General features: G+C 48.8%; 26 protein-coding genes and 1 pseudogene across 46 annotated transcripts; 13 read left to right on the top strand and 14 right to left on the bottom strand.

Annotated features, from left to right (window-relative positions):
- The first annotated feature begins 15,422 nt into the window (after positions 1-15,422).
- On the top strand, positions 15,423-95,356 carry CORO1C (coronin 1C). The gene is made up of 11 exons (XM_058656532.1): positions 15,423-15,598; positions 42,422-42,621; positions 66,734-66,856; positions 81,158-81,287; positions 86,491-86,672; positions 87,639-87,758; positions 88,376-88,480; positions 90,110-90,255; positions 92,963-93,020; positions 93,128-93,373; positions 94,380-95,356. The coding sequence occupies exons 2-11, from the start codon at positions 42,427-42,429 to the stop codon at positions 94,497-94,499; spliced, it is 1,425 nt and encodes a 474-aa protein (XP_058512515.1). The 5' UTR covers positions 15,423-15,598; positions 42,422-42,426; the 3' UTR covers positions 94,500-95,356.
- Positions 95,357-107,163: 11,807 nt separating this feature from the next.
- Positions 107,164-116,227, top strand: SELPLG (selectin P ligand). Of its 2 annotated transcripts, XM_058656659.1 has the most exons (3): positions 107,164-107,299; positions 109,452-109,578; positions 114,500-116,227. In XM_058656659.1, the coding sequence occupies exon 3, from the start codon at positions 114,505-114,507 to the stop codon at positions 115,618-115,620; it is 1,116 nt and encodes a 371-aa protein (XP_058512642.1). In that variant the 5' UTR covers positions 107,164-107,299; positions 109,452-109,578; positions 114,500-114,504; the 3' UTR covers positions 115,621-116,227. The 2 variants fall into 2 exon arrangements, with proteins under 2 accessions (XP_058512642.1, XP_058512641.1); XM_058656658.1 differs by lacking the exon at positions 109,452-109,578 and having other exon boundaries at positions 107,166-107,299.
- An 8,857-nt stretch (positions 116,228-125,084) lies between these two features.
- Positions 125,085-129,654, top strand: TMEM119 (transmembrane protein 119). The gene is made up of 2 exons (XM_004592086.2): positions 125,085-125,212; positions 128,663-129,654. The coding sequence occupies exon 2, from the start codon at positions 128,677-128,679 to the stop codon at positions 129,490-129,492; it is 816 nt and encodes a 271-aa protein (XP_004592143.2). The 5' UTR covers positions 125,085-125,212; positions 128,663-128,676; the 3' UTR covers positions 129,493-129,654.
- A 14,829-nt stretch (positions 129,655-144,483) lies between these two features.
- On the bottom strand, positions 144,484-149,895 carry ISCU (iron-sulfur cluster assembly enzyme). Its single transcript, XM_004591910.4, has 5 exons — positions 149,740-149,895; positions 148,380-148,493; positions 147,583-147,693; positions 146,503-146,581; positions 144,484-144,965 (listed from the first exon to the last, which is right to left on the bottom strand). The coding sequence occupies exons 1-5, from the start codon at positions 149,875-149,877 to the stop codon at positions 144,883-144,885; spliced, it is 525 nt and encodes a 174-aa protein (XP_004591967.3). The 5' UTR covers positions 149,878-149,895; the 3' UTR covers positions 144,484-144,882.
- Positions 149,896-150,268: 373 nt separating this feature from the next.
- SART3 (spliceosome associated factor 3, U4/U6 recycling protein) lies at positions 150,269-183,900 on the top strand. 3 transcript variants are annotated; one of them, XM_004591909.3, is made up of 19 exons: positions 150,269-151,145; positions 157,535-157,661; positions 160,032-160,136; positions 163,392-163,576; positions 165,579-165,630; positions 166,747-166,871; positions 170,059-170,214; positions 170,751-170,889; positions 171,284-171,391; positions 172,257-172,334; positions 172,451-172,509; positions 173,553-173,662; positions 174,459-174,571; positions 175,552-175,628; positions 176,036-176,204; positions 178,891-179,339; positions 180,918-181,070; positions 182,157-182,347; positions 182,916-183,900. In XM_004591909.3, exons 1-19 carry the CDS (start codon positions 150,813-150,815, stop codon positions 183,091-183,093), a joined length of 2,907 nt encoding a protein of 968 aa, XP_004591966.2. In that variant the 5' UTR covers positions 150,269-150,812; the 3' UTR covers positions 183,094-183,900. The 3 variants fall into 3 exon arrangements, with proteins under 3 accessions (XP_004591966.2, XP_058512452.1, XP_058512453.1); XM_058656469.1 differs by having other exon boundaries at positions 165,525-165,630; XM_058656470.1 differs by lacking the exons at positions 150,269-151,145; positions 157,535-157,661; positions 160,032-160,136; ... (1 more) ...; positions 165,579-165,630; positions 166,747-166,871 and having other exon boundaries at positions 170,069-170,203.
- Positions 183,901-185,992: 2,092 nt separating this feature from the next.
- FICD (FIC domain protein adenylyltransferase) lies at positions 185,993-189,350 on the bottom strand. Its single transcript, XM_004591908.2, has 2 exons — positions 188,884-189,350; positions 185,993-188,083 (listed from the first exon to the last, which is right to left on the bottom strand). The coding sequence occupies exons 1-2, from the start codon at positions 189,182-189,184 to the stop codon at positions 187,008-187,010; spliced, it is 1,377 nt and encodes a 458-aa protein (XP_004591965.2). The 5' UTR covers positions 189,185-189,350; the 3' UTR covers positions 185,993-187,007.
- A 684-nt stretch (positions 189,351-190,034) lies between these two features.
- CMKLR1 (chemerin chemokine-like receptor 1) lies at positions 190,035-908,055 on the top strand. 5 transcript variants are annotated; one of them, XM_058656663.1, is made up of 3 exons: positions 190,035-190,142; positions 220,638-220,739; positions 335,614-336,858. In XM_058656663.1, exons 2-3 carry the CDS (start codon positions 220,695-220,697, stop codon positions 336,733-336,735), a joined length of 1,167 nt encoding a protein of 388 aa, XP_058512646.1. In that variant the 5' UTR covers positions 190,035-190,142; positions 220,638-220,694; the 3' UTR covers positions 336,736-336,858. The 5 variants fall into 5 exon arrangements, with proteins under 5 accessions (XP_058512646.1, XP_058512645.1, XP_058512647.1 ...); XM_058656662.1 differs by lacking the exon at positions 190,035-190,142 and adding an exon at positions 191,285-191,375; XM_004591907.2 differs by lacking the exons at positions 190,035-190,142; positions 220,638-220,739 and adding exons at positions 329,169-329,230; positions 908,043-908,055 and having other exon boundaries at positions 335,614-336,736.
- WSCD2 (WSC domain containing 2) lies at positions 359,375-395,549 on the bottom strand. The gene is made up of 8 exons (XM_004591905.2): positions 395,015-395,549; positions 388,824-388,938; positions 385,926-386,110; positions 375,889-376,010; positions 372,091-372,265; positions 367,785-367,949; positions 366,066-366,266; positions 359,375-359,792 (listed from the first exon to the last, which is right to left on the bottom strand). Exons 1-8 carry the CDS (start codon positions 395,391-395,393, stop codon positions 359,440-359,442), a joined length of 1,695 nt encoding a protein of 564 aa, XP_004591962.2. The 5' UTR covers positions 395,394-395,549; the 3' UTR covers positions 359,375-359,439.
- LOC118759884 (U2 spliceosomal RNA) lies at positions 372,641-372,757 on the bottom strand (annotated as a pseudogene).
- On the bottom strand, positions 395,693-463,725 carry LOC131478310 (uncharacterized). The gene is made up of 3 exons (XM_058657005.1): positions 463,568-463,725; positions 461,420-461,953; positions 395,693-395,913 (listed from the first exon to the last, which is right to left on the bottom strand). Exons 1-3 carry the CDS (start codon positions 463,723-463,725, stop codon positions 395,793-395,795), a joined length of 813 nt encoding a protein of 270 aa, XP_058512988.1. The 3' UTR covers positions 395,693-395,792.
- Positions 683,040-688,485, top strand: LOC101524189 (2'-5'-oligoadenylate synthase-like protein 2). Its single transcript, XM_058657004.1, is given in 5 exon segments — positions 683,040-683,257; positions 683,259-683,340; positions 683,342-683,380; positions 684,711-684,956; positions 687,507-688,485. Coding segments are annotated over 5 exon segments (912 nt in total). The 5' UTR covers positions 683,040-683,183; the 3' UTR covers positions 687,978-688,485.
- OASL (2'-5'-oligoadenylate synthetase like) lies at positions 695,469-704,918 on the top strand. 2 transcript variants are annotated; one of them, XM_058656661.1, is made up of 6 exons: positions 695,469-695,684; positions 698,000-698,282; positions 699,453-699,640; positions 700,712-700,950; positions 702,013-702,160; positions 703,608-704,918. In XM_058656661.1, exons 1-6 carry the CDS (start codon positions 695,484-695,486, stop codon positions 704,106-704,108), a joined length of 1,560 nt encoding a protein of 519 aa, XP_058512644.1. In that variant the 5' UTR covers positions 695,469-695,483; the 3' UTR covers positions 704,109-704,918. The 2 variants fall into 2 exon arrangements, with proteins under 2 accessions (XP_058512644.1, XP_004591961.2); XM_004591904.2 differs by lacking the exons at positions 700,712-700,950; positions 703,608-704,918 and having other exon boundaries at positions 702,013-702,123.
- On the top strand, positions 705,755-712,603 carry C29H12orf43 (chromosome 29 C12orf43 homolog). Of its 6 annotated transcripts, none has more exons than XM_058656676.1 (6): positions 705,755-705,908; positions 708,388-708,430; positions 708,610-708,708; positions 710,566-710,639; positions 711,280-711,370; positions 711,751-712,603. In XM_058656676.1, exons 1-6 carry the CDS (start codon positions 705,755-705,757, stop codon positions 712,109-712,111), a joined length of 822 nt encoding a protein of 273 aa, XP_058512659.1. In that variant the 3' UTR covers positions 712,112-712,603. The 6 variants fall into 6 exon arrangements, with proteins under 6 accessions (XP_058512659.1, XP_012784349.2, XP_058512658.1 ...); XM_012928895.2 differs by having other exon boundaries at positions 711,748-712,603; XM_058656675.1 differs by having other exon boundaries at positions 711,745-712,603.
- Positions 713,613-728,954, bottom strand: HNF1A (HNF1 homeobox A). The gene is made up of 10 exons (XM_004591903.3): positions 727,911-728,954; positions 722,607-722,806; positions 719,673-719,859; positions 719,058-719,308; positions 717,779-717,930; positions 717,430-717,631; positions 716,360-716,551; positions 715,762-715,883; positions 715,523-715,667; positions 713,613-714,054 (listed from the first exon to the last, which is right to left on the bottom strand). Exons 1-10 carry the CDS (start codon positions 728,210-728,212, stop codon positions 713,927-713,929), a joined length of 1,881 nt encoding a protein of 626 aa, XP_004591960.1. The 5' UTR covers positions 728,213-728,954; the 3' UTR covers positions 713,613-713,926.
- Positions 750,046-820,938, top strand: SPPL3 (signal peptide peptidase like 3). Its single transcript, XM_004591902.2, has 11 exons — positions 750,046-750,627; positions 791,209-791,286; positions 805,276-805,364; positions 808,469-808,588; positions 809,168-809,246; positions 810,041-810,153; positions 817,162-817,268; positions 817,617-817,780; positions 818,265-818,464; positions 819,575-819,684; positions 819,886-820,938. The coding sequence occupies exons 1-11, from the start codon at positions 750,605-750,607 to the stop codon at positions 819,955-819,957; spliced, it is 1,155 nt and encodes a 384-aa protein (XP_004591959.1). The 5' UTR covers positions 750,046-750,604; the 3' UTR covers positions 819,958-820,938.
- Positions 841,017-855,684, bottom strand: ACADS (acyl-CoA dehydrogenase short chain). The gene is made up of 10 exons (XM_004591901.2): positions 855,529-855,684; positions 854,023-854,186; positions 843,576-843,725; positions 843,299-843,410; positions 842,811-842,962; positions 842,403-842,573; positions 842,185-842,322; positions 842,002-842,097; positions 841,817-841,873; positions 841,017-841,682 (listed from the first exon to the last, which is right to left on the bottom strand). The coding sequence occupies exons 1-10, from the start codon at positions 855,572-855,574 to the stop codon at positions 841,530-841,532; spliced, it is 1,239 nt and encodes a 412-aa protein (XP_004591958.2). The 5' UTR covers positions 855,575-855,684; the 3' UTR covers positions 841,017-841,529.
- Positions 861,969-870,435, bottom strand: UNC119B (unc-119 lipid binding chaperone B). The gene is made up of 5 exons (XM_004591900.2): positions 870,143-870,435; positions 866,507-866,620; positions 864,463-864,574; positions 864,163-864,335; positions 861,969-862,397 (listed from the first exon to the last, which is right to left on the bottom strand). Exons 1-5 carry the CDS (start codon positions 870,384-870,386, stop codon positions 862,285-862,287), a joined length of 756 nt encoding a protein of 251 aa, XP_004591957.1. The 5' UTR covers positions 870,387-870,435; the 3' UTR covers positions 861,969-862,284.
- Positions 881,444-894,439, bottom strand: MLEC (malectin). Of its 2 annotated transcripts, none has more exons than XM_058656671.1 (5): positions 894,290-894,439; positions 884,650-884,828; positions 883,899-884,075; positions 883,757-883,814; positions 881,444-881,726 (listed from the first exon to the last, which is right to left on the bottom strand). In XM_058656671.1, the coding sequence occupies exons 2-5, from the start codon at positions 884,812-884,814 to the stop codon at positions 881,497-881,499; spliced, it is 630 nt and encodes a 209-aa protein (XP_058512654.1). In that variant the 5' UTR covers positions 884,815-884,828; positions 894,290-894,439; the 3' UTR covers positions 881,444-881,496. The 2 variants fall into 2 exon arrangements, with proteins under 2 accessions (XP_058512654.1, XP_004591956.2); XM_004591899.3 differs by lacking the exon at positions 894,290-894,439 and adding an exon at positions 893,409-893,838.
- Positions 904,444-959,800, bottom strand: CABP1 (calcium binding protein 1). Of its 5 annotated transcripts, none has more exons than XM_058656668.1 (8): positions 959,581-959,800; positions 929,841-929,926; positions 914,829-915,008; positions 910,803-910,833; positions 910,494-910,637; positions 908,106-908,215; positions 907,708-907,855; positions 904,444-904,883 (listed from the first exon to the last, which is right to left on the bottom strand). In XM_058656668.1, exons 3-8 carry the CDS (start codon positions 915,006-915,008, stop codon positions 904,858-904,860), a joined length of 639 nt encoding a protein of 212 aa, XP_058512651.1. In that variant the 5' UTR covers positions 929,841-929,926; positions 959,581-959,800; the 3' UTR covers positions 904,444-904,857. The 5 variants fall into 5 exon arrangements, with proteins under 5 accessions (XP_058512651.1, XP_058512650.1, XP_058512653.1 ...); XM_058656667.1 differs by lacking the exon at positions 959,581-959,800 and adding an exon at positions 940,082-940,170; XM_058656670.1 differs by lacking the exon at positions 929,841-929,926.
- A 7,889-nt stretch (positions 959,801-967,689) lies between these two features.
- On the top strand, positions 967,690-970,055 carry POP5 (POP5 homolog, ribonuclease P/MRP subunit). The gene is made up of 5 exons (XM_004592083.2): positions 967,690-967,804; positions 967,890-968,032; positions 969,120-969,269; positions 969,408-969,491; positions 969,585-970,055. Exons 1-5 carry the CDS (start codon positions 967,785-967,787, stop codon positions 969,701-969,703), a joined length of 516 nt encoding a protein of 171 aa, XP_004592140.2. The 5' UTR covers positions 967,690-967,784; the 3' UTR covers positions 969,704-970,055.
- Positions 970,056-971,927: 1,872 nt separating this feature from the next.
- On the bottom strand, positions 971,928-1,002,530 carry RNF10 (ring finger protein 10). 2 transcript variants are annotated; one of them, XM_004591895.4, is made up of 17 exons: positions 1,001,904-1,002,530; positions 994,197-994,393; positions 988,809-989,008; positions 987,742-987,832; positions 986,067-986,251; positions 985,851-985,987; positions 985,311-985,471; positions 983,272-983,397; positions 981,835-982,111; positions 981,488-981,621; positions 979,790-979,907; positions 979,472-979,573; positions 978,015-978,170; positions 974,979-975,076; positions 973,006-973,063; positions 972,754-972,912; positions 971,928-972,212 (listed from the first exon to the last, which is right to left on the bottom strand). In XM_004591895.4, exons 1-17 carry the CDS (start codon positions 1,002,061-1,002,063, stop codon positions 972,136-972,138), a joined length of 2,436 nt encoding a protein of 811 aa, XP_004591952.2. In that variant the 5' UTR covers positions 1,002,064-1,002,530; the 3' UTR covers positions 971,928-972,135. The 2 variants fall into 2 exon arrangements, with proteins under 2 accessions (XP_004591952.2, XP_012784396.2); XM_012928942.3 differs by having other exon boundaries at positions 971,928-972,209; positions 1,001,904-1,002,209.
- A 4,110-nt stretch (positions 1,002,531-1,006,640) lies between these two features.
- COQ5 (coenzyme Q5, methyltransferase) lies at positions 1,006,641-1,019,760 on the top strand. The gene is made up of 7 exons (XM_004591894.3): positions 1,006,641-1,006,868; positions 1,011,172-1,011,321; positions 1,012,776-1,012,997; positions 1,015,809-1,015,915; positions 1,018,307-1,018,395; positions 1,019,005-1,019,116; positions 1,019,200-1,019,760. Exons 1-7 carry the CDS (start codon positions 1,006,667-1,006,669, stop codon positions 1,019,299-1,019,301), a joined length of 984 nt encoding a protein of 327 aa, XP_004591951.2. The 5' UTR covers positions 1,006,641-1,006,666; the 3' UTR covers positions 1,019,302-1,019,760.
- A 1,921-nt stretch (positions 1,019,761-1,021,681) lies between these two features.
- DYNLL1 (dynein light chain LC8-type 1) lies at positions 1,021,682-1,043,995 on the bottom strand. 2 transcript variants are annotated; one of them, XM_012928946.2, is made up of 3 exons: positions 1,043,662-1,043,995; positions 1,023,333-1,023,470; positions 1,021,682-1,021,992 (listed from the first exon to the last, which is right to left on the bottom strand). In XM_012928946.2, exons 2-3 carry the CDS (start codon positions 1,023,462-1,023,464, stop codon positions 1,021,855-1,021,857), a joined length of 270 nt encoding a protein of 89 aa, XP_012784400.1. In that variant the 5' UTR covers positions 1,023,465-1,023,470; positions 1,043,662-1,043,995; the 3' UTR covers positions 1,021,682-1,021,854. The 2 variants fall into 2 exon arrangements, with proteins under 2 accessions (XP_012784400.1, XP_004591950.1); XM_004591893.3 differs by lacking the exon at positions 1,043,662-1,043,995 and adding an exon at positions 1,023,671-1,023,819.
- Positions 1,043,986-1,053,647, top strand: SRSF9 (serine and arginine rich splicing factor 9). Its single transcript, XM_004591892.3, has 4 exons — positions 1,043,986-1,044,320; positions 1,049,309-1,049,469; positions 1,050,922-1,051,094; positions 1,053,144-1,053,647. The coding sequence occupies exons 1-4, from the start codon at positions 1,044,133-1,044,135 to the stop codon at positions 1,053,285-1,053,287; spliced, it is 666 nt and encodes a 221-aa protein (XP_004591949.1). The 5' UTR covers positions 1,043,986-1,044,132; the 3' UTR covers positions 1,053,288-1,053,647.
- A 1,074-nt stretch (positions 1,053,648-1,054,721) lies between these two features.
- Positions 1,054,722-1,058,444, bottom strand: GATC (glutamyl-tRNA amidotransferase subunit C). The gene is made up of 4 exons (XM_004591891.3): positions 1,058,295-1,058,444; positions 1,058,045-1,058,217; positions 1,055,791-1,055,894; positions 1,054,722-1,054,877 (listed from the first exon to the last, which is right to left on the bottom strand). Exons 1-4 carry the CDS (start codon positions 1,058,442-1,058,444, stop codon positions 1,054,825-1,054,827), a joined length of 480 nt encoding a protein of 159 aa, XP_004591948.2. The 3' UTR covers positions 1,054,722-1,054,824.
- A 38-nt stretch (positions 1,058,445-1,058,482) lies between these two features.
- Positions 1,058,483-1,061,191, top strand: TRIAP1 (TP53 regulated inhibitor of apoptosis 1). The gene is made up of 2 exons (XM_004591890.3): positions 1,058,483-1,058,629; positions 1,060,988-1,061,191. The coding sequence occupies exons 1-2, from the start codon at positions 1,058,483-1,058,485 to the stop codon at positions 1,061,069-1,061,071; spliced, it is 231 nt and encodes a 76-aa protein (XP_004591947.1). The 3' UTR covers positions 1,061,072-1,061,191.
- A 2,318-nt stretch (positions 1,061,192-1,063,509) lies between these two features.
- Positions 1,063,510-1,065,269, bottom strand: LOC101522576 (cytochrome c oxidase subunit 6A1, mitochondrial). Its single transcript, XM_004591889.3, has 3 exons — positions 1,065,115-1,065,269; positions 1,064,805-1,064,950; positions 1,063,510-1,063,783 (listed from the first exon to the last, which is right to left on the bottom strand). Exons 1-3 carry the CDS (start codon positions 1,065,215-1,065,217, stop codon positions 1,063,700-1,063,702), a joined length of 333 nt encoding a protein of 110 aa, XP_004591946.1. The 5' UTR covers positions 1,065,218-1,065,269; the 3' UTR covers positions 1,063,510-1,063,699.
- Positions 1,065,270-1,068,062: the final 2,793 nt, after the last annotated feature.

The following is a 1,068,062-nucleotide window of genomic DNA, read 5'->3' as shown; positions in this document are numbered from 1 at the left end:
AGCCCTGGGCTCAAACCAGGGATACTCTGGTGGAGTACATGACTTGAGCTAAACTGAGAATGGAATCCTTGCAAGCAGAGATAGGACTGAGGCATCTACATGCCATACTGGGCGGTCCCTGTGGGCTAAGAGTGCCTTCCTCACTCTTGACGGAGTTGGGAAAAGGAGAGCATCATCATGTGACAGCACGTACGTGGCCTGACTGGTCGTAGACATTATCCTCTCGGGCCCCACATGGAGAAAGTCCGCCCATCCCTGGCTCTGCCTGGCAGCTCCGGAGGTGCAAGCCCCTTCCCTGCCCCTTAGACACCTCTGGCCATGCCCTGCCCTCCAGACCCCAGCCAGGTTGTCTTGCACAACTTGCAATATTGGCGGGCGGGGGGAGGAGGAGGACAGAAAGAGGGGAAATGCTGTTGTTGGAGACCTTTCCATGCCCACCATGGAGACCTGCTGAAACCTGCGAGCCATTCAGGAACAACCGGACTCAGCAAGTGGGCAGGTGACTGCCTGTCTTCTCTTGGTCCTAGCTGTGATCCCTACCCCCAAAGCATCCATCTGCAGGGCACACCATAATGTGTCTAGGAGAGCAGGCCTGGCTCTTTTTGCAATTGCTGCCCGCACAGTCCTCGCCAAATCCCTCGTCTCCCAGGCCTGGCTGTCCTGTTCCGTGATACATGCCACGTGTCCATGACACAAATTCGTTCCCACCAGTGGCCACTGATATTGCCCATAATGTAATTCTCTGCCTGCTCCCCAAGACCCACGGGTCTCCGCTCTTTCTCTCTGCCACACGAGTGTTTTTGCAAAAAGCCCACCAAATTTGATGGGTCTTGCCAAATTTCATTTCCTGTGGCCCATCCATTTTTGTATCAAGATAATCCTTTTCATTTAGGCAGTGCCACGCTCACATGGGTTGTTGTAATCACATATGAGAGGCAGAGATTTGGGGAGAAAATTGGCATTTCGAAAGCCATTTTTCCTAGCCCAGGTCAGGGGCGTGGGAGTGGGACCACAAATACACAGAGGCCTGGGCAGGCATGGCCAATCAGGCAAGCCAACATCCAGACAGCCCCAGGAACTGCCCCGCCCGTTGCTCCCCTGTTGTCTGATGAGCAGGGAGCCTCCCACCAAGTTTGGGAGTTTGCACCCCAGCCTGGAGCAAACAGTCTTACTCAAAGATCCGGATCCACGTCCTAGGGCAAGCTGGCACTGTAAATGTCGGGTTAAGCAGACAAAAGTATCCTGCCCAAGTGGGCACACCTTGGCAAAGACAGCACACCTGCTCCGTAAAGTGGACTGTGGCCTTGCCAGCACTCTACGTGCCATCTTGACTCCTAGGAAAGATTCTAAACACGCATGACACACAGAGATAAGCGGAAGAGACAGTGGCTTTGTTGTGGCATGCCATTGACTGGTGACTGCAGGTCCTGGGACACCTCTGCAGCTTTGTGAGTCAGCTCGGCGCCACTCTTCTTTAAGGCCCACCCCAAGTTAGGCTGAACAGGGAGGGAGCATTTCATCTTGCCCTAGCTGCTCCCCTGAGCATGGTATGACCATGACCGCTGAGCCCTCTGATTGTCTTAGGACTGGCATTGTCAGTTTGCATTTGCCTGCACCTTGGCCACCCTGCAGGCACCCCTGCCTACCTCTGGGCCATTACACAAGTGGTCACAAGGTGGCAGACAGGCTGCCTACCAGGTGCACTCGTAGCAGTCCTGCTTAGAGAGCATTCCAGTGCTTTCCCCTGGTTGGGATGCAGCCAAGGTGACGTCAAACAGCCCTGTCCCTCTGCATACTCTTCTCAGGGACCGTGCCACAAAGGTGAGTCAATCCCCCGAGTGCTCCCATGGGGGTCATTTCTTCCTAGTGCAAAGCAGCAGGGCATCACTTAGCCAAGATGCTACTCATGCCACCTCAGCAACAGGCGTCACTCTTCCTGGGCCTCAAATCTTTCCCACCTCAAGCACCCCTCACCTAACCCTACTTGTGGATCAACTACCTAGCAGGTGTACCCTGGATGGCAGCCACTTCCCCTCTAGCCAGAGACCTTGATGCACAGGTGAAACACCATTGTCATCTGGGGATCCTGAGCAGGTTCTCTTGTCCCAGTCCCACCCTTTAGGTTCAGCCACACAGAAAGCCCCGTTGTCGATGCTCCACAGTTAAAAGGCTGCGTGTATGCATCCATTCTGCTCATTTGTCTCCAAGTACACCTAGCTTCGATCACATCGCTGTGGGCCTCTCCCTTCTCACCCCCGCACAGGCCGCATCACCCCAGCTGGAGTGATGCTGTCCAGAGCCACCCTGGGTCAGTCTTGTAACTGCTGCCACCCTGACACAAGTCACCCACTCCTGTTGGAGTCTTTATAATGGGGCCGCCAGCCCTCTGCTGTGCTTGCCACAAATGAGGAGATAGCTGCTTGGCCCCCTTCCCCTATACCTTTGTCGTTCTACAATCGAGTGCCTTAACAATAGTTTACAGATCCCATGTGTTTGTGTGGAATTGTCTGCCTCTCATTTTCTGTGTTTGCACCCCTCGGTCGTGTTGGGGGCCGTTGGTTGCATCTCCCACTCTGGTTCACTGTCGTGTTCCAGGGAGCCTCATAGCGTCAGCGCTTGGCAGGTCCTACAGATGGGGCAGCCATTGGTGGGTGCTGCATCCCATGGTCGCCACTTATAGGATGGACCCAAGGTGGCAAGGGGGACAGCACAGGCCCAGCGGGGTCCAAACCGTAGGCCAGCCCTTCCGTGCTCCCTGTCCCACCCAGGCAACCCCCTTATTTCTCCTCTCTGTGAGTGTCCTGAACTCTGTTTCCAAACAAAATGTAGGAACCGGTCACCCCACCCCACCCCAAAATCAGGGGCTGCGTGAGACAGGCTGCTCCGTGCTGCCAGTGAGTTCCGAGTGTTACGTTGCAGTCTCGAAGATCTTTTTTTATTATTATTCTGTTGTTTCTCTTGTTTTTTTATATTATATATTTAAAAGGCAGTATCTTTTGTACTGTGAATTTGCAGTAGAGGATGCATTGTGCACTTTTTTTTTCTACTTTCTGTTAGTGTGTATTGTGTATAGTCTGTGTGCTTCTTGTGATAAAAAATAAACTTTTTTTTCTTTATCAATGCCTAATGACTGTGAACTTATCTGAGTACAGAAGGAAATGAACTCATCATCCTCTGCCAAGACAGTCCACTGACGACATTGTGGGCAGCGGTCACTCAGTAGCTGCTCCGGGTAAGGCAGTCTGCTGAGGGTCGGTGCCGTGGTGCAGCAAGTTGAGGCATTGTCTGCAGTGCCTGCATCCCATATCACAAGCACTGGTTCAAGTCTCCACTGCTCTGCTTCCAATCCTAGGAGGCAGCAGGTGATGGCTCAAGCACTGGACTCCTGCCACCCATATTGGAAGCCCAGGTAAAGGTCCCAACTCCTGACTTTGTCCTAGACCTGCCTGAGCTATTGTGGCCATTTGGGGAGTGAGCCAGCAGATAGAACGCTTTTCTCTCTGTCTCACATTCTCTCTCTCTCTCTCTTCCTCTGCCTGTCAAAGACATCATTAAAAAAGAATGTAGTATCTGCATAGACCCTAGCCTATCCTCCCATGTACTTGAAGTCACCACTGGATCACTTGCCTTACCTAATGCAGCGTGAACACTGTATGAATGCTTGTTAGGCTCTAGTGTTCAGAATGTCACGACCAAAACAACGCCTATGCTTGGGACACACGTGATCCTCTTCTTCCTTCCCAGCCTGGTGTGGATGATCCACAGATACAGGGGCTGACTACGCAGTCCATCAGGAGGACCGCTGTGTCCTCCAGACAGCTTTCAGCATTGCTCTCGCTTAACAGATGCAGAAGCGGGGGGATGCAGGCCCATCACTGTGGGATAGCTGGTTACGCCTTTGCCCATGATACCGGCATCCCATATGGGTTTGTGTCCTAGCTGCTCCACTTCCGACTCAGCTCCTTGCTAATGACCTGAGAAGGCAGCAGAAGATGATCCAAGTCCTCGGGCCCCTGCAACCACCTGGGAGACCTGGAAGACGCTCCTGGCTCCTAACTGACTGTTGCAGCCATCTCAGTTTCAAGTCAATCATTTTCTAAAAAAAAAAAAAAAAAAGCTTTTGGACATGATGTCTCAAAACACTAGGTGTGGATCCCCAACCTCAGCTCCCTGATAGATGCTCAGATAAGCTCATCAGTGCCTCAATTTCCTCCCTTAAAAACCAGGACAGACTCGCAGCCTGGTTAGAAGGGTGAGCACTGTGTAATTAGCCCAAGGCAGTTATCCAGATATTTCAACCTTGTTTGCTGCAAGAAGCTCTTAGCACAGGTCCTGGCACACAGCAGGCCCTTGACAAGCAGTGGCTGCAGCAGGGAAGACCTTGGTCCAGCTGCCCTTACGCTGGCCGCTGTGGACTTCCCGTCCCGTCCCTCCCCCCATAGCATGTCCCTGGAGGGCTGCAGTATGTGAGCACAAGCCCCTTGGAGCAGGATGCCCTGGGCTGGGGTTTGCCCATGCATCCTCCACTGACCCCAGGCACAAACACCACTTGTCCCCAAGCTGGACCCACTCAGCCTTTCCCAGCGAGCCTTCGGGGAGGGGCAGGCACGGCCGGCCTTTGCGCGTGGGTTTGTCCCTGCTACAGTCCAGAGGTACATCCTGTTCTGGCGTTGCCATGGCACGGCCAAAAACATCTGCCACAACAGACGGCTGGGGCTGGCGGCTGGAGGCTGGCAGCAAGGGCCTGGGGAGGGGGGTCAGGCACCAGAGCCTGGAGCTGGGCAGAAGCTTGGGGAACTCCCCCACTCCCCACTGCATGCACATATGTGCACACATTGACACACATGCACTCAGACAAGTGCACATGTAGCATGTGTATTTGAGCTGAGACGCAAGCTGGCTTTGCAGCTTGTGCAGATCTGCCTCCTCATCCCCTAATCTTCAAGGGCTGTTTGTGGAGACCCCAAGAGAGGATCCCAGCAGCCCCCACCCCCGGCCCACTATACACAACCCTGGGCAGGACTGGGCCCTCCAGGGCTTTCTCCCTGGTCTAAGCTTCCAGCCAGGCCCCAGTCTTGCTCCTCATATGGAAGTTGCTTTCCTGGACATCATTGTTGCCCTTGCTTTTCTTGATGTAACAAACCCCATGTTGCCGAGGTGTGGTGCTGACCTGAGCGGCAGCAGGGCCATGTGTGCCTTTTGCTAACCACATCCTAAGGGTCTGTGTTCACTGCAACACCTGGGATGGGTGGTCTGCAGCAAGTACTGGCCAAATGCAGCAAACGTAAAATCACTTGAACTTGCCTGCCAAGCGGGCAATGCAGATGCAAGGTGCTACTTCAGAGACTGAGTGGAAACATTGAAAAGTGATACCCCCAAAATGCAAAAAGCAATTTTTTAAAGCTAGAAAAATGTCAAAAGATACCCAAAAAAGGGAAATCTCCAGTTTCCTCATTAGTATACATCCTCCTTAAGCATTTTAAAGAACCCCGTGTAGAGGTGGCAGCAGGACAGCCACATCTTCTCATTCTATTAAGGAGCTTGCTATTAGTGGCAGATTTTCTAAAAGAGAAACTGACACTCCAAGAGGTGACATCACCTCCTTGAGTCACATAAGTGTCCTAGGATTGGAGCCCAAGTTCTACGAATGCTAAAGCTCTAACCCAGTGGGCGGGGAGGGATGGAAAGGGATGTGCAACCCCACATCCTCTAACAGCAGTGCCTGCGTTCAAGTCCCAGCTCCATTTCAAATTCACACATCCAGGTGATGGCTCCAGTAGTCAGACGCCTGCCTCTCCTATGGGAGACACTCATGGAGTGCCCAGCTCTTGGTTCGGTTCTGGAAGGAATCCGGTGGTAAGCTCTCCACCTCTGGTTTTCTGCCTTTGAAATAAGTTACACCCAGGCATGCATGCGTTTTACCCTTTCAGGCTCTAACCTGCAAGTAGTCCTCTCACCCACCTTGGTGCTGTTTTTCCTGGCTCTCCTACTCCTCCAGGGCTCCCTGCCCCTGCCCCTGCCCCTGCTTGGGCCTCATTGCTGCTGGATACCCAGGCCTGGCTGAGGTCACAAGCTCTGGCTCAGGCCTCCCTCAGCCCACACCCTGTCTGAAGAGGCCTGTGGGAATTCTTGGCCCTGACTCGCCGTGCTCCTAGACTCCCAGGGTTGATCTCGCCAATCCTCCCAGCTCCTTCTCTCCCTAAAACTGAGCTTCTCTCCCTGGCCGCTTCCTGGGCTGTCCCCTGCAGGAGCCCTAAGCCGAGGCCGGAGGTGGGAGGCGGAAGAGGCGGGGAGGGGTGGAGACTCAGGGGGTAGTCATGACAACAGCTACACATTATGTTCCCTAACCCCGCTGGACAAGTTGACTTCGTGGCCACGACTTTGGCAGGGCAGATGAAGAGACTCAGAAGCAAATGATTTCCCCCGAAGGCCCCCCAGAAATTAGTCATCTCTTTTGCCCTGGCATCCCCACCTCTTAACTCTATAGAGAGATGGCTGTTTAATCTGAGCACCTTGCTTAGGCGGCCTCATCCCACACTGGAGTATCCAGCCTTGCCCCCATCCTGCTTCCTGCTTCCTGCTAGTGTGTACCCTAGGAGGCAGCAGATGAAGGTCCAATCCACTAGGTCCCAACCACCCATGTGGGAGACCTATGTTGAGTTCCAGGATCCTGACTTTATCCTAATCTAGCCTCTGCTGATGCATGCATTTGGGGAGTGAGTGGATGGCAGATCTCTTTCTATCTTTGTCTCTCTTTCAAATAGATAAATATTTTTTATGAAAAAAGAATAAATTGAACATCTCATAGACATGCTCAGGACTTTGAGTCTCTGGAAGCCTAGGTCAGGCTTATGAGGCTCCAAAAATGTTTGTTGAATGACCAAGCAATTTATGCCCCATTTATTTTGCTTAATTTTTTTGTTTATTTTTTCTCTTTATTGCCCCATGTATTAATCTTTCATTTATTTTCTTTTTTAAAAAAGATTTATTTATTTATTTTTGGAAAGGCAAATTTACACAGAGACAGAGAAACATCTTCCAGCTGCTGGCTCACTCCCCAAGTGGCCACAACAGCTGGAGCTGGAGCCAGGAGCTTCTTCTGAGTCTCCCAAACAAGTACAGGGTCCCAAGACTTTGGAACGTCCTCTACTGCTTTCCCAGGCCACAAGCAGGGAGCTGGAAAGGAAGTGGGGCAGCCAAGACACAAACCAGTGCCAATATGGAATGCCAGCACTAGGAGGTCGAAGGTTGGTCAATTAGCCCATTACACAGCCCCAGTGAATTAATTTCTTTGCTAAAGAAACTTCTAGGGCCCAGCGGCGTGGCCTAGCGGCTAAAGTCCTCGCCTTGAAAGCCCCGGGATCCCATATGGGCGCCGGTTCTAATCCCGGCAGCTCCACTTCCCATCCAGCTCCCTGCTTGTGGCCTGGGAAAGCAGTTGAGGACGGCCCAATGCATTGGGACCCTGCACCCGCGTGGGAGACCCGGAAGAGGTTCCTGGTTCTCGGCATCGGATCGGCGCGCACCGGCCCATTGTGGCTCACTTGGGGAGTGAATAATCGGACGGAAGATCTTCCTCTCTGTCTCTCCTCCTCTCTGTATATCTGACTTTGCAATTTAAAAATAAATAAATCTTTAAAAAAAAATTCTAATCTTCTGGGGCTGAAGCCTTGATGATTAGGATTAATGTCCTTATAAAAGGGTCCCCAGAGAGACAGACCCTCTCTCCTTCCACTCTGTGAAGACACAGCTAGGTGGCGCCATCTGTGAGCCAGGGCACAGGCCCTCGCCTGACTCTGCACCTGCCATGACCTTGGGTGCCCTCTTCCAGGAGCCATCCAGGTCGCCAAGTGACATTCACTCACAGCTCTGGAACTCCTCTGTCTGATGACGGGTTTCTCTAACTTCCCTTGATGTTGGTGGGTGATCTTGACAGTGTGGGGGAGCACAGAGGTGATGAGTTTCTGGGATATTCCTCCACTGGAATTATTTTATATCTGACACTTATTATATCTACTATTTTCTTAATAATTTCCTTTTATCTGAGAGGCAGAGAGAAAGATACGCAGAGAAGAAAGAAGAAAGAGGGGCTGACTCAGAGGTGGAGTAGGTTAACCTTCTGACTGGGGTGCTGGTTTGTGTTCCAGTTGTTTACTTCCCATCCAGCTCCCTGCTTACGGTCTGGGAAAGCAGTGGCGGATGGCCCAAGTCCTTGGGTTCCCTGTGCGGATCTGTGAAACCCACAAGAAGCTCCTAGCTTTGGGTCAGCTCTCATTTCATGCGGCAACTGAGGTGGAAGACCTGAAAGACACACAATGTGGCCATTGGGTGGTAGGGAGTAACCAACAAATGGAAGATTCTCCCCGACCCCCCGTAAATCTGCCTTCCAAATGAAAATAAGTTAAACCTTGAAAGGAAGGGAGAGAGAGAGAAAGAGAGAAAGAAAAAGAGAAAAAAAGAAGGAAGAGAGAAACAGAAAAAAAATCCATCCACTTGTTACTCCTCAGAGTCTACAATAATGAGGGTTGGGGATGAAGTCAAAGCCAGAATCTGAAGTTCATTCCAGGTCTCCCATGTAGTTGCTGCCTTCCGGGTGCATGTTAGCAGGAAGCTGGAGTCAAAAGAGGAGCTGGGACAGGAATGCAGGCATGCCATTGGTAGACGACATTTGTGTGTCTCCTGCTGACAGTGGGAGCAAAGGGTGCTGGTTGGAAGACCACAGCCGTAAAAGCCACCATCTTATCCCATCACACTCAGGGTCCTTCAGCATGGTTGCCCTCGCCCACTATCAGCATTGGCTCTGAGGAACGGCTGAGGTCATGTTTGACAGAGCTCTGCCCTTGGACAGATCCTGCCCTGTGCTGCCTGGGAGGTGTTACCAGGCATGGCCCGTGATTATGGCCTGTGATTCTGTTCTGCTTCCTGAGGACAAAGCAGCTAGATTTCCACCTCAGTTGCCGCACCAAACGAGAGCTGTGAACGCACCTGGGAAGCACTTGCAGGTGCTTTAGGCTCCTTGCACACATGTGCAGACCAAGATGCGCAGCGTCTAAGCAGCATGGTCAAGAGCAGCTGAACAGGACCCTGAACCTGAACCTCCCAGACACTCTGGCTTCCTCCTGTATACAATTTGAACTGTGGCAGGAGCTTCTCCTTTTTTTTTTTTTTTTTTTTTGGTCTTGGGAGCAGTCACTCCCATTGACCTTTTTCCTCCTGGTCCTAGGCAGGAACTGTACCCGTCCCTGGACCACAAGTTTTCATCTATCTCAGAAAAAAAAAAAGAGTATGTAAGCTTGATGAAGGCGCTTTGAAGACTCAGTCATAGACAGTTCAATGGCAAATGGACTAAACACATGAAGAGACCTTCAAATTGCAGATTAAATGTATGGAAGGATTTTTAAATATTGCTAGTGACCAAGAAACTCCAATTGAAACCATGATGAGCTATCATTATGTAACTAACAGAATGACTAAAGTAAAAAAAAAAAAAAAATAGTACCAAATGCTGGGGAAGGTTATAAAGAAATGGGTTGCTTGTAGGTTACGAGGTAGCTGGGGATGGCAAATGACACACACACAACCACACTGAAAACCAGTAATTCCTTCAAATACTGAACATAGTTGCCATGCAATCTAGCATTGTGCTGCTCCTGGGCATTTTTCAGAGAAGGAAGTTATGCTCCTGCAAAAATCTGTACCTGACTGTTTATCACGTGTGCAGAAGCTTTATTCGCAATAGCCCCAAACCGGAAAGACTGCGGGTAAAAGGTTAAACTTACTATGGCACTTGATTCCACATCAAGAAGAAACACACTTATTCCGGCACGTAACAACCTACAAGCATCCTGGAGACTTACACTCCCTGAAAAACAAAAGCCAACTCCCAAATGCTTGCTACTGGCCAATTCCACTTATGTCACAATGTTGAAAGTTAGGGAAACACAGAAGGAAGGAGTGGTTGCCAAGGGTTAGAGCGGGTGAGATCAGGACGGAAGTGGGTGTGGCTTTAGAATAGCAACAGCAGGGATCCCGTGGGAATGGAAAGTTTGTATCTTGCCTGTGTCAATGTCAAGATACAGATTATTACATTGTATTATAGTTTGGCAAGATTGTTATTATTAGGACAAAGTGGGGAAGGGATACATGTGATCTCTTTGTATCATTATTTTTCTCCCTGCAGGTGAATCTGTAATTTCTTCACAGTAAAATGGTGATTATGATAGGTGTCACAGGAGGAAAAAAAATTGAAACATTTGTCCCACTCGCCTTCCTCCAGCCTCCACCCTCCCCATCCTGATCAGAGACCTACATGTGTGTGCATTCCTCTCAACTATGCGAACATTTTTCAAAATAAAAAGGTGTCCCATCTGTAGCTGGTTGATCATTTAACACCTTTCTTATTTTTGCAGAATGAAACACTCAAAGTAGAGAGAATCCAAATTTATTTCCAAATTAAGTTTTTTTATTAGAGAGGGAGAAAGAGAGGAAGAGGGAGAGATTGAAGGTACTAGTTCACTCCCCAAACTGACTGTAATTGCTGAACATTGAGGGTTAGGTGACAAAGCTTGGAGCCAGAAACTTGGTCCAGGTCTTACAGTGAGTACTGGGGAAGCAGCTCCTGGAGCTCTCATTGCTGCTGCCTCTCACTGTGTCATAAGCAGGAAACTTGCGTCGGGAGGCAGAGATGGGAACTGAACCAACCTCGGCATTCCAGTGTGGGATGTCAGCATGTTAACTGGGAACCACGAGAACCCTAACCCAGTCCCCGCCCCGCCCCCCACCAAGGGTGAATTTTATTTATTTTTAACAATTTATTTATTTATATTGGAAAGGCAGATATACAGAGAGGAGGAGAGGGACAGAGGAAGATCTTTCATCCATTGAATCACTCGCCACGTGGCTGCAGTAACTGGAGCTTTGCCGATCCGAAGCCAGGAGCCCAGAGCTTCTTCCAGGTCTCCCACCAGCAGGTGCAGGGTCCCAAGGCTTTGGGCCATTCTTGACTGCTTTCCCAGGATACAGGCAGGGAGGTGGATGGGAAGCAGGGCAGCTGGGACACGACCCGGCAGGCATATGGGATCCCAGCGCCTACAAGGCAAGGACTTTAGCCACTAGGCTACCATGCCGGGCACCAATGGGTGAATTTTAATATTCTCTCCAGGCTTTGACCTCTTCCATCACTCATATTAAGGGTCTTGCTTATTGAGATTAGCCCAGGGGCTTTCTGCCCAAATCTACACCAGATGATTGTTATTTATTAATGCTTCCATGGGGCTAATTCATCCACTACCAGGTTGTCCTGGCAACCCCCAAGACTAATGTCTCTATTTGGTACTGAGAGAAACCAGAGCAATTATCTGCTGAGAAGCTTCTGCGGCCAGGCTCCAGGACTTTTTCTCCTTCATACATGAGCAGGTGCCTGCCCCGTGGGGCTGAGAACCCCAAGTTGTTTTTCCTAATCACTGAATCTCTCCATTTAACATCTCTCATCAGCTACCTCAGACATTACCAGCATTTGAGTGGCAGAAAAGATCCTCAAATGCAGCATCTTAGCTGGGTCCACATCCCTGCCTCTAGGGCCAAGCATACACACAGCCAAGGTTTCCTTCAAGCCCCCAGAGGGGCTGCTGTAGAGAAAAGATTTTTTTGTTTTGTTTTCTTTTTGTTTTTGTTTCTCAGCAAAGGATCACACAATGTTCTGGCTGCTTGTGGGCATGGTGGCTCCCAGCTGACTGCGTGTCTGGGGGCAGGTTTGGAATGAGGTAGGCAGCTGGTGTATTGTTTCCTCGGCAGGGGCCACTTCCAACCACCCAGGAATAAAAGTGGGAACTGAGACAGGCACAGCTGGAAGGAGAAGGCCTGTGATCTTTCCTTCTCAGTATATCCCACGGTGCTGTTGCGGGGGTGTGATGGTGGGGAATTAGTCTCATGGGAAACTGAATTTCTGATTTCATTACTTTAAGAGGGGCAGGTGTCTGACTCAGTGATTTCAGACAGATGCTGGTTGAAATGCCCGAGTCTCATGTCAGAAGGCCTGGGTTCAAGTCCTGTTCTGCTTGCTGTCCCAGTTTCCCGCTAATGTAGATGCTGGGAGGCAGCAGGGATTGGCTCAAGGGGCTGGGACCCCGCCACCCATGAGGGAGACCAAGATGGAGTTTCTCACTCTTGGCTTTGGTTGGTCCGGCTTATCCTGGCTGTTGCAAGCATTTGGGGAATAAGCCAGCAGGGGTTCTCACTGCCAGTATCTCTCTCTCAAATAATAATTAATAATAACAATAGGGGGCTAGTGCAGTAGTATAGCAAGCAAATCCTCCACTTGAAGCAAAATCATCCCACATGGGCACTGGTCTGAGTCCTAGCTGCTCTACTTCCAATCCAACTCTCTGCTTATGGTCTGGGAAAGCAGTGGAGGATGGCCTAAAATCCAAGAGACTGGCAAGAAGTTGCTGGCTCCCATCTTTGGATCATCTCAGTTCTGGCTGTTGGGGCTACCTGGGGAGTGAACTAGTCAATGGAAGAACTCGCTCTCTCTCCTTCTCTCTGTAAAGTCTGCTTTTTAAATAATAATAATCATATCATCATGATAGCAAGAATGTTGATAAAACAAAAAAACAGAAGAAGAAAAGGAGCCAGTATATTTTGAGCACCTACTGTGTACTGAACACTGTGGGGGGAGCTTTGCATTAATTAGTTCATTGAATCAGATGTTCTGACTTCAAAACCAGCACCTGAAATGAGCATTTATTTATTTCTCCCACTGTACAGACAAGGCAAGTCAGACTCAAGAGAGCAAGAATGACTCACCAGGGTCCTATAGTGTGTACCTACAGCTGTGGTACAGCGTGAATTTAACTCCCGAGTCTGTTAGAATCCAAAGTCCACAGGTTCTCATTCTGTGGTGCTGCTGCAGTGGTAAACACGGTGACTCATCTGCGAACAGAGCAAGCTCCACCGTCAAATGGCTGTGGCGCCCACCAGGCTCCTTACAGGGGAAATTGAACTTTCCCAAGCCTTCAGAGTAGGGAGATGAGAATTCTTCCAAGGGGCACCGTAGGTGATTCTGCACATACAGACGGCATTTACACAGTACCTGGCCTATAGAAGCTTCCGACAAAGGTACGCATCACATGTTTTCAAGGAGTAAGGTGGTATATAATGTGGCTTTTTGTTACTTTATTATTTTACCTTATTATTTTTTAAAGATTTATTAATTCTATAGAGAAAAGAAGGAGAGACAGAAAGATCTTCCATACCCTGGTTCACTCCCCAAGTGGCTACAACAGCCAGAGCTGAGCCAATCCAAAGCCAGGAGCCTGGAGCTTCTTCTGGGTTTCCCACACGGGTGCAGGGTCCCAAGGCTTTGGGCCATCCTTTGCAGCTTACCCAGGTCACAAGTAGGGAACTGGATGGGAAGTGGAACAGCCAGGACACGAACTGGCATCTATATGGGATGCCAGTACTTGGAGATGGAGGATTAACCAGTTGAGCCACTGCAACAGCCAGCCAGCTTTTTGTTATTTTAAACACCTACTTGGGGAGGAAGGTTTGTTTGGAAGTTCACAATATCTGATGAAGATGATGGATGGCAGAGTGCCTGGAGAGCCAGGATCACGTGGCCAGCCCAGAAGCAGACAGAGAGAGGCTGGGCCTGCCCCAGGCCTGTGTAGCTAGCCCTACTGGGAGAACTACTCCAGGGACCTAAAGGTCTCCCACTAGATGCCATCATCAGATCTCATCTCCACTCTCGGCGCACTTGCCACTGCCATTCATCCATAACCACTCGTGCAAGAGGCTGTAGGAGGGCAGGCCTGTGGTACAGCTCATGGCACTCTTGCAGCTCATCTCAGAAAGCTTGGCTTCAGCGCAGCTCTGCCTTCCATACCACTTCCTGCTAGTGCACTCTGGAAGACAACAGGTGACACTGTCGTTCAGGGACCCCAAGGGGCACCCGACGGAGTGATGGGCTGCCAACCCAAGCCCTATGTGTGGATGGATGGTCTCTCTGGCTCCCGCTTTTCAACTAAAGAAAAACAAGGAAAAGCACAAGACTCTGGGGAATTAAGCCCCACTGTGATGCACCAGCCTTTGGATGACACACAGCTACTGCCCAGATTGTAAGCCATCAGCTTCCTTGATGGCCCCCAGTTCCACCTCCATGCCCTACTTTAATCTTGATTTTCTTGAGACAACTCAGATGAACGGCTTCATTCAATTAAAGCCAGAGTGAACTACCACCAGCATCTCACTGTATGCTGGGGATGGGTTGGGGGTACACGCCACCAGGCACACCATCAACCTTGGGGTGGGGGGTGAGAGCCGGGGTACACCCCACCAGGCACTCCACCAATCCTGGCGTCATTGAAACGAAGTGAATGATGAGTTCCTCCGGCCAGGGCAACATGAAACAACACACCATTTCATTCCGTGCGGGTCCCAGCAGTCCCAGACACAGGTACCACCCTGGGGGGTTTGTCATCAGCCGTATCTTACCATCAACAGTTCTTCCCACCCTGGGAGGGTACGGCTATGAATCTGGAATCTCAGAAAGGGAGTCTGCCTTCCTATCGGAATTACTTCCCCCACCCTCTCCAAGGCCCAGGAATCCACACCCAGAGAGGTGCAGGGGTCGGTCATTCAGAGGCTCCGTTTCCTCATCTGCGAAAAGGGATCGGTCAGTCCCAGGCTCGCTCAGTGCTGATTGTGAGGCCACGTGGGCGTGGTCCAGCCCGGGGGCAGCAGCCGTCGAGCCTCGGGCAGGGTGACAATGGACGGGACGCGGGAGGGGGTTGAAGGCGGGTCCGCCCGCAGTCGCCCTGCAGCAGGCGGGGTCGGGGTGGGGGTGGGGGACGAGGGGCGGAGCTTCGGAGGCCAGGGGCGGGGATTCGCGAATTCGGGGTGTGGCTCCGACGGTCCGGCAGGTTGACGGACAGCGGGAGGGGTTTCTGGAAATCGGGAGGCGCGCGCGTCGTTCTGAAGCGGTGGAAAGCACAGTCCGGCTGAGGGGAGGGAGGGAAGCGGAGCCCGGCTGAGGGGGCAGCCGGGGCGCGGCTCTCAGGGCGAGGCCCTGAGGCGCGGTGGTTCCGGTTTTAGGGGCCTCCAGGACGGTCTCTGAAAAGCCAAGAGGCCTGGCCGAGTCCGGCGCCTCAGCGGCCGGAGCTCTAAGAATCCCCGCGGCATATTCTAAGGAGCAGTGGGCGTGGCTCGGCGGCCTGTGGGCGTGGCGCTCCAGCCACTCGGAGCGCGGGGGCGTGCGCTGCAGTCCCGCCTCCCTCTTGCGGGCCCGCCTGCACCCCTCGACGCGACCAAAGGGGGCGCCCGCGAGGCGGAGGCGTGGAGCCGAGGGCGGGGCAGCAGGCTCTCCCTCCGGAAGTGGGCGTATCGCGCCGCAGCTCGACGGGCTCTGATTGGACGCTGCGCGGCGCCGGGGGCGGGGCTCGAGCCAGGCGGCCGGGGCGGCGGCGGCGGCGGCGGCGGCTGCCCGCGCCCCTCCCCCGCGAGGCGCTCAGTGCCAGGCGGGAGGCGGCAGCGGTTGGAGGCTTCGCCGGGCTTTGCAGCGAGGACTTTGGCGGCGGCGGCGCCTGAGGCAACCTCGGCCCTGGTGAGCAGCGCGCGCCCGGCGGGGCGGGCTCGGGAGCGAGCCGGGGCGGGCGGACCTGTCCTCTCAGCATGTGCCGGCGCCCGCTTGACAGAAGCCGGCGGGACGAGGGGCAGGGCCGGGTGGAGGGGGCGCGCGAGGCGCGCGCGGATCCTTGGTGTTGTGGCGGCGGAGAGGGTACTGCCCGAGGCTCGGGATTTTGGGAGAGCTGGGGACAGAATCAGTTGGCCCAGGGTGAGGTCCCCGTGGGAAAAGGGGGGTTTGCCTGGAGAAGGGCTTTTTGGGGTCCGGAGCCGTGGGCCCAAAGGAGACAGACGGGTACGCGGCTGTTTTCAGGGGCTCAGGGGCTCGCCGCCTGCCTGGTGTGGTGCTGTGCTGGGATGGGGAAGGGGCCAGTCTCCCCACCCCCACCCCAGGCTAGGGCGCAGCGCCCCAGGGAACGTGGGGGTGGGGGTGGCCGGGCTGGGGCAGGGCTCACGTGGGGCGGGGGAGAGCTGGGCCCTGTCTGGGAGGGGCGCGGGCTGCCGGCTGGCTGGCCTGGGAGCGGGGTGGGGGGTGTGGGAGTATGGTGGTGGTTTACCTGACTTCTGTCCCCGAAAGTCTTGGGGTGGGGGGACCCGGGAAGGGCGGGGCCGGCTTAGTGCGCTGGAGTCCTGTGAGTGGGGGCGGCTGGGGGGACGGGGGGAAGTGGCCATGCTCTGCCAGAGGGAGCGGGAGGCCTGGGACTGGTGGTGGAGGGGGTTGTGGTGGGGAGGAGAAGCCGAACCGAGCCCCCCCCCCCCCGCTAGAACTGGGTGATTGGAAGCGAGGTGCTCCGGTCCCCCGCGGGAAGCCGCTGCCGGCGAGGGGCGCAGTGAAAAGGAGCGGAGGTGCAGGTGGGGCTGGGCTGCGCCCACATGCCTGAGCATGAAGTCAGATGGTGACGGTGGTGGACCTTCCACACCGCGAGCCCTCCCGCCTGTCCCTACCGGCGCGCACCACTGGCTCCCGACCTCTCCTAGGAGACCAATGTGGCTGAGGGGGGAGTGTGTCAGGGAGGGGGTAGGGGAGGCAAGTGGCCAGGGCTGAGGGGAGACCCAAAAAGAAAGGGGCTTCCTTTTGGGGGTGGGGAGCGAAGGGAGGTGCTGGCCCTGGCCGTCCTTTTTTGGGAGTGCTCAAGATTTGGATCCCTGGAAAAGGAAAGACTTTGAGGGCATGGTGGTTTAGAATCGCATCCTATATTTGGCTTGCGTGTAGGCTGCCCTTGTTTTGCGGTGTGTGAAGTGCTTGCTCTACACGCGGCCAGTGTGGGATTGTGAGTGAGAAGCAAATTGCAAGTTGTTCACCGCTTCTGGACAGCAGGATACAAAGGCTTTTTTTTTGTTGTTCCTCTTCCTCCCCCCCCCCCCCCCGTCTTTAGAGAGGTTTAAAAAAAATACAATGCGTGTTACTGGTTCTGACTGGTGAATATGTTATAGTTCGAGAAGTCGTTATTCCAGGGCAGGCAGTCTTCCCCTCTTCCGCAACCTTCGTGCTGGGGCTCACGCTCTGAGATGGTGCTGATCCGGCTCTTACTCCATGTAGCGGTGCATCTCATTGTGGCAGAGTCGCACCAGGCCTGCTGGAATAGGCAGAGGCGAGATGAAGCAGAAGCCGGGGCTTTGTAGGTCTGTTGGGTTGTGAGCGCAGCAACTGTTTGTTTCATACTAATTTACCCTTTGCATTCTTTATAAAGCTGAAGAAAGGGGCAGAAATCTATTTTGGACTTCATTTCTAATTTTTTTTTTTTTTTAAGATTGCTTTAAAGGAAACTAATCTTTTTGACTGTGGAGGCTGTTTCATAGTGAGTTTTTTGGATTTGGAGTCTTTTCTGATAAGCATCAGATCTGACAGTGTGTAAATAGGGAAAACAGAGTGACCCCAATCTGAGAATGGGGTTGTATGGCATACCTCGGAGTACTATGGTTGGTGATGGCTGACCCGTTAGGATTGAGGCGAGACTTGGTGTGAAAGTCACGTGTCCAGCTTGTGTGTTTTTGATGACCACTGGGAGGTACATTAAAGCCTGATGGATTTTAATAGACACCTGCTAATGAAGCATCGCCGCACACGATATTGGGTTTCTCCTAATTGTTTGTGCTTTTGCCTGTAGATTGGGCTATTCAGCACTTGCGTCTATTTTTGTTTAGTTTATGCTTAGATTCTCTGAGTTGGCAGATAGCATATTTTTTTAAACGTGGCTGCGTTTTTTTAAAATGTGAGTTTTGTGTTTACTGCATCACTTCTGGAATCCCCTCCAGCCATAGGAAGGAGAGTGTAATGCCTTCAGAATGGAGTGTCTAAAGGGCTAAAACATCAGCTCTTACAACTAAGACATGCAGGGTGGGAGTGGAAGATTCAGTTCCCTATAATGGCAAAATGGTAATTTTTAGTATTTTGTTTGCACAAACTAGTACTTTAGAAACATTAGTTGGGTGGTTTACCTTTGACCTCTTTCAAAGGTGGAGCACTAATTATTTCTTGGGTGGGGCAATAATACATTTGAGTGCTACTTTCCTATGTGTGTGGTAAAACCTCTTAGGCTTGTTTTCCATTTGATGACTTCCGAGGTTCTGTAACCTTGAGTTACGAAAACTGTTTTCCTGATATTTGTTATGTATGTCATTGTAAATGTAAGGTGTCTTTTTTGTATTAAAACATAGAATTCTTCATGAATATTTCAGTATGACCCAGTACCTGGAATGTTAAGTAATAGAATCTCTCAGGGTTTTCATTGCCCTAGTTCGGATCCTTTAAAGTGAGTGAATAGGATTCTGTACTGTTTTCTGAACATTTGTTTTGTGTTTCAGCAATGTATAATGTTTTTTGTTTGCAACAGATTTATTGAGATGCAGTTCACATATCATATATTCACCCACTTCACACCTGCAGTCAGTATTTTTTAGGTTATTTACAGAGTCCTGCAGTCATCATCATAGTCAGTTTTAGAATACTTTTAATACTTGCCTTAAAGAAACTCGTGGTCCTCTCTTTATCCTGAGGCAAGCACTAACCTACTTCCTGTGTGGAGTTGCCTGTTTTGGACATTTGGTGTAAGTGAAGTAATACAGTGTGGTCTTGTGTAAGGTCAGTGTGTGTTACGGTAGGTGTGGTACGTCATCCCTTTCCCTGGTTGAGTACTTTGTGGGGATTGTGTCTCGTTTTGTTTCTCCATCAGTCGGTGGACATCTGAGTCCTCCTCACTTTGGGCCATGTGAATAATGCTGCTGTGACTACTCCTGTGCGGAAGGTTGTGTGAACACGAAGTGTAGGCGCTGGGTCTGTAGGGGATTGTAACTGTGCTTAACTGTTGGAGGAACTGTCAGACATTTCTTTTTCTTCCGTCCGATGGTTCACTCCCCAAGCTGCCGCAACGGCAATCCGAAGCCAGGAGCCTCTTCCGGGTCTCCCACGCAGGTGCAGGGTCCCAAGGCTTTGGGCTGTCCTCATCTGCTTTCCCAGGCCACAAGCAGGGAGCTGGATGGGAAGTGGAGCTGCTGGGATTAGAACCAGTGCCAGTATGAGATTCCGGTCCGTTCAAGGCGAGGACTTTAGCCTCTACGCTATGGTGCTGGGCCCCCTATCAGACTTTTCTAAAACAAATCTTACATTTTCAACACTTGTGTAAAATGGTTCCAGTTTCCCCACATTCTTGCCAATATGTATTATGATTATTTTTTAATTTCATGTAAGTGATCGATGCAATAGCCTAGTGGCTAAAGTCCTTGCCTTGGAGACACTGGGATCCCATATAGGTGCCAGTTAATGTCCTGGCTGCTCCACTTCCCATCGTGCTTGTTGCCTGGAAAGCAGTTGAGGACGGCTCAAAGCCTTGGGACCCTGCACCTGCATGGGAGACATGGAGGAAGCTTCTGGCTCCTGGCTTTGGATTGACTCAGCTCTGGCAGTTGCAGCCACTTGGGGAGTGAACCAGCAGCTGAGGAAGCTCTTTCTGTTTCTCCTTCATTGTCTTTCTGCCTTTTCAATAAAAATAAATCTTTAATTTTTTTTTTCGTTTAGAAGGCAGAGAGAGAGAAAGAGAGAGAGAGATTCTGCATGTATTTGTTCACTCTCCAAATATCCAGAACAGCCTAGGCAGGCTCAGGCTGAAGCCAGGAACCTAGAATTCCATCTGAGTCTCTCATTGACAGGAACCCAAGACTTTGAGTCATGGTTAGCTGCCTCCCAAGGATGTTCCTTGGCAGGAAGCTGGCTAGGAAGCAGAGCCAGGGCTAAAAGCCAGGTGCTCTTATATGGGATGTGATATTTGAAAGCAGCATTTCAGCCACTGTGCCAAACAGCTGCTTCACATTCTTGGTGCTTTTTTTTTTAAAAAAAAGATTTATTTATTTATTTATGTAAGAATTATTCTATTTTTATTACAAAGTCAGATATACAGAGAGGAGGAGAGACAGGAGGAAGATTTTCCATCCGATGATTCACTCCCCAAGTGACTGCAGTGGCCAGTGCTGCACCGATCTGCAGCTAGGAGCCAAGAACTCTTTCTGGTCTCCCACATGGGTACATGGTCCCAAGGCTTTGCGGCGTCCTCAGCTGCTTTCTCAGGCCACAAGCAGGGAGCTGGATAGGAAGAGGGCAGCCGGGATTAGAACTGGAGCCCATATGAGATCCTGGCATGTAAAAGGCGAGGGCTTTGGCAGCTAAGCCACTGTGCCTGGCCCTTGAACCATGTTCCACTGCTTTCCCAGGTGCATTAGCAGGGAGCTGTGCCAGAAATGAAGCAGCCAGGACTCCAACTGGCACTCCTGTGGAATGTTAGATTCCTAAGTAAGGAACTGTTGTGTCACAGTTCTGTGCCTCTTATTGTGCATTTGAGTTGTACTTCCCTGGTAGCTAGTGATGTTTGAGCAGCTTTGCATGTTATTGGAGTATATTTGTACATATTCTTTGGAGAAATATCTGTTCAGATTGTTACCCATTTTTTAATGGGTTGTCTTTTTGTTGGAAGATTCATTTATGTATTCTAGATACAAGCAGCTAATCAGATTTATGGTTTAGCAGTTTTTTCTCCCATTCTGCTAATTGTCTCTTCCTTGATGGTATGTTTTGAAATACATCCTTTTGCATAAGGAAGTCTTACTGATTAGAAATTATGTAGACCTTTAATCACACCCTCATTATTTTCATTATATAAATTAGGAACCAAATGTGGAAATATTGGGGGCAGATTTAAATTAGTTCATTTAGGGCCCGGTGGCATGGCCTAGCAGCTAAAATCCTTGCCTTGAGCGTGCCAGGATCCCATATGGGCACCGGTTCTAATCCTGGCAGCTCCACTTCCCATCCATCTCCCTGCTTGTGGGCTGGGAAAGCAGATGAGGACAGCCCAAAGCCTTGGGACCCTGCACCTGCGTGGGAGACCTGGAAGAGGTTCCTGGTTCCCAGCTTTGGATTGGCGCAGTGCCAGCTCTTGCGCTCACTTGGGGAGTGAATCATCGGACGGAAGATCTTCCTTTCTGTCTCTCCTCCTCTCTGTATATCTGACTTTGCAATAAAAATTAATAAATCTTTAAAAAAAAAAGACGTGCTATAGATGAAACAAAAGGAGGGAGTGCTCATTAGCAATATGGTGTTGGCCTGTTCTCATCCTCTGGTCATCACCACATTGCTGCCCAGTGAGTGAAGTTATGTCTTCCAAATGTGGTTATGGATCAGTGAAGGCAGTTTCTGATTTCAGTCTGCCTTTTCTCTCAGCACTCCTCATTGTCATTCCCTGAAACATACAACTTAGACTCCACCTTCTTTCCACTTGACCTTTGGGATCCACCTTAAGGGTTTTGTTTGCTGCTCTTGAACACTTCCTTATCATGTGTGCAGACATTGCCCCTGCCCTCAGGCATCAGGCATTGTCATCTCTGTCTTCTACAAGGAAGCAAATTTTAATTTGTGGTCATAGTGGGAGAGACCCACTGTGCGCATAGACAGTGGATTGCAAGAGAATTTCCGTAGAAGGCTCACTGTTAGCTTGCCTGTGATTGCCCACTGATTCTTTGCAGAATGAATGATTATTTTTGAAGTTAACTGAAAAGATCCTGAGGTCAGTGGGTTTTTCGGATTATTATTAATGTCTTTAACTGTGTATGTTAAAATAGCATGAAGATGTTTGGTGTTGCAGTTGAGATCCCTGCACCTGTCTAGGTTGGATAACAGGTCCCAGCATCTGGAACCATTTTCCTGCTGTTGCAGACCCTGGGAGGTGATGGGATAGTTTACAGGTGGGGAGTGTCCTGAAAGTGGGTGGGTAAGGCCTGAAGAATCATCTCTTCTGGCTTTGCCAAGGCAGCTGCAGGTGGGACACTAAATTCACTAAATCTTTACTAGGCCAGTTTATAAGTTGGTAGTTTTCTATGGCCTGCAAGTGATGTCATAAATATCCAAATGGCCCTTGGCAGAAAAATGGTTCCTGACATACATGAGAGACCTAGACTGAGTTCTGGTTTACTGCTCGTGTACCAGCTGATGGCTACTGATGGTTCTTACTAATTCCTGCTTTTTAGTGATGTAAACCCTGGAAGGCAGCAGACGATGACCCTCATGCTTGCCTAGGGTCTTGCGAGTGTCTGAGGAATGGGCCAGGAAATGGACAGTCTGTCACTCTCACAATATCTGTCAAATAAATTTTTTTTTAAGTTTTTTTTTTTTTTTTTTTTTTTTACTGGCAAGGAATATTTATAGAGGAGATACAGAGAGAAATCTTCTGTCCACTGGTTCACTCCCCAAGTGTCTGCAATACCTGGAACTGAGCCAATCTGGAGCTAGTAGCCAGAGCTGCTTCCATGTCTCCCATGTGGGTGCAGGGTCCCAAGGCTTTGGGCCATCTTCTACTACTTTCCCAGGCAACAAGCATTGGAGCTGGATGGGAAGTGGGGCCATCAGGACAGGAACCTGTGCCCATATGGGATCCCAGTGTATGCAAAACTTTAGCCATTAGACTATCGCTCCGGGCCCAAAATTCTGAAAACAAATAGAAGGAGAACAGAGGTAATTTGTTTCTGCTTTTCTGGCATCCAGCTCCTGCTCCATCCAACAGTGTTCAGATGTAAAACATTTTCCTGAGGGCAGGATATTCTGGACTAGGTTTGCTTCCCTGGTGAACACTGATAGCTGGCACACAGCCTTCTCTGTGTGTCTGGCACGTGGCCAGGGGCACCTTTTTTTTTTTTAAAGATTTATTCATTTTATTACAACCAGATATATACAGAGGAGGAGAGACAGAGAGGAAGATCTTCCGTCCGATGATTCACTCCCCAAGTGAGCGCAAGGGCCGGGAACCTGGATGGGAAGTGGAACTGCCGGGATTAGAACCAGCGCCTGTATGGGATCCCGGGGCTTTCAAGGCGAGGACTTTAGCCGCTAGGCCACACCGACAGGCCCAAGGGGGCACCTTTTGTTTGGGACATATAGTCTCCTTGATAGTTCTGAGCTAGTTCTGAAGCTGCCCACATGTTTCGTGAGAATGGTATAAATCGATTTTAGGGGCATGTATTTTCTTGGAGCTTCTGGCTTGTTCATGTTCTTGAGTTTGATCACATTTAATCTTCATTTTTTTTTTTAAGATTTATTTTATTTTTATTACAAAGTCAGATATACTGAGAGGAGGAGAGATAGAGAGAGGAAGTGGAGCTGCCGGGATTAGAACCAGCGGCCATATGGGATCAAGGCGAGGACCTTAGCCAGTAGGCCATGCTGCCAAGCCTTATCTTCATTTTTAATACTGAAGTGAAAGTTATTTCACTATTTGAGAACTACAGTGAGAAGTGTGTTTTAAATTTAATTATTTTTATTTGAAAGGTTTAGAAGAGAGAGAAAGAATGAGTTTTCTATCTGCTGATTCACTCCCCAAATGTCTGCAATAGCTGGGGCTGGACCAGGTCAAAGTCAGAAGGCAGAAGCCAGGAACTCGGTACTTGATCCATCTTCCACTCTCTGCTCTCCTGGGGTACACGGTAGCAGGAAGCTGGATCAGAACTTGGTTGCAGGGATTTGAAATGGGCTGTAGGTCTCCAAACCTCACATTAGTGCTTTTGTCCACAAAGGCCCACCTCTTTAGGTGTCATTAAGGTGCTTAGCAAGGAAGTAAGGAAGAGGAAACATAATTTTCAGATTTTTTTCTTTGTTGCGTTTTAAGCTTGGCGGCTATGGTCAGTTTCTTGCTCTTGGGAGTTTTGTGACAGGCCAGCCGAGGGACAGGTCCTCAGCGCCAGGGGAGGTGGATTTCACTCTGGGCTCCATTCCTTGCTGACTGTGGGTGCCTGTTACCTCCCCTCCCTGAGCCCTACTTTTCCTGTTCTGTGGTATGGTGATGCTAATGGCTACCTTATAGGGTCATTGTCAAGACTGAAAGGGAAAGCATGTGAAGAGCCTAGCAACCAAGGAAACACTGAATACCTTCCTCTCTCCCTTTCCACTTCTCTTTTAAATGTCTGTTAGTGAATGCTTTTATACAAGAGATTCAGGCTAAGCTCTTACACATTTTATTTATTTATTAATTTTTAAAAAAGATTTATCCATTTTTATTACAAAGTCAGATATACAAAGAGGAGGAGAGACAGAGAGGAAGATCTTCCGTCCAATGATTCACTCCCCAAGTGAGCACAACGGCCGGTGCTGTGCCAATCCAAAGCCGGGAGCCAGGAACCTCTTCCAGGTCTACCCACGTGGGTGCAGGGTCCCAAGGCTTTGGGCTGTCTTCGACTGCTTTCCCAGGCCATAAGCAGGGAGCTGGATGGGAAATGGAGCTGCCAGGATTAGAACCGGCGCCCATATGGGATCCCGGGGCGTTTAAGGTGAGGACTTTAGCCGCAAGGACTTTAGCCGCCGGGCCCAGATTTTATTTTAATCATTTAATTTTTAACATGTGAAGCTAGTAAGTATAGATTCCCACTTCCACTTGAGGATTTTAGACTGAATCAAAATTGAATGGTGGAAGAGGAAAATCAATGTCTAATTTTAGGATAGGAAGGTGCTGGTGAAAAGGAGGCCATTGTTTCTGCATTTGACTTGAAACTGTCTATTAAGTCAGGCTTCCCACATTAAAGCCTTACACTTCTGGTACTAAGTCTGTCCTCCTGGAAATGGTTTAGGGCGCAGCCACAGGCTGAGCATTTGGGGATTTGGGAAGAGCAGAGCAGTGCTTGGGTACTTACTGAGCTGTGAGGTGACTGGCCATGTTATGAAGTACAGCATTTTTTGCGGGAAGAGAGCTACCCGATTTCAGGGGCTACTGCACGCCGATCCGAAGCCAGGAACCAGGAACCTCTTCCAGGTCTCCCACACGAGTGCAGGGTCCCAAAGCATTGGGCCGTCCTCGACTGCTTTCCAAAGCCACAAACAGGGAGCTGGATGGGAAATGGAGCTGCCGAGATTAGAACCGGCGCCCATATGGGATCCCGGTGCGCTCAAGGTGAGGACTTTAGCTGCTAGGCCACGCTGCCAGGCCCTGGGTCTGTGTTTTTCACATGGGTGGGAAGAACCTAGAACTTGAGTCATCACCTGCCACCTCACAGGGTGTGCATTGGCGAGAACTGGAGTCAGGAACGGGGTGGAGCTGTGACTTGAACCCAGACACTCAAACATGTGACCCCCCCCCCCATTTTCCCTTTTAAGTTTGAAAGGTGGAGATACAGAGAGGGAAGGAGAAACATAGAAAGAAAGATCACTAATCTGCTTATTCACTCCCCAAAGGGCTGCACCAGCTGGAGCTGGGCTGGTTGGCAGAGGAGCAGGGGCCCATGTGGGATGCCTTTGCCCAGTTGGAAGCTTAGCCTGGAACACAACAGCATCGGCCCAGGCTTTTCCCCTTCTCCCTGCCACTCTCCCAAATGTGACCCCCCTAACTGTTGCACCAAATTCCTGTCCCTATATTGTTTTTTTTAAAACAAAATTTGGGACAGTGTTGTATAGGCTGCTGCTCGTGATACCAACATCCTGTATGAGTGCCACTTTGTGTCCTGGCTGCTCCACTTTAATCCAGCTCCCTGCTAACGGCCTGGGAAAGCAGCGACAGATGGCCCAAGTGCTTGGTCCCCTACCACCCACATGGGAGACCTGGATGAAGCTTCTGGCTTCACCTTGGCCCAATTCTGGCTGTTGTAGCCATCTGGAAAGTGAACAAAGATGTGAAAAGTATCTGTGTCTTCCTCTGTCTAATTCTTTTGAATAAATGAATACATTTAAAAAAAATGGTTCAGTGTTGTGCGCAATAGCAGGTAAACCACTGCTTGTGATGGCAGCATCCCATATGGGTGCTGCTTTGAGCCCTAGCTGCTCCATTTCTTTTTTTCTATATTTCTTATTTTATTTTTGGTGATGCTTATGTATCATCTTAAGGTGGCTGCTTAAGGTAGGAGGGGTTGAGGAATAGGAGAAAGTAGATGAGACAGTTGTTTCCAAGAGAATGGGAGAGGGCTGCTACCAGCAACCCAACTGCATCAGTACGCAAGGATGAGAGACAGCCACTCATTATCATCCTAGGGTTCTCAGTGTGGACTGGCTGCTCCATTTCTATTTTGTTTTATTTATTTTTATAGGAAAGGCAGATTTACAGAGAGAAGAAGATTCAAAAATAAAGCTCTCCCATGCGCTGTTCATTCCCCAAGCAGCTGCAATGCCCAGAGCCAAGTTGATCCGAAGCCAGGAGCCTGGAGGCTCCTCCGGGTCTCTCACATGGATGCAGAGTGCCAAGGCTTTGGATCGTCCCCTGCTGCTTTCCAAGGCCACAAGTAGGGAACTGGATGGGAATTGGAGTAGCTGGGATACAAACCAGTGACCATAGGGGATGCTGGTGCATGCAAGGTGAGGGTTTAGCCACTAGGCTATCTTGGCGGGCCCAATTGCTCCATTTCTAATCCAACTTCCTGTTGATGTACCTGGGAAAGCAGGAGAAAATGGACCAGGAATCCTCCACCTGCAATTGCCAGGATTCCATGTAGGCACTAGTTTGTGTTCTGAGTGCTTCTCTTCCCATCCAGTTCCCTCCCTGTTTGTGGTGTAGGAAAGCACTGGAGGACAGCTCAAAGCCTTGGGACTCTACTTCCCTGTGGGAGACCCAGAAGAAGCTCCTGGCTCCTGGCTTTGATCTACTCTGCTCTGGCCATTGTGAACTAGTGAATGGAAGATCTTTGTCTTGCTCCTTCTCTGTAAAGATGTGTTTCCAATAAAAATGTTAAAAAGGAAAAAAATGGGGGGACGTGAAGTTGGGCCCCTCTCATTCATGTAGGAGATCCAGAAGAAGCTTCTGGCTCTTGGCTTTGGACCTGCGCGGCTCTGGCCATTGTGGTCATTTGCAGGGTGAACCAGCAGGTAGAAGATATCTTTCTCTCTCTCTCTAAACTCTGCCTTTCAAATAAATGAATAAGTAAATCTCTCTTTTTTTTAAGTGGTGCTGAGCTCAGAGCACTGTGTTCTGCCTTCCGTCTCTGTGGCCTAATATCTGGCCTCCTGACCTCTCATTAATAAAAGAAAAAAAGAGCGGCAGGAGTACGTTGTAGTGGTTGACACTGCTTGGGATAGCCACATTCCATTTCAGAGTCAAGTCCTGACTCCACTGAGGATTCCAGCTTCCTACCCATGTATACCTTAAAGGCAGCAGGTGATGGCTTATGGTTCTGATCCCTGCCACCCACAGAGAAAGTTCCTGGCTCCTTATTGAAGCCTGATTCAGGGCTGGCTGGCAGGAGCATTTGAGGAGTGAGCCAGCACATTTCAAATCAAATAAGTGAATTTTTAAAATGTTTTTAGAGTAAAGGGTTATATCTAGCCCTTTTATTTCCCCACTGTTTCAAGACTGTGTCATTTTAGGGGAAGATTACCTCTGAGATCCTGGGGCCCTGGTTCTGAGTGTCCCTGAGGACAAGCTGTAGATCTTCATGGATACTGCTGACCGGCCTTGGAGCCCCTGACTCTGAATCACAGCTCCCGCGGGAGGAGGGAAGCAGATCTCGCACTCCTTCGGCAGTCTGGGGGAGTCTGGTCACAGCAGTTGGAGAGATTTGCCAAGATCAGGAACATGACCTGTCCCTTTTTTTCTAGCCTCCTTTACCTCATTCCATATGTAGTGTGAATTCATATTTATAGTCAGTAGTGTGGATTTATAGCTGTTTTTTACGGAGTGAGTCTAACACTGGTTAGCCCCTTTTCAATAGTCTTTGAGCCTGTGCAGCAGTGGCATTCTTTAAATCTTCCACTGTGCTCTCTGGCCAGCTCGGCAAACTGAGCTTGCTTCCAGGCTTTCTCCAGTGCCTCATCACCCAAGAGACTATGATGGCCAGAGCTGAGCCCATCCAAAGACAGGAGCTAGGAGGTTCCTCCAAGTCTCCGACGTGGGTGCAGGGTCTCAAGGCTTTGAGCCATCCTCCACTGCTTTCTTGGCCATAGCAGGGAGCTGGATGGGAAGCGGACAGTCAGGATATGAACCGATGTCCATATGGGATGCCAGTGCTCATAACGGGAGGATTAGTCAGTTGAGTCATTGCGCTGGGCCATAACGTGAAGCTTGTTAACTGTTTTTTGGTCCTTTTCCCTTTCCTCATTGTTATGATCTGTTCTTGAGTAAGCAGTGGTTAACAGGATTTTTTTGAGTGTTCCAAAGATAAGTTAATGTTACAAAGGTGTTGTGTGGGATTGTAATGCTGGAACCTTACATGTGTGCCAGTTTAAGTCTTTACTGTTTCACTTCTGAGCCAACTCCCTGCTAATGACCTGGAAAATTAGTGGAAGATGGCCCAAGTGCTTGGTTTCCCCCCACTCATGTTGGAGACCCAAATGGATTCCTGGCTCTTGGTTTTGACTTGGTCCAGTTCCAACTGTTGCATCCATCTAGAGAGTGAGCCAGATGCAAGGTCTCTCTTGTCTCAGTGTATGTGTTTCTCTCCCTCTCTGAGTTTTGAGTGAATAGCAAAATATTAAGAAAGAAGACAGTTCAACACTAGAAGGCCCTCTGTGTGTGACAGGAACAACAGGGACCAGGGCCATGCAGCACTACACAGATTGTAACAGGCATAATGACAACCAGTTATGATTAGCAGTCATTGTGCCCCTGGGGGCGCATGACAGACTGCAGATCTGGTCACATGGTAGTCAGCTGTGAGAGCCTTTCTTGGGCCATCAGAAATGGCTGTGTGTTCTGAAGACCTTCCTCTACATGTACAAAGCTATAGCCTCTTTTTTTTCCCACGAATTTTGTGAGACCTTAGTAGGCATACACAGGAAAGAGAATGTTGAGGAAAGAGGAAATGAAATCTGGAGTATCCCTGCAGAGGACACCTGGTACAAGTGCAGAGGATGGAGGATGGAACGAACAAGTCAGCTACACCAACCACGTGCTGGCAGTGAGAATCTGGGCAAGCAGAGACTCCAGAGTGGACCGTGTCAGCCAGTGGATTCTGGAGAGAGTTTATCATGCTTGGAATGGCGAGATTGGCAGCAATTCAGAACTGTTGAACTATCGAAACCACTTGAGCAGCCCTCGGAGCATGCCACATATTGGGGACCCTGGGATGGTTGGGATGCCGGGTGGGGCTTCTCCCTTTATCTCCTCCTTCCCCCAGATACAGGAAGAAAAAAAAATTTGGAAAAAATGTGGAAAGAAAAAAGAATGTGGAAATAATGGTCTTACCTTGACCTTTTGTACCTTAATCAATTATGTAAAGATCATCAAAATATAATAATAAATCCAGCTCCCTGCTGCTGCATCTGGAAAAGCAGTGAAGAATGCCTCAAGTCCTTGGGCCGCTGCACCCACATGGGCGATAGAAGAAACTCCTGGCTTCAGGTGGGCTCAGCTGAGCTCCAGCCTCTTCTCTGTAATTGTAGCTTTCAAGTAAAAGAAATTAAGAACTGTGAAAAGAAAAAAATGATTAATTTGAAAGAAAAGGAGATCTTTCATCTACTGGTTCACTACCCAAATGCCTGCAAGAATCAGTTCTGTCCCGGGTACTCATGTGGGTCTCCTTAGTTGGGAGCATGGATTCTAGCACAGAGGCCATCATCTGCTGCTTTCCCAGGTGCATTAGCGGGAAACGGGATCCGAAGCGGAACAGCTAGATTCAAGCTGATACTCCTTCATGGGATGCCAGTGTCATCACTGTGCCGCAACACCGGCTGCTGTGTCCAGCTCTTGATGTTGCAGTGTTGTTCGACAAAATCCATAATCGCCTCCTGTATTTGACAAATGTTTAACCACTGTTATTTGCTTACTTCACAGGAAAGATACTTGAATTCCTTTTCATAATAGTCAAGCATTCTTTTCCAGTGAAAGGTTCTAATTCCTTTCATTCTTAGGAACTTAAAGAATCAAGACTGATTTATTAACATAAAAGCTCATGCTGCCTGAATGTGACTGAGGAATACATGTGAACTCGACCAGTCATTTCTGCTAAGCAGAGGGATTTCTTAGGAGATTAGTCACAAACTAGCTGATGAATGAATTTGGTGGCTAGTAGTGTTTTGGGCTGAAAACTGTCATCCTAGCTTTTCTCTTGGCAAGCAAGAGAGAGGCCAGGGCCATGGAGGGCAGACCTTTAGGGTGATGACAGCGTTGACTAAGTTGTGTCTGCCATATGGGCCACTGTTGCTGTACAGTACTGCTCATAGGAGGTTAGGTAACTCAAAAGTCTTTCCCCATTGCATTACCTGCACGTCTGCCAGTTTGAATTTCTTAGTATCGAGATAACTTGAATTCACTACCCTGAATTGCATTGTCAAATGGAGTACCTGCATACCGTGTGTGTGGTGCCGCCTAGACTGAAGAATCTTTGAATTTGCAGCATATTTTTTTGTTTTGTTTTTCTTTTCTTTTTAAAGATTTATTTATCTGTTTTTTTTTTATTGGCGAGTCAGATTTACAGAGAGAAGAAGATAGAGAAAGCTCTTCCATCTGCTGGTTCACCCCCCAAGTGGCCGCAACGGCAGGAGCTGTGCCAATCCGAAGCCAAGAGCTTCCTCTAGGTCTCATACGGTGCAGGGTCCCAAGACTTTGGGCCGTCCTTGACTGCTTTCTCAGGCCAGAAGCAGAGAGCTGGATGGGAAGTGGGGCTGTCGGGATATGAACCAGTACCACTGGGATGCAAATCAGCACCCATATGGGATCCCAGCGTGTGCAAGGCGAGGACTTCAGCTGCTAGATTATGGTCCCGGACCCCCTATTTTGTTTCTTTAATTGGGGATAGTGATAGTGGAATTCTGGCAGGAATTCAGGGGAAGAGGCAGGCACCATGATCCACCCCTGCAAATGCCACATCAGGTGGGTGCACTACAGCCCTCTGATCTGAACTAACCTTTCAAGTTCTCCTGCCACCTCCAGCTGTTCAGTTGAAACTTCTACTCCCCTAGTTTACTGACCATCTTTAACACTTGCAGTGAAACAAATGGTTCAAATATGTTTGCACTCATGTGCTGGGAGATTGATTATTCAAGTGTTAGGCTGACTACAGGCATTATATTATTCCACCTATGTCCTTTAACCTTTAAAGAGGCACATCTCTAATGTTTTCTTTTCTTTTTTTTAAAGATTTATTTATTTTTATTACAAAGTTAGATATACAGAGAGGAGGAGAGACAGATAGGAAGATCTTCCGTCTGATGATTCACTCCCCAAGCAACCACAATGGCCAGTGCTGTGCCAATCCGAAGCCGGGAACCTCTTCTGGGTCTCCCACATGGGTGCAGGATCGCATAGCCCTGGGCCATCCTCCACTTCCCTTCCAGGCCACAAGCAGGGAACTGGATGGGAAGCCGCGGGGATTAGAACCTGCGCCCATACGGGATCCTGGCGCGTTCAAGGTGAGGACTTTAGCCGCCAGGCCACGCCGTCGGGCCCTCTAATGTTTTCTTTTTTTTTTTTTTAATATATTTTTTAAAGATTTATTTATTTATTTTTATTGCAAAGTCAGATATACAGAGAGGAGGAGAGACAGAGAGGAAGATTTTCCTTTAAATGATTTACTCCCCAAGTGAGAGCAATGGCCGGTGCTATGGCGATCCAAAGCTGGGAACCAGGAACATCTTCCAGGTCTCCTACACGGGTGCAGGGTCCCAAAGCTTTGGGCCATCCTCGACTGCTTTCCCAGGCCATAAGCAGGGAGCTGGATGGGAAGTGAGCTGCTGGGATTAGAACCGGCGCCCATATAGGATCCCGGGGCGTTCAAGGCAAGGATTTTAGCTGCTAGGCTATGCCGCTGGACCCCTGAAAATTTTGAACAAAGGCATGTGGGGTTGGGCAGAACTTAGGGAGGAGGTTGGCCCTGGCGCCTACAATCAGGAAGCAGCCCTGTCTGGTTTGAAAGGTCCTAATTTTGTTATCTGAATAACACTGATTCTGATATGAATATAAGTGTGAGTGTGTGTGTGTATCCCCCCAAATTATGATTCTTTTTCTTTTGTGAAGTGACATGTTTTAATAAAGTGATCATTTTCTGTAATCTGGGAAGTGGATCTGTGCAGGGCTGTAGCTGTGATTCAGGCCAGTCTGTATAGACCAGAGCTGAGCCTTAGTCTCCTCTGTATTTCCATGCCTTTAAACGCTCTTACTATAAAATGCTGTCTTTAGTTCAGCGGCAGGAGGGACTTGTCCTTCGTGTTACTGTGGCTGGGAAGGGTTTGCATTGCATGGTTTTCGGGAACTCATTCAAAGTTTTGTGAGGTCAAATGTAGTAAAGATGTGGGACTCAATTTTTCTAGTGCAAGTAAACTTTTTTATTTATTAAGTCTTCTAGGGCCGACCTAATGTTTTGATTTATCTTTACACTGTTTAAAGTACCTTGCAGGGTTCCTGAAGCCCCCATATAGAAAACTTGCTGATGCCGGGTTGTACAACATGGGCTGTGAGCTCTCTAGGAATCGGGCAGAAGTACTGTGGAGTATCTGTCTGTGGGGTGCTGACAGTGAGCCCCAGCCTTAGGGTGTTTATAATAATTGTGCTGGGAAAACCAGAACAGGTATGACTGGGAAAGCCTAGTGCAAAATGGGTATGTGTGTGTGAGAGAGAGAAAGAGCGCTGTCCCAGATTTTGAAGTCTGTGATTATAGGATAGCTTTTTATATTAATGTTTGTGTAAATTGTAAATATAGTTTGGTTATGAAATTATAAAGGTAAATGAAATATAATTTATGGTGTGACCTCTATTAGTGATTTCCAGTTTATAAAAGTAAACACCAGTTTTGTTATAATTCATATTTAAGATTTGTTGAAATACCAAGTTACAGAGAGAGAGATCTTCAGTGCGGAGTGCCTTGCTTGGAGCCCTGGTGACTTCCCAGCCTCAGCCTGCTTGACACTGTGGCTGCAACCCTCTCAGCTGCTTTTTGGCAGTCCAGGTTCTGAGACGTGCTAGACCTGGTGCCTCACGCCTGTTTCTTCCTGTAATGTCTGTACTGGTTGATTTGGGTGAGAAGGTGTCACTTTCCTGAGCTCTCTTGCTGCTTCTCTTGTCCTGATTGATTGTTGACTGCCTCAGCCTGTGTATTTCCACATCCTGGGAGAACACCCGCTGTGGTGTCTCCTGCAGTCACCCATGAACTCCATGAGAACAGGTCGGCTCTGCTTGCTCCACAATTGTGTTGGCAGTTTCTGGCATGACACAGGCTGATTAGTCAAAGTTCAGTAAACAGATGTCGAGTGTATTGAGTGACTGGGCGTAAGGACCCCTTCAGCATTCATAGTGACGTGTGTGTGAGCCTCAGCAGCTGAACTGGTTCTCATTGGGTGTTTTGTGTTTTCCTGGAGAGATGTGGACTGCGTTTCAGTGGAAAGAGGAACCTCTGCAGACTCAACCTTCAGGTTAGGGTGGCACTCTGGTCTCCCAGTTTATGGTTGAGGAGAGCTAAACCAGAAGACCTAAACCAGAAGTGATACCAGTGGGTGGGTGACTGTCAGGAGAAACTGGAGGCTCACAGCCAAGCCAAAGGCTTTCCTATTCTCCCTTACTCTTTCCTTGAAACATTGTCAAGAGTTCATGTTCATTTAACCCAGTAATCCCTGCTTGCAAGGGTGTAGGATACATTTCAGTAAATTATATAGTTGAAGGATTTGTCTTTATTTATTTACTTATTGGAAAATCAGATATGCAGAAAGGAAAGACAGGAAGATCTTCTGATGATTCACTCCCCAAGCAGCCGCAATGCTAGGAGTTGGGCCAATCTGAAGCCAGGAGCCCGGAGCCTCTTCCAGTCTCCCATGTGGGTGCAGGGTACCAAGGCTTTGGGCTGAAACTGGATGGGAAGCATGGCCAGCAGAACCTGAACCGGCGCCCATATAGGATCCCAGTGCATGCAAGGCAAGGACTCTAGCTGTTAGGTTACTGCACTGGGCCCAGGATTTGTCTTTATTATTTTTTTTAAGATTTATTTACTTATTTTAAAATTGAAGTTACAGAAAGAGAGGGAGATTTTCTGGTTCACTATCCAGAAGGTTGCCACGGCCAGGGACCAAATCAAAGCCAGGAGCTTTACTTGAGTCTCACACTTGGGTGGTGGGTATCCAAACACTTGAGCTCTCTTCCGCTGCTTTTCTCAGGCAGACCACCAGCAGGGAGGTGAATTAGAAAGTAAAGCAGGGTGCTGAGCAGTAGCCTAGCGGCTAAAGTCCTCTCCTTGAACGGGCCCCGGGATCCCATATTGGCACTGGTTCTAGTCCTGGCAGCTCCACTTCCCATCCAGCTCCCTGCTTATGGCCTGGGAAAGCAGTCGAGGACAGCCCAAAGCTTTGGGACCCTGCACCTGCATGGGAGACCTGGAAGAAGTTTCTGGCTCCTGGCTTTGGATTGGTGCAGTACTGGCTGTTGCATTCACTTGGGGAGTGAATCATTTGACGGAAGATCTTCCTCTCTGTCTCTCCTCCTCTCTGTATATCTGACTTTGCAATAAAAATAAAATAAATCTTTAAAAAAAAGAAAGTAGAGCAGCTGGGGCACAGTCAGTACACATGTCAAGTGCTGACGTCACAGGCAGTGGCTTTACCCGGTGTTCTGCAGTGCTGGCCCTGATTATTTTGTTTTTGACATGCCTTACACAGGTCTTCATTAAAAAATGGCTTTAATTAAAAAAAAGTCTAGGAGTTCAGTAGTTTCATTTCTTGGTAAAAGAAGATTGCTAAAGAACTATTAAAACTTTATTCTAAGTGAAACTGCATGACTAAGTAGTTGAAAACAGACTTAGCAGGTTTGAACAGTCTTACATATTTTTTTTTCTTCCCTTAACCTGTTGCTGATAAGAAAACTGGGTCATCAGTACAGAAAGTATTTCAAAACATGCAGGGATTAATTTTTTGAGTTGCTGATTCACTCATTTCTGTAAAAGTTCTGCAGTTGGCCTGAGGACACTGGGGATTAACTTGGCTGTTTGAGTCGTGTTCTGCTCTTTGAGACAGAATTCAGCTGTTGGTCCAGGTCTCCTATGATGCACTTCAGGGCGATGCTGCAGCCGCCACGGGATGTCACATAGTCCTCCCATGTTCTCTGGGGCAGGTGGTGCCTGGGTGTCGGTGCAAAGACGGCCTCTTGAGCAGCCCTTCAGAACCCTGAGGATGGAGAGAGCTGATGGGGGTTATGCAGATGCTGTGAGAAGCAGGAAGTTGGGAGATGAGAGGAACTACAAGGGTCATCCTTGCACATTATCTCTAATTAAATATGTGTGTTTATATTATTTACATATATTTATATTGTTTATACATATATTTGGCATTAAGAGAGATAATACCTAAAACCAAGTGCACATGTTACTAATTTTTAAACATTTTAAAATATTATCTCAGACTTACAAAAAAAGGGAACTGTATTCTCAAAATAGCAAGACTTCTAGAATGTCATTACTGCTTATTTTAAGTGAGTTATAGGTGCCATCATGGCATTTTTTAGTTATTCAGGAGCTTTTTAAAAATGTAGGCGTGGGAGAATTAGCTTTAGGATCTAGTTTTTAGAATGTGTGTGGCTGTTTTGCTGTTCGTATTGCACTCATTTCATTTCTTGACAGACGATTTCAGCAGTGAGTTTCATAGCTTCAAAGTCATCAATAAGGCTTATGATCAATTATAGTAGTCCACAGTTTCTGTTTGTGAGAACTTTCCAGAACATAAAATACAAAAGTAGGAGTTTTTCCTTAGAAAGGTTAACAAAGTGTAAAACATCTTCATTATCTCCTGTGCTGGAAAAACCGTCCCTGATGTCCACATTTCCAGGCTTTTACATGTGTTCTTCAGTGCTTTTCTTCTGAGATAGTTGAGCACATACACCTCCGGCTCACCCCTAAAGGTTTTCAACCAAGAGACGTGCTTCCTTGGACACATCTGGTTCTTCCTGTTGTTTGTTTCAATATGGTTGAATGCTCATAGCCAGTTTCTGGGTTTTGATTTTTTTCATTTTTTAAAATTCTGATAAAGTACAGGCAAAAGGTAATTTCATATATATAAGAATTATGCAAACTGGTCAAATGAACCCATGGGCTGTGGGGCAAACCCCCATGACAGAGCCTGAGGGTCGTTGACTGATTCCCTTTGTTGACCTGTTTGGATGATGCCAATGTAGGATAGGAAAAATGTGAGAGTTCATGGGAGTCAGAAGTTGAACTGCCCTGTACTTTGATTGTGTATCAGAACTTTGTTTGAAAGGAGTCATTTTATTTTTTAGTTTGTTATTTGAGAGGCAGAAAGGGCGAGACAGAAGTCTTCTGTTTGCTGGTTCACTGCACACCAACTTGGACCAAGCCAGGCTGAAGCCAGGAGCCCAGAAATTAATCTGAGTGGCCCCCGTGGGAAGCAGGAACTTGAGCACTTGAACCATTCACTTGCCACCTCCTGTGGTGCTCATTAGCAGGAAAGCAGAATCCAAAGTAGAGCCAGTACTCACACCCAAGCGGTTGAGTATCAGTTGCCAGTGTCCCATGCAATGTCTTAAGTGTTGCAGCAAATGCCTGTTTGTTTTGAATGGGTCACACAATGTCTGGACTGAAAAATGAGAAGCCTGGAAAGGAAGCGTTCTGGAACCTTCTCCAACATGTCAGTTAGAGATTATTTGCATTTTCTTTCTTTTTTTTTTTTTTTCTCATAGAAACATCTTAAAGCTAAGTGATATTGGGCTATTGAATTGAAACCAAATGCACTTACACTTGGTCCACCTCATTGCTGGCATTTTAGCCATTACCTGGATGAATCATGGGAGGAAACGACTTGGAGGTCAGAAGGATGTTGGGGACCACGTCCTCTTCCCCTGGGGAGCTCAGCATCTGCTGAGCGCTGGAGCCGTGACTTGGTGTCCTAGAATGGGCTGGCCAATGGGCTGAGCAGGGTTTTGCTAGTAGGGTTTTTCCTGTATGTCTTCCTAGCAGGATGTGTTTCCTTTCGTATGAACTATAGAAGTACATCTGCGGCGACCTTTAAACAGATACCTTCTCAACAAACAGGAAAATGTCAGTTTTTTTTTTTTTAATGAAATTGATTGAAGTCAACAAAATAAAGAAAATGTAGCAACATTTACTCAGGTGTTCTGAGTGTTTTATCTTACCTGGTGCCATTACAGTATAAACATCTTACCTACATTTTTTTTTTCCTCCTAACACTCAGCATATTTCTTGTGTAACCTTTGAAATAAATGGCCTGTATTAACTCATTTTTCATGATCTGTGGAGAATTGGTTCTAGAACACTGGTTACCAAAATCATGATTTGCTCAGATCTTTAATATAAAATGGTGGGGTTTTTGAATGTAACCTTCCCATATACTTTAAATCCCCTCTGGATTACTTACAGCATCTGATACAGTGTAAATGCTGTGTGAAAAGTTACAGTGTATCATTTCTAGAATAATGACAGAAAAAGGTCTGTGGGTACAAAGTTCAGATACAAGTTTTTTGTTGCCTTTTTTCAGTCCCCTGGTTGGTTGGAGGCATGCATACAGAACCCACTAATACAGGGTGCTGATTCTATAACTTGAGTGGGCAGTGCTGCAGGAAGCAAACCATTGCACTCTGCTACAGGCTGAGGTTATCAGTTGACTGTAAGAGGAAAATTTATTGTCATTTCCACAAACCTTTTTCTGATGCAAAATAAGTCCTTAAATCATAGAAGTAGACCTTAATATTTGCTAGTTGTTTTAGGCTGGGTATTTACTCAGTATGTGCAGGAAATTTTTTTTTAAAAGATTTTCTGTATGTTTTTATTGGAAAGGCAGATGTACATAGAGGAGAAGAGACAGAGAGGAAGATCTTCCGTCCGATGATTAACTCCCCAAGTGAGCACAACGGACGGCGCTGCGCCGATCCGAAGCCAGGAGCCTGGAGCCTCTTCCAGATGTCTCACACAAAGAAGCTTTGGGCCGTCCTCGACTGCCTTCCCAGGCCACAAGCAGGGAGCTGGATGGGAAGCAGGGCTGCCAGGATTAGAACCGGCCCCCATATGGGATCCTGATGCATTCAAGGCAAGGACTTCAACCGTTAGGCTACGTGCCAGGCCTGAATAATTTTTTTTTTTTTAAAGATTTATTTGCTTTTATTTGAAAGATAGATTTATCAAGATGAGACAGAATAAGTGTGAGATTTTTTTTTCCATCCATTGATTCACTCCTCAGATAGCTGCAACAGCAAGGGCTGAGCCAGTCTGAGAGCCTCTTTTGAGTTTCACGTGGTTGCAGGGTCCCAAGGACTTGGGACATCTTCTTCTCATTTCCCAGGTACATTAGTGGGAAACTGGATTGGAACTGAAACAACCAAGACTTGAACCATTTCCCGTATGGGATGCTGGGACTGCAAGCTGAGGCTGAACCTGTTATGCCACAGTCCTGTCCCCAAGAACTGATATTCTTCAAATGTTCGACAGACTTCAGTGGTGACGGCATCTGGAACTGTGATTTCTTTGTCAGGTGTTGCATTAAATTATAATTTTATGTGTCATTGTCTTCGTTTTCTACATGAAGAAACAGAGGTTCCAAGAGATTAAGGTGTTAGCCAGCAAGTGACAGAGCTGGAGGTGGAATCCAGATTATTTTATGACAATAAAGAGAATGATAAATGTTTTGTCACTTGCGGAGTGATTAGGTTTTTGTTCGGCTACCCAAGGTGCTGTAGCATTCTAATCCCTGCCACCATCCCCATCACTAACTGTTGATTTAGTGATCCCTTGAGCTTTGTATTGGATGCATTGTATCCTTTCCCAGATAGAGGATTTCGCACAGAGCCTGCCCTCCTGAACACTGGCTGGGGCAGCTACAGCTTTGAGACTGGCTCTGCAGCCTCTTCTCTCCATTGCCCATCTCTTTTGTGTGCTTGGAGGGCCGGAGACACTCTGCAGGAAAGCAGCTGTGCCACATGTGGGCAGCTGAACACAGGTCAGGTTTGACCTTGAATGGGAGTGAGTCACACTGTCCCTCAAGCTCCACTTCAGCATGTCTGACTCAGCATAGCATTGTGAAAATGCTGAGCTTTCTCACTCCGTACTCTAAAGCTACCCTTCTGCTCTGATTTTAGCAAAAGAATCTCCATATCTTTGTATCCAGATGTGCTTAGGGTAAAAATGAGTAGTCATTATGCATGGTATAGAAATTACTTTTTATGCTTATTTTTCCTTATTTCTTTATTTTTCTTGGAAAAAAAAAACCTATTTTTATATTGTTTACATAGCTGAGAGGAATTCATGGCCATGTAGGTCTCCAGCAGGGTGGAGAGGATTGGACTATGGAGGAAGGTGTGGGACAAATGTTTCCGTTTTTGTTTCTCTTTTGTCTGTAGGGGAGGGGGGTACCACTCCTTGCCTTCAAGGTACATCAACACCCAGAGATGGCAGACAGTCATTTGATGGTGCCGTAGAGATCCCAGTGTGGGGAAGTTTTCCAAGGGTGTTATTTGAGTGGTTTTGGTAGTTCTGAGATGTCATAGGCTTTTTTGGGCCAGGGTTGAGGAAATATTTCCAGGGTTTATTGACTGACCAGGTTCACCTTAGTGTGTCTACAGGCCCAGGAACGTGATACAAAGCTTGGACAGGAGAGTAGTCCAACTTCTGTTTTCCATCCTCTGATGAGGAACTGCACATTTTCTGTTAGCCTAGATGAGCTGACTGTCATGTCCCCCATCTGCATCTGGGAATGCTGTCCACTGCACAGGCATCAGTCACCTATGAGGCCTAGCCCTGACATACACATGCCAAAGTCGGACCAGATTTATTGTGAGTCATAGGGGACCCCAATTACTGAAGCTCTCGCTGTTCCCTGCCAGGGCCTGCTTTAGCAGGAAGCTGGCATCAGGAACTGGAACACAAAGTCAAACCAAGGTGCTTCAGTATGGGACATGGGTTAAATGTCCATTCACCTTGAAGACTGAGGTGGTGGCCACTGCATGATGCCTGTCTGAGTGGGGGAATTTATGGAGGGCAGTGAGGGTGAGCACTACTCTCTGGGGAGCAAGGAAGAACGGGGGCTGGATGGAGATGGTCAGTGTGTACCTGCTCACACCCATGGCTCACTTGTGATGCTTTGGTGTTTATACTTATATTTCTTCACTGTCATTTTATTAGGATTTCAGCAAGGAGTAGCCGTGAATGCCATTTATTTTTATGTGTTTTGTGAGCTATAGTTTCATGTCCTTTACCTAATTTTAGATAATGTGAATTTGTCAGAATTTTTTGATATGAGAAGTCTGAAGTCTTCAACAAGAGTTTTCCATTTTCCTCCATGTTAGCTTATTCTTGACACACTTGCAGGAGGATGTAGGTGGATTCCAGCTTCTGGATTCCACCTTGTGTTTGTTAAGGGAAGTGATTCCTGAGAGTGACTGGCTGTTCCTTGGCTTTTTGGATGTGCTTTTTGTTTGTTTCCACTACCTTGTGGAGCTGACTTATCTGAGTCGTGCTTGAGCAGGTGCATGCCATTTTGCAAGCGAAGGGTCATGACAAAGTGTGAGAGGACCATTTGCCATCTCCTGCAGCAAATGCTCAGTTGCATGGACCCGCTTGTCAGCTGAAGAGGTCTGCCAGCAGCTGGGCTGAGGAGCACGGACATCCAGTGGCCTGCCAAGTCTGTTGCCTGAGCCCAGCCAGATGCCCTGTCCTTGGAGAGGGGCCGCTTTTGCACATGCCTTGCAAGAGTGCAAGGAGGAGGAGCAGTGGGCCCAGGAACATGACTTAGGGAATCAGAGGAAAGAAATTAGTAATGCCGGGCCCGGTGGTGTGGAGGCTAAAGTCCTCGCCTTGAACGCCCCGGGATCCCATATGGGCGCTGGTTGTAATCACGGCAGCTCCACTTCCCATCCAGCTCCCTGCTTGTGGCCTGGGAAAGCAGTCAAAGACAACCCAATGCTTTGGGACCCTGCACCCGCGTGGGAGACCCGGAAGAGGTTCCTGGTTCCTGGCTCAGGATCGGCGCAGCACCGGCCCGTTGCGGCTCACTTGGGGAGTGAATCATCGGACGGAAGATCTTCCTCTCTGTCTCTCCTCTATGTATATCTGACTTTGTAATAAAAATAAAATAATAAAGAAAAAGAAAAAAAAGAAATTAGTAATGGCTCACCTGGCACAAGTGGACAGGTGGTAGGTAGCCCTCCTCTGTACATGGTGAACTTATTTTTAGTTTGCATTTTGGAAGTTTGGCCATGTCACATTCCCTCTTGGGTTATATGCAGGCTTCTTCTATCCTAACCGACAGGAACAGAATGACCTGCGGTAGCAGGTAGTTGAATTACATTGGGTGCAGTCTAAGACACAACAATCAGATGGTGGTGATACTAAAGCACAGAGCTTTCAGTTCCCTTGTCTGGGACAGCCCAGTGGAATTTGAAGTCTGATAGGAGCCAGGAGGAAGCTCAGGAACCTAGCTCTGTGCCACACCCCATCTCCCTAGATTCCCTGGTTTACTCAGGGAGTACCTGTGGTGAATGATCAACTCCAGTGTGAAACCTCATCATGGTTTCATTTCCCCTCCAGCAGAGTTCCTGAACTTTTCCGTTCTTCTGTCCAACTGTTACTCACACCGGCTCAGTGTCACAGCTTCCTAGCCCAGTGCCTGATTCCTTCCTGCTTTGTCCAGTGTGCTACTGCCATGGCTTACTGTCATCCTAAACCTCACTTGTCTTGGATTACATTGCTTCGCATTTAGATACTTGCTCCTCTTTTCCAAGATGTGGCTGTCGACTCACTCAGCTGCTTTCAATGGACTTTTTCTGTTTCTTAGCACTGTGTCATTTAGCACTGGGCAGTCTGGTCACTGAGCTGCTCCACTTGTTAAGCCCATTTTGGAGGTTGGAAGGCACTGAGGAGAAGGCTGGTTGATTGCCGGTGATTTGAATTCCTTACTGTGCATAGCTGGACTTGGGGAAGCACTCTGGTGAGTGGGCACAGTTCTCATCTGAGTGCCAATGTGTGGGAAAAATGTGGAAAAACTGAAAAATTACCTTGGCAGGCTGAGAAAAAAGCCACAAAATTAGAACTAGTTTGTGGGCTTCATGTCTACCAGGAGACTTTCTAGCTGCTGTTCTCATCTGCCATGGGGCAAGGTTGGAGTGGATTGTCTGTCAGTTCCTGTCAATTCCTGTTCAACCTTGAAAGGCCGGTTCTCTCCTTCATTCGTCGCCTTTGTGTTTCTCTGAAGGTTAAACTTGCTGAGCTGCCCCGGCTCTTGAATTGGGAACCTTTCTCTGTACTGCTTTCCTTGACGCACTCTGCATTTTTCCCTTGGTACGTGCTGCTGAAGGAAATTTGGATTTGCAATTTGGCCACATTTTAGGAGCGCAGACAGAAGGCCAGGCCATTCTGTTTTTCCTCCTTGGAACTTTTCAGTTTGGTGTATAACTCTAACGTGTTTTTCGCTTTCCTTCTGCAGACACAATGAGGCGAGTAGTACGACAGAGCAAGTTTCGGCATGTGTTTGGACAAGCGGTGAAAAATGACCAGTGTTACGATGACATCCGGGTTTCTCGAGTGACCTGGGATAGTTCTTTTTGTGCTGTCAATCCCAGATTTGTTGCCATAATCATAGAAGCGAGTGGAGGTGGAGCCTTCCTTGTGCTGCCTTTGCACAAGGTAAGTGATTTGACCTTCATTCTGTTAGACACCCTCTGGTGATCTCCTTACTCTATCTATCATAGGTTGACAGTTCACTGAGACTCAGGTGTTTGCTGAGACCATTCGACTCTGGAACAGAGGTGAAGTTCCCCATGCCTGACTAACCACCTCAGTTTTTCTCTTAACAGAGAACCATGATACAGAGTGATGCCCTCTGTTCTGGCTATACCCTCTATGGATGAGAAAGAGGATCTGATGCCGTGAACTGGTTGGCAATCATCTACTTCCCATGGAATTCATTCTATGTATATATAAGTGCGTGTGTGTGTGTATGCATTGTGTATTATAAATATATTTCTTTATATATACAAAAGCTTTATTTAATTGAAAGACAGATTTACAGAGAGAGGGTCTTCCCTCCACTGGTTCACTTTTTTTTTCAATAAAGTAATTTTTTTTTTTTAAGATTTATTTTAATTGCGAAGTCAGATATAGAGAGAGGAGGAGAGACAGGAAGATCTTCCGTTCAATAATTCACTCCCCAAGCAGCCGCAATGGCTGGAGCTGCGCTGATCCGAAACCAGGAGCCCAGAACCTCTTACGGGTCTACCACACAGGTACAGGGTCCCAAGACTTTGGGCCATCCTCGACTGCTTTTCCAGACCGCAACCAGGGAGCTGGATGGGAAACGGGGCTGCCAGGATTAGAACTGGCGCCCATATGGGATTGCGATGCATTCAAGGTGAGGATTTTAGCTGCTAGGCCACAGCGCTAGACCCTCACTTTTTTTTAAAATTTATTTTGATTGGAAAATCAGGTTTACAGAGAGGAGGAGAGACAGAGAAGATCTTTCATCCACTGGTTCATTCCTCAAGTGGCTACAATGGCTGGAACTGAGCTGATCTGAAGCCAGGAACCAGGAGCCTCTTCTGGGTCTCCCACGTGGGTGCAGGACTCACAGATCTGGGTTATCCTCTGCTTTCTTTCCAGGCTGCAAGAGATTATTGGATCATGAATGGAACAGCTGGAGTATAAACTGGCGCCCATATGGGGATGCTGGCACCACCGAGTGGTAGATTAGCCTGCTGAACGTAGCACTGGCCCATAAGCAGGTATATTTGTAAATGGGTAGAAAATTTTGATAGTGTTTCCATCTTTTGAAATTATGAGGACCCAGACTTTTTGGTTATTTGAAGAGTAAATGGAAAAAGAGCTCAAGTAAATGCTCCAAAGCAATATAGAATTCTGGATAGTTCTAAATTTTGCCATAGGATTTAAACAGGTTAAAACATGGTAAAGGCTCTTTACTGAGAGTGATTCTGTGTATACTTTAACGTGAGTGAATTTCCTAGTCCTCTTATTTATCCTCCTTGGAGTCCTCAAGGTGGGAGATAAGATAGGAATTTTGTGTATTTGCTGACCATTCAGATAGAAATCTATACTTAGTTTATAAGCAAGTCTCAGAATTATAAATGATAAGGGAAGAATAACGTTTTGAAGGCCGCAATTGTGATATATCAGGTAAAGCTGTCACCTGCAATGCTGGCATTCCATGTGGATGCTTGTTCAAGTCCTGCCTGTTCTGCTTGTGATGCAGCTGCTTGCTGATAGCATGAAAAAAGCCAGTGGAAGATGGCCCAAGTGTTCAAGTCCTTGCCACACATGTTGGAGATGAGTGCCTGGCCCAGAGCTAACTGCCTTCTGGAGAGTAAATCAGAGGATGGAGGATCTTTCTCTCTCTGTGTGTGTCACTCTGCTTTTCAGCCTTTCAGAATAATTTTTTTCTTTTCTTTCTTCTTTTTTTTTTTTTTAAGGTAAGCTCTGACAAGAACCTAGAAAGTACTGTCTTCTAGTTGGCCTTTAAGAGAGGATGAGGCTGTGTTCCCGAGCTCCACACCAGGGATCAATGCTGGGCCACAGGTAGCCGTCTGTGCTCTGCTGGGATGGGGCGTGGACTGCCTGCAGCTGAGCCATGTGTGTGAGCAGGGCTTTCTTCACTGTGGCCCCTGGGGTTCTGAAAGTGGTTGCAGGAAAGGCACTTTCTGTCAAAGTGTTGTTTCCTGTTGTTTTTTTCCCCAACAGTTAGAAAAGCTCCCAATTTTATTATACCTTCTCTTAGGAATGCAAACTTTTTTTTTTTTTTTTTTAGTTTTGAGGACTTGTTTATTTGTTATTTACCTATTTGAAGTGAGAGAAGGTGACAGAGTGACAGCAGGGAGAGACAGAGAGATTCCTCTATCTACTGGTTTACTCCCCAAATGAACAAAACAGCCAGTACTGGTCCAGGTTGAAGCCAAAAGCCAGAAACTCTATCCTAGTCTCTCTCCTCTCTTCCGCTGATTTCCCAGGCAAGTTGGCAGGAAGCTGGATCACAAGTGCAGCAGCGGAGACTCAAACCAGAGCTCTGGCGTGGAAGCCGGTGTTGCTGGTGCAGCTTCAGCTTAAGTTACTGTGCCACAATACCAGCTCCCCAACTTGCTTTATTTTAATGTTTGATTTTTTACTTCAGTTGCTGGGTTAAAGTGCTGTTACATAGAACAGATTTCACATGTATTTTCAACTATATCTTCTTGTTAGTAAAGAAGAATCTTTTTCATTACATTACAAAATGTTGTCTTCTGGCACTGGTGTGGTAGTGTGGGATAATCTTCCACCTGTGGTGCCAGCATCCCATATAAGTACCGACTGAAGTCCCAGTTGTTCTGCTTCTGATTCATGCTCTCTGCTAGTGACCTGAGACAGCAGTGAGAGATGGCTTAAAGCTCAAGTGCCTTGCTCCCACATAGGAAACCCAGGAGAAGCTTTTGGCTCCTGGCTTTATACTGGCCCAGTTCTGGTGGTGGTGGCCAGCTGGGGAGTGTGCCAGCAAATGGAAGATCCCTCTCCCCCTCTCTCACTGTAATTCTTTCAAGTTAAATAAATAAGTCACAGAAACTCCCCAAAATACTTAAAGATGTTATTTTTCTAGTGAGATGTTTCAATCTCTGTTAAAGAAAATTGCTGTTGATAATTGTACGTACTTGGTTGGAGAGTAGAGGTTAGAACTTAATTCTAGTTGCTTTTGGTTTCCATAGTGTTGAGTTGATTCTCTCACTAGACGTGAGGAACGTTTAGAGACCTGTTTGCTGGGGTTTTGTGTCGGTGGCTGCTGAGACTCCACAGCCGTGTCAGCCCAGACCAGACACTGGCGTACCAGTGTGTTTGGAGGTTGAGTTTTTATTTCCCCTTTTTTAGACAGAGCTTTTTTTCCTTTTTTTTTTCCTTCAAAGCAATGGAACAAACCAATTAAGAAACCCAAAATACACTTTTGAGGGCTAATCTTCCACTGAGTTCAGATAGTTCTGAATAACTTTCATGTCCACAAAAGGCTGTGAGTCTGTCTTTGCTAGGCAAACTATGGGAAACTGGGTTTAACTCATACCATTTAAGGGAGACTGTATGCAGTTCCTAAACTAACTGGATCTTGTGATTTGGTTTTCATTTGGATTAAATGGCCTAAACTTAACAAATACTAGAATAGTATTTTGTTCTAGCAGCATTACTGAAATTAGGACCTCATAATAACTTGCTATTAAAGTTACTGTGTTTAGATGAATTGTTGCTTTTTGCAGAAATCTTTAGAGTCTCTCTTTCCCAGGCTATAATCCTGATTTTGCAGCTGTGTCCTTCAAAATTAATTTGCTCTGGAGGAGATGATACATGTGTAAATTAAGCCCAGGGCAGCCATCGGAACCAAGGTTGATAGTTGTGTTATTGGCCTCTGATGGATAGGTTCCCATGTAGTGTGAGACTCATAGATTAAATTGTGTATGTGTTTAATCCTTGATGTCAGTATGGCATAAAACGACCTGGACATTGAGGCTCTTTGGCATTGAGTGGTCTGTGTTCCTGGCTTATGGTGGGACATGCGTATGTCACTGTCCTTCTGCTCCTGCATTTTTCTGCACTAATGGAGGACTATGCTATATAAAAATGATTTTCTGGGTGTGTTATTCTAGGTCATTTTAGTAGTGCATCTCATCTCCTGGTTGCTGTCAATAATATCATGCAGTTAATTTGGTGCCCAAAATTCAGCAAAGCAAATTGTGTAGCTTCCGTTGTTTCTCTTCTCGAGCCAATGGAATAGCAGATGCAGCTTTTCCTCATGGCCAGGGCTGAGCCCAGGCACTTTCTTGATGGCTTCTTAAGTTCTAGTTGAAGATGCGAGGTATTGGCTTTTAGATAATCATGATGTCTTTCAGGTTGTCAGGTCTCCCACACTTCTGTCTGATTTTAGGGGTCACTGACCCTCCAGCTAGCTCCATGTAGTTCTGGTGTACTCAGGAATGGTAGAATGAAGATTGTTAATTTTGCATTTTATTGATGGAATTTGATTGTGCAGAGAAGGCTAATCCGCGTGGTCCTGTGCTTGGGTGATGCGCTAGTGTGATCCTCTGTGAGCTGAGCGCTTGCTGAGGGCCAGCAGCTCTGCCTCCAGGACACTCCTTGCCTCCAGCTTGGGTTGGGTGTTAGGTTTCTAATCCCTTCCAGAAAGCCTTGTACCAGATTGTTGGTAGTGAACTGTTGGCCTCTCTTTAGAAGTGTGGCCTTCATGACGACATGGGAAGGGGACCCCAGAACATGATGTACCTATTAATCCTAACACAGTGTTTTGCCTGGGGAAAAAAAAAGATTCCCACATTGTCAGTGTCTTGGCAACAGCAAGACAGTTTTCTAATGATGTGTTGCTTTAGTTTAAAAACAAAATCCAGATCCTGAAATGTGGTGGGAAGTTATGCTTAAGATCCAGATAGCAGCTGATGGTGTGCACTAGAGGTGTTTCAAGTGCTTGCTGATGGCAGGCTGGGATTTTTCCCAACATGAACTTGCAGGAGATGGGTGTGGTTTTTAGTAACTGTCAGGGGTTCTGACAACCCCTGTTTCATTTCAGTTATACAGACAAGCAAGTGGGTTTTGAATGATGCTTTGGTGCTCTCTGATCTTAAAATTACTTGGGACCCTTCTGAAATACTCAATGTAAATGCATGGCTTTCCATGAATTTCTGTTGAAAGCTAGTTAGTATCACCAATAAACAGAGCTTATTATAGCAACCTCCTGAGGCTTGTGATTAGATTCTGGGAGAATATAAAAAAGTAAAAGTTAAGGCGTTGTTTCCATCTTCCAGGACTTAAATCTAAAATTGAAAAAGTAGGGCCCAGTGCCGTAGCCTAGCAGCTAAGGTCCTTGTCCTGAACGCACCGGGATCCCATATGGGCGCCGATTCTGGTCCCGGCAGCTCCACTTCCCATCCAGCTCCCTGCTTATGGCCTGGGAAAGCAGTCAAGGACAGCCCAAAGCCTTGGGACCCTGCACCCGCGTGGGAGACTTGGAGGAGTTTCCTGGCTCCTGGCTTTAGATCGGCTCAGCACCGGCCGTTGCGCTTACTTGGGGAGTGAGTCATCAGATGGAAGATCTTCCTCTCTGTCTCTTCTCCTCTCTGTATATCTGTCTTTGCAATAAAAATAAATAAATCTTTAAAAAAAAAAGACATTAGCACAAAGGAAGTGCTTTAAAAAATAAAAATAAAATGGAAAAAGTAATCATGAAATCACACAACATTTCTGCATGCTCACAGATAAGCACATGCATGCAGCACATGGAGCCAGAAGCACACTTAAGAATCTAATCTTCTTTTTCTTTTTTTTTTTAAAGATTTAATTATTTTTATTGCAAAGCCAGATGTACAGAGAGGAGGAGAGACAGAGAGGAAGATCCTCCATCCGATGATTCACGCCCCAAGTGAGCGCAGTGGTTGGTGCTGCGCCAATCCAAAGCTGGGAACCAGGAACTTCTTTCCGGGTCTCCCACGCGGGTGCAGGGTCCCAAGGCTTTGGGCCGTCCTTGACTGCTTTCCCAGGCCACAAGCAGGGAGCTGGATGGGAAGTGGAGCTGCCGGGATTAGTACCGCCCCCATATGGGATCCTGGTGTGTTCAAGGTGAGGACTTGTAGCCGCTAGGCTACGCCGCCGGGCCCAAGAATCTAATCTTCAACCTTAGTGCTGGCATTCTGTATGGGCACTGGTTCGTGCCTTGGCTGTTTCACTTTCCATCCAGCTCCCTGCTTATAGCCTGGGAGGACAACGGAAGATGGCCCAAAGCGCTGGGACCCTGCACCCAAGTGGGAGTCCAGAAGCTCCAGGCTCCAAGTTTTGGCTTTGGCGTTGTGGCCACTTGGGGAGTGAACCAGTGGACAGAAGATCTTTGTCTCTCCTTCTCTCTGCAAATCTGCCTTCCCAATTAAAAAAATAAATAAAAAAAAAACCAAACAAGTGAATGAATGAATGAATGCTGATTGTAAGCGTGGGTGGGTTAAGTATTCTCAGAGATCAGTGCTGCGGGAAACACCCAGGTGGGGATGATGAGTGCATGTGGCTCCCCATCTCTTGTAATGCTTCCTCAAGCTGTGGCACGCCACTGTGCTGTGACTCTGCAAGGTGTGGTGTCTGAGCTGACCTGTTCTCATCTTTCAGAGGATGAATAATGAATCGCAGTCTTGCTGAACACAGGTTGGCTGTAAAGGGGTCCGTTTATTTACTGAACACAGCTTCATGAGCAGCCTTGTCACCATCACAGAGGTCCTTAGCCTCTTTTTTTTTTTTTTTCATTTTAAAATTTTTTCAAAATGCTTTCATTCTGTTAACTTTATTTTTAATGAAGAAAAATATGTACTAAATTCATAAATTGCCTTTTTAATAAATTTTAAAATGAGAGTATAACAATTAGTAGGTTCTATCTAATAATGAAATTCTGTACCATAAATGGCAGTGTATGTCTTGGAAAAACCAGAAGTGAATAGGCTGAAATATCAATCCATTTTTCTATTTTTGTGCAGTTGATTATCTTATGTGCTTGAATCTCATATTTAAATTAGGATATTGTTTTGTCATGCAACACCTAACTCTATCTATATGTAGCAAAAGTTCAATCGATTTTGGTTGTTATTTATATTCCTATGGAAAAAATAGAAATAAATGAATGACTGCAACAGAAAAAAGTATAAAAATAAAATAACTCCCTACTGTGATCATAGACCATAACCTAAGGTGAGTTAGTTCCTAAGGACTATATAAATCTATTTGCTAGTTTCCTGATGTCAAAGTAAAAGAGAAAGCTAATTATATATTAATGTCAATATTAAATTTTGTTCACCACAGATAAAAGAACACAGAAAAAAATAATCATTTTTTGGATTAAAGTGAATTTCTATAAACTTTTTCAAATCATTTTTATTATTTTTCATGGGACAGTTTTGTAGATATAGGCATTGCCCCTTAACCTCCCTTTTTCCCATCCGATTTTACTCTCCACCACTTTGGCAATATTTTACAATAATATTCTTTCTTAGTAATAGTTACAAGTTTATATTCTTCTACTAAAATGTGTCATGGCATTCCCATCCAGCTCCCTGCTTGTGGCCTGAGAAAGCAGTTGAGGACTGCCCATAGCCTTCTTGTGTGGGAGACTTGGAAGAAGGTGGTGGCTCCTGGCTTCCAATTGACTCAGCCTTGGCTGGTACTGATGGAAGATCTTTGTATCTCCTTCTCTCTGTAAATCTGACTTTACAGAAAAAATAAATAAATCTTTCAAAAAAGAAAAAAAGCTGGGTGCTGTGGACACAGCTAATGGCCATCACCAGCTTCTCTCCAGGGCATTCATTAGCAGAAAGCTGGAGTCAACAGCAGAATCAGCTCTTGAATCCAGTGTCAATGCAAGCGTTCTGCATGGCATAATCATCATGTGTTAACAATTTTGATAACTATTTAGTTTTAATCACTTAAGGCCCCAACATGAAAATACTTAGACTCAGTTCAATATAGGAAAAGATTTTGTGGTGGAAACAAAAATGATAACTGTTCAGTAAATCATGCTTAGATGTATATGTCTGATTATTAAACTGTGGTTAAAAACAAGAACTAAATAAAATAATATAAAAATCTTCCTATAGAAAAACATGAGACATCTAACAACTCTCCATTTCAGAACCAACCAATGAAGTTGGTTAAATTTCTTTCTCTCTTCAGCTCCTTCTCTCCCCCCCAGTTTCTCTGCCTTTTGAATAAGTAACAAATAAATTAAAAAAAAAAAAAGAAACACCTAATACATGATATCATTGTAAGTAAGATCAAAAGATACACAGGGGTCACTTCTTTATTACTGTGTTAAGAAACATGAACCTGTCCCATAAATAATATGTATTCAATAGATGGCTTCACACCAAGGAAATATGCTAGAATTTTAGATAAATCCCTGGTTAAAGACTGGAGAATAGATTAAAGAGAGAAAGCACTTAAGTTTCACTGCTGTGGGAGTGTTCCAAAAAGATAAGAGTTTAAACTCGGAAGGTAGTCATGAACGTAGAACAAGATCATCTTCTGAAAAACATTTAAATCAAGCTGCAATTACTATATACTCACCGAGTATATAGTATATACTGAATTAATGGAGCATACTTCAGAAGGTAATTAGTGTTGCGAAGAACAGTGACACCATCAGATTGGTGTCATGTAAGTCCCTTCATTTGACGATTCTGTGGTCAACTAAAGTGGCTGGGTTTATTGCCTTTGGGCCTAGTGATTATTAACTCTAAACAAATTTTGGGGGGGGTCCTTAGCCTCTCGTGTATTCTACCATGTTGACATGAATAAGCCTGTTCTTTGTGGAGTAAGCACACTTGGGATTTGGGGTGGAGCTATCTCTTCCCTGTTGTGAACTGGGGAGGCCCATAGCTTGGTTCTGGTTAGGTTAGGCACGTAATCTTGGGCTCACAGTGAACCTGTAAATCCTGCCTTACACGGAGGGATGGAAGGAGTTGGTTAGAATCACATGCTGTTATTGCTCGGATGGAGGAGCCATCAGCTTGATGCTCGTGCCTTTCCTTGGCTGCCTGCTGCTTGCTTCGCTTAACTGTTCTGGTAGTGGCAATGGCTTGCTTCTTTCTTTCGGCTGCCTTGAGAGGCTTTGCTCTGGCACTTGATGAATGCGTGTGGCCATGTTAACCTTTTGGATCATTGTCTCTGCCCTTCTCCTCCTCTCTTTATAGCCATGCAGTTCTTTCTTTAGGAAGTGCTATTTGGAATCTTCCATTGTTGACGTTCGTGAACTCGCTTTTAAACTCATTTTTCAGTCTTTTTCCATTGGTGAGAAAGTTTGGCCCTGTGGACCATCATCAGCATGACTGTTTTCTAAATTCTCCCATTGATGGTACATTGCTGGTGCCTCCTAGACGCGTAGGAGAGAACATAATTCATTACATGTAAAACTTACCCTAAGACATTAGGCCTTCAGCCTCACAGAATCTGGTGACAAGGGCTGCTGTAGCGTGTTTCTGATATCTTGATTCAGTTGAGTTACTGTTCTGAGTGCCTCATGCGGGCACTTGGTGGTCTCCGTGCTCTGTCCTCAGCGCAGCTGTTCTTTGGATTTCTCTTTTCCGCTTGGCTCAACCTCTTGTGCCACAGGTTATCACATCACAGTGTAATTGTTTTCTGATCCAAACTGGCCCATTACTATTATTATTATTATTTAGTATCCTTTGTAGGCAGGTTTGGAAGAGGCATATTCTTTTTTTAAAAAGTATATATATATATCTATGTATATATGTGTGTGTATACATATCTATGTATATATGTGTGTGTATACATATATATGTATATATGTGTGTGTATACATATATATGTATATATATGTGTGTATACATATATATATGTGTGTGTACATATATATGTATATATATGTGTGTATATACATATATATTAAAGATTTATTTATTTTTCTTGGAAAGGCAGATATATAGAGAGAAGGATCTTCCATCTCATGGATCACTCCCCAAGCGACCTCAGCAGCTAGAGCTGAGCCAATCCGAAGCCAGGAGCCAGGAGCTTCCTCCGGGTCTCCCGCGTGGGTGCAGGGTCCCAAAGCTTTGGGCTGTCCTCCACTGCATTCCCAGCTAGATGGGAAGTAGGGCTGCCGGGATTAGAACTGGTGCCCATATGGGATCCCGGCGCGTTCAAGGTGAGGAATTTATCAGCTACGCTGGCTTCAAACTTGGTCTCTTTTGGAGCTGGCATGTTGTGAGAACACTCAAACAGCTCTGTGGCAAGTTTCCAGGGCCCTCTGCCAACAACCAGCACCCATATGAGTGTTCAGTCTTGGAAAAATAAGTAGATTCTGCAGACCTGCTTGAACCTGCCACAACTCTGGCTAAAAACCATGACTCATGAGAGACCCTGGGCTAGAACCACACAGATACACCTCAGAAACTGTGGGATAGTAAGGGTTTACTGTTTTAAGTAGCTGGATTTTAGGGTAGCCTATTAAACAGCAACTGATAATTAATACATGTATTCTCAAACTATAGTACTTGACTTCTGTTTGTTTTTTTTTTTAAGATGTGTTTTATTTTTATTGTTAAATTAAATTTACAGCGAGAAAGATTTTCCATTTGCTGCTTCATTCCCCAACTGGCTGTAGCAGCCAGAACTGAGCCAGTCCAAAGCCAGGAGTTGCTTCTTAGTCTCCCAAGCCAGCACAGAGTCCCAAGGCTTTGGGCCGTCCTCTACTGCTTTCCCAGGCCACAAGCAGGGAGCTGGATGGGAAGTGGAACAACTAGGACATGAACTGGCACCATATGGGATCCCAGCACATTCAAGGAGAGGATTTAGCTACTAAGCCATCGTGCCATGCCCGTTGACTTCTGTTTCTGTTTTCTGTGTTTATAAATTGTTTATTTGAAAGGCAGAGTTACAGAGAGAGAAAAGATAGAATATTTCCATCCCCTGACTCATTCCTGAATGACCACACTTGTAGGGGTTTGTCCAGACCAGGAGTCTCATCTGGGCCTCTCAGCCATCTCCCACTGCTTCCTCAGACATATTATCAGAGAGCTGGATTGGAAGTAGTGCGTCTGAGGCTTTCCAGTTCTTGAGGGGACACTTTACGTGCTGTGCTGCACTGCTAGCCCTGTGTTGGAGGGACAGCTTTACTGCACTGCCCAGTGCTTGACTTTTATGTTAGTGTACTCAGCTCATCTGTAGATCATTAAAAGTGGCCAGCAGGTCCGGCACAGTAGCCTAGTGACTAAAGTTCTCGCCTTGCATGCACCAGGATCCTATATGGGCGCCAGTTCTAATCTCGGCTGCCCCACTTCTCATCCAGCTCCCTGCCTGTGCCTTGGGAAAGCAATGGAGGACGGCTCAAAGCCTTGAAACCCTGCACCCATGTGGGAAACCTGAAAGCTCCAGGTGCCTGGTTTTCAATTGGCTCAGCGCTGGCTGTTGTGGCCACCTGGGGAATAAATCATCAAACGGAAGATTTTCATCTCTCTGTATATCTGACTACTGTATATCTGACTCTCTGTATATCTGACTTCCCAATAAAATAAATAAATCTTTTTTAAAATGACCTTCATATTGGGCATAAAAAAGATTTGTTTATTTACTTGTTTATTTGAAAGTTACAGAGACGGAGAGACAATGGGCCATCTTCTGTTCCTTTCCCAAGCACATTAGCAGGGAACTGGATGGCAGGTGGAGCACCAAGTCCCCATATAGTATGCTGGCATTGCAAGCAATGAATTTTAACCCATTATGCTACTATGCTGGACTACCCCCTCCCCCAATCAGGTAGTTTGGAGCATTATCTTGCTACGTCCCCTTTAAAAATATCTATACAGATAAGTATGTTCTTCTGTCCGAAATGAGTATTTGCAGGATTCTGTACTAGTAGCAAGAGAAGGTTAACTATCAAGATTTCATTATACTGTGTCATGACACATTCATACAGCCAAAAAAAAATGTGTTAAATAATCATAGTTATTATCTATGTTTAACTTCAATTATGTTACTGGTTTTAAGGAAAAGTCTGGAATGTTATATCGCTGGGAGCAAAGGCAGTTTTTCTTTATAATTGCCTGTGCTTGGCGGATATTTGGCAAGTATTTGAGTTGCTGAATGGGACACCTGTATCCCAAATTGGAGTGCCTATATTTCCAGGTCCAGGCTTCAAGCTCGGCCTGACTCAGCCCTGCCTGTTTGTAGATGTTTTGGAAGTGAACCAGAGGATGAAAGATCTTTGACTGTATCTTTGTTTTCCAAATAAATAGCAAAACATTTTATAATTACTTACACTTTTTTTGAGATATTTTATAATTAGTATAGATAGATTTTTTTGAGGTATTTGAGTGCCTGCTGTGTGCCAGGACCTGTGTTGCGTTCTTGGCTTACAGAATGCCTTCAGGACAGCTGCCCTTGGTTTTTCCAACAAGGAGCTTCAAGTGTGCGAGTCCTGCTGTGATACAGCCGTTAGGAGGCCAGTGCTCCTTGGAGTCTGAAGGCCAGGGTGCCACCAGAGGAGATTCTGCTTTCAGGCTTCTCCTGTCTGTGGGAACTAGACAGGCAACAGAGGAGAAGCCCGCCCACCCCAGGGAGTTAGAAGAAGCTCTCTGTCCTCATGGAGGGTGAGGGCATGCCAGCATTCCTCTTCCAGATGCTGGGATCTCTGGGAGCTCAGGTGAACTTGTGTGGCATCGAGAAGTAAGATGTATAATTGGAGGAAATAAAAAAATCATTCTTCCATCCTGTCAGCTAACATTATGAGTCAAGGGGAACTGAAGGATAGCTTTTTGATAGAAAATTACACATTTCCTGGTCTTCCAGCCCCCCCTTCACTTCTGGTGGGAATTATGCAGAATTGGTATTTTCCTTAATTGTTACATGGGGAAGAACCAGAATAGGCGCTGCTGGGCTCTCCAGGGTCACTATTACAGATGGATGGCGTCATCCTCAGAAGTGGTGGCTTCTGTCATGGTCCCCAGACCAACATCAGCATCAGCCTGTGTTGTCAGGGCCCCTGTGTGAACAGGGTCTCAGCTTCGATGGCGGGCCACTGGAAACACAGATGGAACTATGGAGGCTATTGTGAGTTAGATTTTGGGTCTGTGAGCCTTTGTTCGATTCATACAGGAAAATTTTTTTTTAACTTTTGTGTTCTACTAAACACAGTTGTGAGGGATTTATTTATTTAATAGAAACTGTGATCCAATTGACACTTATTTTATTTATTTATTTATTTATTTATTTATTTATTTATTGCATTCTTTATCTGGGCTGAAAGCTTAGGACCCAAAACAGTAGCCTGTCAGAGCTTCGGTTTTGTCAGCTTGGAGAATTGTCTGAAGGTTGGGAAAGCACATGGTATGTAGGGTGCTTGGGGAAGACACAGTGGCAGCGACACAGCATTGTGGCAGATCACACTGACCGAGGGCTCCCTCTAAGTGCCAGACGCCAGGCCGATAAGTGCCTTCTTTCATGGACAAGTTCAAAGCCAACGGCAGTCTCCTAATGGTGCTTTTCTGTGAGATTTGTGCTTCCTGCCAGCACCTGCTGGATTTGCATTGGCTGCAACGCTGCCTCAATGTAGACTGCTGACAGGCGGTTTCCATTTCTGCAAACAGCAGTGCTGTGTTTGGGACAAATGTGGCGGTGGCGGTAGCCTTGTGTGCAGATGCGGGCATTTGGCACTCAGTAGCTCTGGGTGTTGTGGGCAGAAGATTTTCTGGGTGCCAGTTGTAGGATGCCTGCTCCCTGCCTCCTAAAATAGATTCTGTCTGATGCCCAGAGCTCTTTAAATTGTGAAGTGTATGGGACCCTGAAAGGCTGGGCGAGGGGGAAGGCACCAGCTGCAGAACAATGACTTCCCAATTAATGTCGCGATCTGCCAGCCACACGAGCACTCCGTGGCCTCATTACCACATGAAGTGCCCCAGCAGGCCTTTGCTTCTCTCCCTGGTGATTGTGTTTTCCAGGGGGAAGGGACACGCCCTATTCACCCCCCAGTTAACAATGGAGCACAGAGTCCTGGCAGAAGAAACCTCAGTGTGCCCTGGGGCTATTTTTGATGACAGTGAGTGGCTGTGACTCAGAGGGAGTGTGCCCTGGCAGATGAGGGCTCTGCTCACCGTGCCCGCCCCTCCTCCCCGCTGGAGATGAGCAGGCTGCCTGTCCCTTTGTGCGCTCCCTCGCCAGCTTCTCCTGCTGCTGCAGTTCACTGATATGTCCACAACAGCCGGCCTGCAGGCCTGACAGGGCCGACAGTGGTTTTTACCATATATGGCCATCAGAGCTCTGTGGCTGTCAGCCGGCCAGGATAATTTCCTTCCTTTGCTTTGATTGGCTGCATAGCGGCTGGAGAGAATGGTGGGATCTGGGAGTGTGGTGTAGAGAAGCCACCGAGTCAAGTGCAAAGAATGTTTAACTCTTTCCTGGGCCTCTGGAGCCCGGAGTCCATGCTGAACTTGCGGGCAGCATGTGGGCAAGTGCTACTCAGACATGAGAACTCTTTTGAGAAAGTAGTTCTCAGGCCAGGAAGGGCTTCTGAGTATGGGTCACTCTGAAACAGACTTCAGGCGTAGTGGACATGTTTCTGCAGTCATGGTATGTTCAGAAGCCACCCACATGTAGCAGAGGGTAATTCTGCCAAATGAATAGGCACGGTGTCTGCTGGTGAGGGCTGGGACCTGAGTTGGGAGGGCAAGTGCTGGAGCACGTGTCTGCTTGGAGCAGCGGGCATTAGGGTTGCATTTCTGGCAGAGCTTTCGAGTCCAGATAACTGATACAGGCTGCTGAATTGGGTGTGTACTCCAGGTCTCATGCTTAGAAACAGCCACTCCTAGAGCTGAGCTGCCACAGCCTCCCCCACTGGAAGGCAGGTGGACTTTGGACTGGTCCGTGGCTAAGCCAGTTCAGAGCCCTGAAACCCTTGCTGGCTCACGGGGGTCCCTGTGAAGAAATCTCCAGGGCTGTTCACTCACTTGAAGGATGGGCAGCCATTATTCAACTCTGGTCTGACAGTGAAGGTTTTAATTCCCCACATTGTATTTGCATCTGTAGTTCTTTTGCTTTTTAGTGTTTGCTTTCAAGTTGAATTTTGTTTTGACTCGGTTCTACCTTATCTAGGCTTCCTGGTTTTTGTTTGTCCTCAGCTCAGAAGCCTCATATGGAATTACTTGTCTGCAGTGATGAGCAGGAAGTATTAGGTTAAGTCAGGAAGTTAGCCTCTTTGATTGTTTAGTATTTAGGCTTGCTTGAGTAGGAAATATTTTTCTGCTTGTTAACTTTCTGGTAATACTCAATTTTAAAGGAATTTGCCTTAGGTTCTTGATTGATTTTTTTTTTTCAAAATAAAGATTAATTTCATTTGAGGTGCACAGTTACAGGGGCGTATTGGGGCAGGGGAGACCTTCCATCTGCTGGTTCACTACCCCATATGGGCTCATTGACACAAATTAATCCTGTCCAAAACCCAGAGCCAAGAGCTTCTTCCAGGTCTACCATGTGAGGCAGGAGCACAAATACTTAGGCTACCCTCCATTGCTTTGCTAGGGACGTTCACGAGGAGCTGGATTGGAAATAAAGCAGCTGGGACTTGAACCATGCCCACATGGTCTGCCAGTATCGCAGGCTCAGGTTGGTTTTATTCCTGGACCTCGAAGCATCACTCTATGTGACCAGCCGGGCCCTACATCATATGTTCTGTGTGAGTCTTTTTGGTCTGCTACTGAGTCCCTGTCCTGTTATCTGGTCAGCACTCCGCTGTCCCAGGACCACAGGCACTATAGCTCCTCCTTGCGGAGCAGCAGGGGCTTAAGAGCTGCCAACAGAATGTGTCTCCACATAAATAATGCTGTCAAAAGAAAAAGGAAGTTGGAAAAAGGGGAAACCCACTTCAATAGCTATCCTTTTTTGACTCCTTTGAACTCTGCACAGCGTGAATGGAGCCCTTATGCTTGGGCTGAAAACTTTTCCTCTGCCTGAGCACATGTTTGACTTTTTATTTTCCTTGCTGACAGAGTTCAAGAATTCTTGGTGCAGTGCCTCAAAGCCAGAAGGGAGATTTTATTGAAATTTGTACATTTGAATTGATTTTAATTCTGATTTTTTCCTTTTTCTAAAATGAAAACTCCAGTAAATATAAATTAGAGGTGTGCCAATCTTTATCTCTTGTCCCTTGAATTGGGCAATGTAGAATGTCTTTTATTGCCTTCCTCAGGGTGGGGTGGGGGCGGAGGGTGGTGTGACCAGGCTGGATCATAGACCCAGCTGACTTCAGATCAGAGAGATTAGAACAGAACTGGAAAAGTACCGGGAAGGGAGACAGCTGCCTGTGTAACCTTAGATAAGGAAGGCAGAGTAGAAAGTGGCCTGGCTGCAGCTCTCCAGGGTATGTGATGAACTCAGAACGTGATTTAGAAGGAAATGGTATGAGGAATGCTTTGAGCATCGTAAGAGAGAATATTTGATTTGGGTGATCTCACCACGAGAGTTTAACTGTTTGGAAACAGGCAATTGAGAGAAGTATAATGGGAGTGATACTTAAACAAAACACTTTCTGAGGAACCAGTGCTTGTTAGACTGGCCCTCACTAGAACCAATTTGGTAACATCTTTCACCCAGTATTATTGAACAAGCTAATATGTGGATCAAAAACACTTAACATGAGGAATCACTCTTACATTGAGAACTCGTCATTTAGATTATTTTTTTTTATTATTCTGTATGATACCTGGGACATCCTGTAAGCATCCAGTTCCGAATTTTGTGAGTTTGAGAAAGAAGTGGGTATAGTTGCATATATAATACACCATTCGGTCCCTTAAAAAAAGATCCTAGGCCTGGTGCAATGTTGTAGTGGTTAGGAATCCACCCATATAGGTACCATTTCATATCCTGGCTGCTCCACTTCCCATCCAGCTCCCTGCTTATGGCCTGGGACAGCAGTGAAGTATGACCCAAGGCCTCTCCAAGTGGGAGACCCAGAAGAAGCTCCTGACTTCGGATTTGCTCAACTCCTACCACTGTGGCCACTTGAGGATTGAACCAACAGACAGAAGATCTTTATCTTTGCTTCCTTCTCTGTAAATCTGACTTTCCAATAAAAGTAAATAAATCTTAAAACAAAAAAAAAACAACTCAAGGATAGGCATTTGACCTCATGCTAAAAGCCTCTGGTTAGGATTTCTGTGTCTTGGGCCCGGCGTGATAGCGTAATGGTTAAGGTCCTTGCCTCAAATGCGCCAGGATCCCATATGGGCGCCGGTTCTCATCCTGGCAGCTCCACTTCCCATCCAGCTCCCTGCTTGTGGCCTGGGAAGGCAGTCGAGGATGGCCCAGAGCTTTGGGACCCTGCACCCACGAGGGAGACCCAGAAGAGGTTCCTGGTTCCTGGCTTTGGATTGGCGCAGCACCAGCCGTTGCAGCTCACTTGGGGAATGAATCATCGAATGGAGTATCTTCCTCTCTGTCTCTCCTCCTTTCTGTACATCTGCCTTTCAAATAAAATAAATACATCTTTAAAAAAAAAAAAAAGGATTCCTGTGCCTGGGCTTACTTTTTGGCCCCTAGCTGCTGCTTCCAGATTCCTGCTAATACAGACATGGAGAGTCAGGTTTGATGCCACAAACAGTTGGTTCCTGCCGCTCACAGGGGAGGTATGGAGTGCATTCCCAGCTTTGACTGCCCTGGCAGATACGGACATTTGGAGGAATCATCTAGCAAATGGGAATTGTTCTGTGTCTCCTTGCCTCTCAAATAACTGAAAATTTTAAAAACCAAACCAAGCACATCCCAGAGTGGGGCTCTTGTATTGAATGTATCTGTAAAAAATGTTCTGTAAGGTGCTTGGATTGCATAGCCCTGCCCTAAGTGCATAAGATGAGTTTACTTTTTAAAATATAGATTACTTTGTGAAATGAGGTATAAACCAGATAAATAGATACACTTATCAATAGCAACCCTTGTGGTTTTCTATTAAAAATTAAAAGGAAATATCTTTACAACTAGAAATACTGTTTCTTAAGAATTAATGAATTTTGGGCCTGGTGCAGTAGCCTAGCAGCTAGAGTACTCGCCTTCCGTGCTCCAGGGTCCCATATGGACACTGGTTCGTGTCCTAGTGGCCCTGCTTCCCATCCAGCTCTGCTTGTGGCCTGGGAAAGCAGTCAAGGACAGCCCAAAGCCTTAAGACTACACTCATGTGGGTGATCTGGAAAAGGCTCCTGGCTCCTGGCTTCAGATTGACTCAGCTCTGGCTGTTGTGGCCACTTGGGGAGTGTATCAGCGGATAGCAGATCTTTTTCTCCGTGTTTCCTCTATGTGAATCTGATTTTGCAGTAGAGATAAATGTATCTCATAGCTGGCCTTCCTTGGATTGTCAGCATTCATTTACGTTTGCTGCTTAGAGATGCGGGTGAAGTGTGTTGTCACCATGACATATGGTGGGCGTCTTCTGAATGGCCTTTCTCAAGTGAGTGAATTAGACATGGATTCCTTGGTTTATTTGCTGAATGATAAATGAGATTACGTCATGGAGATGAATGAAAACTACATTCTCAGCAGATGCTAATGGATAATGCCTTTCCGAATGTCTCATCATGTTTCTGTTATCAGTGTGGTTTCCCTGTGTCTCCTATGTACTTGAGCTCCGCTCTCTGGCGGTGTATAGTTCTTAGCTCCACACCTTAAATTACACGTGTTTGGGGAAATGTGTTGTATTTTTTTTTTTTACTGTGGTTTGATTTTGGTATGGACAAGACGCTCTTCAGAGGAATTTCCCTTGCAGGCTGGGCAGCTGACACCTGATGGTGTGCTGTGCTTGTCCATTTGCAATGCCATTGTGTCCCCTTGCTTCCCGCTGTGTTGCTTTTCACAGTCAGCAGTTCAGCCCGCTCCCTTTCTCCTGCACTGCAGTGGGAAGCCGCTGCTCTGGCCTGATTGGTTGTAGGATTTGCGATGACATCACAAGCAGAGGAAGCAGCTGCTTGCAGAGTATGATTTTTTCCTAACTGATTCTGCTGGCCAGTTGCCAGTAGTTTCCACATTGCTTTTGTGCACTTTCACAGCCCATAGCATGGTGGAAACCTTATTCCCTATCCACATCAACGATGCTTCAGATCTCTGCTTCTTTCTTTAGTTCCTCGGGCCTCAATTTATTTAGAAAATGGGTATAATAAAGTTCCCATATTGTGAAGTTGTTGTGACAATAGAGACATAACTGTCTTGAGACAGTCCCTGGCATGTGTAATAGGGATACTCTGAAAGTATTCTTGTTGTTGCTGTTTTGATAGAAGGGATGAAACAGGTGACTCTTTTGAGTGACATTCAGGTATGTGGGGAAATGGTGTTCTCAAGCACAGTCCATGGTGGACTTGTCCGGGTTAAATGGGAACAGTGGTCGCAGTGACTCAAATGCCGTGCCTCACTAAGGAATACTAGTGCGTGGCCATTGACTTTTAGCTAGGGATGTGTCGTTTCAACTTGGAAAAGTGTCATTTGGCAAGCTTCTTAATGTGAAATTAGGAACAACCAGTACTAGTACTTCCAGATTCCCCTGAAAATTGTTTTGTATCTGACTGAAAACTCTTACTGAGCTCAGATGGAAAAAATCCATTTGTTATTGTTGGAAGTTCAGGGTTCAGTGCTGCTCTTTGCCATCCAGGCTGTCAAATGCGGTTTGCTGGGGAGAGCCTGAGAACGCAGAGGCCCTGAGGTGAAAGACAGTTTGGGGAGAAACACCTGTGTCCTTGGAAGAACTAAATAAAAGTTCAGTCAGTAAACCATTCATTGGTGTCTTTCTCCACTTTGTTATATTATTAACTCTTTTTAAAAAAGAAAGCACATTGAATAATGATGTCCATGTACTCACAAGATTCAGTAGAGATCGCTTAGCAATTTGTCTTGTTTCGTGCCTCTTTCTTGGAAGTAAATAAATTTAAAAAGCATAACGAATGTACCTCTAAAAGTTCCTGTCCCTCTTTCCTCCTTACAGGTCATAATTTCCTCAAATATGTATTCCTATATTCTTACTGTGTGTTTATCCATTGCTTTTTTAAAAAAGATTTATTTTATTTTTATTGGAAAGTCAGATATACAAAGAAGAGAGACAGAGAGGAATATCTTCTCTCCTTTGGTTCACTCCCCAAGCAGCCTCAGTGGTTAGAGCTGGGCCGATCTGAAGCCAGGAGCCCAGAGCTGCTTGTGGGTTTTTCATAGGGGTTCAGGGTCCGAAGACTTTGGGCCATCCTCTACTGCTTTCCCAGGGCATAAGCAGGGAACTGATTAGGAAGGAGGAAGCAGGGTGCCAGGATTAGAACCGGCGCCCATGAGATCGCGGCTCATGCAAGGCAAGGACTTTAGCTACTAGGCTACTGCGCTGGACCCTATCCATTGCTTTTTAAAATTCTGTGTCCAGCTTCTATGCAAGTAATAGGCATGCTTGCGCTGAAGACTAAAATTGCTTTTACTTTTCCCACTGTTTCCCACAATGCTGCAGTATGCTTGTGCAAAAGGCGGGAGCATTTCTGTCCTGCAGACCACCCAGAAGTAGTGTTGCTGGGGTCAACATTCTTAGCTTCCCATTACCAAACTGCCTCCCCCAAAAGGAGTAGTAAGGAGATGGTCTCCTGTAAGTGCCCTCCTAACCTCTCTCTCCCAGACATGTGCTTGGACATTTTAGCATCTGCTGGTGGGATAGGTGTGCATGTTGCTCCCACTGTTTCACTTTGCAGTTTTTTAATTGCTCAGTGAGATTTGTGTCTTCATATTCTATTGGCTTTTTACATTTCTTTCCTGTAAAGTCTTGGCTCACATTACAGTCCTATTCTTCTGTCATGTTTTTTGTTGACTTTGATGGGTGAATTTGATGTTGTGTGTATACTTTGTAAGATTGGTAGATTTATTTATTTATTTATTATAGATTTACTTTCTTTTTAAAAATTTTTACATTGTTAAAAAGGATGCATGCCTATGTGAAATACTGATCAAGTTGGGAAGGGTCCAAGAATGGGAAAAAGTAGATGAGCCAACTGCTTCCAATCTTCCTTCTGTTCTTCCTGTTTCTGCGATACAGTGGCCTTGTCAGTGCAAGTCCCCCGGAAGTCATTCCTCATCTGCAACATACTCCCTACGTGGTCTTCCTTCCCGCACATCCCCTTACACCCCTCCCTGAGCAATCCACAGTCCCCATGCCCAGGAGCCCATGGGTTTCCCAGCCACATCTTCCTGAGCCCAGTGTTCCAGTAGGATGGTGTGCTGATCTGGATGGTGTGCTGCCCGTTCACCAGGGACCCAAGCTCATACACTGGTGCCCAGATCTAGTCTTCTGGCACACATGCTGGCCTGGGGCCTTACCCATTCCTCCAGCCTGGGAGCGTGTGCGTGAGATGCCAGCCTGGCTCACCAGCAGGCCATGCCAGCATGGGGCCTTTCCCATCCTCCTCACCATGGAACTGAAACAAGTGCACAATCTCAGGCCTGATCCAACAGAACCTGATGCAAGTCCCCTAGCCAGAGCCCGCAAGAAAGTGAAGCCTCTGGCAGCTCCGTCTGCAAATAAAAATTTATTTATTTTTATTGGAAAGGCAGATTTACCAAAAAAATGAGAGAAAGAAAGATCTCCCATCCTCTGGTTCATTCCTGAAATAGGCACAGTGGCTGAAACTGAGCTGATGTGAAATTAGGAGCCTGGAGATTCTTCTGGGTCTCCCCTGTGGGTGCAGGGTCCCAAGGATTTGGACCATTCTCCACTGCTTTCAGGCCACAAACAGGGAGCTGGTTGGAAAGTGGAGCATCTGGGACATGAACTGGCCCCTAATCGTATCCTGGTTCTTGAAAGGGGAGGATTAGGGACCTGGAACTGTGGCCCGGTAGCTAAAGTCCTCACCTTGCAAGTGCTAGGATCCCGTATGGGCACCAATTTGTGTCTCAGCTTCTCCACTTCCCATCCATCTCCCCACTTATGACCTGAGAAAGCAGTAGAGGATGGCCCAAAGTCTTGGGACACTGTACCCTTGTGGGAGACTCAGAAGAATCTCCTGGCTCCTGGTTTTGAATTGGCTCAGCTCTGGTCATTGCAGCCACTTGGAGAGTGAACCAGTGAAAGGAAGATCTTTCTGTCTCTCCTCTCTGTAAATCTGTCTTTCTAGTAAAAATAAATCTTAAAAGAAGAAAAAAAGGGGTGGGGAGTGGGCAGCATGATAGCCTAGTGGCTGAATCTTTGCATTGCATGCCCGGATCCCAGATGGGCGCCACAGCTAATCCCAGTGGCTCCAGCTTCCCATCCAGCTCCCCGCCTCTGGCCTGAAAAAGCAGTCAAAGATAGCCCAAAACCTTGGGACCCTGCACCCACATGGGAGACCCGGAAGAAGCTCCTAGATTCGAATAGGCTCAGCACTTGGGGAGTGAATCATTAGATGGAAGATCCTCCGCTCTGTATATCTGACTTTACAATAAAAATAAATAAATCTTAAAAAAAAAAAAAGGTAATAACCATCTCACATAGGTTTAGCTGTGACACAGAATTTGGCAAAACAACCTGGTTTAGATGCTTAAAGCTGCTGCTTTTTTTTTTTATGATTTATTTTTTATTGGAAAGTCAGATATACAGAGAGAAAGATCTTCCATCCGATGATTTACTCCCTAATAGGCCACAATGGCCTGAGCTGCGCCAATCTGAAGCCAAGATCCAGGAGCTTCTTCCAGGTCTCCCTCCCAGGTGCAGGGTCCCAAGGCTTTGGGCCATCCTCAACTGCTTTCCCAGGCCACAAGCAGGGAGCTGGATGGGAAGTGGAGCTGCTAGGATTAGAACTGGTGCTCATATGGGATCCTGTTGCGTGCGAGGCGAGGACTTGTAGCCACTAGGCTACTGTGCCAGGACCAAAGCTGCTTCTTTTAAAATGAAAGATGAAAGAGAAGGTTCTGATATTTGTTAAATTTTAGATAATGATATTGAGCATGTCAGGTACTGGGACAATACTATTTAATACCCGTCATAATCTCAGAAGGTAAGTATTGTATCTTTCACAGGTAATGAACTGAAGCTTGAGAGAAATTACGTGACTTGCCTAAGGTCATCTAATGTTTAAGTAGTAGAGCCTGTGCTCTTAGCCCATCTGCATACTGTTGAATCAAGGTGAGGAAATTGTAGCATTTACTGATCTGAAAAAATGCCTGGAAGCCTGTTCCAAGATTGGGACATAGTGTGCCGTAGTAAGCAAAGAAAAACAGAAGTCAGGTTCAATTATACATCACAGCAATTCTCTTTTGTACGTCTGCTTTCATGGAGTTTGTGGCCTTGCAAGGGCTGGTGTTAACTTGTTTAAAAAGGGAAATAGCTCATGTGCACTTGATGTTACAATAGCAGTTGTTTTAGTTGACAGTAGATTCATCTGATAAGCCAGGCTGGCTTGTTCAGATGTGTAACTTGAGCAAATGGTGGCAACTGTTCACACATTTAATTCCTGTGGGTTTGGGTGATGGGTGGGGTCTAAGTTGGTGTTCATTAGACTGTCAGACTGGCATTTTTATTGATTAAAGACAGCACTGAGACATTAAAATGTGGTTTGTGGGGTGAGTCTGCCTCGCTGTTAAGGTGCTCACAATCACATGTCAGAGGCTCCAGCTCCCGACCCAGGGAGGCAGCCATGATGGCTCAAGTGACTGATTTCTTCTTACCTGTGTAGGATTCCTGGGTTAGATTCCCCACAGTTTTGGCCTGGCCCATTCCTGGCTATTCTAAGCTTTTGAGGGAATGAGAAATATTTAAAAAGAAGGAAAGAAAAATATAGCTCCTGAGTAATAACTGAAACTTTTTTTTTTTTAGGTTTTCAACAGTGTCATTCTAAAACTGCTAATTTGTACATTGAAGTGTATTATCAAGTTGTATATGACATTTTAAATAATGGAAATAATGACGAGCATGTGTGTGTGTGTTTCTTCAATAAAAACATACCTAGAATTTACTATTTGGCTGTTGTAGCACTATATTTTAGTAAAAAGATGTTTATATTCTCTTCCCTTAATGGACTTGATTAAGCAAAATCTTTGTGGTTATAGACATTTCTAGAAGTGTGAATCCTGGTAATTTGATGGTGTGTCCTTGGGAGTAGCTGTTTCTAAGGCACTGACGCATATGAATGTCAAGTTATGTAAACAGTTGAGGATTTTAGGTGGCGGCTGTGAAGGAGAAATGGGCCTGAGAAAGCATGCAACGACTGTATGGTATTTATATTACATAATAGTGTTATTTTTTCTCTTCTTTCAGACTGGCCGAATTGACAAATCCTACCCTACAGTATGTGGCCACACAGGACCAGTGCTGGACATAGACTGGTGCCCACATAATGATCAAGTGATTGCCAGCGGGTCGGAGGACTGCACAGTTATGGTGAGCTCACAGGGAAGCTAGACAGGGCACTTGCTGCATGCGCACAGCTCAGTGTGTATGTGTGTGGGTGTGTGTGGGTGTGTGTGAATGCATGTGTGTTTCCTCTTTACATGCAAGTGTGTGCATGCTTATAGACCATTGACATCTGTTACACAGGAACATTTTTTAAAATATTTATTTTATTGGAAAGTCAGATTTACAGAGAGGAGAGACAGAAAGATCTGTCCACTGATTCACTCCCCAAGTAGCCTCAATGGCCAAGCTGAGCTGATCTGAAGCCAGGAGCCAAGAGCTTCTGGTTCTCCTATGTGGTGCAGGGTCCCAAGGCTTTGGGCCGTACTCCACTGCTTTCCCAGACCACAAGCAGGGAGCTGGGAAGGAAGCGAAGCCACCAGAATGTGAACCAGTGGCCATATAGGATTCTGGCACGTGCAAAGTGAAGACTTTAGCCACCAGGCTACTGCATTGGGCCAGAAAAATTTCAGGGAAAGTAAAACGACTTTCCAATGATTACGTGAATGTCGCTTGTCTGTCTCATGCCGTCCAACCCCCATAAGCAGTGAAAAAACTACTGACCCAAATTACGATATGATGAGCTAAGATGCTGAAGGGTTACAGATTAGAAGGGTTATGCAGTAAATTATTAAGAGATAATAAAGAGTTTTAACAAGTGCTTAATCCCAAACAAACACAGCAGAAAATGTATTCAGTGGACACTGGCTAGGAAGGTTCATGTCATGAAGTCACACAAGCAGAAACTTGAAAGTCAGGTTCTTTATTTTTCTCATTTCTCGGCCTTGAGGAACTTTTTTAAAGTGGAGCTTCTTATTCTTTGATTATTTTTTTTTTGATAAATATTAATTTATTTTGCTTGAAAGTCAGAGTTACAGAAGGGTGGGGAGAAACAGTGTGTGTGTGAGAGAGAGATCTTCCATCCACTATATCACCTTCCAAATGGCCACAATGGCCAGAGCTGGGCCAGTCCAAAACTAAAAGCCAGGAGCTTCTTCTGGGTCTCCCACATGGGTGCAGGGGCCTAAAGCGGGGTGCTGGGCTGAAAGTGAAATAGCCAGGACTCAAATGTGGGTGCCCATTTGGGAATGTGGCGCCACAGGTGAGGATTAATTGGCTATTCCACCATGCCGGCCCCTTGATTATGACCTTTAGCTTTGAATCATGTTTATTGGTGTAGATCATTTTCTGATACTGGCCCAACATGATGTTGGAAAGCTTAGACGTAAGCACAGCGGGTACAGGTGCCCCTGGAATGAGGACAGACGAGCCTTTGTAAACTGCACAGTCTTGCACACCTCAGGTACAGTGGGTGGAGAACTGCTCCTTCAGTTTTCCTGTCTGTGGTCTGTGAACTGAAACATTGTTTGATGTGCTTGATTAATTAAAATCTTTTTCATGAACACAAGCTAATTCCTAAACTGTGCCATTTAAATGTTTACCCACTTTGCCGCATGGGCTTTTGGCTGAGGATGGCTCCTCCTGTGCTCTCGTAATGTTGGCAGCCAAAGCATATTAAAGAAAAACACTGCTATTTGAAGGAATGGTTCTGTTTCCTGGGCCTTTCTAAATTGGTCATTTCAATGGCCGCACACATATTTTGTTAAGCAAAAACAACATTATTTAGACCTGATGCAAACCTGTTAAGCTGAAGTTCGCTCTTGGTCTCTTTTTGTGGAAGCACGTTTAACTTTTTTTCTTCCTCACCTGTCATCAGCCTTGTGGGTCATGGTACTCTCTCAAAATATTTTTTATTAGAAAACACAAAATCATGAGTTAAAGATTTGTTTTATTTACTTGAGAAGCAGAGTTCTAGTGAGAGAGAGTCTTATGTCCATGGGTTCGTTCCCCAGATGCCTTCAGCAGCTCCTCCTGGGTCTGTCACGTGGATGGAGGGGCCCAGACTTTTGGGTCATCTGCTGCCACTCTCCCAAGCACATTAGCAGAGAGCTGGACTGGAACTGCCCTGTCTCTCAACTTTTATGATGTCCATTTTCTTGCCTTTGTTTATGGTGTTGTGCACATAAATGTGCCTCTCTTGACACAGTGTTTTATAGCTTCCTTGTCTAACTGTCCTTGACTTTCCCTTCCAACATGCGTGTTGACGTGTGCTGACCTTTGCCCTGGCCTCGAAGCTGTCTGGATTGTGTTGTATGTGCCTTTCTGAATCAGTTCTGTCCTCTGGATTGCCTGCACGCTGGCAGCTGCATCTGAAGTGCAACCAGATTTCATTTCCGTTCTTTTGGCACGTTAACTGCTGATAGCTCTTTAATTCTGTTTTTATCTTTACCTGATAAATGTGTGAGGGCCATTTGGGTGGGTCTTCAACATCCTCAGAAGATAACCAGTTGGGTTTTTTCTTCTTTATTTTTTAAATAAAAACTTTGATGTATTTCTTCATGTTTCTTGTTTGTTTGCAAAACAGAATTGGAGGTCTTCCATGTCTTCCATATGCTGGCTTGCTCCACAAATGGCAGCAGTATTGGGTGCTGGAATTTCATCCAGGTCTGCCATGTGTGATGGCAGGGCCCCAAGCGCTTGGTCCATCTTCTGCTGCCTTCCTAGGTGCATTAACAATGAGCTGGATCAAAAATGGAGCAGCTGGGACTTGAACCAGTGCTCCTATGGGATGCTGGCCTTACAGCCTGCCACTTTACCCAGTGTTTGCCCATGTGAACCTCTTAGAGGTTCTTGAGTCCTTTGGAGATGAGCCCTGCAGCATTTAGAGCCTCCTTGCTGTCTGACACGTTCAAAGGTTTCACACTCACCTTGCATCTCTACACCCAGGCTTGAGCCAGTCACTTCCTTCAGAGTTCTGGTTTCTCTGACTGGAAAAATGGTACTTCTAGATCACAGTTTAGGTACTAGGGAAATCATCATTACCATAGAAATTATTATTATGCAGTTTTTGCTTTTTTTTTTTTTTATTGCATTTGAAAGGCAGAGAGACATAGACAGTTGGAGAGAGGTTTCCATCTGCTGGTTTGTTCTGAAATGCCTGTGATAGACTTGGCTGGAACAGCCAGGCTGGCCCAGGAGACAGAACTCAAGCCACATTTACCCCTTGAGTGGTGGGGACTCAGACACTGGCGCCATCCTCTGCTATCTCCAAGGGCAGGGATCCAGAGAGGACTAGCTGGACTCAAACACAGCACTCTGATATGTAATGTGAACATCTCGAATGGTCACCTAACTACTGGGCCACTTAGTGGACTTATCTGTCTCCCATCTACTAGTCTACTTCTCTATGGCTGCAAATAGCTGGGGCTCGGCCGGGCTGAAACCAGGAGTTGGGCACTCTGTTCTGGTCTTCACATGGGTGGCAGGGACTTCAGTATTTGTGCCACCATCCACTGCTTCCCATTTACATTGGCAAGGAGCTGCATCAGAAGCAGTGTAGCCAGAACTCACATTAGTCCTCTGTCATGGGACGTAGTTACCCTGAGTGGCAGCTTCATTTGCTGTGCCCTAACATCCATTTCCTCATCAAGTAAACAGGACTAGAAAATGCGTGTGTGTTTAAAGACAGAATACCTCATGTCCTGTCCTTCAGCACTGTGGGATGGTTGTCCGACCATATTCATGTTCATTGCTGTTCTGGTAGCATGGATGGAAATATCCCCACCCATCTCACTGGATTATCACAGCACATGAGGGTACTTCAAACAAATTGATGGGAGGGTCCGGTGTGGTAGCCTAGTGGCTAAAGTCCTTGCCTTGCATCCACCTGGATCCCATATGTGCGCTGGTTCATGTTCCGGCTGCTCTATTTCCCTTCCAGATCCCTGCTTGTGGCCTGGGAAAGCAGTTGAGGAATGCCCAAACCCTTAGAACCCTGTGCTGGTATGGGAGACCCAGACGAAGCTCCTGGCTTCAGGTCAGCACAGCTCCGGCCGTTGCAGCCACTTGGGAAGTGGACCAATGGACAGAAGATCTTTCTGTATTTCTTTCTCTCTGTGTATCTGCCTTTCCAATAAAAATAAACAAATTTTAAGAAAAAAAGTTGATAGGAAACAGTAATATGAAGAAGATTTTTTTTTAATTAAAAAAAAATTTTTTTGCTCCAAAATATATTTGTTTTTTTATTCTATTCTCTACAGATGTTTTCAAGTGTTCTTGCCCATACAATAGCCTCTGAGTGAAAATATACATTCTTTGGCTTTATGGGAAGTACTTAGTTTTGTAGAAATACCATCACTGGGTTTTGTTATTTGCCCCAAGTTTTTAAGGAAGGGCTTAGAGAAATCCTAAAACTGTGCTGCCCAGGAGACTTCCACCTTCTCCAAATACTCAAATATTGCTCTTTTATTAGTCTTGCTGGAGTGAACATTTGGTAAATTAAATCATATTTTGGGATAAATTCTTATTTTTTAAAAAAAAGCTTCACGTATAGAGCTGGTATGTTATCACTTTAGTCACTTAATGTCTCCCAAATCATATGTGGTTGTTAGGATAATTTAAGTTTTTATAGCTTAGCAGTTGAAATGAAATTTTAAAGAAGCACTCGATCTTCTGTCCTCCCAGTTTCTTAATACCTTATTTTCCACTTTGCCCTCTTGAAGTTTGTAAAAGAACACTGCATGCCGGATCAGGTGGTTTCCAACAACACTTGGTTGTTAACAGAAACGCTGTCTGTTGCTTCTCAAGTTGAGGCAGTTGGCGGTAACTTGGGACCTCAAGGGGACAGTTACTGTCACCAGGCTAGTTCCAGTAAAGGAAAGATGCCAGGAAGAGCCTGAGACTCGAGTCCTTAATAGAAAACAGAGACATGATACCCACAATGCCAACTGAGCGGGTCAGAGGGCGTCTACCTGTGTGTGAGAAGTCCTGGCGTGGACCTGAGTGCTACACGAGTACCTTCACAGACGTCTGGTCGGGAAGGACAGTTGAGCCAAATTCAGCAAATCAGTCGTGAGAAAGGATAGCATTAACTTGAGAAACTGCTTTTTGAATGACTTCCAAGTCTGTCCGTTAATTTCTTCTTCTTTTTTTTTTTTTTGTAAGATTTATTTATTTGAAAAGCAGAGTCACAGAGTGAGATGGACAAGACAGGATCTTCCACTAGCTGGTTCACTCCCCAAATGACCCAAATGGCCAGGGCTGGGGCAGACCTGGAACTTCTCCCTGGACCATCTTGGGTTGCTTGTACAAATGCATTAACAGGAAGCTGGATCAGAATTGGGACAGCCAGAACTTAAACCAGTACCCAAATGGGATGCTGGTCTCGCAGGTGGAGGCTTAGCTGGCTAAGTTGGCCATGCCACAGTGCAGGCCCCAGTACAAAGCATTTAAGGGTGAACATTCATGCAGTGACAGTGTCACTTTGCAGTTTTCGAGGAGGGAACAACAGTTTGAATGGTTATTCCTTGAACTTGTAAAAGTGGCTTCTCTAAGCAGCCCAGGAAATACATGGTGTTGACACAGTTCATCTTTTTGTACTTTCATTTAAAGCAGTGTTCGATGTCAGCAAAAAGCAGTGTGAATCCTTTTCCCAGCAACTACTTTTTCTTTCTCATTTTTTAATAAGATTTATTTATTTTTGGATCTGATGCAGTAGCATAGCAACTAAAGTCCTTGCCTTGCGTGCTCCGGGATCCCAAATGGGTGCCGGTTCATATCCTAGCTGCTCCACTTTCCTTCTAGCTCCCTGCTTGTGGCCTGGGAAAGCAGTCGAGGATAGCTCAAAGCCTTGGGACCCTGCATCTGTGTGGGAAATGCAGAAGAAGCTCCAGGCTCCTGGCTTCAGATCAGTTCAGCTCCAGCATTGCAGCCACTTGGGCAGTAAGCCAACAGATGGAAGATCTTTTTCTCTGTCTCCTTCTCTCTGTAAATCTGCCTTTCCAAGAGAAGTAAATCTTTAAAAAGTTTTTTTAATTAATTTTTATTGGAAAAGCAGGTTTACAGAGAGAGAGACAAAGATCTTCCATCCGTTTTTTTCACTTTGCAAATGGTCACAACAGATGGAGCTGAGCTATCTGAAGCCAGGAGCCTCTTCTGGGTCTCTCACGTGGGTACAGGGTCTCAAGGCTTTGAGCCTTCCTCTACTGTTTTCCCAGGCCACCAGCAGGAAACTATATGGGAAATGAAACAGCCTGCACACAAGTTGGCACCCATAAGAGATCCCAGTTCTTGGAGGTGGGAGTTTAACCAATTGAGCTGTCATGCCTAGCGCAGGAACTTTGTTTTGCTCCTAGATTTTCCAAAATGCTGATATAGAGAGAAAGATTGTCCATCTACTGGTTCACTCCCCAAGTGGCTGTAACTGAGCATATCTGAAGCCGGGAGTCAGGAGCTTTTTCCAGGTCTTACACACTGGTGCAGAGTACCAAGGCTTTGGATCATTCTCTGCTGCTTTCCCAGGCCACAAGCAGGGAGCTGGAAGGGAAGTGAAACTGGTGCCCATATGGGATCCCAGGCATGCAAGACAAGGATTTAGCTACCAGACTATCGTGCCGGGCTCCTAAAGTTCTGTTTAGTGAATGCTGTTGACTCAACCTTGTTAGTATCTGTAGAGTAATGATCAAACACATGTGCCAAAAGTGACTAGTTCAGAGCAGGCATTTGGGGCAGGGTTACACACTGCTGGGAACACCCACATCCCTTACAGGAGTGCCTGGTTTTGATTCCTGCCTCTGTTCCCAGTTCTCGCTCTCTGCTAAAGCACACCCTGGGGCATAGCTTGTGATGGCTACAGCACTTTAGTCCCTGCCACTCTCATGAGAGACTCTAAAGGAGTTCTGGGCTGCTGTCTCTGTCTGCCTTGTAGGAACAGTGGCCAGTTCAGAAAATGGGATTGTTGCGTTGTTTCTTCCAGAGTCTGGGAGAGGAAGCGATCCTGTAAGCCTGGTGGTCTTCACTGTCCCCAGCTTTATGTTTTGCACGGTTCCAATTGAACGCTTTCCCCACTTGTCCAAAACAGCTTGTCTCCCACAGTCATCAGCCAGAATCTTACTCATCAGCCCCATCTTACTCATCATCTCACTCATCTACAATTGTAAATTTTTCCAATATTATTTTTGCCTTGAAATGGAAATGGGAAAGATTAGTGGTTCCTCTCAGTCAGTCCTCCAGCAGGACTTCTTCATGTTAATTCCACTGTGCACGAAGACTGTCGGTCCGAGGATGCTGAAACCTCGGCTGAGCAGAGCCTAGCACTCAGGCCTTGACTTTGCCAAGCCCAGCGTAACTGTCGGTGTACGTACGTACACACACACACACACACACACACACACACACACCCCTGGGCCAGTGATAACAGCCCAGAGTGAGCATGTAACAGCAGTAACAACCAGAGTGAGCATAGGCATGGCTCCAACACTTACTGTTGCTGTTGTGAGCCTCCATGTGTGCGATTGGATCTCATCATTGTGACAGCAGCATGAGGTAGGAGAATGGTCTGTCTTGCACCCTAGGAAATGGGCCCTGAGAATAGTGGTGTTGTCAGAGGTCACTCAGCTGGTGAGGGTCACAGCCAGCCGTGGAGCAGGCTCTGTGCCCCCCATGTCAGCAGGGTTTGCCCCCAGGCAGCACTGGGTGAAATGCTTCCTGCCATTTGACTGTCCCAATGACCCCCCATGTCTGCACATCATCCATGTCCCTGCTCCAACAGGAGCCTGGTCGTTCTGATACCTCGGTCAGTATCCTAGGTGACGCGTGTCTGCACCATGTGGCGCTGGTGCTGTCTCTTGTCTCTGAGCCTCCAAGCTGGCGAGCCCGTCTTTAGAAGGAACAGGCAGCAGTGGAGAAGCCAGAGGTCACATGGTGCCAGGCCTTGGAGAAGGCTGTGTGCCTGTGCGGATAGGTGCTGTGATCCTTTGTGTCCACAGTGGAGAGCAGCCTCACCCTCACTGGCCAGCAGACCCCAGGCTCTGTTCCTTTCTGCCTTGCTTCCCAGGCAGTTGCAGTCTGTCCTCCCCACAAGGCCCATGCTTGCCTGAGGTGTTGCCTCTTACTCTTTTGCTAGTCTCTTGGCTCCTCGGCCTGTCTCCCTGTGATGCTGTCTGTGTAAACGCTCAGTACACTTTTCAGAAAGTTGCCTTACATGACTGTATTCTGTTTGAGACTTGATCATAGATTTTCTTCTTTTTTTTTAAAGATTATTTTAATTTGAAAAGCAAACTCAATAGAGTGAATCAGAAATGGAGAAGGACATGTATCTTGAATCTGCTGGTTCTCTCTTCAAACAGCCACAGTGGCTGGAGCTGAGCTGATCCAAAGCCAGGAGCTTCTTCTGGGTCTCCCACATGGGTGCAGGATTACAAAGACTAGGGTCATCCTCCATTGTTTTCCTAAGCCATAATCAGGAGCTGGATCAGAAGTGGAGCAGTCAGGATGCAAACTGGTGCGCATATGGGATGCCAGCCCTGCAGACAGAGGCTTAAGCTACTACACCACGGCACCTGCCCTTCCTTCTTTGATTTAACCCCTGCTCATCCTTTGGTTTCCTCCCCAGGGAACCCTACTGGGTGGCCCATCCTGAGTTATTAGTGGGGAGGTGACTCCAGAACATTTGCATTCTTACTCAGTGTTTGCCTTTGCCAGCATGGCATGACTTACACTGTGTGGTTTCCTGACAAATAAAATAAATAATGGCAGTAGCTGGCACTAACCGCATGTCTGCCGTGTGCTGGACAGTGTTCTGCATGTGTTAGGTTCCTGTTGGCACAGCAGCCTTCCAACCACTGAACCATAGACAGATGTGCTCTTTTATTTTGAAGATTTATTTTTATTTTTATTGAAAAGTTAGGTATATACAGAGAGGAGGAGAGACAGAGAAATATCTTCCATCCGCTGAGTCACTCTCCAAGTGGCTGCAACGGCCAGTGCTGCGCCGATCCGAAGCCAGGAGCCCAGATCCTCTTCCGGGTCTCCCACACAGGTACAGGATCCCAAGGCTGTGGGCTGTCCTCATCTGTTTTTCCAGGGCACAAGCAGGGAGGTGGATGGGAAGCGGGGCTGCCGGGATTAGAACAGGAGCCCATATGGGATCCCAGGCATGCAAGACAAGGGCCTTAACCATTACACTATCGCGCTGGGCCCGGAGGCCTGTTTTGTTTTTGTTTTTGTTTTTTTGCATTTCATTTTATGACATTGTTTCATAGGCTCTGAGGTTCCCCCAACCCTTCCCCGTGCCTTCCCGCATAGTGGATTGCTCCACCTTATTGTAGTATTACAGTTCAAATCCAGTCATGTTTCTTTCATTGCAAGCATGTACCATGCATAGAATCCAGCATCTGATTGTCCAGATCAATTCAACAGTTTCTTGGGGAGACCATCTCTGGTCTAAAAGCAGAGCTGGCAGAATATTGTTCCGACCAATTAAAAGCCATAACATAACATCAACAACAGTTTACAACATTATGGAGTTAATTGACATGGTATTGAGTGACTAATATGTTAGAAAATGCAAATTCTTATTTTATTTTATTTTTTAAAGAATTATTTATTTTTATTACAAAGTCAGATATACAAAGAGGAGGAGAGACAGAGAGGAAGATCTTCTGTCCGATGATTCACGCCCCTAGTGACCACAAGGGCTGGTGCTGCGCCAATCCAGAGCCGGGAACCAGGAACCTCTTCCAGGTCTCTCACACGGGTGCAGGGTCCCAAAGCTTTGGGCCGTCCTCAACTGCTTTCCCAGGCCACAAGCAGGGAGCTGGATGGGAAGTGGAGCTGCCAGGATTAGAACCGGCGCCCATATGGGATCCTGGGGCATTCGAGGCGAGGACTCTAGCCGCTAGGCCACGCTGCTAGGCCTGAAAATGCAAGTTCTTAACCACATCCTGTGACTGCTTCATTGACATTTCAATTTTAGTTTATATATCACCGGCTTCTGTCCACCTTAAATTGGCTATAGGATGCTATTCAGCTGTCTCGTGTCTATTTTCATTTTTGTATTTAGCAGTTTATTGTATTGAAGCATAATTTTACGGAACTTGGCAGATTTTAGGCTAGTCCAAACTGGCTTACAACTTTAACAAGACATATGTCAACAGTTGAAGCACAGAACAGTTTTAGGAGGGGTGTGCAGAGAAATCTTCAATACCCCAGTGAGGAGTAACTTATCTTTGTGTCCTACCTAGTAAGGTATATGTGAGTCCCCGCTGACTGTTTCCTGTCTGGTTCTAAGCTTTCCTTGTTGTTCTCTGTCTATTCTAATTTTTTTGTTGTTGTTTTGTTTTGTTTTGTTTTTGGGGGGCTCTGAGGCGACTCTGTTGGTCTTTGCAGCAGAGAGTAGGGATCCAAAGTTGGAGCTAAGTAAGGACCAGAGAAAGCTTCTCTCCCTAGTCCCGAAGGGAGTTTACTGTTCTGTTTCTGCATACTGCTCAGGGCTCCTGGCTGTTGTCACGATAACATTGGACCCTGCGAGGAAGGATTTGGGCTTCTTCCATCCCATGTGGGAGATTCAAATGGGAGTGAGTGACCTCAGTGTTCTCGGCCTCGAAGGCACTCCAATTCCCCGTGGTCTGCTTGCCAGTTGGGATGTAGTCTTTGGTGCCCGTACTGATAGTCCTTGGTGAGGATACGGGAGTCCCGGAGGCCTGTTCTTAACCATTGCTCTGGACCAGCTTCACATTTTGGAAGCACTACTTGTGTGCCAGGCTCTGTTTCAAGGGCTTTAACACCTCACGGTTGTCCTCACAGCAATCCGGGGAGGTGTACGTGGTGATGCACACGGTTGCTTGGTTACTGGCCCACAGTCATGATGGTGAATGACCAGGCAGGAGTTGCCACCTCTTCCTCTCACGTGCACCTGCTCTGCTGGCTATCCAGTCTGATACAAATCCTTTGTGGTCATGTGAGCCTGTGACAGGAATGGTGAGATGGGTTAGCTGCTTGCAGAAGATGTGTAAGACTAGCTGAGGAAGTGGTTACCTCTGTCCAAAGTCAGGTGAGAAAGAAAGAGTTCCCTCATTCTAAAAAGTTACGCAGTGACATTTTGTTCCAGAAAAAAGAGGGGGTGGGGCAGAAGGGAAAGAAGAAAAGGAGGAGGTGAGTAGAGAAGCTCTGCTCTTGCTCTGCAGGCATCCACCAGTGGGGCTGTTTGTAGTCCTGGTGAGAAAACCCAGCATGTGTGGTTAGGCTGTCACCTGGAGGTGGCGGCCGGTATTACCCTGCTTTCAGCTCTAAGACTTGATCTTGGAAGTGAGCTGATCTGAAGCCAGGAGCTTCCTCTGGGTCTCCCATGTGGGTGCAGGGTCACAAGGCTTTGAGCCGTCCTCCACTGCTTTCTCAGGCCACAAGCAGGGAGCTGGATGGGAAGTGGAGCAGCCAGGACACAAAAAAGGCTCCTATGGGATCCCAACTCTGTTGAACCACTGTGTTGCCCCTATATAGTTTTCTGTCAATGACTTCAGTCCTGCTTAAGTTTAGGTAGGTTCAATTTGGAGATGTTTTAACAATCGTAAACCCTTGAATATGCAGACTATTCAGGCCCTTGAATATACAGAATGTGTGACAGGCTCAACAGAGTTGGGATACCATAGGGGCCTTGTTTGTGTCCCAGCTGCTCCACGTCTTGGAGCCATGAAGGAATGGTAGGGGCCGAGTATGTTCATGGGAGATGCAGGAGCACAGGCTTAGCTCCCCAGAAGGCAGGTTTATTTTGCCATGGTTTGCCTGATGGGTTATATTTAGCTTGCAGAGAATGTAGCTGGGAAGAGGAGTGACTCACTCAGCTCAGGACTACTTCACACTCTCCAGGGTGGCGGACGTACTGTCCTCTTCTCACACGATACAGAGCTCTCATGTGAGCCACATCCTCCCTTCTGCCGAGTGCCAGGAAACCATCAGCTGCTCTTCTGCTTCGTGAGAATCCCCACAAGGAAAAGGCTGATTCTTACTTGTTCCACTTGTTGCACTGTTAAATGTGATTTTTCTCTGGTGCGTTCTAAATCTCGCCTAGTTCCTTAATTTGTGATGGCAAGTTTACTTCAAGCTTCCTATTTAAGGTCCTGATTTCAGACCTCAGCCTTTTTGTAGACTACGTTATTTAGTTTCTAATCTTCAGTAGGGTTTTGGTGCTACCCACCTTTTTTTTTTTCTTTTAAGATTTACTATTATTGGAAAGCCGGATATACAGAGAGGAGGAGAGACAGAGGAAGATCTTCATCCGATGATTCACTCCCCAAGTGAGCCGCAACGGGCCGATGCGCTGCGCTGATCCGAAGCCGGGAACCTGGAACCTCCTCCAGGTCTCCCACGCGGGTGCAGGGTCCCAATGCATTGGGCCGTCCTCAACTGCTTTCCCAGGCCACAAGCAAAGAGCTGGATGGGAAGTGGAGCTGCCGGGATTAGAACTGGTGCCCATATGGGATCCCGGGGCGTTCAAGGCGAGGACTTTAGCCGCTAGGCCACGCCGCCGGGCCCAATAATAAAATCTTTAAAAAAAAAAAAAGAAGAAGAAATGGAAAAGTATACCTGAGCCTTAATTCACACGGAGTTCACATGTCTGAAACACACTCCCCAGGGACTTTGTGAATAATAGCAGATGTGTACTACAAGTACCACAGACAACTTTAGAATGTTTCCATCACCTCAAAAACAAATCCCATGCCCTTTCTCTATCCCTCCCCCTCCCCCGTTGCTCCCCACCACTAAGCAACCACTCATCACTTGTGTCTCTGCTTGCCTGGTCTGGATATCTCACGCACACAGGACATGGTCTTGGGGGCCTGTCGTCTTCTCAGCATTTGTCGTCTGCTCTCCCCAGTGTTGTCACAGGGTTGACCAAGTAATGCTCCCTTGTGTGAGTGTGACACATACACTTCTGGGAAGCAGAAAGAACAGGTCAGACAAAAAACACATGGTCTCTAGTTCACTCCTGAGTGCCCATGATTGAAGGCCTGGCCTAGGCAGAACTTGGGAGCCTGTAGCCCCACCAGGTCTCCTGTAAGTGTCAGAAACTGTACTGCCTCCCAGCAGAGAGGCGGAATCTAGAGTGGAGTTCTGGGATTGGAATTCAGGCCCTCCAATATGAGCTGTGGGTATCCCAGCTGGTACCTTAAACGCCAGACCAAATGCCCGCCTGCACTCTCACTCTCACCTTACCCATTTTTAAATCGGGTAGCTTACTTGTTATGTTGAGGTATGAATTCTTTCTACATGTCTCTTATCAGGTGAATGATTCACAGATAATTTTTTCTTATTTTGCAAGTTTTCGCTTTTTTTTTAAATATTTTTATTTGGGGCTGGTATTGTGGCACGGTAGATTAAGCTGCTAGCTACATTACGAGCATCTCATTTGCAGCAGTGATTCAAACCCCACCTGCTCTGCTTCTGATCCAGCTCCTGCTAATTGCTAAGGCATCTGGGAAGGTAGTGGAAGATGGCCCAAGTGCTTGGGCTCTGCAACCCCTGTGGGAGATCAGGATGGAGTTCTGGGCTCCTGGCTTTGGCCTGAACCAGTCCTAGCTATTGCAGCCATTTGAGGAGTGAAGCAGCTGGTGGAAGATCTCTCTGACTCTTCTTTCCAAGTAAAATCAATCCTTTTTAAAAAATGTTTTATATTTATTTGTTGCTGTCTACCTAAAAGGCAGAGCAAGAGAGGTAACTTGCATCCACTGGTCCACTTCCCCTATGGCTGCAACAGCCAGAGCTGAACTGATCCAAACCCAGGAGCCAGGAGCTTCATCTGGGTCTCCCATATGGGTACAGGATCCCAAGGCTTTGGGCCGTCCTCTGCTGCTTTCCCAGGCCACCATCCAGTGCCCATATGAGATCCCAGCACTACAAACAGCAGATTAGGCTGATCCACTGCTGCAAGGCCTGGATGTGGTCTTCTAAGCTGCACTGTATCGCTGCCCACCCTCCTACCTTCTTGCCAATGTCCTTTAAAGTACGAGGTTCTGACTTTGATGAAATCTAACTCACCTGCTTTTACTTTGGTAATATTTGCTATGTGTAGTGATGTATGTTACATATATTTTCATTTTCCAGATGTGAAGTTATTGACCACTTGTTTTCTAAGCTGCCCCACCCCCTTTGTGAATCTCAAACCTGGCCAAGAATGTTTGTTCCAGATTATCTTTTCATGGCTGCTTCAATCACTTTGCTTTCAGAACTTAACAACAAGCTTGAAATCTCAGACAATAGTGAGTGAGAGCTGCAAGGTGATGTTGTATGGTCTCTATTGCTATTGTGATCAGGTTGCATTTTGGAAACACAGTGAGATGAATGAGGCTTTCCATCCCGGTACCACTGAGTGTCCTGTGCAGGCACAGCGAGTCTCAGGGAGACTGTGTGACTGCGAGAGGCCATGGCTTTCACTTGCTCTTCCCTTTCCCACAGGTGTGGCAGATCCCTGAGAATGGACTCACCCTTTCCCTGACTGAACCCGTGGTCATTTTAGAAGGTCACTCCAAGAGGGTTGGTATCGTGGCCTGGCATCCGACAGCTCGCAACGTGCTTCTTAGTGCAGGTAGGAGCCAAGTGGTCCTTCCTTGCTCCTTGCTTTCATTCTTACTCTGTTTGTGTGTGAGCCCCTCCAGCCCCCGCCCCAGGGCCTCATGCTCATGTGCACTGGAGTTCTGCAGGTCTTTAGGAAGGTGCAGTGACAGGTGCTTACGTAAATGACTTAGCACAGAGATGGGGTCGTGTGCTTCCCATGTGGCTTGCCTCCTGCACACTGTGACCCTTTCCATGGGCCACAACACAGCGTTCCTACAGCACTAGCAAGGGTGCCCTGACTGGACCTCAGCTTATGTAATCACTGCCCTGTTGCTGATTTTGCTGAGGGGTTACTACTAGGCAGCACACTCAGGCACCTGGAGCCGAGGTCTCTGTGTTCTCACTGCCACCACACTTGAGGGTGGCTAGGCTCATCTCATGGGAGCTTTTTTCTTTGTCTGCTATCAGGGATTTTGTTTCGTTTTATTAAAGCACCGCTGAGGACACTCAGAGCTCTATTGGGGGGCTGGACCTGTTCAGTGTCTCTCTTGTGTATGCTCACAGCTTTTATGTCTGTCCAAACTTCACTGTCAGTTCTGCCCTGACAGTTGTCTTACATAAAAGCAGCACTAATGTTAGGAATAGAATTGTTGAAAGAGAAAGAAAGTTGAAGTCCAGTTTCTGACTGGATTGATGATGCTTATTATTTATGGGGAGTTAAATAAGAAATGTAATGTCAGGTACCCATTGAAACTAAGGGCCATTTTTCTTTTCTCTCTCTCTTTTTTTTTTTTTTTTTTTTTTTTTTTTTTGTAAGATTTATTTATTTTTATTGGAAAGTCAGATTTACAGAGAAGGAGTGACAGAAGGATCTTCCATCCACTGGTTCACTTGCCAGGTGGCCACAATAGCCAGAGCTGAGCTAATCTGAAGCCAGGAGCCTGGAGCTTCTTCTGGGTTTCCCATGTGGGTACAGGGTTCCAAGGCTTTGAGCCGTCCTCAACTGCTTTCCCAGGCCACAAGCAGGGTGCTGGAAGGGAAGTGGAGCTGCCAGGATTAGCACCGGTGCCCAAATGGGATCCTGGTGCATGCAAGACAAGGATTTAGCCACAAGGTTATTGTGCTGAGCCCCAGCCCCTCCAATTTCTTACTTTTAGGTAATGGGTAACGGGGGAGGGGGGAGGAGAGGTCTGTGTTGAATTCTTGTTTTAAAACAGAATTATTTCTTTCCATTTAATTTGAAAGGCAGAGAGACAGAGGCAAGTAGAGTGATCTTCCACCTGCTGGTTCTCCCCAAATGCCTACAATAGCAGGAGTGGGGCCAGGCCAAAGCCCAGAGCCCAGGAGTGTCACATGGGTGGCAGTAACCAGACTACTTGAACCATCGGTTGCTGCCTCCCAGGGTGGGCATCAGCAGGAAGCCCGAGTGGAAGCAGGTGAGCCCAGACTCAAACCAGGCGCTTCTGGGATGTAGGGACTCCAAGCAGCATTTTGAGTGCTGACCCCCACATACTTAGAAAAATGCTTTATTGGCAGGAATTCACCTCCAGGTCGTCCTTCCTTATCTGCTTATTCTTGAAGAACCAGGCACTTCTTGTTTTGTTTTGTTGGGTTTTTGTTGTTACTGTTGTTGGTGCTGTTGCTGCTGCTGCTGAATTTAATTTAATTTTTAAAAATTTATATATTTTTTTAATTAGAAAATCAGATTTGCAGAAATAGAAGGAGAGACAAAGATCTTCTATCTCCTGGTTCACTCCCCAAGTGGCCACAACAGTGATCCAAACCCAGGAGCCAGGAGCTTCTTCTGGGTCTCCCACATGGGTGCAGGATCCCAAGGCTTTGGGCCATTCTGTACTGCTTTCCCAGGCCACAAACAGGAATCCTGATGGAGAATGGAGCAACCAGGACACGAACCAGTGCTTATATGGGATCCTGGTGTGTGCAAAGCAAGGACTTTAGCCACTAGGCTACTGTGCTGGGTCCTGGGTTTTTTTGTTTGTTTGTTTGTTTGTTTGTTTGCTTTTTATTATTATTTTTTTAAGATTTTATTATTATTGGAAAGCCGGATATACAGAGAGGAGGAGAGACAGAGAGGAAGATCTTCCATCCGATGTTTCACTCCCCAAGTGAGCCGCAACGGGCCGGTATGCACCAATCCGATGCCGGGACCAGGAACCTCTTCCGGGTCTCCCACGCGGGTGCAGGGTCCCAAAGCTTTGGGCCGTCCTCGACTGCTTTCCCAGGCCACAAGCAGGGAGCTGGATGGGAAGTGGAGCTTCCGGGATTAGAACCGGCGCCCATATGGGATCCCGGGGCTTTCAGGGAGAGGACTTTAGCCACTAGGCCACTCCACTGGGCCCTTGCTTTTTATTTTTGATGATGTTTTACATAGTTGAGAAGAACACATGCCTATGTGGACCACCAATCAAGGGGGGAAGGGTCGAAGACCAGGGAAAAGTGGATAAGACCATTGTTTCCAAATTTTCTTTCTCTTCTGTATCTGGGGAAAGGGAGAAGCCACACCCCGCATCCCAGCATCAGTGCCCAAGGATAGGGAACAGCTACCTGATGTCCTCCCAGGGTCCCTCAAGTGGAACATGTTCCAAGGATTCTTCTCTAGTGGTTTCAATAGTTCTGAAATGCTGTCGTTCTCGTTAGTCCAAGGATGAGGAAGTCCTTCCAAGGTCCATTGGCTGAAGTCCACCTTAGAGTTTCCATTTGTCCAAATATTTGCTGTCAGTACTTGGCAGAAGTAGTTGTCCAATTTGTTCTGTTGTCCATCCTCTGCTATGGTATCAGATATCCTCTGCAGGCCTAAATGAACTGCCATATACTCCATGTGCATTTGGGCATGCTGTCCACTGCTCTGTCTTAGCCACTCGGAGGCCCAGTTCTGACTCATGCTGTCCATGATCAGATCACAGATCCTGGAACCCCTCCCCATGGTTGGAGCTCCGAGTTCAGAAGTTCAGTTGGGGGGGACCCGTAAAGAAACCTTGTCTGAGGTGATCCCAGACCTGACTGTTGTGTGTGCTTGCCAGAATGGGGTCCTGCTCAGTCCATCACCCACACTAGCCCATGTGCACATTGGTGGTTGTAGTTGCTAGACCATCTCTGCCTCTAGCCCTATCTCTTATATGTTCCCAGCCATAAATCTTGCACATGCCACTGGTTGCTCTGACCCAGCTCGGCATAGTCCATTCCCTGTCTTGGCCTTTGCTGTCGGATGCTACAGCCAGACCTGTCCTTGGCCCATTCCCAGTCCCAACACTCACTGGTGGATGCTGTAGCCTAGCCTAGCCCAGCATGACCCACACTACAACCTGGCTCCTGCACATGCCAGTGTGCTAAGGTTTGGCCCAGCCCTGCCTGATCCAGGGTCTCCCTTCCCCACATACCAGAACTGACCCACATTCTTGCCAGTGGGTGGAGCTGCCTTGCCCAGCCTGACCAACACCCAGGCTTGAATCACATGCTTACCAGTGGGAGATATAGCCTTCCAGGGTAATTCCCCAAGCTCCCTCACTAGGCCCACTCCCAGATCCACATCTTAAATGTGCCAGCAGGTGCTAGGCCCTTAAACATAGTCTCCCCTCTCTGTCTCAGCCTTTGTATGAGCTGGTGGATGTTGTGGCCCAGCCCACCCCACACCTTATTCTTGGGTGCATCTGTGAGTGCTGTAGCCTGGGCCAGCCTGGCCTGTTCCCAGTCCCAGTGCACATGAGTGTCATAGGGTTCCATGTTCATGCCTAGCTCAGCCCTTCAGTACTCAGCTCTTGAGCAAACCAGTGGAAATTACAGTCAATCAGGGGTGAGCCCTCATATCCCCCCACCCAGAATCTTCCCCAAGACCTGGTTTTCTTGCATACTGGTTAGTGCCATGGCCCAGCCTAACATTGTCCATCCCCTGTTCTGACTCTCCGTGGCGGTATTGTGATCTAGTGCTGCCAGGTAGGCCCCAGCCCTTACTTTAGTGTGTACCAGTGGGTGGTGGTCGGCAGTCGTCAGTGTTAATTATCCCAGCTTAGGTCTTCCATGTGGACGGGTGCATTAGACTGACCCAGAAAGGTCCTCTTGCTGCCCCTGTCCAAACCACTCGGCCTCAGCTCCCTTGCTTATCTGCAAGCACAGTGGCCTTGTTGGTGGAAGTCGCTCAGAAATCATTCCTCACCTGCAACATATTCCCTTAGCATTCCTCCCCCACCACACACACACATCCCCTTACCATCTTCCCTGAGCAGTCCACATTTCCTGTGCCCAGGAGCACATGGGTTCCTCAGACCAATCTTTGGACCAGTGCTCCAGTGGGGTAGTGGGCTGGCCTGGAACTCTGCCCAGCCCCCTAGGGTCCCAAGCTCTTGGCATGTGTGCTGGCCTGGGACCTTACCCCTCCGCCCACCCGATATCCAAACCCATTCAAAATTTCCCAAGCCCAGTCCACCAACACACCAGCCTAGCATGTTAACCTAGGGCTCTTCCCTCCTTTCCTCTACCCTTCCAGGGACCAAACACATGGGGAAATCCCCAAGTTCTCTCCACATGCCTGGGCGTGAGCACCCAGGTTCCCAAACGCCCCCACTGGCATCATTCCCTAGGCCCCCGCAAGCCTGAACCCCCCAAGTCCCCACGAGCCAGGTGGCTTTGCCAGTACAAAGGGCCACACTTCTTGTTTTCAGAGAGGTCCTGGAGCTTATGGGTGGGCTCCCTGAGAAGTGGTTTCTGAGTGAAGTTTAGGCTTTCCACTCCACCCTGTTTGGGCCTCTCTGGGCCCATTCTCCTCCCCCTTTAAAGATCTGCTGTGAGCAAACAGGCTAGTTCTTATGTTTTCCTCTATTATTGTAATTTACCCTATTTTCATGTAATAATCTGTCATTCAAACTTTGAAAAGAAATGGGCTGTTTTCATTCTGATACTTGCTTTACTAGAAAAGGAAGCTTGAAATGAGTCAGGTTCACCAACCCAGTTAACTTGAAAACAGCAACAGGATGGGATTCTGAAATGGTACAGTGCTGTGTGTGTTTGTTTGGCTGTCTCCTATGAATCCAAATTTCACAAGCTGTGTTCTTCCTTTTATGCGGTCATTTCTTTTATACCAATCTCTCCTCAGTTTGTCAACTCTTGGCAGGCAGGGTCTCTTACCATCAGCCCCTTTGTTTCTCTGCATTTCTAGTTTTCCTGGAGGTGTCATCTTTCAGGTGTTTAACCTTTGGAGGGCTTGGTTGTGTTGGTTCTAGGCTGTGATAATGCCATTATCATCTGGAACGTGGGGACTGGGGAAGCCCTCATCAATCTGGACGAGATGCACTCGGACATGATCTACAACGTGAGCTGGAACAGGAACGGCAGCCTCATCTGCACAGCCTCCAAAGACAAGAAAGTCCGAGTCATCGACCCCAGGAAACAGGAGATTGTTGCTGTGAGTGTGCATGCAGCCGTGGTGCTACATTGAGCCTGTGCTTTCTGTGTGAGGCCAGGGGCCGCAGTGCTGCAAGCATATGGGAGCTGAGAGTCAAGTGAGGTTCGCGCAGGCTTCTCGCTGCCCCCAGTCACGCCTTGCCATCTTTCATTCTATGCCCAGTCTCACCTGGTGGCCCCTTTTCACAGGAATCAGTTTTCATGGTTTGCTAGAGTCCTTCCAGGTTTACAAGTCTGGATCAAGTGAGCAGACACTTCCCAGGTCTCCAGGCTAAACACTAAATGCTGTTTAGTGCTTAGCTCTAAGCACAGGCTCTCTGAGCAGCTCACACTGGGCCCCAGCACAATGACTTACTCTGCCAGAAGGGTTGGGACTGCAGATGCTGTTAGAGCAGCTCACTCAGTTACACTCAGAAGCCTGTGCAGAGATTTGGCCAGGCTGACAGCCCCTCGAGTTGGTGCTTGCCAAGCCCTGGAGACATTTGGCCTTGTGCAAAGTGCTTTCCTCTGCTGGAGTCTGCCAGGGTCATCACTCAAGCTCTCTTAGGAAACGCAGCAGCATAGGAAGGGGTTGGCCAGCCTGGACTTCTTCCTGTGTTGTGACTTGAGTAGAGAAGTGGCAGAGTGTATCCAGCCTCCAGATTATCATCCTCTGGAGAAGCAGGCGTGTGGCGAGTTCTTTCATGTGTCTTGTCTGTTGTACGTGGACTTGGATTGGAAGTGAAATGAGGCTTTTGAGTTAAATCTGCGCCTTCTGGCTTGCTGACTAGCTAAGGGAGGTGACCACTAAACCGCTTAGTGCCTCTCATTTGCCGAGGGTCGGGGGATTGGAGGTGTGGGCACTGACTACATGTGCCACCTGAAACCTCGGCATAGGGTGAGCTTGGATGTTGGGCATGTCTTTCCGTCGTATCTCACTTCCTGCGGTTGAAATGTGTACAGTGTGCTTATTCGCCCTCCCTTCCAGGAGAAGGAGAAAGCACACGAAGGCGCAAGGCCCATGAGGGCCATCTTCCTGGCGGACGGCAACGTCTTCACCACCGGCTTCAGCCGCATGAGCGAGCGACAGCTGGCTCTCTGGAATCCGGTATGTTCCCCGCTCGCCTCTTTCTCATCTTCCCCACCTCCAGCCTTTTGCACTCACTTTCGCTTGAGCATTCTCTCTGTTCTGAATGAGTCGTTGGGCTCTTAAGTAGATTATAGATTCTTAGTGTAGATCTCCAAACTTCAGCTTGTCTGAACTTGAATGTGTTGCTGTCATCACTGAAGACATATTGTAATTGTGTTTTAAAAACACGATCTCTATCTCCCAGGGAAACCTTTGGCCGCTTTATATATATAAGAATGCCCTGCTAGCTTCTGCCACCCACTGGCAGTGTTATTTAACATGGGAGGATTTTAGAGAGTTATATCTTTTGTAAATCATGTGTACTTATTTTACAATCCAAGGAAAGTGCCACATAAAAAGATAGCAGGCACAAATTAGAAGGGCTGTGTCCTCTGTCACTACTCACGGTGCCGTGTGTTCACTGGGGTGTCACATCCCAGTAGTGTCCCCACTGGGGTTCACATATGTGGATATCTCATGCACATCATCCAAGCTTTCCTGATTCATGGCTCACTTTTTAAGTAAGGTAAGAAGGATATATAAAAAATTTGCATACACATGGACAAACACATACATATATTTATTTTTCCTTCCAGAAAAATATGCAGGAACCAATTGCGCTTCACGAAATGGATACCAGCAATGGAGTGTTGCTGCCTTTCTATGATCCTGACACAAGTATCATTTACTTATGTGGAAAGGTGAGTAGTGCTGCTTGATTCAGGTCTGTTTACTCCTGTGAGAAGAAAAGTCTGCCCTGCAGGGAATCAGATTAGGGAATGCATTGGGCGGTTTAACTTTTTCACTTGTCTGAACTATGTGTCTGTGCGTCTTAAGCTCGGATCACAGCGGGTGGTGTTGGTGTGTTTGAGGCCCTGAGGCTTGGCAGTTGGACTGTTTGGTGCTGCTGATTGAGGCAGGGCCTGGGCTACAGTGTTGGGGCGTGTGGACAGGGCAACATCACACAGACCCTTTCTGGGGGAGATTGGCCTTTGCCGTGTTAGGGAATGCTGCCTCCTGGTGGGTGACATCAAATGTTTATCTGTGTTATGACCAGGATGCAGAAACCTTCTCAGATAACCCTGGGTTAGCATATGTGTGTGTTACTCTGCCATGGTCATGAGCTTTTGGGTGCGTGTCTGGACTCACCGTCAGGGCCCTGAACTTGAAGGCTGATGACCCAGCTGAGGTTTCAGGGAACACCGGCCAGGACAGGATGACCCCATGCTGAATTTAAAACCTTTTCCCTTGCCTCATGATCTCTGCCTAACCAAGCTCGTGGCAGCTTCATTACTGCTGTCTGCTTTCTGTGGGTGGTAACCTCAAATTTCGTTTTCTTTATAGGTCTGATTTTCTCCTCAGAACTTTACATATGGGGACTGATTGTGTATTCCGCAGCCCTGTTAGCTGGGCCCTGGGTGGGCAGCGTTGGCCAGGCCTTGCCTCACAGACAGTTGTTAGGTTGGTTACCTAGAAATGGAGGTCTGTGTGTTCCTTGAAGGCCACCAAGCAGATGTTAATAACTGAGCAGTTACCCAGATATTAACTCTAGATGGAAAATGAGAAATGACTAATAGATGCTTGGCTTCTTTTCTACTGCTTTGGGATATAAATCATGGAACAAAGGGAAACTATGGGAAATGCTATTGGGGCATAATGCCAACATAGTTTGGTGTGTCTACTTTCCTGTAGACATGATAGGTATGTATGCATGGCCTCCGTTGTTCAGGTTGGTAGAGCTGTGCCCAGGGATCTGTACTAGACTCCCACGCTCCAGCCTTCAGAACTCCAAAAAAGTCCAACCCCTGTAACAAAATGGCTCCAGAACTTGATACATTGTGATGAGATAGTGTTGCCTTCTGAAGTTGAAGAACGCCCTCTGAGACACTAAATCTCTTCCTTAGGAAACTCTCCCTGCTCTTGTTCCCATCCTGTCTGATGGAAATGATCTTGGCCCTGTGGGTGTGGCTCACCCTGCCGGTGAGGGTGGCACAAGATCTCTGTGGCCGCCACTCTTTGCTGTTTAAAGTTGAGTGGCAATGCAGTCATCTGGCAGAGAAGTTCACATTTTTGCCCTAATGCTGGCCAGATGCCCAGGCTTTGGGGAGTAAAATCAGCCTGCATAGCAGGTAGAAGAGACCACTTACAGGGCATGTTAGTGCGCGGTAAGCAGGGGGTCCTTCGCAGGGAAAAGCAGTCGCACACTTTAGGTAAGCTTCCTCATGAGCAAGAGCAGGTCAACTACAAGTGTAAGGTCGCAGCTGTCGCTCGGTTTAGAGCCGAGTGTTTCAATTTATGTTAAACACAATCCTATCTCTGATGTTTTGTAGGGCGACAGCAGTATTCGCTATTTCGAGATCACGGATGAATCCCCGTATGTCCACTACCTCAACACATTCAGCAGCAAGGAGCCTCAGAGAGGGATGGGTTACATGCCCAAGAGGGGACTTGATGTTAACAAATGTGAGATTGCCAGGTAAAGCATGGGTGTTGCACAGTGTTCCGTTTGTTCATGCCACCCTTGGGTACCAGGACACCATAATGACTGTGTGCAGAGCAACATGCACATAGTCATTTTGCCCTAACAGCTGCAAGTGTAGTGGCTCACAGGCATGGCAGGGGCGAGCCTGGTCCCTAGATGCCCCTTAGGGTGAAGAACCAGGTCCCATCCTCAGTTGGGGTCCCCACTTTTCCTCAGCTAGAGAAGCCGAAGATCCCACAGTGGGGTGCTGGGAGAAGCCGAAGATCCCACAGTGGGGTGCTGGGTTGGCTCATTTGGGAGCTTCAGCTGGCTGATATCATTTCTGCCTGTACTACTCTGATTTTTAGGTTTCTTTCTGTACCACTAGTGAGTTTCTAGCAGACAATTTTCTTATCCTAGACAACAGAAGATACCCAGTGAGACTAGATGGCCACTGGCCATTCTCATATTGAGGTGTGGGTTAATCCACTGCCTGCAGCCCCAGCATCTGACGTGGGTGCTGGTTGGAGTCCTGGCTGCTCCACTTCTGATCCAGCTCCCTGTGCCTCCTACATGGCATCTCAACTACTGAGCCAAATGCCTGCCCCAAGACAGGTGTACTTTAGTTGAGGGGAGGGATTGAATCCACAAATTGTTCTTGAAATAACACCATTCTTTTTGAAGTATCTTCCTATGTCAGGCGCTATGCTAAACATGGTATCTAACTGACTTAACTGTCCTGTGAGGTGAGTGCCATTTTTCTCCCTGAATATGGATGAGGAGTTTGAGGCTCGAGGACCTTTTTGCCCTCCAGCGTTGCAGTTCTCACAGCCAGGCCAGTCCATCCCTGTGTCACCATCGCTTTTCCCTACCCTCCTCCTACAGTTTTCATTGATTTTTTTTTTTAACTGTGACACTTCCTGGTTCTGATGGTGAATAGACAAGTTTGACACATGCGATCTGCACTCAGCGTCTCCTCTTCCCCTCAGAGTGTCCTTCCTGGCAGCTCTGCTCAGTTCTGCCCTTCACCCCAGCTGCTGGGTCTGGCATAATACATGCTGTGCACTCTTTCAACAGAAGCTTTAAAAACAACTCTTAATGAAAGATTTCATCCACTGGTTCATTTCACAAATAGCTACAGCAGCCAGGTCTGGGTCAAGCTGAAGCCAGGAGCCTGGAACTCCATCTGGGTCTCTTTCATCGGTGGCAGGATCCATTAACTGGGAGTTGAACCTGAAGCAGAGTGACCAGGATTCAAACCAGTTGGCAGCTCAACTTAATTGCCCAAAGCACCAGCCCCTTAGAAGGAACTCTTGATTTCTTTCTGGGAAACAAAATTGGCTTTCCCTTATCAGGGTTGGCAGAAGAGAAGTGATTTCTGGTTCTCTTGTTTTGTCTTATTGTAGGGTGTATGAGAAAATGCTGCCTTTTTTTAAGCCATAAATAATTTGTTTCCCTCTCCCTGTTATAATTCAAGTTGCTTCACTTTCCCATTCTTTCCATAAGCTCCACAAGCCTCCCAGGAAGACTAGCTAGCACAGACACTGCCAGGAGGGTACACCTGAAAGCAGCCCTGTCCTAATAAAGGCAAATCCATACACACAAAGTATTTTTTGAAAATCAGGCTTTTACAGAGAGAAAAGGATTCCATCTGCTGGCCCACTTCTTAAATGGCCTCGGCAGCCAGAGCTGGTCCAGTTAAAAGTCAAGTGCTCCCTCTGGGTCTCCCACGTGAATGCAGAGGCAAAAGCATTTAAACCATATTCCATAACTTTCCTGGACACATTAGCAAGGAGCTGGCTCAGAAGTGGAGCATCTGGGATTCAAACCAGCATCCATTTGGGATACTGGTGCTCTAGGTGAAGGCTTCACATGATATGCCACAGCTCTTGCCCCTCTTTTCCTTTTTTTTCCCTGTTTATTTTTGTTTGAAAGACAGATTTGCAGAGAAAGAGACAGAGATCTTCTGTCTGCCAGTCCCTTCCCCCAAACGGCTAGAGATGGCCTGGTCTGAAGTCAGGATCCTGGGACTTCCTCCACATGCCCCGTGTAGATTCAAGCTCCTGGCTTTGGATCTGCTCAGCTCCGACCACTGCAGCTTGGGGAGTGAAACAGCAGATGAAAGATCTTTGTCTCTCCTTCTTCTGTTAATCTGCCTCTCCAATAAAATAAATCTTTAAAAAAAAAATGGTGGAAGAGAGCTAAATGGGACTTGAAACAAACTGGGATTTGAACTGGTGCCCACAGGTGGTTCTGGCACCGCAGCAGAGATGTAAGCTACTATACCATGGCACCAGCCCCTTCTCTTTTCCTTTTTAAAAATCAGAGTTATGCTTATAAATGTTTGCTTCAAGCTGGCCAAAACCAGTGCCCAGGCTGTAGATGCAATCTAGTACACAGTGCCTATTCCCGCCTGCCATGTGGTGTGGTGACTTCATCCTCTTGCACTGTTGTGTTCCCCACAGTTGATCTGCCCCAAGAAAGGGGCAGTTTGTCACCATCGTTCATTGATGTCTTATCCGTGCTCATCTCATCCACCATTTCCAAGCATACTTCCTCGCAGCTGTGTGAAACGGGGACATTGAATTCCACCCTGGGGGCAGATCAGGTGGGGTGGCAGGAAAGAAGCCCTCAGCAGCCGTGCAGCGTGCCAGAGCATACAGATTCCCTTCTGTGGTCTCCCGGTTAACTCAGTGAACTTTGCCTTGTTTCTCCCTTGAAGATTCTTCAAACTCCATGAGAGAAAGTGCGAGCCCATTATCATGACGGTTCCCAGGAAGGTGAGTGCCCAGCTTTCTAACAATCAGTGTTTTTTAAAAAAAAAATGTCCCAGAGCTGCTTCTCCCTCCTTACCAAAGGCTCCCCCACCCCTGGTTGTCGCCCGCAGTCGGACCTTTTCCAGGATGATCTGTACCCCGACACGGCAGGGCCCGAAGCTGCGCTGGAAGCTGAGGAGTGGTTTGAGGGGCGGGACGCAGACCCACTGCTCATCTCTTTGAAGGACGGGTACATTCCAGGCAAGAACAGGGACCTCAAGGTGGTCAAGAAGAACATTCTGGATAGCAAGCCCAGCGCAAACAAGAAGTGCGACCTGATCAACGCTCCCAAGAAGACCACAGACCCTGCCAGTGTGGTAAGGGCTGTGGGAGCTGGGGCCTCTGTTGGGCTGGCTTGAATCTTGCCTCTGGAAATGCCTTCATGGCCCAGGGCGTTGGTGGGCACTGTCCCAGCTGTGGCCATGTGGGGAGTTTTCAGTAAACGGAGGCCTGTGGCGAGCCCAGGAGCCCATGACCTTGATGGGTTTGTAATCATGCCTGACCTTTAGCTGTGTGTTTTATGTTATCTTGGGCGGGCGGTGACCTCCATCTGAGAGTGAGTAGGAATATTTCAGGGTTTTCTTGACTGTCTTTCCCCAACCTGGTTAACCCATTTCTGACATAGTTAGACATGAGCGACCATGCATGTGGGGACACAGGCCCCCGGAGGAGAGGGCCTGGAAAGGAGGAGCAGTCACGTGACAGAAGGGTCCTGGCTGTAGGTGGAGCAAACTGCCAAGGTGGCCTTGGCTCTGGCTAGCTCAGCCAATGGGTGGGAACCAAGCCTCTTACCTTGGTGGCTCCCTGTGGGCCCCAGGGCAGCTGCTGCTCCTGGAGAGCCGAGTGGAGGGGTCCAGACCATGTGGAATAGATTCCAGGGGCAGGAAGAGGGTTGGAGAGGCAGAGCACCTCCAGGAGCTGGTGGCAGACAGGGGCTGCCATTGTAGACTTGGTGTGAGGGTTCCAGAAGAATCAGGTCTGTATGGAAGACAGGGACCTAAGAAGTTTGGGCCCTGAGAGAGCTCTTGCCGGGCTGCAGCCTCTGCAAAGATCACTGTATTTGGGGAGTTGTGGGGGGGCAGGAAGAGGAGCCTGGAGGAGAATGGGTCACCCTGCATTCTCTGAGTCCAGGTCAGTGTGTGGGGCCTGGGGGGTCCTGGGTTCTGGGCAGATAGAGCGGCATCCTCTGCACCCCCAGGCCCAGAAGCTCAGTGCCTGAGCCTTGGCATGGACAGGGAGAAATCTGCAATGTACGTGCCACCGATCCTGCCGTGTGTTGAATGTACTGCATCTTAGTCACCGCTCCCCTTTCTGTTTTCTTAGCAAAATGAAGCCAAGTTGGATGAGATTTTGAAAGAGATCAAATCTATAAAAGACACAATCTGCAATCAAGATGAGCGCATTTCCAAGCTAGAGCAGCAGATGGCCAAGATCGCAGCCTGAAGGTCCCACCCCCACCCCTCCGGAAATGGGAGCAAGGACTTAGGCTTGGGAGCTGGTGGTTGGTGTGGCCCCAGGGAGGGTGACCCAGGCACTGCCGCCGGAGACATTCCGCTCAGACCTGGCAGCCAGTGTAGGCCACGTTCCACTCAGAACACGATTTGTCTCCCAAATTTGCAAAAAAACAAAGGCTGAGATTTTTATCAGAAAGCCTTTTCAGTGTTTAAGTGTTACGTGACTTGTTGAACTTTTAAAAAGACAAAAGTGCTACTTTTAAAATCCTACATATTCCGAATTTTAAAAAAACAAGCCAATTCTGACTCAGTGTCGTGCCCAAGTACTTTTTTTTTTTTAATTTTTACAAATAGGGACCAATGCCACATTGCTTTTTTATATTTCTTTCTTTCTTTCTTTTTTTTTTTTTAATGTTGCCAAAACCAAAAGTAGCCTTTTTTTTTTCCTTTGTATTTTGCTACTTTGCAGTATTTGTGTGTGGGTTTTTTTTGTTTTCTTTACTTTAAAAGGGACAGCACTGTGTATGTTTATAAACTAAATGAAGATATTATTTTGTATAAATGTTCATCTGAAAGCATTGAGAGCAGTAGGCACTCAGTGCTGGCTCGTCTGCAGCACAGATCCAGTCCTGCGAGTGACTGTGCACAAGGAGGACTGGGAAAGCAGTGTGGGGTCAGGGACCACCCTTCTTGCTCCCCTGAGTCTTCTGAGCAAAAAAAAAACTCACATCGTAGCTCCTTCCTTCCTTTCCTTCCTCTTTTCTAGAAACTAGGTGGCTGTACCAGATGGAATTTTACTTCTTGGTTATCCTGTGCTTTGGATGATTATAATCTAACCTGAACTAGCATGTGTTTCTGCAGTTTTGTTCTACATGTAGGATCTGCCGCGTTCATCACTGGACGCCATGTTTCAGGTTCTGGTCGATACTTGAGAAGGGTGCCCGGGATGAGAACACAACGCGTGTGTTGCCTGCTGTCCAGTGTTCTTGCCCGTCTCAGCAGCTGGCCTGGTGCTGGAGTGCCGTGGTGGGGACTCAGGGCAGCATGTCGCCCTGGGGATCCCGTTGCCTCACATGATGCCTGCTGTCCCCATGCTGACCGCCCCCAAGCTCCTGCCTTCCCCTTTGCTCACACGCCGTAACCTTTCTCAGGGCCTTCCGCAGCCATTCCTCCTGTCCTTGTCTTTCAGTCCTAACCACATGGGGTCTTGGGTTGCTCTTGCGTATAAAGATCAAGGAGGGTGGTCCAGGAAACAGCAGGTGCAAGAGTGCAGACTTCTGCTGAGGCTGTGGTGTGTGCCGACTACTCCTCTATGCCCAATGCAAATGAACTGCTTGGCCTCTGCAGTGTCCTCCCTGGCACCGAGGGGACCAAACACTGAACTTTGAACCCTGTGCTCATTCCTAGGCTTGCTCAGAACTCCCTACCCTGCCCCCCCCCAACCGATTTCCCTTTCTCAGAATGCATGCTTGCAAAGCAAGGTAGAAAGAGTGTGTGTTAGACGGAGAGTGTCTGAGGAGGCACTCAGAACAAATGGTGTCCCAGGGCCCTGCACTGGTTTGGCTGGCTGGAAGGGTCCCCTAGGGGAAGCAGTAGTGACAACGCCTCAGGCTGCACAACCCAGCTGCGGGTAACACCCTCCTGCAGAAGGCACCGCCTTCCTAACCAGCTGTGGCCTGGGGTTGAAGGCATCCGAATGTCGGGGGTGATTCTGTGTGTGTTCCTAGTCCTGAAGTGGGCAGTAAGAATGACGGTGACTTGGAAGTCAGCCCGTTCACGTCTCTGTCAATGTCATGCCTTCGTTTTAGTGACTCGGCAGTGTTGGAAGGTCTGACATGAGCACCCCCACCAAGCCTAGTTGAAACACCAGGGGGCTCGTGGCTGGAGAAGAGGCCATGGAGGCCCAGAGAAGGTACCCTAATCGGGGCCGCAGGTGACTGAATGAATGAATGGAGGCCCCACTGGCTCACTGCAGGTGTGCCCCTATCACGTTCTGTCTGGGTTTGTTTATTTGTTTGCGTGTGACATCCTGGAGAGGGAGGACAGTGGATTACTCCTCAATCGGCTCTTATAGAGCGGCCATAGCAGTCTGTCAGAACACTTGCTTCCATTTTTCAAAGATAAAAATCATTGATTACAAATCTGTGTCTGTGTTTGCTTCGTACATCAGCTGTGTCTCTGAACAGCCCACCACGCCTCTCCCACTCCTGCCCCTGTGCACAGCACAGTGCCCGCGATTAGGCCTTGCCATCCAGGTGACACTTCCCCCTCTGGACAGTGAGAATGAGGGGAGTAGGGCAGGCTCTTGGCTGCAGCAAAGGGGAAATCAGCCCAGCAGGGGCTTGCGCTGTGTTCCAGGTACACACAAACACACCACCTGAAACCCCACAGACCGGAAGTGTGGGTTCCAACATACACACACACACCACCTGAAACCTCACAGACCCGGAAGTGTGGGTCCCACCTCAGGCCTTTGCCAGCATGCAGATCAGGGGGCAGAGTGCCTCGCCTCTCGGGGCTTTTCTCTTGTCTTGACAGATGGGTGACAGTTGCATTGGGGTCAGGGGAGGGATGGCTGTGTGGGGCGGCATGCACAGCCTCATGCAGAGTCGCTGCTACTGTGGAACCCTCGGCCTCTATAGAGGTGGCATTCGTGTGGCTGGGCTGTGGGTTTTGTGCCAGCAGAAGGCTCTCGGGATCAGCTAGAGCGTACAACCTCCTCCCAACTTCCCCTTTTGTCTTACAGCAAGGCCCCAAGACACGTTGGTGTTCCTGGTGCAGGATCTTCTGCTGTTTGCTTTTCTGGACGTTTCTAAAGATGATGAATCATGGGCACAAAGTTCCGCTGCCCGCGATACCACAAGTAGTTGCATCCGTGAGAACAGTGGTGCCAGGTGCCTGTAGAGCCTCAGGTTGCAGGAAGCAGAAGTTGGCCGCGGGTTGTGGTCAGCAGGGAGGCGCATGGTGCTCTGTTTATGGCAGACAGGCTGCTTCGCTGACTTGGATCGTCCTGAGTCTCTGCCAGGGGACCTAACGGTCCTTCTGCTGCCCCCCGCCAGCCAGCCAGCCAGCCAGACATCGTCTAGGGAGAACTTGCTGTTCTGTTTAAAGTTGGCTTCTCTTACTGTTCCGCAACTAGTAGTTGGCTCTCAATGATCTGTTAACTCTCAGTGGCCCTTTCTCTTGTTGCTGGCACATTTAAACATCCCAGAGTCGTCCCTGGTCCCTGACGTGAGTCGCCAGCAAGGTGGCCAACCAGGACAGCGTCCTGTGTTCCTAACTGCCTTCCCTGCCACCCCTAGTGGGAGTTTCTGTGACAGGAAACACTGAGGGGAGGCCTGGCAGGGGTGTCAAGCCTTCCGTGTGTGTATGTTTAAGATTTTATTTATTTTTATTGGAAAGTCATATACAGAGAGGAGGAGACACAGGGAGAAAGATCTTCTGTGTGCTGATTCACTCCCCAGGTGTCTGCAACAGGCAGAGCTGAGCAGATCCAAAGCCAGGAGCATCTTCTGAGTCTCCCATGCAGGTGCAGGGTCCCAAGGCTTTGGACTGCACTCAACTGCTTTCCCAGGCCACAAGCAGGGAGCTGGATGGGAAGTGGGGCTGCTGGAACACGAACCAGTGCCCATACAGGATCCTGGTGCATGTTAGATGAAGAATTTAGCTTCTAGGCTGCCACGCCAGGCCCTTCAGTGTGTTTTTGACCCAAGATTTCCACCATTGGGAATTTTGTCCCTCAAGACTAATAGGAAAGAAATACAGACATAAGGGGGCAGGATTATGATATAATGGGTTAAACTGCCACCTACAGTAGCCATTTCTCGTCTAGGCTGCTCCACTTCGCTTCCAGCTCCCCTGTTAATATGCCTGGGAAAGCACCAGAGGACAGCCCAAGTGCTTGGACCCCAGAACCCATGTGGGAGACCCAGAACAAGCTACTGGCTCCTGGCTTCAGACCAGCCCCAACCCTGGGTATTGTGGCCATTTGGCAAGCGAACCAGCAGATGGAAGATTGATCTCACGTGCTCTATCTCTTTCTTCCCCCTTTGTCTCTGTCATTCTTCCTTTCATATCAATAATTTTAAAATGCAGGCATTAAAGAAGGTATTGAACAGAAACATTGAAACAATAGGTTGTGAAAAAATAACCCTTTCTTTGTAAGATATACCTGAGCAAAAGCACAAAGGTACTGGGATTTTTGGGTGTTGGATCAAGTTCTGGAGTTTCAAAGTGGCCCGCAGTGAACTGTGATATCAGTGTTACTAACAAAGGTGCAATTTGTGTTTTTTGTTTTTAAAGATTTATTTGTTTTTTTGGAAAGACAGATCAGATTTACAGAGAAAAGGAGAGACAGAGCACAAGACCCTGCATCCGCAGGCTCACCCCCAAGTGGCCGCAGTGGCCAGAGCAGAGCTGATCAGAAGCCAGGAACTTCTGGGCCTCTCATGTGGATGCGAGGTCCCAAGGCTTTGGGCTACCTCTACTGCTTTCTCAGGCCACAAGCAAGGAGCTGGATGGGAAGTGGAACAACCAGGACATGAACTGGTGCCCACATGGGATCCTGGCAGATGCAAGGTAAGGATTTAGCCATAAGGCTATCACACTAGAGGTTGGAGGGAAATACACTTTCTGTCTCTCTCCCCCTCACCTTTGAAATACATTGAAGAAATCTAGGCCAGTACTGTTATGCTGGAAGTTAAACCACCGCCTGTAGTGCTAGCATCCCATACGGATTCAAAGAGTCCCAGCTGCTCCACTTCCAGCCCCTGTTGGTACACCTGGCGAAATAGTCCAAGGTAGTACTGGACTATCCCATACCCATGTGGGAGACCCAGATAAAGCTCCTGGCTTCAGCCTGGTGCAGCCTCACCAATGCAGCCATTTAGGAAGTCAGTCAATAAATAAGAGGACTCCCCTGTCTTTCTCTCCACTTTCAAAATAACTGCCTCTCACAATAAATAAATCTCATATAGCTAATTCAATATATGCTTATTTAAAATGGTTGGCAGCAGCTCTTGCCTGATGGAGCCAGTGGTGGGGAGAGAATGATGACAAAAAGACCCCTTGTCTTCAGACTAAAGACAGAACTTTGTTTTTTTTAAGATTTTATTATCTATTTTTATTGCAAGGGCAGATATACAGAAAGGAGAGACAGAGAGGAGGATCTTCCACCCGATGATTCACTCCCAAGTGGTCACAATGGCTGGAACTGAGCCAATCCAAAGCCAGGAGCTTCTTCCAGGTCTTCTACATGGGTGCAGGGTCTCAAGGCTTTGGGCTGTCCTCGACTATTTTCCTAAGCCACAAGCAAGGAGCTGGATGGGAAGCAGGGCTGCCAGGATTAGAACCGGTGCCCATATGGGATCCTGGCACATTCAAGGCTAGGACTTTAGCCGCTATGCTATCGTGCTGGGCCCAGAACAGAACTTTAAACCCCAAAGCAATGGGCTAAGTCACCCAGGACAAGACTGACTACATAAACATTCAGTTGTGTTAAGACTAATATGGTGGCAAAGAGTAAATGAAGACCATTGAAATGGGCCATAGAGGGGCCAGCACAGTGGCTCAACTAGCTAATCTTCCACCTGCCAGTGCTGAAATCCCTTATGGGCACCAATTCTTTTTTTTTTTTTTTTTTTTTAAAGATTTATTCATTTTATTACAGCAAGATATACACAGAGGAGGAGAGACAGAGAGGAAGATCTTCCGTCCGATGATTCACTCCCCAAGTGAGCCGCAACGGGCCGATGCGCGCCGATCCGATGCCGGGAACCTGGAACCTCTTCCTGGTCTCCCACGCGGGTGCAGTGTCCCAAAGCATTGGGCCGTCCTCAACTGCTTTCCCAGGCCACAAGCAGGGAGCTGGATGGGAAGTGGAGCTTCCGGGATTAGAACCGGCGCCCATATGGGATCCCGGGGCTTTCAAGGCGAGGACTTTAGCCGCTAGACCACGCCGCCGGGCCCATGGGCACCAATTCTTACCTAGCTTCTCCACTTCCTTCCAGCTCCCTGCTTATGGCCTGGGAAAGCAGTCAAAAATGGCTCAAGTCCTTGGGATCCTCCATCCACACAGGAGACCTGGAACTAGCTACTGGCTTCCAGTTGGCTCAGCTCCAGCCATTGCAGCCACTTGGGAAATGAACTAGCAGATGGAAGATCTTTCTCTTTCTGTTGATCTGCCTTTCCAGGAAGGTCAAGAAACACAACTGCCCCCAGGTGTTGCATGTGTCAGGGCATCCCATACAGATACAGCCCCTTTGCAGCCGGCAAGGCCAGCGGTGGGCCCAGGGGCCTGGGGGCCGTAGTTGCTAAGGTGGTTTCCTGATCTCATCCCCCACTTCCCAGCGAGGGAACGCTTGTTCCAACATGGAACAGTTAAAGGGCCTGGAGCTCTGCAGTGGGCCCAGTGCTGAGAGTGGAGCAGTAGGATGTCAGCCACAAAGGCTAAGCTCCGGGGACATGAGGTTGAGGTCTGTGAAGGGAGAAGTTGCTTGAGAAAACAGGAAGTTGTTGCAGGTTTGTCTGTGCCAGGTTGCTGTTTGGGTTTGTAGAAGTTAAATTGAAAAAATGCCACGGGTTTATGACAAGCTCATGGGGTTGCCGCTCTCTGTCCTCAACCACAAGGTGTCTTCTGGAAGATGTGAGCATCTTGCATAGCGGTGCTCCAGGAAGCCCCATCGTTTGGTAAGGTGGAGATTCTACCTGCTGGAGACCTCCCATTGCAGAGAGAACAGCCCATCATCCCAATAGCCTTGAACCTGAGTTCTTAATCTCTAACCACCCATTCCCTTTTTGCTTCCAGAGTAACCTTTCTTTCTTTTTTATATTATTTTTATTTGAAAGGCAGATTTTACAGAGGTCAGTCTTCCATCTGCTGGTTCACTTCCCAAATGACCTCAATTGACAGAGTTGAGCTGAACTGAGCCAAGAGCTTCCTACAGGTTTCCCATGTGGGTGCAAAGGACCAAGGGCTTTGGCCATCCTCCACTGCTTTCCCTAGCCATTAGCAGGAAGCTGAATCAAAAGTGGAGAAACTAGGGCCTGGTGTGGTAGCCTAGTGGCGAAAGTCCTCACCTTGCATGTGCCAGGAACCCATATGGACACTGGTTCTAATCCCAGCTGCTCCACTTCTCATCCAGCTCCCTGCCTGTGGCCTGGGAAAGCAGTCGAGGACGGCCCAAAGTCTTGGAACTCTGCATCCGCATGGAAAACCTGGAAAAAGCTCTTAGCTTCTGGCTTCAGATTGGCTCAGCCCCAGCCATTGGTGGTTGCTTGGGGAGTGAACCAGTGTATGAAAGATCTTTCTCTGTATCTCCTTCTCTACGTATATCTGCCTTTTCAATAAAAATAATAAATCTTTTTTTAAAAAGTGGAGAAACTTGGGCCCGGCGGCGTGGCCAGGTGGCTAAAGTCCTCGCCCTGAACGCACCAGGATCCCATATGGGTGCTGGTTCTAATCCTGGCAGCTCCACTTCCCATCCAGCTCCCTGCTTGTGGCCTGGGAAAGCAGTCGAGGACAGCCCAAGGCTTTGGGACCCTGCACCGGTGTGAGAGACCCAGAAGAGGTTCCGGGTTCTCGGCTTCGGATCAGCGCAGCACCGGCTGTTGCGCTCACTCGGGGAGTGAATCATCGGATGGAAGATTTTCCTCTCTGTCTCTCCTCCTCTATTTATATCTGACTTTGTAATGAAAATAATAAATCTTTATAAAAAAAGGTGGAGAAACTTGGACACAAATCAGCACCATGTGGTTATTAGTGGCGCCTGCTTCCTGGCTGCTCTCTGATCCCACACCCGGATCAGCAGCAGCATGTACTGGGTGTGGTTGCATGGCATAGCCATGTCCCAGCTCCTTCTCACAGCTTGGCTGTGACCCACCCTGTGTGTATCCCGGCCTCGTCAAGCAGAGCTTCAGTATTAGAGACACAGAGTTGGAGTCCAGAGCAACCAAGTTTCAGCCACATTTCTGACCTGGAACTCCAGACCACACCCCACCTGGAGTTGTCTGCAACCATGACTCCATCCTGCACCACATCCTCAGAGAGCCTGGTTTCCTTAGCAGACCCCGGGATAGGTTGTGGGGTGCAGTTTTCCGTATGCAGATGGCCAGGCCCAGGCTGAGTGCTTGAGGGTAGCCCATCGAAGCAGGGACTCCTTCATGCAAAATTGCTGAGTCAGGAGTATGCTGTGCCACATTTGCCCTCTGGTCTTACAAGCCTGGGGTCACACTTCTGTACCCAACCCTTGGGAACTGAAGGCTACTCTGGGTCTTTCTCGGAGGAAATGGTTCCCTGCTGCCGGCTTCAGCCCAGAGCCCAGAGTAGCAGCCAGAACCCAGGACTGAAGGTGAACTTTCGGAGGCTGTGTTCATGTTTGAGAAGGGGAATGGTGTCCTGGCTGCAGTGAGCCCCAAAGGTTCTACTTCCCTTTTAGGAGACACCTATTAATCAGCCTTGGGGGGAGCAGCTTCCTGAAGCCAAGGGGAGCCCTGACTGCACCTCTAGGCAGTTGGCGTGAATGTGCCTGCCAGGGCTCAGGATCCACAGGGCACCTGCAAGCCTTTTCATTCAAGAGGAAGAACGAGATCTTTCCACTTACTGGTTTACTCCCCTAATACCCACAACAGCCAGAGCTGGGTCAAGCCGGAGACAAGAGCTCCATCCAGGCCTCCTGTGTGGGTGGCAGGGACTCAAGCACATGAGCCATTAGTTGTCTTCCTAGGCACATTAGCAAGGAGCTGGAGTGGAAGCAGGAGAGCTAGAACTCAAACTCGCACTTTGACATGAGCTGTGACCATCCCATGGGGCAGCTGACTGGGCCCCGGCATCCACTTCCAGTGACAGATAATCCTGAAATCCAAGCCTGCGTTGTTTCTTCACACTACAATCTGACTTCTGGCAAAACCCTCCTGTGTTTCCCAACAGCATTCCTAGAAGCAGGCGCCTGTTCCCTTTGAACATTTGAATCGCAGGTGTCAGGTGCAGGGAGATGTGGTTTCAGAGTCACGCTTGTCCCACGAGACAACACAAACCGCAATCCATCAGCAGTATTTGCTGCTCTTAAACCCAGCTGCTCAAGTCTTGTCCAGAAACAGCTTACCTGTCTCTGAGCTCACCGCCCACCGTTCATCCTCTTACACCTGGAAAACCTCAGAAGACTGTAGAGCCTTACTCCTCATCTGGCTGGGGTTGGCACTCCACATTTGCCTCACCCACCCTGAACCTCAGCTTCTTCCTTTTGTAGATTTCATGAGCTGAAAAACACCAAGCCTCTGTGCTGGGCCTGATATAGACTGGCAGCTCAGGAAGTGATAGGCTTCGCCTCAAGGGCAGCATGAAACTAACCACATTCAGTCCACCCACACCAACCAGTATAGCTGTGTCAGTCAAACTCCATCTGAAGACACGGAGCCTAAACTAACAGTTTTCATTGGTCATGAATGTTTCTCAGTTATTTTAAAAAGCATTTCTTAGGAGGCCCAGCATGATAGCCTAGTGGCTAAAGTCCTTGCCTTGCATGCACAAGGATCCCATCTGGGCACTGGTTTGTGTCCTGGCAGCACCGCTTCCTGCTTGTGGCCTGGGAAAGCAGTCTGGATGGCCCAAAGTTGTGGGACCCTACACCTATGTGAGAGACCTGGAAGAAGCTCCTGACTTCAGATTGGCTCAGCTCTGGCTATTGTGGCCAATTGGGGAATGAATCATCAGGTGGAAGATCTTTCTCTCTTTGTCTTCTCCTCTCTGTATATCTGACTTTCTAATTCAAAAAAAAAAAAAAAAAATTTAGGGACCAGTGCCATGGTATAGTAGGCTCATCCTCCACTTGTGACACCAGCATCCCATTTGGTGAGATTCAAGTCCCAGTTGCCCCACTTCTGATTCAGCTCCCTGCTAATAGCCTGGGAAAGCCATACAGGATTGCCCGTGTGCTTGGATCCCTGCACTCGGGTGGGAGACCCAGAAGAAGTCCCTGGCTCCCAGCTTTGGACCAGCTCAGCTCTGGCTATACACACAAAAGCCAGGAGCTGGAAACTCCAACCTAGACTCCCACAGCGGTGTCAGGGACCCAGCAGCATATGCCAGAATAGGATCAGTCACCTGAGGAAGGTACAGATGGAAGAGGACAAGGACACTGTTTGAATAGAGCACACTGAGGCCCGTGATATGAGAAGTGAGACCCTTGGAGACCTCAGCAGGGACAGAACTGAGAAACTGAATAGACACGAGTGTAGGCTGGAGCTTGTTCTCAGGGGACAAGTCCAGCCTAGCACCTGTTGCTGTGCAGCATACATTCTGAGGGTGGTTTTCCATCGCTGGAGAACAGCCCTTTAGCCTATTGTCAGAGACCCTGGATAAGATCCCCACATCCTAGACCAGTGAACCTGGCTTTAGCGCCTTGCTCCCTCTCCTGTCCCTGGCTTCCAGCCACTGCAGACCCTGGGAGGCAACACCGATGGCTTAAGAGCTTGTATTCCTGCCACCCTCGTGGGAGACCCAAGTTGTGTTCTCAGTCCCCAGCTTTGGCCAGGTCGTGGTGGGTAGCTGCCTAACAACTGGGAAGAGGCAGGGAGCAGGAGCCCAGAGCCACTTGAGCTCGGCTGCTACTGGGGCTGTCAGGATGGGCAGGCCTTGCACTGTGCACACTGAGACATCTGCTGACCCAGTAGGCTGCAGCTCAGAGGCCCCGCAAACAGCACTGGAACTCTGCAAGAGGACCTGCGTCCCACTCGCAAGCCCCACCCATGCAGGTCTGTGAGTTGTGGTTCTCATTCCTCTGCTCTTTCACCCCCAAACAAGACAACTGTGATGTCGTTTCAAAATATTTTTAAAATGTGGGCCTGGCGTGGTAGCCTAGTGACTGAGGTCCTCGCCTTGAACTCACCGCGATCCCATATGGTTGCCAGTTCATATCCTAGCTGCTCCATTTCCTTACCAGCTCCCTGCTTGTGGCTTGGGAGGGCAGTCGAGGATGGTGTGAACTCTTGGGACCCTGCAACCACATGGGAGACCTGGGAGAGGCTCTTGGCTTCTGGCTTCAGATTGACTTGGCTCTGACCACATTGCAGTCACTTGGGGAGTGAATCAACGAACAGAAGATCTTCCTCTCTATCTCTCGTTCTCTCTGTAAATCTGACTTTCCAATAAAATAAGTAAATATCTATCTATATATAGAGATAGATATATTTGTGTATAGCCTATCCCCTCAAAATGTGGAATGTCTGGAATATTAACTGATGTAATGTTTTGGGGTGTTTTTTGGGGGCGGTGCCTGTTGGATGTCACAGCTGCTTCCTCCCCAACAGTCACATCTTTTTTTTTTTTTTTTTAATGATTTTCTTTAATTGGAAAAGCAGGTATGTGGAGAGAAAGAGAGACTGAGAGAAAGATCTTCCATCTGATGGTTCACTCCCCTAAGTGGCCGCAACAGCTGGAACTGAGCCAGTCCGAAGCCAGGAGCTTCTTCCAGGTCTTCCACGTGGGTGCAGGGTCCCAAGGCTTTGGGTCATCCTTGATGCTTTGCCAGGACATGAACTGGCGTTCATATGGGATCCTGGCACATGCAAGGCGAGGGCTTGAGCCACTAGCCAGTCCTGACATAATGTTTAACCTGTATGTGAAAATGTGTGCAACATTAGCTGATGAAATATAATTGTGCTTAACTTAGAGTAAGGAACAATATTAAACGGCATTTCCACACTTGTCTGTGAACTAGAACTGGCTCAGGAGATGTGAAAGACAAGAAGATAGCATTCATCCTCTGGCCCGGCGCTGTAGCCTAGTGACTAAAGTCCCTGTCTTGCATGCGCCAGAATCCCATTTGGGCACCAGTTCTAATCTCAGCGGCCCCACTTCGCATCCAGCCTGGGAAAGGAGTTGAGGACGACCCAAAGTCTTGGGACCCTGCACCCGTGTGGGAGATCCAGAAGCTTCCGGCTCCTGGCTTTGGATTGGCTCAGCTCCAGCCATGGCAGCCATTTGGGGAGTGAATCAGCAGATGAAAATCACCTTCTCTGTGTATATGACTCCAATAAAAGTAAATAAATCTTTAAAAAATTTTTTCATCCTTCCCATCCCCCGCTCTTAACCCCCAGTAGTGTGTAGGAACGAGATCCAAGAGAAGCTGTAGAAGGGATAGAGCCCCATTAGATATAAAAAGGGCTCAGTTGAGTAGGCAGATTGTGCTCAACTGGCTGGTAGAGGAGACTGTCTCAAGTGGAGCAAGTCAGAGAGAGAGAGAGCCAGCCATCGCTCTGGCTCTAACACCCTTGCCTCTCCTCTGACACTGACTCCAAGGACCATCAGTAAGCAAGCATGATGGCCTCAAGAAGAACCCTCTGTCCTGAGACTCAGAAGTCATAAGACCTTTATGCGACTTTCTGATAGGGGCATCAAGGACTTAATGATGCATTTTTTGTAGAAGAACAAAGCATGGAAAGGCAGATCCTGCACATCTCTTGTTTGTGCTCCAAAATAATACAATCGCTTGTGACATCCACCAATCCAGGTTCCCAGAACCAGCAGGTCCCCATCTCACTGCCCCTGCTTCCCTTCCCGCTCCCACCCAGTGCTGTCTGTGTTGTCACCCAAAGCTGTCACCAGCATGGGGGTGTGGCCCTGCTTGAGTAACCACATTCTCGCTTCCTTCTTCCACGCACAGCCGTTGGGGGTTGGCCGGGACACAGGCGGGCTGCCGCAGCTGTGCCCTTAAACTGGGGCCTTGTTGCCAACGCGGAGAAATCGCCTCTGGGCCCACGGGTGACTGGCTGTCCCATGTCCTGCTGAACGCGGTAAGTGCTGGCTTGTCAGCTTCAGGGATTGGGCGGGGAACCCCAGAAGAAGTAGAAGGGTGTGGGGGGACCAGTGTCTGCCTTTACAGCCACCAGCGGGACCTGGGGCAGGAAATGGGAGACCCTGCTTGAGCTGGCAATTCCTGGACACTTCAGGCTCAAGGTCTACCTGCTGCCTGTACCTTCTATCCTGTTCCCATTGAGATCCCTGTCATGGTCGGTGCAGCAGGCAGTTGCTGGGCTGGCTGTGTTCTCAGAGAAACAGAAACGGCCCCACCCCTTCCCTTCCAAGAGTGGGAAGGGCAGGCCCACACCGCGGAAGGAATTTACTTATAGGGTCAGGATTGAAGTCAGGTCTGAAAGATTCCAGAAAATGAGAGGGGAGCAGGATTTGTCTTGCAGCCATGTAGAGAGAGCTCTACAAGTCATTTTCAAAGATGGAGAGCAGACACCAGTCCAGAGCAAACATTAGAATGGCGAGGCTGTGGTTGACAAGAGACAGTGATGCCATGGCCCAGGTACTTTTGTTTGTGTTGGTGTATGTCGTATAGTGGCAGAGGCTGGTGGTTCAGGAGTTCCCCTTACACGTGCACGTGTGTGTGCACACATGTATGCATACATGTGCTCCACCAAGATCCGTGTTCCTGTGACCTGCAGTTTGCTCTTTTTCCTCTTTACCGGCCTCCATTTCCCATCTCTGACTTTGAACCCAGACCCTTGCCCAGGGCTCTTAGTAGGCAGCAGGGTGGGATCAGGAGGCGGCCCTGCCCTCCCCTTGGCCTGGCCGGCAGAGTAGGGGAAGGGAAAGAGTTGAAACCAGGATAGCGGAAGAGGCTGCACCGCAAGACAGAACCCCTCCTGGAAACCTTAGCCACACCCAGAGTGGAAAGGTAGCGACTGCAACATACCCAGCTTACAGATAAGAAAACAGGCCCAAGGCAGGGCCGCAGTTGCCTAGGGTGCTTCCCTCCACCCCATACATGCCACCAGGCTCATTCAGTCCACTTTACTGAACTTGAGCAGGCAGAAGCCATGGGGAGTGGCAGGTTGGAAGGAAGTAGAAGACCATCATATGTGTGCCTGTCTGCCCATCTGTCCATCAGCATGAGGCTCCATTGTTAAATCCGACCCAAAAGAGGGCTCATGTTGTTCCTTGGTGCCAAGTACCCCACCTTCTCAGTCTCAGGACAGCAAGGCAGGGTGTCTGCAGATGAAACCTAGTTCTTAGTGGGTTATGTACAAAACTGAGCTCACACAGGGCTCGCAGTCTTGTGAAGGGCAGGGGCCTGAAGCAGATGCGTGGGAGGGGCAGTGGGGTTCCGGAGGCGGTGGGGGAGATCTGTGGTTCTCATGCCTCTCTGGAGCGGGGAGAGGGCCATCCAGAAAAAGCCATCCAGGGGGATGCTTTTATTTGGCCTGGCACGGAAGACACCTACTCTCCACATCTGATTGCTTGGTTGCCATATCTAGCTCTGTTCTCCACACCAGCTCCCTGCCAAGGTCTATCCTGAGAGACGACCATCATGGCCCAGGTACTTGGACAGAGGCCTGGGTGAGTCACAGCTTTAATCCAGCCCAGGACTCAGTCCTGATTATCGCAGGTGTCTGGGGAGTGAGCCTAGTGGGCAGGATTTCTCATCTTTAGAAAACAGCTAAGATTTGGGAAGCCCCAAGCAAGAGGTCTAAAGAGACTCCTCGTTGGGAGTCTCTGTGAAGGAAGACTTGCAGGAGTCAGGCCACAACAGTGAGTCCAGTGGTGGTGGCCAGGGCTTGTGGAGCGCTGTCCACCCCACCTCACCATGCAGCCACACCTACTACAGGAGTGAGCACCACCCGCTCCCAACACAGGGATGTCAGGCCTGTTGGGGCTGGGGATTCCTCCCTCCAACAGCTGTGTCTACCCAGCCTGGCACTGAGGAGTGGTCCGGAGCTTGGGGCCAAGGGTCAGGCATGTGGCCCCATCAGTGGGGCAGTGGTGGCTCCTGTGCCCTTGGAATGTGGGTGCTAATGTGGGTACCCTGGGAAAAAGTCAGTGAGCAGCAGAGGGGGACTCCACAAGCCATGCCTGGAGCAGTGAATCCTGGACAGGTCATGCTGTGTGCCGACGGCGTGCTAAGCATTCTGCCTGCGTCCCTCACCCACCCCTCAACAGCCCATGGCAACAAGTGTCCCTTGACAGTGAGGCCTGACTTAACTTTGACTTTGTGGGCTTTCAACTTCACAATGGTACCAGAGCCGTCAGAAAAATCCTCTGGTTCGCATTTTCATCTTTACCCTGGGTGAGTGGCTTCACGATAAAGTAAACTTCGTGATTGGTAATTTTTGCCCAACTCTAGGCTGGGGTACTTGTTCCCAGCACATCTAAGGCAGGCCAGGCCAGGCCAGGCCAGGCTGTATGGCAGGTCATATGTCTCTCATATGCATTATGTACTGTTTGATTCATTGTGAAGAGAGAGAGATCTTCCATCCACCATCCTCTACTGCTTTTCCAGGCCATAAGGAGGGAGCTGGGTCAGAAGTAAAGCAGCCCAGGGTCTGGCATGGTAGCCTAATGGCTAAAGTCCTCACCTTGAACACACCAAGATCCCATATGGGCGCCAGTCCTAATCCCGGCAGCTCCACTTCCCATCCAGCTCTCTGCTTGTGGCCTGGGAAAGCAGTCGAGGACGGCCCAAAGTCTTGGGACCCTACACCCACGTGGGAGACCTAGAGGAAGTTCCTGGCTCCTGGCTTTGGATCGGCACAACATCGGCCATTGCGGTCACTTGGGGAGTGAATGACCGGATGGAAGATCTTCCTCTCTGTCTCTGCTCCTCTCTGTATATCTGACTTTGCAATTTAAAAATAAATAAATCTTTAAAAAAAAAAAAAGAAGAAGAAGTAAAACAGCCAGGGCTTGAACCAGTGTCAACACTGCAGATGGAGGATTAGACTGATATACCACCACACCAGCCTCATATTGAATGCACTTTTGACACATGATCTTTTCAGGCTGCAATGGGTTTCTCAGCACATAGTCCCACAGTAAAACGAGGAACATCTGTGTTCCAGGGGACAAGCCCATGGATCAGAGAAATGAGTAGAGTTGTGCAAAGCCACCCAGCCATGAAGGTCAGAGCTGGGATGAGCTGGATGGATGTGACACCCAGGCTGGGGCAAGGCCTGTCCGGTGCACCAGGACATAGGGCTGCAGTGGGAGCCAGCAGGACACCTGCCAAGAGCCAGGTTGGATCTTGCGTTGGCTCCTTCACTTGGCTGTGGCTGGATCAACGGGGCTCAGAAGAAAGTCTGTTCTTTGTGTGAGCAGCCAGAAGGAAGGCAGAGTCCCCACTAGGGGCTGCTTTGCCCGAGAAGTAGTTGGCCAGGATTTCTATGGCACGACCTAGGACAGTGCCTGTGAGTAGCGGAGACATGGGCAGCGGGCTTAGCAGCTGGGAGGGCGGCTAAGAGGCTGAGTCATCCCACGTTGGTGTTTCTGGGTTCAGTTCTCAGCCCGACTTCCAGCCTTCAGCACCTGCTCACCTACATCCCAGAAGGCCGCAGGCGATGCTGCCCGCTGAGGGAGGGGGACCTAGTTTGAGTTTTGCAGCCCCTGGCTTCAGCCCACAGCTGTTGCCTGCATCTGGGGAGTGACCTGGAGAGGGGATGGGAGGGCACTGTGTGCCTCTGTGCCTCTCATATGAATTAATTTTTTTAATTTATTTTTTTATTGGAAAGGCAGATTTATAAAGAGATAGGAAGATCTTCCATCTGCTGGTTCACTTTCCAAATGGCCACAACAGGCAGAGCTGAGGTGATCCAAAGCCAGGAGCCAAGAACTTGCTCTGGGTCTCCCACGTGGGCATAGGGTCCCAAGGCTTTGGACCATCCTAGACTGCTTTCCCAGACCACAGCAGGGAAGTGGAACAGCTGAGACACAAGCTGGTGTCCATAAGGGATAATGGCACTTGAAGGGGGAGGATTAACTAACGGAGCCATCACCTTGGACCCAAATCAATTAATAAACAACAACAGCAACAAAAGCAAAGGGGCCTTTGCTCAAGCAGCACGCACAGTCCTCAGCTGTGGCTCCTTGGTCCTGAACTAGGCTGCTCGTTGCCTCCCCCTCGTGGTTGGGTATGGACTGAACAGCTCAGGGGCCCAGGGGCCGGGGTTGGGAGTTGTCTCCAGGGTGGGGCGTGTAGGACCCCCTAGCGGGCTGTCCCTCTGTGTGGCCCCAGGATAGAAGCCATGTGTGAGAGACAGGAAGTGGGCAGTGTCTGACCCTATAAGCCCCTGCCTGGAGCCCCGCGGGATGTGGCCGGCCCCCCACCCCATGGCCAGCCAGGATTTTCCTTCCCGCTGGGGATGAGTAGAGGTGGTTGGTGCGGCTTGGGAGCCTTGCTGTTGTCATCTGTCCCATGGGAGTCAGGTGGATGAGCTTGTCTGCATGGGGAGGCCTGAAACAGTCTCAGCACCTCAGTGGGGGAGGTGGACTGAGAAGCCACGTTTAGTCTGGTGCGTGGGAAACGTTTTAAAACCCACACATAATACTGACTCATGCATGGCCTTTTCACGTCACTCATCTTCCGTCAGCGTTTTGAAAAATCCACCTGCCTTTACTGCAGCAAATACTACTGAGTGGTTATCAGCCTCTTGGCTGTGTCTACATCTTCCTACTGCCTCCCCTTGGAGCCCAGCTGGGGTCACCAGCTGCCCCTCTCCCAAGCCCCCAGCTGACCTGGGCCCAGGCTGTCTCTGGAAGGAAGGGCTCTAAGCACCAACCTCAGGAACAGCCAGGACAAGCTGGCAGGAGAGACCCCAGATGGACCCAGGCCAGCAGATACGGGCTTTCTTGGGGTACTCCCTTACTACCACCCCCAAGCCATAGCCCCCTCTGGCTACAGCCTGAGAAAGGACCTCCCACGAGGCCTCTCCGACAAGTGTCAGAAGCAAAAGCACCCATTTCACAGGTGAGGAAACTGAGACTCAGAGAGGGCAAGGTGACCACTCAAGGTCACGCAGTGGCTAAGCAGCAGCCAACATGAGAGGCAGGCCCTGGCTCTCTCCCACCATCACTGGCCCTTGGGAATGAGTGGGGAAGGGTAGCCAATAGGGAGCTCCCACACCCCAAAAATGCAGCACTGGTCCCACCTCTGGGCTCAGAAGATAGGTCCTGACTCTTCAAGGTGCCCCTCCACCCCCACCCCAAGAACTGACAGGTAAGAGCCTGGTGGCCTCCTCCTCTGCAGCCAGGAAGTGGCCAAGGCCTCTGCCTTCCAGGAACCCAGAGCCACCAGCAGCGGGGGTGGGTTGGAGGCGAGTGATTTTGTGATTAAGAGACTGTTTATAGGGGGTTGGGGAGAGCTTCTTCTCAGAGTTTGCTGCCTTCAGGAGAGGGGCCAGGGTGGGGCCATTGATGAACCACCTGCTAGGAGTCATCTTGGTACATCCTTCAACAACCTTACCCACCCACTCCCCTTTTACAGATGGGAGAACAAGAGGCTCTGAGTGGCAAGGATCCATCTCTCAGTCCCACAGCTCAGGAGAAGCAGAGCTGGGATCGCAGGCCTCTCTGGGCCTGACCTCATAGCTGGAGCTTTGAGTCCTGGGCCCTGCATGCCCAGCCTTCCCGGGTGCCTGTGTCAAGCCGCGCCCTCCATCTCCCACGAAGCCCCACACCAGCCACAGATGCACCAGCTCTCTTCCCCACCCCCTGCCCCTGCCTGTGTTCTATTTTGCACCCCTCCAAAGCCATCCTGAAGGCTCGTTGGGTTCAGGTCTGATCTGGGCCACGCCCCAAGTAGCTGTGTGTCATCAGGCAAGTGACTTCCTGTCTCTGAACCTCCGTCCCCACCCTCTCGGTAAAGTGGGGTGATCCTGAAGGCCGTGTGTGTACAGATGCAGGAAAGTCCAGTTTAGGAAATGGTTCTTAGATGTGGTCAGATTTGCACTTTTCTCTTGTGAACACAGATTTCAAAGTTCTGTTGATTGCGTTTTTCCAGGTTGTTTTTGGAGTAACCTTGTATGCATATCTGTCTATGAATAGCCTACAGGCCACATTACTTTTAGGATGTATGTATATATATATTTATATATATAAACAAAGGTTAAGAAGGACTGTGGTGGGCCCAGTGCAGTAGCCTAGCAGCAAGTCCTTGCCTTACACGTCCAGGATCCCATATAGGCTTTCTCCTCTCTGTATACCTGTTTTTCCAGTAAAAATAAAGTACATTTTTAAAAAAGATTTATTCATTTTATTACAGCCAGATATACAGAGAGGAGGAGAGACAGAGAGGAAGAGCTTCCGTCCGATGATTCACTCCCCAAGTGAGCCGCAACGGGCCGATGCGCGCCGATCCAAAGCCGGGAACCTGAAACCTCTTCCGGGTCTCCCACGCGGGTACAGGGTCCCAATGCATTGGGCCGTCCTCAACTGCTTTCCCAGGCCACAAGCAGGGAGCTGGATGGGAAATGGAGCTGCCGGGATTAGAACCGGCGCCCATATGGGATCCCGGGGCGTTCAAGGCGAGGACTTTAGCCGCCAGGCCACGCCGCCGGGCCCTAAAGTACATTTTTTTAAGATTTATGCTTTTTATTGCAAAGTCAGATATACAGAGAGGAGGAGAGACAGGGAGGAAGATCTTCCGTCCCATGGTTCGCTCCCCAAGTGAGCGCAACGGCCAGAGCTGAGCCAATCCGAAGCCAGGAGCCAGGAATTTCCTCTGGGTCTCCCACGCGGGTGCAGGGGCCCTTGGCTTTGGGCTGTCCTCGACTGCTTTTCCAGGCCAAAAGCAGGAGCTGGATGGGAAGCAGGGCCAGTGGGACATGAACCAGTGCCCATATGGGATCTTGGTGCGTTCAAGGCGAAGACTTTAGATGCTAGGCCACTGCGCCTAGCTGGGCCCAATAAAGTACATCTTTAAAAAAAGAGGGACATGGTGGGTGCTGCAGTCACATGGGAACACCCACTCCCCATATCCCACTGCCTGTTTCTGGTTCCGGTTCTTCTGCTTCCCAGCCTGTCCCCTGCCAGTGTTCGCCCTGAGAGGCAGCAGGTGAGGACTGCAGTACTTGGGTTTCCGTCTCCCATGGAGGAAGGATGGAGGGAGATGGGATGCCTGAAGCCACAGTGCCCTCCCCAGCAGACAGTCCTTCCCCTGCCACCACTATTCTGGCCAGTCAGGTACAACCTCATAACTCGGTGTCCTGTCTCCCCAGGTGCCATGCTGCTGCGCCTCCTCCTCTTGCTCACCCTGCTGGGGCCCAGCCGCAGCCTCCAGCTGTGGGGCTACTGGGAGGATGGCCCCAAGGAGGGCTTGGGCCCTGGGCTGGCCCGGGAGCGGAGACAGGTGGACCTGAGCGACGCAGGGGATTATGAGTACCCTGATGTGGACACAGAACCCCCAGAAATACTCACAAACAGTATCATGGCCACACCCCCACTCTTCAAGCTTCTGACCACGACAGCAGTACCAGGAACCTCAGAGCCAGCCACGGTGGAGGCCACCACTGGGGACTCTACTGGCCCAGTTGCAGGAGGGACAGCCAGGGAGAATCTGAGTACAGATTCCATGCAGAGGGTATCTGTCACTGTAGGCCTGCTGCCCACACAGCTGGCCTCTATGACAGTCCCTGTGACCCAGGCTGTGTCCACTGAGGAAATTCTGTCCACGGAGCCAGCCACCATGGAGTCCATGAGACAAATGGCCATGGAGGCAGAGACCACTGAACCAACAGCCACGGAAGTGGATACCATGGAGGCAATGACCACTCTACCAGCAGCCACGGAGGTGGAGACCACGGAAGTGAAGACCACGGAGGCAGCAGCCACGGGGGCCCCACTCATGGAATCCACAGTCGTAGAGGTTCTGTCCACAGAGCCAGCAGCCACCACAGAATCTCCAGCGGTGGAACTGACCACTCTCAGCACCCACACGCACACCCTCACAGCAGCCAGCAGTGCCTCAGGAATCATGGATATGAAGAGCAGGAAGGAGCTTCCTTCTGGGAGCCCCGGGAGCCCCAGCCCCACAGGGACCCCCGACCACATCCCGGTGAGGCAGTGCCTGCTGGCCATCCTGATCCTGGCACTGGTGGCCACGGTGTTCCTCGTGTGCAGCGTGGTGCTGGCCATCCGCCTGACACGCAAGAACCACATGTACCCTGTGCGCGGCTACTCCCCCACCGAGATGGTCTGCATCTCTTCCCTGCTGCCAGAGGGCACCGACGGGGCCACGACCACGACCAACGGGCTTCTGCCCAAGGAGCTTGACCCGAAAGCAGAGGCTGCAGAGGAGCGCAAAGAGGACACGCTCCCCCTGCACAGCTTCCTACCCTAGCTTCCTGTGCACCCTCTCCGGCTCCCTCTTCTCTCCAGGGCCTCCCGGGAACCCTTGACCAGGGCAGCCTTAACCACCAGGTGCAGCTACAGACTTTGCTCTCTAGCCATGGACTCCGAGACTGGGGATACCCTCTCCTCCGCGCCAGTGGCTCCACATTTCCCACAGCCTCCCTTCCAGTCCTCACGGCTGCACTCCCCTTTTCCCTGGGGCCCTGAATCTCAGCCCCACGTACCCAAGGATGACTTGGGCTCTCCCCACACACAAGCTCCCTGCCTCTGTCTTCTGGATGTCAGTGTCTCTTGGGGGCAGGGACACTGCAGAGTCAGGGTCCCCAGGGGCCACTTGTGCTGGCACAGCTGGGGTTTTCTCGGTTGTCTCTCCAGGGAACCCAGGATGAAGCCTCGCCTGGGAGGCCAAGGGTGGGTCACCAAGCCCCGGGGAGAACCTTCTTGGGGACCCTGCAGACAGGCAGTCTCCACCTGGGGACTTCCAGCACCTACCCGCCTCCAGGGGTCCCCCTCAGGGTGGACTCAGTCCTGCCCACTGCCCAGCCAGGGGACCAGACACAACATGGGTCCTCAATAAAGGTGTGATGAACAAGTGACGTCTGTGTTCTTCAGAGTATCCAGGCTGCTGCCTCTTTCAGGAAGCCTCCCTGGGTTTCTCTATCCCCCCAACATCGGGCAAGACATTGGTCCTGGGTCACTTGGTCTCAGCCTCAGCCCCTCAAATCAGCCCTCTGGTAAGTGAGCCCTGCATGGCCTCTCACAACAAATGTGTTTAAGTGTGTCTGAGATTGGCTGGAGGGAGGGGGTGGGAGGTAGGGCTGTCTCTCCTGGGCCCTCAGCTCTTCTCAACGCAGACCTGGCCTGCAGAGTTTGGGTCCCCCACTTCTCAGTGCCGCCTTCCCCTGGCATCCTGCCCTGCCCTCCCCATGGCACTCCCCGGGGCAACTCCTCTACTCTGATTGGCATCTCATATCTGGGCCTGGCTAGGGAACTTTTTCTCAAAAAGCAACAGGCAGTAAATACAAGGACATGTGAGGAAATTTATGGGAAGACAGAATTTAAAGGTAAGTTTGTTTTGGTGTGAACGCATTTTAAAAAGATTTATTTTTATCAGAAAGGTGGATTTACAGAGAGAAAGACAGAAAGATCTTCCATCTGCTGATTCACTCCCCAAGTGGCCACAACAGCTAGAGCTGAACCGATCTGAAGCCAGGAGCCAGGAGCTTCTTCCAGGTTGCCCACACAAGTGCAGGGTCCTAAACACCTAGGCTACTCTCCACTGTTTTTCCAGGCCACAGGCAGGGTGCTAGACGGAAAGTGGAGCAGCCAAGACACGAACCAGCACCCATATGGGATCCTGGTGCTTGCAAGTTGAAGATTTAACCAATCAAAGTCTTGACGTTCCTTTTGGGTGTGAAGGGCTCACTGCCTCCCCAGGGTGCCATCAAGTAAGAAAGCGAAGGTGGGGAAAGGCAGGATGAACGGCTTTTCTCCGGAAGGTTTCTGGGGCTCCAGTACACTGCTTGACCGCCAAGGGCTAGGGTTCCATCTGTCCCTGACAAATGAGTGTTAATGCAGGGTCGCTGAGGCGGTGCTTAAAGTAGCCACCAGGAGGCGCCCGCCACCAGCTCTTAGATCCTTCTGCTGAGTTTTTATGAATGGAAAAACGACGCTTGAGCCATGCAGGAGCATCTACGGGTGCAGTGCTAGCCCTGGGTTACCAGTCGGCTCCCTGGATGGGACCAACAGCCCTGATCAGCTTCTTCGAGGTGAACCCTGCCATGGGTATCTCTGAATGACACCCCTTTCCAACCGGTGCTGCTGTGAATGATTCAATGCCTGCCAACAATGTCCGGGGTGCAGATGGGCACAAACACCCAAAGCCTTGGCTTTGAGTGTCACACTGCAAGAAGGCTGGTTCACACAGCGAGAGTTTAGCCTGCAGACTACTGCCTCCCACGTGGCAGTACCCTGATTTCATTCCTGGCTCTGGCTTCTGCCTGCAGCTCCCTGCCAATATGCACCCCAGTAGGCAGTGAGGGTGGCCCCACTGCCCACATGGGAGACCCGGGTTGAGTTTTCAGCTGCTTGTCTCGGTTCTGACCCTAGCCCTAGCAGTTGAGGGCATCTGGGAGTGAACTGGTTGATGCAAGATCTTCAGCAAGTAAGTAAATGAGCTGGCCTCGCACACTTCTGGGAAGGTGACCCCTGGCGGCCCTTGAGGGGGGCAGTGACTGGAGCCCATGGAGGTCTGAGAATTGTATTGTACTTGGAATCACAGCGGGCTTCTAGGGGAATCCTCAACTCTTCCCCGGGGACCTGCCCTGGTGCCCAGAAATGGTGACCACAGGAAGGTGGATGGCACAGGGCCAGCCCCTCCTTGCAGAAAGCAGAACAGAACACAGCAGGGCAGGGGTCTAGGGCGCAGGGGCCAAGTGGCTGCCACTTACTGAACACTTACTGCATGTATGACGGCGAAGCCTCATTTAGGCATCACGACAACCCTGGGACCACTGGGGAAACCGAGGTTGCTGATGGGACACCAGGCCCGCAGGGCAGGGGAGGGAAGGGTAGACAGGAAGAGGGAGTTGTTGGTGGTGGCTAAGTGTGCTCTAGGTCCCTTATCTCTCTCACGCACTGGGGTGGGGAGCTCTGTGATGGTTCATCCAGCAGCTGATGGCAGGGGCTTCCCACATACCCCCATCCCCACATCTGCCCCACTCCTCTGAGCCACGATGGTGGCACAGGCAACTGTGCCTGGTGTAAGTCAGGAGACCCCTGGCTGAGACTCCATGAGTCCTTGGCTGGGGGTAGGGGAGGAAGAAGATTCAGGCACTGGGAGCAGCGAGTGGCACAGACGCAGGTGCTGGGGTGTGGGTGGGTGATGGACAAGGCCAGGCATCTGGGCAGAGCCTGCAGGGCTCCAGGGAGGAGAGGAAGACAGGGTGAGGATGATGGGGGTAGGGGAGGTCTGGGTCAAAGTGGGGTTGCCCAGCAGGTGTGGGACTGAAGGTCCACTTGGGAAAAGGAAGGGAGGAACTGGAACTGGGACAGGAGCAAAGTTGAAGTGACAATGACATCCCCAGCGAGCACTGGCTCCAGGCCTGGCTGCTCCACTTCTCAGCCTGCTCTCTGCTGGAGAAGGGAGAGACGTCTTCCATGTGCTGGTTTTGCTTTGCAAATGGCCGCAATAGCCAGAGCTGGGCTGCTCCGAAGCCAGGAGCCAGGAACTCCACATGGGTCTCCCACATGGGTGCCAGGGACCCAAGCACTTGGGCAGTACTCTGCTGTCTTCCCAAGCCTGTTAGCAAAGGAGCTGGATCGGTACTCAGCAGCCAGGACTTGAACCAGCGCTCCTATGGGATGCTGGCTATGTCCCCTTGCTGGTCCCCCAAAATAAACTTCTCACTTTCATTGTTCTATTTAGTAGCACGTATGTTAGTGATAACATATTTGTGGGCTTAACTCACATAATAGAATCAAAAGACAGGGACTGAGCTGGCTTTTTAGCACAGTAAATGAAGCTGCCCCCTGCAATGTAGGCATCCCATCTTGAACCTGGGTTCAAGTACTTGGCTCCACCCCCGTTTCCAGCTGCCTGGAGATGGCAGATGACAGCTCAAATGCTCAGATCTTGGCTTTAGGAACCTCAGTTCCTCATTTCTAAAATGGAGAGGACTGGGGAGCAGGGCTCTCTACACCCGGATGACCCCGTGTACAGTAAGTACCCTTTAGTGCTCACCCTGGGAGAGTGATGAGCTTCAGCGCAGGTGTGGGCTGCCGAGGGGCACTGCGGAAATCCCAGCTTCCAGCAACCCCTTTCCCTGTGGTTGGGGGAGCGAGGCCCCACCCTGTGGAACTCTCCTAAAATTAGCTCCCAGATTTTTGGCAGCCTGGCTGGGGCTTGCAACTGACAATTCAAACCAGATGTGTGCAGCTGCTGGACCCAGCCCCCACCAGCACCCTCGAAGATCGGGCTCAGCCTGTGGAAGGTTAGGCTACCATATACTCACTTGTGCTCCTGGCATGCGGCCACAGCCCCCTGATGAGACCTGCCTAGCTGCCACCACCTGGGGTGCAGAAGACGCTATCCCTTCTTGTCCGATTGCAGGACCTACTTCGTCCCAGGTTCCTATTTGCTGCTGCCCTAATGGGGAACTCCACCAGGTCGTAGCTACTGCCGCTGGGATGTCATCAGCATGTTGATTTCAGCACCACAGGCCAAGGCTCACAAAAGCCCTGGGGAGCGGCTATGGTGAATGTGCCCATATTACAGGTGAGAAAACTGAGGGATGGTTTAGTAACTCAGCCCAGGATCACGCAGCTTGGAAGCAGTGGCTCCAAGGGCCCCGGAAGCCAGGTAGACTTGGCTTCCTCCCGCCCTGGGTAGTTTTCCCTCCTATGTCTCACCCCCCACCACCCTGCTGGCTTGTTCCTACCTGGGATTGGGGTACTCAGTGTTGTGGAATACACTTGCTAGGAGGCCACCCTGACTTGCTACCACTGTACAAGGAGGCAGCACAGTAAAGCTTCCGGCCCTAGAGTTGGTCTGGTACAAAGGGTCAACCTGTGACACTAGCATCCTATATGGGCGCCAGTTCAAGTCCTGGCTGCTCCACTTCAAATCCACCCTGCAGAGACCACCTAGTGCCCCACTAGCTGGTCACTCCATCCACACACCCCCAACTCTCTCCAGTTCAGCCTCAGCAGCCTCTTCCCCTCTTAGAAGACCTGCTCACCCCACTCCCACCCGCCCCAGAGAGGGACAGAGGGTCACCTGCATGTTGGGGTGACCGAGGGCCCCTGAAGCTCAGTTCCTAGCACCACCAACCCCCCCACATCTACCCCCAGGTCTTTCCCAAAGCCCCACCCTGATTTGGTGGCCACCAGGGTCTCATTTCCAACATCCAAGGCTGCTGAGAAGAATCCTCTTCACTCCGGGTCACTGCCAGGGAACAGGGCAGGCTGCTGGGAAGGGTGTGGCCTGGGGCAACACCCCAGGAGTGTTTGCATTCACATTGGCCGCCGTGGCCTCCATGTGCAGCTCGTAAAGCTGCTGCTTGTGGGCCAGGAATGTAAATGTTTATAGGGACGGCATAGCTGGCCTGACCACAGGAAGTGCCAAGACCCCAGCCGACTGCTGGAGACTCACAAATCCTAAAAAGTGTGCAAGCCCCAGGCCTTGACGCATTTCCTGTCTGCCCCCGCAGCCGCCCCAGGTGTGGGCCTGCTCTCAGAACCTCCTCAACCGACTGCTCTTCCTCTTCTTCTTCTTTTTTTAAGATTTATTTTTATTGGAAAGTCAGATATGCAGAGAAGAGGAGAGACAGAGAGAAAGATCTTCTGTCAGATGAATCAAGCAGGGAGCTGGATGGGAAGTGGAGCTGTTGGGATTAGAACCGGTGCCCATATGGTTTCGTTCAAGGTAGGACTTTAGCTGCTAGGCCACGCCACTGGGCCCCCAACTGCTGTTCTGATGACCTCTGACCCAACACTCAGGTTTACCCTTGTGTTAGAACCAACCAATGTGTGCTCTGTGGGTCCGTGGTTTTTCCTTTATTTTCATTGTATTTTTTTAAATTGGAAAAGCAGATCCATAGAGAGAAGGAGAGCCACTCACCAAGTGGCTGCAATGGCTGGAGCTGAGCTGATCAGGAGCCAGGAGTTTCTTCTGGGTCCCCCAAGGGGGCGCAGGCTCCCAAGATCTTGGATCATCCTCTATTGTTTTTCCAGGCCACAAGCAGGAAGCTAGATGAGAAGTGGAGCAGACAGGATTAGAACTGGTACCTATGTGGCATCCCAGCGGATGTAAGGCAAGGATTTAGCCACAAGGCTATCTCATTGGGCCATATTTTCATTGTATTTGATAAGCAGACATACACACACACACAGAGTCAGACAAGAGATCTTCATCCTCCGGTTCATGCCCCAAATGTCACAGCAGCTAGGCTGGGCCAGGCCAAAGCCAGGTTTAGAAATTCTGTCCAGGTCGTTCCCTTATGGGTTGCATCAGCACCTGCTGCCTCCCGGGGGGCAGATCAGCAAGAAGCTGGATCCAGGACTTGAACCCAGGTATAGCATGTGGGCATCTCACGTGGTGGGGCTAAGGCCCGCCCTAGGGTCGAGTTCTTGGGCTCTGGGCATCTGTTCCTTCTGGTAACCCAGCATGGGAATCCTGATGCTGGGCCCAGGTGTCTCTGCCCATTTTCCACTAGAGGGACCAGCCATTGCTCTGGCCTTCCTGGGCTGAGTCCCCGGGAATGTGTTTGCTGGGCTAACCTGCCCAGAACCGCGCAGTCCTCCACCATGGCTGCTCCACTGGCAGCCAAGTCATTGGCGTGACATGTCATTGGCATGACACATCATTGGCATCATTGCTTTTCTCTCCCAGCAGCCCCAGTGAGCATCCCATCTTTGCTGGGGGTGGTTCTTGGGACAGGTGGAAAAGATCACAAAGTGTCAGTGACCAGAGAAGCCTCCTCAGGCCCTCGCTGGTCCATGAAGGGAAATGAGAGAGGTGACTCAGGCCCGAATCAAGAGCGGAAATGGGCCTCCTGCAGAGAATGGACCCACACTCCAAATCCCTTCCCAGGGGCCTTTCCTGGAAGCTCTGCCTGCTGCCTCCTCTTACCAGCAGGTGTCAGGTCAGAGGCCTCTCTGGAGAGACATACCTGTCCCTGCTCCTTTCCCAGCCTCTCTCTGCCTGTTCTTCCTTTGCCTTTTTGGAAGCCCGCGTGTGTGTGTGTGTGTGTGTGTGTGTGTGTGTGTGTGATGGCCGTGGAGGGGATTCATCTGATGAACAGGTACTGGGGATACAGGGACAGCACGGGCCCTGCCCAGGTGTGCAGGTGGTGGGAGCCTGGAGGGGGCTGCTGGAAGAATCCTAGAGGGCTTCCTGGAAGTGGTGATCACTAAGCTACAACCTGTGGAGGGGCGGGGGCCAAGCCTAGAGGACACAGGGTGGAGCTGTGGGTGGGTGTGTCTGAATCCTTTTGAGCACCGGCCCTGTGCCCAGGCCTCTCCACCCACATGAAAAGCTCTGGCTATTTCTACCTCAAAGCAGGCCCCTGTGGCTTTGGGGACGGGGGTAGGGGGGGACCTGTGTAATTAGCCATGGCTCTGGCCCCAAGTTGGGTGGTGTTTCCTCCTTGGCTGTGTTGCTCACAGGGCGGGGACTCTGGCTGCTAATTTCACGGCGGGCATGGGGTGGGGTCTCTGACTGGCTCTTAGGCTGGGTGGAGGCCTGGGCACTGCTTGGAGCTCTGAAAATGACAGGTTGCCAGTGAGCGGCCCAGTCTGCCTGTGCCACCGGCCTGTCTGCGCCACCCCCACCCCGACCCCTGCTACCAGGAACCATGATGCAGGCGGTGTCGGGGGGACAGTGCAGGCCCCGGGGAGGGACCAGGCCCCAGGGCACCAGACCTATAGAAGGTGGACAAGAAGCCTGGGGGATGGAGGACAGGTGCAGAGTGTGGGCTGGCTGACATCTGAGTGCAGTGTGCAGGTCGGAGGGGAGTTCCCACAGGAAGGACGCTTCACGGAGCCGCTGAGAGGTCTGAGCACAGCCCCACAGGCAGGTGTCACAGTGTATTTCCTGGGGCTCCTGCAGCCCTGGTACACCAGCTACCGGGTGGCTGTGATACTGTCTACCTCAAGCTCTTCGCATGTGCTGAGTGCTGGGTATCCTCTTGTATCCTCATACCCCCACCCTAGGTCCCCACCCCCAACCCCGAGCCAGCCGCTCCCCACTCAGAGCAGGGACCACAGTGAGGATCACAGGTGACTTATTTCCCATGTAGTGGCCCATCCACTGGATGCCATCTCCCAGGGCTGGACGGGGCCAAGTGCAGAGTGGCGGCAGCAGCAGCAGCACTGTGGGAGCTCCCTTGGACCTGCATGTACATATCCCGAGACTGTCAGCACGCGGCCATGAGCCCCTGGCCCAGGTTGCACACAGCTGTGCCCGAGGAAGGCATGGTGGGCCCAGCAGCCCATAGCTGAGCTGTGACAGTGGCCTGGGCTTGCACTTTCCCTCTGCCCCGTGGCTGACATGACTGTTTTGACATGAGTCGTTTTGTTTAGGGAGAGAATGCATGTACTTGTGATTGCATAGACTCAAGCATGTCTTGCAAGGGAGAATTGTGTAGCTATGTGCAGGCAAGCGTATGCATGTGTGTGTTTGTGGATGTGGGTACTTCTGTGTCTATGCAAACATGTATAACTTGTACATGTGTGTACATGTGTTTTTGTGTGTGGGACTGTGTGTTAAAAGATTTATTTGAAAGAGTTATAGGGTGGGGAGAGAAACAGAGACAGAGATCTTTCTTCCCCTCGGTCATGGCAGCTGAGGCTGGGCCAGGCCAAAGCCTGGAACTCTGTCCAAGTCTCCCACATGCATGCAGGGGCCCGAGCACTTGGGGCCATCCTCCACGGCTTGCCCAAGTGCATTCGCAGGGAACTGGATGGGAAGTGGGGCTGCCAGGGCTGAGATGAGCACTTTCAGGCGGGATGCCAGCACTCATCCCTGCTCTCAGCCCGTCTCTCTGCAGAGGGCCTCACCTGTGCCGTGTGAAAGCCATTTCTGCACACATCCTGCTCCTGGGTCCTCGGCAGTCTGTAAGCTTCCTGGGGGACCAGGCCAGCTCAGCTCGGGCACCTGCTCGTGCCAGTACCTGGGACTCTCCAGGTACTAAGGGGGCCTTTGCTGAATGAATGCATGCATGCATGGGAAATGAATGCCAGGACTCAGCCCTGTTGGGCTGTTGAGGTCAGGCAGTCGTCCAGATTCTAGGGCCTGACTCACTGTAGCAGCCTGGTGGATCAGTTTGTATTCACCCTACCTCAGTTTTCCTCCTAGGGAAATGGGGCCACAACTTCTAAAAAAATCTACTCCCTTGGGAGCACCATGAAGCTACAGGTCCCAGACCATCAGAGCCAGAGGGCTAGCTCAGCAAGCTTCCTTCCACAATGAGAAAGGGGGAAACTGGGGCCTGGGTCAAAAAAAGGGGTCCCCACCAGAGCAGGAGCCAGAACTGGGCGTCCTGCCTAGGGACTAGAGCCTGCCTCGGACAGACCAGGCTTTCTCCACACCCCTTCGGCCCCCAACTCTGCACTCTAAGCCTGGAAAGCTTGGGTCACTGCTGGAACCAAGGATCGGGAATTTTCCTCACCACTCTAGGGCCTCAGAGCTGCCCTGCCCTCGTGGCTGTATGGGGTGCCAGGAGGGGCAGGCAAGAACCCTCACTTCTGAAGAAGCCAGCGGGACAGTCCCGTGAATATGTCTATCCCGTTCATTTGTCTCAGTCGGCCCAGGGGTCAAGCGCCCCAGCTGGTCCTGCCTGGGGCGGGTGGGCCTGCGTGTGGCCCCACAGCCCCGCCCCAAACCTTCTTAATGAGATCAAGCTGGCCCCGCAGCTTGGCCGTCGCTGGGAGGGAGGAAGGAGGAGCGGCGGGGGCGGGCGGGTGGAGGGAGCGTGGGGCCCGGCGCCAGCCCACAGCAGCCCAGGCAAGCAGGCAGGGAGGCAGGCAGGCAAGGATCCTCTCCCGCCCGAGCCCCCAGGCCCGCGTGCGTGGAGGAGCTGGTGAGTCCGGGCCTCCGGCGTGTTTTGGCAGCACCTCTCCAAGTTTGTGTGTCTTAGAGTGCACGTGTGGGATGGCCACAGAGTCCCAAAGGCTTGCAGGGGCTGGGTGTGTGTGTGTGGAAGGGGTTTGCTTCCAGCTTAGGGGGAGGATGGGGGGCTGGGAGGCTAGATTTAGGGGCCTTGCTCATAGATGTGCATGTGGTGTGTCCGTGTGTGCCCGCGTCCACACTGAGGTGCCTCTGTGTGCCTCCACAGTGTCTTTGGGTTGGCGTGTCTGGGATCGTGTCTCCAGGTGTTGCATGTCTGTGTGTTGTGTCCAGACTGTTGCTGCTGCTGCTGTGGGGGGGGACTAGGCCTCCAGGACCCCCTTTCTCCTCCAGGCCTCCCTTCGGAGGGGCCCTGGGTCCCTACATCTTGGGTTGGCTTCAAGAGGGCTGTGGGAAGCCAGGTATCAGCTGGATCCCCTCCCCCAGGCTATTAATGTGAGTCAGGTTTCTGTGGCCCACCCCTCCTGCCTTTGGCCTTGGGGTACACAGCAGGCCTGGGGATACCCAGGCCTTATGGATGATTTGCATTAAGCTATGTATTCGTGAGCACCAGTGGGACCCTTTCTTTTCAGACAGCAAACCTGAAGTGTGGGCTGTGGCTTCTGTGGCCTGTCTTTGCTGGAAGTGGTGGCCCTCGGCCCCAGGTGCAGCTGCGGCCCAGCCCAGGACCCTCCCTGTACCTCCTGGGCAGGCTGTCCATCTCTGGGCCAGTGCCAGCTCCTAGTGTCCTGGGAAACTCCAGTTCCTTGTGGGGACGAGGACCAGGGATTTGGCCAAGCTCTCCCAGGAGGCAGGCAGAGCTACTTCCGCATGTCTGGCTACGGATGGGAGATAGAGGCTTAGGCCGGGCAGGGGACTGGTCCAGGGCCACGTGGCTGTCTCCTTGGAGGCCTGACTAGCTACAGGGGTGGCTGAGTACCCACACTGCCTTGAGGGGTCAGGAAAGCTGGCGGGCTGTGGGGACTTGGAAAGTTGGGGTTGAATCTCTGAACTCTGGAATGCCGGGTGGCCACCTTGCCTGACTCACTGCTGCAGGCTTGTGTGTTTGTGTGTTGCATATGTTTTGTGTGTGTGCTGTGTGTGCTGTACATGTCCGCTCTGTGTGTTGTGTCTGTGTGTTGTAGACTGTGTGTCTGCTGTATATGTCTACATGCTGTGTGTTTTGTGTGTCTAGGTTGTGTGTTGTGCATGTCTGTATTATGTGTGTCTCTTGTGTGGTATGTGTTTTGTATTGCATGTCTGTGTTGTGTGTTGCATGTGTTATGTTTGCATGTCTAGGTGTGGACATGTCTGTGCTCTGCGTGTGTGTTTGGTACTGCGTTCCCCTGCGCCCAGAGTCCAGGCACTCTCCCTCAGTGGGGTGTAGGCATTGGTTTTTCCCTGCTGAGAACAAGAGACCAGGAGCAGACAGGCAAATGGGGTGCAGACCACCCTGGGGGACTTCGAGCTGGCAGTGTTGGCTGATCCTGGATCTCTGTGAACCCAGCTGAGGACCTGCTCTGTGGAGATGCCTGGGGTCGCCTCTGTCCTACTCCCATGTGTAGGTGGGGAAACTGAGTCCCCCGGAGTGAGGGTGCAGAGGAGCCAGGGTGCTGACGTAGCTTCCTGGCCAGCGTCTTTGGCCTCAGCACATCTAGAACTTCTAGCATCTTCAGCCCCCATGGGCACAGCACCATTATCCTCTGCAGGCACACTTGGCAGCTGACACTGTAGGCTTGACTCATGGTGGAAGACAGGCAGGGGGCTGGCAGGATAAGGTTCGCAGTGCTTACAGTGACTCCAAGAACCTGTGCTTCTTCATGTCTTAGTTCATCCTTGTGCCACCTGAGAAGTGAGTGCCTGTACTGTGTGTGCTGTGCTTGTCTGTGGTGTGTGAGTGTGTTTCAGAGTTATACAAGTCAGGCCTCATGTCTGCGTGTTTCACATCTGAAGCCAATCATGGATTGAAAATCTCTAGCATTAGGATGGACCAGTAAAACCCATGCAACACAGCTCTTTTCCACCTGCCCTGTGTGCTGGGGGAGATGTGGACCATTCAGGGAAGACAGAGTGGGGCAGCTGGGTATGTGTGGGTGGTGGTGGGGCTGTATAAACTACCCAGTCACAGACTCAGGTACCTACAGTGCTGGGACCTGTGGTGACCCATACAGGTACACAACTCCTCCCCAGGCAGCCCCAGGGGATCGGGAGGCCTGGAGTATCCCAGGATGAGCCACAGGGTGGCCCAGGCTTGTCCCTGCCTTAGGACTGGAGTTGGAGCTATATGACCTGTCCTGGAGGCTTCAGGAACCTTGCTGTGCAGTCCTGGGCCAGCCCCTGGCCTGCTGGGGACCCCCAAGGCTCCTGCATCTCACACAGGCATCCTAAGCCCCGGCCAGCCCCTGAGACCACAGAGCCAGCCTGGCCAGGGTTGCAAAGGGGAGAGAGTTTTTGCGTTTGTCTGGCCGGATGGGAGCTCCCATCTCCCATTAGCGGGAGTAAGGGGGCAAAGGTTGAGGGGTGGAGAGGCATTTGTGTGTGTTTGAAACCTAGACTCTGCCTGAACTTGGCCTTAGGGAATTTATTCATCAGCCGGGCTGTCTGGGGCAGATGGGGTCTGGGGGTTCACACTTGGAGCAGACTTCCCGTGGGCGTGGGGGATGCTCATCTGGTTCTCATCTTGGTGGCTCTGCGGCAGCAGGGGCTTGGCCGGGGCTCAGCCATGAGGTCTCCCCTGGGACCCTCCTAGGCCTAGGAGCGGGCAGGCCATCAGCCGCCCTTGAGCTTGGTGACCTGGAGGCCTCAAAATCAAGGCTCACCTGCCATGGGGGCCTGCAGGGAGATTGGAAGGAAGCTCTGACTGAGCCACTGTGGCAGCCCAGTGTCTGGGGACAAGGTGGGTGGTGGGGGATCTCTGAATTTGGGGGAGGAAGGGAAGACACTTGGCTCCCTCCATTTCTTATTTGCTCAGTCTTACTCTCTCTCCTGACCCCTGGCTGGCAAAACCTCCTTGTTCTTTTCTTGGTGTGCCTGAACCCCTTTAAGCCTCATTTTAATCAACTAGGAAATGGACATAATGGTATGCCTTCCCCTTGCCATGGGGTAATTTGGATTCATGGAGAAATTCCTTGTAAGCAATTTACCCGAGTAAGCTGGGACATGGTGAGAACGGAATGTCTTCTTATTTCTTCGGCCTGAGTTTGGCGAGATGCATTTATTGAGCACTTACTGTATTGCAGAAATGGGGCTAATTCCTGAGGACATGGAGGGAAGTGAGATTCTGTCCTCCCAGGGAATCGATGGGGCCCCTGTCCCCAAAGAATGAACAGTGTACCTCCCGGGGCTTGGCTGAGCTCTCTGAATCCTGATACCTTGGGGCCCCGCGATGATTTCTGTCCTCCTGGTGTCCACTCCCCACTGACAGGTCCCTGGGACACCATGACCTGCACTGCGACGGCCCCCAGCTTCCTGGTCCTGTTCCTGCTGCTGCTGCTCCTGCCATCAGTGCCCGCTGCCCACTCCGTGTTCCTGGAGGAGCTGGGGGGCAGCGGGGAGGCCGAGGGCTCGTCAGCCTCCTCCGCTAGCCTCCCACCACCCCGGACCCCGGCCCTGAGCCCCACCTCACTGGGACCCCAGGCTACGCCCTTGGCTGGGCCCTCGTCCCCCACCAACTTCCTGGAGGGCATCACGGACTTCTTCCGCCAGTACGTGCTGCTCATCGCCGTCGTGGGCTCCCTGGCCCTCCTGCTGCTCTTTGTCGTGTGTGCTGCCCTTATCACGCGCCAGCAGCACAAAGCCTCTGCCTACTACCCGTCCTCCTTCCCCAAGAAGAAGTACGTGGACCAGAGCGACCGGGCTGGAGGCCCCCACGTCTTCAGCGAGGTCCCTGCCAGGGCTCCCGACAGCCGGCCGGAGGAGGCCTTGGATTCCTCCCAGCAGCTTCAGGCGGATATCCTGGCTGCCACCCAGAACCTCAAGTCTCCGGTTAGGGGTACCCAGGGCAGCAGGGAGGGAGCCAGGCTGGCAGAGGGTAAATTAGGAGGGGAGGAAGAAGAGAAGGAGGAGGAGAAGGGGGGGAAGGAGAGGAAGGAGCAGGAACACGAGAGCCAGCAGGTATATCCAGAATTCCAGGGATGTGCGGTGCCGGCTGAGAACCCGCAGGTGGAGGCAGAGCTGAGCGTGGTGGTGGCTGAGAGCACTGTTGTGGCTGCTGAGGGCCCGGAAGAGTCTGAGGGATCTCCCCCGTTAGCCTAGGACTCCCCCAGCGTCTAGCAGCACCACACTGCCCCACAACCCCAGGGCTCTCAGACCTCAAGCTGTCACTGCCTTGGGCATGGACCGGCCTTCAGCCCCACCTGCTTGCTGACACTCCCACCCACCCAGCCCTGGAGAGGCTGGCCTCTGGTCCAGCCACTTCTGGCCTCTGTGGCACCAGGGGTCATAGCTTGATTGGGAGACAGCCAGGTGCCCAGCAGACGCAGTCAGTCTGGCCGGGCATTCAAATGGTGCCATCTTTTGCCCCTGCGGTGCCCCTGACAGACCAATGTCTCCCTCTGCTTCTGCTTCTGCAGAAGTAGGCTTGGTTAATTATGGAGATTTGGAGAGGAGCCCGGTTCTCAGCGAGTGTCCCCCAGATAGTGAGTGTCTCCCAGGTGCACTGTGGCCAAGGCCAAAGGTACTGCGGAAATGTCACCTCTTCCTTCCTCCTCTGCCCTCCTCCCCAGCCCTCCGGCATTGTCTGCCACGTACGCAAAGCCTGTGCAGGCTCCAATGGATTTTGGATTTGTTTAGTCGTTTCCAAACTTTTAAAAATAGCTGCTGAGGGAAATCTGGCCCTACCCACATTGGAAAACTGCACTGGAAACCACTCTGGTCTCTGGGCGGTACAGGGTTAGGGTACAGAGTGTAGAGGCTCAGGCCCTTTCTAAAGCTGCCGGTGGAGATTGTTTAAGTGACTCCCATCCAGGGTGTGTGTGTGGGGGGGTTTCTGAGTGGGTGGGAGAGGGTTTCTGACGCCCAGCCTGGGGCCAGGGGTGCCTGGCTGCCCACCTGTGCTCACATGCCTGGGCTGGCAGCCTGCAGCATGTTCAGTTGTTGACAGGGAGCCTGGGTACCATCCCCATTAGGGGAGGCTCTGGGGGATGGTCTTCTCCCCTGTCCCTCCATATGGGGTCCCCCAGTCTCTGCACTGCCCTCCTCCGCGTGCTGAGATGTAACCCACCAACGCAATAAACCCCCCATCCCTGATTCTGGTCCCCAAGTCTCATTGGTTCTCTTTGGCAGCAGTGAGGGTGGGGTAGAAAGGGTGAACCTGCAGGGAAGGGAGGCTGATCAGTGTGTGTGGGAGGCAGCAGGAATGAGATGGGGTCCCCCAGATTCTCCACCCTGACTTGGGGAGCAGTGCAGGGGTTCCCTGCTGCCTCCATGGGGGCGGGGGGAATGGCTGGGCGCTGAAATGGGTCCAAACCCAGGCTACCAGCCACTCACAAGGCACGATAGGTCGCCACTGCCTTTGTCTCCTCGTTGGCTAGGCTCCTCCCCGCTTATGATGGTGAATTCCAGCCGCCCTGGGGCAACCACCCCCACTTCCTCCCCGTCCTCCTCCTCCTCCTCCTCCTCTTCCCCTGTAGCCCTGGGTCTCTGAGTTGCCAGCTGGAGTCCAGATGTGGCCAGGAGCACGGGCTGTGTCCCCAGGGTGGTGGAGGGGGCAGGCCATCCCCTGCAGCAAGCACTTCGCCTCCTCAGACCTCAACGTCTGCCTGCCCACCCAGAAGGGGGCCGCGGCTGGGTTTCAGGACACACAGCGGTCTCTGTCTTGCTCTCTGGCTCACTGGGGTTGGGGTTGCGGGGGGGTCCCCCTTCTCTGTACTGCCCAACTCCAACCCAGAATGATGAGGAGAGTGGAAAGGGAACACTCTGATCCCCAGATTCTCTGGGACCCTCTTTGTTCTCAAACCTTCTGTGGGGTATCCCTGTGACAGAGGAAACCCCGGGGAGGATGGAGGCCAACCCAGGAGGCCTTTGGGGGAGCAAGAAGGGCCCGTTTCTCCCACTCGGCAGCTTTCTGCTGAGCAACCCCCCACTTGTGCGTCCACTGGACCCTCCCCAAGACTGGTGGAGGTGTGGGCCTGCACAGGGGCGGTGCTGTTCACCTCTCAACTCTGACAGTTGATGATCACAAAAGAGCCGGGCTGTTTTGCTCTCTAGAGGAATGAATGAATGAGTCCTTTGGGGAGGTCTTGGCAGGGTCACACCTCCGCTCAGAGCCCCTCTCGGTCTGTTCCCCCTTCTGAGATGGGAGTCACATTGGGGATTGTGGGGGCTGGCAGGGGGCAAGGGAGGATGAGGGAGGTTTCCACTCCTCTCAGGGCCCCAGGAGTCTGCCAGACCCCAAAAAGCCCCCACTGACCCTGGACTTAGGAATCTGTCCCCAGGCAAGGCCTGTTGTGGCCATCATGGGGCAGGGATAGGGAGCAAAGCCAGCCCAGGTCACGGACCCATGGCTTGATGGCGGACCTGGACTGCAGGGGCGCTCTTCTGCATCCCCATCTTGGGTGGGGCACATGGCCAGCATGGGATGCCAGGCAGAGGGCACTCCTTCTTTCCCCCTGGTGTTTTAGTGCATCCTGGCACTGGGTTCTCATTAGTAGGGGTCTGGAGATGGCAACTTCCCCTCAGCCAGCACTTAAGGAAAGCTCTGGGGTCGGAGGTGGCTCAGGGGGAGGTGGCAGGTGCATCAGGCTTTCTGCTTCCCCATCCTAGCTATTCTGTGTCTGGTCCCCAGCACACACTGTGCATACAACAGACCCGTGCTGAAAATAACTCGAAGAATCTCCGGGCCACCCTGGCCAGGATTAGCCACGGGGACAGCTGTTATGAGTACAGTCTATGTGTCTGGTGCCCTGCTGTTTTTTTTTTTTTTTTTTATGGCTCTACTGAGGGGTAATTGACACCTAATAAAGTGCATATATTGAAAGCATACACAATCTGCCAATCTCCCACGCATGAGTGTGCCCGCAAACCATCAGCGTCACCAAATTCGTGAACGCATCATCACCTCCAAGGCTTTGTCTTTAGCCCTTTGCAAGTTTTCTGTATCCCTCCTCCCTACCCCAACTTCTCCCTGAATGTGCGGGAAGCTCTTGGGCTGCTTTTGGTGCCTGCATTTTTCTTTTCTGGAATTTTCCATCAACAGAACATACGGGGGGGTGGTGTGTGTGCTCTTTTATTGCCTAATTTATTTTCCTCTGCATAATTGTTTTGAGGTTTCTTCATGTATTTTTTTTTAATTATTTATTGGAAAGGAAGAATTGGAGAGGAAGAGACTAGCAAAACAGAGAGTGCTTCCATTCATTGATTCACTGCCCCAAAGGCTGGGCCAAAGCAAACTGAAGCTAGGAGCCACGAACTCCATTAAAGTCTCCCATGCAGCTGGCAGCGGCCCAGGCAGTTGGACTATCTGCTGCTTTCTTGGGGGCTTTAGAAGGGAACTGGGTAAGAAGTGGGGCGACCGGGACTCAAACTAGCGCCCCTATGGGATGCTGGCCGGTATTGCAGGCAGCAGCTTCACTGCCCCACGGCACCGGCCACTCTTCAAGTGCTTGTATCACTGGTTTGTCTGTTCCCCTGCTGACAGACGTTCTGGTTGATTCCCGTTTGGGGTCATTCTGGATAAAGTTGTTAGGAACAGCGTGACTTGATGTTCTTCCACACGACCTTCTGAACGATGGCTGTGATTTCTCTCCGTTACAAAGACAAAAAGAATGGGGATTCTGACCTCCTGCACGTGTCAGGTGAGCAGACTTTAGGATGGCTCGCTCAGTCACCTGGGCCCCTGCCAGCCGTTTGAATTCTGCAGGTGATTCTGCAGAGTTGGTTTGAGAAGCCCCGAGCCCCAGCGGCCCTCACTTTTGGACATAGCCACGTGAAGAATACCAGAGAGAGACTGGAGCTATGGAGAACCGGCTGGGCACTGGGTCTCTGGTGGGCAGCCCCATGCTGCCCCCTGCCCCAGCTCTGTGGCAGGCTAGGGAAACAATGGGGCCGTGTGCAGGGGACTGGAGCAGTGTTTTCAACAGGTTTGAATTTCTGGATCCTCTGGCTGCTGCTCCGAAACGGTAGGGGCATTTGGCCCCGTTTCCAGGGCTGTGATGTCCCCCACGCCCACACCCCACAGCTGCTCTCTTCCCGACTGGGGTCCCAGTTTTTTTATGGCAGCAGCTGCTGGGTGAAAAATAGCCCTGCTCGTAAATTTACTCCAGCCAGACAGACGGATGCCAGAGGCCCCACAGGGACCACTGAGGGAACCCCATGAGGCTGGGCCTGGTGGGTGGGCACCTGCAGCGTCTCTCTTGGGATGGGGTAGCCAGATTCAGCTGGAGGAGCTGGAGTGGGGAGGAGAGGACTGGTGTGGCTCAGTGGATGAGGATGGTGGTGGGGAGGAGTGGGGAGGAAGGAGGACCTTGGACCATAGCCCTTGCTTGGCTTTCTTCAACACCACCTTCTCCCCCAACACAGCGAGAGCAGGGGCAGTGTGGCGTAATGGTTAGCGGTATATGCTTTGAGTGACCCCTGTACTACCACATCCCAGGTGTGTGTCCTTGAGCAGGTCACTTCACCTGAGTCAATTTCCCCATCTGTGAAACAGGAATCAGGCGGGTGGGTGGGAGTGGTGTTCACTCCATTCAGGAGCTCAGCACCGGTGTTCCTGCTGCCAACGGTGAAGTCTAGCCCCTGGAGCAGGGCGGGGTGGGGGGTGTCTTTCCTAGGGTCACCTCTTTTCAGAGGCCCCTGACCTCCCAGGTTCTTGCACTTGAGGGTTTAGAGGCTCTCCTTGGGCACAGGACGAGGAACAGGGACTGGGCAGTGTGGTGAAGCCGGAGCATTGCCAGTAGCCAGGGAAGTCCCGGGAAGCCCAGTGCCGGGGTGTGAAGGACACTCCAGAAGGATAGGGTGGGCTCCAGGCCACGGGCTGGTCCACAGGGTCCTGGCGCCTGCCACAGCATGGGGGTCATGTCTCAGCTGTTCTCTGTCTGCCCTGTGTGGTGTGAGGATCATACCCAGGCCTTAGATGTTGTCTGGGGTCAGCGTAGCTGGCAACAGGGAGTCGGAGGCCTGGGCCCCTGTGGAGCAGATGCCAGGGCTGTCACTGGGGAGGCGGGGTGGGATCCAGGGACCAATGTCCAGGCAAGCAGACTGTGTCTTGGGCTGGTTCTGTTGTGTGCATTTCACATTAACATGGCTGCTCCAGATTCTGGAAGGAGGGGTTGGGGGTGGGGCAGTGGAAGGGGCACCCCCAGGTACACAGTGGGCAAGGATACCGAGTCGATGAACAGAAGTGCATGGAAGAGCCTTGAATTCCAATGGCAGCCTTCAGGTCTCCCCATCCGGGCCATGTAACCTTGAATGGTTTCTGCTAGGACAGCAGCTTGGAGTCTCTGCAGAATCGCAGGCCCAGCCCTGCCGGGAGGCCCTAAAGATGAAGTGCAGCTGGAGCCCCTGGCCCAGAGGGTGGCTGTGCTGCTTCCTACCAACAGGGGTTCAGAGGTCCTCTGGAAGAAGCTGCTGTGTACCCAATAGGTGATTAATAAATGTTGAGGCTGCTGTGTACCCAGCAAGAGATTAATAAGTGCTGAGGGGCCCGGCGCAGTGGCCTAGCTGTTAAAGTACTCACTTTGAATGCGCCAGGACCCCATACAGGTGCCGGTTCTAATCCCGGCAGCACCTCTTCCCATGCTTCCCATTCTCTCTGTTTTTATCCTGGGAGAGCTGTAGAGGATGATCCAAAGCCTTGGGACCCCGCATCTGCGTGGGAGACCTGGAAGAAGTTCCTGGCTCCTGGCTTCAGAACGATGCAGCTCTGGCTGTTGTGGCCACTTAAGGAGTGAACTGGGAGATGGAAGATCTTTCTGTCTCTCCTGCTCTCTGTATATATGACTTTGCAATAAAAATTAAAAAAAAAAAAAAGGCTGAGACGGGCGTGCTAAGCTCCCTCTAAGCCTGGAGGAGGAAGCCTGAGCTGGGGTGGGGAATTCTTCTTCTTCTTCCCCTGCCCCAAGGACATGCTGATGCTAGGGGCCCCTGGTCCTGTGTGCACCACCACCCAGGCTCCCACCTTCACCCTCCCAAAGTGTTGAAACCCTCAGGGGTTTCATTGTGTATCAGCACAACCCTGAACACATCCTAACCCTGGACGCTCACAGCACTGAGGGAGACATCGTTGTCTGTCGTCTGCCTCCTCCCATGGAATTTGGAGAGGTGACATGGACCTGCTTAGGATCACACAGCCAGAAAGCATCAGGTCTGGGCTTGATGTTCCTCTAGCCATTGCACCACACTGGCTGTCATCTGCCCCCTGTCTCAGGGACTGCACTGGGGGAGGGGCGGCTGAGGCGGCATGGGCATATCAGGCCTTGTGCCTGCACGGCTGGACACGGTGCTCAGCTGGTCCCTCGTGATCCGCCCAGAGGAGAAGCCGCCGAGAGGGCCTGACCACAACTGGTTGCCGGGTCAGGCCTTTCCTGTCTGCACAAACAGTTCAGAGTGCACACATGGCCCTTGGCCAGCGGCAAAGCCACGCTGGTGCTGCGTGCAGGAGGTGGGCCTCTTACAGGGCCTAGTGAGTGGCTGTGTATCTCCGACCCCCGCCCTTAGGGATGGGGAGAGGGAGGCTCAAGTGCACAGATAATGTGGCTGTCAAGGTCGTGGGCTGCCAAGGTCCAGGTTGCGCTTACTCCTGCCCAAGACATTGCCCATCAGCAGGTGCTCAGAGTCTGAGGGCCTGTGGTCCCTGCAGTTCAGACCCAAGTCTGGCTCTGTCCCCTCCCTGGGCTCTGCCCCGTCCCAGGCCGTGTCCCTGCAACTAGTTGCTTGTCCTTTCTGGGCCTCAGCTGTGTGTCTGGCAAAGGGGAGATGGGACTGAGTTGGCTTTTGCGGAGGTGGAAGGTTCTGGGCCCTGAGTTCTCATAGGGTGGTACATGACTATGAGCCCTTGTGGGAAGAGCTAGGAGGACAGATAAATAGTTCTTATTTATTTATTTTACTTGAAAGAGTTAGGAAAAGAGAGAAAGAGATCTATCAACTGCTGGTTCACTCCCCAAATGGCCACAACAGTCAGAACTGATTCAGCCTGAAGTCAGGAGCTTCTTTTGGGTCTCACCCATGGGTGCAGGGACCCAAGGACTGGGGTCATCCTGCACTGCTTTCCCAAGCCCTTAGCAGGAGTTGGATCAGAAGTGGAGCAGCCAGGACTTGAACTGGTGTGCACAGGAGATGGTGGTGCCGCAGGTGGAAGATTTGCCTACTACACCAGGGCCCCGGCCCTTGACAGGAGCTCAAAGCTTGTACAAGAAGGGCTTGGGAGCTCTTTCCTTGCCTAGAGCCCAAGCCTTCCAATCCCATTTAGGACACTCCTGAGGAACCCTCCCAGCCCCTTAGGACCCAAAACCAGATCTCTCCCTCTCCGGAATTTCTTTCTTTTTTGTCCAATCTAAATAAAAGGCAGGTCCCTTCCCTGCCTCCCCTGACTCCCCCAGTCTGGCGTGTGATGGGAGCTCAGGGATCCAAAATTCTTCCCATGACCTTGGCTGAGATAAGAGCGTCTGTCCAGAGCTGTTTCTTCACACTGCCTTCACAGGCCTGGGGTGGGAGCGAAGTGTCTCTATCGGAAGGAAATAGGGCAGCCTCTCTCCAGGTTGTATATGCTCTTGCCCTCTGATCTGGCAGTTCTGTCCTACCTCCAGGTGGGTGCTAGAATGGGTGGGTAAGGATGTTTAGGAAGAGAACACAGAACCATTTGTGAGCTCCTCAGTGTGGGAAAGGATCCAGTGAGTGGTCTGAGGCTTTGACTGAAAAAAAAAAAAGTTTTTTTTTTTAACCTGAAATTTCTTTCATTGAGGATATGTCTACAAAGAAAATATGTATTTTAAGATTTATTTTTATTGCAAAGTCAGATATACAGAAAGGAGGATAGACAGAGAGGAAGAGCTTCCATCTGTTGATTCACTTCCCAAATGGCCACAATGTCCAATGCTGCGTGGATCCAAAGCCAGGAGCCCAGAGTCTCTTCTGGGTCTCCCACGTGGGTGCAGAGTCCCAAGGCTTTGGGCCATTCTCAACTGGTTTCCCAGGCCACAAGCAGGGAGCTGGATGGGAAGTAGAGTTGCCAGGATTAGAACCGGCACCCATGTGGGATCCTGGTGTGCTCAAGGCGAGGATTTTTAGCCGCTACGCTATCATGCTGGGCCCCCCAAATTTTTAAAGTATTTGGAAGAGAGAGAGGTGGGGGCATCTGTTTGGCTCCTCAAATGGCTATAATAGCCAGGGCTGTGCCAGGCTGACAGCAGGAGCCAGGAGCTTCTTCCAGGTCTCCCACGTGGGTATCAAAGGTCCAAGCACTTGGGCCATCTTCTGCTTTTACAGACGCATCAGCAGGGAGCTGGGCTGGAAATGGAGCAGTCAGGACTTAAACTTGTGCCCATATAGGATGGTGGCACTGCTTTTCCATTTTTTTGAGCCAGAGAATCCTTTGCTCAAATAAGCTGGAATACAGCGGTGGGCAGGACACAGACCTGTATTCTGAAGGGAGGTGGGCTAGCAAGGGTCACCTTTTTGCCCTCATTTGTCCCAGCTAGGCCCCTTAGGGCTCAGCAGAGTGTGGTTTGCACATGATTGTTCCAGTCCCACTGTTCAGGATGCGGATGGGGAAACCAAGACTCGAAGTGCCCCAGAGAGGCAAGGGTCAGGCAGCTCTCTGTGCCAGTTGCTTGCTTGCTTGCTGTTGATTCAGGAGTGATGTCCAGGGCTCAGTGCTGTTGCACAACAAATTAAGACACAGCCTACATGCAATATCAGCATCTCATTATGGTAGTGCAGGTTCGAGCCCTGATTAGTCCACTTTCCATCCTGCTCCCTACTAATGTGCCTGGAAGAACAGTGGAAGATAGCCCAAGAACTTGGGCCCCTGCCACTCACATAGAGGACCCGGCTGGAGTTCCTGGTTCCTGGCTTCAGCTTGGCCCAGCCCCAGCGTTGTGTTGTGGCTAATTGAGTCAGTCAGTGGATGCAAGATCTCTTTCTCTCCCTTTACTCTCTCTCTGCCTTTCAAGTAAAGAAAGCTTTCAATTAAAAAAAGCATGATCTCCAGGAGGCAGGCATTCAGCTTGCTGGTTAAGATGCCCACGTCCATATCAGAGTACTTGAGTTTGACTCCTGGTCAAGGCTGCTGCCTCCAGCTTCCTGCTCACACATACCCTTGGGTGACTGCGTTCCTGCCACCCTGCCTGGGAGACCTGGATTGAATTCCTGGCTCCCTGGGAGCCATTTTTGGGTATTTCGGGTGCTCTGTCTCTCCAAGAAATTGGTTTTAACATTTAGGAAAAGAATGATAATGTTGCATCCATGGGGTGGCTGGTGAGCGGGACCTGAGACTCATGTCTCTCCCTCCTTTGCTCCTTGTTCATTTCTGGGTGTCAGGGGTGTGGGGGTAGGGGAAGAGGAAGCGGTGACAGATGTTCCCTGGGTCGGGGGAGCATTGTAGTGGTAGATGCTCATGCATTTCCTTGTCTAGCAAGGACGCTTGTGAACTTGTGCTGGTGGCCAAGATGTTGGTTGTAGTTCTCTTCCGCCATTGCCAAGATTTGGGGTGTATTAAATGCTGGTGGGCTTCTACCAAAATGACAGCCTCCCCCTGTCAGCTGTGGGGCACTGGATTAGAGTCCCCTCCCTCCCCCTGCCTGGGATGAGTCTGTCTCCCTCCTGCACACTTTCTTGGTTCCTCTTTGTCTGTCCCCACTGTGCAGGGCGGAGGCAGCTGCAGGCTGGCTGGGTCAGCTAGCTTTGCGGTGTCTCCTTGCCAATCCCAGGGGGTTGCATGGTCTTCCCCCCGCCCCACCCCCGGCATGCCCCAAGTTGTTCCAGATGGAGCCCAGACATTCTGAGGTTGGTTAAAACGCTGGTGGCAGACAGGCCTGGAGGGCTGAGGGGCTTGGCATTCCTCCCTGGGCTGGGGCAGGAGGGCTGGGCAGTGGTGTGTAGTGGTGGGGGTTAAGGGGGCGGGGGAATTCTTCTTGGCTCTGGGGTCGAGGAGAAGGGCTGGTGGCAGAAGAATCGGCAGAGATGAATCATGGCTTGGCGTGAGCCGGCTCTGGGCTAAAAGGAGCCGTCCAAGTCCGTGGAATCTTTGTGTTGGAGCTGGAAGAAAATCTGGGGTCATGAGATTCACTGCTGTGGCCAGCACTGTGCTGACAAAAAAATACAAAACAGAGAGGGTGGGGCGCTGTCCTGAGGGGTGGGAGCGGGTCTCTTGCCCTGACTGTGGGTGAGGGGAACCTTGGGGCGAGGCCATGTGTTATTAATATGCGTGGGCTCCATTCTGGACACTGAGCAGAACAAACCTGTGACCACAAGATGCTGTGAGGCCGAAAAAGGGTGGTGATGTGATGGGGGAGCCTATATGGGGAGCCTGTATGGAAGTGGGTGTTTGGGGGAGAGACCTTGTTGCAGGAGGCAGCTTTTATTTATTTTCTTCTTTCCTTTCCTTTACCTTCCTTCCTTCCTTCCTTCCTTCCTTCCTTCCTTCCTTCCTTCCTTCCTTCCTTTTTAAAGATTTTTTAATTCTTATTGGAAAGGCAGATCAGATTTACAGAGAACGAGAGATAAAGATATTGCATTTGCTGGTTCACTCCCCAAGTGGCTGCAATGGCCAGAACTGAGCTGATCCAATGCCACGAGCCAGGAGTTTCCTCCAGGTCTGCCACATGAATGCTCTGTTCTAAGACTTTGGGCCATCCTCTGCTGCTTTCCCAGGCCACAAGCAGGGAGCTGGATGGGAAGTGGAGCTGCCAGGACGTGATCCAGCACCCCTATGCAATCCTGGCACTTGCAAGGTAAGGATTTAGCCATTGAGCCAACATGCCAGGCCTAGCAGGCAGCTTTGCTAAATGCTGGGAGGAGGACTGCAGGCAGGTAGTCAGCGCTCTGATGGTGGTAGTGGGTGGGGGATGAGCTGGGAGGGTTTGATGACCAGGGAGGGGGGAGAGCGGTGGAGCCTGGGTCAGGTTGGACCTTGGGAGCTCAGAGAGCGTGAGGTTGGGAAGCTGTTGCTTTGACTAATAATGTAAGGCCAAATCCTTTGCCATCCCTGTGGGTGTGTGAACACTTAGCACCTCCTGAGTTCCCAGCTGCACTGAACACTTTATCCACATGTTCTGCCTCAGTCCTGCAGCCATCATCTCTCAGCAGGTCCCCAGGAGGCCAGATGAGGGGCACACAGACTTGCCCAAGCCATACTTAGGTCAAGAAGCCCCGTCAATCCCAGACTTGTTCCCTTGGCTTCCGCTCCCTATAAAAAACACTGGGAAAGTTTGCTAAGAGACTGGGGATCTTAATGGCGGTGACTGAAGCCTTGGTTGGAGCACTGATGCTGTTGTCTCGGCTGATCCTGTTCTCCTAATCTCCTTCCACAGGTGCTGGTCCCAGAAATACTGCTGGATAAACCCCAGCATGCTGGTCTCCATGTCAGGGGCTGCTTTCTGGGGACCCAGCCCTGTGGTAGTGGCAGTCGTGATGAGGATGGTAGTGAAGGTGGTTACAAGGTATGGCAATAGCTGGATGTTATTCCAAAGGCCCATTTTGAGAGACTTGATTCCCAAGGTCTTACATTAATGGCTATTGGATTAAAGGTGGAGACCGATCTGATTAACTAATCAATAGTCTAGTCATTATTTAGTCCATTGGTCCTCAGGGGGTTGCCATTTGAAGTAGTTCTTTTTATTTATTTATTTATTTTAAGATTATTTATTTTTATCAGAAAGTCAGATTTACAGAGAGAAGGAAAGACAGAAAGACTTTTCATCCACTGGTTCACTCCCCAAATGGTCACAACAGCCGGAGCTGAGGAGCTCCAAAGCCAAGAACCAGGAGCTTCTTTGAGATCTCCCACATGGGTGCAGTGTTCCAAGGCTTTGGACTATCCTCTGCTGCTTTCCCAGGCCATAAGCAGGAGTCTGGATGGGAAGTGGAGCAGGTGGGACATGAACTGGTGCCCATAGGGGAAGTTGACACTTCAAGGTGAAGGATGAGCTTGTTGAGCCATTGTACTAACCCTTTTGGTTCTTTAAGCTAAGCTTGGGCTTGCTTCTGTCTCCTTCCTGGCTCATTATGTGATTGTTCTTCTGTGTCCGTGGGCCATCTCCACCCTCCACCAGACATCACACCACTGGGGCTGTGAACCCCTAAACTCTGAGATAAACTCTCCCCTTCTAACTGGCTCCTTCCCAGATGTTGGATTCAAAGGAATAGAAATCTGACTACTTGGGGCCCGGCGGCGTGGCCTAGCGGCTTAAGTCCTCGCCTTGAACGCCCTGGGATCCCATATGGGCGCCGGTTCTAATCTCGGCAGCTCCACTTCCCATCCAGCTCCCTGCTTGTGGCCTGGGAAAGCAGTGGAGGACAGCCCAATGCTTTGGGACCCTGCACCCACATGGGAGACCCGGAAGAGGTTCCTGGTTCCCTGCTCCAGATTGGCGCACACCGGCCCATTGTGGCTCACTTGGGGAGTGAATCATCGGATGGAATATCTTCCTCTCTGCCTCTCCTCTCTGTATATCTGACTTTGTAATAAAAATAAATAAATCTTTAAAAAAAAAAAGAAATCTGACTACTTCAGTGATGGTGGTGACAGTGATGATGATGAAAATGGTGATGGTGATGAGACACCAGCCAGGCTGCTACACGACACATCACAGGCTGTGTATGGCTCACACAACAGAAACTGCCGCACAATTCTCGAGTCTGGGGAGGCCAGGACTGAGGTAACAGCAGGTTCAGCTGCTGGTGGAGGCCCCATCTCCAAGCACAGTCACTCTGGGGGTCAGGGCTGCAGCATGTCAAATTTGTGGTGACAAGTCATTCTCAAAGGATAGTCCTTTCTGTGAGATCAAATGTGTTAAGAACTGGTCCTGAGACACCCCAATCCTGGAGGAACAATTAGGAAAGGTTAAAGGAGAGACGCTGTGGTAGCTGTGGTACGGTGTTTTGAAGGGGTGGGATGGGCTCTCCTGTCCCTTTCCTGTCATCTCCTAGAGCCATTGTTTCTCCATCTCCTCATTCATGCATGCTTCCCTCAGCCTGCCCACCCAGCCCTCCCTCTCTCCATCCCTGCATCCAAACAAGCCATTACTCCGTCCATCTGCTCATACACTCATCCCTTCCTCTCTCCATCTCAACTATCCTTTGTTCGTCTGCCCACCCTGTGTCCCTTCACCCACCCATCCACCCATCACTCACCCACATACTTATGCACCTGCCTATCTTATTAGTGGGTGCCTAAGATGAGGCTCAGTATAGGTCAAGGAAGGCCACGGCCAGGGTATTCTTAGCAGGAGGAACAGCAGGGGTGAAGGCCTGGAAGCCAGCTTCAGGGTGGCATGGGGAGTTAGGGTTACAACAGATTTAGGGGGACCGCTTAGGCAGCCCTGTTGAGGTTCCCAAAAGTGAGGCTAGAGGTGGGGAGACCCCAATGTGGCCAGGGATGAGAGGGCTCCTCAGCTGAGACAGGGTTGGAGGTGGGTTGGGGGGGAGACAGGGAAGTCGGAGTTCTCATGAGGATCCACCAAATCAATTCCAGCGAGTTAAGGTGCACAGCGCTCCAGTGTGGCCATCACCTGTGGCTGCACATGAGCTCAGGAGTGGGGGTGGGGTAGCCCGTGCCCCAGGCCCCAAGTCCACAGCATGGCATTTCTTGGGGCACTGGGGTTAGGCGGGCTCCTGGATGCCTGCAGTGGAGCTGGGGTGAGGCTGATGGGGCTGGCCGTGGGTGCTTGCTAGCACTGGGCTGTCCTCATCGTTTCTTGGGAGGGTCCCGGGTGAATCTGTGACATCACTCAGTCCTTCCAGCAGGTGACAGGCAGAAGCATGGGTTTTGAGTGGCTGGGCTGGCTCGAGGTGGCCCTGCCAGCCCATGTCCTTGCCCAGAACAAGGCCCACCTCAAGGGGTGGTTGAGTGGACCGTGAGCTGTGAAGCAGGAAGATATACCTAGAGATGCTAAGACCAGCTTGGGGACTGCAAAACCCCTAGAGCTGAACTCACTGAGGGGCACACGACGCCCTCGTGTGGCCGTAACCAGACTCATCTGAGTAGAGCCGCAAATCCGAAGCAAATTAAACCTTAGCTGCACACCCGCCCTTAGAGGAGCTCGGGCTATCCCTCTCATTTTGTCTGGGCGGCTGTGGAGCCACTTCTGAAGGGCAGGAATCACTTTCAACTCTAACCTGGACAGAACTGTCTCAACAATTAAACAACAAAAAAAAGTATGACCAAAAGTGTGTCCCGTGGGGAAACTGTGGCCACACCATAGAATTAGGATCCACCCAGGGCGAGCCTGCGGGGTCCCACAAGGAGCCTGTTTGGAGAGTCTAGCAGGCTCTCTCTGCGGCCGGCCTCCACAGCCAGTGCAGGGGGCAGCTTTGAAGTTCTGTGGCCTTCACCAGGGCCTGGAGAAGTTTTAGCAATGGCACATTTCCAAAGCAGTCAGCCTAGGCCTCAACAGAAATACCAACCACCAGCAGGAGGAACGCACCTGTCTTGGGCAGTCCCAGGCTTGACGATGACTGTCCTTCTTTGAGTGTGTTTTTATTTGAAAGCTAGGCTGTCTTCATCTCAGTTGGCATGACTGTGCTAAGTGAGAAGGGGTGGGGAGAACAGCAGTGAAGGGGATCAGATTCAACCCGTGCCAGGGTGACAGGTACTCTGTGTGGGCACAGATCTGAATGAACCACTGCCACTCACATCTCACAAGAGTGTAGGACAGAGAAGGGGCACCAGTGCCTTCACAGTGGCTTGACCTCCATGCGACACCTGGGGGGGGTCTCTTGGTATGGGTGCTATGGTCGCCTGCCACACCTGAAGCCCCCGTCCTGGGCATAGAAACCTGCATTCCTACCTACATCTTGGCGCTTGGTCCATGGTTTCAGGGTGTCATCCCAGCCAACGGTTCTCAGACATTGGGATGTGCCAAGCGAGTGGAGTGACGGCAGGAATCGCCAGGACACACTTTCATTTTGACAGTGTTTTATCTGGCAAAGACCAAAGGCCATCTTCTTTCTCCCGTGTCTTGTAAAGTGTGGGACACAGAAAGCTCCCGGGGCAAGTGTGATGTCCCCCTGGGTGGGCCTCTGGGAACCCCACGAGGCCTGAGCAGTCCTGCAGGGTATGGGAGGGATCCACAACAAGGCTGACTGGAGAAACCCATTGCCTCACATCCTTTTATTTATTATTCTACATATATATATATTTATATGCAGCTCTATGTACAATCACTGGCTCCTTCGAACAAGACTAAGGCATCCTAAGGTATTCTCAGCAAAATGAGATCTTTATGGACTTGGGTGGGGAAGCCATGGAAACTTTACATTGTCACCCACTTCAGTCCTGAGGCAGCACACAAGGCAGGGAATGTGGCTGAAAGCAAGCACAGGATTCAGAGCAAGGACACTGTGTATTTAAGGGGTGTAAAGTCGCTGTGGGGAGCAGCAGGCAGCGTGCGTGGCTGTGAGTTGTCCCAGGGAAAGCAGGCTTCCCGACGTCCCGGGTGAGTGCACCATGCGGGAGCACACAGCTGGCGCCACCTGCCGGAGGCCATAGGTTCACTTCTCTTCCTGGCCTTTCTTGGGCTCTTGTTTCAGTTTGTAGTCAGCCAGGGCAGCTTTGATGGCGTCCTCAGCAAGCACTAGAAGGAACGCAGGGAGACAGCCTGAAAAAATGGCCTTGACGATGGGAACAGGGACTGGGAAGGCTAGGAAAGGACTGGGTGCTGGGGTGTGGAGAGCCAGGGGCAGCTCTGGAGACAGCCCGGGGTTCAGTGCCTGGAGTCCGAGGTTTGCTCTGCAGCCTATGGAACCGATCCTCCCCCTTGGAAAGACGGGACAGTCAGCTTTCCATGTGGGCACGGGGTGGAGACTTAGAGCAAGCATCACACATGCAGCACAGGCACAGCTGTTTGCATCGTGAATTCCCACACAGAAGCACTTGACGCTTACTGGCCAGTGGGCCTAGTGCAGGTCAGTGTGGCCGGGGCAGTGGATGTGGTCTGCCCCACCACCCTCCTGACATCCTATGCTGGCAACTTTGATTCAGGAGTCAGGCAGAGGGGAATGCTGAGAAAGCTGGATTGACAGCAGGAAGCCAGCAAGCAAGAGTGTCAGCTCAAGGCTTCTGGTCCCCAAAACCAGGGTAAGGCGAAGAGGTCACCAGGCCATGGCCTCTCATGGTACGTTCGAGCCCAGCTGTGGGGCAGGACCCCGGCAGGCTTCCTGAAGCCCACACCAGCGCAGCCTTGGCTCCCGTGTCTTCTGCTGGCAAGAGGCCAGCTCTCTGCTCATGCTCAGCTCCTGTGGTCAGGACCTGCCCAGGGCTAAGGCACTGCTTCTCAGCCCGAGGAGGTAGAGAAGGACTGGGAGAAGTGTTAGATCTGATGCCAGGACTGCAGGGGACAACTAGCAGGGGGTTGTGGCACGTCGCTTTCCCCCAGGATGGTGGGCTCAGTCACTCAGCAGACAGGCCCTGACAGCAACAGCGGCTGCGGGGGAAGTGAGGAGACTCAGTGAGCAGGCCGCTGGCAGGGCTGCTGTCTGTCTGCTGGTCCTAACTGTGCTACGACATTAGGTGGCAGTGAACAGGTGAACAACAGACTGCAGTGAGGGGCTGGTGTTGTGTAGTGCGGGAGACCTCCACGCCAGCATCCCATGTGGGTGCAGGTTCATGTCCCAGCTGCTCCATCTCCCTGCTAGTGGCCTGGGAGAAGCAGTGGAGGATGGCCCAAGTACCTGGGCGCCTGCTACTCACATGGGAGACCTGAATGAAGTTCCTGGCCTCTAGCTTTAGGTCTGGCCCAGCTGTGGCCATTGCAATGATCTGAGGAATGAGCCAGAGGAGGGAAGATCTGTCTCTCCGCTCTAACTTGCCTTGTAAATAAACAAAGATTCTACAACTAAGGCAGAGGGTATGAACTCTGTGTGACGTGGGTGACTTAAGGTGAGTGCTAGCTTCCCTGTCTGCAAGAGGGGTGTGAAGGCTCCTGCTGTGGGCCTGAGGGTGTCACCACAGTTTGGAAATAAGTCCCGGGGGGTTCAGTACATGGCCTGGTGCACCAGCTCCTGGCATGACCCTTTGAGATGGCTGTTGGGAACAAGGGTGCAAAGGACTCTGGTAGTTTGGTCAGTGTAGAGTCCCTGCTGGCTGGCACAGGGCTGGGCGGGCCGACTTACTGGAGCAGTGCAGTTTCACAGGTGGGAGGCAGAGCTCCTTGGCGATGTCTGTGTTCTTGATGGTCAAGGCTTCCTCTACCTGACAGGCACAGGAGACACACGTGGCTTTAGTGAAGCTGCATCACGCGATGGCCCACTGGCCCAGAGGTGGGTGGGGTCCAGGAGACCTCAGCGCTGGCTAGGGGTGGGGACGCATGCTGTTTAGTGACTGGGTCCTTAGCACTCCACCCCGGGGCTTTTGGGGACCAGGCACACACCTGGGTTCCACCTGGATGGGGTCGGTGATGGTGCCCAAGTCTCTGTTCTGATGAGGTGGGAGTAGGTGGGTTCCTCTGCTGCTTCTGCAGGCTCAGGGTGGATGGCTCTCGGTAAACACCCCCTCTGCCTGCAGAAGCCCTGTGCACAGCGCTGGGGGATGATGGGAGGCAACCGGGATGGGAACAAAGTCCCTCTGCTGTAAGGAGCCCCAGTGGTGGTGGGGAGACTCTCAATGTTAAAGGAAGGTCTGACCCACCTTATGATCCCAACTCCGAGCTCCCTGATGCCCAGGTCCCAGGAGCGCAGGGTCCTGTCTAGGTCCTGTCCCAGCAAATCACATTAGAGCCACCTGCTCTGGTTGTACTCAAGGTCACGTCTTGACTCAGCTCCCTACTTGCATCCCTTGGGGGTGTGGGTGGCGGGGAGGCCCTGCAGGCTGGCTTCTCTTGAGGCTATAGTGGTGACTGACTCTCTGAGCTACTTGCTCTGCACACCACTCACTCACTGGCCTCATCCTTGTTTGCCAGACCGCTGTACAGGTGGATCTCCAGCCTGGGGAGCCACTTAGAAATCTCTTTCCTCCCTAAGTAGCTGGTCTCCGATTGTTATGGCATTTATGAGCGCTGACACATCACTCAAACATCCAAATCAAACTGATCAACGATGCAAAACCCAGACGCCACCTCCAAGGTAATGCCCAGTGCTGCGGGGCCTATCATCGACACGCAGTCAGGGATGGTATCTGTGGATGACAGCGGTGATCTGCTTTGGCCCCGGCTGCCCTTGCCCCTTTGGGTGGCAGGTGGGAACCCCAGTCCTTACCGTCTTCCCTTTCACCCACTCAGTGGCCAAGGAGCTGGAGGCGATGGCTGAGCCACAACCGAATGTCTTGAACCGGGCATCCACGATCTTCCCCTTTTCATCTACCTGAATCTAGCAAAGAATGAAGTGGTGATTCTGGGGTCTTCCCCAGGAACTCAGGGTGTGCCATCCTGGCCTTGGGTTAAACCACTGCTTACTGACCCTGCTTTCTTTCAGAGTGGACAGGGGTGAAAAGCGTGATGAAGTACATGGCAACACCCACACACAGGCCTTGCTGCTGCACGTACTGGCCGCTGCCTTCAGCTCTGGCCTCAAAGTCTGCTGGCAGATAGTGGGCACGTCCCCCTGCTGTAAGTACTGAGGCAGGCTTCCTCACAGGGCTCGGTTAGTCCTACTCTCCTTGGGCACTGAGCTGCATGGAGTGGTTCCCTCTCGCCCTGCTTCCTGCTCTCCTAGGTTGGTAAGAAGTCCCCAGCAGGCTGCCCTCTGCCCACCAGGAGAAAGGAGACTATGGACAAAGCTACGGTTCATCCAGAGTGCCAGCTGCTTCCTTCAGGATGCTTCTGGGCTAGGGAGACACATGAGGCAACAGCACCTTCGGCTCAACTAAGTGGGAACCTAGGCTGATACGGCGAGGACAGAAGCGAGGTGGGTCTGTCTTCAAGAAAACCCCACACAGTAGCAGAAGTGCGATGGAGACCCCGCTTGGGTCTGCAACAATCTGACACCAAATGATGTGTTTGCATCACGTGTGTGCGAGCACCCCCACCACCGCATCAATGCCAAGCAGTCGGTACCTGCAATTTCATGACATCCCCACAAGCAGGAGCCCCCACCAGGCCAGTGCCAACATTCTTGGCTGTCTTATCCAGAGACCCCACGTTTCTGGGATTTTCATAGTGGTCCACAACCTGAAATGAGAGGGCAGGGAGAGTTCATGATCACCCCATGGGGACTGGTCTCTGATGCCGTTCGCAGCCTCCAGCGGGCAGGTCCTCACCCGACTTCCCTGGAGGAGGGCAGCCTACACAGGCGTCCGTGACAAGCACTTGCAACCCCAGCTCCTTCAGACTCGGATTCTGCCCTCTCTGCCCTCCCCCCCCACCACTGGATTGTTCTCAGATACAATCCATTCTGGAAGAACATTTAATGATAACTAAATATTTAAGAATCCTGCAGCTGGTTATGGCCCAGGGCTGGAAGGCTTCCTCAGAGACTTCCCGTGAGTGCTAGATAGAGAAGGTGTCCATTTGTCTTCCCAAAATAAAAAACCACGCCAGGGCTGTTGTTATTTCTGGGCACCCTGGTGTAGCTGCGCCCCCTGGCGGCCCCGGGCTGGTAGCCCTGGTTTCTTTCCAAGCCAAAATAAACTCATAAATAAAAAGTCAACACACACACACACACACACACACACACACACACACACGGGCGGGCATGAGGCCGCCACACAAACATCCACCCCACACTCGCACTGCCCAATAGCTTTCGTAACTTCCATGTCGGCCTGCCAGCCAGCACCCCGACCTCCCCAGGCACACCACCCCCCATCCGACCACAGACCTCCCGAGATGACCGTGTCAGCTGGCTGACCCCGGAGAAGGGGTCGCACGCTTAGGGCACTTTCCGCTTCGGGGACACCGCCAAGGGCTGCACCCCACACCTCTTACCCTCGCCAAGGAACAAAAACAAACAAAAAAAAAGCAAAGCAAAGCAAAGCAAAGCAAAACAAAACAGAAAACCCCCCAAATGCCCATGGGGTACGACCCCACACCCCCGACGCGATCCTGGGATCTGACAGCGCCCCAACAGTGGGTTCAGTTGGGGTACCTGCCGGGGACCCCGTTTTACACTGTGAGAACAGAGTGCGGGCAGCGAACTGCCCAAGGTCCCTCGGCCAGGGAGCTCGAGCCGAGCTGTGTCCCCGCTCAGACAGGACCCCCGACCACGGCCGGGACGCAGCGAGTGGCGGCCAGCGGAGGAGAAGCCCCCATTGCCCCGGGAGTCGCCGTCTGATCAGCTGGTTTTTTTTTTTGAAATGTCAGCTGCTCTTAGCGAAGAGAGGCACAAGAGTGGCAGCGGATGGCCGCTGCCCTTTTGGCCACTTCTACCAGGGGCCGCCTAAGTCCCTCTGGGCCGCTCGGGCCCCGTCCCTGCTACCTTCTTGTGGTAGAGTCGGGCGGGAGCGGACAGCTCCCGGGCGGCCAGGCGCGGGCTCCGGAGCAGCAGGGCCGACGCCGCCCTCCTCAGACGGCCGGCTCCAGCTGCCGCCATCTTGCCGGCTTGCACCTGCGCCATCCGAGTCGCGCCGACGTCATCGCGCCTGCGCCGGGCGCGCGTCCCCGCGGCCTGAGCGTCGCCATGGCTACGGGCGAAGGCGCGGGAAGGTTCGCGGCGGCTCTGAGGGTCCGAGAGCGCGCTTGGACGTGTCGGAGGCCTCCCGGGGCTGCCTTCTTTCTTCCCGCGCAGTTTTAGAGTTCCGTAGTGTCAGAATTCACGTCCCGTTGGGATCCGAGCTCGGAGAGAACCCGCAGTTGGAACCCTGGTTCCGCGGCCTCCCGTCGGGGACCATCACTTTGGAACGCTTGTGTTTATCCGCAACGCAGATTAAGTAACACACGACCGTCGGGCCCCGCACCATTCCTGTGCGCTTCAGCTTGGTCGTGAGAAAGGTTGTACATTAAAAAATCCCACACTAGTATTTTCCGATCTCAGAAATGTGACGTTTCGGGAATAATATGATTTTACAAGCTTGGAAAAATACTAACATATTTGGGCCCAGCAGAAAAGCGGAAACCCCTTTGGTTGGGGAGACTGATCGATCGTGCCTTTCCAGACTCGCTCCCTCAGCGTTTGAAGAGACTGGGCTACGGTCCCGGTCCCACAGAGCTGACCTTCTCAAGATGGCGTCAAACCCCTCACGACTGAGTTCGCGCTGATCCCTTTATGGCTCTCACTTCCTGTCGAAGGACCCAACTTCTGCCTCAAGTTGTGGCGGAAGACATTCCACACGGATGAGATTTGTCTCTGACGGAAGCCTCTACAAGCGTGTTAAAAACAATACGAACTGCGTACATGTGCTTATTTTTTTCTGTCATTTGGAGCTCCTCGTTACCCTCTCGGTGGCAAGAAAGAGGAGTTTTTGATCAGGCGCGCCGCGGGCAGCTACTACCTGCGCCGGGTCTTCGGCGGCCGAAGGAAGACCCGGGAGTCCCCCCCCCCGGGAGCGCAAGATGGCGACGGCGGCTGCAACCTCGGCTTCGGAACCCGAGGCTGAGCCCGAGGCTGGGCCCAAGGCCGAGGGAGAGGAGGAGGAAGAGGAGGAGGAGGAGGAGGCCAAGGCGGCGAGGACGAGGAGGAAGGTGTTGTCGCGGGCCATGGCCGCCGCGACGTGCAAGAGCATAGGGCCAGAGTGGGACCGGCAGGAGGAAGGCGTGAGCGAGAGTGATGGGGACGACGAGTACGCCATGGCTTCCTCGGCGGAGAGCTCCCCCGGGGAGTACGAGTGGGAGTACGACGAAGAGGAGGAGAAGAACCAGCTGGAGATCGAGCGGCTGGAGGAGCAGGTGGGCTGCGGGTGCGCAGAGCCCGGCCCGCGCGCGGGGCTCCTCGGCGGTGTCCATCCCCGCAGCTCCCGTCCATCGCGCGCCCGGTGCTTTGCAAGCGTGGTCGGAACCCGCTGCGGAGCTCCCCGCTGGCTAAGGTCTGCTGGAGGTCGGAGCTGGATCTTAGGAAGTTGGGGGTGAAGCTGTAGGGATGATTGGGACGGTCGGATAGGGCCGTGGGAGGGAACGAGCTAGCCGAGCCGGGAAGGGAGAGGTTTCCGCGAGCGGACGCCCCAGGTGGGATTGTTTTAATCGTGTGTGTGTGTGTGTATTTGTCCTAACGGTCATTGTAACCCAGTGTCCAGCGCGCCTCGTAGCAGCGCCCTGGTGTCTGAGGGCGTTACAGCTGCAGGCGGTGGGGGCCCTGCAAGCAAGGAGGTGACGTGTTCACACACATCTGCAAGGGCACCGCGGTGTTGATGGAGCTGTGGGCAGGGCTAGGCGGGAGTTTTGCACCCTGTGGGTGGGCGGAGGCTAGCGCTTCCACTTTCAACAATATCTAGAGGCGGGCGGCCATGGTTCGTGTTCTTCAGCGAATTCAGCCCCTGGATGTGTTGACTGTGCTGGGACGGGAAGGGAGACAGAGCCGCCTGTTGAGTAGGAAGGACGTCCTCGGGGAGAGGTCAGGGTCCGACGGGAGGTCCTGCAGGTTCAGGCCACCCAGGGTGGGCGGGGCTCCGAAGGTGACCAGGTGGGAGCAGGCCAGTGGCGGCGAGTTGCAGCGCTTCTGGCCATGTCTTTGTCCCTGTGTGCGCCGTGGGTTTTTTTTTTTTTTTTTAGATTTATTTATTTTTATTACAAAGTCAGATATATGGAGAAGAGGAGAGACAGAGAGGAAGATCTTCCGTCTGATGATTCACTCCCCAAGTGAGCGCAGCGGCGGGTTCTGTGCCGATCCGAAGCCAGGAACCAGGAATCTCTTGCGGGTCTTCCACGTGGGTGCAGGGTCCCAAGGCTTTGGGCCGTCCTCGACTGCTTTCCCAGGCCACAAGCAGGGAGCTGGATGGGAAGTGGAGCTGCCGGGATTAGAACCGGCGCCCATATGGGATCCGGGCATGATCAAGGCGAGGACTTAAGCGGCTAGGCCACGCCGCCGGGCCCGCCCTGGGTTTTGGAGACGGGTTTTCCCGGTTTTTACAAAACTCTCTGTTCCTCACTCAGTTTTCCCAACTGCCTTAGCGCTGAGGCCATAGTTATGAGACGCAGTCAGCTGAGGAAGAAAGCCTGGCCCGGCCGCATTGGCGAATGCAGGGCGTTTGGCTCTCTGCTCCGGTGTCTTTGGCAGCCTCAGAAGTTCCTGCTGTGTGTGTGTGTGTTCGTGTGTACGTGTGTGTGTGTGTGTGTACGTGTACATGCGCTGAAGCTGGAAGTGGAGTCACAGGTGCCCACAGCTGTTTTGGCCACGTGGGGACCCCGGCTGCACACTCGGCGGGGAGGGCCTGGTACAGGACAGCACGGCAGTTGGTGAATTGGAAGTGGGGATCAGGCCTCCTCCCAGGACTGTCGCAGGCCCTGACTGACGTGTGCATGTGGCTCTTGGCTTGCTTTGGCACCCAGTAAGTGCCTTGAAAAGGTCTGCCTGCTCTCCCTCTCCTGCCCTCCCCTTGCTTGTCTGCTTCGGCCTTGTCTCTGCTGTTCCTGGGGACGTATGGGCGTGACCCCTTCTCCAAGCTGCTGGGGATCCCTGGGTCTTGGCTGAGCTGCCTCTGCGTTGCATCTTGTGTTCCTGGTGGTGCTGGGCCACGGCAGGCCCGCCCCCTGTGTGCATTTACTGTGTGGTGCTGTGTGAGGCCTGCCCAGCCGGGTGCCGTCCCCCTGTGTGAGTGTTGTACTTGCATAGCATGTCTCCTAATCGTGTCCACTTTGTTCTGTGACCTAGGAACTAGGGGTGTAGGCCCCAGACTGCCCTAGAGGTAGGCTCTCAGCTTTGGTTACGTCTGGCCTTTGGTGTGCTGGCGATGGGTGGTGTTCCTGCTGGAGCAGAGGCGCATGGGCGTTCCTGGGTTCCCCACTTCCCGCTTGCTGCACACCCAGTGTGAGGCTGGCTGGCTGGCAGAGAGCCCCTGTGCCTGGGAGTAAGGAAGACCGTCTGCTGTAATTAGTGCTGTTCTGTGTGCCCAGTGTACTGGCTCACTCCCCAGTGCCCAAAAGGCGGGAGCTGCGAGTGTAGGTTAGACCTCTCCTGTGGGAGACCCCAAGTCCCTGAGCCATCTCTTCTGTACACTGCATCCCGGATCTGCATTAGGGAGCTGAAGGCAGGAGCCGAAGCCTGCTGCTGACTCGGGCACTTAAACCGCAGGGCCGGTCAGAAGTGAGGCTGCTTCGGCACCATACTTTACCCCAGCTCCTGTGGTCACAATAGAACAAACCTGGAGTCAGCAGAGATGGGGACCCTGATGTCCTGAGCTAGCCCAGTGCCTTTTCTTTCTTAAAGATTTCTTTCTTTTATTTGAAAGGTAGTGTTGCAGAGAAAGGAGAGACCAAGTAGAACCCTCTGCTGGTTCACTCCCCAGATGGCTGCAGTGGCTGCGTTTGGGCTGGGCTGAAGCCAGGAGCGTGGGACTCCATCCCTGATTCCTATAGTGGTGGCAGGGGCCCAGCCACTCTGATGGTGCTTGGCTGCTTTCTCAGGAGCATTAGCAGGGAGCTGAATTGGAAGTGGAGCAAGTGAAGCTCCAAGTTGTGCTCATATGGGATGCCAGTGTGCCACAGTGCCAGCTCTAAGAGCATCATTTCTTGAAAAAGACTTTTTTTCCTTCATTGATTTTCTTGTGCATCATTGGCAAATCACATCGGGCCTGTGTGTGTGAATCCCTTCCTCGGTTCTCTTACCTGTTGCTGTGGGTATTGTTGCTGATCTCACACACGGATTGTTGGTTATGGGGGTGGGATACAGAATCAGGCAGAATTATTCTCCCATCTTTTCTTTTTCAAAATAGTGCTTAGGTATTTTAGGGTCTGTGCCCTTCTATGTAGATTTTTTAAAAAGATTTGTTTATTTTTATTGGAAAGTCAGATACGCAGAGAGGAGGAGAGACAGAGAGGAAGATCTTCCATCTGTTGATTCACTCCCCAAGTGGCCACAACGGCCAGTGCTGTGCCGATCCAAAGCCAGGAGCCAGGAGCTCTTCCGGGTCTCCCACGTGGGTGCAGGGTCCCAAGGCTTTGGGCCATCTTTGACTGCTTTCCCAGGCCACAAGCAGGGAGCTGGATGAGAAGCAGGGCCGCTGGGATTAGAACCGGCACCCATATGGGATCCCAGCGTGTGCAAGGCGAGGACTTTAACCACTACGCTGTTGCACAGGGCCCTCTACGTAGGTTTTAGAATAAGCCTGTCTGTGTCTGCAAAAAGGCCTTGGATTTTGGTTAAGAGTTTCATTAGGGATGGCCAGTGTGTTGGCTAATCCTGTGCCTGCAGCACCGACATCTCATGTGGGTGGGTACCTGTTTGAGTCTCGCTCCATTGTGGTTCAGTTCCATCCTCACGTCCTGGAAAGCAATGGCAGATGGCCAAGGCCTTGGAGCCATGTTCCCAGGAGACGGGACAAGCTGGCTTCATCTCCTTTGCTGTGGCTGTTGCAGTCATTTGTGGAGTGAACCCGAGGCTGAAAGAGCTCTCTCTCTCTCCCTGTAATTCTGACTTTCAAGGAAAATAAATGTTTTTATTAAAAGTTTTGTTAAACTTCTAAGTCAGTTTGGAGAGCATTTCCTCCCTGTGTGCATTTGCTGGTTGAATCTGCACATTTTTTCATGCGTTTGTTTTCTGCACGTAGTGTTGGGATTTTTCAGCATGCCGATCCTATATAGGTTTGAAGTTTACTCCTGAGGATTTCATGTTTGGGGAGTGGCTGTAAATGGCACTGGCAGTGTGTTGCTAATTTTGGCTTGCATGTGTTGTTAATCTTCTGCACCTTTGTCTTGTGTTTTGTGATCTTGCTCTGCTCACCTATTCTTGGGCTTTTTTTTTTTTTAAATAAAATTGATTCCTTGGGATTTTTCATGTAGACCGTCTTGCCATTGACAAGCCCAGACACTTGCTTCCCAGGCTGTGCGCCTGGTACTCCTCGCCGTGCAGGCTGCAGCTTGAGGAGTGGTGACATGCTTGGCTTCCTGCTCCTGTTCAGGTTGAGACAGTCCCTGTATTCCCAAGAGATAGTACTTGGATCTTGTCAAGGGCATGTACTGCATCAGTTGGTGCTGGAATGTTTCCTCTTTAGTTTGGATATTGTGGTTTGTAGTCCTTACTTTTCGGATATTGAACAGCGTTGTATCCCCGGAATTAAATTCTACTTGGTCATATTGTATAATTCTTTTCAGACATTGATTTTAGTTCTTTGAGTTTCCTTTCCTCCTCCGAGTTAAGCTGTAGTACACTTCGTTTGCTTTCCCATATTTTCATTTGTATTCAGGTCTATATATTTTGAAAAAAAATTTTTAAAGATTTATTTCCTTATTTATTTCTATTGCAAAGTCAGATATACAGAGAGGAGGAGAGACAGAGAGGAAGATCTTCTATCCGATATTCACTCCCCAAGTGGCCACAACGGCTGGAGCTGTGCTGATCCAAAGCCAGGAGCCAGGAACTTCCTCTAGGTCTCCCACGTGGGTGCAGGGTCCCAAGGCTTTGGGCCGTCCTCGACTGCTTTCCCAGGTCACAAGCAGGGAGCTGGATGGGAAGTGGAGCTTCCGGGATTAGAACTGGCGTCCGTATGGGATCCTGGCATGTAAAAGGAGAGGACTTTAGCTGCTGGACCGACCATTTGCATTTAAGATGATTATTAACATGTTAGATCTGAGGTTTGCCATTTTTGTTGTTTTCTGTTTCTCTCATTTCCTGGGCTGTTTGAGCAGTTTTTAGGATTCTGTTTTGTTTTGGTAAGCTGCTACGATGGTTGTTCTGGGTGCTGCGGTAGGCTTGGTGGGAGAACTGTTCTGCTGGACGCTTGCTTCCTCTTTGGTCCCTCTTTTTTATTCCCACTTAATTTAACTATCTTCCTGAAAATGTTTCAGCTGGCCTTCAACATGCTTGCTTGCACGTCACATACAATTAAGAAAACTAGGGTGGAGGGGGCGGTTAGTTGTACTGACTCCCTGTTCCTTGTGTTGCCTTGTGTTTCCTTCTTTGGGGTGCCACCTTCTGTCTGTTCCTTTAAGGGAACGTCGGCTTGTGATCCTCTGACTCAGGTGTGTGATCGCTATTCTGCAGCTGCTGTGATTTGTTTAGTGTTTTGAAGAATTTCAAATGTGAAAATAAACCTTTACCTACACCAGCCCCTGGGCTTCAACAGCTGCCACACTGGTTTGTCCACTGAGGAGTTTTGTCTTTTTTCAGTAAAGTAAAAGCTCTTGCGGTGTGCCTGGAGTGTGCTAAAGACCAATACTTGGTTAGGAAAGATAACATCCTCATTTTGTGAGTGAGGAAATAAAATATTGAACAAGTTAATAGCTTGCCTAAGAGCACAGCATTTATTTGTTCCATTAGAACGACTGCTTTGTTTCAGAGAGATCTGAGCCTCTTCTGACAGGAGTTGTAACAAATTTGAGGGAGCCTCCTGCTTTGTATCTAATCAGCCTTATGGATTTGTATTTGTATGTATTTGTTCGTTTATTTTTCTTGGAAAGACAGATTTACAGAGAGGAGAGAGAGAGAGACAAACGTCTTCTGTCTGCTAGTTCACTCCCCAAGTGGCTACAATGGTGGAAGCTGAGCCTATTCGAAGCCAGGAGTCAGGAGCTTCTTCTGGGTCTCCCACATGGGTGTAGGGTCCCAAGGCTTTGGGCTGTCTTCTGCTGCTTTCCCAGACCACAAACACGGAGCTGGATGGGAAGTGGAGCAGCCAGAATACTAACTGGCACCCACATGGGATGCTGGTGTGTATAAGGCGAGGACTTGGCTGCTAGGCTTCTGTGATGGGCCCTGATTTTTATTTAAAAGGCAGAACAGCAGAGACGGGGATCTTCCCTCTGCTCAGTCACTTCCTCACATGTGCACCAAAGCAGGGAAAGGCCCAGGACAGAGGGATGAGGCACTCAGTCTGGGTCCCAGGTGGGTGCAGGGGTCAAATGCCGTTCCAAGCTGCCTCCCCGGCAGTGCAGGAAGCTGGGGTTGGAAGTCGAGCTGTGGGACTGTAGGCAGGTGCTCCGGATGAGGGAGGCAGGCAGCCAGGGTATCCTCACTGCCGCCCGTCCCTGTCTCTGAGGATGCATCTTGCATCATTGGTGCTGCCGTTTCTGTGGCTCTCCCATGGGGCACGTTTGTCCTGTTAGTGACAGGCAAGTGCATTGTCACCAGTGGTTCTGTTATCTCAATGATGACGTTGTAACTTCTACTTCTGTAACTTTGCTTTTAGCTGTCAATCAACGTCTATGACTATAACTGCCACGTGGATCTCATCCGGCTGCTGCGGCTGGAGGGGGAGCTGAGCAGAGTGAGGATGGCCCGGCAGAAGATGAGCGAGATCTTCCCCCTGACTGAAGGTACCGGTACTTGGAATGCCTTTTTATTGGAAACTTGGAGCACTTTAAGATTTATTTATTTTTACTGGGAATCAGATTTACAGGGAAGAGAGGGAGAGAGAAAGATCTTCCATCCACTGGTTTACTCCCCAAGTGGTCACAATGGCCAGAGCTGAGCTGATCTGAAGCCAGGAACCAGGTCTCCCACGCAGGTGCAGGGTCCCAAGGCTTTGAGCTGTCCTTGACTGCTTTCCCAGGCCACAAGCAGGGAGCTGGGTGGGAAGTAGAGTAGCTGGGACATGAACAAGTGCCCATAAGGGATCCCAGCTCATGCAGGGTGAGGACTTCAGCCACTAGGCTACTACTCCGGGTCCAATTATTATTATTATTATTTTAAGATTTATTCATTTTTATTGGAAAGACAGATTTACAGAGAGAAGGAGAGACAGAAAGATTTCCATCTACTGGTTCACTCCCCAAGTGGCTGCGATGGCCGGAGCTGAGCTGATCCAAAGCCAGAGCCAGGATCTTCTTCTGGGTCTTCTATGTGGGTGCAGGAACCCAGGCTTTGGGTCATCTTTGACTGTTTTCCCAGGCCACAAACAGGGAGCTGGATGGGAAGTGGTATAGCCAGGATATGAATCAGCACTCATATGGGATCCTGGCGCATGCAAGGCAAAGACTTTAGCTACTGGGCTACAGCACTAGACCCTAAGACAGATTTTTTAAATATAATTTTAAATTCATTCTCTCTAGCTTTTATTCCAGTTTTTCTATATTTTTCTTACTCTATTGAACCACATATTGTAAATACTTTAGAGATAAACCTTTAGAGCTAGTTTTTTTTCAAGTTTATTTCCATTTTTATATTTTTAAAAAGTTTATTCGTTTTTATTGGAAAGGCAGATTTTACAGACAGAAGGAGAGACAGAAAGATCTTCCTTTTACTGGCCACTCCCAATATGGCTGCCAGGGCTGCAGCTAAGGCGATCTGATGCCAGGAGCCAGGAGCTTCTACCGGGTCTCCCTTCTGGGTGCAGGTTCCCAAGGCTTTGGGTCATTTTTGACTGCTTTCCCAGACCACAAGCAGGGAGCTGACGGGAAGTGGAGCAACTGGGATACAAAGCAGCGCCCATACAGGATCATGGCTCATGCAAGTTAAGGACTCTGTCCACTAGGCTACCATGCTGGGTGCCCATTTTGTTTTGAAAGGTAGGGAGAAACGGGGGCTTGCTGATTCACTCTCCAAATAGCTGCAGCAGTTGGGCTGTGCTAGTCCAAAGCCAGGAGCCAGGAGCTCAGCTCTCCTATGTGGATGGCAGGGCACCAAGTGCTTGAGGCATCACTGTTGGCTCCCAGCATGTGCATTAGCAGGGAGCTGGAGACAAGCAGAGTAGGTACTTGAACCTGGCATTCTAATATGTGATGCCAGCATGCTGGGCCAGGCCCCAGGCAGGACTCAGGAGCTTCTTCTGGGTCTTATGTAGGTAGCCAGGGTCCAGGTACTTAGGCCATCCTCTGCTGCTTTCCCAGGCCATAAGCAGATTGGAAATGGAGCAGCTGAGAGATGAAGTGGCACCCAGATGGGTGCTGGTGTTGGAGGAGGACGTTCTTAGCCAGGTCTCTGACTTGCTGGGAGACCTTACATGAGTTAACATTCAAGCTTGTGGTCCTTCCAATAAAATGAAGACAGCAGTAGTTTGTTTTGCAGTGTGTGACCCTCCATGCTATGTGGCATGTAGCACTCCTTAGGAAGATGCCATCATTCTTAATAGTACTGTCACATACTTTATAGGATTGTGGCAAAGATTAAATGAGAAAATATGAACGGTACTTAGTAGACTATAAAATGCCTGCAGGTATAAGCTGTTATGATTTTTTGATTTTTAAAGATTTATTTATTTTTAATTGCAAAGTCAGATATACGGAGAAGAGGAGAGACAGAAAGAAAGATCTTCCATCTGACGATTCGCTCCCCAAGTTACCGCAACGGCCGGTATTATACCAATCTGAAGCCGGGAGCCAGAAGCTCTTACGGGTCTCCCATGTGGGTGCAGGGTCCCAAGGCTTTGGGCCGTCCTCGACTGCTTTCCCAGGCCACAAGCAGGGAGGTAGATGGGAAGTGGGGCCACCGGGATCAGAGCCAGTGACCACATGGGATCCTGGCGCGTTCAAGGCGAAGACTTCAGCCACTGGGCCACGCCGCCGGGCCCAAGCTGTTATAATTTTAATGACTTGATTTTTTAAGGGGAGTTTTTCAGTGGGTGTGAACTGGGCTAGGCTGTGTGAGCTGGGTGGAGCTGCTGGGTGCTGATGTCGCCTGCTCAGGCGGCTGCTTCTGCCCGCCCCGTGGGGAGGGGCACTGAGGCAGGCGGTGCGCCTCTCTTCTAGAGCTCTGGCTGGAGTGGCTGCATGACGAGATCAACATGGCCCTGGACGGCCTGGACCGAGAGCACGTGTATGACCTCTTCGAGAAGGCCGTGAAGGATTACATCTGTGAGTCCCGGGGCTCTGTGCTGGTCGTCGGGGTGGCGGGGGACTGTTTGGTGTCGGTTAGATCAGTTTGCTGTGTGACTGGGCAAGGGTTGTGAGGATGGAAAGCTGTCGTCCAGCAGCTACAGACATGGAAGTGACAGTTCTCGTTGTCTTTGAGCTTCAGGTACGAGGTTGTAATATACAAGTGGGAGAAGTGTGCGGGTGAGGGGGTGAGCACGCACAGGACAGGTCAGGAGGTGAGAGCGGCGTCAGCTGAGCTCCTGAGCACTGCACAGAGGACCGTCACATGCATGACACCTCTGCCACACGTCTTGCTTCCCGATGGGAGCTGTGTTTGAAGTTGGCAGTTTTGGACCTCCATCTCTTGTTGTGTACTTGGTACGGCCCCTCAGGCCTTCTGGGAGATCTGTCTGAGCCACTGAGAGCATGTGGTCATGTCCCCTGAACCTGAACATTTTTTTAACACTACTTTCTTTTTCTCTCTCTTTTTAAAAGGTTTATTTTTTACCGGAAAGTCAGATATACAGAGGAGAGACAGAGAGGAAGATCTTCTGTCCGTTGATTCACTCCCCAAGTGGCCACAATGGCCAGAGCTATGCCAATCTGAAGCCAGGAGCCAGGAGCTTATTCTGGGTCTCTTGTGTTGGTGCAGGGTCGCAGGACTTTGGGCCGTCCTCGACTGCTTTCCCAGGCCACAGACAGGGAGCTGGATGGGAAGCAGGGCTGCCAGGACACAAATCGGCTCTTATATAGGGTCCTGGTTTGTGCAAGGCGAGGGCTTTAGTCACTGCTCTACCATACTGGGCCTGGGCCCGAACATTTTGAAAATCAAGTCCTTTGTCTTTGAAGGAGTCTTGTGTGGGGTCTGCGTACCTTTTCGGGAGCTGGAAAGCAAGTGACACACTCTGGCTCTGTTTGCCTGTTGTGGTTGATTTGAACTTGGTGCCCCTGAGCTGTGTGAAGTTCAAAATATGCTTCATTCAGGCGGAATGTGAGGGTGTCCCCTCGCAACCCTGCTTTCCAACATCATGCTGGAAGCCATAATGAGGGGAGTAAGACAAGAAGACATTTGAGTCACTCAGTAATTGCATTCCTTGGTTTAGACCCCAGAGAGCTGAGAATTTGTAGCTGCCCGAAAACTGCCATATGGATGCTTACAACGGCTCTTTCATAATTGACCAAACTTGGGAGCAGCTAAGTTGTTCAGTAGGTAGATAGATAGGTAAGCCCCTGGGACGTCTGCAATGGAGTGTAATTTAGTGCTGGAAAGCAGCGAGTTTCCAAACTGTTAAAAAGACCTGGAGGAAATGCGGCTGCGAGCTGCAGAGAAGCAGCGTGAAGCGCTACAGGCTGTGGTTTAAGCTCTATGACTGGAGAAGGCAGAATTGTGGAGGCAGTGAGAAGACGGGGTTAGGAGGACTGCGCGGAGGGTCGGCGGGGGCTACTCTGTGGTGCTGTCACAAGGGTACAGCACCCGGAGGGAGCCCACTGGGCTCCGAGTGGTGAAGTGCCAACCTGGCTGCATTGTAACGAGGTGAAGTGCCAACCTGGCTGCTTTGTAACGAATGTACCGCTCTGGGATAGTGATAGTGGCCTAAGCGACGGCTCTGTATTTTCCACTCAACTTTGCTGTGAATGTGAAACTTTTCTAATTTTATTTATTTATTTATTTACTAACTAAAAGGGCTTCATAGTGTTTCTGCCTCTCTGTGATGCGCTGGGAGGAATATGATATGATGTACTGGAGTATTAGCAAAGACAGCCTTCTGTCGGGGAGGGGCTTTGCCATAGACCGTGTGGAAATGCCCTCACTTCACCGTGGTGGCCGAGAGCCTCGCGCCTCGTGCCTCGCGCCCAGCAGCCAGCTAATTTCCATTTTTGCTTTGCAGGCCACTGGTGTCACCTCTGCATTGGCTAGAGACAGAGTAGCTAGAAGACTGGCTCATTTTTTTTTTTTTAAAGATTTATTCATTTTATTACAGCCAGATATACAAAGAGGAGGAGAGACAGAGAGGAAGATCTTCCGTCTGATGATTCACTCCCCAAGTGAGCCGTAATGGGCTGATGCTGCGCCGATCCGAAGCCGGGAACCTGGAACCTCTTCCGGGTCTCCCACGCGGGTGCAGTGTCCCAATGCATTGGGCCGTCCTCGACTGCTTTCCCAGGCCACAAGCAGGGAGCTGGATGGGAAGTGGAGCTGCCGGGATTAGAACCGGCGCCCTTATGGGATCCCGGGGCGTTCAAGGCGAGGACTTTAGCCGCTAGGCCATGCCGCCGGGCCCTTGACTGGCTCATTTTGAAATGAAAAAGCAGGCCTCAGGAAAAGGCATATATACTGCTTTACAAATTGACTTCTTTAACTTTTTAGTACTTCTGTTTCAAAAAGCCTAGAATATTGGCCTTTGCAGTTATTTTCAAATACTTGAAGTGACTTGATAGGCAAAACATGTACAGTAAGAATGAATTCGTTCAGATCATTGAGTTCATTAGTCTTGAAAACACAGGAGTGCCTATGCAAAAGGTTAAAAAAAATCCAATAAAGTCATCTCCTTTTTGTTGAAATATTAAATAGAGACAAAGTATAGATATCTAGTAACAAGGTTGGTACATGTATTAGCATTTTAGTGCAGCAAATACCTACGGCAGCTAAAGAGAAAAGGTGTATCACTTGGCTCACGGTTTTGGAGGTTCAGGCCCAGTATCAGGTGACCCCATTGGTTTAGCCTGGGTGAGGATGTTGGAGGTAGTGGGAAAGCACACGGCGTGGCAGGAGGCAGAGAGGGGCAGGAGAGGCACCCCCCCACCCATGTAAGGCCCTCCCGCCAGGCCCACTTCCCCTTCCCTCAGCACCTCCCTTGGGACCAGGCCCTTGCCGCAGTCCTTCAGGCAAACTGCAGCGGAACTTTTAATTTCATTCTTGCATATTGATCTGAAAGCTTAAAAATCTGTCAGGGTTTAAAAATTGAAAAATTCAAGGTTTTAAAATTTATAGAAATTTTCATAGTGGTCGTTTACTGGGTCCCTTCAGTTTTAATAGATTTTGTGATGGTTAAAATGCATGCTACTACTTGGCGAACACTGTGTCTACTCAGTAAGAGCTGGTTTGCTAGATACTTCTTGGAGACTGCAGGTAGATAACCAGGAGGCTTGTTGACGCACAAGTGTGCTTTTTCTGTGGGTACATTTCTTGAGCATCAGTTGGGATATTTGGGTATTTCGTAACCCAAACTAATAGAAGATTTTTCTGCTTTTTAGGTCCCAACATTTGGCTAGAGTATGGCCAGTACTCAGTTGGTGGCATCGGTCAGAAAGGTGGCCTTGAGAAAGTGCGCTCTGTGTTTGAAAGGGCGCTCTCGTCCGTCGGCTTGCATGTGACCAAAGGGCTCGCAGTGTGGGAAGCCTACCGAGAGTTTGAGAATGCAATCGTGGAAGCTGCCCGGGTGAGTGAGCTGTGCCCGCCTGGGGGGGTGGGCAGGAGATAGCCCGGAAGTCTTGTCTGCGAGGTGAGGGTGAGGGCCCACACAGGTTGCAAAATGACCTTCATCGGTGCCTTTGCTGGTGAACAGAAGATAAACAGAAGCAAGTAGACTTTGTGGAAGAACAAGAATGATTTTTGTTTTAACTTTTTTTTTTTTTAACTTAAAAGCAGTTGATGCCACAACTTTTTTTTTTTTAAAATGATATTTAAAAATATGCTGCTTCATTTAAATAGTTCAGGTGAATGTCACTTGAAAAATTGTGTATTGGGCCAGGCGCGATAGCCTAGTGGCTAAAGTACTTACCTTGCACATGCTGGGATCCCATATGGGCGCTGGTTTGTGTCCTGGCAGACCCCACTTCCATCCATTTCACTACTGGTAGCCCTGGAAAGCTGTCAAGGATGGCCCAAAGCCTTGGGACCCTGCGCCGCATGGGAGACCTGGAAGAAACTTCTGGCTCCTGGTTTCAGAGTGGCTCAGCTCTGTCTGTGGCAGCCACTTGAGGAGTGAACCAGCAGATGGAAGATCTTCCTCTCTGTCTCTCCTCCTTTGTGTAAATCTGACTTTCCAATAAAAATAAATGAATCTTTTTAAAAAAAGAGGAAGAAAAATTGTGTATCATGTCCAGTTGTTCATTTTAGGACATTTGACTCTGTGAAAATTGTTGTTTTTAGGCAGTGATTTATTGCAGCTGACTGCCGTCTGCACTGTGTGTGCGCGTTGGTGCCTACCTTGGTGCCTTAGGGAGCTCACAGGTAGATGGGCTGTTCTTACTTAAGTAGCCCCAGGCTGCAGCAGCCTCAGGGCCAGTCCCCTCAGCATGCACTCTGATCTCACTGTCCTCAGACTTTATTTTTCTTCTATTGTCCCTTTCACTGGGAGCCTGTGGACAGAGCCCCGGTGCTGCTTCCTAAAGAGAGCCTGCCCCGGGAGTCAGTGTGAGGCAAGCGCCCTGGCCTGAGGCCTTACAGGGCTTCATTGTGTGACCCCTAGGTTCTGTGTGTCAGTCATTTGGATGCATTTTGTTTGTAATTTCTGCTCTCTCCAACATATACACTGAAGAGACAGAGGTAGTGTTTTTTTTTTCTTCCCCTAAGTTTTAGATTTTTTTGTAAGTCAAGGATTTATTTATTTGAAAGGCAGAGTTACAGAGAGAACTCCCCAAATGGCCACAATGGCCAGAGCTGTACTGATCCAAAACCAGGAGCCAGTAGCTACTTCTGGGTCTCCCCGCATGGATGTAGTCCCCAAGTGTTTGGGCCATTTTCTGCTGGTTTCCCAGGTATGTTAGCAGGGAGCTGGATCGGAAGTGGAGTAGCTGGGACTCAAGCTGGTGCAGCAGGTGGCAGCTTAACATGCTACACTGCAGAGTTGGGCCCATGTTAGGGTTTTTTTTTTTTTTTTTTTGAATAGCATACTTCTATTTTAAAGATTTGCTCTTATTTGGAAGGCAGAGTTACAGAGAAAGAGGAGAGAGACAAAGAGAAAAAGAGAGCTCTTCCATCTACTGGTTCTTTCTCCAGTGGCTGGAATGGCTAGAGCTAAATTGATCCAAAGCCAAGAGCTCTTTCTGGGTCTCCCACATGGGTGCAGGGTCCCAAGGCTTTGGGCCATCCTCCGCTGCTTTCCCAGTTCATAAGCAGGGAACTGGATGGGAAGTGGAACATCCAGGATATGAACCTATGCCCATGTGGGGTGCTGGTGCTTGCAGGTTGAGGATTAGCCAATTGAGCCATCACTCCTGGGCCCCCCACATTTCTCTTTATATCTTCTCAATCCTTGGCAAGATCCAATCATACCTAAGAGGTGATAGTCAGGTTTTGTTTTGAGCTTGAACTGAAAATTTGTTGAGGTGGTTTCAAAGTAGAAGAGCCAGAGTTGGTCATTTACTGCTGATTTGCTTCTTTAGCCCGTAGCTGGCTTCCTTTCCCCTTCTGACCGGGAACAAACCTTTGATTCACAGCTTGAAAAAGTCCATAGTCTCTTCCGGCGACAGCTGGCGATCCCACTCTATGGTAAGAGAAACCGCTCTCAGTGTGTTTCCTTTGCTTCTCAAGGTGTGTCCTGGGACGGGTCTCCCCAGCAGCCCTTGGGGCCAGCAGGGCTGCTGCACGCACCTTTGTGCTGGACAAAGCCTTCAGTAAGAACGCAGCTTGAGCTGTGAATACCCAGGAGGATAGGGAGGGCCCCAGGCGGGACTGGCTGCCCGACTCCTGGGGAGACCTCTGCGTCGGAAGGAGGGAGTGGGGTCTTGGAAGTTGATGGGGAAGCCTTCCTGAGTAATGGCTGTGGCACGAGTGGTTTCTCTGTAGGAGTAACTTCTATGATGGAGTGGGCTTTCATTTCTTCTTCTGTGGGGTGATAAGGTTTGGAAGGACGGTTGGTTAGAAATGTCTATATTTGAATTTCTTGGGGCTTTTTGGATGAGTGTTTTTGGCAAGCTGAGCCTTTGTGGCTTTGCCCCGAGGACTTGGCAGAGTTGGGGAGGAGTTGGGTACCTTCCTCTTGTCTGACTCAGGTGTGGTTGTGCCGTGTGTTCTCCGACAGTCTGTGAGCACTTGGTTTGACACCAGGTGTTGTCTCTGCATTGCATCATTAATCTGGGTTCCATGTAATAAATGATAAAAGGTCGAAATTGGATTGTGAGGTGGCTTGCAGGGAAAGCCAGAACTTAGCCGGCTCATTGATTTGGTCTCACACACATAGTGATCCAGTGTGGCCTTGACTCAGGCTGCCTGGGTTCAAAGCCTGGCTCTGCCATGCATTGTGGCTGAGCGATTTCACCCTCAGCTTCAGTTTCCCACACTGCAGATGAGGGTTCCATGAGAAGCTCTCCTGAGGGGTTGTGAGAGTTAAGTGAGTTCATGGTGAGACAGAATGGTGCCGATGGTTTCATTGATTCTTGATGAGTTAGCCGGTATAGTTGCCTGGGACATTATTTTTAAAGACATCCCAAGACCAGATTTCCAAACTCAGATCCCAGAACTTAGAGTTTGCTTAGGGGGAGCTGCCGTGGTCCAGGGTGAGGGAGGGGCTCGCAGCAGCGGAGTGGTGTGACTGCATCTCTGTGGGGGTTGATGCAACGCGAGGGTGAGACCCACGGGGATGGGGCCGAATCTGTCTTTCCCTAGACATGGAGGCCACCTTTGCAGAGTATGAGGAGTGGTCGGAAGACCCCATTCCGGAGTCGGTGATTCAGAGCTATCGCAAAGCTCTGCAGCAGTTGGAGAAATACAAGCCCTACGAGGAGGCGTTGGTGAGTGTTGGCTTTTCTCCCCGCTTGTCTGCTTGCGTTTCCCTGATTCATAATTGCAAGCTGAGCATCATGTTTAAAACCCGTTACTGTGAGCTATAGAGTGTTTAAGTGTGTGCCTGCAGTTGGCATTGTAATGATGAACTGAATGTCCATGTACCCCACCACCCAGGCTGAGAAATTGCCAGTACCTTAGAAGTCTGCTTTGTGCCCCTGTCCGATTGCTTCCTCCTCCCTCTCACGAGAGGTAATCACCTTCCTGACTTTTGTGATAATTGTTCCCTTGCCTTTCCTTACAGTTTTATATCCAGTGAACATACTCTTAATGAATACATTGTTGAATAGGTTGATATTGCTTGAGTTTGTGCTAGTAAATACTGGGGCCATACAGGTGATTTCTTTAGTTTAACGTGTTTGAGGGATTTGCTCGTGTTGAGGTTCCTCCCAGCTTGCCTGTTGCTTTTAATTTTGCTCTTCTCTGGGTCCTTGTGACAGACACAGCCCTGCTGTTTGTGCTTTGGACATGCTTGCTTGAGAAATCTCCTTTGCGCAGAGGTCCTTAATATTCTCAGTTCTGTTCTCGGCTGAACATTCTGTTGTTTCAGTTTCCTACCCGTAAAACAAGTTGCTGTACCTCTGATTCTGGTAGTCCTGCCCTTGCCTCCCTAGTGGGCCCCACTACCCCTTCACAGGCTGGCAGGCTGTCTCAGGGCCAGTCTTGTTCCTGACTTGCATGGAACCATCCCAGCAACTGTAGTTCCACGATAGACTGGAGTTTGGATTAGAAAAGTCCCATCCACCTTGTTCTTTGTGGGAGCTTTGGTTTTATGTTTGTTTTTAAAGATTTATTTATTTTTATTTGAAAGTCATATTTATAGAGAGAAGGAAAGACAGAGACAAAGATCTTCCATCCGCCAGTTCACTCCCCAAGTGGCTGCAGTGGCCAGAGCTGAGCCAGTCCGAAGCCAGGAGCCCGGAGCTTTTTCCAGGTCTCCCATGAAGGTGCAGGGTCCCCAAGACTTTGGGCCATCCTCAGCTGCCTTTCCATGTCAGAAGCAAGTAACTGGAAGGGAAGTGGAGCAGCTGGGGTATGAACCGATGCCAATATGGGATCTTGGTGCTTGCAAGGCAAGGACTTTAGCCACTAGGCTACCATACTGGGCCTGTTATTTTATTTTAAGATATATTTTTATTGGTAAAGCAGATTTGCAGAGATAGATATATCTTTATCTGCTTCCATCTGATTTAGCTCACTCCCCAAAAATCTGTAACAACTGGAGATGCCAATCTGTAGCCAGGAACTTGCACCATGTCTCCCATGTAGGTGCAGGAACCCAAGACTTGAGCCATCCTCTGCTGCTCTCCCGATGTGTGAGTAGGCAGCTGGACCGGCAGTGGGGCAATGCAGGCACAAAGAGGGCTGCCACTTGCTTTGCTCCTCGCTGCTTCTTGTGTCCTTGCCCTTTCATTGGGTGTCACTTTTCTTTTGCTTCAAGCGTGCGCCTGTTTCCCATGCTGGGGACTGGCTGATGACAGAGGTTCTGTTCTGGTCTGTCGGCAGAGGTCTTCAGGCTGCTCGGAAGCTGCATTTTCAGGACGTGGCATTCCAGACTGACGGCGTCTGGCAGTTCTGCCACTGGGAAGGAAGGCAGTATTCTGCCTCTTGCTGTCTTGAAGGTGGTTGCAGTGGATTCTCTGGCTCTTGTTTGGGTTCCTGTTCTAGGATTTCATGGCAGTTAGCTCCAGGTGGGGTGTCTTCGTATGTATCAGTCGCTCTTGCTTTGGGGCTTCTCGTGTGTGTAGGCATGATGAGTCACAGCGCTGACCCTTGAGGTCAGGCTCAGGCTTGCAGTTTGAATTCCAGCTCTGCTGCTGGCCAGCTTGGTTTGGTCTCCATCTTACCCTCCCAAGTCTCAGTTGCTGCAAATCCAAGATGGCGAGGGTGTTGAGGGCTGTCTCAGAGGAGTGTTGGGAAGAACAAAGTTTACTTTTCACATCACTCGCTACCTTGCCTTCACTTCGATTTTGTCTTTGGTACATCTTGTTTCTTTGCCAGTTTTTGGTGATTTTTAAGAGATTGTGTCAGAGATGAATTAGTGGGGAACATGAAAGGTCATGCAGAACTGAATTTTTATTTTTATAGCAGGGTGGCCATCATCTTGCAGGATGATACACTGAAACAAAGAAAGTGAGAGTTTTTCTATTTTTACAAAAACATAGTGCGAGTGGTGGGGAAGCCGGTGGAGCACAGAATGGCGGAGTTTTCACAAGGTCAGAGTGGCCCTTAACAGTCCCAAGCAAAGGATAAGTAAGTAGCTCTTGTGGGAAGAAGTAATCCGGCAGCATTCCAAAGGACAACAAAATATCAGACTCTGGGGGCAGGTGTTTGCAGGACTCCAGGCCTGTGCACAGCCTTGGTGTACACAGCGTGTCCTCTGCTTTCCGTCCCTCTGGCATGCCTGCCAGGTATCCACATCAGGTTATTCCTGTGTGTAGCCCATCTATTTTGGTAGTTTTCAGGGGCTCAGGGCTCTGAAATGTGGGCTTGGTCTGAGCAGGAACGCTCTGGCAGCCTGCCGCGCTCCTGGCCTGTTCCCTTTCTTTCTCATGAATTGTGTGTTGTCCTCATTTCCCTTGTGGGCTCAGTGGAGTGTGGCTGATGCAAACAGGTTGAGTAAGGGTGTTCGCTCTGAAAAGAATTTTGCATGTGTGTCTCTGGGTCAGAAAACATTCAGCACAGCTTCCACCTCTTCCGGTTCTGGAACCCTGGAGGAAGGGGTCTTTGGGCCCAGAAACTTGAACTAGTACGAGGCTCCTGATCATCCTAGCCTGGATGCGTTCGGTCCACTCTGGAGGCCAAGAAAGTGATGAGTGTTCTGAAAGGCTGGGTGGCCGAGGCCATTGGCCAAGGTGTTGCTGCTCCAGTCAATTCCTGGTTGATGGCAAGTTAAGTTCCCTGGCCTAGGGATGGATTTAGCACAAGGTCTTCTGTGACTTGGCACGCAGAGGCCGTTTGGGCCTGACTGGAAGCCTTTCAGCGCACCCATCAAAGTGTGGTCGCTGGGACAGGTGTGCTTTCTTACCTTGGGTAGCTGGTTCACCAACAGTTACTTTTATACTGAAGATGTTTTGTGCTTCCACAGTATCCCGTAACTCAGTTCACCTTCAATGCGATTTCCTTGTGCTCCAGCTGCAAGCAGAGGCGCCGAGACTGGCAGAATATCAAGCGTACATCGACTTTGAGATGAAAATTGGTGATCCCGCTCGGATTCAGTTGATCTTTGAGCGTGCCCTGGTTGAAAACTGCCTCGTCCCAGACTTATGGATCCGTTACAGTCAGTACCTAGTAAGATAATTATCCTGATGTTACTTCGTTTCCAATAAGGTAGAATCTAAAGAGTGCCAAGGGTAGTTGCATGCTGCACCCTCTGCCTCTGCCAGGTCCTGTGGGTGGTTCTCTAGGGCCTTTTTTTTCTCTAAAGATTTTACTTGAAAGGCAGAGTTACAGAGAAAGAGAAAAAGACAAGAGTCATGCATCCGCTGATTCACTCTCCACATGGTTGCAATAACCAGAGCGAGGCTGATCCGAAGCCAGAAGCTTTTTCCAGGTCTTCTACGCAGGTGCAGGGTCCCATCATTGACTGCTTTCCCGTGCCACAAGCAGGGAGCAAGATGGGAAGTGGAGCATTTGGGACATGAACTGGCACCCGTATGGGATCCCAACATTTGCAAGGCAAGGACTTTAGCTGCTAGGCTACTGCAAGGCCCACACAAGATGCTTTTAAGGAATTTTTTTGTCCTTTGGTTGTGCCATTGGTATCTGTGGGTGGTATAATCATGATGATGAACATTGTCTCCTAACCCTGGGGTGCTTTGTCACAGGACCGGCAACTGAAGGTGAAGGATTTGGTTCTGTCTGTACATAGCCGTGCTGTCAGAAACTGCCCTTGGACTGTTGCCCTGTGGACTCGGTACCTCTTGGCCATGGAGAGACACGGAGTTGATCATCAAGTGATTTCTGGTGAGGCCATTTTTTGGGACAAATGCTAAGTTTCCCTGTGTGACAATAGGCTGTTATGGGTTGTGACAAAGCCATCTGGTGTTGCTTTGGGGGTTTCTCTGGGATGTTGAGTACTGGTGACAAAGGGCTACATTGAGCCCTTCATGGTTTTGGCCTCTTGGAGCTTTTAAATGTGCTTTTCTAAGACTTTGGGATCTTTTTTCCTGTGATCCCTGGGCAGGCCCTTGTGGAGTGAGTTTTCTGGAGGATCCAGTGTGTGGGGTGCTCTGACAGTCTGTTCCACAGTTTTATGTCTTGTTGTTATGGTTATGTAGAGGGTTGGCATTTAGTAGAGTTTGGTAACTTTGTTTTGTTTGTGAATTGGCACCCCATCTTGATTTTTCTCCAACTCCAGTGACCTTCGAGAAAGCGTTGAATGCCGGTTTCATCCAGGCCACTGATTATGTGGAGATATGGCAGGCCTACCTTGACTACCTGAGGCGGAGGGTTGATTTCAAGCAAGGTATTCAACTGCATGCGCTTCCTTTCAGAACAGAACTTTTAAAATATCTTGTGATGAGATGGCCCAGTTCCCTAAATATATGGAGTTTGCCTGTAAGTCTTGCCTCCCCAGGAATTGTAGCTATATGTATCTTTAACAAGATGAGCTTTGGATACTGAAGGAAGAAAATATCCTTATGTGTTCTGTCCTCTCCTGTCAGTTTTTTGAATTTCCCTTGTCATTTTTCACTTCTTATTTTTTAAAAAAGATTTATTTATTGAATTTGAACCTTACAGAGATGGTCCACTCACTCGTTCCTTCCGCAGAAGATTGCAGTGACCAGGGCTGGCCCAGGCCAAGGCCAGCAGCCTGGAGCTCATTTGGGTCTCTCATGTGGGTGTCAGGGACCCACCTATTTATGCTGCTTTCCGGGGTGTATTGTTAATGGGAAGCTGGAGTGGAAGTAGAGCATCCAGGACTCTAAACCATTATTGCTCAATGGGATGCTAGTTTGCAGGCAGCAGCTTAACCAGCTGCACTATAGTGCCAGCCCCTTTATTTTTCAGGTCTGTTCTTTTTACATATTGTACGTAGTTCTTTAAATAGAACTGCTGTGTTTCTTTTAAGTCTTTGAACCCTTTTAGGACTCCCTGCTTTGCTCTTCTCCCAAACACTATTCCCTTCCCCCTCCCCCCAAAAAAAAGCCCAAAAAGAAGAACCGCCTTCTGTCCCAGTTTCTTTCTAGCTTTGTGTTAAGATTAGGCACTGGCAGGTTGGTTTTTGTATTTGTCTCCTGTATGACGACACATTTGTGAGGGGGTCTCCTAGTGGTTTTCTGGAGGACATGCTTTGTGGCTTCATAGTCTTGCCCTGTCGTGTCTGACAGACTCCAGTAAAGAGCTGGAAGAGCTACGCTCCACATTCTCCCGGGCCTTGGAGCATCTGCAGCAGGAGGTGGAAGAGCGTGAGTCTGGCCCAGCCTCTTCCCTGCCCATTGCCTTGCCTGTTCCTGCTGCCTCTCCAGCCAGGGGCTGACTGTGTCCAGAGCTTTTTTAACGTTGACTACTTCCCTTCTTGAAGGTTTCAATGAAAGTGGAGATCCGAGCTGCATGATTATGCAGAACTGGGCCAGGATTGAGGTAAATGCTTTTGATAATTCCATAGGTTTCAGCCATCTGTTTTCTGTTTTTAAACTTACAAAGTGATCAAATCTGTTTAAAAGGTGAGGGATTCACAGACAGACATGGGCTATGTTCACGAATAGAGTGAGCAAGGACAGGAAAAGTGAGAGAGAGAGAGAAAGAAAGGAGGGGAGTATGTATCTTCTATCCAGTACATCTGGAGGAGGAAGGAGTCAGCATCCTATTAAACCCACATAAAAATCGAGCCAGAATCCCAGGTTAAGATGTCAGCTTTGTGCAAGGTGGTGTTGTCTGCTGCGTGAATTTTTGTCTTGGTGAAAATAGCCACCTCCAGCTAGTTCTTGTGCAGCATTTGGCAGAGGCCAGCTAGTTGTGTGTTGATTTTTCTCATCCTGCTCCCTGTTGCCCTTGTGGTACACCCTGTGGAATGCTGAGTGCCAGCACATTAGTGGGTACCTGGTGAATGAGGTAGACAGTCTTGCTGTTGAAGGCGGACCATTGGCCAAATAATGAGTGCGTGATGTAAGTTGTCACTGGGCCAAGGCTACCAGCACAGAGAGACACAAGCCTGTCCTTGATCAAACTAGAGTCAGGCTGAAGAAGCTGACGTTTGTCAGGTCATTTCCTGGGTGGGGTGTCTGTGTGGCAAGAACCGAGGCTCAGAGACGGTAGGTGATTTGCCCAAGTCGAGGAGTTTATAGGAGGCAGCCAGCTTTTAATACCGGATTGACCTTTCTCTTTCCACGTTGCCTCTCTAACACTGGTGGTTAGGCTTGATGAAGAATCAGACAGCAGTGAGTGTGTACGGTGCTGTCTGTTCGCAAGGGCTGAAGGCATGGTGTTGGCCCCTTGTCATAGTAGAAGGGCCAGGACAGTTGGCTTCTAGGGAGCCTGGGGAGTGTCCAGGGTTTGTGTAATGCTGGTGGGCCCAGGGGCTCCTCTTATATGTCTATCTGAAGGATGTTGAGGACCAGATACTGCTGGATGGGTGCCGTGACAGAAAGCTCAGGTCCTTTCTAACTCAGCCTACCACATTTTAGGCTCGACTGTGCAATAACATGCAGAAAGCTCGGGAACTCTGGGATAGCATTATGACCAAAGGAAATGCCAAGTATGCCAACATGTGGCTTGAATACTACAACCTAGAAAGGTAACAGTCTGTGGAGGGGAGTGGGAAGCAAAGCTTGTTAGGTATGCACTTGCCCTCAGTCCCAGCTGACTTGCTCTGGCTTGGGCTTGTGCCTCAAGCTGGTCTGCCTCCCTTCATGTTGGCGTCTGATTAATGGTGCATTCTTTTTTTTTTTTTTTTTTTAAAGATTTATTTATTTTATTACAAAGTCAGATATACAGAGAGGAGGAGAAACAGATAGGAAGATCTTCCGTCCGATGATTCACTCCCCAAGTGAGCCGCAACGGGCCAATGCGCGCCAATCCGATGCCGGGAACCTGGAACCTCTTCCGGGTCTCCCACACGGGTGCAGGGTCCCAAAGCCCTGGGCCATCCTCAACTTCTTTCCCAGCCCACAAGCAGGGAGCTGGATGGGAAATGGAGCTGCCGGGATTAGAACCGGCGCCCATATGGGATCCCGGGGCTTTCAAGGCGAAGACTTTAGCTGCTAGGCCACGCCGCCGGGCCCTAATGGTGCATTCTTACTGGGCAAATGTGGGAGTAATATTTGTGTCAAGGGCTCTTACAGCCCTGTTATTTCTTCTTCTTTCCTTTTTTTCTTCCCCTACTTTTGGACCAGAATGTTTTAATTTTACCGTTTTTTTTTTGAGTTTTTTAAATGTCTCTATGGAATAGTGGGAATATTTAAAAAAACAAGTGTTGGAAGGGGGAGGGTCTCCCCAGACGTGGGAGAGAGGTTCCCTGTGAGAAGGTGGCCTCTGTCTGCCCTTGCCTTCTGCCAGGTGTCACAGCAACAATGACTGTTTTTCTGCCTTAGGGCACACGGGGACACCCAGCACTGCCGGAAGGCTCTGCACCGGGCCGTTCAGTGCACCAGCGACTACCCTGAGCACGTCTGCGACGTGCTGCTCACCATGGAGAGAACAGAAGGTGGGACCCCCTGGGGTTGATGCAAAGGCACTGCCCTGCCCGTGTGCTGTGTCATTAGATCTCCCAAAGTGCCCGCCAGGAGGAGTCTTGGGTGGTGTTAGCCCGGGTTCCCTGAGTTCCCTGTGGTCGGGGCTGGCATCTGTGCTGTAGGACACTTGGTGGCAGGCTTGGCCTATACGCACTGGAGGCCAGGAGCCTCCACCCAGCACTGTGTGATGACCCAGACTTTGCCAGTGCCTCTTGGTGGGCAAGATGACCTAGTTGGGAGTCACTGCCGTGGCACAGCATGTGCACAGCCAAGGGACTCAGACAGGCACAGCGCACATCTTTAGTTGCGTATGGGTGCTACCAGTTGCATTCCAGAGCTTTCAGTGTTAAGTTGTAGAGCTAGAACCATTGGAGCAAATTTGAATTTTTCAAATGCCCAAACTAAGAAGAGAAAGGCAGAGTGACAGAGAGATCTTCCATCTACTGGTTCACTCCTCAAATGGCTACAGTAGCCAGGTTGGACCACATTGAAGTCCAGAGTCAGGAAGAGCTGGGAAGAGTCAGGAATGTGTGTGGAGTCTGGATGATTGGTAACCTGAGTACTGTCATTCTGCTTCCTGAGGGCATTAGCAATTAGCTGGATCAGAAGCTGTGCAGCTGATATGCTAGCTGGCATTCCGATAGGAAATGCATGTGTCCCAGGCTGCAGCAGCTTAACTCACCACCACAGCACCCACCCCCGAATTCAGTGTTAATACGCATGTACCTTTTGCAGTAGAATGTTTTCATTAGCTTTGCCATTGAGAGCCCATAATAAGTCATATTCAGTCTTCATAAACTTGAGGCTGACATGAGTAGAATTCTCCTGGACCAGCTGTTGGTCCGGTCCTCATTGAGGAGAGAGAGCCCCTCCAGTATGTGGGGAAGTTGAGTATATTTTAGGTTATGCTCTTCAAAGATAGAAACAGGACTCGTTTTGCTTCCCTATCCAGGTACTCTGGAAGATTGGGATATAGCTGTCCAGAAAACCGAGACCCGATTGGCGCGTGTGAATGAGCAGAGGATGAAGGTGATGGCGGTGTCTGTGTGAACCCTAAGCCTGTCTTGGTTGCCTTTTAGGCTGATTTGAAACTGACAGAACTTTCCCATATATGGGGCCTGTGGGTTGGGCCCCGGGAAGAGTCTTTCTTTGACTTAGTGGAATGTGAGCCCTGCTGCCTGTGAGGGCCCTGTGAGAGTGCTTCGCCCCTCTCTCTGGGTAAGTGGTGGTTGAGGATGTTGCTGAAGGCCTCACAGGCAGCGTCCCAGGAAGCCCCCATGGCCCTGGCAGTGGGCTCTTACCAGCAGGGTCTTCTGCGTCTTTCTCATTATCTCCTGTTTTTCATTTGGGACCTGGGGTCCATTCTGTCCCCCATGAGTCAGGACAGTTAACCAAGCCACTGCATCCAGCCAACCATCCTCTTGCCGGTTACTCAGGCTGCAGAGAAGGAAGCAGCCCTCGCCCAGCAGGAAGAGGAAAAGGCGGAACAGCGGAAGAAGGCCCGGGCTGAGAAGAAGGCGCTGAAGAAGAAGAAGAAGACCAGAGGTGGCGACAAGCGGCACGCTGAGGAGGACGACGAGAAGGAGTGGGGCGATGAGGAGGAAGGTGAGCCGCATGTGAGAGCGCCTGTCCTACAAAGGCTTGGACTTAGGGAGGCAGCAGAAACGGGGCCTCAGGTTTGTGTCATGAACTTTGTGTGCAGACCCGGACCTGGACCCATTCCTGCTCCCGAATCCTCAGGCCCAATTCCTGGTGTTCTTGGGATAGGAGGATCTGGTTCAGGGTCTCACGCTGCCTGGAGCTGTCCCTCGTGGGACTCGAGTTGTCTGTTGAGTCTTGAATCTCCTTCAGTGTGGACCATTCCTTAGGTATTTGGCCCTGTGACTGTCCTGCTTTTCAAGGAGCCAGTGCTTCAGAGAGCACCCCTCTGTGGGTATAACTGTGTCTTGGCCCGAGCTCGCTGGAGTGAGGCTGTGTCCTTCTCATCGTGTCCACCAGGTGGTGCACGATTGCAGCTTGTCTTCGCTAGGGCCCCACATGTTTGTCACATGACTAGGATGGTGCTTGCTGCTTTCTCTGTTGTGAGGCTGCTTGTAGATGGAAGGTTGTCTCATTCTCTGAACCTAGGTCAGTGTTCTAGTCCTCATGAAACCTCCAGATGATTGAGTTATTGAATGCTATTGTGTGGGTTTGTGGATTCCTGTTTTTTTCGACAGGTATCTGTTACGGAAGTTACTTATGTTGATGTTGTACTTCTCTGATTTGTCTAGCAAGAGCCCCTTTGAGCTGTCATTGGTCCACAACACCCAGGGCCACCTGTGCTTTCTGTGACTCGGCCCTCGAGTCCACCCCTTTTCCAAGGTTCCTCTGAGGGGTGACTGGTACAGAGGGTGCTGGAGGGCTCACTGCTGTTGATATGAGCCTCGTGGGTTGTTGGAGCTAGGGGGATTGTGTGTGTGTGTGTGTGTGTGTGTGTGTGTGTGTGTGTGCGTGTGCACGCATTTGCATGTATACATTGAAGCCACCAGTCCACATTGATTGCCGAGTTCCAGTTTGGCACTGCAGGGTTCATTCTGGTTTTCTTGCTTTTGCTGCTGGCAGTGTCCTTCTCTGCCTCCCTTATCCTTAGTGTTCCCTATGCCGTCATCCTCTGTGTGGGTGCAGCCATCCGCACATGGGGCCCTTCCGACTCTGCTTGGCTTCCACTGCCCAGCCCGTGTGCTGCCTGTCATGGACACCTTCACTGTCTGCTTGGTTTCCACACCTGTCCCTAGGCCATCGTCCCATCCTGCATCCCTTCCCCGCTTGGGGTCCTGTGTCCTTCACCGGGGGCAGTCCCCTGCGCCACACTGCTGCCCCCACCCTGCAGTGTCTGCCTCCCGTGGCTCCACTACATGAGTGTGACTTGGTAGGATTTTCCAGTCATTTTTACTTTTTATCCACACAGTTTCAAGGATGGGCAGATGGAGGTCTGATTTATATCAGCAGAGTCACTCAAGGTAGATTGTTTCTAGGCGCTGAAGAACCACACTTCCTCCTGTCTCAGGTGTGTCAGCAGAGGGCAGTAGTAATGCAGTTGTCATTCAGTCAGCTTTCCTCACACACCTTGTGTGGGTCTTCAGAAATGGCTGAGGGCAGCACACTGCCCCTCAGCTCCCAGGTTAGCAGGGTAAGGCCCATGTGGCCGGGGAACAGTGCTGTGTCATCAGGATGGGGACAGACAGTTATAGTGGAGGTGAAGGGAGGCTGTGGCTTGGCTAGGAGGACTCTGCAAGGGAAGGAATTTGGCTTGTGGGGCTTGTGGGGCTTGTGGGGCTGCCAGATTGTGAAGTAAGGCGGCAGAGGTGGGGTTGCTGGGCAGCCAGAGTCAGTGAGGCATGCAGGCACACTTTTGTGAACAGCAGGTGACAGCAGAAGGCCAGTGACAGTGCTGGGCTTGCCAACCAGGCCCAGTCTGAGACACTGTTAAATGCTGTGTCCTTAGGCTCCAGGGGAAGGCAGGTTCTAGAAGCAGGACTTGGCACCAGAGGTACTGTGCTGCCACTGTAGATGGCAGAGGGGTGGGTTGAAGAGAGCTGCTGGGCTCTCTGAAGGGTTGGGGCCCCTGTGAAGAGGTTTAGAGAACACACCCTCCGTGGGGGCTGTCCAGGGTGGGCCCTGGGGCACATACGTCTCTCAGTTGTTTCTGTGTAGGTTCCCAAGTCCCATCCCACCTTCCTGGCCCCCATCTGTGGGAGAGGGCCCTGAGTTTGTCCTTTGAACTGTCAGATCTCATGTGATTAAGAGTGGATAAGGGGGGCCCGGCGGCGTGGCCTAGCGGCTAAAGTCCTCGCCTTGAACCCGCCAGGATCCCATATGGGCACCGGTTCTAATCCCGGCAGCTCCATTTCCCATCCAGCTCCCTGCTTGTGGCCTGGGAAAGCAGTGGAGGACGACCCAAAGCTTTGGGACCCTGCACCCGCGTGGGAGACCTGGAAGAGGTTCCTAGTTCCCGGCATCGGATTGGCGCGCATTGGCCCGTTGCGGCTCACTTGGGGAGTGAATCATCGGATGAAGATCTTCCTCTCTGTCTCTCCTCCTCTCTGTATATCCGACTTTCCAATAATAATAAATCTTTAAAAAAAAAAAAGAGTGGATAAGGGGATGGATGCTATTTCACTTACCCTAGTGGGGGACAGGTCAGGAGAATTTCCTGAGTCCCACAGGACACTGTCAGGGCCTGGCTGTTTGTGGGAAAGAGTGTGCCCAGGTCGTCTTTAACCATGGCTGCTTTTCTTTGGAAAACATGCAGAGCAGCCTGCCAAACGCAGGAAGGTGGAGAACAGCACCCCCTTGACCAGCACCGTACAGGATGGAGCCCGGGAAGCAGAGGTGGCTGGGACACCTGTGGACGCTGACCCCCCTTCCAAGCAGAAGGAGAAGGCTGCCTCCCTGAAGAGGGACATTCCCAAGGTGCTCCACGACAGCAGCAAGGACAGTGTCACCGTCTTTGTCAGCAACCTGCCCTACAGCCTGGCAGAGCCTGACGAGAAGCTCAGGCCACTTTTTGAGGCCTGCGGGGAGGTAGCTGAGATCCGCCCCATTTTCAGCAACCGCGGGGACTTCCGGGGCTACTGCTACGTGGAGTTCAAAGAGGAGAAGGCTGCCCTGCAGGCACTGGAGTTGGACCGGAAGAGTGTGGAAGGGAGGCCAATGTTTGTTTCCCCCTGTGTGGATAAGAGCAAAAACCCCAATTTTAAGGTATTGTTCTGGACAAAATGCCTTTAATGTGGTGTTGCTTCAGACAAATGAAACCCCTTGTTCTTGTAGCACTCATGTTTAGAGTAAACAGAGAGGGGTTGTTTATTATTATTATTATTTTAAATTTTAAAAGGCAGTGTTACCATCTTCCATCTGACTGTGATAGGCCAGGCTGAAGCCAGGGGCCTGAAACTCTTATCTAGTTTTCCCACATGGGTGCAGGGACCCAAACCCTTTGACCATCTTCTACCGCTTTCTCAGGCACATTAACAGGGAAGCTGGATTAGAAGAGAAGCTATTGGGACTTGAACTCCTGGCTTTATGGAATGCTGGTATTGTAGGCAGTGGCTTCACTCACTGTTTACAATGCTAACCCTTCTTATACAGAGTTTGTTTGTTTAAGATTTATTTACTTGGAAAGTCAAGAGTTAGAGTTAGTCCCCAAATTACTGCAGTAACTGGAACTGAGCTGATCCAAAGTAGGAGCCTGAAGCCTTTTCCAGGTTCTCCTGCATGGGTGTAGGGGCCTAAGTACTTGGGCCGTCCTCCGCTGTTTTCCCCAGCTGTAAATAGGGAGCTGGATTGGAAGTGGAGTATTCGGGACATGAACCAGCACCCATATGGGATGCCAGTACCACAACTGGAATATTGTTAGTCTATTAGGCCACTATGCCGGCCCCTATACAGAGGTTTTACACCCTGTTAGCTACTGAACTTTCACAGGAAACAAGGCCCATTGAGCTGGTTGCTTGAGGTGTGACTCAAGGCCTGGCCATTGCAAACTTGTATTAGGTGACTCAGTAACGAGAGTAAAACTGTAACAACTGTTACAGTAGGAACTGTAACAACTAGTTGTCACTGAGTGCTAAGTGGTGACCAGAGCTTGTGTTACCTCATTGAACTATCACCCTAGCCCTGGTGCCTGTTTCTGTTCCTGCCATTTCTTTTTTTTTTTTTTTTGTCTATTTTAATGTTAGTATTTAGCATTTTATAGCATTGAAGCATGATTTTGCTGAACCTGGTTGTTTTTCGGGTAGTCTAACTCTATAACTTTAACAGGACATATGTCAACAGTTTAGGTGAACGTTTTTGGGAGGGGTGTACAGAGAAATCTTTATCACCCCAGAGAGGAGTAACTGATCTTTGTGTCCCACCCAGTGAGTTATAAGTGCATCCCGGCTGACCGCTTCCTGTCTGTTTCTAAGCTTTCCTAGTTGTTCTCTGTCTATCTATTCTAGTTTGTTTGTTCATTTGTTTGTTTGTTATGAGGGGTTTCTGAGCGATCCTGATGGTCCTTACGAAAGAGGGTGGGGACCCAAAGTTGGAAGGAGGCAAGGGCCAGAGAAAACTCCTCTCCCTATGTTCCTGCCATTTCCAGAGGAGGCAGAAGAAGCCTTGAGAAGCTGATTTGTCCCTGTGTCTGTGGTAGCGAGTGTCTGAGCCCAGATCTGGGACTGGTCTGCCTGGACTACGCTTGTGTGGGCAGTGCTGTCATGCGGGTTGGTGTGCCAGGCGTGCCCAGAATAATGCCTCTTCCCTCCCTCCCTCCCTCCCTTGCTTCTTGCCTCCTTCGTGTAGGTGTTCAGGTATAGCACCGCCTTGGAGAAACACAAGCTGTTCATCTCGGGCCTGCCTTTCTCCTGCACTAAAGAGGAGCTGGAGGACATCTGCAAGGCTCACGGCACTGTCAAGGACCTCAGGCTGGTCACCAACCGGGCTGGCAAACCCAAGGTCAGTGGGGGGCACACAGTGCTTGCTCGTTAGCCGACTGCTGGGAGGTTATCGGTTCTAGAGTGGTTCCTGGTTCACCTGCTAAGAAACTAGTGAACAAGTGATCGTTCAGTGGGAAGGTGAACGCACTGGCTCTACCTGCTGCAAAAGGCAGTTTTTTTTCCATATTTATTTGTGTATTTGGAGAACAATGGCAGAGATGGAGTCGGGTGGGGAGGGAGAGGTGTCTTTCATCCACTGGCGCACTTCCCAGATGTCCACGTCAGCCAGGACATTCTGCAGCTCCATCTAGGTCTGCTAAGTGGGTGGCATGACTCAAGTGTTGGGTCCATTAATGTGCTGCCTCCCAGACAGGGAGCTGGATTGAAAGTGCAGTGTAGCTTGAACTCAAACTGACCCTCAGATATGGGATGCTGGTGCCCCAAGTGGTGGTATGATCTGTAACAGCACAACATGTGCCCACGTAGTCAGATGAAACTGTTTGCAGCTGTCTGTATTAAAAAGGAATAAGGCATTTAGAAAATAAGTTAATCATAAAGGCATAAGGGCCACAGTATGGACTCCTGGCTGGAGGGAGGGGAGAGGGACAGTTGTAGCCAGGGGTCTTCGGATGTTGGGGGTCCCTCCTCTGGTTGCTTCTGCTCTGCCTGTGTCCTCACTTACTACCACATCCTCCTTTCTGGCCCACTCTCGCTCCCTTCTGCACTGCATCTTAGTAACTGTTGAGACATGATTTTGGATCACATCTGAACCCTTTGCCTGTGGCAAGCCGTCCAGATGGATGAAGAATTGAAGAGTGACATGAAGGAAGACGTTAGGGCTCACTGGGCACCAGGGCTGCTCATGTGTGTGTGGCTCAGTCCACCTGCTCAGTTTCTCTGTTTTCACTTCAGGAGGAAGCACGAGGTGATGTGAGCTTAGTCGTTCACTGCAGTGGAGGACAGGGATAGGGTGGGGAAGGTGGAGACAGGTGCAGTAGTGGGGAGGGAAGCCAGCTCTGCACCGGTCGTGGCTTTCCTGGGTGAGTTGTCAAGCTGCATCCTGGGTGTACAGCAGCTAATCTGGCTCTCATCACGCCTCTTTCAGGGCCTGGCCTATGTGGAGTATGAAAACGAATCCCAGGCGTCGCAGGCCGTGTTGAAGATGGATGGCATGACCATCAGAGAGAATGTCATCAAAGTGGCAATCAGCAACCCCCCTCAAAGGAAGGTTCCAGAGAAGCCGGAGGCCAGGAAAGCACCGGGTGGCTCCCTGGTGCCGCGGCAGATATATGGAGCGTGAGTGTTCTGGCCATTGGCTGTCCATGCAGGGCTAGACCAGTCCCCTCTGGGTCTGTTAGTGGAATGAGGTGGGACCAACAATATGGCCTGCTCTTCTGGGAGTGAGCTCTGTGGTTCTGCTGGGCAGGTCCAGGCAGGAGCTCCCGGAAATGGGCCCTGCCTCTTGGTTGCCAGGACAAGTGTACAAGTGTTTTGAAGGCAGACATCATTTCCCCTTTTCTTTGCTTGCTGGTTACCATGGAGCCTGTGCTTGCTGGCCTAAGGCTGCAGTCCCTGCCTGATACAGCAGGCTGCTGTGGGGGGGTTTCAAGAGGTGGTAGCTGATTTTCTCCACCCCGACTGCTACAATTACTCAGAGCTGGTCCTGGCCAGTTAGTGAAGACTGCAAAGCTTATTATAGCAGTTTTTAGGTGACAGATGGAATTACAAGGACAGGAATCTTCTGATGGGTTTTCATTCTCATCTTTTAACTTTATCTGATGTAAAGTGATTCTGGCTTATTTCCAGTTACCTTGGGGATGTGACTCATTGCTTTGAAGGGCTCATTCAGTGTTTGCTTTTCTAGGCGGGGGAAGGGCAGGACCCAGCTCTCTCTGCTGCCCCGAGCCCTGCAACGCCCAAGTGCTGCTGCTTCTCAGGCCGAGAATGGCCCTGGCCCACGTCCAGCTGCTGCCACCTCCGAGGCCACAGAGGCACCCAAGATGTCCAATGCTGATTTTGCCAAGTTGCTTCTCAGAAAGTGAATGAGACACTGCAAGGGCCAGGAAAGGCCTTTTCACTGGCCAGGCAGACCATCTGCCATCCACTGACACCCTGCAAGTAGAAGAGCCTGACCCAGCGTCCACCCAGGACCACAGGGTCTCCTCTGGCTGGGGCCGAAGGGGAAAGTGTTGTGCTCCCTCACATTGAGGGCGACAGCAGAAACATGGTCTCCACAGCGTGGCCTGGGACATGGGTGTCTTCCAGAGGGAGGAGCAGGTGCACCCAGAACAGCTTGGAGACCCATCGTCTAAACGCTCACGCCCTTTTTCTAAAGACACTTCTCTCATACCCTGCACCACGTATGTGCCCGTCACTCTTTTAATTTTTAAAAGGTGTAATGGCAGATGCTAGTAATTCACCAGAACAGCCTATTTTAGTAATGGGTGGGAGTAGGGGAGGTCATGTAAAACATTAGATGAAGTTTTGTTCAAGGGCACTGTGCGTTTTTCTATTATGTCTTTGTAAATGACACCTCAGCCTGTGGTTTTCTGTTTCCTAAGAGCAGAGTGTCATTGAGTGAGCTTCTCACAGGAGGCCGTGTGTCACCTGCTGCAGGGACTTCCTTTGCCTGCTGATTGGCTTTTTTTGTCTAAACTGTTTCAGCTCTTTAGTTTTGTTTAAATACCATGTCAAGTGCAAACCTAAATCCTCCCCATTTAGTTGGTTTATTAAACCGAGGTTCTCATAAAACTTGTCGCTGAGTGGTGCTCAGGTGGACGGTCAGCAGGGCTGTCGTTTGAACAAGGCGGGCCATTCCATAGCTGTAAATAGAACTTTTCTAAGTCACATCTTGTGGTCGCTTTGATTTACATAATTTCAACTGTGATGGGTCTTTGGTTGTCATCCTCAGTCAGCAGCCATTTGGTACTTCAGTTTTTCAGCTTTTTGTATTTTTATTGCACTTTCATTGCTTTGGAAGCAGCATTGTCAGTTTCAGTAAGGAGACCAACATTCTAAAGGCACTGGAGAAAGAAATCAGGATCTTTTTAAACAGCATTTTCTTTTATTTTTTAAAATATTTATTTATTTTTAGTGGAAAGGCAGATTTACAGAGAGAAGGAGAGACAGATCTTCTGTCCGCTGATATATTACCCAAGCAGCTGCAATGGCTGGAGCTAAGCCGATCTGAAGCCAGGAGCCTGGAGCCTCTTCCAGGTCTCCCATGCAGGTGCAGGGTCCCAAGGTCTTGGGCTGTCCTCAACTACTTTTCCAGGCCACAAACAGGGAGCTAGATGGGAAGTGGGACATCCGGGAATAGAACTGGTGCTCATATGGGATGCCCAGCACATGCAAGGCGAGTAGCAGTAGCCTCTAGGCTATTGTGCCATGCCATTAAACAGTACTAAATAAGTAGAGAGAGAGAAAGAGTGAGAGCTCCCATCTGTTAACTTTTTTCCCTGCTGGGGCTGGGCTGGGACTGAAGCTTGATCGGGGACTACAGTCCAGTCTCGCATGTGGGTGGGTGGTCAGGAGCTCAGGCACTTGAGCCATCACCTGCTGCTTCCCCAGGGTCTACAGCACAAGGCTGGAGTCAGTAGCCAGGTTCTCTGATGTGGCACATGAGCACCTTAACTGCTAGGTGACCACCTGCACCCCCAGGGAATACTTCTTTGTATGTATTGGAAGTCGGTTTTCCATTTGTCTGTTTTTAGTTCTGTGCCCCAGAATTTTTAGCATAAAAAGCAGACAATAGTAGCAACACTAGCTCTTGACTGCCCACCATCAGGTCATCAGCATTTCGCAGCTCACACTCCCCTCTCTTTGGTTGCCTCCTGCCCTCTTCTATGACAGGGACCACAGCACTTACCCAGAAGTGCTGGAGCTGAGGTTCTTCAGGTAAGGACGCAGGCCGTGTTTATCAACTGTCCCAGTCAGTGTTAGCGTCCCTGCCTGTAAATTACTGATTAGTGAGCCTCCTTCCTCTAGTAAAATGTGGGTTGGCACTCACCTTTGGTTCACACGTTTTCAGGAACAGCCTGTGAGTGGAGTGGGCGCAGCGGCTCTGGGTGCGCCTGGGGAGCCCTGGGGGCTGTGGGCCTGACCCTGGAAAAGCCTCAAATATTCCTGCTGCTATAGGGCATAGCAAGGCTTTCCTCTTGTGCGTCCTGGTCATTCTTAGGTTCTCTATCTGTTGGCCAATGTCATGACCTGATTGGCCAGCTTGTTCCTCAGGGAATCTTTGAAGGCTCCAGCAGGACCCAGTTTTGGTTGAGGGGGTTGACTGTTGTGGAAATGGAGCTCCCGGGATGGAGGCACAGGCTTCTCTCCCTTCCTTAAAACCTGAGGATAAGCACCCAGTGACTACCTCTGTAGCTGGTTGGGTCTTTGTAGAACAGGCACTCATCCCTGCCAACCTTTCTCAACAATTTACCCAACTAGTTCCATCTTGTTTTCCTGTCGAAGTTACCAGGAGGGATCTGTTCAGCCTATGGAGACATCTTGAATAAAGCAGCAAAGTCTGACATTTATGTAATAAAATACTTTATTAGAACCAGTATTCTGTTAAAATAACACCCTTCACAAATAACTAAAGTGCAAATTCTCTCTGTGGTACAAAGCAAACACTTGTGTCGCACTTCAATTGTCTGCTTACAAAACTAGAACAGGATATAGTAAAGGTTTAGGAAATACCTGCGGCAGCATAAAAACAGCAAAAACATTTCTTAGAAAGTCTTGGCTATCACTTGGAGCTACTTTCTCCTCCTCTTCAACTTTTCTTAACCTTCCAGAAAAGTACTCTGCAATTTATATGACTGCATAACTGCACAGATGCTTGCTCTATCAGAGTGGTACCCTTGGCAGCTGACGTCGGAGGCAGCTCCGTACAGCGCCCAACGCGTGGACACTGGCAGCCCAGCGCCCGCATCACCAATCCTCCCGGGTACAGTCCCGCGGTCCTGACTGGCAGTAGCTGTGTGTATCAAAAGCCAAGGTTTATTCTGCTTCCCAAGATGACAACTTGGGAATTTGGCCATGTCACATTGTACCATTTTACAAGATGCTAGGAAAATAAGGCCACTCTTGTGGGAGAGAAGGCAGGACATTACACAGGTAAAGCGACACGGCCAAAGGGACACGTGCTGCTTGCAAAGTGCTTGGTTCAGTGGAAGCTGATGCTGAAATGTCATTGCCCACCACATGCCATCTGGTCTTGGATGGGCTGCCTGGAGAGTGAAGGACAGACATACCCACTTGCATAGTGCCCAGGTTCTGGCCCGGTACTGTTGTGGGGTGGCAAACCCAGAAAACCCTCAGAAAAACATGATCTGAGTGGCTGTCAGGAAAGTGTGGGAAAAACAAAAATGTAAAGTTAACCAGGTGATTTTCATAGGAAAGATAATCTCAATAAAGGAAAACAATAGCCTCTGGTGTTCAGATTGGCAAGCTAAACTAGAATAGTGCTTAGGGGCTTCTTGAGAAGAAGCAGGAAATGTCAGTACTCCCTTTTTTCAAAAGTTGCTTCCACCAGTAAACTAATCTCTTGCTAGGAGAGCAAAACCTCTGTGAAAGGAGCTGATAACCTTCTCACCCAATCCAGGTTCTCCCTCTGACAAGGAGTGCTCACTTTCCAGTGAAAGCCACACCTCTCAGACCTGGAAGAGTAAGCCTTGTCCCTCTCCTCCATCTTAGTGCAAATTCTGCTCCAGGACCCAGGTTCTGGTCCCACGGGAGCATAGTCCCCTCGGAAGTATCCTGGGAAAAATCAGCAGGCCAGGGGCCACATGACTGGTAACGGGAAAGACAATAAATAACTTGGCTGAATTATAAATTATCTTGAAGACAAGGCTTAATAATTTAGTTTTTCCATTTTTACCTTAAAAAAAAAAGTTTGGAGGTAAAGACTGTGTAGGGTCCCCTGTTGCTTTGAGAAGTGCTAAGGGAGAAACGGACAGGGTCAGGGCTTCACAGGAAGCGTTTCCTTCAACCTAGAATGATTGGGCTTGGCTTCGGGCAGTGCCACCGCATGCTCTGTTGTAGCGAAGAGGAGGGTGTCCAGCATGGTCTCGGTGCACTGGGCAACAAAGCGAATGAAGGGCCTCACGTCGCCCTCATTGGCGACTTCCAGCACATGATAGTACTCGGATCTCTGCTCCTTGCGGATGGTGATGGGAGGGTAGCCCGCTTGCATGAGAATGAGGTTCATGAGCAGGCGTGAGGTCCTGCCGTTGCCATCGATGAAGGGGTGGATGTAGACGAGCTTGTAGTGGGCGAGTGCGGCAAACTCCACTGGGTGCAGGTGAGTGGCATCCTCAGAGTTGAGCCACTGGATGAACTCCTCCATCTGCTTTTCCACGTCCTGGGGGTGGGGAGGGATGTGGTGGCCTACAAGCACCTGTGTTGTCCGAAAACGGCCGGCTTCCACAGGATCTACGTACCCCAGCACCCGTCGGTGGATCTCCTGCACATCGGTGATGGTGACGGAGCCTATACGGGACACCAGTGTGGCGTTGATGTACTTCATGGCTGCGTGCAGGCCGATGACCTCGTTCTGCTCCTCCAGGCTCTTCCCTGGCACAGCATAGCGGGTCTCCAGGATGTGCCTGATCTCTGAGAGGGTGAGGGTATTGCCCTCGATGGCGACCGTGTGGTAGATGTGGTGATAGTATGTCTCCTCCATGACCCTGCGCAGGGCCGAGCTACCCTTGGGGATGGCTGTGACCTTCTTGACCTTGCTGTCGATGATGCTGAAGTACCTCTGGTCGATCTCCTCCACCAGTGGCAGCGTACGGTCTCTGTGCACCAGTGCCTTCTCGTGGTAGGGTGCGATGGTCAGTGCCCGCGTGTACAGGTAATCCGCCTGGATGATGTCCTTGTCTTCCTCCGAGAAGATGCCGAACTCGGTGAGTGCATCCACCGAGTCTGGGTCCATTTTGAGCGCATGCAGGAACAGCTTGTGGGCTTTATCCCGCTTGCCATGGCGTTTCATTTCCAGGGCCTGGTTCAAGGCTGCTCTGGCCTCCAACTTAGCAGCTGTAAAAGAGGCCAAGAGGCGTCGTCAGGGAGGGCAGGGTGCAGCCAGGAAGCTCACAGGAGTGTCACCTGAGCAGGGGTCCCAGGGAGCTCTGCTGAGCCCCAGCCCCACCACAGGTGGTCCCGCATGCATGTCCTCCCCAGCTCCCTGAGGGGAGGCGCTGGTCCTGGTCCATGTGTCCTCAGGGCTCCCTTGTCTGCTGCCCTTGTGTGGAAAGGTCCAGGTGAACAGCTGCCTTTCTTTCTGGCTTAGCTCCCACAGGAGTAGCTCCTGTTGCTGCTCCAGCTCTCCCCGTTCTGTGATGTCCATCCTGGCCAGTGTTAGCAGTTGTCCACTCCTGGTAGGTCCCTAGGAACCTCACAGCAGCCCTGCATGCTCTGCTTTCAACCCAGTGGTTCCACCTGGCCAGCTGGGGTCAGGTGGCATGTTTCGTTGCCACACCTGGGGGAGGTATGCCACTGGCATTGGGTCAGGAGAGAGGTAGGGATGCCACTCCATACCCCCTAGGGCACGTTGACCTTCCCTGAGGGAAGGATGAGGGTCCCTTCAGAGGCCCTCCTGTTTTGGCCTCTACTGCACTTCCTTTACTTCCTCTGATGTCTCCGGGGATCTCCCTCTTCATGCCCTCCACCTCCTGGTGTGCTCCCACAGCCCTCTGCGCCTCACTCTGACCATGGTTTGCTCTAATCCCATTGTAGGTTGTCCAGGCTGGGGGTGGTCTCAGGACACAGAAGGCCCTCTAGACAAAAAACAGCAGTGACTTTCAAAGCCCTGGGGAAAGACTGCCCAGCTGTCTTACCTGGGGAGGCCTTGGTCTTGAGCACCAGCAGCCCAGCATCCCTGGAGGAGACACTGAGCTCAGTGGACGGACTCGTGTGCTTGGTGACCACCTGCTGTGCTCTGTCCAGCTGGCTCCTGAGCAGGTAGAAGCCTTTGAGCATGGCCAGACACTGCTCCTCGACGGCCCCCAGTGGCAGCAACAGGGCCAGCAGGGACCCCAGCACTGTGCTGAGCAGCACCAGCCACAGGAACCGGCTCCAGACCGAGACCCATTTTGGTTCTGTTGCAGCCATCATCGAAGCCATGGGCAGGAGCATCATCTGGACTCCGGGAGGGGTCCCTTGTACATGTCCACAGCTGAGACAGTGGGGTCTGCAGGGAGCCGAGGGTCATAAGAAGAGAGGCAGAGAAGTGGACACGTTCAGGGTGGTGCAGCTTTAGCGCTAGGGGAATGGCGCTGGCTCCTTCTCTCACCTCTCGGTTCGCTGCAGATATGAGGTGGGAGAAAAAGACAAAGAGTTGGGTGGGAGGAAGAGTGGGATCATGCTGAAAATAATGGCCTGACTCAGGCAAGTAGGGCTCTGAGAAGCCATGCTGACACCATTCCCCTCTCCGGGTTTCTTGAACACTTGATAGGTGCTAGACCCTGTGCTAAGCATTCACCCAGCGCTTCACATGGCCCAGATCTCCCTAGCCTTCAACAGCAACTCAAAGAGCCGGCGTGAGAGCCCCCTACTCCTCAGATGAGAAAACAGGCAATCCCACCTGCCCAGAAACATCCAGTGAACAGTGCCCCCCACACCACCACAGATGCCCTGAACAGCCTCTGAATGCCCATTGTGAGGGAGGGAGATGTATCCCTAGACTGGCTCCAGCACCCCCGAGTCTCATTCCTTGGTGAATACAACTATTTATGCCACCTGGGAGCTGCTTTCTGTCCTCACCCCAACGCCCACCAAGCCACAATGCCCACAGTACTGTTTCCCTGGCTGGCCCAACTCTGTCCAGCCAGAATGTGAAAGGTTAGCCAGCTGAATGTGTTCCTTGGAGGGGAGGAGTGGCTGGCCGCGGGAGCAGAGGGGCCAGGTATGCAAGTGCCATCATGCTAGCAATAAGCATTTACTGGGCAACTATGGTATGAGCTAACAGCTTGTCGCACGCTATCTCCCTGAGTCCTCATGCCTGCCCTGTCGGAGGGGCAGCTACCGCTAGCGCCATGTCACACGGAGGGAGGAGACCAGGCACACCAGATGACAGCTGGGGCGAAGGTCCTCGGAGGTACACTGTGGTACAGCAGCATGAGTCCAGAGACCCTGCCACCCTACACGTCTTGACCGCTTCCTGAGTACTGAGTAGCGACCCGGGCACCTGCTCGGGGCTCAGACTCTTGGGGGAACCCGCTGTGGTCCCACAGCCCGCTCTAGCCGAGTGCAGGGAGGCGTTCTACGTGGGCCTCCCGAGGGACAGGCTCTCTACTGACCGCAAAGGGCAGCCGGGAGTCCTCTGCTGCCAGGGGGCGTGCATTCTGGGAGGCGCGAGTCTCTCAAAATAGGAAACTCGGGCCAGATGGCCTCTGGAGGTCATTTTGCGGGAGCCGCTTCTATGCGAATCCCGCCCAGGGCTCGCGGCTCTGCAGCAACCCTCCCCTGGCTCGCTCCTCCCGGGCCCTAAAGGTTCTCCCAGTTCTCACCCCTCGCGGCTCGGATAGGGCCTTCCCGGCGGCTGATGAGCGATCCCACTCCGCGGGGTCGCCAGTTCCCGGGACCTTCTTCGCCGCCGGCCTTCTGGCCCCGCCCTTGGAGACTCATCATTGGACGACTCCTCACCTTGGTCGCGGCCGATTGGCTTTCCTCACTTGTCCGTCCCTCGCATTTCCGGGTTCCAGGGTCCGCGTCGACTTGCCCGGGAGAGTCGCGCCGTGGGCCACTCCTATTGGCTATCTCTGGTGTTGCTCTCGTGCCGGCAACAGCCAATGAGCAGCGTGAGGGGCGGGGCCGAGGTCGCCCGCGGGAGAAACGCTTGTGGGAGAAACGCGGCCGGAGTGGCGGCTGTGTGACGGGCGGCTGCTGCTCTGCGGTGTCCGGCCCAGGCTCCAGGCTCCCGGGCCTCGGGGCAGCCGTTCCGTGCCACACTTTCCTCAGGAATAGGGTTAAGTCGTCCTAACTGGCCCACGTGCCGCCTTCTTCTTTCCCCTTCCTCCCACACCTGTGCCTTCTGGAGACGGCCCGGCTGGCGACCGCTTTTGGCTTTCTCCGGAGAGAGAGGCGCAGGTTTTTTCCCCCGAAAGCCGAGAGCCAAGCTTCACGTTTAAATCCACAGACACGGAGGGCAAACGTTTAAGGAACAACAAGCTGTGAGCGCCCCGGAGCCTGTGCTCTCACAGACACCTGCGGCCTCAGCCCAGCCGAGGCTTCGGGGGCCCCGTCTGTCAGTCAGATGGACACGCTTTATTCCTCACGTTTGGGATTCGGAGGGCTGGACCCTCCACCACGCGCCTTCCCCTCGGAGGCAGTAAGTACTGGGCCGAGCAGGCCACCGTCAGAAGCTGGTCACTCAATCCAGAACCCCATCACTGCTCCGCTCCCTCCTCGGGGCCGTTTCCTTGCCATGCCCCAGATTGCCTGGCTTGTAAGGCCAACATTCTCCTCTCGCTGCTCCTCGGGCGCCAAACTTTTGAATGAGTGAAGCCCGCGGCTAGCGAGTCGAGAAGCTACATGAGAAGTGCTCCTGAATACAGCTGCGTGGGGGTGAGACAGTAGGGAGAGGTGGGGACTATGGCAGGTGTAAGAATCCATGCCTTGTCTAAAGCGGATTGCGGGCTCTTGGCTCAAGTCCACATTTATTATGCTGGGATGGATGTAGTTCAGGAATTCCCCAGTTTCTCAAAAGAAAGGTGAGATGCAGGTGTTTTAAGCAAAATCTCTTAGATTTATAAACGGTTGGGATGTCTGCCCGCTGGTGACAGAGGGCTGCCTCGTTCTAATGCTGGTTTGGGGCTTTAATGAACTGGCAGGTTGGGCGGTCCAGAGGCTCCCTCGCTGTTGTGTGTGGACACCAGGGGGCAGCAGCTCGCCTGGCATCTCTTCCCTCCTTCAATCCCCTTTTCAGTGTCTTTCAGCTGTGTTGAATGCACAAAAAATGGTCCCTGGAGCGATATTGAAAAGTTGGCGTTCTCTATCTTAAACATTCTCTGTTAGGTGGTAATTGCCTCCCTGTGTCCCGTGGAGGAACTTTCTAAAAGCTTACCTTGACGCATGTCAGAGAACCTGGAAAGCAGCTGCTTGAGAAAAGTAACCATTCTGCAAAGTCATACAAAAACAATACAGCCCTCCTGCGTCTTTAAGCAGCAGCAGGCCAGGGCTTACTTGCTATCAGAGGCAGATCCGGCTGCTTAAGAGAAGCCAGACCCTGCACTTGAAGCCATATTGGCCTGCTTGGCCTTGAAACTGGATGGTTCCTCCTTCCTCTTCTTATGCTCCTCACTCCCAGCCTCTTTGAAGCCCCTAACCTGCTTGGCTGGCTTTTTTTTTTTTTTTTAAGTTAAAGGCAGATTTACAGAGAGAAGGAGAAATAAAGATCTTCCATCTTCTTTTCTACTCCCCTAGTGGCTGCAATGGCTTGAAGCTGAGCCAATCAAAAACAGAGGTCACTTACTGCTGCCTAAAAATATCATCATGGGCATGAAAACTGGCTCACTTGGTCGCTGTGGTCCATCTCAGCCTGTAAAAGATGTGGCTATCACCTCCTCCTCCTGTCTGCAAAATACAAGAACCCCCCCTTGACAGCCCAGGCTCACATCTTTTTAAAAAACTATTTATTTTTATTGGAGTGTCAGATTTACAGAGAAGGAAAGACAAAAATCTTCCGTCTGCTGGTTCATTCCCCAAGCAGCCACAATGGCTAGAGCTGAGCTGATCTGAAGCCAGGAGCCCAGAGTCTCTTCCGGATCACCCACATGGGTGCAGGGTCCTAAGACTTTGGGCTGTCCTCAACTGTTTTCCCAGGTCATAAGTAGGGAGCTTGAAGGGAAGTGGAGCATCCGGGACATGGTGCCAGTGCATGGATCATGGGATCCCAGTGCATGCAAGACGAGGACTTTAGCCACTAGGCTATTGTGCTGGTTCCCCAGGCTCCTGTCTTGGGACTGTAACTGGGGATCACCCTAATCCCACTTGCCTTCTTGTCCCTCTTCATGTCCATTTTGCTAAGGTTCCTTAAGGTGACCTAGAAATTTTGCCAAATCTTAACCAACTGCCTGTTGCTGCTCTGCCTCAGCTATCCCTTTGGGGAGAGCGTTTTACAATGGTTGCAAGCATTGCAATGGGGGTCACTCAGGCTATAGCTGTTGAGACCCTGGGGTATGCCAGGTCCTGTCCTAGGTCCTGGGAAACAGCAATGACCAAAGTGGACTTGGGTTCCTCCCTCCCTGAGCTCACTTTCTAGTGAGGGAGAGACATGGTGTAGCAGTTTTGGTGCACACTTTGGAAAAAATCCAGCTTGGTAAGGGGCAGGGCATGGTTTATGACTGTGGAAGGAAGGATGCCATGGGTAGAGGGAACAGCAGGTGCCAAAGCCTTGAGGCCCAGTGCTTGTCAGAGAGTAAGGAAGCCAAGGTGGCAGGAAGGAGGTGGGTAACACTGTTGGAAAGATGGCCTGGTGGGGCAGACCACAGGGCCTTGTGGTCGTAACAGCAGGGTCTAACTCCTCCCCAGAGTCAGAGGCATGGCTGTGGAGTGATATGATCTGACTTTAGGGTGTGATGATAGAATACCACAGGCGTTGTCACCCCATGGGGGTCTCAGTTCTGGATTGTCTTCAGTGCAGCTGCTACCAAGACCTGCCTTACCCGTGAGGACTAGCACTGTCACACAGGTGAAGCCCTTGGCAGGTGCTCCCACATTCCCAGCAGGTGCTCTTGTGGTCCTTCCCCAGGTTTCCCTGTGGCTCAGACTGCGGGAGGAGCACAAGATGCCTTTGCACCATCAGGCATCTGTGTAGGGCTCGCCTGCAATGCTATCTTGCCATCTCTGCTCACTCAGCCTAGTCCTCTAAGGTTTCAGCTCCCAGCTTGGGCTGGCTGAGGGCAACCCCCGTGTGGTTGGACTCTCTGCCATTTCCGTGCCTGAAGAGTTTTCTGACGATGGACTCCTCCCCAGCATGCACGGTATAACTGTGTCATGTTCTGGTATGGAGGGGACATTCTTCAAGGCAACTGTACCTGGAGATCTGAAGGAGCCTTTGAAATTGTTTTGCTGGGAAAGTGTGGAGAAGTAGGCTAGATAAAGCCAGGCGTGTTGGAGGCTGAGTGTTGTAAGCAGTTCCTGACGAGAGCCTAGGGGCCTAGATTGCTGCTCGAGACGTGACCAGTGCAGGCTGTGCTGGGAAGGTTTCATGAAGACGTGAGGATCCTGGTGGTAATCCCAGCTGTGCTGTTGAGGAGGTAGGTGTTCTTTGGCAGGTCACTCAGCTCTCCCTGCCTCAGTTTCCTCATCTTGGGAGATAGGAGTGAACCTGGTGGTTCCCACAGGGATTCCTGGAGGCATGAGTGAGCCTTTGGCATTCAGGTTGTGGCAGCTGCTGTTGCTCTTTCTGGAAGCTGGCTGGCTTGGCGTAGGAAATGAAAATGTTCTTTCAGAGTTGCACTTCCAGCTGTCATCCTCGTCACAGGCAGGGTCCCCAACTCAAGCCTCGTGACCCTGCTGTGGAGCATTCCTGCAGTAACAACATGGTTATTTCTACAGGCTCCTGAGTCAGGCTACTGTGGGAATCAGTTGTTCAGGAATTTGACTTCACACTCATAGGAGGGTATGAAATGGGCTTCCCTAAACCATGAGCAGTGGGGACTCCTGGCTCTCTTGGGGTGGGTTTTTGTAGATGAGACAAAAAGATACTTTAAAAAGTTCTTGGAAAATGGATTGAAATATAAATTTATTTTGGTGCAGACATTTTAAAAATCCATGTGTACTTTTTAAAATAATATGCATCTTCATGAACTTTTTTTTGACAACCCCTTGTAGGCCTGGATTTCCAGTGTTTTCATACCAAAATACACCTATCTTTTAATTCCGTATTCCCATGACATTTTGAAGGGTCCCCTCAGGCCTCTCTGGAGGTCATTGGGACTCACCATGGTCCATTTCTTAAGAAGCCATGTGCATAGTGAGTTTGTGGTGGCTGCTGGCTAGCACTCAAGTGTTAGGATGGGCCTGTGCTGCTGTGGCTTAGCTGGCGACTCTGAAGCCTGACCAAGGTTCCAGTGTGGACCTCGTTGTGTCCTAGCTGTGTGGCTTCAGGCAGATGACTTGGCTCCTCACAGTTTGTTTCCCCAGCTAGAAGGTGAGCTTGCCAGTAATGCTGATATCAGGATCATGTGGGAAGAAGAAATCCTTCATGCTTTTAGCCCGGTGGTGGACCACCCATCTTATTTCTGGAAGGTTTCTCATCAGACAAACTTTTCAACCACAGCTTTATCCTAAGGCAAGAAGGTTGGGGATAACCTAGGTGTGAGCTGTTTGCCTAACACACATTGTCATGATCTCTAGAAATGTTGGTTCCTGCAGAAACTCGGGCCAGAATTGTATGTGTTTTGCCGGCTGGTGCATCCCTAGTAGAGTGTCTGGCATGTTAATGCTTCATGAAAGTTTGTTGACTGACTGTATGACCTCTGATCATCTTTCCGGACCTGGGAAGCTGGGGCTGATGCACTGTGAGCAGCAGTTTGCCTTGCTCATGGCCCATGGCCAGCATCTGGTGCATATTTGCTGCTGTGACTGTTAGATAGGCAGTCAAAGGAACCTGGAATCTTGAGGGCGGCAAGATCCGAGTGGAGGTCCTCTGCCCAGCCCCCTGCCACCTTCTCATTCTCTTTAGTTCCACATGGTGGGATCCAGACCCCAAAAGTCTGAGGTATCTATGGGCTACTTCTGTGTGCTCAATCTGGATGGCCAGACTGAGCTGCCTCCTGGTGATTGGAGCAAAGCCTAAAGGGAGACATTCATGGTGCATGGCAGAGCAGAGTACACAGTGGCCAGGTTGGTCCTTAGCCATTATTAATGGTCTCTGCAGGCATTTTGGGAAGGGGACAGCAGGTGTCCAGCAGCAGCCTCCAGCTGTCCACCATAAACGCTCCAAGCTTCCTGAATCTCCAGGACCATAAAACCCTCCATCAGTGGACTAGCCCAGAGCCTGTATCTGCTGTGTTTTTTTGTTCTTGTTTAGTTATTACCTTAAGTCTCCTGTGATTACAGAGCTGACAACTGGTAAGGATTTGCATATGGCATGAAGTTGTTAGTTCATTTTAATGTCTAAGCTGAGCAGGGCTCAGATTTGTCTGGTGAAAAATCTGTCTCCCTTGTCTTTGCACACCTGCTTTTGGCCTCACCTCTGAAACCTTAGTTTGACTTCTCTCCGTTTCACTCAGGGAAGAGGAAGGATTTGGCTCCGATCTCTTGAATTCTAGAAGGGACTTAGCGCTTGGGTTTTAGCATTTCTCATTTAAGGTTTCAGGATGGATGAAGACCCCAAAGCTACTACCAAGAGATCATCAGTGTTCTAGTCCCAGCCTTGTGATTTTCTGGCTGTGTTACCTTGGCCAGGTTAGTTTCCCTATTTTCTCAGTTTCCTCATTTGTCAGAGATTGGAAGTTGGTAAGTGTCCATTTGTGACACTTTTGACATTTGGGGCGGGACAATTTTTCACTGTGTGGGACTGGTTACAAATGTTGAGCCTTGGCCCTTGGGTACCACCTGACAACAACACCCAGAATGACTAGCAACACAAGCATGACTCTACACATTTCTAAATGCCTCTGTAGTCCACAGTCACTCTCCCACACATCCCTGCATCCCTGGAGGTACAGGGATGCTGTGATTTTTCCTTCTCCTTCTTTTTCTTCCCATCTTTAATCTCCCACCATTACCTCCCATTTGTTGGATTACCCAGAAAACAGAGAGCAAAGGGAACTGGGAATGAGAGTTTCCAACAAAGTAGAGCAAGACTAGTGAGGTTGGAAGTCAGATCTGTGTGCAGAGAGCCCCATGGCCAGCACAGGGGCCAGCGGACACACAGGTGGCAGATGATGGTGGCCCAGGTTGTAGTGGCGAGCTGGAGAACTGTAGTTGGAGTGAAGTCCTCTCTGGAACTACACTGACTATGATATAAGGGAGGGGAAAGAATCTAAGATGATAGGAGGGATGATTTTGAGGTCAGATCAACATGTAGGATTTGAGTCCCAGCCTATGAGGGTTTTTCCAGAAGTTCCTTTCACCTGCTAACCCAGAGAGCAAAACACGTGGTGGTGGTACATGGCTCAGAGCCTCTAACTCAGTTCTCACTTTCTCTTTTTTCTTTCTTTTTTAAAAAATTTATTTGTTAATTTGAAAAGCAGAGTTGCAGAGAGAGAGAGGCAAAGTCAGAGATCTTCCATCTGCTGAATCACTTCCCAAGTGGCCACACAGCCAGCACCGGGTCAGGCCAGAGCCAGGAGCTTCTTCTGGGTCTCCTGCCTGGTACAGAGGCCACAGCCCTTGGCACCATCTTCTGCTACTTTCCCAGACGTGTTAGCAGGGAGCTGGATCAGAAATAGAGCAGCCAGCACTTGAACCAGCATCCGTATGAGATACCAGTGCTGCAGCAGTAGCTTAACCCGATGCCATAGTGCCAGCCCCTTAGTTCCTACTCTTGGTGCCCTCCAGGCTTGTGTGCCCTGGAGAGGACCAGGCTTCTTATATTGATGGTGAGTAAGTCCTGGGGTGTAGAACATCCTCTTGAATGAACATGTGTTATTCAAACCACTTATCCACCTTTCTACTAGTGAACTGACAAGAACAGGTACTCCAGGTTTAAATCCAATTCCCCCTAGTGGCATTGCACAGCAGATGGTCACTGACTGCCATGCCAGCATCCCATATGGGCAATGATTCTAGTCCTGGCTGCTCCATGTCCAATCCAGTTTCCTACTAATGCACCTTGGAAAGCAGCAGAAAATGGCCCAAGTTCTTGGGCCTCTGCACCCAGGTGAGAGACCCAGATGAAGCTCCTGGCTTTGGTCTGGTCCAGCCCTGGCCATTGTGGCCATTTGAGTAATAAACCACAAAGTGGAAGAAGATATTCATCTTTAAACATCTGCGTGAGTTTTGGGGAGGCAAGTCTTACTCAACCTGTGACACTCTTATGAACTCTTCCTTCCTCTTTCATCCGTTGTTCCTACTCCCCAATAGCATGTTTTCTGAATGAACAACTTTTCACAAAAGGCACTGCTTTCAGTGAACCAATTTCCAGTGTCTCTTCCCATGCAGTGAACATTTTTGTAGCTAAAGCTTTATAGGTTATGAAAACAAAAACTCCCCAAAGTGTCATTGCTGGGTCATAAGGTTTCCTGATGTTCTGGCTTGATAGTTATTTACCAAATTGCTCTGCAGAGGGAGGGTAGGAATTTGAATTCCATGACTTCTCTGGTGCTAAGTGTTGTTCATTGTTAGTGATCATTGTTGGTAATGAATAAAAGAAAAATGACACTTTGTAGTTCTAATTTATAGATCTTTGGTTATTAGTTTATAGGGACTGTTATATATACATTTGAAACTTTCTGTTGAAGTATTTCCTTTATTTATTTTTATTAGATTTCTATGATGTTTCTTATGGATTGTAGGAGGTCTTTTTAAAGTCTCATTTTTTGTCTATTGGATTTTTTTCTCCTCACTTAGTTGTTTTGCATTGTTTTATTTATATATTTTTCTATTTAGCAGTTTAAATCTGTATGTACTCAAATGCATCAGGATCAAATATGAATTTCTTATATACCTAAAAAGTCCACACTTAGTCTGTGATTATGAAAATACTCTTTGGGGGCCCGGCAGCGTGGCCTAGCGGCTAAAGTCCTCGCCTTGAATGCCCCGGGATCCCATATGGGCGCCGGTTCTAATCCTGGAAGCTCCACTTCCCATCCAGCTCCCTGCTTGTGGCCTGGGAAAGCAGTTGAGGACGGCCCAATGCCTTGGGACACTGCACCCGTGTGGGAGACCTGGAAGAGGTTCCTGGTTCCCGGCTTCGGATCGGCACAGCACTGGCCCGTTGCAGCTCACTTGGGGAGTGAATCATCGGACGGAAGATCTTCCTTTCTGTCTCTCCTCCTCTCTGTATATCTGACTTTGTAGTAAAATAAATAAATCTTTTAAAAAAAATACTCTTTGGGAAATTTTTTTCAGGGTGATTTTCACTTAGTTTTCTTCTGAATTTTCCACAGGAATTAATTTTAGATAATTATTTTATTCAACCCTCAAAACAGTTTTGTCCATCTGAGCAGTAGAGCTGAGATGCTGCCCACTTGTTGGAAGGGAAATGGAGATTCTGTGAGGTCGAGAGGTTTGACTTGGCCATGGGTACCTGGCATCTAGGGAAGGGGAGCAGTTTGTGTCAGGGCTGTGGCTAGTAGGGAGCCCCTGCCCTCCCCACGGTGGGCAGCCATGACTTGACTTAGTTGGTTTTGCCCTGTGGGTTTTACTCACATTGACCAGGAGTTGCTCAATTACTTTACTTTTCTTTCATTTTTTAAAATAAAAGATTTACATATTTTTATTGCAAAGTTAGATATACAGTGAGGAGGAGAGTCAGAGAGGAAGCTTTTTCATCCAATGGTTCACTCCCTAAGTGGCCGCAGTGGCCGGAACTAAGCCGATCTGAAGCCAGGATCCAGGAACTTCTTCTGGGTCTCCTGTGCGGGTACAGAGTCCCAAGGCTTCAGACCGGTTTCACATGCTTTCCCAGGCCACAAGAGGGGAGCAAGCAGGGAAATGGGGCTACTGGGGTACGAACCGTTGCCCATATGGGATCCTGGTGTATGCAAGGCGAGGACTTTAGCCGCTATGGGGAACACACCGGGCCCAAAATCTTTCATTTTAATGTGAAATCATTGGTTTTCAAAATTTGTAGCAATCACAAAGGTTTGAAAGGTATTATTTGGGCTAAACAAAACACATCTGTTGGCTGGAGCCAGCCAAAAGTGTCTGACTTAAGACCTTTGGTTACAATAGTGATGATGATGTGATAATGATGATGAAGAAGAAAATAATGATGGTAATACTTGTGGTGATGATGATACTATTATTGCAGGGGGTTGTCTCTCTCAGGACTGTTCTCAATGCTTTATGTTCCTTAATGTGTTTACTGCTCATGAGCACCATCTATGGTAAACACGATTATCATGTCCACTCTGCAGATGAGGCAAAGGGATTCAAAGAAGCGAACTTAACTTGGCGTCAAACTATATAGCCAGTGAGTGTGGAGTGAAGATCCGCATCCTTGAGTTCTGACTCTAGACTCCCTATCTGTAGTGTTCCTTTTTCACTCTACTGTGCTTTCTGTCTGTGGGATGGGCCTGCTTTTGTCTAAAAGCACACACACAGCCTGGCTACCGATCTCATAACATGTTGACTGTGTATTTATCTTTGAATGCTTTTTTTTTTTTAAAGAAAAATATGTTGACATATTCTTGTACAGTGAACATGTATAAGTTGTGTAACAATAAAATGCTCAGGGTCAAAGAAGGCCAGAGGACTTCATTCACTTCCTCTTTCTGTGACCACAAAGATCTTCCCTTCCACTGCCGTCTCCAGCTGTCCCAGCAGCTGTACATCTGCATCGTCTGGCTCTTCCCCAGAGCCATGAACTCTTAGGTTACCACTGTATCAAGACATTGGGCAAAAAAGCCACCTAATGGTAGGACATGAGTCTTTCAGTAGACTCATCTTGGGTTGGGTTCCCCAGAATAACATCCTGGGACAATCAGTAAGGGAGTGGAAGAAACAGGACAGGGAAGAGAGGAAGCCAAGTAGCACACAATTTTAGTGACTCTGCATGGAGGGTGGCCTCAATCTGATCCCACAGAGATGACTTGCAGTGGGAGTTACATCTCAGGGTTATCCATGCCTGGGAAAGTGGCTGGGCTTGCACACAGGTGCACCTGTCATTCATAGGCTGAAGGGGAAATTCCCAAGTGCTGTGGTCATCTACAAGTGCCAGAAAGAGATTCCCTTAGCTAAGGATGGGGCTCCAAGGGAGAGTCCCAGAAGCTGAGATAGACATGGAGCATGCAGAAAAGTAAGATGAGGAAGAACATGATTGATCCTGGCTGAGGATGGAGACCCTGGATGTCCTGAAAGATGCTCTCCCAGGCCAGGCCTGAGTTGCTTTTCTCTTACCTCTGTGTGTTCCTGAGAGAATCTCTCAACCTCTTTGAGCCTGTGTTTTCTGACAAACAGAGGCAATAATTTGTATTCCTGACCCAGGGCTTTGTAAATTACAAAAGAATACACAAACATGGAGCATTTGCCTTTCCTTGGATTAAGGATTTATGTAATGTTTAAAATGAAATGATTTTTTTGGAAGAAGGTATGGAGGAAGAGATTCTTCTTGTTCACCCCACAGTTGCTGACTACAGTCCTGGGCCAGGAGCTGGGAACTCAGTCCAGGTCTCCCATGTGGATGTTAGGGATCAAATACTTGAGGCATCACTTCCTGCCTCCCAGGGTCTGCACTAGCAGGAAGCTAGAATCAAAAGTGGAGCTAGGGCATAAATCTAGGTCGTCTGATGTAGGACATGTGGGTGTCTTAACTAGCATCTTAACTGCTAGGCCATACATGTAAGGTGACTCGCCTGATTTAATGTTCTGTATGTTAGATTGAACAGGGCTGTGTACTGTATTTGTCTGTTCATGCCTTCCTAACTGAGCAGCAGAGTTTGGCTGTTTTTGACACAAAAGTTGGTTTTCTCACAGTTCTGGAGGTTGGAAGCCTTGGATCAAGGTGCCAGCAGGGGTAGTTTCTGATGAGGTCTCCCCTTGGTTGGCAGCCACCTTCCCCTTGTGAGTTCATGTCGAAAAGAGAGGCAGACTTTGGGGTTTCTTCCTCTTATGAGGATACCAGTCCTTGCGAACCATTTAACTTTCATAACCACATTTCAGGCCCTATCGCCACATGTAGTCACATTGGGGACTAGTAATTCAGCATAAAAATTGTGTAGGCAGCACAATTTAATCCATATCACGTATGGACAGTGTGTATGTTTGCATAGTGCCTGATAGATGCTGGGTTGGTGTTAATTCCATACCCCTGTCCTTCAAACCCTTTAGCCTTCGTTTGCTCTTCTTTCTTTCTTTCTTTTTTTTTTTTTAAGATTTATTTATTCTTATTGCAAAGTCAGATATACAGAGAGGAGGAAAGACAGAGAGGAAGATCTTCCGTCCGATGATTCACTCCCCAAGTGAGCGCAACAGCTGGTGCTGTGCCGATCTGAAGCCAGGAGCCAGGAACCTCCTCCAGGTCTCCCACGCAGGTGCAGAGTCCCAAGGCCCTGGGCCATCTTTGACTGCTTTCCCAGGCCACAAGCAGGGAGCCGGACGGGAAGCAGGGCTGCTGGAACTAGAACAGGCGACCACATGGGATCCTGGCGCGTGCAAGGCAAGTACCTTAACCATTACACCATTGCACCGGGCCCCGTTGCTCTTCTTTCCTTCCAACCAATAACTTATGTGAGACATCCTTCAGTGCTGGGACCAAAATGGTCAAGAAAACAGCCGCATGGTTCCTGTTTCCATTTCCTCTTTGCTTTAATGTGTAAACCCAGTGAGTTCAAGAAGGCACCCAAATGGCAAAATGCACTGTTATAGATCAGAGCTGTGTGCCCAACCCTAAAAACTGGATCTGCCTCCTGCATATACATTCGAGACCTAGACTTTGTTTTAATCTTTAAATTAGTGATTAACTGCAAGATATGAGTTCATTTAAAAAGGTCTATTTCTAGCTTTTCTGGAAATAATTAAATGAGCCAGGGCCATTGGTGTGCATTCTTGCCAGGGTTCCGCTGGTCCTAACTGTGCAGCTCCACCCCCAGGGATAGAAGGCAAGTCCTCTGCTGCACTGCATTCCTCGACTGGCCTGAGTCGGTAATTTATTACCTGTCTCTCCCCTGTAGGTATTAAGATTTACAGTTGCTAGTTTAAATAAGCGTGACTCTAATTGAACAGACTGACTTTGGACTTTCACTTTTCCCATATGGAGAGGAAGATCAATAGAATGTTGTAATATTTTCTCCATTGACTGTGGAGGACAGCTTGGGGTGAGGGTGGGCTGATGGGAATTGGGTGCTGTGATCATGGTAGGTTGGCTGCATGACTGGACCTGGATGATGACCTCCCTCTGTGGGTGTCTTTTGCCTTAGCCGCCTCCTGTTCTGGCTCTGATATTGACTGTACAACTTGATCTGGCCAGTGGGCTTTACCAAACAGAATATAAATATGGGCCAGGAAAGAATGCTTGCGAATTTCCACTGGCTCTGTCGGAATCCTGCAGCCTCCCTGAGAACATGCCCAGGTTAGCCTGCTAGGGCACCGTGAAAGATACATGCACGTGAGGGAGAGACAGTGGAAAGAGTGCCCAGCTGTCCCAACTGAGGCCGTTAGCCAAGAGCCAACATGAAACTGCCTGCTAGACATGTGGGTAAACTCAGCCAGGCAAGAGGAACTGCCAGCTCACTAGCAGACTGTGAGCAGTAATAAATACTAGTTTCAAATAGCCATGTTCAGGGTGGTTTGTTTGTGGCAATACTGTGGCAGCAGATAACATTTACTTCCTCTGTATAGATTCTCCCCTCCCTCCCCCTCTTCCTCGCTAACTTCCTTCCCTTCATCCATACATTCATATCCACCCATCCTTCCACTCATATAACCACAATCCAGCCAGCCATCTTCATTCCTTCCTCTCTCCCATCTTTTCTCTTCCCTTCCCTCTCCAATCCATGCTTATCGAGCACTAAGCGTCAGGGACACACCATTGTGAATGAAACTGGAGATGGTTCTCACCCTTAGGCGGTTTTGGTATTGCCCCCATCATGATCACACATCTTGCAAGATGGAAGTTCAATAGAGGGGCAGCTATCTCACGTTTGAAACAACACACTCTACTCTGAGTCAAGCTGGGACGGTTTTCTTTCTCATAGACTGCCTTCCTGCAATTTCTGTTTCCTGTTTTAATTGTTCCCTCAGCTGCTGCAAAAATTGCCACTGGTAGCAACAACTCTTCCCCATAAAGCAACCCTTTCAAAATGAGCAAAACTGGGTTGTCCTTAAGTAATTTATATAAAGGGTGGGCGATGCTTTGTATGTTTTTATGAAGTAGGGAGAGTTTCATGTACTGTAAAATTTGATGTATTGTTATAAATTACACACAGGTTTTAGGCCTTTGTGAAAATGCACAGAATTGCTCTAAATTCTGGGAAATATATTGTAAATAAAGCTGGTGGCTTAGTTCTTGGCTGGACATTTTCTCTCATAATGTGAAGAGGTGTCACCCATATTTTAATGACAAAATATGAGGTTCTCACCTCATTGCAGGCGAATAGCAAACAGAGCCCTGCAGGAGCTCATCAGGGGAGCTGGGCTTGGTCTGGAGCCAGAGTCCTTGGGGCATGGGGGCATGTGTGTCTAGCTGGCCCATCTGAGATCAGTTGTATTCAGGAAGTCAGCATCTTTGGTCCCTGGCTCCTTCCATCAGCGTCTTATCCTTGGCCACCATTACCAAAGCTATTGTAACAGAGTAGACCACGTGGCCTACAAACACAGAAATTTGTTTCTCACGGTTCTGGAGGCTGACAAGTCCAAGACGAAGGTAGTGGCAGAGTCAGTGTCAGGTGAGGGCCCATTTTCTGCTGTCTTCTAGTGGATGGGAAGGAATTGGGACTTTGCTCTCTTTAGAATTATCTTTAAAAAGATAAAAAAAATATTTGTACAAAGGTGAGGGGGTTGCAGACCCATGTGAGCCTCAGGATAAAGGCCCTAGTTTCATCCATGAGGGCTCTGCCTTTAAGACTTTGTTACCTCCCCAAAGCCCTGCCCAATACTATCACTTTCGACGCTGGAATTTCAGCACATTACTTGGTGTGTTTGTGGGGAACACAGGCATTCAGAGCACAGCTGCATGTTAGTTGGCTTTCAGGCTGATGGCGAATCTCTATGCTACTGGAAAGACCATCCATGCTCCCTTTCCCAGTCTCAGTTTCCTCATCTGTCAAATTTTCCAAAGATCAGTTTCAATTACTTTCATGCTCTCCTTCTACAAATAAACTTATGCTATGTATTTCTTGACTGGGTTTATGCATTTGTAAGATGCATCCTAGTACATTTTATCCAGTCAAGGATAGACCTCTAATGATGGCATTTCAGAGAGGGTGAGAGAAAGCTGGTCTGCTGTGTGTGCATGTGGGCGGGGGAGAGCTTTTGGAGACCTCTCGAGTGATGTTACCTACCTGGATTGCTAGTGTGCAAGAGAGGGGAAGGAATTCTGAACCAGGTTGTAAGTCCTAGTTGGACCACTCTGTTGGGTAATCATGGGAGCGTTAAATTCCTGCTATCAGTGTCAGTTTCTTCTGTAGAGCGAGGGACCTCTCTTTGTTCTGACGCTTGGGACTATAATGGAGCCAGTAATGCCTCTGTGGCTGAGAGCAAAGGGAGATTTCCCTATGTCCTGCATTTTCTTTTTGGGGTAAAAATCTGTATATGGATCAGGATTCTTTTAACTGAAATCCCTAGGAACTCAGCTCAAATTGGCTAAGGTAAGGTAATTTTCTGGCTCAAGGGACTGAAAATAACCCAGGGTTCTCATGCGTCAGGCATGGCTAAGTCCAGATATCCACCAGATGGCATTGTAAGGCCAATTTTCTTCTGGGTTGCCCTGTGTTGTTGGGTGGCCTTGCCCACCAGTGGCGAGCCAGCAGTGCCAGGTCTTTATCCCACTGGTTAGCCATACTGGCACAAAGGGAGAGCTCTGACCACAGATGCTGTGGTTGACATTCTAAGGAAGAATTTCATTGACTTGACTTGAGTCGTCAAGTCTCACTGTGCAGACTCACTGTGAACCACCAGAGAGCAAGGTTAGCCCCATCCTAACAATACTGACTGAGAGAGGTCAGGCTTCCAGGAAGACAAGTCAGGTCTGTAGTAAGAGGAATGAAAATGCATGCTGAGCAGATGTTGTCAGCTCAGGTTGGGGTCCCTGGGAGGGATCTTACATAGTAGCTCAGCAGCTGTTTTTTATTTTTTAAAAAAGATTTACTTGTTTTTATTGGAAAGAAGGAGAGACAGAGAGGAAGATCCTCCATCTGCTGGTTCATTCCTCAAGTGGGCACAATGGCCAGAGCTGAGCTGAGCTGGTCCAAAACCAGGAGCCAGGAGTTTCTTCTAGGTTTCCTACGTGGGTGCAGTGTCCCAAGGCTTTAGGCCATCCTCTACTGCTTTCCCAGGTCACAGGCCTGGGAATGGGATGGGAAGTGGTACAGCCAGGACTCAAACTGGTGCCCGTATGGGATCCTAGCACATGCAAGGCAAGGACTTAGCCACTAGGCTGTCACACTCAGCCCTCAGTGGTTATTTGTACATCTTTGCACCCAAGTATGTCAGAGTTAGGATGAATGTTTACATTCCCATTTCTCATAACACTGCCTTTTTGTATATGAAAAATCAGAGACTATTGAGGCTTTAAGAGATGGAGGGGTCTGCCCAAAGTCTCAGAGTATGAAGCCTGCCTCATTTCGTTTTCACTGCTCCATTCAGTCTGCAAGCAGCTTCCTTTATATGCCTCTTGTGGAGGTGGTAAAGCTCAAACTCCATACAGTCACATACAGAAGGTGGGTTTGGTGCCTACACAGGTAACTCAATGTGGTTTCCCACCCCTGAACTCCTTCCTCCTTGCCTAACTAAACCAGAGAATTCAGGCCTCTAACTTCTGCTCAGGTCACTTCTGAAAAATGAAAAGTCATATTTTAAATCTTGTTCTTCATGGCCAGGAAAATTGCCAATGAGGAGGTGAGAGAGGCGTTTGACAGGTCGCAAAAAGATTTCTTTTGCCTGTTCATCAGGTGACTGCTTCTGATGTGAACTCTTCATTAAAAAAAAAAAAAAATCCAGGCCCAGCGTGGTGGCCTAGCAGCTAAAGTCCTCGCTTTGAATGCACCAGGATCCTATATGGGTGCTGGTTCTAATCCCGGCAGCCCCACTTCCCATCTAGCTGCCTGCCTGTGGCCTGGGAAAGCAGTCGAGGACAGCCCAAAGCCTTGGTACCCTGCACCTGCATGGGAGACCTGGAGGAAGTTGCTGGTTCGTGGCTTCGGATTGGCGCGCATCGGCTGTTTTAGTCACTGAGGGAATGAATCATCAGATGGAAGATCTTCCTCTCTGTCTCTCCTGCTCTCTGTATATCTGACTTTGCAATAAAAATAAATAAATCTTTAAAAAAATTCCATGCAGCCTCTCCCAGTAAACCCACTATTTCTGAGTGCTGACAGTGATGGAGTGAAACCAGCAGGATTGGGTGAAACCAATAGTTCATAGTGCTTGGGACTCACCTCAGGGCTGTGGACATAGATGCAGAGCCAGTTGGAGGACAGAGGGCATCTTTTTGGTTTCCTGTCAATGGAAGCCACCCCGATGCAGTTGAAGGAAGCAGTAGTTTGTCCTTTTTAGAGATTATGTGGCCACTTGGTCTTGATCATGGGCTGACCCTGGAGGAGGGACCATGGGGAGGAGTGACTGTTGGCTGTTTGTCCCCTGGAGGGACACAAGCAGTTTGTCTGGGGGGAGACACCATTTGCTGATCAACTCCAGCATTTCCTTTTAGTTGCAGAGATATACCTGCCATCCTCACAGGTGCTTTTGGGGATAGAGTGGGGGCAGAGTGAACCCCCACAGTTCACAATGCTGCCGATATCACTTTATCCTCATGACATCGCCGTGTGGCAGGAACTTAGGGTGACTTTCTGCTGTTCTGCATGCCAGGGTTTCTCTTGTTTGGGGGTCATGGTCTCCACATCCCTCCAGGGAGTTTCTCCTTACCCAGTGCAAGGGGTATTGGTGGCACTGTGTCTTAAGTCTTTCCTTCCATCCCTTAGGAAGAAGATCCTCAAAGAGTTGAGTGCAAGTTGCTTATTTGGGAGGGGAGCAGTAGGCAAGAAAGGGAAGGGCATTGGTGAAATGGGTTAACAAGACGACCACCAATGGGAACAGCATCCCACTGGTGACTGTGCAGAACAGGCACCACCCTGAGGTGGGGGGCTTGGGTGTTTATACACTATCTCCTATGTATTATTGTTGGAAGCTAATCCTAAAGGGTGCTAATTCCTTAGCACTCTGGTAGGCTGAGAGTGGAAGTCAGAGGTGGGAGTATCAGTTAAGAACAAGATGACCAATCAGAGGATGTCTCCTTGAATGTTAGTCCTTGAGCACAAAGACTGAAAATCAATTGATTGGAGTTTATGAATCCCAAGGCCAACACCACAGAGGTAGCGAGTGGATTGCTGCCACTTGGACACATGTCTTCCTCCCCTCTCTGAATCGCTCTGATTGTGCTTTTCTGAAGCCTAAAGTTTCAGTTTTTCCTTCAGTTCTGTCTTAATTCTTTCAACAAGCACTTAGGGAACACTCGTGTTCCCTGACAACCCACTGCCATCAGCCAAAGGATGCTGGTGGTTGTGGGGATTGGGGCTGTCTCTCATCTGGCTTGAATCCCCAACTTGAGATGTAAGCATGAACCTGTGCTGTTACACTGGGGTGCATAGGATGCCCCATTTCTTCATTTTCTAACTCAAGGGAAGCCTAGTTCTGCCCTGCCTGTTTGATAAGGTGTTTGAAGGGATGCTCCTCCCTAGGATATCAAGAGACCAGTGAGCTCCCACAAGCCCCCAATAAAGCTTGTTGATCACAAGGCTTCTCCTTGCCTCATCCTTTGGGAATGCCTGTTGGCAAAACGGATAGTACAATAACAATAACCAGAACTCTCTGGAGAGTGCTGTGTGGTGTTGTAGTACCATGGGCACCCAAATGCTGTAATGGTCCCCCTGGCTCGGCCATGAACTTAATGAACAGCGCCCAAGTGGCTCTTCTCCATTTCTGCCTTTACAGCCAAGCTTGGCACATAGTAGCTTCTTTAGAAATAGCGAATGGTGGATGAGAGGACTGCTGAATGTGCTGCAGAAGCTCCATGGCTTCTTTACCTTGCTCTGCATCTGGAGAAACCACCTCTGGGTCCCAGTGGCCTTGCTTAGGGAATGAGCTGGGTGAGCTAGGTGCTGTCTCAGATCCTTCTCAGTGCTGTTGCCAGCTGCACATTCCTGGACAAGGGAAGCTTTCACTTTCCACCCCCATCGCTGGGCAGGATCATGCAGCTGGTTCTGGCTCATAAGCTGCAAGTGCAAGTGACAGAAGTCACTTCTGAGCTGGAGCATTGAAATGAGAATGGGAGATGCCGCTGGATTCTTTCCCACTGCGAAGGGCCATGGTGGTTGTCAGTGTTGGAGGTGGTAGCCAAAGCCTGCAGATGGGGAATGTGGAACAGGTGTCTGAGCTGAATGGAGCATGGGCAGGAAATAAATGCTGGTTATTCCAAGTCACTAACTTCCAGGATATAAGGTGGTCTATCATGTTCAATACAGTGAGTTGGGTGGTTTGTAGGAGGGCTGTGGTTCAAGACAATGGGAGCAAGGAGACCTTCCAGAGGCCATTTCCTCTGGTGGGAGAGGGCTCCCCAGAAATGCCTGGGCTCTGGTAGAGGTAGAGAGAAATGCATGAATTCAGTTATATTTGGGAGCTAAAGAGACCATGGCTTGATGGTGGATAATAAGGGATAGGGAAAGAAAAGGGATAATAAGGGTGTGACTCACCACTCCAGGCGCTTTCAGATCACAAATTAGGCAGAAAGCTCCTCATGGCACCTGAAATGAGAAAATAAATTCCACACATCTTCTCTCAAGAAATGGGTCTCTGGACCCACTTTACAGGGCAAAGGAAAGTTCACTGGGAGAAGAGAGGGGCCCAGGGCCAGCCTTTCTCATTGCCAGTGTGCTTTCTACTGGTCATGTCATTAATTATAACTGACCATGGCAAGTGGCGGTCAGCTGGCCTCCCAGCAGGTATTAGGGAAATAGTTTTTGGCTTGATAGTGTTCCCTGGCTATCCCCAAAGAGGGAGGAAATAGACTGAAATCCTTTTAGCTTTGGGCCTTCTGCTCTCCCCATTGCCGTGTGTGAGTCTCAGCTCCATCAGAAAATAGTTTTTGAGAACAGCTGCACTGAAAATGGTTTAGCTGGGGGAAATCTTATTAGAGGGAAAACTGTGTCAGGAGAGAAGGGAGAGAGAGATGCAATTCAGTGCTGTATGTTCTCATTAAAGTGATTGCACATCTTTGAAATGGAGTAGCACCAAATAAACAGCACAAAGGAGCAGGGAGTCCTGTGCATTTTTGGGGCTCTACAGGCAAGGTCATAGTGGTGAAGGTCAGGTTCAGTTTCGGGGGGTATGATTTACAGCTCCCTCTGGCTGCCTTCCTCAGGAGAATTGGGTCATTTGAATGAAGCTGTCATTCTCAGGGACTGTGTCCTTGTGCTTTGCCCCCAGGGTTCAGGCCTGCATTGTCTATTGTGGTAGCCATTGGTTCCACGAGACTATAGCCCTTCAAACTCATCAGAATTAAATAAAGTGAAAAATTCAGTCCCTAAGTCACCCTGGCATATTTCAAGTGCTCAACAGTCCATTGTGGCTAATTGCTACCATATTGGACAGTGCAGATGGGAGAATTCTTTTATCATCATTGTAGTTCTGTGGGTTGGGCAGATATACGCTACTGGGGGACTTAAGGGGGAAGATATTTCAAAGAGATGTAAAATGGATGGGGTTGGATACTGAGGCGGATGGGAGGCTGGGTGCAAGCTTCTCCCGTTATCTCTCCTCCTTCCCCCAGATACAGGAAGAAGAAGAAAAGAAAATTTAGTCTCACCCACTTTCCCCTAACCCTCAATCCTTCCCACCCTAATCAACTATGTAAATATCATTAAAAAAAAAAAGGATGGGGTCTTCCATGGCTCTAATCTTAGCAGCCTGTTTGATTCTCAGTTTTGTCTCCTATTAAGTGGTAGAACTGAACTTGGAACCCAGATCTTACTGATTCCCATCTGACCTTCCCCTAATTTTTCTGCAACACAGAATCATTGAGGTTACTGTGAAGCAGTTCATTTAGCTAAATTTCCCTCGAGTGAGAGAGCTGCATGTGAAGGGACTTCCCAAGGCTCATGGAAAAATGTAATGAAAAGATAAGTTGATTTTGGTGTGAAAAAATTATCGAGTGATTGTATAGTTCTTCCATTATGCTTATTTTCAGCTAAGTTTTCCTAGTTGTCCACTGGCTGCTGTCTCTGTTGGAGAAGACAGCACTGATTCCAGGCACTGTTGACCTGCCTTGGATGAGGAGCGAGGATGAGGGAACAGCAGGCCAGGAGAGTAAGGCTCTGCAGATCTTCTGTTTTTGTGCCTAGAGTCCTCCTTCATAGTCCTTCCATGCTGCCCCATGAAAAACCCTGTCATAATTTCCTGTTGATATCAGGTTACACGAAGATCCCCAAGGGCTCACATGACCTGGCTCATCCTTTGCTCTCCAACATGTCTTCCTTCAGGACCGCTTGTTCGTGCCTTTGTTTATTTTATTCACTCATGTATTTATATTAGCAAGGTCTTACTCTTTGCTATTTTATTGGCTAAGTTATCCATTACTATTATCATTTATTTTCATTCTCAAATTGCCCTAGCTTTGGCCAGTGACAGCCCCTTCCAGCTGGCTTCCTTGTCTTTGGGCATGGCCCCAGTGACTCGCGGCACATCTCCTTGCCTTGTGGCACAAGTGTTTCCAGGTTCATTGTGTACTTTCCCTGTAATACACTATTGTTAAATGGAGTTCTGGTTCTATGTAGAGGAAAATAAACAGATATCTTCTATAAACAGATATCTTTCTATAAACAGATATCTTGATTGTTAAAGGCATTTATTGCCATTGAGGTGTTATTGCTCCCAGGTGGCTTCAGAGGATAATGTAAAGGAACATGTATGTGTTCTGATATGTATATGTGTGTGGGTATATATGCATGTGTCTGTGTGTATAGAAACATACACATGCTCACTGCTATATTTCTAGATTTCCCCCTCTATTTCATATCACATGGGTAACTCTGGTGTGAGTCCATCACCCTAGAATTCATCCTGTTTTGTTACTCTCCCTCCTGTGATTATCCTCGATGTGTTCAATGGTTGAATCAGTGTTCTGATTTTCCTATTACATCTGCTACCTCTGCTCAGCATGGATAGCACTGCATACCTGCCCGTGTTCTCACCTTCCCTCTTGGCTGTAGCTCCACACAGAACTGCCTCTCATTCTGCTTGTTCTGGTGGTGGTTGCTGTGGTGATTGTTGTTGTTATGGTCATCCTTGATGAGACAGTGGAATAGTGGGGAGCAGCCTACCCTAACCAAAAGGCCAGACTTGGAGGCTCCTAGGTACTTGCTTCCTGTAATATTCATAGGTGTTTCCACCCAACCTCCTCCAAGAGGTCAAAGCAATTAACAAATCCTTGAGAGTTGCTCGACCTTCAGAAACTGATGGCTGATTCCAGTTTTACCTCCCTCACAGAGCCGTAAGGGAGGAAGAAGTAAGCAGCAACTGAAGCGTCCCCCGCTCTGCTTCTATAAAGAGGAAAATTAGCTGCTCTAATAATCATGAATATTAATGTATAGCTAATTTCACTCAATTAAAATGATGATCTATAATTTTGACTCAGAGCTTTAGGGAGAACATTTCAATGACTATGATGTGAAATTGGGTGCTTTTCAGGGTTCATGTGTATGGTTTTACTCCCTCACCCCCATCAAGGTCTTCCATGTGGGGTAGACCCCAAGTCCTCTAAAACCAAATGTCTCAGTCCTTAGAATGAGAGAATAAGCACTTTGCCCACTTTTTAAAAAAGATTTACTTTTTTATTTGAAAGGTAGAGTTACAGAGAGAAAGACAGGAAGAGATCTTCCATCTAATGGCTCACTGCCCAAGTGGCCACAACAGCTGGAGCTGAGCCAATCTGAAGCCAGGAGCTTCTTCTGGGTCTCCCAGACAGGTACAGGGTCCCAAGGCTTTGGTTCATCCTCCGCTGCTTTCCCAGGCCACACGCAGGGAACTGGATGGAAAGTAGAGCAGCTGGGACATGAACTGGCATCCATATGGGATTCTGGCACTTGAAAGGCAAGGATGTAGCCACTGAGTAATCACGCCGGGCTCACACTTTGTCTACTTTTTAAAAAATATTTATTTCATTTTTATTGGAAAGTCACATATACAGAGAGGAGGAGAGACAGAGAGGAAGATCTCCTGTCTGTTGATTCATTCCCTGAGTGACTGCAATGGCTGGAGCTGAGCTGATCCAAAGCCAGGAGCCCATAGTCTCTTCTGAGTCTCCTGTGTGGATGTGGGTTCCCAAGGCTTTGGGCCATCCTCAGCTGCTTTCCCAGGCCACAAGCAGGGAGCTGGCCATCTTCTACCACATAAACAAGGTACCTCAGAGAGAAACAAACCAGCTGAAGGATCTGATCCAGGGAGAAGCATTGCTTCTGGAAGCTTTATGCCCACCTGTTTCGGTTTCTCCAAGGGTCTTTGAAACACCTTTATATTCTCATATTGAGGTCCCCTTTTTATTTCTAGCATTCATTACAGAAGGCTTCGGTTGCCTGCAGCCCATGTGTCACAACGATGCAGTTGTAATGGATACACCTTGGATTTTAGCCCTGAGACCCAAGAAAGCATCTGCTCATCTACTCTGCTCACAGAGATGCTGCTGTAGCAGGAGAAAGCTCCAAACTGGGAGAGAATGGAGCATCCATCATGCCTCAGGTCCCAGGGGTTGTTTTTCTATCTGTCCATAGCCAGAGCTGTTAAGAAAGAAAAAAAATGAGACAACTAAAGCTCCATCCAGTGGAGAAAATCACTCAGAAGTCTTGGCATTTTTGAAGCCAAACAGTAGGTTGCCAGACAGGTTATTTTCCAGCCAACTCTCTGGAGCTTCTGCAGACACTGCCACTGTGAGTCTGATTTCTAATGTGCTTCTGCCCTTTTATGCCTTTGCTTTGTTGTGTTCTTCTCCTTAGCACTTATTACTACCTGGTGTTATAATGTGTGTTAATAGACGATTGAGTGCTGTTTTCCCCTCCAGTTGGAGCAAGCAACTTGTCTGACCTGTTCACCTTGGGATCCTACCCAGTATTCAGATCAAGACCTGGGACATACTAGGTGATCAACACCTCTATGCAGTGAATGAGTGAGTGAGTGAATGACTTTAGGCCTATCTTTGGTAGGTCCTGGGAAATTCTGAGGCTAATAATGAAAAACATCACTGAGGCCCCAGCATCTTTATGTTGCCTGTCTTCCTGGTTCACAGAGAACTTTGCAAATGTCTCTTCCTGGTTGTGTTCAGAGAATGTGGTTGGAAGTCAGCCTTTTCATTCAGCCAACTTGGATCTGTGTTTGAACAAAGCCACCCTATTTGTGCATCCCTTGGGTAAATGACTAAATCTTCCAACCCTGCAGGTATTCATCTTTGGTGACAGTTATTTTCCTACCTCATTGAGTTGTGAAACTTGAGAAGTGAGTGGATGCTAATGCCTTATAATAGGCCTATGGCACTTGCTCAGTAAGGATGCATTTCTTCCTACAGTTTCATTAAGAGACGTCACCATCATTGGTTCTTTCTCTAATTCATGGGTTGATTAGTTCATTCAGCCAATATACATTGTGTACTTGTATGTTTTAGATTTCAAGGTTGGGAATATGATGCTAAGGCTATTGGCCATTCCTGAAATAATTTACATCATAGAACAGAATTCTTAAAGAGATTACCTAAGCCCAGCCATGATAGCCTAGTGGCTAAAGTCCTCACCTTGTGTGTGCTGGCATCCCATATTGACACCAGTTCATGTCCCAGCTGTCCTACTTCCCTTCCAGCTCCCTCCTTGTGGCCTGGGAAGGCAGTTGAGGACGGCCTTGGGACCCTGTACTCGCATGAGAGTCTTGGAAGAGGCTCCAGGCTCCTGGCTTCGGATTGGTTTGGCTCCAGCCATTGTGGCCACTTGGGGAGTGAATCATCGGATGGAAGATCTTCCTCTCTGTCTCTCCTCTCTGTGTATATGACTTTCCAATAAAATAAGTAAAATCTTGAGAGAGAGAGAGAGAGAGAGAGAGAGAGAGAGAATATGAATGAATTACCTAAGGCATGACCATCCCATGGGCTCTCCAGGATCACCAACAGAGATTCTTAGGATAGAGCCTTGAGGTAGGACCCAGTGGAGTATTGGATGGTTCAGAGAAATCTTGGAACTGAGAGATTTGGAGTTGGAAAATATACGTTGCTACCTATTGACCTTTTTTCCCCATCTGAAATATGTGAATATAGCACTAGATCTTTTGGCCAAAATCCCCCATGTGCATCAGAATTATTTACTGGATTATGTTAAAAGTGTAAAATTCAGCACTCTGCCTTGTGGAGATTGACTTAGTAGATGCTAGACGAAATGAAGCTCAGGGGATTCTGATTCTGTTCCTCAGCACACACTTTGAGAACTATGAGCTAACTGGTAACTAAAACTTCCTTTCTGTGGTTCTGGTGCCTGTAAACTCACCACAATTCCCACTGTTCATCCTCCGCCTTCTGTAGAGTCAAAAATATGGTGTAGACACCCACCCCATTTTTCTCCCTGTTCCTGCAAGCTACAGCTTGTTCGGGAACTCTCCACAGTCCTGAAGTCAGTTCTGGGGCTCCGTGGCGTTTCCCAGGTGACTGTTCCTTTACAACAGAATAGAATAAACTATAGGGTCTCTAACTCCTGCTGTGAGGTTCTCCCAGCCTTTCTTATGTTTAGTGGGGGAAGAAAACCATGTTTTGGTTTCTATGCCAAGTTGCCAGTGTGCTGGTTTCCATGACAGCAGAAAGGGAAAAAACGAAAGCAAGATTAAAAGCCACTCTTTTTAGAGAACAAATATTGATTTCAGGAGGACCCTGGAAGTTGGATAGTGTTGTTGTTTTTTATTTATCCATCACAAAGGTAGAGGTTCTGGGAAGGAGAGTGTGGGGGTGGTAGAGAGGTTCTGTAAGTGCTTTTCAGTGAGGGGGGCTTGTAGATCATTGGCAGTAGCAACAGTAGCTCCTTACAGTACTGCCACACTTTGGCATGCACCAAAGACCTTCAATGTGATTGGTAGATTATTTGCAGGAAGAAACTGGGACTACCTACATGCTATCCCTTGACTGCCTGGGCTTCTCATTGTCCGATTGGGACTTCTCCAGTGGAGTCCAAACCCTGACAACCTGCCCCCTTCCTCATCAGAATTCACTGGTCCCCTGTCCCGTTCCATACCATCTCTGTGAAGAATGACATACTCAAGAAGCTGATCATAGCTGGGGAATAATAACGAACTGAAGGGCTATTCTCTCAGGTTTGCTGCCAGAGCCAGTTCCCTAATTCAAGCTGGTCACTCCAATAGCAAAATAGCTAATACTGTGGCAGATTAGGGAGGGAAAAGAATGAACGTCAGTGTTTTTCTCCATTCTGCTTACACAAAGGGCTGATCTTATTTGCCCAACCTTGAAGACTTGTTTTCGTGTTTTACAAGTCCTTAAGACAGCACTAAAATTAGGTATTATTATTGTCCACATTTTATAAATGAAGAAGATGAGACTCAGAGAGGCTGAGTAACTTGTGGTTCACACTTGATAGGAAATACCAGAGCTTGAATTTGGACCTAGGTCACCTGACACTCCAGAGGACAGGTATCAAGTTCAGCTGGAAAAAAAAGTTAGGCTAGATCTCTTAGGACACCCAGCTTGCTTTAATTCCAAGGGCACTTCTGGGCCTCTTCAATAGTTAATTCCTTAACTGAGAAGATTTAGATCAGAGAAAAACTTATGGAGAGAAGGGTTGAGTCATTTTGGTACCATTTCTCAGCAACGGCTGGGTGAAAGATACAGATGGCAACAGTTAGAGCAAAAAAGTTTCAACTATGTGTTTTGTTGTTCTGGGAGAGCCTGGAAGCATCTTCAGACTTACCTCCTTATAGCACAGTTGGGTTGAGACCTTATGTTTGTAGATATCCCAGAGATATGATCTGGTGAATAATTAGGGTCAGACAGACATGAAAGATTAGGATGACCCAGTCTTAGAGCTGAATAAGACTTTGGAAACGGTCAGTTCCTCTGTGTCATTAAGTGCTATTGTGTATGCAGCCATGGATCTATGATGATTTAAATGTTGCATTCGTCAACATAAGCTTACTTATGCTGCAATAGCAAACAAAACCCTGAGATCTTTGTGGTTGAATACAACAAAGCTTCAGTTTTCTTACATGTGTTGTGATGAGCGTCAGCTGACATGCTGGGGTAGTGGGTAGGAATGATGTGATTTTGTTTTTCTTTGGTGCTGTCTTCTCCTTGTATAGTTTCCACTTCATGAAGGCAAGACACAAGAGCTGAACTGACTTTGCATCTCACAAGAAAAAAAAAAGACCCTAGACATTGAATGAAAAAATCTGGCAGTGGGCATTTAGCTCAGTGGTTAAGGTGCCTGTGCCCCACTGCTGGAGTACCTGGCTCTGATTCCTAGTTCTGGTTCTTGACTTGATATTCCCACCAAGTAACTGGGTTCCATTCACCCATGTGGAAGACTTGGATTATTAAACCCTGGCCATTGTGAGCATTTGGGGAGTGAACCAGCCAACGAGAATTAATTCTCTTTACCTTTCAAATAAGTATTTTTTAAAAAATCTTTGGTTTCTTGTTTAGTTTCTGTTATTGGTTGGATTGTAAAAGGTAAATGTTTGTGAAATTTCAAAGATTATTTTGACAACATTATTAATGACTCAAAAGATTTGCTGTCACCAGTCTGTTGAGAAGAATAAGTATTATATAACATAATTAACTTAGAAAAATATTTTTTCATCAGTGAACTGATTATTTGTTTTAAATGAGAACTGACTTGCAATAAGGAGAAAGGAGATTTTTTTCACCAGGTTGAAGCTTGGGACCATTCAATTATTTTGTTAGTATGATATAATTCCAGACTTTGACTTATCTCGGAATATAATCCAACACAGCCTCCTAGATTTGCATTGCAGCCAGTAGGGGAGGGGAATGCCTTTACTTTCCAGGAAGGAAGACGAGGTACCAGGGTGTTCAGTAGAGGGAGGGAAGGGGAAATCAGAAGGAACCCCCAAAAGCTAATGGGACAGGATACTGACAGCATGTTTGAGAGACACACACAGACTCTTTGAGGTAGGCGTACAAACTGATACCCGCAGCCAGGCACACACAGGCATAACCCTCTGGCTGAAAGAGGCAATCTCCCAAGGCTAGGAGGAGAGACCCCTCTATGGGCAATGAATGAGCTAGGCCTGGAGCACAAACACCAGGGGCTGGCAGCAGGCTGGGCTCAGCCATCCTCTTTGCCTCCATGGACACCCATAAAATCTCTTGCTATCTACCCCGCCTCCCAGCAGAGAGTCTTGAGGCCGTCTCTCCCAGGTTGCTTGGCTTTAGAGGCTGGGCTGGGTTATTTTCTCCTCAGCCCTGCAGAGTCTATCTGTCAGGGATCTGCAGAGGCAATACTGTTTTCTCCTTAACTAAAGGAGAAAGAAGGATTTGGGGGAATCAGCCATGGCTGATTGGAACTGGGCCTTTGCATCTTGCAGAGCAAGGGGAGAGGATTATGATGCCGGCTGGGATGGACCCACTTCCTAGTACAGTGTGGACTGATGAGCTGTGCTGTGGCTAGCTGTGTATTCCAGGGTGGGAGAACACCTGAGCTTCACTTACCCGAGACATTCACAGTGCCAAGACATGTGAACAGTGGTCAGGAAGGTTGAGTCCACTCTCATCCTGCCAGCTTCCAGGTGGCTCTGTGACTTAGATCTGGTTATGGAACGTGTACGCCTCCATTTCCCCATCTGCAAAATGGAGCAGAGGATGTTTTCTCTCTTACAGGGCTGCCATGGATGTGACATGGAAGGCGTTTTAGCGCAGGTCCAGACACTGGAGGAAAGATCCGTAAGTGTGGGTTGATTTCTTCAGACACATTATTGTATAGGAGAATCAGGGGGAGACACTTTGACCCCACTCAGGAGAAGCATTCACAAATTGTGGCAGTTTCAAAGAGAAAGTGTTTGCTCAGTCCTTGTCTGCCTCATCAGAAGCCATGGGTACTCTAAATACTCACAGACCTGCTGCCTCCCTGGGTGCCCAACTACCAAGAGGAGTGCCCGAGGTGGTGGGGCACTGGGACTGGCCTCAGGGATTCTGGGGCCCTGGGCATGGATGCTCCTGGAAGGAGCCCACATCTGTACCCTTTATCACCCTCTTCCTTGCTGTACTCCCTTGTTCTTCCTCCCTTTCCCCTCAGGAGCTTATTGAGCACAATGTCCTGGGTGCTGAACAAAACAGATCTGGTACCTGTCCTGCCGGTGTTTGTGTCTCTTCTGAGACGCAACAAACAGAACGTTCTCTGCACCCGAAAGGAAGCTGAACGCTGAGATGGTAGCAGTGGTGTGTATGTGTGTGTGTTTTATGCAGCTTCAGGGAGGACCCCTGCTAGGAGAAGACATAAGAATTAAGAACTGAAGGAGAAAAAGGCACTGGTGGTGCAGATGCCAGGAGGCTGAGAATTTCATGTACAGGGGCCAGCAGCTGCTAAGCCCTGGAACCAAGGAAGGACATGGGAGCTTTAAAGTTCACTAGGGGGACCCTGGCATGATAGCCTAGTGGCTAAATCCTCACCTTACATTCACTGGGATTCCCATGTGGGTGCTGGTTCATATCCCGGCTGCTCCAGTTTCCATCCAGCTCCCTGCTTGTGGCCTGGGAAGGCAGTGGAGGATGGCTGACAGTCTTGGGACCCTGTACCCATGTGGAAGAAGCTTCTGGCTCCTGGTTTCAGATCAGCTCCGGCCATTTTGGCCATTTGGGGAGTGAACAAGAGGTCAGAAGATCTTTCTGTCTTTCCTTCTCTCTGTGTATCTGGCTTTCCAATTAAAAAATAAAAAAAAATATTAAATTTCACAGGGGCAAAATGAAGTGCAGACAAATGCTGCCAGAGATGGGGCCAGACGTGCAGGCAGATCTTGTCTTCCCCACTGACCGTGGTGAGGGAAGAAGGTGTTATGTGCAGCCAGAGGTCACCCACTGAAGTCAGGGAGAGACACATGGTTTAACTTATATTTTAAAAAATTTCTGGTTCTATTTCTGTTGCCACAAATGATGTCAGATTAAGTGAATTAAGTCAGATGTAGAAAGATGAATATTGTGTGTTCTTGCTTGCAAAAGCTTAAGTTTTGATGTCATAGAGGTAGAAATTAAAAAAGGAAGACTGAGGCATGGATGGTGATGGAGGCTGGATAACGAATACCAACTTACAGTTAATAGGAATTCATTCCTGGGTTCTGTAGCATGGTGGGGTAATGACAGTTTACCACAATGTATGAAGAATTTCCCTTGGGTGTTGCTGCAGTGGCCCCGGTGCCTAGGAGAGAGCAGAGGGAGGCTCCTCTCCACAGCATGATAGCTACTGTCTACAGCCAGACTGTTCTGCCTAGAAGGTTGCTCTTCAGTCCTCAACAGCTCCAACGTGGCCTCCATGGTAGATGCTAAGTGTTGGAATGATGAGGGTAGCTAGAGCGCCATGGGTGGGGGGTCGTTCCTGCTCACACTTCTTGTCCAGACTCCTCTTTCCCATTTTGAGAGCACAACCATGGGACCTTGTGCTGGTCTAGACTTTCCCAATCCCGGCCTTGTCCATCTATGCTCCGCAGCTTAGTCAGGTGCAAACTCCCTGCTCTGCAAAGCAACAGTTCATTTTCAGATTCCCCTGTGTGTGTTTCCATTTCTCAGTTGATGAGAGAACATTGAATTTATTCCTCCAAAGTCGTGAAGCAAGAGCCTGCGTGAATGCAGGGTTTAATCAAACAAGCGATTCCAGAGGAGCAATTCCAGGTATTCTCTCACACAAAGGGGTAGAGTAATTTAAGGTTCAGCTGCAATGCCCGTTGTTCAGCAGTATTCCTCCTCATTTATAAAAACGTGTGCTTGATGCATAACACTTGGGAAACACAGAAAAGCGCAAGGAAAAGTAAATAACAAATTTCTCCACAATTCTGCTGGTTAAAATTACCACTAGCAGCACATATGCACACTATTGTGCATCACTGAACAACAGGAGATTGTTCTGAGACAGGCACTGATGAGTGATTTTGTTGTGCCAGCGCTGCAGGCTGCACTTACACAAGCCTAGACAGGAGAGCCTGCTGCCCCCCTTGGCTGGATGCTATGTTTATGGGCCAGCTTATGGTCCTGGGGCCACAAACAGCTGAACAGCACAAGTCTGAATCAAACCCAGGAGAAATGCTGCAGTCAGGAGACGCAATAAACACCAAATGTGCGAGGCATACGATTGCAGTCGACTTCTCTTTGTTGTGATGGGAAGCAGCACACACAGAAGGCATGATGGAAGTGTAGTATGGTAAATACACAACCATTGTCATTATCATTACCAGCTGGTAAGTACTGTGCATAACTGTGTGTACTGTATTTTACATGTCTGGCAATACCCTGAGTATGTGACACCATCATCACCACGTACCTATTGGTAATGCCTTACTCTGCTAAGTGTTGGCAGCTGTGATGTCACCAGGCAGTAGCAACTTTTCAGCCCATTCTGGGACCATTGTCATACAGTAGTCCCCCATTGTCCAAAACGTCATTTGCCACGTGTGATGGTTTTTCAAAAAGTTCATGGAAGATCAAAATAAAAAAACAAGGTGCATTTTTTCCATGAAGCCAGGAACCTGGAACTCGTTCCAGGTCTCACATGGCTGATAACGGGGGCGGTAACTTGGACCATCTTCTCTGCTGCTTTCTCTTTCTGCTTTAGCAGAAAACTAGATCAGAAGTGGAGCAGCCAGTGCTTGAACTTAAATCTTCCTAAATGAAGAAATTTCAAACAATACAAACAGTACCAACAAGACATAAAAAAATCATCAGAACTCAGGAATAACCATTATTGTGTGAAAGATATATAATATTTACTTATTTTTATTGGAAAGGCAAAAGGCATATTTGTAGAGAAGAGAGACAGAGAAAGATCTTTCATCTGCTGGTTTAATCTCCCAAATGGCCACAATGGCCAGTGCTGAGATGATCCAAAGCCAGGAGCTTCTTCTGGGACTCCCAAGTAGGTTCTGGGTCCCAGGGCTTTGGGCCATCCTCTGCTGCTTTCCCAGGCCTCAAGCAGGGAGCTGGATGGGAAGTGGAGCAGCCTGGACACGAACTGGTGCTCATATGGGATCCCAGCACCTACAGGCAGAGGATTAGTCAAGTGAGCCATTGCGCTGGGCCCCCATGTGATGTGTATTTTCGAAGTGTTCTTCCTGTGTACACAAGACTGTAATCCCTAATTAGTTTGCTTTTATTCACTCATGTGACTTCATTACAGAGCAGAATGGCCAGAAGCAGGTGCTCAGTAAATACTATTAAATGAGTGAAAAATCTGGATGTATATTTACTAGAGTTCCTAGGGTGGAATGTACATTCACACTTTTCCACAAAGCTCGGAAAGCTGTCATTTATGACAGGACCTGCGTTTTATGCTTTCCAGGAAGGAAGCAGGAGTATCCCTTTGGGGAGGTCCTTCCCCTGGGGCTGGGTGATGAACATAAGGAAAATACCTCTCCTAAATCTTGTGAAGGCTCTGAAAGCACAGGCGTTCATCTCAAGCTGCATACGGAGCAGTCCAGGGTTCCAGAGAGAACCCAGCACACACTGTGTCTTAGCAGAACACACCCCTGCAGGGTTGAGCAGAAACTTGATTCTAGACCTGGAGTTTGCCTGAACAGGCTTATTTGCTTTTGGAACATGGAGTCTACATTCTCATCTATGCATCTGCTCACTGTAGTTGGGGGATGAGGGCCAGATGGTGGCAGGAGGGATAGGTACACTTGGCCTCCCCCCATCAGTGTCTGGCTGGAAGCAAGGAATAGCCTGGGCTTCCTCCCAGTGGTCATGTAGCAAATGCAACTGCAGACTTGGAAATGTCTTGCTGGGTCAAGTGGTTGGTTGTGTCATTTGGACAACAGGTTTCTGGTGTTGAAGGGTTTTTCCCCAGGAGGTGTTGGTCTCTTGCATGGGAAGTCTTCTGCCCTGTCTCTCTTGGTCCAGAGGATCTAGATGGGAACTTGGAGGAGTGTATGTGAACAATCACATTATAAATGACATCTGTTGAGTGCTCATGGTGATACCATTGAAGGACTTTACTTGAATTTACTCATTTGATTCTAATAACGACTCTGTGAACTATGATGGTAATGCCCATTTACACTTGAGGAAATCACCAAGGTACAGTTCTGGTAGGTGTTGTATACAAGGGAACTTCAAAATTTTGGGGGAAAGCAGAGATTTAAAAAGCTCATTTTGAAACAACTAAAAAAAAAAATCCAAAATTAAAAAAAAACCATAAAAAATAACCAACAAAAATGCTCATTTTGGTTTTTTTTTTTTTAAATCCAGGTATCATTTTTTTTTTTTATGATGCACATTTCCCATGAAGTTCTGGGAGACCCCTCCCACAAGGAGAGCATCAGCAGGGAAGGTGGCCTGGAAAGGCACAACTCCAGGGACAGCAAAGGACGGCTCTGACTTCAGTAACAGGTGGGGTCAGGGTCTGAGTCACTGTGGTTTATCTCCTCCTCTCTTCTTGATCTAACAGTGAGTTTTACATTGAGATTTTTTTTCATTATTTACACTATATATGTGAGACACACAAACCACTCTGGTATCGCTGGGCCTGTGCCCTGACATGGGTTGTCGTAGATGGGACTGTTGGCTGTCCCTGAAGAGCATGGGGACAGGACAGTAGCATCAGTAACATGCTGAGACCAAGGTTGGAAGAATCTGAACTCAGATGAGTTAATTCCTGGGCAACCTTCGGCAGCAACTGGGCTGCCAAGAGAGTACAATTTAATAATTGTAGAGTCAGAAGAACCTCTTTTAAAAAATAAATCCATCTTTTTAAAAACAGACTTATTAATTTTCATTGGAAAGGCAGATTTACAGAGAAGAGAGAAAGAGCTTTACAGTTTCCAAATGGCTGTAACATCCGGAGCTGAGCTCACCTAAAGTCAGGAGCTAGGAGCAGGAACTTCTTCCAGGTCTCCCTCATGGGTGCAGGCGGTCAAGGGTTTGGGCCATCTTTCACTGCTTTCCTAGGCCACAGCAGGGAGCTGGATGGGGAGTGGAGCAGCCTGGACACAAACTGGTGTGCATATGAGATCCTGGTGTTTTGAGGTGGAGGACTAGCCAGATGAACTATCGTGCCGTCCCCAAAAGGACTTTGTTCAATGAGTAAAAGATGGCTTTGCACCCATGGGTTTTCAAGGCTGAGGCAGTCTGTAATAACGCTTTGTGTGATAAAGATTTTGCATTATGTGAAGGATACTCAGAAAGTGCAGGAGGTTGGAAAAAATTTTTAAATTTTTTGTACCAAAATCAAATTTGCCTTTTACTTTCATTTTCCGTGAACTTTCTGAAATTCCCTTGTATTATACATGGGCTACTTTTTATTTTATTTTATTTTAGTTTTTTGCTTCATGTATTTTTTTTTTATTTTGTTTTATGACACAGTTTCATAGGCTCTGGGATTCCCCCAACCCCTCTTCAGTCATGAAATACTGCAGTTTTTGAGAATGTTACCGTACTACTTGCATTTACTTCTCAGAACCCCTAGGGGGCGATGTGGTTACTGGATAAACTCTGCAACGGAAACATCCTGCACCTGCAGAGGTGTGACTTGGGCCTGTGTCCAACTGGCCTAAGGAGCGGAATCTGGCCTCTCCCTGTGGAATAATGAATTCCAGGCAATAGACACCTCTCAAGCCTAGCAGTTCCCAGTGACCACGAATACCCACTGCCACACCTGGTTTCTGAGGAATTAGGGAGTGTCCTAGTGGGCTGTCCTGTGAGTTCATGGTAGGGATGTGGATCAGAGCTCCCCCCGGGTCCCGGAGGATTCTCTTCCAAGGTGATTCTGCGCATGGTTGCGGGTCTGGCCCTACTGAATTTGGTCCCAGATCCCCAGAATTCTTTGCAAGGTCACTTGAATGTCCCTATGACACAGCAGTGGAGGTGCAGGCCAAGGGAGAGAGCAAGACAGAAGCTACAATATCATGTAAGACTCACTCTCTCTCACTTGTACATTGGTCTCCCAGGTAGCCCAGTTCAAGGATGGGGGTAGTACATGCAAGGTGTGAGTTCTAGTGACACACAGAAATGGCAAGGGCATTGGGGGTCTTCTGGGAGGGACATTGCCACAGCTTGGGAGATCCTGACCTCACAGGAATGTCATGAAGCTCAGGGCTCCTCCCCGTTGTGATCTATTCATGTATTTTCATTTTACTTGAATGACGGGGAGAAAGAGTGAACATCCCATCCTCTGGTTCACTACTCAAATGCACAAAATAAGTTGGGCTGGACCAGATTGAGGTCAAGAGCTGGGAACTCAATCTTGGTCTCCCATTTGGGTGGCAGAGAATCTGGTCATTGAGCCCCACCCCCTGTTGCTTCCTCGGGTGCCTGTTAGCTGGAAGCTGGGGTCGAAAGCAGAGCAGGGCACTCTGATACGCAAGGGGATGCCCCACGTGACCTCTTAACTGTTGTGCTGAACCCCTGCCCTGGGGATCTCCTGAATCAAGTACCTAGATGGCTCTTTTGTGGTGACTCTGAGTCATATTTTAGAAGCCACAGTGCACCTGTCACTGTCCACATCTCTGGTTATATTTAGAGTCAGCGTCTAGAAGTGGATTTGTTGGGTGAGGGGATGCCCAAGCTCAAAACCTTCTTGCAGGGGAGGGGTGGGGGGAATCCCAGTGCATATAAAACCATGTCACATAATGCAATGTAATCAATAAAAATAAATAAATAAATTAAAATAAAATAAAAACAGAAAACAAACAAACAAAAAACCTTCTTGCCTGTGGCTCCCAGGACAAGATCTCCATCCACACACTCCACACAGGGAGCCTCACAGAACCCTTCAGCTACACTGAGGTGACAGGCATGTCCTTTGTCTCTCCTGCTTTCCTACTTTTAGGTATGGGTTGGACAGGAAGAGGCCCAGTAATAACAGGCAAAAGTGTGTTGTGTTGTGTGCTTCCCAACAGAACCAAGATGGGCGGGTACTAGTAGAGTCAGCCAGAAGATACATTAGTCCATTACTGGTGTATTCCTGCACATTGGGAGAGAGCAAGTGATGGCTCAAGTACCTGGATTCCTGCCATCCATGTGGGAGACCAGGTAGAGTTTCCTGGATCTTGACTTCTGCTTGGTCCTGCCCCAGCCATTGCAAGCATTTGAGGGGTGACCCAGTAGATGGAAGATTCCTTCCTATTCCCCTTCCTAGTTTTCAAATAATATTTTTGGAAATACAGGCACATTAACCAGCTGTCCTTCAAGGTGACTTCAAGTGCCCTGGATGTGAAGCCAGGAGGATAGGACTGCATGGTATCCATGATCTATGTCCACAGTAGAGGGGTGTGGCAGTCCTGAAAATAGGTGGGTCTTGCTGGGAAAGACTGGGCAGGTCTGCTTGGTGGGTAAGGATCTTCACTTTGGAGTCACACCGGCTCAGTGCATGAGCCCCCCAGGTCATCCAATTTCTGAGAAATTGGGTGTTTCTAATTCACAGAACAACCAAACAGAACCAAACAAAAACAACACACCAGTCCCCAGATGAATAGAAGGTGTGATTTTGGCTTCTTCTTCCATCCCTTTCCTGCTACACCATTGGCTCTTGCTATTGGCTTATGTTTGGATTTGGTGTAACAGTTGATTGAGCACAAAATTTTAAGTGACAGGATAATTGATTGGAGTATTGTGTTTTGTTATTGGACAAGAGTCAGAATGGATGGAAGTTTATTTGCACATTCTTCTCTATACTGGATACTGTTAGGACAGAGGAGAGGGAAGAGATGCTGGGGAGGCACGTTTGTTTCCTTCTCTCTTTGCTCTTCTATCTCATTAGGACATTGTTAACAAACTACAAGAGCAGTCATCTGTAGCAGAACTCTCCCAGGGTCCATTAGAACCTACTCCACAGCCAATGACCTAAACACAAAGCCTGTGGATTCACATCAGGCCGAAATGTGTATTGATAGGACCATTCTGACTCCATTACCCAACCCAGGATGTCACCTCTCAAAGATGAAGTGCCCAGGCATTGCAGAGACCCACTCCAGGAAGGCACTTGGTTTTCTCAGCGAATTCAGGCCATTCAGTTTGGCCTTCAGTTAACAGCTTTTGGGTTAGGGTTCTACAGGGAAGACAGACAGGTAAGTGTGAGGATCAGGCAAAAGGCAGAAACAGTGTGAGAGGAGACAGGTTCTCCAACGTCTGAGGGGTTGGAGCCCTGAGTATCCCTTGGTTCACTTCCTCCCTGGATCCTGGAAGGATGACGGGACCACCTCAAGCAATCAGGAATGACTGGAGTGCTGTGAAGGAAGTCAGCCCTTGGACTGTGGGGGCTCCCCCACAGATATTCACAGATATTCCTGTGGCCCATCTTCAAGGATTCTGCTACCTGAGCCATAAACCCACTAGTGAGGCCATAGAGCCAATGACTACAACCTACCCTTTGCTTTCAAGTCCCAACTAGGAGCTGGGAACTCAATCCAGGTCTTGCACATGGATGGCAGGGATCCAGTTATTTGGGGCCATCGCTGCTGCCTTCTGTGGTCTGCATCAGCAGGAACTGGAGTCAGGAACTGGAGGTGGGAATCATACACAAGCCCTCTGATGTGGGATGTGGGCATCTTAGCTGCTAGGCTTAGTGCCCACTTTGAGTTTGAAGTTTAATATATAAACCTTTCGAGTCTCTGCAAGGAGACCTGATATGTTCCCTGCTGCCTGACAAATCTGAAACCAGTGATCTCTGTGGACACACCCATATGAGGTGAGCGAGGTCCCCACCTCCTTCTTTAAATTTTTTTAAAAAATGTATGTATTTTTGTATTGGAAAGGCAGATCAGATTTACAGAGAGGAGAGACAAAGGAAGATAATTTAAAAACTTTAAGAAAGATTAATTTTTTGTTTTTATTTGAAAGGCAGATTTACAGAGAGAAGAAAAGAGAGGGAGACCCTCTGTCCACTGGTGCACTCTCCAAATGACCACAACAGTCAGAGCTGGGTCTATTCAAAACTGGGAGCCTGGAGCCTCTTCCAGGTCTCCCATGCGGGTGCAGGGTCCCAAGTACTTGAGCCATCCTCTATTGCTTTCCCTGGTCATAAGCAGGGAGGTGGATGGGAAGTGGAGCAGCTGGCTACCACAGGCATAGGATTAGCTTGCCATGCCACTGCACCAGCTCAGATCCCCATCATTTTACAAAGGGATTGGCAAGGAGAGCAGCTTCCATAGGCCAGTTCCAAGGCAGAATTCTTCTGTTCTTTTTTGGCAAGGAAGAGAAGGGCGTATGGTGCTCTGAGGAGGGAATTCTTGTGCTAACATTGAGGCTAGTTAGCATGCTGCCCAAGTGCATCTCCTCACAGCCGGCTATCTCTCAGCTGGACGATAAAGTAATTTAACTAGGGCTGCCTTCCAGGCTTGAGCTCCTGTAGATTGTGCCCCATTTATCACAGAGGGAAAAAAATACTTGGTATCCACAGACCCTGGCCTGCCAGCATCATCTGGGCTGCTCATCATTGATCTTTGGACAGTGTACAGTTCTGTGATGGGTAATGGAGTCAGAGCCACACAGCTCTCAGATGTCTTCTCGTACCAGCCCCTCTGCTAGTCTGCCTTCCCAGGCTTGGTGTTTCCTCCTTGGCTGTCAGATGGAAGTTCATGAGCCTGGGGGAGGACTCTTAATCTCCCTCTGCTGGCTTGTCATGATGTCTCTGGACAGAGAAGTGAAAGATAATGTTTATTGAGTACTGTTGCATGGATTTCATGTGTTTACCTGGATGCATTTTCATGGTAAATATTTTTGGCTTTGTAAGCGTCATACTTTCTCTTGTAACTAACTATTCAGCACTGTCAACTGTAGCCCCAAAGCAGCCACAGACAGTACATAGACCCGAGAGTTTGGTCATGTTCCAATAAAACTTTATTTGCAGAAGTACTTGATGTTTTCACTCTACCCCTCCTAAATATCCCTTGGGCTCAGAGGGGACTGACTCCTCTCAAATACCAGAGGCTGATTGGCTTAATTCAGTCAGAATGCTCTCCCCACCCCACCCCACCCGCCCTATTTACAGTGATTGGCATAAAAATGAGCATGTGACCCAAGTTATCCAAATCAGGTGAGTCTGGAACCCAGACACAAGCTGATCACCTACCTACCTCTCAGCTCCGATTTCAATCTCTAAGAACCTTCACCACTGACTCCTCGGAGAGTCTGGGAATTGAGCAGTAGCTACCCAGCTTCCTTGCTCTGCACTTTGCAGTGAATACCTACTTTCTTCCATCACCTCAGTGTCGGTGATCGACTTTCTGAATGTTGGGTGAGCAGATACAGTTTGGGGATTCCACGACAGTGCCTCCAACTAGTTCGGGGGTATTGTTTGGCATCAAGTGTAGAAACTGTAAGAAGCAGTTCCTGAAGGCAGACCCTAGAATTTTCAGTTATGCGAGTCAGTAAGTGCCCCACCTCTTTTTGTTTGTTTGTTTATTTCTCGTTTGGCTAAAGCTGGTTTGACTTGGGTTTCACTTACAAGTGAAAGAGATCCTAAAGAACAAGGATGAGCAACAACTGTAGATTAAGAAATTTCTGATGATGTACCAATTTATGGATCCAGCTGTTCCTGAACCCCAGCCAAGACCTGCCTTTAATAGCCACTGTGGAGGTGGCAGCAGCAGCTACAAACATTTATTGAATGTTTATAATACTGAATTCCACCTTTTGCTAATGTAGTGTCTCTTACTTGGAACCAAGAAAGTCTTAAAGGGGGCAGTAACCACTGCAGTATCTGGAAGGGAAGAGCATGTGCCGAGGGAAAGAATCTAAATCAAAAAGACAAAAAGTGGGAGAGGAGTATAACTATGTTCTCTTAAGTGTTTCCTATACTTTTTTCTGTATTCAGAATACCCTGTAGAGGGTAACCATTAATGGACTGAATTCTAAGCTAATGTAAGTTTGTGGAGTTATCAGGGAAGACTAATCAAGGTTTATACCCGATAGTCTTTTTTTAAACTTGAAACTAGCATCCAAATTTGCCCATGTTAATTATTCTGATTAAGAATGGCAGGAATGGGAGGTGATGGGATGGGTAGGTTTTTAGTTGACAAATTTTATTCCTCACTTAACTCTGCACTTTTTATCTTGGCATTTTTTTCTTTTAATATAGAACCCAAAGTACAAGTCCTATTCTCCCCTCTGTGGAGCTATTCATGCCAGAGCTGTTCAACAGTTTGAAGTGCAGCCTTGTAGGTTTGCTCTGTGCATTTGCAAATCTGAGTACATGTGTATAAGTAGTTAAATGATAATATTAAGATAAATCTTATGTGCACAAGGAAACCCACTTAATTTTAAAACATTTATTTATTTTCATTTTATTTGAAAAGCAAAGAGACAGAGATCTCCCATCTGCTGGCTAGCTTCTCAAATGTCCACAACAGCCAAAGCTACGCCAGTCTGGAGCCAGGAGCCTGGAATTCAGTCTGGGTTTCCCATGCGGGTGGCAGGAAGCTCAAGCACTTGAGTCATCACTGCTGTCTCCCAGGTTGTACGTTAGTAGGAAGTTGCATCCAAAGCAGACCCAGGACTCAAGCCCAGGCACTCCAAAACAGGATGAAGATGTCCCAAGAGGTGGCTTGACTGCTGTGCCATATATAGCTGCCTCTACATTTTCCATAGGAGATATTTAATATTCCTGTGGCATATCATCCACTGTGGAGGGGGCACATAATTCCTTCAGTTTGTGTGTCTCTGTTTCATGCGCACCCTTCCATGTTTGTATACAGGCATTTTAAAACACATTTCTCTTATGCTTCCTCTTTTTAAAATATTATATATTTATATATCTGAGGGAAGGAGGGAGAAAGAAGGGAAGAGAGAAAGAGCTCCCATCTGCTGGTTTGCTCTCCAGTTTGGGAGCCAAAAGTGCAACCTGTGTTTCCCAAGTGGGTGGCCCAAAGCCATCACTTGGGTCACTCATGCTACCTCCCAGGATGTGCATTGACTGGAAGCAGGAGTTAGGAGCTGGAGAAGAAAGGAACCTGGCAAGAGCTGAAGATTAGACTCCAGTTTGGATGGCAGGCATCTTGACTGGCTAAACACCATCCTGAGAGTGGAGAAGTTTATGCAAGTTTTGAGGTTTGATGGAGTCTGTCATTGTTTCAGAATGAGTTTGAGTGCCCAGTTCCTCTGCCTTATCAAGAGAGAGCAATTTGTTCTTTGCTTATCTGATTGGCAGAGAGGTAGCCATTTATTTTGATGTGAATTTCCTTTATTTCTTTAGCTCTCAAACAACTTCCCTTTTCTTGAATCCACTCCCACTCCACTTCCTCGCCTTGCCCTCTGTGTCCTGGTGAACTCACTGTCCACCTCCGTTTCATGTTGTAAGGCCTCAGGACTGGGCCTCCTTACCCTCCCCAAGGGTATCATTAGCATAACATAGTCTGAAGCCCCTTACTACCTTCCTTTCTATACTGGATTTGGGGAGAATCAGGACGATGACCATAGTCCCTTTCAATAGGCGGCGGTGTTCTGGGTCCTTTATTTTGGGGATTTTCTGGGGGTGGGGTGGAAAGGGGGATTGGCTGCAAGTGGGTTGGGCAGAATGGGGCGAGTGTATTGAGAGCCTGGAAGGGCTTCCTGAGACCCAAGCACATCTTGTACTTATGGTGATTTTGCAACCAAAGGTCAATGAAAGTTGCGAGAGGATCAGATGTGTGAGGGTAGCTGAGGTGAAATAGGGCTTGGGTTGCCATGGGGATGGAGACTTGGTGGAGTAAATACCAGCTATGACGACACCCAAGGTGTGCGCATGCCAGGCACAGCACCTGGAGTCTGGAGATATGACTTCCTTTAGTGCCCAGAACAACCCTGGGAAGTTAGTGCTCATTTTATCCCTGTCTCTTAAAGTGAACCCCAAGGCTTGGAGAATTTCATTGTTTCTTAAACAGTATTTATTTATTTATTTGAGAGGCAGAGAGGTAGATAAAGATGTTAAAGATGGAGTTAGAGTCAGAGATAGAGATAGTGATAATGTTCTGTACATTTTCCAAATACCCACAACAGCCAGGTCTGGCTTAGGCCAAAGCCTGGAGCCAGAAACTCAGTCCATGTCTCCTGTGTGGTAGGGACCCAAGTACTCAAGCTGTTATCTGCTACCTCCCAGGATCCTCCTTGTGGGAAGTTAGAATTGGAAGAGCTTAGATGTGAACCAGGCGCTCTGATAGGGAGGTCCTGGTGTTCCAGATTGCAGCTTACCCATTGCACAGATTGCCCACCCTTTGAACTGAGCTTTTCAGTATTCAGGTCAGCTATTTTGACCCCATCACATCTGAATAAACTGAAGACCCTGGAGGTCGATACTTTGTTGTTGTTATTGTTGTTGTTGAATGTTTGTCTTCTCCTTGTAGGCAAGCATGGACTACTTACCCACCAGCTTGGTGACTACAAGTCTTGGGACTTCTCAGTCCCCAGAATTCCATGAGCCAATTCCTGATTCTCTCTCTCTTTTTCTCCTGTTGGTTTTCTTTTCCTGAAGACTCAATTAAAATCCTTTTTTTCTGCATAGTATTACAGCCATTTTCTTAGCATCTATGTAAACATACTGCTTTTTTGTTTAACAACATATAACACATGTATCTAAATCATGAACATTTTTTCAAGTTGCTGGGAACAGTTCATTTATATGTTTAAGTAATACTTATTATAATACTTATTATGAGCTCTTGGGGTGCTGAGCAAGAGAGAAGAGGGTCTTGCCTCATGTGTTTACAGCTAGAGAGCTGTAGAAACAAGCAGTTACACATCATACTTCTGCTAAATTTCTCTCTTTCTTTTTCTCTCTCTCACACGCAAACACATGCCCAATGGATCTTCAAGAATAAGAGAATGCTTTTAAAAATTAATGGAAAATGAAATTAAAAGATACGCTGCTTTTAGCACAAAAAGATTTTGAAATTCATGCATATAGAATGGCTTAAAAATTCATGGAAATGTATATTACAAAAATTATGCATGGATTTCATTTTTTTGTTAAAGCAAAATTGTTTTTAAATTCTATTTCCACACAGTTTTTGAAGTACGCTTTGTAGAACTCAATAAACTTAACACCAAGGAGTTAGGGAGGCGATCTCTGTGGGGGAGACTATGAAGCAGGAGACCAAAAGGATAAGCAGAGCTTACAGTGAAGCAGAGAGAGAGAGAGAGAGAGAGAGAGAGAGAGAGGAGGAACAGAGGCTCTGAGGGAGGAAGGGGCAGCCTGGAAAACAGAAGAAAGTGTGGCTGCAGACTGTGATACTAGGAGTTGGGTATAGTACCAAGGGATGGTACAGTGAAAAGAAGGAAGATGGTTGGAGACCAAACCTCTTTAGAGCATATCAAGAATTCACCTTCATCCAAAATCCATGGGAAAAAACCATTCAAGTATTCCCCAAGTGGCTGTAAAGGCCAGAGCTTAGCAGACCTGAAGCTAGGAGCCAGGAGCTTCTTCCAGGTCTCCCACATGGATACAGGGGGTCAAGTCTTTGGGCCATCCTCTACTGCTTTCCCAGGACACAAACAGTGAGCTGGTTGGAAATTGGAGCAGCCAGAATGTGAACCAGTGCTCATATGGGATCCTGGCGAATGCAAGGTGAGGATTTAACCACAAGGCTGTTGTGCCCGGCCATAAATCCAGGTACTTAAGTCTGAGATGTAGGTGTCTTAATTGTTGCACCAAATGCCCACTTGACCACGGAAGGATTTTAAAGCAGGTGGAGGATCTCTAGTTAGATATGCAGTTTAGGAAGATCCCTCAGGTTAAGGAGATCCAGAGGTGGAGCTAGAAGAACAAGCTAGAAGGCAGTGGTGCTGATATTAGAGAAAGATGTTGTGGAGTGGGAAGGTGGTGAAGGAGCTGGAGAGAGATGAAGTGAAATTTTTAAGAAGAGTGGCATCAGGATTTGTGAGATTGGATGTGTCTGGAGAAGCAAGGAGGGAGGGAGAGGAGGCAAAGGCACTAACAACTCCATGGCCCAGTGGAGATGTCATTGTTGACTCATGCATGTGGGAAGGGAGGCATGTACATTGAAAGCAGCTAGGAGGCAAGGCTGCAAATGCTCAGTGGAGTTTGCACAGAAAAATTTGAAGAACATTTAGAAATTTGTTTTATTGAAGAGACAGAGGGGAAGGAGTGGGACCGAACGAGATCAAGAGATCCCATCTGTTGGTTTACTCCCATAATGCCAGCAACAGGTTAAGTTAGCAATTGGAAACTCAATCCAGGTTTTCTGCATGGGCGGCAGGAACCCAACTGCTTAAGCCATCACCACCGCCTCCCAAGGTCTGCATTTGCAGAAGGTTGGAGTCAGGAGCCAGAGTCAGCAATGGAACTCAAAAACCTTGACATGAAACACAGGCATCTTAGCCATTAGTCCAAACTCCTACTCCTCCTAGGGGGTAGGAGGAGGAGTAGGTGGGAAAGTTATAATTTTTATAAAAATATTTTTGATGATGTTTACATAGTTGATCAGGGTGGGAAGAATTGAGAGTTAGGAGAAAGTGGGTGATACCATTGCTTCCAAATTTTCTTTTCTTCTTTCTGTATCTGGGGGAAGGGGTAAGATAAGGGGAAAATCCACAACAAGCCTCCCAACTGCCCCAATACCCAGGGATGGGGAATGGCTACCCAATATCAACCCAGGGTCCCCGATGTGAAGCATGTTCTGAAGGTTCTGCTTAAGTGGTTTTAGTAGCTCTGAAATGCTGTCAGTTTCACTGATCTAAGGATGAAGAAATCTTCCAGTGTCCATTGGCTGACATAGTCGACCTTAGAGTCTCTATTCGCCCAGATATTTGCTGTCTTTACTTGGTTGGGAGTAGGTGTCCAATTTGTTCTGCCTTCCTTCCTCTGCTTGTGGTACCACATATCCTCTGCAGGCCCCAATGGGCTGCCATATCCTTCGTGTGCATTTGATCCTGCAATCTACTGCTCCATCTTTCCACTGAGGAGACCCAGTTCTGACACATGCACTCTACGGTCAAACCACCAATCCTGGATGTGAGCCCTCATGTCCCCACACATCTCTACCTGTGTCATTCACCAGACACCCTGCAGCTTCACACACCAAGCAGGCACCTGTGTGCTGCCTAGGGGCCAGTGGGCTTCTCCCAGTGCCACTGGCAACCTGGGCCCCGCCCCCTGGTCTCATGGAGCTGGCATCTGCCCCTGACATATCTTTAGAAAAAAAAAAAGAATATGCTAGGCAACTATGCTGGCACACTGGTATGGTTAACACAGATTTGGCATTAAGCAGGCCCAGGTTGTCCATCAGCTAGCTATTAGCTGCTTTTCTCCCAGCAGTGTAACATGTGCCTAGGTTTAATGCAACCTAGGCTGTTGCCTACAGCTGGATGAAAGGTAAAGCTAAAGCTGATTTCAGTCCTGCAACCAGGAAACAAATAAAAGAATGGCAGGCGTGGAGTAGGGGAACTGACCCAAACTACATTGTAGAAATTTAACCTAAATTGTGCCCCTGTCTTGTAGTCATGTTTGGAAACTGTTAGGCAGGGGAACTGAGGGAACTGAATGGATGGTTCTTGTGTTATTCCCATTCTTCAAAGATTCTAGAACTGCAGACTCTTGCTTCAGCACAATTCAATTGAAGTCCAAAACACTGGTTGTACACCTGCTGCGTCGTAATCTTAATGATGAACATTAGAATTCTGTCTTCTCTTCAGTGCTTCTCTGGAAAAGACTCAGAAACCATCAGCTAGTTCAGAATGGAGAGAGCTTGTGCTTGAATAGAAGCAAAGACAAAAAAAATTAAGATGACTATTCAAAGCTAAGTGAAATCTACATGCTAAGTAGAAGTCTCATTATTTCCATTGAGTGATTAGATTTAGCTAGGAATGTCGGCTTTCTTTCACCCCTTCTTTAACCTTGTCCTAGTGTTGTTTTTTTTTTTCCTCCTTCAAAGGTAAAGGGAACTCTTACCAAGCACCACAGTGAATGATGTGAACTTCTCTTGGAGTTTTCAATTTGGCTGTATTGATTTATAAGGTCTTTTCAATTACTGAATTCTTCTTGGTGGCAGCATGTGGCCCAAGTACGTGAGAACCATGCTCCATTGATTCCAGGTGCTTAGAAAGGGGCATTTGTGTGACTCCTTCAGATTGATGAAGTTGCGAATAATGAAGCTTCCCACACAACATTTATTAAATGAAAACCTAGAATTCATTAACACGAGAACTTGTCTTGTACTAGAAAGGAGGGGATGGGCTTGAGCAAAACAGGAGCTACAGTAGTTATCATAAGCATAATATATGAAGCAATTTGATTCCAAGGGAAGGCAATTTGGAATCTTATTAAATTTTCTCCTCTCCTTTTATTGTGTGAGCACACTTGGGTGGCTTGTGGGGAGCCATTGATCAAAGCGGCAGGTACATGGGGAGGTGGAAAGTGGAGGGAAGAGACCAGTTCCAGAATTCTTACTCTAGTCGAATTAGGATTACTACCCAGTGTTTAGTATCTGGCCCAAAGCAGAAATTCAACAAATATGAATGAGAAATGATGGATGAATGAATGAGTGATTAGTACAGGCCATTGTACATCAGCTATGACTGCCAAGAGAGGCTGGCACAGCCATTTAGCAAAGCCCAGTCTGATTCAACCCCAATTCATTTATTCATACATTCACCCATTTGCCCAACATTTATTGAGGATCAGTCATGTGCTAGGTACCATGCTAATGACTGTGTTCATTTCCTAGGACCATCCTAACAAATTACCACAAACTAGGTGGCTTAAAACAGCAGAGATTTATTCTCTGATAGTTCTAGAGACTAGAACTTCAACATCAAGATTTTGACAGAACCATGCCCTTCAGAGAAAGATTCTATCTAGCCTCTTCCAGCTTCTAGTGGCCCTTGGCATTTCTTGGCTCCTAGCAACATAATTCCAAGTTTTGCCTCTGTCTTCACATAGCCATCTTTCCTGTCTGTGTCTCTGAGATCCTCTTCCTGTAAGGACATCTGTTACTGGGTTCAAAACTCATTCTAATCCAATAGGACCTTCCTTCAACTTAGTAATGTCTTAAAGACCCTATTTCCCAATAAGGTAGCATTTATGGTTCTGTGTGGATAAGAATTCTGGGGAAGAGGGCACTCTCAACCTGGTGCAGACACAATGGGGGATACATGAGTGAGTGCCACTCCTGGTGCATGGAGATACGAGAAACACATACAGCTCCTGAAACAACTGATGGTGTATCAAGCTTGTCACTGGCTTTCTCCGGTGAAGTCCTTCCTGTTACTTGATGAAACCAGAAGGGTGATGCTCATTTTTAGAGCTGAGGAAGCAGAGGGTCAGAAAGGTGAAGTGGCCCAGCCAAGTCTTGCTGAATCCTTCCACATGTTTACTGCAAGGAAGTTAGAAAAGATAGATACACATTCAGGAAAAATGATAAGCAAAGAAAACATATGTGGACACCATTAGGTTGTGGGGTACAATCCTTCCAGAATCTGCCATTGCCCCCGTTAGTCTACTGAGCATCCCATCCCCACTTTGTGAACTGCACATCTTCCCACCCATGCCCCTCTGATGGGTTCCTATCTGTGATTCTTGGGGTTCTTGGACCCAACCTTGGTTATGGTCACCACCCAGCCTACCCTGAATCAACCAAACATGAAACGGAGACAAGTGGTTCCAGCCCCTACCTTGCTGATGCCTGAAGTGGAGCAGGGAGACTCTGAAAAGGGCCACACTGCCCTGCATTGTTGCTTTGGAAGCTGATGAAGGCAGGTGGAGAGAAGGATGAGAAGGAGGCCAATCTCAGGGTGCCTCCTATAAACAAGCCACGTCTTACCCTGGAATGTCCTGAGCTTCCACCAAAACACCCCTTTTTGAATCAGCTTGGTGGAAAGGGTTTTTGTTACTTGGAACCAACTGTGGAAAGTGACAGAAACAACAAAAACAGAAAATTTTAGGTTAAATCACAGAGACCTTTACTTACTGCGATGCATGCTGGGAGGTGGCTGTGGAAGGTGGCTCTGGATGGTCCCATGTCCCCAGAGGCAGAGGTCTATACTGTCTTTCTGGCCTACCTTCCATGTAGGCATTGAACTCCCTCCTGGTAACAGGAAGGCTGCTGCAGCTCCAGGAATCACAACTTCATGAACTAGTGCTCAGCACCAGAAGGGGAAGACAACTGGAGCAGGAGAGGCATCTTCTTTGTGCTTCTCTTCCTGCAGAGGGTAGGAGGGTGACTTCCTGAAAATGTCTCAGCAGAGTTATGTCTCCATGGTCATGTCTGGGTTACATGGCCATTACTAGATTAGTCAACTGATCTAGTCAAATATTTCATCTTCCAGAGCTGAACACATGTGTTTATCCTAAATTATCTGTGAGTAAACTCATAATTTATTTTTTTTGTGTGTGAGAGAGACAGAAGAGAAGAGAAGAGAAGAGAAGAGAAGAGAAGAGAAGAGAAGAGAAGAGAAGAGAAGAGAAGAGAAGCGAAGCGAAGCGAAAGGAAAATGTATCACAAGAACTCTCACCTGCTGGTTCACCTCCCAGATTCCTGCAATGGCCAGGTTGAAGCCAGCAGTGAAGACTTTTTATTTTTAAAAATTTTCAAAGATCTTATTTATTTTTGTTGGAAAGTCAGATATACAGAGATGAGAAGAGACAGAGAGAAAGATCTTCCATCCATTGATACACTTCCCAAATGGCAGAGCTGAGCCAATCCAAAGCCAGGAGCCAGGAGCTTCCTCTAGGTCTCTTGTGTGGGCACAGGGTCCCAAGGCTTTGAGACATCCTCAACTGCTTTCCCAGGATACAAGCAGGGAGCTGGATGGGAAGTGAAACAGCTGGGATATGAACTGGTGCCCATATGGGATCCTTGTGCATGCAAGGTGAGGACTTTAGCCATTGGACTACTAAGCCGGCCCCCAACCCCCCTTTTTAAAAGATTCATTTATTTTTATTGAAAAGACAGATTTTTATATGGAGTAGGAGAGATAGAGATCTTTCATCTGCTGGTTCACTCTGCAAATGGCTGCAAAGACTGGAGCTAAGGTTATCCAAAGCCAGGATCCAGGAGTTTCTTCCAGGTCTCCCACATGAATGATGCAGAGTGCCAAGGCTTTGGGGACTATCCTCCATTGCTTTACCAAGCCATAAGCAGGGAGCTGGATGGGAAGTGGAGCAGCTGGGACATGAACTGGTGCCCATATGGCACGCTAGTGCCACAGCCGGAGGCTTAGCATTCCACACCACTGTGCTGGCTTTAGAACCTGTTTTTAAATAATACAGCAGTTGAGTCCTGAGAGTAAGGAAGAAGGGAGGTTTTGAGAGGGCAAGAAGTACGCCCCACAAAGCCTAAGAAGTCCTGTATGCATAACATTTTCCAGCCTGTGACACTCATTGGAAATCGGGGGCGGGGCATTCTTCCATTTTGCTAAACAGAGTGTGCATTACACAGCAAAGCAGTGATTCTCCACACTGGCGGTACCCATAGTGATTGCTGCTGTTAGCTCCCACCACCGCCTCTGCTGTTGCCTTGACAACGATGCATTCCCCGACCTGCTTGTCAAGGACAATTGGGTCCTTGTCTTCCTTTCCCACTTCTTTGTCAGAGACTATTTAATTTTCTCCCCCAGGTAAGTCTTAGATCCCAGAAGGGATCATCCACTTCCTCTTCCTCACAGGACTCCTGCCTGCTCTTCCTGAGCCCCAGGAGCATAGACAGTCAAGGTCAAAGATTTGACCAAGGCAATGGGGGGTGAAGGAAAGGGCATGGGCTTCAGAGAGAAGGCAAGATCCTTCCTCAGGTGCTACTGGGAACTGATCAGGAAGCCTGAGGTTGGATTCCTTTGCCTCCAAGTGACTGCACACACTGACCGTGGCAATGGCACTTTACACCAGCTGCTCCCTCAGGATGGGAGGGCAGAAACAGCATGGTGTGGTGGCTAAGCACACAGACCTTGGATTTATGCTGATTTGGTTTAAATCCTGGCTCTGTTACATAGTAGTGAGCTCCTTAAACCCTTAGCTGCATTTTCCTCACTTGCAGAACAGGGGTAATCCTATCCATTTTGTAAGTTAATAGTATAGGCTGGGGGTAAGGATTAGCAGGAATACAGCATGGAAAAGATGCCTCGGAGATGACAGCTGCTGCCCAAGTCAGGCTTTGGTTGTTCTGGTGACCAGGTCCTCGCTTTGTCCTCAAGTTTCTACAAGGGGGAAGGGCATGTGTGCTCCTCAACATCGACACCTGTTAGGGAAGGTGTAAATGAGACACTGCATGTAAGAAACTAAAGGCATCGTAGCTCCTTGGGAAACATGAACGAGTGTCATTAGGATCATCACACCTTCCACTAGTGTGATGTGTGTGTATGCATCTAGCAGTTAACAAACCCAGGGAGGTGCTGTCCCGTTTGGTGGTGAGACCTTCCCTTGTGGGTGGGCCGCAGACGTCTGAACACCAGGCGCTTTGAGAAGAGTTCCCCCTCTGTGTCACAGTAATATTGAAGCTGGGAAGGAAGCAAGGTGTCTGAGGCAAGGAGTCGTCACTCCTCCAAATAGAAGAAAGAGTTACCAAGTAAGTGCAAAGGGCTGCCGAGGTCCTGCTTTTGTGGCTGCCAAGGGGGCAGACATGCTTTGGGGCCTGCAGGAGGCCCAGGAGAAGGTGACAGGTGCCTAGTCCAATGAGCAAAATAAGCCCAGGCCCCACTTCTCAGAATCTGGTTCTTATGGACAAAGGAGAGTGAGCTGCGTTTTGAGACCTCTGGGCACAAGGACCCTCCAAAACCTCCTTGCCTAGGACAATTAACTGTAATAGAGGTCAGGCTAGGGGGATGCTAGGGACATGGAGGCAGTGGCTGGCACCGATGACTGGTTGCAGCTGGAGTGGTCAAGTGTACAGGCTCTGGAACCAGAATGCCAGAGTGTCAGTCTCCACTGTTCTTCTTGCCAGTTGTTCTGCCTTTGAAAAACTGCTTTAGGGCCTGACAGAATGGCTTAGTAGCTTAATCTTCTCCTTGCAAGCCCCAGGATCCCATATGGGCACCAGTTCGTGTCCCAGCTGTTCCACTTCCCATCCAGCTTCTTGCTTGTGACCTGAGAAAGCAGTGGAAGATGGTCCAAAGCCTTGGCACCCTGCACCCACATGGGAGACCTAGAAGAAACTCCTGGCTCCTTAGCTTTGGATAAGCTTAGCTCCAGCTGTTGTGACCACTTGGGAAGTGTATCAATGGATGGAAGATCTTCCTCTCTGTCTCTCCTCCTCTCTGTATAGCTGATTTTTCAATAAAAATAAATAAATCTTAAGAAAAACCAGAAAATTACTTTACCTCTCTGAACCTGTTTTCCTTGCCTGTGAAATGGGGAGAGAGTTGTATGTGCAGTTGTAGAGATGCCACAGTATTAAATGAGAGAATGCATGTGTGTTGCTAAGCATCTCATTCCATTTGCACAACAAGGTTACAAGACAATGCAGGATCTGAGTCCATTTAACAGCTGGGAAAACAGATTTAGAGAACTCCTCAGGAGCAGATGCTGAGTTGCATTTATCTTTATCTACTGCCTATTAAAGTCTTCAATATGTGGTAGTATCTCCTATTATTCTAAATATGTAACCATTGATTGCATTGTCCAGTGTGTCAGGGTGAGTGAATAAATGAATAAATAAATAGCTTCATATCGACATGTGGGTAAGGCCTCACTTGAGTGTATCCTGATTCCAAACTTAATGTCCCACACAATGATTCATTGAGATGGGTATGCCAGGTGCCTTAGAAATACACTCTCTCATCACGTGGTGTGGTGTGGGCATGAATCACTGAATTTCTTGAGCACCTGTTACACGCAGGCCCTGCGACACAGGGGGTGTGCATTCTCACAGGGTGCACCAAGGCATTTTTTGCATAAATGCTGTTTCTTGCATTAAGGAACTGAGCCTTGGAAAGTTCACAAATTTGTCCAGTGTCATCTCTCCGGTGGTGCCAGTGCTGGGACTCCCACCTAGGTTTGTCTGACACCATACCATCTTAGTGCCTGGTCTACACTGCATCACCCAGGTGAATGATTCACTCAAGGTCACCCAGGGGCAGCCAAGGCCGTATGTCCCTGATCAAGTCTCACAAGGCTGGCCACCCACATTGAGTGCCCGGAATGCTTTCGAAGTCCCAGGAAAGATAGAAAGCAGGGGCTAGCACTTGCACTGTTTCCTTCAGATTTCTGGCTGTGAGCAAGTGACTTTCCAGATTGGATCCAATTTCCAGGCAGAGCTGACAGGTGTCAGGCGCTCAGCAGCAACAAGCCAAGCCGGGTCATGTGTGTCATGCACAAAGGGGGCTCATGATTTGCCAGTGGCATCTGATTACCAACAAGTTGTCAAAACATGCCAGCCCAAGGAGGTGCCGTGTCTGGGCCAGAGAGCCTGTGTTGAGTGTGGCAGAGACACTTCTTCCTCCGCTCCCTGTGGAGGCTACCATGTCCTTCTCATCTCAGGTGCTGTGGATGGCAAAGAAACAGGCAGAGCAGTATCTCTGTGGGCTTGTGGGATTCCAGAACAGACTCATCACTTGTATAGGGGTCATGATGGTAAGGCCAAGGTGGGTTGGTCTAGCTGTATCACATTGAGTCTTGTCCATAAATAAGCATTTACTTATCTATTTTGAAAATAAGAATACTGCTGCCTTTCTGCTAGCATTGCTGCCTGTCAGGTAATTGGAATTTGATTTCTTTTCACTTTATTTGAAAGGCAGAGAGTCATAGACAGACAGAGACACACAGAGAGAAAGAGAGAGCTTTTATCTGTTGGAGCACTCCTCAAATGCCCTCTGGTACCTGGGATCAGGTCAAAACCAGGAGCCCAGGACGCATTGCAGTCTTCCAAGTAGATGGCAGGGACCCAAGTGCTAGAGTCATAGTCTGCTACCTTCCGGAGTGCCTGTTGCCTATTAGTAGGAAGCTGGATTGGAAGTAGAGAAGCTGGGACTCACAAACTAGGAGCTCTGATACGGAATGCAGGTGCCTCCAGAAGTGACCTAATAGCTGCACCCCCATGAAGTAATGCAAGTGAATAAGTGGTGATAGAAGTCATAGAAATATACCTGGCACCTAGTAAATGCTCAGTGTACATCCGCTGTGGGGCACTCTGGGCCATGTCCACCCTCTACTTGACTCCTGTATTCCTCATTCCTGATCAAGTCCCAGTCACTTGACCCCCAGCCATCTCCAAGGACCTGCAGAGATCAGTTCTAGGACCTCCACACATACCAAACCTGCAGGTGCTCAAGACTCATGTATAAATGGCATAGGATTGCCTTAGGACGTGTGCACATCCTGCGATGTACTTTAATTCACCAGTGGAAGGACCCATAGTACCTGATACAGTGTAAATGCTGTGCAAATAGATTGCATGGTTTAAGGAATGATGACGACGCGAAGTGTGCTTGTGTCCCATACAGACGCAATTTTTATCTGGTGTATTTTCAATCTGAGGTTGGTTGTGTCTGCAGCAGTGCAGCCCATCAGAGGGAAGTGCCAACTATGTTTATTAAATATAGATGGCTATTTCTCACCTATCTCCCCTGATGAGGTTTTAGTCTCCTGATGGAAGCTCATTGAATGGTTGAATCTTAATGGTGCTTTGTTTGAATGACGAGGATATTATGTTCTTCCTCCCTCTGTTTCAGCAGTAGCACAGGGTGGTTGGTAATGTGTATTCCTGCTCTGCGTATTATAAACTGTGTGTGACCTTGGGCAAGTAATGTACACAGTGGGTTTCCTCAAAGGGGGGCTAACAGCACCTCCCTCTAAGGGAAGTTTGTACTGACAGCTGCTTGTGTGACTCTGTGTACACTTTGCCCTCCTAGCTGTGTGTTCTGCCTCTATGGACTCAACTAAATGTAGGTCAGAAGCATTCAAGAAAAAAGGTGAATCTGAGCTGAACACATTCAGATTGCATCTTGTTCCTTACATAAAATAGTGTCACTACTATTGACATACTGCAAGAGAATATTCTACTATAATATTATATACCATATGCTACTTACGTAGCATGATTCAAGTAGCCTAGAGATGATCTAAGCTGTACAGAAGGATGTCCTATGCAAACAGTTTTATACAAATGTTCTTCAAAAAGTTTATGGAAAATAGAATTAACTGATGAGTTTATTTTGGTGTAAAAATTGAAATCTATGCATGTAAGGGGTCTTTTAAAATGTTCATGAAAATGCATGTTATGAAAAAGTTATGCATGAATTTCAATTTTTTTCCAAATGTTTTTGCACCAAAATAAACCTTTCACTCCATCTTCCCATGAACTCTGAAATATCCTGCTGTAAGGAATGGGAGCATTCAAGGACATTGGTATTTATGGGGAGTCCTGGAACAGTCTCCCCAGATCCTGAAAGGAGATCTGCACACACATGTATGTACAATACACATATAAATTACATGTATGTGGCTATGCATGCGTACATGGTATATAGTAGTTCTTACTTAGTAATGGTTATTATTATTATCAAACCAGGGCAAAATCTGCTCTTCTGCATTTCTGACCCACTTGTTCTACCCTGTCAGTCTGGGCAGAACATTCATCTCTTTTCCAGCCGACAACCGCAATAGCCGTGGAGTACTGACTGTGTGCTGGTCAGTGTGCCGGGCTCTTAGGTGTCTGTCAAGGTGTGCAGCTCACCTGGCTCCCCATGCAAGGCCATCCACTGACTCCTTCCCTGCTGTGTCTTACATCTGGCATGATGTCCATGCTTCTCTTAGATGCTCCCAGCCTAATACTGAGCGTTTTGGTATCATACAGCCTGGACAGTCCTGCCTGGCATGAGACTCCTCTGAATCCATTTCTCAAGATTGCTTGAACACAGTGTCACAACAGAAATGTGTTCTCTTACAATTTGGAGGCTACAGGTCTTAAACAGAGGTAGTGGATACACTCTGAGGTTCTAAAGGAGAATCGTTGCTCATCTCAGCTTGTGACGACTGCCAGCCTTCCTTGTGGTTGTACAATTCCAGTCTCTGCCTCTGCTGTCACATCCGTGCATATGGTCACGTCCTTTTCTTCCTTGTTTCTGTTATTCTCCTGTCTGCCTCAAACCTTTCTCTACCATTATTCTCTTGGGGGAGGGTGGTGTGGTAGCTTAACAGGCTAATCCTCTACCTGAAAGGGCCAGCATCCCACATGAGTGGTGTTTGTGTCTAGGTTGCTCCATTTCCCATCCAGCCATTCAGCTCCCTGCTTATGGAGGATGGCCCAAATCCTTGGGATCCTGCACTCACATGGGGGATCTGGAAGAAACTCCTGACTCTTGCTTTTCGATCAGCCCAGCTCTGGTCATTTCAGCTATTTGGAGGATTGAACCAGTGAATGGAAGATCTTTCTTTCTGTAAATCTGCCTTTTCAATAAAAATTAAATAAATCTTTTAAAAAAATAAACAGAGAAAGAACACTTCCATACTGGCTGCAATAGCCAGATCTGGGCCAGACTGAAGACAGGCACCAGGAACTCCATCCAGTTCTCTCACACAGGTAAGAGCCCAGACACTTGGGCCACATTCAGCTATTTCTGAGGCCTGTGAGCAGGAAGCTGGATCCGAAGCACAGCAATCAGGAATGGAACTTGCACTCTCATATGAGATGTCCAAGCAATGGCTTAACCACTGTACCACAATTCTGACCTCTCTACCTTTCTCTTAGTGAGAAGGATATTAGCCACTGGATTTAGGGCTACCCAGATGAATAAGAAAGATCTGTCTAAAGATCCTGAATTAGCTCTGCAAATGTCCCTTTTCTCAAATAAGATAATATTCAAAATTCCATGAATTTTATGTGGATATTTTGAGAGCCATTTCTCAACAAGCAGCACCCTGGAAAGGTAATGTCTTTCCTGGAACTTTTTTTTTTTCTTGGCTGAGACTATCCCAAAACCTTGTGGCCCAAGCCTCTGCTAACCCACTCTTTGTCTCCTTGTCTCCTTCCACAAACATTAGATCTGGGGTCTGGTTAGGTTTACAGTGGCTCCCACCTACTCCTGCTTCCTCTCCCTTCACAGGCATTTCCTGTAATTATCACTTCCTATCAGATCCTTTCTTGGCATAGGCTGCTGAAGGATCATGGTTCAGGCAAAGGTCTGGCATTGAGGAAGCTTAGCAGTTTGTGACAAAATGGGTTGCAGTCAGCATCTGGAGTTTGAACCTTGCTGGTTGCTTTGTCTTGATCTTTGGATGTTACGTCTGTACTCACTCATAGTGGTCCAGTGTTAGCCTATTTTCCACTATAGCAAAACATAAGAGGCAGGTTACTTTATTCTTTTTATGTTTTTTAAGATTTATTTATTTTTATTGGAAAGTCAAATATACGTAGAGGAGGAGAGACAGAGGAAGGTCTTCCGTCTGATGATTCACTCCCCAAGTGAGCGCAACGGCCGGTGCTGAGCCTGTCCGAAGCCAGGGGCCAGGAACCTTCTCTAGGTCTCCCACGCTGGTGCAGAATCCCAAAGCATTGGGCCGTCCTCGACTGCTTTCCCAGGCCACAAGCAGGGAGCTGAAGTGCTCATGGCTGTGCTGACAGCTTTGTGGAGACAGCTTCCCTGAGAGAATGCAGCCAATGTGCACAGAGAATCAAAGCCTGAAAGTTGAGAAGGGGAGAGGGAGGGAGGGGGAGAAAGAGTGAGAAAGGAAGGAAAGAAGTAAGGAAGGAAGGATGGATGAAAATACCTGGGGAAGAGGAGGGGGAGACCTCTTGCCCTAAACTAGAGACAGCTGACTCCCAGTGGATGTTGGGAGGCCCCAAGTTAGCTTTCCTTAACATTGGGGTTCTTCCTGAGCTCTGGTCCTGTGTCTTGGATGCACTGCCAGTCCCTGGTTCTCCTCCCCACTCCCTCCCAATCTGCAGTGAGGCTAGTGACTAGCTCCTGGGGACCCCCACACAAGGATGCTTCAGGGATGTGAGAGGGCGTCCTCAGGCGTGGAGCGGAGAGCATCATGAGTCCTCAGGTGACCTTGACCACATTTCCCACTTTCTTCAGGTTATTAACCAGACTCTGAGTTCATCTCAATGACATCACCCCAGGATGTGAGCTTTGGCCTAGGAAATGCTGCTTGGGTGCAAACAAGCCTCAGACCACGATACTGGCTCAGGTAGAGGGGAGGAGCACCCATGGGAGACCAAGGGTCCCTTTCACCTCTCCTGCCAAGAGAAAAGCATTGATGAGGATTCTGCAACTGCTGCTTATTGAAAGCATTCCATCTGCCAGGCCCTGAACCTAAATGGAGTCACAACAGCCAGATGAGTTCTATAGTGATATTAGCCCTATCTTACAGTTGAGCACACAGAGTGGGGCAGGGAGGTAACACACTTCCTGGTGTGAGGGCTGGGACTTTTATTTGGTTCTTGAGCCCAGCCCGTTTTTGTTCTGTCCTGTTTTGTTTTTTAACATATATTTTTTAACATGTATTTTAAAGACAGTTCTAGAGAAAAAGGGAGAAAAAGAATTTTGAAGTACTAGTTTATTCCTCTGAATGGCTGCAGCAACCAGATCTGGGCCAGGCTGAAGCCAGAAGCCAGATAAGTCATCCAGGTTTCCCATGTGGGTAGCAGGAGCTGAAGCTTTTGGGCCCCTTTTCACTACTTTCTCAGGTACATTATCAGGAAACAGGATCACTAGTGAAACAGCCAGGACTCAACCCAGAGCTCATTTGGGACACCAATGTTTCAGGGGGCAGTTTAGTCTGAAGCACCTCAATGCCAGGACTCAGAGTTGAGTTGTTAGCCTTCCAGGTAGATGGTGGACTCCAGGCTGGTCCTGGGTGTATGAACACCAGCTGTCCAGGGGTTCAGGAGGCACTAGTTGCTTTGGACTTGTAGCTATTTTAACTCAGTCAAGGGGACTACCCTGGGATCCTGGCACCACCCCCTTCCCAAATGCGTGGCTATAGCCAAAATGACTCTTCTGAGCTTCAATTTCCCTATCCATACATGTGCTAAAAATGCGTCAGATACTTGCCAAAAGTAGTTTTTCTTTATAAAATTCACTTTCCAGCTCAACCTCGGCATGAAGTGCATGGTAGCCTGAATGCTGACGCACGTACACATCCAGGAAGCCGTTCCCACAGTCGAGGTAGACAGCTCATGCTTCATGTCCCATGACATCCTTGTGCCCGATTTTATCTTTCCTGCCCCCACTTCCCATCCTACTCCTTCCAGGGAGCCACCAACTTGTTTTTTGCCATTATCAAATAGCTGGCATTTTAAAGAATTTTATGGAAATGGAATAACACAGTATGTGCCTTTTGGATTGCTGTTTTTTCTCCCTTGAGCATAATTACTTTGAGATTCGTCTGTGCTGTCGTGTGTAATAATAATGCCTCCACAATCCCTTTTATGAGTTTTATTTTTGCAAGACTCAAGTAAGGTAATAAGTGTGAAAAGACTTTTTAAATAACAAGAAGCTACACGATTCCTAGGGACGATTCCTAGGCTACCGATGTCTCAGCATCTATTTCTGCTTCTCACATCTTTGTCTGGTAAGTTCCTTTACTCCCGTTACACCCACGCCAAGCTGCTGGAGTATGGTTGGCTCAGAGCTGCTCCATGCTGCCTTGAAGGCCTTTGCTAGTGCAGAACTGCCTCCCCCAGAGGGTCCCTTATCTGATAGAGGCATCTTTTTTTTTTTTAAGATTTATTCATTTTTATTACAGCCAGATATACAGAGAGGAAGAGAGACAGAGAGGAAGATCTTCCGTCCGATGATTCATTCCCCAAGTGAGCCGCAACGGGCCGGTGCATGCCGATCCGAAGCTGGGAATCTGGAACCTCTTCCGGGTCTCCCACACGGGTGCAGGGTCCCAATGCATTGGGCCATCCTCCACTGCTTTCCCAGGCCACAAGCAGGGAGCTGGATGGGAAGTGGAGCTGCCGGGATTAGAACCGGCGCCCATATGGGATCCCGGGGCTTTCAAGGCGAGGACTTTAGCCGCTAGGCCACGCCGCCGGGCCCGATAGAGGCATCCTGCAGCCAAGATAGGAGGAAAAGCCTGATGGCTTTGTAGAGTGGAGACCAGGGCTGCAGTGCAATTCATGCTCTGAAGGTCCCCAAGGAGCATGCCATCAGGCTAAAGCTGAACTCCTACTGAGACCACACCTTGCCGTAACCTTCCCCATCCCAGTACCACCCACCACACCCTCTGTGTGCCTCCCTGTCTGTAGTTTTCCTGGGAACTCTTCAAATCCCATGCACAAATGAATGCTTGGTTCAGTTTTTTGCTTCTAAGGAGTTCTTCCCGGGACAGTTGGGGCTGGAACTGGCCCTAGAATCAGATCCTGTGCCTGAGATGGTGGGGTTGGAGCACATGCTGGCTGAAAAGCAGTAGTGGCAGGTGGAGTATCAGTGGTCTCTGGCATGGGTAGCAGGACAATTGCTAAAAATTCCACCTGTGATTAATGGGGATAGATTGTGGTAGAAGAGGACACAGTAATTTGTGCAGTGTTCCTGGTATTTAAGACATAGAGGGAATAACAACAGTAAGAGTTATTAATGAAACAACTTTTGATAAGTTCTCTTGAATCATGGGAGACTTCAAACAGGGAAAATAAAGTACTCATATATACTCATTAGACTTTTTAAAAGGTTTTTTTATTGGAAAGTCAGATATATATAGAGAGGAGGAGAGACAGAGAGGGAGATCTTCCATCCGCCGATTCAATCCCCAAGTGGCTGCAATGGCTGGAGCTGCGTCGATCCAAAGTCAGGAGCCTCTTCTAGGTTTCTTGTGTGGGTGCAGGGTCCCAAGGCTTTGGACCATCCTCGACTGCTTCCCAGGCCACAAACAGGGAGGTTGATGGGAAGTAGGGCCTCCAGGATAAGAACCGGCACCCATATGAGATCAGCGAAACTGTCTTTCTGGGAACATCTGTTTTCTTGCATTTTTGACATCTTCGAGGCTATCTATATTTCTTGGCACATGTCCCCTTCTACTACCTGTAAGGCCAGCAATATTGCTTATCTCAAACCCTTCTGTGGTACTCACATCTTTTTCTGAGTAGAGTCAATGAAGATGCTGCACTTTTGAAAACTTGTGCAATTAGAGTGGTTCCACCTAGACAATCCGGAGTAATCTCCCCATCTCAGCATCTTTCACCTTAGCCATGTGTGCTAAGGCTTGCTGTAGATTGTGTATTTGCAGGCTGCAGGAATTAGGAGGTAGAAATTGCTGGAGACCATTTTTCTACCTACTACAGGGTTCAAATAAAGTCTCTGTGTTGTATTTGGTTGATAAATCTCTTAAATTTGTTTAAAGCCATGCATGGATTAATAACTGCTCTATTTGTTTTTGTTTTCACAATCTGTTGTTGAAGAAATTGGGTTATTTTTCCAGTCTATATTTTACTCTATTCTTCTGATTTTTAAAAAATGTTCTTGTCTCTAGTTGGCATCTACCTTCCTGCTAATGCATCTAGGAAAACAATGCAAGACAGCCCGAGTGCTCGGGCCCTGCACCGCTGGGGAGACCCAGAAGAGGCTCCTCGGTCCTGGCTTCAGGCTAGTCCAACCCGGGCTACCTTGGGCATTTGGGATGTGAGCCAGTGACCAGTGGATGGAAGATTCTCTACTGAGTGCTTTCAAGCAATGTCTTTAAAAAAGCAGGTGTTTTTCCATTTTGCTAGTCCTGACTGCAGCACAGTTCCCCAATCACTGTATTTCCTTCATGGTTTTCCAGCACAGCCAGTTTCCAGCAAGTGTAGTTAGAGCCTTTGGCTTTGTAATTTGCATTAAGTTCCCTGAGTTAACAGTATGCCTTGGTTCCAAAGAGGCGTGTTAGAAGTCAAAGGACGGGCCCGGCGGAGTGGCCTAGCAGCTAAAGTCCTCGCCTTGAACGCGCTGGGACCCCATATGGGCACCGGTTCTAATCCCGGCAGCTCCACTTTCCATCCAAAGCAGTTGAGGATGGCCCAATGCATTGGGACCCTGCACCCGTGTGGGAGACCTGGAAGAGGTTCCTGGTTCCTGGCTTCGGAACGGCACAGCACCAGCCGTTGCACTCACTTGGGGAGTGAATCATCAGATGGAAGATCTTCCTCTCTGTCTCTCCTCCTCTCTGTATATCTGATTTTGTATTAAAAAAAAAATAAATAAATCTTTAAAAAAAAAAAAGAAGTCAAAGGAAAAAAAAATGTTCTTGTGACCTCAGTTTTCCTTGAAAGCTGATCATGGGACCTAGGGGGGTTTCTCAGACACAAATTTGTTTCTTTTGGTAAGACTGCTTTGTGGTAGGTATTATCTTTTTTTGGGGGGGACAATAATAGCAGCTGTTGATGCTCAATACAGATATATTCATTCTGTAGGAATTGGAAAATGGTGGGATTCTATTTCTATAATTGTTTTCATTTATTACCTAATGTACATCTACAAAATATTGCCAATATTTGGCTAACCCACAGTGCAGTTCTTTTAGGAAAGGCAGGATAAATGTTTGCTTCTCTCCTGTATCTATGCATCTTTACAATAAGAGGTTGGTTCATTAGCATCTTCTTCTTATGGCCAGTGAGCCTTTTTTTGATCATCATGATGAAGTCAGGGATTTAAGCATATTGATGCCAAACCCAGATCTTCCCTATTCTTGTTTAAGAGTATTCAAGTCTTCTCTCACCAGGAACCCTATTATTGTATCCTCAGGAATCTTCAATTAAAAATATTTTTCTCACTGAATCCACTGCATAAGGTAATAATTAATTAATTGTTCACATTTTTAATAATTTAAAGACTCAAGAATCAAATGAGGTTATGATCAGCAGAAGCAGCTCAGTGATTATCCTGAGTTGTCAACAATTTGGCCAAAATAAAAAAAAAATGGGGTTGGTTTTTGGTACAGCAGTAAAGATGCTATTTTGGGTGTCTGTATTCCAAATTGGAGTGCTTGGGTTCAAATCTTGACTGTACTCTTCATTCCAACTTCTTAAAAATGTATAGCATGGGAGGAGGCAGGGGATGGCTGCCATCCATACAGTAGACCTAGGTTAAAAGGTTCTGCCTTCTGACCAGCAGGTGCTAGGCCCTGCCAGGCATAACCTACCCCTTCATCTTGGTCTTTGCATGGGCTGGAGGATGTTGTGGCCTGGCCTACCCCACACCCTGTTTTAGGATATATAGGCAGGTGCTACAGCTTGGACCTGCCCAGTCTATCTCGGCCCTAGTACTCGTGAGTGTTGGCAAGTTCTATGTTCTATGTTCACACCTAGTTCAGCCCATCACCACCCCAACTATGAGCTAACCAGCGGGACTTTAATTTCCACAGGGTTGGGCCCACTTAACCCCTGCAGAATCTATCCCTGGACCTGGTTCTCTCGTTTGCTGGTTAGTGTTATGACTCTGCCTAATGTGACCTATCCCCTGTTCTGACACTCAGTCAGGTACTGGGATCAAGCCCTTCCAGACAGGCCCCCAGCCATAGCTTTCATTTGGGCTGGCGTGTGGTGGTGAGCAATGTTCTGCGCTAACAGACCATCTCAGGACTGCCATGTGGGCTGGTGAATCAGTCTGACCCATACAGATCTTCCGGACTTTCCTCTCCAAACCACCAGTTCTCAGTCCCCTCATTTACCTGCAAGTACAGAGAACTTGTCACTGGGAGTCACACAGGATTCATTCCTCACCTACCCACACAGTGGCCTTATCCGCAGATGTCCCTAGGCAGCAATTACATACCCCCAAGACTCTAGAGCTTGCTGCTGGGTGGCCAGTGGGTGGAGCTCAGTGCCACTTGGCGTGCTGGCCACCCAAAGCCCAGGACTTGTTCACCGCTTGGCAGCAGTGGCTGTGGCCAGGGCCCCAAGCATTGAGTCTGACCTGGCTCAGGTATCCCCAGCAGCTGCCATGCTGCCGGAAGCTCTTTACACAACTTGATAGGATTACATCAGTTAGCCTCTCTTTGTGGTGATGAGCTTAAATACCTATGTTCTGTTATTGGCTCCAAGAATTCCTTATTTCAAAACCATTGGTTTAACACTATCTAGCCACTGTTGAGTCCTTTCTATGGGATAAATGATGATCTGAATTATTCAGTGTATGACCCATTTTTGCCATCATCACTCTAGCAAGCATTATTATTATCTTCACTCGGTAGATGAGGAAATTGAGAGTCAGAGAGGTTAAATGACTTGATCAAGATCACATAGTAAGGGATGGAGCCAGAACTGGCAGCCCTGGACTCTCAACTCCATGTGGCAGCTATTGACAGGTGCTTAGTGGCTTCAGTCCTTTGGTTCACCATAAAACCCCCTTGTCTCTCTTCATTTATTGGAATTACTTGCCTGACTTCTGCAGTTATTCTAGTTTGGGATCCCTGACATCTCACCACCCATTTTACAAGCCTTGCTTTTTCTAGGGAGCTTCAATTGGCTTGGCAATCAGAATGGATACCCCATCTGAATGTGTCCAGGGAATAGAGTTTTATCTGGGCACTGAGACGGATTTGTAAACGCAGAATCCCAGCACCAAATTTAGCAAAGTGAATCATTCTGTTTCCTAAATGTAGGCCACAGCATCTAATTTGAGCTGTAACTCAGTGACCATGTGTGCAATTACCCAGTGAGGTGATGGATGATGGACATGTGCAAGATGGGATCTGGGAGCACTGGACCAAATAATTTTCTTTTTCTTTCTCCTGCCACAAGAAACTATTTTCTCCCCTGTTGACTTGGCGAATTTCAGCTCCTCTTTTGAGTTTTTCAGACGACATTGAAGGTGAGGCTGAGAGACTAGCTAACCAGCTGGCTAGCAAGAGGCTATGAAACTCAAGTCCTGGACTGCAGTGGTTGGCTGTGCACCTCCAGGGTTCTTCCTGAGGCTTTCTGGGACTGTTGTCTTCCTAATACAAAGACCCAGAAGCAGTTCCCTTGTCAAATACTTTTGGTCTATGAAGTCAGCATGAGGAAGTCAGGTAGATTTTGTTTTGACTTCTTACTGAATATGCTATATGTGCAGAGTTTTTTGTGTACATATCACATAGAACACACAACATCTGTCTCTATTACACACATACACAGGTACACCACACACACTGTCCCCCAGAGGAATTAGATGACTTGTCTCAGATCAGACAGCTAGTAAGTGGCAGAGCTGCTCAAAACTCATGAAAGTTGATTCACTGGGATGCAAAGGACTTCCCGCCGAGAGTCTGGACAATGATTCGGCGGCGTAACCCGCCAGGACTTACTAGGCAGGTGAGGTTTGGCTCAGTTAATACTCTACAAGGCTAAAGTTCTGTGATAACAGAAGCAAAGTCTTTTTCACTCCATTAGGTCTCTGGCTTAGGAAATCTTAAACACTCTATCAAGAAGTTTCTGGATAGTTTGAACAAAAATGAAATAGTAGGAATATCTTATAAGACCAAAGGATAGTTCAACAACAGATCCAAGGCTTCCTAGGGACGCTGGCATCCTGGGATTCCAGCCGGGGGTGGAAACCAAGGGATTCAGGACTCAGGGACTGTGATGGATGCCTTCAACCTACTTGTAATCTGTCTTTACTGTGCTTAACATTTGGTTCCTTGGAGAGCCAGTTAGTCCAGATGGTGTCACTTGCTGGCCCCGTAGTCCAGATAAGAAGGGACAGTTTGATTGATAATCCCCCACGTCTGTATCTATTGAGGTAGTTGAGCAGAGAAAATTGGTTTCCAAATAAAAATGAAGTTGCTGGTAGCTGACAGAAGAGAAGGGATACTAAGTAGTTAAAACCCAGCAGTGGTTTACTGTAGAGATCTGATTTGGATAGATGCCAGGGGGACTGGGCAGCTATTTTAGGAGTTAGGGAAGTGATTGCCCATTTTCCCCATCTATTGAATGACCCTGTGGTAGAATATTGATTCTTTAAGTTTCCCCCTCTCCACTCTTGCCACATTAGGCCCTCTGGCTTCTCAGCAGAGAACAACCAAGGATGCTGTGTTGCTTAGACTGCTGCCAAGGTGAAGCCCAGTTGCAGCTCTCCTTCCTGTGGTCACTAAATGTCCTGTTGCATGCTCATCAGCATCCCCACCAGGGTTCAGGCTCAGGAAATGAGATGCTGGGGTTGTCAGATGCTAACACTGGTGAGTGGGGGAGAGAGCAGGCCAGAAGCAGGGGAGAGTGGCTGCTGGGTGGGAGCTGAATTTTTTGCCAACACTTGTGGATCTTCTCCATCACACCTTCTTCCTTAGTGTTCAGAGCCCAGGTTGGGAGCCAGTGATTGTTTTCCCTGGCTAGAATTGGGAATATCTGGGCATACACTAAGACCTGGGGTTTCCACCCTAGAGATTCTGATTTGATTGGTCCAGGGGAGCTTTGGACACCCAAAGCTGGTAGCTTGAGCATCTCCCTGGGTGACTTTAACATGCTGATAAGAGAGCAGCTGACATGTTGTGGACTGGTATTCTAGGCTGTAGGTCTCCCTCCCATAGAAAAAAGGAAGATCCTTGGAGGGTAGCCTGGTCATGGGACGTAGGAAGTGCTACTCAGCATTGAAGCACAAAGAGGTAGACAGCCCTAGGCTCGGGTCCCAGATCTTTTTTTCTGTAGTTTTGTGCCTTTGGACCAACATCTTAAACTCTTGGAGATGTAGCTTCTTTATCCATACAGGAAAACTGACTATGGAATGTCTCAGGAGTGTGGTGAGGATTCAATGAGCTACTATATACAAAGCCTGGTGCCACACTGGTATACATTGTACCTTCCATAAATGCTGCTGTTGTTATGACTTAGCATTTCCATTTTTAAAAAAATCAGGGTGTGATTCTGAACAGGATAGCTTCATGAAAGGATTGATTTTATAATGTGTAGCAAAACCTTAGTTCTGCATTACCTATGTAGCCATAACCTCCATGTTATCAAGGAACTAGTTAGAAATTCAGAATCTCAGACTCATCACAGGTCCCCAGGCACAACTCTGCACTGTGTTCAGTGATGGGTAACCTGAAATCCCTTTCAAGGATGAGAAACCTTGGAGTCAAGTCTTGTGAGCATTGGGTGGCTCAAAGGTGAATGTAATTTTTCACTACAGTACTGAATGATAAGGCACAGAGATTGGGAAATATTTCTGATCAAATGAGTTCCAAAAGTCATTCTGTATGATTGCTGGGATGCTCATGTTGGCATCTTCTTCAGGGACCACAGCCGTTGTCTCACTTAAAGCCTTAACACACCTCTAAACGGTAGGGCCTGTGATATGCTCTACTTATCATATAAAGAAGTTCCAACAATCAGATTAAAAAATGATCTCTAGAAGACAAGACTTCCCAACTTTTTTCAAGACATAATCACTTCTCTATTTACCCCTATACTTTATAGCTATCTTCTTAATTGTACTTATCTCACAGTACTTCAGTAATTCATTTACATGTTTTGAGTTACCTTTCCATTATTTTTAAGCTGATTGTTGGAAGAATTAGGGATTTGCCAGATGGAAAAGTCCAGGCAGAATGTAACACAAAGTGAAAAGGCCAAAATCTAGGAATGACAGAGTGTGTTCCTAGTTTGTTTGTTTGTTTGATTGTACTGTTTTTGTTTCAGGAAGAATTTAAGGTAATTTATGTTCCAGTCTTTTCATACTGGAGTGGTTAGAGATGAGACTCAAAGATGGCAGGAAGTATATTATCAAGAGTTTTGTAATTGATGCTTGAATATGAATTTTATATAATGGAAAACGAACCCAAGAGGACTGATAATTTGTTGTGATTTGTTGTGAATTTTCTGTATATTGAATGAATGAAGATAGAAATTGAAGATTAATATGTACATTTCCATGATTTCATTTTTGTAAAAGGCAAAAGTGCATTTATGTGTGTTTATATATGCTTGTATATACAAAGGAAAATGTTTCAAAGGATATACTTTAAGTTGTTCACAGTAATAACCTCTGGGGAATGGGATTAGAGGGAAGGGGATTTATGTGGCTGTCTGTATACTGGGTGGGATATTGTGCTTTTATTTCTGTATTTGAATTTTTAATAAATATGTATTATTTAAAAAAAATCCAGACTATGAAAAAAAAAAAAAAAGAAGTTGAGACTCAGGCTTAGGAACTTCCTGAAATCACCCAACTTGTAAAGAAGAATCTTTTTAAGGCTGTTCTAGGGCTTTTACATGTTCTTCTGTGTTTTAGGTTAGTTGGAACCAGGAGTAACCCCCAGACAGAACTCCATTCCTGCTGTTAGGTAAGGGAACAACTTTCCTTCCATGTGCTTTCTAGCAGAAGGGGGGACTCCCAGTGGCTGCTGCTTAGTGTTGTTGTATAGGAGTGACTTGGCTTGGATGATATTCTCTTCCCATAGAGTTAATACATATTCACATCCACACTTGATCCTCATGGGTGTATGGCTGAGTGCTAGAATTGACAAGAACCCAGTGAAATGGAACAAAGGCTTCCCCAGGGCCAGGGTGGTGTGCGGCTTTCACACATAGCTTTGTGAACAAAGATTCAAAATCTCACACCCTTTCATGCAAAGAGCTGAAGGATCCTTTTAAACACAAGATGTGCAGTTGCTCCCTGACTTAGGGTGGGTTACATCCCAGTAATTCCTCCTAAGTTTAAAATATTGTGAGTCTCAAAATGCATTTAATATCCCTTATATACCAAACATCCTAGCTTAGGTTGGTCTGTGCTGAACATACTCCGAAAACCTTCAGTGACTTACAGTTGACCGAAATCCTATTTTATGGTTAATTGTTGGATATCTCACATAATTTATGTATTTATTTTAAAGCGGGTGACTGTGCTCTCGGTGTCAAAGCAATTTGCAGTTTCCTTTTTTCAATTTATTATTTTTTGAATTTGAAAGAGAGTGAGTGAGCATAGATTCAGACACACAGGCAAAGAGAGATCTCCAAGTTGCTGTTTCACTTCCATCAAGTGCTTGCAGCAACTAACCTGATTCAAGCTGATGCCAGGAGTGCTTAACTAAATATTTATCTTCCGTGTGGGAGGATACTTGAGCCATCACCTGCTGCCTCCCTGCAAGAAGTTGGAATTGGAAATGGAGTGAGGACTCAAATGCAGGCATTCCAGTATGGCATACATGCATCCCAAGCAGCATCTTAACTGCTACACTAAAACACCTGCTCCTCATGTACTCCATTGAGTATCTGTGTTAAGAAAATACTGGCACTGCAGCATCCTAATATCTGTTGTTTCTCCTATGATCACTTAGCTGATTGGAAGCTGTGCCCACTGCTACAGCCCAACATCGTGGAAGAGGAGCATGTGGGTTAATGCTAGCCTGGGAGGGGAAAAATCGAAGCTTAGAATTCGCAGTATGGTTTCTACCAGATGCCTATCACTCTCACACCATCACAAAGCATCCTAAGCTGATCCATCCCAGCTTAGAAACATCCATACGTGGTGATGGGACACAGGCTCCCCCAATGGTTCTAACTCTAACTTTCGGACACATGAATGAGCTGGGATGAGGGAGCAATCATCTCTCCATGCCAGGTGAAAACCATGGGAAAAGATGCAGATCTTTGTCAGCAATGATTCAGTGGTGGCACGAGCTAGGGGCTGTGAGAAACAGTGCCTTGGTCCAGGATGTTGGGGAAAGCTGTTGGGGAAAAGCAGGACAAAGTAGGTGGTTCTTGATGGTGATAAAGGCAAGAACAATGATGACAATGGCAATAGTCAGTTCATAATGAGAGCCGTTTATGTTGTACATCATGCAAGTCTTTTAAAAAAAGATTTATTTATTTTTATTGGAAAGGCAGATTTATAGAGAGAAGGAACGACAGAAAGATCATATCTCTGCTGGTTCATTTTCCAAGTGGCTGCAATGGCCAGAGCTAAGCTGATCCAAAGCTGGGAGCTTCTTCCAGATCTCCCACACGAGTGCAGGGTCCCAAGGCTTTGGACCATCCTTGACTGTCTTCCCAGGCCACAAACAGGGAGCTGGAAGAGAATTGGAGCAGCCAGGACACAAACCGGCACCCATGTGGGATCCTGGTGGATGTAAGGTGAGGATTTAGCCACTAGGCTGTCGCACCAGGATCCATCATACAAATCTTTACAAGAAGCCGCATGGTATCCTCTATATCTGCATCATTTAATGTGGTAACCAGGAACCTCGTGCAGCTTTTGAAATGAAAATTAAGGATTACAGCAGTATTAATCACAGTTCAAGTTTTCAATGCTACCTGTATCTTTGGCTATTATATTGCACAGAAAAGATATAAGCCATTCTAGCATTGCAGGAAGTGCTTGTTGAAAGATGCTGGTCCAATAGAACTATCCAATCAAAATGTGATCCATTCATGTCACCTAGAAGCTTGTTTCAAGGGGAGAATTGGATTGGAGTACCAAAAAATAAGAACCTGATCCTGTTTGGCCCCTTCCTCTAGCATTTGACTTCCCTCCAAAACTTACCTGTTTATCCCCACTTTCTAGAGTTAATGGTAATAGCTTTTTCTGTATTGTTCATAGTTTATAGTTGTTATAAGTGGGATGTATAAAACAGATTGGTCTGTTTGAATCTTACTCTGTCAAGGAAGAAATAGAGCCCCAGAATTCATGTCAGTTAAGCAGCACTGCTCTGGGGCTGGCACTGTAATGCCACAGGTTAAACCACAGCCTGAAGCATTGACAGCCCATCTGGACACTGGTTCAAGTCCCAACTGCTCCCTCCTAATTTGCCTAGGAGAGCAGTAGAAGATGTGTAGACTCCCTAGGTCTTTGTACTCGTGTGGGAAATCTGGAAGAGGCTTTGACCCAGTCCAGTAGAACTATTGGACCTCAGTATTTTGTGGGCACTTGGTAAGTGATAGAAGACCTGGCCTTGTCTCTCTCACCTTGTCTCTTTTTGTAACTCTGTTTTGCTTAAAAGAGAGAGAGAGAGATCATTGCTCTAAGTCACGCCAACTGGAAGGTATTCTCACTTCATGGATGAGAAAGCTGAGACTTAAGATGACCAAAGCCACTGAATGAATAAGCAGAGATGAGTAAATTGACATGGGTTTTGGGAGTCTTAAGTACACTGTATTAGCGCTTAAGCTCTGTGGCAACAGGTGTGATGAGATCAAGAGATCAAAGCCACAACCAGAAGGCTGTGAGCTGCTGCTTTTGCTTGGGCATTCACTGAAATGACATCATGATATTGGAACTGGACTGAGCTCGTTTGCTCATCTGTGTTTTCTTGGTCCTGGGTCATGGAGGTTTAATATGTTCGAGTCACAAAATCTGGCATGTGGTGATGTCAATCTGGGAAGTGTTGTGTCTTGCAACCCTTGGGTTGGAGGCCTACTTCATTTTTTTGTTAAGTTGATGCAAGTGGGTCATTCATTATTGAAGCAGGGCATCGAGCATCAATTGAACTTCCAAATTAAATTACACATTCTCTTTTCAAGGAAATTCAACATGATTTTTGCTTCCAAGTTGAGAGATCTTTTGTATTCTAAATGATTACGTCTTGCTTTGGTATTCCAAATCCTAGCCAATCACGAAGAGTTTTTTTTCACTATTCTATGTTGTGGGGCAGTCTGTCAGTCATACAATGTTCAGAAAGCATGACAAGTGTCAGAAGCCATGTGGATTGCCTTTCTCCAACCTGACTCTAGTGTTCTAGCTTCAGTAGAGGCCTACTTACAGGTCATATGGATTGATATTCAGTTGCATCTATGGAGAAGACAGCAATTGAACTAACATGAGAATGACTTCAGAAAATATCTGCCCCTCCCCCATTTCATTTCATTTCATTCATTGGATGAAGTCAGGTGCTTCATCCAAGTCCTGATCTGACCCACCTTAAACTGAATGAACTAGTAGGATTTGGGAGAAGATGTGACTCTTTGGATGAAGGTTGGAACTGATTATGGAAACTGGTGGGGAAAATATCTTTCCAGGGATTTTAGGGTGAAAGAGTTGTCAGGGGCTGGGGGGGGGGGTCCTGGTGCTATTGTAGCAGCTTAGGAAATTGTCAGGAGCAGCCGGAGAAGCCTGGAAATGATTCTCACCCCCAAAAGACTCCTGGATACATGGGTTCAGCACAATGGATAAGGCTGGTGATCATCAAGAACAAATGAGTATTTGGCCAAGACACTACCAAAAGAAGGGACTTAAAAGTCCAGACCCTATTAAAACCAGCTCAGGCCCATAACATCACTGGCCAATGATGCTCTTGGTTGTGGTGAATGCTGTACCCTTTGGAGAAGCAGTTTATTTTGCACACAGTTTTGGAGACTGAAAGCCCAACATTGGATAAGGGGCCCGCAGTCTTTGCCTCTGGTCAGTGTTAGAGGGTGACATGTCACAACAGCCATGTGTGCAGGAGCAGCTGATATCCCATAATCCCCTTCATGAATATGTCCCTAGTGACCTCAGGACCTACCAAGAGGCATCTCCTCTTAAATATCCACAGCACCTCCCAACACTCAGGATCAAACTTGAAGATATGACCCTTTGGGGAAATGCCAAAACCATGTCTAAAGCCTAGCAGTTGGTTTCCTGCAAGACTCTAGTTACAGCATTTTCACCAATTGACAAATATGCAATCCTGTTTTATATGTGTCATTGTTTAAACATGCCTTATTTAATGTTTATTGTCAACTTATTAGCATCAGATTCATGATCAAGGGCACCATAATCTCTGCCTGAATGAAGCTTATCTTATGTGTCTTCTCCATCAAGTGCATTGCAGCCTTTTGACACTTTGGAACCCTACCCAGCACTTTAGTGCTACACTTGGGGGGCATTTTAAAAGCTAAAATGATCAACAAAAAGCACAGAATACAGAAGCACTATAATAAACAAACTGTGAAAAAGACACTTGTTTATAGTACGAAAATCAAAACAAGAAGCCAGAATCACCTTATTTGACCTCAGCAGGGAATGCATGTTGGATGAGTCAAATATTGGGCCACTCCATGTATATCCAGGCATGACATGAAAGCTTCCTAAGTATTGATTTTGGAGCTGCAGATAAAAGTGTGGCAAGTAGGTTAATTTTTCAGATGTGGACTTCTTGGCAGGCATCCGTTAGGAGTATCTGTTTATGTCCCAGTTACTCTGCTTTTAATTCAGCTCTCTGCTAATGGTCCGAGAAAAGCAATAGAAGATGGCCTAAGTACTTGGGCTCCTATGAGACCTTCAGCTTGGCCTGGCTGTTATGACTATCAGGAAGAATGAAGCAGTAAATGGAAGGCTCTCTCTCTATGGTTGTGCCATTCTCTCAAGATTCAAAAGCTAGGGTGGGACCAAATCATTGATCAAGTTGAGTCACTTGCCTGTACTGTAGATGTGTATTTGTGAGAGTGTCTGTCTTCCATTTTGAAGTTGGAGGTGTGGTTTTAGTGAGACATACAGCTTTGTTACTTGATATTTCTTAAACAGGAATGAAATATGTCTATCATGCTATAGTTTGGGGAGGGTAGAGAGAATGAAGATATGAAGGTAGAGGAAAATAAAGAGGGAGAGAAAGAGAGAGAGAGAGAGAGAGAGAGAGAGAGAGAGAGAGAGAGAGAAAGAAATGAATCAACCCACAGAGCAAATGAAGAAGAGTTGAATTTGGGGTATATGTGTGAGTTCAGGCTCTGTATTGCTCTCACAGAGCCCATCTAACTTCCTAAAGACTCATTTTTTCATCCAGGACAGCTCCTGAATGCAGGTAAACCAACTGCCTTTCTGTCTTCTTTTGATAAATAATAGTCTGTCCCAATACCAGAGAACTGTGATTTTGTGGATGAGGATATGCACCTTCCTCAGGTAATTTAAAATTATGAATGAGTTTCCCCACTCTGTGCTGGCATAAAGGATGACGACCCCTAACTGTGCAGCTGTGCTGTACTTTGCACGCTTCTCTGATACTCAGTCCTCTCAGGTTGTTGTAATTGTCCCCATTAACAGATTGGGCTCAGAAAGGAGGAAAGACTATAAATGTAGGGTTTTGCCTGCTTGTTTGTGGTTTGCTTGTTTTATGCTGTCTTGTCCCAGTTTTGAGACACTGGCTAGAAAGATCTGTTGCTATTGTTGAGTTTCAGCCACTCTCTGTGTGGGACTCCCACACATCAGGGACACCATGCACCTGCCCTGGCTGTATCAGAACCAAGCACCAGGCAACTAGAGATGCTTCCTATGCCTCCAAACCAGCTCAGTATTCAGATGAACCATTCCATAGAGAGCCCTTGAAATCTAGCTACTCTAATCCTGCTGTCATACATAGTTTCCCCTTACAGTTCCAGTTTGCTATTATTCTGTCCCTGCGTGTACCTACCTGTGTGGCCATGCCATACATTCTGGCTTTACTCTTTGGTCTGGAGCTGTAAGTAATGAAGAGTTTTGCCTTTCACCTATCAGAGTATCATTATGTCTTGCCATGAAAACGATCTTCAGAGCCTATAAAACGGTGACGAGATCTCCCCACCAACATGCCAGTCATGGGAGTGGCCAGACTGTGGTCTAAATGGAGTGATCAGCATGAGCTTGTCAAATGTTGAATATGCCCTTTAACCTGCAGGCTGCATGAAGACAAGTGCAGTATTTGTATCAGTCATTGGCTTTACTTCTGGCACCCAGACAGTGTCCACCCAGCAATGGATGCCATTGACTTCAATGGTATTTACTTCATCCTTGGGGCTGTTTTTATATGCCTTCAAGCTGTCATTGGCCTGAGTGGTTAATGTCATGAGAAAATAAAATGCTCAGCTTTTGCTTTCCCTGGTCTCAGTGAAGGGTTTGGTGACAGGCACAGGGCCACACAGGTCTCTCACAGTGCCATCACATTACAAGGTCTTGACTGGTTGGAATGAGAAAGAGTCATTTGTTCACAAGGGCCTATGCTTTGTCCCATGCAGCATCCAACCAACCAACCAACCTACAAAATACAAACAGACCTAGGCCTAAAATAAAAAAGGTTACCTCCAAAATCCTCTTGGTATTTTGTATATGGATAAAAATGGAGAGAGGTGAAAGCAAGGAAAAATAAATACCTTCACAGGGACACCCAGGTTGGTGTTTGATGGAAGAATGGAGCTGATAGCTCAATCAAGGTGGCTCATGGAACAGACCCCACACTCAGCAACAGGAAAGTAGGTGATGATTCAAGTGTTTGTCTCTCTGCCTCTCAGCTGGGAGACCCATGTGGAGTTCCTGGCTCCTGGCTTTAGCCTGGCTAAGCCCCAGCTGTTGTAGATCAGTCTGGGAAGTGAACCAACAGATGGAAGAAGCTCTCTCTCTCCATCTGTCTCTTTGCCTTTCAGATAAAATGAGGATTTTTAAAAACATCATGAAGTAGTTGTGGGACAGGACATGGAAATTGCTGTGATGGTTGCGTGGAATTTGCAGAAATTTGAAAAATGTAAGATTAGATAGGACAGCTTGAAGGGAGACTCCTATAACCAGGTGGTTTTGTCTTTCAAGATTTTGAAGACCAAAATCAAAGGCTTAGGTGATGTCTCCCTGTCTCTCATGTCTTTCTAAGCCCTGGGAGTGACCTTTCACAATGCAGAGGAGCCCAGTGACTGTGACTTACAAGGACCACCTGGACCTGCCCACCCTGCATCCGTCTTGGTCACTCTGATTCCTACCATGCTCTCTCTCTCAACCAAGCCGACTGCTCCTCATTCCTCCCTCCCAGTCTTCGCACCGGCTTTCTCTTTTTCCGAAGTGTCCCTTCCTTAGAGTGCCAGTCCTCCGCTGAGCCTTTGTGCCCTTGCTGTCCTCTCAGTGAGCACTTCCCCATCCACATCAGCTCCTTTCATGCTACAGCCTGTATCCCTTTCCCCCACACCACTGAACCAGTCTTCCCATCCTACTTAAATATTTATAAATGTTCTAGGCTGTGAGTGCTGCTCCCGTCCCCCCAGAAAGGCAAATGGCAGACAGGAGGACACTCTCACTGTGACCTCAGGTAGGTCTGTGTCTACTCTCTGTCTTTGGTTGAACTCCTAAGCCTCTGTGGCTCTCAGTCTTATTTGAGAAACAGGCTGAGCATGCCAACCATGGGAATTAGAGTGAGGATCAAGAGAAAAAAGGCACAGAGAGTTTCCAGTTCCCTTAGTCCCTGTTTGGGAATCTGAATGGTTCCCCTAGTACCTATGGAACTCTGAATGGTCACACAGCTGACACGTGAGGGCCATCTTATCCCCTCTGTCACTCATCTCCTCCCTCCCATGTCCTCCATCCCTGCCCAGCCCAGCCCAGCCCACCCATGATTAGCCTCAGTGCCAATCCTGAGGGTGAATCAAGAATGAGCCTCTGGGGTGCTTAAACATGTCCAAAGCAATGTATGGGTTTTGTAAAAATTCAAGGAATTTTTAAGAGGAAAGAAGTATGAAGACTAAATGCCTCCTTCCATCTCCAGTTTTCCTCCCACGGAATGAGCTGTGGCTCATCACGCCACAAAAGGATTCTTCAGTCCTTTGCTATGCACACACACACTAAGACATGCATACACAGAGACTGAACACGCATGTATATGGAGGGTCTTCACAATGTCCATATAGGGGCTGACACTGTGAAACAGTGATTTAAACCACCACCCATGGTGCCAGGACACCATAAAGGAGTATCAGTTAAGGTCCTGGTTGCTCTGCTTCCAATCCAACTCCCTGCTGATGCTGCTTTCCAAAGCAGCAGAAGATGACTATAGTGCTTAGACCCCTGGCACCCACTTGGGAGAACTGGATGGAGTTCCAGGCTCCAGGCTTTGGCCTGGCCCAACCCTGACCATTGTGGTCATTTGGGAAGTAAACCAATCAGCAGATGCAAGGTCTTTTTCTCTGTTTCTCCCCACTCTGTGTCTGTAATTCTACCCTCCAAATTAGTAAAGAAATCTTAGAAAAGTTCATAGAAAATGTATATTTTGAGAAATTGTTCATGAATTAGAAAAAAAGACTCTTTGCATCTAAATAAACTTATTTTTTCAGTTTTCCATTAACACTTTGAAGTCCTCCTATGTATAAATACATACACATACATAAGTCAATATTATATAAACATGTAATAGATTTACCCCTTACCTATTATTTATAGCTTGCGTTTTTAAAAAAAACAGAGCAGCAGATTTGGCTATTTGGTTTCAGATAGACTTCCATCCATTCAGGCTGGGCTCTGCTGCCGGGTGGGTGCTGGCTACAAACCTGAGGAAAACATGTTCTCTTCTAAAGCTTCTTGAATGTTTTAAACTACTGACAAGTACATGGCCGTGTACTTGGGCAGATATTCTGAAAGATGGATTTCAAGCAAATATGTTGTTGGGTTGAGGAATCTGTTCGTTTTGAAACTTTCTGTAATTGTTTATAAATTCCTGTCCCTATGGAACGTAAGGTCCTCGTGTTCTGGGGTGCAGGGAGGTCTAGGGGACCCTGGGGTTCTGCCTGCCTCCTGAGGTCCTGAGAGAGAGACACAGTATGAGCAGAAGCACAATATAGCCTATCATGATCAAATCTGGTAATTCATAGACAACAGACTCAAAGCGGCACTAAACAATAGTAAAACTACTATACCAGTGCATGTGGGGGGAATCGGGTGTGATCCTGACAACCTCTTAACAGGAGGTCATGTGCGTGGAGCAGGGGGACACTCCAGGGTGGAGCAGGTGGCAAGGAGAAAGCCTGGATTCCAACCATGAAGACTCCCAGACCTTCACCTCAAACTATTAATACGAGCAACAAGGACTATATCCCAACTGCCAAGGAGGCCACAGGGAATTGGATGCCCTCGGAGGCCAAGTACTCTGAGGTCACCCACCCCCAACCGGAGCTCCCGCTAGGGATGGAAGAAGTCTAAACACTACCGTGCAGAAACCAACGTCATTGGAAAGACAACCAGAAGCCCTGAGCGGTCCGCAGAAACAGAAGAACAATAAACGTCCTTCGGGACCAGGGAGGAGAGCTTTCTCTGGACCAAGCCTGGCTCCACCTCTGGACCCCCACCCTCCCTTGCAATGACCATCAGGATCTCTCCGAAAACCCCTCATAGCAAACAAACAATCATACAAACTAAAAAAACCTAAAATAAATAAACAAACAACAAAAAGTAGAGCTTGGAATCTGACAGGAAAGAGCTGGCATGGATTGGCTCATGCCTCGCTGGGTAGGACATGAAGATTAGTCACTCTTCACCGTGGTGTTGGGGACTTTCCTGCACACCCCCCCCCAAAAAAAAAATGTTCTGCACCTTAATTGTTGACAAATGTCTTGTTAGAGTTACAAGCCAGTCTAGATTATCCTAAAATCTGCCAAGATCAGCAAAATTATACTCCAACACAACAAATGGCTAAATGCTAAAATGAAATAGACACGAGACAGCTGAATGGTACCTTATAGCCATTTTAAGGTATATAGCAGCCGGTCCTGTGTACAAACTAAAATTGAATTGTCAATGAGCTAATCAGAGGTTGTGGTTAAGAACTTGCTTTTTTTTTTTTTTTTTTTTTTTTTTAACATACTGATTACGCAAAACCATGTCAATTCCATAATGTTACAAATTGCTGTTGATGTTATATTGGGACTCTTAATTGACTGGGATGATATTCTACCAGCTCTAACTTTGGACCAGAAATGGTCTCCCCAAGAAGCTGTTCAACCCATCTGGACAATAAGTAGCTGGACTCTATGCTTGGTATATGTTTGCAAGGAAAGAATCTTGATGGAATTTGAACTGTAATACTACATCAAGGTGGAGGAATCCACCAGGGGGGAGGGGCGTGAGGAGGGGTGGGGGGATTCCCAGAGCCTATGAAACTGTCACATAATGCATAATAATTAATAAAAAAAATTAATAAAAAAAAAAAAGCAAGCACTGAGTGGAAGTCGCCCTGTGTGCCTGCCAGGGAGCTGGGGCTGCTGCAGCAGGAGGATGGGGACTGGAGCAACTGGAGCTGCAGGAAATGAAATCTGAGCTCCTTGTGGCCTGCAGAGGGACAGATGAAGCCCTGGGGGGAGCTGGCCTTAGAGCCTGGAGCCCAGGGAGGAGGGCTGGGGGAGGCAGCTGGTGTTGGAATGAGCTCTGGCACTCTTCCCATCCCAGAGTCTGAGCTCTGGGACAGGGCCTGGCTTGTGTTCCCGCCAACTCTTTCCATCTGTTTTCATCAGAAAAATGATCCCAAGTGGAGATGAGAGAGGCCTGCTGCAGCAGCCATAGCTTCCAGAGTGAGTGGCGTGGAGACGGGGTGAGACCAGAGTGGTTGAATGGCCTGGGTAAGGGTCACACAGGTGCAAGAGGCACATGGTTCCATGATCATCTTCCCCTGATGATGCTGAAGCTAGTGTAGTACCTGCACAGAGTAGGAGCTTGATGCAGCAGGAGGCGGGAGGGAGATGAGCAAGAGGAAGGAAGAAACCACATGGCCCTGACAGCGCAGAGCTGCAGTGATCTCTGATGATCACCCATGTGCTCATCTTACAGAAAGAGAGGTGGACATCCAGAGGGGCCCAGGAGCTTGCCCTGCTATGAATTCATTACAAATTCTTCTCAGTCTCTTCCTTCTGGAGGATCCTGGGGGTGAGCGTGCTGTGGCAAGGCATGTGCCATCACATCCCGAGTCTGCCTCCAGCTCAGCTGGAAGCTGGTCACATCACCCTGTCTCTTTGACCTCAGGTTTTTTCATCTGTTGAAACTGCGTGTCTGGTCTCTACTTGGAGGGAGGGGAGTAATCAGATTGATTACTTCTGTTCCCTGATTAAAACTCTGTGGCTCCCTGCTGCCTGGATACGATTGTGTATGCCTGTACCCCATTCCTCTTCTATGCATCCAACTTCCTTCTCTCTCAGCCAGGGCCTTTGCACAGCCCTCTGCCTGGAGGTTGGCACCTACATGCTGGTACTAGGGAACTTGCTCTAATCCAAGCTCTGTAGTTCCCAGCTGGGAAGTCTCGAGAATGTCACTCCTTTTCTCTAGGCCTCTTGTTTCCTCATCTGCACGCCGGGACTGACCATAATGAGCTCTGTCTCAGGAGAATATAATGATCAGATGAGATAATACATGTGTATAATAAACATTCACTCAGCTTCTGCTCTTACTTCTCCTTGTGGCCCGGGGACCACCTCCTCCTGCTGGGCTGAGACTACTACCTCTTGTATGAGAGCATTTATCTATTAGGAGGGTGCTTCCAGAAGTCTGCAGAGAAATGGGATTAACATGTAAATGTATTTGGGTGCAAAAGCATTTTGAAAGCCTACATAGTCTTTCCTAGATATGCGTTTTCCATGAACTCTTCAAAGACCCCTTGCATCTCTCTTGCCCGCCAAACAATCATCTCCAAGAGAGCAGGGCTGTGGGCTGGCTCATTCACAGTCTGTCCCAGCACTGTGTCCTAACCAGTGACCCAACCACTAAGTCAGACTGCCCACCCCAACATTTCCATGTTTATACATATGGGAATAGAGATCTCAAGGTTCAGGGGAAGGTAGGAAATTCTCATAGCCCACCTCACTTCCCTGTGCATGTGGACCTGGGGGCGGTGCTTCCCCATTGACACCATTCTTATCCAGCTCACTGTGCCAGGCGCTGTGCCTGCTGTGGGCTTTGTGGCTGTCCCTAACAGGGTTGCAGGAATAGACTTTCCTTTTGGATCTCACCTCTGTGCTCTGTGGGGAGTGAGAAACCTTAGCTGCCCTCTTGCTGCTATCCCACAGCGCCCAGAGGCCGTCATATGCCAATGTGGTGAAGTCCAGACTCCCTGGCTCTGGCATCAGGCCCTCAGAAATGGGCCCCACTTTCCATCCAGCTTCCTCTCTCATTCTTACTCTTGTTCCTGCCTCTTAGCCCAACTAGTCCACTGCTTGTTTGCCACACTCCCACCAACTTCACTCTCAGCAGTCTGGCCAACTTTAAATCTGGTTAAGTCCTCGGGTGTTGGCAACAGTAATTTGGGCCAATGTGTCATGAAGTGGTAGAACAAGGGGATATAGACGGGAACTCATGTGTTGACTTAAGGATCATCCATTTGGGTTCTGGTGTAATCCTTGAGAAAGTTAATTTCATGTGTTGAATTGGTTGGGCCAAGAAGAGAGCTGTTGAAATACTGTTCCTGGGTGTGTCTGTGACGGTGTTTCTGGAAGATATTAGCATTTGAGTTGGTGGACTGAATGAAGCATATGGTCCTCCCGGATGTGGTGAGCATTATCCAACCATTGGAGGACCTGGATAGAGTAAAGTGATGAAAGAAGCCTGGATATTCTCTCTCCCTCTCTCTCTCTTTCTCTCTCTCTCTCTCCTTCTCTCCCCAAATGCTTGAGAATCCTGCCCTGAATAATCCTTGTTCTCAGGCCTCTTTGATCAGACTGAGCTACATCACTAGATGTCTTGGGTCTCTAGCTTGAAGCTGGCAAACAGTAGGGATACTAGGCCTCAATGATCAAGAGATCCAGCTCACCACTCATTCTCCATCCCTCAGATTCCTCCCTCCCTGCCTCTCTGAGCTCTGTTTCTTGTTTGTTTCCTTATCTGCATATTTCATGGATCAGGAAATTGAGAGGTAACATGACCTTTCCAGGCCCACATGTCTTCTAGGGTGGCATTCTTCCCCTTCCTCTACAACTTCTCTCTGAATGGATGTCATCCCAGGGCATCTGTTAGTGATTGTGGCAGAGAAACCATAAGGCTGTGGGTGGAAGATGAAGATGGTGTGGGGTGCTGCTGGGAGGATTTCAAAGTCACTCCCTAACAGCAGTTCAACTCTCCTAGGAGATACCCTAGGGCATAGACTCAGCCTCTTGCCTTGGGCCCCAGTGAGTTTCTCATGGTAGTTAATGTCACAGCCCTTAAATGAGTCACACGTGCAGCTGTTCTTCATTTAATACCACTCATCATCCAGTTATTTACAAACAAGCACAAACTTCAGGCATACACGAGTCCTGCAGGGTCCACAGGTGTGGCAGAGACTATCTACTGCTACCAGCCAAGTGTCACATGGTCAGGGTCCACACCCCCAGGCCTGCATTGCTGGACATGCCAAACACCACATCACACCAAAGAGCAAGAGAAGTAATAGTCCAAGTTTTTAATTCCAGAAATGTGGACTTCCTATCTTAGTTTACTCCAGTCTCTATTTCTTACCTGGAAAAGAGGACAATCATATCCTTCTCACAACATGAGAGGAAGGTTTAAGAAGATACTTGGTAAGCTGTGGGTGTTCAGAAAATGTTCCCTTTTCCTTCCATCTCTCCTTTCCTTTCTGCCTCCCTCCATTGTTTGAGCAGCCCTCAAACAATGATGAGTATCAGTTGTGAATAAATCCCCTAGCTCCCTCACCTTCCAGTTGTGACACTTGAGTTTACTCTTTGTTGTCTCCCAGAAGCACCCAGTGAGCTAGAGCCCCAGGTGCCACAAAGTGATGTATCCAACATGCAGAGCCCTGTCAGCTGGCTTCTGTCCTTTCTCCGTCTCATTCCTCTGCATCTCTACCAGTGTTTTTTGGAGTCACCTCCAAAATTCTTACAAATTGCTGCACTCCATTCCTTATCTAAGGGTCCTGTTCCTGAACAATGTAAATAAGCTGACGCAGATCCCAGCAGTATTCAGCGTGATAAGGTCACTGAGGACCTCTGTCCAAACAAGTTGAATCCCCAGATTCCGTTTTTGGCCTCAGTCTCATCCTTAGGGCCCTGCCCATGAAGGTCTGGTTTTTGTTATCTGTGGGCTTAGGTCATACAAGTCTCTCCCAGGAATTCTACCAGGGAATGGCCAGGATGGTCTTTCTCCAAAACAAATCTGGCTATGGCCCTCTTAAGTTCTCCTGGGATAATGTCCACACTGACCTGAATGTCTTATAAAGCCCTTCAGAATCAAGTCCCACAGCGTTGTCTAATCCTCCCATCCTGACTCCACACATTCACTTTTAGCCAATGGAATCCTTTTCTGTGAAAGACCTTCTGCAATCTTACCAGTTCCTGCTCATACCCTTCCTCTCTTCCTGGAATGCCTTTTCCCCCATATCTGGTTTGCCTGCTCACTTAATCATCAAGATCCAGCTCATGTCACCTCTTCTGAAAACCCTTCCCACTCTGCTAATTCTTGCCTGGGCTCATTAATCTTCATAGTGGTTCCTATTCCTGTGCCCCTTCGGGCCTGAGGCCCATGAAGAGGAGAGGTTGGTCCAGTCCCAGAAATCTTTGTAAAACCTCTTTCCATCTCTTTGACTGCCATGGGATCATGAGTTCATGAGTTTCCATCCTTGACCAACATCCTAACCAGAAGAATGCAGAACTCAGGTTGGCTTGTCTCATCACAGGGATCTCTGCAGCCACGTGGGTGTGAACACCTCACAGATTAACCATGCAGTGGGAGGATTTGTGATGGCCAACCCTTCCCACCAAATGTCCCTTTTCCGTAGTTTCAATGACTTTTCCCCGTAATTCAAGGATCTCCATTTAAGACATGAATCACATGGATTTAGTTCCTTTTTTTTTTTTTTAGTTTAACATTCATTGAAATCTTAGCCAAATTCTGTGTACTCATGTGTAGATAATCTGGCAAGTTATTGCTTAACACATGTGAAGTTGTGGAAATTAAGAATGGAATTTTATGTGGCTGGAAGCTATGGAAATTAAGACTCTCCACAGGGCTGGACCCTGCTGCACTTTTTTAAAAAAAAGATTTTATTTATTTTTTTTTTAAAGATTTATTTTATTTTTTATTGGAAAGGCAGATATACAGAGATAAGAAGATACAGAGAGAAAGATCTTCCGTCGGCTGGCTCATTCCCCAAGTGGCCGCCCCAACCGGAGCCAAATTGATCCAAAGCCAGGAGCCAGGAGCTAGGAGCTTTTTCTGGATTTCCCACATGGGTACAGGGTCCCAAGGTCCCAAGGCCTTGGACCATCCTTTACTGCTTTCCCAGGCTACAGGCAGGGAGCTGGATGGGAAATAGAGCAGCTGAATTACAAACTGGTACCCATATGGTGTAACAAGGCAAGGATTTAGCCACTAAGCTATCACACCAGGCCCTATTTTATTTATTTTTAATTTGAAAAGCAGAGTTACACAGAGAGAAGGAAAGACAGTGAGAGATCTTTCATCTTCTGGTTCACTCTCCAAATAGGATTCAGTTGCCAAAACTGAACTGATTTAAAGCCAGGCGCTTTTTCTGCAGCTCCCACATGGGTGCAGGGGCCCAAGACTTGAGCCATCCTGTACTGATTTCCCAGGTGGAGCTGGATGGGAAGTGGAGCGTCCAGGATATGAACTGGCACCCATATGGGATGCTGGCACCACAGGCTGAGGGTTAGCTTTAAGTACCACTGCATTGGCACCAGACAGCTGCACTTCGACAGGATTGCCCTGAGAATGCTGATATCCATCATGGGCTGTGGTCCACATTTCTCAGGATGAAAAGGACGGGGCACTTCTGGGAGGCTAGAAGGCAAATGGAATCCTCTCTGTATCCCGCTATTGGAATTCTAGGGAATAATGAAATTTCAGTCCCAGGTTCTTTACGGTTGATTTCTTTATGATGGCTTCCTTCAGCAGTACTGACAGCTGGTGAAAGGGGGAATTTATGAGAGCGTTCCAGAACCTTAAGTGATAAGCAAAAGTCCTACCATTTCATTTCTCTTTTACTCTCTCAAATCATCCCACACTATATATTTTTTTCATTCCCTTTTGTTAATTCTTTTCTAATACTGTGCTGTTGAAGGGTAAAATCTCTTTTCTACTAATGATAGTACCAAGCACAATCTTTTCAGCCCTTATTCTGATACCAGGACTAGATTACACACTTTGGGACCTACGTATTCATCATCTACTGCTGCTTGATAAATTAACCCAGCATGTACTAGAATAAAGTAACAATAAGCATATATTATCTCATAGCGTTTGTGGGTCAGGAATTTAGGAGTGGACTGGGGCTACAGTTGAGACACTGGCCAGAACTATCCAGAGGTACGGGCATCTGTAGAGTTGACTGAGTCTAAGAAGGTTCATTCACTGCAAAATTGGTGAAGGCTATCAACAGAAGACCCTAGCTCCTTACCATGGCTACTTTTCTGTAGGATCTCTTCAGTATCTTCCCAAGAGGTTAACTGATTCTGTTGCAAAAACAAGACGGGAGTGATCATTCCTGAGATAGCTCCTCAGTTAGCTGTGCAGGCTGTGTCCCTGTTTGATGCAGGGGCACACTGATTAGGGGGTGACTAACGGCTTCCTGTCTGATATAATTCACATGCCTCCTGCAGGCAAATTCACTCACACCCTCTTCCCCTATCCCACAAAATTTGTATTATAGTACTGCATCAGCTCAAAGCCAAAATCTCATACTAGATTTAGATGGCATACAACAAACAAATTAGATTTATATTATACCCAACAAATAGTAGTGGAGAGACATAGGATGTCTAGCATGATGACCAAGAGAGCATGGATAGGGCCTGGCGTGGTAGCTTAGAGGCTGGGGTCCTTGCCTTGTGTGTGTTGGGATCCCCTATGGGCTCTGGTTCTTGTCCTGGCAGCCCCACTTCCCATCCAGCTCCCTGCTTGTGGCCTGAGAAAGCAGTAAAGGATGGCCCAAAAGCTTTGGGACCCTGCACCCATGCAGGGGACTCAGAAGAAGCTTCTGGCTCCAAATCGGATCGGCTAAGCTCTAGCCATTACGGCCACTTGGGGAGTGAATCAACAGACAGAAGATCTTCCTCTCTGTCTCTCCTTCTTTCTGTATATCTGACTTTCCAGTAAGAGTAAATACATCTTTTTTTTTTTTTTAAATAAGGGCATGGGTATAAGGCACATGGGGTAACTGGTCTGTTACAATTCAGAAATAGATTAGGACACACCTTGGGTCCAAAGTTTCCTTGGATTTGCTCTTTGCCTAGTGGCATTTCTTCTGGCATAAAAATTTCTGGTAGAAGTTTTAAGCAAGTAGGACTTCATGTTGAGAACACATCTCTTTGACTTTTGGCTCCACCTTCCAAACTCTTGGTTTTACCTAATCCTCCTGCTCTGTGCAGGTGATCTGTGCTTACAGGTGAGCTACCAGCTGACTTTCTCTACAGATGGGGAAACCTAAAGTCCTCTTTTCAGTCTGTGTAGTTTGTGTTCCTTTCAGTACAGGCTGTTGTACTTCTGCCAGTAAGGTTCTCTTAAGTATTGTGTGGATCTTTTGTGAAGCTTATTGGAGGGCAGGCAGGGTTCATTCCATTAGAAAAAAAGATACATATACGTGAATGTTATTGACACAAGCCCATCTCTATTTTGAGTTTCTGTAGAGATGCCCAAGGCAGCTGAGGCACAATGCCCTTAAGGTTATTAAAAGACACATAGTTTCAATGATGGGTTGCCTGAGGCACTATGTTAAATGTCTTTATATTATTTAAAAGACAGAAACAGAGAAGAATCTTTTACTTGCCAGCTTACCCCTGAAATGCTGGGATTGAGATAGACCAAATCTTGGAGCCCAGAATTCAATTGACTTATCCCATGTGAGTGACAGAGAGCCAGTTAGTTGAGCCATTACCTACTCCCTCCCAGATTGTGTCTTAGCAGGAAGCTGGAGTCAGGATTTGAACCCAGACTGTGATATTGGTTACAGGGATCCAACTCAGCCTAACCACTAAGGCAAATGCCCACTTGCTATTTTAAGTTCTCATGAGGCATTAATAAATGATGTTTATGATCGCACTCTTTTTTTTTTTTAGATTTACTCATTTTATTACAGCCAGATATACACAGAGGAGGAGAGACAGAGAGGAAGATCCTCCGTCCGATGATTCACCCCCAAGTGAGCCGCAACGGGGCCGATGCGCACTGATCCGAAGCCGGGAACCTGGAACCTCTTCCAGGTCTCCCACACGGGTGCAGTGTCCCAATGCATTGGGCCATCCTCAACTGCTTTCCCAGGCCACAGGCAGGGAGCTGGATGGGAAGTGGAGCTGCCGGGATTAGAACCGGCGCCCATATGGGATCCCGGGGCTTTCAAGGCGAGGACTTTAGCCACTAGGCCACGCTGCTGGGTCCATACGATCACACTCTTGATTCATCTTAACATTCTTTTTTTTTTTTTTTTTTAATTGAAAAGGCACATATGCAGAGAGGAAGAGAGAAAGTTCTTCCATCCACTGGTTCACTCCCCAGGTGGCCACAACAGCTGGAGCTCAGCTGATCCAGAGCTAGGAGCTAGGATCTTCTTCCAGGTCTCCCATGCAGGTGCCGGGTTCCAAGGCTTTGGGCCGTCCTTGACTGCTTTCCTAGGTCACAAGCAGGAAGCTGGAATGGAAGTGGAACTGCCAGGACATGAAACGGTGTCCATATGGGTGTGTGCAAGGCAAGGACTTTAGCCACTAGGCTATTGCACCAGGTCCTCATCTTAGCATTCTAAAGGTACCTTGGATTTGCTCTTTGTCTAGTGTTGTTTCTTCTGGCATAATTTTCTACCTAGAAACACAAGCAGTATTCACAGTTAGCAAGTTCCAGTTTCTTCTGGTTTAACAGCCACTCTTTTTTTTTTTTTAAGATTTATTTTTATTTTTATTACAAAGTCAGATACACTGAGAGGAGGAGAGACAGAGAGGAAGTGGAGCTGCCAGGACCAGAACCAGCGGCCACATGGGATCAGGGCGAGGACCTTAGCCACTAGGCCACGCCGCCGAGCCCTAACAGCCACTCTTTATCCTCTTAGTTCTTGAATGTCACTAAGAATGCCAAGACAGAACAGGTATCATCTTCAACAATCTACCTGAAAGCCTCCTTATCCAGATCATCCAGTAGATTTGCCACATTGTCCCCAATTTCCACACAGCCCCAAGTGACCGTTACTGAATTCTATGCAGCATATAGCAAGCATTCCCTCCCCCTGCCTTGTCATTCACTCATGCATTCACTTACTCATGAAATCATCAACTCCCCTAGTGTTATCTCTTCAGATGGGACCTGTAGTTATGATGGTAACACAATTTAAGGTCTGGTTCTCATCAGAATCTTAGTGGCCCCACCACCCAGCCGTGGGATCCTGCTCTCCCTGTCTCTCCCCCAGCTGGAGGACACAACAACCTCGCCAGCACGCAAATACAAGGCTTTCTGCAGCACCAGAGCTTTCCGGCTGGGCTTCGTCTGTCTCAGATGCACTTCTCTCCGAGTAGTCCCTGCTGATCCACCTTATTGAAGGTGATTCATCTCTCACATTAACTTTTAATCACATCTGTTTGTTGTATTCTCTTTCACAGCACTTACTGCCATCTGTAATAATGTTTTGCTTGTTTTTTTTTTTTAAACCTGTTTACTGCTGCCCACCAGAGGAGAGAGAATCAATATGTGCCCCTGGACTTTAAAAGTCTAGAAGAACAGTGGGCGCTGTGCCGCTCCAAGGCCAGTAGTTCTCATTTAGGCTCATTTAGGCCAGTAGTTCTCGAGTAGAAGTGCTTCTGTCCCTATCCCTTATTGCACTATCTGGAGACATTTTTGGTTGCCATGGTGCTATTGGTGTTTGGTGGGCCCATATATGTCTACATGCTGTCAGGTGTATCCAGTCATTTTTCTCAAGATGGCCAATTTGGAACATCAAAATTTCTAGTGCTTAAGGAGATGTACACACCAAGACCCAGACTTTGTTGATTTCATTTGGATCCCTATTGCCAATCCTACCTCAGACTGTTGTATGTAAGATTATACAACATTGGAGCCGGAGGGTTCTTAGACGTTAACTCATTTCCTTTTTTGACATAAAAAGGAAACTGAGGCTCACAGCCCAGATTTGTCCATTATCATGTGCCTCCTCCACATTCCCTTTTCAGGGTAACAATGACATTTGTCAGTGGTGGTGCTATTGGAGTTGTCCTCTGATGGCTCATCTTGTCCTTTAATCACGACAGCAGTAGAAAATTACCCTTAAGATTTGATGCTGTGATGCTCACCATGGCTAGGGCAGGTGGGCCCTCTTTGGCATTGGGGTGAGAGTGGCTTGTCTGGTAGAGAGTTAATGGATTCTTGAGGTTAGCACTGTTTCATGCACGTAGAAAAATCTGGGCTTTCTTTCTGCCTGGTGTGTCGATAAGCATGTCCTGTGAGCTCTGCAATCCCTATGAGCTCTCATTGCTGACTTAAAGAAGTTACGCTTTGTGAAACCATCCATTCATCCACCCATCAGAAAGCCAGTCTTCAGTAGGCTGTTCTTTTGGGGTGGTTAATACTGAAAGCTTTACTTTCAAGCCTTCTGAGCAGCTGTCATCTACAGCTGCCTTCTAGTGACAGCCTACTAAGTGGAAGGCACTTTGAGATTTGTTTATTTGAAAGGCAGGGTGACAATGAGTAAGATCTCTCTCTCTCTCTCTCTCTCTCTCTCTCACACACACACACACACACACACACACACACACACACCCCTTCCATCTGCTAGTTTACTCCACAAATGGCTGCAAAGGCTATAGCTGAGCCAGACTAAAACCAGGAGCCCAAAATGCCATTTGCATTTCCCATGTGAGCAGCAGGGGTTCAAGTACTTGGGCAATCATTGGCTACTTTCCCAGATGCATTAGTAGGGAGCTGCATCCAAAGTGGAGTAGGTAGGACATGAAGTGGCACTTCAGTGTAGCTTGTTGGAATTGCAAAAGATAGCTTAACCCACTGAGCCACAAGACCAGTCCCAGTAGCAGGTAGTTTGTTGCCTCTGACCTGAACAAGTTTGTGAAGTACACATTAATTGTCCTATTTTAAAATAAATAATATGGATTCAACAGAGACCAAGTAACTTTCCCGAGGTTACCTGTTAGTTTGTTTCCAGTAGCTCTAACGAAGTACTGGAAGTGGGGCACTGATATAAAAGGAGAGAGATTTACTTAGTTCATGGGTTTGGAAAGAGAAAAGTCCAAATAGTGCAGCACTGGCTCTGGTGTGGCCCTGACTGGCTGTACCACGCTATGACAAATGGTGTCACTGTGGGTGGTATATGCAAGATTAAAAAAAAACATGTGGCAGGAAGCCAACCTCACTTGAACCAGTCAGCTGTTATCACTATAATGAGCATTCATGGGAAGGTACTTATAAAGGACAGGGAGTTTATTCTCGCCCATGGTTTTGGAGGTTCATAGTCCAAGGTTGAGATTTTTTAAAATCTTAATTGCTTATTTATTTGAAAGAGCTACAAAGAGGAAAAGACAGAGAGATTATCCATCCCCTGGTTTACTATCCAAGTGTTTTAAATAACCAGGGCTGAGCCTGGCCAAAGTCCAGAGCTAGGAGCCTCCATTGCTCCGGTGACAGAATATGTCACCCATCAACTTTGTGTGATTGTTGTTACCCTGAAAGGATATAGAGTAACTCTTTTTTTTTTTTTTAAAGATTTTATTCATTTTATTATAGCCAGATATACACAGAGGAGGAGAGACAGAGAGGAAGATCTTCCATCCGATGATTCACTCCCCAAGTGAGCCGCAACGGGCCGGTGCGCGCCGATCCGAAGCTGGGAACCAGGAACCTCTTCCAGGTCTCCCACACGGGTGCAGTGTCCCAATGCATTGGGCCATCCTCAACTGCTTTCCCAGGCCACAAGCAGGGAGCTGGATGGGAAGTGGAGCTGCCGGGATTAGAACCGGCGCCCATATGGGATCCCGGGGCTTTCAAGGCGAGGACTTTAGCCGCTAGGCCACGCCGCCAGGCCCAAATATAGAGTAACTCTTAAAGGTATTTGAGCAGTATAACAGAATTGGCTGTAATTCATTGAATACCCTGCTGTGCTGTGGCCATGATGACTGGGGACTAATAGGTTTTCATTTCTTAATTCCCACCTTATGAGACAGGTGCATTCTCTTCTTGCAGTGGGCTGTGGGATTCAGTGTCTACATCTGGACCATGGGGCTGATGTCATAGTGACAACATGGGGGTATCTGAGTAGTAAACAAGCTAATATCTGTTACCAATTGGAATAGGATCTAGCTCAGAGTAGACACTCCCTAAGGATCCCATGGCCATACACATCTTGTCCCCGAGAAAACTGAGGTTCAGAGAAGTAAATGATTTGCTCAAGATAACAGCACAAAGAACTGGTTGACCCCAGGGTCTTAAGTTGCATGTGATGACTCTAACACCTGCTCTTGGTCCTCTCTGTTTGGAGTACCCCCTGGTTTGGGTACATGTTGTCCCAACCCCTACCCTGGCTGTCTGAGAGAGGTGCAGGCTTCTATGAACTGGAACCTCAGTTCTTGGCCCATGGTTTTGCCACCCCCAGCCATAAGCCCTGGGGGCCATAGAAATGAACTAACCGCAAGGGCCTGGGAAATAAATTTTTTAAAAAATTAGCCTCATGTTCCCGGCATCCAGAGACAGAGGCGGGTGTTGAATTATTCAGGCTGTTTGGGTGTGAGCGGTTAGTTTTTTGCTCCTCTAGGCTTGACGGCTGCCCTGACAGATTGATGGATGAGCCAGTAAAACACTCGGAGGCCAGGGAGAAAATTCTTAATCATAACTCACTGGCGGAGCGAGTGTTTTTTCTGTGCTGGCAGCTCCCTGAGCTCAGCCTGGGCCTGGCCCTCCCTCGCCTCCTGCCTTCATGGAGACTGGAGATGCCACCTGCAGACTCATCTCGGAGACCAAGTGAGAGCCTCAAGCAGAACTTTGAGAGTGAGGCTGTTCAATTCATTTCATTTGATGTTTTTGCTTTAAACATTAAAGAACAGTTTACATAAAAGGCACAGCATCATAAATGTCCAGCCTGATAAATGTATCTGTTTGTGAGTGGGGCCTAGCCAGCACTCAGAAAGAGACAGAAATTATTCCTCCTCCCCAGGCTGTAACCCTACACCCCTGCCAGCCCATGTCATCTCTACTCCCAGTCATTGTCTGTCTAGACCTCTGTCACATGGGTTTGTTTGGCCTACTCTAGAGTTCCCTGTGAACAGGAATCCTATAGCTTGTGCCTGGCTTCTTTCACTAGCATTATTATTGCTGCTATTGTTGAACTTCATCTATGTTGTTGTGTGTATTGGAATTTGTCCATTTTATTAGCAAATAGTATTCCATTATATGAATGCAACTCAACTTACTCTTTTTTAAAAAGTTTTTAAAAAAGATGTATTTTTATTGGAAAATCAGATTTACAGGGAGAAGGAGAAACAGAAAGATCTTCCATCCACTGGTTTACTCCCCAAATAGCTGCAAACAGCTGGAGCTGAGCCAATCTGAAGCCAAGATGCTCTGCTGCTTTCCCAGGCCACAGGCAGGGAGCTGCAAGGGAAGTGGAGCAGCCAGGATACAAACCAGAGCCCATATAGGATCCTGGGCATGCAAGATGAAGACTTAAACCCCTAAGCTATTGTACCGGCCCCCAACTCATTCTTTAAAATATTTATTAATTTATCTGACAGGCAGAATGACACAGAGGCAGAGAGACTGAAACAGAAATTTTCTATCCACTAGTTTACTTCCTGAATGGCTACAATAGCCAGATCTGGACTGGTCCAAAGTCCAAAGCCTGAAACTCCTTCCCAGTTTCCTATGTGGGTGGCAGAGACCCAAATACTAGGTCGTCTTCTACTGTCTTCCCAGGTACATTACAAGGGAGCTTTATTGGAAGTAGAGCTTCCAGAACATAAACTGGCACTTTAATATGGAAAGTAGGCATCTTAAGTGACAGCTTAATGCACTGCACTACAATGACGCCCTTCCTTGCCTTCCCCGTGCCCCGCCAATTCTTTATTCCCTTATTGAAGGGTACCTGGGGTATTTCCAACTTTTAAAAATCTACTATGTATAAGACTATTATGAACCCTTGTGTCTAAGTCTTGGGGTGAGCACGTGTTTATGTTTCTCTTGGGTAAATACCTAGAAGACAGATGGCTGCCTTTTGGGATAAGGCTTGTCCAGTTTTTTAAGAAACAGACACTTTGCACTCTAGAGATGAAGAGCTGGGAACCCGTACCTTGCCTAAGAAGGAAGGAAGGACACAGAGCAGGGTGGTATCACTGCTGTCCAAGGGCTGGGGTCATCTAGGAGGAGTGGGAATTACAATGGGCTTCTCCAGTGGGACTCAGGCCACCATGGAGTCCTATACTGTCAGACCTGCTGCCTGTTGTGGTTTGAGTGTTTGTCCCCAACAAACATTGTGGTAAGAAGTGAAAAGGATAAGAGTATTACACCCTCATGAATGGAGTGAGACTGTTATTACAGGATCGGGTTTGTTATGTTTACCCCCCGCCCCACATACAATCTCTGCCTCTTTCATTGCTCTTTCTATTGTCTCTACCCCATCTGTTTCTTCCTCATCTTTCTCATCTCTCTCTGAAGTCCCTATGTCTGTCTGTCATCTCTCTATGTATATGTGTCTATCTCTGTCTCTGTCTCCCTCTGTTTTCACTGTCATGATGTATTCAGAAGCTCTGTATCAGATTCCTGCCCTGGCTGATGGGAATGCCTAAAGCACGGAAGGAAAGGGGCAAATGCCCTGGTTTCTGCCTTTCCCCCACCCTCCAGTCTCTTCTCTGAGTCTCACATAGAACCAAGATAAAATCCAGATGACCCAGAGACTGGGAAATTGTGGGATCAGGTTCTCCAAAATGCAGAGTCAAGCCAGTAAAGGCTATGAAGTTAAGTGGGCCCTGAGTCCGTGGAAGCAAGGGCTTGGGAGGCTTTTCTCAGGTAGATGAGCCACTCTCCTTCTACAGGAGAGGACCAAGACTTGAGTTCTAAGTGGAGACCCAGGGATGGCCTCATCTCATCTTTTTGTTTCCCCAAGGCTCAGAGAGGTACAAACATCTCTCTGGGATGCTGTAGCTCTCAGTCTCTAGGACCTCTAACCATGGCAACTATTTCTTTGTGCCTGGACACAAGACATGGCCCAGGGGCCCCCTTTTCCCTTCCCAGGCTGCTTTGAGTTTTTACTTTCCCCAGGGTGGTGGGCTGCTAGGTGGCTGTTATCTGCAAGATTAGAACCCATCCAAGTGGAAAATGGCAAGCTCAGTGCAGGTGTAGAGGACTGCGGGCAGACAACCCTTTGGGTTGGTGCCACGGACACACAGATGCCTTTGTTGGCAAGGTCCACCATGGCAGATGGAGGTGATGGCTCTTTGGGCCCTAAAAGGAAACAGACAAAAATGGAGAGGAGTGCAGACTAGAGACTACACACTCATTCAAGAGCATCTAACTAATAGGTCAAGTGGCCTTGGGCACATCATCTGAGCCCCAGCCTCTGTTTTGCCATCTGTGACATAGGGACTCAAGATATTTTTATTAGTGTCTTCATTGGGGATATTGAATAGTTTCACGTAAAAAGAAGTGCCCATGAAGTGTGGTAGACAAGAGGACAGAAAAGTTCCCAACCCTTGCTTCTGTACATTCTGTTACTAAGAAGAAGCCACCCTGTAAGGAGATATACCAGAAGGCCGAGTTTGTCTTCAGCATGGTCCTAAGGGTAGGCAAACTTCCAAGGGACTTTAGTGAGCCCTGTGGCTACATGCTTTGTGATCCTCTTCCTTTGAGTATGAACAGGAACTCTGACTCGCTTCCAACCAAGGTGATGGGATGTTACTTCTGTGATTATACTACATGTGGTTATAAGGGCTGTCTTGCTAGTAGACCGTCTCCAGTGCTATCTCAGCTGCCATGCTTGGGTGAAGGACCACACTGACGAGGCCCACAGTGCTGGGAACTGAGGGTAACCTCTGCTCAGTGGCCATCAAGAAACCCAAGTGCTGGATCTGACAGACCTTGAGGAACTGAGTTTTCCCAGTAACCGTGATGGGAAGCTGGTTCTTTCCCCATTGAGCTTTCAGATAAGACCTCAGTCCCCCAATGGCAACTTTACTGCAGCTTTTGAGCAGAAGGTTCCAGCTCAGCCCTTCCGGGACTCCTGGTCCACAGATGCTTTGAGAGGATAAATATGTTTTATCTTGAGTTTGCTCCTTGTGGTTTTGTTATGCAGCAGTAGGTGACTGACGGAGCACACCAGACCCCATGGGATCTGGCCATGTTCCCTCACTGACCTCACTTCTAAACATTTCCACTCTAGACACACTGCTTCTCAGATGCAGGAAATCTCTCCCATGCTGGCCCTTTGATCTTGCTGTTCTCTCTACCCAGAACCCACATCCTCTAGGACTTGGTAGGGATCTTGATTTTTGTCTTATGAGACATCATTTTGGGGGAGAGAGAATGAAAAATAAATGTATTTGATGGAGATGGAAGGAATTAGAAATGTGTTCTGGGATAAGTCCCTTTTGTATCCCAAATCAAGGGCTTGGTTTAGGATTGTTCAACCAATATTTACTGAAAGAAATTTCTAGGAAATGAGAAGCAGGCAGGAGCTGTGTTGGTGGTAGGATGGACAGATTCTGGGTGGTAAGGGTTAGGGGTGAGGAACCCCTTAGTGTTTATACTAGCCAAAAGTGCCTCCAGGGGCTCAGGGATGCAAATGCAGCTGCAAATTCTCAGTCCTTTAGACCTGTGTACTTCAGAGGTGATAGTGACTTTGCTTCTAGAATTGCCCATTCTTTCTCTCATCCCCCACTGGGCTCTCAGATTTCTGTCCATCCTAAATATTGTGAAATTTCTCATACCTCCTTCTCCACTCCTCACAGATGTTGCTTTTTTTGTCAGGCCTGGACCACAGCAAGAATCTCATCACTGACTTGCTTCCTATTGCCTCTCTACAATCCTACAGTCCACCTCCATCTTGGAAGCCAGAGAAGATGATATGAGCACACACTCCTGCTTTAGAGATCTCAGTAGCACCCGATGGCCCTCAGGATAAAGTCCTCACACATTGCCAGGCCTTGCTAGGTCTGGCCTAGACTTCGATCTTTACCTTCATCAACAAGCTCCTTCTCTCTACATATCCTAAGCTGTACTAAGGTCTCTGAATATGCCTCTTTTTTGGAGTTCTAGCCTATCTTATTCCTTCTCCCAGGAATACTCTCCCTGTATACCCCTCTCATATTATCATCTTGATTTGCTCCCATCCATCCTCAAGGGTTCTTCCCTCCACGACAGGAGTTAGGCAGCCTCCCACCTCTTTGATCATCATAGCACCTATCACATGGTCATCTGCAAACTCTCTCCTGCTCCTGGCCTTGGCCAGGCCAACTCCTGCCTCTGAGTCACCTTAGACTATCCTTGTTTCCTGATGGTTGAAGCACGCTTGGCTAAATGAATGGACTGAGGATGACATTCTGGACAAGGCACATGACCTGGGTGGGGTCTAAATAGGGAGCAGTTGAGCGACCCAGTGCCTGGTCTGTGCTAGGCATGGTGCCAAGTTCATTACACACATTCTCACAGACACAGCCCATCTGTGCTAGATGGACCCCCATGCCACAGTAGCTCATATTCCAGACTCTGGATGCAGGCAGCCTGGAATTGGACTGTAGCTCCTCTGCATCATGCTAGTAACCTTGCAAGAACTTAATCTTACTGCCCTTCCTTTTCTCCAGAGAGAAGACAGTGGAAATAGGACCCACCCTGTGAGCTGCTTACAAGAATTAGGAGCTAGGGCCCGGCGGCGTGGCCTAGCGGCTAAAGTCCTCGCCTTGAAAGCCCCGGGATCCCATATGGGCGCCGGTTCTAATCCCGGCAGCTCCACTTCCCATCCAGCTCCCTGCTTGTGGCCTGGGAAAGCAGTTGAGGACGGCCCAATGCATTGGGACACTGCACCCGCGTGGGAGACCTGGAAGAGGTTCCAGGTTCCCGGCTTCGGATCGGCGCGCACCGGCCCGTTGCGGCTCACTTGGGGAGTGAATCATCGGATGGAAGATCTTCCTCTCTGTCTCTCCTCTGTATATATCTGGCTGTAATAAAATGAATAAATCTTTAAAAAAAAAAAAAGAATTAGGAGCTAGTACATGGACACTGCCTAGAGCAGGACCTGCCACATGCACAGTCATTGCTCAACGAATGTTCGTTGACATGAGGGTCTCCAGCCTATGATGCACAATGTGGTAGCCATTAACTGCATGTGGCTATTTGAGTTAAAGTTCATTTGAGTTCAATGAAAGGAAGAGTTTACAGAGTGACATGAACCACATTTTGAGTGCTCAACAGCTAGTGTTTTGTAGGGTGAATGTCTGGGAGGTCTCCATCTTTGCCGAGTTCTGCTAGACAGGGCCACTGTGGAGGAATATGTAGAAATGGGTAACAGCAGTTACAGCTGGGAGGAGACAGAAGAGAAAGGGGTAGGAGAAAGACTTTTCTCATTTGTCTGTTTGGAGTTTTTTTTCTGTTAAGAGTATTTATTAAGTAGCAATACACACACAAGTGCCCAACCCCCCCCCCCCCAACTCCCGTTCTGGTAGCAAACCTTTTGGTGAGGAGAAATGGAGGCTTACCAAAGATCCAAAGCCACAGTGCTAGAAAGTAGAGAGACTGAGGCCAGGCTGCTTTCCTGATCTGTGGGCCTGAACTTGCAACCAGCCAACCGGCTAGGTGACAGATTGGGGGCTTGAACAGCAGTGAGTCCAGGGGCAGGTGTTTAGGTAACATGCCACTTGGAATGCCCGTATTCCCTAACAGACTGCCCGCATTCGCTCCTGGTTGTATTTCCAATTCCAGCTTTCTGTCATTGTGTAACCTGGGAGATATCAGGTGATGGTTCAAGTACTCCTTTCCCCAACTTCCCTTTGGGGGACCTGGATTGGGGCCTGGCCCAACCCTGGTGTTGCATACATTTGCAGGGGTGAACCAGCAGATGGAAAATTTCTTTCTGTTTCTGTCTGTATTTCAGATAAATAAATTTATTAGATATAAATAAACAGAAGAAAGAATCCAAAGGCAGCCAATGTTTTAGAGCCCAGCAGCCCTTGTGAATTTTCTCATTCAGTATTGACCAAGGGCCAGCAGGCAAATCCCCTTAAAGAAGAGTGAGCAGGATTTCTGGGGTCATATGATAAACATTGTGGTGAAATGCCCAGGCTCTGATGTCTGAGAGTCTGTAACCCCTAATTTAAAACCAGGCACCTCCACTAAACTGCTATCCATTCCTGTCTTCTGATCTTCCAGATGGGATTAGTTCCATGCTTGTTGTGTTGTTGCCAGGATGAAGTGAGGCAGAGTCAAGTCTCAGGCTACTAGTGTTGGAGTAAGTTAATATCTCATTGTTATGATTATTTTATTCAACTATTAAAGCTGGCTTTAAAAGAAGGAACATATACAGGCAGGCCAGTGAAGATCCCACCCAAGCATCTACTCTTCCCACACTCCCTTGAAGGGCTGATGGGAAAGGCAGGAAGTAGGGGGCCACATATCTGTGGCATTGCTAAGTGTGGACAGGAAAACATGATGATCCAACACTCTGATAACAAAAGGCATGGCAAGTGGCAGGAGTGGCCTCGCACAATATTTATGGGGCTGTCAGACTGTGTTTTTCAGATTTTCCTGAGTATCCCAAGGTGAAGAAGCAATTTGGTATTTGTCATTAATCTTGCAAAAAAAAATAGTTAGGATGGCCACAGCTGGGAGTCTTCATCTTAATTGTTTGTGGCATCAGAACAGAGTTCTGAGCTTGTTAGGCAGGACTGTGAGCTGTGGGTCCACTAGGCTCATTTTGCAGTGTGGTCACCAGGGGTCATTTTCAGTCTTCTCTAGGCCTGGTCTGGTGGTGTGATGCTTGGGGTTCCCCTCCAGTCTCTGCACTTGTACTCAGGACCCCACATGGAGGGAGAAGGGACTGTTGGAGCAGAGAGCAGCAGGTTGAGACCTAAAAGACTCAATGTGGTCTGAACACTTGAATGAGCCTGGAGTTGTGAGTGTGATGCCATGAGATGTGGGTCTTGGTTCCTTACTTCCTATCTGTTGGGATGGAGACCAACTGATGCTTAGTGCAGAGGATTACTGTTACTGTTGAGTGAGACTATACCCCTATTGTTAAATTAAAGTAACGTTGCCCGTAGATCTGAATGTTGGGTCCTAGAAGGACCCTTTCTTTCAAACCCCAATCCTGAGTGATAGAGGATAGTAGATATTATTCTGTAAATGCACCATCTTTCAGAATATACATGAATTGCAATGTATTGAGTTGTCTTCTGTCATTGATTCTCCAGGATGGGGAAAGGACAAAAGAATAAGGTTGTTTGACAAAAGTGGTGGAAGAAAAGAAATGGGAAGTATAGGGAGCCTGAAGAGATTTAGGGACAACCCCTGTCACGTGCACTAGATTTTGGATTTATGAGTGTTTTATCCACACCCTCCCCCCCAACTCAAGACATTGACCAACAGACTCTCATGGCAGCAATTTTGCCACTTTTTTGCCTTTTCTTTTACCAAAATACCTGAATGAACCTCAATTCTTTCTCCTGGTCTTGTGCCTCTTTGAGCCTTGGAGTCTTCTCTAAAGCACTATCATGTGCAGCCACAACTCACTCATCTCTCAATTCTTCAACCAGCCCATAAATCAGTGAGCCCAAAAATCAACCAACCATCTAATCAACTGGCTAGCCGATCAGTCAATGGATTGTCCATCCATCTAGCCAACTAATCTCATAACCAACTAACCATCAACCAATGGGCCAACAAATCAACTAGCCAACAAGTCTGTAAATCAGTGAATCAATCAACTACTAAACCATTCAGTGAACAACTAACAGATCATCAAACCAGCCAACCTAATGACCACTAACAAATAAATCAACCAAAATTAATCAATGCTGAGCAGATTCACACAATCAGATTCTCATTCTACCCAAGCAAAGACTGTCGACCTTCTGATTGGGTGGTCTGCTCCTCTCATCCTTGTATTATCCCCTATGCTTTCCCTTTTGACTAGAGTAAAGCTTTGCAAGTGGAGTGCCTTGGGGCCCAGGATCCTGGGGAAGGGTGTTGGGGTTGCCTTAGGAGGTGAGATGTAGGTCAATGACTGGTTTTGTAACCCTGCTTTCTTTTATCTGTCTTGTATGTTGAGATTTTAAATACTTTATTTGCATCAAGACTGAAGTCTTAATATTCAAAGACCATTGCAAGTTATCACCTACTTAGCTCCAAAAGCCAATTATTGCATCCTTCTGGGTATGGGGGGCATGTAAGAGACCCTGGGCGTATTGCAGTGAAAGCACAGTGATGGCCGCATGTGTCTCCCAAGAATGTGGGACTACTGAATTCTGAGGTCGAGCAGCTGAGAGCCTTGATTCATTCAGAAGCTCTGCCACTTTGCTGTCAGTGAAGGGCTAAGTCCATGCAGCCTCTAGACTGTGTTCTTTCACCCACTTGCAATCAGAAGTGCTTGCTTCCCATGATTCAGGCTTCTGGCAGGAGATGGCACATCCTTGGGCACAGCACCCAGAGGTCCTTTGGGCCCTGGCTAGGACTGCTCCTGAAGGTTATCATAGGGAGGGAACATAGTGCCCAGGGCATGTCACACATGTATGTGACAAGCTAACCCTCAGGGGCCCAGGGTAGGTGCACAGTCCGTACTTCCTTGTGGAAGTATGTATCCCTCAAAGAAGAAAGGACTCAGGATCCTCCCTGTGGGAAACAAGGCACAACAGCAGGGTCAAGTCTTGCCTGTGCTTTGTGAATCATCGTGTGACTTGAGCAAGCACCTGACTTTTGAGTCTGTTTCTCACTGGAGCTAACCAGTTGGTCTCACTGGAAAGAGCAGGGCCAGGAGCAGGACTTGTCTTTGTTTGGTGAGAATCCTCACTTTATAGGTAAGAAAACTGGCCAATGAAGTGACATTTAAAAGAGTCAGGCTTTGGGGCCAGGCGCCATGGCCTGGCAGCTAAAGTCCTCGCCTTGCACTCCTGGAATCCCATATGGACGCTGGTTTGTTTCCCCACAGCCCTGCTTCCCATCCAGCTCCCTGCTTGTGGCCTGGGAAAGCAGTCGAGGACGGCCCAAAGCCTTGGCACCCTGCACCTCAGTGGGAGACACGTAGGAGGCTCCTAACTTCAGATTGGCTCAATCACGGCAATTGTGGCCGCTTGGGGAGTGAATTGGCAGGTGGAAGATCTTCCTTTTTGTCTGCCCTCTCTGTATATCTGACTTTTCAATAAAAATAAATAAATCTTAGGCTTTATCAGGATCAGCATGATGTGACTGTTGCCGTTCTGGCTGTAAATGTCATTCTGTGCTTAAGGCAACCTCCATGGTCATCTAAAATCCTGTGAGGTCAAAGAAGTCATTAAGATGACCGGCTGGGCTTGTATGGTGGGGTGGACCCTGGCATGCTCTGTAATGCCCAGGACACTAGTGTGTGTTTGTGAAAGCCTACTTGCACTTAACACATAAATCTCTTACTACTGTGGGTGTCCATAGTCCTATAGTTGCCAGACCACGCCTTGGTTATGTCCTCCCAACAAATGACAAATGATGTTCTAGGTCATCCTTGAATTTGTCCTTTCCATGGACTCCCAGTGGCCCTTCCACCTTTGGCAGCTGGTTTCCATACACCGAGTTTTTCTGAAAATGGATTATAATTGAGGGTTTGCAATTGACATGTCTTTCCTCATCTCTCTCTCTCTCTCTCTCTCTCTTTCTCTGTCTTCCACTCTCTCTCTTCCTCTCTGGGAGACATTTTCCTTTCAGGTGAGATAGAGCAATCCCTGGCTGGAAAAGGGAGGTCTGGATCTGTCCATCCCCTAGGGAGACCTCTTGGGGAATTCATGGTCTCCTTGCCAAGCTCACTGTCTCAGTGCTGTCTCCCTAACCCGGCAGGGCGCGGGTTTAGATCTCCCCTGAGGTCCGTTAAACATCCACAGCCAACCTGCCTACTGGTGCGAGCAACTATCATGTATTTATTTATTCACAGGAAGTTTTTGATTTATCGATGATGGGTCAGCTATGTCCTTTAGACAGCTGATGGTTGAGCCATTAAATTTTCAGAGATTAAGAGCATGACAGGGAAGGTAAATTTAGTGACTCAAGGGATCCTGGGAGAGCAGCTCTAGGGAGGGGTCCTCACATAGCTTCATGCTCACCAGGCAAAAAGTGAATTCCTTCCTGCTGCTTTTCTTTCTTTCTTTCTTTCTTTCTTTCTTTCTTTCTTTCTTTCTTTCTTTCTTTCTTTTCTTTTCTTTTCTTTTTTCTTTCTTTCTTTCTTTCTTTCTTTCTTTCTTTTCTTTTCTTTTTTCTTTCTTTCTTTCTTTCTTTCTTTCTTTTCTTTTCTTTTTTCTTTCTTTCTTTCTTTCTTTCTTTCTTTCTTTCTTTCTTTCTTTCTTTCTTTCTTTCTTTCTTTCTTTCTTTCTTTCTTTTTAAGATTTATTTAGTTGAAAGGTGGGATGACAGAAAGAGAGTCTTGTATTTGCTGGTTGAGTGCCCAGATGGTTGCAATGACCCAGGCTGGTTCAGGCTTATCCAGTTCTCTCACGTGGGTGGTAGGAGCCCAAGCACTTGGGCCATCTTCCGCTACCTTCTCAGGAGCATCAACAGGGAGCTAGACTGGAAACAGCGCAGCCTGGGCTTGAACTGGAGCTCTGATATGGGATGCCAGTGCCCCAGGCAGCTGCTTAGCTTGCTGCTCCACGTCATTGGCTTCTTCCTTTCTGCTGCTTTGCATGAAAGGTGGAAAGTGTGTGAGCATCCATGAGTCAGAGATCTGCTCCCCAAATGGAAGGGTACCAACCCCTGGTCCCTGATGTGTTGTCCTGCTAGAGTCACAGAATGGTGGGGTGGGGGGAGGACAGAAGAGCCATGGACAGTTAGAGCAGGTCTTTGAAATCTGCCCATAGGCCACTCTCACCAGGTCCTATTGTGTGTGTTTCTCGCATGGTCCTGAGCAGTGAGCAGGCTGGGAGTTGAGACACCATAGGTCACAGCTCAGCACTGCAGATAGTGGGGATTTTCCCTCAAGGGTTTCAGGAGGCCCAAGAAACAGCCCCTAGTGATGCTTGTGGGCAGGTAACCCTGCCTCCCCTCCCATGGGAGCTCCACTGTGGGACACTCTTAAGGCCCCTAGCCTGAGGCAGGCATCTAGGGAAGTTCTGAAATGGATCCAGAGGCTTCAACTGCGGCCCTGGAACGAGGCATGAGCCTGTGGGCTGTGAAGGTGGGCAGACAGAGTCAGGGGAAGAGGGCAGGGGGCAGGGTGGGATGGGGCAAGGCTCAGGCTCTGCAGACAGGGCCTGGGGGATTTAGCATCAATCAAACGTAGCAGTGAGGCTGCAGCTGGACAAGGACCCCGTCCCAGCAGAAACCATGAACCAGTTCTTGAATCAGAAGCACAACATCAGGTGAAATCATAGCATCTGATAGATTCAACCCAGAGACTCTGCTTTAAGGCAACAGACAATGCTTGAGCACCTTACTATGTACCCGAAGCTGTACCAGGTGTGGTGTAGGGGAAGAGAGGCAGAGGGGAATATGGCTCAAAAGGTGAGTTCTGGAGCTAAACTGTCCATATGTGAATCACAGCTCTACCACTTTCATGCTGTGTGGCCTTTGGTAAACCACTCAACTGAGCCTCAGTTTTCTCATCTGTAAACTGGGGGCATAATAGGAGCATCCACTTCATGCAGTTGCTGTGGGAGAAGAAGATGAGAAACACATGAAACAAACTGGAATTCAACCAACAGCATCTCGCAGGCTCGTTCAGATCGGCTGACCCTCATCAACCTGTAGCAATGTGGGGGAGAACAAATGATTGCCATTTTAACCCACTCAACTTTAAGTGGTTCTGCTAGGGGCCGTCTCAGGAGGAGGCTTCCCCCAACCCCAGAGAGGAAGGCTTGTGGTCCTGAGGTGGGAGATAGTGTGCCCTGGCCTTGCACGTGTGCATGCTACCCAGAGAGCCGAATGCAAGGACAGCGGCCAGCCTTGGGACCATGTGAAGCTGCATGGAAGTGTTCTGGACTCAGAGACTCCAGTCACATCTGCAGGATCATCCTGCTGTAGGGAAATCTTATTGGCCTCACAGAGAGGAAAATGACCTTCCAGATAACTGCTGACTCTTAACATTATTGGTCCAAAGAAAAGGGTCAGTAATGGGCATCCTGCTACCTACCGGTCACGTGACCTTGGGGACAAGTCTAGCCTCAGTGTCCCCGTCTGTCCAGTAGGCACAGCCTATCTCGGATGTTGATGTTGATAGTGAATGAGAAGGATACATGGTCAGAGGAGCCCCCCCCCCCCCGGCTGATTCAGGACACTCCTGAGACTTTGATGGCCAGTAGTGTCCCTGTCAGATCTCAGCTCAAACACCTGCTGTGAGCCGACCCTGACCACTCACCCTGCTGCTGCCAGAGCATCATCATCATCGTCTGTCGCTGATTGATTACCTTGGAGGACTTACCACCATCAAGAATGACCTCATGGGCATCCACGTTCACTGGCCATGAGTCCCCCAGATCGACATGGACACTGGACACATCCATGTGCGTGTGACAGATACATGTGATAACCCACACATAGCACAGGCCAGGCAGGTAGTAGCTGCTCAATTGGTCTTTTTTGAATAAGCAAATAAATGGGAAGATAGACACAGAGTGCCCAGTGTCTGCAGGCACGTGGTGCATGTTGTCTCATTCTTTCATCTGAGGCTTCCCAGTGGGATTTGATGGATTTGAGCTTAAAATAATTGGGAATCGTGTTTCATTTTCTAGGCAATTCCCAGTCTCTGTTACAGAGGTTGTACATAGTTGGTCTGCACTCTGTATGTGGCGCCCAGACATTGTTTGATGCTTGGCATGATGCTGCTAAACAATTTGAGCCAACGTCTGCTCACCAGAACTAAAGAAACCATAATTACAGATGCTCCAGCAACAGAAAGGACGATCCAGCAAAGCCAGGTCTGCATTTCCGGAAGGCACGAGCCTTAATCAGCTGCTGCCGTCTCAGTCCCCGTCGGGTCCCCAGATGTTTCTGCCCTGCTGAATAGGTCAGGGCTGATGCCACCACCAGCTCTCTTCTTGGTTCATCCACAAGCTCCCCTTCCAAGGATTCACAGCCCTGTGAATCAGTGGCAAAGACGTCTTGCTTCCAAGTCCCATCTCAGTCTTGGCCCTTGGAATAGAGATTTAAGACATACAAAATTGATTGCCTAGAGCAGGCGATTAATTAGGAGAGAAGGCTTTTCTGTGTAAGAGCCTCGGAGGCCGTTTTGATCTCTTGCTGCCTGTCGATTTCCCTGCCTTTGGTTCTGCTCCTGCTGGGGCACATGTGGGGTGGAGAGACCATGGGGCACAGATGCTTTACTATCTCCAACAATCTCCCTCTGGCACCTCCTGCCCTCACTGCCTTCTCTGTCTGTTGGAGGGTCTGCCCTGTGCACTGGAGGCCTGTTTTGGGGCCTTGAGTGCCTGGAAAGGAATGTAGACCCACATATGCCAGGCTGCTGGGGGCCTTTCATTCTCTCTCTATGCGTGGTGGTCACAGTGGTGAGGCTTGGCATTGCCAGGGTGGCTGGAGATGGGTGAGAGGGCTCTGAGACATTCATTAGAACCTCGCTGCCCAGGTGTGGTTCTTGGCCAATCAGCACCTGAGCCAAGCCTCTGGAGTTTGTTAAATATTTGTTTTCAGTCAAAAGGAAGAGTGACAGAAGGAGGGAGGGAGGGAGGGAGAGAGAGAGAGAGAGAGAGAGAGAGAGAGAGAGATTGATTGATTGATTGAGATTTCATCCTCCGTTTTACTTTTTAAGCAACTACAACAGCCAGAGCTGGGCCAGGCCGAAGTCAGAAGCCAGGAATTCCATCCAGGTCTCCCATATGGGCGGCAGGAATAACGTCAGCCATCACCTGCTGCCTCCCTGAGCATTTATTAACAGAAAGTTCAAATTGAAAGCCAGGCTGGGAGTCAGACCCAGGTATTCTGATATGGGATGTGGATGCCTAAGCAGTATTTTGATGCTAAATGCCTGCACCCAAATGCAATTAAAAAATGCCCATTTTTAATTAGTGACTACATAGCAGGTGGGTATGAAGGGCCAACTGTGCATATGTAGATGTATTCACTTTTACCTGCCAATTAAAGTAAGTCTTATTTATTTTTATTTTTTAAAGATTTATTTTTCTTTATTGGAAAGGCTGATATACAGAGAAGGAAATACAGAGAGAAAGATCTTCCATCTGCTGGTTCACTCCCCAAGTTGCCACAGTGACCGGAGCTGAGCCAATCCAAAGCCAGGAACCAGGAGTTTCTGCCAGGTCTCCCACACAGGTGCAGGATCCCAAGACAGCTGGGATATGAGCATGGGATTCCAGTGGTTGCAAGTCAAGGATTTACCCACTAAGTTATCATGCTGGGCCCAGTTTTTATTTATGTGCCCGGTGTGATAGTCTAGCAGCTAAAGTCCTTGCCTTGCATGCACTGGGATCCCATTTGGGTGCCGGTTCTAATTCCAGCAGCCCCTCTTCCCATCCAGCTCCCTGCTTGTGGCCTGGGAAAGCAGTGGAGGACAGCCCAAAGCCTTGGGACTCTGCACCCACATGGGAACCCGTAAGAGCTTCTGGCTCCCGGCTTCAGATACCGGTCGTTGCGGTCACTTGGGGAGCGAATCGTCAGATGGAAGATCTTTCTTTCTGTCTTTCCTTCTTTTTATATATCTGACTTTCCAATAAAAATCAATCTTTTAAAAATATTTATTTAGTTAGTTAGTTGAAAGGCAGAGGGAGAGAGGGGAAGAGAGCGAGAGATATGGCCGCATCAGCCAGGGCTGGGCTAAGACTGAAGGCAGGAGCCAGGAGTTTCTTTCAGGTCTCCCATGAGGGTCCATGAGCCCAAACACTTGATCCATGTTCTGCTCTTCCCAGGTACATTAGCCCTGAGCTGAACTGAAAGTGGAGCAGCCAGTACTTGAACTGGCATCCATGTGCAATGCCAGTGTCCCAAGCAGTGGCTTGATTCACTGCACAGCAGTGCCATAGTGCTGGCCCCAAAATATTTTCTTAAAACAAAACTGATTCTTGAATTTCACAATGAGATGAAGCCTCTCACACTCCCATCCTGCCAGTAGCCTAGGGTCTAGAGTGTAGCAGGTGCTCCTTGCGTCTCTGTAGGCCTAAGTGCTCCACAGAGGTGAGGGTTCTCCAAGGCTCTCTGTCTTCATACAGCCTCCTTGGGGTGATCCTGTCACCTCAAGGTCTTGGACCAGTCTTGCTTGGCTTACCGAAGCACAGCTGTGTATCTTGGGTCTATAATTTTTGATGATTTAACTATGTCTGTGGTTTGAATATTATTTAGTTACACTTTTGTTGCTAAAGCAACAGCCTACACAAACCCTCAGAAACTTGGTATACTACTGATGAGCTCCCGTGGGTTTGCGCTGTTGGGGTGAGTTGCATTCTCCTTCCAGGACAATGTCATTACATGGCTCACTTATTTCTAATTTCATGGGCAGCGTTTCTCAGACCTCAGTCATTCCAATGCCACTTTTTTTTTTTTAATTCTCACCTTGCTGTTCTGCCTCTGGGGGGGATTGTGAATTTAGTACTTTTCCTTTAATCTTACTCATTTAAAATGTCACTAGAAGTATTTGTTAAAGAAATCTGTAAGTGAAAGGAAGGAAAATGTATATGACCACAGTAAACATAACAAAATATCACTTTCCTCAAATGGATGGCAGCCATGAAAACCATTCTTATTTGAAGAGGGACAGTAAAACATGTTATTAAATGTTAGCTACACGGGATTGCATGTCCAGAGTTTGTCCTGAGGCGCACACTTGTATAAAAGGAGATTGGTAAGTGTGAGAAAAGATATGAAAGACTCATTAATGGAGATTTTCCCCTAGGTATAATGAAGTGGATTGGAGAAATGAAAACAGAGTAACTTCTTGTTGTGACTGAATATTCAATTAGCCTCCTATCTGTGTTTTAGGGCAAGTTTTATATTTCAGCATCAAGTGTACTGTAATCTAATTTGCTTTCTTCCAGTTCTCCCTCTCTCTTTCCTTCTTTTCTCCCTCCCTCCCTTCCTCTTTTCTTTTTTTTTTCTTGATTTACTTGAAAGGCAGAGTGACAGGGGCGGGAGGGTGGATTGAGAAATTTTTCATTCACTCCATTCTCCTGAATGGCTGCAACAGCCAGAGTTGAGCCAAGCCAAAGCCCGGAGCCTAAAACCTCATCCAGGTTTCTTCTTGGGTGGCAGGTACCCAGGTGCTTAGATTATTTTCAGCCACTTTCCCAAGTGCATTGGGAGTAGAGCAACTGGACTGGAACTGGTCCTCCTACATGAGGCTTGTGTCCTAGGCTATGACTTCACTGGCGGCGCCACAACATGGCGCCAGTTCTTTTACACCAGAGCAGGAGGGTGGAGATGGGCCAGGTTTGAGGTCTCCTGTTCTGCCTCTGCTATGAAGAGCTGGTAGTCACACAGAACTGACCAGAACTGAGCTCTGCTTCTACCTCCTGGCTGCTCTCTGACCTGCACAAAGCGCTCCCTGCTCTCAGCGCACGTTTTCACAGCTGTGACGTGTGAAGGAGCTGATATGAGACGAGCCCCCTTCCTACATGACTAGTGGCCGGTGGTTGGCAGTTATTGCTGGTCCTGTGAGCTCCAGAGCAGGCAGGCCAGGGTATGTGCTGCTGCCCGTCACTAGCAGCATGGTCTATACTTGGTGGGCCCTCAGTACAGATCTATCCCCAGGCGAGGTTGGGGTGCAGGGGTGAGCAGGGCTGTTGGCCGATGCTGCCTTCTTGAGAAAGTCTCTCCTTGGGTGGATTGAAAGTGTCATGTGTCACTGTAGAGATTCCTTCAGGAGGATGACCTGTAAGGAATCTTGAGATTCTTGTGGACCAAGAACTACTGGAAGCTGGCTGGGTGATCCGAAGGATCCTAACTTGTTTGTTAGGTGGATGGTGCAGACGTGAAAACACAGACTCACCCACCGTCAGAAGGAGGACGCAGTTCCCTTGTTTTGTAGAGGCTGGAGAGAGGGACTGACCAAGGTCATCCAGCCCATCAGAAGGGCTCCCAGGCATACTTCAGAGCTCCACCCACACCTTATTTTCTTCTTCCAGCTTGTTTCATCTGCTTGTTTTTCTTCCCAGAACTTTCCAAAGGCTCTGGCTTCTGTGCTGTCTGGGAATAAATCCACGTCCTCTGCCAACACCTGCAGAAAGCAGGGGATGCTTGGAGCCCCTGTGTGTGCACACACAACCAGTACAGGTCTAGCTGTGGTCCTGGGAGTGTGAGGTCGGGTTGAACATCCCACAGAGAGGATTGTGCCTGGCTGCCTTTAGAGGAACATTGCCTGGCATCTATCCCCTGGGCCTTGTATGTTGGCCCAAAACGCAGTGATTGAGTAAGAAAGAGAGCAAGAGAGAGACCTTCCACCTTGGGTTACATCAGCAGCATTGTAAAGGTTCCAGTTTTTCCATATTATCTCTAGAACTTTAAAGTTGGGCTATTGTCTCTTTATTATGGAGCTGTGAAAGTTCTTTGCATGTTCTAGATGCAAAACCCTTGTGAAAGAGATGGTATTTGGTATTTTCAAGTTGTGTATACTGCAAATGCTTTTTTAAATAATTATATTTACTTAATTTCAAAATTAAAAAAAATAATCATTTGAAAAGCCAAGTGGTAGAGAGAGGGATAGACAGATACAGAGGGAGATCTTCCATCTGCTGGTTCACTCCCCTTATTCCTATGAGCCATGGCCTGTACCTGCTGTTCTCTAACAACAGGCCTGCACCTCCTGTTAGAGCAATGGTTCAAGTCCCAGCTGTTCAGCTTCCAATTCAGCTCTCTGCTAATACACCTGGGAAAGCAGCAGAAGATGGCTCAAGTTCGTGGGTCTCTGACAGCCGTGTGGGATGGATGTTTTGGTTCCTGGCTTCAGTCTAGCCTAGGCCTGGCTGTTGTGGGTAGTGATCCAGAGGATGGAATATCTGTCACTCTGCCTTTCTTTTTTTTATTATTCTTTTTTTTTTTTTTTCACTCTGCCTTTCAAGTCAGCAAAAAATAAATCCTTTTTAAAAAATGCTGTGAAGGATAGGCTGTGATAGCTGTAAAACTACCAATAATTGTTATAGGTACTAATTATATATTAATTAGTGGCTTCAGTTAATTGCAGATAATCGAACACTGATCAAGAGTCTGCTCTGTGCCAGGCGCCATGACAGGTGCCTTTTGTGGTGTTATGGGCTGGATGACATGTCCTCCCCAGTGTGTGTGTGTGTGTGTGTGTGTGAGAGAGAGAGAGAGAGAGAGAGAGAGAGAGAGAGAGAGAGAGAGAGAGAGAAACAATCCTCACTGCTCAAGTGGGAGTGGGGACTTGGGCACCAAGGCAGAGCCCTCGTGGTTGGGTTCTTGCACTTGTGCAGGACCCTAGAGAGAGAGCCCCTGATCCTCCCTCCATGCTGGCACACAGTGAGCAGCTGGCTCTTGCGTGGCCCCTGAAACTTCAGTTGCCATTGCCCAATCTTGGCCTCCCCAGCCTCCAGCTGGTGAGAAGTAGCTGTCTACTGCTTGAAAGTTGCTCTGTGTTTGTTTTTTCTTCAGCAGCCTAGATGATCTGAGGCTGAACGATGAACACGAGTCATCTCCAGTAACCCTTGTTGCGCCCATGAAATCACTGAGGCACACAGAGGTTAAGCTGCTGACCTGCAGGCACATAGCTAGGTTGACCAGATGTGACCTGCGGTAGGGTGGTGCCCACCCTGTGCTCTCCACCTCCTCCCAGGTGCCATCTGGAAGAAGCCTTTAATAGTCTTCGCTTTGCTGTTTGATGGGTCCTAAGTCGGCACCCAGGGACTCCTTGCTCACCTGCTGTTATTGCTTTAGGGTGGCGGGCTGCTCCCATGAGAACATTCTATGAAGCTGGAATTTGTCACTGGTCAGTAAACAGCTCAGTACCTATAGAACTGGCAGAGCTCTCTCAGCAGTGCTCCGACAGGATGGCCCACTTTGGGGTGAGGGTCTGTGGAGGAGGAGCAGTTGCAAGGCCCAGGTGCCACCAGACATGCCAGGGCCACTGGCTTCCTAGAGAATTTGCCACTCAAGGAGGAGCTGAGACCGGGAAGCCCAGAGTGTATCCGCTCAATCCCAAGGTATCCCCTGCCCAGGCTCAGGCCAGACCCCCAGCCTGCTGTTGGCCTCTGCCAAGCCCTAAGTCTGCCTGTGCATCAGAGGCCCTGTTAGGAAACTCAACTTCCTGTTTTCAGGGGAAGGAGGGAGCAGGGGAGGCTTGCTTTTCAAAAATAGGAACGCCAGTCCTGTTGCTGTAACGAAGCCCTAGTGTTTTACAAAATTTAAACATTTTTTTTATGACCCACATAAAAAGGTACACATAGCTTCTTTGAAAAACGCATAGAGAAAAATCTCCAGCTCTTGCCCAGTTGAAGCAACAGCCACAGGGCTCTGGCAGCCAGGAAAGCCTGTGTAAGGGCCTTGGAAGGCACCGGGACCCCTAGACCTCTGGGCTCCCCAGAACCTCAGAACAGTCCATGAACCCTAGGACCAATGTGTACTCTGCACAGAAATATTTGGGAAGGTTGCAGAATAATTTGTCCAACATGGGCTAGCATGCAGAAAATAAATTATTCATTGTGGTCTTGTGTATGTACATTTCTATTTCTAACACTATTGAGTCCCAACATGGTATAGGCGCAGAATGAGACAAGTAATGTTGGCTTGGTGGGGCCCCTGGTGCTTTCAGTGTTCCATGTTTCTGCAGGTCCTTGGAAAGCAGCTCCAGAGGGTGATAGAGGTTGAGGCTGCGTGTACACCATTGGCAACAGCTCAGAGTGGAGAGTGCTACAATACCTCCCTCTGCAATGGCACCCTATCTTGGGGGCAGAGGTTACTACTTAGATGGAGTCCCGGGGAACCAGGAGCCTGAGGGGTGTGGCTCCATCATTCCTATCTCCTGAGGCTGAATGGCTTACATTTTGGGGTTCCATGTGAGTCCTTCTGGAGAAAGGCAGACCTCTATAGAGAAAGGCAGAGGCCAGTGGAGAAGGTCTTGGGAGCCTGGGCAGATCTAAGAGCTGGAGAACCCCAACTTTGAATAGCTGGGGTTTTCCCAAGAAAAGAGTAAAAGAAGCACAGCCATTGTCTGTGGAGGCTGGTCACAGATCAGTGCTGGGCTGGGGAGGAAGAATAAGCAGGTGGATGAGGAAGTAGCCCAGATAAGACCATACATTCCCCCTTGCCTGCTAGCACTGAGCACTTCTTTCACTCTTGGACATCTGCTATCTATCTACACATTACCCAGCAGGAATCAGAGAGGGCTGTCACTTGCCAAGGTCACCCAGCCAGTGAGTGCCGGAGCTAAGCCACCTGGCTCTGTGTCCCTACTTCTTCTGTGTAAGCACCATGGCCAAGGACAAGGAGCATGACAAAGGCCAGAGACAGGAGGGAGAGTGGGGAGTGGGGAGTGGGCTTCCAGAAATAACCCTCCGGATGATGGCAACACCAGATGTGAAGCCCATCTCTTGCTCCTGCATGAATCATCTTGGGGAGTCTTCCCAATTGGTCCCATGAGGTTAGGATTACTGTCTCCATTACACAATGTGGGAAAGGAAGGATAAGAGAGGGGCAGGAAGTTGCCCAAGATCACACAGCAAGAAAGTGGCAGGCTTGGTTTCAATCCCAGGTCTTTCTGATCGCAAAAGGTTGCGTTCTGGACAACATGGCTAACCCGCTCTAACCTAACTGTAGTTCCTTCCAATACTTTTGACCCATTTCTAACTGCTCAACTCAACGACTAGCCTTGGGGGAGGGAGGTGTGCACATCAAGGTTGGCTCAAATCATGGAACATTTCCAGGATGGGATCAGGTTTGGTGCCAAAGTCAGGCTGACAGCAGTTCAGGAGTGGAGACAGACATACACGCAGCAAGAGGACAGGAGCAGTGTGACTTGGGACAGGATGAGAAACCCTGACCAGACACAAACCTGCCTGGCCGAGAAGAAGCCATCGGCTTCCCCAGGTAGATAGGGAGAGAGGAGGTAACCTTGGAAGGCTGCCTGGAGGAGAAGACATCTGTGCTGGGATTTGAAAGATAACCAGGTTACAGGTAGCTGCGCACAGGGGAGCCTGAGGCTTGAAGCTGCATGACAGGCTCAAGGTACAGGGAGTGGAAGGGGGGACCTTGCCCCTGGAAAGATTGGCAGGATCAGGTCACAAGAGACTTGTATGGGGGTGTACATGCCTGTGTGTGTATGCCTGGTTATTCACTAATGTGTGTGTGCACACATATGTATGCATGTGTATATGAGTATGCTTGTGTGTCTGGGTGGGGGTTGGGGAACTCTAGAGCAGCTACTCAGTTCTTGCTGTGTGGCTCTGGGTAGTTGCTGACCTTCTCTCGGCCTCTATCCCCTCCCCACCCTGACATCCCTGGAAATTGGAAATTTTCCCAGAACCGAGCATCCTGCAGCTAGAGATCACCTGAGAGTTAGGGAGCAGCCACGCATTTCAGAGAAGCTCCAAACTCCCCTACCACCATGCCTCATCCAGTGAGACCCTGTTCTCCCAGGCATCCAGGTGGTCTCACTGCCCCTCACCCCCCACCAGAGTGGAACTGCTAAACTCTCTCTGGGGGCTCCAAGGGGAGCAGTGGGCCTTATCCACCCACCAGTCAGGAGAGCTCCCCCTGCTGGCACTGGGATCTCCTCCCGCCTCATCCTGCAGTGTCTTTAACCCTTTCCGGTCTGGATAAAAGCCAGAGCCCGGACACTTGCCAAATGGGCGACATCTCAGCACTTCCTCTTTCTCAGATCCAAAATCTCAACCTGTCCTGCCTGCCCTCCTCCCTGCAACCTCGGATGGCTTCCAGGATTCTGAGCATCCCGCTTCGTATTTCCTCTCCGAGCCTGGCCAACAGCCCAGGAGCTCATAGGAATCCCAGTTCCAGGAACATTCGCCTCTATGCTTAGCTGGCTCTTGTCCTGGTAACTTGGTGGTCCTCTTGGTGGTGAGCACCTAGAACTCAGATTTCAAGAAGGGGTCCCTGGATCCTGGGCCCAGCTGACTGAACCTCCCGCACCCACCCCTCTGCCCCCATCTCTTTATTCATTTCACGATAGATTTGTTAATGAGTGGCATTTGGTGCTGCAAGACATTGCCTACATCCTAGAATCCCTCTGAGTTTGAGTCCTGCCTCCACTTGCATTCCATTTCCCTGCTAATGTGTACCATAAGAAACAGCAAAAGGAAGACTCAGATGGAGTTCCTGGCTCCTGGCTTTCACCTGGCCCAGCCCTGGCTGTTGTGGGCATTTGGAAAGTAAACCAGTAGATGTAAGATCTCTCCCTGATTTATGGGTAGGTAGGTAGGTAGATTTGTCAAGCAGCTCCTCTGTACCTGGTGCTAGCACCTAGCCCCAGGGAGCTTTCTGAGTGGTGGAGAACAGGGGCCAATATGGAAATGGTACAAATGATCATTGGCTTACGATTAAGGTGGAGACTGCTGCAGAAGGTGGGGCAGTGTGTGGTAAGCAGAGTGTTTGGCTCCTCCTTGATCCCGCTGCAGGTCTGCTGTCCCTTTAACTGTGTCCTTTTGAGAGCCAGGTCATGGGGGATTCTGATGGGCTTGGAGCATGATACTGCAATGAGGGGCCTTGAAATGTTGCTCAGCAGTGGAGGGACATTGGACAGAATAGGACAGGAGGATGACCAATTGTCACAGGGTTCTAGGAGGACTGAGACATCCTGTTTTTAAGAGTGTCTTGTTTGTTTGGTTGTTTGTTTAATGTGGCAGGTGGAGAGAGCAAGCTGTCACGTGGTTGCCAGGGACTCAGTTACTTGAGCCATCACCTACAGCATTTCAGGCTCTGCAATGGTAGGACCCTGGAGTCAGGAGCCAGAGCTGGGAAGGCAATCCAGGCCCCAGCCAACCTGGAAATGTCCACCAAGGAGGTGTTTCAAGATCCACTAGAATTGTGGGGGAGATTCTGCCACTCGCTGCACGTCAGCCATGTGTGAGATTCTGCCCCACACCTGTGGTGTGTGTTGACTCATCTCATCCTCCATAGATCCTGCTTTACTCCCATCTGCAGAGGAGAAAGCTGCAATTCAGAGAAGCTGGGTGATTGCACCAGGCCACACAGCCAACAAGGGGAGTGGGATCCCTGAGTGGATCTGCGAGCCACCAGGGACAAAGCTCTGATCTCCCTGAGACGGGGCTTGCATTCGTTTGCTGCCGTCACGAATTCCCACAAACGTAATGGCTTACAGCAACGCAGCCAGTACCTGGCTGGGTACCTAATGCTGGGCTATTCTGATTATTCCACAGGCCATAGTGGTGACATAGCTGCACTGGGAAACATACGCTAGGGCCAGGACAGTGGGAAAAACACTGTCAGTGCTGCATCAGTGCCCTGATGAGGTGACTCCAAGCAACCAAGGGGAGCCCAGAGTGATCAGCACCCTGGGAATCAGAGGAGGAGAGACCCAAGAAGGGAGCTGGAGGTCACTGGACTTCATAAGGGATAGGAACAGCATCCAAGCAGGAGGAAGAGGGTGGGCAAGCCTTGAGAGGCAGCCCAGAGTGACAGGGTGACGAGTAGCCCCATCTCTCAGCCGGGTGGCTCCTGGGCCCCAGCAGGGAGCAGACACGTCTCCCAGCAGCCCCAGGCCTGCATGTGCTCCTGGTTTGTGCTCAGACAGTGGGCAGGCAGCCCAGCTGTGCCAGGCCGCCAGAGGGGCGGGTCATCCCTAGCAGGCCCTGCTGCCACCCACGAGCCCAGTCTCCGGTTGGCAGGGACAGCCTCCTGGGCAGGCTCCCACTCCCGCAGCTGGAGGCCCCCGCCCTCAGCCAGCCCCTAGTTTCCTGCCCCTCCCTCCTGTTCTGTTCCCTCCAGCTGTTTCTCGGGCTCAGTCCTGTCTCTGTCCCACTCAGGGAGGCAGCTCGGAACAGATCTGAGCTCCCCGGAAAGGCCTCCCAGGGATCTTTTATTAGTGTTCCAGGGGCAGCACTTAGGCGGGGATTTCGGATGGATGAATGAATGAGTGAATGAGTTTCTAGGCACACAGCCTCAGCCAGAGGAGCGGTGTGGTTGCCACAAAGACGCAGGAAGCACAGATCGCTGTAAGAACCCGGAGGAGTAACCTAAAGTGAGGAGGAGCAGAGAGCAGAGAGAAGGTACTGCACGTGAGTTTGACATCCTGGGGCGTGGGAGGTGGCCAGGAAATGCTCATGGGAGTGAAGTGTTGTCGTTCTCAACACGCAAATTGGTCAGAGGGGACACCCTTAATCATTGTTTCCAGGTTTTAAAAGTAACAACTCTCGACAAGGAGACTGGGCATGTGTGGTGGGATGAGTGCCCACGCCCACATCACCATTCCCAGGGACCGACAGCTGCCCTCCCAGCCGTTTCTGCCCCTCCAGTGCTCACTTTAGAGGTACAAGGCAGCATGTCTTGGGGTGAAGTTCTTGGCTGCAGCACCGTGGGGGTTTATCTGGCTTGCTGGTGCCCTGGCCAGCTTCCCAGAGGTGGAACTGCTGGGTCCAAGGCTAACCTGCAGCTACTGCTTAGGTGCCCCCAGACAAAAGCGTGCTGCATGTTATACTGGGGTGCCATGTTCTCACAGCCCCATGCCTGGGAACTTGAGGCATCTCTTGGAAGGCTTCTGTTTGCCTTTCCTTAGAAACGTTGAAATCTTGTGGAAGCTTATTGTGCATGTATCTTGTGGGATTATGCTGCCCAAGGCCGTTCCCATGTCCTCCATTATGGTCACGTTGATCTTTTTTTATTGACACCCACACATCCTTTGTGTGTGGAGGATACTAACTTTTTGCCAGGGCTTTGCCATGGAAGCTATCCCACTTCCCCTGTCTGCATTCAAGTCAGCTTTTTTGGGCAAAATCAGACATCCCCACATGGCCAGGGATCAAGTACCTGCTACCTGTTGTGAGTCTGATGGCTCAGGCCTGTGCTGTTCAGAGAGGCCTGGTCACCGACCCGAGGTCACCCAGGGAGGAAATGACCAGGTCCTAAGTCTGCCATCTCTTTTGGTTAAGGAAAATCCCAGCTCCAGCTTTGGTGCTCCAGCTTTTTCCTCAGGACAAATCTGCGTACAGGTCTTGCTGTCTCTCCTGGCTTGAAGGGCAGGGCGTCTACTCGCCGTGGTGGCTGTAGTATATGAAACTGGCGCAGGAGCGTGTGGCACGGTGTTTCCTTTAGCCTGAACTGGTTATGCTCAAATGACAGATGGGGTGGACATCAAGCACTGGGAAGCTCTCCCTCACCCCAATGAGTTCTCCCTAGGTGCACAGGAGACTTCTCTGATCCACCCCCCTCAACGTTCAGGGATAACCAAACTTGACTTTAGGCAGATCATTCCCCTCTCTGACTTCCTACCCCTTCTGAAAAGGCTCCTGCACAGGTTGGGGCCAGACCTGTTGGCCAGGGCCTGTGCTTTCACCGGTCAGATCCCTTGCCACCCTGCGGTGCCATGCCAGTCATCCCACCTGCCTCTTCTGCCTATCTGCAGGCTCCTGGAGCCAAACGGAAGTACCATTCTCTCTGAATCTCAAGCCTTCCTGCACAAGAACTGGCCTGTGTTGGGTTCATGGAACAAGTAAAGTTAGCAGCTCTCAGTTTCACCATTTGTAAAATGGGCTGAGCTAAAGTCATATCTCATAGTTGTTATCTAATAACTTTTCTTGGGCTGCACTGTTTCCACTATGCTGAGATGATTTTTTTGGGGGGGGGGCACCTCATCCAGTGTATAGGATAAAGGTATGATTAACTTGCCCATTTTACAGATGAGGAAACAGGGCTAGGGAGGGGTGCTGCTGTTAGACATCCACAAAACAGAGTAAAGCACTGTGGCCACAGGGCTGGGTGTGAACTGGCCAGCTGCCTGCTCACAGAAGGACATGGAGTCAAAGAAAAATTGCTTGGGAGTTCTTTACGGAGGCTTAGTAACCCTCAGATTTTCCACATGTATAAGAAAGGGAAGGCATATTTTGCTGTCTCTGAGGTCCGTCACACCAGCGCAGCTATCACGGCCGGAGTGAGGCTACAGTGCCCAGATTACTTGCAGCAGAATAACCATGAGCGTTTCCTAAAGCTTCGGTGCTGTTGACCAGCATCTCACGAGGCATGATGCACCAACACCCCAAGAGACCTGCGTGCGCCCCAAAACCTGACAACCCCTGCTCCAGAGTATGTGAACGTCCTTGCCTTTGCTCAGGTGTTGGGGCGCTGTGCTGCATGCTGAGGTCCCCCTTTTCCCTTTCTAAGCAAGTATCCATGCTTCTGTGGAGCCACACGGTCTGTGTCGGCAGTCGGGACGTGGAGGCCGGTCGAGAAGTGAAACTGTCTGACAGCGCCCCAGAGGGTCAGGCCACATCAGCTACCCCCTGAGTCGGGGCTTCCAGACCATTGAAAATCTGCAGAATCCTTCCCCCAAACGAAAGTACAAGGGGAAGTGCAATTCAGAAACACACAACAGTGGTGATCTCCCTGAGTAGTCCACTAACCCTTGCTCTTGTTGTCCCAGGGCCTCTGAGAAACCTTACAGCCCTGTGGGTTAGGTGGAAACCACATTAGGACTCCAAGGAGTAGGCTGGTTGAGTGAACTTGAATTTGACCTTATGCAGAGCACTCCTGTTCTCTGGTCATCACCATGCCATCTGTGGCAGGCTGTATTTGTTAGGGTATAGCAGCTGCAGCAAGAAGGAAGCCCAGAGCGTGTGATGGCTCAAAAAAAAAAAAAAGAGTTTATTGCAAGCATTTCTGAATTCGAGGGTGGTGGTTCCTGGAAATAATAAAGTTCGTTAATTGACTTTTCACAACTACAGTGAAATATCCTGAAGCAGTTTAATGCTGCAAAGAAAAGAGATGTATTCTGGCTCACAGCTCTGCAAGTCCACAGCCTAAGATTGGCTGAGTCCCCCAGATCAGTTCTGGAGGTGGTGCTCCTGTGGTCCAGAGTGTCCTGTGGTGAGAGGGGTCCCTGTGGGTGTCTCACAGCAAACCACTGGCTCCTCTTTGATGGCCCAAACCCATCACCTCCCTGTTTCCTGCCTGCCTGCACAAACAGCATCACTGGATGAAATCCACCCCCTCCACACACACACCCTTAGCATCATGGACATAAGACTCTGGACTCAACTCCTGAGTTAAGTGGTGTAGGTGAGCATTTATGGCCCATCAGGTGGCCCAGCTGTCCCCTTGGACATGTCCGGTGTCTCCAGGCAGGTGCGGAAGGTGAAGGCAAGTGTGGAGGTGGTGTCTGTGCCTCTCTCCCCTGCCCTGGCCTAGAAGCAATGTTCATCATGTCCACTTGAACAGGGACAGAGGGTCCCACGGCCCACCCATCCCCCTGCAGAGGAGGCTGGGGCAGGCATGAGATCCTTAGCACCAGCAGTGGTACCCATGTCCCGACTAGGGCTGCCCTGTGCACCCTAGGGTAGTATGGGTTTTGCAGGAAGCTCATTGTTTGTGCTGCGAATAGGGCGCCCTCTCAGGTCTCATCCGTGACTTAAACCTAAGTCCACATTCACTTTGTTTTGTCTTGGTGGTCATGTGGTGATGTTACAGTTGCAAGTGCTTTGCTGTTTGCTGTCCTAAGATTATCTGCACCAGACACACTGGGTAAACTCCCAGATCCCAGCCCCTTAAACAGGGCTTGCTCTGAAACATGGGCCACGGCCACTCCTTTTCCCTTCTGGAAAGGAGAAGCAGGCAGACGAGTTGTCCTGAGCATGTCAGCCACTGAGCCAGACGTGTTTGTGTCTGTGACCAAATTTTCCAGCCATCTTTGTGTGTACTGGGTTTAGCACCATCATCCTCGCCTTGGAGCTGATGGAAGCAAGGACCAGAGAGGCCCGAGGTCATACAGCTCTGGACTTGGAGCTCAGAAAATCCTGCTCCTGTCCCAGGGCCTGGTGCACAGGTTTGTGCACATGTTCCCTTAGTGTAGAGGATTTTCCCAGGCTGGACTTCCTGGGACTGGGCCCATAGGAAGCAGCTCAGGAATCACGGCCCAAGTTCCCAGATTGGATCTTGGTCATGGACGATCCTAGCCTGAGGAAGTCCAGTGTGACTGAGCATTGTAGCCAGTGACCTTGGGCTCCTAGATGTTGCTGAGGCCTGCAGTAGGCCAGGCACATAGTGGATGAATAGCCCCACAGCACAGCAGCCGCTGAAGCAATGTGGAAAACGGAGGTCCTGGAGGCCCCTGCCGGGGGAGGCAGACTTATGCTCTCGTCATTTGTTCCACAGCCATCTGTCATCCCCTACTTCACACCAGGCACTTTGTGAGGCAAGGATGGTGAGAAAGGGAACATTTCTTGGGAGGGGCTGCAGGGCAGTCATGCTTGCATACACTGTACAGATGAGAAAAATGAGACCTTGGCTGGTTGAGTGATATTCTCAGGGGACATGGTAGGATCAGGTTGTGGGCTGGCTGCTTTTAGACGTCTTAGGCTAGGCCTGGGAAGCAAAGAAGTAGACTGGTCACTACCAGCCATTTTGTGCTGCCCTGCCCTTAAATTTAGGCGGTGTTGGTTTTAGGCAGCTTCAGAAAACCAGTTCATTTACTTCTGTTTGGAGCATCTACCTTTTCGTAGAGATGGATACAACTGTGATTGAGAATGAGCAGAGTGTCAACTCCCTGGGTGGAACTAAGGGGCCTTAACTCTACATGGTGCTACCAAACAAAGGCATGTTCATGTCTGGGTGGGTTAGCCACTATCACATGGTGAGGCCAACAGACCCCAGAGCCAGGTGCTGTAGGGGCTGGCTCTCAGCTCTGCCCTTTGAACGGCCAACCCTCTTGGTTTGCTCATGTGGGAGGCAGGATGCCCTGAGGACCCTCTTCCCTGGGCTGTGGCTCTGACACACAAAGCACTTGGCACAGCAGGTAGGCAACTGGATGCAGACATCTCCACTGTCATTCTCAGGGCACTGAGATGTGCACAGCTGGGTGGACATGGGCATCTGGAACCTGCTGGCCTCAGATTCTCAGGGTGGCAAAAGTCCTCTGGGCCAGTCTCTTGCCTTTGTGTCCGACCCTGGTGGTGCTGGAAGTGCCAGCGGCTGAGTCAGCAGGGAGGTCAGATGTCAGAATCGGTTCTGCTTTTGCTGTGGATGTGACTCGGGTTCTGCATCCCTGACCCCAACTCTTGTGCAAGGAGGGTGAAGGGCAAGGATGTTGGTACAGGAAACAGCCAGCAGCCTCAGATCCCCTGCTGGGAGCTCCATGGTCCCAAGGTGTTGTGAGATGGGCCATGGGCAGTCCTGGGTTCTGGTCAGTGTCTGGCCACCTGCCACCTTTGTGAGTTTGGCCACATCATGTGACATACCCAGAATGCATTAGCAGGAATTGGATTGCAAGTTCTAGGCACTCTGATATGGGATGCTGATATCTGCAGAAGCCACATCGGTGCTGTGATAAATGACTGCCTGTCAGCAGGCCTCTTTCTGCCTCTGAAGTTGCTGTCAGTGGCTTCATTCGCTCCCAAGTCACCTGTTCAAATGTCCCAAAAGTTCATTTAGTGCTGCTCCTGACGGGGTCCAGTTCTCTCTGATGGTGAGTGAATCCGCTGCCCATCTGGAACCTTCTTTCCAGGCAGGCCCCTCACTCGTGGATCTTGAGTTGATACCGAGGTTTATTGACACTGGCCTTGATAGGATCTAGAGCAGAGGTGGGGTTGCAATCCAACCCCTGACACCCCTGCCCAGGCACTGTGTCACTCATGCCTGTCCCACTAGTGGAACCCTAGTATTTCGGTCGTTCATCTCTGAGTAGTGAGTGACCCCTGGGTTTAGAGGCCTGAACATTGTATATTTGTCCAGGTTCTGCCATTGGGTAGGGTTTTGCCAGGACGGTTCACTCTGCTCCATGTGGGGCTCCCCTCGCATTGGCTTATTAAGGATGGCCTTGTGTCTGCCTGGGGCTTTAGATGCTTCTTTCCTTGTGGCTTCTCTGCCCAGCAACAGTGGGTGGGGGAAGGCTGGTGGTGAGGCATTCTGCCTGCAGGCTCGGGGCTCTGCAATACTGAAAATAGAAGAAGGTGAAAGCTGTGGAAGGTAGCCCAAGTGCTTAGGCCCTAAGTGCACATGGGAGACCTGGGTGAGGCTGCTGGCTCCTGGCTTAGATCTGGCTCAGTCCATTGCAGCCATTTGGGGAGGGAACCAGTGAACAGAAGATCTCTCTCTCTCTTTCTCTTTCTCTTTCCTTTTCTCTAACTCTCCCTTTCAAATAAGTGACTCTTTAAAAGAGGAAAAAGCAACTACTTCGTGAACTGTAGGTCTAGTGCAGCTTCACTCTGTCACATTCTCTTGGTTGTGACAACTCCCCAGACTAGCCAGATTCAAGAGACGGAGGGGTACAGAGTCCACCTCTGGGCTGGGTAAGTTAGAGTCCATCTTTAAAAACAACTTACAAACCAGGCTTGATCATGAAACTCAGTGGATGACCGTGGCCAGCTGAAATAACATTTGTCATTTTTGAGCTAGTCCATGTGCCTATTCTTCAGATGGGAAAACCGAGGATCATAGAGAGCAAGAGACTCAATGAAGGGAACCAGGATAGAGATTCACAGGCATTTCCTGAGCACCTACCATGTGCCAGGAGCATGGGGCATAGAGAGAGACGAGCTCTGCCCTCAGGGAGCTCCCAGATGACTGAGATGACAGGAGGGTCCCCTGTATCCTCAAGACTGGCTCTGGGGTTGGGGTGTTGCTCGTGGGGACAGTCACCACCTCACCACCCATTCAGTGCAGTGAAGGCTCCGGGAGTGGTTACTGTCAGGAGTGTGACACCTGCCTGGTACAGCACATTGTGGCAGTGCAGGGGAGTAGTTGTCACCAGAAATACTGCTACAAAAAGGCAGCATGTGTTTGAGCAGGGTTCTGAGGATCAAGAGGCCTTACGCTGCTTGCAAGCAGAGCTAGCCAGAGATAAAAGAGATGTCAGGGTAGGATCTGGAGAGCTGGGACTAGTGTGGGCTGCCTGGGAGGGTAGCTGTGGGGGAAGCAGACAGGGAATGACAGGAATGGCAGGGAGGAGTCCAGACCCCCCCTCCTTAAGGCCTTGAGGGTCCCACCCAGTTTCCCCGGTGGGATGGGGGGGCAGAAGGGAGTCCAGCACACTTTGCCCTATTGCCTCCAGGCTATGCACTTTCCAGCTTCAGTGCTTGAACTTGAGCACTTGGACAATGAAAGATTCCAGACACTCCAAAGCTAATTGAATTTGATGTTCCAAGTGGGCAGAGGGCATGTGGGTTTGTGGCTATATCCCATGGGGGTTGTGGCTCATAAACCAGCTTGGAGGAAGAAGTGCTTCTCTCCACTGCTGACTGTCTGGGCTGAGTGTGGGTCCCTTCTTCCACCCCCATCCTCAATACCCAGGACTTGCTGACAGACATGGATGGAGGCTGGGAGGGGTTCTTTGGAGTTAAAAAAGAATTGGTTGAGGATGACTTCTCTGGTCTGATCAAAGTGACCTGGTGATGTTGGTATTGGAGGTACGAAGACCTGGCTATTGCCTGCTGTGCCAGACTGAGCAGGGCTGGACAGCTTGGGTCAGCTAGGCCCCCTCCTGCTGGTGCGAGGCAGGGCAGGCTGACGTCAAGAGCCAGTCTTCAGGGAGAACTGGCAGCATTTAATGTCTTTTGTGGCAGACGCAACTCACAGGGGCCCTCTTCAACTGTCAGGGATTTGGGTCACGAAGAAAAAGGACTTCCCTTGGGTGGGACCGGGATGGCCACTGGGGCAGGGCGGGGCGGGGGATGCAGTCTGCTCAGTTCATGGGCAGCCCAGTTCTGCCTCTTGCTGGCTGAGAGCGTTCAGAATATCTCCACACTGCTCTGAGCTGTAAGGGGAGGAGGGTCACACCAGAACTTTCTTCAGTGGGGTGCTGTGGTGACTTAAAGAAGGTTGTGCATGACCTGGTACTGGTGCTGGCCTGGTGGTGCATAAACAGAGGACTCCTGGGCCCCAAAAGGTTAAGACAGGCCAGCTGTGGATGGCGCTGGGATCCTAGTTTGATCCCCTGTGGGGCTGGGTGGAAACCTTGCACTGTTCTTCCTGGGGGCCTGTCTGGTCCAATTGGGTCTCTCTATTTTCCTTCTGCTCCTGCCATGAAAAGCCACAAATGCAGAGGAAATTAGGAGCAGGAACAGGGCCTGGGGCAGAACAGGGGCAGCCGGCTGGGTGGGGCCCCAAACTTGGGGTCCTCTAAGGGCTGGGCTGGGGCCCTGAACCTTGGCATTGTCTGGTCCATGTCCCCTGCTGGCACCCCAGGCAAGCCCCTGTTTCACATTTTCCAGGGGGCTGGGCAGCCATCAGGGCCTCCTAAACCCTCCTCCCTCCACCACTGGTGTTTCCGCTGCCTACAGGCAGCGTCCAGGTTGGCCCCCTGCCCGTTCCACTTCCCGACGCCCAGATTGTCCTCTGGGGCTGGTCACACCTCTCGGATGGGTCACAAGCGAATGCTGTAAAACAGGTCTCCACCCGCTGGCTTTCATGCACCCTCATGGAAAGTGTAAGGGTAGAGCTCATGTTCCTACTTGGCAACCAGGGTACTGAGGCCCAGAGAGAGGATGGACATCCCCATGGACCTGCCCACCTCCCTCTCTGCCTTTGCAGTAGTGGTGGCTTCCATTCTTTCCTCTTTGGTGGGGCTCGCAGCAAAACAATTCAGTGTATGGAGTTAGGCCTGGGTCCGCATCCCAAGTCCTTCAGTTATCAGCTGGTGGTGTTGGGTCAGCTGCTCTTGCTTTCTCCGCCCTTTGGGGCTCACTTGGCATGCTAGAGGTGATGACAGGCTCTGGCACGAGGTGCATGGTGAGGATTAAATGAGAGAGTTCATGGAATGGCACAGCAGTGAGTCCAGGGCTTGGTGGATCCCCCAAAAAGGTATCCTTGTGCTGAGACTTCAGGATGCTTGAGACAAGGTGTGGAGCTGGTATCTGGTGCCAAGGTGAAGATCTCACTTGGGATTGCTGCACCCCTGTGCCTGGGTTTCGGTCTTGCTGCTTCCAGCTCCCTGCTAATGCCCACCATGGAGAGCAGCAGGTGACAGAGCAAGTACTTGGGCCCTTGCTGTCCACACAGGAGACCCAGTGGAGTTCTTGCTGGCTGGGGTGCAGAGCAAGGCCTCTGTTCACAGCTGTGCTCTACTGAGAGCACAGTACTCTCCTACTCTCATGCTGCCCAGTGGCACATCTTTTCCTCTTATTCCTTGTCCAGCTCACCTCCATGCACCCCCACCCTATCCCTCGCCAGCCAAAACTGTTGTGGTGTCCAAGTGGAGCGTCCTTGCACTGGAGCAGGTGCCTACCTGTTCTGGGGGGAGGGGTCCTCAAGATGCTCTTGCCCACTGGCTTTTGGGACAGTTTCTTTCCTTCTGGGATTCGGCTGTGCTTGGATTGGAAACTCTGGGGCGTCCCTGCTCTGTGGGACAGTTGCAGTCTCCATCACCCCTGCCTTTTGGGCCTCTGCTGGTGGCTCTGTAGTTCTAGGAGGGGAAGGACCATGAGCCCCAGGGGCAGAGGGGCTGCCCATACTGCAGGGTGCAGGCTTCCCTCCCCTTGGGGAAAGGAAAGCCAAATGTGTGCTAAAACTACTTAAGGCTGTTTGTTTCATTTTTATTTCAACTTGGGTTTTTGTTGTTGTTGTTGTTTTTAAAACAAAACTATTTTGAGATCACAGTTTTTGCTTATTTGCTTTTCCTAAGAAGTGTGGACAATTTGCATGAAGTGCTGTTGTAGGAGGGTATTTCAAATAAGTTCACGGATGCTTATTCTAGTGCATGTTTGAAATTTATGTGTATTTTGTTCTGAACATGCATATTTCATGCCCTGTTTCAGATCCTCACATGTGCGGATTTCAAAATATTTTGCATCAAAATCAACTTACTGTAATTTCATTCTTCAAAAACCTTTTGAAGTCCTCTTGTCTTACCCTAGCACTCAGAGATGAAAATCGTGGCCCTCAAATGCTTCCAGGTCAGCTCCAGGGGGCCTGCCCTGTCTTGGCTCTGGCTTCCTGACCGGGGGAGGAGAACACATAGGTTGTTGGGTATGAGGGAGGTGCCCACAGAACCCCTTCCTCTTCCCCGTGTGTATCCAGGAAAGGGGGGGAGTGCCCAGAGAGGATGAGTGATTTGCCCGAGGTCACACAGCTGGTTGGTGACAGTGTCAGACTTTGAACCCAGGCCACTTGAAAAGGTGCCATTTGGGTGGGTCCATCCTCTCCTCACAGCTGGGGAAACCTGCGACAGCAGAGAAGTTGTGGGCCTGGGTTCTTGGCAGGAGGCGGAAGGAAAAGACAAAGGTTCCTCTGTCAGTCTCTGAGGCCCCAGGCCAGGCCAGCTGGGGGAACATGAGTACTACAAAGAGAAGGATACAGGCTCCTGCTTGGGAAAGGGACAGACACACCCTGGCTCCTGCCAGGATGGCTAGAGCCGTTCACCAAGGGGAGGGGGATCTGTGCTCCAGGAAAAGGGGTGCTGCAGCTGCCAGGCCCTCCAAGCCACCCCCACACCACAGTTTTTTAAGGGTGCAGGTCCCAGCCTCTGAGATCAAGGACAGTATGGCACACCTTCCAGCTGGCCTATGGGTCCCTTCAGAAAATTCTCCTTCCCAACCTGCCTGTCCACTTCTCTGCAACCCCATATGGTCTAGATCTGCCATCTGGGAGCTGGTGAGGTAGTCTGAGATACCCACAGAAGCCCTGATCCCCACAGTCAACTTGCTGACAACTGTCACTTCTTTTTGGTAAGTGTGGAAGCTGGGCCCCAGGAGTCAGGACAGCTGACTTAGAAAACCTTATACTGAAGGTTTGGTCAGGACTCGATGAGACCCCTCATCTAGGCTTGGGGGAAGTTCTAGATGGATTGAAACACAGCACAGCCAACAGTGCAAAAGGAGGATCTAAATCTGGTGTGCTCATTATGGCCCATTATGAAACGGAAGGGCCTAAGGGCCTCAGACTGCAGAAAGTCTGTATGAAAGGATACAGATACAGGGCCAGCTACATTGTTGTAGCAATACAAACACACTGATGATTAACTATAACATTGTAACACATACACTATGTGTATGGGCTGATTTATTGTAACACTGTAACAAAGTATAGGATGATGATAACATGGAGCACACAGTACATGATGACCAGTTATGACACTGTAACACATAGAAGTACAGACTGATTAAGACATTGTAACATATGGAAATACAGGATGATTCATTGTAATATTGTAACACATCCAAGAATAGAATAATTAATTATAACATTGTTAATATATAGAAGTATATGATGACTATGACATAGCATACAAGTACAGAATGATCAATCATAACATAATGTATGCACATGACAACTAATTATGACAGTGTAACATGTACACATAAGATGATTAATTATAGCATTGTAGCAGTAGGAAACTGTTAGGTAAAAATGTGTACTGCATACTAACATCAATACAAAATGGAGGAAAATTTAGAATTTACATTTGTGTTTTCCCACAGATAACTGGAAGGACAGGTGAGAAGCTACTGTAAGAAAATGGGTACTGGGCTCGGCAGCGTGGCCTGTTGGCTAAGGTCCTCACCTTGATCCCATGTGGCTGCTGGTTCTAATCCCGGCAGCTCCACTTCCTCTCTGTCTCTCCTCCTCTCAGTATATCTGACTTTGTAATAAAAATAAAATAAATCTTTAAAAAAAAAAAAAGAAAAGAAAATGCGTACAGGGAGGACTAGGTGGCCATAGTGTAGAAACAAGGCTTTCCATTCTAGAGTTGAACTTCCAGTGTGCTTTTCATGTATTTGTTTATTTTATTTGAAAGGCAAGGGAAGAGTTAGAGAGAAAGGAAGAGTAAACACAAGAGAGAGAGGTCTTGTATCTGCTGGTTCACTCCTTAAATACCTACAAAAGCCAAGGCAGAGCAAGGCTGAAGCCAGGAGCCAGGCACTCGGTCCAGCTCTCCCACCTAGCTGACAGGGAGCCAAGGGCTGGTTCCAAGTCACTTGCTGCGTCCCGGGGTGTACACGGGCAAGACGCTGAAACTGGGAGGAGAGCCAGAACTGTGAGCAAGACACTCCAGTGTGGGACATGCATGTCCCAAGCAGGGTCTAAGTGCTGTGCTTAAGGTCTGCTTCCCTTTTAGTGATTTTCGATGGTTTCGTCGTCATCAATTAGATGGAATTGTGTTGACCGATCAGGATTTTAAATTTAGGAAGCCGGGCCCGGCGGAGTGGCCTAGCGGCTAAAGTCCTCGCCTTGAAAGCCTCGGGATCCCATATGGGCACCGGTTCTAATCCCGGCAGCTCCACTTCCCATCCAGCTCCCTGCCTGTGGCCTGGGAAAGCAGTTGAGGACAGCCCAATGCATTGGGACCCTGCACCCGCGTGGGAGACCCGGAAGAGGTTCCAGGTTCCCGGCTTCGGATCGGCGCTCACTGGCCCATTGCGGCTCACTTGGGGAGTGAATCATGGGATGGAAGATCTTCCTCTCTGTCTCTCCTCCTCTGTGTATATGTGGCTGTAATAAAATGAATAAATCTTTTAAAAAAAAAATTGAAGAAGCCAGATTGGCATTGTGAATGGATGCCCACTAAGCAAGTTAACTTATGTGAACAGGGAGTGTTTTATATTACTGGCAAGTGTTACTGCATTGTGAGTTGCTATCAAGTTAATAGGAAGTACATTAAAAATTTAACCCCTGTGGTTTTGTTCCTGTTATCTCCTTAACTATTATGTAGACGCCTCTCGAGATTAAAAACTTGGCCATTCTTGGCTCCAGCTTTCCTTACTGTCACAGGAACTGGCAAACCCAGAGAGGATCCTGTGGAAGCTTACACAAAGCCCACACGTCCCTCCAGCTTCCACCCCTTTCTGATAATGGTAGTGCAATCCTTGGTGGCAGGTGCTTGCTGCCTCCCAGGAGATCCACTGTCTTGATTTGAAAATGCTCTTGAACTCCGGTGAAGTGTCTGTGGGGAAGACAATGTGTTTAATTGGGTCTCTCCTTGCAGCTCCTCTCCAGTGGACAGGAGGGAACTGTGGAGAGAACAATGACAGACATTCTGCATTCACACCAGGGAACACCGCACCCCCTCTTCCCTGCTGCTGACTTTGGGCCTTGTCTTGTCCCCATCACAAGCTCCCACCTGCCCCCAAGCAGGCCATGTGTTCAGTAGTAATCCACCCTCTGCCTGGATCCCTCTGGCCACTGACAAGCTCTCCTCTTCTCAGGGTCTCTGGAAGGTCTAGGGACTGGCAGTTACCACACCCCTGCTGTTCTTCCCTGGGCTGCTGTCTTATCCATAGCCCTCTTGGTCTTTGTGAAGTTTGGAAATCCCAGGTTTCCCTTTGCTCATAGGCAGCGGCAGTTATATCTGTAAATGCCCCTACTCTCTGCTCTGAGCTGTGTGCCCCATTCCAGCCTTGCCTGGTTCCCCGCCTGCTCATACTGGGCTGGCTCTTGAGTCTTTCTGAACCTTCTCTGGGATCAGGAGGGCCCTTTACAGCTCCATCCCTGTCTTCTCTCTGGGACTCGGGCCTCACCCCTGCCTCTCCAAGCTGTAATTGTCTCAGTTTGTCTTTTGTCCCACCTCCCGGAGTCTCTTCTCCCTGCGCCTCTCATCCCGAGTCTGTTTCCCCTGCCCTCCATCAGCTTCTCTGGTCCTCCCTTGCCTCCCCTGCTCCCTCCTCCCCACCAGGATCCCCGGCCCCACCCAGGCTTACCCTGCTGGGGTCTGAAGAGGCACTGTTCCACTATTGCAGCCAGGGTCAGAGCATGCAGGACCCTGTTTTTTCAGAGACTCTCCCCCCGCAGCTAGTCTTTCTGCCCCCTCACAGCCAGGAGCTTCGTTGTTCCCCTGGGGGGCTGTGTCTGGGGCCTGGAGCACATGACCTGTCTTGCTGCTCTCCTTTTTTGGAACTGGGCACTGGGAGCCCCAAATGGCCTTCTCTCCCCCACCCTCCCAGAGTAAGCATGGAGGACATTGCTTATCGTCTGCATTTTTTCCACACAGACCTGGCTCTGTGGTCAATCCCCACCCACATTCCCCTCCTTCCTTCCACACTCAGTGCTGATTTTTCATTCCTGGTACAGCAAAAACTCTGGTGAATTTTTTTTCCGCTCCTTCTGGGCCGAGCTCACACACCAGCGAAGAGACTGGCAGGCCTACAAATAGACACACCCTGCAGCCCCCCTTTCCTGGCCTGAGGAGTGTGGCTTCAAGGGTCAAATGAGGGCCTGCTGGCAAGGGGTTAAGGATGCAGAGGAAGTGCTAGCCACGGCTAAAGGGAGGAAGTGGCCGAAGTGGCCGGGAGCGGAGAGGTGCCCAGCTTGTCCTGCATCGTGACTCCAAGTGGGGCTGAGGAAGGCCAGCAATGAGTACAATGGGTTGCTCAAGTTCAGGTTAGCTTTGTGTGAATGTATACATGTGGAAAAAAAGGAAAATTTTCTAAGGACTGGATGAGACTTTCTAGAAGTTCTGTGACTGGGAGCTTCACACTGGTTGTCTGCTGGTTGAAGCCAAAAGCTGTTCTCTTCAAACATGGGCCAGGTCAGTCTGAGCCTGGCCCCCTGTATGCCTTGAGTGACCCATCTTTCCCATGCAGTCTGCAGAGGGGACCCCACCAAACCTTTACACAGACCCCTGTATGTGGGAAGTAGGGGAGGAGGCTGCAACTCCACATGGCAGTGAGGGTCTCTGCCCCTGTGGAGTGGGAGAGGCCTCACCTGCAGCCCCAGAGCCTTTTTGCTCCTCTCTCCAAGCCCAGGGTCAAGACCCCGAGGTGGGAAAGGCTTTCCAGCAGCCGCTCTGCTCTCTGGATCCTGGAATTTCCTCCTGTATTCCACCAGCTTTTTTGTTTTCCTGCAGAGGCTATAGGGCGGGAAAGGGTTGGGGGAGGGGGTGGGTGTGGATTTTCCCAGCCAGATCCCTCCCAGGTCTTGGGAGGAGGTGACAGCGTAGTGACAAGGTCAAGGGGGAGGGCAGCCTGGCCTTCCCTCCAGCGCCTGGGAACAGGGTGGGATCTTGTCCTCCAACCCTCTGGCCACTGGCAGCAGTGCCAGTCCCTGCGTCAGCTGCCTGGGCTGGGGCCAGGCAGCTCCAAGGGGGCCAGAACCTGCTTAAGCAGCCCCAGCAGCTCCTGTGCCTGGAACTGGCAGCTGGGCAGGGGTGCCTAGGGGCAGCTCAGGCCCCTGGGCGCTCTCAGGGGTGCACCTGGCTGGTCCAGCCTCTGCAGCCCCTCTGCTGGACCTGGGAGCGTACGTGGAAACTGTGTTGCCCAGAGGTGGGTGAGTGGTGTTACCAAAGGCTCCCTGAGCTGGGCTGGGTCTGTGAGATGCTGTGCCCCTGCCAGGTCTGTGGGGTGACAGGTGCTGCCAGACTGCAGGAGCTCAAGGGCAACTGGGCTCCCTGGGAGCCGTGGACAGCAGAGCTGTGATTCACACCCCACCTGTGCTGCTTCCCTTCCATGGACTCTTGGGTCCATGGCTTTGCTTCTGTAAACCTGGCTGCTGGTTCCCTCAGAGCCTCAGTCTCCACCTCCATGAAATGAGGGTGAAACCACTCCCTCCTTGACCAGGGCTGGGGCCAGGCCCCCAGCCAGCTTCATGGTTGGCCCAGCAAGAGTAAGCACTTCATTTGCTGGTTCACTCCCCCCCAAATACCTGTCACCTCCAGGCTGGGTCAGGTTGAAGCTGGAAACTGGATCCAGGTCTTCATGCAAGTGGGTGGGAGGGACACAGCTATTTGAGCCATCACTGCCTCCTAGGGCAGGCAGGAGCAGGAACCTGAGAGTGGGGACAGAGCTGGTGCGGGAACCCAGGCGCTCCAATGCCGGATGCAGAATGCAGGCATTCCTAGTCCCTGGAGCTCTGGTGTGGGATGCAGCCATGGTACCATGCACCCACCCCCTCCTTCCTTTGCTGCCAGTTCTGTGTGGGTTTGTTCTGAGTGTGAGGTGAGGCTAGAGAGGTGAGGGGGTTCCAATGAGAAGCACTCCCCAGGCAGACCATGCTGCGAGAGAGGGCCCTGGGCTCCTGGAGCACTGGGAATGGTCTGGCTGAAAGGACCTGGGCTCCAAGTTCCCCTCCTCACTCCCACAGCCCCTCCCTGCTCATGGCCAGGAACTTCCCAGGAGTCCTGCAGGCTTGGCCGGGGCAGCAACCTGCCCCTCTCCCCACACCAGGCTGGCCCAGGCAGAGGGTGACTTGTGCTACATCCAGGGACACCCACCTCTGCACCCCCACCTCCTTCTGCTGCCTGTTATGTCCCCTGGGGCTAGCTCCATGCCACCCTTTCTACCTCATAGCCTTGTGTTGGCTTGGTTATTTATGTATTTATTATTCAGGAGTTAAGTTCATTCCTCAAGTGCTAGGACCAACTCTAGACACTTCCTTCCCTCTAGGACTGAGAGAGCCTTGAATATGTTTTACTTGGCAGATCTGAACCGTGCGTCTGTGTGGGTGGGGTATAGGGTGTGCTTGTTGGGTCCCTCTCTGTCTGGTATGTTAGTCAGCCCAGGAGGCCAGGCCGGGGAGGAGTGGGTTATGTATGGGTGATGGTATTGCATGGTCGAATTCAAGCTGGCTACACGAGGGGACCTTTCATGTTCTATCACAGAGAGTTGCCCAAGGTCTGATGTTACAGACACAGGTGCATCCATCCTAACCACTAGCTGGAGCTGAGTTAGAAAGGGTATAACCTGGTCCTGTTGACATGTTGCTGCACAAACTTTGGCCCTAAAGCCCCTTCCTGCTCCTTTAGGGCGTCTGCTTCTTGGCTGTCACCATTCTTATCCCAATGCAATGTTGGCCAAACTCTGGGGCCCATGGTGACCTTCAGGGCCCCACAGCAGGCTGTTTTTTGTTTGTTTGTTTGTTTGTTTGTTTGTTTTGCTTTGGTGGCAGGGAGGTATGCATCATTTTGGAATCTGAAAATCAGAAAATTTGCCTGTATTCATGTTCATCTCCAGGGGAGCTTCTCAGATTTATTGGAATGTGCCCCCCTCACAGGCATGTACCTTGCCGGCACACCCGCTGCACTGCCTCCCTGCTACCTCTCCCAGCCCCACGTAATGGGGAGCAAGGTGGGGAACCAGGGTTGCCATGGAGACCAGGCTTCCTTGGCTGCATCAGGGCCTCTGGTGGGAGATGGGGCTCAGTCCTGGGTGCTGGCCTGGGGTTGCTCCCCCTGGCCCCATCCCCCTGGGCCTGACTTTTAACCATGAGGACTTCTTGCTTCTCTACACATCTGAGATTCTCCTTGAAGCATTGGTGGTTGCCACGGAAACAGCTCTGGAAGCAAACCTGTCCATGCAGGCTGAGAAATCCTCAAGAACAATCAGGAGATTGCCAGACTCCTCGGCTCTCCCATGGGACCCCTGCTTCCCCGGGGGGCCCTCACCGACCCTGACCCCCAGCTCGGAAGGGCCCTTGCTGCTCTCCTGCCTTCTGCAGCTGCCAGTCCCCCTCCACTCATGGTGCCTTCAAGTGGTGACATCATCCTTCCCATGAGTTAGGCATGCTTCTAAAGTGTCACCGACTCAGACAGGCCTGGGAGAGGGAAGTGGCTGTAGGGACAGAAAGGTGTGATGACTTTCCTGGGGTCACACAGAGGGGAGTGGCAAAGCAGAGCCCCAGATCCAGGCTGTCTAGCTCTGGAGCTGTCCCCCTTCTTCACTGTGTGTTTGTGTGTGCATGTTTGATCGGTTTTTTTGGTTCTTGTTATATGGCAGGCCATGTCTGATTTTGTCCCTGTTATGTTCCAAGTGCCCAGGCACGGGCTTGGCATGTAATAGCTGCTTTAATCAGTCTGTTCTGGAAGCATAGAGGAAGGGAGTCAAGCCCGCTCCTTGGCCCACTGAGTGCAGCCCCAAGCCAAGGCCAAGTTTCTCATCCGTCGGAAGCTTCCCAGCCTCTCAGAGGGCTTGAGTCAGTCTGCCCAGGAGGGGCCCATCCTCCTCTCTCTCTCCCCCTCCAATAGAACCTCTGTTTTTTGACCTCTCCCAGGCAAAGGTGCCAAACCGCACGCCTGGCTCCCGAGCCCACGCTGAGCAGACTTCCTCCTAAGGCAGGAGCCATGGAGACAGGAAGTCTTCCCAACAAGGTGGCTTGGTGGGGGACCCTGACAGGGCTGCCCCTGGCCAGATGTGCTCAGGGCCTTGGCCAGCAGAGGGGATGTGTGAGGAGAGGACTGGGAGATCCAAAGTTCCCCTTGGCTCCCACCACAGAGGCCTCCCTCCCTTCCTGAGGGAGCTGTGGAGGAGTTTTTCCATGCCTTGTCCCCTGGGGTACATCATCCACTCCTGCGACATTGACGCAGTAGCTGAGGTGGTGACAAGCGCATCCCGGTCTGTCTGGCTGAATCCTCCCATCTCCTGGAGACAGATGAAGAGCCTGAAGCTTGGAGAGGTGAAGTCACCTGCTCAGGGTCACACAGCCAGGATGTGCTGGAACTGGGATTCCCCACAGGCTTCAGGGCACATTTGGGGAGCAGAAGCCAGGAGCCCAGCCTGGAGCTCCCAACTCTCTTGATGTACTCCCTTGTCAGGCAGCTGTAGGGAAAATCCTGACATGCGTGTGACTCAGTTTTCTCATCAGTGAAGTGGGCACTAAGGGTAGTTGTCATGGTTTATGCCCCCGTGGTTTTGCTGGGAGGACCCTCTAGGCCACTTGCCTACATCACACGACGTCAGGGAACAGGGTTGGGGATTTGGAAGCGTGAAGGAGGGGCTGGAGGTCACTCAGCCATCATAACCTGCACTGGCAGAGGCCAGTGAGGTGGGACAGAAGCTTGGTTCCCAGTGAGGAGCTTGAGTGAAGGGCAGCTCTGGGAACAGCTGCAGGGGTTGTGAGCAGAGCCACAGCTCCCTCAGCTGCCCAACCCAACCACATCTGGGAGCAAGAGGAACCCTGCAGGGCCCACAGACCTGCAACCTGGCCCCCAGCCTCCTGCTGCTCCCAGACACCACAGGGCTCATCACAGCATTCCCAGGGACACAACCCTTTGCTTTGGTGCAGAGTTAGTGCCTGGCCCTATGGCAGGACGGGGGTTCCCGCAGATCAGCTCCATCCCAGCTTTACGCTGACTCCCACCTAGCGCATCCCAGCACCAGGCTCGGTGCCCTCGCCTGCTGTTGGTGCTCCTGACTGAGCTCTCTTAGGAGGTAATGGCCTTAGCCCCATTTCACAGGAGAGGCTCAGGAGAGAGAGGTGTATTGCCTGAGGCCACAGAGCAAAGCCCCCAGTGCTTCTGTGGAGGTACAATGGGGGGGGGGCTGCAGATTGACCTTGACCTTCCTACAAGACCCCTCTCTGCTGATATTTTTCCATCTCAATTTCCTGAAAGTTTTATTGTTCCTACTTCACAGTTCAGAGAGCAGAGCAACTTGCCCAGGGGTGGAACAGCATGGAACTGAGAGGTGCTGTCATCGCACTCAGCAGAGAGCCCAGAACAGACTCTGAGCCCAATCAGCACTGGTATTAGTTGAAGGTGGAGGGAACTTTGGAGATTGCTAACTCTAATTGCCTGGCTTTATCATTAGGGAAACTGAGACCATGGATGTTTCAAAGAACATCTGCTAAGAGGGGGCTGTGAGATACATGAAAAGGGACATGGGTTCCTTTTGAAAAAAACATTTATTTGAAATGCAAAGTAACAGGAGAGGGAAGAAGGAAGGAAATGGGAGAGGGAAAGAGAGAGACAGAGAGATACCTTCCGTTCTCTGGTTCATTTCCCCAGGCAGCCTAAACAGCTGATGCTGTTGCTCTGTGTCCAAGCCGGGAGCCTGGAACTCCATCCAGGACTCCCATGTGGGTGCAGGGGCTCAAGCACTTAGGTGATCCTTCACTGCTTTCCCAGGTGCATCAGCAGGGAGCAGGATTGGAAGCAGAGCAGTCAAGGATTCTAACAGGTGCTTCAGGCAGCAGCCTTACCTGCTTGATCTGAGTTAAATATCACTTCTGTCTCACCAGCCACCCAACTCTGGGTAGGACGCTTACCCTCACTGGACCCCAACTTCCCCAGCTCCAAAAGAGCCATCATCAAGGCCACTGTCCTGTGGGCCTGGGGTGCCATGATGTGCATACATGCTGCTCCCCACCCTGGTGCTCATAGCCCATATGTAGTCAGATGTTCTTAACACAAGGTCTTCCCAAAGTTTACGGAAAATGGAGAAACCTTTCAGGACTCTCAGCATCAAATTCTCTTTTCACTCCATTTTCTAGGAACTTTTAGAGTCCCCTGATTTTGCTGACCCAAATCTTCACACCTAGTTCAGCGTTCCCAGGAAGGTGGCCCCATGGGTCCCCTGCAAATGGCCAGGTCCCTGGTATGTTTAAGGGGCTGGACAGCTGTTTGTCGTCTTCTTTTTAGAGCAGAGAGTAGTGGAGGTCACACCACATGGATTAAGACCAAGGCTCCAGAAGCAAAGGACCCTGGGGTCCACATTCCTTACTCTGCCCTCCTACAGTAGCCTGGGACCTCATTGGCTGCCACCTTCCCTCTATCGCAAGGAGCCAGGAAGGGGGCAATGCTTGTGGGACCGCACCAGCTGCAGGCTGCCCTCTAAGGCTGAAAGTGGGCTGTGCTAGACTGGCTGAGGAGTTTAGGGCTGGGTCCCCAGTTCCTCAGGGGGACCTCAGAGTCCAGGCTGCTGGCCCATATGCTGAGCAGCACCCCAAGTGCGAGCTGTAGGTCAGCTCCCAGTGTGAGGGGAAGTCGGCTGTCCCTGCAGCTGTGTCAGACCACATCCTGAACAGCCTGCATCAGCAACCCCAGTGTCTGCCGCCCTCCAGGAGCGCTGTACAGAGCCTGGGGCGGGGGGTGGGTCGGGGGGGTTCGTCGGTTCGTCGCTCAGGCAGGCTGGGGTCTGACTCAAGGGATTAACGGAGTCTGGTGCCGGGCCTCCCAGGCTGGTGGGACATAAGCAAACGAGAACATTTGTTTACAGCCTGCCTCCGTGGCTGGGCAGTGTTTAGGGAAGGCGCAGACTGTGTGCCTGATGGCATGGGGTGTGGGCTGGATGCTGGGGATCCTTGTGTTTATGCACCAAATCCCTGCTGGGGAGCCAGGGCAGCTTTCTGGCCTGGAGGGAGAGATGCTGGTCTAAACGCTCTGGTGGTGGATCTTTGCAGCTGGAGGAATGGCTGCCGGACCATGAGCACCCTCCCCTTCCCCCGCACCGGGTTGCAGGGACTGTTTCTGTTCTGCCTGGGCTGGGGATACAGGAGCCTTAGTAAGAAGCTGGTCTGGATTCTGAGGATGGCTAAGGAGCTGCTAAGGGGTTGTAAATAGAGAGGAATATGGCGGCATCGCTTGCATTTTGAAAAGATCTGTTTCCCAGGTGGAAAATGAAATTGGAGCTGGAGTGAGAGACTGGCCAGGAGCCAGGCGCAGCCACATGGGGCAAGCAGGAATGAGGGGCAGATCTGTGGACTGAGGAGGATCCACAGTGAGCAGATGTGGGGGTAGTGTGGAGGCAAACGTGGGGGTAGTGTGGAGATTCTGGGTCCTGAGCAGGGGAGAAGCTGGATACCCTGAGGAGGGGAGACACTTTGAGAGCTCAGTGTTGGGGAGAAGGGATGCCAGGCAGTAGTGGGGGGAGCCTGGGGATCCCTGAGACCTGCTGGCCATCAAGGGACCAAGAAGGCTCAGGAGTCCTGAGCTCAAACAAGGCCCCTTCCAAACCCGAAAGCCAAGGGGGCCTCCTGCTCGCTGCGGTGACTCAGCCCTAGCTCCCACGTGTGGGCGTGCAACTCGGGAGGAAATTCTCTCCCGACGCAGCTAATTCTGTCCCAGGGCCGACAGCCAGGCCTGTGGCTGGAACATCTGCAGGCACTGTGTGGTTTCCAGGGCCTGAGGGTCCAAGGACTGTAACCCCCCCACACACTTTCCTGAGGTGTTCCTGGCACTCCCCAGAGTCACCAAGAGATCCCTTGTCTCTGCCCTGGAGGCAGAGGCAGAGGGAAAAGGGGCACTGGAGGATGCAGTAGTCCAGGCCACCGCTGAAGAGGGACATTGTCCAGGGCCCCAGGGGTCCTGTAGGTGCCCCTGCAGAGGCCAGTCCTTGGTTTGAATCCTGAGCTGACACTTAAAGGCTGTGTGATCTGGGATATTCGCTTCTCCTCTCTGAACCTCTAAATCTATTCCATGAGCATACAGAACCTGCTGGCACATCAGTTCCAGGTTCCGTGTCCCTCTTCTCTGTGGCTTGGGGAGCATTATTCTCCTTTCTTGGGCCTCAGTTTCCCTTGTTACAGAACAGGGAGCTTCCTGAGGGGACTCCTGGACCCTCTGAGACGTTTTGGAGACTGAGAGCTGCCAGAGGTGTCCAGGCCGCCCAGCTGCACTGTCAGGGTGGGCCATGGGGGTGGTGGGAGCTGGGAGCCGGAGCCAGGCCAACCAGGACCATTTGCAAGCAGGGAGGGATGAGTTCCCAGTCTTGCTGGTGGGCCTTCACGCCCACGAGCTCTGATAAGGCCCCTGCACTTGGCCCTGGGCCTGCTGGAGGGAGTGGGTCAGCTGCTGGCTGCAAAGGCAGAGGAGGCAGTGTGCTGGGAGAGTAGCTGCAGGCAGCACAGGCTCACAGGTGAGTTATGTGGGGGTGTCATCACAGAGGGCCTGGTAGAAGAGGGATGGGAGAGAGAGGGAGAGAAGAACTCGGACAGACAACTGAGAGGGTGAAGCAGAGGCAGACCCGAGATGGGGGAGCAACAAAGGAAAAGGAGCCAGCATTGAGAGCAGACCCAGTTGTCGGGCCGAGAAAGCGCGAGCCGCTGGCTGTCTCGGGACTGTCAACTGACAAAGAGGCACCGGACGGTGGCAGGAGAGGAAGCAGGGGGCAAGCATCTGCTGCCCAGATGGTCCTTAGTGATTGCTGGCCCCTGTGCCTCCAGGACACAGACCAGCAGGCAGGTACAGCAGGAAATAGCTGGAGGAGGAGGCAGAGTCCTGGATTTGTACAAACCTGGGCTTAACTCTCTGTACTGTCACCAAGTAGGCAGGGGTGAGAGGACAGCATGGGCAAACTGCCAGTTCCCTCCACCCCAGCCCCAGATACCACCCATGGCAGTAGCCTTGCCATGGTCTGCTGTATCCAGCATCCAGGTCCATTCCTGGTCGGGTAAGAGAGGACCCCGCCCCCATACAGGGCTCCTTCTTCAGGGACCTGCGTCAGGCATTCCCCCTGCCAGGGAGGGGCTCGGAGTAGAAAAGCACAGACCTCCCCTTGCTCCGGCACAAATCCTTGTGGAAGGTTCCAAGGGGCAGAGGCCAAAGGATTCTGGAAGGTTCCAAGGGGATGAGGAAGGAGGATGAGTCTGGCAGGGCAGACACTGAATTTGCCCTGGGTTTGCTCCTCTGTCCAGCTTCCCTGTGTGATCTCTGCTCATGGCTGACCCTCTCTGTGCCTTGGCTTCTGCATTTGTAATGGTGCTCAGGGGAGCAGCGGGAGGCTCAGGGGGCTCTGCACACATCTCTCTAATGAAATTTAAGCCAACAGCATCTGCCTGAGGTTCTTGTTCTGTGTGGCTGGAGGAACCAGATGTGACCTTGAGGCTCTGTCCCTTCCCAGCAAGAGTCCTGCGGTGCGGGTGTGGGCAGAATGCAGCCATCTGCCTGGTGACCGTCCTGTCCCCAGCAGGGGCTGGGTTCGCCTGAGTGGTACCGGGGCCCTGCACAGATGCTTCCAGCTGAGCCTGAGCTGTTACTTCACTTGACTCCTCCAAGTCCAAGCTCTTTCCTTACCCAACAGAAGATTTCTGAGTGGGGCTCTGGAGGTTGGTGGCTTGGCCTTGTGCCTGCCGTGTGGCTTGGTCAGGAATTCAGTGACCCAGGCCTTGGGCTGGCACCACCCAAACATGAACCCCAGGCATGGATTAGGGGTGTTTGCTTGTTTATTTGGGGTTTCGCTGGACCTCAGGGGAGGAAGCAGGGCTGGCATAATTACACTTCTCCATCCATGTTTGTTGCCACCATGGTCCTCTGGGAGCCCCCGCTCTCATCCCATTTTCTCTCTTCGCTGCCTTCCCATTTCCTCCCCTCTCTCCACATTCTTCTCCACTCTGTGGGCATCCTGGCCAGGGCCCTGCTGCTGCTTCGTGGGCATGGGTGCCCTAGGCATCGCTTTCCATGTGCTCTGGCATTCACAGGGGCCTGAGGTCCTTTGGCTCTAAGCTTGTGCCATGCTACTTCCTACATGCACATCAGATCAACTGCCACTTCTCACGGCTGTAAACACTGCCAGCCTCTCCTCACCCAGCTTCTCATTCATGATGAGCACTAGGGGCCTCCAGTCTCCAGCTGACATACCTGTGTTCTGGGTCCTTGACTCCTTCCCTGACCCGTAATAGGAAGCAGGCACCTTCTATTTTGGGGTAGGCTGATCTCAGTGGGCTGGGACCATGGGCCCCAAAACCAGGTGTGGGGGTGCAGGCACCTGGCCTCCCGGATGGGCCTGTGCTTGCTGGCTGCCCTCTGAGGCTGCTCCTTGGGAGGCTACCCTATTCCCAGTTCCACTTCCTCACTCCTTCCCTGGTCTTTCCTGAAATCTTTAAGTCACTGCAGGATCCCTTCTATGAGGATTTGCTCTGGAAAAGGCAGAAGATCCCTTGTCTTGACTGACCATGTACGTGAACATTTCTCTGTGGGGCACTTCCCAGGGAGTCTTCACTCTGCAATGTCCATGGGAGGCTCCGGGGTGCCTAGCATGAGCTCCCCAGCTGCCCCTGCCTGGTCAGGCAGGAAAAGGCCCAGCATTCTGGTTCTGATCACAGTCTGGGGGCTGCAGCATGACCTTGTCCTGCTCTTGCGTGCCTTTCATCCCCAGTGTGCCCAGTGCCTGAGTCTGGGTCCTTCCTGTGAGGTGCCTGTTTTTGCCACTGACCCATCTTCCTGTCAGGACTGCTGTTTGTGGATTTGCAGGGAGGGGTTCCTGGAATGTTATAGACAGTGGTGTTGGGGTTGACGATGCTGAATGTCTTCGTCTTGTGGAGTCAGGGAGTGGGTGTGTGTGTATGTGTGCAGTAGAGGCAAAGATGGTGTGTGCACCTTGGTATGCACATGCCTGTGTGTGTCGGTGTGTATGTATGTGCTGGTGTGTACAGTGGAGGCAGGGAGTGTGTGTGTATGCCTCTGGGATATGTATGTGTCTTCTATTGGGCTACTGGGTGTATTCTCTCAGGGCTGGGATGGACAGTACAGACTCTTATGTGTGACCCCCCATGTGTGCCCCAGACCTCAGACACATTATCCTGAAAAAATTTGGAAGGTGGGATTTCTTGAGGGGCTAGCAAAATAGGGCAATGAGGAGGGTGGCCCTGTGGGGCGAGGACCCTGCAGACCCTGGGACACTGGAAAGGGTGTGAGTAGATGCTGAAAACTGTGTTCTGCATTCCAGAAGGCCTGGAGGTCAAAAGTCTTGCAGTTGTGGCTACCCAGATGTGAATCTTTAACTGACTGACGATGTGACCCCACGCTCACTTTCTCACCATGGCAAAGGGAGGAATAGCACAGGGTGTTGGAGATGGACGAGCTGATGTAGTTAACATGCTTCACAGCATTTAGGCTACTGGGTGTATTTGGTCAGTTATTGTTTATCACATGGGACAAGAAACCATATGAAGCACTGCTAAGGGAAGCCCTGACAGCCAGCCCAAAATCATGCCGAAAGCCTCAGGCCAGCAGGGCTTAATGAGTTGCTACCTTTGACCTAAAAATGTGCCTCTGACCCTCCTTGTGGCCACACCAAAAAGGGAAACATGATCATTTGTAGATCATTTGTAGGTTCAAGGATGGAGAAGGAAACCAGACCCAGGGGGAGCCACAATGGTTCTTCCCCTAATTCCCAGCGTGTTTCTGTCCTGGTAAGGGCAGGCTCACTGAGGAAGTCACTACCCATGGAAGTCTGGAGGGAGCAAGGAAGGCAGCCCAGGGAAGGCAGCCCCGTGGGAGGAAGGAGAATGCGATGAGGCTCTGGATTCCACAGGATTCAGGATCTGTGGCACTCACAGAGGAGGAGAATGGAGGGTGCCGCTAGCCTGGCAAGGGGAGCCAGTGGGCATTTTTCCCTTGGACTCCTCAGATTCCAGAGTCATTCAGCCTCATGCAAGCTGGAGCCATCCTTCCTAGCCAGGCAGCTGGGGCAGTTCCCAGGATCTTGGATGGCATGCTTTGTGTACTCTGAGTGTCCAAACGGGTGCAAGTTATGTGCCTGCACCAGTGTCATCAATAAGAGACCCTCAGAAAGCTCGTAGAAGAACTGAAATGGTGAGCTTATTTCTGTACCCAGAGATAGTACTGAAATCCATGCCTCCAAGGCAATTTCAAAGAGCTCATGGAAAATGCATATGAAGGAAAAGCTGTGCATGGATTTGCATAAACATCACAGCAAAATTAAAATGTAACATTTCTTTCTCTTTTCCCATAAATGTTGGGAAGAAACCACAGATAGAGTGACAGAGACTTTTTTTTTGCCTCCAGGAGCTTCCTTGGCTATGGAGGGTTCCAGGTGTGTGAGCCACTAGAGTTCTATAGCTTTTGAATATCTATGACTGGCAAAGGACAGGTGGTCATTTCATAGGACACGAGGCAAGGATTGAAACGTGGAGAGTCTGGAGCATAGAGAAGCAAAATGCTCAGCAGTGTTCTTCTGATCTGCCGCTGGGTGGGGCAAGCAAGAGGGCAGGAGAGCCCTGGTCCTCCTCCCACGTGCCCTGGCCAAAGCCATCATAGGAGGGAGTTGTGAGAGGAAGCCGTAGAAGTCATGTGACAGCGGCAGCAGCCATTCTGACCTCTCAGGCTTCATGCATGTGGTTCTGCATCCATGGATTCAGCCAGCCGTGTATGGGAAATGTCTGGAAAAAAAGCACTGTGCCCACACTGAGCATGTGCAGTACTCATCAGTCCACCATGGGTCCCTGGATGGAGGGTCCAGCCGCAGTTTCCGTGGAATGTGCATCATCTGAGGTGTGGTCCATCGCCCAGAGAGGCCGCAAGGAGCTCAGGAGATCATGCACCCTTTATGCGAGGACCTGGGCAGCTATGGATTTCCACGTCCACAGAGGGGGGTGGCCATGTCGGCCGTGTCCCATGAACACCACGTGGTCACTGTCCTTGACATGTGACCTCTAACCCCCTACCACCACTTTACCAGGCAGGAGCTGGTCTTTTCATGTCCGTTTTACAGACAAGGCAGCTGTGGCACAGAGAAGCCCAGCATCCCAAGGGAGTTGCTACAGACCCAGGATTAGCACACAGGCAACCTGGTCTGACAGGAAGGACGTGTGTTGGGATAGAGCAGAAGCTAAGGGTTAACCTGGAACCTGTGGCCCCTTCTGTAGCTTTCTGTGGAGAGCTCAGGGCCTTGGGGGTGGGGTGCACCAGCAAGGGATGCTGACGCATTCAGACCCAGCGGGGATGAGCTGTGAGGCAGGGACAGACACATCCAGAGGATGTCAGGGTCACCCAGGCCCTTCCCAACTCGGCCCAGATTCAAAGGCACAAAGACGTGGCCCATGACCTCGAGTGGCTTCCGGCCCGGGTGAAGAGCAGACGTGACATCATCTGTGTACGGCCATGCTTCTGCAGATGCTGTGCCAAGTGCTACTCCTGGGAAGCCAACAAGGAGGACTTCTGGGCTAGGGAGACACTGGGTGGGTCCTCCTCCTCCTTCCTTGCTAGCACTTGTCTCTTAAACTTGGATGTGAGATGTGCATTGGGACACAGTAGGGTGAGCTGATCATCGGGAGGCCCATGTCCCTTACTGGGTGTCGGAGTGTCATTTCCTGCTGATGTACAGCCTGGGAGGCAACAGATGATGGCTCAGGCACTTGGATCCCTGCCCTCCATTTGGGGGACCCAGATGAAGTTCCAGGCTCCTGACTTCAGCCTGGTCCAGCCCCAGCTGCTATGTGCATTCAAGGTAAACCACAAGACGGAAGAGCTCTGTCTCTGTTGGTGTCTGATGCTCTACCTTCACCAAGTACATTAAAAGTAAACATTAAAAAAATAAGCTGAGATGCTGTCTGCCCCCTCCCCTCAAGTCCCCCACCCCAGGCAGAGGACCAGCCCATCCTCTGGGCTTTTTGGAATATCTGAGCTTGTCCAACCCAGCTCCAGCTGTGTACACCTTGTGGGACCCCAGCTGAGCCTTTGCCTCATCCCTTGGCTGCACAGCCTGGCTTGAGGAGTGTGGATGCAGCCATTTGTTGTTCCTCAGACCCACTTGGTAGTGGTCATCTACTTGGACAGATCATGATTTTTTAAAAAAGATTTATTTTATTTTCACTGGAAAGTCAGATATACAGAGAGGAGTAGAGACAGAGAGGAAGAACTTCCATCTGCAATGGCCGGAGCTGTGTAGATCCAAAGCCAGGAGCCTGGAATTTCTTCTGGATCTCCAACACAGGTGCAGGGTCCCAAGGCCTTGGGTCATCCTCGACTGCTTTCCCAGGCCACAAGCAGGGAGCTGGATGGTAAGTGGGGCTGCTGGGATTAGAACTGGTACCCATATGGGATCCTGGCATGTGCAAGGCGAGGACTTTAGCTGCTAGGCTACCATGCTGGGTCCCAAATCGTGATTTTTGGGAACAGTGTAGAAAGGTGGTTATGAGTTCAGATTCTACAGAGCAGGCTCAAGTCCTGGCTGTCCCTCCCTGTGCCTGCATGCTTGGGCAAGGGTCTTTGTTTTTTAAGATTGAATTATTTATTTATTTTAAAGGTAGAATTACAGAGAGAGAGAGAGAGAGAATCTTTTATCTGCTGGTTCACTCCCCAAATGGTTGCAATAGACAGGGCAGGATCAGGCTTAAGCTGGAAGCCGGGAGCTTCTTCTAGGTCTCCATGAGTGCAGGGACCCAAGCACTTGGGCTGTCTTCTGCTGCTTTCCCAGGACTAAGCAAGGGACCGGATAGGAAGTAGAGCAGCCAGGACTTGGCACCATGCCCGTATGGGATGCCAGCATTACAGGCAATGATTTTACCTGTCATACCACAATGCCAACCCCACCAAGGATCTATGCCCATGCATTTTCCTGGTTGCTGTAAATGAAAGCCACTCAGGCATGGACCCCCACCCCGCCACTGCCTCTGGGCCTCTCTGGGACTCCTTCCCTTACAGAGAGGTGGTGATTGCCACTCCTTCCCCGCCTACCCCTGTGCTGACATTGAACTCACAGCCCTCCATGGAAATTTCTAAGTAGTTTTTCTTTAATAAAAACAAAAGCTGACTTCCACGTAATAAAATCTGACCTCGGCCCTGTAGGGGGCCAACAATGACTATGGGTTGTGGGAAGGCTGATATCAGCATGACATCTTCCACCCTGAGACATCTGGGGGCTGAGCCCCTGGTCAGGGTGAGGAAAGCTCCAGCAGAGCAAGTTGCAGGGACTCTGCTGTACGTCAAACTCCACCCATAACCTGTGTCCCTCTGGGCACTGACGTGATCAGTAGTGTTTGCTGAAGGCCACTGTGTGTGGCATCCATCTAAGTGTTCCACATTTCTGATTTTTTAAATTTTTTTTTAACTTAGGAGGGAGAGAGGAAGGGGGAAAGGTGCTGGTCTGCCAATTTAGCTTTCAAATGCCTGAAATAGCCCTGGCAGGGTCAGGCTGAAGGTGGGAGAACTCTATGCAGAGTTTCCACAAGGACAACAGGAACCCATCCCTTGAGCCATCACCTGCTGCCTCCAGCATGTGCATGCGCAGGAAGCTGAAGCCAGGAGTGGGGCAGGAAATCAAATCTGAGTACTCTAGTACAGGACACAGGCATCTTAGCCTCTAGATTAAATGCACGTCTTTAGTTCATACAACCACTCTTTGAGGAGAGTTTTCCCTGATTAGAGAGTGGAAACTCAGATTTAGAGAGGAGAAATCGGCTACCTAAAGTCCAATGGCTGGTCAGCCACTGAGGCTGGGTTTGAGTCATGCACACGACCTCTGCCCCAAGTCTCTCCAAGTTGGCAAAAGTCTTTGCTTGTTCTTCTTTAGACTGGGAAAAAGCCTGGGAAGGGTGGTGGTACAATGGGGCCTCCAGAGGAGAGCCAGTTAGGTTGTGTGCCTGGTAGACACTCAGTGTCTGGCTGCATCCCAGCTCCCCGTAACAGCAGGATGTACATCACATTCACTGTACTCACAGGGCCCAGAGAATGATGCTTCTTTCTGAGCCTCAGTTTCCACATTTCTTACAGTGGAATATAAAAAAAGAATATAGCACCTGCCTAGCAAGTGACCAGATGACAGGAAGGACATGGACATGGAGCACCTGCTCTGCTCCATTCTGTGTCTTCTCTGCCCAGCTCTGTGTTTTCTGGGTCCTAGCTGTGGATTTGCATTGGGTCATCCCCATGTTCCCTCCTGACTCTTCCTTTCATGTGCTGCTTCCTCAAGCTTTCAACCATAGGTGTGCTGAGGGCCTCTGCTGCAGAGCTCTGGCCAGCACAACCATGAACGATGAGGGACTCAGGTCTGTGTAGGAGAAAAGGGACCACTGACCTCGTGCGAACCCGGGGGTGGTGTCAGCATGGGTTTTGGAAGCAAGGCTAGGGCCGAGTTCCCAGCACCTTGCGTCTTTCCTCTATTGAACTTAGCATCCTTGTAATTTTGTCACCTTTTTTAGTCTTCTCCGCTAATATGTACGGGAGAAAGGATCCAAAGAAGCAAAAGGTCTTGGCTTGTTGGGAGACAGACTCTGAAGCTTGGACAAGCTTGGACAAGCCCTGTGATTGGTCACTCTATGTGTCTTCATTCGCTCACCTGTTGAGTGGGGTTTAAAACTCGCCTACCATCACTGACTGGTTGGAAGGGCTGTGAGAGTCCCTGTACAATTCCTTAGACTTGTGCATGGCTCACAGGAGAGTTTGTTCAATTTAAAAAAAATACCAAAGCAAGAATGGCTAAGCTACCCACCAGCCTTTCTCAGAGCCGGAGAAGACAGTATCTTCCTTACATACTGGTTGGCCTCAGAAAGCTGGTTCCAATCCAATGTCCCTCATGGCCTCTGCCTTCTCTTGCAGAGAATGGAGGAGGAAGACTACAACTCCTCCCTCGCCTACAGCGATGACTACACAGATGATTTTGACTCCCTTGTGGTCTTGGAGGAGCTATCTCCTGTGGAAGCCAACGTGGCCAGGATCTTCCTGGTGGTGGTCTACAGCCTTGTCTGCTTCCTCGGCATACTGGGCAACGGCCTGGTCATCGTCATTGTCACCTGCAAGATGAAGAAGACGGTGAACACGGTCTGGTTCCTCAACCTGGCCGTGGCGGATTTCCTGTTCAACGTCTTCCTCCCCATCCACATCGCCTATGCCGCCATGGACTATCACTGGGTGTTTGGGACGGCCATGTGCAAGATCAGCAACTTCCTGCTCATCCACAACATGTACACCAGCGTCTTCCTGTTGACCGTTATCAGCTTCGACCGCTGCGTCTCTGTGCTCCTCCCCGTCTGGTCCCAGAACCACCGCAGTGCCAGGCTGGCCTACATGGCCTGCGTAGTCATCTGGGTCCTAGCATTCTTCTTGAGCTCCCCTTCCCTTGTCTTCCGGGACACAGCCAACCTGCATGGGAAAACCTCCTGCTTCAACAATTTCAGCCTGTCTGCGGCTGCCTCTTCTCCCCCTGGGCCCACTCATTCCCGACTGGACCCTGTGGGATACAATCGGCACATGGTGGTGACCGTCACCCGTTTCCTCTGTGGCTTCCTGATCCCTGTCCTCATCATTACCGCCTGCTACCTTACCATCGTCTGCAGGCTGCGGCGCAACCGCTTGGCCAAGACCAAGAAGCCATTCAAGATTATCGTGACCATCATCATCACCTTCTTCCTCTGCTGGTGTCCCTACCACACGCTCTACCTGCTGGAGCTGCACCACAGCGCTATGCCTGGCTCCGTCTTCAGCCTGGGCGTGCCCCTGGCCACCGCCATTGCCATTGCCAACAGCTGCATGAACCCCATCCTGTACGTTTTCATGGGTCAGGACTTCAAGAAGTTCAAGGTGACCCTCTTCTCCCGACTGGTAAATGCCCTGAGTGAAGACACAGGACATTCCTCCTTCCACAGCCACAGAAGCTTCACCAAGATGTCATCCATGAATGAGAGGACTTCAATGAATGAGAGGGAGACCAGCATGCTTTGAGGTTCCTGGAGACAGAACCCCAAGGCGAGAATCTCTTCAGCACCCTGGGATGCCCACTGCATTTTGTCCTTGGTTGGGGGAGGGGGAGGTACACAGTATTTAAAACTGGGACTCCAGATGGAATGGTGGAGTCTTCTTGGAAGTTGAATGGTGAAGTTGTCTTCTTGGAAGACAACTTTGAGGGGCTCTGGCCCCTGCTCTCACCTGGCATTTGTTACTGGCAGTGGGGGAAGCCTCTCCTGCAGCTGCCACGCCACACGCCACTGCTGGGATGCTCCCTCCCTTCCCTCAGCTTCTCAGCTCTGGCCCTCTTGGTACTTGCAATCCAATCCTGGGTGGGAAGGGGGGTGTGGGCAGAGGTGGGTAGGCTTTCTTATTGATTTCCTCAAAGCCTGGCTGGAAACTGGTCCATTGTGCACCTTGGGGAAACAAGCTGGGAGGTTCCCTGGGGCAGCAGAGTGTGTCCCTGGGCTCAGCCCCAGAATCCCAACCAGGGCCTTGTAGGGAACTCCCTGAATTGTGCTCCTGCGAGGTGGACTGTGAGCACCTGGCGCCTCGTCACTGCAGCAGGTGCAACCGTCCTGTTTACAAGTGATGAAGCCGCAGCTCAGCGGGCAGAGGCAGCCTGCCCAGCATCTCACGCAACTGGGCCTGAACTGTCTGGCTACATTCTTCTGTGGGGACTTTCCTGTTGAGAATATTCTAGACTGCAGTGCAACAATCAGCACTTTTCACTTTGAGCACTTTACCCGTGTTATCTCATTTATTCCTCCCAGCATTCCCAAGTTAGGTTCCAGTCCTGCTTCCCCTTTAGAGCCAGGAAGCTGAGGCTCAGAGAAGCTAAGTCCTTTGCCCAGTGGCTCCCAGCTGGTCTCTGCCGGAGCTTGGATTTGAAACTCAGTTTGCGAGGGCTTGAAATGCAGCATCAGAGAGACTGAGGCCAATCCTGAAGCAGATGACTGTGAACATGGTCTCAAAGCAGCTTTATGAATCACTTCTCCAAAGACCCAACAAGGCTGAGAAGATGCCATCGGCCTCCAGCTCCCATGCCAGCCAGCAAATGGCTCTGCACCCCTGAGAGAAGGTGGAGGGCAGAGAGAGAGAGAGAGGCAGGAGGCAGCCATGTGTGGGCCTGAGGCCCCAGGGCCTCCTAGTGTCCACATGCTCTTTCCCAAAGTCTGCCGTCAACACGAAGTCAGAGACAGCCGACAGCCACCGACTCACACTTCATTAAGACAGCCTGTTCCCTGCCACTTTGGCCCTGTATGCATGGGACAAGGTGTTCCCAAAGGGAGCCCACACTGGGGCCTCCAGATGCTTCTGGGGATCTGAAACTGAACAGAGAAGCTTTCCCTGGGACCCAGTGTTCCCTGTCACTATCATACATCTGCAGGTTTACGTTGGAGCGACCAAGGCACATGACAGCATAGGCATTGCCCCAGGGCTTCCCAGCGACCTCCCCTTCCTCCTCTCTTCACCCAAGGGATAGAAGCTCTTCCTGGCCAGGGTGAAGGAGACAGGAAGCACACTTCACACCAGCCACCGTCCTCGTTGGAGCCAGGCCTCCTTCCTGGCCACGCCAAGTCTCTGGGTCTGACTGTAGCTTCCCTCACATACATAAACATAACCATGATATTCATCTTGGGTGCCGTGAGTGTCTCTGAAGGTCCAGAAAGTTTGCAAAGAATCGAAAGGCAGGTGTACTTCGATGTGAGCACATTTTGAAATCCACACACACAGTGTTTCCATAACACACATCTTCCATGGCCCTTTCTTCAGTTTTGCGTGAATTTCAAACATTTGCACACCAAGACAAACTTATCCTGTTCCATTTCCCTGCAAACCTTTCCAAGCACCCTTGTGCACGACTTGCTATTCTCAACGTTTGTTCACCCGCATGACACAGCAGGCACCAGTCTGCCCAAGTGCCCCAGAGCCCTCCCTCTTGGCAAAGGACCCAGCCGTGAGCAAGGACTCAGTGTTGTCTCCTGGGGAGGTGGGTGGGCCAACGGGTTAAGAGGCAGAAGAACAGGAAGAGAGGCTGCCTGGCAGAGGAGACATGTAGGAAGAGAGTGGATAGGACCCTGGCTTCTGCAGACCCCTAAGCCTCAGCTTGCCCCTGTAGAAGCAGCGCTGACTCACCCACATGGGCAGTGCGAGGAAGTGGGACTCCGAGAACAAGCTGCACCTGTTCAGGCTTGCACGGTGGTCAGTGATGGGGCTGCTGGGGCTGCTTCAGTCCCAGGAAGGAAAGAGAGAGGGAGGGAGAAAAGGGAAGGGAGGAAAAGAGAGAGGGAGAAGCATGTCCCTGCAGTATTCCACCAGAACCAGCTTGTCCAGTGCCCCACTAAGCTCTCTCTCTCTCTCTTTGGGCCCAGAACACAAGCAATTAAGACTCTTGGAAAGCAGAAGGAAGATGAAGGGGCAGGAAGACAGGGCAACAAAAGAGGTGGACAGGGAGGAAGGCAACCCGAAACCACCTCAGGACATGGGAGCCAGTGAGGACAGGGCATGGGGCAGCAGATGGCCCTACAGAGCCCCTGGGGAGGACTCGGTGCCTTGCCAGCCCCGGCCAGGCTCCCCTGGGGCCCACCCATCAGAGGCTTCCCTGACAGGCTCACAGCCACCAAGGACTCCGGGATGTTCACTTTCAGGGAGGAGGCCCAGAGATGTAGGCTTTGAGGGGGCCACAGGCCCAGGCGCTGACCAACGGGGTTGTGGCCCAAAGCTGAGCCTTGGGTCAGCTCTGGTGTGGTTAGAAGTCAGGGTGGGAAGGAGGAGGCAGAATCCACTAGCGAGAACCACAGGGACATTCCAGCTGCTCTTACCAGGTTGTCCAGTGTTGCCAGTGCGCCTTCAGAGGAGCCCACAGAAGGAGGTGGTCAGTAATTCCTGCCCCTGCCTGAGCTGGTCTCCTGCTCCCTGCCCCCTGCTGTGCCCCGTTGCCCTGGGCCTGTAGATGCCAAACTTTGGATCTGGAAACTGCTCCTAGGGCCCAGGGGTAGCATGAGACCACCACGAAATAGGTCACCTACTGCTGGGTAAGTTCCGTTGAGGACCAAATTTCTCTACACTGAACATCTGGCTTGGTTCCAGAGGCTCTCACCTCAGTCCCTCCACCCCCTGCACCACCCACCTTGCCTGCCCCATTCTCCTCACGGGATGGCTACTGAAGTGGAATGAACTGTCTAAAATCACACAGCAGGGCTGGGCATGATAGCCTAGTGGCTATAAAGTCATCACCTTGTTTGTGCTAGGATTCCATACAGGTGTCAATTCGTATCCAAGCTGTTCCACTTTCTCTCCACTTTCTATCCTGCTTGTAGCCTGGGAAAGCAGTCAAGGATGGCCCAAAGCCTTGGGACCCTGTACCCACATGAGAGACCTGGAAGAAGCTCCTAGCTCCTGGTTTTGGATCAGCTTAGCTCTAGCCGTTGTGGGCATTTGGGAAGTGAATCAGTGGTCTGAAGATCTTTCTGTCTGTCTTTCTCTCTGTAAATGTGACTTTCCAATAAAAATAAATTAATTAAAAAAATTACACAGCAACGGGGGACACCCACCTACATGCAGCCTAACATCCAGCACTTTTGGGCTTCAGGGAATCTGACTTTTGAAAAGAATTTCTCTCCACTTGTTTCATTTTCTTAGCAATCAGGGATACAAAAGGGCCATAATTCACCCGAGGCCACTTTCAAACCAGGAGCCCCAGCCTCCTCACTCCCCAGTCCTGGGTCCTTCGCACTGCTCAGGCCACTGGAGGACAGAAGCTCCCACCTACACGTTCACCCATTCAGTTTTTCGCCCACCCAACATCCACTTTTATACAACCCATCAGTTTATCTCAACATCCATATACTCATCTACCTAACCTCAGCATTCACACACCCACCTATCCATACTATCCTTCCACCATCCACCCCAACGTCCAAGCCTGCTTCAGCTCAGCGAACTTCAACCCATCCATTGACCTCAACCATACACCCATGGACCTCATCCATTCACCCAGCCACTCATCCATGCTTGCCTCTATCCCCAGTTCCCCTCCATTCACTTAACATCTATCCATCTATTCACCCCAACACCCATCTGCCTCTACATGCAACATTCACCTAGCAATTTACCCCAACATCCACCTGTCCACCCTCCGGCCAGCCAGCCAGCCAGCCAGTCACATGACCACCATTAGAGCCACCAAACTCTCTAATCCATATAAGCACATGTAGCTTCTGATCTTGGCTAGGCCCTATGGCAGGCACTGGGGCCTCAGAGATGACCCAGACACATAGTCCCTATCATCATGAGCTCATTCTCTGGCTTATGGGAGAGACCACAAAGAATATGCGTAGCCCAGTGGAATGCAGCTGCTGTAAGGACCACCCACATGCTGGAGAGGGGCTGGCCCATTCTGAAGGCCAAGAAAACATCCTTGGGCAGAGACACTTGTGTAGAAGAGGGGTGGGCATTGACTTGATGGGGTGGGGGACACTAAGATGTTGGTACTTTAGGTGGGGGGACGGTGTGGGCAGTGGTATTGCTATGGGAGGGAGCAATGATTACTGGGGATTATAAAGGGAGTGTGGGCTGCAGCCGTTAAGGGGGTAAGCTTAGGACCAGGAAGGGAGAGAGGAGGGCAGGGCCTTCACCCTGGAAGGAAGAGGAGGACATATACAGGGGTGGTACCTGCCCAGTCCTGCCTGGTGACATGATGTCCCAACCTGCTCTGCAGGGGGAAGTCAGAGGAGGAATAGAGGGAGACCAGGCAGATGGTGCAGCCTTCACGGAGCGAGACAGTGGCTGAACTGGGGAAGGATGGCACAAGGGGGCTCTCAAGAAGAGAGTTCAACACAGCCCAGGCCTTCTCAGGGGAGCCGTCAGTGGGAAACCAACCCTGGGCTCGATGCTGCTACACAGAAGCTCGGCATGCAGCTTTATTGGTGAAAATTAATTGTAAATATTATTCAGATCTCCCTCCAAGTGCACAATTAGATCTCTCAGGGGAACTCTCTGAGTGTAGAGCAAGGCTATATAAATAATCCATATATTAGCCCAAGGAGGAGCAGCTGCAATCATGGGTCCTAAACCGTGGGAATTTATGCAGAGGGGGCTGCAAGCCTGTGGAATCGGGGCTTCACCTTGAAGGTCACCTGAGTGCTGTCCTGGGAGATCTTCCAGAAGTCTTTCCTCCCATGGGGCGGGGCTAGCCCCAGACGCATCAGCGTAGATGCCTGATGTCCAGGCATACAGATAACTGCCAGGTAGAGCCGACATGCCAGCTCCAACATGTGCATCATCTGGGGAACTGCAGCTGGACTCTGTGATCTGGAGCAAGCTCTTCAAACACCCCATACTCTCCCTTTTTAAAAAAATCTTACAGATGCTTCTGAAATGTAATGAAGTAGTTTCATTTGTTTGAAAGACAGCCCTCCCCTCCCCCCCCGCCATCCCTAGCCATTGTCTCGTTTACTCTCAACTTGCCCGCAACAGCTGGTGCTGGGTCAGGCTGAAGGCAGGAGTCAGAGACTGCATCTGGGTCTCCCCTGTGCATGACAGGGACCCGAGCTTGTAAGCCACTGCTGCTGCCTTCCAAGGTGCCCGTTAGCAAGAAGCTGGAATTGGAGCGGAGCTGGGTTTCAAACCCAGGCACTGCTGGGCCCCAACACCCCATACTTCTAGAGATGGTTTCTAGTGGCTGCAAGCAGTGACTGATGCCTTTTGTCAGTGTTTAGCCCCCCTCCATCTCAATGTGCAGTGGTCTTGGCAAGGGTGGTCTTCTCAGCTTTGCCTCATGACCCCTGCTACAGGCCACAGCCAGAGAGAGCCCCTGCCCCTCCCCTGGCCCACGCAGCCCTGCACAGCTCACCCTGACTCCTCCCCCTTCCCCTCTGTAGTTTGTGCCTCCCTCTAGCCAGGCAATCCTTGCCATCTCCCCAGACAAAACAAACAGCAGATACGCAGCAACCACACAGCCAAGGCTGCGTCCACTTGCTGTCCCTGGGCCAGGCTACTCTGCTTCTGCTGTTCCATCCCTTTCTGGTCTCTGCCCCAACCCCCCACCTCCCATCACCCCTCAGGGAACAGGCCATCGTCAGACGGCCCCCAGCCCTAGTCAATGTCTGTCACATCCTTGGCTAGTTGTCCTTATCATGCTTACTGCCTATGCCTGAAGTCACTTTCCTGACTTCCGTATTTGCTACCTGGAGCCTGTGGTCCTCCTGTGTGGTGAACTCCAGGGGGGCAGGTCCCAATCCCTGTCCTATTCCCTGCCACACCCGCAGCATCCCAAGCAGAGCTCTGCCCAGAAAAGCTGCTCCAGATGCATTTGTAAACTAGTAGGAGAAATGACCGCAAGGTGACATTGTCGGGCTCCTTGTCCTTGGTTTTCAGGAGGCCCTCTGTGCAAATACTGCCTTTTGAAGATGTCAACTTTCTGCTTTCAATTTCCATGAGTGCCAGAGGTGGGGCTGAGATCATCTCTCAGATTACAGACCTGGAAACTGAGAACCAAATCACTTAGTTTGGAAGCAGAGGGGCTGCGGGTCCTTCCTTGCCCCCTGAGGAGCCGTCACAGTCATTGAAGGTTTTAGCCACGCCTAATTAATTGCAGCCCAAACAGAAAAGAGCCAGATGCCCTCTCCCCTGCACCCCAGACATGCCTTCCCCTGCTGTTCCTTAATCCTCTTCCACTCCAGGGTTCTGAGGAGACTTCCGGCTGGCCCGACTAGGACCGCAAACTTCCTGCGTTTGTACCTCCGCTTGGAAATTGTGGATGCAGCAATCAGTCAGCATGGGGGCCATGTGGGGCACTGGGTAATGCCTGACACTTGCCCAGGGAGCACTGCAGTTCAGAGGCAGCCCACAGTCCCTGGATGCTGGCTTCTGTCATGCAGGCCTTTGGCGTTCTTGGAGCATACTTGCAGGCAATGGGATGAGTCTCTGCTTTGTTCCCGGATGTGGAAGCTGTGCAGAGAGGTGCAAAGGGTAGGGAATGCTCAGTCTGCTCTGACAAGAGCCTGGGGAACCTGGTTGAGGACATGAGGTTAACAATGCCCAGGTTGCTGTCTGAAGTGGTCAGAGGTGACTCATCCTGGTCCTCAGAGGTGATGATGAAGCTCAGAGCAGTAAGTTCTCCAGGACCACACAGCTGCCTAGACTTGGGAGGTGCCCCGAGCATCTGCTCCATATCAGGCTGTGGGCAGGCAGCAGCAGATCCACGCTGTGCGCTCCCTCCCATGTGCAGTCACAGGAATGGGCGCTCTCAAGAAAGAGGATGCTCCATCCTTAAAATCTCAAAACAGGAAAGCGATCTTGGGACCACAGCATGTGCCCACCTCGGGCAGGCCAGCAGAGGGCAGCACTGTTCACCGGCGTCGATGACCTGTAACATTGAAAGTTACCCAGTCTGGCTGGAGGGAGGAGGAGATACAGGGACCACAGAGGGGGCTTGTGGTGCCCTTCTGTCCTCTCACCGTGGGGACAACTGGCTCTTTGGTGAGACTCTGAAACGCCACTGACTCCTGGCTTCCTTGGGGATGTCCACCTGTTTGTAAACTTCCTCCTGGATCGTGGGCCACAGACGGTTCAAGGATGTAGAGAGATACATGGAAATGCCCACCCAGGCTTAAAATGCCTGAGGTGAAAAGGCCCTGGGGTCCCCCCAGGCCAGTCCTCTCAGGTGTCCTAATGGGAAGCTTATCCCACAGTCTGTGGTTGGGGGCTTGGGCAAGAACGCATATGCTCTCATGTCCACAGTTTCCTGCTCCCGGCCCTTCAGTGACTCAGACTCCTTCCACTTTGGTTCAAACACACCCATCTGTGCACGCCAACCTGAGCAGTGGGAAAAGTCAGCTCTTTCTAGGGCCCTGTCACACATCTTACATGTCACACGTTTGCGAACCCATCCTTGTAAAGCTGAGACTCCACCAGTTAGCATGCCTGTGGCCTGCAAGCAACAGAAATGGCACACAAACACATATACACTAATATACACTCACACATACTACTATAAACATCTTACAGAGAGAGAGAGAGATGTCTCACTCCCCACATGCCCACAAACAGCTAGTGCTGAGCCAGGCCAAAGCCAGGAGCCAGGAGTTCTACCTGGGTCTCCCATGTGGGCAGCAGCATCCCAGATACGTGAGCCAGCAACAGCTGCTTCCCAGGTGCAGATCAACAGGAAACTGAACGAGAAGCAGAGTTGGGGCAGGTTGCGGGCCTCCCTCAGTGCAGGTTAGCTGCCGTGCCAACCACCCACCAAAGTTCCAGGACAACCCTATTCATTTTGCCTTGTCGTCAAACGCTTTTCTGTACAGCCTTGATTGTTCAAGTGACTGCCTGGTAGATCCAGGAGAACTTCACATATCCGTTAGCCAACCCCTTTACAGAACACTCCATTCTCATTGTTGGGATTATAGGTTCTCCGTGGCTCCCTCCCCAGCAAGCCCATCTTCTGAGACTCTATGGGAAGTGGTAGATCTAGCTCACCTGTGTTCCCAGCCCCAGCCCCGCGTCTGGCTCCCTGCCCACCCACACGCTCGGCTTGCCAGTGAGGCCCAGTGAGACTTCCCTTGTCTCCTGCTCCCGGCCCAGCCTGGCCACAGCTGCTGGTTGTTGACCACGGCGCCTGGGGCTTACACGTGAGCTCCCTGCTCCGCATGCTGTTGCCGCCCCAGCGTCTGTTGGAGAGCTTGGGGCTTGGCCGGAGCCAGGACTGTGGAGGCTCCATGGGAAGGGGGCTGCTTTGTGCTGTTCTGGGAATTCCCCAATGCCTTTGTAAGGGGCCTCAACTTTGCTGGGCTCCTGGGCACCTGGCTCTAGCCTCCTGAGAGCCAAGGGCACCTAGTTGGCTCAAGCCCCAGAGCTGAGGCTTGCCAGGATTAAAAACGCACCTTCAGGCCCTTGCGAGACCCTGAGAACAGACGCCTTGGGTTGCCCACCCCTTCCCCAACCCCCCATGTTCCACGTTGTTGGCCAAGTCCTTCAGACAGCAGTTCGGGGACACACAGCGCTTCACCTGCCAGGCCTCAACCCATGCCGTCATGCTCAGGGGGACAGCAGTGGTGAGTCTTATTTTTAATTTGAGAGAAACAGAAGGGGTGAGGGAGGGAGAGTGTTCCTACCCAAGCCTGCAGAGGCTGGGATGCATCAAGGCTGAAGTTAGGAGCCAGAGCTCATTCCAGGTCTCTGGCATGGGGCACAAGGACTTCACTCCTCACCAGCTGCCTCCCAGGGGAGCTGGATTGGAAGGAGAGAGCTGGGAGTCAAGACATGGGTGTGCTGAGCTGTGTTCTCCTCTGCAGACTGTCCCCCTCCTGCCCCCACTGCAGTGTTCTTGACATTCTGGGGGCAGGTGTGGTGGTGTCGGTCTCAGATGGGGAGGGCTGGGAGCTGGGGTGCGCACTTCCGCTGTCGTCCTCTTGGCTAGGCTCTCTCTGGGGACTCTCTTGGAGCTCACATCCCACCATGGCCTCCTGTGCTGCTCCCTAGTGGGCTGATGTCTAAATAAGTGGCCTCCCCACGCTGAGCCTCCGTTCTTTCCTCTGAAAATGGGTCCAGGAGCGGCCACCTGGCGGAACTCAATCACAAGACCCCAATACCCAGGGATCTCCTTTGCCTCTGGCCCACCCGCGTACACTGTGGGGGGACCCTGGAGAGGGGGCCAGGGCCTGTGTGGGGGTGGGTGGCGCCAGCAAGGCTGTGCCCTCCTCGCCCTGGATTCTGTTCTGCTGGTCCCCCCTACCCCCTCTAGTGCATAGGGCCGCCGTTCCAGCAGCTGCATTTAATTGGATTTTAGCTTAATAGTTTTATTGATGCCTTTTGGTTCAGGGGATGTGGAGGCCTCTGGATAATTTGCACATTTTTAACACACCCAGCGCAGAGTGGATAAGCGTAAACAAGTCCGTTTTAATTGGATTACGGGAAGACTTGGCTTGGGGACCACAAAACACAGAGGAGCCAGAAGAAAAGGGCTCCTAGAGATTGCAGATTTCCTGCTTTCTTGGGGGCTTCCCAGCGCACGATGCGGGCCTTCTGAGTGCAAGTGGGTGTCCTCTGCTGCGTACTGACGTCATACTGATGTCAGGATTCGCACACCCTTTCCCTGAATGCCCCTTTCCTCTCTGCGCCTATGCCATGGATGCCCCAGGAAATTCCCTTGGGGTCCGGGTGAGCAATCACTACCCAGGCTCTCACAAGCACTCCCGAGGCTATCCTGAGCCCCATCCCAGCCTGACTGGAAGCCCCCAGTGCAGGGGTGGTGCTGAGCCACAACACCTGCTCCAGGTGGTGGGGGTGGTGGAGTGAGGGGGCGGGGAGGTGCCAGGGAAAAACCCCAGTGTCTGTGTTTGCACCCGAGCCACAGCAGTGGGAGGGAGACCAGCCAGGCCTGGGGTCCTGATGGCCATGCCACCGTGGGAGAAATCACCGCCTTCGTAGCCTCAGCTTCCGCTCTGTGAAATGGAGCTCAAGGGGGCATCCTCTCCCTGTCCCCCCTCTGCCCAGTGCGGGAGCTGCGGGTCTCAGCGCTCAGTGTGGGCAGTCATGCATCCTCCTTCAGTGTCGTGCGTGTGGCATCTTGAGTCCCTGACTCACAGGATGTGGCTGTGATGTTGGCACCACGTCTACGCACATTCTCCCGTATGGTTAACCCAGGTGTCTCAGCTGGTGGTGGCAGCTCAGTCTTTGGAACTATCACTCCTGACTCCCGGGGTCTGCACTGGTGGGAAGCTGGAGCCAGGAACAAAGCTGGGACCTGAACCAGGCCCTGGGGTGGGTGCTGTTGTCCTGACTGCTGGGCCAAGCCCCTGCTCTCTGCACCCTCTGGTCCCCCTCCAACACTGATGGGAACAATGATGGTCAAAGGGTTTGACCCACTTGGGGCTGGTGTTATTTGCTTCCCGACGTTTCTGATCTGAAGGTGCAAACCCCACAGACACAGTGTGGGGTGGGTTGGGGTGGGACTGACTGCTTGGCTGCAGTGATCACATACAGTGCACACCCGCAGCCTCCCCCCAGGTGCTTCTAGTGCGGTCCTCCCATGGGGCATGTGATGACTCGTGCAAACACCCGCCCTGTAACATGCTGAGTGTTGTTCAGCCAGTGTTCGCGTCTTCTGTAGGGTTCAATTTACCTGGCTGCAAAATGGGAGTGCCGGGCTAGTCCAGGGGGGTTGGCAAAGTGTCGTCGGTGGCTCTCAGCTTGTATTTGCAAATGCAGTTGTATGGGCGTGCAGCGCTCACGCATGTCTCATCTAGGTAGATTTGGGGGCCCAAGGGCCAAGTGGGGGCTGGTTGTGGGTGAGTCGCTAGACGATCTCACATAACATGCTAGCTGGCTGCCGAGCTGACGCACATGGGTTGTTGCATGCGGGGTTTTGTGCGGCATGTGAATTCCAGCCGGAAGTTGCTCCCAGCCAAAAGTTGCATCGGGTGTGTCTGGAATTCACATCTCCAGGAAAGAGGGGCAGCTGAACCATCTTGAGAGGGCAGGGCCTGATGTTGGCAGCTGAGGCATCCCTGAAGTGGCTGTCGCCGAGGTCAAGGTCTTCCATCTTAGAGCCCCACCCATCCTGGAGAGGGCAGGGGGCCCAAAAGCGTGCCATCCAGTGGTGGGGGTGAGAGAGGATGGATGGATGAACTCATCAGATTGTATACCTGGATGAAAAACCCCAGGCCATGGGGGGCTTCCCTGCAGGAGAGAGGGGCAGGCTGGGCAGCTGAGCACTTCACCCGCCAGGCTTCACATAGACCGCCCTGCACCCCCAGCACGAATCAGAGCAGAAGATGAACATGTGGAAGCTTCTGCAAGGGGGTGACAGGCACAGGGGACTGAGACGCACCACCACATGGCCAAATCCCAGAGGCCCCATGCTAACCGGGGAAAGCACTGTTCAGGGAGTGACACTAGTTCTATGAAATTCTAGAAAAGGTGTCTGGTGTTTACTGGGACTGGGGTGGGATGGGGATATGGACGCACGGGGTCTGGAGGGGTGGTGGCGTCCCATGTGGTCATCACGTCAAAAGCTGCTTGGAAAGTAGAATTAGAAGATGAATTCATGTTGGCAAAAACAATGGCAATATGTGCATAGGAGAGGTCTTTCAAGAGTATACACATGATGAAAAAAACTGCATGGATTTCAACTCTTTTTAAGATGTATTTGTTTTTATTTGAAAGGTTTACAGAGAGAATGAGAGACAGAAAGATCTTCCATCCACTGGTTCACTCCCCAAATGGCCGCAATAGCTGGAGCTGAGCCGATCCAAAGCTTCCTTTGGGTCTCCCATGTGGGTATAGGGCGAGCCCAAGGGCCCAAGCCATCCTCCGTTGCTTTCCCAGGCCATAAGCAGGAAATTGGATCAGAAATGGAGCAGCCAGAACTCAAACTGGTATCCATAAGGAATGTTGGTGCCATTGACGGAGGCTTAACCTACTCCACCATGGCGAGCCCTGCCATGAAACTTTTGAAGTACCCTTGTATGTGAGGACTAACACTCCAGCAGCAGGATCTGTTCTACATAAAATGCGCTTCAACAAAACAGACCAAAACTACGACAGCAGCAAACACTAGGGCAGGTGTCTGCAGCAGTAGCTCGGATGTTCCTGCATGGGACCGCCTGGTTTGAGGCCTGGCTTCTCTGCTTCTGCTTCTGCCTCCCAGCTAATGCGCCCCCTGGGAGGGTGGGAGGCAGCTCTGAGGGCCCAAGTACCCAGGTCCCTGCCATCTGCATGGGAGACCCCAGTGGAGCTCCTGGCTCCAATCTGGCCTAGCCCTAGCTGTTGTGAATATTTAAAGAGTGAATCAGGAGATGGGTATTTACATGCTGTCTCTGTTTTGTGAATAAAAATGAATATACATAGATAAAAATGGTAGGAAAAGAGCACCCTAAGCTGTGGTGGAGGCCTAGCACTCCTGTCGGCGGCAGCTAAGTGTCCTGAGTGGATCAGGCATTCATTGTCTCAATTTGCAGTCTTGGAAACAGATTCCCCAGGAGCAAAGAGCCAGTGTCCAGGCCACGGAGGCAGGGCCTGTGCAGGGTGGGCCTCAGGCAGGCAGAGCCCAGTGTTTCCTACAGGAGCTCCCCAGCCCTCTTTCCCCCCATCCCTGCCACCCACCCAGGCCTAGACCCCTGGCCAGGCAGTAGCTTCAGTATCGGGTCAGTGCTAACATCCTCTCTAGGGGCCCTAGGCTCCTCTTTGGGAATTAGCTAACAATTAGCAAATCCATGCATCTAATGAGGTGGAAACGCCTATGATAACAATAATTAGCACTTAAATATCACCCTTTAACATCAGCTGGCTTTATTAATGAAAGGCTTTCAAGGGCCCTGGGAGGCCAGGGAAGGGGGCTGGGGTGAGGAGGAGGGAAGAGGGAAGGGGGTGGCTGGCTTCCAGGAAACCGCAGCCTGAGTAGGAAGTGGGTGTAGCTTGGCTCCTGACAGTCTGGGGTTCATCTGGGTCACCCACACCAGACAGCAGGTGCGACTCAGGATGGGGTCTCGCCCTCCCCACGCTTCCCTGCCTTCGTGGGTGCCCAAAGTGGGGAGATGCAGAGGTAAGTCCCTTGTAGGGGATGAGTTGTAGCCAGATTCTCTTGCACGTCTTTGTGGGTTTTCCTGCTTGCAGCTCACTGGGCTTGTCTGGGTGCATTGACTCAGATCCAGGAAGCTTTGGGCCCTTGTTTGCTCAGACACACCTGCTCCCTCTGCTCGAGATCTCTGCGTTGTGCATGTGTGCCCTACCGCTTCCAGTTGGTTACTTTTCTATGTTGTTCCAGATTTCTTTTGGTTGGGATACAGGACCTAAAGCTACTGTAAATCAGCCCAAACGTCCTGTTTCACCTAAGGGTGATCCCTGTCTGTCTCTTTTTTTTCCCCTTGGAATGGGTCATCTGCTCCCGCATGTGGCTTGTGAGATCTGAGCATCTTGGATATTACAAGTCATGGGAGACTGTGGGAGCTGCAGCCCCCGCCTGTCCCTGTGTGTGCTATCATGGATGGCTTGCAGCTACGGGTTGTCCATTTGCTTAGTCCCTTACTGACCTCACAGAGTTCCCCACGCACCAGCAGTTACTGTTCCCATTGCTTTACCATGCCACCAACAGTGACCATGGATTTGAATGACATTCTGGGGTTCTACTAGCCCAGCCTGGCTGTGCAGGCCAGGGTTGTGGCAGGAGGGGAAGGATGGGATTGACTCTTTGAGGACCTTGGTCCAACACTTTCCATGGGGTTGCTGAGACCTGGGCCCTCTTATCACACTCCTCACCATTCCCTGTTGTCCCTTGACACTCTGGTGGTGGTGGGGTTTGCTTACAGGGGAGACATGCTTCTCGGCCCCTCACTGTCAAATATGTGAACAATGAAAGGCTTTGAAGAGCTTTGAGTTACAGGAGAGGAGGATTGGCTCCTTGCAGGTGAGCATTCTGGGCACAGTGGGTGGAGTCTGTGGGCATATGGGTGGAGTCTCTGCCCTGTCACTCACCGAGGTCCTTGCCTGATTCCTCTGAGCACTTGGTTTGGAGACCTCAGTGGGTTTGGTAGCTTCAGGGCAAATCAGTGATTTGGGCCTGGGCACACTGACCCCGGGGCCACTGGAACCTGCTCTGAGAAGAAACCCTGGGCAGGAACCTAGGGGTGACTGACACGGTCCCCACGTGGGAGGTAATTATTTGGAAGATCTTCCTGGGGATGCCCTTGCCTACCCGCTGGTCTGTCCGCCCCATGGGCTTTAGATCCAAGTTCTGGGGACTTCCTCAGTTCCTGGTGTGACTCAAGTCACACATGCTGGTGACAGGGAGGTGAGAGGAGTGTTCAAGCCAAACTGCTGTGGGGCCTGAGCTGCTGTTTAGGCTTAAGGGGGCAGCTTCCTGTCAGTGCACACCAGTTGCTTCCTGCTGTGTGAGAGGGGAGCAGGTGCACTCATGGGGAAGGGGAGGTGAGGCTGGAGCCCGGAACAGCTGTGGGCAGCAGGCACAGCGACATCTCTCATCACTCACTTCTGGGGTCAGTTGCGGTTGGCCTGAGCGGTCGTTCATCCTCTTTTTTTCTGGGCTTGTCTAAAACCTGTGCCACAAACCCTGGCTTTGGTCCGGGGCCCCTCCAGTGTTCATCAATTCCTGCTTTGGTCCCTGCAACAAAGTCATTAGCTCGGGGAGCAAAAAAACCAGAGAGGCGGGTAGGGGAGCTGGTGGTCGGTCGGAAGGGCCTAGTATCCTCTGGCAGATTATCACTGGGGCGGTGTCGGTGTAGCAGCAGTGGGCACCCCAAATAAAGTGGCATGATTTAGATGTCTTCAATTGATGCCTCTGAGATGCATGGAGGACATTGACCTGGGGAAAACAGGAACAACGGCTCCATAGCAGTGAGGCAGTTTTATACAGACTTGGCACAGCATGCACGCTCTGTGGCAGGTGTGGGAAGGGCACACCCAGGTGATGAGCTACACTCGGGGAGCAAATGGTCTCCCGGCTCTGTCATTGTCGAGTCAGGGTATCGCTGGACAGGCACCCGTGGGCCTGGCCTTGCCCTCCACCCTTTAAGCCAGCCACTTGCTGGCGCCGTCCTGGGCTGGCCTACATGGACTTGCTAATGAGTGACATTTTCCGCAACATCAGTCACAGTGACACTGATAGGAATGATAATTGTGTCTTTGCCCTTGTTCCTCCTGAATAAATGGTGCCTAACAGCACAAGCCCAGGGTTGGGTAACACAAAGCCCTCAGTGTCAGAGCTGAGGGAGCAAAGCATAGAGACTGTTGGGAACCGGCCTTGGTCAGCAGCTAGGTGTGAGCATCGGTCAGGTGTGTCTGGTGCTGGGGGAGCTCCATGTCCCACCCCCACCCCATCACACACCACTGCCAGGGCCAGCCAGTCTTGGTGCCACTCGTGTCCTGGGTCATGTCACCCAGGCTTCCCTGGAGGTGGGGGTGGGTGCCACTCCATGGGGACAGGGTGGTCTGGGGCACTGCTGGCACTCCTGGACAGGTGCATCTGCCCTCCTTGCAGGTGCTGGAACCTAAAGCATCTGCAGACGCTGCTAACAGCACCCTCACCCCCTAAACCCCGCCACAAGCTGATGCCTTTGTGCCTGGGGCTCCAGGTGGGTGCCAAGGGGTCTAAGTGTTCCTTGCAACTGGACATTAGGGTTCTGTGTAAGTGTGTGTGTACATGGGTGACAGTCCCTGCTTTTCATCCTGTTTCTAGTCTCGCCCCTGTCTGACGATGGGACCGTTGAGGGTTTGAGTGCTCCTGCCCCTTCCCCGACCTTCAGGATTGATGGGGCCTGGGCCTTGGGGTCTCCTCCCCGGCAGGTCCTCTGGAGGCAGGAGCAGCCCCGTGTGGCTGTGGGCAGTGGTGAGGGTGATGGAGAGGAAGGTGGTTCTGGGGGACCGATGTGCTGTGGGGTTGCCATGGGAATCTGTGAACAACCTCATGCTGCTATCTCCCAGCCTGCTTCACTGCAGGCTCTCTCATTCCCACTTGTTCTCCCTGCTCCCCACCCCGTGCTGCCACAGCCTCCTCTAGACCTGGGGGTCACCCCGCTCCAGCCAGATGTGCCCTTCCTTCCCTGCTGTGAGCTCCCCCTCTACGCAGCAGCATCCTGGCTGACTCCCCATTGACTCCAGAGGCAAGCAGGCTCACCTATGCTCAGTCCAGCCCTGTCCTCACTTGAGTGACTTGTTTCCCATCTTGAGCCTTGGTCCCATTGACCTCAGGATGGCGACAGTGGCAAAGCCTCTGGCTAGGTGCCCATAAGACCTTATGCTGTCCCATGTGTGGGATATGGTCATGCTGGACCAGCATGGGTCTGGGTTAGACAGTACCATGTGGTGCCTTCCTTGGCTGAATGGGTTGGTGAGGCTTCTGCCTGCTCCCTTGGGGGCAAGAGTGCAGAGGATGTGGTGGGGGCTGGAATGATGGGCGTGCGTGTGATCATGCCTTGTGTTTGCTCGGCCCTGGTCTGTGCTAGAGCCACGTGGGCTCACAGAGGGGAAGGCGGGGCTCACCAGAGTGCAGCTTGCTCACACACAGACATGGGGACACACACGCACACACACACACACACACACAGGATCGCTAAACTGACTGAAAACATGGCCCTGTGCAGAGGTGGGAGCAGGTACTAACTCTAGATATGGTGGCCGGGGAGGCTGCCGGGAACAGGAAGTGACATGCCCCACGAAGGTGAAGGTATTACAGACGGAGCAGGACTGGGCAATAAGAGGCAGAAGCATGGAGAACACTCCTGGGGTATTCCTAGGGCATGCCTTCGGCCCCCAGCAGCGCTGTACTGGTTCCTGCCAGACTCCTTCAATCCAATCTGCAGCATCCCCACCTAGGTCAGCTTCCTGCTCTGCACTGGATGGCGCAGCTGACCCTGAACCTGGGAAGGCATACGCATGCCAGCCTCCTGAGAAGTTGGTGGTGAGTACTGGAAGAGCCATTCTATGCCGTTAGCTTCTGGGATCCCAGTAGAAGCATGGAGGGAGGGAACCAGCTCAGGGTCTCCCGCAGTGACACTGGAGGCAGCAAGGGGACTGGCTGGGGCCTGCTTGCCCAGGGTCTTTAGGCTCTTGCTTAGCTCATTCAGAAATGCAGTGGGCATGTCCCCGGTGTTGACTCTGTGCCGAGTTCTGTCTCACTGTGGTCAAGGCAGGGCTGCATGGGCGGAGACCACAGCCCTTGTCCACCCGTACTGCCCATGGGAGAGTGCCACCAGAGGGCAGGAGCGCACACACCTTGCTGCTCTGTCACCCCAGGCCACACACCCTAGCTCCTAGGACTGTTGCAGGAGGCCTGGGCAGACCCAGTTCCAGCAGTGCCGGCAGCTCTGGGCTGGGTCACTCGCCGTGTCCCAGAAGAGGATGTCTGTTGTGCTCTCATGGGTACTTATCTTGTTGGGATACGTGGAGTCTGATTCCCACTGCCCCCTCTCTCCCTCCTAGCCGTGCCTGTGGAGCCACTGTGGCACTTTCTATCTGGTCCCTGCTCTGCGTCTCCATCAGCCCCATCAGACCCCAGCCTGGCTCAGTGGTCTGCTCCCAGGAATAGGTACCTTCATCTCCAAAGTGGCAGCCGGGCACACAGAGAGATATGCTGCCATTTTTTTCCTCTCCTTGCTCTGCCAGTTGGTTCCCCGCACCCCCCCCCCCCCGACTGTCCGGGCTCGGGGATCGTGGCTCGTAAATTTCAGGGGAAACAGTCAGCTGCAGTCCTGATAAATAAACATGCCGCCTTCGCCAAGATGGATACTACGGTCACCCAGATTTACAATCTGCCTAGCAGGCACCATGCACAGCTCTGGGGAACAAGCCGGGCTGTGTTTGCACGTGACACCCACCTGATGGGCTCTCCACATCCCCACGCTCCCTGGGTCATGTACCCTGCGGCGTGGACAGGGACACGCTGCATCTTCCTGGAACAGCATGTATCCTCACAGGTGTTTTCTTGGGGGACGGTTATTTATAGTTGCTCACGCTCTCACTTTTTATCGGCCCTCCCTCCTCTCTCATTTCTCTAAAACTAACCATGGTTTTGTTTACCAGACGAGAAGAGGGGCCAGAGCTGTGATGTCAGTCTCTTCTCTCCTTCTGTCCAGAGTCCCTTGGTGGCCCTGAGGTGCACATCTTGTTGGGGCTTTCTCCGCTTCAAGCCTCCCCCACTGGCTGGGCTGGGCTCCTCCTCCACTGTCCATGTGTAAGGAAGCATTGCATGGAAGTTTCTGGATCTCTCTCCCTTCCCTCCCCTGCCTCTTTCCCACCAACTCCACACAGAACCCTGGGGGATAGGAAGCTGTCGCCTCCTTCTTGTCATCTCCTCCCTGCCTTGTGTTCCCCCTCTCAGCCCAGCGTCCCCTCTGGGGAGCTGCCCAGACTGGAGCCTTGGCGTCCTTGTCACCTCTCTGTTCACCAAGCTCTGGGGACTCCCTGCTGCCCTGAAGCTCCCAGACCCTGTGTGCATCTGTGATCACATATCCCCACAGCTATCACGTCTGTGAGTGTCCCCAGGTGCCAGGCCCCCAGCCGCTCATGCCAGGACACCTGGGGAAGTGTTTTCACTGTCCTAAGCCCTCTCCATCTTCTCTCTCCCTTTCTGCCCCAGCTGGCATAACTGAGGCATGGGGCAGTGGAGCCCGCGCCTGCAGATGGTGTTGCTAAGGAAACCACTTCCTTGGTTACCAGCCCGGGTAGCATTTGTCTCCCTGTGCCTGGCTCCCGCGGAGTCACCCCCACTTCCTCTTACGAAACTAAGAGGAACCCAGACGGGGGTGGGGTGGGGGACAGGGAGAAACAGTGTGTAGACTACCGGGTGAGGTGGCGAGATGGGTGAGGGGTGGGGGGTATAGAGGGAGAGAAAGGAGATGGGCAGATGAGGGCGGGGAGGGGGTTTCATGAGCAGCTGGGAGAGAGGTGAGGCCATGACAAGGGGCAGTGAAAGGGCGAGAGGGGCAGCTCCCCCTATACTGTTGGTTTAGGGCTCTGTGTAGGGCCATGTCTGTGGGGACCTGGAACCTGGCAGTTGCCTGCTGACTGCTGGGCCACAGGGAGCTGAGGGCACAGGCGGGGAGCAGCCAGGCTGAACAGCTGCAAGGTTGTTCCCCTCCTCCTCCTCATTGTGTGCGAGGGCCCTGGCGCATTCTGTCCTCAGGGACCCAGGTCAGTTTCCTGGCAGTTCCCGCCCAGGGGCTTCTGCTTACACAGGCCCCCTGGGAGCCGCTGGAGCTCTTTGCTTTCATTGTCTCAGTACCATGTCCCTGTGAGCTGGCAGGTCTCGGCTCAGTCCCTGGCAAGAGACCATCTCTGGCAGGGGGAGTTTTGTCTACCCTGTGCACTTCTGTAACCCCTAGAACAGAGAGCAGCCCCAGCACTCAGTAGGCATGCAGTAAATGCCCGCTGAATGAATGAATGAATGAGGCTACCGTGGTTGCTCAGGGCTCAGTAATACAGATTTGATTCAAGGAGGCTGCTGATCTGTGATGGCGAAAGGCAAGCTGTGGCCACCAGGAAGGTGGGTAGTCCCGGCCAGCCCACCTCTGGCCTGAGTGTATCTATCCCCTCTCTTCCCTTCCCTAGATCCAGGGCACAGGTGCCACGAGGTCCAAGGAGCACACAGTGGAGCTCAGGACGGGATGCTGCATGCCAGCACACTCTTGTGACAATACTTTTATAAGTAAGTATTTACTTTTAATTTGAAAGTCAGTTACTGAGAGGAAGAGATGGAGAGCTCCTCCACCCTGTGGTTGATGCCCCAAATGGCTGCAAAGGCCAGAGCTGAGCTGATCCAGGTCTCCCACATGGGCGACAGGGGCCCAAGGCTTTGCGCCATCCTCCCCTGCTTTCCCAGACCACAGGCAGGGGGAGTTGAATCAGAACTAAAACAGCCGGGACCAGAACCAGCACCCACCTGGGATAGCTGGCACTGAAGGTGAGGCTCAGCCTCCATGGCACCAGCCCGGTGCAGCCATATTTAGAGGAGTTAAAGCAAACAGAGACATTGGTTCAGGAGTGAGCCCAGGTTCAGAGTCAAGGCTTTGAGATTTGGGGTGAGGGTAGACGGGGGACATAGCCGACAAACTAGGAGCCAAAGCTGACTGTGAACAAGGCTGGGACTGTGCCCAGGCCACACTTTGATTAGGACTGGGATCACAGCGTAGCCTGGAGCCTGGATGACTTGGCAGGAACCCCGAGGGGAGAGACTGGGACCTTCACACTCCCCTTTCTGTCATTCTCCCAGGCTTCCCTCCTGTCTGTGCCCAGCGTCACACACAGGGACACACCCCGTGGACAACTCCTCTCCTGCCCTGTACGCAGCACGCGGGGCACTGGCCCCAGCATGGAGATAAGGTGCAGAGGATTAAACACAACACACAGGCAGCTTCCCAGGCACAGGCTCACAGTGGCTGGTGACCTGCTCCTGTCCCACAGGGTGGGCAGCCAGGGGTCAGCCCTGTGGCAGATTTCGCGGCATGGGACACTCCCACCCCAGGCCTCCCAGCGTGAACCTTGGACAGCAGCCTGTGATGGCCCTCAGGCCCGGCTCAGTGACGTTCCCGGGGGAGGCCTGGACTGGGTTTCCAGCTCCTGGCTGGTGCACTCTGTTACTGTGCAAACTTTGGGCAGGGTGCACCTTCAGATAGGAGATTGCTCCCCACCCCTACGATCCTTTTGAACTCTGCCTTTCAAACAGTGACAAACAAGCAAAAAATAGACACACTTGAGATGCCCACTGGGAGATGTGAGGGCACTGGATGCTAAGAAGGTTTGACCACCCAGGAGCGAGTGGAGCCTTGCTGGCAGGTGCAGTGGTCATCAGGCACCCCTCTCCCCACCTTCCCCCGTGTGGTTTGCCTCGTACAACACTCTGACCATGGGGCAGAATTATCAACAAAACTCGCATTTAATGAGGGCGTTGACCTGAGGAATCTGCAGACGGAAGCCTGTGGTCCCAGCGGGCCGCCCGCAGAGAACCCGGGAGCGGGAGGGCAGGCCAGGCCCCCGCTGCTTCGGGAAAGATGACTGGAGATTGGGGTCAGAGACACATGGTACAAAATACATTCAGAGCCCCGCGGCTGGGCCCTGGGGTGGCCCTAGTTGTACACATGATAGGGTCAGGGAGGGGAGGGGAGGGAGGCACAGGCCGGGTCCTCGTGCCTTTCTTGGTGCGTGGCCAGGGTCCCGGGGGGCACAGGGTGGGGGAATGCATTGCTCATATTCCCCTTAGAAAAATAGATCTTTGCACACGCGCCGTCTCCCTAGTCTCTTTGCTGTTTGGGAATGAGTGCCCGCTCACATGCCCGTACCCCGAGGCCTCTGGGGGGCACCTGTGGGTGGGGCAGGGGCTGCTCAGGACAAAACAGCAAAGAGGCCGTGACCTATGGCTTGTGCACCCACATGGGGGCAGGTGAAGGTGAGGGCTAGATGTGGAGCCGCTGGTACCCAGGGCGAGGAGAGGCGGGACCCTGGTCCCATGCTGTGGATGATGCTGGGTCAGTGCGTTGGGGCCTCTGGAAGCCTTTGGTTTGGTGGCTCTGCATCAGGACAGCAGCCCTGCTAGGAGCCCGAGGGCCCCCCATCCCGTGGCTATAACCAGGGCAGGATGGTGGTCTGGGCAAGGTGGGTGTGAGTCCCACTGGGTTTGGAGCAGGGGCCAGGAGGGCAGTGTTAGATGGCCAAGTTGGGCCCAAGGAGAACCAGGGTGGCCTAGCTCCTGTTCTCACTGCTCGTGGCCTGCGCCCACCGTGGTGGCTAGTGAGTACTTGAGGGCCCCCCACCGGAAGTGCGAGCCAGGACCCCAAGTTCACTTCCGGGACCCAGCATGGGAAGAAAAGGGCAAAGCTGAGGCCCATGACCAGCTTCTTAGGACCGGTAGTGTGGCCTCCGAAGATGGGGTGGGCATGGGCTCCCTATTCTAGGTGCCCATCCACCCCCCCACCTGCTACCCAGGTCATGGGCGAGAGTCCCCAGTAAGCCTTCCTCCTGGGGTGCAGTAGGCTCCGAAGGGACAACCAGAAAATCTGGGAGACCCTGCTTGGGGGGACTTCTGCCCCCCAGGAAAGGGGGTGGCTGTGGGATAAAGGTGGGGGCGCTGGGCTCTCTGACCCCAGAGCCTCCTTGATCATGCAGGAAACTCATCCGGCCAAACGCCCTCCCCACCCCTCAAACTGCAAGAGGAAGGTTGGGGGACGGGGGCTCCCCCCGGCCGCCCTCTCATCATCTCGGGTAGTAGTCCTCGGGCACGCCCGTGAGGTTCCGCCCGCGCAGGGCCGCGTCCACTGTCTTGATGTAGGCGGCGATGGTCCTGCGCATGTCGGCCGTGTAGGGGTCGTACTCGAGCTTGCGCAGCCCCGAGCGCTTGAAGTTGCCGTCCTTCTGGCTCTCCACGCACAGCAGCCGGTCCTCGCGCACGGCCACGCCCAGCAGGCCGACCATGCGGCCCAGCTGCACGCACAGGTCCCGCTTGAGCTCCTCGAAGTGCACCACCAGCACGCGCTTGCCAAACTGCAGCCAGTCCAGCGTGTGCGTGGCCCACCACGGCGCGTAGTTGCGCACGAACTCGGGCCACTCTGCGGGGGAGAGAGAGACGAGGTGGTTGGCGGCCTGGGGCGACTGTCACACCCTGAGCCCCCCACCCCACCCAGAGCTGCCGCCCCTGCCCGTGGCACCCGCACCTCTCCCCTGCCTTGGGTGGGGGGAGCGGTGGGACAGGACAGCTGCGACCCTGTATGCAAACCTGTCTTCGTGTGACATCTATTATTTAAGCAGATATAATTTCACATTATAGATGATGTAATTACACAAGGCTCCTTCAGTTGTTCATAATTTCTAAGTGAAACTGAAAAATGGTGTCTAACAGGGATCTCCCAACAAGTTCAGGGAGAATGTATTTTGGAGAGAAAAACTGGTGTAGGCATTTCAAAGTTTGTTTTGCCCCCAAATCAGTTTATCTTGTCATTCCATTTTCCCTTGAAGACTCTGAAGTACCTTCGTGTTGCTAGATGTGCTGTGTGTTACCGTGAGGCCCTGAGGCATGCCTACACATGGTGGTAATGGCACGCACGCCTCCCGGGAGGTGGGGCTCAGCTTTATTTCAGATTAAACAGGGGGAAACTGAGACAGGAAGAGGTTAAGTGGGGCTGGCACCGTCGCACAGCACATGAAGCTGTGAGGTTTGTAATGCCAGCATCCCGCAGGGGTGTGAGTTGGGTCCTGCCTGCTCCACCTCCGATCCAGCTCCCTGCTAATGCAGAGGATGACGGGAGGGCTTCGGCTCTGGACACCCACATGGGAAATGAACTCACATAAGGTAAGATCTCTCTCTCTCTCTCTGCCTGCCTTCTACCCGTCAGCTCCCTCCCTACAACTTCCCCTCCACCTTCACATCTCCCCTCCAACCCTCTCGCATTCCCACCCCACCCTTTGACACTGTCACCTACCCCATCTCCCTGCTTTCTCCCTGTCCTTATTCTTTCCCACCCCTCCCTCTACTCTTCATACTTTTGCTCTGTAGGTGACACCTTAGTTCTTAGCCTTTTGTACCCTTGTATCTTCCTTTTTAAAGATTGATTTATTTTGGGCCCGGCGGCATGGCCTAGTGGCTAAAGCCTCGGGATCCCATATGGGCGCCGGTTCTAATCCCGGCAGCTCCACTTCCCATCCAGCTCCCTGCTTGTGGCCTGGGAAAGCAGTTGAGGATGGCCCAATGCATTGGGACCCTGCACCCGTATGGGACCAGGACGGAACTCTCTCTTCTCCTCTGTGTATATCTGGCTGTAATAAAATGAATAAATCTTCAAAAACAATTTATTTTTATATACGGAGAGGAGGAGAGACAGATTCATTCCCAAGTGCAGGGTCTTGGGCGTTGCTTCCCCAGGCCAAAAAAGCAGGGAGCTGGGTGGGAAGAAGGGAAGCTGGGATTAGAACCAGCGCCTTGCGCCTTCGAAGGCGAGAACCTTAACCATTATGCTATCAGGCCAGGCAATGCAACAGGTTGCTTCTTACACTGTCTTACCCTCTCACTTCTACCTGCCCTTACAAATTCTCAACCTATCTTCTTGCCTAATGTTCTGAGATCTCCATGTTCTCTCCTACTCTCACTAACCTTCATAATCTTCCCCATACCCCATTCCTTCCCTCACTTGCCCCATTAAAACCTCCCCTCCTTCTAACCCTCCTAACTTCCTTTTCCCCCTTCATTCCACCCTAATATCTTCACTACCCTCCTAATATCTTCACTACCCTCCTCCCAACACCCTGCCCTTAGCCCTTACACACACCCCCCCCTTATCCCCCCCCTTCCCTATTTTTTTAATTTTTTTTTTTTTTTTAATACAGACAGGGATGATCCACTTCCCAAGTGACTGCAACTTGGCCTCAACTAGGTTTACCCAGGCCTCAGGCAGGGAGCTGGATGGGAAGTGGAGCTGCCGGGATCTGAACCGGCAGCCCAGCGCACTCAAGGTCGAGGACCTTAGCCGCTAGGCCACGCCGCCGGGCCTCTTCCTATAGCTTCTTACCTTCCCTTTCTACCTTCGCATCTACGGTTATACAATCTCCAGCTGCGCTTCCAACCCTCCCACCCTTCTACCTTCTGCCCTTACTCTTCCTATCTCCCTTGCCTTACACTCTGTTGCTGTTCTACCCTCTCCCCCTAGGGTTCATTCCCTTCCCTTCCCACCTTCACTGTACACTTTTTAAAAAATTATTTATTTTTATTGGAAAGGTGGATACACAGAGAGGAGGAGAGACAGAGAGGAAGATCCGTCTGATGATTCACTCCCCAAGCGGCCACAGTGGCTAGAGCTGAGCCAATCCAAAGCCAGGAGCTCTTCCAGGTCTCACACGTGCCTTTGCTTTTACTGGAGCATCACACCCTATTTCATCTTTTGTTTGTGACACTGCCATGCTGAGAGGACAGGGCAGGTCACGGTTGAAATTGGGTGGATGCTTTTGGGACTGACTTGAAAGAACAGTTAGAGGGAACTCCCTTGGGGCGTCCTGACAAGGGCCGCCCAGACAGAGGAGCCAGCACCCACAGCTGCTGAGACCTGGGCAGAAGCCACAAGCTGCAGAGGAAGGCTTTGGGACCAGAGAACTGGAGCCCAGCTGGTTCCTCCAAAGCAGGTGCTGGGCCACAGGCCCTCTGCTTCTGGTGTGTGCTACACTCTCCAGTGCCCTCCAGAGGGGACAACAGGAATTGCTCTGCCAAGTCCAGTCTTGGAGCCCCTTGCTGGGTGGTGGAGCCCTACGCTCTCTCCAGGAGGCAGCAGGGCGGCACTCTCTGGACCAGGCCAGGGTGTAGGCCCTGTGCTTTCCCTGGCACTGGCAACCTGGCGCCTGCTCCTGCCACCGCCTGGTGCTCGGCAGGGTTTCCAGGAATGGCTGTTGAGCAAAATTGAAATTCCCAGCTGCCAGATCGCAGTGTGATCAAGGGCTCCTTTCCCGGGCAGAGCACATTGGGATCTGTAGGGAACACTGCTCTGCCCCCGCTCCCCAGAACCCCACGGCTGCTTGGGAGATATTTCTGCTGCTGACAAGGGTCTCATTTTTCATTCTTAACATAGATTATTTATGGTGACTCTGACTAATTGGGTCCATACTGTTTGAATGGTTTTAAGGCCAGATGTAGCTGAGCGATTAGAGAAGATTGGGGTGAGGGTTGGGGGGTGTGGGGAGAGCTGTGTCACCAGTTCAGAGGGTTCCACACTCCTGAGGCACCTTCCAGTATCTCTGGTGGTTCAGGGCTGCTGCTCCCCGCCCAGGGAGCAGACCAGGTGATAGAGATGGTTGGGGGTCCCTCTGGGAAGGGCAGGTGCCCTCCCCGTGGACAAGGGTAGGGTATGGATGAGCTGTGTCTGTGTGGATGGCACAGCTCCACAGGACACTGGCCTGGGGATGCATGCCGCCCGAGCACCTGCTAGGTGTCAGAGGCTGCACTGGGTGTCGCACATGAAGAATCTCACTGCAGGGACAGTCTAGACCTGTTTTAGAGACAGGGGCCAGGACGCTCAGAGGCATGAAGCACAGTGTGTGCCCAGGCATAATCCTAACCTTCACCCAGCTGAGCCTGGCCATGGGTCCGGCAGCCTCGGCTAGAGCACCTGACCCCACCAGCTCTGGGAAGTCCGATTCCCAGGTCCCCTGCGAGGACCGAGTCTGCTCAGACACATCTTGGTCGCCAGATCCTGGTGTGGGAGCTGGGACACAGGAAGTGCCTGACACATGCCAGTTAGGATCATCTGTGTATCGCACAGGACACCCCCACAGGCCCCGTTATTTCACTCTCAGCTTCTTCCCTAAAAGCACAATGGAGACCCAGGCAGCTTCTGCAGCAGGTGTGTGCCCAGCTTGTGTCCCTTTAGCAAAGCTTCCCGACTCGGATCTCCTGAATCACCAGGCTGGAGAGGAGAATAAACGTTAACAACAAAAGCCGCTGATTAGCTCCGGATTCCCAGTAGTTGTTGGGTGGGAGGTGCGCTGAGCGTGGAGCCGGGCTGATGGGGCCGGTTCCGCCGGAAACACCACCAGGTGTGCCCAGCTGTGGGGGAGCCTGCCCTACACCACTGCTCTGTCTCGTCATTGGCAGCAGGAACAGGGGGCCCTGATTAATAGCTCGACTGTGCTTAATTCCCCACAGAATCATTAAACACAGGATCCGTTTCATTAAACAGATCCAGGAGAATTCACCTTGTGTAATCACAGCACATAAAATTTTGCTTTGGCCTCACTCCAGGGAGACTGTAAAATTAACGTTATGGAACCAAAAGTGGGGAGGGCGTGGGAGCCTGGACTCTGCCGGATTTGGGAGTGGGGTCCGGGCTCGGGCGGGGGTGGATATGCTCAACAACTGGATGACTTCCCCTAGCTCTGCTAGATTCTCAAATTGGGAAGTGCACCACCCGTATCCCACATTGGGGTACCAGGGTTCAATGCCCACCTCTGGACTCTAGCTTCCTGCTAGCACACACCTAGGGGCACGGGGGAGCAGCAGTGGCAACCCAAGTCACTGGGGGACCCGGATGGAGCTGCCACTCCCTCTAGCTTCAGCCCTGGCCCAGCCCTGGACTTTTTGGGAATGAATGAGTAGGTGGGATCTATCTGTCATTCTCTCTCTCAAATAACAAGTTTAAAAATCAGCCCAATACAACAATAAAACCACCATGTATGTCACTGCTGTGGGTTCACAGGCTACACTTGGGCCGTCCTTGCTCAAGGACAGAAGGCTGAACCTCACGCCTAGAACTGCTGCTGCACCAGGAGGCATTGGTGTGTGTGTGTGTGTGTGTGTGTGTGTGTGTGTGTGTCGGCGGGCCCAAGAATCTGCATCTCCAGCAAGCTCTCAGGAGGGGATGCTGCTGCTGCTGCTGCTCCAGAGGCTGGAAAGCAGGCGGCAGCTGACTCAAGTCCCTGGGGGCCCCAGTGGCGAGAGAAACTGCCTGGGTGCAGCCCAGGAATCAGCTCCTCAGGGAAGGTGCTTGGCAGCTGGGGCCCGTGGAGACTTGGGCCAGGCTTGGAGGGGTTGCTGGGACCCCGGGACGAGACAAGTGTGCCACACGGCCCTTCCCTGGGTGTCCCCTGCGGCAGCTTCCAGGCTCGACCTGCTCCAACTCCTCCTGTAATGCTGCACTTCTCCAGCAGTCTTGATCAAGGGATGGGTGGACGTGAGATGAGGGCAGGCATTGTGGCTCAGTGGGTTAACCCATCACTTGCGATGCCCATATCTCAGATCAGAGTGCCCCCTCAAGTTCTGACTACTTTATTTCCTGTCAGCTCTCTGGTAACGCACCTGGAAATCAGCAGGTGGTGGTCTAAGGACCTGATGTCCTGCCAGCTCCATGGGAGACGGGGATGGAGCCGTGGCCACTCTGGCCATTTTGGGAGCAAATAAGCAGATGGAAAGAGTTCTTTCTCCCTCTTCCAAATAAATTTCTAAAAGAAAAAAAATCTTTAAAAATGCCTAGAAGGATGATCTGACACTAAGCCAAAGGAGCCTGAGGGGAAGGTGCGTAGCCTGGCCAGGGACGAGCACAGCCTGGGGGCTGAGGTGTGGGTTTGCACCCCAGCTCTGTTAGCTGCGGGTGGGGGGGGCCTCAGCTTGGCAGCTTGCTCACCTGGAAAAGGGCGTGACAGCGGCAGCCTCTCTTCCCCTCTTGTGTGACTGAGCCTGAGGTGAGAGGGTCAGTGCTGCATGACCACGGGGGCTCCAGCCTCCAGGGATGGGGGGGCTCAGCACTTCCCCACCAGCAGGGTGTCCACACCTGTGGTTCTCAGCCCTGTCTGCCTCCACCCCAGTGATGCTCCAGGATGCAGCCCAGGGATGGGATCTGAGGTGCCACACATGAGGACCAGTTGCTCACTGGCCTCCTGGGACCTCCGTGTTGTGACGCACCATCTGTTCTCCCCGACACGCTCCTGCCGTTTGCACCCACAGCTGTGGCAGCCCGGCTCTGCCCCACGTTTGCTTCTGACAGTTCTGTAACTAAATCCTTCAGGGGCTTTTTTCGTTCTGGGAATAAATAAATGTCACCATTCTCCTAACTTCCACCTCTTCCCTGAGAGGAGAGGTGAGGCAGAGATGAGCTGAGGGACCCCGCTCCCCTCCGCCCCCTTCCAGTGAGGGGCGTGGGGGCACAGCAGGTCGGGCAGGCCTGAACTGATGACATTGATGAGAAGGTGTGCTGCAGGCACGACTGATTCTCCCCTGAGAAATCGCTCAGTCCTGGCCCCCCAGGGCTACATCCGCCCTCCGAGCCCCCCAGGGCTACATCCGCCCTCCGAGCCCCCCAGGGCTACATCCGCCCTCCAACCCGACCCCACACACCCCGCCCCAGCGGTACCTTTGCCTCTCCAGTGCGCATGGGCGGCAAAGCCGATGTGGCCACCATACTTGCGGTTGAACTCGGCCATGAGGGCCTTGTAGGGGTTTCGGATAAGCAGGATGGCGGCGTCGAAGGCCTCAATCTCCTTCTGGCCGCTCTCGTGCGTCTTGATGCAGATGGTCCGCCCGCTGCGCCAGTGGTCCCGCTCGCCTTTAAACCCTGCCCGGCGGGAGCACAGCAGGTTAGCCAGGCAGGTGTGGGAGGCAGGAAGACCATCCCACCCCCTGTGAGCTGCCCCTGGATTCCTGTGCTGGCTCACTCATACTTTTCCTCAACACCTTCCTTGTACCAGGCCCAGTGCTGCAGGGAGAGACACAAAGCCTGCCCGCCACCTGGCAGGGGCGTCACTATTTTTTTGAGAGTCAGAGTCTTTAAGGAACAATGCAAATTTGAAGGAGAAGCCTGGCCACAGAAGAGGAGTGTGCGGGAAGAGGGGCCTACCAGGGACGGGTGATGGGGTAGCTGGTTCCTGCATTCTGCACTGCATCCCCACTGCAGTGGGGCGTGGCCATGTGATTTTCTTTGGCCAACAGATTGAGGAGAGTTTCTACCAGTCTCAAGATGTATCCAGTCTCTGCCCAGGCTTCTGTGCCATCGCCAAGGGGAGGACAGGCAGTGCAGGGTCAGCACCGGTCCCAGGGGAAGGGAGGCAACAGAACAGGCCAGGCCTTGGTCTGCAGCCCAGCTTAAATCCTGGCTCCCCAGGGAGGATGTGAGGGAAGAGAGATGAGCCAGAGGAGTGGGAGGTGGGCGGGGAGGGCAGGGAGTGGGAGAGCAGGTGCCAAGGCCTGGGTTGGGTGGAGAGAATGAATGCGGCCCAGGCGAGTGACAGCTGAGGCAGCCCAGGGAGTGAGTGGGCAGCGTGAGGCCAGACTGCGTGGGGGAAGAGGGTGATGATGAGGTCTGTCCTAGCCCAGCGAGACCCAGCGGCCGTCAGAAGGATTCAAGTGAAGGGAAGGAGAGCCGTGCCCAGGTGTTCATTTCAAAGGCTCAGGAACCATGAAGCTCAGACACACCAGGCTGTCACTTCCAATCAACCCACTGAAAACAAAACAACAACACGGTGGACTCTGGGCAAGTTCCCTCTCCTGCCAAAGCCGTTTCTGCATCCGGGTGGTGGCATGACCATCCTACTGCTCAGTGTTCCTGAGCAGGGTAAATATGAACACAGCACCTGGCAGTGCTCTCGGGGCCTCCTGCAGGACAAGAACACGAGTGGCCATCTGAGCCCACGCCAGCGCCTGGCACACGGCAGGTGCTCCATACATGCACACTAGAGACCACACGTTGGAACTGCCTCTGGGACACAGCAATGCCCTGTCACCATGCGGGAACACCTGCTGGATGACCACTGGTGAGTGGCGGGCGCTCACCAACTGTTCCCAGCGTGGCTGTGCTTCTGCGCACCTGTGGACAGCACCGGGCCATGGTCATGCCTGGTGAGGCGCCCAGCTCATAGCAGGTGCTTAAGGAAGTGGTGACCTAAATGGAGGTCATCCATGTCCGTCACCGAACTGACACAGGTGACCTGGGACTTGGGACGTGTTTGTAGGGAGGGACCGCGCACACGGCAGGGCTCCGTACACATGCCCAGGGCAGCTGACGGCACACAGCAGGGGCAGGTGGAGGCAGGCGCACGCAGACTTCTTGCCCCCACTTCCTCCTCCATCTCCTCACCTTTGTTGTAGAGGGAGCCATCGAAGTAGTAGCTGCCGGTGTAGAAGCCGGTGGCCAGCTCGATGAGGTGGCGAGCCCACGTGTTGCCGGCGCCCGGGAAGCTGGCCAGCGCGATGAGCTGCTTGGACTTGGCGGGGAGGAACCTTCGGTCCATGCAGCGATTGTCTGCAGAGGGAGGGGCACACAGGGTGGCAGCATCGGCGGGGAGGGGGGATGCGCACGTGTTACTTCTCCCAAAGCCGCTAGTGTCTTGAGTTGCGGCCCTGCCCCTTCTTAGCTGTGCCACCCAGCACCCAGGATGGAGGCTTCTGTGGGCCTGCCCTGTGCCAAGTGGGCTGCCCACATCTGGCTGAGGTGTGAACAGGACAAAGCATAGTGGCTTACTTAGCACACGGTGGGGATTTGGTGCGAGTCAGGTAGGAGAGGCGGCCTTCTCTCCAGCCTGTTCCCCCCCAGGCAGAGTGGGTCCCTCACATTCTCCCCTCCCAGACTGAAACTCTCGGAGGTGTCTCTACACAGGGTCCAGTCCAGGGCTCTTAGCCGGCCGCAGGCCTGTCCATCCGTCCTCCCCTGCCACCACCAGGTCTCTCTTCACTTCCCCCTCCACACTCTGCTCCTTGCTGACCTGGCACCTGCCTGCCTGCCGTCCGCTTTCGCCCTGCCAGCGGAACGACTCTGTCCTCCCCCTCGGCCTGCCTCGCTGGGCTGTAATTACTTTGCCCGTCTCCTCCACATCTCTTACCACAACGGTAACTCAGGCCATTGGTCACACGTTGCTTCCCACCAGGGCTACGTTCTGAGGAGTTGGGCGATTCTGTCACGTGAACCTCAGAGAGCTGACTCTGATCTGTGCAGGGAGCTGCTGGGTCAGAAATCCTGCCTGTACGGAGCTCTGCTAACTCCCCTGTGAGATATGGCATGAGCAAGTGCTTACTTAATGGTCCTCGGGTGGGAGGATGAGGGCTCTTTGAATGATTAAATAACGTATATAACGTTAATACTATTCAGTGCTCAGAAGGGGTAGTTGTTGTTTCCCTGTAGCCCTCAGTCTCCTCATCTGTGAGATGGGTTGGGGCTGGTGAGTGTCATTCTGGTACTCTTGGGTCACTGGAATTTCAGGGACCTTCCTGTAACACTATCGTCATGTTTCACGGAAGCACAGCCCCAGCACCCACACTGCAGCCCTGTGGGGCTGGGAAGGCACCGTGGGCTCTTTTGGTCCCTCCAGGAGAGGTAGCTCTGGCGAAGGAGCCCACATCCGGGGCAATAGGTCTCAGTCCTGCCTGTCGCTCTGGGCACCTGTTCTCAGTCCTCCCTTGTCATTCCCAGGAAGGCAGGCACACCTTCCCTCCTCCCCTGCCCTCTCCTCTCCTCTCCCCTGTCCATGTGTCTCAAACCTTCCTCCATCTGCCCCGCCCCCTGCCTCCCACATCCGCTCTCAGCTGGCTCAGTCACGCTGACATGCAAACATGCAGATAGCCCCAGGATGTGCAACATCTCCCTTCTAGCACCCATGACCTCCAATCACTTCCAACAGAACTGTCCGCATCACCCGCTCCCTTTCCCCATCCATGTGTCCCTTAACCCTTGCGTGCTCCCCCTCGCTGCTCCCTGGCTGCAAACAACTCTTGTTCAGGTCCCCAGGGACCTTCCAGCACTAAGCCCAGCCCAGCTGCCTCCCGGGACCACCCATTACTCTTCAGTAACTCCTTCCCAAGATTTTACCTGTGTCTGCCCTGTACTGTTCGCTGTCCTTTATTGAAGTCACATGATGTGCCTCATTGCTTTCTAACCACAGCCCTCCAAAGGAGAGGTTTGAAGTACTAAATTAAGTTCCAGTTTGGCTTATTTGCCGGCTATCCTTGAAATAATGGGCCTCGGTTTCCTGATCTGTAAACTGGGGCTATAGAGTAGTGATGATGACCTGAGGGGGTCAGGAAGGCTGAATTCAAGAATGAATATTGGGCCCAGCGGTGTGGCCTAGCGGCTAAAGTCCTCGCCGTGAAAGCCCCGGGATCCCATATGGGTGCCGGTTCTAATCCCGGCAGCTCCACTTCCCATCCAGCTCCCTGCTTGGGGCCTGGGAAAGCAGTCGAGGACAGCCCAAAGCCTTGGGACCCTGCACCCATGTGGAGACCTGGAAGAGCTCCTGGTTTTGGATTGGCTCAGCTCCAGCCATTGCGGCCGCTTGGGGAGTGAATCAACGGATGGAAGATCTTCCTCTCTGTCTCTCCTCCTCTCTATATATCTGACTTTGTAATAAAAAGAAAATCTTAAAAAAAGAAAGGACTATTGAGAGCCTGGTGCGGTAGCCTAGTGGCTAAATCCTCACCTTGCAAGCACTGGGATCCCATGTGGGCCTCAGTTTGTGTTGCGGTAGCTGCTCCACTTCCCATCTAACTCCCTGTTTATGACCAGGAAGAGCAGTAGAGGATAGCCCAAAGCCTTGGGACCCTGCACCTGCCTGGGAGACCCAGAAGAAGCTCCTGGCTTAGGATCAACTCAGCTCGGCAGTTGTGGCCGCTTGGGGAGTGAATCAGTGAACGCCTTTTCTGTGTTTATATGCTTTTCCAATAAAAATAAATACGTATTTTAAAATAAATGAACACCCAGTGCTGGTGTGGACCCACAGACAGTAAGAGCCAGGTTACCGTAGTTCTTGGTGTTGTATTGTGTTCTTGGTTAAGCTGCTGAATCTGAGGAGGGCTATTTTAGACCAAAATAAGCCAAAGAACATGGCTTTCATCTGGGAGTGTTTTTTTTTAATGGGAGAAAGGTTATATATGGGCTCTTTGTAGAGTCAGGATCATGTTTTGTAATTGGACAAGGCTCTCAGGTACCCAGGTGATATTAATGAGAACATTTACAAGGAGTGCATGTCACCGCGTGGAGATGTTACTTCAAAAAATGATAAGCACCTTGGGGTCAGCCCAGTGTTTAACAGACTAATGTTCCACCTATAAGAAATGGCATTCTCTATGGGCACTGGGATGATCATGTCCCGGCTGCTCCGCTTCCCATCCAGCTCCCTGCTTGTGGCCTGGGAAGGCAGTGGAGGCTGGCCCAAAGCCTTGGGACCCTGCACCCACATGGGAGACTTGGGGGAGATCTCCTGGCTTCAGATCAGATCAGCTCATCTCTGGCCTTTGTGGCCATTTGGGGAGGGATATGTTTGCTATTACTTGGAAATGCATCAGAAAGAAAGCAAGGTTGGGGAAATGAAGAAATGTATAGTCAAGTATTTTTATTGGATATTGGCAGATATACAGAGAGGAGGAGAGACAGAGAGGAAGATCTTCCGTCCAATGGTTCACTCCCCAAGTGGCTGCACACCTTTGGGCCAAACTTCCTCCTCCTCCTCACGTCCCAGAAACCAGCCTGCTGTGTAGGGAATGTTCTTTGTCTTGTGGGTTCCTGGCAGGGACCTTGGAATCAGAGGCCTAATTGTAAATCTCTTCCACAGATGGTAAACCTAGAGACCTCCTTGTGACGGAGGGCTCCCGCAAGGGGCGGTGTCCACCTCCTCCCAAGTGTCTTCCATCCTTCATGATGTGCGGCTCAGCACAAGAGGTTTTCATCGGGTGATTTCAGACCCTGTGCTTCCTGGTCAGTCCCTCGCAGTTCTGGGTCTCCACGTCTCTCCCTTTACAGCAGGCAGGCTGACTGGTCCTGCCCCCTGAGAGAGCTGAGGGGATCCAGGGAGAAAACACACACAGAGGACTCCACCCTGAGGCTGGCCCCGAAGAAGAATGAGGAACCCCAGCGCTGCTTCCCTGTCCTCACCATCCTCACCAGGGCCATCATCATCATCACCGCTGTCACCACCATCTTCATCATGTCATACTCATCGTCACCATTAGATCATCATCAACTACCACCATCATTACCATCACATGACCATCATCTTGCCTGAAGTCCCACGAGATACAAGAGGACAAAATAGGAAGACACAGAAAGCTAGAGGTCAATAATACAAGACTCCATTTTGCAGATTGGAAACTGAGGCCCAGGACAGGGGAACTGGTTGACCTAGGACCGTACGGAGGATCTGTACTGCAGCCAGCAGGAGGCTGGAGCCTTTTTTCTCTAGCCTGTCTCACTGATCCCTTCCTGGGCAAAGGGCCAGCAACAGCACTCACTGGCCAGGGGCAGAGATGATACCCAACCTGCCCTGGGCCCCTCCGGGACCTCTAAGCCAGGCCACGCCCTCTGCCCTCCAAGCTCATGGCACCCCCTTCGTGCTGTAGACCTTAGGGAATGAACTGGGAGGAGGGCTGCTGGGGCCTCCTGTGGAGGCTGGGCTTACCTTGCACCTGTGTCTGGTACACAATGAAGTGACTGGGAGTCCCGCAGCTCTCAAACTCCTCGGCGCTACATTTGTGCGCACACAGCTGCTCATCCTCTCTCTCGTGCAGCGGGAATCGGGTGGTGGGGAAACCACAGTGGCAGGCGGTGCCCGCGAGGGCTGCCAGTGGGTACTCCTGAGGACCGAACAGGAGAAAAATGAAATCACCACATCCCTGGACCACCCTGGGCTCCATGCATCGCAACAGTCCCCTCTCTGTTGCTCTCTGCCCTTCCCCTGTGCTGCCCAAAGTGGGGGGTCCTCAAACTTCACCTGAGAACCCTACTATCAACTCACTTCTTCATACCTAATTTTTAAAGAACATTTTGTTGGAAATACAGTATACGCACCAAGAAATGTACATAGGTGAGTGAGATTCTGTGCTCTGAGCACATTCACAAGCAACACCCAAATTAAGAACAATACTGTGCTAGTACCTCAAGGGCCTCACTATTCCCCCTGCTCCATTTTCTTTCTACATTAGATTAAGAGTATATCGTCAATCATATGCTATGATTCAGTGAAGCAGTATTTATGATTTAATACCAACTGAGATGTCAGCCACCCAGTTTTAAACTGATAAGAACAGATACTACACTTGATCTTGGCCAAAAGGCCGAGAAGCGATCACCCAGTTTTAATACTCTGAACACTAACAGACAAGCAAGGGACAACGTGTGCTATTTATCCTTCCCTCCTTTCATTTCACCCAGTGGTTGCCAGTTGCATCCATTTTTTTGTGTGTGTGAACGTCAGGATTTCATCCTCCCCCTGCTTTTTGTAATAGCTGAATAATATTCTGTTGCCTGTATGTACACATTTTTCTTTATCCACTCATCAGTGGATGGACATCTACGTTGATTCTGTATCCGAGCTGTTGTGAGTCGAACTGCTATCCACAAGGGAAGGGGTATCTCTTTCACAGGCTCACTGCATGTCCCCAGGATCAATGAGACTGGAATTGCACAGGAAATGTGATGTCACTACCCCAGGTGCTCCTGATGGACGAGCTGCATTTCCAGATAGTGAATGCAAGAACTAAAGACTACAGGGATCCGATTAACTGCAGATTAAAAACACTTTTTTATGATTTGCTCATCTGGCTAATCCTCAACCTGCAAGTGGCTCTGCTTCCCATCTGATTCTCTGCTTGTGGCCTGGGAAAACAGTCAAGGATGGCCCAAAGCCTTGGGACCCTGCACCTGTGACATATGGAGAAGGCTCCTGGCTTCAGATCGGCTCAACTCCAGCTAATGCAGCCATTTGGGGAGTGAGCCAGTGAATGGAAGTTCTGTCTTTCTCCTCTATAAATCTAACTTTCCAATAAAAATATTTTTAAAAAATTGAATGGATGCTCACTCACTCGCTTGTCGTTACCCCCTGAACATACAGCATGACAACCATGGACACTGAGTCAGGAATTCAGTGTATCTGAAGACACTTTATGAGTGAGACATAGGGGAACGTGTGCAGGTTGGGTACAAATGCCACACACCACTTTACATCAGGAACCTAAGCACCATCAGATTTGGGGTGCTGCAGGGGTCTTGGCTCCTGAGCAAAGACTTTAATTAAATTCTACCTGGGCACTCTCAGCTGTCACGGTGCTGAGCCTGAGGCTGGCTCCACCTTCTCTGCAGAAGGGAGATTAGTGGAGGATAGAGACATTAAAGGCACTTTAGCATGGAGACGGAGCTGTCTCCTGGAGGACTTGAGAGAGAATTGAGAAAGGAATGGCTCTCTCAGCATCCTGCAGTATTCCACGGTAAATGCCCCCATGGTCTGACGGAGAGAAAGTGTCTGTGCTTGGGAAGAGCTGTCTGAATCTGCTCTTTCAAGCCGAGGAGATTGATACCCACACGTGTGTAGGGTTTCTTCAGAGAGCCGCTCCTGATGACTTCATTTGTTCTATGGAATACTCACCTAGGAGTAGCGTGGACCTGAAGCTTTGGGAGCAAGGATCTGTCCTCGTCCAGTTTGCTTCTAAACCATACCCACAGTGCAGAGTTCTGCCCGGTGGTGGGGATAATTGTGTGACAAATCAAGGTCACACCTATGGATATGGCTGGATCCACTGAGACTTTCACAATTGGTTTAGTTTCTTTCTTTCTAACAGAAATTAAATATGACTTATGATGCCTAGCTGGAGAGAGGAGCGAGAGGAAGGAAGGGGGAAGAGAGAGGAGGAGGAGGAGACAGAGGCAGAGGAGAGAGCAGGGAGGGACAGTGCTTGGCTGGAGGCTCTACATGAGCCATGACTGACGGCATCATTAAAAATTTTTTTTCTTAAATTTTTATTGGAAAGTCACATTTACATAGAGAAGGAGAGACAGAGAGAAAGATCTTCTGGAGCAGCCAGGACATGAACTGGTGCCCATATGGGATCCCGGCAGATGGAAGGTGAGGATTTAGGCACTAGGCCACCGTGCAGGTCCCTGATGGCACACGTAATAGCACACATGACGCCTCCCCTGACCTGCCTCTCCCACATGGCACCAGCAGCTCCATGTTCTGCCCATTCAGCCTGTTCAGTCTCTGCTTTGGTCCCCAAGGAGATCAGTCCTGGGTGTCAAGCCCAGCTCTGCCGCTCTCTGGGGGCAGTTTCACCTCAGTCTCTTTCCCCAGTTGTGAATGGGGATAAAGATATCCATCTGTGTGTGTTGGGGCAGCAGCGCCATGGTACAGCAACCTAAGCCTCTACCTGCAGCACTGCCATCTAGACACCAGTTCAAGTCCCAGCCTGCTCTACTTCCACCCCAGCTCCCTGCTACTGTGTCCAGGGAAGCAGAGGAAAATGGCCCAAGTGCTTGGGCCCCTGAACCCATATGAAAGACCTAGAAGGTGGTCCTGGTTTCAGACCAACCCAGTTCCAGCTACTGCAGCCATTTGGAGAGGGAACCAGAAAGTGGAAGATCTCTCTCTCTAACTCTGCCTTTCCAATAAAATTTATTTTTAAAAAAGTTATTCCATGCTTAGGGTGATTGGGAGGAAAAAAGACCGTAAGAGCCTGGTGCAAGGGGCTGCATGGAGGATAATATCAGCAAGCAGCTGCTGAGGTCTGAGCACTCAGGAGGTGCCGACCTAAATGCCAGCACCCTGGAGGCTGGAGGCCAGCCCAGCGCTGAGCCCGGGGCCTGGCACGGGGTGACTTCTCACTGAATCTTCACAGAATTCAGACGTGAGACGCCCCACCAACTTCCCATGGCAGAGAAGAGACAGTTCTCTGCTGGACACTCACGTGACTGGCTCATCCTGAGGGAACACTGGGGTTCCTCAGATCGGCTGGGTGCTCTGCTGGGGTTAGGGTGGAAGGACGCACCAAGTGTGCAAGGTCCCTTAGTGGACAGTCAGCTGATAAGGATGTGAGGCTCAGAGAGGGCTCTGTGAATCACCCGACTACAGTGCTATCCAGGGCCTGAGCTCTGGGCATTGCCCCTGCCCTGCCTCTGCTTGCACAGCTGCAAGAGTGGCTTGAGGTGGGACTGTCCTTGCCTTTAGCTGCCAATCTTCCAGGTCTAGTTCAAATGCCACCTTCCTTCTGGAGCTTTCCCTGCTGTCAGAGAACACGCTTCCTTGAAGGCAGGGAAGCCCTGTGGCCCCATCCCTCCTGGATCCACAGGCAACAGTCACTTCCCTGTCCCCCATCACAGCTCATCATCAGTAACCATCCTGTCACTTCCCCAACCAGGCGTCCCGTTCCTTCTGCTGTTCCATACCATCCCCCAACCCAGCTCCCTGTGAACAAAACCTGCCACTCACCTTCTCTGTGCAGAGATCCACACACTTGTCCACGGACATGTTCGGCATGGCGGCCGTCACAGGCAGGGCCAGGGAGAGGTTATCGGGTCTGCGGAAGCAGCCTCGGAACACAGCGCTTCCATCTGAGGAGCAAGAGGGAAAAGGAGCGGTCAGACCTAGCAGGAGTCAAATCTGGACGAGAGGTGCCAATGGTGACAGCTGCTGACTCATGGCAGGAGGAGGTCCATCTAGGGCTTAATCCACTCCCTTCCCCATGTGCAGTGGGAACAGAGGTTAGGCTATGCAGTGACACCCAAGCCTGTTCTCCAGAGAGCATCCAAGGAGGGATGAGGCCCCCTTGGACGTCTCCCACAGCTGAGGCCTCACTGGCCCACTCTGCAGAGGAAAACCATCTTCTAGCACGGCTGCTATCACCCTGCGGAGAAACATTGGACAGCCTTCTACTCTGTGGCCTGGGGTACTCGGAGGAAGCCCTGTAAGGTGGTGTAGAGGAAGAATTAATGATGCTCAGAGAATATGCTGGGTACGTGAGGGCGGGGGTGGCAGGAAGGGGTGTTGGGGCCAATAGTATACAGCCAAGAGGAAGGTGAACCTTTTGCTCCACCAGAAAGTTCTGCTGATGCTAACTCAGGTCCTGGGGCACCGACATGCTGGCCTCATTCTGAGAAACAATGGTGCTTGTCTCCCGTCTGGATTCCACTGGCCCCCTGCCGAGGACAATGCCAGGCCCCATGCTAGGCACGTGGGAACCCATCTTAGTCTTTCTAGGAGTCAGGCATGGTAGGTGCTGTGGCTAGCTCCATTTTACAGATGAGAAAACTGAGGCTCAAGGAGGCCTGCTGGTTTCCAGGGTCACAGAGCCATCACATGACAGAGTAAGATCAAAGCCAGCTTTTTCAGTCTCCTAAGACCAGGCTTCTTCCCAATAATCACCAAGCTAATCCTGTTACCAGGAATAGATGCTTATGTCAGCGTGTTGGTGTTGCCTGTGTTGATCCCAGGCTAAATGCCAGGAGCTGGGCTGGGGAGTCACCCATGTTTACAGGCGAGGAAACTCGAGATCTGGAGAGCCGAAGCCCAGCAGGTAAGGTGACACAGGTCACCTACCAGGTGAGACCCCGGATCTAAATCCGCCCAAGAGCTTTCCCTTTGTTGATGATATGGTCAAGTTCTCTCCATGTGCCAGGCATCTGGTATGCTTGATACATCTTAGCTAATGGAACTCTCCTGACCCCGACCAGGAAAATCCCATTCTCCCTAGTATACAGAAGGGTAAAGAGAGAGGCTTGGCCCCAGGGGGCCATGTGGGGGAGGCAGGATAGGACCATCCCAGGAGTGTCTCAACTCCAAGTCTGTGCACCTGCTCCAGCAGTCTACAAGGCAGGTCCTGCCTAGCATTTCAAGACACTGCGACATTGTCCTCCCTCCCCCTGCCCTCAGCACTCATCCTGCTCTAGGCTACACAATTCATTCAGCAAGTCAGGGCTGTCACTCCCAGGGCACTGGACACCAAGGTCAGACTCTCTGTGAGCATTCCCTGAGTCTCCGGGGCCTCTGCCACACACACTGTCCCAAGATCCCCTGGGTTCATCACGGGCAGCAATGCGGAGGGCTGGAGACAGGGAAGGCCCCTTCAGGGCTGGCTCAGGGAGTCTTGGAGTCCCCATTCAGGACCAAGCAGAAGTCAAAGTCAAGCCAAAAGGGGAGGTGGAGGGTTGGGCACATGTGGGGATGTGTGTCTCCATTGTGCAATGGTGGGGTAGCAGGGGCTGACCAGAGGGCAGCTGTGCACTGAGGGTGTAGGGTATAACACTGGATGTGTGTGTCAGGCCGAGTGACAGTGTGTGCATCAGGGCTGTGCTTATGGGTCACATCGCAGACTGTGCACAAACTCTGACAGAGCCATGGAGATCCTGTGGGCCAGGTCGTTGGCGGGGCACACAGACTCTGGGGCAGGTGCATGTCTGCCTGCCTGACTGTGCAACAACAGCAGGATCTGACTGTGGCCGTGGTGTCTGACTGTGTATGTGACTGTGTGGCTGCGCATCGGGCCTCTCAGAGGTGAGTACACAGGGTGTGTGCGTGCGTGCATGTGGAGACAGTCACCCCAGGGCACTTGGGATTGCCTAGCAACCAGCTAGCTGAGAGGAGGACTCCTCTCTCCTGGCCGAGGGCCAGGCTGAGCATCAGTTAAGCTCCCTCCCAACTGGCTCAGTGACACCAGGGCTTTGGCATTTCCCAACAATCATCCAGCACCTAATCGGGAACAAAATGTTTATTTCTTCAACGCGAGTGGAAATGCGCCACATGAAGAGAAGGAGTGAGTCACAGGAGGGATGGGAGCCTACACTGGAGCCATGCAGATGAAGTCTCTCCCTGGGTACCAACAGCACCCCTGCACCTGGTGCCCAGCAGGTCTCCTGTAGGAGTCTCTGTGCTGGCATGTGGGCCTCTGACAGTGGCCGTGTGAGAGCCTAAGGGTGCTCACAGTGGCCTGTGGGGTCTCCTGTGGGGGCTCCTGTGGGGTCTCCTGTAGGGTCTCCTGTGGGGTCTCCTGTGGGGGCTCCTGTGGGGGCTCCTGCTGTGAGGGGCCACCTTTACCTCCTCTTGCAGACATGACTTTGAGCAACTGAAGACACCAGGGTATCTCTCAGGATCCCATAAGCTCTTGTGTTTTGTACCTGGACGTCCCTGGTCACACTGGCTCTGCCCTCTCGCTTGTGCCCCATTTGGGTACCCAGCTCTGGGCCCAGGCTCCTGGAAGGGCCACATTCATGTGTACCTCCGGAGACCCAGCCCTGACCCAGTGCCTCAGCAGAACTCGTCCTCCTGGGGACACACCAGAGGGTCACCGTTCTTCCCTGGCCCAGCAGGCTCCGAAATGACGACTAATGGTGAGGAGACACGAATGTCACCACAGTGGGGGCATGGACAGTCAGAGGAGGGCAGGAACAAGCCTTGTATGCTGTGGGCTCCCAGCCAGGGGCCATCAAGGGTCTGTCTCCTTGCTAGCTGTCCACAGAGTGAAAAGGAGAGGGGAGGGCAGGGGAGCCTGGACCCTGGCACGTCTCTGCCCACAGGACTTCCTGCAGCCTGCCTGGGCATCAGGTGGCTATGTGGCAAGGGTGGGGGAGGAGGGATATTTCGTAGACTGAGCTCTGCAGAGATTGGTCTCCCTTTGACATTTAAGTGTCTGCTAATGAGCGCCTGACTCTCCCTGCTAGCGAGCAGGGCTCCCCTGAATGTCCTGAATATCAAACGAGGCAAGGTTTGCAGAGGCCTTGGAGGGCTGCAGGCAGATGGGACAAGCCCACCGCCTGCCTGTCTTCAGTCACACAGTGTGCTGGGGTGGGCTGGGGAAGAGCCTGACAGTTTGGGAAGTCAATTCCAGGAGCAGTGAATCTTCCAGAGAGAAGATTTTCCTACAGTCTGGCCTGGCCTGCTTTTTACCTTTCTTTTAATTAAGAAGAAATTTAAAATTTCACAGACATAAAATCGGACATACTTAGGAGGTGCTGTGTGATCTTTCAGCACACATATAAATGAAGGATAACTATATTTAGTTCTTCAAACATGTAACATTTCTTTATGCTGAAAACATCCCAAATCCTATCTTTTGTTATTGCTGCTTTTTTTTTTTTATAGTTTTATCTGAAAGGCAGAGTTAGAGAGAGAGAGAGATGGAGAACAATCCTGCTCCTACTACTCACTCCTCCAAATGGCCACAATAGATGGAGTTGAACCGGGCTGAGGCCCGGAGCCCAGCACTCCAGCTGGGTCTCCCATGTGGGTGACAGGGGCCCTACCGCTTACTCCCAATCCCCCTGCCTTCTCAGTCGTATTAGCAGAAAGCTGGATCAGAGGTGCAGTAGCCAGGATGGAAGCTGGCCCTCAGATGGAACACTAGCAATGCAGGCGGTGGCCTAACCCACTGCCTCAACACAGCTCCCATTTTGTAGCTGCTGCTGTTTTCCATTAGAAATCAGAGAGGGCTTCCTGAGGACCTGGGGGTGGGGTGGTGGTGGAAAGGCTGGAAAACTTGCCAGCAGGTGAGGGGAGTGGTTTAGAGCCATGCCCTGGGGTCTGTGGGTGTCCTGGAGGGCATCTCTCTTTCTCTGGCTCCCCACGGTCTCTTGCTGATCTGAACACTGAGCACACACACAGTGGCCAAGACTCTAATCTCCCTGCTTCTGGAGGTGGGCGTAAGGAGGGGGACTCGGCCCAGTGGTTGAGATGTTGCTCAGGATGTTGATATCCTACATTCAGAGTTCAAGTCCCAGCTCTACGTGCAGCTCCAGCTTCCTCTAACGCAGCAAGCATCTCAGGAGGCAACACGTGTCCTTGTGTCCCTGCCACTCTTATGGGAAACCTGGACGGCGTTCCTGGCTCCTGGCGTCAGCCTTGCCTGACCCCAGCTTCCACAAGCATTTGGAAGTTAGCAAATGTGAACATTCTCCCTGTTTTTCTCTCTCTGCCGTTCAGATAAACAAAACAAATAGCTAAAAATATTTTTTTAAAACCTCGCTGCCTTTTCCATTTCTCCCGTCTGAACCAGGGGTCACTCATCTCTGAAAAGGAAAGCCACGGGGCCAGTGGGCCACTCAGCCTTCCTGGCACTCTCTCATGGTGCACAGAATTGGGGATTTCTACAGCAGTGGAAAGATGCCTGCTTGTCTGTGGTGCCCAGGCTGTAAGTTCCACAGACCTGGCTCTGCAACTCCCTTAGGTGTGTGTCCTTGACAGAGCCCCAGTTTTCCATACACCCAGCACAGCTAGGTGGAGGTTCACACAACGGCACACGTAACAGCGAGCCTTACCATAAGTGCTCTGTCAGTGCCATTTCCTGTTGTACCCCCCGCCCCCCGTGCTGGGTGTGTGAAAGGTAGTTAGAACCTGTGCTGCAGACCCTGTCAGTCTCTCCCACTAGGATAGTGACCCCGACTCTGTGCCTTATGACTTGTGAGGGCTACAGGTTAAACCTACCAGGGAGTTCATTTTCCCAGGAGTCATCCTCAGCCAATGATGGGTGAGAGGTGGAGAATAGATCTGGCAGCTTCCTGCCTCACAGCCAAGACACTTCTGAAGCCCATTCTACACCAACTTCTAGATTCCAGACAGAGACATCCCTGGCCTTGTCTTCTGTTACTCCCCTATTGCTACATTCTGGAGTCACCTGTCAAGCCAACCAAGGCTCGCATTTGCATCCAGGGGAACTCAGAGCATCCTGGTGTGGGGTGAGCGTGTGGTACAGGGACGAGGTGGCCTCCTGACGGTGCCTATCACATGCTGGGGGACCAGGTTCAAGTCCCAGCTCCTTTGCTTCCGCCTCAGCACCATGCCAGCACACATGTTAGGAGGAACAGAGCACGGCCTGGATGCTCAGGTTCTTGTCACCAAGAAGAGAGACCTGGATGTAGTTCTGGGCTCCTGGATTCAGCACGGCCTGGCTCTGGTTGGTACAGACATTTGGGGGAGCAAATCAACAAACAGATCTCTCTGTTTTTATACCTTTCAAATAAAAACATTTTAAAATGTTTTCTGGGGGCTGGTGCTGGGATATAGCATGTTGACCTTCTAACTGCAGTGCCAGCATCCCATATGGGCATTGGTTTGAGCCCTGGCTGCTCCACTTCCAAATTCAGCTCCCTGCTGTTGTGCCTGGGAAAGTAGCAGAAGACTGTCCAAATACTTTGAGCACTGCACTCAGGTGGGAGACCTTGGAAGAAACTCTGGGCTCCTAGTTTTGGTCTGGCACAGCTCCAGCTTTTGTGGCCATTTGGGGAGTGAACCAGCAGAAGGAAGAGCTTTCTCTGTCTCCCCTTTCTCTGTGTATAAATATTTGAAAGCATTCTGAATTCACCTGGAAAGCCCTGTGTTTCATAGCTCTTATTCTGAGTGCCCGGCCTTGCCTGAGGTCATGCAACAGCAGTCACCCTGAGTGACAGCTGCTCCACGACCAGCCCTTACTAAATCATCCCAACAAAGCCAACCACACCAGCAGTGGACTCCCAGTCACACGTGCTGTGTGCGTTACAACCGCCTATGAACTTGACAATGCCAGCATCCCGGGTTGCAGGCTGAGTTGCTGAGACTGAGCAAGATGTCACTGCTTTTCCAGGTCACACAGTGGGTGGGGAGCAGAGCTGGGGTTTGACCTTAATCTTGTCTGACATCACATTCCAGTTCCGCACCTCTCTGCAGTTCTGCAGGAGGCCTGCCTGATTCTAACATGGCGTGTGGGTTGGGGGTTTCGGAGACCCCTCCCCATAAGCCAGCCACCTGAATTTCCTGGGAGCCTTCTGGGGTCCCCTCAGTAGGAGCCCAAGGATTACAAAAGTCCATGTCCCATATTCGGACAGTGTCAGTTCCTTGCTGCCAGGCCCGCTGGGACGGTGCATGACCGCAGCAGCTTGGGCCTTTTATTAGCAAGAGAAGCCATTCATCACCTCCCTTGGCTGGGGGCAGACGACGAATAGCCTGGAACCAGCTGTGAGTGTCTCTGAAGTCCTGTTGGCTCTTTGTTCTGGGGCTTTACAGGGGAAAAAATGAGGCAAGTGTCACCAGGCATCAGCTTAGAGGCAGGCGTGGAAGAGTTCTCCATGGTTTGAAAGAGGCCACCACCCCCTGGGTAATTAGGCCAGGCTCTACAGTGTTAAAGATGCTGGCGAGGAAGAATGGCAGTGAGCTGCGAGCTGCTCACAGCTACCTAGCTACTGATAATCAGAGAGAGATTGGACGGCACAAAGGGCCTAACTGTCCAGGGGGAATTCAAACCAGCTATTTTTAGACCTGACCAAAAGCTCCTGCAGGCTGTTAGAAATTCAAATGGCTGGAATTGGGTGTTTCTCATGGTGAATTGGGAAGCCTTGCTTAGGAAGAGGTGAGGCCTCATGGCTACTCTGTCACACACAGACACTGTGCCTAGACACACTGTGTCGAGACCCCTTCCTTTGGGGCTCAATCTAGGCTCACAGAGAACTCATGTATGGCCTAAAGCAACACAGCAGGCAGGGACAGAGCTGGGATAGGAACAAGGCCTGCCTGATTCCCAAACCTACATCACTGGTCAGGTTTCCCCGACTTCCTAGATTTTGCTTAATGTGGAAGAAGAGAAAAATCAACTTTCCTTTACCTTTGTACAGGACTACAGTTTCTGTTGCTTCCTGCCCTACACAGGGGCCCCGTGTGAACGATAAAGCTGAGGACTCCCACACACTTCTCCATCAAGGAGAGGGTAGGGGCCTCCGGGGCTTGGCAAAGAAGGAACTAGATGTCCCCCACCCAAGATGTCACGTTCCTCAACTCCAGAGGATCTGTTCACCGAAACTGTTGCAGCGGAGTCTGAGCAGGAGGCACACACACTCTACAGAATTCTCCTTCTGACTTTCTAGAAATTCAGAAAAAAAATAATAACTGCCAGAACTAACAGCCATACAAGCAGAAAAGACAATCGTGTAGTCCTTGGAGGGACAGGTTTGCCACAAGATGGTCAGCACCATGGACAGACACCCAGGTCTCACCCCTCTCCCCAGGGCCAGTCTGTGGAGCTCCCAGTGCAGCGCAGGTGCCTGAAAGCCTGACGGGGTCGTCAGGCAGATGGAATTCCTTACAGGGTCTGATAAAAAACATTGTGTTCTTTAATCACCAGCAGGTCTCTCCCCTGGGAGGAGAGCTTCACATGCTGACACATTTAGCTATGCAACATGTAATGATCCCATCAAAAAGGAACTCCATTTTCTGAATATTTTGTAACAAGGGCAAAGAGTCCATGTGTCTGTGAGTCCAGGCAGAGGAGCAGGGTGTCTGCCTACAAGTTCCTCTGCCAAAGCTTTCCATGCTCCTGGTTCCCAAGTAGGAAGATCCCCTTCACCCCAGAAACAATATACTATTTCCCAGGAAAAGGTGACCCCCTCCTCCTCCCAACACACACCCCCCGCCTGGTAGCTCAGGACATAATGAGGTTCCTTCCTCAGATCTTCCCAGTCATTAAGAGTCCAGTGCCGCAGCTCAGGATAACCCAATTAGGACACAGTGTTCATTCCAACTAATGACTCCACAAAGGGAGTCTGGTTTCTCCCAGATCTGTTTCCTGGAGCATTTGCTCATTTCCCTGCTTGGTGTAATATACCCTCCACTGACACGGAGGGTATCCCTTTCTGATTTATCTGGGTATGCAATATATATGGGAAGCATAGCTGCTTATGTATGAAGTATATGCATGGGAAGCTAAGGGGTCCTTGAGTCAGGACAAAAACACTGGCAGTTCCATATCTCTTAGAGTCGGGAATCAGGCCAGGATGGGGAGGAGGGTCAATCAGGGGTCAGGCTGGATGATGAGCTCTTAGGGGTCTGCACCTCTCCACACTCAGTCCACACAGGTGCTCACTGAGTGCTCTGGTTCCCATGATGCTCCCAGGGCTCTCTGTACAGCATGTTGCCAACTGGTGGCCCACTAGGAAACCTGGTCTGACATACTGTCACCCATCTGTCTGCTTACCCAAGCTGCTTCTACGCTAGCCTCAACCACAGTAGTCTTGAGGTGAACAAGGTTGGGATGTTCTTACACAGTCTGCAGCTCAAAGTGTCCCAACTTCAGACCTTGTACGGTGATGACGCAGAAGGCCCAGGATGGGCTTGGATAACTGTGAACTCCACTGTCAGCAGGAATGAATGCATTCCTCCTCTGGGGACCACACAAAAGGGCAGTTTGCAGATGGCGGTACCCAGGATAACTCGGCCATCACAGAGGCGGAGAAGCTGAGAAGTGTAGAAATGTGCCCTGGCAGGCTAGGGAACTGCCCACAGCAACTGCCCAGGTCTCCCCCTGCCAACTGTCACAAGGACAAAACACACCCTACTGTGACAGATTCTAGTGATCTCTGCGTACTGAAGCTTGTACAATTTGGCTGATAGTCCAGGAAAGTGTTAGGATACCAGGTGATCACAACAATGCATGCATGCATGCTGAGAGAGGGAGATTGGGAGGAAGAAAGAGAGAAAAGGAGGGAGGGAAAGAAAGAGAAACAAACAAACAAACAAAGAGAAGACAGACAGACAACTTGCATCACCTAACCGGCCTGACCCTGAACTTTGAAGAGGCCTGGCCAGTGTCTGGATCACACACACACCCCTCTCCTTGTTATCTATACTAGTCTCACACACAAGGTCGTCTCAGAAGCAGCTTTTCCTCTTTTAAGGCCATCTCTTTGGATGGTCCAAGGGTTGCCATTTAAGTAACATGAACACTGGGACAAAAGAGATAGGTTATGAGGATGACAGAGCTGTCACCATGTTAAAAACTCATGACACCTGGCCTGGCGCGGTAGCCTAGCAACTAAAGTCCTTGCCTTGCATGCACTGAGATCCCATATGGGTGCTGGCTCTAACCCCAGTGGTCCTGCTTCCCATCCAGCTCCCTGCCTGTGGCCTGGGAAAGCAGTCGAGGACGGCCCAGACCCTGCACCCGTGTGGGAGACCCGGAAAAAGCTCCAGACTCTTGACTTTGGATCAGTGCATCTCTGGCCATTGCGGTCACTTGGGGAGTTAATCAGCGGACAGAAGATCTTCCTTTCTGTTTCTCCTCCTCTCTGTATGTCTGACTTTTCAATAAAAATAAATCCTTAAAATAAAATAAATATTTAAAATAAGTAAAATAAATCTTTAAAATAAAATAAATCCTAAAAACAAAACAAACAAGAAAACACGTGAAAAGGCCCTGGAGTTGGTTTAAATTCTCCACCGTGTGCAAGTTTCCTCATCTGTAAAACAGGGTGCACTGGGGAGACCAGCCGCGACAAGCTCACGCTCCAGCCCAGCCTGACAGCATGGCAGAGCGCGGAGACGGAAGAGTACTGACAGGAAGCAGGGAGAGGGAGGCCACATGGCAACGTTTATAGTTTGTGGAAAACAGTGTAGGACTAGGCTGTGGTGGCCAGGGGGTGGGGGGTAGGTTGGGGGGCTGCTTGCTGGGAGGGTGGGTGAGCCTTGCAGCTGAGGGAGGAACAGCAGCAGAGAGGGGGCGGGGCTGACTCACGTACACCTGCGGGCTGACTCCTGGGCCAGCTGCAGCCGGTAGACGGAGAGGCGGTTGGCGCCACCGCACACGCTGCCCCGCTCACCCTTGCACTCCATGTCACATTCTGCCTCACTCAAGTTCGCCGCCTGGATCTTGTGGCCGCAGTAGCATTCGGCGCCAAACTCCAGTCCGGCGTACAGGTAACCCCTGGGGGAGGAGGAGGCGTCAGCCTTGGAGACCAGGGACAGGCAGGTGGAAGATGGGAGGAGAGGGAAGGGGGAGCATCTCAGGGGACAGGAGACCCACTCAAGTAGAGACAGGGACCCTCAGGAGACAGGGAAACCCCTAGGAGATGAGAAGATCCTAGAAGGGCACAGCGGACACTCATGGAGAACTGGGGGGCGGGCACAGGGAGGAGTCAGAGAGGCAGAAGTGTTAGATTTGGTGGGAAGGCAGGAGAACCAAGAAGGAACTTAGGGTGGACCATGGGGTCAGGGAGACGCAGGGAATGGCAGGAACACCCAGCTGTCTTCAGCTCCACTGGAGGTCAGCTGTGCCTTCCACACCTCCCACACAGACACACCAGGCCTGAGCTCACACGCACTCACACCTCCCTGAGGTCAGCTGTGCCTTCCACACCTCCCACACAGACACACCAGGCCTGTGCTCACACCCACTCACACCTCCCTGAGGTCAACTGTGCCTTCCACACCTCCCACAGACACACCAGGCCTGTGCTCACACCCACTCACACCTGCCTGAGGTCAGCTGTGCCTTCCACACCTCCCACACAGACACACCAGGCCTGTGCTCACACCCACTCACACCTGCCTGAGGTCAACTGTGCCTTCCACACCTCCCACACAGACACACCAGGCCTGAGCTCACACGCACTCACACCTGCCTGAGGTCAGCTGTGCCTTCCACACCTCCCACAGACACACCAGGCCTGAGCTCACACCCACTCACACCTGCCTGAGGTCAGCTGTGCCTTCCACACCTCCCACAGACACACCAGGCCTGAGCTCACACCCACTCACACCTGCCTGAGGTCAACTGTGCCTTCCACACCTCCCACAGACACACCAGGCCTGAGCTCACACCCACTCACACCTGCCTGAGGTCAGCTGTGCCTTCCACACCTCCCACACACACACCAGGCCTGTGCTCACACCCACTCACACCTGCCTGAGGTCAGCTGTGCCTTCCACACCTCCCACACACACACCAGGCCTGTGCTCACACCCACTCACACCTGCCTGAGGTCAGCTGTGCCTTCCACACCTCCCACACACACACCAGGCCTGTGCTCACACCCACTCACACCTGCCTGAGGTCAGCTGTGCCTTCCACACCTCCCACAGACACACCAGGCCTGTGCTCACACCCACTCACACCTGCCTGAGGTCAGCTGTGCCTTCCACACCTCCCACAGACACACCAGGCCTGAGCTCACACCCACTCACACCTGCCTGAGGTCAGCTGTGCCTTCCACACCTCCCACACACACACCAGGCCTGTGCTCACACCCACTCACACCTGCCTGAGGTCAGCTGTGCCTTCCACACCTCCCACACACACACCAGGCCTGTGCTCACACGCACTCACACCTGCCTGAGGTCAGCTGTGCCTTCCACACCTCCCACAGACACACCAGGCCTGAGCTCACACCCACTCACACCTGCCTGAGGTCAACTGTGCCTTCCACACCTCCCACAGACACACCAGGCCTGAGCTCACACGCACTCACACCTGCCTGAGGTCAGCTGTGCCTTCCACACCTCCCACACACACACCAGGCCTGAGCTCACACGCACTCACACCTGCCTGAGGTCAGCTGTGCCTTCCACACCTCCCACAGACACACCAGGCCTGTGCTCACACCCGCTCACACCTCCATCACACGTTTGTCACTGCCCTAGGTCCCATTTCCCAGCCAACACCCCCACTGCCCCACCATGCTGCTGCTCCCTGTCTGGAGACTTGAGACTTTTGTCCCTCCAGGGCCCAGCTCTTTTCTCTGGAAAATCTGGACTAGGAATGATGCCACCATGCCCCGTGAGGGGAACTGCAGGGCTCTCCTTCTGCTCTGGAAAATGGCAAGACTGAGTACACAGATCCAGCCAAGTAAAAATTCCTTCCCCTAAAGTGAAAAAAAAAAAAAAAATCCAGGCACTGCAAGGCTTGCTGTTATTTTTTCCCAGCCGAGGAATCCTTCCCTTAAAAGGACTCTCAGCGGACCCCAGTCTCTAAACAATGGGAAGGGTGTGGCTGGCTCTGGTTCTGGGGTTCTGGGTAAGGGGTACAGAGGGAGTGCCCGGATAAGCCCTGCTCAGCCCCTGTGCCCTCAGAGTCCTTGACACGTTCACCCTAACCTTGAGGGCTCCTTAGGCATTAACGTGCAGAGGGCACAAATGGGCATCCTTCCCTCCACATTCATGACTCCCCCATACCTGTATGGTTCCATTGGCCTGGTTTCCTTATCTGCTGCCAGCAGGAAGTCACAGGAGGTGGGCACAAAGGGAAGGGCAGGTCAGTTCAACCTTGTTCCTTCTCACTAGCTCTTTGGGGACCTGCCCATACTTGGAAAGTCAAGTCCCTCCCAGTGCATATTCTAAATTTCCAGAAAGCTATCTTACACTGGCCAACATTGTTGAAAGGAACAAGTGAGAGAAAACAAGTGTTTCTATGCCAAGATCCCACTGGATGCCCCAATACTCAACCCTCCCTTTGCACAGACACTGTGTGAGCCTCATGTGAGCTTATAGTTGCCTACACACACACACACACACACACACACACACACACACACACACCCTCCAGTCACCCCTTTCTTATGGCCATATACTCACTTCCCTACACATCCCCACCCACAGCAAGGAATCTGAAGGGGAAGGGGTCTGAGACATTGAGGGCCTACCGTTCAGCACAGTTGTCCTGGCAACGGAAGACAGTCATCTTTTTGTAGTCAAAAAAGGACACGCCTCGTAGGGCCCGACTCTGGGTGTCATCCAGGTAGCAGCCGATGTACTTGGCTTTGGGAGAAAAAGCAGAAAAGTCAGGTGTGGCTAGGGACAGAGCTGAAAGGGTTAAGGGAGGGCAGTGCAGATGCCCTTGGCTGTGTGGCCTTGTCCATCTTTTGGTACCAGTTCCTTTCACTGAGTAGGAACAAGAAAGACTGAACATCAGGTGTCTGGGCAGTCTGGACTATAATCAGAAAAATGGATGCCAACCAGGGAGGAGGGGCCCTTCTAGGGACAAGAGCCCAGCCAAGTCCCTGGGCTCCCCAACTGGCAGCTGGACACCTGGGAACATAGGCCCAAGCCATTCTTGTGGCCACAGGCAACATGCCCCGCATCATCTCGAGGGTGAGGCCACAACAGGAGGGCTCTGGCGGGCTTGCCGTGTGCTACAGTCTCCACTTTCACAAGCAGCCTCCAAATACTTCTTTTTCCTTGGAAAGTGAACTGCACTTCAGATGTCTCAAGGTCCTGGTCCTTATTACACCTGGGTTCCTTCCTGCCTAGGGAGTTCCACCCAGCGAATCTCTTAGAGTCCTGCGTCTTCCTGTAGTGGGGCTGCATCCCAGCGAGGTAGGTCTAGACAGAATGGCTGCCTCTGTGTTGCTGTTGAGGTGTGTTGCAACTCGGGTGAGAGGAACAAGAAACTGGCTGTTGACAGGCCTGTGTACTGTGCTTTACCGTTGGCCCCTGGTGAGGGTCAGGGTGAATGCTCCCAACCCAAGGACGAATTTCAATGATGAAAAACCACCATCCAGTTATAAACTACAACTTTCATTTCTGAAAGCATGAATACTTTCCTGTTTTTTAGGGTAAGTAGTAACTCTTCCACTGCAACATAACAGTTGATGGTTTATATGTTCCTAGAAGTGTTATCCATACATGCACCTGCTAACTGCCTTACACACCACTCACTCAATGAATCTTTATGATGACCCTCTAACAGTACAATTCCCTGTCTTTACAGAAGATGAAACGGAGGCCTAGAGAGGTGGAGTTGTATGCTCAAGGTAACACAGCTTGTACTTGTGCAGCCTGGTCCCAGAGCCAGTGTTCTGAACCACCTGCTTCTTGAATAACAGGATCTTGGCAGCAAGTATCTTTAGGTGACTAATCAGAAGGCCAGAAAGGAGAGGTGGTCTACCTGAGACCCATTGCTAGTTAAGTATACCCTTCTGGTCACAGACAGGATCCCAGCGCCTTGACACAGGGAGTGGATGCTGTTCACACCTTCATGGGACCTGCTGGCAGGGACTTCAGGCTGATTCCAGCTCAGTAGCTCCATAAAGGGTTGAACACCAAGGACGCATTAAGGTGAACTTTACGGCTTATGTGCAGGTGCAGCTACATGTCCATTTTGAAGGAGTGGACAGCCTTGGGTACTGCTTCCCTTCCAAATGCTCTTGTCTTTCTCTTCTATTATCAGAGCTTACCTTTCCTGATCACAGGTGCCACACTGGCCATGGCAGAACCAGTCTGAGGATGCAGCCCACCAACCACAGGTCCTGGGTCCAGGAGAGGACACAGGACCCACTCTTTATAGGTTAAAGCTGGGACAAAGACACCTGCCTCTGCTGGGTCTCAGGATGAGATTCTGGAAGCCCAGAGCCATGACGCCTGCATCAGTGTCAATCTTTCTGAGAAAACCAACAGGTGGTTGAGGTATGTGGAATTGGAACGAAATCGCAGGCCCTTTGGGGGTGGATCAGTGGCCACGTTCGCACCATCTATCGGCTGGTCTCTGCGCTGTCCCAAGATCGCTGAGAAGGCACACCGCGGGGCTGGACCATTCATCTCACTGCCACAGCCCTCAAGTGGCGTTTCTCCCTTTTTTATTCCCCACAACTTCCCTTTGCCTTTTTCTTTTGTTCCAACTAATCTTCTGATGAAATGTTGTTATCTGAGGCAATTTGCTGAGAGGGTGGCTCAACACGAACTCATTCGTATGCCTCTTATCTGTTGTCTGTGAACCAATTCACAGCAAAAGGCCTCCCGCTGCACATTCTGGTCGAGTCTGGGTTCAAATCCCACACAGGACCCTGCAGGAGCCCTGGAAGATGACTCAGGCTTTCGAAGGTATGGTCCTCTCTTCTGAAGTGGGGGAGGGAGTAGATATTTTGCTAAGGGGTGTTCTGGGTTGGATTTTGTCTTCCCTTTCCCTAAAAACAGACATGCTGGTATTCTAAGCCCCCAGGGGGATCACAGGGGTGCCTTCCTTAGGAACGGAGGTCCTGCAGGTGGAATTCTGCTATTGAGTCAACCTGGAGAAAAGCAGATCCCAATCCAATATTCCTGGGGTCCTTGTGAGAAGATGATCACGGAAAGGGATGCATTGAGACTGCCACATGAAAACAGAGGCAGAGGCTGGAGCAGAAGGCAGTACAGGAGCCTGGAAAGCAGCCTTCCTCAACACAGCCCTGGCAGCTGCTTGACCTCTGACCTGCAGCGCTGTGAGGGGCAGATAACTGTCGTTCAATCCATCAGCTTGGAGAATTCAGTTATCACAGTCCCAGGAACCGAAGACAAGGGGTACGTTAAGGTTGTGATGGAGTTCCGTCTATGCACTGAGCTTAGTAGTGGGCCTCTCGCAGACTGGAGGATCAAGCAATTATGAATCAGAGGCAGGTGTCTGGGGTGGCAATGAAGTCGTTGCTTGGGATGCCCCTATCTCACATCAGAGTGGCAGCTTCAAACCTCAGCGGCTCCACTCCTGATCAAGCTTCCTGCTGCTGTGCCAGGACAGACAGCAGCGGATGGCCTGAGTACGTGGCTCCTTCCCACCCACGTGGGAGAATCTGGCTCCTGGCTTTGAACTGGCTTGGTCTTGGCTATTGCAGGCATTTGGGAAGTGAATCTTCAAATGGAAGATCCCTCTCTCACTCCCTTTCTATGTTGCTTCTACCTTGCAAATGAAACAAAAATTAAGAGACTGATTCTCCTACGAGGGATTTCCCACCTGCTGGGCGGCTCCTTGGGATGACCTCCCTGGCACTGTCTGGGTTTCCTTGTTTCCTTGTGTGAGGGGTGAAACTTCCTGCTCAGGTGTGTAGCTTATGCAGACCTGCTCGGGCAGAAACAGCACAGGCACTGGAATCAAACCAGGTTTGGTTCCTGGCTCTGCCCTTTACTGGGCAAGTCACATGACCTCCGTGTGCTCCTGCAACACCCCCATCGTAATGGACATCAGTGGCATGTTATTAAGCACCTACTGTATGCCAGGCTATAGCAAACTCTTTCTGTGCAGGAGAAACAAAGTAGTGCAAGACTCAAATACTCAGTTACTCCTCCTCCTCAGCTGATTAATCTTGGGCAAGTTCCTTAAGCTCTCTGTGCCTGAGTTTGCTCCTTAGGAGATGTGGTTAATTAAACAACTGTCTACCTCCCTGGATTACCAGGAGGAGTACATGATGTTGAGAGCATACCTTCTGTGTATCTTATTTGATTATCCCAACGACCTTCAGAGTTAAGTTTCCTCCTTCACTGGAGGAAACTGAGGCTTAAGACAGGTGGAGTGACCTGCCCAAGGCTGCACAGCCAACAGGTTGCAGACCTGGGATTCAAACCAGTGATGTGGCTACTGCAAGCATAGGCTCCCTCAGGGCTGTGAGGTGACTCCACATTGTCGATACCTGCTACATCCAAGAACCCAGATTTCCAACACAGCACAGCCCAGCCCAGCTCAGCCCAGCCCAGCCCAGCCAAGGTTCAGCTCAGCCAAGGCTCAGCCCGGGCCCAGCTCAGCCCAGCCCAGGCCCAGCCCAGCCCAGCCCAGGCTCAGCCCAGCTCAGCTCAGCCCAGCCCAGCCCAGCCCAGCCCAGGCTCAGCCCAGCTCATTCCAGGCCCAGCCCAGCCCAGCCCAGGCTCAGCCAAGGCTCAGCCCAGCCCAGCTCAGCCAAGGTTCAGCTCAGCCAAGGCTCAGCCCAGCCCAGTCCAGGCCCAGCTCAGCCCAGCCCAGGCTCAGCCAAGGCTCAGCCCAGGCCCAGCTCAGCCCAGCCCAGCCCAGGCCCAGCTCAGCCAAGGCTCAGCCCAGCCCAGTCCAGGCCCAGCTCAGCCCAGGCCCAGTCCAGCTCAGCCCAGGCCCAGTCCAGGCCCAGCCCAGGCCCAGCTCCTCCCCGCCCCTCCCTTCCTGGCTGGAGACAGGTGGTGATTTCTCCACAGCTCAGGTCCTGCATCACTGCACCCAGCAGAGCCCTCGCCACCGGCTTCAGAGAAAACTGAATGTGTTTAGCATCAGGTCAGAGAAGCGTCTCGTTTTTATTAGTGTTAATCTAATATGTCGTCTTTCCTTGCTGAACTCTGAATAAGTTAATCAAGGACAGGCTGGATTTGTGTTTTCTTAATAACACTGCCTGATTCCAAAGGCTGCCTGCTGAGAGTCCTGGGCCTGTGTTACACTGTTTCATCTTCTTGCTCTCTTCGCATTGTATAAATTTCATAAACTATGTAAGATGGCTCTGTGTGTGTGTGTGTTTTGGGGGTGGCATTTAGCATGATGTGAAAAATCAACCTATGGAGTTAAACAGGCCCCATTCTAGATTCAGTCCCTGTACTAGCTGCCTATACAACAGAATGAATGATTTCTCTGTCTCAGTTTTACCATCTGTGACATGGGACAACAGTCATCTCCAATTATGGAGCTACGATATTTAAATACAGCAATGAAACACTTTGCAGTATGATGTAGCTCATAATGATCATTGAACAGATACTGGTTTCCAGTAGTAACAGCAATTGCCTACTGACTCACGGTCGGTCGTGAGCTACAAGATGTGATAAGCACTACATAGACATCATTTCATCCAGATGACATGGAAAAACCAATAGGACAGATGGTGGCCGGCAGCTGCTGAAGAATGGAAATCATGAGTAAGCAATACAAGCATCCATACCCATGGGGGGCTGGCAGGTACCAAAGTCTGTGGACACTCGAGTCCTTGCTATAAAATGGCACCATGTCTACACTTAGCCCACACATAGTCTGGCATCATTTTCTGTCACCTCCAGATTGCTGGTGATACCAAACACAGTGTACACGGTCTGGATTAAGCAGTGCTGACATGAGAATAAGTCTGTACATGTTTTCTTAGGTCAGTGTTTGGTTGAACCTGAACCTGAGGGGTGGGGAGGCGACAAGGATAAGGGGAAAGGTGAGAGCTCACTGTACTGAATCCTCACAATCAAGGATGGGGGTTGTTGCATATTGTCTTCCTGGAGACCCCACATTTCCAAGTGTCACCGAGTGGATCTATTTTCTCCAGTTTCATGTGACAGGGGCGTGACCAAGAATAGGAAGGACCTTAACCCCAGAATAGGCGATTACCATTCAGAAACAAGAGGCAAAGCCAAAGCACCGAGTGCTGGGGTGTAAACCAAACTGGGGAATGGGGCTGTGACTGGGAAGTGGAAACCCTTGAGTTAGGATGTTTGGGGACAGCGTGTATGTTTGCCTGGGCACACAAAGGAAGACATGAAGGGAGCTACGCACAGACCTAGGTGAGGAGCATCCCAGATCGAAGGGGCTGAATACATACATCTGCAGGAACAGGCTTGGTGTGCTCAATGCGCAGTGTGAGGAAAATGAGGAAGGGGAGTGGCAGTGTTACCAGGCCAAGCACGTAACCAGGAAGGGGAGTCTGGAAACTGTTCTAAGCATGCACTAAGGTGTAGACCCCGGAGACTGGCGGGGCTCTCTAACAACCATCTGGAGTTGGGAATGGCTGGGGTGGGGTGTGGCTTAGTCCCTGGAGAAGGTGGAGGGGGAAGCTTCAGCAAACGTAAGGCTTAGAACAGAACAGAGGGAATAGTAAGTGCACAATAAATGTTGGTGGTTGTTATCTGCATTGAACAAGAACTTCAAAGGACTGCTTTGAGCTCAGAGCTGAGGTTCAAATCAAAACTTGTTTGCTGACAAGCTGTGCAATTTTAGGAAAGCTGCTTAACTTTTCTGGGTTTCAGTTTACTCTTACGTGGAATGGGGATAACCATGAGACCTATTAGACATCAACAGCTCTAACGTCATGACAGTTGCTTCCCAGCCCACCCATTCCCTTCCCACCAGTCCCTTCCTTGTGGGTTCCTCACCCCTCCTTACCTCGTTCCTCTTCCTTCTCCCGGGCGACCCTACCCTTGAGGGCACGGGTCCAGGCTCCGCCGTAGTCGCTTGGCTTGGCTCTCTCACTCCCTTCTTTGCCCTTGAACCAGGGCCCGTACCTGCGGGCGATGCTTGAGGCTTCGCCTGTGTCCCGGAAGCCCCTGCCCAGGTGCAGGTCACCCAGGAAGGGCAGCTCGGCACCCTCGGCCGGGCCTGCTGCAGCGGAGCTGGCTTGGTTCTGGGAGACAGCAGGCTGGCCCACAAAGCCGGAATGAAGAAATACGAGACTTCCTGCTGTCAGGTACAGCGCCAAGAAGGTAAAGAAGCGCAAGGGTTTCCGGCGGAAGTACCGCTGAAATTTGAACCAGAGCTTGGCCATAGTGGGATCATTCCGGCCTGGCTCGCTGGGGGCTTGGCATGGAGTTCAGGAGTGAGGCTTCTCTTACAGACAGGATTCCCAGAGATCCTTGGTCTTAATCCTTCTGCAAAGACGACTGATAAGAGCAGAGTGGGATGGCACGGCCGGGGTGTAGCGGGAGGCAAGGGAAAGGAGGCGAGAGCCTAACAAAGTCAAAGTGAGCTTCTTTGGGTCAACAACGGGGTTCTGAGGCTCAGGGCCCCCAGGAGCTGGCCCCATTTTCCTACATGTTCTTCCCTTGGGAGAGCTGCAAAGAACCTCAACAATTAGGGACTAGAGGAGGACTCAGAGGGTCCAAAGCAACTGCAGCTTGTGTCTCACCCTTCTTCAGCTCCTTGGGGCTGTTGGACCTGGATTACTTCATTGAGGCCCTTGATCGTGGCCTCTTTCCTGGCTGGGGACCATGTTCGGGTGTCCATCTGTTGGGAGCACACGTTGGCAGGCCTCCATCCGGTCAAGTGTCAAGGTATAGGGCTGCCACCTGCAAAACAGCACAGACCCAGGTATTAGAGGGCCCCGGCCCCGTACGCAGAGGGTTCACAAGTGTCTTCAAATAGGATCATGCAGTTCCTGAGACAGTGAGAAGCCACAAGGGCTGAAAGCACCACACAAGCAGGGCTGGTTGGAAGCCTGGACCTGAATCTTCCAGATATGGCAACCCACAGGGCTTGCATTCTAGTAGACCCTAATTTGGGGACTGACTTCATCTTGGGCAAGCACCGTGGACACCATAATTCATGTATTCTTGAGTCCCTTCTGTGCAACACAGTATCGGCACATGACCAGGATGTATCCTCCCGAATATCTGAAATCGCCTCTAGAATACTTCTGAGAACTAATGACAGCATCGTAAATACTCATTGCACTGTATTGCTAATGATGGCAAGGAAAGGGGTCTGTGTGGCAGACTGCAGACCTAACTTTTCTCTATTATTTTCAATCTGCAAGTGGTAGAATCCGCAGACATCAAACCCATGGCCTCTGTCTGCTATCCAGGAAAGAAGGGGAGAAGGGTTATGTAGCAGCTCATTCACTCATTCAGCATTTGCTGTGTGTCTGTCATGTTCCCTTTGTGTATTATCTCATTTATTTTTCCCAGCATTCCTATGGGAGGCAGCTACTTCTCTGTTTCACAGAGAAGAAAACCAAGGTGACAATTGCTGGTGAGTGCTTGGACCTTGGTTCTTCGGTACTGCCTTTTTGACTCTGCCCGTTTCCCATGTGGTCCAGACATCACTTAAGAATGCAGAGATAGGGCCCAGTGCAGTAGCCTAGTGGTTAAAGTCCTCGCCTTGCACATGCCGGGATCCCATATGGGGACCGGTTCTAATCCTAGCAGTCCTTCTTCCCATCCATCTCCCTGCTTGTGGCCTGGGAAAGCAGTCAAGAATGGTCCAAAGCCTTGGGACACTATACCCATGTGAGAGACCTGGAAGAGGTCTGGGCTCCTGGCTTTGGATCAGCGCAGCTCTGGCTGTTGTGGTTGCTTGGTGAGAGAATCAACAGACAGAAGATCTCCCTCTCTGTCTCTCATCCTCTCTATATATCTGACTTTGCAATAAAAATAATAAATATTAAAAAAAAAATTCAGAGATAGACCCTACAGCTCTGGATTGCCAGCAGAGAACCCTCCGAGTGCTGTCTGAGGGGCTTATGTCTCAGAACCTTCTGGCAACCAGGTAACGCCAAGAATCTGTGGTTGAGGAGGGGAAGCTGCAAATGTAACAAGGTGTCCTCCAATGATAGCGCTGAGTACAAAGGTTTGATAACCACTGTTTTATGAGTAAATATTCAGAATCGTCGGAAGCAGGATGTAAATTAGAAGAAAATAAACTCCATTTGGGTGATGCTGTTTCATGCACCCACCAGCAGGGGGCCTGGGACACTCTCAGCCAATGCAATGGGACTCGGCCCCTGGAAGATCTGAATGGTGATAGACCCTCCCAAGCCAGCCAGCAGCATGGTTCAGAGCAGACTCTACCACCCACTCACTCAGGAGCTGTGTACTGAACACCCTCTGTGCACCAGCCTCTCACCTAGGAACCTAAGTAAGTAAATACAACATAGGTACATCCATTAGTATAATCAAACCATCCACCCATCAGTCTGCCTACCTACCTATTCATTAAGCCATCCATCGATTCATCATTACTCTATTCATTAATCTGTCCATCTACTCATCCACCCGCTCATCATTATTCTATTCATTAATCTCTCCGTCCAGCCACCCATCCTCTGGAAGTGTTACAGCCCGCCCGCCCATGCATCCATCCATCCATCCATGCACACAGCGCTCCCTCATCTGGGCATTGATCCATTCTTTCATTCATCCAGTTTTTAAATACACTGATCGCCTCCTGTGAGAGTGCTTGGGATGCAGGAATAATTCAAAATCCCCCAGCTTGAGAGAATTCAGAGTTAGCTGAGGCAGAAAGCATTGTGAACAGCTACTCTACTACGTCAACAACGACACGTCCTGTCTCACTTGTCTCTGGTCACTTCAGAGTCTGTGGTAAATCGAACCAAAAGGCAAGTGGGCTTTGGTGACAGGTAATGTTGATAGATGGACATAGATTTTTTTCCATAGTGCACATTTTCTCACAAACCTTAGAAAAACCTCACATACACATGGATCTCAAAAATTTGTCTAAATCCCAAACAACTTCGCTTTCAAGTCTATCTTCTGTGAACTTTTGGAAGGCCCTGGTATATATAAGCACGTAAGAGCAATGTATGTTTCCTGAGTATTGGTGTTACGGGACAGAAAATGTTCTATTCATATGTAAGTACTCCCACACTATGATGAAGAGGTGAAGCCATTTCTTCCAGGCCCCAAGCTGGTAAGTGGCAGCTGGGATGCCAATCCAGGAGCACCTGACACCAGAGCCTCAGTTTCTGACTGTGCATCATTCTGGCCACAGAAGCCGATGTCAATGACCACAGACATGTGCCCAGAGATGAACCCTAAGTCCCTAGACTCTGGTTTACCCTCTTGGGTGGGGTTTGGGGGGGATATCCTAGAGGGCTTCCCCAGGGAGGAGAAGTCAGGGTTCTCAGAACGAAGGTAGAACACCTGTGGAGGGCAGGTCACAGGGAGGAAGGCAAATGAGGAGCTGGGGGCATCACAGGGACACAGCTGAGCAAAGGGGCACGGAGCCAGATTGCCGGGAACCTGGAATGCCAACCTTAAGAATCTGGACAGCATGCTTCCCTGAAGATTCATGGTCCTGCCAACACTTGAGGAAGAGTGCTCTCTTGGGGGCTCGTGGATTGGCCCAACATGCTAGTCATCCCCTTACAAGCACCAGCATCCCATAGAGGCACAGGTTTATGTTGCAGCTGCTCCACTTTCCATCCAGCTCCCTGCTTATGGCCTGGGAAAGTAGTAGAGGACAGCCCAAAGCCTTGGGATCCTGTACCAATGTGGGAGACCTAAAGAAACTCCTGGCTCCTGTCTCCTGGCTTTGGATAGGCTCAGCTCTGGCTGTTGTGGCCACTTGGGAAGTGAACCAGCGATGCAAGATCTTTCTCTCAGTCTTTCCTTCTCTCTGTCAATCCTTCTAATAAAAATAAATAATTTTTAAAAGCACACTCCCTTGGCTTGAAATGTCTCCATGGCACTCCGTGGGGATGACACATGTGCTGGACATTTCTGCAGCTAGGCCAGGATGAGAAAAAGCCAACAGCAGCCTTTGGGTGGGGAGCACGGGTGGAAGTGGAGGAGGGCACTGCAGGCCTTCCAGAGGCATACCCCTTCCAGGCATCCATGCTCTGGAGTGGCATGCTGCTCCTTCTACCCGTCAGCTGTGTTACTGGGGCCAGGCCAAATGGCTCTTTCCATCTGTAAAGTGGGCCTACGGGCCTGAGACTGCTGTGAAGACTGAATGAGAAAGTGCTTGGTGCATAGGAGATGCTCAAGGAATAGCCCTGCCCTCTCACGACCCCTGTGCATGGACTTTCATTCCATTGCCTTGCTGGCAGGGCTGGCTGCACAGGTCATGACGGTGGCCTTGGCTGATTTGTTCTCTGTGTCATTCCTGCCTCTCTGAGGGTATTTCTGGGCCAACTCGGGTTTTCTGGCTATTGTTCAATCCATGTTCTTTTAGATTTCAGCGTGTGTTTTCTGTAAGTGATTAAATGATGCCAAATGGGCATGTGGGGGGATAACGAGCAAGGGAACAGGATGAGGCATAAACTGGTGGTGTGGGAGATGTGGGGGACCTGTGGGGTGGGGAGGGGCTGCCCTGCCCCCACTCTGAGAACACCTGCTTCCCTTGGGGAGAGAACGTGCTGGCATGAGCCAACCACACCATCCTGCTAATGCTGGGAGGAAGAGCATCCAGGAATCTGAGACCTGTTCCCGAGGTGCAGCGGGCTGGTCTGTGCACATCACCACATTATCACCACATCCTGCACACAGTAGGTGCCTCTGCCTGTCACCAGAAACACTGGTGATGTTAAGGAGAAGCAGAGAGGCAGGTGCCTGGCTCCCTCCCACCCCCCACCCCATGACTTCAACCTGTACCAGCGCTTTCAAGCCACATGGGAACACACTCAGGGCACAGGGTGCTGAAAGTTCAGGGCCCTGTGGAGGCGGCATCTCACTTTTGCTCAGTGCCTGGGTGGTTCTGGGGTTTCCCTCGCTGAGCCATAGCTCCCTGTCCTTAAAGGAACTCCACAGACATTGCCACCTCCCACATCTGCCAACCGTTTTCTCTTCTCCATCAGTCTTTCCAAATCTCTCTCTTATTCATTCGTTTTCTCCCTCTCCCCTTCTGCCCTCAATCCTACCTTAAACACGTTGGGGAAACAGCCTGCCAGTGGCTGAGCACCTACTACTGTATACCAGGCTCTGAGTTGCAAGGTTTCGCAAATTCATTCTCACATCTACCTCTCTGCTGGTGACCTGCCAGGCAGATGGGCTGCAACTGCATCCTTGGGGGGAGGGGGCATGGGCCTTGAGCAACTCCCTTCTGCTCTTTGTGTGCACTTGTTCATTCTGGCGTGGGGCTCCACATGCTCACACCGATACTCCACTCTGCCCTTCCATTCAGCGAGTCAAGCAGAGAACTCCTCCCAGGTTTAGAGTAGGGGTCCCCTTTTCCCACAGGGTTGGAGTTGGCTCTGACCCACTTCAGTTTCCCAGGAGGTCCTCCTGGGCCTCGGTTTTGCCTTCAACACATAGGAGCTGCCCTCCGTCCTGTCGCCTGCGTAGGGAGAGCAACATCAGGGAGAGCAACATTCAGCATGGCAGATCATGTTTCCAGCGGGAGCCTCACAGTGTCTAAACACAGCTTATTTTTAGCGCCAGAATGAACCTCTGGTGTTGAGCGGCCAAAAAAGATGGGTGGGATCCAGCTGCCCTACAGGGAAAAGGAACAGGCATCACAGCCCGCCTCGCTGCATCCTCCCTGGGGAGTCAGGTAGGCTGTACCCTTCCAGGTGGGAGTGGAGGTGGAGGTCTGGGAATGGAGCTGGCCTTCCTTTCCTGGTCCCTGGAACCTAACTTGGAGGGGGCATAGGCAGACTGGAAGGACTGGGCAGGCCTAGGAACCGGCTGACCCTCCTGACCACATAAGCTTGGCCAAGAAATTCCTGCTGAGAAGCCAAGTTTGTGAAAGTTTTGGGTAGGAGCTCCACCTGGGAAGTCTCCAAGAAAATGAGGAATCCAGGTCCAGGGTAAAATTTTAGTCTTGGCCTAAATTATAAAACTAGAGTTGTCCTCCCACCCCACTCCTGCCCCACTACTGTTTATTTATGGGGTTGTGTTCTAAGACCCCGAGTGGATGCGTGGCTGTGCAGGCTGTCCGCTACAGAGACTGTATTTTTCCTATACACGCATCTTTGCAATAGTTTCACCTGTGGCATCTCAGAATGGCCAGCGCCATCACTCTTGTGCTTTAGGGTCACTGTTATGTAAAATAACAAATGTACCGTGACTTTGTGACTAATGGGTGGGTAGTGCTCATGGCACATGCACCGGCCCAAGGGATGGAATGGGGCCAGAAGATTTTATCATGCTCTTCGCAATTGGATGGGTTGTTTATTTCTGGAATTTTCCATGTCATATTTTCAGACCATGGTTGACTGTAACTGGAGTCGTGGCCAATGAGCCTATGTGAGAACTCACTGGTGTGTGTGGAGCACTTACTGTGCACCAGGACCTGTGGGAAACACCTGATTCCTCTGGGTCATCCAGTCTTACTCTACTGTAATCAGTTGAGGTTATGGTTCATCTTGAGTCTCTGCATAGCATGGGGAGTATTTACCACATAGAGCTGATGTGAGGACTAAGCAAGTGTATGCTAATAAACATCGGGTCCAAGTATGACCTCATAATCATTTATAGAAGATAGATGCAGCTCGCCTGCTCTCCCTGGTCTTCCATCGCAGGCCTTCTCCCTCAATCTCAGTTCCTATAGATCAGAACGGATTCTCCTTTCCAGCTGTCTTTGTGGACATTCTCATCCCCTCTTTCTGGTACATTTACACATGAATGGACACAGGGTGTAAGCAAGCCGAGGAGTGGAACTTCCAGGACTGCCTGTGTGAGCACTGTGAACTATCCTGAGAAATGATGAGTTGTTTTCCAAAGTGGCTAGGGTCACAGTTGCCACAGGCAGGGTTTGACCAAGCCTGCTGCTCCAAGTCTACAGCAGCACTTAATGTTGTCAGGCCTTTCTACTTTTGCCAGGCTGGCAGATCTGTGACAGACACCGTGAGTGTGAGTGCTCTGCCCACAGAGTAAGCTTCACTTGCTCTGTCTACTTGCTCTGCCTCAAGGGCTGACCCCAGCACCTGCGGTGGCTCCTGTGCCTGTCTGTGTGTCTGGAAGGCTGGGAGTGCCAGAAAGTGAGCCTTGGGAAGCAGCTATAACTTGTGATTTTTAGGGCAGCTGGTGCGGAAACGCCTCAGCAACCTCACCGCTTCTCCAGAGCAGCTCTGAGGCAGCGTTTAGACTCGCGGAGCTGCTCTTGTGCGAGTCAGCCTCCATCACCCTCCAGAATCGCTGGCCCAATATCAGGGTTGTTTTCGTTCCTGCCCTTCTGTTCTCAGAGAAGCAAAGGAAAGCAGACTACTCTTTCTCTCCTAAATAACTGACTTTTCAATGATATTGATCACTTGCAATAGATGAGGATTTATCAAACATTTTCCTTATCATTAGCCTGTAAAATATTTTCAGTTCTCTTCCCTTGTAAGCAATAAAGCTATGACAAACATCTTGTGTGGGGATCTTTGCACGGAGTTCTGGAAGGGAACATTTAACAGTGCCAACACACAGGCAATGATGAGCTATGTCCATTTTACAGATGAGGAAACCAAGGCTCACAGAGCTGAAAGAACTTGCCCCGGCTTGTAGCTAATAAGACGAGGAGTATGAATCCAAGTACAAAATGCTGAGTGTCCAATGCTGTTGAGCCCTGGTAGACGCCAGGCAGACCTTTCTCCCTATCCAATCCCAACCTTCATGGACATAGAAAACCATCCCTGAAATCCTTCCTCAGGTAAAAGAGCTCCCAAGTCCTTTAATCAAACTTCCTTCTCATCCGTTATGTTCTTGGCCCAGCCCTTGTGGCGGGGAAAGATGTGATGCAAAGGCCTATAAGGAAATGATGTGATTAATGCCAGTCCTGCAGCTTTAACCTGAACCCAGCTTGCTCTGGAGAAGGCTTCCCCCCATTAAACTTTAGGTGGGCCGCCTCTCGGACACACCCTTTCACTCATGAGTATGCTGTGGTTTGATGACCGTGCTATGCCCATGATAAGGACGTGTTGTGGCACCTGGCCCTTCAGTGGAAAGCTGAAATGGGCCTGTTTGTACATTACAGACTTATTTTTCTGGGTCAAAAAAAAAGTTTTATTTTTTTTTTATCATCAAAGTTTCTACACATCTGTATGTACTAACACACAGGGAAACTTGCTCCAGGTTCCTAATCACGGCCCACATCACCTCCTGCACACTCATATCACCCCCACGAAGAACCCCTTGATTCTTGTACGTCCCTCTATTCCCAAGTCACATACTTGGCTGCCACCACCCAGCACCGTACAGCATATCGTCTATGTCCATTTTCATTCATCTTCTCCAAATCTCAAGAAAAATAAATGGGAAGGCAAAAGTGCCATTAGCTTAATGGCCTTTAACACCCAGCCATCTGCCGTGATGTAATTAAATAAAAAAATCAGAGTGAACATATGGTGCCCATTATGAATAAATATTAAAATTTTGTTTCCCTGGATAATGACTTCAGTATCTCTTGCTCCATGGGCAAACTTTATGGCCAATGTTCACTTGTTGCAGGGACTCCACACTGAATGGGATTGACTGCTGGGAAGATCTGGAGTCGGATGTCTCTGCACTTGAACCTGTTGCTCTGTGAGCTTCAGCAAGCAGCCTGTCCCTCCCATTTAGCTTACCCACCTGCAAGACAGGGCTGTTCCACTCTACCTCTCTGAGGGCACAGCAGGGTAAATAGGCCATGTGTTTAAACAGCACATATAGAACAGCATGAGTTAATATTTATCAGACACCTGTCACGTGTCAGGTACTGCTCCAGATGGGAACTTGTTTAATCTTATCAACAATCCATTGAGAAAGATCATTTTTTGTTTGTTTGTTCGTTGTTTTAATTGTCATCTTACAGGTGATGAAACAGGTTTGAGAAGTTGTTCTCCAGGGTAAGATACCCCAGCTAAGGAGTGGTGGGATGTTGTTTGAACCAAGACAATCTGGCCCTGGAGTCTGTTCTCTTAATCAAGTAGGGAGCAGAATACATCAGCATCTCCAATGATGGTCATTCTCTGCCTTAATGTTGGCCAACTAAGCAAAGCATGGGTCCCTGTCTCATTCAGTATCATTTGTCCAGATGTCACCTCAGAAAAAGATGAAGACTCAGTGAGTTGACCACAAAGAGATGCATGCAAGATGAATTGGGAAGTGTGATCCCCACCCCTGCTCCCAAGGGTCTATTCCATGTACTGTTACCCACTGACATTACTGGCGGGACAGGAGTATGAAATTGGGATATGAGACATTCCAGTCTCAGCTGGTTGGTTAGACCAAGGATCTGTACCCTCAGGAGCTATCATCAGTTATCCAAAAGAGAAAATTTGGCCTGCAAAGACAAGGAGGAGAAGAGAGTAGAAGAGCACAGGTCAGACCCTGAGATGGGACCAAGCAAGCATTGGGTGACTGATGATGGAGGGCCAACTAGCAGCCTTCCGGGTTGTGGACAGTCTGAGTGAGAAGACCCAGGTGCTTTGTTTCCTGTCACACAGGAACACTGCAAAGGCTCCAAAAGCTTTAACAAGACAGCCACTTACAACTGAGCAAACTCGTTCCATACAGCCCCACAATCCCACACCTTGGTATTTACACAAAGGAATTGAAAATGTATGTACATTTGGACAATGGAATATTTCACTGTGATGAAGAAATGAACTATCAAGCCATGGAAAGACATGGAGGAGGCTGATAAGCCAATCTACCTCTACTATCTATGGCACAATGAAAAGAGCTGAACTGTGGGGGATAGCTGAAGGATCAGTCACTACTACCCTGGGAGAGAGAGAGGTAGGCAGGTAGAGCACAGAGGAATTTTAGGGCAGTGAAATTAACCTGTGTTGTAATGTTAGACACACATCACAGAGTAATGGCAGATACATGTGCCATCCATTTGTCAAAACCCAGAAAACGGGCAACACCAACAGTGAGCCACAATGTAAACCATGCAGTTTGGGTGCCAAGACTTGACTGACATAGGCTCAATGATTGTAACAAGTGTACCACCCTGGCGTGGGATGTGATGATGGAAGAGGTTGTACTCAGGGGTAAGGTAAGTGGTACAGGAAAAACCTCTGTACCTTTTGAGCAGTTTTGTTGTGAACCAAAAGTGCCCTAAAAAATTATTGAACATCAGTAGTGGCATAACTGTGGTTGACAACAATCGGTTGCATATTTCAAAATAGCAGCTAAGATTTTAAGTATTAAGATTTTATACTTGGGCCCGGCGGCGTGGCCTAGTGGCTAAAGTCCTCGCCTTGAAAGCCCTGGGATCCCATATGGACGCCGGTTCTAATCCCGGCAGCTCCACTTCCCATCCAGCTCCCTGCTTGTGGCCTGGGAAAGCAGTTGAGGACGGCCCAATGCATTGGGACCCTGCACCTGCGTGGGAGACCCGGAAGAGGTTCCTGGTTCCCGGCTTTGGATTGGCGCGCACTGGCCCGTTGCGGCTCACTTGGGGAGTGAAACATCGGACGGAAGATCTTCCTCTCTGTCTGTCCTCTCTGTATATCTGACTTTGTAATAAAATAAATAAATCTTTTTAAAAAAAAGATTTTATACTTAAGATTTATTTATTTATTTATTTATACTTACTTTACTAAGATTTTAAGTATTGCCAATACAAAGAAATGATAAATGACTGAGGTGATGGATATTTCGAATACTCTAATCTGATACTATGCATTGTGTACATGTATTGAAATGCCCCACTACATTACACAAGTATGTAAAATTATTCTGTGTCCATTAATTTTTAGCCTATTTTAACCTTAGAAAATGTTTCATTTGAATGTTAAGGGCAAAAACAGAATCAGGCAACACTTTTCCATTCATTGGTTCACTCCCCAAATGCCCACAAGAGCTAGGGTTGGGCAAGACCAAAATCAAAAACCCAAAACTGCATCTGGGTCTCCTATGTGGGTGGCAGAGCCCCAACTACTTGAGCCATCACTGACTGCCTCCCAGGGATGACACCAACAGGAAGCAAGAATCACAAGTGGAACCAGGGCTTTAACCCAGCCCAGTCCGATATAGATACAGGTGTCCCAAGCAGCATCTTAATCACTGCGCCAAATTCCTCTTGATCTATTAAAACAAACAAAAACAAAACCAAACGTACTTGAAGAGTGGGGACCCCATGGGGTCTACATCAATGAATTATCCAAACTTAGGACTGAGGGGAAGGGACGTGGGAAGAGACGCAGACTGGTGGTAGAAGCAGGGATGACCTGGCAGTTTGAAGACAGCGACCCAAAGTTCAGACCATCCAATCTGTTGGCCTTGTTCATCAGACAGCCCTGCTCTGAGCCCAGCTCACTTTCTTTCCCCAGAGGGACTTCTAAAAAAAGGCCCCAAACCCCTATCATGAAGCCATCTGGAGTCCTAGGGCTCTTCAGGAGCTTCTGTTTTGCGGGTCAATTAGTGCACATTTGCATAGAGTTTCTTAATAGGTTGTTAATTGCCAGGGATGGTGAGGGGTTGATAATGGATGGCTGTGCTGTGTCTGGGCGGAATGTTTACCCACAAAGCAGACCTACAGGGGCAGGGCTATGACGGGACAGAAGGAAAGGGAAGGGAAGGGAATGGGATGGAGTAAGCTACTGACTTGTGTGTAGAAAGGAGAAATACTATTTCATGAACCTTTACATTAGCTGTGCAAATGCCCCACAGGTTAACAGTGCATTTCTCACTGTGGGCTGGGGTGAGATCATTGGAGCTCCTGGTGCCAGAGAATGATGAGGGAAAGCCATGTGGAGCTGGGAGGTTGGGTGGGTAGGTCCCAGGAAGAGCTTCCAGAAGAAGGCAGGTGAGCTGAGAACTAAAACAAGGACGCAGCCTAGGGAGACGGGTGGGCAAGGATGCCCCAGGTAGGAGGGGACGCTATGCCAAGACTGGAAGGTGGGAAAGGGCTTCTGCTCAGGGCTGCTTTTTTTTTTTTCTAAAGATTTATTTTATTTTTATGGGAAAGTCAAATATTCAGAGAAGAGGAGAGACAAAGAGGAAGATCCTACATTCACTGGTTCACTCCCCAAGTGGCTGCAATGGCCAGAGCCGATCCAATCTGCAACCAGGAGCCTCTTGAGGTTCTCCCACGCAGGTACAGGGTCCCGACACAGGGTCCCAACACAGGGTCCCGACACAGGGTCCCAACACAGGGTCCCGACACAGGGTCCCGACACAGGGTCCCGACACAGGGTCCCAACACAGGGTCCCGAGGCTTTGGGCCATCTTCAACTGCTTTCCCAGGCCACAAGCAGGGAGCTGGATGGGAAGAGGGGCCATCGGGATTAGAATCGGTGCCCATATGGGATCCTGGTACATGCAAGGTGAGGATTTTAGCCACTAGGCCACCGCGCCAGGCCCTTAGGGCTGCTTCTGAACTGTAGGACAATCCATTCCTGTTTGCTGAAGTGTAGGAGGGGTTGGAACAGGAGGGTCCTAAGGTTCCTCCCTACAAGCGTTTCTAAGAGTCCTTTGAACTTTAGGAGCCTGCGCTCCTCGAGAAACAAGAACGAAGACCGGAGTGAGATGATACTGTGATTCCTGACTACTGGGGACTGAGCTGGGCATCACAACCTCTTGACTGTTGAAGCTGAGGACAGGCCACCGTGAGGGTCCTCAGAGGCACCCCAGACAGTTCTCCCTGGGTGGGGTTCTGGGACACGGGGTCCTCAAAGCCTGAGATATTTGCTCCCTGGCTCTTTGCAGAAAGTCCTGGCTGTCCTGCATCGTCACTGTAAAAGGTGCTGACTTGGGGTCATGGAGTTTGGGGAACATCAGGAAAAATTTGTCCCACCCATTTCCAGAGCTCAAAGCCCATCCAAGGGCTACTTTAAAGAACCGGAAGGCAGTCTTGAGAGTCACCTTCATCACAAGCTTGTTGAAACTCTAATGAGCTAGTTTCTCCACGTATAATGCTGTGTGGGGAACCTGGATCCCAGTAAGTGTTATCATTATAGTCATAGTACAGAGTCTATGCTTCCTGACTGAAGAACTCAAGATTCAGAGAGGGTTACTGGAGCGTACCTAGACCACGCAGCCAGATCAGAGCTACTCTGATGCCAGGACAGGGCCAGCTGCCTTGCACATTTCTTCTCAGTGTGCACACTGCTCCCTGTCAGCCCCCATGACCCTCAGCTACAGCCACAAGCAAATAGCCACTGGCTGGCTCCACGCTAACCACAGTGGATTAAACTCTAATTTAGGAATGGTGACAGCTCCCATTAGCAACTCTTCTCCTAAAAGGAAATTTCCACCAGGCAGTTCCCTGGCAAGACCTGTTGTTCTGAGCTCAAAGCAGCCAAGCCATCCTTTTTCCTGCTGAGTGTGTGTGTGTGTGTGTGTGTGTGTGTGTGTGTGTGTGTCTGTCTGTTCCATTTCAGCTTCCTTACACAGTCTCCCATGTGCTTGGAGGAGTCTCCAGACCCTGCAGCTGGCTCAGAGCAGGACCGACAGGTAATTCACAGCCCATCAGAACTGGGGAGAGGACCTTCCACAGTCTCCAAGCCAGGCAGCTTCCTCATTGGCAGATGGGCACACTGAGGCCCCAGGGAGGGAGGGGACTCTCCCTCTGGTCATCCCGTGACTGTAGCCAGAGACAGATCTCTGGGACCTCAGTCTTCTTTCCTGGGAGGAAAGAAAAATGAAAAAAAAAAAAAAAAAAAAAAGAGCTCGTGATCTCACATCCATTATATGCCGGGCCTTTCTCATCACCTCTCCCTAGTGACTCTGCATGGTGGGAGAGTTTTGTTTCCACAGGTCAAGCTGGGAAAGGGTAGAGTCAGATGAGTGACAAAGCAAGATTCAAAGCCAGAACACTGAATAACCTGTGGGATGTCTCCTGTGGCAACATTCTTCTCAGATCTCTGACCTTGGAGCCTCCTCTTTGTGGGTTAAGACAGGTGATTAGAAAGATGCCCCCGGGCCTGGCGCAATAGCCTAATGGCTGAAGTCCTTGCCTTAAACATGCTGGGATCCCATATGGGGGCCGGTTCTCATCCTGGCAGCCCCACTTCCCATCCAGCCTCCTGGTTGTGGCCTGGGAAAGCAGTTGAGGACAGCCCCAAGCCTTAGGACCCTGCACCTATGTGGGAGACCTGGAAGAAGTTCCTGGCTCCTGGCTTCGGATCGGCACAGCACTAGCAGTTGCAGTCACTTGGGGAGTGAATCATCAGAAGAGCTTCCTCTCTGTCTCTCCTCCTCTATGTATATCTGACTTTCCAATAAAAATAAATCTTTTTAAAATAAAGATGCCCACTTCCCCCACCTAATTCAGGGAGCCTTTCTCCTCTGTGTCCTCAGCCTTTGAATGGAACAAGCATCTTCAAGCAGACACAGAGGTCCCTTACCACACTCTCAGTGGTCTGGGGAGGTCTGCCAGTATCCCACAGAGAGGTACTTCCTGCATATGGACCACCACTGTCAGCAACTGATCCCACCTGTTTAGCCCCTTTTATGCTATCTGAGCACCAGTGTACTATGGAGAGGTGGCACACTTGTACACATGAAAGCTGAGACTCACGTGGTCACACGCCTATGTCTTCCCTCTGCCCCCAGCGTACACGTTCATCCATTCCTGGCAGTCCCTATTCAAAACACATGCCAGGAACCTTTTAACCCAGTCCACAAACGGACAACAGCAGACACTATGAGACCTACCCAAGAAACATGCTTGACACTAGAGGTCCAACTAGGAATGGAACTGCTTTCTAGCCAAACACGGTTCCTTCCTCCCCCGGGAATGTCAAAAGATACGAGTGTTGAGAAACCTAGACTGGATGTTTCTTTGCTGTAAGGGTAGCGGTCCTGTGCTTCTTAGTGTTTAACGGCTTCCCTGGCCGGTACCCATCCATGAGAACCCAGTACTGCCCCCGCTCCTCCCGCCTGAGTTGTGAACATCAAAAGCATCTCTTAGGGCCAGTGTAGTGGCGCTGCTGCTTCTGACAGAAATATCCCATATCAGAGTAGTTCAAGTCCTGGCTGCTTCGCTTCCAATCCAGCTTCCTGCTAACGCACCTGGGAAAGCAACAACAGATGATCCAGTTGCTGGAGTCCCTGCCATCTCCATGGCAGAACCAGACGGAGCTCCAGACTCCTGGCTTCAGCCTGGACTAGCTCTGGCCTTTGCATCCATTTACACAATAAACCAGCTCATGGAATATTGATTTCTCCCTTCTCCATAACCCTGCCTTTCAAGTAAAATTCTTAAAAAAAAAAAAATCTCTTGTTGCTGTTCCAGATTTCACTCATGAGAAAAAAAACAAAACACAAAAAACCAAAAAACAGCAGAATGGACCAGAACACTGCTCTTGCTGCTCTTCACAACGCTTTAGTGTGAGAGGCCAGAGTGAGAGCTTTCTCCTGGTTTTCCACCATAAGATTTCCACTGTGAAGTTGCATGCTTGGATTCCTGACTTCTACAACTCGATGCTGGGCCGCTGGGCTCGCTCCATGTTAGTGGGGGGTCTCTGATTCTGGAATTTTGTTCCAAGCTGCTGAGAGTCCACCTCCTCTCATGTCAAGGTTAAAATTCTCCCTGGGAGACAGGCATGCCCCACTGTCTTCCAGAGGCCAGGATGAAAGATGAGCTCATGAATTATATATTTCGAGTCATCTCTAAATTGCTCGGCAATTACAGAACACCCAGGGTCAGTTGCTAGGAGCCAGAACCTCCCCTGCAGCATGGAGAAGCAGCTGGGTAGAAATTACCTCTGATGGGGGATCAGGGAGCACGTGTTTTTTTTTTTTTAATCTCTCTGGATTTATTTCTAGAAAGGGCTTCCAAAAGTTCTGGAAGATACACCTGATGAAACAACTATGCCAGAACAATTTTTTTGGAAAATGTCTTGGTTTTGGAAACATTATTTATTCACTTGAAAGGCAGAGTGACGCAGAGAAAAAGATTTTCCATTTATCATTTCACTCTTCAAATGGCCTCAAAAGGAGGGTTGGTCCAGGAACCAGGAACTCCAGCTGGGTCTCTCTCATGAGTGGCAAGGGTCCAGGCACTTGGACCATCATCTTCTGCTGCCTTCCCAGGGACTAATTAGCAGAAAACTGGATTGGAAGCAGAGCAACTAGGACACAAACTGGCACTATGGCACTATGGCACTATGGGCAGTTTGGCCCATTACACCACACCAGACCTGGATCTCAATTTTTTTTTTGCACCAAAATAATAGAATTTTAATTTCATTTGTCCTCGCATATTTTACTTTTCACAATTAGCTTTGGTTTATTTTTAAATTTTTATTATTTTTTTGACACAGAGAGATCACACATCTGTACCTTCACTCCCCAGCTGCCTGAAATGACCAGGACTGGGCCATGCTGAAACCAAAAGCCAGGTCTCCATGTGTATGGCAGGAACCCACGTACTAGAACCATCCCTGACTGCCTCCAAGGGTGTGCGTTCCACAGGAAGCTGAAATGAGGACTGAAGTCAAAGATTTGACCTCAGGCACTCCTATAGGACATGCAGATGTTCTAAATGACATATTAACTACGACACCACATGCATGATAAAGCATGAGTTTTAAAATCAGTTATACCGGTGGCCCAGCACAGTAGCCCTGCATACGCCAGGATCCCACAAGGGTGCTGGTTATAATCCCGGTGGCCCCACTTCCCATCCAGTTCCCTGCTTGTAGCCTGGGAAAACACTGGATTTGAATTTAACAAATCATCTAACAATCCTGAAAATATCAAGAAGCCACTTAACCCCTCCAAGTTACAGTTCTTAGTGCATAAAATAGCATGAGAATAATAGCTCCCATGGGGTGGGGCAATGGACCTAGAAGCCAAGATGTCAGCATCCCATAACAGAACGTCCAGGTTTAGTCTTAGCTCTGCATCTGGTTCTGACTGCCTTGCTCATGCGGACCCTGAGAAACAGCAGGTGTTGGCTCAAGTACATGAGTCTCTGCTGTCCACATAAGAGACCTGGATTGAATTCTCAGGTTCGGTTTTGACATGGCCCAGTCCTGGCTGGTGGGGGGGGGGGGTAGGGGGAGGGGGAGGGAGGGCCATTTGAGGAGTGAACCAGAGCAAAGGAATTCTTTTGCTCAAGGGGTGTGTGGAGATAGGTTCAGTGATGGCTCTCAAAACACAGAGACTCTTCCAGATTCTAGCAATTAACTATTCTAAGTTTGGCTAAACCGTTTCTTCACTTATGAGCATGCAGTATGTGTCTGTTATTTATTTTAGCATCATGTTCTCCAGTTCCATTTATCCTGATGCAAATAACAGGATTCCATCCCTTTTCCATAACTAAATAATATTTCATCGTGTATCTACACCATGGCTACTGTTATTGGGAAGACAGGTGACTCCTGGATCATGCAAGACTTGACCTGAGTTTTATCCAATTCTCACTTGGTCATTTGAGACCTTGCCCAGGGCATGAGATCTTTCTGAATCTCCATGCTCTTGGCTTCTGAAATGGGTATACTCTGCCAACTTTCAACACTCCCAGTGGACATCAGTGGCACCAGCAAGGGTCCCTGTCAGGGTGCCTGTCAGGCTGACAGGCACTGGACAAGGCTGGGCTTGGAAGAGTTAGACTGGACCAGAAATGAGTACTGGCGGTGGCCCCTTATCTCTCAATTTGGGATTCTTTTACAACAGTCCTCACCAGCCCCAACGTTAATAGGTCGCTGCTGTCATGATGTGTTTAAATTTAGAGGAACAACTCACAACCCAACAGGCATCCGCCCACACAGCCCCAGGAATAAATCAAGCAGCTCTGGGTGGGGTGGGGTGGGGTGGGGGTGGGGGGTCTGTCTGGTGACTTCCCAGGCAGGAAAGGGGAGGGGAGCTGGAGGAAGTTTGAAACTGGCAATGCCACATCCTGAGAGCACAGAAGCTCTTCTCCAGCCTGGTAGGTGCCTGGAGTACTGGACCAGGAATCAGCATGGCTAGTCCCCTCAGATGGTAGAGCCCATGAGCGCTAAGGTGCACAGGCACAAACTCAGACTCTTCTTGCAGGACAGATGCCCACCCTAAGCCCTGCAGCCTCCAGGAGCTAGGGGACGCCTAGTCTGCAAGGAGAGTGTTGGTAGCATCTTTTCATGCGCTTGCAACCTGAGCCCTGCAGCCCACTGCACTTGAACTCAGAGGGGGGCTCCGCTTGGATAATTTCCTACCCACCCCACCCTACTACCCTGCTCTTGAAACGCTTGGTCACCTTTGAACAAGAGGCCATGCCTTTCCAACTGGCACTGGTCCTGGGTAGTCTTAAGGCTGGAAGGTGCCTTGCTTTGAAAGTCCTTCTGTGTCTTATCAGAGCCCCTGGAGGTGCTTCCAGGCCTGGTCTCTCACCTCCTCTCTTCTGCCCACTTGTACCCCTCCACCAACATTCAGGCTCATCCTAAGACTGTGTGGACCCAGGTAAGGGGATTACCCTCTCTGCTCCTCTGATTTCTCCTTAGCAAAGCACAAAAACAAAAGCCACCTTAAAATTTCTTCTGGTTCCTACTTACTGTTCCTCTCCAGTGTTCAAACTACAATTTTAACTCATCCATTCACTTATTCACTCAACAGACATGCACTGAGTGTCAGACACATGTGAAACCAAGGTTTTGCTCCATGAACTTGGGCCTGAACCTAGGGTTCTCTCCTTGGTTGACAGTGGCTCCTGTACACACCGTACAAACACACCCTCTCTGGAGAAACCGTCTCCTCATCCAACCACCCGAGCTCTGCTCCATGGAGCCTAGGGTTTTCCAGTCTGGGGAACAGCATGCTTTTCTTTCTTCATTCAACAAACATTTATTGGGTCCCTACCACCAGGAAGATGCAGATCTGACTTTGTAGTTTTTTAAAATCTTGGGAATTAGAGCAAGGTGCATTCATCTTAGTAGTTAGGATGCACACATCCCTATGCAGGAGTGTCTGGGTTCAATTCCTAGCTCTGGCTCCTGACTTCACCTGCTGGCCAATGCAAAGCCTGGGAGGCAGCAACAATGGCTCAGGGAGTTAAGTTCCCGCCATCCGCACAGAGACCCGGGCTCCTGGCTTTGGCTTCCATCCAGCCCTTGCTGTTGTGGGTATGTGAGAAATGATTATGTGGATCGGCGATCTCTCTCTCCTTCTTTCTCTTTCTCTCCCCCTCCCCTTCTCAAATAAAATTGTGTATTTTAAAATTTTGTACACGTAGACTTAATATATAAATATATAGAAATATTTTATTATATATATACTTTATATTAAGTAAAGATGTATATTAAGTAGAGTAAAACCTTGAGGTCTGACAATTGCAATTATACATGCTGGGCTTCCAGAATGATGAGATGTGTAATTTCCATGTTCACAGTGACTCTGTAAAGGGGCAGGGTGCTATTGTCCCCCATTATACAGATGACAAAGTGAGGCTCATGGGTCAAGTAGATGTGCTCAAAGTCACACAGCAGATAAACAGCAGAGCCTGGATTATAACTGAGGGCACTGCAATCCCAGGATGAGGGGTTTAGTGACATAATTACCCCTTTGAGGTGAGCTCTATTCAAATATACATGGAGTCCTTATGAAAAGAGAAAGTTAGAGCCCAGGCGGGTGCAGGCAGAAGCTGAGACGAAAACATAGGGAGAAGGCAGCCAGGCATAAGCCCACAGGTGAGGCCTGGGGTAGATTCCCTCAGGGCCCTGAGAAGGAGCCGGTCCTGCAGACAACTCAGTGTGGAAGTCCGGGCTCCAAAAAGGTGAGGTGATGAAGGTTTGTGGAAGCTGCAAGTGAGTGGCCCTTCACTGCAGCTGCTCGGAACCTAACCCTCAAGAGCTCTGTAAGGAGCACTTCAAACGGCTGTGCTCAACAAGAGCTTGTGACCATGGTGTGGTAAAATGCACATCCTAGGCAGGAATCTTATTTGTGTACTCATAAGACACCGCCCCCTTTTCACTTTCAAAAAATTTATTTTATCATTTTTATTGGAAAGTCAGCTATATAGAGAGGAGGAGAGACAGAGAGGAATATCCTCCATCCATTGATTCACTCCCCAAGTGACCACAACAGTCAGAGCTGAGCTGATCCAAAGCCAGGAGCCCAGAGCCTCTTCCAGATCTCCCTTGCGGTTGCAGGGTCCCAAGGCTTTGTATTGTCCTCCTCTGCTTTCCCAGGCCACGTGCAGGGAGCTGGATGGGAAGCAGGGCCGCTGGGATTAGAACTGGTGCCCATATGGAATCCCGGCACATGAAAGGCAAGGACATTAGCTTCTAAGCTACCGTGCTGGGCCCCGCACCCTTTTCACTTCTAAGGTCTCCCTCACGTGCCCTTGTGGGTAACCTCCACCTGCCAAGCCATGATCACGTTTCTAATTTCTGCCACTATTCTCGAGGTTCATACATGGAATGAAGGAAGCCAGCTCTTCATGCTCAAGCTCATTTGCCCCTCATTAAAAAATGATCTCAAGAAAATGATCGTCTCCCTGTCACAAGTGTAGGGTCAGAAGTTCAGTAAGGGTCAATGAGTGCTTCAAAGGCACAGAATGAGGGTACAGGTGGGTCTGAGTCCACTCACTAAACTCATGGCTTTTATAACATGCAGGAAGTGCTGAGTTTTCTTACAAGCAACAGCTCTAACTTTGGGGAAGGTGCCATGTCTGGCTGCATGCCACATCATCCCATTCAACTCTCACACCTATTCAGTTCCTAAAATTTAAAACATACATATAGTAACACACACACACACACACACACACACACACACACACACACAGAGAAATACGCCAATTATATACCATGGACTGGTTACATACAGACACAGGCTGTATCATACACAGCTGGTCTTCCATATCCACAGGTTCTACTTCAGATTTAACCAATTATAAATTGCAAAGTCCAGGGAAGAAAATGGTATTCACGCTGAACATGAACAATAATTTTTCCTATCCTTGTTCCCCATATAACACTATGCAACAGCTATCTGCACAGGGCTCACACTGCACCAGGTGTCAGAACTCCCACAGAGACAGTTTATAGTACATGGGACATGCGTGTAGGTTCTATGGACTACTGATGTCATCCTATATAAGGGACATGAACATCTGTAGACTTTGGCATGGCCTGGGTAGAAGGAGGGTGTGGCCCTGGGACCAATTCCTCCATATGGGGAACTGTGTGCTTCATAGCATTACTGGCCGCCATGATACCATCACGATGCTCTTTGTGACAGAGGTGAAGCCTGGGGCTCAGAGCAGATGAGACCTGCACACAGCAGAGCTGGCCAGAGCATGGTTGATTGCAGAGCTCATACCCTTAACCAGTGATGCCAGGTGCTCCCTGCCAGCCTCCACTAAGCAGTGGCACCAGGACCTCAGAACTCAGCAACCTATGCTTTCATGCAAACCACAGTGAGAGGCCACCACACACCTGTTAGCAGGGCCAGAACACCAATAAAACACACACACACAACCAAGAGAGAGAGAAAGAGAGAGAGAGAGAGAGAGAGAGAGAGAGAGAGAGAGAGTGTGTGTTGGAGAGGATGGGGAGCAACTGGAACTCCCGGGCATCAGTGGTGGGGGTGCAGAGTTTGGGGTGTGCAGCCATTCTGGAAAACAACTTGACCATTTCTTGTAAAATCAAACTCCACATGGCACACAATCTGGCCATCTCACGCCTCAGGTGTTTACCTGAGAGAAATGAGGCTCCACATACATTGTGCTTCCAGAAGATTTACCTGCAATTGCCAAAGATGAAGTCCACTCAAATGATGAATGGACAAGATGTGTACCCACGTGAGGGTGTACTACAGAGCCACAAAGAGGGACCAGCTGTGTGACAGACACGCAGAGCTCTTGAACTTCAAAGGCATCTAAGCGAGTGAAAGAAGCCAGGCCCCAAAAGGCTTTGTGTTTCCATTTATATGACATTCCACAAGCAGCAAAGTGAAAACAGATCAGCGGTTGCCAGGGGCGAGGAGGGGAGGCAGCGACGGGCTGCAGAGCAGGGCTGATGCAGCTCTGGTCTATCTTAATTCTGGCAGATGGCACATGGTAGTAGTCATTTGCCAAAACTTGCAAAACTGCAAACTGCAAAGGGTGATTTTTTACTGTAGGTAAATTGTACTCCATGAAAAAAAAAAAATCAACCTACTGTGCTTTTTCCTGCTCTGCTGGCGGCCTCCGGAAGGAAAAGAGGGATGCTTCCAAGACAGCACCTGCTCACTTCCCTGGGATGTTCACCTGGAGGGAGGAGATGGCAACAGCCTGGGAAGGGGCCGTGAGCACCTGGTCTCCCCACGTGACCCTGCTCTCACTCCTGTTCTGCTCCAAGAATGGTAACGTGCAGGCTTATTTTTGCTCTGAGAAGTACCAGCCACGGGGGGTTCTTTCTCAGCATGCAGCCGCCACCCCCTGCTGTGTTTACATAAAAACACATTTGCACAGGGTTTTGTTGTTACATTTGCCTCCGCAGCCTGGATCCTATTAGACATGAGGAGGCCTGATGATCTGGCTGGGAACAGCTCATGGGAGAAGGCAGGCTGGAGCAGAGTGGCACAGGCTGGCGCTGGTTAGTCCCCGGGATCATGGCGTCTCTGTGCAGAGAAAGTACTCCCTTGGCCTTCATCTGTGCATGCAATAGCCCTTCTCAACCTCCAGACATGCAAGTGTGTGTGTGTGTGTGTGTGTGTGTGTGTGTGTTTTGGGGACTGACTTGTGTATTAAAGGCTGCTTAGCAGTCTTTGTACCCTCTGACTCCAAGAAGCACCCTATCCCCACCCACCATGGCAATCAAATACATCTCTAGACAGTGCCAAATGTCTCCTGGTGGAAACTAGACAAAGTGGATGCCAGCCCAGGTCGGCACCCTGGAAACGGGGATGAGGCAGATCTCTGAATCCACCACTGCGCCTACCACAGAGCTTGGCACACTCTCATTACCCTTGCTAAGGGGGACACTGGCGACAGCAAGGCAAGGGTGTTGAAATCCCTGACAGTCCCTTACATGAACACCCAGACTTCACAGAGACTAGGTCAGGAGCCAGCTATCACTTAACAGCCTCCTAAGCACTGACTGGTTCAAACAGAGGCCTGCTGTATGTGCTGACCAAAGACAAGACAGCAGGGTGGACAAGAGGCCTACTCAAGCCCTTTCACCATAGCAATCAGAAGGCCTTTGATCCTTAGAAACACCCTTGATTTCCCGCCCCCCCCCCCCCCCCCAGATTCATTGACCAGGCCACTCAGCAGCCCACAGGTGATGCTGACCTCCTCTGAGGCTGCCCTTGTGGTCACCAGAGGGAGGCGCTGCTGGCCTACCAGGCTAGGCAAGAGACAGGCCCAAGGCAGGCACAGGGTAGGGGGCCTCTGTGCCATTGGCCATGGAAGGTTCTGCTTCTCCACATTAATTCAAGAGCATCAGCGTCTCCTGCTGAGCTGCTGGAGAGCCCTCCGGAGCCTCTTTCTACTGAAAACAGTCATTTGCAAGAGCTGGAAGGCAGGGAGCAGAAGGAATGGCTGTGCAGAACCACAAGCCTGAGCCCATGGGGCCACAGGGGTGCACTGCAGCGGATACTGGCGGAATGGGGGCTTTGGGCTGGAGACTGGGAGGAAGGACGTCCCTTGGGATGGGCTGGGGCTTTTGTCGTGGGCAAGCAGCAGGGCTGTCTTGCATGCCAGGTGTCTCAGTCAGGTCAGGCTGTTGTAACAAATAAATCGCAGACTGGGTGGTTTAAATGCCAAACACTGATTTCTCATGGTTGAGGGTCTGAGAAGTGTAAGATCAAGGTGCCAGCAGACCCAGCGTCTGGTGAGGACTCCCTCTGAGGCCAGCAGACAGATGCTTTCTTACTTTCTTCACGTCTCACTGTCCTTTTCTTAGGACAGCACAAATCCCATTCACACATGTCCTATCTTCAGGACTCAGTTCCTCCCAAAGCCCTGCCTGCTAATATCATCACCTGGGAGAATACAGGTGGAGCTTCAACATCCATGTCAGAATTGGGGACACACACACACACACACACACACACACACACTTTCAGCCTACAGTTCCTAGTGTAGCTAGGCTTCCACAGAAGTCCCTGAAGCCACCACAGTGGTGTCCGTGGGATCTCCCAGGATTTCCAAAGTTCCTGGAGACTAAACAGATCCTCAGGAAGGGCACACATCGGTGATTTGGGCTGGAACTGGATCAGCTCAGTTATAAGGCCCATCCTCTGCTAGAAAAGCAGGGTTTCTCACTGGCTATTTGCAGGGCTTTGCATCATATTCTTTTACAAAAAAAAAAAGCAAGCAAATTTCTGCCTAAAATCATGGCACTTATGAAAGAAAAAACTTTTCAAAGGAGAGAAAAAATAATAAGACAGATGGGGTAGGGGGCTGAAGAGTTAGATGATGTCACTGAATAATAATAGCAATAACATGAGAGTATTTCCAAAAATTCATGGGAAAGGGAGTTGAAAGATGTTTATTTTGGTACAAAAAAAATCTAAATCCATACATAGTTTTTTCACAACATACATTTCCCACAAACTTTTGAAAGACCCCTTTATAATAGCTCTCACTTGTAGAACACACATTCGGGGCTGGGCCTTATTTTCTTCTCTTTCCGTGTTGTCTCCCACTGACCCATAAGACACCCTTGGAGGCAAGACCTTTATCACATTTACTTTAAGAGTGAGGCCACTGAAGCCCAGAGAGGGGAAGCAGCCTGCCTGAGGTCACCCAACTGGTCAGTGGCTAAGAGAGGTTTTGAACTCAGTTCTGTGTGACTCTGGCATTGCAACTGCAAAGCAGGTTATCAAATAAGTGCAGCTGACCGAAAGTTCCGAAGTAGAGAAACACACATGAGATGAGCCACACGTATATGCTTTCCAGTAGCCGTGTGAAAAAGCTAAGAAGGGGGGCTGGTGTGAGGCTGCAGGGAATTAACCCCCACCTACGATGCTGGCATCCCATATAGGTACCACTTGAAGTCTCAGCTGCTCTGCTTTCGATCCAGCTTCTTGCCAAAGTGCCTGAGAAGGCACCAGAAGAGGGCCCAAGTACTTGGGTGCCTACCCCCCATGTGGGAGACTTGAATGGAATTCCAGACTCCAGGCTTTGGCCTGGTCTACTCTGGGTAATCGCAGCCATCAGAGGAGTGAGCAAGTGGAAAGAAGGAAGATCTCTCTCTCTCTGTGTAACTCTGCATTTCAAATAAACAAACAAATCATCGTTTAAAAACATGAGAAGAAACAGGTGAAATGGACTTTAATAAATTTAACAACCCACTAGGCCTGAATATCATCATTTCAACATGGACTGTCAAACATTGCTCACGAGCTACTTTATATTCCTGTTTTTATACCAAGGAGCTGATGTGTGCTTGGCAGCGAGAGCACACTTCAGCTAAGTCCGGCTGTATTTCAAGGGCTCAACAGCCACCTGTGGCCAATGGCCACCAAAGTGGCTGGTGTCATTCCAGAAATATGCAGATGTGCGGAGTTGCACAAAACATGTGGAGTTTTACGGGTCCAAATCAAGCATGACCGTCACAGCCACCCTACAGCTGTGTATACGGGGGTGACGCAAGCCTCTGCCCACCCAGACCCATCCAGATACTTAGAGACCAATTCCATGAGAATAAGCGCATCCTGCGTCTCTTGCCTTGGCCCAGTTCACCCTGTGCGTGGCTCCAGGCTACTCTGGCTGAAGCTTCTTGGGGGACTGAGCAGGCCCCGCTGCTCTCGAGCTGACTGCAACTGGTGTGGACCTCCAAGCCCAGCCTGAGCCCAGGGACCCGCGTGGATCAGGAACAGCCTTGCTGAGATGCCAAAAACAATTCCTGCCAGCCCACAGGCCTGGCTGTCCATGACTGGCTTGGACATCATCTCAGCCATTCCCAAGCAGTAGTTTACCCACCATGCTATAAAATCTAAGTCATAGAAATACTTCCTTTTTCACCAGGTTGACAGAAGAATCGCACGAGATCCTGTAAGACTCACTTTTAGTCCTTAAACATTGGCCCTGGGATTGAAGCATGTTACACGGAACTGCTGTCTTAACTTCATTTTACAAACACTAACATTCGGAGATATGAAATAGCTTGCCTAACATCCCACAATTAGCAAGTGACAGACCTCATGATCCTAGAGCCTTATTTCAAAGGGTGACTGTGAAAATTAGCCAAGAAATTAAGAGAAAGCAGCTAGAAGAGGACTGGGCAGTAGATGTTTATTTGTCCTTATTATGATCAGCATGATAGTCCACAATGTTATCATCAACATCTTTGACATCCCTGTTGCCATCACTGTCTCACCATCAGCACCACTGACACTCCTATTGCCACCATAACTGTCATCCTTGTCACCGATGTCCTGCTGATCATCACCTCCTTATCTCATCACCATCTCTTGGCTCCTTATGTGTTGTGAGTTTCTTGACTTCAGGCAAGCAATAAGTTGAATTCAACCCAACTAATCACACACACACACACACACACACACACACACACACACACACTGCAAGATGATACTTGTTTAAAGGTCACACACACAGTCCTACACACTCCATGAGGGATATTTTTTTTTGGCCAAAGAACACTGCCAGCACACAGCCTGTCTTTGAGGTGAGGGGAAAAAAATAAGCTACCCGCCCCAAGTCCTGTGGCGTTGATTTTCTCCTCCCCCGGCTAAGAAGGTATATGGAGCACAGCCTCCAACTTTACTCAGTGGTGAAGGTGCCAAGAAAAGCAGCTTCCCTTGGGGCTTTGATGTGCTGTTCACACAGAGAGGACCTTGTCTTGGGCTTTTCTGCCAGTGCCACCAGCTAAGTGTACAGAGTCAGTGGGAGGCAAGTTCTGGGGAGGACCAAAGGCATGCTCTTTGGCTATCTTCCCTTTCTCCCAGGGAGGTAGCCTCTCTGATTTCTTCACTCCTCCATCCCTGACCCTGTAAAACCTCCTGCCCAGTACCTAGCTTCCCATAGGCTGCTGTTTCTAATGAACTCTACCGAACCAGCAGTAGGACAGAGAATAGATATATATACAGTGGTCTGTATGTTGGTGGCAGAGTGTGGCAGGAGTCTTCTTGAACTCCAAGCCCTTGGGCAGGTAACAGCCAGAAATAGCAGAGTGGGATGTCAAGGGAGGGGAACGAATTTAGCACCACTCAAATCGTCACACACGAAACCCTGCTCAGTTCACGCTGGTCTTTCACATTTGACATTTCTGTCTTGAGGCCCATAGAGGACTTAATTGTGCACTTCTGTGCTCCCAACAAGTCAAGGGGTACTTGCTAGAGCATGCTGAGCTGGGAAACCTATTTAGCAGGTTTTCTTGAGCACCTGCCATATGCCAGTTACGGTGCTAGATTTTGAAGTGCTGGAGAGAATGATACAAAACCCCAGGCTCCAGGATCTGAAACAGTGAAATAGAAGCTTGAGTTCATCCTCTTAGAATGCTATCGGACTTCCAGAATCATCATTCATGCAAGCTAGCATTGACGGAGTCTAGCCGCATGTTAGATGCTTGCATAAAATGTCCACTGCTGTTACTGCAACAACCCTACATGTTAGGTGTTAGTCACAGTCCATCCGGCAGAAGGAATCTCAGGCAGAAGAAAAGCTGTTAAAGTTGCCCAAAATTGTAAATGGGAGGAACAGGATTTGAACTCAGAGATTGTAGATACACATGGAGAGACGTTTGGTCCGATCCAGGAGGAAGGTTAGGCTTTGACCTGATGGATGTGCAGGGGTGATCTACTGAAGGAGCTGGGTCAGGAGAAAAAGGTGTTTGGTGACCCAGGGAGGGAAGTGACTTGCTTGAACGGCACAATGGGATCACGTCTGGGATTTTTCTTCCTTCAGGCCCATGTTTCTGCTTTTTACCCTTGACCTCAAGAGTCTGATCCTCCTAACCAGCTAAGCTAAACCAGGGCTCAGCAGGAACCCAAAATAGAATGGCTTCCAGGCAAAATTAGTGCCATGTCACTGTTACCCTATTCATCACTCTGACTTCAACCTTGTTATTTTCAGGCAACATGGCACTGGGGCAGGGGGGCTGGTGGCAAAGGAGAGAAAACCAATCCCGTTACATTGGTGAATTTCTAAAGGAAAACATGCTATTTATTTGAGAAAGAATGGGGTCAGAGCATCAGTTGATGGTGATCCCAGCATTATTTTATTTGCCTTACCCTTCTTCCAGCATTGATTGGTACTTTGCAGAATCCATATTGCTACTAACTACTGGGGCTTGATTAGGGTTGACCCCATACTCAACTCCAAATATACTGTTTGGCTTAAGCCTATAAGCACAGTCCACCTCCCTGTACCACATGGCAATCTGTTAAGGAACAGGCAGATAATCCCATCTGAATCAATGAGGCTTTGGGAGAGAGGTTATATCTTCTTGGGGATTTGGGACAAATGAAAAGCTTGGGCTCCTGGGACCATCTTACTACCACCAAGACAACCAGATCCGAGGGAAGGCAGGGATGTAGAAAAGTTACTATGTGATGGGTTTTTTTCTGAGCTTAGATCAATCAATGTCTTAAACAAGATACTTATGGGTGGTCCATGAGTCAAAATAAATAATTTCCTTTTTTAAAAAGAAAGTCTATTTTACTTGTGTCATGGTTACTTTTAAGACTAAAATGTTTTATATGACTCATATCCACCTTGGGAGTGAATGCCCACGGACTGGGCTATGGAGAACATACGAGAAAATACCTGGAAGGGAATAGAGGGTGAAGGTTGGGAGGCACTTTTTGTGACAAAGATTTAGGATGCTCATGAATGCAAGAGGCAAGATCAGCTCTGTAGAGAATTGAAAGGGAACCAGCTCATGGTTTCTTCCAAAGAGAGTAACTCTAATAACAACACAGTCTATTAAATACTCAGCCTTTTGCATTTTGTGCCTCTCCTCATTCCAGCCTTCTCACTATACACTCCCATTTAACAGATGAAGTCTGTGAATTTCACCGGGGCCATTTTGTTCATGTTTACTGGGCAGGATTCCCAGGACCCTATACAATCCCTGTGAATGGAAGAGGATTTTGCTGAAGCTAATGAGTCACTCTGATTAGGAGTAAGAGTCCTAAGAGAAGCGCAGTATAAGCAGATCCTGGGAATTCATTCCCACGGTGGCCATCAATTTTCAGATAATGAGCATTGTTAGAGGAAACCCTTCAGGACATTATCAAGGGCACAGCATTCATCAGGTCTCACAGGTCTCCAAGGCAGCTGCTACCATGATCCCATGGCACAAATGCAGCAATCAAGGTGAGAAGTCACTGATCCAGTTTGGCAGCACTGTGGGTCATTCCCACGAATCTGCTTCCCCAAGAGACCTCAACACACCAGTGTTTCTCTCAGAGCGTAGAAAGCACTTCAGTACAAGAGAAGATCCTGGCATTAAATAACGTTCAATCACAAAAATGAGAAAATTCACTTTTTAAGTCTTCATTCAGTCTCTCTGACTCTATATAGAAGGAAGTCTTGGTTTGGTGCTAATGGATCTTGAATGTTTCAGTAATGATTGCTAATCTGTCTTTATGACCCAGAAGCCTTGGGCTCAGAGCTCCAGCAAGTAGCAGTCTGACTAGCATTGATCTATCTTGTTTTGGGTTTCAGAGTTTAGAGTGATTAACCTTTATTTAGGGAGTCTATTGATCTCATATTTGCAGACAGGTGAATTGCCTAAATGAACAAGTTTTAATTAAAAACAAACAAACAAACAAACAAAGCAGCTCAAAGACAAATAAGCAAATGTGGGGAAAATCATGTGGAATATAGGCTTGGAGGCTGTCTCCACATAATGTCCAACTTAAACCCCAACTTCTGCCTCATAAACTCATTAAAGGCAGGATTCAGCATAGGAAAAAAAATGGGCCCAAGGCAGGTCCCATGGCATAGTTTAAACATCTTATTTTGGAGCAATATTCAAGTTCTGGATGTTCCACTTCCCGTCCAGCTTCTGTTTAAAGCATCTTGGGAGGCAGTGGATGACATGGGCCCATGTCACCCACATACAAGACCCAGATGGAGCTTCTGGCTTCTGGCCCAGCTCTGGATGTTACAGGCAATTCAGTGACTGAACCAGCGGATGATATTCATCTTTCCCGTGTTCTCTCTTGCTCTCAATCTCTCTGCCTGTGTGTGCGTGTGTGTGTGTGTGTGTGTGCCTGTTGCTCTGCCTTTCAAGTAGATGAATAAATATAGTTTAAAGAAAGAAAGTGTCCATATGTAAAGGAGGGAAGACTTTTCTTCCCTTTCCCATGCTTTTCCATATCCCACCTCCCTGAGACATCGAAGCTTTGCTGAACCAGAATAAGAGAACACTCCCAGTACGGTACCTATTCCAGCATGGAGATGGAGGATGTAGCTTCCAGAGAGACAACTGATGGGGTCACAAACTGCACAAAATAGCTGCCTGTCCTTCTAAAAGAGAATGCATTAAAAAAATAAAAACTGAATGGGAAAGGAAGAACATCCTGGTCCAGGCAACAGTCTCAATCAAATGAGCCTGATCCTAAATGAAGGACTGACGAAGGGGAAGCTAATACAACATTCCATTCATACGAAGCTCAAGCAAAGTAATCCCTGGTGTTGGCAAGGTAGCAGTCAGAAGGCAAAGCAAAGGAACTTTCTCGGGTGGTGAGACTGCTCTGTATCTTGACCTTGATGAACGTTCCAAGTTTCTACAAGTTTGTAGAAGTTGTATGTATATGAACTACACCACAATAAGAAGTTTCGCTTAAAATTATGTTTATATGGTATATTTGAATATGCCACACATATTTACATATGTATTAAAATTTTATATTTATTTGATAGGTATATATATGAAGGACAAAGAGACAGAGAGATGGAGAGATTTCTCATTTGCTGGTCTACTCTCTAAATGTCCACATTAGCCAAGGCTAAGTCAGGCCAAAGTTAAATGCCAAAGACTCAATCTGGATCTCCCACGAGGGTGGCAAGGGCTCAACTACTTGAACTGTTACCTGCTGTCTCCTGGGGTACACATCGCAGGATGCTGGAGTCGGTACTGGAGCTGGGACCCAAGCGCAGGCACTCATACATGGGATATGGGTGTTCCCAGAAGTGTTTTAACCACTACACCAAATTCCTGCCCTAAATAGGAAGTTTCTCAACCACTTCACCCCTAGAGGGGAAAAAAAAAGATTTGGAACTTAACAGCAGCACAACTAAATGAAGGATTCTAGGTCTAAGTGGCAGAATCTACTAACTCTCTCAAGTGTCCTGGGATTTGGGGTAAATGATGACTCATTGGGACGTCTGTGCCAAGTCCCTGTGTCAACTTGCACAGGCTGCCAACAAAGCAAATCAAGTGGGGGGTAAACTACAGAAATTTATCATTCTCTTAGGCTGGAGGTAGATACCAGAGATCGTGATGGTGGCAGGGCTGATGTCCTTTGAGCATAGGAGACTGAGTCCAATCTCAGGGCTCATCTCTGCCTCCTGGTGGTTTTGGGGCAGACTTGGGTGATCCCTGGTGTATCAGTCAGACACACTACTTATGATGTAAAGAGAGACTTATTTTGCTCTAGTTTTTAGGGTTCAAGTCTAATACTGGGAAGCCCATGGGTTAGTCTCTAGGAAGACAGGCAATGGCACTAGCTGAGCACTCAAGAAGCAGAAAGCCTTGGTCCAAACTCAGGCTTTTACAACAATGCCATCCCAAGAACTGCTGTCCGCATGCAAACCCCCATTGACCTAAGGACTTCCCATGAGTGCTACCTCCTAGACATCTTATTTGGATGAATTCTCTTACCCTATTCATGCACTTTATGAATGTTTAAAGCCCTTCATGAATTTTGAAGCCAACCCATGGCCCTTACAGAAACACCACTCTCAGTTTTTCCTTGTCACGTGTCGTTCTCCTGGTATGTACACATCTTTAGGCCACACTACCCCTTTTCCCAAGAACATCTGTCCTATGGGATAACGACTATGTCATCATGACCTCATCCTATTTAACGGTAACCCTGTTTTCAAATCAGTTCATATTCTGAGAGTTCTGCTACTATTACAGCTTCACAGATAAGGGAACTGAGGCTCAGAGAGGCAGGGAGACAAGGCCAAGGGTCACACAGCTCAGGTGCAGCAGAGTCTGAATCCTGGTAGCTGCATTCCAAGTTCATGCTGTGCTTCTGTCCACTGGAGGGGATTTCAGATGCAACACACAAGTACAACCTGGTTTAGAGCACACAGTAACACAAGGATCTTAAGAGTTCATAGAAAATGTTTATGTGCACGGCTTACAAGACTTTTCACACCCAAATAAATGTATTTTTTTTCATTCCATTCTCCACAACCTTTTAGAAATACGCTTGTACACAAGTACGTGCAGATCATCCCCAACTTCCAAAAACCTACTCACAATTTCTCAACTTCCATGATGTGAAAAGCGATCACAAATGTTCATAAAAATTGTACTTCCTACTTTTGATCTTTTCCTGAGGCGGCACTAGGATGTCCAATTCTCTCTTAGAATGGTGGAGAGTGGCAGTGAGCCACAGGTCCTAGTATACACTCTTCCCCCACCCAACCCCCCACCCCTGGGATTCAGGGGTTAAACAACAGACCCTCCACAGTGTGCTGGATTGTTGAGCGGTACTGTGTGGTAGGTTAGGTGAATGAAATGCACTTTCCACTTAATGATATTTTCAGCTTATGATGATTAGGAGTGAATCTTAGTACAAGTTGAGGAGCATTTGTACTGAATTATAGCCTATCATGTTGCATTGCATTGATACATATCATACCACGCCACGGAGTAATCGGGACAGGGTTTATAGCAAACTGTCCACTCCAGGCTTCAGCCTCTGAAGCAAGTCCTTGGAACCAGCCCCTCACATCAGCCACCTCCTGCAGAAATCACTGCAGTGGTTCATTTCCACTTTGGGTCTTGAAAGAAGCGAACATTCAGTGTTCATCCTCACTGGCCTCCAAAGGCCATGCCGTCCACACGCTGGTCCTGCCAAGCTCCTAAATTAAGCATGAAGCTGTAATGAGCGAGCTGCAGCTCTCCTGTCACTGTGCCGCGTCTTGTATCTCCATTAAGGTCCTCATCACAAAAATGTGCTTCCTCTTGGCACTGAAGGCAGATATACCCACCACGATGCTACGCCCTCTGGCTCTATGGTCTACCAGAGGCCGTTTGTATTGGAAAAACATCAGCAGTGAGACCAATAATGGCAAAACCCTATCTCCTGTGACTGTGTCCCTGGGGAGGCAATAAGCTCCAGGGCCTTCCAGGGGACCTCACAGGCAGGGAGACAGATTGTTCCTTCAGTGGAACCAACTCACAGTCTGAAAGGAGTGACTAGAAGCCCCTGTGTTTCGGGGCTGCTAAGTCCTTGGAGCTGCGCTCTCACTGCTGCCAGCTCATTTATTCCGTAAGAAGGACACTCAGTGGGCCCAGTGCGGCTAAAGTCCTCGCCTTGAACATGCCGGGATCCCATATGGGCACCAGTTCTAATCCTGGAGGCCCCACTTCCTATCCAGCTCCCTGCTTGTGGCCTAGGAAAGCAGTCAAGGATAGTCCAAAGCCTTGGGACCCTGCACCCGCCTGGGAGACCTGGAAGAGCTCCTGGCTCCTGGCTTCAGATCAGCTGAGCTCTGACTGTTGCGGTCACTTGGGGAATGAATCATCGGACGGAAGATCTTCCTCTCTGTCTCTCCTCCTCTCTCTCTCTATATCTGACTTTGCAATAAATAAATACATAAATTTAAAAAAAGAAGGACACTCAGTGTCCAGTGAGTTTCTTGAACATCTACTATGTGCTAGGCCTGGTGTGCGAGGGAGACAGCGAGAAGCAAGACAATCCTGTCCCAGGCACAGGCCACAGGCATTCATGGTGTTGTGGAACTCTAGCCTAGCCGCTCTCCTCCCCGGACTTCAGTTCTCTCATCTGAAAAATGTCAATGAGCAGTTGCTCCTACATTACAGAGCTGTTGGGAAGATGAATTGAGTTACTGAGACTAAGGGGCTTAGAGTAAAGTCTGCTGTGCAAAAAGCACGAGATGTACATTTGGCTGCTGGCTTCATCGGGGCTGGGATGGGGCAGCACAGAGGCTATGAGGAGCTGGCTGGAGAATGGGGTGTCATCTGAGAAGATGATGATGCCCCAACAAGCAAAGCAAACAGAAGCAAGGAAAACACTCAGAGGGAGGCAAAGGGTTACTAGACCAGGGTCAAAGACAGAGGAGAGGCTACCATGGGGGCAGCATGTGAGTTCTGATTTCATTCTAGGGGCAACAGGGAGCCACAGAAGGTATTGAAGGACATTCTATGTTGTACAGGATGTCATAAAACCCAGGTAAAAGACAGAGGTGACTCGGATGGGAGAAGCCGAGGGTGGAGGTACTGGCATCAAAGACACAAAGGCCCAGGGAAGGTTGCTGATGGGGTCAATGAGAGTAGGCATGGGGTCTGTCCTGTCCACTGCCACATCTTCACTGGCCAGCATGCAACAGGTGCTCAGTAAACACTGTGTACTGATCAGATGTAGAGGATGAGAGAGAGAGAGAGGAGAAACTAGGATGATGATGACTTGGGCAGATCAAGAGCTGGGAGAGGATGCAAGAAGGTCCCTGGAATAGGTCATTCCTTCTCATTCTGCTGTGAGATGAGCATTATTGCTACCTCCATTTGCCAGAGACAGAAATGAAGACTCAGAGACACAGCACATAGGTCACACAGCACAGAGGGGACAGACGTTGGGCTCTCTGGACCATTCTGCATATGGACCGCCCATCTCCACCTCAATCCTCCCACCAGGGGACTGTAGCAGAGAAGGGGGCCTTGTTCAATGTCATGCCTCGTTGCGTGTCATTGCTTAGAGACTTGAAATGTTTCCTTCAAAGTAAGACTCTGCAGCCACAAGAAAGGGCTGCTTTGCTTCCTGACAGTTCCTGGCCCTGGACCTCCCACTCTCCTCTGCAGCCACAACCACCCACACCACTCCAGGGGCAATTTAATCTGTGGGTGTCCAATTCTGATTCACTCCAGGAAGAAGGTCAGTAGGATGAACTGTAGCATTTGCATAAATTATTGACCCAGAGCCGTGAGGGCCACTGAAGGACTGTGGATGTAGCCCACACTGGGACACACGGATGATCAGCAGGCACAGGCTGTGAGAACAGAAAAGAATTTGCCAATGAGCAGGGCCAGGATGTGCCATCATGAGTTGGGAGGTAATTTCCAGAAGATTGATGTATATTTGTTTCCCCTCTGTGTTCCTGTCTTCCCACTTCAAGCAGGTGGCACTCAGCCCTGGGAACATATTTGCAGGACAGGAGATGGCAACAGCCCACAAGCTGTTCCGGGCTTTGTAGGAGGCCAAGCTAGGGCTGAGAATGCAAAAGTCTATAGGAGCCAAGGAGAGGAGAAGAGCTGTAGGTTTGAGGGCATTTCAGAAAGTTTCTGGAAAATGGAATTAAAATATAGTTTTATTTGGAGCAAAATACTTGGAAAGCTATACATCGGAGGGGGTCTTTAAACAGTTTATGAAAAATACCAATTATGAAAAAAACTGCATGATTTTCAAAAAACTTTTTGTTAAAACACAACAAATTAATCTTTGTGAAATTTTAAAAATGTATTAAAGGGCAAAAAGAAAAAAGAAAGGAGGGAAGGGGAAGGAGAGGAGGGTCCCATTCATTGGTTCATTTCTCAAGTGCCAGCAATGGATAGGACTGGGCCAGATCAAAGCCAAGAGCCAGGAATTCAACATGCATCTCCCATGTGAGTAGCAGGAATCTCACTCCTGGGACCAGCACCTGCTGCCTCCTAGACCCTGGGTGTGATCCTGGGGACACCACCTGCTGCCTCCCAGGGTCTACACTGCGAAGCGGGTGGAGTCAGGAGCCAGAGCCGGGAATCAGACTTGGGCACTGTGATATGAGACACAGGCATCTTACGACATCACCTCAACTGTTAGGCAAAATGCCCATTTCTCAACTTAGCTTTTCAATCTTTTAGAGAAACCCTTCTAAATTCACAAGGAAGAGAGGTACCCACATTCCTCTGGGAGCAGGGACAGCATTTGGAAATCAGTTCCATCCCATGCAAGCCTGGGACATTCCACATTTTCAAAGCATATTGGACAACAGGATTCTTGCATAAAACAACCCATTTTTTTTTAAATCCCAAGAGCTAATCAACCTTCTAAAAAGGCAAAACTATGGAGGTCAGTGGTTGCCAGGGGCTGAGGCAGCGAGTGAGAAACGAATGAGTGGGATGCAGAAGCCCCTTAGGGCAGTAAAATTTTTCTATCTCACTTGCAAACAAGGGATCACTTGTCATTACATAGTTATCACAACACAGGACTTATATCCAGAGTGAACCCTCTCATGAACCAACGCATCCTTATTGCTTCATCAACTGCCCCAAACATCCTACACTCACGCAGGATGTGGAGGGAGCAGGATGGAAAGGGTGTACAGGAACTCTCCGTACTTTCTGCTGTAAGTTTTTTTGTAAATGGAAACCAGTCTTCCAAAAATAAAGTCCATTACAACAAACAAACAACAAGCTAACTACCAATGGACCAAAATGAAACATCTCCCAGATGTAGAGTGTACTCATTCCATCTTAGAACTGCTCAGTTGCTTAGGGATGAACTCACAGAGCCAGTGGGTCAGAGACTCGGAGTCAGGAGAGATTCTGCTGTCACAGAGAACAGCCTGCAGGTTGTAAACGGGTTTGAGCTGTGTCCAACAGAAGCACCTGGCCCTTGTGACAAAAATATCGACCATATTGGTTTCCTGGCTCCAGGGTTGGGATGGAAATACCAGGACACACCAAAAAGTTCACAAAAAATAGAATGAAAGGATAAATTTACATTGGTGCAACATTTTGTTTTGTTTTTTTTTTCTGAAATACATGCATAGTTTATTTTGCATGCATTTTTTAAAGTTTCATTTTTCTTTGAAAGGAATATTTACAAAGAGGAGAGACAGAGAGAGAGATAGAGATCTTTCATTCACTGGTTTACTCTCCAAATGGTCACAAGGTCAGAACTGAGCTGATCTAAAGCCAGGAGCCAGGAGCTCTTACATGGGTGCAGGGTCCCAAGGACTTGGGCCATCCTCTACTATATTCCCAAGTCATAAGCAGGGAGCTGGATCAGAAGTGGAACAACTGGGACATGAATTGGTGCCTGTATGGGGTCCCAGAGCTTTCAGGTGAAGGATTGCCTTGTTAAGCCACCATGCAGGTCCCTTATGCATTTTCTATGAATGTTTTAAAGAATCCACATTCGAGTGGATTTCAAAAATTCTTTTGTACCAAAATAAATTTACCTTTTAATTCTATTTTCCCACAAACTTTTCAAAATACCCTCATAGCAGAGTCTCTATAACTGGAGGCAACAAATAGAATGAAAGACTGGGGTTTGCTGGGGGTAAATCCTTGGCAATATCCATGTGTCCTGTGGTGAAGGACTGTCAGGAATGATTAAATGATTAAATTACGTTTTTTTAAAGGTTATGTTATTTATTTCAAAAGCAGAGAGAGAAATCTTTTTTCTGGTGGTTCACTCCCAAATGGCCTTAACAACTGAAACTAGTCTAGGCTTAAGCCAGCACTTAAGCAAGTACTTGGGAATTCTTAGTTGCTTTCCCAGGCACATTATCAGGGAACTGGGTTGGAAGAGACGTGGCCAGAATATGAACTAGCATTTATTCAAGATGCCAGCATTTCAGGTAGAGGCTTAACCCCATGAGCTGCAACAATGTCCCCCAAATTATAGTTACTGGGTTTTTAAATTTTTTTTTCAATAGCTCAGTACAGATTCTAAGTTGAATATGACCTAATTTAGAGACTTAAAAGCTGGTATTTCTGGCACACCTGAATTCTTAGGCTTAAGTAGATTAGTTGATACCCACCACCCACACCTGTCCGCCCCAGCAGAATCAGCAATCTGTCAAAGTAGATCCTGATATGTGCAACTTCATTGAGTCAGATGGATGGGGCAGAATTCCAGCCCATTCTTAGAAAGGCGCTCCTCACACTGAACCAAAATCCATCCCTGAGCTTGTTCTATTATTGGGCCTGGCTTATCAGAAATTGAACAAGCTCTTGAAGAGCCTTCTCATGTGCCCATCTAGGCCTTAAGTGCTGTTTTTGTTTTTATTTATTTTTAAATTTTGAATTAGCTTGTTATGCTGGTGTCTTTTCAAGGGATGGACATAGCTTCAACCAAGCTTGCCATGTGACCAGCCTTCCTATGCCCTTATTTCTTTTGTGTTTGGAGTGTACCATTTTCCTCTGTTCCAGTTCTGTGTAACAGAATAGTACCTACCACTGGGAGGCACAGTCACTGCACTATGCTGCAAACACTAGAACCTGGCACATTCACTCTGCTGTCTTTGCTGCCCATTACCCCTTCCATGACCCTTCGCAGCCTCCAGGAATGAGTCTTGTAAGTTTGGATCAAATATATTGTTATTAATATTTTTAGCTTCCACTTAGGAGAGAGAACATGTGGTATTTGTCTTCCTGTGTCTGGCTTATTTCAGTTAACATAATGATCTCCACTTCCATCCGTTTTGCTGCAAATGTCAGCACTTCCTTCTTTTTAATGGCATGTTTTAAATAGTCCTAACAGCTACTATTGGTTGGGTGCTTAGTAGGTGCTGAGTTAACCTTGTTGGATAACCCATGAGTGACTGCAAAATACAGAAGAAGAAACCACTTGGAGGTACCAAATAGCTGGTTTGAGATCGCCTGTTGGTAGGGGGTAGGGGCGGGATGTGACTCAGTGTCACCTAACTCCGGAGCACAACTCCATCTCCTGGTTGCAATAATCAATCTATTGCTTTCATTTTCTCTCCATCTGACACTGTATCACACAAGGCAAAGCCAAATAAAAATTCTATTTTTGCTCACGTGAGATTTTTAGAGTTTTGGCAAGCACTTAGGAAGCATCTCAAAAACACTTTCAAAATATTACATTTGAACAATATTCGAGCTGCACCAGATGGCTTCTTGGTGCAAAACAGGGGCCTGGGGGGGGGTAGGGGGAGGGTGGGAGCATATAAATGTATGTTTCAAAGAACCCAAGAGGCCCCTCCATATTTGGCATCTCAACAGTTCTCTACACTGTGGAACGGCCCAGGAAAGGCCTGGGCTCTTATCAGGTCATCTTCATCCTCTTACAATAAGAGGTCAAATAAAAACAGTAATAGTATTTGTCACTGTTCGTATGAGAGGAGTGCTATGTACAGGCATGAGCTGTGCATTTTGCAGACTTCTGAAACAGGCCTGGTTGTTGTGCCTATTACATAGACGTGAACACTGAAGTTCAAGAAGCTGAAGTAAGCTGTCCAAGGCTACCTAGCCTGTAGAGCTGATATTTGAACTTTAATTTAGACTTCTGTCTGACTTACAGAGGCCACATGACCACTGCTAAATTTTGGGGTGCTTCCAGTTTTACATGGAGTCTTTTCATAAATACTGGCCACTTAGCACCATCATGCTGCCTTTGTAGATGAGCACAAATCACACTTTCTTCTGACAATTATGCAGCCACTCAACAGCCAGCTAGCATAGCCCCTATTCTAGGCTGGAATAGTTCTAGAATAGACCCTATTCTAGGTTGGTAGGCTGAAAATGATTCAGTCTTCCCTTTAAGAGCTAAGCCTGATGTGTGTCTATGGTGCTAGATATACACCACGGAGAACGGTAATTCAGATCCTGGGGTGGTGGGTCTTTACCATGCTCCTAACAGTGCCCCATACTCCAGCTTTCTTCCATCCATGTCAACCCTTGCTGGTCCTGTGACTCAGTCCCTCATTATCAACACAGTCATGGGCTAATAGTAAAAACACATCGGACACTAGGAATCATTCCCAGCATGCAGATGGCAGACGTGAGGCCTAAGGAAAGAAGGAGGCTTGGCTGAAGTCACGCAGCAGACAAGTAACCCAAGCACAAATCCCCCCTCTCCATTCTTCCCATGGTGTCACCCTGTATCTACAGGCTGACAGCTGAGGGGGCAGATCCAACAATGTCTGTGCCTATGACAGACCTCACTACAGCAGTGCAGAGTTCTCCATTGTGTATGTGTGTGTGTGTGTGTGCGTGCACACACACTCAGGGAGCTGCCCATGCCCATGGCACTTCTAGGTCGTACACGACCAAACTGTTCTTACATCAGTAGTTACGCTATTATTTTCATGAAGACAGCTAAAAATTACAAGGGAGCATCCAAGTTGGATTTCCCATGTATTATTGCCTAGGATGAAGCCGAGTGACATAGTGAGTTGATTTAAGATACATTTAAAGAAAAACACGCAGTTCTGGGAAAATTCTGAAAGATAGATCAGAGAATGCTCTAGGCAAGGAGCATCATTAATTCTAACAAGAGGCACTTGCACAAGGATTTTTGGACTCTTGGGCACTAGACTGGAAAGATGTTTTCCTTTTAGAAGTTTCCTAGAACTCCCTTGTCATGGCCCCCAAAGATGTCACCTTATGTGAAAAGGGATACTGCAGGTATGATTAAGCTCTGGATCTTGACATGTGGTTGTTAGCTGGGAATGTCCTATGGGACAGAAGTGTCCCCCTAAGGGAAATGGAGTGGCAGGAGGGTCAGCATCACAGAGATATGATCACAGAAGTGGAGACCATGATTATGGAGCTGTTAGCAGGTGGCAGGGGTCACAAGCCAAGGCATGTGAGCAGCTTTGAGACTTCTGACCTTCACAGTTTTAAGAGGCAAATATGTGCTGATTTAAGCCGTGGAGTTCACAGTTATTTGTTACAACAGCAACAGGAGACACACACACACACACACACACACACACACACACACCCTCCAGCATTTCTATGGGACCTTCTATCCACTCTGTGGAATCCTCGGGAGGCTCACAGTGCCCACCCTCAGGGCCTCTGCCCTCCCTGCTCCAGTACCAATAAGCACCCCTCCAACCTGCTGCTGCCACTGTATGTCCAGCAACACACTTTGCCTAGGCTAAGGAAAGCCCCCCAGCAGGAAGCAGCCATGACCTTGTTTCTCAGTGTAGTACTGTCTTCCACCAGATCTGCCCTGGGTGGTTTGAGATACTAGGTGACCATTTTTTTTTACCCAGCACCTGTGTCAGCCAGCCCAGGCTGGCTGAGCCCTTTAATCAGAGAACATGGAGTTGCAAGTGGCCCTCCAAATACAGCTGTTTTCTTTGGGGCCCTGCCCTTCATCTTGTGGGGCCTGAGGGATGGGGCAGCTGCTCTCCTTTGCTAACTGTGGCATGCTGGTGATTTCCCACATTCCATGGTGGGAGCCATTACCTCCTGCTGGGATCCTGCCAATACTACACAATGCAAGCATGTCAGAGGCAAGTCAAGTCACTTGTTCAGGGTCAGGAACCAAGAAGGTAGAGAAATAACTTCTGGGACCTGGATCCATGTCTGAAGCCACCCATGGGAGGCTCCCAGGAGTGCTCAGGGGCTGGTGGGGGGCGGGCTGCTGTAGAGAGCCAGGGTGCAGATTTTATCTGCCTACTTTTAAAACTTGAATTCACTGTCAGTGCTTAATGAATGAGGAGGTTTTAAACACAAACCCAGAATGCCTTTTTCTCTTGAAGGATGAAGTGAATGACTCTTGTCAGAATCCACTCCTTTAATCCTGAGAACACAACTCTACAGGGAAAATACTGATGCGACTCTAATCTCAAGTATGGGGAAACTGAGGCATAGCAATTAAATTTTCGATGACACCAATAACTAGTAAGTGGAGAACCTAGCACACAGATGGGCACTGGCAAACTGAGACTCCAAATGTGGCCTGAGTCTGCTTCCGCTGTCTATGATGAATCTGCTTTCCCTGACCTACAGGTCCCCAAAGGCATCTGAGTTTGCAACCCTTTCCTTGCAGGCTCCTGTGTCTCTAGGAGGAGAGAACCCAAGTTTCCACCGCCCCTCCACTTCTGGCTTCTGGAAGTCTTCTCTGCCACCACGAAGGGGGAATTCATCAACACCCCAAGGTAACGCATCATGAAAACTCTCTGGCTCAGGACTTGGACACACAGCATCCCTTGGCGCCTGTGTGACCCTGTGTTTCTCTGGGCGCTGTTGTGGACTGCTGACCGTGCCCAGCGCCAGGCTGGAGCCTGTGGGAGTCCAGTGCTCACATGGCTGCACCCAGCAGTACACAGAGTCCTTGTTCTCCTGGGTCCCCACCCTGCCCCCTGCTCAGGTTGGATCTTTGCCCCAGCCTGAATGGGGCTCTCATTTTGTCCTTCCTTGGGCACCGTCCTCCTGCCAGCCAGCCAATGGGGATCACGAGCCACGTGGATACATTTCCTAAAGATCTCTGAAATCAGAGCTGCTCGAGCCTCCTCCTCCCCAGTGCACAGCGCTCTCAGAATGGGCCGATTTTTCTGGGTTTTGTTTCTCCTCTTTCCTCCCTCGGCTCCTCCTCCGGTTTCCTCTGAGCTTCCCGGGGGAGGCGAGTCCGGCTAAATGCCCTCATTGTGAGAGTAAATCGAAGCATCCCTGAAGCCTTGAGATGGATCCAGAAGGGCAGTGACGCCTGGGAAGCGGATCGGTGGCATGCTTATCGCACAGCTGGGCACCCTCAGGCTCCAGTGTGTGCAGGAGGAGGGGCACCCAGAGAGTTAAGACAATTGTTGAAAAGAACTGGCTTGACCTCGGGAGAGGCCGACGTACATTCTAGAAAAAGATGAGAAGTGTTCAATTAATTGGCCATTAGCCTATGGAGTAGGTTTCCATCTCTAAAAACTCATTAGATTAGACAGGGATCTGGATCAGTCCCAGGGAGTGGCTTCCAGGGAGTGCCCCAGCGGGAATGTGGTTAATAAATACGGCCTGGAATTTCTTCCCACACGGAGCTCTGGGAGGCTGCATGGCGGGGGAGGCTCTCCTGGCAGAGTCATGCCTAAAGTTTCCTCTTGATTTTGATATTAACTGGTTGAGGACTGTTTCTCTCTGGCCTCAATTTCCCCAGGTGTAAAATGAAAGGGTGGGCTCAGATGAGCTTGGATCACCCACCTCTGTTCAAGAACTCTGTCAGGTGGTGAAAAACGTGGTACAGCCTGCTCACTGTCTGCCCTCTAGCCCTGCCTCACCTCTTCCCAGCTAGCTCCCTTTTGAGGGGAAGGATAGTGATCTGTCCATTCACAGGGAATGCATTATGATAACAGTGGTTCTGAGCTGCGATTTGCCTCATCCTCACCCAAGGGTCTATCTGTCTATGTCTGGAAGCAGCTGAGATAGGAGGTGTTCCTGGCACTTGGTGGGGGTAGAGGTCAAGGGTACTGCCCAACATCGCACAAGGTCTGGGACGGTCCCCCTCCCACTGCCACCAAGGACTTATCCAGCCCCAGATGTCAACAGAATCCCTGTGACTGACAGTGTGTGAGTAGGCTGACCAGTAGAGTAGCCAGTGGGGACCATGCTGGGACAAGAGGCCCAAGAGATGGCAAGGGGAAGGCAATGAAGGGAAGCCCCAGGGGCAGGCTGTGGAGGAGCATCAGCTGGAGCCTGTGCCAGGATTCAGAAGGCAGGGGTCTCCATCAAATGCAGCACTACTCAGGTCAAAGGAAAGGAGCAGTGGGGTAGTGGTGGCAGGAACTGGCACCAGGCTACGACCTTCCAGGGATTTCCCTGGGAGGCTGATTCTGGCTTCTAAAGCTGCTCTCTGATGTCTACAACAGGGACTGCAAACCCTGAAGATACTGGGCCCAGAAGCCACCCACATACAACATCAGCTCAGGTCACTGCCAGTGTCCAAACAAGGGCCCAGATCCATTCCCAAGCTGCACTCAGCATCTACTATGTGCCAGAACTCTGCCCACCTCACCCCTGTCCACTGCATCCCTTCCCCCTCTTCACAGCATCCCTAGTCCCATCCTCCGTGGTAAATCTCCCCCACCTTGCATTCCCATCTTCCCTCCGTCGCATACTCTGCTTTCCTTGGCTCACTTCCTACTCTTCCCGCCCACTGCAGCCTGGACATCCCTTGCTTAGAAACCCTTGGGACCCCAAAATAAACTGAATCTCCTTCCTCTGTTCCGATGTACACTGCTCTTCCTTGTGAGGATGTACATTTCCTAACATCACTTATTTAAACTATGCTTCATTAGAGGACAAGGATAGCAGAATGGGTAAGAACATAGTTGTTGGCATGAGACATACCAGGGTTCGAAGCCTGGCTCTTGTCATCTACTGCACGACCCTGAGCAACCCAGCTTATCTCTTGGAGACTGGCCTTTCCCATCTGTGCAACGGAGACATGGGTTCATTGTGAGGATTAATTGGGTCCATCTCTGCAACATGATAACCATCTTTGATTCCTACTATGGTCAACATGAGATTTACCACGGCCACTAGCTATTGGGTTAAAGGGGAAATGTAGGGGCCTGGCACAGTGGGCTAGCGGCTAAAGTCCTTGCCTTGAATAAGCCAGGATCCCATATGGGCACCAGTTCTAATCCCGGCAGCCCTGCATCCCATCCAGCTCTCTGCTTGTGGCCTGGGAAAGCAGTGGAGGACAGCCCAAAGCTTTAGGACCCTGCACCCACTTGGGAGACCTGGAAGAGGTCCCTGGAGGAGTTTCCTGGCTCCTGGATTCAGATCAGTGCAGCACCGGCCATTGTGGTCACTTGGGGAGTGAATCATTGGATGGATCCTCCTCTCTGTCTATCCTCCTCTCTGTATATCTGACTTTGCAATAAAAATAAAGCAAATCTTTTTAAAAAGGGGACGTATAACCATGCAGGTATATAAAGCATTCTGGCCTCCAGAGAGCACCCGTCTCACCCTCTAGGAAGGTTGGGCCTTGGCTTTCCCACCTGTAAAGTGGGCTCATACAGGACTTTTCTCATAGAACTTGGGTTTCTTCTTGCCTAAAACTCAGTCCACATGCCTAGATGCTAACAGCTTCCAGGACAGTGCCACAGAAGGTTTCCACAAATGGAGAGTGGGGAAGAGTGGGGAGGAATGGGAAAATGTATGAAGATTCTTTTTTTAAAAAAAGCTTTAAACCCACTGCTACCATCAACTTCCTCTTATGTGCTGAATGAAGCTAACTTTGTGTGACACTGACTTTGGGTTAAAGGAATCAAAGACCTCCCCTTAGCTTGCTGGCTTGTTCATGCTGAATTTGGATCTGCTGGGATCCCCATACTCCATTCTCTGGTTCTTTGCTCAGTCCTTACCCATCCCAGTGGGCTGAAAATCTCAAGGTAGAGAAAGGAGGAGAAGTTGATGCACTCCCCTAAGAGCTGCTTTGAAGTGCAGCTTTCAGTAATTCCCCTGCCATTGGGACTGCTTTTATACTTTTCTCTGTACGAGAGAGAGAGAGAGAGAGAGAGAGAGAAAGAGAGAGAGAGAGACTGACTGACTGACTTCTGGAGGAAGTTCTCTACTTGTAGTCAGCCTGAGACTCCCGAGCCAGGCAATCCAGGCTCCACCTCAGCTGTGCAACTCTGGGCAACTCACTTTACCTCTCTGATCCTCAGAAATGCCAATTCTCCTGCCACGGCTAGAAGCTCATATGAGGTGACTCCATCCACAATTTCTAGCATGGTGTGTGGTATACAGCAAAAGCTCAGTTCATAGCAGGCACTGTTCTATGACAGCACCCTGCACTTAAAGAATCTAAATTTGGTTTCTAAAGTCTTGGGTTCCAACTTGGTTCCACGTCTCATTTCTGCATGATTGTTAGATCCCCATGCCCTTTTGACCCTCCTCCGTCACACAATGAAAGGAATTGGAGCACTGGAGAGGACAATGAAGCAGACGGGGGTCATCATGACAATGAACAGTAGCAGCTCTGTTCGTGAATGGATTCTATCACTGAGCTGTGCCTATCACCTCACACCAAGCTCATCCATCCGTCTGACAAACATGTGCACTGAGCACTGCTTTCAGTCAGCTCCCATCCTAGGCACTGGGATACTTCTGTGACAGGCTGGGGTGTAGCAGTTCTCAACTGGAGCTGTTATTCTTACTCTGTCCCTGCCTTGGGGGCCATTTGGCAAAATCTGGAGGTAAGGGGAAGGAGTCAGGGTGCTGCTGCATCTAGTGGGCCAGACATGCTCTTCAATACCCTATGAGCCTCCCCTCGCTCCACACCGAAGAAGGGATTGCTGAACTGAAAATGTCTAATTCCAAAGTTGCCAAGCTCTGTTCTGGAGGAAAGACACACACAGTGAGCAAACTAGTAAGTCACGCATGCCATGGACCCAAAGGCGGCAACGGCTGGGAACAGCCAGGGGTGAGAGTGGGGACTCCAGGAATGGGGATGGAGGTAGTTAGATTTACTGACAAGATGATGCAGAGTAGGAGAGAATAGATTCCACTACAACTCCACAGGCTTGGGCCTGAGCTTCCAGAAGGAGAGATGAGCAGAGCAGACCCCCACCCCGCCCCTATCACTTGGTCTCCTGATGCTTATTCTTAACTCACTCTTTCCCTGCCTCTTTCATTCTCTTCTGGCATCTAGTGGGCCAGGGATGCTGTTCAATACCTTATGAGCCTCCCCTCGCTCCACATCAAAGAAGGGATGGCTGAACTCAATTGCTGAACTTATACCTCTAAGCAGAAATCTTAAGCCCTCATGCCCCTTCTCTAATATCCTGAAGGCTCTCAGTGCTCAGTGGTGCCCACCTCGTTCCAATGGCCTATCACAGCAAGACCTTTCTGGGTCCCTCACCTCCCCCTGCCAACCCCAAACTTCTACCTACTCTTTGTCCACCCCACACTTCCCTTTCCTTTTTTCCTCCGGCTAGGTGAAGGGACTTCTCTGGGATTTCATTTTAATAGTGCCCTGTACTTCCCCCAACAACATGCTAGCTGACCACACTGTCTTGCAACTTCCTGTCTTGCCTACTGGGCTGTGAGCTCCAGGAGGTTGGGTATCAGAGTATCTTACTCTCTATTCTAGAATAATCCCACCATGCAGGTTCTCCTGGGATTTGGTTGGACTTTCAGTCTTTAAGCTGGGGAAAATCCAGGTAAAACAAAAGCAGTTTTTAATTTTCTCCTGGATGTTCAACAGAATTGGATCCAAGGTAAACTCTATTCTTACCTATTCAACGGATGTCAACAGATCCATAAATGCTTTTTAGGTGAATAGATGGATGGACAGCAGGTAGGTAGGTAGGTGGATGGATGGGTGGCTGGATGAATGGGTAGTTGGATAAATGAGGGAATGGATGGAGTTCATCACGAGATAATAATTCAAAGCCATCTGCCAGACTTCTGGGAACCTCTAGAAAACTTCAATCGTAATCCATACTTATTCAAACTTCAAAGATCACCCTCCCCCTTCCCGCCACCATCCCACTGCACACACACAAATCACAGTGTTTCTGCTCTCTATGCAGAGTTAAGGTTCAAAAGCAGAAGAGGAGTTCAGGGCCATGGAAGAATAACCAGGTCAGGAAGTCCAAAAACAAATTTTCTTGGGCCTAGATGTCAGCCCAGGGTGGGCCTGAACCTTACCCACATCCTCACTCTAATTCCTGTTCCAGCCCTGCCACATGACCCTCTACCCAGGACAGCTTTATCTCACTGCTTGGCAACACCCTGCAAAACCAGGGACTTGAAAGCGTCTCATGTTTTATTTTCCTCTTTTGTATTTTCTTTCTTATTTTTTTTTCCTGGACCAATCAGCTCTTCAACCTTATCGTATTCAGAAAAAGGAGTGAATTGTGTCCTTTGGGAAGGTGGCCTCTGTGCCCAGATGAGAGGCTGCTCCCAAGCAGGTAGGTGAGGGCTCCTGGGAAGCTTGGAGGACAGGGGCCGGCACACCCACACGCGACTAGACAGACACCTGGCCTGCAGCAGCTTATCCCACGATACTCCACGTGCATCAGACTCAAGTACTGAGGATCCCAGCAGCGTTCCCTAGAGGTAATTATCTGGGGGATGAGGCTGTCAGCATTTTTTGTTGTTTGTTTTCATGACCCACCTACAGAAAACACCACAAAATAAATGTGAACTTGGATGGAAAAATGACTGCACAGCGAACACAGTCCCATAAAACCACCATCCAAGGCAAGAATACGACTGCCAGTGTTCCCTTCTAACCAACACCTCACCCTTCCCTGCCCACGGCCATTACCTTCCTAATGTTACGGTCACTCAGTCCTTGTTTTTCTTGCTAGCACTTTACCTTAGCTTGATCCTTAAGTGCAAGAGAGGGCCTCCTGCTTTGTTCTGCTCCTATCACAGATCAGGCAGCATGTACTCCTTTGTGTCTGGCTGCTTTGCTTGGCATGATTCTTACACAAAAGGCATGCTTTCACAGTGTAGACCTGTGGGTGTTACGCATTGTCACTGCTGTGTACTGTTCCTTGGGTTGACTAAGCCTTGTTTTACTTGTCTATTTCATCATATTGGACACTCAGGTTGTTTCTGGTTTTCACGATCATGAGCATTATGGGAAAAAATCCCAAAAGAACACATGCATCTTCCCATAGAGTGTACACTTGCTGCAGCATCATAAAGGAAGTGCTGTTCTGCTTTAGTAAATACTGCCAAACAGGAGGCTTGCAAGTCAGCTGCATCAATTCACACTCCCACCGACAGCCTGTGTGTCCCCTGGCCTCCTTTTACCTTCCTCTATTCACTCTGTGACTTTCTGGTAGGCTTGATGTAGGAGCATAAGCAGGATGAAAAATACAGTCCACCTAGGTCCCCAACCCTCCCTGCCCCCAGCAGAAGGTCTTGTAGAGGTAACGGGGGTTGTTTAAATCATCGCCCAGTGCTGTAACCACCAAGCCTAAAGAAACAATGTGACATTTACAGATCACATATCAATAGCTAATCTGATCTAGTCTCAGGGAGCCCCAGAGGAACATCCACAAATAATGCTTCATCTCAACACATGAAGAAGGCACTACAAGAAGCTAGATGATGGGTGGGACGGAGTCAAGTGAGAGGCGTGCTGGGCAAGATGGCATGTCAAGTGCAAAGGCCTTGAGGTCGCAGAGTTTAAACAGTTGGGAGAACAAGCCCAGAGAATTGAAGAAAGTTTCCTGTGATGGTCAAGCAAATCAGCGGCAGAGCTAGGATTGGCTCTTCCTGCAACATGGGTCTGGACAACCATGATGCAATGCAAAACTGGTTTTGTTAGAAGTCAGGGTCCACTCATAAGCAGCAGGGATTCTGAACTCAAGCATACCAGAGTTCCAAAGACCAGCTCTGACACAACCTGGCTGTATGCGTTTGGGCAGATCCCTTTGCCCCTTAGAGCCTCAACTTCCTCATCTGTGAAAAAGTGGACAGTGGTGATAAGGCTATGGCCCTCAGGGCCGTTGGGAAAAGTACAGAGAGGTGACCTGTGGGAAGGAACCAGCACAGGACAAGTGCTCAGAAAATACAAGGAGCAGCAGCCATCTCCCTTTTTTGAGGCTGCTGGCGTTACAGGTTAACAGAAGTACCTACTGCATGCCTGGCAACTCTGCCAAGAGGTAGGAAGTGTGTGACTCCCCAAGCTGCAGATGGGAAAACAGGCTCAGAGACATGACGGCAGCTGCCTTCAGTCCCACAGCTATGAAATGGGAGAGCCAGGGTAGGGGTTATCCTCCCTGACTCAGAGGGATGGCAGCCGAATTACCTTCTCAGCCTCTGCAGAAGTTTTATCCCAGGAAATCAATAGTGCAAAGCAGGAAATCAGAGAGAACATTAATAATCTTGGGCAGCAAAATGAACTGCTTCTAAGCAGCCATTCTCATGGAATCCCATCCACAGAGCCCGTTACAAATGGCACCGTTTGGAGTAAAACAGGTGCTCCTGGGGGCCATCAAAGATGATGCTAAATACAGAACACACAGGACCCACGTTTCTAGAACAATGGTCCCAAGCCTCTGCCATGAACATCTACCAAAGGGCCCTGCAGGGTACAGACAGAGCAGGTTCCAAGTCCCCTATGCTGGGGAGACCTAGCTTTACAAGCAGTGGTCCTGCAGAGCTCACAGACATGCTTATTTGGCCCACCCTGTGTTATGAAGTTGCCAGAGCCGGACACCAATATGAGTAATTGGGTAGATGTTACAAATAACCTTGAAACTCTCTCCAAGGGAGGAAAAAAAAAAGTTGGAAGCATAGTCATCCTGGGTCTATGACTTCATGAAAGCAGGGCTGGGTGTAGCTTCCTCCAGAGACGGCCCGCGGTGGCAGGTTGGTTCACCACAGTCCTTCGGCTGTCCCACTGCCCTGGCTGGAGCTGTGACCCCTCCTCTCATCTGCTGAGTCATCATCGCAGCTTGTAGCTGGTAAACTGACATACCATGGAGATGTGGGTTTCTTCAGGACACAGTGGATACCGTCACCCGAGGGGAAATGACTGGCCTAAGGCTGCCCCAGGGTGTAAGCTGGGCTTCTTTGTCATGGGTGCCTTTGCCTGGCCTGTGCTGTTAGCATGCCAAGAACACTCCAACATTAGGAGTATACAGCAGTAGCGATAATAGGCAGCACTGAGTCCATTGCGTGCCGAGGTCAGGGCTAAGCACTTTGCATACACAGTTTCCTTTTTTCCTTGCAACTTGCAGATGAGGACTAGATGGCTTATAGATTGGTCACTTTCATGAGAACAGTAATCACTTCTCCTTCTTCTGTTACCTGGGTCTTGATTTTTCTGTGGGGGACATGCCCCTCCTGTATCTTAGATCTTTGTGATTCAGGAAGCCAAAGGCAATGATTCACTACTCAAGTTCCATTCCCAGAAGGTCCTAGGGTTGGTCACATGACCCTGACCTGCTCCCAAAAGGACAGCCCACTTCCTTAGCCACTAAGATTGGTTCTAGGAGGTCTTGCCAGTTTCAGAATTGTTGGACCTGGGCTTGTAGCAGCCATCACATAAGCCTGGAGCTGTGGTTGTGCATTTGTGCCCATATGAAGGGAGCCAACCTAGCAGGAAACCCACAGAGAAAAGGGCAACCAGCAAACTGGGCAATGGCAGAGGGAGGGAGGGAAGAAGAGAGGCAGGGAGGAGAGATATTTGAGACACTATCCAGTTCCTGGATGCAGCCAAGCCTGAAATCAGACTAGTTACTGAGCCAATATCAAAAAAGTATAATGACATTTGAATGCCCTGCCACTCATGATGAAAACAAACCTAATCTACATCAATGGTTTCTTCCCATTTTATGGTAGTAACTGGAGGTTGAGAGGACTGAAGTGAATTCCCCAGGGTCACACAGCTATGAGATGTAACTCTTGCATTGGAGCAGGATCAGGCCTACACTTGAAGTTGCGAGGTCAGACACCTGGCTGGCCTTCTGGGAGTACTGCACAACAGCTTTCAGACACGGTGGCGTGCGTTCAGAGCTGCTGGGCTCTGTGGCGTATAGGGGCGGCGAGGGAGGGAGCACAGAAGGCTGAACTGAAATAAAATATATAATTACTATTTAAATCAGTTCAGATATGCTAAGAAGAAAAAAAAATCAAAGCTCTCTGTGGCATTTCCCACTGCCATTTTTAATTCCATCTTATCAAAACACAGCTGGGATTTGTTTTTCAAAAAGAAAAAAGCTTAATAAAAAAAAAGTCTAATAAAAGTTGAAACAGCCTACAGGCCACCAGGTGACAACGGAAGCAAGACAGAGGCATTTGAACAACTTAAAGCAGATTAAAAGAGTAATTTGTTGACTTTTTTTTTTTCTTTTTCCAGCGCTCACCTCTCCCTTGGAAGGCTGTGCAATTTTGCATAATGAGACGGAAATAGCGGCTGTTCCCTCTGCCCTTTGTTGAGATTTCAATGGGCTCCCACCTCATGTGGGGGTGTGCTTGCGTTTTGTTGCTGGGACCAGGGTTTAATGGAATCATTTCACTCTCTTTTACTCAGACTCTCCACAAAAGCATCTTGCTGCTGAGAGGATGAAAAGCACAATGTTCAGGGAGCCCACAAGGCCCTGAGGACTTTCCCTTTTCATCACATACCAGCTCCTCTCTCAGCCCCAAAGCTCTGATGCCCATGGGCTTCGGTTTGTGCCATTTTGCGTCTCACCTCAGGGCCTTTGCACATACTGCTATCTGGAAAGATAATCCCTCTCGCTCTTTAGATGTCAGCTCATTTTCCCCTTCCTTAGGGAAATCTTCCTTTTTTAGCACCTTCTAATGTGTGCCCCTTTGTTCCTGGTTGTGAATTTGAGTTAATAGTCCATGAAGGACAATATCCTATGTTTCTCTCTGTGGCTCATAAGTGGCGTTCAACACAAATCCATTCAACGGACGATGGGATGGGAGGACGGGACGGGAGCACATAGTGTCCACCTGACGAGGGTACCCTCAGCATCCTGGGTTCCCAGTGCACGCTCTCCAGCTTGTCCTAAAGCTTGCTCCACCTCTGGGTGTGCATGGCACCGTGGGGCTGCGACAACACTGTGACAGAAAGAATGCATAGGCTGCAGGGTCAGGCCTGGGTTCAAATCCTAACTCTGTCTCTTGGAAGCCGCCTGTGGCCTTAAGTCCTCCCAGTACCTCTGTAGGCCTTAACTCTAGTTTATATACCCAACATGAGGTATGCCCTTTTAGCCCATTTTACGTGTATAATTCACTGATACTGAATACATTTAATGGTTGAGCAACTGCCAGCACCACCTTTTTGGAAACTCTTTTCATCTTGTAAAACTGAAACTCTGTACCCATTCCACTCTGACTCCCCATCTCCTTCCCTCACGGTACCTAGCGACCACCATCCTACCTTCCTTCCGTCACCGTGACTCTCGGCGGAAAGCGGAATCAGACGGTGTTTGCCCTTCTGTGCTGCCTTATTTCACTGAGCTCAGCACATTCAGGGTTCATTGATGTAGCACACATAGAAATTTCCTCCATTCTCAGACTAATGATTCAGCTTGTGGGTGCCACAGTTGGTGTATGATCTGGACTCTGAACTCATCCAGGACTTTAACTTTCAAAGTGATATGTTAGTGGAAGAGGATGGAAATTTAACCCAATGATGGCACACAGGAGGTGACCACAAGGTCAAGTTCTGAGGTCACGGGGGTGTGCTTTCGGAAAGGGGTTCTTAGGAAAGCTCCACTTCCTGACTCAGCATGGGATCATTTCTGGGGACATACTTCATCATCAGCATCTGCCAGCCACCCTAGGCCCCTTGCCAAGCCAGAGCCTGTACCAGTTTACCTCCAGACCTGTGAGCAAAAACCAGCCAACCTCTTTTCTCTGTAAAGCTGGCCAGCTCCAGTGTTTTACTGAAGTGATGAAAGGCTAACATGAATACAACAGGCATTGTACTCTGTTCATGGGTCATGCTTTGTTGACCCCGCCTGTGAGCCCCTGCAACTAGTTCCACTGTGAGCAGGGGTGAACTCCTCCACTGGCAAATGGAGATCATCAGGTGAATTTCTCAAGGCTTCTTCTTAGGGTCAATGAGTGGCAGCACATATGCACATTGCATGTCAGAAGCAGAATGTCACCGCCATCCCATTTCTGTTCATCAGTGACCATGGAGTATTAATAATAAAGAGAAGGGGCTGGGGAAGCCATGAGGAACGAACAAGGCAGGCAGGGGTGAGGACAAATTACCACCCTGTGCCAAAGGGACAGAGAGGCTTCCAGAATGGGCAAGAGTCCTGAAAGGAGCTGTCTGAAGACCCGGTCCCCTGGCAACATGCATCAGCATCTGGACCTCCACTGGTTTGTGCGTCGATACATTCTAACTTCCATCTGCAGAAGCATCCCCAGAACACGAGGACTACTTTTGTTCAGTGCTGCATCCCCAGGTTCGGCAGACCCTGAGCCAGAGCAGGTGCTCAGTGAACAGTCCTGCTGTGTGCACAGTGTGCACATAACACACATGTATTGTGTGTGTGTGTGTGTGTGTGTGTGAGAGAGAGAGAGAGAGAGAGAGAGAGATTGAGAACGAATGTGAACCGGCTTCTCACTATGTGGCCAAATACTCTCACAAGACATCCCCTTCATGAAGCTGTGCATATCCGAACTCACACAATGAAAGGAACTGTGTAGGCGCCAGTGCAGTAGCGAACTCTGCCTGCAGTGCCGGCATTCAACGTGGATGCCAGTTCGTGTCCTGGCTATTCCACTTCCCATCTAGCTCCCTGCTTGTGGCCTAAGAATGCAGCAGAGGATGACCCAAAGTCTCGGGCCCCTGAACCACGCAGAGACCTGGAAGAAGCCGCTGGCTTCAGATCAGCTCAGCTCCAGCCACTGTGGCCATTTAGGTGGTAAACCTATGGATGGAAGCCCTCTATCTCCATCTCTGTCTCTGTCTCTCCTTCTTTTTCCGTAAATTCTGTGTTTCAAACAAAAAACACAAATAAATATATTTTTAAAAGGGACTATGCTGATGTGATTATGTTAGGGACCTTGAGTGGGTCCATGCCATTGCATGAGCCCTTGTAAGAGGGAGGCAGAAGGTTCTGAGCAAGGTTAATGATGCAAGGCTAATGATAAAAACACAGGTCAGGGTGATTTGTGGCAGTGAGCCAGGGTATGCAGGCAGCTTACAAATGTGGAAGAGTGTCAGAAGTGGGTTCTCCCTGGGAGCCTCTGGAAAGAACTGACTCCCAGAACTGCAGGATCACAGATGTGTATTGCTAAGGCTGCTACATGTGCTGTCTCTTGCTACACCAGAGAGAGGAATCACATCCGGGGATGCATGAAAGTGGCAGGAAATCTAAGGGGCCATGGGGCCTGACGGGGATCAGGAGGGAGAAGTAGTAGTCCCAGCTCTGCACCAACCACGTCAGATTTCAGACAAATCCCACCTGTACAATGTCCAGGGGTAGGAGGAGGGCTGACCTCCTGCAATGGCTGAGCTGCTCTGCTAAAGTCTAGACTCAAAGGTGCTGTGATTCCAGCCGCTGGAGACTTTAGAACCGTACCAAGAGCAGGCAGAGTACATAGGACATAGAGAAGTAAAATCCCTTCCCCAGGGGAGATGCAAACCTGGGGAGGTATAAGAAGTTGTGAAGCCACTTCCACCCAATGCCAGCACTCAAGGAATGAACCATGAGGGCACCAAGCCTCACTCTCAGTCTGTCTCTCTCTAAACACAGGTTAACCTATCATGATCAACCAAAACAAGAGGGACCAGAACAGTGGTAGGGGGGCATGTCTGTGTTGTGGGGCAGTGGGTTAAGCCACAGCCTGTGACACTGGTATCTCATATGAACACCAGTTTAAGTCCTGGCTGATCCACTTCTGATCCAGTTCCCTGCTAACGTACCTGGAAAAGCAGTGGAAGATGGCCCAAGTACTTGGTCCCCACTCATCCATGTGGGAGACCCAGATAGATTTCCTGACTTTAGTTTGGTCCAGCCCTTGCCATTGTGGCCATTTGTGGGTAGAAGATCTCCTTTGCCCCTCTCTTTCAAAATGCATTTTAGATAGACAGACAGACGGGAGAGATACTGACAACAGGATGCTCCTCTTGCTGTGTAGGAGTGGATTACAGGCTGAAACTTCCACACCAGGGATGTGCCACACCTGTCACTCTACCTGTGGACATTTAAGGAACTGCTTTGCCTGTCTTTGAAATAAGTTATCTGATTAGAACAAGAATGTCACTAACTCATACTGCCACACTCATACAACATACCACGCTCCATTACAGAATTTCCACACAGTCCTTCAAGGGCAGACAGGATTATTATCATCTCAGCTTTACAAATGAGGAAACTTAAGCATGAATGGCTGAGTCACAGCCCACAGCCACTGAGCTGAAAAGTAGCAGAGACAGATAACTGCAACCCAGGCTATTCCCACACACCTTTTGAGTTCTTGCTCTGCCCATGGAAATAGCCATATCACCTTTGATTTCCACAACTTTCTTTCATAGGTGAGGAAACAGAGGTACAGAGAATGATGCCACTGGTCCAAGGTCATGTGGCCAGTCAATGGTCTGTTCTGGCTGACCCCCAAACCCAATGCCCCTTGATAGCTCTTGGTTGCCTAGCAGGATCCCATCCACCATTAACTGTGCATTTCTGTTATGTGGAGCTATCTGTGCCCCATGCTAGCATTTCAGAGCCCCGGAGGGGCGGCTCGGTGTCTCACTGCTATCACCAATAATACAGCTATTATTCAGAGCACTGACTCTATGCCAGGTACTGTGGGAGGGTTATCTTGTAGATTAGCTTACTAAATAGTCAGAGCAACCCTAAGAGAAGGCACTATTGTTACTACCCCCATTGTATAGCTAGAAAAGATGAGGCTCAGGGGATGGGACACCTGTGCAAAGCTTGTGTACTCAACAGCAGATCTGATCTGTGAAACTCAAGCAGATGGCTTAGACCTGGAACTCCAAGGCTACATAGCTTTCAATTTGCTCATCCTGGAGAGTGAACCCTTCAACTCACCCCACCCCCATCGCTGCCCTAAACTGAGCCAAGAACCATCTCCCCTTACAGCCTCTGGGTCTGTTTCAGGTTCCCACATCAGAGAGGCTGATGCAGGAGCTTTGGTACTCATGATAACAAGTCACCTCCTGGAACATGACAAGGCACTCAGCTAACTGATTCCACCTCATGCAGTCATCGAACCTCATTTGGAGACAGACCTGCTCCAACGCCTAAAGAATAACTTGGAGACTCAGCTCTTCCTTCTTTTCATTTGTAAGCTGATGAATTGAGGATCCTACTCTCACTCAGACCTGAGAACTCAGTGGTTTGGATTGTTAAAGGATCTGTCCAGCTGATGGCATTAAGGATTGAAAAAACTCAAGCATGTGCTTGCTTAACAAGCCTTGAACACCGACTACGTGCCCATTCTGTCTTGGGGCAGCAGCACAGCCTTGAACGTGATTCTCATGCTTTCCCGGAACAATGGTCCCTGTGTTTCTCTCTTGTATATCACTTGTATATCACTCTCTAGTATATCACTACCAGGTCTACCTACCTGCACTTGTCTCAGGGTTTAGTACAAGACCTGGCAGATAGGGTATGAAGTAAGAGTTCAATAAAGCAAGGCTGGATAAATGAGAAAATAAGCTTATGAATCAATACAATCATTCAGCAGTGTTTGTGGAAGACAAAGTCCACATGCAGGAGGAAAATTTACTGGGGTGGTCGCAGCTGATCTGGAGAAGATGCAGACACTGGTAGATCTATCCTGGCCCTGGTCTCAGACAGCTCATTGACACTCTGTGTCAAGAGGAATCCTAGTTATTTATGCCCACTGGAGAAAAATGGCTTTTTTTCTGGCTTATGTGATCTTTGTTGAGTGCTTATTCTACACTGATTATTATCACCCTGAATCCCCATAACAACCCTAAAAAGAAGGCCTCACTATTCCCATTTCACGGATGAGGAAATAGAGGCCTAAGAGCTCACAGACTTGTCTAGGATCACACATCCTACAAGCAAGAAAGATCAGAACGTAAGCCTGTTAAATCACACAGCGTAAGGTATTAAAGTCCCTACCCCTGAATCAAGCCAGAGTTAAACAGGGCATTGGTGCCTAGCTACTGGGCATGTTTAGAGATGCTGTGTTATTTCTCTGAGCCTGGCTCACTCAACTCTATCCCAGTATACCCTGGTCCTGGTGGTGGGCGCTGCATGCCAACCACTGGATTATCAGTACCCTCTCACATGCTAGCCACTGGGCAGGCAGAATTCTGCTCTGCTGAGTCCTGGCCATGCTGGCTTGTGTGAGTGAGTGGCTCCCACATGAGCTGCAGAAAACGGAAGCAAACATCATAAGCCAGAGGCACTCGTGCCATTTTTTTCTGCCAAGCACAGACAAGAAAGCATTCTGGTTTGCAGCAGTGGAGGCTGTAGCTCATTTGTAGCTGTCCTCAACGTGCACAGCAGGACACTGAGGCCAGAGACCGAGCCATTTGCCGTTGTCACGCGGCTCAGATCTGAACCTAGATTTGGCTGAATGTCAAAGAATGTTTATTTCTTGAATGTCAGACACTCTTCTGGGTACAGTTCAATGTCAATTACCCAATACTGTGAAAAAAGAAATGTTCCATGGAAGTGAGTTTTCCAGACATTGAGGCTTCATACACAGAAATGTCCAGGGGACCAAACTGTTTTAGACAATGGTGAATTCCTTGCCTATTGCCTACCTATTCAACAGTACTGAGCTCTTGCTTGGGGCTGCCACAGAGCCCAGGATTGTGCCGCCGCTGGGCAGTCAGCTTAGCACAAGCTGCTGGATGAAGGGATCACCAGACCCTTGCCCTCAACTCTCCTAAGTTGCAATTCTCTCATTTTTCTGTTCCCTTGTTCAGCTCCTTCTATGTACCTGGCTCCCAGGCTGCTGTGGCTTCTGGTAACTGTCACTGTGCTTTCTCTGCTGTCCCACATGCGTTCCTTTGCTCCTGTAGATGCTGAGTCTGAGAACTCCAGTCACGGAGCACACCAGAGAGGTGTGCAACAAAGGACCCAAACGTTGACTCTGCTGGCATGGACACTGTGGCAACTAAACTAGAACAATGTCCTTTTCTGTAGTTTTAAATTTATTTATCTAACTTATTTGAAAGACAGAGAGATTTTTCATCTCGTGGTTCACTCCCCAAATGCCCACAAAAGTCTAGACTGAGCCAAGCTAAAGTCAGGAGCCAAAAACTCAATCCGGATCTTCCATGCGGGTGGCAGGAATACAAGCACTTGAGCCATCACCTGCTTCCTTCCATGCTATGCATTAGCAGATAACAGAGCCAGGACTCAAACCCAGAAATTTTTATATTAAAGGTGGCATCTTAATCCATAATGCCAAGTGCCCAGCCCCCCCCCCCTTTTTTTATTTTCCAGTTTTCTATAGATTTGTGTTTCCAAGACAACTGGCCCAAAATGTCACCTCTTGGTGATACAGTCAAGAGCTGTTTGAAAATTAAAACTAGTTTAATTGTTCCAACATTTCAGCCTTCTATTTGTCTCACAGCAGACACACAAAATATAAAGAGCTTAGACAAGTGGCCTATGGGTGGTCACTTCGGAGAAGACTGGGTAAGGCCATCTCAGCAAAGCAAGTCTCACCTTGCAGACAACCCAGCAGAAGAGCTGCTATCTCCAGGCAATGGCAGAAGCTCTACAGTTTATCACAGAAAACAGTGCTGTCCCAGCTTGATGCAAGCTTGCCATGAACATGTAAAGCCATAGCCCACTATAGCAGGACCCCTGTCTGAGTCACCTGCTGCTCACTGTCCTGAGTGGGCCCTCCAGCCATTTATGATCTGCCCTGCTAGCCATGAGCCTCCCTGACAGATGCAGGCTCATTATCCTGAGGCATGTGAGGATGGCTGCTGGCCTGGCCATGCCACTTCCAAGTTCAAAGATGAGAAGGAACTCTGAAGAATTCCTGAAGCAGCTTTCCATCTTCACCTGGAAAAGTGCAGTGAGACAGCTCAGGGGCAGAGGTAGGTGAGAACACAGATGCTGTGGGGAACCCCAGGTGTGTCACTCCCTGACTATGTGACCTTGGACAAGCAATGAACCTCTCTAAGTGTCCTCACCTGAAAACGGAGCCTGAGATTTCTTAACCCACAAGAACTGTCACAGGATGGAGGTGAAGGTCTCATCACAACCCCAGGCATTGCAGCTTTCCCACCACCAGCAGCTACCACCACCACCACCACCACTACTACCCTGTCCTCACCACTGTCACTGGGAGGACCTGACAGGGCCACCTTGGGAACAGAGGCCACCATATATTTAAGTCTTTAAAACTTCAGTTAGAAAAGGAAGTGTGACTACAAAGGCAAAACTACAGAAGACCTCTTAGTGACCATCTCGGATTCCTCTTCCACTCTGAGGATTAAAAAAAAAAAAACAACTACGGCTCAAAAAGACTTTGGGACTTGCTTTCCACCTCTAAGTCAGATGGCAGCACCAGTATACATATCTCTTCACTTCCCACACAAAGGTTGTTCTCTGCCCCACGCTCACATCATAGTGAATTTAAAGGAATCCACAAATAACCCCATAATTGACAGCCCAGCTAGAAACATAGGAATCTGGGTATGAGAAGCATCATGCTGGGCCAGGCCCACTTTCCCAAGGGCTCCAGGAGACTGCAGACACAGCTGCCTCCCACCTATATCTGGAAGTTAGGCCAAAGTCACCTGCTTCCCTCTGTGGTCTGGGCACATCTCCTCTCTGGATCTCTGGCCATGTGAGAGTTCTCTCAGATCACCACATCCACTGTACCTTTTCTGATCTTCTGGGCACCTCACCTGGATAAACCTCTCATGCCATCCTACCCATAGTGATTCAGCCAAGTTTACAGAATTCTTGTCTAAGTCTCCCTTGGCCTACACCTGGCTGGAATTATTAGCTTAGATGTCAGCAAAATTTTTCAGTAACAGGCCAGATAATAAATATTTCAAGCTTTTGTAGACCATATGGTTTTTGTCACAAATGCTCAACTTTGCCACTGTAGTCCAAAACAACCACAGACAATATGTAAAAGAATAGCCTGGGCATCGTTCCAATAAAACTTTGTTTACAAAACAGGTGGCAGGTCAGATTTGCTGATCTTTGTTCTGGATTACCATGAGGTGGGATTAGTCTCTGAGCTCTCCTCTTGGAATAGACTGACAACATGTCCTGGTTTGCCTGGGGTCCTCCTAGTTTTAGCACTGAAAGTCCCTGAGCCTGGAACTGCCTCAGTTGCAGGCAAATCCCTATGTACCTGCTTCCTCCCACCTCAGAAGTGCTCTGACGCCTGACACTCCACATAGCGGAGGAGAAGAACAGGGAGAGGAAGGTTTTCCAGCATTGGGTGAAGGATGTTGTCAATTCAACCACGTTTGAATCCACAACCCAGTTAGCGGCAGATACAGTTGCTCCCAGGAGAGGGCAAAGTGCATACTGGGATGCAGGCTCCACTACAGCCACAGGTTCTCCTTCAAGTCAGAGCTGAGATCTCCCACCTCTGCGTCTTCAGAGCCCGGCTCAGAACACATCACTGAGAAGATTCTGAGCCAGTACTGAACATCACCCAATACTGGTGGCTGAGTGAATAGAGGTGTGGATGCATGGACCAATGGCTAAGCACACCTATCTACTTTCAACTAGACCCTCCCACCTTGAGTGAGAGGGTTCATTCCTGCCTACCCAAATTCTCAGTGAGTGAAGGGGAGAATGCCCACCACATGCTATGACATCAGTTACGTCAATTATACCACTGGCATTGGGGAGGCAATACGACATCATTGGTTCAAAACACAGGTTCCAGTGTCAAGTGAACTGTGTGTAGACCCCAGGAAGAATTCTTCTGACCTGTGTGACCTGGGCTAGTCACCTCAGCTCTCTGAGTCTCACAAATAACAACAGAAGACTGTAATGCACACGACCTCCCAGGTTACTAAGAGTGACAGACGATATCCGTCCAGCCCCTGGTGTGGTATGTGGTATCCCTAACAAATACTCCATCAACATCATCTGCTATTATCACTATTGACTCTGGAATGGGCAGAAAGCAAGGTAGGGGCTGGGAAACCGCATTTTAATAAAGTATGTGAGACTGTGTCATCTGCAGAGACAAGAGGTTTGTTTAACTGACAATCCAGGAGGTTCAAGGCCCATGACATGAACACCAGCTCAGAGACTATAGGACAGAGAAAGAAACTGAACTGCCAGACAGAAAGTCAGAGAGCCTGGGTGCCCCAAATAGACCAAAGGACTTCCAGTAGACCCCAAACCCTAAAAGTCCCACCAGTTCTTAACATTACCACTCTGAGGATCAAGCTTCTGAGACATCCCACCCACCAACAGTGAGAAATACAGGAGTTCACTGAATGACTCTGAGTCCCATAGCCAAACAGGAGAAAGGAATCAAGACAAGCTACTGGGGACTGCATCAGTTAGCAATGGCAGCAAGAATGCCACGAAATAAGCAACCAGCAACTCCAACACACATGATAAGCATTTACTTAGCCAGCCTGTGTGTGAGACCTCAGTGCTTCACCAGGGTTTGGGCTTATGGGGGTTCCACATGTGTTCATTCTAGAGCCAGGTGAAGTGCAATAGCCAGGGTTTGAGGGGCTATTTTCTCAGCCTGTCAGAGACACCCATGACCCGCAAGGCCTAAGCCGTAGCAGGTGCAGTGTAGCCTCTGCCTCACTGAATGACAAAAGTTACTCACACGGCTGATCTCCACAAGGACTGGGGGCATCAACCCTGCCTGCCCCGGAGTAAGAAGAACGACAGAGTCTTAGGGTGAAGGCCAGCAATGCCAGGGGATGGAGGAATCAGGTCAATAATGCACATACCCCAATAATTAAACACCTGCCAGACCTTGGAAGGGACCCCACCCCAGGCTGGCCTTGCCCACATCACCAGCTCCTCTCCTCTGCCTTGTTAGCTCTTGGTCACAGTCTGCAAGGGACCCTGAGTATTGGCACATGGGGACCACGGACTCACTCCTGCCCTGAGCTAGTTCCCATCTTGCCAACATCTGGACCTGCTCCGGGGAGTCATTAATCTCGGGCAATTTCTCTCCTCACTTGATTTGTTTATTTAAGGAAAACAAGTTGCTCCTAATTAGAAACACTGCTGTCGAGATGTTCGGCACATCCTAGGCTGCCTATTTTCAGACCTTCTGCCTAAAATTATACCTGCGCTTCCAACATCTGTGTTTGTTCAGAAACTATCCTAAGTGGCAGTTTCTGGTGGGAGAGATTTGGGCTGTTGCTGGTGCAAGGGAAATGGGCACAGAGAATTCATGGGGCTTTGGAGCCCTATAAGATCAGGCACTTACTCAGAAATATGAACACGGCACCTCTTCATGCCCCACTTAAAGCTAACATCAACTGTTGAGTCAATATTTAGGAGAGACACAGCATGAGGAAATCACACAGTGGAGGTATGGAAGGAAGAGCCAACTTCTAGGGACAAGGGTGGTTTGTAACTTAGGTGTGCTCATAACCACTCACCCCTACACACACACACACACACACACACACACGTTTATAGCCCTATTTACATTCAGACATGCACAAACTCGGAAGAGCAGAAACAGGTCTGGTGCAAAAAAAAAAACACTGCTGTGTAGATAGGTATACAGACTGAGAAACACGCACACATTCAGGGACATGTTAAGAACTGCAATGCAACTCCCAGGAACCTTCTCACAGACTTGCATAAAAGTTAGAGTGTGACACATAGAAACACACCTTCAGAGACACACGAGCACAGAGACACATTCAAATACATACTGGAACCAATGTATCCCAAGGCAAACAGACTCAGAGACACATACAATTAGAGATACGACCAAGTGGGCAACGTTACATAGGCAAATGCTTAGAAATGTGTGCATGCTCAACATTGAAACACACACATACACATACACTGGTATGCAGAGACGCCACTAAAGATACACTTTGACGCTCAGTGGCACATATACTCAGAAACACACACAGACAGCATGACAAACTGGTGTATATACAGAGACAGTTGAAGAAAGCATGCCACAACACATACAACATACACTAAGTCATCATTACGCATGTATGGCATGCTCACACATATGCAGATACTCACAGACACCCACATAAACATATGCCAACATCATGTACAAATACTAATACTAGCACCCAAGCCCAGCTTTGCAAATATAGACCATCACTTCAGACATGAATATCTATACAGGTATGGGTCTGATTGGTCACACACACATGTAGCATATACACGGTAGTTTTAATGCTTGCAAGTCAGTTCATTTACACTCGAACTGATTCCCACAAGCTGCCATTCTCTTACAGGCACACACACACACACATCCAGCAGACATCAAGCACACCCCCATGGATTCTAGTCATACACGTGTTCATACTTTAGGTTCTTCTGTGCATCCTACTCACGTGAATACAGGTGCACAAAGCTATGTAAGAACGTGCATATATGCACATGTGCCTATGCACACCCTACTCCACCAAGAAAAGCCAACTTCATTTTCTCAGAATCCTGAAAGTACATAGACTAAGCCAGCATAGGACAGATGTCTCTTGTCCCAGCCCCTACGGCATACCCATGAATCTATTCCATGTTGGCTAGCAATAGGATGAGGTCTGCCTGTCCTACCAAGAACATGGGGCAAACCCTCAAACCTCAGCCTTTCCTATTTCTTTCCCAGTGGTCCTATTTCAGTGCATCCCCTTATACTCTCAGCATCCTCTCCACCACAAAAAAAAACAGTGTGGCTGTTCCTATCAAAAACAGCAGCCTTACCTGTCCAGCCTGGGGCAGCCTCAAGCCTGCCAGCAGCCTGAGTGCCTGACACCACACACACACTGAACTTCTCCGCTTTGTGTCCCCTAGACAGCCACAAAGTGGAAGCCATAGAGATGGCTTACCTCCACCTCCTGTTGTCATGGCGACGCAGCAGCTGGGTGCATCCATCCCTCCCAGACCGCCCTGGGCTCCCCACTAGGAGCAGCTGGTCCAGCAGTGCTTTTATGAGGGAGCACCGAGGGGGAAGGGACCGCACGTAATCAGGTGATTGTTGAGATAAAGGGCCCCTGTCATTCCCCCTGCAGCCCTGGCCACCCACCTCCAATCAAGGATCACTTGGTGCTCTGGTGGGACAAGGACAGCATACCTGGGGAAAACAGCACTCAGATGCCCAGGCACAAGACCCCAGAACCAACAGCCTTGCTATGGCCAATGTGAGCTCTATGTTTCCAGGAAGCCAGACTGAGTGCTCTCATGTTCAAGGCTCCCAACAGCCTTCTGAGTTAGGGACTGTGAACTGTCTGCGTTCCAGCAGAGGAGCCAAGGTTTGCAGAAGGAGGTAACCAGTCAAACTGGGATCTGATCTGAGTGCTAGGTTTCTTCGACAATCTATTCCATCCCTCGGGAGTTCACAAATCTCATCTATGACATCATCCAGTGTCACCTGAGGATGTGTGAAACCTCTTCACAGTTAGCGCCCAGAGAGGGCTAGATCAGCCCCAAGTCACACAGCATATTATAGGCAGATTTGAAGTACGACCTCCTGACCCAGACCTGGGGCTTTTCTAGGGTACCCAGCACTCACATCCCCGAGGATTTCCTAGATTTTAGTAGCCTGGGAGATTGGTGTGTGACAGGAAATCCTCAAAACCCTACCTTAGGCCCAAAGAATGGTCCATGAACCACATAGCAGTGTCTCTCCCTGAATTCAAAAGACACACAGTCCCATCACAGGTCAAATACAGGAGCAGGTTCATGAGCAGATTTGCTTCATGAATACTTCCAGTATGTTACACATCAACCAGAACATTAAGATGACTCCAGCCTCAGGGGTGGCTCCAAATGATCCCTGCTCATCAGCTGGCCTCCTCCTAGTGAGCCTGCAGTGTGTCAGGAGGTGTAATGCACCCACACCTGCAGCTGGGCATAAGAATGCCAGGTGACCCTACTCATCTGTCCCCGCCAGTCCCCTTCTTGCAAAGTTTGCAGATCCCCAAGCTCCAGTCTGAATGGGTCTCATCCACCAGCAGCCCAGCAAACTTCCCCAGTTTCTTGCTCATCGAAAGAGCAGCCCTTTGGAGCTGCAAGGAACAGGAGATGATTCCCCTACCCCTACTACAGACTCTGCCAAGAAGATGAGGCAGCTCCTGTGACCACACTTGGAGTCAATGGAAGGGCCTGGATAGGAGCGATCCTGCTGGATGAGTCTCCCAGGCTCCAGTTCTGTTTCCTTACTTATACACACACACACACACACACACACACACACACCTACCCACCCTGAATGAGCCCCCCCCTCCAGCTCCAGTTCTTTGTTTCTTTACACACACAAATTAAAACCCCTACCCAGCCAGTAGGTCTGCAAAGCCCCTTACACAAAGCCCCTGGCTGAGTACCCCTCAGCTGCTAGTCCCAGACCACCAAGAACCCTGTTTCTCCGTAGTATCACCCCCAACAACAAGCACCTTCAAAAGTCAACTTGAAAGAGGACTCCTGCTTCTCCCTGGGTACTCTAAATTGGCTAAGTAAGGGATGATACCTGCGTGAAATTAAGCTGATCCTCAGCCTTCTCCCTGGGCCAGCCTCACCCAAGAAGCCCTTTAAAATGCATGCCTTTTGGGGTCAGAGATGTGCCCAGAGGAAGGGTGTCTCAGGGAGCCAAAAGGTCCCACCCTGGGCCAGAGCAAAGTTTGTCACTTGCCCAGAGCTTGGCTGTTATCATGCAAGCTGCTTCACTCACACAAGCGCTGATCTCCCAGTTTGAGGGGGAAGCGGGGGAGCAGCTGGAACGGGAAACCCAGATCTATGGGGTGGCAGAGGGCAGGAATGTTTTCTCAGCAGCTCCACGACCCCACTCCCCTATGGAGCTGTCTTTCCAGGTCCAGACCCCCGGGTCTTTACCTGAGGAGTCTCAGCCACTTGCAAACTCCACCGGTGGACCTCAGCCCAGCGCCTGGGGTCTCAGCCTGACTCCAGCGTCCCCCAGTGCGCGCCCGCTCAGTGGGCGCCTTCCTCGCGACCAGCTGCTGCAGCGCTACCCAGAAAAGCGGAGCTGGGTTTTCCGTTCTCACCCACTGAGGCTCCTCCAGCCTGGCCAGGGGCTTATTTCTCCGGGTCTGGTGCCAGGGGCATCCTCTGCGCCTCCAGCGTGAAAGTGGGAGAGTGTGAGCCCTGGATTGCAGCAGCGGCGACAGTGGTGGCCAAGGGGACGAGGAGGCAGTGGCGACGCCAGCCGGCGAGCCAAGGAGGCGGGTGGAGGCGAGAGGAAGTGAAAGCCGGGCTCCTGCAAGCCTGGCGCTGGGCAGGCTGGCGGGCAGCACTGCGGGTGCCCCGTGCCGCGGCGTGGCCCCTGGCACACAGCCGCCCCGGGGATGCCCGGGCCCTGTGCGTGAGGCTCGCCAGATGCGGCTGTTGTAGGCACGGGGATCCAGCCACCTCTCCTCTCACTGGATGCCGCCTTGGCTGCCTCTCTTGCTCCCCGGGACTTCACGAATCCAGCCCCAGCTCCCTGCTGCCGCCTCCGCTGCTGCCGCCAGCAGCGCCTCAGCCCAGCGCGCTCCTCGCACCGAGCCACAGCTCTGCTTGCCGCTTAACTCCTTGTGCGCCACCTGGCCTGCCTGCCTCCTCCGGAGAACTAGGCAGACCCGGAGCCTGGCCTGCTGAGATGGGCAGGCAGGGAGCTTGGACTCCCAGCCTCAGTGTCCTCTCCTGCAAAATGGGTTCAGCCGGGGTTGTAGATTTTGTTTGGTTTTGTTTTTTTTGGTGGAAGGGCGTTCACTGAACTGGTTATGCCAAGCGCCACTCTGCCTTTCGTTGAGTAGACACTCTTGTGGCTGCCAAGCTGTGGTTCAGTAAGACAGCCACTGCGCCTTGTGAGTAGCAAACCCCCGGTGAGGGGCAGGTGTGCTTTCTGGTATCCAGTCCTTTGTTTCAATAGGTGGTAGGTCATAGCTGTGTGACCTCTGGAGAAATCACTTCCTCTCTCTGTGCCTGTTGCTTTTCAGTTTCTGTGACCTTGGGCAAGTCTCAGGTCCCCTCTGAACCTCTTTATCTTCCTCCATAAGGTGAAGGGGTGATGGTAAGCCTGCCTTTTTTTTCCTTCCTGAAGGGCTTGATAGTAACAAGGGCATTTGTGATAATTTATTGAACTGTATGTTTAGTATCCATCACTGCTCTGTCTGTGTGTTAGGTCTTGACTATTGTAGGAGGGGGGAGTGAATGTCATGTTTTTAATGCCAGTTCTTGAGCAGGGACTCAGCAGGGCCATGAGCAAGTTATTCCATCTCAAAGAGCCTCCATGTCCTCATCCTTGAAATGGGAACAAACATAGTACCCACCTGCTAGGGTAATGTGAGGAAATGAGTGTGAAATATGTAACTAACTCTTGGCTGGGATCGGTGGCTAAAGACCATGTGTTCCACAGGCTCACAACTCACACCTGAGGGGGCTTCAAAAGGCTCATGGACATGGAGTTCAAAGGTAAGTTTATTTTGGTGCATTTAAAAAAAATCCATGCTTGTTTTCCCCCCATAACATTCCATTTTCCATGAATACATCCGAAGGCCTCCAGTAGTAAAAGGGGTGTCCGAGAAACAAGAGAGAACCGAATTTGAATGTCAGGGAGTTGTCAGATAAAATGCAGCATGCCAAGGTCTATTTTCAGTATTAGTCTGAAATTTTCCATGAGGCATCGTTATGTTCATTTTACTGTTTAACTGGAATCTGAACATCTCTGGGTTGGGTTTCTGTGAAATCTTGCCATCCTAACCCCACAGTCCTCAGCTGTGTGTCCTGGGGTACGCTGTTCCAGCTCTCTCTCGCCTTGAATGTGGCATCCCTTGAAGGAGTAGGAAATGGATTGCAGTAGGTGGGTGCTCGCTGCACATGCCAAGCACTTCACCTGCCTCGACAGTTGCTTCTCTTTTTCCTTGTCTAAGGCTCAGGCTGTCAGGGTTCCCCATAAGCACTGTTCAGCCTCGCTGCTTAACCGATTATGACCAGGCAGTAGAAGAGTCCATTGCAAAGTTTCAGAACTTCTGTTTCACACACCATGCACTGTAGATCATTTCATCCATCGGTTTTTGCAGGAAGGGCTTGCTGCATTCTTGGCTTCCCCGCCCCACCCTCCGCCATGATTTTTGTGTCAGGTTCCTGAGAAGCAGCTTCTCCTTTTCCTCTGCACCTTCTAGGTCAGCTGAAAGTTTCATGACTTCTTTTTCTGGCCAAAGTCTGTTGCAGTACTTACTGACAAGTGGGGTGGGGTGAGGTAGGGTGGGGTGGAGGAGGGCTGGGAACAAAGCTATCTCAGAAGTAAATTAGGGAGTTCAAGACAGGGTGAGGTAAGAGAGTTTTTATGCATCAGATTGGGCAACACCTCTGAGTTCTGTTCGTGAAAAATGAGCCACCAGCCCATACATCACTGTCATTGGAACCACAGCGTCTAAAAATAGGATTTGCTCTAATTTCCTGAGTAGCTGGAGCAGATAGAAGGTGTGAGGAGTGAGCGGGTTGTGGCAGGCAATAACTTCCCTTGTTGTCAAGTAGAAAGGAGGGGACTCCCTAGCCATCATATGTGTCAGGGATATCCTGGCGGAGTTTGGGGAATGGAGTTCCAGCTCTGCAACCTCCTCTCTGGGTGGCCCTGCGAAAATTAATTAACCCTTCTGTTGTAAGTAGAGTTATCATGGTGGTTCCAGCCTTAGGAAGACAGGATCAAATGCATTGGAGACAATTTCCTACTGGGTCGTCTGCCTGTGTGATTTATTGATTCGATGCCTCAGGTGGGCCGCGTGCCTCTGAGGCAAGGTGAGAACGTCATTCATTTGGAGCACCAGAGAGAATTCCAGTCCTGGAATTCAAGCCAATACAGTTTCCCCAGAACTAGGCTTGTTTTCTTGTCTGGGCACTAAACTGACTCACAAGTCAGTCGAGGTGTGAAGGGGAGAATAAGGTTAGGAAGAGGGAACCGCAGGGGCTTTGTCCCACGGGTAGCCACACAATGGATGAGGTCTTTGGATTGCAAGGAGTTGGCATCCTCCACCCAATCTCTCCTTCTGTGCCAACCAACAGAGTCACATGCTTTGCCACTCATTCGAACTCCCAACGATCCAGAACTTTATCTTTTAATCACGTTCCTATCTCTGGTGCACAACACAGGACTTGGCATACAGTAGATGCTCAAGAACAAAGGTCATGAATAAAGGAAACTTGCCAGTAGGACCAGAAATATATACAGATTAAAAGATCTGAATAAGTTGTCAAAACAAAATACTACAAACTGGGCCACTTATAAACAACAATTATGATGCAGTGGCTTAAAGTAGCTGCTTGTAACATCCTGTATCCCAGGATCCAGTATCCCAGCATTGGTTCAAGTCTCAGCTGCACTGCTTTCAATCCAGCTTCCTGATAATACGCCTGGGAAGGCAGCAGATGATCTAAGTAATTGACCTTTGCCACTGCCATGTGGAAGACCCAGACGGGGTTTGCGGATTCTGACTTCAGCTTGGTCCAACCCCAGCCATGACAGCCCTTCTGGGGAATGAACCAGTGGATGGAGGCTATCTTTGTCTCTATCTCTCTCTGTCACTTTGCCTTTGAAATAACTAAAATACATCCTCAGAAACAGACAAAATTTATTCTCACCATTCTAGAGGCTGGGCCTCTTGGGATCAAAATGCTGGCAGATTGAATGTCTGCTAAGGATCTGCTTGCTGGTTTGTAGATACTGACTTCTCGCTGTGTCCCCAGGTGACAGAAGGGGGCCAGATGGCTCTCCAGGGTCCCTTTTAAAAGGCCACTAATCCCATTCATGAGGGTTGTACCCTCATGACCTTTATCAAAAATTGAAAGAATTTCACAGAAAAGTTTGGTAAAAAAAAAAAAAAAAGACAAACACTGAATTTAACAGAGCAGAGCACTTACTACGGATGGATGGGGAAGGGAATGGATTGTGGGAGATGTGCAGAGTTTTAGGTGTGCTTTTAGTATTCAATTTCTTCTTAAAAATTGGTTACTTGACATGGAGAAAGAGAGAGAGAGAGAGAGATTTTTACTCACTAGTTCACTCCCAAATGCTCTCAATGGCCCCTGGTCTAGGCTGGGATAAAAGCTTAGGAGCCAGGAGCTTAATCCAGGTGTTGAACGGGGGTTCTATGGATTCAACAATTTGAACCATCACCACTGCTTCCCATGGTGCACATTAGCAGGAAATGAGTCAGGAGCAGAGTCCAGCATTAACTCTGGGCACTCTCAGATGGGATGTTGGCATCTGAATCTGTGAGGTAACACCCAGGCCAAATGCCTGCCCTTTTGCAGTCTGTTTTCTCCGACAGTCTGGTGTATCCACAAATGTTTGGTAGGTGGGGATACTTTCCAAAGTTCATGGGAAGATGGGATTTAAAGGTAAATTCATTTTAGTGCAAAAAATTTCAAAAAGCCATAGTTTTTCCATAGTAAACATCCCATGAACTTTTTGTAGATTCCATGTTTTGTTCTTTACATTAATACACAGGAAGGGAGGGAGAGGGAGGAGGACGGAGGGGGAGAGAAATACAGAGAGAGAGAGAGAAAACTTCAATCCATTGGTTCATGTCCCAAATGGCTACAACTAGGGCTGGTCCAGGTCAAATCCAGAAGCTTGCAACTCTGTCCAAGTCTCTCACATGGGTGGCGGAGGACTACATACTTGGGCCACCCTGCACTTCTGCCTCAGGTGCAATAGCAGAAAACTGAATCAGAAGCAGAACAGTGAGGACTCAGAGCAGCGCTCCGATTTGGGATGCTGACATGGCAAGTAGTGGCTTAACCAACTGTACCCACAACACCAGCCCCTCAGGACCTTGTGTGCTTGGACTATTTCTTTAAAGGAAAAAGAATGAGGCATCAGTTAAAAGTGGAAGCTAGAATCCAACTGTCCTCCTTGCTATTCTCATTTTGCTAAAAACTAACTTTTCCAACATGATAGCTCTTCCAACAGTTTATCTTTGAATAATTAGATAGCGTGAAGAAATTGTTAAGGCAATGAAAGCGCTCAACAAATGATGATATGATTATTCATTATCAACAGCAGTCGATCTCAAAGTTATTTGAGAACTGCAAACACCCAAGATGATGTCTGTTTCTTGTATTTCTTTACGAGTATGAGCGCTGAGACCAGAGAAGTTGTATGATACTCTAGGAATACTGTGTATGGAGGACATCCATGCTATTAACGGATTCCCACTGCAGGGTTCCTTCCCACCAATCTGTAGGAATCTCTACTTACTGCCTGAGGGCCCATGATGGTCTCCTGGGGTCTTGCCAAAACCAGGACACAGATCCCTGACATCCGAAGGTGGTATCACTTCTTCCTTTTCCCAACCAATGACTTATTTATATCATTATGCAAGAGACTGGGAGCAGTGCTGTTTGAAGGTCATCCCTTTCTAATATATTTCTAAGCAGCAACACATTTAAGATTTGATGTGTTCACATTTGTGAACATGTCTTCACAAAAATACATACAGGAGAACAAACTATTGTTTCTAGCAGCTCTCACCTAGACACAACCTGCAGGTTTATGTGGGGAAGAATGGACAAATGGACTTGTAGCTATTCAGTGGAATACTACATGGCAGTAGGAATGGATGGACTATGGTTACCATGACCACGGGGATGAATATTACAAACATGGTGCTGAACCAAAGAAACCGAAAGAGTACATGTGAAAAATAGCAGAAGTAACCAAGCTGCTACAAATCAGAATAGTGGCTACCCTTGGGTGGGAGGTTGTTGCTGAAAGAGGGCTGGTGGAGTTGGGCAGAGAGTACCACTGGGAGCTAGCAGTGTTCTTTTTGCTCACCTGCATGCTGGTGACAGAGTTGTGTTCTTTTTGAAATTCTACCCAGCTGTACACTTTCTATTTGCATACTTAGGTGCATATTTTTTAACTGTAGACATGTGCAAATTCCATTAGTTACCTCAAGCCACGCAATAAGTATAGGTCCCTGAGCTGGCATTCCTCTTCCTGCCCGTACCCTCCGGGCCCAGGCCTTGAACTTGAGTATGGCAGCTGAACCAGCTTTTGTTTCACTGAAAAGGGAACTGTTCACACTTGAACCCGGTCAGGTAGAGATGAGGTTCATTTCTCAGGACATTTGATCCACAGAGACAGGCCAGCCACCAAAATTATCTGATTTGGCGGTTTCTCAGGCTCAGATGACCCAGATAATGGTCATCTGAGTGTCATGGTAACGCTGCACATTCTAGCCAAAATATTGGCAAGGTGGAGCTTTTGGCTGGGGTCATATTTGTGGGCGGGGAGAACAGAAAACCCTGCCTCCCAGGGGTATATTTCTGCAAGAAGAGCCATAGGAGCTCTTTGAGAATCTGCAGAAGCCAGGGGGAGGTAAGGTAGCCTGGGAACCCAATGCCAAGCCGCGCCAACCATTCCCTGCTGATTCCCCCACACTCTGCCAGGATAGACACAGCTCTCAGGCCTGAAGTTCAGCTCATCTCAATGAACCATCATTCAATCCAATAGCCCTAAAAGGCAGATATATCATTCTCCATCTTTTGCAAGGGAGAAAACTGAGGCTCAGATGGATCAAATGAATCACTCAGGAGTGAACATCAAAAAAGCATAAAATTTGATTTTGAACTTATCTTCTCCCAGGCCACAACCCCTCTCTGTCCCAAAAGGCTGTTCTCCATTTCTTACCCCTCTGACATCAGTGTGAGCTGCAAATGTGCAGCATGATCCAACAGTTCAGGCCTCTGCAAACTGGGCACTCAGGGGGTGCTCTCACAACTGCACATGTTTTATTGGAGGGCATCTTTGTGGAAAGAGAGGGAGTGACACTGAACAGGGAGAGCTGTGATGCAGATCTGACACCCTGGAGGGGAGAGGAGAAAGGAAGCATGGGAGATGAGGAAGGAAACATGGAAGAGTTTAAGACTATGGCTGAGAAAAATGTCTGCTGGGCCCGAGAGGGTCTCAGGAGTGGAGCCCCACATTAAGTGGGGTTGACCCAGACTACTAGTCTCTAGTCAACCATGAGATCAACCAACCACTTGTAAAGTAGGCAAAATGAGCGAGGTTTATGGGAGGATGGAACAGAGGAGTGTCTTTTAAGATCATCTATCATAATTATTCATTGCATGAACTCCAAACAACACAAAGGTAGGAATGATCCTGAACAGAGGGAAGCCAGGCATGAAATAGATGCTCAGTTAATAACAGTCGGCTACAAACTCTGCTGAGCAAATCCTCCATGTTCGTGGCCTGCCACACATTTACTGAAGCTATTCCTAGTAGTGTATTTTAATGACATGGATGAGGGGTTAGGTGTAGGATCTGAGCTCAAGTCTCACTCCCAGCTCTTCCTAACTGTATGTCCTTAAGAAAGCCATTTTTTTTGAGTTTGCATGAACTCATCTATAGGATGAGAAAAATTATGTCTACCCATGGGGTCATTTTGAAGATCAAATGCAACAATGCTACAACCATATTTTCATCATTATTACAACAGATAGACTTATGTATGGATGGTTACTTTTAGATATGGAGCCTTGCCTCTAAGACATGAATGTATCTCAAAGTAGATCGTTATTTCCGTGTAAAATTTATATTCAACATACACTGGCACAAACATTGAGAGGAACAGTGCCAAGCAGGCTGTCTCATAGCCTCGTTTGCTACGTGATTGGTTTTTTATGCATAATAGGCTTGCCCTTAAGATAGGATTTGCATTCCACTGGTCTGCATACTGTATATACAGGAATTTTAAAATTTTTCCAGGGATTTATACATCCCAGGGCATGGATAAATGCAGATTCCTGGCCCCAACCTGTAGCCAGTGCCATGTCACCAAATGCCAATATGTATTCACTGATCTAATCCCTAGAGGAAAACCTGCACACACATACGCCATGGGCAAGATTTTTCCCTATCCTTCAGATAGAAAGACAGACTAAGAGGGGTGTAGCAAGTCCTGGACATGCAGAACTCACAGACTGCATGTCCCTGGCCCACACTGGGGATTTTCCACTGGGACACGTGGTCATCAGGCACAGCAAACAGGTCAATCCCAGATGGAGCCTAAAATGCACCATGGTGCCCTCATTCTCTCAGGAGACACTAAGCTGGCCTCGGGGGAAATGGTCTTAGATAGCAGCCTCTTCTGGAACATTCCACTTAGACACATGCATTTCCCTGGGGAGAGAGGGCCATGGACTCGCCCAGGGTGGAGGATTTGGAGTCAACCTGACCTGGTTTTACAGCTGCCCTGAGAAGCTCCAGTCTTCTGAATGTCAGTTTTTCTCCATTTTCACAACTCCCCGCTGCAAACCCGGCCTTCTCCCATATCAACTCTTTCTACATTAATGCAAAGGTACTTGAAAAAGTTTATAGAAAACGGAATTTAAAAGATTTTGTGCAAAAAAAAATTTTGTAAGTTCATACACAGTTTTTTTCATAACACTTTTTCATGAACATTATAAAGACCTTCATCCAGTCAGGAGCCAAAGCTTGGCAATAACAATAGCAACATTTACTGAGCTTCTGTAACATGCAGGGCTGGAGTTTGCTGATCTGGGACCATCACTCCATTTTGCCCTTGCAACCTTGTATCTGCTATTCAAGGCAGGTATTGCCATTTCCATTTTCCACATGAGGGAAACTGAGGCTCAGGAAAACTAGGCTACATGACCAATATTACATGGCTGGGAAGTGGTCCCGTTGAGACGTGAACCCAGTTGGAAACAAACAGCTTGAAGTCCTCTCTACCATTTCAAGCGAAAGCTTCGGAAAGACATAGGGGAACATCACAGTCCTTGACACTTTCCTCCCGTCACCATCATCCTTTTCCAACCTCCAGACCCAGCCATAAAGATCACTTGGGACATACACAGTCCTGGCTGTACCATATCTCTCCTAAGAGCTCCAAATGGGAAACAAATATGACCTGGGATTCACAGGTGAGAGCCCAAACTCCTCCACTCAGTGCCCAAGGCCTTTTGAAAGCTGGCCTGACTTCCTTTCTGTCTCACTGCTTCCCTCTACCCCCCGACAGCAGACTCTCCCCCGCCCTTAGAGGCCATGCACACTCACCACCTGGCCTGTGCCTGTGCCTGTTGCCCCTCCATGAAATGCCCTTCCTTCCCTGTCTCTCTGCAACAAGCGCCTGCTCAGCCTTCCCTTGGGATGCTTTGGATTCTCCACAGCCTCATGGATGGAGCAGGGCCAGGGAGACTAGAGGGAAACAAGTTTGCTTCGTGCAATCTTATTAGCCCCATTATGCCTTTCAACATGATTCAAGAAGGCAATTCCTTATCCATGGTCTAGCCCAAACAAATGCATTGCAACAGCTATTTAGATAAGCTGGAAACCAACCTCCCACTCCCTTGACACAAACATTTGTCCTTTAATTTGCCCTGGAAAGCACACCTTGTCTCTCTGAAAACTGTTCCTTCACACTCCACCCCTGTGTGCCTGGAGGAAGCCTGAAGGTAGAGGCGCTACCCTTGAGCCAAGCTGAGCCAGATTTAGAAACTCAGGTCCCCATACACATTATAGGTTCATGAACTTGCATGCATTCCGAGATTAGCCAATCAGAGAACTACCTTGGGAATTTTCTAACCGGTATTGGTGAGAAAATGGCTCTATTTCGAGTAGACATGAGGCTCTACTTCTGGAGACCCAGAACTACCTGTGATACTGATTTGAGTCCATTGAGGAAAACCAGTCAGAGGGGAAAAGTTGGTACACAGACAAAAGGCAAGAGGAAGAGTATGTTGGTGAATTAGTTCCTGGATCCACCTCTCTTCAAGATCTGATTTTTTCTGCAGTTGGGTCAAAATTGCCAATTAGTGGGTCTTTGGCTCAAGTTCAAAGTGGATTTGAGTGATTGGCAACTTCAGGGTTATGAAGCAACATGGTTTTAGACTCCTTCTGCAATTATCTTAGATAGTGTCATCAATAATTATTTATAATGGGCATAATGTAAACCATCCTCTCCAATAAGTGATGGAGACATAAGAGAGCTAAGAATATAATCTCTATGCATATAAGATTTCCAATATGGAGGCATGCTGTCCAGTGCAATAACCACTAGCCACATATGACATTTGATGTTAAGACAATTGCAACTAGATAAAATTTAAAGTTCAGAGCAAGAAAGCAAACAGTAAGATTTTAAAATGGGCAAAGGACCCAGATTTTTTTGAAAAGAAGATATACACATGTCCAACAGGTATATGAAAATATGGGTGTAAATGAAAGTATCACTTATCATCAGGAAAATGCAAATCAAAACCACAATGAGATGTCTCCTCAATCCAGTTAAATTGGCTATTGTTGAAAAGACAAAAGATAATGAATGCTGGCAACAAGGGGGACAAAAGGGAACCCTCGCACCATGAGAATGGGCATGTGAATTGGTACAGCCATCATCAAAAACAGTACGGAAGCTCCTAAAAAATTAGAAATAGAACCATCATTGGATCCAGCAACCCTGCTTCTGAGTATAAACCCAAAGAAGATGAGATCATCTTGTCTCAGAGAGATCTCTGCCACCCACATTCACTGTATCACCGTTCACAATGGTCAAGATATAAAAACAGCCAAGCATCTACTGACAGATAAATCAGTAAAAGGAATCAATCTCAATCAATCAGTCAATCTCTCTCTCTCTCTCTACACACACACACACACACACACACACACACACACACACCCCTCAGCCCTTAAATAAAAGGAAATCTTCATTGTAGATGACATGAAGGAATCTTGGATGGTGCTATGTTAAGGCATATAAACCACAGTAACAGAAAGACAAAGGCAATACAATATCGCTCATATGTATAAACTAAACAAGCTCATTGAAGGGTCTAGTAGAAGTTACCAGAGGCTAGAGTATGAAAACAGGGAAAGAACGGGCAAAGTGTACCATGTTTCAGTCACGCAGGATCAATAAATTCTGGAAATTTCTGGTGACTAGTTAATAATGCTCTATTATACATTTAACATTTGTTGAAAGATCAGATCTTAGTTTCATTACAAAAAAAATCCCAAAAATAACTATGGGAGGTGGAAGATAAGTTACTTAGCTTGATTATAATGATCACTTCACAATATGTATACATACTGTGTAGGTTAAATATATACACATTTTATGAAGGAAAAAAAAAGACACAAGACAGCTGAATAGTACCCTATAACCATTTTAAGGTTTAGAGCAGTCAGTTATATATAAACTAAAATTGGGATGTCAATGAAGTAGTTACAGGATGTGGTTAAGAACCTGCATTTTCTAACACATTGGTCACTTAGTACCATGTCAACTGACTTCATGATGTTGTAAATTTCTATGTTTCTTCCTGTTGTTGAATTTGTGTTGTGGCTTTTCATTGCAGGGGATGATATTTTGCCTGCTCTGTCTTCAGATCAAGGATGGTCTTCCAATGTAACTACTGAGTTTATCTGGACAATAAGATGCTGGACTCCCTACATGGTCCATACCCGCAATGATGGAATTATGACTGGTTATTAGCTGTACTGCTGTAATAATATGGAGGAAATCAATATGGAGGGAGGGCTTGGGGATGGGTTGGGGGAACCCCAGAGCCTTTGAAACTGTGTCATAAAGTGAAATAAAAAAACAATATATGCACATTTTATTTGCTAGACAACGTCAATAAAAATGACTTTCACAAAAAGTCTAAGTATGGGACCAGGATTGTGACATAGCAGGTTTATCCCATGTCAAGGTGTTAGCTCAAGTCTTGGTGACTCTGTTTCTGATTCATCTTCCTGCTAATGTGACTGGGAAGGCAGCAGAGGATGGTTCCCTGTCATCCACATAGGAGACCAAGATAGATTTCCTGGCTTCTGGCTTCAGTTTAGTACAGACCTAGAATTACAGCCATTCGCAAAATGAACCAGAAAATGGAAGCTGTTCCTCTTTTCCTCTCTATTACTTTGCCCTTCAAGTAAACAAATCATTTTTTAACGATTCATTCATTTTTATTGGAAGGGCAGATTTACAGAGAGCAGGAGAGACATGGAGGGAAAGATCTTCCATCCACTGGTTCACTCTCCAAATGGGCACAACAGCTGGAGCTGAGCTCTTCCAAATATTGGAGCCAGAAGTTTCTTCTGGGTCTCCCACATGGGTACAGGGTCCCAAGACTTTGGGTCATCATTTGCTGCTTTCCCAGGCCACAAGCAGGGAGCTGGATCAATAGTGGAGCAGCTGCGACATGAATCAGCACCTATATGGGATGTCGGTGTTTGCAGGCAGAGAATTAGCCAACTGAGCCATGGTGTCAGTGCCAAGAAATCACTCTTAAAAATCACAAAATCTAAGTTATTTTCTCCATCTTCCCTTATTTCTCAATGACACTTTCTCAAAGGGGAAATTTTAGTTTACTTCCTAAAGCTACCTGAATATTAATGTGGAAGTTCATATAAAACTCGTGTATATATGTGTGTGTGTGTGTTATGTATAAATATGCATATACAGATATACATATATCTGTCCCATTACTCCAAAGGTTTGGTAAAGCTTCTACAAAATGGGATGTCATTGTAATTCACATATTACTTACCTTGAGATTTCTTTCAAGAAAATTATCCTTGTGCATACTTTAAAAATGATTTATTTTTTAAAAACAAGTTATTTAGCCTTACCTGCCACATGTTAAACACTCAATTTGCATGTAGCTTGTGTCTACCACACTGAGCAGCAAAGATATATAGCACACTAGTGCCGTGTAGAAATCTAAACAGAAGTCTAATCTAGGCCTCCCCAGTAAATGTGTTAATCCTAAAACCATCAGCAACAGCCTAACCTAGGAGCTGGTACTATTTTTTTTAAAAACAGATTCATTATTTGAAAATTAGAGTTCCATAGAGAAAAGGAAAGAGAGACATCTTCCATCTACCAGTTCACTTCCCAGGTGGCCACAATGGCCAGGGCTTGGCTAAGCCAAAGCCAAGAGCTTCATCAGGGTTTCCCACATGAGTAGCAGAAGCCCAAGCACATAGGCCATCTTCCACTGCTTTTCTCAGGCCATTAGCAGGGAGCTGGATTGGAAGTGGAGCATCTGGTATATGAACCAGCTTCCAAATGGAATGCTGGCACCACAGGCAGTGGTTTTTCTTGCCATGCCACATCAGCTCAAACCTGGGAGCTTCTTAAAAAGACTTAAGAGTGACAGTATTATGCCTAATAATCATTCTCCATGGCCTTCGCCAAGTTCATCAAAAAGATCTGCACAGATAAAGACCATTGGTAGGAGGTTGGTGGCAATCCCACCCATGGAATGACTGCTTAGGCTCGATGACTCACTTCTTCAGGGTCAAACCACTGAAGACTGCTCAAGTGAGCAAGGGTTTATGTTTACTTTATGTTTTTTATTTTTCCAGAAGGAAGAAGAAGGTTGTCACTATGCAGCCAGAGCCCTCTCTGTTCTCAAACTGTAAAGGATGTGCCCATCCCCATGTGGGATTAAAAGCTGTCAACCATTTCAGTCTGAGAAACTCAGTTAGCTCTTTGAAGACTACACCACACACACACACACACACACACACACACACACACACACACGTACATTTCAACTAATTGGTGGCACTGGACCATAACCAAGAGAAAAAAAAAAAGCAATAAACTGTTCACATTTAAATTGCAGATTGTGACCTTTATGCTTGAAATCATTTCAAACATCCTGTTTATAGCTTTGGGGGTTCTGGCACTCAATAATCCTCCAAATGATTTTCCTCTTTGTTTTTCTTAATAGCTGTGATTATGTATTGCATCCCCCCAATTTCTGAGCCTTACCCCTGGTTGGCTTCTCTACAGAGGCTGGGTAATTTGAAAATGCCTTCAGCAAGACTTCCTTACTTTCATGTTGCCACTTGATTCTGCTCAGCTAAACAGTTGCAGAAACTTGTAAGCAATGATTGCCCCTTTTATCATGAAAAGGGGAGACAGATTTTTAAAAAAGCCGGGGGAGAAGGGTACGAGATGAGGAAAAAGCTATTGGTCCAAGCTGTAAAACTCTGATCCATGGGTCTTTAATGCCCGGGTCTGTATGAACACACCCTGAAATGTTAGCAAAGGGAGACACTGGTAGGTGTTACAAAATCTTTGTATTTAAAAAAAGAAGTCACTTAATTGACATATGACTGTACATCCTTACAGGGTGTAGCTGGCATTTCAGGACATGTAATGATCAGATCAGGCTACGTTGCATATCCATCATCTCACAAATCTATCATTTCTTTTTGTTGGGAGCACTGAAAACCCTCTCTACTAGCTATTTTGAAGCATCCACTGAATTGCTGTCAACCACAGCCATTCTAACTGCTGCAGCGCATTCAAACTTATTCCTTCTACTCAGCTATTCCCACTACATACCCTCTCGCCTCCTATTTCTTAATGCAGGACTTGTTAGAGCCTTCATGCAAGTGTGCAGAACTCCTTGTGGTGTGAGATGACCATGTAGTTCCTCCTTTATTGAATTCAGGTGCCTCTGTCTCCTTGGAAGATCTCAGAGACCTGAAGGATGTCAGTCCCTTGGGCAACACTGCTGGTTTTCACTACTTCGCTATTAATAACTTGCTTATTGTCCAGCCTTGAGTGTCTCAGGTCATTTCTGCCACCTTGCACTGGTCAAGCAAGCTGCTGAGGTCTGCCCTGATTCCCAAGAGAGGAAATACATGGGGTCTTCAAAAAGCTCACCGTTAAAAGTACACGCTACCAAAAAATGATATGCCAAATTAAAACTACATTTTTGCATCAGAATAAACTTAGTTTGTATTCCAATTTTCCACAAACATTTCGAAACCTTCATAGCCTCTGCTTCTCAGTGGACCATATGGTCATCTTTCCTTCTACTACCCTGCTCCAGGCTTCCCAAACAGGATGGCAAAGGCTTCGGGCTAGAGGCCTCAGTGTGGTTGGGCAATCTGGCATGATGCCTATTTTCATTTGAAACACCAGCTCACCTTCCTTCCAAATGTATCCACAACCTGAGGAACTGGCACGGACATGGTCCTTTCTGCTTTTCCTCCTCCCTCCTGCCTTGATTCAGGAGTCCAAGGCCCCTTGCCTGAGTGGACACACGGGTGCTTAAGCATTAGCCTTCAGAGGGTCAAGGGACATTGGCTTGCCTGCTGAGAGCTGACGCCTGCAGCACAATCCTGTGCTCCACAGCAGGAGTCAGTGAATTGAGGAACAGGTTCAGCCAAAAAAAACACAAAAAAACCAGAACATGTATATTTTTGTGCCAGGCTGTGTTAGGCATTTTAGATTCCCTAATTTAAGGCTTATGCCAACCCAGTGAAGATGTTAGTAGGACCATTCCCGTTTCCCTATGCTTGTAAAAGGTCAGCAATTCCAGGCCACATCTCTCTGATTCCACAAAGGGTACTAATGTTTTAGGACTAGGAAAACAGAAGGAAAACAGCCAGAACCCAGGAGCCTACAGAGGCTGCCGCGTACCGAATACTTTCTGTATGCCAAGCTCTGTTTTCAGTGCTGTGGTCACTTGTAAGACTCTGACAGCAACCTCATCATGGAGGGATTACGTTCACTGGGGAAAATGAAGCACAGCAATGTTAAATAACCTATGAAGTTTGTCAGCAGAAGAACCGAGATTTGAACCCATGTTTCTGAGCCCAGAACTTACACCCTTAACCTACTCAGCTACTTGGCAAGAGTTTTATTTCACCTCCCAGATGGTAATAAAATCTGGGACCAAAGGGCCAAGTCTAAACTGCATTTAGTCCTTCTAGAACCTTCCAGAGTTGGCAGTTTTAGCAGGACTGGGGCTAGGCCAGTGTCTTACCTCCTGCCTGCACCTTGAAGATGCACACCTTTCTAGCATCTCCCAGATGCCTCAGCCCAGCCCCTGCAGGAATCAAAACATTTGAACTGAGGAAGGAAAACTACAGCTGGGCCAGGAGCCCAGACTCAGGGGTCCTGCCTGACAGGTCAGGCTGTCTAAACACTCCTCCATTATCTCTGCCCACTGCTCCGCACCAAGCTGAGAAATTCTAGTGAAGGTGCTCTATATTCCCCACATTCTCTGCATTCTCTGCTGCCTCTGGATGGAAAGAATTTTCAAACAAACTTGGCAAGCTGGGCAGGACTGCTGTCTGACCGCTCCCTCTGCAAGTCCTGGTGCAGCCCTGGCAGCTTCAGCGCCGCCTTCTCCCCTTAACTCATTGCTAAGAATAACCAGGTCCCTCCACACCCATTGCAGAGGCCACAGCCTTTTCTGGTGTCTCTTTTTGCTGGGTTCAAACCCTCCCTGGCTGAAGAAGAACTGATGGTAAGCTGCAGAAGCTGGCGCTTGAACCCACGTCCTGTGGTTCTGGAGCATATTCTCTTGCTGTGTTTGGGGAAACCGCCTTCTTCCAGGGCTCTGCTGCATGTCTGAGCTGTTTGATATCAGTTGCCAGCAGCTGACTCTCTGACCCTCTGGGGTTCATGCTGCCTCCCCTGCTCACGTTTTAATGGAGCCATATCAGCCAGAAGGGCTGGGCAGTTGATCCCCAGGGACATCCCTCAAACAGGTCCTATCTCTGGGGTGGGACATCTGAGAGCATCACAGTTTCTTGGGGGGGGGGGGCGGTGCTCCCCAGGGGATCTCAGCATTCACCTGCTAACATGACTGCTGGCTTCCTCCTCTCTTGTTTAACCTCACTTTCCTCCTTGGGCATTTCAAAGGATTGTCTCCTCTCGGCACCTGCTTCTGGGAGACCTACCAGCCACAACATAAGTCCTGGACTTCTGCTGTCCTTGAGGGAGGACTGTGGCCTGTAGGAGACCCATGGGAAAGGAGCCAGGCTTCCCGGTAGCTCTTGAGTCTACTCTGCAGATAATTATTCCTTATTACCCAAAATCATGGGAAGCCTGAGGACTCAATTTCTCCTTTTGGAGATTTCTCTGACCTAGTGAAGCAAGCCATGATGCCTTGGCAAGTTATTTAGCTCTAAGCTAGAATGAACACACACACACACACGAATATATAGGAACATAGCACAGGACTGGCATAGTATATGTTCAATAAATGCTTAATGATAAAGTGGATGAATGACTGTTTGGGTGGGTAATGATACAAATAACAGAAATATTTACCACTGACAGGCCCTCCCTGTGTCTCTGGCACTGTATTGAGCAGTTTGTCAACATTACATGGTCATTTCTCATAGCATCCTTAATAGGCTTCATTTTACTGTCCCCATTTTAAGGTCCAGGAAGGACAGACTAGAAGATGTTAAATAACTTGTCCAAGGTCACATAGCAGCAAAGCTGAGATTTGGGCCCAGGACACTCTGATTCTAAATCCTAGGCATAGCAGGACCAACAGGGAAATCCCTCCCCTAAGCAGCAGGCCAAGTGAGCATGCAGCTGAGTGAATGACTCTAGGAACAAATGAGTGAGTTAATGAACACGTGGGTGAGTTGTAGAGTGGGCTGTCACAGTTCATGTTCAGAGACCTTCTTCTTTCCCAAACAGTTTTGGTGATTTACATGCCATCCTTGCGCCCTCATGACTATCTCCTTGGTAACAAAACCCTGGATCTCATTCCCTATGGAGTTCCCTGTTTTTGTCTCTCTCCACTAACAAGGCCTCCTTAGCCCAAACCCAACACAGGGCTAAAATGTTGGCCACCAGGCCACCATTCACACTGATATCGGCACTGAAATCAGATCCTTGAAACACAAGCTCTGGGGAGTTGAGCAAATGATAACAGCTGAAGTTGAGCCACATCAAAGCCGGGAGTTCAGAACCCAAGTTTGGGCTTCCATGTGAGTGGCAGAGACCTACTTACTTGAGCCATCATCTGCTGCCCCCTAGGGTGTGCAACGGCAGAAAGCTAGAACTGGCAGCTGAGCAAGGACTCAAACTCAGGCATCCCAAACAGCATCTTAACTGCTGCACCAAGCACTCGCCCTAAATAATCAGTCCTTATCTGGGCATGCAGTTCTTGTGACAGAAGGTAAAAACCATCAGAAACTGGCCTGAAAATGCCACAAAATGGTCATTTTTGTTCATATTCCATTGGCCAAAGAAAGCCACAAGGCCAAGCCACACTTTAACAGGTGAGAAGTGTGGCTTGAGAAAGTGTATATTCGATAGCTAATCATATAAAATGCTCTCTTCTTGATGAAAATTCTGTGATTATAAAGAAGAAAAAGTGTTTCTCCTGTGAAACCCAATAGAACAGATGGTTGATAGTTACCAATTATCTCAAAGATAGTTGACTAGATGGTGTCAGATCTAGAAGCTCGAAATTTACTGGTATTTGCATATAGTTACAGATGGCACCATTCTGAAGTCTAAGTATACTCAGGTTTCAAGTCTCGGCTCCATCAATTACAAACTAAGTCCCTTATAGTATATATTTCCATCTCTGCAGGAGTGATATGCTCAATGAGACTCCCATAGGAATCCGGGAGTTGCTCAAAAAGAGGCCTTAAGTGTGAGCAAACCATTTGAGAACCATGAGTACCCCATATTGGTTCCTATTAATAGCCATGAACACTTGTGATATCCAGAAGCTGGTGAAACATTTTCAGATCAGTGGGCATCCAGCTGAGCCTCGGGTCATTCCTGATGGAAATCTGTATCAAGTCCCTGTTGGAGGTGACATCTCAATATCTTTCTCTTGGTTCCTTCCCCACTCTGTCCTAACTCTGATCAGAGCCCTGACCCTACCAAATAATTCTCTGGAAATACAAATACTGATTGGGCATCTTCATGGATGTTACTATAACTAGGGGCTGGGAATACAGAAGCAAGACAATAATAACACCTGGTATTAGGAAGTTTCTGCCCTCTGGAACAAGAAAGGCTTTGGATAAGTCCTTTGAAAGTATGAGGAGTGTTCAAGTGGCACAGGGAACAATGGATAAGAATAATGGAAAGGGCTATGCTGGAGAGGAAGCTTTCCCAATGAATACACCATTGTAACACATGGTGACCAGCACTGTGACAGGAGACAAATTCACAGGCATGTGACTAATCATGGCCAAAGACACTCAAGGGAAGTCATGGAGAGCTAAGAGGGATGTTTCCTTGATGCTGAATGGAGACATAAGAAAAAAAATCAATCACTGGCAGGGAGGAAGCCACCATCAATGGCTTTGATATGCCAATCACTTTTGACCTAAAGGAGGAGAGCAAGTCAACCACCATGACATCTCCCTGCCAGGAATCATATTTCACTTTCCAGCCTTGACGATGCCTCCACTGGTCTGTCGTAGCCTCTACAGCTTGTCCCCATCACAGTTCTGATCACTGTGTGTCATTTAAAAAAAATCCATATCTCTGAATGTGATTCAGTCTGCATTTGGTGTCAAATCTACTGTAGCCACTTTGCAACTTCCTGGGATGAGGGTTGCAGAGAGGAGAATGGAACAGGATCTTTGAGGACATCATGGAACTGCTAAGAACTGAGTCTTTCTTCCTCACTTTTACATTTCTACTCAGCCATTCAATTTTCTTACTGGCTATGCCAACTTGAAGAACAGATTTCTGAGCTGGGTTTTGAAGGATAAAGGTTTTCCAGGGACTAGTGTTATAGCACAGTGAGTTAAACCACTGATTAAAATGCTGTGGCTTATCAGAGCAAGTCTCGGTAAGAAAGTACCAGAAAATGGTCCAAGTGTTTGAGCCCCTGAAGTCCACATGGGTGACCTGGATGGAGTTCCTGGCTCCCAGCTTTGGCCTGGATCAGCCCTAACTGTCACAACTATTTGAAGAATGAACTAGCAGATGGAAAAATCTTTCTGTCACTTTGCTTTCAAATACATAAATAAATCTTTAAACAATGAGAGTTTTCCAGGTGAAGAAGGAAAGATCAATCCAAGGAAGAAGAGCCTGGGGCCAAACATATGGGTGTTTTTGAAGTGGATTCTGAAAGCCTGCTCCACCAGGTGGGACACCAGACTTTACTCTGGGAAATGGCTTCTCTATAGGCCGGAGGAGGCCAATGATAAGGCAGAACCAAAACACAAACACAAAGAAAAACTCTATGGAGTCAGAGATGAATTCCCTGCCCATTTGAAATCAAAACTGACATTGGGCAATTCACATAAACTTCCTCTCTCTTTTACAAATGAGGAAATAAACTCAGAGAAAAGACCTACTTTGCAGGGCTTGTGCAATTTAAATAAGGTAATGTATATAAAATGATTAGCATGGTCCCCTCCACTGTTACCATGATTTTATGATTTTGTTATTTTCACATTACTACCCTCAAACACATGATGCCCTAGTGAACTACTGCCCCTAACAAACTATCCCAGAACAGGGAGCTTCCCTCCCTGTGTTTGTGGTCTCTGGGTTCCCAGAGCTCTCTGTCCAGTCACCTGGATGTACTTGAAGGTCAGACAGGCAACTGTTGTCTTGGTTGGGTGCTTACACACCTGGGAGTCAACTGGCCCCTGGCTGACCTAGGCTGCTCTTGCCTAAGGATATTGGCATTCTCTGCAAGCCCCAAGCGAGGGACTGTAAGAGTCCCATCACTCCATTCTATGGGTCAAGACAAGAGACAAGACCATTTTGGATTTGAGGGAGTGAGGGGGTCAGACTCATTTTCATGGGAGGGACTACAATGTCACACTGGAATAGGAGTGGATTCAGAGAAGAGCAGAGGCTTGTGGGTTTACATTCGGGTATCACTCCGAACTCCGAAGTCAGTAGACCCTGAATACCTGACTTGGGATTTTTCCTGCATGAAAATCCCGCGCAAGTAGACATTTAGAAAAGGCCCTGGCCGGCTCTGACGGTCTCAGCCAGCATCTTCCTCAGCTGTATTTGCATATTTTGATTGGCTCCCCTTTTTATCATCTGCCTCAGCAGGAAGAGCTTTTCTTGTCACCGTCCCCCTAGAGGATGATTAAAATCCCACACTATCGTCCAGACCTTAATATGAGATTCCTGGAGGCAGAACCTGACTTGCCCTAATTTTCCGTAATTAAATCGTCAAGACACCTGGTGTGGCTGCTGCTCTCCCTGGGGGGCACTCTGGCTGTCTCCTCAACTGCCCAGTGAGTCCCTGCTTGCTGCATCTCATGAGGGAAGGGAGGCTACTATTTAAGGAAGACCTCTCCTGAACCCAGCCCCAGGGTGGGTGTTCTACACACATGAGCTCTGAGCTCCCCTCAACACTTCCGCCTGATGTTACAGATGACTGAATCTCAGACCAGTGAAGCCACTTGTCCCAGGGCACACAGCTGGTAAGTTTCTGAAGAAGGTTAAGGTTACTTGGTCACATATGAGACATACACTAGACAGATCCTAAAGTAACTGATGGTTAAAGGCAACGCAGGCTCCTCCCTCTGAGCAAGGTGGCCTCCTTGGGTGATACGATCTGGCCACAGCTATCTGCTCTGTTACTTTGTCAAAATGTCTGGAAACTCTCCATTCTTCATCTCTTCCCATTGGCTATTTTTTTTCCACCGACATCATCCAAAATTAGCACTAGGTAAAACACCCTGTTAAAAACATGAGGGTATTTCAATAAGCTTATGGATAAAGGAATTAAAAACAAGTTTATTTTGATGCAAAAATCTTTCTGAAATCCATGTATACAGGGGCACTTAAGAAGTTCACAAAGAATGCATATTATAGAAAAATTATGCATGGTTTTCAAATTGTTTTGCACTAAGATAAAAGTCACATTCCATTCTCCATGAACTTGAAAGAAAATTTGTGTATTTAGAAGGCAGAACTAAAGAGAGGAAGAGGGAAAGAGGAGGGGGAAGAGCGAAAAGAGGGAGAGAGTGGAGACAGGAAAGACAGAGAGGGGTGGGCCCGGCGGCGTGGCCTAGTGGCTAAAGTCCTCGCCTTGAATACGCTGGGATCCCATATGGGCACCGGTTCTAATCCCGGCAGCTCCACTTCCCATCCAGCTCTCTGCTTGTGGCCTGGGAAAGCAGTTGAGAACGGCCCAATGCATTGGGACACTGCACCCGCATGGGAGACCTGGAAGAGGTTCCTGGTTCCCAGCATCTGATCGGTGCGCACCGGCCGTTGTGGCTCACTTGGGGAGTGAATCATCGGATGGAAGATCTTCCTCTCTGTCTCTCCTCCTCTGTGTATATCTGGCTGTAATAAAATGAATAAATCTTTAAAAAAAAAGAAAGACAGAGAGAGGGGGAAGCAGGGGAACAGGAGAGGGAGGGATAGCCAGTGAGAGAGAGGAAGAAAGAGGGAAGGAGAGAGGGAAGTGAGATCAAGCGGCCAGGAACTTCATCTGCGTCTACCTTGGGGGTTGTCAGGGGCCCAAGTACTTGTGCCAAAGTCTGTTGCTTTCCCAAGCACATTAGCAAGGAACTGGACCAGAAATGGAGCAGCTGGGACTTGAACTGGTGCTTGTATGGAAGGTCAGCATTGCAAGCAGCAACTTTAACCCCCTGTGCCACAGTGCCAGCCCCTCCATGAATTTCTTGAAGTACCCTCAAACCATGTGAATCCACAGTTAGTGAAAATCCATGTTACTGAGCCTCCCCTGTCCTTCGTGAGCTGTCTCTTTCAGGAACAGACATTAAGCATAGCAGCTAGATTCCAGTCGGGGCACACTCCTCCCTTCTCAGAGGACCCAAGTCTGATACCTGGCTCCATTCTTGATTCCAGCTTCCGGCTGCTGCATACCTTGGGAGGCAGCAGGGATGGCTCAAGTAGTATGGTTCTTCCACTTCCATGGGAGACCTGGACTGTGTTCCCACAGCTCCTGGCTTCAGCCTGCACCAACCCCAGATGTTCCAGGCCTTTACGGAGTGAACTAGTACATGGGAGATGTCTGTCTCTCAAATAACTTTTAATTTTCTAAATTTTAATTAGTATTTAACAGGTTCAGTGTGATTTGTAGATATAATTCTAGGAGAATAAAATATAGCCCCTGCCTCCCTCCTTCCCACTCTCTAGCCCTTCCTCCTTCCTTCTGCCTTTTTTTTTTTTTTTGAGATAGCGTCTTTTAAATTTACAGTACAGTAAAAAGGCTTAATATCTCATCAAGTAATATTTTTAACAAGTAAAAAGCAAGAAGACCTTAGTTTGGTGAGAATATGGACAATTCCTATGAACAATCATTGAAATAAATTTGAAAAGCCTGACTCTTTGCAAATGCAGCCCCCAGGATCTGTATTTAAATGTTATCCTGCATAAGAAGCTCGGATGCACGAGCCCCTGCTTGCAGATGTACCCCTCTTGTGTTGCTGCTGCTCCTGCTGTTGTAGTTATTTTATTTATTTATTTATTTATTTTTCGTTTATGAAAAAAGTCAAGTTGCATAAGGCTTGACCCTATGTTTCACAGAGACCTTAAAGAGACACAGAAAGAGTTTCTGGAAAATTCTCACTCACAGAAGTGGAGCTGGGTCAGGATTATCTGTATTGTCCGGCATTGTGCAATGAGCAATACATTCCTTCATAATCCGAACAAACAATAAGGATCTTTTAATGCAAATGTCCCTGAAAGAGATAGCAGGCATTTGTAGCTGGTAGGCAACATTGAAAAGAAACTCCTGGCCTTGGCAGCTAGCTGAGAACAACATCTTATAGGGAGAAGGCTTTGGTGTAGGTACCTAGGAGAGAAATTGGGGCGGGGGGGGGGGATTGTGAAAATCCTAGCAGCAAAAGACAGCAAAAGTCAAGCCTTTCTGCGTCTGTAACCTATAATCTTAACCTTTATGCTGGACCACTGTGACAGATTGTAGTGGTAACCTCAATTCTTCATCCATCCCCTATCTCCTCAGCCAGATCCTTGACTATCTGTAGCATTCTCCATTTCTATTTGGCTCAACATGTGGCTTGTTTTGGTCCATGGGGTATTAGTAAGCATGATCCAGGAAAAGACTTGAAAAGTCCTTGTACCCTTTGCCAGAGACCAGCCCAGGCTGCCTGTTGGAAGGTGAAACATACATGGAGAAGAGCCCAGTCTTCCCAGCTGTCCACTGGCTGACCCCAGAATGTAAATGAACCCAGCTGCTGTGAACAGAAATGCCTGCTGATCACACAGTCACATGATCAATCAAGGCTTATCAGTTAATGAGGTTGCTGCCTTATCATAGCAATAAGTAACTGATACTTTGGACCATGCTGGTAGGTATATTCCAGTAAGTCAGCTAGCCACTTGATTTTTGACCTGTGTTTGCTGAAGACTGGTTCTGGCAAGAGGGCATGCTCCTGGTAGGACTTGCTGGTGGAGCTAACTCACAGCCACCTCTCGGTTTTTCATCTGATTCACTGAGTACTCCCACTCCAGCTGCTCATAAGGTCCCAAGCATGAGAACACCTTTTCCTATCGGACAGTAACAGAGCCCTGTCCACTCTGCAATTCATCAGCCAGCCTGTCTTGGAGTCAACTGCTGACAGGCTCTCCTGCTCACCCCTTCAAATGAACAGACACAGTCAACAATGTTCCTTTTCCCGTTTTCTTTCGTGTTCCTATTACAGATTATAGGTACCTCCTGGCCTGGTCTCACAATTTTCTCTAAATTCATCATCACACACACACACACACACACACACACATATTCATATAACTTCAGAGCCATGTACCCATACTGAAAGATCATAGATAGCAAAAATAGTTGAGCTGCATATCAGGAATTCTATTAAGTACTTATGTGCATTCGCCCATTTAATCCTCATATGAAAGTGCAATGGGTAACCATTATTTTAAGATAAAAGAGAACAACAAATAGTTGTGGGGGGAAAACTTGTAATGAGGGAAAAGATCAAACTTCATACTAAATTAAGTTCCATACTGTATTAAAGGGTTCTTATAAATGAATAAGAAGAATGACAAAGGACACAATAGAAAATGCTCAGGGAGAGATATTTATGGAAGACATCCAATGCCCTGCCAACACATACAGGCAAAGATGTTCAAATTCTCTAGAAATGAGGAAAATGCAAACTAAAATACAGGGAAACTTTATGCCCATTGGACTGGCAAAAAATTAGAGTTGCTGCACCTCCTGCTGGTGGAGATGAGGGAAAAGAATGTGCTCACGACCATTTGGGAACTGGAGGAAGTCACCTGCTTGCCTGAGTTAACACAGAGACTAGATGAGAGAGTTATCATTGAAAATGTGGATGGGTGGAACGCCAAAGCTTATGTCATTAACTACTGAATAACCAGATAGAACAAAAGAGATCCATTTGGAAGTTTACAAGACTTAAAAAAAAAGAGCAAAGAAACAGGAACAACAAAAACCAGCAGAGGCTTCCAATACTTTAGGGAAGCTCCCAGTCCCATGCAATAAACATCAAAGAGCAGCTATGGATGAAGCTGTCAGTGGCAGGGGCTCCTGTGCCTCTCTCTAGTTTCCGGAGAGTCAAGAAATTCCTAGAGCTGCAATGAGTGAAGTTTGAAAATAATCACTCAATCTCAACCCCATCATTTCACATGTGAGGTCAACTGAGTGGCCCAGAAAGGACAGAAAATGCTTGAGGTCACATAGCTTCCCACGGGAGAGATAGAACTAAGGTCTAGTACTCCTTTTTGCTATGTGATTCAGGTTTTCCAATAGTCCAAATAGTAACATTTACCATTCATTGCGCACCTGCTAAGGGTCTGGCACAGTGCTTTCCCCATGTCAACTTCTCACAGTGACTTATCAGGAGATGATATGGCTTACAAAGGGGACAGGACATAAACCATGTCAAACAGCTAGCACGTGTCAGAGACAAATTCAAATCAGGTCTATCTGAACCCACAACAGGAATACTTCCGACTACACCAAACCACCCCCCAAATAAGCTCCTTTTGGCTACAGAGAATGTATGAGGGCAATTCTAGTATGCATAGACTCATCCCACTCACCACATTGGGCCCTTTTAAAAGTGTCTTCATCATTCTCTTTTACTTTGGGTATCAGCTCTCTATCCTAACGGAAGCCCAACAATAGTTACTTTCTGAATTCTGATTCTTATAGGCCAGTGACAAATCACCTATGGGGAGAGGTTCATGGGGCTAAGTTTCCGGTTCATAGTCTAATTTAAATATTTGTCACCTACATGATCCTCAGCAAGTTAACCTACTGCTATGTACACCTGTTTCCTTATAGATAAATTAACTTTACAATCATAGTTCTGCATCAGTTAGGATGCTTTGGAATACAGATAACAGAAATCCCAATGTGTACTGGTGAAGAGCCTGAGGTTATCTATTGTTTCACAAAGAAGGAAGTGCAGAGGTAGAGTAGGAAAGAGATTAAGCATCACAGTGATGACAGTGAGGCTGTAATCCCTCGCATCTTTCACTCTTCCATCACCAGAGTTAGCTTCATCTTCTGAAACCGAGGAAGTCAGCTGCCCAACTTGCAGGTATCATATGTACACGAACAGTGAGGAACATCCAATGCTTCTGTGGCTCTTTCTTAGTCACAAAAGCCGTTTCTTAAGACCTTGGGAAATTTTCCCTTGCTTTTCACTAGAAAGAAATGAGTCACATGATAACCTCTAAATAATTTGCATAGGAAATATAGTATTGCTGTGACTAGCTAAGCCAATCATCTATAGTGCAATGGTGGATGGAAGTCAACTACCTACTTTGAAAGGACACATTTAATGAGAACTTGATGTGCTGAACAGCCAGCCCTGGGGACTCCTGTTTTTGGTGTTGTTTTTTTTCAGTTTTGAATCTAGGATACTTCAGCCCTTAGGACACTGGAAACGCTGAGCAAATACCGAGTGGTGCATGATGGAACAAATGAAGAATTTCTTTCCTCATTGCTTTTTCCATTGCCCAATCAATTATCTCTTGATGACCTCAATGCCCAAATGAAGCACAAAAGATGATGGATCTGGAACACATTGAGAAAGAATTTGAACCCTCTAGAAATCTCCACTGAAAAAAATTATCTAGACCAGGCTGAGGGTGTCTATGTCCAAATAATTCATCAACAGGCTCCCTTGGGTTAGGGTGGATGCCACAGGCTCACTTGTTGATTTTGTTATTGGTGTTGTTGTTACTAGTATTGTAGATGGCTCTGGAGGCCTGATTGATCTTTATGGTGAATATTAGCCACTGATGTCCAGAACAAATAGCAGAGGACCAACCAAAACTTTCAGCCAGAGGAGATGTAAACGGGCAGTGTGGACCACTGACAACTGGACTGTTAAAGGTTGTAATCAAACGTGGCTTTTTTTTTTTTTTTTTGGCTATTTGAACACACACTGGAGCTGTGGTAGGGAGTAGAAGGATGCTATCTTCACATTTAAGCAGTAAATTGGTCTTCCTCTAGGAATTCACACTAGAGGCTACCAGAGGCTCACAGGAATAAAAGAAACAGCATCTCTGTGACAACTTCCCTAACACTAAGGCTCTTGAGACTGGATTTGGGGAAGGAATTTAAACCTCAGTTTGTCCCCATACAGGGACTTGGCTAGTTTACTAATCCTTGAACACAGAAGGAAATGTTGCGTAGACAGGACCACACAGCCCACAGTCATGCTATGAGTTTTTGCTATCAAGGTTCTGGGCCAATTTGCTCACAAATATTCCTCCATTCCCTACCCTTAGTAGGGTTCACTGTGAATGGATTGTATCTTCAAACTCCGATGATACTAGGCTGGATCATTTAATTTGCTTTAGCTAACAGCCAACGTGTGGATGTGTCAAAGCCACTTTGGACTGGTTCTGAGCTCAAGCCTAAAAAGGTAACTTGTTTTCACTGGCACTTCTTGAGATTGATTTGCTCCTTACCTTTAGAAGGGCATACCCTGAGTGGCTACTGTTCCCAGGATGAAACCCTAGGGAAGCATGGTGCAACCTAATCTGCAGAGCTATTCTCAATGATTCACAGAATTGTGAAGAAAGAAAGAAATGGTGCCTTTACTAAATCACATATTTTGGCATGGGTACATTGCTAACTTACAGAAATCTGGTCACAAACGATAGCCAACCTTGACTATGTGGTAGGCTGCACTTGCCATTATAATGACTCCTCAAGATGGGACTCATTATCTTTGTTTTTATACATGGGAAAACTGGGGTTCTAGAGAATTTGGAATCTTGCCCATGGTGGTCACACAACCAGTAGGTTATAGTTGATTGATCCAAGAGGCCGGGATCTTCCATTCTCTGCCCCTACACAAGAGAATGATGAAAAATACAGAGTGGCTCATCGAGGCCACAAGGGCACTGCTCCGCCTGCTGAGCACAGGCAGAAAAGAGGAGCCTCTTCTGGATTGCTCCTTTCCAGACAGCCATTGGCTCCAACTCTTCACCTGAAATTCTTCATAAAGTCTGTAAGCAGTCCCAGATGGATGTATCCTTGTCACCTATCACGGCACGCATGTCCTACAAAGGCAGCCATGAGGAAGCTTGCTATGCACTGTGGGATTGCCTTTTGTCCCAGGATATATTTGCTGAGTCTCAACCCACCAGGCAAGAAAGGAGCTGGTTTGAAAAACTCAAGGCCAGAAGGACAGAGGAGGAAAATGTCAAAGCTCTCATCCTCACAACCCAGATCATCTCATCTGGCCCCACATAGGCTCTCTTGATATTTATGGCAACCATCTACCCAATCTGGCCCCTCACCACACTAACATAGGGCACATGGGAACTGTTTGACTCCACACTTCTACTGAACTTGTTTGTGCTGACTCCACACTTCTACTGAACTTGTTTGTGCTGTCTAGGATGCTCCCCTGGCTCTCCCACACTGATCACTGCATTTGTGCTAATCCTTAAGGACCTAACCCAAGTCACCAGAGGTCCCTTTCTTCACCATCTCCCTTGTTGTATCCAATGGCAGCCCATCTTGCCACTATCCTAGATGGAGACCTGTACTTGTTACAATTTTCCAGAAACAGAGACTGGATCCTTACTCATTTTTTTTTTGGTATCACTTCCTACTCCAAGAGGCAACACAAATGCCAGGCACTGGGTAAATAATTGGTGAAAAAATGACCCGTTGAGTATAAAGTGGTAGTATTTGGCAGTTTGTTAATCAGCTCCAAGTCTTAGCTCCAATCTCTCACTTTCTAACTTTAGCACTGAGAAGAAACTGCTTACATCCCTGAGCACCTGCATATAATGCTGCTGGAAGATTCTATGAGACAATCTGCTAAAGCACCTATAGCATAGTACCTGATTCAAAGCACTCAGAAAACACGACATACTCATATGACTGTTATTATGTTGTCTGTTATTCTAGATTCTGAGGTAATAGATGATAGCTACTCTAAATTCTAGGGGTCAGGAATATTTTTCTCTAAGGGTCAGAGAATAAATATTTACACTTTGGGGACAATATGGTATCTGTTTCAATGCTCAGCTGTGTTACTGTCATGCATGCACTAAGTAAAGATAGCATGGCTGTGTTCTGATAAAACTTTACTCACATAATCCAGCAAGAGGAAGAATGCGAACTCTGCCCTGCAGTACTAAAGGGAAGCAAAGAAGGAATAACAAGGCCAGCGAGTTAAGTCACCATCTGTAACATTGGCATCCCATATCAGAGTGTTGGTTCAAGTTCCAGTTGCTCTGTTTCCAATCCAGACTGGGAAGACAACAGAAGGTGGCCCAATTGGACGGATCCCTGTCGTGAATGTAGAAGACATAGATGGAGTCCTTGGCTCCTGATTTCATCCTGGCCAAACCACAGCTTTTACAGTCTTCCAGGGAGTAAATCAGTGGATGGAAACATTCTCCGTCCCCACTCCACACTCTCTCCTCTTTTCTCCCTGTGTGTGTGTGAGTGTTTCTCTCAAATAAATTGATCTTTTTAAAAAAAAAGATGGAATGTACACAGTGCATACTTGGGGTCCCAGTTCTCAAACATGAAACTCACCCACACTGTTTATGTTGACTTTGGGAGTCTTTGAACAGAAGAATCTGCAGGGGGGAAAGAGTATTCTTGCTTTGCTATGTAGGGGGATTCAGAAAAACCTCAGTCCAGAGTCGCGTTACATCACTACCGTGTATGACTCAAAGCAAGGGACTATTCTGCAAACTTCCATTTCCTCATGTGTAAAATAGAAAGAATAACCACTCTTATTTCACAAGCTTGTAGGGGAGGATAAAATCCATCAAGGGCTTAGCTGCCTTACCAGAATTTGTAAGAATTTCTCCAAAATGCCAGAGGACAGGAGTATTACTGAGACCTTGGGCAATGGGAAGGAGGGAAAAAAAATCAAAATGGAAAATGCTGACCTTCTATTAGTTTCTAGTACATGGAATTTCTCAGCAAGACCTTGTAAACCGCTTAACTTTCAGCGAGGCTGACATTTTGGAGATGATAAGCTCAGGTGTCATTCACAGCCAAGAAGCTTTTTTTCCAGGGAGACACAGAGCAGGCTCAGTGTTATGATCCCAATACATCTAATCTCATCCCCAAATGGATGCAGCCAGGGTATATGGTCCAGGACTCCTAGGGCCCTTGAGCCCACTATTTGTCAGGATCTGGGCACCCCAATTTTACCGCTGTGATGGAATGTACAGGTAGAAGCCTTGTGGGAGGTAGGGAGAATATTACTCTCCTGATAGTCCTAACAGGGAGGGAATTTGAGTGGGCAGGGGGAGCACAAATTAATACTGAAAAGCAAGAGGATTACAAAAAGATTAAAGAAGGCAAACAGCAATGAATTTTGATCTATTGGATACTTCTGTACTCAGAATGCCCAGGTTTTCACTGATTCCAATAAGCTCTTTTGAAAAAAAAATCATGAGGTTTTTCATTTCTCTGCTTGGGTAGTTGGAACCCCAGGATAAAATCACAAAAAGCAGCTTTTCGTTGTGGGTGAGTGCTGGGGGATGGTGGGTGAGGGGGGCAGGGACAGTGTAATTTGTGGAGTTTGGGGCTAATAAATTATGTAATGCCACCATGTTCAGACACCAATGCCCACAGCAATCCCAGGCCCTATTAATGAGAGATGGCAAGGGGGTTAGAAAGGCAACATTTCTTGGTCTGCTTTTACTGTTTTTCTTTCCTTCTCTTCTCCCATTTTTCTTTTCTATGGGGATTCCTGGTACCAGGCATGGGGCACCTAGAAAGCCCAGTAATGTAAGACTGAATCCACTTCTGAAAGCACTGACCTGTCTCCCCGTACCGTCCTGCAAAGTGACTTCAGTTCTTTTGTTAATTGGCAAATGGTCTTTGTGTGCATTGATAGGAGGCACCAAGTGATATTCTGATCCATTGTGGAGTGGTCCAATTAGAATACTGAGCATATCCATTCGCTATTGACTGCCTGACAGTAACAACGTGTTTTATATGTCAAAATAGCTAAGAGAGGATTTCTAATATCCTCATCACAAAAGAAGAGAAACATTGGATCTCATAAGAGATCCCATTAAGATTTAATGGGATCCACATACTGGTTACTCAAAACCATGTCAATTCCATAATATTGCAAACTGCTGTTGATGTTATATTGGGACTCTTAATCGACGGGGATGATATTCTACCAGCTCTAACTTCGGACCAGAAATGGTCTCCCCAAGAAACTGTTCAACCCATCTGGACAATAAGTAGCTGGACTCTATGCTTGGTATATGTTTGCAAAGAAAGAATCTTGATTGAATTTGAACTGTAATACTGCATCAAGGTGGAGGAATCCACCAGGGGGAGGGGAGGGGGAGGAGTGGGGGGGAGGAGTGGGGGGATTCCCAGAGCCTATGAAACTGTCACATAATGCAAAATAATTAATAAAAAAAAAGTTAAAAAAAAAAAGATTTAATGGGATCCAGAGGGTGGCAATCACAGAGCACATCCTAGAGCAAAGCTTCCTGAACACCCCTTAGGTGTCTCTTTCTTCCCAAGATCTCCACAACTTCTGACAGCAGCCACACTTCTCTTCTCACACTCTACCAATCCTCTCCAGTCAAGTTTGTTTCTCTCTCCACACCTCCTCCACCTTGTGTGTGCGCACTCCCCTTGCAGGCCATAGCACCCCCCAGCTAGAAGCCACGCCCCCTCTCATCTGGCTCCTCCTGCCTGCCCCTAATTTCCTCCCCAGAAGTCTAATGTTCGTCACAGCATTTGTTCCACCTGATGTCACACTGGAATGAGATTGGTGATGTAGCTCTCTGGTGAATGGAATGGGCTCTAAATTGACTTGATCTTTGCAAAGCTGGCTGACCTGAGACAAGTGACATCATCTCTGTGGACCTGTTTTTGTCATCTGTAAAATGAGGAAGATAGGAACACTTGTCCATGAAAAGTGCTGCTGTGCACTGGTGAGATGACATCTGCAAGGTGCCGGCTGGGGCACCGTGTGCAGTAGCTGTATTAGCTTTCAGTACTATCACTTACCCACTAACAAGTCTTCGAGGTGTGACTCCTATTTTTTTGGGAACAAACCAAGGGCCAGAGAAGTGAGTTGACTTCCCAAGGCTGTACAGCAAAGTCAAAAGTCAAACCCACTCACAACGAAATGACAATTTCCTACACTGTTGGGAGACACTCCAGCGGCAACACGATGGACTTGTGAAATTTCATGAAAGGCATCCATTGTGAGACTGGAGGGGAGAACAGAGTGGAGGGTAAGGAACTTGGAGGAGGGAGAAGGGAGACCCCAATGTCAAATAAACTGAATCAAGAAACAATTTTTAAAAAAGGATAAAAAAAAGTCAAGCCCAGTCCCCAGGTCCTTAAGGTCAAACTCCAAGTGCAAAGGTACTGGTGGCTATAAACCCTAACATCCTAGGCTCTTCATACGTAGGAAATGATCCCTGCTTGGATGCTGTGTAAGCACTATAGAGATAGGAAGCTCTTATTCCTGACGTCCGTTTTCAGAACCTTGATGATAAAGCATGATGTGCACTCACGCCGCTGTCTGGCTCCTGACAATTTCATGGTTTCCAGGCACCACTCCAGAGGACCTATTTTGCTGTTCTCAGCAGTCTGGAGAGACTCACTCAAGCCCCTTTGCTTAGGACAGGAAGTTGGGTGCCCTCGTGAGCCATTACTCACAGCAGCCACTTGAGGACTTCCTACAAGGTTTGGTTGTATGGTGCCCTTCTCCAGAGTGCTATCAACAGATCTTAAAAGTCTAGAAATCAAGGTTGTCAATGGACAACAAATGAGCTGCCAAGATTCTTTCCACTTCCCCTAACAACATCATCATTGGGTGCTTTGTGCTATGGTGTGGTGGTTAAGGAAGTCTACAGTCAGACAGGTGGGCTCAAAGCCTATGTGTGACTCTATGAATGAACTTGGATAAATAATTCAGCCTCTGTGAACCTCCATATCTTCATCTGCGGAATGGGCAGTTGTATAATGAAACATAGATAAATAATACTGGGCAGGGTTGTAATGAGATGGAGTCACATGTGACACAGAATAAATGACCTTAATTTAGTGGCACATAAAAACTGACCACCCACAGAAGAATTAGAAGTTGCTCACACACAGGCAAAGGGGCTTCACTGTACCAGCAAACAACAGAAGGTATTGTTAAAGAAAATTCAGGGTACTGCTTTTTACTTCTTTTGAACTGGAAACTTTTAAAAATACAGACTTAGTTTTTAAGATGGTTTTAGATTGACAAAAATTCCAGGAGATATTACAGAGATCTCCCAGGGTCACCTGCTAGTCACACTTTACCTTAAGATGGCATATTTGATTCAATAAGTGAATCAATATTGATGTATCATTGTCAATTAAAGTTAACCTTTACAGTTGTAGTTTTTAACCAATTCTCTTCTTGGGGGTTTAGGATAGCATATTGCATACTGCACATGGCTCCAATTTAGGGTAGCATAGAGCTGTCACATCTCAGTGGGCTCCCCTTGATTGTGGTAGCTGAATATAGTGCTTATTCTTGATGATCCTGACAGTTTCGAGGAGTACTGGCCAGGCATTTCATGGAATGTTCTGTTAGGATGCATCTGGTCTTTTTGATGAGTTGATGGATCTTCAGTTGACATTAGAAAGCAAGGCTGGTGAGGTCAATTCAGTCTCATTACCTCTAGGGATACCTGCTGTTGGTATGATTTAGGATGTGTAATGTTGCCTTGTCTCAGGTAGTATTTCTTAGGTGATTCCATGGTAAAGTGCTTCTTCATCCTTCTTTGGTATGCCATATGCTGGGAAGGAAGTCACTCTGAACAGCCCACACCCCAAAAACAGGGAGTTAGGCTCTCTCTCCTGGAAGCCAATGGGTCCATATGAATTGTTCAGAATTCTGCATAAAAGGGTTGTACAGTATGGGCTCTGTGATATATGTTTTATACCTCCATTTATAATCTAAGTCCACTCTATATGTCTTGTTCACATTATTCCAGCATTACCAATCTTCGCTTGGTTCCTGGGAGTCTATGATATACTTGACATATATGTTTAGCACATCTTCACAGTGTGAAACTATAACATGCTCCAGGCATCTTATGTATATACTATCTCAGTCATTTAGTAAGTTCTTTTTCCAAGAAACTCCAATTTTTTTATTGGCAAAATGGTATCAGAAACCAAGCTCTGGACATTAGGTGCTCTTGTTGCTATTGGGGGAAGGGTCTTTGCTTCTAAACCTTTCAGCCTATGTCACAGTGTGTGAGTATGCTAACATAAGTACATGCACGCACCTACACATACTTACATACATATGTTTATATCCATTAGTAAACTAACCAGGACATCATACTGAAGTCCTAAGTTCCAATTCATTACTACATGGCCCCTCTAGCTTCCTATCCAGACTTCTTGAAATTCCACTCCAAAAACTTGGTTCTTACCATCAGTCTCCATTTATTTCATCTTTCAGTTCTAGTATACAAGTATGGTAGTATTTTAAGTGTTAACCTACAACCCTATTGGAAACAGCTTTATCAACTAGAGTACAGCACTGTGCACCATTCCTTTTACAAATTCCATTCATTTCCAAAGTGAATTCAGTTAGAATATTTTTCTCCTCACTCCCTTCGGTGTGGCTGTTTCATGTTTCTGCAATACAGAATCTTAGTCATAACACGCATTCCTTCCTGGAATCCCCAACTTCCTAAATGGGTCGTTAAATTCACATTCATTAGGGTTCACTTTTGCTGCTGGAAGTTCTCAGAGTTTTGACAAATGTACAATTATACTCTGTCGTTTCACCTTTGTCAGAATGTGTGATCACATTTGTAAGTTCTAACACAATGGCCCCTCATTAATTGCAGATTATTAATAGATCACTCATAGCCAAAACACCTTAAAAGAACAGAAAAGGAAAAAGGGCACCTTTCTATCTTTCATTCAGCAAATTCCATTTTGGGGGAGTTTAGTAGAGGAATTCCTTCTAAATAATCCAAATATTTGCCATGAGGATGTTTATGGCAGCACTCTTTTATTATAGAGATATAATTCATCTATCCATTCAACAAATATTTAGTATGTGCTTGCCATGTGCTATGCACTATTTCAGGCACTAGAAATCATAACTGAGCAAAAAAGACAATAATTCCTGTCCTCAGGAATGCTCTATACCTTATATGAGTGTAGTTTATGTCCTAGTGATTGACGGCAGACTCACACACAGACAGGTACACAGGCATGCGCACACACCCACAAGCTCAGATAGTGATAGTACTGTGTAGAAAATGAAGCAAGAAGGTCATGAGGCAATGCCATGTGGCTAATGGGTGGTTTACCTCACTGCCCACAGAGCCCTCAGGGATTGAGAGTAGTTCTAGAAATCCTTGTCTCCTTGGAGTGGTTAATGTGAAGAGAGATCAAGAGTAAAACGAAATTATCTCTGTGAGACTCCCAAGGTAGAGAGTGGCAGTGAGACTGCGAGCAATCTTTTTAGGTATTTATTTGGAAGGCAGAGAGACAGACAGGTGTACACACACACACACACACACACACACACACACACACACACACAATATGCCGAAGTCGGGGGCTGTGTGTGCGTGTGTTTGTGTGATCTCTTTCTACCCTTCACAGACACACTGCACAGGTAAGAGTGGTAGGTGTCTGTCTCTTACTTCCTACCCTTCCAGGTGTGTGTGTGTGTGTGTGTGTGTGTGTGTGTGTGTGTGACAGAGAGAAAGAGAGAAACAAAGAGAGAAAATATCTTTTCTTACCCTTCCAGGTAGAGACCAGGGAACAAGACTCAATTTCTACACTGAATTGCTACATCAGTTTCTCTGAAATCTTCTGTGGTTCTCTCTGGTGTTCAGTGGAAACTTGGAGCAGAAGTAGGGATGTAGGTAGACTCCTCAACTTAGACTTTCAGAATTTCATGAAGGAAGACAAAGAGGAACTTCTCCCAGGCACTACAGATACCTCTAAGCCTCTCTCTGCTAGCTTGACTTGAGATCACCACGGCAACAATTTCCTCTATTTAAGACCTAGAGTTTAAAGGGTATCTGTCCCGAGCTGAGAAGGTGGTGCTGACTCATTACAACGGGCAACTTCCCAAAACAGGAGAGTGAAACTGGTATGTTTGCTATAGAAATAGACTATATTGCCTCAAACAAATTATAGAAAATCTACCAGGAATTATTTTATTCATTCTTTCCTCCACTATCATCCATGTTTAGGGATCACAGGTTAATCAGACTCAGATCTAGCCCTCCAAATCCAGGAGGTGATGTATGTTGTACGCTTTGCTCACTTTACTACTAGGCAGACAATAAAAACAACAAAGAGGCAATAATTCAAACTACAGAGCACTCCCTCCCAGACGGATCTGAAACACAGAGATGCAGAAAAATAAAAAGCAAACCTATAATTAGGAGGCTATTTTTCTGACATCATTGTATTCCATTTAAAAAATTTAAAAAGTGTATCATTTTCCTTATAAAAAATTCACGTTCATAAAAAAATGATTGCATATATTCCAGTGTGGGGTCAAGATAATCAGATTGAATATCCATCTTTTTTCAAGTCATCACTATCATAAACTACTCTATAATGAATGAATATATATGCTTAATTTTGACTCAACATAAATTTATAGAAGGGAAGTTATTTAATAAAAGTATTGTGTTGCAATGTTTTTAGCACATACTGCAAGATCTCTTTACATGGACTAGTTTAGGCACTAAAATATGCCCTAATTGCACATCACCATTCTTAATACACTGGTTCTGTGGAATGATGCCATTTTGAATGTAAGGAGTCCAATGTTGCAAACAAAACTGTCATCATATTTCCATTTTTTTTCTTCCCACTGAGCTTAGTAGGAGATTAAGCCGTTACCACCCCACCCCACACCTGAAAATGTCCCTGGACTCTGTCCTTCCTACTAACAATCAGGAGCAAGATGGCTTATCAGCCCAGCCTAAAAGCATTATTTTCCTTATCTCTGTCTGATCAGTTCCAGAAAGCCTGTACTTCGATGGAGCTGGCCTTTCAGGAGAATATTTTACTCAAGCTCTTGGAAGGTCTGAGAATTTCTACAGCCATGTCCTCCTGTTACACAGATCACTTAGTGTCTACAGGATGGAGCTCTGTTCTCTCTGGTACCCTAAACCCAGCCACTTGTGAGCCTCCCATTATTCCAGAGTGGCTGGATGATATGAAGCCCCAGGATCCTGACAGAAAAGGCTTAGAGTGTTCTTTTTTTTTTTTTTTTAAAGGTTTAGTTAGACATTTTTATATTAAAATTCAGGTTAAATAGCTGTAAGACTATAATAAAATTAGTTGGTTTTTTTTAATTATTTATTATTTAACTTCAGTAATTACATTGTATTATGTGACACAGTTACATAGATACTTGGGTTCTCCCCACCCCTCCCCAAACCCTCCCACCATGGTGGATTCCTCCACCTTGTTGCATAACCACAGCTCAAGTTCAGTTGAGATTCCCCCATTGCAAGCGTATACCAAACATAGAGTCCAGCATCTTATTGTCCAGTCAAGTTCAACGGCTTCTTAGGTATACCCTCTCTGGTCTGAAGACAGAGCCAGCAGAGTATCATCCCAGTCAATTGAAAGCTCCAACATACCATCAGCAAAAATTTACATCATTATGGAATTAATTGACATAGTAATGAGTAACCAATATGTTAAAAGTAAATGCGAGTTCCCAGCCACCTTCTGTGACCACCTCACCTATACTTCAATTTTAGTTTATACACAACATATAACATTCAAAACATAACATGTTATACATAACATCATATCATCTTAAATTAAGGCAAACATGTGGTATTTAACCTTTTGGGATTGGCTCATTTCCCTTAGCATTATGGTTTCCAGTTTGGCCCATTTGGCCACCAAGAACTGCATTTTGTTTTTTTTAATAGCTGAGTAGTATTCCATGGAGTAGATGAACCATAGCTTTCTTATCCAATCGTCTGCTGATGGGCATTTTGGTTGCTTCCATGTTTTTGCAATTACTGATTGTGCTGCTATGAACATAGGAGTGCATGTTGGTTTCTCATAAAACAAGTGTTCTGGATATATTCCTAGGAGTGCTATTGCTGGATCATACGGTATGTTGAATTTGAGTTGTTTGAATATTCTCCATACTGATTTCCATAGAGGCTGTACCAGCCTGCAGCCCCACCAGCAGTGGAGTAGGGTTCCCTTTTCCCCGCAACCTCGCCAACAAGTGTTGTTGGTGCTTTTATGCATGTGGGCCAGTCTTACTGGCGTTAGGTGGTACCTCATTGATGTTTTAATTTGGATTTCCCTTATTGCCAGGGAACTTGAGCATTTTTTCATATGTTTATTTGCCATTTGGGTTTGTTCCTTTGTGAAGTGTTTGCCCATTTCCCGTGCCCATTTCTTGAGTGGCTTGTTTGTTTTGACATTTTGGTTGTTTTGTAGCTCTTTGTATATTCTGGAGATCAGCCCTCTATCACCTATGTCGTGTGCGAAGATCTTCTCCCAAAGAGCTCGTGTGATAGCTCAGTCCAAGTTTCTCTATGTGCTGGGTAAATCAGACTCATCAGGAAAAGATACTTGTGGGCATGCAGTGACTTACACTACAGTCACTGCTTGGGACACTCATGTCTAACGCTGAAGTTCTTGGGTTTGAGTCTCAGTTCTTTTTCTGACTCAGCTTCTTACAAATGTGCTCCCTGGAAGCAGAAGATAATACTCCAAGTACTTGGGTCCCTGACACCCACATGTGAGATGATCTATGTTGAGCAGGCTGCTTACCTGAGCATGACACAGCCTTGGTAGGTTTCTCGGGAGTGAATGAGCATATAGAAGATCTATCTTTCAGTCTCTCACTGCTTCAAATAAACTGATAATTTTAAGAAGGAAAATTGAACACAGGGAAGGAGAGTTATCTGATTGAGGTCACACAGGAAATTCTAAAACCTTATAATGCTGAGTTACTTGTTGGACCTTGATACCTCACCTCCTCCACAGCAAACCCTCGGTTCTCAATCTCAGCACACTGTATGTTCCATGCAGAGGGTTGTTTATAATATTGCAATGCCAAGTTTTTTTTTTAAATCTAGATGGTTCCAGTTATGCATCTATGGGTCATAAAACTGTCATCCTCATAATTCAAGCTTCTCTTGTAGTGATGTCATCTGTTGGTACAAAAGTCTCCTTGCAGGCTTTCACCAGAATAGTCCTCCCCAGTGGAGACACAGTCTGGGGTAGGAGCTGTTTGTGATGATTCTGTTAGGAGCTGTGCAAAGAAATTTTCCTCCGTTCATGTTCCCTACCACATGTGAGTCTGATGTCTTTGAAGACAGCAGGAATCAGACCTCTGGGCCCTGCTCCTAGCTCTCCTCCAGCAACCAACAGTCCCTCTCTGCCTTCTCCTGGCCCTGCCTGGAATGCTGTGCTACTGGCCCTGCCTGGAATGCTGTCTTCTACACCTAACTTTAACGTAGAAGTACGGGCAAAAATCTCAGCTCTGATGTTTCTAACTCCATGACCCAGGACAAGCCACGCCATCTATCTAATGATTGACTTCCTCATCTCCAAGATTGTGTCAACCATATATCCAGCCTCATTAGTTCTAACAAGGATTAAGCAAAATGATCTTCGTGAGCTGAGGTTAAGAGCATTTATGGTGAAAACTCACACAAAGTAAGATAAAATGAAGCAGGATGGGGGAACTACTCAAAAAGGGGTAAACATTTTAGTCTTAAACTTGGGGTACGAAAGAAGTCACATTGCACTTAAATATCCAGTTAGCTGTTCAAGACCCTCACAGGCAGGAAATTCAACATCTTCCTCCTAAAACTCTGACATACACTCTCACTCTGTTTTAGCTGCCCCATGTTGAGAAGTTTTTAGATCCCAGAAGTGGGGCATCCACAAGGAGCAACTTCCACAGCTGAGAGAGAAAAGACTGGAGACTGTTCAGAGTTAAGCCCAAGGCTGCTGCGAAGATGATTCTGAAGGTGGGTTCAGACTTGGTACAGAACTCGTGTGTGACCTCAGGAGAGGGCTGATCACTCCCAGGTATCAAACTGAGTCCCCAAATCACAATGCTTGAACTCAGTTCTTCTCAGTCTTATCTCACTTCCCAAGTATCCAGAATAAGTTTCATGAGGTCAGGAAATATATGTGGTTTATTTATCACTGAACAAGGGCCTGCACAAAGTAGTCATTATAGGTTGAATAGATGAATGGATGCATAGATGAACAAGTGGATGGGCTGATAAGGATATAAATTGGGGCAGATGGATTACACAGATGGACAGACAAATGGACAGAAACACAGCAAGGTGGGTATATGCAAGGATGTATAATTGGACAGATACATAAAGGGTAAGTAAGTAGATATGAGTGTATGAATAGATGGATGAACAGATAGATAAGAAGCAACGGATGGATGGATGGACAATCATGGGTGGTGAAAAATCAGCACTAAGGCATGATTAAAAAATCTTATGAGTGAACACCTCTGGTAATTTAGCATTCTGAAGATTTGGTAGACATGCTCTTTTTAAATAGGAAAGCTTAAGTCAACACTTAAAAAACCATAAAGAACTCCTTGACTGCATGACTTCTCTGTTCTCACATCGCATCATGCAATGGCCATAGTTATGCATGTAAAGATGTTTACAAAAGACACAGTCCTTCACTACTGGGATGTGATTTCCACTGATGCCTCCAGGAAACAACTGGGTCAAAAACCACTGGAAAGAAAATGAGAGCAAACATTTATTGCAAATCCAGCCAGCATCAAGTTATTTTATTAAATGTTGCCCTGTCACATCTCCTCTCATCTCTGCATGGAGAGTATTTCCACCCCCTGTTTTTCAGAGGAGGGAACTGAGGTGCAATGAGATTACATGTCTTGCCTGAGGCCACACAGCTAGCAAGTGGCAGAGCTGACTTTGAATTCAGCTATACTCAGACACCCATCCTGTACTATCATCACTCCCCACATAGCCTGCCTGGAAAGAGAGCCTTATGGTAGGGAAGGAGTGGGGTAGCCACTGTTCAAGAATTGGGTACTGAATCTCATTAGTCTTACAGCAATTCTGTAAGGAAGGAATTATACTATTATTATCCTCTTCTCACAGATGAGGAAGCTGAGATTCAGAGCTGAGCACCACATTCTAGATGATTGATTTAATCCTTGGGTAAAACTTGGAGGTTGGCTGGGTTCCATGGCAATATGGCCACCAAAACAAAACAAAACAAAACAAGCAAAAACAAAAAAACACAATGAGCTGGGGACCTCACAGGCCCACTCAGGGCCCTAATCCCTTCATTATACTCTCCTTGGAGTCACATCATTTTGACTCTGGTTAAAATGCAAATAGTATGTGGAAGGGATAACATAGAAAGCCATTATTAGCCTGGAATAAAGCCAGGCCACATCCGTGTCCAAATTCCATTCTTAATACTTCAGTTTCTTTTCAGTGACTCAAAAAATGATTTTTTTTTTTTGGCCAGCAAATCATGTTCAATGAAGAGAGGCAAGAGAAAACAAATGAATAAGGTTATTTTAAAAGTTGTCTGGTATCTCCTTAGGTAGCCATTTCTTCCTGTTAAATCTAATAATAACACTTAATTTTGCAATGTTGCTCTAGAAAACCATATACCTCCTTCTGTATACTCAACTTTTAAGGGTAAGGCTCACTCCATCTCACTGGCTTGTACAATAGAAACAGCACATGATCTAGAAAGACCCAACCAGAGCATTTACAGCCCTGTCTACAGTGATACTCATGGAAAAGTCAATGACCAACCACAGCTAATGGGCAAAGGAATCCTGCCCACAGATTCACTGCAATCACTGGTGTAAGTTGAGCTTCTAACTCTTTTAGCTACCAGAGTGCTATCCAATACATCCACCAACCAAAGAATATTAACACTCACATTTTGATATTTTTCCCATACTAATTGTGTGTTTTGTAATACAATATAATGTACAATAATATAGCATAAGCTCCCCTTGTAATTAGCTATACAACATTGAACAAGAATTCAGCTTTATCATTTAACTTATTATCTGTGCAGTAAGTGGTTCAATGTCCATCTCCTATGAACTGCACATTTCAGAATAATAATATCTTATTGCTGCTGGCCATATTTTAGTTTTAAAAACATTTGTTGACTATGTATACAAAATGGAATCCAACTGGAGAGACTGACTGAGGTACAAGGCCATCTTCAGCTAAGCATGCAGCTACTCTGCCAAATGAGACACACACTATCACCCTAGAACAGTGTCTATACAGATATCAAACAGTGAAAACTGAATACGTCCACTAAAACAGAAATGGCAAGCTAGCTAAAGCCTGGCAGGTTCAAGAGAAGACTGGCAATTGCTACAGAAAGGGTGTTGTTCAACTCATCAGTATTTTTAAACAGTGCAAAGGGAGCAGAGGTGAGGGAATTCAGGAAAGACATACAGTAAAAAGACTTACAGCATAAAGCTTGAAGAAATAGATACAGCACAGGGTTTCTTGTGGGACACCCATGACTCAAACCACAAGCTGTTGGGACATCCATACCACCTCAAGGCAAGGCAGAAATATGCAGAGGTAAAAATAAAAGATGACTGATCATTAAACCAAGCTACTACAATTATTCACAGGGTCACTGAGTATCAGCACATAGACATACACTGGTGTTTAGGTGATGTAATTGTAACACCATCAATATTCATATTCACAACAGTAAAGGGGGGCTTGGGGCTTGTAGGTACTACCAGACAAGTTGCTATGAGAGTCTCATACATTGTCTCATTTAGTACTTATAACACTCCCATGTGAGATACTATAGGTGGAGTACTACGCAAATTACCTGGAACCTGGGACTAGTGCTGTGGCTCAACAGGCTAGCCTTTTACATTCAAGCACCAACATCTCTTGTGGGCACCGGTTCCTGTCCTGGCTGCTCCACTTCCAATCCAGGTCCCCACTTATGGCCTTGGGAAAGCTACAGAGGACAGCTCAAGCACTTGGGCTCCTGGACCCATATGAGAGACATGGAAGAGGCTCGAGACTCCTGGCTCCTGACTATGGATCAGCTCAGTTTCAGCCATTGCTGTCATTGGGGGAGTGAACCAGTGGATGGAAGATCTTTCCCTCTCTTTCTTTATCTCTCTCTCTAAAAATCTGCCTTTTCAATAAAAAGAATAAATAAATCTCTTTTAAAATGCTTGGAACCTTATGTTTCATATTTTGGATAGTTTTTTTTTCCTTTTTGGATTCCCAACATTTGCAATACATAATGAGAAATCTTGGGGATAGAACTGAAGTTTAACATGAAATTCACTTGTGCTGTATGCATACCTTATACACACAACCTGAGATTAATTTTGTGCAATATTTTTAATCATTTCGTGCATTCTAAGTCAGATGCGAAGTTTCCCATATATGGCATCACACGGGAAGTGTGGATTTTCAAGCTCTCAGACTCTTCAGATGAGAGATGTTCCACCTGTACCAAGCACTTATTTTGCAGATAAGGAAGTCGAAGCTCAGAGAGGTGAAGCCATTTGTCTAACAGCACAGAGCTGGTAAGTGGCAGAGCTAGGACTGAACCCAAAGTCTAGGCTCCTACTATGCGCTGGTTTCCTGTTTGGTTTAATCCATCCCTTACCCATCACTGCACAGGCAAGGACAGAGTCACCGAATGACTCCGGTAGCTCTGAAGTGTGAGAAGAATCTAACCAGCTCCTAGACCTTTACACAGTTACACCTAAGTGCTGAACCCTTGGTTTTTCAGAAATCATCCGAATCAGGGAATCCGGGAAAGTCTTAATATAGGGTTACTCAAGTGAGGGTAGATTATGAGAGCTGTGCTAGCATTCAGTCACAAGGAGTTACTGAGGAGGGCAGCCATTCTGGGGAATGACCAATCACAACATACTCCAGAAATGGCCTCAGGGCCCCAGGGTGGCAGGCATGAGGATGCTCTCCACCACGCTGTCTGCAAATGATGGTGAACTGAGATCCTCTAGATGTCTGTCCCTGATTAAAATACAGGGGACAAGGAGCAAAGAGGACAATGTAGCAGTCTGTGCTGTTTGCATGACAGCACAGGTGGACTTTATACGCACAATGGCATAAAGAAAATATCAAACAGAATGAAAGCTACAGCATCGTGCCATTTAAAGACACACACATATACACATATTTTCCAGGAACAAATATTAGATTAAAAGACCTGCCTCAAACATGTCATGCTGGCTGCCTATGGAGTAATGTAAAGGCAGGCAAGGGTAAGGGTGAGAATGGTACATGAGGACCAATAGAAATTAATGGAATTGTGGAATGAACGATGCATGGGACACATTTGTAGACAATAATATGAATGTAGCATAAGGTAAGGAGCTTGAGGTCTTCAAGACTCAGCATCCTATATCACAATTAATTAAATATAAAATAAAGTCACTCAGGCCCAGCATTGAAGTCTAGCGGCTAAAGACCTAGCCTTGCACGTGCTGGGATCTCATATGGCTACTGGTTCTAATCCTGGTGGCCCCACTTCCCATCTGGCTCCCTGCTTACGGCCTGGGAAAGCATTGGAGGACGGCCCAAAGCCTTGGGACCCTGCACCCGCATGAGAGACCCAGAAGAGGTTCCAGGCTCCTGGCTTCAGACTGGAGCAGCTCCGGCCATTGTGGCCGCTTGGGGAATGAATCAATGGACAGAAGATCTTCCTCTCTGTCTCTCCTCCTATCTGTATTTCTGACTTCATAGTAAAAATAAAATAAATCTTTTTAAGACATAAAATAAAATAAAGTCACTCAATTAGACTGTAAGAAAAATAGCCATAGCAGGAGCAGGCATTTAGCAAAGGGAGTTAAGTCATGACTTAGAAACTGAACCCTGTATTAGAGCACCCAAGTTTCAGTCCTAAGTCTATTTCCAATTACAACTTCCTGCAGATGCACATCCCAGGAGGCAGCACGTGATGGCTCCAGTGTATGGGTCCCTGCCATCCAGGCAGGAGAGCTGGACTCAATTCCTGGCTCCAGCCTGGCCTAGCCCTGGCTGTCATTGACATTTGAGAACTGAACCAAGAGGAATGAAGAGCTCTCTCCTCTCTCACTCTAATTCTCTCTCTCTCTCATCCCCTCCCTCCCTCCCTCCTACCCCCCTCTTTCTCTCTGCCTTTCAAATAAAAATACATGAAAAAAATTGTAAAAGTAACGAGAGGGCAGAAGGGAGGTCAGCATATTGTAGATGCCTACTCTAAGGTATTATGTCCTGTGCTGGGGCCTTTCTGGGTATAACCGTACCTACTTTACACAATGCATTGGAGAAGTCCAGTAGAGTTTTATCAGCAGGCAATGAGGTGAAGCCATGCATAAGGGGCTGGTTGCCACAGCAGCGTGAGCCTCACTCAGACCGTCCCCCTGAAGCCACTTATTTTGAGATGTTTCTGGGAAGACCACACTGCACAAAATCTACTTTCTAGGAAATCAGTGGAAGGGCATCACTAGATGACAGCAGTATTGGATGGCCCTGTTCCTTAAAGAAACAAAAAAAGGCCAGAGGGAGCAGGGAGTTACCAGCGAGCAGGAACAAACTGTGCAGATAAGGCCTGTCCAAGGCACACCCAGCCGAGGGCTGACCCTCTGAGGGGAACTGTGTTCATTCACACCTACAGACCTGAGGGTGGTGAGGGACATACTCTCCTTTGCATCTTTACACATCACTTACGTTTTTTTTTTCCAGAAAAGCAAAAATTATTTTTATAATCCAAAAAGGGAGGAAAATGTCTAGCAAAAACAAGCATGAGCTGATATTATGACCCATGTGGAGAGTGAATCAGCAAATGGAAGATTTCTCTCTCTTTATCTTCCCTCCCTCTCATTCTTTCAAATAAACAAACTAAATCTTAGAATGAAAAGCAGCAAAGGATGGTGAGGTTAGCCACTTCTGAGATTCTGTCTCCCCTGACAACAGCACATGCAATCTCAGAAGTCCACGGCTTGGTCTTCAGTTTGGATTCCAAGCATGGTGCATGGCAGAGGGCTCTGGAGGGACAAGGTGATTGTGGCAAGGAGGGTCTGTGGTTTCAGCAGAGCCCATGGATCACAGGCAAGTTGTCTGAGTTCACTGAGCCTCTGCTTCTGCATATGTGAAATGGGTACAATACCAGTCAGCATGGAAGGATTAAATGAGAGAATGCATACAAGGAATAATTCAGCACATTACTATACAAAGAAGAGGTCAGCATATTATATTATATTATATTATATTATATTATATTATTATTATTATTATTATTATTATTATTATTATTATGTGGTTGGGGTCTGGGGAAGCATCTGAACTGATAGGAACCACAGGAGCAAAGATATTGACAAGCAGCCGCCTGGGGCTCTACTTTGTAGTTTTCTTCTTTTAAGGCATCAGAGCTGAGGTAGCTAGTCCCTTGGCCTTCCCCAATCTCCCCAAGAGTATGCCAGAAAAGTCTTAATTTCTGGATGAAAAAAAAATTGGGGCCACCTTTGCCAGTGGAGTGTTCTGTCTGCTAGTGCAAAGAATTACAGCCTAGCACACAGCTCCCAGGCCATGGCTGGGGGCTCAAATTTTTGAAACCAGAGAAGCAGATTGGACCCCCCACTCCCTCACACACGTATCTGTGAGCTTCTAGCAGAAGCATAGGCCCTAGGGGATTCTTTCTCTCTCTCTCTCTCTCCCTGTCTCTCAATGAGCTCTATTCACAATGTCTTTCTGTCACCTACATCAAAGAAGAAACAAGGCACGAGATTGCCTAACTGCAATTCACACTCTTCTCTTTTGCTCTGCCCAGTACAAAGATCAGTAACATACAGAGTGACAGCTACATGCTGGGCACAGGGCTAAGTTCTCTGTAGGAATTAGCTCACTTTACCCCTCCAATAGCAAGTATCAGGAATGGCATAGTTTGTATGGATGGTAAACTAAATGACAACAGTTTAAGAATAAAGTTTATTTCTGTCTAAAGGTAGCCAAGTTAGACAAGCTGATTCAAGGTATACTTCAGCAACCCCAGCTCCCCCTTTCTTGAAGCTCTGTTGACCTCAGCCTGTGGCTTCCTCCTTGTGACGCAACAATGCTGCTTGTACTCCTTCTCTACAACACACTCCAGCAAGCTGGAAGGAGGAAGGGACAGAGGAGGTTCATCTTCCCTTTCAGGAGGATTCGGACATCCACAGGTGTCAGTTCTGCCACCTGCCCTTAGTTAGAATGCAATCATATGACCACCTCTAGCAGCCAGGGGTGCTGGGAAATAAAGTTTTTCTTCCATGTGATCATGTGTCCAATTAAAAGTCAGGAAAGGTTGCAGGAAAATGGTTTCTAGGTGGAGAGAGGACAATTGTGGTGTGAGCCACTGTGCCACTAACGTTACTAATAATCCCACTTTTCAAATGAGGCAACTGAGGCTCAGAGAGATGAGGTGACACGTCCAGGGCCAACTGGCTGAGCAACAGGACCAGGAGTTGAACCCATGTCTGCCCGATTTAGAGCCACCAGCTCTTTGGAAATACACATGGAAGGATGTAGAGGAAAAACAACCCGAACAAGAGGACCCACAGACACACCTTCACCATCACGGGTCCGGGGACAAGGGCTGCACACACAGTCACGGTGACAGCCAAAACCAGATCCCAGTAACCTGCTGATCCTGCAGAGGCCGTGCCACAGAGGCCTCAATGGGACCTGACTGTGGGACAGGGGTCAGCCTATGAGTTCCATATAGGAAAGTCCTTTCCTATTCCCACACCAAGTTCAGCTAGGCAGGTAGGAGGCTGACACCAGCCCAGGGAGGACACCTGATATCCCTCCCCAAAGTGGTGGAGAAAGTGTTTGTCCCCTGACTCCCCTCATTTAAAAAAAATGTGCGAATGATCATGGTTATCTGGATTATTTCACAGAGCAAAGTGATGTCCCACTGAGCGGTCTGTGCAAAGGCCACCTCTAATGCCAAGTTCACCTTCCATCCCATTCAGTGTTGACATGCTGGGCCCAGTGCACCCTGATAGGTTCCTACAGATGCTTCGGGACTGAGTATTGACCCTCTTGCCACTCCCACGCCGACACAAATCACAAATATCTGACTTCAAGCTCTGGATCCATTCCTGATTCTAGCTTCCTGCTGATGTATATCCATGGAGGCAGCAGATGATGTCTCTAGTATGTGGGTCCCTGCTACCCAGGTGGAAGACCCAAACAAAGTTCCTGTCTCTCCTGGCCGCTATCTACTCCAGCCCCAGAAGTTGCACACTCTTGGGGAGTGAATCGGTAGATGGGAAATGCTAATCTGTTTCTCTGCCTGTGAAATGATAAGTGATTTTTTTTTAAGTTCATGAGCAATTACACATCACAGCCTTCATGGTACCAAAAAAGTGGAATTCACATATACCCTTCTTCATAACAAACATTTTCCATGAATCTTTTGAAGACTCCTTCTATACATAGCAACATGGCTGAATCTCAGAGAGATCCTGCTAAGGGAAAGCTGGACACGAGGACTGTAGGCTCCCACGCATCTGAAGTGCAAGAGCAGAAAAGTGACTCAATGGAGACAAAAGGGAAAGAATACTGAGCAGGACAGGACTTCAGAGAAGCCTCTGGAACAATTTTATGTGAGTTGGATATCACCCAGGTAATACTTCCAAGGGTGAACATTTGGTGAAACGTATTAAGCTTCAGACATAAAAAAAAAAAACTGTACATGTTCCTCTAGGTAAATTATGTCTTCATAGAATACTAGGGGAAAGAGGATGGAGTTTACCTGTTACACAGCTGGGAACTGACTGGGTTGTGCCACAGTTCAACAGCCCGTATGAAGCAAGTGGCAACAGGATGGTTGCTGCCTCCATTCCAAGGCCTGAGAATGCTCCTTCTAGAGCATTCTAGACCCCATGTATTTCTGAGCACTCTCCATAGGTCAGGTCCTGTCCTACAGCTGGAGTAAAAATGGACACAGCATTTACTCTGGGACAATGATATGCAGACTTCCCAGAGCCACAGAGAAAAACTGGACGCAGCACGGGTGGCAGGTGCTCCCTGGAGAAGCAGAGTTCAGATTTCCTGGAGGAAATGGGGTGTCAAGGCCAGAAAGGAACCAAGGAGGGAACATGCCAAGACCGGCAGTGTGGGAAGAGAAAATGGGGTCCACCTAGTGATGAATTGCAAGTCTAAGTCCTCAGGGAGCTAGGAGTGGAGAATAAAGTAGCTGTCACAGTATGTGATATACTCCATGAAGGCCCTGTAGGAGAGATGTTCCTATGTTACAGATGATGAAACGGATGCTCTGAGAAGATAGGTATCCTGCCTAAGGTAAGTGCGAGAGATTTAGAAGGTCAGCTGGGTACACAATCTGTGCTTTGTAGCCACTCTGCCTCATAGCTAAAGAGGCAGAAGGGGCCACATTACAAAACTCCAATCAGACAGCTGAAGATTTCATCCTGCAGTACTGTGATGGGGCTTAACACAGATGAAGTGTTAAGCAACCCACGAAACGCCTGGCTTGTATTATGCCATCAGATACATCATTTTTCTGTCTAATTGCTAACACTAAAGACCCACTCCACTGAGGGGTCTTAGTTTAATCCTTCAATTAACAGCACAGCAAGCTTTGGCCCCTAAGCTCCAATCCTACTCTGTAGCACAGCAGCTATGTGAAGCCTCTGGCCACTAAGAACTCAAACAGCCAAGTCCAAAGCCTGGGGTTCTGTGAGTGTGAAGCACACACCATATTTTGAAGACTTCCTTTGGAAGATCACGTTAACATTTTACCTGTCAACATGACCATACTTGTATGTACTGGACCAAACACAAGATACTAAGCTAATTTCATCAGTTTCTTTTTACCTTTTTTTGTTTTCATGTGACTGCTAAAAAACTTGAGATGATCAGGAGCTGGCATTTTGGTGCAGTGAGTTAAGCTACCATCTACAATGCTGATATCTATATGGGTGCTAATTCCTGGTTACTCACTTCTGCCCCAACTCCCTGCTAATGCACCTGGGAAAGCAGTACAAGATGGCCAGAATACCTGTGCCATACACCTACGTGCTACACCCAGATGGAATTTTAGGTTCCTGGCTTTGGCATGGCCCAGCCTCGGCCACTGTGAACCAACAATGACAGATATCTCTCTCTCTCTCGCTCTCTTATTCTCTACAGTTGTCTTTAAATAAATAAACATATATTTAAATGAAATTACTTATGAGGGTATCCCAAAAGGTGCATGGAAAGTGGGATGAAAAGATATTTATTTCGATGTAAAACTTCTTTGAAATTCATGCATCATTTTTCGTCATGCGTCTGCTTTGTGAAATTTTTGAAGACCCTGAACGTGACCCCTGTGCTGCTTTGCCCCTTGCACGTGGCAGCTATTATTATGCTTGCCTCCAGCCTCTCCACCTAAGTCTTCCCAGTGCTTCTGAACTGGATCTGAGCCCACATGCCCAAGAGTTAACTCTTGTCCCTTGTGTCATATGTGTGAGTGTGTTCTCATATCTTCAAATGTGTTTCCTGCTGGGCTTTCTCATCACTGTTTTTAACATCATGACAGGTTGAGGACAAGGAAACACACACACGCAGAATCAGAGCCCCCTACCCTTGGTCTTGCTGGCCACTCAGTCAGCTGACTCACGAACCACATGGATCTGGGTTCTGGCCCCTGGCAAGGTTGCTAAAGCTGAGAGCAGCTGTCCTCTCTCTCTCCGGGAAAATAAAAATATTCTAATTAAAGCAGGGAAGGCCCTGGGAACAATAGTGCTGGAGCTGGGGTTGATGGATGGGATTCAATTTGGAGCGTGAAGAGCGGGACTTTAGGCTCTTGCTGTTACCAAGCCATTTGGAGGGCAAAAATGATCTGAAAATGAATTTAATGGATGCAGGCCAGGCCACGTGGAAGCACAGGCAGGCACTTCATAGGAGGGAGAGCAGGAGTCCTGGTCCATTTGAAGTGGGGGCAGGGAAGGAAGGGCAGCAGATGAGGTCACGGGGTGTGGAGGCTTCCCCCATTCAGGAATGGAAGGACATTTGGGTATCCTGTCTCCTAGATGCCTGTGAAGGCTGAATGAGGTAATTTGAGTAAAAAGCTTGGCCCAGGGCCTGGCATAGAGCAGACGCTCAATTAAATAAAAGCCGTTCTCACATTATTGCTCTCCCTGGCCCAATGTGCATCTCTAATGATGGCCTGAGCAGGGGCCTGATTCTTGGGATGACTTCCTCGGAAGGCCTTGGGGAAAGGTTAAGGTTAGGGGCACTGCACTGGCCTGTGGTCACCAGTACAGGTAATCACTGGGGTGGGCATTCAGCATGGCCATCCCACTTTGGATGCCTGAATCCTATATTGTTGTTCCTGGGGTCTGAGTTCCAGTTCTAACTATTGTAACTTCCTGGTAATGTGCACCCTGGAGGCAGCAAATGATGGCTCAAGTACTTAGGTCCCTGCTAACCACATGGGAGACCTGGATTGAGTTTCTGGTTCCTGGTTTTGGCTTGCTTGATCCAGCCTTGGCTGCTGTGATCATTTGGAGAGTGAATTAGCCAGTGGAATATATTCCCTCCCTCTCTGCCTCTCTCCATTTTTCTCTGTATCTCTTTTTCAAATAAGTGAAAATTATTTTTAAAAAGGGGGGGGCCCGGCACAGTAGCCTCGCAGCTAAACTCCTCGCCTTGCGCATGCTGTGACCCCATATGGGAGCAGTTTCTAATCCCGGCAGCCCCAGTTCCCATTCAGCTCCCTGCTTGTAGCCTAGGAAAGCAGTTGAGAATGGCCCAAAGCCTTGGGACCCTGGACCTGTGTGGGAGAATCTAGAAGAGGCTCCAAGCTCCTGGCTTCCGATCAGCTCAGTTGTTTGTTGTGGCCACTTGGGGAATGAATCTGTGGGTAGAAGATCTTCTTCACTGTCTCTTCTTTCTGTGTGTCTGACTCTCCAACAAAAATAAAAATCTTTAAAAAAACATAAATAAAAGCAACTGCCAGTGAGTAAATGACAAAAATCAACCTTTTTTTTTAAATTATTTATGATTTAACTTCATTAATTACATTGTATTATGTGACACAGTTACATAGATACTTGGGTTCTCCCACCCCTCCCCAAACCCTCCCACCATGGTGGATTCCTCCACCTTGTTGCATAACCACAGCTCAAGTTCAGTTGAGATTCCCCCATTGCAAGCGTATACCAAACATAGAGTCCAGCATCTTATTGTCCAAAAAATCAACCTTGCACATTCACAGGTTCTAAATCCTTCAATTCAATCAGCCACTGACTGAATATTATTTTCACTATTTCTAATATTGAATATTAGTAAAACTACATCTGTACTGAACTCATACACTTTCCCTTGTCATTATTCACTGAATAGTACAGTGTGGCAACTATGTACATAGCACTTCCACTGCATTTAGGTATCGTAAATCACCTAAAGATGATTTAAAGTAAGCAGGCAGAAGTGTGTGGGCTTCACGTAAACACTATAGTGGTTTATATATGGAATATTGGTGTCCTCAGGGGATCCTGGAACCAATCCCCACAGGAGACTGAGGGATGACAGTACTAAGCTAACAGCCAGCTGCCAAAAGCTTAGACCAGGGAGTAGAAGGTAAGATACAAAGGCCTAGGTCTCAAATCTCCCAAAGCTTTGAGAGAAAAATCTGCACTAGTTCTGGACTAGACAAAAGGAATAATTCATGTTTTCTTCCAAGAGAGACTGGGGAAGGAGATCAGAAAAGCACAAAGAAAGGAGAGGAATGGAAAAACTAGCGAGATAGCAAGAGGCTGGAGCCTGGCAAGGGGAAGAGGTTTTGATCACCCACCCGCAATCAGTGACCCCACAGAGTGTAGATCAAAGGGACCTTTGCAAAGCCCTGAAGCCCAGTGTTCCCTTTTGAAGGTGCACCTTCTCACTTCCTTCAGCCCTGAAATCTACAGAGAATTCAGTCCTTTAAAATGAGTCACAGGCTTGGATGTCTTTTCGATTTTTAAAACGAGATTCCAATAGAAAGCTGAGTTTCGCTTCTGGATCAATAAGGGACTACAAACTGTAGAGGCAAGAACTTAGATACATGATTCCTTCAGAAAACCGACGGAGGCTTGAAGGGTGCTGTAGAACTCTCCCATGACCAAGTGAGCATTCCCCAAAGACAGTTCCCCATCTTCCAACCCCTCGCCAACCCTGCAACAATCCTCCAAACTGCATGTACAGAGGCCTGGGGGCCTTCCTCTCCATGGGCAGCCAATCCTGTTTCATCTTGGATTCTTTCCATTAAAAAAGGAAAGAGCACAGACTGAGTCTAACTTAAAAGCCAGGGTAGGGTAAATTGGAGAGTTAGTGCAAAGCTCAAAGGCTTGAAACATGAGTTAAATAACAGGTCTAAGAAGAGGATTTTGACAACCATTCAGCCAAAAAAAGGGATGGGTTTTCTTGAAGGACAAATAACTCGACTGTTTTTGTCCCTTTGGGTATCCATTCAAGGTTCAAATTCCCAAGAAGTAGGCTCAGTTTGGTCTAACAGCATTGTCCCAGCAGTTAGCAGCATGGTGGCTTGTTCTGACCAAACCCAGTGGTATGACATGGGTGGAGGGCGGTGGGAGTGACGGGGTAGTTCCCAAAAAAGGAGGATACTGTTCCCAGAATAAGCAGAGAGAGAGTGGGTTCACCCTCTCCCCCATACACATACATACACAGATACTCATTACATTTCCACCTCTTCACTGCCCAACACTTTTCTTACCATATATACAAATCTGAGGACAGACTCAACATCACACAACACAATTTTTCCATGCACAACTATAAAAATACTTACATCTCCCTCAATGAGAAGAGGACACATAAAGCTTCCTATGCAGTGATCTGGAAATGCCATGTTTAAGAAACAAGCGCAATAATTTCACAACATCAGGAAGCAGAGAGGAACCCACTTCTGAGGAAACAGTTTTCAAATGTTACAACCCTGACCAAAAATCACAGAGCACCCAGACCACTTTGTACCCAGCCAGCTGCAGACTCAAGTCTGGGCCCAAAAACCAAGCAGAAGGAATCAGTACAAACATCAGTGAGGGCTGTAACACTAGAAATCTCAGTTTCCTTGGATTTGGGGCTCTTCTTTACTTTCTGGTATTTTAAGGAGCGAATGAGCTCACACAGAAAATGTATTCCACACACAACAAAAGCTCAGTGAACACTCACGGTGACTATCCTCCCTTCCGACAGATGCCGAAACTGAGATCTGGGGGCGGTGGAAGAGGTTGGTCCAGGATAGCAGAGGAGCAGTTCATCAAAACTCATGAGCCAAACACAGGAGGAAAAGAAAGGTCTAGGCTAGAAAAAAAACAGAGTTGCGGGTGTAATTTTCAATGTTATTACAGACACATGAAAATAAAATTTAACAAGTAAAATTAATTTTGATATCTTACTTGCACTAATAGATGTCTAGTGTTATTATTGCTATGTGAATCAGTTTTTTAAAATATACCAATGGCTCATTTTATATTTTTTTTGTCCTACTAAGTCTTCAAAACCTGGTGTGAACTTCTACATTTTGGATATGCCTCAATTTGAACTTAAGGCTTTGCAAGTGCTGATGTGGCTCCTATAGCAGCCTGTGCAGCAGTAAATGATTTACATTATCACTGAATCCTTGGCTCCATTTTATAGATGAAGGAATGGTCCCTATTGAGGTTCAATGACTCACCCAAGGTCCCACAGCTAGGAAAAAACAGACTGGGTTTGGGGGCTGTCTGGCCTTTTCCAGGGTAGCCCTGCTGACAAGCAAGTCCTCTCACCCCCTCTGGTGTCTTCTCCACTTCCCTAGTCCCCTACACTCATCTCAGGACAGTCCACCCCCAAGCAATTGATTACAGCCATGATTTATGACCCTCTTGCCAGGCAGCCCTAGAGACATAATAAATTTGTTTTTGCCGGTGGGGGCCAGCCTGGCCACCCTCACCTCCTGGCACCGTGTCTGCTTCTAGCTCAGGCGATCGATTCCCAGATTGTCAATGGTGCCGCAGAGTAACCTACAGCTGCAGTTAGATGCGCTTAATCAGGCACTTGCTCAGAGCAGCCCGTCTGACAATTTTATTGGGTCGGGAGTACCATATTTCAGTGTCTGTTTCCACCCCTGGTCCTTGTTCCAGGATCAGCCTGCATGGATGTTGGATCTGTTGCCTTCCCAGGAACATGAAATCACCTTTTCCTGAGGGGGTGCAATTGCTTCTTTGGCCTGGAATGGGTCACCAGCTAGCACTTACTGAACAACCTCCTCCGTGTGCTCAGCTCTCAATGGAATTGCATTATTGATAATCACACCTGTAACTGTAACAACAGTAGGAATGGCTGACATTTGTTCTGCCCTTCCTACTCACCAGATGCTATTCTCAATGTTGCACCTGGACTAACAAACTGCAGGAGGGGCTAGTATTTCATCTCATGTTTTACAGGAGAGAAAACTGAGGCTCATAAAGTGGCAGGGACTTTTCCAAGGTCCTCAGCGAGCAGAGGACACATACTTTAGATCCAATTCGAAACAGCCCAGCCGCCTTCAAGAGCTCATTGCTTTGTTGAAGCAGGAAACATAAGTCAGTCCTACAACTAAGAATTGGAAATGTTCAAAATCTAAAAGCTTCACTGGTACAGAACATGTACAAATGTTTTCATATCATGATTCCTTAAACAATAAAGAGCCTCCACCATTTACATTACGATCACATCACATTAAGAGTTAGAAATAATCTAGAGAGGACTTAAAGCATATGGAAGGCTGTGGGTGCATTACATGTAGATATGCCATTTGCTAAGGACTTGCGCATGCTCAGATTTTGATATGACCAATCCCTCTGTGGATACCAAAGGACAAGTATCTCCAAGAAAAAGACAATGAATAAGAAAAGGGAGAATTAATGTACAGCTATTGTTTCTGGTGTAACAGTGCAGCAAGCACTCGAAAATGATGTGCTCGGCTCTGTCCTAAAAATGCCTGACATATCATGTTTCATTCAATCTTCACAAAACCCTGGCAATATGAAGGTGTTTCTAAAAAAAAAAAAAAAAGTCGGTAGAAAATGGAATTAAAAGGTGACGTGTATCTTCCATAAACTCTTTCGACGTACTTTCATATGTACTACTACCTTATTTTGCGGATGAGGATACAGAAGCTTGGAGAAGTGAAACAACTAGGCCAAGGTCACAATGACACAATTTTAACAACTGGACAAATGAACCTTTGGTAACGCTTACCTGTAAATTTGGTTTATTGCTGATTCCCTGTCTTAACAGCTCCAGAGATTAAAAGGTGAGGGTAACCTCCTTAAGGGGACTATATTAATCAGCTTTTTCTGAGAGGGAAATACTTCATAAGGAAGGAGGTTTGTTTCAGTGTACAATTTTGGAAGCTCATTGTCTAGGATCAGGTGGCCCCACTGTTTGAGGCATGTGGTGAGCCCGGAGGATGGCAGATGGGTGATCGCATGGTAAGCCAGGGAACTGAGAGACAGGAAACAAGCTCTTCCTCCATATCTTTTTGTATAACATCATGACTTAGTCATAGGGCTCCACCCTGGCCACCTCTTCTAAAACGCACTTCTCAAAGCCCCACTTTCAGAAAGTTTCCAGTAGTAATCCATCGACCATTTACATATTAACCCACAAATTCTGCATGAGTTGGGGGAGCCAGGTCCCATTTCAACCATGGCAAGAGACACCTGAGCTTCAAGAAGCTGACCTTGACTTGGGCATTCCTAACTGACACAGATTCCATTGTTTTGGACATTTTGAAGCTTTCAGAGGACAGGCTCTTGGTTTTCATTAGATTCTCAGGAGAATCAAAACCAATATTTAAAGGATGGTTTGGAAGAGTGCTTCACCTTTCAAAGCAAGGTGTTTGCACAGAGTCATGAAGAGGATTTGGGACCTGCAGGTAGAACCAGTTCAAATCCTGGCCCCATCACCAGAGGCAGGAACTTAGGGAGAAGAGTTTCAGCCCCTCACTCAGGCTTCATCACCTCTAACATGGGAGTCAACAGGGTGACTGTGGCTGTGAGAAAATGCAGTAATCTGTGTAAAGTTCTAAAAAGAATGAGGTTCTGGGCTAGGAGACGTGATGACAGCTGGCCTCCCAGGCAGCAATGGACTGAGCACCGGGTTAGAACCCAAGGCACTGGGTTCAAATTCCAGCTTCAATGTCTTCCTTGGCCAGAGCCTGTCTCCTTTCCAAGCTTCACTCTTCTCACTCCCATGTGGGGTGTACACTTCACTAAAAAAGTAAAGACTCCCTGACTAGTGATTCTGGGACCTGGATTTGGGTAGCAATCCTCAAAATTCCCTGAGAACTTGTGTTGATGACTCAAGTTTACTCTGACATGTCTCAGTAAGAAAAGGATAGGCCAATTGATAGATAAGGGATAAAGACCAAAAAAATTAGGGGGTGGTGGCATGTATAATGGGTAAAATGTTTTCAGTTTTGCTACTGGTTTGAAATTTTTCATAATAAAATATTGAGGGGAAAATTTCCCAACAAGCAATTCTTTTCTGACGCAAATAGGCCATGCCTGCTTCTTTTATAAGTTACTGTGATAACCAAAGCAATCCAAAATAAGAGAGAGGGGAGGCAGAGGAAGGCAAAGGCTTGAAGCGCTTATCTTCCCAAGATGCCCTATCTTTAGCATGTCAGTTTCTCAGTGCATTTTTCCTTTTGTTTGGGAGCTGTCAGGACTGGAAAGCATATCTCTAGCAAGACTTCTGGCTGAGAATGCTGGCTTTGAGAGTCACAATAGTGGGAGCAGGCTACAGGTACCTGGGGGAGAGACAGAGATGGATGTCATCGGGCACAAGATGTATCTCGCAGTCACCAGATGTGACTTCACTGTGAGGCCCACGATATTTCCCAGCACTTTGGAAATCACTCCCATTCATCACCCTTTGTGCTTCTGATTCATCTTGCCAGCAAGACAGGTCGTTTCATGCTGAAGCGAGAAAGAGTCCTTTTATAGCCTTCTGAATCAGTGGGCTGTTTATTCTCTCTCTCCAAAGGCTTCTGTCAGCTCATACTCGACCTGTCCAGGTTCATCCTAAAGTGCTTCCCTCCATCAGACAAGGCCATGAGTGGCCAACATTGTGGATAATTCACTGAGGTGGCCACACCACAGTTAAAAGTAACAGGGATTGTGGTTAACAAGATACCTGCTCATCAGAGGTACCCAGAAAATAAGAGGACATTAGGCATCATCAAAGGCTGATGAGTGGAAAACCAGCATCTGTTCTGAACTTTACTTGATCCCTTTTTAATGACACAAAAATTAACTTGCGCACTGGCATTGTGGTATAGCCAGTTAAAATGCTGCCCACATATCAACTGCCAAGTATTGGGACTAGGGGCAAGTCCTGTCAGACTACACAGCAGAACCACATGGAGAGCGCAAGATCCAGGGCTAGGAGTGGGCCTAGTAGGGAAACTGTGTCTCTGGTGGGCTACAACTCCCGCTAGGGAGCATGAGAATTAGGACTGGGTGTGGGCCTTGCTGGATAGGTCGTGGCACCCATTGGCATAAATGTGCACTGGATAGTGGGGTCAGTTGGGTTGAGCTTCTGTCCTATAGAAGGCTGACTTCTTGCAGGGTTCTCATGGGGTTGCCCCTCCATCTGTGAGCTGTCTGTGTCCCCATTACCTCCTCACAGCCATATTGGTTCAGGGCTCACCAGTTCATTTTACCTTCATTGCCTCTTCAAACACCCCACCTTCAAACCCAGGCTTTAAGACTTCACCACATAAATGGGGGGAGGGGAGGAAGTGCCAGCTCCAACTCAACACATCATGCTTCCCGGTCTCCTTGTTCCCACAGTCACCCCTTCACACTCTCCCCTTTACTGGGGATGAGCACTGCCTGCTGGAAGGTCCTGCTGGCTTCTCTTTCTCCCTCACAAGGCTACAAGGCAAGGGCCTAGGCTGTATCTTCATAGGAGCTTGGAATACTGTCTGGCGTACATGTGAACTCAGCAAGCATCTGTAAAACACAAGAGTACGTTTTCTATCTTGGACATCCTCAGAATTATGTGGCAGGAAGAATAAGAAAACCCTAAACTCTCAGCCCAAGCTGACTCGGGCTGGTCACTCCACCATGTCCAGCATCTCCTTTAAGATGCTGTCCCAGGGGTTTTCTCTTCTTTAGCTGGTCACCCAGTTCCCTTCAAATTCTACTCTCTCACCAAACTAGACCAACACAGTGGATACAGCAGTGCTTGACTGTCCTGTGACCTGACAGGCTTTCTTTGATCATCACCACCTTAGAGACAGACCTATATGAGCCCCTTTTCTTGCAGCTGCCATGAAAAGAGCAGTTAATCTTGTCTAGGGCAGGTCACCCCTGCTTCAAAGGTTTGGGTGGCAATGTCTATAGTATTTCATGTCCAACTTGAGCACATCAGATGATATTCTGCTAATGACACTGTGTAAACAGTTCAGAGATGACTTTTTTTCTCCCTCTCATTGATCCTCTTGCCAGCTGCCATCACCCTTTAATTATAAGTCTCCACTTCTCCCCAGCTTCTCTGACAAACAGATAATAATGATCTGTAAACAAACACCGAGGTGCATCAGGGGAGTAGCTCCTGCAGAGAACTCTGCATGGCAGGAGGCAGACTGGCAGGCAAAGCTTTGAAGTGGCTCAGACTGTGGCTGGTGTCACAGTTCTTTCTGCTGGTGAGAACAGTGCCTTGCGACAACACTCTGTGAGGATGAAGATGTTCTGCATCTACGCTGCCCACTCAGGTAGCCACAGGCCACATGTGGCTATGGAGCTCCTGAAGTACTGTTAGAGTCATTACGCAGCTTGATTTGTACCTGGCTTTAGTAAATTCAGAAAGCTGCACCCTGAGACTGTGCCATCCACATCACCTCTCTGGGCCTCTCCTTTCTCTCTTGTAAAACTGAGATAATCTGTACCACAGGAGGACAATACTCACCACTGTGACAAACAGGCTCCAAGTCAGGAGTTTATTTCTTGCTCTTTTAAGAATCTAGGGCATGCCCCCTCCAAGGGACATTCAGACACAGGCTGATAGGCTCTGCAGTGTCAAACAAATAGGCCTTCTAATTATACCCTTGTAGCCAGCAGGAAGAGGAACACAGCGGAATTCCAAGGCTAGGGGTTTCCTTTTTAAGCAATTGAGGCTGAAATTACCATATCATTTCCACTTTTTAAATTCTTTGAAGGAAATTGCTTGTATCATCACACGTAACTATAATAGCGAAGCAGAGGAATTTAGTTCCTAGCTAGGTGGCTCTGTCCTAGCCACAGCCCTGTTATTGTAGAATAAGGAAGACATGTTTTGGAGGATACCCAAATCCTCCATGTCCCATCACACTCAGTTGGAGAACTGTTGCATGACTTACATATGGCACACAATACTCATTCACCTATCAGTCAGCTTTTCCTGTGAACAGAAACAATCCCACGTGTCTTACAGCAACAATTGCTGAGTTGGCAATTTGGGCTGGGTTCCCTTGAGTGGTTCTAATTTCAGCTTCCATCAGACGCTGGTTGGACTGGGGTCTGGCCAATGTCCTACTTAATGTCTTGTCTTCCATCTGGCCAGTGACAGACTAGCAGGGAGCACACACAGGCCTTTGGAGAGTTAGGGTTGGAACTGGCACCCAATCACTTCTGTCACATCCTATTAACCAAAATAAATCATGAGACTAATCAGGATTCAAGACTGAGAATTAGATTCTACTATTTGACAGGAGGGAATGTAAAATCACATCACCCAAAGGGCTGCTCTGATTTGAATGTGGTTCATTGTCCCAAAGGCTTGTATAAGAGAGGTTTGGTGGGTCTGGGGGCTTAAAATGGAGGGCTTAGTATTGGTATCTTGGTCACTGGGAGACTGCCCTGGGAAAACAATACTTGTCTGGAATGAGTTCTCACAACAGAAAGCAGTTATAAAAGTCTGATCTCAACCCCCGAGTCACTCTGATTTCTGCCTTGCCATATGTTTCTTCAAGTATTCTCACCATGGTAACACCTTAGCCAGATGGTCCTCACCACAACCAAATCAATGCCAATACTACTTCACTCAGCCTCCAGAACCATGAGCTAAGTGGGCTCTAGGTGCAAAAGAAATGCCGCAACGTTCAGGAGCTTGGAAATAAGTCTGTCTGATAGGCTCTGAAGTGCTAAGGATGAAAGACACAGTCAGGCTACAGGGTTTGACCCAAGAACAGGGCATCCCCGTGTGGGTGTCCAGATCTGAAAGTTCATCAACTGAATTGGGTAACAACAAACGAAAACATTTTGGACCCACTGAAACTCCAGTTGTCCCCAGTGGACAGCTGGGGTTTGGATTTGGAGATCAAGGGCAACTCCAGGCCATGAAGCCAACAGAGCAGCCGTGGAAGAAACATAATGGTTCAGAGTAGCCCAGAGGAGACACACAGCATAAAGAAGCCTGAGACTCCAGGATGGAGCTCCAAAGAGCACCCATTCCCACCCAATGCCTGGACCTGTGTCACTGCTCCTGCATAGTTCAAGTTGCTGAGATCATCTACTGAGCGAGGTACAGATGAAACCTCAGGGCAGCACAGGGGAAAGCGATCTCCAGAAGCAGTATCTGAATTGAGGAAATCATTCTCTAGCATTTTTTAATTAAAACCTTCAACTCAAGAAGCTTGTTAATTTTAGCTTCAGCAAGTGGTTCTGCTGCCACTTGGCATCCTGCTGTCTGTATGCAGTCTGAAGTGGCTGCCTCTGATTTCCCTAATTTGTGAGGTACTCATGCTTTCGATGGCAGGAGGGTGATTGCGGCCAGATGGGAAGCCAGACCCTTGGGAAACAGACTCCTGTCGGACATTTGCAGCTAGTAGGGGGGCTGGAGGGAATCCTGGGCCCTTTCGGAACCCCAATCCTCCCCAACTTCTCCAATATTAGGTGCATTCAAACAACAAAGGAGGGAAATCTCACTGTAGGATGGTTGGCTCAGAGACTATCAGGACAGCGTGATTGGCCACTCTCCACTGTGTGAAGGTAAGAATAACTGCTGATTAACTCCATGGAGAGACTCACAAAAGTAGCTAATATTTGTTGAGTCTTTCCCATTGTGTTCTCTGCTTTTACTATCTCATTTAGTCCTTAGAGTTACCAGCCTGTGAGTTGGGTGGAATCACGATCCGCATTTGACAGGTGCTGAAACTGAGGTTCCCAAAGCGGTGACAAGCCTAAGGTCACAGGGCATCGAGTGACCAGGCTAGCAATCCAAATCCCAAACAGTAAATTGAGACAGCACTGCTGAGTAAAGAGAAGCAACTTGGAATCTGGAGACCCAAATCAGCACCACCAGGCTATGTACTCAAACAACATGCTTGGTGAATGTCTGCTGTTCTATTCTGATGATGATCTTATACTTTCAATAAGCACTTAAAAGTAACAGCTTCAGCTCAAGGTGTTTTGTTAGCAGGTTAAGCAAGTCAATGGCTTCCGATGCTGGCATCTTATCTGAGTGCCAGTTTCTGTCCTGGCTTCCCCACTTCCAATCTAGTTCTCTGCTAATGGCTTGGGGAATGCAGCACAAGATGGAACAGCTATCTGGGACCCTGTCACCCACGGGGAGGCCTTGTAAAACTCCCAGCTTCCACCAGACTTGGTTCTGGCCATTGTAGCCATCTGAACAAGCACAGGGGAGACCTCTCTCTCTCCCCCTCTCTCTTTCAAATTAAATAAATAAATAAACAAATACTGCCAGCTCAAAGATTTACAGAGATTCATAACAGTGAAAAGTTGGAAATAATCTACAGGTATAGAACAGGTTTGATAACTTACAATAAACGTTCACAATGTAACAGCATGTATGCATTAAACATATAAACAAATGGTTCATGACATGGGGAGATGCTCAGAATATATTATTGTGTTGAGAGCTCTTTTAAGGCAAGTTACCAGTAATTTAATACCTTTCATTTTAAAAATTGGAAAAACAATGTATGTGCATGTTTATCTATCTGAATATATTTTTATATATTTGTGTATATGTGTTCATTATTCATATATTTAAGCAGAGAGGCAGTGGAAGAATTTCCATCCACTGATTCACTCCTCTACCTGGGACTTGACCAGTCTGAAGCCAAGAACCAAATGGTAACTCGATACAGATATCCTATGAGAGTGACAGGGGAAACAGAAACACTAAAATAAAAGTTTTCCCTCAATTTTGTGATCATGAATTTTTTTCTTTTCTCCTTCGTGCTATTATGTATTTTTCACATTTTCCACAATTAATTCATGCTCTTTAGTAGCAAAAAAATGTTCTATAATGTTTTAAATGTCTATATACTCTACCTTATACTCTTATTTAATAAATGCAAAATCCATCTTATCTTTTGATACAGATAAATCACATTAGGTTTTTCATCTCTTGCTTGTTCTATGATCTCTGTTTACATGGGCATTCAGTTTTCCCTGTTTTCAAAAGCAGGGAGAATCTCTTATCCAAAACAACTGGGAAAAACGTGATTTGGATTTAGGGTTTTGGGGGACTGAGGGGAATAATGAGATATCTTGGGGATGCTTTGTATACCTCTTATACACACAGCCTGAAGGTAATTTTTATACATATTTCTGATGCATCTGCATTTTGAGTGTGACCTCCACATGAAGCTGGGTGTGGGAGTTTCAACTTTGGAGTTTCATGTCCACATTCAAAACATTTCAGATTTTGGAGAATTTGGAATTTTAAGTTTTCAACCTGTACTTAAAGCCCAAATACTTTGTGTTTGAGTCTAACTTGGTTGCTAGTGGGTGACGTTTCTTTGAGTGTGCAAACTGTATCTGGCTATGTGGGGTGTACAGTCGCCTCTCTTCTGGTCTGGGAATTTTGCTTCTTCTAAAGTCAGTGGCCACTTGCATCCCAGCCCACACTGCAGTGCTCTGTCCATACTTTTACTTTCCCCTAAGTGAGGAGGATAAAGGACTCAGCCAGCTCAATGGGCACAACCTAGCCTACAAATGATCCCTGTCTTCATCCTAGAGCCCTCTTCCACCCCTCTCTTCCTTCATTTATTCATGCTGAACTTGGAGCTATATTCAGGGCTGAGGTCTCCTCCTGAGTTCCTTCTCCATAGAGCAGGTAGCACAGAAAGGATATCTTGCAGGACCATTTCAAGATATCTAGTATAGGAACAAAATCTAAAAGTCTCTTTAGATAGACTAGGATTTTAAAATTACTTTCCCAGGGCAAGTGTGTAGTCAGTTGCATGTATGTCAGTTATGATGCTTGTTTCCCATGTTGGAGTACTTAGGTTTGACCCAGCTCCATGCCCGACTCCAGCTTCCTGCTAATGCAGACTCTTGGAGGCTATAGTGATGGCTCAGGTAACTGGATTCCTATCAAGCACATGAGAGGATAAAATGAGCTCCCAGTCTTAAGCTTCAGACTAGTCCAGTCCTGACTCTTACAGTAATTTGGAAAGTGAACCAGTAGATGGGAACTCATTTTGAATCAATCACCCTCTTTCCCCTCTTCCTCCCTCTCTCTCTCTCCCCTTTCCTCCCCCACCCCAAATAAATGTTTGTTGGTTTATTTTTTAAATAACTGGGATGTTCAGGTCCAAGCTGCTCTGTTTCTTGGAATATATAAATTTGCCTAGGAAAGCAGTGGAAGGTGTCTTGGAACTTGGGCCCCTGCCACCCACAATGGAATTCCAGACACCTAGCTTCAGCCTGACCCACCCTCAGTCATTGTGGAGATTTGGGGAGTGAATTATCAAATTGAAGTTCTACTTCTTCCTCTCCTTCCTGGTATATGGCTCCCTCTCTATGTGCTGCTCTACTTTCAAACTTTGCAGAATAGCTTGGTATAATGATTACACTCATACATTTCAATACAAACCAGAATCGAGGCAGGTGAGAAGCAAAAGGATCCCAATGGTTTGTGTCTCAGGTGGTGTGGAAACTGAACACAGAACTGTCTCAGCTGACAGTCCCAGCTCAACTTCATCCAAGCCCCTTGTCTTACACATGGACAAAGTAAGACTTTACGAGATTAACCAGAGCCTCCTACGCCATAGTCAGGACTCAGGGCTTGAACTAGGTTTCCAGACAAGTAAGGCCATGGGTATGGAGAAGCTTCCCTTGTCGGAGCTCAAGAACTGAAATGAATGATAAGTCTGTACGAAGAGGAGGAACAGGGCAAGCGTTGGGAGCGTGGGTTCCCACATCACACAGATCAAACTCCGACTCTGCCAATCAGCTGCTGGACACTCACACACATTAAGCAACCTCTCTAGGATCCATAGCTTCCTCCCTGCTGCAAAATGGAGATCATTATATCTTTCTGCTTTGGGGAAGTAAGGATTCAGAGAATTCATGCTAAGTGTCCTTCAGGATGCCCCATAGGCTCTCAAAGTACTACTAGTTTACGCAGTTATTAAATTAGCCAGTGTTTCCTGATGATTACTGGGAGCAGGCAATGTGCCAGGTTGAGGAAAAGGGATGAGTCAAGAACAACAACAAAATTTCCTGGGCTCCTGGAGTTTCCTTGGGGTATGAGGGAGGCAGGGCAGACGGTTGCAGGAGACACTAAACAAAACAAAATTTAGGAAATAGTAGCCAGCAAGCAGTGTTCCAAGGAGAATAGATAAAGACAACAATAAGGGCTGAGACATGGCAACTGTCAAGTGAGGTTAGAAAGAGCTTCTTAGGGAGGAAGTGAAGGAGTCCATGAAGAGATGATGGGGGCATCCCATCCGGGGGGGCATCCCACCCAGGAAGAATAGTCATGTCAAGGTCCTGGAATAGGAGCTATGGTAGAAATGGGGAACTTTTGGCCACTGCAACTGGAATACAGTGGGCAACAATGTCGCATCAAGGCAAGGTCTAACAGGTAGGGCCTTAGGGCTCAAGGACAAGAGATGACATTTTATTCAGAAAAGCTTGCAAGCAAGTACAAGGTGATCTCCTGAAAACTCCTCACATTTATTAAAGATTCCAGTTACTGATTCACTTGCCATAGCTTTTCCCTGTGTCTTATAAACTCGGGAGGGAGAAGCCAGGCCCTGATTCATCTTTACAACTCTCTCCTTCTACATCCTAAGAAGCTGCCTCAAGCCCCTGCAAACATTTGCTGAATGAATAAGGAAACAAAGACAAGATGGATGGACCCGTTTTCTCTAAATTTATCTTAACCCTCCTCCTGCCTCTGCCACCATCTCCGAAGGAAAGGAGTGTCAATAGGGCTCCTGTTCTCTCATCTTGGCCAGCGATACCCTGGGGCTGGTGCGAGGAGATGGGCCCCGCACTGGCAGGAGATGGATGGGCCAGCTCCACAAGTCTCCTGGGTGATACTCTGTGACCGTGACTGAGAGGCTGGGCAAGAGCAAAGTCGGGGAAGCAAGATCGGGCAGGGGTGGGGGAGTGGTAAGAATGGGCAGTCATTTGTTACCAGCTGTGGAAGAGCTGGCAGCTTGGCATGAGATAAATCGGGGACCCAGAATTCTAAATGAACCTGCTTTCCTGGGTAGCCAAGACTCAACCCCAGCCCAGACACATGGCATGGAAGGTATTTCGGAGAAGCAGCGACTCAAGCTCTAGGGCTGTGTGGACTCAGGCACATCTACATCGCCTGCTGAGAACACTTCTCCTGTTTTCGTTCCCTCTCTTTTCATCTATCCTCCCCACTATCAACTATTTCCTGTTGTTTCACAGCATTGCTTCTGGAACTTCTGACATCTGCCTTTGTCATGTGATGCTAAAGCAGGGATGTCACATAAATTTCCCCTGCTGGTCAGTTCAGAATGATGTGTTGTGACTGCCTATGTTGAGAAGGCTCCTGAGGGTTCAAACTGAGAAATGCTGTGATTGATTAGTGATGTCTTTCAGGGCATATGGTAGGGGAATGTCAGTGTAGACCCCAAATTTTTCCTTCATTTTTGTTCTAAGGCCTAGAATCTATAATGCTTTGTCCCATAGAAAGAAAAAGAATTTATTCCCCAATTTAGTTTTAATTTTGCCCCCAATGGAATAATAATGTCTAGCATCATCAGCAGTGCAATGGGTTAAGCAGTTGCCTACAACACTGGCATCCCAATCAGAACACTAGTTCAAGTCCCAGCTGCTCCATTTCTGATCCAATCCTTGTTAATACACCTGAGAAAGCAGTAAATGATGTACTGAGTGCTTGGGGCACTGATACCCATGTCAAAAACCTGGGTGGGTGTCCCTGGCTCCTGGCTTCAGTCTGGCCAAGCCCCACTGATACGGTCATTTCAAGAGTAAATCAATCTCTCTCTCTCTCTCTCTTTCTCTCTTCTTCCCTCCTTCCCTCCCTTCCTCCCATTCTCTCTTCCTTCATCTGTAATTCTGCCTCTCAAATCTTCCAAAAATCACAAACACGTATTATTTTCCTTATTTCATATGATTGCCATAAAGATATCATCATAGCTATTGGACACATAAGAAAATTCAGACTTAGATAAGTGATTTGCCCAAGTTCCTTCAGCAGTAAGAGGGTGTGAGGTGCAGGATTCATTCAAACCCAGCTTTCATTACAACAAAATAAACATTCACGGCTACCTTCAAGACTTACTGCTTCCTTCACAAAAGAACAAACCCAAATGGCAAATAAACATATGAAAAAATGCTCAAGTTCCCTGGCAATAAGGGAAATCCAAATTAAAACATCAATGAGGTACCACCTAACGCCAGTAAGACTGGCCCACATGCATAAAAGCACCAACAACACTTGTTGGCGAGGTTGTGGGGAAAAGGGAACCCTACTCCACTGCTAGTGGGGCTGCAGGCTGGTACAGCCTCTATGGAAATCAGTATGGAGAACATTCAAACAACTCAAATTCAACATACCGTATGATCCGGCAATAGCACTCCTAGGAATATATCCAGAACAATTGTTTTATGAGAAACCAACATGCACTCCTATGTTCATAGCAGCACAATCAGTAATTGCAAAAACATGGAAGCAGCCAAAATGCCCATCAGCAGACGATTGGATAAGAAAGCTATGGTTCATCTACTCCATGGAATACTACTCAGCTATTAAAAAAAACAAAATGCAGTTCTTGGTGGCCAAATGAGCCAAACTGGAAACCATAATGCTAAGGGAAATGAGCCAATTCCAAAAGGTTAAATACCACATGTTTGCCTTAATTTAAGATGATATGATGTTATGTATAACATGTTATGTTAGGTTTGTTATATGTTGTGTATAAACCAAAATTGAAATGTCAATGAGGTGGTCACAGAAGGTGGATAAGAAATCGCATTTACTTTTACCATATTGGTTACTCATTACTATGTCAATTAATTCCATAATGATGTAAATTTTTGCTGATGGTATGTTGGAGCTTTTAATTGATCGGGATGATACTCTGCTGGCTCTGTCTTCAGACCAGAGAGGGTATACCTAAGAAGCCGTTGAACTTGACTGGACAATAAGATGATGGACTCTATGTTTGGTATATGCTTGCAATGGGGGAATCTCAACTGAACTTGAACTGTGGTTATGCAACAAGGTGGAGGAATTCACCATGGTGGGAGGGTTTGGGGAAGGGTGGGGAGAATCCCAGTACCTATGAAACTGTGTCACATAATACAATGTAATTAATGAATTTAAAATAAAATTAAAAAAAAAAAAGAAAATAGATGTAGATGAAAGGAAAATAAAGATGCAGATAATTGAAAAAAAAAAAAAAAAGACTGGCCCACATGAATAAAAGCACCAACAACACTTGTTGGCGAGGTTGTGGGGAAAAGGGAACCCTACTCCACTGCTAGTGGGGCTGCAGGCTGGTACAGCCTCTATGGAAATCAGTATGGAGAACATTCAAACAACTCAAATTCAACATACCGTATGATCCGGCAATAGCACTCCTAGGAATATATCCAGAACAATTGTTTTATGAGAAACCAACATGCACTCCTATGTTCATAGCAGCACAATCAGTAATTGCAAAAACATGGAAGCAGCCAAAATGCCCATCAGCAGACGATTGGATAAGAAAGCTATGGTTCATCTACTCCATGGAATACTACTCAGCTATTAAAAAAAACAAAATGCAGTTCTTGGTGGCCAAATGAGCCAAACTGGAAACCATAATGCTAAGGGAAATGAGCCAATTCCAAAAGGTTAAATACCACATGTTTGCCTTAATTTAAGATGATATGATGTTATGTATAACATGTTATGTTAGGTTTGTTATATGTTGTGTATAAACCAAAATTGAAATGTCAATGAGGTGGTCACAGAAGGTGGATAAGAAATCGCATTTACTTTTACCATATTGGTTACTCATTACTATGTCAATTAATTCCATAATGATGTAAATTTTTGCTGATGGTATGTTGGAGCTTTTAATTGATCGGGATGATACTCTGCTGGCTCTGTCTTCAGACCAGAGAGGGTATACCTAAGAAGCCGTTGAACTTGACTGGACAATAAGATGATGGACTCTATGTTTGGTATATGCTTGCAATGGGGGAATCTCAACTGAACTTGAACTGTGGTTATGCAACAAGGTGGAGGAATTCACCATGGTGGGAGGGTTTGGGGAAGGGTGGGGAGAATCCCAGTACCTATGAAACTGTGTCACATAATACAATGTAATTAATGAATTTAAAATAAAATTAAAAAAAAAAAAGAAAATAGATGTAGATGAAAGGAAAATAAAGATGCAGATAATTGAAAAAAAAAAAAAAAGACTGGCCCACATGAATAAAAGCACCAACAACACTTGTTGGCGAGGTTGTGGGGAAAAGGGAACCCTACTCCACTGCTAGTGGGGCTGCAGGCTGGTACAGCCTCTATGGAAATCAGTATGGAGAACATTCAAACAACTCAAATTCAACATACCGTATGATCCGGCAATAGCACTCCTAGGAATATATCCAGAACAATTGTTTTATGAGAAACCAACATGCACTCCTATGTTCATAGCAGCACAATCAGTAATTGCAAAAACATGGAAGCAGCCAAAATGCCCATCAGCAGACGATTGGATAAGAAAGCTATGGTTCATCTACTCCATGGAATACTACTCAGCTATTAAAAAAAACAAAATGCAGTTCTTGGTGGCCAAATGAGCCAAACTGGAAACCATAATGCTAAGGGAAATGAGCCAATTCCAAAAGGTTAAATACCACATGTTTGCCTTAATTTAAGATGATATGATGTTATGTATAACATGTTATGTTAGGTTTGTTATATGTTGTGTATAAACTAAAATTGAAATGTCAATGAGATGGTCACAGAAGGTGGTTCAGAACTCGCATTTACTTTTACCATATTGGTTACTCATTACTATGTCAATTAATTCCATAATGATGTAAATTTGTGCCGAAGGTATGTTGGAGTTTTTAATTGATCGGGATGATACTCTGCTGGCTCTGTCTTCAGACCAGAGAGGGTATACTTAAGAAGCCGTTGAACTTGACTGGACAATAAGATGATGGACTCTATGTTTGGTATATGCTTGCAATGGGGGAATCTCAACTAAACTCGAACTGTGGTTATGCAACAAGGTGGAGGAATCCACCATGGTGGGAGGGTTTGGGGAGGGGTGGGGAGAATCCAAGTACCTATGAAACTGTGTTACATAATACAATGTAATTAATGAATTAAAAAAATAATTAAAAAATAATAAATAAAAAAATTTAAAAAAGACTTACTGCTTGCTTTTTAAAAAAATTGTTTTTATTGGAAAGGCAGATTTACAGACAGAAGAAGAGGAAGAGAGAAGTATCTTCCACCCACTATTCACTCTCCAAGTGGCTACAATGTCTGGAACTGAGCTAATCCGAAGCCAGGAGCCAGGAGCTTCTTCCGGGTCTTCCACATGGGCACAGGGTCCCAAGGCTTTGGGCCATCCTTGACTGCTTTTCCAGGTCACAAGCAGGGAGCTGGATGGGAAGTAAAACAGCTGGGATACAAACTGCTGCATTTAACCACTAGACTACTGCACTGGGCCCTCACTGCTTGCTTTTTAAAAGACTACCCTCAGGGCTGGCATTGTAGCACAACAGGTTAAGCTGCTACTTTTGATGCTAGCATCTCATACGGGAGTGCTGATTCTAGATCTGGCAGCCAAACTAGTTTCCTGACAGTGTACCTGGGAAGGCAGCAGAAGAGAGCCTACACACTTGGGCCCCGGACACTCCCCATGCCACATGGGAGACCAGGGTGGTGTTTCTTGTTCCTGTCTTCAGCCTGGCCCAGACCTGGCTGCTGTAGCCACTGGGGAGTGAACCAGCAGATGGGGGATGTCTCTCCCTTTCCTTTTCTCCCCCTCTCCATCTCTGTTGCTCTGCTTTTCAAAGAGATAAATCTTTGTTTCAAAAACACCTATCCTCATAGGCCTTTTGCTGCTGCTTTTAACCTGACCTTGCCATAATAAAAGTTCAGTCCTTCTCAGGAACCCACAATCCAAGATCTAGAAGACCTGGAGCTAAGCCACCCCATACAATGGACCTGCTGCTTTCAGCTACTGAGCATTTGAAATGTGGACAAACTGAGCTGTGCTGTAAGTATAGAATGCCCTGTTAATTTTGAAGATTCAGTAGGAATAGGCAGATACAATATTGCACACTAATAACATTTTATGTTGATTATCTTTTGAAATTGCATCTTAATCCAGTTTTTACTGCTAGCAGAGAATACTAGACATCAGGTCATTTACAATTAACCTCTGTTTACTTGACTCACAGTTCTAGCAACTAGCACGTTCAACGGCTTGACACTGGTAACTGTGAGGACTTTTTGCTGTGCCATAGCATGGCAGAAGGCATGATATAGCAAGAAGGAGCTATCATCTTAGTTCAGATCGCTCTTATAAAGCATATTTTTATTTATTTTATTTAAAATAAATCAGATAAAAAGCATAGAGTCAGAGAGATGCAGACAGATACCTCTCACTAACTAGTTCACGGCCAGGTTGAAGTCAGAAGACGGAAGCTCAACCTAGATTTCCCATGTGGCTGGTAGAGAATCAACATCCCAAGACACCACCTATTGGAGAAGCGTTACCAGGAAGATGGAATTTGGAACAGAAACCAGGCACTCCAACAGGTGATGTGGACTTACTGAACAGCACCATAGCTGCTAAATCAGAGGCCTCTTCTTAGCAAGGCACTAATTGTATCATGTCCCCTCTCTCCGCCCCCGCCTCACAAGCTTATGTAACCCTAATTATTGCCCAAGATCTAAACCTGCAAATTCCATAGCACATGAACTTTAGAAGGATACATTCAAATCCTAACCACCTGCTTCTTTTCCTGTGTTGTTAACGTTGGCTATTGGAAAATATATGACACATGTTGCTCATGTACATGGCTTGTGACAAATTTCTGTTCTATGACACTGCTTATTCCAATCCCAACATTTTTAATTAGTAAGAAAATTGCCAGCCAGAGACATCAAGTGATGGGCCTAAAGTCAAATCACTTCTGACAGCAGATAAAGGACTGAATCCTATCTTTACTGTTCCCAAATCCTATGATTATGACCCTTTTTTTTTCTTTTTTGGTGAAAGACCACTTGGCAGGATGTCTCTTTCCTTCCTTTCAAACTTAGTTTCACACTGAGAGATGTAACAAACGTAGACCACATAGGAAGGCAGTCATTCTCTTCTTCATGAAATACTTCGGGGATACCAAAGGACTGCGGTATTGATGACTCAACTGTTCTGGCCTGGAGGAGCCCAGCAACACAGGAGCTGACAATGCACCTGCCTTGCATAGCAGGAGGCACAACCAGACACCCTTCTAGGAACCAGGCCCTGTCCTGCCCGTTGTGTTCCCAGAGACGGCTGCCTACGTGGATCTTTCCCTTGAACTCTATGAGCCTGGACAGATGTGGAGTTGCAACGCCTCCAGACCAACTTAAAAAAAACAACAACACATTTATTTTTATTGGAAAGGCAGATATACAGAGAAAAGGAGGGACAGAGAGGAAGATCTCCCGTCCAATGATTCATTCCCCAAGTGAGTGCAATGGCCGGTGTTGTGCCAATCCAAAGCCAGGAGCCAGGAGCCTCTTCTAGGTCTCCCACATGGGTGCGGAGTCCCAAGGCTTTGGGCCGTCCTCGACTGCTTTCCCAGGCCACAAGCAGGGAGCTGGATGGGAAGCAGGGCCACTGAGATTAGAACCGGCATCCATATGGGATCCTGGCACGTTCAAGGCAAGGACTTTAACCACTACGCTATCATACCAGGCCCCAGACCAACTTTTCAATTAGCCATCAGTCTGGCTGGTACTGAAAGCCTGGGGTCACAGATATTCTGATGCCTCTACCCTTTGCTGCCTGCCAGATTCTTTCTGCATCATGACTCACAGCTTCATCTGCAAATAGACCACACAGCCGGGAGCAGGCATGATTTCTGAACCATGCTAACAAGCACTGAGATTCTGTCCTGGTGGTAAGTTATAACCCTGACATGCACAATCCGAGTGTCACTCACTGAAAACAGCTTTGATGGATCCCAGGACCACCCAAATGAGGTTTGTGGTGTTCAGGTGAACCGTGTCCAATGGGAATGAGAATACGTTGGGGGTGATCCCGAGTCTCCAGTTTGCCTCCTGCAGCAGATACCATCAGCTCTCCACCTGCACCCCATCATTCCTTTTTGTGTCAGACAACTTCTGACAGCACTACCTGCCTCTCTCTGATCAAGGGCTTTCCTAGACTTCTGCAGGATGCCCTGGCTATTGCCTGCTGACAGGAAGTCCTGGGGAATGACATCTGGGGCAGCCCACCATCAGTGACAGAAGGGAATCATCTTTAGATGCCCCAGCTCTCTCGACTCTCAAAGGGGCTAATTCTCCCTGTAATGGCTGCCCTCCACTTACCTCACTTTCCCAAATGTCTTCCCCTGCTTCCTTGGGTTCACCTCTTGCATAAGTCACTTGTACTGGAATCCGTGCCTTGGGATTGGTCTTTGGAGGTATCCAAATTTAAGACACCTCCCAAGCATAGATGCCTTCTTTTTCCTCCTGATTTCCCTTGGCAACCATGTAGTATGGCTAAGACATTCTACCCCAGCTCCAGGATGGTTGAACCAGTCAATGAATCCCATCCTTTGTATCTCCCTAACTATGAGGATTGGTTACAAGATGGTATCATCAGGCCTGGCATGATGGTTCAGTGGCTAAATACTTGCCTTGCATGTGCCAGAATCCCATAGGGGCTCCAATTCATGTACTGGCTGCTCCACTTCCCATCCAGCTTCCTGCTTGTGGCCTGGGAAAGCAGTTGAAGACAGCCCAAAGCCTTGACACCCTGCACCCATGTGGGAAGCTCCTGGTTCCTGGGTTCACATTGGCTTAGCTCTGGCTGTTGATACCACCTGGGAAGAGAAACAGTTGGTGGAAGATCTTTCTGTCTGCCTCTCTTCCCTGTAAACCTGCCATTCCAAAAAAAAAATCTTTTTTAAAAAGATGTCATCAAATTCAGTGTCATGAAAGAGAATGAGACCCATGACTTATATGGATTTCTCCAAAAGTCTCTCCCCTGAGACATAACGAGTTCCACTTTCCAAGAAAAGGTTCTGGTAAGTATCTCTTGACTCCAAGAAAGACAGTGTTCAGATGAAGCTGATGTGTGGAAGGCAGGAAGAGGAGAAACTTTGAAGGAGAGGGAAATAAGATCCTTCATGGCAATTCCAAGTTACTGAGCCCAGCTTTGTCTGGATCCACACTTAACATCTGAGTTTGCTGGTTATCTGAAGTCCGTACCCTTATATGGTTTTGTTAGGTAAATTTTACACCTGTAAGGGAGGTATCACCTGCTCATTTCTTTCACTTTGGCATGGCCAGGCAACTCAGTTTATTCTCTCTATGGCTGATCTGGGAGCTCCTCCTATGGCTGCCACATCTCTGGAGTTTGCAGTGAGCTCCTAAAGACTGGAGAGTGTATTTGGAGCAACAGGTCTACTCGGGGATGCATAGAAAGGCACGATGACCAGGGAGGGCCTGGATGTCACTGACATGGTTCCGGAACAGTCAGCTGGAAGGTCAAAGGCCCACACAGGGCTTGTTCTCTACACCTTATGGGTATGTAGGTGAGATGAGCCATCTCCATACCTGCGAGGCTTGAGGATTTTCTAATTCTCTGCCCTGGCCATTTGTTTAGTCCTCTGCTGCCACGGCCTACTACGGTGGTCCTCTTACATGTTTTTACATCCTTGGCTTACAGCTCCCTCCTCCTGCACTGGCACTGGGTCCGGCCTTGTGTATCTTCAAGGATATAGTCAAAATTGCTTTGTGCCACAATATTTAATGGCACATCAGAAACTGTTGAAAATGCCTTTTCCTCCAGTAAGTTGCAATGTGCAGGGAGGAACCGGTCTCTGGAAAATGAAAAGCTGCCTTTCCCTAAAAGTGAGAGAAAATCTTTTTATTCCTCCTGGGAGGCCACCACCCAAGGATTAGCCCAAAGGCTGACTATAATGCTGCAGGGAATGGATGAGGTTACCACATAAAACATTATTGCCTTTATATTACAGGTTGTTTGACACACCTCAAATCAGGATCAGAAGTTCAACAATCATTGACCCTTCACATAGACCTGAAACTGGGTTAAAAATTGCACAGATGGGGCCCGGCGGCGTGGCCTAGTGGCTAAAGTCCTCGCCTTGAAAGCCCCAGGATCCCATATGGGCGCCGGTTCTAATCCCGGCAGCTCCACTTCCCATCCAGCTCCCTGCTTGTGGCCTGGGAAAGCAGTTGAGGACGGCCCAATGCATTGGGACACTGCACCCCAATGGGAGACCTGGAAGAGGTTCCAGGTTCCCAGCTTCGGATCGGCGCGCATCGGCCCGTTGCGGCTCACTTGGGGAGTGAATCATCGGACGGAAGATCTTCCTCTCTGTCTCTCCTCCTCTCTGTATATCTGGCTGTAATAAAATGAATAAATCTTTTAAAAAAAATTGCACAGATGGGGCCCGGCGCAGTAGCGTAGTGGTTAAAGTCCTCACCTTGAACGCGCCAGGATCCTATATGGACGCTGGTTCTAATCTCAGCAGCCCTGCTTCCCATCCAGCTCCCTGCTTTGGGCCTGGGAAAGCAGTCGAGGATGGCCCAAAGCCTTGGGACCCTGCACCCATGTGGGAGACCTAGAAGAGGCTCCTGGCTGCTGGCTTCGGATTGGCACAGCACCAGCCACTGTGGTCACTGGGAGAGTGAATCATTGGACGGAAGATCTTCCTCTCTGTATATCTGCCTTTCCAATAAAAACAAATCTTTTTTTTAAAGTTGCACAGATTACTCTCATTTATTCTTTGCAACAATTCTACAAGGTGTTCACTATCAGCACCCCCATCTTATAGCTTGGGAAAACTGAGTACCAAAAATGGTTAATTTCTGCATTCTAAGGTCAGAGTCAGATAAAGCCAGGATCTTAGAACCTGCTCCACACTGGGTCTTCTCTAGGACTGTAAACATCACTGAGAGATACACTCAGGGCACCTACACACTCGACAGCAGGAGATTCTTCCTGTTGGAAAACCACACTGATTCCATGAGAAAAGAGACTTGGTGTGGTTCTCCTTACATCTTGAACTCCTATTTTGGTCCTATCCTTCCTAAATATGGAGGGTATGGCCCGTTCTCCCCTAGCAGGCTCCTTACTCTAGAAGACACACCTGCCATTCACAAATCACAGTTGAGGACCTACCCCTGAGCAGGCACTGGGTCACAGAAGCTGACACCATAAGTAGAGTTATTTTTTATGGAGCTAGCAACCTTGAAGAGGGCTGTTCTATTTTCAACTCCCTTCATGTGGCACTTTTTTTTTTTTTTTAATCATGGGCTGTGGGAGGAGAAACAAGAGAATGGCAGAAAACATCCTCAGGATAACCCACAGAGTGGAGCCACATGAATTCAAGGCAGTGGGGTCAGTGCAGCCACAGACATGGGAAACAGAACACAAGCTACAGCCAGAGCCATTCTGCCTCCTCTGGGCACTGCTTGGGCGGCATTCAAGTTTGCTATGACCCTGATGGCCTGGTCATTGGCCATCAGCACCAAGGTAGATGTATCTGTTCACCCAGCCTTCTCGGCACTTCTGAACACTTTTTCCTCTCTGCTCAGCAAAAAGATTCCTAGCTGAATGCTAACAGCTTCTCCTTCACTGCTGTCCTGCATTTCAGGAATCTGCAGAGGAGGGGTTCCTTTTTCAGGAGGCCCTTGGAGCTGACCTTGGGTTCCAGGCAAAGAGATGTAGCACTTGCTGAACATGCTTGTACATGATCCCAAAGGGAGTAATATCTTCCATTCAGCTCTCAGGGTATTATCCCACCTGTGTGGGCTTTAGAGGACAGAAAAATAGGGCTGCAAAAGCCCTTCTCATGGAGGTGCTATGGTCTGAATTATGATCATGGAAGTAGATCATGAATCCTGGCCACTGCAAGTTCTTGATAGCTAGTTCTCACTGAAACCACTCACACTCGGGACAGCCCTTTACCCAGATGGCTCTGCTCTGTACCATGCAATCACATTTCCACCACACTGACAGTCACAGCTGATTGGATAGTGGTAGGCATGTGACCTAAAGGCAAACAATCCTGGGTTGCTAGAAAACAACATGTGTGGTGGCTTTAAAAAAATGCGTTGGGCTAGTGATTCTGGAAGGGCATAATGCACTCCACTGCATTTTATCTTAATGTTTACCAGCAGAATGCTTATTTCCCATTTCATGGGACTGGTCAAAAGCTCCTTTCATGACACATCATGTTAAAATTCACAAAAAAAAAACTCATTTTAAAAAAATAGGTTTTAACCCAGCTGGTAGAAGTCTATAAGACACAATGCATGGATAGCAGGTGAATGATACATACCAAAGCCTCAAGGCCCTCATGCCTCCCTGAGGAATTAGAAACCAAAGAAATGAGAGGCTGGGACAGCTGGTGAGGGTCTAAAAGTGAAGGACCATCTTGGGTTTGAGCTGGGATCAAAAGCTATATGTGAGAAAAACTAACAAAGAAGGTTGGAACAAGGGTGAGTGGGATAGGAGAGTTGAAAACATGTGCACCCGGGAGGAGAAAGGGAAAAGCAACAACAGACGAGAAGTGACATGGAGAGGCAGAGAGCAAGGCAGAGAGAAGCAGGGACAGGCAGCGATGCCCTGAGTTACCTGCTTCCCTGAAGTTCCAGATTCTACCTTCAACCTCCCCGGCCCACACACAAACACACACACACACACACACACACACACGACAGGTTCTGCATTTTTGCCCCCTGAGAATCCTTCAACGAGTTTCTGTTGCCCACATCTGAAAGCCTGACAAAGTGAGTAGCTATGAAAGAGGGACTGTATTTTTGAAGAATTTTGGGCACCATCCAGCACATTGAAATCTATAATGTAGGCAATATGGTAGGAAGGTTATTGAGCGTTCTTCTAGTAAGAGCTAGGGCATAGGATGCAGGGCAAGGAGGAGAGGATTCTGGGGCAAACATGAAAGAGGAAATTACAAGTTCAGAAATCAAGTTCTGGCAGACTGAGTGGTTTCTACAGCTCTTCTGGGAACTTTGTATCAGTTACGTATCAAAAAGAGCCCTGGCAAGCAGGTGCAACCCCAGGATAGCCACACCATGGGTGTCTATCTCTAGAACTTGGCTACCCTGAAAGCAAAGTGAAAGAACCAATTGCTATATAATTTAAATTCTGCTAATGTGCATTTGCTATCTACACCCAATTATCACCCATAAATATAGTGGTTATTATTTAGCAGGTGAAAATTTTAATTCTAGAGCCCCAGATCAGCATGGGGTGTTACGGCTAATTGGGACAGAACATACTCAGGAGCATAATGAAAATGTAAATTCCCACACATTAATCAAACAATTATTTCTATAACCACAAGACAGCTGATCCTAAACCTAATGAGGAAATAAACAAAGTTAATCAATGAGCAGGCAACGTTTACTAATCATGTATGTGTTGCTAGAAAAGAAATGTTAGGTAATGATGATTTACTAAAACATCCCCAATCCCAATCATTTGACAATCCCTAATATAGTCCTCCAGCCTTAAGGAAGTGATATATGAATTTTTATTAGAACGTTCTCTGCATTAGGCCTAAGGAGGCACTGAAGAATAAAGAGACATTACCACGCATAACAAATAATTGCACTGCTTTAAAATCACAGAACCAAGCACTAGAAATGTGTGAGTGAAGTGGTGGACACTGTCTACCAACTGAGTTTAATTATCAGAGGTTAGTTCTCTCTGAATGAGTGCAAGGGAGGGGAAAAGGCAGCTAATTCCAGCGCAGACATAAAAATTCTAAGATATAAACCAAATCCAATTGCATTTCTCCCTCCACTTCACATCCTTAGTTCCTTGTCAAAACTGCTGCCTGGTACGATTTGGAACCCAGATGCATATCCGTCTCCTCAACTGGCCTTGGCAGCTGATTGGCTCCTGGGGCTTTTATTGTTCTGGTGATTCTGTGGGGCCCCACCTGACCCTGATGCAGTTAGGATGATGATGCAAACCAATCCAGAGCTCTCTTGCTTCACCTCCTCCCCACCAGAAACAACAAAGGCACAAAATGAAGGCATTTGGGACGCTTCTGGGAGAAGAATATCTAATAGGAACACTTTCCTGGAATGAACGCAGATTTGGCCAACAACAAACTGCATGGCAGAATGCAGAAGTCATACAGGGAATGTTGTCAGTGAGCTATAGGAGGGTTTTACACAGCTTCATGAGCTTAGCCCTCAAGATAATCCCAGGAGGTCAGTGTCTCATTTAAAAGAAGGAAGAATTAAGGCACAGAGAGTCCGAGGAACTGCCTGCTGCACAAGCCGATAACCAGTGGAGTTGGGATTTGAACTTACATCCTCAGGTTCCGGAATCGATGCTTCACTGGATTCACAGTCTGGATCTGGTTTTTCTAGATTCTCCATCTGTGCTTCCAGAGCTCCCTGTATTTCAAATTGCATCATTGATCAACTGAAACCTTTATAAATTATGTTTTCAATAACTAATACTTTTCATAGTGTACATATCAAAAGACAGCAGAGTTCCATGATAAAAAATATCCCTTTCCACCCAGTAGTCTTGCAGGGGCTTCTACATTTAATCGACACATGAGTCATTACACTGTTTTAGAGTTCCCTCAAAACCAAACCTCAAGGTAAATACTTAGGTGCAGGTATAGAAGAAGCCCTCCAACTGACAATGAGGTTGTTCCCATAGTTAGAGTCACCCTAAGTTGGTATTGATATTTTAAGTTGAGCTATCATATATTGTGTACCATCTTTAATTTATCTGCAAGGTTGTCATGGTGAGAGTAGGGAAGCAAGACAAGCCAAGTAGGCAACCCAAGAGCATGCATCAACAAACAGGTTGCTGCTGTGGGAAACTGGAGTTCAGTCACTCTCGGACTCTTGGGAGGTGGTGTTCTCACCATTGAGGGGCAAGAAAGATGGGGTAGTTACTTAACAATCCCATCTCCATCAGTCAGTCAAGGGTCATGTCAAGAGGATTAACACTCAGTAAGCATATGTAATCTCTGAAGACTAACTTCATGTACACTGAGAACTTATTGGTGGCTTTTGAAAGTGAACACTACATACACAGATGTAATGATTTTTTTCTCTACAACCGGTGAAATACAGTGCCCACTGTGCTGTGTCTTTCTTTGGCCATATAATCACTTACCAGTCTTCCCACATCAGAACATATTCATGTGAAGTTGTGCTATCATTTTGCTTAATCTATCCCATAGTGAAGGTCATTTGGAAGACTTTCAAACTTTTGCTATTAAAAGCAATATTTAAAGGAAAACCTAGTACATGAGTCATTTTGCACATGGATAAGTATACTTGTATGCTACCTAAAAATGGAATTGCTAGTTTAAGAGGAATTTGCAGTTATAATGTTACCTGGCTGCCCTGCATAAGGATTGCACTTGTTTAAACTCAACTGCAGTCTTCAAGAGTACCTACTCTCCAATGATTCACAATCTATTCATCTTTTGTTCCCTCTGCCTTTTGGGCTTCTTAGAGCAACAACCATTTTGGATAACACTTGGCATGCAGTAAGTGCTAATAAACATTTGAGTGGGTATAAAAGTGATTACTATTAGTTGGTGGATAAGTGAGTGAATAGATAAATGGATGAATTATTCCTCATATTATGCATGTGGGGACCAAGACCCAACATAACAATAAAAAATTAGGAAATACAGATTACTGACACTGGGTAGATTTCCTTTATTGCGAACACTCCTAGAACTCTCCTTAGCACTTATTATGCTATTAACTGTGCAAGATTCATTGACTGCTTCCTTCATTACACACTGAGCCCAAAAGGAGCTCGTTTTGGTTATCTGACATTTCCCTCAATCTCTTCTGGTAAAGGACAGTTCTGTGTGGTCTTGGGCAAATGCAGTTCTCCACCTTTCCTTGCTTACAGTTCTCAAGAATAATGGTAGGAGGTGCTGGGAGTGGAGCATCCTGAGAGAGCAGAGAGTGACCACAACAGCCCTGGCTCTGTGCCAGGCCTTCCATAACAGGATGGCCTTCAACACTCCAGCAATTCCTGTGGCTTTTACATGAGATGAGGGTAAACAGGAGCTTTGGGGTTGGCAAACAAAAAGAAAAAAGAATATAGGGATTCCAGGAAGACCCCAAAACAGGGAATCCAAGGTTGAATGTGGTTAGATAATTTTCCAACAGTCCCATGGCTGGGAAGTGGCTGAAGCAGAATTGGGCCCCAGCATTCTTGCCTCTGTCATGAATACATGCACAGCTCATATAGGCTTGTGGCAACTGACACCTTACTAAGTTCTTACTAGTCTCCGTAGGTAGCTCCAAAGCTTGAGATCTAAAGCTGAGAGCTCATCCTTTCTAATGATCATTACTTTTAATACAGTAACTACTGTTGGAGACAGGATTCAAACTCAAGACTCTAAATCCAAATCAACACTTTGAGCAAGTCTTGCTCCTTGATTATTAGCTTTAGAGGCATTTTTTGGCTCTAAGAGTATGCAAGAGTCACTGTGCTGCCAACTTTCATCCCTCCGGTATTAAAGCCTGAAACTCTCTTTAGATGCCTAATTAAGTGGATTATTAAATTTCAATGTCCAGGCTATGCTTTAGGCAAACATGGCCCACCTTAGCCAAGACTGTGCACTTGCTGCCCCACAGCAAACATGAAGCATGGGACATCCAGACCCTGATAAGACTATCATCAAAACTTAAGATGATGCAGCCCCCAAAGTCTCTGCTCTGCCCGGGTCTTGGGGAGGCCACAATCCGAATCTGACTATACACTGGAGTGACAGGAGGAATCTGAGTCATCCCTGGTCAGAGACAGGGTGCTCCCAGTTCCTATGTCAGTATGGCCAGTATAGGTCCTACACATTCCTCAAATATACTGAGCTGGCCATTCTCAGCAGCTATTCAGAAGGATACTGCATCCCAGCCCAAAGTCAGTAACGCCCGCTGCACTATTTCAGTAGTGAGAGGACTGCAGTCAGATTTTCTAAAGATGCTTTTATCCATGCTCTGCCTAAGATGGGAAAGAAAGTCCATGGCTCTTATCAGATAGTAGTACTGTTCTTAGGGACATGACTTTGAGATTATTGGGGGAAAGGGAGAAGAGCAGAGGAAAAAAGCCTATACTTCCCCACTCCCACACTGCCAGCTGTCAAACTGTCTGCTCAATTTTGTTTCCCTAGAGCCTAAAATTCCTCTTCGCTCAAAGCTTTGCATCTTTGTTCTTCCAAGGACACAGTTGGTTTAGGGACTGGATGGAGAACTTGGCTCTCCTCCCTCCTGGTTCCTGAACAGATCTCCTTAAACTACAGTTCACATTTGTTTCCTGGCACTGTGGCCAGACAGGCAGAGCCCAGAGAGAACCACATGGGAGCACTAAGAGGAGGTCAAGCTCCACACTCCAGGAGACAATGCAGCTCCTTTTTGACAACAATGCTTGAAACAACGTTCACCTTTTCTAATGTCAATCTATAATTTCTATTGATTATGGCAACTTCAGAGTGTACCAACAAACAAATAGAAGAAAGTAAAAGCCACCCAGACTCCCCACACAGAAGTTCCACCTTTTAACATTTTGTCCAATAGCCATATGGTTATTTATTTTCTGCCGTCTGCTTTGTCATTGTGCATTGTGCAAACTTCTGTGGCTCACCTCTCCCACAGAGGGAGAACTACCTCATACCTTTAAAATAGATTGCCATTTAGTTTTAATGACTGCCAGTTGTTCATTGGGTGGCTATGACCTAGCTGTTTTAACCTTTTCTTTTGATGGTGGAGTTGTCCAATTCCAGCCCTTATTGTTATACATTATACCACTAGTGAGGATTATCATCTTTTCAAGAAGCTTTTATTCCCCGCTCCCCTTCCAACATGTCTGAGGAACAATCAAGCCATACTTCATGATGACCATGGAAGAAGGATCTCTTAGCTACTGGCCACAGGGATCAGCCAAGTCTCTCACAAAGGTGAATGTAGAGTCTGATGATTTCCCATGGGGCTGGCATTGTGATTACAGGCTCTCTGCCTTTGGTGCTAGCATCCCATATGGTCACTGGTACATGTACTGGCTGCTCTACTTCCAATCCAGCACCCAGCTAATGGCCTGGGAAAGTACTGGACATTGGCCCAAGGCTGTGGGATCCTGCACTCACATGGGAGATCCAGGAGAAGCTCCAAGCTCGTGGTTCCAGGCTTCGGACTAGCCCAGCTCTGGTCATTGCAGCCATTTGGGAAGTGAACCAGTGACTGAAAGATCTGTCTGTCTGTCTGTCTCTCCCTCTCTCTCTTTCTGAAACTCTGGCTTTCAAGTATAATAAAACAAATATTTCTTTTAAAAAATGCCCACTCCACCACAACAGCACAGCCACAATAGCCACTGATACAACAGTCTCGTTGTGCTACACAGCCTCAAGACTATGAGTGGCAAATGAGTTAGTTCTCGCCCAGGCAGAGAACCACGGTTGTGAACTAAATTAAAATCCATGCTGACACCAATGGGTTTTGGGGGTGGAGAGGAGGAAGCAGTGCAGGGGCCAGTTAAGGGACATCAGGAAATTTGGCCTGAAGATAGAAACACTCTAGTCAGACCCTTAGCACTTCCCTGATGATGCTGAAAATCCAACTTTCCAATGCTCCAGGATTAAAATTCCATTTGGAATCTTTCCTTCTACTGAGATCAAAGAAGATCTCTGGTCCAAGCAGCAGGAAGACAGGAAAACATTCAGCATCATTATATTATTCATATCTTGTACATAATTTCAAGAGAACACTGCCAGGAATCAGACAGTAAGGAAGGAGGAGCCACAGAACCCAAATGCCCATATCCTTTGCAAATGGCTGTGGTTGGTTGAATTATGTTCCTATTTGGAAAATGTCATGCGCACACTCCTCTCTCTGTAACCAATTACCTTTCTGCCTACAGGGCCCAGCGGGTGCATTAACAGGAAACCGACGTGATTAGCACAAAATTGAAACGGCTCTTCTGGGACAAGGGGGAAAAAACTGCATTTCAACCACACTTGACAGACCCTGGCCTGAGCACCGTTGACTTTTCACTAACCACTCTAGGCGTTCGGCTCCATCTGGTCATTGAGTCATAAATACTATTTGCTACCTGACCAGACATTCTGGGGGAAGGCATGGAATTCCAGATGGACGGTTCAGACTGTGCCCTTCTCAGGTCCCTCAGAGTTAGGGACATGGGAGAGAGTCATTCCTGAAAGAATGCAACACTCCACAATGGGGCAGAATTTACAGAAAACCATGAGTCACCAGGGCCAGCACATCTCAAAGAAGCGGTGCTAACACCTAGCTGGCTCAGGGGCAGAACACTAAATAACAGAAAGAAGGCCATTCTCTTCAGGGTCCTAAACGCTACTGAAAAGTTCATTTCCTGTCCAGGTCCCTTTAATCCTTTCGATTAGGTGTTTAACACCTAACACTTGCTAATCTGTTCTGGCTTAACAGAGTCATCAGGCCCCAGGGAAAACCTAAAGCACACCATGGTCTCTACCAGAGTCCAGAAACTCTCTTTTGTTTTCCTCTCTGCTACAATAGTAACTACTTCCTATTCACAGTAACTGAGTTTTGTTTTGTTTTTTTTTAAACATAATTGACCTTTTATGTCCTTAGGTTCCACATCTCCAGATTCAACTACCTAGAGATGGAAAACAGTACCCCAAAATTGCATCTATATTGAACAGATTTTTGTCCTGCTCCTTATTCCCTTTTAAAAGATAGCATAGGACCCAGCACGATAGCCTAGTGGCTAAAGTCCTCACCTTGCATGAGCCAGGATCCCATATGGCCCACTTCCCATCAAGTTCCCTGCTTGTGGCCTTGGAAAGCAGTTGATGATGGCCCAAAGCCTTGGGATCCTGCACCTGTGTGAGATGAAGCTCCAGGATCCTGGCTTTGGATCAACGCAGCTCCGGCTACTGTGGCCACTTGGGGATTGAATCAATTGACAGATGATCTTCCTTTCTGTTTTTCCTCCTCTCTGTGTATCTGATTTTGCAATAAAAATATTTTTTAAAAAGACAGTATAACAAATATAATAGGCATTGTATTATATATCAGTAAGTAATCTGGAGACCAGTTAAAGTAAATAGGAGGATGTGTACAGGTTATATGCAAATGTGAGTTTTATACTGTCAAATATAAGAGAACCTGAAAATTCACAAATTTTGGTATCTGCAGAGGATCCTGGAACCAATTATCTGAGAATGCCAATGACAACTGTAAAAGTATTGTAAAACAATCACCACAAAGGAACATATTTAACAGTGATAATTTGGGCAGTATACAGACACAGGGGATGTTATGAAAAAGCACTAAGAGACAAGGATCAAGGCCATGTTCTTACTTTGAAGACTTGTATACTCTTCCATCTTTGTCTTTCTGTGAAAGCACAGGGCATGTGCCAGGCTCAGTGCTGGACATGAGGAGGCAATGGGAAGATTTGGGGGGGGAGGGGTTCCTGTCTTAAAGGTGTCTTGAATGAGACAATGAGAAATAGAATGTAGCAGCAGGCAGTTGGTGGGAAAAAAAATCCACAGGCAGCATGCAGAAGACTCAGTTGTGTGTGCATTCACTTTTTTGAAACTTTCATGAGAACGACACGCACATGAAATAAATAATAAGGGACAGAGAAGCTAATGACAAGACACAATCCTCCCTTCCCTCTCCTCCAGTCCCACTCCCAGTGACCTGCAGCCCCCGAGGCAGCTACTTTCCTACCTCTCAACAGCAGAGCCCACCTCAGCTTCTTGATTGGTCAGCTTCAGGATCATCTACTCATGCTCTGCCCTTGAAGCATTTACTACTATTTGCAGTGTGTCCATATCCACTAAGCTCTTAAAACACCTTTGATTTGGCCTTGGTCTGCCCCACAAAAACCATTCTGTTCTGGTCAAACTCATGGTCCCACTTACACACATGCCCACTTCCAGGAGGCTGTCCCTTTAAAAAAGTCTATAATGAGGCTGGCATGGTGGCTCAACTAGCTAATCATCTCCCTGCAAGGGCCAATATCCTATATGAGTGCCAGTTCATGTCCTGACTGCTCCACTTCCATCCAGCTCTCTGCTGTGGCCTGGAGAAGCAGTAGGGGATGGCCCAAAGCCTTGGGACCCTGTACCCATGTGGGAGACCTCCATGTGAGAAGAAGCTCCTGGCTTCAGATGGACTCAGCTCTAGGCATTATAGCCATTTTAGAAGTGAGCCAGCAGAAGGGAAATCTTTCTTTCCTTCTCTCTGTAAATATGTTTTTCCATTAAAAATAAATAAAGTTTAGGGATGGGACAGGAGGAGAGGAGAGGAGGGGAGAAGAGGAGAAGGGAGGGGAGGGGAGAGAAGGGGAGGGGAGAAGAGGGGAGGGGAGAGGAGGGGAGGGGAGGGGAGGGGAGAGGAGGGGAGGGGAGTGCAGGGAGATTTACTGAAGCTGAAGTCTGGGTGCTCTCTAGGGTTCAAACAACCAAGATAGCAGCACTTACACATCCAGTTCCTTAGCAAGGACAGCCAAGACCCAGCTGAGCTGGGACATAGGACATGGTCCCACTGGCCTCTTTCTCTTCTTCTCCCTCTTGTTCCTCTCCCTCTTCCTCTCTCATTTCTTCTTTCCATGCGGCCTCTCCAGCAGACATCTTACACTGCAACTCAGGACTTCTAAACACGTACAAAAACTGATGGCACAGCATCACTTTTGCCAAAGGCTATGCATTAAAGTGAGTCCTAGGGCCAGCATAGATTCAAGACTGTAAATATTAGAAGCCCTAATGCATTGCAGCTACAAACACTCAAATGTTCCCTGTGTCCTAGAGCCTGAACAAACCACCATACCATGATGTTGTTTTTTAAATGCATTTAATTTGCTTCATATATTCCTTTAAGCAACACACATCAGCTCAGGACTACTTCATGCTGAGCCATAAATCACTGAGGCACAATCTATATAAAAGTTTATTAAGACCTAGCCAATAGACTAAGTCCTTGAACCCTGGAGTTAGCCTAACAATGAAACCCATCTTTGCACATCTGCTGTGTGATTCCTTCTGGGTCTCAGTTTCCTCATCTGTAAAATGGAAACAATGAGCACCTCATGTGCTCAGCCTGCATGTAGTATTAGCTGTAACAAGGGATCCAGAGGCCAGAAAATTCTGCACAGGGCAGAGGGGGGCTGGCCCTGTGTGCCTTCTTCCCTGTCTCCCAGGGTGCTGACCTTCAGGGCCCATGAACACCAGTTGTCTCGGCAGCTACTCCTTCTGGACAGTTTCCAAGTGTAACTCAGACCCTGCAGAGAGAATCTGTGAACGAGGGCTCCTGTAAATCAGAGTTGATCACTCTAATCTATCTGCTTGTGCTGTTTTCAATTCCAATAAAGCCAGCTCCTGTTGCCTGATCCATTACGCCATCCCCTCACCACAATCAGTGACCCTGGCAGGGAGATGGCTCCAGGGCTAATGTTCTGAGACCCGTGTCCTCGTCACCTCTGTAAATGAGTTGTGAAGAATTCATAGGTCTCCACGCCACTGTGATTTCACCCTCTGCCTTCCCCATCCACTTAAAGCCATTTGATTCATTTTGTCGATTTAATAAAAATAACGTCCTCCCTGGCTCCTGCCAAGGCCGGAGACAGGCAGGAGCCCTCCACAGTGTAAAGCAGGCCAGCCTTTAATTAGTGGGCAACATCAATATCACTTTTTCCTCCATGATTAGCATTTCAAAGTAAATTCTACATCTTGGGTTGTTGGCATTTGGGAGCCTGGTGGAAGGCTGTTGTGTGTAGCAAGAAAACAGCACACCACAGAGGGCCTGGGATCGCTTCTTCTCGGTGGCTGGCTTCACATCAGGGCTTTTGCTTGCTCCCTGTTTCCTCTTCTGTCCAAAGGGTTATACTTGGTCAAGGACAGGTAGCAGATACCACTGAGAACTGTAAATTGAGGGTTACCAGCTAACTCCCCCAGCAGATGTGCTACCTTTGTAAACAGGAACTACAATTACCACCACCACCACTACCACTATAGTACTACTACTGCTACTACTACTACACACATGGCTTCTCCTGGAAACCACAGGATGTGCCCACTCCAAACCCCATGACAGACAAGGATGCTCTGATTTGTCACAGCCCCCACCATTCCTTACTGCTGGTACCTAACACCTGTTAAAACCTCACTTGTGATCCCCTGGTATAGAGAGGGCAAGTCTGGTTGGTAAGCAGGCAGGGAATTCCACAAAGACCCACGGATCACTGAGAGGCTGACAACAGAGAAAGCTCCCCTGGGGAAAATGCAGGAGGGGGAGGAAGCCCTCAGGAAATTACAGAAAAGGCATGGCAGAAGGCAGAAGACCCCCCTCAAGCTCCCCCCCAAAGACAGATACAATGAATTCTCATGAGCATCTCCTAAGGGGCTGCATGTGGAATGACAGCCTAGAAGACTATCAGGACAACTGGGTCCCTGCTGGCTCCACCCTCAACCTGACTGATTGCCACAGGAAAGTTTTTCCATGCCTCAGTTTCCCCTTCTATTGTTACTCACCTCTGCTCCTTGTCATTTATCCCTCTGAGGAACCAAATGGTCTGTGAGCTGCAAGGAGAGAGAGAGAGACTCTTCTCATTGGACCTTGACACTGCTGCTCACAGTTTCCGCCACAAGCTGCCACTGGTTGATGTATACTTTTTCTGAACCCAGTCCACAGAGTTAAGTCAACACAGAGGCCTCTGCTGAAGGATTGGGCCTGTCTGATTGCTCTCAACAAGTCCACTGGTGGCTTTTTTTTAGTAGGTAATTAGTACATTTGCTTTAAGCACCTGTGATGCACCAGAAGTCCTAGGACTGCCGAATCCAAAGAGGGGTAACTGAGTTGTGTTGATGATCTCATTGCTGTTCTGCCGGTGCCACTGCTCAGCAGAGGGTAACAATCACTTACTGAGCACTCACTGTGTGCCTGGACACAGATCTGTTGGTTCTTCATTGAGTTTCGCCACAGCCTCCATAGATTCTGCTGTCATCCAGATTTTTATAGATGAAGAAAATCAGGCCAAGAGGTGAAGCCTCTTGATCGAAAGTCACTCAACTTACCAGCTGTAGAAGACAAATCTGTCCAATGTCAAAGCCCTTGCTCTTATCTATAAAACCACACTGGCTTCCATCACAACAATAAAAACAACAACCTGGATTGTAGAATCTATCTTTCTCTGTAATCCCACTGGACTCAGCCCATGAGAACATTTACCCTATTTGTCACTGACTGTTCCTAAGTCACTTTCATCAACTTAGGGTTAAAGATGAGCATCTGTGCATCTTTGAATTCTGAGAAACTAGGGATGTATAATCTTTAGTAGGTGCTAGATAAGAGTCGACTGAAATGAAACTGAATCAAATCCTGGACACAGGATAAGTGGAGACAGGGATGACAAATCAGAGACCCCACATACAATACATATTGAACCTCTACTAGTCCAAAAGATCCTTCTAAGTTGCAACTAGTAGACACAAAATACAAACTGGCTTCAGCAAAAACAGATATAGTTGTTCATGAAACAGGAGCTCCCAGAGTGAGTTTGGGATTCCAGACATAGCAGGATCAAGGAGTTCCAGTTAGACTTGATCAGAAAACTGCCTCTTTCTCTACTTCTTTTGCTTCTTATAACAGTAAACACAATCATTGACATCCTTGAACTAACTGTCCCAGTAAGCTGCTTCAGTAAGAAAACCAACAGCTTCAGTGGAAAAAACCCTAGGGGGAGGCCACAATTGCCTCCTTGGGTCATGAATCGATCACTAACTCAATAATTGCTGTAGCCAGGAGGAGGAGGAGATACTCTGATGAACAACTGCATGTAGGTACATGACCACCCTTGTGGCTGGCCAATGAGGGCCAAAATGCACAAAATGGGTTCATGCCAGGACAGAGGGCTTTGGGCTGCTGGGAGAGGAGGGAGGAGAGCAGCAAAGTTTCCAGAAGGAACACACCTGAAACTCCATCTTATAGAAATTCCCCCAAACAGATGTGTGTGAACACCAATTGCCAGCCAATTGTCATTCAAAAATTAGACTCCACCCTTCCCTAGCACCTGCCCAGCCAATCCATCTCTTGCCTCTACCCTTAGTTCAGGATGTCAATACCACTTGAAACTGATTCTGAGCAGAGACAAGATTGTAGAGTCCCCCTCTTCTGAAATAGGTGCCAAAGGAAAATAATTTATTTTCACTCTTCTAGAGGTCAGAACCAGGAAATTGCTTCCCATCCAGTTCTTCAGAGGGGGAGCAAATGCTGAAAGCAGGGCTCTTTTGGTCTCTCTGAAAGCCAACGGCCATGGTGTGACATCTGACCCTGATGCTGAATTTGTCCAGAATTCTTTCCGTAGTTCAGAACCATCATCCTGGGGACCTCCACAGTAAGAGGAAAATTCCTGACACCCTCTTCCATAGCTATGGGGCTGCCAGTGGGTACACATTTTCTGAAAGGTGCTTTGTCTAAAAAATAAGCTTTTAAGATGTAAGTGCGATGTCGGGGAGGAAATTGAACGCTGGACTGTTTATATCTCTGCAAAGGTTTTCTGTTCAAAACTCTCTCTTCTCCCAATGGGAAGAATTCTGTCCTAACCATCTGAATTCCTCTGCTTTTATGATGCAAACTTGGGTATAGAAAGAAGTGAATCAGTAAGGATAGGGGACTCTCATTCTTTTAAGGTAAGAGAGAGTAGAGGAGGAGGAAAATGGCAAAGGATGGAAAGATAAGATCCTAGTAAGAGTGGCTCATAAAGAAATATCAGGAAAACTATAGAAATGTGAGCAAACAAAAATGGGGAGAGTTTCTTTTGAAAAATGTTGTCAATTAGTACAAAATTGAGTGTGATGTTCTTTTAGAGACTCTAATACAGCAGTAGGTAGGTAGATACATACATACATACATTGATAGACATACAGATAGATGTGGCAGAATTATGCCCAGTGTTCCTTTGTGCCTCTACTTAACCAGTTCCTGATGTGTAGATATCTAGAATCATTCCCATTTATTGATACTATAGGCAACACTATAATGGATATCCTTGTAACAAAATCTCTACATACCCAAGATAATTTCCTTAGGAATAATCATTGGGTCCACAATTTGCATATATAGCCCACATAAGACTCAGTCCCAAGATTTCCTAAGAATCCTGATTCTTGACTTTGCCTTCACTTGCTTTCCTGGATTTTGGGACCTGGTTCCACTCTCTGAGATCACAGACCACTCCACCTGGATCCTGTCACTCTGTGAAGCCTCTCAAAGCTTTGCGGGAGCTCCTGCTATTCTGGACCCCCGCTCGTTCAGCAGAATCCCCAAGTGCCAGACCAGTGTCTCTCCAGCTGTGAATCTCACTCACCATAGTGATGTCTGGATCAGAGTGGGTGGATCAAAGAGGGAAAAGGCTGGATTGCTACTGGAGATGGTCTCCCATCCCACCGGCCAGGCTCTACACACTCATCTGAGAATATTTGTTTTAGCATCAGCAGGAAGCTGGCAGGATGGAAGCAGTTCAAAAGTCTGCAGTGGGTGGGGAAGCCCTGTTCCTCTCCTCTCTCCACTCTGTTCTTTCTCTGTCTCTGTCTCTCCCTCTTTCTTGGTTAAATTTTCCTCCCTCCTATCATTTCTTTCCCTCCTGTTTCATTTCTCCACCTTTCTCACCTCACATTTTTCCTCAATGAATCAGTACAGTGTGACCTCACAGTCTGAGGAGCCTCTGAATTAGGGACAGACACTCACACATCCCCAGCATCCTGGGCTGAAGGGTCCTTGCGAAATATGAAAGGATTTCACATCCCTTCTGTATGTGCCTTTTTTTTCTGGCAGAAGTTCCATCACCTTTACCAAATTGCCAAAGAGGAGTGAATAGGAATCCTGGAGTCAATGTTTAACAAATACTTGATCCATTAACGAATAACTTACAGTAAGTATCCCCACCCTTCACACACACTAAAACTTTAGCTTTCTCTGTAGAAGGAGCACCTTGTACCTTATAGAAGGAAAGAAGCACCTTGAACCACATCTTGACATTTCCAAACCAGAAACTTTGGAGGCTTAAGGTTTTGGGGGTCTGCTCAAGTGAAAAAGGTGATAGTGGAGGTCAACAGCCCAGATCCCCAGCCCGGATCTGGGTCCGTCTATACCACACACACTGGACTTTCAGAACAAGTTTCAGTAGCACAAATTAGTTTGGAAGTTTTTTTGTGGGGGGTGGAATGCTAAGAGTTTAGTGATGATGTCTCAAATGGACTTTGAAACACATCATAGAATACGACAAAACAGATGCCGTTATCCTTCAGCATCTGAATTGGTGCCAGGCCTTCCCGTGAGGACCAAAATCCACAGATACCTAAGTTCTTCACTTAAAAGAGTGTGGTGTTTGCTTGCTCTTCTCATACACTTTAAATCACCTCTAGATTACTTATAGCACCAAAAACAACAGGATGTTTATCAAAATAGCTGTTACATTGTACTGTTTGGAGAATGGGGGTGGAGGGCAAGTAAAAAAGCTGGCACAGGATCAGCACAGACACATTTTTCAGGAAGTGTTTTCAACCCAGTTAGTTGAATCCATGCATGCAGACCCCACAGATGCAGAGGGTGACTGCACGGTGACATGTTAATGGTAGATGCGAGGTTGGTGGGTTTATAGTCACCTGTTGATTGTCACGTTCTCTATTACCTTTCTCCATCCAGCTGTTTCCCTCTCCCTTGACTCCTGACAAAAAGGGAAGCAACAAGGAGGAGATAGCGCAAGGGTCTGATTTCAAGCTCATTTAGATATCCATTGCAGCAGAAATAAGATCAACAAGGAAACAGAGGTAGTCACCAACAAAACAGTGTCTATAAGAAAGACTTTTGGGGTTGAGAAAACAGCATCTGATGAGGTGACCAACCCTCTAAGACATCAAACCATAGGCCCGGCGGCATGGCCTAGCAGCTAAAGTCCTCGCCTTGAAAGCCCCGGGATCCCATATGGGCGCCGGTTCTAATCCTGGCAGCTCCACTTCCCATCCAGCTCCCTGCTTGTGGCCTGGGAAAGCAGTCAAGGACGACCCAAAGCTTTGGGACCCTGCACCCCAATGGGAGACCTGGAAGAGCTTCCTGGTTCCCGGCATCGGATCGGCGCGTACCAGCCCGTTGCGGCTCACTTGGGGAGTGAATCATCGGACGGAAGATCTTCCTCTCTGTCTCTCCTCCTCTCTGTATATCCGGCTTTCCAATAATAAATAATAAAATCTTAAAAAAAAAAAAGACATCAAACCATAACTGCATCATGAAAGGGGAGTCTGTAGATCTGGAAAAACCTTATGTTTTGTTCTGTCTCCTGTGCTCTCCCACCTGCAAAACCAATGCTGCTTTTCACAGGCTGACCCATGCTTCCACGTTCCCAGGCAGTCTCCCTTGATTGCCATCACATAACAGTGACAGTAACCATGGTAGCCATGGTTATAGCCCTAAGCAGTTACCTAACTGGAGAACAACCAGGCATAACTCTCTCTAGAGCCACTCAACTCGTTCCACCTCCAAAGTGTCCACCATCACGTATTATTCTTTCATCAAAATAATTTACTAGCTGTATGACAGGGGCAATTTAATTATCCTCTCCAAGGCTGTTTCCTTATAGAATGGAAATGCTTCAGGAAGTTGGTGGGGAGATTTTCCTATGCATTCAAAGGGCTTGGCCCAAAGCCTGGCTAATAGAGGTGGAAACTGTCTCTTTAGAGAGATTAAGTGATTCTTCCAAGGTCATACAGAAAGCATTAGAGCCCTGGTTTTTCTGACCCCAACACAAGTTCTCTCAGCCAATACACTATATTTAAAAATCAGACTCTATCCTGCTAAAAGCACCAAGGGAAGAATCTTGCCTTCCCTTAATTAGATTAAAGTATCTATCATGAGTGTGTAAACCATCAAGCCGTAATCCACAGATTCTGCAGCATTTTAAATAGGGTTTCAGAGTAAATGGTTCAGATGAGATTATGTATCTGTTTGCAGTCGGGGACAAAACACAGGAAAGTGTTGGTCATGAGGAGGATGGCCTGGGCCGGTGGTGGGCACAGGAAGGACTTCTCAGAGGGGGGTAAGACCCTTACAAGATACATGCTGACCATGTCTCTTAATATTCATGATTTCCTTTTTTTTTAATATTCATTTATTCATTAATTACATTGCATTACATGACACAATTTCATAGGTACTGGGATTCCCCACCCCTTCTCTCCAAACCCTTCCCCCATCATGAATTCCTTCACCTTGATGCATAACCACAGCTCAAGTTCCGTTGAGATTCCCTAATTAAAAGTTTACACCATACAGAGTCCAGCATCCCACTTGTCCAGTTCAAGTTCAACGGCCTCTTAGGGAGGCCCTCTCAGGTTTGTAGGCAGAGCCAGCAGAGCGTCACCTCGATCAATTAGAAGCTCCAACATATCATCAGCAACAGTCCAGGTATGATGAGGCTGGTGCAGAGTCCACTGATTGACATAGTCCATCTTAGGGTTTCTCCTTGTCCAGTTTTCCGCTGCAAGCATAAAGCTGAGGTGGTTGATTCATCTACTCCATTTTCCATCTGTTCTTGGTTAATGCTTTGATTCCTCCATTTTGTTCAGGGGAATCCCCCTAAAAAAAAACTTTGAGGCATTCCCAGTCCAGGCTCCTACATGTACTACTAGTAAGCACAGTGCCCGCCACAGTCCATCACTCCGATCAGCTGATGGTTTTAACCCCTGGGTTGGTTCTCTTCTGAGCCCCGACCTCTATTGGAACCAATGAGTATCGCATCTCTCCCCGGCTCTGCCCATCACACTCTCGTCCCTCACCTAAACCAGTGGGAGGAGTGCTGGTCGGGTGTTGCATTCCCTACTGGCACAGGCCATTTCACCTTGGCATTTTGTGTTTTGTACTGTTTTTTTTTTGTTTGTTTGTTTTGTTTTGTTTTGTTTTTTATCGCAACCAAACCCGGCCAGGCCCCCACACAGTTTCAGCACTTGGGCTTGCCAGTGGATGACATGAACTGACTCAGCCAGGTCTGTCCCAACCCGAGCCAAGTGTATGCCAGTGGGTCACATTCCAAAGCCTCTTCTGGGTTATTTACCTCCATGCTTCCTGCGTTTATTTGTAGAATCAGTGTCCTGTCAGAGGAACTGTTCAGGTTCCTCCCTCCGACTCCTTCCTGGTGTCGGGCTTCACGCATTCCAGCAGGTCCTTCGGCCAGCTCCGCTCTTCAATCCATTCTGGTTCCTGCTATTGAGAGTTTCAGCCCAGCCACGGCTCATCCATACCCACGTATATCTCATATATGGCTCAGATGGGGTTGAGGCCTAGCCGAGCCCGTCCCACATCTATCCTGGTCCTCCGGAGCACCAAACTGTGCTGTGATCTAATCCGGCATGGTGCGTCAAAGCCGAATTGATATTTGTGCCAAGGGATTACAACTGTGACCCGACCAGAACTCAGCCTCCTTCCAGTTCCTGTGCCCCTTAGTGGTAGGCTCCACGCAGCCAAGGCCTCCCCCACGCTCTCCAACCAGGCCTGTTGCCAGCCAGTGTTAAGTATGCCAGAGGTTGCTCTGGTCAGCCCAGAGTGCCCTATAGACTGTCATGCCTCCTGCATAGACTCCACCGGCCCTTCTAAACCGTCCAATGGGGTCAGAGTTTCAGGGGATTGGTCTACGCATGCCTCACACATTCTAGCCCCGAGTATGGTTCTTGAATGCCAGTCAATGTCATAGTCCTGCCTTCTGTGACCCCTCTGCTGATCCCTCATCCTATCAGGTAATGGGGCATCCTGCTGGACAAGCCCGGAATTTTGCCTTTTAAGTGAGCTGATGTTGGCGATCGGCACTATAAAGTGACAACAGGTTCTTCAGAGGAAGATTAAATGCCTTTGAAAAGCTTAAGGACTAATACATATTCTCAGAGTACTGTGGGTTCAGCACGGAGCGTCTCATGCAGCATATCAGAGAAACCAAATTCTAGAACTTCCTGGCCGGGCGGCCAGCAGGCGCAGCCTGGCGCCAAATGGCGCACTGGCCGCCCAAGAGCCTCTCACCCCATGTACGCACGTACGTGGTGGAAAGCTTGGCTGTGTTAGGCTGGAATTGTGGCAGGGACCCGAGCACCCGGGCCGCATGGCGGCCCGGGGCCAAGCCGCTTGGGCCCCTGCCTGGATCCCCATGGTTTTCTTTGAAGTCAGGCATGGAAGGATGGCTCTTTCAGTTTTCGGAGTCTGGTTGGGTGTCATAGCACTGAGGCCTTGACTGGAAAGCACATTCATTGGCCCCATCCTGAGATCTGGCACGCAGATGCCTTGGTATGCTGCCTGAAGATCTGTATTTCAAGAGAATCATACACAGTTGTAAGAAACCAGAGCATCACTGCCACATTGTGCCCTTGAACTCACAGAATTCTTGAGAGATTGAGATTTTTTTTTTTAGATTTATTTATTTGAAAGACAGAATGAGAGGATGCAAGTGCCCAGCAGAGTGCAAGAGTGAAAGCGCTAGAGAAACCTTCCCATCCACTGGTTCACTCTCCAAATGGCCACAGCAGCAGCAGAGGCTGCACCTAACAGAAGCCATGGACCTGGGAGTCCAGCTGGGTCTCCCCCAAGGGTAGTAGGGACCCAGATACTTGGGTCATTTTCTGCTGCCTTCTCAGAGAGCTAGATCAAAGCAGTGTAGCCAGGGCTTAAGCCAGCAGGCCAGTAACTTGCCACCACCATGCCTGCTTGGAAATTTTTTAATCACTATTTTTAATAAGGCTTATTAAGATTCAGAAAGGCTAAGAAAATTGACTCAAGTCTGCATACAATTTGTACACTAGGATTAATTCTGCCCTGGGGAGAAAATTCAACATTTAAAGTTACTTTAGTCAAGATGTCAGTTTTAGACCTCACTGCCTTTTACATCATATTGGCCATGCCTCATTCATATGGTCACATCAAATAAGGAAGTCAGAGATTCTCTTAACAGGTTGGATAATACAAAGCTATTAGCAGCCTATGCCACAGACAGAAAGAACTTAAACAAGGGCCACATGTTACATGTTTTCCTCTCAAATGTAAACAACACCCAATGAACAGGTATGGTCCTCACTGTATCCTGCTCAAGATAGACGGTTGGGACGTGGCAGTTAGAACTCAAACCTAGGTGATCTCCCTCTTTCTTCTATGATTCCTCTTTCCCCATCCTTACACGAGGCTGAGTGAGAACCCCCTGTGACAAAGCTTCTCAGGGGAACACCTACCACACGTACATCTGGAGAGCAACACTGCAGCTTCTCTAGTCCCCTGAGCTGGCCTGTAATGTGAACCCAACCCTGAGAACATTTGGGAAAATGCCAAGATGCTCCCTGTGTCCTGCGCACTGACAAAATATGCAGAGACTCCTGCTGGCTTTCTCAATCCAAAGCACTGCCGCTCATCTGGGTGGGGTGGAAGTGCCCAGCCCCAGGACCAGCATTGTACTGCAACACATCAAAACAATGACTGCAGTGCTGGCATCCTATACAGATGCCAGTTTGAGTCACAGCTGCTCCACTTCTGAGCTGGCTCCCTAATGTCCTGGGAAGGGAACAGAAGATGGCCAGAGAATTTGATGAGTCTTTGCTCCCACATGGGAGACATGAATGGGGTTCCAGGCTACTGGCTTTGACCTGGACTAGACTTAAAGTCACTGCAACCATTTGGGGAGTGAACCAGTGGAGATATGATTTCTATCTCTTTTCTCTCTCTCTCTCTCTAACTCTGCCTCTCAAATAAGTAAATCTTTCAAAACAAAAATTAAAAACAAATGAAGTTGCCATCCCTGAAGACTGAGAATCAAATGCTTCTTTATAGATAGCAATACCTTTGCACAAACTGGTACATGGCAGATTCAGAAGCCAGCTTGTTTCAAAACATCAGGTCGGTTATTTCCCACATGAGGAAAGACAGGACATCTGCAGCCAAAGAACTGTTCCCTCTGGGATTACTACCTCGGTTACACGTGGAATCTGACACTCAAGTCAAGGAAAGTCAACACACATGTCTCAGAACTGTGCTTTCTGAACCTGGGTAAGAAGTACTCAATGTGAGTGACCATTTAGTCCGGCAAATAAAAGAAAAAGAAGGTACAACCTTCTTTGGCTGATGGGTGACCCATCCCCACCTTGCTGACAGGTCTGCTATGAGTCACCCAGAATTTTACAGCAGATTTATGAAATCCATTTTCCCTAAGACAGACTAAGCAGTTTATAGAAAACCAATATCATTAGGTTAATGATTCCCCATAAATTATTAGCCACACAGGCCAGTTAATTCCACAAATGGAGCATTAATGGTGGAGGCTCAATTGATGGCCTTTTGTGATTCCTTGAGACAACCTGGCTTATGCAAGTGGTGCTTCCTAATAGTAAGGTTAAGCCCCACTCTGGGATAATCCCCCAAACAGCCATTCTGGGATTGCTGCTGCAGCTTGCATGGGAATTCCTCATCAGAGATGCCCCATAACAGACCAACTGAGAGTGATTTCTGTCTCATTTCATTCTTGGCCATGACTTTTCATTTTCTATTGATGTCTGATTTATTTATCTGCTTATGAAGCAACCCGTTTAGCTGGAAGCAACAGTGATAGATATTTGATCAAATAGGGCTGTAGATCTCATCTTCCACCATCCTGAATTTTTATTCCATCATTACTTAACAAAATAGAATTAAGGTTGGAGAGAAAGTGAGCTCCTGCATTATGCATTGGCCTCATTTCATCAGTCTTTTTGCTTTCTCTCTCCTCTCACTTTTTCTCTCTCTCCCCATGTTGTAGCCTTTCTGTTTACCAACTGTTCCCAGAGGAAGGCAGTTCTCTCTCTCACACCTGAGGAATTACATTCTCTGCTCTGATTTGCCTGAGTTCAGAAAGGTGGCAGAGTTACTTGTGCAAGGGAAATCAATTTCACAAGCATCCGATTGTCTTTAACCAAGGTGGCTCCCATGAGGCTGCAATCTGAAGGGTTTTAATACTAGAAACCTCCTCGAAGCCTCATCTCCTTAGATTCAAGTCCATTTTCCATGTATCCTTACTATTCCTCATCCAGCCAGGCATAGAATGGCAATGAGTATACAATATTTGTATCAGCATAACATCAGAGTTTCAGAAACCAGTTATCAGTGTTCTTGTCAGATTCCAGGCCCAAGGTTAAGTGGTTTTCCCTATTTAGCCCCATTCCACAAATGAGCAACTTGAGCCAGAGAAAGTTCTAGGATTCAGTTCTCATCTACTCACTAACACAGCCCAGTATTTTTAAAGATATATTTTTTATTTTTATTGGAAAATCAGATATACAGAAAAGAGGAGATTAACTCCCCAAGTGGCCACAATAGCCAGAGCCAAACTGAACCAAAGTAAGGAGACAGGAGATTCGTCCAGGTCGTCCATGCCGGTGCAGGGTCCCAACGCTTTGGGCCATCCTCTGCTGCTTTCCCAGGCCATAAGCAGGAAGCTGGATGGGAAACAGGGCAGCCAGGATTAGAACCGGTGCCCATATGGCATTCCGGCACATTCAAAGAGAGAACTTCAGCTGCTTGGCTATTGCGCCAGCCCCTCTCATTTAATTCTTAAAGACTCTTTCTGACATATACATTCACCCATCTTACAGGCGGAATGTCTGGGATTTGGAAACATCAAAATAATCTGCTTGCATCCAAACTCGGGATCTTCATGGAACTATCAAGGCAGTAGTTTCTACAGAAAGGGGTTTGGGCACAAGGTCCTGAAATAGCCTTCAGGGTATTCATGAATTGTCATTATCCAATACACAATGTGGACATGTGAGTGGGAGTATTCTCTAAGGAAAGATACATGGCTCTGATCAGGCACTTGAAGGGATTCTAAATTCAAAATGAGTTAAAAGAAACTGGTTTGGGGCAGCTGTTGTGACTAACAACATCAAGCTAATGTTTGAGACATCAGCATCCATCTGAATGCTAGTTCAAATCCCAGCCACTCCACTTTTGATCCAGCTTCCTGCTGATACATCCTGAAATGCAGCAGATGAGGGCTCAAATGCTTGGGCCCTGCCACTCATTAGGAGACCAGGATGGAGTTTCAGGTACCTGGTTTCAGACAGGTCCAGCCCTGACTATTGCAGGCATTAGGGTCTCAGTCTGCCTGTCTCTTTCTCTCTTTCTCTCTCTCTCTCACTCTCTCTCCATAAGTGAAACTGAATAAATTTTGTTGAAAGAAATGGACACATTGGTCTAGAAGACAGGGAGCTACATTGATGGTGGTTTGTAAGTCTCTAACTTCATGCAATTAACATGCATTTCAATACATACTCTGTAACCAGTGCTAAGAAACAATACAGACGGATAGCCATCCATGTGTCCAAGGAGACAAGCAACAAGAGGAACAAAGCCAGCTCTTATCATTCTCTGATGACATCCTCCCATTACTTTTCCATCCCACTAAGAACAAAATTCCAACATTCCACCATGTGCTACAAACAGGGCCACTCCGTTCTTCATGGTGATAGGTTTTTTCCCAATTTTCAGGACTCAGAATGAAAGTTCCTTCACAAAGACCTTCCTTGAACTCATGTGACCGTAGAATATCAGAATCCCTGATGATTTTGCTTATGTGTTTACATGGTGATTCTCTATCTTCCTCAGTCAGAATAAAAGCCCATGATGGTTGGGGCTGTTCTATCTTGCTCAGCATCCCCAGTTGTGACACCATGCCTGGCACAGAGTTGATGATCAATAATGTCGAATGGATGCATGAGGATGTTACTTGTCCTGAATTTCCTCTTCTACAAAGCAAAGGTCTGGACTATGGGTGGTTTCTAAATTATACTTTCCAGAATCAAATAGCATGATGATACACCGCTTCAAAACCCCACATCCCATCTGATGTACTGTAAACATTACTATTTGGAATAAGATTTCATTTGAAAAATAAAGTTTAAAAACCTGCTAGATTCCAAGCATCTTGTTAGCTCTAAGGTCTGTGACCTGTAACTAACAATCACAGTGTACAAAAGACAAGAAACTTTCAGGAGTATCTGGAAAGAAGAGCTAGTCCTGAAATACCTGTGGGAAGCAGTCACTTAAATGTGACTTTGAAAAGCAAGTTAAGAAGATAGGAACAGGCAGGCAAGAAATTCCAAACCATAGCAGTGAACAATGTCTAAAGGGGCACTGAAAGAGAAAGAATAGTTCTAAAACAGCAGTCCTTACAGCACCAGCATCTGAAATGCACATTCCCGGGTTCTACCCCAGACCTACCAATTTAGGAACCTGTGCTCTAACAAGCTTGCCAGGTGGTCCTAAGCATGCTCAAGTTCTAAGGTCGCAAGAGTTGGTTTTCAGGACAAAGTATATTTGGAAATTCTACCACATGAACTTGTTGAGGCTCAGCCAGCTGCTGTGGGGTTTGATGATGATACTGTTCATGGGACAGAATTAACATTTTACAAAGAGGAGAATGTGCTGAATTAACTAGCCATAGTAAGAGTAACTTTCATGTAGTTCTGTGCAAGAGAGGAAGAGAGACAGGGGGAAAGAGGGGCAGAATGACGTGGTTGTTTATCTCAAGTTGGTAGCAATAATGTGTATTGCTACAACAGAAAGAGATGAAAAGACCTAAGCATAAAAAGCAGAGATCAAACACCTGGGACATCTCAAGGAAAACAAGTTCATAGAAAAGAGATTGGAAGGACATTTGCAGAAGATAAGGAAAGATCATACCTGTGTCACAGAGGTTAGGAGTCACTGAGACTAAAATTCAACTTCCTGATTCAAACCTCTGCTCTATCACATCACAAGTGACCTCAGCCACCTTGTTCAACATCTCTAGGCAAGTTTCTTCATTTCTAAAATGAAAGTAACAATAATCTCTAATGTTCACAATTTCCATCTCTTCTGTGATGAATAGAGTGGTTAGCAACCTGGTAAGAATCCTGTTTGGTACTCAACAACGGGTAGCTGTGTTAATTGAAGTTATTGTTCATAGTGTTGTGGGTTTTTTTTTTTTGAAAGTCAGATATGTAGAGAGGTGAAGAGACAAGAAAGAAGATCTTCCATCCACTGACTCATTCCCCAAGTGGCCACAACAACCAGAGCTGAGCTGATCCAAAGCCAGGAGCCATGAGCCTCTTCCAGGTCTCCCATAAGGGTGCAGGGTCCCAAGGCTTTGCGCCGTTTTTGACTGCTTTCCCAGGCCAAAAGCATGGAACTGAATGGGAAGCAGGGCTGCCAGGACATGAATTGGCATCCATATGGTATCCTGGCACATGCAAAGCGAGGACTTTAGCCACTAGGCTACTGTGCTGGGCTCAGTGTTCTGGTTTAAAACCATGCACTGGGCCATGAATTCAAGCACAACTTCTTGGTATAGAGGATGTCTCTTTTCCTCTCCTAATAACATAGCTGTGATTCTTGCATATAAACCATGTACATATGAATCCATGTGGCTTCAAAGGTTCCACCAGTGTTGGCTTGTGAACAGTTGCAGCAATTTTTGCTTCAACTACTCTTCTGACTTTAGCCACCATCAAAGAGTGTTCAATCATCCCTAAGGCAGTAGGAGAAGCTCAGAAACTTCCAGCCAACCTAGGAGCTAGGCTGACATCAGAGGCTTTAACAATCTGAGCACACAGGAAAGCTGGATAAAATAAAACATCAAAAGCTTCAAATACATAACAAGGATCAAAAATAAAGAAGAAGGGAACTCCAGGTATCAGAAAGGAACAGAAAACTAGATGCGCCAAATGGTCCATGAGCTAACAGGATTTCATATCCCTAGACAGACGGAGCACCAAGGCCTGGAGAGCAGAGTTGCACCCATATGAAGAAATCTATAAAGTCCAAAGCTGGAAATCACAAAGGGCTTTCCATTCATGAAAGGGGCCTTGGAAAGCTCCTCCCCTTCATGCCATACAGCAGGCTGAGCACTCAGACCACCCCAGACCACAAGCAATAAAAAAGCCACTCAGAGAAATTTAAATATTGAATCTATATCATGAACTTCCTCAATCCTGGCTCCTTGGGAATCTCAAAGTGGGGAAAAAAAACATCAGTGAAGAGGGGCCCATAGTTAAAAAGTTGTAAGACACAGACAGCAATCAAGCCCAAGCCCCATAGGAAGTAGAGATGCAAATAAGAATTTAAGGCCAAAGAGCATATGCATGAAATCTACTTAATCTTATTGAGGTTACTTGATTGTATGTTTAATAAAGAAAACAGAGTCAACCCATGGCTGCTGAGAATTGTAAGACACAAACTCCGCATGAAGGAGATGTATGTGGTGAGCATATGTACCTGTTCATTTTCTATCTACTGGTTTTAAGGATATGAGACAGCTGAATAAGAGAAGACCACTTTGATACATGTGTCGACTGACACAATCTTTCTAGAAAAGGAAAGTCACCAATATGGTTTTGAAGCCTTAATTTTTATTTATTTTTTTAACACACTTTGGAGAAATCCACTTTAAGGGATTTATTCCAAAGGAACAATAATGAATTCAGGAAAAGATGAGCCATCAGAATTTTTTTTCGGTGCTGAAAAATTGGAAACATCCTAAACTTCCAGCAGCAGGGGATTTGTCAAACAAATGAAGATTCATCCAGATGTTGGGATTCTGGGCAGGCATTAGCATGGTTGCTGAAGGAGGAAGTTTAACAGCATGGAAACATGCTCATAGCCCTGTACGTTTAAAAAGCAGGATATGGAAATACACCAGCAATAGAGTTTCATTTTTATAAATATAGGACAAATACTATGATTTAAAATGTAATTGTAAAAATTCAATTATGAAAAACAGATAAAATGCAGGAGATCAATGTCACAAACAGGATTATCTTTGAGTGGTAATGTATTATATCATTGACGGAAAGACACCACTGGCCCAGTTGAAAAATGAAAATTATCTCTAATGGGAAAGGATATGGGAACCTTTGGAGATAGTTCTATGAAGCAGAAAATAACACAGACAGAAGTGGATTTTCAGTTTGCCTCAAGTTCTCCATGGGGACAGCGGCTGTCAATGATGTGATTGTGTGGAAGGGGGGATCCTCCTTGCACAACTCTCCAGGGCTCCCCTTCCTGCTGCCTCTTCCACAAATGCTAGCTGTCTGTCTGTTTGACATCAGGTCAAAGTAACTGATGCCAAAAGGGCCAGCACACTTCTGAGAGTTCACTGCTAGGCTGGGTAAAGATGTCAACGAACGGGGATCATCCCAGGGAGCTTCCCAGTTGTCTGCAGTAAAGGAAGGCAAGTCCTTCTTTGTGCTTGTCTGTATTCTTCAAATAGATGACCCTGTGTGTTAGTCACAACAGGTTCTAGGAGAGTAAAATAACCTTCAATTCAACAGACTAACAGAAGAGCTTCTCTTTTGCAAACTCAAAGGTAGATGCAGGCTTTCTCCTGCCCATTTGGGACTGTGCCACCTAGAACAGGCGGCCTGGAAGGTTCAGGCAGCAGGGAAGGAGATGGCAGGCACGTGGCACATTAATCCTTAAAGACCATACAAGTGACACAAATGAGTTCTGCTTTTACTTCAGTAGTCAGTCACATGGCAAAGCACTGGAAAGCACAGGTAGTTTCCCCTTATCCAGAGTTTCACTTTGCTTGTTTCAGCTACCCATGATCAGAAAATATCAAATGAAAATTCCTGTGAGTGGCACAAAGAAATCTCACACTGACCCATTCCATTGTGCCCAGCATGTTAGTCATTGTTTTGTCCATTGTATCCATGCACACATTACTTGGTAGCCACTTTGGGCATTAGATCAACTGTCATGGTGCCACCATGTGTCTATATTCCAGGAATAATTAATAATCATCACCAAGCATGAAGGTAGTGATGCTGCCATTTGGGATATGCCCAAAGGAAGCCATGAAATGTACCCTTTCAGTGAAAGTTCTCCACTTAATAAGGAAAGAAAAATTATTGCATGCTGAAGTTTCTAAGATCCTTGGTAAGAACAAATCTTTGCTCTGCGAAACTGTGAAAGAAAAAAAAATTCATGCTAGCTTTGCTGCCATACCTCAAACTACAAACATTACAGACACAATGCACAATAAGTGCTTAGTCATTCACTGAATTTCATCTCATCATGTAAGCACTGTATCATCTCACAACATCCCGAGTATAGTACAAAGGAAAATGTTTCAAAGGATATACTTTAACTTGTTCACAGTGATAACCTCTGGGGAATGGGATTAGAGGGAAGGGGATTTACGTGGCTGTCTGTATATTGGGTGGGATATTGTGCTTTTATTTCTGTATTTGAATGTTTGATAAATATGTATTATTTATTGAAAAAAAGAAGATATTGAAAGAGAAGAAACTAACCCACACAACTTTTATTCTAGTATGTTGTTATAATTGTCCTACACTGTTATTGTTAACTTCTTATTATGCCTAATTTTAAAAATTAAATTTTATCATCAGTATGTATTTATACAGAAAAAAACACAGTAAACATGAATCTTGATACTATCTAGTTTTGACTACCTACTGTGATTCTTGGAAAACAGATCCCATGAATAAGGAAAGACTATTGTATAATTTTCCCTTGTACTAGAGAACAACTACATCATACACAGGGCACAGTGACCACTCTCTGTAATGAATATTGGGGTAGAAGATATTGTTCCTTAGGCATTAATCTAAGGAATAGCACACATTGTCTCCAAAGGGAGTCCATTCACCTAAGGTCACTGGCTTTTATAAAACAAACACGTGATTTTCCAGGTTCTGGGAAACTGATTCCCCATCCAGAAAAGGATCAAATTTAGACAGTAAATTTTCATATTCAGGTGGATCTAAGCTGGTTAGTTCAGAGGCGCAGGGGTGTCATCAGCCCCAATTGTTTTCAGTTGTTTTATGTTGTCACCATTTGCATGGCCTCGGGATGGCTCTTCCTACTTGACACTTTGACATCCTGAAATTTCATTCAAAGGCAAGAAGAGATATGTTTCGTGTAACTCCTTTCATTAAGAAAGGACATCCACCCCCTGCCAACCCAACACACTGGCATTATATCTCACTAGCCAGGATTACACAAAACCACATGCTTAACCCAATCACTGGCAAGAACTATCAAATTACTATGGTTCTGTTGAAATTACCAATATTTACCACAAGGAGTTGTGAAAGGGGCCTTAAGACTCAGGAGTTCCCAGAACACAACCCAAATTCAGGTTTGGGTAGTAAGAAAGAAGGATGAGGTAGCAGTTGCATGGGGACACAAGAGTCCTCTTACAAATGGAATGTGCAGTGCTTCCTATAGGTCAGAATTCACCCGCATTTCCACTCAAAAGGGCTTCTTCAGTTACACAGTGCTACAGAATCAGAGAGGAACTAGATACAGCTCCTATCCTAAAGGATTTTCAGACCAGCAGAACTGATTCGACACATAATCAAATTAGCTTAACACACTGTTAGGTGCACAGATATCCTACAGCATAATAGACTTGAAGACAACCAAGAAGACTTCTCAGAGAAAGAGGCATCTAAGTCATATCAAAGATGAGTTTCCTGTTAGACAATGTGGAAAAAGCAGTCCAGGGGAAGACAGAGTTAATGGGTAAATGTGTGATAGACTGAAAGACAAATGGATGAATAAGACAACGTGAGAAGATTCTTCAAAAGAAAGCATGCCAAGTGATAGAGGGTAGTGTCATCTTTGCAAAGCCCTAACTAGCAAGCCCTTTGAGAATGGGCCATGGTACCTGTCATTATATGCACTACTGGCCATATAACTTCAGAGTAATTGCAGGGAAAGGAAATGCAGTGCATCCAAGTACTTGGAGACACCTTCAGCAAAAGTAATAAATCTGAAAACCCTTCCAGGTACAAACCTTTATGGATGTGAAGTACCTTAACAACAGCCAAAAGCACATGCAATGGAGTCCATCCAATGTAGTGGGACCTTGGAACCACCTTTCCTTCTATCTTGAATGGATATAAAGACTTAACCCTTTAGTTCCCATCATCTTTCTGGTTATGAGGGAAATTTGACGGTGTTGGGGAAAGCAGTGGGAACAGTTAGAGCAGCAAGGTGACCAGGCCCCATGGAAAGCTCCCCTATTGTGTGGGGTCTCTAGAAATCAAATGTCTGACCACAATGGCCTTACTGGGGATTCTTCTAGCCTGGGAAATTTTGGGGTGTGTGTGTGTGTGTGTGTGTGTGTGTGTGTGTGTGTAAGAGAGAGAGAGAGAATGAATGTCAATGAATTACAAGCATACAAGCAACTAACTGTCTTCAGTGATTAGGTGCATGGCTTATCTGGAAGCAGAGAAATTACCCCTTCTCAGCCTTATATTGCAAGAAATATCATAGAAGAGGGACTCTGGTAGATTTAAAAATGTTATCTGCTTTGGACCCTATTCCCAGCACAATGTTTCAGAAACTCTTGGAATTTCCAGAGTGACAAAAACACAATCATCTTTTGTTCTTTGAGTATCACTGATTTTAAGTGAATGAGGTGACTTATTCGGAAAGGAAACTTGAACAAGTACAATATAGGTATTGGCTGCTACTGTAGTCAACTACATAAATATAGAGTTGGACTTCTGGTTCCATTCGCCTCCTCTGGGAAGGGGACGAGGACTGGAGACTAAGTTAAATGACATGGCCAGTGATGTTCAATCAAGCCCATAAGGAAAATTCTGTAAGAGGTTCTTGGGCATTGAGACTTGGAGGAGCTTTGAGGCTGATGGACACATTGACATGTTAGAAAGGATGATCCCAATTCCATGGGAGAGGACATATAAGCTGCACTTCGCAAAAACCTTGACTCCTGCATCTTTTCCATGTGACTACTCCTGAGTTGTATCCTTTATAATACAACTATCATTGTTCATTATAATGCTTTCAGTGAATTCCATGAATCATTAAGTTATTGAAACTAAATTGAGGAGCCACAGGAACCCCCAGATTAGGGGTTTCTTATAGGATGAGTTACTCAATTCATGGAATTTGTACTAACTCTAGGAAGTTACTGAACCAATTGAATTGTAGGACTCCCCTGATACTAGAACATAGGGAATGATGATGGTGATAGGTAGCACTTACTGAGCACTCAGCATGTACCATGTGCATATATAACTTCAAATTGTGTTTTCTCAGATAAGAACCCAGACCTAATCTGCTCCCCAGGAATGACAGTTGCATGTGTAATGTTCTCTAACATGGCTGGATTCTTCCATGTTTACAGCTTTAAATAAAGCCACACACACCTTAGAATGGCCTTCAACTGGGCAGGAATTCTACAACTTGTGTTTTGGGCTTTCCTCCCTATCCACAGTCCTTCAAGAAAGCAGTTACAGTTCTGTAAAGTACTCCAAGGATGCTATTTAAGAGTCTTTGTAAATCAAAGAGTGATTCTGAAATACAAATGGATATAATCACCCCCTAATTTGCGTGGTTGATAGGTTTGGATTTGCTAGCTTGCTTTATTGGACTCTTTGGATCCTGTTATGGGATGAGAATAAACAGCCTCAGCTGTAAGTACACGAGCTCTAAAACATTTATTGTGTGCAACACCAGGTGTGATTCCAAAAGAAGGATCTGTTTTCAACACCTTTAAGTTACACATCCACGAGAGAAGTTGCACACCTCTCACCTGGAGAAGGCTAAATCCTTTCCCCCTCATTTTCCCTTGAGTACCTGGAGCAGACCCATAACATTCTTCCTATAGCTCCCTTCTCTGAGACTGAGGGTGGGGATTGTGCTGGTTTGATTTTACAGCCTTTCATGTGGCACATACTTGGTTGGGTCCTACTCGCCACCACTCTCCTCTCTAGCATCTTCTCCCTTTGGTTAATAAGCAGAAATACTGGCAAGGAGAAAATAGCCTCAAGGATTCAGGTACAACATGATAGAAGCATGGACTAGGGTGATGGCAGTGGAAACTAAAGACAAACTATATTTTGAGTCCTTGGATGTATGGGAGGTAGCAGACCAGGAAAAAGAGGTCCCCTCTTACAACCTCCCACCAAAGTGTCTAGTGATCCTTCAAAGCCCTTGCCATACTTTGCAATCACAGTCATTTATGATCATTTTCCCATTAGCTAACAGAGGGATTTGCACACACAAATCAAAATTCATGCAAGGAGTTAATGAATGAACATACTCTTCCCTGTTAGAAGCTCACATCCAAACACAAAGTTGCTATACTCAGTGGTCTTAACCTTTAATTTGGTTCTCAAATTTGAAAGGTGGAAGTCCTCACAGGCCCCCCCCCGACCTTTATAATAAGCACTTCAAACAATCCAGGTGCTGAGACACAATTGCCCAGATCCACAGCCACTTATGGCTAAACTGAAACTCAGCAATTTTCTAGTCCAGCAGTTTTCCAGCTTCCATGCTACATGAGATGGAAGCCATCAGGCCTCTCTCTTTCCCCAAACATCCACGCAAACAGAATTTTCACAATATTTTGAGATTTTAGTGACTACACATAGAACACCCCAGAGTCAGTTAAAAATTTCTTCTCTGATCAAAAGTTCAAGTCTTGCAAATACGATAAGAGAGGGAAAGTGACATGCCCAAGATCACACAGATAGAAAGGAAGAAGAACCCTTTCTGTAAGTTATGAGTGCCCTGGCTTGCCTCATCCTCACCCCCTTTCAGAGATAACTCGCATGTTCATTCAGAGCCAGATTTTCCCATTTACAAGTCCTTGTTTAGAAAGAAAATGTACCCTTTAGAACTTTATTTTGGACCAAAGTCTCCAGAGATGCAGTCTGAGGCTTTGAGGAGAGAAGAGCTAGCTGTTCATTGATGTGTGTGTACTGGGCAAGTTTGGGGGAGTTTGGTTTCTGTTGTTAGTTGAGGGAAGGATCTTCCTCTTTTATTCTCTTTTTACTGTTTTCCCAAGTGTCTTTTGGCTCAGAGGTGAACCACAGCTCAGTTCTGCTCCATAGGATCAGTTAACAATTTTTGACAGTGCTGCATTCTCAGTGCAAGTCGGAAGCCCTGCAAAACACTGAATTATTCACACCAAACAGGTCACATTTGCTGATGCAGTAAGTAGAATTCTATGTGTCAAAGACTCATTAAACTTCATGCTTCAGTAAAGCAAGCACCACTGGGGTCTAATTTATTGGTGCTGCTTGACATCTACTTCCCCAAAGTGATGGGGGCCTTCGCAGCCTGGAACCCTATGACAGAATGAACAAGTGAATGAGGCAAGCAACTGTGCTGGAATCCAAATGCGACAACCTTGACAGATGACCACACAATTTCTACTTGAATGTAGTGTTTGAGGACAACTTTTGTTGCAGAAGGTACTGCCTGTGATCCCAGCAACCCAAAGGAGTTCTAATTTGAGTCTCAATTGCTTCACGTCTGATCCATATTCCCATTAATGTGCCTGAGAAACCAGAAGATGGTCCAAATTCTTGGGTACCTGCCATGCACAGGGAAGACTTGGATGAAGTTCTGTGCTCCTGGCTTCAGCCTGGCTCAGACTTAGCTGTTGCATCATTTAGGGAGTGAACCAGAAAATGAAAGATTGTGTGTGTGTGTGTGTGTGTGTGTGTGTGTGTGTGTGGCTGTCTCTCCCTCTTTCTGGAACTCTACCTTTCAAATAATAAATCTAGGTAGATAGATAGATAGATAGACACATACATACATACATACATACATACATACATACACAGATACAGAGATACACAGATACATAGATAGGAAGATATGCCTGACATCCTGGAATTAACAAACCTGAGTTGCTGGCAGAGAAATATGTGTTGCTGTCCATGGTCCTTAAGAGGCATCAAGCAGTTATCCTTCTAATGCTTGGACCATGGTGACCTCATTCAAATTGGCCCAGGACATCTGAGCCTGATGAGAAAAGAAATATAAGATGACAGCAGGAAAGGAATAAAGAAAGAGAAGTGTTAAAGAGAAAGACGGGTCACCAGACACACACATAGGATGTGGCAGGAGCTGGGCCACTGGAGAGTTTTTACCAACTCAACACACTCATGAGTTGTTTTGCTGTTCCAGTTGTTTTCTCTTCTATACTGATGAACAATTTACTATTTTTCATCATTATAGGACAAATGTAATGAATGATCCCACTTTAGTCTGAAGCCATGCTCACAGGTGTCATGGAATAATGATGTTTGGTCTCTTTGGTATCAGCTTCTGAAAACACTCAGATTCAATCCACTCTCTTATAAACATTACCCTGTATTGTTAGTTCTGCTGCCTTTGCCATGTAAAAACCCTTCAGATCGTTAAAGTCCACTCTCATCTCCCCAAAGCCATCCTTTCTCCACCTAATCACTTCTCAATCAGCCCTGGGATACCCTGTTTTTGTACTACATCAGCACATCCTGGCTAAGCCTCAGGTGTCCTACAGCAAAGGAGGTAAAATTGCTGAGATGGAAGCTTGAGCTAATAGCTGCATCTGGATGCATAGTTCCAAGTCATGCCCAGTTAGAATCTGCAAGAAAATGCCCTGAACAGCCCAGGGGACCAAATAACCCAATTAACCTGACCTCACCCCAGCATGATTTGCCAGTTTTTATGAATGTGCATTACCCAAGGGTAACCTGCCATTTGTATAAGTTTGTATGCAAGCAGAATGCTCCTACTTTTTCCGGAGTCTGAACTCCAATTCACAAACAATAATCAGAGAGGATTTCAATCCAGACCAATGTGTGGATTTCCCTTCATAAATTCCCCACCCTTACTGCCACTAGATATTGTGATCCTTCAGCCTTCCAAGTGGATCTAAGATACACTATTGGCATTCTTGATGAAGATTTTGAATGTTGTCACAACCAAGGTGAGGCCCTGTGCTTATGCTCTGACGAGCAAAACCCACGGTCAATAGTAAAGAGGACATTTCTCCTTATCATCCCTTCTTCTGAGAATTGAAATTATGTTTTGCTCTATTTTTCTACTCCCCTGCCTCTCTGACATTGGCGATTTGGACAAATACATGTACTTGACTAAAGATGGGCCAATCAGACTCTCCCTCCCAGAAGGTTGCAGATTGGAATTGAGAGATGCTGGTCAGTCTCTTGCGTGATACACTAATATAAACTGGGAAGCTCAGGCCTGAAGTACACATGAGAGAAAAATGAGTACTTTTTTCCCAAGGATGCCGGTTTGCAGACAGATTAAGAGAGATAGCAATGAAATAGAAACTCTTGAGGCCTAAGGAGCATGTGACAGAGCTGCAGAAAAAAAATGCCCCTTAGGCCTGGGGTAACAAGGCCCTTGGCCAGACCCAACACCTCAGAAGAATCTGAACCTTAGACTGCCTCCTTGCCTTCCTGAGAGCTTCCTATGTCTTTCCCTGGGGCCTGGCACCTTCTGTAGCTGGTAGAATGATCTAGATGGGGCCTCTCACTCAAACGAGCATCTATATGAACCTCTGCACATTTCTTTTCCATTTTTTACCCTATGTGTGGGGCCAAAGAGATCCCACAAAAGTTGGGGTTGTCCTGGGTCCTGAGGCCTAGAAAGTTAAAGGTCCCTACCAGCCAATGTAGTATCTCTGTAGTGGCAATGCATGCAGTTGATCTACAAAATGGAGGCAACACCCTGCTGACTCACATTGTTTACATAGACAGAAGATCACAGTAAACATTTGTCCTAAGATCCACAACCCTAGCAACAGTTCCACTCTGCGGTTCCTTACACTGTTTGCTTCCTTTTTTCTGGAGGCTCTATTTGGAATGCAGGGCCTCCCTATAAACACCCCCTGCACACTTCAGCCAGGCTTAAAGGACTGTCCTCTACAATCCTGGCACCCCAACATCCTCTTCAGTAAAAGAGTAAATTCAACCAGCCTGCTCAAAGCCTCCACTACTCATCTAAGAAAAGAGCAGTCATCCTGATATCCCCGCCACAGAGCTGTTGGAGTATTCAGTGAGCTCACTCATGCATATAAGTACGCATTCAGCAAATAATGAGTGAGTTACTATGTGACAGGTATTATTTCAGATACTAGAGATCTAAGAGTGGACAAACACGACACAAGCTTTTGCTTTCATAAACCTTACACCAAGCAGGAAGAAGAGACACACAAGAACACAGGGGGAAAAAGACAGATGTCTGTGATGATCAGTGTTATATGAAAAATTCAGGTAGAATAAAAGGAGAGGTAATTCCTGGAACTGTGCTATACAGTATTTTATACAGGAAGTCTAGGAAAGGCTTTTCTGGTAGGATGGCATTGAGTAAAGATCTGAAGGAAATGAGAGAACGAGCCATGCGGACATCTAGGTGAGGATTATCCCTCAAAGGGAATAGCTAGTACTTGGCACAATGGATGAACAGCACAAAGGTCTGTGTAGCTAAGGCAAAGCGAAAGAAGACTGCAGAGATGTGGTTGGGTTGTGTGAAGACTTTCAGCGCCATTAAAAAGCCATTGGTTGGGCCCGGCGATGTGGCCTAGCGGCTAAAGTCCTCGCCTTGAAAGCCCCGGGATCCCATATGGGCACCGGTTCTAATCCCGGCAGCTCCACTTCCCATCCAGCTCCCTGCTTGTGGCCTGGGAAAGCAGTTGAGGACGGCCCAATGCATTGGGACCCTGCACCCGCGTGGGAGACCTGGAAGAGGTTCCTGGCTCTCCTGGCTTCGGATCGGCGCGCACCGGCCCGTTGTGGCTCACTTGGGGAGTGAAACATCGGACGGAAGATCTTCCTCTCTGTCTCTCCTCCTCTGTGTATATCTGGCTGTAATAAAATGAATAAATCTTTAAAAAAAAAAAGCCATTGGTTTTTTCTCTTGCTGAAATGGAAAGCATGGGAGAGTTTTGAGCCAAGTAAGGATGTGACTTTCATAAGATCATCCTTATTGTTGGGTTTACATGAGACCAGATGGGGGCAAGGTGGAGCTGAAGCATGGGTAGAAATAAAGCGACCTGTTACTTAACTATGGCAACCATAATCTAAACTGGAGCAATAGCAGCAGCGAGATTCTGAAAATACTTTGAAAGCAGGAATCACAGGTTTTTCCAATATTGCAGGCACTGACACATAAAGTACATACCTAGCACCATGTCTGGCAAGGGTAGAGGCCTGATGTGTTTTGGTCAACGTTTCTACCATCATCTCTGTAGAATACAATGTTTCTCCTACTCTTGGAAGTGGGGTTCTTGGATGTGGGCACTAAGACATGAGTCCCAGTCATCCTTGTGTCACTAAGAAAGGTTAAATGGAGAGGGCCTGAACTAAAGGTCCTTCGCCCAGCAGTCTTTGTAGGATCCCATATTCTAGCCCATTCCTCCCAGGACTCAGGAAATACTACCATCTTGATGTTGATCATTCTATCGTTGTCAAATTTAACATGTATTTTCTTACCTATACAAAAAAAAACATGTCTGAACAACTATTGTGAGTCAGGCACAGATAATACAAAGATTAATAACATCCAGATTCTACCCCAAAGCAGCTCATGCCTGGTGCAGAGATAGAAATGTAACCAAGTAATTATAATAAACTAGTCCTTTTGTATGGACAAAACTTGGTAAATAAACAATTAGTAGCATTATGAAGTAGGTAAGTTCTACTCAATCAATCTGGAAAGATCTTGCAGAAGATCTGTTTGCAAAGTATTTGGCCTTGACTTTGGCATAGAACTTTTACATAGAACTTTGGCATAGAATTTCTACAGATGCTAACTGGTAAGATCAAGATTTCAGAAAGAACAGTATTTTCTATGGCACACAGTTGTAAGAATAGATGAAATGTTTACAGTAGAGCTGATGGCTCTGTGGAGCAAGAATACAGAATTCATACCTGTAAATAAAACAATAAACTAAAATGAGCTTTCACTAAGTGCCAAGCACTGGGGGGATGATAGTAAAGATGACAGACTTGGGAGAAGAAACTTCAGGAAATGCTGGTCCCCAGACCCTCCCAAGGGGACACTTCCACAACACTTGTGTTTCCTGGAGAAGCCTGCCTAACCCTCCATAGCTGTTGTCTGTTGACTTGTCATACACTGAATGAATTCCTTAAGATTTGAGTGCTGTTTATCCCATAAGCACCCCCTATGTTCAACACAGTTTACAGCACACAGAGGCCATGAAACAGATTAATAATGAAAGAATAAGAAAATGAATGAATTATGAAAAGTAGGAAAAGCCAGTTTGACAATGCCTACTTGTCTCCCAAGCATCTTGAGGCAGTATCTATTACTGCTGCTTATATTCAATACAACAAGAAAGGAATTTTTTCAAGTAGCACTAACTGCATTACCCTAACACAGGATCAAATTAACCACAGACTTAAACATCAGTTATTAAAAATGTTTTATTTCTTCTTCTGGCGCTTAGAAGCCAGCTCTCCTCCTGAGCCATTCTCTTCCTCATTGACTTCTCTTTATCAGGGTGTCAAGACTGTTGGCATTTAGAAAGCATATTGTGTTCGCTCTTTTCTTTCCAAACACTGCAAAAGAAGAGATTTGACCTTTCGAAAAGAAAATGGCACCCCAAGCTTCCCCTTCATGGCAGTGATGTCTGAGATTTCATATCTCCACATCAGGAAACCTTCTCTGCAGCGTTGCAGGAGTGAGGCTGAAAGACAGATAGAGCCTTTCTGATACTGTTCCCTGGAGACAAAGTGCTGAGGGGAAGGTTTATTAATAGTGCAGACCAGCCCCGCCGAAGGCGACTCCGAGGAGGAGATGGGAGAGCGAGGGGGAGGGCAACAGCCTGCAGGGTAGCAATGAACTCTGCTGACATTTCATTTCTTTGACATCTGCAGAGAATCCTGGGCTGCAGTCCTGGAGGATGAAAAGGATAGGATGGTCACAGTCAGAACACTAGAGCAGAAAAAGTGGACTGACAGCAGCCAAAAGGGACGCAGTGAATTCCCTCGGGAATGGGCAGGTCTCAGTCAGTCTCCTGTTTGGCTTGAAAAGATAGGAATTAGGTCTATTGCCATTACCTACATCGTAGAGCTCTCTTTTTGGATGACATTTTAAGAATCAAGAGTAGATAAGCCCTTAGAGTAGACTGCGCAATTCTCCCTCCCCTTGCAAGGGACCATACTCATTGCTGCAAGACATTGCTATCGCTCCTATCAAGGAATGCAGCCTATTTCCTCACTCCCTGATTCTGGACTGGACCATATGACTAGCTTTGGCCAACAGAACTTGACAGAAGTGATATGCGTCTAGAGACTATGCACTTCCATTCTCTTTGGGAAACTTTCCCAGCTACCACATGAACAACCTGGGATAGAATGTGAGTGGATGAGAAGCACACAGTTCAGAACAGTCATCTCTCAAAATGTGCAGAGTCCATCCAGAAACTATGAAGCTGCTGAAAAAGTCAGCATCTCAGCATAGTGCATTAAGCTGCTTCCTATGATGCCAGCATCCTGTATTAGCACTGATTGTCATCCCAGCTATGTCATCTCCAACCTAGCTCCCTGATAATGGCCTGGGGAAAGCAGGAAAACAACACCCAAGTGTCTGGGCTCCTGTCACCCAAGTGGGAGTTCCTGGCTTCTGGATTCAACCTGGCCTAGTCCTGGCCATTGTAGTCTTCTGGGGAGCAAACCAGCAGACAAAGAACTGACCTACCTCTCTGCTCTCCATGTCTGTCTCTTTGTTTCCTCTCTGTCTCTCTCTCTCTCTCTCTCTCTCTCTCTCTCTCTCTCTCTCTCTCTCTCCCTTTGCTCTGTGTAACTCTGACTTTCTAATAAAACTATTTACCTATCCTGAGCTGAACACAGATGCAAGATATTCAACCAAGGTTAGAAGAACCATCCAGCTGAGCTCAGCCTAAGTTGACTGACAACTTTAGCAGAATTTAAGCTAAATAAATGTTTACTATTTTGAGACACTTATCATTAAAGACATTCTTATATACAATGATAGCTAACTGATACACTCTCATTCTTGTTCAGACAATCCTATAACACAGCAGGATTTAGCATTTAGGATTAGAAGAGAACAGAATTATATGCTAGGGTGTAAGTTCAATAAGGGACCATGCTTATCTGGTTCAATCCAGTAGGTATAGCAAGTGACACAGAGCAGGGGATGAATAACTCTTGGATCTAATTTAAATACAATGCAGAAAACCTTAAAGAGAATACTCTCAGAGTTGTTGCCTTCTTGCTGTTCAGAGGAATTGCCATCCTGGTTCAAGCATTGGTAAGGATTATTGGCAAGGCCAAAAGAACCTCTTGAACTTAGCCTAAAGTTATGTGTGACCCAATTAACAAGAGCCAGCTTGGGGAGGCCATTTAGCTCAGTGCTTAAGATGCCAGTTAAGATGTCTACACTCTACACCAGTGTACCTGGGTTCAGGTCCTAGCTCCAGATCCTGATTCCAGTTTCCTAAAACGCAGCAGTGATGATCCAAATCACCAGGTCTCTGCCACCCACACAGAAGACTTAGACTGAGTCCAGGTCATTGTGGACATTTGAGAAGTAGACCAGAAGTAAACCAGTTGGTAGGACAACTTTCCATCTCCCTCTTTATCCTCTTGCTGCTTCTACTTCTGTTCGTTCTCCCTGTATTTTAATCATATGGGTTTTTTTTTTAAAAGATTTTATTATTATTGGAAAGCCGGATATACAGAGAGGAGGAGAGACAGAGAGGAAGATCTTCCATCCTCTGATTCACTCCCCAAGTGAGCCGCAACCAGTCGATGCGTGCCGAACCGATGCGGGGAACCTGGAACCTCTTCCAGGTCTCCCACGCGGGTGCAGGGTCCCAAAGCTTTGGGCCGTCCTCTACTGCTTTCCCAGGCCACAAGCAGGGAGCTGGATGGGAAGTGGAGCTGCCGGGATTAGAACCGGCACCCATATGGGATCCCGGGGCTTTCAAGGCGAGGACTTTAGCCGCTAGGCCACGCCGCCGGGCCCTTAATCATATGGTTTTAAGAAAGTTTTTGAAGAGTCAGCTAATAGTTTAAAAATTTCTACTACAGAGGTCCTGCCCTATAAAACATCTCCATCAACCATCTATCTGCTCAGTTATCTGGAGCCATTCTTGACATCATATCTCCTCCCCTCCCTGTGTCCTATGTCCTATTGCTTATGCCCCTTAATATGTCTATTCACTCCTTGTCACTGCCCTAGCTTGGACTTCAGTGGCCACACCAGTGTCCTAAACCAGTCAATGAACCCAGTCTCCTCAGAGCAGCTAGTGTGATCTTGTCAAAACATCAGTCTGATCGTCCCTCTGATGGCTCCCCATTGTCCTGAAGATCAGAATCCTCCACAGGGTTTCCTGGTCTGTGTGTGCCCTCTGCTGACTTTCCTCCCTCACTTGTCTCAGTATTCACTGAAGTTTTCAACTGCTCCTGGTTCGCCTGGTCTGGGACATCCTTGGGCTGCAATAGTCTCTTCACTTCCTATGTTGTTGCTTAGCTCTTTCCCTTCTTCTCTTAGGACATACCTTGGATGCCATAGGACATACCTTAGATGTCATAATTTCCTTCTCTGATCCCCAGGCCATGTGAGGTAGAAGCATGTCTATTGTAGTCCTCCAGTGTGCTACCTAATGCTAGGATCTCACTGAATTGTCACTGTTTTCCTCTTCTCATCTGCCAACACTAGAACACAAACTCTTTATCTCAACTCTGTGTCTAGCACAGATTCTTAAAGAGTTGATTGAATAAATGGATAAAGCATACTAAACCAAAAAAAAAAAAAAAACCTAAGCAACACTTGCTCAGAATAATTCATACTTGAGGGAACTCTCACAGACAGAAGACAGAGCCCATTCTCATCTCTAGGTTCTGTGAAGAAGGAAAGCATTTTCAGCCCTGTGATGTTCTAGGGAAAGAATTAAACGTAAAGATGAGCACTAACTAATGTCTGTATCAGGCACAAACATGAAGCAAATTCATTAATGGATGGTACCCATGGATTTCAGCTGTCAGTAATGAGATTTGCTGGGAATCAATATGTGTTAGTGTCTATTGAAAACTTAAATCTGTGCCAGGCACTGGAGCAAGGGCTTTACAAGTCTCATCTTTCTCATTTATCTCAGTCACCCAATCAAACAGGTTCTGTCATCTTCCCATCCCACCTTCGCCCCACTCTCAGATGAGAAGTACAGAAAGGCTAAATAACTTGTCTCAGGTCAGATAGCCAGTGGTTTAAGTTAAGTAAAATCATATTGCTTCCATGCAGTCTTTCCCTGTCCCCTGATGTAAGATGTAGGATATGGAATATTTAATATGCCATTTTATATTTTGTTTGCTGTGGATACAGATCAAGGTGAAACATCACATTAAAATGATTAATTTAGTCAATATAAGGGCAAACAGCATTCCAATCAATAAACAGTTTCTCTTTTTTTTCTGATTATGATCTTTAATGTACGTCTTACCAAAGCAAGAAATTTTATTTCCTTCCAGAAGACTAATAGTGAAGCTAAATCTTAATATAATGTGTCCAATTAGCATAATCCTTTATTTGCTTCCACACAGAAAACTGAAGTTGCTTTCTCTTTTTCCCTCATGTGCACTAGCTGCTAAAAACTAGCCACTTTCTTTGCAATATCAGTAACTTCACCTTCTCGGCCCTCACACATTAGTTTCCCTTGTCTAAAACCCACCTCCAGTTGAATATATCACCCAAGACAAGTTCATGATCTATTTTCCTTGATTTGTCATGTCTCCTCCCCTCCCCCCTTTAAAGGATTTATTTATCTTTATTGGAAAGTCGGATTTATAGAGAGAAGGCCAAACAGAGAGAAAAATCTTGCATGTGCTGGCTCACTCCCCAAAGTGGCCGCAATGGCCAGAGCTGAGCTGAAGCCAGGAGCTTCTTCCAGGTCTCCCATGTGGATGCAGGACTTCAAGGCTTTGGACAAGCTCTACTGCTTTCCCAGGACCCAAACAGGGAGCTGGATAGAAAGGGGAGCAGCTGGGATACAAATGGGTGCCCATCTGGGATCCTGGCACATGCAAGATTAGGATTTGGCCACTAGGCTATCGCACCAGGCCCATCTCTTTCCCTTGTATTAAAGCTTTCCAATCTTACAACTCACACCAGTGATCATTTCTACTAACCATACTCTCTGGACTAAGTCTTTTCTTTCTTTCCGCTTCCCTCCCTCCCTTCCTTCCTTCCTTTCCCCTCTTTCCCCACCCTTTCTTCCTTCCGTACACTTACTTGGGCTGTTCTCCATGTGTCACTTTTTGTGTAAGATGCACAGGCTATTATGTTATTAATGGCATTGGTATTCTAATGTCTCATGCCAATTGCTCTTATCTGTTTCAAACGCTTTAGCTCTATGCCAGATATTGGAGGTAATTGGGCTTACAATAAAGTTTGAATCACTGTTAGGTTTCCTATGATTCATAGCCAAATGCATCAAAACTCAAGCACCAACTAATCTCACACCTGAGGTCTAGGTGGTTGTCACTTTTAAATGCTACCCAGGTTCTGATAATTGGGAGGATTTAAAAGTTCCTGATGTACTTATTGGGAGACACAGTCAAGGAACTGGGAAAAATGGCCTGGGAAACGCTTAGTGGAACGAATTCTTGTATGTATATAATCATAGCAGAAAAGAAGCCCCACTCTGCTAGGTACCTCTACAAAGACTTGCCCTGGAGACTGAAACTTGGTTAAACATGGAGACTGAAACATGAAAACATTGAAACATGGAGACTGAAAAATGATTAAACAATCGACTCTGGCTTGACAGTAAAAAAGCAATGAAATTTAGTATTTCGGGGAATCCTTTCCAGTGTTGGATAACTGTAGTCTTCAATGACACTGAATTTTAGGATCCACTTACCTGAGTGCTTGTTGGAATTTTTATTCTTGCTCCACGCCATCCTCTTAAATACCTGGGTTCAGAAAGTCTAATGTGGAGAGCAAGACTCTGCATTTTTATTACTGACTTGATTCTGGGGTCAGTGGTCCAGGGGCGCCACCATGAAAATCACTGCTGCTTTCCCAAACTGTGCATTTGAAAGGAAGTAATTCAACAGAGAGAGAGAGAGAGAGAGAGAGAGAGAGAGAGAGAGAGAGAGACACCTGTAAACAACTGGGATTGGTTCAATTTAATTTAATCACAGCTGGTGTTGACTGCATATTTTTAATGTGTTTTTTTCAACACTCGCTCCCTTAACACAGCCTTCATATCTGAAAATCAGCATTGAGTCCAAACTTGGCTGTTGATTTTAAGGTTTATTTAAAGGCCCATGACAACTGGAGTAGCACATTCTTCAGCTAAATGACTCTACATATGGTCTTGGGAGTTTAGGTGCAGCATTTTGAAAGCAGAGGCCACCATGATTAGATAGCTGTAGACTGGTTTTGAAAACTGCGAAATGGGGTCAGCATGGTGGCACAGCACAATAATCCTCAAACCTGTGATGCCAGAATCCCATATAGGCATTGGTGTGTGTCCTGGCTGCTCCACTCCTGATCCAACTCTCTATTTTTTGGCCTGAGAAAGCATTGGAAGGAGGCCCAAATTATTGGGCCCTATACCTGCATGGGATACACAGAAGAAGCTCCTGGCTACTAACTTTGGATCAGCTCAGCTCTGGTCACTGTGACCATTTGAGGAGTAAAACAGTGGACTAAAGATCTCTCTTATGTGTGCTCTCTCCTCTCTAACTCTGCATTTCAAATAAAAATAAATCATTTTAAAAAATAAAAGGAGGGAAACTGAGTTAACTGCTCTACAAGTCGCTCTTGCTAGATGATGCCATCACCCTTTGTGCAGCAGGAGGTTGTCTATCCTGAAAATGATCAAGGTTGCTACAGGCCTCCGTAGGCTTGTGTGTAGGTGAACTAGAAAATCAAGACTCTTCTCCCAGGCAGAAAAGCCCTCCGTGGCTTAACAAGTGGTGTGAAGGCAGAGAAATGGGGACGAGGCTCCTAAAATGAAACAAAACAGTGGTGTTGCTACCCAAAGAAGGGGAGGCAATGCTGAAGGGTAAATACTTCAGTACGCTGTCACTGGAAATGAGGTCTCAGTGTCTTGACTTCCTATGTGATGCACTCAGCTCCTCAGCCAGGAATCCCCTACCCAATACACAACCCACACAACTGCATAGAACAGACTTGTAGGATTTACTGCAAGTCTGGTTCTGAATTTGAGTTGGAAGAGCTCCAAACACCCAGTTGGTGGCTGTGTTGGTGGAAAAATGAAAAATAAAGCATCAAGATTCTGTTAAAGAAGCCAGATGGTGCAGGCCTCCTTTGGGAGGGGTGACCACAAGCAGAAAAACCTGCGATGGCATTTACCCCAAGCAGCCATGTGAGTCATTGCCAGAGGTCACACCAGATCATGGCATTCTGGCTGCATCAGAGAACATCCTCCCAGGGAAACCTCTTTCCAGTGGAGGCTGGGACACTCAGGATCCGTTCCACTCTGAGGGGTGTCACAACACCCCTGCTATCTTGTAAAGAACTGTTTCAATTCCCTTCCCTCTTTTAATGATTTGGGTGTAATGACCCACAACAGCTCCAGAAATGGGGGGGGGGGGGGAAGATGACCCAGGCTCCAGCAATCTGGATAAATCTCCCAGGAGAAGCTTTGTTTTGAATTCTATGGGCTGTGGAGTCTGCTGACAGAACAACATTAAGTTAGTATGGCTGGGGCCAGCATTGTGGTACAGCAGGTCAAGCCTATATGAGCATAGGTTTGTGTGCCTGCTGCTCCACTTTCTATCCAGTTCCCTCTTTGTATAGCTGGGAAAGCAACAAAAGGTAGCCTGAGTATTTGGGTCCCTACCACCCATGTAGAGACCTAGATGCAGTTCCAGGCTCCTGGCTTCAGTTTGGCCCAGCCTCAACTGTTTGTACATATCTGGGAAGTTCTCTGTGTCTGTCTCTGGATCTGGCACGCACGCTCTCTCTCTCTTTCAAATAAATAGGAATATCTCAAATTTTAAAATTCCAACTCTATAAAAATGAAAATTCCAACTCTATAAACAACTGGCTGAATAAACTATAATGTCTTTTCATTTTTTAAAGATTTATTGATTTAATTATTTGAAATCCTAGTTAGAGAAACATCTTTTCAACTTCTGGTTCTTTGCTCAATTGGCCACAACTATGAACCAGAAACTTCTTCAGGTCTCCCACATGGACGGCAGGGGCCCAAACACTTGACCAATTTTCTGTTGCTTTTCCCAGGGCACTAGCAAGGAGCTGGACATGAAATAGAGCAGCCGAGACTTAAATCAGTACCCATAAGGGATGCCAGCATCACAGGCTATGTACAACTTGATACCAGCCCCAACCTGCAATATCTTAATCCCTCTATGGTAGGCAGACCCTAAGATAGCTTTCATTGTCCCCATTTTCTGTCATTCATATCTTATACAATTCTCCTTCAGTGAGGCTAGGTCCTATGTCTGGTTTCTATCCAACAAATATGAGGAGTTTCAAAAAAAACTTTCGGAATATGCATATTGTTTTAAAAAGTCTCAATTTCAATTTTTTTGCACTTGAATCAACTCTTTGAACTATTGTAACAAAAATGATAGAAGTGACCATTTCTGCGACAGTATTATAAAGACTATATAATATGAAACTTATGTGAAGACCTTCCTTGACTTGGAAAAACTGGCTATGATGAGAAGGATGACATCTCCGGCAGCCAGGCAACAAAAAACTATAGTTGTTGGCTATACAACCCACAAGGACCACCACCAATGACCACATGAGCTTGGGAATCAGATTCTTCCCCAGCTGAATCTCAGATAAGAACACACCATTGGCCACGACTTTTTAAAAGGCAGATTGATTGATTTATCTCAGAGACTTTCAGAGAGAGAGAGAGAGACAGAGAGATCTTCCATCCACTGGTTCACTCCTCAGGTGGCCACAATGGCCAGGGCAGAGCCAAGCCAGTGCCTGGAGCTTCCTCTGGATCTTCTGCATGGTTAACAGGGGCCTGAGTATTTGGACCATCTTCTGCTACTTTCCCCAAGCCTATTAATAGCAGGGAGCTAGACTGGAAATGAGTGGCCAGGACTCAAATTGGCACCCATATGGGACACTGGTATTGCAAGTGGTGGCTTCACCAGTTGTGCCTCAATGCTCTTTAGGCAATACTTGGATCATAATCTTCAAAAGACCCTAAGCCAAGGACTTAGTTAAACTACATCCAGATTCTTGACCAAAGGCAACTGTGTGTGAAATAGTTGTTGTATCTGAAATACGTGCTTATTTGCTGTGCAGCAATTGATAAACAATATATTATCTGAGGAAGAGGATGGGGTAGAATCACATAGTTGAGTGTGAGCACTTTGATGTCAAGTACCCCACTGAGTGAAAGCTAAAACAGCAAGACTGGATGGATGTACTTGACCCACATCATCACTTCCTTTTCTCCCCCCAGGTAACTCACTGTCTATCCCCACTTGGAGCCTCAAGGTGTTCAAAACTGAACTTTACACCAGGGTGACCCCAGAAAAATTCTGGCGAAGTTAAAAAGTCAGGCTTTCTTTATGGAAAAAAAAAATCATTTTATAGCGTATGAGAGGCTGCACATGAGGCAAAAAACTGTTTCATAATCCTGCCATGTAAACCAGCTGGGATTTTCCTTCACATAAATTGGATTTTGATTTATATGCCAATAAATGCCCCTAGAAACCTCATCATTTGAAAGTTCATCAATCTCAGTGAGAACTGCAGATACAGTCCCAGAGGAAGCTCTTAGGGAAATATGGCTCTCATTTACCGGCCCCACATGCTGATGGAGGCATGAAAGAGGGAATGAGAGGCAGGAGAAATGAGGTCACCTATGGGTGCTTTCCAGTGTCAAATGGAGGCCTTGGTCCCCTGGAAGGGTCTGAGGAGAGCCTTGTATTTTGGGGACCTGTGTGCAGATGAGGCCTAGTTGGGACATGCAGTAAGAGATGGCTTTCAGAAAGAGAGGTGGGAAGGGCCCAGGTGGTGACTGACCAGCTTTGAAGGCCAGGGTATGGGAGTTTGGATTCTAAATCAAGAGAACCACAGATCAGACCTAATATTGGAAAGGACAGTTCAGCCGCAGCATGAAGGAACAGGTTGGAGAGCCACTCAGAGGCTGCTTCAGTCCTACCAGAACAACAGTGGCACTAGTGGTGGTGGTGGCAGTAGGAATGAGAAAAGCAGCGTGGGGATAAGGGCTGTAAAGATACTGTATTTTGGCAAGTAGGAGTGTTGTTAAGACTGGGCAGAGATAGCTGCTAGAAATGACACTGGTTTCTGGTTGAATCGTAATGGCATGTGCAACTGCAAGTATGGATGAGAAACTACATTAACGACCACCAAATGAGATTCTCCAAATTAGCAGAAGCTTTTTGTTAAAGGAAAACAGAAGTCTCAAGTCAGGAAAGCACAGCCTTGAGCTAGGAGAACATTTTCAAACTCCCCTGCTTCATGCATTGCACCATGCAAAACCCCTGTCACAGATGCTTCTTAGAATAGCTATAAGTGAGTCACATCATTCCCTTAGGTTACACGGAAAATGTTCTTTCTGTGCAGACTCTGTCTACTTTTGCCATTGTGACAAAAGGGATTAAACTGATTTGAATGAACATTTTGAATAATCACCTAAGGAGATTTTTGACCGTTCAACTTGACAAACAGATGCTATATGTTCAGAGGCTCGTCAACTCCATTTTCACTGCCCTCCCTTTTTGAGGCCTCTATCAAACTCCAGAAGACTCTGTTTGTTCTGCCCTTCAACCCACCCAGCACACAAGCCACTACCCAATATTCTAAGCTCACAGAGCCACTGAGAAGATCAAGTCCGACAAGAAACATAAAACCCTAAGCACAGTTCTTCGGATAACACAGAAGCTCAGATTTTGCCATTGTTAGCACTGCTGTCATAATCATCATCATTTTTACAAAGGCACATACAATAAACCTGAACATCACACTCCTCTGCTCAAAACCCTTCTGTGGCTCCCCATCACCAATGGGATTGAGTCTACATTCTTTGGCCTGTCCTTCTCCACATGACATCATGATAGAGCCCGGTCCCTCAGCTCTCTAACACGTTTTACATTTCAATCATGTAGTGAAGCATTTTGTCAAGCACAAGGGGAGAGGAATTAGGTATGACTGAGACTTTCTCCAGCCTCATGAAATTCATGCCCTGTTTGACATTAAGATATCCCCAGTCAGAGCCCAGAAAGAACTAAATGCAAAGCCAGGGATGACTTTATCACTGGGAAATTTGATTTCTAACTCACACAAGTCCCTGGTGAACAGAGTGATTCCTAGCCAAAGCTGCTCGCCCAAATCCAGTATGGACACAACACTGGGTGCTTTACAAAATCTTTGCTCAGTTTTTGAGCCTGACATTGTTCTAAAAATTGGGGATTTATTAGCTGATTTAAGTATTCATTCATCAATGAACCTACTGTACAGGTGAAGAAGCAGAGGAAATAAGACACTTGCCTAAAAGGCAATGTTCATCCAAGTCCAGACACCTTTAACTGCAAATCTCATCAGGTTTCAATCAATAGTGTGGGATTAGGGTTGTCATGGGAATGTACAGATACACTAGGCTTAACTGGCATGAGGTTTGCCCCGCTGCAAGCAGTATGAGGGCCCTGCACAGTCAAATCCAGCATCCAATACCCCAAATCAGCACTTTGGTCTGAGACTACAGCAAGTGCAGTTCTGGATCCGCTTGTAAGAAACATGGTGACTGGAGGGGTACACACCACATTCACACTCTTCAGTGCGTCCACAGTGCATAAATTATAGCTGATGTCGTCACCTGTAATCCCACTCAACAAACAAAACCTCAGCAACCAAGTGTAGCATGCTCAGGAACATTGACAGGTCTGTGATAAGCAGAGGCCCCCAGCAAGACCATTGCTTAGTCTTGAATGGGTATAGCAAACAGTCTAACCTTCCTCAAACATCCATGAGGATGGAAGGAAAACATTGTATGCCTGTGATCTCCAACTCTTGCTGTCTAACAGCGGCCATAACAATGATGAAACTAATAGTAATAACCAACACTGCAAGACAACTCACTATGTACCAACCATGTGCTAACCTTTTTATTGGCATTATTGCAATGGAGTTTCCACAATCCAAACAAGTAAGTCCAATTCTTCTTGTTGTATTCCACAGATGAAGAGGTCAACGCTTAAACAAAGAGGTTCAGTAACTTTCTCAAAGTCATACCGCTAGGAAGCAAGTGTGCCAGAATTGAGACCTGGCATGTTTGAGTCCTATAAGGCATTTTTAACCAGTCTTTTAAAAAAGCAGCTAAAAGATGTTTTTAAAATGAATTAATCTCTAATAGTTGAATTGCCTATGTGTTTCAGTCCCAAAGCAAATAATAAGCCAATTTATTCGGGGTGGGGAAGCAGGGGAGAAGAGGTTTCAAATCAACACAATGCCTAGTGCAGTCAGGTACTTCACTAAATTAACAAACCCACTTCATTGAACACAATAGAGTTAATAATTGTGTACGGAGATTATACCACAGCTTAGTTACAATGTTTAACAGCTTTGCTTGATTTTAAGATTTGTGTATCCGAAAGCACTGTCTAAGGAATTAAGACAGTGCAGCTACTAAACTGTGGTCAGCAATTGTGACAAAGTGGAACAAAGCCATGTCGAGCGGATAGTTTTACCTTAAGAATCACAAGGGCTTGAACGCGAGCCCATCCAATTTGAATCTGCCATGCCAATTTGAATCAGAGGTACAGGATACCCAGGTGCTCTCTCCTTCAGTCCCTCTTTGGGCAGGAACACACAGTTCCCAACACCTGCAAGAAAACATTACCATATCCTTCATATCTCCATGCTTCTCGGTGCTCTTTTCTGCTGCGAATCAGAGCATTTCTTCTGCTCCCTCCCCTCCCCACCCCATCAGTGCACCTTGTATCAGCTTCCAGTTTCCCAGAGCCCCATCTGCCATTAGTAATATAACTGCCCAAAAGTAGCATAACTGCCCAGAGAACCAAAAAGTACAGACTTGACTTAGCTGTATGGAGGCCCAGCCTAGCCACTGTTGAGTGCATCAACTCCAAGAAATGATTTACAAGAGATACTAGAACAAAGAAATGGGAGTACACACACACACACACACACACACACACACACACACCCCAATGAACATTGAGTTTCATCCATCAAGATGCCTTTGAATAGATCTCATAAACATAAAAAAAAATGTTTGTGATGGTGAACAACGCACTTTAATATCTCCTGAACAATTTATGTTGTCAGGAGCACCCATTGCAATATTTTCTCATTTTGTCCCCTCCATGCTGCTGACCACTCTGAAAGAAACGAACTTTCAACTGTATTAATAGCTTGCTCATCTTTCTGCCACTGCTCCCTCTAAATGGTTTGCCGTTATCTATTCACAAAATAAATAACTGCTGTCTCTCATGTCTCCCAAACACCTCTTGTGCCTGGCAAGATCAGAGAAATCCAATCTCTCCAAGGGATTCTCCAGATTTTCTGTTCCAGGAGAACTTGGCAAAGCTGCCTGTGCATGAAATCAGGCAGAACTGGGTGACTCTGGGTATCCTTTTGTCAGGAGGGAATTTCCTCAGGGACTCAGAGGAATGGACTTCAATTTGCATGTGTGGTAGATGAAGCCTTCACAGGCTTCAGATTTCCCCTCTACTAACTCCTTGTAAGATTTTTTAGGCACCTTTCTAGGTGACAAGTCAAGTTAATGACACTCAACATGACAGCTCCAGAGTCAAAGAGATGTGGGTTCAAACCCCAGCTCTACCACTTACCAACTGTGAAAACTTAGGCAAGTTTCTTTGCCTCTCTGAGCCCCCACCTCCTCTGTTAGGAAATAAGAGTAATTCAACCTGATTCGTATGGTAGTTCTATACACAAAAGGAGTGGACTAATATCAGAATGTGCTTAGAACAATGTCTGGCATGTATTAGGCACATGTAAGTATTTGTTTTCTTATTTTTATGCTTATAAACTGAGAATGGGTATAAAAATATAATACACAATAAGCACTCAACACACAGAAACCATCATTATCACTATTATTTGACTACTTCAGCAAGGCAGCATTTTTTGTTTCTTTTTTAAAAATGATCTGTGTAAAGAGAAAAATAAACCCAATGAAATGATCATATGAATTAAGATGCTTTACAAATATTATCTGATTCAATTGTGGTCACTTAGTAATTTCATCATTATCCACACTTCACATGTGAGGAAGCAGATTCAGGAAGGTCAGCTGTTTGTCCATGCACACACTGGAGCATGAGTGGTAAGGGAAAATCTGGTCCCACTCTATCCACATGGTTATCACCAGGAGAGAAAGGTCTGGTCTCTTTCTGAGGTTATCACTAATAACCAGAAAAATGCCAAGACCTTAGAAGCTGCCCACACAAGTCCTGATCAACTCTTATGGCATGCCAGGTATTACTGTAAGTACTTTCTGTATGTGTCTTTGTTTAATTATTACAACAAATACATAAACAGGGCCCTGGTATCCTCCTATTTGAAAGCTTTCTTTGTATAATGCTATGTAATCCTTAAGCTTGGAAAACCCAGTCCTCACAGATCTTCCTTCTAAATTTCTGGCTGACTGGTCAGCTCCAAGTGTCCCAGAGGAACTTGACTACCTGGAATTTCTGCCCTTAGTTGCCCACAGGTCTCTCAGGGTGTGACTAAGGGCTGTGGGATACTGGTTTAGAGAAACTGTTTTACAAATGTAGCCTTAGATAGGTTGACTTGAGAATTTTGTGTTTTTCTATTGGAGAAAATTGGGTCCCAAGCTGGGAATCTCCAAATGAGGCTCCCATGTTGAGGGCACACACAGTCCTATGCAGCGTGCTCCCCACATGGGTATATACCTTTGCTAGGTCATAAACCTGTCCCACCTGCAGCTGGCACACTGCTCTCACGCCTTGCCCTTTTTTAGGCATGGCCAAGGTAGTGCCAACCCACCAGCACACCAGCCTCCTTGGCAGGTGCATGAGGTCACTGACACCTTCTGGAACACTGCAAGTGAGCAGAGGCCAGGTGCTTCACTGTAGTTCTTTACACTGCCAAACTCATAATCCAGATGCCTTAGCCAGCACCATGTCACTAGCACAGTTACTGAGGTAGTTTAGCTGGATATGAAGGAATATGAAGGAAAGAGAACTGGTTTGGCTCAAGGTTCTGAAGGTCCACAGCCTAAGATGAGTCAGCATCAGTGGTTCAGCCCCTAGTGATGGCTCCTTGCTGGTAGGGTGCCCAGGTAGCTCAGAGTGCCACAAACCACAGCACACACCTATCCAGGATTCTCCTTACAAAGCCACAAGGTTTAATTTGGCGGCTCCACCCTAATGACCCAATCCCCTCCCAAAGAGTACACCTCCAAACACCACAAATGGATCTTTTTTTTTTTTTTAAAGATTTATTTTATTTTTATTACAAAGTCAGATATACTGAGAGGAGGAGAGAGAGAGAGAGGAAGTGGAGCTGCCGGGATTAGAACCAGCAACCATATGGGATCAAGGCGAGGACCTTAGCCACTAGGCCACGCTGCCGAGCCCACACAAATGGATCTTATTTCTGCCGTCAGTACCCCTGATGTAAGACTTCGGCATATTAGCTGTTATAAGCAAGGAGTTTAATGTACACAGAAGTCTGTGCATAGATTCTATGCAAATGCTATGCCATTTTATATAAAGAATTTCAGCATCTACAGATTTTGGTGTCCACAGTGGTACCTGGAACCAAACCCCTGTTGAGGGATGTTGAGGACAACTATTCCCTTTTCTCATGCAATTTACAACCTAATAGCATACAGGACTTTTATGTTTTGTAGGCCAATTAAAAGCTAGCTTTAAAATGCAATAGAGAGCGGTGTTAAGTACGTATTGGGTTAATTCACCACTTGTGACTCTGGCATGCCATATTAAAGATAGGGCTTGTGATCACCATCTTTATAGTTGCTGAATGTCTGTTGACTGTGTATGTGCTGAGTGCAGTACAAGAGATGAATGAGTCCTGGCTTCTCTGCTTCCAATCCACCTCCTTGCTAAAGCACCCGGGAAGGCAAGCAGAAGATGGCCCAAGCACTTGGGTACCTGCTACCCATGTTAGAGACTCAAATGAAGTCCCTGGCTCCTGGCTTTGGCTTAGCTCAGTCCTGTTGTTACAGGTATTTGGCAAGATGGGTCGATCTTTCTGTTTTTCTCTGTCACTCTGTCTTTCAGATACACACACACACACACACACACACACACACACACACAATCAAATGAATTAGGAAAATCTGTGGTTCAAAAAATTGGCAGATTGCACCATTCTATTTTCATGGATAGAACAGGCTGCCATGCTTGACACACACAAAGGTGTAAGACCCTCACTGGGATTAGCAGAAGCTGGAAAAAGCCTCATTTCATAACTGGAAGCAGATTTCTGCACGGCATGTGATGGGGATTCGAATACCCACTGGGACAAGCTGTTCCTTTGTTCTGGAAAAACCACCTGAACAGGTCCTTTAGTCACACAAGTGTAAAGCAAGCAGATGCCAGTTATTTCAGGGAAAGCTGCGAATTTTCAGCTACCCTGAGTGCAGATGGTTGAGCCATGCCCCTGCTCTTCCTTTGGAGACTGTATTTCATTGGGAAGAATGGGGGAGGGGGGGTATTTTGGTTTTCTTGTATGGATTTGGACAGCACTGTAGCAGGGGTTGGGGGCAGGGGCCATGCATAGCAGAGATCCCACTGCGTATCTTCAGGAACTGCTGTGTGCTGATGAACAGAACTCTGATGACAAGGAGCTAGTGGATGCAGGAAGGACAGCCAAATCCAGCTTACTAACAGCTAGTCCGCTGTGGGAGCCCAGTGAGGACTCTGCAGGCAAGGTCACTTGTGTCACAAATATACATGTGCCAAAGGCCTAAGAAGAGTTAAGATATAGGGCCCGGCGCAATAACCTAGTGGCTAATGTCCTCACCTTGTATGCACCTGGATCCCATATGGGTGCCGGTTCTAATCCTGGTGGCCCTGCTTCCCATCCAGCTGCCTGAATCAGATTATCAAAGCAGGGAGCCTCTCTGCCAGAATGCAAAAGCTAATGCATTAACTGCAATACAATGTCAAAAGAAACTGAAGAGGACTTACAATAAAAGGAACAATATCCCATGTGGACTTAAGATTCATAAAGCAGCAATAATATGCAAATTGATTTACAGACTCATACAATTCTTATCAAAATCCCAGTTGGCTTCCTTTCAGACTTTGGCAACCCAACCTGATACTAAGTTTCATGTAGAAGTGAAAAGTTATAGAATAGGCAAAACCATATTCCAAAAGGAAATGGTTAGGGGATATATGTGCTATGATAAAACTTACTACAAATCTACAGAATTTGAAACAGTAGAATAACACAAACATATAGATTAGTGGACTAAACTCACACAAAGCCTTATGTCTTGAAACATCATTACTAAATGACTTGTTTGAATAAATTCAGGAGTTTAAGTATACCACATGGTGACCATAGTTAGTAACAATATATTGTATACTAGAAAAGAGCCAATTGCTTTTTTTTTAACAAGGGTAACAGGACTAGCCAATGGACAAAAGACTTCTTAAAAAGTGGTAGGGCCCAGCGTTTTAGCCTAGCAGCTAAAGTCCATGCCTTGCACACGCTGGGATCCCAAATGGTCACCAGTTCGAGTCCCAGTGGCCCCACTTCCCATTCTGCTCCCTGCCTCTAGCCTGGGAAAGCAGTTGAGGACAGCCCAAAACCACAGTATTCTGCACCCAAGTGGGAGACCCAGAAGAAGCTCCCGACTCCCAGCTTTGGATCAGCTCAGCTCCGACTATTGTAGTCGCTTGGGGAGTGAATCAACAGATGGAAGATCTTCCTGTCTCTTTAAAAAAGAAAAGAACAGTGGTAGAACAACAGGATTTTCAAATATGAAAGAATGAAGCTGGTCCTATTCCTTATGCAGGGTATAGAATATCTGACCCATGTAAAACCAATAAAATCATTTCATCTGGCCCTGCCAAAGCAATCACTCCAAATTCAATACATCTATAGCAGGCTAATTATTAAGTTGGTAATTTTGTATGGCCAGAAATGATGTTATAAATATCTAAATGGCCTTTGACAGAAAAAGAAACTTCCCCACTCTTGCATATGCAAAAATTAATTCAAATGTATAATAAATCTAGATATATATATGCTAAAGACATAAAAACAAGTTCTAATGATCTTATGTCTGAAATATGACACCAAAAACAAATAGCAAAAGAGGAAATAAATTGGACTTCATCACAATTAAAATTTTTTATTTCAAAGGTTACTGTCAATAAACTAAAAATATCAGTCATACAATGAGATAAATATTCTTGTAAATCATGCATAAGATAATGGACTTACATTGAAATACAAGAGGAGTTATAATTCAGTAATGGGAATACATATAAACAAATTTCAAAACAGGCAAAGTATCTGAATAAACATTTTTCCAAAAAGATTTACAAATGGTCAACAAACACATGAAAAGATGCTCCACATTATTTGCATTAGGAAAATGCAAATCAAAACCACAAGGCATACTTAATTCCTGCTGGAGTAACTATAATTAAAGAGGCAAATAATAACAAATGTTAAGGAGGGTGTGGATATAATGGAACCCTCAGAAAGTGTTGATAAAAATGTAGGATGAGGCAGCCAGTATGGAAAATAGCTTGCCAGCTCCTCAAAAGATTAAAAATAGAGTTATATATGGTTTAGTAACTCTACTTCTAAATTTTCAGTCAAGACAAAGAAAGGCATGTGTGCACATTAAAACCTCTGCAGAAATGTCCACTGCAGTATGATCCATGAGGTCCCAAAACAGGAAAACCCAAATGACCACTGACTGATTCATGAATAAACAGAACAAAGTCTATACATACAATGGAATATTCACATTAAATGGAACAAAGTAATGAGGATGAAACTTGAAATCATGCTAAGTAAAGGGAGCCAGTTACAAAAGATGGCATATTGAGGATCTCATTTATGGGAAGTGTATAGGTAAGTCTACAGAGACAGAAAGTCTGTATTAATGGTTGCTGGGCGTGGGGGTTTAAAGAGAATGGAGAGTGACATAATGGCATGGAAATTCTGTTGGGGTTTACAAAAATGTTCTCACTTGGTTGTAGTGATAGTTATACAGTCCTATGAATGTAAAACAAATAATTGAAATGTGCACTTTAACTGGGTGAATTCTATGATATACAAAATGTGCACTTTAACTGGGTGAATTCTATGACAGACAAATTCTATCTCAATAAAGGTGTCACTTTTTAAATCCTTTGGGGGAGGAAGAATAATGGACTATGTCTTTCTACGTATTCTTCTAAAATTTCATTCTACATATACAGTGCATAAAATCTAGGTTATGGATTAAAATAAGTCCTCCTCAAAAATTCAAATATTGAAACCCTAACTCCCAGTGCCTCAGAATGCAGCTTCATTTAGGAAGAAAGGCATTCCATATGCAGCAAGTTAAGATAAAGCTAAATTGGAGTAAGGTAGGTACCTAATCCAATATGGCTAATGTCTTTATAAAAAGAGGAAAATCAAAGACACACACACACACACACACACACACACACACACACACACACAGAGTGATGATAGCAGGAAGGGACAGTGAGAAGATGGCCAAAAGAAAAGAGGCCAGAGCAGTTGCTTCCCTCAGATCTCGGCAGGAACCAATCCTGCTAACACCCTGACTTGGTATTTCCAGCTTCTAGAACTGGGAGACAAAGTATTTCCATTCTTTCCTTCCTTCCAAAGGCATTTGTGATTATTCAGAAAGTTTTAAAAATACATCTCCTTCTCTAGGGCTCTGTGGTTCCAATTCTAAAGGAAAACAAAGCTCTTATATCAGCATTAATTAAACTGCCAGCTAGTAGCAGTCCCATTACTCAACCAATAAATCTCATTCCTATCTGTTCGGCAAGAGTCCCTCGGCCACATCAACCCCAGCTGGAGCCTTTTGATACCTTCAAGGACTCTCGGTGGCTGCTGGAGCAGCTCTTCATCTCGCCCATCTTGTAGCATTAGGAAAGTCTACTCTGTGAGCTAATGGTGGAAATAGGTTCTCAAGGCACTTTCCCCATCTGTCTTAATTTTTAAAATTATGTTTTTATTAAACCCTTAAGGAAAATGGACTTGCTGAGTTCTCATTAAAGAGGGAACTGTGTGTTACATAAAAGAGATGAAATTTTTTTGAAAGCTGCCCTCACAATTTGCCTTAATGAATTCTCCCCTCCACTGCTGTATTACACAAAGTATGCAAATAAATAGAGTGCTTTGTTAGTGGTGGATGGGCAAATGGATGCATAAGTACTTAATAATAGCCCCAGTGGCCTCCAATTGGGCTTCTTCTTCCTAGGTACTCCAAGCTCATCTCACATTTTGGAAAGCTCCTTTCTCACTGGAGACCAACTTGATGCCAGGGTGGGAAGGGAACTCATCTTTGGGACTATTCATGGAGAGTCTCCTACACTACAGTCTCAAAGGAAGCTGGAGAAGTCTGTGTTCTGGAAGAACATGTGGTATTTACTGACCACCTACCCTGGAGGGCATGTTGCGATATGCTTTTCTGAGCACCATTGGCCAGAGTCCATGTTCAATAAACCAGCTCCACGCTACCCTCAACAGAATCACACGTGGGACTCGAGATTGCTTCCCACAGTTGGTGAAACCTACTTCCTTGTCCCATTGCAGTTGTGCTTAGTCATGTGACTTGCCTTGGCCAATGAAATGTGGAAGTGACAGTAGTCAGGGGGTAGCACTTATTTCCAATCTCTGGTATTCCTGCCATCATCATGATAATGAACATTGCCCAGAGTGTTGTTGATCCAAAAACAAGACACACAAAGAGTAACTGAGCAAAGCCTAGCCCATCTGCAGACACACAAGTGAGAAAAGGTATAGGCCACTGAGGTTTGGGAGTCATTTGTTTCATGGCATTGTTATGACAATAACCCACCACTACGCGAATGCTGCATCGTCAGTGGTTTTGAAAAAAGTGCTGATTCTCGAAGATTCTGACTCAGTTGATGTGAGATGACCAGGGTACTTCCCCAAGATTGTATTGTACAGACTAGATTGAAAACCACCACCCTGGATTGAAAACCACAATATCTCATTCAATTCTCTTGATGGTGAGAAGCAGGGCTTGCTTGTTGCACTTTACAAGTGAAGAAACTGAGCACAGATGGGCCCAGCACAGTGGCTAAATTGTGCTAAATTCTTGCCTTGCAAGTGCCAGAATCCCATTTGAGCACCAGTTTGTGTCCTGGCTGCTCCATTTCCCAAGTAGCTCCCTGCTTATAGCCTGGGAGGGCAGTAGAGGATGGCCCAAAGCCTTGGCACCCTGCACCCACATGGGAGACCTGGAGGAGGCTCCTGGCTTTGGATCAGCTCAGCTCCAGCCACTATGGTAATTTGAGGAGTGAACTAGCTGATGGAGAATCTTTCCCTCTGCCTCTCCTTCTCTCCACAAATCTGATCTGCCTTCCAAATAAAAATAATTATTTTTTTTTTTTTAAGAAAGCAAGCGAGAGAGAAATGGTGACAAGGAGTAGTTGCAGGGAAGCCTCCCTGCCAGCAGGTGGCAGAGTTAAGATTGAAGAACCCAGATCTTTGTAACTGGGTTAGTAGCTGGGGTAGGTGTTAAAAAAATGAGCATTCTGGAGCTCCACTATGTCTACTAAGGAATTTCTCTGGAGTTTGGAGCCAAGACTTGTCTTTATAAACTAGCAATGTACAAGCAGGATTATGAAATGACCCCCAAAAGTCCTGCCCCTTTCCATGCATGCCCTGTGGTCAGGATGGTCAACAACCTCCTGAGAAGCTTACACATTAAGACAAACTGAAGAAATGTATGGATGTAATAAGGGTCCCTTAAAAACTGACTTTAATTTGAAGATTATTTTGGGTGGAACAGACCAAATCAGATGAGACATTAAAAAAAAAAATCTACAGGCTAGAAACGGATGACATCAGAGAGATCAAAAAAGCAAACTGTCATGCTGCAAACAGAGTTACATGGCACAAAACAGTGTGCAGCTACTTGGGACTAGAGGCATCATTCTTACAACCTCAAAGAATCAAACCCTGCCACCCACCCAAGAGCTTGGAAGAGTTCCCCAAGCCCCATCTCTGGTCAATACCTTCCTCTCACCCTGGGACAATTCTGAGTCCTAGACCTAGCTACTGCAAGTCCAGATCGATCTATCACGGGAATGATGAGATAACAAATTCGTGTGTTTTTTAAATGAAGTTGGGGGGAAGCCGGTATTGTGACACACAGCAGGTTAAGCTACCATCTGTGGCACCAGCATCACCTTTGGGAACATGGTTCCAGTCCTTGCGACTCCATTTCGAATCCATTTCTCTGCTAACATACACGTGGGAAAGCAGCAAAAGATGGCCCAAGTGTTTGAGTCTCTGTCCCTCATGGGGGAGATCCACCTGGACTTCCTGACTCCTGGTCTTGACCTGACCCAGCCCAGGCAATTATTTTCCCTTTAAAACTGAGTGAAATTGGAAGCCAGTGAGATCAACCAGATCAAAGCCAAACCCAAGTAAAGTATTATCAGGTTAGGTTTGGGAGTTCACTGCTGCTATTATGGTTGTGTTTGGTTTGAAGCTTGTTCCTTTGTGAAATGAAATGCTGATGACTGTGAGTATTCAAAGCAACCTCTTTAAAAAGCCTTCTACTGGTGCTTCCCCAGCTGTCAATGACGAAGAATCAGCCTTGTTCATCTTTTTTTTTCCCTAACACATCACAAACTGATAGTTCCACTGTGTGTGACTACCAACTACCAACTGGCACCACACACAACTCATCACAGAGTTGCAACAACACTCAAACCGGCTTGCATCCTGTTCAATCCTGGACAATACAGTACCAACTTGCTATAAATGTTCCACATCCCACTTTCTGGTATCTAACTGACCTTGCCTTGGGCTGAGAGCAAAAAAAAAGATCATAGATGAACAGCTCACAGACCACACTTTCAGCAACAATCACTTAGAGGCAAGCAGGGCCCTTTCTTCCCTGCCTGTTCCAGGCCTGGGTTGTACCCACAAACAATGCTGATGTGCGGCATACTTTCAAGACATCAACTCCCAGCTTCTTTCCATTTTCTGATATCATCGGTCCTCTTGAAGTGGGGACAGGCTTCTGATTGTAGGAGATTGGCATCCAAAATCAGACCCACAAGAGAACCAGGAACCAAACTAAACATCAGAAAGTTTATGAGATGTACGTTTCAGAATTCTTTACTTGAATGCACCTGGTAAAGAAACACATACCACCATGTCTAAGTTTTATTAATAATGTTGTGTCCTTAAGGGAGTCCTCTACATTGAATAAACGCCCAGTTCCCCCACAAAACTCGATCTGCTCCTGTTAGGGAGTGACGTCAAAGCCCATCAAGCCATTGGATCAACTTCATAAAACAACTCATGCACTGCACATATTCAACCCCCACTCATCTTCAAGAAGGAAGCTGAGGTATGTCACCTGAGAGCCCTGGAGTGACACTCACTGAATCTGGATGAGTGGCTCAGAGCCTCAGTTTCTCTACATGTACTAAGAGGATGAGAACAGCATCTCAGTGTTTAGTGAGGACATGAGCACCTAGTGTAGAGTCAGATGCTTTACTGGGGCAGGACCTGTAGACTTAGCACTTGGCCTCTGGAGGCAGGACACCAGGGCTTCAAAGCTTGGCTTACCACTGATCAGCGGGAATGACTTCTCAAGTTTTTCAACATGTCCAAGCCCCAGTCTCCCCCAGCTATGAAATAGGGATAACATGGTTATTCCACTCTGGGGTCATCCTGAGGATTAGCAAAATGATACATGAAAATGATGAGCAGAAACCACAGGCAGAGTGCTGAAAATGACAATTGTTTTTGCAACTGTAGGTGATGGCTTTGGGGTAAAGAAAAGAATGTAGGGAAGACATCCGAGAACCATGGTTATGGTTCAAGAGTGCCACGAGCCTGGAGCTGAGTTAGGCCAACAAACCATTCAGGACTAAGTCACAGTCTCTAATTCCTTACTGCAAAAGGAGCCCACTCCCCCACAAAGCCAGATACAGCCACCAAGCCTTTTTCCCTCTTCAGAGACCTAGATGCCACATGCAGACACTCACTCGTTCTCAATTTGCTCCTGTATCTTCCCCTGTAATATCTCCCTGGGGGGCTGATGGATGGTGACATGTGACAATCTATAGCTGTGTGACAGAATGTTTACTACCAGTCCTCTAGAAAATGATTACTTCGAGGTAATTCTGAACCTCCAGACTATGATGCAGTGGCTCATATATTAAACTACAGTGAGCAGTGTATGAAAGTATTACAAGCAGACCTTGTATTTCACCATGTACTGGGGAAGGAGTACACAGGGGCAAATTGGTTTCAGAGAAAGCAAACACAGAGATTTCAAATTCTTTGCCTTCATCCCTATGGAAGGAACAGAGAATTAAGTGTTGAGCCCACAAGCCAAGGGCAGTGCCCATTTCATATGTGTAAACTTTTCCAGGGGAGATCCTACAGCCAATACCACAGCATTCTGGGCATTGACACTCTCTCTCTCTCTCTCTCTATCTCTCTCTCTCTCTCTCTCTCACACACACACACACACACACACACACACGCGCGCGCGCGCTCTGGAACTGTGTCATAGCTATCACCAAAAGCTTAGTGGGCCTCTGCCTCTCCCAGGGTCAAGACCAAAAGCATATTCCTTGGGGTACCTCTGTCTTCATGAAACTCTCCTCCAGATAAAAATTTCCTGAAAGTTAGATGGATAGCCAATGGTATACAATCAGAATCTAGAAACAGACTCTCATTTATACAACCATTTGACTTAAAATAAAGGTTATCACTGCAAGCAACAGGGAAAGGACATTATTTTCAAATGTGGAGCTAGATCAACTGAATATCCATAGGGGGAAAGATTATCTTGGATCCTACCTCTCATCATACACTAAAACCAATTCCAGATGGGTCAATAGTCTACATGCAAAAAACAATGAAAGTTTTTACCAAAAACAAGTATTGACCTTGGAGCAATACTAAAAGGAATATTTTTAAATTGTTGATAGGAATAAAATGATACCACAGAGAAAACCATTAGATGAATACTTGCAAAAGTCAAAAAGGACTTTTATCCAAAGCATAAAAAGAACTTCTACAAATTAATGATACCATCTAAGCAAAAAAGGTTTTCAAGAGTTGGTGTCCAACTGGCTTATGAATGCATATATGATATCTTAGATATCAGGGAAATGCAAATTAAAACTAGAGGCAATACTGCTCACTGCTATAATAGTCTAAAAATAAAAAGACAGTCAACACTCAGTATTAGGACAACCAGAACTCCCATATACTATTGGTGGCATTACAAACTGATAGAAAGACATTACAAAATGGTTTCATGCTATCCATTAAAGCCAATCATATACACAGTCTACCACTCAACAGTTCCACTCCTAGACAAATTCCCCCCAAAATGCATACACGTTACCAATAAACATGCATAAGAACATTCAAAACACTCCCATTTGTATTAACCACAAACTGAAAATAATTCAATGCCCTTCAACAGCTGAATGGAAAAATAATTTTAAAAAAGGAAAAGTAAATGATGCTAGATTCAGAGTAAACCTGAATTGCACTGCAATCAGAATGAATGAGCCATAACCACATGCAACATGAGCAATGAATCATAGAAATAAAATGTGCAATAAAAGAAGTCAGATGAAAAACAATATTTTGTTTGTCCCATTTATACCAAGTCCAAAAACCTACAAAACTAGACTATATCTTAAAAGTCAAGATGGCAGACACTCATAATCAGCCATGATCGGAGAGGGGATTGGTGAGTTTTATGGGGAGCTAGAAATGTCCTTTTTTTTATTTAAGGAACTAATAACAGGAATATGGTCATTTGTAAATGCTTACTAAGCAGTATAATTTGTGTTTTTCTTCTATCTGTATATTATTCTTCATGACAACATCTTTCAAAAAAATAAAGTCTAAACCTCTGGACTGGGTCCTAGAATCAGATTGTAAGATTTTAAGCTAGATGAGAAAGTGAGTATCTATCTGGCCTTCTGTTTTGGGAAGGTGAAACTCCTACCAAGGAAAAACATTCACACTTAAGAAGAACATTATAATGACTCCGATCAAGAAATACAAAGAAAATATTCACTAAAGCAGATCAAGAGGGAAGGGGAGAAGTGCATCTTGGACATGGTGCCTGTGCTAAGCAGCTCTGCAAGCATCACTCATTCAGGCCTCATCTCAGCTCTTCAGGTAGCTACCATAGCACCCCATTTTCCTGCTAAGGAAGCTGAGGCACAAAGGGTAAGACTCACACCCAAGTCTCAATGGTCTCATCTAAACCCATGCTTCTGATCTCTCTGTGGTGGGCACTGTCATTTCAGTGCCCTGTGCCTCAAGGTGCCTCCCAGGAAAAGTCTGGGGACCACAAAAGGCAAGAGTAATCTCCGCTGCTTGGCAGCTTTCTGGGCACTGCCCTCCTGCTCAACAGCATCTCAGCCCTTAATTGGCATGACCTCCTCCACTGCAAGAAAAACGTTTATGGTGTTAACAAGGCAAACTGTTAATTAAGAGAGTAGTACCTTCAAGGGATTTTAATTTAGGGTAGGCACCAATCGGGACAAAGACGACATTCAAACCATTGGAATTGTGCAGTTTCTGCCCCCAACTGACTACAACATGCAGTTTAATAAAGCAGACTTCTACTTTCTAATTACAACTTCTAAACATCTGCAAATAGGGCCTCTGGTGCCTCAGATGGGTTAGGAGTCTGTACCAGGAGTGTTAACACCATAAAAAAGGATGAAAGAGAGGGTAGTAAAACAGGGCAAGGAAGAACTAAGTCATCCTGATTCAAAACTCACAGCTCCACCACTTACTAGCTATGTTGGGTTATTTAATCTCCCTAACCCTCAGTTTCCTCATCTGCAAAATCAGGTATTGTGCCCAGTCAACTAACAGGCTCTCTGAGATTACTAAATTAAAATACATACATATTCATATGAATATACCTATGCATACACATGCTATAAATATATATGTGTGTGTATGATTTAGTACAGTTTTGGGCATATAGCAAAGTCTCAATTACCATTATTAGTTGGCTTTCTGTTCATAGCTCACTGCCTGGAGTTTGACTTTGAGAAACTGGTCTAGAATGAAGACCTTGACTTCAGAGGAAATATGTAAGTGGTCCAAGGTCATCCAACCACTAAGGCTTGGTACTTTGCCAAGTTGAGGTTGAGTCCTTCCTTTCTCACTGACCTTCTAGTCCAGATGTGAGCTAAATTCAGATCGCCCAGCATCAGACTCAGCTCAGATCATCACAGTTGGTGTCAGGGACCAGCCACGCACAAAGCAAGAGCCTCTTTGTGTGATGAGGCAAATTGCCTTCACCCTTTTGGCCCCTTGTCCCAGGGACTTTCTCCTCTGGCTGCTGTGCTTGGCCATGGATGAGACCGACTATGGGTTTCACAGCAGCCAGAGGAACCACTGGTACGTCCCTACTCTCCTCGGCCCTGGCTTCCTTGGAGATGTGGCTTGAGATTGAGATGTGGATTCAAATTCACCTCATCTACCTCAGTGTGTTACTCTGCACAAATTTCTTAATCTCCCTGGTAAATAATAATCGTACATGCCCGAGTGGGAGGTGGGTCATGCAAGGATAAATGCAGTACCAAAGGAAAGCACATAAAACATGCAATTAGCACTTAATAAATGATGGCTAACATGTATTTACTTCCAGTATCACCTTTGAAGGCAACTGAAAGGTGTCAAACCTCAAAGTGGAACAGGTTGAGCTGAGCTGACAATGGCAGAGTAGCCTTCAAGTCACCTCACTCTGCCTGGGTAAAATATCTTCTGGATCCCTGTCACACTTCCTTTACCAGGCCTACCATCTGGCCCTGCGTACTTCTCAGATATCATTCCCACATACTCTGAAGCCACCTGTTCTTCTGCTTCAACCACACTAATGTCCACTCTTTGCTACCTCAGGGGTTGAGCTATCTCCACCTAGTATCCTCTTGCCCCCTATGCTGCTTACACAGATCCCTCCCTGTTTTTCAGTTATGTGTATGTTCTCTTCCAAGAGAGGTCTTTATTCTCAATCTCATTCCTCTGTGTGTAATGATGTGTTGTCATTTCTTCCCTTGGTTTGTATCTCTCCCAGTAGGCTGTAAACTCTCCAGGGCAGGCCCTATCTGTGTTGCTTATCATCATCTACTCAAAACCAAGCACAGCACCTGCAACCCAGTATGGAACTCAGTGATTGTGAAAATAGATGGATAAATAAATGGATGGAAAGATGGAAGCAAAGGTGGAAATAAAATGATTAAAAGTACTGTTTTATGGTTATAAGAAAAATTATATTTTGAGCATACCTAGTAGGATGCTCAATAAATTTGAAGAAGGAGAGGGAAGGGCAGGGCAGGGCAAGAGCATAATTTAGCATAATAGTTAAATGCACAGGCTTTGGAGATGACTGTTATGCTTGAAACTCGCTCACCCTGAAGCTCTAGACAAGCTACTTAACCTCTCTGATCCTCACCATTCAGGTGGGCATTTACTGCAAGACTTAGGAGTAGAGAACGCCTCTCCTTCACCATATGGCACCTCTTTACCTCAGAGCTTTCAAAACAGAAGTGAGCTTCCAGTTTCATAGGCACTTAGTATATTGGCCTGATTCAAGGTATCCATCTCTTCCTTGTTCATCTACAGTTTCTGCTACACAAAGGCCCTGACTGGGTGTGTGCTGGTGCCATGTTCCTGGACAAAGCTTCAACTAAAAGCCACTCAGCAGACCTGGGACCCTGGGAGCTGTCCATGGTTGTCATTGCTTGGTCTCAATAGCTACTGCCAGGGCTGCAAATCTGGTTTCCCCTAAAATGCACCTGGGAATCTTTCACAGTACCTGGCACAGGGCACTATGGCACATCCATTATCTGAAACTTCCCCTGCCCTGAATTGCACAATATGTCTGTTGTCTATAATGTCTCAGGTCCAATAGCACAGGGCATCTTGGAAGTATCTCCCTTTAGCTTTTAAAGCCCCAGGTTACTGGCAGCCAGGAGAACCAATCTCAGGTCTTGCTGGCTAAACTGCAGACTTTAATAGGTACAGAATCGAAACATTTTAGTCTAGCTCTAGAGGAATTAAAGGAGGACCTCTTACCATCTTTGTACACATCCAAGAACATAATGGCATCCACAGCATGAAAAGGATAAATCAGGGAGCTTAAAGATCAGCGGACTACCCCCTTGCCCAATGTTCCAGATGCTGAGACTATTACAGCAAAAACGGAAGATACAGTGCAGTAGGCATCTCTAATCCTGTAAAAAAGATGGACTCCCAATGAAACTGTTAAATATATCTTGTCAATAGGATGCTGGACTCTCCACCATTGCTTATACCTACAGTGTCATGATACATTTAAATAGAGAAAAGAATGGCCTGTGAGTGTTGCAGAAGGACTACAGTAGTATGGTGGGGGGAGGGAATGGGAAGGGGGATAATTGGGGAAGGTGGAAGGGAAAATTCCTGAACCAATGTATCATGGAAAATAAAATTTTAAAAAGAACTAGGCAAAATGTTGTTACTCTAGCTAGTTCACCCCACCTGCCTTTCACCACTGCCACTCTAACGGGTTCCACCTTCAGCTTCCTGCCCAGTTTTCACCACTTGTCCTCACTCATCCCCACCCTCGCATTTAACAATCTTGGCACTGTCCGCTGCTCTTCCATCCTGCTTGTGTTTTAAAATTATGCTGAGAAGTAAACCATAGGACATTTCATTCTGCTGAATTGAATCAGCCAAGCATACCCAGCTGTGCTGATGACACAGTGGGTTCTCTCCGGCTCTGAGCATGTCATGCTCTCCACATCTTGCTCCAGAGACTAAGGACTAAATTGAAGTCTCTCAGCAACTGACACACCTCTGAATCTGCTCAAAATTCTTACCCCTTAGGGGGCCCTTTCCTCCCTCCTGAGTCCACAGGTGAGCTAGCTGCTGGAGTTTCACTGGCTTTGGAGCTCAGTGGTCTGGATTTAAAACAGCTCTGTCACTAACTAGCTGGCTGACTTTCCTGAGTCCCAGATTCTTTATCTGAAAAAAAAATGTGACAGGATTGTTGCAAAGATGGAGTTGGGTAATGTAAGTGAAATTCCTGGCTGGTGTCTAGTCCTTGGGAGCTATTGTACATGAAACCTTATTCCACATGACCACAAGCAGCTCCCAGCTGTGAGGAGAGCTCTGCAGAAATCCATATCCACTTGGATTATGCTCCTAGAACATAAATGGATTTGGTGTGTATGCAGTTATTATCCTGGGATATATATATGCATACACACATATATATGCATTCTGATATCCTGGGAATTGTGGGAGCTGAGTTGAGCAGTATTTTCTCTTTTAATCTTCAGAACAGATCTAGAGAATGTTTTCTTTTGCAGACCAAAAAACTAGGTCCCTGAGAGGTGAACTCATTTGACCAAGATGTGTAAGTGGCTTGAAATTCTAATCTAGATCAGTCTGAACCCAGAGCTGGCCCTCCCAAACATGACACTCTGCATATGAAGCTGAAGAGAAACAAACCCCTTGAGATATTAGCCCCCAAAACACCTGTCACTGTACCTCCTAGAATCCTCAAAAAACACTTTCAAACCAAAATATCTCGATTCTACCCAAATCCTCTGATGTCAAGAGGTTTACATGCCAGAGAAAACTTGTTTAGGAACAACACTGTAAGACAACAAACGGGGATCATATGTATCCTCACAAAGTCTAGTTTGAACACGAGCAGTTTAGTGAAAACAGGAGCAAACAAACTGAAATTGAAAATACAGCAAGAGATGCAGAATATAAAACTTGCCCAAAAAAATAGAAAGAATTAAGAATTACAGGAAACATCATGAGGAAAAAAAATCCAACATGATTGCCATCCCCTGAAAAATAAAATACTGACATAAATAATAATGGTATCAAATAAGCATTGACTCCTTCCTTCAGTTTGGAAATTATTTCTCAGCCTCCACCCATTCCATACACCCATGCACATGACAGAGGCATTACTGCTCATGGCTCAAGCTGTCCTTTAACACTTGTCCTCGACCAAAGAAAGCTGCCTTGCTTGAGGGTTGGCAGCCCCTGCGGTCCCAGGGTTGGGTTGCTCCACAGGCAATGTGACTCTCCAGAGCCTCCCTTGAATTTGACTGAGGCTGTATCAAAGGCCACACCTTTGCTTAGCTTCTCTCTGCGCCATCCTGCATCCCTATTCTCCCATAGAATCCGCCTAAGTGAATGCCTCTATAAGTCCCCTTGCAGTCAAATACTTGCTTCAGGCTCTGAGAACCCCAAGCTAGGGCAACACATCATGAGGTATGCAGAGACATGACTTTAAAGGGATAACATTGCAAATACACAAAACTGGGGCTTTTTAAAATTTCTACTGGAGAAGCAGATTTTACAGACAGAAGGATAGAGAGAAGACAGAGAAAGATCTTCCATCCACTGTCTCAGTTCCCAAATGGCCACAACTGCCAGTGCTGAGCTGATCCAAAGTCAGGAGCCAGAAGCCTCTTCTGGGCCTTCCACATGGGTGCAGGGTCCCAAGGCTTTGGGCCACCTTCAACTGCTTTCCTCAGGTCAAAAGCAGGGAGCTGGATGGGAAATGGAGCAGCAGCCAGGACAAAAATTGGTGCCCATATAGAATGCTGGCCAGGTGAGCCATTATGTCAACCCAGAAATAAGACTTATAGTGCCTTTCCCACACACCTACAAGGATCAACCTTCACTGACCTGTGTGTGTGGATGCCCCACTTCAGAGACCACAGTGGCTCATCACAGCCAGGTAAGGTTTGAGACAAGAGAGAGGCCACCTGAAAAGATGATTTTGCCTACACATTGAATAACATAATGGAACAAAGGACTGGAATGGAAACAGGAAGATCAGCGAGGATCCAAGCAAGAGTTGCTGCTTGGACCAGCTTGGTGGTGAGTGGGAATGGGAAGAACGTTTAGGAAAAGGGAACCCCTGCACGTGGCGGCTGAGACGCCTTCAGCGAAGAGGAAGAAGCAGAGGTTGAGAAGAGTCATGCCTTGTGTGAGCATTGAGTGGAATGGGCTGTGTTTATGGAGACAGCAACCTCCAGGAAGACCACGTGGGTAGAGGAAGACGAACCTCATTTTGGACACCCACTTGCCTCTGCCACCCAAGCCAAGTTCCCTTTCCTCAAAAAGAACTAGCAGTTCAGAGAAGCACCATATGCACCATATCCTCATGGTGGAGGCAAACGCCCAGGCACAAATCACAAACTGTGTTCAAGGCTGTAAGGAGTAGGTGTTTAGTACAGCAGTCAAGGCACTGGTTAGGAAGACTGTCTCCTCGGGATGCCTGGACTTGTCCCTCTGCCCCTCCCTCCCTCCCTCCTTAATAAAAGTCTTTAAGGTATTTAGTTTATTTTGCTGGCAATTTGTTGAGCACTTAACTGTGTGCAAAGTTCCTTGCTAGGCCTGAGACACATACCATGAGGTCAGCCCTGGTGGTCTCATGGGCTCAGCCAAGACTTCATTGGACCAAATATCTTTGTGGATTTTGGAGCCACTCATAATGAGCGTCCTGTTCCTTTAATTGTTGTCTTACCTGGGGCATGTCGCATAACCCCTCTGATTATCAGTTTCCTCATCCATAAAATGAGGATGAAAATAGTGACACCTATTTCATGAAGCTGCTGTGAGGATCAAGTAGCACTTTTAATAACTAGCATTTATGATCAAAAGTTCCAACTCCATGCCCCTGGCACACTATAGGTGCCCAATAAGTACTTGTTGAATAAATGGAGTGGGAAAATACGTCCTTAAATATTATTCTTGCTATTCTTTGTTTTTATTAGTTAGCCTTCTAAGGAATTCTACAAGCTAGACATAATTGCCATCTCCTTTTTTTCTTTTTTTTAAGTAAGAAGACTGAGGTTCATGAACTTTGAAGTTCACCATCCAAGGTCACATCGCTAATCCATGATGGAAAATTCAGGTGGTCTAAAGTCTGCAGCCTGAAGCCCCCTGACGTGTGTAAACCACAGAGGTCAGGCACACAATCTGTGTTCTCTCAGTTTCAGAAGACTCCGGGAGCCAGATGTGGGTATCTGGGCACTTTCCGGTACATAATACAGCCTGGCAAGAACACACATCTGCTTTAGGGATAGAACTGTCTCCCAGGTAGAACCAGAACTAGAGTCAAGGTGGGTGAAGTACTCATATTGTACATAAAATTGAAAGGACTAAAACAACAACAACAACAAAAATCTCAATCATCCAGATATATACAGGCAAGGTCAGTGTTGCTCATTTTTCCCTTTGCCTATAGCTCCAATATGGTTCCAACCTTTAGTGTAAAAGTTTGTATTTTGTTTCTGATGGGTATTTTGCAGTGATGAATATTATTCTTCTTGATCACTGAGTTTGAGGCATCCCCTTAGGCTTATGCCTACTGTGGCTGGGTGATGGCTGCTCCCCCAAAGTTCATACACTGGAAACCAGCAGATGGACGATTTCTCCCTTGCTCTCTCTGTGTGTCTCTATCTCTCTCTCTCTCTCCTCTCAGCAACCCTTTCAAATAAAAATAAATTTTTAAAAGTAGACAAATACAAAAGCTTCCCATTATTTTGTCACAGCAATACAAAATGGACTAAGATAGTGCCCAAGGCAACCACTTCGCAGATCCCCCCTCCTACCTCTGCTCAACAGAGTCCCTTCTCCCACAATTTCTATTCATTTTTGTCAAGAGAAAAACTATCCAAGACCTGTTTCTCCATCTCTGAGATGGGAGCTGCAACACCCACGTCTCTGAGTGGCTGTGAGTGTGGGATGAGAGCCGACAGGTTCAAGCCTTGCCTGCCAGTAATCAGTTGTGTGACTCACGCCGGATGTTATGTCTGCCCACACGGCAGTGCCCTTGGCAGAATTGGGAGGCATTCACAATTTTCCGCTCTAAACCTTAATCCTCATCACACAGTTCATAACCTGTTGCTTCCTCCATTGCCTTCTGACCCGGCTACCACCTCCACCCACTGGAGACAACCCCGAGTCACTCACTCCTGAAGACAGCCAGGGGCCAGATAAAAATCCTCCAGGGATACACTGTAGAACCACTAAATCCACTCTGAACTGGACAGCTGAAAACAAACACTGCTTCTTCCTCATATTGGAAAAACCATACATTGTACTTCGAGGGCTTCCAGAGAGGACAGAAATATCCTTATTCTAGGGGTGGGGGTATGTGAGTGAGGAGGAGGCAGCTCAGCCTGATACCCTGCAGTCAGGACCATTTCCAAAAGCACCTTCGGGACATTTGCTATTCCAGTGGCATAAACCTGAGTCAGGTACACATGCTGGGACTCCTGAATATATTTACAAAGAAATCAGCATAATGCGTGGTTAATATTCAGAATGTGATTAATCCAAAAGCCCCATTCCTTATTCCAATTACATCCACTGCTCCCCTACATGGGCCAGATTTTGCTTAAATGCATATGGAATCAATTGGAGTGCCAGATTGATGGAGACTGCCAAGAGCCTGGCGCTCCAACGGTAATAAGTTATACTCCTATTATGTGGCGGGCAATAAAAAAAATCTGATATTTATTCTGCTGGATTTTGAGAAATTCTTGGAGAGAATCTAGCCTGCTGGAACAGTGAGACATATTTCACCCACAAATGTCCCCTCTGTGGCTCCACTGTTTAGAGGAGATGAGGCTGCCTTAGCAACACAGTGCCTGTGCACTTGAGGGGGTCAACCTGGGTGCCCGTAAGGACTGGCAGCTTCTCATCACCACATCCACCTGATTCCTCTCTTCTCCTGTGGAGAAGCACAGGCTGTGTGACCTTAAGCCAAACTCTGACCTCTCTGAACCTCCTTTTCGCCATCTGCACAGTCGGAACAGCAGTTAGCAGTCACAGAGGTTTATCTGTTAAAAGAACTAAATACAATGAGAGCATGCTGGGCACACAGTTGGCACCTCACAGATGATTATAAACAGAATTCAAAAATGAAAGAACAGATCACAGTTAATCCTCTTCACCTCATGAAGTCCTCAAAATATGTTAACCAGACCACCAGGTGAATAGGGAATGATTTTTGATGGTACATGGATAGTGGTTATTATTTTAAACTTATGCAGTTAAGATTCATTTACTTATTTGAAAGGTAGAATGACGCAAACAGATGGAGACACAACACACACACACACACACACACAGAGAGACACAGAGCGAGAATTCCCACCTGCTGGTTCACTCCCCAAATGCCCGCAAGCGATGGGACTGCGCCAGACCAAAGCCAGAAACCAGGAACTCTACTTGGCTCTCCCACATGAACAGCATGGATCCAAGCACTTGGGCCACTGCTGCCTCCTGTGTGCATTAGCAGGAAGCTGGACTGGAACTCAGAGAAGCCAGGACATTCCAATATGGAATGCAGGCATCAAAGGCAACATTAACTCGTTGCACTTAAACATTTACTTTAATGTGTCTTTGGATGAAAATTACAAAAAAAAAAAAAGTTCGATGTATTGATTTCAACATCATTACTATTTAGGACAGAGCTAAAGAGGATTGGCTTAGAACAAGCCTTGAATTGTTAATTTAGGCAAACAGTTCTCTACCGCTAGCGGCCAACCCACAATCCCAACAATTTTCCAATATCCCTGATAACTGGTGGCCAACGAGCAGTAGTGTCCTAATGCTGTGGCCGGGAACTGGTTTTCTCCAGAATAATGCTATATGGGTAAATTAAAACTACCCTGGGTACCAGGAACCTGAATCCAGATTTTACACAGAAAGAGTTGGGTCCAGCCTTCACAACTTGACCTCTAATAGCAAGAAAACGAAGACCCGTCTGCTCTCCATATGACAGAGTTCTCTGCTCCCTGGCAGGCAGAGCCACATCAGGCTGGCAGCTGTGCAGAAAGACAAGCTTCTGAGCACAGGATTCGGTGGGGTCAAGGTGCATCTATTTTTAATACAAATTTTTGAACTTCTCTACTGCTCATGCAAAGAGGGAAGGCTTTTTTATTTTTGCAAATGCTGAGGGGATGAAAGCTTTTCAGATTAACGGTGGCAAGTGTTCTCACTCTGAAACTCTGGGCAAGATCCAGGAGATCTGGGAATCCTTGAAATGACAAAGAGGCCAGTGAAGTCACGGTGCGTGCATGCGTGTGTGTCTATCTCCACACACAGGCACTTGAGCATTTCCTTGGTGGAAGGCCATGGCTTGCATCAGTCTATCAAAAGGGTTTGTTTGGAGTCTATCAACTGGTTGGAAAGTCTGTGATGCAGAATCTCAAAATAAAAAAAAAAAAGGAGGAGGAGGAGGGAAAGAGATACATTAGTTAAGAGTGCACAAAGAGGTTTAAGGGTGGCCAGGAATAGCTTGGTGTGTGAGGGAAGCTGTGGCAGATAGAAAGGCGGGGAGGGGATTTTGAAGTATTTCTGTAGACTCTGAACCCCCTTTACAGAGTAGGAGGATCACACGAGTGGATGTACATGACAATGCACGTGATCCTAGGATTTTTTAGACTGTATTTTGTTTTTGGATCTCTACACTGGGTTATATAGACCCCTACAGTATGAGTGTCACTCAGACACCTCTCCCCACGTCTCAGCTCTATTCCCAGATACGAATCCCCTCCAGGACAGGAACTGTGACTAATTCAGTGTCTCACCCTTCTCTACCACCCAAGCTCATTGGGTCAACACATGCCCAAGGAATAAATGTACCCAACTATAGGAGTGATGAACCAAAACAAAATGTACCCCCAGAACAGGTGGGACTCAAGTTGCTATCTGCATCACAGAATCAGAACGTGCTCTGGGCAAGTTGCTGAATCATCCTTGTCCTCAGTTTTCTGCCTGCAAACAGAGGAATCCCCCACCCCAGCTAGTGCGGTTATTGAGATGATGGAATGAGCGCTTTTCTTGTGCTCAATGTTATTTCCAGCACATAAAAGGCAGGCAGCCAGTCATAATTATTGCTCTAAAAAAAACATGCCTTTGAAAGACTGACTCTCACTTAATTGCTTAAAAATTATTCAGGGTCAGCGGCATAAATCTCACATTGGCACCGACTTCAACAAAATATCATACCATGAGAGCAAAATTTGCCAAGAGCCTTCCCTATGCTCTCTGCATGGGACTGTGATGATGTAGTTCTGGCCCCTATGTTCACAGTAGGAGGAGGCAGGACAAAGAGTGCTCTGATCCACTGCGTGCTATCAAGGGGGAGAACTAGACAGGACAGGAGCAGAAAACAGGAAGCATTCACCTGGCCTCAGGGTCAGAGAAGGGTTTCCATATGCAGAGACATTAGGCAGAGGAGCTAAAGAAAGAAATGGAGTTTGCTGAACACAGGGACTGAGAAAGTGCTGCAGGTAAGGGAACACATGTGAGAAACCCTAAGGTCAGAAAGAACTTGGAGGGGCAAGGAACTAGCCAGGATCTCGATGTGCCTGAGCACAATGAGACGAGAAATCTCTTGAACGGTCCCAAGCTAGGACCACTGCAGGAGTCACCTACCATCCTCATTACAACCACTCATGGACCTCCCCTTCCTTCCCCCTACCCAGGCATCAGAATTCACTGAAAAGCATAACTTGGGTCCTATGGCCCCTTTAATGGTTCCTGCTGCCATCAGATAAAGTCCAAGTTCTTTGCCTTCCGGTAAAATGCCTTACTGACCACTGTTGATCTCTCCAGCCTCGTGCCACACCAAGACCCCCTGATTCTACCACACACACCTCCACTGTATCCTTTCACTTCTTCATGTGTGCAACATTGTCACCCCTGGCCCTTTGCACCTGCTCTGCCATGTGCCTGGAAGCTATTGCTCCAAGTTCAGGTCTTGCTGTCTCCTTTTTACTGTTTGTACCTCAGCTCTGCCATCGATCTCCTCAGGTGGTTCCTCCCTGAGGGTTTTGTTAAGACGTGTTTATTTATTTGTCAAATAGAAGGGGAAGAGACAGAGACACACAGGGAGTTTGCCCATCCACTGCTTCATTCTTCAAATGACTGCAATAACTAGGGCTGGGCCAGGCCAAAGCCAGGAGCCTAGAAACCCACCTAGTTCTTCTACATGAGTGTCAGGGGCCCAAGTACTTGGGCACTACCTCATGCCTTCCCATGCATGTGAGAAGGGAAATGGATCAGAAGTAAAACAGCGGTACATACAGAGCTCAAATCAGCCCCTAATATGGAACGCTGGCATTGCAAGTGGCAGCTTAACCATTATGCCATAACAAGGACCACCTCCATGAATACTTTGTTCTCTGTCATGTCACCCTTGTTTCCTTCATATTACTTATTTTCTTAAGGTATTTATTTTACCTTCATAATAGAATGAAAGGTATAAACACAGACTTTGTCTAATTTTCCACCCAGTGCTTAAAATAGTATTTGTCATTGTGAGCTCTCAATAAGTTTCAGTTGAATGGATGAAAGTGTGAAAACAAAAGTATCGACCAAATCTGAGGTATGCCACAGCCAAGGTTCATTAAGAGCAGGTGTGTCACCTGTAGGGCGTGCACACCTCCCTGTGCCTGGTGTATTCCAACAAAGCAGCCCACATACCTACATTCAGACTGGCTACCCTGGGGCTTGCCCTTCATACAGACAATCCCTCAACAGAAACCAATGTGCACCTACCAAGCCCTCAATCTGAACACACGGTGGGATGAATAAAAACATGTAGCCCCAGAGGGAGGCCATGGCAGGGGAGAGTGCCCTGGGTACAATGCGAGTTCTGTCACCTAGCAGCATTGAAGCTTGAACAAAACCCTTTTTTCTCTCTAATCGTTGGTTTCTTCAAGAAAACAAGACAGTGTGATTCCTTGGAAAATGCTCAGCAGATGCTGATAAGTTCAAGAGCAACCTAGCCATGCAAAGTCCACCCAGACCCCTCTCCTAGGACAAGATAGAGAAGGGGGGACTGGTCCTAACCCAAATGCCGTTCACTGTCATGCGTCTCCCAAGAAGCCACAAAGGGAAAGTGATGTGCAACAGGGGAAGAGGCAAGGAAGGTCTTGATCCCATGCTAGCCCCAAGGTAAGGACTAGACATGACCCCTTGTCCGTGTCTACCATGTCTGCGTGAAGCATTTAATCCATTCTGGGAATCTGAAGAAATCGTGCCATTTTATCAAAATAGGTGATGAATAAACATTAAAGAAGTGTGGAAAACTATGAGTCTGGGTAAAACACAGGTCCTTAAGGGCTCAGTGTCATGCTCAGGTCAAGCCTGAAACACGCTGAGACACTATTACTTGGCAGTGGGATGGCAGCTAACTGGAGAATGCCAGGATTTGAATATAGGTTGGCCTCACCAGAGCCCACGTTAAGGGTTAATTTCTCAATACATTGATGTTGGGTGAGGATGGGATCTAGAGCAAGGTGTTTGGACCATCAGCAGAGCCCTCATGAGCAGACTAATACTTTTTTCTCAGAAATGGATGAGCAATTACAGGATTTCAGCCCTCTTGCCTCTCTTGGCATGTGGTTGCCTGCCATTTCCGTTTTCTTCCATTTGTTGCCACAGCATGAAACCCTCACCAGAGGCCAAGAAGATGCCAGCACCACGCTCCTGAACTTCTACAATTTGGAGCAAAATACACTATTTTTTTTTCTTTTTTCAGTGTATCCAGGTTCAATAATTCTGCTACAGCCACAGAAACAGACTAAGGTTAACAGACCACCACTCCCATGGAGCCATCCTCTGTCTTTAAGAAGAGTCTTATGTCTACAGATCCAATTTTCTTTAGTCCATCAGATACAACAGGGAGGAATGTAGCACAGATGTAAAATCAGAAGGCGTTTCTCAGTACATAACCTTCATTAGATTTTCACTTGATGTGGTGAGTCACATCAAGTCTTGACAGCACACCCCAAAGCCAGCTTCTTCCAATCCTCAGGTTGCCGTGCCTCTCTACCAGCAGCAAGGCGTCCATGGTGCTTGCCCCAATGGCCACAGAAAATGGGATTTCAAGTCCAGAAAATCCCTGACTAATCATAAGGTCCAGGAATTTGAGATTCTGACTAATTGGATTTTTCCAGTCAGTTGAGTACTGGTCGGTAAATCTCTGGCTTCTGATGGACTTTCTTGTGGTCAGTGCGGTGGGTCACTCTTGTTCTGAACTCAGGCTCTGCCACTAAAAAAAATGGCTTACTCAGCCTTGAGCAACATCCTCAATGTCTGTGTTATCTATTGTCACCTAACAAGGTGCTTAAACCTAGTGATATAAAACAACACACAATTAGTATTTCTTCATTTCAACAAATCAGAAAGCCAAGCATTGCTTAGCTGGATCTTGTCAGGGCCCACACTAGAGGCATCAGCAGGCTCCGTCATGAGCTCAGGGTCACCTTCAAAGGTCACATGGTCATTAGCAGAATTCAGACCCTTGTGGTTGTAGAACTGAGGTTTCTCTTTTCTGGCCATTTGTCAGTTGTGACCACTCTCCACAGTACTTAGCTATACGGCCCTCTCATCTATTAACTTACTGAATATGTACTTGTTTAGGGTTTGCCAGGATCCTCTGAAGTCGATGGAGTCATCATTTCTACTTAGAAGATGAGGAAACTGAGTCCCAGTCAAGTGCTGTGATTGGTCTAGGGTTCCCTTCTAGCAAGAGGTCTAGTCCTAATCAAGTCAGAGTTCTCTAGCTTCAAAGCATACATGCATAATCACTATTAGAGAGGGATGCCGCCTCTTTTTGTCATGATCTATTAAAATAACTGTTTGTCTTTTTTTTTTAATTTTAGAACATATCCTTTCCAAACTAGATATGCAGGTTCTTAAGGAAAGGAACCATTTCATCATCATGTGGATGTCAAGTCCATAGCACAAGCTGTGGCACATAATCAGTAATTTATAAACTTCTGCTCAAAGGAGGACAGATAGGTTGGGTAAGTTGTAAGTGTCTGGATAAGTACGTGCCTTAGCCAGTGTGGGAGGGGAGTGAGGATGGATGCAAATGGACAAGATTGGCATTAAAGTGGGTGGTTAGCATATAGCTAGCAAGCTGGATGGATGAAGTGGGTGGGTGGATGTGTAAGAGCTGTATGGATTGGGTGGTATGTAATGAACAGGAAAGCAGAAGATGAGGTCGGGGATGGATATATGGATTAGAAGTTTCACAGTTGATGGATGGATAGGTAGGTGGGTGGATGAATGGGATGGGTATGAGAGTTCAAATGAGAACAGAGTGAATGCAAGAATGAGTAAATGGTAGGAGGAGGTAGGTGGTGGATAAGAAACAGGGTGGGTTGCTGAATTGTGGTAAAGAGGGATAGGTGTAAGAAAACATGTGTGGAAACAAAAAAATCTTCTCTCCCACCTCAGCAACTCCTAGATACTCTGATTTTATTCTGCAATCATCTTATATCATACGTATCATTTACTTGTAAGAGTCAGGTTGACCCAAATTTTCCGAGAAACTTATTACCCATAAAGTTATTTTCAAATATAAGAATTCAAAAATACCAGGCTATTACAGGAATTTGGAAAACGCCTCTTTCTCCAGGATGCAGTGAGCAGGATGGATACTTGCTAGGCAGACAATATAAGAATGGAGACTGCAAACAGGCTGCACCCCAGACCCTGGAGGGCCAAGGCATGATGTCTTTTTTCCTGCTCAGAGCCCCTGAAGGCAGAAGATGCTTCAGCTTTCAGAAAGAATGAGAATTTTGCTTTTGCAGGAACCAACGGAATCCTACTGGCAAATAAATAAATAAAACTGTGCCAAACCTGTCCAATACCAGATGTGGAAAGCTGACAGCTGTGGCATCACAGAGCGCATTCTGGGCCACCCAGGTGCCATTTCAGAGTTGCTCTTCCCTCTGACTTAATTTAGGACATGTACAGCAACAATAAGTTAATTGGACATTAACCGAGTACTATGGTAAAGACATCAAGGTGTGCACCACCTCCTTCTAAAAGTGATCCTAGTACCTAGGACTGAGATGATCTCACCTGGCTCAGGAATTAGATGAGGTCATCCACCAACGTCACCTACCTGCTAGCAATGACAGCTGAGCTTTACAACTGCATCTATCTGATGAGAAAACTCCTGCAGGGCACCTTTTTGTACTAACCTGCTCCTCTCCAGGGACAGGGAGATCTAGATCCTTTAACAAGGAGGAGCTGTGTCTACTGTGGGTGACATCCTGGAACATACGGTTTTGTAGGACATAGGGATGCAACAGAAGGAGCAGGCAAAGGGAGTAGGCTGAAGAAAATAGTCCCAAATCTCCCTGTCAACCAGGCTAATTTTGGGAACAACTCCCATTTGGCTGACAGACTGGAGGGTGGCAACATTTCTCAAACAACAGAGTTGTTGAAGAAAGGAACACTATCCAACTCCACTGACCTTTTGATCATGAAGAACGTTCCCAGTCACCAGTAGGAGGAAAGGGAAACCAAGACTGGGGAAAGAAGATGCTCACACCCACCAGCATGAGCTGGAACTGGGGGCAGATCAGGCCAGGCCAGGCTACAGCAACCATCAGTAAATGCCAAGGTGACATGAGCCATGCCAGAATGCAGCACCAATCAGCAACACATAAGACCCAGGGGAAGGCAGGAAGTGCAAGTCCCTTATGAGGGCTACCTAAATGAATCTCATTTAAGGTCTCCTCCGTGGCTTAGACAGAGCAGTGGATGGATACCCAAATACACCAAAAGAGCATGGGTAGCCTGAAGAGATGCCAGGCAATTAGATGAATCAGAGGGCAGGGGAGGCCAGCCTCTGTCCAGCGGGCTGTGGTTAGAGTAAATGTTTCTACTCTGTTGGGGCATAATGGCTCCCCACAGCTCAGCCCTGGCAACCAGCGCCACTCCACACTGGCTTTCCAACACCTCATTCACATTTCCATGAATAGCCCCTCTATATATAATCTTAATGGTGACTTTATTATTTAAATACACTTGGGTATCATTTTTTGATTTAACTCTCCATAACTGCTCAATTTGGAGTTGTCTCATTTCTGAAACACATGAACTCCTCCTTCAATTGTGCTCATGTTCAGCATCAGCAAGAGCCTCTTGGGTGTCCAGCATGGGACGGATGAGAACAGGAGTGGCAAAATATCACAGTCTTCTTGCTGAACTCACACAACCGTCCATGTGCTGTGCGTGTGTCATTTAATGACAGCCATCACCCAAGACTGGGGCATTATTATGATACCAACAGAAAGAAACAGCCTCAAAATGGTGAAGTGACTTGCCCAGGGTTACTCAGCTAAGAGGTAAAGGGGGCAGGATTGGACCGGACCCCAGGTGCATTTCACTCCACAGCGTTTTTCTCTTAACAACTCCTCCTGACAGCTTCATATTTCAGTGCAGACACACACATTTCATCCTCATCTGTACAGCATGTTCCAGGATTCACTTGTCTTACAGAGGAGAAAACCAGATCTCAAAGAATTGAGCTCAGTTCCCCAGAGTGGAAAAAAAATCACAAAGCTGAAACACAAACTCAGTTCTGATGGATTCAAAACCGCTTGCCTTTCTACCACACCTGTCAATCAAATTTACTCTCTTCCCCAAGAATCTGACCTGAGCAGGCCCCAGTGGGAACTCTGGTCAGCTCTAACCACAGCCCACTGGACAGAGGCTGGCCTCCCCTGCCCTCTGATTCATCTAATTGCCTGGCATCTCTCCAGGCTACTCATGCTCTTTTGTTCCATATCAACTACTTTGGGGAGCTCTCCTGTCACCCTGTTTTACAGTCCTTTCAATGAACAGCAAATCTATATTGATTTCAGACCAACTCAAGCTGTAAATTACTGATCATGATTAGCTTAGAAACCCTAAATGAGAATCTATTGACTGGACCAGGAGCCTAAATCCAATTATCGTCCCAGAAAACCTATTGTCAGGGCCACCCAATGCCTATATGAAAGGAATTTTCTTTAAGATTTTTTTTATATTTATTGGAAAGTCATATATAAAAAGAGGAAAATTTTCCATCCATTGATTCACTCCCCAAGTGGCTACAACAGCAAGAGCTCAGCCAATATGAAACCAGGAGACAAGAGCTTCTCCCGGGTCTTTGACTTGTTTAGAGCGATATGGGAATCCTCTTTTGCAAAGCACCAAATTCAAATGGAAGTACTCTCTGTCGCACTATACTTGATAAGGTAACAGGTGTAATTATGAACATACAAAACAATGAGCACACAAAGCCCCTATCCAAAGTGGACATTCACAAAGGCAGAGATTCATTTCAAATACAGAGAGATTAGGCTCTTGAGTTGCTTAATGATTAAATTAACGAACAGAAATAAATTTTATCAACATATTGCAGGATTAAGAAAAGTTCTGACTGATTTAACATCAAATGAAGATTTAACATAAAACTCTTTACAAACCCCTATTAGTAACAAATTGGTTAATGAATGTCATTTCTAAGAGTATTTTATCGGTGAGCACACACAAAACTCAAAATCCCCAGAAGCTTCACACTCACATATGTCAGCATGTTGATACAGTTCAAATATGAGAACTCCAAAATCAGACAGGATACCACACAATTATTAGTCTATAATACTGTGATGCTTTTTTCCCCAGTGATTCAGAGTGACAGATTTCCATCTATCATGACAGAAGAAAGACCGCAACACACTTTTTTCTCTTCCTTTACAAACCACTGTAGTACCTAAACAATCAACGACTATACAGGCAAAGACAATGAACTCAGAAAACGCATGGACACTTCGTTCCAGGAGTCCACAAAACTGCCCAAGTCTGAACACACCCAAGCCACTCACACACAAAGGTATTTGCATATGACCTGCCTTCCTCGCCTCCCCTCACTTCTCTCCATCACTCCTAACACCCGATACAAGGCGCATGCTGTGGAAATCGGTGCTGTGCCATACTGTTGTGGGAATGGAGAACCTTGTTTCTGCCAAGGACGAAAGGAACATTTACAACATCATTCATAGACCATCCAAACTTACCAATTTCAAAATTAGCCTGCTATGGGTTGAATTTCAAGCCCCACCTACTGTTGCCTTGGCAAGGCCAGACCAGATGATTTCATGCACTCTACATGACCTGTGAGCCAGATATTGCCCAGGCTTGGTTTAGGTAATAGTGACAAGCAAGCTGTCGGCCTTGTGCCTGAAGCTGCAGGTATTTTCCATTCTTTTTAATGCAAGGTTGGCCTTGAGTGGATGCAGGACCCACAGATACCAAAGGCCATTTGCAGGTGGACATTCAATACGAGTTTCATTTCCTGGGCTTGTGATGCCATTGAATACGGTATTTTGCATTTTTTCTGGGTGTCTTAAAATGGGTTTGTGGTGGTTTCTTCTCTAATTGTACATAAACTTTACTTGTGAAATGAAATGTTTCTTATAATTTCTATTTTTTTTTCTTATGGTGAATAATATACCTACAAATGTTGCAGACACCCAAAACAAAGATTAACACTTCAGCTACACTGTCATCTCCACCTGTCCCTTCACCATGCCCCTTGAAAAGAAATTCTCTGTCCACCACATCATACCAGGAGCCCTCAAAATATTCAATACACATGCTTCCAATGAATGGGTAAATCTCTTAAAATTACTAGAAGACAGATGATGATGCTTCTGGCATCTTGTTTTAGAATTTTAGGACAAGGGTGACTTTCGACTTATAACCATGAAATTGCACTATTTGGCACATCCTTGGACTATATTCTAGCAAACATTAATGTGACGACTCAGAGCCATTGTTGTGACACCAGCATCCCATATAGACACCAGAGCTTGAGTTGTGGCTGCTTTATTTCCAATCCAGCTCTCCGCTAGTGCATGGGAGAGCAACCGATGATGGCTCAAGTGCTGAGTGTCTGCCACCCATATGGGATGCCAGGATGGAGTGCTGGGCTTTGGACTTGACCAGTCTTGGTTATTATGACTGTGTTCTTTGGGGAATGAATAAGCAGGTGTAAGATTTCTCTTTCTCTCTGAGGAATAAATCAGCAGATGGAATATTTCTCTGTCTCCCTCTCCCTCTGTTCTTTCCCCTCCTCTTGCTGTAATTCTGTCTTTCAAATAAATTCATTTCAAGAGAAGAAGGTGGCTTCAACTCAATGACGATTAAGGATACCCACAGTCTTCTGAAATAAAACGTGAAAAGGGCGCTCAAGAGGGACCAGAACAAAGAACACACTGTAGGGGCCCCGAGGAAGTGAGAACCTTCATAACCCACCCAGCGCCCAGTCAGCAGGTGCAGCCTGATTGCTGCCAGGCCACTGACTCACCACTGCCTCCCCGGGCTCCCTCCCTCCCTTGGTAGCATCTTGGTAAGAATGTTTTCACGGTACAGCTTATTCTGTAGTTGAAATGGAATTCTTGGGTCTGAGATAGCTTATGGTCTTCAAGACTCCTCTGCAGCAGGGACACGTAAGGTCAAGGAAGCCCCTGAGATAAAGGCATGGATGTGTTTCTCTGGAGAGAACAGCTATAGAATTTGTCATTTTCTGTGTAGTGTTTAAAGCTCCAAGAAACACTGGAATCACTGAAGAGAGAAGTTACCCTGGGAACAGTAATCCTAGACCACCATCCACAAAGGCAGGAACAAAGGGGGCTTGTGGGACAGCCCAGGGTGCTCGAACCCACAGACACAGAGGTGGGGCCAGGAAGGGACATTTTCCTTCTAGCTTCCTTTTCATGAAATACAAAAGGCGGGCCCGTCACGATAGCGTAGTGGTTAAAATCCTCACCTTGAATGCACCAGGATCACATACGGGCGCTGATTCTAATCCCAGCAGCTCCGCTTCCCATCCAGCTCCCTGCCTGTGGCCTGGGAATGCAGTCGAGGATGGCCCAAGGCCTTGGGATCCTGCACCTGCATGGGAAACCCGGAGGAGGCTCCTGGCTCCTGGCTCCTGGCTTCGGATCGGCTCAGCTCCAGCTGTTGCGGCCGCTTGGGGAGTGAATCATCAGACAGAAGATCTTCCTCTCTGTCTCTCCTCCTCTCTTTAAAAAAAAAAAAAAAGAAATACAAAATACGAAAGGCACAGGACAATGGTCCAGCCGCATCAGCTGCTGCCACTCACTCACCCTGCTCTGTGCCGAGAGCTGAGAGCACACCAGGGCTGTCCCCAAGGCTCCCAGAGCAGTGGGACCAGGTCAAACCACCTACAAAATTGACCTGTCTTCATCTCTTTCTTCTCCAAGGTGTTGCCATTGCCAGGCATGCCAGGAGCTTAACAAACAGCAACTTCTGTGGGCAACAAACAATCCTTACAGCGCCCATCTGTGGTATCTGGATTTAGACAAAAATCTATATCCAAGGTCAGCCTGTCGACGCATGTGCTGTGTGACACGTGGCAGGTCACATAACCTGAAACTGGATTTCCCTGCATGTGGGAAGGGAGCCCCCACCACAGGGACCTGTGAGGTCAAAGCAGCCAATTCGTGAAAAGCACCTGGCACACAGTAGATGCTCAGTAGGGGATGGCACCGGCGTCCAGGTCAGAGCGCCCTGGTGGATGCCGTAGCCTGTAAGCCATCTTTGGGAAAATTGAACTGACCACACAAGGCTCTCCAGTTAGAAACAGTGGTGTTAGAGGTGGGGGCGTGGCGCCACCTAGTGGAGATGAAAAGCAACAAAGTGTCCCAGTGGCTGGGAACCAGGTCAGCACAGAAGCCACCCAGATGGTCCGCAGGTGCTGAGGGCCCCAACAGGCATTCAGCTGTGACAAGGATTCCTGGGTGCCTGAAACCTGTGTGTGCTCGCTTCCCCTAGCCTCCCTGGGTACTGGGTCATTTCGTGCTCCATCTGCCTACGTTCAACCAGGAGCACTGCCTGTTGCCCCCAGAAATCAATGTCCAGAATGCAAGGGCAGTTGGGGGCTCTGTGCCAGGACACAATCAAGGTGTCCTCCCCTGCTTTAGGCCACTCATCAGTGGCTGGGCCCCACAGCCTTCTGACATCATCATTTATTGAGTATCTACTATCAGTCATTTGTTAGCCACCGCCACAACTTTCTGAGACAAGGATTGTTAGTCCCATTGTTGGTGACAGAGGCTCAGGGAGGTGAGGTGACTTTCCCAGAGTCACCCAGCTAAAACTCAAACACGGGTCTCTCAGAGATTAGCTCTTCACAAACCACGATGTTGCCTCTTAAAACCACAAAGCAAAGAAACAAGCTACTATTGGTCAAGGAGCCCACCTACAGGGACAGGTCAGGCCTGGAACAAATCCTTCCCCCAGGACAAGCCATAAATGTCCTGACTGCCCTGGACACCATCTGTCCGGCCCTGGGAATAACAATCATCTGGGTTCTCCCTGTGTCTCCCACAGCACCAGGCGTGGGCTGGGCCCAGCTTGGGTAACAGATCTGGCCGCCGGCTCTACGCCCTCCCCTGGGCATGCCATTCTGGGTGCAGGGGATGAGAGATTCTCCCAGGCAAGAGCACAGATGCACCTGCTCCAAGGTGTAGACACAGGAGGCACCAACTGTGAATCTTCTGGTCGTGACCAGGAAACTGAGAATGGGAGAAACAACTGGCCCAGGAAGCATCGCATTAGGACCTGGGAGAGGTCAGGGCCCTGAGGCAGCTCCTCGCCAGCTGTCTCTGCTAGAAAGGGACCCCTGAGCCCAGGAGGTCATGGAGACAGAGGGTGCTGGAAAAGACAGAGCAAAGCATGCATGCACAAGGGGCATCAAAAGATAGACACAGGAAAGCAACACTGTGCTACTGTACTATGGGGGTCCCAAATGTACAGTGTTTCTTACATGTATATACAAAAGCACTGAATTAGAAAAAGCTGATTACAGGGTATGTACAAAATGCTGCAGATTTTGAAAAACACAAATATATACACAACAAGCAGCTGAATAAAAGCTGAGCCTGGATCAAAGTCAATTTCCCCAACGCCATTATAAAAACTACTTCCGAGAGGCTGGCACAACGGCTCCCTGGCTAATCCTCTGCCTGCAAGCGCTGGGATCCCATATGGGTGCCAGTTTGTGTCCTGGTTGCTCTACTTCCCATCCAGCTCTCTGCTTATGGCCTAGGAAAGTAGCAGAGGATGGTCCAAGGCCTTGGGACCCTGCACCTGCATGGGAGACCTGGAAGAAACTCCTGGCTCATGGCTTCAGATCAGCTCAGCTAGAGCCATTATAACCCTTTGGAGAGTGAACCAGTGGATGGAAAATCTTTGTCTCTCCCTCTCTCTGTAAAATCTGTCTTTTCAATAAAAATAAATAAGTCTTGGGGGAAAAAAAACCTACATCTCTACTTTCCAGAGAGTGACTAGCAATGTTGGAGTGATCCTGCATTAGAGAAAGCAAGCATGAACTTACAATATCTAGTTTAGCAGGCACGGCTTGTATGAGTAACAAGCAAGCACTGCTGTCTTCCCTGTTCACGTCCAGAGAACCTTCTGATCCTCCAAACCTCACAGGCTTCTCCTGTGAAACCATCAGCACTTCTCTCACCCCTAAAACCAACCTTCAATCTTCAAAGCCACTGTTTCCAGGGTTCATCAACTTCCCCCATCTCGGTGGAGCGAGAGATGAGATTGTTTGACTCACGGTGCTCTTAACCAACTTCAGCAAAGAATTCACGGGCACTGGGATTTTTTTTTAATTATTACTATTATTATGAATCTCGTCGGTGTGTATTTGTGGCCTCTGTAGTACCCAGGAGTGATTCCTCTTTCCGAAAATGGCAACGCCTGTGCTCAACACCATCCAAAGTGTAAGCCATCTTCTAAGGCATAAGGAAAGAATCCAACTTCAAGTTAACACTTCTTCACTTCACAAGGTTACCTCTCCAGGCCCCAGCACTCAGACTCACGGGCTGCTTTAAACCCCCACGGCTCTGCCCTAAACTGTGCTTCTCCACGCACTTGTCACGAGACTCCCCCCAGCCCAGAACATTCCTGACGGCTCGTTCCCCTCTTTCCCATGAGATTCCGGGGTCTGGGGCCCACCAGGCTTGCAGCCGGCACTCCCACACTTAGACAGCAAGGGTTCCTTGTCTACTGAGTTGCATGTTACAGGATGTTATTTACTGAGCTCTTCTGGTGTCTCTGTGTTTTCTCCATTATCTACCAGGAACACAGATTGCTTTTTTAAAAATAAAAGAATCAAACCGCACACAAACAATTTGTGCCTCTTCTGCCAGAAAGTGAACAGCCCAGCCAATCCCAGGCCCCAGGTGCCCACAGGCTCGGCCCAAGCCCCCGACTCTGCTCATCACAGGCAGCCAGTATTTCCTGGTGCTAGTGACAGGTGCCGAGGGAGGTTAGGGGTCTCCTTTCCATGCAGCTCCAGGACCCTCTGGGGAGGAGCCTATGGGGTACCCTGAGCAGTCTTCAGCCTGACTTCCCAGCCATGGTTTCCTAGCAGTCTTAAAAAGGCAAAATTCCAGCTCAGAAAACTCACCCAACTTCTAAACATGAAAACAGCAGAGAGGACCTGGCAGGCCACAGAAGGAAACCCAAAGAATGAGGAACAACATGCTACGAGGAGGGTCCCAGCTCTCCTCACTCCACGCAGAGGAGAGTAAATCCCTGTTTATCCCACATTGTCCCTGGCCCTCTCTATAGCTCTTTAGCCCCTTGGAGAAAGAGTATCCCTCATATGTTGAAGACCAGCAGAAAGGATTTATTCCAGTGTGTGGAGATGGAGCCCACCAGCGCCAGGGGAGACCCCTAGGGTCAGGCTGTGCCTTCGAGAGGGATGCAGGACCTGTGAGATGTGACTGGAACACAAGTCCTAAAGATTGATGAGACCCCTACCATTTTAGACCTGAAGCCACTTCAAAGAGTCGCTTCCTATTAGCCCTGAGGGCCCAGGGGCAGGCGGAAAGTCCCTGGGTGGCACCAAAAGTTCCCTCGGAGAATAACCACTTGGGACTCATTCAGATGGAGCCAACCAATCTGAAGACAACACATACCTCTGCCCCAAGCCCCCATCATCACCACTACATAAGCTATGCATGCCTCAGTTGGGGCGCAACTTCTCCAGCCCACTCCCTTGCGCCCAGGAGCAGACCCCAGTAAAGCCAGGTTTTATCACCATCCTGGTCTCGGAAATCCCACTGTTTCAGCGCACTTTTATCTAACGCTTCCCTTAGGTTTCAGTTCCCCTAAATTTTCGTTTCAGTTTCATTTTTATAAAGCCTCCAACTATTTAATTACACACCCAGTTTTGTACCTGACAGCCCTATCCACCAATCCCTGCAGCCCCGTACTCCCAATACCCGCCCCTATGTTCTATGTTCTCTTTGTCATTTATTTTCCCTCTGCCTTCCTCCCTCCCTCCTTCTCTCTCCCTCTCCCTCTCCCGCCTCACGAGGACTTCCTGGCCTCTCTCCCACCCCCCACTGACTCCCCTTGGTGCCCCCTCCGGTCACTAAGGCAGGAGTCCCCTCTTTCTCTACCTTCACCCCTTTCCTTTCTGTGCCTAAATTAAAATCTCCTGTGTGGCTCACTGGCATCTGTCATCTTCAGTAAATACTGAAAATTCCCGCACAGGACCAGGTGTGTGACCACTGCCACAGAGTCAGAAAGCGCCACAGCTTCCATGTTTCCACAACGAGCTGCTATTGGCCGTGACTTTTGAGAAACAAAAAGAGTAACATTGTAGAGGGGAGGGCATGCCGGCACACAGAGGGCACACATAGGGCAAGCCTAAGATGGCAGCAGGTGACTGGATTTACGTAGGCTAAGGCTTCCACACGATACAGGTTTGGCAAGACTCAACTATAAACAGGCCGAAAAGCATAGTTTATAGTTATCCTCAGAGCAACTGAATTCAGAACACACCAGGCCAAGATGGATCAACTGAGAAAGCCCAAGCCCAGGGGACCGGCACACGGCAGAGGAGGACATCATGGACAGGTTTTCAGTGAATGACGATTGATACACAAGGTTTTCGTTTCTCTCAGGTAAAGATCTAGTAGGAGGATTGCCAGGGCCCTCTGTTTGTCTGTCCCAGGCTGTCCTCCTCCAGCGGGAGACCCCGTCCCCTCTGTCAGGTCCTGCAGGGCCCTGGGCTTTATTTCTGAGAGGTCACCCCAGTCCCCCCAGGGCAAAGGGCAGCCGACGACAGGCACTGACCCCAAAGCTGCCAACTCGGGTGGGCTCTGTGGAGCTGAGTCTCACCCCTCAGCACTTCTGGCCCTTCTGGCTCAAGGGCCCCCATCTTGCAGTGTCCCCCATCAGCTCTGGGGCCTCCGTGGGAAAGGGTCAGTTGCATCTCTCAATCAGCTTGCCGCCTTCATGCCAAACAGCTTCAGCCAGCAGCAGCAGCAGCAGCGACTTCCAGAACCAAGCTGAAGACCTGTGCATACATTCCTGAATGAGAACATGCCCCCCACCAGCTTTCCTTCTTCCTGCTTTGAGCACACAGGCTCACACGTTCCTCAGATGTCTCCCAGCAACAGGTCAAATGGTGCAGAATTTGCCTTTGGCTAAGATGCCAGATAAGAACTGCAACTTTGGGCCCAGTGCAGAGGCCTAGCGGCTAAAGTCCTCACTTTGAACATGCGGGGATCCCATATGGGCACCAGTTCTAGTCCCAGCGGCCCCACTTCCCCATCCAGTTTCCTGCTTGTGGCCTGGGAAAGCAGTCGAGGACGGCCCAAAGCCTTAGGACCCTGCACCCACGTGGGAGACCCAGAAGAGACTCCTGGTTCCTCGCTTCAGATGGGCTCAGCCCCAGCCATTGCAGCCACCAGGGGAGTGAAGCAGTGGACAGGTCTTTCTGTCTGTCTCTCCTCTTCTCTATATATCTGACTTTGCAATAAATCTTTTTTAAGAAAAAGAAAAGAAAGGAAAGAAAGAAAAAAAAGAACTGCAACCTTGCTTGGTGCAACTACCTCACCCAATCCGGCCATCACTCAAGCACGCTTTGCTCCACAGCACCCCCTACTGGGGAGTGGGGATTTGGCAGGGGTAGGCAGTCTCCCTGGATCTCCCCACCCATACCCCTACACCCAGATTCTCAGTATGCATTTTTTAAATTTTCTATTTGACACAGACTGATTCCTCATCTGCTGGCTCACGTCCCAAACACCCACCAAAAAAAGAGGGGCTGACGTCAGGAACTTGAAACACAATCCAGACCTTCCATGTGGGTGGAAGGAACTGAAAGGCCTCACCACCAGTGCCTCCTGGAGTCTGCAGGAGCTGGATCCAGAAATCACACCTCGGTATTCCAGCGTGGGATGCGATGGTCTTGCCTGTAATTCTGGTTGTATCTTGACCATCAGCGCTGCTAGAAAGTGCATTGGAAACACAGAGCACATCTGTTCTCCAAATGAGAGCTTCTCCCAACTTATATAACAAAATGGTCCTTTTGTATAATATTCTAACCATGCAGCCTCTGAACTGAAAATGAAAGTTTCTTCTGTTGTCATTTTATTAGAAAGTCAGTCATGTGGTATCTTTGACAGAGAAATATTGGAGAATTGGAAGTTCACGCTGCGCCTAGGAGATAGTTGGGAGTGGCTCAGATAGTTGGATAACTTCCACCCACAGGGGAGACATGGGTGGAGCTCCTGGCTCCTGCTTTATTCCCAGCTCAGTTCTGATTAATGTCAGTATTTGAGCCAATCTGTGGATGGGGACAAGCTCTCCATTTGCTTCTCCAGTTAAAATTTTTAAAAGTTTCTCCCAAGAAAAAACACATCAAAATAAAGTAAAAATCCATACTTGGAACAAATAGATATATATAATCACTTTATTGTGTCTACTTTCAGAATCCCGAGGGGCCTAATGAAGAAGGTGTGCCCTAACACACCGAGCTCAGCTTAGACACAGGGCGTCTGCCTTCCACCCATGCAAAAGCTGCTGCCGTGTGGTTCAGCACCTGCATCCCCAGCCACACTGAGCCCTGGTCCCGGGGCTCAACACCTCTTCCTCATCCCGAAAGCCAACTACAACACAACTGCTTCGTTCACAGCATTTCACAAGCGCTCAGAAGGAGAGGGTGGGTTTCTTGTGAAAGCAGTAATTCATTCAACAACAGCCAGCAAAGAACAAATCTATCTTCTCCAGCACCTTGGAGCAACTCTGGGGCATCACACTAGCGAGAAGGCGGGACTTGGAAAGGCCACACAAGACGAGGTTGGCATAGATCCACTCTTCGTGAAGACCCTCTATGACTAGCATTTGTTAACACCATTTACATCCTATGCCAAAACTTGCTACTGTTAAGCTTTAACTATGCGTCCTGTTTGGGGACACTTCCTTGAGCCGGTATACCATTTACCTTTCAAACATACACACATAGTAAGCTTCAGTCCTCGTGACTCCTCAGAAGAAAGAAAATTATATTGCAAATTTCTAACCATTTTGAAACATAATTGTTTTACATACTGCCCTCCAAAGAAGTTGGGTGAGGGCCCAGTGTGATGGCATAGTGGCTAAATCTTCCCCTTGCAACCACTAGGATTCCATATGGGTGTTGATTCATGTCCCAGCTGCCCCACTTCCCATCCAGCTCCCTGCTTGTGGCCTGGGAAGGCAGTAGAGGACAGCCCAAAGCCTTGAGACCCTGCACCCATGTGGGAGACCTGAAGGAAACTCCTGGCTTCAGATTGACTCAACTCTGGTCGTTGGGGCCACTTGGGGAGTGAACCAGCACATCAAAGATCTTTTTCTCGGTCTCCCGATACGTCTGCCTTTCCAACAAAAATAAATAAAACTTGACTGAACCAAATTGGTAAAGTCCTGAACCTGCCAGTGCTCACACACTGTTGTGAGAATTCTTGGCATTCTTGGCAATGATGACTGTCAGAAGCATCTCCTGCAGACAGACAGGAGCACGGAGCTCCACTTGAACTACATGCAGCGCATCAATGTGACAGTTCTGAGAGTGATCCAGTTCTTAAGATAACTGATCACCAAGAATATACCCAGCTCCCAGGGGGTGTCTGGCAGGAGGAGGTGCTCATTACTCACCTTTGCGGAGGGAGCACCAGGAAGCACCCTCCCCACTTGCTCCTCTGATCATGGCCATAAGGCTGGGGTTGACGGCACAAAAGCAACCATCCCAGGTCACAGGAGAAACACGGAGGTCATCGCAACTCCGCGCCTTCCTCACCGCTTGTCCAAACACCTTCCCAGGCTGGCTCTGTCGTACCACTCGCCTCATTGCACCTACAGAAGGAGAATAAGAGATAATGTTAGACCCGAAAGATGAACCTGTACAAGTGAAAAGCTCCAAGGAAGAAAAACAAAATAGCCTGGCCTTCTCTCTGCTCCCTTAAAATATGACCACATCGCAAATCCAGATTTCCTTCAGCAGCACAAAAAAAACTGCAAAGTATGTCAGGGAAAGTAATACAAACCAGACTGTCCTAATTCAGCAACCAGCATCAGCTCATCATTTTGAATGTCCGAGAAGATTAAGGCAAATTAGTCTTAGAGAGCTTGGGAGAAACATAAAGATGACAAATCCTAACACTCTCCTTCGGGAAATAAGAAAACTCAGAAGATAGGAGGTTCCTGGCAGATGAGAAACTAAGGAAAACCCCAAAACAGGGTATGGTTTTGTGGGTTTTTTTCTTAAATCTGAGGAGGCTACGTTGTTAAGTTTCTAAACATTTTCCCACGAGATTTAAGGGAAAGCTTATTTTGGTGCAAAAAAAATGAAATCCATGTATACTTTTTCTTACTGTATGTTTTTCATCAACATTTTGAAGACCCCCTCATAGCCATGGATTTCAAAAAAAATGTAGGGCCTAGTGCAGTAGCATAGTGGCTAAACTCCTTGTCTTGCACACTGGGATCCCATACGGGTACCAGTTCTTACCCCGGCTGCTCCACTTTCCATCCAGCTCCCTGCATGTGGCCTGGGAAAGCAGTAGAGGATGGCCCAAAACCTTGGGACCCTGCACCCTCATGGGAGACCCAGAGGAAATTCCTAGCTCCTGACTTTGGTTGGATCAGCTCAGCACCAGCCATTGTGGCCACTTGGGGAGTGAACCAGCAGACGGAAGGTCTTTCTGTCTCTCCTCCTTTCTGCATGTCTGACTTCTGGATACAAATAAATAAGTCCTAAAAAATTTTTAAAAAGCAAACTTATCTTTTTTCAATTCTGTTTTTCATGGATCTTTCCAAGTACCCTTGTGTAAAAAGTTTGCTACAATTGTTCTCAGGATACAATTTCCACCATTAAACTATAACAGAAACCAATTACTGCCATTGTGAATTACCTGTGAATTACTTATGAATTATATTTTGAGGGCCAACATGATGGAATAGTAGGTTAAATTAATACCTATGATGCCAGAATCCTATATGAGCCCTGGATGGAGTCCCAACTATTGCACCTAGGATAGCAACAGATGGCCCAAGTACCTGGGGCCCTGCCACCCACGTGGGAGGACCAGAAGGAGTTCCAGACTCCTGGCCCACCCCAGAAGCTATATCCATTTTCTGGTTTATTTCTCAAATGGCTGATCTCAACCTCTCTCACCATAATTCTGCCTTTCAAATAAGCCTTTAAAATTCAAATAATAATAAGTAGTGTTTGCAAAAGAAAAGTACAGTGCCTACTAGAACAAAATAACTTGGAATGGTCAAGGTCACAGCCAGCTGAGGAAAAAGCATGGAACTATCAAACTACAGGCAGCCAAGCTCCATCAACAAGAAACTTCCACACAGGCTGCTGCCCTGGATCTCCTGGACCGACCAACACCACCACAAACCTGAATATCTGCTTAATTATCAATTGACTGGACTCAGTGGGTTTTTTTTTTTTTCTTAAGTTCTACCTGCAACAACTCTTCCCTTCAAAACTCCTTTTTGCTAGCTTTTTGGGAGGGAAAGGACACATTTTGGATTCAGAGGTCACTATTTCCCCAAGACTACTAGCTTCTTGAAAAAAACCCTTTCCTTTTGCTGGCTTTCCTCTCTGGTAAACTGACTGTCCCATAGCAAGCACCAAGGACCTGACTGCTTCATCTGGTAACACATCACAGTTCACAGTTCATGGCCCTCAACCTTCTCAGGAGAGTATGAAGAGGTCATTCTTACAGAACTATCAGGTCATGCTGTATACATGCAAACACATTTTGAGGTCAGAATGATATTGCAACTGGCTAATCCTCCAGCTTCAAGTGCCAGCATCCTCATATGGGCACCTGTTTGTATCCCGGCTGCTCCATTTCCCATCCAGCTCTCTGTTTATGGCCTGGAAAAACAGTAGAGGATGACCCAAAGTCTTGGGACCCTGCACCCACGTGCAAGACCAGGAAGCGGCTCCTGGCTTCAGCTCTGGTCATTGCAGCCATGTGGGAAGTGAACCAGAGGATGGAAGTTTTTTCTTTGTCGCTTCTTCTATATATTAATTTGCCTTTCCAATAAAAATAAATTTTAAAAACTTAAAAAGAAAATTATTTCAAGGAACTGCAAGAAATAAGTTGGCTGTTAGTAGAAAAAAAGCAGTAGACAAAACAATGTATTTATATTGTGATAACACCAAGTAAAATACACTCAGAATAATGCAGTAAGCATTGCTACATGTCTTTGATTTTTTCCATGTCTACTTCCATCAATCTTAGAAATTAAATCCCAATTTTTGCCATTTTCCTGTTTACTAAGATGTTATAGAACTAAAAATCTGGCAGATATACCTCCATGGTTCCAATAACTTAGAGTCAGATCATACGAAAGGAAACACCCTGCTGGGAACACACACAGGAAAACCCCTAATGGGACAGCAGGTAGTAAGCTTAAGTCCGCTGAGGTGGAAGTCATGAGCCCCCTGTGTAATGCTATCCCACTACCTGTCAGTCAAAATGCATCTGCTTCATCCAGGACCTCAAAACAACTCATTCGAATCCCAGCAATTTGTTCAACAGCGAAGTGGCTGATGAAAAGAACAGATATGATGAGGCAATTTCAGCATAATTTATTGGGAAAAGTGAAGAGAAATTCCCACAGCTGATGTACCATGAAGGTGTCTCCATACAGGACTGAGCACCCAGTGTGCATCCAGACCTCAGATTGTTACGGACGTAAGTACGGGTCTCCCACTTCTGCCATGTTCCTCCTTCGGCTGAGAAAGTCTGGGTGGGGGATTTTTGGATGTGGAATTCCCCTAAACAAACTGTACTGACCATCAAGGTTCTCATCTATCAGAGAAGCAAATGACTCCTGGGGTCCAATCAAGCCTTCTGTACCATTCCTTCAATTCAATGAATTCCTTTTGATAAAGGACAGGCAAAGAAACCTTGGGCTGTTGAGTCCCCCCTTCAGGATTTGCTTCCTCATTCCATTGCACAAAAATTTATTTTCATCAGTCCCTCTTAACACACATAGGCTAGTATCTACCTTGCTGTTTTAGCAATCTAATCAGAGCAGGGTGGGGACAGGGGGGAGGGGACGAGCCATACAAATATGGGTGTTGAGACCCATATGGAACTTGTGAGAGTGTCAAGTAATTCCCAGGCGGCTTTAGCCCTGGAGAGACAGCAGCCCCAACCTCAAAAAGAAGGCCAAGAACCTCTGCTGACCACCAGCTGGGAGTGCTGTTGAGGTATTCTATCTCCACTTCCCCCACCCCTGCTCCTCTTGTGCAATCCCACTCATGATGGCTATTTCTCCGTGTGGGGCAACCCACACTCAAAGATGTATGTGTATTCACCTTCTTGCCTTTTGAATAAAGTTCGTTAGCACTTTGCAAACCTTATATGTGTCTGTACTTATTATGCTTGTCTGGGTACAAGACCAGAGCCTGGTATGAAATTAATATACCCCATGCCCACAAGTCCAGTAGCTACAACCATGCCAAATCGATTACTCCACTGCTCAGCCAGCTAAGAATACACCTCAAGACCCCAACAGGGAAAGTACATTTCTCTCTAAGTGACTGCTATGAGGGCAGGTGCATTTGTCAAATCTATTTACTTATTTGCATACATAATTGAAAGGCAGAGAGAAACCTCCCATCTGCTAGTTCACACCCAAATGCTCATAAGAGCCAGGGTTGAGTCACAGGAACCTGACCCCATTCCAGGTCTCCCACCTGGGAGGCAGGGACACAAGTACTTAAGTCATCACCTCCTGCCTCCCATGGTACAGTAGCAGGAAGCTGATTCAGAAACAAGAGTCAGGACTCGAACCTAGGGACGCCTATATATAGTGAATATAAGTAAATGTACCACATGGCGTCTTAGCTGCTTTGCCAAACACCTGCCGCAGCAAAGAGGTACTATTTGTTTTGTTTTGTTTTGCTTTGTTTTTTAATTGGGAAGACAGATATAGAGAGAAGAAGAGAAAGATCTCCCATCTGCTGGTTCATTCCCAAGTGGCCACAATTGACCAGAGCTCAGCTGATCCAGAGCCAGGAACCAGGAGCCTCCTCCAGGTCTCCCACGCAGGTGCAGGGTCCCAAGGCTTTAGGCCATCCTCTACTCTTTCCCAGGCCACAACAGGGAGCTGGATGGGAAGTAGAGCAGCTGGGATACAAACCAGCGCCCATATAGGATCCCGGAGGATTTAGCCACTAGGCTATCGCGACGGGCCCTAATGGGTACTTTTAATCAGGAATCAGATATGTTATTTAATAGAAAACAGAGGAGACAAACGTTCTACAAGTGATTATGTAAGTGGAAGTTGGAAATGATAATAGGTGAACCTACAAAGAATACACATTGCTGATAAAGCAGATCCCTAAGCGAAGTTGGGAGTGATTCACAGTATTCAGGGATCATTACTTCCAGGAATGAAATGGTTATAGTTTCCAATTTAAAAAAAAAAAAAGAAGAAGAAGAAGCAGTGGCACTCAAATATTTCATCCAAAAACATCACACATTTTTACTGCATCCCTCTCTTTAGCTAACAGATTCATATATTGACATTTCAACCAAAACTATTTTCACGTTGGTACTTTAATAGAAGCTGTTTAAAGAGGAAGAAAAAGACATTATGCAACATACGCTGCAAACCACAGCCAAAACACTTTATTCATGACAGATCCCCACACGTGCCACACACACCTGGGCGAGATTCATGCTCCACTGAGGCAGATTTTTAAAAATTTTTTCTAGAAAAATAGTTGATGACTTGAGACAACTAGATGCAAAATGTAATTGCCTGATTAATTTCACCTAAACACCAAAGACGGTAACCATAAGGGGAAAGGCGCCCAGGCAACATCGCCCTACAAAATTCCCTCCTGTTACTCATCCAGGCAATAGCCTCAGGCTGACTTAAGCATAAAATTATAAATGCATTTCACTTCAATCCAATAATCCAATATCATTCCTTAAAAAAAAAAAATTCTAGGAACAAGGACAAAAGAAAATGCACCATGGAGTACCTAGGTTAAGGTCTCCCAGATGCCCAGGGTAGACAGGAGCCCAGAGCTCATCCACGCCAGGTCCAGCTTTTTTGGCCCAAAGACATGATGTGATTCACCCAAAGAGTCTCCAAGAAACTATGAACCACAAAGTACAGGGCAGTTCATCTTTTTACCCCCACAAACTTTTATGCATTTCCAACAACGTGTTAGATCAAGTTCCCCAAGTCAGCCAGGAATGACCCCTAGAGTCCTGGCCTGAGGGGGCATTGCCACAGCATACACTTGACTAGTCTGCACAATTTTCAAACATCTTGCCTTAAATCTTACATAATAGAAAAAATTTTTAATTGTATTTCTTTGAAAAGAAGAGAGAGAAAGCTCTCATCGGTTGGTTCATTCCTCAAATACAACACCCAGAGTTAGGCCAGGCCAAAATCAGCACCTAGGAAGTTAATCCAGGTTTCCCACACAGTTGGCAAGGCCCCAAGCACTTGAGCCATCATCTGCTGCCTCTTAGGTGTGCACATTAGCAGGAAGCTGGAATTTAACAGGCAAGCCAGACTTGAATCCAGGCCCTCTGATGTGGGATGCGGGCACCTCAGGTGGGAGCTTAATGCCATCCCGAACACCAGCTCTGGAATTTCTTTCAAAAAAAAAAAAGCAGAAAAGTAATTGTGAATGTTCAAGCATACTGAGACAAACCTTACAAAGAATGAGTCATCCCCAATGGAATCTAATCTACTCCTGATTGGAAACTCTACAGGGGCAAAATGGAAAACCGCATGCTCAAATGCCCGAGAACAGAACTGGAAACAACACACACAAAACACTGTACGCACATACACACATTACTATCTGTCTACAGTGCTACATATCATCGTACGTACATACAGTACCAGCAGCTCACTACATAACCACATCCACAAACATGTCACTTCATCACTATATCTGACAACACGTAACCATAACGTTGTCATAAGGAAGGCATCTTCCCTCCCCCTTTCCTATTCCAGAAGGGGGCCAGCTGCTGGTGCGGTGAATTACCTGTGCCCAGTGAACGACAGTGTCTGCCTTGGCATGTCAGGAGGAGAGGAGACGGCTTGGCAAGGCCGACCCCACGCCCAGCTTAAAGGAAAGCCAGTCTTCAGTCATCAACTACAAACAGCTGAGCCTCGGCAGGGACCATCAGGACAAAGCCGGAAAACCTGCCACGGGCTTACCCTCAATTGTCTGAACACAGGATTGTTTCTAACTTCCACCTGCAGCTACGCCTTCCCTTCAAAAACTTTTAGCTGGTTTGTCGGGCAGAGGTGAGAAAAGCCCATTTTGGATCCAGGAATCACCTCCTAAGACTGCCAAGTCCATGAAATAAACTTTGTTCTGACTTTCATGTCCACCACTGAGGGGCAACAATCATATCACTGTATTTCATCATGTCACTATCCCACCAAAGTCAGCACACATCACTGTCACTTCGTGTATCGCCGTATGTCACCTCACCTCGCAACACATGGCATGGGTGTCACCCACACCACCTCACACCACACACCACGCCACCTCACACCACACACCACACAATCCATACCACACCCCACCGCACACCACACCCATGGGCCCCGAGGATGCTGCCCACACACATCCACATTTCTCCTCCCGGGAGGCCACAGGAGATAACACTTTCCAGTCAGGAAAACCTCAAAGTCTGTTCCCTCAGCGCTTCCGGCCAACTTTCCCAACGTCAGCTCCACTCTCCAGGCTGAGACGTCCCAGGCCACTCCATCAGAATTCAGAAGTCCCGGCCCAGAAGCCACCTCCTGAGGGATGCCACTCCTGAAGGCGAGGAACCAACGAAGCCTCCCGTCACGCCTGAGAGAGAAGGGCGGGAATCGCACGCCACTTCCGGCTCCGCACCGCGCGCTCCCTAGCGTCCCCTCTGGCCACGTTGAGTGATACGGCAGAGGAGCACACGGAGCGGCTGACCCAAGCACATGCAACTGAGAGCTAATTTAAGTTGCTTTCCAGGAAATGAAAGGCTTGACGGGATTGTTAAAGTTTTACCTACAGAATCCCTAGGCTCTGCAGGAGAGTGTCCCTCGCCTCATGAAGATTTCCCCCCAAAATCCCTAATAACCCTAATATTGGCTCTTTTGAGCCCAAACACTGCCCATCAGCCCTTTAACCAGCCAGCCCCCAGCCCCGCCTCCTACTTAAAGCTTGCCCATCTGCACCACAAAACGCTGCACCCCATTTCCAGGCCTACCCAAAGGCCCAAAGTCTATGCTATTTCTCAGAGCCCAACACACTACCCATACAATAAAAATCTCTAATTCCCAAATTATTGACTCCTCAGTGTTGTCTCCCAAAACTCTACTCCGAATATACCTCCATGACCTCCGGCCATCAACTGGCCTCTTTACTGTTTTCTGCCACGTTATAAATATAGAGCCCAGTTTGGGCTATGTGCCCAGGAACCCCCACAACCACACAAGCAGGGTCTCTCTTGGGCAGCATTTCACAAAGTCCAAAGATGCATCTTCATGTTCTTAGACTCATGTTCCTCACCTGTGACATGGCCCTGATACTATCAACCTCAGAGAGTTCACTCAAAGAAAAAAGATTTCTTATGGCATAGTATTGACCACAGCCTAAAAGATAAGCTATACAAAGAGAGAGTCACCTACCACCTTTAGGGCTGCTTCTTTCTGCCCAAGAGTGGACCCAATCTGTTCTTGGCCTTCCAGAGAGATCTCTGCTGTCCACTTTGCTATGACCATTTCCACTTCTGTGAGGTTTGGGTTCGTTCTTCCCAACTATAGAGCCCTTTGGAGTTCTTTTTAAATCTGTTACTTTTCTATCGTAATTTGATAATCCTGTCCCCTTGCTCTATTTAAAACACTTTTTTGATATCTGTGGCTTTTCTAAAAATAATTATTATGAATTGTATAATTTATTTCAAAATTGAATTCAAACACTACCAATCCCTCAAAGCCTTGCCTGATTGTCTAAGATCACTCATTTCCAGACCCCGCCTTCTCAGCTCCTGTCTGATTCCACATAGAGGTAGGCGATGCAGTGTTTTGTCTCTGGGTTTCGCTTGTGGCACTTAGACTGGTGTCATCCATTTGAATGTTGTTTTTTAGGAATGTCCAGACTGTCTCCCATAATGGCTGCAGCCATGGCACTTCTGCTTGAGACAAACACTGCCTGCTGCAGCAGGGGGATGGGGCCCTGAGGGGAGATGAGTTCCACACGAGAGAACCGTCAGCTGTACCGTGGCAGAGTGGGCCTGGGTCCTGAACGGAGTGAAAACTTTGCCCTGTTCTCTGTGTTCACACTCACACACACACACACATACACACACAAGCACACTGTCACACAGCCACCCACACACACATTCACACACAGCCACTCACACACCAAACCTCCCTACACACATGTTCACAAACACACAGGCAAAAGCACTTGTCCTGAATATATGCTTGACATCCTTATCATTTAGGAAAACACGCAATCCGTTTGATCAACTACAAAACTTTAATTCATCATTTCCGTAACACAGTCAGTGGAACTCAACGGAAATTTAAAAACATGATTGCAAACTGACCTGAGGTTACAGGATTTATCTCTAACAAACAAAACAGAAACCCCAACCAGGTAGAACATGACAATAATCACTTATTAGGATACAACCTGAGGACTCTGCTGAGACCAGCCATGGCGGTGAGAAGGTCCGTCTGCTTCTGCTGGGACCTTGCTCAGCCTTCGCACCAGGCAGCAAGTCCCAAGGCAGGACTACCATGTGTTTCTGGCTTGGGGCCTCTCTGACCGGCCTGGGGACTCCTCTGTCCTGCTGAACGTGGGCGGGGGGTGGGGGATGAGCTGCCTGGAGGGACAGATGCTCAGGACACCATTATCATTGTTGATCGGGATTGATGGAGCAAACACAGGGCACAATGACTTCCCTACAAAGATGCCCTACTCTGCTCAGCTGGACCCGGCAAGCCATGCTTGTCCCCACGTCCAACTCCCCTTTTCCTAGACATCCCTCACCATCTGTTTGTCTCCAGTGTTTCTGCTGCAGGAGAGCACTGTCACCTCACCCCCCACTTCTGAGATGATCTCGGGGACTGCTAGAGGACCCTAAAAGGCAGGGGACAGTTGTCCATGCACAGCACTTTGGGGACCCAACTGCGTCATTCCTGGAACAAGACCATGAGCATGCAGAGAGCTGAAGTCACATATGGTCACTGTGTGCTGAACTGCCAGTGAGGAGGATACCCTGTACACCAGGACCCCACGGCAATGCCAGCATGTGTGCCTGGATGCTGCATAGGGCAGTGCCCATGTGAGAAGCTGCCGAGTTGAGGCCATCATGGCATCTCCATAGTGACCCTAGCAGTCATCTGATGGACTGGTATCATGAATGCAACCTGTCTGCAACCTTGGTACTGTGTGGGCAATTGCCTGCTACCTGGTAGGTGTGGCTCAGAGCTTCCCTCTCCATGGCCTGAAGCACAGCTCCCAGGCCTACACTTGTAGTGTAACCTCTGACATGGCTAGAAGGTCAAGGGGAATACACATGGAACATGATCTCTGACATGACCAGAAGATCAAGGGAAATAGATGTGTCATATAACCGATTACAGTGTCTTTGGTGGGTTGGAGGGGAGAGATCTGCCGGAAGATGCCCTCCTGCCCTCCCCTTTCTTACCCTTTAAAAGTTGTAACCTGTGCTTAATAAAGCGGGCATTCCTCACCAGCTTGTCCCTTGTGGTTTTTATGGCCTAAGAACGCTGTCGTCTCACCCTTGGTGACCTCAGGGCTGCTGGCAGGGCCTAAACCCCAAGAGCACTGAAGGTCAAAGCTCCCACCCACTGCTGCTGGAATGGCAGGACCCATGTTGACATGCTGGCAAACTCTGGTTCAGCACACATAGTGCTTGCAGGGTCTACCAGCAGCCAAGCTGCCCCAGTCCCTATGCCACAACTGCCTCTTACAGACGGCAGAGATGGATGGACAAGACACACTGGGTACTAGCACGTACTCACCTGCTCTGCTCTGTTCACCTTGTCCTCCTGCTGCTCCCATGAAAGCCCAGGTCTGGAGGGAGAGGAGGCACCAAACACCTTTTACAGGCATGAATCCTGAGTCTCTCCCTGGTCACACTCTGAGGGTACCACGTTTAATCTCATCAGACTTTGGTGCAGTTGTGGGAGGGAGGAGCCCTCCCCTTGACAGTATTTCTTCAATATGAAAATAGAATTAAATTACCCTGGTTTGATGCAAGGGAGCTTCAAAATAGAATAAAAATTTTAGTACCAAAAAATCTTTTAAATCCATTCACAGGTTTTTCATAACACACATTTTCATGAATTTTCTGAAGACCCTTTTTTTAATGCATAGAGGTCTAAAAGTGTCAAAAATAAACCTATGTTTTAACTCTATTTTCCGTGATTTTTTTAAATGAATTTGAGAGCAAACATTTTCATCTGTGGGCTGCTCGCCAAATACACACCATGGCCAGAGCTGGACCAGGACGGAAGTCGGGAGCTTGGAAGTTATCCAGCTCTCCCAGGTTGGTGGCAGAGACCCCAGAAACGGAGTTAGTACCTGCTGCTCCCCAAAGTGTGTTCACCAGCAAGAAGCTGCAGTCAGATGCGAGGCCAGGATGCAAAGCCAGGCACCCCCACAAGGAAAGCAAGATGAGGTTCCTCAGAATTAAAACATGGCGCTGCCACTGGAGTGTCACACTGCAATCCCCCTCCTGGGAATGTACAGGACTTTCCAGAGGAATTGAAATCAGCTTGTCAAAGAGATGTGTGGAACCCACATGCATCACAGCATTGCACATGGTAGCCAAGGTGTGGCAACACCCCACGTGTTTCTCGGTGGATGAATGGAAAGCAGTATATTATTCAGCCTTTTAAAAAAGAAGTGAGGGGGGATGAGGGATGTAATGATAAAGCTACTGTCTGCAGCATAGCATCCCACAGAGATACTGATTGGATTCCTAGCCATTTCACTTCCCATCAAGCTTCCTGTTATTGTGCCTGAGGAAGGAACAGGAATTGGCCTAGGTCTTGGGCCTCTGCAGCCACATGGGATACCCAGAAGAACTTGCTGGAACCTGGCTTCAGACAGATCCACCTAGCTCCAACTGGGAGCTCCATTTGGGGAGTGAATCTTTGTAATACTGCCTTTCAAATAAATAAAATACTTATGAATGAAAAGAAAGGGGTAGGAGCTAGCCTGGTTATTACAGGTTGTGCTGCTGCTCGGAACACTTGTATCCCATATTGGGGTACCTGTTCCAGTCCTGGCTACTCCCGTGTGGGCGAGCGAGTGCCAGGATGGGTCTCGGCTTACTTAGCGAGGGGCAGCGGGAGTAGTTTCAGTGCATGTCTAGAGGCTCAAGACCACCCCTCTGGGTTTCAGCAAAAGCCTTGAGACCCTTCTGTTTCCACTGCATCTTGTGACCCCTGCCAACCCATGTAGTTGGCAAGAAGCCAGAAGCCCTCTGGGTATTTCCCTCCCCTTCAACCTCTTCTGGTAATTTGGGTACTTTCCAGTAGCTTTGTCGCCTCCTTCCCCTGCCGACCCTGGCCCATACCCATCTTGTGCTAAACTTGTGAGGATCTTGTAATAAACAACTCCAGGATGCGGGTGAGTTACGTAAGTTCTGGTGGGCTACACAGTGCCACCTGGCAAAGTACAAGGCAGTTGTACTGATTGGCTAGGCTTATAATATGTAATAGATGCTTATTTCCAATAGAAATAGTGTTACTACCCTGAGGCTTGTTTCCCTGGACCCTTCCTATAAAAGCTCGTGCTTGGTTGTTAATAAACAGACAAGTTCACAGTAACTGTCTCTGGTACTTTCTCTGTTGAGAATGCCATCACAGTAACACATTACCTGGGTGGGTGGTCTATGGCCATGGTGCCCCCCCAACTCAGTTTCTGATCCAACTCTCTGCTAGCATGCCTGGGAAACAGTGGTTGATGGCTGAAGTACTGGAGTTCCTGCCACCCACTTGAGAGACTTGGATTAAGTTCCTGGCTCCTGTCTTTAGCCTGACCCAGCCCCAGTCCCTCAGGGAATGAACCATCAGGTAGTAGGTGTGTGTGTGTGTGTGTTTTATTCTTTCAATAAATACATCCTTTTAAAAAAAGAAATCCTGCCCATTCCAATAATATTTATGCAATTACAATAAGTAAAATAAGCCAGATACAGAAAGGCAGGCAGTGCACAAAATCACTTAGACATGGAATGTATAAGGAACTCACAGAAATGGGATAGAATGGTTTTCTACGGGACTGGTATTTAGAGAAATGAGTATATCTTGGTCAAAAAAGTACAAAGTGTCAGTTATGCAGAATGAATGGATTCTGGTGCTCCAAAACAGAGCAAGGCTGTTAAGAGTACATACCTGCAGTTTGCAAAGGGACGGGATCTTAGTTGTTCTCACCAAGGAAGAAAGGTTTGGGCTGTTGATTGTGTTAATTACCTTGATTCTGGAAAGCATTTCACAAAGCTTCCCTGTATCATCATCTTGGTATATCACTTGGTATTCTGTAAATAGGTACAACTTTTTTCAATTACGTATCAATAAGGATGAGCAAAAACTTAAATCCAGGCTTCTGTGAAAGGATGTGCTTGAAGAATGAAATTTTTCAGAATATTTATTCCATAATAATCATCAACTGTAGGCATAATAAAAGTTACATTTTGTAATAATGTCACAGAAATTCCTCCATGGTTGTCATAAACTCCTGTTGCTTGCAAATACATTTGTTAAAAATTACAATGTAAGAATATGCAATGTCATGCCACACTAAGTGAACTTGCAGAAACATGAACTTTCCGAGCACCCCTAACTGAACTTATCCCTCTGCCTTTTGTGTCTGTGGCTTCTGAGACGTCCTTCTGCAGTGGCCTCTGCGGGAGGAGTAGGTCGTGTGCTGCTTTGGCCCAATGCCGGAGCTCAGGCACCTGATGAAGACATTTCTCACTTCTTCTGGAGGCTGAAAAGTTAAGTATCAGGGAGCCAGCACCTGCCCAAGGCCACCTCACTGTGTCAATCTACGACAGAAGGGTTAGGGTTAGGGAGTTAGGCTATGGGTACAACTAAGCTTAGGGTTGGGGGTCAGGGTTTAGGGCTAAGGTTAGAATCAGGATTAGGGTTTAGGATTCAGGCTAAGGCTAGAGGTAGGATTAGCATTAGAGTTAGGGTTGCAGTCCAAGGTTAGGATTAGAGCCCGGATTAGGAATAGGGCTACAACCAAGGTTAGGGCTAAGGTTAGGATTAGGCCTAGAGGTAGAGTTAGAGCAAGCATTACGGAAAGAACAAGAGGCAAGCAAACTTGGATTTATAAAGCCTTCTCTAGTGACAAACATCACACTCCCATGTTAGGGCTATTGTATTCAGCAGGGCTGCCCTGTTTCACATCATAACCTCTTAAAGATCCTCCCCTCCAACACTGGTTGTTACGGTTATTTGGGGAATGAACCAGCTCTCTCGATCTCTGTGCCTTTCAAATAAATAAAATTGTTTTAAAAACAGGAGGCCAGTGTTGGGGTACATCAGGTGCAGATCCCACCTCTGCATGCTGCTGCCCTCAGGAGGAAGTTTCCCCTGCTGGAGTTTGTCCTGGAGCCACGGCTCCCTCTCTGAGCATGTAGCGGGCAAGCAGAAGGACAAGCGCTTGGCAGTACTCCTGCAGGTCAGCCCTGGTGGGTGGGCCAGAGCGATACCTTTGCTGTGTCTCACACAGGGCCACAGCCAAGTCCAGCAACTGAGATGGTCTGGCCTTTCAGTGACCCGTCTGTTCAAGGCCACCTTGAGCCCAGGGCAGCATGGATCTGGGATCAGCTGACACACCAGAGGCGGAGCCCACCCAGCAGCTGGAGGGACCTGCCGGTCACCTGAACCACTCACTCACTGTAGCCCTGGAGCTCTCAGGACAGGGCGCGGCACGCAGCGCAGTTTCCACCACTGTTGTCACCAGCAAAACATGACTCTGGCCGGGGTCAGGAGGGAGGTCACTGGCTTGGACTTCATTGTGTGATTTGGGTGGGAGTCCAAGGCAGCTCCACACCGCATGTTGTCAGACAGCAGAACTCACACTGCATCATATGTGTGGGGAAGCGGAACAAGAACAAGCACAGGGCCATAGTCGGTTAGGGGGTGGAACTCCCCATTTCAACCATGAGAGGGAAACAGTGGTGTGATGTATCTTTACAGTGAATAACAAAGATGCTGCTGGGTTATCACCTTCTTGGAGTGGCTGGCTTAGCTCAGGTGGCCACCAAAACATGCTGGAGACTGGATGGCTCAAACCACAGACATTCTAGAGACTGGCAAGTCCAAGGCCAAGGGGCTGGCAGACGTGGTTGCTGGGGAGGGTCTCCTCCCAGCTTGCAGATGGCCACCTTCTCCTCCTGTCCACATGGGGTGGACAGAGACTCTGGTGTCTTCATCTTCTAGAAGGGTACAGCTACCCACCTCCCCCGCATGACTCCACCTACATCTGATTCCCTCCCAAGGGTCCCACCTCCGGGTGCCCCACTTTAGGGATTTGGACACCATGAATGTCACATTCAGTCCAGGACAGCGGCCTCATTTACTACTGATTCTCTGAGAATACCTATCCAGCAGCGTGGCCCATCCTCCACCCTCAGCCCAGTTCTAGATCTGTAGCTGTTTCTCTCTGGTTGGTCTCGCCATTCACACATATTCATTCAACAACTATTTAATGAACACCTATTGGGTGCCAGGCCTTAGAAGGGGCACCAATGGGGGGATAGTGATGCCCACGGGCAGGTGAGGAGTCCCTGCCTGGAGGGGACATAGGGACAAGACACCCCCTGTCCGAGGCTGCCACCTGAAAGCTGGGGATGGTTCCCTTAAGAAAAAAAAAATCGCTAGGAAAGAGAAATGGCATGAGCCAAAGAGGTGGCAGTTTAGCAGGCCCAGGACACAGTAGAGCGCAAACCAGGACAGATGAGCCTGAAGGGCAGGGCGTGAGGTTCACTGACAACTAGAGAAGAAAGCAAGCCTTGGCTTACTGCTGCCAAGAGGCCTTTGTTAGGGGTGGGAAGTCGGTTCTCAGGCTATTTCTCTGAGCAACAGAGAGGCAGAGAGAAAGCAGGGAGCCGTGGAGACAAAAACGCACGTACGAAAAAGGTGCCCAAAGAACCTAGCAGGAGGTTTTTACGCCCCTCCTAACGTGGAAGCCGGAGTGGGTGCCGCTGGTTCAGCCCTGAGGTCCGAGTGACCTGTGGGGTCTGAAGCAAACTCCACCCACCTCTGTAGCCGCGGTAACCATCACAGGGTCAGGGCCACAACCCCAGACCCTGGAAAATACGAGGAGATAAAGGAAAACAAGAAGAGCAGTGGCCAGTGTGTAGTACAAGCCACTTTGTGCCTTTTTGAGGCCTTAGAAATCTGATCCAAAGGATTTATGTGGTGCGGGGAAGCTTTGAGGAACCAAAAGAAAGTATGGAAAGTGGTGCTCAATTAGATCCTCGATGGATACCTCCGCCTCAGTGCAATTTTAAATCAGAAGATTTGTGGAAAGGGGAAAAATGAGATAAATGCATTTCTGGTACCAAAAAGCAATTTTTTTTTTTCAGAATGTGCATTTTTGTCACCAACCTTTGAAGGAAGATGCCTACTACTTCTGACAGGTGTAAACTTGAAATACTTTTTGCATAAACTCATCTTTTAATTCCATTTTGCGTGGAGTTTGGAAAAGCACCTGTGTGTGTGTATGTGTCTTTATGTACCATGAGGCCAAAAGAGGTGAGAATAACATCTTTTATGCAGTGAAAGAACTTTTTAAAATTTTTTGTGAAAGAACTTTTGACTCAGGATGCTCCACGTAGAAGATACCCTGGTGATGCAAATAGCAAAAACAAAATAGCCAGCCATGGATAGGGAAGATGTTGAGGGAACCAGAAAACACCTGCAGACGTAGCAAAATGTGGGATAAGGAACCTAAAGTGAAACAACCTAATAGGAAGGTTGGAACTTCAAATCGGGAGGGGAGGGGGGGAAGGGAATATCAGGGCAAACGGTCCGGACAGCCCCCACTTTTCTCCTCTTAAAATCCTTACCGTAGCCTAGTGGCTAAAGCTCTCACCTGGCACGCACTAGAATTCCAAATGGACGCCAGTTCTAATCCCGGCAGCCCCACTTCCCATCCAGCTCCCTGCTTATGACCTGGGAAAGCAGTGGAGGACGGCCCAAAATCTTGGGACCCTGCATCCGTGTGGGAGACCAGGAAGAGGCTCTGGACTCCTGACTTTGGATGGGCTCAGCTCCAGCCATTGTGGCTTCTTGGGGAGTGAATCAACAGACAGATGATCTTCTTCTCTATTTCTTCTACTCTGTATATCTGACTTTCCAATATATATATATACTTACTGTGTGGCTGACTTCTGTCAGCATGATGCCTCTGTCTCAGAGGCTGGGCATGGATGCCGCATGCAGGACTTACCCAGCCATAAAGGACAGGTGGGGGAAGGACGTGGGCAATGGCTATAGGACTCTTATGCGCATATGACCCTGAGCAAAGTGTAACCTGGAGGAGAAGACAGAATTCAAAGCCAACAGCTGCCAAGGCGGGAAGGGCCAGAGTGGTGCCATGGTGGTGGGAGTCAGAGAACCATGCGGGATTTCCAGCGGGAGCTGACCCTGCTGTGTCCTGCAATCTGTGCTTTTTCTGAGCTACAAAGGTTTCTCTCCATTCCCCACCTCCGGTCACCCTTGTTCACGAGTTGGTACCCGGAGGAGGCTAGGCTCTAGCACAGAGCCTGGAAAACCCAGGGACGCATCTCGGTATCTTTTTCACATAGGTGGCTCTCAGATCTCTGAGGAAGACTCAGGGGCAAGGAAATGGTTTACATGGAAAATGTTTTTGGAGTGCCTGCTTTGTGGTACAGTCAAGTGAGTCGGTTAAGCTGCTTGGCCCAGCAGCATCTTGAGCACAAATCTGAGTCCAGGCTGCTCTGCAATAGCTCCAGCTTCCCGTTAGTGTGCCTGGGAAGGCCACAGATCATGGCCCAAGGACTTGGGTCCCTGCTATCTGTATGGGACACCCAGATGAAGCTCCGGGCTGTGACCTGGCATAGCCTCAATGATTGTGATCACTTGAAGAGTGACCAGCTGATGAAACAACTATATCTCCCCATCTCTGACACTCTGTCTTTCAAATAAATTAATCTTTCTTAGAATACAAAGTATATCCTTCCTCCCCCTTCTGTGCCTCATCCCCAGAATTGCGAGCTTTGCCTCGGACTGAGATTGCACTAACCCAGATATTACGGAGTTTTGTCTTTATTCAGGGTGAGGCTTTAGCAGGCTGCTCCTACCTAAAGTGACCTAGACAAACTGCCCCCATTCACCTCTGCTCCCAGCCATCAGGGTAGAAGGCCCAGCTTCCCCCTTGTGTCTGCTGAGTTCCCCAGGTTGCTCAGGCTCTCTCATCGGCAGACGCTGTAGGCCTGTTTTGCAGGCTGTCCTACAAGCAGCCACAGGCTCACAGAAGGGAGGACGGCCTGTGCACGCATCGCCAAGACGACCCTTTGACCGCCAGGGAGTCTTTCTGCAGGTGCTGAGCTCAGCATTCAGAAACGCCTTAGGAGGCAGCAGCTCTGTCTGCTGGAAAGGCCACTGCACCTTCTCTCATGGGCAGAGGAGCAGGGAGCCAACCCTGTGGTGCCCAAATGCAGATGTGCCCACATCTCCCATACTGGAAAAATAGCACAAAGGGCTGCTTGGAAAGAGCAGAAAAGGGATGCCCAAGCAGGGCAGAGACCCCCTCAGCCCTGAGAAAGGCAGGTCCTTGAGGGTACTCAGCCAGCATTTAGGACCTAGGCAGTCCCACGTGCCCAAGCCCTGGCTTCTATACCACTCTGCAGATCCCTCAGGAGCACCGATCCTCCTGGGCATGTGTCTATCACCAATGCACCACCATCATCGGATCTCATAACTCCAGCCCCCCTCCCCTTGCTACTGACTGCTCTACCCCCACCCCGGATCCCTCTGATGGTCAGGAGGACCCTTGTCCATCTGCACCTCTGCAAGAGTCTGCCCAGGGGAAGAAACGGCGTGAAAAGGTGGCAGGTTCACCCACAGAGCAGCCACCAACCTCGTGCAATTGCTCGTTCACCTCTGCCAGCCCTAGGCCTGAAAACCCAAGGGTCCCCTGTGGCGACACACATGAGAACTCCCCTCTGCAGCTGAGTTTCCAAATCCATCAGGAAAGACCCTTTCCAGGAGAAGGTAACATGGCACATATTGGGTGGGGTGGAGGGTGCAACACTGAGTCTCCCCCGGGGACCACAGTCGCCCATGGCCACCCCGCCTTGTCCATGTGCTGGCTGCTGAGACGGCTCCGGGACCAGCTGCCCTTCTGTCACCCAGCCCAAGTGGATGCCCTGGGACCCTAGGGACCCTGCTGGGATCTGCTGCAATGGCCACCGCTTTGCCTCTGGGCTCTGAAAAACAGCTCAGTTCCCCAGGGGTTGGGGAAAACCTGTCTCCTCTCCTCATAGCCCTTTCCAAGCACCTCTTCATGGGTCCTGCTCTCAGCTCTGGTCTCCCCCGACACCCCACTCCACTGTCTCAAACACTGAATCATAAACCCATTAGCCCTTGCTCCCTGCCCAGCATTAAGCATTAAAAGACTCAAAGACAGTTCCTGCTCCTGCCTGGTCTGTCCCAGGTGGGTTATGGCGACCTTTCACCTCTTCATCTCAGAGCCCGGCTGTGGCAACCATCTGTTAGAGGCAACCAAAATGTTAAAAGGTCTACATATTAGAAGTGGTTTGAGTAAGTCAAAAGCAACTTGAATTTAAAGTAAAAAGTAGAAGTTTCCACAAATAACTTGGGCCACACTCCCAGGCTCAGGATGTAAGGGCCAGTGGCCCTGATAAGAGTAAAAATAAAATAGCCCCATGGTCTGCATTTCACAGATATGATACCTATTGCTTTGCATCTGTAACCCCTTAGCTTAGAATAGTTTTGTCTTGTCATGATGAATAGGGACTTGAGGCATTTCGTGGGCTTTTAGTCTTGCCTGTAATTGATTGGACTGTTTCAAATTTGCTTTAAAATGATTGGAGTGTTTTTCAGGGGTGCGGGCTTTGCTGTAATGGCCAAACTGGCCGATAAGAATCTGGCTTGTCCCTAGCTCGGGGTCTTGCTTCATCCACCGGTCCTGCATGTCCGTGTGAGGAGCTTGACCCTGGCTAGCCAGCTCAATAAACTCTGCTTGCTGATGGCATCCACGTCTGGTTCTTTGCTATCCAACGGAGAGGCAATTTCAGACCCTAACACCGTCTAAATGTAGAACCTTTCTTTGGCAGCCAATGCCTCAGACAGCCGGTTCTCCCTGCCCTCCAGTGTGGAGTTCCCATTGCCCAGGAGCTTGCGGCCGACTCCTCCCCTGCTCCCTCTCCCACGCGATCCTGTGGCCCCACTCTCCGTCCTGTGGGTCTACCCGTTGCTGCTGCCAGGGGCTTCCACCCGCTCAGCTAGCACATCAGCAGGCATGCTCCTTTTATCCTCCTGCTCCCCGGGAGCCAATCTCTGAGCTCGCATCCATGGATATCACGCGCCCCCAACTGGCCTCTGCCTGTGGAGTCTCCTCCTAACTGCAACTGATTTAGCCAAAAGGCCAAGAGGCAGTTCCTCCTGGCTCTGTTCAGAGCCTCTGCCCGTTATCTCAATCCCTTCGGACACACACCCTCCAGCTCAACTACAGGCATTACCAATTTGCCTGTCCTGGGGTTTGGTGGCCTGACTACAACCTTGACATTATCTGCTCAGCGTTCACCACCACCACCATCCAGCTCCTACCTGTGACCCCTGGTTGGAAAGTTGGGAACTTTGGCAGTGCTGGCTCCAACCTCTAGGGCTGCACACCAATGTGGGAGCAGCATCAGCCTGGACAATGAGGGGCTACGGCAGCAGAGTATCCTCCACTCCCCATCCTGGGGATTCAGGGTCCCGTCACTTTCAAGCTCAGGGCCCCAGACCAGTGCAGGTTCACATCAGATGCCTGCTTCTGACTTCCCATAAGTCAACACCAAATATCAAGTTTGCCTTCAGGGCTCTCTTCTCACCTATCCAAAATGGACTTAGAACCGCTGGACCAACCTGTGTGTCAGGAATCAGTCACTCAGGGTCCGAGAGACTACTGCTGGGCTAATGACACCCCAAGGGGTTAGCTGACATGCATGTGCCTCCTTGTTGGGACCTCTTGTGGGCTCTGTCTGGACGTGAACAACAAGACCGGCCCAGACCCAGCCTCCCAGCTCTCAACTCTTTTCCCTTGCAACTTCGTCCTTGAGGATGAACCATTTGAAGATGCCATCTAATCAGATGCTGGTGGTGAGGGACCTCAGGACAGTAGATAGAAGACTTTGGCCCAGTTCCTTCTGAGTCCTGTGGCAAGGCAGGTAGGACGGACACTCCCTACTGCCAATGGCCGTTGGATCTTCCTCCCTCTGTACCTTCCAAGGCCCTCACTGGTGAGTCCACTCCATCCCATACAATAAAACCTTGCTCTTGTTTATACCATTCCTGTGTATCTGTGCTCTGTAGAGTCAAGTGTGAGAAAGCTTTACCTATGAAAGAGCGAACAGAAGAGGTCAGACACAACTGGAAACATGTGCCAGTGCTCAAGCATCAGAGGCGTGGGCTTGGAGTCTAAGGTTTGGAAGTCCCGGAGCACTTGAATGTGGATGGAGCGGGTCACGGAGTGGACAGGAAGGTTCACCCTTGCTCTTGGAACTATCCTTTCTCTCTCCTCTTCTCTGGCTTGGGGCTTACTGGATCATCCCTGGGCACATTACCAGTCCGTACTGAATGTATAACCCATCTTTTTCTATTGTTATTATTATTTATGTAACAATTTCTTTCTCAGTTTAAAAAAACCACTGGATTTAGTAAATCACCCATAAGTATATAGTACTTCTCATCTGCAGAACATGAGCAGAAACATCAAGCCTTTCTGCCCTCGGATAATCAAAAAAGAAAACACTTCTGCTCTGCAACCCAGCATAACGCTGATTCTGGACTATTCTGTGCTGAAGCAATTTTACAAGGATGTCCTGAAAACATCTCTTCCACTTTCCAGATTGAGCAGGGAGTTTGTCACACATCTGTTAGTCACAGTGTTCAAGACGAGTTCTTTGACATAAATCAAAGCACAGATCCAAGAATCTCAAGAGAATACACAACCGGGTAAAAATCAAGAAACGGACACCCTGGGGGTTTGATTACATTCAAACTTTAGAAAAACAAAAACAAAGAGAAAACCTTCAAGGGAGCCAGAGGCTGAAAAAGCACCCTACACCCTAGAGGCAACCCCCCCAGAGACCCAACATAGGACCTTCCTTTTGGAAATGTGCAACCAGGCGGAGGGCGGAGAGAAACATTCAAGTGCAAGTGCTGAGTGGGGGCTTTTCAGTAGCTGAGAGTTCTGTGTCCAATGAAACTGTCCTATAAAATTAGAGGAAAAAAAAGAGTTGGACGCTGAGGGCAACAGTGAAAGCCACCACTTGGGGACACCATATCTCCTATCAGAAAGCTTGGATTCAAGTCCTGGCTCCACAATCCATTACACCTTTCTTGTTAATGCTCACCTCGTATCAGCTATGTGGGAGGTGTGGATGGGATTCGGGACCCCTGGCTTTGGCCTGTTCCAGCCATGGTCATTGCAGCCATTTGGAGGAAATGAACCAGCAGATAAAGGGCACTTCTCTCTCTCTCTCTCTCTCTCTCTCTCTGCTTTTCAAATAAATACATCTTTTTAGTGAAATATTATAATTATAGAACCAGACCAGAAATAGCAGGAAAATCCCTAAATAGTTTTGAAATTAACCAACACATCTTTTAATAATACAAAAAAAAAAAAACACTTAAAAGATATTCAGAATGTTTTCTACCAAAAGATAATAGATGCACAACCAACAATGTTTTATATGTAGTCAAAGTGATGCTAAGTGGACAATTTTTGGCACTGAATGTCTATTCTGGCAAGAAAGAAACCTCTTACCATCAATAACCTGAGCTTTTGGGGTTTTGCGTTTTTTTGTTTTTTTGTTTTTTTTTTTTTTTTTTTTTTTTGAGTCACCCACTTCTTACCATCTACCACTCTTTCTTGACCCGTGAGGTCAGCCATGACCTAGGAGGGAAGGTAGCTCTGTAAGGGGACTTTGTAGGAGTGGCAACTGAACTTATCCTGGAGCGAATAAGCTCTTTTCTGGAATCACGTGCTGGACTTCAGGCACCAGACTACTGGCTGGGCACTGGCCTCAAGCACGTCTCGTTGTAGCCTTGGAACCCATTCTCACTGGCCTCCACCCCATACGTGCTTTGCACCCAGAATCCCGCGGGGTTCTCGCTAGCACAGCGCTGCCTCTAAAACTTTCCATGATAATGGAGATGGTCTACCTGTACTGACCAACAGAGTAGCCTTAGGTAAATACTGAGGTCCTTTGAGTGTGGGACCCGAGAGATGAAGGGGCTGAATTTTCTAGTTCCATTTAAGTTTGCTCCCATTCATCATTGAGCCTGATGGTCACCACACACCGCACACCTGGTGGTCACCACATTCTATAGTGAGACTTTAGAAGGAAAAATCCCTCATGGCTTTCCAGGTCAAGTTCAAACACCTGACAATGGCCTACAAGTCCTTTTTCCTATCCACACCTGCCTCTCTTTGTGCATGCTGACGGCCTAGAGTTTGTGGAAACCTGAGCACTCACTTCCATCTGAGAACCTTCACCCCCAACATGCCTCCTCACTTCCACACCCTTCCACAGCACCACCACTGCACTCTAGGACTTTCCCATCAGAGCACCCACCCCCTGCTGGGTTTCTCTGAGGGCCACACTATTTGTTCCACTCACGGCTGCAGGGAATGCTGTGACTGTCCCGCCCACCACGACCTTCCCCAGGGAGTCCCAAGGGCACCTTCTGGGCTACAGTCAGCTGTGCCTTGGGGCTGAACACACACAGGTGAGCTTTTTTTTCAACAAGGAGAACAAGGTAAGGTTGGCTAACTCTTGGCAGACCTTTCTAGGATTGCAAAGACTCCCAAGCACCCATGTGCCAGGCTTGGAACCCAAAACCCAGTTTTTGCCAAAACTGCCTTGCTTGGGACCCGGACCCTCCCTCCGTTAGGTGGAGGCTTTGAGCCAAGTAGCTGTGTCTCTGAACCTCCTCTTGTGCTTACCTACTTGACAGTGACACGGGTTTCAAAATCATTTTCAGGAGCCAAAGAGAAAGCAAACAAAGCGCGTGGTGCTTCATGGGTCCCCAGCACACGTGGTTACCAGGTCTGAAGCTCTGTTCCACTCCCGTCTACTCTTCCCCCATACACTCCTGCCCCAATTCCAGCCCCAGGGCCACCCCTGCCCGGTCTGGGGGTAGTGGGGTGGTGGGAACCTAAACCTCACCCTCTGAGGATTAAGCCCTGAGGAAACCAGCTGTAATCAACAAAATGGAGGCTCTATATAGTCACAACTGTCCAGTCTCCAGTTTTCCTGTCAGCAGAGGATGAGGACCAGAAATGGAGCACTTACTGTATGCTCCTTATTCCTCCCATTTCTCAGCCGTGAGTGGGCTCCACAGCCTGGCTGTACAGGCAGGGAGGCTGGGAAAGGGAGACGAGGTCTTGTCCACAACCACACAACTGGAGTTGGGGGGATAGGAAGAGGCCTGACTGACCAGCTGGGCTCCCCTGAGGCGCTGGACCAACGCTGGACCAACGCTGGACCAATGCCCACCCCCAACACACACTCCCAGTCCTTGCCCCTCCTCCTTCCCAGAGCACATCTGGAAGTACACCCGACCCTAGTCCACCTCCTTCAGTAAGAAGCTACTTCCATCACCATCGGGAGCCACCAAGCTCAGCACCAAGGCCCTAGCCGGGCCATCGCTCTGCTTCCACAGGATCCAAAAAGAGGAGGGAGAACACGTGAGAGTCAAACCACTGCCCACATGGACCCCGTTCTCTGGCTATCTGTGCCCTTCTTGTGTGCCCAGAACTGAGCAAGGGCCCCGGGAATGAAGTGGGAGAAACAGGTCGTGTCCCTGCCCTCCAGCAACCTCCCTGAACCCCAAGACACCCGCCCTGTGGGAGTGCCTGCTGTGCTGCCTCCCCAGCAGGCTAGGCTGTTACCATCGCCTTGGGGAGGGAGCTGGAAAGCCAGGTCTGGAGAGGGGTAATGATGTGTTCAAGGAGGTACAACTGGGCAGGGCTGGTGCGGCCGGCAGAATCCTTTTCCTCTGACAGAACATTTGTTGTTGGGCCTTGACCTGCTAAGGACAGAAGAGCATCTTTTGTCTTGGCCCAGATTTCATCTTCTCCTTCTAAGCACGGCCTCAACTTCCTCATAGGCACCTGCCCAGTCTGTCTTCCCAGCACCTGTGTGCACATTCTGTTGCTTGCCCAATGGGAAGCTTTAAGCTTTGTGCGGGGGGTGGCAAGTTTTGAGCTGCCTTCCCCGTACCTCTTGCGCTCTGTGTCTCCTGCTTTCCTCTCCCCTCGCTTTCTCCTTTTGGACACAGTGACTGCAGTTCTTATCACCATCACTCTTGTCATTGTGCTACTGTGGGATTCATGTACTCTGCTGTGCTGAAGTTACTCTCACAGTTTTAACAGACTCAACAAGGGAGAGAATCTTCCTCCACACACAATGAGGACATTTGGCACACAACCCCCTCCCCTTCTCCCATGGGAGTTTGTTCTCCTTTTGAGACCTTGTGATGCCATTGCTGGAGGTTGCTCCCAGGACCTTCAACCCTATCCTGTCGGCTGAGGTTTCAACATCTCAGACTCATCATTCTGGGGCCGTTCTCCCTCCGTTCAGTTTTTTCTGACAAGTTGTCTTTATATTCATTGTCACTTTCCGTAAGAGGGTAAGTGTATAATTCTATACTGACTTTTTCTTTTGGTGTTGAAAAAAGCCATAAAAAAACAAAACATATGGCAAACGTATGGAAAAATGCATTTTAAAAGTGATTAATCACTCTTTTTCCCATTTCATACTTTGATTAAAAAATAACTGAGAAGAAGGACCGAGTCAGAACATCCCTCTGCACCGGTTCCCTCCCTAAATGCCTGCAGCGATCAGGCTGAAGCCAGGAGCCAGGGCTGTGGCTGTGCCCTTCCCTGATCCAGTCAGCCAAAACCAGCTCCTGAGCTCCTGCCCGGTTAGAGGGTTTCCAACAGAGAAACGGTGCTTGCTTGGGAGTTCCAGAAACTAGCCTTCGGCCAGCCACTGAGGATCTCAAGCAATCTTAATCCCAGTCCCAGTTTCACCCCCACCCGGGTGAGCACGGCCAGGGGACCGGCCAGGCCACTGCGACTCCAGCTGCTCCTCAGCACCCAGCCACAGCCAGCACGCAGCTCGCGCCATCCCTCTTCCCCTTATTCCTGACTTCCCTTTATCTCCTTTTGAAAGGACCCCTGCTACTTGCCATCTGGGACTGAAGAAGTCTGCCTTCCCCCAGGAGTGCTGGCTTCTTAGATATATCTGCTCCCCTGAATCAGCCCTTGTCCCTCCAGTATTAGTTTTTGAGCAGCCCGGACCTCATGTTGGCCAATAGTGGGAACTCCTTCCAATTGTCTCCCATGGGTGGAGATAGCACCACAGCCTCCAAAGTCTGCACCTGGAGTAACTGGATTGGGGAATGGCAGGGATGGGGTATGGGCGGGACGGAGCAAGGAACCAAGCCAAGGTGGGCATCTAGGCTGAGCTCCTGCACCTAAGCAAGCCTGCAGAGCCTCCCAGGGTTGGGCACCTTGTCAAACCCATAGAAACAGCAAGACTGCAGTTGGGGAAAGAAAGCTGCTGAGGCTGGCTGGGCACTGCACTTGGCCCTTCTAGCATTTGCCCTCTTGGTCCTGGTCTTACTCTCACTGGGGTTTGCATGATCTCCGCAGGGCAAGGGAGAGAAGTGGTCATAAGTCAGAGATTCCCATGGCCTCTGGTGTGTGTCCCCTAGTGCTGGCCTGCTTCCCCACCCCAGGCCCTGCTCTCTCAACCAGTTCATCTCTGCCGCCAGTACTCCCCGGCTAAGCCTAAGTTCTTTGTCCAATTCAGCACCATTGCCAATGCTGGTTACAATGTTGGCCACTGGTCGTGAATCCTACCGGGATGGACCCAATTCACTTGGGCCTCCCAGGACTTAAGCCTGGACACAGGCACTGAATGATGAGGGGTAAACCAGAACGGAACAGACCCACAGATGGGGGGGTAAATGTGAAGCCTCGGGCTTCAGAGCCAGCAGACGGGCACTGCCAGGACTTCTTAGGAGGCCTGAGCAAGACACCTGCTCCGGTGCAGAGACCTGCACCCTGGGGCTGCTCTTTCCCTCTCCACCAATGGGGAAAAGGCAGGTCTGGGCTTTAGTCAGTGGCTGGTGGCTGGCCACCAAAGCCACAGCTCTCCCCCATGCCACGTATCCCCGTCCGGGGCAGCTGCTTGGTACAGGCTGCTATCTCGTCCCACGCACTGGCTGCTGATCCTCATTTCCTAAGAAAGGACAGGATGTGCAGTGTAGCACGGGGTGGGGTGGGTGGAATGAGGGACTAATGGAGCTGGTCTGCCTCCCTGGGGGGGAAGACCCATCAAGCAGTTGTCGGAACATGTGAACTACAACTTGCTACTGGTCCTCCCTAAGGTAACTCGTTTTTAAAGAGCATTTTGGACCAAAGATTTGGTTTTTAAAATGGAAAGTGGGACTCCAGTGTAGGGGAACACTGGGCTCGTGTCAAAGGGATGGCCGCCAGGCAGTGAGGACTTTAGGAAGCCCCTGAGACAAACTCCCCTTCTTCCAACCTCCCTTTCTTCCAGCCACTTCCTGGGTCTGGCTGGGGCAATGCCTACAGCCTGGTTCTAGGCCTCCCCACCTCCCTGCCTCTCCACCCCCAACAAGGCACCCTATTTCTTATAGCCCACAAGCCAGCCAACTGGGGCTAACCAGCCAGAACTAGCCAGTACTGATCAGACCAATAGAGTTGCCCAAGGGACCTCCAAAGACATAAGACTTTCTTGTGGTCTAATTTCTGTGGTAAGTGACCCCACGCCCACCCCACCACCAGCTCCTGTCCCCCTATTAGGGGCAGTAGGACCCCCAGCAAGCTAAAGAAGATTGGGTCTGATGCAGTCTGAGCTGGGTTCCTCCACAGCCAAGGAAGGAGCAGGGCCATGAAGCTCAACCGTCAGTGCTGAGAAGAGCAACCCCACAAAGAGTGGCACAGGGACACCCCAACAGAGTCCCAGCCTGCATGTGGGGTACCCAGCACAAGGCCCTCCTCCATCCCATCCTGAGGCTACAGTCTCAAACTTGACTACTGGCTCCCTCCAAAAGAGGGGTCTCATGCCAGGACCCAGGACCCAGGAAGGTGTGCTAGGGACCAGCCACTAGCATTGGCTATGCGGGCTGAGCAGCATTCTGGGGAGTCACATGAGGTGGAGGGGGGTCGGGTGTCATCCCTTGCTATTCTGATTTGGCACCATTGACAAGGACTGCACTTCCACTAACACCGGAAGAAGGAGCTGAGATAGATGCCTACCCTAGCCTGGGCGGCTTTGGCTGAAGACCTTGGGAACTGACATTCTCTTTGCCCACCCCCGGGGTAAGGGGAAAGCAGATCACACTCCCACTCTTCCCTCCCCCACCCCGCCCCAAGGGGGTGAAAGAGCAAGTTTTTCTCTGATCAGCGCTGGGACAGCAGAGATCCCATGGCCCCTTGGGTGAAGGCTAGCCTGCCATAGGGCCACACTCTTTGACACCCTGGCAATGATAGTAATCCTGATTGGCTTTGTGCTTGCCTGCTGGTACAGACTCTGCAGACTCACGTACCCAAGGCATTGACACCAATTCACTCAGGTAAATGGCTCAAGGTGAATTGAAATGAAGATAAAATAACCAACCAAGCCAGGTAGCCACACAACTTCCAAGGGTCAGGATTCTGACCCTCTCCCCGACCCCCTCAACCCTACCCCAGGGCTGCTGAACAGCACAAGGTAGCAATCCCTGAACCAGCATGGGTGTTGTCCTTCCTTGGGCCCTTTGGCAGCCATCTTGCTCCCTTTGACTGTTTTTTTAGGGGGGGAGTTGGTTAGGGAGGCGGACAGGAGCATCTGCTGCACTGCCTAATGTCACCAGCGTCCAAACTATGTCTGTAAGAATTTATTAGATGGATAGCACGGAGGATGAGTAACTGGGCCTTCAGCCAGGTGAGGGCCAGGTTTATTAGAGATTAGCTAAAACACAGACTGATGCCACTCCTCTTAACGTCCAAATTCAGGTTGAAGAAGTTATAGAAGACGGACCTGTGCCCTCTTCCCCAGGACAAATGATATGAAAAGGGGATTCTTTTCACCTAGTTTTAATGAGTCTTGGGCTGGGTTTTGTCTCCAACCTTGCTATCACATGGTCTCTCTTTTGAGAACAGAACCTCTTACATTCAACAAGAGTCAAGGAGCTGCTGAAGGCTGATCTACCAGAACCAGCCAGCCCAATAGAGCTGCATGAGCTCCTTCCAAAACTAACGTCCATGCTAAATGGCACACCCACCAGCTCTGTGCAATATTGGTTGCAAATTACCAGAAACAACAACGGAAGAGACTCAGAAAAGACAAAAAGAATCCACTCCCAGATGCCACCCTCTTCTCAGTTACATCAGAAATATTCCTTCCACATATTAGCAACACCATCCCCTAGTTCCTGGTGCCCTGGGACTCCCCAGCCGTCAGGAGGCTGAGAGGCCGATTGGTTTACGTTCCTGCCTCTCTGTTCTCTGGTTCCTGAAGCGTTTGCCCAACTGATGCTCAGTTGGGGTTTTTATTACTGGCTTCCCAATACCGATACCGACACCGCAGGAACAAAGGGCTCGATAGTGGGGGTCCCCCACACAAAATGGGAGCCCCCAAAGGGAGGGACACCGTCATCAAAAATCCCTAGGGATGCTGGGGTTAGTGTCACATTCACCTCCACCCCCCTTTTCTAAGCTTGTAGCTGATCATGAAAATGAAATTTTCTAGCTTAGCTTTATTATATCTCACTCATTCACTTGTTTTGAATTAACAATGTTTTTGCAAGGCGGAGAGACAGACGTCCCATTCACCAGTTGATTCCACCAAATGCCTACAAGACTGAAGCCAGGAGCCAGGAACAACAATCCGCATGGGAGGGAGGAAGGGGACAGAAGTGTTTTGGGGTTGTCACCAAAGGGCCACCTTTAGCAAAAACCTGGAGTCAGAAGTGAGAGGTGGGCATCGAGCCAGGTACTCTGATATGGGATACGGGTGCCTCAACCAGCAGCTGAACCACAGGATGCGTGGTTTTCATTCTACATTCAGTAAAATTTTGTCACGCGTTACTTCCACGGCAAAACGTATAAGTAGAACTTAGTAGTGTGGTTCTGTTTAAATATTTGAAACATCATAGGATTCTGAGGACCACAAAAGCTCAAGCCTCTGGGTAGCTAATTGAAGATATGGGAGTGGAAGAATTTCTAAACATCTGGAAATCTACGACTTCTATCTGCCCCAGTTACCCGGCTCTTGAATAGAATGGGCTCCCCCGTGCTTGTTTCCTTCCTTTTCTTATTGTCACCTTATAAAATAGGATGAAATCACCAATACACACTGACTGCTAAAGGCCAGTCCTGCTGACATTAAAGAGAAAACCTATTTGGAACATCCTACTCAGTGCTTAATTAACCATAGCTCTTAATCTAGTCACATGTCAGCACTTGCTTTTAGCAATGATGCTCTTCACATATTAATTGTATATATTTAATGTCTTTAATGTCTTTTTTTTTTTTTTTGGTTCGCTCTCCAAATACCTGCCAACAACCAGGGTTTGGCTGAATGATGCCAGGAGCCTGGATCTCAATCCAGGTCTGCCATGTGAGTTAAGCTTGGTCCAGGTTCTTCTCTCCAGTGCAAGAAGGAATTCAAGGAAGAGATGTAAGGATAAAAATGTGGGAGGAAACAAAGTTGATTTAAAGCTTCTGAGAAGTGCAGGCAAACACAAGGGAAAGGAGAGAATGATCCCCCCCCCCGAAAAAAAGACATCCAGGGGCCTCTTTTTGCCAAGGGCCTTTTGGGTATTTGGAATGTCATTCGTGGGCCATACAAAATTATCAACTTAATAATTAGCCTGCTATAGATTTTGTTAAATTCTGAGACCTGCCTGAGGTTGCCTTGGCAGGGCCAGACCAGATAATTCCTTTCCTTGCCTGGATGGGATGTTTTCCCATCAGGAGGCATACTGGGAAGCGGGGAAGGGGGAACAGTATCAGGCGGGAATGAATTGAATTTTCAAAACAGGGAGGATATAGGGTAGGTGCTTAAGTGCTGTCCACTTCCATGTCCCCCAAACACTCCCCCCCCTTTTTTATTTAAATCTCACAAGTGATAAGAGTAATGCCCATGGTAAATTTTATTATAATGACGTAATGACCTAAGGGTTTTGGCAGAGACACAGCCTGCAACTATATTGGATATTTCTAGCTGATGCTGATTCTCACACGGCAGAACAGTGTGGTTTTGCTACACAAAAGGAGGCGTGGAAGCTTGGGGGTACAGAGGAGGTAGGTTTAGGCAGTGCAAAGAAAGGGAGGTTTGGGTGCTGCAGAGAAAAGGGTTTGGGTAGTCAATGCATGAAAAAGGAGTCCGGATGGTATACACCAGGCTGTCACATGGGACAGAGTCAGGCATGGCTATAGCACCAGCTAGCTGGAACACCTACATGAGCCGGCTGCAGCAGCCTCACAATGATGTAGCTCGTGTTGTCACACTGCAGTCCATCCTGGGCTACAAGAAAGGTGATGTCAACACCATATAGATGGCAGGGACACAAATACTTGAGCCATTTGCTGCTGCCTCCCAGGATGGTGCATTAGCAGAGAACTGAAACTAGGAGTAGAGGTGGAACTCAAAACCCGGGTACACCAATACAGGACGGGGTGTCCCAATCACTATGCCAAATGCCCACTGCTGGTTCTTATTTGCATGCTTGCTAGTCCTCCTCCTGGTGTGGGTGATGCTTGTCTGAGACAGAGTGGTGTTTCAAATGCAAATCCTGACTCCCTCAAACACCTTTTGTGCCTCTAGGGCACAACCTCTCTTCCCCCAACAGAAACTTCCTTCTTGCCTTTCCCTGCCTTCCAAGTCACCCTCAGTGCCTCTCAGAAGCAGAGAAGGCTAGGCAAGGCTCCTTCCTTTGGCAGTAAGCCCTGAATGGGAATCAGAGAGGGTTGTAGAGACAATATGGAGAAATTCACCCCAGCTTTCCTGATCCAAGTCTGAGATTTCGTTCAGATCATGGTACTGAGGAACCTACAGTCTGAAATTTTAACCATTTGCCCCTGGCTCGGTGCTAATTGCTGTATTCCTGCTGCTGTAACTTCTGCTTCTCTTGTTCTGCTAGGAGATTGTGCGACCCCAGGCCTGACAATTTAGGGACATTTGCCCAGATAATCCTGAGGGGACCATACTGCCTACGTGACACTTGACCCATCACCCCATAGAAAGCCCCCACCTACCTTTTGAACTAGCCAATAGTGTAAGATCCCAAACAAACGCAGAATACTGAAAATTAATCCTCTGATTAGCTGATTTTTGTATAAAAACCCTAAAGTTTCGAGTCTTTACTCTTCTTCGGAGACCCGGTCATTCTCTTAATAAACATTCCTGTCGCATATGACTCCTGGTGGTCACCGGCGGGGGTGACCGTGACCGCGGCAGCGGCTGCACGGATAATAGGGGGCAGCAGAGGCGAAGGTGGCAGCAGCAGAAGTCGCAGAGGCCACGGCGGTGGCAGTGACCGTGACCGCAGCGGTGGAGGCTTGCTATTGCTCGAAGCTGTGTGGGCCACAGGTCGTCCCTGGCTGTAGAGCTGCAATTCTGACCCAGAGACGACAAGACGCCTGCAGAGCTGTACGCGGACCGGCCCGGCTACCGGCTGGTGCCCGCTGAGCCGTTAACAGTGTTTGGGTTCGCGGCCAATTGCGACCTGAAGAGCTGAGTCCCCCGACCCCACCGCCTTCCCCTGCTTGCTGCCTACCTGCGGTGCCTGGCTGTGCTGCGGTCCGGGAAGCCCCGCCTGCTCACAGCTCACCCGCTTGCCCGCTGTCCGGGAGACTGTGTACCCGTCCTGCTGCCTTGGAGCCGGTCCCGGCACAACAGTATCAAGGGTACGAACAGCGTGCTTGCAGGCAAACCTTGTTTCTGAGCCAGGTTCTGAGGGAGGGCAGGGGACAGGGGAGGACACATTGATAGCACCATGCCCCTGCCCCCAATTTTGCTGTTCTGATAGGGTCTAAGTAAGGTTTTGACAGGCACTTGTCTTTCCGCCTGGTCCCTGTGGGCCAGCTTACTGACCGCCGCGCTTTAATATTCCTGTTCCCCACCCCAACCCCCGCAACTCCTACTCCAGGGGTCACACGGTGACTGACCACAGAACATGAACCCAGTGCACAAACCCTACAAATGAGTCAGCAAGCTGTTCTTCAAGGGGAAACTTGGAAGCAGGAAACCTTATGTCCTTCATCTTTGAACCTAGATCAACACTACCCAGTGCTGCAGGCCCTACGGAAGTGCATCTGTTTATGGCTAATTAATTCAGATAGTTACTATTAAATGTGCAATCCCCTGGCTCACACTCACTGCATCTCAAGCGTTGCACCACATTGTATGCCATTGGCCACTCTTATTTTTTTACCTCTGGGGAGAACACCCTCATGGACCTCTCACCTACAGTCAGAGGTTGTTGGTTGGGTTCAACTAACTCAAAAGTGTTGGCAGTCCCAAATGCCCATCCAAGTTGAAAGGCCCAGTCAAAATGAGGAACACGGAGAGACAAAAGGGGAGATCCTCTTATGGGACAGCCACCAGTGTCTCATTAAAACTTGCCAGGATCCCAGAGCCTAGGGAGGGATCAGAGAACCCAGAGGAAGGGCAGTGTGAGGTTGGTGAGCCAGGAGGATGAATGGGTGACGCCCTCTATCCAGTGACTTGCTTCTTGTAGCTTCTGTCTCCAAAGCCTGGATTGTCAGTAGGAGTCGTGATTCAAATGGGGTGTGATGAAAAACACTACAGGTTTATAGCAATCCCCGAGGCAGGAGAGTGCCTGGGAATAGTTGAGTTATCCTTGTTGCTTTGGAGACAAGAGGAAGTCTGATAACAACTCAGAAAAGGAAACCCACAGAGGTATTTGATTTGTACTTTTGATGAGTGGTACATGAATCAGAGGTTTTTGTGCTCTGGACTTGGGTATACTACTAGGCTTCTCCTCACCTCTTCTGGCTTGGGTATCCTAAAATAACCTGCCTGAGAAAACCACATTGGGTCTATCACACTAGACTTTGCACTGTTGGCTGATGTGTGGTGGCCCCCTTCTTGGGAATTAAGTTGAACTTGGGGTGTTGGTCAAAAGAAATCTGAATACATTCGTCCTGCCCCCATAGGATCCACGTGAACCTGGGGACCAACTCTTTTTTTTTTTTTTTTTTTCCTGAAGACCAACTTCTTCTAGTGTGCTCCAGGTGCTGGGGGAGAAACAGATGCTAGGTCTCCAAGCAACGCCTTTCTATTCCACCCTGTCTTCTACTCTTGTCTTAAAGTCAAGAACATCTACCTGTATACAATCTTATGTGTTCTAGAAGTAGGAAGTGTGATGTCGACCTCAGTTTTGTCCTTTCCCTGCTCACCCAATCTCAAGTCTCAAGTCCTAGGCCTAGGAATAAAGCTTAAATTTACTTTCATTTGAAAGGCCCATTTTCAGCTGGGTCTCAAGACCCATGATGACCATTTATGTTAAAGAAAAGGTACGGACAGACATTGGAGCTAGTTGCACACACTAAAATCATATCCCCTATAAAAGTTGAAATCAAAATGGAGTAAATGTGGCTCATTGCTAACTGCAATACTTTTCACTTTCGTAACTTCGATTTTGCTTGCTTGGCTAATAAAGTGTGAGTTCACAGGCCGAATGGCCTACATGACCTCCAGTGCCAGTGGCCCTCAATTCCCATGAATCAAGGCCCAAGCCTAATTAACCCAAAGATGACTCCATAAGGCCAGAGCTTGGTTATCTCACAGGTGGCTTCAAGGCTGCTGGAGTCTGGTTACCTTCATTACTGAACCAGAGAAGAGCCAGGCAGGGGCTGCCCAGCAGAGATAGGCAGGGAATGTGTGGTCTTTCCTCTCTCACCTTACAAGCTATTATAAATTGCCCCTTTAGAGCTGTTGCAAACTACCCCTAATAAAAACCCTGTGAATGTGCTTTTTGGGGTCACACTCTGGTAAGGGAGGTCTAGGTCCTGGCCAGCCAGCCAGCCAGCTGATCAGTCCATTGTTTTGCCTTTCATTGTAATGAAACTTTGTTGTGACGTTTGCTAGTGATTGTAACATTGTTTCAGTAGCCAAGTGAATACAACACCCCACTTTGTCTCTTGAAATCAACCAGGCCACCGCAGTCAGTCAAGGGCTCAGGGATTCCTGCTCTGCTCAAATTCTTGCTTCATCCCCAGCCCGGCCCAGACCTCTTCTCCTGACCTCAAGACCTGCTCATGTGCCTTCCCTCCCACCTCCTTTCATGGGTTGGTACAAACTCTTTGACAGGTCCCATCTGCACATGTGGCAGTAAATCCACCTGCCATGGCATCCTCCATTTGTGTCACTTGCAGTCCCAGGGATTATAGGAGTTATATAGACAAGTTATAGTACCTCTATTGTCACATTTATTCTAGTGAGCTAGGCAACTGAATGGGGTTGCTGTGAGGACTCAGAATCTTCCAAGTAACTAAAGACAAGTCAGGCACAGGACAGTCACCAGATGCATGGAAGTGCTTTCCCCTCTGCTCTACAGAGCCCAGCACAACCCTAGGTGGGTGACAGTTTCCGTGCAGGTGATCAATCATCAACTGATTGGAGAAAGTGACATTGCACCCAAGATCAGTCTACCTAAGGTCCTGTTTTGGAAGACATTATTATCTGGAGTATAAGAAGCCAGGAAATAGGTAGTAATTAGAAAATGAGGGGCAGGGGATAGCTAGTAGGTATCCATGACATGTGCAGGAAGGAAGGGAGACAGTGACGTCTACTGAAATGCAATGTCTGCTTCCTCACAAAGCATTCAAGAGCTGTAAAGGGCCCCTAGAGGTCCCAGACCCATTGCAGAGACCAAGGGATCCAGGTGCTAGGAGAGGAATGTAAAGACGAGGACAGAATGCAAGTCAGGCTTTCTTCTACCGGGAGAGACTGGGCCCCCGAATTCTCAGCTCAATTCTGATACTTCCCTCTCCTTTCACCCACACACTGCATCCTTGATTCACATACCACCCAGCAGTCTGTTAGGTTTTCACCTCCCCAATCCTCTTCAACTGCCTTCTTCCTGGTTTCAACGCTTCGTTGTGTGACTTCCCCAACTACTCCCTCTTTCCCACTTTTCACGTCACTCATTCTAAAAGAATTGGGTCTCATCCAGGCTGTGTGATTTGTATTATTAAACACCTCTCCCACATTCCTGCTCCCAATGCTGCGCCACCGAATCTTGTTGAGCAGCCTTGAGGAGCCCAGGCTGACAGCTAGACAGGGGATCAAAAGAGTTGGGACCCACCCTGCTAGACAGGAACAACCTACTCCCCAGTCCCTCCCACACCCCAGTGAAGTCTGGGCATGCCACTTGTGACATTTTTTCCTGCATATAGGGTGGCTTTGAATATGCAACATTGTGCTCTCCTCTCCAGCCATTAGGAACTTCTCTTGTTGATAAATTACACTCGGAGCCTTGTGGAGATGGGAAACAAGAAGAGAAGGCAGACGTCATGAGTAGATAGAGAATACAGGATATCAGTGCACAATCTTCGCCCATGGCTTTCCTCCCTCTCTTCCTGGCACATGTGGGAAATCAAAACCTAAAGTGGCATTGGAGAGGCTGCTGTTGCATGTGACTGACTGACCAGGGACAGACAAGTCTATGACAAGCACTAGGCAGGCCTGGAAGGGAACCCTGAGAATGTACCCTAGGGAACAGAGTCCCCACTACATGTAATACAGGATCTCAGACTTCTAGACCTAGCCCTCCCTTGGTGGTCTCATTTGGAGGATAGCACAGTAGCTTCCTACAGCCCCATGCCCATGGCTCCAGGGCTGTTAATCTCTTAGCACCCTTTGTGCACAGTGCCCTCCCAAGATTTGTTGCTGTCTTACCCTGCAGGTCCCAACCTTGCACTTCCAACCCTACTAAGTTCCACAGGAAGTATCTTCAAATTGGAGGTTTGCTGCTGGCATCATTTGCTCATGGGTTGTGGTGAGACCTTGTGAGTGGCTTTGACCACCTCATCTTCAGGCCTCCTGGGAACAGGAAGGGGAGAAAGGAGCCATGGAATTCCTTGCCATGCATGCTGGTTTTCCTGCCTGTCTCTGACTTTGCTCCCTGGGTGGAGGCAGGGGACAGCATAGGCATCGATTAAAGGATATTCCAGGATTCTAGACCAGCCGGGCTTTTTGCCCAAGCCCTGATAACTACCCCAAGCATTGTTGAGTCATATAAGGGGACCTGGAGTCAATGCTTTAGGTCACCATCTTTCATGTCACGTTTCTATCAACTTTTCACATATATTCAAAAGTGGAAGAAAAATCAACGCATTGTTTGTGTGTTTGTTTGAGAGATAAGATTACAAGTAACTTGAATTCATTCTGTTTTTCCTAACTATAAGTAAACAAGTGTTAATTGGTTTTGCTCCATTGTGTTCACAATATTGGAGCAGTTTTTTTCCTTCTTGCCCTGGTTATTCTCTCCCTACTCCCAGCAGGATGCTCCCCAGGGCAGTTGTGTTCAACTGGAGATAAGAAAGAGATCTGACTTTGTGTCTGTATATGCTAATGCACTTCACAGGTGTGCAACCGGACAGCAGCAGGTGAGCTAAATGTTGATTGACAAGCATGACACTTTCTACCAAGCTCAAGGCCAGGCAGGGTTCTCTGAACCAACCAAGTATTTAGGGTGAAAATAGAATCAATCTGCACAGCTGCCCCAAAAAGTGACCCAGCACAAATCCACATGGCCTGCTTTGGTGGGATAGGGAAAATCAAGGCAACAGATCCCATAACAGGGGATAGGGAAGGATTAGCAGCACCAACACTTCTGGGAATGGACAGCAAAACCTCCCATGAATCCCAGGCCCTAGATTGAGAGATTTTTGAGAAGAGAAGCAGGCTTCAAAGGCTGGAGATCTGTGGGACTCAGGATCCCTGATTTTGAGGGGCTTCCTGGGGATGTAGAGAGCAAGAGTACAGCCAGCAGATGCATGGGAGTAGACATTTGGTGACTAACTAGAAGCAATATCTGAGTAGTCCTCAGGGAGGGTCCTCGGATAGGGGTCCCAGGCAGTGGCTATGGGTCAGGTCCCTCAGAGAGGGGACTGTTCCCCTTAGCCCTGCAGGGTCTAGGGAGAAATGAGGGCTTGAGGAGATTGACTTTGGGAATAAAGGATGTGGACAGGAAAGTGTATGCTCAGAGCTGGTACAAATACTTCCCCCTCTCGGCCAGACTTTGGTTCAGCTACTCAATCCATTGGCCAAATCAGCAGCCGGCAGATGGCAGGTATCCTGCAGCTTCCTGCTTGCCCTGCCCTCCACCACCACTACAGACCCAGGGTCCCCTTCTACTTCTGCTCACTCAGCTCTGTTGATTCAGGCTGGGTCAGTTACAGACCTAGCTAATTCATTGTAAGGATGCCCTATGAGGGGCGGATATGGTCTAGGCTGGAGCCATTTGGAAGCAGTTCATAGCAGCAGACCCTGGGCTATCGGGGGGGCCACCTGTCCCCTGGGACACTCAGCTAAAACAGCTGCAATAGTGAAGAAGCTGATAAGGACCAGGGCTTAAGCTGAAGTTGACTCCTTCAGAGAAATGGCACGGCTTAGGGCCAGGGACAGAAACACTGAGCAGGGAGTTACATAAGGGATATGCCTTGCTCTTGGCTCTGCCACCTCCCCTAGGACTTTGCAGGCAAGACGATTTGGGAAATGGAGTGAGGGCAACTCTTGGCAGGAGAGCCAAGCATGGCTCAGAGGCTTCAGATGTTCAGGGATCTCTGTTCCTAAGCCATGAACTACAAGGGCCTGTGTCGGGTCCCTCGACCCTCAGGGCATGGCTCTGGGCTAATCACTTCACTACAGTGTCCTAGACTGCCCACCAGACAGTTGCCGTTGGGCTCCCAGCGGTTGAGACCAGCGACACTGTGAGCATGTGAAGGTGCAAATTCACCTCCCATCCTCCCTGAGTCGGGCCTCCTTGTGCCCCTCCACAGGCAACACCCACATGTCTGGCTGCTGCCCCAGACACCGAGCATCTGTGTAAGGCTTGGAGAGCAGCAAACCTCTCCCTGATGGGCTTCTGGCCATTTGTTTTTGTTCATCCTCCTAGCCTCACACAGACAGGCAGGCCCTGCTGACACATTCCTGTCCCAGCACAGCAGCAGGGGACAGACAGGTTAAGTCAGCTTCCCAAGTTCACAGGCCCAGGCTCCATGTCATTTCCTGGCTGTTGTTCCATGTCTGTTCTTAAGACTGTGTCTGGTGTAACTTTACTTTTGGCATCCTAAGTGTGCACCCCAACAATCCCACCTGCTCAAGTCCATATTTGATGTAGTGAGTGAACGGGAGAAGCAGGTGCTAGAATAAGCCTTGATTGACCCCTTGTTATGGCTTCCAGTGAACCCGTCAGTAGTGCTGTCTGCTGTTAGTGTGTTTTCCAGGATCACGGCTCGAAGACAGACTGGGGAAGACTGCAACTCCAGAAATGGAAGCAAAGCCACCTGGTGGAGGAAATGCAGACCCTAGGCCCATCAAATGGAAACAGGCATCTGGCCCCACGCCAGGAGGAGCTGCAAACTGTCCTCCCTGCCTGGTGCCTCTCTGCCAGCCTCGTGGATGTGGAGCTCTCACACATGGATGTGTGCTTGGCAAGGACGGGGCTCTGGAGGAGCAGCCGGGAGCCAGGAGGCACTCCCTTGGAGCTGGTGTGACCACTGCCCTTTCTCAGCTGGACTGTCACCCAGCTGCTCAGCTCGCTGGAAAACGAGATGCAGGGGACTGGGACTGGCTGAGCCACACATTGGGCTGTTGATTCCTCACTGCTCATGCCCAGTCTCGTGTCAGTTGAAGCCCATCCAGATTCCTAAGGCAACTGCCACAGGGACAGTTGGTTTGGAATGTCTGGGTCTGGCAGTTGGGAGTTGAGCACTAGGGCTGGTCACCTGAGCTCAGAGAAGTCTCCCTCTAGGACAGTCCGTGAGGTCATGTGCTGCAGGGGTGAACACCAGTGTGGAACCCTGGTCCTTCTTTGGCTGCATGGGATGTGATTCTGAGGGTTAGGGTGGGGGAGTGGCTTCACATCTGGGGACAGGGCTTGAAAGGCAGAACCAAGAGCTGAGTCTGGATGGAGGGCCAGGTACCTCTTCCAGGACATGAAACACCTCCCTGCAGCCACCAGTGGATGGGCCATTCTGGGAAAGGAGGAGAGCCCTGTCCATGGCCAGGGCACAATCCCCAGGGTGTCAGGTATTCAGGAACTACACACATGGGATCCAGCTGCACCGCCTGCCTCAGATTCATCACTCATTGATGTAACAGTACTGGGCCAGCCACTGACTTGTGCACATTTCAGTGCCTTGAAATCATAAAAATTGAAGTCATAGCCCCTGTGCTACCCACACTACTTCTCAAAATGTAACAGACTTGGACCATGGGCCGTGCAAGCCAGTGTCAGCCCCTGACCCATGGAGAAGTGGAAAGTCAGTCCTCCCTGATTCATGACCTTCCATGGACCCACCCTAAAGGCCACCAGCACTCCAGGTCTTGCTAACTGCTCCTAGCACTCTGGAGTTGATCAGTTCCATAGGTGATCCTTTCAAAATGCCAGGTTGCTTTCTGTTGCTTTTCGTAGGTTTTATTAATATCACAGCCACACCAGTCAGCAGGCTCCAGGGGCATTTCTGCATCACGGGAGGAGGGGACAACAGAGGAGCGGAGGGTCATCTTTGGTGGTTGTGATGGTAGACAGCAGGTAGCCGCACCCACACTCACACTCAGTGCTTCGTGCTGTCCTTCCAGACAAAGCTGCCACTCTCTTCCCCCCAGGCACCAACGATCACACCTCCTGAAACTCTACTCTAACTTGGGGAGCTCTTTTGTGTGGCCAGGGGCAGAGACCGAAGTTTGACCTGGGGTAAATAATTCATACTTTCCCCAGTGAAGGCATTGCCCAGCACCTTGCTGCAGGAATGTGAACAAAACAATTCAACTATTCCTGCATGGCCTGGACCAGCCACACTGGCTCCAGGGCCGCCCTTTCCCTGTCCCAACAGATACCCAGACCCACACATGCTCTAGTCTCCTAAAATGGCAGCATATTTGCCAACAACCCATGCAATCCTCCCCATGCCTCAAGTCATGTCTGGGTAATTATAATATCCAATACAGGGTCAATACAATGGAAAAGTTGTTACGTGGTGTTGTTTAGGGAATAATGACTATACGTGCTCAGTACGCGGGCACTTGTTCTGCAGGTCTGCAGAGAATCACGGATTGGGCGGTCATTAATTTCACTAATCGCAACAAAAGCTCCCCTTGTGGGTTGCTGCTTGGGAGGGGAGGAGGAATTCCCCTGCCCCACAGTCGCTCACAGACATCACAGGGGGATCTAGCCAAAGTCTAGGATTAAGCCCCCAGGATCACCCCCTCAGTCTGCTCTTAGATGTCACTGGCGGGGGAGGGGGGAGCTGAAGTGTTAGTTGACTCGGGAACAGTGGCTGTAATGTGTCTAGTACACCACGGCAAGGGACAGGCTGTACCAATGTTCTATTGAGACATAATTCACATGCCTTAAGAGCCCCTTTTCAAGTGTGCAGTTCAGTGGGGTTTGGTGTACTCAGGCTTCACAGTCATGTAATTTCAGTCCATGTCTCATTAATCCAAAAGGAACCCATACTCCTTGCCAGTGCATCTCATTCTCTCCAGCTGCTTACCCTGGCTGTCCCTTACCTACTTCCTGTGTTCAAGGGCATTTTGTGGAACTGGAACCATGCATGTATCATCTTTCATGTGTGACTTCTTCCAGGAAGCACACAGCTTCAAGGTCATCCCTGTTAGAGCACCCTTGGGCACTCTATCCTGAGGAGTCAATAGCAGCTGTGTGATCACACACAGTGTGCTTTTATGTTATCAAGTGGCCAAGAGGGTCACTTCCACTTTTGGCTATTATGAATAATGCCACTATAACCACTCATACATGGGTTTTTAGCTGAACATGATAAGAAGTCAGCTGAGTATATACCTAGGAACAGAATTTCTGGACCATATGTATGAGTTTGACTTCCTAAAATATGTCAAACTTATTTTTGTATTTTTGTATTTTCACAAGCAAATGCGAAATGAACTGAAGCTTTCAGTTCGTCAAAATCATCTCAGCCAATAATCTAGATGTTTGATTGTTCGTTGATTGTTCCTTCGGCCTACTCCGGGTTATGGTTCAGTTCTAATGTGTGTGGAGTTGTAACTAGCCCTAGCCCTCAGGATCTGCACATGTGGCTTTGTTTGGAAATAGGGCACAGACAGAATCAAGAAGCAAGCCATCCCCTATAGGTGGGGTGCAGTAGCTGTAATCCAATCACAGGAGTCCTTTCAATAGCAGATTTCATCAGTAGTTGACAAATACTTCAGTTTGTACGTCTTTTGTTTTGTCTTTTTGTTTTGTTTTCTACTTTTTACTTTCTGAAAATATTCTACTGAGATTCTTCAGCTTTCATCTGAAATTTCCCTAGAGGTGGAATTGGTGGGTCAGAAAGCAGGAAAGTTTATTTAGCTTTCTAAGAAACTCAGCCTTATAGGGCTGGTGAGGCGGCACGGGAGGTTAAGCCATTGTCTGCAACCCTGGCATCCCCAATGGGCACTGGTTCTAGCTCCCACTGTTCTGCTTCCCATCCAGCTCCCTGCTAATGTGACTGGGAACACAGCAGAAGAATCTCCAACTACCTGGGCTCCTGCCATGCACGGTAAAGACCCGGATGGAATTCTGGGCTTCTGGCTCTAGCCTAACCCAACCTGGGTTGTTGAGGGGCCATTTCCCTTTATTTCTCACTCTGCCCCCCACCCCTCCTTTCCACTCTCCAGAAGGGTAAGGAAGGTATCAGGTCTGGATGCAGGTGTTGCAGGGATGGGGGCTCATGCAGGCCATGACAGTAGCAGGTGCACAACCCCTGCAGGATTACAGAATAACACCCTAAGCAACCATGTGAGTTTATTCTGGTAAAAACAAATCTAGAAATGTATTCATGTTTTCTGTTAATGCACACTTCCCATAAACATTACTGGGGCTCTCCGATGGATCACAGCCAGCCTTAGATTCAGCAGTAACCACTCCATCTTTTACACATCAGCACAGTTCTGTGGCTCACCAGGCATCTGCACACAGTCTTTGTGTTTGGCATGAGGGCGTCTTTGTTTTCTCATTGTGAAGTCGGGTCAGCAGTCTTAGGGGATCCGTGTTGCTCTAATTGGAGACTAGGTCATGAGTGCTCCAACAACAGCAGGACCACAGGCTAAAGGACATGTGGAGTCTGCTATTCAGTCATCCTTGACCTCAAGGCCTGAGGGGATGCCCTAAGATGCAGTTCCACAGGTCGTATTCAGAGGGTGCTGCTGCAGCTGGAGAGGGGTGGAGGTATCCCTCAGGTCCTGGACTGTGAAAGCTGCAATTGCTTCTAACCTGTCTCCTCTCCACCCCTAGCTACAAGGGGCTCTATTTAAGTACTTTCAGAACCTGTGTGGGTCAGGCTCTGGGAAAACCTGGGCTCCCGGCCTGCTTGGCGGTGGTGTCTGATCTTTCCCTATTGCTGCCATTACAAAGGGAGATTTACCTGGCTCTTGGCCTTGGGGCGGCGATCAGGTGATCAGGTTCTGGGATGCATCAGAGCCTGAGGAGGCACTAGAGACTGTTCTCCTGGAGGGCTGGCGTTAATGTAGGGATTAAGCAGCTGATTGAGACTTAGGGTCTCCTACCAGAGGACCTGGCGGAAGTCCCGGCTCCCCCACTTCCAATGCAGTATCTGCTAATGCACACACGGGTGAGGGAGGGGAGGGTGCAGCATTCGATGGCCCCATCGGCCGCGCAGGAGACCCAGGCCAGTGCCAGGCTCCTGCCGATCCCTGAGTCAACCCCTGCAGTTGCAGGCAGCTGGGGAGTGGGCCAGAGGAAGGAAAATCTCTTGGTCTAGCTCCCTGTGTCTCTCTCTCTTTCAAATAAAATGAGTACACATTTCTAACATGTGAAAATGTTGGTTCTTAGTTTAAAAACTGACTGCCTCTCTGGGGAGTTTTGAGGTCCCCACCTCGTCCTCACGAGGGCCCAGGTTCCCCCTAGTCACTACTATGCATGTTCGTTCTACCTGCTTTCCAGCCTAGCAGCAACCATGATCCTTCATCATGCCAGTTTCTGGAGGAGGGCCTTGCCCGTGACCTTGGGTCTGCTGATCTGAAAAGAATGCTGATGTCTGGCTTGTCCAGTTTTTCTCTTATTGTCAGGCCGTGGCCTTTCATGCATGCTGGCCCATTGGGAAGTTACTTACATAATTTGTTCCCAATAAAGGAAATACAGCTTTGCTTATTTCCCAACAAAGAATCTCTGACCTGAAAAACAGAAAATCTTCCTGTTCTACTTGAGAGCTCTTCCTCCCGTTGAAAAGCAGGACCCTGGAAATCACGCAGAACATGTTACCCATCCTAGATCGAATACTTTCCCTGCTAGGCCCGGCCCCAAAGCCTCCAAACCAGCCCCCTCCCTTTCTATGGGTGGAATGCATGGAAGGTGGGGGTATGGCTTCCTGAGACAATCCAAAGGTGTGGAACAGAGAAACCCTCTACTGGCAAAGCCAGCGCCTGGCCCCGCAGGTATGGGGGAAGGACGCTGCAGCTGTCTCAGCACAGCAGGAGCCAGGAGCATTCCTGTCCATTCGTCCCCTTGACTCCAACCACACCTTGCAGGCCAAGGTATCAGGTGATATGGCAGTCATGCTGTCCTGTCCAGCAGCTCCTATGCAGGCTTTGCCAGTGGGCTCTGCCCTGCCTGCCGTCAGCATGTATGCAGGCCAGGCTCTCAGACGCTGGATCTGCACAGCAAAGAAGGAAGAGGAGGAGGAGGAAGCGTAGGTCTGAACACTGAACACAGGCTCCTGTCTGCTGTGAGGGGAGGAGCCAGCCAGGAGGAAGGCACAGCCACAGAGTGGCTGCCCAGAGTGTGTCACCTGCTGAACCTCTGCGGGACCTGTCAGTACTGATGACTGATGAGCAAATCTCGGATTGGGGGGGAGGGGGCAGGAAAGGAGCTGATGCAAAGGCAACCACACGTGTGACCTTGAGGTGATGACGGCACAGGCGGCAAAAGCAATGGGGTGTGGTTTCCACTGGAGGAGGTTCTTCAGGAGCCACACCCTGCTGGGGATAGGGGAGGAGCCAATGAGGGCAGGGACGGGAGTACTAGGGAACTGGGTCTGGGGGTGTAGGGCAGAAGGGACAAGTGGGGCAGATGCTGCCTGATTTCTTCTCAGCCTTTCAATGCCACTGGGTACTGAAGGGGAAGCTGGCACAAGAGCCGTCCCTGGGGAAGGCCTAGGAAAGGGGGAAACAGCCAAGACCTGTTGCCCTCTCCCCATCCAGGTCCTCCCTTGGGGCTCCGTGACCCGGCTCAGTGCCCTGGCTGGGCTGCAGGACATCTTGGTCAGTTTAGTCTGACGGCGAAGCCTGTGGAAGGAGGTTTGACCCACAGGGGTGACCCACAGGGAGGTAGGACAGAGTCCAGGGTCTTCACGCAGGCAGTGTTGTCCCCGTGACTGGTGCTGTTGCTCCTGCAGAAAGGTCCTGGAGGGCGACCCTGGGAGCACGCCCTGGCTCTGGGCAGTTGAACCCTTTTGTGTTGTCACTGTCCCCAGGGACCAGGTGGTCGGCAAGAAAGGCAGAATTGGCCCCAGAAACTGCCCATGGGTGCTCTGAGAACCTCCTTTCCCTCCAAGCTCAATGCCAAGTGCAGCAGACAGAGCTAGACCAGGACTTTCGAATGGCTGTGCTGAGAGACATGCACAGAGCAAGTGGAGGGCTGAGACTGTGCCTAGGTCTGTGCCAGGAATGGCACATGCCCAGCATGCTTGAGGGCAAGACAAGGTGTGCATGCAGGTGACATGGAAGAAAGTGGTGCCAGCGAAGGCTGCGGGTCCCCCTTGGGGGTTTGTGTCTTCCCCATCACCAGCTGAGGGTGGAGGGCATTTGGTTTCAGTGCCTGAAGCTGGGCTGACAGGCTGGCAGGGGTAGGTTGGGTGCGATACCCTTACCATATGCCCAGGGATCCCAGTCCTGCTGGTTTGCCAGAAGAACCCTCACTTGGTTCTCACGTGGCGGCAACCTTGTGGAGGGGCCAGCTGCTCCAGGCCCGCCTCCTGGACATGGTGGGGCAGGGGTGACCCAGCTCCTCTCTAGTTGTATTACTTCTTTTCTTCTACTCTTTGTCGTTTTCTTCCTCATCTTCCGGGCACAAAGAGGGCACAGGAACCGGACTTCCTCATGACCTCCTGCCCCTGCAAGGGGCTCTTCAGGTTAAACTTTCTTCCTTCCTCTGCACCACAGCGTGGGGTCTCTCTGTCAACCCCAAGCCCTTGGCCTCACCCTTCCTCTTCCACTCAATCCCTCTGCCTGAGAGAGGGACTCTCAGTTCTGAAACCTCCACTTCCAGGCCCAGGGTTCTTCTCCCCTGCTGAGAGCTTGCGGCCTTCCACTCTGCCCTGCCCCCCCGAGCACTCGTCCTTTCTTCTTTGGGGTGCTGAGACACCCGAAGTCCTCTCTGTGGGAGCCATTGCAGGCCAGGTTGGCGGCTGTTCCTTGGCCAATCAGCCGGGTTTGACTAATATTTGGTCGGTCAGGCACCTCAGTGGTGTCCTGGGCTTCTGCTGTCCCTCCCAGCCTTTAGTGCTTACTACTCAGTGCTCATGTGGAGGTTTTCTCGGCTCCCCCAGATGGAGAGAGAGTATGTAGTGTTTATTCATCTTTCTGTGTCCTCCCTTCCCTTCCATCTGTTTCACTGCAGATGACAGGAGTTCATTCTGTATTATAGCTAAGCAGTATTCCATTGTGCATATGTAGACCACGTTTTCTTTTTTTAGATGAATTGTTTGAAAAAGTAACAGAAAGGGAAAGAGAGCTTCCATCTGTTGGTTCTCTATCCAAATGGTCACAAAACTCAGGGCTGGGCTAGGCTGCAGCAAGGAGCCTAGAATTCCATCCAAGTCTCCCACATGAGTGGCAGGGGCCCAAGGAGGTGGGTCATCTTCCGCTGCTTTTGCAGGAGCCACAGCAGGAAGCCATATTGAGGGCAGAGCAGCTGGGACAGGGACCAGCACTCTGACATGGAATGCCAGTGTTGTAGGTCACAGCTTCTCACGCTGGGCCACAGCACCAACTCCACACCTTGTTATCTGCCTGTTTATCTGCTGGCAGACACTGCTGCCAATTCCACACCTTGGCCACTGTGTTCCAGTGCTGACCGACACGGCGACCGACTGTGCATTTTGGCGGTGGTACGCTGTGCTACAGTGAGCACAGGGCCACAGCAGCTCTTTGATGCCCAGCAGTGAGCCTGCTGGACCTCGGCGGTGCTATCTCTAGATGCTGAGAACCCCACACGCCACTCTCTACCTCCACTGAACACTCACATTCGTGTCCACCGTACTGGGAGGGCTTCCCTTTCTCCCAACGTCCCTGCTGGCGCGTATCACTTTTTTCTTCTGACCTTGTGGATGTTAACAGACAAACGCAGGCAATGATGCAGAGCTAGACAAACGTGATTGCATCCTAGTCCGGGGCTCTGGTGTGGCGAGGGGAGCCAGAGCGCACAAATAACGTCAGAGAGAAGGGCAGAAGATGGACACTGCTTGCAGAGCATTTGGTGGGATCAGGCCACACAGACCAGCACCTGCAGGGACCGATCCAGATGCTGAATGCTCGTTCCCACCACAGTCCAGGACTCAGAGCTTCTCCTCGGTTCGCTGCTTTCTGCTCTGTGCCCGCACAGTTCTGGGGCAGCCAGGAGGTGTGTGGGTCACAGCCTCTCTTCAACCCTCTCTCTCTCTTTCTCCAGCTGTCCTCATGTTGTCAGGCTCACAAGGGCCCAGAAGGGGGCAGTAGCTGGCGCTCGGTCTAGGACCTTTTTTTTTTTCCATAGTGTCCTCATCTTTGTGGTCAGGATAATTCAGATAAGAGAGAGCAAGCTCAAGTGCACGGTCAAGGTCAGAGCTGGGGTCAATCAGGAGCTCCGAATCTGCTTCTAAATAAATGCCCAAGTGGTGACGCAGTCACCTCAAGGTGCACGTATGCACATGGCATTCATATAAGCACAGGTGACATAAACATGCCAGAGATACACACACACAACATACATATGCTTCGTTTCCTTCAGAAAGGTCAAAGCATCTCCACACCCCAGGCACCCCCCCCCCAACACACCTGAGCCTCCACAGCGCTGCCCGCTGCACACACTCATTTATGACCCACATCCTTCAGGAGAAAATCAGGGTTGTGAGACCAGAGCTTCTGAGAGCTGTTGGAGCAGAAGGTCGCCGTGCTGGAGACCTGGGGCACCCACCTTCGCAACTGGCCATTTGGAAGCATGGGGAGACCGGGCTGGGGAGACCGGGCTAGGGCTGGCCACCGGTGTCTGGAATCCAAGCCTGTCCACTACCCTGTCTGACACCAACCTCAGATGGGCAACATAGGAACTGAGCCGGGTCAAGCTGCATCCCCTCAGCAGTGTGGACGGCATAAGGTCACAGTAAGGCCAGCCAGAGAACCCAAAGGGAAGCGAGGGGACCACATGTGGGAACTCTGCCTGTGTCAGGGGGGTGGCACACAGCAAGCGTGGTGACTTCACTGGACCTGAGCAGGGACAGGTGTGTGGGCTTGTATGGGCGTTTGCAAGGAACCTGACAAAGTAGATCCCCAAAAGGTCTGTTTGAAAAATTACTTATTTTGGGGGGGGTGCCCCAGCCAGGACGGACCCAATGCTGGGGAGTCAGGCCAAAGTCACTGCCAAAAGGCAGCGACCGAGTCCTAGGCTTTGGGCAGACTGTGTGCCTATTTGGTGCAGGGCTCTCCTGATGGCCACCAGCAGTGAGCTCTGGAGTTTTTAGGATATGTAATTGCTGCTTAGGGACACCCATGAATAAGCTCAGTGTTAGAGATAAATTCTGGGTGATTCCCAGTAATGGAGTCACGAAACTTTCTGGCAAGCGTGGAGACCTTTTGGTTTGGAGAGACGTGTCCATAAGATCTATTTGGGCCCGACTGAGTGGAATCCTGAGATGGGCTGTTAGCATAGAGCATCACTGATTGCCACACACCAGTCCACACCAAAGCTATGAAGGGGGCCTGTCTGGCAGGGCTAGGTACCAGTACCTGACTGGATGGTGGAACAGCGGACTGGTCACACTTCGCAGGGTTAAGACACTAACCAGCACGTGGGGAAGACCAGACCAGAGAAAGATACCCACCAGCATAGATTTGGCATAGGTCGGGGGCAGAACAGGCTGAACCCATTCACATCACCTGCTGGCGAATCCGAGTACCAAAATAGAGTGTGGCTCAGGCCAGGTTCAGTCACGACTCAAACCAGTGCACATTACAGAATGCCAAGGTGAGGTGAGTCATACCAGATGTGGCCGCAGCACCCAAACAGCACACGTGAGAATCAGGGAGGGAAGGGGCAAAGGCATCGGGGAATGTGGACAACCACTCCCACTGGAGAGCATGAGTTGGGATGGAGGCAGACCAGACCAGGCAGGGCTACAACACCTGTGGGTCTCATGTGAGCTAGATCAGGGAAAAGCCAGGGTGGGCTGACTGTTCCAACTGGTGCAAGCAAAAATTGGAGTGGGTGAGGATTGGTTGGGCTTTGCCGCAGCATCAGCTGGCAGAGGCTGGCACTGGGGGTTAAATCTGTCAAGTTAAACTCCAGAACCACCTGGAGAGTGCATAATCAGTGAGTGGGAGTGACCTAGTAGGGAAATAGTGGGCAGCTGCCTGTTGAGTTACCACTCCCACTGGAGAGCACGAAAACCAGACAGGGTCAGGGGCGGCTAGATAGAAAGGCACCCACCAGTATGTGTGTGGGCTGGATAGTAGGTTTGATTAGGTTGAACTAGGCTTCAGTGCCCATTGATATATATGAGAGATAAATGGGATGTGGGACAGACTGAACAAGTCTGCGGTACATACTGGCATGCATGGGAACCGGGGTAGGGGCAGGCCTGGTGGGGGTTATGGGGAGTTGCTTCAACTAGGCTGCAGCTCCCAGGTATTAAGTGGGCAAGATCGGGCTGGACTGCAACACCCATTGGTTCACGTGGAAGACAGGGCTGAAAATAGAACTGACCCAGCAATTGCAACGACCAGCATGTGCATAAGCTGATTGGGGAGACGGACTGTGCCAGACCCGTACTGGCAAACTCACGCAAGAATCAGGTCTGAGATCACTTCAGACGAAGTTTCTTTGGAGATCCTTCCAACTGAACTGCTAATCTCAGAACCCCAACCATGAAGAGACTATGTCAGCCAGTGGATTCTAAATAGGTTTCATCGCGATCGGAACGGCAAGATTAGCAGCAATTGAGAACTGTTGAACCATCTAAACTACTTGAGCAGGACCCTCAGAGCGAGCCTCACATAGGGGACCTGGGATGGGTGGGAGGCTGGGTGGGGCTTTTCCCTTTGTTTCTCCCCGATCCCAGGAAAGGGGAAAAAATGATATTAGTGTGGAAACAATTATATTACCCACTTTCCTGTAGCCCTTGATCCTTTGTACCCTAATCAACTAAGTAAGATTATAAATAAATAAATAAGACCTAAGGAGAATAAACCTTAAAGGGGCATTTGTCTTGACTCTCAAAAACCCTAAAGACCAAATCTAAGCCTCAAGGTCCCTCAGGTTCAACCCAAGTTCTGACCTCCAGACAGCAGGCACATCTGGCCTCAGGGACCCACACAGTGCGATTCTTGAAGAGGGTTAATGGGTTCCTCTCCCTGCAGCCAGCTGCTGTCACACAAGGGAGGCGTGGGGAGGAGTGTGGGACATCTCCAGGAAGTCCCCGTAGTGCTTCGCCCCCAGCCGGTTTCCCCAGCAACCTGAAACACGCAGCTACAGATCCAGCTCAGTTAAGTTTCGATTTCCAGACTCAACATAAGTAACTAAATAATTCCAGTTTCAGTTTCTGGCAGCCAAGGAGAGCTGAACTGCAAGCTGCAGACAGACCAAGCAGAAAACAGGCAGAAGTAGGGGAACTCCCTGTCTGCCTCTACACTGTCCTCTCCTCTCTGCCATCGGAGAAAAACCGATGGAGAAAGGCTGCCAAGTGCCCCCTTCCTGTGCCAGGGGACAGGGGAGTAGAAAGGCTTTATTAGCTTGCCTCGCCTAGGCCTGCAGGGATGGAGCTCTCATGGGACCTGTATGAGACCCCCGGTGATGAGCTGGAAGCTTTTGTGAGGCACATCCTGCTGCCCCAGGGATTGGAAGGAGGAGGTGCAGGAAGCCTGGCAGAGGATCTGCAAATTCCTGCAGGACCAGTGCTTTGAAGATGAGCTGGTTGCTGGACCAGGAAGTCAGGGTGCTAAAAGTGGTGAAGGTGAGTGGTGGGGGCGGGGAGGGGGGCTTGGGGAAGTCCCACCTGCACCACCATGGGACTGGGGGTCCTGGGTTACCAGGTCTCTCTGAGCCTCAGGTTTCTCCTCTCTAACCTGGGTTTGTTTTGATAAATGTGGGAAGCACTCTTAAGCACTAAGTTATTCTCGATGATGATGATGATGATGGCAGTGGTGATAATTTGCGATGGAGGTCCGAGTGCCAGCAGGTCGGGTGGAATGTAAACAGCAGGTCTCTGTAAATCTGTAAAAACAGATGCCTTTGTTTTTGCTTAACAAACTGCTTCAACACAAGCATCATAAAGATCATCTCCCCTTCAGTGCACTCCAGAAGCGGTACTCACTGGCCAGGCTAGTGTGATGGCACTGCATCAACCATTTCTTATTCCTGTGCTGAAAGCACACTGCTTCCCTCCCCACTGGTTTTTACAACACGCCCCAGAAGACAAGCTGCAGTGTCCCTGTTCACCCTTTTTCATTATTTTCTTGGCTGGCTTCTCCTGGGTATTTATTCTTGCATGTGAACCATAAGGCAATGTTAGCACAATCGATGCACTATTGCAATCCTAGGAACGGAAATAAGTTTGTAAGTTAAAGTTGGATGTAAAGATTGCACTAATAGTCCTCTGTCCCCTTCAGGTTTTCCTTCATTTTGTGGTTTGTTTCATAATTCTGTGTTATGTTTTCAGTGCACCTTCATTTTCTTCCATTATATTGACTATGTGATACACACACACACACACACACACGCTTCCCACCAAATAACATGGATTTATGAGGTTAACCAGGTTAATAAAAGATCTCAACTTCCTCTTTTGCTGAAATATTGTTCAAAGATTTGCTTATGTTTTATTGGAAAGGCAGATTTTACAAAGAGAAGGAGAGACAGGGAGAAAGATCTTCCATCCACTGCTTCACTCCCCAAATGACTGCAGTGACCAGAGCTAAGTCCATCCAAAGCCAGGAGCCAGGAGCTTCTTCTGGGTTTCCCTCATAGGTGCAGGGTCCCAAGGTTTTAGGCCATCCTCTACTGCTTTCCCATGCCATAAACAGAAAGCTGGATGGGAAGTAGAGCAGCCAGGACACGAACCTGCGCACATATTGGATCCTAGCGGTCACAAGCGGCAGATTAGCCAATTGAGCCATCACAGTAGGGACTTCAGTGAATTCTTAATGGCCCCAAGACATAAGCCCATCTACACCTGCCGTCATTCCGTGTCTGTGTGTTATGTAATGCAGTGGGACCTGGGCCATCTCATAGCACCAGTCCCATAGCTTCATATTTGTCTCTCCCCATCTGTCTGCCTCCTGTAGCATCTGAAACAAAAACATCGAAAAGTAACATTGCCTTCAAAATATGCCCTGGAGCTGCTGACCATCTGCGCCTGGGAAATGGGCACAGAAGAGAGCGAGAGCTTCGACTTGGGCACAGGGCTCGTGGCCGTGATGGGGCTCCTCCAGGATTACAAAAACATCTGCATCTATTGCACCAAATACTATGATTTCCAAAACCAGACTGTCCACAACTATATTAAGCAACAGTTGAAGGAGTGCAGGTGGGTGTGTTAGTTGCCTGACTTTCACCTTCACCAAACAAAACCCAACCCAAATGGTTTACAAATGAAAAAGAATACCACAAAGATGATAAACTGTGAGGAGGTAGATACATTTACCTTATTTTCTTCTTTTTTTTTTTTTTTTAGTGTGTTTACTTATTGGAAAGGCAGATCAGATTTACAGAGAGGAGAGACAGAGAGAAAGATCCATCTATCTGCTGATTCACTCCCCAGCTGGCCGCAACAGCTGGAGCTGAGCTGATTCGAAGCTAGGAGCCAGGAGTGTCTTCTGGGTCTCCCACACAGGTGCAGAGTCCCAAGAGTTTGGGCTAGTTTTCTATTGCTTTCCCAGACCACAAGCAGGGAGTTGTATGGGAAGTGGAGCAGCCAGGACTTGAACTGGGGGTACTGCATTTGGAGGGAGAGAATTAGCTAGTTGAACCACTGTGCCAGCCCCTATTCTATTTAAACTTCGTTTCATGTTATTTGAAAGGCAGAGAGACAGAGACCAGGTGCTCTTCCATCTGCTGGTTTGCTCCCCAAATGCCCACAACAGCCAGGGCTGGGCCAGGCTGACTCCAGGAGCCTAGAACTCAGTCTGAGTCTTCCAGGTGAGTAGCAAAGACCCACAGACCTGAGCCGTCAGCTACTGTCTCCCAGGATGAGGAGTCAACAGCTCCACATGGGAATCTGATCCATGAATGGTGCCGGGTGCTGCTCATGCCAGTGGGGGTAGGGATGGTGGAATTCAGGAGAGGCAGGAGAAGTTACACCCTGTCACGCTAACAGCCTAGGAACACTAGCTAGTCTCCTTTGCCCAGGGCAGTCCTCACTCAAACCTAGTGTCTCTCAGCACTGTTAAGAATACCTGCTGCTGCCTTGATGATTTTATTGATTGGTTTTATTTATTTGAAAGGCAGAGAGGCCAGCGCCATAGTTTAACAAGCTAATCCTCTGCCTGCAACCCCAGCATCCCATAAGGGCATTGGTTCAAGTTCTAGCTGCTTCACTTCCATAGGTCCTTACCAATGGCCTGGGAAAGCAGCAGAGGATGACCCAAGTCCTTGGAACCCTACCCTCACATGGTAGATCCAGAAGAAGCTCCACCCTGGCCCAGCTCCAGCCATTGCGGCTATTTGGGGAATGAACTGGTGTATGGAATATCTCTCTTTCTGTCTCTCTTTCTCTCTGCGTAATAAGTTCGTCTTTCAAATAAATAGATAAATCTTAGAAATAAATAAATAAAAGAAATAAAGGCAGAGAGAGAATGAGGAAGAGAGATCTGCTAATTCACTCTCCCAGATGATCACAAAAGCTGCACCAAACCAAAGCCAAGAGCCAGGAACTAAAGGTAAGTCTCCCATGTGGGTGGCAGGAAGCCATCTGCTTGAGCCCTCACCTGCTACCTTGCAGGGTGTGCGGTAGCAGAAATCCAGAGCTGGTACTAAAGCCCAGTCACTCCAGTGGGGCATGCAAGCATCCAAAGTCGCATCAGCACCAAACACCCACCTCCCTTCACTTTCTTTTCTTTTTAGATTTACTTATTTAAAAGGCAGAGTTACCAAGTGAGCATCCACTAGTGCACTCCCCAAATGGCCACAACGGTCAGGTCTGGGTCAGGCCAAAGTCACAAACCTGGGTCTTCCATGTGGGTGGCAGGGTCCTAAGCGCATAAGCCACCTCCTGCTAGCTCTCCTGGGCATGTATCAGCAGGGAACTGGATCAGAAGCAGAGCAGCTGGGTCTCCCCTTGGCAGAGGGCCTGCTTTCAAGCCACTAAGCCATGACACCAGTCCTACCATTCATTGTGAAGTGACTCAGTCAGGGCCGACACGATGGCTCAATTGCCTGATCTTCTACCTTTAAGCACCAGGATCCTGGCACCAGTTCAGGCCCCAGCTGTTCCACTTCTGATCCAGCTCCCTGGATGTGGGAAAGCAGTGGGGGTGGCTTGAGCCCTTGGGGTCATACACCCACATGGGAAACCTCAAGGAAACTCCTGGTTCCTGCCTTTGGATGAGCTTATCTCCAGCTACTATGACCACTTATGGAGTGAACCAGCAGGTGGAAGATCTCTCTTTCTCACTCTGTAAATTTTCCTTTCCAATAATAATAAATAAATTTTTAAGATTGATTATTTTTTATTTTAAAGTCATATCTACAGAGAGGAGGAGAGACAGAGAGGAAGATCTTCCTTTCGTTCACTCCCCAAGTGAGTGCAACAGCCAGTGCTGTGCCGATCCAGAGCCAGGAGCCAGGAACTTCTTCCGGATCTCCATTGTGGTGCAGGGTCCCAAGGCTTTGAGCCATCCTCTACTGCTTTCCCAGGCCACAAGCAGGATGCTGGACGGGAAGTATAACTGCCAGGATTAGAACCAGCACCCATATGGGATACCAGCACGTCAAGGTCAGGACTTTAGCCACTAGGCCACAACCAATAAATAAATCTTAAGAAAAAAAAAGAGCCTCAGTTGCCATAAGAGAGAGAGGCTTTGGAAACCAAAAAGTAGCCATGGGCAGCCAGATCCATGAGTCTGCTTCTTTCTCGCTTCCAGAGAGCAAGGGATGTGCTGGTGACCGTGAAACAGACAGGCCAGGAGACCTGGAGCATCTCGGTGGCCCCGTACAGCCCCATCTGGAAGATGAAGACTGAGATCAAAAAGAGGAACTTCATCTTCGGGCGGCAACGTCTCTCCTTTCAGGAGCCAGGAGGAGAGCGGAAGCTGCTTAGCAGCCAGAGGAGCCTGGCAGACTACGGCATCTTCTCCAAGGTGACCATCCGGGTGCTGGAGACCCGCCTGCCTCAGATCCAGGTGTTCGTGAAGGATGCCAGCGGCCAGAGCACACCTCATGCCATCTACCCAGACGACACCATCCTTTGCCTGAAAAGGGAGATTGAGGATGCCGACGGGCCGCGCGTGGAGGACCAGGTGCTAAAGTTCCAGGGCCGGAAGCTGCGCAACCATCACAATCTCACAAGCCTGGAGATCAAAAACAGTGACACCATCACGCTGGGAAAGATCTGAGGGCCCAGCTACACAATCTCTTCTAATACGAGACTTATCCCTATGTAGGAGACCTAGCAATGCTTGGGATCAATCTAAGCCAGTATGACCAAAATAGCATGAAGATTTCCTTTAAAAAAAAAAAAAACTAGAGCTACAAACAGCACACTGATCCCACAACCCCACTCCTGGGCTTACACATCCTGAAGACATGATCTCATTGTACCAAGTAGACATTGCTCCACCCCACACACAGCAGTTCTTTCCACAGCGGTCGAGACTGGGGATCAACCAAGGTGTTCCTGATCAGATGAAAGGAAAAAGAAAACGGGGTCTAAATCTACCATGGAATACTACCCAGCCACGAAAAAGGCTACAATCTTGTTGTTGGCAACCAAACCAGTGGAACTAGAGGACACTGCATGTCAAGTGACATAAGCCAAACGTAGACAAATACTGCGTGTTCTCCCTCGTATGTGGGACCAAAACCATACCAAATGAACACAGAATGGTGACTACTTGAGATTGGGAGGGCTTGGGGGCAGGGATAGGAGTTTGGATTTTAAAAAAAGCAGCCAGATGTGGTTCGTTGTTTGTGACACCTGTATGATGCCATAGGGGACACTGGGTGTCAGTTCTGTGGGCACTCTCTGTACTGCTTTTTCAACTTCTTGCCTCATGTTTTCAAAGCTATTCTGAAGTAAAAGGTCTTGAAAATATCTTCCAATGGCTCCTCATTGCCTGGCAGAGTGAAGTTTACATCTCTTCGCTTGGCCCTCAAGGTCTTTGACAATCGACCTCCACCCGCCTCATCTGCTCCCCGTTTCCCCTCGCCGCCCCCTCCAACCCTTGGAGCCCAGCCCAGCCCTGGCTGCAGCTGAGACTGGGAGCAAGCTGTGCTAAGAGAGATTCACAAAAACCTACGTGCCTCCTAAGGGAATGAAGCTGCAGGATGCTGCCAGCCCTGCCCTGCTACCATTGAATTTCCTCTGTATCTTTTTATCAGGCTGAATGGAGTTCCTAGCCACCTGCTGAATGGGTTGGAGAGGGCACTTCTCCTACCCTAAGACCTCTGACCAAGGTCTTCAGCAACTGCATAAAAGCCCTTTCTGTATTGCTCCACTACCAAGAGTCTCCACAGCCACACTGTCGTTTGATCCTTCTCACAGCTGCCCTAGAAGCTGATGAGGCCACTAAACCTCAAGCCTCCTACCCCGTTATACAGATGAGAGTTTTGAGGCATGACCCTCATGAATCATCTCAAGTCTCAGTCATAGGCACCTGCTCCGAGATCTGGTCTTAGCATTCCTGCTAGTCTCCTCCAGTCCTATGGGTGATCTCATCTACAAAAGATGACATCATCTTGGGCTACAGCTGATTAGACCAGGAATGATCACCTGACCCAGGATGGAACCCATCTATTGGCTGGGCTGAGCCAATTAGATGATGAGTTCTGGAGATGAGGAAAGTTTGTTGCTTGAGCATTTTTTACATGCCAGGAATAGCAGCCAGCACTTGACCTTGGTTTTACTCTCACCACTGCTCTTATTATACAACTGAGGAAACATTCAGGAGGGCTAATGGTTCTAGTCCAGATTACAGAGCCTTCAGGCTGCAGGCTCCTGTGCATCTGACCAGACTCTTGTTCAGAGTCTTTGCACGGCCCAGTGTTGCCTCTCTTAGTGGACTTCAGCTCTCCTTCCCCAGCCCAACGCTCACCTGTATGTAAACCATCTGCTATGCGCTGCATGGCATGGCCCCTCTAGGAATTGTTGCCCTGCATCAGCTACTTCCCAGGAGCTAATCCTTGGGCAAGTTAGTCGTCTTGACCACAACCTCCTTATGCACAGAATGGAAGACACACCATCTGGACAACTTAACCTCACAAGACCATTGTAAGGACCACACAAGGAATAGAAAAGCACTTGGCAAACTTAAGTCCCCATGTCCACATGAGCTCACACAGTTCAAAATTCAGGGGTGTCTGGGGAGGTAACATAAGAAAGGAACTAACATCTGCTGTGTTGAGGTGGTTTTCTTGTACATTTCAGTATGAGAGACCTCACTCATACAAGGATAAATGAACCAAGAGAGCTAAAAGTTTATTGGAGCTAGAAAGGCAGCAAGGAGATGGTGAACTGGAGGGAACTGGATCCCCAGTACCAGGAGAGAGGTGAGAAGCTGGGGTTTCCAGCAGCAAGGCTCGCAGCAACAGGGGAAGAGAGAACTTCACAGACGTAACCCACTACACTCCGCATCTATATACCTCGTTGTGTGGAAGTTCTAGACTGGAGAAAGAATGGTTCTCAGACTTCTGTCTACTTCCATCAGAGGGAAAATTCTGGGCTTCTTGAAATCCATCTCAGGGCAGTTAAAATCTAAGATTTGCTTTCTCTATGGTAACAGTAATTATCATTTATTAAGCACCTACTGTATGCCAGGTACTAGTCTGAGTCCAGCCCATTCATCGCTACACTGGCACCACAGTAATCTTAGGATTATTCTTAGCCTGCCCTGTTTATGGACATTTTTGGGTATTTAGGTGATTCTTGGATATTTTTAGTCCAAAAAATTGGCATTGAACCCTAGCACGCTAGCTCCAAAGCCCATGCTTAGGTCCGCTATGCTATGCTGTGAATTAGAGGGCTCAGTCTTCTTTACTTCTGTCTCCCAAGTATAACGTTGAGGATAACACTTAACAGATGCTCAATAAAGTGTGTGTTGGACAAAGAGATGAATCCAATAAGGATCAAGTGGAGTCTCCTGTGAGGACTAGAATGGCATAGCACATGTAACATGCTTCACCCAGTGCCTGGTACAACGGAAGTGTTCAACAGGTGTAGCAGCGACCAGGAGTTATTGGCTTCCTCCTTCTGCTTCATCCAAGTTTTCTTTTCATATCAGGGGCAAAGGACTTCTACAGAGCTGAGTCATTTCCAGCTTTCACAGTCCCCTCCCTCTTTGTCCTACACAGGAGCCAAAATAAAAACAGAGAATGTATCCTGTGGCATCAATTGCTATTCCCTCCCAACATCCTTTCTCCCTTTCTTCCATAACAACAGGAATTAGTGCTAGGCACATCTGAAAAGGCTGAAGACTACATTTTCCAGACCATGCGACAAAGTTTTAACCTCTTAGAGAGAATTCTTTTGTATTTTGTGTGTGAATCGGCAGGTTTATCCTGAACAAACCTCCAATTACCCATTGAGTCCAGAATCCCCCAGGGGCTGTCTCACTCCCCTGGGACTATGTCTAGGTAAGGGGAGGGAGAAAATGACGTAATATTTGACACAGGCCAGATTTTTGTCCATTGAGTAGGCTTGAGATGGAGTCCTGCTTTCCTTCAAGGTGTCCCAGGTATGACGGGTGAAAGTGCCTAAGACCCTCAGCCCTGGACAGAGGAGGGAAGGGGAGGGGCTGTTTTCCCAACTCAAGAGGAGAGGTCCCTCATTGACCTGCCTTTAAACAGGAGGATGACGACAGTTCTAGGGAAACAGGCTGACCTGAGGCATCAGGAGGATTGGATCCAGCCTCAAGAAGCAAACTCTGACGTTCAAGGCAGAAGGACTTTGAACTACTGCTGCCCTTTCCATTTCCTTTTCACCTGGTTTTACTTTCCTTTCTGCCCAGCCTGTCCCTTCTGACAGATTATCTCCAACCTTTCGCCCTTTTGTCTTTACAGTCCATTCACCAGTAATTTATTGTGACAAAAAGAAGTACAGCATAACGGCCTATGAGAGTCCAGGGGTTCTAAGCTTAGGAACAACTGGATTGTCTTAGGGGTCTGTAGAGACCTCAAACTGATAGGATGAACCCATAGACATGGAGGAGTGGAGGGAAGGCCAGACTCCGCTGTAGGCAAGCTGAAGAGCAGGGTACTCAGGGCTCCAAGAGGCCGAGGACCTACAATTCTGACACCTCAAGGCAGAAAGTAGATGCCTTAGCTCCAGACAAGAGGAAGGAGTTTCCTCTTCCTTGAGTTGGGTCTAGGATGTGACTCCAATAACACCCCAGCTACCTTGGTGATAATACATCAACTTAGTCTACTGATTCAAACGCTAATCTTTTTTAGCAAATACCATCACAGACACACCCAGCAATAATGTTGTACCAATTACCTGTGCAACCCTTTGCCTAATCAAACTGGAACCTAAAATTAACCCTGAATCTGGGACTCCAAAGCGATAGCAGAGGGCGTCTCTGTTAGCTTGTACAGCCCAGCTAACCACCCAAATCCCCGTGAGCAAATTCACTTGCTCATGATTCTACGAATTGGCCAAGCCGGTCCTCTCAGATCAGGCCTGGCTCACCTGACCGGAGGTTGGCTGATGGCGCCCCAGGTACCCACAGCAGCACTCAGCTTCATAATGTCCATTGGATTGGCATTTTCTTCTCCCCGATCCACTCCCACACTTGATCCTGGAGATCATTTCCTGGAACAAGCCATGCTGGTCCCATGACCTTGCATGGGGACTCCAAACTAGGACATCTTTATCTCCCACCTGCCTAAAGCCTAGCCCTCTTTACTCTTTTTACTATCTCTCTCTATCTCATGGAAGCTTGATCAATTGCTTGATCAATTATTTAACTCTCAGGGATTTTCTAACCCAGAATTAAAAAAATGAGCATGTACATGCTGAATGTGTATTGTCTGAATAATTTTTACACACAGCCTGGAAGTTTGCTGTCCCTCTCTCGTTGATAGTTGTCCCTCCCCCAGCTGGTGAACTGCTTTTACCCCGTCCTCTCCTAGCCCTCTCTTCCCACTGCTGGCCACAAGCGTGTCCTCACCTCCTTCCTCTGAAAGCAGCACATACCCGCCCCCATCTCCTTCCTCTCCACTTCACCTGCTGCCCACCTCATTTGGCCCCCTGGCCTGCCATCTGAACCCTGCTCAGCATCCTGACTCCCCTCCCTGCATCACTCCTGCCCCCTGCACCTGTCCTCGCCCCAGGGGACTGCCATGTCAACCTTGCTAGAGTCTATCCTGTGACTTGCCACCGCCCTCAAAACAAAGTCAGAGCAGGTTCATCTGGCAATAGGTCACCTCCTCACTTCCTCTTTCTTGAAATAATATCTTCCTTTGGTTCCTGGTCCTCCTTTTACGTAACTGGCTCCTCCTTCTCTGCTGGTGTCTGGGAATTCTCCCACCTCTGGATCATGGAAGGTGCTTCGGGGCTCAGTCCCCAGGTTCCTTTGTCTTCGGGTTCTGTTCTCACTTCCACAGTGATCTCATCCTGTCTCATGACTGTTAACACCTCTATGCTGGGATGGGCAGTTGGCATAGCAGATAAGTCGCCACTGGAGATGCCCTCTTCCCTTATCAGACCACCTGTTCGTTCCAGCTTCATTTCCAACCCAGTTTCATGTTAATATGCACCCTGGCAGGTAGCAGGTGATGGCTCAAGCACTTGTTCCTGGCACCAAGATTCAGCCTGGACCCCTGCTATTGTGGCACGCTTGAGGAGGGAAACAGCAGATGGAAAATACCTTTCTCTGTCTCTCCCCGATCTGTTACTGTGCTTCTCAAATAAATAAAAAATGACTGGTTGTTGGGATGGACATTGTGCAAGTTGGATAACCTGGCACTTGTGACATGGGCATTAGAGCCACTCTGCTTCCAGTTCCTGAGCTTCCTGCTGACAGCACCAGGGTCAACAGACAATGGTTCGAGTGCTTGGAGCTCCTGCCCTCACATGGAAGACTCAGTTGGGGTTCTTGGCTCCTTACTTCTGGCTTCTGACTCTCAGCATTAATCTGGCCCAGTCCCAGAGTGAAAGAGCAGATGGGGGCCCGGCGCAATAGCATAGTGGTTAAGGTCCTCGCCTTGAACGCACCGGGATCCCATTTGGGCGCCGGTTCTAATCCCAGCGGCCCCGCTTCCTATCCAGCTCCCTGCCTGTCGCCTGGGAAAGCAGTCGAGGACGGCCCAAGACTTTGGGACCCTGCACCCACGTGGGAGATCTGGAGGAGGCTCCTGGCTTCAGATTGGCTCAGCTCCAGCCGTTGCGGCCACTTGGGGAATGAACCATAGGACGGAAGATCTTCCTCTCTGTCTCCCCTCCTCTCTGTACATCCGACTTTCCAATAAAATATATATTTTTAAAAAAAGAGTAGATGGAAAACCTCACCTCAACCCCTGTTACTCTGCCTTTCAAAATTTAAAAAAAAAAGTGTTGTTGAATGAATTAATCCGTGAATGAATGAACAAGTGAATGGCACACCAAGATTCAACCCCTGTACACCTGTTCAGGTACACTTCTCACCTCTCCCCTGCCCGAGGATCTCTGATAACTAAGTCTGACACACAACGGAATCATTCATACTTCTTGGGTTTCCCCTTGTCGTACCCTCTTCCCTCCAGCTGGCTTCCCGCTCACGGAGGTCACGCCAGAGGGATTTTTCTGCCCAGCTTCCTACCTGCTCTTCCTCCCTCCAAACTCATGCTTAGTTGGATTCCCAGAAACTCTTTCGAGTTTGTTTATTTTTAATTAATCTTTTTTTTTTTATTGTTAAGTCACATTTGCAGAAAGAAGGAGAGGCAGAGAGAAAGATCTTCTGTCTGCTGGTTCTCTCCCAAGCGGTTGCAACTACCGAAGCTGAGCTGATCCAAAGCCAGGAGCCAGGAGCTTCTTCTGGGTCTCCTGTGTGGGTGCAGGGTCCCAAAGCTTTGGGCCATCCTTGACTGCTTTCCCAGGCCATAAGCAAGGAACTGGATGGAAAGTGGAGCAGCCGGGACAAGAACCACTGCTCATACGGGATCCTGGCAAGGAGAGGATTTAGCCACTAAGCTATCACACTGGGCCACCTCTTTCGAGTTTTGTCTCCCCTATTCCACTTCTAGGAGCCTTTGGGGAAGATAATGTCATCTTATTTTGTCTTCTGAACCCTGCCTGGAATCCAGCATCACTCAATAAATGCTTTAGGCATGAATAATAATATGTACACCCACTGAATGCCTTTTGGGCTCACTGCCATCCTGCTTGATGCACAGCGGAACCTCAGGGAGTTAGTATTGGTATTAACCCCACTTCACACACAAAGAAGGAGATTCTTAGAGGATAAGAGACGGGCAAGCACCCCTGTTTCAAAGTTTGCGCTGTTGGACTCTCCAGCTCCAAGCAGGAGCAAAGACCCTGAGCCTCAGTTTCCCTACAGAAGCGGGGCAGGTAGACTGACAACACTTGATTTCAGTTTCCCAACGTCATCAAAAGAAAACTCAACAAGTTGAGAATCGAAACTGAGAGCAGAAAGTTGGCTGGATGCCAGCCCTCTTAAGGTGGCCCCAGGTCTGCTAACCTCAACCTGGTTTCCCTCAATACACCTGCATCATGAAGGGTCCCCAAGAAGGGGAGTTATACATCAGCCCGATCAGCCCCAGATTCCTCTTCATTCTGATGCTTTATCCCACAGGGTGCTGAAGAGCAGCTAAGGAGGAGCCCCCTTAAGAAAGGAGGGGGCGTGTGCTAGATGGACAGGGGCTGAATGACTATATAACTGCCCAGCAATGGTACTGTCCAGACCGAGATGGCACTGGCACAGGAGCTGTACGGCACCTCAAGTTGCAGGCTGGACTCCTTTGTGGCTCGGTGGCTGCAGCCGAGCCGGGAGTGGAAGGAGGAGGTGCTGGAAGCTGTGGCCAATGTGGAGCAGTTTCTGAGGCAGGAGTCCTTCCATGGGGAGCGCTGGCTGCAGAACCAGGAGGTGCGGGTGCTGAAGGTGGTCAAGGTGAGACTCCCTGCCCTACCCCCAGCCAGGCAGGACAAAACTCCTGGTGAAAAAAACCACATCCCTAATCATGAAAGAATCCTTACCTGCTTCTCTCTCCCTAACCCATGCTGCTGATCTCTCGGGACACCACATCCAGCCTGTCCCCACCTCAGCTTATCGTACCTGCAGTGGGGCAGGGCCAGTGAGTGAGGGCCCAGCAGCAGGTCAGACAAACCCCTTACAGTGGGTGGTTTCTAGCTCCCGTACCCTGGGAGCCTGGCACGATCCTCTCCCCAGGATAGACAGCCAAAGGAAAGAGAGCCCCCAGGGCTAAAGACCCCACTTCCCTTCATGAGCAAATGCAAGACAAAGCTTTTGGCAACGTTTGGGAGCTCACGGGGGAAACGTTAATGTAGTATTTATGTTTGTCGACCCAGGAAAATTCCTGCTGATTTTGTTAGGTGTAATTGTAGTTTGCGGTTATGGAGAAGAATGTTTCTTGTTTCTCTCTCTCTCTCTCTCTCTCTCTCTCTCTCTGATTTTTAAGGATGCAACTGTTGAAGTAGATAGGAACAGAATCTGCAATCGATGTCCAAGTGTTTTAGACCAAGCAGAGGCAAGGGATTTAAACTTACTGCACTCAAAGCAGCGGTCATTTAGAGTGTTTGGGCTTCTTCTCCTTTTCTCGATGATGTGATTAAGATCTTGTTCAGGGGCTCAGAGAAGGGCAACTTGGCCAAGGCCACACAGCCTATCATCAGTACTGGGATTTGAACCTGACTCCACAGCTGGGGCTCCTGTTTCCAAACTGAATGAGCTTTGTTTGCCGACTCAGGTTGTCCTCCAGGCCACGATTGCATCTCTCATTGAAATCTCCAAGTGGCCGAGAAACCCCAAGCGCAATGGATCATGAGAAAATCTTCATTCTATTTGGACTCTAAAGGCCCTCCCTTGCAGGAAAATCCCCTACAACCATGCCGAGCAGGGGCCTTCAGACCAACCAGACTTGGTAGCACCAAGCCAAAGCAAGCCAAGAAGCCCATGGTGGGCTCCTCTCTGCTTTCAGCCAGAACGGGCGGCCTGATCAGGGTGACGCAGCGTCCTCAACCCACTCACGTGAGGCAGAAAGGCTGAGTCTGCAGGCCAGGGCAAGGGGAGAATAGAAAAGGGAAGAGGGAGATAGATGCTGCAGCTCCAGAGCAGGACATGGCTGTGGACTTGGGGGAGAAGAAACAGGTGCAAGTCCCACCCACTGACCCACTGCTAAGTTCCACCTCTTCCTCTGACTCTGCTGTTCTCTGGCTGGGAGACCCAAGCTCCCGCCGCCTGGGTCACCTCCTCTGTCCATGGCGGCTGACTCTCCTAGGATTGCCCTACCCCCAACCCGTCGCGTCACCAGCAGCTATGAGGGTTAAAAGAGATACCACCCAGAAAGGGCTCTCTGGTGATGCCAGATTCTAAAGAAGCCCAACCCTTAGCAGCTGAGTGGGAGCTCAGAAACAGTCACTCCTCTTGTGAGGATTGGTCCCTCCCCTTACAGTCGGGCGCTTTCCGCTTTCCGCAGCAATTCCACCTGACCCTCTTCCGTGCCTCCCCACCTCCCCAACAAGAGTGAGAAAGAGGGGAGACCAGACAGTTGTGGGGTTTCATGTGCCCACAGCAGCGGATCCTAGACAGCCAATCTAAAATCTCAGAACAGCAAAAAAGACCCTGCCCAGCTCTTCCCTAGCAGATGGGGACCCTGAGGCCCAGGCTGCGGGAGGGTCTGGCAAGTCAGCTAGAAAGAGAGGAGGAAAAGGAATATATGGTTGCCGACTTCCTGGGTGCCTGGCCCTGCTCCTCCCAGGATCTTAGTGACTCATCTTCCCGCACTCTGGCTCCTGAAGAATCCCACAGCTTATGGTCAAGGTCAAAGGAAGGGGCCTCCATTCCCAGAGCATGTCTGTGGTCCACCAGGCAAATGTCTTCCCTCTTCTTAATGCCTTCAAGTGATTCAGATTCCATGAGACCCCGCAAAAGCAGGGTGGGGGAGCGGGGAAAAGGGATGTAGAATGAGGCTAGATGCTCCTATAGGGTTCCTTTGGGTTAGGAATTCCTCTGGGGGATAAAAGGCAGATGGTATAGTAGTTCAGCCTGAACCCCGGGCAGGTGACCCCAGGTTTGACAGTTCCAATTTTTCACATGCAAAGTGGGGGATGTGGGCTGTGCCCTTTCGTCTCTCAGGATGGGGGGAGGTGATACACAGGCCATGGAATCCACCATGGGATGTGTCGCAAGGGGTCACCTGGCCTATGGCTGAGGGCCACTGGCCAACGAGCTCTATGTTTCCACAGGTGGGCTCCTTTGGGACGGGCACAGCGCTCAAAGGCACTGCTGAAGTGGAGTTGGTGGCGTTCCTGAGCTGTTTCTGCAACTTCTGGGAGGAGGCCAAGTACCACACAGCGGTTCTGAGACTGATACAAAAAAAGATACAGTACTGCCAAGACCTGCTGGCCCTGGGGCTCAGGGACCTGAGGGTGGACGAGGGAGTCCCCAGGGCGCTCGTATTCACCATCCAGACCAGAACGACAGCAGAGCCCATCACAGTCACCCTCGTGCCTGCCTACAGGGTCCTGGGTAAGGGCCTTGCTTACACCTGCTTACACACCTGCCATCACCAACAGACTTGCCTCTCATTCCTGGCTGCCTGCCACCAGCATCTGCATTCATTCATTCTACACCAGCCCTGGGATGACAGGGACCTGGGCTGGCACAGTGCACCATGGTCATCACAGACCCCAACTTCTGAGAGCAAAAATGTTCTCAAAGAGTCACAATTGTGGACAAATGGATAAGCATATTTAAAGGAGTACAGGGTGTGTTGGGTGCCCCCCAGGGAATGTGCTCAGAAAGGGGCTTTGTGCAGAAAGCACTTCCTGAAGGAGCTAAGATGTCAGCGAGAGTAAGGAGCTAAACAGTATCAGTGAGTGCTTCTCACCAAGAAACACTCACTGAGGGGTGGAGTGGGGGGTCTGACCCCGAGGCAAGGGTAAGCACTTTCTTGGGGAGGTTATTCCAGAAAACACTGGTTGGGAAAGCCACCAAGCTGAGCTCTTGGGCTACATGACCCTGGAGAAGGCTCAATACCAATCGAGAGCAGACCTCCAGGTCCTCCTTGGTGACACCCAGGGAGCTTACCCATTTCCTACCCATTGGGGATTTCTCCCTCTGCCACCACCACCTCCCAGGGCACTAACCCATGAGCACTCCTTTGTGCCAGGGCAGAGCTTTCTAGATGTTTGAAGTGTTCTGGAACAGCTACAAGCCCAGGTGACGCAGGCTCTAGTTCGCATGCCCCCTCCTGTGTACTGCCATGGCTGTCCATGAGTCAATGTGTGGGGGAGGAGCTGGAGATGAGATCTGATCTTAGCAAGAGCGAGCATGCTCGAGACACACGTGAGAGATGCCTCTCAGGGCCGGGGTCTCCAAGAGTACTAATCGATCCCAAGAAACTACCACCCAGAACGAGACCCAAAGCCAACCTTAAAGAATCAACTGGGTAGAGGGGAGGTACTGGGGGCAGCCAACGAGGACAACAGTCATTGAGTAGCCTGAAACCAATATTGATTTCCCAGGGCAAAGAGCAAACTCCTAAGCAGAACAAAGCAAAGCAAACCTTCGGCTCCTCAGGACACAAGGTCTGAGGAAAGAGAACCCCAGGAGAGGGCAGGTTCCTCCCCTCACCGTTCCCCGCACGTCCTGCAGCCCCCTCACCTCTCTCTCCCTTTGGTCTCCTCTCCCCTCCAGGTTCCTCAGTTTCCAACTCGCCACCACCCCCAGGAGTGTATGTGGATCTGATCAAAGCCTCTTACAGCTACTCCAACTACTCCGGCATCTTCTCCCCCTCCTTCAGCGAGCTGCAAAGGAACTTTGTGAAACACCAGCCGACCAAGCTCAAGAGCCTCCTGCGGCTGGTAAAGCACTGGTACCAGCAGGTGAGGGCTGCCTGGCCGGGCTGGAGAGCAGAGGGAGGGTAGAGGAGGGAGACGGGGCGAGCAACCCGTGTAGAAGGAAGGGAGCTAGAAAGAGAACAGGGAACAGAGAAGGAAAAAGGAGACATGGGGTAATGCCTAGTATCGCAGTAAAAACACCCTCATACCACACCAGCAAATGCAGCTAGCCAATGCCAGCAGCCCCATATGTTGTAGACACGAATCGTGGCAGGTAAAAGACTAACAAAGAAGGAAGATTCATTTTATTCCACCTGTCCCCGTTCCCCTCCAAGTGCTCATTACTGAGTGAAGGTATCCATGGTAACCCCTTTGGGATGCCATCTGTGATGAATGGTGCCACACATCCATCGAACTATTTGGAAGAACAGGGTCAGCTAAACTTGTGAATGAAGGATTCAAAAACATAAAAACTGAGGAGAATTCCTAAACCCCGGGTCCATCAAATTCGTTTTTAAAACATTTGTTTATTTGAAAAAATTATAGAAAGAGAGAGAAAGATCTTCCACGCGCTGGTTCACGCTCCAAATGATCACAGCTGCCAGGGCTGGGCCAAAGTGAAGGCAGCAGACGAGTAACTCCAGCCCTTGGCCATATCCCACTGCTTTCCCAAATCATAAACAGGGAACTGCATGGCAAGTGAACCAGCCAGTTCTGGAACCAGCACTCACGTGAGACGCCAGCATTGCACATGGTGACTTAACAGGACACGCCAGGGCATTGGGCCCCGAACCCTTTCTTGGTAGGCTCCTTCTCTCAATACAATCCAAACTATTTTAAATGTAGCTTCCTGAGCCCAGCTCACTTACTCCTTGGCCTCCTCCTCATCCCCCATTCCCAAAGTGGCATCTGTCAAGCATGAATGCAACTCCCAGTCCCTTCCGTCTAAAACGGAAAGCTCGAGGCCCAGAGAGGTGGGTGACTTGACTGAGGTCACACAAGACGAGCCGGGAGATGGGCAAGCTGGGCCAAGGGTTGAGATTAGCTGGCGTCTTGTCCGACTTGAACCTTAACACAGAACCTTAAGGTCTCTTTCTTTCTTCGCTCCTCCAACAGTATGTGAAGGCCAAGTGCCCCAGGGCCAACCTGCCTCCGGACTATGCCCTTGAGCTGCTGACCATCTATGCCTGGGAAAAAGGTGCTGAGGCAGAAAGCTTCCGGCTGGAGGAGGGCCTGGCCACCGTGATGGAGCTGCTCCAGGACCATCAGTTCCTCTGCATCTACTGGACCAGCTACTACACACTCCAGAACCCGCTTATTGAGGACTGCGTTCGCAAACAGCTCAAAAAAGACAGGTAGGGAGGCGTGTAGGCACACAGCTGGCCTGCTGGGCGAGTGCCGCAGAACAAAGGGAAGCAGCAAGGAATGACGGGTTGGCTTTCATTCGTTTGTTTGTTTTGCTTTAAAGATTGATTTTTCTTGGAAAGGCAGATTTTACAAAGAGAAGGAGAGATAGAAAGAAAGATCTCCCATCCACTGGTTCACTCCCCAAACGGCCGCAACGGCTGGAGCTGAGCTGATCTAAAACCAGCATCCAGGAGCACCCACATGGATGCAGGGACCAAGGGCTTTAGACAATCCTCCACTGCTTTCCTAGGCCACAAGCAGGGAGCTGAATGGGAAGAGTAAAGCAACAGGGATACAAACCGGTTGTCCATATGGGATCCCAGTACTTCTAAGGTAGGATTAGCCAATTGAGCCCCCAAGTTGGGCCCAGCTGTTACATTTTTGCGTGGCAAACAAGGAGCCTAGAATATCGGGTTCCTCTCAGTAAGCTGCTGCTACCTTCAGCCCTACAGAGAAAGCCGAGGCTCCTGGGATGCCAAGTTCACGTCCTAGCCAGAAGCTTAGCACCCAACACCCAAGGTCTCCCCACGAGGGCCTGGCAGGCCAGTGGGTCCCCTCCAAGCCGATAACCTTTAGAGAGAAAAGACCCTCAGAGGCAGCCCAAGCTCATCTCTGCTAGAGGCAGTGAGCAGAAGTCTGTGCCTTGGTTTCCTCGTCTATAAAATGGATTCCTAATTCAGAGACCTGTAAGGATCCAGGCAGGTGAATTCACGTAGGAATGAGCCTGGGCTTCAGCAATGTCAGTAGTTGGTGGTGGTGGCATTAACTGTGATCCAAAGCAGTTCTGTACATCTGACCCCAAATGGGCATGGCCCTGCACGGAACAGAAAAGGAATCCCTGAGAGGGACCTAACAGCACTCCATCAGACTTAGGGGATCTCCTCCTCTCCATCCCACAACCCCTCCCCAGCCCCTGTGCCTCGCTCTCCCAGAGGACTGCCGGCTAGCGCCTGGGCTCGGGGTACAAGAGGTGCCCAATAAGCGCTGGGCACTGTCTCCTTGTCTTGCAGGCCTGTCATCCTGGACCCCGCGGACCCCACCCACAACGTGGCCGAGGGTTACAGGTGGGACATCCTGGCGCAGAGGGCTGGCCAGTGCCTGAAACAGGACTGCTGCTATGACAGCAGGGAGAACCCAGTGCCCAGCTGGAGCGTGCAGGTAACGATACCACTGCAGAGTGTTCCATGTTCACTTGCCTGCCACCCTCTCCCATCCTCCCGAAAAGGACTGCAGGGTCAGACAGGTGAACTTGGGGAAATTCTGGGTCCACTGAGCCTCAACTTTCTTATCTTTTAATTCCCAATTCTCCTTTTTTTTTTTTTTCATGTAGCCTAACTTGGGGAATCAGTTCACTATTCCCCATCATTCTTTGCACAAGCTGAGCCCAGAAATGCAGCTCTACTGGCTGTTCAGTGCCAGCCCCAGGCTTGGCTGATGGGGGTAGGGATGGAGGTTAAGAGACAAAGATTATATGGAAATAGGTCATGGCCCTGACCCCCAAGGACCCCATCCAGGGTACAAGCAAGCACATCCATGAAACGAAGTTGCACAAAAACTTCTAGAAAGAGCCAACAGGGCATCAACAACAATGTTTCTGCACAGGGGGCAACCATGGTGTGTGCACAAAGGGTTATCCCGTGTCTTATGAGGTTGCTTGATTGAAATCCAACCTCCTCTGAGGCAGAGCAGGCCAGAGAATTCCCACACAGAAAGAATGCTGTATGCTCATCAGCCCTGCTCTAACCATCGCACAGTGTCCCCATGTGTTTGAGTTATAACCCTGGGCCCCAAACACAGGTACAATGCTTAGGCATTCTTTTAGAATTAAAAATAATCTTCAAAGGGATTTATCAGAAAAGATAAGGCACACCATTAATCCCCCAAAATTTTTTACTTTAAAACAAAATATTTACGTATTTGTTTATTTTAAAGAGAGAGAGAATGAATCTTCCACCTGCTGGTTCACTATCCAAATGTTTGCAACAGCCAGGGCTGGGCCAGGTCTGCCACATGGGTGCAGGGGCCCTGGGTACTTTGATCATCCTCCACTGCCTTCCCAGCAGGAAGGTAGATCCAAGGGGAGCATCCAGGACTTGAGCTAGCACCCATATGGTCTGCTGGCACTTGCAGATGGTAGCTTTACCCATTATGCCACGGCATCACCACCTCCCCCAACAAGAATGCATTTCACTGATACCACACCTCACAATTTGTACGGCACTGGTCCCTGGACCCACTCAGCGAACATGGCCCCCACTGAGGACGCCCACACCCGGTATCAAAGCATCTGGTTCTTGTCCTGCCTCTGTTCTGCTTTCCCACTTCCTGCTCACGCGCACTCTGAGAAGCCGCTGCTGGTGATGGCTCAAGTCCTTGAGTCCCTGCCACCCGTGTGGGACACCCGGATGACCTTTCCAGCTCCTGACTTCAGCATGGCCCAGGCCTGGCCCTAATTTAGCCTATGCTCTCACTCTCTCTCCCAATTTCAACACATCCACACATAGAAAATATGATAACAAGAATAGACCGCAGTCAGGGTAGGGAAAGTGGTCAGCACAGGCAATGCACAGAGGCCCTAATCCTTCCCCTCCCTTGCCCCTCGCAGTACGCCCAGGACATGCAGGTGACGGTGGAGCGGTGGGGTTACGCAGACCTGATCCTCTGGGTGAACCCGTACGAGCCCATCAGGAAGCTGAAGGAGCGGATCCGCCGGAGCCAGGCCCTCGTGGGCCTGCCACGCCTCTCCTTCCAGGAGCACGGCTGCAAGCGCCGAGTGCTCAGCAGCCACTGCTCCCTGGCCGACTACGGCGTCTTCTGCAGCACCCGCATCTGCCTGCTGGAGACTGTCTCCCCTGAAATCCAGGTCTTCATTGAAAGCCCCAACGGGAGCAGCCAGGCCTACACGGTACACCCCAAAAGCTTCGTGCTGAGCCTCAAGCAGCAGATTGAAGACCGGCAGGGTTTTCTGAGCAAGCAGCAGCAGCTGGAGTACGAGGGCCAGGTCCTGCAGGACTGGGTGGACGTGGGCTACTACAACATCCAGGACAGCGACACGATCACCCTCTCCCAGAAGCCATCAGCACATGTCCGCTACCTCCACAGCTAGTTTCTCCGAGGGAAGGCTGTAATGCATTTCTGCCCATCCACCATGCTTTCCACTTCTCGGCTGGGGGCAGCCCTGGGGCCTGCCTTCATCAGCTTCATCAACGGTTACCCAAGGCTGCCAAGGCAAAGCGGAGAGCTGGGAGTCGCAGAATACGCCACCGGGCTGCGGCCAGACTCCTATGTGCTCATGGGATTCTCTTGCACACAACCCACTATGGCAGCCAGCCGGTAAAGTTCAAGGCTCAACCTCCGCAGCAGCTAAAAATAAAAACTAGGGGACTCAGTCAAGAGCTGCCAGCTCCTCTACTTCCTATCTACTTCCGATTCCAGGGCCAACCAGAGGAATCCCGATCAGCTTCCCAGACCAGCCATGTGGGGTGCCCTGCTGCCAGAGAGCCAGGGTCCACAGCCTTCCCACACCAGCCACCTTCTTCATGGGCGCTCGTGGAAGCCTCGGCTTCTCGCTACTACCAGGCGTTTCCCATGTCGCTGCCTGCCTGCCTGCCTGCCTGACAGTCTTGGCCATAGGCAAGAGGTGGTGCCACATCCCTTTGCTCTTGCGGCCTGGGACCCCCAAAGCCTCAGCTCTCACACGGATGCTCTTTGCTTGGCTTCTGATGCCAGCCAAAGAACACCTCGTGGTTCTTCTTGCTCGATCGTTTGAGGTTCTCAACCCTGGAGGGAAACTGACACAAAAAGAGGCAAAGTCTTAAAGACTGAAAATAAAGCATAACAATAATAAAACTCCCTCTATGTCTGAAACCGTCACATGCACATCACCTAATAACCCACAGACAGTGGGAGAATAAAATGTGATCGGATTTACTCCAATCAACCAATAAAAATTTTCCTTTAACCTTGTGTTGCCTTTTTTTTTTTTTAACATTTTATGTCCATTTCTGTACTTGGGTCATCTTCTGCTACCTTCCCAGGTGCATTAGCAGGGAGCTGGATAGGAAGTGGAGCAGCCAGGCCCTGAACTAGCATTCCAAGCATAGGTATAAGTACTACATGACTTTCACTCGCTTAGCATACCTCACACAGTACACTTCATAACTGGTTCTCACAGCTCCAGGCAGTTTGGAAACAAGAATCTTTGCAATTCCCAGGTTTTTGTTGTTTGTTGTTGTTGTTGTTGCGTTTGGGACAGCCGGCCTCTGGAGCTCACATCTTTATGACCATTACAATGCCAGCCCACATCGTAGGTGATGGGAAACGCCTTATTTCCAGATGAATAGGCTACTTTCACATTCCACTCAGGCTTCCAGGACACAGATCCGCAAACTGGATGACTCATAAACAAGCATGCTGCACAGTGGGAAGGGCAGGAAGGAGGTTCCGCCAGGTCTAACAAGTCGTGAAAAACCTCGCCCTGATTCCCCAGGTGCTGTGTCTTACAAGGTGCAAAGGCCGAAGCTCTCTCGTGCAGAAGAGCGTTGCCGCCATTCATGAGGGTTCAGCTGTGACCTAATTACCCCTGGGATTCCCTATCAGCTAATTATCAACCGTTCCCTAAGCCCCAACTCAATATCACCAGAAGTCGAGGAGAGGCTGAGAACTACAATCCCCACAATGCTATGCGCCCCCGGCTCTGCCCTGGAGAGTGCGCATACCATACTTTCCCACAACCCTTCGCGGGTTCACAAGATGGCGGCGTCCAGTGGCGCCATGAGCGATTCGGACAGCAGCAGCGGCAGCAGCGGCAGCAGCGACGCCGAGGAGCTGGCGCGGTGCCGCGAGGCCGCGAGGCCGGCCTGGGGCCTGGAGCAGCGCCTGCCCGGGGCCGGGACGTCAGGCGGCGGTAGGAGACTGTGCTTGGGGAGGCTGGGTGACGGATGCGCGTGGGTCCGAGATATGGGGGTGAGGAAGGGGTTGCCGGGAGGCAGGGGTGCCAATGGAAGGCCCCGGGGAGGCAGGGGTGCGGAGGGAAGGGTCCGGGGAGGTAGGGGGTGTGGAAGGAAGGCCCCGGGGAGGTAGGGGTGCCGAGGGAAGGGTCCGGGGAGGTAGGGGTGCCGAGGGAAGGGTCCGGGGAGGTAGGGGTGTCTAGGGAAGGGTCCGGGGAGGTAGGGGTGTCTAGGGAAGGCCCCGGGGAGGTTGGGGTGCCGAGGGAAGGCCCCGGGGAGGTAGGGGTGCCGATGGAAGGCCCCGGGGAGGTAGGGGTGTCTAGGGAAGGGTCCCGGGAGGTTGGGGTGCCGAGGGAAGGGTCCGGGGAGGCAGGGGTGCGGAGGGAAGGGTCCGGGGATGTAGGGGGTGTGGAAGGAAGGCCCCGGGGAGGTAGGGGTGCCGAGGCAAGGGTCCGGGGAGGTAGGGGTGTCTAGGGAAGGGTCCGGGGAGGTAGGGGTGTCTAGGGAAGGGTCCGGGGAGGTAGGGGGTGTGGAAGGAAGGCTCCGGGGAGGTAGGGGTGCCGAGGGAAGGGTCCGGGGAGATAGAGGTCTTGACTGAAAGCGCAGGCGGGCGGCTGACCTGTTATGCCAGTCGAGACCACTGGCACCCGGGGGTCTTTGGGTTCGTGCGGCTCCCCCCGGGCCAGGTAAAGCCCACCTGTGTGGACTGACGCTGCGTCCATCCCCTTTTTGCGATCCTCCTCGCGGCCTTCGCATCCTCTCTGGGGTCGCTAGCCGGCTCTCCCCACTGTGCCAAGATGTCCCGTTCCGTGCGTAGAACCCACCCAAGCCTAGAATTTGGGGTGGAAAAACAAAACATCAAAAAAATTTTTAATAAATTTTTGTTTGAAAGGCAGAATTAGGGAAGGAGAGGCAGAGAGATCTTTCCTCCGATGGTTTACTCGGCAAATACGGTGGCAAGAGCTGGGCTGATCTGGGAGCTTCTTTCTGGTCTCCCTCGTGGGTGCAGGGACCCAAAAGCTTTGGGTTATTCCTCTGTTGCTTTCTCAGGCCACAAGCAGGGACCGGGGTCAGAAGTGGAGCAGCCAGGACACAAACCCATATTTATATGGAATGCTGGCCCTGCAGGTGGAGGATTAGGGTGCTGCACCACCGACCAATCCCACAACAGTGTGAGCATTCCGTGTTCTCTGCCTCCTTGCCAGCCCTTTTGCTAACGGTCAGCCTGTTGACAGCTAGTCAGTGGAATGTGATGAGATTGCGTTGTGATTTTGAGTTGCATTTTTAAGATATTTTACAGGCAGAGTTAGAGAGTGGGAGAGACATTTCACTCCCCAGATGACCATGATAGCCAGAGCTGGGCCCAGAGCCTAGAAATCCATCTAGGTGTCCTGAATAGGTGCAGGGGCCAACTTCTGCTGCTTTCCCAAGAGCTACGAATTGGAGCAGCCAAGACCCGAACCAGTGCTCATGTGAGATATCCGTGTTGCATTTGGAGGCTTAACCCACTGCGCTTCAGTGCCAGCCCCCCATCTTACTTGGTTCATTACTTGAGGCCTTATTTCCCTGTTAGAGCGTTGGTCATCTGTGCGTTCCACTTTTCTCTGAGCTGTGGACACTTCCACCATTTCAGCACCAGGTGGCGCCCTAAGCCAAGGTCTGTTGCAAGCCTGCTGTGTTGTCGCTGTTTGAGATTTGTCCATTAGCGACTGAAATCTTGAGACTTTGGCTGAAGAGCTGGCCTGGCTTTATAAGCAGTGGCCAGTAACAGTACTGGGCTCAGCATCATGGGCCTGGCAGTGAGCTCCAGGGCAGGGAGGGTCCTGCACTTTCCCACCTTGGGCCCCAGCAGCTACCGTCTGACTCCAGGGGTGCTGGAGGATGGGCTTGAGGAGGTGGTCAGACGCCCTGGGTACGGGATGGCAAGGGGACATGGGACATATTACTATGGGGGACCTGGCAGTGTGTTTCAGGTCTTAGGGTCTGAACTTAAATCCCTCCCCCAGGTGGGAGGGGTGGAGTTGTGTGTTACTCAAGTAGTTTATTTTCATGATCACCAAGTTTCACTCACAGTGGTTTTCTTTGCGATATAGTGTGTACCATTTAAAACCTCATTCCGGGGCCCGATGCAAAGGCTCAGTTGGCTAATCCTCCCCCTTCAAGTCCTGGGATCCCACATGGGTGCTGGTTCATGTCCCAGCTGCTCCACTTCCCATCCAGCTCCCTGCTTGTGGCCTGGGAAAGCAGCAGAGGACGAACCAAGGCCTTGGGACCCTGCACCCCAAGTGAGAGACCCGGAATAGGCTCCTCGCTTCAGACTAGCTCAGCTCCAGCTGTTGTAGCCTTTTGGGGAGTCAGCTAGCGGATGAAAGATTTGTGCGTTTGTCCCTGTTCACTCACTGCGCCCCTTCAGCCCCGGCTTGGTTTCTTCCACAGGTGCTGCAAAGAGCCAGCCACCCGCCTCCCAGCCGAGCCTCAGGTACTGTCACTGTCAGGCTGCGAGTGTGTGTGTGTGTGAGCACACACGTGTGTGCATGTATCAGTGCTACATGGGAGCGCTGGGCTGTGAGAGCTGACAAGGCGCACACAGCTTCCCCATGCTGCTAAGACGGCTTCCAAGGCAGCAGGAAGTGAGGCCTGCCCGTGCGTGTGTTGCAGGCACAGGGTAGATGAGCATGAGCAAGATGGCAACGAGCTGCAGACCACCCCCGAGTTCCGAGCCCACGTGGCCAAGAAGCTGGGAGCCTTGCTGGACAGGTGAGTGGACGCATGCGCCTTTTCTCTTCCTGGATGCCCACGGGACGACCCCCAGAGGCCCAGGCTTCTCCTGTACACTCCAAACCTCTCCTCCAGGCTGCGACACAGCCAGAGGGACCCGGGCCAGGGGGTGGGGCCAGTACCATTGCAGCCATCAGGACCACTAGCCAGATTCTGTGTTTTCATTCAGAGATGCACACACCCTGTTCTTTGCCACCTTAGCCTGTGCCACTGGTTCCCTTCGGGGGTGCCCTGCGGTGTGGGGACGTTCCCACAGTCTGAAACCCAGCAGGTGGCCGCGGTGTGTCATCCGCACACTGGCCCGCCCTGGGTGTCTACCGGCTGTGTGGGTAGAGCGCTGCCAGTGCCCATGTATTCCTGCGGGCACCTCGTGTGCATCCCAGCCAGGAGGCAGCAGCCACCAGCCAGCAGACACTCCCGCCCACTACACAAGCTCCAGGAAGGATAGAGCTGGTGTGTCTCCAGAGCCCTGCAGGTGTCGGCCCTGGGCCAGCTCTCTTACATTGAGCTCCCCAGCGTGGTAAGAATTCATTTGGGTCAGTATTGCCAATGAGGATGCCAAGACAAGGTCTAGGTCACTGGAACAGAATGGGCCATCCTGCCAGCAGCAGGCACCCCCCCCCAGCACATGGTGGAGCGGGGAGCCCACCCTCTCTGGGCTCTGGAGCTGCTTCTAAGAGCGTGGGTCCCACTCATGGGCACTCTGCCCCTGGAACATGATGCCTCCTCTGAATAGCATCTCCACAGGAGATGGGGGTTCTGTACGTGCGTTGTAGGGGACCACAGTTGAGACCTTAGCACAGTTAGCGTGTGGCTCTGGGACAAGGAGGGGTTTAGGGGCACTGCAGTCTGCACACCCACGTGCCCTCGAAAGCCAAGGTCCGTGACCACGTGCTCAAGGCTCTGAGGCCTCTTGCTGGGCCCAGTGTCTGTCTCCCTGAAGACTAGAGCTTGCACCAAGCCACTTTGTGTCGCTCCAACAGAACATCTGAGGCTGGGCAGGTGTAAAGAGACAGAGAGTTCTTTAGTTCTGTCACAGTGTGACATGTGGCATCGCGGCAGGGGCCCACGCAAGAGGGCTCGCAGGGTGAGAGGGGAGCCAGCATACCCTACTGTGTGTAGCTCTCCGGGTTCCTGTGTGGGTCCCCTGTATGAGGCCCCCCCCCTTACACGTGCCACCAGCTCCTCCCAGCATCTCTGCCCTGAGCACCAAGTGTCCAGCACAGAGACCCCTGCCCGCCGACCACCCTGGGAGACACAGACTGCATAGAAACCACAGTGAGCAGTGCCCTGGAGAGGGAACGCAGCTCCACGTTCCAGACTGGCAAAGGTCCAACAACCTTGCAGGAGAAGATGAGGCTGGGGGACCAGGTGCCCTGAAGGACAGATGGTGTTCAGAGCTCCCATGGCCTTGCCTGGGACACTTCAGGCATTCGGGGAGGGCAACAGCGTGCAGCCGAGGCAAGCTGACTTCAGAGTGACCATGGCCTCCGTACCATGAGCCGGTCCTCCCTGGCACCAGAGGTGGATGTGGTGCCTGGTTGGCCCTCCTGTTGGACCAGGGCTTCTCCATGTTCCTCCCATTGGCGGTTTCCACCTGCTGGTTCTTGGTGCTGGCTGGGGAGGTGTTGGTTTCACATCTCAGGGCTGGCAGCACCCCTGGCCTCTGCAGGTGTTAGCGGCGCTCACACCACTGGTTACAAGGACCAGGAATGTTTCTGGAAGTTACCAGGTGTACCTTCTGGCCAGCTTTGAACCACTGTGTGAGGTCAGAGCACGGTCCCGGACAGCCCGGCCTCCTGCTGTGCTATACGCCAGCCTCTCCTCTCCTCCTAGCTCCATTACCATCGCCAAGGTCGTGAGGGAACCGAGAAAAACCACAGTGCAGAGAGAGGCCCCGGAGGACGACGGTGAGTGTTCGTGTCTGTATCCCAGCGGCCATGGCAGGGCGGGTGGTATCCGCGTCCCAGACCATGGCTTCAGAGCCAGCCTTTTTCCCGGTCACCAGCATCCCCGTAGTGCACGCCCACAGAGGCAGCGGAGGGGTGGTTCACATTGCTGGGCCCCTGCCACCCATGCCAGAGACCTGGAGCGAGCCACCGGCGCCCAGCATCGGCCTGGGCCAGTGTGGGCATTTGGGGGGTGAACCAGAAGATAGACTTTCTCTCTGTGGATCTCTGTCTCTCTGCCCCTCTGATAAATAAAAGTTTTCAAACCAATAAAAATCACAGTTTGTCATTCCTTAGATCCTGCCGCACAGTTCCCTTTCTTGTCATCTCCACCCGGGCAGGGGAAGAGATGGGGCACACAACTGCGGGCCCTGAGGCTTACCGTCCCTGCTCCCTCAGCCGCCTGAATATCTGAGCATCCCCTCCCAGGGCCTTTGCGAACTTGGGGTGGGAGATCCCCCTGCTGGCTTCCAGGAGCCTGCGAGGCTCCCTCCCAGCCAGGCCTCAGCCTGTGAGGATACAGGATGGGGGGCAGCAGAACCCTAGGGAGGGGCGGGGCACCTGACATGTGACAGGCCTGACTCCGCCCCTTGACTCCTAGGCTTCCGCCTCTTCTTCACATCCATCCCCGGAGACACTGGAAAGGCAGCTGAACCCCAACCCCGCCGGAAACGACAGCCCTCAAGCTCCAGGTGAAAGCGTGTGTACACGCGCAGCCTTCCTCACTGGCCCGGCTAGGAGGAGCCGGGGGACCTGGAGGAAGATGACAGTGGGTAGGAGGGCAGAATGCTGCTGCTGGCCCTGGGCCCTTAGTGCTCCAAGACCCTTCATGCTAGGCTGGGCACCACCTTACATGCCTGCCCCCCCAGGGCCCCATGAACCCTGCCCCTGGCAAGGTGCCCACTTTACAGGTACCATCCTGAGGGTCAGAGGATGTGGGTCGCTGATGAGGCTGGCCTCTGCTCTCTGCCTGCCTCCCCAGGCCCCCCCGCTAGCTGCCTGGAACGAATCCGGAGCAGCCACGGGTGCCTGCCTCTAGCTAACCCTGGCCACCCTCCCCTTGTAGCAGCAGCGAGGACAGTGACGAGGAATGGCAACGGTGCCAGGAGGCCGCCGTGTCCGCCTCTGACATCCTGCAGGAGTCAGCCATCCACAGCCCCGTCCAGCAGGAGGAGGAGGAGGAGGAAGCCAGGAAGAAAAAGAAGAAGAAAAAGTTGAAAAAGAAAGCCCAGAAGGTGGCTGATGTTGACTCAGCTGTGACCACTGCTACCACCGGGGCCATGGTCCAGAAGCAGGAAGAGGGACTGGGCAAGGCCAACGGGGCCCATGCAGCCTTGGGCACCAAGAAGAAAAGGAAAAAAAAGGCGAGGAAGGCCCATGAGGCTGCCCCCCTGTCACCAGCAGCAAGCCCAGAGGCCACGCCAGCACACTGACCCAGTCTGCGGGCACAGGGCCCCACAAGCACTGAGGACAGGCACCCTGGAGGCAGGACATTTTCATGCCCCACCTCTCTCTCCAGGTCAGGGACTTGGCTGGCAAGGCCGGACTGGCCCACGAAACCTTGATCATGACTGGAGCCTGCCCAGGAGTTGGGGCAGAAGAGTGGTTTCAGGATGAGGCAGCCTAGCCTTGCCTCCCACCAAGGGCCAAGGCAGACCCAGTACCAGAACATTCCACGCTTCCAAGACTCCTGGCTGGTGGCAGATGGCCAGTGTCTCCCAGTGGTGTCCGAGGTGGGCAAGGACATGGAGCCTCTCTTCCCCAGCCTGTGCAGGCTGGGAGAGAAGGGGTCCCCGTAGCCACCATAGAACCAGGCGTGGGAAAGCAGGAAGTTGAGCCCATTGGTCTAACTTTGTGTTTTGTAAGTTTACACGTGTGGACAGCACTCGGCCAGCTGAATGGGAAATACATTGTGAGGCACCGAGCCTTGATATTGTCTCCCTGTCCAGCAGCAACTACATGAGGCAGGGGGGAACTGGGGCCCATACAACAAAAGGGGCTCTGCTGGAAGGAGCAGAGGCAGAGAGAAAATTCCTTGTCTCCCCCCAACCCCCTTTCACCTCCCTCCACCCTTGCCTCAGTAACACCAGGGAAGCCTGCAGGTGCACAGGAGGCCCCTGACCTGCCCATTCCCGTCTGAGTAACTTGTGGCCATGCCAGACGTTTCCAGTCCATTTCTCTTTGGCTTTACTAAAAGTTAAATAAACATACAGGCTCTCCCTTAGCTGGCTACAAGCTGCAGGAGGTTCTGGTTCTCCCAGGCCCCCTCCGCCATCCAGGGAAGACCCTCCCTGCCCTTGGCAGCAGGCCCACAGAAGTGAGTCCATGCGTGTTCCGGCCCCCATGCACCTGCTGTGTCCCTCCTGGAGCCATTCAGGACCTCAGCCTTGAGCCTGTGGCCCAGGCACTAGCCCAGCCAGCTTGCAGCTCTGAGCATCGCTCCTGTACATGGCTGTCACCGCTGTCTTGCCCCTGGGCCGCTTAGTTCTCTGCTGGCCACACTTTGCTGCCCCAGGTTGTGGTCTTGGCTTCTGCAGGAGCAAGGACAGCTTCTGGCCCATGACGTGGGCTTCCCGGGCCACACGCTAGGCTAGCACTTGTAGACCTGATGCTCGGGAGAATGAACGTCTGGAGGGCTTGCAGGTGCTGGGGCCTAGGAGAGAGCTTGAGAGAGGCTGGGAGAACCCTGCTTGCTGCTCTGTTAGCCTGAGTTGCTGCACAGTTGCCGCTCGGGCGAAATACGTCTGTGAGCCTGTGACAGCAGTGGCTACAGATGGGGCCAGGGTGGCGTGGAGTGGCCTGGTAGGTTGCACGGTGACAGGATGCAGCCACGATGACCTGGTGCCTCGGAGCTCAGCAGGTCGCAGCTGCCTGGGTTTGTGTCCTGAGAAGGGGACAGGGTGTGGGGGGTGGCGGTCCAGAGCCCCAGGTAGTCCCCTTGTGATCCAGGTAGCACAGTGGTATCACGGAGGCGGTGACAGCAGCTCCGCCTCGTGCCAGGAAATGAGCTCAGCTCCCAGTAGCCCCCTCAGGTTCAGCTGAAGCAGCTGTCGGGTTGGGGTGCCTCTGGGCCTTCCTGTGGGATGGATGGCTGAGGAGCAGGGTGGGACCAAGGCCCAGGTTCCCGGAGCAGCAGAAGGGTTACAGGTTCAGAGGTCCCTGCAAGCCATGCGGGCTGCAGCCTTTGTAAGGGCCCTAAGCAGGCAGTGCTGTCCCAGGGCTCAGCCTCTGGGTGGCAGTTGTCATGGTTACTGGGAGGAGGAAGCCATCTGCGTGGAGATGAAGGTCTCTATGACGCCATGGTTGGAGGGCAGCAGGTGGCTGTGGCCGTTGGTGGAGTCAGAACTCTGGTATAGCACCAGGCTGCTGGAGGACACTGCAGAGGGAGAGGAGGCTGTGGGCTCCACCAGGCACACTCGGTGTTCCCTGCCTGCCTGCAGGGTGGCAAACAGGGCCACATTCCAAAGCCAGTGGATATCAGGAACTGTAAGGCCATACCTCTACCCTCTAGTCTTCAAGGGGGACCCCCCCAAAAGCCAGGCCCTGGGCTGCCCCAGAAGAAGGCCTGTGGTGTGGTGTGCCTTGTACATCAGCTGGGCTGAACCCAACCCAGATCTTGCAGGTTCGAGTTACTCACAAGGTGTTCTGCAGATACAGTGAGCTCTTGCTGTTGGCTCCTGTCCTCTCTGTCCTTCCTGTTTATTTAAGCTAGTAGTTCGTGTCTGCTGGTTCACTCCCTCCAAATGCCCACAGTGACTGGAAACTCAGTCCAGGTCTCCCATGGGAGTGACAGGGACCCAAGGGGGACTTCCCTGGCAGGAAGCTGGACTCGGAAGCAGAAGCAGCCATTAGAACGGTCGGATGTGAGCACAGGGGTTTGAGTTGCCAGGCTGGGTGCCTGCCCCAAGAAGGAGGTGACAACAGATGGTGGGGGTCGGCCTTCCCCAAGCAGGTGAGGGCCTTAAGAGCAAACACCAATGCTTGCTAAGGATGAAGGAATTGTGCCTGAGCTCCCTGCTGCCGGGCCCCCCAGGCCCTGCCAGCCTGCCCTCCAGCCGCGTGCTGGCCGGTCCTCATGAGAGCCAGGCCCTGTGGTTTATGTCTGCCAGCACAGCCCATGAGTGCCAAGTTTCTGAAGAACCCTGACTGGTAGAAGTTAAGAGAATGGGTTTCCAGGTTGGACCTGGGTTCAATCCTGGCTCTTCCCCCTAGTGGCTATGGGAACCAAGGCAGACCTCCCACCCCACCCCCCCAGTAAAGCATGAAGCTCGTGCAGGGAGAACCCTCAGCTACCACTACAGCCACCAGGGCTGGCGAGGGGACCCTGAGGCCTCCCAGAGAACAAGTGACCTAAGGTCAGTTTGCAGTGGTCGCCCCGGCCTGCAGGCCCAGCAACAGCACAAAAGTACCTGTTCTCTACCCCCACCTCGCAGTTTGCAAGCTTAGGGCCCCTAGTATCCCCCAGGGTGTGGACAGGAGTGGGTTGAGTAGAGTGTGGTGTGCTGGAAGCCCACACCCCAGTGCTTTGGGGGAGTTTCTCCTGATGTCAGTGGCAACTCGGACAGAGTGTCAAACACTGGGGGCAGAGCCGAACCCAGGAGCCGCAGTCCCTGTGGGCCACGATGAGCCCCATTTGCCTTCCCACCTTTTCTCCCCCTGCTGCCTCTTTGCATTGCTGCATCGTTTTCCTCACTCTAGTCAGTGAGCAGCTCCTGCGAGACAGGCTGCACCCACTCAGCCGGGCGCACTTCCTCGCCCTACCCTGTTGCTCATGCATACCTGCTGCTTACCCACTGCCCACCCCCAGGGACAGCAAAGAGGCAGGTGAGGCCAGGGCTACTCACCAGTGGGGCTGCTGCTGAGCCGGTGGGTGGGCTGCAGGTGCTGAATGCCAGCAGGGTCCTGGCTGGGAATGTGGATGGTGGCGGCCGGGGACGCCGGCGCGTGCAACCCAGACTCACTAGAGGCCTCTGTGTCAGAGGTGAAGACCTAGGGGAACAGAGCGGCTTCCAGGCATGAGCCCTCGGCATGGCGGGGACTGTGACCCGGGACCAAGGCGGGGCTGGGCAGGCGTGGGCCTTACCTGCTTGGTGGGCGTGAGGCTGGCCAGGGCACTCAGGTTGGTGGTATCTGTGATGAGCATGGTCTGGGGGAGTAGCCCCGTGTGGGTGTACTGGGCCACCTCAGGCTTGTGGCTGTAGAGGGCTGCCCGCCCAGGAGGGCCATAGGGAGAGAAAGACACAGACATGGCACCCTGGCCCGGCCTGGAGCCCTCCACAGAGGTCTCAAAACACCAGGTGCTCAGGGGAGGGGAAGCGTGGCGCCTGTTGAATGGCCCTGCTGGGTGGGCTGTGGGAGGGTGTCCAGGGCAGGGCCTGAGTAACGAGTATGAGCCCTGTCCCCCACTACTGGGACCTGCTCAGCTGGGGCTGGAGCCTGAGCGAGGCCAAGAAGCAACTCCAACGCTTGTCACCGGGAGACGACACAAGTCTCAGGTGCACAGCTACTGCACTAGGCCCAGGAGCTATGTACTAAGCACCTGTGCATTCTAGACAGGTGCATTCTGGCACAGGTGCTGTGGGCAGGGGGTGTATGTGAGGGGCAGGGTGGCAGGACCACTGTATGCATGCTGCTGTGCCATTCGCACGTGAGACTCCATGTGGCTGCCAAGAGGCACTCACCGTGGGGACTCTGCAGCTGGGCCATGGTGGCCATGAAGGGACTCTGGGCCACGTGGCTCTGCACCGGCGGCATGAGCGGCTGCTGGTAGGAAGGGTGCAGCGGCTGGGAGAACTGTACCGGCTGCAGGGTGGTCAGGCTGCTGCCCATGCTGTTGATGACCGGCACACTCTGCGCCTGTGTGGAGGCTAGGCCTGCAGCAAGACAGCCGGGAGTCAGCTGGGTCTCCCAGCCGCCCCATTGGCAGGCACCACCCCAACCCTGCCAGAGCCCAGGGGTTGGCAGAAGGGGGCAGAACAATCCAAAAACAGCCCAGCACTGGTCAGTCAGTGGCACTGGCCAGTCACACCGCTTCACTGAACCTGTAGCTCCTCCCCAGGCTGGCCAGGAGGCGTGGCCAGTGACTGACTACATTCAAGGTGGTCAAACTGGGTTCCCTGGAACTTCACACTGTTCCTTTCTCTTGGTAGCTCCCTATCTGTGTTTAACACTGAGCAATAGGATACATTCACACGGCATTTTCTGGGTTTAAAAACAGACCAAGAAAGCACAAATGTTCATGCCTTGCTCTGTTTCCTGCAGACTTTTTCACTCTCCCCCTCATTCTGGGCTCCATATGCATTCGGTCCTCTATTCCCTGGGCCCTGCACCTGCAGCTTCCACCAACTGCAGATGGAAACTTCAGGGAAAAAAAAAAAACTTGCATCTGTACTGAGCATGAGCAAGCTTTTGTGTTGCCATTATTCCTGAACCAGGAAGCCTTAAGCCAGTTACTTAGCACTGCTGCTGGATCAGAGCCTGTTTAAAGTATACAGCAGGATGCAGGTGGCATCTATGACTCTCCATCCTGTGGGAGGCCTGGAACCCCACCCCCTTCACATATCCTGAGGAGTCAGCCAGGATTCCTGTGTGTGCTTGTTGCCTGCGCACTCACTTGGCTCTCCTTTCAAGATGTGACTTAGTGCAAGCCCCAGAGCAGGGGCTCTGAATGTGTGATTGAAGCCCAGTGGCTTCCCCTGGCTCCTGGCTTGGCAAGAGCTGTCCGCCCCCTCCCCAGTGCCCCACTGCTTACCAATGACCAGGGTGGAGGCACCCGTGTTGGTGAACGTGGGGCCTAGGGAGGCAGGCTCCCCGGGCCCTATGGTCATGACCCCGGGCAGGGAAGCCATGATGAGGTTCTGGGGCTGCTGGCCGAGGCTTGGGGACGTCTGCTCCAGGCTGTGCAATGCTGTCAGGGTGCTGACAGGGGGTAGGGGGCCCCCGGCTGCTGAGACCTGTGAGCGGAAGCCAGCCTGAATCAGGGCAGCCCCCACACAGCCTTTCTGGAGGATGCTTTAGGACACTTCCCCCCGCCCCCCACCAACTCCCCAGCCAAGGAAAACAGAGGGGAAGTCTCTCCCTACAGGTAAGCACCAACTCACCAGCTTAGCTTCGGTGCTCAGCAGGCTGTGGCTGGGCTCCAGGCCTGTGGGGGACACTTGGTGCAGGGGTGTAGACACTGTCACCAGGGGCGCCCCACTGCTGGAAGGAACCTCTGCAGCCTCACTAGTTGCAGGCTGTCCGTAGCGCACGCCTGGGGAGCAGAGAGCAGGGGCAGGACTCAGCACCCTCCTTTCCCCCCATCACCCACCGCACTCCAAGCCTCTTGGGTCTGCTCAGGCCACCTGCCCCATGCCCTCATGCAGCCATGAAGCTTTGCTTGGGCACCCAGCTTGTGTCAAGCCCTGTGCTGGCTGCTGCCAACTCCTGGAAGACAAGTGCTGTCGGTACTTCATGAAGACAATGGAACCGGACCAAAGCGAAGCTCATGAAACAAAGAGATGAACCGAGTGGAATCGGCTGAGCTGGAATGAGTTGAATTGAACAGACTCTGCATGAAATGAATCGAGCTTGATTGAGTTGAGCTGGATTACATTGAATTAGATTCAATTGAACTGAGCTATGCAAAATTAACTAAATTTTTATTGAATTACATGTAGTTAAGCTGAATGGGTTGAATGGGAATGGGTTTGATTCAACTGTACCAGACTGAAATGAAATAAATGGAATTATAATGAGTTGAACATAAATGAATTGATGTGATCTGAAATGAATGAATTGAATTGAAATAACCCATATGAAGTTAGAGTGAATTTAATGAAATGGAGTAGAGTGGATTGAAGGCTGTAGAACAGCATGCAGTTGGGTGGAGTAGAATGGAGTGAACAGTGCAGATACAGAGGCATGGTTGAGTAAAAAGGACAGAGTGGTGTGACTAGAATGGACAGATGGACTGCAGCGCAATGGAAGAGATGGAGCGATTGGGTCTCCGATGGAGTTAGGGGCCATGGATGAAGCGGGGGTGAGTGGTGTGAAGATGACAGGATAGAATGGAATGAAGTGAGGTGACAGAGAAGTGGATGGAGTGGGGTGATGAGTAGATTTAAAGAGTGGAGTAGGTAGAGAGGTTTGATAAAAGAGAGTTGATGGAGTGAAACACATGGAAGAAAGTGAACAAATGCATATGGAGAAGGGAGGAAGGGTGGATGGAGTGGGTGGGCTAGAGAGGAGAGCAGAGTGGATGGAATGACTGGTGAAGTAAGATGGAGCCGACAGGAACAGAGAGTGGACGGAAACCAAACACAAGTGCTACGGGGTCTAGGGCAGACCTCCGCAGCTCTCCCACCCTCTACCCAAGCCAACTGCCCACACCACACTCACCGTGGACCTTGCTGGGGGAGAGTGCGGGTGGGGGCAGGCCCGGGGAGCTGTGGGCAGGCAGTGCTGGCCCCGGCCCAGGCCCTGGCCCTGGCGGTGGCGGCCCACTGTACGTGTCCATGGCCAGTTTATGCCGAAAAGCTTCTTCTTTGCGCCGGTTGGCAAACCAGTTGTAGACCCGTACCTCTGTGACAAGGTTGGAGCCCAGGCCCTGGGCCTGCGAGGGCGACACCCCCCTCTGGATGCACTCCGCCCTGCAGAGACCACCACTGATGAGCCTCCAAGCCAGACTCAGGGAGCTGCCCCTGGGGTTGGGAGGGACCCAAGGTGGTTTCAAGCTGGCACATCTAGGCTCCAATGTCAGCTCTGCTGACCTTAGTGGACAAGTGTCTTGGCCTCTCTGACCACCTCAGTCTATCCATTCAGAAAGTGGGCGGACCAGCCATAGGGCTGTAGAGGGGATGACCTGAAATAAGCAGCCACTGAAGGGTTGCTGGGATGGGTGTGGGATGCCAGGGATGGATAGCAGCTGAGCCCTCTCAACTCCCTGGACCAGACAGGTGCTCCCAAGGCCCTTTGTTTCTCTCCCCAGCCCTGCACCAGCCCAGTCCTGCCCACCTGTTACACTCCTCCACCAGTGTCTCCCGCTCCTCCTTGCTGGGGTTCTTCTGCCGTTCGTAGGCCTGGAACAGAATCTGCTGCGATGCAGGACCCCACTTGAAACGGTTCCTCCGCCCCTTCTTGGTGGGCAGCTCATCACCCGTGGGCTCCTCAATCAGCCCTCCCTGCCCTGCGTGGGTGAACTCTGGAGGCACAGTAAGCCATTAGGGAGGGTGGGGGGCACCAGCCGCGCCCTTTTCCCCATATCAGCACCCCTGACCAGGCCCTGCCTTCTTCACCTTCCCAGGTGTTGCTGCGAGGAGTTTGGAACCGAAACTCAGATCCAGTACTAACATTGCCACTACCTGTCTTAACCTGTGACTAAGACAGACATCACCAATCAACACCTGCACAATTTCTCCCAAGCCAGGATGGGATGGCTGAATCCTTCTCCATGCAAGGCTGTGGGTAAGTGTTAGCATTTGTTCAGATCGGCAGCCTAGCTGTCCCCACTTCACAGCCAAGGAAGCTGAGGTTTGGGGAGGTTCACCTGCTTTTCCAGGGTCTCACAGAAGAGCAGAAACGAGAGCCACCTTCTCAGGACATTGAGAGCCGTCATCAACCTCCCAGACTCAGAAATCAGGGTTCAAATGCAAGAGTGAGCCCTCTCCAGCTCTTCACGCTTTCTTTTTGGAAACTTGTGTCTCAGACTGTCCCTAAGCAGGCCACTAAAGAAGTGGGACAAGGAGGGGAGGGAGATGGCTTCTGCCATCTGAATGCCAGAAGCCAGGGTGGACACAAGTATCCCAGGGAGAAGTTTCTAGAAGCCCAGATGGCCCAGATTCCAATACTCCCAGCATCCATGGCATTAGGACCCACCCACTGGGACCCCCGATTGGCCGTGTGCCTTTTGCCTAACCTCCCCCCTGGCTCAGAGTGGTCCTGAGCCAGCAGGGGTCTGGACCCAAGACATTAGAAATTGGTCCCTAAACCTCCAATAACTTTAAAAATCAGATTACGGGCCTGATTTGATTTTTTTTTTTTATAGTAACCTAGTAGCTGAAGTCCTTGCCTTGCAACTGTTGGGATCCCATATAGGCACTGGTTCATATCCCAACTGCTCCACTTTCCTTCCAGCTCCCTGCTTGTGGCTTGGGAAAATAGTCAAGCATGGCCAAAGCCTTGGAACCCTGCACCCCCATGGGAGACCCGGAAGAAGCTCTTAGCTTTGGATTGTTTCAGGTCTGGCTGTTGCAGCCACTTGGGGAGTGAACCAGTAAATGGAAGATCTTTCTTTCTCCTTCTCTCTGTAAATCTGACTTTCCAATTAAAAAGTAATATTAATAAAAAATAAATCTTAAAAATGAAAAATCAGGGCCTGGTGCGGTGGCCTAGCAGCTGAAGAAGTCCTCACCTTGAACACGCCAGGATCCCATATGGATGCCAGTTCTGATTCTGGCAGCTCCACTTCCCATCCAGCTCCCTGCTTGTGGCCTGGAAAAGCAGTCGAGGACAGCCCAAAGCCTTAGGACCCTGCGGGAGACCTGGAAGAAGTTCCTGGTTCCTGGCTCTGGATTGGCGCAGCACTGCCTTTGGGGTCACTTGGGGAGTGGATCATCGGATGGAAGATCTTCCTCTCTGTCTCTCCTCCTCTCTGTATATCTGACTTTGCAATAAAAATTAAAAATAAATTTTAAAAAATGAAAAATCAAATTGCCCAGCTAAGGCCATCAATAACCAGGCCAACCCAAGAAGCTTGGTCAACAAGGAAAGCTTACAGGGCTATGGTAACTCATGTGTCGTGTCCACACCAGGTGGAGCCCTGGGGCAGAGAATGTTCGTTCATGAGCAGGTGAGGACACGTGAATGAAGTCAGGAGCTTCTTCTGGATTTCCCACATTGATACAGGGGCCAAAGCACGTGCACCCTCCTCCACTGCTTTTCCAGACCATTAGCAGAGAGCTGGACCAACCAGAAGTCGAGCAACCAGGACTTGAAAAGGCATCCCTATGGGATGCCAGCACAGTAGCTGGAAGCTTAACTTGCTATGCCATGGTTCCATCTCATATCAAAGATTTGGAAAAACGTTCCTGGCTGTCTGACCCAGCATTCCACCCTGGAGATGTCTCCTGCAGACACATTGATGTGAGCAGAGACTAATAAGATTGCCCTTTGCAGCACATGCCTGTAATAACAGACTAAAAAAACTCCAGAAGTTCATTGGTAGGTAGTCAGTTAAATCAATAATGGTACCTCCAGTAAGAGTCGAGGTCCCTAAAGAGACTTAAGATCAGACTCTTGGTGCTGATAGAAAATAAAATGCATGATGGGGCGGGTATTTAACGCAGCACTTAAGACACTGTGTGGGACCTCCACATCCTGTGTCACAGTGCTTGGGTTCTGGTCCCAGTTCCTGTGTTCATCCCAGCTTCCTCATGCACAGCCCGGGAGGTAGCAGGTGATGGCTCCCGTCACTGGGTCTCTGCCGCCCACTTGGGAGACCTGGAATGAGTGTCCTATTCCTGGCTTTGACCTGACTCAGCCCTGGATATTGTGGGCATTTTGGAAGTGAAACACTAGAAGGCTCTCTCTCTCTCTCTCTCTCTCTCTCTCTCTCTCTCACTTTCTCTCTCTCTGGATCTATATCTCTTAGCTCTCCTCTTCCTCCCATTTCCTATCTGTGGAGGTGTATTACTGGGTGGACATATGAATGCATGGGTGGGTGGGTGAATGTATGTATGTATGGACAGATGGACAAGTGGATGGATGGATGGATGGATGGATGGACAGATAGACAAATGGATGGATGGAGCACTAGGATGGATGGATGGATGGACAAATGGATGGGTGGAGCACTAAGATGGATGAAGTGGAGAAGCCTCCTGCTCCATCTTCTGAGTGGGGCACATTCTGGGTCCTGCCAGGGGAGACACAGCTGGAGCAGTTACTTACGCTGGGCCACCTCTCGCTGCTTGCGGACGTACCAGGTGTACAGAGCCGCTCGCTTCTGTGTCTTCATAGGGGTGCCCTTGTTGAGGTGCTGGGACAGGTGGGACTGGTTGAGGCCGGTGGTGTCGACCACCTCCCGCTGCGGGATGTTGTGCTGCTGCAGGTAGGACTTGACCATCTTGGCCACGCGCCATGGGTCCTCCCTGGGCGGAAGGTAAGAACAGTGTTTGCTCAGCAGGGGGTGTCAGTGGACCCTGTTAGCCCTGCAGGTGGGGTTGGGGCTCTGGGTGCTGGAGCCCTTGCCAGCCCCCTGGAGCTAAAGATTATGAAAGCAAGCTATCATGGAACCTACCCTTGGCCTTAGAGACAGGGAGATGTTGTCACTCATGTCACTCAGGGACTCAGGGACATGGAGACAGAGACCTGGGGACAGAGACTTGAGAGGTGCATGGACACACAGAGCCGGACTCCCTGCTGATGCTCACAGGCCAAGTCAGGGTGGGATGTGGGTCCTCCCCTTTGGGGCTTCTTTAAAGTATTCCCCTTGTCCTACCTGGCTGTATTAGCCACTGTAAGGGACTGGGAGTAGACACCTGTAGGCAGGAACTGTCTAGTTCCCAGCATCCAAGGTGGGCCTCCTGACCTCAAGTGGACCATTGGCGTATATGTGAATGAGTGAGTGGGTGTACACGAGGCATGGGTGGGTGAACAGCTGGGCAGATGGGCAGGTGTGTAGATGGCCAATGGATGGATCAACAGCAGATGGCTGGGGACAAGGTGAGGGGACTGTGTCTTGCATATGAAGTACTTTTAGGGAAGGACCCACATCTCTGCATGCAGGGTTCCTTTTGCATGCACAGGGACTGGGTCCCAATGCCACCTACAGATACCACTCAGTGGATGGCAGACCCCTTGCAATCAATGGCTTAGTGTGTGTGTGTAACCTGTAGATGTGGTCCTGAATACTTCCAGTCACCTGACTGGCAGACACCTGCTGATACCTGGCACCTCCTGTGATATCAACATCCTGCAAATTGTTGTGATGCTGTTCTCTGTAGGGGACAATGCAGGTGCAATTGTTTAGCTGTAGTCGACTGCATCCCACAGGATTCAAATCCTGACTCGCACAGGCCCAGCAGACAATGCTTAAATGCAAGCTGGAAGCCCCGACACCCAGCCTTCAGCATCCCAGAGGTCACCCATTTCTGACTGCCCTGCCAACGCCCGTCCCAGGCATGAAGGCATGGAGCCCTCTGTGTGCCAGCACCAACTTTCTGGCTCCTTTTTCCTGTCTCATCAGCCATTTCCAGAAAGTCAAGGATGGGGAGAAGGTGGGAACAGGTGCCTTTCAGTGGGTCAGCAGTGGAGATAGCTGGGTCCCCGGCATGTATAATTGAAAGCCTGTTTCCTGCAGGTCCACTCTTGTCTGGACCCTGTGCTGGGGGACATTTAAATCCTAAAGGAACCATAGGAACTAGGTGTCACTCCCACACCCACTTCACAGATGACAAAATGGAGGCTCCCAAAGGTGACAGTGCTTGCCCAAGGTGGCACCCACCCTGAATCCTGTCCCTGGCTTCTGGATTTCAGGGGATCTGAGGGCCCTGGCTCCCCCACCCCTCCTCTTCTATGGGTGCAAATGAGCCAGGAGGGAAGGGCAGTACAAAGTCCAGCCTGGCGCCTCTCCAGGCAAACACACTTATCTGATGGCAGAGCGGCTGCCCAGCCGCCTCCCTCCTCCCCACTTCCGCCACCACCCTCTGGGCTGCCTGTTCCAGCAGGGCCTCCAGGCTCAGACTGAAGATCCCCCATCTGCCGCTGTCCATCTCGTTCATTCTCTCTCTCTCCCTCTCTGTCTCTTTCTTTCTCTCTCTTCCTTTGCCTTCTCCCGCCTCCAAGAACCCAACTCCTTTTGCAGGTCGGCTTCCCCAGCTCAGAACTAGGGCCAGGTCTCCAGTGTCCCCTACTGTCACAGTTGGTGCCCCAGCCCCTGTAGGTGTGCGCCCAGGTCACATCTGCTCTGTAACCCAGGGCAAACTCATGCCAACCCCTCCCCTGCCACCGGTCCCTGGGAGGATGGTATGGGGTTCACACAAGGTCAGAGAGCTTTGAGTAGGGCCTGGTATGCCATGGGGGTTCAGTTCCCATCACCATCACTGTTATCATTGACTATGCAGTCCTGGCGATCCCTGACTCCCTGCAAAGCCAGAGGTGAAGCTCTGCCTGTATTTCCTCCCCTCACCTACTCAAAGGTCAACCTCATGTCCAAGGCTTTGGGCCTTTTGGTCTGTGGCTGCTTGGTTCTCAGGACACCCAAGGTTGTGCAGCTGGGATGCCCAGCCTGGGAGTAGCCAAATTCTCATTGTGAACATTTAGATCCAAGCTTGGACGCCAGCTCTGCCCACTCAGCATCCAAATAGCCTCAGGAAACTGCCCAACCTCCACCTGCCTCAGTTTCCTCAGCTGTGAAATGGGCCTACGATGTTTCACATGTCTGAGGCAGTCCTTCTGTTGAGCTCACAGTCAAGGTGAACAGCAAGAGCAAGGTCAGGAAGGGGCCAGGCACACCTGCCACATGCAGACATGGAGCCTCTACTCTGTGTACAGTGTGGGGTAGGAGGACTCAGGCCCAAGTTCTAGACTGGCTTCCTGCTTTGAAAGTCACCTTGGGCATTGAACGTGCCTCTCAATTACCCCTCTAAAACAAGAGCATGGATTGTGCATTCTCCCCCGCCCCCAGCCTCCTACTGGACCCGGTGGGATACATTGTCAACTCCATCTTGTGGAGTGGGCAGGACTAGGAGTTGAGCCCAGGCGGGGGGGGGGGGGGGGGGGCGCTTTTCTGTCCTGCCCTGGTTACCATCTTGCTGGGTCCAGTGTCCCTTGCTGAAAGGGCCAGAGAGCTCCATGGCTGAGTCCTAAGTTGCCTAGTGCCAGGAAGGAGCTGGGAGGACACGCAAGGAGGAACCCTGGCTCTCGGTCACTCCTTGGGGCCACGCCTCAGTCTCCTGGGCCCCGGCCAGCTGGAGAAGCGCAGCCACCTGTGTGTTCATCCTTGTACGCCAGCCCCTGTTAGGAGCGTGAGGCCTGGTGCTGGGGGAGCACGCTGTTCTGTTCTCTCTGGCCCTGGTAGAACACGACCTGGTGCAGTTCCATTAGGAACTGAAGCGAGTGCTGCCCGCGGCGGGGTGGCAGGGAGGAAGACGGGGTGGAGACAAGGTGCGGGAGGAGACCCTGCCCTCGGGGAGACACAGAAAAAGAAGGCCCAGAGGAGAAGGAGGGAGACACGCAAGGAAAAGTCAGAGTTAGACCAGAAGCACAGAGCCAGAATAGGGAGTCGGGATTCTATTTGTTGTCTAGGTAGGGAAACTGAGGCAGGAGGAGGTGAAAGAGATTTGTCAGGAGCCCAAGGGTGAGGCCTGGGGAAAGAAATCAGGCTTCCGTTGTGGCCTCCAACAATCCCGGGGAGGCCTGGGATCTGGGACCCCCGACCCGGCCTCTTCCCAAGGAAGCAGCTCCCAGAGGGATTCAGGAAGCCGTTTCTCCCTGCCGGCTCCAGCTTCGACATCCCCTAGGCCCAGGCCTTCCAAGGGGTCTCCCAGGCTTCTGGGGGCTCCAGGCGGCAGCCTCCCCCTTTTTATCCCGTGGGGTGTTTTCAGATCCCTTTGTTACTTGAACAATAAGTAACCCAGGTAGTTAGTTATAAACCCTGCGGGAACAGGATCTGGTTGATAATTTATAGCAACATCTCAAATTTAAATGGAAAGTAAACAGCACGCTGTTAGCATTCAGGAAAACCCGCATACTGCTTGGGAGGGGAGCCGGCAGCCTCACTCTCTCTCCGGGGCCCCTTCTTCCCCTCAGTCCTCCTTGGCTCTCCTCTCCATCACACCTGTCTCTTGGGCCCTGTCTCCCCCTCTCTCCCTCAGTGTCTAGGCCCTGCTGGTCCTCAGGGAGCACTTTGACCTGTGCTCCCGTCCCGGCTCTGTGGATCAAGCCTTCCCCTCCAGCCCCACCGCCCCACTGCAGGGGGCTGCTAAGCCAGAGGCCACAACCAGCCAGGTAAGAAAGACCCCGGGCACCCCCTGCCCCACTACCACCCTCTTGTCCCAAAGCCCCCTGGTCCTGTCTGGGGCTCCGAACAAGCAGGCCGAGCTCCACCCCACACCAGACGCCCTCGCCCCGGGTCTGGCAATGCCTGGCTCTTTGTCCCTCCCCTGTCTGCAGCGCGGGAGCCCTTTGCCCTCATCTTGCTGCCAAGTCAGGGGGCCCTGATGCTCCCCTCCCCCTCTTCCCAGGCCCCCAGGAGGCTCCCGGAGGCCTCTGGGAAGGCTGGGATCCACCTTCCCCTCCACCCCTAGCCCAGCAGGGATCAGGACCTTGGACAGAAAAGACAAGGCCTCTGACACCCCCTCCCCTCCCCCACCAGCCCCAGGCCCCCTCGTGACTGACAACCCCTCCCAGGGTAGGTTCCAGTGAGCTCAGTCAAGCTCCTTCCAGCCTCCGCGCCTCAGTTTCCCCACCTGGGAGCAGCCTCTTGGATTACTTCCACCAGGGTCCATCTCAACACTGGGAGAAGTAATCCCTAACCCCCGACCCCGTAGTGCCACCACAAGAACCAGGAGGCCTTGGCAAAGCCCCCTTGCCACAGGCTGAATCCTGGTGGTAGGGGGGTGGTCCCTGCAACCCCTACGCCACCTTCTCCCCACCCTGTACCCCCTCCCCCATCAGATGCGAGGCTGGCTGGCCCCAGGCCTCTCTAGGCCACGTCTCTCCAAGTTAATGATCACAGCCCTTATCAGGGCCTTTTATAAATTTATAAAACAAAAGAGAAATAATAAAGTGCATGGGTAATTAGTAACCAGGTCAGCTCTGCTGAGGAGAGGGGAGGCCGCAGGTTGTGGGACCCAGCCAGTTCTCCTGGAGATGGGGAGCCAGCCAGGGGAGCCCAGACCCCAGACCCTCTCATGGTACCCGACAGCTTCCTCCGGGGCTGTGGCCTGCCAGGCAGCAGGGCAGCTCCCACCCAAGGCTGCAGCTTCTTCAGGTGAGCGTGGTGGAAAGCCCCCCGAAGCCCAGGCCCAGCCCCCCCTCCCCAGTGGGGCTTCCCTGCCTGGAGGCAGCACTCAGGCTTGCAGCCCGACCTGCGCGGGGGCTGCAGGATCTCGAAGCTCCCTGGGGTGCGGGGGGACTTGGCGCTGTACAACCCCCCTACCCCCACCCAGAGCCCTTGTGGGGTCCCTTCCTGATCTCTAGGTTGGAGGCGCCAGGGGTGCCTGTATGCAGGCGAGGGGCGGGGTAACTTACTGCAGCAGGGTCTCCACCACGGCCTTCTGGTGGGCTGCCTCCTCAGGGCTCAAGTTCTCCAGTTCCTTGAGGATGGGCGGCGTGAAGTCCTCGCCATCGTCGTCCGTCTCCTCCTCCGAGCCCCGTGTCTCACCGAGCCCATTGGGCGCCTCGGCCAGCTCCCCCTTGTCCAGGGGGGCCTCGCTAGCCACCAGGTAGGGTCCCGGCTCACCCAAGGCCTGGATCAACGCCTCTTTGCTCAGGCCCGACTCAAGCAAGGCCGCCAGGAGCTCCGTCTGCAGCTGGCTCAGCTTAGAAACCATGGCTCCTCTGCCGCCGCCACTGCCACCACCGGGCCACGCGGCCCAGGGCCACCGAGCCGGCTGCCGCCGCCTCCTCCCCCACTGCACAGGGCTGCTTGGTGCTCACCGGGCAGCAGCCACGAGCCCAGGGTTCCTGGCACCCACGCCCCCCCAAACCCCACCAGTCAAGCCTTGTGGACACCCCCACCCCCCAATCCTGGCCCCAGCGGCCAGTGAATCAGGCCCCTGCCTGCTGTTTACATTGGAGCTGGGGAAATTCTCCAAGGTTCATATTTATCCGTGTGCTTAGCGAAGGCACTGAACTTTGGACTTCAGCCCTGTGAGGTGCAGGCCTCGCAGCGGCACGGACAACCAGGAGCCGCGGCCCTCGGTGGGAGTGGGCAGGGGGGGTGGGGAGAGTGGAGGTGGGGACCTGGGGGCAGCCGGGAGCTGCTGCTGGAGCCTGGGAGCCGGCAGCGGCTGAGTGTCCCTGGGTCCATTACCCCCGCCCCAGACTTCGCAGGGGGTCAGGCCCGGGAAGGAAAGTGAAAAAGCAGGGGCGGGTGAGTGGCAGGCAGTTCTGGGTGGCTGGGCCGGCTGTCAAGGACAGAGCTAGGTCACGGCCATTGAAGGACCCTGGGCCTCCCTACGGGAATGCCCTGTACCAACTGCACCATGTTTCAGAATTGTGCGGCGTCTTGTAACGTTTGTCTGTTTTCCTGAGTCTTCCTGTCCCTGCCAGTGGCTCAGGGGAGGACATCAAAAAATCTTCAGATATGCAGCAACCTGTCCAGAGTGCCCGGTGGGATGCCGAGGGTTGGTCGGGCATTGGTCCCCAGAGCACATTGTAAGAGGGGCCTGAAACTCAGTAACCAGCATGAACAGCGTATGTGTGTGAAAGGCAGTGTTACAGAGAGATCTTCTGTCAGCTGGCTCACTCCCTAAATGGCAGCAACAGTTAGAGCTAAAGCTGATCCGAAGCCAGGAACCAGAAGCTTCCTTTCAGGTCTCCTATGTGGGGTACAGGATCCCAAGGCCTTGGGCCACCCTGTACTGCTTTCCCATGCGATAAGCATGGATCTGGATGGGAAGTGGAGCAGCCGAAAACATGAATTATTGCCCTCGTGGGATCCCAGCATTGCAGGCTGTGACTCTTAATTTTAAATACTTTTAATTAACAAGACAAGTTTTTTTATTTATTTAAAAAGTTACAAACTGTGTTCCACTTCAGCTGTTGCAGCCATTTGAGGAGTGATCCAATGGGTCAAAGATCTTTCTGCCTCTCCTTCTCTTTGTAAATCTGATTTACCTTTCTGATAAAAATAAATATCACCTGTTCCTTTTGACTTCTCTAACAGTGCCGCTAAACTTTGAAATGACTTAGGCATCAGCCTTTCTGTTGGGCAGTACTGCCCTACTGCTGACTTGTACTGATGCTGGTTGTGGTCTGCCTGCCCTGATTTTGTTTATTATTTTGGAAAATAAAGACATAGAGATAGACAGGGAGCTGTTCCACCTGCTGGTCCACTCACCCAAATGCCAACAGTCAGGGCTGGGCCAGACTAAAGCCAGGAGCCAGGAGTTTCATCCGGTACTCGCGCATCTGGTGGCAGGGACCAAAGTACTTGAGCCATCATGGCCGCCTGCTAGGGCCTGGAGCAGAGCAGGGGTCTGACCCCCTGATATGCCATTGTAGACAGCAGGCACCATTGCACCAAACACCTGGCCTGTGGATTAGGCTTTCTAGCCCTCATCTGACTTTCTTCCATGAAACAAAAACACAGCTCTCTCAGAATTACTAAGACAGCTCTTTATAAGGAACATGGGAACCCAGCCTGACTTGATTTAAGAACCCTTTAGTGGGGCTGGCTCAGTGGATCTATAGACTAATCCTCTACCCTGTGTGTCAGCATCCCGCGTGGGTGCCGGCTATGCCCTGGTTGTTGCCCTTCTCCAGCTCCCTGCTTGTGGCCTGGAAAAGCAGTAGAGGATGGCCCAAAACTTTGGGACCCTGCACCTGCCTGGGAGACCTGGAAGAAGCGCTTGGCTCCTAGATTTAAACTGGCCCGGCTTCAGCCAGTGCGGCCACCTGGGGAGTAAATCAGTGGATAGAGGACCTGTCTTTCTGTCTCTCCTTCTTTCTCTATAAAACCTGCCTTTCTGATAAAAAAATAAATACACCTTTTTCAAATAGAAATCTTATGTGTGATGATATTGATTAAGGTGAGAGAGTAGAAGATTAGGGAAAAGTGGAAGAGACCATTACTTCCAAATTTCCTATTTCTTCTTCTGTGTCTGGGGAAAGGCAGAGACAGGAGGGAAGCCACACCCAGCCTCCCAATCGCCTCAGTACCCACGGATCGGGAACGGCCACCTGGTGTCATCCCAGGATTCCCGAAGTGGAACATGCTCCAAGGGTTCTGCTCAAGTGCTTTCGATAATTCTGAAATGCCATCCATCTTGCCGATATGTGGATGAGGAAATCCTTCCAAGGTCCGTTGGCTGACATAATCTACCTTAGAGTCCTCATTCGCCCAGGCGTTTGCTGTCAGTGCTTGGCTGGGGGAGTTAACCAATCTGTTCTGCCTTCCTTCCTCTGCTATGGTACCAGATGTTCTCTGCTGGCCCCAATGGACAGCCACATCCTCTGTGTGCATCTGGGTATGCTGTCCACTGCTCTATCTAAGTCACTGAGGAGGCCCAGTGGCCCACGGTCAGACTACAGATCCTGCGATTCTCCCTGGTTGGAGTTCTGAGTCCAGTGATTCAGCTGGAGGTCTATGGTAGGGGTATCAAGGGTCTCCAGCCAGTAGACCACTCAAACAAGCAGGTGGGGATGAGGCACAATGAACTTAACAGTAAATCACCAGAGACAGATCTGATGGATGAGTTACCATTTATTGGCAATCAAACACAAGCTTATTTTATTTAAATTTTCAAAATATTTATTTTATTCTTATTGCAAAGTCAGATATACAGAGAGAAGGAGAGACAGAGAGGAAGATCTTCCGTCCACTGATTCACTCTCCAAGTGACCACAATGGCTGATGCTGTGCCAATCCGAAGCCAGGAGACAGGAACTTCCTCTGGGTCTCCCACATGGGTGCAGGGTCCCAAGGCTTTGGGCCGTCCTTGACTGCTTTCCCAGGCCACAAGCAGGGAGCTGGATGGGAAGTGGAGCTGCTGGGATTAGAACTGGCACCCATATGGGATCCCGGGGCACGTTCAAGGCGAGGACTTTAGCCACTAGGCCATGCCGCCAGGCCCCACTGCCCTTGTTTTTAAAGATTTATTTTCATTGAAAAGTCAAATTTACAGAGAGAAAGAGAAACAGAAAAGAGCCTCCATCTGCTGATTCACTCCCCAAGTGGCTGCAACAGCTGGAGCTGAGCCATTCTGAAGCCAGGAGCTTCCTCCAGGTCTCCCGTGTGGGTGCAGGGTCTCAAGGCCCTGGCCAATCTCCCACTACTCTCCCAGGTCACAAGCAGGGAGCTGGATAGGAAGTGAGGCAGCTGGGACAGGAACCTGCACCCATATGGGATCTTGGCAGTTGCAAGGCGAGGACTCTAGACACTAGGCTACAGCTCCGGGCCCTGCCCTCATTTTCTTGTTTGTTTGTTTGTTTTTTATCACAAGTGTACAAACTCAGTTTCACCAAGTGAAAAGCAAAGTTGCACCACAAACCGCCCAAAGATGAGCTACCCTGAACTGTAGTTTATAAGATATCCACTAGATGTCGCTGGTTCCTTCTAAGAAATAATCCTTCCAAGGTCAGCAGCCTCCTGGGGTACCTGTGGGACCTGTAGGCTTGATGATGGCCCTGGACAAGGGGGAGTTTAAACAGTGGCTGAGAGCGCTGTCACCAGTCCCTCCTTTGTGCAAGGCTGAAGTTTTGCAAGACAGGGGCTTTCCTTTGGTCTCAGGTGCCAGCAGAGGGGATCTCGGAGTTCTCCTAGAACTGGGCGGGCTCCCCGCTCTCTGGGTTGTTGGTTCCAATCCATGTAATGTCCCCGGACCCACCCAGGGACAGGTTCAAACTGTGTTCCCCACCCGCACCCCGCCCTGTCCATTAACTGTCACTGAGCAGTCACTGGCTGTGCAGTCTTAACCCATCTTCTTATCTATCACCTCACTGTCTCACTTATATTCCCATTTTACAGATGAGGAAACCAAGGCCTTCAAAGTGAGTTTAACCTACTCAGCCAATGCGGAACAGAGCCAAGATGTGAATGCAGACCTCCCTAAGCCTGTCAGTAAACATTGGTGATTATTGGGGCAGGCGGTGTGGTGTAAAGGGTTAAGTTTACTGTCTGTGACAGCACTGTGAGAGTCCCGGCTGCTCCACTTCCCACCCAGTTCCCTGCTAATGTGCTTGGGCAAACAGCAGAAGATGCTCCAAGTCCCTGGGCCCTTGCACCCACGTGGAAGACCCCAATAACGCCCCTGGCTTCAGCTTGGCCCAGACTTGGTGGTTGTAGTCATTTGGGGAGTGAACCAGTGGATGGAAGATCTGTCTCTCTCTAACTCTGCTTTTTCAAGTAAGTACATTTTCATATATGTGTGTGTATGCACACACCCACAAACACACACACATATGTACTTGTTACTGTTGATGAGTAACAGGCAGCTCTGACCTTGTGCCCCGAGGGCCTGGTCATCTTGAGGTCCATTTTGCAGATGACAAGGTTGAGATGTTCCAGGCACAGAGGCTGGAGCTGGTTTGCCAGGAGTTGAGCCTTGCTGCCGAGCAGCTATGTCCCCCGGGGCCACTGGCGTTACCACTCTGTGCCCCCAGTGTCCACTTCACTGAGGATCAGTAAGAGACTGACCGTGCGCTCACCGGGGCCTGCACCAGTGCCGTCAGATCCCACCACTGCCCGTCCCTCAGCCAGGCCAGCGTCGCCCGCATCCCACAGTCAGCACACCTTGTTCGAATCCCATCTCCTCCACTGCCCATTCCAGCTCTCTGCTAATGCCCACCCTGGAGGCAGCAGGTGGTGGCTCAAGGACTCGGACCCCTGCCAATCATGTGTGAGACCCAGATGAAGCTCTTGTCTTCTGCCTGGTGCAGCCCATCAATGAATGGATGGAAAATCTCTCTCTATCACTCTGCCTTTTCAAATAATTACATAAAGTGTTCATTTAAAAAGTTATTTCCCAAATGCAAGAATCCACTATCACTTGGAATTTTTTGTTTTCTTCTCTTTTCTTTTTTCTTTTCTTTCTTTTTTTTTTTTTTTTGCCACATGAGAGCATCACTTACAACATTATTTAGCAGGTTTCTTCCTATCAACACATTTTTTCCATTAAGCATGTTTACTTTAATACTTCTTTTTTTAAAAGATTTATTTATTTTTATTACAAAGTCAGATATACAGAGAGAAGGAGAGACAGAGAGGAAGATCTTCCGTCCACTGATTCACTCCCCAAGTGACCGCAACGGGCCGGTGCTGTGCCAATCTGAAGCCGGGAGTCAGGTACTTCCTCTGGGTCTCCCACATGGGTGCAGGGTCCCAAGGCTTTGGGCCATCCTTGACTGCTTTCCCAGGCCACAAGCAGGGAGCTGGTTGGGAAGTGGAGCTGCCAGGATTAGAACCGGCGCCCATATGGGATCCTGGGCCATTCAAGGCGAGGACTTTAGCCACTAGGCCACGACGCCATGCCCTACTTTAATACTTCTGGAAGATTCTATTTATATATTTGAAAGAGAAACAGACAGCCACAAAATCACGTTAATGCACTCCCCGGGTACCTATGACAGCTGGGACAGCATCAGGCTGAAGTCAGGAGCTCTTATGGGTGCTGCAGGCACCCAACTCCTTGAACTGTCTGCTGCCTCCTGTAGCCTGCACTTAGCAGGAAGTTGGAGCCAAGAGCTGAGGCCAAGAATCGAACCCCCAGCACACTGAGGTGGATATGGACATCACAGCCAGCCTCCTCAACACCAGGCTGAACCCCCACCTACTCAAAGAAAACTTGCTATCCCTGTAACACACAGGAAAAGCTGTGCTCGCTGACCCTTGTGTGACGTTGAGGCTCTGAGCCAAGTCCTATTCTCTTTGTTTTTGCTCTTATTACTGCTGTTCTCTGTGCCAAATAAATACATCTTTTAAAAAAAGGAAACGCAGCCGCTGTAAGAGGGATGTTGGAGCCGAACCTGAGACTGGAGGAAGTTAAGGCTGGAACGTCCTCAGTGTGTGGTCAGGCAGCTGGGGGCCCATCACCTGTCACCATCATTTGTGTCACCAGTCCAGAAATGCCGCCCTCCACCCCACCAGGTAGAAATAAATGGTGTTCCTACCCTGGCATTCAGAGTCCTCCTGCAGCTCGTCTGTTCACCCAGCCCCTCCACGCCTGGCCCTGCCCACAATGGCTGCCAGCTTCAGAACTTGAGCCTGTCACCGTGAGACTCTCCTGCTGGCCTCCCCCTGCCCACAGCACCAGGAGGCTCCACTGCTGGGTCCACCCAGCCCCGACTGGAGCAGAGCCAGGGTTCAAGGCACAGAGTGCCAGGGTCAGCCAAGGTGTGGATTCAAACGGGGTGGGATGCGAGCGTAACCGTGGCGGTTCCTTGGCCAGACGCCCGTTCTCTGTGCGATGCAGGTGTTTGTGTAGGAAAAAGATATGGAAGGACGCACTCCGGACTTTCAGGGTCCGTCATCTTTGGCAGGGAGATGTGCACAAAGCAGCCCAAAACAAAACAGGTGCAGGAATTGGGCTGAAGGGGAGATGGCTCAGGGAAGCACTTGGAGAGTAACAAGGGCATCTGGTGTGTGTGGGTGTCAGCACGGACCGTGGCAAAGCAGTCTCCAAAGCTGGCCTGCAGCCACCTCTTAAATAGGGGAAAGGGAAGAGCTTCCTGCTGTGCTGCCTGACTCAAATTACCACGAACATCCATTCTTTATGTCAGGGGGAAATATATATATATTGATTATTTTTTTTACCTGAGCCACATCCTCCCTTCCCACCCTCCCCCGCCCCAAGAGCCAGGCTCCCCAGAAATCTGCTATGTTATGGGGCATGTTGATCTCTGGACCCCTTCCAGTTGGTAGGTATGGATGGCAAGATCTAAGGCTTGTCTGTTCCTGGACCTGCTTGGGACTCCAGGCATGGTGTCCATCCAAGAAAACAAACTCCCTGCGAGGACCACGAGCACCAATTTGTGAATCGACCTCTTGAGACTTCCGGAAGTTGTCTTGTCAGTCCACTTAGATTGTAAACGCTGGAGGGTCAGGAACAACCTTGATGTTGCTTCCACTCCCCTTACCCAGAATTAGCTCTGGACTGGAGTCAACCCTTAGGGACCAGGCCTGGCCGAGCGGCCTTTGAGTCATGACCAGCAGAGGGCGCTCCACACCCACGCAGCAAAGGCCTCCAACCACCTTACTTGACAAGGTTTTTTTTTTTAATTATTGTTTTTACAAATTCATGTTCCAAGGCCCTGCCTCCTCGTTTCTGAACAGGACTCCCCAACAGGATGTCAGGAGATTCGCTTTGAGTACACGCCTGAGGCACTTCTCAGGCAGGTTGCAGGAACTTTGGCTGTTACCCCTGTGGTTAGAAGAAGCAAGTGCAGAGTGTGGGCGTGGCCATGGCCGAAGAGGCCCGCATCCCGCACCTGGCCGCAGGGTCCAGCTTCACTCCTGGTACCAGCATCCCGGCAGGCAGCCAGGGATGGCTGAGGCTCAGCTGGGCCCCTACCTACCACAAGTGAGTTCCAGGTTCCTGGCCACCTTGGCTCCATCCAGGGCCAGGTCAGCTCTGGAGGGGCCGCTGTGCTAAGGTCAGCAGCGCACGCAGTATGTGCTGGAGCCCAGTGAGGCTGTACAGCCAGGCTGGCAGAGGCAGGATGGCAGGGGGCTGCACTTCAGTCACCACTAGCCCTCCTGTGAATGCCTTCCTATATTGTATTTTATTATTTTATTTTATTCTATATTTACAGGGAGAAGGGACAGAAAGATCTTCCATCCGCTGGTTCACTCCCCAAGTGGCTGCAACAGCTGCTGTTGAGCTGATCCGAAGCCAGGAGCTAAAAGCTTCTTCTGGGTCTCTCACACGGGTGCAGGGTCCCAGGGTTTTGGGCTGTCCTCTGCTGCTTTCCCAGGCCACAAGCAGGGAGCTGGTTGGAAAGTAGAACAACCAGGACACCTGGTGCCACAGGTAGAGGATTAGCCATGGCACCAGCCCCTCCTTTATTTATTTGTAACGATTTAGTTTTTTTTAATAAGATTTATTTATTTTTATTACAAAGTCAGATATACAGAGAGGAGGAGAGACAGAGAGGAAGATTTTCCATCCAATGATTCACTCCACAAGTGAGCCGCAGGTGGGCCAATGCTGCACTGATCCGAAGCCGGGAGACAGGAACCTCCTCCGGGTCTCCCACGCGGATGCAGGGTCCCAAAGCATTGGGCCATCCTCAACTGCTTTCCCAGGCCACAGTCAGGGAGCTGGATGGGAAGTGGAGCTTCCAGAATTAGAACCAGCGCCCATATGGGATCCCGGTGCGTTCAAGGTGAGGACTTCTTCAGCTGCTAGGCCATGCCGCTGGGCCCGAATTAGTTTTTTTTTTTTTTAGATTTTTTTTTTTATTATTTATTTTTATTGAAAGGCGGATATACAGAGAGGAGGAGAGACAGAGAGGAAGATCTTCCATCCAATGGTTCACTCCCAAAGCATCCGCAGCGGCCGGAGCTGAGCCAATCCGAAGCCAGGAGGCAGGAACTCTTCCGGGTCTCCCTCGCTGATGCAGGGTCCCAAGGCTTTGGGCCGTACTCCACTGCTTTCCTAGACCACAAGCAGGGAGCTGGATGGGAAGCTGGGCCAGCAACCATATGGGATCCCGGACATACAAGGTGAGGACTTTAGCCACTGCGCTAGCGCCGGGCCCTTTAGTTCTTATTTGAAAGGCAGTGACAATGAGCTCTTCGTTGTCTGATTCATGTCCCTCCCCCCCCCCCCATGCCTGCAGCAGCCAGGGCTGGGCCAGATAGAAGCCGGGAGCCCCACGGGCCTCTTCAGCCACTTCCCAGGTGTGTTAGCAAAGAGCTGGGTCAGAGGTGGAGCAGCCTGGACTCGAACCCACAGGGGGATGTAGAACATGGACTTCCCAGGTGGCGACCTGCTGCTGCACCGCTGACCCCTGTTTGTTGATTTTCATTTTTCTGAAACTCAGTTTCAGCCTTGAGGAGCGGATAGAGGGTGGGGAGCATCCAGAAGGGCGCCGGGAGAAGTGAGGAAGATGATGGTGAGAACGGAGCAGTGCCTCCCCCTGGGGGTCTTGTAGGGGCAGCAGTGTCTCCTACAGCTGTCAAGGCCAAAGCCAGGCTGTGCCGGGAGGGGGCACGGCTCTCACAGACTGCCTACTGCCACAGCACCCCCTGCTCTCTCCATTCTTCCTCCAAGAACCACACCTCCTGTGTTTCTGTGGCAACCTGAGAGCAAGCCTCCATCCTCAGGTTCACCCCCAAGGGCCACATTGTTACCCAAACACAGCTGAAGTTGCCAAGAAAGGTCCAGGAGGCTGCTCCTCTCCTGGTCCCCCACAGCCTGAGGGGTCAGCCAGGTGAGCCAGGGGTCAGCCGGTGGCTAGCTTCATCCCTGATGCCTCCCTCCCTCATCTTCGTATCCCACAGTCAATTGATCTGGAACTCAAAACCGGAAGTCTTCCTAGAATAAAAATAAAACCTCCTAAGCTAGGAGCCCCGGGGCTCTCTGCCTTTTCTCTCAGCAGTCCACTATGTGGATTTCACTGAAGGTCCAGTCTTCCTGGTGGACACAAAGTGGTTGCCACAACTCACTGAGGCTCCTTGGCCACCTGAGGGTTGAATAGCTGCCCGCCCACGAATGGTCACCTGGCCCAGCTCAGCCTCCGCTGAGTCCAGGGCAGACATCTGCCTCACCTGGGAGATGGTCAGATGTGCTAATAGTCCTGGCTCATCTCAAACGGGGGGCTGACCTGTCCCCCCACCCCCGCCAGCCTCCTGAGCACTGGGCAGGACGTCACGCTGGGGAGCCCGGGCGCCAGGACATAGGCTTTCTTGAAGTGTCTTCCAGGCAGATGAAAAAGGCAAGCAGGAAGCCGCTGCCAGCCGCAGGTGGGCTCCGTTGGGGCCACCAGGGTGGTGTCAGTGGTTGTCAGTGATGGCGGAGGGGGTGGAACAAAAATGAGAGATCTTCTGTCCTCAAGTTCACTCCCCCAAAGGCCACAGCAGCCAGGGCTTGGCCAGTCCAAAGTCAGGAGACTAAAACACCAAGAACTTGGGCCATCTTCCACTGCTTTCTCAGGAACCCAGCAGAAGATGGCCCAGTGGTTGGGTCCCTGCCATTCAGTTGGGAGGCCCAGATGAAGCACCTGGCTTCAGCATGGCACAATCGCAGTTGTTACAGCCCTAAGAGAAATCAACCAATGAGTGGAATATCTCCCTGTTACTCTGCCCTTCAAAGACATTAGAAAATAATAATAATCTTTCTGGCTCGGCGGCGTGGCCTAGCGGCTAAAGTCCTCGCCTTGAAAGCCCCAGGATCCCATATGGGCGTCGGTTCTAATCCCGGCAGCTCCACTTCCCACCCAGCTCCCTGCTTGTGGCCTGGGAAAGCAGTCAAGGATGGTCCAAAGCCTTGGGACCCTGCACCCGCGTGGGAGACCCAGAAGAGGTTCCAGGTTCCCGGCTTCGGATCGGTGCAGCATTGGCCCATTGCGGTTCACTTGGGGAGTGAATCATCGGACGGAAGATCTTCCTCTCTGTCTTTCCTCCTCTGTGTATATCTGGCTGTAATAAAATGAATAAATCTTAAAAAAAAATAATATTCTTAAAAAATAAATATTCATTTAAAAAAAATACTTATATATCTTGATTGGAAAGTCAGATATACAGAGAAGAGGAGAGACAGAGAGAAAGATCTTCCATCCGATGATTCACTCCCCAATTGGCCACAACTGCCAGAGCTGTGCCAGTTTGAAGCCAGGAACCAGGAGCCAGGAACTTCTGGGTCTCCCACGCGGGTGCAGGGTCCCAAGGCTTTGGGCCGTCCTTGACTGCTTTCCCAGGCCACAAGCAGGGAGCTAGATAGGAATCAGGGCCGCCAGGATTAGAACTGGCGCCCGTATGGGATGCTGGCACGTGCAAGGTGAGGACTTTAGCTGCTAGGCTACCGTGCCAGGCCATAGATTGATTTATTTTTATTGGAAAGTCAGATTTACAGAGAGGAGAGACGGAGAGAACGATTTTTTGTCGCTGGTTCATTCCCCAAGTGGTCGCAACGGGCTGCTCTTGAGCTGATTTAAAGCCAGGAGCCAAGAGTTTCTTTCAGTTCTCCCATGTGGGTGCAGGGTCCCAAGGCTTTGGGCCGTCCTTGACTGCTTTCCCAGGCCACAAGCAGGGAGCTGGAAGGGAAGTGGAGCGGCTATGCAGGATCTCGGTGCATGCTAGGCGAGGACTTCAGCCATTAGGCTACCATGCCGGACCCCCCACTTCTTCTCTTCTTCCTCATACTCCTTCTTTTCCCAACCTTCTTCATTTCCTTCTTCCCTCTTCTCTGTTCCTCCTCCTCCCCCACCTCCCTTCCTTCTCTTCTCTCTCTTTACTCTCCTCTCCTTCTCTCTCTTTTTTCCTTGGCTGAATTCTAACTCACAGACTATAGCCTTCCCCCGCTCCGCACCTGCTTCCGGGACAGCTCAGTGGTCAGTACAGTCCCATCTCATGCAGCGTCCCCACAGTCTCATTTTGTCTCCCCAAGAGACCACCCACCCCTCGGCAGTCACCCGCCCTGCTGACCCCCAGCCCCTGTTGCATCTCTTCCTGCCCCTGGCCAAGCCACTGAGGACAGAAGAGCCACACAGCAAGGTCGGGACTTCCAGGCCTCCAGCAGCCCGTCTCCCAGCTGTGTGTTCGGGGTGGAGTGGCTGGAGTGTGGAAGGTCCCAGAACTGCTTTCTCAGCACTTCCCAGCGTTTCTGTCATAACCCGAGTACAGGATGACAGCACCGCTTGCTTCCTCCTCCTCCTCCTTTTCTTCCTCTCCAGCGTGGCTTCAGAGTCCCCACGCAAACCCAGCCCTGCCTGACCCTCCCATCGGGTTCCTAAAACAACATCAGGGCCCTGAAACCTTATCTCTACCTGCACACAAGCCCAACTCTGTCCCCATCTCACCTCTGGGATTGTATCAGCTGCTCAGCTTGGTCCTTGCCAGGTCCTGGGCACTGGATGAGCTCAGGGAGTATGGGGTGGGCATGGGGGGCACACTCAATGTTCAGTTCTGGGTCAGAAGAGATGCCATTAGCACAATGAGAATGCCAGCACGAGGAAACCGCTGGGCACACACAATTCCCAGAAACTACTGGGCATTTTTGAAAGCCTAATTATTTATTTGTTCAAACAACAGAGAGACAGACAAGAAGAGAGAGTTTCTACCCATTAGATCACACCTCAGATGCCCACAGTGGGAGCCAGGACAAAGCTCAGAATGGAAAACTCCATCCAGGTCTCCCTTGTGGGTGGCAGGAATGCAACTCCCTGAGCCATCCACCTGCTGCCTTGCAGGAATTGGGAGCTGAGCAGGGACTCGAACCCAGGTTCTCTGACTAAGTCAACCACTAGGTCAACCACCAGCCCTGAAAGCTATATACACATGTCTAACATTTACAACATGCTACATACTACGTTCATTCCAAAAACATTTTTATTTTTTATCTGAAACGCCAGGTGACAGAAAAAGAAAGAGATGGGGAGAGAAGAGAAATACAGAAAGGTGTTCCATCCACTGGTTTACTCCCCAAATGGCCACAATGTCCAGGGCTGGGCCAGACCAAAAAGCCAGAAGCCAGGAGCTTCTCCCAGGCCTCTCTCGTGGCTACAGGGGCCCAAGCACTTGGGCCATTATTTTTTGGTTTTTACCAGGCCATTAGCAGGGAGCTAGGTCAAAAGTGTGACAGCCAGCACTCCAGCCAGTGTGCTAATATGGGATCCTAGAGTCACAAGTAGCAACTTAACCTGCTGTGCCATAGAACGAGCTCCAGAAACATTTTTTGAGGACTTCTGGGTAGCAGGTGCCATTGTGGATACCGGAAGTATAGCAGGAACCAAGAGAGATGTAATCACTGCTTTGGTGGAGGTGGAGTGTCCCTTATAGAAGCAAATGTGGGGCTTTCCAATTTGGAAAATAAAGGTTAGGTTTATTATGGTGCCCCAAAAATACAAAAGCCATTGCACTGGAGAGGCCTTCAAAAACTTCAACGAAAGCGTGTACTATAAAAAAACTGCATGGATTTTTTTTTTTTTTTTTTCTCGCGCCCAAATAAACTTTTAATTCCTTTTCTCCATGAATTTTTTTTTTCAAAGGCCCTCCTACAGATAGGAAAGTGATGCTTTTACAGGTTTCCAGAAAAAAAAAAAAGAAAGCAGGAAAGGTTAAGGAACACGGCAGGTGGTGAGGGGCGTGGAGGGGAGCAGGCATTGTGCCCAAAGGGTAAGTCACCCCTCCCCATCAGACTGCCTGGGTTCAGTCCCTGACACAGGACTCCAGCTTGCTGCCAATGCAGAGCCTTGGGGTGGGCGTGGGCGGACTGGAAGGAGTTCCCAGCTCCCAGCGTGGCCCCCCCTTTTGTAGGCATCTAGGGAGTGAACCAGCGGCTAGCAGATCTCTTTCTGCCTCTCAAATGTGTAAGTTACAGGGATTAGTCACAAAATCAATATTATGTGTGAGCTGATCGCCTCTCCTGTATTATGAGCTAGGACATTACCGCTTAGAAAGCCTGGAATGTTTTTGACCTTGCCTGTCGCCATGGGTGCGGGGTCAGTCCTTCAACTTGCCTGGACTCTCAGCAGGGGCAAGGGCTGGTGTGTGTGTGTGTTGCAATCTGCATTTCGAACACACCTAAGCTGTTCCTTTAAGTTTGATTTTCATTTTATTTGAAAGGGCAGAGGAAGTGAGAGATGGACGAAAGATCTTTTATCCATTGCTTCGCTCCCTACATGTCCACAGCAAGCCAGGGCCGGCCCAGGGCAAAGCCTGAAACTTGGAACTCCATCCAGGTCTTCCCTACGGGTGGCAAGGAGCCCGATTTGAGCCATATGGGCTGAGCCACAGCAGCCTCCGGACAGTGACTGAACAGCAGCAGTGCACATGAGTGGGCCCAGCAACCCCTGCCCATGCCTGGGCACGCCCCTTGGCATCTACAGGAGCCACAGGCATCCTGGGGAAGGAATGACTCCCGGTGCAAGCCTCCAGACCTGAATCCAGATCAGCCCAAACCAGCCCAACAGGCTTGACAGGATCGCCAGAACGAGAGAGGGGGCCAGGGCTTGCAGCAGGGGCAGCCTGACTTGGGGTGAGGGGCTGAGCCTGGAGAGGGGGTGGCCAGGTCAGCGGTTCCAAGAGACATGGGTGGCTGTGTGTTTGAACCCTGGATCGGCCCTTTGTCACCCCAAGAGGTTTCCTTTGCTCTGGGATGGTGAGAGCCAAAAGCAAGAAGGGCCCCGCTGGGACCAACCCTCTTCTTGATAGAACTCAATGGGAGGTGCTGCAGGGGACGGGCCAAAAGAGAGGTGAGTAAAAAGCTTGCAAGCTTGAGACCCCGGACTTCCCGGAGTCAGCAGCTCCGGCTCTAATGGAAGTACCTCTTTCTCAGCCCAGAGAGAGCCCTGGTTAGAACCCGCAGCCCTCCTGGGGTACGTCGGGCTGGACTTCCCACTGGGCCAGAATACAAGGGGGCAGGCTCAGAGCATCAGCACTGGCTGTCAAACTCGGGCCTTCCCGGGTCCCACTCAGCACCTGCTCCTTTCAAGTAGGGAGTGAGAAAGCAGCACCAGACACGCAACAACTGAGTGACCTGATGAGCCATGGCAGGCCGGGCAGTGAGTGACCTGGATGGTGTGTGTCACCACGAGGTGAGCTGGGGACACCCCTTCTGGGCTTTGCCTTGTTGGGGTCCCTGTCTCCCTTGAGAAGTCAGGTTCACCCAAGGGCTTGCCTAGAGGGGCAGGTCAGTACCATGGTCACCTCAGGAAACCAGTTGGGTTGGGAGGAGTGGGGCGTGGTGGGCTGGGGGAGACTCATCACAGAAATGAGGCTGAGTGGGTGAATGTTCTTTTTGAACATCAGCCAGCAGCTAGGAGAGCCTGGGATGAGCTTCTACTGGCCCAGATAAACCCAGGCTCCAGGGCTCGGGTGTCACCTGTGACTCATCACAGGTGACATTAAGGGGTGGTTCTGGGACAAGATCTAGTCAGAGAAGTCAAGAGAAGTCAGTGCCTGGGACCCCTGGAACAGCCAGCAGTCCCTTCCCCTGCATACCTGGCCATGGCAACACCAAGGAACTCAAGGTTCACTATTGCCTCTACCTGCAAGGAGGCGGGGTGTGGTCCTTGAGGACCAGGTGGTGTCAGCAATTCTAGGGGAGTTCCCTGGGTTGTGTGACAGCATTTGCTACACCTGCTGTAGCAGGCAGGGGCCCCAGCAAATCCCCTGCTGGACTTTGCTCTTTCCAACTCATCAGCGCCCTCAGAGCCTGCAGGCTTTCGCTTCACACTCTCAACCCCTATCCCCTGCCATTTCCCCCAGCCCCAACCCTCATCCTTCCTGTGGCTCCATGCTATAGACACATCCCACAGCAAGTTGCTGGCTGGAGTCCTGGCTATCCTAGCTCTGATCTGGCTTCCTGCTGGTAAGCCTGGGAAGGAAATGGATGATAGGCCAAGTACGTGGGTCCCCACCCCACTATATGGGATGGAGTTCCTGGTTTCCATCTCACTCAGCCCTGGCTGTTGCAGGCATTTGGGGTGGGGAGTTGAACCAGAAGGTGGAAGATCTTTCTCTTTTCTGTGTCTGTCACTGTCTGTCTCTCAAATAAATAAGTATATATTTTACAGAGAGAGCAAGGGAGTGAGAAGTTAAAATTTAAAAAAAAAAGTACAGAATTTGAAGAATATGAAATGTCTAGAAAGGAATAAGCAAGTGGGTGCTAAAATCTGCACATAAATTCTGCAACTCCTTGGCTGGCCACCGAACTACCAGATTCCAATGATGTCAGCGGCTGGAAGCTGAAGAAACTGGGTGACAATTTCAACTGCTGCCTTCTCTAAGGGAAACAAAGTTTGGAGGTTGAGTCCAGCCAAGTTAATCACCCTCAGGGAATAAAACTGACACTCTTGAGAGGAACATACCAGAAGCCAGGGTCTCTATAGTGTATCATCCTCAGTGTCTGGCACACAGAATAACCAGGTGCTAGACACAGGAGAAGCAGAAAGCTGCGACTAACGCACAAAGAGAAGAAAGGATGACCCAGCCGTTGGAATTAGCAGCTAAGGTTGTAAAACAACTCTTACAATTACCCAAGGCCTTCAAAGGAGACGGAAGCCATTAATGAAAGAACAAATGTATAACTTCAGAAAGGAGATTGAGGGGCAAGCATTGTGGTGCAGCAAGTTAGGCCAGCACTTGCAATGCCCTCATCCCATATACAAGTGTAGCTTTGAGTCACAACTGCTCTGCTTCCCATCCAGCTCACTGCTGCTAATGTTCCCAGGAAGGCAGCAGAAGATGGCCTAACCACCTGGGCCTCCCGTCACCCACCCGAGAGGTCCGGATGGAGTGAGTACAGAACAAAGGGCGATGTGATAGTTCCCTGCTTATGGCCTGGGAAAGCAGCAGAGAAAGGCTCAAATCCTTGGGTCCCTGCATCCACATGGGAGACCCAGGTCCTGGCTCCTGGCTTTGGATCAGCTGAACTCCAGCCATGGTGGCCATCTGGGAAGTGAACCAGTGAATGGATGATTCTCTCTCTGTAAAAATCTGCCTTTCAAATAAAAATAAATAAATCTTTTTAAAAACATTGATTTTTGCATACACAGTGTTTTTCTAATTATGCATTTTCCATTAACTTTCAGAAGGGTCCTTCTTTATACCATTCAAAAACTTTTTTTCACAGAAAAATAATCTTCTAATTCTACTTTTCATGAATTAAGAAAAGGTTACTTATTTTTATTGAAAGGCAGATCAGATTTGCAGGGAAAAGAAGAGACAGAGAGAAAGCTCTTCCAATCTGATTCACTCCCCAAATGGCCACAGCAGCCGGAACTGAGTCGACCCGAAGCCAGGAGCCAGAATTTCCTCTTTCAGGTCTCCCACATGGGGGCAGGGTCCCAAGGTTTGGGCCATTCTCAACTGCTTTCCCAGGCCACAAGCAAGGAGCTGGATGGGAAGTAGAGCAGCCGAGACAAGAACCAGCACCCATGTGGGATCCTGGCGCATATAAGGCAAGGACTTTAGCCATTAGGCAACTGTACCAGCCCCCCATGAATTTTTGAAGTACCCATGATGCAGTGGGCTAAGTGGCTGTGTGCGTCCCTGGCATCTCCTACTGGAGTGCTGCTCTGTGTGCTGGGCACTCTGCTTGCCTGCGGAGTTGCCAGGCAGCTCCCTGTGGTACACCTGGGAGGCAGCAAGTGATGATTCAAGTGTTTGGCTCTCTGTCCCCTGTATGAGGGACCTGGAGAGAGTTTTAGGCTCCTGACCTCAGCCTGGCTTCACGTTGGATGTTATAGCCATCTGAGCGAGTGAACCAGCAAGTGGGAGATATGCGTGCGGCTCTGCCTTTCAATGAAATAACTGAAACTTTAAGAAAAAAAAAAGATACATAAACTTTTATTTTTAAAGATTTATTGTTGCTGTTGTTGGAAAGTCAGATATACAGACAGGAGGAGAGAAAGAGAGGAAGATCTTCCATCTGTTGATTCACTGTCCAAGTGGCTGCAATGGCCGGAACTGAGCCGATCCGATGCCAGGAGCCAGGAGCTTCTTCCAAGTCTCCTGTGCGGGTGCAGGGTCCCAAGGCTTTACAGGCCACAAGCAGGGAGCTGGATGGGATGTGAAGCCACTGGGATTAGAACTGGTAGTACCCATATGGGATCCTGGCGTGTGTAAGGTGAGAACTTTAGCCACTAGGCTACCACGCCGGTCCCGATAAATAGACTTTAAAAAGCTGACAAGCCAGTCAGGGCTGGGCCAGGTGGAAGCCAGGAGCTTCATCCCGGTCTTCTACATGCGTGGCAGGCACCCAAGCACTTGAGCCATCTTTGGCTGCCTCCCAGATGCCTTAGCAGGAAACAGAGTAGCCAGGAACTGAACTGGGGAAAGATGTGACATGCATGTATCGCAAGCAGGTGGCTTAACCCACTCAGCTACACACACCTCTGACCCCTTTAGCAATTCCCTTTGCCATTTGGGGATGGAGTTGTGGGAGGACAAAACAGGGGTGTTGAGCACAGCGATCAGGCAGGGCCAGCTGTTCCGAATCTCGGTTTGCTTTCTGTTTCTCTCCAGTGTTCCTGCCACCAAATGAATTTCCATTCCTTGCTCTGGAAGCTCCGGGCACTGAGGATGTAGCTGGCAGCATGCCACACTCTCTTCCCAATACCAGGGAGAGAATGATACATAAACAGGCCACAGCAGCACCTTGTACTGTCAGGTCACTGGGGGTCAACTTGGTGGGAGGGGTGCTGAGGGAGCTGTGGGTGTCCAGGAGAGAAGCAGTCCACCCAGCCCAGGCTAGGTTGGGTGGGAGTTCTGGGAGGTGGTGACAGGGAGGTCAAGCCCCCCAGGTGCAAGCAACAGTAAGAGGAAAAGGTGTGATGGAAAGCCTGCAAGCCAGAACTAAAGCGGCCCCCCAGGAAGCTCCAAGCAGTTCATTCTGGAGTGAAACTCCAGGGCACCTGCTGGTGCCTGGATGCCTGGGAGTGGGAGGACCAGTTCTGAACCCCTGACTCACTGGGAACAAACAGCCCAGGCTAATCTTCCAATTCCCCACTCCCAGGGAGTCTTGCCTGAGGCAGATGAAATGTTCTGGGGAGACTCCCCAAGCCCCTTTTGAACTCACTCTGTGGAAAACGCCATCCTGTAATTACCATGGTGATCATTAGAGGCACTTCCATTGCCTCTTTTAACAAGCTGTGGTCCTCTTACCCCACCCTGGGGGAGCTGACTCGCCTGGCAGTGCCTGCCAAGCACACCTGCCTCCCAGCCAAGGCCCTGAGCAGCCATAGATACACCTGGGGCTGCTCCAGTTCTGAGCTCAGTTTCGTTGGCAGAGACACAGAATGTCACTGTCCCAGTGCCATGGGCTGGGCGGCCTCCAGGCAACCCACGGACTTCAGATTTATTCCAGCCTGGGCACCCCAGGCCACTTCAAGTGTAGATGGGAACCTGGAGGAGGCAGAGGTGCCTTCTGCATCTTGGCCATCTCTGCCTGTGACACCTGAGCTCCCAGGTCCTGCAGCTACAGTTTGTCTCCTGAGACTGCATCCATGGTGTGTCTGTGGCCCAGACACACTGCCGGCGCTGCTGGCACTTAGGTCTTTTGGGTCAGCAGCATTTACATAGTTTCCCAAGAGACATTTTGGGTGCCTGTGGTTTAGATGGTGTGGCGGGCAGGTGGGGGGAGCAAAACTTTCTCTTCCTTTTTTGACCCTCTCCCTTCTCTTTCAGCAAACTTTCCTTGCAGGGAAAAACAAACGCTCTGCTTCTGGAAGGGCCCCGACCTTCCTTTCTTGGCAGATCAGGTTCCCTTGACTTGACTTTGCCTGTTCTGACTCACTGGGAACGAAAGCCCAAGTGAATCGCCTGCGGGCTCGGCGTGTCCTCCTGTTTCATTAGCAACATGTCTGGTCTGTTTGGTTCTGAACAGCTCCCCAGAGAAAGAGATGCTGCACTTCCCCAAGCCACTTCTGCCAACGGCTCTGGGCCTTTCCCATGGGACCCAACGCCTGCCTGAGGCCTCAGATCCAGGGCACGTCAGGTTTTGGGGGTGCTGCTGACTTTTCAGTAGAAGCATCTGGCGAAGCTATGAGAGTTAAAGGCATGCCCTGCGTCTGGGCCCTTGGCCTTCTCACCTCCTCCTGCACCTCCATGGGACCCCTGCATCTGCACCTGCTGTGTCTTACGGTTCTGTAGATTTGTGGGCTGGTCTCCTTCTGCATGTGGTAAGAGGGAGGGTCCCTGAAGATCTGGAATTTTCTAGTGGTCTGTCCTCCAGCTCTCTCAGGACCATGCTCTCTCGGTTGGACTTTTTCCAGAGCTGCCTAGTGGAGGGAATACATCCGACCTGACCAGTCCTGGCACCTGGCAGTGGGGGAAGAAGGAAGGCATGCTTTTGCTTCTGAAAGAGAAGTGTACTTGGCTTTCTCATGAAAGGGCTCCCCTTGGGGGAACAGGCAAGCGGCAGATGTATGGGCAATGGCCAAGTGATCCATCTGGAGATAGATGTGGGTGTGGTGTGCCACGTGAGCCTGGGCAGGCCCTGGGAAACGGTGGTGGTGGAGTTAGGTCCCCGCCCCAGGTTGGGCAAGCTGCAGAGCAGTGCGGGTACACGGGTTTCAGGGTTGCTTGCATGTCTGCACCTTGTGGAGGTGGGTAGGGTGTGTGTGTTGGCTGCTGTGTCTGCTGCCCAGGCATTCTCCTAGGAATTGGGATTGCACTAATCCTTTCTTGCTCACCAGCACAGTTCATTGTCAAGATAAGCCCCTCCAAAGTCTGGCCTCATGGCATCCTGGTCCTTTTTAAAAAAGATTTTGATTTGAAAGGCAGAGTTACAGAGATCTTCCATTCACTCCCCAATGGTCGCAACACGTAGAACCAAGCTGAGCTACTTTCGGGCTTCCCACGCAGGTGCTGGGTCCCCAGCACTTGGTCCATCCTCCACGGCTGATAAGCAGGCAGCTGGATTGGAAGTGAAGCAGCCAAGAGACACGAACCAGCGCCCATATGTGATGTCGGCACCGCAGGCGGAAGCTTAGCCTATCAGGCCACAGTACTGGCCCAGAGTCTCAATATCACACAGCACAACCCATCCACCCCACTCTTGACTTTGAAGTCACTCCAACCATCTACATCTTGGGGCTTGCCTGATGTCATTCTCTTAGAATGTGTATCTGCCCCACCCCTCCTCACAAGTCTCTGCTACCAGAAGGCCTCATTCACTCCTGGAGGGGAAATATCCCCACATGTCCTAGCCTGTCTCCCGAGTCCTGGATTTACTCTGTTGGTCTCTGGTCTTGCTTTGTTCTGTCTACTTCTAGGTCTGCTTTTGGCTCGCTGACATCTTTCCTCTTGCCAAGAATTCTCGTCCTTTCCCTGCATCGTGCCTGGGCCACCTGCTCCTCCGCCTTCAAGCATCAGCTTACAGTCCTATCTGAAGTAACTCCAACCCCCTAACCATTGTTTCATTGCCTTGTGTCTACGATCTTAAAAAACAAAAACAAAAACAAAAGAACCCAAAAAACAAAACTCAGCAGTTAATCTCCAAGTAGCTAGATTTTATCTGGGTCTTTCCCTGGAGAAAATAAGCATCCTAGGATAGGGACCCAGCAAAATGCATTGACACCCCATTGGCACCCAATATCTGTTGTTTGGTTCACCGAAGGCAAGCATGGGTATTTGTCTTGGCACCCTGAGGGCCTGGCCCAGAGCCTGGACGCCGGGAAGGTTGGCTGCATGGAAGGTCGGTCTACATGAATGAATGAACCGATCCACGTAGGGATGCAGACACACAGAGCTCCGGAGACTGGCCGGCTGACTGAGGAGACATTTAGGGACCAGCGCACTGTCCCAGATCGAGCGGCAGCCAACGACGCGCGTCGGGACCCCGCCTGGCTGGGGCAGCGGGTGGGCGAGGGGCGCGGCAAGCGAGGAGCTCCGCGTGGACGGGGGCGGACGCAGCACGCGGCGGCCCAACAGCCAGAGGCCCCCCGGACCCGACCCGCCGACATCTCCTCCGCGCATGGGCCGGGCGCGAGGGGCGGGGCGCGCGTCACGTGAGCGTGTTTTGGGCACGTGACTCGCGCGGGCCCCAGGCTCGCCCCCGCCCCCTGCTCGCCTTCCCTCGGCGGGTGTGATCCGAGCGGCCTCGCCTCAACGCCTAGCGCCCCCCTCAGCCGCCCGAGCCGCCGCCTGGGCCGCCGCCTCCGCCCGCCGGCCATGTCCTCCGGCCGCCGCCGCCGCCGCCCGAGCGCGGCGCTCCCGCGGCCTGGCGCGCAGTGAGCGCGAGCCCGTCTTGCCGTTCGCCCGCCCCGGGGCCCCCTTGTTCTCCGCGCCGCCGCCGCCATGTTGGGTTTGGAGCCGCAGCGGAGCCGCCGCCGCCGCCGCCGGTGAGAGAGGGAGAGAGAGAGAGAGAGAGAGAGAGAGAGAGAGAGAGAGGCCGAGAGCGGAGCCCGCCCCGCCCCGGGGGCCCAGGGAGCGGGGCCGCCTCGGAGCCCGGCTCTCCCCGCCAGCCGCCTGCCCGCCTTGCCTGCTGTGGGAGTCAGCGAGCGAGCGCCGGGCCCCGGCCGCGCCTTCCGCTCCCGGCCCGAGCGAGCGAGCGAGCCAGCCAGCCAGCCGCCGGGCCCGGCGACAGCCTGCAGCGGAGTCCTCGAGAGTCAGCGCCATGGCGGAGCAGACTTACTCGTGGTGAGTGCGGGGCTCCGGGAGGCCCGAGCGCGACGCGGGAGAGGGGGGTCGGGGGGTCGGGGGCGCCGGCCGCTCTGGGGGTGGGGGGTGGGGTGGGGAAGAGGAGGAGGAACAGGTGCGTGGAATTGGGGTGTGCACGCCCCTCTTGCCCCCAACCAGAAGGGGAGGCTAGCGCTCGAGGAAGGCGGTGGGGCTGCCGAGGGGACCCGGCGTCCGAGAAGAGGGATGGAGGCGGTAGCGGCGGATGTCATCCGGCCTTGGGCGGAGCAGGGGATGGGAGAAGGGGAGAGTGACCCCGGGGAGGGGGTGGGGAATCCCACGGGTGGGAAGTGGAATCCCACGGGCACCCCGAAATTGACTTGTGGAGGTGACTCCAGGACAAGGAGGAACGGAATGGGTGGAGAGAGAGGCGGACCAGGGCAAAGGTGGGCCACCGGGCCGAGAGCAAGCACTGGTGAGAACAGGTGATCCGAGGCAAAACTTGCAAGTTGTGAGAGAGAGGAGCAGCTGCCTTCACTGTGGGGTAGCCCGGGGAGAGGTGGTGAGGTTGGCAGAGGCCCCGCAGGGGAGAGCAGGAAACTCGTATAAGCCGTGCAGGGAGCCTGTTTGGGTAGCCAGGTTCTGGAAGGGAAGTCGCCGGTGACAGTGGGCTGGGTCTAGGCTTTGTCAGGGTTGGTACTCTGTTAAGGTTTTGAAGTGGGCTTGGGACCTTGGGCCAAGTCCCGGCTTGGAAGAGCTGCAAGTTCTGTACCTTTCTGGGGGGCAGTGGGAGGACTTTCAAAGTTACTAAGTAGCATGTGAAACCTATTTGGTGGTTTGTGGGGTGCGGCCTTAGGTGTCCAGAGCAGGGACAGTGCCAGCATCTGGGGACACAGGGACCTGCGTAGACCTCTCTTCGGCGTTCACGGGTGGCACATTTGCAGAAAAGGTTGAAGCGAAGGGTGGTAGCATCCCTGGAGAGTGGAAGCAGAATAAGGGGGAAAGTAATGTCTGAAGGGTGATTGTGGGTATGGGATGGGAAATCGCTTGCTGTGTAGAGGTTATAAGAAGGTTTGTTCTTTGAGGCAATTGTGGTTTGGGGCAGAACTGTTTCTTCTCTAGAAAAGACCCCGACAGACTGGGAAGAGGGGTGGGGTGGCCTTGGGAGTTGCAAGGCCTGGTTAGGAGGTCCAGTTGACCAGTTAATCTATTTTTAAAGATTTCTGTATTTATTTGAAAGGCTGAGTAATGGGATTCTGAGAGATTTTCTATCTGCTGGTTCAGTCTGCAAATGCAGGACACAGACAGCGCAGGGCCAGGTGGAAGCCCAGAGCTGGGAACAGCTTTGGGGTCTCCCACATGTGTGCTGGGGATTCAAGCACCTGGGTCATCTTCCACGACCTTTACAGGTGCCTTAACAGGAGGCCGAATCAAAAGTGAGGCAGGATGGTCTCCAGGCCGTGCTCAAATACCGAGTGCCAGTGTCATATGCCGCTGCTAACCCGCAGTGCCACAACCCCAGCCCCAGGAACTCACTCTCTAGCTTGAGGGGATCCTAAGTTCTTCATTACTTTTCTTTTAACTCAGCTGTGAAGTAGGGGAATTCCCTTTATCAGAGTCTCTGAGGTTCGATGACTGGCTTTATGGAACACTGCTTAGATACCATGAAGTGCCACATTTTACAACATCACTTGTGGCTTTTTCAGGGAAACAAAACAGTGGGTAGTATCTGGAAATCATGAATGGTGTTAAGTAGAACGCTTTCATTGAATGGGTGGTCTGCAGTGTTTGGGTGCTGCAAAGTCAGAGATGGTGACTGGAGGTAATAATCCCGAGAGGAACTTGATGGGTGTCTATGCCATCTCAAGCAGGAAACTGCGCAGTCGAAAGTAAAGAAAGAACGAAGCTCTTGATAAGCAGTTGTGAGTGCACACATGTTGTTTAAAGAGTCACTGACTAATGGGGGTGTTTTGAGGGACAGCGTGCTGAGTGAATAGTGACTGATGTGGAATGTGAGGTTGCAGCTGGCCCTGGACAGGGTGGAAGCTGAAGGTGAGGCTGCTGGTCGCTGCCATCCCGTGCCTCGTCCTGTGGCCCTGCTGAGTGCCCTCGTGCCTGCCCCACCGTTTCTACTGTGCTGTTGCAGGGCCATGCAGCATTTGAAACATGGAAAACTCTGGTCAAGAAACAGGCCACACACCGCTGTGGGCAGTGTTGGTCAGCTATGCTGGTGTGAAGTTGGACAGTTTACCAGGTTCTTTCTGTTCAAGTTAGCTTCCTTTCGTCTCCATTCCCTTGTGTTGGAGTTACAGGTAGAGAAACTCCTCAGGACCCAGGACCTTTCCTTCGCTGTGGATTTGAGATGAAGAAAGTTCTTGCCTTATTGTGAAAAAGGGTGGTGGAGGTAGGGAGAAGGCTCCTGAGTCAGCTCGGGAACGAACAGAACTGTAGGGCGGTTCATATATACTCATGTCGTTCTCTGAAGTCCCCAAACTTCGCGACTTTGCTCTGTTTTATGGAGGCCACGCGATGTCTGCAAACTATCCATGATATTTTATCTGTTTGGCCCAAATTCACCAGTTGTTTTACTCATTCTCACTTGCAATACAGATGAGGAAGGGTTTTTCAAGAGTATACATGGACCGATTTAAGGAGTATCTGTCACTTGTTTTCTTACTTTGTTCAAGGCGTGAAGAGTTGATTGTGTTTTGTTGATCTGCGTGGTCTGTAGAAGTCCGCCTAGGCCTCTGTGGCCAGCAGGTTTGTCTGAGGACAGAGGCGGTGAAGGTAGTGCCTGCAAAGGGAAGCTCTTTGGAATTTTCATGTTAATTATGAATCAGGATTGGCTGCATGTCAGTAATTCCTGAAGTTCACTGCTGAGTTTTTGGAGGTTCATTATATTATTCTGTTGGTTTTTAACATGTTTAAATTTTAAATAATAGAATTTGGGGCCCGGCGCAGTGGCCTAGTGGCTAAAGTCCTCGCCTTGAACACGCTGGAATCCCATCTGGGTGCCAGTTCTCATCTTGGCAGCCCTGCTTCCCATCCAGCTCCCTGCTTGTGGCCTGGGAAAGCAGTGGAATAAAGCCCAAAGCCTTGGGACCCTGCATCCACGTGGGAGACCTGGAAGAGCTCCTGGCTCCCGGCTTCTGATCGGCGCAGCACCGGCCATTGTGGCCGCTTGGGGAGTGAATCATCGGACAAAGGATCTTGCTTTCTGTCTCTCCTCTCTATGTATGTTTGACTTTGCAATAAAAATAAATAAATCTTTAAATAATAGAAATTGGGGCCTTATGTGTAAATTCATGCTCTTCTGATTTCTGTCTGAATCCTGGTTTTCAGGGATCCAGCCACATTGCCACCTCGTTGCATCTCACCCCCGTGCATCTGGAAGCAAGCTTTTGGGTTTTAGTGCTTGTTCAGTTTGCATCACTCCTTTTCTGGTGTAAGTCTCTGTTCTCACTAACCTGCTAGTAAGGCCACTGGAACACTGATGCTTATCAGTGGGAAACTGGATGGAGCACCAGGCTGCTGACTTCTGCCGGCCCAGCCCTAGCTGTTGCAGCATTTGGGGAGTGAACCCGTGGATGGAAGCTTGTTTTCTTTTGGTCTCTCCTTGTCTGTCACTCGGCCTTTCAAGTAAAATTTTTTTTTTTTTTTGTAATTGAGTGCGTTGTAATGGTGTGTTTTCTGTGTGCTGGGATTTTACAAAGCAGAGTAAGAAAACCAAGGCTCAAAGAGAAAATGGAGGCAAATGGTAGAAGGACTTAACATTAGTACTGACACTAAGATACTGAGATTGAATCTGTCCGTTTTAATTTCTGGCGTCATTGCTCTGAGCCAGCCTCTTTTGTTGGGGTTCACCAGGTGTCCTTCATTCTCCACAGTGACTTATCTTCCCCCATGGTACCCTAACAGCCTCAGTTATAATTCTGCCTATGACTTTTACCATACTTAACAATGAAATCCAAATTTCTTAGCGTATAAAATTTTTAAAAGATTTTAATTTTATTTTTATTGGAAAGTCAGATATACACAGAGGAAGATCTTCAGTCTGATGATTCATTTCTCAAGTGGCCACAATGGCTGGAGCTGTGCTGACTCGAAGTCAGGAGCCTGAAGCCTCTTCTGGGTCTCCCACATGGGTGCAGGGTCCAAGGCTTTGGACTGTCCTCGACTGCCTTCCCAGGCCACAAGCAGGGAGCTGGATGGGAAGTGGGGCTGACGGGACATGAACCAGTGCCCATATGGGATCCCGGGGCTTTCAAGGCGAGGACTTTAAGCTGCTAGGCTACCCTCTTGGTTCTTGTGTGCATCTGTTAGGGCAGACAGACAGTAAATAAATAAAATAGTAAATGAATAAATAAACAAGTGAAAGAGTAAATAAGACAGGCTATAACAAGATGAGACCTTTTCTTTTTGGTTTTCTCTCCTGTGCCTCACATGGTAGTGGGTGATTGGTACCTTTTTACTGAACAAATGAATGAGAAAGCTTCACAAGGTCTATCTTAAGATCCAGTCCAGGTTGCATTACATTGAGATGATAAGTTGTGATCACTGGCATTACTATAACAGTTATTTACCAAAAGTTCTAAACCTGGTAATAAAAATGAGTGCTCAAGTCTAGAATTAATGCAAGTCCGTTCTTTAGGGTCGTCATTGTGTATTGTGCTATCTGATGTAGTCACGGCTTCAGCTGATGGAAGCTTTTCAGAGAGAACCTAGTTGGAAACACGTGTCTTGCATTATAGACTTTAGAAGATTTGCTTGTTTTAAAAACATGTTTTGCCTGTAGTGAAAGTGCCATGATCATATTGTTTGGGTGATACAAGATTTAAACTGAAATTAGCCAAAGCAAACACCATGAATTTGTGTTTAAATCATTTTCCTCAATGTTTGGCATAAAACCTTTAGGAGAAAGAAAAAGCTGAAGTTTGTAAGCACATCAGCCTGTAATTATCAAGTAGTACTATGATTTTAGCTGCCTGATGTTCATGTATTTCCCAAAATAGATTTCTTTGTGATCATTCAAACACCATGGAGTGGTTTGAAAGTAAATAGTTCTGTATAATTGTTTCATTTCAGTGTTAATAAATTTTGGTTTCATCATTATCTGTTTCACCAAACTTATTTCTTTCTCTTTTTTTTACTTGGAAAGTCAGATTTACAGAGTGAAGGAGAGACAGGAAGATCTTCCGTCTGCTGCTTCACTCCTCAAGTAGTCTCAACAGCCGGAGCTGAGCCGAATTCAAAACCAGGAGCTTCTTCTGGGTCTTCCATGCGGGTGCAGGGTCCCAAGGTTTTGGACCATCCTACATTGCTTTCCAGGCCACAAGCAGGGAGCTGGAAAGGAAGTGGAGCAGCTGGGATATGAATTGGTGCCCATTTGGGATCCTGGTAGTTGCAAGGCGAGGACTTTAGTCACTAGACTATCACATCAGGCCCCTCATCAAACTTATTTTGTGAAAATCAAGGGATGCCCTAGGAAGAGAGGACCTAATCAGGTGTTGAGTTGATTCTTTCTGTGATTGCTGTCCTTGGTAACAGAGCCATAAGCATAACCTCATCCTTAAAAATTCTGTAGTCAATTTTTGATGTTTCTGGAGTTTGATGTTTTCTTTTTAGGAATTAAAAAATAATGACTTTTAAAAAATTTTATTTATTTGGATTAGAAAGTCTATACAGAGAGGAGGAAAGACAGAGGAAGATTTTCCGTCCACTGGTTTATCCCCCAGCACAACGGCCAGAGCTGAGTTAGTCCAAAGCCAGGTGTCCAGAGCCTGTTCCAGATCTTCCACGCAAGTGCAGAGTCCCAAGGCCTGGGCCGTCCTCAGCTGTCTTCCTAGGCCACAGGCAGGGAGCTGGATGGGAAGTGGGGCTGCCAGGATTAGAACTGGTGCCCAGATAGGATCCCAGCGTGTACAAGCCGAGGACTTTAGTCGCTGGGTTTCTGCACCAGGCCCCAAAATAATGACTTCTTGTGTTGTAAATCTAACTTAAGAAGTACTTGCATCCTGAGTATCCACAGAGTATTTTCTAATCCTGCTGTAAAATGTAAAAGGCACGGTGGTTCTCTTCTGGACTTTGCACTGCTCAGGTGTCTAAGGGATCTCAGTCTTGCAGGGAGGCAACCACAGTCACTGCATGATCCTCTCAGGGAATCAGAACTCAGGTTTTATTAACAAGTCTCATTAGGGCTACACTTGAAAATGGAAGAGTACCACTTGTTGCTAGACTAACCCCTATGATATGTTTAAGACCTTAGCTCAATGACTATGCATTGATCTAAGAGACCATGTAGGAAATCCCATCTTGAGGTTTGTGAGGTCTACCCTAACCCAGTACAAAACTTGATGGTCTCTATCCTTGGATCTAAAAGCAGAACAAGTGATCTTATGACAATAGGCCCTAGTTGTTGCGCATATTTGTGAATTGTGTTGAATGGAAGTGATCAAACAGTATTCACTTCTCAGTACATTTGCATTTAAATCCTGAGCTGTGATCACCTAATTCTGCGGGGGAGGGGGGTTCCTTGGGTCAGGACGTCTCTAGCGTGACTTGGCTTCTCCTCCACTGTTTTTTGTTTTTTTTTTTTAAGATTTATTTTATTTTCATTACAAAGTCAGATATACTGAGAGGAGGAGAGAGAGACAGAGAGGAAGTGGAGCTGCCGGGATTAGAACCAGCGGCCATATGGGATCAAGGTGAGGACCTTAGCCACCAGGCCACGCTGCCGAGCCCTCTCCTCCACTGTTAGCTGTGCTGGGCCACAGCTTTGTTCCAGGACTGTGTTTTGTTCAGTCATTACGCTCATCCTGCCGCCCAACTTGTTTGTAGGCTCCAGTGAGATCGCATAAGTAGAAATGCTTTGTAAAGACAGGATACTTACTTTGTATAATACTTGGCTCCATAAACAGTTTCTCATTGTAAAAATTATTTTCTTGTTTTAGGACTCAATTAGCATTTAGGTATAAAAATGGTCATTCTATAGACAATGCTGAATTTTGTCATCAAAAACATAGAAATAATAGTTGGCAAATTGTCATTGATTTATGTTGCTTTTGAAATGTGTCATAAGCACACTTGGTCAGAGATCTCATAGTTATTGCATTGCACAAAGCGAAGAAGAGATACAGGCACCTGGCTTAGCTGTTACCAGTTGAGGTGTCCACTTTGCATACAAGTGTGCCTGGGTTTGAATCCTGGCTCCACCTTGGATTCCTGCTTTCTACTAATGCTAAAGGCACACATTGGTAGGCAGTAGGTAATGGCTTCAGTGGTTGGGTCCCTGCCACCCACCTTTGTGAGCATTTGGGGGTTTGTTACCCAGCATGTAAGAGTGTGCTGACTCTCCCCATCACCCCTCCCTCCCTAAATAAATACATGCATTTAAACAATTTTCACATTATTGATTTTGGCTACAGCTATGCTTTTTTTATGGAATCATTTCATTTTGATTCTTTGAAGAGTTTCCTACATAATCTACACAAATGAAGGAAAGGCAGTGACTGAAGTTGTGTTTCTCAGTTTTTTTTTTTTTTTTTTTTTTTTGAATGCACAGGGAAGTTTCCCACCCTTCCAAAGCCCAGGAGGGGTTGTTAGCAGTTTGTTATCTGTTTCCTTACTCCACACCACGTCTGACAGGCACACCCACTTCCCCTCATCCCAGGGCCTCAGGCCTGGGCGGCACTTTTAACCTAACTAGGACTTGTGTAGCAGAGTTTTGTTCATTGTTTCTTTAACCTGGTTATACAGACACATGAACCTAAGTATAGTGCCTGATTTTGTTTTGTTGTTTGCCTTAATTTTGCCTAGAACTCTAGTTTGACCCTCCAAATGCTTTGCCCTATAGTTATACTTCAAACCACTGTATGCTGAGACTTTATGAACTTGCAAAGATTTATACTCATGTCTCGAAACTGCTTACAAAAACACTGCTGTTAAAAGTAAAAGCTGCGAAGAACAAGTTCTCTTTGCCGTTGATTAGTACAGACATACTTACGAGTGGTACCTGGGAGTGCACCTTCGGCTGGTTTTGACTTAGTTGAATGCCCGCATGGGTATGCCTCTCTCTCCTCTGTGTGGCCATTATTAAAAAGAAAAAAGAGACATGCTGGAAAGGAGAAAAAAAATAGTTGAAGGTTAAGAATAGGTTAATTAACCAAAAAGGAGAGAATTGAGGTTTGGAACTCACAGTTGAGAAATGGAAGGGAGAGGCATCATGCACCGCTAGTGGTGGGGTCGTTGGGAGGTGTGAGGTGGAAGAAGCATTGGGGCAGGAGTGTGAAAAGCCACAGGGTTCAGAGAGAAGGAGTGAAACCAGCTGTTAGATTTGCAAGGGAAGTCATTGAAAGTGCCCCGGAGGCGGAGATGTGAGGCTGGGGTAGGGTCTGGTCAGAGAGAAAGGCATCCTTGGGTGTCGGGGCATTTGTCTGAAAAGGTAAATGTGAAAGGAAAGAGGATGACACGTAGGTGGCAGGATTTGTTGTTGTTACTGTTTTTGGGGGAGGTTGTTTTGTTTTGCTTTTAGAATAGTGTATTTAAAGGGTGGGAGAAGTTGATCTTGAAAAGAATAAGTTTTGTTTTTAAGCAGAAGTTTCAGTTTGGAGAATTCTACCTTGTTTTACCTTTAAGGGTTTCAATGTGGGTGTTGTGAAGGGTTGTTAACGGGGAATGCTTGGTGTCAGTTTGCCTCTTTTGGTCTTTTTATCATCTCTAGTTCAGATTATGTTGTGTTTGGATGTTGTAAAGCCTTCTTATTGTCTAAGTATAAAACCTGACCTCTAAAGGCAAATTTCTGAACAGTCCTGGCCTTATAACCCTACCTTCCTGTATTTCCTTTTATATACTTGTTACTTTGGCCAAACTGGTTTACTATTTCCTCTTTTGTTTAAAAGTGACTGACCCTTCTACTTGGTTAGCATTTATCCAGGTCTCTGCTGTCGCCTTGTGATAGGGTCCCAGGTCCACAAGAAATATTGAAATCCATGACTCTATTTCTGTCGTATGAGCAGACTTAGGATAGACTAAGAGTTAGACTTGTGTTGAGTATGTATTTTTAAAAGGTTTGTTTATTTGAAAGAGTTGGGTGGGGGCGGGGAAGGAGAAACAGATCTTTCATCCACTGATTCATTCCCCAAATGGCCACAATTGGCGGAGTTGGGCCTAGTCAAGACCAGGAACTCCTTCTGGGTCCCCCATGTGGATGTAGAAGCGCAGGTACTTGGCCAGTCCTCTGCTGCCTTCCCAGGCCATTAGCAAAAAGTTGGATTGGAAATGGAGCAGCCAGGACTCAAACTGGTGCCCATGTGGGATGTTGGCATTGCAGGTGGGTACTTAACCCGCCACCACAAGCCCAGCCCCGTGTTAAATATTTTGTTTGCTGATCATGACAGTGAACTATGTAAAGGCAGGATCCAGGTCGTTGATTTGGCAGTTCAAGAATCCTCATAGTTTTTTTTTTAAACAACAGATGTTTTAGAGGTGATGTTTGCTAGTACTGGATTTTAGCATACAGTGTCCCCCCAGAATAGAAGGCCAGAACACACAGAGCAGCAAAGACTGCTCCTTGAAGAAAATACAAAAGTAAAATTGTTGCTTTTAATTTAATTCTAGTGTTGTGACCAACTTTGCTTTACTACTTCTCTCTGCACAGCACACAGACAAAGCCAGCCCAGACACTGAACGATCATCTGCATTTTTCTTCAATTCTTTAGCATTGTCATCTGTATTTATCTCCAGTCTCATTAAACAAATACATATTTATTTGAAAGGGAAAGTGGTGAGAGGAGGGAGGGAGGGAGAAGGAAGGAAGGGAGATAGATAGATAGATAGATAGATAGATAGATAGATAGATAGATACTGACTGAGATAGTCTACCTGCTGGTTCACTCTCCATATAGCCAGGAACTCCGTCTAGGTCTCCCATGAGAGTTTCACAGGTCAATCTTCTCTTGCCTCCCAAGCACATTAACAAGAATGCTGGACCGCTATACCTGCCAGAATAGGAGGAGGGCCAAATCAGGCTGGGCCAAATACCTGCCGGTATGCACAAGATCTGTGACTTGGAGGTGACCTGATAGAGGAACTTTGGAAACTCCTCTGTCAGGATGCAGTCCCTGAAGGTGAGCGCAAGAACCAAGGCTGGGAGCAGCCTAGACCAAGCCAGGTTACAGTACCTGCCAGCATATGTGTGGGTCAGGTCTGGGGATGAGACAGGCTGGGCCAGTTCATAGCACCCATTGGCAGATGTGAAAACCAGGTTGGGCTTGGGTTGGGCTACAATGCCAGCCGGTTGATATTAGGGCTGAGTCTGGGGGCTGGCTGAGTTTTGCTAGGCTGCAGCACCTACCAGTAAGAGCTGAATTGGGGACAGGCTGGATCAAGCCTGGCTGCAGCACCTGCTGGTAGATGCCGATGTGAAGTGAGCCATGCCATTCTGGGCCGCAGCACCCACCAGCACACCTAACCCAGGGTGGGTGGGGGGGCAAGCCTAGCAGGGGAGCTGTAGGGACTCCTCTACTATGCCATTGCTTCCACTGGTGAGCATGAGAGCTGGGACTGGGGATAGACCACGTTGGGCAGGGCTACCAAGCCCATGTGGCCTGCATGTGATCTGGGTTGAGGGGAGAGCCAGTCTGGGCTAAGCGACTATGCACTAGTGCACGTATGAGCTAGAGTAAGTGCAGGCTGATCAGGCTTTGCTGCAGCATAATCTGGCAAGTGCTGGTATTGGGGGCAAGTACTGCCAGTACCTGGAGGGTGCAAGGTAGGGGGCTGGGAGTGGCCCTAGTTGGGAAACTGTGTTCACTCTCTGATGGGCTACATCTCCCACTGGTGAGCATGAGAACCAGGGCTGGAGGTGGACCTGGCTGGACAGGCGGTGGCATCCGCCAGTGTAAGTGTGTGTAGATGGTGGGGTCAGTTGGGTTGAGCTAGACTCCCAAGGCTATTGATGGGTAACAAGAACTGAATGGGTTGTGGGACAGACTGGACTAGTCTGCTGCACATACTGGTAAGCACAATAACCAGCACAGGAGTGGGCCTAGTGAGGGTTGTTGGGAGTTTCTCTGATTAGGCTGCAGTTCCCACTGGTTAATGTGAGGACAGAATATAGTGGACGCAGTTAAGCTGGGCTACAGCATCCATTGGTTTGTGTATGTGATGAGGCTGGGAACAGAACTGATCAGGTGGCTGCAACCATCAGTGTGTGTGTAGCTGATGTGGGTGATGGACTGAGCTGGACCCCACATTGGGTGGCACACATGGAGTCAGGTCTGAGGTCACCTCTGGTGGGATTTCTTTGGGCATCCTTTCCCCAGCTAGATCACTGGACTCAGAACTCCAGCCATGGTGAAAACCACAGGATATGTGGTCTGACCATGGAGTGTGTATGTGTATCAGAACTGGGTCTCCATGGTCGCTGAGGCGTATGTGGTGGACAGCATGCCCAGATGTTCATGGAGGGACATGACAAACAGTTCATTGAGGCCTGCAGAAGACGTTTTACTACCATAGAAGGTAGAACAAATTGGACAAGTCTCCAGGACAAGCTTTGACAGCAGGTATCTGGGTGAATCCAGAATTTAGGGTGGACTGTGTCAGCCAGTGGACCTTGGAAGGATTCTCTCAACCTTGGAGCAACAAGATCCGCAGCATCTCGACACTATCTAAACCACTTGAGCAGCGTCCTCGGAGCATGCTCCACATCTGGGACCCGGGATAACGTGGGTGGCCTTCCCCCTTTCCTGGATTCCGATGCGCTTGGCTTCTCCCCACTTTGCCCAGATAGCAGAAGAAAAAAGGAGATTGGAGACAGTTGTCTCACCTACTTTTTCCCATTCCTTGACCCTCTCCACCCTAAATGGCAGCCACATGGGCCTGCATCCCTCACAACTATGTAAACATCAGCAAAAATAAAATGAACTGTTTAAAAAATAAAAATAAAAAAGGAATGCTGGACCACAGGCAGAGCAGCCAGGACTGGAACTGACACTCAGGTGTAGGGGTGAGTGCAGCAGGTGGAGGCCTGACCCTCTCTTCCATGGTGTAGCCCTGTCAGCAGCCTCTCAGCTTCTGTGAATTTATTTCTATTTTATCCTGCCAATGGGTGCTTGATAAATAGGTGGCGTATAATACTTTCTCAATCAGGGAAACTCAGCTTTCCTTTGAGGTGGGTGGGGATGCTTGGCAGGAAGCTTCCTTGAAGGAAGGAGGCGCTGTGAGTTTTGGAAAACAGCTTCTGAGCAGTTTGCTTGCCCTTTCTGGGCGACTGTTGCAGAATTCATGTTTTCTGTGTTTAAGATTTTGCCTAAGAAAGCAAATTACTTAAAAAAAAAAGATTTTTATGTGAAAGGCAGATTTACAGAAAGGAGAGAGAAAGTCTGTCTGCTGTTTCATTTCCCAGATGGCCACAACCACCAGAGCTGAGCTGATCTGAAGTTGGGAGCCAGGAGCTTCTTACAAGTCTCCCATGTGGGTAGAGCGTCCCAAGGACTTGGGTCATCCTCCATTGCTTTCCCAGGCCAGAATCAGAGATCTGGATCAGAAGTAGAGCAGCTGCGACTTGAACTGGTTCCCAATGGGGATGTTGGTACCACAGGGCACAAGATTACCCTGTAGAGCCATGGTGCTACCCCTGAATAACTTTCAAAATTTTTAAATTTATTTTAAAGATTTTTTAAATTGAAATTTGGAGATACAGAGGAAGATCTTCCATCCATTGATTCATTCCCCAAGTGGCCGTAATGGCCTGAGCTGAGCTGACCGGAGGCTAGGAGCCAGGAGCTTCTTCGGTCTCCCATGTGGGTGAAGAGTCTCAAGGCCTTGGGTCATCCTCGACTGCTTTCCCATGCCACAAGCAGGGAGCTGGATGGGAAACTGGGCCGCCAGGATTAGAATCAGTGACCACAGGGGATCCCGGTGCGTGCAAAGGCAAAGACTTTAGCACTAGGCTACTGTGTTGGCCCCCTGTAATAGCTTTTGAAAATAGAAAATTTGGGGCCCAGCGAGATAGCGTAGTGGTTAAAGATTATATGGAGGCAGGTTCATTACTGCTCAGGTTTTTGGTTGTGAGCAGACATCAGTTAGCAGGAGAAAGAAGATTGGTCTCTTGTCTTTAGGGCTATATCAGATCCTGTGGTTTCTAGCAAGTGAAAGAAATCAATTGGAACTAGCACTGCTTGATCCTCTGCTTGCTCTAGATGTTTAGAATTTGTTTTGACCTACCTGTTCTTTATCAGTTATGTATTCCTTGTACTGTCTAGCCACACAGCTCACTTAGTTAAACAGTAAATTTAAATTTTTAAAAAGATTTATTTAAGTGGTGACAGAGGGAGAAGGGAGGAGGTGGTAAGTTATCATCCATCTGCTGCTTCATTTGCTAGATGCTCCCACGGCCAGTGCTGGTTCAGCTGAGTCTCGGTCTCCTGCGTGGGTGGCGAGGACTGTAGTAGGTACTTAAGCTGTCACCTGCTGCCTTCTCAGTACATGAGCAGGAAACTGGAGTTGGAAGCAGAGTAGGCAGGACTGGAAGCGGGCATCCCAAGCTGTGACTTGACTTGTTGTGCCACAACCCCTGTGCCCAGAATAGGATCTTTACGTTCAGTGACTTAACATTGTGCCTTTTCAGGCTGTGCTGTCATGACTAAAATAGATACATTCAGTCCTCTCTGTTCCCAAGTCTGTATTGCTGTTAGAGACTGGGTGTCAAATGCCAACAGGTGTAATGAAGACGACTTCAGGAGGAGAAGCTAGTAGAGTGGGACACTGCATAGGCTGTGAGTCGCCATCCGTTATTTGATCACTAGAAGGACTGATTTTGGCTGAAAGTGCCTTAATACTTGAATCAATTAAGTCTCAACTTAGCTCTCCTAGTCTACCTCAGTCCCCACATTTGCCTTTGGTAGATGTTGAATCTGCGTTATTGGTTTGTATTATTTAACTGGTCCTGAAGGCAAATGAAGTTGAGGCCCCTGGGTGCCAGTAATCAGTTGCTTTTTTACTGCCTTAAGGATGAGTTGGGGATTAGCAGATAGATAGCTGATCAGTTCCCCAGTGACAGTGAATTTAAAAACAAAAACAAAAACTGACTTTTATCTTTTGAGTGCTTTCTTTTTAGCTGCAATTGTTTTCATCAGATTTGGCCGTTTGACTAAATAGTGGCACAGTGGGTCAGACTATTACGTTGGGACACCTGCATGCCATATCAAAGTGCCAGTTCAAGTCCTGGATAATCCATTTCCAATATAGCTTCCTGCTAACACATCTGGGAGGTAGTAAATGATGGCTCAAGTTCTTGGGCCCTTGCCATGCATGTGGGAGGCCTGGATGAAGTCCTGGGGTCTTGGCTCAGCCTGGCCGAGCCCTGACTGCTGTGGGCATTTAAGGAGTGAACCAGTGGATGGATGGAAGATTGAGCTCTTTCTCTTTCACTGTTCTTCCTTTCAAGTACATGAATACAAACACTGAAAAAATAATGCTACAGTTGGATGCCACAGTGTTGTGACAAATGTTCTGTCAGCCAATATTTTGGTTTTCTTAGCATTAGTGTCCAGTGTGTGTGTGTGTGTTAAGTAGAGAGGCAGAGAGACAGGCAGATCAACAGTATGGATAAGAGGGTACCCCTCCCAGTTACTGGTTTCTTTGTGAGGGCAAGTCGATGCTTCTCTGAGCTTGGAGCCACCTGAGAATTCATGGCATCTCTGCTTATTCCAAATGGATAGAAATTTTCTTATATTTTCATGGCATCCCTGCCTAGGTCCTGGATGAAGCAGTTGTATCCTAGGGAAGGACGGGGTGTTTTGACCTACAAAAGAAGGATAACGGCTTGTAGGTATTTCCAGTTCCAGCAGAGCTAAGCTAGTTGCGTGCCTGATTCTGTAACAGATTCAGGAGCTAGAGGCAAGTATTGAACTCCGGGCCCTTTGATGTGGGGTGTGTCATCTTGGCTGCCAACCTAAATGCCAGCCTCCATAATTATTTAAAGTAGAGCTAGAGAATTCATTTAACAAATTCATGATACCCTTATCACTTTGTACACAAAAATAGGAAGAGGTTCATTCTGTGTTTTCATTTCCATGTGATATTTAATATTCACAGAAATAATGTGTTCTGCGTATGTAAGCTATCCGCCATGATAAACACTCAAGAATTTCCCCAGTCAGCTGACGAACTACAGGATTTCCAGTGTTCTTGCAGTTCCTTTTGTCTCCTAATCGCTTTCCCTGCTCCTTACTCCCCCAGGTAACTGCTGTTAGGAATTTTGTGCCTACTATTCTCCTGCCTTTAAAAACGTTTTTGATGGGCTAGTACGATGGCCCAGTGGTTAGATCCTTATTTTGCAGGCACTGATCCCGTATGGGCAGCGGTTCATGTCCTAGCTGCTCCACTTCCCATACAGTTCCCTGCTTCTGGTCTGGGAAAGCAGAAGAAGGCCCAAAGCCTACAGACAGTGCACTCACGTGGAAGACCTGAAAGAAGCTCCTGGCGCGATTGGCTCAGCTCCGGCCATTGCAGCCGCTTAGAGAGTGAACTAGTGGATGGAAGATCTTTTTTTCTGTCTCTCCTTCTATCTGTAAATTTGCCTTACAATAAAAATAAAGTAAATTTAAAAAAAATCTGTCCTTTTGATAAAAAAGGATGTATTCTTAAAATTTTTTTCAGTTTATTTATTTGAAATGCAGAGTTACCAAGAGAAAGGGAGAGTATCTATTTATTTACTTATTTAATTTTTTTCCTGATAGTCTAAAATGTAAGCTGGTCCACCTTTCACCGTAGGTGTCTGTTGGGCACAGTAATCCCACCAGCTGCTACTCACACATGGTGCTATAACTCAGTCAGCAACATTTGTTAGAATGCCTTCCATGAAAGTCTGGGCCATCTGCCCTCTCTCAGGCCTCTGCGATACAGGTCTGGCAAGAACAGATGCGACTGTTGAAATGGGTTTGAGGATTCCTTTTTACTTAAGAGTACTTTGACACAAAGGTTTTCATTTCTTGCTTCTGAGAGTTGGCTGCTAGAAATCTTACTGTGATGTTTATGAGCCCTTACTAATATTTTTAGTTTTTTTTTAAAAAGATTTACTTATATTTTTAAAAAAGATTTACTTATTTTTATTGGAAAATCAGAATTACAGAGAGAAAGAGAGATAAAGATCTTCCATCCGCTGGTTCACTCCCAAGTGGCCACAAAGGCTAGAGCTGAGCCAATCTGAAGCCAGGAGCCTCTTGCAGCCCACATTGGCTGCTGTTTCAGGTCTTCTAGCTATATTTCCAGAAGTAGGATTATTGTATCATGGTATTTCTGTATTTAATTTTTTGAGGAATTAGTATACTATTTTTCACTGTGGCTGCACAGGTTTTTTTTTTTAAAAGATTGATTTTATTTCATTTTATTTTAAGATTTATTTATTTTTATTCGAAAGGCGGATATTCAGAGAGGAGGAGAGACAGAAAGGAAGATCTTCCATGTGATGATTCACTCCCCAAGCGGCTGCAACGGCTGGAGCTGAGCCAATCCGAAACCAGGAGCCAGGAGCTTCTTCTGGGTCTCCCATGCGGGTGCAGGGTCCCAAGGCTTTGGGTTATCCTTGACTGTTTTCCCAGGCCACAAGCAGGGAGCAGAATGGGAAGCTGGGCCACTGGGTTTAGAATCAGCGCCCATATGGGATCCCGGTGTGTTCAAGGCAAGGACTTTAACTATGCTATTGCGCGGGGTCCCATAAAGAGTTATTTTATTTTTATTGGAAATTCAGATATGCTGAGAGAAGGAGAGACAGGAAGATCTTCAATGATCTTCACTCCCCAACTGGTCGCAATGGCCAGAGCTGTGCTGATCCAAAGCCAGGAGCCAGAAGTTTCTTCGGGGTCTCCACGCGGGTGCAGGATCCTAAGGCTTTAGACCATGTTTTTCTGCTCTCCAGGCCATCCTCGACTGCTTTCCCAGGCCACAAGCTTTGGGCCACCTCCGACTGCTTTCCGAGGCTGGCATTGTGGAGCTGACAAAGTCCCTGTAATGCTGGCATCCCAACCGGGCACTGGTTTGTGATGCAGCTGCTCCACTTTCAAGCCAGCTCTCTGTTAATATACCTGGAATAGCAGAAAAAGATGGCCCAAGTACTTGGGCACCTGCCACCCGTGCAGGAGACCTGGGTGAAGCACCTGACTTTGACTTTGTCCAGCCCCAGATGTTGTGACCATCTGGGGAGTGAAGCAGCAGATGAAAGATCTCTGTCTTTTGTTTCTCTCTCTCTGTATGACTTTAAGTAAGTGAATCTGAAGGGGGAAAAAACACCCTCAAAAATACGTTTCCAGAGATAAATTGTGTATGGTTACAGCTTCCCTGGTCTACATGACAAATTGTATGGCAAGGTGAAAACACAACAGAAAGATTTAAGGCATTTAAGTAGGGATATTTTAGGAAAAAGTAGCATTTGACTTACACATGGACTTTGAGTTAATCACGAATTGCTCATCAGATAGCATAGTCGTGATTTAGGGAATGAAAGATTGTGTTCTGGATACATGGGTTCAGAATTGGACACACTTGATGCATGAGTCATTGGCCTGTTTGCATGTATTTTGTAAGAGGAAGTCATTCATTTATATGCTGAGTTGCGATCCAGTCCCTTCATTAGGCATTGTTTTTAGTATTCAGTAAGACTAACCCTATTTTGATGTTTCAGAACATTCTTGATATTTTTACTCATTTGTATTTTCAGGCTCTGTAAGGCATCTTGGTAATGTTTTAATTGAAAATTTAAAAAAGAGTTCCCAAAAGTGTATGGGAAGTGTGTCTATTAAGAAAAGAATGCATGGATTTCAGAAATTTTGGCACTATAATTAACATTTTAAAATTCCAGTTTCCATTAAGATTTTAAAGTATCCTTATACATTTTAGATGTTATTTAAGACAAAAGGATTCCTTCTCGGTAACTAGCCAGATTTTTCTCCATTGAAGTTTAGGATTTTTTTAAAATAGTCACTACATTCATTGTCTACTACTTTATTCTTTTTATTGCTATTTTAATGCAGCTATTTCCTCACTTTTTAAAAAGCTGGTTATCACTTTTATAGAATTATTTCTGTTCACAGATTTGCTTAATATCCGACCACTACAGTAGACTAATTGTTCTAATGATTCTTGATTTAAATTTATAGGAAATGATATATTTAACTCTTTTTTTTCCCCTTCAAAACTTAAAGAATATGTAATCAGTTATTATAAGGGATCAAGGTAGGACTCTGGCCTTTTCAGCAGGAAACACCTACAGATGTTTAAGCATAAAATTTGTTCTTTTTTTATATAAGATTTATTTATTTTTAATACAAAGATATATAGAGAGGAGGAGAGATAGAAAGGAAGATCTTCCATCTTATGATTCACTGCTCAAGTGAGCACAACAGCCAGTGCTGTGCCAGTCCAGAGCCGGGAACCAGGAACTTCCTCCAGGTCTCACACGTGGGTGCAGGATCCCAAAGCTTTGGGCTGTACTCCACTGCTTTCCCAGGCCACAAGCAGGGAGCTGGATGGGAAATGGAGCTGCTGGGATTAGAATCGGTGCCCATGTGGGATTCTGGTGCGTTCAAGGTGAGGACTTTAGCCGCTAGGCCACGGTGCCGGGCCCTAAGCATCAAATCTGTGATACAGATTATTTTCATTATGTTACAAGATGAAAAGTGCTTTTATAGTTTTTAAAAAAGATTTGAAAGAGAGAGAGAAGAGACAGATCTTTCATCTGCTAGTTCAGTGTCCAAATGACCATAATGGCCAGTTGGGCCTTGGGACCTTGCACCCATATGGAAGACTCAGAAGCAGCTCCTGGCCCTGGATTGGCTTGGCTCCAGCCAAGTGAACCAGGGTATGGGAGATCTTTCTTTCTCTCTCTCTTTCTCTTTCTCTCCCTCTCTCTCCTTCTCTCTGTAAATGTGACTTTCCAGTAAAAATAAATACATCTTTTTTTTTAAGCATATTTATTTGGGCCCCAGCATGATGGCTCAATTGGCTCATCATCCCATACAAGTGCTGGGTTCCTATACGGGCATTGGTTCTTGGCCCTACTGCTCTGCTTCCCATCCAGCTTCCTACTTATGGCTTGGGAAAACAGTAGAGGGTAGCCCAAAGCCATGGGACCCTGCACCCACGTGGGAGGCCTAAAATAAGCTCCAGGCTCATGACTTTGGATCCACTCCGCTTTAACCATCGCTGCTACTTTGGGAATGAACCAGCAGATGGAAGATTTCTCTCTCTGTAAATCTGCCTTTCTAAAAAAAGTAAAATAAAAATAAATCTTTTAAACCATAACTGTTTATTATAAAACAGTGTTAGAAGGAGAAACCAAGAGACTTGGACTTATCTTCTGCTTCTTTCCCAGGGAGCTGCGTCAGAAGTAGAATAGCTGTGACTGGACCAGTGCTCCCATGGGATACCAGTTTTGTAGGTGGCAGCTTAAAGTGCTGAGCCGCAAAACGTTTTAATCTTTTGATTAGGTCTCTCATCCATTTTGAGTTGATTTCCTGTATATAATATGAGGTGATATGCATCTTTCATTTCTTTTTTCTTTTTTGTTTTTGTGTGAATTTCCACTTGTTTTGGCACCACTATTTATTGAAAGGCTGTGTTTTTCCCATTAAATTATCAGTATCTTTATTTTAAAGAATGACTTGATTGTGATTGGGTTTGTTTCTGGATTACCTGCTCTGTGGAGCTTTTAATCAGTATTATACTGTCCTAATCACTGAGCTTTTACAGCACGACTTAAAATTGGGTAACTTTGTTCTTGTGTTTTAACATTGTTTGGATTTCCTTTTTTCAGTCAGCTTGAAAATTTCTAGTACAAAACAAAACGAAGCGTTGGGATGTTGTTGAATCTGTGGAAGAGTTTGGGAAACTTGACATCAGTACTAAGTACTGCACTCTGGACATGACGTGGTCCGTCTGAATTTGCGTAGACTGTGGTCATCTGTTTATCACAGTGGTGCTTTGTGGTACACAGTTTATCATTCTTTCACTCTTTGATAAATGCATCCATTTATGTGTTTCCCATTGTTGGATACAGTTGTAAATGATGTTGAGATGTAAATGATTTAAGTTTCCAGCTTTTCATTGGTAAGAAGCAAGATCACAACTGAATTTTAAACTAATCTTACATCCTGTAATCTTGTTAAATTCATATTACTTCTGGTAGCTTTCTGTATATAAGGTTTTTGTATATGCTGAAAATCCAGTCTGCAAAAAAGGTAAAAAACAAATTCATTCCATTTTCTTTTGATAATTTTTATTATTTTTTTCTTGCCTTCTTTTACTGTGCTCAACAGAAATGAGAGTGGACATCATGGCTTTGTTGTTGAACTTGGTTGGAGACCTTTCCACTATTATGTATGGTCTGTAATTTTTTTAGATGTGTTTCTTATAAGGATGAAGAAGTTCCTTCTATGTTTTTAAAAGATTTATTCGTTATATTATTGGAAAGTCAGATTTATAGAAAGAAGGACAGAAAGATCTTCCATCCACTGGTTTACTCCCCAAGTGGCCACAACAACCCAAAGCCAGAAGCTGGGAGCTTCTTTAAGTTTCCCACACAGGTACAAAGTCCCAAGGTTTTGGGTTGTCCTCTACTGCTTTCCCAGGCTACAAGTAGGGAACTGGATAGGAAGTGGAGCAGCTGGAATACGAATCTGCACCCATATGGCGTCCTGGCACATGCAAGGCAAGGATTTAGCCTCAAGGCTATTGTCCTGGGCTCAATTCCAAACTCTCCTTTTCTGTGTCTGGTTCAGTGCTTTCATGGTGTATTTTCCTATCTCTTTGTGTTACTGTATTTAAAATGTTTCTTATATCAAGCATATGATTAGGTCTTATTCTTTAGTATTTACTTTTTTTCTTTTGTTATAAAAGATTTATTTTACTTGAAAGTCCTTGGGTGACCGGGGGTATGTGTGTGGAGGGGTGAGGTCTTCTAACAGTAGGTTTACTCCCCAAATGGGCATGACCAGAACTGTGCCAGCCCAAAGCTGGAAGCCAGGAGCTTCCGCTGTGTCTCCCTCGTGGATGCAGAAGCCCAAGGCATCAGGCTGCTTCCCCAGGCCATAAGCAGAATTGGATTTGAAGTGGAACAGCTGGGACTTGAACTGGCACTCACATGGTGTGCAGGCACCACAGCAGAGGCTTAGCCTTTTATGGCACGGTGCTGGCCTCAAACTTCAGATCTTTGCTCTCTGTTTTGAGTGGTTTTTAGGAAATGCACAATATGCATCTTTAATTTAGCACCATCTGCTTTGGAATAATCTTATACCACTTCACCTTTTTATTTGAAAGATAAAATTACAGAGAGGGAGAGAGATCTTCCATCAACCAGTTCATTCCCTGAATGTTTGGATCCTTTCTGTTTGCATTCCTCATCATATTCATGTGAATTATATTTATAATGGAATCATTTGCAGACATTGTCATGTGTGATTTGGAGGTGCCTTTATGCTAATTGCCCACTCCTGTGTATGTTTTTGTCTTCGTGTCCTAAAACATTTATCATCCTATTGCCTTTTTAGAATCCCTAAAAAAATTTTTTTTGGGGCACGGCGTGGTGGCCTAGTGGCTAAAGTTCTCGCCTTGAACATGCTGGGATCTCATATCGGCGCCGGTTCTAATCCTGCCAGCCCTGCTGCCCATCCAGCTCCCTGTTTGTGGCCTGGAAAGGCAGTTGAGGACGACCCAAAGCCTTGGGATCCTGTACCTGCATTGGAGAGCCAGAAGAGGCTCCAGGCTCCTGGCTTCGGATGGGCGCAACTTGGGTCATTGCTGTCACTTGGGGAGTGAATCATTGGACGCGAGATCTTCTCTGTCTCTTTCCTTCTCTCTGTATATCTGACTTTGTAATAAAAATAAATCTTTTTTTTTAAGGAATTTTTTTTAAAGATTTATTTATTTTATTACGAAGTCAGATATACAGAGAGGAGGAGAGACAGAGAGGAAGATCTTCCGTCCGATAATTCACTCCCCAAGTGAGCCGTAACGGCCGGTGCTGTGCCAGTCTGAAGCCAGGAACCAGGAACCTCTTCCGGGTCTCCCACGCGGGTGCAGGGTCCCAAGGCTTTAGGCCGTCCTCGCCTGCTTTCCCAGGCCACAAGCAGGGAGCTGGGTGGGAAGTGGAGCTGCCGGGATCAGAACCAGTGCCCATATGAGGGATCCTTGCACGTGCTATCCACTAGGCTATCACACCAGGCCCATCTTTCCTTCTGTTTGCATGAAGTAATAATGGAGATGGCAGCAGGATTTCTTAGAGCATAGGCTTTGGAATCATACAGACCTAGGAGCCACCTATGCTGTGACCTTCATGTTCCAGATTTATTTTTATATATATATATGTATATATATATATAAGTTTTGAGTATTTAAATGGTGGTCACAGCTTTTTGTAGGGTTGTAGCGAGGATTATACAGTCACGTTGACCACGCCATGTGAGGCTAGTGGTTTCCTTTCAGCTTTCCAGGAACATCTGCATAGTGAACAGGCACAGTAACCAGCAAGACCCCTGTTGCTGGCCTTTGGTCTTCAGATACAAGCCCATCCCTTTGTGGGAGCGACATGTTTCCTCTGTGTAGGAAAACAGGCTGTTTTACTGACTGAACAAGTAACTAGCACATTTCTGAAGCAAGTGTTGTTTTACTTGAGACTAGTGATTTTTCTTTAACGGTTTTTTAAATTCATCAAGCTCAGTAAAAATTATGCTTTAATACTATAAACTGCCAAATATAAAAATGAAAATAGACACAAGACAACTGAATAATACTCTATAACCATTCTAAGGTGTATAATAGCCAGTTGTGTATAAACTAAAATTCAAAAGTCAATGAAGTCACAGGATGTGGTTAAGAACTTGCATTTTCTAACATATTGGTCACTCAGTACCATGTCAGTTAACTCCATATTGTTGTAAATTGTTGTTGATGTTTTGTTGTGGCTTTTCATTGGACGGGATGATATTCTGCCAGCTCTACTTTCAGACCAGGGGTGGTCTCCCCAAGAAACTGTTGAATTTATCTGGACAGTAAGATGCTGGACTCTATGCATGGTACATGCTTGCAATGAAGGAATCATGACTGGATTTAAACTTTACTACTGCAATAATGTGGAGGAATCCACCATGGGGGGAGGGCATGGGATGGGGTTGGGGGAATCCCAGAGCCTATGAAACTGTCATAAAAAGGAAATAAATTAGAAAAAGTAAAGATTTATTGTTTTAAATTTTTTTGGAAATCAGATATACAGAGAGGAGGTGAGACAGAGAGGAAGATCTTCTGTCCACTGATTCACTCCCCAAGTGGCGTTGTAGCTGATGCTAAGCTGATCCAAACCAGACCCAGGAGCTTCTTCCAAGTCTCCCGTGTGGGGGCAGGGTCCCAAGGCTTTGGGCTATCCTTGACTGCTTTCCCAGGCCACAAGCAGGGAGCTGGATGGGAAATGGGGATGCCAGGATTAGAACCGGTGCCCATATGGGATCTTACATGCAGTGTTAGGACTTGCCGCTAGGCTACCAAGAGACTAGTGATTTTTTTAAATTAAGCTTTTTAAAGTTGTATTGTTAAGCGACATGGATATATGATTTAGTTAACAGAAATTGTTGTATGAATGCTCTCAGTATCTAGATGAACTTTGGAAACTGCCAAAGTGTGTGTATGCCATCTGGAAACACTTATCCTGGGGTCAGCTGTGTAAGTTGTTGGTGCTGTGAATGAGCATGTGGGTGAAATATTGTAGTGTTTTCTATCACCCGTTGACCACTTTTTTACTCTGCTGTTGCTCAAAAAAGGATGTGATCACCTACAGTACTCTTTCCCTCTGTAGTTGTCACGGTGCCCTCTGGAAACCTGGGATCTTTCCACACAGAGGAGCACCCAGGCCAGAAGGGTGCTCGCACCCTCCCTTTCCTGCATGCGTGTGGAGGAAGGCAGGAGATGGCCTGGCATTCGTTCCTCCCCCTTCTGTTGCAGAAGTCTCACCAGCCAGATGCATGCAGCAATGAGCTGGACTTGCTACTGGATCTAAAGAAATGTCTCAAACATTGTTAAACAGAAGAGCATTCATATACTGCAGTGCTTGTCTCAGTTGAGTAGCCACACGCTTTGTTTAGGAAACACTCGATGACAGCTGCTATTTAAAAGGAATAGAAGTAACAGAAAATTCAGCTTTTCATGGTGGCAGCCTCTGTAAAGTTCTGTAATGATGCTTAAACTTTAAAGCATTCAGGCTGACTGCATATTGTGTGAATGCAACCAACAGCTGGCTTTAGGTCTTTCAGAAAATCTTTTTATTATTGTTAGAATGTTTTTTCACCTTAATGAAACACGTGAGTAAAGGCTTTCTCGACCTCAGGCTTGTATCTTTTTCTGTCTTGCTGGTGACACATGTAGAGGTTGTACAAGGGAGATGGCCACAGCACTTCTCCTGCTTTCAAAAGGCAAATAAGCCGTACTGTCCACTCTCTGCTCTGTTGTGTTTCAGCAGCACTGGTGTCCTTACATCTGATACGTATAAATGTATAATTGACAAGTGTTGCGGAGCTTAAAGTTTCTTTGGCATTGTACACGGTTGAGGGGTGTGCTGTGTTTACCATTTAATGCCCTCCCGCTGAATGTTGTGAATGTTTCTGGCCTTTGCCAGGAACCCTTGGCTTTCCTCCCTTCCCTTGCCTCTCCCAGCCTCTCCGGGGCTCTCACGTGCACATCTCGTTGAGGGATAGCTGATAGCCTCCCAGAGCATCAGTTCCCATGGAGTAGCTCAGCTTTGTTCTCTCGTGAGAGCTGTTACTGCGTTCTGTTTGTTTTTTCTTTTTCCTTTCTTTTTTATTTATTTTTATCACAAAGCCAGATATACAGAGAGGAGGAGAGACAGAAAGGAAGATCTTCCGATGATTCACTCCCCAAGTGAGCACAATGGCTGGTGCTGTGCCGATCCGAAGCCAGGAGCCCGGAGCCCGGAGCTTCCTCCGGGTGTCCCACACGGGTGCAGGGTCCCAAGGCTCTGGGTTATCCTTGGCTGCTTTCCCAGACCACAAGCAGGGAGCGGGAAGGGAAGTGGGGCTGCTGGGATTAGAATCGGCGCCCATATAGGATCCTGGTGCGTTCAAGGTGAGGACTTTAGCTGCTAGGCCACGGTGCCGGGCCTCCTTCCTTTCTTTTTTTTTTTTTTTTTTAAGATTTATTTTATTTTTATTACAAAGTCAGATATACTGAGAGGAGGAGAGACAGAGAGGAAGTGGAGCTGCCGGGATTAGAACCAGCGGCCATATGGGATCAAGGCGAGGACCTTAGCCACTAGGCCATGCTGCCGAGCCCCTCCTTCCTTTCTTGATGGGTGGTCCCCCCCCCACCCCCGTGTAGTGTTTTGGTAATTTTTTTTTTAAAGATTTATTCATTTTATTACAACCAGATATACGGAGAGGAGGAGAGACAGAGAGGAAGATCTTCCGTCCGATGATTCACTCACTCCCCAAGTGAGCCACAGTGGGCCGGTATGCGCCGATCTGAAGCCGGGAACCTGTAACCTCTTCCAGGTCTTCCACGCGGGTGCAGGGTCCCAATGCATTGGGCCGTGCTCAACTGCTTTCCCAGGCCACAAGCAGGGAGCTGGATGGGAAGTGGAGCTGCCGGGATTAGAACCGGCGCCCATATGGGATCCCGGGGCTTTCAAGGCGAGGACTTTAGCCGCTAGACCACACTGCCGGGCCCGTGTTTTGGTAATTTTAGATCTAGATTCATGTCCACAGTAGCTTTTGTAATTAGTAGTTTTTCTCAACTGACATGAAAATATGATTTCAAAAGAAAAATCCCCAGACAGTGGTTCTGGAAAGTATGGCCCTGCAGTTACTTAGCTCTGAGCAGCCAAAAGCTCCTGAGCCTCTGGGCTGGCATCAGTTGTTAGTATTTTTATGAAATATTCAGTTTGTTCTACCTGTTGCCCCTCACTCTGTTATCTTTGAGACTTGATGATCTAGAAGATTTAAGAATTTGCCTTGTTTGGAACACTGTAACTTTATTTGCTTTAGCTTGCATCATTATACATGATGTTTGCCAACATTCATGTTAAAATCATATCAAAAGAATTAGGAAATATGACAATTTGTGTGACAGTTTATCACTTTGCTTCTGCTGGGTTCATTTTCAAAGACAGTGATTTTTTTTTAACACTTGTGTTGGGTATTTTTTGCCCTCTTGCCTTTTTAATAACAACATACCATTGACTGTGTAAAAGTGCCAGTGTCTTCTATTTGTCCGTCACAGGGACTCTGCTTCTCACTGTAGGTTCACAGACTAGCTGACAAATCCTCAGTGTGCACAGGCATTTTATTTCATATACTTGCTTTCCTCAGGAGTAGACAGTGGTCGATCAGATAAAGTAATGGGGGAAGAGTGTGTCTTTAGTAGAAAATGTCGAATAGTCATGGCAATATGTGGAATAACTGAGGGTTTCCTCTGTTGCATCAGCTCGTTTTCTAGAGATATGGCCAGCATACCATGGAGTATGCTGGTCAGAATTAGGGTTCAGGCAGTAATGAGAACAGCATACACTCACAGGTTCAAATGTACATGGGCATACAGGATCTTACTGTTTCCAGGAAAACACAGTGACATCTGTCAGATACCACATAGTAGTCTGATAGTTAAAAGTACTTACTTCACGGGCTCAGCAGCGTGGCCTAGTGGCTAAGGTCCTCGCCTTGATCCCATATGGCCGCTGGTTCTAATCCCGACAGCTCCACTTCCTCTCTATCTCTCCTCCTCTCAGTATATCTGACTTTGTAATAAAAATAAAATAAATCTTTAAAAAAAAAGTATTTATTTCACAACTCAGCATTAAGTAACTGAATCCACTTTTAGGATGCTATATCTTTGCAGAGCTGGGATGTGGGCCATTGTTGTCAAATAAGAGTAATGACTGTATAAGAATTCATGTGAAACAGGAAATGAAGTTAGCAGTTTTCCATGTAATTCTAAGATGTGAGAAGTTGTATGGTACCCAAAGGCTAAGTTTAGGACACAAACGCTTAAGATTCTGCATTAAACATCCTGTCTGGCTTAGAGCATACCTGTCTCCTCCCCTCTGTCCCTCCCCTCCCCAAAATGACTTAGTGGAATCTGTGAAGAGATCTACTTTTATGATAAATTGCAGTTTTGACTATGTGGATGTTTTGTTTTCAACTGAACAGGAAAACTAAAAGTGATAAGCTGGGTAATTAATATGTAGGATGTGTTGTACATCTGCAGGTTAAGCCACTGCTTGAAGTGCACCTATCACATATTGGAATGCCTAGTTTTGAGTCTAACTGGTGTGCTTGCTATCCAGCTGTTTTTCCTGCGCGTTCTGGAAGGTGGCAGGTGATGGCTCAGCCTCATAAGGAAACCCAAATGGGCTCTTCATCCTGGCTGTTGGAAGCATTTGGAGAGTGAGCCAGTAGATGAAAGATAATCTCTTACTGTCACTCTGTCTTTGCAGGAAGTAAGTAAGTAAAGAAATAACAGAAGGATGAATGATAGTAGCATGGTAGATACAGGAACGGATGTGATGATTGTCTCTGGTCTCTAGGGCCATCTGCTGTCCTTCATAGCCTAGTTCTTTAGCTAACTCTGTGCCTGTGGCCAAGAAATTAATTTCCTTAGACTTGTTTTTTCATTCATAAAATTGGGTGGATAATACTGCCTATGGATTGAATGAAATACTGTAGATGGATATACTTTATACAATTTTAAATCTCTTTAGTTTATTGTAGGCTGAATCCAGTCCCTCAGAGCTATCCATGCTTAAATACGGAGAACCTTTGAGTGCAGTGAGACTTAGTGGGTGTGATTGAATCAAGGAACTTTGGGCAAGGGTCTTAACCTAGATTATCTGGGTGTGCCCGATGTAATTGTTCTATCATTAGAAGATGGAGGTCAAAGGATCAAAGTTAGCAGATGCGGTGGAGCAGGAAGTTATAGTGATAGCACAAAGGGGTCATGAGCCACGGCATGCAGGTGGTCTTCTTGAAGCTGTAAGGGCAAGGAAAACCATTCTGTCCAAGCCTCCAGAAGGAACCATCCCTGGGAGATGAGTCTGACGGCTGTCCTCCAGCACTAGCAGAGAATGCATTCTGTGTGGTTTGAAGCCACCATGTGTGGTATTTTAAGGCAGCATATGGAAATGAATACAAGGAATTACTCAAGTTGAAAAAGGGAAAGTTTTCTTTGAGAGATTCTAAGTCCATCATCAGAAGAGAACAGTGTTCATCATAGTGTGAAGCCCAGGAGAGCAGCATTTGTGTTCTTAGACTTCCTACAATGTAGCCTAAACTGGGGTGTCCATAACTCAGGTGGCTCTAGAGGCGATTAGATTGGGAGAAGACGACGGTCCATACTCCAAACCTCTGGAACATCTGAAGGAAGTGCTTCAGGAAGACTTTCTCATACTGGAAGTCTTCCTGGAACTTGGTTCCCATGGCAGCTCCTGAAGCTGCTGTTCACCAGTCATTCATCATGTTTGTGCTTCTAGATTAGTTCAGCAAATTTCTTTAAAACAGTTTCTCCAAGCTTGATGAGTTTTGCAGCAGTACACCGGAGGATAGTATTTCAGAAATTCTCTGAAGTGTACAGCCTTGGGGTTCTCCATGGGCAGATAGCAGCTGGCGTGGGTCTGCCTGAGTGTGTGTGTGTTCTCTGTCAGCCAGGGTCTTTTTCACTGGATCCTTGTCAGCATCTTTCCAATCACAGATTTCCGGATTAAAAATGTGTTACCCAGAATTTGGGTTGAAAAATGGCAGTTACTAGGAAATAGTGTGACTTGAGATCATGAAAACTTTGTGGGGAGGGTAGATGTACAAGAAAGAGAATCTGTGGATAGAACCTGAAGTGTTTGGAGTGTCAGCTAATTGTGATTTTCCTGATTCTATAAGGCAGCCTGTATCGTAAAAGTTAGGCATGATTCTAGACATAATGCCACATGCAAAATTCACTTTATATATTGGTCTTTTAAGGACAATTTGGGTTTCCTAAACTTTGATTTTACCTGTGTTTGCTATGAATTGGTAACCTAGTTGAGATGGACGATATTTTGATATATAACAAAGGATTGATTTAGCATTGATGATCCCTTCTCTGGTAACCTTGTTAGAAGCAGAAAGAGTACTTCTACTTAAAAATAATTCTTTATTATTATGTTTTTTATTCGAAAGGCAGATTTACAAGGAGAGGAGGAGAGGCAATGGGAGACCTTCCAGCTACTGGTGCACTCCTAAAATGGGTGCAACAGCCAAAAGTGAGCTAATCTGAAGCCAGGAGCCTGGAGCTTTTTCCGGGTCTTCCACGTGGGTACAGGGGCTAAGGCCTTGGGTCATCTGCTGCTTTCCCACACCGTAAGCAGGGAGCTAGGTTGGAAGCAGAGCAGCCAGGACACAAACCGGTAACTGTATGAGATGCTGACACTGCAGGCGGAGGATTAGCGTACTACACCATGGCACCAGCCCTAGAATACCTTTAAGTTTGCTTTAGTTTTTTTTTTTTCTAGTAATACATCTTTCAAGCAAGAAACAGTGTGCAGTGCAGTCAGAGCTTTGTGTGTGCACTGCCTCTGCAGCTTCCAAACTCGTGCTTTCACAGCGGCCTTGGCAGTTTCTCCATCAATCACACACATTTTGTTAAATCTTCAATATTGTGTGCCATGGCTGAATGTTAAGGTGTTCCTGACCCCAGTTCAAACACTGAAACATGAGCCCAGGTGGGGCAGAATTAAAAGGTAGAACTTTGGGGGAACTGATGAAGTTCTGAGTGCAGAGCTCTTGAGTGGGTGTAGTGTAGGTTTGTCAGCTCCTGCTACCCTGCGAGGGGATGTGCGAAAGCAGGTGGGAAGCAGAGCAGACCTGACCTTGCCACACACACACAACCTGCTGGTGCCTTGATTGCCAGCTCCTCACTTCTAGTAAAGTGAGAAACAAGCTTGTTTATGGATTACCCAGTCTGTCTTATAGCAGCCCAAATTGCTTAAGACACTGTGTTTTTGCCCCTTTCCACCAATTTCTTCAGGAAAGTTTTATGCCCCCTCCCTAAGTTTTTATCTCTCTACTTAACCTCTTTGTGTGCAGTGTGATGCTTTCCAGTCGTTTTAGGTTGAGGAACAAGAGTTTCTGATTCTTGCATATAGTTCTGACTCAGCGGAGCCTCTTTTGTCAGTCCAGGAAACTGGCTTTCAGGGAACTTTGATGACTATTCTTGCAGTTTCTAAACTCTGCCAATTTTCTGTGGTGCTCTGGCCCATAACTTTAAAAACTGAATCCATCTTCTCTCAAAGTTTTGAGCTGTGCTGTGTTTTCTGTCTGACCTGATTCATGCAGACAGTCTACATTAGTGATCAAAACCAAGTGAGCCTCAGATTTACTATTCCATGTTGAAACAGTGCTGGGGACCTGACAGAAGCCCTAGGCCTAATGGTCGGCTTCACATTTTGCCTTAGTTTACCTTTAGATCTACCAATCCAAGCTTTGTGATTGATGCTGTTAATGAATGGTAGAAAGCTGTTACATTGTTACTTACTTAGCTCTGAAAAAAAAGAACTCTTATTTGTCAACTAATCAAATACTGAGCATTTGTGATAAAAGCAAAATACAGGGCCTGGTGCAGTAGCCTAGCGGCTAAAGTCCTCATCTTGCATGTGCTGGGATCCCAGTTCGTGTCCGGTGGCTCCACTTCCCATTAGCTCCTTCTTGTAGCCTGGGAAAGCAGTCAAGGATGGCCCGAAGCCTTGGGACCCTGCACCCATGTGGGAGAGCAGCACCAGCCACTAAATTTATTTAGGAAGTTAGAAGAGATTAGAGGAGATAGCAATAGGGAAAGATCTTCCATCTGCTGATTCACTTCCCAGATGGCCACAGCGACCAGTGCTGGGTCACACCAAAGCCAGGAGCATCATGTAGGCTTTGCGTGTGGGTCATCTTCCACTGTTTTTCCCAGGCCAGTAGCTGCAAGATGGATCTGAATGGAACAGCCACATCTTGAACTGGCAGTCAATATAGAATGCAAGCAGTGGCATGTTCTGCTATGCCACATACCAGCCCCCTGAAAATTTCACAATTCGTATGTAGTTTCTTTCTAATTTCCATTTTTGGTGAACTTTATTTTTTTTAAAGATTTATTTATTCTTATTACAAAGTCAGATATATAGAGAGGAGGAGAGACAGAGGAAGATCTTCCATCTGATGATTCACTCCCCAAGTGAGCTCAATGGCTGGTGCTGCTGTGCCGATCCGAAGCCGGGAACCAGGAACCTCTTCCGGGTCTCCCATGTGGGTGCAGTGTCCCAAGGCTTTAGGCCGTCCTCCCTGCCACAAGCAGGGAGCTGGATGGGAAGTGGAGCTGGATGGGAAGTGGAGCTGCCGGGATTAGAACTGGCACCCATACGGGATCCTGGCACATTCAAGGTGAGGGCTTTAGCTGCTAGGCCATGGTGCCGGGCCCATTTTTGGTGAACTTAAAAAAAGTACTGTCATGTTCCCAGTAGCTTCCCCACTTAGTTTTTTTTTTTTTTTTTTTTTTTTTTTTTAGATTTATTTTATTTCAAAGTCAGATACACAGAGGAGGAGGAGAGACAGAGAGGAAGATCTTCCATCCGATGGTTCACTCCCTAAGTGAGCTCAACAGCTGGTGCTGTGCCGATCCAAAGCCAGGAGCCAGGAACTTCTTTCCGGGTCTCCCACACGGGTGCAGGGTCCCAAGGCTTTGGGCTGTCCTCCACTGCTTTCCCAGGCCACAAGCAGGGAGCTGGATGGGAAGTGGAGCTGCCGGGATTAGAACCGGCGCCCATATGGGGTTCCGGTATGTTCAAAGTGAGAACTTCAGCCGCTAGGCCACTGCGCCAGACCCCTTGAACCTTCTTGGCAGAATTCTTGACCATTGGTTACACTGTAGTGAATAAGTGTTCATAGGTTTCTGAAGTGAGAGATGACCCAAAAGCTGTTTTTCAGGCAGAACTATGTGGTTCTAGGAGTGAATTTTCACTTCAAGTTCAGAACAATATGTTACTTAGCTCTGGTAACCAATTCTGTCAGCCGCATTCACAGTTGTTTCCCTTCCTCCCTATTTGTGGTTTCACCTCAGGGATTTCAGTTTGCCATGGTCAAAGGGTAAGTGTGTGAGTATAACACACGAGTAAGATGTTTGGGTGAGGAAAGAGGCCACAGTTCATGAAGCTTCAAGTATGATACATTGCTAGAATGATTACATTTTATTACCAATTATTATTGTTAATTTCTAACTGTCCAGCTTCAATACTAAACTTTATCGTAAGTATATAGGTATAAAAAATGTAAACTATACAGGACTTGGCACTGGCTGAATCTGTGGACTTACACTTCCTTATTCTGGAATGTTAGATACATGGAGTCAAGTTGTTAGCGTTTTGAGTTTGATTTCGTTTATGTAGCTTAACTGCATTTGAGAGTCTTCCATGCCACATCTGTTAGTAGTGTCAGGGCCAAGTAGCACTGCACTATAGGAATTTGTCTCTTTGGTCCCTAACTAATAAGATATTTGGGTTGTTTCCAGGTTTTGGCAATTCTGAATAAAGCTGCAATTTTCTTTCTCATTTAAAATTTTGTTTTTTTTTCAAAGACTTATTTGATTATTGGACCCAACATGGCAGCCTAGTGGCTAAAGTCCTCACATTGCAACCACTGGGATCCCATATGGGTGTAGGTTTGTGTCCAGGCTGCTCTACTTCCCATCCAGCTCCCTGCTTGTTGCCTGGAAGAGCAGTAGAGGCCTTGGGACCCTGCACCCATGTTGGAGACCTGGAAGAAGCTCCTGGCTTCTGACTTCAGATTGACTCAGTTCTAACCATTAAGACCACTTGAGGAGTGAAGCAGTAGATGAAAGATCTTTTTCTCTGTCTCTCCTTTCTGTAAATCTACTTTTCCAATAAAAAAAATTTAAGAGATTTGTTTATTTAGTTGAAAGAGCTACAAGAAAAGGGAAAAGCAGAGAAAGAGGCAGGGAGAGAGAGAATATCTTCAGTCTCCTGGTTCACTTCCCAGATGGCCAGAATTGTGCTTGGCCAAAGCTAGGAGCTTCTTCCAGGTCTCTTTGGGCTCTTGGTCATGAGCCCAAACACGTGGGCCATCCTCTGCTGCTTTTCCCCAGAGCTTTAGCGTGGAACTGGATCAGAAGTACAGCAGTTGAGGCACGAACTTGTTCCCATGTGAATGCTGACCTCTGGACAGCAGCTCTACTCGCCACACCACAACACTAGCCCCATCATGCAGAATTTTCTGGAGACACGTATTTTTCAATTTTTTTGTTCATACAGTAAAGGAATATTTAACTTCATATGAAGCTGCTACACTGTTTCTGATGGGATTGTACTATTCTGTATTTCCGCAAATAAGGTTTGAAATTTTCTAGTCTAGTGCTTTCCCCCCACCCCTTGTTAGTGCTTGCTTTCTGTTTGGTGGTTTAAGGTAAACCATTCTAATAGTTTCACAGTTGTGTCTCAAGGAGAGCTTTCATTTGCATCTTGTTAATGCTATGCCAGTCATGCGTCTCCTTGCTGATGTCATTGACATGTGTGTATCTTCCTTGGTGAAATAACATGTTCACATTTTTTGGTTCATTTTTAAAAATTGGGTTGTTTTGTTGATTGAGTTGGGAAGTCATTTATGTCTGTGCTTTGCAGAATTCCTCCCAGTTGGCTTCTCTTCCTGTGTCTTTCAATGAGTAGTGTTTGGGCCTGGCGACATGGCTCAGGTCGCTTTCGATCAGCTCAGCTGTAGCGATTGTGGCCACTTGGGGAGTGAACCAGAGGATGGAAGATCTTTCTCTCCCTCTCTTTGTAAATCTGCCTTTACAATAAAATATAATAAAGCTTTTTTTTTTTTTTTAAAGGCAGTGTTTCTGAAGTCTAGCTTAAAATTTTTCTTGTACAGTTTGCCTGTGTTTTGTATCTTGAGAAATCTTATCCAGCTCAGAGCCATAAAGGTGTTTTCTCCTATAGAAACTTTCGGGGTTTCAAAATTTTACATCTGAAGGTGTGATTTTTTTGTATATAGATGAGTTTTCATTAAATATTAATTGTTTATTGAGAGGAGGAAGAGAAAGATGGGAGGGGTAGGCTGGCAGGCAGAGAGAGCTGGTTTCACTTCCCAAATGACTACAACAGTCAGAGCTGGCCCAGGCTGCAGCCAGGAGCCTGAGGTGGATGGCAGGAACTCAGTAACAGCATCTGCTTCCTCCCGGGCCTGTTACCAGGGAGCTGGATGAGAAGCGGAGTAGCCAGGACTCCAGCTGGCGCTGATTGGGGAGGTAGGCCTCCCACGCTGCAGGCTCAGCTGGGCCGTGACACTCACCCCTGCAGATAAGGGTTTCGGTTTATTTTGCCTGTGGAATCTGCGTTCAGAAGACTATTTTCCTTGGACAGTTTTGTCAGAAATCAGTTGATGATGTATTTGTGGATGCCTGGAAATTGTGCTCCATTCCATTTCGTGGTGTGCCTGTTTTTCCCTAATATCATAGTTTTATAGTGTTTAATTAATTAATGTGGTTCCTCCAATTTCCCCTTCCTCACAGTTGTTTTGACTATTCTCAAGTTTCTTTGCTTCCATACAAATTTTAGAGTCAGCTTATTTGTTCAGAAAGGTTTGTAGTTTTCAGTTGCGTTGATTTTCTGTGTATAGTGGAATTTGTTGCTTTTTCCCCCCTAAGGTGGGAGCTTAGATGATCTGTTTTAAACCTTTTCTCTTTCAATGTGGTTGTTTCATTTTGTGGATTTTCCTCAAACAACATGGCTTTTGCTGCAGTGCATATACTTTGAATAATTGATATTTTTATCCTTACTCAGTTCATGATGGGTTATTTAGAATCATATTTTAAAATTTCCAGATATTTGGGAGATTTCACAGATTTCCTTATGTGGGTGGTTTCTAATTTAATTCTGTAGTTGGAGAGCATATTTGGCATGATTTCAGCCTTTTAAATTCATTAGGATTATCTTTATGGCATAGCATATGGTCTAGCCCGGGAAATGGTGTATGTGTGTGTGTTTGTGCTTTGTATTTTAATTCATGCTGCAATTTACCAATCCAGGCTGAGGCTGGGGGTGCAGGTGGAGTGAGAGGGATATGGTGAAGTGATTTGAAGCACTACCTTTGCATCCGGAGCCCTGGAGCCTAAATGGGACACCTGAATGACCTTGGACAGAGTCATTCGTCCCTGTCTGCTTCTGCGTCTTCACCAACTGATACAGAAAGCCATGTGGGGAGGAAGAAACAGGTCAATGGCAGCAGCTTGTACAGTGCCCCGTAATATTAACTGTTGTTACTGTTATAACAGCAGCATAACTATCTCAGGCAGGGCTTTGGTTGCTTGGATACTTTATAAATAAAGAATTAATTTATTAAAGTTTTTTTTTAAAGATTTATTATTATTGGAAAGTCAGATATACAGAGAGGAGGATAGACAGAGAGGAAGATCTTCCATCCGATGTTTCACTCCCCAAGTGAGCCGCAACGGGCCGGTACGCGCCGATCCGAAGCTGGGAACCAGGAACCTCTTCCGGGTCTCCCACGCGGGTGCAGGGTCCCAAAGCCTTGGGCTGTCCTCGACTGCTTTCCCAGGCCACAAGCAGGGAGCTGGATGGGAAGTGGAGCTGCCGGGATTACAACCGGCACCCATATGGGATCATGGGGCTTTCAAGGCGAGGACTTTAGCCGCTAGACCACGCTGCCGGGCCCTAAGGGTTTTTTTCATGTCTGTTATTATATATGGGGGCAAGTTAACATTGGTTTCAGTATTGGTGGCATATACCTGTCTGGAAGTAAACAAAGTCAATGCGATTTGGGCTTTAAAAGTACTGTAGCTTGGAGTCTGAGTTGCTGTGTAACAGGATAGGTTGCTGCTTGGGACTTTGGCATCCTATGGGTGTCAGTTCAAGTGCTAGCTGCACCACTTCCAATTCAATTCCCTGCTGATGTGTCTGGGAAAGCAGAGGAACATAGTCCATGTGACTGGCTCTCTACACTCACAAAGGAGACCAGAAGGAAGCTCTTGGTCCTGGCTCCTGGCTCCTGTCTTGGCCCAGCACTGGCTTCTGTGGCCATTTGGGGGAATGAACCTGCAGATGGAAGATCACTTTCTCTCCCTCCACCTGTGACTCTGCCTTGGAAATAGAGCAGCCAGGACTTGATCTGGTGCCCATACTGGAAGCCAGTATGAAAGGCAGAGGATTAGCCCGCTACACCACGGCCTTTAAATGGGGTGGGGATGGGCATTTGACCTAACAGTTCAGATATCTGCATCCCATATCCAAGTGCCTGATTTCAGGTTGCAGCTCTACTGCTGTTCCACCTTCTTGTTAATGCACATCCCTGGAGGGCAGCAGGTGCTGGTTCAAATTCTTACCATGTGGAAGACCTGGATTGAGTTTCTGGTTTTAGCCTGGCCCAACTCTGACTGTTGCAGACATTTAAGGAATGAATGATCAGATAGAGGAGTTTGTGAACCTTTTCCTTCCTTTTTTCCTTTTTTCTTTCCTTCTTTCCTTCCTTCCTTCCTTCATGCTCTCGCACATCCCTTTCAAATAAATATGAATTAGTACAGTTATTTTAAATATTACTAAAGTTACCATATTTTCATTTTAGCATTCCTTTTTTTCATAATGAGAAAGCAGGAGTGGGATAACTCTGTTGTGCTCTCATATGAATCAGGCAATGGCTTAATACTAAGCTGTGTTAGTAATCATGTTCTTTACCAAGTACACTGTTGGTATTTTGTGGGGATTTTTTGTTTGTATGTTTAAGACTTACTTATGTATGCAACGTAATGTATGTATGTATTTGTTTGAAAGTCAGAGAGCAATCTTCTGTTTGCTGGTTCACTCCCCAGATGGCTGCACCAATCAAGGCTGGGCCAGGATGAAGTCATGAGCTTATTTCTGGTCTTTCATTGTGGCTGGCCATCCTCTACAACTTTCCCAAGTGCATTAACAGGAATCAAACCAGTGCCTGTATGGGATATTGATGTTGCTTCACCTGATAGACCGCAGCATCAGTATTTTGTTTGAGTTGTTTTGTTCCCTTTTTTTTTTTTTAATGTCACTTTTACTTATGGTCTTCTTGATGAGGCAGTGAAAGTTTCATGTAAGTGGCTCCGTTTTCGGGTCAAGCCATTTCTGTTGCACTAGCATCCCGTATGAGTGCCAGTTGGGGTCCCACCAGCTGCTCCGTGTCCGGCTGTCTCCCTGATGCTAGTGCAGAACGCAGCAGAGGATGTTCTGCATGGGCTCCTGCTACCCCTAGAGAGACGTGGAGGCGGAGCTTTTTAAAAAGTTTGTTTTGGGCCTGGCGCCGTGGCCTAGTGGCTAAGTCCTCACCTTGAACGCGCCAGGATCCCATATGGGCATCGGTTCTAATCCCAGCAGCTCTGCTTCCCATCCAGCTCCCTGCTTGTGGCCTGGGAAAGCAGTGGAGGACGGCCCAAAGCTTTGGGACCCTGCGCCCATGTGGGCTCCTGGCTTCGGATCAGCAGCCGCTTGGGGAGTGAATCATCGGACAGAAGATTTTTCTCTCTCTTCCTCTCTGTATATCTGCCTTTGCAATAAAAAACAAGCAAAAAAAATTTTTAAAGGTTTCTTTTAAGTTTCAGCCCTTGTACACATTTTTAAATGATAAAGTTGAAAGTTTACACAAAGCCTTCCTGCTAAATACCAAGTAACTATTGATTATTTCACAAAAACAATTGTGTTGTCATTTGAGATGCTGTTTGAATTATGCTTTGGTTTTTATTTTTTGGAACACCGTTTTTACTAAAAGGAATTGACTAGCAAACAGACTGGAGTACTCAGACTTCGTTTCTCAAAAATGGATACGGGCCCGGCAGCGTGGCCTAGAGGCTAAAGTCCTCGCCTTGAAAGCCCCATGATCCCATATGGGTGCCGGTTCTAATCCCGGCAGCTCCACTTCCCATCCAGCTCCCTGCTTGTGGCCTGGGAAAGCAGTCGAGGACAGCCCAAGGCTTTGGGACCCTGCACCCGCGTGGGAGACCCGGAAGAGGTTCCTGGTTCTCGGCTTCGGATCGGCACGCACCGGCCTGTTGCGGCTCACTTGGGGAGTGAATCATCGGATGGAAGATCTTCCTCTCTGTCTCTCCTCCTCTGTGTATATCTGGCTGTAATAAAATGAATAAATCTTAAAAAAAAATCGTTGCAATAAGCCCATCACACACATCAAAACAAAAAGAACAGAGCATATCTGGTAAAATCTGAGCTCTGAAGTGAAAATCACATTTTGGAGAAGAGTGTCACAGGGAGCCTCAGGAGTGACACTAGCAGGTGTAATCTTTGCAGACATTGTGTAGTGAAGTGACAGTATCTGGAAGAGCTACAGAACTTGGTATACCTTCCACATTATGGTGCCATAGGTAGAAGATCCATCCAGCTTTTAATGTAATATAGTAAAAATGGTCCAATGATAGGGTTTCAGATTCCACATTGCAAAGAACCTTGAAGAAGTGACAACCTGTTGAATTTCTTGTTGTATAGTATCAAGAAAGACTATCCTTGGTGGTTTAGAAAAGTTGTTAAAGAAATTCCTCTCTGGGCCCGGCGTGATAGCATAGTGGTTAAAGTCCTCGCCTTGAACGCTCCGGGATCCCATATGGGCACCAGTTTGTGTCCAAGCGGGCTTGCTTCCCATACAGCTCCCTGCTTGTGGCCTGGAAAGCAGTTGAGGACGACTCAAAGCCTTGGGAACCTGCACCCGCGTGGGAGACCTGGAGGAAGTTCCTGGCTCCTGGCTTTGGACCAGCTCAGCACTGGGGAGTGAATCATCGGACGGAAGATCTTCCTCTCTGTCTCTCCTTCTGTCTCTGTATCTGACTTTCTAATAAAAAAAAAAAGAAAAGAAGTTGTAAAAACAAAAGAATGCCCCTTGTCTCACTAAACTTTGTAAACTTTGGTGTTTTTTTGGAAAATACAGTTTTTCTTTTTAACAATATTCACTAACATGTAATGGGCTTGTGTGTGTTAACATGTAATTTTTAACTTTTTAAGTTTAAACTTCCAATGCAAATATGATAAATATCACTAACTATAATCCACGTGAGCAGCAGCTCTTTGGAGTCCTCAGCTTTAAGAGTGTAAGTGGTTTTACAACCAAAATGTTTGAGAAGTGCTGGCCTAAGGCTGTGTCTACAGAGCTGGCATAGTGGTTGTTTGGTTTGCTGGGTGGACAAGAATGCTTTCATTGTATAGCTAGAAGGCTGACACACACAGCATGCTGGGAACAGTACTCTCTGTGTCTTTGTTTGGCATGATTTTTAGCAGGATATGTGTTATAAGCACTTGCTGATAAAGCAGCTAGAAATAGATGTTTGTGGAACAGTTACTAAAATCCAGCATGCCTCTAAAAAATCTCAGTGCATATAACCTTATGGATGAGGGAACTTTCTGGTAGCTTTTAATACTCAAAGGTGTGCAGTTATAAAATTAGCAGTTTTCGTAATAACTCGGCAGTTGACATATATACATCACTTGGCAAAATCTTCAAGTCTGCTTTCAGTACATTTGGCGAGCCTGTCTTGGCAGATCTCAAATGCATGTGTTCAGTTTCTGTGTTTCGGTAAGGATTCCTTTATTTCAGATAACAGGAAGTCAGTGTGCTCGGTGTCCATCTAGAGCTGTAGAACAGACACCTCAGCAGGAGAGCCTGAGGAAACACAATCTGTTGATGTTTTGGTAGGAGAGGCTGTGAAATAACATCGTTGGTCCTTAGTTTCCTTGAATTAGCCGGACTACCCAGCATTTTTTCTGTATTACCTCCTTTTCCCTCTTCTCATCTATCTTCATTTTACCATAGGCCTCAACTCAGAGCTCAATTCTCATAGTGAAACCCTGACCCTACTTTGCTTCCTCATGTGGACGGAGAACAGGATAGAGGCTCAGACCCTCTTCCTCCTCTCGTGACTGTTTCTGAAGTTGCTCTGTCCATCTTTGAATGCACTTGTGAAGTAGATGACAGTGTGCCAACTCAGAGACAGAGGGTGGCAGAGACACATGTTAAAACAATGTGTCTGACAGAGGAAGGAAAAAGAATTTGTGGGTTAGCTTCTAGATAGGCCTTTTTTTTTTTTTAAGTGACTGGAGAAATATTTCCCAGTTGGTTGAGTAAAGAATCAGAAGAAATGTTGACATGAAAGGTCTAAGGCAGAAAGCTGAAGGAGAGAGATACAGACTTCACTCCGTCACGGGCAGCGTCTGGGGCACCACTGTGGTTCAGCTGTAAGCCGATGAATGGCAGCTCACTGGAGCGCCTTTGTGGTGTGGCACCCTGGTAAAATCAGAGGAGGATGTTACAGACATGTTGTGCTTGAGTATCATCTGGAGGTGGCATTGGTATTTAACATCCTGTAACTTACTACTAATAGCTACAAAGCTATCCATTTATTCTTTCTATTAACCTAGCAGATTTTACACTTTTCTGTTCTTAAAGACAAAAGCTGAACATAGTGGGCCATGGTGCTGAGCTCCGTTAGCCCGACTTGTATGGTCTGTGGGGCTGAGCTGCTCTGACTTTAATATTTCTCCTCTTGTTTCTCTAGGGCCTACTCCCTGGTGGATTCCAGTCAAGTGTCTACATTTCTGATATCCATTCTTCTCATAGTGTATGGTAGTTTCAGGTAAGATGTTCTCCAACTGGGGGTGAATTTCTACTAAAGGGAGACTCACTGCTCTGACATGTTTGGCATCAAAATATCTTAGTGTACGAACAGACACAAGACTTTGGAAGGACATTGCAATAGAATGGGATAATTGTAATATTTGTTCTTTAGTTGGCTGCTGATAAGCAATACTTGGCTTTTGTTTATGACTTTAGCATGTAAATACTAACATGCATAAGCTAATTGTTTAAGATGCTGACCTGAAAGTAACTCAACTCTGAGTACTCAGAGTTAAGGAGAGGGTGATTGACAGTGATTTTGAGTTGTCAAATTGGAGGATTGGACTTTTTAATTACTGCTTATCTTTTGTATATTTACTGCTTATTAAAAATATGTAGTAACAGGGCACACTTAAATAGCTGATGGAATTATAACTTCTTATGAAGGCATGTACTGTTGTGACAGTATGGGGAAAATCAGTCAGGGATGACAATTGAGGGGAGGGGAATCGCAGATTTCTATACAGAATCCCCAAACTATATAGAATTGTACTGTGAAATTCAAAATTTTAAATGAAAATTTTTAAAAATGTAGTAAAATAGTAAGAATTATTAACAATTTATATTTTGGACAGAAATTTCATGTTTTGTTCTTCCTAAGTAAAAATGAAAGTTTCAAAGTTTTAGTAGATATACAAAGGCAAAGGAAATACAATAAAGCTATACTCAAGAAGCTAATAAAATTCTTTCTTATCATAAATTAATTTTTAAAAAATAGGGTATATCCTTATGGAAATTTATATTTTTCTTAATGAAAAAGCATTAACATAGGTTGAACCACATGAAATGAAGGCTGGCTGATACTTTGATTCCTGCCATTTACCATGGCTCCTCTCTGCTGCCCATGGGATTGCCGATGCTGGGCCCTGGTGAGAGCCGCCTGCTTACAGGAGCCACAGGAGGGAGGAGGAGAATCAAAGGTTCACCCACTTGGTTTCCTTCCCATGTTCCATAGTTAAAAGGAACATTACAGGGCTGATGCATTTAAGAATGGAAATTTGAGGGAAAAAAATTTTGAGATTTATTTATGTGTATGAAAATCAGAGAGAGAGACTCTTCCATCCACTACCTCACTGTCCAGATGGCAGCAATAGCCAGGGTGGGCAGGGCAGAAGCCAGGAACCAGGAGCTTCCTCCAGGTCACTCACTTGGGTAATGGGGTCCAAGCACTTGGGCCATCCTCTTCTTTTTCCATACCATTAGCAGGGAGGTGAATGTGGAGCAACCAGGATGTGAACTGGTGCCCATATGGGATGCCGGTGTTAGAGACGGCAGCATTACCTGCTGTGTCATATAAAATCAGCCCCTGGAAAAATTGACAACTTGAAAAGGAGTGATGATGCCATTGAGGTACCCAGGCATAGGATTTTGAACTATCCCTGATTATGCAGCTTGAATATCTCTTACCTGAAATGCTTAGGACCACATGTGTCATATATTTTACAGTTTATTGGATTTTGGAATATTTGCATAGATTTTACCAGTTAAACATCCCTAATCTGGAAACCCCTGGTACTCCAAAACAGTAGCTATGAGCATCAGTGTTAGCACTCACCAAGTTGTTTGGTTTTTTTTAATATTTCTTTATTTTCATTACAAAGTCAGATATACAGAGAGGAGAGACAGAGAGGAAGATCTTCTGTCTGATGATTCACTCCTCAAGTGAGCGCAACGGCCAGTGCTGAGCCAATCCGAAGCCAGGAACCAGGAGCCTCTTCCAGGTCTCCCACGGTAGGCCACGCTGCCGGGCCCAGCACTCACCAAGTTTGATTTTCAGATTAGATATCTGTGGGGATCTGTGGTCTGTGCCTGTGTGTTGGAGGTGCTTTTCATGCTTCCCTCCAACATGTAGTACAAGTGAAATGCTATGGTGTTTGTAGAATAGATATTAAAAAGGTGGATTACTGGGCCTGGCGCGATAGCATAGCGGTTAAAGTCCTCGCCTTGAGCGCACCGGGATCCCGTATGGGCACTGGTTCTAATCCCTACAGCCCCACTTCCCATCCGGCTTCCTGCTTGTGGCCTGGGAAAGCAGTGGAATACGGCCCAAAGCCTTGGGACCCTGTACCTGCGTGGGAGACCTGGAGGAGGTTCCTGGCTTCTAGCTTTGGATCAGTGCAGCACCGTTGCGGTCACTTGGGGAGTGAATCATCAGACGGAAGATCTTGCTGTCTGTCTCTCCTGCTCACTGTAAAAAAAGTAAATAAATCTTTGGGCCCAGTGGCGTGGCCTAGCAGCTAAAGTCCTCGCCTTGAACGCCCCGGGATCCTATATGGGCGCCAGTTCTAATCCCGGCAGCTCCACTTCCCATCCAGCTCCCTGCTTGTGGCCTGGGAAAGCAGTTGAGGATGGCCCAAAGCTTTGGGACCCTGCACCCATGTGGGAGACCCGGAAGAGGTTCCTGGTTCCTGGCTTCAGATCGGCACAGCACCAGCCATTGAGCTCACTTGGGGAGTGAATCATCAGATGGAAGATTTTCCTCCCTGTGTCTCCTCCTCTCTGTATATCTGACTTTGAAAAATAAAAAACCTTTTTAAAAAAATGTGAATTTTTAAGACGTGGCTAGGAACTCTTGAGATTCTGAAGAAATCTTAGGAAGAGTGATCAAACCACAGTAGTTAGAACCTCCTCAATATAATCTTGATATTTTGTATCACTATTCTTGAGATTTTTTTTCTACCCTTTCAGGTTTTTCCCTCTTCAACTGTATTATATGTCAACATTTCAAAAGAATTTGCAGTTAAAACCCAGAAGGAGGAGTATGGCAGGTGAAGCTGCCACTTAGAACACATCCCTATCCCATATTAGAGCACCATTTCAAGTGTCAGCTTTTCCACTTTCCATCTGGCTTCCTCTCTCTTCACCTGGGAAGCAGCCAGATGGTGGCTTAAGTACCCAAATTTCTGCCTCCCACATGGGAGACCAGGATGGAGTTACACACTGGTTCACTCTCTCTTCCTCTCCATCCCAACCTACTTAAAGTAGATGAAAGTAAATGAGCATTTAAAAAAAGAAGAATGTTCAAAACAGCATCATTCACAGTAAAAACCATGGGAGCAGACCAGATGTCAACCATAGCGTGAGTAAATTATAATTATGTTCATAAGTGAAAATGAGCGAGCCACGGCTTCACATACCGCATGGATGATCCTCACACATAATACTGGGTGAAACAAGCCAGACACACACCAAATACCTCATTCAGTGCATAAGAAGTTCAAATAAATAAATTAATGAATCTTTGAAAACATGAAAACCAAAATAATCTGTTTGCCCACTACCTTAATATCACTTGCATTGCTGCAAAATTTTAATTGATTAATTCATAAAAGCATTCCTTTGTAAAATACTTGCATTGAAAAAGCTTAATGAAATGTAATGGCTATCTACAAAAAAAAGTTATTTTGATTATTATATTCCCACCATACTTTGTGTCTGCCCACACCTCATGTAACACCTGTATTAACTTAAAAAAAAAAAGATTTATTTATTTTTATTGGAAGGACAAATTTACACAGAGAAAGAGAGAAAGGCAGAGATCTTCATCCACTGATTCACCCTGCAAATGGCCTCAGTAAGAGCTGATCCAGAGCTGGGAGCCAGGAGCCTCCTCTGCGTCTCCCACAAAGGTACAGGGTCCCAAAGACTGGGCCATCCTCTGTTGCTTTCCCAGGCCACAAACTGGGTGCTGGATGGAAAGTGTAGTAGCTGGGACACAAACCAGCACCCATATACCATGCTGGCACTTACAGGCTTAGGACTAGTTAGTTGAGCCATCATGCCGGCTCCCAATGAAGATTATATAGTCATATCATAGTATAGTATAATGTTTCTTTGTGCTACTGTAATTTCACTTTCATTGGGTGTTTAGGTTGTTACAGCAACCATCTCCTATAAAACAATAGTGGTTTTGTTTGAACTATATTCAGGAGACAATATCTTGAAATACTTTTCTGGATGATATAAACTGGCTTCCTGCGCATAGCCACTTTGTTTTTCCGAAGGGCTGTACTGGTTTAGGATTAGGCATGTTTTAAATAAGACTTTGTATAGTAAATGTACCAGAGACTTCTGTAAGTGGAAAGTCTTCTGATGAACCTCATGTTGACAGATGAGGAAACGGTGGCCCAGCAAGACGGCAACACGTAGCAAATATTGCATAACTAGTCAGCAAGGAGCTCAGAGTTGATGCAGTTCTGGAGACTTCTGGTCCAGGACCCTGTGTCTTGTATACTTTCATGAGCCATTTTCTGGAAAAATTAAATTGCTATGCCTTTAATTATACATTTAAATTGAATATGTTAGTAAATGTTTCTTTCTCTTCTTTTTTCTGGAAGAGATTAGATGAAACTGTGTTATTTCATCTTCACTTGTTTGGTGGACTGCACTAGTGAGACCACGTCAGGGTCAGCTTTTCTGTGTGGCAGTTTCTCTCTTGTTTTTCTGCTTGGTTCACCTTTTTTTGCTTGTTTTGTTTTCTGCTGCAATAAAGTGTACACAGCGTAAGATGTATAGGTTAGTGACAGAGAAGGGCTTTCTTAAACGTGCGCCAATTTTGGCAGAGTTGGTTATATTCCCTTGTGATGAGGACTAATATGATGTGGGGCATCTGTTGCTGGGCCTGTTGACCGCTTGTTTAGCTTCTTAGATGAAACATCTACTCTGATTTCTGCCTCCTGATTAGCAAATATTTCACCCTTTTCTCCCAGTCTCTAGTTTGCCTTTTCATCTTCTTAGTGTTATCTTTTGAGGTCTGCACATTCTGAATTTTGATAATTTCCTAAATTATGGCTCACTCTTGGTGATGTGCCACAGAACTCTGACCCATGGGCGCAGGGATTTCTTCCTCTGCCTTGAACAAACTTGTGGTTTTAAGACAAGTGATTCATTTGAGTTCATTTCTATGGATGACTTGAGGCACAAATCTGAATTCATCTTTCTGCATGTGAGTATCCAGTGCCAGCACTGTCCGTTGAAAAGACTATCTTTTATCCCATTATGCCACTGAATTGGTTGGGCACCATTGTCAAAAATCAACTGCCCATCAAAACACCAGACTCCCTTTTCTCTGCTGCTCTGTGTGTCTTTGTGCCAGTACCAGCCAGTGTGGAATAAGCTGAAACTGACTAATGTGAATCCTACAGCTTGATTCTTTCTCAGATTTGTCTTGCGATTCTGGATCCTTCGATTTTTTTCATGTAAAGTTTAGTTTTGGCTGATCAATTTCTGGCCTTCCTACTCCCCAAAAAAAAAAGAACCCCTTCCCCCATAAAAAGCTGCTTGAGATTTTAATTGGCATCTGGGATAGAAAGCTGTCGTAATATTAACCTTCCAGTACATTAACCTGGAATATTTCCTTAGTTTAAATCTTTAAATTATCTTGGTAGCATTTTATAATTTTCAATGTAAAAATTTCACTCACTGTGTTAGACCTCTTCCCAAGTACTGTATTCTTGAGATGTTATTTTTAGTAGAACTTGTGTCTCAATTTCATTTTTGGTTGTTCATCACTAAGGAATTCCATGCCACACTTTGTTCTGTGTTGATCTCGTATACTGTGGCTTTGCTGAGTTGACCTAGTAGTGTCTGTATTTGTGTGTGGATTCCTTAGGTTTTTGTATATTTAGGATGCGGGGCTCAGTAGGTAGACAGTTTTGCTTCTTCCTTTTGAATCTTTTCTTCTCCCTTTGTCGCCCCTTGTCTGCCCTTCCTTGTGTAGCTTAGAACGTCCAGCGCAGTGTGACTAGCAGTGACAGGTGCACACATCCTTCCTTGCCTTGCTGCTTTCTGGAAGGGAAAGCCTTTGCCAATAAGAATCAGGTCAGATTTCTGTCTTTCATGAATGTCCTTTACCAGGTTGACTTATTACTATTGGACTTTTGTCATGTTTTTATGTATCTTTTGAGATATACACATGTGACTTTTGTTCATTATGTTAATATGGCATATTACTAAGTATTGGATTTTTAAGTCAGCCTTACATTCCAGTGTTAGTAAATCCATTTAGTGTTTGTGTGAGATTATTTTTAAAATTTATTTGAAAAGCAGGTAGGCAGAAACAGAGATCTTCCATTCACTAGTCCACAGCCCCAAATAGCTGCAACCACTAGGAATGTGCTTGTCTAAAGCAAGAGCTGGGAACTCAGTCCAGGTCTCCATGTGGAGGCAAGGACCCACTGCCTTGAGCTCACCTGCTGCTTCCCAGGGTGTGCATTAGTGGGAAGCTCGGATTAGGAGCTAGAGGCAAGATCACACCCACACACTGCCGGCATGTGACGCAGGTAGTCCAAGTGGCATCTTAGCTTCTGCATCAGATGTCTTTCCCTGTGTGGTCCTTTTCTTGTGGTGCTGGGATTCAGTTAGCTGGCATTTATTAAAGGTTTTTCCATCTGTATTCATGAGCCATCCTCTGCTGCTTTCCCAGGCCACAATGAGGCTGCTGGATGGGAAGTGGAGCAGCTGGGACACTAACCGGGGCCCTTGCCTAATGTTAGTGTAACCATTCTATGGTTGCATGTGGAAATATTTTTAATTACTAATTTTGTTTCTTTACTTCCTACAAGACCTTACAGATTTTCCTTTTTTGAGTCAATTTTGCTAATTTGTGTCTGTCTAGAATTTTTATTTCATCTAATTTTTTTTCAGTTGTTGGCATCAGTTTTTCTGCTTTTCTCTTACAATCCTTTTAATTTATAATGGTAATTTGTATCTTTTCTTGGTAAAGATTTAGTAATTTTAATGTTCTTTTTGAAGAACCAACTTTTAGTTTTGTAAATTCGTCTTTTTCTATTTTGGGTTTCATTCGTTCTTACGCTAATCTTTATTCCTTCCTTCCTATGCCAGCTTTGACTTTCGTGTGCACTTCTTTTCTTCAGTTCCCTCGGTAGAGATTCCAGCTACTGATTTGAAACATTTTAAAAATTCTTTTTAAAATGTTTATTATTTTTATCCTTTTGAAAGGCAGAGCAACAGCGAGAGAGCTAGATAGAGAGCGAGTCAGCACTGAGCCAAGCCAAAGCCAGGCTCCCAGACATCCTTTCTGGTCTCCCATGTAGGTGGCAGGGTCCAGAGCACTTGGCTGTGATCCACTGCCCCCAAGGATGCATTACCAGGAAGCTAGATTGGGTGCAGAGGAGCTGGGAGCAGAGCCAGCACGCTGGTGTGGGATGAGTGGCCTAGACGGCAACCGACTCACCGTACCACATGTCCACTTACTCCAAGCAAGGCAGGCCTTCCTGTGTTACTTAATGATGACACCTGTCTGTCCTTGCTTTCTCTTTCCAGCTAACCAGAAATTTTAAAAGGGAGCGGGGGAAGGGATAATGAAGTTATTCATCTAATTAGTGTGTCCCAGGAGAGCATCACTAGAGTGAAAAACATGAACTAGAGATGAATGAAAGCAGTAGAAAGGGACTGTTCTGATGGACTGGTAGACTGAGGCTGGTGTATGGACTGGTAGACTGAGACTGGTGTAGAATTAGCTTCTTTTTGACAAGATGAAGTTTGTTCCATTAGGAGTCATGGATGAAGAATTACAGCTTTGGAACAATTCTCAAAAGAAACAGACAAAAAAAGATGCTAAATGCATGCAGACATGCTCACTCTGTCTCCATATTTAGAGTTGTATTTTGAATTGCTGTATAAACAAATGGAGACACTTTTGTGAGTAACAATTAAGGTGTTTAAGGTACACACCTGTCCTTTATTTAATGGTAAGGTCAGTTTATTTGCCTAGGCAAAATGGGAAGATAATGCCAGAGATAAAAACTGCATTTTAGATGACTCTGTTGCCCTTCATACTGAAATGATTATCATTATAGTTAGATCAGGTTAACAAGTCTAATTGTGGTTCATTTGTCATGATGTTCTAATATGCAAAGTGTTTATTATCTTTTGTCATTCTTTTTTTATTTTTTGTCATTCTACGACCATTAAGAAAATGAAGTATAGAAGTTTTAAATGTTCAGTAATTTAGAAAGGGATTGTATTAGTTGTAATATATGTGGACAAGTACTCTATTGGAGAGACAGAGCAAGAAATTTCACAGCTGCTTGTTATTCCGCAAATTCCCACAACCATTGGGAATAGATCAAACCAGACTCAGCAACTGGAAACCCAGTCCAGGTCTCCCTGTGCGTGGAGGATTACAGCTCCCTGAGCCATCACTGTTAGCTTTCTAGGAAGAGGGAGTCAGGAACAAGAACCCAGTAAGTGGGGTGCAAGTGTCTGTCTTGTTTTGTTTATTTTGGATACAGGTGTTTTAACCGGCCTCTCAGCCACTAGGCTAGCACCTACCTTGACTCATTTATGTATGTTCCATGAATAAAAAACCGAAGAAGAAAAAAGCTTACCTTTTGTAAGAATGTGCATTTGACTTAAAGTTCAGCCATACAGCGTTTTTCTTTGAAGCGAATTCTTCCCTTCGTTACAGGATTATCAAAAAATATTTTCTAAAAAATTCTGATTTCCCTGTTTTCGTGTATTCACACTATATTCAGTTTCAGAATTCAAATGTATAACTTTCAGAAACTAGCATGTTGTTTTTGTTATCGTCTTCAAAAGGATTTTAGGTCATTTGCTAAGTTTCACAAGTTATAAGGTAATTAAGAAAATTAAAATGGTACCAAAGGGAGGGAAAGTTTGGGTAGAAACAAAGTAGAGATTTTGTGTGTTTTTAATTTAAAAATGGGGGGCCTGGTGTGGTACCCTTAATGGCTAAATTCTTCACCTTGCATGCTCCACAATCCCATTTGTCACCAGTTCATATTCCAGCTGCTGCACTTTTATTCCTGCTGTGGCCTGGGAGGCAGTTGAGGGTGGTTCAAAGCCTTACGACTCTGCATTCTCATGGGAGGCCCAGAGGAAGCTCCTGGCTCTTGGCTTTGGATCGGGTCAGCTCCAGCCGTTGCAGCCACTTGGATAGTGAATGAGTGAACCAGCAGAGGGAAAATATTTATCTCTCCTTCTCTCTTTAAATCTGACGTTCCAATTAAAAAATCTTAAAAAAAAAAAAAACTAAACTAAAAATACTAGCAATGACTCATAAATACCCAAGTAAAATTTCTAGCAGCCAGATTTAAGAAGGGAGAAATGAAAACGTTTATGTCAAAGGTGCCCTTAGGTAAAAAGAAATCCTCAATTCTAGTTCAACAGTTGCAGCTATTCTTGCCAGACCTGTATCACAGAGGCCTCATAGAGAGGGTACATGGCCCAGACTTTCATGGAAGGCATCTTAAGAAATGTTGGTTTAGTTATAGCACCAGGTGTGAGTGGGAGTTCATGGGATTACTGCACCCAAGAGATCCTTACTGTGAAAGATGGACCAGCTTATATTTTAGAGTATCAGGGAAAGTGACTGACTACTCCTGAATATCAGTCTTGCAATAATAGTTGGCAGTAACTAGTCCAGACAGGTATGCTGTTTTCCATCCACTGGTTCACTCTCCAAATACCCACAGCAGCTGAGACAAGGCCAGGCCAAAGCCTGAAGCTGGGAGCTCAGTCCAGGTCTGCTCGTGTGTGGCCAGGACCCAGCTACTTGAGCCATCACCTGCCTCCTCTCAGGATGCAGATCAGCAGAAAGCTGGAGTCAAGACGTATCCCAGGCAGTTAAACCACTGGGCCACTCTGCTGAGAGTCAATCTTAAGTAGTTCTCAGCTAATACCAAATTTAAACAAGAACCTTCCAACAGTGCTCTCAGCACCCACTCTCATTCCTCCAGACTTAGGAGCTGGGGTTAAACCAAAGAGATAACTGGCAGCTTTGCAGTCCAGACTAACAAGGTAATGCCAACCAGGAGAAGCTCACCAGTTTGAGTGGCTAAACCCAGGGGAGAGACATGCTAAACCGTGCCTGTCAATACATCCTGCTGCCACTGGATTCTGTGAGCAGAGCAGCATAACAGGTGTAGTTCTGTTTACTCCATTCCTAAGTGACCATGAAAAATACATGTCTTCCCAAAGCATTCCTAAGGGAAGACTCACCCTTCATTTTCCGCTAACTTGTGACAGGCTCCCAAGAAACAGCACCAGGCCTGGAGCTCAGTTCCTCACAAGGATGAACTCTGCCGTGAGAACACATGAACTGAAGTCTAAGACGCCACAGAACTGAAACCATGTACAGTGTTACAGCAGAAGAAATATGTGCAGAACATTGTTCTGGTTTGTTACAAAACTAATCATACACCCTGGAAAGTGTGTGTTACCGGAACCAGGTGCTGAAATAATTCCTGTGGGGCTGAGGCAGCAGAGTTAGTGGACTTTGGCAGTTTTTGCTGAAGTTTCTTCCTCCAGTGGCTAGAGAAATGTCAGACCGCCACGTTACATGTGCAAAGAATGTCTTAGATGCCTGGGTTTGGAACATAGGTGTTTGGTGCACTGGTTCAGCTGCCACTTCAGACTCCTGCAACACCTTCAGGGTGTTGGTTCAAGTCCCAGCTTCACTCCTAGTTCTAGCTTCTTTCTAGGACACACCCTGAGAATTAGTAGGTGATGACTTAAGAACTTGGGTCCCTACCACCCACATGGAGTTACTGACTCCCAGAGTTGGCTTGAAGAAGCCCCAGGCGTTGTGGGCATTGCGGGAGTGAGTCAGTAGCTGGGAGCTGTCTGTGGCTTCCTTGTTTGTCTCCCTTTGCCTCTCTGCCTTTTGAATGCGTAACTAAAATCCAGATGGGTTTTGTTATTGTTATTAAAAGCCATACCATCCAGTAAAGCGAACACATCAGTTCTGATTGTGTTTCGGAAGAGTATTTGAGGGAGTGTACCTCAATTGAAAGTGTTCATTTATGATCTTACTAGGAAGTTGGAACCCATTGTCCTGTGCTCTCAGTGAAACTAAACCAGCCAAATTTCTAGGGACCCAGAGCACAGTGTGCCTGCTAGTATGTACACTGTGAATTTTCCTAGCCAGGACACATAGCCAGCTGAAGTGTCCTTGGAACCGGAAGCAGAGAAGGGAGTTTTCCACCGTGCATAGAGGTGTGTGACACTACATGGCATTTTAGGCCATTGTAGAGGGGCAGGTCTTTAAATCCAGCAGGAGGGTGTGAGTTCCCACAGGAGTGAGAAATTACGAGGTGTTCAGTACACTTCTGCCTCTAGCCAAGAGGGAAGTGACAAGGCACTGTTATTCCACTGGAAACAAAGAGCCCTAGGTGAAATCGTGGGAACAATGATTGTCAAGATAGAGTTAATCAGATAGCGAAGGTTGCTGATACAGAGAGATGCTGAGCAGTTTCTCATTATGTACTGTCCTGAGTCAGTCTCCAGATGACAGAGAAGTCGGCGCTTCCCTCCATGATGGAGGTAGAACCAGGAGCACAGACAGGCTCACTTGGAGTTAATGAGATAGAGAAGAGAGTTGTGAAGACAAAAACCCCACAGATCTACGGGTGGACTCTTAGAGGCTTTGGTCAGGTACTGGTCAGTACATGTATATAAGGAAATATCCTAATATTGAAGGGTTTAGAAGGCAAAGTTCCTGACCTCACCAGCTATTTAGAAAAACTTAGCATTCACGTGGCATTGGAGTAGGGAACTCAGCAAGATGTTGCAGGAGCAGGCCTGTAGGCTAGCAGTTCAGGTGCCCATCTGCCACATCAGAATAGCTGGCTCTGCCTGCTGAGTCCAGCTTCCTGCTCCATGCAGTCCTGGGAGACAGCACTGATGACTCAACCCACCAGATTCCTGCCACCCACCTGGGAGACCTGAGTTGTGGCCCTGGCCTGTCCTGGTTCTACACATTTTTTGAGCATTTGAGGAATAAGCCAGCAGGGAAGAGTGCTCTTTCTCTATATGTATGCCTCTCAATAGATAAATAAAATTTAACAGAGCAGAAAGAAAGATCTTGCTCTGGTGGTAGAGAATAATTACCCAAATTACTTACTGCTTCAGATCTATTGAATGAATTTTTTAAAAGATTTATTTTTATTGCAAAGTCAGATATATAGAGAGGAGGAGAGACGGAAAGGAAGATCCTCTGTCTGATGATTCACTTCTCACATGACCACAACAGCCGGAGCTGGCTGATCTGAAGCCAGGAGCTCCTCTGGGTCCCCCACATGGGTGCAGGGGCCCAAGACTTTGGGCCATTCTTGACTGCTTTTCCAGGCCACAAGCAGGGAGCTGGAAGGGAAGTAGAGCAGCCAGGATATGAACTGGTGCCTATATGGGATCCTGGTGCATACAAGATAAGGACTTTAGCCACTAGGCTACTGTGCCGGATCCTAAATAAGCTTTAAAAGAACCTTTTCATTTTCATGTACTTGGAAGACAGAGTTACAGGTCTTCCATATGCTGGTTCACTCCTCAGATTCCCTCACCAGCCAGGTCTATGCCAGTCTGGAACTTCATCCAGGTCTCCCATGTTGGTAGAAGGGTCCCAGGCACCAAGCTTTCATGTGCTGCCTCCCAGATTTGTCAGCAGGAAGCTGGATTAGAAGCAGAGTGGCCAGGATTTAAACTACCATCTGATAGGAGATGTCGGCATCCCAGGCAGTAGCTTAAACTGTAACACAGCACTCATTCTTCTCCCCAGCCTTTAAAATAGTATTTATTTGAATGGTAAAGTGATGGGGAGAGGATCTTCTGTCAAGTGGCTCACTGGCCAGATGGCTGCGGCAAACAGCTGGAACTGAGATCAGTACTGTGATGGAGAATGTGTGTACCACAAGCAACACCAACACCTTGACCAATGTTCTTAATCAGTTTGACCTAATTGACATTTAGAGAACAATAAAACATGTTCTCAAGTGCACATGGAGTATTTCCTAACAGATCATATTTGGGGATGTAAAATAACTCAATAAATTTGAAAGCACTCAGGACATGGAAAGGATGACCTCTGGTGTCAGAATTAGCTTAGGTTGCCATAACAAAATATTAACAACTAGGTATCAAGAATTCAGGAAGCAGGAAGTCCAAGATCAAGGTGTCAGCATGGATGGGTGGTTTTCCAGTTTACACTCTCACAACAGTGTATGAGAGTTCCGCTTTTTCTATTTCCCTGAGGAACAATGATGTTGAGTATCTCTTCATGTGCTCATTGGGGGAAATATCTGTTCATCTCCTTTTGTTTTCACATCAGGTTATCTTTATAATTGAATAATTAGTTTTAAAATATATCGCAATGCAAGTTCCTTGTCAAATATCTGATTTACAAATATTTCATCTGTTTGGCTGCCTTTTCACTTACTATTTACTTGAGAGAGACAGAGAGCTCTTCCACCTGCTGGTTCACTCTCCTAATGCCCCAGCAGCCAGGGCTGAACCAGACTCAAAACCGAGATGCCAGAGCTGGAGTTCAGCTCTCCCAAGAAGGAGGCAGAGATCAGAGTACTTTAGCCATCACCTCCTTCCTCCCAGGATGTACATAAGCAGAAAAACAGATTAGAAGTGAAATAGCTGAGACCCCAGCTGACACTCTGATGTGGGATGCAGTCTCTTAACTGGTACGCCAGACACCGTGCCTGCTGACCTCGAATATAAAATCTAGTGTGAAGTCTTCAGTCCCTCTGGTACCTCAGGTAATCCCAGATATGAAATGAACTCCAATCTTACGAAACAGCTGAGGCAGTGTAGAGGGGTGAGCACTCCGCTGCTGTCCCAGAGGGCATGCATTGGTACAGCTTTTCTGCCAACAGTTGTGTGGTATGTAAGTCTCAAAATGTGCTTGCCCATCAACCCATGTTTCTCCTTGGAGATTTTCCTCCTAGGGAAGTCCTTAAGGGTGTGCACAGCGATAGTGCTGAAGGATCCAGCCACGTGGCAGTGCTGTCATCTGCACCATGAACTACCATCAGACATTAGATGTGACAGCAAAACTGTTTTTCTGAGTTACTCAGACCTTCCTTCCTTCCTGATGTCTTAGCAATTTAAAATATTGTCTCATTACTGTTTGAACTGCTGCTTTCTGAAGCAAACTCATCTGTAAATTTTCCCCCCACAGGTCTCTTAATATGGACTTTGAAAATCAAGATAAAGAAAAAGACAGTAACAGTTCTTCGGGGTCTTTTAATGGCAACAGCACCAACAATAGTAAGACATTTCATGCCACTTAACTTTTTTTTTTACATTTTCATTATTATTATTATTATCATTTTCTGACAGTTCCATAGGCTCCTGGCATTTCCCTTTTCCCCTCCCCAATTCCCTCCCCCCACCTAGTTCCTCTGTATCATTACTAAAATAGTTTTTCATACACAGTCATAAGTGCAGCATCCTATTGTCAAGATATAGCCACTTAACTTTCAAACCTAGAGTTGTCTTCATTTGATTCTTGCAGTGCCCCTGGTTAGTTCACTGGCCCTAAGAATTTTTTTTTTTAGTGATAATAAAACCTAATTGGTAAATATTTATGTTTATATTTTTATGTTCAGCCTTAAGTAGTGAATTCTCATGTTCTGCTTCGTTACTCAAACGTCAGTGCTTACTGTGGAACTTATTTCTCAGAAGCAGGATAGACTCATATTTACCTGTTTGGGCCTTCATTTTGCTTCTTGCCTGAGGTTGAAAAGTTTGAGGATGTTTATTATAACTTCATTCAGTAACTTCAAAGAGAGCTGCCTGAAATACCTGTAACTGATAGCATTTGGAGTCTCTCCTGCTTTTAAGCTCTTAGAATTCCTCAAGGCAGAGAAGTGTGCTATATAGCAAGGGTTTAGCCTTCATAAGAGATTAAAAAGTAGCAGCACAGAGGTCCATTAAGGCATGGGTTTATTGAAAAAACATGGTGCATCTCTGTGGTGGACGTTACATGGCATTAAAAGGATGTAGTGTCTTGTTCTGCTACCAGACACACACTGAGTACCTGAAGTTTGTTCCTCTAGTTCTTTTCTGAACTGACGTGGAAAATTTAAATTCAAAAAAGTACTGAAGTTTTTTAAGAGATTTTGTAGTGCTTGCCTTTCAGATGTACAAATTGAAGTGTCCCCTGGTCAGGGTGAGTGGATTGGACCGCAGCTCAGGACAGACTTCGCAGATGATTGCTGTTTGTCACATAGATTTTGTTAACCCGAACCTGTGCTGCTCCTGATTGAATTTGGCTCATCTACCTACTGAGTAGGGTGCAGTTTCTTTCTTCTTTTTTTTTTAAGATTTATTTTTATTGCAAAGTCATATATACAGAGAGGAGGAGAGACAGAGAGGAAGATCTTCCATCCAGTGATTCATGCCCCAAGTGACCGCAATGGCCATTGCTGCACTGATCCAAAGCCAGGAGCCAGAAACCTCCTCCAGGTCTCCCACGCAAGTGGGTGCAGCGGTCCCAAGATTTTGGGCCATCCCTGACTGCCCTCCCAGGCCACAGATGGGAAGAGTGGAGCTGCCGGGATTGGAACCGGCGCCTATATGGAATCCTGGCGCGTTCAAGGCAAGGACTTTAGCCCCTAAGCCACTGCGCTGGGCCCTGCAGTTTCATTTTATAGAAATATTTAAGGGCCCAGTGCAATGACCCAATTGAATAAATCCTTACCTTGCAAGTGCCATAATCCCATATGGACGTCAGTTCATGGTCTGGCTGCTCCACTTCCCATCCAGCTCCCTGCTTGTGGCCTGGGAAAGCAGCAGAGGATGGCTCAAAGCCTTGGGACCCTGCACCCATATGGGAGATCCAGAGGAAGCTCCTAGCTCCTGGCTTCAGAACAGCTCAGCTTCAGCCATTGTGGTCATATGGGGAGTGAACCAGTGGATAGACAACCTTTCCCTCTCTCTGTCTCTGTTCTCTGTAAATCAGATCTGCCTTTCCAATAAGAAATAAATCTAGAAAAAAATAAGTTTTATTTCATCAGTAGTCCTTCAATGACCCTTTTACAGGGACAAATTTTAAATATTTTAATATTTGTTTATTTGAAAGAGTTGCAGAGAGAGACCAGGATGGAGACTTTCCATCTGCTGGCTCACCCCCCCAGATGGCCAGAGTGGGTGGAGCTGGATCAGAACAAAGGCAAAGGTCAGGAGCAACTTCTGGCTCTGCCACATGGTCCGGTCCAAGCACTACCGCCGTCCTCTGCTGCTTTCCCTGGGCACATAAGCACAGAGCTGTGTCAGAAGTGGAGCAGGTGGAACTCAAATTAACACCCATAGGAAACACCAGACTCCAGGCTGTGGCTTAACCGGCTTTGCCACAGCACCAACCCCAAGAGCAATTTTTAGACTTGATTGATCACTATAGTCTTTTGATCTTCTCTTCATCCCAGTTGTATTTCATTTGTAGCCTGAATTTAATGAAGAAAGACTTTAATTTATAATATTGCATTGTAACATATCATTTGAAGAATTCTTTGTTACTTTTAATGTACTTTTGTGACATCTTAGCAAGGTTAATTTGGAAGTGGGTCGCATACAAGGCATAGCAGATAATTTTTTTTTCTGGTTAGTGATAATTAGATTTTTCCATGTTTTCATTTTCTACCAAATATCCTGTTTGTGATTCTCAGTCTTGCATGCATAATAAAACTTTGGGAGCATTTTTAGCCAGGCCTAATTTGAGAGATTTCAGTTTAAATGATCTTGGGTTGAAACTGAGAAATATTATTTTTGAGAGCTCTGCAGGTGATTCCATTGGGCAGCTGAGAACCATGTACTAAGTCCTCTTCTATCCCTTTGTCCCATTTGTGTCCTATTCTACATTAATATGTTCTCATAAAGAGATTTTTCAGATTTATGTGAAATGTGTCAGCTGTGTCTTATTTTCTCTGGCCACCCGGAGTCAGTCCTCAGCTGTCCGAGCATGAACACACTTGAGTTCACAGATAAGGGTAAATCACTTTAGTCAGTGGGTTCACCTCTCTGTGACCATGCCTGTGCACACAACCATAAATGATGGCAAGTGGGTTAGTCTGAATTACTCCTCCCTCCTGATGTTGAGTTTTTTTGTTTTTTTGTTTTTTTGTTTTTTTTTTTTTTTTTTTTTTTTGTTTTGTTTTCATGTCCTGTCAGCCAGATGGTTAGCACCCAGATCAGTTCAAAAATTGGTTGAGCACCTGCCATAATGATGGCACCATCAGGAGAGCAGGGAATTCATGGTCTCGTTGGGAAGGACAGACAGAGCCCTGGATCATAATGAGTTAAGACACATGCACAGAGCATGGCACAGGACCTGCCACACAATGAGCTGTTAATGTGGCCTTCTTCTCTTTCAGGTATCCAAACAATCGACTCCACCCAGGCTCTGTTCCTTCCCATTGGAGCGTCTGTGTCTCTTCTAGTAATGTTCTTCTTCTTTGACTCAGTTCAAGTCGTTTTTACAATATGTACAGCAGGTAAATATACTTCTCTATTTTTATATTAAAGGGGGGAAATCTCACATTTTGGAAAAATTGTTAAAATATTAAGATTTATGCACCATGCTGATACAAGTTTTCCTTCAAAAACCTGCTCAGTGCTGGGATCATTGGATAGGCCCTGGGCTGTTAAGACCTGCCACCCTCCGCCCTCTGTGAGACACCCAGGGCATCACCGCCTAGAGCAGCTCCTGCTGGGACTCTGGCGCTGCTCTGGTAGCCCCTCTTGGCAACCTCCTCTACTGTTCCTGTAGTAGAGGATAGGAAAACGAACATAGTATCATTGCCAGCTCTGTGTTAATATTGAACAGTCAGCATTACAGTATTTGCCTCTTCCTGTTTCAAGAGAGAAAAATAACGCATGCTTCCCCTGCTCCTCATCAGGTGCCTGTTGTTTTGAAAGAGGGTATATGTGTAGCACTAAAGGATGGCATCTCCACCCACTGTCCTGGCCAGGTCTTTACTTCAACTATGTCCACGTATCCAGAAGTACCTTGGGAAAAGACTGCATTTCTAGCATTCAACAACAACAGTTAACTGTCTGTTTTCTTTTTCTAGTTCTTGCAACGATTGCTTTTGCTTTTCTTCTGCTCCCAATGTGCCAGTATTTAACAAGACCCTGCTCACCGCAGAACAAGTAAGGACTTGATTGTGCATTACCAACCTGGATATACTTTTCCTGTTAGACTTGATGGGATTATGAGGATTCGCAGTTTTCTGGGGGCACACTCGTTTATTTACCAAAGCACACTGATGCCAGAAGTTTAGGAAGTGAGATGTTTGATCTTTAGAAGACACTACTGCTTCCGCACCTTTTCGTGGCAGAGAAGTGCAAACAAATTGCAGGAAGGCGGAGACGCTGCAATGTGCTTCTGTGCCAGACGAGCAGTCTGCGTTTGAAGCCTTGCTGCCATTTCCTTCTGGGGAGTAAGTGAACTACTACAGGAGTGGTTCAGTCCAAGCATTCCCCATACAGACCTAGACATGCTGATCCCTCACACGCAGCCCAGGGAGTGTGCCGTGACTCCTGAGGCCAGGGCTCTAAGGAAACCAAGGGCTGTGCAGCAGAGGTGCTGTGTGTCCCCACTCAGGAGAGCAGTGGCCACTGGCAGCCAGCCACACTTACCATCTCATATATGTTTATCTGTTATGGATAAATGGGTTGCAATGTTGGCTTCTTTTTGTTTTTCTTCTTGCATTTTTCCTAAACTGAGTTTGTCTATAGACACGTCCAAATACCTACATTGATAATGTGATCTAGAAGGAGTTGTACAAGTCCTCTCACCTTTCCATCCTCACCCCAGGACTATTTGGGTATTGTGGAATTCCCCATGTCTAGCCTGTATTCTGATGCACACATCAGGAGCTCTTAGCAAGAGAAACAAAGGAGGGTTTGGCCTGTCAGCCCCATGAACATCCTGTGCTTTTTAGGATCTCCTTCGGTTGCTGTGGGCGGTTCACTGCCGCTGAGCTGCTGTCCTTCTCCCTGTCTGTCATGCTCGTCCTCATCTGGGTCCTCACCGGCCACTGGCTTCTCATGGATGGTGAGTAACCAGTGTGTGACAGATTGTCATTCTGCCTTGAGTCATTTTATCCGTAATTTACTCAGAGTTGTGTAATACTCACTATGGATACTTTTTGAGGATTTTTGTCATCTTCGCCTCCCCCAATTCTTAGCTCCATTTTTCATCTTTGTGTGGTGCTCTCTCTGCTCTGCACATGTCACACAGTAGCACCACATGGCCCCCTCATGTCTGAGCAGATGTCAAAATGGCTGGAAGGCTCTTATGTGTGTGATCCATGTCAGTTCTTTCTTAGGGCAAGGTGCTGGTCCGTTACTTGGATATACCAGTTTTATTCATCAGGGGTTTCCACTTTTTGGGGCTATGTGAATAATGCCTCTGTGAACTTTTAAAAATATTTGTCGAAAAGGAAGACGGACAAAGAAGGAGAGAGAAAGAATCAGAGATCTTCCATTCGCTGGTTCACTTTCCAAGTGCCCAAGTGGCTGGGGCTGGGCCAGGCTGAAGCAAGGAGTCTGGAATTCCATCCAGGCCTCTCGCATAGAGGTGGCATAGGCCCAAATACTTGGGTGATCCTCACTGCTTTTCCAGATGCATTAACAAGGAGCAAAGCTGGATCAGAAGCGGAACAGCCAGGACTCAAGCTAGCACACTGATCTGAGTTGCAGGCAGCTTAACTCACTGTACCACAATGCTAAGGAGAGGGAGGGAGGAAAAGAGAGGATCTTCCATCCACTGATTCTCTGCTGGTTGCATCAGACAGGGCTGGGTCAGACCAAGTCACAAGCCACAAGAGATCTTCGTCTGGATCTCCCACGAGAGTGCAGGAGTACCAGGGCTCGGGCCATCTTCCACTGCTTTCCCAAGCATTAGCAGGGAGCTCAATCAGATATGGAGCTGCAAGAACTCAAACCAGTGCCCATATGGAATATTGGCACTGTAGGCAGTAGTTTAACTTGTTGTAACACAGTACTGGCCTTACAGACTACTTTCTTATATAAATGGGTTTTTTTGGTTATTATTTTTAATTCATTAATTACATTGTATTATGTGACAGTTTCATAGGTTATAAATGGTTTTTACTAATGCCACCTGTGATAGAAAAGATAGTATATATCAAACATGTTTATATGTTTATATTCTCCTTTTGTGCAGATACAAATACATGTCTGTACCACTATATGAAGGCATTTCATATTCTCTAATAGCTCCAGAATACTCCCTTGTATTAATGTTATTTAACTAGCTCTCTATCAAAGTGTTATCTTTTTTTTTTTACTATAAATAGCCCTGAGGCAAATATTATTTTTCACCTTCTTGGTATTACATGTTGGAGTACTTCACTGGCAGGTTTTATTATTTGAAAGGCAGAGGCACAGACATCAGCCATCTGCTGATGCACTCCCCAGTTGCCCGCAGGAGCCAGGGCTGGGCCAGCTGCAGACGGGAGCCTTCAACTAGGAGCCATACCCTGCTTCCTCTGCCTCCCAGGACACACACCTGCAGGAAGCCAGAACCAGAGCAGAACCAGGCTTGATGTGCACTGCAGGGATCCCAGTGGCAGCTTAAATGTTAAATACCTGCCCTGCTAAGGTGATTTTCTCAGGAGAAATTCCTAAATGTGAAGATCCTGAAATATTTTTTTCTAGCTGTGACTGTACTGCCTTTCAGAAAGGCTGTGATAAGTCATGCTTCTGTCTCTGGGACATAAGGGTTTCTCTCCATTGCATAGCAGCGGAGGCTTATTGAAAGCTCTTCATTGGGCACTCCACCGGCTGCTCAGTTGAGTGATTCTCTGCTTTATCTTGAAGTTGGTAGCATGGTGGCTTCCGTTTTGCAGGCATGTAAACAGAGGTTCAGCGAAGAACCACCCAAACTCTTGAGAGCCCCGGTGCACGTTTCACCAAGGATAGAAACATCCTCGGGAAGAGCTGCAGGGATCCAGCGCTGCTGTTACTGAGATGTCTCCCTGAGGCTTGAACACTCGGGCCTGTGCAAGCCCCTGTAAGCCTCTCCGTGCCTTTTCTCCTAGTCTCTGCTTGTTTGCACCATTTGACTTCCTGATCTCAGGAATCTGCTGGCAGATTGCTCTGCCACACTGTCCACCTTTCCCTTCCTCTTGGTGGTTCCAAAGGAAAGGTTAAGAGAGGATGGCAGTCCATTTGGTGCTATTGGTAATACTATCTAAGAAGTTCCTAGATAGTGGGTGTTTGGCACAGCAGTTACAGTGCCCCCGAGACAGCCACATCTGGGGCCGGCGCTGGAGGCCCAGTCCAGGTTGGCTTGTGGTTCCTACCTTCTCCATGCGTGCACTCCAGGAGGCAGCAGGCGATGTGGCTCAAGTGCTTAGGTCCCTGCCACTCATGTGGGAGACCCAGATTGAATTCCAGGGTCCTAGACTTGGCCTGACCTACTTTTGGGCCTGACATTTGATGGGTAAACGAGCAGCTGGCTTTCCTGTGTAGGTTGGCAGGACCCCAACCGCTGGAGCCATTTGGTTGCATATTATCAGGAAGCTGGATTGGAAATACAGCTGGGACTCAATTCCAGGCATTCTGATTGGGGATATGACATCTCCAGTAGCAGGTTAACTCACTCTGCCTCAGGACCTGCCCCCACAAACATTTTTTTTTAAATTATTTTTGTTGGAAAGGCAGATTTACAGAGGAGAGGCAGAGAAAGATCTTCCATCTACTGGTTCACTCCCCAAGTGGCTGCAACAACTGGAGCTGAGCTGATCCAAAACCAGGAGCTTCTTCTGGGTCTCCCACGCGGGTATATGGTGCCAAAGCTTTGGTCCATCCTCGACTGCTCTCCCAGGCCACAAGCAGGGAGCTGGAAGGGAAGTAAAGCAGCCAGGACACAAACCAGTGCCCATATGGGATCCTGGTGCATGCAAGGCAAGGACTTTAACCACTAGGCTACTGCACCGCCCCCCCAAAAAAAATTTTTTTTTTTTTCTAATTTTTCATTTGGCAAGGCTTGAAAGCATGTAACCAGCTGTTTGGTGTGTTGACCAGGAGCTGATGGACCTGGAGTGCACACTCCGATGTCAAAGTAGGCTTAGCATGTGCATCCCCCGACTAGAGCAGGGAGGAGTAGGGCCTTGCCAGATGCCTGGTCCAGCTCCTCGCCTTTATAGCAGCTGCGCTAAACTGACATTGGAAAAGGCATGGCAGGGCTGGTGCCGCAGCATATAGGCTAGGCTTCCATCTGCAGTACCAGCATCCTGTATGGGTGCCAGTTCAAGTCCTAACTGCTGCACTTCTGATCCAGCTCCCCGTTTGAGCTTGGGAAAGCAGTGGAAGATGGCTAAAGTCCTTGGGCTCCTGCACCCATGTGGGAGACCCATAAAAAACTTGTGGCTCCTGGCTTCAGATTGGTTCAGCTCTGGCCATTATGGCCATTTGGGGAATAAACCAGTGGGTTGAAGATCTGCCTCCCCCCTCCCTCTTCTCCCTCCCTCCCTCCCTCTTCTCCCTCCTTCTTTGTCTTTGTAACTCTGCCTTTCAAATAATTTTTTTAAGATTTTTTTTTTCTTGGAAAGGCGGATATACAGAGAGGAGGAGAGAAAGATCCTCTGTCCAATGGTGCACTCCTCAAGCGACCGCAGCGGCTGGTGCTGCGCCAGTCAGAAGCCAGGAGCTGCTTCTGAATCTCCCACACAGGTGCAGGATTCCAGAGCTTTAGGCTGTCCTAGACTGCTTTCCCAGGCCTCAAGCAGGGAGCTGGAAGGCAAATGGGGCAGCCGGGACAGAAACTGGCACCCCTATGGGAGATCGCCGCATTCAAGGCAAGAACTTTAGCCACTAGGCTATCGCGCCGGGCCCAAATAAAAATCTTTAAGAAGAAAACAAAAGGCATGCTGCCAGTAGCTTAGCAGTTGATTTCTTTCCTGTTTCAAAATGCTGGACTCTGTTTATCCCCATAGCATGCCAATCTTGAGATGTTCTTTATCCTAGGATCTGAGCAGTGCTTAAACTTCACAGGTTATGTGTTTTAGGACTTGGTTTTTCTATCTTTGTTCCTGACCCTACTGATTGTGCCAAGTTGCGGAGATCAATCATTTGCTTCCCTAACAGTTAACCAAGTCAAAGTGGGGATGGCATTATGCCACATGTGATTAAGCTGCGACTTGTGTTGCCAGCATCTCATATGGTACCAGTTTGAGTCAGAGCTCATCTGTTTCCTATCCAGCTTCCTGAGAATAAGCCTGGGAAAGCAGCATATAGTGGCCTAAATACATGAGCCCCTGTCTGTCCACATGGGAAACTGTGTTGGAGTTCTTACTCCTAGCTTCAGCTGGCCCAGCCCCAACCATCACAGCCTTGGGGCGCGAACTAGTAGATGAGACATCTCTCTGTTCACCCCCCAAATGGCTGCAGCAGCCAGAACCGCGCCAGTCTGAAGCCAGGAGCCACAGGGGTTCAGGTGCATCCTGTCATCTTCTCAGGCTGTCAGCAGGCAGCTGGATTGGGAAGTAGAACAGCCAGGACTTGAACCAGCACCCACGAGATGATAGCATCACAGCTACTCCACAGTGCTTCTGGATTCACATAGTTAGCTACCGTAGTGAATAATTCCACTTTTACACATAAATAACCCCATGATCATAGAGTGGGCGAATGGATTTATTTAAGGAATAAGTCTATCAGGAGGTGGCTTATATATTATATAGACATTTATATGTATTTGTAATACATGTATATATTTAAAAGGCATATCTTTCATTCACTGGTTCACTCCCCGAATGGCCACAGCAGCCAGAGCTGGAAACCAAGAGCTTCATTCAGGGCCTCCCACATGGGCGCAGGAACCCAGGGAGCTGGACTGGAGGAACAGTAGCTGGGACTCAAACCAGCACTAGCACCTGAGTAGACATTTAAAGTTCTGTGAAGTCACTCTGGTAAGATCAGGAAGGGGATGAATTTTCTAGGTGAAACAGCCTGGGACCAGCAGGACATTCTGGATGGATCTGAAAGAACACGGTGTTTGTTAAGTATCCGGAGAATTAAGCCCCAGGAAGTGGTGTAGAGAGTGCTTGGCTCTGCCATGGAGCATGCCCTCGGTGTTGGCCAGTGCCAGATGCAGTGCTCTGCAAGGGAAGCCCGCATCAGCCAGGCCATGGGGTAGGCCCAGCACAGTGAGCTCTGCACGTGAGGGGCTCCATTACAGTTGCAGGGAGAAGCACACAGAAAATGGTTTGTGTATTTGAAACATCACATGGCACCAGGAAAAGAGGAAGGCAAGAGTTGGACGTGCGCTTTCTAGTGAAATTCGCAGGGAAGTCCAGGTGTTGAGAAGCTAACACGTAAGGAACAGTTTTAGTAAGAGCCAGCAAAATGGATTCTGTGGTAAAGGTTATTCTAGGCAAAGGGCACAGTCAGTGCCCAAGCACTGAAATGGGGACATGGCAGGCAGGTGGGAGGACAGCCGGTGGCAGTTGGAGATGGCCTGAGGGGTAAGAAAGGACTTTGCTGACTAGGGGCAAGTGGCTTTCCACTGTGAAATAGGAGGGTGCAGGGTTTTGTACGGAGACCAGTGCACCACGGCTTAGGGCTTGAGAGGGTGCGGGCAGGCATCTGCAATGCTGACATCCCGCAGCAGAGAGCCAGTTTGGGTACTAGCTGCTCTGCGCTTTAGTGCCAGCTTCTTGTTGATGCACCTGGGAAGGCAGCAGATGGCCCAAGTCCCCAGGGCCCTGTCACCCCCATGGAACACCCAGATGGAGTCCCAGCTGTTAGGGCCATGTGCAGAATGAACCAACAGAGGGAAGATCGCATCCTTCCACTCCCTTCTCCATCGTATCTCTAATAAGTCTGCCCTTCAGATTTTTAAAAAATATTTATTTAGGATCAGGTATTGTGATGCAGTGGGCAAAGGAACCCCTGGATCACTGGCATCCCATATGGGCACCAGTTCATGTCCCAGCTGCTCCACTTCACCAGCTCCCTGCTCATGGCCTGGGAAAAACAGTGGAAGGTGCCCCAAGTCCTTGACATTTGCCACACACGGTGGATGTGGAAGATCGTGGCTTCAGCCTGGCCCCACCTTGGGCATTACAGCCTTCTGGGAATAGAAGATATTTCTCTGTTTCTCCCACTCCAATTCTGACTTTCAAATAAATTAGTATACGTGTAAGATTTACTTTTATTGGAAAGTCAGATATACGGAGAGGAGAAGAGACAGAGGAAGAATGGTCAGAGCTGTGACGGTCCAAAGCCCAGACCTTCTTCTGGGCCTCCCACGTGGGTGCAGGGTCCCAGGCTTTAGGCCATCCTCCAGTGCTTTCTGAGGCCGCAAGTGGGGAGCTGGATGGGACCCAACGCCCATGTGGGATCCTGGTGCATGCAGGGTAAGGACTTTAGCCACTAGGCTGCTGGGCCCCCGGGTAATTATTTAACAGTGGTAATTTCTGGATCGTAGGAATGTAATGGTTTTGCTTGAGATACTCTAGTTTTCTATGGTGCCGTTACTGCCTATATCGTCAGTATTAAGAACTTGAAAAAGTACTAGGAGAGGAACTGGGGACAGCTCATGTCCACAACCCTTTAGAGAGCTCCTGGTATAGAGCTCCGCAGATGAAGCTCTACTAATGGGGTGGGCAATGAAAGCAGTGGGTTGTGTGTCCAAGCAGAAGTGCTGGCATGCTCTTCCGATAGGGGCAAGTGGGGCACTTGGGTTGATGCCTACCTAGGGTGTGACGCTGGAGCAAGAACTCTTCTGTCCACAGCTCTGGGGGTCAGAGGATGCAGGAGGCAGGTCTCTGTGGCAGCCTGGCCTGCTGCTGGGAGGTCCTGAAGGGTGCATGGCCTGTGTCGCTCCTGGAAACAGACCCCAAAAGCATCAGCTCCAAACAGGCTGATGGGGGCACTTTGCACCACAGGGAGGTGCAGGTCTGAACCCGGAGTTCAGGGTTGCCTGACCTGTGAAGGGGTTTCAGATGTTGTGAGGATGGCAACCTGACCAGCTTGTGGGAGGAGGTGCCGACTGCCACTGACTGGCTGGCTGGTGCCATCTCCTCCCTAGCTCTGGCCATGGGCCTCTGTGTTGCTATGATCGCCTTCGTCCGCCTGCCGAGCCTCAAGGTGTCCTGCCTGCTTCTCTCAGGGCTTCTCATCTATGATGTCTTTTGGGTAAGTGTCCACTTCCCAGAAAGCAAACACCTCACTTTGTTTAGCGGAAGCATTTGCTCCACCAATCTCAAAGTCCCCCTCTGGTCATGAGCAGTGCATGTTAAAGGTTCGCAGGCAATATATGACCTTGTAGGATGAGAGGTGGTGGGTGAGGGCCCTAGGGTGCTGGGGTGCAAGCCCAGTTCCACTGGGATTGGGGGGGTCAGGAACTCACCCCACACTTCTCTGGAACACGCCTTGTCAGCATCCTGAGGCGCTAGGCTGAGGTTGTGCCTTTCCAGCAGAGGGCACTGGGCGCACCACACACTCCCAGCTGCCTCAGCTAAGGATGTCCCTCCAACCCGGCAGGTGTTTTTCTCAGCCTACATCTTCAATAGCAACGTCATGGTGAAGGTAGCCACGCAGCCGGCTGACAATCCTCTGGATGTTCTCTCCCGGAAGCTCCACTTGGGGCCCAATGTTGGGCGTGATGTTCCTCGCCTGTCCCTGCCTGGAAAACTGGTCTTCCCAAGGTAGGACTGTCCCTGGGCAGCTTGGAAAGGCCGATAAGCCAGCACTTTGCACAGATAAGGGCGGGCGGATGAGAGCGCCGACCTCCCTTACCACTGGGTGGCGTAAGGGCCCCAGCCGGCTCGGCTGAGCCCAGGTCCTGTTTTGGGAGCTGGTTAAAGGCAGTCGATGGGGGGCTGTAGGTAACCTGTGCGCTCATGAAAGTCACGCAGTCCCTGGTAACATGATCCTGGCACAGTGTGTGCAGCATGTCCCTGAAGGTATAGTCAGGTGTCACGGACCTCAGGAGCGAGCAGTAGTTGCGCCAGAGAGGCCCTGAGGGGCTGTCACAGCTCATGACTTTCATCTCTAAACTGGTAAGGACTGCTCTTCCTCAACTAGCAGGTCTTCCCTCTTCCATTCAGAAAAGTGTTTTGCTTTAGAAAGACGGCCCAGACAGAGCAGAAAGCGGCCCGCAGTATCTCTAACCTGTGGCCTGCATTCCAGCTCTACAGGCAGCCACTTCTCCATGCTGGGCATCGGAGACATCGTGATGCCCGGCCTCCTGCTGTGCTTCGTCCTGCGCTATGACAACTACAAAAAGCAAGCCAGCAGCGACTCCTGCAGCGCCTCTGGACCCGCCAACATCTCCGGGCGCATGCAGAAGGTCTCCTATTTCCACTGCACCCTCATTGGCTACTTTGTGGGTAAGAGGCTCTGGCGGGCTCTAACATGTCTCTCTCGTCACCTATTACCCAACTTTACTAGAGTTTTTGCTAGAAAGGCCATTACAAGGGCTGCTGTGACGGCATAATAGGCTAATCCTCCACCTGCAGCACTGGCATCCCATATGGGCACCTGTTCATGTCCCAACTACTCCCACTTCCTGTGCAGCTCCCTGCTTCTGACCTGGAAGAACGGCAGAGGCGGCTCAAGTCCTCCCGCTGCACGCATGTGCAAACCCTGGAAGAAGCTCCCGGCTCCTGACCTCTGATAGCTCAGCACAAATTGTTGGAGAGTGAACCAGCAGTTGGAAAATATTTCTCTCTCTCCTTTTCTCTGTGAATCTACCTTTCAAATAAATTATAACTTTTTTTAATTTAGAGAGTTTTCCATCCACTGGTTCACCCACCAGATGGCTGTACAGCAAGCACTTCATCTGGGCCCCCCTGTTGCAGGGCCCCAAGCACTTGGACTGTTTTCCACTGCTTTCCCAGGAGCATTAGCAGGGAGCCGGATTGAAGTGGAGCAGCCAGAACATGAGCTCACACCCCTTTGAGATGCTGCCATTGCAGACAGCAGTGCCTGGCTAGTGTTTGTGTAGCCAGCCCGATGACCGGCTAACGGGAGGAAGCAGCTGTAGCTGGACTAGGAGTATTGGTAACTGCATGAGCGAGTTCATCTGCTGCGGAGGGAGTGGCTCTCACCTCCATGTTGCCCACGTACCATCAGCACTCAACCCAGCTGTACCACCTTCCGTACCTGCATTCGTTTCCGTCTAAGACCTGTGAGCCGGGGCAAGTGGTGCCATCCCTACTAGGCAGCCGAGTAAGCTGAAACACGCAGAAGTCACACAGCCAGACCCTCCAAGCGCAGCGTTACATACACTAGCGTCACACATCCCAGGAGGCGGGGAGATCTGACCTAAGGATCCAGGCAGAGTGGGCCCCAACCACCAGCTCCTTCAGGTTGGGGGTCTTCATGGTGTGCAGTTACACATTTCTCTCACCACTCCAGCTGGGCATCCCGCAGCCTAGCCCTGGACTGGCCAGCCCCAGGATCCCTCTCCTGGCTCTCATGTGGGTCTTTCTCCCTAGGTCTGCTCACCGCCACGGTGGCGTCTCGCATCCACCGAGCCGCCCAGCCCGCCCTCCTCTACCTGGTACCCTTCACCCTTTTGCCGCTGCTCACCATGGCCTACCTGAAGGTAAGGACACAGGCTGCAAACCTGGACCACCCTGGCTGGGTATGGCCCGAGCCCTTGACCTTGATAGTGGTGCTTGTGTGCAAACCTGGTGTCCCAGGCCCTTATGACTCCTGAATAGCTGAATAGCCAGAGCCCAGCTGTCGTGTGCTCACGTGGGCCTCGCACGTAGATCTCTGCCTCAGTGAGTCTCTTCTTTGCCAGGGTGACCTGCGGCGGATGTGGTCGGAGCCGTTCCACTCCAAGGCCAGCAGCTCGCGCTTCCTGGAAGTATGATGGGTCCCCCAGAACGTGACCACGTGGCCACCCTGGTCCTGTGCTCTCAACGCGTGCTTTCGTCTCCCCTTACAGTTGGCGTGGTATTGAGACGCACCTGCTTCAGGAACTGACCGGGGACTGGCTCATGCACCCAAGGGAGCTTGTTGGCCGAGAAAGGGGCTAGAGCCCCCTGGGCTCCTCCTCTTCCTGCCGCCACCAGGGCGGAGCCCCCTGCGGAAGTGACAGGCCCACTCTGCACTCCCTCCTCCCCCAGTCTGACGGATCTGCACCTGTTACCTTGTGGAGGAGCCGGAGGTTGGACTCTTCAAAAACTGGAAATGGCACCACGTCGTTCTAGAACTTGTGAACACTAAAGGAAGGAAAACAGTGAGCAAATTGAAGTTTCTTCAGGGACCCTCGGACTTCGGGACCAGTTTCCTATGGGGGACTCGGTGTCAGAGACCTCGACAGAGCTCTTCTGTCATTATATTCTTTCTTTTTGGATTTATTAAATATTTTCTGTGGTGTGAAGTGACTTATTAAATCCACAGACATTGAGTGACTTCTTACAACATCTACATGAAAATCTGTTGTAACAAGTTCATGTCCACCCAAACGTCGCGTGGGCAGTGAACAGGGCACGGTTTTTCTACAGACCTGTGTACACACACACATAGGTAGCTACCAGTAACCCCACGCCACCCCGGGCCTGCGCCCACCCTGCACATGGCGAGCCGCTCCCACCACGACCCAGCCCAGACTGACAGGGTCGGGGCTCCTGGGGGCTCTCTGGCTCTGATCAGTGTAGCAAATTAAGGATGAAAAGTTCACACTTTTTTGCCCCTCCCCTTTCTTTTGTTTGTGTTTTCTTTCTACAGGCTTCTCCCGCACAAGGTTTTCAGTAGATCCTTCCGGAACCAGTGCATGTACAGTAGCAGCCGGTGTCTGTGCTCTCGGATCATAGTAATGTACTACTTGTAAATACATTTTTCTATTTTATATTTTTTTGTATTTTTTTTGGCATTTTGTTTCATTGGTGTGCTGTATTTTCCATGCCCTTACTCCTTTAAGGAAAAAAAAAAAAAAAGGAAAAAGGCAACACAGTCCTGTCCTTGTTGTGATTCTGATCTCGGCTTCCTCTGGCAATAACTGGGCTCGGGGAGACGCGTGTCAGACACCCTCCGAGATGAGCCCCAACGCCCGGGAACTGTTCATGGTTACCTTCATCTGCACAGCCGCCAGCCTAGCAGGACGACACTGGAAGAGGCCTGGCCACACCGGCCAGCAGAGGTGGGAAAAAGGCCCACCTGTCACCACCCAGCGGCCCATCTCTGACCTGAGCCGTCCGCCGTGAAGGATGCCGTGTTGGGGCCCACGTCACAAGTGTCAGTGTGCAAACCGTCCTTGGCCTTAGAATCCTGTGAGGGCTTTGACTCCATTTTTAGGACAGTAATTCCTGGTAGTCTCTGTCACGCTGTCTCCACTTGCTGAGCTCCCACCCTCTTCTTCCTGCCCCACCTGTTCAGGACAGGAAGCCTGAGGCCTGGCTATCATGGGAAGCCTGTGGGGGCCAGTAAACCCTGGCCCAGCCCTGGCCTTTACTGCCCAGCAGCTGTGCTGAACCCTTCAGTCTCAAGGCCACAGATGGCTGAGCGCCAAGGGGGAAGGCTACTCTGAACAACCAGGAGAAAACCAAGAGCCCATGTGCCTGGAAGCTGTTCTTACTCCTCACTCACTGTTTCCTTGCAGAGTCCAGCTCTAGACCAGAGTGTCACCTGCCATGCTTGTTGGGCAGGCTGGGGTGACAGCAAGCTGCTGGACCATAACCGGTGGTCCAGGGTCAAGGCTTGGGGATCGGCGGAGCAAGAACACCAGCTGCGTCAGGTGCTGTAGACCCAGGGTTGCTGTTGCTGCTTCTCCAGTCCTGTTCTAAGTCCCAGGCCCACCCAGCGGCATGTCCAGGGAGGAGACCCCTACCCTCAGCAGACCCCAGAGAGTGCTGGCCATTTGCTGGAGACTAGCAACCACTCACCAAGCCTCCACCAGCTCCAGCTGCAGATAGCGGCCTGTGTCCTTAGCCACAACCCGGCAGAACTCCAAGTGGCCCTCGACCTCAGAAAACACACCAGGTGTCCACCACCAATACGTGGCACCCATTGCTAGGTGCACAACATGGAAGCAAGCCCAGCACAAACTGTGCAGCATGAAACCAGATCTCTGACCTCAAGTTGGGCACAGCAGGGGGGTACTGGTATCCACTCTACAGACCAGAAGGCCGAGTTTCAAAATCAGCTTATCTGGGGCTGGTGTGCTGTACCAAGAAAAGCCACCACCTGCAGTGTACCATCTCATACGAGCGCCAGTTCAAGTTTCAGATACCCCGCTTAAAACTCAACTCCCAGCTAATGTGTCTGGAATGGCCCAGTCTCTGGACCTGTGCATCCATGTGGGAGACCCAGTTGGAGTTCCAGGCTCCTGGCTTTGGCCTGGCCCAGGCACAGCTGATTCAGTCTTTTGGGGAGTGACACAGCGGATGGAAGATCTGTAACTCTGCCTTTCAAATGAACAGATCTGAGGGGAACAAAAATCAGCCCATTTGTTCCAGATCTTGTAGCTTCTGGAGTCTGCACTTAGAGCCCACAGTGTGAGAAGGAGTCCAGTTGTGACTTTTGTGTGGCTTATGCCAAGACCTGGCAGAGGGGTCCTCGGAAATGAGGAACCACCAACCTTAGCTGGAGTTGGGCTGGCAGGACCCCACATGCGGACATGTACACCTGGCCCCCTCCCTCCACCCCCAGCAGTGGTGCACCCTGTGGCCAGACACCAGGTCACGTGGCTCCCCACAAGCCAGGATGGGGCGTGGCCAGGCTCGGAGGTTCCCCACCACAGGCTTTAACATTCAAGTTAGGAATCCAGGATTGCAGAGATGGAAATCGCAAGGCCTTACTCTTCCCCCGCCCCCCAAGAAAACTGGCAGCCATGGCCTCGGCATCCAGAGTGAGCAGGTCTGAGATGGAAGCCACTCCCCCACATCCAGCCGGCCCTCCTGACAGCCGCACAGCTCAACCCAACATAGTGAAGAGTGATGCTGAGGCCTTGCAGAGCAGCCAGACAGGGAATCCGGGAGGAGTCTGTAGGAAACCGCATTGGGAGAACTTCCTGCTGGCGGGGCTTTGGCTGAAGGACGGGCTCTGGTGCGTCCACATGGCACAGCCAGGGCTTGTAGAAAACTGCCAACACACCAGCTTCAGGAAACCAAAGGAGTTCAAAATGACCTAAGAGGAAGAGGACAGGATGCACCACAGAGGGGCCACTGGGGACCTTTGAATAAGCTCTCACATCCATGTTCCTCAGGACAGCCCCACGCAGCCCACCAGAAGGTAAAGGCCAGCTGGCCATGTCGGAAAATCGAGAGTTGTAGGTCTGAGTTCATCCAAGGTAAATGTAAAGATTCACAGAACTGACAGGCAAAGTTACAATACATGTGCTTCTTCTATTCACCCCCAAATGACCGCAACAGCAGCAGGGGCTGGGCCAGCCTGAAGCCAGGAGCCTGGAACTCCATCTGGTTCTCCCACTTGGCTGGCAGGGAGCCGAATTGGGAGTGCAAAAGTGGAGCTTGAACCAGTCCATACATGATACCGGTGTGACAGCAGCTTAATCCAGTGTACATTCAAAATTACTACACTCGGGGGCTGGCACCATGGCGTAGCAGGCTAAGCTTCTGTGTGCTCCACTTCTAATCCAGCTCCCTGCTAAATGCACCTGGGAAAACAGCAGAAGACATAAAATGGCCAGAACACACATAAAAAGGGTTTAGTGCTAATGGTTATCAGGAAAATGCAAACCAAGAACATTAAGATACATTATCACACCCACTGGTCTGCACAGTTAAGATAGCAACGATTTAACAAGGACAGAAATGAGAAGTAGGGGGCCCGGCGGCGTGGCCTAGCAGCTAAAGTCCTCGCCTTGAACACACCAGGATCCCATATGGGCGTCCGTTCTAATCCCGGCAGTTCCACTTCCCATCCAGCTCCCTGCTTGTGGCCTGGGAAAGCAGTCGAGGACGGCCCAAAGCTTTGGGACCCTGCACCCGCGTGGGAGACCTGGAGGAGGTTCCTGGTTCCCGGCTTCGGATCGGCGCGCACCAGCCCTTGCGGCTCACTTGGGGAGTGAATCATCGGACGGAAGATCTTCCTCTCTGTCTCTCCTCCTCTGTGTATATCTGACTTTGTAATAAACTGAATAAATCTTTTAAAAAAATGAGAAGTATGCATTGCGGCAGCATTATAGAACAGTAGAGCTACTTTGAAAACAGCTCTGCAACATTCCATCCATTCTCTTCACAGCCTGTCTACCTAAGAAGTTGAGAAAGGCCAACCCAGGCTCAGCAGGTTAAGCCACCACTGTGACACCCGCATCCCTTATAGGAGTGTTAGCTTCCTGTTGATGTGCCTAGGAAGACAGCAGGTGGCAGCCTGAGCCATCCCAAGCTGGGCCCCTGCCACCCACGTGTCAGAGTAGGATGCAGTTGGTCACTATTTGCTTTGGCCGCCGCCTCTCTCCATCACTCCGTCTCTCCAATATATAAATCCTCTTGGAATGGAGCACATGAATGGTCCCAGTAGCATTATTCACAACAGCCCTCAAACAGAAACAAGCCAGACGCCTGTAAACTGCCAAGTCAGTCAACAGCATGCATTCATGCAATAGAGAATTCTGTGGTAACAGAAAGAACGAAGGGCTGACCCCTGCTCCAGGGGTCTTGGACATATGCACCTGGAGGAAGGAGGCCAGAGGCAGACGGCCACCTAGGCAGGATTCCATTTACACGACATGTCTGGAGCGGGCAGCTCCACAGAACGGGACAACAGGCAAGCAGTGTGAAGGGCTGCAGGAGGAAGAAAAAACAAGTGGCTAGCAGGTACAAGATTTTTTGGGGGTAGGGGTCCAGCACGGTGGCCTAGCAGCTAAAGTCCTTGCCTTGAATGTGCCGGGATCCCATATGGCCACCGGTTCTAATCCCAGCAGCTCCACTTCCCATCCATTTCCCTGTTTGTGGCCTGGGAAAGCAGCTGAGGTCTGCCGAAAGCCTTGGGACCCTGCACCCACATTGGAGATCCGGAAGAAGTTCCTGGCTCCTGGCTTTGGATCGGTCGTTGCGGTCACTCGGGGAATGAATCAACAGAAGGACGATCTTCCTCTCTGTCTCTCCTTCTCTCTGTATATCTGACTGTGATAAAAATAAATCTTTAAAAGAAGTCTTTTTAAAAAAATGTTCTGGATTTAGGTGCAATGGTTGTCTCACAGCTTTATAAAGATACTAAGATGCTGGATCACAGAGACTCAGGCCACCGACCCCACCTTCCATATGGGCACTGGTCGAAGTCCTGGCTGCTCCTTCTCAGCCAGCTCCCTGCTAATGCACCTTGGAAAGCAGCAAGTAACCGAACTGCTTGGGAGCCTACTACCCACATGGGAGACAAGTGTGGAGGTTCCAGGATCTTTGCTTCAGATTAGCCCAGCTCCAGCCCACTGAGAGTGTGACCCCGTGGATACAAGATCTCTGCTCATCTTATCTGCCTTTCAAATGAATAAATATTTTTAAGAAGTTAAAAGATGGGGCTTATATATCATGCTGACATCAGTTGTAAGAGCTGAAGGGCCTATGTTAAAATGGGTTTCAAAACAGAATTCTGCCAGAAATAAAGGAGATCACTTAATAAAGTGGTTAATTTATCAGAATATGACAATCCCAAATGTGCACATAATAAGAGAACTTCAAACTACATGAAGCACAAGCTGAAATGGCCTATTATATCAACACCCATATCTCACTAACTCATAAATCAAACAGAACACTTGCTTTATGCCAGCTCACTCCCCAGTGGCCGTAACAGCCAGGGTGGAGCCAGGGATTTTACAGCATTCAGTGCTCATTCAAAATGAGCAAAACATCACATCAGTGACCGAAGCTCCTCCTGGATGGAGCTGGAGGGGAGGGTAACAAGCCCAGCCATGAACATGCCAGAGCGTCACAGACCCAGGGATGGACATCCAGCTCTACTCTCCAGCCCAACTTCCTGCTCGACACAGCCTGGGAGTCCCCAGGCTCCTGACACGTGTAGGAGACCTGCATGGCATTAACTTCCAAATGCTGCCAGGTCCAGATACTGCTCGGGCACCTGGGGAGGGAGCCGGCAGGGGGCAGTGCTCAGCACTGTGCAAGCAAATCAACTGGAGAGGCAGGCACAGTAGCTTAACTGACTAATCCTCTGCCTATGGACAAAGGTTCTTGTCCTGGCAGCTCCACTTTCCTTCCAGCTCCCTGCTTGTGGCCTGGCAAAGCAGTCAAGGTGGCCCAAAGCCTTGGGACCCTGCACCTGCATGGGAGACCTGGAAGAAGCTCCTGGCTTTGGATCAGCTCAGTTCTGGCCATTGCAGCCATTCGGGGAGTGAATCATCAGATGAAAAAACTTTGCTTTCTCTTTCCCCTTCCGTCTGTAGATCTGCCTTTCCAAAGATATTAAGAAATCTTAAAAAAAATTTTTTTTTAAGGGAGGACCAAATCACACCTAGTAAGCTAAGCTAAGCACAAGAGAAAGACACCAAATTTAAAAGCAGAAATAGGAATGAGATGAAATACAGGAAAATAAATTACAACAAAAGCTAGTTCTTTGAGATCAGTAAGATTATTAAGGGTCAGACGGCGGGCAGCCAGGAGGTACAGAGGACCAGCGAGGTCATGAGACCATGGAGTCCACAGTGGCAAAAAGACAATGATGGATCACGGGTCTGGTAATTACCTGAAATAGACAAAAGCTCACCAAAGCCATTATTAACAACCTAAACGGCCCTGCACCTACAAAGACACCGAATACTTAGTTTACAACCTTCCCACAGGGAAACTCCAGGCCCAAATGGGCCACGACGATAAATGCCATCAATTCCATAAGAAGCTGACAGTCCTCCATCCACACCAACTCCTTGGGCAAAGCCAAGCCAGAGAAACACTTCCTCAATGAGGGCGGCATCACTTGGATATCAAAACCAGAAGACATCTGCAAGCAAAGATCAGAGCACTGTACCCACAGATGTCAGAAATAACTGAAATGTCAGGAGTTGATGTTGTGACATTGCAATTCAAGCTGTTGCCATGACGCCAGCATCCCACGTCAGAGCATGGGTTCGAGTCCTGGCTGCTCTGTGTTTGATCCAGCTCCCTGCTAACATGCCCTGGAGGGGAGCAGTGATGGTACAAGTACTTGAGTCCCTGCCACCCACTTGGGAGACCTGGATGAGTTCTGGGCTCCTGGCTTTGGCCTGGCCCAGACCTAGCTGTTACAGGCAGTGGGCATCTGGGAAGGGAACCAGCAAATGGAAGATCTCGGTCATTGTGCCTCCAAAAAAATTTAAATAATAATTTGAAAAAATAGAAGATGACGTTGTGACAGTAGGTTGGGCCTCCTGTGGGATGCGTGCTTCCCATATCTGCCCAGCTCAAGTGTCAGCTGCCCAACTGGGATCCAGCTTCCTGCTACTGCATCCTGGGAGGCAGCGGGCGATGGCCCACGCACGAGACACGGGGATGTTTTCTCCATTTGCTTTGATGCTGAATTCACACTTAGATTATTTTATAACACTCTGGGATGATATCAGAGTCCTCGGCATGCGGAGTTTCACTAGCCTGTGCAGTGGAAGCCTGTTTGAACAAGAATGACTTGATGGGGGACCGGCATAATGGCTTAACAGGCTGTTCCTCTTCAGCCTGTGGCACCAGCATCCCATATGGTCACCGGTTCGAATCCCAGCAGCTGCACTTCTGATCCAGCTCCCTGTTTATGATCTTGGGAAATGAGTTAGTATGCCTCAAATCCTCGGACCCCTACACCCACGTGGGAAGAAGCTCTTAGCTCCTGCCGACAGACAGGCTCAGCTCTGTTGGCAGCCATTTGGGGAGTGAACCAGCACATCCGGCAGATGAAACATCTCTGTCTCTAAGTCCACGTTAAAAAAAAAAAAAAAAAAAAAAAAAAAAACTTGATGGTGCAACATTGTGGTACAGCAAGTTAACCTGCCACATACAGTGCTGACAGTCCGTGTAGAAATGCTGGTTTGAGTTCCCGCTGCCCCACTTCTGATCCAGCTCCCTGCTAATGCACCTGGGGAAGCAGAGGAGGAAGGCCCCAAGCCTTTGGCCCCTGAACCCACGTAGGACATCCAGAAACTGCTCCCAGCCCTGCTGTTGTGGTCATACAGGGAGAGAAGCAACTCACAAAAGGTCAGTCTGTCTCTACCCCTACACACCTCCCTCTCCAAAAATGTGTCTTTTTGAAAGTGACTCTGAAACTCTGAGTTGTGAAAATACCTTCGCTGGCTGCCTGCAGACTTCTGGGTGGTGGCTGTGCCAGAAAGGACCAGGGAGGGGCTGGGGGAAGGGACGGGAGAGGAGAGCTCTGCCCTGCGCCGACGTTCCAGCCCCCAGCACCAGCTCGCTGGGCGGGTCGTCAAAGCCCACAGCCTTTTCCTATGCCACTACTGCAGTTCTTCCATCAGGCTTTTTTTCATTTTTATTTATTAAAAAGCAGATACAGAAAATGCTCTCCCATCTACTATTTACTCATTAAATGTGTGCAAAGCCAGGAGCCCGCAACTCCATGCAGCTCTCCCGGTAGGTGCCAGGACCCAAGTCCTTGAAGCAGCTACAGCCAGTCTTGAACTCTGCCCTGCCACGCAGCCATCTCCTGTGGCATCCTGACGACTCGCTGCTGCAGCTCAGAGCACCACCGCAGCAGGGCAGGTCTAAATGTTCGCTCTCGGCTGCAGACTGCCTGGATTCAAAACTCAGTTTGAGGTGCCAGCGTTGATGGCTCAACTGGCTAATCTTCCACCTACAAGTCCCAGCCTCCCATATAGACACCAGTTTGTGTCCTGGCGGCTCCACTTCCCATCCAGCTCCCTGTTTGTGGCCTGGGAAAGCAGTAGAGGATGGCCCAAATCCTTGGGACCCTGCACCCACGTGGGAGACGCAGAAGAAGTTCCTGGCTCCCGATCAGCTCAGCTGCAGACATTGCACACATTTGGACAATGAACTAGCAGATAGAAGATTTTTCTGTCTCTCCTCTCTGTAAATCTGCCTTTGAAATAAAAATAAGTAAATAGGGCCCAGCGCGGTGGTCTAGTGGCTAATGTTCTTGCCTTGAACATGCCAGGTTACTATATGGGTGCCGGTTCTAATCCAGGCAGCTTGACATCCAGCTCCCTGGTTGTGGCCTGGGAAAGCAGTTGAGGACGGCCCAAAGCTTTGGGACCCTGCACCCGTGTGGGAGACCTGGAAGAGGTTCCTGGTTCCCGGCTTCGGATCGGCACGCACCGGCCGTTGCGGCTCACTTGGGGAGTGAATCATCGGACGGAAGATCTTCCTCTCTGTCTCTCCACCTCTCTGTATATCTGACTTTGTAATAAAATAAATAAATCTTTAAAAAAAATAGGCAATGACCTAAACAGACATTTCCTAGAGATATAAATATCCAGCAATATCTTCAACTTCACAAACCGTCAGGGAAATGCAAATCAAAACCTGGTGAGGTATCATGTCAGCCAGGTTTTGGAAAGGTTATCTCCACGATGACAGAGGCTGCGCTGTGAGGAAGGGGGAACTCCAGGCCCCGGACGAGGGATGGAAATTCAGAGTCATGACATAAAGCAGTAGGACATTCCCCTCCAGAAACATCCAAAGCAGAACTGTCATGTGAGCTGGCCATCCCAGCACGGGCTGGGTCTCCAAAGGAAAGGGCGTCTTCTGCCGCTGACACCCGAACCCCCAGGTCTGACAGCTCCGGCAGCAGATCCGCCTCAGGGTCCATCCACAGGTGCCCAGGGAAAGATGGGGAGTTGGTACATGATGGACTATTGCCCATCCACGACGCCAAGATGAAACTGTCATTTTCAACAGCACAGAGGACCAGAAATCAGGCACAGAAAGACACGCATGCTCTCACTTGCATAGGAAGGCTTAAAAAAAGAAAGCTTTTAAAAAAGCTTAGAAAGCTGGTCTCATGGCAGCAGAAAGTAGAAAAGTAGAACAGCGGGTAGCAGAGGCAGGGAGGGTTGTGGGGGCTGGAGAGAGCTCGGTGAATGGGCAGCAGGTGCACTAGACACACAGGGCAGCTGCAGTGCACGGCGGCTGGTGAAGACTCTGTGCCCAATACAGAACGTGACCACTGTCTGCGGTGCTGGACCTGCCAGGCACATCAGTGTCCCCACCAACATGGACAGCCGCCATGGGGAGCTGTTCTCTAGCTATGCAGCCTCAAAGGGAAGTGGGGCGGGAATCTGCCAAGTGAGAATTGAAGCAAGCACCGGGGTGGACACTTAGTCCAGTGCTGAAGTCCCTGGCCGGAGCACTGGCGTCCCACACTGGACACTTGGGTCTGACCCTGGAGCTGAGTCCTGATCCAGCTTACTGCCAACAGACGCCAGGACACAGTGGTCATGGCTCACATGGTGGGTTCTTGCCATCCACATGGGAGACTGCAACAGAGCTCCTGGCTCCCAGCTTCATGCCAACACTTGTGGGCACTTGGGAGTGAGCCACTGGATGGGAGCTCAGTCTTTCTCAAGTAAGTGCAATTAAAACCAGTATGCACTACCACACACATGCCGTATCTCATTTAGCAGTCATCCACATGAATATGCCACACACACATGCCACACGCTACACACACATGCCACACGCTACACCAGACACACTATACACTGCACATGCTACACAAACACCACAGACCACACACATGCCACTTATACCCTCACATGCATCCCAAGTTCCACACATACCACACACTTGCCTCATACTACATACTACACACAAGCCACATACACATACCACACACTAGCCATTCAGATGCATACACATACTAGAACACCTCAGCCATTAACATGCACACACACACACATTCACTCCACACAAATGCCAAATGCCACACACACCACACAAACATCACATACCACATACACATACTCCATACAATTCCCAGTCATCCCCATGCGCACACACGCACACACAACTACTACTCCTCCTCGTTAGCCATCCACCAGGACAAGACTTTAAATAAGCAAGAAGGGGCCTGGCATAATAGCCTAGCAGCTGAAGTCCTCACCTTGCACATGTCAGGATTCCATATTGGTACTGGTTTGTGTTCCAGCGGCCTCACTTACCATTCAACTCCCTGCTTGTGGCCTGAGAAAGCAGTCAAGGATGGCCCAAAGCATTGGGACCCTGCACCTGTGTGAGACCCAGAAGAGCATCCTAGCTCCTGGCTTTGGATTGACCCAGCTCCAGCTGTTGCAGCCACTTGGGGAGTAAATCAATGGATAGAAGATCTTCTCTGTCTCTCCTTTTCTCTGTATATCTAACTTTCCAATAAAAAATAAATCTTTAAAATAAAAATTTATTAAAGTAAATAAATAATATAAAATAAATAAGCAAGAGGGAGAAGGACTGGGTCAATTGGGGTGACCTGGGTGTTTCCTGGTGGGAACAGCTACGCGGGGCCAGCGACACAGGCTCGCCCCCAGGCCTGGCCTGCTGATGCCCAGACAGCACGGACCCAGCAGTGAGCCCTATCCATGCTGGGAGACCTGGGCCTGCTCTCCACCCCGTCTGAGGCCCACAGCGCTCCAGCCAGCACTGGAGCCTGGACCACCTCACAGCCAGGCAGTAATGACAACACGCGGACAGCAAAGCTGTCGGGCTCACGGGGGCACAGGAGGACACAGGAGCTGCCGGGCATGCCACCGTGGGCACACTTGGGCCAGGCGCTAGCCAGCAGCACACAGGGCTTTGTTGAACTGGAAACTTCTATTGAGCTCTGTGTTCCCCCAGGACAGACACATTAGATTTGAAACATACACTTATGTACAGCTAATCTGTTTTAAACATTTATACTGAAATGGGAAGTTGATATATTCACTATACAGAGAATCTTCATCTGCTAGTTCACTCCCTTAAAGGCCACAATGGCCAGAGCTGGACCAAGCTGAACCCAGGAACCTGGAATTGCATCTGGCTCTCCCAAGTGTATGCTGGGACCCAAGCCCATGGCCCATCCTCCACAGGCAGGAAGCTGGATCGGAAGTGGAATAGCTGGGGCTCAAACTGGTGTTCTGATAAATGAAGGCGTAATCCGTTAGACCACAGCACATCTCCCAGGTTTGTTTGTATTTTAAGTTTATAAACATATTTTGAATGGCAAAACGGGAGAAAGGGAGATCGAGAAAGAGGGGCGACGAAGAAGAGGGTGATGGAGGGAGGAAGAGACCAGGGGAGGGAGAAGGGGAGAGACTGTCCATCTGTCCACTCTCCAAGAGCCGAGCTGGATCAGTCCAAAGCCAAGTGTCACCCATGTGGGTGGCAGGGACCTACTGCTTGAGCCATCCCCTGCCGGCCTCCAAGATGCACATTAACCAGAAGCTGGACTGCCTCTCAAATACGGGGTGTGGGCTGAACCCGCAACAGAGCAACGCCCACCCCAGACTGCACACCCTTTGATGGAATACAGGAGAGACTCCATCTGCCATCTTGGGCTTCCCAGGCCAAACGGGGCTCCGCAAGGCTGCACGTAATGGTGGTCCCAAGAGAACCCGCAAGGACTGATCTGAACTACTAGTCTGAGGGCAGGCAGGACAAAGCACCTGCCCTCCCAAAGGAGGAAGAGGAGCGGCACTGTCACTCAGTGAGGGAGGGACCAGGGCATCCACTCAGATGCTTCCCACTTACGTCCCCGTCCCCGGTCACCTCGGTCAGCTAGCGTGGACCAAACCCACGCCCCACAAGCCTCCCGTGCAAGTAGCACAAGTGACCACAAGCCCCTCTGCTGAACTTTAAGTGTGTCCTCTGCGTCATTCTGAGCAGCCTCTCAGGAGGCTGCTCCCAGCCAGGAAGGCAGCAGGGCAGGCAAACCAAGCCAGGCTGGGCCTGGCCAAGCAGCTGCACAGCAGCTTCTGGAACATTCCCTCCCATGCACCCTCACTTGGTACCGTCTCATCTCAGTTCTGCTCGGGCCTGCCTCCCACAGTTATGAAGGCACTACCAAAAGTTCACAGAAGATTGAAAGAAAACACAAGCTTATTGTGGTGTAGGGAAAAAAAAAAGGATGCATGGCTTTTTCATTAAGACTCATTTTCCATGAACTCTTGGAAGACTCCTTGCAGTTGTGGAAAAACTAGTGCTGCTTAGAACGAAGCCGACAGAAAAATGAAGCAAGGGAAAAACCAGCAAGCAAGCTGGCTCCCTGGCTGTGATGGGGCCGGCAAGGTCACCGCAGGGTCAGTCCCCAATATTGACCAAGCTAAGTGGTTGGTTTGGTTACTCAACTGCACCGACCCGGTGGGGAATGTGGAGGCGGGCAGACGGGGCTGGTGCTGACGCGTCACCCTCCATAATCAAGATAGCAGAACATGACCTTCACACAGGGTCTAGAGGCAGGACTAGGACAGGCATGTGGCCCAGCGGGACGCCGGCCCCCACAGGGCCCGTGTGGGTCTCATTCCCAGCTCTGGCTCCCAACTCCCCCTTTCTGCTGAGGCAGACCTCAGAAGGCAGCCGACGGTGGCTCCAGACTGAGGGTTCCATCCACTTGTGTGAGACACAGCCTGAAATCCAGCCTGTCCTTGGAGGCTGGGAGCTTTCGGGAATGAATCAATGGGCTGGAACAGCCTCTCCACCTGTCTGTGTCACTGTCTCTCAAATAATTTGTAACTATAAGAAATAAAGAGTTGGGGCCAGTACAGTGGCTTATCAAGTAATCCTCTACCTGTAGTTTCAGCAGGCCGTGTCCCAGCTGCTCCACTTCCCATCCAGCTCCCTGCTTGTGGCCTGTGAAAGCAGTAGCCCAGAGGAAGCTCCTGGCTCCTGCCGTCAGACTGGCTCAGCTACAGCACATTAATTTGCTTACCTTGAAAGTCAGTTAGGGATAGAAGGATAAAGACGGATCTTCCATCCACTACCTCACTCTCCAAATGGTTGCAATGGCCGGCGCTAAGCCAGGCCAAACCCAGGAGCCAGGAACTTCTTCCAGGGGCGGGGGCACTTGGGGAATCATTTACTGCTTTCTCAGGCCACCTGGCAGGGCTAGACTGGAAGTGGAAAAGCTGGTACTCCAAGTGCCCATATAGAATGCCATCACCCTAAGTGGTAGATTTACCTACTTTGTATCATGCTGACCCCTCTAGGGTCAATTTTGTTGATTCGTTCTTCTATAAGACATGGATTTTAAATTTTATTAGCTTAGGCTTTATAGATTTGGATATGCAATGTTTATATTTTTCTCAAAGTGGAATGTACAAAAATAAAATTTACATACAAAGCCAAACCAAAACCATCAGCTCCCACCTCAGCATTCTCACTTATTCATACTTTAAAAAATATATATGAGAAATATATGGGTGGGCCCAACACAGTGGCCTCGCGGCTAAAGTCCTCGCCTTGAATGCGCCGGAATCCCATATGGGCGCTGGTTCTAATACCGGCAGCTCCACTTCCCATCCAGCTCCCTGCTTGTGGCCTGGGAAAGCAGTCAGGGACGGCCCAAAGCCTTGGGACCCTGCACCCGTGTGGGAGACTTGGGGGAAGTTCCTGGCTCCTGGCTTCGGATCAGCTCTAGTTGTTGCAGCCATTTGAGGAGTGAGCCAGCAGATGGACGCTCACACTCTCTCCATCTCTCCTTCTAAAACTCTGCTTCTCCAATAAAAATAGATCTTTTAAAAAATATATGAATTCAATAAATCTTTTTTAAAAATGGTCCCGGCACAGTAGCATAGTGACTAAAGTCCTCGCCTTGCAGAAACCAGGACTGATTCCATATGGGCGCCGGTTCTAATCCCAGCAGCTCCACTTCCCATCCAGCTCCCTGCTTTGGTCTGGAAAAACAGTGGAGGATGGGCCAAGTCCTTAAGACCCTGCATCCACGTGGGAGACCCAGACAATGCTCCTGACTCCTGGCTTCAGATCAGCTCAGCTCCAGCCATTGCAGCCATTTGGCGGGGGGTGGTGAGTGTGAACCAGCAGATGGAAGACCTATCTCTCTATATATCTTTCCTTGTCTCTGTAAATCTGTAAATCTATCTTTCAAATATAAATAAAACAAACATTAAAAAAATACTGGATGCGGCCTGGCACAATAGCGTAGTGGTTAAAGTCCTCGTTTTGCACGCCCGGGATCCCATATGGTCGCCAGTTCTAATCCCGGCGGCCCTGCTTCCCATCCAGCTCCCTGCTTGTGGCCTGGGAAAGCAGTTCAGGACAGCCCAAAGCCTTGGGACCCTGCATCCACGTGGGAAACCTGGAGGAAGTTCCTGGCTCCTGGCTTCGGACTGGCTCAGCTCCGGCCATTGCAGTCACTTGTGGAGTGAATCATCGGATGGAAGATCTTCCTCTCTGTCTCTCCTCCTCTCCATATATCTGACTTTCCAATAAAAGTAAATAAGTCTTAAAAAAAAAAAAGATTGGATGCAGTGGCATCAAAATGGCCATCTTGTTGGCAGGCTGTGGCTGCAACTGCTACACTGGTAAAGGAGGCAGACAGACTCAGGCAAGTCTGACCAGCACAGCACCCCAAGCCTTTTTTTTAGTTGATTTATTTTTATTGGAAAGTCAGATATACAGAGAGAAGGAGAGACAGATCTCCCAACCACTGGTTCACTCCTCAAATGGCTACAATGGCCAGAGCCAAACCTATCTGAATTCAGGAGCCTCTTCCGGGTCTCCCACATGGGTGCAGGGTCCCAAGGCTTTGGGCCATCCTCTGCTGCTTTTCCAGGCCATAAGCACAGAGCTGGGGGGTAAGTAGAGCAACTCAGACACAAACTGGTGCCCATGTAAAATGTCGGTGCTTACAAGTGGGGGATTAGCCACTTGAGCCAATGCACCGGCCCCTCCCCACGCTAAGGCTCCGCCAGTGTGCACAGGATGTCCACTGCTCATTACACCCATGACTAAACCCTCTTCTTTGATATCCAGGTTAACATTTCTCCAGACAGCTCAACCAACTCAGCCACTCTTATCAATTGTTGGTTCAAATATCCCATGACATGACTGTTTTGATTTGCTAGAGAGAAACCAATCCCTGCAACCTGACCTGCAAGATGTGCCGTGGCCACAAGTGGACTGGACCTCATTCACTTCCAACCTCCACAGCTCAGCATCTGAGGTCTTTTGCTGCCCCGGATGCTGACCTCGTGGCCCTCACCCAAGCCCTGTGGGGGCAGAGACAGCATGCGAACAGCCACCCTGACAGCAGAGACATGTTTGCTGCGACACAGGTGCATGCTGCTCTATTGGGACAGCGGCCTCCTCATGGCTCAAGGAAAAACCATCAAGAACAAACTATTGGGTCTGCTGGAGGCTACTTGACTCCTGCCAAAGGGGGAAGTTATTCACCGCAGCGCACAGCAGAAACCTGAGCCCGAGGTGACCAGCTGGCAGGCAAAGCCACTGCTCTCTTCCCGGCAAGGCCCCCTAACTATTTTGTCTTGAAATTTCCTCCTCCAGTCCTACCTAAATTGCTGGTACACTCAGCTGAAGGTAAGACTCGGTACAGGGCAGGCTATGAAAAAAATCCATCGGCTGTCCCTTCCCCCAGATACAGAAAGGAAAAAATGAGAATGTGGAAATGGTGATCCCAACCACCTTCCTGTAGCCCTTGACCCTTATCACCCTAATCAACTATCACCAAAAATAAATATAATTAATAATTAAAAAATCCGCCAGGCTGAGCTGTGCCAAATGCCCTTAAAACACCACCAGCTCATAGGATAGCTTGGCTACACCAGCTTGTCAAATATCATACTTCACACACCATCTGCATCAACTGACCGAGCAGGCTGCTTGCAGGGCCCTGGCTGTGCATGCTCAAACCCAAAGCAGGGATCCAACGGAGTCTCCAGGAAGACGGTTCTAGAGTCCGTCCATTGCCCAGAAGAAGCTCCTGGCTCCCAGCTTCAGATTAGCTAGTTTTGGCTGTTGCAGCCATTAGGGAAGTGAACCAGGCAGATTTACAGAGAGAAGAATGGTTAGCACACGGGACACACGGGACAGTTAAAATCTAGAAGGAAAAGCTACCTGCGGGACAGAAAAATGGCAGCTCCCAGAGAAGGCGTGCGGTTCCTCCAGCAGGCGGGAAGGCCTGAGTTAACAACCAGAGTGAAAAGGAAGAGGGAGGCCCTTACTGCTCTCAGATACATAAGAGGGGTCTCCCAGCCATACTGGGGGGAAGAGGCAGAAGCTGGCTGCACCTGGGAAACGGGCAGGTGGCGAGTCCAGCAGTGACTGCTCTGCCCACACAGTGTCCCCACTGCACGCAGGGTCCAGCTGCCTGCTGAGCTACACCGCAGAAAGCGGCAATGATGGCCCAAGGTGGGGTCCCCACCATTTGGGTGGGGGATCTGGATTCAGTTCCAGCTCCTGGTTTCTCTGTGGGCATTTGGGGAGTGAACCAGCGGACAATAGCTCTGCTGGCTTGCCTTTCAAATAAATAAAATCGGGTCAGTGCAATGTATAGCCAACTAATCTGCCTGTGACCAACAGCATTTCAAACAAGTGCCAGTTCCTATCCCAGTTGCTCCACTTCCCATCCAGCTCCCTCTTGTGGCCTGGGAAAGCCGTGGAAGGTGGCCTAAAGCCTTGGGACCCTGTATCCACATGGGAGACTCTGAAGCAGCTCCTGGCTCCTGGTTTCAGATCGGCCATTTCTGGCTGCTGCAGCCATTGGAGAATGAACCAGCAGATGGAAGATCTTTTCTTCACCATAAATATGCCTTTCCAATAAAAATAAATAGTAACAAAAAAAGATGACATATTCCAGGATGTTCACTGTACCATGGCCTGCCACAGCACAGAGCTGGAAAGTACCCAGGTGCAGGACACATTTATACAACGGGACCCATGTGTACAAAGCTGTGCCAACAGCTGCATCAATGTGTTGAACGAGAAATCTCATACATTCAGCTTCTACAGAAAGGAGCATGAGCACACGAAGCAAAGCTCAGCGTATCGCAAAGACGCTAACGGAGAAGATGCGCTGACCACACGCTGGTGAGGGGGGAGCGGCGAGGACCAACAGTGGATGGAGTGCGCCTGCCGGGTGAGGGGCATGCTGCAATGCCAGCAGGGGTCCACCTCTACTTTGCAGTCACCGAGCGGCATATCTCCTCATGGCTCCTCAACCAACAGGCCCAACAGTCAGCTAACAAAATCCCACGTTAACAGCCACACAATGCAACAACCAAAGTAGGACGCAGCGGAAGTTACAGACGTGAGGCGAAAGCCACGGCGGGAGAGAGAACCACAACTTCAAAGTCACTTATTAGGACAAAGACTGGGAAGCCACTAGCAGAAATGCATGCCAGGGAGCCGGAGCAACAAATCCAATCCACATGAAGGGAGAAACAACAGAACTCTCAAGGTTGTCAACACATAATACCGTACATCAACAAAACCTGAAGCAGATTCTTTAGAGATCCTGATGTAACTGCCAGATTGGGGGATTAAAGAATGCAAGGAACCAGTAGCCTGGTGGCTAAAGTCCTTGGCTTGCACACGCCAGGATCCCATACAGGCGCTGGTTCTAATCCTGGCGGCCCCGCTTCCCATCCAGCTCCCTGCTTGTGGCCTGGGAAGGCAACAGAGGATGCCCCAAAGCCTTGGGACCCTGCACCCACACGGGAGACCAGGAAGAGGTTCCAGACTCCTGGCCTGAAATCAGCTCAGTTCTGATCATTGCCTGCCACTTGGGGATTGAATTAATGGATGTAAGATTTTTCTGTCTCTTCCTTACTATATATCTGCCTTTCCAATAAAAATAAATAAATCTTTAAAAAAAAAAAACGCAAGGAACCAATTCAGGAAGGACATCAGGGGCAGGTGTGGTGGAGGAGCGTGTCAACCTGCTGCATGGATCACTAGTGTCCCATCTTGCAGTGCCCGGTTCAGACCCCGGCAACTCGGTGCGTCACTCCTGCTTCCCGCGGCAGATAATGGCCCCAGGCCCTGGGTTCCTGCTGCCCACGTAGCTAGCAGTCCCTGGCTCCTAGCCCTGGCTGTTGCAGTCACGGAGAGTAACCCAGCAGAGGCTAGTTCTTCCCCTCATTACTCTGCCTTTCTAATACATCTTTATCGAAATAACATTAAAACAAAAGAGGACAGCATGACCATCAAAGATGAAGCCCACGGAAGGGACCACCACACAAACCAACAAGGAACAAACTTGAACCGGAGCCAGCAGCCTGGACCAGCCAGAGGCCAGGGTCAGGAAAGCCCAAGGAACTCTCTCCAGGGGAGGAGGTGGCTGACAAGCCCTCAGTGCAACCTCACCCCAAGCCCTGGGGCCTGGAGTCACCTGGCTGTGCTTCCAATGGCAGCAAGTGGACGGACAGTTTGCCAGGGCTGGCAGGCGTCCGTGTTCCTTAGGAAACGTGATGAAATCAGGGTGCCAAGGGGCCAGCACCCCTCAGCCCACCTGTCCAAAGCTCATGTGTACAGAGAACAGGAGTGGGGCCAGGAACTGGTTCTCTGCGGAGTGGCCTGAGCGCTGACCCCACCCACGCAGCTGAGGGAAGCTCCTGGAAGCACCCAAAGCTGACTGGGCACACACTGGGCCTTCGCTCACAGCGCACAGCATGAGTACAAGTGGGGGAGGGGAGTGCTAGTGTGGCCCTTGGCCACCCTGGGAGAGGCCCAGGCCATGACAGAGGTCCAACCAGGACAGCCATGTCTCTCTGCAGGGCCTCACCAACCACACCCAGCCCTTTGCTCCAGTGGGCTCCGGGCGGCTGAGCTGACCTGTGTGGGCCCCTGAAGAGCCAGACACTCCCTGCAGCAGGTTCAAGAGCTAGGGGCCCGTGCCCTCAGGCCGCCTGTCCTGCCCTCAGGGCCCCATCAGGGCCTCTCTCCACCTCCTCCCTCAGCTTCAGCACCCTTCCCGCCCTCCTGCCTCCTACAGCAACGGCCCCCAACACAGCTGCAAACCATGGCGTTCCCTGAACACCCCCTGCTCTGCTCTCAGAGCTTCCTAAGCAACCTCCTGGGATCAGACCTTCATGCGCCCCTAGCATAATCACCGCCAGGTGGCATGGGGTGGACCTAGCAGGCCCTGAGAGGGCACGAACCAGAGCCCAGGGCCTCCTGGGGCACTTACCTGCAACCAGGAGGAAGACGCAGATACTCAACTTCCACAAGCTGCCCTGGCCTCGGCCAACCTCAAAAGCATCATGGGAACTAGCTCCCAGGAGCCACAGCTGCATCAGCTAAGTCGGGAAGGCAACACCTACTGGCCCGCCACGCCCCCACGCGCCTCCTGAGCTCTGAGTGCAGGCCACGTGCGCAGCGCCCACGTGCGCAGCCCAGGGCCTGAATCCCATTAGCGCATGTATCACGGCCCCAACCTCACTCACGGCCCAGACTTGGGTGTCCCCACCCCTCCAGTTGGCCTAGGGCCAGCTGTTCCTGTCCCACCCCCTGCGCAAGCTTCTCACATGAGCTCCCCTTCAGCAGCGGGTGGGGCCCAGTGCGACACCCCAACTCTGGGTACGAATCCCCAACGTCCACCCTGTCCAGCTGAAGGCAGCAGGGACCAGGCCCTAGTCACACCGTAGGAGTCAGGGCCTGGCACAGGGACCCCTCAGCCCCACGAAGCAGCAGAGACTGGGCGGGGAGGGTGTGGGGGAGTGACACTCAAGCCCCCTGTGCAAGCCTCCTCAAGGGCCACGTGGTCCTCGCCCAGCCACCAGGCAGGAGAAGCTGCACTGGTCAGGACCAGCGTGGGTCCCTGTCTCACCGGCAGGCTCAGAACTGCCCCCCTTAGGACACTCAACAGCCAGCCTGCAGGAGCCCGCCAGCCCTCCCCGAGTCTGGGGTGCCCTTTCCCTGCCCAGGTGTTCTCGAGAGGCCAGGCCACTTTCCCAAGTACTCACCCAACAGCCTCCAGAACAGGGCCAAAGTCGTGGTGGCCTGCTTAACCTCCCCCAGGACCCCAGCCGTGGGTTTGGTGGAGAGCAAGGACTGGACTGAAGACCCAGAGGGCGGGACCAGGTACAATTTATTAACCAGCCTCCCCCTCACACCTGCACACACTTAAGCTCCCAGCCTGGCCCCGCCTACTCCCCAGACTGAGGCTGGCGGACCAGAGACCAGAGCAGCAGCTGCTGCTGCTTTGCCAAAGGCCTCATCACTCTGGCTTCCAACCCACCCCCTCCTGATCCCCAACTTCAGGTTAAAGAGCTGCTCCCAACTGGGTCTTCCTGCCAAGCAGCAGGCCCCCAGGGAACAGACCTGGGAGGCGCTGTCCTGTTGTTCAACCCCAACCCAATCCCTCCTCCAGGCAGCCATGGTCAGGGGCTGCTGGCTAGGCTGATGGGCGGCTGGAGAGGTGGCCAGGTCCACAAGACGGAGCTGAAGATGGCCTGTTGCGGGGACGCAGGAGATTCAGGATGCAGCCCCCGGGGGCCTGCCAGCAGTCTCTGGCTCTAGGTCAGGATTAAGGCCTCTGTGGTTACAGCCCCGCACCCGGGGCCCCGCTGCAGCGAGGCACGACTCAGCTCCGGTAGCTCTTGAGCAGGTTCCCTGCGATCACCAGCCGCTGGATCTCACTGGTGCCTTCGTAGATCTCGGTGATGCGGGCATCGCGGTAGTGCCGCTCAGCTGGCATCTCCGACACGTAGCCCATGCCGCCCAGGATCTGGATGGCCTAAGGGAGACAGAGAACAAAGGACAGACAGAGAGGACACCAGTGAGAAGGTCGGGGGCAGGCTGCCCACACAGAGGGGGAAGCAGGGGCGGGGAGAGGGAGCCATGCATCTGGCACGCAGCATGGACACTCACCTGGTGGCTGATGGCGGTGGCTGCCTCCGAGGCAGCCAGCTTGGCCATCGCTGCCTCCTGGACACAGGAAAGGACAAGGTCAGCACCTTCACCCGGAGGGGCACCCCTACCCCATAGCTCTGTCCAGAAGCCCAGGGAACCAGCCCTGCCCCTGCCCTCCTATGATGCCCCTTCCCCACGGGTACCTTGGTGAAGGGTTTCTTATTGTCCTTCAACATGGCTGCACGCCATGTCAGCAACCGGGCACTCTCCAGAGCCAGGGCCATGTCTGCCAACTTGAACTGCAACAACCCAGCCCCACGCCCTGAGATCAGCAGCTGCCCCTCCCCCAGTCAGAGGAAGAGGAGGATTAAAGGCGGCACCCTTACCTGGATGCTTTGCAGCTTGGTGAGGGGTGCCCCGAACGACTGACGAGTCTCGGCGTAATTCACAGCGCAATCAAGGGCGGCCTGGGCGATGCCCAAGGCCTGCGCGGCAATGCCGATGCGACCCATGTCCAGGGTTTGCTGTGGGGACCGCCCTGGTCAGTGGCTGCAGGTTGGAGGCCTGGGCAGGGCCAGGGCACCGCCCCCACTGCCAGGCTCACCATGGCGATCTTGAAGCCCATCCCTGGCTCCCCCAGCAGGTTTCCCTTGGGGATACGACAGTCCTCGAAGATGAGGTTGGCTGTGGATGAAGCCCGGATGCCCAATTTGTCTTCCTTCTTGCCCAGGGTGAGCCCCGGTGTTGGCATGGGCACCAGGAAGGCGCTGATGCCCTGCAAGGCCCAAGACAGACCCAGCAACTTTCTCAGAAGCTTCTCTGTGGGACAGGGGTCCTCCAGCTGTCCCTCACAGGCCCCCAGCCCCTTCCACAGCCCTGGGGAGCCCAGGCTAAGCTTTGCAGGCAGGCAGTGGCTGCCAGGAAGGCAGGCACAGCCCACAGGGCGGGAGGGAACAATGACAGTGATGTAGGAGCTGCCCTGAGCGGGCACCAGCCTCTCATAGGGCCCCACCTTGTTCTTCAGGGCTCTGTTGGTGCTGGCAAAGACCACCGTGGCGGAGGCCTCCCAGGAGTTGGTGATCCAGGCTTTGGTGCCGTTGAGGACCCACGAGTCGCCCTCCTCCCGGGCTGTGGTGGACGCGGCTCCAGCGTCGCTGCCATTCCCTGTCCCAGGCACAGACTCAGGACCCCATCCGGCCCCAGCTCTGGCAAGGGCACTCCCACAGCTGAGCCAGGGAGCCCAGCCTCACCTCCCAGCTGCTGAGGGGGAAGACCCAGAGTTGGGTCACTGGCTGCCAAGGAGGGGCCCCAAGGCAGCCCTCATGCCTGGTGGAAGGCAGGCAGCAACAGGTATCCCCATGACCAAGGGAACCCAGGCCATGGCTGCGGCTCAGGTGGGCCAAGGCAGGGCACTGGCTCAGCCACCCATGTGGCCAGCCCTTGGGAGGCCACCCGTAGTCCATCCAGGCTCTGAGGCCAAGGGAGAGCCCAGACAGGCACCTGGTTCACTGAGGGCAAAGCAGCCAATCTTGTCGCCGCCGGTGAAGGGCGTGATCCACTGGCGCTTCTGCTCCTGGGAGCCAAACTTGAGGATGGGCCCCAGGTAGAGGGACTGGGGGAGGACAGAGGGGAGCAGCTGGAGACCCTCAGGCCTGGTCATGCCCTGCCAACCCACTGGCCAGCAGGCCCCACCCAGGGAGACCATATGCAAAGACACGGCCAGGGTGAGCAGGGTGGGTCACGTGGCAGAGGGCCTGCCCGCCTGCGGCAGTCTTACGTTGTTGACGCTCATGATGACTCCCGCCGAGGCGCAACCGCGGCTGATCTCCTCCATGGCGATGGCGTAGGCCAGGTAGTCGAGGCCAGCGCCGCTCAGCTCCTCAGGAACATCCATGGCCAGAAGCCCAAGCCTGCCCATCTCCTTCACCTGGCCCAGGGAAGAGTGTCAGGGTGAGGGAAGCCACGAGAAGATGGGGTGTCCCCATCCCTAGCTCACACCCCTGCTGTTCCCAGGCCAGCGCCTGCAGACCCTCAGGCCAGATCACCTGCCATGCTCGCTCACTTCTCTGCAGCCAAACCCAGGGGGCAGGCACAGCAAGCCTTCAGGGGACTTAGCGGTAAGGGGTGGACAGCACAGTGCCACACCAGCCTCCCTCCAGCCCCTAGGCAAACCCCACACATGCACATACACACACTCTGCCTGTCACCCCTGGCCCCTTGGCCAGAGCACAGCCCTCCTCAGGCTCTTCCCAGGGCTGCCCCAGCTGCCCCAGTCCTGCCTGACACACGGCACTTTACTATGCAGCTGGACTTCTTTTAAAGATTCGTATTTAGAAGGCAGACTGAACGAGGGAGGAAGGGAGGGGAGAGAGAGAGCGTGCGTGCAAATGCATGGATTCTCTGGTTTTCTTCCCAAATGGCTGCGACAGCTAGGACTGGGCCAGCCTGGAAGGCGGCAGCCAGGGTCTCCCCCACACACTCAGGTCCTCACCTGCTGCCTCCCAGGGGCACTAGCAGAAGGCTGGATCTGAAGCTGGGTGGCTGGGACTGAACCAAGCGCTCTGGCCTGAGACAGCAGCCTCACCTATGCTGCTGCACCCCAAACAACACTGCCTTTGCTTGTGTTGATAAGGTGTGTTCTCTCTGACCAGGAGGGTAGAGACTGCCGTTTTGCCTGCTGCTGCCTGCCTGATGCCAGAGAAGGAACGAATGGAAAAAAGAGTTTGGCTTTCCTGATCTGGAACAACCGTGACAGTAACCGTGATTAGCAGCTATTCAGCACCTGCTGCGAGGTGCCATGTTCTGTGCTGCTGGCTGAGGGCTCCGTTGCCGGAATCTCCTGAGAACCTGACTGGGTGTTAGTGTTGTGGGCTCCTTGGGGAAACGGACTCAGAGATGCTAAGTGTCTCACTTGAGGCCACTGAGCCTCTAAGAGGTGTGGCTGGAATAGAAACCTGGGCCAGGACCTCAGGATCTTCAGCAGCTTTCTGCCCCTTCTCCCCTGCCTGAGGAACACGCATGTGCACAGCAACCAACACCAACCACCTCTGGGAGCGGGGTGGGGAGGAGGAACCGCCACTCCCCGGGGGCCTGGAACAGTCACCCTGGGGTCCCTGCAGATTGGCTCCTCCAGCTTTGCTGCGAGTGCCGGAATCCTCCCAGGCCCAGGTGCCCAGGACAAACTGGGGCCGTGTCACACAGAACCACTGCCCAGCCACCAGAGTTTATTTATTTTTCCTTCATTTCCTTTGAAAGGCAGAGAGTCAGAGATCCTTCACACACGAGTTCACTAGTTCACTCCCCTAAAATGTCCACCACAGCCAGGGCCAGGCAAACTGCAGCCAGGGGCCCAGCACGCCCCTCTGGGTCTCCCACAGGAGTGGAGGGGTTCAGGTGCCCAAGCCAATGATGCTGCCTCCCAGTGTGGACGTGAGCCAGGACGACGGCTTCCCTAGCAGCATCCTAACCACAGTGTCAAACACCACCCTGAATTGTTTTTTAAGATTTATTTATTTTTATTGGAAAGGCAGATTTATAGGGAGAAGGAAAGACAGAGAGAAAGATGTTCCATCCACTGGTTCACTCCCCAAGTGACCACAACAGCCAAAGCTGAGCCGATCCAAAGCCAGGAGCCAGGAGCCAGGAGCCTCTTCCGGGTCTCCCAAGCGGGTACAGGGTCCCAAGGCTTTGGGCCATCCTCGACTGCTTTCCCAGGCCACAGATAGGGAGCCAGATGGGAAGTGGAACAGCTGGGACACAAACTGGCAACCATACAGGATCCTGGGCATACAAGGTGAGAATTTTGGCCACTAGGCTAGCGCACCAGGCCCCCCACCCTAGTTATTTTAAGTCTTTGTCCAACTGTTAAAATTTCATGTATGCGAAAGTGAGAGAGAGAATGTTCCACCCATTAGTTCACTCCCCAGATACCTAGATTCAGCTCTCAGTTCTGCTCTTGCACACCCTGCAGGGTGGCAGGTGACGGTCTAAGTTCTGGGGCCCCTGTACCCACGGGGGACACCCAGATGGAGCTCTAGGCTCCTGGCTCCAGCCTGGCAGAACCCCAGTCCCTGTGGACATTTCAGGGGTGAATCAGGCAACGGGAGATTGTGTCTGTCTTTCACGTACATTAAATAAATATCTTTTCTTAAAAAAAAAATAGTGTCATATCTCTTCCACCAAGTAGTAAACCATAGCACGGGAAGGCTGTGAGCATTCGTGGCGATGGGAGCTAGAAACCAGTGCTGGAGACAGGCGACCACCGAGGGAAGGGAGCTGCCCACGTCTCTGATGCTGTGCGTTCCTCTGCCAAGCTGCTGGGTCCTGCCTTGGATGGTTCCCGTGGGAAACACCTGCAGGCTCTAGGCACTGTCCTGTGTGATCCAGTGCAGTGTAAACTCACCAGCCGGTGGTATGGAGCTGCCCACCCCAGAAGAGCCGGTTGAGTTCTGCAGCAACCGCTGTGCCACAGAAGGGGGCAGATGACAGGGCAAGGGGAAGCAGCCGGTGGGCGAGAGGTGCCTAACAAGTATCTACCCCGGGAGAGGATGTACAGCTACACTCACACATGCCCTGCCTCCTGCCATGTAATGCCCTGTGCCACCTGGGAGTGCTGCCTGCAGGAAGGTCACACGGAAGCTACAGTGCCGCAGCCACGCACGCTGCAGCCCCAGAGCCAAGAGCCAACGTGTGCTAGCGTGCCTTGGGGTTTTGCTGCAACAGACACGTCCCGCAGCAACTGCACCTGCTACATCCACTGTGCCTGTTCCTGCGTTGACACTGCACTTCATCAAGGAAGGCATCTGCCACGGACCAGGCTCTGGCAAAACAGCAGTGGCTCAGGGTGTCCCACCCAAAGGCACCACACGGGGCCTCTTGACCACAGAACTCTTGGCTACAAACCTGGCAACCACGATGGACGGGAACCAGAAGTCCCAGGCGGGGCAGGCTGACCAGGTGTATTCAAAACACTCAGCCGGATGTCTCCACACACAGGTAGGGCGAGGACTCCCCCGTCCCCTGTCATAGATCAGGGATCCCCACTGGAGAACCCCACTGGAGAAGCCAGGCCCATGAACGCAGGAAGCAGCCAGAATTCCTGGTATCCACCCTTTAAGCAGCGTTGGGGAATGCCCAGCCTGTACACCACGCTCCATACAAGGCCCTCAAGAACATCAGGGCTGCTGCCAGCAGGACTCACAATACAGCATATTTATGGCAGCCCACTTCTGGAGTCGCTCATCTTGGCATGATGCTGTACATTCCCAAATGGCCCATGCCACAAGAAAGGGTTCCCCACCCTGCGCTACAGACCCTGCCTCGCCCAGGCTGAGGCTGAAGGTCACAACTGCCGTGCCAGTAGGACTCCAGCACACACCTGCCCCCTCTCCGAGCCCTTCTCGCCCTCAGGGTTCTCATTCATGACATCTCTGTCCCTCAGTGAAGTGGACCGCGTCCCCTCTCACTGTCACTACAGGAGACTCAGCAAGTTTCACAGCGGACAGACACCACCCCCTAGGCCCCCTCAGCCCGCACCCAGGTCCTGGACATAGCACATTCCATCACTGACCCCTGAAAGCTACCTCTAGACGTCAGGCAACATGGTATGGTCAGCAGCTGCCAGAATATTCCAGGAGGAAAAAAAAATTGAGACAGAAGCAATGATGGTGACAATGGACACACTGAAGTCCATCCTGAGAAAGAGACGTAAAGGGACGCCAGCAGCGAAGGACAGATCAAGGGTGGCAGAGGGAAAAGATACAACGGCCTTGACAGCAGGAGACTGGGGCAGGGATCTGCTAAAATACTGATCAAAATGCCTGTGTCCCATACTCAAGGGCCTAGGTTCAATTCCTGAATCAGGCTCCTGACTCCAGCTTCCTGCTAAGGCAGACCCCAGAGGGCAACAGTGAGGGCTCAGGTAACTGGGTTGCCACCACCCACATGGGAGACCTGGATGGAGTTTCTGGCTCCTGGCCTTGCCCTAGCTCAGTCTCAGCCACTGCAGGCATTTAGGGAGTGGGATAGTAAATGGGGATCTCTCTCTATCTTTCTCTCTCTCTCTCCCCCTCCCTCCCTCCCTCTGTGTCTGTTTCTCTGCCTCTTGAGCAAAGTTTAAAAAGAAAACAAAAAAGCAGGTAGTGAGTGGTGAAGAAAAACAGCTGGGGGACAAGGGAGGGCGGTATGGCAGCTTAGCCGGTAAAGCTGCCATTGGCATCCCATTCGGGAGCCTGAGTTCCAGCTGCTCCGCTTCCAAGCCAGCCCCTGTTAATGCACCTGGGAAAGCAGGGAGGATGGCCCAAGTCCTTGGCCCCCTGCACCTACAGAAGAGACCTGGAAGAAGCTCCTGACTCCTGGCTTTGGACCTGGCCAATGAAGATCAAGATATTTTCCAGAGAGGCCTTGCAGGTGGCACTAGGTACACATGTGTTTGTGAGTGATATGTTGGAACGAGGGACACGGGGCCTGGGTGTCTGCCCCTCAGGCAGACAACTCAGTTCAGTGAACAAAACTCCACAAATGTCCATGACGGGAGAGCACCTGCTGGGTTCAAGATGGCAGGAAGATACGAGCATGCAGTTCCAGGTCCTGCCTTCAGGAAGCCGACTATGTGAAACCACCATACTGCAGTATGCACTCGTGCTAAAGTGGAAACCACAGTTAGAGAACCAGGGAGCACTCATGCAATGCTTCTGGAACCCAAAACATGAGCCAAGGCACAGAGACATGAGAGGCGGCCTTCGGCAGACACACCCAGGGTGGAACGAACCAGGACCAGTGGGGCAAAGACAAACCAGGGGATGGTAGCAGCCAGAGGTTTCTGCATGGCTAACTAGGCCAGAGTGACTCCATTCTCTTGGCAAGGACCCGAGGAGGAAAGACGGGTTCTGTACCCAGCTCCTAAAAGCGATTCAACATTCACTGAGGAACTGGGTTCGGTTTACACATGAGAGTACCTTGAAAAGACTCATGGGAAAATGGAATTAACAGGTCAGGTTACTTGTGAAGTCCACACTTTTTTTTTTTTTCTTAATATGCACCATCCACAGATGTTTTGAAGCAGCCTCAGGAATTATACACATACACAGGTCAAAGCTGAGGGGCCCACAATCTCACTGATATGAGTGGAAACAACATTTCCTCATTCTCTTTACAACAAAATTACACTGTAAATTCATGACTGTTTCTTCCACTGGCTAGCTCAGACATAAAAAGACTAAAGTGTAATTAAGGTTATAAAACCACTCAAGCAAGCCTTTGACCCAATCCTGGGCCCACTCTCAGCTCAGTTCTTCCCCCTGCCCCCAGACCCACTCTCCTTCCATAAGTCCACTTTGCTCTGCCAGGGGGTAAGAAGGAAAGGCAGGTAAGAGATTATTCAGGAAAAAACAACAACAACAACAACAAAAAACACCTCAGAAACTACTGAGCACCTACTCTAGGCCACAGACCAGAAGTCTCTGCCTGGATCCTCCAACTACCAACCGTGGTTGGCGAGCAAGAAACTCCCCCTCCGGTTTCAGTTCCCTCACCTGAACACAGAAGGAAGATGAGCTGCCACCCAGTGTCCTTCTGCAGACACACTGACTTCAGCACGTGCACCAGGGGATTTCACAAACTTTGTGCAAAGCAGAATTAAAGGACACCTACTTGGTGGTAAAACTTCTGAAATCCATGCATAGCTGTTCTCAAAATACGCAGTTTCGGGCCTGGTGAAGTGGCTCAGTGGCTAAAGTCCTCGCCTTGCATACACTGGGATCCCATATGGGCGCCGGTTCTAATTCCGGCAGCTCCACTTGCCATCCAGCTCCCTGCTTGTGGCCTGGGAGGGCATTCGAGGACGGCCCAAGGCGTTGGGACCCTGTGCCCGTGTGGGAAGAGGTTCCGGGAGAAGTTCCTGGCTTCAGAACGGCATAGATCTGGCTGTTGCAGTCACTTGGGGAGTGAATCATCAGATGGAAGATCTTCCTCTCTGTCTCTCCTCTTCTCTGTATATATGACTTTGCAATAGAAATAAATAAATCTTTAAAAAAAATATGCATTTTCCATGAACTTTTGGAACATGCCCTACAGGCAAGGATTTATTTTAAAAAGTGTTTTTTTGCACCAAAATAAATTTGGCTTTGAATTCTACTCATTACGAGCTTTTGGAAGTCCCCTGACATCAGTACCTAGAATTCAGCAACTCTAGATGTTAGCTATCGATGTTGTATTGATGTTGTTACTATTGTGATTCTGAAACAAACTTGGAATTTTGCAAGCATGTCATACTACCTTGGTGTGTCTGATTCTTCTTTTTCTTCATTCGAGTTTTATTGATTTGAAAGGCAGAAAGATGCAAGGACACATACGACAGAGCTCCCATCTTCTGGCTCACTCCCCAAATGCCCACAACCACCAGGGACCGGCCAGGCCAAAGCCAGGAGCCCAGAACCCCACCCATGCCTCCCATGTGGGCGTGACAGGCACTGAAGCACTAAGCCAACACCTGCTGCCTCCCAGGCGGACAGCAGCAGGTAGTGGACTGGGGAGCAGAGGCAGGCCTTGAACCCGGGCACTCTAGTGTGGCACGAGGGCATCCCATCTTGGATCCCAGATTCCCTTCTGGAAGTGAGAGCTTAGTGCCATACACAGGGACAGGGACAGATACAAGCAAAGGCACAACAGGACTCAAGCGTGGCTTAAGCACGGGAGGAAGCCAGTGACGCCCAGCAGCCAATGACAGGTGAGGGCAGCGGACGCTAACACCTGAACACTCCTCCCCACTGCTCCTTCCCAAACACGGGTCAGCCAGCCCTCACCTCGAGACCAGCAAGAGGACACCAGTGACCCGGAAAACATTAAAACAAAGCTGGCCTTCTACTCCATGGAATACTACTCAGCTATTAAAAAAAACAAAATGCAGTTCTTTGTGGCCAAATGGGCCAAACTGGAAACCATAATGCTAAGGGAAATGAGCCAATCCCAAAAGGTTAAATACCACATGTTTGCCTTAATTTAAGATGACACGATGTTATGTATAACATGTTATGTCAGGTTTGTTATATGTTGTGTATAAACTAAAATTGAAATGTCAATGAGATGGTCACAGAAGGTGGTTCAGAACTCGCATTTACTTTTACCATATTGGTTACTCATTACTATGTCAATTAATTCCATAATGATGTAAATTTTTGCTGATGGTATGTTAGAGCTTTCAATTGACTGGGATGATACTCTGCTGGCTCTGTCTTCAGACCAGAGAGGGTATACCTAAGAAGCCGTTGAACTTGACTGGACAATAAGATGCTGGACTCTATGTTTGGTATACGCTTGCAATGGGGGAATCTCAACTGAACTTGAGCTGTGGTTATGCAACAAGGTGGAGGAATCCACCATGGTGGGAGGGTTTGGGGAGGGGTGGGGAGAACCCAAGTATCTATGTAACTGTGTCACATAATACAATGTAATTAATGAAGTTAAATAATAAATAATTAAAAATAATAATAATAATATCACTATCTCTAGCCTAAAAATAAATGGGAAATGGATTAAAAAAAAAAAAAAACAAAGCTGGCCTGAGCTCTCAGGAAACCCTGTGGAGCAGACCCCGGGGCCATGACGGAGGAAGCTGCAACCTCCAGCTGCTCCTTCAGCACCTACTTCTGCCACCGTTCCTCACGGGTGGCTTGTTACCAACTCAGCCCCCTGAAGCAGGCAGGAGCGTGAGGACAAAAGCACCAGGCATAAACAAGGACCTGGTTTCTCCTGCCAGCCTCCTGGTGTGGTGCAAGTCCCTGGCTGTGTGGTTTTCACCACGATTTGCAGGAAGGCCACACAAGGAAATGAGCTGGGCAGCCCGCCATACGGTAGGAAGGGCTGGGATTGTGGAGAGAGCACCGACCACTGCTCCAGCTCTTCAAAGGCCTCTCCGCTTACTCCCTCCCCAGCACTCCACAAAGCACTGGGAATTTTCCCCCAGCTCCACCAATGCCACTGGGAGAATGGACAGTACCCAGTGAGGTTAACAGGAGTGACAAATGCAGAGAGTACTGAGGACGGGGGAAGGCCCAACTTTACAACCTTATTTCCAGCTGGGCTTGGGGCTCCGCAGCTGGAGGCTGGGCCCATGAGATAACCAGGGGATGGTGGCTGTTGCAGGATCTCGGAGCCCACCCGACCTGGGCTACAGATTCTCTTCCGCACACCATCAGTCATGGGCAAGTCATGTCACGAAGCTGGGTGTCCAGGTTCTCAACTGGAATGGCAGCATGACTAGCTGGCACAGTTCAAATGCCAAAGTGACAGGAATTGATGAAAGAGTGTCTCCCTTAATCCTTGTATTTTGCTTACTCTTTGAGGAGCTGAGATAAGATTAGATAAGGATGTTTTCAGGCCTAAATGAGGTGATCAACATCCAACACGGCAAAGCTTGCCCAGCTAAGTCCAAGGCCCTGAATGCTTCTTGCTTGCTCATCTTTGAACAGCTTGGGCATCTGCGTGGGGCAGGTGCAATGCTCAACACCCAGCACAGTATTTACTGGGCTGGAAGAGCAGCCCCAAGACATGAAAATAAGGATGCTGCTGGACTGAAAAACAGGCAAGAAGAGGCCAAAAAACGCCCTTTCACAAGTCAGTGATCAAACAAGTAACTGCTGCATGACTGTATTGCGTGTCAGGTACCTCGCCAGGTCAAGAGACACAGCAGCAAAGCCTCGTCAGGTGGATGCAAATGGAAGGCCACACAGGCCCAGGAGGGATGTCAGGGTTGAGCTGACCCAGAATGGCGGCTAGGTAGCAGGTTCCGATGCCTCCCAGAATATCCACATCCCATCTCAAACCTGTCCGCTTGAGTCCTGGCTATTCCACTTCTTGATTATGTGTTTACGAGAGAGGTCTTTCATTTGCTGTTTTACTTTCCAGAAGTCTGCAACAGCCAGAGCTAAGTTGTTTTGAAGCCAGGAGCTTCTTCCAGTTCTCTCACATTGGCACAGGGACCCAAGAACATGAGCCATCCTCCACCTCTTTCCCAGGGCATTGGCAAAGCTGGACGGGAAGTGGAGCAGCCAGGACTTGAACTGGTGCCCATAGGGGATACCAGCACTACAGACAGTGGCTTTACCCGCAACACTACAGCACCAACCATTTCGCTACTTTTTTTATTATTATTATTATTTTTTTTTTTTTGGAAAGGCAGATTTACAGACAGAAGGAGATACAGAGAGGAAGATCTACCAGCTGCTGGTTCACTCCCCAAGTGACCACAACAGCTGGAGCCTAGCCAATCCAAACCCAGGAGCCATGAGCTTCTTCTGGGTCTCCCATGCAAATAAACGGTCCCAAGGCTTTGGGCCGTCCTCAACTGCTTTCCCAGGCCACAAGCAGGGAGCTGGATATGAAGTGGAGCAACTGAGATATGAATTGGTGCCCATATGGGATCCCAGCATGTGCCAAGGCAAGGATTCAGCCACTGAGCCATCATGCTAGCTACCTGGCTACCCCCCTTCTAGTTAGCCTCCTGTTAATGCATCCTGGGAGAAAATAGCTCAGGTCCTTTAGCCCCTGCTTCTCTTGTGGGAAACCCCAACAAAGTCCTAGACTGCTTGTGGCCTAGTCCTGGATGTTATAGGATTTGGGGAAGTGGACCAGCAGGTGGAAGCTTGTTTGCTCTATTATTCTGTCTTTCAACCAGATAAAAGTAAACACTATGAAAACAAAACAAAACCTTTAATTTAGAAAATAGCATTGCGTTCCGGACCTGGTTCTGCCTATTCATCCCACATTACGTCAACTCCACACTGGGAGTGTGTTTGGTAACACTGCTTCATCTCAAATGCACAGAACAGCACCTAGCAGAGCTGCTATCATGGCATCCCAGGTAAGCAGCTGTCTGCAACATCAGCATGCCACATGGGGGCCAGTCCAAGGCCTGGCCGCTCGACTTACAATCCAGTTCCCCATTAATGTGCCCGGGAAAGCAGCAGAGGATGGTCCAAGCCTTGTTCCCCTGTCCCCACATGGGAGACCTGGAAGAAGCTCCTGGTTTCCAGCTGTTGAGGCCATTTCAGGGAATGAAGGAAAACCCCTCTTTTTCTTTAGCTCTGCCTTTCAAATAAACAAATCTAAAGAACAAACAAAAACGCTAGCAGGTGCAATTATGAGCATCGGCCTGGCACACAGCAGGCATCCACACGCCTGCCGCACACTCCTGTTGTTCCAAAAGTCTCACGTACGGGCACACTCACCTGGGCTGCTGGGAAGAGATGCTCCTTGTCCAGCCGGGGCGCGATAGGAACCAGCTCCTTCTCAGCGAAATCCCGGCATGTCTGACGCAACATCTGGTGTGTTTCAGGCAGCTCCACTGACTGGTAGACCGTGTGTAACAGCCGCCAGTCCCGGGCACACAGAGCTGCCAACAGGGACAGACAGAGTCAGTACAAGGAGATGGCCAGAGAGCTTGAAAAATAAACACAAGGCCTGGTGCAGTAGCCTAGCCTAGTGGCTAAAATCCTCGCCTTGCACATGCCGGGATCATATATGGGCGCTGGTACTAATCCTGAGGCTCCAGTTCCCATCCAGCTCCCTGCTTGTGGCCTGGGAAAGCAGTCAAGGACAGCCCAAAGCCTTGGGACCCTGCACCCACATGGGAGACCCGGAAGAAGCCAGCCATTGCGGTTACTGTCTCTCCTCCTCTCTGTATATCTGACTTTCCAAAAAAAAATAAAATAAATCTTAAAAAAAAAAAAGAAAGAAAAGTAACTATAGCAGGGCCTAGTAGTTGATATAGCAGCTGAAACTGTTGCCTGTAATGCTCAAGTTTCAAGTGCAGGAACTCCAGACCCACAGGTTTCAGTTCAGATCCAGTGATTTCCTAACCAACCTGAGAGAGCAGTGGGAGATGGCCCATGCGCTTCGGTCCCTGCTACCCACAGCGGGGAGACCCAGAGAGAGTTCCAGACTCGTGGCCTTGGCCTGGCACTGCCCCAGCAGCTGCTGTCATTTAAGGAGTGAACCAGCAGATGGAAGATCTCTCTCCCTCCCTCTGTAACTCTGTTCTTCAAACAAAAAAATCTTGGGAGGAGGGAGTGGGTGCGGGTGAAAGGGAAAACCCTTGAGCCTAAGGAACTGTATCATAAAAAAAAATTAGAAAAAAAATCTTAAAAAAAAAAAAATCTAAATGCCCACACTTGTTGAGGGCTACATTCAGTGCCAGGAGCTGGAACACCTATAGGAGGCAGGGACCCAAGCCTGGGAGTCATGCCTTCTGGGGCACCTCTTTGGAACCTGGCCCCAGCAGCAGAGCTGGAACTGTGGTGTGTGGAGTGGGATTATTCAGGGCAAGCAGATCTAGCTGGACGAATCCCATAGTAAATACTAACGGTGGCGCAACTATTGCTTGAAAATCTTCAGTCATTCCAATCTTGCCACGGAAAATCCCCGACCCCCTGGGGCTGGGTGGGCAGCGCCAAGGTCAACAGGCCAAGTCTGGATTTGATCGTAGGCCTGGTTCCTGCGCTGGGGCTGAAGTGGGAGTGAAGGCGGTGGAGGCAGCCGTGAGTACCGGGCGGGGAGGGAGAGCGCGGGGTGGGGGTCGGGGTGGCCGGGAGCCACGGGCAAAGGCCGCGCTCAGTGGCCGAGGGGGCGCCTCCCGCCTCGGCCCCGCTCGCTCCTTCCGCCCGGCCTCCTCCGACCAACAAAACTGGTAGCCGGGACCTCCTCCTGCCGGACGTGCGGAGCCGGCGCGCACTCACCTCCGCGCAACGGGCCCCAGGCCCGGGTGAGCAACGCGGCGGCCATTGGACGGTGGACACTGCGCCTGGCCTCTCCCAGCGACCTCCGGCTGCCAGCGAGCGAGCGCGGTTCCGGACTGCGGGGGCGGGGCCTCCGCCGTGAAGGCCGCGCCCCCAGAGTGGCCGGGGCGGAGCCGAGAGCGGACACTGCTCGGGGGTCCCGCCCGCCGAGAGGCTGCCGGGGGCGCAGGGGCGTTGGCGAGCCTGGGTAAAGCACGGGACGGAACCTCTTGCAGGATTTTGTGAAGCTTGGATTAGAACGCAATCTACCCGAAAATCCGACTGCACCTCAGCAGAGCTCCTGGGACTTTCCCGCACCTGCCTCCGCAGCCCCACGCCCTAACTGCTCCAGCCACACCCCAGCAGTTCATCCCTCAATCTCGGGCCCAGGAAGGGCAGGGGCCTCCCTTTGGAGTTTGGGGCTTAGACCTGTGGACTGGGGTCACCAGGGAGCTGCACCCATGGGTCACACAGTGGTCTTGTCTCACTCCCAGCTGATCCGCGGAGCCCCTGTTGAAGACGGTGTGCTGCCCGGAGCTGCCACACGTTAGAGCCTTCCTCCCATCCTTGCCAGGACACCTGCTCCCCCGCCTGCAGCCTGAGCACCAGGTCCCCTTCAGGAGCCTTCTCTCCAAGAGTTTGTCTCATTTCATAGAGAACAGTCTAAAGATGGTGGTAAAGTCCTAGGCTTGTTGCACATTTCTTCCCCTCTATTTTATTTTTAATGTTATGATACAATTCCATAGGCTCTGGGATTTCCCTTACCCCTCCCCTAATTTCCACCTACTGATTTCCCCCATATTTTTACAATATACTCCTTCATAAGCAGTCATAAGTCCATTAATCTGCTATTCAATTGTGTCCAGCATCCTATTGTTTATTTTTTTTTTTCACAGACTATTTTAAAATATTTATTTTATTTATTTGAAAGGAAGAGTTATAGACAGAGAGAAGGAAGACGCAGAGAGATCTTCCAAGTACTGGTTCACAGCCAGAACTACAGCAATGGCTGTAGCTGGGCCAGGTCAAAACCAGAAGCCAGTGTTTATCTGAGGCTTCTACCTGAGTGGTCCAAGAACTTGGATCATTCTTTTGCATTCCCAGGCTTGTAACAGGGATCTGGATTGGGAGTGCAACTTCTAGGACTCAATTAGCACACATAGAGGACGCCCATGTTACAGTAGGTGATTAATCCTCTTATGCCACAACACTGGCCCCCTATTGTTTATTTTTAATATATATATATTTGTACCCAGCACAGTAGCCTAGGGGCTAAAGTCCCGCAACCGCAGAGATCCCATATGGGCACCGGTTCGTGTCCCAGCTGCTCCACTCCCCATCCAGCTCCCTGCTTGTGGCCTGGAGAAGCAGTCAAGGATGGCCCAAAGCCTTGGAACCCTGCACCCGTATGGGAGACCTGGAAGAGGCTCCTGGCTTCAGACTGGCGCAGTTCCAGCCATTGCAACTTGGGGAGTGAATCATTGGACAGATCTTCCTCTCTGACTATGTCTTTCCAATAAAAATGTATTTAGGGCTCGGCGGCGTGGCCTAGTGGCTAAAGTCCTCGCCTTGATCCCATATGGCCGCTGGTTCTGGTCCCAGCAGCTCCACTTCCTCTCTACCTCTCCTCCTCTCAGTATATCTGACTTTGTAATAAAAATAAAATAAATCTTTAAAAAAATGTCTTTAAAAAAAAAGTTCATTGTTGGAGGGGGAAGGGGAGAACGGTGCTGTGACATAGTGGGTAACACCATTCCATATGGGCATGGATTCACTTCCGATTGCTCCACTTCTAAATCTCTGCCTGGGAAAGCAGAGCACGGCACAAGTGCTTGGGCCCCTGCACCCGCAGGGGAGACTTGAAAGCAGCTTCTGGCTCCTGGCTTCAGCCTGGCAGTCCTGGCCACTGCGGCCATCTGGGGAGTAAACCAGTGGATGGTGTTTCATTTGGGTTTTTTCTCTCTCTCTTTCTTCTACTTCTGCCTTTCAAATAAATAAATCTTTTTTTAAAAATGCATAGGGGTTGGGCCGGCGGCGTGGCCTAGTGGCTAAGGTCCTCGCCTTGAATGCGCCGGGATCCCATACGGCTGCTGGTTCTAATCCCGGCAGCTCCACTTCCTCTCTCTTTCCTCCTCTCAGTATATCTGACTTTGTAATAAAAATAAAATAAATCTTTAAAAAAAAAATTCATAGGGGTTGGTGGTGTGTGGCCTCATCAGCCTAGCAGCCACCTGTCATGTGGGCACCCCATGCAGAAGAGCCAGTTCCAGGCGTGGCTGGCTGCTTCCAGTTGAGCTCCCTGCTAATGCTGTCTAGGAAGGCAGCAGGCTCATGTGGTTGGGCCGCCCCTGTGGAAGACAGGATGGAGCCTGATACAGCCAGGACCACTGAGGTATTGTGAGGAGTGAACCGGCAGATGCTTCACTCCTGACCACAGCTTCAAGTTCAGCCTGAGAGACAGCAGTGATGACCTAATTGCTGAGGTCCCACCACCGACAGAGGGGAGCTGCTGGAGCCCCCAGCTCCTGGCTCCCACCTTGTCCAGACACAGCTGCTGTGCCCACCTGGGGAGGGAAGCAGCACAAGATATCGCGCTCTGCTCTCTCCACCCTGATTTTCAAATCAATAAAAAAAAAATTAGAGGTCTATTTTGCTGCAAAAGAAAGGGGGGCTTCTTTAAAAAAAAAAGAGGTCTATTTTGGTGCAAAAAAATTTTAATTCTTGTATATAAGGGGCCATCAAAAGTTCACGAAAGAGGCTGTGTTTTGTCTCAACTGGTTAATCCTCCACCTCCAAGTACCAGCATCCCATATGGGCACCAATACACATTCTACCAGTTCTACTTCCCATCCAGCTCCCTGCTTTGGCCTGGAAAAGCAGTAGAGGGTGACCCAAAAAGCCCTGAGACCCTGCATCTGCATGGAAGAAGCTCCTGGCTTCTCACTGGCTCACCTCTAACCATTGTGGCCACTTGGGGAGTGAACGAGCAAATGGAAGATCTTTATCTGTCTCTCCTTCTCTCTGTAAATCTGCCTTTCCAATAAAAATAAAGCTTGAAAAAAATTTTTCATGAAAATGCTTATCAAGAAAAAACTATTGCATATATCCCAAAATATTTGTACCAAAATAAACTTATTTTTCCATTCCATTTCCATGAACTCTCTTAGGTACTTTGAGATGAGGCCAAGACATCTAGACATTTGTTAAAGAATATCAAACTGTGCTCTCAGATGACACAAGTTTTACAGTAAAGGATATCTTGATAAGTCTTACTTAAAACATCTACGTAAACTTTAATTCTCAAAGTCACCTGACAAAATAGAAACAAACATTAACCCTAAGGCACAACACTGTTGGCCAAATCATCCTTGAAGCCAGAAATCCTAAAGGCATCCCTCAGGTGAGAGCCCAGCTAACAGCCTGCTCCTCCAGCCACACTAGGGCCCAGCTGGGAAACAGGCTAAGACAGACTGTGAAAATCTCTTTTATTAGTGTCTCTTGTGGCAAAATAACATTTCATACAAAGAAGTCACCAGGTCACTGCGGACACAGACAATACAGACTGGGAGGATCTTGGGTGAGGTGGGCAAGAGCAGAAAGGACAAAGCAGGTCATTGAGGTTTCTTTGATTCTGTGAAAAACTGATTTGTAGGGAAAAACAAAGACTTGCACAATTTCAATGAGGTTACATGATTCTTTGTGGAACTTGGGATGAGCCCCCCCCACCAGATCCTCCCTGTGGCTGAGACATGGGGGGACACGGCATATAACACAGAGGTTCGGCAACTGGGTTACTATGCCAGGTACAACACTGCCCTCTGTGGCAGGGACCCCCAGGATGAGACCTTGCTGGCCATCAGAAGAAACTGATTTTACAGCGAGAAACAGGCACTGGGAGCCTAGCAGCCACGAGCAGGACTCACTGAAGCCGGACTCAAGACACCGCCCACCACCTCCGCTGCAGAAATGAGTCCTACCTCAACTGAAAAGTAAGTTGCAGATCGCCCAGGCCAATTGGCAGTCAACAGCCTCCAACAGGCCCCAGTCACCGTCCCCACATACTAAAGCCAAGTGGCCTCAGGACTGGGGCATCTCCAGGAATAACTGGTCTTGCAAATGCTTTCTCTGTGAGACTACAAGGAGTGACTACTATGGAAATGACAGTGACATTCAGCTGAAATGTCCTATATCTGCCCACTTGAACAGAGGACAAAATAAGCAAGGGTCATCTTTGGAGAAGCTGGAAGGGCACCTTAGGCCAAGGCTGCTCAAGTAAAGAGAGGTCCTCTCTGGGACCCCAAGGCAGAGGGACAGTAGCAAGACTGGAGAGGATGGGGTGCAGGCAGCAGGCCCTGAGGCACCAGCGGGCCTGCCACCCTGCTGGAATGTGATCCTCCAGGAGCTGCCCGTGAGATGCCAGCTCCAGCAGTGGGCATGGTCTCTCTTGGCTCTCATTCGCCTATCACCCACAGGCTAACTGCTGTCAGCAGGCCAGATTCCTTTTTATGCTGGCCTTCTGACTCGGATTCTGACAGGTTCTGTCACTTTCAGACAAGGCAGGAGTTCATATTCTCTCCTCAAGCCTGAATTTCAAACTCTGCCAGTTAACTCTCCTAAGTGAGAACCCTGCCCCACACTTCCTGAGCAGCCAGACACATCACGCCACAGACCTACTGCACACAACAGCAGCCGCCAAGAGCAGGTGGTGGCAAATCCCCACCCTGCCAGGCATGGACTCAATGCTAGGGAGACCGAGGCAGGCCAACAGCGACCACGGTGGCCCCTTTTCCATCCTAGTCCAAGTGGCTGTGCAGATCAAGGCAGCCCAGCAGTATGCAAGGTGCAGTCTGCTTGGGCCATTTCCGAGACTGTGATGGAGCTGTGTTCTCAGCATGTCAGAAGCCACTCCCTAGAGTACTGAAACACCAGAGCAGAAACTCCCGACTGAGCTCCTGTCACAGGAAAGGGGTCATCCTGAAGCACGACAGGAACGTGAACATCCATGGGAGGAGCAGCGAGGAGAAGCAGGTTGGGGGGCGGGGGATGATGGCTGTGCAGCTTTCCCCAGCAGTCAATGGGACAGAGCCACACTAAGGCACCGGATTTGTAGTCAGTTCCAGCTCTGAGTCACCGGCTCTGGCAACACGGATCCACTCTGCAGGGTGAGCGAATCCAGTGCCAACACACGGAGTTACCTAGTAGGGCTTCCTTGGTGAGAAAGCTGCCAACACACGGCACTGCCAGAACTCTTAACCAACGGAAAGGACTGGGCTAAGGTTCAAGGTCACTAATGCTCTAGAGTCCAAACAGGGAGCTACACTGTCCAGCAGAGGCACAGGGGACCCAGGAGGCAAAGGCTGTTCCTCCATTCCATGGTCCCATTTAGCCTTTCTCCCAAGTACCACGGAACCCAGCTCTCGTCTCAGGCACTGTGACTTATTACCCAGCCACCCGGGCCCTTGCTACAGACACTTTTATGTCCACAGTTAAAGGGCCCCAGCAGCAGGAACAGTCTTCTCCAATGGCCACGAGCCTGGGCTGAGCACCTGTAGCCGCCCCACAGACAAGCTGAGGTGCTAAGACCAGCCTGCCTACAAAGGGTCCAGGGACACAAGCAGCCACAGCAGGGTGTGAAAGGGAGCCTTCCTGAGCACACCCCACTCCGACCCTAGCCACCCTTTCCACACAACCCAGAACAATCCCAACAACCACACAAAGGGGCAAAAGACGTGTTCATTAAGTCAGACCTGTCAGTTCCAGAGTCGACTTCGACAGACAGAAACACTCTTAGTAAGAAGAAATCCACAGCCAACCCCTCAGGTGCTGCTAGGCTGAGACCATCACACCTCTGTTGCAATGTACTCAATGTACCTCCAACACACTTCAGATCAGCGGCCCCGGGGCCCTATCAGCACCTAACCACACAACGTGCCAAGGACAATACTGACGCTGCATCAAATTACCCCACAAGAAATCTAGAATTGGAAAACCAAGACAGCGAGCCCACTCAGACCCCAAGAGGGCCACCTGTTCCATGAGCAGAGCAGGCACGTCCGTCTCAGCAACTCTGAAGCAGGCAGCCAGGAGCTCGTCTGTCCTCCGTGAGGATCCCACTCGGGGGTCCCTGAGGGCCCAGAGAGAAGCTGGCTGCCTATGGAGCCCTCCTCCCACCCCCTTCTGGTTCAAGCAGTTGGAGTGGAGGCACAGGCTGAGGGCAGCTGTGCAGATGGCAACACTGGGAGTGAGAGGAGGAGCTGCTGGAAGCAGCAGGTCCACTTTCCTGCCCCCAACAGCACTAGGCACCTTGAGGAGGGCAACGGGCCTGCTGGTGACAGGGCCTTCCCGCCCTGGCCCAGCGACGCCTAGAGACCAAGACTGGTCAGAACATTCAACAGCTAGCACTATGTGAAAATAAACTGTCTCTTTAAATCTGAATTCCAGGCACCTCACCCTAACTTTTTACCGGACTCTAGTACCTCTGTGACCTAAAGGGCAGAGCAGGGTGGGGCAGGGCAGGGCGCAGCAGGGCAGGGAAGGAAGGAAAAGTACTGGGGAAGAAAACATGGCCCTGCTTGGCACCTCCCCTGCAGCACAGCCAGCTGCCATCTTGGCTCTGGCTGTCCAGGTTCCAGACGTGTGGGTCAAGCTGCAGCTTCCGCCCCTTGAAGTAGGATCCCCTGGCCACGGCCGAGCGCCTCCTGTGCACTCCTGCAGCAGCTACTGGCCTCCATTATAGGCATAGTCGGCCTTGTTGTGCATGATCAGCTTGTTGTCAACAAAGTAGAAGCTGTCAGAGCGGGTCTCATATGGGTTTTCAATCATCAGACGAACTGCAAGGGGAAGAAGAGCAGCAGTGAAGCCTGGATTGGAGGGGAGAACCTCAGCACGCCCCCAGGGTTCCCACGCTGTGCTTCTGGAACATGTGAGCACTTCCGGCCAGGGCGACGAGAGTGGGCCGAGGGAGCCGGCCCTTGTGAGCTGCAGACCACAGCACTGACGGTGACCATCTCTTCCACACAAGGAGGCAGTGAACTCGTGGTTGCGGCAGTCTCGGTCCAGAGCCCCAGGGAAGTGTGCTGACCTTCTGCCAACACAAACCACAGCTGCTTACTGACGGGGTGCTCTCAGCTGGACACTCCTGAAACTCCTGTCCAAATCCACAAGGCTATGCCTTCCCTGTGCCCACTTCCAAGGCACACCCTCAAGGAATCCTAGGTGTAAATGTGGGCAGGGGAGCCGAGTGCACAGAGCCTTCTCCAGGGACAGCTCAGGACTTGCTTGCAAACGATTTAGCAGCGGTAAGTCTGCTCATCTCTGCATCTGAACTGGAATCTCCTGTTGGCTCAAACTGCTACCCAACCTCTCAACCAAACCCAAGAGTGACACAGACCAGGGCACTGCCCCTCCTGAGCTCTGAGCAGGGACTCCATGTCACCTGGCATCCCTGGAAGTCTGAAGCACTCTCGCTCAGTGCTGGGGCACTAGAGGTGCAGCCAGTTTTCAAAAATCCAGGCCAAAGTTATTTGGTTCATATCCAGAACAGCGACCTCTGAACTGTTTTTTTCGGCTCCAAGAGTGAAAGCGGGAGTGTCTCTAATCCTTCGGTGCAGCCTCCACACACCGCAGCCTGGCTACGGGAGGATGGGGGCAGAACCAGCCGCTGTCACAAACACCCTGCCCACATTGCAGCCCTCCCACCTGACCCGGAACGCTACTGTCACGCATGTGGAGGACGTGTGGTTCCAGAATATGATGATCTTTAAGAGCCTAAGGCTCTGGGAAACCAGTCAGTGCACACAGATTCCTCCGGACAAGGAAAATGGAGCCAGCACTATCCACAGGGTTCCACTCCATCCAGAGAACTGTCTGGAAGCAATTTCTCCATGACTAGCTGAGGGCGCAGGTCTGCAAGAGCCGGACTGAAACCCCAGAAAACCAAGAAGGGCTGTTCCTTCTCTCAGCAAAGTGGCTATGCTCCTTCACATAGGCCTAGCAGCTAAAGTCCTTGCCCTGAATGCACCGGGATCCAATATGGGCGCTGGTTCTAATCCTGGCTGCTCCACTTCCCATCCAGCTCCCTGCTTGTGGCCTGGGAAAGCAGTCGAGGAAGGCTCAGAGCCTTGGGACCCGGCACCCGCATGGGAGACCTAGAAGAGGCTCCTGGTTTCGAATCAGCCAGCTCCCGGCTATTGCAGCCACACGGGGAGTGAATCAATGGATGGAAGATCTTCTCTGTATATATAAATTTCCAATAAAAATAAATAAATCTTTAAAAAAAAAAGATGCTGCTTGGTATAACTGCATCCCATACTCAAATGTCTGGGCTCCAGGTCTGACTCTGTCACTCCTGGTTCCAACCTCCTGTTCACACACACACAGCAGGTGATGGTTCAAACAGCTGGGTCCTTCCCACCCACACGGGAGCTCGAGATGCAGGTTTGAGACTCCTGGCTTCAGCATAGCCTGGCCCTGGCTGCTCTGGGAATTTACGAAGTGAACCAGCAAGTAGGGTCTATCTTTGGACTGCCTCTCTCTCTTTCAAACATAAGAGATTAAACAACAACAAAAAAAGGTGCAGAGTCAAAGGTTACGTACTGACGTCCTCAGAAAGCTGGGGAAACTCGTAGATATGTTCACAAGTGTTCCTGCTGCTGGGGATACAGAAGCCAAAATCAAAGTCAAAGTTTTTCAGCAAGCGCTCCCGGAAATAGTGCCGTTCGATCATCCGGAAGTTTGACACAGGTTTGTCTCCCACTGTGAACTCCACCCTGCAAAAGAAATCTCTGTGAGCCCTACTTTGTCTCCTCTGTCCTCTAAGCCAAGCCCCCAACCTACCAGGAATATTCTTCTGCGTGCACAAGCAGAATGCTCCCCTCAGGAAAGTGAGGTACTCACGTGGCCCCCACTGTCCGGAGGCGGAGGAAAGCAGGTGTGAACTGGTAGCGAACGAAACGGCCTGCACTGATATCCACGTCTCCCCCTTCCGCTTCCTCGTCGTCCTCCTGGTCTGAAAAAGCACCCAGAATCTTGAGGGCTCTACTTCCATGCCGCCAGTCCAAACTGCACGACTACAGCCAATGTGCAGTACCACGCCCCACAGTACAAGCAGCCCTCCGGTGTGTACTGCACACCTGCAGGGTGCCTGGCCCTGGGCTACACGTGTCACAGTCTCTCTCCGCAACCCCCGAGGTGGGATTAACTCCACTGCACAGAGCAGAGGAGATAAGAACATGTCCAAAGCCCTTCACACAGCAGATGAAGGGAGCAGGATCTGAACCCAGATGCCCTGGTTCCAAGTTGGCTCTTAAATACTGAGCTTTCAGTCTTTCACAGAGTTGGGGCTTGAGACTTAATGTGAGGGTGAAGCTGTGGTGTTGTGGTACAGCGGGTTAAGTAGCCACCTGCAATGCCATTATCCCATATGAGCACTAGCTCAAGTCCTGGGCTATTTCACTTACAATCTAGATCCTTGCTAAGAGCCTAAATATGCAGAGCAAGATGGCCCAAGTGCTCAAGCCCCTGAGACCCACATGGGTGGGTCTCTCTCTCCTCTCCTGTGTTTCTCTGTATCTCTGCCTTTCAAATCAATAAAATAGATCTCTAAAGGAGAAAAAAAAACCTTGCAAAATGCAAGTTATTGTTACAGACCAGGTTGATACACATCAGTTATGTGCACAGATGTTCTAACAACTAACTCACTCCAGGGGGCGCTAAATCTTTAGTGATGCAGTCCAAAGCCAGGAGATGCTCAGGTCAGCCCTGAATGGCCCTGGAACAAGCCCAGATGTGTACAGTCAAAGCTAATTTAAGAAATCCCAAATAGATAAAAAGGTAGAGATTATAATCAGACGAGGATACACGGAAGATCCAAAGGACTATCTAATGGAGGGCCAGCAGACCAGATGAACTCGCCTCACTGTCTAGACTGCAATCCTGCGATCACGGACCCAGGGCGCAGGTGAGCTTTCCTCACTGAAGTTTACTGTAAGGGTTTCTCTTCTCGCCAGAGGTAATATGAGAAGATAAAACAGGGATGGGAGTCTGGCCTAACAGTTAAGACACTGATCAGAACAGCAACATGCTACATACGGGATGCCTGGACTCAAAGCCTGGTTCCTGCTTCTGACTCTAGTTTCCTGCTAATGTAAACTGGGAAGCAGCGGTGATGTTTTATTGGCATCCTAGCCACCCACACAGGAGATTCAGAATGTTCCTGGCTCCAGTCTTGCCCAGCCCCAGCTACCGTGAGCAGTTGGAGAGTGAACCAATAGACAGATGAGAGCCTGCTATATCTGTATGCCATGCTCTCTGCCTCTCAAATAAATAAATGTTTAAAAACATAAAAGAGCATAGGACCAGGGCTGCCACCCTTGCATATCAGGCAAAGCCACTACCTGCAGTGCCAGCATCGCATTTAGACACCAGTTTCAGTCCCGGCTGCTCCACTTTCAACTCAGCTCTGGGCTAATGTGCTTGGGCTCCTACACCCACATGAGAGACCTCAAAGAAGCTCCTGACTTTGGCCCGACCCAGCCCAGCTACTATGACCACCTGAGAAGCAAATCAACACATGGAAGCTCTCTGCTTCTCCCTTACTCTCTTTCCTTTCAAATAAATAAATTAAAAAAAAAAACTTTAAAAAGTAAAAAGCATAGGTCCTCAAGAAAGTACTATTTGGAAACTGTGGGCCTTGATTCCTTCTCTGTGCAATGGGGACAACAGTGCTTTCAGGGGCATAAAGACAATGCAGGCAGACACATCAGTGACCAGCAGGGAGCAGACCCACACCGCCAACCAGTTTCCAGCCCGCCCTCCTGGCAGGCAGGCCAGAGCCAGGCCAGGCCAGGCCACCAGAGAACGCCATGGAAGGTGAGCAACCAAGCTGCAACAACACACGCTTCTGGCTCCACAAAGCGGCCACCCCAACACCAAGGCCTACCTGAAACACAAGGTTTGGCAATCTCAAACAGCACCGTCCCCGTCTCCAAATCTCGAATCTTGAAGCGAGTGAAATCAATACTGTAGATGTTGTCTTCGGGTTTACATAAATAATCTGGAAATGAGAGGTCAATGCTGGTAAATAACCTCTCAAACCCACCCTCCAAGTCGGGAGCAAACACAGGCCCTTTCACTATATAATTCCCTTCTGACACCCCTCACGGCTTTCTCTATTATAAGCAAAACTTGTGTGACTAGAATTAAGGGATCCAAGAAAGGAAAAACAAACAGGGATTGTGCGTGAAAGCAGTCTCAAGAAATTTCCAGACACAGGAGAGGAAAGGGATTACTCTGAAAATATCTACAGATCTTTCACCACTCATCAATGAGAAGTCACAGTAAGATAGAACTACTAGAAATCTATCTCAGGGGCCCGGTGCCATGGCCTAGCAGCTAAAGTCCTCGCCTTGAAAGCGCTGGGATCCCATATGGGCGCAGGTTCTCATCCCGGCAGCTCCACTTCCATCCAGCTCCCTGCTTGTGGCCTGAGGAAGCAGTCAAGGATGGGGGACCCTGCACCCATGTGAGACCCGGAAGAGCTCCTGGATTCGGATCGGCTCAGCACCAGCCGTTGCAGTCACTTGGGGAGTGAATCATCAGACGGAAGATTTTCCTGTCTCTCTTCTTCTATGTACATCTGATATTGCAATAAAAATACAAAACAAATCTTAAAAAAATAAAGAAAGAAATCTATCTCAGGACCCAGCACGATGGTTCAGTAGCTAAATCCTTGCAAGCACCACGATCCCATATGGGCGCTGCTCACTGACCCGCTGTTCCACCTCCCATCCAGCTCCCTGCTTGTGGCCTGGGAAAGCAGTCGAGGACGGCCCAATGCATTGGGACCCTGCACCCATGTGGGAGACCCAGAAGAAGCTCCTGGCTTCGGACTGGCTCAGCTCTGGCCGTTGCAGCCATTTGGGAAGTGAACCAGCGCATGAAAGATCTTTCTCTCTGTAAAATCTCACCTGCATTTCCAATAAAAATAATATATTAACAATCCATTTCCAGACTGCTCTAACAGATGGTTTACTGATACCTTATTTACCAAACACTGTATATGAGAAGGCAGGAGTCAGCGAACTCTATAAAGAGCCAGACTATACATAACTGAGGCTGGCTAGCCATCTGGCCTAGTGGTTACGACACCTCCTTTCCCCTCCGGAATGGCTCAATCCGATGCTAGGCGTTAGCTCCAGGCAGTAGCTTCCTGCTGAAGGGAAGAAGTCAAGGAGGCAGTGGTGATAGTTCAAGTATTTGGGTTCCTGCCACCTGTGTGGGAGACCTGGATTGAGTTCCCAGGCCCGGCTCTGGTCTGGCCCCAATCCAGTCATCTCAGGCATTCCGGGGAGGGACACAGTCAACAAAGGCTCTTGTCTTCCACTGCTCGGATCAGTTAATACATTAAGGCACTACAGCCACACAGACCTTGTCACCACCACTCAGACCTGTCATGGCAGCACAAAAAGGAAAAAAAAAAAGCACACCCCCAGATAACACACAAGCAGAGGAGCATGATCCTGGGCCAATAAAACTGCACTTGGGGATGCTGAAGTATGAATTTTATACAGTAACCAGACTTACAGACTTTTTCCTAATTATTTAAAACAGTAACGGCCACTCTTTTTTTTTTTTTAAAGATTTATTTATTTTTATTACAAAGTCAGATATACAGAGAGGAGGAGAGACAGAGAAGATCTTCCGTCCGATGATTCACTCCCCAAGTGAGCCACAACGGACTGATGCGCGCCGATCCGAAGCCGGGAACCAGGAACCTCCTCCGGGTCTCCCACACGGGTGCAGGGTCCCAAAGCTTTGGGCCATCCTCGACTGCTTTCCCAGGCCACAAGCAGGGAGCTGGATGGGAAGTGGAGCTGCCGGGATTACAACCGGCGCCCAGATGGGATCCCGGGGCGTTCAAGGCGAGGACTTTAGCCACTAGGCCATGCTGCCGGGCCCGGTAACGGCCATTCTTAGGCCAGAGGGTGGAGAGGGCATACCCACCCAGGAATAAACTTGTCAGTGACTGCATCAGGTCCCAGTCAACAAAGCCTAAAACCCAAGCATCCCGGCCACCGGCCATAAAAAAACACCACTGACTTCCTTCCGGGACTCCCAGCAGCATCTCCTCCGCAACTCATTCCAATACCTTATGTGACTTGTAAGCTTTCTTGTGTTATGAGCTGTCTTTTTAGGAAAAAGGTAAACTTGGGAGACAGGTGCTCTGTAACTGGCTGGCACTGCTGTGCCACTGGTTCTCAGGAAACTACAACACAAAGAACTCACCTCATCAGACAGACAAGATGTTAAGGAAACCAACTGCACAAGGCTGCAGAAGCAACGCTTCACCTCCCCAAAGGGACTGAGTGCTCAACACGCCAGGACGGCCGGCCTCACTCCCTGCCGTCAGAGGCCAGCGCCTGAGCAGCTCTGCTCCCTGGGCATCAGAAAACTGGGACAGAACGGTTCAAGGAGAATGAACAGCCAAGCGGGGGTGAAGGGGGTGGCAGATCCCTTCAGGTGCTCAAAGGACAGCTCTACCCCTACAGTGATGGAACTGGAGACATCAAAACATTTCAGAGGCTGATAAAAAAACTTTTGCACACACTGGGCCAAGGCCTATTTCTCCCCAGTTACCCATCCCAGGCCACTGGAACATCACTTCATCACAGCAGGGGTCACAGGCCTGCAGGGGGAGGGCAATGGGCCAGTCAGGGCCAGCCAGGCCTAACCAGAACACACTCCTGGGAGGACGGCAGCAGGCAGCAGTAAGCAAAAGCAGGTCAGTCACCGGTGGGGTGCTGGGCTTAACAGACCCCTGACAAAGGGAGAACACCCAAGTCCGGGATGAACAACAATGTTTCTTTTTCCCATCCGTCCTGCTTTCAACGAAAAGCCTTAGGAAGTTAGCCTGTTAGGCTAGAAATGCATTTTCTGAATGCCCTGATATGAATTCTTAATTCCCTAGGAGAAATGCTCAAGGCAGGCTTCACGTGTTGGGAGTTAGGACCAACACAAAACTTTTTTTTTTAACGTGCGGCACACTTTTCCGCGCACAGGACAAGCCGCGGCCAGCCGTGTGTTTTGAGGAAGGAGGAAGCCACATGAACACAAAGGGGCAACGCTTGGGACCAAAAGGGGGCGGAGGGGCCCAGGGCCGGCTGGCCGGGAGGAGGGGCTTGTCAGGGAGCCGGGAAGAGGGAAACGCGGCTAAAAGCAGGTAGTGGGTTCTGGCTTGCAAGGGGCTGCGGGAGCTGGGCGGGAACTTCACCGACGGCTGGCGGGTGGGGTTCCTGTGGCGCCGGCCGGTCAGGGCCCCCTACTCCATAGGTCCAGCTGGGGTGGGCCCCTCAGCGAGGCAGGCTCCCCGGGAGCTGCGGTCACTCGGGTCACCCCTTCCCACCAGGTCTCGCTAAGGGTGGCCAACGCGGGGTGTGAGGGTGGAGAACGGAGGAGAGCGCGGCCTGGCCTGCCGAGGGAGGTGGCCTGGGTGGTCGCCCGCGCCGCTCGAGCGGCAAGCGTCCCCGGGGGGCCCCGGGGCGAGGGGGAAGGCGCGGTCCGCCTGACAGGCACTCACTCTCGGTGACCCGGCCGAGACGCAGGACGTGTTCGGGCCGGATGGTGTCCAGCGCCAGCAACTCCTGCTCCGTGACCGCAGTCCCGATGCCATCGTCGGCCGCGTGGTGAGGCGCCTGCCGCCGCGCCTTGAGCCTGTTGAGGACGCCGCCGCCCGCCTTCTTCTTCTCCTCCTTGCCAGCCGCCAGCCCCCCGGGCCCCGCCGCCGACCCCGCGGCCGCAGCCTTCGGGTTCGACCCGCTCATCGCTCCGCCGCCAAGATGGCCGCCGCCTCCACAGCGCCGTAACTATGGAGAGCGGGGGCGGAGCCGGGCGGCACCTGGGCGGGGCGGGAGCGGCCTCCGCCCTCTGGGGTCCTGGGGTCCTGGCAGGTGGCGGGACCCCAGGGCCGGCTGGGGAGGTGGGGGGGACGGGGAGGTCCCCAGGATCATTCCAGCGGTGCTTCAAAATATGTCAATGGTCAAGTGTCATGTGAACTCTGGACAGGGCATTTAAGAAAATGTTTATTCCTATCTCCAGGCTAGAATGTCCCTTAAAAAGCAGTGCTCGCTATGCTAAGGTCCTTCAAAACAAGCTTTGCCATTACATTCTTGTCCCGGAAGCCTGCTGTGTTCTAAGTGACAGAGAGTGGGCCTCCCTTACGCACCGCTGGATTCTGGGTAGTGTAGCTCATGCCTGACCTGCAGTAGCAGCTCTGTAGTGTGGGGGAGCGAGAAAGCGGAGTTAGGCAGAATCTGAGCGAGAATCAGAGGATTTAATGTACTTCCTGTCAAGTACCCGACTCGTTATGTGATATTTCCTTGAGACAAGTCAGATGGCTTAGAGAAAAACTAGTTTTTCAGTTTTTCCGCAGATCACTGTAGGGGTGTGACAGGTTGGCTGAGCCAGGCTCAAGCCTGCAGCGCTTCTGGCTGCCTTCCCCAGCATTTTAACAGGAAGTTGGGTTGAAGATGGTGCAACTGAGACTCAAACCAGTATTCTCACACGGGATGCTGTCGTCAAGCAAGTGGCAGAGGCAAGGCCGCCTTCTTAGGCCCTAAGTGGTTCCTTGTCTAGGGAATTGGGACTGGGCTACCCTCTTCTCCGTTGGAAGCCTGGACTTGACCGATGCATGCTGTTTGCCAGGTCTGTGGGCACCTGACCTGGCAGCTACAGGAGGCCAGGGTGTAATTCTACCCCTCCCTTCCTTGACGGTCAGCCTCACGACCCGACTTTAGGCCAGGCATTGTGGGTTCCTCTCACGAGATGTGAGGGGCTTAGGGGGAACCTAGACAAAAGTCTGAACCTGCCCCTGCCACAGATGCCCAACTGAGTGGGTACACCTGTGGCCCAATTCCTCCTACCTGCTGTCTGCATTTAAGAAATTTTACCTGGGAGAGCTGAAATGTCCTCAGCAATGAGTGGTTACTGAATAACTTTCAGAACTTCTCATCATCTGCTAGTGGATTGTAAACCACCCCGAGGGTGGCCCAGCCAGCACACAGCCACATCTTTGTTCTCAAAGAGCAGGATCAGAGCTACCTGGGCCCAGGCCCTTGTCTTTCTAGGGAGTAATACAGGTGTGTTAAGGCCCTCACTTAAACATGCACACGTGGGGGCCCAGCACGATAGCGTAGTGGTTAAGTCCTCGCCTTGCACACGCCGGGATCCCATATGGTCGCCGGTTCTGGTCCCGGCGGCTCCACTTCCCATCCAGCTCCCTGCTTGTGGCCTGGGAAAGCAGTCGAGGATGGCCCAAAGCTTTGGTACCCTGCACCCACGTGGGAGAAGGAGGTTCCTGGCTCCCGGCTTTGGATTGGCACAGCACTGGCCATGGCAGTCACTTGGGGAGTGAACCATTGGACAGAAGATCTTCCTCTCTGTCTCTCCTTCTCTGTATATCTGCCTTTCCAATAAAAATAAATCTTAAAAAAAAAAAAAATGCACACATGGGCACAATGGTGAATACTTCAGGGCCCTCTGGAACACTAATGTTAAAAAGAATGAGATTAATCAACGCATGTATGCTAATATGGAAGATCTCTAAAATATCTTAAGCAGAGGAGAAAAAAAACAAGGCATAAAATCTCATTTAAAATAAAAGGCATGGGGCCCGGCGGCATGGCCTAGTGGCTAAAGTCCTCGCCTTGAAAGCCCCGGGATCCCATATGGGCGCCGGTTGTAATCCCGGCAGCTCCACTTCCCATCCAGCTCCCTGCTTGTGGCCTGGGAAAGCAGGAGAGGACGGCCCAATGCATTGGGACACTGCACCCGCGTGGGAGACCCGAAACGGGTTCCTGGTTCCCGGCTTCGGATCGGCGCGCATCGGCCCATTGCGGCTCACTTGGGGAGTGAATCATTGGACGGAAGATCTTCCTGTCTCTCCTCCTCCTCTGTGTACATCTGGCTGTAATAAAAATGAATAAATCTTTAAAAATAAATAAATAAAAAAATAAAAGGCATGAAAGGATAAATAAATAAATAAAAGGCACAGTTCTGCAGGGCATCACATTTCAGTCAATGACAGCCTGATAGCTGTCTGTGAGAGTATAAAGCCTGGGGCCAGAGTTGTGGCTCAGCAGCCTAAGCTACTGCCTGCGACCTATTAAAAGGCACTTTAAACATGTGTGAAAGTTGGATATGCCAACAATGTGGGCAAAGAACAGTATTAGTGTACTCAACAGCATCTGGGGACTTAACTGGGTTGAACATGGGAAGCCTAGAGTACAAAGGCTGGCCTCCCCCAAAGCCCAGCTTTGGCTGTTTGCTTTCTTTCCTATAAAAGACACTGACCCTTTTCCAGGACAGTCTGCCTTATATGGGGCAGGCAGGTGGTTGGTGCAAAGCAAGTGAGACATCAGAGGGCTTTTTTCTCCCCAGCTGAGAACTGCAGCCCTACTTCCTGCTGCCACCCTAAAGACAGCATGCCTAGAATCAGCAAGGCCTGGCTGTGATGCCAGGTAGGCCTCATGGCCTGGGACTGGGAGTTTCTAATTTCCCTCTTGCCCAAGTCATTTCACTCTGTGGCTGAGGCTGTTTTTTTTTAAAAAAAGCACTAATTTACTATTTATACCCTACTTGTTTGGGGAAAAAAAAAACTGTAGTACATTCCAAAGTCCTAGAGCACAGACTGGCAAGTAAAAATCCACATAACCTTCTGGATGGCAGCACTTCCAAGTTTTTTAATGCATGTATTGTTTGACCCAGTAATTCCTTAGAGGCATTCTAAAGAAAACACTTTAATATATATTTGCACAAATGGGTACATATGCATGTTTCAATTGGCAACAAGAAATGAATACTATCTTTAACACTCACCAAAAGAAAGCTAGTCAACTATACTATAATCTAACCATAAAATACTGCACAGTCTTTGAGATGAAGGAAAATATCCAGCTACTGACCTATCAGTATATACAAGCTCTCCAAGACATACTGAGTCAACTAAGTGTATGAAGGGGCAGGTGCTATGGCAGTGTAGGTTAAGCCTTGGCCTGTGGTGCCAGCATCCAGTATGGGCACTAATTTAACTCCTGGTTGCTCTATTTCAGATCCAGCTCCCTGCTAATGTGCCTGGGAAAACAGCAGAAGCCCCTGTACGCATATGGGCAACCCAGAATTTCCTACCTCCGGACCTGCCCAGCTCCGGCCATTATGGCCATTTGGGAAGTGAACCAATGGATGGATGTAACTCTGTAACTCTCTGTAACTCTGCCTTTCAAATAAAACAAATCTCAAAAAAAAAAAAAAAAAAAGACACGGGCTTTGGGGTAAGACAGGTTCCAGCTCTTGCTCTGCCACTGACGAGCCGTGACTGTGGATAGGTCATTACTCACCCAGAAGAGCCCTTTCAGGAGTGGCCCATGAAGGATCTCAACAGCAGTGTCCTGACTTGTCCTGAGCCACACGGCAAGCCGACAAGACTGAAAGGGGCTAGGGACCAGGCCTTGAGCACTGGCCTCCAGGGCAAAGCAGTGAAGGGGCCCAGGGAGTGGGTCTTAAACAAGGCCTGAGGGAGAAAGCACATGAGGCTTGCCTTACTAACAACCTGATGGGTGAGGAACTAACAGAAAACAACTTGTGGCCAGGCTTGCTCTGGGCCCGCGCCACCCCACCCTCTTCTGCTGTGACCCCTTACCACGGCTAAGGGCAACAAGCTTTCCAGTAAGTGTTGGAAAAATCTCATCTCTTTTCCTCTTTGGGGGATGGGAGGGCTACTAAGTTTGGAGAAAGGTCTGACACACCGGCTCCAGCCACCCGGGAGCCTGATTTCCTTAGCAAGATTAAGATCTGGACCCACAGACTGGTCCAACCCAACCCCGGGACTCGGCCCAAGCTCTTGGGTCAGACAGTTTCCCTCCCTGCAACTCCCTGGAGCAGCAGGGCTTCTTCAGGTCTCTTCCCCATTTGGCAGCTTGTATGCAGATACTAGAAATAGTAACAGCTTAGTCTGAATTAGCAAAAAGAAAAAAAAAAAGTAAACCAACGACTCCAGTTATGGGTGGGCTCAACCCAAGAAAGAGGCTCTGTGGGCCTGCTGGCTGGTTTGGTCTGGGCCTTCCAGACAGACTCCATCAACACCAGCCTTGTTCTTGGAGCCCAGAACTGCCTTCTGTTCTCCAGGAGTAACCCCGGAAGGTAGACCAGCCTCCCTCTCTCTCCTCCCCCAGAAAACCAGCCACCTTCATTCTTACTTGGATAGTAGGCTCTGTTGTCATGGCACATGACACCTTGTTTATGCTGAAGGCCATCTGAGTATCTGACATCAGAAGCAGACCCTACAAAATTATCAACTTAAAATTTAGTCTACTACAGATTTACTAAATCAGAGTTCTGACTTCAGTCGCCTTGGCAGGGCCAGACCAAAGATTTTAGGGGTTTTACACATCTGGCAGGTCATTTTCCACCCCTGGAATAGAAGAATGAGAGTTCTAGTTTAAAATCCAAGCTTGGGGCCCAGCACAGTAGCCTAGTGGCTAAGGTCCTCGCTTTGCACATACCGTGATACCGTATGGGCGCCAGTACATGTCCCAGTGGCTCCGCTTCCCTTCCAGTTCCCTGCTTGTGGCCTGAGAAAGCAGTGAACGGATCGAAGCCTTGGGAACCTGCACCTGCATGAGGATCTGGAAGAGGCTCCAGGCTCCTGGCTTTGGATCAGCGCAGCTCCAGCTGTTGTGACGGCCTGGGGAGCGAATCAACGGATGGAAGCTCTTCCTCTCTGTCTCTCCTCCTCTATATATGACTTTCAAATAAAATGAATCTTAAACAGCTTGGAGGTGAGTATACGACCTGGCAGGTTAAAACTCCACACCCTGTATCAGAGTGCCAAACTCAAGTCCCAGGCTCCCTGCTAACGTATACACATATCCTGGGAGGCGGAGGATGCCTGACACTTGTGATCCTGCTGTCCACTTCAAAGAACTGAGTTCTGGGTCCCTGTCTTGGGCCGGCCCAGTTCTGGCTCTTGCAGGTGGCTGGGGTGTAAATCAACAAGAGATCTCTGTTCCCGTCTCTCTCTGCTTTTCAAAGTGAAAATACTAAAAAGGAAAATCCTACCTCTGCCTTTTGCTATGTGGCCTTAAGCAAGTCAAGTCACTGCTTAAAGGGGAAGACTGACTCGCTGGTAGATTAAGCAGAGATGGTATCTCTAAAGGGCTTGGCTCTGTGCCCGGCTCATTTCAAGGGCCCAGTCAAGGATGAACTGTAATTATTATCTCACAGTCTTCGAAAGAGCATGGGTTTGATTCCTGGCTTTCACCAAGCGGCCATGGGTTAATTATCATACTTTTTGGTTTCATGATCCTCAGCTCTAAGATGTGGCTAATAAATTACACCAAAAACTCAATGAGTTCTGTGCTACCCAATGTATACTCACCAGTGACAGTGAACCAGAAATGAAGATCCTGTGGCTCAGCTGGTCCACAGGATGTTTTGTGAGATGCAGTGGCAGGCCTGATGTGCTTGGAGTGGGACAGCTTGGGTCCTGGTGTTCCAGTAAAAGTAAAAACAAAGTAACTGTGGTTTTCCCCTTAAATTTGCACTCCTGGATGAAATGGCCAGTTGAGGCTTTACTGCGCACTATTTTCCTGACAAAATATCTTGTAGGAAAGAAAAGCAACACAGCTACACGGACAGTAGCCTTGACACAAGAACTCCTCTTGGGGTTCCTCTTTTCCGGTCCCATCACATGAATCTGCAATAAAAAAGTTAAAACTCAACCCCAACAGAGTGTCACTGCAAATTGTTTATTAAAACACAAAGCAATGGACAGTGAAAAATATCCTGAATTTTTTTTTTTTTTTAACTTTTTTGGTGGGAATGTTGTGGGGCATGGAAGGGGTAGGGACAGACGGAGACAGCCCAGAAGAAATGACGGCTTTATCCACCCCTACTTCTTCCCTGGCCAGCCAGGTTCAACGCCTCTCTAATACTTCTCACTGTGCCGCTGTAAATGCATGCTGTGGCAACAGATGGTTGGTTTGGCCTCTGCACAGAGAGGATAGGAAACTAGAGAAGGAGCTACAAGGGCTACTAAGAACTTGACACATTTTTTCCCAATACTTGATAGAAAAGAGAGAAGCCAGGCCCAATCTGCAGGTCTGGGGTTTGGTTTTCCAACAAACCAGGTGAGGCCAAAAATGGTCAAAAAGGCTATCCTGAGCTCAGAATAGGCAGCTGGTCCTGGTCTCGGAGAACTCCATGGAAGGAAAAGGTAATATCCCTTAAATTCAAGGAGGAAACTAATTCAGGGTCAAACTGCTTGTCATTCCCTGGATCAGGACGCACCAAGAAAGAGGAGTCTCTTGTCTCTTTCCTGGTTTTGCCATGGTTTCTCCCTGCCAACTCGGCTCTCCTTTGAAAGGACGGAAAGCACACTTGAGCTTGTTGTTGTTTTTCTTCATACTGAAATAAAGCGCTGAAGCTCAAAATAGAGGTGGGAACGGAGTTCTGCCTTTCCCCGTGCCAGGTGCCCCATCTCACAAGACTGCCTGGATCCAATGTGCCAAGGCCCTCTTTGCCAACTCGAACAGGCACCATTTCCCTGGCTGCCAGAACAATCCTGGCTCCATGTTTTTATATTCCTGGGAGAAACTCGCCCTAAGAGATCCATCCTGCTCTTTTCCTGCCAACCCAGAGAAGGAAAATCCAGGGAATCTACTCTTGTCAAAAGGACTCGGCCCCAAGGAGAGCTGGACAAAGGCAGCCGGGGAAGGACGGGCCAGATGGACTGCAGCCACACCTGCACAAGGATGCTCAGCCTCTCCAGGCAGCTGACCCCCTGGTACCCATCATCTCTGCTCCAACACGAGGACAGCCAGCCTTCTTACCCAGGGGGAGGTCAGAATGCAGGGATAGGCCTGGCTCATGCTGAAAGGGAAAGCTGCTTGGTTGGCTCTGAAGTGCTAAGCTGAGGCTTCTTTGCAATTTTCCTAGGGCTCTTTGATCCCTAATTATATCTTTTCACAGAAGAGAGGCAGATTTCTTCTGATATTTCTGAACAGATCCTGGCTGCCTCTGGTTCTGCTTCAGTGCCTTGTACCCCTCGGCCTGCTCCAGTCTCCATCCTCAGGGGCCACAGCAGCAGTGGCTCTAAGACACTCCTCACCCCTAACCCTGCCAAAGTGCCTTTTTTAAAAGCAGGAGCATCGGTCGGTCTCTCACTGGGAAAGCTCACCTGGCTCTTCCAGATCCTTTTGGAGAGGCATGGAGGACAAAATTCCACACTGACACTTGATGCCATTAAAGGCTCCTCAAGGCAAGAAGACACTTGAATTACATCAGAGGAGGCTGGCAGAGGGGAGCAGGGGGGAGGGGAGGCAGCCGCACCCCTGCCCAGACCTGAATCTAGAGGGAACGCCCACCCTGGCTCAGAGCAGGAGAGGAAAAGGCACTGTGCTGACCGGGGTGGGACCTTCCCCAACCCCCAGGGAGGGGAGGGAACCTGATGATCCTTTCCCTGGGCTTCCAAGCTGATTTCTAGGGAAAGGATGTAAGTGCTAGGAAAGGAAAATACTACTGCTGTTCCTGAAGTTCTCAGCTGAGATTCTAGAAGCCACAGCCAGGCCTTCCCAGGAGAGGCTAGAGGCAGGAGACAAAGGAAGAGAAATTCCTTAAAACAGAAGCTTCTCCAGAAGACTAAAAAAAAAAAAAAAAAGTTAAACCACAGTTCTAAAGCTGGACTAGGCAATTTCCAGGCACAGAAGGGGAGAGGTAAACCTAATTCAGCCTTCACCCTCCTTCATCACAAAGAAGCACTCCAGAAGTATTCCATAGCCATCCAGCTGGAGTATCTCTTAGGCAGGGGTGCAAGGGAATGCATTGGCGCTCTCACAGACTGGTGGCCTGTGGCCGAGGTGAGCTCTCCCGGGAGTCCACCACCGCTGCTGACACCTGAAGATGACCACCATTCAGATCGCCACAACTCAGGGTGGGCCCCGAGCGGCTTCTCGCCAGTGGACACTCTTCAAAAACATGGATTTGGTTTAAGGGATTCGGATCCCACAGATACTATCTTGGCACAATGTTTCAGTCAGCAAGGGTGTGAGTTCTAAAAAAAAAAAAAAAAAAGCAGCTGGCTCACCCCAAGCCAGGGCTGGGCTGCTATCTATTTCAGCCTGTCTCCAAGAGATGCCTCAGCACACAGCTCCCTCAAACTGACCTGAGCAGGGCTTCTAGCCAAAGCAGCCACTGCCCCCACCCCCACGCAGTCATCAGGCGGCTGAGACTGAGTCTGCAGAGCCCAGGAGCCAGGCCTCTCCTCCCCACTGCTTTAGGCATCACTCAGCATCCCATCCCAGCCCAGCCCAGGTGCATTCCCTGCAGGGCAGCAGCGTCTCAGTCCTAGCACAAGCTCAAAACACAGAGGGACAAACAGTGCAAAAAGCAAAAGATGAACAAGAGTAATTCTTCACACACGATACAAAAAAAAGAGTGCCCCATCCCCACCCTTTAACCTAAACTTCATGTACCTTATATATCTTCTGGGAGGACAGCGCCCCCCACTCAAAGAGGGAAAGAAAAAAAAACCAGCTTTCAAGTTAAGCATCAGGAGCCAACCGCTGCCAGCCATAGGCAGCTCTCGCTCTTGCTGGCCAGGTGGGCTTGGCTCCAGGGGAATCTACCCCACACCCCACCATACTTCTTCCTGTTTCCTTATATCCCCCTTTAGTTTTTGTTAGCCTCAGAAAGATGTTCCTTCCTTTTGGTCACAACCAAAGAGGAAAGTACCCATCCCCAGCCCTGAGCTCAGTGGGGAGGGGTGGGCTTGGAAACAGAGGCAGAAGCAGAGCTGCTTGGCTTACAGTACCGTTAGGAAATGGGCCCAGGAGCCAGGGTTTCCTTCTGGGACTCTGAGTCATCACAGGGATGGGCCGAGGTGAGGAGGCAGGACCCCCTACTTCCTCAGAAACACAGGCAAACTAACAAACAAGGCCAAAGGAGGCAGCAGCAAGCAGGGCCTCCTGGTGCATCTTGTCTGATCCACTGGCAGTGGTCCATTGCTCTGAGACATTCTGATGGAGCAGGAACCAAATTCACCCTCAGAAGCCCAATCAGAAAGAGGCCTGTGGCCCCGGAAAGGCTGCCCCCAGGACCCAAGTTACAGCAGCTCATCCCTTAGGAGCAGGAGGACATCAAGAAGCACTCCAGAAGTATTCCATAGCCATCCAGCTGCCTGACTACCCTAGGACCAACGCCCAAATCACAGCGAAAATAAGGGCCTTGATCTCAAATGACTGAATGCTGGCCTGGAGTCATCGCCAACAGCCCAAGAGCTACTTACTTTGTCAGATAAAGAACAGTTCAAATATACAGGACTCTTCAAGAACATATCTTATAAGGCAAACTCAAAATTAAACACATTCAAGAAGGATGGGCCTGGCCTGAGAAAGTGTACCGCGGCCCAGCCTGGGGTGAAGCTCCGCCCGCTGCCTCCCACCCCAGAATTCCCTTTAGCTTGGCTAGGTCCTCCCTCACCATGACCCCACTGGGAGACAGATGATGGTGGTCAGACAGAAGGCATGGGGCAGCTTCTCCTCCTGCAGCAAAGTCTCCGGGGAGTTCAAGACAGACACTTGGTTGCTAAGAACAGCTTCAGAGCTGCTGGGGCCACAGCTGACTTGCAGCCCATCACACCAAGAACCTGACTGCTACCTGGAGAGGGAAGAGAGCAGCCAAATGCCACACAGCTCAGTTTGAGAGGCCACTGGGCTGATTCAGCTGATCAGTATAGCTCCCTGGGGCAGTCTGGCCATCAACCAAAGCGGGTTGAAGAGTGACACAGAATGAATGACATGGAGGAAAACGAACATCGGATATGAGACATTCTCAACAGTGCTCAGGCACTGAGTAGGGCTCAAGTCTCTGAGGTTGCTCTTAAACGGTGCTAACTAAGCCCTTCCTAATCCAGAGATCAGAAGAGACTTTTAAGGTCAAGTGTTCTTTTGCTGCAGGCTGAAAAGCATCCCTGCCCCCTGGCAGGGAGACCCTAGGAAGGGGCCAGCAAAGAACTGCTGGGTCAGGGCCTCCTGGCTGCCAGCTCCAAGAGCCAACGAGGGAGGTACCAGCAAGCTGAGGCGACAAAGGATGAGACAGCTAAACAGAGTCCCAGGTTCCCATGTCTCTGTTCCTTCTTGCCAATAACTCGGTGAATGGTTAAGAGGAAGAAGAGATTTCAAATACGTCAGATTCAGAAGAAAACTGAGAAGCAATCAAGTCCCCAACAGGCACTGAAATCAAAGTGATTGATCTGTTGTGGTACATCAGAGGCCACCTGACGACCAGACAGAGCAATTGTCCTGCAACTGGCACAGCGACAAAGCTTAGACACTCAACGTGGAGCTGCTGGCAGCGTCCAGAGAGGCTTCCAGGCAAGCACCAGCTTTCCTTCTTCTTACAGAAAAACAAGCAAACAAACAACAACAAAAAGAAAAAACACTTCCCTTCTTTCATCTTAACCTTAAAAATTTATACTTTCCTCACACATTCTCTCAATCTGGCTCTAACTTCAGAATTCCCGACTTCCAGGGCTAGTCTTCCCTGCTGCTAACCGCTAACCTAAACAGAGCAACCACAACCTGCTATGAGTTCAGAGCCCTTTCCACGAGGTGCCCAGAAGGGGATCCTGGAAGTACCCTGGAGAAGAGGGCTGGCCGGTGCCAGCCACAGGGAGGACTAGAACTGAAGCAGGTCCAGCAGAGGTGGTGGATGAGGGCTGCTTTCCTCAAGCCCCCGCCCTTTTGATGTCCTTGACTTTTTCTGTGTTTTTTTGGTTTTTTTGTTTGTTTGTTAATCAATTTGAAGAATACAGAAACCAAAACCAATGTGTTTGGTTTCTTTCCCACACCCCTCCATCCTGCTCAGGATGGTAATTTATTCTCACAATCGGCAGAGGCAGAAGAGGGTTGGAATGAAGACTCCGAAGGCCACCAGGATGGGAAACATGAGGCTGCTGTTGTCCGAGGCATAGGGGTTGGGTGTGCGGGGGCCCGACTGCACTCGGTTCTTATTGGTCTGTCTTCTGAGATTAGACCCTTCATCATATTCTTCTTCCTCCTCTTCCTCTTCTTTCTTCTCTAGTCCTGGATGAGGCTGCAGCTTTGGTACATCTAACAAGAGACAGAAAACACCTGTTACATAAGACCTAGCACTTGCAACAGGGATGCCCTAGAACACCAAAGAAGTCACACCAGAGGCAAACGGGACCTGAACCAGGGTTTCAAGCAAGGAGTATCTCTGGCCTGCAGGAGAGCAGTGTGCTGCCAACACAGGTCTTCAGATATAAGTCAAAGTCAAAGTTCTATCCGCAGGGAGGAGCCTGATTCCCCTTCAGAGCCCAGGAGGATCAGATTGGACAGTGACAACACCCTGATACTGTCAAACTTTCCAAATTCCTTTTCCTCAAGCCCACATTTTTGCTGAACTCACAAAGGAAAGAGCCGATCCTCACAGTTAGGTTCTCAACATGCATTCCTTCCCTATCCTGTTACCTCCTTAGAGACCTGCCTGGTGGTGACACATCTTCCCCCTCACCCCCAGCATCGTAACATCAGCACATGGGATGACATCTAGACAAGAGGATTGGATTTTCAGTACGCTCAAGGTAAGTTAAGGGCAAGCATTTGACCAAGTGGTTGGAATGACCATATCCACTATTGGATGCCGAGCTTCAAGTCCCAGCTCTGGTCCCAGTTCCATCTTCCTGCAATGTCCACTGCGGGAAGGGGGACTGAGGCTTCCAGTACTTGGGTTCCTGGAACCCACACAGAAGACCCAGACTTGGGTCTGGCGCAGTAGCCTAGCGGCTAAAATCCTTGCCTTGCATGCGCCAAGATCTCAAAATGATTGCTGGTTCATGTCCCGGCTGCTCCACTTCCCATCCAGATCCCTGCTAGTGGCCTGGGAAAGCAGTCAAGGATGGCCCAGAGCCTTGGGACTCTGCATCTGCTCGGGAGACCCAAAAGAAGTTCCTGGCTCTGGCTTTGGACTCAGCTCAGCTCTGGCCGTTGGGGCTACTTGGGAGTGAACTGGCGGATGGAAGATTTTTCTCTCGGTCTCTCCTCTCTGTAAATCTGCCTTTCCAATAAAAATAAATAAATCATTTTTAAAAAAGAAGACCCAGACTGAATTCCCTGTGCCCAGCTTTGTCCTGTTGTGGGCATTTGAGGAGTGAATCAGTGGATGGAAGCTATCTCTCCTCTTTTCTTCTGCCACTCTCCTTTTCAAATAAATAATACTTTTAAATAGGCAATTTAAAAACATGTTTATTAAAAAAAAATTGGGGCCTGGCACAATAGTATAGCAGTTAAGTCCTCACCGTGAATGCTCCAGGATCCCATATGGTCACTGGTTCTAATCCCGGCTGCCCCGCTTCCCATCCAGCTCCCTGCTTGTGGCCTGGGAAAACAGTGGAGGACGGCTCAAAGCCTTGGGAATCTGCCCCCACACAGGAAACCTGGAAGAAGTTCCTGGCTCCTGGCTTTGGATCGGCTCAGCTCCAGCAATTGCGGCAACTTAGGGAGTGAACCATCGGATGGAACATCTTCCTCTCTGTCTCTCCTTCGTTCTGCATATCCGGCTTTCCAAACACACACACACACACACACACACACACACACACACACACACACACACACACACACACACATTAAAAAAGGAGGACAGGAGGGCTCGGCAGCGTGGCCTAGTGGCTAAGGTCCTCGCCTTGATCCCATATGGCCGCTGGTTCTAATCCCGGCAGCTCCACTTCCTCTCTGTCTCTCCTCCTCTCAGTATATCTGACTTTGTAATAAACTGAATAAATCTTAAAAAAAAAAAAAAAAAAAAAAAAAAAGGAGGACAGGAGAAGGGTCACTAACACATGAGTTTTCTCTACAGCCAGGATGACCTAAACCTGAGAAAGACAGGTGCTGAGGCTGGACTCCAAGGACCAGGGGACATTAATAAGCAAGGGCTGTTCCCGTGCAGCCCAGCTCCACAAGGATGCTTTTCCTCCTTTTGCCTTTTGCTCCTAGGAAATAGGTGGTGCAAACACAAGACACGCAAGTTTCCTTTAGCAATGAGCTAAACAAACTCCCAAGGGTTTTCTCAATCTCACCATTCAGCAGAGTCCCAAAAGCAGGTCAAAAGCACCACCTACCATCCACTGTCCCAGCCAGGATATAGAGTGCACAGACTTTCGGATTGTCGTAGTAACCCTAGGAAATAGATGATAGGGGTCAGTCCCACACTGGGCCAGCAAACCCCTTCCCCAGCTAGGAGGCCCAGCCCAGGGCAGTCACCTTGACGAACTCAATGTGGAGTTTCCCGGTGAAGGTGGATACCTCCCCCTGGACACTCAGCTTGCCCTTGCGGATGCTCATGGGGATGATTTCATCGTGAGCTGTGCTGTGTCCCACACGGTCAAAGATATCCAGGTCCTTCACCACGACATGGCCATTCAACCGTACATCAAACACCTATCAGGATCAGAACAAGAGAAAAAGTCAAAACCATCAGCTTCATAACCCTTTAGGCAGCTGAACATCATGCACCTGGTCCAGGCTTCGAGTCAAAAAACAAAACAAAAAACAGCTTAGGAAACCCTGGGGCTGGAGATCCTGGGGGGGAGGGGGAGGGTGGCTGGAGGTCCCTGACCTAGGCCAAATCAAAGTCACATCCCTCCCTGTCAAAGACGTTTCCTACTTGCCCGGAAGATCAAAGGATACAAACAAAAAGTTCCATGTGAAACAAGAAGTCCTCAGGAAAAGACAGAAGAATAAAGCTACAACAAAACCAGGCGGGCTTTCACAGGATGGGTGGTGGACTGACAAGGATTAGGATGCCTGCACTGCATTGTCACCAGCCCAGGAGGCCATGCAACCTCATGGTCAACGGAACAGAATTTCTCAACAGGCACAAGGAATCTGGCTTTCCTGAGTTGAACTGTTCCTCCCTCCTGGGGAGGCTCTCACACATTCTGGTCCCATAGCATAAGACTGTCCAAGGGCAGTCGCATCCACTGGTCCTAGCAGGGGAAGGACCAGGCCTCACCTTCTGCTGGGACTGTGCAAAGTAGACCTCGGCAAACTTCAACACCAGCACGTAGTCCCCCTCCTCCTTGATGGGCACTTCGTAGCCAAACGTCTCCTCATTGTACCGTTCTGTTTGATAGAGGATCTGGTCCTCGGGGTTGGAACGCAGGATTGGCAGTTTCATGCCATAGTCTGAGGCTGGGGACAAAAGATCAAGAGAAAACATGTCAGAAGCAAGACACAGCAGCAGAGATCCCAGAACTGCCAGGGAGCATTCCAGGGCAATGATAATAACCCTTATGGTAGGAGACCCACCCCATCTGCACCTGACCCCACACTGTGCTCATGCACAGGTAGGAATCAATTATTTCTCCCGAAAATACCACAAAAAATAATAAACACTAAATACCCCACCAACTGCGCTGACTTTTCTGCAGGGGAATAATGAGCACGCACAGGCTAGTCTGCTGTTTACAGAAAGTGAGAAAGACCCCTGGCTCCCCAGAGGGGCAGCTTCCAGGGAGGTAGTCAGGAACTTGACACAGGATGAGTCAGGCTGAAGAACTGCTTTTATTCTTTCTCACTCAGAAAAGCTGAGTCAAAACCAAACAGGATATCTCAATAGGAAAGACATCTGTTGTTACCTTTAGTACAAGTAAGACACCAACATTAGCTGGTTTTGTAAAATTTTCAGCCGCAAAGCACCAAGGCTGATAGAGAAATAGGCTTATAAAAAGAAGGGCGCAGATGTTCCATACTTGCCTTCAAGTCTACATGTCTTGCTTCCCAAGACCCTCAAAACCCTACCTGGTACTCTCAGCTTATCCAACAGAAGCGAACAGTTCTTGGCCCACCTCCAGCACCTAACGGGATGGTTCACTGGGAGAGGGAAAATCAGGCCATTCACTCCCTCCGTAAGGCAAGAGGGAAAACACAGAACTTGCTGGGGCCCTGCTAGCACCTCTGGCTTAAGATGTCCAAGAATGAGGGGGCAGGGAGAGTCTCCTGGTTCACCCTGAAGTAAAAAGTTACTTAGGTCAGGTCAGGACATCAACTGCCAGCCGCCCCACTTCCCCTCTCACAAACTTGGGGGGAGATGTGTAATGTTCATGCTTCCTTCCTCTCACAAAATGTGCTAAACTGAGGTCTTCGCTCAAATGTACGACATCACCTTACAGCCCCAGAAACAAAGGGCCACGTCTCCTCCCCCACCGTGAACATGAGGAGGCTTCCCAAGGTTCCAAAAATCTATTCCCCACACTTAGTGCCACAGTGGTCTCTCTTCCACCACGGAGTTCAGACTGCGCTGCCTTCTGGTCTCACAAGGGGACCCCGAAAGACATGGGCCACCTCCATCCTCTGGAGGATTCCCAAAAGCAGCCCGCACTGGCTGCGGTAAGAGCTTCCTTCTCAGTCAGCAAAAGACAAGGTAAAAAATGAACTCAAAGACCTAGTGGCTGAGGTCAAGCCCTCTGAACAATAAACAAAGCCACTAACAGTTCCTGTAAGTGACATGAGCTGTGAGATCAGATGAGCTGATGAGACAATGGGACAGGAAACGCAGCCACTTTTATCTGCAGACTCTTTTCTTTACTCCTCAAGAAATCAAAGAAGGGTAGGCAAGTGGTACCACAAAGAATGCACTCCTAACAGGCCCCAGCCGCTTTCACAGGCAAAAAAAAAAACCTCAAACCTGCCAATTTTCGGAGTCAGCTCTAACAATTTCTTCTTCCAGATTATCCTAACCAATGTGGAGCATTGATTAGCTCTAATTTACTGATACACAGAAAAGTTTGTGCCTGTATGGGAAACATTTACTTTTCTTTGCCTAGTGGAAAAAGTGAAAAATTGGCACAATCTGTGCCCATTTTAAATCCAGCTATGTGAACAAAATCACTTAGTAATCTTGAATTATTTATACAAATCTTTAAATATATATCTTTTTAAACACTCCCCAAGCAGCCACAATGGCTGGAGCTGAGCCAATCTGAAGCCAGGAGCCTGGAGCCTCTTCTGGGTCTCCCACATGGGTGCAGAGTCCCAAGGCTTTGAGCCGTTCTCCACTGCTTTCCCAGGCCACAAGCAGGGAGCTGGAGGGGAAGCGGAGTGGCCAGGATTAGAACCAGTGCTCACATGGGATTCTGATGCATGCAAGGCAAGGGCTGTAGCCACTATGCTACCGTGTTGGGCCCATATATCTTTAAATACTTATGCCTCTCTTTATATACTTATTTTTAAGATTGATTTTTATTGGAAAGACAAATGAGATTTATAGAAAGATTTTCCATCTACTCACTCCCCAAATGGCCACAACAACTGGAGCTGAGCTGAGCTGAAGCCAGGAGTCAAAAGCTTCTTCTGGGTCTCCCACTTGGGTGGCTACAAGGCCCCAAGGCCTTGGGTCATCCTCCACTGCTTTCCCAGGACATAAGCAGGGAGCTGGATGGGAATTAGAGTAGCTGGGACACAAGCTGGTGCCCATATGGATTCCTGGCTCTTGCAAGGCAAGTTCCTAGCCATTGAGTCACAGTACTGGATCCACTGTTCTTTTTTCATTTACTTGGAAGGCAAAGTGTGTGTAATGTGTGTCTGTGAGAGTGAGAATAAATGTCTTCTATTTTCTGATTCACGAAAATGCCCACAACAGCCAGTGCTGGATCAAGCCAATGCTGGGAGCCTAGAACTCCACCTGGTTTCCCACAAAGGTGGAAGGAACATAAAAATTTGAGCCGTCATCCGCTGCCTCCTAGGACGCATTAGCAGGAAGCTCAATGAGAAGTGGAAGAGCCAGGACTTGAACCATCGCTCCCACTCAGGATGCCAGCATCCCAAGAGGTAGCTTAACCTCATAGCACTCAGCTTTATTTTCCATTTAAAGTGACTTTCCTGAGATCTGCCACATGTAGAGTTGAATTTGCCCAAGTCCCAGGAGATTCAGCAACAAAGACTTTTCTTCCCTCTTTAACCTTTTAATGCCTTCTCAACTACAGAGATTCCTCTCAAATATAATAAACTGTACAATCAGCACACTGCTGAGTTTGGCACAGCATAGGAACTGCTTCTCAGTACTAACCAACAGAGCAGCCAGGTGCCCTGGAAGATTCATCCCACGATTTAGTTAAGACAGGCCTGGATTTGAATCCTGGTTCTGCCACCTAGTCAGTGATGCTGAATAGGTGGTTTTCTTGAAGTTTCTTTTCTCACCTATGAGGATATGTTCTATGCTACAAAATTGTCTTGTGGGTTAAGCTGATGTAATGTTAACACCCCATGTTGGCACTGGTTCAAATCCAAGCTCTTCCACTTCTGAATCAAGTCCCTGCTAATTTACCCAGAGGAGCAATGGAAGACGGCCCAAGTGCTTATACCCATGTGCCAAGACTCAGGTGAAGGGCTGGCACAATGGTTTGTGGCAAAATCCTCATCTTGCACATGCCAGGACCCCATTGGGTGCTGGTTTGTGTTCTTGCTGCTCCGCTCTTTCCAGCTCCCTGCTTGTGGCCTGGCAAAGCAGCCAAGGATGGTCCAAAGCCTTGGGACTGGACCCTTCACTCGCATGGGAGACCCAGAAGAAGCTCCAGACTCCTGGCTTCAGATCAGCTCAACCCCAGTCATTGTGGCCACTTGGGGAGTGAACCTGTGGGCGAAAGATCTTTCTCTCTGTCTCTCCTCCACTCTGTGGATCTGCCTTTCCAACAGAAATAAATAAATCTCTTTTTTTAAAGACTTATTTATTTTTATTACAAAGTCAGATATACAGAGAGAAGAGACAGAGAGGAAGATCTTCTGTCCAACACAGCCGATCCGAAGCCGGGAACCTGGAACCTCCTCCGGGTCTCCCACGCGGGTGCAGGGTCCCAATGCATTGGGCCATCCTCAACTGCTTTCCCAGGCCACAAGCAGGGATCTGGATGGGAAGTGGAGCTGCTGAGATTAGAACTGGCGCCCACATGGGATCCCGGTGCGTTCAAGGCGAGGACTTTAACCGCTAGGCCAAACCACTGGACCCGAAATAAATCAATCTTTAAAAAAAGACCCAAGTGAACTCCAGGCTTTTGCCTGGTCCACTTTAGCTGCTATAGGCATTTAGGGATGAACCAACAGTTGAAATATTTCTCTCCTTTTCTGTCTTTCAAATGAACACACACACACAAAGCAAATAATACAGTTTAGTCCAAGGGCCAGCATTATAGTACACAAGGTTAGCTACCACCTGTCATGATCCCATGAGTACAAGTGGGCATCCCTGATGGTCACTTCTGATGCAGTTCACTGTTCATGGGCCTGGACGCAGCAGCAGCAGATGGTCTCAAATCCATGAGGTCCCCACAACAGAAGGGGAGACACAGATGAAGTTCCATGGTCCCCAGCTTTGGCCTGGGCCATCCCCAGGTGTTGTAGCCATTTGGGAAATGAATCAGCAGACAGAAGATCTCTATCTCCTTTTCCTTTCTTCCTTCTAAATAAATAAACCAATCAAAAAAGAATTGGGGCTAGTGTTACAGCACAGTGGGAGAAGTTGCTACTTGTGACACACCCTACAAGGGTATTGGTTTGTGTCTTAGTTGCTCCACTTTCTATCCAGCTCCCTTGCTATGGCCTGGGAGAGTAGTAGAGGCCGGCTCAAGTTTCTGGACCCCTACCATCCACATGGGAATCCTAGATAAAGCTGGATCCTGGGGAATGACCCAGCAGATGAAAGACCAACTTCTCTTTGTCCATAACTTCCAAAACAAATAATTCTTTAAAAAAAAAAAAAGAAAGAAAAAAAAAAAAACTTTATACAATGCCTGACAGAGAATGACAGGTATGCCAGCCAGAGAGATATGTACAATAAACACCAAAATAAATGCCTACAACCTAGGGTGTTTAGGGAACAGACTAAAAGGAAGAGTGAGTAATAAAACTGATTAGAGAGGGCAGGTATCACCACAAAGTATATTAAACTTCTACTTGAAGTGCTGTCATCTCATAGGGATGCTGGTTCAAGTCCCAGCTGTTCCACTTCTGACCCATTTCCCTGCTAATGTGCCCAGGTATGCAGCAGGCAACCACATGAGAGACCTGGAAGAAGATCCAAGTTCCTGGCTTTGGAATAGCCCAGCTCATTCTTGTGGCCATTTGGAAAGTGAACCAGCTTATGGCACATCTTTCTCTATGCCTCTCCTTCTCTCTGCAAATCTCCCTTTCAAATAAAAACTAATAAATCTTTCAAGTAAAAATTGATTCAGGGACTCAGCCTTGTGGCATAGTGCGCAAAGCACCCATTTATGAAAGGGATGCTGGTTCAACATCCAGCAGCTCCATTTCCAACCTATTCTGCCCATGTACCTGGTAAAGCAGTGGAAAACGGCTCAAGTGTTTGGGCCCCTGAACCCATGTGGAAGAAGCTCCTGGCTTCAGACTGGCTCAGCTCGGGTCACTGTGGCCATTTACAGAATAAACCACCAGACAGAATATCTTTCTTTCTAACAAATAAATACATCTTTTAAAAAGAAAGAAAGAACAAAAGAAGACAACTGATTAGAAAATGTGGCTGGGAAGCTCAGACCCACAAAACGCTCAAAGGAGCAGCAGCAGGTCTACCACCAGCCATGCTCCACCACCCAGCACAAGGCTCTGATCGCCAGTTCCTTCTGAATCACTTGTCTCATATGAGGTCAGTTGCTAAATTACTCTTCCCAACAGACTGAGGCAAGGAACCCAGGGCTGGGCCTGGCAGGGGGGCCTAACGGCTAAAGTCCTCACCTTGAAAGCACCGGGATCCCATATGGGCGCGGGTTCTAATCCCGGCAGCTCCACTTCCCATCCAGATCCCTGCTTGTGGCCTGGGAAAGCAGTCGAGGACAGCCCAGTGCATTGGGACACTGCACCCGCCTGGGAGACCCAGAAGAGGTTCCAGGTTCCCGGCTTCGGATCGGAATAGCACCAGCCGTTGCGGCTCATTGGGGAGTGAATCATCGGACGGAAGATCTTCCTCTCTGTCTCTCCTCCTCTGTGTATATCTGGCTGTAATAAATCTTTCAAAAAAAAAAATAAAAAAAAGGGGGGGGGGCTACAGTGACCTAAATTCTCCACCTGTGAACTTCTGCCCCTGCAGACCAGGCCTGTCAACCGGGTGATGAAGGGTCACAAGCCAGCCAGCTGCAAGCCTCCACTCCCTTCTTACCTTTCAAGCTGGTTATCTGCGCATGAGCAGATCCTCTCCCTAGCTGAAAGGCGGGCTGTCCCAAGAAAGGGGTCTTCCTTGGTGGCGACATAAAAACTCATCTGATAGGCTGGCGAGGCAGCCAGCCTTTTCCCCCATCTGGAGCCGTGTTCTGCCCCATTTTTAATTCCATGTAAAAGGTCATCAAACAAAGAAACAAACGATGACACTTCAGCCTACTCTGCCCCAAGCAGTTTTTTCTAAAGCACAAGTTTTACCAGGAAAGAAAACAAGGCTGAGAAGCAAAGCAGGTTCCTCAAGGTTACATGGGTTTCCACACCGTCTTTCTGCAAATAGCAGAGTCTTCCCCAGCTGCCACACCAACCTCTGTGCCCTCAGGCCAGCTAATCTAGAGTCTAAAAACCATGGATGACCGAGTTAAGAACCCGTATAGTGTGCCCAGAGGTAAGGCTCTGGATGACGATCTCAGGCTGTGAACACCAGCTCTCCTCTAGCCAACAGACATTATTATGAAATGCCTTTGAAAGCATAAGCCGGCAGGTGCCCTGAGCCGGAGCACTGGGAGCCGGAATGCTGAACTACAAAGGAACTGCAGGGAAGCAGCAAGTGCAAAAGCAGGCCAAACCCTTATCTGGCCTAACTCGGCAACAAACAGGTGAATTCATTCAGTATAAAAATGAACTTTCCTCGGCTCATTGGAAACTATGTCACAGGCGTGTCACAGCTCCACCTGTAATCAGTGCAGAGCTGCAGAAGGCACCTGGCCCATCTTCAACACCACAACAGGGCCATCGACAGGGCCAGAGATGGCGAGCGTAGGGAACGGCCGCATCGCCCTTGATGGGGCTCACCCTAATCTACAGCAAGCTGCTTCCTGAGCTAGACAGAAGCTTAAGACCCAACCCCAGCACCAGCTCAAATACTTTCGGGAACTTGGGTAAGTGCAACAAGCCTTAGTTCTGCTGTGTGCCTAACCCAGATGTGCAGGACAGAGCAGGCAGCCTCCTTATTCAACACCCTAAAGGCCAGCATCCCCAAAACAGGAAGCGCTTTGGCAGGTCTCCTGTAATTTTACCTGCTACAGAAAATTCCTCCCAAGGAATTGCAACCATGAGCCAACCACTTGGGGAAGAGAGCTGGGTAGACCAACACCCAACTACCACACCAGCAGATTAACAACGGGCTTGCGGAGGAAGGGCAGGGGCTGGAGACTACACCCATGTGGTCTCAGCTCTCTTCCCCACAGCGGACCGCTCTCCGAGTGTCAGGCTGGGGGCTCAAGAAAAAGGAAGCATCTGCACACCAGCCTCTATCTGGACACTCCCGCTGCTATCTCCACAGGCAAAGTCCACAAACCGTCCGCCGTTTCCTCAAGGCCGCCCACAGGCGTGAAGAAAGAGGAAGGGTCCAGGGTGCCGGTGGCAGTGGCCTCTCACCATAAAGTCTGCCTCGGCTGAACCCAAGAGGGTTACATGAATTCCAAGATAGAGAATTTCTGAAAAAACAGCCCTGGGGTCCCAAGACCCTCACAAGTAGGGAAGCAATAAACTCCCCAATGTAGCCAAGACACAGCCTCGAGCTGGGAGGATCTCAGAGAAATGTTGATTGGGGCGGCTTGTTGCCCATCTAGCAGGCTCAAAACCCAGAATATGGCATCCAATACATTAACTTCCTTTTTAAACCTGTTTCCCTATTCTACTTAAAAGAGACAATATAGGGTTTTTCTTCTCCCTCGAAAAACTGGTCTGGGACAACCTTCATCAAGGGGCACACGGAACAGAAACCTGGGTCCCTGGAGGGAGAAAAAAAAAAAAAGAAGTTTCACACAGCTGGAGTGGGGCCCTTGGGAGTCTGCAGTTTAACCACCTGCCCTGCCCTGCCAATTTTTATGCATGCTTTGAAAGCAAAACAAAAACAAAAACGACGGCAGTGCTCAATGGTCCCCCACCCCCTGGCAGTTGGAATCTCTTTTCCAGGCCACCTGGGCTAGGGCGTACCCTCTCTGGCATCCATATCGTTTTACAATGGGTCCCCGGGCCACGCCAGCCTCCCGCACCACTCGGCTCCCATACAACCATCCCGCAGCTTCTACTTTTAAGCACATGTCCTCCTCACTCCATCAAACTTTCCCAGCCCATCCTCCTTGAACATGTGTCGCGATTCTGGCTAAGCACCGAGCCCGGTTCCTGCAGCAGCGTCCACGAGAACGGCCCGGCCCCATTTTGGGGCTGTTAAGATCCTGCCAGCAACCGTCTCGATCAAAGAAGGCAAGGGGCACCGCGATGAACTGCAAGGCAAGCCATGGACCCGCCCTCGTCCTTTACTCTCCTAGCTTGGGTTGGTGAGGCGGGCGAGGAGCTGATCCCATGCAAGATGCGCGCTGGTCCAAAAGACAACTTCTCGCCAACTCTGTGCCTCGATAGGAGCCAGGGCCAGGCCTTGGTCTCTGAGACCCAGGGCAACTGCAAGCAGAGGGAACTTCAACCCCAGGGACGTGGCTGCCGGGCTGAGGACGGGGCTCGGGGCCAGCTGCCCTCCGGCGGCGGCGGCGGCCAGCACGGCGGGCCTCCGGGCAGCGGCCGAGGGGCGCTCGCTCTCCTCTCTCTCACCTCGGCCCACCCGGCCTTCCAGAGGGTCCTTGCGGAAGTGGATCCCGTGCACGTCCACATGCGCCTCGCCGCCCGCGTTGACGGCCCAGATGACGCTCTCGGGCAGCCCGGCCCCCGCCGCGCGACCCACGCCGAGCCCCGGCCCGCGGAGCGCCAGCAGCGGCAGCAGTCGTAGCAGCGCCACCACGGCTCCCTCCACCGCTCGGGCCCCCGGCATGGCGGCCACCCCTGCGAGGAGGGGACAGGCCCCCGGCCGATGGTTTTTTTGGTTGTTGTTTTTGTTCTCGGCCGGCCGACCGCCGGGCCGTCCCCGGGACTCAGAAAAACAGCGCCACGAGCCGCTCCGCCTGAGCCGCCGGGGACATGTCGCGCTCCGGCCTCCTCCTCCAGCCGCGGGTGCCGCCTCCCACCTCAGGAACAACCTACCCCGCCGCCCAGCCCCCCCAAGCCGCGGCCCGGCAGCCAATCACCGCGCGGTCCTCATTAATTACCCACCACCCAGCCGAGAGCCGTGCTCTCATTGGCTGCCAGGTGAGGGAAAGGGCGTGGCCATGCCCAGGCGCCGAGCCAACCAGCGGGCACGAGAAGGAGCGCGCGCAGAGGGAGGGAGTTCGGTTGAAGCGGCGATTTGCTACGGAAGTGGCGGGTGCAGCGCCCAGGAGGGCCCCGGAATGCCATAGCTGAATGAGAAGGGTGGCGTGTTGGGGGGGGGAAGGTTTAGAGTCGGGCGCACAGACACGTCGCCAACACTTCCGGTGCTCCAGTTGTAGAGAATGTATGGGCTCCGAAGGGGGCGTTACTGCCTTTCCCGCCCCCCACTCAGCTGGTCGGAAAGAGGGATGAGTATGAGCTCTAGGAAGAGCCATGGACTCTCACCCAACCTCAGTCGCATGAGGCAGAGGGGCCACAGGCACAGGCCTTCGGGGCAGGAGTGCCACGAGGCTCAAACTCCTCCTCCACCACCCCTTTACGGGTTCGGGACAGGTGGTAGCGTCCAAACGACCGTCCAATCAGAAGGCTCCAGCGCAGCGGAAACGCGTGGCTGTGTGAGGGCAGGGGGTTCCAGGCTGCCCGCGTTGCCATGGCGACAGCCTCTGGCGGGCCTGGGCAGCGTGGGGCTCGGGTGAGTCCCCGGCCCTGGCGACCACAGCGGGCATCTGCCCAGTCTGGCGACGCGTGCCCGGCGTCCGCCGTTGGCGCTTTCCCCTGGCGTTCTCTCTTGCGCTGGAGCTGCCTGCGCCACAGCCGCCGCTCAAACCCCCATTTTTTGGATGGCGACACTGAGGCCCACAGAAAGGCCAAGCGTTGCCACCAAGTTCGTGCCGCAAGTTTAGGGCGGACCACACACACACACACACACACACACACACACACACACAAAGTTTATTCATGTGTTCCTCATTAATAAGTCGGTTTAGCGGAGGACAGATAGGAAGGTGAAATTGAATTGGGGATAAGCACAATGAACATACTTAGGATTTTTTTAAATCATTTGCCAGAAAAAAACTGAATTGATTGGGTTTTTCAGACAAACCCAACTACCTCATGCTAGGCAGTGACATTTGTGGGGCCCCGCTGGAGAATCGTACACTCAGAAGGGTTCATCAATCCATTATTCAGACCATATCAGGTTTCAAGAAAGAACTAACCAGGTAGCGGAATAGAGACGCTCAGTGGGGGAGCTGAAATACTCAACAATTATTTCCCCCTTTCCCCCCAAAATCAGGTGTCACAGAATAACTTCTGCACATGTTTAGCCTTTTTAATTTTTTTTTGTATTCGTTCCTCACTTTACCAGCATTTGGTTTTTCTTCTCACACAGACTGGCTGTGTTCCCAGGACTTGCTTGGAACCTTGTCTTGGGGATTTCTGATTGCACCCCGCTCTCTCTGAAAACTGTCGTGTGGCGGGGCAGAGGCCTGGAGAGCCCTCAAGAGCCATGCTGCTAGCCTGGGGGAGGACTGAGGGCCTGGCAGGGGAACGGTTGGGCTGCCTCGCAGGCAGTGGGCTTGCTGTGGAGCCCCTGGCTCAGAAGTGGAACAGCAGCTGGGACTTAAACTGAGGTTGGTCCAGCATGCCAGCATCACAGGCAGTAGCTTCACCGGCCATGCTGCAGCACTGCCCACTCCAACCCTGCCTGGTCTCTCCTTTTCGCTTGTAGGTTAGACTACCTCTTCAGGACACAAACATGCTGAGATCCCAGAGACTGGATGAGCATGCAATTGAGGTCATACTGTGAGGTTCCTATACCCAGTGACAATGGTGACCTACCTTGTCGCCTTGGCCCAGTGACTCAACCAATGCCCTGGACACGTGGGTTCTTTATCAATTTATTCCACAAGCACAGATCAAAAACATTAAAAGATACGGAGCTGTTCTGACCAGGGACAAGTAGTCAAGGGTAACAGCTATTCATATTGTGTTACGTATTCTAGGTTATCTAGAGACGATTCATAGTATACGGGAAGAGGCATTCAGCTAATACGCAAATACTATTTGATTAAGGATCCTTGTACTATGGGGAGCTAGGAACAGGCCCAGGGAGTTCCTGGCACCGACCCCCTGGGAGTCCTTGAGAATCAGCCGTCCTTCTCTGGGCTCTAGTTTCCTGTTGTGAAATAGAGCGCATCACAGGTGCTATTTCAAAGAGTATCCCTGAGGATGAAAGAGGGCAATTCAGCCAGAGGAGGAAGGATGAGAAGGTCACAGAGCACATCACAAAGTCCCTGGAATTGCTCAATAAGCTGGAGCCATGTCAATTTATGAAGAGCTGTTTGTCTTTGAAGGAATATAAGAGGCCTGGCGCGATGGTTGGCTTAGCGGCTAAAGTTCTCACCTTGCATGCACTGGGATCCCATGTGGGCACTGGTTCTAATCCTGGCAGCCCTGCTTCCCATACAGCTCCCTGCTTGTGGCCTGGGAAAGCAGTCGAGGATGGCCCAAAGCCTTGGGACCCTGCACCCATGTGGGAGACCTGTAAGAAGCTCCCAGCTCCTGGCTTCAGATCAGCTCAGCTCCGTCTGTTGCGGTCACTTGGGGAGTGAATCATCAGGCAGATCTTCGTCTCTGTACGTCTGACTTGGCAATAAAAATAAATAAATCTTTTTTTTTTTTAAAGGAAGAATATAGAACAGTCTGCCTGGAAGAAGAGGCCCAGCTACTTCCTCTTGGACGCACTATGAACTGGGCTGTTGCCGCTGTAACCCACGACTCTTCACCACCCTTGGTTGGCTGTCTCCCAGCTCACCTACAGTTCTTTCCCATGCATAATCAACCATTACAGATCTTAGCTCGATCTAGCGTTCTTCATGCTGGACTGGCACTTGACGTCAACCGAGCGTTTGACCAGTTGTTACCCTGAAACGGCACATTCTTCTGAATTCTATTGCCTGCGACTTGGACACCCCACCTCATGCTCTAAAGAGGACTAAGAACTACAAGGGCATAGGTACAGGTTCATGGAAAAATGGAATTAAAAAAAACAAGTATATTTTTGGTTTAAAAAATGCATAGTCCTTTCTTTTTTTAAAGATTTATTTACTTTTATTGGAAAGGTTGATTTACAGAAATAATGGAAGATCATCCATCTGCTGGCTCACTCCCAAGTGGTTGCAACAGCCACACTGAACTAATCTGAAGCCAGAAGCCAGGAGTTTCTTCTGTGTCTCCCACGCAGGTGCAGGGGCCCAAGGACTTGGGCCATCTTCGACTGCTTTCCCAGGCCACAAGCAGGGAGCTGGATGGGAAATGGAGCAGCTGGGACAGGAACTGGTGCCCATATGGGATGCCAGCGCTTGACCTGTTGAGCCAATACATCGCCCTCACATATGCACTTTTCCTCATATGCACTTTTTGAGGGCCTCTCGTATGCGTAGATTTCAGACTTTTTTTTTGTACCAGAATAAACTGATCTTCACATTCCATTTTTCATGAACTTTCTCAAGTGCCTTCACTTGCTTTCAAGAATGCAGTGCCCACGGAACACTCAACAAGTTCAACCATGGGAGTTGATGGCCTCTTCAAACCCCCTATTCCCCTGAAGATGGAGAGTCTTCTGCAGAGTACACCCAGTTACTGTAGTGACCGGTGAAGTGTTTGTGGTGGTACACAAGTATTAAGTCCTTGGGGTGTAGCAGAGATTGGCACCTGCAGACAAGGTCTTACTTGAGAGAGCCTATTCCAGGGGTTGTGGTTGGGGGCCTAGGCTGGGGGGAGTGGAATTTCCAGCAATTGCAGGTTTGACAAGAACAGGACCCAGGCTAACACAGGACAGTGGGGGAGGAGGGCAGGACATGGAAAGGTGAGGGGCTCAACTACCGAAGTGGACTGGAGGGCCTGAGTCCCTGAGGGCATTCCCAGATAGCCAGAGGCCTGGAAAAGTTGGAAAGGGAGGGCCTTGGGTGGTCCTGAGTCCAGATAGTCCTCTGATAGCCCTGGGCTGCTGCCTGCTGTGGGCAGCCATCCCTGTCTGGGAGCCAAGGGACACAGTGTGTGGCTGCACTCCCAGTTCCTCTAGCCGAGGATGGTTTTCTGTGACATTTTCCTCAAAGCTTCCAAGACTATCTCATATGGGGCACCTGAACTGGGGATCAGGGAGAACGGGGTTCACTTGGGTTCATTCTCCATGGCTTTCCAATCTGGCTACCTCCTTTCTCAGAAAGTAAGAAGACATCCTTGTACGGTTGTGTGGCTGGAATGAGATATTTTTCAAAGGAATGGCAATCTACTTGTTGAGGGAAGATGTATACTCTTTGTACAAAATGCAGATGACATGCAAGAGAATTTTTAAGTTAAAAAATTATGTTTGTTGTTTGCCTTAATTTAAGATGATATGATGTTATGTATAACATGTTTTGAATGTTATATGTTGTGTATAAACTAAAATTGAAGTGTAGGTGAGGTGGTCACAGAAGGTGGCTGGGAACTCGCATTTACTTTTAACATATTGGTTACTCATTACTATGTCAATTAATTCCATAATGATGTAAATTTTTGCTGATGGTATGTTGGAGCTTTCAATTGACTGGGATGATACTCTGCTGGCTCTGTCTTCAGACCAGAGAGGGTATACCTAAGAAGCCGTTGAACTTGACTGGACAATAAGATGCTGGACTCTATGTTTGGTATACGCTTGCAATGGGGGAATCTCAACTGAACTTGAGCTGTGGTTATGCAACAAGGTGGAGGAATCCACCATGGTGGGAGGGTTTGGGGAGGGGTGGGAGAACCCAAGTATCTATGTAACTGTGTCACATAATACAATGTAATTAATGAAGTTAAATAATAAATAATTTTTAAAAAATTATGTTTGAAAGACAGAGAAGGAGACAGAATTTTCATCTCCCGGTTTACTCTAAAATGGCTAGAATAGCCAGGAGGCCCAGGCCCAGGCCAGGAAGCAGGATCCTCTCCTAGGTCTCCCACGGGGATAGCAGGGACCTCAGCACTTGGGCCATCTTGAGCATTGCTTTCCCAGGTGCTTTAGCCAGGGTGCTGGATCAAAGCGGAGCAGCCAGGGATTCAAACCAGCGCTCCTAGAAGGAATGCTGGGTTAAGCTGCAGCTTAATCAATTGTACCACAACGCCAGCCCCAGGAAGAGAATTTTAAAGAGATGAGCACTATCCCAATTCCATTTACACCAAAGGCTTAGGAATTTTAAACCCATTCCCAGACAGAGAAGTGATTTCCCAAAAACCCCCAATTAGGAGCCAGCGGTCAGGAGTTTTTTCTGAGCCTGGTGACCCATTTGAGTTTGCTCTACCATCGCTCACAGAGCGTGACCTGGGGACATGGACTTGCCTCTCTGGGCCTCAGGCTCCTTCCCTGTTCATAAAAGTAAAAAGTAGTAAAAAGAGGCATATTAAAACAACCCCGCTCAATTTATTTAAAATGCAGGTGAAAAGATAGGAACCATCTTCTTGGTTCATTCCCCAAGTTCCCCCGACAGCTAGGGTGGGGCCAAGCTGAAACCAGGAGCCCAGAATGCAGTCTGTGTCCCTCACCTGGCTTCAACTACTGCAGCCATTGCTGCTGCCTCCCAGGGTGTGCCTTAACAGGAAACTGGAATTTGGTTTTGAATCCAGCCACTCCCACATGGGATGTGAGCGTCCCAAGAGGCCTTTTCACCACTGTGCCAAGTTCCCACTCTGAAAAGAGATCTTTTAAAGAATGACAATGCCGGGGTGGGGGACGCTTGTTTTGTTTTTTTTGTTTGTTTTTTGTTTTTTTATAACAAGCCTTGCAGAACCATGGAGCACAGTGCATGTGCTGAATAAATTATCATGCAAGGAGCAGAGGGGATGTCATAGGGACTTCTTAGAGCACTGTGGCCTTTGGAAAGTCATTTTCCACCCTAGATATCAGCTTCACATCATTAGAAAACCAGGCCAGAGCCAGGCTCAATAGCTCAGTGGGTAAATCCTCACCTGCCATATGGGCATCAGTTCACATCCTGGCTGTTCCACTTCTCTTCTAGCTCCTCGCTTATGGCCTGGGAGAGCATTAAAGGATGCCGCAAAACCTTGGGACCCTGCATTTGCATGGGAGAACTGGAAGAAGCTCCTGGCTTCAAATTGGTTTGATTTTGGCTTTTGTGGCCATTTGGGGAAGTGAACCAGCAGATGAAAGATCTTTCTGTTTTTCCTTCTCTCCTTAAATTTGATCCGACTTTTCAATAAAAATAAATAAATCTTTAAAAAAAGAAGCCAAAAAAGAGAGAGAGAGAGAGAAGAAAGAAAAAGGAAGAAAGATAAAGAGAAAAGAAAAAAACAAACCAGGGCAACCTGCTTGGCCCATAGAAAGTCCTTGGTACCCAGCCATGATGATTCGGAGTGAGGAACAGGGGAAAACCCTTCCACCTTAAGGGGAAAGAAACAGCTGACAGGAACCACAGTTCAAAAGGGGACCCTGGAGCAGCCTATGGGTCCCCAGGGGTAAGTTTACCTTGACCTACAAGACTGAAAAGAGGTGTGTCTTCCTTTCCAGATAAGGATCAGAAGAACAAAGCAGACTATTAATTAAGTCTTACCTATTTTTAAGTTTATGAGTTGTTGCACCCCCTTTTCAGGATAAGCTTACAATAAAAGTTCAAAAGGTAAATACCCAGAGGAGGTGGGGGCCGCCTTGCCTCCTTCTTGGTCAGCCTTACAGCCCTTAGACCCAGAGGTGGGTGGTCTTGCCCCAGTACCAACGTCCCTCCCTCTGCCTGGCATTTCTGGATGTTAAACCCCAGGGCACCCAGAGAGGCAGGGACCTGGCCCACAGTGTCTCCTGGCCCTGGCCCTCAGGGAGCAACTTGAACCCAAAAACCTGGCCAGATCTCCAACTTTACAGGAGGGAGAATGGCCTTGGCAAGTTGTTGCTTCCCCAAGAGGATGTGAGTCACAAGGAAGAAGGGGGGGGGGGGGGGGGCGACAGAAAAAGCAGATGCCTTTCTAAGCAGGTGGCCTTGGGTTGGTCGCTTCTCTTCTTTTTTAAACATTATAACTTATTTATTGGAAAGACAGTTAAGACAGAGATGAACCTCCCATCTTTTTGTTCACTCCCCCAGATACTCATGACAGCCAGGGCTGGGCCAGGGTAAAGGCGGCAAGCAGGAAGTCAACCCAGGTCTGCCTCCTGGGGGACAGCTCCTTGAGCTGTCACTATTGTCACCCTGGGGAGTGTCAGCAGGAAGCTGGAATGGAGAGCAAAGCCAGGGCTGGAACCCAGGCTGCAGGCTGTGGGATACAAGTGCCCCAAGCAGTATGCCATGTCATTTCCCTTCTACCCCTAGGTTTGTTCACCAGGTGGAGGAGGTATCGCCTGCGGGCGGGGAAGAGGACATGCAAAGGGAACTTGAGGAGAGTGCCTGACAAGGTGCCCTAGACCTCCTGGACACATTTGCTGTTTTTATCATCATCTCCCGGCCTCTTTTCCTTGTGTTAAGAACACAGTTGACTGGCGTCAGGAACATAGGAACAGCCTTGGTCTCTAAGTTTGCCGAGTCACGTCCCTTTCCTGAAGCTGAGCTTTTTACACCATGAGAATGAAGAGGCTTGGAGATGCTGCATGACAAGGACTTAGGGGCAGGTGTTTGGCACAATGGTTAAAGACCCCAGTGAGGATGTCCTTATCTCATTCCAGAGTCTTCAGGCTCAGATCCCAGTTTGGCTGGTTCCCGCTTCCTGCTCACGTGTGCCCGCAGATGGTACAGGTAGTTGTCCCTCCCACCCATGTGGGAGACCCAGGTTGAATTCCCAGCTTCTGGCCAGGTCCAGTCCTAGCCACTGCAGGCATCTGCAGAATGAACCAGTGGATGAGCGCTTCTCAAAAAAAAAAAAAAAAAGGTAAATGTTTTTGTTGCCGTTAAGGGGCTGGTTGTGGTGGTGCACGTTAAACTGGTCTGTGTGACGACAGTATCCTCATACTGAAGTGCCAGTTTCAGTCCTGGCTATTCCACTTTGGATCCAGCACCTATTAATGTGTGCCTGGAAAGATAGCAGATGACAACCCAATTACACAAGCCCCTGTCACCCCCTTTGTTGCTGTGTTCAATTCTACACCAGGGTTTCTGCTGCTCCAGGCCTGGCTGACCTAAGGAAGGCAGCTCTCTAGCTGTCCCACCTGCCAGGATCTGCGGTGGGGTCAGACTCTGTGCTCCTTCTTCTACCCAGCACACCCAAACAGACGGAACCACTGGATTCCCAAAGGAGCCACGTGGCCCCTGACCACTAAGCCACTGCACAGTGCTGTTCCCACAAGTGGAGACAGTTCCTCCTGCCCAGCAGGCACTGCTTGTCTTTCAGGTCCTCTTCCTCCTCACTCACACCTCATGGCAGCTCCCAGGCTCTAGTCTGTTCTTGGATCGCTTTCCCCTCCTAGAATTCAAGCTCCTTATGAACAGAGACATGAGCCTTGGAGCTCAGTAAACTACAGATGAATGCTCACAGAAAGGAACTGATGACTCACTCTCAATTAACCCCAGGGGTATGGGGAATGGGCAAACTTGATTCCATATATTAATGTTTTTAATTACTAAGAGAGAAAGAGTGAGAGAGCATGCTTCCATCCACTGGTTCACTCCCCATGTGCCTGCAATGGGCCCCAGCTGGAGCTGAGAGCTCAATCCAGATCGCCCATGTGACCGACAGGATCCAGCTACTTGAACCCTCACTTCTGCCTCCCAGGGTGCACATGAGCAGGAAGCCACAGACAAGCATCAAGCCCAGAACCTGCAAGGCAGGATATAGGCATTTTGGCAGGTGCATTAACAGGGGTTCTAACCACTAGGCCAAACACCTGCCTTTGGGGAGGTATTAATGAAGCTATGGTAGACTGCAGTGAAAAGTTCCCCTTACCAAAGCACATCTTGGTTCTTGAAAAGTCACAGAACTCTTCCTTCAAATAACTTACTCGGAACCTCAGGAACACAAGCCCCGTTCAAGAGAAGACCTTCCCATTTTGGCATCCAAGAAGGCAGAGGGCCAAACTTCAGGCCTCTCTGCCCAGAGCACCGTCTCTTCTGAAGAGTGCTCTGGCTGGACCTGCCAGCCCTTCATGATAGCGGCTGTGTCTGTGACTTCAGGAGGCCACACAGCAGGATCAGAGGCATATTTGTCACCTCATCTTCTCCCCTGTCCCTGTGGTACCCTCAGGCCTTCTCCGCCAGGTGACAGAGATGTCCACAGGAGCCCTCTCTTTTGGCAAACTGCCCACATCCTTTGTATCCCCAAAACGGTGTGGCTGTGGACTCACTAGGCAGAACTAAGCTAGCATGGGGTCAGGCAGGGCTGCAGGCCTGCCTAGAGAGGCACAGAGCTTAGTCTCAGAATTGGATTATTCAAGTGAGTCTGGAGCTCCCAGCCTCGCTGGCTGGGGATTACCCCAGCTGCTGGCTGGGGCCCACACACTCTTGCCTGGTCTGAGAATGAGAACCCTCCTCCTCCTGTTGCAGCAGAAGGGACAAGCATGCTCCACCTCCCTTCCCAGTTCCATCTCTCACCTCAGAAATGCACCTGCCTCCCACAGATGTGCAGTGATTCAGCCAGTGGCCCATGCCTGGCAGAACATCCTCTGGGTTGTTAGAGATGCAAAAGCCTGGATCCCATGCTAAATGCGGAATCTGAATCCCTGCAGTGTTCAGAATCATCCAAGGGATCCCAACACCTAACACAGAACACTGGTGACTTGGGGGTCGTGGACCACCTGGCACACCTGCTCATGTGTACTCCAAGACCCACGCATGCCATGATGGACTTCTCTGTATTCCTGCAACCCTTCCACTAAAGGGATCAACTGCAGTGGCAACGAACTTGTTCCCTATTGCTGCCTTGCACAAATCCACTGTAGTCTATAAGCGACAGCCCCTTTATCAATGTCAAGGACACTCCCCAGGGCACTAACTCCCTTCTTCCTTATCCCCACATAATGTATGAGAACGCTGAGGTTCAGAGGTGCAACATGACTGGCCCAAGGCCGCTTGCCACGCATAGGGTCTTATGCACCCCTCCACCTTGCTTCCCAGGCGGCAAGGAGGGTGGCAGCTGTTCCCACACCTGTCTCACAAACTGGGATTTCCTCTGGGGCCATATGCCTGTCCTCATTTCCTTGAGAGAGCCCTTCTCAACCTTCCCATCATGCTGGTCGCAGGTTCCTGTGTTTAGCAGCAGTGTCACTGCCTGCCGTCACACACAGACGTGTCTACTTCACGTCTGTCTCCCTGAGCAGAAGGAAAATTCCTACAAATAGGAAGTGGTGTGGATTCTGCTAGATGCTCACCTCACAGCCACTGTCCTCTTCTTGGAGACCCCGACCACCGTCGGGCAGCTGCGTTCTTGGCTAAACCATAATATTCTTCCATCTTCCTTTCAGCTCGAAGTAGCAGCTTCTGGCCTATGGGGTGAGAACGGAAGCCACTGGGTATCGAACAGGTGCTCCGTGAGTGCAGGAGGCATGCTGGAGTGTCCAGATGCTCCTGGGCATGCACCTGGTGCTCAGGATATGGGTGCCCACCCTAACCAGGCCCAAGAAGCAGAGACCACTTGGGCTGTTGTTCTCTTGGAAATACTTTATTAGTTTTGAGGCGAGCTGGGACGGGCACAGAGCTGAGGAGGGCAACAAGAGGCTCTGCCCCAGGGCAGACATGCTGTGTGGGGTCTGCTGGCGGGCTCCCTGGCCCACCCAGCCAGCCACGGCTGGGCACATGGCACTTGGCGCCTGGCACGACTGCCGGCTTGGCACTGTGGCCTCCTCCTCCGCGGGCGCCTCTCTTTCCAGTTGCAGGAGTTGTGAGTCTTTCACAGTGCGGAGGGGTGGGGTTCCGGGGTGGGCACCTCTCCCGGGGTGCAGGCAGGCCCCATCCGCGAGTTCATCCTGGGCTCTTGGCGGCTACAGCGGGGTGCGGCGTGCTCTGGCTTCTCTCCTCCCCACCTGTGGGAGCGTGGCAGTCCTGGAGGGGCCCTGGCGGCCTCAGCGGGACATCATCCGGACAAACTCTGCATGGAAGACAGCAGCAGTCGGGGCCAGCCCAGGATCCTGCTTCTAGGCCCCTCTCCCCAGCACCATCTGGTCCCTTTCAACCCCCTGCTCATCGGCGTATGGGACTCCTCCCGAAGCCTACATGGCTCCCTGCAGATCACATGGAGTCCTACCTGACCTGGCCCCACTAACCAATCAGCTGCATCCTTGATGTTCCTCTGTCTCTGTGCTCCACTCCCCAACACACCTTTCTTGCTGCTCACTCTCTCTTGACCCGAACTCAGCGTCAGTTCCAGACTCACAGCAAAGCTGAGCAGAAGGACAGAGACTTCCCATATAGGCTTTCTCAACACACGTATGGCCTCCCCACCAACATCCTACGTCAGAGTGGTACATTTGCTACAACTGATAAGCTATAGCGATATAGTGCTGTCACGCCAAGTCCCCAGCTCATGTGGAGTTTACTCTTGGTACACAGTCTAAACAGGTGCACCCCAGCATCTACCTAACACATCAGTGTCCCAGGGAGCCCTGTGCTGCCCCCAGTCATTTCTTCCTGATGGACAATGACAACCAGCACTTGGGTGCCAGGGGGGAGGTGCAGGGGTGACCTGAGTTGCTGTGAAAGCACCCCATACTCCCAGAAGCAGGTTCAGTTTGAGGAACCATAAAAGAAAAGCTGGAGGAAGAGGTCCCAGTACCGGGTCTTGAAGGATGAACACAGTTTAGCCCAGAGGGGGACATTTAGCCTAGTGGCTAAGATGCCTGGGGCTCACAATGAAGTGCCTGAGTTCAATACCCATTCAGGCTTGATTCCAGCTTCCTGTTAATGTACACTCTGGGATGCAGTTTTGATGGTTCAAGTGTGTGGATCTCTGCCATTCATGTGGGAGACCTGAACTGAGTTCACAGCTCCTGGCTTTGTTCCCAGCCAGGAATCACTGTGGATATTTGGGGAGTGGAGTAGTACATGAGAGCTCTTCTCTCTCTCTCTCTCTTTCTAACACACTTTTAAAAAAATGCTTCTTTAAAAAAAAGAAAAGAATTTAGTCCAAGTGAAGAATACAATAAGGGTTGGTGTCTTGGCGTGGTAGGATAAGCCACTGCCTGTGGGTCTGGCATCCCATATGGGTGTCGGTTCATGTCCTGCCTGCTCCACTTCCCATCCAGCTCCCCGCCTATGGCCTGGAAAGCATAATCTTTAGGACTCTGTGTCCATGTAAGAGACTCAGAAGAAGCTCCTGGCTTCTGATTGGCTCAGTTCTAGCTGTTGTAGACATTTGGGGAGTGAACCAGCAGAGGATGGAAGATCTTTATCTCCCCTTCTTTCTATAAATCTGCCTTCCCGAAAAAAATAAAAATAAATCTTTTTCAAAAAATCTAATACAATGAAAAGCATCATGGCAAGTGTGGGCATCCTGAAGTCAGTGGCTAAGACACTTGTATCCCATACTGGAGTGTCTGGGTTTGATTCCTGGCTGTATCCCACATTTGAGCTTCTCGTTACTGCAGGAAGGCAAAGAGAAGCCAGTGATATCTCAAGTACTTGGATTCCTGGGGCTCATGTGAGAGTTCTGGACTGAGTTCCCAGGTACCAGCTGTGGCCTGGCCTAGCCCCAGCAGTTGTACACATTTGGAAGGTGATAAGGTAGATGAGAACTCTGTTTGCCTTTTTCTCTCTCCCTCCTTCTGCCACTTCTTTCATCAACCCCTCTGCTTTTCTCAAATAAGTAACATAAGTTAAATATTTTAAAATAAAGCCTAACAGGGCCCGGCAGCGTGGCCTAGTGGCTAAAGTCCTCGCCTTGAAAGCCCCGGGATCCCATATGGGCGCCGGTTCTAATCCCGGCAGCTCCACTTCCCATCCAGCTCCCTGATTGTGGCCTGGGAAAGCAGTCGAGGACGGCCCAATGCATTGGGACACTGCACCCGCGTGGGAGACCCAGAAGAAGTTCCAGGTTCCCGGCTTCGGATCGGCGCGCATCGGCCCATTGCGGCTCACTTGGGGAGTGAATCATCGGACGGACGATCTTCCTCTCTGTCTCTCCTCCTCTGTGTATATCTGGCTGTAATAAAATGAATAAATCTTTAAAAAAAATAAAGCCTAACAGGTTCATGGATTGCAATTATCTAGGCAGATAAGCAGTAATGGAACGGTAGAGGCTGTGGCTGTGAAGGTGAGCTGTGTCACATGTTAAGGACTTGTAGGTCAGGTTGAAGAATGGTGTTTCAGAAGATAGCTACCGTGAGTGGGTAAACAGGTGGAAAGAGACGCATGGAGAAGACAGACACAGGGATGGATGGATGTCTGCGTGCATGTGTGGATGGATGAATATGAGAAAATGATTGAAGAGACACATCGTAGATCAATGGAAGTATGCTATGGGTAGCAGTGCACATGGATGGACGTATTTACTTGCATGAATGTACAGCAACACAGATGGATGTACACAGAGAAATGTACAAGGAGGCTTAAATGAATGATGGTGAATATCTAGAAGACAAGATACATGCATTAATGGATACGTTATTGTATGGATGATCGTCTATAGACAGTGGAATGGATTAAAAGGTATCTGGACAAATGAGACAGAGCAAATGGGTGATAGATATGGAAAAATGGGTTGGTGGGTGGATGGATGGGTGAAGCATGGATAGACAGATTAACGAATATAGATATGGGAGGTGGATTAGATTGGTACATGGATGGGGGGATCATGTTGGAGGGACTGAAGAACAAAAGGCTGGGTTGGGTTAGTGATGGCATGAAAGTCATGGTTGTAGGGATCTGTAGATGGTCACTACTGGATTGCTTCTCTACCACCCTCAAGCCCTTCCTACCTTCAAAGTCCACTCGTCCATCTCCATTGAGATCCACATCTCGAATAATTTCTTCTATGTCTCGGTGTCCCACCTGATGACCCAGGAGCTTCCTCATGGCCTCTCGTAATTCACTGGTGCTTATCTCCCCATCACCATTAGTGTCAAACTAGAGTGGGCAGGAAGGAAGCGGGGTGGGGGTTGGGAGACAATAAGGCGATTGACCCCATGGCAACAGCAAATCCCAAGGTGGAGCTCCTTCTCAGGAGTCACTGTGCCCTCAGCCCCGGGGGTCCTTCTCCTGCCCGAGTTGCCTCCCTGGTTTGGGACTTAGGGTGCAGGTTTCTTCTCAAGAGGCCACCCTGGAGAGGAGAGTCTGATAGTCTTCTCGCTCCTGCCCGCCACTGGCCACCCCTCACCTCTCGGAAAGCGTCTCGAAGCTCCTTTACTCCAATCATGTCTGCTGTCTCTGCCAGAAGTTTAGGGCCCATTAACTCCACAAAGTCATCAAAGTCCACATGGCCACCCACTGGAAGAGCAAAGGGTTAGATCATCCTCAGTACACCCATTCCCCATCTCCAACTACGCAAGTGAGGGGATTACCTGCCCCACTGTGATCTGCTGGCCACCAGGTCCAGGGCATAACCAAGGGCCATATGAGGATGGAAAAGTAGCCAAGGGCAGGTGGGTGGTCAAGGAGTGGCTCAGGAGAGTAGTCAGTGTTTAGTAAGGGAATAAACCCAGGGATCAATAAGGGAAGATGGGGTGGGAGAAAGGAACAGGGACAGGCAAAGATCACTAAGATAGGAAGACAGAAACACCCTCAGAGAAAGGCGGAGAAGCAGATGTTACCAGTGCCTGGTCTACATGCGCCATTCCTTGCCCATCTTATGCCAGTAGAAGCTCACTCAGGAGGTGGGGGGTCTGTATAATTGGTACTCCACTGCCTACTCACAATGGCTGTCAAGCAGCCAGTGCCAGGAGTTGAGGGTTGATATGTTTGGACATAGTTTGAGAGTCCTCCAAGGCTTCATGTGTTGGAATGCAATTCTCACTGTGAGGCATTAAGAGGGTGGAAATGTAATCCAACCCTGAGGTTTAGAGGTGGGGCCTCTGTGAGAAATGATTAGGACCCAGCTATCCCACTTCTGAGAATATATCCAAAGGAGGTGAAATCTGCATATGAGAAAGGGATCTGTCATCCTATATTTAAAACAGCACAAACTACAATAGCAAAGACATGGAAACAACCCAGATGCCCACTGAAAGACGAGTGGACAAAGAAGCTGTAGTACATCTATTCCTTCTTAGCCATTATGAAGAATGAAATTCTGCCATTTGCAACCAAATGGTCCCAACTAGAGACCATTATGCTCAGTGAAATAAGTCAATCCCAAAAGGACAAATATCATATGTTCTCTCTGATACAAGGCAACCTTCATGCAAAATATAAGATCAATAACCTTTTCAATAGTTTTTGCTACCTACATCTCATGGGCTTTAATATTTTTGCTTTTATTTTCACTTCCTCAAAATATTTTTCTTATTAATTTCTTCACTGACTCATAGGTCATTCAGTAGCATCATTTGCTTCAAGAAGGTTTTTTTTTTCTTTTTCATTTCTTCAGTGACACATTAATCATTCAGTAGTATGTTATTTAATTTCACGTTGTGGCAAATGTCCTATTTTTCTTCCTATTGTTGATTTTGTTTTGTGGCTTTTCATTTAACAAGTATATAGTGACTGTGTAATTGTGACTATCATATCCAGATGTGAGGATGCAATACAGTGAGCATCTCTGCTTCCGAATCAAAGATGGACTCCCAGTGAAATTGTTAAATATATCTTAACAATAGGATGATGGACTTTCTACAACTGTCCATGCCTACAATGTCAGGATACACTTAAAGAACAGAATGACAGACTTAGGACTGTTACTGAAGGACTATGACCACTGTAATAATATGGGAAGAATTGGTGGAGGGGAGGGACTTGTGAAGGGGAGAAGGGAAATCCCAGAGCTTATGGAACTGTAGCATAAAAAAATTTTTTTTAAAGAACTGACTAGGAATAATAAGGTCATGAGAGCGAGGCCCTTGATTGAATCCTGGTGGCTTTCTAAGCAAAGAGAGTCCAGACACAGAGACCCATGGGAAGAAAATAATAAAAGACACCCATGACGGCTTGTCTCTTGCCATGTAGACCTATGTGCCACCCAGGCACCCAGGCACAGGACTCCACCAGTGGAAAGCCATCACTAGATGGGAGCCCTTGAGCCTCTAGGACTGTGGACCAAAACAAACCTCTTTTCTTTTTAAGTAGCCTGCCCAAAGATGCAGGGCTTGTGGTATAATTCGGAGGAGGGCATCTCTATACCAGCTTCCTTAGTTGCCCAGCAGGACTTTAGCACCCGCAGTGCCAGCTGGCAGGAGAGTCTTCCCTATTTGGACTTCTCCCCTTCCCAGTCTTGGGTCCTCAGTTCCTGCCAATGCACTATCTCCACTTGCTTGATGGAAACTCAAGCCAAGACAGAGAAGACCCAAATAATATCAATGTTCATCCTCTTGGTGCTGGGAGCCCACTACCAGGCCACTCCACACCTGTGCCCTCACTGACTTTCTGGGTTCTACTCCCCATGGCAACCCTCACCGCGCTGACGAGGAAACCCAGAGAGGGTAAGCGGTTTGCACCAGGCCACAGGGCTTGGGAGGGGTGGGCACAGAACTGGAAGCCAGGCATGTCTGATTGCCAAGGACTCTAGAGACAAGGGCCAGAAGGGCAGGGTAAGTATTGTGGAGAGACTCACAGTTCATGTTGATCTGCTGCGACAACTCAATGAGCTCCATCTCGGTGGGCATGTAGCCCATGGTGCGCATGCAGTTGCCCAGGTCCCGGCAGTTGATGTAGCCGTCCTTGTCCTTATCAAATTCTCGGAAGGCCTCTCGGAGCTCTGGGGCAGTAGACAAAGGTGCTGTGGTTGGGGTGAAGACCTGCACGGCTTCTCAAGCTTCCTTGCTCCAAAGGCCACTGGGACCTTGGCCACTCTGTCCACCAACCCCCTCCCGTGCCTTCCTAGAAGGCTGAGTGGCCCTTTCTCCCAGGGACCAGATTTTACCTTCAATTTCCTCTGGTCGCAGTGATCTGTCCTGGAAACAAGAGAACACGTCCTGTTAACAGCAGCAGAGGACCTGGAAGTCACAGAATGCCCATCCCCTGGGGGCCACCCAAGTGATAGCAGGCACTGGGTGGAGGCGGGGGGGAGGATGCAGAAGGGGTGGTCTGGATCATATCCTTGAAGGAGAAAAGGAGCAGCCCCCCATCTCTCATCAACACAGAAACTCCAGGGTCACTGACAGGAGACACCCCAAGGACCCAGCAGCTACACCCAGCCTGAGCACAAAAACAGTGGGCTTCCAGGGCCCCATTCCAGACCCAGTGGACTGGGGAACACAGCTGACCTGGATACAAAGCCTGTAAATAAAACAGGGTCAGGGAGGCCAGAACAGAGAGAAGAGGGCAAAGAGAAGAGGAGTGGGGTGGGCCAGAACGCAGGCGTTGAACATGTAGTGGCAGATGAAGGAGGCAGCTCGGAAGAACCTGGAGATGCTGAGGCAGAACTTGCGTTCTGGCCTACTTCCTGGACATCATCCAGTCTTCCCCAGTTTGAGTCCCACCCCTACATACTGTCCAGTCAGTACAGGACCCTGGGGGCCACCATGCCTCGGCTGCTGCCAGGGTCCAGAGCATACATCTCCAGCCACCCACAGAACCCAGGACTCCTTGGGGAGGCAAGGAAGCCTGGGTCTAGGCATCAGACAAGACACTGGTAGACTCTCCGGAGAGCAGGTCAGAGTTGGTGAGGTTACCATCATCCCAGGCCTGCTCAGAAGGAGGAAGACTGGCCCAGAATGGATTCAGTGCCCACGTGAGCCAGATTCATCAAAGGCTCCCACACTGGACACAGTGTTCTAGCTCTTGGCCTTTGGACAGGGAGTGCAGGAAGCAGGTGTGTGCACCCTGAGGAAGCACAGGTGTAGGCACACTGTCACAATCACAGGCAGCGGGCATGCCCCAGGGAGCATGAAGCATCTCAGCTGCATAAACTGTACACAGCCTGTCCCAGCCAAGAGCACCAGGGCAGGAAAACCTGCAACTGCCCACTCATTCTGTCCCAGGCCGAGGGACACCAGCACCGTAAAGCTGGAGAGAGTCCAGAAGGGGAGGGGAACCACAGAACAATATCTCCTGGGACGACCTGGTACACAGCAGCAGGAACTAAGAGGGGGCTACATCTGGTCAGACAGTACTGAGAGTGTGTGTGACCTTGGAACAAGCAGGCCATAAGCTCCTTGGTCCTGCAAGTGACCTTTCAGGGGAGGTGCTCCTTGAACGCTTTTCTGTGTGTGGACTTCCGCTCAGAAAGTTCACCAGAGGCACGTGTTTGGTGCAGCCAGAAAGACGTTTCCACATCCTGTACTGAAGTGCCTGGACCCAAGTCTTGGCTTCTGATTCTGGCTTCCTGCTAATGAGCACCCCGGGAGGCAGTGGGCAATGGCTCAAGTGGTTGGATTTCTGTCAGCCACATGAGAGACCTAGCTGGAATTCTTGGCTCTTGGCTTCAGACCGGCCTAGGTCCGGTTGCTGTGGGCATTTGGGAAGTAGAGGAGTGGTGCCATCTTTCTCTGTATGTGTGTTAGTGTTTGTCTCTCAACAAGATAAAATGAATAAATGCGGGCCACTGTGATGGTTTAATTGGATAAATCACCTGCAAGACCAGCATCCCATTTGGATGCTAGTTCTTGTCCCAGCTGCTCTACTTCCCATCCAGCTCCCTGCTTGTGGCCTGGGAAAGCAGTGCAGGGTGGCCCAAGTCCTTGGGCCCTTGCACCTGTATGGGAGACCTGGTAGAAGCTCCTGGCTCCTGGTTTCTGATTGGCTCAGCTCCAGCTGTTGCCGCGACTTGGGGAGTGAACCAGCAAATAGAAGATATTTCTCTTTGTATCTTCTTCTCTTTGTAAAATATGCTGTTCTGACAAAAATAATCTTAAAAATATAATAACAGAAAAAACAAGGAGACTTGGGCCCAGCCGCGTGGCCTAGCGGCTAAAGTCCTCGCCTTGAACATGCTGGGATCCCATATGGGCGCCAGTTCTAATCCCGGCAGCTCCACTTCCCATCCAGCTCCCTGCTTGTGGCCTGGGAAAGCAGTCGAGGATGGCCCAAAGCTTTGGGACCCTGCACCCGCGTGGGAGACCCAGAAGAGGTTCCTGGTTCCCGGCACCGGATTGGCGCTAACCAGCCCGTTGCGGCTCACTTGGGGAGTGAATCATCGGATGGAAGATCTTCCTGTCTCTCCTTCTCTCTGTATATCCGGCTTTCCAATAATAATAAAATCTCTAAAAAAAAACCCAAAAAAACAAAAAAAAAAACACAAGGAGACTCATGACATGGAGGTCGGGGGTCTATGTCCACTGTAGCATGGCAGCCTCCTGTGCTCCTAGATGCTCCTAGGAGACCAAAAAGGACTTGGTTTGTCACATGTCTCTCTGCCAATAAGGCAAAGTGAGTAAGTGAATGAACACAGCAGTCTCTTGGTATTCATGGGGGGGGTCAGTCCTGGGGCCCTGCGGTTAGCACATCCACGGATGCTCAAGTCCCACATAGGAAAAAATGTAGTACTTGCAAAGAATCAACGCTCATCCTCCTACATACTTTAAATCACCTCTAGATTATTTATAATCCCTAATACAATGTAAATGCCATGCTAATAGTTGCACTGTGCTGTTTAGGGAATCATGACAAGAAAAAAATATCTGTGTTCAGTTTAGATGCAATACGCTTTGTTTTCAAATATTTTGGATCTACAGTTGGTTTTACCTGCAGATAGGGATCCTGGGGCTGGGAAGGCTGAATGAACAACAGGGCATTCATCTGCACCCAGTGCATGCATTAGGCCCAGCTACTGTTTTGCTATAACGAGCCCTCCCCCATCTGACAGGCTCCTAGTGTTTGTGCCTTCTCCAGCACCCCATCCTGCAGGACTGCAAAGAACAGCACTGCTCACATGTACTGCGCTCCTCCCCACCATCCCCCCAACTCCTACTGGCATACTCAGAACCCAGCGAGCAGCACAGCCAGCAGCCTTTCCCAATGCACCTGCAGGCCAAGCTGGGCTGCTGAGCCCTGGCTGGTCCCCAAATCACACCATTCCTCCTACCGAGCAGCAGAACCATGCATGCTAGGCATGGGAGGACAGCAGAGATGGTCACCAATAGCACAGGGCAGCTGTGGACGCTGACTCAGGAGGTCTGGTGGCAATTTCCCCGAAACGATTTGGCTGGAGAAAACAGTGGGGGCTGTACAGCAGAAGAGAGCCAAGATCTGCTGCTTTCCAGTGGTGGGACATTGGGCAGATCACTTCTGTCTTCTAAGTTAAAGTTTCCTGACCCACAAAATGGGTTTAAATACCAGTACCCATCTTGCAGGGTCTCTGCTGTCACTCATGAAGCAGAGCATGCAAAGTGTTGACACCTAGTATTTAATAAATGCAGACAATCTTGTGTGCAGCACCATCCTTATCACACACCTCCCTGCGCACCTTAAATTTGAAATAGAATGAGATAACATCACTAACTCCACTTCCATAGTTGCACTAACCACATTTCAAGTGGCCGTTGGTCACATGTGCCTCATGTCCACCATACAGGTGTTACAATATTTCCATCAGCATAGAAGGTTCTACAGTTTAGATCCTGCCCCCACCTGGTACTACTTGTTACCCGAACCTATGAGCCTTCCTTTGACTGCACCCCTTTCTGTAGAATGGGCGTAATAAATACCTACCTCTTGGGCTTGCTCTGGACCATCAAGGAGGCAACCCACCAGCACACTCAGCCCAGTGCCTGGCATGCAGTCAGAACTCAGTAAAAATGGACCTGTTGTTGTTTCCTGCTGGCAGATGTGGACTTACCACACTTTGCAGCCGTGAGTGGGAAAACTTAGAGACCAGACCCTCCCGGTTGGGGGTTTGACATGTATCTACTTGGGGAGCTGCTGTGCACAGAACCCCTTTTTCTTCCCAGCACCTCCTTTTGCCTGGTGAAGCCAAGTCCAGCAGGCTCCACTGGGCCAACTTACGTACAGGCTGCCTGTTCTCGGCGAAGCCCTTGCGCAGGAAAATGCAGGCGGGGCCCAGCAGGTTGTGCATGACTGCACAATTCTGGGCCAGCATCAGGAGTGGTCCTGGGAAGTCGTCACTGGTTGCCAGTCCCTCCTCGCTCGTCTGTACCACCATATAGCTGCTTGTCTCTTCCTGGCGCATCTTCAGCCAGCACCGAGCAAATACAAGAGAGAGGTAGGGGTCACCTCTCTGGCTGATGGGCCCCTCTTTGACCTGGCTCCTGGTTCAAGGGGACTCTTCTTAAGAGAAATTCCTTGAGTTTCAACTGGCAAGACTCAGAGAGGCCTTGGGATGCCCAAGGACAGGTATCCAATTGGTCCAGCAGACGTGGTCTCCAATCCTTGACCGGAAGCCCAGGGTGGAACACGTGCACACACACACACACACACACACACACACACGCAGATGGGTCAGGGGAGGCAGGGAGTGCGGAAGTTTCCACTCTAACCAATGGAAAATGCTCACTCAGAGCCTCTTGAAATGTTTCCTTGTTCTAAAATGCTCCCAACATCTCCGCTCCATCCTTGGGGTTAAGTCCTGTCTCCCAGCTTCCCAAGGGTCTCTGATCCTCTCCTCTTCCCTCCTGCCTTCTCTGGCTCCCTGCCCGGCCTGGCCTGCTGGCCCCTCCAGAGGCTGAGGCAGGGGCCTCCTCCTGCTCACCGAATATAGTTGTGCTCTCAGGCCCGAGGCAACCTCTGCTTCTCCCTGCAGGTTCCCATGCGGCTATAAAAAGTCAGCTCTGCCCTCAGACCTTCCCCTTAGGACAACAGCAGCCTCTGAACACAGCACTCAGGTCGACCCCCAGCCTTCTGCTGCCTTTCTAGACCAAGGACATATGGTCAGTTCTCAGTTCTGAACTGGGAGCCTCCCAAGGAGTGGCGATTTGCACACTTTTTCAAGGAGAAGCTCAGCTGAGAAGCCTGGAGCTGTGCACCTGATCTTCCATCCTACTTACTCTATTTCTTACAGGCCTCTCCCATATCGCAGGATTCCAACACCTAGAAGATGCCAAGACAAATGAGTAGCCTATCCTGCCAGGCTAGAAGCACAATGCTAGGCACACTCCCTTGGCCCCTCATGCCTTCCAGTCCCTCCACCCCCACCAGCACCTTCCAGGCCTAGCAAGGAGCAGCAGCTTTGTGGCCCTTCAGTGGGAAGCAGTGATTCAGACATGAAGCCAAGAGCAAGGAAGATGCGAAGCCAAGGAAGTCAGCCCCAGGACTCCAGGCTGGTGGGAGTACTGGGAGGGGTGGGGGAGTCAGTTTTAGGTCATCTCAGAACTCGAGAGATGGGACAGGTCAAGGGCGCATTCTGGTTTGATGTCCCCAAAGAAGGTAAGAGGCAGAGAACCCTGACTGCACCCAGAGGCACCTGGGCAGAACTAAGCAAGCCCTTCCCAGTGAGGAGAGGGAATCTGAGGAGACGCTGGAGGAGGCAGAGGGCTAACGGCCAGCAAGCAGCTCTGGAGATGTTAGCAGAAAATTAGCCGTTTTTGTTTCTGGCCCCATCTCGCGGCCTTGGCTCTCAGTGAGCACAGCCTGCGGGCAGGAGGAGGCAGCAGGCAGCAGAGATGCTCAGAGGTGATTTCAGATGCTGCTTCTAGACTCAGAATCTTGGGACAGATTCTGGCTCTGCCACCTACTTGCTGGGTGACCTTGAGCAGGTCGCATCACCTCTGTATGCTCTAGAGTCTTTCTGTGTGCTATGGGGGGAAAGCCACGTCTCCTTAGAGGAGTCTCAGGAGAAATCAGTGAGCCACTGCCCATGAAGTGATTTGCACAGTGCGTGGTTTAAACAGCTGAGTAATCGGAGTTGTCACAGCGATGGTAACAGATGACGGTGATCATGACGGTGATGATAACAAGACGACTTAAGGGGCGCTAGGTGCCACTGACTCTGGCTCCAGCAGAAGGGGGAGAACACTTGCCAATCAGGAAAGAGACGAGAAGGAAGGAGAGGAAGTGGCTGGCAAGAAAGAACAAAACAGGGGCAGCTAGGGAATTTTCCACTGCCTCTGTTGATCGTAAAAGCTCCTGGCACCAGCAGCCCCCTGAGGCTGCCGTTCATTTCCGGCCAGTGATGGCACCTGACAGCCACTTCTGCCCCACTTAGGACCTGAAACTGCCTCACACCATTTCCAGTTCCCCAGCTACCACTCAGGAGGCCAAGTGTCCAGCGGCTCACGGGCTGACAGCGTCTCCTGGCCGGCTCCTGAGTGTGCTGTGGCAACAGGAGGGGCTGGCAGGCCTTGTGACCTAAGTGCTTTCTAACAACACAAGCCTGGCCAAGAGCACGCAGGGCAGGCTCCTCCCCGCTGGGGAGGTCCCAGGAGAAGATGAATGAATGGGGCGTGGGGGGGGTGCTGCCTGGAGTAGGAATTTGGTCTTGAGAAAGAGAGGAAAATAAAGAAAAGAAAGGAAAAGGAAAGGGAAGGGAAGAGAAGAAAAGAGAAGAGCAATGATCAACCCAGGTTCCTATTTTACAGAGAACAGAGTTTTTCAGTCCTGGCTGCCAGGTGACCTCAGGAGGGCTCTGCTCTCTGAGTCCAGCCCAGAGGAATACTTAGTGGGTAAGAGCAAAGGAGGTAAGAGATGTTTGACACATAGCAGATACTTAGTATAAAAAGGTAACACTGAATTACAATAATTTTTTTTTCTTTGTAATTTTAACTTTATCCCATAACCCCTATTTCCATTCCTCCTCCCTCCCTCCTCTCTAAAATCCATAGTGGATCAATCAGGATTTTGATGACCATCACATGAATAGCCATGGAGTACAAGAGGCCAGGCATGGTGCCTAGCACTTAACTCTCCCTATTGGTACCTCCCACTGGAAGGATGAGGCACAGAGAGGTTAAGTAATTTGCCTAAGATCACAGGGCTGGAAAGAGGAGACCCTAGTCTTCTGACTCTGAAGCTCTTTGTGGGAAAGGCAAGGAGGGTGGAAGTAGGTGGGGGTGGGGGAGAGATGATGAGAAGATAATTCCTGCTCTGAAGTTCACCTCTTTAAGAGCTGACAGAGCTCCCCCTCCCCAAGGCCCGACACCCATGGGCCTCCCTGCTGGCTCAGATCAACATCTGAAGAGGCCAGCTCCGACAGAGAAGACACTTCTAAGGAGATGACAACCTTGGGGATGGGAGGCACACAGGGGAATCACTTGGCCCTTGTAGGGATCCAAGGAAGAGCAAATATTAGCGGGGGATTTGACATTGAGCTGCTTAGCCCAACGAGCGAGATGACAAGTGGAAAAGGTCCCGAGAGCCCCAAATCAAGAGGCTGTGAATCTAACACAAGAGGGAGGGTGGGGCTGAGGGCCGAGGCACCGCTGGCTCTGCGCAGACCTTGACTGAGTCACTCGGGCCGGCTGAGTGGCACTCTAGCCCTTTGCCTGAAGCTGGAAGACCTGGAGGAGGACGCCCTTACTGCTCCTTCTTCCTTCTAACGCAGGCAGCCATGGCTCACTGCAGAGTTAGCAACAGGGGTGGAACCTGCGGGAAGGCAAACTCAGGAGATGAGAGCCCAGCCCCACAAGAAAGGCACTTTAGAGATGCTTGCTTGCTTTAGGACTACTGGCAGGAGACTACAATCCCCAACAAGACTCCTTCAGGAAGGGCTGGCACACACATCTGCTCAGCTAGCTCCTAGGCACTTTTCTCCCCAGTCAGACCCTCCAACAGCCTGCTCCACCTGCCACTCCCACACGGGACAGCCTTCACATCTCAGGGGCAGCAGGGGACAGCCCAAGGCACACCCACTGGCAGTGAAGGGAGCTACAACAGACCCCACAATGCTGAAAGCATGGAGCCGACCAGATAGGCTCATGGATGCTGAAAGAATATGGCTGGTGCCGCGCCCAGAAGGGGGATTCTGAGTCTGCCAGTTCCAAGGGTCTCTGCCTGCTGAGATTCTAAGCAGCCACACTGTCCATGTTATGGCCCCAGAACCTCCACAGCTACCTAGCTTCTTTCTTAAATCTCAAACAGAGCCCTTCTCACCCCCACCTTTGCAGCTCCAAGCCTGGAACACAGAGGATGATGACAGGGGCGTCTCTGGACCGGGGGGAGGGGACAGGACCCACGGGAAGGGCTGACATGCCCCTCTAGACCAGACCTCCGGGAGGGGTGGCAATGAGACCCGGTTCCCTCAGCCCCGCAGCTCAGCGACTTCCAGAAACATACCTTTCTGGAGAGATTTCTCAGTGGAGACTTGACACAGTTGCCCATCCTAAGCTGAGGCAGCCCCTGACAGGATCCTGGGGTCCATGAAGGAGGCTCCTTGGGGGGCGAGGAGGCCTCAGCGCCAGTTCCTGCCAACCCCAGCCTCCCTCTGCCTGTACCGCAGCTCCTCCAGGACCAAGCAGAGCCCTCTCTTGCGTGCGTGCTCTCTCACGCGTCTGCCTGCTCCTGCTTTCTGGTGGCTTTTTTTTTTTTTTTGTAGTGTGTGTATGTTTACATGTCTGGGTTTAACTTTCAGGGCTCTTTCTTAAGGCGGGTGAAGGCAGCAGGAGAGAGCTGGTGGCAGAGGGCAGCTGAGCTGGAGGAGCCTGGTGGATCATCTACATCAGATTAGAACTGAGTCCTCTCTCTCTCTCAGCTTCTCTCCCCTTTCCTCTGCACACCCTCCTCTTCTCGGTGCAGCCAAATCTGCAGGGAGATTGCCTCGGGGAGGGAAGCCCGGAGTGCGGCAGCTGTGGCTGGGAATTAGGACAGCAGACCCAGAAGGAGAAGCTGGCTACTTTGGGCCCCCGAAGCCAGGGCTGCCTCATGGTTTGCAGTCTTGCATGTACGCATGCACATACAGGCACACACAAGCTCCCCAGGAGACAAACATCACTTGCAGAGAGCAGTCATCTGGACTGGTACGCATCCTCATTGCCCGGGGCAGCTCTGGCTGCTGCACTGAGACCCCTCGGAGGTCTTGTGTGGCCCTCTTCTTCAGGCTGGTTTTCACACTTGCCTTACCATGCAAATGGGATGAGGCTCTGGGGCTGGCAGCACAGCTTTCCTCTGCGCAGTGTGAGATCTTTCCACCCCAGGCAGGGGTGGGGGGGGGGGCCGGGAAGGACCAAGACATGGCTCCAATGCAGGAAGGATGGAGCCGGCACACTGGCATGGGCAGATACCCCAAGCAAGGTCTGTGGATCTTCTTTGCTGATGACAAACCCTGAGTGAGGATCTATCACCAGCATCTTTGGGGGCAGCCAAGCAGGAAAAGCAGCCCTGCACAAAATCATCTTCAAGGTCCTAGGATGAGAACGCTTCCCGCTGACTGTTCCTTGTCCCTGCTAGTTCTTGCCCCGAAGTGAGTTCATCTCCAGCATCCGATGTCCCAGTTAAGACCTACAGCCCTGTTTCCCCCACACCAGCTTTGCCCAGCAGGGGGCACCAGAGACAGACTTGGGAAAGTCTCCTCCCAAGGCCCTGACGCACAGGGCCTGGAGTTTTCAGCCCAGACAGTCTTCTTTGCCAAGGGCTTTTCATGGAATGGATTCATCAGGGGAGTAACCTTTGGCCTTTTCTGGACCAAAGCTCTGGAGGAGGGGCTACTCCCTGGGAACCGAGGGAGGAGTCTGAGTGGAGAGGAGTGGATGCCTAAAGGACAGGAAAAAGGGGAGAAGAAGCCAGGGCGCTGGAGCAGGGAGTCAGCAGCCAACACAAACGCCTACTTCAAACCTCATCTCGCACAAACAGGGCAAGAAGGAAACATTCAGCAGGTTTGGGCCAGGGGTCAAGTTCAATTAACGCTGATGAATGGGAAGGGGCGGGGAGGCCCGGTGCTCAGTCTGGGCTCTGCCTGTTCCTGACCTGTGACTGCCTTCCAGTCCTCAGCTCGGGTTTCCTCCACTGGGAGACGGGACTTTCCCTATCTTACTTATCAAATGTACATGGGAAAAATGTGTCACATAGAATAGGGGCTCCAGAAGTCATTATTCACATGGAAGACAAAGGCCTCATCTGTTCAATGTTTATGTGTGCTAGGCCCTTATGCCCTGCTCTGGAAATTCAGTGAGAGAACGAAATAAACACAGCCCTGCCTCCGGGCATAGTGGCAGTAAGTGCTCTAGCAGGCTGAGCAGGGATAATGAAGAGCAAATGACACAATTAGCAACATTTCACATCAATGCTAGGAAGGGGAGCCACAAGAACTTTGAGAATGTGAGATAGGAATTTGATTCGCTCTGGGGGAAGGGGGAAATCAAGAAAGACTTGCAAGCAAAATACAGAAAACAGACCATGTGCAGACTATCTTGGAAAAACGGGGCTCACCAGGGAGCACAGAGGGACAGGTGGCGAGCACAGATCTGGTCTCATGTGAATGAAATGGGTGGACTTCTGTGCAGGGCAGAGGCTCTCAATGTAGGCTGTAGATTAGAACCAATGGAGGGCACCCCTGAAACTCTGGCTCTGTAAGTTTCGGTGGGCTCTGGCTGCTGGCATTGTTTAGCAGCCCAGGGGGATTCTGACCTGCAGCCGCAGTTTGGTAACACTGCGACCCTGAGGGCAGGTTCATTCCTGGGAGCTCCAACTTCCTCCATTATAAAATGAAGACTCCAAAGCAGCTCCTGCAGGGCTCCCGGGAGGGATCTGTGAGCTGAGGAGGCCTGCAAAGGACCTGGCACAGGGCCAGGCATCTAGGACATGCCCCTTTCTCCTGCCCAACACAAGCCTTAAATGCTTATTCATTCTTCTTTACTTGAAAAGCAGAGCAATGGTGGTGGTTGGGCGGGGGAGGGCAGTTGGGAGAGAGATACCAAGTCCTTCCATTCACTGATTCACCCCCCAGATGCCTACAACAGCCAGGGCAGGGCCAACCAAAGTCACGAGCCAGGAACTCCAGCTGGGTCTCCTGCATGGGTGGTGGCAGCCCAAGCACGTGAGCCATCATTTGCTGCCTCTGAGGATTCATTAGAAGGAATACGGATCAGAAGCAGAATCACCAGGACTCAAAGGGACGTTCCAACATGGGATGCAGGTAGCTTAACCTTGTCTGCCACTAAGCCCACCCTCCAGCACTGATTTCCAAGCGCATCCATTCATTCAGGGAGACATAGATTCAGACCTGGTGACTACTGCCCCCTGCAGGTCGGCCTAGGGCACAGCACCTGCTTACCGACCTTCAGACACTTGGAAAAAGGAGACAGAAAAACCAATGGAAAAGTGATACACACTTTGGCGAAATCCCATCCTGTTTTGGGGAGGAGGGTAGCCAGTTTAAGACTTAAGGGAAAGGAGGGATCCAGAGATTCAGATCTGCTGAATCCAAGGATTCACTGTCCTTCAGTAGGACATTTAAGAAGGGCAAACAGTAGGAACTCCCTCTTAAGGCTCCACACACAGCTGTACCCCTCTCTTTGTCTCCCCCAGTCTCTGGAAGGCATTCTTTGAGTTCTGGAATGGAATAATAGGATCAGGGGGATGAGAAGGATAAACCTACTGCTGATTATTCCTGATTAGGAGGGAGGCTCACCTTCTGTTTTGACCAGGTCTATTGCCGGCATCTGAACTTGGATGACAGCCCAGTTGAGAAGGCCCTCAGGGAGGCTGGGTCGTAACATGACACTGCGGACAATAGGGTATGACGTGTGTGCCTATGTGGCTTCCGATGGACCAGGGGCCACTGTGGGGCACACAGGCAGGTGTGCCTGGAGATAAACAGACACCACAGCTGTCCTGCAGTCCTGCCGTTGACTCACAGCGTCACCTTTAGGCCAGTCACTTCCCCTCTCCTGGGCCTGTTTCCTCAACTCTGAAACAGGGTATGTTAATGCCAACCCTCACAACTTGCTGTGAAAATAAAATAAGAAGAAGCAGTTGTTTCCCCCCAACACTCCCAAGGTGTAGGGGTCTCCGGTCAGGTCTCCAGTACTTGAAACAGCTGGAGATGAAGGTAGACAGCCTGGAAGGCTCTTGCCCAGCTGACCCAGCCACTCCCATCACCTACAGTGACCTGCTCCGGCCCTAGGGGGAAAGGCTGCTGGGCTGGGGCAGGAGTGAGAAGCACACACAGGCCTAGTGTGACGGAATCCACTGTGACCCAAACCATCAAGGTCCCTCTCCCCATCTAAATCGAAACTAAACCAAGTCCAGCAGATGGTGACGCCATTCCTTCGCGCCATTCCAGAGTACACATGTGGCACACTCCTTGGGAGACGTGCACCCCCTATCGGAAGTATCTGAGTCCAGTTCCACCAGTCTGCTTCTGATTCGTATCTCCTGCTAATTGCATATCGTCTGCTTCTGATTCGTATCTCCTGCTAATTGCATATCCCAGGAGGTGTACGGCTCAAGGACTTGGGTCCATGCCATCCAATGGAGTGTCCCAATTTGAGTTCTGAGCCCCTGGCTCCAGCCTGGCCTAGCCTGGGATGTGGCAGGTATTTGAGTAAGTGACCAGTGGATGGGAGATTTCTGTCTCTTTATTTTTCAAATGAGAGAAAATAAAACAAAATGCCATGATCCAGCCATCCATGGAGCAGTATGGCAATGGAGATGCCCCCTAGGACTGGGAACACGGGAGAACAGGGCAGAGCTGTGGCTTTCATTTGCATTTGTATCCTCTGCCAGGGCTGTCTCCCCTCAAGGTTAAGGCAAGAACCAGAGAGCCTGTTTATAAAACAGTCTTGCAGGACTCAAAGCCCCAGGTCACTCAGAGTTAATTTCTGACAACACGGCTTTTCTCCAGGCAGCTGGATGGCACATACTTAGCTGTCCACGATGGGAGGATGAGCAAAGGTTCTTTGACATTCAGCTCTTTAAAAAAAAAAAAGATTTATTCATTTGAAAGACAGTTACAGAAAGGAGAACGACACAGAGATTTTCCTTCTGCTGGTTCATTCCCCCAAATGGCCACGTTGGCCAGGGCTACGCCAGGCTTGCAGCAAGGAGCCAAAACCTTCTTCTGGATCTCCTGCATGGGTGCAGGGGCCCACAGTCTGTTGTTTTCCCAGGTACACCATCAGGAAGCTGGGTTGGCAGTGGTCAGCTTTGTTCTTTTTTTTAAAAATTATTTATTTTTATTGGAAAGGCGGATATGCAGAGAGGAGGAGAGACAGAGATAATGATCTTCCATTCGCTAATTCATTCCCCAAGCAGCGGCAATGGTTAGAGCTGAGCTGATCCTAAGCCAGGAGCCAGGAGCCTTTTCCAGGTCTCCCACTCGGGTGCAGGGTCCCAAAGCTTTGGGCCGTCCTTGACTGCTTTCCCAGGCCACAAGCAGGGAGATGGATGGGAAGCAGGGCCTCCAGGATTAGAACTGGTGACCATACAGGATACCGGAGTGTACAAGGCGAGGACTTTAACCACTACGCTATCACGCCGGGCCCAGCTCTGTTCTTCAATAGTCTTCCTTACCTGGCTCACAGGTAGCATTCAAAGTGTCTTCACTTAGGCCTTCACTCTATTAACAGCAGCTAAAACACTACTGAATGGTGCCCCACTGCCAGCACACACCTTGAAGCAGGTATGTAGATCATCTTCATCTCGTGTGAGCCTCGTAACAACTCTGCAAGGTGGTTTTGGTCAATCTCATCTCTGAATGAATAAACCAAGATTATAGGGAGACAGGAGAGAGAGGCTACTCTGCTCAAGTTCATAGAGCGAGGAAGCGGCAGGGCTGCTATCTTCCAAGCCCCTATTTGAGGCCTTGGACTTGAGACCCATGCACACCCCTGCAGGCAGGAAGGATGCTCTAGGAGGCCACCGGGAGAACCTCACTTTCTGTTTCCCCCAAAGCAAAGTTCCGTCTGCGTACCTTCACCGCCTCCCTGAACCCTGGTTCTAACTGTCTGTGCTACCAACAGGAAACTGGAGCCCCTGGTAGCTAACCAACAACAAGAGCAGAGACAATGGTATCTAACACTGACAACAACCTCTGCTCTATGCCAAGTACAAGGCCAACCGCAATGTGTACCTCCATGTCTTCCTTAGTCTCTCAATCACAAAGTTGAAGTACTGTGGTTATCCCTATATTACAGTAAAGAAAGGCAATAAATGAGGTTAAGGTAGTCATTTAAGATTTTAAAAATGGAACTTGAAAAGCAAGAAAATACATTTTCTGTATACTGGTATTGAAATGTCACAACGTGGGCCCGGCACAGTAGCCTAGCGGCTGAAGTCTTCATCTTGCATGCACCGGGATCCCATATGGGCGCTGGTTCTAATTCCAGTGGCCCCGCTTCCCATCCAGCTCCCTGCCTGTGGCCTGGGAAAACAGTCGAGGATGGCCCAAAGCCTTAGGACCCTGCACCCAAGTGGGAGACCTGGAAAAGGCTCCTGGCTCCTGGCTTAGGATCAGCTCAGCTCTAGCCATTTCCACTGCTTGGGGAATGAATTGGCGAATGGAAGATCTTTATCTCTGTCTCTCCTCCTCTCTGTATATCTGACTTGGAAATAAAAATAAATAAATCTTTTTTTAAAAGAAGTCACAACATGAAGCCAGCACCGTACTACAAGTAGGTTAAGCTTCTTCTGTGGGGCCAGCATCCCATGCAGGCATCAGTTTATGTCCCAGCTACTCCACTTTTGATTCAGCTCCCTGCTAATGGTCTGGGAAGGCAGCAGATGTCTTAAGTGCTTGGGCCTTTGCACCCACACGGCAGACTTAGAGGAAGCTCCTAATTCCAGCTTCGGACAGGCCCAGCTCTAGCCATTGCAGCCATCTGGGAAGTGAACCAGGGGAGGGAAGATCTCTGTCTCCTTCTCTAACTTTTCCTTTTAAATAAAAATGAATAAATCATTTAAAAAAATCACACTATACTCCACACATACATACAATTATCACATGCCAATGAAAAACTTTACATACATATTTATAAATATGTACACGCCCACGTACGTGTATACCTGTACACCAATGCATTTACATATGTATATGTGTACATATACAGCCATATATAACTGTGAGGAAATACGCTTACACACGTTTTACAAGGGCTATATTTTGCTCTAGGACAATTCTACCCTAAAAGTTGCTGCATTCAGAATCTCACATTTCTTCTGGTGGTTCCAATCCCGTCTTTAAGGACAGAAGTCTAGGGGTGGACAGAAGGAGGCTGACGGCAACTGACACAAACGTCCCAACTCTGGGCTGTTGTGGCCATTGCTGCTGAAGCAGGAAAGCCTAGAGCCGCCACGCAGGGTTGGAGAGAAGCAGCCCGCAGCTCTGGAGGCAGGCACTTCCGGAGGGAAGAGCTGGTCAATATTTGATGGGACCTTCCAGGGCCTCCTGACTCGGGTGGCTCTGATGACATTTCAGAACCCTGGGCTCTTCGTGGCTGGGTGAAAAGGAGGGGCGAGAACACGCCACTGAGCTGAGATGGGGCACAGGAAGGTACGATTTGCAAGACTGGAAAGAAAGGGGAAAGTCAGCTGCCCGGCAAACTGGAGAAGCGGGAGGATGTGTGACCATGGTGGGCCGGTCACTTCCACACTGCTACACCACAGGCTCAAGAAAGAGAACTCACGCTACCTGTTCATTACTCTATTGTGCAGCAAATGCCTGGGCAAAACAAGTGGTCAGGAAACATCTGACAAACGAATGAACTGCCCTCACCACTTGCCACCACAGCATTCCTGGTGCACCCCGGCCCTCATCCACAGAGCCCTGTCGCCCCAACATGCTGACACATAAAGGCGCCATAGCACACTTCCTCTCGACACGCTGCCACACTCATAGTTCTGCATCCAGCTCTCTGCTGGCGGGGAACTCTTTCCAGCTCACTCAGCTAACGAGGGCTCCCTGCAGGAACAAAGCCACACACACGGTGCCCTCTCGCACTGCACAGCAGCCCCATGCCATCTGAATCCATGTGCAGCCACCTTCATGTCAGACTGCCACCGGCATCAGGCAGTACAGAGTAGTGGATTTTTTTTTTTTTTTTAAAGGAAAGTGCAGATCTGAAGCCAAACACATGCATGGCCTCCTTGGGATTCTGATCCAGGGTGGCAAACCAGGAGTCTGAGACGGCTCTTTTACGCTGCAGCCTGCTACAATCTGCGGTGAGCCACACCAGTACCCTGATCTGGCCCCTGCAGTTTACGCTCCGAGGCTGCTGCAGGAAGGATTCCACGCTGTGTCCGGGACTGGGAGCTGTGGAAATCCTGGCTGTGGCCTGGCCCCAGACTGTCGCCCTGGGTTTAACTATACACACTCAGGCTTTTCAAGGGCAGGTGCCAAGCCACCTGGAAGCCACTGGTGAATGCATGGAGTGAAGGCACTCCAACTCAGGCTGGCATTCTGGGGTTATCATTCCACATCCTCTCAGTCTGCCACTGCCCATCCTAAAGGCATCGCTCGGGTGACAATCCCCCTGTCCCCCAAACAAAGGGAAACCCCAGTGTGAGCCAGGTTCTGACACTCATTACCATCTTCATGGTTTTCAAGCTGTTAACTTTTCCCAGTCCTCTGGAAATACCGTAGGTAATGGTCAGGGCTCGCGCTCGCCCCACATCAAGATCCTGTGTCCTGTCTCTGTCTCTGTCTCTGTCTCTGTCTCTGTCTCTCTCTCTCTCTCTCCACCCCTCATGGGCTACATCCCAGAGACCAGGGGAGGGATTTGGCGCCAGCTGTTCCAGACGCCCCTCTCAGTCCCAGCAAATCCCCAGAGGAGTCGTGAAGGTCGCTTCCTACCAGGGCGGGTCAGTTCCGCAGGTGTGAGGGCGGCTGTGTGGCGGTGACTCGCCGCGAGAGGCCCGGGAGCGGAACGTGGACAGCGCACAGGGTGCTGAATCAGGCGCGGTGGCGGAGCAGCGCCCGCAAGGGAGGCTGGCCAGGAAGGACCGGGTGAGCCGAGGCTTGACCCAGGGCCCCGGAGGATGCGCGGTCGCTGCAGGGTCCCGAGCGCCTTTCCCGGGAGCGCGGGCGGGAGGCGCGGCCCTTACCTGGCCGAAGGCGGAGCTGAGCATGGGGCGCAGCCGGTGGAGGAACGGGTCCGCCTCGGACACGGCGGCTGGAGCCGAGTCCCCGCGGCCCGGGGCTCGTGGAGAGCCCCGGAGGCCGAGCGCCGGAGACAGCCCCCGTTCCTCCCCATCCCGCCCGCGGGCCGGTGGCAGCGGCGACGGCGGCGGAGGTCGGGACGCCGCGGCCGGCAGCGCCTCCCGGGGCCTGCAGTGCGCTGGGGGGAGCCCACGCCGGCTCCCCCGCGTGCTCTCCTCCCGCGGCGCGGGTCGGCACAAGGGCCTTCGCGAACTGGGGTCCCCGGACGGCGGCGGCGTACTCGGACAGGCGCCGGTCAGCCGGCGGCCGGGTAGCCCCGGGTCCCGGGCAGGGCCGTGGCGGGGAGCCCGGCTGCCCCCGCTTGCCGCCGCCGCTGCCTTCAGCAGCGACGTCTTGGACTCGCTTTTGGCGATGTGCGAGCTCATCGCGGCGGGGCCGGCGCTCGCATGGCCCGGCGGGGGCGGCCCGGTGCGGCGCGGCGCGGGCCCCCCGGCGGGCAGGGAGCGGGGCACCCGGCGGGAGCCGAGCCCGAGGACGCGCTGGAGGCGGGCGCCGTCGCCCGGCCGCTTAAATGCGGCCCCGTCGCCGCCGCCCATGTGACAGCGCAGCTTCTACGCCCGGAGCCCGGAGCTCCCGGCGGCCGGCGGTGCAGATCTGGGGGAGGGAGGATTGCCGCTGTCCCCCGAGTGCCCACCCCCGACTCCCGGCCGGCCCAGGTACCGCTGCGTCCCGCCCCTCGCCCCGCCCCGCGCCCGGGGAGTCCCGCTTCCGGGCGGCCCCTGGCGGCGAGCGGGGCGCTGCGGCGGCGCGGAGCTGGGAACGCGAGGAAAGGGGCTTGGCAAGGGGCCCTAAAGAGGCGGACACCTTGGGAGCGCCTGCAGTGCCCCTCGCCAAGCCTGGTTGGAGCCCCTACGGTGCCCCAGAACCTCCAGAAACGAAGGCAGGCTGCACTCCCCAGAGGGTACAACTTTGGCAAGGAGCGCGAGAGATGATGCGCCTGGAAGCAGAGTCCCGAGGAGGAGGAGGATGAAGGCGCTCTACGACAGAATGCAGCGCCAGCTTGGCCCGGAAGGGAAGGCGCCACTCTATACGAAACCCCTCCGTCCCCTCCCAATGGCATGCACCACCCTGGTAAGTCAGCCACATGAATTTCAAAGCAGAAGCCGGGTGGCAGCTGGCTGCCGCACCTGTCTGGGCCGTGCCTGGTGATGCCCATGGCTCAGGGAGAACCCATTTGTCGTTCTTCCACCCCTCTGCTCACCTTCATTGCCTGTTGGACGCTAGAGTGGCCACCGCTCTTGGGAGGCAGCCAGGGAGTCACACAGTGTAAATCTCAAATCCCCACTTTGCGGTTTGCCATCTGGGCAGCTTGGACAAATGTCATGGACCTCTCTGAGCCTTGCTTTCCTCATCGCTAACTCCTTGTTAACATCAGTTGACACCAGGCACAGAAGGAGCTGAGCTCAAGTCGTGGATGGGGAGGACAACGGGGCACCCACGTGGTTGGAGCCAGTTTCCCCGGCCCTGTGCAGCTCACAATGCCCCATCTAATTCGGTTGCTTTCAGATGGGATGCCTGCAATTGCACCCCAGGTTCTCTCTGTTCTAGGCGTTGGTCCTGGTGCCATGCACAACCTGGTCAGTGCCTAGGCTCATGGAAAGGACAGATGGATCCAGCGCCATCTCACCCCTCACTCACACCCAGGGCTCTCCGTTCTCCTACCCTGTTGGCTTCTTTTACATATCCACATGCAGGGAGTTTAGAACAATGGGATAGGCTGGGAAAGTGACCGCCCAGAAATCACAGTGAAATAGGAAGTCACAGCAGACTGTTCCCTCTGAGCATCTCGTCAGAGTCACACAGGTTCCTAAAATGCAGGAACTGGGGCAGCTTGGGGTACCCCCTCTCCTCCTCGTGCCCCACAGGCTCCCTGCTGGGTCCACTCCACAGAAGGAGGTCAGCCAGCTTCCTGCCCGGTCAGTGTTTGGTGGGATTAACAACTAACTGGACACCTGTTCTAAATCACAGGAGATAAAGTACCTTCTTCAGATCCCTGTGCCATTCCTGGTGACCTTTCTGGAATCCCCTAAATATTCCTGGGCAAGACTGCCGTCAGCAACTCATTCCTAAAAATGAATGAATAAATAAATAGAAAGAAGGACTTGGTTCTATCAGGTATGATGACTGAAGTAAGTTAATCAAAACTATACGGAGCAAATGGATAAAACACCTGCAGCCCTACCCAGAATCATCCTGTATTTACACCAGAATGCCGTTTCATTGGTACAGTATATTCTTTCTGTCATTTATCTAACAAGTACTTAATGCAAGTAGGCGCTGGGTCAGGCATCTGGGATGCATAGATTTCTCCATTCATTCAGCAAATATGTAAATGAATGTTATTTGCCAGGCGATGTTCTAGATACCAGGGACATGGTAGCAAACAAAATGCAGTCTGTATTCTCAGCAACAAATAATGTTACACATGTGAAAAATGAATTAGTAACAAGCTGGTGGTCTTTAGTGCCCCTTCCTTCCCAGAAAAATAAGTCAGGTAAGAGGGCAGGGCTTAATTAAGGATGTAATTTTGGGCCTGGTGCAGTAGCCTAGTGGTAAAAGTCCTCACCTTGCAGGTGCCAGGATCCCATATGGGCACCAGTTTGTGTCCAAGTGGCCCTGCTTCCCATCCAGCTCTCTGCTCGTGGCATTGGGAAGCAGTTGAAGCTAGCCCAAAGCCTTGGGACCCTGCACCCACATGGGAGACCCAGATGAAGCTCCTGGCTCCTGGCTCCTGGCTTTGGATCGGCTCAGCTCCAGCCATTGCAGTCACTTGGGGAGTGAAATCATCAGACAGAAGATCTTCCTCTCTGTCTCTCCTTCTCTCTGTGTATCCGACTCTGAAATAAGATAAATCTTTTAAAAATGATGTGATGTAATTTAATTAATTTATTTGAAAGACAGAGAGAGGCAGAAATAGATCTTGCATTTGCTGGTTTACTTCCTAAATGTCCACAGAGTCAGGGCTGGGTTAAGCCGAAGCTAGGAGCCTGGAACGCCATCTGGGTCTCCCAGGTGGGCACAGGGGCCTAACTGGCTGAGCTGCTGCTTCCCAGGGTCCACAGGAGCAGGAAGCTGGGACTTGCACGCAGGCACCCCAGCACAGACTGGCGGAGTCTTCACTGCTGTGCCCAGCGCCTGCTTGGAGGGTGCTATTTTAGACAGCGACTAGGGACCGAGCCTCTCTGGCAGAGGGAACATCTGAGCAGAAACCAAAACGAAGGAAAGGAAAAGTCCCTGGCAGGGAGATGTTAGGAGGTCCAAAGCAGGGACGAGCTTGGCAGGACCAAGCAGACAAGGGGGCGTGTGGGCGTGAGACAGAGGGAAGGTGGTGGAGATGGAGCTGCAGGGGAAGGCAGGGACTGGCGTGAGCAAAGGCTCTGGGCTTCTTCGAGGCAGAAAGGGAAGAGCAGCGGTGGGTTAGTGGTAGAGGAGAGATGAGAGACTGTTCACATTAGTAAAGCCTGGCTGGCTGGCAGCTCTGCAGCAAGTGTGGCGAAATGGGAGTGGGCTGGGAGCTGGTTCCTGGTGTGGGATGAGGTGTGGCAGTGGCTGAGACTATAACGTAAGAGGTGGAACAGGGGTCAGATTTGGGAGATGTTTAAGAAATGGTCAGATCCCACGTCTAATTTGAAGGAATATTTAAAAAAAAAGTTGGGGGGTTGGAGGGAGGACTCAAAACATTATGGGAATTGTGCAATAGGGACTTCAGAGCTGGGCTATCTATAAGAAACCCAGACACCCTTAGGGGAGTTAGACAAAGTATTAAAAGAGGTGACATTTGAGCTGCTTTTTGAAGGATAAATGAAATTCCAGATGATGGATAAGGAGGGTAAAAGGAAGTCATTTCAGGTGAGGGTCTAGCTGAAGGACAGGCATGGACTGTGAGGCTGCCTGGTATGACTGGGCGTCACTATCATTTGGCAGCTGAGGGTGAAGGGAGACCAGGATCTGAGAAGCTCGTTGGGAATTAGAACGTGGTGGGGCTGGAATACAAGATGCTGGAGTTAGTGCTTTTGCTGTGGCAGGCAATGGGGAATTCCTGACGGCACAGGAGCAGGTGATTAGACAGAAGCACACTCGCCTTTGAAGGTAAATGCTGATGCACTGTGGGCTGGACTTAAGACTGAAGGCAAGGTCGGGGAGGTCCATTTATTTCCTTTTTAAAAAAGATTTATTGGGCCCGGCGGCGTGGCCTAGCGGCTGAGGTCCTCGCCTTGAAAGCCCCGGGATCCCATGTGGGCGCCGGTTCTGGTCCCGGCGGCTCCACTTCCCATCCAGCTCCCTGCTTGTGGCCTGGGAAAGCAGTTGAGGACGGCCCAATGCATTGGGACGCTGCACCCGCGTGGGAGACCTGGAGGAGGTTCCTGGTTCCTGGCATCGGATTGGCGCGCATCGGTCCGTTGCGGTTCACTTGGGGAGTGGATCATCGGACGGAGGATCTTCCTCTCTGTCTCTCCTCCTCTCTGTATATCTGGCTGTAATAAAATGAATAAATCTTTAAAAAAAAAAAAAAGATTTATTTATTTTTATTGGAAAGGTGGATATGCAGAGAGGAGGAGAGAGAGAGAGGAAGATCTTCCATCCGATGGTTCACTCCCCAAGTGACCGCAACGACTGGTGCTGAGCCGATCCTAAGCCAGGAACTTCTTCCAGGTCTCCCGTGTGGGGACAGGTTCCCAAGGCTTTGGGCCATCCCCCACTGCTTTCCCAGGCCACGAGCAGGGAGCTGGATGGGAAGCGGGGACACAGGGATTAGAACTGGCGACCATATGGGATCCCGGCGAGTGCAAGGCGAGGACTTTAACCACTATGTTATCGCGCTGGGCCCGAGGTCCAATTATTTCACTAAAATTAGTCAATGCCCACCATGTGCTGGGCGTGAGTAACAGAACAGTCAGCCAGCCAGTAGCAGGTTTTTCTTCATGGATTTCAAGTCTGCTGCTGAATTAAGGAAAGCTTCCATGTGGAAGCTGGGTCGATTCAGGAAATCTGTCTGAAAAAGCCATCATGAAGATGTGGAAGACCTTGAAAGTGGAAAATCAGAATGTCTTTCCTCATTGCTGGAGAAACAGAATGAGAATGTAGTAGCTACAAAGTCTCCTGCCGTGAAGGGATAATTATAAAACAATCCTTGGGAACATTAACATAAAGCCTCTTACTTTGCCTTAAGTATCACATCAATTGTAATTAGTAAATAATTACCTGCTGTTGCATTAGTTGGCTGCATAAATGCTAGTGACAGTTATGCAGAAGAGCTGTTTGCAGTCAATGGAAAGACATCTCCACGTGGGGCAGAGTTAAACAGAGAGGAAAGTGCTGGGTCACGGCATGGAGGATCCAGAACTGTTCAGCTGTCCTTATGTCTCATCGCTAAAAGAATCCATTCCAAATAAGTGACAGAGTCAAGGGCAAAAATTCCTAAAGCGTACACAGACCTCTCATGTAACCTGTCACTGTCTGATAATGTCATGTCCCTGCAGCAAACTCCTCTACAAACGGTTCTCTGTTGACCCAGCCCTGCTGTCATGCGTGTGGTCTTTTTTTTTTTTTAAAGATTTATTTTATTTTTATTACAAAGTCAGATACACTGAGAGGAGGAGAGACAGAGAGGAAGTGGAGCCGCCGGGATCAGAACCAGCAGCCACATGGGATCAAGGCGAGGACCTTAGCCACTAGGCCACACCGCCGAGCCCCTGTCATGCGTGTGGTCTTGAACGAGGCCCAGTTGGGCTTGAATGAATTCTCCATGACATTCCCGATGTGGCCTGTTCCTTTCTGCTGTTGCCAGAATCAAATTCTGCACTTAATCACCCCTTGTTTTCAGATGACAAAATCTCTCTGTTAGGCTTCAGAAAGCAGGGATTACAAAATGTTCTTATGGTTTTAAGTCCTTGATGGTGACTGGGGAACACGGTCAAGGATTGGATGAAAATTGGGGTAGGTGAGCGGACTAAGCGGAGAATTCCTTTCCAAAAATCTGCCTCTGGACGTCAATGTTCATCACTTAAGAGGATTCTAAGATTTTAAAAATAAAACGAAAAGGAGTGTGGGTTAGATGCATTGGGTCCAAAACTGGATTTTAGATTATGCCTCTTGCTGTGTATAAATAATAACTCAGAGAGAAAATTCAGGGACAAGCGATGTGGTACAACGGTTAAGAAGCCATCTGGGGTGCCTGAATTCCACATTAGAGTGCCTGGGTTTGAATCCTGGCCCTGCTTCCACCGACCTGCTAATGTGCATGCTGGGAGGCAGAGGGTGGTGGCCCAGTTACAGTGTGGGAGACGCAGACAGAGATCCAGGCTCCTGCCTTCAGTCTGGTCCCGTCCTGGCTGGTACAGCCAGCTGGGGGAGTGAACCAGCAGTTGAAACATCTGTTTCTGTCACTCTGCCTTTTAAATATTTTTTTTTTAAAAAATAGGTAACTTGTAAAAAGAAAATTCAACAAGACAGATAGAGCAAAAGTAATTACTACTGACAAGTACAACCATTACCGGAACATCTTAGGGCTATGAATTATGACTTCCAGAATATTGCTGACTGAACTCACCCCACTGTAACAACAAAAGAGGGAGAAAAACATGAGGCTGCCTGCATCCCCTACAGAATACTGATCGGTCAGAGGTTACCACCTTTTAAAAATAGCACTGGGCAGGGGGAAGGAGACAGGTCAGGTGACATAGCACATGAAGCCACTGCCTGTAATGCCGACATTGCAAATGGGTGCTGGTCTGAGCCCCAGCCACTTACCTTCCAATTCAGCTCCCTGCCGCTGGCATAGGAAAGCAGCAGAAGATGGGCCAAGTTCTTGCTACCCTTATGGGAGGGAGACCCACATGGAGTTTTCAGCTCTCTAGCCTTGTCAGCCCTGGTCACTTTGGCTATTTGAGGAGTGAGCCGGTGCCTGAAATCTCTTTCTGTCTTTCCAAATAATCTTTTAAAAAATTAAACATAGGTCCCAGTGCAGTAGCCTAGTGGCTGAAGTCCTCGCCTTGCGTGTGCCAGGATCGCATATGAGTGCCGTTTGTCTCAGCAGCCCCACTTCCCATCCAGCTCCCTGCTTGTGGCTTGGGAAAACAGTAGAGGATGGTCCAGGACCTTAGGACTCTGTATCCATGTGGGAGACCTGGAGGAAGCTCCTGGCTCCTGGCTTTGGATCGGCTCAGCTCCGGGTGTTGCAGCCACTTGGGGAGTGAATTAGTGGACAGCATATCTTTGTCTCTGTCTCTTCTTCTCTCTGTATATCTGACTTGCCAATTAAAAAAATAGGTAAATATTTTTTAAAAGATAAAAATATCTTCTTGAGTATTAAAATATATTCTCACCATCCTTTCTTAGAACATTCCAGATTCTCTGATGGCTCTTGCCCTGATCCAAAGTATCTCTCAGCCACACCGAGGTCTTGAGCAGAAGCAGGAAGTGATCACCCTGATGCTGACGCCACACACTCTGGTTCTCCAGTGGCACAGATACCAACGGCCCGGAAGTCGCCCATTACACCTATGCAGTTTTCCATTAGGTGAAATGCAACCCGTGCCCAGATGACCTGACCACACTGCCGCTGTGGTGGCCTCCTTTGCTCTGTCTCCTCTGCTAGTCACGTTCCACACAAACAGCCCTGGTCTGTTTTATTCACTGCTGGATATTCAGCCACTCACAGAATGACTGATGCAGGATATCAAAGCAGGTGCTTCCCTGGCACTGAGCAGGTACTCCCCTGGTACTGGGTGGAGGCGTCACCGGTGAAATAAGCAGTAAAGTGTCATTGCATTTATAGAAATGTTTGGCCTCAGTGGAGGGGATGGAGGGAATTAAAGGAGTTGCCGTGAGTTATTTTCCTCCTGCAGATGGGTCATGCTTGCATCCTGAGTGGCCAGCAAATATAAAGGTCCATGTGACCTTCTAGGGACGGTTGTGCTTTTGCCACAGGCATAAGGGTTCTAGGTTTTAATTGCCTAGACTTTCCTTCCAAAATCACAGTCAGCCAACAGTGCAGGCTGCAAGCAGGGTGGTTACATCTGTGACACTTGGAGCTGCGCCTAGTCCTGCACCAGTGCAGAGCTACCCGTGCGACCCAATGGAGACAATGGAGCTTCGCTTGCAACATGGAAAAGCGGAGCTGCCTGGAACGGTACCGAGGACAGACCCTCACAACAGACAGAAAGGTCAGCCCAGGGGCGGAAGGTACCTGGGACTGTTTACCAGCCAGAATGGAAGTATTTCAAGATGGTAGCAATTAAAGACACTGTCAGTCAGCTGATTGCCCAGTCCTAAGCACTGCTAGAATTAGTTCCATTCTTGGGTTCGATGTTTGACTCACCTACATCGCATATTGCAGTGCCCGCTTCATGTCCTAGCTATTCCACTTCTCTCTCTTTTTAAAAAAAAATATTTGTTTTTACTGGAAAGGCAGATCTACAGAGAAAAGGAGACACAAAGATCCTCCATCCATTGGTTTACTCCCAAGCGGTCGCAACGGCCAGAGCTGAGCCTATCCGGAGCCAGGAACCAACAGCTTTCTTCTGGGTCTCCCATGGGTGCAGGGTCCCAAGGCTTTGGACCACCCTCTGCTGCTGGCTGAGGCCACAAGCAGGGAGCTGGATGGGAAGTAGGGCAGCTGGGACACAAACCAGTGCCCATGTGGGATCCTGATGCTTGCAAGGGAAAGGATTAACCAACTGAGCCATCCAGCCCAGTTACTCCATTTCTAACTCAATAGTCCTGCAGATGGGCAGCCTGGGAGGCAGCAGTGATGGCTCACGTGCCCGTATCCCTGTCTCCCATGCCACCCAGGAGTTCTAGCCTCCTAGTTTTGGCCAGGCACAGTCCTGGCTGTTGTAAACATGTGAGAAGTAAATCAGCAGATGGGAGACCTTGCCATCTTTCTCTTTAAAATAAAATGAAAGTAAACTTTTTAAAAATTAAAAAATAAAAACTTCTAGGAAATTATGTTTTAAAAGCCTCTTCTTGGAAGCTACCACCTGATGGGATGTCCAGGAAGTGTCCTAAGCAAGGACTTCTGAACATTGTGGTGCTATTGTCAGGGTCTAGCTGGAGGTCTCCTCACTTGCTTGAGTTTTGAGACAGTCTTCCTTCAGCCAGAGTGACACAACTGACCTCATGGTGGCATCAAGGTGACTGCTGTGCCTGGGGATGAGCCTTGCTTTTAGGGACACCACTTCAAAGACCTCAGCAAAGCCACAGTCTCCCCTACTTCTCCCAGCTCTGGCACAGCCAGCCCTGTGGCTGCGCTGTGTGCAACCCAGCAACAAGGGGATCTATGGGACCCAGAGTGAGCAAGCAAGCCCACCCTCTAAACTGAAGTCTTCAGACATACACAGCCTTTCATGGGGGAGGCTTTCAAAAGAAGAAGAAGAAAAAAATCTGACAAATTCCCTGCCCTTTCAACTTCACTTTCTGTTCTCTTTATATCTGTGTTCGGCATTTCCAATTAATCTTGGGCTCAGAGCCCAAGGCAGGGCGCCAGTGGCGCCTGAGCAATGCTAAAGAGCAAACTGATCCAGGGAGACAAATGCCAGTGAGGGACCCCACCGTCAGCAGACAGACACTGTGAGCAGCTCGCCTGTTACCATGAAGCTTGAGAGGCGTGCGCGCGGGTCTCCGCATTGGCACCATCTGCCAATTCCTCGGGAGGACAGAACAAGCCAGCGAGGCATGAAGATTAGATTATGTAACGCTTGAGGATTGCTGTTTGCAAAGAGGAAACAAATGGAACGAATTGATTTGCTTGTCAAAGTCATGTCACTGAAGGAGACCCTGTTCCCTCTTCCCAGAGGACTTCATCAGTCGTGTGTGTGTCTGTGTGTGTGTGTGTGTGTGTGAGAGAGAGAGAGAGAGAGAGAAAGAGAGAATTTCTCAGACTCAAGAAACCCGAGGTCATGATCCATTCCATTCATAAGACCCAGACCAATTTTCAAATCCTCTTCTGAGCCCCTTGCTTGAAAAAGGACTGCTCGGGCTCGGCAGCCTGGCCTAGTGGCTAAGGTCCTCGCCTTGATCCCATATGGCCGCTGGTTCTAATCCCGGCAGCTCCACTTCCTCTCTATCTCTCCTCCTCTCAGTATATCTGACTTTGTAATAAAAATAAAATAAATCTTTAAAAAAAAAAAAAAAAAAAAAAAAAAGAAAAAGGACTGCTCACCCCGCCAGGTGCGGCTCGCTCTCTGGTCTCTCCTCCTCTTCTCTCTCTTCTCTCTCCTTTACCCGCTCTTCTTTGCTCTCCCCTTCTTCCTTCTTTCCTGATCTTCACCACCTCTACCCTGTTCCTGCCCCGTTGGAATAAACCTCCTAAGATACAAAAAAAAAAAAAAAGAAAAAGGACTGCTCAGCTGCTATAGCAAGAATCCCAACGTGGCAGGGAACATAAGTGCCAGTCACAAGACTCAAAGCCTGTCTACTCTGCCTGCACTCCGGCTTCCAGGAAAGCAACCTGCAGGACCCGGATGGTGACATTTTCTACCCGGGACTTTGGTAGGATTGGGATGTGCTCTGCCAAAGACCGTGCACCAGGAAGGAGAACACACGGCATGGCTGGGCTCTCTGCCACCTCTGGGCTCCTGTGTGCTGTGCCCTGCGCAGTACCTCTTACGGAACCCTCAGCTTATCAGAGAAGAAGGCATGAATGAGACTTGGGGCCCTGCTGCCATTGTTCCGCTCCTGAAGGTTTCCCCAGCTCCTTGAGAGACTGAGATGTGAACCCCAGGTCTTCAGCATGTACTCAAAGCCCACTGGAGCAGGCATTCCCCACTCTGCTCTTTCCACAGACCCTGCTCCTCTGTCCCTCTTTGTCCCTGCCGACTGCCTCTGGGTGCTGACCTATATGCACTCCGTCAACCGACTCCCTGGCCCTGTAGCTTTCAAATGGGTTCAGACTGAAGGGCACGGGGAGAGGGAGGAGGGAAGTACTCCCTCTCTTGGCTCCAGATCGCCTTCGGTTGGTGGTTTCTTCTGATAAAAGGTCACCCCTGCTTCTCCAGGCGGCCCTCCCCAGACGACTGTCTCTCCATCACTCTCCCTCCCCTAAACCTTCAGATCTTGGAGAGATACAGGCCCCAGATATTACCAACACCCTGGGCACTGCTTTCCCTAGGCTCTGCCCAAGCGTTTTAAATAATCCTTTTATTAAATTCTCTCATTACTTAATTTCAATGTATATATATATGCAGCTCCTGATATACAAACCACATGTGTCCAGCTTGTTCTGGGCCCTATACCCTCGTTTTTAAAAAGTAGCAGCCTTAATAATACAATCTCCTACTACTTTATGGTAGTTGTTCTCAGTGTTCACCTTTTCCTGAAGCTATAATAACAATGTAAAGATAAAACCTAATTTCTCTTTACAACATAATTGTACAGTGGAGTTTGTATGAGCTAAATATAATACTGAGAACAAGCCTTTTCATGCGATCAGAACTCCTGCTAACAACTGTAATGCAAGAACTCCAAAAATGATGCGTCTGGCTTGATGATAAACAGGAAATATATTGCAGTATTTAAATCAAGCCAGCAAATATTCCAAACATGATGTGGCAAGCAAGATGATGATATTGGGACTGGTGTTGTACCACAGCAGTATAGGCCACTACCTACAGTCCTAGCATCCCCTATGGGTTCAGGTTCAAGTCCCGGCTGCTTCACTTCTAGCCCAGCTCTCTGCTAACACATCTGGGAAAGCAATGGAGAAGCAGCGGAGGATGGCCTAAGTGCCTGGGCCCCTGCACCCAAGCGGGAGACCTGGAAGAAGCTCTTGACTCTTGGTTTGCGCCTGACCTGGCCTTGGCTGTTGCAGCCATCTGGGGTGTGAACCAGCAGATGGTTCTGTGTCTCTGCTCCCTCTGTGATTCTGCCTTTAAAATAAAAGATAAATCTTTTTTTAAAAAAATATTTCATTTTATATACAATTCCATAAGCTCTGGGATTTCCCTTTCCTCCTCCCCAAACCCACCCCCTGCACTGATTTCCCTATATCATTACAATAGTATAGTCCTTCATAAGCAGTCATCAGTCCGTCATTCTGCTATTTAAGCATATCCTGACATTACAGGTATGGACAATGGCAGAGAGTCCAGCATCCAAAAAATAAATCTTTATCTTTGTTTTTAAAAAGCACTCCTAAAAGTTGAAAACAACCTGCATTTCCACAAATCAAGTGGCATGTTGCATGAGGAGCTATTTGACTAACAAGTTTGCAAAATAATCACCTTCTGTCTTTGGAGCCCATCAGATCTTGAAGCACACCTATCCAGTGTCCTTGAAATGACATTTTTCTGTGGTCTGGAGGGAAGGCTCTTCTCCTACACTGCTTCTGGAACAGCAGAAATTGTGGGGTGGAATTTAGAGGAATGATAAGGGACTTGTCAGACCACATAAAAACTAAGGGGCAGTTTGCATCGGTTAGCACTTTTAATCCTGAAAAGAAACACACTCTCCAGGGTAGTCCACCATTCTCTCATTTTCTACTTCTGAAAAGAATATATGTATATAACATGGCAGTTGTAAGATTCAATATCCATTTTTTTCCCCAAAAAACTAGAAAGCAAAGGAAAAGGATGAATCGCAGCTTCAGTGGCTCCCCGTGACTCTGAGGATCGAGTCTGAAATCGCTCACATGCAGTAGGGGCCAGGGCTCAGCCACTGCTTACAACATTGTTATCCCATAGAGTGCCAGTTCAGATCCAGCCTGCTCCACTTCTGATCCAGCTCCCTGCTAATGCACCCGGGAAGACTATGGAAGAAGGCTCAAGTGCTTGGACTCCTGCCACCCCTGAGGGAGACAGGGAGGGAGTTACGGTGACCTGGCTATTACAGCCACTTGAGAAGTGGACCAGCAGATGGAGATCTATCTCTTTCTCTTTGTCACTCTACCTTTCAAATGAATAAATACATTTCTTAAAAAAAAAAAAAAGATAATGTGGGGTCAGCACTACATCATAGCTCAGCAGGCTAAGCCTTCACCCTGTGGCACCAGTAACCCATATGGGTACCAGTTTGTGTCCTGGCTGTTACATTTTCTGATCCAGCTCCCTTCTTAAGGCCTGGGAAAGCAGCAGAGGTTGGCCCAAGTCCTTGGGACCCTGCATCCATGTGGGGGACCCAGAGGGGACTCCTGGCTTCAGATCAGCTTAGTTCTGGCCATTGTGGTCATTTGGGGAGTGAAACAGTAGATGAAAGAACTTCTCTCTTACCCCTCTCTCTGTAAACCTGCCTTTCAAATAAGATTAAATAAGACTTAAAAAAATAGGGCCCAGCATGGTAACCTAGTGGCTAAAGTCCTTGCCTTGCATGTGCCAGGATCCCATATGGGTACCGGTTTATATTCCGGTTGCTCTACTTCCCATCCAGCTTCCTGCTTATGGCTTAGGAAAGCGTGGAGGATGGCTCAAAGCCATGTGACCCTGCAACCACGTGGAAGAGCTAGAGGGAGTTCCTGGTTCCTGGCTTCAGCTCAGCTCAGCTCTGATCATTACGGCCACTTGGGGAGTGATCCAGCGGAAAAGTTAAGTCACCACCTGCGACATCAGCATCCTATATGGGCACCAGTTTGAGACCCAGCTGCTCCACTCCCAATCCAGCTCCCTGATGATGCTCCTGGGAAGCAGTGGAAGATGGCCTGAGTGCCTGGGCCTCTGTGATGCACATGGGAGACACAGATGGAGTTCCTGGCTCCCAACTTCAGATTGGCCCAGCCCCAGGCATTGCAGCTTTTCGGATTGTGAATCAGCAGATGGCAGATCTGTCTCTCTGTCTATCCCTCTCTGTAACTCTGCCTTTCAAATAAACAAATCTAAACACAAACAAAAAAGAGATAAAGATGTAATACATGTGGCATGCCAGATGCCGCTGAGAGCTATGGAGGAAAGTCAAGGAAGGAAATTGAACATGGTGTGTGTTTCATTGCTGTGACTTTAAGTAGAATGGCCAGGGAGGGCCGTGCCAGGAAGCTGACATTTGAGTGACTATCCAGAAAAGCTAAGGGAGGAGAGGATGGCACTGGGTAGGGGAGGAGGGAGGAATCAGAGGCCACCAGGCAGGAGGGGATCCAGTGTGTGGCCACAAGCTGCAAGGAGGCACTGGACTGAGCAGAGGCAGGAGGAGGGCAGCTGGTGTCTTGGCCCTGTAGGTCACTGTCAGGGCACTGCCTTCTGCCCCACATGACCCTAGAAACCGCTAGTGAGCTGGGGTCAGAGAAAGGACAGGATCTGACCAAATCAAACAGACTCACACACCTCCCGATTCACTCATTCATTCCTTCAGGCCTCTTGGTTACTGCCCCACTGCAGATGACCAGACCAAGCATGCACACACACACACACACACACACTCATGCATACATGCAGCGCCTTCCTCTCCTGGCCCTGCAGCTCACGGGGAGCAGCCCCAGGTAGCTGCAGGGCTCAGAGCGGGTGCTAGGAGGCTGTGGGTTATAAATAGCATCTCCTGCGGCAAGAAATCAAGCTGCTGGGTCCGAATGAGTCAGAGGCACAGAGAGCTTCACCCCCCCCCCAAGACTGCAGCATCACTCCCCACCCCACCGACTCATCCGGGGCCCCCTCTCAGTCTTGCTAACCGAAGCTAGGCCTCGCCTTCTGTCTGTGGTGTGTTGGGGTTCCACCCCTTTTCCACTTCTCCCTTCTATATTGTACCAGGATGCCCCGCCAGCCCCTGAGGGGTGTGCCACTGGCTTTGGTAAGCGTGCACAACCCAGGGTCTGCAGCTGGGCTAGTCTGGACTTCAGGCCCAGCTCTGCGCCTGCTGGGCTGTGTGACCTTGAGTGAGTCACCTTATCCCCCTCCCTAACTCCATGCCCGGGAACCTTGCTTTTCTTCCTGTATCATGTGAGGATGGCAGTAACAAAATCTGCTTTGTGGAACTGACCTGAGCAATCAGGTGTAAACCCCACAAAGTACATAGCCCAGGGCTTGGCACATAGTAGCTGCCCACCTAATGAAATGCCAGTGATGACAAATAAGGTAAGGACAGCTTCCCTCGATTCTTCTGGGTATCACCTTGTGCCTGCAGCCTGGACTTCTAACTCACAACACAGCATCTTTAAGTTCTGTAAGTGAGCCAGGTCTGTCATCCCATTTCTTAGTCCGTGTGTTGCTATAGTACCTGATGCTGTGTGACATACAACGGAAGGAAGATCTCTCCCTCTGTCTCTACCTTTCAAGAAAGAAAAGAGAAGGGCTGGCATTCTGGCTTAGCAAGTAAGGCCGTTGCTGTGACACTGGCATTGCATAAAGGCACGGACTTGTGTCCCAGCTGCTCCACTTCCGATTCAATTTCCGGCGAATGGTCTAGAAAAGCAGCAGAAGATGGTCCAAGTCCTTGGGCCCCCTCACCCGCATGGGAGACCCAAGAGAAGCTCTTGGCTCCTGACTTTGGTCTAGCCCAGCCGCAGCTGTTGTGGCCATCTGGGGAAGATATCTTTCTCTCTCTCTCTCTCTCTCTCTCTCTCTCTCTCTCTCTCTCTCATTCTGACTTCAAAATGTGAACCCTAGGGCCCAGCACAATGGCTCAGTGGCTAAATCCTCACCTTGCACACACTGAGATCCCATATGGGCACTGGTTTTTTATCCTGACTGCTCCACTTCCCTCCTGGCTCCCTGCTTGTGGTCTGGATGACCACAAAGCCTTGGGACCCTGTACCCATTACTTCTGATCCAGCTTCCTGTTAATGGACATGGAAAAGCAATGGAAAATGACCCAAGTAACTGGGCCTCTGCCACACATGTTGGGAGAACTGGAAAAAGCTCCTAGCTCCTGGCTCCTAGCTTCAGCCTGGCTCAGTCCTGGCTAATGTGGTCACCTGAGGAGTTGAACCTATGGATGAAAAAGATATCTCTTTCTTTGTAATTCTGATTTTCAAATAAATAAAGAAACCGTCTTTTAAAACAAAGTGTTTGGGCCTGGCGGCGTGGCCTAGTGGCTTAAGTCCTCACCTTGAAAGCCCCAGGATCCCATATGGGCGCCGGTTCTAATCCCGGCAGCTCCACTTCCCATCCAGCTCCCTGCTTGTGGCCTGGGAAAGCAGTCAAGGACTGCCCAATGCATTGGGACCCTGCACCCGCGTTGGAGACCCGGAAGAGGTTCCAGGTTCCCGGCTTCGGATTGGCGCGCACCGGCCGTTGTGGCTCACTTGGGGAGTGAAACATCGGACGGAAGATCTTCCTCTCTGTCTCTCCTCCTCTCTGTATATCTGACTTTGTAATAAAGTAAATAAATCTTTAAAAAAAAAAACAAAGTGTTTGGGGTGGGCATTTGGCCTAGTCATTAAGATACTGGTTAAGACTTCCAGATTCTGTACAGGAGTGCTTGGGCTTGAATTCCAGCTCTGGTAACCCAATTTCAGTTTCCTGCTGATGCAGACTCTGGGAAGCAGCAGGTCACGTTGAGACCTGGCCCGAGTCTGGCCTTAGCCCAGTCCTGGCTATTACAGGTATTCGGTTACTGGTGGGGCTGTCTGCTGTCTGCCTCTCTCTCTCTCTCTTTCTATTCCTCTATCTCTCTCTGCCTCTCAAGTAATTTTTGAACCAAGTTTAAATCAACCAAAAAATGTAAAAACAATTTTACTTCCAATTCTGCTGTCTGGAAAGTCCAAATAGCACAGCAGTGCCTCTGGCATGGGCCCCCCGGCTGTACCACAATATGGTGGATGGCATCACATGCAGGCAACACGCGCTGAGAGTGCAAGAAATCAAGGGTAAGTGTCAGGCTCTCTTTCTAAACACCCATTCTCCTGGCATCCAACCCAGTCCTGAGACAACAAAAGCCCATTCCCACAAAGAAAGCACTAATCTTTCTTCACAGCCCAGCACTTCTTAGTGGCGCCATCTGCCAACACTGCCACATGGTAGGGCCCAAGCCTCAACACGAACATCAGCAGGGACCAACGCCATTCCAACCACACCATCATCCCCCACAGGAAGAATCTACTAACACTCAGAGGGTACTTTGTGACTTGTGCAAGGCCTCTGCCTGAGGGGGCTGGGGGACAGAATCTGATGCTGACGGATAGACAGCAGCACTGGGTACGTGGAGCAGCTGCTGCGTACCTGCCCAGCCCACACCAGACCCACCACGCCACTACATGGTGGGGATGGTGTGGCAAAAGGAGAGAGATGGGGTTTGCAAGGGGGAGCAGGGGCATCCCTTCAGGCTCTTAGAGAGAGAAGCCCTTTGCCTCCCACATTAGCTTTCTTTGGAGTCCTGCAGAGTAAAGCTCCCTATGGAACTATCGGCTCCTGGAAAGGAACTGTGCTCATTTAGTCCCTTCCACACGTTGTACTTGTTGTGCAAGGGCGGAGGTGACGGTAACATCTGGCTTCCCTGACCATCCCCCATCTGTGCTTCTGCAAGGTTGTGGCTCACCAACTTCTGCCCAAACTTCATGTTCCAGGGATGTCCCCTGAAATTCACCTTCTCCCCGCTGTGGGAAGCCTGCTATAAGTGAGGAAAGGGAGACAGGAATTTGGCTCAGCACTCAGTGGCCACCGGGATACCCACATCTCACATCAGAGTGCCAGGGTTCTAGTACTGGCTCTGTTGCTTTTTAAAGACGTTTTAGAGAGAGAAGTCTTGCAGCTGGTGTTATGACACAGTGGCTTAAGCTGCCGCCTGCGCCACTGTATCCCACATGGGTGCTGGTTCACGTCTTGGCTGCTCCACTTCCAATCTGGATCTCTGCAATTATGCCTGGGAAGGCCTGAGTACTTGGGCGCCTGTTACCCCCGCAGGAGACCTGAATGGAGTCCCTGGTGTCTGGCTTCAGCATGGCCCAACCCGGGACACTGCAGGTATTTGGGGAGTGAACAAGTAGATGGAAGATTTATATTTTTCTCTCTGTGTGTTTCTCTCTGTAATTCAGTCTTTTGAAGAAATAAATAAAATCTTAAGAGAGAAAGAAAGATGTTCCATCTGCTGATTCACTTCCCAAATGACTGCAAAAGCCTGAGCCAGGCCAGGCCAAAGTCAGGAGGTAGAAGTTCCATCTGGGTCTCCTGAGTGCTTGGGGTTTCACCACTACCTCTCAGGCACATTAATAGGGAGCTGAATTAGAAACACAGAGCAGCCAGGACTTGATCCGGGCACTCCAATGTGGAATGCAGCATCCCAAGCAGCAGCTTCACTCACTAAACTACAATGCCTGCCCCATTGGGTTCACTTACATCCCAGCTCTTTGTTAATGAGGCAGTGAGTAAATAAAGAAGCATGTCACTAATGTGGAAGAACTAGATTGAGTTCCTAGTGCCTGGTTTCAGCCTGGCGCAACCCTAACTGTTGTATTTGGGAAGCACACCAGTAGATGAAACACGTCTCTCTCGCCTTTTCAAATAAACTGTAGAAAGGGCATGCATCCGTGGGTCACATTTGGACTCCCTCCTGACTACCATTTCCAAGCTGTGACTTCATTTCTCTGCACCTCATTCACTCACCATCCATTTTTATAACGATTTATTTATTTTTATTGTGAAGTCAGATATACAGAGAGGAGGAGAAACAAAGAGGAAGATCTTCCATTTGTTAATTCACTCCCCAAGTGAGCACAATGGCTGGTGCTGAGACGATCCAAAGCCAGGAGCCAGGAGCCTTTTCCAGGTCTCCCATGCAGGTGCAGGATCCCAAGGCTTTGGGCCGTCCTCGACTGCTTCCCAGGCCACAAGTAGGGAGCTGGATGGGAAGCAGGGCTGCTGGGATTAGAACCAGCGCCCACATGGGATCACAGCACCCTGGTGCGTGCAAGCCGAGGAGTTTAACTGTTAGGCTACCGCACCAGGCCCCTCACCGTCCATTTTGTAAACACACTCAAACGTCTGCCAAGAACCAGGTTCTGCCATGGGTCCTCGCTGCTGCGACAGATGAGATGAAGTCTCTGACTTCTGGGGCTTCCTTGAGAGAGGCAGGAAGGTGGATATCCCAGGCAGACTAATCATTTCAGAAGTGACAGATCAGGGAAGAGTCAAAGAAATGGGGTTGGGCCTGGGGCGGGCACGGGCATTCATCACAAGAAAGTGAGGTTTATCCTGAGACCTGAGGGATGTCGAGGGGCTGTCTGCGAGCCCTGGGTGGGGGTACCCAGGCTATGAGAAGCAGATGTCTGCTGTGTGCAGGGGTGGAAGGAGAGAGCGGCGGGGGGGAGAGAGAGCGAGAAGAGGTGAGCAGCTGGGAGGTAGGGGCTCCATCCCAAGGCCCCAGCTGACAGGCGATTCTGACTTGCATTTAGTGAGCAGTTACAGAAACCCAGCGCTGGATTTAACATACAGTAGGCGCTCACTACCTAGTAACTAGGATGACCACGAGCTTTCTCCATCTTCACCCTCCTCCCAGGGACCTAGGTGTCCCCACAGCACCTGCACCCCTCTCTGCTCCTGGCACGGAGAAGCAAGCAGCCATACCCTCCCTTCCTTTCCCCTCCCCTCTTCTCTCCTCCCTTTTCCTCCCCTCCCCACCCTCCTCCAGACCCTCCCACCACAGCCCAGTGATTTTCCTGCCTCTCCGAAGGCGATTTTATTAAACATCTCGAAAAAATATTCTCTCACTCCCTCTCTCTTTATTTATAAAAATCAACTTAACACCCCGCTCCTTTGTTCTATTTGGAAACTAGAACAGCCTGCTTTATATTTAGCTACAACCCTGCTCCTTTCCCCACAGATTCCGGCAGCAGAGCCCGAGGAGCGAGAGGGGCTAACGCCAGGAGCCGGGGACCAGGGGGAAGAGGTGCTGGGGCAAGTGGGGAGGCTTCGGAGGACAGCGGAGACCCCCCAGGTGCCGGCCACTTAGACTAAGCACTCGAAGGTAAGAGGTGAAGGGGCCTAAACAAGACACCGGGGTAGCCACGCTGTCATTGTGCCACTCTGCAATCCCACCCAGACCCGGCTAGACCCAAAAGAAGACAGAACGTGGAGCAGCCTGTCACTGGCCATAACTTGGAGTCAGGCTCGGAGAGGCAGAGTAAGGCAGTCATGAGGGGTGTGGGTGTTCAGATTCCTGTTTCTTCCCTCCCTCTCGCCGAGTGCCCGGGGAGGTGAATATGCTCACATTGGCTCTGGCCACCTGGCAGTGCTTGATACATGACAGTGGTTCTTAGTCACCATAAGCTGAAGGAGACTGCTCAGCTCCTCTGACTCCATGGCTGCTTCCTTCAGGAAGCCTTCCCAGATTAGAACACAACAATTCAGCTGTCAGTACAGGGAAATACCCTGGGACAGGGGACATGAATGAACAGATCAGGCCCTCCTAGGACCCCTGGAATGATCGGAGATGGACATAAATAACTGTCACAACATGCTAAGCTCCAGGGGACTTAGGCCACACTCGCTTACACACAAGCCAATTTGCCTGATAACCAATATATCTGTGCAGCTAAACACAGCACCCTACACACAGGGAGACAGCACAGGATCGTGGATCGTGCTCAGGACTGTATCTGGGAGTTTGGATTGTGGTGTAGTGGGTAGAGCCACTGTCTGTGGCACCAGAATGCCTATGGCCCCTGGTTTGTGTCTCAGCTGCTCCAGTTCCAGTCCAGCTCCCTGCTAATGCACCTGGGAAAGCAGCAGCAGAACTACAACCACGTGGGAGACCCGAAGAATCTCCTGGCTTGTGGATTCGGTTCGGACCAGCTCCAGCCACTGAGGCCATCCGGGGAGATGTAAGACCTTTTTTGTGTCTTTCCTTTTCTCTCTCTGTAATTTTGCCTTTCCAATAAATTTAAATAAATCTAAAAACATTTTAAACAAGAATACATCTGGGTTGGGATGGGCACTGGCCTGGCGATTAAGACACCCATATCCCCCATCAGAATGCGTGGGCATGCACAGTTTCCAATGCTGGCTTCCTGTGAGCGCAGACCCTGGGAGGTAACAGGTGATAACCCAGGTGGATGGATCCCTTAAAAGACCTGCACTAAGTTCTCAGCTCTGACCTCAGCTGACTTCTTAGGCCTTTAGGGAACAGGCCAGTGAGCAGATGCATCTTTGCTTGCTCGCTCTCTGCCTCTCTGAATACACTTTTTAAAAATGAATGTATCTGGGCCCGGCAGCGTGGCCTAGCAGCTAAAGTCCTCGCCTTGAAAACCCCGGATCCCATATGGGCGCTGGTTCTAATCCTGGCAGCTCCACTTCCCATCCAGCTCCCTGCTTGTGGCCTGGGAAAGCAGGAAAGGACCGCCAAAAGCTTTGGGACCCTGCACCCGCGTGGGAGACCCGGAAGAGGTTCCTGGTCCCGGCATCGGATTGGCGTGTACCGGCCCGTTGCTGCTCACTTGGGGAGTGAAACATCGGATGGAAGATCTTCCTCTCTGTCTCTCCTCCTCTGTGTATATCTGGCTTTCCAATAATAATAAAATCTTTTAAAAAAAAAAAAAAGAATGTATCTACCTTCACACCAGAGATGATCTCCCCAAGAAACCATTGAACTTATCTGGACAATAAGATGTTGGACTTTATGCTTGGTAGATGCTTGCAATGAAAGAATCTCAACTGAATTTGAACTGTGGTAAGGCAACAAGGTGGAGGAATCCACCATGGGGGGAGGTTTGGGGAGGGGTGGTGGGAATCCCAGTGCCTATAAAACTGTGTCACATAATGCAATGTAATCAATTTAAAAATTTCATGGAAAATGCATATTATGAAAAAAAACAAATATATCTGGGTAAACAAACCAGGTTATTTGTATACCTACTGATGGAATATCAGTCAGGAATAGGACCAATGTATTAATTTATGTTGTAACAGGGTTGAATCTCAAACACCCAAGGCTGGGGGTGGATGCTGTGGTGCAGCAAATTCAGTGGGACGCCTGCATCTCATATGGGAGTGTGGTTTCACTTCTGATACAGCTCCCTGCTGATGCACCAGGAAGGCTGCTGATGGCCCATGTGCTGGTGCCCCTGCCACCTAACTGGGAGACCTGGACAGAAAGCCTGACTCCTGGCTTCAGCTTGGATTAGCTTTAACTGTTGGCATTTGGGCAGTGAACCCATGGATGGAAGATATTCTCATTTTGTCTGTCTGTCTGTCTCTCTCTCGCTTTGCCTTTCAAATGAACAAATCTTTATAGTGAAAGAAGGCAGACACAAAAGTCATATATTGTATGATTCCGTTTACACAACCTATTTGGACAGGCAAGTCCACAAGGTGGAATGTGGGGGAGAGATAGTTTGGGGCTGGGAGGAGAGGAAAATGGGGAGCCCCTATTTCAGGAGAAGTCGGTTCAGGCTTACTTATGGGAGATGTTCTGGATCCGAGTAGAGCTGGTGCTTGTGCAATGCCATTGAACTGCTCACCTCCAAGTTAACTACTAACATATGATGTGAATTTCACCTCAATCCTTTAAAAAAGATATCCAGGCCTGGCGTGGAAGCCTAGTGGCTAAATCCTTGCCTTGCACATGCCAGGATCCTGCATAGGTGTTAATTCATGTCCTGGCTGCTCCACTTCCCATCAGCTCCCTGCTTGTGGCCTAGGAAGGTAGTAGAGAATGACCCATAGCCTTGGGACCCTGCACCCACAAGGGAGACCCTGAAGAAGCTCCTGGCTCCTGACTTCTGGCTCCTGGCTTCGGATTAGCTCAGCTCTGGGCATTATATTCACTTGGGGTATGAACCAGTGGGCGGATCTTTCTCTCCATCTCTCCTGCTCTTTGTAAATCTCTCTTTCCAATAAAAATATATAAAACCTTCAAAATAAAAAGAAGATATCCAAGTTTACTTCATGATCACATCAATTCACATGAAAAAAAATTTGATAAAATTCACACCCATTCCTGGTGGAAAAAAACAAAAGCAAACACACTGTGTCAGTGCGGGAGCAGAAGAAAATCCCTCCACCTGCTCAAGGCAGCTTCCAAATACCTACAGCTCATATGTTTAATGCTCAACGTATAAGCACTTCAGCACTTTTCCCCCTGAGACTGGGAACAAGGCAAGAGTTTCTGCTCACATTATGTCTGGGAAAGATGGTGTTGGAGGTTCTAGCCAGGAAAACAAGACAAGAACAGCAGTGAAAGGCAAGTTCTTCATTCACACATGACACAAGAGCAGTATGTATGTAGAAAAACCTAAGGAGTATATGATAGAACAAAACTATCAGAGTGGATCACTTAATTTTATTTATTTTAAAGATTTATTTATTTTATTACAAAGTCAGATGTACAGAGAGGAGGAGAAACAGAGAGGAAGATCTTCCATCCAATGATTCACTCCCCAAGTGACTGCAACGGATGGAGCTGAGTCAATCCGAAGCCAGACCCTGCGCCCGCATGGGAAATGTGGAAGAAGCTCCTGGCTCTTGGCTTCAGATTGGCTCGGCTCTGGCTGCTGCAGCCATTTGGGAAGTAACCAGCAGATGGAAGATTTTTCTCTGTCTCTCCTTTTCTCCGCAAATCTGATCTGCCTTTCCAGTAAAAATGAATAAGTCTTTTTAAAATAAATAAATATTAAAAAGATAGAAGCAGAGCAAAGGCCCATAAGCCTAAGACAAGATACTTCATAGCTGGCAGAGAAGCACAAATTAAAATGACAATGAGACACCAGTATACACAAAGCAAAGTGGGTAAAATTCACAAGACTGGTGGTACCAAGTTCTGGCAAGAATATGAAGCAACTGGAGCTCTCTTAGACTGCTAGCAGGAGTATAAAATGGCACAAACTCCACTGGAAAAACTGTGGCAATTTCTTACCTTGTTCAATACACACTTACTATCTGGCCTGGGAGAAGTACCCCTGGCTGTTTTCCTGAGATCAATGAAAAATGTGGGTCTGTACCAAAGATGTGGCCATGAACTCCACAGCAGCCCTACACCGGAAACAATCCAAATGTCACCGAACAGGGAGGTCTAAGGAAATTATGTATAGGACCCGGCAGCGTGGCCTAGCAGCTAAAGTCCTCGCGTTGAACGCCCCGGGATCCCATATGGGCGCCGGTTCTAATCCCGGCAGCTCCACTTCCCATCCAGCTCCCTGCTTGTGGCCTGGGAAAGCAGTGGAGGATGGCCCAAAGCTTTGGGACCCTGCACCCGCGTAGGAGACCCAGAAGAGGTTCCTGGTTCCCGGCTTCGGATAGGCACAGCACCGCCGTTGCGCTCACTTGGGGAGTGAATTAACAAACAGAAGATCTTCCTCTCTGTCTCTCCTCTCTGTATATCTGACTTTGTAACAAAAATAAATAATAATAAAAAAAAGAAATTATGTATACCCCCATATATACCTGGAATACTATTCGGTGATAAGAAAGAGTGACTGATGTAAGTAACAATGTAGATGAACATTGTGAGCATTTTCCTTCAGTAACAGGAGTCAACCACAAAGAAAAAAATAAAATAAAACTGCACTTATGAGCAAAAATCTGTGGAGGGCTGGTGTTGTGATACTGCGGTTAAAGATGTTGCCTGTGACAACAGCATCCTATATGCACGCCAGTTTGTGTCCCAGGTGCTTCAGTTCTGATTCAACCCCCCTGCTAATGGCCTGGGGACAAATCCTGGGACCCCTGGACCCTTGCAGGAAACCCAGATGTGGTTCCTGTTTGTGCCAGTATAGTCTGGTCTGTGCCGCACCTCAACCAGGCCATCTTGAAGTACCCTCAAAGACTAAATTTTAGAGAAGACTAAACAGTCCAATAGCAGAGAGCAGAGCGGCAATTACCTGCAGTAGATCAGGACTACAGAATGCAAAGAGGACTGGGGAAAATTTGGGGGAATGAAGATGCTCTTGTCTCTCCCCTGGATGCCTTATTGTATGTTGAATTATATTCGAATACAATTGAAATATAAGACTTCACCTGGGTTACACCTGCCACACACTTAGCTGTGCACTGTGGAGCAAATTCGTCTACTTGGGGATGTCCCTGCTGTCTCACACGTAAAGTGAGACTAACAATGGCAGACTTACACAGAGGGCTCTGGGTTCTTTCCAACAACTTCACAGTTACTGGCAGGTTTTAAATGAGCTACTTCACTGAGAACTGTATCTGTCAACATCCCAGTGGGTCTACAGGGCTTCCTGTCTCCTAGAATTCAGCTTTTGCCCCATTTCAGCACCACCCCAGCCCCTTCCACATCCATGTACGCTGAGGAGGGCTGACCTGTGTGTTATCAAGAGGATGCCGGGGTAACAATGGCCTGTGGGGTGTTTGAGACAAGGCCCTGCATCCCAGGGAAGCCTCTGTGATTGGATCCCTCTTCAGCAACCACATTACAAAGACACTCAGGCAGCACTGTGGAGAAGTATGGATGCCAAGGCTTGAGGTCTCTGCCTTTACCAGCACCGCCGCCAGCCTGCAAATGGGCCAACTGGATCTTTCAGCCCCATACCAGACTTTAGGTGGCTGGCTGACATCTCTTAAAAAAAAAATTGATCTATTTGGTTCTAGTGCAATGACCCAATTAGTTAATTCTTCCCCTTCAAGCACCCATATCCCGTATGTGTGCTGGTTCATATCCTGGCTGCTCCATTTCCCTTCCAGCTCTCTGCTTGAAGTCTGGGAAAGCAGTTGAGGATGGCCCAAAGCCATGGGACCCTGCACTCACATGGGAGACTCAGAAGAAGTTCTTGGCTTTGGATCAGCTCAGTTCTAGTCATTGTGACCATTTAGGAAATGAATCAGCAGACTGAAGATCTTTCTCTCTGTCTCTCCTTCTCTCTGTAAATCTTCCCTTGCAATAAATAAACCTTTAATAAATAAATAAAACTGATTTGAGAGGAAGAGGGAGGGGGTATTCTAACAGCTGTGGGCTCACTCCCCAGATCCCTACAGCAGCTAAGGCAAAGTCAGACCAAAGCTCATAGCTAGGAATCCAATTCAGTCTCCCACGTGGACAGTAGGAACTCAAGGATTTGAGCTGTCACCACTGCCTCCCAGGGTCTGCATTAGCAGAAAGCCAGAGGCAGGAGCAGAGCTGAGAGTCCAACCCAGTTATTCAGATGTGGGTCAGGGAAACTTAATCCTAGGCCACATCTTGACTACGACCTCATAAGCCACCCAGAGCCTCTCAGCTCAACTGCCCCCAGTGCCTGACTCACAGAAACAGCATAAGGTGATGATATTAGGTTTGAGTGCTTAAAATCTGAAATGTTAGAAATTGAAATGTTTCAGACTTTAGGTGGAGTTGGTATGGATGGAGGACTTAGAATATCTTCATGTACTCAATGAGATATCTTAGAAACAGGAGCCACACAAAATTCACTTAGGTTTCATGGACACAGTAGAAACATAGACTGGAGGTAACTTTACAGGCTCTTTTTAGTGTGCTGGCATTTACTGAATTATTTGAAAGGCAGAGAGAGAGAGAAATCCTTCATCTCCTGGTTCACTCCCCAGATGCCTGCAACAGTTGAGGCTGGGCGAGGACAAAGGCAGGAACTTGGAACTCCATCGGTGTCTCCCAACTGAATGGCAGCGACCCAAGTACTGGAGGCATCCTCAGCTGCCTCCCAGATTGTGCGTTTAGGAGGAAGCTGATCTGAAGTGGAGCCGGGACTCCGATCAGGCACCCTGCTCCAAACCACTGCACCAAACAGCTGTCCTCCCTTCTCCATTCTTACTGGTAAGCTGCTTGATTCCTGTCTGTTTCCACCTGCTCTGTGCCCACCAGGCTGCCCTCAGACTGCGCCAGCAGTCAGACTGCTGCTCAGACTCAGCAGTCTTGCCTCTCCTCTGGCTTCTTCACAGGTTTGGCCAAGGCGGGGCCCCGGAGGACAAGCAAGGGAGAGCAGGTGCTCTGCTTCCTCTCCTCCTGCTTGCAGGGCACTCCAGGCCCCCATCACCCATGATCCGAAGGTACAGCTTCCTCCAAGTACCCAAGTACTCTCTCCAGTACCCGTTCTGGGCAGGCTAACTGCTGCCTGCCTTTAGGGAAGACCCAGGTCCCACCGTGAGCAGCTAATCCCTGAGCAGTGCAATCCGCTAGCCCTTGTGATTCCTCTACGCCCTGCCCACACTCAGAGGAGCCTGCCATCTGTTTTCTTTTTGGTCTCTCCCGCCTTCCCACTCACCGTAGAGAAGGAAGCAGCAACGCAAAGAGGAACAGAGAGTTAACTCGGGAGCAAATGGGGAACCAGCAGAGGCGGCCCAGAGGGCGCTCTGCAGTCTCCAAAGAGTCTTGCTGAATGTCGGAGTGAATGAGTCAATGAATGAGTGAGGCCCCACCTGTCCCACCTCTCTGAAGCCAACAGCAGCTCAGCAGATTAGCCATGTCAGTTTGGCACTAGCGACCAGTGAGTGATGCAGCCCAGGTACAGAAGCTTCTAGAAATCTTGCATTAAAAAAAAAATTCACCCACAGCCAGGGACACCCCGGAAGGAGCCTTAGCCTCGGTGAGTTATTTTTGAAAAGCGAGCCAGGCCTGCGGGCGGCCCTGGCAGAGCTGGAAGCTGGGAGCGCCAGGAGCAGAGAGAGAACAGACAGCTACGGGCGGAGCCCACGTCCAGGCCCCGTGACGTCAGCCCCACGCACAGTGACGTAACTCGGTGGAAAGGACGAGGCGTCCTGCGTCCCCCTGGGAGATTTTTCAGAGGCTGGTAAGCTCCCCAGAACCTGAAATGTGTCCCTGGGCATGCCTAAGCACCCCCTCCCAGGGCTGAGTGTCACTGGGGCTCCACATTCCCCCAGGGAGGAAGACCGGGAACATTGGACAAAAATATTGGCGTCCAAATGGTGGCTGAGGTTTGGCACAAGTCTAAGAAAATCCTAAAGGTGGAGGGAAGGCTATGGTCGTCCCTCCCAGGCAACAGTTAATATTGTCCCAGTTAGTAGGAAGGCAGGAGCGACCGGGTCAGGAGTAGGTGTCTCCCACAGAACAGGGGCCACCGCTGTGGCTGGGACTAGAACTGGAGGTGCCCCAAACCCGAGAACTGGGATACATTTAAAGTAGTGTAAGGAAGAGGTGTTTGCGACCAGGCACGGGGATCATAGGCAGCTGGAGGTAGCCATCAAGACCCTAAAATAGCTCATGCTTCTGTTGAGAAACTGGGAACTAACCGAGGTGGCAAATACTCCCAACACCAGAACAGGGAGGTGCTGCTGGGCCTGGGTCTCTACAGGCAGGCAGTGGCTGCAAGGAAAATTAGCAGGAGATGGGGTCCACTGCCACACTGAGCCTGGGAAGCCAGGGTTTCCTGGGACCTCAGTCCGAGGAGTACTAACAGCTTAGAACTATTGAATGCCCACTGTATGCCCAGAGCTGTATGTAACATATGGCTAAGCAGGCATGCCATGAAATCAGCCAGCATGGGGGTGAATCCCTCCGTAGCAGGGTGGGACCCTGTACAAGTCACTCTCAGCTCAGCTTCTTTACCTGAACAGTGGGGGAGACAATTCCTGATGGGTGTGGGAAGTGGGGGACAAAGGAGCTGGAGGCTCAGAGAGACCAAGGGCATGTAGGGCATCCACTTGATAAATGAGCGGAAGCCACAAGATTCCTGCGGGCAGGTCCCCTCACCCACAGCCTCTCAGAGCTCCTTACAAGGAGGCTGACTCCCTGTGGACAATGGACACAGTCCAAGGAGTGGAACCCATGGAGCTGGCCTTGGATAGCTGTGGGATCTTGGGCAACTCCTCCTCCTCCTTTCCAGACCTCAGGAACTTGTTCTGCCCAGCTGCAGAACAAGGGGTGGCAAATGAGGTGAGGCTAGTGTTGGGGAGTCAGGATTCTCGCTCCCAGGCTCGTCTGCATCTGGGAGGTACAGATAGTAGTGAGAGACAGGCACAGCAGAAGAGGGCCAATCTGGCCCACCCTTCCCTGGAGAATGTCAGGTGGGCAACACAAAAGCCAATGTCAAGAAATGCGAGCCAGTATGGCCTGTGTGGGAACACAAGGACAGCCACCTCACCATCTGGCATGTTCACTCATTCAGTTATCCTACCACTGCTGATGACCATGTGGCAGACCCTGTCATGCCCACAGGAGACACAGCACTTAATGAAACAGAACTCGGGCGGGCGTCTGACCTAACTGTCAAGATGCCCATTTAGGATGTCCACTTCCTATGTCCAGGTAGCTAATCTCCAGCCCCAGCTTCTGATTCCAGCTCCCTGTTCACGCAGACCCTGGACACAGCCAGTAAGGCCTCAGGTATCTGGGCTCCTGCCACACTCACTCATGGGAGATTCAGATTGAATTTCCCAATCCTGGTTCCATTCCTGGCTGGCAGCTGGGGGGAAGTGAACTAGCGGATGGGAGCTTGCTCTCTCAGGCAAAGCAAAGAAAATAAATAAGACCATCATCACTTCCGAGAGGCTTATAATGCGACACTGTGACTGGGGAAAAGAAGCCAACCACCAGGACGATTTCAGAAGCGCTACACACTATGGAAATAAAAGCAAATATTTATAAAGTGCCTCTTCTGCCAGTGCTGCTCACAGATGCTAAATGATTTCATCCTCATGACAGCCCTGTGCTGTTATGGTTACCTCTACTTCACAGTGGGAGACACAAGTGCAGAGAGGTTAAGTCACATGCCCGTTGTCCTACAGCTAACAAGCAGCCAGCGGCAGAGTACCCTGGCCGTCAGGCTCCATCACACTGGCCTCTAGGGGGAGCTCTAAGCAGGGCAAATTGTCCGAGGAAGAACCCTCAAGGGGGTGGCCTCTGAGCACAGAGGTGGTGAGCCAGGGGCATTCCAGGAGGCATAAGGTTCCAGATGAAGCAAACATGGAGTCCAAAGGCCCTGAGGCAGGCCATGGCTTGACAAGTTGGGAGGAGAGCAAAGGAAGCAACTTCCAGCAGTGCAGAGTATGGAGCAAGTGAGAGGAGTGCCCAGAGCAGACACTCCGGGATGGGCAGGAACCATGCTGGTCCTCCAGGGACATCCTGGATCCACCCTGCAATTCCGGGGGATACATAAGAAAAGTATGGTGCCATCCAGTGCCCGCAGCAGGGCATGGGCAAAATGGAGCTTGCCCAGCATCTACAGCAAAAAAAAAAAAAAAAAAAAAGGCCCGTCCTGGGCCACACCCCAGTGGGCCACTTGTTCTCTGGCAATGCCCCTTGGCAGCTGACACAAGAGGACTGAAGTCCTTCCTCCCTCTTCACTCTGAATCCACACCATCCCTGGCCTTGACACAAATGAGGGTTCCCACCAATACCACCCCACCTGCTTGGTTCCCCCTGCTGCGCTGGGGTGCCTAGATCCTGCTTGTTGCCACCCCAGGGCCCGACTCCAGGGCTAGTCCAAGGAGGCAGAGCCCACCTTCCTTCCCCTGTGGATTACACTGCTCCTGGGACTGCCTTGGAGCACAGGAAGCAACACAGTAACATCCTAGGACAAGTAACGACGGAGGCCAGCCACTCAGGCAAGGTGAGGCAGAGTCTGCTCCTTGCCAGCCAGCTGCCATGCACAAGGCCGAGCGCCCCAGACAAGGCATGAGGAGGTGCCCTGAGGCCTTCCAGCTCACAGCCAGCACTGACAAGCAGACTGTCCAGGCCTCCCGGTGCCTCCGCTGGCCACCCTACTGAGATACATCACACGAAATACAACTGCCCTCTTACCCTAGTGTTGTGAGAAAACAGTAAACTGCTGCTTTAAGTCCAGGTCTTGGAACTATGTGTTATGCAACAAGTCATAACCAACTCTACTGGAGAAAACTTCCATGACAGCGTCCAGGTCTCCCATTCTCCCTGTACTCCTGTCCCCTCCACCGCAGTCCAAGTCTCTTTCCCCTTCTAGGTGGTCACTGCCTCACTGGGCTCACCCCTGCCTGCGGTCCCCGTCCCGAGTTCCACCTTCCCTTAGAGCCAGAGGGAGCCCATCTTCCCCCTACCACAACACACTTCTGGAACTGCCCCTCTCCTTAGCATAAGCTGCTGCCTGTACCTAGGGCATTCTTTGTTCCTTCCTCTCCCTTTTCCTCCTCTGGGCCTCAGCTCAGATACCACCAGCTCCAGAAAGCCCTCCCTGACTTCCTGGGCTGAGTTGGGTTCCTCCTCTGGGCACCCATGTGCCCCATTTCTTACCCCCATCACAGTCACAGTCCCTGGGGCTGCTCGTGCCTTTTTTAGCAATCTGGAGGGCTTACCACATCATGTGCAAAGTCTTCTTGGTGTTCTCAGGCCCCAGCGCAGGGTGCTTAAGGAAAGGCCAGAGGAAGTGGAGGTGAGAATACTGACTCAGAGCTGCATATCATCTCACATTTCTTTGGGACCAGGTACAGTAGTGAGATGGGGCTATGGACTGGCCTGCCCAGCCACTCTGCTTCCTAAAGGGTCCTGGTCACTGCAGGGGCCTGGAAAAGAAGTCAGGGAGGGACTGCTGGGGACAGTGGATCCTCTCTTTCATATCCCCAGAACTTCTTCCCAACCCGACCGTAACAACTCGGCTGCTTGTCCATCTCCTCAGTGAAGCAGGCGGTGCAGTGCTTACCTGCAAGGACTTCATAGGAAGACAGACCGAGTCTCAGATCTGGGCTCTGCTACCTCGTGGCTGTGTTGAACACAGGATGGACTGTTCCTCATTGATCCTACTTCTCTTATCGGGATAAGAGCCCCCTCAGAGGATCACATAAGATAACGCTGTAAAAACCACTTGACAGAATGGTCAGCACCTGCCAGCTCCCTGAGACGTCAGCTGAGTTTCCTCTGGTTGCATCATGAGCTACTGTTGATCTGGGCCTAGCACCGTGCCTGACGTAGAGCAGGTGCATAGCCACAGTGCCTTAGGAAAGAACATGAGGAATCTGGTGAGAAAACAGAAACAAGTACTCACTCACTAAAGCAGGTGGGTGTGATTACTTGGGCCCATTTCACGGGTGATGAAGTTGAGGCCCAGGGCTTGCAGGATTGAGATCGTGATGGAGACTGAATGTCAACCAGGCAGGCTGTCTTTGAATCGTCAGCTGTCCGCCTGTGCTGCCTCTCAAAGTCCCCAGTCTTCCATCGGCTTGGCTTCTACCCAGCTGCTGTATGGTCCCAAGCACGGGACCCTCTCTCTGAGACTCAGTTTCCCCTGCCAAAAGAGGAGTTAGTGTTAAAGGGCATTACTGATGGTCTAACGATTTGGGCCTGGGCTGGGGTGAGGTCGGCCCTCGCGGGGGAACATGGGCTGGACTGTCAGGGGTAGGTAGCACAGGGCCAGCTGCACCTTCTCCTCCATACTGGGGAGGGGGTGGTGGTGGTGTCTGGCCTCTGCCTGTTCCAAGCCTCCCCCAAAGGCCCCTGAGGGAGGCTGAGGCAGCCTCCTCCAGATGCCTATTCCTGTCCCTGGCCTAGCGCCGTGCTGGGGAAGCGACAGCTATTTTGAGGCCCTTCTCGCTCCAAGCGTGAGCGGTGGGAAGACGCTGGGAACATCCCGAACTGGGAGGCTGCCCGTGGCATCACACACCCTTGGCCTGGCTCAGGGCCATGCCAGTCCTGTGCCTCCACCTCTTTCTAGCTCTGGCAGCGTGGTGGGCTCTGTTCCCAGTCTCCAGGCTGCAGGTACCTCAGGACAGCCGAAAGCAGCAGAAGATGGCCCAGGTGCTTGGGTCCCTGACATCCACCTGGGAGACCCAGAAGAAAATCCTGGCTTCAATCCAGCCCAGCCCTGGCCAGTACAGCATCTGAGAGAACTAGCATATGAAAAATTCCTCTGTCTCTCCCTCTAATTTTGCCTTTCAAATAAATAAATAAATAAATACATCTAAAAAAAAAAAATTAAAGAGGAAACACAGAACGCCTGAGCCAAATTTCGCCTGTTCTTGTAGCTAAGCAAAACTTTGGCCAGTTGCTTATTCTTTCTGGCCCTTAGTTTCCTCATCTGTGAGATGGGGTTAATCAAACCAAGCATCAAGATTGCGTGTTGGCTCAGGTAACTAATCCTCCATGTCCAAGAGCTGGGATCCCATATGGGCACTAGTTCTAGTCCCGGCGGCCCAGCTTCCCATCCAGCTCCTGCTTGTGGCCTGGGAAAGCAGTAGACGATGACCCAAAAAGCTTTAGGACCCTGCACCCGCGTGGGAGACCCAGGAGAGGCTCCTGGCTCCTGGCTCCTGGCTTTGGATCGGTGCAGCTCCAGCCACTGTGACCATTTAGGGAGCGAGCCAGCAGATCAAAGATTTTTCTGTGTATCTGTCCTTTTCTCTGTAAATCTTGCATTCAGATAAAATTAAATAAATCTTTTTTAAAAAGATTTTTTTTTTATTGGAAAGCCGGATATACAGAGGAGAGGAGAGACAGAGAGGAAGATCTTCCGTCCAATGGTTCACTCCCCAAGCAGCCACAATGGCTGGAGCTGAGCCAACCCGAAGCCAGGAGCCAGGAACTTCCTCCAGATCTCCCACGCGGGTGCAATGTCCCAAAGCTTTGGGCCATCCTTGAATGCATTCCGAGGTCATAGGCAGAGAGCTGGTTGGGAAGCTGGGCAGCTGGGATTAGAACTGGTGCCCATATGGGATCCCAGCACGCTTAAGGCAAGAACCTTAACCACTACACTATCATGCCAGGTCCAAATAAATCTTTTTTTTTTTTTTTAATCTCTGAGCCAATGGAACTGTATCATGAAAAATTACAATAACTTTTAAAAATTGTTTTAAGTTTTATTTTTTTAAGGGAAAGTCAGATATACAGAGAGGAGGAGAAACAGAGAGGAAGGTCTTCCATCCAATGATTCACTCCCCAAGTGGCTGCAGTGGCCAGAGCTGAGCCAATCTGAAGCCAGGAGCCAGGAGCTTCTTCCAGGTCTCCCACATGGGTGCAGGGCCCAAGGCTCTCAATTGCTTTCCCAGGCCACAAACAGGAAACTGGATAAGAAGCTGAGCCTCCAGGATACGAACTGGTGCCCGTATGGAATCCTGGCATGTGCAAGGCAAGGACTTAGCCACTAGGCTACCGCACAGGACCCTTAAAATATAACTTTAAAAAAAAAAGTACCTTCTTTACAGGGCAATTGTAAAGAGCAAACAAGTCCATCTGTGCAATGTTTAGAAATTCCGGGGCCCGTCCCGGTGGCCTAGCGGCTAAGGTCCTCGCCTTGAACATGCTGGGATCCCATATGGACGCCGGCTCTAATCCCGACGGCTCCACTTCCCATCCAGCTCCCTGCTTGTGGCCTGGGAAAGCAGTGGAGGACGGCCCAAAGCCTTGGGATCCTGCACCTGCTTGGGAGACCTGGAGGAAGTTCCTGGCTCCTGGCTTCAGATCAGCTCAGCTCTGGCCGTTGCGGTCACTTAGGGGTGAACCATTGGACGGAAGATCTTCCTCTCTGTCTCTCCTCTCTGTATATCTGACTTTGCAATGAAAAATAAATAAATCTGAAAAAAAAAAAGAAATTCCATGTAACACACATAGGGGGATTCTTTCCCAGACACAAGACCACCTCTTGTTGTCAGCAACAATGCTACATGAGAACAGCCTCATTTATTGTCACTCAGCCTAAGTACCAAGAACCTCTAGGGGGTAAATTCCTGCTCGAGAAATCACTGGGTAACAGTCGTGACCTTAGAATTCCTGTTGATTTTTCTTTTTTAGATTTATTTATATTTAATGAAAAGGCAGAATTACAGAGAAAAGGAGAGACAAAGAGCTTCCATCCACTGGTCCACTCCCCAAATGACAGCAATGACTGGAGCTGAGCCAATCCAAAGCCAGGAGCCAGGAGGCAGTGATATGCGGGTGCAGGGTCCCAAGCTTTGGGCTGTCCTTGACTGCTTTCCCAGGCCACAAGCAGGGAGCTGGATGGGAAGTGGAGCTGCAGGGATTAGAACCGGCGCCCACATGGGATCCCGGTGCGTGCAAAACAAAGACTTCAGGCATTACATTAGTTTGCTGCACTCAGCTGCCTCAGTTGATTTTTTGGTATGAGCCTATCCTCCCCAGGGTGTGGCGTCTGGCACACGGCGATGGCCCAATAAATGGCAGCCCAGGAGATGAGGATGCAGCTAGAACAAAGGCCTGCCTGGAGCCCTCCCTAGAAGGTCCAGGAGCCACACTAACCGAAGGTTGTAACGGCCACCCCTCCCAAAACGACCTCCTCCAAGGGAACATTCCAGATCTCCAAGCTGTGGAATGGGTTGTTCCAGCTGGAAGGACCTGACCCAAGCTCATGTGTCAGTGTCCTGTTGGGTAACAGCCGAGATGGGGCTTTCCTAAGCAAGCTCAAAGGGAGCTTGCCCCAGCCCCAGCCCTGCCTCCCATTCAGCTGATCATCTAGCTCAGGCTCTACTCTAGTGCAAAGAGCCAGAAGAACAGTTGCTGGCAGCAGGTGGTGAGCTTAGCAGTTTAGATGCCACATACCTTGAGACAGATACTGTGGCACTGTGGGTAAGACCACTGCCTGTGAGGCCCAGCATAGTAGCCTAGTGGCTAAAGCCCTTGTCTTGAACGCACTGGGATCCCATATGAGCGCTGGTTTGTGTCCTGGTGGCTCCGCTTCCCATCCAGCTCCCTGCTAGTGGCATGGAAAGCAGTCCAGGACTACCCAAAGCCTTGGGACCCTGCACCAGCGTGGGAGATCTGGAAGAAACTCCTTACTCCTGGCTTCAGATTAGCTCAGCTCTGGCTGTGTGTTGCAGCTGCTTGGGAAGTGAATCAGCAGATGGAAGATCTTCCCCTCTGTCTCTCCTCTCTGTTTATCTGTTGTTCCAATATTAATATTAATTATAACATCACTGCTTATGGCACCAGCATCCCATATGGGTGCTGGTTCTAGTCCCAGTCGTTCCAGTTCTGATCCAGTTTCTTGTTTATGGCATGGGAAAGCAGCGAAGGATGGCTAGAATCCTTGGGTCCCTACACATATATGGGAGACCCTCAAGAAGCTCTAGGCTCCTGCTATCAGTCTGGTCCAGCCCTGGCCAGTACAGCTATTGGAATGTAAACCAGCAGATGGAAGATCTTCATCTCTCTCTGTCTCTCTCTCTGACTTTACCCGTCTGACTTGGGAAAAAAAAAAGCTGCTGGCTCCCAGCTTCAGACTGGCCCAACTCTAGCTATAATGGCCATTTGAAGAGTGAACCAGGGGATGGAAAACCTTCTCTATTAAAAAAAAAAAAATCTGACTTTCAAATAGAAATAAATCCTTCAAAAATAATCAATTTCTAAAATTTAAAGAATAGGCCCTTGTCATAACAATAGTAACAGTCACTTTCCCATTGGTCCAAGGACACCGTCCAGGGTGAGACAGCCTGGGTTCAGCGTGCATCCTGAGGTGACCTCATGTCCGTTTTCTGAGCCCCCCAAATCCCCTGGCATGTCCAGCGGGGTTATCACGGCTCTGCGGTAGGCCGGCGGGGAGAAAAGCGGGCTAGGGCGTTCGGGGTGCAGGCATCACCGGAGCACAGCCCGTCGAGGCCCCGGGAGGACACTGCCGCCCCTCCACGCCTCCTCGGGCGGATTTTCCCCACGGCCTCCCGCGCCGCGCAGCGGGGACCCCGGTGATTGCCAGCAGCCGCCGGCCTCATTAGGAGACGTGTAATTAGCGGCTGGCGCGGGGTAATTGCCACGGGGAGCTGCCGAGGCGCCTCCCCGCACGGCTCCCACTCTCGAAGGCGGGGAGGCGGGCTGGACCTGCTGGGAGACTGTGCCGGGGCGAAGGAACCAATCATTCATTCGCAACAGCGATTCCTCCGCACTCCCTGTGCCAGGCGCGGTGCCTAAGGAACTCTGCTTGTAGTTCATTTTCTAGTAATTTCCGTCTACACTGTGAGCGCGACGTTGGTGCGGGCTAAACAACTTGACGGGGAGAAACTTGCAGGCGTGTTTAGAGGCGGGGCCCGCTCTCTGCCCGCACTGCGGGCCTCTGGCGCCCTCTGCGGGCCACACGGAGACATTGCGGAGCAAGCGGTCCCGCTGCAGGGGCAAGGTACACACCTCCACCCTCCCTTTCCCTCCTTTTGGCCAGTGGACAAGAGAGCCGGATGAGAAAATCCAGAGCCCATTCTAGACTTCGCCAAAATGGACTATAATATATGCAATTCCCCTCATGGACCTCATAGGCCCAGCCAAGGCCGTAACTCTACAAATAGCCTTGGATAGGTAGAACTGACCCCGTTTTAAGGCGTATCAAAGCATTGAGTCTATGAGAAGATCTAACCATTAACCACACATCCATCCAGAGGATATTGCTAGTCCATGTTGTGGTGGATAAAGACACCCCTGGCAACGCTGGCATCTCATATGGATGCCTGTTTGAATCCTGGCTGCTCCACTTCCCATCCAACTCCCTGCTAATAGTCTGCGAGAGAAACAGAACACACCCGAGCGCTTGGGCCCCTGCAGCCACATGGGAAACCCAGAAGAAGCGGGGCTGTCCCAGACCTGGCCGCTGTGGGCATGTGGGGAGTGAAACAGTGGATGGAAGATCTTTCTCTCTGTGTCTGTCTCTATCATACGAATGAATCTTAAGAAAAGAAACTGACCAATTGCATAGCTGACAAAATGGCATCCTAGCAGATAATAGGAAAAAGATAAAGAGGGACAAATGTTACACCTACTGAACTGAGTAACTTAGCCCTGAGGGAAGGAAGGCTGTAAGAGATTTCCATGAAGGACTTCTATCCTGATGGAATCGGAACAGTGGCTATTTCCAGCAAGCGTTTGGAGGGCTCAGGGAACCTTCTGAGGTTCTGCAAATGCTTTCTCGCCCTGGGTGATGGTTATACAAGCCACTAAAAAGTCACTAAGGGGTACACTTATGCACATGGATGTTATGCATCTTATACTGCAGTAAGAATAAAAATTCAGGAACAGGTCTTGTGCCATATGGATAAAGCCACAGCCTGCGACATCCATATCCCATATGAGCACTCGTTCTAGTCCTGGCTGCTCCATTCCCAATCCATTTCCTTGGAATGACCTAGGAAAACCGGTGGGAGACAGCCCAAGCGTCGGGGCTCTGCTACCACCGCCACCCCCGTGCGAGGCCCAGAAGAAGCTCCTTGCTCCTGCCTGGCACAGCCCTGGCTATGGTGGCCCCTGGGGAGGGAATCAGTGAGCAGGTCAGCCTTTTTCTGTATCTTCCTCTAGCTCTTTCTGTCTGACTTTTTTAAAAAGATGATTTTCATTGGAAAGTCAGATATACAGAGAAGAAGCTCTTCTGTCTGCTTATTCACTCCCCAAGTGGCCCCAACGGCCAGAGCTGAGCCGATCTGAAGCCAAGAGCCCAGAGCCGCCTCTCGGTCTCCCATTCAGGTGCAGGGGCCGAAGGCTTTGGGCCGTCCTCGACTGCTTTCCCAGGCCACAAGCAGGGGGCTGCCAGGATACAAACTGGTGCCCATATGGGATCCTGGCACATGCAAGGTAAGGACTCTAGCCACTAGGCTAGTGTGCCATTCCCTGAAGTCTGACTTTCAAACAGATAACTTTTTTAAGATTTGTTTATTTTACTGGAAAGTCAGATTTACAGAGAGGAGGGACAAAGAGAAAGATCTTGAGTCGACCTGAAGCCAGGAGCCAGGAGCCTCTTCCATGTCTCCCACACGGGTCCCAAGGCTTTGAGCCATCCCCCACTGCCTTCCCAGACCACTACTGGAAGTGAGTGGGATGGAAAGCAGAATAGCCAGGACACAAACCAGCACCCATATGAGATCCCAGCGCATGCAAGGTGAGGACTTTGGCTACTAGGCTACTGCACCAGGCCCAGACAAAAATTTGTTTAGTTAAAAGATATTCAAGTGAAAAGGAAAAAGTGCTAGACAGTATGACCCTTTATTCTTACTAAAAGGAAAAACATTTACCATAGGGAACAATTCACAGAAGCTGTTCTCTTTCACATTCTTAAATTACTGAGAATCTGAAAGCATTTTGTTTGTTGTGGGTGATAACTATCAATGTTCACTGTAAAGATTTAAAAAAAAAAAGCGTTTAGAGCTTAGCACGGTAGCCTAGCAGCTAAAGTTCTCACCTTGTTCGTGCCAGGATTCCATACGGGCACTAGTTCTAATCCCAGCCGCCCTGCTTCCCATCCAGCTCCCTGCCTGCAGCCTGAGAAAGCAGCAGAGGATGGCCCAAAACCTCAGGACCCTGCACCCACGTGGGAGACCCAGAAGAGGCTCCTGGCTCCTGGCTTCATGTTGGCTCAGCTCTGGCCATTGTGGCTACTTGGGGAGTGAATTAGCAGACAGAAGATCCTCCTTTCTGTCTCTCCTTCTCTCTATATATCTGCCTTTTCAATAAAAATAATAAATCTTTTTTAAAACGTTTATGGCATTTCATAGCACCTGTCACGTAACTTCTGGAAAACTTGACTCTGAGGAGATGAAAAAGGCAAAGAGCATCTTACTATCATTATCGATATGATTATCCCCACTAATTCCAGCAGTGCCTGGCTGGGTCGGGATTCCAGGCGGCCGACCAACGAACGGGATGGAAGAACTACACTGGGTAACAGCTACTCTCAGCACCGCTTTTACAGCATGTTTTCACTGACTTCTTTATGTTTCCCTGTTCGTGTGTTTTTCTCCTTTTAATGGAAAGTACAATGACCACAGACTGTTTCTGTAAACAGAAGAAAGCTGAGAGAACACGTTCGGGCTTTCAGGCCCAAGTCAGAGCTCTAACCTGAGAGGCGCGCCCGGCGCCCTCGTGAGGCCGGGGAGGCGCAGACGCGGCCGGCCCCTCAGGTCCTCCGCGGCCCCTCAGGTCCTCCGGGGCCCCTCAGGTCCTCTGCGGCCAGGAGCCGTCGTGAGGCCGGGGAGGTGCAGACGCGGCCGGCCCCTCAGGTCCTCCGGGGCCAGGCGAGTTCCGTCCAGGCGTAGAAGTCCCTAACCCTCTCCCCCGCCAGCCCGACTACGGCGCGGCCGAAAGCACGCAGGCGCGCCGCCAAGTGCCGGCGGAGGCGGAGCTTGAGGGAGATTGACACGGAGCTCGGCCTCTCAGCTTTCTGGCTCCGCCCTCCTCTCCTAGTTCCCTCTCCGAGTGGCTGCTCGGTGATGAAAGCCAACTTCCCCTGGGCGGCGGGGCGCACCAACATCCGGCGAGCTTGTGGGTGAAGAAACCATGGTGCGGTTCAAGCACAGGTAAGCTGCTCCCTGCCGACCCTAGGCACTCTCCCCGGCCTCCGTAGCCCCGACTCGCGCCCTCATGCCCGGTCGCCCGCGGCAGGTACCTGCTCTGTGAACTGGTGTCTGACGACCCCCGCTGCCGCCTGACTCTGGAGGACCGTGTGCTGATCGGCCTCGTACGGGACACGATCGCCCGGGTGCATGGGACCTTCGGCGCGGCGGCCTGCTCCATCGGCTTTGCAGGTACGAGGGCGCTGGGTGGGATTTGGAGCTGCCTCTTCACTCGTCCGGGGTTCTCCGGCAAGAAGTCTGGACGAATCCGAAGTTAGCATGGGAGCTAACGGCAGGAGCCCACCGGCAGTGGGAGGGACCTTGGACAGTAATCCTGAACACCTGCTTGGCATTCGTTGTTGGGAGATGCTAATGCACAAGTCGTGTATAGTTGTTGTTTTTAGGCTTTATTTTTATTGGAAAGTCATATTTACAGAGACAGGGAGGGAGAGACAGAAAGATCTTCCGTCCACTGATTCACTCCCCAAGTGGTCGCAATGGCTGAAATTGAGCCGATCTAAAGCCAGGAGCTCTTCTGAGTCTCCCATGTGGGTGCAGGGTCCCAAGGCTTTGGGCCATCCACTGCTTTCCCAGGCCACAAACAGGGAATGAGATGGGAAGTGGGGCAGCTGGGACACGAACGAGCGTTCATATGGAATCCCAGTGCGTGCGAGAACTTTAGTCGCTAGGCTACCGCGTCTGGCCCAGTGTATAGTTCTTTTACAAAAAGAGTCATTATTTGGCCGATCACATTGACACCACGTGTGGGAGGGAAAAAAAAAGTATTGTCAAGATTACCCCCAGAAAAGCCCTTTTTTTTAATGTGAAAATGATCGGCTGTCCCCATCTGCAGGTTGGATGGGCACCAGAGGCTCTTCCTCCTGGCTGCTGCAGCCATTGAGTTCTGGACAGTTAAGTGCACCTGGGCAACTCACATCAGGGCACAGCCGCGGGCCAAGTGTAGTAAAACCAGACAAGGGCTTTTTCCTGATGCAAGATGGGTCTCTTCCCCTTCTTCCCACTGCAATAACTAGTTCAATAGAGGAGCATTTTAGATTCTAGATTCCTTTAGCAAATCTGAGTGACATGCTAGTCAGAGTGGTCATCCTTATTCCATAAATGAGAAGTCCTATAGGAAGTGGTTTTCTTTAGGAATCTTTTTTCCCTCCGTGGTGCATTCCAAGTGCATCACTGCAACGGTCTTTCTGGCACAACGTTGGCTCTACCCTAAGGGTTTTAACCTGTGAATCCAGTTTTTCCAAAACGATCCCCTTTGTAGTTCGATACCTCAATGCCTATACTGGAATAGTGCTGCTTCGATGCCGAAAGGAGTTCTACCAGCTGGTGTGGTCAGCCCTGCCCTTCATCACGTATTTGGAGAACAAAGGACACCGCTACTCCTGTTTTTTCAACACCTTACACGTGGGAGGTACGTTTGCACATGATACATGATGAATCTCCACGGACAGGTTCAGAATTGGACCTTCTCTGGTATGTTCATTGTCCCTGCTTGCTTGCTAGCTCTCATCACTCACAAGCCACTGACCCCCAAAACCCTTGGTGCCAGGTACCATTAGGACATGTCAGAAGTTCCTGATTCAGTACAACAGGAGGCAGCTGCTGATCTTGTTACAGAACTGCACCGATGAAGGTAAGCACAAAGCTGCGAGTGGCTGGCTGCACTGGAGCCGAGCGATCCCTCGATCCCTCGCCAGGCCTTCTGATTTCTGCTCTGCCTCGGCAGGAGAGCGGGAGGCTATCCAGACGTCTGTCAACAGAAGCTGTTTATTACTAGAGGAATCATCTGGGGAGGAAGAGCTTCCAGACAGTGGAGCTGAGGAAGCGGCTGAGGCCATGGCGTGAGCTGACCACCCAGCAGGCTTCACTGTGTCCGAGATCTCAGAGTGGAGGACAGTCAACCGGAGAACCATCTTCTACAGCTTAAAATGGAGGCCATGCCCACTGAAAACACCAAAGTAGTTTTTACTGTGCTCCTGGCTAAGTAGTCCTACTGGTTGTAAAGGCTGTACATTTGTAGATATTCCTGTCTCTGTGGCTGAGAGTAGACGTAATATTTGGTTTCTGTAGCACTGAGCCCAAGAATTAGGTTACAAAAAGGGCTCACACACTCCATGCCTAACCAGGTCTCTTCTTCCATACACCACTGGCTTTTCTGTGAACACAACCTCCCCTCTTACGGTACTAGACAAATTGTCTTTAAGATCTACCATCCACTGATTTACTCCCCAAATGGCCTCAACAGTCAAGGCCGGGGACAGAAGCCAGAGAACTCTACCCATCTCCCATATGTGTAGCAGGGGCCCCAATACTTTAGCCATCATCTGCTTTCCAAGCCACATTAGCAGGAGCCAAATCTTAAGTGGAACAGCTGGGACATGAGACTGCATTCTGATGTGGGATGCCATACAACACCAGCCCCACTGGATGGAATTTGAGTATTACACTGGATATGCAGACCTAAACAAATGAAGTCAATAAACATGGGGACATAGCAACCAGCCTTAATACAGATCCATAGTCTCAGTAATGATAGACTTCAGAAATACCAAATACCTGGCTAACACGTAAACAACCGTTGCCTCAGCCCCCCCAGTAGAAACAAAAAGCAGCTTCTGCACTTTTGTGGAACAGGCTGGTTGTCTCGTGGCTGCCAGCCTGCGCATCTTCTGCAGTCTGCTCAGTATCCTTACACCTGAAGACACATGGCCTGCCACACTCACAGGCCTCACACCGACAAAGGACCTGTGATCAGGTCTGTCCTACCTCATAATATTGAGACTATTTTCTTCATAAAAAACAAATGTCACTCAGAAGTCTCTACACATTTCAGTCACAGGACTTGCTCTACCCATCTCCTCTATCCTTTGTCATAGATTAACATTCACTGAATCATAAATGGCACCTATATGGGATACTAGCATTGCAGGCAGCAAGCTTGAGCCACTGTGCCAGCCCTGCACCTACATCTTTGAAACGAGGACCAAGACTTCTCCATGTGCCACAGGTGCCCTTAAATTTTCTAGTTAAGAAAGAATATTGGGGGGGGGGGGGTTTGGTGTGGTAGTTAAACTGCTGCATATACACAGTGCTGGGTTCAAGTCCCAGCTCCAGTCCTAATTCCAGCCTCCTGCTACCCTCCTGGGAAGCCCACACAGTTCCTGACTCCTGCTTGGCTGAACCAACAGATGGGAGAGTTCTCTGCCTCACAAGTAATTTTTTTTTTTAAGAAAAAACAGGTTAAAGCTAAGCCCAGCTTAATAGTCATTTAGGCCTTGTAAGACATCAGTCCATGATGGCCAAACTGCCTGATCTCTCAGAAGCCGTTACGTTAACCTATTTTGATATTTACATGTTTTGATGTCTAGTTGAGCTGTAATGAACTATTAAAAAAAAAAAAAAAAAAAGCTCTCATTGCTTGTGCAGGTGATTTATTACAACTATTTTGCCTTCACATCTGTTCACACCTATAGGTCACTTTATTATTAAGTAGCAAGAGAATTCACATCACTCAAGTCAAGACATAAGACAGCTGCTCTAAGCAAGAGGAAAGCAGTGGGTAACCTACTCCCTTCAACCTACCCTGTTCTGCAGGCATGCCAAATCCTGTCCCTACCATTCAGGCCACTACTGCTTCCAACAAGCTCGACCTGTGGGTGGGCAGGTGCCAGGGCCTCTTAATGACAGTGGCAGCTTTCCTAACTTCCAAGTGAGACAAAACCCTCCACACCTGCAAGTGGCAAGTACAACCTATCCATCAAACTGGCAATCCACATCTGCCACCACAGCCTGGCCATTTGCAGAAAAACAAAATGCAACTCCAGCTGGGTATCCTAAATTCATTTTATTCCCTTCCCTCTGAAAAGGAGAACTGAACAGGTAGAAAAGACAACTATTTTTAATGAAAGATAGCTGCAAGGTGTGATGAAAGCAGAAGCACTGACGGCCACTCAGGTTTGAGCAGCTCCAAAGGAAGCTTAAGGAAGGGACTCACTTATTTTGGGTTGAAAAAAACTACACATGGGCCAAGACTAACCTGGCAACAAACTAAACTTTTGGCAGGAAGAGATCTCTTGTGAGTGTCAATACTTTATTTTGGTGTAAAGACGAGAAGCTGGAAAATACACTGTATTTAAAATCTCAGTTCCCCCTCACGTTGTGGAAACCCCCTCCCCCCAAAGCTAATCTTCAAACTCAAAACACTTAAAAATTACAGCAGCAAATCAAAAGCACAGGGAAAAAAAACCCAATGGAGAAGGCAGCCAGAGCCAGTGGTGTCACTTGGTGTGGACGACCGAGGTACTGAACAGGAGCTTCTGCTTCTGCTTTTTTCTTTTCTTTCCTCCTTTCTCTTCTAAAGGGAAACAAATTTCAGTTAGTCTGGAAAGCCCAATTATCCCTTGCATTTTTCATGACCTAGAGTCTGAGTGCCAGCTAAGCCTGGATCCAAACACCAGACCAGGCATTTGTCTCTGGCAAGTCCCCTTACTACCCTAAGTTATAACCATTTCACACGGTTGTTGGCAAAATAATCATTACACTAGGGGCAGAGAATGCACACATCATTAATGTTATTCTTGTGTAATCACAAATACCACAGTGAACCGACTGCTGTACCCAAGCCACCCGTTACGAATTCAACTCAAACCACAGGTGATCTGTCTGACTCTTGGAGAGAGCAAGGGGGAAAGGTCTTCAGACTGTACTTGTAGATCTCAAGAATTAACCTGATGTGCCACATAGAACGCTGATATTCAATGCACTGAAGAGAGACACAAAGGCTCAGACAGAAAAGTGTTTGCCCCTGATGTGGGCTGCTGGGTCCAGCAGGAGTGGGTTATCCATGTGCCAGGGGTCCAGCAATACCAAGGAGCACCCCAGTTCTCTGCCCTTACCAGAGAGAGGGTCCGAAGTAGCTGGTATGTCCAGTTTCATGAAGGCTGCTTCAATAGCTTGACTGAAGGAATTCTGGAAACTGGGCACAGGAACACGGTCTGAATTGTCACTCTCTCCGTCACTGTCCACAGAGGCAGGAGGAACTAAGCTGTTTTCATCTGAAAAATACCAGTGTTAAGGATTCTAAAAACAGCTTTCAAGGTTTGTTGAAAGGGCTCACACTCCATCCACTACCTGCAAGGCATCCTTACCTTTCTTTGGAGTACTTTTGGGCCACACATCTGCTTTTGCCTTTCCAACCCTCAGCATCTATCAGAGTAGAAAACAGATGACAAGGAACTGAATTCATTAATTCAACTTTTCCAGATGCCCACCTTGACACTACACTACCTAGTTAAGAGGCAGACAAGTAACTACCACTTTGAAAAGACTTCCCCATACTTTCTCTCCTTACCACACTGTGTACCCTATAGTTCAATACATAGGCTGCAGCAAAGCACCAGCTTTTTTTGCTCCTTAATAAGTAAAGAATATTGCAAAGAAGGCACAAGAAGCTCTTAGTCATTCCCAGGTTGGTAATCCTGGTACTTTCCTGCCTTTCTTAGAAACCCTGTGGGGTATAAAGCAGTGTGCAGTGCCCTCCAGTTTTAAAACTATGACTATCAAGCCTCAGCTACTTAAGGCCACCAGAAGTAACTGAACTTAATTTTAACACTGATCTAATGACCCATCATCTTTAATTTTGCTTTCCCAGGAGCTCCTTAATCATCAACTTTAGATCCAATCATACACTGGTAAAGTTCACAGCCAGTAAAACCAAGACTATCTAAGGAATAACTTTCATCTCACTTGGCCATGGCCAACTTTCACTGTTAAGAGTTACTATGAAACCCATATGCTCTATACACTAAGCAACTCAGCATGGGGTGGGGGGAGGGGGGTTTTATTTCTGCTGAGAGAAAAATCATCTGGGATTCAAGTAGGCATATCCTAAGTGTGGGTCCCCAAGGGAGAACCTTAATCAAGATGAGGTGTAGAGGGTATATAATAGGACAGATTTTTTTTCATCATATACTGCTTTGATGAATGTGTCCCTTGGCCTCCGGGAGTTTGGGTCTAATCATACTCTGAATCATACTCTTAAAAGGTAATTAAAATATCTATGTTTTACTCTTAAGGACACTCTTAAAGTAACTGTTTGAACTGAACCTACTTATGAGGAAATAGACAATTCCAAACTAGGGCATTCTATAAAACTGACTTGGCTGCTTCGAAATCTCCATGTCATGGTGGAGAAGAGGGAGGCAGCACAGAGGGACGCTATGATGAAAGGGAGCTAAGGTGACTCAGCAACTGAATGTAACAATCAATGTGGCCCCTGAACTGAGACTAATAAAGACCAAGTCATAAGGACAGAGTTTCTTTAAGTGGATGAAGAGAACTGTGGTTAAGTAGGAGAATGCCATTTTCTTTGCTGTGTTATCTCCTAAATACTTAGTAATGAAGTGTCACAAGGTCCACAACTTATATTCAACTTAGAAAAACTAACCAAATGCGGCAAAATAAAATTAGACAATATAGGTGAAAGGTTTGAGTGTTCATAATACAAGCGTACTTAAACCATTTTGCATATCAATACTTATGAACTTTTCCAAGATTTCTTGCATACATGGATTTCAGTTCTTATTTTCCCCACTTAATTATAGGTTTAATTACAGTATAACTTTTTCCTTCCCAAAAACAAACAGGATGCTTTAACTACATAACAGAAGCACCACCCAACTCAAACGCCCTAGAGGAAGGGATCAGTTGAAATTCACTGATTGAAGTTCAGTCCAAGAACAGTACACAAACATTCATTCATTCTATCAGCTATTCTTGGCCACTTTCCTTAAGTCTACAGCAGTAACTTTTGAGATAAAATCCAGGAGTTTATTTTTTAAGAAAGTCTTGGTGCTTATCAAAATCAATGCAACATTAACCTGTATATCTCTCCTGCTCCAGAGAAGGGATGCCCCAACATCATCCACATCTGCCCAACTCCCTGTTGCCTCAAGTTCTAAAGCAATAAATTTCCCCCATTCCTATCAGATACCTTAGTTTATCTACTATATTCAAATGAGAGGCAACAATTCCTGAATGAGACCCCTCCCCCGCCCCAAGAACAAGCAGCAGAGTTCATACTAAAATTCCTGGACTGCTGCTTCACAGAGAAAGAATTTACCTGGGCAAAGGAAGGGAAGGGAGAGTCTTCTTCCAGACTCCCAACGCAGGAGGGACTGCCCTGACCGGCAGTGGGTGACAGAGGGGTCAGCAGAAAGTCTGAAATGGAACCAGAGACCCGATTACAAGAGTCAAGTTCCAAAGAACTGATGTCTGCAAGGAGAGCTGAATCCTGAATCAGATCTGGATAGTTTCAGGTCCCCACTCTCCTGGGCTAACCTAATCTAGTTTGTTTACCTCCGCTATGTTCTTATAAAGCCAAACCATGACCCTTTATAGCAGTAACCAACAGAGAAAGCTTCAGGATTACAGCAACACCACAGGTCATAGAAAAACTTACTGCAGGAATAAACTGCACTAAGAAAAACTGTCTTCTTAGAAGAAGAACCACATTTTCCACGAAGAGTGATTTAGGCTTAGGTGTTTTGGACGATCTCATACTGATGCAAGGAAAAGATGAAACCAGGAGCCGGCACTGTGATGCAGTACATTAAGTCACCATGTGCAACACTGGCATCCCATATCAAAATGTACTTGGAGTACTAGCTGCCTTTTTTTTCTTGTAAAGACTTTTTTTTGAAAGAGATTTTCAGAGAAAGAGAAAAGCAGATCTTCCATCCACTGGTTCACTCCCCAAGTGGCTGCAATGGCCAGAGCTGAGCTGTATGAAGCCAGAAGCTTCTTCTACATCTCCAACATGGTTGCAGGGTCTCAAGGCTTTGGGCCGTCCTCTATTGCTTTTCCAGGCCACAAGCAGGGAGCTGACTACGGAGTGAAACAGCTGGTACTATACCCAGCAACCATACAGGGTGCCAGCACTACAAGGTGAGGGATTCGCATGTTGAGCCACCACACCATCCTTGCTGCTGCTGCTTACTAAGCTCCCTAAGGCACCTGGGGAAGCAGCAGATCGCCCGAGTACCTGCAGCCCTGTCATACATGTTGAAGACGTGGGTGAAATTCCTGGCACCTGACTTCAGCTTGGTTCTGGCTGCTATTGCAGGCATGTGAGGAGTGAACCTGCAGACAGAAGTTCTTTATCACTCTGCCTTTGACTAAGTAAATAAAACCTTAAAAATGTATGACTCAGGTCAGCCTTTCTGTTCTAGCAAGCAGGTGCCTATGACCTGGGTGTATTTAGTTAGGATCTAAAACACACAAGATCCAGACAAAGATGCCAACTTTCTGGAGCTAAGCTTTTCCCACAAACCTGCCTGTCCTCTTCCCTGAGCACTCTGGTCCCCCTCACCCCCCCAGCAGCAGGCCCTTCTAAAGTCACCGAAGCCCGTTACTGCTTCTATTCCCAGAACCTTTTAATTTTGCTTGCCTAAATACATTAGAAACTCATACTCAAAAGTCAGTTCATGAAAAATCCTTATATTAGTTTTTTTTTTTTTTAAGGTTTACTTGTTTTTACTCTAGAAAGGTGATTTCCAGAGAGAAGAAACAGATCTTCCATCTGCTTGATCACTCTATGAATGGCCACAACAGCTACAGCTGAGCCCATGTGGAGCCAGGAGCTTCTTCCAGGGCTCTTACATGGGTACAGGATTCCAAGGCATGGCTATCCTCTGCTGCTTTCCCAGGCCATAAGCAGGGAGCTGGATGGCAAGTTAGAGCAGCCAGGACACAAGCCAGCACCCGTATAGGATCCCAGCCCTTGTAAGGAAGATTAGCCAATTGAGCCACTGCACTAGGCCTACACTACAAATTCTTAAATGTAAAAAGCGTTCTGCAGTTAGATGAAAACCAGAGAATTCAAATCACATTGACTCAAATGTTTAACTTCCTCCTAACACTTTAACATATTCTCCATATTAAAAGGAAAACAAGAAAAGCTAATGATCTTTGCGAACTCTGAGTCTGGCTCTTTGTTACAGTGGACACTACTGCTAGTTTGAAACATCCCTATCCCAGGATTTGTCTATATCATTCTTAGTATCTGAAGAATTGGTTCCAGGACTCCTGTAGATACCAAAAATCAATAGATGCTCAAGTGGCCAATACAAAATGGTATAGTAGTTGAATATTAAGTTACTCACATTCTTCTATGTTTTTTTTTTAACACATGTATTAGAAAGGTAGAGTGACAGACCGAAAGAGTTTTCCATCCACTAGTTAACTCCCCAAATGGCCACAACAGCTAAGATCTGTCAGGATCAAAACCAGGAGCTTATTACTCCATTTCAGTCTGAAGCCCAAGCACTTGGGCCATCCTCTGTTACTCCCCTAAGTACATTAGCAAGGAGCAGGATGGGAAGCAGGGCAGCTGGGACTCAAATCACAGCTGACATGGTTTGAAGCATATGGGACTCAAACTAGTGCTCATTACATACACCAGCCCCTTTATATACTTTAAATCATCCCTGGAATATTTTACAATACATATTACAACTTAAATGCTAGGTAAAAGGTTACTCTACTGTAGTGTTTAGGGAATAAGAACAGAAAAAATTTGTATATGCTCAAAATACTCAATTTTTCTCCTCTAGTTTCTGTAACTCATGGACACAGAATCTGTATATCGGTGAACTAGCTATACATAAATGACACACAGCAACTAGTTATACATAAATGACACACACACCATAGCTTTATGGTGGCTTTTTCAACCCATAGATGGTAGGTCTGTTCTTGCTGTGTAGTCTCTTTTTACCTTTCTATTCATTAAGAAATAAGTTTCTATTTTTCAATAGCTGCAAATTTTCCTCTGTATAGCTTAGTAGGCTATGTCCTCTTATTTCTGCTCTTATAAACAATAGAGACCCAAGGATAGCCAAGCATGAAAGGAACTGCACGCTTAAATAAGATGAAACAGCTATGTCACAGAAAAGACTCAAGGCTTAACAATCTGCCTATTGAACTATACAACAGAACAGCCAAGGAAAAAGATCAATGGGACAAGCTGACACATCTCAAACAACCCAAAGGAAGATTATGTGTCTGTAGGTCATACCACACTGTCCAGGTCAAAGGTATATATCCAAACAGCTAGGCTTTGCTTAGGGACTAACCAGTGGATTCCAACTCGGTTTACCTGCATGAGAACCTGGACTTCTGCTAAGAGGAGAAAGGGAGAGGGCCTCCTGGCCCTCTTTGCTGGTGGGACCCGAAGCAGAATCAGAGGAACAGGCATGGGAATTGAAGGCAGGAAACTGCTGTAGATTCTCCAGGGGAATGTAGACTTCTGGGTCTGTAAAGCAAAGACATTACTAGGTAGGCCCACTTAACAGAATTCCTCCAACACTGTTCAACAGCTGAGGACAGCCAACATGGCACCTGCTCACCAAGGCTCTGGAGGATGCAGACAGAAGCTTTCAAATTCAACTTTCTAATCTTTTAAACAAAAAATTTGCCCTAACTATTCATAACTGAACCTGGATGATTAACTTGAGTATTAATTCTACTGTTCCACTTACCTGTATATTTTTATGATAAAAATGTTTGGGGCTAGCACTATGGCTCTATAGTAAAAAAGTTTTAGGAAAAATATCCTGTGCCTTAAGTATCACTTATGGATATGTGCCAAATCACCTCATAATGCTGTAACCCAGGTATGTGGTTCAGTACAATTTCTACTGTTCGTCATAAAATAACAAATTTAATAGCGGAGTCCTTTCCTGTGCCTTCAAGTAAGGATTTCATTTGGTTTTCTAGTGGGTAACCAGGCCCTCATGTGACACTAATCCTAATCTCTATGGGTTCAGTGAGGCTTATACTGTAGAAGATCAAAAGATACTGTGTTGGGGCCCGGCGGCGTGGCCTAGCAGCTAAAGTCCTCATGTTGAACGCCCCGGGATCCCATATGGGCGCCGGTTCTAATCTCGGCAGCTCCACTTCCCATCCAGCTCCCTGCTTGTGGCCTGGGAAAGCAGGAGAGGACAGCCCAAAGCTTTGGGACCCTGCACCCATGTGGGAGACCCGGAAGAGGTTCTGGGTTCCCGGCTTCAGATCGGCGCGCACCGGCCGTTGCGGCTCACTTGGGGAGTGAATCATCGGACGGAAGATCTTCCTCTCTGTATATCTGACTTTGTAATAAAGTAAATAAATCTTTAAAAAAAAAAAAAAGATACTGTGTTGTTGGTACATAAGAGCTCTTAAGTCCAACTTTATGAACACATTTCTTCATTTGTCGAAGTGCCTACAATATCAGACCTGCCAGGCAAACTCGGTGTGAACAGCTGTCAGCAAGAGTCACTGGTGAGGTCTGTGATCCAGGGACACAGGAGATGACCAGCCGCAGGATTTGCAGCAGGGCTCCAATTCTCTCCTTGGAACAGGTCTTACCAGGCCTTAATCCTATGTGCCATTCACTTTGACTCACGTGAGCTCATTAAATTTCCAGGCTTTCAAAGAAAGCACTCTGCATTATTTGCACTGAACAAATAATGAAGTTGAGATGTGAACCCAAGTAGCCCGGCTTCTGGCCCAGCCCAGAGCCTCCACACAATGATACATAGCCGTCAATTTCAAGACAACAATTCCTGAACTTACACTTGCCCTGTTTCTTGTTCTCCTCCATCTCAATTCTGCGTTCTCGGCGGCGTTCCTCACGAGCTTTCTTCTGGCGCTGACGCTTCCTTTTCTCAATGTCATCTGCAGGATGATCAGGTCATAAGGAGGCAAACCCAACAAACCACCCCAGTAACTCTTCAGGTGGCAAGTAGTTAAGCCCAGCTACACTACAGACAAAAAGGTCAAGTGCTTTGGGAAAATACTGAGATTCATGATACAGCTCCTGAAGTTTCCTCCCACACTAGGCTTCTAGCCACGAGAATCAAGCAATCAAGGAGAAGCAGAGGGCATTCTCACCTGAGAATATCTCCAGTGTTTCCTTGGAGACCACAGGAGGCTGCAGGGCCAGTTCACAGATGCTGAACTCACAGGTGAGCGGCAAGTGAGAGAGATATCTATGACGCTGTCGAACATCCTACAATAGAAAAGGGACCAATGAACACTTAAGACTGATTCACTGTTCCTAATTTTCTAGAGTCCACAACTGAAGTAGGAATAACAGGCCAGATAAAAATGTTTTGGTAGGCAGTAGTTGTGGCACAGCTGGTTAAAGCTATAGCTTTCAATGCCTGCATCCCATTAGAGCACCAGACTAAGTCCTAACTACTACTAAACTTTGGATCCAGGTTCTTGTGGATGTACCTACAAGGCACAGAAGATGGATTAGTACTCAGGCCCGTGTTGCCCACATGGAAGCCCAAGACAGTTTCTGGCATCTGACTTCAGCCTGACTCAGACCCTGATGTTGCAGGCGTCTAAGAGTGGATCAGCTGACAGAATATTTATCTTTTCTCTCCATGTCACCCCACCTATCAAATGAATAAATTTATAAAAACAAAACAAAATGACCCCTACACACAGCATTTGTTGGAAAAACCTGAGAACCAAATGGAACTAATGACTGAAAAGTAAGAAAGCAGATGTCTACTGAATGAAACTTGGCCTGAACCTGCCAGAGTCCAGGTCCAGCTGAGTTCGGAACTCGAAAAGGGTGCATGGAGTAGGTGTACAGAGAAAAGAAATGGACCAGTAAGACTTCATGATCATAATGGGCAATGCAAGAAAGCTGTCCCCTTTATTTATACAGAAGCAGTCACAAGCTCTGGCACAGACTTTTTACATCATGGTCAAGTGGGTGTTTCCAAGGATAATTCCGCCCTTTGTTTCACCTTAAAGTTCTCAGCAGAAGTTCTCAATAGACTGTGCATAGGGGCCTGGCGGCGTGGCCTAGTGGCTAAGGTCTTCACCTTGAACGCCCCGGGATCCCATATGGGCACCGGTTCTAATCCCGGCAGCTCCACTTCCTCTCTATCTCTCCTCCTCTCTGTATATCTGACTTTGTAATAAAAATAAAAAATAAAAAATAGACTATGCATAGAATCAGTAACACATTCTTACTACAATCCTCATTCTACAACTTGATCTTGAATCAGTTAAGGGAGGAAATGCATCACAGAAACAGGGAGCTAAAGATCAAGGATGGTCAATGCGGGCAACAGAGACAGACAGCATGAAATGTAAAAGGTCCTTTTGCAACATCGACTTCCAAGCCCACATTGATAGTAAAAACCAACTCCCATAGTGGCAAACAATGCCTACACAGATTACAGAATTCTCAGTGGGGGTGGTCCAGTGTCCATGCAAAGGGAGGTGGAACTGCCTTCAGGTGATTGCAGAGACCTCCGCCAGGCCCTACCATGCAGTGGAAAATTCCTCGTGGCTTTGCCTGCAGGGGAACAGCTCTCTACAAAGCTCCATGTCCTCCATACCCACTGCACGGACACCAGCATGAACCAAAAACAAAATCCACTAGTTTTTTTGTATTCTTGCTCCATATTTGATGGACAAGTTTACAATACTCAAGAATTCTCTAATTTTGAAGTTGGTTAACAAAATTTGCATACTACCACCCAAAGAGACTTAGAAATACAACTAAGACCTCAGACTAGCTAAGTATAGGCACATCCCAACAGTGCTCTTCTGAAGAGACTGTACCTCGGACATGGAGTAACCAGCGATCTCTACCACAGTTGCTGAGATCTTCTCTGGGCTCTGTTCCAGGCTGCCGTACTCCCGCACGAGGCAGCGCACATTCACAGGGTGCAGGAACATATGCTGTCCATCTTCCGCTGAAGATAAAAGATTCTGTCACACACTCAACCCTGGCCAGCCTTCAAGAACAGCTTTTCCATGTCCCTGGAACTAGACCCGGCTCTCCTTCCCCACACCAAAAAGCACAGTAATCCAGACCTCCAGGGTCTAGTGAAGACACTACTGCTTAGAGCCAACAAACCTTGTGAGGCCTGTGCAGCAATCCAGCCCTTTTCCTCAGGGCCCCTTACCTTGGTAAAAGTAGTAACAAGGAGAGCTGCTGAGATGTGTGGTGTCTGGCTTGTTGAGGGGCTCCTCCTGGCTGGACTCAATACAAATGGTCCCTTCCCCAAGATTGTCATCTGCTAATTGTGAATGATCACAGGCCTCTGGTAATCCTTCAGGCTCCGGTTCTAACACTGCTTCCTCTTCTTCTACCACAGAGAGAGCAGGTGGACAAGATGGACAGTCCAGCGGACAAACTTCTGTGGTCTCATCATCAAAGGCAGACAGATACTCTAGCACACCCTGTGAGAACAAACTCTACATCAACCGAAAGCACACGATCGCATATAACAATCAACAAATAATGTGGTTCAACTGATTGGCACAACTCAAAAAACACCACTTCGTAGTCAGTACTGTGGTATAGCGAGTGGGCAGAGCCACTAACTCCAGTTTCAGCATCCCACACGGACACTTGTTAGTCCCAACTGCTCTACTTCCCATTTAGCACCCTGACAACAGCCTGGGAAAGCAGCACCCACGTGGTACACCAGTAGAAGATCCTGACTTCCAATTCAGAGTAGCCCAGCTCCAAACATTGTGGCTATTCGGGGAGTGATCCAGCAAATGGAAGATTCTGTTTCTTCTTCCCTTTCTCTCTCCCTCCCTTCTCTGTAACTCTTTCAAGGAAAATAAATCTTTTTAAAAATAATAATAAAGTAGTAATATGGTAGGCCAGTGTTGTGCCTCTGCCTGTGGCACTAGCATCCCATATGGATGATGGTTTGCTATTTCCGATCCAACTCCCTGGTTATAGCTTGGGAAAGCAGTGGAGGATGGCTCAAATCCTTGGTCCCCTGCAACCAAGTGGGAGACCCTAAAGAAGCTCCTGGCTTACAGATTTGCATCAGCTAAGCTCCAGCCACTGTGGCCTTTTGGCCAGTGAACCAGAGGACTGATTTGTTGTCCTTCTCCGTAACTCTGCCTTTCAAATAAGATCACATCCTTTAAACAAAGACAGTAGTTATATGGTAAAGGTAAACATAAGAATCAAGTTCCCAGGGCAGACATCTGGGTAAGCTGCTGGTTGCCATATCCACACTCTTCTGGGTTCAAATCGTGACACGTAGTTGGGTGCTGCTACCCAGGTAGGAGACCAAGTTTGAGTACCTGTTTCCTGATTTCAGCCTGACCTGGCCCCAGGTGTTGTGCACATTTGGAGATTTCAACAGTGGATGGGAATTCTGTGTTTATCTGGCTCTGCAATAATTTCTTAAAAGCACCAAGCTCCGTTGATGTTTCTGCTAGCTGTCCCCTTCACTGATGTCACATTCCAGCATAAAGACTTAGCACACAAAAATCCTAGCCCCTCTTCTACTGGGAAGTTCAGGTCTGGGTGGGGTCAACCAGTTGGCAGCAGTGCAGAAGAAATAGTAGCTTTGCCATAATAGGGACACACTAACCTTCCTGGGTTGAAAATCAGACTCCTTCGCCAAGGGAGCCATCAGCACCAGTTGTTCCAGGGCAGCCATGACACCAGTGACCTCTTCTTTGCTTCCAGCCAATCCTGACAGAGCCTCTTCCCGAGTCTAAGGCACCAGAGAGAAGACCAGAAAAGGCTGTTTCCAGAAACATTTAAGTTCGAAGGGCAAATGATTAAAATGGTCGCTTCCAACAGAAAATAAAAACGAAACAAGACCCACTGAAAACAGTTTAGTCGAGCACTTACAATCCTCAATCTTTGATGGAATCAGAAAGCAAAAAAAAAAAACAGCTTGAGCACACAAAGAAAGATATCCTACTGAGAATCTGACAGACTACACGGCATAAAAGCTTCCCAAGATGTCAGAACAGAGAATTAGTCTCCTTTTATAAACTATGTTAGCAAAAAAAACAGAGTTAACAGCAAAAGGGGAACAGGACTGGATAGCTCTAATTCGGGATATGGTTCTTCTACAATGCTACAATGTATAAAGAGAATTTTAAAAATAGGGGCTAGTACCAGCATCCCATATGGATGCTGCCTCGTGTCCCAGCTGCTCCACTTCCAATCGAGCTCCCTGCTTGCAGTCTAGGAAAGCAGTAGAGGATGGTCCAAAGTCTTGGAACCCTGCACCCACATGGGAGACCCAAAAGAGGCTCCTAGCTTTATATTGGTTCAGATCCAGCCACTGTGGCCATTTGGGGAGTCAATCAGCAGATGGAAGATCTTTTTTGTCTTTTCTTTTTTCTGTAAATCTGCTTTGCAAATAAAAATAAGTATTACCAAAAAAAGGGGCGTAGGGTGGGAGACAGTTGCATTTTCCATACCAGGATCTGAGGCTTAGTAAGATAAATAAAAGAGTACAACACAGGAGCTTTCACATACTAACCACTGAATAATTGAGAGAGTTTATACTGCTTTCTAAGTCATGGCTCTCAAAATAATGACAAGCAAAACTGCGCTAGAATCCAGTATACTGTGGCCTAGCAGCTAAAGTCTTCGCCTTAAACACACCAGGATCCCATATGGACACCGGTTCTAATCCTGGCAACTCCACTTCCCATCCAGCTCCCTGCTTGTGCCCTGGGAAAGCAGTCGAGGATGGCCCAAAGCCTTGGGACCCTGCACCAGTGTGGGAAACCCAGAAGAGCTCCTGGCTCCAGATTAGCACAGCACCGGCCGTTGCGGTCACTTGGGGAGTGACTCATTGGATGGAAGATCTTTCTCTTTGTCTCTCCTCCTCTATACATATCTGACTTTGCAATAAAAATAAAGTAAATCTTAAAAAAAAAAAAAAAAAAAACCCACTATATCACAAACTACTCTTAGCTGAGCCCAAATCTACTAAAATAAATTTTAAGGGTGAAGCCACAATTTTAAGTAAGCTTGCTGTTGGAGGAAGGTGTCTGGCCCAGCAGTAGGGATACCACGTGAAACACAGACATCCCAATCAGAGTGCTGTTCTCTTCCCACTAATGTTCCAATGGGTGTCTTCCACCCAATGGGAGACACAGACTGGGTATCTGGGTCCTGGCTTTGGCCTGGTCCAGCTCTGGCAGTCGCAGGCATTTGAAGAATGACCTAGCAGATGAGAGATCTTTCTGCCTTTCAAATAAAATCAGACATTGTTCTGGAAGACACAGGACCTATGAAAGCCTATACATGAGCAACTCTTGCAGGGCAACAATGTTGCTCAAAAAAAAAAAAAAAAAAAAAAAAAAAAACCCTAAGAAAGAGAAGAAATCTAATTACTTGGCTAGTATCAGCTAAACAAAGCAACTCCATTATCACACTTGTACAATCAGTTTGGCCTATTCTTTTCAGTTCTAGAAAGCTTTTCAAAAGCTTTTACTTCTTCCCTACAAAGAAAACCTATAGAACCAACTAGGATTTTAGCTACGTTCTTAATTCCAGGCAGAGTTGAAGTAACTTATTCCCACCATCTACCAGCTCACCCCAACCATGATCAAGTACAGAAGATTCAACATCTCTCGTGTTAACTTTCCAATGCCCCCTCACCTTGAGCTCCTGGATAGCTGCTTCAATAAAGCAGGACTCAGGAGTGTGCTTCTCCTCTGCCAGCTGCTGCTCCAGCGCTAATTTCTCTTCTAGTACCACCCGGTGTAGCACCTGCTCCTTAGAAGCAAGCAGCAACTTTGAGTACTGGCTGTGCTGTTCATCTATAAGAAAAAGCAAGCAAGAGTGTATGTGTTTATCTGAGTACTTGCATCTCAAATACACAAAATCATCTTTTCTAAAAAAAGAAGAGAAAGGAAAAGAGAAAGAAGATAGATGCTAAGACTGGCTAACTTTGGAATCCCCAAGACTATGGGTAGAGCAGACAATTCTATGAAGCCTGGTAAAATAAAAAACTAATTTTACACACACAGGAACCAAATGTCAAGCCAAGAGTACAAAACCACTCAGTAAATTCCCACCTACCCTACAGAAGCTGCACAATAATGTGGACATGCTAAACTTTAGCTGCACCAAAGGCTCTATTTCTGACATACAGCCTAATCAACAACTTGACTGTATCCCAAAACTAAGGGTACTCACCTCCTAGATGAATGGGATGGTCTACATTCATCCATTTGGATTTGGGCAAGGCCACCAAGACCCCTTTCTCTCTCTTCATTAGCTGCATTGTAATGGTGTCCCCAACAACATACTGGCGAGACTCCGTGGCAACAACACTGTAACACAGACATTCAGATGGAGCAAAGCAAGGAGTCAGCTCACTGGGTTTTAATCTATTAAATGTTTCAACCTCACCTCTTAAGATCTTTCTTATGCACAGAACTATAACAGATGGGACATTTACTCCATGTCTTCTCACTCAGTGAAAGATAGTGCAGAATGCACGCCCAGCAAAAGATGTGTCCACAACGGGTTATCTTGGCTGCTGTAGGTGGATAGAGGCATATTGGGCAAGATGGCACTTCATGGCTACAGATGCGCTGAAACAAAACATAACCATGTCACTGCTCTCTAAAGTGACTAAAGTTTATCCAACTTAGAGCTTCTTCTATTTATTTTCAATGCATCTTCATAAAACTATGAAAATTGCAAATGTACACGAATTCTTTTAGCAAATCACTAAGAAAACTCACAATGGCTTATGTGAAAAAAAAACAAACATTAACAAAACATTGTGGAAATCACCATGATGCTATTTATAAAGGCTTTAATATGTACAAAAACCAAAATGCATAAAGTTGTCTAGAAATAATCTACCAGTAATTTCCAGCAGAGTTAATAAGACTTCTGCTTTACATTCAGTTACGTAATTTTTCTGAAAGGCAGATCAATGTCAGTACTAAAAAGGCATTCGGATAAGGGAAATCAGGCACCCAAACGACAGCTTACTGCTGAACCAAACACTCAATCTCTACTTTTGTTAGTTTATTTGCAAGATTTATTTTTACTTTACTTGAAAGGCAAAGACACAGAGACAGAGACCTTCCCCACTTCCTGGTTTACTCCCCAAACGACAGCAATAGCCCAGGCAGTGCCAGACCACCTCTTGTTTTCCCAGGCACATTAGCAAGGAACTGGATAGGAAAACAAGCAGCCAGGAGAGGAACCAGTGACCATACCAAATGCCAATATTCCAAGAGGTGCTTAGCCTGCTGTCAGTCAGTAGAGAGATCTCTATCACCAACTCTGCCTTTCAAATAAAAACAATTTTAAAATGTAGCAGTGGTTCTGATAAAGTATAACTATATGACTCATTCATCTGTCACAAGGTTGAAGCCTAATTTCACACTATCAACAGCTGCCAATGAAGTAATGACCACATGGTAAGAGGGTAAACAGTATCCCCCAGACACCCCAGCTACTATTTTCTAGGACTGAGAAGCTGGGCAGTAGGACCACTTGGACACTTTTAACATAAGAACCCTTTATATCCCATCACTGTAAGACTGTGCCAATTAGGGCCCGGCGGTGTGGCCTAGCGGCTAAAGTCCTCGCCTTGAAAGCCCCGGGATCCCATATGGGCGTCGGTTCTAATCCCAGCAGCTCCACTTCCCATCCAGCTCCCTGCTCGTGGCCTGGGAAAGCAGTGGAGGACGGCCCAATGCATTGGGACCCTGCACCCGTGTGGGAGACCCGGAAGAGGTTCCGGGTTCCCGGCTTTGGATCGGCACGCGTCGGCCCGTTGCAGCTCACTCGGGGAGTGAATCATCGGACGGAAGATCTTCCTCTCTGTCTCTCCTCCTCTCTGTATATATGGCTGTAATAAAATGAATAAATCTTTAAAAAAAAAAAAAAAAAGACTGTGCCAATTAGTCACAAAATGAACTTCCAAGGGGAACCAAGGACTGACCTCTGAAAAAAGTTTATGGTACACAGAAGGGGTGTTAGCAGTAAACACTGCCATCAGCTGTTAACTAAAGAAAGGGACTACAGTGACTTAACAGTTTCCAAGTTTGGCTATGCTACTCACCACTTGTTCCACAAAGTCCCAGTTGACTAAAGTATCAGGATCTGCAAAATGAGCTGTGTAGTCTTGGTCTTCAGATACTACAAATTGGCAGCTAGAAACAGGGAAGACGGAGGACAGTCTGTCAGAATCCACAAGCAAACCATTAACAGAACTTCATTACCTCTTCACTTAGACGTCACATGCAAGCTACCTGTAGCCACAGTTCACAAAGCACAGCACTACAACTTCAGTTCCTGTTCTGAGCTCTGGCAGGATCCAATAGCTCATTGAGTAGAAATCTAAACCCCTGTTTCCTTCGCTTCCAAGTCCATCGCTATAAGCCTCTCTTGAACTAAGTTAACTAAGGCTGCTCTAGCAACCGTCAGTCAGCTAAGGTCCTTCCCGCACCCTCAGAATCCCAGAATGTGGCTCGTTTTTAAGGCTACTGAACACTTAGAATCACTCTCAAATTTATACAAAGCATAAAATGGTTACCTCAGTCTAAATCTGAGGTCAAATTTTGCATTTTTTAAAAGGTTTTATTTTTTTTTTTTTAACTGGGACATTAGATATACAGAGAAAAGGAGAGACAGAAAAATCCTCCATCCACTGCTTCACTCCCCAAGTGGCCGCAATGGCCAGGACTGAACTGAACCAAAGTCAGGGGCCCAGAAGCCCCTCGGGGTCTCTCACATGGGTACAGAGTCCCAAGGCCTTGGGCTGCCCTTGACTACTTTTACAGGCCACAAGAAGGGAGCGGGACGGGAAGCAGAGTCAGCAGGATTAGAACCGACCAGTGGGTGGAAGACCTTTGTCTTTCCCTCTCTGTAAATCTGTTTTCCAGTAAAAATAAATAAGTTCTAAATATTCCTTCTACTTCATCGTGTTACTAAGGCATTTATGTAAGCACTGCAGTCTTTAAGCTATCAAGAATATCCACAGAGAAAGTAGATGACCAGAAAAGAGGGAGAAAGAAAAAGCAGAATTCCCTCTCTGCCTCTCTGCCCCACTTTAAAGGAAGGCTCCTCAAAGCACTTTAAGTACCTAGGCACTCAATCTCACCAACCCCCATGAGTAGCAATACTCACTTGGCCTGTAAAAAGAGTTCCTTGTTGAAGGGCTTGTGTCCCCACTTGTTCCTTTTACCCCAGCTGCCATGTCCACTACCCTCAAAGTGACTTGCTTGGCCACGGGGTTCAAAAGTGAAATTCAGCAAGTGGTTCAGATTGATCTTCTTAGGACCAGAGAATTGGGCAGGGCTAAACTCTGCCCGCTGAGCCTCTGCTACCTAGGGAGAATAAGAATGAATCAGACTATTTCACAATACAACAGCACTTAACTGACTTACAGCAAAAACCAGTACAACTCCTCCTGCGTGGCTCAAAATATTAACCTTAATAAAACCATCTTCCTAGATGGGAATAATATCCTACCTATAGCTTAGATGGCAATAAAGAGAAAAAGAGCCTTTAACATGCAATTACTTAAAATGTTTAGTCTGCCTGAAGTGGCAACTAATTGTGAAATGATGAAACCCAGCATGAACTCCTCCAGCCACCTTCAAACAAAATGACATACTCACTGGATCATTCTTTAGACAGTGCCCCCACACAACTCCTACACCTTCACTGTTAGCAAGCGGATCTGCAGAGCCACCGTCTGGAGTCGGCTTGTAGTTAAAATGCTGTCTTAGACTTCTGCATCCTGCTAAAGGCCTCCCCTCTAAGACATATACTACTTCCTGTTTATTTTTTTTAAAGATTTGTTTGTTTTTATTGGAAAGGCAGATATACATAGAGGAGGAGAGACAGAGAGGAAGGTTTTCCCTCCAATGGTTCACTCCCCAAGTGACCACAACGACTGGAGCTGAGCCGATCCAAAGCCAGGAGCCAGGAGCTTCTTCCGGGTCTCCCACGTGGGTGCAGGGTCCCTAGGCTTTGGGCCGTCCTCAACTGCTGTCCCAGGCCACAAGCAGGGAGCTGGATGGGAAGCAGGGCCACTGGGACTAGAACTGGAGACCATATGGGATCCCGGTGCGTGCAAGGCGAGGACTTTAAGCACTGCACTATCATGCCGGGCCCACATACTACTTACTATTAGCCAAAACTGGCATGAGGCTAGCATTGCAGAGCAGCAGGTTAAGGTACTGCTTGCAATAGCAGCAGCCCATATTAAAGTACAGGTTCAAGTGCTGGTTGCTGTTTCCAATTCTGTTCCCTGTAAATGTACTTGGACAAACAGCAGATGACAGCCCAAGCTCACGGCTCCATGCCACCCACACAGAAGAGCTGGCCGAGTCCCAGAAGCTATTTGGAGGAATAAATCAGGAAACAGAAGATCTGTCACTTTCAAATGAATGTTCCAAAAAAATAGAATGAGCTGGGCTTAGGTGGAACACTTAACTTACGCCACTGTTTGCAATTCCACCATTCCCTACCAGAACATCTACTTCTGATAAAACGTCCTACTAGTGTGCTTGGGAAAGGCAATGGAAGATGGTTTAAGTACCTGGGCCCCTGTTGCCCACACAGGAAACCAGGACAGAGTTCCTCACTCCTGGCTTTGGCTTGGCCTAGCCATGTCTGCTGTTGCCGGAGAATGGACCAATGGAGAGACTGATCATCTCTGCCTATTAAATAAACAATAAATCTGGGGTGTAAGGTTGGAACAGTGGTGTGGTATGCTAGGCTTCAGCCTACAGTGACTGAATCCGATATAGGCACCAATTTGTTTCCTGGCTGCTCCACTTCCAATTCAGCTCCCTGCTTATGGTCTGGGAAAACAGCAAAGTTAAAGGATGGCTTAAATCCTTGGGCCCCTGCATGCATCTAGAAGACCTGAAAGAAGCTCTTGGCTCCAGAATGACTCAGCTCCAGCTGCTGCAGCCATCTGAGGAATAAACCGAGAGAAAGAAGATCTTTCTCTCTGCAACTCTGCCCTTAAAATAAATCTATTTTCACAGAAGAGGTTCCTGGCTTTAGATCAGCTCAGCTCTGGCCATTGCAGGCACTTGGAATGAACCACGGACAGAAGATCTTTGTCTCTCCTCTCTGTAAATCTGATTTTCCAATAAAAAAAGAAAAGTTTAAAAATATTTTAAGGAAAACAAAGAAAAAAACCAGGAAGGGCATATTTGGTGCATCCAGAAACCAATTCAATTAGCACATTCAAAACAGTTGTGTATGTGGCAATGTGGCAACAAACCACATGAGAACTAGTATTGTACACAAAAATGGAAGAAATCGGGCCCGGCAGCGTGGCCTAGCGGCTAAAGTCCTCGCCTTGAACGCGCCAGGATCCCATATGGGAGGCGGTTCTAATCCTGGCAGCTCCACTTCCCATTCAGGTCCCTGCTTGTGGCCTGGGAAAGCAGTCGAGGACAGCCCAAAGCCTTGGGACCCTGCACCTGAGTGGGAGACCCGGAGGAGGTTCCAGGTTCCCGGCTTTGGATCAGCACAGCGTCGGCCATTGCGGTCACTTGGGGAGTGAATCATCGGACAGAAGATCTTCCTCTCTGTCTCTCCTCTCTGAATATCTTTGTAATAAAAATATATCTTTAAAAAAAAAATGGAAGAAATCACATCACAGCATATTTTAGTCACCTTACATCCCCACACTAAAGTGGTACAGAACCAAGCTATAAGTCAGCTAGCACATTTGCTAATCCCACTTCGCCTTTGTTTTGTATGACTGTACCATGCTGCATTAATACACTGTTAGTTTAAATGACTACATACTACATAATACAGGCTGAGCCTATTATGCACCAATTGTTTGAAGCTTTCCCACCATAACAAAATACTATGATAAACACATCCTTGGGTAGATCTCTGAGTACTTATTTCAGCACTATATTTCAGGGTTTTTATAAGTGCAGGAGGAATTATTGGAGCAAAAAAAATAAAAACTGTAATTCCTCTCGATTCTGACTTCCTTTCTTCCAATTAGCTTGCCCCTCACTGTATCTACCCTAGCCACTACTCCCACAGCATACTGTCCAGAATGTCCATACTCATTTGAAGCCGGTGCTGTAGTGCAATGGATTAAACTTCAGATAGCAATTCCAGTATTTTATACCAGAGGAATGGGTTCAAGCTCTAACTGTTCAATTTCTGTTAATTTGCCTGGAAAGGCAACATAACATAGTCCAATTACTTGGGCCCCTGCGACCCATCTGAGAGACCAAAATAGACTTACTGGCTCCTGGTTTCACTCTGGTCCAGACCTTGCTGGGCAGTAAACCAGGGGATGAAGATCTATTGTTACTCCGGCTTTTAAAGAAGGAGTGGAAAAACAGAGGCAGGCAGGAAGGAAGGAAAATTTAAGGGACTTATTCACGGAAAAATTTCTCCACTCACCAAAAATTTTTCACCTACTACATGCCAAATGCCACTTAGGAATTTGGAATGCAACACTCAACATTCATTGCCTTAAGTCCTTTTGTTGCTTAAATTCTAGTTTCAAAACACAATTAGCCTCACCCATTTTTCTTTAGCCCTTAATCCGTTGCACCCTGATCAAATATGTAAAAATTATGAAAAAAAAATTCAATTAGGGGCCAGCACAGTACCCTAGTGGTTAAAGTTCTTGCTTGCATGTGCCAGGAATCCCAGCAGCCCTGCTTCCCATCCAGCTCCCTGCTTGTGGTCTGGGAAAGCAGTTGAGGATGGCCCAAAACGCTTGGGTCCTGCACTGGTGTGGAAGACCCAGCTTGGGATCAGCTCAGCTCTGGCCGTTGTCACTGCTTGGGGAGTGAATCAATGAACAGAAGACATTTCTGTCTCCCTCTTCTCTGTATATTGGACCTTTCAATAAAATAAATCTTATTAAAAAAAACTGTACAATTAAAAAAATTATTAAAAAAAAAGAATCAGAATTTCATTAGTAAGCTGGTAAGTGCTTACTGAATTAAAAAAAACTAGACTCTGGCTGGCACCGTGACATAGCAGTTTAAGCCTCTGCCTGCAATGATACCATTCTATACACAGGGCCACTGATTTGAGTTCTGGCTCTTCTACTTCCAGTCCAGCTGCCTCTCAAACCCAGGAAAGCCAGAAGATTGGCCTCATGCTTGAGCCCCTGCATACATGAGAAAGACCTCCCCGAAAAAAAGCTCCTGGCTTTGCACTGGTCCAGCTCTGGACAGTGCAGCCATTTAGGGAGTAACCAACAGATTAAAGATATTCTGTTTTAACTTTGCCTTTTTGCCTTTCAAATAAAAAGAAATCTTAACAAGAAAAACTAGAGAGAGAAATCAAGGGATAGATACCACAAATACAGTCGTTTAAGATAGCTATGGCAAGCTTAACCAAGGGCACACACACTACAGGCTTGGGGAAGAGTGATTTATTGGGAAAGCAAAGAAGGTACAAGAAACTGAAGGTAGGACTGAGCCATGAGTCAAGGGTAATAAGGAACTAGCAAAATATAGAGCAGGAACAGTGGGATTAGGAGAACTCAAAGTTAACTGCAGAAAGTGTAAGATTTATTGACTGATCCTGATAGGCTCAATGTGAATAAGGACTGAAAATTGCCCACTAGATATGAAAATGTAAAGGGAAGTATCCAGCCTTACTTTGGTATGATGTAATCCGGCTTGTAGGAATCGAACCTGGGCTAGTATTCCCTGCCTTCCCAAGTGCCATTAAAAGGATGCTGGGGGCCCGACGTGATAGGGTAGTGGTTAAAGTCCTCACCTTAAATGTACCAGGATCCCATATGGGCACTGGTACTAATCCTGGCAGCTCCACTTCCCATCCAGCTCCCTGCTTGTGGCCTGGGAAAGCAGTTAAGGACAGCCCAAAGCCTTGGGACCCTGCACCCATGTGGAAGATGTGGAACAGTCTCCTGGCTTCTGGCTTCAGATCAGCACAGCACCGGCCATTGCACAGCTGGGGGAGTGAACCGTTGGAAGGAAGATCTTCTTCTCTGTCTCTTCTCCTCTATGTATATCTAACTTTCCAAAAAGATAAATAAATCTTAAAAAAAAAAAAAAAGCCTAAGTGACAGAAAAACATATACACATGGAAATCAATCTTCCATTAACTGGTTCACTCCCCAAATGGGTGTAACAGTGCTATAACCCTAGAACTTCGAGTCTCCAAGTTCTTGGGTCTTTTTTTTTCTACTCCTTTCCCAGGTGTGTTAGCAGGGAGTTAGACTGGAAATGGCAAAGCTGGTACTAGATCGAGTACCCACATAGGATCGTGGTATCACACAGCAGCTTAACATGCTACAACAAAATATCTGCCCCACAACCTACAATGTTGACACCTTCCTTTAAGGAAATTTTTACAACCTTTTAATGAAGTAAGGAGGCAAAATTCTGAACCTAGTTAATCCTCAACTAGTCAAGAACATTCTGGTTATCTACTGCATGTCTTGCCCTCCCTAATTATTGGTAAATTTGGGAAGAAAAGGAAAACTCAGATCTCATGCCTCTCACATTCTAGAAACAATATTCTCAAATTCCATACCTCATCTCGTCTTCCACCATTAAAAGAAGAGCTAAAGGGTTTGCTGCTGCCACCACCCCTTTCAGGAGGCATCTTATTAAAAGTTTTGCTTTTCTGTGAATTGGGGCGACGGGACTGGTTGCTAAAATTTTCATTTTTAGGGTAAGAATATTCACGTTTGCGATTGTAACGCTTGGATCCATTCGAGTTCTTTCCATCTGAAAGTGAAAAACACAAAGTCATTAGTTATGAAATGACAAGAGCTAATCGCTCTCCACCTTCCAACAATATTGTGCTTAAATAAGGTTAATCATCAGCTCTTCAACAACCTCTAAGTAATCTGTTGCAGTCAAGAAATACAGTCCTTTGAACAAGACAACAAACAGTGAAGTGGGCTTTCTGCTTTTTGCTTGAAAAGACAGCCTGAGAGCCTCTCCCTCAGGAAAAACAGACCAAATCATACAGGTGCTCTGTACATAAGACTTTTTCCCAGGGCTTAACCATTATGCTTATAAAAATCCATTCTTGGGCCAAGCGGCGTGGCCTAGCGGCTAAAGTCCTCACCTTGAACGTGCCAGGATCCCATTATAGGCACTGGTTATGATCCCGGCAGCTCCACTTCCCATCAGCTCCACTTCCCATTCAGCTCCCTGCTTGTGGCCTGGGAAAGCAGTCGAGGATGGCCCAGAGCCATATGGGTGCCCACTCTAATCCCGGCTGCTCCACTTCTCATCCAGCTCCCTGCCTGTGGCCTGCAGATGGAAGATCTTCCTGTCTCTCCTCCTATCTGTGTATCTAACTTTCCAATAAAAATAAATCTTTAAAAAAGATTAAGAGCCAGATTTTTATCTACAATTTCAATTTTTAATAGGTAAGTGTCAAATATAGCGCTGCAGGTAGCAACTCCGAAATGGAGCTCTGGATCTTACACACACAGGAGGCAGAATCCAATCCAATTCTACCAATACACCAGAACCTCCTTCTCTGCCTTCCTTAACCCTGAGAACTGACAAGTCTCATGAGGTAAGTACATGAAGAAAACACACATTCCTCAAACATTGTCATCAGAGATGGTTTTAGATGCTACCACATCTGACCCTGCTTTCAGGATAAGAACCTCATCAGGTTAGGCACAGCCAGATTCCACACTGCAAGGGATTAAGAAAGCAAACTGGCACGGAGCAAGGGGGTTGTCTTCATTCCTCTTTAAACTGACACAGAAGCGGTTCCACAATGCTTACAATACTGCTGATGGACACTGGGCTGCTCACTTCGACAACAGATTACAACTACTACCCACTTAATTCATGATTTGAGTTGCTAACATCCACTCCCTCCCGTCTCCCACTCACCTAAGAGTGTGAAGTAACAGACTAGCTTTTATCTCTTGGCCCAGGCAGCTAATGACTGAAGGTACTGAAGGTCTGGGAAGCAGAGATAAAAAAATTGAAAATACTATGTTTGAGATGCTTTGTTTACAGCTTGCCAAGACACATACAACCTTAGGTAGAATTTATTCACTTCCTCTAACAGCAAATGAGATGATCTGATCTGGGTTATTAGAAAACAGATGAAGTCAAATTCTAGGTGAAACATTCTCCAGTAAAGTTTTAAGAGTGGTGGGCCCGACACGATGGCTCAGTGTGGCTAAATCTCACCTCACATGCGCAGGATCCTATACAGGTGCCAATTCGTGTCCTTGCTGCTCTACTTCCCATCCAGATCCCGGCTTATGGCCTGGGAAAGCAGTAGAAGATGACCAAAAGCCTTGGGACCTTTGGGTCCCTGCATCCATATAGACCAGGAGGAAGCTTCTGGCTCCTGGCTTTGGATTGGCTGAGCTCCAATCATTGTGGTCACTTAGGAAGTGAATCAGTTTTTCTGTCTCTCCTTCTGTCTGTAAATCTGCCTTTCCAACAAAAAAATAATAATAAAAAAAAAAGTAGATGCTTTTTGGGAGCCTGGCTGCAAAAAAAGTCAGAAATACCCAGTATCCAAGAGCCTCAGCTAGCCCTAAAGAACCAGAACGAACAGCCAGGAAAGAACGTCACACATCCCTGTTTTGATTCCAAGGCACAGCTAAGAACAACTGCCAAGAACTACTGGCAAAGACATTCCAAAACCAACAATGGTCATTAGTTCAACGGCTCAAGTCCAGAATTCAAAATCCCAGAGTAAACAGAAGACCCAGAAACTTCATCAACTCTTACCTGTTCCACACTATCTAAAGGACTCACCAATTTAACAGCAGGTCTACCTCTTTCCTACTATACTAAATTAAAGGTCACAGGTTCTTCCTCAGTTATTTGGCATCAACATTTCTAGCTCTAACCTTGAGGTCAGAATACTAGCCAGGAAGTTCCTGCTGCTGATTCATGCTGTAATCACATGCAAACTGCTTACCCAACCTCCAGAGTGGTTGACCAGCATGGGGGTGGGGAGAAGATAGCCATGCATAGCCTGACTACAGAATCAACCGATGACAAACTGAATCCAGCTGAAATTAGTAACACAAGGAAAGAAGAGAACACTCGTATCAGGAATGATGTACATGCCAGTAGATTACCTGCTTGCTTTATTAATTTATTGATACTTATAAATATTGCCTAGGACTGTGTAAGAACTTACTTGGGGGCCGGGTGGCATGGCCTAGTGGCTAAAGTCCTCACCTTGAATGCACCAGGATCCCATATGGGTGCCGGTTCTAATCCCGGCAGCCCTGCTTCCCATCCAGGTCCCTGCTTGTGGCCTGGGAAAGCAGTCGAGGATGGCCCAATGCTTTGGGACCCTGCACCCATGTGGGAGACCTGGAAGAGGTTCCTGGTTCCTGGCTTTGGATCGGCGCAGCACCGGCTGTTGCACTCACTTGGGGAGTGAATCATCGGACAGAAGATCTTCCTCTTTGTCTCTCCTCCTCCTTGTATATCTGACTTTGTAATAAAAATAAATAAATCTACCATTGTAGTTCACAGCTTCTATGACATGAAAGCCTTTTTTTCATATATCCACACCATTCCTATCAGAAGAATCCCACAGGACTTCCAATATGGTAAGCCATATAAACCAAGACTCCAACTCACAGGCCCTGAGTCAGCTTTCTCTTCAAAGCCATTAACATTGCAGGTCCAGACAGCTCAGAATCATTCTCCAAATGGATTAGCACAGTAATCTGACTTCTGGTACCAGAACAACAGGAAACACCTCAGAATGGGTGCCCCACACCGCCAACCCCAAAATAACTGCTCACTGACACCTGACCTTCCTTTCACCTCCAACTGCAGGATCATCCACCCAGGGGGATGGCAAGAGCCTAATTCCGGCCAGGATGCGGTGTTTGCCTAAAAGCAGCCTCACCCATCTTGGCCCTCATCGTTAAGGTCTTAGAACTGCATTTTAGCCTTGCTATACAAAGGCAACCAAGCAAACAAAGATTACATAAATATTTATAGCAACTGGACAGACAAAATTGTTGTATGCCACTCTTGCTAGAAAGATCAAGAAAATCCTGGCAACCAAATTTGCCTATTTTCTGCATACAAATAAAAGGCAAACTTAAGCCAGCAACAGGAACAAAGATTTGAGTGTATTAATCACAAAGCTAGAAACCAAATGACCACTTGCTACACACATATTTGGGAGAAACCAGTTATTTTTCCGCACACAGTAGCAGAACAGAAAGGGCATCAAATACTCAAATATTCAAAAAGCTTGTTCTTTTTACTTGACAAGATTCTTAAAAAAAAAAAAAAAAAAAGAGGGAGGTCAGGGTGGTCAGAGCGCTCACTAGTCAATCCTCCACCTCCCAAGTTTCAATGTCCCATCTGCAGGCCAGTTCCTGTCCCAGCTGCTCCACTTCCCACAAAGCTCCCTGCTTGTAGCCAGGGAAAGCATTGAAGGATGGTCCAAAACCTTGGGACCCTGCACTTGCGTGGGAGACATTCCATTTCAGGAGCGACTGTGTTCAAGGTGTGGCTCAGCTTCTGATTCTAGCTTCCTGCTGACATACCCTGGGAAATAAAGCGGAGGGCGCAAGTGGAGACCCGGATTGAGTTCTCAGCTCCTGGCTTCAATCTTTCCCAGCCCTGGCTATTATGAGTAACCAGCATATAAAAGATCTGTCTCAGACCATGCACGGTGGCCTAGTGGCTAAAGTCCTCACCTTGAATACGCTGGGATCCCATATGGGCACCGGTTCTAATCCCAGCAGCTCCACTTCCTATCCAGCTCCCTGCTTGTGGCCTGGGAAAGCAGTCCAGGATGGCCCAAGGCCTTGGGATCCTGCATCCATGTGGGAGACCTGGAGGAAGTTCCTGGATGCTGGCTTCGGATAGGCGCAGCACCGGCCTCTGCGCTCAATTGGGGAGTGAATCATCGGATGGAGAATCTTCCTCTCTGTCTCTCCTTCTCTCTGTATATCTACCTTTGTGATAAAAATAAAACAAATCCTAAAAAAAAAAAAAAACGATCTGTCTCTCTTTTTTAAGATTTTTATTGGAAAGTCAGACTTACATAACAAGGAGAGACAGAGAGAAAGATATTTGGTAAGCTGGTTCACTCCCTAGGTGACTGCAACAACCAAACTGAGCTGATTAGAGAAGCCAGGAGCTAAGAGCCTCTTCCTGGTCTCCCAAGTAGATGCAGGGTCCCAAGGCTCCACTGCTTTTCCAGCCACAGTAGGGAACTGTGGATAGGAAGTGGAGCAGCCGGGACATGAATCAGAGCCAAATGGGATCCTGGTGCATGCAAGGCGAGGATTTAGCCCCTAGGCTATCTTGTCACACTGGGCTCTTGTTTTATACTATTTTAAATAAAGGTGAACAAGAGGTGTCAGGAATATGCAAATTACCCTGATCATAACATTATATACATGCACTGAAATGTCACACCATACCTCATAAGTAAGTGTAATTATCATGTATAAATTATTGTGCATAAACTGTAAGGGCCAGCACTGGGATACAGCATTGCGGTAAGCCTGCCACTTGTAACACCAGTCTCCAATGCTGTTGCCCAGCTACTCAGGGCCTTGCAAAGTGGAGCAGGGAGCAGCCAGGGCCAGATCTGGCAACCACATGGTAGCCCAATGCTTGTAATGGGTGGATTAACCAACTGAGCCATTACACCAGGCCACACTCTGTCTTTCAAATAAGTAAACAAATCTTTTTTAAAATTCAAACCATTGTGCCAGGTGCAATGGCTCAGTGGCTAACATCCTCACTTTGCATAGGCCAGGATTCCATATGGATGCTGTCTCTTTCTGTAAATCTACCTTTCCAATTAAAAATAAATAAACCTAAAAAAGTAGTAACAAAGTTCAGACTGTTGGGGTCGACACGGTGGCCCAACCTCTGTCTGCAAGCGCCCACGTCTCACACGTGGATGCCAGTTTGTGCCCCAGCTGCTCGATTTCCCAGCCAGCTCCCTACTGAGGCCTGTGAAAGCAGTGCAAGGTGGCCCAAGCGCTTGGACCCTGCACCCAAGTGGGAGATCCGGGGGAAACTCATGGCTCCTGGCTTCGGACTGGCTCAGCTCCAGCCATTGCAGCCATTTGAGGAGTGAACCAGTGAATGAAAGATTTTCCTGTCTCTTCTCTGTAGTTTTGCCCTCCCAATATAAGTATATTTAACCAAAAAAAAAAAAAAAAAAAAAGACTTAATTTAATTAAGTAAAAGGCAAATAAGTATTTTCAGTACGTTTTCTGGTCTTTAACTGTTAAGAAAAAAACTAGTCAGAACAATCAACAATTATTCTATACATGTCTGCTTGAATTATTTTTTTTTTTTTAAAGATTTATTTTATTTTTATTACAAAGTCAGATATACTGAGAGGAGGAGAGACAGAGAGGAAGTGGAGCTGCTGGGATTAGAACCAGCGGCCATATGGAATCAAGGCGAGGACCTTAGCCACTAGGCCACGCAGCCGAGCCCTGCTTGAATTGTTAAGACTGCCAAATATTTGCTTTGGTCAAACTACAAGAGAATTCTGTAGCACCCTCCAGGATAATCATAGTTCTTCCACTCCAAGTCAAGGGACGACTAGGAGAATACTTGTTTTTTTTCTGTTGACTTTGTGATGTCAGACGTTTTCACCTACTGCTTGTTAAGGAACACACGCAGGCATTGACTGCAGCTGACTCATGAATGTATGTTAGTGGCTTAAAGAGGAACCCCAGAAAAATTTGTGGGGAACTCAGATGATTGGAAAATCAAATCCTTAAAACTGCATCTGGGAATAGAGTCCAAAAGCAAGCTACCAACTACTTTGAGAAACATTCGGACCACTTAACCAGCTCCACATTGGCTGCTGTACTATCCTTAGCAGCCTGAGAAAGCTCAGCTTGTGCAAACCAGTAAACACTCACCTACATACTCCCTGCTGACAGGCCTGAGTCCACACTCTTCTCTACTTAGTCCTTAAATCCGTTTCCAAGACTTCTGGTCTCCAGCTGAACTCCACAGGCCTACTAAGTCGGCCAGGCCCAGCGGTCAGTAAGCCCCACTGTGCTTTTGGGCCTTGGTCTTTTCTTTCAGTCGTGCATGTTTTTTAATCGTAAAAACTTCAAACAACTGGACCTCCACATTCAGGAGCCCAAATATTGGGCCTGGCAGCGTGGCCTAGCGGCTAAAGTCCTCACCTTGAACGTGCTGGGATTCCATATGGGCAAGGGTTCTAATCCCGGCAGCTCCACTTCCCATCCAGCTCCCTGCTTGTGGCCTGGGAAAGCAGTCGAGGATGGCCCAGAGCCTTGGGAGACCTGGAGGAAGTTCCTGGCTCCTGGCTTCAGATCAGCACAGCACCGGCCATTGCATTCACTTGGGGAGTGAATCATCGGACAGAAGATCTTCCTCTGTCTCTCCTCCTCTCTGCATATCTGACTTTGTACCAAAAATAAATAAATCTTTAAAAAAAAAAAAAAAGGAACCCAAATATTTCTCTGTCACAGTTTCCTTCCACTGAATGTCATCAGAAAGAGCGGAGGTTGGCACACAGGCTTTGACGATGAAACAACTTTGCTCAACTCCCAACATGCCACCCTTTCAGCTTGTTCCTTCCTTCCCTACGCTCAACTCCACCTGGTTGCACAGATGAGTGACTGCAGCAGTGACAAGAGGCAAAGGCTACTCTGGAACCTGGGTAACAGGTGACAGGTCACTCCGTAAGTGACAGCTTATCGCCAGGCCACCAAGACATGACCACCAAATCGGACACGCTGGAGGACACCGCTATTCCCTGACGCAAGGAAAGCCGCAAGGTTCTGGTGACCACCACACATCCCGCAGTTCGCTGGCCTTTACACATCAGCTCCACTTTCCCAAGCAGGGACACTCCTCCACTCAAAGCCTGGCAAAGCACGGGGCCTTAGAAGAGGCCGGATCCAGAGCCTGGCTGCGCACCGTCCTACACTCAACACGGACAACTTCCCGCGACTCCTCTTGGACAGGGGGGAACGACCAGGTTAGGAGGCACCAGACGCTGAGGCTGACCACCCCTCGAGCCCCGCCTCTCCAGCCCGTTCCCACTCCAGGAGCAGACCACCTAAGAGATCCTATGGGCGTGGACTGACGGGTCAGAAGAACCGCGTCCAAGGACTGCTGGGAAGGAGGCAGGCAGGAGCACCTGCTCAGCACCCACTCCTCACCCACCCCGCTGGTTCGAGGAGTGATGATGCCAAGGACCCCGCGGTACCAAGCCCCCCTCGTCCCCCCGCCGCCCCGGATCCGCCCTTACCGCTCTTGGTTTTAGACTCGCCGGCAGGCCCCGCCGAGGCGGAGCGGGGCGGCTGTTGCCCTTTGCTGCTGCCCGAAGAGGCGGAGGAGCTGTTGGAGCCGCTGTTCTTGTCCATGTCGGAGGCGGTGGTGGCGGCGGCGTTCGGGGAGCTCTGCGGCATCAACGGGGGCCTCGGCGGCGGCGGCGGCGGTCGGAGCGGAGCGGGCGCGGCGGGGACCCAGGCTCATGGCGTTCAGGGCCGGAGGGGGTCGGCGGCGGCAGCGGTTCTCGGCCTTCATGGCGACATTTTTCCTTGTTTCCTTCCTTAGCTTCTCAAACTGGGACGAGAAGCGGCAGGTGGGGCTGTCGAGCCCGACGGTGGCGGTGGCGGTGGCGGCGTCTGTAGAGGAGGAGGCCGAGGCTCGGGAGTCCGGGCCGGGCCTGGCGGGGCGGACGCTGTCGGGGAAGGGGAGGCGAAGAAGGGTTCGCGAGCCCCGCCGGCCGGCCGGACACGCTCTCCCGCCGAAGGGCAGGAGAGAGAGCTGGCTGTCTTGGGGTCGGGGACCGAAGTCTCCGACACAGCGATCGACACTCGCCCCTAGGCCGAGGCCGAGCTGCTCCCGGAATGGCGACGAGTCGCCAAACAGCATCTCAAAGAACCCGGATGGACTATATATATAGCGGAGGTTTCTAAGATGAGCACTCTGGGAAATGTAGTTTTCGTTTACATCCGGGTCCAGTGCTCTCCGGCCCTGTCACTCACCGTCAAGGCGCGTGGCCTAACGGGACTTGTAGTTCTAGTCAAATTTAGTGGGTTTTTTTTTTCTTCTTAGTATATTGATTATGTACATAGCAGGTGTATGCTAATAACATTACAGCCAAACGTTAGAGTACCTGTGAAAATCTCATGGTCTCATTGTTTAATGGTTCCTATTCTAGTATTAATGTCAATTGATTCACACGGCTTTTATAACAGGTCAATTGCCTTACAATAATTTTTCATACAATACTTAATTTCATTGTCAGCAAATCATCTAATTACATAAACAATTCTTACTATTTCAAACTTAAGGGCCCAACGAGATAGCCTGGTGGCGAAATCCTTGCCTTGCACAACCCAAGATCCCATGTAAGTGTTGGTTCTAATCCTGGCTGCTCCACTTCCCATCCAGCTCCCTGCCTGTGGTCTGGGAAAGCAGTAAAAGACAGCCCAAAGCCTTAGGACCCTGCACCCGCGTGGGAGACCTGGAAGAAGCACCTGGCTCCTGGCTTTGGATTGGCTCAGATTCGGACATTGCAGTCACTTGGGGAGTGAGCCAGTGGATGGAAGACCTTTCTCATTTTCTCCTTCTCTCTGTAAATCTGCCTTTATGAGAAAAATAAATATGTCTTTTTTAATTTTTCAAAATTAAAATAATGCTGCTAATGACTATTGCTAATAATCATTTTGGTTATCACTGAATATTTATCATTAGCAGTAAATGTTCTTTGCTGTTAACATGCATTATCACATTTAACCCTCACCATAACTAAACTTTAATTATTCCTTTAAACACAGAGAAAGAGAGAGAGAGAGCACCCATCCATTGGTTCACTCCCCAAATGCTAGCAATGCCCAGGACAGGGTCAGGCAGAACCCAGGAACTAGAAACTCAATACAGATCTCTCACACAGGTAACAGAAGCCCAGTTACATGAGGCATCAGTCTCACACCCAGGTGCTAATACAGGCGTCGTAACTAGGGTCTATATCAGCAGGTTAAAAGGCTGCCTCGCATAATTAGATTTATATTTCAAGAATTAAGGGACAGCATTGTGGTCAGCACATTAAGCCACCACTTGCAATGCTGGTGTCTCATGTCTGAGTGTTTTTCAAGTGCTGACTACTACATTTCCACCCCAGGTCCCTACTAATGCGCCTGGGGAGGACAATGCATAATAATCACAGGACTTGAGCTCCTGCAACTTGTGTAGAAAACCCAGGTGGAGTTCTATGCTCCTGGCTTAGGCCTGTCCCAAACCTGGCTGTTGCAGTCATTTGAAGAATGAACCAGTGAGTAAAAGTCTCAGTCTCTCTCTGTCTCACTTTTTCAAATAAACGCATTTTCAACATCAGAAAAGAGTCAAAATGCCTAGCTGATTTACTCATAATCACACAGGTATTAACATTTTTTAAAAAGATTTGTTTATTTTCATTGGAAAGTCAGATAAACAGAGAGGAGAGCCAAAAAGATTTTCTGTCAGTTGATTCACTTCCCACAATGGCCGATCCAAGCCCTTGGACTATCCGCTACTGCTTTTCCAGGTCACAAGCAGGAAACAGGAAGGGAAGCAGAGTAGCTGGGGTTAGAATCAGTGCCCATATGGAATTCCACTGGGTGCAAGATGAGGAATTTAGGTATTAAGCTACAGCGCTGGGCCTAAATACAATTTTTTTTTAGATTTATTTTTATTGAAAAGTCAAATGTACAGAGAGGAGGAAAGACAGAGAGGAAGATCTTCCATCCAATGATTCACTCCCCAAGTGGCCACAACGGCTAGAGCAGAGCCTATCCCAAGGCAGGAGCCAGGAGCTTCTTCCAGGATCCCAAGGCTTTGGGCTGTCCTCAACTGCTTTGCTAAACCACAGCAGGGAGCTGGATGGGAAGTAGGGCCACCAAGATTAGAATCAGCACCCATGTGGGACCCTGCTGTGTATGAGGTGAGGACTTTAGCCTCTAGGCTAAAATTCCAGTCACTCAAATAATTTTTTTTAAGATCTCTAAAAAGAATGTTTTTAAATCTCTGAAAAAAAAAAAATTTTAAAGAAAGAAGAAAACAAAGGGGAAAAAAAGAATGAAAAGTACATTGTGCCCAAACTATGCTGGGAACATGATATACCAAACACATTGTTGGGTACCAAATACTGACCACAGCAGAGCCTTAGCAGCAGTTTCATCAACTGTACCATGATATTAAATTCTGATACAAAACCAGATATATAAGAAATGAATCTTCATTTCCCTTAACAAAAATGTGAAGAGTTTGGACACGTGTGTGAGTCATTTCTTCCTTCTGGCATTAATAAAAGTAAAAGTGAAATCCCAGTGTCAGATTTCTCCAAATGAAAGCAGGAGGTGTCCACCTGTGAGGCTGTATTAAACCCGAAAGAGACTTGCTGTCCCAAATACTTTCTTAGGCTCATTGGCACTTGCTCCTTGTGAAATATTTACAGACAACATACATTTAAAAAGGGAACCAAAGCAGAAACACACAGAAACCCAAGCAAAACTCAAAAGCCTCCAGCCTTTTTTTTATATATATATATATACAAGATACTCTACATTACTCCTTCCATTAAAGAAGAAAAAGAAAAATGAAAATCTAGCGTGGAAATAAAACACACATGACATGCTGGTTGGACCCAGAAATGTCAGCAGGTGACAAAGTGTGAATTGTGTTTGCATTTGGAAGAGTCTTTCGTCTATGAACCTGCTGGGTTCAGAAATGGACAGACCACAGGACAGCCTCTGCTACATTGATTTTTCAGGATATTTTAACATTGCATGGTTTGCAAGAACAGTCTGTTAATCTCATTGGTTCAGAGTCAGCAGAAAAGCTTGTTCAAAGAGAATCCAGGAACATATCACAGGTTCAACAGCTTGGGAGCAGGCACATTTTTTTCCTAAAGATGTAGTCCGGTTTTTTTTTCTTTTTAATGGAAAGGCAGATATCTTTTATCTGCTGGTTCACTCCCCAAACGGCTACATTAACAGGGATGCTGGATCGGAAATGGAACAGCCAAGTCTTGAACTTGTGACCCTTAGAGGATGCAGCCCCAGCAAATGTTTAAGTGTTGTTTTTTTTTTTTTTTTCAGTAGTTAAGACACCCATGTCCCCACACTGTAACAACTCCAGCTCTTGACTCCAGCTTCCTACTAATACGGACCTGAGGCAGCAGCAGTTACATCTCAAGTAACTGGTTCCCACCACCCATGTGGGAAACCTGAATTTAACTCCTGCTTCTAGTCACCACTACTTGAGGGTATTCGAAAAATGATTCAGCAGGTCTCTCTCTCTCACACACACTAATTTATCTTTAAATTAATTGGTAGCAATCTTTTTGTTGAAATCGCTGGCACCTGGGGGCCTGGGAGCTGTATTTTAAAGCTCAGACCAAGGGCTGGCATTGTAGCAAAGTAGGTTAAGCCATTGTCTGCAGTGGTGGTGGGAGATCTGGCTGCTGCACTTCCAATCCAGCTCCCTATTGATGTGCCTGGGAAGACAGCAGAAGATGGTCTAAGTGCTTGGGTCCCTTTATCCACGTGGGAGACCAAGAGCAGCTCTGGGCTCATGACTTGCCAGGCCCTTGTGTTACATGGGGAGTGAACCAGAGGATGGAAGATCTGCCTCTCCCTTTCTCTCTGTAATTCTGTCTTTTAGTTACATGTCAATTAATTAATTAATTTACGAAAGTGCAAATAAAGCTCAAACCAGGAGACTCAGGCATTTTACAGCTGGTACTATTGGAGTTGTGGCAGGATTCAGAGAAATGGCCGCTGACAGGTGTCTGGAGGCACCATCCGTGATTTCCTGGTTGGTAGCAAAGTCTAAATTCAATTTTGGAAGACAGAGAGACAGAGATTACGAGTCTGCTTCAAACATTAGTTCCTGGATCCCCTGAGCTAATTCCCAGCTCCTTAACTGCAGGTTTCAACACGCAGTAAGCGAGCACTGTCCCCCGCCGGCCGCCGTCGAACTGGTGACGCAAGCAGGCGTTGACTCACTGCGCTGTCAGCTGTCAAGATGGCGGCTCCCTGGAGGTGCTGCCTGTGGAGCAGCGGGGGTCGGGGCTGGTGGCGGGCGACCCGGGGCTGCTGGCTTCCCAGGCTTCGGAGCGCTTGGCCCGGGGGCCCTAAGGGTGCGCGGCTTTTGTCCCAAGAGAAGCGGGCAGCAGAAACGCACTTCGGGTTCGAAACTGTCTCGGAGGAGGAGAAAGGGGGCAAAGGTGAAGGGGGCCGGAGGAGGCTCGGGGGTGATCGGATCGTCCGCCATCTGGTGTGCCCTGCTAAGGGGTTGATTTATGTCCCCGTTGGTGCTCGGATGGTGGTGTCGGTGGAGTCCTGACTGCCGAGGAGTGGTCCGCCAGCCCTGCCTCGCAGACCTTTTTAGAGCCGAGTATCTTCCAAGTCCGGTCGTGGGAAGGTTGTGAGGGGTCGAGCAGCACGCATGGTTTCCAATTCCCCTTTCAACTTTCCCAGGAGGGTGCGTGTTGTCACCACATCACACGTGAGGAAATTGAGAGAGCTTAAACCAGGGGCTGGTGCCTCCAATCCCATAAGGACATGGGCCAGGAAAAAGACTGTTATAAAACTGTGTCATTTTATGATCTTAGAGTTGTAGATACATTTGTTTTCTTTTTAATTTTTGGTTTTTAAAATTATTATTATTATTACTATTATTATTATTACATTTTATAAATGGGGAAGGTGAGGCGCTGAGATGTCCCCTCACTGAGCCTAAGGTCACCCAAGAAATAAGGGAAAAGACCCCACAATGGAACTATTTCCATCCCTTAAGGACTGTATTCTTTGTCCACCTTACTGTAACTCTGAGTACTGAATGCAAACTTTCCTTCATGGGAATGGCTGGCTAGAAAGTTGGGACAATGTCTCGTTTTCATGTCTTATTTTCCTCAGTGCAAGATAGGCATTAGGAGCTTGCTGACGGCTGTGGGGTGAACTAAGGCCAAATATGAGCATGCATGTTGATTGAGCGTGTGAGACCTTTCAAGCTATTTTACATGGATTCTTAGGAAGACAACTTTGTGAGTGGGCAGCTGTCAGTTCAAGATTTACAGATGTGAAACAAAGATACTGAGTCATTTGTCCAAGACTTCAGATCAGTGGTAGAGCTTGGGTTGCGGGGCATTCTTTCAGGACTCTTGTATGGTAAGAACGCCACACTTCCAACTGTGCTCACAAAGGGGCCAACTGCAGAGCACTTAGCAGTTGAGCAGAAAGTCCGCTATCGGACTGGGAGCCCAGAGTGAAATGCAAGCAGGCCTTGCTTTGTACAGTCATGTAGGCCGTGAAGATCCTATTCTGGCCAACAGCATGTACAGCGATCTTAATACCAAAAGTCACAGTTGTTCTATGACATTTTTAAAGTATTATATATCAGAAATATATGCTGTCAGTTATAAATGTATAGGGAAATGAAAAGCTATACAGTAAAACTAACATTTACCTAGAACACTGTTATTTAAAATTAGATTTAACTAATATAACTAAAGTTCTGAATATTGTAAATTTAACATTTTAAAATCGTTTTTTAAAATTACCTGGACTGGTATTGTGGTGTGGTTAATTTGCCATCTCTAATCCCGTAACAACAGCAGTTCAAATCCTAGCTTCTTATCCAGCTTCCTGCGGTTGTTCCTGGGGAAGCAGTAGAAGACGAACCAAGTACTTGGGCACCTGCACACACGGGAGACTCAGATGCTGTTCTCGACTGCAGACTTCGGCCTAGCTCAGCCCAAGATATTGCCAACATTTTAGTGAGTGAACCAGCAGATAGATGATCTTCCATCTGTATCTCTGTATCTCTGTATCTCTCTCTCTCTATATATATATATATATATATGTGTGTGTGTGTATAAGATCTTCCTCTCTGTCTTTCCTCCTGTTCATCTGACTTTGCAATAAAAATAAATAAATCTAAAAAAAAAGAATAGTTTCGTTTTCACAAAGTTGCTCTGCCCCCATAATGGAAGTTTATAGTGCTAGTAGTGGCAACATTATTTGATTTGAATTTTAAGTCACACATTATCACTATTTCTTTTCTGAACTTTTTTTTCTTAAGGTTTATTTATTTTTATTGGAAAGTCAGATTTACAGAGAAAATGAGAGAGAGAAAAATCTTCCATCCTCTGGTTCACTCCCTAAGTGACCGCAACAGTCGGTGCTGAGCTGATCTGAAGCCAGGAGCTAGGAGCTTCTTCTGGGTCTCCCATGCGGGTGCAGGATCCCAAGGCTTTGGGCTATCCTCTACTGCTTTCCCAGGCCACAAACAGGGAGCTGGAAAGGAAGTAGAGCAGCTGGAATAAGAACCAGTGCCCATATGGAATCCTGGGTGTGCAAGGTGAGGACTTTAGCCACTAGGCTAATGCACTGGACCCTGAACTTTCATTTTTGTTGCTCATTTCTGCTTTCATCCATCCAGTTATTATGACACAGGTATACAGAATAAGGAAGCAACACAATCCCATGCTTTGCCATCTGTATACACTGAATTACGGAACAGTCACCTGCAGTCTATAAAAGAAGTGATGTGTGCAGTTACTCATCATGATTCATAACTTGCTTCTATAATGCTTTATAAACTGATGAAGTTTGTACTTCTTGACATTACAACTCATATATCATTACATTTGAATGGTGATGTCAACACACTGGAATCTAAAACAGTGAATGAGGGCCCAGGGTGTTAGCCTAGTGACCGAAGTCCTCACTTTGCATGCGCCGGAATCCCATATGGACTCCGGTTCATATGGCTGCTTCACTTCCCATCCAGCTCCTTGTTTATGGCATACAGAAGCAGTCGAGGACAGTCCAAACCCTTGGGACCTTGTACCCATGTGGCACCCATGTGCAGGAGCTTCTTACAGCAGATAGAAGATAAGTCTCTTGTGTCTCTTGTGTGGATGGCCCAAGGCTTTGGGCCATCTGCTTTCCCAGGCCACAAGCAGGGAGCTGGAAGGGAAGTGGAGCAACCATGACATGATCCAGTGTCCACATGGGATCCCGGCATGTGCAAGGCAAAAATTTAGCTACCGGACCATCACACTAAGCCCAGAAGTGACTTTTTGTATAGAATATTATTAAGCTTTTTTTCTTAAGTTATCTTAATTATTTGAGAGGCAGAGTTCTAGAGAGTCGGTGGGAAGGAGGACGGGAAGAAAAAGAACTAGGGCTCTTTTGTCCACTGATTCACTCCCTAAATGGCCACAACAGCTGGGGCTGGGTCAGGGCAGAGCCAGGAGCTTCATCTTCTACACAGATGCAGGGGCCCAAGGACTTGGGTCATCTTCTGCAGCTCTCCCAGGTGCATTAGTGCGTAGCTGAGTTGAAATCAATCTGCCAAGACTCGAACCAGGACCCATATGGGATGCCAGCATTGCAAATGGTCTCTTAACCCATTATACCAGATGCTAGCCCCTTTTACTTGTCTTTGAAAATATACATATTACTTTGAAAGTCAGTTACATAAAGAGAAGGAGAAACAGAGAGAGGGAGAATTGTCCATCGATTTGTTCACTTCTTAGATGCCTGCAGTGGCCAGCACAGGCCCAGGCCGATGCTAGCAGCCAGAAGCTTCATCCAGATCTTCTATGTGGACAATGGGGACAAACGCTTGGGCCGTCTCTCCTTGCATTTCCCAGGCACATTAGCAGGGAGCTGGATCAGAAGTAGAGTACCAAGTCACTCATGGCCATAGGGGATGCTAGTGTCGCAGACAGCAGCTTTACCCACCATTCCATAGTGTCGGCCCCAGCACTTTTTTCTTTCTTTTCTCTCTTTTTTTTTTGTTTTCAGATTTATATATTTTTATTGGAAAGGCAGATGCACAGAGAGAAAGATCTGTCCACTGGTTTATTCGCCCAAATGGCCATAATGGCCAGAGCTGAGCCAATCTGAACCTAGGAGCCAAGAGGTTCTTCCAGGTTTGCCACGTGGGTGCAGGGTTCTAAGGACTTGAGCAATCCTCTGCTGTTTTCCTAGACCACAAGCAGAGAGCCATATTGGAAGTGGAGCAACTGGGACCAGCACGTTAGCCTAGTGGCTAAAGTCCTCATCTTGACATGCCAGGATCTCATATGGGCGCCGGTTTTAATTCCCAGCAGCCTCGCTTCCCATCCAGCTTCCTGTTTGTGGCCTGGGAAAGCAGTGAAGGACGGCCCATACTGGGGCCCTTGCACCCATGTGGGAGACCTGTAAGAAGCTCCTGGCTTCAGATCGGCTCAGTTCAGGCTGTTGCGGCCACTTGGGGAGTAAACCAGCAGACGGACAATATTTCTGTCACTCCTTCTGTCTGTATATCTACCTTTCCAATAAAAATAAAAATAAATCTTAAAAAAGAGGGGCAGAGATCACAATGAGTTGTAGGTTTAGGCGTCAGACAATGTGGCTTAGCCTCACATGGCAGCCACCTGGTTCTAGGAGAAACAGTGGTATTTTTCTCATTTAGCATTTTCCTCAAGTTGATCTTATTAATAACAGTTGTGTGTGTATTTCCCCCGCCCCGGCCAGTCTATCAGGTGTTTGAAAGTGTGGCCAAGAAGTATGACGTGATGAATGACATGATGAGCCTCGGCATCCATCGTGTGTGGAAGGATTTGCTGCTCCGGAAGATGCGCCCACTGCCTGGAACCCAGCTGCTGGATGTTGCTGGAGGCACAGGTGACCGTGGCCTTGGTGCCCTGGGGTAGCACTGGGGATCTTCCACAGGAAGTAGTGTCTGCTGTGGGAATGTGCTGTCTTACCTGTCATGAACCAAAATTCAGGAATTCAGGACTAGAGAACGGTGTGCATGCCGCTCTGCCCTCGAATACCATAGACTTCCAAGTGTGTGCTTGTTTTCTTTTTCTTTTCTTTTTTAATATTTATTTATTTTTATTGGAAAGGCAGATATACAGAAAGGAGGAGAGACAGAGGAAGATCTTCCGTCTGATGATTCACTCCCCAAGCGGCCGCAACGGCTGGAACTGAGCCAATCCAAAACCAGGAGCCAGGAGCTCTAACGGGCCTCCCACGCGGGTGCAGGGTCCCAAGGCTTTGGGCTGTCCTCGACTGCTTTCCCAGGCCACAAGCAGGGAGCTGGATGGGAAGTGGAGCCACTGGGATTATAACCGGTGCCCATATGGGATCCTGGCACATTCAAGGCGAGGACTTTAGCTGCTAGGCCACCGCGCTGGGCCCAAAATAAATAAATCTTAAAAAAAAAAAAAAAAAAAAAAAAAGAATGTCTAGGAAATCTTTTCTGCTTAATCCTTTTGTATCACATCAAGTATCAAAAGCTTAATTATTTTTTTAAGATTTATTTATTTGTATGGAAAAGAGAGATTTACAGAGACAGAAACATATTTCATTTGGTGGTTCAGTAACCAACTGGCTCAACAGCCAGGAATAAGCTGACCCAAAGTCAAGACCCAAGAGCTTCTTCCAAGTCTCCCATGTGGATGCAGGGGCCTGAGGACTTGAGCCTCCTCCACTGCTTTCCCAGGCTGTAAGTGGAGAGCTGGATTGGAAGTGGAGCATCCAGAACACAAACTGGCACCCATATGGGGTGGTGGTTCTTGCGGGTGGAGGATAAGCCTTTTGAGCCACCACACTGGCCCCATGTTTAATCAATTTTCTGAAAAGAATCTTAGTTAAAAAGTTGTTGAGGACTCGGTGCAATGGCCTAGCGGCTAAAGTCCTCACCTTGCATGGGCTGGGATCCTGTGTGGGTGCTGGTTCCAATCTTGGCAGCCCTGCTTCCCATCGAGCTCTCTGCCTGTGGCTTGGGAAAGCTGTCGAGGATGGCCCAATGTCTTGGGACCCTGCACCCATATGGGAGCCCCGGATGAGGCTCCTAGCTTCAGATCAGTTCAGCTCTGGTCATTGTGGCCTCTTGGGAAGTGAATCAGCAGACGGAAGATCTTCCTCTCTATGTCTCCTCTTCTCTGTATATCTGACTTTCCAATAAAAATAAATCTTTTTTTTTAAGTTGAAAAAACAAGTTATTGTTAAAGAGAAACTTCATTTTCATATATTCATTTCATCCTAGACTCTTGCTCATTTTGGATTTAGGAAAGGTTTTACTGTTTTACTTCGATTTCATTTCCATTTTGCTTCCTGTTGACTTCCCACAGGTGACATTGCATTCCGGTTCCTTAATTACGTTCAGGCGCAGCATCAAGGAAAGCAGAAAAGGCAGTTAAGGGCCCAACAAAATATATCCTGGGAAGAAATTGCCAGCAAGTACCAGAATGCAGAGGATCCCTTGGGCGGTTCCCAGGTGGTGATCTGTGACATTAACAAGGAGATGCTCAGGGTCGGAAAGCAGAAGGCCATGGCTCAGGGACACAAAGCTGGTAAGTCCCATGGAAAACCAACCTGGAGGTTTTGTGTTTGTGTTACAGCACTTAGGGAGAATCCTAACTCCTCTCAGGATTCCAGCTTCCTGTTAATGTACAAGGCTGGACAGAGAAGAGTTAAAGGTAATCCGGGACTGGAGTCAGTTTGCATGGTGTTCCATACCTCATTTCAGCCACCTGTTCAGCTGTATTATCTGCACGACGTGATGGTGAGATAACCAAAGCCCAATGAGGTTCAGGATCTTACTTATCCAAGGCATACATTTAAAAAAATAAAATTATTATTTTGTATTTCATAGGTAGATTTACAAAGAGAGGAAAAGATAAAGTTCTCTATCTGCTGGTTCACTCCCCAAGTGGCATTAGTGGCCCAAGCTGAGCTGACCAGAAGTCAGGAGTTTCTTCAAGGTCTCCTACGCGGGTGCAGGGTCCCAAGGCTTTGGACCATCCTCCGCTGCTTTTCCAGCAGAGTAGAGAGCTTGATGAGAAGTGAAGCAGCTGGGACACCAACCATTGATGGAATGCTGGTGCCACAGGGTGGAGGATTAGTATGTTGAGTCATGGTACCTACCCACAAGACATAGTTTTGAAGTGAAAGAACCCAAGTTTGTGCTGAATTTTCCGATCTCAGCTCTTGGTCCCTGAGGCAGATTGCTGTCGATTCCCGGCAGTTCTGGGTATGATTTCTAGTGCTGCACCAGGGGCAGTTGTTTGTGTAAGTGGTTAAGACACAGATGGAACACCTGTATCTGGGAGCCTGGGTTCAGTCCCAGCTCCTGTTAGGATTCCAGCTTCCTGCTAACGCACATCCCTTGGAGACAGCAGGTTACTGCTGCCACCCACATGGGTGTCCTGGATTGAGTTTTGAGCTCATGACTTCAAGCCTGGTCCATCCCTCATTGTCATTTGGGGAGTGAACCAACAGATGGAAGATATTCTATTTTTCTGTCTGTTCCATTTAAAAAAAAAAAAAGGAAAAGAATAGTTACAGGCTTTTCTCGATTGCAGCATTTGCTTCTCTGAGGATCTAACTTACATAAAGAAAACACACCTTGGAGCAGCTGTTTACCCCAGCAATGAGGAGAGTTGCAGGATCCCATGTCAGAAGACCTGGATTCCATATGCAGCTCTGGCTCCTGCTTACAGCTGTCCGCTCACATGGACCCTGGGCAGGCAGTGGTTACAGTGAGAGGTTGGCTTCTTGCTGTTCTCATGGGAGATGTGGGTTGAGTTCCCAGCTCTTGGATTCAGCCCAGCCCTGGCCTTTTGCGTATAAATCAATGGATAAAAGCTCCCTCTTCTAATAAGTTTCTTTAAAGATTTATTTATTTTTATTGGAAAGTCAGATATACAGAGGAGGAGAGAGAGAGCAAGAGAGAGAGAGAGAGAGAGAGAGAGAGGGAGAGGAAGATCTTCCATCTGCTGATTCACTCCCCAAGTGGCTACAAGGGCTGGAACTGAGCCAATTCAAAGCCAGGATCCAGGAGCTTCTTCCGGATCTCCCATGCCAGTGTAGGGTCATAAGGCTTTGGGCCATTCTCAATTGTCTTTCCAAGCCACAAGCAGGAAGCTAGATGGGAAGCAGGGCCGCTGAGATACAAACTGGCATCCATATGGGATCCTAGCACATTCAAGGTGAGGATTTACCTACTAGGCTACTGCACTCGGCCCATAATAAATATATTTTTTAATACCATGAAACAGTACTTTGCTAGTTTCCCAAAGTAGATAACAGTGGCAAAGAGACAAGTGCCTGCAAGTCTCCAGGAGCCCAGTGCAAGCTCAAAATGGACTTTGTGCCCAAGCTTAAAAATGTACATTTTTTCCCATTTGACTTTCTGCTTTAATCTTGTAGAATATCATTGGCCCCAAATCTTTCAGATAAAAGAGATGATCCTGGAAGCTGTACATTGTTTCCCCAGTTCTATGAAGTCACTGTACTACCCCCTTGCCAAGTTGGCCAGACACTGCATACAAGCATCATGAGAGGCACCGCGTACCCCAAGAACCCCCAGGATCAGCACTTCTTTCTTGCCTGCCTCTATCATGAGTGTCTCTGGTTATTTTAGCTCAATTCTTCCTCCCACCCCCAGAAGGAGCTGCCTGGAGAGACTCGCAGCCCACTGGATCCCCAAAATGAAGGCCTCGTTTGTTCTGCAACGACACTAGTTAGAAGGCAGACAAAGGCCCTCTGTTTCCTTCCTCCCACTGGCACACGTGTTTCCCTGGTTGCTGGTGCTCTGTCCCAAAGTGTGGAGAACAAAGGTTTTGAAAAGATAGGTTCCTTTCCAGTTCTGTAACGCATCTTCTGTAGCTAGCTCGGCTGTTGGACTGTCCTCGATGCTAAGTTAAATGCACCTGCGTAGGAATGCCTAAAAATGCCACAAAGGACTCCAGTTTGATGTGTTCTCTTTGCCTTACCAAACTCTAATCATGTCCTCATCAAAAAGTGTCATGCAGGGCCGAGCGCGATAGCATCGCAGTTAAGGTCCTCGCCTTGAACGCGCCGGGATCCCATATGGGCGCCAGTTCTAATCCCGGCAGCTCCACTTCCCATCCAGCTCCCTGCCTGTGGCCTGGGAATGCAGTCGAGGACAGCCCAAAAGTTTGGGACCCTGCACCCACGTGGGAGACCCGGAGGAGGCTCCTGGTTTCGGATTGGCTTAGCTCCAACCTTTGCAGCCGTTTGGGGAGTGAACCATTGGATGGAAGATCTTCCTCTCTGTCTCTCCTCTATGTAAATCTTAAATTAAAAAAAAAGTGTCATGCAAACAGTGTTGAGACACACAGCTGATTTTTGTCTTTCAGGACTTGCCTGGGTCCTGGGAGATGCTGAAGAGCTGCCCTTTGATGATGACAAGTTTGACATCTACACCATTGCCTTTGGGATCCGGAATGTCACCCACATTGATCGGGTATGAACGGCTGCTCATCAGCCTGTAAGACTCAGGATAAGGGTTCTGGGGTGGAACCACAGGGAGTGAGGCAAGCAGGAGAGAGTCCTCGTTAGGCCCAGCACTTGAGTGAAATGAGTACTTGAAGTTGCCAGTTTTTCCAAATCACAAACTTGGAAAAACCTGAAACCGCAGAGCAGGTGCTGCAGAAGTCTGTTGCCAGGGTTGGCATCCACGTCTGTCTCATTGGCCTTCTCTTGCGCGTGAGGCTCTGCTTTGCAGCTTGCAGATTGGGCATGGACAGCAGAGGCTGACCCAGGAAGCAGCGCTCAGAGCACCACCCGGGCAACAGGCAGCTTCCGGCTTGCTTCCTTTCCAGGAGGAGGGGACGTTCAGCTCTCGGTCTGACACAGCAATTCTTTATTTCTTTTATTTGACATTCTGTTCAAAACACTCAAAGACCATGTGTGAGGCAACTGGTTTCATTTCTGTAATGTATTTCTGCGATACTCATTTGTCAGGTTCCTCTGCTTTCGGTGGGACATTGGATTTTACCACCTGCCTCTGACTGTAGCCAGTTTGTTATTCTTACAAAAGGGTGTGTTAGCAAAGCGCTCCCTCCCATTATTGCCTGCAAAACATTTAGTGCCTCCTCTGCCTTCAGACAATCTCTAGTTTTTGTGTCTATTTGTAAAGATGTTTGGTGCATATTAAATGTATATATGGGGGTAGATCAGAAAATTCATGGAAAGTAGAATTGAAAGATAAGCTTATTTCAGTGCAAAATTTTTTAAATTCAGTTTTTTCCTAGTAAGCATATTCTGTGAACTTTTGAAAGACTTCTTAGATACATGGATTTCAAAAAAGATTTTTTAAATATTAGTTTTAACCTACTTGAGCAAAGTGACAGACACAGATCTTTCACCTGCTAGTTTGCTCCCCATATGCATTTAGAAATCAGTGCTGGACTAAACCGAAGCCAGGAGCCTGGAGCTCTGTTTGGGTCTCCCACATGGGTAACAGGGCCCCAAGCCTTTGGATTGTCACCCGCTGCCTCCCAAGATGGGCTAAGGGAATGCCAGAGTAGAAGCAGAGGAACTGGGACTTGACCCGGCATTCTAACTAGCACTCACTGGCCCTGATATGATGTTGGCATTACAAGCAATGACTTACCCCATTGTCCCACAACACCCATCCTCAGGACTTCAAAAAATTTTTGCAGCAAAATAATCTTGTTAATTCCATTTTCCACAAAAAAAATTTTTTTGTTAAAAGACTTTTTTTACTTGGAAAGTCAGACATACAAAGAGGAGAAGAGACAGAGAGGAAGATCTTGCGTCCAATGATTCACTCCCCAAGTGGCTGCAATGGGGGAGCCGAAGCCAGGAGCCCAGAGCCTCCTCCAGGTCTCCCACACTGGTGCAGGATCCCAAAGCTTTGGGATGTCCTTGACTGCTTTTCCAGGCCACATGCAGGGAGCTGGATGGGAGTGGGGCCACTGGGATTAGAACCAGCTCGCATGTGGGATCCGGGTGCGTTCAAGGTGAGGACTTTAGCCACTAGGCTACCGCGGCCAAACCTTGCATTTTTAAAATGCAAGATTGGAATACTAAATATTTTTCATATACATATATTTAATATCTCTTGGAATGGGCATTTGGTGTAAGTTAGATTACTACTTTGGATACCTGCATATTGTAGTGCCTGGGTTAGTCCCAGCTCAACTTCGGATTTTAACTTCCTATTAATGCATACCTAAGAGGCACAGGTGATGGCTCAAGCACCTGGGTCTCTGCACCCAAACGTGAGATCCAGGTTGAGTTCCTGGCTCCTGGCCCAAGCTTTCATCAGTTTCAGATGCTTTGGGCAACTGAAGCGTGAACAGCAAATGAGAGACCTTTCTGCTTTTGAAGTAGTTTAACTATCCCTTCATTTTCCCATGTGAGTGTGTAAAGGGCACTGGCTGTTCTTCACAGTAGCTGTCTGGATTCTGTTTGTATAGAGACACACAGTGTAACCAGACTCATTCATGGCTGGTTTACTATGAGCTGTCCACACAGTGACTGACTCATATACATATCCTTTCCATAGAAGTATTTGTTACGTAGATTCCTTGAAGTATAATACCTAATTCAAAAAAGATATTCAGTGTACTTTTGCTAGGTAGTTCTCAAGTTGCCCTGCATGGGGTTATACCAATCTGTAGTCAGTTTAGATTATGCCAAGTACAGCAGAATGCTTGTACCATCTTAGACATTCAGTGTTGTTTCTGCTGTTAGAGCTTTCCAACAGAGAATGAATGAGGGATTTGTGGAAACAACAGTGCTCTCCTGAAGCTAAAACTGTGCTCACCTCCCGGAATGAAGGGAGATCTACTGAGGGATATGTGCTCTTGTTCCTTGTCTCGCTCAGGCCCTGCAGGAAGCCCATCGAGTCCTAAAACCAGGAGGACGGTTTCTCTGTCTGGAATTTAGCCAAGTGAACAATCCCCTCATATCCAGGTTGGCATTGTTAACAGGGCCGTACCCTCACTGTCTAGCCAAGGGTTTCCTATCCCCAAAAGGGGATGTAAGTTGTACGCATGAATTTCACAGTTCAGTCCCTTAAGGACCCTGCCACTTCGCAAGGTCAGCCAGTTCTGAATGACAATCCCCAGGTCGGAAGAGTCTCTCAGACAAGCAACCAGACTCAGGTTGTCCCACATACATATTTCCTTCAATGTTTAAGAGTTGGACAAGTCTGTATTTAAAAATTAGGAAATTTTATATAAAATGTGGATTTCCAGCTTCACTTGATGAGTCAGCGCATGGCCATTCTGGACAGGTCCATGCATCCCCTCAGGCAGCAGGCAGAATGGAGTCATAACTGCCCTTTTCACTTCATTGCCACTTCCTAACTGTACAGACCACATAGCTCGGGAAGAGGCCCTCAAGCAGCACCCAGTGAGAGATACGAAAAAGTGACACCTATTGGACTTGTCCAGGACCCACATAATTTCTTGACTCCTATGGGTATTTGAGTTTATGACTCCCAAGCTTAGACCTTGCGTTTGCTAAGGGAAGAAATCAAGGCATTTTCTCCTATTAATCTTTTACCTTTTTTTCTATTAGGATTTATGATCTCTACAGCTTCCAAGTCATTCCTGTCCTGGGAGAGGTCATCGCGGGGGACTGGAAGTCCTACCAGTACCTCATAGAGAGTATCCGGCGGTTCCCGTCTCAGGTATGGAACGTCTGTAGCTTGTTTACAAAGGCTCCAGAGCTGAAGTCCAGGCAACCCTTGCTGTGTCTTTCCTTGTGTTGTAGGAGGAGTTCAAGGGGATGATAGAAGATGCAGGTTTTCAGAAGGTGACTTACGAAAGCCTAACATCAGGCATCGTGGCCATTCACTCTGGTTTCAAACTTTAATTCCTTTCCTATGCTGGAGCGGGAAGCAGTCACAGCCTGTTGAAGTCTGGAACCAAAGGATCATCCGAGACGGAAGCAGAGCATCTTCTCGTACGGATATGAGACCCATGTTCTGAACCAGCGCACTTCAGAGTGAAATGAACAAGATCCTATGACTGATTTTCCAACTTTTATGAACAGCCACTTCAAGGCCTCCCAGAGAAACTTAGTTCTGGGTTCTCTGTTGTTTGCATTCAGGTCCTGGTGTGTGTAAGACTGGCACTAAAGCAGGTGTTGGGGGAGATTTACAACTTCTCTGCCCATGTTGTTTTTCCGAATAATAATGGGTCATTTGAATCCCATGATGATGTACTTGAACCAGAAAGCTTAAAGACAATTGAGTTAACCTTTTAGCCTAGGACTGGGTCTAGGGGTCAGAAACCAAAGGCACTACTAGAATAATGTGCAGAACCAATTCATAAGCTTCAGTCATTTGTATCAGTCATAAAGAAAATCATTCTAAATTCTTGTTCAAAAAATAAATGTACCAGTCAACTCCTACTTTCACGTCTTAAATAACTTGTCAGAATCCATTTGGATGGATCCTTAGATGTGTGCCAGTTTGTTATCTGTAACTTAGACTGCAATGTAAATACTTTTCTTGAAGAGTTTTATAGGAAAAAAATTAAAAACTTTATCTACTTACTGTATTCTAGTGTTTGGTGTTAAAATGAGGCCATTTATGTGTATAGCTTCAGGTTCTTGAGGGGCCTTTCTAAGAAATTGCAAAGTTTAATTGCAAACAACTTAGTTTAGGGCTATGTGAAAGGGCTTCAGATATGCCAGATGTTGGCCCAGCACAGTAGGAAACATTCACGTTGCTTCACTTACAAGATCTTGTCTACCTAAGAAAAAATTCCAGACATAACTAGCCAATTTGGATTAGCTCAGTTTCAGCCGTTGCGGCCATTTGGGAAATTAACCGGTGGAGGGGAGATCTTTATTTCAGCCTCTCCTGCACTCTGTAAATCTGACTTTCCAATATAAGAAAAAAAATCTTAAAAAAAATAGCCAAAAGCATTTGACAAAACACAAAAATTTTCAGCCAATGGGAGTGTATTGGCTTTTGAAATTAACTGGAGGATTCAGCACAATAGCATAGCTTTAAAGTCTTGTCTTGAACATGCCGGGATCCCATATGGACGCTGGTTCTAATCCCAGCAGCCCCACTTTCCATTCAGCTCCCTGCTTGTGGCCTGGGAAAGCAGTTGAGGACAGCCCAAAGCTTTGGGACCCTGCACCCGTGTGGGAGTGGAAGAGGTTCCTGGTTCCTGGATTTGGATTGGCACAGCACCAGCCGTTGTGCGCACTTGGGGGAGTGAATCGTTGGACAGAAGATCTTCCTCTCTGTCTCTCCTCCTTTCTGTATATCTGACTTTGCAATATAAATAAATAAATCTTAAAAAAAAAAAAACTAAAAAAAAAAAAAAGGGATGACTATGCACACATTTGGAGGGCCCTCATATGCCAACTTTCCAACAGTAGATAACAGATCTCCCGAGGTCCAGCTAAGTTGACCTTGAATCAGCTCTAGGATCTTAGAACGTCCCTTTGGAAACCAGTTAGCTGGACAAGATAACTGTGCAGGCCAACGAGTAAAAGGTGATAGAACATTTGCAGTATTTAATAGCAACCCAAATCACTGCTCTGGCAGTCTCCTGTTTCATGCCACCTTAAGGGCCACGATAGTAACACATTGTCCTCTATTGCAAAGCCCTCCCCAGTCTAAGCATGCCTTTCATCAGAACCTCTAAACAGGTATGTTCTAGTAAATAAACGCCCAAAGATGAGGTCTTTACCCTCTCCTCAGTCAGGGAAACTGTTGTGATGCTTAAGAATTTCCAATTACATCCTAGAGCTCTGAATCAAACAGCCTAACCCACAAATGAAAGTAACAGCAAATACCAAGTCCAGAACCTTCTTGCAATATTCAGTAGGCACGGCGACTGAACCACACAACACTAGAAAGCCATCCACACACCCTGCAGCCTAAGCCATTTCTGAATACCTGGACAGCAGCACTCCTCAGACACTGGCTATCTTCCCTCCAGATTACGAAAGCTGCTCTACCGTATGAAAGCTTCACCATGCATCAACAGATGTGGGATGGGTCTGAATCACAAAGACTCACAGCTTGTCTATTACATCCCACAGAAACTTACCTCAAGGCCTCACAAGCCCAACCAGGTCCCCTGGGTAGTCAGCTCAGATGCATCTTCAATGCTACTCGAACAAACTAGCCACACTCAAATAAATGCATCTCCAATATTTATTCTTTTAAAGGAATGAACTGAGAAAAAAACATGGGGAAGACAAGTATGAAATAAATACAAATGTAAGCTGTTGTTGGCTAACTGTTTTATAACCACTAGTACACAGTATGCCCTGCACAAAACACAATGAAGGTTCAAAGACTGAGGTGTTCCCTTGGCAAGGCAGTCTCTGATATTTGGAATTTAGGCTGCAGTTCTTGTTTTTGGATGGATCATTGGGTTTGTGGCTGAGTCCATGCTTTTAACCAGATTTGAACAGAAGAATGGCCACCTGGCCCAGGTAGAAGTAGATGAAGTGTTTGGTTTCATGTGTCACATAACTGCCGAAGTTTCTCCCCACAATGCAGTGCCAAGTGGGGTTGTACTTCTTGTCAAACTCCTGGAAAAGAAAACACTGGAATTTTAGTAATAAGCCAGAAGAGTCTACCTCCTGGGTAAGTCAGAGCCTGTAGAGGCAGAAAGAAAAATTAGCAGCTGCAAATTCTCAGAATGAAAGAATGTTCTCCAGCTCCAAGTCGCCTACACAACGTGTTAATGCAAATACAGCCCAGTCTGAGCGAAGATGGGGACGGAAGCCGAGGTCCAAGGCAGAGCAGCCTCAGATGGAGATCCTCACCGTAACGGCAATCACACCTTCGTATTTGCTAATATTCAACACCAAGTTCCAGTCAGTCATGTTTCATGCAAAAAGAACTACATGTTATTTACCATGCACCCAGAACAGGTGACAATTTAGCCAAATACTACATTTAATCCTGCCCCTTTTATCAGAAGGATCTTAGCTGTAAACAAGATTTCCAAAAGGACTAAGCTTCAGTTAGCATCACAATCCACAAAGCTGCACATCAACATTTTAGGGATTGCAGCCTCTGTCCCCACACAAGAATGCGGGTAGCAGAACCTTACAGCGAATTGGCCAATTTTTATCCTTAATCCTAACTTGCCCTCCTGTCCACATTACCCTGATGGTGTTCATCTACTAACTGGTCCAAGATGAACAAGTTGCAGAAACACTGTGCCCCTTCACCCCAAAGGGTTCGGGCATCAAACCTATGTTACATTTTTCAGTAGCTGACCACAAGCAGGAACGCTAAGGTAATTATTTTTAAAACTCCATTTTTTAAATTTTTTTTGCACTGCGCATCTATCGCATACTGTGCAGAAACTTCTTGAATTTCTGGTGGAACTGAGGTTCCCAGAGGCTGCACGCACTGCTGCGCTGTCCCGGTACCCCCGCCAGCCCCGGTTTCCCACTCTCCACGGGGACCTCGGTGGCTCCGGCTGCCACCTCACTGAGCCCCCAGCGCAGCCTCCATCCAGGCCGCCGACCCCTACCCCCACTGGAGGGCAGGCGGCCCCGAGGCAGACACCCCCGCAGCTCCCCGCCCCCCGAACGCCCGGATGGATCCTCCGAGCTCAGGAATCCGACCCGACGGGGAAACCTCGGCTCTCCGAGCCTGGAAACCGTTGCTAGGTGGCGTTCCCCCCTCCCCCTCCGCAAGCTTAAAACACCAAAACAAAACCCAGAAACTTCGCGCGCGGAGGGTCTGCTGTTCCAGACCAGAGCGCAAAAACTCCTTCGCGTCCTTCTAGAAGCCTCTACTCCCGAGCCGCCCCCCACGCCCGGACATCTCTGCCGGGCGCTCGAGGGCGCGGGCCCCGGGCGTGGGGAGGGTCTGAGTGGAGGACGACTCGCCCAGCCCCGAGCCCCGTCCTCACCTTCTTAATGTGGGCCGCGATATCCTTCTCAATGTTGTATTTCTCCAGCGCTTGAGTAGCGCACTCCACCGAATCCTGTTGCATTTCTTCGGACATGTCCGCATTTTTGATAACTGCCTTACGGTCGCACATGGTTACCTGCGGGGAGGTCCCAACGAGGGGGTGAGGAGCTGGGGTCTGGGCCGCGCCTCCAGTCCCGCTCCGCTCCACCGCGGGACTACGCCCCCCAAAACCCACTTTTCTGGATGCTTGGGTCGCGACGAACACCCCGGCAGGGTAAGTCCCGTACGCGCAAAAGCCAAGCAGCCAGGACTCCCTCGGGGTCCCGAGTCTCTTACCGAGGAGCTGCGGCGGGCTGACTATACCGGTCTCCTGGGGAAAGACGCCGACTGTGCTCAGCTCAAGCGAGAGGATACGTCCTACCAAAGCCGTGGCGCATCTAAGCCGCCCCACGCCAGTCGCCACCGCCTATAAACTCAGGCCCCGCCCTACTCCCGCCAGCCCCGCCCGCCCCACGACCCTATTGGCGTAACGCAGCCGACGGAAGTTTCCCATTGGTCCAGGAACTCAATGGTTTCCCCGGGATCTTTCTCCTGCATTTTGTTGCAGACCACAATGCACCGCTCACGGCGTCGGTTGCCCGGGCAATGGACCTCACGCGGTGAGGCCCTCAAGCCGGGAAGGTGGGGCCCGGCGGGTCTCGAGGACCACCCGTGGCCGGCTGGTGGGGCCCCAGGGGAGCTCACTTCCCGGTCTTGGGGGCGGCGTGGGGCGGGGGAGGTAAGTGATGATTCTAGAGTCACAGAAGGCGTTCCAGGCTGCGTTCTTCAATGACAGTCTCTAGAAGTTGGATGACTAGTCCCCAGACTCTTGCTCCCCGCCCGCACCCCTCCTCCAGCTGAATGTAAAGATTCTGACTGAGGTGGCTTCGCCCCTCACAGAAGAGTTTATGGATTTGAGAAAACTTGCGGACCTAAATAAACATCTTTTAATTTCACTTTCTGCAATCACCTGAAGTGCACTCTCGTTTTTGAACCTCCGTGAGGGAGCCTTCCCGCAATTTAATCTTGACCACCTACTCTTACTAGCCTTGAGTAACAACAATTTACCAAGGCAATGCGTAATATAGACTTCTCTGGGAACCACACATGCGGATCAGTTTTTAACCGTGGGAGTAAGTGCTTCTGCTGCTTGAGAATGTGTGTCCCTGGGAGGGCAGTGAAGATGGCCCCAAGAGGTTAGCCCTTGCCCACACACGTGGGGGACTTGGATGGGGCTCTAGGCTCTTGGGTCTGGCCAGGCCTTCTGCTGCCCCTTAGGGGAGTGTACCATCCATCAGTGGATGGAGAATCTCAGGCCTTCGCTAATCCTTTCTAACTCTGCCTTTCAAATGAATAATCCAATCTTTAAAAAAGAAAACAAAAATTGAGAGCTGTGGAATCAAATGGTGCCAGAACTGGAAGCTGTGGTGATGCATACATCCATATGTTCACCTGTACATACGTTGTATTCCATGGAAAATGGAATGAAAAGATATTTTTTGTTTTTAGCACACACACACACACAAATGGATTCCACACATACAATGTGTTTGCAGCAACCCAACTGAAGATGTATAATATGAAAAAGTGCATGGATCTCAAAACTTTTTTGCAACACAAGTGATCACTTAATTTTTTTTCTCAGAAGCATTTTGAAGTATCCTTCTATAGATTTATGCCTGTGATCTATGGCTTAGCTAGCTTTGCTGGTTTGGGCTAGAAAGGGCTGAGTGAAGTGACTCAGGGAATTAGAATAGCAGCTGTTCACTTGAGTGGCCCCTTACCAAGTTCCTCCCCACAACAGCTGTGCTGGGGACCACCTTCCTCCTGCCTCCTGCCTTGCTGTCTCCTCCCTCAGATTTCAGCTCCAGTGTCACCTTCCCTGAACTCCCATTGATACCACCCTTCAGCTGCTCTCTGCAATCCTTTTTATTTACTCCATTATATGTGCCCCACTCACTGCATCAGAGGAATCAGCTTAGATATTGATTGGTTTTGGTTACTGTCTTTCTGGCCCTGTTGTGTTTTCTTTGTGCTTTGTTTTTAGCATCTAATTCAATGTCTGGCATGTAGTAGGTACTCAAAAGTTCTATATGTAATTTAAAAAGATTCATCTTTTTTTTTTTTTTTAAAGGAGGAGCTTAAAATTTACTTATTTGAAAAACAGAGACACACACAGACAGAGTCCCACCAACCGCTGGTTCACTCCCCTCAGTGCCTGTAACTGCCAGGGCTGGATCAGAATGAAGCCAGGAGAGAACTCCATTTATGTGTTCAAGCACTTGAGCCAACACTTGCTGCTTCCCCGGATGCAGTACTAGGTAGCTGGATCAGTGACAGAAAAGCCAGTGTTCCGACCAGCACTCTGATACAGGATGTGGGCATCCCAAGTGGCAGCTTAACCCACTGAACCACAAGACCTACCCAAAATACCAGATTAAAAACAAAGAAGAAGATTTATTTTATTTATTTTAAAGGCAGAGTTACCAAGAGAGAAGGAGAGACACATCTTCTATTTGATGGTTCATTCCTCAAATGGCCGCAATGACTGAAGCTGGGCTGGTCTGAAGCCAGGGGCCAAGAGCTTCATTCAAATTGCCCACGTGGCTGTAGGAACCCAAGCACTTGGGCCAACTTCCCTGCTTTCCCAGGTGCATCATCAGGCAGCTAAATCATGGGGGGGGCGGAGAGGACAGCTGATCTTGAACCTGTTCCCATATAGGATGCCAGCAATATAGGGTCTTAGCCCTTTATGCCACAATGCTGGTCCTAGATATCATATTTCATACCCACTGATTCACTATCCAAATGATTTGCAACACATGAGGCGAAGCCAGGCACCAGGAACTCATTCTAGGTCGTCCACATGGTGGCAGGTATTTAAGCACTAGAATCATCCATGAATGCTGTCTCCCAGGCTATGCATTCATTGGAAGCAGAAGATGACATAGAGCCAGAACTCAAACAGACATGGGATGCAAGAATCCCAGGTGGCATCTCACTATGTTAAATGCTCCGCTCTAAATAAGCAAAATCTAAAAACACAAAGAATGAGGGCCTGGAGCAATAGCCTAATAGCTAAAGTCCTTACCTTGCACACTCCAGGATCCCATATGGGCACTGGTTCTAATCCCAGCTGCTCCAATTCCTATCAAGCTCCCTGCCTGTGGCCTGGCAAAGCAGTTGAGGACGGCTCAAAGCCCTGGGACTGTGTACCCCGTGTGGGAGACCTGGAAGAAACTCCTGGCTGCTGGCTTTGGATCAGCGTACCGCTCCAGCCATTGTGGCTACTTGGGGAGTAAACCAGTGGGCAGAAGATCTTCCTCTCTGCATCTCCTTCTCTCTGTATATCTGCCTTTCCAATGAAAATAAATAAATCTTAGAAAAAAGAAAGCATCTAGGGCCGGGCATGATAGCCTAGTGGCTAAATCCTGTCCTTGCATCCAATGGGACCCCATATGGGTACTAGTTCATGTTTTGGTTGCTCCACTTCCCTTCCAGCTCCCTATTTGTTCCTGGGAGGGCAACAGAGGATGGCCCAAAGCCTTGGGACCCTGCGCCCAGAAGGGAGACCTGGAAGAAGCTCCTGGCACCTGGCTTTGGATTGGCTCAGCTCTGGCCATTATGGCTACTTGGGGAGTGAACCAGAGGATGGAAAATCTTTCTCTGTATCTTCTTCTCTCTGTGTAAATCTACCTTTCTTTTTTTTTTTTTTTAATATTTATTTAGTTTTATTACAAAGTCAGATATACAGAGAGGAAGAGAGACAGAGAGGAAGATCTTCCGTCCGATGATTCACTCCTCAAGTGAGCGCAACGGCTGGTGCTGTGCTGATCCGAAGCCGGAACCAGGAACCTCTTCCAGGTCTCCCATGCGGGTGCAGTGTCCCAAGGCTTTGGGCCATCCTCGACTGCTTTCCCAGGCCAGAAGCATGGAGCTGGAAGGGAAGTGGAGCTGCCAGGATTAGAACCGGCACCCATATGGGATCCTGGCACGTTCAAGGAGTGGGCTTTAGCTACTAGGCCACGCCACTGGGCCCAAATCCACCTTTCTAATCATAAATAAATCTTAACAAAAAAAGCGCACCTAAAAACCTAGTCACAATGTGACTAATGGTAGCTCTTTCTACTCATGTGCCAGGCATTTTGGACCCATTATCTCCTTGACTTCTCATAACAGTTGTATCAGTTAAGAACTGTTAGTCTTTATTACACAGATGAAGAAAATAAGACTCAGAGATGGGGTGTCCTTTATGTTGTCATACCTCTAGGAAGTAACAGAGCTGGGATTTTAAATCTGGTCCACCTATCTCCACAGTGGATGCCTCAGAATAAAGTTCCTGAACACCAACTCCTTGTGAGGACCTGAATTATATGTCAAGTGATAGGTGGATGAGTGGATGATGGATTGATGCAAGAATGAATGGATTAACAAATGGATAGATGGACAGACAGATGAATGCGTGGGTAGGTGCACAGATGAATGGATTCATATGTCAGACTAATTCAGCATCAAATACCCCAAAGTTGACTCTGGATTAGTTATTGACTGTACTGCTCTAGCATAAACAGATTGCCTGATCTGAAGCCAGGAGCCAGGAGCTTTCTCTGAGCCTCCTGTGTGCACGCTGGGTCCTAAGACTTTGACCCATGCTAGATGGCTTTGCCAGGCCACAAGCAGGGAGCTGGATGAGAAGCGGAGGTACTGGGACACAAATCGGTGCCCATATGGGATCCTGGCACTTGCAAGGCGAGGATTTAGCTACTGAACCAATATGCCAGGTCCCTCGAATACTTTCTTGAACTAGAAGTTCTGTAAAAAAAACCTATCAGCCCAACACTCCTTTACCTGAAAGAAAGCAGGAGATGAATCTGCATCTCCCAGATTGATTCAAGAAACCCCATTCCATGGGAGAGTGTAAGAGCTAGGTCTAAATCCAGAAGCTTCCTCCCCATAGAGAAGAGCTGGCACCAATCTGGGGCTGGCAAGGTTGCTAAGCTTTGGAGCCAAGGACTGGACTGCAGTGCAGGGACAGCAACGCCAGACAGAAGGAGACAATTTGGAAGTGAAACACTCCCTTCCCCACCATTCTGGCCAAGAGCCCAGCATCACCTGACTGGACTGACACTCTTCTCTTCATGAGGACATCAGATCAAGTCAGGCACACCCAAAGAGGCCAACGAGGCCCCAGTCAGTAGACAGAACAACCCAGGGCAGATGTTAAGAGGCAGTCTTGGGTGAGCATCCCTGACCTGCCCCTATTAAGGCACAAGTGAGTCCATCCCTCTGAGTCTGTTTCCTCATTTATAAAACGGGGATTGTCAAAGTTCTTATTTCTCAGGGACAACAGCAGAGATTGAGTGACACAGTGTACGTCAAATAGGCAGCACAGTATTTGGCATGTGGCAAAGATCCATGATAATAGCTATCAATTTTATTCAGTGTTAAGAAAACCATGACTTTCTTCACTTTGGTGCTTATCAACATTTTGGACCAAAAGATGGCTTTGTTTTGCTTTGTTCTTTGCTTGAGAAGCACCAGTGCATTGGAGAATGTTAGCAGAAAACAAAGTTACTGGGACTGGTATTGTGGCATAGCAACACTGCAACCCCATATGGGTGCTAGTTGGAGTCCAAGTTACTCCACTTCTGTTCCTGCTCCCTGCCAGTGGCCTGAAAAAAGTGATAGAAGATATTCCACCTGGGAGACCCAGGAAAGCTCCTGGCTCCTGGCTTTGGCCTGGCCATCTGAGGAGTGACTTAGTAGATGGAAAACCTCCCTCTACTCTCCTTCTCTGTCTGTAACTCTGACCTAAAAATAAATCTCTTAAAGTTACATCTAGCAGCCCAGCTGCTTATGGCCTGGGAAAACAGCTGAGGCCAGTCCAAAGCCTTGAGACCCAGCAACCATGTGAGAGACCTGGAAGAAGCTCCAGGCTTCTGGCTTTGGATCAGCTCAGCTCCCGGCCATTGCAGCCACTTTGGGAGTGAACCAGCAGATGGAAGACCTTTCTCTCTGTGTCTCCTTCTCTCTGTATATCTGCCTTTCCAATAAAAATAAATGGATTTTGCAGAAAAAAAAATAAAAGATTAGTTGTATAGGCTAGAAGGGGTTGAAGAGAGCAGAAATAAAGAACAAAAATAGACTGGTTACTTTTCTTATAAGCATGGGACAGGGAGACAGAAGCTTAGGAAATCTATATGGGCTTGACCTTTGGTATAGTAAGTTAAACTGCTACATGTGACACCTATATCAGAGGGCCAGTTTGCTTATTGGCTGCTCCAATTGCAGTTCAGCTCCTGGACTAGAATGTGCCTGAGAAATCAGCAGAAAATGACCCAAGCATTAGGGCCTCTGACACCCACATGAGAGACCCAAGTGGAGTTCTTACCTCTTGGTTTTGGCCTAGCTCAGTTCCAGGCATGTAGCCTTTTGGAGAGTGAACAGGCAAATGGAAATCTCTCTCTGTGTGTCACGTTTTCTCTCTCTTTCTTTTTTTCTTCAGATTTATTTTTTTATTGGAAAGAGATTTACAGAGAGAACGTAGAAGAAGAAAGATCTTCTGCCTGCTGCCTGCTGGTTTACTCTGCAAGTGGCCACAATGGCAGGAGCTGAGCTGATCAAAAACCAGGAGCCAGGCCCGATGGCGTGGCCTAGTAGCTAAAGTCCTCGCTTTGAACACACTGGGATCCCATATGGGCACCGGTTCTAATCCCGGCAGCTCCACTTCCCATCCAGCTCCCTGCTTGTGGCCTGGGAAAGCAGTTGAGGACAGCCCAAAGCCTTGGGATCCTGCACCCGTGTGGGAGACCTGGAAGAAGCTCCTGGCTCCTGCCTTGGGATAGGCTCTGCTCCAGCCGTTGTGGTTACTTGGGGAGTGAATCATTGGACGGAAGATCTTCCTCTCTGTCTCTCCTCTTCTCTGTATATCTGGCTGTAATAAAAAAAAAATCTTGAAAAAAAAAAAAAGGAAAGAAATGGGTAAGGTGGGCAGAGGCAACAACACATTTTGTTGGAGCCATGACACATTGGTGATGCTAATGGGAGATTCCAAGTGGACATGTCAAACATGTGATTAAATATGTGAGTTCTGGAAAGAGGGCCAGGATGGAGTTATCATTTGGGAAGTCATCAGCTTATAGATGGCATTTAAAATCATAGAGCTGGATGAGATCACCACTGAGGATGGAATTTGTGTAGATGGAAAAGATAATGCCTAGTCAGCTAGCAATCTCCTCTGAGCATTTGCAATGGGCCAGGCCCCAAGCTAGGTGCTACATATAGAGATGGACTTCCCTTGGCTCCCGCCCAAGAAAAGCTCCATGGCTTATTAAATTTTTTCCTAAGTGCTTGGGTCATGCAGAGGATGAGACCTGGGAGCTCTTACCTTGTCTCTTAATATCATTTTTAATAGACATTTATCGAGCAACTATTTGGTACAAAGTCACCATCGAGGTACTTAAATCCATCAACCAAGCAAGTCAGTTCTGGCTCTCATCCTAGTGGAGTTTACATTTTACCTGTGAAGCAGGCAATGGTCGAAGAAGGATGAACATAAGATGTGATGACAGTTTTGACGAATGCAGGATAGAGTTATTAACAGGAACTCTCTAACCTGAGAAGCAGGGAAGACTTTTCTAAAAAGCCACATTTAAGAAGCCATTACTAGGAGCCGGCAAGATAGCTCAGTTGGCAAATTACCTCCACCTGTAAGTACCATCACACCACATGTGTGCCGGTTCGTGTCTTGGCTGATCCACTTCTCATCCAGCTCCTGAATCGTGTGAGGGGAAACATCAGCAGATGGTCTACAGCCTTGGGACCTGGCACCCACGTGGGAGATTTAGAAGAGGCTCCTGCTGTAGCTGTCACTGTAGCAGGAAATAAGAACCTCCTACTTCCTTGCTCAGACCATTGAAACCTTCCTTCTACTTTAAGCGATAAACTACTGTTAGATTCTATAACTGGAAATAAAGTTAATTAAGATTATCAAACTGGACCCGGTGCGATCGCCTAGCGGCTAAAGTCCTCGCCTTGAACGCGCTGGGATCGCATATGGGCGCCAGTTCTAATCCCAGCAGCTCTACTTCCCATCCAGCTCCCTGCTTGTGGCCTGGGAAAGCAGTCGAGGACGGCCCAATGCCTTGGGACCCTGCACCCGTGAGGGAGACCTGGAGGAGGAGGTTCCTGGCTCCTGGCTTTGCATCGGTGCAGCACTGGCCATTGCACTCAATTAGGGAGTGAATCATCAAACAGATCTTCCTCTCTGTCTCTCCTCTTCTCTTTATATCCACCTTTTCAATAAAAAAAATAAATCTTTAAAAAATTATCAAACTATAATTGGTATGTTTGCCCTTTTTTAAAAAAGATTTATTTATTTTTATTGGACAGTCAGATATAGACAGAAGAGGACAGACAGAGAGGAAGATCTTCCTGATTCACTCCCCAGGCTGACCCAATCCAAGCCAGGAGCCAGAAGTCTCTTCTGGGTCTCCCATGGAGGTACAGGGACACAAGGCTTTGGGCTGTCCTCCACTGTTTTCCCAGGTCACAAGCAGGGAGCTGGATGGGAAGTAGGGCCACCAGGATTAGAATCAGTGCCCACAGTGTGCCGGGCCCCAAGTTTGTCCTTTGACAACATGAAATACGAACTAATAAGAAGTGACACTAAGAGCCTGGATGGGGGTGGGTTGAGCATGATAACCTAGTAGCTAAAGTCCTCGCCTTGAATGTGCAGGGATCCCATATGGAAACCAGTTCTAATCCTGGCTGCTCCACTTCCCTTCCAGCTCCCTGACTGTGGCCTGCGAAAGCAGTCAAGGATGACCCAAATCCTTGGGACCCTGCATCCAAGTGGGAAATTCGGAAGAGGCTCCTGGTTCCTTGCTTCAAATTGATTCAACACCGGCCACTGCGGTCACTTGGGAAGTGAATCATTTGTCGGAAGATCTTCCTCTCTGTCTCTTCTCTCTGCATATCTGGCTTTTCAATAAAAATAAATAAATCTTTAAAAAAAAGAATTATTATTTTTATTGAAAAGTCAGATATACAGAGAGGAGGAGAGACAGAGAGGAAGATCCTCCGACCGATGATTCACTCCCCAAGTGACCGCAACGGCCGGTGCTGCGTCGATCCGAAGACAAAAAAAAAAGTTACTGTTGGAGTAAAAGGAGCAATGGAAGACAACTTGGCCTTCTAGCTGTACCAACTTGGAGGAAAGCTCTAGATTGGAACACGGGTCTGAGCATCACTATTTGACTAAGTCGGAGTGCTGAAATTTTGACCTGGCATTGACTGAGGAGGCAGAAACAGCTGGAGCAGAGACCTAGAAGAAGCAATGCATAGGCCTTCAGACCCAGCAGGTCCCATAGGGATAGGCAGGGGAATAGCAGATGTGGAGAAACTTGTTGAGGGCAAGGTCTGACGGTCACTGCAAGGATGTATAGGTCGATGGAACTGTCTCCAAAATGATCCATTTCCCACCTAGCAAGCCCTCGATAGACAGGCAGTGAGATCCACTGGGTGCCTCAAGCTTTTGGGGAAATATGGACTATTGGCAAAAATCCTAGCATTTTGAACCCACCTCCCCCCACCAACCCAGAAGCTCTTCCTTTGTCACACTAGGAGGGATCATTGGATTTCTGCTGAATCCTGGCTGGCTCCCCCAGTATCCCCTAGCTATGTACGGTGTGTGTTTAGGGACTGGGAGGCCATTTCCCTTGCAGGCCCCTCCACCTCCAGCCCTGAGCATTGCTTTCTCCTTACAATCACCCTATTCAGGGATATACAATAAACACTTGTCTGGCAAAGGCAACTCACTGCTTTCCACTGGACAGCTGAACTATTTAGGGTTTACATGTGCAACCCAGACCAGCCAGTCTCTGCTGTACCCTGGGGCTTCTTCCTGTAAGTCTCTGTGGCTCCAGAGACAGAAGGAACAGTCCCGCCCACACCATGCTCTCACTGTGCTCAATGAATTCATTTCCCCAAAGCACCCAACTCTCTTCTGTCTACCCAGCTTTCTTGCATTTGCTTTTCCTTTGGCCTGGAATGCTTTTCTTCTCATTATGTACCTGCCTAACACCATCTGGTTCTTCAGGTCTAGGGTAAAAGCCACTCCCTCTAGAAAGTCTTTCCTGAATACCAGACTGTACAGTAGAGCAGGAGTACCAAGTACTGTATTTCTCTCTCTCATTTTTTTTAAAAAGATTTATTTATTTTCATTGCAAAGGCAGATCAGATTTACAGAGAGACAGTAAATCTGGTTCACTTCCCAAATGGCTGCTATGGCTAATCCGAAGCCAGGAGCCTCTTCCAGGTCTCCCACATGGGTGCAGGGTCCCAAGGCTTTGGGCCATCCTCTATTGCTTTCCCAGGCCATAAGCAGGGAGCTGGGTGAGAAGCAGAACAGCCAGAACAGAAACCAGTGCTCATGTGGGATCCCGCCATTTGCAAAATGAGGATTTAGCCAACTGAGTCATTGTGCTGGGTACTATATTTCTTATAGCACTCACACTTGGACCTCGTTGTCCCCAGGAGAGTATGTGAGGAGGTAGGTTCCAGGACCCCTGAAGATACCGAAATCCACAGATGTGCAAGTCCCTTATGTAAAATTATGTAGTATGGACCAGGCACTATGGTCTAGTGGCTAAATCCACGCCTTGCATGTATCAGGATCCCATATGGTCACGGGTTCGTGTCCTGGACGAGGCTCCTGGTTCCTGTCTTCAGATTGGCTCAGCTCTGGCCATTGTGACCACTTTGGGAGAGACCAGCAGATAGAGGATTTTTCTTTCTGTATCACCTTCTTTCTGTATATCTGCCTTTCCAATCAAAACAAATCTTTAAACATTTTTAAAAGCAAGGTTGCCTTTAAAAATATTATGTAGTATATGCAAATAACCTATGTATATTCTCTCAAATACTTTATTTATTCTTAAAATAAATGGAGAGTTATTCCACCTTATTTTAAACTTTATTTAACTGAAGAGACAGTCAGAGGTATCATCCACTGGTTCACTCCCCAACTACCTCCAACAGGTAGTGTTGGGCCAGGTTAAAGCCAAGAGCAAGGAACTCAACCCCAAGCTCCCATGTGGGTGGTTGATATAACATGACCATTTCTCACTATGTGGGTGACAGAATGTTTACTAGGGTGCACATTAGCAGGAAGCTCGGATTGGGAGTTGATCTAAGTATTAAATCCAGGAACTGCAACGTGAGAATCCCAGTGTCTTAACCACCAGACCAAATGTCCACACCCAGCTCATCTTTAGATGACTTCCAAAAACCTGATAAAACCACAGCAGGTGAGCCTCCATATCATTTCATTTACATGAGTTCAGTATAGCACTCAAAGTGACAAATTCAAGTTTTATTTTATGAAACTTTCTGGAATTTTCTTTCTCAGACATTTTTGGTGGTTGCATCCACAGACGTGGCTCACGTAGCTGTGGAGGGCCAACTGTCTCTCACTTGGCTGTAACTGCCTTTTTGTTTGTGAATTGTGTAAGGGCAGAGTTTGGGTCTGACTCAGTCTTGTATTTCTAGCACTTAGCATGTGAGCACAGAGCCAAGCACTTACATGGCTCAGTAAATGTTAACCAAATCAATGAACAATGTGGGACTGAGCAGCGGAAGGGGAAGCCATCCCAAGTCCCATTAGCCATGTTCAGAACCCTGAAATGTCAGGGTTCTGGGGACTGCAGCTTACCAGGAGGGAAGAAAAACCCTGGCTTCCTGCCTTCAATGATTGTGCTTCAGCAAGAAGAACTAGCAACCCAGGAGACAGGCAAAACAACAACAACAACAACAACAACAACAACAACTGGTTCCCAGCTGCCTGGCTCCAGGGAATGTTTGTCAATGTGACATTCACAGAAGCCCTGCACACGTGCTGGCTTGGAGGGGGAGAGGGGAGCCTGTGCCAGACACAAGGAAATTCAGCCACTGTGCACGTGTTAGCACTGAGCGACATGTGGCTGAGAAGCTTCTTGGTTCATTTAGTGGATTTCTTCCCCTGAAATATTAAAAACAAAAACAAAAAAAAATCCCTCCAGATACATTTCATATTTGTTTTTTTCACCTTTAAGAAATCTGTTTTCCTTGGCAGCACCATTACCAAATTGTCAAGATACAGTTCATTAAAAATCTGCTTAGTACAAAATTGATGTGGGTCCAAAAAAGTTAGGGTTCTATTAAAATAAATGCATCCTTTTGCTGCTTCAAAAAACATCTTTAAGGCTGTTACTCATCTTTTCACACCCCATTTAACCTCTGCTTGTGTTTCTGGTTTACAGTGCCCTAGAGTAAGATTCCAATTTATTTGACAGGATGTAAAAAAGTTTTAGGGAGGGCATCCCTCCCTCTGCCTCCATGGCTGTCGCCTTAAATGTGCCAGAAATCCATATGAGCACTGGTTCGTGTCCTGGTTACTCTATTTTCTGTCCAGCTTCCTGCTTGTAGTCTGGGAGGGCAATAGAGGATGGTCCAAAGCCTTGGACTCCTGCACCGATGTTGGAAGCCCAGAAGAAGCTCCTGGTTCCTGGCTTCGGATTAACTCAGTTTTGGTCATTGCAGCCATTTGGGGAGTGAACCAGTGGAAGAAGATTTTTCTATCTCTTCTTTTCTCTGTAAAGCTTCTTTTCCATTAAAAATTAATGAATCTAAAAAAATATGATGTTTAGCAAAAAAAAAAATTAGGGAGAAGTTTTGTGTTAAAGGACAGGAATTTGGGGGTTTAGAAAATAAAATCTGGTGAACTTGATGAGCCCATTTGCAGGTTTGCACTGCAATTCTCCTTTTCTGAAGCCAGAAGAACCCTTTCAAATACTGGTTAATAAAATCAACAGGTGTTTTGGTGATCTTACCCTCCTTCCTGTAGCCCTTGACCCTTATCACCCTAATCAATTATCATCAAAAATAAACAAAATTAATAAGTAAAATAAAATAAAATAAGGTGTTTATCCAACTATTTTGTGTCAACCCAGTAGGGCTGAAAAGGGAAAGGACTTGTTCCAGTAGTTCTAGACCTTTCTGAGCAGAATGTAAGACCACTGAAAATGATGAACTCCTGTTCTGCCCCATGTCCCTACTCACTAGCCACATTTGGCTACTAAAATTCTAATTATATACTTCAGTATAATTAAAAAGTTCTGTTCTGGGGCTGGCACGGTAGCCTAGTGGCAGAAGTCCTCACCTGGCACGCCTGGGATCCCATATGGGTGCCGGTTCTAATCCTGGCTACTCCACTTCCCTTCTAGCTCCCTGCTTGTGGTCTGGGAAAGCAGTCTAAAATGGCCCAAAGCCTTGGGACCCTGCACCCGAGTGGGAGACCTGGAAGAGGTTCCTGGCTCCCAGCTTTGGGTTGGCTTAGCACCAACCGTTGTGGCTACTTGGGGAATGAACCAGTGGATGGAAGATCTTTCTTTGTTTTTCCTTCACCCTGTATATCTGCTTTTCCAATAAAAATATATAAATATTTAGGAAAAAAGTTAAATTTCATTCTCGGTTGCAGTAACCATATATGAAATGCTCAATAGTTTCGCAGAGCTAGACTATCATATAATTCAGATACAAAATGTTTCCCTTACTGGACAAAGTTTTATTGGACGTTGTTTCCTTGATACTCTCCAAAACAAAAAGCCTTTTTATCTTCAGGTGTAATTTGTGCATACAAAGTTCACAACTTCGCAGAATCAGGGTCAGGAAGTAGAGATTAGGGGAGAGGAGATGAATCCAAGAAAAACAAAACCTTACATGAAAAAGCTGAGGACTCCCCTGTTGAATAGAACAAGGCAGCAAAACTAAACAAACGAGAAAGCTGCTGAGCTGCTTCAAGTTCAGTTGGTTCACAATTAGAAACAACCTTAGAGAAATGGAGGCCATGAGTTCCCACCTGTTCGGCCAGAACGAAAGAAAACATCAGTTCCTTCTTTATTCAACACTGATTGGGAGTCATGCTCAAGGCTTCCTGCTGCCTTCAGGAACCAGCGAAGGAGAATGACATGCACAACAGGCTGCAGATCTTAAAATTATCTTCATCTTTGTCTTTTCATCCTCCCACACTTGGCACTTGCTTCCTTAAAACTCTCTGCACCTCCCTCCCATCCCATCCACCCTGCTCCCATCTCAGAGTCTCTCTAAATCTCTCTAGTTCAGCTCATTCTGCTCCCCTTCCTCCCTTGCACCACCCAGGTATTCGCAGAAATGTTTGAGTTAATCTATTCACACAAATACAGTGGCAAAGCAGGACAGAAAGACCCTGGGAACTGTGACCAGCAACACATTCCACCATGACCCAGCCCACGGTTCTGCCTGCCAGCCAGGACCCGTTCCTCTAAGATGACTCATTTTCCCACTTCTATCTGCTCCCCCACCTCTTCCGTTCCTGCCCACTGCTACCGAGGGCCAGGATCTCAGAGAGAGGCTCACGACTGAACTGACAGGGAAGGAAACAGTTTGCTGGGATGCCAGAGAGGACTGATGTCACAGGGAAAGGGAGAAAACCAGCTGTGCAGGTTCAGAGGATGTTTAATCTGCACTGGTAATTATTATTATTATTATTTTAAGAATTTGGGTACTGCCCTACTCTTTGGCAGAGAGTAAATAGCTTGATGTTAGATGTACATTAACTCTTAATTTTTTTTTTTAATTATGTTCAGGGTCCTGGTGCGGTTGCCTGGTGGCTGAAGTTCTTACCTTGTATGCACTGGGATCCCACACAGGTGCCGGTTCATGTACTGGCTGTCCCACTACCCATCCAGGTCCATGCTATGAACTGGGGAAAAGAGGTAGAGGATGGCCCAAAGCCTTGAGACCCCGCATCCACATGGGAGACCTGGGAGAGGTTCTGGCTCCTGCCTTCAGATCGGCTCAGCTCCAGTCACGGGGGCCACTTGGGGAGTGAACCAGTGGATGCAAGATCTTTCTAGCTCCCTTTTCTCTGTAAATCTGCCTTTCCAATAAAAAGAAAATAAATCTTTTTAAAAAACAAAACTGCTTTTAAAAATATTGTTCATTTACTTCAACATGGGGAAAATTGCAGGATCTGTGGTCTGACTGTGGAGTGCATATATCAGATCTAGGCCTCCTCAGTGACTTGGAGCAGTGGACAGTATATCCAGATGCACACAGAAGATGTGGCTGTCCATTTGGGCCATCAGAGAACATCTGGTACCATAGCAGAGGAAGGAAGGCAGAACAAATTGGTTAACTCCCCCAGCCAAGCATTGACAGCAAATATCTGGGTGAATGAAGACTCTAAAGTGGACTATGTCAGTCAATGGACCTTGGAAGGATTTCCTCATCCACGGATCGGTAAGATGGACAGCATTTTAGTTTTATCAAAACCACTTGAACAGAACCTTTGGAGCATGCTCCACATTGGGGACCCTGGGATGACATCAGGTGGCCGTTCCCCATCCCTGGGTACGGAGGCAGCTGGGAGGCTGGGTGCAATTTCTCCCTTTTTCTACCTCCTTCCCTCAGATAAAGGAAGAAAAAGAAAATTTGATAACAATGGTCTTACCTGCTTTCTCCTAATCTTCAACCCTTCCTACCCTGATCAATTATGTAAACATCATCAAAAATAAAATTTTGAAAAATTATGTTCATTTTGTTTGAAAGGCAGAGAAACAAAGAGTAATAGTGACGGAAGTCAGAGACAGAGACAGAGACAGAGACAGAGATACCACACAGGGAGAGGAGAGAGAGCGATACAGATAGAGATACTTAGAGGGATCTGCCACCTGCTGGTTCACTCTCCAAATGCCGGCAACACATCTATGCCAGGCTTAAGCCAGCAACCAACTCCATCCAGGTGTCTCACAAGTAGTCGGTCACAGAGAACTGACTACTTGAGCTCTCACCTACTGCCTCCTAGGGTGCACACTGACAGGAAGCTGAAACTGGAAGCAGAGCAAGGTTGTTTTTTTTTTTTAAGATTTATTTATTTTTACTGGAAAAGTCAAACATACAAAGAAGAGGAGAGAAAGAGAGAAAGAGCCTCCAACCATTGATTCACTCCCCAAGTGGCTGCAACAGCTGGAGCTGAGCTTATCTGAAGCCTGGAATCAGGAGCCTCCTCTGGGTCTCCCATACAGGTGCAGGGTCCCAAGGCTCTGGGTCATCCTCTGCTTCTTTGTCAGGTCACAAGCAGGAAGCTGGATGGGAAGTGAGGCTGCAGGGACACAAACTGGAGCCCATTTGGGATCCTAGTGTGTGCAAGGTGAGGACCCTGGCCACTAGGCTACCGCGCAGGGACCCAGAGCAAGGATTTGAACACAGACATTCTAATATGGGATGCCAATGTCCCAGGTAGCATCTTAACCACTGTTAAGGTGGCCAATTGCCCACTCCTGCATTAACTCTTAACAGTTGGGCAAGGTCAAAGATGTCTTCTAAATCCAAGCAGAGGGGCTAGCATTGTCATGTGGTAGGTTAAACCACTGTCTCAGATACCAGCTAAACCCCAGCTCGTCCACTTCTTATTCTAGATGCTTGCTAATGCATCTTGGGAAGCAATGGGAGACCGTCCAAGTGCTTGGATCCCTGATACTGGATGGAGTTCTTGTCTCTTGACTTCACCCTGGTTCAGCTCTTGCTATTGCGGCCATTTAGAGAGTAAAACAGTGAATAGAACATCTGTTTTTCTAAAGCCGGCTGGGCTTAGGTCAAAGCTGTGAGTCAGAAAGTCAATTCTGGGTCCCCAATAAGGGTGTCAGGAACCCCACTACTTCAACAATCACCCCTCCCTTCCAGGAAAACCATTAGCAGGAAGCTGGAATCAGGGGCTGGAGGCTGGTATCAAACCCAGGCACTCTTTTCCTTTTTTTTTTTTTTTTTAAGTTTTATTTATTTTCATTGGAAAGTCAGATTCACAGAGAGAAGGAGAGACAGAAAGAAAGATCTTCCATCTGCTGGTTTACTGTCCAAGCGGCTGCAATGGCCAGAGCTGAGCTGATCCGAAGCCAGAAGATTCTTCTGTGCTCCCAAATTGGTGCAGGGTCTCAAGGCTTCGGACAATCCTCTTCTGCTTTCCCAGGCCACAAGTAGGGAGCTGGATAGGAAATGGAGCAGCCGGGATTTGAAGTGGTGCCCATATGGGATTTGGGAACATGCAAGGCAAGGACTTGTAGTAGTCACTAGGCTACCACTCTGGGCTCCAGCCATGTGTCCTCCCCTACTTCTCCCTGCTTTACTCCTGCTGGTCCTGCAAAACTCCTGCTACTCATCTTCCAGGAATCTCTCATAGAACCTTTAAATCTGTGTTAGGACATCCTCTGGTGTGATCTCAAGCAGCTTGCCCTTCTCACATATGTCAGTGTAAACAGCAGCGTGTGTGTACAACTTGAGGACAGCTACACTAGATGAGCGCAAGAGCTAAAGGACATTCCTGCATACAGTGTATGGCCTTAGCATAGAATGCAGCCCATGACCTCTTCTTTTACACTCTTTTTTAAATATTTATTTCAAAATTTGTATTGGAAAGTAAGATTTTGCAGAGGAGAGACAAATATCTTCTGCCTACTGGTTTACTTCCCAAGTGGTTACAATGGCCAATCTGAAGCCAGCAGTCAGAAGCCTCAAGTAGGTCTCCCACATGGGCACAGGTTCCCAAGGCTTTGGGGCATCCTCTACTGCCATCCCACGCCACATGCAGGGAACTGGATTGGGAGCAGAGCAGCTGGGACACAAACCAAACTGGAGCCCATATGGGATCCTGGCAGTCCAAGGCAAGAATGTATCCACTAGGCTATCGTGCTGGGCTCTACATAATGTATAATACAGTGATTCTGGTTACTTTATTTTATTTCTAAATTAAAGATGGGAGATGTTCTGTGAATGATGATATTGATCCTTTCTATTTATTATTTATTTTAAAAAGATTTATTTATATTTATTGGAAAGGCAGATACTATAGAGAAGGAGAGACAAGGAAATCTTCCATCTACTGGTTCACTCCTCAAGTGGCTGCAACAGCCTGAGCTGAGACAATCTGAAACCAGGAGCCAGGAGCCTTCTCCAGGTCTCCCACGTGGGTGCAGGGTCTCAAGGTTTTGGGCTGTCTTCTGCTTTCCTGGGCCACAAGTTTAGGTCTTCCTCTTCTGCTTTCCCAATCCAAGCAAGGAGTTGGATGGGAAGTGGAACATCCACGACACAAACTGGTACCTATATGGGATCAGGGCTTGCAACGGGAGTATTAACCAACTGAGCCATTGCACCAGGCCCTGGTTATGTTATTTTAGGTTAACTTCTTTTATTCCATTCTAATTAGAAAAGTATGGGCCTGGCGGTGTGGCCTAGCGGCTAAAGTCCTCGCCTTGAACATGCCGGGATCCCATATGGGCGCCGGTTCTAATCCCGGCAGCTCCACTTCCCATCCAGCTCCCTGCTTGTGGCCTGGGAAGGCAGTCAATGATGGCCCAATGCATTGGGACCCTGCACCCGTGTGGGAGACCTGGAAGAGGTTCCTGGATCCAGGCTTTGGATCGGCATAGCATCGGCCATTGCGCTCACTTGGGGAGTGAATCATCGGACGGAAGATCTTTCTCACTCTGTCTCCTCCTCTCTGTATATCTGACTTTCCAATAAAAATAAAAAAACAAATCTTTAAAAAAAAAGTATAATTTAACCAATTAAAAAATAAAAGAAATAAAACCAAATATAAATTAAAACTAAAAAAAGAGATAAATAAGGGATGACTATGCTCACATTTGGAGGGCCCTCATATTTTTTTGTTGTTGGTATAAGCAGTGAATATATACACGTATGTATGTGCAAATATTTTCTCTTGTAAAGGATTGGGATAATAATGTATGAATTTTTATAATATAAAATTATTTTTATCTATTTTTATTTTATATTTGAAAGGCAGGGACAGAGAGATCTTCCATCCACTGTTTCATTCTCCAAGCACCCAGAATGGTGGGTGCTGGCCAGGCTGAGTCCATAACTGAATCCAGGAGTCCTTTAGCGGTAGCAGGGACCTAAGTACTTGAGCCAGCACCTGCTGCCTCCCAAGGTGCCCACTGGCAGCTGGCTGGAATTGGAAGCAGAGTGGGCATTTATTTTTTATTTTTATTTTTTTAAGATTTATTTTATTTTCATTACAAAGTCAGGTATACTGAGAGGAGGAGAGATAGAGAGGAAGTGGAGCTGCCGGGATTAGAACCAGCAGCCATATGGGATCAAGGCGAGGACCTTAGCCACTAGGCCACGCTGCCAAGCCCCCAGAGTGGGCATTTAAATCCCAGAAGCTCCTGTATGGGATGTTGGTGTCTTAACTGATGCAACATTTTATTTTATTATTTTTTCGATAATATGAAAACAAAGCACAGCTCTGTCAACAATCTTCAACTCTACATAAAAGTATGACATCTAAATTGAAAAATTCCTTTTAAGCTCCATTTAATAATTAGTCATTTTAGTGGCAGAGAAACAGAGACAGAGAACTCACATCCATTAGTTACTGCCCCAATACCTGCAAGGGCAAGGGCTCGGTCAGGTTGGAGCCTGTCCCAAGAACACGCAGTCAAGGTGTCCTCTGTGTGTGGCAGGAATTCAAGTAACTGAAGCCATCAGTGCAGGTTCCCAGAGTTCTGCATTCGCAGGAAGCTGGGGTCAGGAGCACAGCCTGTATGATAGCACATACAGGCATGTGCGGCAGCATCTTAACTGCTTGGTTAAACACTCACCCAGGAGTTTGGAACTCAGTCTGGATCTCCCACGGGAGTGGCTGGGTACTTGGGTACTTGGACCACCACCTGCTGCCTCCCAGGGTGTGCCTTATCAAGAAGTTGGAATGAGGACAGCAGCCTGGACTCAAAACCAGGCTGTAATATAGGATGCCCCCAAGTAACAGCTTCACCACAGCACGTAATGCGCACTCCAGAGCCTTCATTTTGGACATGAAAACTCTTCTTTCAATGAAAGATTCCTCTAAAGCAAGTCCCCAGGTGCCACAGTTTCCAGGTTCGAGTCTCTGTACTGCGAGATGTTAATGTGGAGAAGTCAAGTTGGGCGTGTGTCTACCTGATACTGAAAGTATTCACATCAGACGGCAGGCTGTGTGTTCTAAGCGTGTGCCCACTTTGGTGGGGGGTGGTCTTCCTTTTCTCCCCCTGGAAATCGGGGGGCGGGGGAGGGAGGTCCTTTTGTCATGTTTGTAAAGATTATAAGCACCGAAAGCCACAGGCACCTTAGAGACGGGTGAGGGAAAGCAGGCGCCCTTCACTCCTTCATCTCATAAGCTACATGGAGACCGCGTGGCCCCAAGGGCTACTGACCTGAGGCTGGGGGCCGCGACAGCCTACGTTGGGGGCTCGTGAGGACCGTCCAGAGGTCAGCCTGGCGCCCCGGCCTGACTCCTTCCCTCCGGCGCCCCGCACGCAGAGTGACGGCCGCCCGCTGGCCCAGCGCGCTCCCCACCCCCTGGGCTCTGTGAGGTAGACGGAACCCGAGGACAGAGGAGACGCCGAGGCTTGAGGCCGCCTCCGCCCAAGCCTAGGCGACGGAGCCGGGTCTGGGGGCCCGACCTGGAGGCTCCCGGGGCCGCCCCCGGCACCTACAGGGGGCGCCGGGCCGCGCGCACGCGCGATCGCCTCCGTCTCCCCTGTGGCTTCCGCGGCGCGTTCCCACAATGCAGTGCGGCCGAGAGCTTCCTCCGAGCCCGCGGGGACGCTGCGGGGGGACCCGGGGCTGAGGAGGCGGCGGCGGCGTGGGCTGCGGCGGGCCCGCGGCGGCGTTGGGCGGTGCGGATGTCGGGCTGGGTGGACGAGCGCTGCGGCGAGGGCGACGGGCGCATCTACGTGGGGAACCTGCCGACGAACGTGCGTGAGAAGGACCTGGAGGACTTGTTTTACAAGTACGGCCGCATCCGCGAGATCGAGCTCAAGAACCGGCACGGCCTCGTGCCTTTCGCCTTCGTGCGCTTCGAGGACCCGCGGTGAGACCCCCCGGCCCCGGAGGCCGCCGCCCGGCCTCGTCCCCCACCTCCCCTGCAGGCTCGCCCCTCCCCCTCGGTGTGGACCACCCCCACCCCCGCCTTTCATGGCGCCCCCGGGTGGAGGTGGAGGCCTTCTCTCCCTTCTCTCCGCGGGCTTCGGGCCGGCCTTTGCTCCATCGTCACTTCCTTTATTATTATTTTGCTTTAAAATAAATAAATAAACAAAATACACCGTCTGCGCGCTTGGAGGGCCCGAGCCCGCCGGGAGCGGCCTCGGGGATGGTGAGAAGGGAGCGCCCTACATCTCGCGCCCGGGGACGAAGCAGAGCCCGGGGCTTGGGCACCTCGCGCGACCGGGAGGGCGCCGGCGTGAGAGCTCTGCTCCCGGCCTGGAGCTGGCGGACGGCTTGGTCCCGAATAGACGGAGAGGTTCTGGGATGTCCTGCCCTCCTCCTCCGATGAGGGAGGCTCCTATGATGTAGGCGACGTGGAAGCGTCGGGTCTTTAAACTGTCGAGGGAGGGTCTGCAAACCCTGTGGGATAGGGAGCTTTCAGAACTGCGGGTGGTGCTTCTGGGCTCTCCCATCTACCTGCGGTTAAATAGGAACCTGCTCTCTCCCTCCCCAGCTTCCTCTACCTCACTACCTCGGATGACTGAAGGATGTCCCACTTGGCCAGGGACCTGGAGAGAGTTTAGGGGTCCAGGGGGAGGCAGGAAAGAAGGAAGGAAGGCTGAAGGCTCTCCTGGGCCTCACTCCTAACTTGCCGTTTCGCCTCAAAACGCTGCCCCCCTCTTAGTACTCAAACGGGTGTGTGTTTGAACAGCCCCTATGTGGCAAATCCCATTATTGTATGTTTAGCATTTTTTAGCCATGTGTGAGGCAGCCACCATAAACTACATTTTACAAGAAGAGAAAATTGAGGGTTTAATTGTTCATAAATGGGAGTCCCATGGATGGGATCAAGGTCAGACTCGAACTATCTGTTCTGCCCTTGGAATACAAACTTACTGCGTGATCTGCTACTTGGTCGTTTTTTCCCCTCCCTCTTTTCATAAAAGAAAACTTTTTTTTTTCTAATATTGATAGTTCCCCAGTGTTAAGGCATTGCACACAAAGTATCTTGCTTCATTTTTTCAGTAACAGTATGGGTTAGTCATTCTTCTTACATTAGAAATGGAAACTTTGATTAAATAATACTACCAGGAAGTGGCAGAACAGGGTGAGCCCAGATGCATTTATATTCACAGTCTGCCTTTGTTGTTTTTGAGAGTCAGGGTTAGAGACAGGTGTGTTCCTCTGTGTGCTGGTTCGCTCCCTGCCTGGCCGCAATGGTTGGCTCTAGGCCAGGAGCCAGGAGCTTCCACCAGGTCTAGTGTCAAGGAGCTGAGGTTAGGGCGCAGTTGCTGTTGATTGCGACTGTTGCATCCTCCCATTGGAGTGCCAGCTGGAGTCCTGGCTGCTCAGTTTCTTTTTTCTTTTTATGTATTCATTTTCCCAGACATTTATTTGAAACAGTAGTAGTGAAAAAGGGAGAGAGTGTCACTTTGCTTATTTACCCCTCAGATAACAGCAATGGCCACGGCTTGGCCTGGCTCAAGCCCAGAACTGGGTCTCCCAAATGGGTGATAGGATTCCAGGGCCTTGGGCCATCTTCTGGTGCTCTGCAGGCTCATTAGCAGGGAGCTGGATTTGAAGTGGAGCAGCTCTGACTCAGCTGGCTGATATGTGATGCTGGTGCAGACAACAGCTTCACTTGCTGTGCCAAGGTACCAGCCTCTGCTTTGTTTCTTATCCAGCTTCCTGCAAATATGCTAGCAAAGCATGCCTTGGGGCTCTGGCAGCTTCATGTGAGATTAGGATGGAGTTCTGGCTCTGGCTGTGGAGGCCATGTGGAGAGTGAGCCAGCAAACGGAAGAGCTTTTTCTCTGCGTCTTCCTCTCTTCTCTATTATTCTGCCTTTCAAATAAATAAGCAAATCTTTCAAACAACATCTACTCTAAAGCCCACACAGCTTCACCTCTCCCCCCATAATTCATTATCAGGATTAGGGTTGCGGGCCTGGCGCAATAGCCTAGTGGTTAAATCTCTATCTTGCAAACACTAGCATCCCATGTAGGAGCCAGTTTGTGTTCCAGCTGCTCCACTTCCCATCCAGCTGTCTGCTTGTGGCCTGGGAAAGAAGTAGAGGATGGCCCAAAGCCTTGGGACCCTGTACTTGCATGGGAGACTTTGAAGAAGCTCCAGGCTCCTGACTTCTGATTGGCTCATGTCTGGCCATCGTGACCACTTGGGGAATGAACCAGCAGATGGTAGATCTGTTTCTCTGTACCTCCTCTCTATATCTGCCTTTCCAAGGGGAAAAAAAAAAGAGTTAGGTTGCACTAGATGTGGGCCTTTTTGCCTCGGTCATAGAATCTTATAGAGTTCTGCACATGTAACACTGAACAATGCCCTCATTTCTACTTGTCCACTAAACTCTGAGGCCATTTTGGAGAATCAGCTTGGCAATCCCAGCTCCTCTAGAGCCCTATGAACTCTTGTAGAGCCCTAAAGTAACTATTAAATATTTTCCTCTTAAAAAAATATATATTTACCTCTTACCAAAATTGTATGTTTTTGACAACTAAGTTCTTCAAAGCTTACTGGAAAAATACACGTAAGAGAACGTACACTTACTTGCACCATATTTGAGTCTAGTTTTTCTTTTTTTTAGTATTTATTTTTATTTGAGAGGCAGATTTATAGAAATATTGAGAGAACGATCTAGCCTTTGGTCACTCCTGAACAGTTGCATTGGCCAGACTGAGCCGGTCTGAAGCCTGGCACTTCCTCTTGTCTCCCTCATGGGTACAAGGACTTAAGGACTTGGGCCATTCTCTGCTGCTTTCCTAGATACACCAGCAGGGAGCTGGAAATCAAACCAGTGCTTAGGTGGGACACTGGCAACACAGATGAACACTTAACTTATTACACCGTAGCACTAGCCCAAGCCTATTTTTTATTATTATTTATTTTTATTGGAAAGCCAGATATACAGCGAGGAGGAGAGACAGAGAGCAAGATGATTCACTCCCCAAGTGACTGCAACGGACGGTGCTGAGCTGAGCTGAAACCAGGACCCTGGAACCTCCTCCAGGTCTCCCACGTGGGTGCAGGATCCCAAGGCTTTGGGCTGTCCTTGACTGCTTTCCCAGGCCACAAGCAGGGAGCTGGATGGGAAGCAGGGCTGCCAAGATTAGAACCGGCGCCCATATGGGATCCTGGCGCATTGAAGGCGAGGACTTTAGCCACTAGGCCACCATGCTGGGCTCCTCAAGCCTGCTTTTTTTCTTAATAAAGATTTATTTATTTTTATGGGAAAGGCACATCAGATCTACAGAGGGAAGGAGATACAGAAAGACCTTCTAGCTGCTGGTTCACTTCCAAATGGCTGTTACAGCCAGAGCTGAGCTGATCCAAAGTCAGGAGCTTCTCCTAAGTCTCCAACATGGGTGTAGAATAGCCAAAGCTTTGGGTCATTCTTTACTACTTTCCCAAGCTATAAGAGGGAGCTGGATGAGAAATAGAGCAGCTGGGATACAAGCCAGTGCCCATATGGGATCCCGGTGCTTGCAAGTTGAGGATTTAGCCATTGAGCCAGGTCCTCCAAACCTACCTTTTAAATGTTTTTTTTTTTAATAGGCTTTAAGATGTTAGGCTTATGAAAAAATATTAAAAATGTTAGAGTATGGTATGTGTTCTGAGAAATTGCTGGTTCATTCTGGTTTATTACCAAAGTCAGTCATCTGTCAATAGTTCTTTTCTATGATTTAGCCCTTTTATAAGTACTGTTTGTTCATTTACTTTATTTTTTAAGATTTATCTTTATTGGAAATTCATATTTAAAAAAGAAGAGACAAAGATCTTCCATTTGCTGGTATATTTCCCAAATGGCTGCAACAGCTGGAGCTGAGCTGATCCGGAACTAGAAACCAGGAGTTTTCTCCTGGTCTTCCACACGGGTGCTGTGTCCCAAGGACTTGGACCAGACTCCACTGCTTTGCTAGTCCTCTTTGGACTAGTGGCTTTGGAGCCACTGGGTCCACTGGTGCCCATATGGGATGCCAGCACTTGAAGGTGGAAGATTAGTCAGTTCCGCCAATGTACTGGTCTCTCATTTGTTGTCATTTGTTAAAAAGATTGATTTTATTTATTATAAGGGAGAATCACAGAGAGAGGAAGAGAGCTCTCCCATTTATTGATTAATTCCCAATTGGCTGCAGTGGCCAGAACTGGGCCAGACAGGAACCAGGAACTTGATCGTGGGACTGGCGTGATGGCTGTACAAGCTAATCCTCTGCTTGTAGCACTGGCATCCTATATGGGTGTTAGTTCATGTCTCTTCTACCCCACTTCTGATCTAGTTTTCTGCTTATACCCTGGGAAAGCAGCAGAGTATTTGTGGGAGACCCAGAAGAAGCTCCTGGTTTCCAGCTTTCAATCAGCCCAGCTCTGGCCATTGCAGCCATTTGGGGAGAACAAAGCAGCAGATGTAAGACCTCTCTTATCTCACTGTAACTCTGCCTGTCAAAGGAAAGTAAGTAAACCTTTAAACAAATAAACATACCAGGAACTTGATCCAGGTCTCTCACAAGGGTGCAGGAGTCCAAGCTCTTGGGCTGTCTTCTGTTGCCTTTCCCAGGCTGTTAGCAGGGAGCTGAATTGGAAGTGGCTATGGGATACCAGTGTTGTAGGCAGTAGCTTAACCTACTGCTCCACAGCACTGGCTCCTGTTCATTATCATTTTGTACCTAGAAAACCCTGTATGTTACGCTTCTGAAGTTTAATTCCGGTGTCATCAAAGATCTTCAAACCGAAGCAGAGGTATACCAAGATCCTATTTTATTTCTTTCTTCTCATTCTGGCTTTCCTTGTTATTACTCCTGTCTCTCCCTGGGAAGTCACTTAGACACCTGAGCAGCACTAACTCTAAGCTTTTCTTTGCAGAGATGCTGAGGATGCAATTTATGGAAGGAATGGTTACGATTATGGCCAATGTCGGCTTCGTGTGGAGTTCCCCAGGACTTATGGGAGTCGAGGTGGGTGGCCCCGTGGTGGGAGGACCGGACCACCTACAAGAAGATCCGATTTCCGAGTTCTTGTTTCAGGTAAGGTCCTTGCAAATTGAATCAGATGGTGCATGTATAATCCTTACCACAGCAGCTGGCCTCCGAGAAATGTTAGCTGGGACACGTTGTTTGCTTGGGGTAGCAGGGCCATCTACAGTAGCTTGTGCCACTTTACAGTGTAAGGCTCTCCCCAGGGAGACACGTATCTTGCAAAAGAAACTGTGTTGGTAGGACAGCCTCCAAAGAACATGAGCAGGTTTTCTAGTGGTGAATAGGGAAGCTGCTGGAAAACCTTGCAAGCGGGAGTTCGAAATACATTTTCTTTTGTAGTGGATGGGTATCAGACTTGCTGGATAGGCATTCCCGGAGCCAGAATTAAGTAACTTGGCTAACCTTGGAACCTGAAAGGGGCTAGAGTTTGTGATGATTTTGGAATTCCTATTAAGAAAAGCCAAAGCTCCATACCTTCTGAAATCTTGGGGATTACATTGGGAAGTATAGACTGTTTCTGTCTAACATTTACATGTGATGAAATGTTAAGCTTAGAAATGTGTCTTTGAAATACTGACACACTAGTAAAGGTCTGGGCCTTCTGAATATTGCAGAGTTTAGTTGCATGAATGGAGTACAACATGACAGAACCTGGCATCTTTAAGAGGTGAATGGCACACAATCCCAGCAGGTTCCAGTGTACTTAGAATGATACTGCCTATCTTGTGTCCCATTGTAATTTTTAACCCTAGAACTCTATTCCCTCCTTCAGGATGTCATACATTATCTTTTTTTCTCTCCATGCTGCTCTGAAATCCTGCTTAGCACACTTTTAGGAAATGGCTGCAGTCCTGAGCAGTGAGCAGTAAACACAGCCTTTGAAAGCAGGAGCACATTTCTCTTTCAGTGCATCAGGTAGGGGTGTGTGACTCCGGACTAGTACTAGCATCTGAGTCTAACCTCCCCCCCCCCGTAGTGAAGAATTTGGTGATCTCTTAAGAGGTACTTGGTCTAGTTTATCAGTCATCCACACCTCCTAGGAAGCTGACTCTTTTTAAAATGTTCCTTGCTGTTACCTCCAGATGGATTTCTTTGGCTTGTTTCAAAACTTCCCATATCCTGGGAAATCCAGCCAGGCAAGAAGTAATTGGTACTGATAAATTTCATGGTGGAAAAAAATTGGAAGTTGAAGTCTTGGGAGTTTGGTTTTATGAAGGATAAAAAAACAGGCTATGAATTCTGAGATGCTAGAACGGTGATGAGATAGACCTGCTATGCTGGAGAGGCTGGAGCTCTGAAAGGCTAGCTGAGGACCCGTTTCTCAAAGTGGTTTACCGCTTAGGCTTCGGTGTTCTTCTCTGGGTTCATGTCCCTTGTCAAGATTTGTGATGTAGGGACCCTGAGGATTAAGTGATTCACAGAGAAAGGATGGCTGGTTCTTCACAGGGCAGTCACACAGCTAAAAGAGATGGGCTCTTCTCTTGTATTCTCCGTGTCTAGGACTTCCTCCATCAGGCAGCTGGCAGGACCTAAAAGATCATATGCGAGAAGCTGGGGATGTCTGTTATGCAGATGTGCAGAAGGATGGAATGGGGATGGTTGAATATCTTAGAAAAGAAGATATGGAATATGCCCTGCGTAAGCTGGATGACACCAAGTTCCGCTCTCATGAGGTGGGTCCCTATCTTATTTACGGGATTGTACTCAGATAACTGTACCTGAACCTGACCTAGTTGAAGTAGCAGTAAGCCATGCATTTGATATGTGATGACTTCTCAGTACCATTAAGAATCTACCCTGGGGTGGGTGTTTGGTCTGGCAGTTAAGATGTCACTTGGGGGTCTGCGTTTCACTTTGGAGGTTCAAGTCTCAGTTCTGTTTGTGTTCCTAGCTCTTTCCTGATGATACCATTTAGGAAATCCAGGTGGGGTTCCAGCTGTTGGCGTTGGCCTTGCTCAGCCCTTAGCTATTGCAGGCATGTGGCAAGTGAACCAGTGGTTAGGAACTCTTTTCAATCTATCTCTAACTCAAAATAAGTTTTTAAAAGAAACTATGTCTTAAGCAAAGTCAAGTAATTTGCCATTCCTAAGTCCTCTAGGGTCATAGCAGTGTATTCCTCTTCCCCCCACCCCTTTTATTTGAAAGAGAGGAAGAGGAATTAGGAATTTTTTCATCTGTGGAATTACTGTAATAACCAGTGCTGAGCCAGGTGAAAGCCAGGAACCTAGCGCTCCATCTGGGTTTCACATGTGGGTGGCAGGGACGCAAGTACCTGAGCCATCATCTGCTCCCTCCCAGGATTCACATTAGTGAAGCTGAACTGGAAGCAGAGGAGTTGGGGCTCAACTCGGGCACTCTGAATACTGACAACAGGTGTCCCAACTGTATTTTAACTGCTGGGCCAGTCACCTGGCCACCTGTCCCATTAATTTGGGAGTACTGGTGTAGTCTGCCATAATGGGGTGAGCTATTCTATGCCACCTTGTTTAAACATCAGTGTCCCTAAGTAAACTCAGCTCTTGGCTGTCCCATTTCTTGATCTCTTGTTCCTCCTTCCTAGCTACTGCCACAGGGCTGACAGTCACTTTCTTTTCCCAGAGTGGGATCCTCTTTGAAATCTGATTCACCCTTTTTCTTGTAGATGATCCCCTCCTTCTTAGAACTGAAGTTCTTTGTTTTTAAAATTTGTTTACTTAAGAGGCAGAGCACAGAGGGGGAGGAGAGACAGGTCTTCCATTCATTAGTTTATTCTCCAAATGGCTCCAATGGCCAGAGTTGGGAGGGTCTGAAACCTAGAGCCACAGGCTTCTTCTGGGTCTCCCATGTGGGTGCAGGGGCCCAATATTTTGGGCCACAGGTGCTTTAGTAAGGAGCTGAATCGAAAGCAGCCAGGACATGAACTGGCACCCATCTGGCAGCTTTATCTACTATGCCACAGTTAGTTCTTGTCCTTCCTTTCAGGAAGGCAGCTGCTGGTTTCTATCTGATTTGGATGGTGACTCCTTTTGACACTGGATATGATGTTACCAACTGGACATTGTTTCTTTCTGGTTATTTGTTCTGACTTGCTGTGTTGCTTAAGGAAGCCTGGGGAACTTCGATCTCTGGGCTCATTTCTTTTTCTGAGAATTCATATAATTCCCCAGTTTTATGGCTTGTCTGGCTTACCAGTTTTTTTGGCTGAGGCCGTCCTCTAGAGCTTGAATTTGTAGCATAAACAAAATAGGACTTGGACCTCAGTTACACTGAAAAAACAGTTCTCAGTAGGGGTAAATTCAGTGTCTGACTTTGACTTAATGGGACAAAGCTGCTGGCTTCTTTGACCATAACAAATGAGAATGTTGCCTGATGGTATAGGGCCAGCCCACACAGGACTTCTTTTTTTCCTTATTAATTTCTTGGCTGAGCTGTTGCTCTGAATCCTGCATCCTTCAATATGAAATGTTCACATAACAGCACACCAAAAGTCCTGCCAGGAAGCTGACCTACAAAGCATCCAGCCCAGCTCCCGACCCTTGGGAGGTACTGAATACATTAGCTCCTTCACATGTCCCCAAGTTGCCATTTACTCCTTGTGTCACATTTTGCAAATACTGTAACTTAAGTCTTTGTTTTTCTTAATTCCTGAAATGGGATAGTTAAGAGTACATGTTGTGAGGATAACATTGTGCCAGACATATAAAAGTACTTAATATTTATATATCTTTTTATTTGAATTTCAGGGTGAAACTTCCTACATCCGAGTTTATCCTGAGAGAAGCACCAGCTATGGCTATTCACGGTCCCGCTCCGGGTCTAGGGGTCGTGACTCTCCATACCAAAGCAGGGGTTCCCCACACTACTTCTCTCCTTTCAGATCCTACTGATACAGCTGGTGGGAATTTTTCCTTTATTTTTTAGATGAACTGAGCTGCTTTGTGCTCAGAATCTACATTCCAGATGGATGATTTAGTGGCTTAGGACATTTTTTAAATTTTTTTTAAGGAAATAAAAAAAAAAAAAACCTACATAATTTCTACCAGGGCCAAATTAAGCAGCAAAATGTTTTAAACAGCAAAAAATTGTGATTCAGAAGCAAGCTGTATATTTTCACCCCAGATTATTGGGGGCGGAGAGGGGGAATCAGTGTTGTGTCTTGTAGGTTGCTCAGCTATGGAGATGAGCAGTTAGTGTGACTGAGTTGGCCCATTCTGTTTAGAAATATATTTTAAACGTTTAGTAATTGACATGTGTGGTTGTCCTTAATAAGTTTCACCAAACAGGCACACTTATTAAAAAAGAAAATGAGTTCTAGCCATTTAGATCTACTTGGTAAGAAACAAGAGTGGGTAACTATATTTGGCAATAAAGATGCTTGCTCTGGTCAGGTTCAGGTTTACCATTCCAGGCCAAGCTTACAAATTAAGGAGGGCTAGGCCTGGCGCGATAGCATAGTGGTTAAAGTCCTTGCCTTGCACGCGCTGGGATCCCAAGTGGGCGCTGGTTCTAATCCCAGCAGCGCTGCTTCCCATCCAGCTCCCTGCTTGTGGCCTGGGGGGGCGAGGCGGTCAAGGACGGCCCAAAGCCTTGGGACCCTGCACCCATGTGGGAGACCCGGAAGAAGCTCCTGGCTCCTGGCAGCGGATTGGCTCAGCTCCAGCCATTGTGGCTGCTTGGGGAGTGAATCAGCAGACAGAAGATGTTCCTCTCTGTCTCTCCTCCTCTCTGTATATCCGCCTTTCCAATAAAAATAAATAAATCTCCAAAAAAAATTTAAGGCGGGCTGAAGAGAAAGGGAGCACTGTGGTAAAGGAAGGGAAAAGGAAGAACAAAAGGTTTATCTCAGGCTCAGAGCTGGTTTTGCAGAATCACACTGTAGAATGACAAATGGGTCTAAATTAGGAGCTCCCAAGTTCTAGTCTACTTAGAATTCGCTTCAGATCTTGACAAAAAGTTGGTTTTGTGGTTGGAACAAAGTAGGTACCCACAAACAAATTTAGGTTACGTTTAATAGAGATGAAGCTGCTCAAGTCCACGGAAACAGCAGTGAAAAACAAGGATTTCACACAGTGGCCCTAGTGCTGTGTGCCTTCCAGTCACCTGAACAGAACAGTTACTTACGCGGTTTGGCAGCCAGTCTTTTTTAGGGGGAGCTGAGGGAGAACAATGCTAAGCAGACTTGTAAGTGAAATATGTGATCCATTTCATGGAGGCTGTTTGTTTTTATTTCTGTTAACACCAGGACTTAATGCCCCATTTTGGCAAGGCCTTTCCCAAACTTATCTTCAGAGAAGTCAATGAAGAGATGGATGCATTTTCCCCCCCAGGGGACTGAAGGAAAGGGGGACATGAGTGTTTACAGTAAGACTGCATCATGGTGCTTCTACGTGTTCACATGCTGCTCCCTTCCCCCAAGACCGTGCATCAGCTATGTGGGGAGGGCTCTTGTTCATCCAGCTTTGGCAAAGGGATATTTCCTGTTTGAAAACAGTAATGTGATAACGTTAGAGCAAAGCCTCCCAACCAACTGGCTCAACTGAGCTAACCTGGTCTGTCCTGGACAATATACAGTTACTAAGTGTAAATAGTATCCTGTTTGTCACTTTTGAAAGAAGCCAACAGGTTAATTATCCATGTGTGTATATGCAGATAGAGATGGAAGCGAAAATGGTGCCTCTGAACTTAGTTTGTCCCAAGAAGCAAGTCAAGCAAGGCTCTGTTTGAGAGACAGTATGAATGAAGCAGTGACCATGGTCAGGCTCTGGGAAAGAGAGATCATAAAAGTCCTGTTTCAGCAACCATATTTAGAAGAGTTTACCAACTCTGAGTACTCCCCCCTCTGCAGGGGTGATAAAAACAGCCAATCTCCCAAGGGCCCTGGCTTTACTGCCGGCCCAATTACTTTAAAACTTCCATTTGAAATACTTCCCATGAGGCTAATGATACAGATCCACCCAGACTCACAGGCTGTTCTATTTGGCTTGCATGGCATCTTTTAAAATTTTTTGAATTGGTTATCAATCCTGAAAATGTGGGAAATACCGCACGACATGCCAGGTGTCTAGGCTGTCTGAGAAAATGAAATCACTTCTCTTCCTGGCACCAAATGAGAAGCCCTGAATACAGCCAGAAATACAGGCAAGAACAAGAGTTCAGATTTGCCCCCTGCTGTGCACCCCCAACCCCAGTTCTGTTTTCATTCTGGTTACTGATCAGTGCCTAGAGGTGAGGAGGGCCCCAAGACTCTCCTGCCACCTGAATGCCACCATCTGAATGCACCTGGTCCTTTCCAAAATGCTTCCACACAGCATCTTTGGTCCTCACAGTTCCTACTTCATTCCTTAGGTCACTGTGAGACTGGACTGTAAACCATTTCTGGGCCACACGTACCTGGGGGGGCCACAAAATACTCCTCCAGGACGCAGTGGGAGTTTTGTAGTAGTTCTTCAGCACAGTTCCCTTCTACTACATTGTCAGATCTCAAGTATAAACATCTGCAAAATCCGGAAGTTCAAGGTTACCCTCTTGGAGTACCGGGATTCTAGGGCATGGTGGAGAGAGTCAAGAATGGGAGAACAGAGGGCATATTTTTGAGATTTCATGCTCACTCACTGCTCTATGACAGAGAAGCTGTGGTCTGCAGCAGACTAAACAACAGTCTAGTTTAAACAACCAAGTGAGGTAAATGGTAATTATTCCTTGGAATTGATGCATTTAACAACCATTTCTGAGTGATCACCATGTGTAGGTTAATTTGGGGCAGAGATTATAGTACTACGTGTTATATCTAAGAGAAGTAAAGATTGTCAAGGGAATGAAGAGCACCTGGCCAGCCATGGTAAAGAGCTTGTATTTAGAACAAGTGATGGTGCTGGTAAAGAATGGGCAGGAAACAGACCTCCAGGCAGGTGCAGCAGCAGAGTCCCAAAGCCAGGAAGACCCTGCAAATTGAGGTGGGCCAGAAGTTGGGCAGGAGGTAGCATGGTTTGGCCAGAGTGAAAAAAGCAGCTAGAAAACTGAGATGGGAGAAATACTGCCTCTTAAGTGATGGTACAGGAATCTAAGCCCATCCAGGTATGCTTAAGATGAATGGGTTTTTCCAGCTCCCTGCTTGTGGCTGGGGAAAGCAGTTGAGGACGGGCCAAGGCCTTGGGATCCTGCATCCGCATGGGAGACCCAGAAGAGCTCCTGGCTCCTTGGAATTGGCTCAGCTCCAGTCATTGCAGTCACTTGGGGAGTGAACCATCAGATGGAAGATCTTCCTCTCTGCCTTTCCTCCTCTCTGTATATCCACCTTTCCAATAAAAATAAAATAAATGTTTAAAAAAAAAGATTAATGGGTTTTTAGCCACCTGAGTCAATACAAAAGTGCCTTTTCTTGGGCAAGATGCTTAAAAGTCTCCTACTAGGCCCGGTATATACAGATTGTGGCCACTTGGGTAGTAAACAAGCGGACAGAAGATGCTTCTCTGTAAGTTTGTCTTTCCAATAAGAATAAATCTTTAAAAAATTATTTTTTTACTGGAAAGTCAGATTTACAGAGAGAAGGAGAGACAAAGATGTCCTGTCTGCTGGTTCACTCCCCACGTGTCTACAATGGCTGGCACTGAGCTGATCCAGAGCCTGGAGCCTCCTCCAGGTCTCCCACACAGGTGCAGGGTCCCAAGGCTTTGGGCCATCCTTTACTGCTTTCCCAGGCCATAGTAGGGAGCTGGATGGGAGGTCGGGCAACCGGGACACAAACGCACCCATAGGGGAGCCCAGCAGATGCAAGGCGAGGATTCAGCCACTAGGCTATTGTGCCAGGCCCAATAAGTAAATCTTCCAAAAAAAAAAAGTCTCACTGGGCTGAAGTTGTGTAGTGGGTTAAACTGCCAGCATTTCATATGGTTGTCAGGTCAAGTTCTGGCTGTCCAGTTTCAACACAGCTCTCCGCTAATGCACCTGGGAAAGCAGTGGAAGATTGCTCTACTGCGTGGGCCACTGCACCCACAGGGGAAACCTGGATAAAGCTCCTGGCTCCTGTGTTCTTCCTGATCTAGCTCTGGTTGTTGCAGCCATCTGGGGAGTGAACCAGCGGTGGAAGATTCTCTCCCTCTTTCTCCACCCTCCACCTCGTAACTCTCCCACTCAAACAAATAAATAAATCACTTTTAAAAAAAGGGTGGGCAGTCTTCCACTATTCTCTGGGCCTTATAATTAAAGTGATCTGGAAAGAAACGCAACATGATAAGGAGTTGTTGACTGGAAGGGGTAGCGAGGATTTCGAATGGTCAGCGTGAGACTCTCCCAGGAAATAAGTTGATATCAAAGAGGCAAGGTTGGGAGGACGGGAGGGGAAAAGTGACGACCATACGGGTCTCCGAGGGGCAAAACACTGGCCAGACTGACCCTGCAGAGACGGTTCAAGAAGCGGGGGTGATTGTATGGAACTAGGTCGACAGGACAAAGAACGTGACAGGCAATCTGCTCACGTGATTCTGTCATCGGGAGTGACAGGATCCGTATTGATCCAGTCTCATCACCAAGGGCCCTTTCCCCGCCGTGAAGTGGGACGTTTCCCCGTCACCGCTAAGCGGCTGGCGAAGGTGCCTCAGTCAGGGTTTGGTGGTCGGGGGGTTGGGGACAGCAGCCGCCCCTTTACCTGTCCTCCAGGACCGACTCCATGGGCTCCACTCCGTCCGTGTTCACCTCGCGCAGCCGGTCGGCGAAGGCGATGGCTTTTTCCAGCCGCGCCACGGCCTCGCGACTGCCGAAGTCCACGAGCGCGAGACGCTCCAGGTGCTCGATCACGTCGGCCGGGACTCGGACACTTCCCTGGGGAACGAATCCAGAAGGGTCATGGAGTGAGCCCGCTCCGCCATCCCTGCCTAAACGTCCCCGGCGGCGTTTACCTGAGCAGTCCCCTTGGAGGTGAAGCCCCGGAACGCACTACGCGGAGCCCGAAGGCGCAGACACACGCCCCGCGCCCACATTTCGCCGCGGCTCCGGTAGGAAACCACAACACTGTTCCCGAGGAGCGACGCGCCTACGAGTGACGACATCGGGGTGCGCCGCCCTCGCCGCCAGCGCCGCCATCGCCATGAACAGCGTCGGGGAGGCTTGTACGGACATGAAACGCGAATACGACCAGTGCTTCAATCGCTGGTTTGCTGAGAAGTTCCTTAAGGGGGACGGCTCCAGAGATCCGTGCACCGAACTCTTCAAGCGCTACCAGCAGTGTGTTCAGGTGAGGTCCAGCGTGCTCCGCCACCTTCCTGATTCAGGCCGGGGTGGGGTGTCCTGTTCCCTCCCACCGCCGTCGAGGCCGACCGGGCGTCTCTCCGAAAGACCAAGTTAAGATTATTCCTGTTGTGTTTTCATGGGGGCAAGATGACATCCTGTTGTTCGTTTTGATTCCGATTCTAGAACACAGTTATACGTGGTTTGTCCGCGAAGACTTAACACTCCGAAGTAAAGAGATTGGGAACGTAGCCCAGGTCTCCGCGGTGACTTGAGCCCCTCACCGCTGTCCCGCTGGGGTCTGCATTGGGGGCGACCCTATCAGGAGTGGAAGCCAGGTCCTCGGGGAGTGGGACACGGTGGCGTTAACCGTGTGTTAGCCACCGCCTCTCCCACCATCCCTGATAGGAGATGGCAGGCACAGTGCTAGCCTTTCTGTAGCCTTTCGACGCTAGAAGGCCATCGTTCTGTTGTTAAATTCCGACTCTTGGCCCGTTTTTCTCAGCCAGTTCTCCAGGTGTAGCTATGGAATTTTCATTCTGGCTCAGCGGTGTGGATCTGCCCTGCGTGAGCAAGAGCAGTGCTGAGCCAAGCATTTGCAATAAGTTAACCTAACAGTATCCTCACAGTAATTCCATGAGATGAGGAGAGTGAAGTTCCGGGGTGGAGGTGATGGCACAATGGCTAAATCCTCACCTTGCAAGCACCAGGGTCCCACATGGGCGCCAGTTTGTGGCTTGGCTGCTCCACTGCCTGTCCAGCTCCCTGCTTGTGGACCCAGAAAGGAGTAGAGGATACCCCAAGGCATTGGGACTCTGCACCCAGGTGGGAGATCCAGAATAAGCTTATGGTTCTTGGCTTTGGATCAGCAAGGTGGAGCAGCTGGGATATGAACTTGTGCCCGTATGGGATCTTGAAATATCCAAGGCAATAATTTTAGCTACTAGGCTATCACACTGGGCCCCCCAAAATAAGTAAATCTTAAAAAAAAAAAAATGGGTGAAGCTGGTACAAAGTCAGTAGCCAGAAAGTCCTGGAACCTATCTTTGAACCCAAGCATTTCTTTTCTTTTTCTTTAAGATTTATTTATGTTTGGACCTAGCACAGTAGCATAGCAGTTAAAGTCCTAACCTTGAATGTACTGGGATCCCATATGGTCACTGGTTCTAATCCTGGCGGCCCCGCTTCCCATCTAGCTCCATGCTGTGGCCTGGGAAAGCAGTTGAGGACAGCCCAAAGCCTTAAGCCTTGGGACCTTTTTTTTTTTTTTTTTAAAGATTTATTTTTTTGTTTTTATTACAAAGTCAGATATACTGAGAGGAGGAGAGACAGAGAGGAAGTGGAGCTGCTGGGATTAGAACCAGTGGCCACATGGGATCAAGGCGAGGACCTTAGCCACTAGGCCATGCTGCCAAGCCCAAGCCTTGGGACCTTGTGCCTGCATGGGAGACCCGGAAAAGGTTCAGGGCTCCTGGCTTCAGATCAGCTCAGCTCCGGCCATTGTGTCCTTGTGGGGAGTAAATCAGCAGACAGTCTGTCTCTCCTTCTCTCTGTAAATCTGCCTTCCCAATGGAAATAAGTAAATCTTGAAAAAATGTTTACAAAAAATGATTTGCAAAAAGTGCTGTGTGTGATTTGGTTCAGGTATGTGGTGCAGCAAGCCAAGCCACCACTTGAGTCACATCCGGCTCATGATGGAGGGCTGTCTGGGTGTGAGCAACCCACTCAGATACAACTTCCTGCTAACACGGCTGGGATTACAGCAAAGGTCCACTTAGTAGGGACCCTGCCACCTTTGTGGGATATTTGAATGGAGTTTCAGGCTTCTGGGTTTTCTCTGAGCAAAAGGGAAGTCAGTGGGCAGAGGGAGATCTGTTGCGGTGTATATGTGTGTATCACACTGTCTTTTAGATAAATGATTTTTTTCTAGAAGCAGTCTGAATGATGACTGTGAGCCCTGTTTATCTCATCTTGTTGCTCACTTCCTTAATGCCTGCAACCCAGCCAAAGCTGAAAACTGGAAACTCAAGTTTCCCATGGGAGTGGGAAGAACCAGATTACCTGGGCTGTCATTCTTGTTTCCCAAGATGTATTTTAACAGGAAGCTAGAGTAACTGGGAATGGGAGATGGAAATCAAACCCAGTAATCCCAGGGTAGGACGTAGGGGCGGGTATGAACTGCCGGGCGAATGCTCACCCAGTGCTGTGGTTTGATTTTCCTTTTGTGCCATCGTATCTCACAAAGTTTGGTCCTTGTGCATCATCTAGATCGCTTTAAAAAGATGATTTTGAATGTTATTTACATAGTTGAGAAGGGTGTACGCCCACATGGGCCACATCATAATGTGTTCTCTTTTCTCCTCAGAAAGCAATCAAGGAGAAAGAGATTCCCATTGAAGGACTGGAGTTCATGGGCCATGGCAAAGGGAAGCCTGAAAGCTCTTCTTAATCTTGACAGACACCTTGCAGCTGTATCCCTCACATCAGGAAACTGAGGACCCAGGAATTGTGTCAACTAATATTGTGAACCCAGCCGTTGCGGTTTGCCGCGGGGTCCAGGAGGGCACAGTTTCCTCACTTGCAAGGGACGGGGAACCATTGCTAGCTGCTGCTTTAAGGACTGCTCTGGCATCTGGCAGAACCTCATTGTGCTCAGATGGACGATTTCTTGGAACTGCATCCTAGACTCTGGGAGCAGCTTTCAATATACCTTGTTAGGTACATAGTGATCAACTAGTCAGGATGGTCGCGGTGGCCTGACTTCGTGATTTCTGCTGCACAGGACATGGCATGCGCTCCACCTGCCAGGCTTTTTCTCAGGAAGCTGATGCTCCGACAAGGGCTCTGCGCACAGTGGCTGGAACGAATGCTTTGGGAGCACAGTCACAGCTCCCTGCCTTAACCAGAGGTGTCAGCCTAAGAGGGAAGACCTTGTGGAATGTTGCAGCAATCACCATTTCAAAGCTCGGCAGAAATGAAGGCACTTGGAGTTGTCATGGAAGGAGAAACCTGAATTGCACATTTGCTCTTGCCTGATTTCAGCCTGAATCCGTTAATCCAACTGCAGATCCTACAAATGCCATATGCTGCTTCTGGTGATCTAAGAGGGGAAGGGTATTTGGCCTTGATTACCTGCCCTTTCCTGTCTGTGATTATGAATATGGAATAAATTGTAGCATTGAGTGTGTCTCATTATATTCCTGTTATACACATCGCTCACACATACACTGGGGAGGGTTTTTAGTAATTGAAAATTGAGGAGGGCCCAGTGCGATAGCATAGTGGTTAAAGTCCACCTTGAATGTGCTGGGATCCTATATGGGCACCGGTTCTAATCCCGGCAGCTCCACTTTCCATCCAGCTCCCTGCTTGTGGCCAGGGAAAGCATTCGAGGACGGCCCAAAGCCTTGGGTTCCTGCACCTGCATGGGAGACCTGGAAGAAGCTCCTGGCTTTGGAGTGGCTCAGCTCCAGCCGTTGCAGTCACTTGGGGAGTGAATCATTGGATGGAAGATCTTCCTTTCTGTCTCTCCTCCTCTCTGTATATCTGCCTTTCCAATAAAAATAAATAAATATTTAAAAATAGGAGTTTAAAAGTGAGGGGCCCAAGTGGCTGAAGTCCTAGGCTTGCATGCACCGGGATCCCGTGTGGGCACCAGTTTGTATTCCAGCTGCTCCATTTCCCATCCGGCTGCCTGATTATGGCCTGGGAAAAACGGTAGAGGATGGTCTGAAGCCATGGGACCCTGCACTGGCATGGGAGACTCAGAAGAAGCTCCTGGCTTTGGATTGGCTCAGTTCTGGCCGTTTCTATAAATCTCTCCCCCCGCCAAATCATAAAAATAATTTAAAAGCGAAAAAGAAGAAAAGCCAATTGGTCTCAGGTGGCTTGATATGGCAATTAGAAACCTGATTTCTGAAATGTACTTCCACAGTAGTCTTACACTGATACTGTAGAACTTTTTACAGATGCTCTGAACCCTATCATATTTTCCCCAGTTTACCAACACTCTAGGACCTCAGCGTGACGGGCTGTTAGACTCACACAGGGACAAGAGTGCAGGCCTCTTCCTTACACGTTTCCATCCACCTCGATTCTGTGTTGCCAGTCAGAATATCCTGTAGCCTGCACCTTCTGGGAAGCCTTGCTGAGCTATGACAGAAAACTAGCTGTAAACCAACCGTATACTAGCTGAACTGTGAAAACAGGTACCTAATGCTACTCTTTCTTATTAAGTAGCTACTGTGCTTTTATGGACACATCCTGTCAAAAACGATTAACATCTTAAATCACTATCGGGAGACAAATTCTTTGTGTTAGCTCCTCACCTTATTTTGAGTTCTTTTTGCTGAAAAGTGCCTCAGCTACTGCAGTTTTAATTTTGAAAAGGAAATTGCCCTTTCATGGTGATTTTGTAACCATTAGTTCTTTCAGCTACAAGATACTTTGTTTCAGGAATCAATAGAGCCAATGCTATGAGCAGATATGTGTCACACTTTTTTTTTTAACCTGAAGGTTTCTGAATTTGCCAGCTGCCACCGGCCAAAACAAGTCTTACTCTAAAGTAAGACCTTAACATTTTTGGAGGATTCAGCAGCAAATGCTGATGGGAGGACTCTCGGAGAGAACAGTTTTTAAGAATCATAGGGACTTCTGGTGTCAGCTGCAGCCCTTCACCTGTCAGTGACCTGCCTGGTGCTTGTATGCCTGAATTCGTGCTGTCCTTCCCCACCCAAGGACAAGGAACCAAAAGCCTAGCGTAGCTATTCAGCAGGCTGACTGGAGCCTAAAACACTTGGAACAGCAGCCACATACCTTCACTGCAGAAACAAAAATAGCATCAATGCTAAAACCTTATCCAAAGTGTGTGAGAGAATACCACCCAAGTGAAGTTTAAGTTATTTATTTAGGCCATCTCCTGCCACAGGCCAAGGGATGGAAGATCAGAATGATGCCATCTTTTAATACAAGGAAGGAAGATGAGCTTAAGGTCCCATGTCCTCTTCTGGTCCACATGCAGAGTGGTGGTCCAAACCAGTGTCGTGGTCCCTGGTGCCCTTGAAGGTACAGGTCCTCTTCATTCGTCTTCATAGCCAGTCGGGAGTGGATTCAGATGAGGGTTATGGAAGAGGGTATGGTTACCATCTCCCCAGGGAAAGGGCTGTGGAGTGAAGATGTCATTAGGTAACTGCAGAACTGTGACAGATCAGGTCATAAACACAACCTGGCAAACCATCAGCCTGTTAACTGCTGCATACTTCAACCTTCTCATAATTTAAGGGAGCTCTTTAATATCCATGAAGGAAACCCTTCTTTTAGCAGATACTAGAAAAATCAAGCTCTGAAGCCTCTCCCTGGTAACTACTGGAGTTTATGGAAATGCAATCTTCTAGCCACCCAAGTCAGCATGGTAGCAGTGGGATCAGTAGAAATGCTTTAGCTTGTTTAAATGCAGACTTGCAGGGGCTCCGCCCCAGACTTGAGGCAACCTCTGGACTGAGAAACTGCAGCCCACTCTCAAATCATCTCTGAAGAAGCATTGGGGCTCTGCACCTACCTGGGGACCTCAGAGGGGGTTGGGGGGGGAGTGAGGGAGGGCGGGTTGGCAAGATACTACTGCCATCTAGTGGACACAGGCCGAGGATGCTGCGAAAGATACAACGCACAGGAATTCCCAAACCCAGGACGTCCACACTGTTGATGAAAAACAAAACCCTCCATGCTCAGCTTCTAATGCTCCCGTGCAAGAGTGGAATTAGGGCTCAAAGACCCAGAAAGCCCGAGTCTAGATGAAGATTCTATTCGGAGAGTCCTACAGAGGGTAAGTGCTGTGATAGTTAAGAAGCATTGGAGGCCCTTGTCGCAATCCAGCAAACAACGACTTTAACAGGCGACTACACGTATCTGCATCAACTCGGGGTCCAGGGGTTGAAAGATGGAAAGGAGGAAGCTGCCCTGCAAGCGGCTCGGATCTTGGCAAGGTGAACCACCTGACGTGCCCATTCCAGAAGGGTTTTCTCAACCTGCAGGTTTTGCACAACGGACACTGTTGTGCAAAATGCGAGGTCCTCCAGGGAGTCTGCACATGCGAGGGGAGGGGGGGGTCTTCCAAAGGGCCAATGAAAGCGACTCCAAGGAAAATGCATGGATTTTTACAAGGAGAGAGGCTGCCGGGGGCGTACCTTGGACCTGATGCGGAGGTGCGCGTAGGGTACGAACTCGGGTCGCTCGTGCTCGTCGTGCTGTCTCGACTTCAGGTAGACATTGAGCATGCTCACGGCCACGCCGGGCAGCGCGACGAAGTAGGTGAGGGCCTTCCACATGCGAGCTGCGGAGGGGCCACGACCGCTCAGCCCCCGGCCGGGCCAGCGCCCTCCTCCGCCGGCTCTCCACTCTCCTTCCCCCGCAAAGCCCTCAAAGCCAAGGTCACAGTCCCGTCCAGCCTCAACCGAAGGAGGCTGAGACCCTCCGCCCCGAGCCTAGCCCCAGTACCTGAGCCCTCCTCGCCGTGGGCGCCACTTGACATTAGCCGCCCCACCGGGAGGCGGGACCGACCGAGAAGCCGAGAAACCCCGGACCAAGCAGCCGCAGCCATTTTCGTCCTAGACCGCCTGAATGTCGGAAGCGGAAGTAGGGACGAGACCTTGGGGGTGGGACTACAACCTCCAACTGATACTCCTATTGGTTGACGGACGTTTCATTCACATCAACCGGGGGACTAAGGAGTCTGCGCACTGTCTTTGGTTGCCTGACCGAGTTTTTGCCAAAATCCTAGGGTTGGCGCTCAGGGACGACGAGGCTGAAAGAGCATGCGCTCTGCACCCTCCCTGCTGACCTCGCCTTCCCTCCGCGCGCATGCGCCTGCTCTCGGCTCTCCCTGGGTTCTCCACCTGGGTGAGGGATGTGGTCTTGGGGTCACCCTCCTGGTTTGAGTCCGTCGACGGCACAGAAACCGTCCCATCTAAAACGCCGTTCCAGTTCCTCGCTATCCTCTGACTGCGCACTGTGTTTCGTGGCACCTGACTTCATCATCGTCGTCGTCATTATTTTGCCCCCGTCCCCTACCAGAATATAAATTCCGTGATGCCAAGAGTCTATCACGGTAGCATTCTCAGAATAAACGATGGAATTTGGGCTCGGCAGCGTGGCCTAGTGGCTAAGGTCCTTGCCTTGATCCCATATGGCCGCTGGTTCTAATCCCGGCAGCTCCATTTCCTCTCTATCTCTCCTCCTCTCAGTATATCTGACTTTGTAATAAGAATAAAATAAATCTTTAAAAAAAAAAAAAAAAAAAAAAAAAAAAAAAAGAATAAACGATGGAATCGTTCCTGGCATGTAGCAAGTGCTTAATGCAATTATGTGGAATGAATGAGTGACAACTGGAACCAGAAGGAGCCGTGGATTGGGTGCCAAAAGGTCTGGATTCTAATCCTGGCTCAGCATCTTCTACTTTTGGTCCTGCCTTCCCTCCGGAATCATCTGTTAAATTTTTATCTATGCAATTCTTTATTTTAAATGTAATTTATTTGAGAGTCTGAGTTAACAGAGGAAAGACACAGAGAGATCTTCATTTTCTAAATGTCCATAGTAGCTAGAGCTGGGCTCATCTGAAACCAGGAACCAGAAGCTTCTTCCAGGTCTCCTCCATGGATGCAGCATCCCAAGCACTTGAGCCATCTTAGACATCTTGTGCTACATTAGCAGGGAGCTGGGTCAGAAGTGGAGCAGCCAGGACTCAGTAGCTGGTTCACCATAGGTTTGGGCCTCAACCACCCATGCGGAAGACCAAAAAAGCTCCTGGTTCCTGTGTTTATTCAGCCTGGCCAGCCCTTGCTGCTGTGTCTGTGTGAAGAGTGAATCAGCAGACAGGAGATCTCACCGTCTCTTTCTCTCTCTTTGTAACTCTGCCTTGTGAATACATGAGTAAATGTGTTTTTTTTAATGGAGGAAAGTAATCAAACTACAACAATGGACTGTGTGCTCCTTGTTTGTAATGTTAATATATATTTTTAAAAGCAAAGTAATGAAAGCTTTGAATTCTTTCCCCTCAAAATGCAGCTGTGAGTAAATACATACAGTTTAGCATTTTTAGGGGGGAAGAAGTGGCCATGAAGTGTACCTGAAGACCCTCTGAGAGTCCTCGTACCTCAGGTGGAACAAACAAGAGCTCCACTGTGAGAACACTGGGGTCACATCTCCTTCCTTTACAATCTCTGCGACCTTGGGTAAGTAGTGTGAAATGAACATTTCAAGGTCAGGCAGTTTCATGAAGATGAAAATTGGGAACTGGGGTGGCCTTCTTCCACCATCTCCCAGGTGCACGATTGGAAAGCTGCCTCAGAAGCTAGGAGTAGCTGAAATTCAACACAGGCAGTGTGAGGGGGAAGGTGGATGCTCCAAGCACTTGCTTAATGCACAGTTCTCCAGCACCCACCCATGCCTGGTATTTCTTGACCATTTACTTTGTGCCAATATCTATGCCAGGTGCTTGGCATAAACTGCCCTCCCACCAGGACAGTGGCAGCCACCTCCTAACCTGTCCTCCTGTTGCCTGCTTCTCTGTCATCTGTCCTCTCCATGATAGGCAGGGAGCACCTCCTACCTCACTCAGAGTGCACCCCAGACCCCACCCAGCCTTTTCCTAAACACCTTTATTCATCATCCTGTCCACCACCATGCCATGCCCAGTGCTTTTTAATTTGCTATTTTATTTTTATTGGAAACCTAGATTTATGGACAGAAGGGGAGACAGAGAAAGATCTTTCATTTGGTTCACTCCCCAGATGGCTGCAACATCGAGTTGAGCCAATCTGAAGCCAGGAGCCAGGAGCTTCTTCTGGGTCTCCTATGAGGGTGCAGGGTCCCAAGGCTTTGGACCATCCCCTGTTATTTTCCCAGGCCACAAGTAGGGAGTTAGATGGAAAGTGGAGCAGCCAGGACACGAACCAATACCTGTATGGGATGCCAGCGCTGCAAGGTAGAGGATTAACTAGTTGAGCTATCACATTGACCCCATGCCCACTTTGGCCAGCCATGTTGGCTTCTCAGACCAAGCATGGTGTTTCCTCAGGGTCTTTACACACACTGCCTGGAAGGGTTTTTACACAGATAGCCCTCTGTGCTGCCTCCTGATTCTGCTCAGATCTCTCCTTAAAAGTCATCTTACCAGCATGGCTTTCCCACACCACCCTAGAGGACAACAGCCCTGACACTCCACCCTCCCCCTCAGCAGCCCCTTCCCCATCTGCAAGGCACTTCCTGCCATCTGCCCTATTAAATATTTAGGGGGTTGTTCTCTGCCTTGCTCTGCCGAACACCACTAGGGGCAGGGACTGTCTTGTTTGCTGGTATAACTCCAGCACTTGGCACATGAAAGACACCAACTGAGTACACTTGAATCCCAGTTCCCTTAGAAATGGGTGCTGTTCACCCCATTTTTC

This window comes from Ochotona princeps, chromosome 29 (assembly GCF_030435755.1).
Source record: "Ochotona princeps isolate mOchPri1 chromosome 29, mOchPri1.hap1, whole genome shotgun sequence".
Taxonomy (NCBI): Eukaryota; Metazoa; Chordata; class Mammalia; order Lagomorpha; family Ochotonidae; genus Ochotona; species Ochotona princeps.
Note: the sequence above shows the minus strand (reverse complement) of the source record. Positions and strands in the feature narration are given on the sequence as shown.

Excerpts from the sequence above, each read along its gene's own strand:
- ISCU (XM_004591910.4), bottom strand. The coding sequence starts at position 149,877 with ATGGCGCAGGTGCAAGCCGGCAAGATGGCGGCAGCTGGAGCCGGCCGT. Across the intron at positions 148,494-149,739 it reads CCCGACTCTACCACAAGAAG|GTTGTGGACCACTATGAAAA; the intron begins GTAGCAGGGACG and ends CTCTCATTTCAG. Across the intron at positions 146,582-147,582 it reads AGTGGGTGAAAGGGAAGACG|GTAGAGGAAGCCTTGACCAT; the intron begins GTAAGGACTGGG and ends TGTGCCTGTCAG.
- POP5 (XM_004592083.2), top strand. The coding sequence starts at position 967,785 with ATGGTGCGGTTCAAGCACAG. Across the intron at positions 967,805-967,889 it reads ATGGTGCGGTTCAAGCACAG|GTACCTGCTCTGTGAACTGG; the intron begins GTAAGCTGCTCC and ends CGCCCGCGGCAG. Across the intron at positions 968,033-969,119 it reads CTGCTCCATCGGCTTTGCAG|TTCGATACCTCAATGCCTAT; the intron begins GTACGAGGGCGC and ends TCCCCTTTGTAG.
- LOC101522576 (XM_004591889.3), bottom strand. The coding sequence starts at position 1,065,217 with ATGGCTGCGGCTGCTTGGTCCGGGGTTTCTCGGCTTCTCGGTCGGTCC. Across the intron at positions 1,064,951-1,065,114 it reads CCACGGCGAGGAGGGCTCAG|CTCGCATGTGGAAGGCCCTC; the intron begins GTACTGGGGCTA and ends GCCCCTCCGCAG. Across the intron at positions 1,063,784-1,064,804 it reads ACCTCCGCATCAGGTCCAAG|CCCTTTCCCTGGGGAGATGG; the intron begins GTACGCCCCCGG and ends TTCACTCCACAG.
- CORO1C (XM_058656532.1), top strand. The coding sequence starts at position 42,427 with ATGAGGCGAGTAGTACGACAGAGCAAGTTTCGGCATGTGTTTGGACAA. Across the intron at positions 66,857-81,157 it reads CGGAGGACTGCACAGTTATG|GTGTGGCAGATCCCTGAGAA; the intron begins GTGAGCTCACAG and ends CCTTTCCCACAG. Across the intron at positions 86,673-87,638 it reads GGAAACAGGAGATTGTTGCT|GAGAAGGAGAAAGCACACGA; the intron begins GTGAGTGTGCAT and ends CCTCCCTTCCAG.
- TMEM119 (XM_004592086.2), top strand. The coding sequence starts at position 128,677 with ATGACCTGCACTGCGACGGCCCCCAGCTTCCTGGTCCTGTTCCTGCTG.
- FICD (XM_004591908.2), bottom strand. The coding sequence starts at position 189,184 with ATGATGCTCCTGCCCATGGCTTCGATGATGGCTGCAACAGAACCAAAA. Across the intron at positions 188,084-188,883 it reads CAAGACCAAGGCCTCCCCAG|CTGCTAAGTTGGAGGCCAGA; the intron begins GTAAGACAGCTG and ends CCTCTTTTACAG.
- WSCD2 (XM_004591905.2), bottom strand. The coding sequence starts at position 395,393 with ATGGCCAAGCTCTGGTTCAAATTTCAGCGGTACTTCCGCCGGAAACCC. Across the intron at positions 386,111-388,823 it reads CAGGACAACTGTGCTGAACG|GGGTTACCTGTACGCCGGAC; the intron begins GTAGGCCCTCAA and ends CTCCTCCCCCAG. Across the intron at positions 376,011-385,925 it reads CCAGGAGTCAGCCCGCAGGT|ATGGAAGCGCTGTGTTCCGA; the intron begins GTACGTGAGTCA and ends CTTGCTCCTCAG.
- ACADS (XM_004591901.2), bottom strand. The coding sequence starts at position 855,574 with ATGGCCGCCGCGTTGCTCACCCGGGCCTGGGGCCCGTTGCGCGGAG. Across the intron at positions 843,726-854,022 it reads ATCTCTTCCCAGCAGCCCAG|GTGAAGGAGATGGGCAGGCT; the intron begins GTGAGTGTGCCC and ends TCCCTGGGCCAG. Across the intron at positions 842,323-842,402 it reads TGGGCTTCAAGATCGCCATG|CAAACCCTGGACATGGGTCG; the intron begins GTGAGCCTGGCA and ends CGGTCCCCACAG.
- SPPL3 (XM_004591902.2), top strand. The coding sequence starts at position 750,605 with ATGGCGGAGCAGACTTACTCGTG. Across the intron at positions 805,365-808,468 it reads TGGCAACAGCACCAACAATA|GTATCCAAACAATCGACTCC; the intron begins GTAAGACATTTC and ends CTTCTCTTTCAG. Across the intron at positions 817,269-817,616 it reads TCATCTATGATGTCTTTTGG|GTGTTTTTCTCAGCCTACAT; the intron begins GTAAGTGTCCAC and ends CCAACCCGGCAG.
- CMKLR1 (XM_004591907.2), top strand. The coding sequence starts at position 329,180 with ATGAGGATTTGCTCTGGAAAAGGCAGAAGATCCCTTGTCTTGACTGAC. Across the intron at positions 329,231-335,613 it reads CCCTTGTCTTGACTGACCAT|AGAATGGAGGAGGAAGACTA; the intron begins GTACGTGAACAT and ends CTTCTCTTGCAG.
- CABP1 (XM_058656666.1), bottom strand. The coding sequence starts at position 928,396 with ATGGGCGGCGGCGACGGGGCCGCATTTAAGCGGCCGGGCGACGGCGCC. Across the intron at positions 910,638-910,802 it reads GCGACCAGAGGAAATTGAAG|AGCTCCGAGAGGCCTTCCGA; the intron begins GTAAAATCTGGT and ends CTACTGCCCCAG. Across the intron at positions 904,884-907,707 it reads TGGACGAGTGGACTTTGAAG|AGTTTGTCCGGATGATGTCC; the intron begins GTAGGAAGGGCT and ends TCTTCCATGCAG.
- MLEC (XM_004591899.3), bottom strand. The coding sequence starts at position 893,625 with ATGCCGGGGGCCCGAGCGGTGGAGGGAGCCGTGGTGGCGCTGCTACGA. Across the intron at positions 884,829-893,408 it reads GGAAGGCCGGGTGGGCCGAG|CCTCAGACTATGGCATGAAA; the intron begins GTGAGAGAGAGG and ends TTTTGTCCCCAG. Across the intron at positions 883,815-883,898 it reads TCCACATTGAGTTCGTCAAG|GGTTACTACGACAATCCGAA; the intron begins GTGACTGCCCTG and ends TCTATTTCCTAG.
- DYNLL1 (XM_012928946.2), bottom strand. The coding sequence starts at position 1,023,464 with ATGTGCGACCGTAAGGCAGTTATCAAAAATGCGGACATGTCCGAAGAA. Across the intron at positions 1,021,993-1,023,332 it reads TCGCGGCCCACATTAAGAAG|GAGTTTGACAAGAAGTACAA; the intron begins GTGAGGACGGGG and ends TTTCTTTTCCAG.
- SART3 (XM_058656469.1), top strand. The coding sequence starts at position 150,813 with ATGGCGACGGCGGCTGCAACCTCGGCTTCGGAACCCGAGGCTGAGCCC. Across the intron at positions 170,215-170,750 it reads TCCGTTACAGTCAGTACCTA|GACCGGCAACTGAAGGTGAA; the intron begins GTAAGATAATTA and ends GCTTTGTCACAG. Across the intron at positions 172,335-172,450 it reads GCAGCAGGAGGTGGAAGAGC|GTTTCAATGAAAGTGGAGAT; the intron begins GTGAGTCTGGCC and ends CCCTTCTTGAAG.
- COQ5 (XM_004591894.3), top strand. The coding sequence starts at position 1,006,667 with ATGGCGGCTCCCTGGAGGTGCTGCCTGTGGAGCAGCGGGGGTCGGGGC. Across the intron at positions 1,011,322-1,012,775 it reads GGATGTTGCTGGAGGCACAG|GTGACATTGCATTCCGGTTC; the intron begins GTGACCGTGGCC and ends GACTTCCCACAG. Across the intron at positions 1,019,117-1,019,199 it reads TCCGGCGGTTCCCGTCTCAG|GAGGAGTTCAAGGGGATGAT; the intron begins GTATGGAACGTC and ends CTTGTGTTGTAG.
- SELPLG (XM_058656659.1), top strand. The coding sequence starts at position 114,505 with ATGCTGCTGCGCCTCCTCCTCTTGCTCACCCTGCTGGGGCCCAGCCGC.
- UNC119B (XM_004591900.2), bottom strand. The coding sequence starts at position 870,386 with ATGAGCGGGTCGAACCCGAAGGCTGCGGCCGCGGGGTCGGCGGCGGGG. Across the intron at positions 864,575-866,506 it reads TGCCAAACCTTGTGTTTCAG|ACCAGGAGGACGACGAGGAA; the intron begins GTAGGCCTTGGT and ends GTGCTTTTTCAG. Across the intron at positions 864,336-864,462 it reads CTCCGGACAGTGGGGGCCAC|GGTGGAGTTCACAGTGGGAG; the intron begins GTGAGTACCTCA and ends TTTCTTTTGCAG.
- TRIAP1 (XM_004591890.3), top strand. The coding sequence starts at position 1,058,483 with ATGAACAGCGTCGGGGAGGCTTGTACGGACATGAAACGCGAATACGAC. Across the intron at positions 1,058,630-1,060,987 it reads GCTACCAGCAGTGTGTTCAG|AAAGCAATCAAGGAGAAAGA; the intron begins GTGAGGTCCAGC and ends TTTTCTCCTCAG.
- SRSF9 (XM_004591892.3), top strand. The coding sequence starts at position 1,044,133 with ATGTCGGGCTGGGTGGACGAGCGCTGCGGCGAGGGCGACGGGCGCATC. Across the intron at positions 1,044,321-1,049,308 it reads GTGCGCTTCGAGGACCCGCG|AGATGCTGAGGATGCAATTT; the intron begins GTGAGACCCCCC and ends TTTTCTTTGCAG. Across the intron at positions 1,049,470-1,050,921 it reads TTTCCGAGTTCTTGTTTCAG|GACTTCCTCCATCAGGCAGC; the intron begins GTAAGGTCCTTG and ends CTCCGTGTCTAG.
- GATC (XM_004591891.3), bottom strand. The coding sequence starts at position 1,058,444 with ATGTCGTCACTCGTAGGCGCGTCGCTCCTCGGGAACAGTGTTGTGGTT. Across the intron at positions 1,055,895-1,058,044 it reads GAGTCGGTCCTGGAGGACAG|ATGTTTATACTTGAGATCTG; the intron begins GTAAAGGGGCGG and ends CGGATTTTGCAG. Across the intron at positions 1,054,878-1,055,790 it reads GTATTTTGTGGCCCCCCCAG|GAAATATCCCTTTGCCAAAG; the intron begins GTACGTGTGGCC and ends GTTTTCAAACAG.
- HNF1A (XM_004591903.3), bottom strand. The coding sequence starts at position 728,212 with ATGGTTTCTAAGCTGAGCCAGCTGCAGACGGAGCTCCTGGCGGCCTTG. Across the intron at positions 719,309-719,672 it reads CTGGTGGAGGAGTGTAACAG|GGCGGAGTGCATCCAGAGGG; the intron begins GTGGGCAGGACT and ends TGGTCTCTGCAG. Across the intron at positions 717,632-717,778 it reads TGAGCACCGAAGCTAAGCTG|GTCTCAGCAGCCGGGGGCCC; the intron begins GTGAGTTGGTGC and ends TTCCGCTCACAG.
- LOC131478310 (XM_058657005.1), bottom strand. The coding sequence starts at position 463,725 with ATGAAACTTTCAGCTGACCTAGAAGGTGCAGAGGAAAAGGAGAAGCTG. Across the intron at positions 461,954-463,567 it reads GAAATGATCTACAGTGCATG|GTGGCTGGATCCCCGTGCCT; the intron begins GTGTGTGAAACA and ends GTGAGAGGAGAG. Across the intron at positions 395,914-461,419 it reads AAGTGGCTGAGACTCCTCAG|GTGGCAGCCCTATACCTTGA; the intron begins GTAAAGACCCGG and ends GCTGTTTTGCAG.
- RNF10 (XM_004591895.4), bottom strand. The coding sequence starts at position 1,002,063 with ATGCCGCAGAGCTCCCCGAACGCCGCCGCCACCACCGCCTCCGACATG. Across the intron at positions 985,988-986,066 it reads CATAAGAAAGATCTTAAGAG|TGTTGTTGCCACGGAGTCTC; the intron begins GTGAGGTTGAAA and ends TCTGTGTTACAG. Across the intron at positions 981,622-981,834 it reads TTGTTACTACTTTTACCAAG|CGGAAGATGGACAGCATATG; the intron begins GTAAGGGGCCCT and ends TTTTATCTTCAG.
- C29H12orf43 (XM_058656672.1), top strand. The coding sequence starts at position 710,258 with ATGTGGTGCCTGGTTGGCCCTCCTGTTGGACCAGGGCTTCTCCATGTT. Across the intron at positions 710,640-711,279 it reads AGAGGCCCCGGAGGACGACG|GCTTCCGCCTCTTCTTCACA; the intron begins GTGAGTGTTCGT and ends CTTGACTCCTAG. Across the intron at positions 711,371-711,744 it reads CGACAGCCCTCAAGCTCCAG|CAGCAGCGAGGACAGTGACG; the intron begins GTGAAAGCGTGT and ends CTCCCCTTGTAG.
- OASL (XM_058656661.1), top strand. The coding sequence starts at position 695,484 with ATGGCACTGGCACAGGAGCTGTACGGCACCTCAAGTTGCAGGCTGGAC. Across the intron at positions 698,283-699,452 it reads GCCTGCCTACAGGGTCCTGG|GTTCCTCAGTTTCCAACTCG; the intron begins GTAAGGGCCTTG and ends TCTCCCCTCCAG. Across the intron at positions 700,951-702,012 it reads AAACAGCTCAAAAAAGACAG|GCCTGTCATCCTGGACCCCG; the intron begins GTAGGGAGGCGT and ends CTTGTCTTGCAG.